This window comes from Schistocerca nitens, chromosome 10, assembly GCF_023898315.1.
Source record: "Schistocerca nitens isolate TAMUIC-IGC-003100 chromosome 10, iqSchNite1.1, whole genome shotgun sequence".
NCBI lineage: Eukaryota > Metazoa > Arthropoda > Insecta > Orthoptera > Acrididae > Schistocerca > Schistocerca nitens.
This window is the reverse complement of record NC_064623.1, coordinates 205,405,638-206,559,070: the sequence shown is the minus strand read 5'-3', so window position 1 is coordinate 206,559,070 and position 1,153,433 is coordinate 205,405,638. Positions and strand designations below refer to the sequence as shown.

The following is a 1,153,433-nucleotide window of genomic DNA, read 5'->3' as shown; positions in this document are numbered from 1 at the left end:
GTGAATCGAGGAAGTACAGTACATACTGACGAAACTAAAATGAGCTCTAACATGGAAATTAAGCGTTTCCGGACACATGTCCACATAACATCTTCTCTTTCTTTTTGTGTGAGGAATGTTTCCTGAAAGTTTGGCCGTACCTTTTTGTAACACCCTGTACAATGCTTGATAGTGATGAAGATGAGGAAAAAGAAAACGTAAGTGAAACATAATGTAAATACACACATACACACACACACACACACACACTAACATACACATAGAATTAATTAATTTCAGGCATAGCCATAAAAATTTTCAAACCCTAATTTTTGCTTAAACAATTTATGTACTTTAAGGTGTAAGTGGTTGCAGATGACAAACTGTGAAACAAAACAGTCACTGTAGAAACACAGTACATCAGAAAAACCACACCATGTGGCAAAAAGGTATGATCTGATTTGATCCAAAAAAGGTATGAGTTCATAATTTTGTGTGTTTGTTTCAAATATCTGTAATTACGGTTTAAAAACTAATAGTTACATAAATACAAACAGTAAAGAATATTCTTTATCTTTAACAGCCATAAAATAAAAGTCCACTGAAGATGCTGCAACTGCAGTGAAACATGTTTGGGTTAAAAAACAAAATTGTGTTTTGCTAAAGGCGGACCCTATCCAAAAACATTTGTATTGTTAAAGCGAACACGGAAAAAAGAGCTTCAACCCTAAGATGTTCGTTGTTTACAGTGGATATGAATGGTCTAGTACAAAGCATGGGTAACTCTTTAAGACAGTTCGCAGATGATTCGGTTGACTGTAAGAAAGCGCCAACGCCCGAAGACAGTAACGTTTTGCTGAATGACCTGCATTGGATTGATGAATGATGCAGGCTCTGACAGTTGATCCTGAACCTATGTAAATGTAAGATACTCTGCATTCATAGGAGGAGAAACCCACTACCATACAACTAACTATTGATGATAAATTGCTGGAAACACAATATAACCTAAAATATCTATGAGTAATCTATAGCGGCCTTGAGTGGAATGACCGCATACGACAATTTTTCTTCCCACGGGTCATTGGGGAGTGGAACAGGGATTTATTTATTTATCGTATGGCGATACATATATAAAGATTAGAAAATACTACACATCAACATTTAAGCACAGCTCTCGAGCGTGAAATACTACGAATAACGGCAGCTATAGATGGATATGAAGGTCTTTTATGTATTGTATAACATCACTCGTCGCTGTGAGTAAATCTTCGAGAGGACCCCTGTCGGCACGTGCGGGATACGTCGATACAACATGAGCAGCTGTCTGCCGTTCCGCACCAAAGTCGCACTGCCTACAAGATTTGCCCCGTTTGTAGAGAGTGTCTGCGCTTCGTCCGTGGCCCGTTCGGATGCGGTTCAAGATATTCCAAGTTGCCCGAGGTTGGTCGAATCCAGGGAGTTTCTTCTAGATGCAGGGGAATAGTTTTGTTGCCAGCAGCGTATCCATTCATCGATTCAGTTTCTATGAGAGTTCTGGCTGTGATGAGAGTGGGATGTCTTGATCTTAGTATTTTTCACTCGTGCAGCGAATACGTCGTCCGCTATTGGAAAGTCGGTGTTACAAGCAATCTTCTGGTATTTACGCAGTAGCGCACTCTTCCGTCTGGTATCAGTGGAACAGGGAAGGGGGGGATCAATTAGTGGTATCGCACACACCTTTAGATATGCAGGGTGTTTTAAATTACACACTTGTACATGCTGTCCGCAGCTCGTGGTCTCGCGGTCCCGGGTTCGATTCCCTTCGGGGTCAGGGATTTTCATCTGCCTCGAGATGACTGGGTGTTTGTGTTGTCCTCATCATTTCACCATCATTCATGAAAGTGGCGAGATTGGACTGAGCAAAGGTTGGGAATCCGCACGGCCTCTGATAACTGCGCAATCCGGCCGCGTTGGTCTAGCGGTTCTAGGCGCTCAGTCCGGAACCGCGCGACTGCTACGGTCGCAAATTCGAATCCTGCCTCGGGCATGGATGTGTGTGATGTCCTTAGGTTAGTTAGGTTTAACTAGTTCTAAGTTCTAGGGGACTAATAACCTCAGAAGTTGAGTCCCATAGTGCTCAGAGCCGTAACCGCGCAGTTCGCGCAGTTGAGCGCTCCACAAATCAACCATCATCATCATAATCATCATCATCATGTCTAGATGTTGTACAGGGGACTTAGTGGTTTAAGTTTTACACACGAGTTCATTTACGGTAATGTCATCCAACGACGCTACAGGAAATCCAAGAAAACCGCGCCCAGTGGTCTTTGCGCCGAACCAGAAATGTGTGAAATCTGCGCCCAGTACCTGCTCCCTCTGTGTCACGACTTACCCTTCGCGCAGACCGTCGTAATTACTCTGAACTACCAGCTCCCCAGACACGGGCGACCTTTGCCCCGATAGACCTACTGTACCATAGTAGCCGACTGTATAAACAAACAGCCTCATTACCGCTCTACCTGTCCTAGAGATAGCGTTGTGCGATTTGTGTACTTCTGTCGCAATAGGTCCGATATGTAAGCCATGTTGCTATTATGAAGGTTATTCTTATACGAAGAGAACGTAAGAAGAAGGGACTGTGGTGTGGCGCTGTTCAAGACAGAAAGCAAAGCACTGCCGAGGAATGCTTAAAACTAAGGATCCGACGGTGCTTTTTTCACTCGAACATCAGTGTGGAGCCCCGGACGACGCTCGGATGAAAGTAAGGAAGACTTACACCAGTCAAAGAAAAGGCCACGAGAGGAAAAGACTTCTGTTTCCAAAATACATTCAAGAAACTGGGTTGCCTGCATAATCTAGGATATGATTTTGTCACTGAAATGACAGAGCAGCAACCAGCTAAGACAGCTTTATACTACCAGCGGGAAAAATCACAAGAAAATGACAGAGATCGGCAGATAAGAGAAGTAATTGATCTCAAGGCAGAGATACTGGCTACGAATGATGCCAGCAGTTTTCTGTTAAGCGACGACAAATTAGGAGAAAGGATAACAGTTTTTTAGCAGAAAAGCAGGGAGAGAGGTTCTAAGAAGTAAACAAGACTTGTCTACGGGTGGTACGTCCAAGCCCTGCGTCAGACAAATGCTTCAAATGGCTCTGAGCACTATGGGACTTAACTTCTGAGGTCATCAGTCCCCTAGAACTTAGAACTAATTAAACCTAACTAACCTAAGGACATCACACACATCCATGCCCGAGGCAGGATACGAACCTGCGACCGTAGCGGTTGTGTCAGACAGTTTTCGCAAATATACACAATCCACGCCGACTTCGAGAGTACAAATTATAAGAGAAACATATATCTAGTTGCCTTTGCATTATTTTTCAACAAAAGAAGAGAGACATACATGTGTCTTTTCTCAAACTTGGTGAAAAATACTCCAGAATAACGGCGTGACCGCTGCTTGCGAATCGGGAGAGGACTGAAGAACTACCGACAGCTGAAGTGCATGGATGTTATTTCCACATGAAAACGTGTGTCTGGGCTTAGGACTTACTCGTGAAAGCAAAGAAAATGAAGAAGCGACACAACAAATTATCACGTGCACAAAAGCTAAATCTGTAACGGTAATAGCCGACCGGGGTGGCCGAGCTGTTCTAGGCGCTACCGTCTGGAACCGCGCGACCGCTACGTTCGCAGGTTCGAATCCTGCCTCGGGCATGGATGTGTCTGATGTCCTTAGGTTGGTTATGTTTAAGTAGTTCTAAGTTCTAGGGGACTGATGACCTAAGAAGTTAAGTCCCATAGTGCTCAGAGCCATTTGAACCATTTTTTTTGTAACGGTAATAACAGTCGACGCGACGTAAAGCACCAAACGCAAAATTTTCTTCGCTAGGTTGTTCTGACGATGGGTGAATATATACTGATCTAAAATTAAACATGTCAGTGAAATGTAAACGTTGTTTCTATGAGTGAACTTGTTACTGACTTTATAAAGACACATACACATACTTTAATGACGTAAAGATAAGACTCGTGAGCTATTTAAATGTTATTGAATGTCTTGGCCCTATTTGCTGTGATCAACATCGAACTTGTACAGAACTGTGCAAAGAATTCCCTATTTCGTTACCTACACATCCAAAACTGCCAACCTCACAAAAACATACAATGCAACTTGTGTGTGTAGGAATTTTCTCCATTTGCTTCATTATGTAATCAGAGTATAATGTAACTACTTCGCAAACAGATTTTCATGGTTGAAATCGAATAAATAAAACACATTAAAACACACACACACACACACACACACACACACACACACACACACACACAAAATCAATTAACTGATTACACTGTTCTACAAAAAAAACCTTTTTTTCTATTTCTGATAAAAAATATTGTGATCCTAGTTGTATTTTGAGTGCTGAATTGAAAACTGTTTTTGGTTTTTTTCTGTCAGGGATAGTTTATGAGTAATCGCAATTTTATTTCTCTTTTCAGTTTCTGATATAGTGCAGCAAACGTGAGGTGAAATTCGACAAACAAATGCACATCTTTATGATGTTATAAGTTCATCACATTAATGGAGGGTGGGATCTAACATATAACACAGTAACCTTTGTGTATACACTTTGAAGCATTTATTTGACATGACAAATTACAGAAAATTGACAAACAATGAGCCACTGCCTTGTAATGCACATCACTTTTTTCTCTTGTATTGTGAATCTTTCTTCTCTCTAATGATATTCCAGCAATAATCTGCTAACATAGAAGGTACCCACTTCCCTTCATAGCGCCTTTCTATGGTAGAAATGTCTTTATGGAGTCTTTCCCCATGTTCATCCAATACGTCACTACAACTCTCTGTGAAGTAGTCCAGATGAGAGTCCATCATATGTACCTTCAAAGACATATTGCACCCCAAATCCTGATATGCTTTGATCATATCCTTCACCATTGCTTTGTAGTTAGTAGCTTTTCTTCTTCCGAGGAAGTTTTCCGACACCATCTTGAAACAGTCCCATGCGGTTTTTTCTTTATCAGTTAAACATGCTTCAAAATTTGCATCTTTCTGCAGCTCTCTGATTTGTGGGCCCACAAATGCACCTTCCTTTATTTTTGCAGCTGAAAGACAGGGGAATTTGGTAGCTAGATATGCAAACCCACAGCCTGTTGGATCCATGGCCTTCACGAATTGTTTCATCAGGTCAATTTTGATGTGAAGCGGTGGAAGTAGTATATATTCAGGGGCTACCAGACTTTCACGTTGTACATTGTTTTCGCCAACTTTCCATCTTCGCCTAGGTCATTTCTTTTTCACGTAGTGAGAATTTCGGTCTCGACTATCCCACTCGCAAAGAAAACAGGCATACTTTGTGTAGCCTTGTTGCATTCCCAGTACCAAAGCAATTACCTTGAAATCTGCACATATTTTCCATTTGTGTTCATTGTATTTTAATGAATTTAGCATCCTTTGTATGAATTCGTAATTCTCTTTTGTCAAACTAGCGTAAGCTACTGGAACAGATGGTATTTTATTTCCGTTATGGAGCAAAACACCCTTCAGACTTGTTTTCGATGCATGTATGAAAAGTCTCCACTCCTGTGAAATATAAGTGAAGTTCAGCACTTTCATCAGGCCAGAAACGTCATTGCAAAATGTCAGTGCTTCGTCAGTTGAAAAATAAGAAATAAAGGCATGTTCTCTGTGCCTGAACACTGATTTTAGTACTTTGGTGCAGTAGATTATACTCTTGTAATCTTGAACCAAGCAGCTGCACCTTTTGTTTACTTAGTCCTAGATCACGTACTAAATCATTTAAATCTGCCTGTGTTAACAAATGTGGCGATGACTCACTTGTGTAGTGATATAAAGAATCATCAACTGTGATTTCTTCAGTACTACTTATTTCACTGTCACTCGGAATTTGACCTCAAGCTCTTGAAGGTACTGGAAGGTTGTCGGAATGCTGCACTGGGATTCTCGCTGAAGGCAGATCCGGGTAAACAATGTGCCTCTTCGACTTTTTGTTTGTAAAACCCTGAATTTTTGTTAGTAATAACAATCAGTAACATGGTCCTTAGGCTCCCTCTACACCATGGGAACAGCAAACAACGCCACATTCTCTTTACCTTTCCACCACTGAATTAGTTTGCAGTAACATGTAGCACAACAGAAATGTGGTGCCCATTCTTTATCTTGGTCTCCTACCTCTACTCCAAAGTAATGTTTGTATGCTTTCTTTATGACTGAAGAAATTTTCTTCCTATTTCTGGCAAAAGTGAACTTCCCACAGATGTAGCAGAAGTTGCCCGGCTTATATCGACATCCACGACGACGTGGCGTTTCTGCACATTTAAAAATACCACTTTGGTAATACACCTGTATTAAATTAATAGTAGGGAACTAGAGGAGCGCTGATGTGTAAAAACAAGCAGTCGTTTTAACTTCAGCACCAGGCTCAATCAGTTTACACATAGGAACTAAAAAATTCAACCGTGCTCGGAAATATGACAGACAGTTACTTGTCAGCCAAAAAAAACCCACTCGTTAAGACTGACACAAGTTGCAGCTGACACCACAGTTGTAAACTCGATGCACCTGCCCCTAGGAGGCTTGAAGCTTTACTGCCGAGGCAGCGACCGGCTGTCGCCGTTCGAGTTAATGAGATGTTTCAGGTGGTCTTAATGACATAGGTGTGGCGGGGGTTAACCTAATGATGTCTGATTCTTCCCACCTCCTGTTGCACAAGAAATTATCACGTTCTATCACTACTAGATGCGGCAACATATCCGTATCTGTCTATAACGTCTCTGTGTTTGCCAGGAATTGTGAATATATATATATATATATATATATATATATATATATATATATATATATATAGATTACATAAAAAGTATCCCTGACAACGATATTTTGTTTACATATTTGAATTTCCCACGGTAAAATGGTCTAGAAGCACATACTTTAATATCAGAAATAGAATCCATGTCGAACAGTGTTATTAAGAAAGCAGGACAAGTAACCTAAGATTGATTCCCTTAGTGACGGGTGACTAGTTCGTAGCTTAGAATTTCTTCATTCTTTTTCGTCTGCAAATTTTGAAATTGCCTCACCAATATTAATATATTCAGCTAGCCCATTTTTTTATTGATTAACTGTTGAATTAGACACTCTTGTCTTATTCGTAGGGGACTCAAGATAATTCTTAATTAATTTAGCTTTTGGAAAAAAAATACTTTTACATAACGCTACCATAACACACAAAGTTAAGAAAAATCTTAGATCCCAAATAAAGTTGGTAACAGTTTCAGAAAAAACCTTCTTAGTCGTGAAATTTGTGCAAGAAATCTCGAGATAATTTGTCAATTGATTTTTGTAAAATCGTGGGAAGTTTCGTTTCTGAAGTTTTAGTCTAATGACTAGAGTCTGAAACAGCATTCCATGGTTTTGGAATTTGTATCGATCTCCTGTGTCCTCTTAACATTGACCACCTCAGTTCGCAGCGTTCTGTGTTGTACGGCTTCAAATTGTGAGCCCGGAAATATCTGGGTAGCGTCCGGCAGCTGTTCTACCTGCCGGGCAAGGGGATTAGCGGATCCGTCCTTGACCCTTTCTCGGCACAAATTTCACTGGGCACAAATTTCAATGGGCGCAATTTTCAGAACACCGTGTAGGCGCCGGCGCCTGGAACTGCAGTTACATACAGGCTGATTCCGTGATGTTAGCAACGTTCTCAGATGATGGAGAAGGATAACTGCATCAGTTTGAGGTAATGGACCCTCTACCGGAAACGAACGAGTCGAAAGTTACAAGCCGAAACCGTTCTGATACACGGGACAGTGGAATATATGTAGTAGAACTGTTGTCGCTAAGATTGTAGAGTAAGCAACTTAGAGATGTTAGCATGGAACAAAACAAGAAAAAAATGTCTAATAAACAGAAGCTCTAAAACACATACATGAAGAGGTATGAGCACTTGTTCAGCAGGCGTTTCACGGCAGCGAAGATGAACAAGTGCTCGTAGATGCTGAGGTGGGCACTTTAGGGCTCATGTTTACTGAATCCTTTTTCCTTGTTTTGGTCCATACTACGGTAATTTCCAAGGACGATTGCCTCTCGAAGTCACTGGGTCCAAATGACACATATCGAACGTGCGATCGTAAATCGATCATGCAACTCTGATCGCGGGCGTTGTAAGTATGTTTACGGTGGTCACTACAGCAATGACAAAAGAAGAGCGTTACAAAAATACTTGTAATTGCAAAGGAGACGACTTACCTTACTCGTCGTCGGTGTTGTCGTCATGTTAAAGTCCATTACGGTGGTCTGGATGGATAATTTGGAAGAGTCGAACCATGTATTCTTCCTGATACTCGTTCATTTCGCGCACTGTCAGCAGTGAAATTGTAACGGTATTTCAGCAAATTCTGAAGGTGGCAGGGGTAAAATACAGGGAGCGAAAGGCTATTTACAATTTGTACAGAAACCAGATGGCAGTTATAAGAGTCGAGGGGCATGAAAGGGAAGCAGTGGTTGGGAAGGGAGTGAGACAGGGTTGTAGCCTCTCCCCGATGTTATTCAATCTGTATATTGAGCAAGCAGTAAAGGAAACAAAAGAAAAATTCGGAGTAGGTATTAAAATTCATGGAGAAGAAGTAAAAACTTTGAGGTTCGCCGATGACATTGTAATTCTGTCAGAGACATCAAAGGACTTGGAAGAGCAGTTGAACGGAATGGACAGTGTCTTGAAAGGAGGATATAAGATGAACATCAACAAAAGCAAAACGAGGATAATGGAATGTAGTCAAATTAAATCGGGTGATGCTGAGGGGATTAGATTAGGAAATGAGACACTTAAAGTAGTAAAGGAGTTTTGCTATTTAGGGAGTAAAATAACTGATGATGGTCGAAGTAGAGAGGATATAAAATGTAGACTGGCAATGGCAAGGAAATCGTTTCTGAAGAAGAGAAATTTGTTAACATCGAGTATAGATTTAAGTGTCAGGAAGTCGTTTCTAAAAATATTTGTATGGAGTGTAGCCATGTATGGAAGTGAAACATGGACGATAACCAGTTTGGACAAGAAGAGAATAGAAGCTTTCGAAATGTGGTGCTACAGAAGAATGCTGAAGATAAGGTGGGTAGATCACGTAACTAATGAGGAGGTATTGAATAGGATTGGGGAGAAGAGAAGTTTGTGGCACAACTTGACTAGAAGAAGGGATCGGTTGGTAGGACATGTTTTAAGGCATCAAGGGATCACAAATTTAGCATTGGAGGGCAGCGTGGAGGGTAAAAATCGTAGAGGGAGACCAAGAGATCAATACACTAAGCAGATTCAGAAGGATGTAGGTTGCAGTAGGTACTGGGAGATGAAGAAGCTTGCACAGGATAGAGTAACATGGAGAGCTGCATCAAACCAGTCTCAGGACTGAAGACCACAACAACAACAACATTTCAGCATCGAAACTGTTCTTACTACATTTTACGTACTTCGCACCACCACAGTCCACACAGTCCCTTCTTTCCTCGTTCGGTAGTACTCCGTATTTGCGACAAAAAGTCAAACAATTTTCTAAGCTGGATCAACATGGAATTAAATTTTTCCATGTGAGAGAATCCGCTGAAGAAACATCAAGAACACCAGACATACCACTCACTAACGACATAAATCGTCTGGATTTCCCATGCAACTCACAAATAATTAGCGGAGGTATGTAATTTAGAGCAACTGAGGGAACGACGGAAAACAGACAAAAATGACGGTCACAAATAATTGATCATAACGCCCACCACCGGAGTTGCATGATCGAGTTACAATCGCACGTTTGATATGTATCGTTTCGACCCAGTGATGGTTCAAATGGCTCTGAGCACTATGGGACTCAACTGCTGAGGTCATTAGTCCCCTAGAACTTAGAACCAGTTAAACCTAACTAACCTAAGGACATCACAAACATCCATGCCCGAGGCAGGATTCGAACCTGCGACCGTAGCGGTCTTGCGGTTCCAGACTGCAGCGCCTTTAACCGCACGGCCACTTCGGCCGGCTCGACCCAGTGACGTCGATAGGCAATCATTCTTGGAAATTACCCGTACTACCACCTGTGAATGTTGCACGCCCTGCAGTCTTAGCAACAACAGTACCAGTACAAGTATTCTGCTGTCACACGTATCAGAATGGTTTCTCTTCATAAATTTCGACTCGTTCGATTCCTGTTAAGGGACACCTTATGTGAAGTCCATACATTCATCCTCCATAATCCCAGAAAGTCTGTAACATCATCACGTAATTCACAAGCGCTAACGTCTGTGTGTTGTTGACGTTTCCGGACATGGGTTCCTATGGACAACTTGATCCACTGACCCCTCTCTACAACCTCTAGCAGTGGACGGATCGGGACCGCTCGGAGGCTTCGGTGGTTCGCCCGGGAGACGAACCGGCGGGCCCGTCCAGTGGCGGAGCAAAGCGCGGCCGGCCTTCAGTCAGGCTGGGCGGCCCCCACTGCAGCGGATGCGGGCCCTCATCTCCGTTTCCGGTCCGCCCCGATGAATTACGGTCGCTGGGCAACCGGCCGTGGGCCGCACACAACACACGGCACAGCGGGTGACCTCCAGGTGAACAGACCAGCACCACCAACGGCTGCAGCGGCTACTGGATACTGGCGAAACTGCCCGCCGCTCAGGGCGCCACTCCAGCAGGGAATTTCCGTGGAGCTAGGAAGAGCAGGGTTCGTTTCTGAGGAGAGCCAATAGCTCAGCAGATCTTATATACCGGCTGAGCAAAAAAGTCGGTATAAATTTGAAAACTGAATAAATCACGGAATAATGTAGATAGAGAGGTACAAATTGACACACATGCTTGGAATGAAATGGCGTTTTATTAGAACCAAAAAAGAAACGTTCAAAATATGTCCGACAGATGGCGCTTTATCTGATCAGAATAGCAATAATTAGCATAACAGAGTAAGACAAAGCAAAGATGTTCTTTACAGGAAATGCTCAATATGTCCACCATCAACAACAGCTGTAGTCGAGGAATAATGTTGTGAACAGCACTGCAAAGCATGTCCGGAGTTATGGTGAGGCATTGGCGTCGGATGTTATCTTTCAGCATCGCTAGAGATATCGGTCGACCACGATACACTTGCGACTTCAGGTAACCCCAAAGCCAATAATCGCACGGACTGAGGTCTGGGGACCTGGGAGGCCGAGCATGACGGAAGTGGCGGCTGAGCACACGATCGTCACCAAACGACGAGGCCAAGAGATCTTTCACGCGTCTAGCAATATGGGTTGAAGCGCCATCCTGCATAAACATCGTACGTTCCAGCAGGTGTTTATCAGCCAGGCTGAGGATGATGTGATTCTGTAACATATCGGCGTACCTCTCACCCGTCACGGTTGCAGTTACAAAACCAGAATCACACCTTTCCTCGAAGAAGAAAGGCCCGATAACGGTATATGTGATAAATCCAACCCATGCCGTGACTTTCTCGTCGTGCAGTGGAGTTTCCACAACAGTTCTAGGATTTTCGGTAGCCCAAATTCTGCAATTGTGGTCGTTGACAGAGCTTCGTCGGTCCACAACAAGTTACTCAACCAATAGTCATCTTCCGCCATCTTTTGAAACACCCACACCGCAAATGCCCTCCGCTTCACTAAATCGCCAGGTAACAGTTCATGATGCCGATGGATTTTGTACGGATAGCATCGGAGGGTACGCCTAAGTGCCAACCAAACAGTAGTGTATGGAATGCCGGTGCGACGTTCGACTGCACGAGCGCTGACTTCCCCGTGCATAGACGAACCCGCTACGGTCTCCATTTCTTCCTGAACTGTCTCAGCAGCATTACGCCTTGTGCTCGGTCGGCCACTACGGGGTTTATCGTCTAAACAACCTGTGGCTTCGAACTTCGAAATCATTCACGCCACAGCTGCGTTTGTCAACGGACCTTTACCCGTTCGAATCCCCTCCATGTGGCGATAGGATCGTAACGCTGAACTAGCACATTCTCCATTCCGATAATACAGCTTCACTAAAAGCGCCTTTTCAGGTAACGTCAACATGCTGCGACTGCTGGCGCATCTGATTCTCTCTCTCATTACAGTTCGTTTTATACACGATTGTCATGCGCAGTCACTGACGTTTTGCTGTCCAGCGCCATCTGTCGGACATTTTGTGAACTTTGTGTTTTTTTTTTTTTGTTCTAATAAAACCCCATATCATTCCAAGCATGTGTGTCAATTTTTAACTCTCTATCTACATTATTCCGTGGTTTATTAAGTTTTCAAATTTATACTGACTTTTTGATCAGCCGGTACATACACTGAAGCGCCAAAGAAACTGGTATACGCATGCGTATTCAAATACAGATATACATAAACAGGTAGAATACGGCACTGCGGTCGGCAACGCCTGTATAAGACAACAGATGTCTCGCGCAGTTGTTAGATCGGTTACTGCGGCTAAAATGGTAAGTTATCAACATTTAAGTGAGTTTGGTGCTATAGTCAGCGAACGAGCGATGGGAACAGCATCTCCTTGGTAGTGATGAAGTGGGGATTTTCCCGTACGACCATTTCACGACTGCCGGCCGGTATGGCCGTGCGGGTCTAGGAGCTTCAGTCTGGAACTGCGTGACCGCTACGGTCGCAGATTCGAATCCCGCCTCGGGCATGGATGTGTGTGATGCCCTTGGGTTAGTTAGGTTTAAGAAGTTCTAAGTTCTAGGGGACTGGTGACCACAGATGTTAAGTCCCATAGTGCTCAGAGCCATTTGAACCAGCCATTTCACGACTATACCGTGAATATCAGGAATCTTGTAAAACAACAAAACTCCGACATCGCTGCCGCCGGTAAAAGATCCTGCAAGAACGGGACCTGCGACGACCGAAGGGAATCGTTCAGCGTGACAGAGTTGCAAATTGCTGCAGATATCAATGCAGGGCCATCAAGTGTCAGCGTGCGAACCATTCAACGAAACATCATCGACATGGGTTTTTGGAGCCGAGGGCCTACTCGTGTAGCTTTGATGACTGCACGACACAAAGCGTTACGCCTCGCCTGGGCCCACCAACAGCGACACTGGACTGTTGATGACTGGAAACATGTTGACCGGTTGGGCGAGTCTCGTTTCAAATTGTATCGAGCGCATGGACGTGTAAGCGTATGGAGACACCCTCATTAATCCATGGACTCTGTATGTCAGCACGGGACTGTTCAAGCTGGTGGAGGCTCTGTAATGGTATGAGGCGCGTGCAGATGGAGCGATATGGGACCCCTGATATATCTAGATATGCCTCTGACAGGTGACACGTACGTAAGCATCCTGTCTGATCACCCGCATCCATTCATGTCCATTGTGTATTCCGACAGCCGAGCGGTCTAAGGCGCTCCAGTACCGGACTGTGCGGCTGGTCCCAGCGGAGGTTCGAGTCCTCCCTCGGGCATGGGTGTGTGTGTGTGTTTGTCCTTAGGATAATTTAGGTTAAGTAGTGTGTAAGCGTAGGGACTGATGACCTAAGATTTCACAGACATTTGAACATTTTGTATTCCGACGGATTGGGCAATTCCAGCACTACAGTACGACACCCCAAGCGCCCAGAATAGTTACAGAGTGGCTCCAGGGACACTCTTCTGAGTTTAAACACTTCCGCTGGCCACTAAACTCCTCGGACATGAACATTATTGAGCATATCTGGGATGCCTTGCAACGTGCTGTTCAGAAGAAGTCTCCACCCCCTCGCACTCTTATGAATTTATGGACAACCCTGCAGGGTTCATGGTGTCAGTTCCCTCCAGCGCTACTTCAGACATTACTCGAGTCCGAGCCACGTCGTGTTGCGGCACTTCTGCGTGCTCGCGGTGGCCCTACACGATATTAGGCAGGTGTAGCTGTTTGTTTGGCTCTTCAAAGGAGGAACTACATAGTTTGAGGAGGATGAAGTGTTGGGGGGAATGGGAACTGGCAGTTGGTAAGAAGGCAGCTAGGAGAAGGAGCTATACTTTGCGTACATGCAATAGATTGGACCAACTGTTAGCAGTTTCAGGAAGTGTTGGGGAGTGGGTACCTGGTGACCTGGTGAAGATAGCTACTCAAGCTGGTGGCACTAATGTGAATTTCGTGCAACTGTTTCAACGTCATGATCGGTTTCATCTTAATGCTGCTGTTAGGCGCCTGAACATGGGGCTGGAGAGGGTGGTGATGGTAGAGGGCATGGGTCATATTTCAGTCGTGCCAGTTGGGTCTATTAGTAGGTCGGGCTTTACCAGGCATAGCCTGTACCTCAATAGGTGTGGGAAGGGGAGGCTGGCAAAGCTTAAAGGTGATAGTGTACTCGGTGGCGGTGGGATCACTCATGGAAAAATTCCTGTAGTAGTTGGTGTTAGAGCTGCGCCTCTTTTAGATTAAAGTCAGCTGATGGAATTCCTTTAAGCAGCTATACCTATAAGCTGACTGCTTAAAGAAAGTCCATCTAACTAAGGGCTCACCTCCAGAGGACGTCATGTTTCCAAGCAGAGAAGGAATTTGCATATTTCATCAAAATATACGAATTATAAGAGATAAAGTTAGTGAACTGTTTATAGATATTCACTCTGAAATTATTGGTATGTCGGAGGACCACTTCTATAATGTGACAATTCAGAGGCTTCCTTTACCAGAATACAAATTAGCTGGCTGTTTTTCACGGAGTTCCTTGCGGGGTGGGGGAGTGGTTATGTACGTAAAAAAGAGTATTCCATTTGAGTCCATAGACGTATCACGACACTGCATTGAACAGATATTTTAATGTTGCGCAGGGGCAGTTGAATTTAGTGAAACAAAACCTCTAATTGTTGTTTGTAGGTTCCCTAACTCTGACTTCACAGAATTTTTTCTCAGCTCACTTTGTAGGAAGTACGTGAAATTAGTTTCATGTGGTGACTTCTATATACATTTTGTATATGTGGTGCAAGAAAAAGAATGTTGGTAGATCTCCTAAACTCATATGATCTGATGTAGATTCTTTTTTCCAACTAGGGTGCAGGGGAACAGGAGCTCAGCCATAGACAATATTCATTCTTCATTACTAGATGAGCATTCTGTTAGTGAAAGGGTGAATGGCCTTTTAGACCATGATTGTACTCAAACAAATGACACATGTAATTACAAACTATGTAGCAACGTTACTCCAACAGCAATAGAGAGTTTTCTAAACCTTGTCAAGGAACAGGAGCGGCAGGATGTTTATAGTGCCGGTAATACAGATGATAAATATAATGCTTTCCTTAACATGCTCTTTGAGAGTTGCTTTCCATTAGAACGTTCTAAACGGCCTACTAGCGGTAAAAGGCAGCTTGGGTGGCTGACTAGTGGAATAAGGATACCATGTAGAACAAAGTGGGAATTATATCAAAATGTTAGAATTAGTCAAAATCAGGCTACAGTAGCCCATTACAAACAGTACTGTAAGGTGCTTGAAAATGTTAATAGGAAGGCAAAGAGTGTGTGGTATGCAAATAGAATAGCTAATTCACAGGATAAAATTAAAACCATATTGTCAGTTGTGAAGGAAGTGTCTGGTCAGCAGAACAAGCTCGACGATATAAAGTCAGTTACTAGTAAAAATATTTATGTAACTGATAAATCAGATATAAGTACAGTATTTAACAATCATTTTCTGAACATAGCTGGTGAATTAAATAAAAATTTAGTTTCTACAGGGAATCATGTAGCCCTCTTGGCAAATGCCTTTCCGAGACTGATGTCTGAAATACCCCTCTGTGATACAGACAAGGGGGAGATTGAGTCAATAATTAAATCACTGAAGACTAAGGACTCTCATGGCTATGATGGAGGGACTAGCAGAATATTAAAGTTCTATACCATCAATGTTTGCTAAAGTTATTGGAAAGACTGTCTATGTAAGGATAATTGATCATTTTATATCACACGATTTGCTATCAAATGTACAGTTCGGCTTTAGAAGTCGTTTAACTACTGAAAATGCTATATTGTCTTTCCTCTATGAGTTGCTGGATGGGTTAAAGAAAAAGTTTCGAACGCTAGACATATTTTTTGAATTAACTAAGGCGTTTGATTGTGTTTATCAGAAAATATTGCTTCAGAAGTTGAACCATACGGTGTATGGGGAGTAGCTCACAACTGGTTCACCTCTTACAATAGCAACAGACAGCTAAAGGTCATTATTCGCATTGTTGAGAATGACTGTGATGTGGGGTCTGAGTGGGGTACAATAAAGGGGGGAGGGTACTCCAGGGATCAGTGTTGGGGCCACTCCTGTTCCTTATTTATATAAATGATATTACAGGTAACTCTAAAATATTTATGTTTGCTGATGACACTAGCTTGATAGTAAAGGATGTTGTGTGCAACATTGGCTCGTTTTCAAATAGTACAGTTCATGGCCCAAGTTCATAGCTTGTAGAAAAAAAACTAACGCTGAATCAGTCAGACTCAGTTTTTACAGTTTCTGACACACAATTCAACAAAACCTGGCTTTTTAATTTCACAGAATGGGCATATGACAAGTGAAACTGAACAGTTCTAATTTCTGGGTATTCAGATAGATAGTAAACTGTCGCGGAAAGCCCACGTTCAGGATCTTGTTGAAAGACTTAATGCTGCCATTATTACTATTCGAACGGTATCTGAAGTGATTGATCGTTCGACAAGAAAATTAGTTTACTTTGCTTATTTCCTTTCGCTTATGTCGTATGGTATTATATTTTGGGGTAACTCTTCCCATTCTAAAAGGACATTTTTGGCTCGGAAACGGGCGGTTCGGGCAATAAGTGGTGTACGTTGACGAACCTCTTTCAACTCCTGTTCACGAGTTTGGGTATTCTGACATATTCTCTACTGTCATTTCTTGCTAACGATATAAGGTTATTCCCAAGAATAAGCAGTTTTCACTCAGTTATTACTCGGCAGAAATCAAATCTGCGGGGTCAGTATGGTTACTAGTCTAGTAACCAAAGGGGCCCTGGTTCGATACCCGGCTGGGTGGGTGATTTTCTTCGTTCAGAGACTGGTTGTTGTGTTGTTCTTATTTTCGTATCGTCACAACCGAGACGTAAATCACCCGCATGGCGTCACATAACAAATCTAACCATACGTAACTTCATACCAAGGTGCGGCTTGGCCCAAATGATTCTTCTGCATTATCGTATCACAGTGTTTAGACGCATGGGCACGTCTCGAAAACTAATACAGAGTGAACCATTCTAATCCGTAATGGGGTATAACTGGAGATAGAGATGAGATTCAGAAAAATGGTTTAAGTAAAAACTGTAGGTGCCAAATAGGGTCACACATTGTTACTAATAGCCGTGGCCTTGAACGTGATTTTCAAGATGATTTGGAGTTTAAATTGATTTTTTTAAAATGAGAAACCCAATTTTTCTTTAAGATTTTGAAAGAGCGACTGATTGTACATATAAGATAATACATTATTCAGTCATGGCGAGGTTCAGTGAAAGTCAAATAAGCAAATGGTTTTTGATTCTAGTAGCAATTAACTCGGAATAGAGGAGGATTACAGCAAAATACAATGGTCTACGTTTTATTTATGTTTGTCCTGTCTTGCAAATGTCAAAGCAACAAGTAGACATTGTGATGTATTTGTTTTGGTCAATAACTACTTTGATTGAAACTTAAATATCAAATCTCTCTTCACTATTTCCAATTCCGATATCACAAATACGGGTTTCTGCGAAAGAAAACTCAACCTCCAAATGACATATCCAATCTGTATCTTACTGTGTTTTGTTGTAACCCTAGCCTACTCCGAGTTAATCCCTACCAGAACTAAAAACATACTTGCTTATTTACCCTTCATTGAACCTTGAAATGATCTTGAATAATGTATCATGTCTTCAAATCTTACGTCAAATATTAGGTTTCCCGTTAAAAAAAAACCACTTTAACCCCAAGTCACCTTGAAAATCACGTTCAGGGTCATCGCCATTAGTACCAATGTGTGACCCCCTTTTTCTCTTACAAATTTTATCTAAAACATTTTTCTGAATCTCATCTCTATCTCCAGTTATTCCCCATTATGGATTAGAATGATTCACCCTGTATTGGTTTTCGAGACGTGCCCATGCGTCTTAACAGTGTAATACGACAATGGAGAAGGTTCATTTGGGCCAAGCCGCACTTTGGTATAAAGTTACGTAGGGTTATATTTGTTATGTGACGCCATGCGGGCGATTTTCGTGTCGGTTGTGACGATACGAAAATAAGAACAACACAACAACCAGTCTCCGAACGAAGAAAATCACCCACCCAGCCGGGATTCGAACCAGGGCCCTAGTATGGTTACTAGACTAGTAACCATACTGACCCCGCAGCTACTGAGGCGAACCAGCAAGGGACCATTGTGTCACCATTGCATTAGATATGCCGCATGTGGCTACGATTTTAATTTCAATAACTATTCGACTATGATGTGGAGTTCGACTGGGGCAGAGTTAAGTGAGGGAGGGGGGGAGGGCGCCTCAGGAGTCAGTGGACTCCTCCTTTTTCTTATAGAGGGTGAGACATTTGAAACTGTTTTTGGAAATACATGAAAATCTTCAGATCTGCTCAAAAAGAGATTTTAATTAAAAAATTGTTGAGGCTTTCGTGGCCACTTGTTCACAAACTGCCTATTGGCTTCTGTCTCGGGTTCTTCGGCCGACGTTCATCTAATGATTTTTCTGACATTTCGCCAGCACGAGTGGCTGGCATTGTCAAAGCTTCACCCTCCATTGCCGGTGGTGAACTGCACCGCCAATGGAGGGTGAAGCTTTGACAATGCCAGCCACTCGTGCTGGCGAAATGTCAGAAAAATCATTAGATGAACGTCGGCCGAAGAACCCGAGACAGAAGCCAATAGGCAGTTTGTCATTTTAATTAAAGTTTTTCGTCTCGTAGGAGGATATTGAGTGGCACCAAACTCGACCCCATCCTTTCCCCCACCCTCACGAGGAGGGAGCAATGCTTAACTTTAAAATCTTCAACAGGAACCTTCATTTTTTAATTAAGGATTCGGATTCTCCTGGGAAAAATACGTAGCTTTAGTACTTACTCTTAATATTTTCTCGTTGGATGATACATGGCGCTGTATTCGACAGAAATCAGAGTGGGTTCCAAACTGTTGACAGATGAAAGTATATCGAGAAATACACATCAGATTAGGATCCCAGGATGTTAAAAAGGCAGTTATTCCAAAATATTTAATGCGAAATCGGTTTTTTTATAGCAAGAGAATCTGATTCTCCAGAAATAATACAAATCTAGTTTTAGCGTTACCCAGAAAATGTGTACAATTAACGGCACTGCACATTACGCTATACGAGCAGATTATAAAATGTTCTGCTATAGCCAAATACTAAACCTGCCCGAAGAATATATGACATAAATCAAAGTTTAAAATTATAAAAATTAAATGGGAATGAAGTTAAAGCTACAAGGTATCGAAACGTTATCTAGTTAACTGATAACATGTCGTGCGTAGGACACAAATTCAACTTTTCATTTCCTTGTATTTTTATAATTATGTCTCTTGCAGTTTCGGCGGAGAGTGACAGATGTCGACTTCCCAGTCATTCAAGATGGCTATTCTGCGTTTCATCCGTGCCATAGAGAAATCACATGTCTACAAGTTGCATGGTGGTGATTTTGACTGGAGTTGCCACATGTCCGTGAGACGTTGATATTTAAGTGTTCGTTTTCCCTGCGCACTGTTCAAGAGTAGACCAGAAGAGAGTGCGAAAGTGGTTCGATGAACCCCTCTGCCAACCACTTAAGTGTGAGATGCAGAGCAGGCAGGTGTAATTCTTCCGCGAAGGAAGTGGCTTAAAAGACAGTTGTTCGACCTCTGTTCAGTATTGCTCATCAAACTGGAACACTTGGCAGGTTAGAGTACTAGGGGAGAGAGAGATAGAGAGAGAGCGGGAACGGCGCCTTTCGTCACGGGATAGTTAAGTCGGCACGAGAGCGTTGCAGAGAGGCTGAACAAAATCCGGAGGCAGACGCTACAAGAGAGGCATTGAGCATCACGGACAAGTTTATCGTTCGATATCGAAATCGTTGCTTTCTAAGAAGAATCGAGTAACATGTTCTGTCTCTTCAAAAGTATCCGAATACAATGATTGTAAGTGGACCTCTTCTTTTGCTCCGCGTCTGCATAAAACAAAATGAGATACCGGGTGCGCCTTGATGCAAAACATTTTGTTCATTTTCTCCCTCAAACAGGTACCGACAGCTTCAGTAGGTTTCTTTATTCTTTCTTAAGTCATTGCCTAATTTCTACAAAAAATGGTTCAAATGGCTCTGAGCACTATGGGACCTAACATCTGTGGTCATCAGTCCCCTAGAACTTAGAACTATTTAAACCTAACTAACCTAGGGACATCACACACATCCATGACCGAGGCAGGATTCGAACCTGCGAGCGTAGCGGTCACGCGATTCCAGGCTGAAGCGCCTAGAACCGCACGGCGACACCGGCCGGCTAATTTCTACACTGAAGACGCAAAGAAACAGGTACACCTGCAATATAACATGTAGGGCACACGCGAGCGCGCCGAAGTGCCGCAACACGACGTGGCTTGGACTCGACGAATGTATGAAGTAGTGCTGCAGGGAACTGATGCCATGAATCCTGTTGGGCTGTCCATAAATCCGTAAGAGTACGAGGGGGTGAAGACCTCTTCTGAACAATACGTTGGAAGGCATCCTAAATATGATCGATAATGTTCATATCTGAGGAGTTTGGTTGCCAGCGGAACTGTTTAAACTCAGAAGAGTGCTCCTGGAGTCCCTCTGTAGCAATTCTGGACGTGTCGGGTGTCGTATTGCCTTGCTGGAATTGCCCAGGTCCGTTGGAATGCACAGTGGACATGAACGGATGCAGGTGGTCAGACAGGATACGTACGTATGTCGTATCTAGACGTATCAGGGGCCCCATATCACTCCAACTGCACATGCCCCACGCCATGACAGAGCCTCCACCAACTTGAACAGTCCCATGCTGATATGCAGGGTCCGTGGATTCGTACGATACACGCCCATCCGCACATTAAAAATTGAAACGAAACTCGTCCGACCAAGCAACATGTTTCCAGTCATCAACAGTCCATTGTCAGTGTTGACAGGCCCAGTCGAGGCGTAAAGCTTTGTGTCGTGCAGTCATCAAGGGCACACGAGTGGGTCTTCGGTTCCGAAAGCCATATAGATGACGTTTCGTTGAATGGTTCGCACGCTGACACTTGTTCATGGCCCAGCACTGAAATCTGCAGAAATTTGCGGAAGAGTTGCACCTTCGTCGCATTGAACGATTCTCTTCACTCGTCGTTGGTCCCGTTCCTGCAGGATCTTTTTTCGGCCGCAACGATGTTGGAGATTTGATGTTCTACCGGTTTCCTGATACGTGTGAAATCCCCACTTCATCGTTACGTCGGAGTTGCTGTGTCCCATCGCTCGTGCGCCGTGTGTAACACCACGTTCGAACTCACTTAAATCTTGATAACCTGCTATTGTTCCTGCAGTAGCCGATCTAACAACTGCGCCAGACACTTGTCATATATAGGCGTTGCCGACCGCAGCGCCGTATTCTGCCTGTTTACATATCTCTGTATTTGAATACTTATGCCTATACCAGTTTCTATGGCGCTTCAGTGTATATTTGTTTCCTTTTTTCAGCACACAGCATGTCGTGTTAGTTGGTCAGTTGTTAGCTTCCCTAAAAACTCACAACAGCGTAACTATTCATCTTGCTTAGCTTTTTGCTATTGGTTTGTGATGAATTTACTAGACGGCAAATTACAGCATCATCTGCAAACGATCTTAAATGGCTGCTTGTATTGTCTCCTAAATTGTTAATATAAATCAGGAACAGCTGAGGGCCTGTAACACGTCGTCGGGGACGTGAGATATCGCTTCTCTTACACTTGGGTAACTCTAGATACCTCTTATGATTTTCACTGTTTTTAGAGAAACTGAAAGCCGAATAACTAACACGATATGCTATATGACGAAAAAACCACAACAAACATCGAAATTATGCAGTGACTGTAAAGTAAAGAAATAATAAAGTAAGCCTCTGATGACGTCGTCATTTAGATGAAACTAGACTGAGGGACGTGAACAAACAAAAGTGTGTTTTGCAAAAATGCTGATCCACAATCTTATGTTCGTATCTGGATATCGTGTTTAATGCGGAATCCGGCACTAGATGTCACGAGAGGCGGGGAGTAGTGTGTCGTCAGCAGAGAAGCAGTCAGCAGCTCGTGCTCAGGTGGCTGGCGATGCTGCCTCTGGATCACGGGGTCCCGGGTTCGATTCCCTGCCGGGTTGGGGATTTTCTTTGCCCAGTAGACCTCTCGTACTAAAGCACAGCGACCGTCGAGCATTCGTGAATTCCTAAAATAGACTGACCTGCCCCGAGTGCCCACCTGAATACAACGGAAGACCTTTGCGATGGGGCAAAATGTTGACGTCGCTGCAGGTTCCAGCGTGTAGTACCACTATCTCTGGCTTCGGGTGGTGAGCAAGGATGAGCTGCCATTCCTCCACATACATGCACGCACCTCACTGAAAGAAACTCCAGCAGATTTCAAGCTGTCTTAGAGATAAAGTGTGGTCACAGCCTGCATTAATGTCCACTGATAGGGGTTCAAATGGCTCTGAGCACTATGGGACTTGACATCTGTGGTCATCAGTCCCCTAGAACTTCGCCGGCCGTGGTGGCCAAGCGGTTAAAGGCGCTACAGTCTGGAACCGCGCGACCGCTGCGGTCGCAGGTTCGAATCCTGCCTCGGGCATGAATGTGTGTGATGTCCTTAGGTTAGTTAGGTTTAAGTAGTTCTAAGTTCTAGGGGACTGATGACCTTAGAAGTTAAGTCCCATAGTGCTCAGAGCCATTTGAACCGTCCCCTAGAACTTAGAACTACTTAAACCTAACTAACCTAAGGACATCACACACATCCATGCCCGAGGCAGGATTGGAACCTGCAACCGTAGCGGTCGCGCGGTTCCAGACCGAAGCGCCTAGAACCGCACGGCCACATCGGAAGGCTATGATAGGTGTCTGGATACTTTTGATTCGTATATAATGTATTACTTCGTCCCGGATACGTTTTGTGAAATTACCGCAACGAGAAAATGAGAGAATTCATAGGTGATTTGGAAGTTCTTCCCACGATTAATGGATGGAACTAGAAAGTGGGGAAAAGATTGACAACAGATGGACTCTCCGTCACACGATGTATACTATCTTGCTGGGTATAAACCAGGCGCCGCTCGTAATTAGAGGCTCTGAGGCGGAGCCGCCCCAAAATATATGTTAAAGTAAATTTCGCAAGAACATATTACAAAATTTAAATTATCAGGACGAATTTCGCACGTTTCCCATTCCGATTAAAATAACGACGGTCAACGTTTTTGGAACTGTTTGTATCGATAGATGTTTTCCGAACGGTTAGTAGTGTTTAGGCTGCGCCTTGGAACGTCCGTAAGCTGCAGGTAGTAGCGGTATGGGGGCGTGGCTTCTACACAGTACTGCTCTTTATGGGCGACCCGAAGGCTCAGAGCTTGCAGCCTAAGGGTGTCATACCAACCACCACACGTTTTTCACGTTCCACGATCTATGTAATAAAGGAATGCAGAGTGGCCGAAACTTCGCTATCCACCCTCTGTCTCTGCAGATCTCTACTACGCTTCGACGCGTCATTAGTCGACGTTTAGTGTTATTGTTTTGATAATGTTTTACATAGTTGTTTTGTTTCTACCATTGGCTATTTTATCCACATTTACAATAAGTTTGCAAATATCCCGCCAGAGTGCACTAGAGTACAGTAACTACAGGCTCTCTAACCGTAACAACAGTACCGCCATCTAGCGAGAGTTTCATAAGTGATTAGAGGACAAAGCGCGCGAAATTTGTCCCGTGACTTTACTTTCCTTGCTTGCTGATGCTGACTGCTTTTGTTGATACCGTGTGATATTAGCAAGTTTCTTTTTCGGAGTGTATTTTGCAAGATTTTAGTGAGTTTCACTTGCTTGTGAATATCTGCGACATACCGCAAGTGTGAAACCAGCGCAATATGAATTCAGTGTGCAATTTAATAGGTAAGAGCTTGGAACACGGCCACAGGATGAAAGTGAAAGAACTTGGTGTACCCAGACCCGATCTAACGATCAATCAAGAACAGAAACAGTGCAAATCTAATCTAGGCAAGGATACAAACGCAGTTTCAACAGAGCAATGTACGATGCGGCTGAGTGGTTGTGTCGTTGTGAACTGAAAAATGCATTTTTCTGTTTCGCCTGTCTTCGTACAAATAGTACTACATCTACATCTACATTTATACTCCGCAAGCCACCCAACGGTGTGTGGCGGAGGGCACTTTACGTGCCACTGTCATTACCTCCCTTTCCTGTTCCAGTCGCGTATGGTTCGCGGGAAGAACGACTGTCTGAAAGCCTCCGTGCGCGCTCTAATCTCTCTAATTTTACATTCGTGATCTCCTCGGGAGGTATAAGTAGGGGGAAGCAATATATTCGATACCTCATCCAGAAACGCACCCTCTCGAAACATGGACAGCAAGCTACACCGCGATGCAGAGCGCCTCTCTTGCAGAGTCTGCCACTTGAGTTTGCTAAACATATCCGTAACACTATCACCCTGACCAAATAACCCTGTGACGAAACGCGCCACTCTTCTTTGGATCGCCTTTACCTCCTTCGTCAACCCGATCTGGTACGGATCCCACACTGATGAGCAATACTCAAGTATAGGTCGAACGAGTGTTTTGTAAGCCACCTCCTTTGTTGATGGACTTCATTTTCTAAGGACTCTCCCAATGAATCTCAACCTGGTACCCGCCTTACCAACAATTAATTTTATATGATCATTCCACTTCAAATCGTTCCGTACGCATACTCCCAGATATTTTACAGAAGTAACTGCTACCAGTGTTTGTTCCGCTATCATATAATCATACAATAAAGAATCCTTCTTTCTGTGTATTCGCAATACATTACATTTGTCTATGTTAAGGGACAGTTGCCACTCCCTGCACCAAGTGCCTATCCGCTGCAGATCTTCCTGCATTTCGCTGCAATTCTCTAATGCTGCAACTTCTCTGTATACTACAGCATCATCCGCGAAAAGCCGCATGGAACTTCCGACACTATCTACTAGGTCATTTATATATATTGTGAAAAGCAATGGTCCCATAACACTCCCCTGTGGCACGCCAGAGGTTACTTTAACGTCTGTAGACGTCTCTCCATTGATAACAACATGCTGTGTTCTGTTTGCTAAAAACTCTTCAATCCAGCCACACAGCTGGTCTGATATTCCGTAGGCTCTTACTTTGTTTATCAGGCGACAGTGCGGAACTGTATCGAACGCCTTCCGGAAGTCAAGAAAAATAGCATCTACCTGGGAGCCTGTATCTAATATTTTCTGGGTCTCATGAACAAATAAAGCGAGTTGGGTCTCACGCGATCGCTGTTTCCGGAATCCATGTTGATTCCTACATAGTAGATTCTGGGTTTCCAAAAACGACATGATACTCGAGCAAAAAACATGTTCTAAAATTCTACAACAGACCGACGTCAGAGATATAGGTCTATAGTTTTGCGCATCTGCTCGACGACCCGTCTTGAAGACTGGGACTACCTGTGCTCTTTTCCAATCATTTGGAACCCTCCGTTCCTCTAGAGACTTGCGGTACACGGCTGTTAGAAGGGGGACAAGTTCTTTCGCGTACTCTGTGTAGAATCGAATTGGTATCCCGTCAAGTCCAGTGGACTTTCCTCTGTTGAGTGATTCCAGTTGCTTTTCTATTCCTTGGACACTTATTTCGATGTCAGCCATTTTTTCGTTTGTGCGAGGATTTAGAGCAGGAACTGTAGTGCGGTCTTCCTCTGTGAAACAGCTTTGGAAAAAGGTGTTTAGTATTTCAGCTTTACACGTGTCATCCTCTGTTTCAATGCCATCATCATCCCGGAGTGTCTGGATATGCTGTTTCGAGCCACTTACTGATTTAACGTAAGACCAGAACTTCCTAGGATTTTCTGTCAAGTCGGTACATAGAATTTTACTTTCGAATTCACTGAACGCTTCACGCATAGCCCTCCTTGCGCTAACTTTGACATCGTTTAGCTTCTGTTTGTCTGAGAGGTTTTGGCTGCGTTTAAACTTGGAGTGAAGCTCTCTTTGCTTTCGCAGTAGTTTCCTAACTTTGTTGTTGTACCACGGTGGGTTTTTTCCGTCCCTCACAGTTTTACTCGGCACGTACCTGTCTAAAACGCATTTTACGATTGCCTTGAACTTTTTCCATAACCACTCAACATTGTCAGTGTCGGAACAGAAATTTTCGTTTTGATCTGTTAGGTAGTCTGAAATCTGCCTTCTATTACTCTTGCTAAACAGATAAACCTTCCTCCCTTTTTTTATATTCCTATTAACTTCCATATTCAGGGATGCTGCGACGGCCTTATGATCACTGATTCCCTGTTCTGCACATAGAGTGCCTGGACTGAAACTGGTATCACTGAGTTAAAGAATTTTGACGCAAATGTGAAAAAACATAATTCCAGCGAAAAACATTTAAGTTCGAGCTTTGGAGGTAAACTACAATAAACGCCTTAAATTTAGAACTGAAAACACCAAAATTATTAAGCAGCCGCAAAGTTAACATTCATCTCATTAAAGATGTCTCCGAAATGCGTCTTTTCATATGATTTGCTGCAAAGTGTCAGAAAATGTAATGATGACGTATAAAAACACTAACCAAAGATTTTAACTCGAAGTTAGCTTCTAATGATATTTAATAAATTAATACCTGATTATAGAAGACACAGTACATAAAATTATGGGTAGATAGGGATCTGCCCACCCCCCCCCCCCTCCCCCTGAATTCTTAGTTGTTTATGTCAGACTAATCTGTAGCGTAACCAGAGGTCTATATTCGCTCCGACTGATAAATGCCGCAGCCTTCCCCAGTATAGAAACCACGAGCCGCGCCTGGTGTAAACGTAGGCGAAGACGTTATTTCTACATCTACACGGATAGCCTGCAAATCACATTTGCCTGGCAGAGGGTTCATCATTTGGTAATGCGGTGGGCAGAGCTCGGTGTCACAGAGGTTGCGGAGATTTGTGCGTGTCGCTGTCGGTTCGGAGTGGAGCTCACGCGTGACGCCGTGCCCCGCTCCGCCTTTGGCGTGCGCGGCAGAGATAACCCGTGCCGGCGCGGCGGTGTTATCCGAGCATGTGGGAGGGAGGGAGGGAGGACGGGCGGACACCTGCGGTCAGCCGGCGGGCCGCTCCCGGGGGATTAGCGCGTGTAACGCGAGCCGCGCCGGCCGCTGGAGCCTGGTGCGCCGCAGCGGCGTGGCTCAGGGGTCGCGGGTTCGTCCTGCACACGACGGGTGGACACCAACATTTGTTCACAAGACCCCACTGTCCAGCGCGTTTACTGTACAAGTCAATGTGGTGTCACTGCCAGACACCACACTTGCTAGGTGGTAGCTTAAATCGGCCGCGGTCCATTAGTACATGTCGGACCCGCGTGTCGCCACTGTGTGATCGCAGACCGAGCGCCACCACACGGCAGGTCTCGAGAGACGTACGAGAACTCGCCCCAGTTGTACGACGACGTTGCTAGCGACTATACTGACGAAGCCTTTGCTCTCATTTGCCGAGAGACAGTTGGAATAGCCTTCAGCTAAGTTAATGGCTACGACTTAGCAAGGCGCCAATTGTCACAGTGCATGTATCTTACGAGTCTCATTTGTATAGTCAACAGAGATGTATCACAAGGATTAAAAGTTAAGTATATTCCAAAGCTACGTATTTTCTTTATAGTATTCAATACGTATCCTGTTCCAGACTTCAAGCCATCCTGCTGTAGCTTAGCGCGTGCCTTTCGGCTTCCTTCTCAGTGTGGCGTAGCTAGCTTGTTACGCCACAACAATCAAAATGTAGGGTCACTCGAAGATGCACCTTTCTTTGTTGTTGTGGTCACCCTCAGGAAATGGGTTTTATGAAGCTCTCTCTTACTTTTCGATGTTACTAAACCAAACCTTTAGTTGCGGGTTTGCTGCGTACGCGTAAATCATATCTACATCTACATGACTACTCTGCAATTCACATTTAAGTGCTTGGCAGAGGGTTCATCGAACCACAATCATACTATCTCTCTACCATTCCACTCCCGAACAGCGCTCGGGGAAAACGAACACCTAAACCTTTCTCTTCGAGCTCTGATTTCTCTTATTTTATTTTGATGATCATTCCGAGCTATGTAGGTTGGGCTCAACAAAATATTTTCGCATTCGGAAGAGAAAGTTGGTGACTGAAATTTCGTAAATAGATCTCGCCGCGCCGAGAAACGTCTTTGCTTTAATGACTTCCATCCCAATTCGCGTATCATATCTGCCACACTCTCTCCCCTACTACGTGATAATACAAAACGAGCTGCCCTGTTTTTGCACCCTTTCGATGTCCTCCGTCAATCCCACCTGGTAAGGATCCCACACCGCGCAGCAATATTCTAACAGAGGACGAACGAGTGTAGTGTAAGCTGTCGCTTTAGTGGACTTGTTGCATCTTCTAAGTGTCCTGCCAATGAAACGCAACCTTTGGCTCCCCTTCCCCGCAATATTATCTATGTGGTCTTTCCAACTGAAGTTGTTCATAATTTTAACACCCAGGTACTTAGTTGAATTGACAGACTTGAGAATTGTACTATTTATCTACTAATCGAATTTCTTTTGGAACTCGTGTGGATCACCTCACACTTTTCGTTATTTAGCGTCAACTGCCACCTGCCACACCATACAGCAATCTTTTCTAAATCGCTTTGCAACTGATACTGGTCTTCGGATGACCTTACTAGACGGTAAATTACAGCATCACCTGCGAACAACCTAAGAGAACTGCTCAGATTGTCACCCAGGTCATTTATATAGATCAGGAACAGCAGAGGTCCCAGGACGCTTCCCTGGGGAACACCTGATATCACTTCCGTTTTACTCGATGATTTGCCGTCTATTACTACGAACTGCGACCTTCCTGACAGGAAATCACGAATCCAGTCGCACAACTGAGACGATACCCCATAGGCCCGCAGCTTGATTAGAAGTCGCTTGTGAGAAACGGTGTCAGAAGCTTTCCGGAAATCTAGAAATACGGAATCAACTTGAGATCTCCTGTCAATAGCGGCCATTACTTCGTGCGAATAAAGAGCTAGCTGCGTTGCACAAGAACGATGTTTTCTGAAACCATGATGATTACGTATCAATAGATCGTTCCCTTCGAGGTGATTCATAATGTTTGAATACAGTATATGCTCCAAAACCCTACTGCAAACCGACGTCAATGATATAGGTCTGTAGTTCGATGGATTACTCCTACTACCCTTCTTAAACACTGGTGCGACCTACCCAATTTTCCAATCTGTAGGTACAGATCTATCGGTGAGCGAGCGGTTGTATATGATTGCTAAGTAGGGAGCTATTGTATCAGCGTAACCTTAAGGGAACCTAATCGGTGTACAAACTGGACCTGAAGACTTGCCCGTATCAAGCGATTTGAGTTGTTTCGCAGCCCCTAAGGTATCTACTTCTAAGAAACTCATGCTAGCAGCTGTTCGTGTTTCAAATTCTGGAATATTCCATTCGTCTTCCCTGGTGAAGGAATTTCGGAAAACTGCGTTCAATACCTCCGCTTTAGCGGCACAGTCGTCGGTAACAGTACCATCGGCACTGCGCAGCGAAGGTACTGACTGCGTCTTGCCGCTTGTGTACTTTACATACGACCAGAATTTCTTCGGATTTTCTACCAGATTTCGAGACAATGTTTCGTTGTGGAACCTATTAAAGGCATCTCGCATTGAAGTCCGTGCCAAATTTCGCGCGTCTGTAAATTTTAGCCAGTCTTCGGGATTTCGCGTTCTTCTGAACTTCGCATGCTTTTTCCGTTGCCTCTGCAACAGCGTTCGGACCTGTTTTGTGTACCACGGGGGATCAGTTCCATCTCTTACCAATTTATGAGGTATGAATCTTTCAATTGCTGTTGCTACTATACTTTGAATTTGAGCCACATCTCGTCTACATTTGCATAGTCAGTTCGGATTGCACACATCTCGTCTGACCGTCTTTCTCTGTCCATCTTCTCCTACCTCCTCTCTGTCTACCACCACCCTCCCCCCCGCCAGTCAACCCCCCCTCAGTCCATCTATTTCTCCCTCTCTTGCAACACCCTCCCTCTGCACATCTCACCCTCCCACTACCTGACCTCCTCACCCTCTCTGTCCATCTTCTCCTTCCTCTGTCCCTTTTTCCATCTGCTGCTCACACTCCTATACATCTCCTACTGCCACTTCCATGTTCACCTCTGACATTCCTCTGTCTGCCCATCTCCTCTTACCTCACATCTTTTCGTCTGTCTCATCCCCCTATATCTGTCCATCTCCTCGTCGCCCATCTCTCACTTCTCCTGCTCCTCAGTCTCTCTCTCTCTGACCATCTCCTCCAGTCTCTCTCTGCTATTCCTGCTATTCCTATCTCTGTCAATTTCATCCTTCCTCTATCACTAATAATCCATCCCCTCCTCCCTCCTGAGTCACGCCCATCAGCACATAAACCCCCTGGAAGACATTCCTATACTACCTGCACAATACATCAGTGCTACTCGTAGTCCCATCAAACGATGTCGTCCAAACTCAAAGACCTGTTGATAATGGAGTCTCTGTCGCTTTAAAGGCATTCTTCACTAACATCATCTCACCACGTGCAGTCTCAAGATAACTAACGCTCACGATCGTTATACCGTCTATTTAAAGCAAACCTGATTTGAAACCTTATAGTGGCGTCACTAGCTCCACTTTTATGCGACTGACGGGAAATTTTAATAGACATGGTGTCTCAGATGTAGAAACACGCCTACCGACGTTCGTTTATGTCGCACACCACCACCTTCTGTTGCGATTTTTTTTTTCGTTAGTGCATTAATAGGTTCTTACGATACTTCCTAATAATTTAATAACATCACCGTAAATAGTTCTCTTCCAAATATTATCGTGTTTAATCCTACATTGAAGAACCAAGGGAACTGGTATAGGCTTGCGACTTCACAGATATATAAACAGGCAGAATACGGCGCTGCGCTCGGCAACGCCTATGTAAGATAACATGTGTGTGGTGCAGTTGGTAGATCGGTTACAGCTACTACAATGGCAGGTCATCAAGATTTAAGTGAGTCTCAACTTGGTGTTATAGTGGGCGGACGAGCGATGGGACACAGCATCGACGAGGTAGCCATGATGTGGGGACTTTACCGTACGACCATTTCACGAGTATCAGGCATCCGGTAAAACATTAAATATCCGACATCGCTGCGGTCGGAAAAAGATCCTGCAAGCATGGCACCGACGACGACTGAAAAGAATCGTTCAACGTGACAGAAGTGCAGCCTTTCCCCAAATTGCTGCAGATTTCAATGCTGGACCATCAGCAAGTGTCAGCGTGCGAATCATTCAACGAGACATCATCGATATGATGTCTCGTGTAAACTTGATGACTGCACGACACAAAGCTTTACGTCTCGCCCGGGGCCCGTCAACACCGACATTGGACTGTTGATGACTGGAAACATGTTGCCTGGTACGAAGAGTGTCGTCCCAAATTGTATCGAGCGGATGGACGTCAACGGATATGGAGACATCCTCATGAATTCATGGACTCTGCATGTCAGCAGCGGACTGTTCAAGATGGTGGAGGTTCTGTAATGTTGTGGCGCGTCTGTAGTTGGAGCGAGATGGGATCCCAGATACGTCTCACAACTGACACGTATGTAAGCATTCTGTCTGATCATCTGCATCCATTCATGTCCATTGTACATTCCGACGGACTTGGGCAATTCCAGCAGGGCAATGCGACATCTCATACTTGCAGAATTGCTATAGAGCTGCTCCAGGAACACTTGTCTGAGTTTAAACACTTCCGCCGGCCACAAAACTTCCCAGACATGAACATTATTGAGCATATGAGTGATGCCTTGCAACTTGCTGTTCAGAAGAGATCTCCACCCCCTCGTACTCTTGCGGATTTGTGGACAGTCCTACAGGATCCATGGTGTCAGTTCCTTCCAGCACTTCTTCAGACATTAATCGAGTCCATGCCACGTTGTGTTGCGGTACTTCTGCGTGCTCGCGTGGGCCCTACACGATATTAGGCAGGCGTACCAGTCTCCTTGGCTCTGCAGTGCATACGGGCAGTGGTGCTGCATATTTCAACAAATGTCCGTAATATGAGAACGACATACAAAAATCAATGAGTAATTTCCGTGGAACAAAAGGGGTCAATGCGTGGACGTTACTTCACCGCTACGGCGCGTGGTGGATAGCGACTAGCTACACGTCAGCGAGAGCCGTCTTCGAAATTGTCGCCCGTCCCATGTAAAGTGAAACAACACACTTTGTATAGTAACTGAACAAGCATATATCGTAACACGTAAACCGTCTTTACGCATGCCTTGGACTCGCAACATCAATGAGTGAAGTCGCTATTAATGCCGCGACATAACAAACGAAGTGCTTGTAACGTACGTTCTCAGAAAATACTTCATCAAATTAAGGTTCGCAGGAGAGCTTCTGTGAAGTTTGGAAGGTAGGAGACGAGGTACTGGCGGAATTAAAGCTGTGAGGACGGGGCGTGTGTCGTGCTTGGGTAGCTCAGTCGGTAGAGCACTTGCCCGCGAAAGGCAAAGGTCCCGAGTTCGAGTCTCGGTCCGACACACAGTTAAATAATCTGCCAGGAAGTTTCATGTCAGCGCACACTTCGCTGTAGAGTGAAAATTTCATTCTAGAAACATCACCTAGGCTGTGGCTAAGCCATGTCTCCGCAATATCCTTTCTTCCAGGAGTGTTAAGTTCTGCAAGGTTCGCTGGAGAGCTTTTGTGAAGTTTTGAAGGTAGGAGACGAGGTACTGGAGGAATTAAAGCTGTGAGGACGGGGCGTGTGTCGTGCTTGGGTAGTTCAGCCGGTAGAGCACTTGCCCGCGAAAGGCAAAGGTCGCGAGTTCGAGTCTCGGTCCGGCACACAGTTTTAATCTGCCAGGAAGTTTCAAATTAAGGCCGATGTCTGATACTGTCAGACTTCTTTCGGGCACGAATGCTCACAGGCCTGTGGTGCTCTGCTTTTTATGTCTTCCTTGGTCGTCCGTCATGTCTTACTTTGCTTTCAAGGTAGCGGAATTCCTTCAGTTCGTCTGCTTCGTGGTCGTGTACGTCGGCGGCTGATTAGACACAGTTTAGCGAAGTTCAAAGCCTGTGATTTGGTATCTATATTATTCCATAACCATACCAAGTGAATGATGACGATGATGTTTGGTTTGTGGGGCGCGCAATTGCGCGGTTATCAGCGCCCGTACAAATGCCGAATCTTTACTCAGTCCAATCTCGCCAATATCAGGAATGATGATGAAATGATAAGGACAACACAAACACCCAGTCCCCGGGCGCAAAAAAATTCGCAACCCGGTCGCGAACCGAATCCGGGACCCTGTGGTCCAGAGGCAGCCACACTAGTCACTAGACCACGAGCTGGGGGCCATATCGAGCGAAGAAGTGATGCTAATTGCAACTGTATTAGCCAATTATATAAATGTTCACGCTTTTACTTTCGACAAAATTGGTTTATACAGGGTGTTTCAGATGTGATGTTCAATATTCAGGGATATGACAGGAATGATCATTCGAAACAAGAATGTCTAGCAAATATGGGCTCTAAAACCTTAAGAACTATGGGCAATTCTTGACCTTCGATACTGTGAAACAAATCTCTTCTACTGTAAGGTCTTTGCTTTTCGTATTTTGGGAAGTGGTAGTGTGGACCAAAACAAGGAAAAAATATTCAATAAACATGTGCTCTAAAATGAGTACCTTACGAACTATGAGCACTTGTTCGTCTTCACTACTTTGAAACACAACTCTTCTAATGAACAAGTCCTCGTAACTTTTAGGGTATGCATTTTAGAGCACATGTTTACTGCACTTTTTTTTTGTTTTGGTCCATACCGCCACGTCCCAAAATATGCAAGGCAAAGAGCTTTCAGTAGAAGAGATTTGTTTCGCAGTATCGAAGATCAAGAATTGCTCATAGCTCTTAAGGTATGCCTTTTTGAGCCCATGTTTACTTGACTTTTTTGTTTCGAATGATCATTCCAGTCATATCCTTGAATACTGACCATCACTTCTGAAACAACCTGTATAACCGAAGATATATGTTTTGACGACCACGTGTGTTCTACTCGAGTGTGATGATTTTCGATACTTGGAACACTTGATAACGGCCTAAAGCCGACATATAGATTGTGGAATAAAAAACCTGTTGTACAGTCGAATGGCGGTTATATTCTTCAAAAAATTCAGCTTCTGACTGGTTTCATACTTTCAGCTGGGGCAGAAAGTATTTTTTTTATTTTTTTATTTTTATTTTTTTTTTGAGAATACTCCGTGAGTGCACCTGTTACTGAAAATACCTACGATGTTTCAGCTTCCTGGGAGGTATGCAGCCTGCACTGCAGACACGGAATACTGTCAATTTAATAACAACGACCAGGTACGTTTGGTAGCTCGTGTCACAGATGTATGTGTGCCACTACAAAAGGAGGGGGGGATATGTGCTGGAGTTGTGGGGCAGTGGAGTCCTGACCCACGCAGCAGGCGACGGAGAGCCGCGTGTTGTGGCCCAGTGGTCGGCTGTGCTGCGCGCTTCGCGAGGTCAAGGTCACCTTGCCGGGAGGCGAGGTTGCAGTCAGAGGACGCCCCCACCTGACGGCCGCTTTTTGCCGCAGTAGGCGGCTGCCATAGCGGCAACTCTGTTGTTAAGTAATTCGCAAACTTTCACACCTTCGCGTTGCCGGATGCCCTGGAGTGTACACAGTGCCTAAGTATCGTATACGGTGCGCCTCTAGAAAGGGCGTAAGTATTCGTGGCGATCGCAGAGCAAGTGACGCGATTCTTGGGGAACGTGTAAGTCCTTTGCACTGTGACGAAAACACTGTACAACGCCTCTTCTTCTTGATGATTTGGTTTGATTTGTACTTGGCCTCGGCTAAAACTCGGCGACAGTCGGTAGAGTGTTGAGATCGTCATCAAGTTACGGAGACGACGTTACACAAAATAACTGTGCTGAACCGAAATGTCGACGTGCGTGAGATATTTACTTCACCAAGAATTTATTGCATAATATCAGTCACTTCCTAACCGAGCCTTGAGAAGAAAACTTTCCCAGGTGTTGGGGGGATTTAAATTATATGCTTCGGACCTATCACTGAAGTTCCATAAACCACTGGCTATTATGTATGAAAATTGTCTATCAGTGTTCGTTGCCTAAATCACTGTCTAAGTAATGTTTAGTTCAATTATCTACTTAAAAGTTCACTTTATTCTAGTAGGTAAAAATCCTCCGAATTCTAATGATATTTGAAGTCAGAAGATCGTATTACTGCGTCATAATAGATCGCAATTATTCAATCTCAAAAACAACCTAAGCGCGCCTACATGTACGAGCATTCAAATATATGACCTGCTTCGGCTGACTATTGTAACGTAGTGACAATGTATTGAATTATACTTAGTCATTACTCACGATTCCCAAAGAGCACTCACACTGAGTATTCTTTGGGTTCGTCGGTTCCACTTTGCGAACGTTAATTTATGCTAATTTTGCGATTTATTATGATTTTGATTTTAATTTTACTGAAATTTAATCTTTCTTTCGTAGATTGCTAAACTGTCAAGTCTTAGATTCCTGATTTAATTACTTGTTATTGTCCTAATAATAGTGATAAATGGAACTTCGTTCGCTTATTTACTTTTCTGGGAATTTGGGACTTGGGGGGGGGGGGGAAATCTTTGGAGTATTGGGAGCTAATTTTTGATTTTTATTTCTCGTCCGAGGAAGTGGCATTACATCTGACATCAGAAAATTACAGAGTCGACACGCCTTTTGTACCGCACCATACCAACAGCTACGTAATTCACTGATCCTTCTTCACAGCGGAGCTCTCCGCCCTGTATCAGGCCCCTCAGTACATCCGGCGACACGGGCTTGTTTCCTGCGTCATCTGCTCTCCCAGTCCCCTTCAGAGCCTCTGTGTGCCGTACACCGTCCATCCCTTAGTGTAACAGGTCTAGGAAAGCTGCCACTTGCTCACTCTTGATGGAGCCACTGTGATGCTTATGTGGGTTCCTGGTCACATCTGCCTGACGGGACACGAGGCCGCTGATGCTGCATCCGAGACTGCGGTTCTCGGCCAGCTGGTTCTTCCCTTCTCTTAGACGATATCTGTGCTGTCTTCTGTCAGCAGGTGGTGTCCATTTGGCATCACCACCGGTCTTCCCGTCATAGGGACAAGCTCCGGGGGATTAAACCTCTCCCAGCTGCTTGGTCGGCCTCCGCTCGGCCCTCTCGTCGCCAGGAGATCACTTTAACTAGGCTGCGTATTGGCCACTGTCGTTATAGCCATCGCCATTTGTTCAATGATAATAATGGCGTGTGACGAGGGCCTCCCGTCGGGTAGACCGCTCGCCTGGTGCAAGTCTTTCGATTTGACGCCACGTCGGCGACTTGCGCGTCGATGGGGATGAAATGATGATGATGATTAGGACAACACAACACCCAGTCCTCGAGCGGAGAAAAATCTTCGACGCAGCCGGGAATCGAACCCGAGCCCTTAGGATTGATAGTTGTCGCGCTGACCACTCAGCTACCGGGAGCGGAATGTTCAATTATGATACCCCGCCACTTTGCGCTCATTGCTCTCAACCTTTGACAGTTTGGTATTTCCTGACAGAATGCCCTTTTTTTAACCACAAACACTGTTGTTGTTGTTGTGGTCTTCAGTCCTGAGACTGGTTTGATGCAGCTCTCCATGCTACTCTATCCTGTGCAAGCTTCTTCATCTCCCAGTACCTACTGCAACCTACATCCTTCTGAATCTGCGTAGTGTATTCATCTCTTGGTCTCCCTCTACGATTTTTACCCTCCACGCTGCCCTCCAATGCTAAATTTGTGATCCCTTGATGCCTCAAAACATGTCCTACCAACCGATCCCTTCTTCTAGTCAAGTTGTGCCACAAACTTCTCTTCTCCCCAATCCTATTCAATACCTCCTCATTAGTTACGTGATCTACCCACCTTATCTTCAGCATTCTTCTGTAGCACCACATTTCGAAAGCTTCTATTCTCTTCTTGTCCAAACTGGTTATCGTCCATGTTTCACTTCCATACATGGCTACACTCCATACAAATACTTTCAGAAACGACTTCCTGACACTTGAATCTATACTCGATGTTAACAAACTTCTCTTCTTCGGAAACGATTTCCTTGCCATTGCCAGTCTACATTTTATATCCTCTCTACTTCGACCATCATCAGTTATTTTACTCCCTAAATAGCAAAACTCCTTTACTACTTTAAGTGTCTCATTTCCTAATCTAATCCCCTCAGCATCACCCGATTTAATTTGACTACATTCCATTATCCTCGTTTTGCTTTTGTTGATGTTCATCTAATATCCTCCTTTCAAGACAGTGTCCATTCCGTTCAACTGCTCTTCCAAGTCCTTTGCTGTCTCTGACAGAATTACAATGTCATCGGCGAACCTCAAACACTATGTAATCAAAAGTATCCGGACACCTGGCTGAAAATGACTTACAAGTTCGTGCCGCCCTCCATCAGTAATGCTGGAATTCAATATGGAGTTGGCCCATCCTTAGCCTTGATGACAGCTTACACTCTCGGAGGAATACGTTCAATCAGATGCTGGAACGATTCTTGGGGAATGGCAGCCCATTCTTCACGGAGTGCTGCACTGAGGAGAGGTATCTATGACGGTCGGTGAGGCCTGGCACGAAGACGGCGTTCCAGAACATTTCAAAGGTAGTCTACAGGATTCAGGTCAGGACTCTGTGCAGGCCAGTCCATTACAGGGATGTTATTGTCATGTAACCACTCCGCCACAGGCCGTGCATTATGAACAGGTGCTCGATCGTGTTGCAAGATGCAGTCGCCATCCCGGAATTTCTTTTCAACAGTGAGAAGCAAAAAGGTCCTTGAAACGTCAATGTAGGCCTGTGCTGTGATAGTGCCACGCAAAACAACAAGGGGTGCAAGCCCCCTCCATGAAAAACACGACCACACCATAACACCACCGCCTCCGAATTTTACTGTTGGCACTACACACGCTGGCAGACGGCGTTCACCGGGCATTAGCCATATCCACACCCTGCCATCTGATCATCACATTCTGTACCGTTATTCATCACTCCACCCAACGTTTTTACACTGTTCAATCGTCCAATGTTTACGCTCCGTGCACAAGCGAGGCGTCGTTTGGCATTTAGCGGCGTGATGTGTGGCTTAAGAGCAGCCGCTCGACCATGAAACCCATGATTACTCACCTCCCGCCTATCTGTCATACGTCTTGCAGTGGATCCTGATGCAGTTTGGAATTCACGTGTGACGATCTGGATACATGTCTGTCTATTACAGATTATTACCCTCTTCAACTGTCGGCGGTCTGTGTCAGTTACGAGACGAGGTCGGCCTGTAGGCTTTATTGCTGCATGTGTCCCTTCACATTTCCACTTCACTATCACATCGGAAACAGTGGACCTAGGGATGTTCAGGAGTGTGGAAATCTCGCAAACAGACCTACGACACAAGTGACACCCAATCACCTGATCACGTTCGAAGTCCGTGAGCTCCGCGGAGCGCCGTATTCCGTTCTCTCACGGTGTCTAATGACTACTGAGGTCGTTGATATGGAGTACCTGGAAGTAGGTGGCAGCACAATGCACCTAATTTGGGGGTGTCCGGATACTTTTGATCGCGTACTAATTTATGTTTTCCGTCTGAGTTACTGGCCATTTTAGTGAACGACGCGCGGGCTGTCCACCGCGTTTTACATTTTGTCCGTCGTAGCAATATGGCGAAGGATATTTAATCTTCAGTTCCGGACCTCTGTTTCCTCTATGGCGTATTTTAGGGACCCATAGAGCTCAGAACCATTTGAGCCCGTTGGGTTCCTCGCCACCTAATAGAGTTATAAACAGTAAGGAAGGGCCATCTGTACGGAAATGCTTGTGCGTTACCAGGCTGAATGTGAAAATTTCTTGTCGAACAGCGTCACAGGCGGTGGTGCATGGGTTCATGATTTCGAACATGAAATCATTGGAGTGGCGCCACTCCACCTGTCCTCTGAAGAAAAGCCTCAAAGCCGCTCCTCCAGCTGGTAAAGTCAAGGCGACGGTCTTCTGAGAGTGTGAAGGAGCCATTTTGCTAGATGTCCTCCCTCATGCTGCAACGATCAACTCTGAAGTGTATTGTGCTACCCTCAGGAAATTGAAGAAATTATTTCAGCGCATTCGTCACCACAAAAAAGCAGACGAACATTTCTAGGACAACGCCAAGTCGCACACAAGTCTGTTCCCCCGAAAGGATCTCAGAAAGCTTCATTGTACTATGATGATCAAATCTTGTCGGGATGACAGCCGAGTCAATCCGTTGTTCTCCAGCAACGTTTCAGCGAGTTTCTTACTTGCCATCTTCAGGCGAAGTGTCGGGTTCACGTCTCGTCCGGATCTTTATAGCCACTGGACCACGGGCTCCCCTGCATCCTCGGTACCGGTCGGGCCAATCAGGCACGAGCGGAATCGGCGCGGCGGTGCATGGTGTGGGTGGGGGGTGGGGGGTGGGGGAGGAGCCGCCGCCGCCGCGTCCTGGCGTCTCGTCTCGGTGCGGCCTGTTTATTCCATCCGCCTCCACAGACCTGCCTCCATTGGTGCGCTCTCGTCTTACCCTCTATAATGCTGTGTTTCACGTGGTGCTGAGTTGGAAGCCACTATCCCTGTTGAGCCAGTTATCACTGATCCGTATCTCCACTGCCTCTATAATTATAGGGTCCCAGAAACCTTTCGCTGTACACAGTCTCTTGGTTTTTTAAAAATTGAAACGCGTGTTCTTCGCTGAGGCTGTGTTGTGCTACCGCGAATTTTTCTTTTGTCCGAGGCGGACGCTTCTCACATGTTCAAAGACGCGTTGTGTTATGCAACGCTGCGTCTGTCCAATATATTGTTTCCCACATTCACAGGTAATGCTAGAGACACCCGGTGTTCTTGGACCCAAGTTGTCCTTCATTGAGCCCAGCATATTTCTGATTTTTGCTGGAGGATGGAAGATGGAAGATGGTTTTTATGCTGTTCTTCTCCGGTATCCTGGCAATCTTGGCCGTGGGCGGCCTTGCCTACGTGAGGAATGCCAGACCTTTGTCGTTGTCTTCTTCTTGAAGCTCCTCCTTCTTCTTCTTCTTCTTGCTCACATTGAGAGCGCGTCTAATCAGCGTTTAGGTGTATCCATTATCCTGGAAGATTTTCTTCAGGTGATGAAACTCGGTAGATAAACTGTCCTTGTCGCATGTCATGAGCTTGAAACGTCCCCTTAGGAAAATTATAAATGACTGTGCTTAAACTGACACACAATATTTTTAGCGCAACGCAATCTGACTTCGAAATATCCCTACACCTTTCACAAATCCCTATACCTTTCACAAATCACTTACCTCACAAAAATCGTCGTTACTCGAACTACTGCAATACAGCGAGCGCCACTACTGCCAGCTAAATAAAAGATTCAAACTACTGAAGGCACTAACTACTGATAGGCATACTTAGCAAATGAAAGATTTTGATAGAGAACAAACAATGTATTTACCTTAATAGTGTTCAAAAGTCATAATATATATATATATATATATATATATATATATATATATATATATATATATATATATATATATATATATATATATATATATATATCAGTTCATGACATCCAGTCTTATAAATTTACTGTCTCTGATGGACACACGTCCAGATCATCCGCTCTCAAAACTCCGCCATCTCTCTCCCCACATCCACCATTGCCGGCGGCTCACCTCCAACTGCGCAACGCTACGCGCTGTTCACATCCAGCTGCCCAACACTACAATAGCAAACAACAATGCAAACCAGCCACAGACTGCACACAGCACAGCCAGTGATTTTCATACAGAGCGCTACGTGGCGTTACCAGTCCCAGTGTGCCGTCCGTTTTCTTCTTTCTTCCGTGAGTGTGTCCTCGCCGTGCGGCCAGACCGCGAAAGTATCGTCCATGTACCGATAAAAGACCTGGGGCTTAATGCGTGCAGCTTTCAAGGCGATATCCTCGAAGGGCTATAAACACAAAATCAATTAGGGGTAATGCAGGAGTAGGTTTAACAATGAATAGGAAAATAGGAATGCGGGTAAGCTATATCAAACAGCATAGTGAACGCATTATTGTGGCCAAGATAGATACGAAGCCCACGCCTACTACAGTAGTACAAGTTTATATGCCAACTAGCTCTGCAGATGACGAAGAAATTGAAGAAATGTATGATGAAATAAAAGAAATTATTCAGATAGTGAAGGGTGACGAAAATTTAATAGTCATGGGTGACTGGAATTCGGTAGTAGGAAAAGGGAGAGAAGGAAACGTAGTAGGTGAATATGGATTGGGGGGAAGAAATGAAAGAGGAAGCCGCCTGGTAGAATTTTGCACAGAGCACAATTTAATCATAGCTAACACTTGGTTTAAGAATCATGAAAGAAGGTTCTATACATGGAAGAACCCTGGAGATACTAAAAGGTATCAGATAGATTATATAATGGTAAGACAGAGATTTAGGAACCAGGTTTTAAATTGTAAGACATTTCCAGGGGCAGATGTGGACTCGGACCACAATCTATTGGTTATTACCTGTAGATTAAAACTGAAGAAACTGCAAAAAGGTGGGAATTTAAGGAGATGGGACCTGGATAAACTGAAAGAACCAGAGGTTGTAGAGAGTTTCAGGGAGAGCATAAGGGAACAATTGACAGGAATGGGGGAAAGAAATACGGTAGAAGAAGAATGGGTAGCTTTGAGGGATGAAGTAGTGAAGGCAGCAGAGGATCAAATAGGTAAAAAGATGAGGGCTAGTAGAAATCCTTGGCTAACAGAAGAAATATTGAATTTAATTGATGAAAGGAGAAAATATAAAAATGCAGTAAATGAAGCAGGCAAAAAGGAATACAAGCGTCTCAAAAATGAGATGGACAGGAAGTGCAAAATGGCTAAGCAGGGATGGCTAGAGGACAAATATAAGGATGTAGAGGCTTATCTCACTAGGGGTAAGATAGATACTGCCTACAGGAAAATTAAAGAGACCTTTGGAGATAACAAAACCACTTGTATGAATATCAAGAGCTCAGATGGCAACCCAGTTCTAAGCAAAGAAGGGAAAGCAGAAAGGTGGAAGGAGTATATAGAGGGTCTATACAAGGGGGATGTACTTGAGGACAATATTATGGAAATGGAAGAGGATGTAGATGAAGATGAAATGGGAGATACGATACTGCGTGAAGAGTTTGACAGAGCACTGAAAGACCTGAGTCGAAACAAGACCCCCGGAGTAGACAACATTCTATTGGAACTACTGACGGCCTTGGGAGAGCCAGTCCTGACAAAACTCTACCATCTGGTGAGCAAGATGTACGAGACAGGGGAAATACCCTCAGACTTCAAGAAGAATATAATAATTCCAATCCCAATGAAAGCAGGTGTTGACAGATGTGAAAATTACCGAAGAATCAGTTTAATAAGCCACAGCTGCAAAATAATAACACGAATTCTTTACAGACGAATGGAAAAACTGGTGGAAGCCGACGTCGGGGAAGATCAGTTTGGATTCTGTAGAAATACTGGAACACGTGAGGCAATACTGACCTTACGACTTATCTTAGAAGAAAGATTAAGGAAAGGCAAACCTACGTTTCTAATATTTGTAGACTTAGAGAAAGCTTTTGACAATGTTGACTGGAATACTCTCTTTCAAATTCTAAAGGTGGCAGGGGTAAAATCAGCGAGCGAAAGGCTATTTACAATTTGTACAGAAACCAGATGGCAGTTATAAGAGTCGAGGGACACGAAAGGGAAGCAGTTGTTGGGAAGGGAGTAAGACAGGTTTCTAGCATCTCCCCGATGTTATTCAATCTGTATATTGAGCAAGCAGTAAAGGAAACAAAAGAAAAATTCGGAGTAGGTATTAAAATCCATGGAGAAGAAATAAAAACTTTGAGTTTCGCCGATGACATTGTAATTGTCAGAGACAGCAAAGGACTTGGAAGAGCAGTTGAATGGAATGGATAGCGTCTTGAAAGGAGGATATAAGATGAACATCAACAAAAGCAAAACGAGGATAATGGAATGTGGTCGAATTAAGTCGGGTGATGCTGAGGGAATTAGATTAGGAAATGAGACACTTGAAGTAGTAAAGGAGTTTTGCTATTTGTGGAGCAAAGTAACTGATGATGGTCGAAGTAGAGAGGATATAAAATGTAGACTGGCAATGGCAAGGAAAGCGTTTCTGAAGAAGAGAAATTTGTTAACATCGAGTATAGATTTAAGTGTCAGGAAGTCATTTCTGAAAGTGTTTGTATGTAGTGTAGCCATGTATGGAAGTGAAACATGGACGATAAATAGTTTGGACAAGAAGAGAATAGAAGCTTTCGAAATGTGGTGCTACAGAAGAATGCTGAAGATTAGATGGGTAGATCACATAACTAATGAGGAAGTATTGAATAGGATTGGGGAGAAGAGGAGTTTGTGGCACAACTTGACAAGAAGAAGGGATCGGTTGGTAGGACATGTTCTGAGGCATCAAGGGAACACCAATTTAGTATTGGAGGGCAGCGTGGAGGGTAAAAATTGTAGAGGGAGACCAAGAGATGAATACACTAAGGAGATTCAGAAGGATGTAGGTTGCAGTAGGTACTGGGAGATGAAGAAGCTTGCACAGGATAGAGTAGCATGGAGAGCTGCATCAAACCAGTCTCAGGACTGAAGACCACAACAACAACATCCTCGAAGTGTTCCATGTACAGATTGGCTGTCAACCCGAGAAGATTTTATCACCGAGATTCGCCGAGAAAGGCTGCACTCTCATATTCATTGTACTGTCCTTCCTCAACCAACGACAGCCCGGATCTCGGACTTTCCGACGTCCACCTGTTTGGCCCAATGAAGAATCCATTCCGCAGGAAGCGGTACTTGGATGATGGGGAGCCTATTGGTGCAGCAGGTCATAGGCCCCGGCGTCGACCAATAGAATTATACGGGGGTGAGTCAAATGAAAACCTTAAATATTTTTTTAAATATTATTTATTGTGCAGAAGTTGGAAAAAGCTGTATCACTTTTCAACATAATCTACCCCACGCCCAATGCATGTCCTCCAGCGCTTACAAAGTGCATAAATTCTTTTGGTAGTCCGCGCAACCACTCATGCACCGCGTGGCGTACCTCTTTATCAGAACGGAACTTCTTTCCTCTCATTTCGTCTTTGAGTGGTCCAGACATATGGAAGTCACTTGGGGCAAGGTCTGGTGAGTGTGGTGGATGAGGAAGTCGTTGGTGGAAGTGAACCCAGGTTTCGTCCCAAGTAACAATTTTTGCAAGGAAGCCATCACCTTTTCATTGAAAGCGCCGAAGAAGTCCTTCACAAGCATCAACACGTCGTTCTCTTATTTCAGGAGTCAGCTGCCGTGGCACCCATCTTGCAGACACTTTGTGAAACTGGAGCACATCATGCACAGCGTGGTGTGCTGACCCATGACTAATCTGTAAACATGCTGCAATGTCATTGAGTGTCACTCGGCGGTTTTCCTTCACTATGGCTTCAACTGCTGCAATGTTCTGTGGAGTCACAACTCGTTGTGCCTGACCTGGACGAGGAGCATCTTCCACTGAAGTCACACCATTTGCGAACTTCCTACTCCATTCGTGGACTTGCTGCTGTAACAAACATGCATCACCGTACTGACCTTTCATTCGTCGATGAATTTCAATAGGTTTCACACCTTCAATACGCAAAAACCGAATAACAGAACACTGTTCTTCCCTGGTGCAAGTCGCAAGTGGGGCGGCCATCTTTATCTTGATACTGCGACGGTATGTCTGCATGTGCACTATGCTGCCACCTACAGGCCATTCTGCACGCTATTTGTAGCACGCTTACCAACGTACAGGATAACGGCGAGAAATTTCGATTTGTTATTACAAATTTAAGGTTTTGATTTCACTCACCCTCGTATTATGTGGGTATTCTGGCCCTCCCAGTAAACTGACGTAGCGTCTTACCGTTGAGCGGAGATTATATTGTAAAACAGTGTTTTGCTGGCAAAAAGTGGGGAATAACATGGCATATTAGAATCCTGAATAAAACCAACCTGCTTTCAGAAAAAAATGCGTTGCATTGCTTGTTGAACGCTCCTCGTACTTTCCTTACCGCTCATGTGCCCACAGTACCTTCACGTGCCACAGAATTAAGTCCATTCAAATGAAACGAAAGGCTCAGTGGGAATGAAATCCATTTTCCTAGGACTGCTCTTTGCACCCCGTGGGTGAATCTTTGGTACGGGTGTTCCGAAATCGCTGGTCGGGGCTTCAGTGGCAATGGAAATATCAGCCAGGGCTGGAGGCGCGCTCACACACTCTAATGGTTGAACTGGCTGCTCACGACTAGTGCCAAAGCCGGTTTCAGGTCTCCATCTGGAGCAAATTTTCAGTTGACACGCCGCATTCCCCACATATTTTACTTCCTATAAAGAACTAATTGAATGTGTTTCTTTCGAAGGTAACAGAGAGCGTGTTTTCAGCAAATCATCTAATCCTTTCTTAGAAAAATATCTTTGACAATTTCATTTGTGTGTTGAACATGTTTTTGTTCTGCCGTTGTAACTACAAAAATGAGTTTTCTTTTTCTTCACCAGGCGCGTTTCGCTTTATTGAGGTAAAGCATCATCAATTGTCTGTTGCTTTACCTCAGTAAAGCGAAACGCGTCTGGTGAAAGAAACACTCATTTTTGTAGTTGCAACGACAGAAGAAAACTACCCTCAAGAATTGTAAAGCAACTACGGGCAACATGGCCACAAAAATGACGAATGATTTCTGTTTCTCTAAAAAAAAGAAATTAATAAATTTATTTCATAGATAAATATGTAGAGTGGAAGGCCATGGGCATATTAAAGAATCGGCTGTGAACAAAAACTTAAGACTTTAAGGTATAAACAAAACCCCACTTCTTTAAAGAATCGAACTCTCGTGTGTAAAACTACCTCAAACCACTGATTATTTTACAAATGAGTTGAAGTGTTAAATATTTTACTGTAAGCATGTAAGCCAGAAAATAGTTTAAGAAAGGTTTAAAATTTTTGTTGAAGTTTGTTGGAAGTCGCTAAGCGCTCTCATTATGAAACACTTGATGAGTACCGTCTGGGTGAATCTCGCTCCGTTTTGAGCAAAAACTTGCTTTTCACGCATCTAAACGTGTTTGACGTTATATCTTCTGAACTATGGTTCGTAAAATGATAGAACTCTTTGGAGACACATTCAGTGGTATATGTGGATATTATCTGTATAGTGTTCTTTTTTTATTAGTTTTATTATTATTATTATTATTATTATTATTATTATTATTTTGTTGTTGGAATCTTATGGGACTCAACTGGTAAAGTCATCAGTCCCTAAGCTTACACACTACTTAACCTAAATTATCCTAAGGACAAACACACAGATCCATGCCCGAGGGAGGACTCGAACCTCCGCCGCGACCAGCCGCACGGTCCATGACTGCAGCGCCTTAGACCGCTCAGCTAATCCCGCGCGGCCTGAGTGTTTTGCGAAGGGAATCGCTAGTATACAAGTAATAAATTAAAACCCTACGTCTGTTGCTAACCTGCAACTAACAGCGAAAAGATAGTAAGGAAAAAAAAACTTTTCCTTTTCATTGCTTTGTGGAGGGTGTCAGCGAGAATACGTTTTGTGAAGGTTTGAAATTATGTGTAAAGTTTCTTAGAAGTCTCTACGTGCTACCGTTCTCAATTACTGCGTGAATATAGTCGGGGTATTTGCGCGCTGTGAGTTGCACTGCCTCGAGACACACGCACCATTTCTAACTGGTGTACTTCTCTTATTGTGATGAAGGTTTAACATAAGATTATACCTCTTAATAAGTAGATTACTACTTCACTTTAAATTTGCTCAATAATTACGCGAAATATTGAAAATTAAATTTTTGTTTCCCCTGGAAGCTGTTCGATAGGCAACCTGCAACAGATTCCTGGACAGCGGTTTAGTACCCATAGACTGATGATTCCTCCCGAGTTATAATACAGAAAGAAGAAGAATTCAAGATGGTGCATAAAATAAATATCATTTCATGATTATTTGAGGATCTGACTGAATGTCACTGCTTCCCTCTCTTATTAAACCATCTGCTTGGTGCCGAACTGCCCACAGTTTATTTTTTTGGTTTCTTTGTGTTGCAACATGTGTTAGTTTACCGCGACACTTTATAGGCCTCTGTTGTGTGCCACAACCAACAGATGGGAAGTTATAAATAGTGTGGAACAAGCAGAGGATGTCGGAGGCTTATGCAACTCGTAAACATTTGCGAAGAGTCTTCGAAGTATTGTAATCAAAGGCTATAATTAACTTGAGCTACCGGCTCACGATTCCTTATGACAATAGGGTGAAAGAACTTTATTGTAAGTGAAAAAAAAAGAAAGCAATGAAATGAAGAACAGAGCTGTGTGCTAAATACCAACAGTTACAGGAATGAAAAAAACCTATATCCAAAACATGGTAACCAAAATAAGAGAGAAATCAGATGCTGATAAGAATACGTGTTGAAACATTTCTCCACGAAAAGAGTTCTCTCTGAGCCAAATAATGAGACTGTGCCATTTCAGGGGAGACTTTTTCCCACTTTTTACTCAGTACCCTTAGTTATTTTCAATAGAAAATAGAGCATTAATCATGTCAGGTTCAACAGTATTTATATGAACTACATCTACATCTACATGGATACCTTGCAAATCGCCTTTAAGTGCCTGGCAGAGGGTTCATCGAGCCACCTTCACAATAATTCTCTATTATACTAATCTCGAAACAAACGAACAACTGTATCCAGAATGAGATTTTCACACTGCAGCGGAGTGTGCGCTGATATGAAACTTCCTGGCAGATTAAAACTGTGTGCCCGACCGAGACTCGAACTCGGGACCTTTGCCTTTCGCGGGCAAGTGCTCTACCAACTGAGCTACCGAAGCACGACTCACGCCCGGTACTCACAGCTTTACTTCTGCCAGTACCTCGTCTCCTACCTTCCAAACTTTACAGAAGCTCTCCTGCGAAACTTGCAGAACGAGCACTCCTGAAAGAAAGGATATTGCGGAGACATGGCTTAGCCACAGCCTGGGGGATGTTTCCAAAATGAGATTTTCACTCTGCAGCGGAGTGTGCGCTGATATGAAACTTCCTGGCAGATTAAAACTGTGTGCCCGACCGAGACTCGAACTCGGTCGGGCACACAGTTTTAATCTGCCAGGAAGTTTCGAACAACTGTATGTTTGCGTGAGAGCTCTTATTTGCCTTATTTTATTATGACGATCGTTTCTCCCTATGTAGGTCGACGTCAACAAAATGTTTTCGCATTCGGAGGAGATAGTTGGTGGTTGAAATTTCCTGAGAATATTCCGCCGCAACGAAAAACTACTTTGTTCTAATGATGTCCACCCCAAATACTGTATCATGTTAGGGGCACTCTCTTCGCAATTTCGTGGTAATACAAAACGTGCTGCTCTTCTTTGAACCTTCTCGACGCACTGCGTTAATCCTATCTGTTAAGGATCCGATACCGCGCAGCAACACTCCAAAAGAGAACGGACAAGTGTAGTGTAGGCAGTCTCTTTAGTAGATCTGTACAATTTTCCTGCCAATCTATTACATTGTCCTGCCAATAAAACGCAGTCTTTGGTTTTCCTCCCCCACAGCACTTTCTGTGTATTATTTCCAGTTTAAGTTGATCATAATTGTAATTCCCAGGTATTTTGCTGAATTTACACACTTTAGATTTGACTGATTTATCTTTTAAACGAAGTTTAACGGTTTACTTTTAGCACTCATATGGTTTACCTCGCATTTTTGATTATTTAGGGTCAATTGCCAATTTTCGCACGAAAAAGATATCTTTTCCAAATCGTTTTGCAATTTTTTTTTTATTTTCTGTTGACTTTACTAGTCAATGACCGACAGCATAATCTACAAATAACTTAAGGCGGCCGCTCAGATAGTCTCCTAAATCGTTTATGTAGATAAGGAACACCAGAGGTCTTATAACACTCTCTAGGGGAACGACAGAAATCACTTCTGCTTTACTCGATGACTTTCCGTCAGTTACTACGAACTGTGACCTCTCTGACAGGAAATCACGAATTCAGTGGCCTAACTGAGACGATATTCCATAAGCACGCTATTTCACTATAATCCGCTTGTGTAGTAAAGAAATTGGAAATTTAGAAATACGGAATCAATTTGAAATCCCTTGTCAATAGCACTCAACAATTCGTGTGAATAAAGAGCTAGTTGTGTTTCACGACAAAGATGTCTCTAAATCCATGTTGGCTGTGTGTTAATAGATCGTTCTTTACGATGTAATTAATAATGTTCGAACAAAATATATGTTCGAAAATCCTGCTGCATATCGACGTTAATGATATGGGCCTGTGAATTAATTTATTACTCCTACTACCGTTCTTGAATATTGGTGTGACCTGTGCAACTTTCCAGTCTTTGGGTTCGGATCTTTCGTCGATCGAACGATTGTATATGATTATTAAGAATGGAACTACTGTATCAGAATACTCCGGAAGGAACCTAACTGGTATACAGTCTGGACCAGAATACTTGTTTTTATTAAGTGATCTAGGTTGCTTCACTATTCCGAGGATATCTACTTCTAAGTTACTCATCTTGGCAGCTGTTCTTGATTCGAATTCTGGATTATTTACTTCGTCGTGAAGGAATTTCGGAAGGCTGTGTTTAGTAACACTGCTTAAGCGACACTGTTGTCGATAGTATTACCGTTGCTATCGCACAGAGGAGGCATTGACTGTGTCGTGGCGCTAGCATACTTCACATACGACCATATTTCTTTGGATTTTCTGCCATGTTTTGAGACAAAGTTTCGTTGTGGAGACTATTATAAGGATCTTGCACCGAGGTACGTGCTAAATTTCGAACTTGGAGATTTTGCGTTCGTTTAGATTTGGCATGTTTCTTTCGTTGTTTCTGCAACAGTGTCCTGACCCGTTTTGTGTATCAAGGAGGATCAGCCCCGTCGTTCGTTAATTTATTTGTTATAAATATCTCAATTGCTGTCGATACTATTTCTCTGAATTTAAGCCACATCTGGTCTACACTTACATTGTTAATTTGGAAGGAGTGGGGATTGTCTCTCAGGAAGGTGTATTTGTTTTTTTAATACGTTGTAACCTCCCCACAAAAAGTTTAAAAGACTATATTTATTAGTAAATGGACCCAAGCGTAACCTTCCCGCAAAAATGTTAATGACAAAGACAATTAAACAAAATTTAGCAATCTGACTCAAGTATAAGTTCTCCACACAAAATATAAGATAATCCCATGATAATGAAACTACAGCGATAATCAAAACTCAATTTAACCGAAATGTCGGTCTTTGGCCCTGTGCAAAAATCAGAATTAATTTCTTACCTTAGTATAACTGCATGTGAAATATCTGCTCTTATTCTGCGCCAGCAGGAGATGCATCGCAATAATTAAATTTTTTTTTTTAAGTTAACTGAAAATTTTCTTTAAAGGAAATGGAAGGAATTCAAATCATTGTTTAGTTAAAAATTGCTTTGAAATCAGATTATTATTGGGGCGATTTGAAAATTAATTACAACGAATATAGATTAGATTATGTGATGAGCGCAAAGCTGCATGAATACTTATTTAATAAAATTATACCTCATCCTGAATCTCGACCATTGCTGTGCCGACGCCCGCCGACTGCTCTGGGCTACCACTACTCACAGACTCCTAGCACTACTGAGGACTGACTACTACAGACAGACTGACTGCTCGCTACTGCGAGTCGAGCGCAACTGCTCTGGTCAGAGATTCTACAATGTCTCAGCATCGCTGCCGCACAACATACGTGTTTCATAACCCTCCACTGGGGGGGCAAAAATTTGGCAGCGATGGTGAGTCATTTGGACTTGCCATCGTAACAAATTTTTCCTTTAATTAATTAACATTTACAAAATATTTGGATGTAATACATGAATTAAATGTTGTGCGCATGCACCAATTACAAAACATTACAGACAAGACAAAATATAAGTACAAAACAAATCAGGAAAAATGTATATACAAATTATTTGACAGATAATAAAATGCACACACACTGAAAAATTCTTTAGCAGTTTCATAACAGGCAAAAAAAAATCATGTTGACAAGTGTCATGAGTGCACATGCACTGCAGTGGAGAACATATCAGTAAAAGACGAAATGTATAAACAATGAGTAACAAATGACATAAATCATAAAAGGTATACAGAATGAACACAAATCATATCGTAAATTGAGAAGAGTGCACAGGCACTGGAGTTCAGTTGAAAACATATTCACATAAGTGCACATGCACTGAAAATTTTTGAACATTTTCATAAGAAATAAACGCAAGTGTACAAAAAAATCATCAAATCACAAAAGTATATACAATATAAATGACAAGAGTGCACACATATTACACTTCAGAACAAATCAAAAAATGTCTTTAGTATTTTCACAATAAATAAACATAATAGCAAAAAATCATGTCGACAGGTGACATAAGTGTACTCGCACTGGAGTTCAACAAATCGAGAAAAAATGTATAGGCCATGAACATACATGGTGTTAGTTAAAATTGATTTTCACTATTAGGATAGGAAAGGAAAGGATTGCATCATGGTTATAGCACTTTAGTTTGCACATAGCTGCACTGAAAGTCCATATCTTTCCACAGAATCACAACTAAGTGATACAATCTGCAGTTCCGTTCCCAGAAGTATTTATCAGCGTATCAAGACAGTGAAACGTCGTAGTATTATTCCATGCTATCATTTGGCAGTACATCAAGTACACCAAACAGTGGGACCATAATAACGTCTTCTTCGCTTACGGTGGTGGACAGCATGTCGTGTCAACACCACGCTCTTAAGAGGCACACCAACGTAGAATTAGTGCAAAACCAAATATAGTGCTCCATGATTAGGAGGATGTATAGGACAAATGGATATTACAGTAATTCAGGGTAGTTAGCTCAGAAGTTGAAGGACATTAACTAACAGACAAGCCTTAATAGGTGATTACATAAGTAGTATGCGGCATACATAGCTCAGTTATTGAACATTTCTGTACCATGAATGTAATATTACAGAAAAATGTTCATTAATTAATTTACAGACAAGAGTGGCAATCAATGGCCATCAAGTATTGAGTATTACAAAACATTTTTCCTCATTCAAATGACATATTTACAAATAATTATTGGCACTCAGTGGCTAGCAATTATTGATTAGTACAAAACATTTATCATCATTCAGTATTATCATGAGAAGTCATCATTGAAAACAGTTGTTAATTAATGGCATAATTACTAACAAAACATTTAGTTACATTAATTATTGGCACTCAGTGGCTAGCAACTTTTATCATCATTCAGTATTATCGTGAGAAGTCATCATTGAAAAATAGGAGCTCATTAATGGCATAATTACTAACAAAACATTTAGTTACATTAATTATTGGCACTCAGTGGCCTAGCAACTTTTATCATCATTCAGTATTAATAGGAGAAGTCATCATTGAAAACAGTAGTTAATTAATGGCATAATTACTAACAAAACATTTAGTTACATTAATTATTGGCACTCAGTGGCCTATTATTAAAAACATGAAGTCAGAATTGAATACATTAGCTAATTAATGACAATTAATACATAATTCATTAAGTGACACTAATTATTGGCACTCAGTGCCCATCAATTATCGAATTAACAAGTCATTATTAAAAATCAGTTAATTACAATCATAGCATTAAGAATCATGGGCATAATAAGTAGTCTCATTACAATAAGAAGTCATTATTCAAGTGACATACTATTCAGAGCTAATTAGTATTATGCAGAATTATCATAAACTAGTGACATTATATGGGACTGGTAATACATTTTGTTTTTTGTGCTAGCAATGCATTGCTAGCGTAATTATAAGGGAAAACAAAAAAAAAAAGAGAAAAAATTGCTTTTAGGTTGTTCCTATAAATGAAAAATGTGTAACGTCATTCGTCATGAGTCAGCTGTAGCAAGGTTGTGACACAAGGTATTATATGTGATCACGTTTGTAAATTATATACAAATGGGTAAAAAAAATAAATTGCAAGTACTAGAACAGGTATAATAAGTAACAAGTTTAGTAAGTATCATGAAAAGCTTCTCCTGGAAAAAATACAAAATGGATTATTGAGCTGAAAGAAGAAACGCAGACTATGCTGAAAAGTAGTGAACTTCGAATTAACAGGTAGTGAAATGTGTATAAAAAATATGTGTTCCATAGCTGTCCTTTCCAAAACCTTCAGTCATCCTACTACGCAATATAACACCTGCTGTCAAAGTAAACTGCAACAAATACTTAAATAACTACATAGCATAAATACATAACTTCAACATTATCCTCATCTGTAAAGAAAAAACTTCATTATTCATATCATCATAACTTCATCATTATCATCACCTGTAAACAAAAACTTCATTATTCATAGTACCATATTCTTCATCATTATTCATTATCAGCATTCATTATCAAAAAATCATTTCATTATTCATCACACAACTATTCCTAATCCCTAGCATATTTCATCACTTAAAACTAAAATGTGTAGTTCTGTCTGACAGCTTGCATCAATCGCCTTGTATTCTGAAAGAAAAAATTAGTTAAGACTGCTATTCTGCGATGTGTATAATATATTCTGGTTAATGCTTGTTAATTCTGATCCATTTACTCGTCCTCATTAGCTTATTGCATCTTCTTTCGTTTATTCCGTAGGTGAAATTCCCACTTCTGTTTAATTCATTTCCTTTACGCATCATTTATTTCTGAAATTAATGAACAAAGATTAATGTCTTGCATTTAAATCATATACCCATTAAATAATGACTGGTTAATGGTGACACAATTAAGCATACACCATAACATGACAGAAAAACGTAATATGTCAAAAGCATAGACAGTGTTCAAAGGCAAAAAATGTACAGAGAATATCACAATGCAGCAGCAAAAAAAAAAAAATGTAAAACAGTCACGATGTTGAGATATCTTAGGGCAAAAAGTCAAAGTCAAATGGTGTGTGTTATACCTTAACTAGTTCACAGTGCATACAAACAAAACATGAAAAACAATCATACATACAAAAAAAATGAAAAAATGTGCACGGTCTGATGTGTAACGACAAGAAAAGCGACCTGCTAACCTTACCTTGCCGGGCACTTGCCAAGAAAAAATACGATAATCATCAGTAATTAGTAATGTGAATATAATTGCATAAGTGGTCATAAAATGTGTAAACGGCCTCATAGCATGTTACATCGTAAAGTGGTTTCATTCGATAAAGGGTTTAATGTTTGACACATGATGGTTCCCCTTACTTTTCCTGGTTCTCAAAGTTTCGACGTGTACAACATTGGGATGAGGAATGCTGCGAATCCGATATGGACCTGCATATAGAAGTTCAAATTTACTGCACTTACCTTTTAATTTACTGGATAAATAGTGTGTACGTACTAGTATCTTCTGTCCAACGTGAAAGTCTCGGCGTCTACAAACCTGTTTTTGCTGTCTTCTCCGGCGCTCTGCGGCACGTTTGATGTTGTTCAGCGCAATGTCAATTATTTCGTGGTGTCTTAGTCGACGAGATGTAGGAAAATTTACTAACTCTTTGATTTTGTTTGGTGGTTCAACGTTTTTCAGTATAACAGACGGAGAAAGCATAGTGGATTCATTTGGAATGGAATTAATTACATCTTGGAATGAGTGTATGTGTGTGTCCCAATTAACATGTCTTTTGTGGCAGTATATTCTACACAGTTTACCAATTTCTTTCATTAGTCGTTCACAAGGGTTCGAAGAAGCGTGGTACTTGGATATATAGATCGGAGAAATGTTTCTAGCTCGTAACATGCGTATCCATATAGCAGAACGAAATTGTGATCCATTGTCAGAAATTACTTTCATCACATGCCCTACATGAAATAAGAAATGCTTTACAAATGCTTTCGAAACAGTTTTGGCAGTAGCTTTACGTAACGAAGTGAAAGTAACAAATTTTGAAGTGAGTTCAACAGCGACAAAGATGTAGCAAAAACCTCTGTTAGTTCTCGGAATTGGACCAAAAATGTCTACTGCGGCCATATGTCTTAATTTAACAGGTATAATGGGATATAATGGAGGAATGTGTGAAGTGGTGTCTGACTTAGCTTTCTGGCAAATTTTACATGACGTTAAAACTCGCCGTATACGTTTTTCCATGTTTGTAAAATAACAGTTCTGTCTCAATATAAGAAAACATTTTCTTGCTCCGTAATGTGCGTAGCTTAAATGAGTATACCAGATTAATTTGTTAACAAGTTCGTCAGGAATGCATAATAACCAATTGTTGCTGTCTGGATGAGAGCGGCGAAACAGAATGTCATTGCGTACAGTGTAGTGGTTCCTAATCGTAACATTATTCTTATCGTGCCAAAGGTGTTTAATTTCTTTCCACACATTGTCTTCGCTTTGCTCTTTTGCTATGTCCTGTAATGATGATGAAATAAAATTTTCAAATGCAACTTGCTGAATGTACATGATGCTGAAATTTGCTTTGCAGAAGTTGGTTGCGACGTCTTGCTGATTGTTGCTGAGAGAACGAGAAAGTGCGTCTGCTATAACATTTTGTGTGCCGGGAATGTGAACTATTGTAAAATTAAATTCCTGTAAATAAAGTTTCCATCTACTTAACCTGTCGTGAGTGAATTTAGCCGAAAGTAAGAATTGGATAGCTCTATGGTCTGTGTAAACGGTGGTGTGTCTTCCATAAAGAAAATGCCGAAATCTCGTAAAAGCCCATACAACACATAATGTTTCTAGTTCAGTAACGGAATAATTTCGTTCAGCAGGTGACAGAATGCGGCTTGCAAATGCGATGTTTTTAATTACTGTAAAACCATTTTCTTCAATTTCCTGAAAAATATGTACGCCTAAAGCTGTGTTGGAACTGTCGGTGGCAATAGAAAAATTTCGAGTAAGATCTGGGTGCGATAAAAGTGGAGCATTCAACAAAGCATGTTTCAGGTTCACGAATTCAGAGTGTGCTTGCTTATCCCATGACCAAATAGCATTTTTACCTGTTAATTGGCATAATCTAGGCGTGTCTAAAGCAGAGTGATGAATAAATTTGCGAAAAAAGTTAATTAAGCCCAAAAAACTGCGTAATTGTTTCTTCGTTGTGGGAACAGTAATGTCACGTAGAGCTTGAAGTTTTTCTGGATCAGGCGCGATGCCTTCTGCTGAAATTACATGTCCAAGAAATTTTATAGAAGTTTTACCAAAATGCGATTTACTGAGGTTAACTGTGAGTCCTTGTGCATGGAAAGTTTGCAATAGTCGTTCTAAAATCAGATTATGTTCAGACCAGTTAGCTTCTGCAATAAGAATGTCGTCTACATACGTCGTAATTCTGTCTTTCAGTTCTGTCGGAAGTATTGTGTTCAAACCGCGAATAAAAGCAGCAGAAGAAATAGTTAAGCCGAACGGTAATTTACAAAACTGATAACAGTCACCAAAACAGAGAAAAGCTGTATATTTTCTGCAATTTGGATGAAGTTGAATTTGCCAAAATCCCGATTTCAGATCTAATGTGGAATAAATAGCTGTACCGTGAAATTTCTGTAGCAGTTCTTCTAAAGTCTGTGGTCGATCTGTTTCATTAATAATTATGTCATTGATGTGACGTGAATCAAGTACGAGGCGAAGTGAGCCATCTTTTTTCTTAACAATATGTAGCGGGTTTATGTACGGACTAACTGCTGGTTCTATAATTCCTTGGTCGAGCATATCCTGCAACTCTTTTTTGACTTGTTCTCTGTGAATATACGGAATAGGATAATGCTTTGCTTTAAATGTATCGTGCTGTTTGACTTGAAATTCGTACATAAAGCCGGACATAGTACCAGGAATGTTGTCGAAAACTGGAGCTTGCTGCAAAAGAATTTTGTGTAATTGCGTGCGTTCGTCGTCTGTATTTGCACTGCTTTGTTTGACTTTATCAGAAATCATCTGTATTACGTCGTAGTCAGTTTCGTCTGGAGTATTATAGTTATGTACATACGTATCCGTGAACAATGTGGGATTACAGTCTATGTTACGTGTTGCGGAAATGACCTCTGTGCGGTTAATTGTTTGTTCTTCTGCTGATAGTGAGTGCTGAAACTCTAAAGCTAATTGTACATTTTCGTCCTTCAACATTAAATAGGAATTCTGAAAATCGACCACTGCGTCGTGTTGTACCAGAAAGTTCATGCCTAGAATAACGTCTGTTGTCAACAAGGGAACAATCCAAAAATTTGAATGAAAAGTATGACCTCCAATACAAAATGATACATGCGTCTGTAATTTCACATCCACTCCTTTACTCGATACCGCTCCTTTCACTTTGGTTTTGCCTAAAGGTAATGTGGGATAGATATTCTCTTTGTTGCACTCGTTAAAAGTTTCCTCATTTATAACTGACATAGGTGATCCGGAATCAATTACTGCTGAAAATTTCGATGAACCAATTTTAATTTCGATAACAGGATGTGAAATGATTTTCTGAATAACTGGTTTTTCCTGCAAAAGAGTGTCTCTGATGTCATCAAAAGTAATTACATTTTCGTGAACAACATTTTGCGTGTCAAAGGTAGTGCTTGTGTTATTGGAAGATGCGTCCTGTACAGTATCTAGTCAGATTCTATCTGACGTGTTATTATTATCAGGAGGACGTTGTGGCATTTCTACAATTTGAACAGTTCTATTACTTCTTCCAGACGTATTACGCTCTGGATGATACCTACTGTCGGGTTCATTCATGAGAATATGTTCTTGCGGATGATTTTGTTGTTGATATGACCGACTGTTGTTAAACGTACGCTGATAATTGTGCTCATCATTTTTACGTCTGTCGTGATACTCATTCCTATACGGTGCATTGCGATAGGAATTGAAATACTGTCTTCTCTGTACGTAGTTATTTCCTTGCTGCCGTGCGTGACTATTTGTTGTATCAGGGACTATACGTGCACGCGGCGAAACATTAAAGCCTGGTTGACCTTGTGCATTCCATTGTTGGTTAGGCATGTTAACCGGTTGACTTTCATGCTGTTGTGGTGGAAAACGTCTATTGTTACCAAAATGTGATTCCTGTTGCTCAAAATTTTGACGATATTGATAATTAGAATTTTGTCTGTTATTAAAGCTTTCGTGGTTTTCATTCCTAAAACGTCTGTTACTTTTCCTATTAAAATTACGTGTCTGATCATAATTGCTGTACGTCTGTTGGCCTTGGTTGTTATATGAAAAATTTTTGTTTACGAAAGAATAATCTGATTGCTGCACTTCTAAAAGCTGCAGCAGATCCCTGAATGCCGAAATATTTTCTTTTTGTTGACCTGTTAAAAGTGACACTCTTAATGATCGTGGCAATTTAGAGATACATAATTGAATGAGTGCAGATTCACTATAGGGTTCACTTAAATACTGATTTTGTTGCACCATGTGTTCAAAGAATTGAGTGACACTGGGAAAATTGGAGTTCTCATAATTTGGTAAGCTAATTAACTGATCTTTAATTCCGCGCTGTGTCGTCTTCGACCAGTACGCTGACAGAAAAGCATTCTGAAATTCCTCTACTGAATAACATTGTCTCGCGATCGGCCTCATACGAGTTGCCGGTTCGCCTTCCAAAAAGCTGCAAATAAATTCCAGTTTGTGCGTAACGGGCCAAGTCGGTGGAAAAGCAAAGCTAAACTGTTGTATCCAATCTAGCGGGTGAATCTGTGTTCTGTCGTTTTTAAATATTTTAAACTTTCTCACTGACAGAAAATGTTTGTAATCGAAATTATCGTCTCTGTGTGATGGAACAGGTTCATGGTTGTAAGAGAATCTGTTGAACTGTGATTGTTCGGAATCAAAGTCGGGTGCTCTTTGTAGATTACCCAAATTGCACGCGTTGCGCGAATCTGACAAATGTTCGCAAAGTGGCGTCTGCTGTGATGCGTTATTAACCGAAATATTTTTCAACTCTGTTACTTCCTGCTGTAAACTTGACAGTTTTCGACGCAATGTGTTATTAGATGAATCTATCTCATTAATAGTCTGCTGTAGATTTTGAAATTCCGGTGTTTGATTAAATGAAACCGGTGAAGTGTCGTCTAATTTGCTGTCATTAGTACTTTCAATAGCATCAATACGACTGGCCAATTCATCATATTTTTCAGTCAGTATTTTTGCCTGATCATCGTTTTTAGAATCGGACGCATTAATCTGTTTTTGCAACTTACGTGTAATTTCGTTCAGTTGTTTAATGTCAGCTTTGACGACATCGGAATCCTGTGTTATTTCTAATTCTTCAAATCTGTCTGTCACTGTCTGAATATCTGCTGTATGTGTATCTGTTTTTGATTTAAGATCAGAAATTTCATCGCGTAATTCCGCGTTCAACTGTTCGATGGTATTAATTTTATCGGACATTGTAGCAATATTGTTATCTACGTATGTTTTTGCTTTCGCAAACATCTTACGTTTGTCTTCTTGTCTCTGTGCAGTGATTGTTTCCATGACTTGACGTTTGACTTTATTTTGATCATCAATAAATTTGCGGAAACGCGTATCACTGTTCTGTATGTGAAGACTAAGACGTTCGTTAATTTGAGTGTTCTGTTGTTCGAATTTCGCGTCAATCTTTTCATCCATTGTGCGCGAAAGTTCTGTTGTCATTGCTTTAAACTCGTCGCGTAATTGTGTAGCTTTTTCAGAGCATTGTTTAGCGACTCCGCTAATTTCGTCTCTGAGTGTTTCTGTTGCAGCTGTTTGCGATTCCCTTAATTCCAGAGCTACAGACCTAATTTCTTCGCTACTTTTTCTTGAACAAGCCTCAATTTCCTCGCGTAACTGTTCCTTAGTGTCATGACATTGCGCGGCAACGGCTCTAATTTGTTCACTAAGCTGCCTGGAATTGTTGTCTAATTTTTCACTCTGTTGTCTGACCTGTTCACTAAGTTTGTCTTGTTTTTCACTCTGTTGTCTGACCTGTTCACTAAGTTGTTTGAGATTTTCGTCATTGTTGTCTAATTTTTCATTAAACTGTTTGGAAGTGCTGTCAAGCTTTTTACTAAGTTGTTTATTCATTTGCAGCAAAAATGCCATAATTGGATTCGACATAAAATCATCATTTCTGTTCCCTGTGCTAATTAATGCTGGATCTGGAATTGTCTCATTTTCTGTAACCATTTGGTTATTCTGAGATTCACAAAAAGGTTTGTCAGTCGCATGTACACTGTCAGACATTATTTCGGAATTAAATAAATCCGTCGTACTTTGTGTATCCTGTTCATTTTCATTAGACAAATTTGTGTGTTCGTCACGTGAATTTAGTAAACCGGTTGTGTTAGGCTGGGCAGCGCTCATTACAATAGAGCGTCCCGCGTCATTGATTGTCGTCAAATCAACAGAGGACATAACCGAGTTCGTTTGTTCATCATTAAGACAGAAGTCATCATTAGTGGTTGGAACGCATTGATTGTCAGTGAAAGCAGGATTGTCATCATTACACTGCGTGTCACTAGTACTATTGATGAAGTTATTTAATTCGGTTGTTTCGTTCATAATACCTCGCGATACACTATTCACAGTCTTTCGCGGCATTTTTCACAATAGTCACAATTATTCACAAAAGAAATAAGCACAATGCAAAAACAACACAAAAATACAACAGAGCAACGAATTGCCGTTGACCTGTAGAAAGAAAGTCACAAATTAGTAAAAGCGTTGCGCCAAATTATAATTATATTTAAGCAAATAAGAGCAGATATCTGACTGTTTTTCAAAAGATTCTCACGAAATACGATCCTGGACTGGGTGTCGCCAGGTGTAACCTCCCCACAAAAAGTTTAAAAGACTATATTTATTAGTAAATGGACCCAAGCGTAACCTTCCCGCAAAAATGTTAATGACAAAGACAATTAAACAAAATTTAGCAATCTGACTCAAGTATAAGTTCTCCACACAAAATATAAGATAATCCCATGATAATGAAACTACAGCGATAATCAAAACTCAATTTAACCGAAATGTCGGTCTTTGGCCCTGTGCAAAAATCAGAATTAATTTCTTACCTTAGTATAACTGCATGTGAAATATCTGCTCTTATTCTGCGCCAGCAGGAGATGCATCGCAATAATTAAATTTTTTTTTTTAAAGTTAACTGAAAATTTTCTTTAAAGGAAATGGAAGGAATTCAAATCATTGTTTAGTTAAAAATTGCTTTGAAATCAGATTATTATTGGGGCGATTTGAAAATTAATTACAACGAATATAGATTAGATTATGTGATGAGCGCAAAGCTGCATGAATACTTATTTAATAAAATTATACCTCATCCTGAATCTCGACCATTGCTGTGCCGACGCCCGCCGACTGCTCTGGGCTACCACTACTCACAGACTCCTAGCACTACTGAGGACTGACTACTACAGACAGACTGACTGCTCGCTACTGCGAGTCGAGCGCAACTGCTCTGGTCAGAGATTCTACAATGTCTCAGCATCGCTGCCGCACAACATACGTGTTGCAACGTATATTTTTCGTTTATATTTGGAGGATTTACTGTTACGGGGATACGAACCGTCGCCTCGTCGACGAACCTCTTATTAAGCGCTAAGTCGGACTACCCCACCGCAATGACATCTTTTGCCCAGTACCTTTACATTAGTTACATGACAGACTCGTAAAACTTCTGTAGCGATTTTCTCTAAATTGGCAGAGTAATGCACCTTACTTGCGCGTTATGTTGCTTTAACGAACTACTAAAGGTGTACAAAGTTTGAAGCAAATCTGTGGCTCCAATGTCGTGGCCCCTCCTTGTGAGACGAGTACGTGGCAACTCCGCGTCCTTCAGAGTGACTATTCAACGTCTGACAGCGTTCGCAACCCTTGTACACCGTTCCTGCTAACAACAACAACAACAACAACAACGTAATGAACGCCCTATAGTGGGCGTTCTACTTGTCAGAAACAAAGGTAACTCTAATCTTCCAGTCCTGTCGAACTATCCAAATAATATCATTAACATCATAAGGCACTGTTAAAAATACACTCCTGGAAATTGAAATAAGAACACCGTGAATTCATTGTCCCAGGAAGGGGAAACTTTATTGACACATTCCTGGGGTCAGATACATCACATGATCACACTGACAGAACCACAGGCACATAGACAGGCAACAGAGCATGCACAATGTCGGCACTAGTACAGTGTATATCCACCTTTCGCAGCAATGCAGGCTGCTATTCTCCCATGGAGACGATCGTAGAGATGCTGGATGTAGTCCTGTGGAACGGCTTGCCATGCCATTTCCACCTGGCGCCTCAGTTGGACCAGCGTTCGTGCTGGACGTGCAGACCGCGTGAGACGACGCTTCATCCAGTCCCAAACATGCTCAATGGGCGACAGATCCGGAGATCTTGCTGGCCAGGGTAGTTGACTTACACCTTCTAGAGCACGTTGGGTGGCACGGGATACATGCGGACGTGCATTGTCCTGTTGGAACAGCAAGTTCCCTTGCCGGTCTAGGAATGGTAGAACGATGGGTTCGATGACGGTTTGGATGTACCGTGCACTATTCAGTGTCCCCTCGACGATCACCAGCGGTGTACGGCCAGTGTAGGAGATCGCTTCCCACACCATGATGCCGGGTGTTGGCCCTGTGTGCCTCGGTCGTATGCAGTCCTGATTGTGGCGCTCACCTGCACGGCGCCAAACACGCATACGACCATCATTGGCACCAAGGCAGAAGCGACTCTCATCGCTGAAGACGACACGTCTCCATTCGTCCCTCCATTCACGCCTGTCGCGACACCACTGGAGGCGGGCTGCACGATGTTGGGGCGTGAGCGGAAGACGGCCTAACGGTGTGCGGGACCGTAGCCCAGCTTCATGGAGACGGTTGCGAATGGTCCTCGCCGATACCCCAGGAGCAACAGTGTCCCTAATTTGCTGGGAAGTGGCGGTGTGGTCGCCTACGGCACTGCGTAGGATCCTACGGTCTTGGCGTGCATCCGTGCGTCGCTGCGGTCCGGTCCCAGGTCGACGGGCACGTGCACCTTCCGCCGACCACTGGCGACAACATCGATGTACTGTGGAGACCTCACGCCCCACGTGTTGAGCAATTCGTCGGTACGTCCACCCGGCCTCCCGCATGCCCACTATACGCCCTCGCTCAAAGTCCGTCAACTGCACATACGGTTCACGTCCACGCTGTCGTGGCATGCTACCAGTGTTAAAGACTGCGATGGAGCTCCGTATGCCACGGCAAACTGGCTGACACTGACGGCGGCGGTGCACAAATGCTGCGCAGCTAGCGCCATTCGACGGCCAACACCGCGGGTCCTGGTGTGTCCGCTGTGCCGTGCGTGTGATCATTGCTTGTACAGCCCTCTCGCAGTGTCCGGAGCAAGTATGGTGGGTCTGACACAACGGTGTCAATGTGTTCTTTTTTCCATTTCCAGGAGTGTAGACAGATCTGTAAACAGGCAGATTACGGCGTTGGGGTCTTCAACGCGTATATAAGACTACAAGTGTCTGCCGCAGTTGTTACATCGGTTATTGCTGTTTCAATGGCAGGTTATCAAGATTTAAATGAGTTTGAACATTGTGTTACAGTCGGTGCACGAGAGGAGGGACACAGCATCTCCGAGGTAGCCATGAAATGGAGATATTCCCGTACAACCGTTTCACGAGTGTACCATGAATATCATGAATCCACTAAAATTTGACATCTCCGACATTGCTGCGGCCGGAAAAGATCGTGCAACAACGGGACCAACGACGACTGAAAAGAATCGTTCAATCTGATAAAATTGCAACCCTTCCGCAAATTGCCGATTTCAATGCGCCAGCGTGCAAACCATTCAGCGAAACATTTTGGATGTGGGCATTCGGAGCCGAAGACCTACAAAAAAATGGCTCTGAGCACTATGTGACTTAACATCAGAGGTCATCAGTCCCCTAGAACTTAGAACTACTTAAACGTAACTAACCTAAGGACATCACACACATCGATGCCCGAGGCAAGATTCGAACCTGCGACCGTAGCAGTCGCGCGGTTCCGGACTGAAGAGCCTAGAACCGCTCGGCCCCCGCGGAAGGAGTTCCTAGATAACAGAACGCAGCATGTCATTCTCAATGGAGAGAAGTCTTCCGAAGTAAGAGTGATTTCAGGTGTGCCACAGGGGAGTGTCATGGGACCGTTGCTGTTCACAATATACATAAATGACCTGGTGGATGAGATCGGAAGTTCACTGAGGCTTTTTGCAGATGATGCTGTGGTGTATCGAGAGGTTGTAACAATGGAAATGTGTACTGAAATGCAGGAGGATCTGCAGCGAATTGACGCATGGTGCAGGGAATGGCAATTGAATCTCAATGTAGACAAGTGTAATGTGCTGCGAATACATAGAAAGATAGATCCCTTATCATTTAGCTACAAAATAGCAGGTCAGCAGCTGGAAGCAGTTAATTCCATAAATTATCTGGGAGTACGCATTAGGAGTGATTTAAAATGGAATGATCATATAAAGTTGATCGTCGGTAAAGCAGATGCCAGACTGAGATTCATTGGAAGAATCCTAAGGAAATGCAATCCGAAAACAAAGGAAGTAGGTTTCAGTACCCTTGTTGCCCCACTGCTTGAATACTGCTCAGCGGTGTGGGATCCGTACCAGATAGGGTTGACAGAAGAGATAGAGAAGATCCAACGGAGAGCAGCGCGCTTCGTTACAGGATCATTTAGTAATCGCGAAAGCGTTACGGAGATGATAGATAAACTCCAGTGGAAGACTCTGCAGGAGAGACGCTCAGTAGCTCGGTACGGGCTTTTGTTAAAGTTTCGAGAACATGCCTTCACCGACGAGTCCAGCAGTATATTGCTCCCTCCTACGTATATCTCGCGAAGAGACCATGAGGATAAAATCAGAGAGATTAGAAGCATACAGACAATCCTTCTTTCCACGAACAATACGAGACTGGAATTGAAGGAAGAACCGATAGAGGTACTCAGGATACCCTCCGCCACACACCGTCAGGTGGCTTGCGGAGTATGGATGTAGATGTAGATGTAGATGTAGAAGGCCCACCCGTGTACCCTCGATGACTGCACGACACAAAGCTTTACGCATCGCCTGAGACCGTCAACACCGACATTGGCCTGTTGATGACTGTAAACATGTTGCCTGGTCGGACGAGTCTCGTTTCAAATTGTGTCGAGCGGATGGACGTGTACGGGTATGGAGAGAAATTTATGAGTCTATGGACCCTGCATGTCAGAAGGGGACTGTTCAAATTACTGGAGGCTCTGTGATGGTGTTGGGCGTGTGCAGCTGTAGTGATATGGGACCCCTGATACGTCTAGATACGTCTCTGACAGGTGACACGTACGTAAGCATCGTGTCTGATCACCTGCATCCATTCATGTCCAGTGTGCATTCCAGCAGGACAGTGTGACACCTAGAGAGCGGCTCTAGGAACACTCTTCTGATTTTAAACACTTCCGCTGGTCACCAAACTCCCCAGAGAAGGGATCTCCAGCCTCTCGTTCTCTTACGGATGTATGGACAGCGCTGCAGGATTCATAGTGTCAGTTCCCCGTTCAAAAGTTCAAATGTGTGTGAAATCTTATGGGACTTAACTGCTAAGGTCATCAGTCCCTAAGCTTACACACTACTTGACCTAAATTATCCTAAGGACAAACACACGCACACCCATGCCCGAGGGAGGACTCGAACCTCCGCCGGGATCAGCCGTACAGTCAGTTCCCTCCAACACTACTTCAGATATTAGTGTAGTCCATGCCATGTCGTGTTGTGGCAGTTCTGCGTACTTATGAGGGCCCTTCATTATACTGGGCAGGTGTACCAGTTTCTTTGGTTCTTCAGTGTATATTAATGCTGCACTATGAATCATACGCTCCACTATTTTCTTTCTCGCCTTTCGATTTGCGCAGGGAACAGCAGTAGTGCGTGTGCTTGGAAGGCAAATTCTGCAGGTGGCGGGCAAGCACGCGCCGAAGGAGTGGGCCGGCCGCTCGTGGCATTGAAGGAGGCGACGCAGAGTGGCTGACGCTGCACAAACTGTGAGTCGCGCGGCCAGCCCCGCCTCAGTACACGTCTTGTCTCGAGCCGCTCCTCAGAGCTGCGGGCTGGAGACTACCAGCCCGCACCGCAGTCACCAGTCTTCCAGTTATCACTGTCGGGCCAACAGCCCGAGACTGGCTGCTACAGGGAGACAGCACCTCTTTACAATTTGCCATTTGTGGCCTTCCGCACTCGAATCTGCTGAGAAAGAAAGGACCTGGTAGATCAGTTACATTACTAGCCATTTAACTTGCAACACCACGAAGACGGCGTTCAGTAGACTTGAAATTCGTGTGAAGCGTACTACATTCAAAAGAACAGCATTTCAGCGTAAACACAAAAATGCCAGGTACAAGATAGGCCACTTACGTTCTAAATGGTTCAAATTGCTCTGAGCACTATGGGACTCAACATCTTAGGTCATAAGTCCCCTAGAACTTAGAACTAGTTAAACCTAACTAACCTAAGGACATCACACATACCCATGCCCGAGGCAGGATTCGAACCTGCGACCGTAGCAGTCCCGCGGTTCCGGACTGCAGCGCCAGAACCGCTAGACCACCGCGGCCGGCTCCACTTACGTTCTCTACAAGACGTTTTCGTAAGAGCGTGCAAAAATTTAACTGGAGATAGAGGAACAACTTGAGGTAGGGAACCTGTGGTCCGAGAAGCCAGCTACTTGTCTACCTCTTTGCCTTGCATGACTGCTTTCCAGCTTACATACAACTAACATGCGTACAGGTTTACACGTACTGTGCTCTTTATTTACATGTACATTCTTTATTTCCTGAAAGGAAACAGTGACGACGAGCCATATCATCTACCTGACCGTCTGAATGGCAACATGTACTTCAGGTACAGAATTCTAGCTGATTTGTTGGAGAACGTACGCTTGGCTGTCCGTCTCACGTCAGTGTGGATGTCCACAACCATCTCACTGCTGTATTTCCTGGTCGCTGTACTGGAAGGGAAGCTCTATTCCGTGGCCTGCGAGATCACCTCACCCGAACCCCGTTTAGTATTTTCTACGGGTATATCTAAAGTCACTTCTGTATGAGGCCTCACTGCATGCGGAGATGGAATTAGTTGCCGCAATTGTTGCTGCCTGTGATGTGATTCGAAACACACCACACTGGACTCGCATTCGGGAGGACGACGGTTCAATCCCGTCTCCGGCCATCCTGATTTAGGTTTTCCGTGATTTCCCTAAATCGTTTCAGGCAAATGCCGGGATGGTTCCTTTGAAAGGGCACGGCCGATTTCCTTCCCAATCCTTCCCTAACTCGAGCTTGCGCTCCGTCTCTAATGACCTCGTTGTCGACGGGACGTTAAACACTAACCACTACCATCGAAACACACCAGGGATATTTGTCAGGCTGTGTTAGAATCTTGTTCGCCGATGTCATGCTTCTATTGCCTCTAGTTTCAGTACATTTTGTAAGATACAGTATAAAAGGTACGTTCATTTTTGCAATGACGGTATTTGTAGTTAACTGTAACTAATGCAAATAACAAAGTACACAGTAATGTGATCTTATTCCTATTATATCCTTAAGTTGCCTTCTCCGACCCCATGTTCCCTACCTCAGCCATCCCACTGCTGTATTTCCTGGTCGCTGCCTTGGAAGGGGAGCATCCTCTATGTACCGTTAAATTTTTGCACGCTCTTGTCGCAAGAGGAATGGCCAAATTCAGGGATATAACAGGAACGGTCATTTGAAGAAAAAACTTCATGTGTACTTATGCCGTATTCCTCATAGATACCGAGATAGAACACATTTAATGTTCAATGTTATCGATTTTCTATATTATCCAACACGGCAGGCCAGACCACATTTACATGGATTTCTTTTCGGAATTTTTAAATGTTTTAGGTTTGATTTATCGTGTTTAAAATATTTTAAACTAATAACTCAGCATTACATTGAAGATCGCAAAAACATTGATATAGACTGCAGTCGAGTAGGTAAACGTTGCCCGGTCATGGGGCAAGTTTATGCACATATAAGGCAAGTGTACGCACAATGGGGCAAGTTTATGCTTATCATAGAACACAGTAATAAGTAAACAAACACACTACGTAAATTTTCAAACTGCGTTGCAATGTCGGTAAACAAAATTACAAATTTACTTATACCAGCGACTGCTACGGTCGCAGGTTCGAATCCTGCCTCGGGCATGGATGTGTGTGATGTCCTTAGGTTAGTTACGTTTAAGTAGTTCGAAGTTGTAGGGGACTTATGACCACAGATGTTGAGTCCCATAGTGCTCAGAGCCATTTGAACCATTTGAACTTATACCAGATGACATGGACAAATCCTGTAATTTTACTGTCAGTAAACAAATTTTTGTCGCACTTCCACCTGTTGGCATAATACGAGCTACACAGGGGTTTGATTGGTAGACCTGTTCATCATTGCGGTTCGAATTGCAGTTTACGCGCACGAAAAATATGTTTCCTGTGGTGCAATCGTCGTACATCTAAGGCACTGGACTGATTCTTGATTTATATTGATTGGTTGTGTCGTTTCAAGCATTACAAAGGCAGTTTTCGTCCTCTTCGCCGGACAGCTGTAGGTTATAGCAGAAAAGGAAGAAGAACTGGATGGGACACTCGCTTCGACAGTCATCAATGTGGGAAAAAGGGAAGTATGTTTCGCACGAGCAATGCCTTCTAAAATTTGGAAGTAAGCTTTTCGGTCTGTACGAAATTTACGATGTTCGAATTCAGAATACGTTCTAGAATCCTGGACCAAACCGATGTTACGGGTGCTAGCTGTAAGTCGCCTGCGCTTTTTCCCAAACTCCTGGGACTTCGCGCTGGGCGAGATATTCACGATAAATTGAAGGTGAGGAATAGGTCAATGCCGTAGAGTACTCTTTGTAAAACCGAACTGGGATCCCAACCGGACCTGCTGACTTATTTAATTTTAACTCTTCCAGTTGTTTCTCTACGAGAGGGATACTTTCTGCTATGTCGTCCATACGGGAATGTCTGCCATGGTCAAACGACGAATGTTCGTAAGATTCTCCTGCTTGTACCATACCTTAAACGAGAAATTTCAAACTTAGGCTTTCGTTTTTCTATCGTCTACTGCCGCGTCAGGGATTGTGATAATAGTCGAGGGCAGAATATGCTCCAGGATTCTGCAGCACACGGGGGTCGGCCATTTCGGTCTGTAATTGCGCGCCGATGTTGTTTTACCCATTCTGTAGTCAGAAGTGACCTGCTGTTATTTCGTGTTACACTGGACTGTTCGCTACGCGAGAGATGGTAGGTTAATAAGAGCTAGGAAATGGCCCGATTCCGCAGCGGATGTGTCCGCTAACATTACGTTTGCTCTTAACAGTTTTCATATCTCACCTTTTGTAAAGAGGAAATAACACTTTGTTTTCTCAGTATACTCCGAATAGTATTATTAAATCGTGGTACGTTTACGAGGTCCTCTATTTCTTTACTTCCTATGTAGTTATCTAGAGCTCAATTAAGGATTGGATTCACAGCTCTTCTTCGTTTGTCAGACTTGAACAAATGTTCTCAGTCCGTCCTTTAACTGTGATGCCAGTAACTATGCCTCAGGTTTGGTAAGGACAACCACGCACATAAGGTTTACGAGAAAGTTTTTGCCTTTGGTGGGCATAGCCCATCTTAGTCGCTAATCCCCGCCTATTTTATTCATGTTTCCTGGCTGGGATTTAAGGTCGTATAAAATTTCTTAATGAGATCGTAGTCGACTTTGAGTATAGAACTGTTTATTCAAAAAATCCACAGTAGCAGTTTCTGCCTTGTGGTCATTTGGATCACTGCGATCCATGATGGTCCCCACTACGCTACAAAATGCGGGACATGGTTCTCGATAGGGTGTGAGATCACCACGGACGACAATGCATACTCTCCAACGTGGTCCCCCACTGTCCACAAGGTTTTTGTGACAGGGCGTTCCATTCCTCCACCAACAGGGTTGACAACTTCTAGATGCCCGTTTATGCACGAAGTCATGCTGCCCTGCGACTCCCCAACGCATCTACCCGTGCTCCAAGTGATGTAAGTCTGGGGAAAGGGCACCCAATCCATTCGCCGAATATCCTCTCGTTCCAAGGGCGCCTCCTCGTGCGGTTGAGCGTTGTCATCGATAAAAATGAAGTCAGGGCCGAACGCACCCCTGAAAAGACACATGTGGGGAAGGAGTACAGTGTCACAATAAGCGTGTTCCAAGACTTGGAGGTCAGAACGCCCTTGCCATACTATGCCTCGCTAAAAAACGTGGACCACCAAAACGATCATGTCCTCTTACTTAGAAAGGTGGGAACGCGTAATGCACCCAGGAACATTGTTAAACATGATAGTCTTAGAATGAGATTTTCACTCTGCATCGGAGTGTGCGCTGATATGAAACTTCCTGGCAGATTAAAACTGTGTGCCGGATCGAGACTCGAACTCGGGACCTTTGCCTTTCTCGGGCAAGTGCTCTACCATCTGAGCTACCCAAACACGACTCACGCCCCATCCTCACAGCTTTACTTCCGCTAGTACCTCGTCTCATACTTTCCAAACTTCACAGAAGCTCTCCTGCGAACCTTGCAGAACTAGTACTCCTGGAAAAAAGGACATTACAGAGACATGGCTTAGCCACAGCCTGGGGGATGTTTCCAGAGGTTCTGTGAAGTTTGGAAAGTAGGAGACGAGGTAGTGGCGGAAGCAAAAGCTGTGAGGACGGGGCGTGAGTCGTGCTTCGGTAGCTCAGATGGTATATCACTTGCCCGCGAAAGGCGAAGGTCCCGAGTTCGAGTTCCGGTCCGGCACACCGTTTTAATCTGCCAGGACGTTTCATGATCTTCTTATTTTGTCGAGCAAATGGTTGTTGATGTTTTGAAACGTTTATACAACGCTTTAACCATTTTTTTTTTCAGTTATCAGAATTGTGAAGGATTTACCATATGATCTGCGTCAAGATCATCCACTATGGATCTTGCTTCAGTCATCAGTAATCTCTGTTCTCATTGCTATTTCCTCAATTCTGTTTCTGCACTGAAGAGCCAAAGAAACTGGTACACCACCCTGACATCGTGTAGGGCCCCCGCGAGCACGCAGAAGTGCCGCAACACGACTTGGCATGGACTCGAATAATGTCTGAAGTAGTGCTGGAGGGAACTGACGCCATGAATCCTACAGGGCTGTCCATAAATCCGAAGGAGTAGAGCGGGTAGAGATCTCTTCTGAACAGCATGTTGCAAGGCATCCCACATATGCTCAATAACGTTCATGTCTGGGGAGATTAGTGGTGTTTAAACTCAGAATTGTATTCCGGGAGCCACTCTGTAGCAATTCAGGACGTGTGGCGTGACGCATTGTCCTGCTGGAATTGCCGTCAGTATGCACAACAGGCATGAATGGATGCAGATGATCAGACAGGATGCTGACGTACGTGTCGCCTGGGTCCCATATCAGTGCATGCGCCCCACACCATTAAAGAGGCTCCCTACTGACATGCAGGGTCCATAGATTGATGAGTTTGTCTTCATATATGTACACGTCCATCCGCTTGATACAACTTGGAACGAGAGTCGTCCGACTGGGCAAAACGTTTCCAGTCATGAAGCAACAGCCGAATGTCCGTGTTGACAGGCACAGGCAAGGCATAAACTTTTGTGTCGTCCTCAGTGGTACACAGTAGGCTCATATCGATGACGTTCAGTTGAATGATTCGCACGCTGACACGTGTTGATGGCCCAGCACTGAAATCTACAGCAATTTGCTGTAGGGTTGCACTTCTGTCACGTTGAACGATTCTCTTCAGTCGTCGTCGGTCCCGTTCTTGCAGGATCTTTTTCCGGCCGCAGTGATGTTGGATCTTTGATGTTTTACCGAATTCCTGATATTCACGGTACACTCGTGAAATGGTCGTACGTGAAAATCCCTACTTCATCGGTACCTTGGAGATGCTGTGTCCCATGTTCAAAAAAATGGCTCTGAGCACTATGGGACTCAACTGCTGAGGTCATTAGTCCCCTAGAACTTAGAACTAGTTAAACCTAACTAACCTAAGGACATCACACACATCCATGCCCGAGGCAGGATTCGAACCTGCGACCGTAGCGGTCTTGCGGTTCCAGACTGCAGCGCCTTTAACCGCACGGCCACTTCGGCCGGCTCCCATGTTCAGAATGGTTCAAATGGCTCTGAGCACTATGGGACTTAACATCTGAGGTGATCAGTCCCCTAGAACTAAGAACTACTTAAACCTAACTATCCTAAGGACAGAACACACATCCATGCCCGAGGCAGGGTTCGAACCTGCGACCGTAGCAGCAGCGCGGTTCCGGACTGAAGCGCCTAGAACCGCGCTGACTATAACACCACTTTCAGACTCACTTAAATTTTGATAACCGGCCATTGCAGCAGCAGTAACGCATCTAACAGTGCAGGAGACACTTGTTTATATAGGCGTTGCCGACCGCATCGCCGTATTCTGCCTATTTACATATCTGTCTATTCTTAATACGCACGCCTATACCAGTTGCTTTGATACTTCAGTGTATATTTCGGTCTCTCATCTCATAATTGCACTTTCATCATTCATGGGCCAAAATACTCAATAGAAATTTCTCAAAAGACACCGACATGTAAGCGAAACGATCACTGCTAATACGCAACAGTACAGGAATAAAATGCCAGGGGCGCCGCAGTTACTTGCCTTGAGTCGCCGACTGAGACAAAGTTAGTCGTGTAAAAGGCGACTGAAGCGACTCTGCCTTTACTCATTGGTACTGATTCCAAATCTCCAGTTGTAAGGCTATCTGTCATAGGCATCGCGTGATTCGTGGCAACGACCTGCCTAGTTTCTGTCAGATTACAATACGAAACATACCACCAGCACTTTTTCTGCACTAGACAAGTTTGATCACTGAGACAGAGAGCTGACTTTTTGCACTGGACGAGAATTCAGGAGAAGTGGGGAGGCCAAACTTCCAGCTGGCCATTTAGGTACAGGTTTAGTCGAAAGAGAAGGGAATGGCAGTTGTATTAGGATCCACATACCCACTCCGCAAGTCATTGTAAGGTACGTGGCGGAAGGTACCTTTCCTGTTCCAGTCGCAAATGGAATGAGGGAGAAACGGCTGTCCATATGCATCCGTACTAGCCGTGGTTTCTCTTACCATCGAGGACCTTATGCAACGTACGTAGTTTCCAGTAGAATCGTTCCGCAGGCTGTTGCAAATGTTGCTTCTCTAAACTTCCTCATTAGTCTTCCTCGAAAAGAACGTCCGGGAATTCTCTTTTGAGTTTCCGAAGCACCTGCGTGACACCTGCATGTTGATTGAACTTACCACTAACAAACTTAACGGCCCACCTCTTAATTGCTTCGATGTCTTCCTTTAATGTGACCTGGTTGGGATCCCATACACTCGAACAGTACTCACCAATGGGTCTCACAAGTATTCTGTACACTCCCTTCCTTATAGACAAGGTAGACTTCCCTAGGATTCTGCCAATAGACACAAGTTGAACATTCACCTTCCCTGCAACTGAGCTTATGAACTTACTGCATTTCATGCCTTTTTGCAACATTACGCTCAGACTGGAGAAGAAAACAGGATTTCTTAGATGATGACCAGTTTGGACTTAAGCAAGGTAAACGCCAGAGAGGCAGTTCTGGTGTTGCAGTTGGTAGTAGAAGTGCGACTGAAGGAAAATCAAGACACTTTCATAGGATCTGTCGACCTGGAAATAGCGTTCGGCGATGTCAAGTTGTACAAGATGTCCATAATTATGACAAAAAAAGGGACAAACTTGTCATATTTCGAGCTTTGTATCTGCAGAGTGTACCAGCGTGTGCAAACTTAGCTTACCACTTAGTGCGCAAATGGACAAAACATCTGAACTGTCTTCTCAAGTCCAGGGTGTTAAACAGACATTCCAAATAAACATGAACTTGGCCCTGTAAGGCAGCTAATATCAGATGCAGATCGTAACAAAAGTCATTAGAAAAGCCCCTGTCACGTAACTAGAATGCATGAATAATAAAGGTGAAAGTTTAGGGTTCAAATGGCTCTGAGCACTATGGGACTCAACTGCTGAGGTCATTAGTCCCCTAGAACTTAGAACTAGTTAAACCTAACTAACCTAAGGACATCACAAACATCCATGCCCGAGGCAGGATTCGAACCTGCGACCGTAGCGGTCTTGCGGTTCCAGACTGCAGCGCCTTTAACCGCACGGCCACTTCGGCCGGCAAAAGTTTAGGGTCTATTCTAGAAAGACAAAACAGCTATTCCCTTTTTTATTCTACATAAAATTTATCACTGTGCTTTCAGGGGTCAAGTGATACACAACAGTCATTTTCAATTACTGGCCGAGAGGTTCTAGGCGCTTCAGTCTGGAACGCTACAGTCGCAGGTTCGAATCCTGCCTCAGGCATGGATGTGTGTGATGTCCTTAGGTTAGTTAGGTTTAAGTAGTTCTAAGTCTAGGGGACTGATTTTTTTCAATTACTTTTGACACTCAGTAACAAAATATTTAACTCTTGTATATATTGAATTGACCATCATTAAAATCGTTATCTGTACAAATAAAAATTTTTTATCAAAGGAAAGAAGGATTAAAAATCTTCATCAACTCATTTACATCCATGTTGTCCTAGGTGGCCAGTGCACTGAATTGGTGGAAAATAAATGTCTTTTTTGTACCAATGAAACAACTCTCATGTACTCTATGTGAGGGTAGGTTAGTAGCCCAGCTTTTGATATTGAATAGTCAAAGTGTACACAAGTTGGAGTGAGCAATTCTAGACATTTACTTTGGCTTAATGCGCAATGGTACTTTATCAAGTGGCGTCTGTAACGCCATTGTCTCGGTGCTGGATCTGATACGCCAGTTCCCTATACTGGCCTTGACTGAATTCACTCAGCCTAAACGTTCCTGCATTCCATAGAACGTTAATCTTTCCCTAGTCAAAATAATGGCTACTGCACACTTGCGACGCGTTGGAACGACATGCACAATTTCTTTGCCCACAAAAATTTCTGCAGGAATAATTATCTACCTCTTTGCTATTTGTTGCCACAATACGTGAAGCATATCATCCTCACTTCACAGAAAGCAAAGCTTTCAACGCCCTCGCTTATTTCCACACACTTGAGCAGTCTCCCACGAGACGAGAGAGAGATCTAGCCATTTTAGTTCTCAAAATGCTTTTATATAATGGGGATCTCCCAAGTGTGTCGCGTCTGAATCGCCAGGTATGGCTTCAGCCAATCACCGACTCGCTAGAGGTGAATTTTATTTTTCTTGCTGGGTCACAGCCTAGCCCTTTTAATGCCGTGCAGCCACTTACCCTCGGTCCTGGCTGTATTTACGTTGAAAGGAATAGTGTATTGTTCTGGCCTTACCCCTTTCTGCGCTGATGCTCGCCATTCTCTTGTTAAATGGGCTTTTCCGATGGCATTTACCACCTGCTTGGTTCATCTCCAAAATACGTTTCTCTTAACTTGTTTATTCATGCCCCTGTCCATATATTGGTAGATATTGTTTTGTTAGTTTTCGGTACATGAGATTAACTGAAATTGCCTTTTCTTGATATAATATAATTAATTACCATTTTCTGTAAATCTCGTACTGTATCTTACTGTCGTTATGTATCAAGCCTATGTAAGGTCCGTAAAATCCGGACGCCGTACAAACTGTAGCAAAAAGACAGGTAATACATAATATTTACAAGACCCAAAAGAGAACAATAAGACCAAGAACAAAGTGCTCGGATTAAAACGGGCCACAGAAGAGGAAGTAGTCTTTCACCCCTGTCATTCAATCTGCACATCGAAGGAGCAATGATGGGAGTAATAGAACGGTTCAGCAGTGGGACTGATATTCAGGGTGAAAGGATGTCAATGATAAGATTCAGTTGTGGTGCTGCTATCCGCAGTGAAAGTCAAGAAGAATTACAGGATGTGTTGAATGGAATGTACAAAATATGGATTGAGGGTAATTCGAAGAAAGTCGGAAGTAATTAAGAGTAGCAAAAGTGAGCACAGAGAGAAACTTAATATTAGAATTGGGGATCAAATTAAGGAATTCTGCCACCCAGGCAGCAAAATGACCCATGATGGATGGAGCAAGGAAGACATCTAAAGCAGACTAGCACTGGTAAAAGAGGCATTCCTGGCCAGGTTGAATCTACTAAGCTCAAATATAGTCCTTAGTTTGAGAAAGAAATTTCTGAGAATGTACACCTGGAGCACTGCATTGCAAGGTGGTGAGACATGAGCTATGCGAAAATTCAGACTACAGTGGAAGCATTTGAGATGTGGTGCTGTAGAGGAATGGTGGAAATGAGTTGAGAGAGAGTAATGGGGCAAGAATGAGAAAGTGCTCCATAAAATCGGCGAGGAAAGGAATATATGGAAAACACTGAGAAGAAGAAGGAACAGAATGGTAATGTATCTGAGAATGCAAAAATGACTAGGATACTTCACTCCATGTTACTGTAATATTGCCGTCTTCTGAAGAAGATAGATTTATATCTATTGAAACCTAGGTAAAGATTACTTTATCCTTTGCAACTGGTCGGCTGTTTTTTAATCTTTTATCTGAGGATAACTTGCATGGTACTAGAGGGAGATGTAGATGTAGAGGAAGACATATTGGAACGCATCCAGAACGTAGGGTGCCAGAGCTACTGTGAGGTGAAAAGTTTGGCGCAGGAAAGGAATTCGTGGAGAGCCGCAAAAAAAAAAAAAAGAAAGAGAAAAAAAAGCATATGACAAGGAACACGCCATCAATACTGTAGCCGACTTTAAAGGATTGAGGATTGTTTTTTTCTAATCATTTGCGTGAACTGAAGCTTTTCTACATTTATAGCAAGCTGTCATTCAACGCATGAAATATGAAATAGAAATTCTGTTAAAGTCATCCTGTGTCCTACAGCCACTCAACCACACTCTTCCGTAGACTGATAGCAGACAGACAGCTGCTCACGGTATCCGACACATCTATGTATATGTTACTGTAAAAGTAAGATAATTGGTAAATCCTAGAATTAACCGGTGAAAGCTAAGATTCACCGCCTCGGTGTGGTAAGAGTCCGAAATTTCTCATTACATGCATAGATTTCGAACTGTTACCAAATCTTAGGATTTACCAATGCCAACTGCTAAAAGCTGGATCGAAGACTTCCGTCTCTGTTGCGCAGGTTCAGACAAGTGTCATTGTTGGCAATTTTGTGTTCAGGTAAGTTTCTTTGTTGGCAGTCCGCTCACTGCTGCGTGGTTTCAGTCAGGTGTCGAGCATCGTGCGCACGGTCGTCTTTCCGACTCGTTTTAGTGGCGTTTCTTCTGCAGGTTTGCATCAGAATGAATGATGTTGTGCGTAACAGATTTTACGAACTTTTATGTGGGTCAGTGAAAAAGGAGGACAACAATTTTTGTGTAACTGCTGAGCAATATAATACTCTGTTAAGTGAAGTGAAAAATGCAAAATTCGTTTCGAATAAAAAATCTGTTCACTACAGGCGTTTGAAGCGATACGATGTTCTCAAGATCCGGGGTGAAGAGAAACTCACAGCAGCGATGTCTGCTGGAAAAGAAGAAATTAGTTATTACGTTCGTTTTGATGAACTGTTTAACGTACTGCATGAGACCCACATTGCTTTAGACCATGGCGGACGAATGCGGATGATTGTGGAACAGAATCGTAACTACAAGAATGTGACTTGATTCAATCGTGACTTATTTTAGATTATGTGAAACATGTCAGGAAAAGCAAGTAGTGAAACCTATCATACACAGTGAAATGAATTCACGATACCAAATTGACTTAATCGACATGTAGGCAAACCGAGACAATAAGTCGAACTTCATACTTGTATACCAAGATCATTTGACAAAATTTGTTATCCTCCGCGCACTAATTTCGAAAAGGTTTGATTAAGTAGCCTATCATCTTTTGCACTTTTTGCCACCTTTGGTGCCCCAAGTATCTTTCATTCTGTTAATGGTACACAGTTTTGTAACCAAGTCATTCACAGTTTATGTGGGTTGTGGAGTGACATAAAGATAGTCTACGGGAAGCCGAGGCACAGCCAGTCTCAGGGATCAGTCGAAAGAGTAAATAGAGATATCGAAAATATGTTATCAACTTGGATGGAAATAAATGAAACTTCAAAATAGTCTGAAGGGCTGAGGTTTGTGCAAGAAATGAAAAATAGTATAAGATTGTCACTCTGCAGCGGAGTGTGCGCTGATATGAAACTTCCTGGCAGATTAAAACTGTGTGCCGGACCGAGACTCGAACTCGGGACCTTTGCCTTTCACGGGCAAGTGCTCTACCATCCCTCCTTTTTTTTATTTTTACGGATGTCCAAGGACACCCGTTCAGGTTCAGTATTGAGCCGTTGATTCAGTTTTTTTTATTACAAAGGGCCGCCAAAACCTCTGACCGAACACGCTGAGCTCCCGTGCCGACGACAATCTGAGATACCCAAGTGCGACTCACGACCCGTCCTCGCAGCTTCAGTTCTGCCAGTACCTCGTCTCCTGCCTTCCAAACTTCACAGAGGCTCTTCTGCGAACCAGTTTTAATCTGCCAGGAAGTTTCAGTGAAAAATAGGGCTTATGATGAAGGGCTGAGATATTCACCATATGAAGTCATGTTTGGGGTTCCAATGAAAATGGGCACTGCAACCTCAGTTGTTCCACGTTATTTAATAAAAAATATAAACGCTGAAGAAGACTTGGAAACAGTGTTAAACAGCACTTCCACTGACACGAAGGAAATTGAACATGACGATCAACGAATTGATTCCAATGAATCAAGTACTGGAACAGGAGGACCGGGGGTAGAAAGTGCGGCTGTAGCAGGTGAGGAAGCGCCAGAGACACAGGGTTTGAGGACAGCTAACAACGAGACTCCGGCACCAGCTGATGGGTGTGACGAGGCGCTGACAACTTACAACAGTGTTAACTAAAGTGAAACGGATCCGAGCATCTGCCAATTAAGGTCCTCAGTTGCAGGCAAAGAAAATGAAAGCAGCCTCGTGTAACAAAATTCCAAAGCCTTCAGCTGGACACAATGTGAGAATTAAAGCACCAGACGTAGACAGGGGAAAAATTGTTGCAAAATCTATAATAGCTGCAGCGATAAATATTCAGGATGACGAATTTTACCAACTTGGTACCAAAGCAGGTAAACTGAAGTCACTCTTCACTAGGAACCAAATTACATTGTGCAAGGAAAATTTTATCAACGTCCGAGAAGCAGAAAGATAATAAATTAGTGTACGGGAAGCGGTTGCCAAACAATCTTTTGTTGGAGGACAAGGGTTCAAAAAGCGCAATTGTTTACAAAAGTGTTTAACTAAAAAAATGCTTGTGTAAATCGTCTTCCATATTACGTAATTCGAAATGCCACAACAGTCAGCCTTGTTGTAACAAAAATTAACATTCACAAGATAACATTTTGTGCAACATTTTTCAGGAATGTTTGAAATACATAAATGTATTATAAATACAAGCTATTTCAATGAATTGAAAAGCTGATTTTTTTTTAATGAGTACAGTTTTACGAGTTGGCATGGGTACATCCTTTTATCAACGCATCTTGGTAAAAGTTCTAAATTTATGCACATAATAAGAAATTTCGGAGTTTTACCACACCATGATGGTAAGTCTTAGGTTTCACCATTTAATTCTAGGATTTTGTAATCATCTTACTTTTACAGCAACATGTGTACCTATCACACATCCACAGGGCACTCCTGACGAGACCCTTGTCTCTGTTGCACACCCGCCGTATAGAATGGTGTACTGGTTTCTGTTACTTAAAACGTCCCATCCTTGACGAGATAATTAAGTGTAGATTCCAAGTCAGGGTTGGGGAATGATGATTAAGAAAAACAAGTACTGCACTTTTCAGTGAAACGATGGATGTATTTAATCTGGGTGCACAGACTGATATTGGAACCACAGTCTTCCTGTACGTAAATCCAGTGGCTTACCACATTAACAACTTGCTCGATTTTTTCGTGACAGCGTCTTTCATTAGTGCTGCGCAAATACGGGGTTGGAGAAACATCTGGAAACCCTACTCGAAATACATGCTTGAACATAAACGCCGATGATAGCGGAGCCTGCAGTGGTTGCATCTGACCACGAATGGCACGTGTGCAATGTCCTTAACGTGATACAAGCGTGAGTCGTACTGAGAAAAGCGTTCTGTGTGGTGTTGAGTGCAATTCGGACGAGAGCAGATTGTTGGCGCTCCTGTGGTGGGTGCTTCCATACCCGAGGTAGCCGAAGTGTTTGGTGTTTCAAGAGGCATAATATCGGAAATTTATGCCGCAGCCCGCAGCTCGTGGTCTAGTGGCTGCCTCTGGATCACGGGCTCCCGGGTTCGATTCCCTGCCGGGTTGCGGATTTTCTCTGCCCGGGCACTGGCTGTTTGTGTTGCCCTCATCATTTCATCATCATCATTCGTGACAGTGGCTAGACTGGACGTTGTGCAAAAACTGAGACTTTATGCGGGCGCTGATGACCGCGGAGTTGAGAGCCCCACAAACCAAACATCATCATCATCATCATCATCATTTATGCCGCATACAGAGAAAGAGGAAAAACATCATCCACTAAGTCACAACGACGAGAAAGGGTGTGTTGACTGATCGTGACTGACGGTTATTGAAGGAGATTGTGGCGAAAAATAAGAGATCGACAGCTTCAGAAGTCACTGCAGAACTGAAAGTCGCACTCGCGAACCTTGTCAGTACTAAAACAAGACGAAGGAGGCTCCATAAGATGCGAGTTGGAATTCCAAAAGCACCCATCAGTGATGCAAATAGCCGTAACAGAAAACCCCAGAATCGTAGCCATAAAACCTGCACTATGGACCAATGCAAGAATGACTTTTGGTCTGACGAGATTTTCTTAAGACTGTTTCCAACTTCTGGCTGAGTTTACGTCCCAAGAGAGAAATTTGGCGGGGCTTCAGTGATGAATTGGGCAGCCGTACCGTGGTAGTCCATGGTTCCTATGGTTATTCTCCAATGTACCATTATTGCCAATGATTATGTGGCCATTTTGGCTGACCGGGTCCACTTCAGGATGCAATGTTTGTTCCACAATGGTGGTGCTGCGTTTCAAGACAATGCCTTGTTCACCCAGCTCACGTCCTCGAGGAATGGATTTGTGAGCACGAGGATGAATTGTCGCATCTCCCCTTTTCACAACAGTCACCAGAGCACAATATAATGGAGACTTTGTGCTCTAATTTGGAGCGAAGGGCGTGTGAGTGTTATCCACCTTATCTAAACTTGCCCATTCTTTTGCAGGAAGAATGGTATGAGAATCCCTTAAAAACTATACAGGACCTGTATTTATCCATTCCGAGACGTTTGAAAGAAGTCTGGAGGCCGACGGGTTTCCTACACCTTATTAGGCATGGTAAAGTGTTGTTTTCGGTGTACCCATAGTTTTGTCCACCCCTTGTACGTGGCTTCAGCCAGCTTACACTCATACCGGTTACCATCACAGAACACACGTGTCATACCTAAGCTGTAGCAGCCGCGTCTCAAGTGCTGCGTACATTCATTAACTCTTCTCTCTGACTAGTACAGTGTGAGAGACATTCTGATGAATATTATGGTAATAAAACGTCTCTCGTCGTATGCTTGAGGCTTTCCCTCCCATCCTCGTCTTATTTCTAATGCCTTCTTCGCCGATGGAAAGTTAAACAGTAATCTTCTCCCTTTCTGTCGTTCAGTTGCCTATAACCGTTGATTGTTCCAGATTAGTGCTAATTAACAGAAAAGTCCGAGTAAAAACGAGAAAGTTTCTTCTCAAGAAAAGATCTTAATTACCTGAGAGGAATATAATTTAAGGATTCTTAATGAATCTCGTAGCGGAGAAGCAAAAATACTGAATTGTTTTCTTTTAATTCCGACGGCAGCTCGCTACTTTCCCGTAGCTGAAAGATAACTTTCCTACGAAAGTTCTACGTCATATTTACGCACCAACAACACTACGGAAAGTACACATAAACAAAGAGCTTAGTATTGTTCTTCACAAGCGCTTACAGGCAGTTAATTTGCCCCATTCGCCCGTGAGGTCTTCTGTTTGTGTTAAAAACAATGCAAGCGCATAATTAAATCTTTGTCATAAAGCCGTAAGAGAATGTAGCGGTGAGCCTTGTGGAGTGATGAAAGGGGGGGGGGAGTGGGGAGGGGGGGGGAGGGCGAAGGTGAGAGCAGTTACTCGCTAAAATTGTCCCGTCTTATATTTTTAAGGTTCAGTATCTTAGTCTGTAAAAGTGGACTTATTGTAACATGATAATGTTGTCCGTTCATATGTGTGTCCGACTGATGAAAATAGTGTTTCTCAGGAGCGCATAGATGTTGTCGCCAGGAAACATGAAAAGTGCTAAATAAATATTTTCTTGTGTGTGAAAAGACACGAAATGACAAAAGCACAAAATCCAGTACATTTAGATAATAGTCGCATCTGCGATGTAACAAAATCAAATAAAATGCAATGTTCATTTTTAACACTAATCGTGTAAAGATTGTGACACTGTTAACACCTACTCCTGTTCCAGTCCTTGGAAGAGTAAGACACAAACTTGTACGCTGACATTTTGATACGTGGATGAAAAGGTCTGTGATGTGATAATATCTGTTTGTTATATCAGAATATAATTACTGTTCGTTAATATAAAGTAACTGATTTTATTTAATGTTCATACGTGCGAAAAGTACCTTTTTCGAGCCGTTATCATTGCCAGTGCAGCAGCCTTAAGTTGATTGTTGGCAGCCATTGTTGCAACATTCTCTAAATTTACCTAAAGCTGGGCGCGGCGGCCACATATTCCCTAAAAGCTGGCTTCATTAATCAAGAGAAGCAAAAAGTGAAATCAATACAAGCAGATATGATCAGGATTTTAAATTATTTCAGGTACCCTTGGACGCAGCCAGCCGCATAGGTTAAACAATTTTCTTTTTCAGGTACTTATAAATGTTTTCTAGGTCATCTTTAGCAGTACATGCAGAAACCATATTCACCCTGAAAACAGGGTAGCTCATGTTCTTCTGTTTCATCTGCAGTTTAAGAAAATAGTCGTCGCTACTCTCTGATGAAACTAGGTACACCTTTAAGCAAACAGTAATTATTGTGAGACGTTCTACTTTAACTACGTGTGCTGTTACATGAAACTGACATCGTCCTCTTAACAGTACTGTATAATCAAAGTTAAATGAACATCGCATGAAACTTATGGCACTTTCTAAGCAAAGATTTAAAGAATAACAATAAACATTCTCCTTTATATTTTGCGTCAAGTTTAGGGAAATTAAAGTGCAACATTTTCTCCCTTTATTCATCAACTACATTTTTAATAAGTTAGTGCAATACATCCAGTTGGAATTTAAGTGTGGAACTGTTTAGGGTGTCGGGTTTAAATTTGTGTCAGTTATTAAGGTCTATAGCTACTTGGTGGTGTAAAAAATGAAGCTTCTGATATAGTCAAAAGATATGGTATTTGTGTCGCATATTTTGATAGCCGAGAACTCACTCATCAAAACCTATACGGTACTTCCCTTTGCATCCAGAGACATGAAATTTGGCAACAATCAAGGTGCCACAGTACAACTAAAGGAAATATTTCGAAAATTGTTAATTTGTTATTATACTATACGAAAAAAAAATTGTCATTTGTTATCCGGCAGTCTGTCTGTCTGTCCATCCGACTGTCTGTTTAAACCCCTGGGTAGACGTATCACATCGAAATTTGTCACATACAATGGGTTTATAGTCCCGAGGCATTGTGGTAAATGTAAACTTGTAAGTCAATACACTCACAAAATACGGCCATTTATGTCACATATTTTTATACCAGCCAACTCACTCATCAAAACATGTAGCTTAGGCTGAGGTTATGAGATCGGAATGAATTTGATTTGTACGATTTTTTGAGGAATGTGATTCCAAAGTGGCGTTAGGGATACAGAAAATAATTTAGAGAATATCTCAGTGCTGCGTGATGGTACAGTGAGAATTAAACTCTGTTAGGAACGAGTATAAATGCTGTGCTGTTCAGATAGTAGAGTAATAATTGAAGGCAAATAAGAAGAAGTGCAATGATTGATAAGACGACAGAGTAAAGATAGATTATTACAGTCTGTACGATAATCGGCACGTATCCGTGAGAACTGTTTGTAGTAGGATGGTGTGACTTGGCCGGAAAAGCGTAAAAAGGCAGCCATCGCCAGTACAGCCTACGTGAGCTTTCGTATAAAAGTCCCGGAGAATGACGCCAGCATACCAAGGCACGGGGAGTATTAGGGACGAGCTTCTTTTTAAGCTCAAAAGGAAATACTTTTTTTATACAGGGTGTTACAAAGAGGTACGGCCAAACTTTCAGGAAACATTCCTCACACACAAAGAAAGAAAATATGTTATGTGGACATGTTTCCGGAAACGCTTACTTTCCATGTTATAGCTCATTTTATTACTTCTCTTCAAATCACATTAGTCATGGAATGGAAGCACACAGCAACGTACCAGTGTGACTTCAAACACTTTGTTGCAGGAAATGTTCAAAATGTCCTCCGTTAGCGAGGATACATGCATCCACCCTCCGTCGCACGGAATCCCTGATGTGCTGATGCAGCCCTCGAGAATGGCGTGTTGTATCACAGCCGTCCACAATACGAGCACGAAGAGTCTCTACATTTGGTAGCGGGTTTGCGTAGACAAGAGCTTTCAAATCCCCCTCATAATTGAAAGTCAATAGGGTTGAGGTCAGGAGAGCGTGGAGGCCACGGAATTGGTCTGCCTGTACCAATCCATCGGTCACCGAATCTGTTGTTGAGAAGCGTACGAACACTTCGACTGAAATGTGCAGGAGCTCCATCGTGCATTAACCACATGTTGTGTCGTACTTGTAAAGGCACATGTTCTAGCAGCACAGGTAGAGTATCCCGTATGAAATCATGGCAGTGAATTTAGGAAGTACAGTACATACTGACGAAACTAAAATGAGCTCTAACATGGAAATTAAGCGTTTCCGGACACATGTCCACATAACATCTTTTCTTTATTTGTGTGTGAGGAATGTTTCCTGAAAGTTTGGCCGTACCTTTTTGTAACACCCTGTATAGCGAAGCGACGCTGATACATTCTTGCAGACTTCATTTGTGTGTTCAGTCCAGTCTAAATGATGATCGAATTTTTCTGTACTGTCAGTTTCAGAAAAGTAACACCCTGTTGATTTACCCATAGGCACTTTCTGTGAATATTGCTCGGAATCGATAAAGGAATGGCGCGTTTGCAATTACACATCGTACGGGCTGGTACAGCACAGCGTTCCGAGTACTCGAATGCGGTATTAATATACCCTTCTCGTCATTTTCTCTTACCGCCTTGTCGACGCGACGTGACGCGAAACGCGCGTGGGAGTCGAGGCAGCGTTCTGAGAGTGCTCGACGAAGTGGCGTTATCCGTAGTAGCATTTCGCGCACGTTAAAGCGGTTATAGTAAAGTAATTACGAGTAAGGTAATTGCCGGGTTCTCATCTGCAGCGAGGCTCGGCGCCGAGTTGGGTCGCATGGCGGGAACGCAGCCCGTTCCTGAAAGCGTCTGCCATCTCCGTGAGTTCTTACCGGATTACTGCCTGCACTGGACAAGTGGCTTAATGAAAAGCCCTCGCATTGCTCGTGTGTTCGAGAAACATACATACGTACTTCGCAGACGCTGACGCACACGTGCATAGAAAAGGCCATTACTATCCCTGTCCGTATAGATTGGTGTGCAAAACTTAATCTCGAAACAAATTTTCGCATGATGTGTCATTGCAAAGAAGGATAGCTCGATCAGTAAGCATATTCAGAAAAACAGCTGCAGTATAGTCGGAACCTGGTAGTCAAGGAAGGCAGGATTCGGTTACGATTGTGGACCGGGCCGTAATCAGTAGTAACTGCCTTTTTTTTTGCAATTACACACATTTATTTAAAAACGGTAATTGCACATTCAGCGTCGGTCGTTGCGGCCGAGCGGTTCTAGGCGCTTCAGTCCGGAACCGCGCTGCTGCTGCGGTGGCAGGTTCGAATCCTGCTTCGGGCATGGATGTGTGTGATGCTCTTAGGTTAGTTAGGTTTAAGTAGTTCTAAGTCTAGGGGACTGATGACCTCAGATGTTAAGTCCCATAGTGCTCAGAGTCATTTGCCCCATCCAGACTCAGCAATAAATAAACATATCACACGTTATTGATGAAGGAATAAACAACAGTGTAATTATTAGTGCTTGCACTACGTTGCAATTTACCAAACGAGCATAAAATACAGACACAGCAAATAATGTTTTAAAAACAACCCAATGTGATCCCAGTTAGAATTTTAAGGCAAGTAACCACAGTGACAGCTGAAGGCCTTTAACGCCAAGAACGGCAATTACAAAAAAATTTAACAAGCACACTGTAAAACAGCAGTGCAATAACAAAGGTTAATTTACAAAGACATGCAACTGATCACCAAACGGGTGAGACAAAGTGATGGTAAACTTGGAAGCACAACCATTTAAACCTGCTGTAACGCCAAGAATGGCAAGTATATAAAAAACCTAAAAAACTTACAGTAAAATAGCAAATACAACAGTGAAGGTTAATTTAAAAGGACAAGTAACTGATCATCAAAAAGGGGAGACAAAATGATGGTAAACATAGCAGCACAACCATTTAAACCTGCTGTAAAGCCAAGAATGGCAATTGTATCAAAAAAATTTAGAAACATACAACAAAACAGCCAATACAATAATAAAACGAAGGGCCAGTCAGAGACAGGGTGTGGTGTCACCGCTAGACACCACACTTACTAGGTGGTAACTTAAATCGGCCACGGTCCTGTAGTACATGTCGGACTCGCGTGTCGCCACTGTGGGATCGCAAACCTAGCGCCACCACAAGGCAGGTCTCGAGAGACTGAGGAGACCTCGTCCCCAGTTGTACGGACAACATAGCTAGCGATTGGACGTGCTAAGCCTTGCTCTCAATTGCCGAGAGATAGACAGTAGAATAGCCCTCTGCTAAGTTAAATGGCGACCACCTAGCAAGGCGCCATTTGTATCAGTGCCTATAGCTTACTAATATTCAAGAGAGATGTATTCCAAGGACTAATTAAAAGTTAAGTAACAAGCATCTACGTACTTTTCTTCTTGCGTTAGCCTTGCGTGCCCTATCGGCTACAGCATTGTGTCTAGGCTGTATGGTCTAGACACAACACAGGGCACCAGGAATCGACCTCTAAGTAGGTCCGGCAAAAAAACAAAAACACTTTCGCGAGCGATGGGATAGGCAGCTGAGAGTTGCATTCACTCCACAGGAGGGTAACTGAGACTAGTGGCAGTGTGGCGAATGACTAACGGCAATCTTGCTGAGGCCACCGGACGTCCGATAAACCAAATGCAACGATGGAACAGTACGCCAAAGCCGGAACTGGCAGACTGGAGTCTACCCACAGAATACTGTGCTTAGAGCTCCCGGAACGAGAAAGGAATCACTACCACCAGAGTAGAAGAATCGGCAACCAACCTACAATCAACAAAGCTGTCAAAACCACACACATCACCCGACAGCAGCGGCAAGGCGAGGAAACGTACACTGCCGTTACATACACTAACACTCAGGGCAGGTAACTGGGGCGTCAGCGGCTACGAGGCGAGCAAAATTACCGCTGGTTGAACTTAACAAATAGTAACAAACTGAACACAATAAATAGTAATTAGAAGTCCAGGAAATCTAATCAGATCCGCCTTCCCCAGACACTCCACTCACTGCTGTTTGCCTCGGCTACACTACGAGCAGCAATACGAACCCGAGTTACTGGAGAATCGCAAGATCTCAAAATGGTGGAGGTTTCTCTACTTGAATCCAAATGCACTCAAAACTTGCAGGATCCGGTTTACGACGAGGTCGAGCACCCTCGTGACCACGCGCCTTCGACCCGGCAGTCCACGCGCGCCGCCAGCGGTCCCGGCGTGTTGCCGCACCGCGCGGACCTCGCTCCTCCTGAGTCCCCAACCGAACTGGCCCACTGACACGACCCAGAAGTACCACGACGTCGCCCCAAAGATAGGGCCACAGTTACTACATATAGTTAACTGCCGCTGGTGCCACTACCGGACAGGCAACCCTTGCGAAACCAAGTGGCGCCAGTCAACACGAGAAGAAAACAAACAACCGCAACCGTTTCAACTAAACGATACGGTCTGGCCTCCAACAGAGGACGGAAAACTACCAACAGCACCAACGCGAGCCGCAGCACGGCTCAATAGTACAGAAGGCAACTGAAAGAAACAGAAATGAGACATTTATTCAAAGACAATAATTATACCAAAGTCACCGTGATGTATGATGGTCCCCTGGACGTAAAAACAGGCAGGGGATGGTTCGTAATTGTTTGTGTGATCACCATGGGCGGCAGAGCATGCTCTGCAACGTGCTGCCACGCTGGCCACCAAATTGGCAAGGAGTTCTTGTCGTAGAGCGTTCCATTCCTCCACCAGAATTGACAACTGCTGGACGGTCGTTGGTGCATGTGGGCGTACTGGAGTACGTCTCCCCAACGTGTCTTACACGTGTTCGATGGGGTTTAAGTGATGGGAACGGAAAGGTCAGTCCGTGCGCAGGAGATCCTCTCATTCCAAGAGCTGCTCTACCTGCGCTTTTCTAAGCGGGCGCGCGTTGTCATCCATAAAAATGAAACAGGCTCGAATTGATCCGTGGAAAGGTGCAAGTGCGGAAGAAGTACGAGGTGCATTCAACTTCTAAGGCCTCCGATTTTTTTTTCTCCGGACTGGACAGAGATAGAAACATGGGCATTGTTTTAAAATGAGGCCGTGTTCATTGTCAATACATCCCAGAGATGGCAGCACCGTACGGCAGATGGAATTTTACCGCCAGCGGCGAGAATGAGAACTGTTTTAAATACTTAAAATGGCGACGATTACCTTACTTGAACAGCGTGCAATCATTCGTTTTCTGAATTTGCGTGGTGTGAAACCAATTGAAATTCATTGACAGTTGAAGGAGACGTGTGGTGATGGAGTTACGGATGTGTCGAAAGTGCGTTCGTGGGTGCGACAGTTTAATGAAGGCAGAACATCGTGTGACAACAAACCGAAACAACCTCGGGCTCGCACAAGCCAGTCTGACGACACGATCGAGAAAGTGGAGAGAATTCTTTTGGGGGATCGCCGAATGACTGTTGAACAGGTCGCCTCCAGAGTTGGCATTTCTGTGGGTTCTGTGCACACAATCCTGCATGACGACCTGAAAACGCGAAAAGTGTCATCCAGGTGGGTGCCACGAATGCTGACGGACGCCCACACGGCTGCCCGTGTGGCATGTTGCCGAGCAATGTTGACGCGCAACGACAGCACGAATGGGACTTTCTTTTCGTCGGTTGTGACAATGGATGAGACGTGGATGCCATTTTTCAATCCAGAAACAAAGCGCCAGTCAGCTCAATGGAAGCACACAGATTGACCGCCACCAAAAAAATTTCGGGTAACCGCCAGTGCTGAAAAAATGATGGTGTCCATGTTCTGGGACAGCGAGGGCGTAATTCTTACCCATTGCGTTCCAAAGGGCACTACGGTAACAGGTGCATCCTACGAAAAAGTTTTGAAGAACAAATTACTTCCTGCACTGCAACAAAAACGTCCGGGAAGGGCTGCGCGTGTGCTGTTTCACCGAGACAACGCACCCGCACATCGAGCTAACGTTACGCAACAGTTTCTTCGTGATAACAACTTTGAAGTGATTCCTCATGCTCCCTACTCACCTGACCTGGCTCCTAGTGACTTTTGGCTTTTTCCAACAATGAAAGACTCTCTGTGGCCGCACATTCACCAGCCGTGCTGCTATTGCCTCAGCGATTTTCCAGTGGTCAAGACAGACTCCTAAAGAAGCCTTCGCCGCTGCCATGGAATCATGGCGTCAGCGTTGTGAAAAATGTGTACGTCTGCAGGGCGATTACGTCGAGAAGTAACGCCAGTTTCATCGATTTCGGGTGAGAAGTTAATTAGAAAACAAATCGGAGGCCTTAGAAATTGAATGCACCTCGTAAGGTGCCACAATAACGTTGTGCAAAGTAGTGACACATTGGGAGAAAACGCGTGAGTGGCTGCCGTTTCCTTTCAGTAGAGAGCAGCGTCTGGAACGGACTGGCTCGGCCGAGACGAAAATATCGACTGATCGATGTGGATCTGGACTGTCGGAGGAGGCAGCATGAATCGAGAATTTTCAAATATTGTTTATTACACTGAAGATCCAAGAAGCTGGTACACCTGACTGATATCTTGTAGGGCTCGCGCGAGCGGAAGTACCACAACACGACGTGGCACGGACTCGACTAATGTCTGAAGTAGTGCTGGAGGGAACTGACACCATGAAACCCGCAAGGCTGTCCATAAATCCGTAATAGTACGAGGGGGTGGAGATCTCCTCTGAACAGCACGTTACAAGGCATCCCAGATATACTCAGTAACGTTCACGTCTGGGGAGTTTGGTGGCCAGCCGAAGCGTTTAAACTTGGAAGAGTGTTCCTGGAGCCACTCTGTAGCAGTGCTGGACGTGTGGGGTGTCGCATGGTCCTGCTGGAATTGCCCAAGTCCGTCGCAATGAACAATGTACATGAATGGATGCAGGATTCTTACGAACGTGTCACCTGTCAGAGTCGTATCCGGGATCCCATATCAATCCAGTTGCACCCCCTCCCCCTACCACCACCATTACAGAGGCCTCCACCAGTTGAAAAGTCCCCGTGCTAACATGCAGAGTCAATGGATTCATGAGGGTGTCTCCATACACTTCTATCCTCTCGATATAATTTGAAACGAGACGCCCGACCAAGCAACATGTTTCCAGTCATCAAGAGTGCAATGTCAGTGTTCACAGGCCCAGAGCGACGCGTTAAGCTTCGTGTCGTGCGGTCATCAAGGATACACGAGTGGGCGTTCGACTCTGAAAGCCCATAATGATGATGTTTCCTTGAATGGTTCGCACTCTTGTTGATGGCCCACAATTGAAATCTGTAGCAATCTGCGGAAGGGTTGTACTTCTGTCACGTTGAACGGTTCTTTTCAGTCTTGAAAAGTGCTGTCCCGAAATTTGAATAGTAAATTTCTTCGTGATGCACAACGCCTCACTTGTAACGTCTGCCAGTAGAGTTTGTGTAGCATCTCCGTAACGCTCTCTCGCCGGCTTAAACGATCCCGTGACGAAACGCGCCGCTCTTCGTTGGATTCTCTCTATCCCCTCTATCAGTCCTGCCTGATAGGGATCCCACATAGACGAAAAATACTAAAGAATCGAGCAAACAAGGCACTTCTTTCGTAGATGAGTTACATTTCCTTAAGATTCTTCCGATGAATCTGAGTCTGGTATCTGTTATTCCCACTAGTTCTTTTATGTGGTCATTCATCTACATCTACATGGATATTCTGCAAATCACATTTAAGTGCCTGTCAGAGGGTTTATGCAACCACCTTCACAATTATCTATTATTCCAATCTCGTACAGCGCGCGGAAAGAATGAACATCCATATCTTTCCTTACGAACTCTGATTTCCCTTATTTTACCGTGGTGATCGTTCCTCCCTATGTAGGTCGGTGTCAACAAAATATTTTCGCATTCGGAGGAGGAAGTTGGTGATTGACATTTCGTAAGAAGTTTGCGTCGCAAAGAAAAACGCCTGTCTTTTAATGATGTCCAGCTCAAATCCTGTATCATTTCTGTGACACTCTCTCCCATATTTCGCGATAATACAAAACATGCTGTCCTTCTTTAATCTTTTTCGATGTATTCCGTCAGTCCTATCTGGTAAGGATCCCGCACCGCGCACCAGTATTCTAAAAGAGGACGGACAAGCGTAGTCCTTAGTAGTCTTTTACATTTTCTAGGTGTCCTGCCAATAAAACGCCGTCTTTGGTTAGCCTTCCCCACAACATTTTCTGTGTGTTCCTTCCAATTTAAGTTGTTCATAATTGTAATACCTAGTTGAATTTACGGCTTTTAGATTAGACTGTCATTCCACGTAAGGTCGCTCTGCCTAGTTACGCCTAGATATACAGGGTGATTCAAAAAGAATACCACAACTTTAAAAATGTGTATTTAATGAAAGAAACATAATATAACCTTCTGTTATACATCATTACAAAGAGTATTTAAAAAGGTTTTTTTCACTCAAAAACAAGCTCAGAGATGTTCACTATGGCCCCCTCCAGACACACAAGCAATATCAACCCGATACTCCAACTCGTTCCACACTCTCTGTAGCATATCACGTGTAACAGTTTGGATAGCTGCTGTTATTTCTCGTTTCAAATCATCAATGGTGGCTGGGAGAGGTGGCCGAAACACCATATCCTTAACATACCCCCATAAGAAAAAATCGCAGGGGGTAAGATCAGGGCTTCTTGGAGGCCAGTGATGAAGTGCTCTGTCACGGGCTGCCTGGCGGCCGATCCATCGCCTCGGGTAGTTGACGTTCAGGTTTCATAACTAAGCTTTTTCGTAGGACTCTCCATACAGTTGATTGTGGAATTTGCAGCTCTCTGCTAGCTCTGCGAGTCGATTTTCCTGGGCTGCGAACAAATGCTTGCTGGATGCGTGCTACATTTTCATCACTCGTTCTCGGCCGTCCAGAACTTTTCCCTTTGCACAAACACCCATTCTCTGTAAACTGTTTATACCAACGTTTAATACACCACCTATCAGGAGGTTTAACACCATACTTCGTTCGAAATGCACGCTGAACAACTGTCGTCGATTCACTTCTGCCTTACTCAATAACACAAAAAGCTTTCTGTTGAGCGGTCGCCATCTTAGCATCAACTGATGCTGACGCCTAGTCAACAGCGCCTCAAGCGAACAAACGTACAACTAAATGAAACTTTATAGCTCCCTTAATTCGCCGACAGATAGTGCTTAGCTCTGCCTTTTGTCGTTGCAGAGTTTTAAATTCCTAAAGTTGTGGTATTCTTTTTGAATCACCCTGTGTTACAGCAGGCGCTGCCTCCAGCGCTTTGTCATCAATAGTGTAGCTGTACAGTAGTGGATTTCTTTTTCTATGTATGCGCAATATGTTACATTTATTTACGTAAAGGGTCAACTGCCAGAGCCTACACCATTCATCAATTCTCTGCACGTCGTTCTGCAAATTCTTACTATCTTTTGGCGTTCCTACTTTGACATAGACAACTATATCATCTGCGAATAGCCTTAAAGAGCGTCCGACGCGTTCTACTAGATCGTTTATATATATTGGAAACAGCAACGGTCCTATTACCTTTACATCTGTCGATTTGGTTCCGTTAAGAGCCACCTGTTGGGTTCTGCCAGGAAGGAAGTCTTGAACCCAATCGCAAGTCTGCTCCGATACTCCGTTAGCTCGTATTTTCTTCATTAAACGGCAATGCGAGACGGTGTCAAATGCCTCACTGAAATCGAGGAACACGGCATCAGCCTGAGCGCCGTTGTCGACTGCGCTGTGGACCTCACGGAGGAACAGAGCGAGCTGAGTTTCGCAAGATCTCTGTTTGCGAAATACATGTCGATTTTTATAGAGGAGATGTTCATTTTCCAAAAACATAATAATACTTGAGCGTAAAACATGTTCCATAATTCTACAACAGATTGACGGCAACGATATAGGTTTATAATTGTGTGGATCTGTCTTAAGGCCTTTCTTAAAAACGGGAATGACGTGCGCTTTCTTACAGTCGTTAGTTACCTTTTCTTGGTCAAGTGATCTGCGATAAATTATTGCTAGAATGGAAGCAAGTTCTTTCGCATAATCTTTATATAGAATCTTACAGGTATCTCGTCTGGTCCTGACGCCTTTCCACTACTAAGCGATTTGTAGCTGCTTTTCAGTTCCGCGATCGGTTGTCTCAATAGCTGCCATTTCGACGTTCGTACGACGATTGAAAGGAGGGACAGTGTTACGATCTTCCGCGATGAAACTATTTCGAAAGACCGAATTCAGTTCTATGTATGGTACAAGTTTCAACGAACAGCGGTACTTGGCAGTGAGAAATGATGCGAAAGCTTCTTTCGTCCTTAAGTTTCGCGCACCAGCTCAGGCGACTTAAATCTGGCATCCACTGACTGGGAAAATTACACGTTTATCTCAGGGCGCAGAAGCAAAGACTCGTGTGAAGCTATTGTAGGAGCGCTCTCAATATAAAACCATGAGCAATTGGTTAGAAAACCAACTCGAGATGGCAACATATTACATATCTTGGCGACGTACAGGCCTGATCTTTTTGAGGAAGTTAATCTAGAAGAACGTGTTAGCGACCATAACGTCATTGAGGCTTCTATGTCAGTGGAAGTTGCAAAAAAACCAAAGAAACAGTGTAGAGTTTTTTTGTTTTGAAAAAGCAAATAAAAATGTCATTAATGAATACCTTCGTAGTCTGCTCCAAGCATTCACCGCGGGGCACAAAGATATTGAGCATCTTTGGTCGGAATTTATAGCTATTGTCCACTACGTGCTAGTGAAGTATGTGCCTAGCAAAATATAGGGGAGGGAAAGGATCCACCTTGGTACACCAATCATGTTAGGAGGTTGCTGAGAAAGCAGAGAATTTTGCACAGACGTTTTAAACGCAGTCACTGCCCAGCTGACAAACAGAAATTGTGCGAAATGAAAGCAGCTACCCAAAGTTCAATGAGTGATTCTTTTAACGAATTTGAAAACAATATTTTATCTGCAGATTCTAAAAATAGCCCCAAAAAATTTTGGTCGTACGTAAAATTTATGAACGCTACAAATAATTCAATACCTTCTCTTGCTGACAGCATGGGTAATGTAACGGATGATGATAAACAGAAGGCCGAAATTCTAAACCTAGCTTCCAAAAACTCGTTCACGGTAGAGGACTGCAGCACCATTCCCTCTTTCAGTTATCGAACAAACGCAAGGATGGCTGACATAGTGGTTAGTGTATCTGGGATTGCAAAACAGTTAAGATCCTTAGACGCCAGCAAGGCATGTGCCCCAGACGGCATCCCCGTAAGATTCTATGTAGGCTATGCTACAAATATAGCACCATTCTTATCCATCATCTATCAGAGATCATTGGAACAGCGGAAAGTTCCACGGACCCAGGTCATAGCAACCTATAAGAAGGGTACAAAATCGGATGCTCATAATTACAGGCCAATTTCACTGACATCGATTCGTTGTAGACTCATGGAACATATTTTGTGTTCGGGCATAATGATCTTTCTAGACTCTAAGAAGCTTATCTGCAGAAACCAGCCGGCCGGAGTGGCCAAGCGGTTCTAGGCGCTACAGTCTGGAACCGCGCGACCGCTACGGTCGCAGGTTCCAGTCCTGCCTCAGGCATGGATATGTGTGATGTCCTTAGGTTAGTTAGGTTTAAGTAGTTCTAAGTTCTAGGGGACTGATGACCTCAGATGTTAAGTCCCATAGTGCTCAGAGCCATTTTGCAGAAACCAGCACGGTTTTAGGAAACAGCGTTCATGCGAGACACAGCTGGCCCTCTTCGTGCATGATATACAACGGCCTCTAGATACGGGCTCCCAGGTTGATGCCATATTTCTCGACTTTCCAAAGGCGTTCGACTCAGTTCCCACTGTCGCTTGCTACAAAAAGTGACCGCTTACGGTCTATACGATGACATAAGAGGTTGGATAGAAAGACAGGTAGCAGTATGTCGTCATGAATGGGGTGACTTCAACAGAAACAAGCGTAACTTGAGGTGTGCTCCAGGGCAGCGTAATAGGTCCTCTGCTTTTTACGATTTACATAAACGATCTGGTTGATGGTATTGACAGCTGCACTAGACTGTTTGCCGATGATGCTGTACTCTACAGGAAAGTTGTATCACACGAAAGTTGTGAACAAATCAATGAGGATTTGCAGAAAATAAATGGGTGGTGTAATGACTGGCAGTTATCTCACAATATTAGTAAGTGTAGCCTACTGCGTATAACAAGGCGAAAATCCCCATTAATGTACGGGTACAAAGTAAATGCCCAGTCTCTGGAAGCGGTACCATCCGTCAAGTGTCTGGGTGTGACTATTCGAAATGATCTCAAATGGAATTATCAGATTACACAAGTAACTGGCAAGGCGAAATCTAGATTGCCGTTTATTGGCAGAATCCTGAAGCAATGCAGTCCTTCAACAAGGGAAATTGCTTACAATACGTTAGTTAATCCAGTCTTCGAGTATTGTTCATCTTTATGGGACCCTTACCACTTTGGTCTGATTCAAGAGATTGAGGTCTAAAGAAGAGCGGCAAGATTCCTGACTGGTACATTTAGCCATCGCGAGAGCGTTACAAATTTCATAGAAAGTTTGAAGTGGGACACACTTTAAGGCAGACGACGCGCTAAACGGAAGGGACTGCTCACTAAATTCCAAACTCCGAACTTCGCCGAGGATGTAGAGCATATATTATTACCACCAACCTTCAAATCGCGCCATGATCACCATTCAGAGATAATGGAAATTAGAGCTCGTACCGAGGCGTTCAGAAAGTCGTTTTTCCCTCGCGCGATTCGCGAGTGGAGCAGATGGGGGAAAATATTACTTTGGCGCGAATAGTGCCCTCCGCCACACACCGCTTGGTGGCTAGCGGAGTATACAGGGTGTTACAAAAAGGTACGGCCAAACTTTCGGGAAACATTCTTCAGACACAAAGAAAGAAAATATGTTATGTGGACATGTGTCCGGAAACGCTTACTTTCCATGTTAGAGCTCATTTTATTACTTCTCTTCAAATCACATTAATCATGGAATGGAAACACACAGCAACAGAACGTACCAGCGTGACTTCAAACACTTTGTTACAGGAAATGTTCAAAATGTCCTCCGTTAGCGAGGATACATGCATCCACCCTCCGTCGCATGGAATCCCTGATGCGCTGATGCAGCCCTGGAGAATGGCGCATTGTATCACAGCCGTCCACAATACGAGCACGAAGAGTCTCTACATTTGGTACCGGGGTTGTGTAGACAAGAGCTTTCAAATGCCCCCATAAATGAAAGCCAAGAGGGTTGAGGTCAGGAGAGCGTGGAGACCATGGAATTGGTCCGCCTCTACCAATCCATCGGTCACCGAATCTGTTGTTGAGAAGCGTACGAACACTTCGACTGAAATGTGCAGGAGCTCCATCGTGCATGAACCACATGTTGTGTCGTACTTGTAAAGGCACATGTTCTAGCAGCACAGGTAGAGTATCCCGTATGAAATCATGATAACTTGCTCCATTGAGCGTAGGTGGAAGAACATGGGGCCCAATCAAGACATCACCAACAATGCCTGCCCAAACGTTCACAGAAAATCTGCGTTGATGACGTGATTGCACAATTGCGAGCGGATTCTCGTCAGCCCACACATGTTGATTGTGAAAATTTACAATTTTATCACGTTGGAATGAAGCCTCATCCGTAAAGAGAACATTTGCACTGAAATGAGGATTGACACATTGTCGGATGAACCATTCGTAGAAGTGTACCCGTGGAGGCCAATCAGCGGCTGATAGTGCCTGCACACGCTGTACATGGTACGGAAACAACTTGTTCTCCCGTAGCACTCTCTGTACAGTGACGTGGTCAACGTTACCTTGTACAGCAGCAACTTCTCTGACGCTGACATTAGGGTTATCGTCAACTGCACGAAAGATTGCCTCGTCCATTGCAGGTGTCTTCGTCGTTCTAGGTCTTCCCCAGTCGCGAGTCATAGGCTGGAATGTTCCGTGCTTCCTAAGACGCCGATCAATTGCTTCGAACGTCTTCCTGTCGGGACACCTTCGTTCTGGAAATCTGTCTCGATACAAACGTACCGCGCCACCGCTATTGCCCCGTGCTAATCCATACATCAAATGGGCACCTGCCAACTCCGCATTTGTAAACATTGCACTGACTGCAAAACCACGTTCGTGATGAACACTAACCTGTTGATGCTACGTACTGATGTGCTTGATGCTAGTACTGTAGAACAATGAGTCGCATGTCAACACAAGCACCGAAGTCAACATTACCGTCCTTCAATTGGGCCAACTGGCGGTGAATCGAGGAAGTATAGTACATACTGACATACTAAAATGAGCTCTAACATGGAAATTAAGCGTTTCCGGACACATGTCCACATAACATCTTTTCTTTATTTGTGTGTGAGGAATGTTTCCCGAAAGTTTGACCGTACCTTTTTGTAACACCCTGTATATGTATATGTAGATGTAGAGGATACTGCGCTAGTTAGCGCTTTATCGAAACAGCAACTCCCTGCGTGACGTACCCGCCAGAGCACATAAGGCGCCAGTAAGTGGTTGGGTAGATTTATGACCAACCACGGAGGTGGCTCCATGCGGGACATTAAGTCCTAATCTTTCGGTAAGAGGTCCGCGAGAGATTGTGGGCGGTCGGCGGTGGGTGGCCCCCTCCGCTGCCGCCGCGTCAGCTGATCGCGCTGCTGCGGCCTTGGCCGACCACTGTGCTGTGCCGGCGCCGAGGTCACGGCGCGCCCCAAGGCCGGGCCCCGCACAGCCGCGGCTGCCGCCCACACCTCGCGACCAGCCGAGCCGCCGCCGCACCACTGCCTAACCACCGCTCCACCCAGCCCACCTGCGTGCACCGAGTCCGTCAGTGTGTTGACAGGACACCGACTTTCCCTTGTTGTTGAGAACTCTGTACTGGTGTTCCACAAGGATCATTGCTAGGTCCTCAGCTACGTGTTCCTTAGACGATCTGAACGGTTCTTTTATCTAAAGGATGTGGAACGAATTAGTTTACAGGATATGTACACACGATTATTGCTAACATTGATGAACACATTATCGTTTTGTTATCATGCAACTACCAGACGTACCGGTATGAAATGAGTGTTAAGATACAAATATGTCGATACGGAACATTAGTTGTAAACGAGCCTCAAATTTTTTTTGTTTGGTTGGTATGACATCTATATACTAAGTATATACTAAGATGGTATCTGTTCTTTCGGACATGTCCGAAAGAATAGATACCATCGGTGACCATGCAGCTCGTTAGAATGAAATTACAATGAAATGAACACTCTTAGCTGCTTACAGGCGCTGACATACGTCAACGGGGACAGAAGAAAATGTGTGCCCCGACCGGGACTCGAACCCGGGATCTCCTGCTTACATGGCAGACGACCCTTAGCTGCTTCGGGAAGCGTGCCAGAGATAAATCCCTGCAGTCGCGCTTTCCTCTGTGCCCTCGGTGGCTCAGATGGATAGATCGTCTGCCATGTAAGCAGGAGATCCCGGGTTCGAGTCCCGGTCGGTGCACGCATTTTCATCTGTCCCCGTTGACGTATGTCAACGTCTGTAAGCAGCTAAGGGTGTTCATTTCATTGGTATGACATCTGTCAAAGATGTTTGGTACACATCAAGTCATGGAACAAACAACATCGTATGTTTTCATCGTGTTAACAATGTCGAATTTTGTACCAGAAAGTGATGATTTGCGAAAAGCATTATTTTTTTTCTTTCATTTGAAAGAAAGTGCTGCAGAGTCGCATCGAATGCTTGTCGAGGCATGTGGTGATCATGCTCTGTCAGAAGCAACATGCAAAAGATGGTTTCAACGTGTAAGTAGGCTGTTTAGGTTTTTATGTTGCTAACGCCACGTAGCGCTCTATATGAAAATCACTGACTGTGCTGTGTGCAGTCTGTGGCTGGGTGGCTTTGTTGGAATAGTCACTATTGTAGTGTTGGGCAGCTGGATGTGAACAGCGCATTTCGTTGCGCAGTTGGAGGTGAGCCGCCAGCAGTGATGGATGTAGGGAGAGAAATGGCGGAGTTTTGAGAGCGGATGATCTGGACGTGTGTCCATCAGAGACAGTAAATTTGTAAGACTGGATGTCATGAACTGATATATATATATATATATATTATGACTTTTGAACACTATTAAGGTAAATACATTGTTTGTTCTCTATCAAAATCTTTCATTTGCTAACTATGCCTATCAGTAGTTAGTGCCTTCTTTTATTTAGCTGGTAGTAGTGTCGCTCGCTGTATTGCAGTAGTTCGAGTAACGAAGATTTCTGTGAGGTAAGTGATTCATGAAAGAGTCAGGGCCATTCTTTTGTAGGGATTATTAAAAGTCAAATTGCGTTGCGCTAAAAATATTGTGTGTCAGTTTAGCGTTGATCAGAATAGGTGAAGATCGAAATGTCTGAGTACGTTCAGTTCTGCTCAGCTGTTTGAAAATCAAATAATGTGAGAGGTTTATCCGCACAGTAATTCATTAAATTTTCTAAGGGGACGTTACAAACGGTTCAGAAATAATGATTTTGATGTAAGAAATGAAGAACGTGAAAGACCACCAAAAAAGTTCGAAGACGCCGAATTGCAACCAACATTGGATGAACATTATACTTTGAGTCAGAAGCAAAAATGGCAGCAATGCTAAATGTTGCACAACAAACAATTTCCCACCGTTTGAAAGCTATGGAAATGATCCAAAAGTGTGGAAAATAGTTGCCACGTGCATTGAATGAAAGACAGATGGAAAACCGAAAAACCATTTGTCAAATTTTGCTTCAAAGACATGAAAGAAAATCAATTTTGCATCGAATTGCTACTGGCGATGAAAAATTGATTGATTGTAAGAATCCTAAACGGGAAAAATCGTGGGTTAATACGGGACAACCATCAACATCAACTGCAAAGCCAGATCGATTCGGCAAGAAGACAATGCTCTGTGTTTGGTGGGAACATAAAGGAATGGCATATCATGAGCTTCTAAAACCCGGTGAAACTGTGAATACTAATCGCTACAGACAACAAATGATCAATTTGAACTATGCATTGGTCGAAAAAAGACCAGAATTGGCCAGAAGACATGGAAAAGTAAGTTTTTTACACGACAAGGCACCTACACACAAAGAAAACTGGTTCAGGATACAATCAAAACACTTGATTGGGAGCTGCTACCCCACCCGCCGTATTCACCAGACTTGACCCCTTCCGACTACCATTTGTTTTCATCAATGGGACACGCATTGGCGAGGAACATTTCGATTCCTACGAAGAAGTCGAATGCGTGTCTGATTGGTTTGCTTCAAAAGACGAACATTTCTATAGGCGTGGTGTCCACTAATTGCCAGAAAGGTGGTCAAAATGTATATAAAACAATGGTCAGTACTTTGAATAAAATGTTTTTACTTTTCAATTCAAAGTTAGTGTTTCATTTTCACAAAAAAACGCTCATGTCATACCGGTACACCTGGTACACTTACATCTAAGTTTTTCAGGGTGCCAGCCGGCCGCGGTGGTCTCGCGGTTCTAGGCGCGCAGTCCGGAGCCGTGCGACTGCTACGGTCGCAGGTTCGAATCCTGCCTCGGGCATGGATGTGTGTGATGTCCTTAGGTTAGTTAGGTTTAAGTAGTTCTAAGTTCTAGGGGACTAATGACCACAGCAGTTGAGTCCCATAGTGCTCAGAGCCATTTGAACCAACCATTTTTTCAGGGTGCCAATTTTTCAGTTGAATGAGTTGAAATTCGTCTTTGGGATAGAATGAGTTGTTCAGGAGAAACGATTTTAGTTTAGAAATAAAACTACGTTGCTAGTTCTCAGGCATACTGAACTCCTTTCTGCGCCGTTGACAGCTTTAAGAATGGATAATATAGATCCCTCTTTCCTCTGTTGCTGTAGTTACGGACATCACTGTTCTTTTCAAATTTTGGAGGATTACTTATGACGAATTTCAGTGGCAAATAAATGTGTTTCCACTATGCAGTCAAAATGCTTAACTACATGACGACCGCGGGGGAACTTCACATACTATTCTTATGACAAGCTTTTGTGCAATCAATAGTTCATTTGTATACGGTGAGTTTCCTCAGAAAATTATTACATAAGACTTTATTGAGTGGAAACGTGCAAAATATGTCTTGTAATTTTCACACTTCCTTCGCATACGTGGCCTGCTCGCGTACCTCTCAAATCGTAACATAAACGAAGTCCGGCAGATTTCTCTTAATGCGGAGAAATCTACACTGCTTTATTCCTAGGTCCTTTTCCAACGTTTTCGCGTCCTTCACCTTCACTGCTTTCTAAAGCAAGGGAACCAAAGTCAGATTTGTGTTATATTTCTAATGACGTTTAGGTAATTGGCACGCTACAATACATCTTAGTGCGGTTCTTGGTAGTAGTGGGCAAATATGCAAGAACGCAACCACGGTCGTTAATGTCTTCGTGGTGGCTTAACAACATTTTCTTGACAGTTTGTTGTTTCGTTTCTGGACAACAAGTTAGTTCCGGTGCTCAATTCAGCTGGTACACCCTGTACATCTTGAGACACCTCCTAATACCGTATTGGCTCCTCTATCACGAGGCGATGTGCAGCCACTCGACATGGCATAGACTCAACAAGTCGTTGCAAGCTGTCTGCAGAAATATTGAGCCGTGTGGCCTGTACAGCCGTCCATAATTGCTAAAGTGTTGCCGGTGCTGGATTTTGTGCACGACCTGATCTCTCAATTACGTCCGGTAAATGTTCGATGGGGTTCATGTCGGGTGATCTGGGTAACGAAATCTTTGGTTCAAACTGTTCAGAATGTTCTTCATGCCAGTGGCGAACAATTGTGCCCACTGATATGGCGCACTGTCATTCGTAAAAATTCCATCGTGTCCGGGAACATGAAGTGTGGTGTCACCGCCAGACACCACACTTGCTAGGTGGTAACCTTTAAATCGGCCGCGGTCCGTTAGTATACGTCGGACCCGCGTGTCGCCACTATCAGTGATTGCAGACCGAGCGCCGCCACACGGCAGGTCTAGAGAGACTTCCTAACACTCGCCCCAGTTGTACAGCCGACTTTGCTAGCGATGGTTCACTGACAAATTACGCTCTCATTTGCCGAGACGATAGTTAGCAAAGCCTTCAGCTACGTCATTTGCTACGACCTAGCAAGGCGCCATTACCAGTCACTATTGATGCTGTAAAACATGTACTGTCAAGAGCGATGTTCACCAATTATGGGCCGGCCGAAGTGGCCGTGCGGTTAAAGGCGCTGCAGTCTGGAACCGCAAGACCGCTACGGTCGCAGGTTCGAATCCTGCCTCGGGCATGGATGTTTGTGATGTCCTTAGGTTAGTTAGGTTTAACTAGTTCTAAGTTCTAGGGGACTAATGACCTCAGCAGTTGAGTCCCATAGTGCTCAGAGCCATTTGAACCATTTTTGAACCAATTATGGATTAAAGTTAAGTATTCCAGCAGCTACGTACGTTTTTGGCTATTCTCATTTCCGTGTCCTGTTCCAGACCTCATGTCAGCTTGCGTGAGCTTAAACGCGTGCCTTTCGGCTTCCTCCTATCCACAACATGAAGTCCACGAATGGCTGCAAATGGTCTCCAAGTATCCGAACATAACCATTTACAATCAATGATCGGTTCAGTTGGTCCTGAAGACAGAGTCCGTTCCATGTAAACTCTGCTCGCACCAGTATAGAGCCACCACCAGCTCGCACAGTGCCTTGTTAAAAACCTGGGTTCAGGGATTCGTGGGCTCCGTACCACACTCGAAGCCTACCAGTGGCTCTTATCAGCTGCAGTCGGCGCTTATCTGACCAGGCCACTTTTTTCCATTGTCTAAGTTCGGAACAATATGGTCCGAATCCACGACAGAGAGGGGCTGAAAGCGATGCTGTGCTGTTATCAAAGGCACTCGCGTCCATCTTCTGCCGCCGTAGCCCATTAACGCCAAATTTCGCCGCATTGTCGTAACAGAAATGTCCGTCGTACGTTCCACATTGATTTCTGCGGTTATTTCACGCAGTAGTGCTCGTCTGTTAGTAGTGGTAACTCTATACAAACACCGCGGCACTCGGTCCTTACGTGGCCCTCGGCCACAGCGTTGTACGTGGTGTGAGAGGTGATGCCTGAAATTTGGTGGTCTCGGCACACTCTTGACATTGAAGATCTCGGACTATTGAATCCCCTAACGATTTCCGAAATGGAATGTCCCCTAGTTCCAACTACCATTCCTCACTAAAAGTCTCTTAACTCCCGTCGTGCGAGCACAATCACGTCGCAAACCTTTTCAGGTGAACCACCTGAGTACAAATGACAGCCTCCGGCAGTGCACTGTCATTTCATACCTTCTGTACGCGATACCACCGCCATCTGTATATGGGCATATCGCTGCCCCTTGACTGTTGTCACCTAAACGCAAACTACGAGGGTAGTTTGAAAACTCCTCGGAACGGAGTAGAAAAAACACTTACCTCAGCAAATTTTTTTTTAATTTCGCATGTAACCTCCATGTACACTAATGTACTTTATTTAGTGAAAATTAGATTCCTCCAATCTTGCAAAATACCCGTCAACTTCCGCTGTGAGTTATTCGTTTGAAGAGAATCTCGGTCCACCGAGGAAAATTTTGAACTTCAGGAAGTGATGGAAATCTGATGTTGCAAAATAACGTGAATAAGGCGGGTATGCCAACAGTTCGTATCTTAGTTCACGTGTTTTTTGTCATGGAAACAACTCTTGTGTGTGGACGCACATTGTCTTAATGAAAGATGACTTTCTTCCTGGTCATACCTGGCCTGTTCGCGCGTTGTCTTGTTGTAGTTTGACCAGGAGGCAAGCTTAGTATTTTCCCGTAACTGTTTGACCTGTGGGAAGCTAATCTGTCAGCGGAATCCCTTTCGCATCCAAGAAAATAACGCCGTCACCTTTCCGGCCGACCGTATTGCCTTTCCTTTCATTGGTGGTGGCGAATCAAGATGTTTTCACTGCTTTTACTGTTATTTTGACGCTGGAGTGCAGTAGTGGCTACACGTTTCATCTCCGAGGACAGATCGGCACAAAAAAAAAAGCTGTTGGTTGCTCTGAAAACAGGTAAAACATTGTTTGGACATTTCCATTCTGGTGCGTTTATGATCCTTCATTTAAGAGTTGCAGCGCCGATGTGTCGGATAATACACTCATATCCAGTTCCACTATTGAAACATGATACGCCTTTCTCATGTCATCCCTACAGCCTCAGCAACGTCTCACCCAGTCACCATTTTATGCACTTTTGCAATAATTTCTGGGGTAGTGGCACATCTTGGCCGGCCACTACGCATATCATCATCCAAGCTCTCCCGACTAAATTTAAACTCGATTGTCCACTTTGCGGTAGTTGAATATAAAGGAGCAGACTCATCTTGTGTGTTCTGAAAAAAATCGGCCTAAATATCCTTTTCTTTCATACCATTTATACGAACTTGTGACTGTGACATAAAGCTAATCAGGAAGAATGCGACGACATTGCAAATCAATAGTACTGCACAACTGCTGTATAGTCACTAAATAAGAAGCCACCAACCGATAAATCAGTGACTTTATCTAACTCGTTTCGCGCAGAACCCATTCTCAAACTAAAACGACAAACAGATAAATACTAACGGAAATTGTAACTATACAAAGACTATACAGAGTATGAAACTACAAGTCGGGTGAAAATCAAACAGCTGAAATACATTCAACGAAAATTTTTATGACGACATATACAGGGTGAGTCACCTAACATTACCGCTGGATATATTTCGTAAACCACATCAAATACTGACGAATCGAGTCCACAGACCGAACGTGAGGAGAGGGGCTAGTGTAATTGGTTAATACAAACCATACAAAAATGCAGGGAAGTATGTTTTTTAACACAAACCTACGTTTTTTTTAAATGGAACCCCGTTAGTTTTGTTAGCACATCTGAACATATAAACAAATACGTAATCAGTGCCGTTTGTTACATTGTAAAATGTTAATTACATCCGGAGATATTGTAACCTGAAGTTGACGCTTGAGTACCACTACTCCGCTGTTAGATCGTGTGTATCGGAGAGCACCGAATTACGTAGGGATCCAAAGGGAACGGTGATGGACCTTAGGTACAGAAGAGACTGGAACAGCACATTACGTCCACATGCTAACACCTTTTTATTGGTCTTTTTCACTGACGCACATGTACATTACCATGAGGGGTGAGGTACACGTATACGCGTGGTTTCCGTTTTCAATTACGGAGTGGAATAGAGTGTGTCCCGACATGTCAGGCCAATAGATGTTCAATGTACTGGCCATCATTTGCTGCACACAATTGCAATCTCTGGCGTAATGATTGTCGTACACGCCGCAGTACATCTGGTGTAATGTCTCCGCAGGCTGCCACAATACGTTGTTTCATATCCTCTGCGGTTGTAGGGACATCACGGTACACATTCTCCTTTAACGTACCCCACAGAAAGAAGTCCAGAGGTGTAAGATCAGGAGAAACACGGTCGTCGTCGTAAACATGTCCCTGCAGAAGCTGCTCGCCGACCGTGGCCCGTGATGGTTACAACACGCAACTGAACGTCGGAGGTTTCAAGCGTCAACTTTAGGTTACAATATCTCCGGATGTAATTAACATTTTACAATGTAACAAACGGCACTGATTACGTATTTGTTTATATGTTCAGATGTGCTAACAAAACTAACATGGTTCCATTTTAAAAAACGTAGGTTTGTGTTAAAAACATACTTCCGTGCAGTTTTGTATGGTTTGTATTAAACAATTACACTAGCCCCTCTCCTCACGTTCGGTCTGTGGAACCGGTTCGTCAGTATTTGATGTGGTTTACGAAATATATCCAGCGGTAACGTTAGGTGACTCACCCTGTATAAATATACACTACTGGCCATGAAAATTGCTACACCACGAAGATGACGTGCTACAGACGCGAAATTAAACCGACAGGAAGAAGATGCTGTGATATGCAGATGATTAGCTTTGCAGAGCATTCACACAAGGCTGGCGCCGGTGGCGACACCTACAACGTGCTGACATGACGGAAGTTTCCAACCGATTTCTCATACATAAACAGCAGTTGACCGTCGTTGCCTGGTGAAACGTTGTTGTGATGCCTCGTGTAAGGAGGAAAAATGCGTACCATCACGTTACCGACTTTGATAAGGGTCGGATTGTAGCCTATCGCGATTGCGGTTTATCGTATTGCGACATTGCTGCTCGCGTTGGTCGAGATCCAATGACTGTTAGCAGAATATGGAATCGGTGGGTTCAGGAGGGTAATACGGAACGCCGTGCTGGATCCCAACGGCCTCGTATCACTAGCAGTCGATTTGACAGGCATCTTATCCGCATGGCTGTAACGGATCGTGCAGCCACGTCTCGATCCCTGAGTCAACAGATGGGGACGTTTGCAAGACAACAACCATCTGCACGAACAGTTCGACGACGTTTGCAGCAGCATGGACTATCAGCTCGGAGACCATGGCTGCAGTTATCCTTGACGCTGCACCACACACAGGAGCACCTGCGATGGCGTACTCAACGACGAACCTGGGTGCATAAATGGCAAAACGTCATATTTTCGGATGAATCCAGGTTGTGTTTACAGCTTCATGATGGTCGCATCCGTGTTTGGTGACATCACGGTGAACGCACATTGGATGCGTGTATTCGTCATCGCCATACTGGCGTATCACCCGGCGTGATGGTATGGGGTGCCATTGGTTACATGTCTCGGGCACGTCTTGTTCGCATTGATGGCACTTTGAACAGTGGACGTTGCATTTCAGATGTGTTACGACCCGTTGTTTCGGGGTCAGGGATTTTCTCTGCCTCGTGATGACTGGGTGTTGTGTGATGTCCTTAGGTTAGTTTGGTTTAAGTAGTTATAAGTTCTAGGGAACTGATGACCATAGATGTTAAGTCCCATAGTGCTGAGAGCCATTTTTTTTTGTCCCGTGGTTGTACCCTTCATTCGATCACTGCGAATCCCTACATTTCAGTAGGATAATGCGTACTGCATGTTGCAGGTCCTGTATGGGCCTTTCTGGATACGGAAAATGTTCGACTGCTGTCCTGGCCAGCACATTCTCCAGATCTCTCACCAACTGAAAGCGTCTGGTGAATGGTGGCCGAGCAACTGGCTCGTCACGATACGCCAGTCACTACTCTTGATGAACTGTGGTATCGTGTTGAAGCAGCATGGGCAGCTGTACCTGTACACGCCATCCAAGCTCTGTTTGACTCAATGCCCAGGCGTTTCAAGGCTGTTATTACGGCCAGAGATGGTTGTTCTGGGTACTGATTTCTCAGGATCTATGCATCCAAATTGCGTGAAAATGTAATCAAAAAAATGGTTCAAATGGCTCTGAGCACTATGGGACTCAACTGCTGAGGTCATTAGTCCCTTAGAACTTAGAACTAGTTAAACCTAACCAACCTAAGGACATCACAAACATCCATGCCCGAGGCAGGATTCGAACCTGCGACCGTAGCGGTCTTGCGGTTTCAGACTGCAGCGCCTTTAACCGCACGGCCACTTCGGCCGGCCAAATGTAATCACATGTCAAGTTCTAGTATAATATATTTGTCCAATGAATGCCCGTTTATCATCTGCATTTCTTGTTGGTGTAGCAATTTTAATGGCCAGTAGTGTAGTATGTAACAAACAAAACTGCCGTGGTAGGCTAACTGACGAACCACAACACGATAACCAGGAAGACAATTTAAGCCACCAGAGGGCCGTGATGAATACAAAACTAGTGACACGTAGCGACAAAAGCAGAATTTTTGTTATTATTTTTTTTATTTTTACATAAGAAATGTAGTAACCTTCATTTCTTAAAATATAATAAAATTTGCTTTTTTATTCAACACCGTGCTCCAGTGGCTTAAGTTGTCTTCCTAGTTATGCTGCTGTAATTACTCAGTTAGTCTTCCACGGCAGCTTTGTTTGTTACGTAGCGTTTTTATATATCTGATGACCAGTATGTTAGTGGCGTGTATTCTAGCTGTTTAATTTTGACGATACTTCTAGTTGCACACTGTTGCATATTATTTGTATAGTTGAAAAAAATGGTTCAAATGGCTCTGAGCACTATGGGACTTAACATCTGAGGTCATCAGTCCCCTATAACTTAGAACTACTAAAACCTAACTAACGTAAGGACATCACACACATTCATGCCCGAGGCAGGATTCGAACCTGCGACCGTAGCGGTCGCGCGGTTCCAGACTGTAGCGCATAGATGCGCCCGGCCACCCCGGCCGGCTTGTATAGTTATTTGCTATATATTTCTGGTTTGCAGAAAGTCTGGGAAACGCATCACATAAAGCCATTGGTTTATTAACTGGTGGTTTCTTATTAGTGACTAATAGAGCAGTTGTGCAGTACTCCTGTTGATTTTTTTTCTTTTACGAGTACTTAACCACTGCTGGAATCTCTATTTTGTCCCCATGTTCATAAACCACTAAACGGAAACAACAACAGAGAGACGTCCGAATCACAGACCCCTACCCAGAGCACTGACGCGTCACGTGCTGACTCTCACAGGATGACCTATTATTATGCTGGAACATCGTTCCGCTGGAGTTGGCATGCGATGATGATCCCGCGAACTTTTCGAACTGCACTCTGTAGTTTCCTTCCTAATTCCATCTATTGTCCTCATTAGTCCTTTCTGAAGATCTGAGAGGAGCGAAGATTACAATAAACTTTCTAGTTAGCTTGTCATGTAGTGTTCGCTCCATTTTTTCTTGTCTAAGGGACTGATTCTTGAAGTTGAAAATGTCGCATTTTAGGTCCTCACGGTTCGGTTTATCTTAATAAATTTTAAGATGGTTTTTGGATGATTTATGTTTTTACGTTAATATAGGCTATTTTCTCACATTTTAGTACATCATACAGTCTTTGGATTTATCGCATTAACAAAGCCTAAATTACATTGTTCGCTCAAAATAGAAAACTACGTCCGATCACATCAGAGGCAGCCTTACGACTCTCACACTCTGCAGAAATAACCATATTCCAAAGCATTTACAATTTTTCGTAACAAATAAATTTCTGGTAGTTTCTGTTACATTATTACTTTCGATTATTATTTCAGAAATGAAGCCAGAAGTAAAGATAGTAACTAGTAGAGTATTGTGTAATTAATCATAGAAATTTTAAGTGCGCCAATAATTCGAAATTTCAAATGTTTCTAAAAAAAAATTTTGACTGTTCATTCAGAAATAGTATTTATCGATTATAACATCGAGACTAAAACATTTTAAAAAGTGATTCATTTTCAGAAATTTTAGCTTGAAGTATAACATACTGTGTATAAAATTATATGAAAGTCTTCAGAAAAGCAACTGAGATCATACTGAGCTGTCAAAAATTCGAAAAATAATACTGGTATCGACAACTAGTATTGAGGAAAAGTAATGCTGGAGGGGCAGTTCGCTGTTAACTGGTAATTACAGGTGGCGTCGCTTGAGGTGTGTACAGGGTGGTCCATTAATCGTGACCGGGACAAATATCTCACGAAATAAGCGTCAAACGAAAAAACTACAAAGAACGAAACTTGTCTAGCTTGAAAGGGCTAACCAGATGGCGCTGCGATAGGTCAAACGGATATCAACTGCGTTTGTTTAAATAGGAACCCCCATTTTTTATTACGTATTCGTGTAGTACGTATGGAAATATGAATGTTTTAGTTGGACCACTTTTTTCGCTTCGTGATAGATGGCGCTGTAATAGTTACAAACATATGGCTCACTATTTTACACGAAGAGTTGGTTTCTTAAATTATAATATAGAACGTAGGTAAGTTTGGACATTTTATTTCGGTTGTTCCAATGTGATACATGTACCTTTGCGAACTTATCATTTCTGAGAACGCATGCTGTTACAGCGTGATTACCTGTAAATACCACATTAATGCAATAAATGCTCAAAATGATGTCTGTCAACCTCAGTGCATTTGGCAATACGTGTTACGACATTCCTCTCGATAGCGAGTAGGTCGCCTTCCGTAATGTTGGCACATGCATTGACGATGCGCTGACGCATGCTGTCAGGCGTTGTCGGTGGATCACGATACCAAATTGTGGTGTCACCGCTAGACACCACACTTGCTAGGTGGTAACTTAAATCGGCCGCGGTCCTGTAGTACATGTCGGACCCGCGTGTCGCCACTGTGGGATCGCAAACCTAGCGCCACCACAAGGCAGGTCTCGAGAGACTGAGGAGATCTCGTCCCAGTTGTACGGGCAACATAGCTAGCGATTGGACGTGCTAAGCCTTGCTCTCAATTGCCGAGAGATAGACAGTAGAATAGCCCTCTGCTAAGTTAAATTGCGACCACCTAGCAAGGCGCCATTTGTATCAGTGCCTATAGCTTACTAATATTCAAGAGAGATGTATTCCAAGGACTAATTAAAAGTTAAGTAACAAGCATCTACGTACTTTTCTTCTTATTCATTTATAAGTCTCATGTTCCAGACTTCACGCCCGTCTGCGTTAGCATTGCGTGCCCTATCGGCTACAGCATTGTGTCTAGGCTGTATGGTCTAGACACAACACAAATATCCTTCAACTTTCCCCACAGAAAGAAACCCGGAGACGTTAGATCCGATAAACGTGCGGGCCATGCTTCGGCGACCAATCCACCTGTCATGAAATATGCTATTCAATACCGCTTCAACCGCACGCGAGCTATGTGCCGGACATCCATCGTGTTGGAAGTACATCGCCATTCTGTCATGCAGTGAAACATCTTGTAGTAACATCGGTAGAACATTACGTAGGAAATCAGCATACATTCCCCTTTTTAGATTGCCATCGATAAAATGGGAGCAAATTATCCTTCTTACCATAATGCCGCACCATACATTAACCAGCCAAGGTCGCTGATGTTGCTTTTGTCGCAGCCATCGTGGATTTTCCGTTGCCCAATAGTGCATATTATGCCGGTTTACGTTACCGCTGTTGGTGAATGACGCTTCGTCGCTAAATAGAACGCGTGCAAAAAATCTGTCATCGTCCCGTAATCTCTCTTGTGCCCAGTGACAGAACTGTACAGGACGTTCAAAGTCGTCGCCATGCAATCCCTGGTGCATAGAAATGTGGTACGGGTACAATCGATGTTGATGTAGCATTCTCAACACCGACGGTAAATTTTAACAGGGGTAATGTATCACGAAGCAAATACCGACCGCACTGGCAGAATGTTACGTGATACCACGTACTTATAAGTTTGTGACTATTACAGCGCGATCTATCACAAAGCGAAGAAAGTGGTCCAACTAAAACATTCATATTTCTTTATGTACTGCACGAATGTGCAATAAAAACTGGGGGTACCTATTTAAAAAAACGCAGTTGATATCCGTTCGACCTATGTCAGCGCTATCTAGCTTGCCAATCATAGCGCTATCTGGTTTCCCCCTTCAAGCTAGACGAGTTTCGTTCTTTGTAGTTTTTTCGTTTGATGCTGATCTCGTGAAATATTTGGCCCGGTCACTATCAATGGACCACCCTGTCTGTTGTGTTTGTGTATTGAACCGGGGACCCAGAAAGGACGGAGATGCTTCGTCCCGCCGTAGCCCTCAGTGGTTCACAACCCCAGAACAGGCCACAGCAGTCCACCGTCGCCACCGGCACCCCACACCGAATCCAGGGCTATTGTGCGGTTCGGCCCCCAGTGGAACCCCCTCCTCCTCGGTAACGTCTCATACCAGACGAGTGTAAACCCAAATGTGTGTGGTAATTATCCGCCGGGATGATTCGTGCCAGGGACCTGTACGCCTTCCCGCTCGGGAAGCAGCGCGTTAGACCGCGCGGCTAGCCGGGCGCGCTTATCGCTGGAGGCACTAGCAGGTGGTGACAAATGCGACCGGGTACAACGGATTAACGCATACGACGCCGTTCAGGTGTTCAGTTCGCTCGCAGAGAGTGAGAGAGTGACGGCTGGAAGCTGACTGGTTGGCCCACCGGAAGGGGGGTGCCTGTGGGGCCGACACAATGTCTGCCACTTACATAACGACCGCGGCCCTGCTGTTGAAACACCTAACCACAGACTCACAGCAATGTGTGTGTGTGTGTGTGTGTTTCTGTCTGCGATAGCCTGCGGACAGCACGTACCCCGCTCACTGCTGGAAGCTGCGCTTATTTTCACCGCCCGGCTCAACAACTTGTCATTACGTCTAAGCGGTGTGCTTTAGCCGTTCTCTTTCACCGTTACAGCTTGTAACAACTTCTTTCGTAGGCACATCAATCTGTTTCTTCCAGTGACAAGCTACTGCACTTAGCAACTAGTAGAGCCTCGCGGCGCAGAGGATATTTTTGGGTTAGCAGAGGAGCCAACACCGTGTTACGAGTGGAGGCCGAAATGCACGTGTTTTAGCTCACGCAGGCTGGCGCGAGGAGGGAAGAACAATATTGACGTGAGGTCTGGAACATGACAAGGAATGAGAATTCAGAAAGCGGATGTAATTAGTTTTGTGGTGTCACCGCCAGACACCACACTTGCTAGGTGGTAGCTTTTAAATCGGCCGCGGTCCATTAGTATACGTCGGACCCGCGTGTCGCCACTGTCAGTAATTGCAGACCGAGCGCCACCTCACGGCAGGTCTGGAGAGACGTACTGGCACTCGCCCCAGTTGTACAGCCGACGTTCATAGCAGTGGTTCACTGACAAATACGCTCTCATTTGCCGAGACGATAGTTAGCATAGCCTTCAGCTACATTTGCTACGACCTAGCAAGGCGCCGTATTCAATTGATATTGAGATTCTATTAATGTATCATCAAGAGCGATGTTCTACAAATGTGGATTAAAGTTAAGTATTCCAGAAGCTACGTACTTTTCTTTATAGCATTCATTACGTATCCTGTTTCAGACCTCACGCCAGCCTGCGTGAGCTTAAGCGCGTGCCTTTCGGCTTCCTCTCATTGTGTCTAGGCTGTCTTGTCTAGACACAACAAGTTTCATACTTAACTTTAAGTCATGAATGATGAACGTCGATCTTGACGGTACATGATTCACAATATTATCTGTTCAGAATACATTCTTGAAGTAATTATAGTAACTGAATGTGGCGCCTTGCTAGGTCGTAGCAAATGACGTAGCTGAAGGCGATGCTAAACTGTCGTCTCTGCAAATGAGAGCGTATGTAGACAGTGAACCATCGCTAGCAAAGTCGGCTGTACAACTGGGGCGAGTGCTAGGGAGTCTCTCTAGACCTGCCGCGTGGCGGCGCTCGGTCTGCAATCAGTGATAGTGGCGACACGCGGGTCCGACGTATACTAACGGACCGCGGCCGATTTAAAGGCTACCACCTAGCAAGTGGGTGTCTGGAGGTGACACCACAGATATCTCAGTAACGCATCGATACTACACGAAGAGCCAAAGAAACTGGTACACATGCCTAACATCGTGTGGGGCCCCCGTGAGCACGCAGGAGTGCCGCAACACGACGTGTCATGGACTCGACTAATGTCTGAAGTAGTCCTGGAGGGAACTGACACCATGTATCCTCGAGGACTGTCGACAAATCCGTAAGAGTACGAGGGGCTGGAGATCTCTTCCAAACAGCACGTTGCAAGGCATCTGAGATATGCTCGATAATCTTCATGTCTGGAGAGTTTGGTGGACAGCGGAAGTGTTTAAAGTCAGAAACGTGTTCCTGGAGCCACTCTGTAGCAATTATGGATATTTGGGATGTCGTATTGTCGTATTGACCTTCCGTCGCAATGCACAGTGGATATGAATGGATTCAGGGGAATAGCTTACGTACATGTCAGCTGGCAGAGTCGTATGTAGTCCATGGATTCATGAGATCGTTTCCGTACCTGTACACGTCCGTCCGCTCGATGTAATTTGAAACGAGACTCGTCCGACCAGGCAACATTTTTCCAGTCATCAACAGTCCAATGTCGGTGTCGACGGGCCCAGGCGGGTGGTAAAGCTTTGTGTCGTGCAGTACACGAGTGGGCCTTCGGCTCAAAAATGGTTCAAATGGCTCTGAGCACTATGGGACTCAACTGCTGTGGTCATCAGTCCCCTAGAACTTAGAACTACTTAAACCTAACTAACCTAAGGACATCACACACAGCCATGCCCGAGGCAGGATTCGAACCTGCGAACGTAGCAGTCGCACGCCTTCGGCTCAGAAAGCTCATATCGATAGTGTTTCGTTGAATGGTTCGCACGCTGAAACTTGCTGAGATCTACAACAGTTCGCGGAAGGGCTGCACTTCTCTCACGTTGAACGATTCTCTTCAGTCGTCGATGGTCCCGTTCTTGCAGGATGTTTTTCTCCGGCCGCAGCGATGTTTGAGATTTGATACTTTACCGGATTCCTGATGTTCACGGTACACTCAAGAAATAGTCGTACGTGACAATCCCCACTACATCGCTACCTCGGAGATGCTGTGTCGCATCGCTCGTTCGCCGACTATGACACCACGTTCAAAGTCACTTAAAACTTGATAACCTGCCGTTGTAACGACAGCAACCGATCTAACAACTGCACCAGACACTTGTCTTATATAGGCGTTGCCGACCGCAGCGCCATATTCTGCCTGTTTACATATCTCTGCAGTTCAGTACTCGTACGCATACCAATTTCTTTGCACTTCAGAGTGTACTGGACGGTCTTACCGTCAGGCACCACACTCAAATCATTTGTCTACTGTTATGACATGTGTTCTGTCGCTCCATTAAGGCAACCGTCATCACCATCTGCAGCATTGTCACAGTCACCTCCACCGCCACCACAACCCTAGTCACGTGTCCTTCCCTCTCCCCCCACCCCTCCCTCCTGCCAGTATACCCTGTCGTTTAAAGTAAACTGGTGCGGCAGTGAAAATTTGGATCAAGGAGAGTCCCGTCCCTGGGTAATCCGTGCAGTTATGCGAACCGATGTGCTAACGTGGCTTAGTGGCTAGCACACCGGCTACTAAGCTGGAGACCCGGGTTCTATTATTGGCCTTGGTGCAAATTCTCATTCACGACTTCAGTCTATTCACCTATAATCCTTCGGTATCACTGCTTTTAATGTACTACACATGTGTGCGATTTTAAGAATAACAACACTGAAATACAAGAAAATGTAATAAGATGGTAATACATTTTAGACTTCCCATCACATATGTCGAATATCTTATGATTCTGGTGATAATAATAATAATAATAATAACAATAAAATAATAATAGTAATAATAATGCTTACATTTTTGAATAGTACATACCACTAGCGTAGATGCCATCAAAATCGGGTGAGTAGTTTTTCGGCAATGCAAATACCCAGAAAAAAATTCCGCTTTTAGGAAATAGTGTGTAAAGTTTTGGAAACGGGTTTCGTGTTTTTTTGGGGGCTTGACATCAGTCTGCGATGCCTGTAGCATACAGCACGCCTGCCTCGTAAAGCCCATTGGCGCCCACCGCTCCCTCCTGGTCCGCAAGCACATCTGGCTTCTTTACCGGCCGTAGACGCGCGGTGCTCTGATCCTATAAGACGGACCGCATTGCGCCTTCTGCAAAATTCGAACGTCGTGTTTCCAAGTCGAATGTCCATGATATTCATCGCCCATGATATTCATTGAGTCCCATAAAGCCGTCGTTGAAGGCAAGCAGCTCATAGTGGCTTGTCTTCTATGTATGCTTTTTTTAAAATTTTGTGACGAAAGCTTTATCGCTTAATATTTAGTTTTATACGTGACATGTAAGTACTGTTTATTTTTTGTACAGCAGCTTAGTACTTACACTTAAAAATTTTTTTTCCTATAATTTTATAATTATGTTACAGGCCAGTTTTGGTGTTATAATTCTGATGAAGTCACTCATAGCAGTGCCGAAACCTAGGTCGAAAGACTTCTTTTTTTCGACCGAGGGCTGCCATTGCTTTAATTTTACTTTGTAGATGGTCGCTGACAACGCAGCCACGTTCAAAACTTTTTGTAGCGAAACTGTTTGCAATTTCGACTACTTCTTTACCGGACTATATGTGTTTTGGGAAAAGCGTCCATATCAGCGAATTTATCGACTCGTTGCAGTTTTGAGTGTTCGCGCCAACACGTTTTTCCAGTAAACCGTCATTCGATAGGTCTTCGTATACAGGTCGTAGGCGCTCGATGATGCGGGACTGCCGGTCCGATTATCGTGTATTTCGACTATATGCAATAGTTTACGGGCAAAAAGGTTTCGCCCACATGTACTCCATAATATTACGTATCGAAGTATGCAACTAAAAAAATCGATTTTTTGATACTTCTAGACTAAAAAACCCACTTAACAACTGTGATGGCGGTGGTAGTTGTTGGGATGTTTAAGGGGGACTAAACAGCGAAGGTCATCAGTCCCCCAAACTGTGATGTATGCACTTACAAATGTCAGAATTTCACTAAGTTCAAATGATTCAAATGGCTCTGAGCACTATGGGAGTTAACATCTGAGGTCATCAGTCCCCTAGAACTTAGAACTACTTACACCTAACTAACCTAAGGACATCACACACATCCATGCCCGAGGCAGGATTCGAACCTGCGACCGTAGCGGTCGCGCGATTCCGGACTGAATCGTCTAGAACCGCTCGGTCGCCGCGGCGGGCAATTTCACTAAGCATTCCGACAGTAAACACTCGACTGGGAGCGTTGTAAATGAATTGAAAGCTGTTTATTTCAGTTGTTGCAGCGTTCGTTTACCAAGGGAAAAGTATCTGGACGCCGGTATGTATTCCGGAGATGTCGCGAGAGGTGGACCCGCCAATATTAATGGAGCTGTAGTATTGTGTTGTCAGTATAGGGGCAATAACAGCAGTATGGGTCCCCTGAGTAACACATCAGTCAGGGCTGTTTCAACCCTTCTAAGGTTGTAAAATTGGAAATTTATGGTAAGGTCTTTAGGGACCAAACTACTGAGATCATCGGTCCCTAAGCTTACACACTAAGTAATCTAACGTAAACAAACTTACGCTAAGGACGACACACACACACCCATGCTCGAGGGGAGGACTCGAACTTCCGACGGGGGGAGCCGCGCGAACCGTGCAAGGCGCCCTAAGCCGCACGGCTACCCCGCGCAGCTCTAAGGTTCTAGAAGGGGACTGTTGGTGACTTGATGTGGAAACGTGAATGAACGACCACAGCTACACCCACACCAAGGAGGTGTACTGACAGACAGGGATCGTTGTGTGTTGGGGAGGGTGATTGTGAAAAATCACACGAAATCAGTGGATGGAATGACTCGTGACTTCCACAGTGCTACCAGCAGTCCAGCTAACACAGTGACTGGAGTTAGGGAGAAAGGGGTACAACGGTCGTTGCAGGAACCCCCCACTAGTGCTAAACCTCCAGAAATATCACAGTTTAGCCTGTGATCCGTAGATGATGGTATAAGGGGAGTACGGTATAACTGGCCACAGTCTTCCAGCCGAGCTCTGCGATAATTAAGCTAGTCCATCCTTGAACAGACTTTGTGCACCGCTGCGTGGGAATTCTTCCTGCCTGTTATGTGGAAATGAAATGATCGTATGGCACTGCTGACGGGAGGTCCCATTGGGGTTTGGCCGCCAAGTGGAAGTCTTATTTCGGTCGCCACCACACTGGGCGACTTGCGGCCGATGACGAGGACAACACAACACCCAGTCCCCGAACGGAGAAAATCTCCGACCCGATCGGGAATCGAACCCGGGTCCAGTGCTTGGGAGGTACCACCCAGCTAGGCAGGCGGACTGTTACGTGGAGATGCCTCGTAGTTCATGTCCCCTTGCAGAGCTGTAACAGCGCCGTGCAATTGTATTGTCTATGTTTGGGTGATGAAGTGGGAAGAAGTTGTTTTGTGAAAATAATTTGTACACTGCATGTCATTATGATGCGCTTATTTAAGAAACACCATAAAATGAACTTGTTCATACAGATTACAGGGCAGCTATTACCGGTCGAGAGAATGGTCTACCGCATGACTAGATCGAAAGACAATCTATCAATTTTTGGTTGGTTGGCTGATTGATTTGATGGAAGGGTCCTACCGATGATTGCAGACTATGACGTCCTATCTGTAACTTGAGCATACGATCGGTATAGTTCACGTAAGATCCTACATCTTCGGTTGTACCAAATTTATACATTTGTTCATATCAACGTTTCCTGTCATTGTAATATTCCTGAAAAATAGTTTTTGTGACCCGTTGTAAGGTTGTTGCTTTAATTTGTGGTGTAAGCGGTGCTGATGTTCAAGACCATAAAAGTGGGTTAAAAGCTGTGAGCTGTCTGGGGAAGTTAACCTTGCATTACTGAGCAACTGTTTCACCAGGTATCCAGTCTAGCTTACCAAATTCCTAACCAGACTAACATTAATTATAATCTTTTAACAGTCATACGACAACCGGTGATATACCTGGAAATGGAAAAAAGAACACATTGACACCGGTGTGTCAGACCCACCATACTTGCTCCGGACACTGCGAGAGGGCTGTACAAGCAATGATCACACGCACGGCACAGCGGACACACCAGGAACCGCGGTGTTGGCCGTCGAATGGCGCTAGCTGCGCAGCATTTGTGCACCGCCGCCGTCAGTGTCAGCCAGTTTACCGTGGCATACGGAGCTCCATCGCAGTCTTTAACACTGGTAGCATGCCACGACAGCGTGGACGTGAACCGTATGTGCAGTTGACGGACTTTGAGCGAGGGCGTATAGTGGGCATGCGGGAGGCCGGGTGGACGTACCGCCGAATTGCTCAACACGTGGGGCGTGAGGTCTCCACAGTACATCGATGTTGTCGCCAGTGGTCGGCGGAAGGTGCACGTGCCCGTCGACCTGGGACCCGACCGCAGCGACGCACGGATGCACGCCAAGACCGTAGGATCCTACGCAGTGCCGTAGGGGACCGCACCGCCACTTCCCAGCAAATTAGGGACACTGTTGCTCCTGGGGTATCGGCGAGGACCATTCGCAACCGTCTCCATGAAGCTGGGCTACGGTCCCGCACACCGTTAGGCCGTCTTCCGCTCACGCCCCAACATCGTGCAGCCCGCCTCCAGTGGTGTCGCGACAGGCGTGAATGGAGGGACGAATGGAGACGTGTCGTCTTCAGCGATGAGAGTCGCTTCTGCCTTGGTGCCAATGATGGTCGTATGCGTGTTTGGCGCCGTGCAGGTGAGCGCCACAATCAGGACTGCATACGACCGAGGCACACAGGGCCAACACCCGGCATCATGGTGTGGGGAGCGATCTCCTACACTGGCCGTACACCACTGGTGATCGTCGAGGGGACACTGAATAGTGCACGGTACATCCAAACCGTCATCGAACCCATCGTTCTACCATTCTTAGACCGGCAAGGGAACTTGCTGTTCCAACAGGACAATGCACGTCCGCATGTATCCCGTGCCACCCAACGTGCTCTAGAAGGTGTAAGTCAACTACCCTGGCCAGCAAGATCTCCGGATCTGTCCCCCATTGAGCATGTTTGGGACTGGATGAAGCGTCGTCTCACGCGGTCTGCACGTCCAGCACGAACGCTGGTCCAACTGAGGCGCCAGGTGGAAATGGCATGGCAAGCCGTTCCACAGGACTACATCCAGCATCTCTACGATCGTCTCCATGGGAGAATAGCAGCCTGCATTGCTGCGAAAGGTGGATATACACTGTACTAGTGCCGACATTGTGCATGCTCTGTTGCCTGTGTCTATGTGCCTGTGGTTCTGTCAGTGTGATCATGTGATGTATCTGACCCCAGGAATGTGTCAATAAAGTTTCCCCTTCCTGGGACAATGAATTCACGGTGTTCTTATTTCAATTTCCAGGAGTATATATATATATATATATATATATATATATATATATATATATATATATATATATATATATATATAATGTTGTTGCTTTAATTTGCTATGAAAGCGGTGCTGATAGACAATAAAAGCGGGTTAAAAGCTGTGAGCTGTCTGCGGAAGTTATCCTTGCATTACTGAGCAACTGTTTCACCAGGTATCCAGTCTAGCTTACCAAATTCCCAACCAGACTAACATTAATTATAATCTTTTAATAGTCATACGACAACCGGTGATATATATATATATATATATATATATATATATATATATATATATATATATATATATATAAGAGAATTTAAATAAAAAGAAATAAATCAGTTTATATTTGGAAATTTATTTTAACATTGATCATTGAAATTTCAGCATATTAAACTTGAGTCATAACTAAATTGGTGCCTTATTTAGGATTGTGAAAATGTGACATTGTAATCTTACGGAACACATCAAATATGGAGCCAAGATTGGGAGACTGCATACAACACTGCATTCATAAAATAACACACGAAGAACGTTGATACATATGCAAGAGGAAATTAACCACCACCAACCGATTCAATTTTCACCCAAAGAAGTTACGTTAGTAGCGCAATCCTGTCCGTCATGTAATTACCACACACTGGTATACTAAATTCATACTAACTCTCTGTGAAATCTTCCCGAAAAGAATAGCTGGGGGCTACTTTGATGATTACACCACATGCTTCACGTGGTCAACTTGGTTTACACAAAGACTGTAACTCCACAATAATTTTGATAATTACAATAAATTAGATCGAAAAGCAATTTACAACAGAAAAACCTCGAACTGGTTACTATCGTCTTACTATTAACTTGATGGGACAAACAATTGTATAAGCACGTGGTACTGGTCTCACAAAGTACACCGCACGTGGGTTGAACATAAAGAAAAGTTGCTATATTGAAAAATATTGTCAATACGAGACGTTATAATCTCACGCACATTCGCATTTAGGATTGATGATCTTAGTTAGAGTTACTGATCAACACGTGGTTCCACTTTACTCACAAAGTAGTGACAAAACAACTTCACACTCGAATTACACTGCGTTGCAATTTAAGATAACATTAGATATATCAGAGCTAAACCTGAAATAAAGGTGATTAAATTTGCAGTTAGGCTGAACTTAAGAAATCCATTGTCCTACGGACTTAGCAGACACGCAATTAGCCGGAGATCTTACCACTTCAGACGCCCGCCGCGGACAGCCTCACGTGGTCCCTTCCTGAGGGTGGCTCACAAATACAAACGGAAGTGGCCAGAGAGGCAGCTTCCTATACGAAAATGACAAGGGACGGACAGGACCATACTGAGCATAGAAACCTCTCTGCTTTTAGAAAGCGTAGCTACCTGTTCCGACGTTGGTCCTACTGTTCTCTAGCAGACAGGCTTGTCTGCTACCATCAAGCATGCAACTACAAATACATTTGCTCATTCATTCTTTCACACAGAAGGGAAGGGTGATGACAGTCTCTTATCGTATACAGTATATAAAAGAAAGCGGATGTAGGTTCCGTATGAGACTGTGTGACATGAATTACATATAAACTGTGTTTTAAAGTGTAGTAGTGTGACAGATCGTTCTTGTTTATGTGTAAAAGTAACACGTTCCACTACTCAGTCTCCTCCCAGATAGTCAGAAACGCCACAGTAAATTTAGAAGAGGAATTTATGCCGTAAATGACAACAGATTTAAGAAATTAACATGAAAGGAATCCTACAGAGACCTTTCGCCGTAGACTCCTCCTAATGTCTGAGCGGCAAAAGGCAACTTTTGTTTGCAAATATTTATTAATAACAATTACTTCATTCATGCCAGAATAAATCTCCTTTCCCTACGTATCTCTTTGCTGACTTCACGAGCGATTTCTGCATCGGCACCTCGTACCACAGACCCTGAAAGCGCCAGATGGCCAACCGCCTCTGCTAGTCACCGTGGGAAGCTACCGCTCTGTCCTTACTCCGTAAGTAGTGCAGTACTGATAGAGTCACTTCACGTATGCGAAACAGAAAAACTCGAAATAAAGTTAAATACTGTCTTGTCTGCAAAAAAGGGGTACCTTACATTCTGCAGGTCCTCATAAGCCACATATTTATGTCGTGCATGCTACGCACATTTCAGGTGAATGAAGGAGCGACGCCGGTGGATACCGGATAAACGAATAATTCGAAGTGATGAATCTCACTACGACCTGTGGCAATCCGGTGGGAGGGTTTAGCTTTGAGAAACTCCTGGACAGCTTTAGCTGCCATTATGTATAGTGCCAACAGTGAAATACGAAACGTGTTGTGATACAGATAAAAGTGTTTTTCGTGGTTAGAGTACTCCCATAGTGCTCTGAGCACTATGGGACTTAACGTCTGAGGTCATCAGTCCCCTAGACTCAGAACTCCTTAAACCTATCTAACCTAAGGACATCACACACATCCATGCCCGAGCCAAGATTCGAACCTGCGACCGTAGCATCAGCGCGGTTCCGGACTGAAGCGTCTAGAAACACTCGGTCACAGCGGCCGGGAAAATTTATCCCTTCTGTTGTGAATGCAAGAGGACAGCATAGGTTATCTTCAATCAGAAAGATTCCCAACGGTTAGTAATAAAATGAGATTTATTAAGTATGAAGAAATACTCAAATAATCCTTCTTCTTGTGAATTGTCGAGCACAAGTAGACGTTTGCACTGTGCTGCCTCTGAGTGACGCCTGCGTAGAGTCCAGAGCTGGTCTACGATGCCTTAGTCTCCGAGATGATGGACGAACACAGCGGCTTGTAGACTCGGCGGTAACTGCAGAATTGTCCGCCGTAGCTCAGTGCTCCGGTATTTAACAAGGCATCGACCAGTCGCTGTCCACACACGTGACGCCCATGGGTTGGGAGCTGCGGCTCCTGGCTTGTGCCCAGTATGGGAGCACGTCGTAGAGCATGCATGGCCGTCCACCGATGGTAACACACACTACTCAGAAAAATGTCCCACCTTTTACAATGTCCAAAGGACCAACATGAACCGCGGTGACTTCAGTTTGATTATCGTCTTTTTACTGAAGGTATCCCACTGCGTGTTTCTTCCAGTTACCTTCTTTTTATGGATGGTCCAAGTTTCAGCGACCTATGTTAGGTGACAGTGACACATGCGAAAGTGACTCCTCAAGCTTCGCACACTAGTGTAGAAATCACGGAAATGGCGAAACATGGTTTTATAAAATCCACTAATAACTGGCATCCGGTTATTGTCGGCAGCGAAGCTTTTGGCGCATAGGAGATAAGGATCTTCGAGATCCCGTTTCTTCAGTACCGTGCTTCCGTACCAGCAGATAGCCACAAATTTTGTGCAATCGGTGACGAGCACCTCGTACTGCTCGCAGCCGCTCTTGGGTTGAGTCCTCTGCCCTGTTGTCTAAAACGCTATGCCTGAACAGTGGACATTACAGAATAACATCGCTGTTGCAACAGCGTGCAATGTTCGCACTGTGTGGCTAAATTAATGCTGTGCAGGAAGACGTCGGGTTTACAGTGTTTTGGTTCCATTAGTGGCTTCATTTGTCAACAGCGTGGAATGCTGTTAATGGCGGAACAATTTGCTCCAGATCTGACTACTGTAAGTGACTCATTTACTGTAGCTTACTTCTGCTGCTCTGTAGAAATGTTACCACTACAACATGTAACTATTATGTCCAGTAATTACCTTAAATTCCAGGATATCTGAAGGTCGCATACGGCGAAACGCATAATGTTGCATTAACAAAGTCGTTCTGCATTCAGTCCATGAATTTCATCTCAACGACGTGTCCAGCACTTTCAGACTACACAAAACCGTAGGTCGTGTTATTTCACATGACGCGGTATTGGCAGGGTATTGCTTCTGAGTGAATGGGCGGTGTGAGTAAGGTGACAAAATTCTTGAAGTAGACAGAATTCTTGAGTCGCGCTGAAGACTGAGTATTTTAGCCAGTTATTGCAGATAATGTCTGTAGATCTAAGTTTCTTCCAAAAGGTTCACAACTGTACCTTTCGGGCAGTGTTTAGTTCCAGTTAGATCAGGGGTGTCAAACCTGCGGCCTGCGGACCGAATACGGCCCAAAACAAGTATCAGTGAGGCCAAGAAAAGTGTGCACCTATCATACGATCTGTAATTTTAAAAAAATTCCACAAAATTCTGTTTATTTAACGTTACGATAAACTGAATATTTTCTATGTGACTATCCCGCTACACGACGTTATTGCCACCCGTGCTGTACTTGAAATGACAGTCGGTTTCTTATAACCGGCCAGCCCGTCAGACGCGCTGGTCTGTGCGTCTTCAGCTGCAACTGCGAAACTAGAGATTTAGAGACGCAAAAGGAAATTAAGTAATGGAAATACATGGAAATTCTGAGTTATTTCCTTACACATGTGATAAAGAAACTTTTTCACAGTAGTTCTAATGATTACAGGTCAGTGGATGTTAGAAATCTTCACGTAGAGTGCACATGATATTTTCTGTGACCTATCAAATGCCTTTGACTAAGTGAATCACAGAATTCTCTTAAGTAATTAGAATATTATGTTACTGGCTGTGCTGCGAAATGGTTTGAGTCTTGTCTAACAGAAAACAAACGATGTCGTTGTGAAATACCTGTGCAGTAAACAGTCAGTCTTCAAGTAACTGGGAATTAATTACATGTGGTGTTCCTCAAGGTTCCATCTTCGGTCCGTTGCTTTTTCTTGTGAACATTAATGGCTTGTCGTCTGTTACATTACTAGATGCTAAGTTTGTTTTGTTTGCAGATGATACAAACATTGCAATAAGTAGCAAGTGAATTACAGATTTTTAAATGTCTGCTCATCAAATTTTCAGTGACATTAATAAATGGTTTAAAGCTAATTCTCTGTCATTAAACTCTGAAAAGACCCACTATATGCAGTTCAGAAACTGTAAGAAATTTCCTTCCAGCATGTGTATAGCGTATGAAGACATTAAGATTGAAGAGATTGATGTTGTTAAATTCCTGGGATTTCAACTCAATAATAAATTCAGTTGGGAAGGGCATACTACAGAATTGCTGAAGCGCCTAAACAAGTCTGTATTTACAGTGAGAATGATGTGAGATGCAGGAGATATAAATACAAAAAGACTTGCATACTTTGCTTCTTTCATTCTGTTTTGTCATACAGGATCATATTCTGAGGTAACTCGTCAAACCGAGCAGAAGTTTTTAGCGTGCAGAAGTGTTTAATAAGAACCATTTGTGGTGTAAATTCAAGAACATTATGTAGAAACCTGTTCAACGGACTTTGTATTCTAACCGCTGTTTCTCAGTATACTTATTCCTTAGTGAAATTTGTTGCAAGTACTATATCTCTGTTTCCAACCAATAGCTCAATACATAGTATCAATACTAGAATGACAACAATCTATATAAAGACCTAAAGTCATTTACCTTGATACGAAAAGGGCTTCAATGTTCGGAAACATATATTTTCAATAAATTGCCAGCAACCATTAAAAACTTGGTTCTTGCTTAAGATAAAGCACAGTTTAAACAGAGTTCGAAATACTTTTTGATAGAAAACTCCTTCTAGTTTATAGATGAATATTTTAACAGGGACTGTTGGAATATTTTAACAGGGACTGTTAGACCAGTTCAAGTAAAAACGTCTGTTAGATTTCTGTCAGCACTTGGTCACACCAGTCAAGATTAGGTTTTTTGTGTATGGTAAATTTATTAAAAGTGCATAACTGTGTTTCATTAGGACAGTTTATTAATTCCGTAAATATTAGCGGCTCCAGTGTACTGTAATACATTTATCTATTTTAACAATCTTCTGTCAGATGATCATGGTAGTGAGTGTTGTATTCAAACGTTTTATGTTCTACTTTCTGACACGTTACACATCCGCCACAATCATCTCATTTTCGGGTCTACGGAACGAAAAACGAATCTAATCTTATCAGTCCCAATGTTTGCTGTCCAGAATTACAGTTACTCTGTTTTAAGAGGTTTAATTTGATATCATACCCATTGATGCAAATAAGATCCACATTTGAACATGAACGTCCTTGTAATGGACTTTAACATCTTTTTATTTTCGTGTGCAATTTGTACCACAACAGATCATCGCTACAACGATATGAGCTTTAATTCAATTCAGTTTCTTCATTCGACAGCTCACGAAGTAGCTTCGTATGGGATTGGGTCATCGTCAATTACACGAATTCCTCAGAATTTTGTATTGTATTGTATTGTATGTTAACCGGGTACCTGGAAACGGTGGAGAGGCTCCGTCCCCGCCGCAGCCGCAGTGGTCCACAACCCCACGACGACTACCGCAGTCCACTTCACCTCTCCGCCGCCCCAAACCGAACCCAGGGCTACTGTGCGCTTCGGCCCCCAGGGAACGTCTCACACCAGACGAGTGTAACCCCTATGTTTGCGTGGTAGAGTAATGGTGGTGTACGCGTACGTGGAGAACTTGTTTATGCAGCAATCGCCGACATAGTGTAACAGAGGCGCAATAAGGGGAACCAGCCCGCATTCGCCGAGGCAGATGGAAATCCGCCTAAAAACCATCCACAGACTGGCCAGGTCACCGGACCTCGACACAAGTCCGTCGGACGGATTCGAGCCGGGGACGAGGCGCTCCTTCCCGCCCGGAAAGCCGTGCGTTAGACCGCGGGGCCAACCGGGCGGGCCAGAAGTTTGGGTACTGGGTATGGTGATATATTTTACAGAAGTAACATGGCTCGGTCGAAGCTAAATTGTAAAAATATTTTGTTGTTGTTGTGGTCTTCAGTCCTGAGACTGGTTTGATGCAGCTCTCCATGCTACTCTTTCCTGTGCAAGCTTCTTCATCCCCCAGTACCTACTGCAGCCTACATCCTTCTGAATCTGCTTAGTGTATTCATCTCTTGGTCTTCCTCTACGATTTTTACCCTCCACGCTGCCCTCCAATATTAAATTGGTGATCCCTCGATGTCATGTCCTACCAACCGGTCCCTTCTTCTTGTCAAGTTGTGCCACAAAATCCTCTTCTCCCCAATTCTATTCAATACTTCATCATTAGTTATGTGATCTACCCATCTAATCTTCAGCATTCTTCTGTAGCACCACATTTCGAAAGCTTCTATTCTCTTCTTGTCTAAGCTATTTATCGTCCATGTTTCACTTCCATACATGGCTACACTCCATAGAAATACTTTCAGAAACGACTTCCTGACATTTAAATCTAGACTCGATGTTAACAAATTTTTCTTCTTCAGAAACGCTTTTCTTGCCTTTGCCAGTCTACATATTATATCCTCTATACTTCGCCCATCATCAGTTATTTTGCTCCCCAAATACCAAAACTCCTTTACTACTTTAAGTGTCTCATTTCCTAATCTAATTCCCTCAGCATCACCCGAGTTAATTCGACTACATTCCATTATCCTCGTTTTGCTTTTGTTGATGTTAATCTTATACCCTCCTTTCAGGACACTGCCCATTCCGTTCAACTGCTCTTCCAAGTCCTTTACTGTCTTTGACAGAATTACAATGTCATCGGCGAACCTCAAAGTTTTTACTTCTTCTCCATGGATTTTAATACCAACTCCGAACTTTCCTTTTGTTTCCTTTACTGCTTGTTCAATATACAGATTGAATAGTATCGGGAAAAGGCTACAACCCTGTCTCACTCCTTTCCCAACCACTGCTTCCCTTTCATGTCCCTCGACTCTTATAACTGCCATCTGCTTTCTGTACAAATTATAAATAGCCTTTCGCTCTCTGTATTTTACCCCTGCCACCTTCAGAATTTGAAAGAGAGTATTCCAGTCAACATTGTAAAAAGCTTTCTCTAAGTCTACAAATGCTAGAAACGTAGGTTTGCCTTTCCTTAATCTTTGTTCTAAGATAAATCGTAGGGTCAGTATTGCCTCACGTGTTCCAACATTTCTAGGGAATCCAAACAGATCTTCCCCGATACCGGCTTCTATCAGTTTTTTCATTCGTATGTAAACAATTCGCGTTAGTATTTTGCAGCTGTGACTTATTAAATTTATAGTTCGGTAATTTTCACATCTTTCAACGCCTGCTTTCTTTGGGATTGGAATTATTCTATGTCTTCTATGTCTGACGGTATTTCGCCTGTCTCATACATCTTGCTCACCAGATGGTAGAGTTTTTTCAGGACTGGCTCTCCCAAGGCTGTCAGTAGTTCCAATGGAATGTTGTCTACTCCCGGGGCCTTGTTTCGACTCAGGTCTTTCAGTGCTCTGTCAAACTCTTCACGGAGTATCGTATCTCCCATTTCATCTTCATCTACATCCTCTTCCATTTCCATAATATTGTCCTCAAGTACATTGCCCTTGTATAGACCCTCTATATACTCCTTCCACTTTTCTTTCCCTTCTTTGCTTAGAACTGGGTTTCCATCAAAGCCCTTGATATTCATGCAAGTGGTTCTCCTTTCTCCAAAGGTTCTTTAATTTTCCTGTAGGCAGTATCTGTCTTACCCCTAGTGAGATAAGCCTCTACATCATTACATTTGTCCTCTAGCCATCCCTGCTTAGCCATTTTGCACTTTCTGTCGATCTCATTTTTGAGACGTTTGTATTCCCTTTTGCCTTCTTCATTTACTGCATTTTTATATTTTCTCCTTTCATCAGTTAAATTCAATATTTCTTCTGTTACCCAAGGATTTCTACTAGCCCTCGTCTTTTTACCTATTTGATCCTCTGTTGCCTTCACTATTTCATCCCTCAAAGCTACACATTCTTCTTCCACTGTATTTCTTTCCCCCAGTCCTGTCAATTGTTCCCTTATGCTCTCCCTGAAACTCTGTACAACCTCTGGTTCTTTCAGTTTATCCAGGTCTCATCGCCTTAAATACCCGCTTTTTTGCAGTTTCTTTAGTTTTAATCTACAGTTCATAACCATTAGATTGTGGTCAGAATCCACACCTGCCCCTGGAAATGTCTTACAATTTAATACCTGATTCCTAAATCTCTGTCTTACCATTATATAATCTAACTGATACCTACTAGTATCTCCAGGATTCTTCCAGGTATACAACCTTCTTTTATGATTCTTGAACCAAGTGTTAGCTGTGATTAAGTTATGCTCTGTGCAAAATTCTTCCAGACACCTTCCTCTTTCATTTCTTAACCCCAATCCATATTCACCTACTTTGTTTCCTTCTCTCCCTTTTCCTACTCTCGAATTCCAGTCACCCACGACTATTAAATTTTCGTCTCTCTTCAATACCTGAATAATTTCTTTTATCTCATCATACATTTCATCAATTTCTTCGTCATCTGCAGAGCTAGTTGGCATATAAACTTGGCGTGGGCTTCGCGTCTATCTTGGCCACAATAATGCGTTCACTGTGCTGTTTGCAGTAGCTTACCCGTACTCCTATTTTTTTATTCATTATTAAACCTACTCCTGCATTACCCCTATTTGATTTTGTATTTATAACCCTGTATTCACCTGACCAAAAGTCTTGTTCCTCCTGCCACGGAACTTCACTAATTCCCACTATATCTAACTTTAACCTATCCATTTCCCTTTTTAAATTTTCTAACCTACCTGCCCGAATAAGGGATCTGACATTCCACGCTCCGATCCGTAGAACGCGTTTTCTTTCTCCTGATAACGACGTCCTCTTGAGTAGTCCCCGCCCGGAGATCACTATGGGGGACTATTTTACCTCTGGCATATTTTACCCAAGAGGACGCTATCATCATTTAATCATACAGTAAAGCTGCATGCCCTCGGGAAAAATTACGGCCATAGTTTCCCCTTGCTTTCAGCCGTTCGCAGTACCACAACAGCAAGGCCATTTTGGTTAGTGTTACAGGGCCAGATCAGTCAATCATCCAGACTGTTGCCCCTGCAACTACTGAAATGGCTGCTGCCCCTCTTCAGGAACCACTCGTTTGTCTGGCCTCTCAACAGATACCCCTCCGTTGCGGTTGCACCTACGGTACGGCTATCTGTATCGTTGAGGCACGCAAGCCTCCCCACCAACGGCAAGGTCCATGGTTCATGGGGGGTGAAAAATATTTTATAGCATGATTAATGAAATAAAATCGTTCACGATATCAGAAGCAAAATCTGTGCCATAACTCGACGAAGCCAACAGTTTGGCAGATTTAAACATTCTAGGTAGGTTTGGCTCCTCATTTACGTGTCTGAAAATGGCATCTTCAAGATAGAACGCTACTTATCAGTACAATGTTTCAAAAAATAAATGCATTCCGAATGAAAGTCAAATTATAACAGTCACAAGTAAATGCAAACATTTTTTTTATTTCAACACGTTGGTCAAACAAATCCTAAAAATGGGATAAAAGACGCAGTCATACTTTGGATTTGAAGCAAGAATTTGAAAACAGATTTCAGGATTTTAGACAAATAATCAGAATTTCTTGTTTTCGCGACACATTTTACAAACAATGTAGATACGTTCTCAGAAGATTTTCATACGGAATGCTTAGAGTTGCAGTCTGACATCCAACTACAAGAAAAATTTGAGTAGGTGTCTTTGTGCCTTGGTTGGAGCTTTACGAATCATACCCGCCAGGAGACAAATATCCCTTGCTACGCAGTCATATGTTATATATGTCAACTTTGTTTGGATGCACGTACGTTTGTTAACAGGTATTTTTGACAGCAAAGCACATATAGAGAAAAAATAGACCTAAGATGAACACTTTCAGAACACCTTGAGAATTGCAAGCACTTCTATCGAACACTATACTGATACATTAGTTTCCCAAATTGAAAGTCAAATGTCACATTTATTGTATAGTTTGTAATTAATTACTTATAAAACTACTAACGAATTCACTTATATAAAATGTCAAAGAATAATAAATTAATACATTGTAAGTTACTTAAAAATGTTAAATACGTACCTCCGGCCATCCGTCCCCCCCCCCTTCCCCACTTTAGTGTTAGTGTCAAGTATATTGTGGCCGCCCAAAAATATTCGTCTCCTTTCAGTGTGGCCCAGGTAAGCGAAAAGGTTGGACATACCTGAGTCGGATGGTGTCCAAATGCCGCCTTTTTGTATCGGATTGCAAGAGTTGTCCCCTTCCGACATACAGAGGGAAGACTTTCCTTCTTCACGCGTAATGGCGTCTTTGCTTCACGGGGTGTGAGATTTGTCTGCCAGACCGATTCTCTATTGTGACCTCGACCGATGCACGTATAGTGAGTTGTCATGTTCGTGTTGTATGATGGTGATGATCAACAGTGTCTCAGGCCATTGTTCCATTAATCACTCTGGAGCAGTGTGGAGTTTGGTCAGGGACACCGGTGCAAAGCCCTGCTGCTGAGCGTAGACCTAGCCGGCCCAACGTAAGGACCCGAACCAGCTTTCCCGGAGTCGAAAATCACGACATAGACGTGCGTTAGGAGAAAATTAAGTGTGTGTATGGTACTGACCCCCCCCCCCCCCCCCCATGAACCATGGACCTTGCTGTTGGTGGGGAGGCTTGCGTGCCTCAGCGATACAGATGTCCGTACCGTAGGTGCAACCACAACGGAGGGGTATCTGTTGAGAGGCCAGACAAACGTGTGGTTCCTGAAGAGGGGCAGCAGCCTTTTCAGTAGTTACAGGGGCAACAATCTGGATGTCTGACTGATCTGGCCTTGTAACATTAACCAAAACGGCCTTGCTGTGCTGGTACTGCGAACGGCTGAAAGCAAGGGGAAACTACAGCCGTAATTTTTCCTGAGGGCATGCAGCTTTACTGTATGGTTAAATGATGATGGCGTCCTCTTGGGTAAAATATTCCGGAGGTAAAATAGTCCCCCATTCGGCTCTCCGGGCGGGGACTACTCAAGAGGACGTCGTCATCAGGAGAAAGAAAACTGGCGTTCTACGGATCGGAGCGTGGAATGTCAGATCCCTTAATCGGGCAGGTAGGTTAGAAAATTTAAAAAGGGAAATGGATAGGTTAAAGTTAGATATAGTGAGAATTAGTGAAGTTCCGTGGCAGGAGGAACAAGACTTCTGGTCAGGTGATTACAGGGTTAGAAATACAAAATCAAATAGGGGTAATGCAGGAGTAGGTTTGATAATGAATAAAAAAAATTGGAGTGCGGGTAAGCTACTACAAAAACGTATTATAGTGGCCAAGATAGACACGAAGCCCATGCCTACTGCAGTAGTACAAGTTTATATGCCAACTACCTCTGCAGATGATGAGGAAATTGATGAAATGTATGACGAGATAAAAGAAATTATTCAGATTGTAGACGAAAATTTAATAGCCATGGGTGACTGGAATTCGTCAGTAGGAAAAGGGAGAGAAGGAAACATAGTAGGTGAATATGGATTGGGGGGAAGAAATGAAAGAGGAAGCCGCCTTGTAGAATTTTGCACAGAGCATAACTTAATCATAGCTAACACTTGGTTCAAGAATCATAAAAGAAGGTTGTATACCTGGAAGAATCCTGGAGATACTAGAAGGTATCAGATAGATTATATAATGGTAAGACAGAGATTTAGGAACCAGGTTTTAAATTGTAAGACATTTCCAGGGGCAGATGTGGATTCTGACCACAATCTATTGGTTATGAACAGCAGATTGAAACTGAAGAAACTGCAAAAAGGTGGAAATTTAAGGAGATGGGACCTGGATAAACTGAAAGAACCTGAGGTTGTAGAGAGTTTCAGAGAGAGCTTAAGGGAACAATTGACAGGAATGGGGGAAAGAAATACAGTAGAAGAAGAATGGGTAGCTCTGAGGGTTGAAGTAGTGAAGGCAGCAGACGATCAAGTAGGTAAAAAGACGAGGGCTAATAGAAATCCTTGGGTAACAGAAGAAATATTGAATTTAATTGATGAAAGGAGAAAATATAAAAATGCTGTAAATGAAGCAGGCAAAAAGGAATACAAACGTCTCAAAAATGAGATCGACAGGGAGTGCAAAATGGCTAAGCAGGAATGGCTATAGGACAAATGTAAGGATGTAGAGGCTTGTCTCACTAGGGGTAAGATAAGTACTGCCTACAGGAAAATTAAAGAGACCTTTGGAGAAAGGAGAACCACTTGCATGAATATCAAGGGCTTTGATGGAAACCCAGTTCTAAGCAAAGGAAAGCAGAAAGGTGGAAGGAGTATATAGAGGGTCTATACAAGGGCGATGTACTTGAGGACAATATTATGGAAATGGAAGAGGATGTAGATGAAGATGAAATGGGAGATAAGATACTGCGTGAAGAGTTTGACAGAGCACTGAAAGACCTGAGTCGAAACAAGGCCCCGGGAGTAGACAACATTCCATTACAACTACTGATGGCCTCTGGAGAGCCAGTCATGACAAAACTCTACCATCTGGTGAGCACGATGTATGAGACAGGCGAAATACCCTCAGACTTCAAGAAGAATATAATAATTCCAATCCCAAAGAAAGCAGGTGTTGACAGATGTGAAAATTACCGAACTATCAGTTTAATAAGTCACAGCTGCAAAATACTAACGCGAATTCTTTACAGACGAATGGAAAAACTTGTAGAAGCGGACCTCGGGGAAGATCAGTTTGGATTCCGTAGAAATGTTGGAACACGTGAGGCAATACTAACCTTACGACTTATCTTAGAAGAAAGATTAAGAATAGGCAAACCTACGTTTCTAGCATTTGTAGACTTAGAGAAAGCTTTTTACAATGTTAACTGGAATACTGTCTTTCAAATTCTGAAGGTGGCAGGGGTAAAATACAGGGAGCGAAAGGCTATTTACAATTTGTATAGAAACCAGATGGCAGTTATAAGAGTCGAGGGGCATGAAAAGGAAGCAGTGGTTTGGAAAGGAGTGGGACAGGGTTGTAGCCTCTCCCCGATGTTATTCAATCTGTATATTGAGCAAGCAGTAAAGGAAACAAAAGAAAAATTCGGAGTAGGTATTAAAATCCATGGAGAAGAAATAAAAACTTTGAGGTTCGCCAATGACATTGTAATTCTGTCAGAGACAGCAAAGGACTTGGAAGAGCAATTGAACGGAATGGACAGTGTCTTGAAAGGAGGATATAAGATGAACATCAACAAAAGCGAAACGAGGATAATGGAATGTAGTCAAATTCAATCGGGTGATGCTGAGGGAATTAGATTAGGAAATGAGACACTGAAAGTAGTAAAGGAGTTTTGGTATTTAGAGAGTAAAATAACTGTTGATGGTCGAAGTAGAGAGGATATAAAATGTAGACTGGCAATGGCAAGGAAATCGTTTCTAAAGAAGAGAAATTTGTTAACATCGAGTATAGATTTAAGTGTCAGGAAGTCGTTTCTGAAAGTATTTGTATGGAGTGTAGCTATGTATGGAAGTGAAACATGGACGATAACTAGTTTGGACAAGAAGAGAATAGAAGCTTTCGAAATGTGGTGCTACAGAAGAATGCTGAAGATAAGGTGGGTAGATCACGTAACTAATGAGGAGGTATTGAATAGGATTGGGGAGAAGAGAAGTTTGTGGCACAACTTGACTAGAAGAAGGGATCGGTTGGTAGGACATGTTTTGAGGCATCAAGGGATCACAAATTTAGCTTTGGAGGGCAGCGTGGAGGGTAAAAATCGTAGAGGGAGACCAAGAGATGAATACACCAAGCAGATTCAGAAGAATGTAGGCTGCAGTAGGTACTGGGAGATGAAGAAGCTTGCACAGGATAGAGTAGCATGGAGAGCTGCATCAAACCAGTCTCAGGACTGAAGACCACAGCAGCAGCAGCATGGTACTGACAGTGAAATCCCATCTGGAGAGTACGGCTGCGTTTTCGCAAGTTATATAGGACCCTGCCTTACTTAACTGTTCACGGATATGCCAAAGCAAAATAATAAAAAAAAAATACTACGTTGAACTTACTATGCCTTTGCCCGCCCGGTTAGCCGTACGGTCTAACGCACGTCTTTCCGGGTTGGGAAGGAGCGCCTGGTCCCCGGCACGAATCCGCCCAGCGGACTTGTGTCGAGGTCCTGTGAGCCGGCCGGTCAGTGGATGGTTTTTAGGCGGTTTTCCATCTGGCTTGGCGAATGCCTTATTCCGCCTCAGCCACACTATGTCGGCGACTGCTGCGCAAACAAGTTCTCCACGTACGCGTACACCACCATTATCCTACCACGCAAACATAGGGTTTACACTCGTATGATGTGAGACGTTCCCTGGGCGGGTCCACCGGGGGCCGAACCGCACAATAACCCTGAAAGAGTTGTTCGGTGTGGGGCGGCGGAGTGGTGAAGTGGACTGCGGTAGTCGTCGTGGGGCTGTGGACCACTGCGGCTGCGGCGGGGACGGGCCTCTCCGTCGTTTCTAGGTCCCCGGTTAACATAAAATACAATACAACAGGCTACTATCCCTTTTCCATTTTAACCAACGTTTTGATGTGTCGATATGGGTGGCACAGTACAGGTTGTCCCATTTATCAGGGTCACGGAAAATAACTTTTTTCTGATGCGTTAAATGAAAAATTGTTTCAACCAGTGTTGGGTAGTTCTTGCTGAGGGTATACGTTTTATGTATCCCCACAGGTGTAGGACATTCTGGGTAAAACTCAATTTTTTTAAATAGGACCGTGTAAATTTTATTCAAGACTTCACTTACCCTCTCCACGAGCTATTTAAAATAAAACGTAGATGTCGTAGATGTGCAATTAATAAAGAGTACACAGATTGTGAAGGAACCGAGGTGTTTACTACCTTGATTCTGACATTAGATACTAACGTACTGCTGTAGTACAGATGTGGGTTTTGTTTACGATTTCCGACTCATGAAAACACAGTACTAAAAAAAGTGGCTCTAAGCACTATGGGACTTAACATCTGAGGTCATCAGTCCCCTACACTTAGAGAACTACTTAAACCTAACTAACCTAAGGACATCACACACATCCATGCCCGAGGCAGGATTCGAACCTGCGACCGCAGCGGCAGCGCGGTTCCGGACTGAAGGGCCTAGAACAGCTTGGCCACAGCGGCCGGCAAACACAGTACTCACCTCCCCCCGGAGCATCTATTTATTATTGCTTTAGCGTTGCAGCCATGCATTAAAGTAACTTAGTAAGTGATTGACGGAAGTACACATTGTGAATACAATTGTTGTTGTGTAAAGGTATCTGATGTACAGAAATGGCGATAAGGTAGAAAAGCTGCTGGTTTACGGAAAAAGCACGATGACAGGAAATAATTTAGTAACTTGCATTTCTATGTTCAGTACTGTTACAGAACATATGATTATTATTTCATTATGTCTATCTCGTGCTCTATTGAACATAGCTGCACCGTAATTTACTGTAGACGGGAGAAATTCCGTTCAGACACAACTACTGTACAGCAACGACATTTTTCTGTGGGGAGCAGTCAAGGATGCTGTCTACCAAAATGTTCCAACAATGCCAGAGGTCATACAGCAACGCGTTATTGACGCCTTTACAGCCATCACAGAGCAAACAGTAGCACGATGTAGGCCATCCTTTATCCACAGAGTGACCATATGTATGATTGCCAATGGTCACCATTTGTAGAGTTTGATGTAAACGCTCTGTTTTTCGGGTAGTGGTAGTTACTACAAAGGGCCATGTTACTTCTGCATCGTCGGAAGTACTGTAATACCGTTCTGTACAATAAAAAGATCCAGTTACTGTACAGTGCAGTACTGCTGTATTCTGTCATTGTCGGTAATTTCCAACGTGCCTCGAAGAGATTAAAAGGCAGTTAACGGAATTCACTGAAGTCATATTTAAATGAAAGATGTTACGTATTATTTATTATTTCCATAGCTACGGGTTTCGTAGATAAAATGCTACCGCGTGATACATTTTTGAATAGCTCTTGGCGAGGGTAAGTGTATTCTTGAATAAAATTTACATAGTTCCATTTAAAAAAAAAAAACATAGGTTGAAACAATGTTTCATTTAACGCATCAGAAAATAGTTATTTTGGGGGAGCAAGGTAAATGGAACACCCTGTATATTAGTAGATAAATGATACTCATCTTGCTATGGCTGTCTCAGCGTGTAGGGTGACTTCTTTGTTCCTATATAAGCCTTCCAACTAATTGGTCCAAGATGTTTGCAATAACAAACAGGAATATTGTTGTTTTCTATCACCGTATCAGTTTATTTTTACATTCTTAACACACTTTCTACAAAACCACTTGTTAAGGAAACAAATTGTACAAAATTTCTACGGAAGATAAAGATCGTAATTTCTCAGTCAGTCACATGGACCAATCTCAGTAGATACTAAAAACACTCTGGCGCCCTTGGCAAAAAAAAATCTCCGTAAGTGTTGTGAACCCAGCTTCCAGTACCGTCTAGTACAGGATGTAGTCCAAATTAGTATTAACACGACTGTATTAATTGAAATGGTTTTTCAGATTTAATGTATGTCGTGTTTTCTGAAAACAATTATTTACGTAAAGGTTTTTATTCGGTTAATAGTCAATAGTAAAGATTGGAAATTTTGACAGTCTGAAAAACAGCAACTTCCTCTCTTTTCATAATATCAGCTTTATTACCGATAATAAAAATAGAAAGTTATAAATGAACCAAGAAATTTTGTTTGTATGGAAACTGAAGCGTAACAATATTATCTTTACTGTAAAGTTGTTTTTGAATAATTTAAGATGACAGTTGTGATTAATATTTTTTATGATTCGAGATCGATATATGAAACAGATTAATGTGGAAAATTAAATATATATTATCAGAATAATAGATTTTAGGCAATCAGACGTGTGCAGACATATCTTCTGATGTAGAATGTATAATTTAACTATGAAAATTACCTCATGTCTGTCCAAAATTTATACGGAATCGTACATTTCAGTTGAGATGTGAAAGTTCCGAAGAGGCAAGAATTCATTACAAAGTCGTTTTGTTTCACGCAACTTCGGTGAAGAGGGCATGATGAGGACGATACACACATCCAGTCCCGAGCGGAGCGAATCCCCGACCCGACTGGAAATCGAACCCGGGGACCCGCGATCGAGAGTCAGCAACTCTCTAACCACAAGACTGCGAGGTGCTGACCTCGGCTACGGCTGTTGTTCTTGTGGTCTTCAGTCCGAAAACTGGTTTGATGCAGCTCTCCATGCTACTTCATCCCGTGCAAGCCTCATCGTCTCCGAATAACTGCTGCAACCCACACCCATTCGAACCTGCTTACTGTGTTCATCCACTGTCAATTTTTAAAGCATCTCTCCCCCCACCGCCCCCCCTCCGTCCTCCGCTCCCGCGACACACACACACACACACACACACACACACACACACACACACACGTCCAACAACCAACTGATACTTCCCTAATGCCTCAGCATGTGTCCTAGCAATTGATCACTTCTTTTAGTTGAATTGTGCTATAAATTTCTTTCCTCTCGAATTCGATCAGTATCTCATTATTAGTTACGCGATCTACCCATCTAATGTTCACCATTCCTCTACAGCAACAGATTTCGGAAGCTTCTATTCTCTGCGTGCCTGAACTGCCTATTGTCCACATTTCACTTGTGCATAAGGCTAGACTGCTACCACTAAAATTTTTAAAGTGTACGTGCAGACTGAAACGAGGAATGAAATTTTGTACCAAAGCCGGAATTCGAACCCGGATCTCATCTCACTAGGCAGATGCGCTAACCACTACACCACCCTGGCACTGCGACTTTGCACAGCTGCACAGACTACTTGATCCAAATTCCGATTCACACCTCAGTCCATTTGGTATTCCCCCTAAACTCGAAAAACATTGCACTGGCTGTCCAAGATTTGATTAAAGAACAGGCAGGAGTCTCCATTTCGTTCAGTGGTGAGATTCTGTTCCAATACGATTGGAAAGGCCCTGCAATGCTGCTCGAGTTTACAGGGAATACCAAGAGGGCTGAGGCGTGATTGGGAATCTGGACTGAATATGGAGGTGTCCTAGGTAGTGTGTGCCGTTGTACAAACCCACGGTGCCGGGATGGCATCTGCCTAGTGAGCAGGAGACCGAGGTTCGAATCCCGACATGGGTCAAAATTTTATTCATTGCTCTGCATATGTACATCATAGATATTTGAGATTTGAAAGGGCTCTAGAAGCATACAGTTTCAGATGACTACAATTTGTATCCGATATTAACAAATTACTCATTTTCAGGAGTGCTTTTCTTGCTACAGTCAATCGGCGTATTATACAGGGTGGTCCATTGATCGTGACCGGGCCACATATCTCACGAAATAAGCGTCAAACGAAAAACCTACAAAGAATGAAACTTGTCTAGCTTGAAGGGAGAAACCAGATGGCGTTGTGGTTGATCCGCTAAATGGAGCTGCCATATGTCAAACGGATATTAACTGCGTTTTTTTAAATAGGAACTACCATTTTCTATTAGATATTCGTGTAGTGCGTTGACGGACACCATTTTGAGCATTTATTGCATTAATGTGGTATTTACAGGCAATCACGCTGTAACAGCATACGTTCTCATAAATAATAAGTTCAAATGGTTCAAATGGCTCTGAGCACTATGGGACTTAACTGCTGAGGTCATCAGTCCCCTAGAACTTAGAACTACTTAAACCTAACCAACCTAAGGACATCACACACATCCACGCCCCAGGCAGGATTCGAACGTGCGACCGTAGCGGTCACGCGGTTCCAGACTGTAGCGCCTAGAACAGCTCGGCTACTCCGGCCGGCAATAAGTTCACAAAGGTATATGTATCACATTGGAACAACCGAAATAATATGTTCAAACGTAGCTACGTTCTGTAATTTAATTTAAAAAATCTACCTGTTACTAAATGTTCGTCTAAAATTGTGAGCCATATGTTTGTGACTATTACAGCGCCATCTATCACAAAGCGAAGAAAGTGGTCCAACTAGAACATTCATATTTATTTACGTACTACACGAATATGTAATAAAAATGGGGGTTCCTGTTTAAAAAGACGCAGTTGATATCCGTTTGACCTATGGCAGCGCCATCTAGCGGGCCAACCATAGCGCCATCTGGTTTCCCCCCTCAAGCTAGACAAGTTTCGTTCTTTGTAGTTTTTTCGCTTGACGCTTATTTTGTGAGATATTTGGCCCAGTCACCATCAATGGACCACCCTGTATACCATCTAACTCCGCCAAAGACAGTTATTTTGCTGCCCAAATAGCAAAACCCATCTACTATTTCTAGTGTGTCGGTTCCTAATCTAATCCGTTCAGCATCGCCTGATGGCTCTGAGCACTATGGGACTTAACATCTGTGGTCATCAGTCCCCTAGAACTTAGAACTACTTAAACCTAACTAACCTAAGGGCAGCACACACATCCATGCCCGAGGCAGGATTCGAACCTGCGACCGTAGCAGTCGCGCGGTTCCAGGCTGTAGCATCGCCTGATTTAATTAGTCAGTTCATTACAGTTTTTTTTCTTTTTTTTACTTTTGTTGATGTTTACTTTGTATCCGCCATCAAGACACTATCCTTTCCGTACAGCTGCTCCTCCAAGCCCTTTGCGTGTTTGACAAAGTTACAATGTCGACAGTAAACTGGAAAGTGTTTGTTTCTTCTCCCTGAACTTTAATTCCTGCTCCAAATTTCTCCTTGGTTTCCTTCACCATTTGTTCACTGTACAGATGGAATAACATCGAGGTAAGGTTACGCCCCTTTCTCACACAACTACTGCTTCCTTTTCATGTCCTTCGACTCTTGTTACTGCATAATGATTTTTGTAAAAGTTGTCAATAGCCTTTCGCTCGCTGTGTTCTAATCCTTGCCGTCTTCAGGGCTTCGGATAGAGTATTCAAGTCAACACTTTATTTGTAGAAGTCCATCTTTATCCAAAATTTGTACATTTCACAATTACTGGTTTCGGCCATTCCATCTTAGGATCATAAAAATATTTAAAAGTAGAGGTAAACGTTAAAATCTATTTATGTAAATATATAGTAAGTGCCCCGATTTTGACGTTGATACCTACATCAGATAGCTTGTATGATCTGAAGGTGGCAATGGTCGAAACTGGTAATTGTCAAATGTACAGTTTTTGTGTTATACAAACGAATTGTCATAACATGATCGGGGTCCCATGCGCAGACTTTGTTATCAATTGATAAACCAGTCAACACTGCCAAAAGCTTCCTCTAAGTCTACAATTGCCATAAATTCAGGGTAGACTATTGGTCTGGTATCTTGGTAGATAGCAAGAGATGCCACACGCGTAATGAATGACCTCTGTTGAGCCTTAGCGGCGAGTCTTGGCGCTAGTCCGTCCTATTTGGAGAATCTATCCTCGGGACACTCAGAACCTTTACGACCACTGTTAAATTATTTCCCTCGCACTTAATGGTCACCTGCCAGCAAGTCATAAACTCCACGCAGTCACGATGCATACATTACAGAATATAATGGAAATTAGTTGATTAATTTTCATGTCACGTGCGCAGCGTAGTCGCGACAAGAAGTTGGTTTATGATAATAAGTCGCGCTGTTAAAAGTTGATTCCATCGTGGCTACCCCTTACGGTGGTGTCTTCATTAAGTTCTCGCTGTTAATCCTTCAAGATTTTCTGGCATTTAATTGCTGCTTCTCAGTCCAACAAGAACTTGCGTTATTTGGCTTTGTCGTAGTGCGCCGCCACATTATGAAAAATTGTTTGGTATTAATGATTTGGGTACGAAACCTTAGTTGACAAACTACTGTGGAGTTTTATTGGCAGGACACTTAGAAAATGTAACACATCTGTTGTGGATTGGCAGTAGATCCAACCCACGAATTTTAGAGGAAGCCGAAAGACACGCGTTTAAGCTCACGCAGGCTGGCGTGAGGTCTGGAACAGGACAAGGAAATTAGAACTTAGAAAAACGGACGCAGATGGTGGAATACTTAACTTTAATCCATTAATGTAGAACGTAGCTCTTGTCTGTACATTATTTACAATATCAATAATAACTGAACATGGCGCCTTGCTAGGTCGTAGCAAATAACGTAGCTGAAGGATTTGCTAACTATCGTCTCGGCAAATGAGAGCTTATTTTGTCAGTGAACCATCGCTAGCAAAGTCGGTTATACAACTGGGGCGAGTGCTAGGAAGTCTCTCTAGACCTGCCGTGTGGCGGCGCTCGGTCTGCAATCACTGACAGTGGCGACACGCGGGTCCGACGTATACTAACGGACCGCGGCCGATTTAAAGGCTACCACCTAGCAAGTGTGGTGTCTGGCGGTGTCACCACAACATCTACTAAGGAGACTGCCTACACTACGCTTGTCCGTCCTCTTTTAGAATACTTTTGCGCGGTGTGGGATCCTTACCAGATAGGACTGACTGAGTACATCGATAAAGTTCAAAGAAAGGCAGCACGTTTTGTATTATCGCGAAATATGGGAGAGAGTGTCACAGAAATGATACAGGATTTGGGTTGGACATCATTAAAAGAAAGGCGTTTTTCGTTGCGACGGAATCTTCTCACGAAATGCCAATCACCAACTTTCTCCTCAGAATGCGAAAATATTTTGCTGACACCGACCTACATAGGGAGGAACAATCACCACGATAAAATAAAGGAAATCAGAGCTCGTACGGAAAGATATAGGTGTTCGTTCTTTCCGCGCGCTATACGAGATGGGATGGTTCAAATGGCTCTGAGCACTATGCGACTTAACATCTGAGGTCATCAGTCCCCTACACTTAGGTCTACTTAAACCTAACCAACCTAAGGACATCACACACATCCATGCCCGATTCAGGATTCGAACCTGCGAACGTAGCAGCAGTGCGGTTCCGGACTGAAGCGCCTAGAACCTCTCGACCACAACGGCTTACGAGACTGGTATAATAGAGAATTGTGAAGATGATTCGATGAACCCTCTGCCAGGCACTTAAATGTGATTTTCAGAGATGTAGATGTAGATGTAGAGTGAGGTGCTTGAAACACTGGAGTGCGTCACACCCCAGCGAAAATTGTTATAATGAATAATCTGTTGAATATTTTTATAACCTCTCAAAAGCTTACCTTTTCTAGTTACGTGGGTCATATAATCAAAATATAGGATTAAACAATTCAGATTGCGAAAAACTGGAAACATTACCATTTTTTTTAATCAAACTTCTTTATGTTTTCATATAAATGTCTAAAAATTCAACTGAGTTTGGTCGAGATATAATACTACAAAGGGAAAAAAATGAAATGATCGTATGGCATTGTTGGTTTGAAATGATGATGAAGGACACACAACACCAGTCCCCTGCCGGGAATCGAACCCGGGCTCCCTACGTGGTAGGCGATAACGCTAGCGCTACGCTACGGAGGCGGACACTACAAGGGAAAGATGTTATGTTACTGATAAAAAAAATTATCCGATGAAATCAGACAGACGAATATCACGAAAAAGTGAAAATTCTATTATTACCAAAATAAGCAAAAGTTTTACTGTCCGAATATAATATTCATAACACTTTGGTTAGAAAAAAGAAACCATTTGTGCGTCGCGTTTGTTTTAGTTTGATGAATTCTGGAGCTTATTTTTTGCACACCGTACGTACATTTTAAGAACATTTGTAAGCACCTGATCTTCGAAAAGGAACTGTCGTATACCACACAAAACCATTTTTGCCTTTCTGCTTGGCCCTTGAGCACGAGAATTTTGGAGGCGCTCATTTAAACCAGCGCCACTCATGTAGCAACGTCACCTGGACCATCTTACTCCCCTGTAGTACTTGTACAGTCCACCTCTTCTTCACTTGGAAAATTCTCCTCGTTTCTTTGTTCAACAAACTCTGCATGATTTTCGTTCACTTCAAGCAACTCCTCGCATATACATCAAGTTCACATATTAAATACCATCTAATTATTTGAATAAGATATTATCAATCGTACAAAATAACTTGCACACAATAAAAACATAGTACACACACACACACACACACACTCACTGGTCATACCGGACTCGAGAGTCCATTACCGCAGCAACGTATTTTCGCCTTCTGTCCCTGTCTTGGGCTATTTCCTTCCATTCACCTTCAGTACCCAGGCTCCTCAAATCAGCCTTCACATTGTCCTCCCATCTACGCCTCGGTCTCCCCACAGGACGTTTTCCCTCTAGGTGCCCTACCAGTACTCTGCGCGCTGTCCTGCCCTCATCCATTCGAGCTACGTGACCCGCCCATCGCAGCCTACGTGATTTAATAATACTGATTATGTCAGGGCTCGAATAGAGTTCGTGAACCTCTTCGTTACGCAGTTTTCGTCACTCTCCGCTAATGTCATCCCTTTTTGCTCCGAAAATTTTCCTCAAAATTTTGTTTTCAAGTACTCGAAACGGCTTTTCATTTTGCACAGTGAGAGACCAAGTCTCACACCCATACAGCATAACTGGTAGAATAATAGTTTTGTATATTCTAATCTTTAAATTCCTAGACAATATCCGTGATGAAAGTAATCTATTCAGCGAGAAGTAGCACGCATTTCCCGCCCGTAATCTCTTCTTCAGTTCGGATTCAATCTCATTTCTCGAAGTGATGTCCACGCCTAGATACTAAAATGTGTTCACTTTTTCAGACTGCATGTCTCCAACTCTTAACATTTCCTGATCTACTGCTGTTGGCATTCTAGTAGTAGCCAGGTATTTAGTTTTGTTTTCACTTATCCTTAGACCTACATCTTCACTAGCCTTGATTAACGCATTCGCATTTGCTGTTACAGATTCTTTCCTATCGCTAATGATGTTTAGATCATCTGCATACCCTAATATGTTAATATTTCCATTTAACTCCACACCCTCTGAATTATCTGCTGCCACTCGTACAATATATTGTAGGACTACATTAAAAAGTAGCGGAGACAAGGCATCTCCCTGCTTAAGTCCGTTCTTTATTACAAATTCTTCTGACTCCAATTTCCCCACGTGCACTCTACCTTTTGTGTTTTTCAAACTCGCTTCTATAAGTCTAACATACTTCTTTGGTATTCCAAGTTCCAAAAGAATTCTGTACAATTTTGATTGCAATACTGAATCATATGCTTTTGTAAAAATTTTCTCTCTGTTGTCAAAACACAGGGTGCAGAGATAATGCCTCACTAGGCGGTTGGCGTGAGGTTCCTCATCCCAGTTCAAGGAAAAAGCGTAACTATCCCAGCCAGTGTGTTTAATGGAAATGCAATTTAAGAAACGAGGCTCTGGTACAACGTGACCAAGAGCAAGTTGCACGAACTGAGCTGCGCCAGAGCTGCCCCACTAACTTAGTGAGACACGGCAATGCCGTAAGGATCGGATATGTAGATTCGCCGATATTCCAATCGCGTTCGCGTGAAACATATTTTTTTCAGTTAAAATATCAAATTTACATCTCCAGAATGCGGTATCTTGCGCATTTTTTTTCTCTTACTGTTACCTTTCTTTAAATATTAAGACATGACATGAACTTCTTACAGACGAAAACGACCACTTTGATTCTCCATGACACAAATAAAGTCAATAGAAAATAACAGTGAATACAGTAACATCGTCTGTATCCAATGACAATAGGCTGTCTACGCTAGATTGTAAATTACGCTACGCACAATTCCATTCTGTACATTTGACGTCCAGGCTTATGTTCACAGAGCCAGTAGGTACACGAACGAGCAATGTTCACTTTGGGGAATATGTTCAAAGCGACCAGCTTGCATTTTCAAACACTTCACCCGACCGTATCACCAGTGCCGAAGCGGCATGCACTGGAGCTACAGGGTGTTTCAAAAATGACCGGTATATTTGAAACGGCAATACAAACTAAACGAGCAGCGATAGAAATACACCGTTTGTTGCAATATGCTTGGGACAACAGTACATTTTCAGGCAGACAAACTTTCGAAATTACAGTAGTTACAATTGTCAACAACAGATGGCGCTGCGGTCTGGGAAACTCTATAGTACGATATTTTCCACACATCCACCATGCGTAGCAATAATATGGCGTAGTCTCTGAATGAAATTACCCAAAACCTTTGACATCGTGTCTGGCGGAATGGCTTCACATGCAGATGAGATGTACTGCTTCAGCTGTTCAATTGTTTCTGGATTCTGGCGGTACACCTGGTCTTTCAAGTGTCCCCACAGAAAGAAGTCACAGGGGTTCATGTCTGGCGAATAGGGAGGCCAATCCACGCCGCCTCCTGTATGTTTCGGATAGCCCAAAGCAATCACACGATCATCGAAATATTCATTCAGGAAATTAAAGACGTCAGCCGTGCGATGTGGCCGGGCACCATCTTGCATAAACCACGAGGTGTTCGCAGTGTCGTCTAAGGCAGTTTGTACCGCTACAAATTCACGAAGAATGTCCAGATAGCGTGATGCAGTAATCGTTTCGGATCTGAAAAATGGGCCAATGATTCCTTTGGAAGAAATGGCGGCCCAGACTAGTACTTTTTGAGGATGCAGGGACGATGGGACTGCAACATGGGGCTTTTCGGTTCCCCATATGCGCCAGTTCTGTTTATTGACGAAGCCGTCCAGGTAAAAATAAGCTTCGTCAGTAAACCAAATGCTGCCCACATGCATATCGCCGTCATCAATCCTGTGCACTATATCGTTAGCGAATGTCTCTCGTGCAGCAATGGTAGCGGCGCTGAGGGGTTGCCGCGTTTGAATTTTGTACGGATAGAGGTGTAAACTCTGGCGCATGAGCCGATACGTGGACGTTGGCGTCATTTGGACCGCAGCTGCAACACGGCGAACGGAAACCCGAGGCCGCTGTTGGATCACCTGCTGCACTAGCTGCGCGTTGCCCTCTGTGGTTGCCGTACGCGGTCGCCCTACCTTTCCAGCACGTTCATCCGTCACGTTCCCAGTCCATTGAAATTTTGCAAACAGATCCTTTATTGTATCGCTTTTCGGTCCTTTGGTTACATTAAACCTCCGTTGAAAACTTCGTCTTGTTGCAACAACAGTGTGTTCTAGGCGGTGGAATTCCAACACCAGAAAAATCCCCTGTTCTAAGGAATAAACCATGTTGTCCACAGCACACTTGCACGTTGTGAACAGCACACGCTTACAGCAGAAAGACGACGTACAGAATGGCGCACCCACAGACTGCGTTGTCTTCTATATCTTTCACATCACTTGCAGCGCCATCTGTTGTTGAAAATCGTAACTACTGTAATTTCGAAAGTTTGTCCGCCTGAAAATGTACTGTTGTCCCAAGCATATTGCAACAAACGGTGTATTTCTATCGCTGCTCGTTTAGTTTTTATTGCCGTTTCAAATATACCGGTCATTTTTGAAACAGCCTGTATTAGGTCGTTTACATCCATGGGTGGAGTATTTCCAGAATGAGATTTTCACTCTGCAGCGGAGTGTGCGCTGATATGAAACTTCCTGGCAGATTAACACTGTGTGCCGCACCGAGAATCGAACTCGGGACCTTTGCCTTTCGCGGACAAGTGCTCTACCACCTGAGCTACCCAAGCTCGACTCACGCCCCGTCCTCACAGATAGAGCACTTGCCCGCTCCGGCACACAGTTTTAATCTGCCGGGAAGTTTCTTACTGTAAGCTTGTTCCTTGTCCCCACAAATATAAGTACAGTGCATTAAGTTTCGGGGTACGTGGAAGTCAGAACACTGGATTTCCGCGACCAGTTCATTACCCTGACAACGCTTCATTTAAATAGTTGCGTAAAATCATTCCAAAAGCGTGGCTTTGCACTATCGTGCTGAAACCATAGCTGTCGCTGAACACCAAGTGGGTGCGTTTTCTAGTGAGTCAGGCAAAGTACTGCGAAGAAGCGTACGATTCAGGAGCACATTCAACTTGTCCGGCATAAACCCTGCTCCCACGATTCCAGCCCAAAGATTTATGCCAAAGCGTGGTTGAAAGCCACGTTTACAGGCGACTGTTGGTTGTGTTCTGACTAATAATTGCTGTTGACTAATAATTGCTGTTGTTGAGGTTGAAAATAACTTCACGAGCGAAAGCAGATTCGTCAGTCCATATCGCGTTATTTATAAAATGTTCGTTTACTTCCACTTGATACAAAAGCCCTTCAAAACAGTGCTCGTCGAATGTGGTTTTCTGGCCGCTGGTGTTCAGTGAACGTGTAATGATATGGATGCAGTTCTTCATCGTGCAATACTTCAACAACCACCCATAAAGAGATTTCGAAATGCACTGCAATATCACGGCTACTTTGCTGAAGTAACGTGGGAGTACGAATAGTCCTGGGACGACGTCTTTTCGTTGCTTGTGGACGAAGATTAACGATTTCCCGAAGCCGTTCATACAGGCGACGAGAATCATACTTAACGGGACGGCGCATTTGAGGGTACCGCCCAGCGTACGCACTAGCAGCAGAAACAGCAGGTTGGTTGTCGGACGCACACAGCACCAAAAGCATATCGACGCGTTCCTTGTTTATGTCTGCATCGGGAAGCCGCCCTGCATGAACTCGACAGGAGCAGTCAGGGTTCTCCACTGCGTGATTAGCACACACAAGCACACAGTTTAATGGATCGCACTGGTCGCGTTATCACCCTCGACCTGATGGAGGCCGGTGGTTCATCATCATCATCATCATCATCATCAGCCAATTCAATCATTAGATGATGTGGCCTCTTCGAGTCGTGGATTCAGGTAGGCTTTCAGAAGTCTTCTCCAAGTGGGACGGTCTTGGGCAGTTCTCTGCCAGGTCTTACCAGCGATCTTCTTGATGTCTTTGTCCCATTTGTCTGGTGGTCTTTCTCTAGGCCTCCGGTGCTCTCTCGGACTCCACTCCAGTACTAGCTTCGTCCATCTGTTGTCTTTTCTTCTTGCGACGTGGCCAGCCCACTGCCATTTCAAGGAACCAACTGTCTCTAAGATGTCATTAACCTTCGTCACAGACCGGATGTCATCTGCCGTTTTCCTGTCCTTTCTTGTATAGCCCAGCATTGATCTCTCCATGGCTCTCTGTGCTGTCCTAAGTTTCCCTTTTGTAAATGAGTTCAGTGTCCATGTCTCGCAGCCATACGTCATCACAGGAAGAATGCATTGATCAAATACTGCTTTCTTCAAATTTACTGGCATTTTTGATCTGAATACTTTTGAATTCTTCCCAAATGCTTGCCAGCCAAGCTTGATGCGTCGATAGATTCCTGGCCTTGTGTCTCCCTTCATATTTATAATCTGGCCAAGGTAGACATATTCACTGACCTCTTCTAGCGGACTGTCCTTGACCTTCAGATCTCCAGCTGGGACCCATTTGTTGGACATTACTTTTGGTTTGGAAAGGTTCATGTTCAAGCCAACCAGCTGACATTCCGATGCAAGATCTGTAACTAAGTTTTGGAGCTCTGCGAAGTCTTTGGCCAGTATTTCACAGTATTTCTTTCGAGGTAGTGTGTATTTTGTGTACCATTTTCGACTGAAATCGATTCAGCGGTTAAGGAGGACTTTTTTTTTTCGCGTGGCTTTGCCCGCGCAACCACTTGTAGCATTCCAGCCTTATATTACTAGATCAATACTCTTAATCTCCAGCTATAATTAAATTCAATGTCCCCCCCCCCTCCCCCAGTAGCTGAGTGGTGACGGCACGGTAACGCAGCGTGTTCGGTCAGAGGGTTAGCTGCACACTGCAATAACAAAAACTGACTGAACTGATCAACGGACAACCTGAACAGGTGTCATGAGACGTCCAACCCGAACATATACAACGGACAAAGTGGCTCAAAATAAGATCAACCAAGAATTAAAAAAAAAAAATGGTCAGCGCGACAGAATGTCAATCCTAAGGGCCCGGTTTCGATTCCCGGCTGGGTCGGAGATTTTCTCCGCTTAGGGACTGGGTGTTGTGTTGTCTTTATCATCATCATTTCATCCCCATCGACGAGGAAGTTGCCGAAGTGGCGTTAAATTGAAAGACTTGCACCCGGCGAACGGTCCACCCGGTGGGAGGCCCCAGTCACACGACATTTACATTTTACATTAAATTCAATTACTTTTCGATAATAGGAAAAAGACTTTCAGAAGAATAATAGCAATACCAAACAATAGCAGTTGCAATACCCTTTGTATCATGAACAATCAAAATCAGATTCAGGAAATTAATATATGGAAAATGTTTAGATAACAGAACAATATATTTCGTTCTCATCATCTGTAAATGGTAGGAGTTAAATCTCGAGCCTAGTTAACAAAATGTAGATAACTGCTCGTTTAGCATTGTTAGAATGGTTATTTCTGCACTTTCAATATTAATGTGGTTTTTATGTGTTTAGAGAAGTCTTGAACTTGTCCTAGCAAAGTAGGAATATTATAGAGTGCTTTTGATAATGTTGTTAAACTATTTCATATTATAAACTATGTTTTCCATTATTATAACCAGTAGTACATTGTAGGAAGAGTATAAATACTCGGCCCCGAGTATTGTTACGGCAGATGGGTGTTGGACCCACTAGAGGACAGGTCTGTGCGTGCAGCTGAAGTAAGTTCTTGGTGCATGATTCAGGTTTGCCGGCCGTGGTGACCGTGCGGTTCTAGGCGCTGCAGTCCGGAACCGCGGGACTGCTACGGTTGCAGGTTTCGAATCCTGCCTCGGGCATGGATGTGTGTGATGTCCTTAGGTTAGTTAGGTTTAATTAGTTCTATGTTCTAGGGGACTGATGACCACAGCTGTTAAGTCCCATAGTGCTCAGAGCCATTTTTTGAACCTGCTTTGGCCATGGATGTGGTGATGTCCTTAGTTTAGTTAGGTTTAAGTAGTTCTAAGTTCTAGAGGACTGATGACCTAAGATGTTAAGTCCAATAGTGCTCAGAGCCATTTGAACCATTTTTGAACCCATAGTGCTCAGAGCCATTTGAACCATTTGATTCAGGTTTGGATTTACAATAGAGCAACTCGTGTGTTGGACATTGTCTAAAACAGCATATTAGAACAGTACAGTGATGGATTATTTCGGAGTGATAAACAGTTTGGTTTAATAGTGCAGAATGCAGAATGATATGTGACTTTATATTTTTACTTTGTTGAGTATTAATTCTGAACAATTCAATAGACCTCACACATGCATTTCTATCAAAATACTGCATCTGGACTGTTTAATATCGCCTGTGTAGTATATACTACCATAGGTTAGCTGTAATAGTAACAACGAGGCTTTTTACGCCGAAGATTGATCACAAGCTCATAAGGTACAGGTTTTGAAGTACATACTTTACTTCAGTTGTGGCCCACATCATTGTACTGAAATCCATTATGTTCTGCTGTATTTATTGAACAAGCAAAATTTTAGCTCGTGTATGCAGTCGTCGAGGGACACCGAGGGCAAGATATTCACAGGTATTTAAACCATTTGTAACTGCTCACTAACCGGTGAGACGTTACACACTGTCAAATATGTTTAATATATTTAGCATATTTCACTGGTATTACATATTTCATTTATATGTCTAGCAAATTTCGCCTTCCAGTTTAATTTTCACACAGGTTACTGTTATGACATTTTTTCCTGAACTGTGTGCTGTACAATGATATGATTTTGTCGGTATATCGAGTAGTACACCTAGCTACCGTCTGCGAAATGTGTTGTGAATAGAATTAGAAGTAAAGACGTAATCTGCTGGAACGTGATGCATGATGCGGCAGTTTTTCGTACATTTCAGTGTCTATGAATTCGTATCTCCTGAATTAAATGTCGTACATTGATACAATTTCTCTGGTACATTTCAGTGGTATATGTGAATACTGTCTGCAAAAAGCGTCGAGAATACAGTTAGTAGTAAAGAAAGAGTTTTACTGCATGAACAGTGAAAATGTAGCAATTTGTGGGGGTCAGCGAGAAAAAGTTTCGTGAAGGTTTGAAATTGTGTGTATAGGTTGTTGCTGGTCACTAAGTGCTGTTGTTGTTGTTATTGTGATCTTCAGTCTTGAGACTGGTTTGATGCAGCTCTCCATGCTACTCTATCCTGTACAAGCTTCTTCATCTCCCAGTAACTACTGCAGCCTACATCCTTCTGAATCTGCTTAGTGTATTCATCTCTTGGTCTCCCTCTACGATTATTACCCTCCACGCTGCCCTCCAGTACTAAATTGGTGATCCCTTGATGCCTCAGAACATGTCCTACCAACCAATCCCTTCTTCTAGTCAATTTGTGCCACAAAGTCCTCTTCTCCCCAATTCTATTCAATACGTCCTCATTAGTTATGTGATCTACCCATCTAATCTTCAGCATTCTTCTGTAGCACCACATTTAGAAAGCTTCTATTCTCTTCTTGTCCAAACTATTTATCGTCCATGTTTCACTTCCTTAGCCGGCCGCGGAGGTCTCGCGGTTCTAGACGCGCAGTCCGGAACCGCGTGACCGCTACGGTCGCAGGTTCGAATTCTGCCTCGGGCGTGGATGTGTGTGATGTCCTTAGGTTAGTTAGGTTTAAGTAGTTCTAAGTTCTAGGGGACTGATAACCACAGCAGTTGAGTCCCATAGTGCTCAGAGCCATTTGAACCATTTTTTTTTCACTTCCATACATGGCTACACTCCATACAAATACTTTCCTGACACTTAAACCAATACTCAATGTTAAGAGATTTCTTTTCTTCAGAAACGTTTTCCTTGCCATTGCCAGTCTACATTTTATATCCTCTCTACTTCGACCGTCATCAGTTATTTTGCTCCCCAAATAGCAAAACTCGTTTACTACTTTAAGTGTCTCATTTCCTAATCTAATTCCCTCAGCATCACCCTACTTAATTCAACTACATTCCATTATCCTCGTTTTGCTTTTGTTGATGTTCATCTTATACCCTCCTTTCAAGACACTGTTCAACTGCTCTTCCAAGTCCTTTGCTGTCGCTGACAGAATTACAATGTCATCGGCGAACCTCAAAGTTTTTATTTCTTCTCCATGAATTTTAATACCTACTCCGAACTTTTCTTTTGTTTCCTTTACTGCTTGCGCAATATACAGATTGAGTAGATTGAAGTGCTCTCAATCTCAAATCCTGGATGACTAAATTGTGGGTATTCGTGCATCGTGGGCTACTCTGCTTTTTCACTCCCACCCACACCCCTTTGATAGATAGGTTGTTCTTTCCTCAGTAGCGATAATCAAACTGTAAGTGATGTGTGTACCAAGTTTAGTTTAAATGGGTCTAATGGTTTAGACGGAAACGCGGGTCATACATCCATACATACGAGGGTCACTCCAAAATAAACGCACACTATTTTTTTCAAAATCCATCTTTTAGTCTGCATGCTTGAAAGTTTTACAGTGTGTAGATACATCCTTTAGGAACAATATTTTCATTTCTCCACATAATTTCCATCCCTCTAAACTGCCTTACGCCATCTTGGAACCAGCGCCTGTATACCCGCACGGTAAAATTCTGGACCAACCTGTTGGAGCCATTGTTTGGCAGCGTGCACAAGGGAGTCACCATCTTCAGACCTTGTCCTACGAAGACAGTCTTTCAGTTTCACAAAGAGATGACAGTCACATGGAGCCAGGTCAGGACTGTAAGGCAGGTGTTTCAGTGTTGTCCATCCGAATTTTGTGATCGATTCCATGGTTTTTTGACTGACCTGTGGCCGAGCATTGTCGTGCAACAGCAGAACATCCTGCTTTTGCCGATGTGGTCGAACGCGACTCAGTCGAGCTTGAAGTTTCTTCAGTGTCGTGATATATCCATTAGAAATTATGGTGGTTCCTCTTGGCACGATGTCCACAAGGAGGAGTCCTTCGGAATCGAAAAATATCGTAGCCATAACTTTTACAGCAGAAGGTGTGGTTTTGATTTTTTTTTTTTCTTTGGTGAATTTGCATGATGCCACTCCATTGATTGCCTCATCGTCTCTGTGAAAAATGATGGAGCCATGTTTCATCACCTGTCAAAATTCTTCCAAGAAATTCATCCCCACCATTCTCCTACTGTTCCAAAAGTCCGCTGCATACCGTTTTTCTTGTTTCTTTGTGAGCCACTGTCAACATCCTGGTAACTTGCCTGGCACAAACCTTTTTTTTAACGCCAAAACTTTCAGTTTTCTGCAAACACTTCCTTCCCCTATCCCAACGTAGCGTGACAATTCGTTCACTGTGATGCGTCTGTCAGCAGTCACCAATTCGTTAACAATGTGCACATTGTCTGGAGTGTGTGCAGTACGAGGCCTGCCGCTGCGAGGACAATCCTCAATATTGCCGTGCCCTCTTTCATCACGTAACCTGCTTGGCCACCGACTAACTGTACTGCGATCGACAGCAGCAACTCCATACACCTTTTTCAAATTCTTGTGGATGTTTCCCATTGTCTCGTTTTCATAGCACGGGAATTGTATGACAGAACGTTGGTTCTGACGAAAGTCAAGTGTAGCAGCCATCTTGAAAACATGCTGTGACGGCGCCACTCACGGAAACAGGTTGAACTAAGTTTGAAAAACAGCGGGAAGGATGTATCTACACACTGTAGAACTTTGACACATGCAGAATGAAAACTGTATTTTTACAAAAATAGTGTGCATTTCTTTTGGAGTGACCCTCGTATATCAGTACATCCATTTTATAATATGTATGGATTAGGACTTCAACCCGCTCCATTGACTCAAACATCTCAATAGGCGCTGTAATTAGTGTAAACTTGTTCTGGCGATCCATACAACAGTCACAGATTGGGGGTGAATTGTATTTCACGCTACGCAATTAAAATATGGTTGTTGAAATTTTGTAATTAGGGTTTTTTGGAGTAGTTTGCGTCAGTCTTCAAGATTCTGGCAGTTAAGATCTTTCAGCATCCCCATGACACTCTCCTGTGGTCACGCAAACCTGTGACCATTCCAGATGCCCTTCTGTGTACTCGATCATTGTCCCCTATTAGTACTATGTGGTACAGAACTGACAAACAAGAGCAATATTTCCAGAATGAGATTTTCACTCTGCAGCGGAGTGTGCGCTGATATGAAACTTCCTGGCAGATTAAAACTGTGTCCGACCGAGACTCGAACTAGGGACCTTTGCCTTTCGCGGGCAAGTGGTCTACCATCTGAGCTACCGAAGCACGACTCACGCCCGGTACTCACAGCTTTACTTCTGCCAGTACCTCGTCTCCTACCTTCCAAACTCTACAGAAGCTCTCCTGCGAACCCGAGTTCGAGTCTCGGTCGGGCACACAGTTTTGATCTGCCAGGAAGTTTCATATCAGCGCACACTCCGCTGCAGAGTGAAAATCTCATTCTGGACACGTCCCCCAGGCTGTGGCTAAGTCATGGTTGGTTCAAATGGCTCTGAGCACTATGGGACTCAACTGCTGAGGTCATTAGTCCCCTAGAACTTAGAACTAGTTAAACCTAACTAACCTAAGGACATCACACACATCCATGCCCGAGGCAGGATTCGAACCTGCGACCGTAGCGGTCTCGCGGTTCCAGACTGCAGCGCCAGAACCGCGCGGCCACTTCGGCCGGCGCTAAGTCATGTCTCCGCAATATCCTTTCTTTCAGGAGTGCTAGTTCTGCAAGGTTCGCAGGAGAGCTTCTGTAAAGTTTGGAAGGTAGGAGACGAGGTACTGGCAGAAGTAAAGCTGTGAGTACCGGGCGTGAGTCGTGCTTCGGTATCTCAGATGATAGAGCACTTGCCCGCGAAAGGCAAAGGTCCCGAGTTCGAGTCTCGGTCGGACACAGTTTTAATCTGCCAGGAAGTTTCAAGAGCAATATTCTAGGATGGATCGCACGAGTGTAGACTCGCTGATTGCATTTCGAGGCCGGCCGAGGCGGCCGTGCGGTTCTAGGCGCTACAGTCTGGAGCCGAGCGACCGCTACGGTCGCAGGTTCGAATCCTGCCTCGGACATGGGTGTGTGTGTGATGTTCAAATGGTTCAAATGGCTCCGAGCACTATGGGACTCAACTGCTGAGGGCATTAGTCCCCTAGAACTTAGAACTAGTTAAACCTAACTAACCTAAGGACATCACAAACATCCATGCCCGAGGCAGGATTCGAACCTGCGACCGTAGCGGTCTTGCGGTTCCAGACTGCAGCGCCTTTAACCGCACGGCCACTTCGGCCGGCTGTGTGTGATGTATATGGTTAGTTAGGTTTAAGTAGTTCTAAGTTCTAGGGGACTGATGACCTCGGATGTTAAGTCGCATAGTGCTCAGAGCCATTTGAACCTTTTTTTTTTTTTTTTTTTTTTTTTTTTTTTTTTTTTTTTTTTTTCAGTGAGCCGAAATCTGTCACTTACTTCACCTATGAGTTGTACTTACGTGATCGTTTCACGTAATTTCCCCACAAATTTTCGCACCCAAGAATTTTCTTGGCCGATTCCAGTTGCGATTCACTAGAATGTGGCCAGCGAAAGGCGGGCTCGTCGTTCGAATTCCAGACGAACGTGCTGACTCTAATCTGCCGGGGGCGTCGTACTCAGTGTCGTGTTCAGAGCGTAGTAGAGAGGAAGTTCAGGGGAGGGGCTGCACAGTGTTTGCTCAGATCTCCCAGTCTGAGACTGCCGGCGCCTCTGGCACCAAGAGTCCGGACCGGACTGAGTCAACAGGCCGCCAGGGACGAGCTGACAACTCTACGACGGCTGACTCTGGCCCCAGCGTGCAGTGGCGGACGTCACGCACTGAGCTCTGTGTTTGCGGTGGTGCCGGCCCGTCCCACTCCAGCTGACCCCCCACTTCCCCGTCTGTGCCCCTCCCCTCTTCCCCCCCCCCCACCCCACATACACAGCCGCTCTCCCACCACCGTGTCCATCTCGTCCTGGTGGCGCCAGCTTGTATTCGTGGTCACGGCCTATTTCTGTCTCGCCGTACCGCGCTCCCCGGACCACACACGCAGGTAAAACACACACACACACACACACACACACACACGTACGTACGTCTGAAGTCAGTTTTGAGAGCGCGCGTCATGGGACCATTAGGCCCAAACGACGTTGTTGTGCTGACAAAAGGGAGCTAAACAGAAATATCTAACACTACATCATAGCCATCTGTTGGTCTCTCCCTCTTACGTAGCTCCCCAGTGGGTGTGTGTGTGTGTGTGCCCACTGTTTAGGGTTACAAATCACCCAGCTTATCCGGATTCCACACGGTTTTTAATTCTCTATTTCAACTCCCGGTAGTACATCGATAAAACTATATACAGGGTGTCCCAGCTATCTTGTCCACCCAAAATATCTCTGGAACAATAACAGCTATTGGAAAACGACTTTCACCGGGATCAATGTAGGGCTGGGGCCCATGAATGTACATATTTGGAAACATTCTAAAACGAAAGCGTATGTGTTTTTTAACACAAACTTAAGTTTTTTTTACATGGACCTCCTATATTTTTCTTCAGCAATCCATAGCATTATAAAGCACACACAGAATGGCGTTGATTGCATTGCAATATTCCCATTACATCCCGAGATATTAAGACGCGAAGTTGACGCTTGAAACACCCGACATGCGCTGCTAGCGCACGTCCTGAGGCTCAGGCGTGAACCCCATGCTGCCCGTAATCGCGATGTGATTGACATGTGTAATCACACCTCTATACTTATCAAGAGGTCCGAAACGAATAATACGGTCTGCTGCCATCAACTCTCATAAGCACATAATGGTTCCCCTCTTGCACGTTTTACGTATCTACGTACACAATATGAACCAGTACCGATCGGTGTACACCCGTCAGGTTGTCTTATTTATCCTGCAGACCCAAAATAAGGTTTATCTAATGCTTTATATGACCCATTGGGCCTGTCGCGCAGGGCCTGGCTCTACCTAGTCAAGTGTCCAACATAGTTCCCACTACTGCCACAGTTACCACTTCGCCTTGTTTATGATTTGCGACCCATGCAAACTCCTGTACTCCAACACCCTCCGAGCATCCCATTTGTTGTTGCTTTGGCGTGCAGTACACCGCTTGCCAGTGTCGTCGTGCATCAGAGTAATCTAGTGACTGCACGGAGGTAGTACACATTGTGAATAAACGTTGTGTTGTGGAACTTCTACTGTACAGTATAATGTACACACATGAAGATATGGTAGAAATGCTGCTGATCTATGGAGAATGTACGTTGACGGGAAATACGATATGAGATTGCTTGTTTGTTGATAGTACTGTTAGCGAACATTATGATTATTAAGTTCATATGTCTGTTTTCTACCCTACTCTACATACCTGTACTGTGCCCTGTTGTAGGTGGACGAAATGCTGTTCAGGCAGAACGACTGTACAGAAGACGATTCCCTGACAAGCCATCGCCTTCGCGCCGTATGTTTGGCCGTCTCACATCTCGTCTGCGTGAAACGGGAAGCTTAAATCCAAAACCTCGACATCGTCCTAGAACACGCACAGATGAACGTGCTGAAGTTGCTGTGCTCGCTACCATAGCTGTGAATCCTCAAATCAGCACACGTCAAATTGAACTTGAAGTTGGTGTGTCGAAATCAAGTCCACAGCGTATTCTTAAACGTCATAAATTTCATCCTTACCATGTTCATTTACACCAGGACCTTCATGGAAATGACTTCCGCAATAGGGTAACATTTTGTCGGTGGGCTCAGCAAAAACTTCTGACTAATCCAAATTTTTTTGCAGATGTTCTCTTTACCGACGAGGCATCATTCTCCAACAAAGGAATTGTCAATATGAGGAATATGCATTATTGGTCCGCAGACAATCCAAAATGGCTCCGTCAGGTAGAGCATCAACGTCCGTGGAAAGTTAATGTTTGGTGTGGGATTATTGGAGATACCATTATCGGACCTTTCTTTATAAATGGCATCCAAAATGGCAGACAATACTCCAGATTTATACGACACAATCTTCCTGTTCTCTTGGACACCGTACCTCTGAACCGGAGAATGGTCATGTGGTATCAGCATGACGGATGCCCTGCACATAACGCCTTACGAGCACGACGACTTCTGAACCGTAAGTTCCTTGGTAGATGGATTGGACGAGGTGGCCCAGTTAGGTGGCCTGCCCGATCTCCGGACCTTACACCGCTGGATTATTTTCTTTGGGGAGCAGTGAAGGATGCTGTTTACCAACAACACCAGAGGACATGAAGCAACGAATTATTGATGATTGTACAGCCATCAAAGAAGAAACAGTAGCACGAAGTAGGGCATCCTTCATCCGCAGAGTGACCCTATGTATGCAAGCCAATGGGCATCACTTTGAGCATGAGATTTGAGCGCTATGTTTAGTATGTAGTGCTGGTATCACAGTGGAAGTTTCTACAAAGGGCCATTTTACCCAGTGATGTTAAGAAACATTTGTTTGCAACAATTTGTCATTTAACGCATTAGATAAACATAACATTGATAATTATGTGATAATAAAACTGATTGGTTAAACATGTTTACATTCATCTTCTATGTCCTGCCTGAACTTCCAAAATCAAACCATTTTTACCTAAACAACGGTAAAACTTTTAGTCCACTTGCTCGTTTCACTAAAACCATCAACATGAATTTTACTATTACGAGTGAATGATTAACTGTCACTTGCGCTAGATCTACAGTAAAGTAAAGTTTTAACGTTGAACGGCATTACCTTTTTCGTAACGGATTAATGATAAGCGAAGTTAACTTTGTGACTAACGTTGCGGTACACAGGTATGTTACAGAACCGCATCACCCCTAGCCTATGGAATAAATACCTGCTGGAATGTACGACGTTAATGCAGGATGGCAGCAGACCGTATTATTCGTTTCGGACCTCTTGATAAGTATGGAGGTGTGATTACACATGTCAATCACATTGCGATTACGTGCAGCATGGGGTTCACGCCTGAGCCTCAGGACGTGCGCTAGCAGCGCATGTCGGGTGTTTCAAGCGTCAACTTCGCGTCTTAATATCTCGTGATGTAATGGGAATATTGCGATGCAATCAACGCCATTGTGTACGTGCTTTGTCATGCTATGGATTGCTGAAGAAAAAATATAGGAGGTCCATTTAAAAAAAGATAAGTTTGTGTTAAAAAACACATATGCTTTCGTTTTAGAATGTTTCCAAGTATGTACATTCATGGGCCCCAGCCCTATATTGATACCGGTGAAAGTCGTTTTCCAAAAGCTGTTATTGTTCCAGAGATATTTTGGGTGGACAAGATAGCTGGGACACCCTGTATAAAGACACTACAGTCAAGTAGAGTGAATACTGGAAGTGCTTCAGAAAAACAGTGTGTCACTAAAGTGTGTTGCATTTGGCGGTGATAACGCCAGTGTCAACTAGAGCTATCTGGTTCCAACAATGTCTTGAGTAAACTGAAGCAAGAATTATGGGAGATAAATTTTAGGACGTGTCAGTTCATGTCATATTATATATCATGCTGACAGAATTGCTTCAGATACTGTGCAGACGGATGATGAAATCTTTGTCCAGAAAGTACTGTCTAATTTTTCAATTTAACCTGTGAGAGGACGGAACTTAGATGAATTTTGTAATTTTGCACGTACTGTAAATAACACAATACTTTCTCATAGTAAGACACCTATCATGTGTGCCTGCAATTGAAAGAATTTTGGAAATGTACGAGCCTCTTCAGTCTTTCTTCATGTCTGGAAGTAACGCCCTTTTAACAATTAGGCTTTTCCTGGAAAATCCTTTGGCTGAAGGATAACCATGAATCCTTCATAGTTTCTCCAGTTAGCTGCGCAATCAAATATTGCACATTGAAAGTGAAAAAAAGACCGTAACGCTAGTGTATTCTGTCCTCAGTGATACCTAGTGTCAAGTTTACAAGACAAGGCTAAAAATAGCTTTGTTACCCTAAAAGTAAGAGATTGTAACAATTATTTATTTATTTTATTTATTTAATCGTGTCCGAGCCATAGACAACCCACATATTACATATACACACAAACACAAATACAATACACATATGTATAAATAAAACAAACCCAAAATGGGGAGTCACATTACAATATAAAGACAAACATAGTATATATATCATATCACGTCCCGCCAAAATTCAGCGCATTTAACTGCCACTGCCGTAGCGTTTGCCAGATCTTCTTTCCTGCACGCTTCCCCCATGTTGCTGCATTCCAGGAGGTGGTCCAATGTTTGCCCCCACTGACATGTGTCCGTCCCGTCTCGGTGTCCCCATTTACACATGTTTACGTTGCACCTGCCCACCCCAGTTCGTAGGCGGTTGAGGGTTCTCCATAATGGCCATTTTAGTTCATTTCCAGAGGCCAATTGTTCGTTGGGTGAGATTAGAGGTGCCTGCTCTCCCGTAGGCACTGTTGCTTTCCATTTTGACAATCTGGCCTTTAGTTTTGAGGTTTCGAGCGGTTGAACTGAGGTGAGGGAACTCCGTCTTGATTTTAGACGTGTGTGTGGAGGGTTTTGTCCGAAGAGAGGATGGCGCTGGTCGCGCACCTGCTTGAGGCGCTCTGCTTCGCTTGCTACAGCTCGTCTGATGTTGGGTGGAGCTGTGCCACTAAGCAAATAAAGTAGGCTAACCGGGGTGTCTTGTTGATAGTTTGCTCCTGACCTTGTCTACATGCTGTCTGTAAGTAAGTGTGCGATCAAGGGTGACGCCTAAATAACAAGGAGTGTTGCTGAACGCGATGCGTTGGTTGTTCCACGTGATGTTTAGGGTATGTTTGGCGTCTCGGTTTCGAAGGTGGAATAGGCAGGATAATGTTTTTGCTGCGTTCGGGCGTAGGCAGTTGCCTTCGTAGTATGGCGTTAGACCGTTGAGGGCATTCGTAAGGCTAATTTCTATGTCGTTAAAGTTCCGACCCTGCACGGCTATTGCAAGATCGTCCGCGTAAGCAAAGCTCCTAGTCCCTGGTGCAACTGGTTGATCATTCACATATATGTTGAAAAGAGTGGGTGCGAGGACACTACCTTGGGGTAGTCCATTTTTCTGGATACGCCATCGGCTTCGCTTCTCTCCTAGGTTTACGATGAACCGTCTGTTGCTGAGAAGAGTTGATATAATTTGTATCAGCCCGAAATCATTAGCCATAGGGTATATTTTAGTGAGCAGCAGTTTGTGATTCACAGTGTCGAATGCGGATGAGAGGTCGACAAGTACGGTTCCAGTAATTAGACGGCTCTATGAACTGGGTAAGAGTCAAGACCTGTCCAGTGCAAGTTTTCCCAGGGCGAAACCCCGCCTGTTCCGGAATTATCTGATGATCAGTATTAGGCACAAGTCGATTCAGCAGCATGCGCTCGGACACCTTGTACAAGCAGCAAAGTAATGTTACCGGTCTGAAATTTTTTGGCTCATGCAATGGTTTGCCGGGTTTTGGAATTGCTATGACCTTCCCCTTTCTCCAGATTTTCGGGGTGTTGTTTAGCCGGATACAGGTATTGAAAAGTAGGAGCAGCCAGTTTTACATGTACTCGCCAAATTTGAGGATCTGTTCATTCCTAAGGTGGTCTAGCCCTGCTGCTTTGCCAGGTTTCAGACATTTTAAGTGCGGACTCTAGCTCTTCGATGGTAAATGGACGGCTGTAGTAGTTCGTGTCACTTTCGCCACTTCTTATTGGGATGGTTTTTGCTGGAGTCTTCGTTTTCCCATTAAGAACGAGTTGGTGCGCTATTTGGTTGGCTGTTACTCTTGGTGCTTCCGTTTGCTGCTTAGGGTCAATATTTAGCTTCTTAATTGTCTTCCAGGCAATCCGGCTAGAATGTTTCATGTCTACAGTTTCAATTAGATGTTGCCATTCTTCTCGGCGCTTCTCGATTAGCTGGTCGGTAAGAGCATTTGCAAGTTCAAGAGTTTCTTCAGAGAATGGGTTCTCCTCATACTTTTCCTTATATGCATCGTATAGTTGCCGGCTGTCTTTCGTTAGGCCCGGTACAAACTCCGTTCTGCAGCCCCTATGGATAGACTTTCTTGATACATTCTGGACGATTTCTATGAACTTATCGTAGTTGCTGGGTGTTGGTTCTAGAGTTTCCAGCTTTTCGTCGATTCCAATTGCGAAGCCTTCCCAGTTTGCCCTCTTGAAATTAAATCTTCGTCGAAATGGAATCCGCACTGGCACCACTGCTGAAGTAACTGTCAGTTTCATGGGTCTATGTTGGGAGTGTGGAATAGGACCCAGGACATCTTTTACGCACTCAGTTACCAAGTTCTGGCTGACGAAGACGAGGTTAGGGCTGTATCCCCTTTGCCACCTGCCGCTGATAAAACATGGGGGGAGTTTAGCGTCGAGTATGAGACAGAGTGATTCAGCATCTGCCCATGTCTCGACCTTCAGTCCGTCTTCATTAGATTCATTGTATCCCCAGCGTGTATGGTGACTATTGAAGTGACCCATTACAATACTGCCCGTGGGAAGGGGGTTATTGCGCGGCAGGTCATATTCGAATGGCGTATTTGGAGGCTTATATATTGATGTTATTGTCATATGATTAGTCTCAACTCTGAGAAGTTCAATGTTGTTTTTGTCTGAAAGTTGAAACCCGTCGTAGGCTACTCCCTCTCGTATGAAAATTGCACTTCCGTATTGATCGTCAGGCCGTTCGATTGCCAATTTAATGCCCGCAATTTTAGGTCTATTGCTGTTTGGGCCTCGGTGCGTTTCCTGTAGGCATAGGACGTGACACTCGTTCGATCTGCACAAAGCAGCCAGTGTATCCTGTTTGGCAGGTGATAATCCCTCCACGTTTATGGAGACGTAGTCAAACGTGGTCTTAAGAAGGACCGATTATGAGAGTCGTCATGCATTTTGTTCTTTCTTGTAATGGATGGCGGCAGCAGAATCAGCAGGACTACAAGTAGTCGTCCCAGGGCCGCGACGTCGACGCTTCTGCTGTGGCCCCGTTGTGACGATGACAAGCTTCTTAATGTGTGGAGAAAAGATACGAACTCTTTTTATTGTATTTCTCTTTATAACATTAGCAAATGGGCGAGGCAGTGCAGCGAATTAACTGTGTTCGATTGATTAGGTCTTACCGAAGAACTTGATTTAGAAAGTGCGGGAAGTTTATTTCATCCTTCTGAAGAAGGCTAGATAACTCTAGCTGAAACCTGAGAAAAGACCAGTAACGTTTTGCAACTGAGGCGGATTTTTCACATATTGATTTATCACAGTTGCTGACAGGGCTGCAACATGTTAAAAATTCTTAGTAACCGAACAACTGCGCCAGACACTTGTCTTAATTGGCGTTGCCGACCGCAGCGCCGTATTCGCCTGTTTACATATCTGTATTTGAATACGCATGCCTATACCAGTTTCTTTGCCGCTTCAGTGTACATTGACTGATGAAAGAAATAGAAGTCCTGTTTACTGTGTTTGGTTGATCATCAGCTATAACTACAAAGACCTCATTTGCTTTCAATACTACGATAACATCTAATGGCTCTAAGCACTATAGGACTTAACATTTGTGGTCATCAGTCCCCTAGACTTAGAACTACTTAAACCTAACTAACCTAATGACATCACACACATCCATGCCCCAGGCAGGATTCGAACCTGCGACCGTAGCAGCAGGGCGGTTCCGGACTGAAGCGCATAGAACCGCTGTTCCACAGCGGCCGGCCTTTTATTTTCCATTTTAAATGTAAACCACTGATTCAAAATGTGAACGGCCGAGCTAGTGGCCCCGCGTTCTTCTTCCTGTCAACAGGTGGCAGTACCTTTGCCACTCTGCTTTACCAGTTTGCTTCCCCCTTCGCTTACACTACTCCAGGCTCTTGGCTCGCTGTTAGCGCACCGCGCCTTGTACTCGTCGACCGCGGCGCTCGGAGTCGCAGCACCAAGTGTACGTGTCCTGGTGTTCTTTACATATTTCTTTACCCAGGCAGTCGTCAGTAGTACTGTCTGGTGTCACTTTGGCTCAGTTGCAGATATTCGCCGGCCGGAGTGGCCGTGCGGTTCTAGGCGCTACAGTCTGGAACCGCGCGCCCGCTACGGTCGCAGGTTCGAATCCTGCCTCGGGCTTGGGTGTGTGTGATGTCCTTAGGTCAGTTAGGTTTAAGTAGTTCTAAAATCTAGGGGACTGATGACCTAAGAAGTTAAGTCCCATAGTGCTCAGAGCCGTTTGAACCATTTTGCAGATATTCCTTCGACAGGATTGTTTGCTCCCCATTGTCCACGAGCTATAAGTAAACAATCGCATGGAATCGGCGGAAAGAATCGCTGGTGAGTTCCAAAGGACTAGCCGCGAGGTCTATGCGCCTTGTCACAGTCCGCGCGGCTCTTTCCGTCGGAGGTTCGAGTCCTACCGAGGGCATGGGTGTGTGTGTGTGTGTGTGTGTGTGTGTGTGTGTGTGTGTGTGTGTGTGTGTGTGTCGTCCTTAGCGTAACTTAGTTCAAGTTAGATTAAGTAGTGCGTAAGCTTAGGGACCGATGACCTCAACAGTTTGGTCTCATATGCACTTACCACATTTTTTTTTTTCCTAAAGACTATCAGCAGTCCGGATAGCACAGTGACTGTGCGTGAGGAGTTAAAAGAAATGGGATAGAGTCGAAACGAGCGAACTTGAAGTGATTAACCCCGCTACACGATGTGGCAGTGCAATAGATGTGTTTGGGTTTGGCAAAAGCATGGAGTACATTACCTGTCACCGTGTGTAGTGTCAACAGTAAAGTAACTACATCTACATACATACGCCGTATGCCACCGCACGATGCGTGGCACCACAATTACTCGTTTCCTTTCCTGTTGCACTTGCAAACAGAGCGAGGGAAAAACGAGTGCCTACATGCCACCGTATGAGCCCTCATTTTCGCCTATCTTAGCTTCTTGGTCCCTACGCGAAATGTACGTGAGCTGCAGTAAGATCGTTCTGCAGTCAGCTTCAAATGCCGGTCCTCCGAACTTTCTCAGTAATGATCGAAGCAGACGAAATAAATTATAATTTGTGTTGCGGCCGGGACTCGAACCTAGGTCTAGCTTGCTAGGAAGAAATGCTAACCATTACACCATCGCAGTACGATGGTGAACACTGCTACACGAACTACCTAAGGTGAGTGCCCTCTCCAACAGAATCTTCAATTAAATTTTCGCTCACATATTGTCACTACTGCCAGGGCTCTCCGATATTGGCATTCACCCCAGCCTTGGACGTAATTGGACCTCCTTGTACCATTTGGTGATCTTATAGACCTTATAATTAAATGTTTCGTCTGCTTCGATCATTATCGTAGATAATGAAAAGAGACTTAAATGTCTCAGGGAAGCATTTAATTATAAGGACGTCCCATTACGTCCAATGGTGGGGTGCTTGCCAATATCGGAGAGCCCTGGCAGTAGTGACAATATGTGAGGGAAAAATGAACTGAAGTTTGTGTTGGGGAGGGCACTCAGCTTAGGTAGTTCGTGCAGTAACGTTGACCATCCTACTGAGGTGGTGTAATGGTTAGCATTTCTGCCTAGAAAGCAAGAAGACCCGGGTTCGAGTCCCGGCCTCATCACAAATTGTAATTCATTTCGTCTGCTTCGATCAATATCGTAGATAATAAAAAAGACTTAAATGCCTCAGGGAAACATTTAATTATAAGATCTATTTCTAAGTAGTGTTCTTCGAAACGAATGTCTTCTTCCCTGCAAGGATTCCCACTGGAGCTGCTGAAGCACATCCGTAATGCTTGCAAGCTGATCGAACCCGACTGTAATAAGTATAGCAGCTCGCTTCTGAATTGCTTCGATGTCTTCTTTCATTCAGACCTGGTGCGGACCCAAAACACTCGAGCAATACTCAAGAACAGGTCGCGCTTGCGTCCTGTACGCGGTCTCCTTTACAGATGAACCACACTTTCCTGAAACTCTCCCAATTAACTGAAGTCGACCACTCGCCTCCCCTACCACGATACTAACATGCTAGTTCCATTTCGTATCGCTTCGCAACGTTACGCCGAGGTATTTAAACGACGTGACTGTGTGGAGCGGGACACTGCTAATGCTGTATCCGAACATGGAGATGGTGACGTCACGGTATGGGAGTCATTACAGTGTGACCTCCTTGTTGCTAGATGTGGAAAGATGTGAACACATTTTACAGTCCTATGTACTTCGCACTGTAGACAAACAAGTGAGGGTGATGATTGTTTGTATTAGCATGACAAGCCAGCCTGTCATAAAGGAGCATCAGTAAGGCAATGCTTTGTGGGACCCGAACCCAATGGAACACCACTGCCATCAGTTAAAACGTCGACTTAGCTCCAGAATCCCTGCGTCAAACATGACTACCTTCTGTGGTTTCAGTTGCTGACGAAGAATGGGCTACCAGTATTGAAAGTGTTGCGAGCAGAGTTCAAGACGTCATAAGGCCGAAGGTTGGACACATCCCATATTAATGTCCACTAATAGATGTCCGAGCTTACGGAATATCGGACCAGGTTTGTGATTGGATTCAGGATTTCCTAGAAGAAAGAACACAACATGTCATTCTTAACGGTTCAAAATCTGCAGATGTAGAGGTAATTTCGGGAGTACCGCAAGGAAGCGTGATAGGACGTTTACAATATACATAAATGACTTAGTTGACAACATCGGTAGCTCCGTGAGGCTATTTGCAGATGACACGGTTGTCTACAAGAAAGTAGCAACATCAGAAGACTCGTACGTACTCCAGGAAGACCTGCAGAGGATTAATGAATGGTGCGACAGCTGGCAGCTTTCCCTAAACGTAGATAAATGTAATATAATGCGCATACATAGGGGCAGAAATCCATTCCAGTACGATTATGCCATAGGTGGTAAATCATTGGAAGCGGTAACGACCGTAAAATACTTAGGAGTTACTATCCGGAGCGATCTGAAGTGGAATGATCACATAAAACAAATAGTGGGAAAAGCAGGCGCCGGGTTGAGATTCATAGGAAGAATTCTAAGAAAATGTGACTCATCGACGATAGAAGTAGCTTACAAAACGCTTGTTCGTCCGATTCTTGAGTATTGCTCATCAGTATGGGACCCTTACCAGGTTGGATTAATAGAAGAGATAGACATGATCCAGCGAAAAGCAGCGCGATTCGTCATGGGGACATTTAGTCAGCGCGAGAGCGTTACGGAGATGCTGAACAAGCTCCAGTGGCGGACACTTCAAGAAAGGCGTTACGCAATACGGAGAGGTTTATTATCGAAATTACGAGAGAGCACATTCCGGGAAGAGATGGGCAACATATTACTACCGCCCACATATATCTCGCGTAATGATCACAACGAAAAGATCCGAGAAATTAGAGCAAATACGGAGACTTACAAGCAGTCGTTCTTCCCACGCACAATTCGTGAATGGAACAGGGAAGGGGGGATCAGATAGTGGTACAATAAGTACCCTCCGCCACACACCGTAAGGTGGCTCGCGGAGTATAGATGTAGATGTAGATGTAGATACTTTTGACAAGATAATGCATAATGCTGTAGCACTAAAAATGGCTGAAATCAAGAGCCCGCAAATTGTACATCTCTCTTCTGATGCTCAGAACTGACGGTAGAAACCGGTTACTGGAGACGCCACCTTTGGGGTAGCTGTCGCAGTACCTTACTCTATCCCGGCAAATTGTGCGGCTCATCCGACTCCCGGAAGGACGCGGAAGGCCGTAAAAGGGCTACGTAGGGCTGGCGCTGCGTTTTATAGCTCCGGAACAAACAGCTGGCGACAGTACGGAGCCCTGTGGGCCGACGCGGCTTTCGCCTGTCCTGAGATAGGGAACCATCCAGCCAAGGCAGAACACGGTGCTGCGGTCGGCGACGCCTATACAGGATGCTACAAAAAGGTACGGCCAAACTTTCAGGAAACATTCCTCACACACAAATAAAGAAAGAAGTTATGTGGACATGTGTCCGGAAGCGCTTAATTTCCATGTTAGAGCTCATTTTAGTTTCTTCCACGTACGCTCAATGGAGCACGTTATCCTGATTTCATACGGGATACTCTACCTGTGCTGCTAGAACATGTGCCTTTACAAGTACGATACAACATGTGGTTCATGCACGATGGAGCTCCTGCACATTTCAGTCGAAGTGTTCGTACGCTTCTCAACAACAGATTCGGTGACCGATGGATTGGTAGAGGCGGACCAATTCCATGGCCCCCACACTCTCCTGACCTCAACCCTCTTCACTTTCATTTATGGGGGCATTTGAAATCTCTTGTCTACACAACCCCGGTACCAAATGTAGATACTCTTCGTGCTCGTATTGTGGACGGCTGTGATACAATACGCCATTCTCCAGGGCTGCATCAGCGCATCAGGGATTCCATGCGACGGAGGGTGGATGCATGTATCCTCGCTAACGGAGGACATTTTGAACATTTCCTGTTGCTGTGTGTTTCCATTCCATGATTAATGTGATTTGAAGAGAAGGAATAAAATGAGCTCTAACATGGAAAGTAAGCCTTTCCGGACACATGTCCACATAACATCTTTTCTTTCTTTGTGCGTGAGGAATGTTTCCTGAAAGTTTGGCCGTACCTTTTTGTAACACCCTGTATAAGACAACAAGTCTCTTGCGCCGTTGTTAGATCGGTTACTGCCGCTACAATGCCAGGGTATCAAGATTTAAGTGAGTTAGAACGTTGTGTTATAGTCGCCGCATAGGGAATGGGACACGACATATTATCTCCGAGGTAGCGATGACGGGAGGGGTGGAGGGGGGGGGGGGAATTTTCCCATACGTATGTTTCACTGTCTGTAGACTTACAGAAAGTTTTGACAATGTTCAGTGGAATACTCTCTTTCAAATTCTGAAGGTGGCAGGGGTAAAATAAAATACAGGAAGCGAAAGGCATTTTACAATTTGTACAGAAACCAGATGGCAGTTATAAGAGTCGAGGGACATGAAAGGGAAGCAGTAGTTGGGAAGGGAGTGAGACAGGATTGTAGCCTCTCCCCGATGTTATTCAATCTGTATATTGAGCACGCAATAAAGGAAACAAAAGAAAAATTCGGAGCAGGTATTAAAATCCATGGAGAAGAAATGAAAATTTTGAGGTTCGCCGATGACATTGTAATTCTGTCAGAGGCAGCAAAGGACTTGGAAGAGCAGTTGAACAGAATGGATAGTGTCCTTAAAGGGGGGTATAAGATGAACATCAACAAAAGCAATACGAGGATAATGGAATGTAGTGAACTAAGTCCGGTGATGCTGAGGGAATTAGATTAGGAAATGAGACACTTAAAGTAGAAAAGGAGTTTTGCTATTTGGGGAGCAAAATAACTGATGATGGTCGAAGTAGAGACGATATAAAATGTAGACAGGCAATTGCAAGGAAAGCGTTTCTGAAGAAGAGAAATTTGTTAACATCGAGTATAGATTTAAGTGTCAGGAAGTCGTTTCAGAAAGTATTTGTATGGAGTGTAGCCATGTATGGAAGTGAAACATGGACGATAAATAGTTTGGACAAGAAGAGAATAGAAGGTTTCGAAATGTGGTGCTGCAGAAGAATGCTGAAGATTAGATGCGTGGATCACATAACTAACGAGGAGGATTAGAATTGGGGATAGAGGAGTTGTGGCACAACTTGACAAGAAGCAGGGACCGGTTGGTAGGACATTTTCTGAGGCATCAAGGGATCACCAATTTAGTATTGGAGGGCAGCGTGGAGGGTAAAAATCGTAGAGGGAGACCAAGAGATGAATACACTAAGCAGATTCAGAAGGATGTAGGCTGCAGTAGTTACTGGGAGATGAAGAAGCTTGCACAGGATAGAGTAGCATGGAGAGCTGCATCAAACCAGTCTCAGGACTGAAGACCACAACAACAACAACAACAACAACAACTGTGAATATCAGGAATCCGGTAAAACATCAAACTTCCGACATCGCTGCGACCGGGAAAAGATCCTGCAAGAACGGGACCAACGGTGACTAAAGGGAATCGTTCAACGTGACACAAGTGCAACCCCTCCGCAAATTGTTGCAGATTTCAATGATGGACCATCAATAAGTATCAGCGTGCGAACCAGTCAACGAAGCATCATCGTTATCGGCTCGTTTTCCCTTGATGACGCACGACCCAACACTTCACGCTCGTCTGGGCCCGCCAATACCGACATTGGATTCCTGATGAGAGGAAACATGTTGCCTGGTCGCACGAGTCTCGTTTCAAATTGTATCGAGCGGATGGACGTGTACGGCTATGGAGACAACCTCGTGAATCCGTGGACAATGGATGTCAGCAGGGGACTGTTCAAGGTGATGGAGGCTCTGTAACGGCGTGGGGCGCGTGCAGTTGGAGTGATATGGGATCGATGATACGTCTAGACACGACTCTGACAGGTGACACGTACGTAAACATCCTATCTGATCACCTGCATCCATTGTGCATCCCGACGCACTTGGGCAATTCCAGCAGGAACCCCACACGTCTAGAATTGCTACAGAGTGGCTCCAGGAACACTCTTCTCAGTTTAAACACTTCCGCTGGTCACCAAACACCCCAGTCATGAACATTGTTGAGCATATCTGGGATGCCTTGCAACGTGCTCTTCAGAAGAGATCTCCACCCCTCGTACTCTTACAAATTTATGGATTCACGCTCTCAATTCCCTACAGTGGTACTTCAAATATTAGTCGAGTTACGCTACGTCATGCTGCGGCACTTCTGCCCTATGCGAAATTAGGCAGGTGTACCAGTTTCTTTGGCTCTTCAGTGTAAATTTTTTTTAAATAAATAAAACAAGAATAGCTGTTTAGTTGGTTACACGTATTCTGTATTTTCTGGAAATAAATAAAAGTTAATTGTAGAGAAAGTAATGTTTCATTTAAGGTGGAAGAAAGTCTGTAAAAGAAGTGGTAGGATGACCGCCTGCGATTAGCGGGAAATCTAGGTCCGACACAAGTTTTCTTTGTCACTAATCGATTGTACAGCTGATGTCTCATCGTGGTCACAATTGCAAATAGATTTAATTCGTATATCCATTCGGCCAAGAGCGGTAATCCCACATGTCTGAAGGAGAACTGCTGTGAAATCCGGAAGGCAGGAGATGAGCAATTGGCGGAAGCAACGCTGTTGCGAGCGGGTCGTGAGTCGTTCTTGGGCAGCCCAGTCGGTAGAACACTTGTCCGCGGGAGGGAAAGGTCACGGGTTCGAATTCTGGTCTGGCACACAGTGTTTATCTGTCGAGAAGTTTCAAAATGTTAATAACGTAACCTTATTTTTCGAAGTGATAACTTTTTGACTACCTGTCATGCCTGGTGGTTGGCCGGCCGCTGTGACCGAGCGGTTTTAGGCACTTCAGTCCAGAACCGCGCTGCTGATACGGTCGCAGATTCGAATCCTGCCTCGGGCATGGATGTGTGTGATGTCCTTAGGTTAGTTAGGTTTAAGTAGTTCTAAGTCTAGGGGACTGATGACCTCAAATGTTAAGTCCCATAGTGCTCAGAACCATTTGAACCTGGTGGTTGTAATTGAAGTGCAGCTACATACGGAGGCCCACTTTGGGCTGTAATTATCGTATGGCAGCGAAACTGGTAGATGTGGTTATGCATTTAATGCAGAACCGATTTACGCTTCAAAAAATTTGTTTCGACCGAGCGAGGTGGCGCAGTGGTTAGACACTGGACTCGCATTCGGAAGGACGACGGTTCAATCCCGCGTCCCGCCATCCTGATTTAGGTTTTCCGTGATTTCCCTAAATCGCTCCAGGCAAATGCCGGGAGGGTTCCTTTCAAAGGGCACGGCCGACTTCCTTCCCCGTCCTTCCCTAATCCGATGAGACCGATGACCTCGCTGTCTGGTCTCCTTCCCCAAAAAACAACAACATCAATTAGTTTCGGTTTTCACTGGCAGGTACAAATACGACGCTGTGCACTGCTTGTATGACGGTATGGTATCAACGCTGTCGTTTGACTAGCCATGAAGGTTAATAATAAAATCAACACTACGCCTTCCTCACTTGTTTTACCGTCTCTGGTGACCTCCCGTTCCTAATCTATTAAATATTAAAATATTTCCATACGTCCTCCTAGCATTCACTGCGCCATATTTTCATCTGGTGGCCAAAATTGAAACCATTTTTTTTGCCAGCGTAAATCGGTTGCGCATTAACGCAATCGCATATGCACGAAGTTTCGCTGCAATACGACAATTACAGGCCATCCTCGACCTCTGTGAGTAGCCACGTCAGTTATTAGGTTGATGCACAAGTACGTATTGCTACTGTTCTGCATCTTAGTATTCCAGTTCCTATAGGTTTATACACTCCTGGAAATTGAAATAAGAACACCGTGGATTCATTGTCCCAGGAAGGGGAAACTTTATTGACACATTCCTGGGGTCAGATACATCACATGATCACACTGACAGAACCACAGGCACATAGACACAGGCAACAGAGCATGCACAATGTCGGCACTAGTACAGTGTATATCCACCTTTCGCAGCAATGCAGGCTGCTATTCTCCCATGGAGACGATCGTAGAGATGCTGGATGTAGTCCTGTGGAACGGCTTGCCATGCCATTTCCACCTGGCGCCTCAGTTGGACCAGCGTTCGTGCTGGGCGTGCAGACCGCGTGAGACGACGCTTCATCCAGTCCCAAACATGCTCAATGGGGGACAGATCCGGAGATCTTGCTGGCCAGGGTAGTTGACTTACACCTTCTAGAGCACGTTGGATGGCACGGGATACATGCGGACGTGCATTGTCCTGTTGGAACAGCAAGTTCCCTTGCCGGTCTAGGAATGGTAGAACGATGGGTTCGATGACGGTTTGGATGTACCGTGCACTATTCAGTGTCCCCTCGACGATCACCAGTGGTGTACGGCCAGTGTAGGAGATCGCTCCCCACACCATGATGCCGGGTGTTGGCCCTGTGTGCCTCGGTCGTATGCAGTCCTGATTGTGGCGCTCACCTGCACGGCGCCAAACACGCATACGACCATCATTGGCACCAAGGCAGAAGCGACTCTCATCGCTGAAGACGACACGTCTCCATTCGTCCCTCCATTCACGCCTGTCGCGACACCACTGGAGGCGGGCTGCACGATGTTGGGGCGTGAGCGGAAGACGGCCTAACGGTGTGCGGGACCGTAGCCCAGCTTCATGGAGACGGTTGCGAATGGTCCTCGCCGATACCCCAGGAGCAACAGTGTCCCTAATTTGCTGGGAAGTGGCGGTGCGGTCCCCTACGGCACTGCGTAGGATCCTACGGTCTTGGCGTGCATCCGTGCGTCGCTGCGGTCCGGTCCCAGGTCGACGGGCACGTGCACCTTCCGCCGACCACTGGCGACAACATCGATGTACTGTGGAGACCTCACGCACCACGTGTTGAGCAATTCGGCGGTACGTCCACCCGGCCTCCCGCATGCCCACTATACGCCCTCGCTCAAAGTCCGTCAACTGCACATACGGTTCACGTCCACGCTGTCGCGGCATGCTACCAGTGTTAAAGGCTGTGATGGAGCTCCGTATGCCACGGCAAACTGGCTGACACTGACGGCGGCGGTGCACAAATGCTGCGCAGCTAGCGCCATTCGACGACCAACACCGCGGTTCCTGGTGTGTCCGCTGTGCCGTGCGTGTGATCATTGCTTGTAGAGGCCTCTCGCAGTGTCCGGAGCAAGTATGGTGGGTCTGACACACGGGTGTCAATGTGTTCTTTTTTCCATTTCCAGGAGTGTATATCGAATGTCATTTTTTGTGTGTAGTTCATATTTTTTATATTTGAGTTTACATATTGTCAGTTTTTGATTTGGAGATAGTGAATGAGGCTGTGGATGCTAGATGGAGAAATCGGAACATTTGCGACATATTATTTTGTTTGAGTTCATTAGAGGGATAACAGCTGCGGAGGTCGCCGGAAACGTTTGCGCCTTGTATGGGGATAATGGCTCTGCACAGGGCACGTCAAGAAAATTGTTTTTTCGTTTCAAGGAGCATCGTTTTGAAACCTGTGATTCTCCACCATCAAGAGGTCCTTCGGAGTTTGGTGCAAATCGTTTAAACGCATTAGTCCGTAATTATCCACGTGAGTGTAGTCGAGAACCGGCACACGTGATGCACTGTTGTAATTCCATCGTCACGCGACAGTAGCATGTAAGTGGTAAGATTCAAAAATCGGCTGTATGGGTAGCACGTGCTCTGAGGCAAAATCAGCAAAACCGGCGTGTGGCCGTACGTGTGGCATCGTGAACGACACCGACCACTAGTACCCTGTATCGCTACTGGTGACAATAAACGGTGTCTATATGTCAGCGTAAGGACAAGAAAGGAATCGTTGAGCTCAAACAAAGAAGCAACTCAATCCGTGCAGAGACCTGCGTGCATCAACAAAAGATAATCATATGCATCTGGTGGAAGAGCGACGGTCTGGTGAACTACGAGTTTCTCCCCGGGATGTAACCATTACTGATGACATTGTCGACAACTGAGAAGTCTAGTAGACGCAATCCAGGAAAACCGACAGAAATACTGCGTGAAATGATGGTACTCCAGGCTAACGACCGCGCACATTCTATCAGACTGAAAAAAATACTGTACAGCAGTTGTGTTGGGAAGTCATTCCACACACACTTTATTTACCTGATCTTGCGCCCTTAGATTTTCACCTTTCCCGCACGCTGTCGAACAGCCTTCAAGCAATTTCCTTTCCGCATGTAAATGCGCACCGAACATGGCTCCATCAGTTTCGGCTGAAAACCACGTGATTTCTACAGTCGCAGATTCGAAAAGTTACTCCTTCATTGGCAGACTGGTATAAGTAATGAAGGGGAATACACTGAAGAGCCAAAGAAACTGGTACACCTGCCTAATATCGTGTAAGGTCCACGCGAGCACGCGGAATCGCACCAACACGACGTGGGATGGACTCGACTAATGTCTGAAGTAGTGCTGGAGAGAATTAACAACATGAATGCTGCAGGGCTGTCCATAAATCCCTACGAGTACGAGGGGGTGGAGATCTCTTCGTTGCAAGGCATCCCAGATATGTTCAATAATGTTCATGTCTGGCGAAATTTGTAAATTTGTGGTAAGGTCTTATGGGACCAAACTGCTGAGGTCATCGGTCCCTAAGCTTACACACTATTTTATCTAATTAAACTAACTTACGTTAAGGACGACACACACACACACACACACACACACACACATACACACCCATGCCCGAGGGAGGACTCGGACCGTGACAATGTCTGGCGAATTTGGTGGCCAGCGGAAGTGTTTAAACTCAGTAGAGTGGTCTTGGAGCCACACCGTAGCAGTTCTGGACGCGTGGAGTGTCGAATTGTTCTGCTGTAATTTCCAAAGTCCGTCGGAATGCACAAACGACATGAATCGATGCAGGTGATCAGACAGGATGTTTACGTACGTGTCACCTGTCAGAGTCGTATCTAGACGTATCAGCGATGCCACATCACTCCAACTGCACACGCCCCACGCCGTTACAGAGCCTCCATCAGCTTGAACAGTCCCCTGCTGAGATGCAGGATCCATGGATTGATGAGGTTGTCTCCATACCGGTACACATCCATCCACTACATAAAATTTTAAACGAGACTCGTCCGACCAGGTAATATGTTTCCAGTCGTCAACACTCCATTGTCGGTCTTGACGGGCCCAGGCGAGGCGTAAAGCATTGAGTCGCGCAGTCATCAAGGGTAAACGAGTGGGCCTTCGGCACCGAAAGCCCATATCGATGATGTTTCGTTGAAAGGTTCGCACGCTGTTAATTGTTGACGGCCCATCATTGAAATCTGCAGTAATTTGCAGAAGGGTTGCACTTGTGTCACGTTGAACGATTCTCTTCAATCGTCGTTCGTGCAGGATCTTTGTCCGCCCGCAGCGGTGTTAGAGATTTGATGTTTTACCGGCTTCCTGATACTTGTGAAATGGTCGTACGGGAAAAGCCCCGCTTCATTGCTACCTCGGAGAAGCTGTGTCCTATCGTTCTTGCGCCGCCTATAACACCATATTCAACAAACTCGCTTAAATCATGGTAATATGCCATTCTAGCAGCAGTAACCGATGTAAGAACTGCGCCAGACCCTAGCAGTGTTAGATACGCGCTGCCGTTCTCAAAGCCGTATTCTGCCTGTTTACATATCTCTGTATTTCAATACAATAGTCATGCCAGTTCCTTTTTCAAATAATAATTAATTGAAACTCTTAGTTGCCGACAGGTGTTGTTGATATACATCAATGGGGACAGCTGAAAATATATTTAAAAACTAAAAACCCGCCTCGATTGCGAAAAAAGCGCCTAGTGTTAACCTAGGTTTCGGCGTAGATAACTACACCTTCTTCAGAACAATAAAACCCACAAGTGCCTAAGAAGACTTGTGGGTTTTATTGTTCTGAAGAAGGTGTAGTTATCTACGCCGAAACCTAGGTTAACAATAGGTGCTTTTTTCGCAGTCGAGGGGGGTTTCTAGTTTTTTAATATATCAACCAACGATTGCTGACGCGCTGCGATGTTGAAGGTTCTTACAGCTGAAAATGTGTGCCCCGACCCGGACTCGAACCCGGGATCTCCTGCTTACGTGGCAGACACTCTATCCACCCGAGCCACCGAGGACACCGATGAATAGGCTACCCGGCCATTGACCTTCGTCTGTGCGAATACGCACAGGTTGCCCGAACTCTTACGGGAATCGTCACCTTAGTTGGCGCGAGTAATGAATGGATGGGCAAATATTAATTAAGAACATTAAGTATGTAGGTTGTGGATAGTCGAGAATGTGGGTCTCACGGGGAGCATGCAATGGATAAGTCCCTGCAGTGGCGCTATTCATCTGTGTCCTCGGTGGCTCAGATGTATAGAGCGTCTGCCATGTAAGCAGGAGATCCGGATTCGAGTCCCGGTCGGGGCACACATTTTCAGCTGTCCCCATTGAGGTGTATCAACACTTGTCGGCAGCTGAGGATTTCAATTAATTGTCATTTATTCTAGAGAAGCTGCACGGTCATCAGTGGTATCTCTTCTTTCGAGAACAGTTACTATGTTCGTAAACACTGTGCTCCATTGTTAGTGACCGCGCCAAATATCTCACGAAACAAGCATCAAACGAAAAAACTGCAAAGAACGAAACTCCTCTAGCTTGACGGGGGAAACCAGATGGCGCTATGGTTGGCCCGCTAGGTTGCGCTGCCACTGGTCAAACGGGTATCAACTGCGTTTTTTTTGAATAGGTACCCCCATTTTTATTGCATATTCGTGTAGTACGTAAAGAAATATGAATGTTTTAGTTGGACCACTATTGTCGCTTTGTGACAGATGGCGCTGTAATAGTCACAAACGTATAAGTACGTGGTATCACGTAACATTCCGCCAGTGCGGACGGTATTTGCTTCGTGATACATTACCCGTGTTAAAATTAACCGTCGGTGTTGAAAATGCTACATCAACATCGATTCTACCCGTACCATATTTCTGTGCACCAGGAATTGCATCGCGACGACTTTGAACGTCGTGTACAGTTCTGCCACTGGGCACAAGAGAAATTACGGGACGATGACAGATTTTTTGCACGCGTTCTATTTAGCGACGAAGCGTCAGTCACCAACAGCGGTAACATAAACCGGCATAATATGCACTCTTGGGCAACGGAAAATCCACGATGGCTGCGACAAGTGGAACATCAGCGATCTTGGCGGGTTAATGTATGGTGCGGCATTGTGCGAGGAAAGATAATTGGCCCCCATTTTATCGATGGCAATATAAATGGTGCAGTGTATGCTGATTTGTATTAATGTGGTCTTTACAGGTAAGCACGCTGCGTTCTCAGAAATAATAAGTTCACAGAGGTACATGTACCACATTGGAACAACCGAAATAAAATGTTCAAACGTACCTACGTTCTGTATTTTAATTTAAAAAACCTACCTGTTACCAGCTGTTCGTCTAAAATTGTGAGCCATATGTTTGTGACTATTACAGCGGCATCTATCACAAACCGAAAACAGTGGTCCAGCTAAAACATTGATGTTTCTTTACGTACTACACGAATATGTAATAAAAATGGGGGTTACTATTTTTAAAAAACGCGGTTGATATCCTTTTGACCTATGGCAGCGCCATCTAGCGGCCCAACCATAGCGCCATGTGGGTTTCCCCTTCAAACTATACAAGTTTCGTTCTTTGTAGTTTTTTCGTGTGACGATTATTTCGTGAGACATTTGGCCCGGTCACGATCAATGGACCACCGTGTATAGTTTCTTTTTCGCCTCAGTGTATTATTGATCACTAAAGTGTCTATTGTGTATATGCGTTGTGTTACTTAAACTTACGGAAAAACGCTCCGAACTTGTCTATCAGCTTACCTGGTATTTCAACACTCGATACGCCGGGAGAGGCGCAGGTTTTAAACAAGTAGTCATTTGTAAATCTGTGACTGTGAGAACTGATAGTATGGAGAAAATCAAGCTACCGGGCTCTTCGCCAGACTTTGAGACCGGGAGCCGTGTACTGTATTGGCCACCAGGCACGAGTAGGAAACGCGATGTTTAGTGTCTGCAGGCCGTGCGCACTCGCGGTGTTCTGTGAGTAGGAGCTGCTGTTCGCGCTAACGAAGCGGAAAGCATATTCCACTCCCCCTCTAAGTACCCTCCACCTCCTCCTTCCTCCCTCCCTCCCTCTCTCCCTCCCCCCCTCTCTCTCTCTCTCTCTCTCTCACACACACACACACACACACAAGTTCCTAGTGAACGCAGTTACGGCGTGGACTACGTGATGAAACTTCATGAGGCTCACATAAGAGCTGAGCTGTCAGTGCCCTAAAGCGGTAGATGGACCCATTTCATCTCGCCCTGCTCCCTAATAGCCTCATGAGCGGCTCTCAGTAGTGCCCTTGCGGGACCCTAACCAGTCTCCGGCGCCCTTAGACATGGCTGGCATCTTAATGTATGAAATCGTCGTAAATACGCTGCTGGTCTCTACGACTGAAACACAAGTAAGGGCGGGAAATAGCGAAGCACCTACCTCGAGGTGTAGAGGGTGCGTAATTCAGTACACGGAGCTACAACTTCGGGTTGCAACAGGGCGCTAACACGAATGTGCATGAGTGGAAATGAGCTTCGATGGTAGCAGCTAGGGCTGTGCCGTCGGTACGGATGTGACGGCAACCATTTGACGGCAATTGAGAGATGTATACTGTAGTGTCGGCAGACTTGCCAACACTACGCACACTAATTGAAAGAGGCGGCCAAGATGCACGCGCTAACTCACGAAGGATGGAGTGAGGTCTGAAACAGGAGACTTAATGAATGTGATAAAGAAAATACGTATCTTTGGAATATACTTAACTTTTAATACATCCTTGTATACATCGTTCTTGATGAGACATCTGGAGATTGTGGCGATACAAGTGACTCTTTATATACAAGCTATTTAAGGCTAATGGCGCCTTGCTAAGTCGTAGCCATTAACTTAGCTGAAGGCTATTCTGTCTCTCGGCAAATGAGAGAAATGGCTTCGTCCGTATAGTCGCTAGCAACGTCGTCGTACAACTGGGCGAGTTCTCGTACGTCTCTCGATACCTGCCGTGTGGTGGCGCTCGGTCTGCGATCACCCAGTGGCGACACGCGGGTCCGACATGTACTAATGGACCGCGGCCGATTTAAGCTACCACCTAGCAAGTGTGGTGTCTGGCAGTGACACCACATATACCACATAAATCGCTGTTCGAGACGCAACGAAAAAAGCATGCCAAGTTTAAAAGAACGCAAAATACCGAATATTGGCAAAGTTTTGCAGAAATTCGAAACATAGCGCGTACTTCAATGCGAGATGCTTTTAATAATTTGCACAATGAAACTCTGTCTCGAAATGTGGCAGAAAACCCAAAGAGATTCTGGTCATACATAAAGCACACCAGTGGAAAGACGCAATCAATACCATCACTGCACGGTAGCTACGCTGAAATCTTTGATGACAGTGCCACTAAAGCAGAGTTATTAAGTACGATTTTCCGAAACTCCTTCACCAAAGAAGACGAAGTAAATATTCTGGAATTCCAATCAAGAACAACTGCGAAGATCAGAAACATAGAAGTAGATATCCTCGGTGTGCCAAAGCAGCTCAAATCACTTAATAAAGGCAAGGTCTCCGGTCCAGATGGTGTACCAGTCATGTTCCTTTCAGAGTATGCAGATGCAATAGCTCCATATTTAGCAGTTACATACAACCGCTCGCTCACAGGAAGTTCCGTACCTAAAGACTGGAAAGTTGCTCAAGTCACACCAATACCCAAAAAGAGAAATAGGAGTAATCCGCTGAATTACAAGCCCATATCACTAACGTCGATTTATAGTAACGTTTTGGAACATATACTGTATTCGAACATTATGAAGTACCTCGAACAAAACGATTTACTTTGACATAGTCAGCACGGGTTCAGAAAATATCGTTCTTGAGGAACACAACTAGGTCTTTATACTCATGAAGTAATGAGTGCTATCGACAGCGGATGTCAAATTGACTCCATATTTTTAGATTTTTAGAAGGCTTTCGACACCGTTCCTCACAAGCGTCTTCTAACCAAACTGCCTGCCTACAGAGTATCGCCTCAGTTGTGCGACTGGATTCTGAATTCCTGTCAGAAAGGTCACAGTTGGTAGTAATAGATAGAAAGTCATCGAGCAAAACAGAAGTAATATCCGGCGTTCGCCAAGGAAGTTTTATAGGCCCTCTATTGCTCCTGATCTATATTAACGACATAGGAGACAATCTGAGTAGCCCTCTTAGATTATTTCTAGCTGATGCTGTCATTTGCCGTCTTGTAAAGTCATCAGATGACCAAAATGAATTACAAAATGGTTTAGATAAAATATCTGTATGGTGCTAAAATTGGCAATTTTCCCTGAATAAAAGTGTGAAGTTACGAGTATTTACATGAGTACTAAAAGAAATCAGCTATATTTCGATTACGCGATAAGTCACACAAATCTGAAGGCTGTTAATTCAACTAAATACTTAGGGATTATTACAAATACCCTAAATTGGAACGCTCTCATAGAAAATGTTGTGGGTAGAGAAAACCAAAGACTGGCAGAACACTTAGAAGGTGCAACAGATCTACTAAAGAGACTGCTTACACTACGCTTCTCCGCACTATTCTGGGGTATTGCTGTGTGGTGTGGGATCTGCATCAGGTGGGACTGACGGATGGTATTGAAAAAGTTCAAAGAAGGGCGACTCGTTTTGTATTATCGCGAAATAAGGGAGATAGTGCACAGACATGATACGTGAATTGGAGTGGCAATCATTAAGACAGAGGCGTTTTTCGTTGCGACGGGATCTTCTCACGAAATTCCAATCAACTTTTTCGTCCGAATGTGAAAACATTTTGTTGATACCGACCTACATAGGGAGGAACGATCACCAAGATAAAATAAGGGAAATCAGAGCTCATACGTAAAGATATAGGTGTTCGTTCATTCTTTCCGGGCGCTGTACGAGATTGGAATAATAGAGAATTGTGAAGGTGGTTCAATGAACCCTCTGCCAGCCACTCAAATGTGATTTGCAGAGTATCCATGTAGATGTAGATGTAGACAAAGGCAGTGAGGAAAAGACGGAAAAGTAATAAATATTCGAATATAGTGTTTGTGATATAGAAGGGGCGAAGGACGCAACGGTAGAGTGAGAGAAAGTGAGGGATACAGTGGCAGTGGAACATAGTTGACAGTGAACGAATTGTGTTAGGGAAAGAGTGAAGAAGATGGTGCCAGTGGGACAGAAATAAAGAGGAAATGGAATCGGGTAAGAGCCAGTGATAATGAGGGACAGATTCTATGACAATAACAACGAGGAAGAGGGAGATGGTCACAGTGAGAGAAGTAGTGGGAATGAATGAATGATATGGTAGCAATAAGGGAGAGCAAGGAGGAGACAATGGCAGTGAGGGAAGACAGTAATAGGGGGTCAGAAAAAAGGACACTGTGGCTGGGAGTCAGGAAATTTGGAAATTTTTGGTAAGGTCTTATGGGACCAAACTGCTGGGGTCATCGGTCCCTAAGCTTACACACTACTTAATATAACTCAAACTAATTACGCTAAGGACGACAAACACACCTTTTCCCGAGAGAGGACTGGAACCTCCGACGGGGGGAGCCGCGGGGACCGTGGCAAGGCGCCCGAGACCGCGCGGCTACCCCGCACGGCTGTGAGATAGGAGACAGTGATAGAGAGACACAAAGAGATAATGCCAATGAGTTGGGCTGAATCAGTGAGTGACTAATGGCAGAAATTGCAGTCAGATGTTGTCTTTTAGCACTTTTAGTCTGACGAGTGCGATAGTCTTGGGTCTTCAGGTAACACCGCAGCCAAAAATCACAGGGATTGAGGTTTGGGGGCCTGGGAGAGCAAGCATGACGGAAGTGGCGTCTCAGTACGCAATCCGCAGTAAACGATGAGCGCAAGAGATGTTTCACGTGCGTTCAATATGGGCGGGGCGGCATGCTGCATAAAAGTCGTAGCTTCCAGCAGGTGTTTATCTTCACTTGTCACAGGACCTTTACGCGTTCAACCCTTTCTTATGGCGATAGGATGGCAAAGATGCAGTAGCGTCTTCTCCACCATGATAGTAATGCTTCAGTATCAGTACCTGTTATGTTAAAGTCAACATTCCGCGACCGCAGGCACATCTGCCTGCCTTTCTTTTTTTTTTTTTTTTCCTTTATTGTTATTTTAACACCTTATACAAAGGCGGGCTGTCAGCGGCACAATACGCCGCTCTTCAGCCTTGAGTTTGGCAACAAGTAGTACAGAAAGGTGGCACAGAGCAGACAGTAAAAACGGTGGTCAAAAAAGGTAGACACTAAAAATCGAAAAAACATGGAGCCGTTCACGCTGGACGAGAAACATCACTAACACTGGGCGACACGATGCACAGAACACGGATGATGATGGCGACGGCACGTGAACGGTGGTGGCGTGACGGCGAACAACACTACACACAACCGAAGGCACACACACGAAACACTGACGGCGATGATCTCCGGCGCGCGAATGTTCACTGAGCGTGTACGAGTCCGGGGACCTGCCAAGAGAGGAGGTGGAGGAGGAGGAAGGGGAAGGGGAATGGGAGAGGGGAGAGCAGAGATGCCATGGGCAAAGGAGAGAGGAGGAGGGAGGAAGGGGGAGGGGAAGCCCGGGGGAGAGGGGAGGAGGGAAGGGGGAAAGGAAGGAGAAGGGAAGGGAAGGGAGGGAGGGAGGGTGCCTAAAGAATAGAACACAGGAGGTGGGGGGGTGGATCAAAGTTGATAGGAGGGGTAGATGCAGGGAAGGAGGACATCATCAGGGAGGGGGAGCTGGCGGAAGCCACCTTGGGAGAGGGTAAGGAGGGTGGAGAGATGGAGACCGGGTGGGATATGGGAGTATAGGCGCGGCAGCGGGCGGGGGTGGGAGAGGATCGGGGAGACGAGTGGGTGAGGAGGATCGAGTTTACGGGAGGTGTATAGGATTCGTATCCTTTCGAGGAAGAGGAGGAGGTGGGGGAAGGGGATAAGATCATACAGGATCCGCGTGGGGGAGGGGAGACGGTTGCGATAGGCAAGGCGGAGAGCATGGCGTTCAAGGATTTGGAGGGATTTATAAAAGGAAGGGGGGGCGGAGATCCAGGCTGGATGGGCGTAGCAAAGGATAGGGCGGATGAGGGACTTATAGGTGTGGAGGATGGTGGAGGGGTCCAGACCCCACGTACGGCCGGAAAGGAGCTTGAGGAGACGGAGTCGGTAGCGTGCCTTGGCTTGGATTGTCTGGAGATGGGGAGTCCAGGAGAGGCGACGGTCGAGGGTGACGCCAAGGTACTTAAGGGTGGGGGTGAGAGCGATGGGACGGCCATAAACGGTGAGATAGAAATCAAGGAGGCGGAAGGAAGGGGTGGTTTTGCCTACAATGATCGCCTGGGTTTTGGAAGGATTGACCTTGAGCAACCACTGGTTGCACCAAGCGGTGAACCGGTCAAGATGGGATTGGAGAAGGTGTTGGGAGCGTTGCAGGGTGGGGGCAAGGGCCAGGAAGGCGGTGTCATCGGCAAACTGGAGAAGGTGGACGGGGGCTGGCGGCGGCGGCATGTCCGCCGTGTACAAGAGGTACAGAAGGGGGGAGAGGACGGAGCCTTGGGGCACACCGGCAGAGGGGAAAAAGGTGTAGGAATCGGCGTTATGGATGGTGACATAGGAAGGACGGCGGGAGAGAAAAGAGCCGATCAGACGGACGTAGTTAATGGGAAGGGCGAAGGTTTGGACCTGCCTTTCCCTCTACAGCTCGTTTTATACACGATTCTCATGCGGCGTCACTGACTTGTTACTATCCAGTGCCACCTGTTGGCCGGCTTTTGCACTCAGTCTTGGTTTCACAAGGGGAGGCCGCCAATTGTGAAATTCAGATTCGATTCATATTGCGCATAATAAAAGCTCATGGCCAGAGGTGCAATGTGGCAAAGCACCAAGATGCACTTCTCAGCCGTTGTCGAGAAAATCGACAGTTAAAAGGAACCGTTGCAGTGAAATACTCTCTACGATTAATAATTTTCTGCAGCGTCGTGGCGCAGCGGTAAGCGCTCTGGTTCGTAATCCGAAGGTCGCCGGATCGAATCCGCGCCATGCAATTTTTTTATTATTAGTTTTTTGTAATATATATATATATATATATATATATATATATATATATATATATATATACTATTAATGAATGTCTTATGCATGTTGGTGAAGGCGGATCGCTCTCCAATTGTACCGCCTCCATTTTTCCGTTTTTTTAACAGGGTGTACCAAAGCTCTCCCGTCCGCACTGATTTTCGATGATGTTATAAGTTGCGCTAGGGACCGCATCTACGTTCTTTCGAAGTTAGCAGGCAACTACGCTGTTATGCGGCGGCTCGTTTCGGCCCATTCAACAACTGTCCTTCAATGTAACGAGCGAGTAACGGAGTTTATATTTCATACCTGCCACAGCAAATTTGTGTTCGTGGGGTTTCTATTCTAATTCGAACGTTTGACTTACGCTATACGTATTCGTTTCGGAATATCGTTTCTACGTCTTCCGTTAACTATACGTGGTTAACATTATGAAGACAATTAATAACATTTGTGAAATACGACTTTGTTTGCGGAAAACATAATGATGTTCGAAGTCGCCAGTTTTTCCACGACAAACGACTTTCAACAACTTATTATATGCATAATTGTTGCAACTGATTGCCGAGAATTATATATATATATATATATATATATATATATATATATATATATATATATATATATATATATATATATATATATTAATTACAAGAAACAAATACAAAAAAAAAAGGTTGCACGGCGCGAGATTCTATTCGGCGACCTTCGGATTACGAACCCGAACGCTTACCGCTGCGCCACGACGCTGTGGAAAATTATTAATCATAGAGAGTATTTCACGGCAACGGTTTCTTTTAACTGTCGATTTTCTCGACAACGGCTGAGAAGTGCATCTTGGTGCTTTGCCACATTACACCTCTGGGCATGAGCTTTTATTATGCGCAGTATGAATCGAATCTGAATTTCACAATTGGCGGCCTCCCCTTGTCAGTAAAATCCAATGCATTTTCATGCATTTGTGTCTACTTTTACCCCTCTACATACATTATTCCGTGAATCAGTGCTTTTTCTAATGTTGACAGACTTTTCGGTCACCCTGTATGCAAATATGAACTTTGTTGTTGCTTTTCCTCAAGTTTGTCCCTTCACCGGTACGTATATGAAATGGAATTACGTCCACTGAAATGAAGTGAACATATCGATGGGGATGCAATAACACCTGTTGCTCTGGTGGCGCTATTTCGGAATGGAGAGTGTTCGTTTGCAGTTGTAGTGAGGGAACATCAGGACCATGAAAGTTTCAGCCCAACTTCGAGGCGGACTCAGATTTTCAGGCGACTGTTCAGAATAAGCAGGAAATCTGGCTTCGAGGCCTAGTCCGGCACAAATTTTCTCGCGACATGTTCTTTTAATCTATACTATTACTCTTACGATTTTCCGTCCCATTTGCATAATTCCTTCGGGGTGCGTCGTCTTTTTATTTATTTATTTTTATTTTGTCTTAGGCTGTATTGCAGCAACGCCGATTGTATTTCAACATAGCCTCATAACGACGACTACGAGGAGCGGTTTATTGGTTGAGAGGGCTCATAGGAAAAAGGCGGAATGCTGAAGTCGTACATGGTTAGGCAACCATTCGTAACACGCTATACCTGTACAACAAGTGAAATATTCAACTGTTCTCAGGCGTTAGGAGCAGTGTACAGAAACAAACAAATTAAAAGCACACACACACACACACACACACACACACACACACACACACACACACACACAAGCTCCATTCTCGATTCTCGATTTATCACTGCGTACCGACCAATACTATTCTATGCTTCCGCGAAGTTCAATTTTACGAACGGCGGCACACGTTCCGGATATTGGGCCGAAATTGGAAGCAAATAAAGTTTTCAACCGTAACTTAATTGAATATATATAGCGTAATGCATTTGTAATTACTAGTATCAAACAGATGTAATGTCCCATCCCTCCATATATTTCGTACTGTTTAATCACCTTAGTTAAAAATTTCATGACCGATTTGAGTCTTCACATTCAGCTCCTCTTTACTTCATTTACATGGTGGCTATGTTCAGTGCTTGGAGGTGGTAAGCATCTAGGCCACAAAACTGTTTAACAATACTGAACAGTCTCTTCATTGATCCTTGAGAATATTTAACACACCCAGCGCAATTGAATCAGTGACGAAGAGGAAAACATTTCATTACCAAATTTAGCACTTCGTAACAGGAAGGAGGCTTACAATTTAAGTTTACAATGATGCAGTTCCAACTTCCGTCCCACAGGGAACGGACTCTCACACTGGCCACTACGTCAGCCACGGCACAACTGAAACACAGAGAAGATACACGTAACAGACACAGAACATTAAAATCTTAAGATCTGTCAGAATCAGCCACAAATAGCCTACATAGTGAAATGCTAAGGATTCGTTTCAACAACTGAGCAACAAGACCTTAAGTAATGAAATCTGTAAGTTTAAGCTGTGGATAAATAAAAAAATCTTTAAAACAAGCAACGTTAAAGAACTAAGCAACAGACTTGTGATCTTAACTGTAGGTTCTTTAGGAACTTTTACATAACTCTGGCCTACGGGAAAACTTCAACGTCGTGAATTTAACTAAGATAAACTTGATAGGAAATTCAATAACTCGGTTGCTGTACCACAGCGGACAAATGATTTGTAGCAAACAGCTTACGTACTTACAGTGCATAACAGGTCATACTGGGGTAAACAAGAAGTATAGGTTCCAAAACGTATAGTTCGTGATAATAGTAGTGTTCAACAACTTAGAACGTAAGCAGAGGGCAAATGGCAATCAGAAACTGATATTTAAAACCGCAATAAAATACATAAATTACTCTACTGGCCATTAAAATTGCTACACCAAGAAGAGATGCAGGTGATAAACGGGTATCCATTGGATCAATATATTATAGTAGAACTCACATGTGATTACATTTTCACGCCATTTGGGTGCATAGATCCTGAGAAATCAGTAGCCAGAACAACCACCTCTGGCCGTAATAACGGCCTTGATACGCCTGGGCATTGAGTCAAACAGAGCTTGGATGGCGTGTACAGGTACAGCTGCCCGTGCAGCTTCAACACGATACCACAGTTCATCAAGGGTAATGACTGGCGTATTGTGACGAGCCAGTTGCTCAGCCACCATTGACCAGACGTTTTCAGTTGGTGAGAGATCTGCAGTATGTGCTGGCCAGGGCAGCAGTCGAACATTTTCTGTATCCAGAAAGGCCCGTACAGGACCTGCAACATGCGGTCGTGCATTATCCTGCCGAAATGTGGGGTTTCGTAAGAATCGAATGAAGGGTAGAGGCACGGGTTCAAAATGGTTCAAATGGCTCTGAGCACTATGGGACTTAACATCTAAGGTCATCAGTCCCCTAGAACTTAGAACTACTTAAACCTAACTAACCTAAGGACAGCACACAACACCCAGCCATCACGAGGCAGAGAAAATCCCTGACCCCGCCGGGAATCGAACCCGGGAACCCGGGCGAGAGGCACGGGTCGTAACACATCTGAAGTGTAACGTCCACTGTTCAAAGTGCCGTCAATGCGAACAAGAGGTGATCGAGATGTGTAACAAATGGAACCCCATACCATCACGCCGGGTGATACGCCAGTATGGCGATGACGACTACACGCTTCCAATGTGCGTTCACGGCGATGTCGCCAAACACGGATGCGGCATCATGATGCTGTAAACAGAAGCTGGATTCATCCGAAAAAATGACGTTTTGCCATTCGTGCACCCAGGTTCGTTGTTGAGTACACCATCGCAGGCGCTCCTGTCTGTGTTGCAGCGTCAAGGGTAACCGCTGCCACGGTCTCCGAGCTGATAGTCCATGCTCCTGCAAAAGTCGTCGAACTGTTCGTGGAGATGGTTGTTGTCTTGCAAACGTCCCCATCTGTTGATTCAGGGATCGAGACGTGGCTGCACGATCCGTTACAGCCATGCAGATAAGATGCCTGTCATGTCGACCGTTACTGGTACGAGGCCGTTGGGATCCAGCACGGCGTTCCGTATTACCCTCTTGAACCCACCGATTCCATATTCTGCTAACAGTCATTGGATCTCGACCAACTCGAGCAGCAATGTCGCGATACGATAAACCGCAATCGCGATATGCTACAGTCCGACCTTTATCAAAGCATCTTCTTCCTGTCAGTTAACTTTCGCGCCTGTAGCACGTCATCTTTGTAGTGTAGCAATTTTAATGGCCGGTAGTGTATATTGTAGCTGAATCCTTAGCACAATACCAAGAGGAGAAAGTGGCCCAGGCAAACATCTCGTTTCCATGGTAACAGCTCACGCATCGAACACACGCTATGCTCACCTTTTGCAAACAGCAACCTGCGAAACGATGCTTCCAGCGGTTTGCGTCAACAGTTTCCGCAAACGACTCCATCAGCTGAGGCCGCCATACTCCAGTGTCTGTTACACCCCTCGTCTCAAAATAACCGAGTACGTTCGACGTCCAACAAATGATTAAACTACCGAGGCACCATCACGTCACGTAATTCACAAGTGATGCTGGGCACGAGGATACCTAGGTAGCGCGTGGCTGAGTAAGAATGTCTGTCTCTTGGACCTAGCAGACTCCGACGTCAACGTTACCACGGCTGAACCGACGCTCCTTGGGGACTCTGGGCTCAACTCTGTGAATAAACATTGACTGACGGCGACGACAAATCACAGCCTTGGGGCGACCCTTCTTCACTATTTCCCTTCCTGGAGCGACTTGTCGCTCACTGCAAGAAGCAGCCTCACCAAAAACCACGGCGGCTCCACCAGAGCGGCCACTGCTAACTTTTGGGGAATGAGAGAACACTTAAAATCAAACCGATCTAACGCAGCCGTAATCGGGACAACTACAAACTGGCACAGTAAATGCGTATTTTTTTTTCATTAAATGGCAGTGCGGAATGCTGTCAAATGCCTTTCTAAAGTCAAGGAACACGGCATCGAACTGAGTACCCTTGTCTACAACGCTACGGATCCGATGAAGGAACAGAGCAAACTGAGTTTCGCAAGATCTGTGCTTTCGGAATCCATACTGATTTTTATAGAGGACATCTTGGTTCTCCAAAAACGTTACAATATGTAATCTTAAAACGTGTTCCATGATTCTACAAAGATTTAGGCCTATAACAATTACGAACAACTTAAATTGGTAAGAAAATGTTGTGGGGAAGGATAACCAAGGGCTGTGTTTTATTGGCAGGACACTTAGAAACAGATCTACTAAAGAAACTACCTACACTACGCTTGTCCGTCCTGTTTTAGAATACTGCTGCGCGCTGTGGGATCCTTACCAGAGGGTCGACGGAGTTCATCGAAAAAGTTCAAAGTAGGGTAGCACGTTTTGCATTATCGCGAAATATGGGAGAATGTGTCGTTGAAATGATACAGGATTTGCGGCGGACATCATTAAAACAAATGCGTTATTCGTTGCTGAGGAATCTTCCCACGAAATTTCAATCACCGACTTTCTCCTCCGAATGCGAAAATACGAGGGTTGGAATTTTCATAGTGGCAACTGCTTATTTACAGCTCGTGCAAAATAGATACGTGTTTCAAAGTCTTATTGAGCCTCAACGTAATCCCCTTCATTGTGTGTAACCCGTTGCCAGCGATGTGAAAGTCGTAGGATACTCTTAGCAGTGCCAGTTGTGTTGACAGCTCGAGCGGCGCGGTCTATTGCCCGACGAATTTGTAGCAGTTCTGAAGCGAATGCCGAGACATGTTTCCTTCAGTTTAGAAATCGAGTAGAACTCACGAGGGCTTAAGTCAGGGGAGTGCAGTAGGTGGTACAGCACTTAGCAGCCCCATCAGTCAAACAAATCAGTAACAGCTTGCACTGTACGTGCTTGAGCATTGTCCTGCAAAATGATGGTCAGGTCCTGCAGAAAGTGTAATCACTTCTAAGCTGGTCGTAGGCTGTGTTCCAAAAATGAACAGCATAGAGACTGTAAATAAATACTTGTTGCCGCTATTAAAGTTCCAACCCTCGTATTTTGTTGACGCCGACCTACATATGTAGAAACGGTCATCAGAATAAGAGAAGGGAAATCAGAGCTCGAACTGGAAGATATAGGTATTCGTTTGTTCCGCGCGCTATAAGAGACTGGAATAATAGATAACTGTGAAGGTGGTTCGATGAATCCTCTGCCAGGCACTTAAATGTGAGTTTCATAGTATCTATGTGGATGCAGATGTAGATGTATAGCTATGTGCTTCTGTCCTACGACTCCTCTGGTAAACCGGAATGAGTTTGGCAGTCGCCAGGTACCATTCATTGCTCCAGCGATCTACCATAAACTGCTTCTAGAAGGGAACAAGTTCTTTCGCATAATCTCCGAAGAATCTTAGAGGTCTCTCGCCTGGTTCTGAGGTCTCTTCACTACTAACGCGGAGAGTTCCCCAGCGGTGCGATCAACTTTTTGAAACCATCTATACGGTTATGTAGGTAAAGATCCCAGCTACCACACACTGCAGTCATTCACCTTGATGCGACCTCATTTGCGAGTAACTGAAGTCGAAAAAATTCCGGAATTTTGCGTGACAGTCAGTAGCATTAAGAAAGCTGGCTCCGGTAGTCTGCTTGTGTGGTGTAATCGGTATGATAATAGCTCCACATGCAAGAGATTCTGGATTCGAATCACGTCAGGTCCAGGAAAGCTTCATCGAAATGACTTTGACCATCATTTTTATTCAGTTAATTGCCTTAAATGTAGTTTTCATGTCCATTCCTTTGTCACACCATTTTAATCATAATATCAACTTCTTCATCGCCGCGCGGGTTAGCCGTGCGGTCTATGGCGCCGTGCCACGGTTCGCGAGGCTCACCCCCGTCGGGGTTTCGACTCCTCCTTCCGGCATGGGTGTGCGTTGCCCGTACTATAAGTTAGTTTGACTTAGATTAGTGTGGAAGATTAGGGACCGATGGCCTCAGCAGTTTGGTCCCATAGACCCTTACAACAAATTTGCAAAAAAACTTCATTTGCACTCATTTTTTCTTCCTACCATTATTTTTCCAGATGAAATCTTTTTTCATATGTTTTTAATTAATATTATGTATTAATTTCGATTTAATTCCCTTCATTACCCTATTTTTTCGTCCACATTATTGCGTTCATTATATCTATTTCTCATTTTGTTTGAATTTCGTTGTTTTCAAACCCTTCCTAAATTTAAATCTTTATCTGCTTTATTTTGCCCACAGTACAATAGGTATTTATGTTGTGTTCTAAATGTTTTTAATGACTATTACCATGTAAAAAAATTGCATATCAGATTTCGAAAAATACATTTTTCACACCACTGCACAGTCAATATAAATAGATTATTTGGTATTTTGTTTCTAACTGATAGATCGGAATTTTCAAGTAATGGAATATTGTAATATATAAATATAATGCAATCCATAATCACAGAACGTCCTAATGGTAAAAGAATTATATAAAGAGAACTGGTACAAACGAAAAAAATTCGTATGGTGATTAAAGTAATGTGACAAAGGAATATAGATAAAGGAAATATATGTAAACCAATTAATTGAATAAAAACTTACTGCAACTGACGAGATTCGAACCTACAATTTCCTGCATGTCAAGCTATTATCCTACCAATTCACCAAATAACCAGATTATATGAGCATGCATTTTAATGCTGTTGGGCTTCACACAAAATTCCGAAATTTTTTTTTCGTCAGTTACTCACAAACCATGGCCCACGAGGATGAATGGCTGCAGGGTGTGATACCTGAGATCTTAAGTCACATCAGCGTATATATATTTTTTGGGTCACCAGTCTTCACTGGTTTGATGCGGCCCGCCACGAATTCCTCTCCTGTGCTAACCTCTTCATCTCCGAGTAGCACTCTTCCGAGTTTAAACTCTTCAGCTGGCCACCAAACTCCCCAGACATGGACATTATTGAGCATATCTGGAATGTCTTGCAACGTGACGTTCAGAAGAGATCTCCAGTCGCTTTTACTCTTACAGATTTATGGACAGCTTGCGGTATTCGTGATGTCAGTTGCCTCCAGCACTACTTCAGGCATTAGTCGAGTCCATGCCACGTCGTGTTGCGACACTTCTGCGTGCTCGCGGGGGCCCTTCGCGATATTAGCCACGTGTACCAGTTTCTTTGGCTTTTCAGTGTGTTACTGCACTGCACTGCTTACGGCCTGAAAATTCAGTAAATTATAGGCTGCAACCCGTTGCCAGCTATAATAAACGTCTGTTTCGAACGACAGTTTTACTGAATTTTGAGACGTTTCAGTACCTGTAACACTTTATAAATTTTCTTTATCTTCGCGACAATTTGAAGTGATTACTGTTTCCATGCGTAGGTGTGCTTTCCGCATTTCAGTTTTTCCGTCTGCCTGTATGGGCTGTACGGGTGTAACTGGAAGAGAGAGTACGAGGTAAGCGAAAACTGGAGACACCTAGTCGCTCGCACAGAGACACTGTACAGAGCAGACGCACCGCGTGTACCAGGCCGCGCCCCACTGGCCGCTGCGGCTGCTGCTATAGGCAGGTGGGATGGGAGGGTTGGGACCGCTCTGTGAGCGCCCCTGCCACGCTCGCGTGCCGCCAGTCCCATTCAGCGAGGCTGGCCTCTGGCTTCTGTATTTCGTGCCTGCTGCTCCGACCCACCTGTCCGCCGCCTGCAGTGTCCGCTACCCGCACAGCCCGTACTGAGCCTCGTATTCCCTTGCGTAACACGGCTGTGCGGTACGCCCGGGCCGCTTCAGATCTACAGGCTCCACTGTGCGAAACTAGGGAGGTCTGCTTTGGCGCTGCGGAAGACACGACACGGTTCCTGTCAGAGGGTACTTTCCCGTTCCGTCCCTGAATGTGTAGAGGGCAGAAATTTCTCCACGCCCCTTTCTTGTTGTTGTTGCAACTGTTGTTTTCAGCCCGAAGGTTTGATGTTACTCTCTCCTATCCAAGGCCTTTCATTTCCACAAAACCACTGCAACATACAGTATGTGATCAAAAGTATCCGGACACCTGGCTGAAAATGACTTACATGTTCTTGGGATCCTCCATCGTAATGCTGGATTTCAGTATGGTGTTGGCCCACCCTTAGCCTTGATGGCAGCTTCCACTCTCGCAGGCATCATCAGACCTCTCAATGAGGTGCTGGAACGTTTCTTGGGGAATGGCAGCCCATTCTTCACGGAGTGCTGTACTGAGGAGAGGTATCGATGTCGGTCGGTGAGGCCTGGCAGCCGCGCGGGATTAGCCGAGCGGTCTCAGGCGCTGCAGTAATGGACTGTGCGGCTGGTTCCGGTGGAGGTTCGAGTCCTCGCTCGGGCATGGGTGTGTGCGTTTGTCCTTAGGATAATTTAGATTAAGTAGTGTGTAAGCTTAGGGACTGATGACCTTAGCAGTTAAGTCCCATAAGATTTCACATACATTTGAACAATTTTGAGGCCTGGCAGGAAGTCGGCGTTCCAAAACATCTCAAAGCTGTTCTGTAGGATTCAGGTCAGGACTCTGTGCAGGACAGTCCACTACAGGGATGATATTGTCGTGTAACCGCACCGCCACAGGCCGTGCATTATGAACAGGTGCTCGATCGTGTAGAAAGGTGAAATCGCCATCCCCGAATTGCTCTTCAACAGTGGGAAGCAACAAGGGGCTGAAAAGATCAATTTAGGCCCGCGCTGTGATAGTGCCACGCAAAAAAACTAGTGGTGCAAGCCCACTCCATGAAAAACACGACCACGCCATAACACCACCGCCTCCGAATTTTGCTGTTGGCACTACACAGGTCGCCGTGGTGGCCGAGCGGTTCTAGGCGCTTCAGTCAGGAACCGCGTGACTGCTACAGTCGCAGGTTCGAATCCTGCCTCGGGCATGGATGTGTGTGATGTCCTTAGGATAGTTACGTTTAAGTAGTTCTAAGTTCTAGGGGACTTACGACCTCAGATGTTAAGTCCCATAGTGCTCAGAGCCATTTGAACCATTTGGCACTACACAGGCTAGCAGATGACGTTCACCGGGCATTCGCCATACCCACCGCACCTGCCATCGGATCGCCACATTGTGCACCGTGATTCATCACTCCACACAACGTTTTTCCACTGTTCAATCGTCCAATGTTTACGCACCTGACAACAAGCGAGACGTCATTAGGCATTCACCGGCGTGATGTGTGGCTTATGAGCAGCCACTCTACCAAGGAATCCAAGTTTTCTCACCTCCCACCTAACTGTCATAGTACTTGCAGTGGATCCTGACGCAGTTTGGAATTCCTGTGCGATGGTCTGGATAGATATCTGCCTATTACATATTGCGACTCTCTTCAACTATCGTCGGTCTCTGTCAGTCAGCAGACGAGATCGGCCTGTATTCTTTTGTGCTGTACGTGTCGCTTCACGTTTCCACTTCACTATCACATCGGAAACAGTGGACCTAGGGATGTTTAGGAGTGTGGAAATCTCGCGTACAGATTATGACGCAAGTGACACCCAATCACCTGACCACATTCGAAGTCCGTGAGTTCCACAGAGCGCCCCATTCGGTTCTCGCACGATGTCTAATGACTACTGAGGTCGCTGATATGGATTAACTGGCAGTAGGTGGCAGCACAATGCACCTAATTATGAAAAACGTATGTTTTTTTGGGCTGTCCGGATACTTTTGATCACATAGTGTACATCCGTCAGAAAGTGTTTATTGTAGTCAGCCCTTTGTTTCTCTCTACAATTTACCACCTACTCTCCCCTCCACGATCAAATTGACCGTTCCTTCATGTCTCAGAATGTGCCCAGTTACTCTAGCCTTTCGTTCAGTCAGGTTGCGCAACATATTTCTGTTTTATCCAGTTCTATTCAGCACCTCCCATATTACGAGAATGTACTGGAGATTAATGCCTCCGAATTTTTTATGTGAAAACTCTTGACGCTTTTTAAGTTAATCAAGCCGGCGCCTGACTCACCGCAAAGCTCCTCTGATCGGTTCAGGTCGCGACACTATGCAGGTCACTCCATCTAGGAATGTCACAGTCCACAAATATTGCCTCACAGATGCTGCTGTATCACAGGCTGCATTGTCATGCTGAAACAGTCATCTCCCCTAACCCTTCCTCTGCTATTCGCAGTATACTGTTGTGAAGTTAGTTCATATCCTTTCGCATTTAGCGGTTTCTTAAGCGGGCGATTGATCACTCCAAATGAATCGTTTCAGTCATCCATTATCTAGTGGCGTCGTTCTTTGTATCCACCTCAAGCGTCGCTTAGTGCTGACTGCGGATATGTCTATTATAAAGAGCTGCCCGATCACAATCTTCTTGGGTCATTGCCCACAGTCGTTGCGCTAGCTGGCCTACTGTCTTTTGCTTTTTTTTTTTTGTCAACAGTCTTCTGACTGGTTTGACGCGGCCCGCAAAGAATTCCTCTCCTGTGCCAACCTCTTCATCTCAGAAAACACTTCCACCCTAAGTCCTCAATTATTTGCTGGGTGTATTCCAGTCTCTGTCTTTCTCTACAGTTTTTGCTCTCTACAGCTGCCTCTAGTACCATAGAAGTTATTCCCTCATGCCTTAACAGATGTGCTATCATCCTGTCTCTTTTCCTTATCAGTGTTTTCCACATATTCCTTTCCTCTCCGATTCTGCGCAGAACCTCCTCGTTCCTTACTTTATCGCCCCACCTGACTATTTGCTTCTGTAGCACCGCATCTGAAATGCTTAGATTCTCTTTTGTTCCAGTTTTTCCACAGTCCATGTTTTACTACCGTACACTACTGTGCTCCAAATGTACTTTCTCAGAAATTTCTCCCTCAAATTAAGGCTTATGTTTGATGCTAGTAGACATCCCTTGGCTAGAAATGTCCCCCTTACCATTGCAGTCCTCCTTGCTCCGTCCGTTATTGGTTATTTTGCTGCCTAGTAGTAGAATTCCTTAACTTCATCTACGTCATGACCATCAATCCTGATGTTACGTTTCTCCCTGGTCTCATTTCTGCTACTTTTCATTACTTTCGTCTTTGTTCGATTTACTCTCACTCCATATTCTGTACTCATTAGACTGTTCATTCCATTGAGCAGATCATATAATTCTTCTTCACTTTCACTCAGGATAGCAATGTTATCAGCGAATCGTATCATTGATATCCTTTTACCTTGAATTTTAAATCCACTCCTGAACTTTTCTTTTATTTCCATCATTGCTTCTTCGATGTATAGATTCAACAGTAGGGGTGAAAGACTGCATCCCTGTGTTACATCGTTTTTAACGTGGCCACTTCGTGATTGGTCGTCCAGTCTTATTATTCCCTCATGGCGCTTGTACATACTGTACATTCCCGTCTCTCTCTGCAGCTTTCCCCTATTTTTCTCAGAAATTCGAACTTCATCCACCATTTCACATCGTCGAACGCTTCTGCCGGGTCGACAGATCCTATGAACGTGTCTTTATTTCTCTTTAGTTTTGTTTCCATTGCCAACCAAAACGTCAGAATTGCCTCTCTGGTGATTTACCTTTCCTAAAGACAACCTCATCATCACCTATAACATCCTCAATTGTCTTGTCTATTCTTCTGAAGTGGGACTGATGGTAGTTCTCTGGAACTTACGAGGTATTCCTTCCGCTTATTTAATAGGTTTTTTACAACGGCTCTCCGTAATACTCGATGGTCACTCTCCGTCAGCACATGAGTTCTACCTGGTATTTGTTGATCGGTGGCTGCATCTTCGCCTTGCCACTTCACAGTCCGATCACTAAGAGACGACTTGGGAATTTTAGAAGGGTTTAAATGTCCTCGATCGATACGTTAATCAGGTGATATCCCAAGACTAGTCCAGTTCGCAGCCACCGACAGGTGAGCTCGCCTGACAGAACCATTCTGCTGCTTGTGCTTCTCTACTGCCAACACAGTATTCCTTGCCTCTTCTTACACTGAAGAGCTAAAGAAACTGGTACACCTGCCTTATATCGTGTAGGCCCCCGCGAGCACGCATAAGTGCCGCAATACGACGTAGACTAGACTAATGCCTGAAGTGGTGCTGGAGGGAACTGACACCATGAACCCTGCAGGGCTGTCCATAAATCCCTGAGAAAAGGGGGGTGGAGATCTCTTCTGAACACCACGTTTCAAGAAATCCCATATACGCTCAGTAATTTTCATGTGTGGGCAGTTTTCTCGCCGGCAGAAGTTTTTCAATTCAGAAGAGAGTTCCTGGAGCCACTCTGTAGCAATTCTGGACGTGTGTGGTGTCGCATTGTCCTGCTGGAATCACCAAAGTTCGTCGGAACGCACAATAGACACGAACATAAGCAGGTGATCAGACAGGATGCTTACGTACGTTTCACATGTCACAGTCGTAAGATCATTATACCAACCAGGCAAAGTAAATAATGTTATACAAGAAATGAAACGTCTAAAAATTAAAATTTGGGTGTAAGTGTAACAAGATGGCCTGACTCAGGAGAAATGACCATTGACAACATGAAAGTATATTACTCGGGAAATTCTGATAGCCAGCACAGGAATGGGGTAGGAATAATTTTAGATGAGTATGCTAGTAAATCTGTCAAAAGCATTTTACCAATCTCAGATAGAGTAATCAGTCTACATTTACAAACGAAACAAACAAATATTAATTTAATCCAAATCTATGCTCCAACAGCCGACAAAGACCAAGAAGAAATAGGAAAATTTTATGAAGAATTAACACAAGCAATAGGAACCTCAAAAAGCAGAGACATTATTATCATCATGGGAGATTTTAATGCCAAAATAGGTGAAGGAAGTGAAGGTGATCTTATTGGACCTTTTGGTTTAGGAACAAGAAATTAAAGAGGAGATTTGCTGTCACAATTTTGCCAGGAAAACAATCTGTCTATTACAAACACATTTTTTAAACTCCCAAAACGAAGACTTTATACTTGGAAATCACCAAGAGACTGTAATGAAGAAGTTTGCAGAAATCAAATTGATTTCATACTTATAAACAAGAGGTACAAAAATTCTATTCATGGTGTGAAAACATATCCGGGAGCTGATATATTCTCTGATCATAACCTTTTAGTAGCAAAGTTCCATGTGAAACTGAAAGCCATACAAAAGAAACAAAAGAAGGACTATATAAATACAACTATTCTAAGAGACCCCTTGACTAAACAAAAGACTTCTGAAGAGATTAATAAGGAATTAGTTAGGATAAAGAATAATGAAACAGAAGATATTGATGGCAAATGGGAACTTATAAAAGACACATTAAATAATGCATGTAAAAACACAATGGTGACCAAACACGACAACATGAAAAAGAAGTGGATGACAGAGAAGATATTACAATTGATGGAACAAAGAAGAATACTTAAAAATAGAGATGAAAGTGAGTATAAAAGATTACATGCAGAAATACGAAAAGAAACACGGCGAGCAAAAGAAGAATGGTACAAGGAACAATGCTCTGAAATTGAGAGTTATGAAACAAGACATGATAGTTTCAACTTACACAAAAAAGTTAAAGATTTAGCTGGACTTAATAAAAAGAAAAGTACAAGTTTATTGTTAGATAAAAATGACAAAATAATTCCTGATGTTAAAGGTAAACTGGACAGGTGGACAGAATATGTCAAAGAACTATTTGAAGACACAAGGAAAGATCAAAAATTTTATGATAACATGATTGGAGAACGAGGACCAAGCATATCGAAAGAAGAAATATTACATGTTATCAACAAATCGAAGACAGGAAAAGCCCCTGGACCGGATAAGATACCAAATGACATCCTGAAACTCATAGGAATAGACCATATAGATATATTTGTACAATTGTTTAATGATATTTATAATTCGGGAATTATTCCTAGGGATTGGTTGACATCTACCTTTGTTACATCACCCAAAAAGGCTAATGCCAAAACTTGTAATGATCACCGTACAATAAGCTTAATGAGTCACACCTTAAAGATATTTCTAAAAGTTATACACCAACGAATATACAAAAAAGTAGAAGAAGGTATAAGTGAAACACAATTCGGTTTTAGAAGTTCCCTCGGTACAAGAGAAGCATTGTTTGCTTTTAACATATTAGCGCAACGATGTATGGAGGTTAACCAGCCACTATATGTGTGCTTTCTGGATTATAATAAAGCATTTGACAAAGTTCGTCATGATCATCTCATAGAATTGTTAGAAAAGAAAACACTTGATAAGAAAGACATCCGCATTATATACAACCTCTACTACAATCAAACCGCAACCGTGAAGGTAGAAAATGAATTATCGAATGATATAGAAATAAAGAGGGGTGTGAGACAAGGTTGCGTTCTCTCACCCTTATTGTTTAATATGTATTCAGAAGACATAATCCAGGCAGCTCTATCAAATGAAATAGCTGGCATTAAAGTGAATGGGCTAAACATTAACAATGTTAGGTTTGCTGATGACACTGTACTACTAGCTGGAAACCTCAAAGATCTACAATTACTTCTTGACAAAGTCGCAGAAAAAAGTGAAGAATTTGGCTTGACTCTTAACGTAAGCAAGACTAAGTTCATGGTGATATCTAAAACACACCAACAAGAAAATCTTACAAGCAATAGGGAAAGAGTCGATCAAGTACGTAAATTTAAATATCTCGGAACAATTGTAAATGAGGAGATTGAAAGCTCAGAAGAAATTAAATCGAGAATAGGACAGGCCAGAAGTATCTTTAATAAGATGAAAAATGCATTCTGTTCGAGAGACATTTGTTTAAACACAAAAATGAGGTTGCTAAGATGCTATGTATTCTCAAAATTATTATACGGAATGGAAGCGTAGACATTGAAAAAGAAGGACATGAACAGTTTAGAAGCTTTTGAACTGTGGGCATATAGAAGAATACTTAGAATTAGTTGGGTGTCGAGGATTACTAATCAAGATGTCCTAAGAAGAATGGGAAAGGAAAAAGAATTAATTAAAACTATTAAAGTAAGGAAGCTACAATATTTAGGCCATGTTATTAGGGGAGTAAATTACAAAATATTGCGAATAATACTAGAAGGGAAAATTTGTGGGAAGAGAACGAGGGGTAGAAGACGGACATCCTGGATTGACAATTTAAAAAATTGGTACAACTGTTCAACGTCAGAACTCCTTAGATCGGCCAAATCAAGATCAGAAATTGCCATGATGACAGCCAACCTTCTTAGAGGAGACGGCACATGAAGAAGAAGAAGATATAACCCCAACAGCACACGCTCCACGCCATTGCTTGAACAGCCCCTGTTGACACGCACGGCCCATGAATTCATGAGGCTGTCTCTATATCCGTTCACGTCCATCCGCTCCATACAATTTGAAATGAGACTCGTTCGAGCAGGTAACATGTTTCCAGTAATCAATAGTCCAGTGTCGATATTGACGGGCCCAGGAGAGGTGTAAGGCTTTTTTCCTTGCAGTCATCAAGGGTACACGAATGACCCTTCGGCTCCGACAGCCCATATCGTCGAATGGTTCGCATGCTGACACTTGTTGATTGCCCAGCACTGAAATCTGTAGCAATTTGCGGAAGGTTGCACTTTTGTCGCGTTGAACGGTTCTCTTCAGTCGTCGGTCCTGTTCTTGGAGGATCTTTTATCGGCCGCAGCGATGTCGGAGATTTGATGTTTTTCCGGATTCCTGATATTCACGGTATACTCGTGAAACGGTCGTAAGGGAAAATCCCCATTTCATCGCTATCTCGAACGTGCTGTGTACCATCGCCTGTGCGCCGACTATAACACCACGTTCAAACCCATTTAAATCTAGATAACCTGTCATTGTAGCAGCTGTAACCGATCTAACAACTGTGCCAGACACTTGCCTTCGTTGCCGACCGCGGCGCCGTATTCTGCCTGATTACATATTTCTGTATTTGAATACGCATGCCTATACGAATTTCTTTGGCGGTTCCATGTATATCGGCAGCCGAGATACCTAGCGGTCAGTTCCGCATTACATAGATGTGTTCGGATACTTTTGATCATAAAGAACACCGTGCCTTTTCGTTCTGTTTCGCTGAGCTACCGCTGCAATTACGTCCAGTGTGGATCGGCCTTCACACGGTAGGTATGAGTCAGCGTCGCCCGGGACAGAAACACAGTGTGCTACAAAGCTGGCTGCGGCTAGATGGTTTCCGTAACGGACTGGGCGCCGTGTATGGGATAATTTACAGCTGGGTGTGTTCCTACGCCTTGTTCCCTCGCGGAATGCATTTGCTCCATCTGTTGCACTCCTGGGAACAAATGCGGAGCATAGTGCGAGCGCAAAGTGCTTTCTCTCTGTTATGAAGGTATTACTTGTCACAGCCATCTGCGTATTACTGTTTCTTGTTTGCATGTATCCACGTTAATAAACTGAACAGCAGACGTACCGTCGTGACCTGACGTGCGCTCTGCAAGCAACAGCACAGTGCGTGGGGCTGGGTACATTGACCACTTGCAGCATTTCCGTCACTTCCTAAGATACACGCAGGTGTTGCGCAGGATTAACGAGTTTACGTGCACCTACATAAACGCACCGCATAGAACATCACGACAGGCACGACGCTGAGCCATAATAATTCATGGTAATTCAAAATGAAACGGGGCGAAAAGAACGTATTCAGTAATGACCTTATTTGATTGGTTCAAATGGCTCTGAGCACTATGGGACTCAACTGCTGTGGTCATAAGTCCCCTAGAACTTAGAACTACTTAAACCTAACTAACCTAAGGACAGCACACAACACCCAGCCATCACGAGGCAGAGAAAATCCCTGACCCCGCCGGGAATCGAACCCGGGAACCCGGGCGTGGGAAGCGAGAACGCTACCGCACGACCACGAGATGCGGGCGACCTTATTTGAGAAATACACATAGAGAAGGAAAGGTTATCTCTCACCGTGCACATTTGACATTCACAGATGTTCAAATGGGCTCCATTTTTGACACGCCATCTGTCTATCTGGTACTGCATTTCCGGCCAGGCCTGTTCCAACCCAGCCCGACCAGCCGAGATAAAACGATAAATGGATTTAGGTAAAGAATGTTCTTCACACATCCCCAGAAATAAAAGACCATTGGTGCAAGGTCAGGTGGCCAAGCGGCACACAACATGAACGCGACGGTGAAATCGCTCGCTTCTCTCGAGCACTACTTGATTGCTACTAAACTAACCATCCAAAAAACAAAAACAAAAAATAAAAAAAGTTAGGCTCGCCCTTTCAAATGCGCTGACTCTCACACAACAATGAGGAACGGCCGCTGTGTGCCGCGTGTTTTAAATAAGGAAGTTTCCAAGCTGCACCCTTTGCCGGCCCATACAACATAAACTAATAAAACAACACGTTCCCACATACAAGTATGCACCACAAAATGTACTGGAGAATGATGAATACAAATTATACTGGAACAGAACCATTACAACACATAAAACAACACCACATAACAAACCTGACATTATACTCACCAATAAAAAGAAGAAATTAATACAACTCATCGAAATATCCATACCCAATACAACAAATATACAGAAGATAACAGGAGAAAAAATTGAAAAATACATCCAACTGGCTGAGGAAGTCAAGGACATGTGGAATCAGGATGAAGTTGACATTATACCAATTATACTATCAACTACAGGAGTCATACCACACAATATCCGCCGGCTGGGGTGGCCGAGCGGTTCTAGGCGCTTCAGTCTGGAACCGCGCGACCGTTACGGTCGCAGGTTCGAATCTTGCCTGGGGCATGGATGTGTGTGATGTCCTTAGGTTAGTTAGGTTTAAGTAGTTCTAAGTTCTAGGGGAATAATGACCTCATATGTTATGTCCCATAGTGCTCGGAGCCATTTGAACCATTTGCTCCATCCTGTATGAAACATCGGTATTCCGCATCTGAGTGTTTATGGCATTATACCTCCTGCACCATATGTTGTACAATTATACACTGAAGAGCTGAAGAAACTCGTACGTCTCTCTAGTGTCATGTGCGGACCCCGCAAGCACGCAGAAGAACTGCAACACGTCGTGGCATGGACACGACTACTGTCTGAAGAAGTGCTGGAGAGAATTGGCACCATGAATCCTGTAGGGCTGTCCATAAATCCGTAAGAGTATGAGGGGGTGGAGACAGCGTTACTTAACCATCGACAGCTGACACAAACGATATAATCAATAGTATCTTTGAGAACTATCGATATACCGCTTGACTTTCGATGTTTTATGCCAGTACTTTAAATGAAAAATAGCTTTCTAAGAATTTTTATTCAATAAAGACAGCAATACAAGATATGCAAATGTTGTTTTGTAATATGTGAAACGTCCTCTTATAAAAATTATACATGACTGTGCTTAAACTGACGCACAGTATTTTTAGCGCAACGCAGTCTCATTTTCAAAAATCCCTACAAAAGAATGGCCCTGACTAACATTAACCTATACCTTTCACAAATCACTTACCTCACCAAAAGCTTCGTTACTCGAACTACTGCAATACTGCGAGCGCCACTACTGCCAGCTAAATAAAAGATTCAAACTACTGAAGGCACTAACTACTGATAGGCATAGTTAGCAAATGAAAGATTTTGATAGAGAATAAACAATATATTTACCTCAATAGTGTTCAAAAGTCATAATATATATAGCAGTTCATGACATCCAGTCTTACAAATTTCAAAACTCCGCCATTTCTCTCCCCACATCCACCACTGCTGGCGGCTCACCTCCAACTGCGCAACGCTACGCGCTGTTCACATCCAGCTGCCCAACACTACAATGGCCAACAACAATGCAAACCAGCCACAGACTGCACACAGCACAGCCAGTGATTTTCATACAGAGCGCTACGTGGCGTTACAAATATAAAAACCTAAACAGCCTACTTACATATGTAACGTATTTAAATTCTTGCCCTTTAGTCCTTTGTTTAAAATACAAAAAAGTAATATAATTAAATTCTTGTCCTTTAGTCTTTTGCGTTTTTCATTAATTGTTTCTCCAGCCTTCGACAAAGTCGCTGGACAACAGAAATGGTTTTGTGGCCATTACACGCAAATACTAGTAGCTTTTACCCAATATTCTAATACACAAACAGGCTTGTGTATTACAGGTTTTTCAAACTACTGACGATCGCCAATTTTGTAATCACTGGCTAACACTGCTGATCGATGCTTCTGTTTCAGGTGTTATTCTTAGTGTTGATGCGATGATAGCAGCGTTGTCTGGCTCTTGAAGTGTTCTTAAAGCAAGCTTTTCAAATCTAGGGTCTAATAATATCGTAAGCATGTTAAGAGTCCATGTGTTAAATGGTTTCGGTCTTTCATTGACTGATTTAATCAAGGAATCCAGAACACTTCGTCCTTCATTAGTTGTTAAGGGGCTTTCCAAGTCTACAAATTTTAAGAAATACACTGCTGGTCATTAAAATTGCTACACCACGAAGATGACATGCTACAGACGCGAAATTTAACCGACAGTAAGAAGATGCTGTGATATGCAAATGATTAGCTTTTCAGAGCATTCACACAAGGTCGGCGCCGGTGGCGACACCTACAACGTGCTGTCATGAGGAAAGTTTCCAACCGATTTCTCATACACAAACAGCAGTTGACCGGCGTTTCCTGGTGGAACGTTGTTGTGATGCCTCATGTAAGGGGAAGAAACACGTACCATCACGTTTCCGACTTTGATAAAGGTCGGATTGCGGTTTATCGTATCGCGACATTGCTGCTCACGTTGTCGAGATCCAATGACTGTTAGCAGAATATGGAATCGGCGGGTTCAGGAGGGTAATACGGAACGCCGTGCTGGATCCCAACGGCCTCGTATCACTAGCAGTCGAGATGACAGGCATCTTATCCGCATGGCTGTAACGGATCGTGCACCCACGTCTCGATCCCTGCGTCAACAGATGGGGACGTTTGCAAGACAACAACCATCTGCACGAACAGTTCGACGACGTTTGCAGCAGAATGGACTATCAGCTCGGAGACCATGGCTGCGGTTACCCTTGACGTGTGGTCAATGGTGGCCGAGCAACTGGCTCGTTGCAATACGCCAGTCACTACTCTTGATGAAGTGTGGTATCGTGTTGAAGCTGCATGGGCAGCTGTACCTGTACAGGCCATCCAAGCTCTGTTTGACTCAATGCCCAGGCGTATCAAGGCCGTTATTACGGCCAGAGGTGGTTGTTCTGGGTACTGATTTCTCAGGATCTATGCACCCAAATTGCGTGAAAATGTAATCACATGTCAGTTATAGTATAATATATTTGTCTAATGAATACCTATTTATCATTTGCATTTTTTCTTGGTGTAGCAGTTTTAATGGCCAGTAGTGTACATCGTATAAGAGGTATAATTAAGGAAGCAATGACGTATGACTCCCTTGTGATGGTTGTTGTTGCTACTTCAAACGGTCCAAGAAGATCTATTATCTCTTGTACAGCCAAGTAATATTCTGCTCTCAGGGAAGGCTGTGGTCTTGAACTTTCATTGGTAGCAATCACAAGTTCACTTTGTACTTCCAAAATTCTTTTGAGCATGTATTATGAGCTGTTCCATCGAGTCGGCACCTCTCGTATCAGTTTCAGTTCATTTTGTTAGCTCGTTTTTTAACATTGGGCAGTTTGTCACTAGCTAGTGTCGACCTAGGAAAGAAAGTCACAATAGCCTTTGCTTGCAATAAATATTGTAAAATGATCCCACTGTGAAACAGTCTTGTACCGTTAAGTTGGCACAGTGGGTAAGACAGGGTGAATGTCGAATCCTTAAGATTTCGGCATTTTTCTTTTCATATCTGCAGCGTTGTCTGTAACCACTACTGCTGTCTTATCAGTAGTATTTTATTCTTGTAAGATTTAATTGATGATCTGAAAAAAAATTAATGTTGAAAGTAAGTGCCTTTATGTCCGAAATGTTGCATAATATTCTCAAAAAAATTATAATTTCAACGTCTTGTTACGTGAAACATTACTTTCATATATAAAAAAATAATTCTAGTAAAAATCCGGTCAATATATTACCTGTCGATGCTGAGTTGAACTTCAGCGTCTCAGATGCACGGGGTAAGCAGCAAGAGGAGGAGGAGGAAGAAGAAGAAGAAGAAGAAGAGGTGGTAGGCCATAACGAGGAATAAGTATGCGAGAGAGGAAATGTTCACTGATCTGCCACGCACATCTGCCGCTTGCTGACGAACTGCAGCAGATATGGTGTAAACTGCACACAGGAGGTATAGCGAAGGCGGACTGAACAGACAAGTGGAGTTTCTCAGTTGAGTTGACACTGAATACAAAGGAATAGGGCCATCACTCTACCGCTACATCGCCGAGGTCGGCACCACCCGTGATCTTAATGCAGTCGACGTAAAGTTGTGGACCTTGTAGAAGTTTTCTCGGGAGTTTCGCCGTTCGCCGAGGGAAGTGCACGGAGTGGTATAAAGAGCACACCGACGAAGGGTAAGGAAAGGTGCGGGAAAAGACAGCATTGCTGGCACCTTCAGCCATCACGTATTCCTATAATATACCCGGGGCGCTCGAAATTCGCACTTGACAGAGCCTGATAGCTTTTCGTCTTCACTATAGCTGCAATACAACAGCTTAAAATAGAAACAAATGGTTGTAGCTCCGGCACAAGTTGCACTGAGAAATATCCTTTTTTTTTTTTCGATAAAAAGTCAAGTTCTGGACCTATTTTTCACCTGCGGCTTATTGCAAGTTTGTAACAGTAGCTTAAATTACACAGTAGTTGAGAGTTTTTCATTACCATTAAAAAATTCCAATTCTGTTAATATGACCTGTATTTACAACTTGCTATTGTTAGCCATTTTTGTGGCAAGAGATATGCATTAATATTGACGCCATTTCATAAGCACCAGAAGTTTTGATTCTGGTCCGATTCACTAACACTTCTGGAAAAATTGCGCACCAAAGCACTTTGTTTATACACTCAGGAGACTACGACACAGTAATCATAGCGCCACGACCAGCTGATTTTGCGATGCTGTGTTAACTTTGGTTCAGACGGTATTCGGGGCCAGGTTCGTTTCTCATTTGTTACTCTGTTATCATACAATCTTGAAATGCACCTCTCAAGAGTAAACCTTGGACGGCCCGCTATAAATGGCGCCCCGCAGTAACGTACTTTGGGAAAGCGCCTTACAGAGACATCCACGTTCAAATGTGTTACTTATTTATAGTACTGAATAACAAAACAAATTTAGCCAGTTGAAACGCAATTATACATTGATTTATAAACGTTGGCAGTGTTCATAAATAGAACACAAATGACACGACGTCGTTCTTTCTTAACTTCTGAAATGGAATCGTACATCTGTTAAAATGATTTTTTATAGTGCTTCTCTATTTTTTTTTTTTTTTTGTTACACCTCTTGCACTTGATCTAGATGACTGGTTGATCTCTTGTCCTTCAGTTCTATTACTAATAAATTGCTCTCTAGTTTTTCATCATGCTTTCTTTTTAAGTGATCTGTTTAATTAGCTGAATTCCCTGAATGTTTATATTCTTTACTGCAAATGGTACACTACACAAACTGAATAGCCGGCCGGTGTGGCCGAGGGGTTCTAGGAGCTCGCGGGTTCGAATCCTGCCTCGGGCATGGATGTGTGTCATATCCTTAGGTTAGTTAGGTTTAAGTAGTTCTAAGTTCTAGGGGACTGATGACCTCAGATGTTAAGTCCCATAGTGCACAGAGCCATTTGAACCGTTTGAAGAAATTGAATATTATTTCTCACTTTCTTGAAGAACTTCCACAGACATCATTGATTTTTACGATTCATTTTCAAAACAGTAACAAAAAATTTATGCACTTGTCTCACACACAAAGCAGTCTTCGGCCAATAGAGACTATCGGTGGTGCACGAAACTGATCGTTTAATGTCGGCGCCATTCGGAACACTTCGTGGCGACTGTGTTCTTTGTCTCACTGATGCCAACCACTGCTACCGCACGGCCACGAGCTGCGGACGGAGAACAGAGTCAGAGCATTTGTGCGCGCAGTGAGGTAAGGTGCCCCAGCATATACTGATGTGAGAAAAGCCGTGGGATACCTCCTAACATCGTGTGGGACCTCCTTTGTGTGTCGTAGTGGCATCGCGTCAACCAGCCGTTGGAAGTTCCCTGCAGAAATACTGTGTCGTGCTGCATCTCTAGCCGTCCGCAATTGCAGAAGTGTCGCCGGCCGCTGTGACCGAGGGGTTCTAGGCGCTTCAGTCCCGAACCGCGCGACTGCTACGGTCGCAGGTTCCAATCCTGCCTCGGGCACGGATGTCTGTGATGTCCTTAGGTTAGTTAGGTTTAAGTAGTTCTAAGTTCTAGGGGACTGATGACCTCAGATGTTAAGTCCCATAGTGCTCAGAGCCATTTGAACCATTTGAGCAGAAGTGTCGGCGATGCAGGATTTTGTGCGTGAACTGATTTCTCGATTATGTCGGGGGATCTAGGTGGCCAATTCATTCACTCGGACGGTCGAGAGTTAATTATGCCGCTGTGAGATGGCACATTGTCATCGATAAACATTCCTTCGTTGTTTGGGAACGTGATCCGCATGAATGGCTGCATATGGTCTCCAAGTACCCGAGCAAAAACATTTCGATTCAGTGATCGGTTCAGTTACACCAGAGGACCCAGCCCGTTCCATGTAAACACAGCCTGCACCGATATGTAGCCACTACCAGTTGTTTTGTTGGCAACCTGAGTCCATGACGTTGTGGGGTCTGTGTCACTCTCGAAGCCAGCCATCAACTCTTAGCAACTGGAATCGGGGCTCTCTGATCAGGCCACTGGTTTCCAGTCGCCGAGGGTCGAACCGATCTGGTCCGAGAGCAGGAGAGGCGCCTAAGGCTATTTCGTCCTGTTAGCAAAGGTACTCGCGTCGGTCAAGCGCCATTATTGCCAAATTTCGCCCTAGTGTCTAACGGGTCCGTTAGTCGGACGTCCTACATTGATTTGTGCGGTTATTTCAGGCAGTGTTGCTTGTCTGCTAGCACTGACAACTCTACACAAACGCCGCTGCTCTCGGTCGTTAAGTGAAGGGCGCCGGCCACTGCGTTGTCCGTAGTGAGGGGCAATGCCATAAATCTGATTTCTCAGCACATTGTTGACACTGTCCATCCCGGCATATTAAATTCCCTAACGATTTCCCAAATGGAAATGGAATGCGTCCAGCGTGTTGCTTCGCGTCGTGCGGCCGTAATCACGTCGGAACCTGAGTACAAATGAAAGCTCCGCCGGTGCACTGTCCTTTTGTACCTTGTGAAAACGATATTACCAACGCTTGTATGTGTGCATATCGCTTTTGTCAGTTCAGTGTATGTACACAGTTCCTAACTTTAATACAGGGTGTTTATAAAAGAATATCGGGGTTTAAACGCTTTATAATATTTATTGTAATAAACTTACAGTTATTAATGATATGTCAAATGAAAGAGCAACTCAAACAGTTTTACCAAGAACCTTATAAATGTTCAATGTGAGCAACACTTGTCACATGGCACACATCAAGTCTATAGCCGAGTTCTTCCCAAACGTTGATAATGAAACGCCCCCTTAGAATAATTTATGAATGACTGCGATGATAAACCCCTTACGTTATTTGATTTTCAAACAGCTGAGCAAAACTGAACGTACTCAGACATTCCTCTCTTTACTTATTCTGATCAACACTAAACTGACACACAATATTTTTAGCGCAACGCAATCTGACTTTCAATAACCTCTTCAAAAGAATGGCCCTGACTAACAATAACCTATACGTTTCATGAATCACTTACCTCACAAAAAATCTTCGTTACTCAAACTACTGCAATACAGCGAGCGCAAAAATACTGCCAGCTAAATAAAAGGTTCTAACTACTGAAGGCACTAACTACTAATAGGCATAGTTAGCAAATGAAAGATTTTGATAGAGAACAAACAATGTATTTACCTTAATAGTGTTCAAAAGATATATATATATATATATATATATATATAATCAGTTCATTACATCCAGTTTTACAAATTTACTCTCCCTGGCGGACACACGTCCACATCGTCCGCTCTTAAAATTCTGCCATCTCTCTCCCCACATCCACCACTGCTGGCGACTCACCTTCAACTGCGCAACGCTACGCGCTGTTCACATCCAACTGCCCAACACTACAATAGCGTCTATTACAAGAGTCCCAACCAGCCACAGACTGCACACACCACAGCCAGTGATTTTCATACAGAGCGCTACGTGTCGTTACCAACATAAAAACCTAAACAGCCTACTTACAATGAGTGTGTCTTCAGTGATTATAGCAACATCTGCTTCAATCCGGTTTCTTAATTCAGGGAGGTCTGCTGGTAGCGGAGGCACGTACACACGATCCTTGAGAAGCTCCAAAGGAAAAAATCGCATGGCCTTAGATCAGGTGAACGTGGAGGCCATGCAAAGAAAGCCCTGTCATTGGACCCCTTGCGGCCTATCCAGCGCTTCGGTACAGTGAAGTTCAACCAATCGCATACTTCGCTATGCCAGTGAGGTGGCGCACCATCTTGCTGGAAAATGAAGTTCTCTTGCTTATCTTCTTCCAACTGAGGGAAGAGCCATTGCTCTAGTGTATCAAGGTAAGAAGTGCCAGTTACAGTAGGTTCACCAAAAAAGAAAGACCAATAAACTTTCCGCCGGGATACGGCACAAAAAAACAGTCATTTTTGGGGGAATCTCGTTGCATTTGTACCACCACGTGAGGATTTTATGAGCCCCAGATGCGCACATTGTGAGTGTTAACATGTCCACTAAGGTGAAAGGTCGATTCATCACTGAAGACAACATGAGCCAGAAAATCTTCATTGTCACGAAACAACATTTCGTTTGCGAAATTGCCACACAATCCATGGTCTGCCGGCTTTAGTGCCTGGACTAACTGTAAACGGTAAGGACGTAGTTGTACGCGTTTTCTTAAAACTTTCCAGACAGTCGACACGGGAACTTGTAATTCATGACTAGCCTTCCGGACTGATTTCTTTGGGCTACGAGTGAACGACTGTCTCACTCGCTCAACAGTCTCTTGACTAATTCTTGGTCGTCCTGTGCTTTTCCCCTTTATAAAGGCAGCTGGTATCTTCAAATTGATGACACCATCTACAAATGTTATTATCACTTGGTGGATCACAAGCGAACTTCAGCCGGAACGCACGTTGCACAGTAACTACGCACTGAGTCTTTGCAAACAGCAAAACACAAAACGCTTTCTGTTCACTAGTCGTTATCTTCGCTACTACCGCTGTCTAGAGGACTGCGGCGGAAACATTGCGCACTGGTGCCAAACAAAACTCTTTGCTCTTTCATTTGACATATCATTTGTAACTGTAAGTTTAATGTAATAAATATTATAATGCGTTAAAACCCCGATATTCATTTATAAACACTCTGTACTTGTCTTATTGTGTTACACATCTAACGTTCCTTAATAAGTAGATCATGACAGCGTTTTACATATGAAATAAAATTTTTGTTGCCCTGGATACTGTTAGGTAAGCAGCCGGCAATCGGTACCATGTGATTGTGTTGTCGTTTCAGTAGTACAGATTTCGCGCGATGCGCGTTCCAGCGCGCTGTGGCATCGTAGTATTTGTTCAGCGTCACGGTGGTGATGATCAGTTGGGATCGTGACGCAGGTGCTCTCTGCCACGCACATGTCGTTCTGTCCCCCTCGTCAGTTCTGTGTTTACCGTCCAGTGCAACACGCCAGTGACGTAACATAAAGCAGCCATGCCAACCCACGCGCTTGACACAGCCCTAATGCAAACTGCGGGCTGTTACTAACGCATCGACCTGTGCAGCTAGATACAACGAATTTGCTGCATTGGAGATGAGTTAAAAGCAGTTCTGATTCCTCCCTTCACAGGACGGCGTACGTCAGCATACTCGGCCGCAATTTTACCGACACTCGTCTCAAACTGCCTTCGCGCGGACGTTGACGACTTGGCTGTCGTGCGCCGGTACCAACGTATCCATAACACACACCAGCATCAGCTTGATTTGTCTCATTGCAACTGGGAAGGATAATTCTAAGCTATAATTGTCCATCAGATGCAAAAGGTACAGATGTCATAGCTAACATAAAAAGTCATGTTATAGCATTCTAATTTTATTTTAATATCATGGTCATACACACATTCAGAAGTAAGTAATACGAATATTAATATGTCGAATGACAAAAAAACCAAACTGCAAGTAGCTGCAAAGAAGACTTCGCCACTGGATACGAGAAAGAAAGGTTGGTTCAGTTTGTATTCAACCTCTAAAGCAGTGGTTCCCAGTCTGAGGCTAAATACCCCCTGAGGGGTAAAATAAAATTTTCTGAGGGGTAAAAACTGAACGATTCGATTCTATTTCAGTCATGAAATCAGTACTATTATTATAATTTTGTAAGACATTAATACTGATGATATAAGTTATCAATAATTACATTTTCTGGATTAGTATGATCACTACGGTACAGGTTAAAGGTTTCTCACTTAGTCCACCCACTACATACATATTTGTGCTTTGTGCCGTATGTCGCTGATGATAAAAGTGATACACATACGTAGCAAATGCTACGTATCTCAAGAAAATGTCGTATCCAAGTTGTAGATAGCACGTACAGTTGTCCAGAAATTGCTTCGAAACAGATAAATGAATTAACTGACAGTACGACACAACAGTAACTACATAAGATCTACTGCAGTGCTGTACACAGTATTATCATTATTATTATTATTATTATTATTATTATTATTATTATTATTACTGTTAGTGTGCCAACGGCCTTGCCGCAGTGCAAACACCAGTTCCCGTCACATCACCGATACTAAGCGCGTCTGGCTAGACTTGCACTTGGTTGCGAGACCATCTAGTCTGCCGAGCGCTGTTGACATGCATGTTGTACCCAACCCTTGCGAGAAAAGCTGAGGAGCTACTTGATTGAGAAGTAGCGGCTCCGGTCTCGTAAACTGACATACAGCCGGGAGAGCGGTGTGCTGACCGCGCGCCCCTCCATATCCGCATCCAGTGACGCCTGTTGGTGAGGATGACACGACGGCCGGTCGGTACCGTTAGGGTTTTTCGACGCGTGTTCTGGCGCAGTTTAGTTTCCATTACTATTAGTGGCTGTGGTCAGACACAAAGCATTAACAGCTTGAAGTCGTCACATTTCTGGCAGTTCAGAAGTAAGGTGTGCAGCGATCAGGTGAGTTACGAATAGTAAGTATAGCGCACGCTTCTGAACTTGGTTGATTTTAAATGGGGTTGCTGGATGCAGGTGGAGCATAACAAGGGTGTATCCTCACTTAGCTTTGTATTCTGAGAAGGAGTTACGGGTAGCATTTGTGATGCACGAGGAATTCCTTCGTCTTTCATTCTAGCGCACACACGCATAAACTGAATGTCATTTATCTTTCACCGGTTTAAAAATAAAAGTTCTCCAAGAAAAGTCTTTAATTGTACACTTTACTTAGGTACAGTTGGTGATAATGTGAGTGAGAGCAGACGGCACGGAGGGCGCTTCTAGCTAATGTCTGATTGCAGTAAGTGTAACGGTCTAAGAAGGGTTAGAAGGTGGCCTTCAGGCAGCGGCAGTCCGCCATCATTCCCTTTAAGGCATACAGCTCACATTCAACAAATACTGTATCAGAGCTGTTATCATATCCAACGTCCCACACCATGAATCCAGGAATTGCGCATGTAGAGGGGTTGGACAAAAGTATAATACAATAAACACAAATCATTGCTACACTATGTGGTCAAAAGTATCCGGACAGCTGGCTGAAAATGACTTACATGGTCGTGGCGACCTCCATCGGTAATGCTGCAATTCAATAAGATGTTGGCCTACCCTTAGCCTTGATGACAGCTTCCACTCTGGCAGCCATACCGTCAGTCAGGTTCTGGAAGGTTTCTTGGGGAATGGCAGCCCATTCTTCACGGAGTGCAGCACTGAGGAGAGGTATCGATGTCGGTCGGTCAGGCCTGGCTAGAAGTCGGCGTTCCAAAACATCCCAGAGGTGTTCTATAGGATTCAGGTCAGGACTCTGTGCAGGACAGTCCATTACAGGGATGTTATTGTCGTGTAACCACTCCGCCACAGGCCGTGCGTTATGAACAGGTGCTCGATCGTGTTGAAACATGCACTCGCCATCACCGTATTACTCTTCAACAGTGGGAAGCAAGAAGGTGCTTAAAACATCAATGTAGGCCTGTGCTGTGATAGTGCCTCGCAGAACAACACCGGGTGAAAGCCCCTCCGTGAAAAACACCATAACAGCACCACCTCCGAATTTTACTGTTGGTACTACACTACACTTGTCCAATGTTTACACTCCTTCCGAGGCGTCGTTTGGCATTTACCGGCGTGATGTGTGGCTTATAAGCAGCCGCTCGACCATGAAATCCAAGTTTTGTCACCTCCCGTCTAACTGTCACGTTTTCCCAGCTTAGGTTGGATCCGCATTAACGCACCGTCATATCTACCACGTTTTGCTGCCAGACAATAATTCCAGACCACATGGGGCCTTTTTCAGTAGCTGTACTTCAGTTATAATGACCCTGAATATAGGAACGTCGCATACGAGCGCCATTTTGTGATATGTATAAATTTATATCTGCGACTCTAGATCTTCCCTATAAGGTAAGTAGCGATCCATAGTGCTGTGTCGTCCGGACAATACACAGCCAGTTGTGAGCTGGTGCCAGTGCCATAGAGTGGCCGGCCGGTGTGGCCGAGCGGTTCTAGGCGCTTCAGTCTGGAACCGCGAGACCGCTACGGTCGCAGGTTCGAATCCTGCCTCTGGCATGGATGTGTGTGACATCCTTACGTTAGTTACGTTTTAGCAGTTCTAGGGGACTGATGACCTCAGATGTTAAGTACCATAGTGGTCAGAGCCATTTGAACCATTTTTGAACCGGTGCCATAGAGACTCGCCACTTGCCTGAGTTCCACCAGCGCCACGGGCGGCGCTGCGGATGAAGATATCGGCCAACTGCCGAGCGCGTACAATCCACCAATGGCCAGACGACAACGGACAGAAGCCTGCTCGGAAGAGAGAAGAGAGCATCCGCCTACTTAGTTATAGATAATCGTCCAGACTCACTTAGACTGGGAACGTCGTTTAGTGAACTCTTAGAAGTGAGCAGAGAGTAGTTGTAAGTTGCATTTGCTATGCACTGTGAAGTTTCAAAAAAATGGTTCGAATGGCTCTGAGCACTACGGGACTTTTCTGACGTCATCAGTCCCCTAGAACTTAGAACTACTTAAACCTAACTAACCTAAGGACATCACACACATCCATGCCCGAGGCAGGATTCGAACCTACGACCGTAGTGGTCGCGCTGTTCCAGACTGAAGCGCCTAGAACCGCTCGGCCACTCTGGCCGGCACTGTGAAGTTTACCTACGATTATTTGCCCTTGGCCATTGAGGGCCTTTTTGTGTTACGTTATATGCAGTGTAGGAGACATCATTATTCAACAAGTCACAAAGACAAGTAATCCTTTTTAAGCCCGCCCGGTTAGCCGTGCGGTCTAACGCACTGTTTTCCGGGCCGGAAGGCGGGCCGGTCCCCGGCACGAATCCGCCCGGCGGACTAGTGTCGAGGTCCGGTGTGCCGGCCAGCCTGTGGATGGTTTTTAAGGCGGATTTCCATTTGCCTCGGCGAATGTTGACTGGTTCCCCTTATTCCGCCTCAGATACACTATGCGGCAATTGCTATGCAAACCCTGTCTCCTCGTAGGCGTACACCGTAATTACTCTACCACGCAAACATCTGGGGTTACACTTGTCTGGTGTGAGACGTTCCCTCGGGGGTCCACCGGGGGCCGAACCGCACAATAACCCTGGGTTCGGTGTGGGCAGGCTGTGGGGTGAGTGGATTGCTGTAGCCTGTTGTGGGGTTGTGTACCACACTGGGGACGAAGCCTCTCCGTCGTTTCTCGGTCCCCAGTTCCATACAATACAACACAATCCTTTTTAACTCATTTGTGTGACTTTGTTACTAATTCGTTGGTGTGTTGTAGAACCCTCGTTCTCTTGTGCTGTTACCTGTCCCTGGGGCATAGCCGTGTAATAGTGGCAGGCAGAAATTGTCTGAGCTGCGTACTGCACGACAAGCTATTTCACGAACCCACAAACTCGGCCTACCGTAACGACAGTGCCAACTCGGCCTCCACAGCATTAGCAACGAGATTTTACAAAACTGGCTATTAGGGTTTACTAAATATGCTTATGTCGTCGAGTTATAATGAGTTTTTTAATAATAAGCCGCTAAGCTTGGTAGGTAAGATATTTAAACCAATAAACATTTTATTACTCCAATTGCTCTGTCCGCTTCGGTAGCTGAGTGGTCAACGCGACGGAATGCCGTGCTAAGGGGCCCGGGTTCGATTCCCAGCTGGGTCGGAGATTTTCTTCGCTCAGGGACTGAGTGTTGTTGTCATCATCATCGTCATCATTTCAATCCCCATCGACGCGCGACGCGCAAGTCGCCGAAGTGGCGTCAACTAAAGACTTTCACCAGGCGATGAGTCTACCCGACGGCATGCCCTAGCCACACGACATTTCATTTCACTTCAGTTGCCCTGACTTAATCTTCATACATTTCTCTTTGGTTTCGCGAGGTAGTTTGGAATGTTCGCGTAGTGCATAACACTTGTGTCCTATCCGAAGCTACTACAAATGCAGAGGTTGAACGTTCATTCCTTTTAGTAAATTTTCGAATTTGTGACTTGCAGAATATTTTCCGACGTTTATTTTTAATATAAAGTATTGGTCTGTACTTTAAATTATTAAGTTGTCGGGAAGAACAGCTAAATACTGACACGTCACAATAGGAAGATTGCATGATGACTACTGACTCTGCACCGAGCGAGGTGGCGCAGTGGTTAGCACACTGGACTCGCATTCAATCCCGTCTCCGGCCATCCTCATTTAGGTTTTCCGTGATTTCCCTAAATCGTTTCAGGCAAATGCCGGGATGGTTCCTTTGAAAGGGCACGGCCGATTTCCTTCCCAATCCTTCCCTAACCCGAGCTTGCGCTCCGTCTCTAATGACCTCGTTGTCGACGGGGCGCTAAACACTAACCACCACCACCACCACTGACTCTGCGATAAGCTTTTTGTTTTGCAATCTCAACAAAAGAAGGCGCTACCTGTACCTGATGTTTCGACCCGCCATCGAATATTTTATTCGCTGCTGGCCGTACCATTCAAACGGTTGTCTTGAATAAGTTGTTAATGTTTGAAGGTTCACTTTCGGGATGGGAGCAGATGGATGGTGTACCAAGTGAGTATCTGACAAAACATAATTTCGAACTGCTGAATTTTCCGGTGAACCGGATGGTGGGGAAACGATCCTGTTAAGATGAGACGTTAGTCAGCGGAGCACTTTGCGCGGACAATTTGAAAAAACAATATAACATGCATCAACTGCAGACAGCAGCTCGAAGTTGACCTATATCCATCTACAATGTCAGGACATTGGCTGGTGAAGGCAATAAAACCGAAATAAGCTTATATACTAAACCAAAATGTCAAGCAGCATAGTACCAATTCCCTGTATAGTGTCCTCCTGTGACATAATATATGCTGCAGGCTTCGCAGTAAAGAAACTTATGAAGCACTTTGTGTTGTGATTTCGTTTTTGCACTATGTAGCTGAAGTCAGTGCGAACAAATGCTGCTCATCACGTCTTCGATGCAGCGCCCAGTGTTGAAAGAAAGCGTCGCTTTGTTTCCCGCTACAAACAGAATTTTTAAAGCTGAATTTCATGTGCACATTTGATAGAAAGGTACCAGATTAGTGTACTGCCATATTCGGTTTATCATTACGGCTTCACAGGAACACTAAATCACCAATGACAACTAGGACTCCAACAGTGAAATGTGTGCCACGCAGCCCCGCAGCGTCAGCTGCTGCAGTGTAGCAGCGCTACTGAGTCACAACTGGAGTACTGGTTGAAATGGCTCTGAGAACTATGGGACTTAACATCTGAGGTCATCAGTCCCCTAGAACGTAGCGGTCGCGCGGTTCCAGACTGAAGCGCCTAGAACCGCTCGGCCACTGTGGCCGCGCTGTAGTACTGGTTTTACTGCCCCTGTTACTACTTATCGATAAATAAAATACTGCAAGAGATTAATTTGATATCGCTCTGTCGCAGGTTCGAATCCTGCCTCTGGCATGGATGTGTGTGATGTCCTTAGGTTAGTTAGGTTTAAGTAGTTCTAAGTTCTAGGGGACTGATGACCACAGATGTTAAGTCCCATAGTGCTCAGAGCCATTTGAACCATATCGCTCTGTCGAATCGGTTCGCAAGATTCTGCTTTGAAGACAATTTTGTTTGTAACGGAAAAAACCAACCGTTTCCTACGACACACTGCACACTAAGGCGACTGGATAGTGATAAGCGCGTATACAGATGGCGGTAGCGTCGCGTACACACTGTATAAAAAGGCAACGCATTGGCGAAGCTGTCATTTGTACTTCTAATAATTTCCGGGTATGCAGCCGGATCCCGTCGACATTCTGCCACGGTATTTCGGCCCAGAGACGTCCGGCCATCATCAGGTGAATATACAACTACTAAAGAGCCCAGTTTTATTTTATTTTATTTTTTTTATTGAATTTCAATTCCCCCCAAGGGGACGGGCTGGCAGCAGCTTAGTATGCCGCTCTTCAGCCTACAGACTTTGTGAGAAAGATGGAGAGAATAAATAATAAAAACAGGCGATAAAATCGGAGACTTAAAGAGTAACATGGCAAAAAGAAATCGTGGAACTTAAAACAAAGAACAGAGGGGTGATGATGCTAATAAAATACATACGAAGCAGACAGGTAAAACAATAGGCAGACAATTAAAAAACACGGCGACAGTCTGGATTCTGTTCGCAAAAGACATAAAATTCACACCCAGCGACAGCATGGTTTCTGTTCGCAACACGAGAAGGACGAACAACACTGAATAGTCACTGGAACACTGCACTAAAAAGTTGGCAAATGTGACATACCACAGCCGAGAGCAGGTGGGAGGAAACTGGACAGATGATAGGAAAACAAAAAAGGGGGGAAAGGAGAGTAAAAGCGAAGGGGGGAACCGGGAAAGGAGCTGATGGAGGATGAGGACCCATAAGAGGGGTGGGGGGCAGACGCGACAGGGAGTGGGGTAGGCAGAGGAGGGGAATACAAAAGGACTTGGGGGGGGAGAAGGGAGGTAGGGAGAGGTTTAGTGGGGAGAAAACGGAAGGGGGGAAGAGGGAGCCCAGGGAAAGGACAAAGGAGGGGGAGTGAGGATCAGAGTTGTAGGAGGGATAAATGGAGGGAGAGAGGGCGTCGTCCTGGAGGGGGAGTTGATGGAAGCCACCTTGGGAAAGGAGATGTAGAGTGTAGAGATGGAGGGTAGGGGGGACACAACGGTGAAGACATGGCAGGGGGCGGGGATGGGAGAGGAGAGGAGCAACCAGGGGGTGAGGGCGTTCAAGACGGCGGGAGGTGTAGAGGATGCGGATGTGTTCGAGGAATAGGAGCAGATGGGGGAAAGGAATGAGATCATAGAGGATCCGTGTGGGGGACAGGAGGTGTATACGGAAGACGAGGCGGAGTGCATGACGCTCAAGGATCTGGAGGGACTTATAGAATTTGGGGGGGGGGGGGGCAGATATCCAGGCAGGACTGGCATAACAGAGGATGGGACGGATTAAGGATTTGTAGGTGTGGAGGTTGGTAGAGGGGTGCAACCCCCACGTCCGGCCAGAGAGCTAAAGAGCCCAGCTGCAGTCGCAGTATTTATGCCGAATCTCGCGCATGCGAAATGTACTGGCATCCTACAGCGCATGCGTCAGGTGTTGACATGCGCGGCATAGCCGAGTTGTACGTGCTGCCCTCGGTAGTGAAAGTAAAACATCATCTAGTCATTGAGTATCGAATGACGCTGTCGATTCCACTGTGGTTGTATAGTTGTAATACCAGGATTCCAATTTTTATCCAGCTGAAAGCCGTTGTCACGATTTATAAGATTATCGGCAAGACGTATTTCGACCGATTCTTTGATTACGGAATCCCAAAATCCGGAAACTGTACCTAAACTTTTGTTCCATTGTATTCCATTGAATGTCCCAAAGAAATACAGTGCTCTGCTACTGCCGATTTGTCATTTGTAGTCAGGTGACTCGTGTGAAAAGGCTTCCGACGTGATTATGGCAGCCCAAATAGAGTTAACAGACCTTCAATGCGGAACGGCAGTTGGAGCTAGACGCATGGGACATTCCATTTCGGAAACCGTTAGGGAATTCAATATTCCGAGATCCACATTGTCAAGACTGTGCCGAGAGTACCCCATCCAAGCGTTACGTCTCACCATGGACAACGCAGTGGCCGACGGCCTTCACTTAACGACCGAGAGCAGCGGCGTTTCCTTAGAGTTGTCAGTGCTAACAGACGAGCAACTCTGCGTGAAATAACCGCAGGAATGAATGAGGGACGTCCGACGAACGTATCCGTTAGTACAGTGTGGCGACATTTGGCGTTGGCTTCGGCAGGAGACGACAGACGCTAGTGCCCTTGTTAACAGCAGGATATCGTCTGCAGGGCCTCTCCTGGGCTGGTGTCCGTATAAGTTGGACCCTAGTCGGCTGGAAAACAGTAGCCTGGTCAGATGAGTCACGCTTTGGTTCAAAATGGCTCTGAGCACTATGGGACTCAACATCTGTGGTCATCAGTCCCCTAGAACTTAGAACTACTTAAACCTAACTAACCTAAGGACATCACACAACACCCAGTCATCACGAGGCAGAGAAAGAGTCACGATTTCAGTTGGTAAGAGGTGATAGTAGGTTTCGTGCAGATCCCACGAACTCAAGGAGCCAAGTTGTCAACAAGGCACTGTGCGAGCTGGCGCTTACTCCAAAATGCTTTTGGCTACGATTGCTTGAATTGAAGCTACCATTGACTTTTCTGTTACTTGGAGACCATTTTCAGCCATTCATTCATTGTCTTCATGTTCCTAAACAACGATGGAATTTTTGTGGATGACAATCCATTATGTCTGCCGGCCACAGTTGTTCGTGACTGTTTTGAAGAACATTCTCGGCAGCTCTAGCGAATTATTTGGCCACCCAGTTCTCCTGACATAAATCCCGTCGAATATTAGTGGGACATACTCGAAAGTTCGACTCCTCCCTCGGGCATGGGTGTGTGTGTGTTTGTCCTTAGGATAATTTAGGTTAAATACTGTGTAAGCTTAGGGACTGATGACCTTAGCAGCTAAGTCCCGCCGGCCGGTGTGGCTGTGCGGTTCAAGGCGCTTCAGTCTGGAACCGCGTGACCGCTACGGTCGCAGCTTTGAATTCTGCCTCGGGCACGGATGTGTGTGATGTCCTTAGGTTAGTTAGGTTTAAGTAGTTCTAAGTTCTAGGGGACTGATTACTACAGATGTTAAGTCCCATAGTGCTCAGAGCCATTTGAACCATTTTTAGTTAAATCCCATATGATTTCACACACATTTGAACATTTTTCAGCTCGTGCACAACATCCTGCACCGGCAACACTTTCGGAATCGTGGACGGCTATAGAGACAGCATGGCTCAATAACTCAGTAACGTACTTGCCGCGACTTGTTGAGTCCACGACGTGTCGAGTTGCTTCCCAACTCCAGGCAAAGGAAGGCACCACACATTAGGGGGTATCCCATGACTGTTGTCACCTCATTGTACATAGACTCACGAAGAAAGCAGTGCACCAAGAGGGAAGCTTCAAATCGAAATAAAATTTATTAAATGTAATGATACAGATGAGAGAGTCACTTTGAGCTGTGCTAGGCTCGTGTTCATGGCATTTGTTGTTTGTCATCTTCTATTACGGTACTGCCGCCTCGTTTTCTTATTCCATTTACTGGCCTCACTAACTTCCTGCCTCACTTGCCCGTGAGCGGCAGCAGCAGCGCATATCGATAAGTGCACTGCCGAACCATCTCTGGAGCGACCGATAGTATTTCCGGGTCGTCGTGTGTCTGGCAGTCAGCTGGAGAGGGACCAGGAATGCAGTCGGGACGCAGCAGCTGTGAAGTCGGGGACGGAGCGCCGGTGAGGCGCGGACAGCCAGTGCTCGCTGACCGCTGGCGACTCACATGAACTGTCCGAGTGAGGGAGACTGGAGCTGCACGACCGTTGGTTGTTCGTTCGATTGGTCGTCTCGTCGGCCGACGTATATTTGGTCCTTTCACCGTTTCCGGGCTTGGGCAGGTGGTCGGTTGGCGTGGAGCAGCGAGGAAATCTCCTTGAGACGTAGTCTGGCCAGGGCCGCTGGCGGTCTGTACGCGGTGTCGGAGTGTGTGGTGCTGTTCCCATTGCTACGAGGTCCGTGGCTCACCGATCCTAGACACGGAAGTTGACTTTTGACTTAATCTACCAGCAAGTCACGACTGTTCACATCGTGTCGTTTGGATTTCGTTGCCGGCTGTTGGGACATTCCCGCTAGCAACAACGCGTGTTTTCAAGTTGACAAATTTTAGCCACCCTCTGCTGGAGTTAAATTGTGCTTGGTTATTTTGAATTGAAGTGCATCAGGGTAATCTTCTGCCTTGTGGCCGTTAACGTTCCGGTTACCTGCCCTGGCCGTTGACGTAAATTCAGGCAGGCAGTGTATTTTCCTCGTCGTGTTGTGGCTGTCCAGCACGGTGTGTAGTTTGACAGCTCAGTGTATAATTGGTTGTGGGCGCCAATACTTTATACGTTCTTCCATTGAACTCCCTGTTGTGTGTTGATCGGGTGAAGCGGAAGTTATCTTGTCGTTGGGTCCGTCGACTGTCTGTCTGTTGGGTTGTCGTCGGATCGAGAATGGTTGGGCCGACTGCCTCTCTCACCTAAGCGAGCGTTAGGGTTTTAACTCCAGTCCAAGCCTCGGAAACTTCTGAACGCCGTTGGGTGTACTGCCTTTTGTTCTTGTTGTTTCTACTTGTATGGCTTGTAGCCGATTTTTAGATTAAGGTCGTTTTGCCCTTAAGGCGTCAGATGGTTTGGGTCTTCAGCCTAATTTAAGAACTGTTTTACGTAAAGCCATTGGAATTTTTAAAATTAATGTTATCGAGTCTTAAGTGTTGGGTCTTCACCCGATTTTGAATTTGTTTGCTCTAAGGTGTCAGATTCTTTGGGCCTCCAGCCTAATTAAGGATATGTCTTAAGATAAGGCCTTGCCTTTTAAATTTCTGATTTTGGTTGAGCTTTAATTTATTGGCTTTCAGCCGTTTTTAAATTAAAGTGGCCTTCCCCGTAAGGCATGAGATAGTACGGCGCATTCAGCTGCTAATTAACTTCCAGAACTGAAGCTGTGATTTTTTTTAATTTTTCTTGGCTCTTTTAATGTTTGATCAAATAAAAGGTTGCATGTTCGAGTGTAACTGACAGCTGCTTATTTTGGCCCCTTTCCACAACTTAAAACTACCTGTCCTGTGCTGCGGGTTTAGCAGAGCGTCTCACATTTGATACTACAATCAAGACAAAGAGACAGATACAGTGAGTACAAGTAGACAAATACAGCGTAACATCAGTAACGTGTTGGCGCACCTTCTGCTGGAAAACATGCCGCAACTCGATCCGGCATCGAGTTAATTAAAGGCAGACTGGCCCACAAGTGTTGAACAGCCACCTTCAAATCATGCACAGAGTGACACGGTGGCACTGTCGTTACAGTTGGTCCCACACATGCTCTAGAAGCTACAGATACGGGGAGCAGGCCGTCCACGGCAGAGTCGGAACATGACGTGGGACGTCTTGAGGAACTCGACCTGTATGTGGACGAGCGTTATCTTGCTGGTACGGTGTCTCTGCTGGGCCACGTACGCAAGGTCCCACATGGGGTCGAAGAATGTCACCAACACAACCCTAGCTACAGGGTGCCCACCACAATTAGAGGTTACCAACCATCGTAGGCTATATCATCCCAGACCATTAAGCCAGTTGGGTGGGTGGAGTGGCGGGCGACAGTGTAGGTGGAACTGTACCGTTCACCAAACTATCATTCACGCCCTATGCTGTTATCATCCGTCCCCAAAACGTATCGGGATTCGTCACTGAACTCCACATTTTGCCAGTCTGTGGCAGTCCATGTCGATATTGCTTGGCACCACTGCAGACGAAGTTGCCGATGTCCCGGTGTTAACAGAAGGGGCGCCTGAATTGCAAATTCGCATCAACAGGGTGTTTGGAAATGGTTTGTAGAGCAACTAGCACCCGTACATCTCCTTCCATCGTGGACGGAGTCACTGTACGATCCCTAATCGCTTGTCACACAACCCTTCGACCTACCTCGCCTCGTCGTCTCCCTGGTGACTCCTGACCCGGTAGGTCCACTGCTCCCAACATCGCCTGAAGGAACAATTCGAACGATAGTCCTGGCAAGCCACACGGAGTGTCGGCCAGCTTGCTGTTTTCATGCCGGTGATTAAGGCCCCTCTCACAGTGGCTTATTTGTGACAAATGTCGTCCAACACTTCTGTGTGGCACTCTGCGCCTACCGACGTCCTCCTCCAGTCTGGATGCGACCATCGCGTGTATGACTCGTCGACTAAGCGCCGTTTGAATAGAATCCTCTGCCCGATTACAGCGCCACCGCAGGGTCAGTAGACATGCGCATTGACGCCAAACTTGGATCAAATGGTTCAAATGGCTCTGAGCACTATGGGACTTAACTGCTGTGGTCATCACTCCCCTAGAACTTAGAACTACTTAAACCTAACGAACCTAAGGACATCACACACATCCATGCCCGAGGCAGGATTCGAACGTGCGACCGTAGCTTAGAACCTCTCGGCCACTCGGCCGGCAAACTTGGATCATTTCCATATCGGATGTCACTGTAGATGGTACGTGATACTTACTGAAATTAAGGAAAGCGTGAAAGGGAAGACTCCTCAATATAACTTTCTTTTCACGCAGCCTGCTTGTTTAATAATATAAACTGTCTTTTACAGATAATCGAAACATTTAACCACAAAATTTTCTTTAACAGAATGAATGACCTAAAACCATAAGTTGAATAAGCTTTTAATCTTTACAAAAGAAACCTGAAGAAACAAAAAACAATATGACAGTGATTACCAGACTGCCGGACCCGCAGCCCGCCCGCTATAGGGTGATACAGCGGTGTTTACTGCCGCGCTGGACACAGTCTCTCTTATTAAGTGCCCTTCTGCAATACGTGAGAACTATATAAGCACCACTGACTACAAGAGTGATTCAATTACTCAAAACAGATGACTTAACTTTTAATTTGAAAGCAGTATGTCGGAGTTAAGATGCGCACTTGCGCTTAAAGGTTAAACAGATTAGGAAACAATATGACAGTGATAAGGCTTACTTTAAAGCAACCGACCTCTTAATTTTGCGGCAACCAAGGTGGGACTGGATCCCAACCCGTCACTTCTCGCAACTTTATTTTGACTAAATCCCTGGTGGCAGGTGGCTGTTAATATGTTCAAAGTTAAACTGATTGTCAGGTTTTAAGAGCGCTCTGAAGGAACGTCTTGAAAAGTTAATACTAAAGAACTCACGCGGCGGAACCGCAAGAACCAGATAAAATACACCAATAATGACCCGGTCTTCCGAACAAAGAAACGAACAGCTTAGCACTACAGGTTGTTGAGATTATAACTATCAAAAAATTGAACCGCCTAACAGCTAAATCTAACCACAAGATCCCTCTTTTGTTTAATGGCAACGCACGCCTTAGTACAATTCCGGCTGTATTTACGACGAAGAGCTCATTAATTAGAACATTAAACCAGAAAACAATAAGGAGTGCAGGTACGCAATGAAACAAATCACCACGAGGATTGCAGAATGTTACTCCCCTCCATCAGCAAGCAGCTCCATGGATCCACGGTGCGTCGAAGCGGTTACTGACAAGGGAACCTCCCCATCGCACCCCCCTCAGATTTAGTTATAAGTGGATGGGCCTTGAAAAACTGAGCACAGGTCAATCGAGAAAACAGGAAGAAGTTGTGTGGAACTATGAAAAAAATAAGCAAAATATACAAACTGAGTAGCCCATGCGCAAGATAGGCAACATCAACGACAGTATAATCTAAGGAGCGCTGTGGTCCCGTGGTTAACGTGAGCAGCTGTGGAACGAGAGGTCCTTGGTTCCAGTCTTCCCTCAAGCGAAAACTTTAATTTTTTATTTTCAGATAATTATTATCTGTCCGTCCGTCCGTCCGATGCGAGATAACTGCGCCATAGTATGGGGACGCTACACCTAAACGGAAAAATTTGAAAACGTTAAAAACATATGTTTTGACAGAGCACAGGAGAAACTGTGCGACTGTGAAACTGTTGCATTCATTTCTTGCAGTTTATGTGACAAACTCTTATGTTTTCATCACTTTTTTGGGAGTGATTATCACATCCACAAGAAAACCTAAATCGGGCAAGGTAGAAGAATCGTTTTACCCATTCGCCAAGTGTGCAAATTAGGTGGGTCGACAACATGTTCCTGTCATGCTACGCACATGCCGTCACCACTGCTGTATAGAATATATCAGACGTGTTTTCCTGTGGAGGAATCGGTTGACCTATGACCTTGCGATCAAATGTTTTCGGTTCCCATTGGAGAGGCACACCCTTTCGTCTACTAATCGCACGGTTTTGCGGTGCGGTCGCAAAACACAGACAGTAAACTTATTGCAGTGAACAGAGACGTCAATGAACGAACGGACAGATCATAACTTGGCGAAAATAAAAAAGTAAACTTTTCACTCGAGGTAAAATTTGAAAGAAGGACTTCTTATTCCGCAGCTGCTCGCGCTAACCACGGGACAACAGCACTCCTGAGCTTACTTAATCCTTGATGTTACCTATGTTGCGCATCGACTACTCAGTGTGTGTATTTCGCTCATTTTTTCATAGTTCCACACAACTTCTTCCTGTTTTCTTTATTGATCTGTGTTCAGTTTTTCAAGGCCTATCCACTGTGCCAACTTATAACTAAATCTGAGGGGGGTTCGATCGGGAGGTTCCCTTGTGAGTGCTGCCGATGAAAGCCAGGTGGAAGGGGGCAGCCGTCCACGAGCTGTCGTGCGACACGAATGCTGCCAACCAACCGACGGGATGTCGGCCTGCTGCTTGTAGTCGACGCGGACCCCGGTGAAGTAGTCCGGTGTCTTCGCTGTGCGCAGGCCATCCTTGCGCAGCTCGTCGCTTCGGCCGCTCGGACCTCGTGACCACCTCTTGTCATGATGCTACCGCCAAACTCCGTGTCTCCTCATCTCGGGTCATCGAACTACGTATATATATCGGCAAGCAAAGACCTTCTAAGGACACAACCCACAGATATTGGCAATGGGGCCGCAAGAGGGATAGGCGATACTACACCCAAGTCACCCGAGTAGACAGAACTGTCTACTAACTCATTGGCGCTATGGCTCAGTGCTCATCTGCTAACTCAATTGGGCGTACTTACCCTAAAACGGCTTAATACACTCTAGAGCGGTAGGGCCCGTCCAGGAGGCAAGAAAGCAATGTTCACAGTTAAAAACATGCAGAATATTTTATTTAAATAAAAGTCAACAACCTATGTCAATAAAATAACTTTTAAAAACAAGTAATAAATTAAACAACTTGTCAGATATTAACGACGAAATAAAATTAGCAATTGACGTCAGCAAAACAGTTTTTAAAGATTTAATAAATTAAGCAATTTGTCGAACATTAAGAAGTATGTATGTTGGTACTTAAATAGTGGCAACACTGCTGTGGAGACACTATGCAGTGGAATCTACTATTGTCGCTGATAGCACACGTTGTTGATATACCACCCTTATCTCCGAGCAGATGGACTCGCCCGTCCCACGTCACCGGCGTTCGCACACTCGAGGGAAACAAAGTCGCGTGTGAGCGAGTGGCCTAACCTAAAGGTGTCACTATGCTTTCGAACCAGGAACAACCTAGTTGGATCAAGATTGAATGTGCCAGAGGTCGTACAGCACGACAGTGGCATCAAGGTCTTCAAGAGGCGTTCGGGGAATCGGCATTGCCGTACAGAACAGTGCCACGTTGGGTAAAAACCTTCAACGAAGGTCGGCAAACAGCGGCAGACGTGCATCGGGCAGGTCTTCCTAGCGTCTCTGAAGATGACGTGCATGCTGTTGCCGCGTTAGTGGACAGTGATCGACGCCATACGATTCGTGAGCTCGTTACCTACCTTTTCAGTATGAGTGCGGTACTAGAATTAATTCCTATTCCTGTGTCAGCTGCCAAAAAGTGAAATTTACTGCTCATGCCTGTGGAAGTGAAACATCGTCTATCTATCTCAGAAACTACAAATGTCCGAAAATTGAATCCTGCCGTTCGCTGTAGTTGCTCGGATTCTGAGTGCCTGATGTGTAATCTACCTTGATCCTATAAATTCTACTATCTAAACCAGAGAAAAACATTTGATCGCACAAAGAATAATTTTATACATTTTCTGTGGACTGTAAAGAGGAACCTGCCGCGCTGGATTAGCCGAGCGGTCTATCCGCTGCAGTCATGGACTGTGCGGCTGGTTCCGGCAGAGGTTCTAGCCCTCCCTCGCGCATGGGTGTGTGTGTGTGTGTTTGTCCTTAGGATAATTTAGGTTAATTAGTGTATAGGTTTAGGGACACCTTGAGAGGTGGCATGAGCCCCCTCTCATATTCCTATCTTACGATTCTCCTCTCTAGTTGCATGCGGTGGAGGTTCCGTTGTTCCTTCACACGCGGACTTCCCATGTAGCGTCTCTCGCCACCCGGGTGGTCCAGTGACAGGCGGGCTCTTCTCACTTTGAAAGGGTAGGCTGACAGGTGTGGGGGCCGAGTGAATACTCTCCGGACGCCGACATTGTCAGGAGACGCGGCCGCGAAAGCCGGAAGTGGCGGCTGGGCTGGTGGTTCCGTTGCTTCGCAGAAGCTTAGCGAAAACACTTTCTGGCGGGCTACCAGCGAGGCGTGGGAATGACTTATGTACCCAGGCAGCTCTGGCGGGAAAATTACCGCGCTTTCTGCATATAGTAACTGTGATTGGCTTGCTCAGGGCATAGCTCCGTGACGGGGCAAAATCAGCACAGAAATTGGCGCCAAGAATCTCCATTGGTGGAATGGTAGTGCTCCGGCAATGGAGTGGAATTTCCGCCGGTTTTCGTGTTGCTGATTGGAACGTAACCACGGCCACTGTCGTGGGGGTGGGAATGTTGTGTGTTCGGCCTGTACGGGTGCTCAGAGGAGCGAGGAGTCGCCTTTCGGTCGAGGACGTTGAAGCAGCCAGCCCTCGCCTGCGGTACGCCAGATCGTGTTCTGGGAGATAAGAAGACTGTTGGTAATGTACATCCGCAGCACCGGCAGATAGGGATTTTCCTAGGTGATAATCAGAGCTCAGCAGAGCGCGCCTGTTCATCCTTTTCTAACTTTGTTCAGTTTCGAGTAACAGCAATTACCATTGGGTTAGCTGTGTGTCTCTCTTGAGATTTGAGTGGAAAGGAATTGGCTCCACATACCACTTCGTCTTAAACCTCACGATCTAAGTTAGGGACAACTTCACCTTTATAGTGTTTGTATGAATCTCCAATTTTAGCCAATTTGATGTTTTATAAATTTGCTGTGTTTCTTTTACTATTCTGTGTTTAATCTTAATAAATCATATTGTTAGTTTGAACAGAACTTTCATTCTGTTAATCAATAGAGCAACCCTATCATTCCTCACTATGCTAATGAAACCTTTGTTTATTTAACTTATGTATCAAATTAAATTACTGCAGGTGCCAAACTCTCTTCTACTCCACTAGCAGGGTTGATTAGAGTCAGTTCGCGTATTTTTTTTATCCTTGTGCAACAGCAAAAGTCGGAGTTAGAATAGGGGGGGCTTAGAGCATGATTTACACATGTGGATTCTAGTAGAATTTAGTGATAAATACACTACTAGCCCCGGCACCTCGCATAATATGGCGACCCTTAGCCTCGGATCTTTCCTGCGAATCTTCTGATAAGCAAGCAGTAATATTAGTAGGGACACTCAGAATTTTTTTTGCTTAATTTTTATTGATTAATACGCAAGTTTTTTCTGGTAGTTCCGCATTTAGTTTTTAAGTAGCGGCGCATGTTTACTGTTTTTGTTTTCAGCGTATATATTTGTTTGTTTGTTCATTGTTTTATATGTTTCTTTGATGTGGTGTCCGTACCACTTCACACTTTGTCGAATTTGTGTGCGGTTTCTGTACCACAACAAATCGTGCGTATAATTACAGCGTTGGAGCGGCGTTGTTGAAATTTTATGTTTATGTGTAAAAATATATGGAGTAGATTAATTTTATTGTGCATTTTAGATAAATTTGTTTTTCATGAATGATAACGAGAAGTAAGGCACGACTATTATCGAGCGCAGCTAAAACAAAAGAGGATAGCATAATGGATAAGGGGCAGCTTACTGACGGGAATAGGTTCGGAGATGAGATGGGCACATTTTTAGCAGGGCAGGACGCCAGGGTCATTGATGAGAAAGGTGATTTGGACGCGATCTCAGAACAGCGTTGCGGCCGTGATTATGATAGTGAAGTAGAGGATGAAACAGAGACAGGCACACAGGTCGAGACGGTAGCAGAAATTTATAATCAAACGAACGAGAGCAGACAGGGGCTAGCTCGGCCACGTCAGAGCTCTAGCGCCCAGGTGTCCAGAGTTACATCTCCCACGTTTGAAGAGGATCAAAAAGATGACGTAAACCCAATACTGAGCTTCCTACGATCCATGAAAGAAGAAGATGAGAAACAGCGTAAGAAGGACACTCAGACTATAATTTCGCATATAGGGGAAATTCGTGGGGAATTACTAACAATAAAGAAAGAATGTGGAGAAGCAAAACAAATGTCAATAGCTGCACAAAAAGTAGCAGGCCTGGCCAAAACGGCAGCAACAGGGGCAATGAAAATCGCAAAAGTAACTTCTCAACTTGTAGGTCGCTTGCGACGTGCGAAATGAGAGGTGGCATGAGCCCCCTCTCATATTCCTATCTTACGATTCTCCTCTCTAGTTGCATGCGGTGGAGGTTCCGTTGTTCCTTCACACGCGGACTTCCCATGTAGCGTCTCTCGCCACCCGGGTGGTCCAGTGACAGGCGGGCTCTTCTCACTTTGAAAGGGTAGGCTGACAGGTGTGGGGGCCGAGTGAATACTCTCCGGACGCCGACATTGTCAGGAGACGCGGCCGCGAAAGCCGGAAGTGGCGGCTGGGCTGGTGGTTCCGTTGCTTCGCAGAAGCTTAGCGAAAACACTTTCTGGCGGGCTACCAGCGAGGCGTGGGAATGACTTATGTACCCAGGCAGCTCTGGCGGGAAAATTACCGCGCTTTCTGCATATAGTAACTGTGATTGGCTTGCTCAGGGCATAGCTCCGTGACGGGGCAAAATCAGCACAGAAATTGGCGCCAAGAATCTCCATTGGTGGAATGGTAGTGCTCCGGCAATGGAGTGGAATTTCCGCCGGTTTTCGTGTTGCTGATTGGAACGTAACCACGGCCACTGTCGTGGGGGTGGGAATGTTGTGTGTTCGGCCTGTACGGGTGCTCAGAGGAGCGAGGAGTCGCCTTTCGGTCGAGGACGTTGAAGCAGCCAGCCCTCGCCTGCGGTACGCCAGATCGTGTTCTGGGAGATAAGAAGACTGTTGGTAATGTACATCCGCAGCACCGGCAGATAGGGATTTTCCTAGGTGATAATCAGAGCTCAGCAGAGCGCGCCTGTTCATCCTTTTCTAACTTTGTTCAGTTTCGAGTAACAGCAATTACCATTGGGTTAGCTGTGTGTCTCTCTTGAGATTTGAGTGGAAAGGAATTGGCTCCACATACCACTTCGTCTTAAACCTCACGATCTAAGTTAGGGACAACTTCACCTTTATAGTGTTTGTATGAATCTCCAATTTTAGCCAATTTGATGTTTTATAAATTTGCTGTGTTTCTTTTACTATTCTGTGTTTAATCTTAATAAATCATATTGTTAGTTTGAACAGAACTTTCATTCTGTTAATCAATAGAGCAACCCTATCATTCCTCACTATGCTAATGAAACCTTTGTTTATTTAACTTATGTATCAAATTAAATTACTGCAGGTGCCAAACTCTCTTCTACTCCACTAGCAGGGTTGATTAGAGTCAGTTCGCGTATTTTTTTTTATCCTTGTGCAACAGCAAAAGTCGGAGTTAGAATAGGGGGGGCTCAGAGCATGATTTACACATGTGGATTCTAGTAGAATTTAGTGATAAATACACTACTAGCCCCGGCACCTCGCAACCTTAGCAGTTAAGTCCCATAACAATTCACACACATTTGAACTGTAAAGAGGAACCTGTATCAGCATAAGTGAATTATATGTTTGAAGGGAGTGCGGAAGTATTTCAGCTGTTTCGTAGGCTTTCCCACCATAATGAAGTACCGGGTGGTTATGTCCGCCTACTTCGCTGGGTGGTAACGTGCTCGCCCCCCATGCTAGCTGGCCTGGGTTCCATTCCGGCCGGGTTGGAGATTTTCTCCGCTGGGAGACAGGTTGTTGTGTTGTCCTCATCGTCATTTTGTCCTCATCACCGGCGCACAAGTCGCCCAATGGGGCGTCGACTGAAATAAGACCTGCACTTGGCGGCCGAAATTCCCCACATTGGGCCTCCCGGCTAACGATACCGTACGCTCATTTCATTTTTACCGGGTGGTTATAATTAAACCTGACGTTGTTCCAAGTGCTGTAGTGTGGGCTGTACACATCGCAGGGGGCTGTACACATCGCAGGTGTGTTCATTAATCGGTGCGCTCGTAGAGTATGCTGAAAAACTAATAGTTCCACTTTCCGGCACCAGGTGAGGACATAGCGCTGTAAGCAGTCAGACTGTGTTGGGGGGCCGGCCTGTGTGGCCGAGCGGTTCTGAGCGCTTCAGTCTGGAACCGGTCACAGACTCGAATCCCGTCTCGGGCATGGATGTGTGTGATGTCCTTAAGTTAGTTAGGTTTAAGTAGTTCTAAGTTGTAGGGGACTGATGACCTCAGGTGTTAAGTCCGATAGTGCTGAGAGCAATTTTTTTGTGTTGTGGGTGCAGGAAGAGGGGAGAAACGATCAAACACACAATGACGGTGGTTCTGTCACGTTTATTAAGGCATGGTCGGAAATTACAACATGTGTTCAACACGGTCTCCTGACTCAGCAACTGGCTCCATCTGCAACACGACATGGGCTACATTTGCTCGCAGCGTATCTGGTGTAATTAGACTGTTCGTCGTCGAATGCTGTCCTTCAGATCAGGAAGAGTAAAGTGCCCTCCGCCACACACCGTTGGGTGGCTTGCGGAGTATAGATGTAGATGTAGATGTAGATGTAGAAGAGTCCGGATATATCCCTGGTAAACACGACATCCTTACAACCAAAAGTCACATGGATTTATGTCGGGAGATATGGAAGGCCACACGTCTTGAAATTGCCTGGAGAGGAAGTGGTCGTTACCGGAGATTTCTCGAAGCAAGTCTTCGAACTGAAAAGTGACGTGATGTCGTCCCATTTTACATGAAAATAGTGGTGTGGACACAGTTGCTTTCTTGCAAAGCTGAACTGAAGTCTAGCACAAGAAGGTCCTTATACCACCTAAGAGTCCCACGAGTTATCTCCCCGAGGAAAACCGGACAGAGAATCAAGGAGCTTGTGAAAGCACTCCACACAGCCACATAAGTTGAGCGCAGCGGATGTTCCTGCGCGACATGTGGCGGAGCAGAACCCCATATGCGACAGTTCTGTGCATCCACGGCACCGCGCAGAGTAAAATGTGACTCGTCCGTCCAAAGAGTATGCCCCACCCACATGTCAGCCACGTCCAGCGTGCCACAAATCGAAGGGTAAAGTCACGGCGTTGTACTCTACCTAGGGACTGCGTCTGGTGCACATTCTGAATCTTGTAGCGATACCAGTGTAATATGCGCCGCAGTATCTACTGAACTGTTGGTCATAGGAGAGAAAATTACCGAGACACAGCTGGAACACTGGCTGCATAATTTGAGGCATGTTCTGCATAATCGGCCGTAGTTGCAGTAACTCTTTCAAGTGCTATGCCAGTGTCTTCCTGCTGAACCACCTAAATCGCCTTTCTCTCTCCAAATGTCTTGATCATATTCTTTAGCCAATCTATTGCCATAGGGCCTCTTTGTCGCTGTTTCTGTTGGCGACAGTCCCGCAATGCAGGGCTCCTGTTACTGCCGTTCTAATTGAAGAACGTTACCAGGAGTGCACGGTGTTTCTTCTCGTTACCCGCTGCGTTACTTCCGGAAAATTTCAACCTTGTAAACCCTTATACAAACAGTCAGTTCGCGACAGAAATCGACAAGCGTGGCCAATCAACTAACACCATACTGACAGGGAACACTTCAGATTCTGACTGATTTCAGCGCTGTATTTTCACCTGGTGGCAGAAAGAGTAACTATACTACTGGCCATTAAAATTGCTCCACCACGAAGATGACGCGCTACAGACGCGAAATTTAACCGACAGCAAGAAGATGCTGTGATATGCAAATGATTAGCTTTTCAGAGCATTCACACAAGTTTGGCGCCGGTGGCGATACCTACAAATTGCTGACATGAGAAAAGATTCCAACCGATTTCTCATACACAAACAGCAGTTGACCGGCGTTGCCTGTTGAAACGTTGTTGTGATGCCTCATGTAAGGAGGAGAAATGCGTACCATCACGTTTCCGACTTTGATAAAGGTCGGTTTGTAGCCTATCACGATTGCGGTTCATCGTGTCGCGACATTACTGCTTGCGTTGGTCGAGATCCAATGACCGTTAGCAGAATATGGAATCGGTGGGTTCAGGAGGGTAATACGGAACGCCGTGCTGGATCCCAACGGCCTCGTATCACTAGCAGTCGACATGACAGGCACCTTATCCGCATGGCTGTAACGGATCGTGCAGCCACGTCTCGATCCCTGAGTCAACAGATGGGGACGTTTGCAACACAACAACCATCTGCAAGGACAGTTCGACGACGTTTGCAGCAGCATGGACTATCAGCTCGGAGACTGTGGCTGCGGTTACCCTTGACGCTGCATCACAGACAGGAGCGCCTGCGATGGTGTACTCAACTACCAACCTGGGTGCACGAATGGCACAACGTCATTTTTTCGGATGAATCCAGGTTCTGTTTACAGCATCATGATGGTCGCATCCGTGTTTGGCTACATCGCGGTGAACGCACAATGGAAGCGTGTATTCGTCATCGCCATACTGGCGTATCACCCCGCGTGATGGTTTGGGGTGGCATTGTTTACACGTCTCGGTCACCTCTTGTTCGCATTGACGGCGCTCTGAACAGTGGACGTTACATTTCAGATGTGTTGCGCCCCGTGGCTCTACCCTTCATTTGATCCCTGCGAAACCCTACATTTCAGCAGGATAATGCACGACCGCATGTTGCAGGTCCTGTACGGGCTTTTCTGGATACAGAAAATATTCGACTGCTGCCCTGGCCAGCACATTCTCCAGATCTCTCACCAACTGAAAACGTCTGGTCAATGGTGACCGAGCAACTGACTCGTCACAATATGCCATTGGTATCGTGTTGAAGCTGCATGGGCAGCTGTACCTCTACACGCCACGAAGCTCTGTTTGACTCAATGCCCAGGCGTATCAAGGCCGTTATTACTGCCAGAGGTGGTTGTTCTGGGTACTGATTTCTCAGCATCTATGCACTCAAATTGCGTGAAAATGTAATCACATGTCAGTTCCAGTATAACATATTTGTGCAATGAATACCCGTTTATCATTTCTTCTTGGTGTAGGAATTTTAATGGCCAGTAATGTATTATTTTCTTCAGCAGACTCGGCGAGCGCACCGATTAATGAACATACCTACGATGTTTCAGCATGCTACGATGTTCATGGTATGGTAGTGAAACATGGACTGTGGGAAAACCGGAACAGAAGAGAATCGAAGCATTTGAGATGTGGTGCTATAGACGAATGTTGAAAATTAGGTGGACTGATAAGGTAAGGAATGAGGAGGTTCTACGCAGAATCAAAGGAATATGTGGAAAACACTGATAAGGAGAAGGGACAGGATGATAGGACATCTGCTAAGACATGAGGGAATGACTTCCATGGTACTAGAGAGAGCTGTAGAGGGCAAAAACTGTAGAGGAAGACAGAGATTGGAATATGTCAAGCAAATAATTGAGGACGTAGGTTGCAAGTGCTACTCTGAGATGAAGAGCTTAGCACAGGAAAGGAATTCGTGGCGGGCCGCATCAAACCAGTCAGTAGACTGATGACCAAAAAAAAACGATGTTCAAGCCCATAATGCAGCACGCAGAACGCAGTCAGTTTAATTAGAAGAACCGAGCAGTACAAGGTTCTGCCTTATAAACACTGTACCAAAAATCGGAAATGAGTTTCAAGTTCAGAGAAGGGGAACTCGTCTTTTAGTATCGCGAGTCAGGGGAAACAGTGTCACGGGCATGATAACAAACTCAGGTGGTAGTCGTTGAAACAGAGGCGTTTTCCGTAGCGGCGTGATATTTTCAGGAAATTTCAACAACCACCTTTTTGTTCCAAATGCCAAAATATTTAGTTAACTCCCACCTTCAGGGGCAGGAAGTATCACGGCAATGAAATAAGAGAAATAAAATCTCCCACATAAATATTTAGGGATTCATTTTCTCCAGTTCTATTACACAATGAAACGGTAGAGAAATTGTCTGAGAAAGTGATTCCATTGTTCCTCTCCCAAACACTTAGGTAATAATTAGAGAGTAATCGTGCAGATGTAAAGGTAGATTGTATGTTGACAGTAATGACATGCAACAGAAATTGGAATCTATTAGAGTGGTCCAACTTAGGGGCATACAATACAGTCTTCCTTTCCATCGACCGACCTGGCAGTATGGTTAACATTAGAGAACGACTTACCAAAAAAACCGCAAATTTCCTATACCAGTGGTTTCCAACTTGGAAGTAATTACACTCGGAACGGTAAAATAAGACTTTTGAGGGGTGTAAACAAAAACGATTTGATTATGCCACAGTTACGAAATATCAATATTATTACCATAAACATCATAAAACTCTAATATCGATTATTTAAGTCCAATAATTACTTTTTTCAATTACTGCTATGAATACGTGACACGATGAGGTGGAGCTTCAAGCTTATGAAACGAATGTATGAACACGTACAACCCCCTACAAAGCTCATTTGCCGCGCGGGGTAGCCGCGTGGTCTTCGGCGCCTTGCCATGGTTCGCGTGCCCCCCCCCCCCCCCCCACCCCGCCCCCGCCGAAGGTTCGAGTCCTCCCTCGGGCATGGGTGTGTGTATTGTCCTTACCTAAGTTAGTTTAAGTTAAATTAAGTAGTGTGTAAGCCTAGGGACCGATGACCTCAGCAGTTTGGTCCTATAGGAACTTACCACCACAGAAAGCTATGCGGCAGCAAAAGTGAGACCTCTACGTGACAAATACAAAATGTCTCATGAAACTTTCTTGTCCAACGGGTAGGTAGTTGCTACAATTGACAATTTTTTTTCATTTGTCACTTTGAAACTGGCAAACGAACTAGTTGACAGTACAACATAGCAGTAATTACGTAATTGTTACTATAGTGTTATACACAGTATTATTGTTATTATTATTAATTATTGTTATTAGTGGCAGTAGCCAAACGCGAATCAATGGCAGCCTGCAGACTTTCAGTTTCTGCCAGTTCAGAAGAAAGGAGTCGAACAGTCTAGTGATTTACAAACAGTGTGTATAGTGTACGCATTTCAGCTTGGTTGATTTCGAATGGCGGGCCAGGGAGTGGTTGGACGCATGTTCTGTAATAAACATCTACCCTCTCTGGGGATGGTTAGGTTTCTCTTCCTCGAAGGAGCTGTAGATAGCAAACACTCTGTGTACCAGGAAATGCGTCTTCATTCTATTTTACGTTCCGGTGGGCCTGCAGCTTAGTATGCGTCATTGTAAGAATAATGAAATGTGTCCAATTAAACTGTAAAATAAAAATGAATTTTCTTTGAACAATTGCATTATTTAAAATGCCGAAAGGTAAATGACAATCGCTTTTTGCCAATATTTTGTTAAGCAAAGTACTAAAGAGTCAGTGTGACGGTTATTGATTATTTCTAGGAACCTTTTTATATGTTTAGTTTGTTTTTAGATACTGCATATAATAAGTCATGTTTCAAGCTCAATCAGTTCCTTGTTTACGTCATATTTAAAATCTACTTTCACAGCCATAATTTTGAATGCGACGTATTTTTCCAGGTACTGTATTTGTGTAGAGTGTGTGTTAGAATTAATGAAAAAGAATAATGAAAATAAAAGCGCCAAAACTAGTTAGAATAAGGTAATATATTTAATATTTTACAAGATAGGCCTGTTTCAGCTTAATTGCCATTGATAAATGACCCACAAAAGTAACATTGGTAGGATTATCTGTACGTAAATCGTGACCATTTTATGTTTACGTTTGTGTTGGTACGTAGTGCAGCTGGAAATGACGACCATATTGCTTATATGGTAAATTTTCCCTGTCAGTTCGTGGTAAGTATAACATTTTTTGTAGTTAAGAAACGTAAAAAATACGTTTCTGACACATATTTTGACAGTTGTCTACTGCGATGCTGTGTGTTTACCTATTATATACAGATTGCCATAACTGTAAATAGATATTCATACAAGAACATATCTACATGAAATTCTAAATGAACACACAGACTTTCAACATAAATACTATCTCGAAAACTTTATCGACGTAACAAAATACGAAAAGGGATAGTCATATGGAAAACAAAATATGAACAGACCACAGATAAAGTTTAAAGGAAAATAAAAACAACGAAATTTAACATCTCCGGTAAGCTTTATATACTTTGTAAACATATTGCATTGTAGTGAAGAACTGTCAGAATACTGAACTGTCAAAATGTGTGTAGAAACGTATTTTTTACGTTTTGTTGTTGTTGTTGTGGTCTTCAGTCCTGAGACTGGTTTGATGCAGCTCTCCATGCTACTCTATCCTGTGCAAGCTTCTTCATCTCCCAGTACCTACTGCAACCTACATCCTTCTGAATCTGTTTAGTGTATTCATCTCTTGGTCTCCCTCTACGATTTTTACCCTCCACGCTGCCCTCCAATGCTAAATTTGTGATCCCTTGATGCCTCAAAACATGTCCTACCAACCGATCCCTTCTTCTAGTCAAGTTGTGCCACAAACTTCTCTTCTCCCCAATCCTATTCAGTACCTCCTCATTAGTTACGTGATCTACCCACCTTACCTTCAGCATTCTTCTGTAGCACCACATTTCGAAAGCTTCTATTCTCTTCTTGTCCAAACTAGTTATCGTCCATGTTTCACTTCCATACATGGCTACACTCCATACAAATACTTTCAGAAACGACTTCCTGACACTTAAATCTATACTTGATGTTAACAAATGTCTCTTCTTGAGAAACGCTTTCCTTGCCATTGCCAGTCTACATTTTATATCCTCTCTACTTCGACCATCATCGGTTATTTTACTCCCTAAATAGCAAAACTCCTTTACTACTTTGTCTCATTTCCTAACCTAATTCCCTCAGCATCACCCGACTTCATTTGACTACATTCCATTATCCTCGTTTTGCTTTTGTTGATGTTCATCTTATATCCTCCTTTCAAGACACTGTCCATTCCGTTCAACTGCTCTTCCAAGTCCTTTGCTGTCTCTGACAGAATTACAATGTCATCGGTGAACCTCAAAGTTTTTACTTCTTCTCCATGGATTTTAATACCTACTCCGAATTTTTCTTTTGTTTCCTTTACTGCTTGCTCAATATACAGATTGAATAACATCGGGGAGAGGCTACAACCCTGTCTCACACCTTTCCCAACCACTGCTTCCCTTTCATGCCCCTCGACTCTTATAACTGCCATCTGGTTTCTGTACAAATTGTAAATAGCCTTTCGCTCCCTGTATTTTACCCCTGCCACCTTCAGAATTTGAAAGAGAGTATTCCAGTTAACTTTGTCAAAAGCTTTCTCTAAGTCAACAAATGCTAGAAACGTAGGTTTGCCTTTTCTTAATCTAGCTTCTAAGATAAGTCGTAAGGTCAGTATTGCCTCACGTGTTCCAACATTTCTACGGAATCCAAACTGATCTTCCCCGAGGTCGGCTTCTACCAGTTTTTCCATCCGTCTGTAAAGAATTCGCGTTAGTATTTTGCAGCTGCGACTTATTAAACTGATAGTCCGGTAATTTTCACATCTGTCAACACCTGCTTTCTTTGGGATTGGAATTATTATATTCTTCTTGAAGTCTGAGGGTATTTCGCCTGTCTCATACATAGTGCTCACCAGATGGTAGAGTTTTGTCATGACTGGCTCTCCCGAGGCCATCAGTAGTTCTAATGGAATGTTGTCTACTCCCGGGGCCTTGTTTCGACTCAGGTCTTTCAGTGCTCTGTCAAACTCTTCACGCAGAATCTTATCTCCCATTTCGTCTTCATCTACATCCTCTTCCATTTCCATCATATTGTCCTCAAGTACATCGCCCTTGTTTTGTAACTGCAAAAAATATTATAGTTATCACGACTTGATAAAAAAAAATTGCTATAGGTTCACTTCCACCTAGACTTAAGTACCAACGCTGACGTAAATGCGAAACAGCCACGATTTACTTGGAGGTAATCTTACCAGTGTTGTTTTCGCAGGTCATTTGATAATGGTAATTAAGATGAAGGAGGCTTGTCGCGTAAAATATTAAGTACATTACCTTTTTGCACCTAGTTCTGGAGATTTCAGTTTCATTATTCTTCTTCATTCTTTCTAACACTTCAAACACAGCACGTGAAAAAAAAAACGTAGCATGTACATTATAGATGTCAAAGTGGTTTTTAAATATGGTAGTAACTAAAACCAAAATAAGGAACTGATTTGGCTTGAATCATGACTTTTGATGTGCAGGGCCTGAGAATAAACTAAATATAAAAAACGTTCCTAGAAATAAGCAAAAAATAGCTGTCAAAAAAAATGGTTCAAATGGTTCTGAGCACCATGGGACTTAACTGTTGTGGTCATCAGTCCCCTAGAACTTAGAACTACTTAAACCTAACTAACCTAAGGACATCACACACATCCATGTCCGAGGCAGGATTCGAACCTGCGACCGTAGCGGTCACGCGGTTCCAGACTGTAGCGCCTAGAACCGCACGGCCACTCCGGCCGGCAAATAGCTGCCACATTGACTCATTAATTCTTCGTTTGATAAAACATCGGCAAAGATATATCATCATTTATCTTTTGTTATTTTAAAAATAAAAGTGTTCAAACAAAATTAGTTTAATACTACAGTTTAACTGGACACTTATCTTGGTAATGGGGAAAGAGAGTGTGTTGTACTAGCTAATATTAGACTGCAGTCAGTTGTAATGACGTCCGGGAGGTTGGCTACATCAGTTCTCCACCAACTTCACGGAGGATGCTGTAGTGAAACCTCTACGGCGAAAGCTAAGATCGTGGCACTTCGGGGGCAAGACTTCATTCAACCAAAAATGGACACTTACAGTTTGATATTAAAAAGGGGCACAGTCCTTAAATATATATGATGTTTCGTTTGAGACATGGCAGTCAGTCTGTGTCGCAGAATACATAGGACACTGTGGGCGTAACAAACAAACACACAAAACTTGACTTTTAGAAAGCGATAGGTGTTTCCGCTTTGCTTTGTGGGAGTCAGGTGTATCCATACCAAAAGAGGATATGAAATAATTTGAGTCGCTGATCTAATTTGTTATTTTGAACTATTGGCTTGTAAAAGAATTAGAACTGTATCGGTACATGTCCTTAAAATTTCTTTTCCTGTACCAGATTCATATTGCGAGAAGTCTGATGTGAGGATTGTGTCTGAAACAATCTCTCTCTTCCCCCCCCCCCCCCCACCCTCTCTCTCTCTCTCTCTCTCTCTCTCTCTCTCTCTCACACACACACACACACACACACACACACTGCGAAGTGTAATTCGATCCCACTCGATCAACTTCCCTCGCTTCTAGGTATTATCTCGTTCATTACTTCGTTAAGGAGTTTTTTAAACTTTGGCACAAGTGCGTATCGCCGGGGGAGATTAATGTTCGCTGCTCGCTATTCTCCTTCCAAGAATTCTTTACGACCTGGAAATTTATTTCAGGAGGTAGCTCCTAGTGGAAGAGCTTTCTTGCTTATTAATTTCACTCCTAATTAAACAAAAGCTGATTACTGTGCGAAGATTTTGGGAGATTATGAAATTACTAGCTCGCAACTTACTTATCCCATTCTTCCATTAGACACTATATAGGAATAAGATTCAACTGTGTCTGTAGTCCAAAATTAACATAAATTCGTCAGTAGAGGTTTATAAGCAGAAGTACAATACACTGATTAAAAAGTTAAATACAAGATGAGGCAGCTAATACTGAACACTCCAGATATTTGAAGCATGGTTAAAACTATCTAATTACAGTTTCTGATTACAATAGTGGAATATGTAGTGAATTATAGCATGTGGAAATAATTGTTAAAAACCGATACATTCCATATTTTGTGATTGGTAATGCTGTTCATACGTTCACCCACATAATATTATAGTCCTTAAAGAATAAAATATCGCTAGTTGGTATTTTTGGTGTTCTTTCCAAGGAGTTTGATTGTGTAGATCATATGACACGCTTAGAAAAATTTATGTTTTCCAGAATTGATGGCTTTACACACGACTGGTTCGAATCGTACTTAACAAACATAATGCATAACGTTGTCCTAAATAATTCAGACTTTACTAAATGATTAGAAATCAGAAAGGAAGTCCCACAGGGGTCAATATTGTGTCCACTCCTATTCCTTATATACTGATTGATCTCCCACTTAACATTCAGAAAACTGAATTGGTGCCTATTTGCAGACAGTAATAGTGTTACAATAAATTCCATTATAAATAAATCAGCCAAAGAGATTGGTAATGATTTTCACAAAGATTTATTACATGGTTATCTGAAAATGGACCATCTCTAAATTTTGAGAAAACACGTTGTATTCAGTTGTGCACATCGAATAGAGTCATACCAACAGTTGATCCTGCACATGAACAGGAATCAATAAATAGGATACAATGCTCCAGGCTTCTGTGTCTACATACTGATGCAAACTTCAACTGGAAGAATCACATTATGAGCTTGTGAAACACTTGAGTTCAACTACTTTGGTTCTTCCCATAGGTGATATTTTTGGAAACAAACGAATCAACCTCCTGATATATCTAACATATCTCCATGCAGTAATGTCTTACAGAATAGTTTCCTTGGGTAACTCATCACTTAGAAAGGAAGGTGTTCGCCCACGGACATCATGTAGGCATCCCTTCGAGGAGCTAGGAATTTTAAGTGGGCCGCCAAAATACGTGTACTGTCTACGTAAATTTGTCATAAATAATCCACCATAATTTGAGAGCAATAACGATACGCACGCCTACAACACTACAGGAAAAAATGACCGTTATTACGCATTATTAAAGCTGTCTGAGGCTCAGAAGGGAGTTGAGTATGCGGCAAAAAAAAATTTTGATCTGCCCAATATCATAAAATGCATGAGTATAAAAGCAAGTTTTAAATCTAACTAAAATTATTTCTCCTAGACTACTCCTATTTTATACATGAATTTCTATTTAAAAAACAGGTAGCCGTAAAAAAATAAAAATAAAATAAGAAACAACTAGTTTTTATGTGGGTAGCATGAGTCGGACTAAATATAAATGAATATTTACAAAACGGAAAGGTAATGTGTTACTCAACGTTACCACTAATCATGTATACATATCCCGTCAACTGACTCGTTCCACATCATTTCGATAAAAATGTCGTTCAAATGAACTACGGAACAAGTGACTAAGTAACTAAATAATTAAACAATGAAAGGATTATTTAGAACACATGTTTTTCGGTTATTTTAAAACATATCCAATGTCTATTTTTTAACGATTCCATTTTGTAACACTCTTCTACACACGGATGTCCAATTCTTTCCGTATTACTCTTCCCTGACTAAGAATTTACAGGGCGTTTAAAAAATGGAGCGTATGTATTCCCCACACGTAGCCAGTAAAGAAGATAATTACATGTATCCGGAAATACTTGGTTTCCGAGTTGTGGCCTTCAAAACAGTGATATTCAAAGGAACGTTTTTCTCCCTGCAAGTAATTGCCTTGACATAAAATGTCTAAAACTTACATTTTCTGCTCGGATACAGGTCTCTCATCAATGTGTCGGGGACCTCCGAACACGATCCCAGATAGCAGAAGCGCTGACGGATCGCGGTTAGTGCTGCGAGATGCTGTTGATAGGGCCTGTACACGTTGCACATGTTAAGGATGTAGTTTCCAGACTGTCGTATGAGGAACATTCACTTCTGTCTCTAACGTTCTTGTACTGATAAGAAAAATCGTATGCACCAAATCCAGAATCTCTTCCTCCACATCTGGAGCTGTGGACATTGGCCGCTCCCTCTCCGAACCAGGAGACGTCAAGTTCCCATGAGCGGACACACGGCGATGGAGACGCTCAGATATCCTCCGATGGATATCTTCGCTGTGGGTACCTCTTCTAGTACGAGGACGGGCCAGCACAACATTTCCGTCCATCTTACCGCACGTGAAGTTCACTTCTGTCACCTCCTGATTTTGATTACATGTCGAACGCCAAACACACCACTCAATGAACTCCTAGTCTCGGAATTAACTGTCATGATAGTACAGGGCGTTTATAAATGAATATCGGGGTTTCAACGCTTCATAATATTTATTACATTAAATTTACAGTTCAAATGGTTCAAATGGCTCTGAGCACTATGGGACTTAACATCTGAGGTCGTAAGTCCCCTAGAACTTAGAACTACTTAAACCTAAGCTAAGGACATCACATACATCCATGCCCGAGGCAGGATGCGAACCTTCGACCGTAGCGGTCGCGCGGTTCCAGACTGAAGCGTCTCGAACCGCTCGGCCACACCGGTCGGCGAACTTACAGTTATAAATGATATGTAAAATGAAAGAGGAACTCAAGCAGCTTTACCAAGAATCTTACAAATGTTCAATGTGAGCACCATTTGTCACAAGGCACACATCAAGTCTGTACCCAAGCGCTGGATATGTCGCAGGTGGCCCAATGACAGGGCTTGCTTTGCATGGCCTCCACGTCCTCCCGACCTAACGCCATGCGATTTTTTTCTTTGCGTCTTCATCAGGGGTCGTGTATATGTGCCTCCGCTACCAGCATACCTCCCTGAATTAAGAAACCGAACTGAAGCAGCTGTTGCTACAATCACTGAAGACACATTTATCAACGTTTGGGAAGAACTCGGCTGTAGACTTGATGTGTGCCGTGTGACAAATAGAGCTCACATTTAACATTTATAAGGTTCTTGGTGAAACTGTTTGAGTTGCTCTTTCATTTGACATATCATTTATAACTAAGTTTAATATAATATATATTATAAAGCGTTAAAACCCCGATAGTCACTTGCCGGCCGGTGTGGCCAAGCGGTTAAAGGCGCTACACTCTGGAACCGCGTGGCCGCTACGGTCGCAGGTTCGAATCCTGCCTCGGGCATGGATGTGTGTGATGTCCTTAGGTTAGTTAGGTTTAAGTAGTTCTAAGTTCTAGGGGACTGATTACTACTGATGTTAAGTCCCATAGTGCTCAGAGCCATTTGAACCGATAGTCACTTATAAACACCCTGTATTGTCTGCCACGACAGTTACCTGCAGAAAGAAACACGTCTCATTGAATATCGCTGTTTTGAAGATCATTTCCGGATACACGTGCAATGAAATTTTTTGTTGCCTACATGCGGGTTAATAATACCTGAAAAACTCTGTATTTTTTAAATACTGTATAACGTTCTTCTATGCCAGTAAAGTGCAATGTGAGCAAAATCAACGCCTGTGTGTGGAAGAATCTAATGAAATAAAAAATTAGGAAAAAGAAAGAATCTGACCATTGAAGTTGCCTTAAAATAAAGAAAAACGCGTCTGGAGTAAATTATAATTTTATTACAGTCGCAAAGACGGAATACAGACGGTCCAGTGATATTAATGTGACCCCGTGTATGTTCAACATCAGCGTGCAATAACCACTCACACATACAACAGTTGGGAGTACTAGCGTTGCAGGATATATTAAAGCGCGTAGGGGGACATAGAAAACAGTTCATCTGTTATTGTAATGCGGAAACTGAGTGACCTATCTGACGTCCAAAAGGGCACGATCTTTGGCTTTCGGGCGAAGGATGATAATATTTCCGAAAGGCCAAGTTTGTCAGCTGTTCGCATACCGCCGTGCTAACGATAATGTGCATGGCAATTGCGGTGCTCCAGGCCCAATAGATGACAGGGTTGAAGGACGGCTGCGGAAACGATATGGGCGAATAGATGTGCATGTGTTGAGCAACTGACCGCCCCGCTCAACCAGTGGGCTATCGACGCAAGAATTCACCTCTCCTTAGGGACCATGCCGCTCGTTTTTTCCCCGGCACCATGGTATCTATCAGCAGGACAATACAAATTGTCGAGCGTATACGCATGGCTCGAAGAGCATCAGTATGAAAGTACCACACTTCCCTGGCCATCAAACACTCAAGATTAAAATCCAGTCGAGAATACGCGGGACCACGTCGATCAGGCTGTTCGCACCATGAAGTAAGAGAACTAGTCCACCAGCGCATGGCACTGGAATCAGAACTTTCCAAACTCTCATTAACTTTCTTCCTGCACGTCTCGCGCGGTCCGCGCTGCAGAAAGTGGTTACTCATGCTTTTGACTGATGGTCAAAACTGTAAAAATCTGTAAAAACTTGTTAATGTTTTTAACAGCCGAATTGTGAGATGTAGCTTGTTTTCTAATTGAAATACGTACTTTTCTAAGGCACTGTAAATAGTCTTGTGAAAGAGCTTTAATGGCATAACATATGTACAAATTGATCAAATAGTCACAAGATAAGAGTGCCACAGGAGAAGTGGTGCGATACACGTCCATCCTTACTGCACAAGATGTAAGCAGACACGATACTCAGTTGCAGTTCGTGTGTTTACTGACTGTCATATCAAATGCTCGAGATTTTGAACATGAGATTTGATATGGCCTATAAAGTGATTCAAGAGAGATAGTACTTTACACTGAATTTCATCCGCACTTACCGCAGAGCAGACACGTCTTTTAGTGACTCCTACCCGCTGCGCCGGCCGGTGTGGCCGTGCGGTTCTAGGCGCTTCAGTCTGGAACCGCGTGACCGCTACGGTCGCAGGTTCGAATCCTGCCTCGGGCATGGATGTGTGTGATGTCATTAGGTTAGTTAGGTTCAAGTAGTTCTCAGCTCTAGGGGACTGATGACCACAGATGTTGAGTCCAATAGTGCTCAGAGCCATTTGAACCAACCATCCTACCCCGCTGCTAACTAATTAATTAATCATTGTGAGATAAGGAGCGTTACTGCCACGTTACCGCGTCAGACATGCTAACAGGTTATGCTCTTTCTCGCAAATTTCTGCATGTGAAAAGCTACGTTGACGAACTCGTAAAGAGAAGCTCCAGCACACCTGAAAGTTCCCTAATGCACCTCCTAGAGGTCTGCCTTTATCATGTAAAGTTGTCTCGATGTCGTTGTTTTTCTCCTTTGGCCGTATATCCTAACACACATACAATGACTGTGAATGATGGAATGGCAAATGGGATAGTCTGAACGTTACTATAATGAAGGTCGCAAAGTGATGGCAGCTAAGCAAAAAACAGCCTAACAGTAACACCGGAATGTAAGCTGGAAGATTATATTCGTCACATATCTAGCATAATTTCAACTTCATAAAATTTTCGCTACACGAGTGTTATGGCAGTTGGATGTCGCACATTCCCAGATACTCAAATAATAGTTTTCCAAGGCACTTTTAACTCACTAATTCACTTCTGAATGCATAATATCATAATTTACTGTTCACATGAAAGCTGGTTACAGAGTGCTTAGTAACCTTAACGTGAGGCTGACTAATACTGTGTAGAGTGGGAACATACAGGCCTGCCAAATGAAGATGCTTTGCAAGTCAGCCTACTTGTGAGGGGCAGCAAGCACATTCCCAGATACTCAAATAATAGTTTTCCAAGGCACTTTTAACTCACTAATTCACTTCTGAATGCATAATATCATAATTTACTGTTCACATGGAAGCTGGTTACAGAGTGCTTAGTAACCTTAACGTGAGGCTGACTAATACTGTGTAGAGTGGGAACATACAGGCCTGCCAAATGAAGATGCTTTGCAAGTCAGCCTACTTGTGAGGGGCAACAAGCACATATCGGGCCCTGACATGTAGACTGGCCAGCATTACACGTGTGTTATGTCAGAGTAATATCATTTTCAAACCCCTGGTGTGCAGCCTGACCTGTATGATAGATGTGTTGGAATAGTATCATCTTGCTTTACTGAACTGTATTCCAGGGACTACACGTGCCGATGAGCACGGCTGGGGACAGGTTGAGATGGATAGAGGGGGGAGGGGGGGGATCGATAGACTGAGGGGGAGGAGGGATAGAGATAGCGGATGAGAGTGAGAGGTGGAAGGTGTAAAAGGGTACTGGGCAGGAAGAAAAGAAAAGACGGGGAGTCAGATATGGAAATAGAGAAGAGGAGGAAGATATGGTCAGAGGGAGGGGGAAGAAAGTTATGGCCAGGCAGAGAGGGTAGAGGAAATCGAAAAACTGAGGGGATGAGGAGATAGATGGCGGGGGGAGGAGGAGATAGATAGATGGAGGTGAGAGGACGAGATGGACAAATGCGTCGTACACATGCGCAGGTAGAGCTGTGGGGAAAGGCTAGAGTTATAATTAAAATGTGAGCTTCATTTTGCAATTACTGGAACCGTGGTTAAGCATTTATCAATGTGGATAATGTCGACAGTCTAGTTGGAGTTATAAATAAACAAGTAAATTATTAATATTTGAGCCAAGGCAGACTCGTGTTATGCTTTGCATTGAACCTTCGTTGCTATTCTGTCTACCACAGCTATCCACGAGTGGCAGCAGCAGCGTGTATCGATATTCACACCCTTGTACTACCTTTGGCCCTGCGCTTATAGTTTCTGGCTGTGCTGTGAGCGGGTTGTTGGTCGGCTGGCGTGGTGCAGTGAGGAAGTCTCTGTGGCGCGTGTCTGGCAGGGGCCGCTGGCGGCGAGCACGGGCGGTCGGGGTGTGTGCTGCTGTCCCCATTGCTTCGAGGTCCGTGGCTCACCAATCCCGGACACGAAAGTTGAATTTTTACTTAATCTACCAGCCAGCCCCAACTTTCACATTGTGTCGTTTGAATTTCGTTGTGGGCTCTTGGGACATTCCCGCGAGCAACAACGTGTGTTTTCAAGTTGGCGGAATTCTAGCCACCCTGCTGTGGAGTTTAACTTGATTATTTTTGAATTGAAGTGCACCAGCGGAATCTTCTGCCTTGTGGCCATTAACGTTCCGGTTACCTGCCCTTGGCGCTGACGTGTTGTGGCTGTCCAGCACGGCGTGTAGTTTGACACCCGAATGTGTAATTCGTTATCGGCGCCGACACCTGCTGCGTTGTTCCATGGAACTCCCTGTTGTGAGCTGGTCGGGTGGAGCACAAGTTCTCCTGTCGCTTGGTCCGTTGACTGTCTGTCGGTTGGGTTGCCGTCAGATTGAGAATTGTTGGGCCGCCTTCCCGTCCTACCTAAGCGAGCGTTAGTGTTTGAATTCCAGGCCGACCCTTGGAAGCTTCTGGACGCCGTTTGATATGCTGCCTTTTCTTATTTGTCCTTGTTGTTTGTTTATGTATGGCTTCCAGCCGATTTTAAATTAAAGTTGTTTTGCCCCTAAAGCATTCGATTGCTTAGGTCTTCAGCCTAATTTGGAGAAATCTTTTAAGATAAGGCCTTCTGTCTTTTAAATTCAAATTCCTGTTTTTTGAGTCATAAGTCTTGGCCTTCAGCCAATTTTCAATTAAAGTCGTTTTTCCCTTAAGTCGTGAGATTATTTGGGCCTTCAACCTAATTTAGAGATGAGGCCTTCTGCCTTGTAAAATTCAAATTCTTGTTTTTGATTCGTAAGTGATTGGCCTTCAGCCGGTTTTAAATTACAGTTGTTTTGCCCTTGAGGCGTGAGATTGATTGGCGCATTTAGCCGGGAATTAAGTTCTAAAATTAATGTTTGGCTTGCTCTGTTTTTAACGTTTTCTTCACTGTTGTAATGTTGTCAAATGAATAAAGTAGTATGTTCGAGTGCAACTGACAGCCACTCATTTTGGCCCCTTTCCACAAATTAAACCATCTGTCCTGTCCTGCGGATATAGCAGAGGTTCTCAATATCAACAAACAAATTTGTTCCCGCCAAGTCTCGCTTTGTGAATAACATTATTCTCTGTCTGCTTAAATACGACACAGCTTCTGCTCGTAACTCAATTCTCACCGTCCATCGGTTTATGGGCTGGGGGATGGTTATCCATCCTAACTTTTTCCTAGCAGCTGCGTAAGCATTTTTACACTGAACGATTAAATCTAATAAAAGGTGGATCGACATGGGGCACACTCACAAGTCCAGAGGTATTACATGTGGTGGCCGCGCAGTTCACTTTATCTCCTGAACGACCAATCCGATACAATTCGGAGAACTGTAACGGCTTTTGAAAAACATTTCCGTGAAGCTGTTGAAAGACCGGAATATGGCAAGTATGAAATGTGCTGGAATGTAGTATTCGTAGAACTCTGCTTTGGTTGATGGCACCCGCACACGCAAGCTGCCTCGCAATGACTTGAAGAGTGCGTGTTGCCGTTATTAAAACATTAACTGCATTTCTCCTATGAGTTGCTGCTCTTTTTCGTTGATGTATTTTATTCTCCCATTTTCTTGACTTGTTTTGTAGTTTTCACCACGTGGTTTGTCTAAAATGCAACTAAATGGATAGCTATTTCTATTCTGCCATGCACATTTCGCTTCTTTTCATCTGTCAAGCATCTTCAGTGGCCTCTAATACATTTTCGTTATTCGCATATAATATTCGCGTTATGTTATAATAATAGATTCGTCACTACATTACTGGTTCTTATAATCCTGTCCATATCGGATGAGAAACAACATTCCACAGCACAAATTTCTCGATCTTAAATTGGTTTGTGTACGCAGGATGTCCAGTTTTCGGCGTTTTATGATATCGACTTCACAACTCGCTTCCACTGATCGCTGTCTCTAGGTTCGGTTTGTTTGCTGTATGTTGTGTTGCTAACTGTCCGTCTATGTTTTTCGTTTCTATTCGGTTTGCCTTGTGGTATCTGTATGCAATTTAGCAGGTTCTTTAAAATCTTGATATGTCTACATTTACATCTACATGATTACTCTGCAATTCACATTTAAGTGCTTGGCAGAGGGTTCATCGAACCACAATCATACTATCTCTCTACCATTCCACTCCCGAACAGCTTTCTGTTCGAGCTCTGATTTCTCTTATTTTATTTTGATGATCATTCCGACCTATGTAGGTTGGGCTCAACAAAATATTTTCGCATTCGAACGAGAAAGTTGGTCACTGAAATTTCGTAAATAGATGTCGCCGCGACGAAAAACGTCTTTGCTTTAATGACTTCCATCCCAACTCGCATATCGTATCTGCCACACTCTCTCTCCTATTACGTGATAATACAAAACGAGCTGCCCTTGTTTGCACCCTTTCGATGTCGTCCGTCAATCCCACCTGGTAAGGATACCACACCGCGCAGCAATATTCTAACAGAGGACGAACGAATGTAGTGTAAGCTGTCTCTCTAGTGGACTTGTTGCATCTTCTGAGTGTCCTGCCAATGAAACGCAACCTTTGGCTCGCCTTCCCCACAATATTATCTATGTGGTCTTTCCAACTGAAGTTGTTCGTAATTTTAACACCCAGGTACTTAGTTGAATTGATAGCCTTCACAGTTGTACTATTTATCGAGTAATCGAATTCCAACGGATTTCTATTGGAACTCATGTGGATCATGAGGTGTCGGCAGCTGGGCCAACACCTTGTAGATAGAGGTGGCTTAATAGGCACGCGAGACTAACGCAGACGGGCGTGAAGTACTGGAACAGGATACGTAATTAATGCTATGAAGAAAAGTACGTAGCTGATATAATACTTATCTTTAATACAAACAGACGTGGTACATCGCACAAAGGAGACTTTAATTACAATCACTGTAAGGCTAATGGCGCCTTGCTAGTTCGTAGCCATTAACTTAGCTGAAGGCTATTCTGTCTCTCGGCTACTGAGAGAGAAAGGCTTCGTACGTCTAGTCGCTAGCTCTGTCGTCCGTACAACTGGGCTGAGTTCGAGTCAGTCTCTCGAGGCCTGCCTTGTGGTGGCGCTAGGTTTGCGATCACACAGTGGCGACACGCGGGTCCGACATGTACTACAGGACCGCGGCCGATTTAAGCTACCACCTAGGACGTGTGGTGTCTGGCTCTGACACCACATTCCTCCCCCGCTAATCGGCGAACGGTCGTGAGATAAGGCTTCCGCCCGCCGTGGGGAGGACCCCACGTTGACGTTTGCGATGAGGTGGGGAGCCTAACAACAGGCGAGGCTGTGCCACCCGCACCCGGCCATTCGGTCCGAGGGGAGCTAGGAAACGCCTGAAAACCTAGTCCAGGGTGCACGTCAACATGCGGTGTATGCGCCCGTAAAGAGACAGGAGGGGCCGAAGGGTCGACCACCATGTGGTCGGAGAATCCGACGCGCGATGACGACATCTGGTCCGGAGCGGGCAAGAGTTCCATGGCGGAGGACAGCTGGTCACGGGAAGCGATCGGCGGCGCGTGACCCAGGGAGGCGCGTGGCGGCTGCAGCGAAGCGTCCACCGCGGGCGGCGCCGGAGGCGGCTGCGGCGGCTGCTGCGGCGGCGCGACGCCATGAGTCAAAATGGAAGGCAGCGTCGGTAACACCTGGGGATGAGGCGAGCCAGTAGATGGGTCCCCAGGGTGCTGACCTGACGGCTCCGTCGCTGAAAGCAGACGGGGAGCGGCAGAACCCGGGTGACGACAGAGGCGCAGCTGATTGAGATGCCGACGCACCTCACCAGAGGCCCCCAAAACCAAATACATCGCGCGGCCGAGGCAGCGAAGAATGCGCCCTGCGAGCCAACGCCGTGAACCGCGATAGGTGCGATAGAAGACAACGTCGCCAGGAGCAAAAGCACGAGTCTGCTGCTGCACAGGAACCTGATGCGGCGGATGCAGCAAAGACAGCAAGGTTCGATGAGAACGACCATGGAGCAACTCAGCCGGCGAGCGACCATCGCGGGCCTGAGAGCGATACGAGGACAAAAAGAGCAATAATGCGTCCTCCCGAGAATGCGACTCTTTCAATTTCAACATCTGTGACTTGAAAGTCCGGACCAATCGTTCCGCGGCACCGTTTGACTGAGGCGAAAACGGCGCGGACGTCAGATGTTGAATACCATTGGCCTTGCAGAAGGACTGAAATTCTGCGGACATGAATTGTGGGCCATTGTCGGAAACAATAGTCTGCGGAAGACCTTCAATGCAAAAGATAGCAGACAAGGCTTGGATTGTGGCAGAAGACGTCGTGGAAGACATCCGGACAACAAAAGGAAAATTACTGAAAGCATCGACCACAACCAACCAATGAGCATTCCAGAATGGACCAGCAAAATCGATGTGCAAGCGTTGCCAAGGGGAAGTGGCTTTCGGCCATGCAAAGAATTTCCGCGGCGGTGCGGATTGTTGTTCGGCACACGCCACGCAAGAGGAGCACATATTCGTAATCGCAGCATCGATTCCGAACCAAGTACAGTGCTAACGAGCAAGTTGTTTCGTACGCACTATACCCCAATGTCCGTGGTGAAGAAGCCGTAAGACAGAGGGCTGTAACGAACGTGGGACCACGACTCGGGACTGATCATTATCCGAACGCAACAACAAAACACCACGTCGTACAAAAAGTCTCTCCTTGTGAGCAAAAAATCGGCGAACCAGCGGATCCTCGATCCGTGACTTGGACAAGGGCCATTGCGTAGCAACAAAACGCAAAACGGGAGCAAGGACAGGGTCAGCAGCTGTGGCTGTAGCGACACGACGAAAATCAATCGGAAACGATTTGACCACGTCATCGGTTTCCGAATCAATGAACATGCAAGCAAGTTCGGAAGAATCGAATGCTTTATCCTCAGCAACAGGCAAACGGGACAACGCATCAGCGTTTCCGTGCTTAGCAGTGGACCGATACAAGATATCGTAGCTGTACTGCGAGAGGAAAAGAGACCAGCGAATGAATTTCTGCGCCGTACGCGGAGGTACCGGCTTGTTCGGATGAAAAAGCGATGTCAAAGGTTTGTGGTCCGTGATGATGGTAAAGTGACGACCATACAAGAAATCGTGAAACTTAGTAACACCAAACACGAGAGCTAAAGCCTCTTTCTCTATCTGTGAATAATTTCTTTGCGCAGATGAGAGCAATTTTGACGCAAAGGCAATAGGGCGATCATGCGACCCATCTTTGTGCGCCAGCACAGCACCGATCCCGAAATCCGATGCATCTACCATCAACAAAAGGGGTTTTCGGGGATCGAATGGCGTAAGGCAAGTATTTGAAAGTAACGCCGATTTCAACTGGCGAAAGGCGCGTTCGCATTCCGTCGTCCAGACGAACGGAACACCTTTACGGCGTAAGCAATGAAGCGGAGCTGAAAGGGAAGAAGCATTGCACAGAAATTTATGATAATAATTTATTTTACCCAGCGCACTCTGTAGTTGCTTCAAGTTCTGTGGCGACGGCAAATCCTGTATGGCACGGAGGTGCCCTGGACTCGGATGTATTCCTTGGGCATTGAGGACATGGCCCAGGTAGGGTAAATCCCGAGCAAAAAACACACATTTGTCCTTCCTCAAGCGAAGACCATTTTGTCGCAAGACCTGAAATAATGTTCGGAGATTTTGCAAATGTTCGGCTTCTGTCTTTCCGGAGATCACAATATCGTCCAGATAGTTCGCAGCAGTAGGGACCGACGCACAAACAGTTTGTAAATATTGCTGAAACAATGCAGGTGCGAACACACACCCGAATGGCAGTCTTTTGAAGCGATACAAGCCAAGATGCGTGTTTACCACCAAGACGCGCTGGGATTCGTCGTCCACCGGTATTTGCAAGTACGCATCTGCTAGGTCCAACTTTGAAAAATATGTTCCCGGGCACAGTTTGTCAAAAAGATCTTCCGGGCGGGGCAAAGGAAAAGTTGCAGTCACAAGTTGTGGATTCACAGTTGCCTTGAAGTCCACACAAAGTCTCAATTTTCCGGAAGGTTTTGGCAAAATTACTAAGGGTGAGGCCCAGAGAGAAGCCTGCACACGTTCAATTACACCTTGAGATTCTAAATCGTGTAATGTTCTTGCGACCTCATCACGCAATGCGTGGGGAACAGTGCGCGCCCTGAAAAACTTCGGTTGCGCGTTTGCTTTCAGTTCCAAATGTGCTTCATAGTTCTTAGCGCAACCAAGGCCCGGTGCAAAAATGTCTGCAAATTCTTCACATAGACTAGAAACACTGGCGGAAGGCACAGTCTGATTCACTGAGAGGACCTGATTTACTATAGACAAGTTAAACAACTGAAATAAATCTAAACCAAACAAGTTCACTGCAGTAGAAGAACGAAGAACGTAAAATGACACAAGTTTTGTTTGTCCCTTGTATGTTGCAAGAAGGCTGCACTGTCCTAACACTGGTATTTTCTGGCCTGAGTAACTATTGAGCTGAACATTTGCGGCACGCAACGGAGGTTTGCCCAGTTGGTTGTACGTGTCGTGATTGAGCAATGAAACTGCAGCTCCGGTATCGAGCTGGAATGGTATCACTTTGCCTGCAAAGTCTAAGTCTACAAAAAGTTTATTGTCCTGCGGACGACAAAAGCGACTGTGTTGTGCAACTGGAACAGACACTGGGACAGAATCACGTGCGACGTGACGGGACTTCCGTCGACGTCGACGCACACTGTTTGTGGAAGGAACACTGTCACCGGACGGGGTGGAATGAACTACATGAACATCCATGGGCGAAGGTTCACGAGCCTGAGTGTCCTTGGTTCGATTCCGGCGCGAAGCAAAGGGCCTGGAATTGGTGTGTGTGTCTGATCTGAGCTTTTTCTGGCAAACACTTTGGACATGTCCTTTCTTATGACAGTAAAAGCAAATAGCTTGGCGTGACGGGCAATTTTCACGCGAATGTCTAGTTGCACACCGCGGGCATGATTTCACTGCATTAGCTTGCTTACGCGGCGCACGTGTTTGCGAGCTAGGCTGCCGCTGCGCTGACGGGCGCGAGGGCCGCCTAGCGTCCCGTGCAGCGGGCCCGGCGGGCCGGTTAATGTGACACACTGCTGGCGAAGTTTCAAACGAGTCCTGAGCAAAGTCAAGTGTGTCTTGCCTGTCCAATATGTGTATCACTTGTTGAAGGGAGGGATTAACTAGTTTCAAAATCTGTTCCCGTATGCGAACATCAGAAACCGTCTGTGCTATTGCATCACGCACCATAGTATCTGAATAAGGAAGTCCACATTCGCATTCAAACGCACACTCCCTAGTAAGTCCTCGCAATGTCGCAACCCACTCCCTATTAGTCTGACCGGCCGTACGTTTTGTACGAAAGAACGTATACCTTTTTGCAACGACATTTACTGTTTCCTTGAAATAGGCATCTATAGCAGACAAAAGTTCTTCGTAGGACAGAGTTGCTACGTCGCGCTGGGGAAACAACTTCACTATCACTCGGTAGGTGGACACACCGACACAAGAAAGCAAAAACGGCTGCCGCTCATTACCTTGAATTCTGTAGGCGGCTAGATGAAAGCTGAACTGGCGGGACCACTCCTGCCAGGACTCGTGGGTTGTGTCAAAGGGTCTGAATTGAGGTGCAACAGCATGTTGTGGCGGCGGTAGCGATGAAGCGGCGGCGGCCGCATCGGTGTGCAGCGCACGTTGACCCTGGACGAGCTATCCAAGAGCATCCAATAACGCCTGCGTCTGCTGATTCTGCAAGCGATAAAATTCGGACAGTACATCTGGAGATTGTGGCGAAGCCATGACACAAAGAAATTAGGGCAAAGTAAAACACAAGATCCTTTGGAGACTCGTAGCCATGTGATGTGTCGGCAGCTGGGCCAACACCTTGTAGATAGAGGTGGCTTAATAGGCACGCGAGACTAACGCAGACGGGCGTGAAGTACTGGAACAGGATACGTAATTAATGCTATGAAGAAAAGTACGTAGCTGATATAATACTTATCTTTAATACAAACAGACGTGGTACATCGCACAAAGGAGACTTTAATTACAATCACTGTAAGGCTAATGGCGCCTTGCTAGTTCGTAGCCATTAACTTAGCTGAAGGCTATTCTGTCTCTCGGCTACTGAGAGAGAAAGGCTTCGTACGTCTAGTCGCTAGCTCTGTCGTCCGTACAACTGGGATGAGTTCGAGTCAATCTCTCGAGACCTGCCTTGTGGTGGCGCTAGGTTTGCGATCACACAGTGGCGACACGCGGGTCCGACATGTACTACAGGACCGCGGCCGATTTAAGCTACCACCTAGGACGTGTGGTGTCTGGCTGTGACACCACAGATCACCTCACACTTTTCGTTATTTAGCGTCAACTGCCACCTGCCACACCATCCAACAATCTTTTCTAAATCGCTTTGCAACTGATAGTGGTCTTCGGATGACCTTACTAGACGGTAAATTACAGCATCATCTGCGAACAACCTAACTGCTCAGATTATCACCCAGGTCATTTATATAGATCAGGAACAGCAGAGGTCCCAGGACGCTTCCCTGGGGAACACCTGATATCACTTCAGTTTTGCTCGATGATTTGCCATCTATTACTACGAACTGTGACCTTCCTGACAGGAAATCACGAATCCAGTCGCACAACTGAGACGATACCCCATAGGCCCGCATCTTGATTAGAAGTCGCTTGTGAGGAACATGTCCTACATCTCTTTCTGTTATTGTTTTAGTAGATGTTATTGTTTTAGTAGTTGTTATGTATATGGATTTGGTAATTTATTACTTTCTTGTTTTTTGCAAGGGCTCTTCATGTGTGAAACTTTTCCTGTGCTGTTAAAACATGTCTGCTGTGATTGTTCATCCCAAACATTTTCATGTCATATTCCATGTTAAATGGTTTATGTCCATGCTCTATTAGTTGTTCAGCAAAGTTAGTGTGACTATTGTCATATTTTCATCTTGTTATGTGTCTTTATGTCTAGTTTTGAAATCTCTGCCTCTCATTCCCGACAACATTGATTTGCACTTTTGACATTCTAACATATTCACCAGCTTTTTGGTATTCACCTGGTTTTCATTTGGCGTTTGTAAATGTGACTGGAGGGTTTCTTGTTCTGCTTGGTAGACTTGTTTCTTCCATCGTTTATAATGTCTGAAGCACCAGAGCATGAAAGGATGGCACGATCATGATGATTTTCGGCGTACAGTCGCAGCGCTGGTCTAGCAGTTTGGAGACATCCCCCATAAACGAAAATAGTATCCACTTCTTTTTATTTTTGTATGTTGTTGTTGCGGTCTTCAGTCCTGAGACTGGTTTGATGCAGCTCTCCATGCTAATCTATACCGTGCAAGCTCCTTCATCTCCCAGTACCTACTGCAGCCTACATCCTTCTGAATCTGCTTAGTGTATTCATCTCTTGGTCTCCCTCTACGATTTTTACCCTCCAAGCTGCCCTCAAATGCTAAATTGGTGATCCCTTGATGCCTCAGGACATGTCCTACCAGCCGATCCCTTTTTCTAGTCAAGTTGTGCCACAAACTTCTCTTCTCCCCAATCCTATTCAATACCTTCTCATTAGTTACGTGATCTACCCACCTAATCTTCAACATTCTTCTGTAGCACCACATTTCGAATGCTTGTTTCACTTCCATATATGGCTACGCTCCATAGAAATACTTTCAGAAACGCTTTCCTGACACTTAAATCTATACTCGATGTTAACAAATTTCTCTTCTTGAGAAACGCTTTCCTTGCCATTGCCAGTCTACATTTTATATCCTCTCTACTTCGACCATCATCAGTTATAGCAAAACTCCTTTACTACTTTAAGTGTCTCATTTCCTAATCTAATCCCCTCAGCATCACCCGACTTAATTCGACTACATTCCATTATTCTCGTTTTACTTTTGTTGATGTTCATCTCATATCCTCCTTTCAAGACACTGTCCATTCCATTCGACTGCTCTTCCACGTCCTTCGCTATCTCTGACAGAATTACAGTGTCATCAGCGAACCTCAAAGTTTTTATTTCTTCTCCATGGATTTTAATACCTACTCCAATTTTTTCTTTTGTTTCCTTTACTGCTTGCTCAATATACAGATTGAATAACATCGGGGAGAGACTACAACCCTGCCTCACTCCCTTCGCAACCACTGCTTCCCTTTCATGCCCCTCGACTCATAACTGCCATCTGGTTTCTGTACAAATTGTAAATAGCCTTTCGCTCTCTGTATTTTACCCCTGCCACCTTTAGAAATTGAACTAGAGTATTCCAGTCAACATTGTCAAAAGCTTTCTCTAAGTCTACAAATGCTAGAAACGTAGGTTTGCCTTTTCTTAATCTTTCTTCTAAGATAAGTCGTAAGGTCAGTATTGCCTCACGTGTTCCAACATTTCTACGGAATCCAAACTGATCTTCCTCGAGGTCCGCTTCTACCAGTTTTTCCATTCGTCTGTAAAGAATTCGTGTTATTATTTTACAGCTGTGGCTTATTAAACTGATTGTTCGGTAATTTTCACATCTGTCAACACCTTCTTTCTTTGGGATTGGAATTATTATATTCTTCTTGAAGTCTGAGGGTATTTCCCCTGTCTCGTACATCTTGCTCACCAGATGGTCGAGTTTTGTCAGGACTGGCTCTCCCAAGGCCGTCAGTAGTTCCAATAGAATGTTGTCTACTCCGGGGGCCTTGTTTCGACTCAGGTCTTTCAGTGCTCTGTCAAACCCTTCACGCAGTATCGTATCTCCCATTTCATCTTCATCTACATCCTCTTCCATGTCCATAATATTGTCCTCAAGTACATCCCCCTTGTATAGACCCTCTATATACTCCTTCCACCTTTCTGCTTTCACTTCTTTGCTTAGAACTGGGTTTCCATCTGAGCTCTTGATGTTCATACAAGTGGTTCTGTTATCTCCAAAGGTCTCTTTAATTTTCCTGTAGGCAGTATCTATCTTACCCCTAGTGAGATAAGCCTCTACATCCTTACATTTGTCCTCTAGCCATCCCTGCTCAGCCATTTTGCACTTCCTGTCGATCTCATTTTTGAGACGTTTGTATTCTTTTTTGCCTGCTTCATTTACTGCATTTTTATATTTTCTCCTTTCATCAATTAAATTCAATATTTCTTCTGTTACCCAAGGATTTCTACTAGCCCTCGTCGTTTTACCTACTTTGCTGCCCTCACTACTTCATCCCTCAGAGCTACCCATTCGTCTTCTACTGTATTTCTTTTCCCCATTCCTGTCAATTGTTCCCTTATGCTGTCCCTGAAACTCTGTACAACCTCTGGTGTAGTCAGTTTATCCAGGTCCCATCTCCTTAAATTCCCACCTTTTTGCAGTTTCTTCAGTTTTAATCTACAGTTCATAACCAATAGATTGTGGTCAGAGTCCACATCTGCCCCTGGAAATGCCCTACAATTTAAAACCTGGTTCCTAAATCTCTGTCTTACCATTATATAATCTATCTGATACCTTTTAGTATCTCCAGGATTCTTCCATGTATACAACCTTCTTTTATGATTCTTGAACCAAGTGTTAGCTACGATTAAGTTATGCTCTGTGCAAAATTCTAACAGACTGTTTCCTCTTTCATTTCTTAGCCCCAATCCATATTCACCTACTATGTTTCCTTCTCTCCCTTTTCCTACTGTCGAATTCCAGTCACCCATGACTACTAAATTTTCGTCTGGCTTCACTACCTGAATAATTTCTTTTATCTCATCATACATTTCTTCAATTTCTTCGTCATCTGCAGAGTTAGTTGGCATATAAACTTGTACTACTGTAGTAGGCATGGGCTTCGTGTCTATCTTGGCCACTATAATACGTTCACTATGCTGTGAGTAGTAGCTTAACCGTACTCCTGTTTTTTATTCATTATTAAACCTACTCCTGCAATACCCCTAATTGATTTTGTATTCATAACCCTGTATTCACCTGACCAGATGTCTTGTTCCTCCTGCCACCGAACGTCACTAATTTCCACTATATCTAACTTTAACCTATCCATTTCCGTTTTTAAATTTTCTAACCTAGCTGCCCGATTAAGGGATCTGACATTCCACGCTCCGATCCGTAGAACGCCAGTTTTCTTTCTCCTGATAACGATGTCCTCTTGAGTAGTCCCCGCCCGGAGATCCGAATGGGGGACTATTTTACCTCCGGAATATTTTACCCAAGAGGACGCCATCATTATTTAACCATACAGTAACGCTGCATGCCCTCGGGAAAAATTGCGTTTGTAGTTTCCCCTTGCTTTCAGCCGTTCGCAGTACCACAACAGCAAGGCCGTTTTGGTTAGTGTTACAAGGCCAGATCAGTCAATCATCCAGACTGTTGCCCCTGCAACTACTGAAAAGGCTGCTGTCCCTCTTCAGGAACCACGCGTTTGTCTGGCCTCTCAACAGATAGCCCTCTGTTGTGGTTGCACCTACGGTACGGCTATCTGTATCGTTGAGGCACGCATATATATATATAGCGAAAGTCGGAATAGTTCAGCAAATAAGTTTTCTGTCGCTATAGCAGATTAGACTGGTGGAATTCTATATGAGGAACTGATGGACTTCAAATGGACAGATAAAGAATGGGGAGGTTACCTGAGTCACGTGTTTACTTACTTTTGGTACAGTGGGAGCAATGACCCAGGACCTCTTCTCCTGACAATGGGACAGTGGTTTTGGGCGCTGTCACCTTTTTACTGTTTGATGATTTTTCATAAACGTTACTCTGCAGTGCCGCCACTGTTTTTTGGAAACTAGAAGTTCAGCCGCGGTCTTTGAAGAAACTATAGGTAGCCAGTAGCCGCTAACGTGTCGGCATGCCGGTTCCAGCAACAGGAACGTTTACACTGTACATTGCCAGGTGGCCTGGGCCGACCACAGTAATGCTGTCAGCGCAGTTTCTACATCAGCAGGCCACGGATCTGTTCCTCTGAACGTGCCTTGAAGCAGCACGCCGGCACAACAAGTGGACAGCTAGTTAATACAAATAACAGTCAACTTTGGCAGGGGTATCAGCAGTTTGGCAGCACCTACTACGACAGGAGTACAGACAGAAAAACGATAGCAAGTAGTCACCAAGAGATGCTAGCACCACTTTCTGGACTTGGTGCCTATCCACTACAGCGCTGTTCCAGACTCAGTCCAGCAGCAACTAGTCTCCTGCCCTGGAGGACACCAGGTTGAGAGTGGGATTGTACATCTCCTCACCATCCTCACTGATGTGGGTGCCCTGGAGCTATGCCCCACATTTCGCCAGCGCGATGTTCTACACCTGAGGCTGTTTTCCCCTGCAAGTGTTCCATCAGTCTTCCATAAAACTGGCATCGCCCATGAGCAGTCATGCCGAAATGGGACCACGGCACTGGTACCTTCCGTGAGCAGCCATGCCACACTGAGGCTACACCCCTAGCACCATCAGTGAACAACCATGCCACACTGGGGCCATACCCATAGCACTGCTATGCCGTGCTAGTGCCACATTACTGGCATTGTCCACTAGTGGCCATGACATGCTGGGGCCACACCACTCTGTGAGCAGCTGTGTCATGCTGGTACTATGCTACTGGCACATCTGCAAGCAGTCATGCTGTGCCAGGACCATGTAATTGTCACCATCCATGAGCAGGCATGCCACACTGGAGCGATGCTGCTGGCACCGTCCACCAGCAGTCATGCTGTGCTAGGGCCATGCCACTGGTACTGTCCACCAGCAGCCTCGCTCTGCTGCGGCCATGCTGCTGGCATCATCGTCAAGAAGCCATGCCACACTTGGGATTTGCCACTGGTACCATCCACGGGCAGACATGCCACAGCGGAGCCACACCACTAGCACCATCCGTGACCAGCCATGCCACACTGGGCATCACACTGGCACCGTCCACAAGCAGCCATGCCTCACCGGGGTCACGCCACTGGCACGATCTGTGAGCAGCTGTCCCACACTGAGGCCATGCCACTGACACCATCAGCAAGCAGCCATGCGACACTGGGGTTATGCCAATGGTACCATCCGTGAGCAGCCATGCCACATTGAGGCCATGCCGCTGACACCATCTGCAAGCAGCAATGGCACACTGAGGCCAAGCAGCTGGCACCATCTGCGAGCAGCCATGCCGTGATGGGGCCATGCCACTGGCACCATCCGCAACCAGTCATGCTGTGCCAGGACCATGTAACTGGCACCATCCATGAGTGGGCATTCCACGGGCCATGCTACTGGCATCGTCCACCAGCAACCCTGCTGTGCTGGAGCCAAGCCGCTGGTACTGTCCACGAGCAGTCTTTCTCTGCTGCGGCCATGCCACTGGCATCATCCTCAAGAAGCCATGCCGCACTGTGACTTCGCCACTGGCACCATCCGTGAGCAGCCATGCCACACTGAGGCCGGGCTACTGACACCATCTGCAAGCAGCAATGGCGCACTGGGGCCAGGCAGCCATGCCGTAATGGTCATGACACTGGCACCATCTGGAAGCAAGTACGTCATGCTGGGATCGTGTCTTTCGCACCATCTCTGGGCATCCATTATATACTGGGGCCGCGCCACTACCACTGTCTGTGAGCAGCCATGTAGCTCCAGGGTGCGCAGCTGAGAGAGCTCGTGGTGTCGTCATTCCTAGGTGCAAACGTCACAGTCCACTGGCCATCAGATAACCACCCCTTTACGACATTCATCTTCCTCACCACATGCTGAGAGAAAATTTATTTTTATTGAAGTTTTCAAGTGAATGGCTTCCAGTCGTCAGTCACCATTTACCTAAACAGAGGGAAGAAATGTGGGGCCAGTTGTTGGTGAATCGTGTAAACTTCGTTCTGTGTGTTCTCATATTAAAATTGTGTATCATCATGTTTTCTAAGGCGTAAATTGAGGACCAGCCCAGCATTTACCTAAACGATTTTGGGATACAGCCGAAAAACCACACTCAGGCTGGCCAGTGCTGCAGCCATAATTCGATCCGTGGCTTGATCACCTTCACCACTTGCAAGTTAGCGGGCTGCGCAGTATGCTCTACGAGAACATCTTTCAACGCCTAATGTAGGAGTAATATTAATTCCGCCACAAAGTAGTCTATAAGCAATATCTTTAGTTTCCTTAAGAACGAGCGAAACTGACTCCATCTTAGTTACACAGGATAGTCAAAAACAGTCTGAAAATCTTGTAATGGTGTTGTATGGGAGGGTGTGCTGAAAAACATTTGTTAGGAAAAAAATTCTATAGTTTGCGCCGCTTCTGAGTTAATTAGCAGGGAGTATCACTTTTTACTGTAGGTTTGTTCACCAACCGTGAGAGAATTGTTACATCGTCTTTCAGAGGATTGACAAGACTATATCTTCATCATGAATAGACACTTTGGGTATAATTTAATTTATCCATACGACTACAAAGTTCTTCTTTTCATCACAAGAGCATATCTTTTACATACATACACATATGGCTTTGGGGCACTTTACACAACTACATTTAGGATCATATTTTTAATTTACCTTTTGCAGATGTTCAGTATGTTATACACTGTATGTACAACAAATATACAGATCATAGTAAGTGCCAGCCGGTGTGGCCGAGCGGTTCTAGGCGCTTCAGTCCGGAATTGCCCTGCTGCTGCGGTCGCAGGTTCGAACCCTGCCTTGGGCATGGATGTGTATGGTGTCCTTAGGTTAGTTAGGTTTAAGTAGTTCTAAGTCTAAGGGACTGATGACCTCAGATGTTAAATCCCATAGTGCTTAGAGCCATTTGAACCATCATAGTAAGTCTTTTCAAAAGTATTTGTTTTTAGTGTAGCCTTGAACAGAAGTGAGACATGGATGACAACCACTAATGACAAGAAGAGAGTAAAAGCATTTCAGTTATGGTACTCCAGAAGAATGTTGAAGATTAGATGGGGAGCTCAGATAACTGACACAGCGGTTATGAGCTGAATAGTGGACAAAAGAGAAATTTTACTCCAATAATCTTGTAGTTTCCTCTCAACTTCCCAATCCTAATGCGTTGTTATCCATCCACGAACACATCGCACCAACCATACACCTACACACAATCTATGTACTCACCCAAAGAATCCTTAAATGTCCCCCTCCCAGATCGCGAACTCAGTACCTACTTCACCCATTCCAGCTCATCAGGGCTCTCCCTGTCCTGCCAATATTTGACTCTCTCCTTTTTCCCGTTCCCCACTCTTTCCCTGTCACTCTTTTCCAATCCAACTCAACGTTCTTGTTTCCCAACAGGCACTCCTACTCCATCGACACTACACTCCTCCATCTTTATACCATCATCCTCCTACACTCTTCCACGAATAACCTTCTCCCTTTCAACAACGAACTACCAGTCCCAGGGTAGGTCCTTCCAGGTTTAGTGCCAGTGAAGCGCTTCATTTTAAGCATAGTTTTTTTTAAATCGAATTTTAAACGTTTTAAATGACCCCTCTTTGTTTTACCTTTTCATTAATGCTGTTCCTTTTGCAACCAGATACCTCCATTACTGTCAGCCTTCAAAACTTCTTAAATGACTTCGAAATTTGTCATCTATATGGTAGTGGTTTTTCATCTTATTTAGTTTTGCTTGCCATTTCGTTGAAGAGTGAGTTGAACATCCCTACGTCCCCCCCCCCCCCCCCCCCAACTCCCAAATGGGCTGATGTACAGATAGTATTGCGCAGCAGATTTAATGAATACTTTTGTCAAATTTAGGTGTTCCAGAGGTGGACTAACTCCGTCTTAAAAGCGAATTTTATCAATAGACAACTATATCCATGTAAGTACTGTTTTATAATTTAACTTCAGTTGTTTGTAAATTAAAAAGTCTGTCTTTCTTACAAGAATCGACAAAAAGGAGGAGAGAATTTGGAGGTTGCCGCGCGGGATTAGCCGAGCGGTTTGGGGCGCTGCATTCATGGACTGTGCCGCTGATCCCGGCGGAGGTTCGAGTCCTCCCTCGGGCATGGGTGTGTGTGTTTGTCCTTAGGATAATTTAGGTTAAGTAGTGTGTAAGCTTAGGGACTGGTGACCTTAGCAGTTAAGTCTCATAAGATTTGACACACATTTGAACATTTTTGAACAATTTGGAGGTAACATCCCCCCCAATAACCAAACTGTCGGATAAAACTTACATGTTTGTACAATTCTTTAATCGAGTTAACAGTTGATGACCGATTATGCGTAAGTCTTGACACTGAACCTGTTTTGCAAGTTCCAAGCTCTGGTGAGTGAGCTTTTTCAATTTTTTTTAACATTGTAGTTTTTCATTTTTTGTAGCTTGATGTATAAAAAACTTCTGTCGCTCTTTATGTTTCTCTCACATAATTACATATCTAATAACCCCAGTGGGCGAAACAGCATAATAAAGGAGGAAGTAGTTTTAGCTTTTCAGATGCCCTCGTTCACAAAATAATCACAGGATAGATGAGCATGGAGAGTTCCGTGAAGTCGGCCTTCGTACTCAAAACAGGTAAGTAGACAGGCCATCGTTGAATTATTGAGGTTGCAGGAGGAGTTAATTCCGTAGCCTGATGATGCAGTAGAAACACATGGCTATCAAGTGGGACGAACATGTATACGCTAGGTGTAAGAGGGTGTGAACTGTCGCCCGAGTCATATTGGACTCGTGTTCCTGTGTGCGTAGCTCACCACCTAATATTTCCCGAGGCTCGTAACCGGTTATCACAGCAGCCAACACTGCCGAAAGGGCTGTCGTGCGCTAACAGAGCACGTCTGCCACCTACCGGAGCGTCGCGTGAAACAGTGTGGACGCCAGGCGTCGCGACGCCGGTGGTAGTTGCGACGTCAGGCGCCAGAGCGCTCTGCGTGCACCGCTAAGCCCAAAACTGTCATATTGTACGGCCTAGGTGTGACAAGAATCTGTGTGAGGTAGACAGTTGCTTATCACTGGATCGGTCAGCATAGGAAGGGTAAAAACACGTCGATCTACATCTGCACTACAGCCATAATCTGCAATCAAGCGGAGGCTGTATTGTCCCAGTTAAAATAACTTTATTTGGAGTTCTTCGAATTCCATTCATGCATGATGCGTGGGTAGACCGCTTAACTGCTGCACACTGTAATCAGTTTTATCTTGTCCTTGCGACTCCCAGGGCACGATACTCGAGGGATTTATATTCCCAGATTCCTCACTTTCTTGAAACTTTCTCGAGATAGTTTGTGTCTTCAAGAGTCCAGTTTCTTCAGCACATCTTGGCGGTCTCCCATGGATCAAACAAACTTGTGACCATTTGTGCTACTCTTCTGGCCTTCTCTATAAACGTTCAATATTCCTTGCTGTCCTTATTTGGTAAGAATCTCACACACTTCAGTAATATTCTAGCAATCCTTTCCAGACCGTTTTCAGTTTCCTATTATTCTACCACTGAACCGTGATCTGGCACCTGCTTTGCTTAATGCTGAGCGTAGGTGACCATTCCGTTTCATGTTACTGTATTTGTGTAAGTTCGGCGATGGCAACTGTGACTCGTTGATCTTGTAGTCACACGATAATATTTTTTCATTTTCTGATGTACACAATTTTACACTTCTGAACACTTAAAGGAAGTTGCCAGTGATGGCATCATTTTGAAATCTTATCGAAATCCCACTGAATATTTGGCCTTTATTTTAGACGTTACATTATAGATAACTGCATTAAATGCAAAAAGTCTGAGTTTACTATTAACGTTACGTCAACCGCAAGGTCGACTACACTTTTCCCTGAGCCATACTTGAAGTTACTTTTAAGTCAATGACCCTGTACCGAAGTTAACATGGTACTTCTTCCTTACGAATGACAATCATTGGTAGTGTGGCTATGTACAACGACTACGGTCGGCTGTTAGTATTACCCCTGTAAGCTATCAGAGCGTATAATGTAAGCTGAAATTTTTGCATTTGACATTCTCGTTTCCGAATCATGCATGAAATAGTGACACGACGAACTTTGTTATATGAAATTGTTAATGCTCTACCACTCTAATGATCGCATACAACAGTATTTCATCTGTTGGACATTCGTATTATTAAGTATATGGTCCTTCATTTGCACGTGTAGGCTTGTTATTAATTTATTGTCGTGTATATTGACTAGTTGCCTGATAAACGGTGCAACGTAGCTGACTGTGGTGAGCGCCACCTATGGTGTGCGGGGTGCAGCACATTTGACGACCGTGCGCCCAGTATAATACAGGTAGTGGCGGAGGACATACGGTGCCATATGTAATTTCACTTATGTTCGAAACAGGCTTTTGTCTGTTGAAGTTATTTTATTGGTCTTGACGCAGCCGCTGGGCTAAGTCATTTTTCATTTATTAGTGTGTATGTGAGTAATATGTTATCACTTACATAATTTTGAAGTTTAGGTGTAGATTGTATCAGTGGTCTAGATGTCATTTTGAGCATTTTAGGACTTCTGAAGAAGGCTATATTATTGTAGCAGAAACCATGATCAAGGTTTAAAATAAGCATCATTTAGTGCAACTGTGGGCTGTTTGCCGGCCGCTGGTGGCCGAGCGGTTCTAGGCGCTACAGTCTGGAACCGCGCGACCGCTACGGTCGCAGGTTCGAATCCTGCCTCGGGCATGGATGTGTGTGATGTCCTTAGGTTAGTTAGGTTTAAGTAGTTCTAAGTTCTCCGTTCTCTGATACGGTGTTTATACCTTGACCAAGAAGCCACGGTCAGAACTATGTATGGAACAACGAAATGGATAAAGATTCAGAAAGGGGTCCGGCAAGGCTGCATACTGTCACCGTACTTATTCAATCTGTATGCAGAACATGTCATGAGGAATGCTAGATGAAGGAGAAACAGGAATTAAAATAGCTGGAATAAATGTAAACAACCTCATGTGCGCGGATGATACGATCCTGTTGGCAGAAAGTGAAGAAGAATTGAGAACACTCTTACTGAAGGTGAAAGACGAAAGTGAAAAGGCTGGTCTTATGCTGAATGTGAAGAAAACGAAAATTATGGCAACTACACCTACCAATTCGTGGGATATAGCAGGAGAAACCATGGAGGTAGTGACCACATTCAGTTATCTCGGTTCCCAGATCTCTGCTGACGGCGACTGCAGCCATGAAATCCGGAGACGCCTGTTGCTCGGTAGACAGGCGATGTCAAACCTTGACAGGGTTATAAGGTCCAGAGATATAACACTAGCAACAAAGATCCGTATTGTGAGGGCTATGGTCTTTCCAGTTGTCATGTATGGATGTGAGACCTGGACCATTAGAAAGGCCGAACGGCGAAGAATTGACTCCGAATTGTGGTGTTAGAGGAAACTTCTTAGAGTTCCATGGACTGCAAAGAGAACCAACAGATCAATATTGGAGCAAATTAAACCAGATTTCTCCCTGGAAGATCTAATCTTAAAACAAAAGCTGACCTACTTTGGACACACAATGCGAAGGCATGCCTCGCTGGAAAAAACATTAATGCTGGGGAAGATTGAAGGAACTAGAAGAAGAGGACGTCAGAGGATGAGATGGATCGATGGCATCACAGAAGCAATGTGTTCCAACCTGGAAGGTCTACGGGAGAAAGTGCAAGACAGGAAAAAGTGGCGTGATTTGGTTCATGGGGTCACGAAGAGTCGGAACCGACTAAACGAATAGAGAGAGAGAGAGAGAGAGTTCTAAGTTCTAGGAGACTGATGACCTGAGATGTTAAGCCCATAGTGCTCAGAGCCATTTGAACCATTTTTGGGCTGTTTTTCATTACAGGCAATTTCGTAACGGTTGCTGTTGTTGCTGCCATTATGAAAATAATGACAAAATTTCGCTTGGTGCCCCTTATCGATCGCCATATCGATAATAATCGTATTTCAGGTTCTGAGACAAATGCTGAGCACGATATACTCAACCTGGTGCTCTACGAACCACACATGTTTTAAATCCAGCCTAGTCATCAAATATGGGGTGTCTGGAAAACCTGCTTACTCGGATCACTGGACAACATTCAGAAAAATCGTATTAATGAGTTTTATTACAAATGGTAAAGATTACAGTACTTAACTTTGTTCATTACACAGATGTGTCGCAAGCAAAGAACTGCCTATAAAATTAACAAGCTTCTTCAGTACAAACGATTCCTAAGTCACAACTATACAAGTCACTAGTCCTGAAGCTGCTACTGAACTAGGCCTTCACCAGTCAGTCGCGGCCCTTATGTCCTCTCCACATAGGGGCAGCTGCTGTCGCGTTGTCGTCCTGGAGGGAGGTCGGCCAGGCTGCGATTACCTGACTACTTCTCACTGCCGTCTCTTCTCTTTCGCTCCCGACCGGCGGGCCTGCGCTTGACTTTACACCGTAACAATATACAGGGTGGTCCATTGATCGTGACCGGGCCAAATATCTCACGACACAAGCGTCAAACGAAAAAACTACAAAGAACGAAACTCGTGTAGCTTGACGGGGGAAACCAGATGGCGCTATGGATGGCCCGCTATATAGCCCTGCCATAGGTCGAACGGATATCAACTGCGTTTTTCTAAATAGGAACCCCCATTTTTATTACAGATTCTTGTAGTACGTAAAGAAATGTGCATGTTTTGTTGGACCACTTTCTTCGCCTTGTGATAAATGGCGCTGTAATAGTCACAAATATATGGCTCACAATTTTAGACGAACAGTTGGCAACAGGTTGCTTTTTTTAAATTAAAAATACAGAACGTAGGTACGTTTGAACATTTTATTTCGGTTGTTCCATTGTGATACATGCACCTTTGTGAAATCATTTCTGAGAACGCATGCTGTTACAGCGTGATTAACTGTAAATACCACATTAATGCAATAAATGCTCAAAGTGATGTCCGTCAACCTCAATGCATTTGGCAATACTTGTAATGACATTCCTCTCAACAGCGAGTAGTTTGCCTTCCCTAATGTTCGCACATGCATTGACAAAGCGCTGATGCATGTTGTCAGGCGTTGTCGCTGCATCACGATACCAAATATTCTTCAACTTTCCCCACAGAAAGAAATACGGGGACGTCAGATCCGGTGAACGTGCGGGCCATGGTATGGTGCTTCGACTACCAATCCACCTGTAGTGAAATATGCTATTCAATACCGCTTCAACCGCACGCGAGGTATGTGCCGGACATCCATCATGTTGGAAGTACATCGCCATTCTGTCATGCAGTGAAACATCTTGTAGTAACATCGGTAGAACATTACGTAGAAAATCAGCATACATTCCACCATTTAGATTGCCATCGATAAAATGGGGGCCAATTATCCTTCCTCCCATAATGCCGCTCCATACATTAACCCGCCAAGGTCGCTTATGTTCCCCTTGTCGCAGCCATCGTGGATTTTCCGTTGCCCAATAGTGCATATTATGCCGGTTTACGTTACCGCTGTTGGTGAATGACGCTTCGTCGCTAAATAGAACGCGTGGTAAACATCTGTCATTGCCCCGTAATTTCTCTTGTGCCCAATGGCGGAACTGTACATGACGTTCAAAGTCGTCGCCATGCAATTCCTGGTGCATAGAAATATGGTACGGGTGCAATCGATGTTGATGTAGCATTATCAACACCGACGTTTTTGAGATTCCCGATTCTCGCGCAATCTTTCTGCCAATGAGGTGCGAATTAGCCGCGACAGCGGCTAAAACACCTACTTGGACATCATCATTTGTTGCAGGTCGTGGTTGACGTTTCACATGTGGCTGAACACTTCCTGTTTCCTTAAATAATGCAGTTATCCGGCGAACGGTCCGGACACTTGGATGATATCGTCCAGGATACCGAGCAGCATACATAGCACACGCCCGTTGGGCATTTTGATCACAATAGCCATACATCAAGACGATATCGACCTTTTCCGCAATTGGTAAACGGTCCATTTTAACACGGGTAATGTATCACGAAACAAATCCCGCCCGCACTGACGAAATGTTACGTGATACCGCGAACTTACACGTTTGTGATTATTACAGCGCCATCTATCACAAAACGAAAAAAGTGGTACAACTAAAACATTCATATTTCTTTACGCAGTACACGAATATGTAATAACAAATGGGGGTTCGTATTTAAAAAAACGCAGTTGATATCCGTTTGACCTATGGCAGCGCCATCTAGCGGGCCAGCCATAGCGCCATCTGGTTTCCCCCTTCAAGCTAGACGAGTTTCGCTCTTTGTAGTTTTTTCGTTTGATGCTGATTTCGTGAGATATTTGGATCGGTCACGATCAATGGACCACCCTGTATATACTGCGAGCTGTGAGACACAGTGCATTGTCCTGCTGGCAGATGCCACCATGCCGAGAAAAACAAACGGCATGTAGGGCTGGACGTGCATCCCAAAGGATAGTACACGCTTGTATTCATCCACTGTGCCTTCCAGAATGACGAGATGACCAAGGGAATGCCATGTAAGCATTCCTCAGACCAAAACGCTCTTTCCCCTGACCTGGACCCTTGCGATGATTGTTGTCGATCGTGTTCGATTGAGCATAGGAATGGACCCATCTGAAAACGCCACCTGCCGCCGTGGGCGTGCAGTTTCGGTACTGGCGTGCAAATTCCAGCTTTGGAAGCCAATGAACAGCGGTGAACCTAAGTTCATCTTCCAGACGCCTCAATTATTCAGAAACAGTCTTAATCGCATTTATTATTATTATACCGCCAACCGGTTTCAACCCGACGTAGGGGTCGTCTTCTGCGCGACTGCTGGAGGCATAGTTTCCTGCCGTCATGTAGACAGGACACCACCAGCGGTCGACCAATGGAAGATGACCCCTACGTCGGGTTGAAACCGGTTGGCGGTATAATGATAATAAATGCGATTAAGACTGTTTTTGAATAATTGATTAATCATACTAATCGCTGCTTCATCTCCACAACCATGTTGTCCAAAATTCCAGACGCCTGCTGTCGAGACCCATAAGCAGGAACGAACGCTCGCTGAACGGTAGTTGAGCATACGCTGTTGCTGGCCCCTTGGTTCATCTGGGCAGGCAGTTCTCAACACTTGCACTTACTTTCTTCTATACATCTCTTCGCAGCCGTCGTTCGCCCCATGATGGCCCATGGTGCATAACCGTCGGCTTCGGCTTTTTGCCGTCCTCGGTATACTTTAACCACGACACCACGCGAACAGTTTACAAACTTCGTGATCTCGGAAAAGCTTCCACTCTTGGGCCGGAAGGCAGTGATCATGCACATTTGGATTTTCGTTCTCACATTACGCCAGCGACCTGTTTTCTGCGTCCTCTCCACTGTTAGTGCCGCCACATGCCATCTCTGCGTGGTTATTGAACGTTGACGTCAGAGGCAGTTTGTAGACCTATTCTACTAACCTTCTTGAGTGATCTGCGCTGTATTCCAACTACTGGGCACAGGATTACAATCGGGAAATCTCAGTATGTTTTGGTTAAAAAGGAACAAGCTCAGCCACAAATACGATACAGAACCTAACTAATTTCCATTGGGCTCTGCAGCTCTATTCAGTTTCAGCAAATTTGTCTTGATTTGGCAGACATGTTCTATTTTCAGCCGTTAAACTTACTATAGGTACAAAATAGCCGTATAAACTACATCCAACTCTAAAGAAGTTTTTATCTGAGCACCACGGCTATGTAGCAGTTTTTACGGATGGGTCGAAACAAAGGAGATTCCGTTGGTTGCTCTGTTGTTTTTCCGGATCGTGTCCTCAACGTCCGACTTCCTCAGGCGTTTAGTGTCTTTGATGCAGAATTGTCTGCGATCTAGCGGGCACTGGAGCAGTTCTTCCCGTCCTAAATTTCTTGTCTGTTCCGATTCACTAAGTATCCTTCACTCATTGCAACGTTTGTATCCAGCAGATAAAATAGTCCAAACCATCCAGGATGCCCTCCTCCAACTACAGCGACTGGGGAAGGCGGTGACTTTCTGCTGGGTTCCAGGACACGTCGGCATTGCTGGGAACGAAAGGGCAGATCTCGCAGCCAAGGAGGCGTGTCTCGTTCCGCAAGTATTTCAGTGTTACGTCCCCCTGCACGCACTCACCTGGCTGTTGAGCTCACGAGCCATGCGTCGGTGGGAGGATAAGTGGCTGTAAATGACTGACAGTAAGCTCAGTTTAGTCAAGCCCACAACTTCCTTCCAGCCCCGTAGACGGGACGAGGTTCTCCCCACACGTCTTCGGGTAGGCCACAGTCCTTTGAAGCATGGCTTCCTGCTCTGGCGAGAGGACCTTGCAGTGTGTGGTACTTGTGGCGTCCAGATCACTGTGCGCCACGTTTTATTGCGTTTTATTTTCTGACCAGCGGGCCTTGGCTGACTTGCCGGCGAATCTGCCATCTCTTTTAGAAAATACTCAAACGAATGGGGTTAAAGTTTTAAAGTTCTGTGATTTGTCCAATATTTTTACCAAGATTTTAGGGAGAGGGTCTTAATTTGTTCACAGGATGACAACCTCGCCCATATCTTATGTAAGTGGCCAGCCAATGACAATTCTTGTGGCATTCTTGATGCTCCTTTTTCGTTTTCCTTATGTTTTACTTTCTTATACAGCATTTTCCTTCTTTTCCTACTTTCTTTGCGTGTATGCTTGGATTTTGCTGTCTGTCGACATTCGTTTCTTTTAATGTGTGTCATGGCGCTGATGACCTCGACGTTGAACGCCTGTAAACCCCAACACACACACACTCTAAAGAGGTTTTTAAATAGAAACAGTCGAGGATCGTATGTGGTTAGAATTTGAAGTTTATTAATCAGCTGGTCGATTTCGATCACAGAAAAATCATCTTCAAACTATGAAAACTCTATGACAACGACTGGAGAGACTGTGGCGAGGATCAGCCCGTCATGCAGCGCCGATAAACACAGGTCAGTGGAATTGCAAAATCAAACTAGGCACGAGCATGCAAACTACGAAGAGACTTGAGAATAGAAAAAATATTTTAAGCGATGAATGAAAGAAGAAAGTACAAAAATGTTGAGGAGAAAACAGGGATACAGCAATATAAATGAAGAGGCATTGCAGGGCAGCCAAGACGAAATGGCTGCAGGAAAGATATAAAGAAATCGAAAAAGAAATAATCGTCGGGAAGACTGACTCAGCGTATAGAAAAGGTGTGCTCCAAACGGACACCCAAAGAAATTAATTCAATTAAGAAATTAACAGCAGGGGTGGTAACGTTAAGAGTGCAATATCATTTGCACTGTTAAGCGCTGAAGAGAGAGCAAGTAGGTGGAAAGAGTACACTGAAGCACGCTATGGAGGGGAGGACTTCTATGATAACTTGATAGAAGATGAAATTGGAGTCGATATGATACAGATATGGATCCAGTATTATATTCAGAATTTAAAAGAGATTTGGACGACTTCTATTTGGAGGACTTCTATGATAACTTGGTAGAAGAAGAAATTGGAGTCGATATGATACAGTTATGGATCCAGTATTATATTCAGAATTTAAAAGAGATTTGGACGACTTCTATTTGGAGGACTTCTATGATAACTTGGTAGAAGAAGAAATTGGAGTCGATATGATACAGATATGGATCCAGTATTATAATCAGAATTTAAAAGAGATTTGGACGACTTCTATTTGGAGGACTTCTATGATAACTTGATAGAAGAAGAAATTGGAGTCGATATGATACAGATATGGATCCAGTATTATATTCAGAATTTAAAAGAGATTTGGACGACTTCTATTTGGAGGACTTCTATGATAACTTGGTAGAAGAAGAAATTGGAGTCGATATGATACAGATATGGATCCAGTATTATAATCAGAATTTAAAAGAGATTTGGACGACTTCTATTTGGAGGACTTCTATGATAACTTGGTAGAAGAAGAAATTGGAGTCGATATGATACAGATATGGATCCAGTATTATAATCAGAATTTAAAAGAGATTTGGACGACTTCTATTTGGAGGACTTCTATGATAACTTGATAGAAGAAGAAATTGGAGTCGATATGATACAGATATGGATCCAGTATTATATTCAGAATTTAAAAGAGATTTGGACGACTTCTATTTGGAGGACTTCTATGATAACTTGATAGAAGAAGAAATTGGAGTCGATATGATACTGATATGGATCCAGTATTATATTCAAAATTTAAAAGAGATTTGGACGACTTCTATTTGGAGGACTTCTATGATAACTTGGTAGAAGAAGAAATTGGAGTCGATATGATACAGATATGGATCCAGTATTATAATCAGAATTTAAAAGAGATTTGGACGACTTCTATTTGGAGGACTTCTATGATAACTTGACAGAAGAAGAAATTGGAGTCAATATGATTCAGATATTGATCCAGTATTATAATCAGAATTTAAAAGAGATTGGAAGACTTCTATTTGGAGGACTTCTATGATAACTTGATAGAAGAAGAAATTGGAGTCGATATGATACAGATATGGATCCAGTATTATAATCAGAATTTAAAAGAGATTTGGACAACTTCTATTTGGAGGACTTCTATGATAACTTGATAGAAGAAGAAATTGGAGTCGATATGATACAGATATGGATCCAGTATTATATTCAGAATTTAAAAGAGATTTGGACGACTTCTATTTGGAGGACTTCTATGATAACTTGGTAGAAGAAGAAATTGGAGTCGATATGATACAGATATGGATCCAGTATTATAATCAGAATTTAAAAGAGATTTGGACGACTTCTATTTGGAGGACTTCTATGATAACTTGGTAGAAGAAGAAATTGGAGTTGATATGATACAGATATGGATCCAGTATTATAATCAGAATTTAAAAGAGATTTGGACGACTTCTATTTGGAGGACTTCTATGATAACTTGATAGAAGAAGAAATTGGAGTCGATATGATACTGATATGGATCCAGTATTATATTCAAAATTTAAAAGAGATTTGGACGACTTCTATTTGGAGGACTTCTATGATAACTTGGTAGAAGAAGAAATTGGAGTCGATATGATACAGATATGGATCCAGTATTATAATCAGAATTTAAAAGAGATTTGGACGACTTCTATTTGGAGGACTTCTATGATAACTTGGTAGAAGAAGAAATTGGAGTCGATATGATACAGATATGGATCCAGTATTATAATCAGAATTTAAAAGAGATTTGGACGACTTCTATTTGGAGGACTTCTATGACAACTTGGTAGAAGAAGAAATTGGAGTCGATATGATACAGATATGGATCCAGTATTATATTCAGATTTTAAAAGAGATTTGGACGACTTCTATTTGGAGGACGTCTATGATAACTTGGTAGAAGAAGAAATTGGAGTCGATATGATACAGATATGGATCCAGTATTATAATCAGAATTTAAAAGAGATTTGGAGGACTTCTATTTGGAGGACTTCTATGATAACTTGGTAGAAGAAGAAATTGGAGTCGATATGATACAGATATGGATCCAGTATTATATTCAGAATTTAAAAGAGATTTGGACGACTTCTATTTGGAGGAATTCTATGATAACTTGACAGAAGAAGAAATTGGAGTCAATATGATTCAGATATGGATCCAGTATTATAATCAGAATTTAAAAGAGATTGGAAGACTTCTATTTGGAGGACTTCTATGATAACTTGGTAGAAGAAGAAATTGGAGTCGATATGATACAGATATGGATCCAGTATTATATTCAGATTTTAAAAGAGATTTGGACGACTTCTATTTGGAGGACTTCTATGATAACTTGGTAGAAGAAGAAATTGGAGTCGATATGATACAGATATGGATCCAGTATTATAATCAGAATTTAAAACAGATTTGGAGGACTTCTATTTGGAGGACTTCTATGATAACTTGGTAGAAGAAGAAATTGGAGTCGATATGATACAGATATGGATCCAGTATTACATTCAGAATTTAAAAGAGATTTGGACGACTTCTATTTGGAGGAATTCTATGATAACTTGACAGAAGAAGAAATTGGAGTCAATATGATTCAGATATGGATCCAGTATTATAATCAGAATTTAAAAGAGATTGGAAGACTTCTATTTGGAGGACTTCTATGATAACTTGGTAGAAGAAGAAATTGGAGTCGATATGATACAGATATGGATCCAGTATTATATTCAGAATTTAAAAGAGATTTAGAAGACTTCTATTTGGAGGACTTCTATGATAACTTGATAGAAGAAGAAATTGGAGTCGATATGATTCAGATATGGATCCAGTATTATAATCAGAATTTAAAGGAGATTTGGAAGACTTCTATTTGGAGGACTTCTATGATAACTTGATAGAAGAAGAAATTGGAGTCGATATGATACAGATATGGATCCAGTATTATAATCAGAATTTAAAAGAGATTCGGAAGACTTCTATTTGGAGGACTTCTATGATAACTTGGTAGAAGAAGAAACTGGAGTCGATATGATTCAGATATGGATCCAGTATTATAATCAGAATTTAAAAGAGATTGGAAGACTTCTATTTGGAGGACTTCTATGATAACTTGGTAGAAGAAGAAATTGGAGTCGATATGATACAGATATGGATCCAGTATTATATTCAGAATTTAAAAGAGATTTAGAAGACTTCTATTTGGAGGACTTCTATGATAACTTGATAGAAGAAGAAATTGGAGTCGATATGATTCAGATATGGATCCAGTATTATAATCAGAATTTAAAGGAGATTTGGATACTTCTATTTGGAGGACTTCTATGATAACTTGATAGAAGAAGAAATTGGAGTCGATATGATACAGATATGGATCCAGTATTATAATCAGAATTTAAAAGAGATTCGGAAGACTTCTATTTGGAGGACTTCTATGATAACTTGGTAGAAGAAGAAACTGGAGTCGATATGATAGAGATATGGATCCAGTATTACAACCAGAATTTAAAAGAGATTTGGAAGACTTAACGTCGAATAAGGCAAAAGGAATATATAACACTCCATCGAAATTTCGAAAATCATTGCGGGAAGTGGCAAAGAAACGGCTATTCAAGTTGGTGTGCGGAATCTCGCGACGTGCCATCAGACCGCAAAAATATCCACACAGTACCGAAAACTGAAAGAGCTGACCATTGCGAGAATTATCCCCGAATCAACTTAAAGAATAATACACAGAAGAATGGGAGAGAAAACTGAGATGAAGATCAGTTTGGTTTTAGGAAAACGTGAAGGCAGCAGGCAGGCCGTTCCGACACCGCGTTTGGTGACGGAAGCAAGGCTGAAGGAAAAGCAAGATACGCTCACAGCATGCGTCAGCCTAGAAAAACAAATGTAAAATGGTGCAAGGTGTCGGATTAAAAGGGTGTAAGACAGGGATGCTGTCTTTCTCCCCCATTATCCAACCTAAACATCAAAGAATCAAATGTAGAAATACACTGACGAACTAAAGAAAGTGGTACACCTGCCTAATATCATGTAGGGTCCTCGAGAGCGCCCTGAAGTTCACAACACGGCCTGGCATGAACTCGACTAATATCTGAAGTAGTGCTGGAAGGAGTTGACGCCAGGAATCCTGTAGGGCTGTCCACAAATCCGTAAGAGTACGAGAAGGTGAAGATCTCTTCTGAACGCTGTAGGGCACCCCAGATATGATCAGTAATGTTCATCTTTGGAGAGTTTAATGTCCAGCGGAAGTGTTCAAACTCAGAAGACTGTTCCTGGAGGCAGTCTGTAGCTTAATGGGCGTGTGATGTGTCACATTGTCCTGGTGCAATTGCCCAAATCCGTCGGAATGCACAATGGATATGAATGGGTGCAGGTGATCAGATCATTACGTACGTGTCACCTGTCGTATCTAGACGAAGCGGGGGCCCCATATCACCCGAACTGCAGACACCCCACACCATTACGGAAACTGCACCAGCTTGAGCAGTTCGCTACTGGCATGCACGGTCCATGGAATCATGAGATTGTCTCCATACCCATACACGTCCGTCCGCTCGATACAATTTGAAACGAGATCGTCAGACCAGGCAAAATATTTCCAGTCATCAACAGTCCAATGTCGGTGTCGCTGGGCCCAGGCGAGGCGTACAACTTTCTGTCGTGCAATCACGAAGAATATTCGAGTGGGCCTTCGGCTACGACGGGCCATATCGATGACGTTTCGTTGAATGTTTCGCACGCTGACACTTGTTGATGGCCCAGCATTGAAACCCGCAGCAACCTGCGTAAAGGATGCACTTCTGTCAAGTCGAACGATTCTCTTCAGACGTCGTTGGTCCTGTTCTTGCAGGATCTTTTTCCGGCAGCAGCGACGTCGGACATTTGATGTTTTACCGTATTCCTGATAGTCACGGTACACTCGTGAAATGGTCATATGGGAAAATCCCGCTTCATCACTACCTAGGAGATGCTGTGTCCGATCGCTCGTCCGCCAACTGTAACACGACGTTCAAACTCACTTGCCGGCCGAAGTGGCCGTGCAGTTAAAGGCGCTGCAGTCTGGAACCGCAAGACCGCTACGGTCGCAGGTTCGAATCCTGCCTCGGGCATGGATGTTTGTGATGTCCTTAGGATAGTTAGGTTTAAGTGGTTCTAAGTTCTAGGGGACTAATGACCTCAGCAGTTGAGTCCCATAGTGCTCAGAGCCATTTTTCAAACTCACTTCAGTCTTGCTAACCTGCCATTCAACAGCAGTAACCCACCTTAACCCATCTGACAACTGTGCCAGACACTTATTGCCTTATACAGGCGTTGGCGACGGTAGCGCCGTATACCGCTTGTTCACATATGACTGTATTTGAATACGCATGCCGATACCAGTTTATTTGGCGGTTCAGTGTAAACCAAATATTAATGAGTGGGAATAAATTTGAGCGTGGAGCACTTAAATGATAAGAATCGCTGATGACAGCTGTTGTCACTGAGAATGAAGAAGAATTACATGGTCTTTTGATTGTAATGAACAATCTAACGAGTACGTTATACGGATTGAGAGTAAACAGAAAAAAAAGGTAATGGAATGCAGCAGATATGAGAATAGCGAGAAACTTAACATTGAAATTGGTGATGACGAAGTAGACGAAGTTACGTTTTGGTACTTCGGAATAAACGTAACCGTCGACAGAAGAAGCAAGGAGGGCATCCAAAAAAGATTAACACAGACGAAGAGGGCACTCCCGGACAAGAGAAGTCTACTGTTGTCAAGCACAGGTCTGAATATTAGGAAGAAATTTGTAAGAATGTCCATTTGGAGCTCAGCATTGCGTGGTAGTGAATCATAGGCTGTGGAAAAACCGGAACAGAAGAGAATCGAAGCGTTTGAGATGGGATGCTACAGAAAAATGTTGAAAATTAGGTGGACTTATAAAACAAAGAATGAGGAGATTCTTCGCAGAATCGGGGAAGAAAGGAACATACCTACAGAAAGAAGGGAAAGGATGATAGGACATGGGTTAAGACTTCAGGGAATACATCGATGGGACTAGGTGGAGCTGCAGAGGGTATAAACTGTAAGGGGAGACAGAGATTGGAACATATGCGGCAAATAATTGAGGACGTACGGTACAAGAGATACTCTGAGATGAAAAGAGTAACACAGAACTGGAATTCAAGGCGGGTCGTATCAGACCAGTAAAAAAAAAAAAAAAACCGCATTGGGTATCTCGGTGGCATGGCTTTACGATAATACTTAAATAGACATTTGATTTTCGTCTGTCCTTCATCGGATTAGAGCCTGGCACAGTGAATGTTCTCAACGGAGCTTCTCAAGGCATACCTTGGTGCATCTGAGAATACTCGAATTTCTAGGAGGGAATGTATTGTGGACGGAACCACTCTGCTCAAAGAAATACATAATTCAGGCAATACGTTCTCACCGTTATCTGACATGGCCTCCATTGTTATGGACTCTGTTTCAGGTTGTTCAGCTCCCCATAGCTTGGAGACTTGGATCTGCCAGTGTTTTCCAAGGTTTTGCTTCTAGACACTTTATGTTTTTGCATGGAGCGGTTAACGAGATCGAATACCAGACGGCGCTATGCTGACTTCTGGTCACTTCGGACGTAACATAGTGGGCACTGGGGTAAGTGTTGGTGGAGCTTGTTGCAGCTCTAGTGTGGGACATAGCCCATTCGTAAGAGGTTAACGTTTATCCTGGATCTTACTGTACTAAAATTCTGAACAACAGAAGTTGGCAAAAGTGCTATACTAGTCTGTAGTCCTTCATTAAAACAAGTACTTTTTGTCCTTATTAAATATATGTGACCACCCGTCAAATGCCTGAATAAGCACCTCGGAGGGTTGTAATGCTGTGGAGAGCTGCGCTAGGTTTCTCGGTTGAGGATCCACGGCGCGAACAGTCCGATAGAAGTGGTCCCATTGATTCTCGATTGGCTTTAAATCCGATGAGTTCGACGGCCAAAGGTGTTCGCTAAGCCAATCCTGTTGCTCTTCAAGCCGTGTGTGTACACCGCGAGCTGTGTGCCACGTTGCATATCGCGAACAAAGCCTGCCTAATACACTCCTGGAAATTGAAATAAAAACACCGTGAATTCATTGTCCGAGGAAGGGGAAACTTTATTGACACATTCCTGGGGTCAGATACATCACATGATCACACTGACAGAACCACAGGCACATAGACACAGGCAACAGAGCATGCACAATGTCGGCACTAGTACAGTGTATATCCACCTTTCGCAGCAATGCAGGCTGCTATTCTCCCATGGAGACGATCGTAGAGATGCTGGATGTAGTCCTGTGGAACGGCTTGCCATGCCATTTCCACCTGGCGCCTCAGTTGGACCAGCGTTCGTGCTGGACGTGCAGACCGCGTGAGACGACGCTTCATCCAGTCCCAAACATGCTCAATGGGGGACAGATCCGGAGATCTTGCTGGCCAGGGTAGTTGACTTACACCTTCTAGAGCACGTTGGGTGGCACGGGATACATGCGGACGTGCATTGTCCTGTTGGAACAGCAAGTTCCCTTGCCGGTCTAGGAATGCTAGAACGATGGGTTCGATGACGGTTTGGATGTACCGTGCACTATTCAGTGTCCCCTCGACGATCACCAGTGGTGTACGGCCAGTGTAGGAGATCGCTCCCCACACCATGATGCCGGGTGTTGGCCCTGTGTGCCTCGGTCGTATGCAGTCCTGATTGTGGCGCTCACCTGCACGGCGCCAAACACGCATACGACCATCATTGGCACCAAGGCAGAAGCGACTCTCATCGCTGAAGACGACACGTCTCCATTCGTCCCTCCATTCACGCCTGTCGCGACACCACTGGAGGCGGGCTGCACGATGTTGGGGCGTGAGCGGAAGACGGCCTAACGGTGTGCGGGACCGTAGCCCAGCTTAATGGAGACGGTTGCGAATGGTCCTCGCCGATACCCCAGGAGCAACAGTGTCCCTAATTTGCTGGGAAGTGGCGGTGCGGTCCCCTACGGCACTGCGTAGGATCCTACGGTCTTGGCGTCCATCCGTGCGTCGCTGCGGTCCGGTCCCAGGTCGACGGGCACGTGCACCTTCCGCCGACCACTGGCGACAACATCGATGTACTGTGGAGACCTCACGCCCCACGTGTTGAGCAATTCGGCGGTACGTCCACCCGGTCTCCCGCATGCCCACTATACGCCCTCGCTCAAAGTCCGTCAACTGCACATACGGTTCACGTCCACGCTGTCGCGGCATGCTACCAGTGTTAAAGACTGCGATGGAGCTCCGTATGCCACGGCAAACTGGCTGACACTGACGGCGGCGGTGCACAAATGCTGCGCAGCTAGCGCCATTCGACGGGCAACACGCGGTTCCTGGTGTGTCCGCTGTGCCGTGCGTGTGATCATTGCTTGTACAGCCCTCTCGCAGTGTCCGGAGCAAGTATGGTGGGTCTGACACACCGGTGTCAATGTGTTCTTTTTTCCATTTCCAGGAGTGTATTTCTGGGACATTTTGTGAGTGGTTACGAACGACCCTAAGTATTGGCTGAATGCGCCTGGTGAAGGAATGTTCTTTCAAAGGAATGAAACGAGCCATTCATTGTGAATTATCTGATGTTTAATTATTGTGCTAGACAATTATTTAAATACTGATTTTTTCCGTTACAATAATTTTAATTAGCAAATGTTTATTAGTCATTCAACAATTTATTAACCCAGTTCTTGCTCACAAAACCGACATGTGGAAAAACGGGTGCTCAATACGGTTGCAGTTTGTGATACAGCAAACGTTAGTGCATGCGTGTAATTCATAGACATCGCTGACGGTAGTTACCTGCAAAGAAGTGACCGCAGCCCATTTTGCCAGTCTGTTCACTGGGTTTCCCATCGCAGGCGCGAACTAATTCAGTGCAACAGTATGGTGCAGCTCATCGTCTACATCGTATGATACTTCTGACGCAACGACGCCACAGTACGTACTATGTATCAAAAATTGGATGTATGTTCTGTTCACTGATATTTGTTACCTTTCTGCATATCTTCTAGTTTTCGTGCAGCCGTCTTCTGAAATCGCAGAGGTACTTGAGAATAGTCCTGTATATCAGGTTCGTCCACGGCGTGCTAAAATCTCACGTGAACCGGTTATGCGAGCACTTTTCGGCCGGCACAGCTCTCTTCAGTTTGGCTGAATCATGGTGTCAGCGCTGTTTACCCTTCACTATTTGTTCATGCTACAGGGTGTTTCAAAAATGACCGGTATATTTGAAACGGCAATAAAAACTAAACGAGCAGCGATAGAAATACACCGTTTGTTGCAATATGCTTGGGACAACAGTACATTTTCAGGCAGACAAACTTTCGAAATTACAGTAGTTACAATTTTCAACAACAGATGGCGCTGCGGTCTGGGAAACTCTATAGTACGATATTTTCCACATATCCACCATGCGTAGCAATAATATGGCGTAGTCTCTGAATGAAATTACCCGAAACCTTTAACAACGTGTCTGGCGGAATGGCTTCACATGCAGATGAGATGTACTGCTTCAGCTGTTCAATTGTTTCTGGATTCTGGCGGTACACCTGGTCTTTCAAGTGTCCCCACAGAAAGAAGTCACAGGGGTTCATGTCTGGCGAATAGGGAGGCCAATCCACGCCGCCTCCTGTATGTTTCGGATAGCCCAAAGCAATCACACGATCATCGAAATATTCATTCAGGAAATTAAAGACGTCGGCCGTGCGATGTGGCCGGGCACCATCTTGCATAAACCACGAGGTGTTCGCAGTGTCGTCTAAGGCAGTTTGTACCGCCACAAATTCACGAAGAATGTCCAGATAGCGTGATGCATTAATCGTTTCGGATCTGAAAAATGGGCCAATGATTCCTTTGGAAGAAATGGCGGCCCAGACCAGTACTTTTTGAGGATGCAGGGACGATGGGACTGCAACATGGGGCTTTTCGGTTCCCCATATGCGCCAGTTCTGTTTATTGACGAAGCTGTCCAGGTAAAAATAAGCTTCGTCAGTAAACCAAATGCTGCCCACATGCATATCGCCGTCATCAATCCTGTGCACTATATCGTTAGCGAATGTCTCTCGTGCAGCAATGGTAGCGGCGCTGAGGGGTTGCCGCGTTTGAATTTTGTATGGATAGAGGTGTAAACTCTGGCGCATGAGACGATACGTGGACGTTGGCGTCATTTCGATCGCAGCTGCAACACGGCGAACGGAAACCCGAGGCCGCTGTGGGATCACCTGCTGCACTAGCTGCACGTTGCCCTCTGTGGTTGCCGTACGCGGTCGCCCTACCTTTCCAGCACGTTCATCCGTCACGTTCCCAGTCCGTTGAAATTTGGCAAACAGATCCTTTATTGTATCGCTTTTCGGTCCTTTGGTTACATTAAACCTCCGTTGAAAACTTCGTCTTGTTGCAACAACACTGTGTTCTAGGCGGTGGAATTCCAACACCAGAAAAATCCTCTGTTCTAAGGAATAAACCATGTTGTCCACAGCACACTTGCACGTTGTGAACAGCACACGCTTACAGCAGAAAGACGACGTACAGAATGGCGCACCCACAGACTGCGTTGTCGTCTATATTTTTGACATCACTTGCAGCGCCATCTGTTGTTGAAAATTGTAACTACTGTAATTTCGAAAGTTTGTCCGCCTGAAAATGTACTGTTGTCCCAAGCATATTGCAACAAACGGTGTATTTCTATCGCTGCTCGTTTAGTTTTTATTGCCGTTTCAAATATACCGGTCATTTTTGAAACACCCTGTATGAAGGACGTTCACAAGTCCAGTGGCTGCTTCCATAAAAAGCGGCGATATGGCGACCTGTCGCCACAAGCCTATAAAAAGTGTGCGTGAATGACAGAAGAGAAGGATAGGTCTCCTCACTACGTGTTGTGCAGTCGCAAAAGCGATGGATATTGCAGATTTGCTATGAAATAACAATTTAAAGATTTAGATGACAATGAAAGAGCATAAGCGATGGGTAGTGAAAAATTGCTACTAAACATATTGCAGTATCACGCCGAAAAAATTTAAAGATTTAGTTGACAATGAAAGAGAGAAGAATTACAGAGATCCATAGACGAGGTCCGTTGTTCTGAACGTCCAGAAGCACTCTGTGCTAAATTTTCAGCGTGGAGTACGTGATGAAAGGAATGATACGAACAGTACAATTTCTGAAGTCGCACTCATTATTCCGCTGTCATTTCAACAGTTTTCAATGAAATTGAATGAACAGTATAGCCTCTGTGTATGTTTCTACGAATTACGTTCGTTAATTTAAGAGGCAATGCTGAAACGACATTTGTATTTACAACTCGCTGTCGTTGAATTTGTAAAGCAAAAAGAAGTGCAGAAACGAAAATTAGAACATTCGGAATGAATTGCAGACCAGGCATTTTAAGTGGACGTTACTGCACGCAAGCCACAACAAGACATTGCAAGGCGAGAGACAACTTTGTGATTTGATGGGGGACACATTTAAAATGAAAATGGCGTTGTAGAAAGGACACATTCTAGCAAACACAATCCAGTTCAAATGGCTCTGAGCACTATGGGACTTAACTGCTGTGGTCATAAGTCCCCTACAACTTAGAACTACTTAAACCTAACTAACCTAAGGACAGCACACAACACCCAGCCATCACGAGGCAGAGAAAATCCCTGACCCCGCCGGAAATCGAACCCGGGAACCCGGGCGTGGGAAGCGAGAACGCTACCGCACGACCACGAGATGCGGGCACACAATCCAGTTCCCTAAGCTCACTGCCATTAAAGAAAACGCGACGATGGAAGAACTCATTATGGCCTTGAAAAAATTACAATTGCTAAACGTTCTAAGGATACTTCCAGTATCTGTCTTCGAGACCGTTTTCCGTTTTAGTTGAAAGCGCCCCTATGCACGTGCAGATGAAACTGATTGATTTGCATTGTAATTTCCTTTCTAATGACAAATTCTTCTACGTTAAAATTGTCCAGAAAAATCTACATCGCTTTCCTCGGGTAGAGTTTCCACGTCTCCATAATGAGGTTGCAAACGTTCCCCAACATTTACATTTGTGTGAAAGACCTTTCTTCGATTATGAAACTAAGTAAGTCACGATTACATATATGCATGTCCGTATCCTGACAGTCTGCAACGGATAAAAATTTAATTATGCACTAACCGAGCCAAAACTTATTAAATAGCATCGAAAATTTGTTCGTGATCTTTGTTCTTGAGAAATGTGCTTGTACAGTGCGACTGCAGAGCCATCTAAACGCGTCGCGTGCGCAGTTTCCCCTTCCTTCCCCCTGCCTACACTCAGTGTGGCGAGGCAGTGGGGAAAGTGTGCAGCGAGGTAGAGCGCTATGCCACTCGTGCCACGTCACGGCTGACGAGCCGAATTCTTTGCTGCCCGTGCTGCATATCAAAAAGGAACTAGCCAGCAGTATATTACCGAGCATGATACTCCATTTTTTATAGTGTACTCCTGAATTGACCATGTACAGCAAAGTGGGCTTCCACATAGCTAAAAGTGTGTAATTGTGTGTCCGCAGCTCGTGGTCGTGCGGTAGCGTTCTCGCTTTCCGCGGCCGAGTTCCCGGGTTCGATTCCCGGCGGCGTCAGGGATTTTCTCTGCCTCGTGATGACTGGGTGTTGTGTGCTGTCCTTAGGTTAGTTACGTTTAAGCAGTTCTAACTTATAGGGGACTAATGACCATAGATGTTAAGTCCCATAGTGCTCACAGCTATTTGAACCATTCTGTGTACTTGTGACACATTAAACGCCAGATGAAATCTAAAGATTTCTTATTTCTGAGCTCTGTTTGCTCTTTGAAAGCGCTATACGAGTATGTGTCAAATTCTTGTAGACTGCTCATTGCTCCACACTTCTGTATCCTTTGCTGTACCTTAAAAGATACCTCAATGCTGCTCATACTATGACTGTAATTGTGCTGACTTGTTGCACATGCTGTTTGAGCGGTTGGTGCCGTAGTTAGGTTGGCATCGAGTAACAGGGATAGTGGCGTCTCGTTTTCTTCTTCCTTTTACTGGCGCCACTACGTTTGCTAGCGTTGTCTGTCCGCGAGTGGCGGCAGCAGCAGCGTTTATCGATATCTAGTACCTGCACTATCTTCGGTAGGACGTGAAGTGTTTTCCGGGTCGGATGTGTCGGTAGTTCGGTCGGTACGGAGCAGCAGGGAGGCCCAGCAGCGCTTAGACATTGTAAGTAGGCTGTTTAGGTTTTTTTATTGGTAACGCCACCTCTGTATGAAAATCACTGGCTGTGCTGTGTGCAGCCTGTGGCTGCTTTGCATTGTTGTAATACTCGCCATTGTAGTGTTAGGCAGCTGGCTGTGAACAGCGCGTAGCGTTGGGCAGTTGGAGGTGAGCCGCCAGCAGTGGTGGATGTGGGGAGAGAGATGGCGGAGTTTTGAAATTTATAAATGATGATATCAAGGTAAATACATTGTTTGTTCTCTATTAATATCTTTCATTTGCTAACTATCCCTATCAGTAGCTAGTGCCTTCCATAGTTTGAATCTTTTATTTAGCTGGCAGTAGCGGCGCTGGCTGTATTGCAGTAGTGGGAGTAACCAAGATTTTTGTGAGGTAAGTGATTTGTGAAAAGTACAGGTTAATGTTAGTCAGGGCCATTCTCTTGTAGAGATTATTTAAAGTCAGATTGCGTTGCGCTAAAAAATATTGTGTGTCAGTTTAAGCACAGTCGAGTAAAATTGTTCAAAAAAAGGGGACGTTTCATATGTCGACCCTTAGCCTAGGATACCTCACTGGAATCTTCTGATTTTTTCTTGTAGTTTGTGTAATTAGTGTAGCTTTTGTTTATTGCTAGCGCGTAATTGTAGATAAAATCTCCTGTGTAGTTGCAGTCTTTCATTGTTGTACAGTAAAACAGTTGTGGCATGCATGTAGATTTGCACCAAGTATTTCGCAGCTGCATTAACTAGATATTATTTTCAGTGTTATGTTAATGTGTTCTCTTATTTTTGGTCTTCAAATTGTGTTTTTCTGTGTTGTCGTGTGAAATACTGTGACAATAATGGCGTGTGAAAAACGTAATACTAGGCTCCAAAGTAAACTGAGAAATGACAGTGAAGACGAAAGCAGTGTGTTAGCGCCGCAGAGTAACGAATTAACTAATGTTCAAAGTAGTAATTTGGTAACTGTGCATAGGGAAATGGAGCGGGCGTCAAACAATGGCGTGTACAGTGAAACAATTAGTGCAGAGGGAAGCATTATCGATCGATCGGTCGGCAACAGCTCGCCTCAGGAATCGGGAATGACAGGACACAATTTTGCAAATATTGTAGATTCAGGTTTTGGGTCCTCACCGTTTTCTCAAATGAGTCAAGACACATTTTCCACTTGTCAAAATGTGAATGTTGCGGGTGCAAATTCAATGCCGAAAAGCACTGAGGAACATGTTTCAGACACCAGTGCATTGTTATTACAATTAATGCAACAAATGGGACAAAAGCTTGAAAAGTTAGACACAATGGAACAAAATCAGAGACAAACACAGCAACAATTAGACACAATGGAACAAAATCAGAGACAAACACAGCAAAAGTTAGACACAGTGGAACAAAATCTTAAAACGTTAGACACAATGGAACAAAATCTTCAAAAGTTAGACACCACACTTGAACAAACACGTGAAGATTTAACTACTGAGTTACATAACATTGAATCGAAATGTCAAAAAGTCTGTAATGACGTAAAAACACAAATTTGTGAGCATTTTCAACCTATTTTTTCGCGGCATGAAAATACATTACAGAATCACGAAGCAGCCATAAAAGAACTGCAAACTATTGTTCATGAAAATCATGAGATCTTGCAAGCTAAATTTGACTCAGTTGCATCTACCGATTCGGTTACGCAACTTGCAAAAACTCAGGACAACTTAAAGGACACAGTGGATACTCTGAAACTTTGTTCAAAAAAATGCACTGAGGAAATAAGTACACTATCGGATAAAGTAGCCGAACTTTCAGATCAGTTCACTAACTTATCTACAAAGGTAGATGATGATCTGAATGACACAACACCTGTAGCCTTCACTGACACTGAAGAGTATGAAGAAATTAGAAAATTCAAACAAAATCAAAATCAAATCAATACACAGTACAAAAGTGAAATCCGGGAAGTGCAAGATCAGTTGGCACAAGTAGTACAAGAATTACGTATTTCAGAGGACACTCGCGCCCCAATACGGGAAGAGGGACATAGAAATACGGAACAGCCGCAAACTAATAACACAGCGCATTTCGGAAATTATGAAAGAAATTGGCAATGTGCACCGAATTTTGAGATTGAACCGCCGACACGACGTAACAATGACCGACATGCGACTCGCCGACACGATGATTTTGACTATAAGCTGTTCATTACTACACGTAAATTCAAAGCGTTTAAGAATTCTGGCAGCGACATTCATCCACAAGCGTGGCTCCATCAATTCTCTCATTGTTTTCCTCCCAACTGGTCATTGCAGCACAGATTAGAATTTATGTGTGGCTACTTGGAGAATGAACCAGCTGTAAGAATGCGATCGGTCATTCACGATTGTCACAGTGAAGGAGAATTTTATCATGCCTTCCTCTCAGCATATTGGTCTCAAGCTACACAAGACCGAGTAAAACATAGCATCATAATGATGAATCATTTCGAACAATCTGAATTTTCCAGTCTTGTGAAATATTTTGAAGTCATGTTGCATAAGAATCAGTACCTGTCAAACCCTTACAGCCCCTCAGAACTCATCCGCATTTGCTTAATCAAATGGCCTGAACATTTACGACATATTATTTTGGCAGGACGTTGCAAAGACGACATTGAAGCTTTTCAGGTGCTCTTACAAGAACTGGAAATTGACACTGACAGTCGCGGAACGCGAAAACAGGAGCACAACAATTACAGGTCACATCCGTCACATTTCCGAGATGAAAGAAATAATAACTGGACGCGACAAGGCTACTCTCACAACGCAAATCGTGACCAAAACAGACACCACCCATATGACAACCACTGGCAGAGTAGTAATAATTACAGGGAAAGATCGCATTTCCGTAGTAATGAATATGACAGAGACAATCATAGAAACAGACAATATGGTAACCAGAACTATTATTATCAATGGAGACAGAATACTTTCAGACGCAACAGTTCAGTGCGCAGTTACGATTCAGGGAGAAATTCTCCACCACATGACCGACAAACAAGAAACTATGTAAACTACCGACATGACGACAGACGATATATTCGTAACGACAGACCTGAATTGCATCAGAACTGGCGGGATTTAAACAGGGCAGGGCCTTCTCGTCAGAGTGAATTTGTAGAAGTTAGGTCTCCTAATCCCAATAACGGCGCGCGCCAACAAAGAGACAGACAATGACTCGCACAAGCAGGCAGCCGTGTGCGCCCGCTGGCTCCGAGAAAAATAACATAAGACGCTAGCCTTGAGAAAAATTTTAGCATTCTTTACCGATGTATAAAACATGACAATTGCATTCAAGTTCAAACTCTAAGTACTATGAAGAATAAAGGATTGCACCACACTTCACATGTAAAACCGTTTATTGAAAGATAATCTGCTTTTAACTTTGTCTTTGTCATAAAACTTTTCACTTCACATTTCTAGTATGCTTTGTTAACATGCAACAATGTTTGAAGTTAAACATCCAGTCAAGAACCAAGAGAACTTATTTAAACAGAAATTACGAATGCATTGTTATAGTGAACAGACGACACAGTGTTGTATTTGTACATTCTTGCTTGTTAGTTGCACGATTACGTAACGACTATCAGGCTTACATACTTAGGACACATACTGGTACTGCTAATGAGATTTTAATGCAACATTTTGGTTTACTTGAAAATACATTCTGGATTTAAAGTACTTTCTGTGAGATACCAGATGACACAGTGGTTAGTTTATGTGACAGCTACACGATTTTATCACGACGCTACTAATGAGTGACAATTTACAATGTTGCTTTTGCTGTGTATCTGTTTTATATCTGCACAGCTTTCTGAATTCTTCTGGAAAGAAAAACATGTTTTAGTAGTAACTCTTGTGGTATAGCAACAATGAGACAGCCTTTTTCGTGGCACAACAATATGTTACAGTACAGTACTTTCTTCATCACAACAATAAGCGCAACAACTACAATATCTATACACAAAGCATTTCACTTTTGTTTATCATGAGGTAAGTACATTGACTTCTGCAGAACTTAGCTTTCAGAGGACGATAAATACGAGACTTCCACAGAGATTATCTTACAACATGACGCACAGTTTAGCGCTACACTACACGTATTTGTGTGATTAATTTCGCACTTAAAACATTTTTTTAAGATATTTGAAGCGCAATGATACAAGGGTTTTCCGTGATACATTTCATTCCAATGCTGTAATCTGTAACACCTGAGGGTACAATTACATTAATCCTCAGGGGGGTACACGCCTACTTTGTGTACCATGTGTTTGGCAAGCACAAGGAGCCCTAGCTAATATGGTATTTGCTTATACAACTTTACACATCGGTACCATATTTCTCTAACACATAAATTACACAGCTATCTGATTATTTATCAAAGAAACAAACTTTTTTTACTACCTCAGTGACAGATGTTTACATAATTATACCGTTGGATAACTTCACACTTACGAAATTGTATTTTGTCTGTACTTTGTGAAATGCTCATATTTTTCTGGAACCATTGTGATACTATGAGAGCTTTGAATGATGTATTTGGTAAGGCAGCATGATTTTTAAAGTACGTTTGAGGTAAATGACACTACTGACATGAGCAGAGAATTTTTTTTAGCTTTTGAAATTATTGGAGGAAGCTGCGACGATTTTGAGAATTGACTGAGATGTTATGATGTTATTTTTACGACGACGATGTGTATTATGCTGTTGAGGTATGTTTATGATCAATAAGCTGATGCTATATAAGGAATGTGATTACGTGTTTATATGTATATGAATAATGGATAGAAGTTAGGGACTCTTGACTTGTGAAAAAGGATGTTGGAAACCAAGAATCGTACTTTAAGAGTTATGAAATGTGTGTAAATGCGTGAATGTATCACAATGACGGCGAAAATTTCTTGGACACTGTTATATTCATAGGATTTTGTTTCTACACATTTGCAACGTAAATTCTCGACCTCTGAAATTTTTATATGAGACTGTCACTGTAGCGGAAACTGCTGTCGTAAATATTTCCGTAAGAAAGTTAAGTGACCACCTGCACGTGCGTCGGGGGCACACAGCTGTGTCAGACACCTGGAGAACAAGCCATTAGGGTGTGCCCTTCCCGAAGCACAGGTAGAAAAAAAAGGGGGGGGAGGCCATTATCCTCACTATTGACATTTCCTTGTTGAAAGCATACTGTGGAGCTCGTAATTTATGATATTTACCGAAATGCCTAATGAAATGACGAGAAATATTTTTACATCTGCACAGCTGATTACGACAAGCGTCTTTCTACGAGAGTTGTGAGAATTTCTACTAACTTATGAAATGTCACATGACTATTGAATGATATTTTTATGCTTTGCCTTTCATAGTTGCTTATTTCATTTGATATCTAGTTTCCAGCTGTGCTGCAGCATGGGTTTCATAAAAAAAAATTTCATTTGCTAATGTGAACACTTTCTGTCAACAGATCTATTAAATAATTATTTTATGACCCACATTCTTCGAAAAAGGAGCTCTTGGAATGGAAAGAACAATAAGAAGGGACTAATAACAGGAACTGCATACATAATTTTCTTTTCAACTACTTGGTTAATTTTTTTTCGTAGAGTAAGTTTTTTGTGATGCATCACTCTAGTGTTAAGATGTGACGTAAGTTTTAAACATGGCCATTTTTACTGTAATATTTTTTCTGCTTGAGCTATGTCATGTTTGGGTATAAGTTGCTGCTGTTTGCCAGGCATAGTGTTATTGAATTTGACTTTGTATTATTCTGTTAAGCCAGTTTTACTAATGATTTATTTTTATTGTTTGCTGCACATTGCCTTAGATTAGTTGTAATATTACAATTGCTTTGCTAATTTCTTAATGCTGCTTGCTTCGCAAATCTGTGTTTTTTTTTTCATTGCTGTTTATATTAATTGTTTTATGTGATGCTGCATTGCCTCGTCCCTTGGTATATATATCTGAGCTCAGTAGATTTAAGTTAGCTTAAGAGGGGGTAGACTATATAAGAAACTAACTATGATGAATTGGAAGCAATGCATTAACAAGGTATATGAAAAAGATTTGGGCCAAATGAGTATTGTACAATGAGAAATAATTATTTTGAGAGAAATATGAATAGAATACAGGAAGGAGGTTTAGATAGGACCTTTTGGAAATAATGAAGAACGCAGGGAGATCTCCGAGAAGTAAAGAAAGTTTTGTTTGCAAAATACTGCAGTAAAACAAACCCTGTCCTTTCCTTTTGTGTTATCCCTCTATGTGTTTGTGTACCCTTGTGTATTTGTTTTCTTCCTGTCTCTGTGTAGTTTCATAGAATTTTTTTTCTAATACTATTCACTATGATGAGGAATACTGTTATCCTCAAATATAATTGGTATTAATAATATGTTATTTAACTTGTAAATATGCTTAGATATTATTTATTCTGTTTTGTTTTAATGCTCATGTGTGAAGTTGATGTTTCAATAATTATTCTGATCTTTTATGTATTTACTTATGTCATAATTCCTGTAACATTGATGTATATGTTTATTTCTATTGTGTTGTAAAGCCTGTACTACAAATGTTATCTGTATTGTTATGTTCTTTAATGATGTATTTTGTACCTTTGTAATTGTACTCTCATGTTATAAAATTGTAATTGACAGCAGTTCATCAAATTAAGTAACTTGTAAGTTCCATTTCACTGCACACGTTTCTGTTGGTCATACTATATGGACAATATGTGACAAGTAGGGACTGTTAGTGTTTGCACATGTGTTAATAATTCAGCAAGGGACTGGATAACAGCATTGCTGGTTCTAAGGACAATTCCAAAAACTTTGTAAGTGGACAAGTGGTGGTTTATGGACTTGCTATATTAGCCGCAAGACTCTTCAATGGTGATTGTGCACCTGCACAGTCACAACAGATGGCTGCTGGCCATCTCTACAAGGACTACAGTGGGTCTGCATCCTTGATGACCCACCAGTACCATTATCTCTACAAGGACTACAGTGGGTCTACCTCTTTGATGATCCATCAATACCATTATTTGCACAAGGACTGCAGTGGGTCTGCGCCTCTGGTGGCCCACCAATACCGTAATCTCTACCAGGACTACAGTGGGTCTGCTCTGTGATGACCTACCAAACGATATTCTTCAAAACTTCGATTGACTCTGCTGTGGGTTTGCTCTGTTGTGGCCCATTACCTGTCAGCATGTCAAGAGTCAGCACTGTCTTTCCGTTGGAAGGACAACACTACTTCTTCAAGACTGCATGGAAATCCACTACTTCTGTGTGCATTTTCTTTTACTGCTCAGACTTTGAGAAAAATACTGCAATGTGATGAATGATCAGGACTGTCTTTATGGACTGTGAGAAAATTTTAGCTTTTGACCAACATTGTATCAATAAGTGTGTGCATTTGATTTCTTTGTTATTGTAATTATGAAAAATTTTTTTCAAATCTGTATTGGGCACTGCCCAAACCAATTTGTAAAATTTTTTGTGAGGAGCATGGGGGGTATGTAAGTAGGCTGTTTAGGTTTTTTTATTGGTAACGCCACCTCTGTATGAAAATCACTGGCTGTGCTGTGTGCAGCCTGTGGCTGCTTTGCATTGTTGTAATACTCGCCATTGTAGTGTTAGGCAGCTGGCTGTGAACAGCGCATAGCGTTGGGCAGTTGGAGGTGAGCCGCCAGCAGTGGTGGATGTGGGGAGAGAGATGGCGGAGTTTTGAAATTTGTCATGAACTGCTATATTTATAAATGATGATATCAAGGTAAATACATTGTTTGTTCTCTATTAATATCTTTCATTTGCTAACTATCCCTATCAGTAGCTAGTGCCTTCCATAGTTTGAATCTTTTATTTAGCTGGCAGTAGTGGCGCTGGCTGTATTGCAGTAGTGGGAGTAACCAAGATTTTTGTGAGGTAAGTGATTTGTGAAAAGTACAGGTTAATGTTAGTCAGGGCCATTCTCTTGTAGAGATTATTTAAAGTCAGATTGCGTTGCGCTAAAAAATATTGTGTGTCAGTTTAAGCACAGTCGAGTAAAATTGTTCAAAAAAGGGGACGTTTCAACATGCCGGGGCCGCTGGCGGCACGCAGGCGTTGCTGTATGTAGGGGCTGTAGTTGCAAGGGCCACAACCTCGTCGTCCACCGGACCCAGGACGCAGAGTTGAGTGAACATTAATCCAGTAGTGAAACCTCCACTATTTGGTGATCACGTCGTTTGTTCGTGCTTTGCTGCTCGCGGGGTCGCCGTGAGACGAACAGCAACAAGTGGAGCTTGTCGAGTTGGCTTAATCTATTAGCTATCTTCTACTACCTTTTAGTTTTTTAATCTTGTGTTGTTATTGGGTGAAGTGCAACCAGAATTATCTTACTGTCCAGTGGCTGCTAACGCCCCAGTTATTTGACCTGGAGGTCAGCGTATTTTGCGGCAGTGTACTTTTCCTCGTCTTGCCGATGCTGTCCAGCATGACGTCTAGTTCAAAAGTGGTTCAAATTGCTCTGACCACCATGGGACGTAACATCTGAGGTCATCAGACACATCCATGCCCGAGGCAGGATTCGAAACTGCGACCGTAGCTGTCGCGCGGTTCCAGACTAAAGCGCCTAGAACCGCTCTGCCACCGTGGCCGGCCTCTACGTGTAGTTCGACAGCATCTTTGACTGTGGTGTGGATTGCGGTTTCTTTGTCTACCGTGATTGTAGTGGTTCCTTCTGCCTTTCGATGTTTTAAACAACGGATTCTGAAGACACAGTGCTGCCTGCCACTTCGTCCTTGCTTGAATTATTCCGTCGTTGTACTGATTATCACACGTTAGGTGGGTTTGGTAAGAGCATTGATCGGCGTTTAAACTGTCCCTAGTTTGAGTTGGCATCCTGTTAGGTGAGAATAACTCTTGGCTGCCTGTCTCACCACTTACGCAGCTGTAGGGACTTTTTCTCAGGTCGATCCTTGGAGCACTGTCTGTGGATCACTCCCTTCTTTATTTGGTCTGATTGTGTCAGTTGTTTAAAAATAATATTTTGTTTAAATTGTTCCTATTTCTTGTGGCCTTCAACGGCAAATAATTTGAATTCTTCTTAATAAAGCCTTCAGCCGTCAGTGTAGCTAGTCTTTGTGTCAATTTTTTTAAATGATTGTTTTAAAACATTATTTTGGTATTATTAACATGTAATAGTCTTCCTCATTTGTAATTCAGGCCTCCAGCCGTTAATTGTTCTGAAGTATTGCTCGTGGCCTTCAGCCGACAAATAATTTGACTTCTTTCTTAATAAGGTCTTCAGCCGTTAGTGTAGCTTGTGTTACATTCATTTTTTTAAAATTATTGGTTTAAAAAATTATTTTTGTATTTTTAACGTGTAATTGTCTTCCTCATTCGTAATTCATGCCATCAGCCACTAATTCAAAAATGGTTCAAATGGCTCTCAGCACTATGGGACTTACATCTGAGGTCATCAGTTACCTAGAACTTAGAACTACTTAAACCTAACTAAGCTAAGGACATCACACACATCCATGCCTCAGGCAGGATTCGAACCTGCGACCGTAACGGTAAGGGACCGATGACCTTTGTAGTTTGGTCCCTTTAATCCTCAAACCAACCAACCAACCAACCGTAACGGTCGCGCGATTCCAGACTGAAGCGCCTAGAACCGCACGGCCACTCCGGCACCTAAGCCACTAATTGTTCAAGAGTATTGTTCGTGGCAATCACCCGACAAATTATTTGAATTCTTTCTTAATAAGGCCTTCAGCCATCAGTGTAGCTTGTGTTTCAGTCAGTTTTTTTTAAAGTGATTGTTTTTAAAAAATTATTTCCTTAAATAACGTGTGTGTCTTTACTGTGCAACCAACGGTAACTGATTAGTCCCTGTTCACACCTTTTCCTGTTTTCCCTAAGTCCCACGTTTCACTGTTGTATTCCTATAATATTTTTCTTGTTCTGATGTATTACATCTTTGTAGATGCTCGACAGTGGTACATCAGGTGAAATTGCAACACCGCAATAAAAGCTGTTATTGCCAAAAACAGAAAATGGCGTAATTTAAAGTATTCACAGAGACTGTGGACGCAGAGTAAAAGAAGTTAATGCAGAAGAAGTTAACTAAAATTTCGTTGTTTCGCTATCCTTACAAGATTTGTAATTTTAGTGGTCTGCAGTATATGTAGATCTAGAAATAGCAGAGAAATCTTGCATTAGGTATGGGACCTACATTGCTGTTTTCTGCTTCTGTTTTTCAGGAAGCAACAGCGTCAGTACTACCAACAGCTGCCACTGCAGGAGCCATCTCCCATGGTACCCGTAAGTAATATTCACCACCTTTTTTTTAAAGTGACGCACAAAGTACCATCTGCAATTTTTGTCTGAGTGTTTAAACCAAATCCGAGCTGTGTTGATTCGGGCCAAAAATGGTGTCATCATGAAATATGTCAGAGTTTGTAGTCCCGTTGTCGTGCACTTAACAGAGGTCCAACCTTTTCTGACTCAGTGGCTTTACTATAGGCGACGCGTACATAAGATACTTTCCTTAATAGCTCAGATTTTATTCGATTGTCTTGCTTACAGAATTTCTACTGTGGAGGACAAATCTGTATAATTGAACAAACAATATAATATTATCCTGCTTCACAGGAAAGACAGACAAGACAAAAAAAATCTGTAGAGCCACCTACCTTTTTCCCAAGAAAGATATTCACGAAAAATACCGCAAGTCCACAGAAAAATGAAACATTAGCTTTTAATCAGACAAAGGAACAAACTACTCTTTTTTTAAATCTGTGAAAAACGGTTGACAATACTGAGGAGACGGAAATAATTTTTCGTGTTAAATTTTGCGTGTGGAAAAAAGTTTTAGTTTGGAACTTGTCAAATTTTACTACAATTCATTAATTCTATTTCCTGCTAAATAGTCTTGTAAGTACAGACTGCATGTGTTTATGTTTTTTTTTCAGAAAAAGCTTTTATTGTTTGTGCAGCCTCTTTCTCGTCACTAAATTGTTCAATATCGCCCATCGTTTTATTCATTTTGTTGTACCAGACGAAAATACATTCCTTGTGAGAATGGTGGGCTCTGTTCTTCGCTCTGGGAGCAGACTGAGTGGATACTACAACACATGAAATGTTGTGTACTTTATTGTAACATAGATAAGAAGAATATTAAACTTTGTACAGTCCTTATGCAAACACAATTTTTTTATATATTTACCCAAACATGTTTCGTCATCCATATGTCATCTTCTGTGGGTCGAATTTTATTTCTGTGAAGTACAATACCAAATTTATAATGATGTATCTATTATGGGCCTGAGAATTACTATATGTGCATTTTGCTTTGTTTTATTTAGATGTTGTTGTTGTTGTTGTGGTCTTCAGTCCTGAGACTGGTTTGATGCAGCTCTCCATGCTACTCTATCCTGTGCAAGCTTCTTCATCTCCCAGTACCTACTGCAACCTACATCCTTCTGAATCTGCTTAGTGTATTCATCTCTTGGTCTCCCTCTACGATTTTTACCCTCCACGCTGCCCTTCAATGCTAAATTTGTGATCCCTTGATGCCTCAAAACGTGTCCTATCAACCGATCCCTTCTTCTAGTCAAGTTGTGCCACAAACTTCTCTTCTCCCCAATCCTATTCAATACCTCCTCATTAGTTACGTGATCTACCCACCTTATCTTCAGCATTCTTCTGTAGCACCACATTTCGAAAGCTTCTATTCTCTTCTTGTCCAAACTGGTTATCGTCCATGTTTCACTTCCATACATGGCTACACTCCATACAAATACTTTCAGAAACGACTTCCTGACACTTAAATCTATACTCGATGTTAACAAATTTCTCTTCTTCAGAAACGATTTCCTTGCCATTGCCAGTCTACATTTTATATCCTCTCTACTTCGACCATCATCATTATTTAGATGCTCATCTTGAAATTACATCGCTAAATGAACTACATTATTATACATCGATTTTTGTGCCTTTATTCGTCGTTATTTGACGGCATGTCATCTGAAAACTAGCCATCAAGAAAATTATTGTTGTTCACAAATACATGATAATTTCCTTCATGGCTAGTTTGCAGATGACATGCTGTCAAAAAACGACGAAAGGGGGTCAAAAAGCGATGTATAATAATGTATTTCATTTAGCGATGTAATTTTAAGATGAACGTCTAAATAAAACAAAGCAAAATGCACATATAGTAATTCTCAGGCCCATAATAGATACATTATTATTAATTTGGTATTGTACTTTACAGAAATAAAATTCGACCTATGAAGATGACACATAGGTGTCGAAATATGTTGGGGTAAATACGAAAACAAAATTGTGTTTGCATAATGCTGCTTTTCAAAACAACCCAATTTTTAAATCGCAAACACGGAAAAATATCAAGAGGAGCTTCAAACCTTAGTAAGATGAATTTGTACAGTCCATTTCCTGGGGAATGTCACAAGTATTTACAAATGTTACGGCAAGAAAAAAGGAACAAAAGTGAGATAGTTTTAATACTTTCATCCTTCTTTACCTCCTCTGCATTACTGCAGATGACGTGTCACTGAGCACATTTGTACTGTGCATGCAGTACACGTGAGGTGCCTAGTTGTTTCCACTGCCCTGTGTGGAATTCATAAGTTCTTGTACAGTTCACTAACCTGCTGTCTTCATGATGATGATGTCCCCGGCGCGGAAAACAGCACGCAGGTCGTGGATTCTTTTTCTTGAGGCTGAAATTAACTTCGCAAGGAACTGCTGCTACGAATAAACTATAACTCATTTGGGATGCCACTCGCGTTTTTATTGATATAGACACGAGAAACTATCCTTGATCACAACGCATTGAACATATCTTTCCACAGTCATTATATCTGGCTAAAGTAACTTGAAATACATCCTGCCACAGACAACATGTCTGTCTACTGGAACCGTCAGAACTGGAGAATAAAATTACATGAATCAAATACTACTATTACAGACAACATGTCTGTACCTAGCGACGGTCGGAACTGTAGTAAATAAAATTGCATGAAACAAATACTGCTATAACAGACAGCGCCAGTTCTGCAAGGTTCGCAGGAGAGCTTCTGTAAAGTTTGGAAGGTAGGAGATGAGATACTGGCAGAAGTAAAGCTGTGAGTACCGGGCGTGAGTCGTGCTTCGGTAGCTCAGATGGTAGAGCACTTGCCCGCGAAAGGCAAAGGTCCCGAGTTCGAGTCTCGGTCGGGCACACGGTTTTAATCTGCCAGGCAGTTTCATATAAGCGCACACTCCGCTGCAGAGTGAAAATCTCATTCTGGAGACAACATGTCTGTCTACTGGAACGGTCAGAACTGGAGAGCCGGACTGCTCGAGACACTTCGCGCGCCAAGCCAGCAAGGCGTGACCCGAACGCCACCGAAGTGCATCGGCAGTAATATCGTCAGTCTTTTGTTTTAGTAATACTTTGATTTTAATAATTTTGAAATGACTGATTGATAGCTGGCTGTTGAGAGGTATTTATTTTAAAAAAATGAAGAAATTTGGATGACAGGTTTAATTAATAATAGCAACTAAAGTTTAACGTTTTGGCGCCCTACCGCCGAACACAGCAGCCAATCACAGAGCAAGCAGCATGATGCAGGCGGTCTTTCTCACGGGAATGGTACCGAATCTAACATCTGTCACCGGTACCTCATCCCACATTGCGTCATCTCTCTGCTTCTTGCATCTCCACTGCCCTGGGAATAGCTTCCTGGAGCCTAATATGATGGCTGAATAAGCCAGAAATATTGCACTGTCTCTGAACATTAGCGAACCACCCAGTACAGACAAAATACAAGTCTCTCACTCAGGACACATTTAACATTAACTTTCACGTTGAGGTCTGCCTAATACGTCGGACACACAGATGGCGATGCTCTCTCCTCAGTCGACGATAGCCGACTAGGGCAGAGCGGTCCGGTGCTCTGCCATAAGTAGAAGAGCCGATGCGGCGGCGTGCCGAAAGATCTGTGGGCGTGGCTACGCCGGGGTCGCTCATTCGTCGATGCGGCTTGCAGTGTCCACCATCTGTTTCGGTTGCGTTTGCGAGGTACTAACCTCGCTTTGGCACTTCGGACGACGCCACACGTTTCACCATTCGAATGCACATCTCAAAATAGCTGCACATACGTTTCGTCTTGTTCCGCGTTTATATTGTATTGAAGAATGCAGTTGTAGTGATGATTTCATTGTCAAAATGTGGTCGTCATCTACGCCGATGCAGTTCTTCGACGTCTGAACGATGTCGCAAATGCATCTTCGCCTGTCACAACCGGATATACACACCGCCATCATCGACTGCAACGAATTCATTCAGAGGTTGTCAAAGACGGCAGGGGATAACTTCTGTGGTACTAGAGGGAGCAGTAGAGGGTAAAAACCGTAGGGGAATACGGAGTTTGGAATACATCCAGCAAATAACTGACGACGTTAAGTTGCAAGTACCACTCTGCCAAGGGGACCACGCCCACTCGTGACCAACGGTTTCATGCAAATTTACGCTGCATGCAGAAATGGCCAGAAATGAAAGTGTCGGAAGTTGAAGCTCCGGATGAAGAAGCATTTAGAAAACAAATTGTCCAGGTGCGATTAGGACTTGCGCGATGAGGGTTCCGTACAGTCTTAATTATGTATGGAAACAGATTAACTATTTCATTAATCGACAATCTCGAACGTTTTTGCCTGTTGTCGACACTGATTCTGACAAAATATTGGTTCCAGAGATTCCAAGACTTTCGAGGATGTTCAAATTTCAAGTTTGAAGTTGGATAACAAAAGACGAAAGAAATATTTTTTCTTGTGATGTAATTACAAATCATTACTTTTCGGGTTTTTTCTTTAATTCTTTTTTAAACCTTATTTATTGCCAAATTTCATCATTCTATACCGACGATACCTGACCTCTAGCTTTCGATGAGTGAGTTTGCGGGTATCTGCATTGACTTAGGTTCAGAATATTACACCGCCAAGGGACCGTAGGGCCTACTATGTCACTTAAATTTGGATTTGGTAGGTCTACCTTTACCAGAGGGAAAGAGTTTTTGACAGACAAGAAGGTGATCCTATAAGGGTTCCGTTTTTACTGATTGAGGTACGGAACCCTAAAAATAACATTTATGGGCGAGGCGCAAGCATTTACGTTAGCCTCCACGCAGCGATAAAAGTGCAGAACCGAAATCCGAGGGTTATTAGATCGAATTCCTTGGCGGAAATTTTTTCATTTTTGTTGTCAATTCTTGCTTTACTTGCACTGCAAATAAATCGAAATAAGCTCGAATATATTGCATTTATTAAGATTTTTATGAAAAGCATGAAAAGGGAAATGAAAATTTGCTATTGCAAATAAATTTCCTAGATAGGGTTTCCCTTAAATGCACCCCGCTAGTGGAAAACTGTGATGTCTGTTTTTATCTTCAGGTGAAGAACTTAATCAAAAAGCTTCAAGACGTCTCATCTCACCGAGAGAATCACATCCCGAGAAGACTGCCTCACAAGACGTTCCATGGGGCATCAATAGTTATCCTCGTCAATATATGGCGAAATGACGCGTTGCACATGGTTTGCTGTCGAACTGTTCCATGAGAGAGAACCTTTTATGAGTATAAACTTTATTGTTTCTCTACAGAAACACTAAAACTACGACGTAATTTTAAAAATGTTGCGTTTATGTCGTTCGCCAGAGGGCGTAAAAATTGCTGTTTCCGCATGTTTTTACGATGAATATCGCTCCAGCACGTTTAAGTCATCAACGGTAAAATAATGAAAGTATCTAACTTTATAGGAGTACAACAAGTTATCGTGTACGCCTTACAATCCTTACCTGAAAATTTATTTGTAATGCCAAACTTTCCCTTGCCCTTTCTTTTCGCGCGTTTTATGAAGATCTTAATAAATACAGTATACCAAGCGTCATTTCGGTTTATTTACAGTGCAAGTAACATAAAAATTTAAAATATAAAAATTTCAATAATTCTCATTATGGACTTGAACCCACGACCATTGGATTACCGTTGCGCTAATCACTGCCCAGCGTCTAGGCTAACTTAAATGGCTCATGTCTTCCTCCACCTACGCCAAAAATGCAATTTGTAGATTTGCGTACCTGAATCAGTAAAAACAGAATCCTTATACACTCCTGGAAATGGAAAAAAGAACACATTGACACCGGTGTGTCAGACCCACCATACTTGCTCCGGACACTGCGAGAGGGCTCTACAAGCAATGATCACACGCACGGCACAGCGGACACACCAGGAACCGCGGTGTTGACCGTCGAATGGCGCTAGCTGCGCAGCATTTGTGCACCGCCGCCGTCAGTGTCAGCCAGTTTGCCGTGGCATACGGAGCTCCATCGCAGTCTTTAACACTGGTAGCATGCCGCGACAGCGTGGACGTGAACCGTATGTGCAGTTGACGGACTTTGAGCGAGGGCGTATAGTGGGCATGCGGGAGGCCGGGTGGACGTACCGCCGAATTGCTCAACACGTGGGGCGTGAGGTCTCCACAGTACATCGATGTTGTCGCCAGTGGTCGGCGGAAGGTGCACGTGCCCGTCGACCTGGGACCGGACCGCAGCGACGCACGGATGCACGCCAAGACCGTAGAATCCTACGCAGTGCCGTAGGGGACCGCACCGCCACTTCCCAGCAAATTAGGGACACTGTTGCTCCTGGGGTATCGGCGAGGACCATTCGCAACCGTCTCCATGAATCTGGGCTACGGTCCCGCACACCGTTAGGCCGTCTTCCGCTCACGCCCCAACATCGTGCAGCCCGCCTCCAGTGGTGTCGCGACAGGCGTGAATGGAGGGACGAATGGAGACGTGTCGTCTTCAGCGATGAGAGTCGCTTCTGCCTTGGTGCCAATGATGGTCGTATGCGTGTTTGGCGCCGTGCAGGTGAGCGTCACAATCAGGACTGCATACGACCGAGGCACAGAGGGCCAACACCCGGCATCATGGTGTGGGGAGCGATCTCCTACACTGGCCGTACACCACTGGTGATCGTCGAGGGGACACTGAATGGTGCACGGTACATCCAAACCGTCATCGAACCCATCGTTCTGCCATTCCTAGACCGGCAAGGGAACTTGCTGTTCCAACAGGACAATGCACGTCCGCATGTATCCCGTGCCACCCAACGTGCTCTAGAAGGTGTAAGTCAACTACCCTGGCCAGCACGATCTCCGGATCTGTCCCCCATTGAGCATGTTTGGGACTGGATGAAGCGTCGTCTCACGCGGTCTGCACGTCCAGCACGAACGCTGGTCCAACTGAGGCGCCAGGTGGAAATGGCATGGCAAGCCGTTCCACAGGACTACATCCAGCATCTCTACGATCGTCTCCATGGGAGAATAGCAGCCTGCATTGCTGCGAAAGGTGGATATACACTGTACTAGTGCCGACATTGTGCATGCTCTGTTGCCTGTGTCTATGTGCCTGTGGTTTTGTCAGTGTGATCATGTGATGTATCTGACCCCAGGAATGTGTCAATAAAGTTTCCCCTTCCTGGGACAATGAATTCACGGTGTTCTTATTTCAATTTCCAGGAGTGTACATTGAAGAGCCAAAGAAACTGGTACACCTGACTAATATCGAGTACGGCTTCACCGAGCACGCAGAAGTGCCGCAACACGACGTGGCGTGGACTCGACTAATGTCTGAAGTAGTGCTGGTGGGGACTGACACCTTGAATCCTGTGAGGCTGCCCATAAATTCACAAGAGTATGAGGGGGTGAGATCTCTTCTGAACAGCAACTTGCAAGGCATCCCATTTACGCTGAATAGCGCTCACTTTGGTGTCCAGCAGAAGTGTTTAAATTCAGAAGAATGTTCCTGGACCCAGTCTGTAGGAATTCTGGACGCGCTTTGTCCTAGTGGAATTGTCCAAGTAGTCGAAATGCACAGCGGACACGAATGGATGCAAGTGATCAGACAGGATGCTTACGTACGTGTCACCTGTCAGAGTCGTATCTGGACGTATCAGGGGTCCCATATTACTCAACTGCACACGCCCCACACCGTTACAGACCCTCCACCAGCTTGAACAGTCCCCTGCTGACGTACAGGGTCCGTGGATTCATGAAATTGTCTCCACACCCGTACCCGTCCATCCGCTCGATACAATTTGAAACAGGTCTCATCTGCCCAGGCAAAATGTTCCCCGTGATCAAGAGTCCGTTGTCGGTTTCTACGGGCCCGGACGAGGCGTAAAGCTTTGTGTCGTGCAGTTATAAAGCATATACAAGTGTCCCTTCGGCTCCGAAATCCCATATCGATGATGTATCGTACAATGGTTCGAACGCGGACACTTGATGACGGCCCAGAATTGAAATCTACAGGAATTTGCGGAAGGGTTGCACTTCTGTCACGTTGAACGATTCTCTTCAGTCGTCGTCGGACCCGTTCTTGCAAGATCTTTCGCCGGCCGCAGCGATGTGGGAGATTTGAGGTTTTATCAGATACTTGATATTCACGGTACACTCCTGAAGTGGTCGTAAGGAAAAATCCGCACTTCATCGCCACCTCGGAAATGCTGCGTCCCATCGCTACTCACTTAAATCTTGATAACATGCTATTATAGTAGCAGTAACCGATCTAACAACTGCCCCGGACACTTGTCGTTGCCGACCGCAGCGCCGTATTCTTTCTGTTTACATATCTCTTTATTTGAATACGCATGCCTATACCAATTTCTTTGGCGCTTCACTGTATGATCACTTTATTGTCCGTCTGTCTGTTTGCCTGTCTGTCCGAGTGTTAGAAAACCATTTTTCTCAGGAATGGCTACACTTATCAAGTGTAAATTCGTGACACGTACAAGGGCTATGGCCCTTGACAGTGTAATAAATATAACTTTCCTAGTCAGTGCAATTAAAAAAATACGACTATTTATGTCAGACATTCTGATACTCAGAAAATCACTCTTCAAAACCTGAAGAGTAGTTCCCTTTGAGTTAGAATCATGAAATATGGCAAAAAGCAAGGTTTGATGGTAAAAAATTAAATAAAACTTGCGAAAATTGCTAATTTATAACTATATCCCCCCCCCCCATGAATCATGGACCATGCCGTTGGTGGGGAGGTATGCGTGCCTCAGCGCTACAAATAGCCGTACCGTAGGTGCAACCACAACGGAGGGGTATCTGTTGAGAGGCCAGACAAACGTGTGGTTCCTGAAGAGGGGCAGCAGACTTTTCAGTAGATGCAGGGGCAACAGTCTGGATGATTGACTGATCTGGCCCTGTAACACTAACCAAAACAGCCTTGCTGTGCTGGTACTGCGAACGGCTGAAAGCAAGGGGAAACTACAGCCGTAAATTTTCCCGAGGGCATGCAGCTTTACTATATGGTTAAATGATGATGGCGTCCTCTTGGGTAAAATATTCCGGAGGTAAAATAGTCCCCCATTCGCATCTCCGGGCGGGGCAATTTTAGAGGACGTCGTTATCAGGAGAAAGAAAACTGTCGTTCTACGGATCGGAGCGTGGAATGTCAGATCCCTTAATCGGGCAGCTAGGTTAGAAAATTTAAAAAGGGAAATGGATAGGTTAAAGTTAGATATAGTGGGAATTAGTGAAGTTCGGTGGCAGGAGGAACAAGACTTTTGGTCAGGTGAATACAGGGTTATAAATACAAAATCAAATAGGGGTAATGCAGGAGTAGGTTTAATAATGAATAAAAAAATAGGAGTACGGGTAAGCTACTACAAACAGCATAGTGAACGCATTATTGTGGCCACGATAGACACGAAGCCCACGCCTACTACAGTAGTACAAGTTTATATGCCAACTAGCTCTGCAAATGACGAAGAAATTGATGAAATGTATGATGAGACAAAAGAAATTATTCAGATAGTGAAGGGAGACGAAAATTTAATAGTTATGGGTGACTGGAATTCGAGAGTAGGAGGTGAGAGTAGGTGAATGTGGAATGGGGCTAAGAAATGAAAGAGGAAGCCGCCTGGTAGGGTTTTGCACAGAGCATAACTTAATTGGACAAGAAGAGAACAGAAGCTTTCGAAATGTGGTGCTACAGAATAATGCTGAAGATTAGATGGGTAGATCACATAACTAATGAGGAGGTATTGAATAGAATTGGGGAGAAGAGGAGTTTGTGGCACAACTTGACTAGAAGAAGAGATCGGTTTGTAGGACATGTTCTGAGGCATCAAGCGATCACAAATTTAGCATTCGAGAGCAGCGTGGAGGGTAAAAATCGTAGAGGGAGACCAAGAGATGAATACACTAAGCAGATTCAGAAGGATGTAGGTTGCAGTAGGTACTGGGAGATGAAGAAACTTGCACAGGATAGAGTAGCATGGAGTGCTGCATCAAACCAGTTTGACTGAAGACCACAACAACAACATAACTATATCACACAAAAATATTTCTTTTGTCATTTATTATGCTGCTCCAAACGAGAACTTAAAACGTTCTCGTATGTTAGGAATTTCCGGTACAGATATTTTGCCAGTATTAACGTTAATTAGAGGCAAAAATCAATGAGTTTCTCTATTCCTTACTGTTGATATACAGGCCATCTGGAGCTACCGCATCTGTCATTTTTATTTCTGGCCAAGCCCTGCATATACCATAAATTTAAACGAAATCAGTGATGACGAGTAGGAGCGAAGAGAGATTCGTGGCCGTATCATCAAACCAGACAAAAGACTGACAGCAAAACAAAAAGGAAGAAAGGTTGACACTGATCTCCAACACTCAATCATTTCTTGAAACCGTAATTCGATAACCACATGTTTCTTTCTAAAAAAATTTTTTTTCGTGAAAATGGTATAAAATCATGTTTTCCAACAGCAAATCACACACTGTTAGCATTGCATTTTTGACTAGGCACTATACTGATGTCACACCAGATTGACACAAATGAAATATTATTAAATGTGGTTCAGGAACATTATAGTATTTCTGTGTTTCCCTAAACAAGTCCAAAAGGGCATGTTCGAATCATTCACGTGTCCTTTACTAGTAGAGTGATATGGATCACCGCATTAGTCTCAAACCGTTTCAATTACCATCCCCCTCTCTATCCTACGAAGGCACGGACATCACTGTTGACAAGCAAATAGTAGACGTTTAGCGTTCCACTGTTTGCGGTTTTGTCATTCCATTAGAGGGACAGCGGCTAGATAAATTTACACGGCCGAAACGTTTCATTTCACTCGTGGCCGAGTACCGCGCGTGGGCATCCGTTTGCCAGAGCGTGCATTTGCCCCGCTGACACCTGTGGACGTGGGACGGGCTACACCGTGGTTTGGAGGGCCTCCCTACAAGGCCATACGTGATCCCCCGCAGTGTCCGGGGCTAATGCATGCCCTCCGCGGAGCACACGCACTAATCCGGAGGCCGTGTTGCGGAATATTCATGCCGAAACTATTACATCTGCAGGACAGACGGCTGAGCAGATGCAGAACTCCTACAAGGTCGTGCGGGTTGCCTACGCATATGATAATAAGAATTTCGGCAAGCCACGGTTGAGTTTATATTGTCAAAAAGTGTGCGACAAGGGACTGATCGAATGTGTAAACATGAAACAGGTGAGTCATGTGATTATGGTCGCACGACGGGAACTAAGAGACTTCGAGCGATGAATTGTAGCTGCGTATGGAACATTCCATTTCCGAAATCTACAGTATCAAGAGTGTGCCGAGAATATCAAATTTCAGACAGTACCTCTCACCGCATTGGCCGATGGCCTTCACTCAACGACCGAGATCAGCGTCGTTGGTGAGTTGTTGTCAGTGCTAACAGACAAGCCACACTGCTTGACGTGACACCACAAATCTACATCTGCATCTACATCTACATCCATACTCCGCAAGCCACCTGACGGTGTGTGGCGGAGAGTACCTTGAGTACTTCTATCGGTTCTCCCTTTTATTCCAGTCTCGTAATGTTCGTGGGTAGCGTCTGTGATTCATAATCAAAAACGTCTTCGGTCCCGGGTTCGATCCCCGCCACTGCCTAAATTTTGATAAATAATCAGAATTGGCGGCCGAATACTTCCGGCATAAGAAGTCAGCCTCATTCTGCCAACGGCCTTGTCAAAGAGGTCGGAGGAGCGGATAGAGGTTCAGGGCACTCTCTTGTCCTAGGGGTGGGAAATTGCCCCTAAAGGCGGAAGAATCAGCAATGATCAACGACATGAGGATGCAGAAGGCAATGGAAACCACTGCATTAAAGACACGTAACGTTTATCCACAGGACATGTGGCCTGTAATTGAAGAAGTGTCATGATGATCTCTCCATTGGCAAAAGATTCCGGAATAGTCCCCCATTCGGATCTCCGGGAGGGGACTGCCAAGGGGGGGGGGGGGGTTACCATGAGAAAAAGATTGAATAATCAACGAAAGGATAACGTCCTACGAGTAGGGGCGTGGAATGTCAGAAGCTTGAACGTGGTAGGGAAACTGGAAAATCTGAAAAGATATAGTAGGGGTCAGTGAAGTGAAGTGGAAGGAAGACAAGGATTTCTGGTCAGATGAGTATCGGGTAATATCAACAGCAGCAGAAAATGATTAAACAGGTGTAGTATTCGTTATGAATAGGAAGGTAGGGCAGAGGGTGTGTTACTGTGAACAGTTCAGTGACCGGGTTGTTCTAATCAGAATCGACAGCAGACCAACACCGACAACGATAGTTCAGGTATACATGCCGACGTCGCAAGCTGAAGATGAACAGATAGAGAAAGTGTATGAGGATATTGAAAAGGTAATGCAGTATGTAAAGGGGGACGAAAATCTAATAGTCATGGGCGACTGGAATGCAGTTGTAGGGGAAGGAGTAGAAGAAAAAGGTTACAGGACAATATGGGCTTGGGACAAGGAATGAAAGAGGAGAAAGACTAATTGAGTTCTGTAACACGTTTCAGCTAGTAATAGCGAATACCCTGTTCAAGAATCACAAGAGGAGGAGGTATACTTGGAAAAGGCCGGGAGATACGGGAAGATTTCAATTAGATTACATCATGGTCAGACAGAGATTCCGAAATCAGATACTGGATTGTAAGGCGTACCCAGGAGCAGATATAGACTCAGATCACAATATAGTAGTGATGAAGAGTAGGCTGAAGTTCAAGACATTAGTCAGGAAGAATCAATACGCAAAGAAGTGGGATACGGAAGTACTAAGGAATGACGAGATACGTTTGAAGTTCTCTAACGCTATAGATACAGCAATCAGGAATAGCGCAGTAGGCAGTACAGTTGAAGAGGAATGGACATCTCTAAAAAGGGCCATCACAGAAGCTGGGAAGGAAAACATAGGTACAAAGAAGGTAGCTGCGAAGAAACTATGGCTAACAGAAGAAATACTTCAGTTGATTGATGAAAGGAGGAAGTACAAACATGTTCCGGGAAAATCAGGAATACAGAAATACAAGTCGCTGAGGAATGAAATAAATAGAAAGTGCAGGGAAGCTAAGACGAAATGGCTGCAGGAAAAATGTGAAGACATCGAAAAAGATATGATTGTCGGAAGGACAGACTCAGCATACAGGAAAGTCAAAATAACATTTGGTGACATTAAAAGCAACGGTGGTAACATTAACAGTGCAACGGGAATTCCACTGCTAAATGCAGAGAGAGCAGATAGGTGGAAAGAATACATTGAAAGCCTCTATGAGGGTGAAGATTTGTCTGATGTGATAGAAGAAGAAACAGGAGTCGATTTAGAAGAGATAGGGGATCCAGTATTAGAATGGGAATTTAAAAGAGCTTTCGAGGACTTACGGTCAAATAAGGCAGAAGGGATAGATAACATTCCATCAGAATTTCTAAAATAATTGGGGGAAGTGGCAACAAAACGACTATTCACGTTGGTGTGTAGAATATATGAGTCGGGCGACATACCATCTGACTTTCGGAAAAGCATCATCCACACAATTCCGAAGACGGCAAGAGCTAACAAGAGCGAGAATTATCGCACAATCAGCTTAACAGCTCATGCATCGAAGCTGCTTACAAGAATAATATACAGAAGAATGGAAAAGAAAATTGAGAATGCGCTAGGTGACGATCAGTTTGGCTTTAGGAAAAGTAAAGGGACGAGAGAGGCAATTCTGACGTTACGGCTAATAATGGAAGCAAGGTTAAAGAAAAATCAAGACACTTTCATAGGATTTGTCGACCTGGAAAAACCGTTCGACAATATAAAATGGTGTAACCTGTTCGAGATTCTGAAGAAAGTAGGGGTAAGCTATAGGGAGAGACGGGTCATATACAAAATGTACAACAACCAAGAGGGAATAATAAGAGTGGACGATCAAGAACGAAGTGTTCGTATTAAGAAGGGTGTAAGACAAGGCTGTAGCCTTTCGCCCCTACTCTTCAATCTGTACATCGAGGAAGCAATGATGGAAATAAAGGAAAGGTTCAGGAGTGGAATTAAAATACAAGGTGAAAGGATATCAATGATACGATTCGCTGGTGACATTGCTATCCTGAGTGAAAGTGAAGAAGAATTAAATGATCTGCTCAACGGAATGAACAATCTAATGAGCACACAGTATGGTTTGAGAGTAAATCGGAGAAAGACGAAGGTAATGACAAGTAGTAGAAATGAGAACAGCGAGAAACTTAGCATCGGGATTGATGGTCACGAAGTCAATGAAGTTAAGGAATTCTGCTACCTAAGCAGTAAAATAACCAATGACGGACGGAGCAAGGAGGACATCAAAAGCAGACTCGCTATGGCAAAAAAGGCATTTCTGGCCAAGAGAAGTCTACTAATATCAAATACCGGCCTTAATTTGAGGAAGAAATTTCTGAGGATGTACGTCTGGAGTACAGCATTGTATGGTAGTGAAACATGGACTGTGGGAAAACCGGAACAGAAGAGAATCGAAGCATTTCAGATGTGGTGCTATAGACGAATGTTGAAAATTAGGTGGACTGATAAGGTAAGGAATGAGGAGGTTCTACGCAGAATCGGAGAGGAAAGGAATATGTGGAAAACACTGATAAGGAGAAGGGACACGATGATAGGGCATCTGCTAAGACACGAGGGAATGACTTCCATGATATTAGAGGGAGCTGTAGAGGGCAAAAACTGTAGAGGAAGACAGAGATTGGAATACGTCAAGCAAATAATTGAGGACGTAGGTTGCAAGTGCTACTCTGAGATGAAGAGGTTAGCACAGGAAAGGAAATCGTGGCGGGCTGCATCAAACCAGTCAGTAGACTGATGACAAAAAAAAAAAAAAAATTGTTCGTGGAAAGAAGGATTGTCGGTATGCCTATGTGTGGGCTCTAATCTCTTTGATTTTATCCTCATGGTCTCTTCGCGAGATATACGTAGGAGGGAGCAATATACTGCTGGACTCGTCGGTGAAGGTATGTTCTCGAAACTTCAACAAAAGCCCGTACCGGGCTACTGAGCGTCTCTCCTGCAGAATCTTCCAATGGAGTTTATCGATCATCTACGTAACGCTTTCTCGATTGCTAAATGATCCTGCAACAAAGCGCGCTGCTCTCCGTTGGATCTGCTCTCTCTCTTCTATCAACCCTATCTGGTACGGATCCCACACTGCTGGGCAGTATTGAAGCAGTGCGCGAACCAGCGTACTGTAACCTACTTCCTTTGTTTTCGGATTGCATTTCCTTAGGATTCTTCCAATGAATCTCAGTCTGGCATCCGCTTTACCGACGATCAACTTTATATGATCATTCCATTTTAAATCACTCCTAAGGCGTACTCCCAGATAATTTATGGAATTAACTGCTTCCAGTTGCTGACCTGCTATTTTGTAGCTAAATGATAAGGGATCTATCTTTCTGTGTATTCACAGCACATTACACTTGTCTACATTGAGATTCAATTGCCATTCCCTGCACCATGCGTCAATTCGCTGCAGATCCTCCTGCACTTCAGTACAATTTTCCATTGTTACAACCTCTCGATATACCACAGCATCATCCGCAAAAAGCCTCAGTGAACTTCCGATGTCATCCACAAGGTCATTTATGTGTATTGTGAATAGCAACGTCTGCTGCTCGTGGTCGTGCGGTAGCGTTCTCGCTTCCCACGCCCGTGTTGCCGGGTTCGATTCCCGGCGGGGTCAGGGATTTTCTCTGCCTTGTGATGACTGGTTGTTATGTGATGTCCTTAGGTTAGTTAGGTTTAAGTAGTTCTAAGTTCTAGGGGACTGATGACCACAGATGTTAAGTCCCATAGTGCTCAGAGCCATTTGAACCATTTTTTTGAATAGCAACGGTCTTACGACACTCCCCTGCGGCACACCTGAAATCACTCTTACTTCGGAAGACTTCTCTCCATTGAGAATGAGATGCAACGTTCTGTTATTTAGGAACTCTTCAATCCAATCACACAATTGGTCTGATAGTCCATATGCTCTTACTTTGGTCATTAAACGACTGTGGGGAACTGTTTCGAAAGCCTTGCGGAAGTTAAGAAACACCGCATCTACCTGGGAACCCGTGTCTATGGCCCTCTGACTCGTGGACGAATAGCGCGAGCTGGGTTTCACACTATCGTCTTTTTCGAAACCCATTATACTCGAACATAACACGTATTCCAAAATTCTACAACTGATAGACGTTAGAGATATGGGTCTATTGTTCTGCACATCTGTTCGACGTCCCTTCTTGAAAACGGGGATGACCTGTGCCCTTCTCCAATCCTTTGGAACGCTACGCTTTTCTAGAGACCTACGGTACGCCGCTGCAAGAAGGGGGCAATTTCCTTCGCGTACTCTGTGTAAAATCGAACTGGCATCCCATCAGGTCCAGCGGCCTTTCCTCTTTTGAGCGATTTTAATTGTTTCTCTATCCCTCTGTCGTCTATTTCGATATCTACCATTCGTCATCTGTGCGGCAATCTAGAGAAGGAACTACAGTGCAGTCTTCCTCTGTGAAACAGCTTTGGAAAAAGACATTTAGTGTTTCGGCCTTTAGTCTGTCATCCCCTGTTTCAGTACCATTTTGGTCACAGAGTGTCTGGACATTTTGTTTTGATCCACCTACCGCTTTGACATAAGACCAAAATTTCTTAGGATTTTCTGCCAAGTCAGTACAAAGAACTTTACTTTCGAATTCATTGAACGCCTCTCGCATGGCCCTCCTCACATTACATTTCGCTTCGCGTAATTTTTGTTTGTCTGCAAGGCGTAGGCTATGTTTATGTTTGCTGTCAAGTGCCCTTTGCTTCCGCAGCAGTTTTCTAACTCGGTTGTTGTACCACAGTGGCTCTTTCCCATCTCTTACGATCTCTCTTGACACATACACATCTAACGCATATTGTACGATGGTTTTGAACTTTTTTTTTTTTTTTTCTTTTTTTCCGGCCGCGGTGGTCTATCGGTTCTGGCGCTGCAGTCCGGAACCGTGGGACTGCTACGGTCGCAGGTTCGAATCCAGCCTCGGGCATGGGTGTGTGTGATGTCCTTAGGTTAGTTAGGTTTAAGTAGTTCTAAGTTCTAGGGGACTTATGACCTAAGATGTTGAGTCCCATAGTGCTCAGAGCCATTTTTTTTTGGTTAGTTTTTGGGGGAAGAGACCAAACAGCGAGGTCATCGGTCTCATCGGATTATGGAAGGAAGTCGCCCGTGCCCTTTCAGAGGAACCATCCCGGCATTTGCCTGGAGCGATTTAGGGAAATCACGGAAAACCTAAATCAGGATGGCCGGACGCGGGATTGAACCGTCGTCCTCCCGAATGCGAGTCCAGTGTGCTAACCACAGCGCCACCTCGCTCGGTTATATGTACTTAAAACAAAACTTTTGTGTTGAGCCGTAAGGTACTGTGAAATCTGCTTTTTGTCACTTTTGCTAATCTTCCTACCTTAGGGACGTCCGACGAACTTACATGTTAGGACATTGTGGGGTAATTTGGCGTTAATGGGCTATGGCAGCAGATGACCTACGTGAGTGCCTCTGCTAACAGCCTCTCCTGGTCGGCACACCCCTAGACCATTGGAAAACCAGGGCCCGGTCATATAAATCCCGATTTCAGTTGGTAGGACCTGATGGTAGGGTTCGATTGTGGCAGGTGATCCACAAAGCCATGGACCCAAGCTGTCAACAAAGCAATGACCAATCTGGTGGTGGCTCCACAATGGCTCCATAATGCTGTGAATGGACTGCATCCTCTGGTTCAACAGCAACGGTCATAAACTTTAAATGGTTAGGTTCGGTTACTTGGAGACCATCTGCAGCCATTCATGGACTTCTCGTTCCCAAACAACGGCCGGCCATTGTGGCCGAGCGATTCTAGGCGCTTCAGTCTGGAACCGCGCGACCGCTACTGGTGCAGGTTCGAATCCTGCCTCGGGCATGGATGTGTGTGATGTCCTTAGGTTAGTTAGGTTTGTTCTAAGTCTAGGGGACACGATATTACAAGGTATCGCATGACTTTTGTCACCTAAGTTTACGTTTGTCCTATTGGTGGTGAGAAATTCGATGTTATTTGAACATCTGTCTTGACTAGTGCTACGCAGATAAGCCTCAATGGAATTTTGAACACTTTTCTGGAAAGTTTAACCAAAAAGTCGTAATGTTGATTAAAATGAGCATGGATAACGAATAACATAGTACTCCTGTTGGAACGTTTTCACTTAACACCTGCTTTGTTTAATCTTTAAATCTAAAGGGAGTGGAAAGGCTGACCCAATGAAGTGAACATTTCAATTCCAATATGTTTATTAACTACCAAAAACAAATTCCAATATGTTTATTAACTACCAAAAACAATCTCACATAGAAATTGACAGACGCCACTCAGGCAAGATTATTTACGAAGCACTCATTAGATAAAATCATAAGAAAGTTGCAATCCCGCGTCCGGCCATCCTGATTTAGGTTTTCCCTGATTTCCCTAAATCGCTCCAGGCAAATGCTGGGATGGTTACTTTGAAAGGGCACGGCCGACTTCCTTCCCCATCCTTCCCTAATCCGATGAGACCGATGACCTCGCTGTTTGGTCTCTTCCCACAACCAACCACCCAACCAACCATAAGAAAGTTAATAAATCATTAGCCAACTACCTCTCATAAACATTGGAAACGCCACTAAGACTAAATTTGACCATAACTTTAAGAAAACAACTCTAATTAAGACACGTTATTTAAGACCCTTTCAATTCCAATACTTTAACATTACATGTAAAATAATAGTGGACAGACAGCCTCAATTTTTACACGAATATTTATTAATATTTATTAAAACGTAACTTGGGCAATCTTGCAAATTACTAGACTAGAGAACCTTGCAGAGCGAACCACGAAATTATTCAAATGCCCATTGGTTTGTAAGATGGGCTTTTAGGGCATAGAAAGTTACAACTTTGTACAGCCATAAATGTGTAACAACGGAAGTAAGGCCCAAGCTAGCAAGGCGGAAGCTTAACCACGAACGGTGGAGCCGACTGAGGGGTGTAATACTCAACTTCGAACCAAGACGTGGCTCCGTTTGCAACCCCACATCGAGCAGGTCACCAAATGTGAACCCAGCAGACGCTACTGAAGAGGAACACACGAGCTCAGGCGAAGACCACCGCCCGTAAGCCAAACTTGTAATCTAAAGGGAAGCTCTGGACCACTCCCGACAACAGGAGGCCAAGAAAACTTTTATTAGCTTTAACATTCAAGATTGACCAATAAATTAACACTATAAAAGTAAGGCTGAACAACAAATAATTTCACTCGGAAGTCGTTTCCTTTCGTGAAACAGTATCTTATAAACAAACGCTAAGAGTGGGAAATGAACTGGCTCACGAGAACAGACACTCCCTAGGACTTAATGACACACATTGGCCACCTTAAATGGACCTGCAAGCTCAAGACGGTAACCTTTAGAAATGAAAACTCAGATTGCCCACAGAGGACATATTGACATGGATTAACCGATATCGTAAGCAAACTAAACCCTTGCTAATAATAACTAATGAACTAACACTCTGCAGATACATCAATGTTACGCTGAAGCAGAGCACACGCTTAGTAAGAGGCATCAATTGAAATCGAACACACATACCATCACGCGTCCAGCGACGTCCTACTGTACCAAGAGCGATCACAGTCACAGTTAACTAACCGCTCTTAGTAATTAGAGTACTTAACTGGGTGTCTTGATGCCGGGGCGATTTTGCGAGGATGTCAGCCCATCACCTCGCGAGACCGTAACAGCGTGTCCCTCCAAGGAAGCGGGCACATCCAGAGCTCACGAGGTTGCCGGAGAACGCACAGTGCCGGCCAACTCCCGCCACCTCCAGTACAACCACGTGACAGCCGCCGCCCGGCCTCAGGCACCGCCGCCTTCATTGGATTAGTTTTTCGTTGCATAGATCCGTGCTAAGCAGATCCTCGTGGATGTGTAACATGTCAATTTTTTTTAAGCTGGAATAACAATACGGTACTAATAGTATGAATAAACACAATACATCATTTGTTTCTATTAAAAATTTCGTCAATGGAGTAGAAGGAGTTGGCCACTAGTAAGTCTTTAAGGCTCCTTTTAAACTGATCTTTATTTGTAACTAAATTTTCTATGTTTTCTGGCAAATTATTGAAGATGAGTGTTCCTGAGTAGTGGACCCCTTTTTGAACTAAAGTAAGTGCTTTTAAGTCCTTGTGCAGATCATTTTTGTTCCTGGTATTGTATGTATGAACTGAGTTGTTTGTTGGAAAAAGAGATATATTATTTAGGACAAATTTCATTAATGAGTAAATATACTGAGAGGCAGTAGTTAGTATACCCAGTTCTTTGAAGAGGTTTTTACAGGACGCCCGTGAAATTACTCCACAAATAATACGTATTACACGCTTTTGGACTCTGAAAACTTTTGTTTGACGTGGAGAGTTACCCCAAAATATTATACCATATGACATTATGGAATGAAAGTAGGCAAAGTATGCAAGCTTTTTCATTTTTATGTCTCGTATGTCTGCTAGCACTCGAATTGCAAATACAGATTTGTTAAGGCGTTTCTGCAGTACTGTGGTGTGCTCCTCCCAACTGAATTTACTATCGAGTTGTAATCCCAGGAATTTAAGACTGTCAACCTGTTGTATCTGCTCTTCTTCATACTTTATGCATGTGCTGGGTGGAAACCTCGTACAGGTTCTGAATTGCATATAGTGAGTCTTTTCGAAGTTTAATGTCAGTGAGTTGGCTTGAAACCATTTATTAATATCCATGAAAATATCATTAGCAGATCTTTCTAGAACTACACTCCGTTCTAGAACTACACTCCGTTCTCAAAGCGTTGTTCCCCTTACTCGCGGTCGGCACTCGCTTATATCCCGAGCCGGCCCAAGCCCGAAGGCAAACCTCTGTACCAGGAAGTCGTTCGTACTCATGTCAGAGATACTACTGGCTCCGGTCCCGCCTCGGCTCACCTTTGTTAACGAATCTGACGGACTTTTGGACCCGATGACGGTCTGATCCTTGACCGAAATCGATCGTCTCTAATAAAATATACTGTTACAGCTGTATCTTGCATAATTCAGTTCTTAACATAAGTTAAAGCTGTACACCACCACCCCCATAAAAAACTTACGCATATTTGAGTAACTGTAAGACTTTCAAAATCTATTGTGATAGCCCCAGTCTCGGTAACTACACACGTGCCCAATCCCGGACTGGGAGTCAGTTACATACAGGGTGTTTCAAAAATGACCGGTATATTTGAAACGGCAATAAAAACTAAACGAGCAGCGATAGAAATACACCGTTTGTTGCAATATGCTTGAGACAACAGTACATTTTGAGGCGGACAAACTTTCGAAATTACAGTAGTTACAATTTTCAACAACGGATGGCGCTGCAAGTGATGTGAAAGATATAGAAGACAACGCAGTCTGTGGGTGCGCCATTCTGTACGTCGTCTTTCTGCTGTAAGCGTGTGCTGTTCACAACGTGCAAGTGTGCTGTAGACAACATGGTTTATTCCTTAGAACAGAGGATTTTTCTGGTGTTGGAATTCCACCGCCTAGAACACAGTGTTGTTGCAACAAGACGAAGTTTTCAACGGAGGTTTAATGTAACCAAAGGACCGAAAAGCGATACAATAAAGGATCCGTTTGAAAAATTTCAACGGACTGGGAAGTGACGGATGAACGTGCTGGAAAGGTAGGGCGACCGCATACGGCAACCACAGAGGGCAACGCGCAGCTAGTTCAAATGGTTCAAATGGCTCTGAGCACTATGGGACTCAACTGCTGAGGTCATTAGTCCCCTAGAACTTAGAACTAGTTAAACCTAACTAACCTAAGGACATCACAAACATCCATGCCCGAGGCAGGATTCGAACCTGCGACCGTAGCGGTCTTGCGGTTCCAGACTGCAGTGCCTTTAACCGCACGGCCACTTCGGCCGGCGTGCGCAGCTAGTGCAGCAGGTGATCCAACAGCGGCCTCGGGTTTCCGTTCGCCGTGTTGCAGCTGCGGTCCAAATGACGCCAACGTCCACGTATCGTCTCATGCGCCAGAGTTTACACCTCTATCCATACAAAATTCAAACGCGGCAACCCCTCAGCGCCGCTAGCATTGCTGCACGAGAGACATTCGCTAACGATATAGTGCACAGGATTGATGACGGCGATATGCATGTGGGCAGCATTTGGTTTACTGACGAAGCTTATTTTTACCTGGACAGCTTCGTCAAGAAACAGAACTGGCGCATATGGGGAACCGAAAAGCCCCATGTTGCAGTCCCATCGTCCCAGCATCCTCAAAAAGTACTGGTCTGGGCCGCCATTCTTCCAAAGGAATCATTGGCCCATTTTTCAGATCCGAAACGATTACTGCATCACGCTATCTGGACATTCTTCGTGAATTTGTGGCGGTACAAACTGCCTTAGACGACACTGCGAACACCTCGTGGTTTATGCAAGATGGTGCCCGGCCACATCGCACGGCCGACGTCTTTAATTTCCTGAATGAATATTTCGATGATCGTGTGATTGCTTTGGGCTATCCGAAACATACAGGAGGCGGCGTGGATTGGCCTCCCTATTCGCCAGACATGAACCCCTGTGACTTCTTTCTGTGGGGACACTTGAAAGACCAGGTGTACCGCCAGAATCCAGAAACAATTGAACAGCTGAAGCAGTACATCTCATCTGCATGTGAAGCCATTCCGCCAGACACGTTGTCAAAGGTTTCGGGTAATTTCATTCAGAGACTACGCCATATTATTGCTACGCATGGTGGATATGTGGAAAATATCGTACTATAGAGTTTCCCAGACCGCAGCGCCATCTGTTGTTGAAAATTGTAACTACTGTAATTTCGAAAGTTTGTCTGCCTGAAAATGTACTGTTGTCCCAAGCATATTGCAACAAACGGTGTATTTCTATCGCTGCTCGTTTAGTTTTTATTGCCGTTTCAAATATACCGGTCATTTTTGAAACACCCTGTATATTCGCCGGCTAGAGTGGCCGTGCGATTCTGGGCGCTACAGTCTGGAGCCGAGCGACCGCTCGGTCGCAGGTTGGAATCCTGCCTTGGCCATGGATGTGTGTGATGTCCTTAGGTTAGTTAGGTTTAATTAGTTCTAAGTTCTAGGCGACTGATGACCTCAGAAGTTAAGTCGCATAGTGCTCAGAGCCAGTTACATATATTCTCTGAATAACAGTTATAAAGAAATCAAACAGAGATGAGGAGACAATGAAATAAGCTGCCGATGATGAATACCTGGAATGTTCAGCATCAGGGGACCAGCAGGGCACTGTACTGTTCCTCAGAGTTCGTTACGAGAACGTGTTGCTGTCCGTAAAAGCTGGGAATGTACAAAACTGGTAGCTTGTGGCGGCACGCTTAAAATCTTTCACTGGTTAACTGGAAGTTGAGATAATAAAACATCTTAAACTTATTGAAAACTGTTTCTACCTGTACACATAATTTTTAAAATTAATTTATGATCTGGCGAAACATTTGTACCTCCCACATCAGTTCCGCAAGAACGAGAAAGCAGCGGGCAATAAACTTTTTCGGGGTTTCATGAAGCGGCATTCCGAATTTTCCTAACATTGTGCCCAGCCTGTCATGCTTCGAGGAGCAGAAACTATCAACAGAAAGCAATGAACTTTTATTCTGAAGGTCTATAACAATATTAATGTAAATGATTTATTTTTGTTTTCTTGTACGGATTTACGATGTTTTGTTTCTCGGGGTGTGTCCGGCGTTGGTAACAGTTAGCTGAACCAAATATTTCAAACACTTTTCAAAAAATACACATCTACATCTACATCGATACTCTGCAAATCACAGTTAAGTGCCTGGCAGAGGGTTCATCCAATCACCTTCACAATAATTCTGTATTTTACCAGTCTCGAACAGCGCACGGAAAAAAACGAACACCTGCATCTTCCGGTGCGATCTCTGATTTTCCTTATTTTATTGTGATGATTGTTTCTCCATACCTAGGTCGCTGTCAACAAAATATTTTCACCTTCGGAGGGGAAACTTGGTGAATGAAATATCGTGAGAGGCTCTCACCGCAACAAAAGACGCATTTGTTTTAATGATGTCCATTCCAAATCCTGTATCATGTCAGGGACACTCTCTCTCCCCTATTTCGCGATAATACAAAACGTGCTGCTCTTGTGTGGAGTTTCTCGTGTACGGTGTTAATCCTATCTGGTAAGGATTCCACACCGTGCAGTACTGCAAAAGAGGACGGACAAGGGTAGTGTAGGTAGTCTCTTCAGTAGTTCTGTTACGTTGTTAAGTGTTCTGCCATTAAAACGCTGTCTTTGGTTTGCCTTCCCCAAAACACTTTTTTTTGTGTGTTCTTTCCAATTTATGTTGCTCGCAGTCGTATTTAGTTGAATTTACGGCCTTTAGAGTTGACTGATTTGTAGTGAAACCGAAGTTTAACGGATCCCCTTTAGCACTCATGTGGGTGAGATCACGCTATTCATTTTTTAGGGCCAATTTTCGCACCATACAGATTTATTTGTTTTGATCTTCTGACGAACCTACTAGACGATAAAAGACAGCATCATCTACAAACAACCTAAGACGGTTGCTCAGATTGTCTCCTAAATCGTTATATAGATAAGGAACAGCAGAGGTCCTGTAACACTACCTGTCCGCGGTGGTCTAGCGGTTCTGGCGCTGCAGTCCGGAACCGCGGGACTGCTACGGTCGCAGGTTCGAATCCTGCCTCGGGCATGGGTGTGTGTGATGTCCTTAGGTTAGTTAGGTTTAAGTAGTTCTAAGTTCTAGGGGACTTATGACCTAAGATGTTGAGTCCCATAGTGCTCAGAGCCATTTGAACCACTACCTGTCGGAACGCGAGAAATCACTTCTGTTTTACTCGATGACTTACCGTCAATAATTACGAACAGTGACCTCTCTGACGAGAATTCACTAATGCACTCGCATAACAGACGATATTCCATAAGCACGCAATTTCACTACAAGTCGCTTATGTGGTACAATGTCAAAAGCCTCCTGAAAATCTAGAAATACGGAATCAATTTGAAATCACTTGTCAGTAACGCACAACACTTCGTCTTTATAAAGAGCTAGCTGTGTTTCACAAGAACAATGTTTCCTAAATCTGTATTGACTGTGTGTCAATAGACCTTCGATTATATATATGTTCCAAAATCATGCTGTATAGAGGCGTTAATAATTAAGGGCTTGTAATTTAGTGGATTACTCCTACTACCTTTCTTCGATATTTGTGTGGCCAGTGCAACTTCCTAATAAGTAATGATATTAGAAAGACGTATTTTTCATTCACGTTTGTGAATTTTTTGTGTGACTGTCGTATATTTTAACCAAGAAACAGTTTTATTGTAAGACCTGAGTTCCTCCCGGTGTATCCTGTGCTCAGATAACTTACGAGAGATGTAACTGGCTGCGCCGGCTGGAGTGGCCGAGCGGTTCTAGGCGCTACAGTCTGGAGCCGCGCGACCGCTGCGGTCGAGGTTCGAATCCTGCCGAGGGCATGGGTGTGTGTGTTGTCCTTGGGTTAGTTAGGTTTAAGTTGTTCTAACTTCTAGGGACTGATGACCTCAGATGTTAAGTCCCATAGTGCTTAGAGCCATTTGAACCATTTGCAACTGGCTAAAGTCTTCGAAAACGGCCGATATTTCTAAACGAGCATTTCCTGTCGTTTCCAGTTTTTGAAAATGGTCAGGGTGTGTTCCTGTCGAAATATCGACAGCTGTCGAAAACTTCACCCAGCTGCATTACCCTAAATCATATGAGCAAGTTGTATTGTAATTCTTTCGTATGGTTCTTATAAAAGTTCAGAAAGGACACTGAAGCAACGTTCCCTACGTTACAGGAAAAAATCTGCCTTTTTGTTAACAGAAAACTATTGTTGATCACTTGAGAAATACGGTGGAGGATGAAGTAACCGTATATTAACCACACAACAACCACAATTACAACCGAGCGAGGTGGCGCAGTGGTTAGCACACTGGACTCGCATTCGGGAGGACGACGGTTCAATCCCGTCTCCGGCCATCCTGATTTAGGTTTTCCGTGATTTCCCTAAATCGTTTCAGGCAAATGCCGGGATGGTTCCTTTGAAAGGGCACGGCCGATTTCCTTCCCAATCCTTCCCTAACCCGAGCTTGCGCTCTGTCTCTAATGACCTCGTTGTCGACGGGACGTTAAACACTAACCACCACCACCACAATTACACTTTGTTTTGGGATAAGTGCAAAGTGCTTTTACGGCCTTATTTCCGAAAATAAATGTTATATTCACGTGTGCATCACGACACATGTTGAGTATAAAAGGGCTTTCCACACGAAAATATAAGTAAAAACGAATGTAGGCGCGAAATATCGCGACAGACTAAATTATATTTAGATGACAGGTTAACTCCCAACAAAATTTCTCATCAACACCGTTTAGTTGCAGATGACAAGCTACCTGTAATAAATAATACACAAGTGGTCCTGAAAAATCATGCACACCAAGTGTAAAGGTATTAACAAAAAGAAACGAACTTTTGTTTGAACTAAATATTCACATAATTTTGTAATTATTTAGTAAAAATTTTCGCCTTACAAATTAAATAAAACGGAAACCCACTGATGATGACACAGTGGTATTGGAACATGTTTGGGTACTTGAAAAAAAACGGTGTTTGGCATAACTGGCTAACCTCACATCACACAATTCCAAAAGTTTTCTTTCGTAATGCTTTAATACGGTCAAAAGTTCAATGTTCGCCATAAGTTGCCTTAATAGAATGGGTATTTTGTACGTTCTTTTCACCTAAAATTAACCCTAAACACGTGCTCTCTGCATTCCGTACTGAGGGCCACTTTGTTATGGCTGTACTGCTCGCCAAATACTGGTGCTTTCACTGGGAGACAGAATTTATGCCACTATGAAATACTTTCCCAGGTTACCAGAACTATTAGGTGAAAAACTTTTGATTTTTTGGACAGTCTGATATATTTAATCGATAAAGCACTGAATTTCTTCTCGTTATGCGTCATAGTTACAGCGCTGATTCAAATTAAGTAAAACATTACACCATTTTTGTAACTTTTACAGAAGTAAACACGCACTGTGTAAACTTAGCGTAAGGTTCATTTTAGCTGATACGTTGCATGTATGAAACGTAGATAAGATATCCAAATTTTATTTAAAATTGAGAATAGAACGATATCTAGTTTCTTTCTCGAGTTATTCATTTTTATAGGCAGCACATGGTCCACGCTTGTTGGGAATGTTTCCATTCCTATGCATCATGTAACATGTGCTCATGATAATCCCCGTATTTCATAAAGATTCCAAATATCGAAACGAGTTTTTTTTTTTAAATGACACCGCAGAGAGAGGCACATACATTGCGTGATAAGTACTCGAAACGTTTGTATTCAGTGAAAGATTGGCGGAACAAGACACGTAAACACGTCAATAGCGCTTCAGGAAAATCCAGGGATCGCATTCTAACGTGTCCTCAGCACCTGGAGAGCAAAGTTGACTCGTCTGCAGCAGTTAAAGAGTTAATCCGTAGTTTTACTCAATGTCATAGAGATGGCACGGACAAAATTGAAGCCGTCTTTCTTCTTCTTGCTCTGTGTGGCCCAATTAAGCACCACGACTTTCTGAAGCATGTTGGGCTTCAGAATGAATGACTACGTCGTAGTTGCGCGTCATTTTTGTGTTATCGGAGAGACACTTCTTGTTCAATGTGCTCTTGGTTGGTATACCAATTCTAGATTCTTTTTTAGCCCAATTGTTAATGCAATTCTTTCAGAAATGCTGGGTTCCAGCCATTCCCCAGCGTATTTAAACCGGTTTGTATTGCTACGGTGGCAGGTTCGAATCCTGCCGAGGGCATGGGTGTGTGTGATGTCCTTAGGTTAGTTAGGTTTAAGTAGTTCTAAGTTCTAGGGGACTGATGACCACAGATGTTAAGTCTCATAGTGCTCAGAGCCATTTGAACCATTTTTGAACCGGTTTGTATTCTTGATTTCTCCCTGCTGCAGGTGTAGTCTGCAAAGACAATCACTGATGTTCGTGATGTATTGCATTTTTTCAGGTAACATACTTAGCTCTATCTTTGCTGCTTGTTGTCTGAGAACAATGAGAAGATAAAGTGAAGTTTTTATTGAACTACGCGGAACTGCCAGCTCGTCACTGGATGTCAGGCTATCAACACTGAGCCAACTGCACTTGTGCCCAAGACAGCTACCATTAGAGAGTGCCTGTCTAGTTAACTCCTTCCGCCACTCTCTCTTTACCTTTCCAGTGACAGTTAGAGGACAGAGAAGACACCACCTACCTGAATTACTCTTGTCTTGATTTCAAAATTTCTTGAAATTGTTCTTCTGAACTTTATTTGTGATCCAGTGTTATTCAAAATCTGCTGGATAAGATTATTGGTCTTCTGGTCCAATGCTAGATCCTGCAGGATCTTCATGAGACTGTACACCATCTATTGCTTCACCATTGAGACCGAAGCAGACATGAAACTTAATTTCCTAAACTTTCAAGTTTGAGGTACATTCTGTACAGGCTTAACAGAACACAGGAGAAACTCTACTACAAACAGGAACTAAACGCAATATACCAAGTAGCCAGAGAGAATGGGTACAGCACACAAGTAATAAACAAAATTGAACACCAAATTTTTTAAAAAGTTATAGAAGAATGAACCATGAATAGAGTCAGGAACACCAACAAATGACAAAAATAGAGAACTGGAAACATCTTCCAAAGAACACAGCATGACCCATACTAAGACACAACAACAAAAGTGTCCACAAGGTCATGGATATTCTCAAGAAACAAGGACAACAAATATCAATCTGCACATATAACCCAGTGCAGGAAAATCTAAACACTAAAAACACTTCCGCAGACAAATTTTCCAAAACTGGAAGTCTCTGTCTGCATAGTCGAAACATGCACAACACTTTAAAAGTAGATGTTCTGAACACCCCAGAGTCTTAAAAAGTGGCGGTACACAATCAACTTTTGCATACCATTCTCTGTAAGGAAACCACCAAGCAAACAACACTGAGACTGGTCTCAAAATCTTCACCGACAGCAGTAGCAGGAGAACTACGACATGCTACAAGAAGTTATAGACGGGATAAAAAGTCTTAAATGAAAACACAAAACTGTCGAACAAAACACTGTTTGCAATGCTCAGCGAATTGTACAAAATCGCTGCCCGACATAAACATAGTAAAAAACAACGCAAATAACCAAAGGCACCTGCTTTTGAATCCCCTTCCCCAATCTTTCATCTCCCTCTCATCTGATTATTACACACACACACACACACACACACACACAAACACACGCACGCACGCAAACACGTTCTCCTGCAGCAGACACGCCACAATAGTCTCACCAAAACATTCAAAATTAGCGTCGCACTGAAGCAAAACGCCGAACAAGTGGGCGGGGGCAATAACATAACGCTCTCAGTGAGTATCGAGCCGAGCCGCAAGTGATTGCTTAAATTCCGCTTTGCGAAAAATATGTGTGAAGATAAAAGGATGAAAGTTAAATGTACGGAAAGGTGTGGAATACAGCGCACACAATAGCAGCAGAAAGAGATTCAAATGGTTCAAATGGCGCGAGCACTATGGCACTTAACTTCTGAGGTTATCAGCCCCCTAGAACAGAACTACTTAAACCTAACTAACCTAAGAACATCACACACATCCATGCCCGAGGCAGGATTCGAACCTGTGACCGTTGCGGTCGCGCGGTTCCAGAATGTAGCGACTAGAACCGCTCGGCCACCACGGCCGGCAGCAGAAAGAGAAAACCACAAGCAGTGCACGATGGATGCAAAATATAAGTATAGGCATACACGCATCACCAGTCAAGAAAAAGTGCTTCAAAAGTAAGCAGATCACTTGATGACTACTTTGCACACAACACACTGAAAAAAAAACGATAAAAGGGCACAAAGAAAGCCGACCTGTAAAAGTCTGTTTTCTCAAGCAAAGTGATTCCAGGTGAGCAATGGAAACAAATAAAACACAATGCACAAGTTACAGTTTTTAGGACTCAAATAGAAAAACAGAACGAAATTCGTATGATATTTATTAGAAATAGTTCGAGACCCACAGAAGATGGTCGGCCGCGGTGGCCGAGCGATTCTAGGCACTACAGCCTGGAACCACGCCACCGCTATGGTCACAGGTTCGAATCCTGCTTCGGGCATGGATGTGTGTGTTGTCCTTAGATTAGTTACGTTTAATAGTCCTAAGTTCTAGGGGACTGATGACCTCAGAAGTTAATTCCCATAGTGCTCAGAGCCATTTGAACCATTTTGAACCACAGAAGATGACAAATACAGGCTAAAAAAATGCGCATTTGGAGATCAGCATACGATTCTACATCCAGATTCAACGCAAGAGTTTATCCAGCAAAATCAGATCAGATTCATTTTGAAAATACGTGCACGAAAACGAGAAGCTGCCCACACTGTTACATCATGCAGCCCATCAGAATCTACTGAGGTAGCTCTCTGAGTAGACTGCAAACCCACACCCACCATGGAGCTATGGTTGTAATCCTCGTCAGGTTTCCATTTTATTCTTTTTTTAGACGTCCATTCCCTAGTTGTCGTCGTTTATAAGCGGGACGTCATTTTTTCACATGACAATAGCGTATCACACGACGGTGGGATTCATTAAACTGCGTGCATTGGTCTACTAGTCGCACTACGCACAACCATGACTGGTCGTGTCAAGTTGATGGAGGGCGGCTTCCTGCTGGAGTACACAAATGATGAAAACGTCGATATGCTTCTGGTGCTGGGTGTATCCGATAACCAAGCTGCTGCTGCTGCTCTTGTGTATATAGTGCACGTACCCTCAAAGCTGCCACCCTGATAATGTTTTTCATCACCTGGAGCAACGCTTTCAGGAAACTGGTAATCTTCGTTCGCAAGTACTGGACAAACATCACCCAAGGACAAGTCGTATTTCACAAATAGAGAACCCAATGAATGAGTTTTTCACTCTGCATCGGAGCGTGCGCTGATATGAAACTTCCTGACAGATTAAAACTGTGTGCCGGACCGAGACTCGAACTCGGGACCTTTGCCTTTCGCTGGCAAGTGGAGGCTTCTGTGAAGTTTGGAAGGTAGGAGACGAGGTACTGGCAGAATTGAAGCTGTGAGGACGGGACGTGAGTCGTGCTTGGGTAGCTCAGTTAATAGAGCACTTGCCCGCGAAAGGCGAAGGTCCCGAGTTCGAGTCTCGGTCTGGTAGACAGTTTTAATCTGTCAGGAAGTTTCAGAGAATCCAGTTCTTGAAACTGTTTACTAGCCATCTCAACAAAGTACCTGTATTACTGCAAGGCAGTTCCAGACATCTCCAAGACTGATTGCTGAAGAACTGCATCAGTATAATTACACGTTAACACCAGCTCCCAAAAGACCGCATTCGACGGAGTACAGTTTTGTGCATTGCTTTTGCACTAAGTGGAAGATAACGAACACTTTATATGGACTGACGAATCTACACTGCTGGAAATTGAAATAAGAACACCGTGAATTCATTGTCCCAGGAAGGGGAAACTTTATTGACACATTCCTGGGGTCAGATACATCACATGATCACACTGACAGAACCACAGGCACATAGACACAGGCAACAGAGCATGCACAATGTCGGCACTAGTACAGTGTATATCCACCTTTCGCAGCAATGCAGGCTGCTGTTCTCCCATGGAGACGATCGTAGAGATGCTGGATGTAGTCCTGTGGAACGGCTTGCCATGCCATTTCCACCTGGCGCCTCAGTTGGACCAGCGTTCGTGCTGGACGTGCAGACTGCATGAGACGACGCTTCATCCAGTCCCAAACATGCTCAATGTGGGACAGATCCGGAGATCTTGCTGGCCAGGGTAGTTGACTTACACCTTCTAGAGCACGTTGGGTGGCACGGGATACATGCGGACGTGCATTGTCCTGTTGGAACAGCAAGTTCCCTTGCCGGTCTAGGAATCGTAGAACGATGGGTTCGATGACGGCTTGGATGTACCGTGCACTATTCAGTGTCCCCTCGACGATCACCAGTGGTGTACGGCCAGTGTAGGAGATCGCTCTCCACACCATGATGCCGGGTGTTGGCCCTGTGTGCCTCGGTCGTATGCAGTCCTGATTGTGGCGCTCACCTGCACGGCGCCAAACACGCATACGAGCATCATTGGCACCAAGGCAGAAGCGACTCTCATCGCTGAAGACGACACGTCTCCATTCGTCCCTCCATTCACGCCTGTCGCGACACCACTGGAGGCGGGCTGCACGATGTTGGGGCGTGAGCGGAAGACGGCCTAACGGTGTGCGGGACCGTAGCCCAGCTTCATGGAGACGGTTGCGAATGGTCCTTGCCGATACCCCAGGAGCAACAGTGTCCCTAATTTGCTGGGAAGTGGCGGTGCGGTCCCCTACGGCACTGCGTACGATCCTACGGTCTTGGCGTGCATCCGTGCGTCGCTGCGGTCCGGTCCCAGGTCGACGGGCACGTGCACCTTCCGCCGACCACTGGCGACAACATCGATGTACTGTGGAGACCTCACGCCCCACGTGTTGAGCAATTCGGCGGTACGTCCACCCGGCCTCCCGCATGCCCACTATACGCCCTCGCTCAAAGTCCGTCAACTGCACATACGGTTCACGTCCACGCTGTCGCGGCATGCTACCAGTGTTAAAGACTGCGATGGAGCTCCGTATGCCACGGCAAACTGGCTGTCACTGACGGCGGCGGTGCACAAATGCTGCGCAGCTAGCGCCATTCGACGGCCAACACCGCGGTTCCTGGTGTGTCCGCTGTGCCGTGCGTGTGATCATTGCTTGTACAGCCCTCTCGCAGTGTCCGGAGCAAGTATGGTGGGTCTGACACACCGGTGTCAATGTGTTCTTTTTTCCATTTCCAGGAGTGTAGCTTCACTAGTGAACAGCCATTACCGGTCGGAGCAGAACCCACATGTCACTCACGAATGTGGCTTTGAGTCATGTTTTGCCATAAACCTGTGTGCTAGAATCGTGGAAGGAGTGCTTTTGGGTCGTTTTACATATTTCCGGACAAGCTGAATGCGCCCCTGTATCGTAAGTTTCTTTCCAGTACTTTGCCTGACACATCAGAAAACGTTCCACTTGGCGTTCGACAACTATGGTTTCAGCATCAAGGTGCACCGCCACACTTTGAAATGAATGTGTGTAAATAGTTAAAAGAAGCATTTCGAGGGAAATTGGTTCGTCGTGGAGGTCCAATGTTGTAGTCCCCATATTTGCCGGATCTTAATCTACTAGATTTTTGGTTGTGGGGACACTCAAAGGAACAAGTTTATAGCCCTCCAACTAAGGGTGTAAGCGACCTAGTAGTTCGCATGCATACCGCTTCAGCAATGCTGGGTGCAGATGAACTGTGTAGGACCCAACAAATTATGATCCAGCGAGTGCCGATGTGTTGGCAAATGCAACGTGGTCGGTTTGACCTTCTTCTCTGAAGTGAGTGTTGCTCGTACGTGTACATACTGCCTCTGTGAAGATTAGCCTGGACGTCAAACGTACAGAATGGAAGTACTGTGTGTAGAATATGTGCAATCCAGCGTAGACTACCTAAAGCGTATTTTCTACCTCGGTGAATACAGACGCTATTTCTGTATCCGCTATTATTTTCTATTGGCTTTATATGTGTCGTGGACGAAACGAATTGTGGAGGTGCAAATTCGATGCAATTTCATGCTTTAAATGTTGAAAAAAGTTTTGCGTGAACGCGACTCGAATTTCGAAGAGTCTGCAGATCCATTCCCCATGGCGTTGCATTGTCTCACTGAGCTAATGGGATAGCTGTGACACAGCACAAGAGTTGTAAAATGTAAACATTCACTGACTGGGCCAGGGTGTGCGTCGGACATTCAACAAAACTACGGTCCCCCTTGAAAATGTCCTCCGCAGATGGGGACGAAACGCGTTTTAAAGTGAAATCCCTTCGACCACGGCATAATAGCCCGGAATATTTTACTAATGGTGACAGCACATTAGTTCATACTACCTGTTCTTGGTCACACTGCACGCAGCTACAGCGAGCCTCGTTTTTCAAAATAGCGTTTCTGTTAAACCTATTGGCAGGACTAGGTTTCGCTAGATACGCTTTTGTCTTGATTGTGGATGAGGAATCAGACGCCGACCCCGAATGCGACATTTTTTCTTCGCCATATATGTGTCGGAACATCTGGGTAAATAAAAGACAAATATGTTATGATTCGCGTAAGGCGGAGTTAAAAAAAAGCAAACAAACAAACAAACAGACAAATGTACTGACAATTATTTTGCACATAGATGAAGCACGAATCGTTTTTTCCTATTCTATACCGCACGTGGTTGCGCTGTAACGCCACATACATCAGACGTACTCTCTGTCTTTTACCTGAACTATGCTAAGATTTCCGCACACTTAAAAGACGAAAGAACATCCCATTATTCGGAGGAGACGTCAGGGTTTTTGTTTACTTTGTGCAGAGCAAATTGCAGTCCGCAACTTTCGTAGACAGCTGAAAGCACTGGTGACTGGTAAAAGGTAATAAATTTGGTCAACCCAAATATCCCCTCAAGATGCCGGGCCGTTTTCGATAACGTACTGAGAACAGTGGGGTGAATTTTCTGACGTACGCAAGTGCTTCATAACGTTTATTACCGTGACTTTCTTGCATCTTTTTACTTGATAGACGGTATGTTAAATGCAGAGGAGAGAGCAGATAGGTGGAAAGAATACATTGAAAGCCTCTATGAGGGTGAAGATTTGTCTGATGTGATAGAAGAAGAAACAGGAGTCGATTTAGAAGAGATAGGGGATCCAGTATTAGAATCGGAATTTAAAAGAGCTTTGGAGGACTTACGGTCAAATAGGGCAGAACGGATAGGTAACATTCCATCAGAATTTCTAAAATCATTGTGTTAGTGGCAACAAAACGACTATTCACGTTGGTGTGTAGAATATATGAGTCTGGCGATATACCATCTGACTTTCGGAAAAGCATCATCCACACAATTCCGAAGACGGCAAGAGCTGACAAGTGCGAGAATTATCGCACAATCAGCTTAACAGCTCATGCATCGAAGCTGCTTACAAGAATAATATACAGAAGAATGGAAAAGAAAATTGAGAATGCGTTAGGTGACGATCAGTTTGGCTTTAGGAAAAGTAAAGGGACGAGAGAGGCAATTCTGACGTTACGGCTAATAATGGAAGCAAGGCTAAAGAAAAATCAAGACACTTTCATAGGATTTGTCGACCTGGAAAAAGCGTTCGACAATATAAAATGGTGCAAGCTGTTCGAGATTCTGAAAGAAGTAGGGGTAAGCTATAGGGAGAGACGGGTCATATACAATATGTACAACAACCATGAGGGAATAATAAGAGTGGACGATCAAGAACGAAGTGCTCGTATTAAGAAGAGTGTAAGACAAGGCTGTAGCCTTTCGCCCCTACTCTTCAATCTGTACATCGAGGAAGCAATGATGGAAATAAAAGAAAGGTTCAGGAGTGGAATTAAAATACAATGTGAAAGGATATCAAGGATACGATTCGCTGATGACATTGCTATCCTGAGTGAAAGTGAAGAAGAATTAAATGATCTGCTGAACTGAATGAAGAATCTAATGTGTACACAGTATGGTTTGAGAGTAAATCGGATAAAGACGAAGGTAATGACAAGTAGTAGAAATGAGAACAGCGAGAAACTTAACATCAGGATTGATGGTCACGAAGTCAATGAAGTTAAGGAATTCTGCAACCTAGGCAGTAAAATAACCAATGACGGACGGAGCAAGGAGGACTTCAAAAGCAGACTCGCTATGGCAAAAAATGGATTTCTGGCCAAGAGAAGTCTACTAATATCAAATACCGGCGTTAATTTGAGGAAGAAATTTCTGAGGATGTACGTCTGGAGTACAGCATTGTATGCTAGTGAAACATGGACTGTGGGAAAACCGGAACAGAAGAGAATCGAAGCATTTGAGATGTGGTGCTATAGACGAATGTTGCAATGGATAAAGAATTCTTTACCTAGGTTTCAACAAATTTAAATTTGTCATCTTCAGTAGGTGGCAATTTTACATTAGTATGGACTGATGTATCATCGCCGTCTTTACAAATGTCGGCATAAGTCCATTTGTCAAAATTAAAATATTGCCCTAGAAATAGGGTTTGTCACGTAAATATAAATTAGTACATGGATGTTGCATACCTCACAACCGACGGTTGTCCATTTGTCAAAATTAAAATATAGCCCTAGAAATAGGGTTTGTCACGTAAATATAAATTAGTACATGGATGTTGCATAGCTCACAACCGACAGTTGTCCATTTGTCAACATTAAAATATAGCCCTAGAAATAGGGTTTTTCACGTAAACATAAATTAGTACATGGATGTTGCATACCTCACAACCGACGGTTGTCCATTTGTCAAAATTAAAATATAGCCCTAGAAATAGGGTTTTTCACGTAAATATAAATTAGTACATGGATGTTGCAGAGCTCACAACCGACGGTTTCTATGGCTATATTTTAATTTTGACAAATGGACTTATGCCGACATTTGTAAAAACGGCGATGATACATCAGTCCATACTAATGTAAAATTGCCACCTTCTAAAGAAGACAAATTTAAATTTGTTGAAACCTAGGTAAAGAATTCTTTATCCATTGCAACTGGTCGGCTGTTAATAATTTTAATACGTGGAAACGTTGCTGTTGTGCAGCTATGTTTAAAATACTTTGTAGTTACGTTGTTGTCGGCATCAGCCGTGGGCACGCCCTGTTCCCCGTGTGCGTGGCACACCCCTCAGACCGGGCCGGCCTTACGTAAGGGCCAGATAACCCCCACCCCCTCCCTGGCTGTTAACGCCAGGGCAGCACTCGCCCCCAGGGCGCACTGTTGGCCGTTGCCTCCTATCATTCCTCCCTCCCTCCCGCCCTTCCACACACACACACACACACACACACACACACGTGGTGACCCAGATTAACAGCTCGCTAGCAGCCGCACCGCAGGGACTTGCTGATGGCACGTGGGCGCCTCTGACGTCACACTGTGGCAGTCCCGCAGGGGGGGATTTCCCCGACCGCAAACAACAGTCCTGCCAACCCACACAGCAACTGGGACAGCCGAGTTTAGTCATCGCACCACCGTAGGCGACACTAAGACCACTTCAAGACACGTGTAAATCACTTGATTTTTACACGTGTGTAGCTTCTACACACAGAAATGGTATATAACACTCACTCGTGAATTATACACTACTGGCCATTAAAATTGCTACACCAAGAAGAAATGCAGATGATAAACGGGTATTCATTGGACACATATATTATACTAGAACTGACATGTGACTACATTTTCATGCAATTTGGGTGCATAGATCCTGAGAAATCAGTACCCAGAACAACCACCTCTGGCCGTAATAACGGCCTTGATACGCCTGGGCATTGAGTCAAACAGAGCTTGGATGCCGTGTACAGGTACAGAAGCCCATGCAGCTTCAACAAGATACCACAGTTCATCAAGAGTAGTGATTGGCGTATTGTGACGAGCCAATTGCTCGGCCACCATTGACCAGACGTTTTCAATTGGTGACAGATCTGGAGAACGTGCTGGCCAGGGCAGCAGTCGAAATGTAGGGTTTCGCAGGAATCGAATGAAGGGTAGAGCCACGGGTCGTAACACATCTGAAATGTAACGTCCACTGGTCAAAGTGCCGTCAATGCGAACAAGAGGTGACCGAGACGTGTAAGCAATGCCACCCCAAACCATCACGCGGGGTGATACGCCAGTATGGCGATGACGAATACACGCTTCCATTGTGCGTTCACCGCGATGTCGCCAAACACGGATGCGACCATCATGATGCTGTAAACAGAACCTGGATTCATCCGAAAAAATGACGTTTTGCCATTCGTGCACCCAGGTTGGTAGTTGAGTACACCAGCGCAGGCACTCCTGTCTGTGATGCAGCGTCAAGGGTAACCGGAGCCACAGTCTCCGAGCTGATAGTCCATGCTGCTGCAAACGTCGCCGAACTGTCCGTGCAGATGGTTGTTGTCTTGCAAACGTCCCCATCTGTTGACTCAGGGATCGAGACGTGGCTGCACGATCCGTTACAGCCATGCGGATAAGATGCCTGTCATCTCGACTGCTAGTGATACGAGGCCGTTGGGATGCAGCACGGCGTTCCGTATTACCCTCCTGAACCCACCGGTTCCATATTCTGCTAACAGTCATTGGATCTCGACCAACGCAAGCAGTAATGTCGCGATACGATGAGCCGCAATCGTGATAGGCTACAAACCGACCTTTATCAAAGTCGGAAACGTGATGGTACGCATTTCTCCTCCTTACACGAGGCATCCCAACAACGTTTCACCAGGCAACGCCGGTCAACTGCTCTTTGTGTATGAGAAATCGGTTGGAATCTTTCCTCATGTCAGCAAGTTGTAGGCATCGCCACCGGCGCCAAACTTGTGTGAATGCTCTGAAAAGCTAATCATTTGCACATCACAGCATATTTTTGCTGTCGGTTAAATTTCGCGTCTGTAGCACGTCATCTTCGAGGTGTACCAATTTTAATGGCCAGTAGTGTATATATCTTACATGTCCGAAAGAATAGACACCACATATCATATTTTGTTTCCTCATCCATACACGTCAATGTGAGCAGCCCTAGTGCTAGAGACAGCATTCTAGCAAAGTCCTGTAACACGTCCAGGTACACTTTGATGGTCATTCGCTGAGGAAAAATCGAAATACGATGTAATTGTGCACAAGTCGACACCACACATTGACCTTCGGTCTGTCTCTTGTCTATTTTACGTGTAACTCTCATCCCCACACATGAACGCTATAACGTTTCAGTTCATCAGATGGACGTAAAATTTATTCAGTGAAGGACAATTTATTTCCAAAAAGGCATTACTTGTGCAAATCACGACTAGCATAATTACTGCAAAATTCGCACTGAGTTTTGCCCGTCGGTTTTGATACCATGTAGGAATAAAATTATGAAAAACTTTGTGCATTGTCGTTGATTGTGGTTCAAATGGCTCTGAGCACTATGAGACTTAACTTCTGAGGTCAGCAGTCCCCTAGAGCTTAGAACTACTTAAACCTAAGTAACCTAGGGACCGAACCTAGGGACATCACACACATTCATGCCCGAGGCAGGATTCGAACCTGCGACCTTAGCGATCGCGCGGTTCCAGACTGTAGCGCCTAGATCCGCTCGACCACCCCGGCCGGCGTTGATTGTGGCATTTCCAACTCTCTGGCTGCCTTACGCACTGACTTTGTCAGAATCGTCGCAAAAACCTACCGTTCCTTGTCAACGTTGGCGTCCGAAACGGGTGGGTGACCCGCCCCCTGCTTGTGAAAACGCTACCTACCCATACATGAGCTATGCAAAGGAACAGTGATTGCTAGATGTTGTGTACATAGTTCCACGTAGTCAGCGCGTACACAACTTTCCCACTAGAGCGCGCCCCGCTAAGCACAACAGCGCAGACGCAGCGCTCGTCCGTCTCCGCACTACGAGATGGCGCTGCCATAGAGACGGACCAAATTCTGCTTCCGCCGATCCGCGTATTAATATGTAACGCAGCCAATGAGATTGCTGCTAACGTAGAACTTTTTCTCCTCGCGGATCACACTCGCGCAGTGGTACCTGAACGCGCAAAGTATTATAACGAATGTACAGACTTCCGATTAGTCAGTCTGCATTAGTCTGTAGTCAAGTTTCAGTCTGCGCCTAATAAGATTATCATGTTCCTGTACATAGCTATGAAGATAAATGTATAGACACTTTGTCAAGTATCAGAGATATGTGAGAATAATATTAACATACCAAGACCAAAGGAACTTCAGATTGTCAATTGTAAACAGCATCCAGAATCAAGTTAAGTAATATCTATGCTTTTTATTATTTTAATAAATGTGTGTGAAAATTAATCAAGATCTGTTTAAAGTTGGTCACCGTCAATCTGCTACTCTAAGCGTGCAAGTGGCATTTCTATCGTCTGACCTAACAGCAGAAGATAAACACGCCACGATAAGACCACGAGACATATTTCTGACACTCGCCTACTTCGTTAGAGCGACAAGTCAAATAATCTGATGGTGTGTGTACCGAAGGTCTTACAGTACGCGCACCACAGTAGAGGCGATGTTCCCTTCTGTACAGGCTCCTAAACTTTCGTTGCACTTCGTCTCTGAGCTTTCTCCTGCAGCGTCCACATTTTTCGCCAGATCTTCGTCAGAGACGGTTATCTAGTAACATGTGACGAACCCGTTGCTAACTGTGAAGTATAGTTTTGAAATTACTGTATTCTAAACCTAAAAAATAATTCCTGGCAACCCTCCACACAGTGTACAATTTAATGTTAGAAAATTCGAAATAAGTACGGTAAAATAATTCTGTTGACGCCAGAAACGCCTGCAGTTAATCCATGCGTAGGCGTGGTCTAGATCCTTCTTGCACTTAGAGACTTGTGACCTCGGAGTCGTACGAGGTGGTGTGCCCGAATAAAATAGTCTCGATTTTCAAGCCACGTCAGCGTGTTATCAACTCAAAGATGTCCGTAGGTGGCTCGTGTGATTGCGCTTATTAAGAGATGGCCGAGCTATAAAAAACTCATTTTCTTCTGTTCTTATGGTATACCCCTAGCTGGCACTAAGAATGTCGGATGTTCTTGACTTTTCGAAAGGTGAAGGCAGGCAGTGTACGACGAACAGCACGCCAACAGCGACAACCGACGTAAATGGTAGCTGGAACGGTGCCAAGACGAGTGTTCTTCGGTTTACTGCGCGGCACGGGATGTGTACGCGATCAATTTAGAGGCGACTGCCAGTAAAACTCCCGGCACGGAGTGGCACCGTAAACCCCCTTCTGAGTCAACACTGGCTCAGGAACGTAAAAGTACCCTCTCAGTCCAACAATTTCGACACTGGATTAATAGAAACTAGAGAAAAAAAAACAAGGCCTCGGGTGTAGACAACATTCCATTACAACTACTGATAGCCTTCGGAGAGCCAGCCCTGACAAAACTCCACCATATGGTGAGCAAGATGTATGAGACAGGCGAATACCCTCAGACTTCAAGAAGAATATAATAATTCCAATCCGAAAGAAAGCAGGTGTTGACAGATTACCAAACTATCAGTATAAGAAGCCACGGCTGCAAAATACTAACACGAATTCTTTACAGACGAATGGAAAAACTGGTAGAAGCGGACCTCGGGGAAGATCAGTCTGGATTCCGTAGAAATGTTGGAACACGTGAGGCAATAGTGACCCTACGACTTATCTTAGAAGATAGATTAAGGAAAGGCAAACCTACGTTTCCACTATTTATAGACTCAGAGAAAGCTTTTGACAATGTCGACTGGAACGCTCTGTTTCAAGTTCTGAAGGTAGCCGGGGTAAAATACAGGGAGCGAAAGGCTATTTACAATTTGTACATTAACCAGATGGCAGTTATAAGAGTCGAGGGGCATGAAAGGGAAGCAGTGGTTCGGAAGGGAGTGAGACAGGGTTGTAGCCTCTCCCCGATGTTATTCAATCTGTATATTGAGCAAGCAGTAAACGAAACAAAAGAAAAATTCGGAGTAGGTATTAAAGTCCATGGAGAAGAAATAAAAACGTTGAGGTTCGCCGATGACATTGTAATTCTGTCAGAGACAGCAGAGGACTTGGAAGAGCAGTTGAATGGAATGGACAGTGTCTTGAAAGGAGGATATAAGATGAACATCAACAAAAGCAAAATGAGGATAATGGAATGTAGTCAAATTAAATCGGGTGATGCTGAGGGAATTAGATGAGACACTTAAAGCAGAAAATGAGTTCCGCTATTTGGGGAGCTAAATAACTGATGATGGTCGAAGTAGAGAGGATATAAAATGTAGACTGGTAATGGAAAGGAAAGCGTTTCTGAAAAAGCGAAGTTTGTTAACATCGAGTATAGATTTAAGTGTCAAAAAGTTGTTTCTGAACGTACTTGTATGGAGCGTAGCCACGTATGGAAGTGAAACATGGACGATAAATAGTTTGGACACGAAGAGAATAGAAGCTTTTGAAATGCAGAAGGATGCTGAAGATTAGTTGGGTAAGTCACATAGGTAATGAGGAGGTACTGAATTGAATAGGGGAGAAGAGAAATTTGCGGCACAACTTGACTAGAAGAAGGGATCGGTTGGTAGCACATGTTACGAGGCATCAAAGAATCACCAATTTACTGTTGGAGGGCAGCGTGGAGGGTTAAAATCATAGAGGGAGATCAAGAGATGAATACACTAAGCAGATTCAGAAGGATGCAGGTTGCAGTAGGTACTGGGAGATGATGAAGCTTCCACAGGATAGTGCCGCGCGGGATTAGCCGAGCGGTCTAACGCGCTGCAGTCATGAACTGTGCGGCTGGTCCCGGCGGAGGTTTGCCCTCTCCCTCGGGGATGGGTGTGCGTGTTTGCCCTTAGGATAATTTAGGTTAAGTAGTGTGTAAGCTTAGGGACTGACGCCCTTAGCAGTTAAGTCCCATAAGATTTTACACACATTTGAACTTCATTCCACAGGATAGCGTAGCATGGAGAGCTGCATGAAACCAGTCTGTGGACTGAAGACCATAACAACAACAACAACAACAACAGAGAAAAATTAAGATGGCGGTTTTAGTGTTTCTGGGTAGTGTCCTCCCACTTGAGAACAACGCACGGAACTTTCATACAGCATGTGAAACTGTCAGAAAAATACTTTTTTGGGATGTTGTTCAACTCATGCGCCACATTGGCGTGAATGTCGACTATGATTCCACAGCTTTGATGTGAGTTGCTGCACATCGTTGTTCAGGCGTAGGTTCGTACTGATGACCTCAAGCCACACTACACACGGTAATTTTTGCAGAAAATAATTGTCGCCTTTTTTTAATCAAATCGCAGCAGGAGCCCACCACGTGTCGTAGTTTTTGGTGGGGAGTCGAGACGTGAGGGACGAACTGTGCATGAACTTTCCTCTTCTTCCGACTATTCTGAGGAAAGATTTTCCTCATTTGTTTTATAAACGTTTCTCCTTTACTATTTGTGACACAATAATGTTGACACGCTACGGCCGTACGTCCACTACTTCACACTGGCTGCTTACAACTGACGCGTCGAAACCACACCTGTTGCTTACAGTTGTTACTTCAAGCTGGCAGCGTAGTTAGGCAAGCCGCTGACATACGGCAAGGAAACAAAAGCGTGGAAATTTTTGTACGTATGGTGTAGTGTGTATTCATTTACTACAAGAAACAGTGAGTAGAGAATACATAGTGAGGTGACAGAGCTCATGGGATAGCAATATGCACATACGCAGATGGAAGTCGGTAGTATCATGTATTCAAGGTAAAAAAAGGGCAGTGCATAGGGGAAAGAAAGGAAGACTGGCATTTGCCAGGAGCGATTTAGGGAAATCACGGAGAAACTAAATCTGGATGGCTGGAGATCGGTTTGGATGTCGTCCTCCCGAGTATGAGTAAAGTGTACCAATCTGTACGCCACCTGGCTTGCTGACACTGCAGAGCAGCAGGTGTCATTTGCACTGGGGTGATGCGTGTGAAAAGCTTTCGGACGTGATTGTTGCCGCACGACAGGCGTTAACAGTCTTCGAACATCAAACGGTAGCTGGAGCTAGTCGCACTGGACATGCCATTTCGGAAATCGCTAAGGAATTCAATATTTCGATATCCCCAGTGTCAAGAGTGTCAAATTTGAGGCATTGTCTCTCACTACGTTCAACGCAGTGGCTGACGGCCTTCACTTAAAAGCCGAGAGCAGCGTCATTTGCGTAGTGTTGTCGGTGCTGACAGACAAGCAACACTGCGTAAAATAACCGCAGGAATCAATGTGGGACGTCCGACAGACGTGTACGTTGGTACAGTGTGGCGAAATGGGCTGTGGCAGCAGACGAGTGACGCGAGTGCCTTCTCTAACACCACGACATCGCCTGCAGCGCCTCTCCTGGACTCGTGCCTTATCGGTTGGACCCTAGACGACTGCATTACCGTGGCCTGGTCAGGTGATTCCCGATTTCGGTGGGTAAGAGCTGATGGTGGGGTTCGAGTCTCGCGCAGACCCCACGAAGCATGAGCCCCTTCTCATATTTCTATCTTACGATTTTCGTCTCTAATTGCAAGCGGTGAAAAGTTGCTATTCCTTCACACGCGGACTTCCCACGCAGCGTCTCTCGTCACCCGGGTGGTCCGGTGACAGGCGGGCTCTGCAGATCTCGAGAGGGTTAAGCCGACGGGTGTGAGGGAGTCGAGTGAATACTTTCCAGACGCCGACATTGTCAAGAGACACGCCCGCAGGGGCCTGAAGTAGCGGCTGGGCTAGAGGTTCCGTTACTTCGCAGAAACTTAGCGAAAACACTTTCTGGCGGGCTACCAGCGAGGCGTGGGAATGACTTGTGTACCCAGGCAGTTGTGGCGGGAAAATTCCCGCGCTTTCTGCAAAATAGTAACTGTGATTGGCTTGCTCAGGGCATTGCTCCGTGACGTAGCAAAATCAGCGCAGAAATTGGCGCCAAGAATCTCCATTGGTGGAATGGTAGTGCTCTGGCAATAGAGTGGAATTTTCGGCCGGTTTTCGAGTTGCTGATTGGAACATTTAACCACGACCACTGTCGTGGGGGCGGGAATGTTCTGTGTTCGGCCTGTACGGGTGCTCTAAAGTAGTCGGCTCTCGCCTTTCGGTCGAAGTAGGTTACAGGACTGAGTTCTCGCTGCTCTGGACAGCCTGTCTTCCGTGGGCTGTCTAATATACTTTTATTTAATTGTAACTGTTTGAAGAAGTTGCTGAAGTTTCGACTTCAATGTAACTTTCCGAGTACAGTTGGCAATTGAGCGTTCTGTGTATTGCTACGAAGTCTTTAGTCTGGAACAACCAGGCCAGGATAATTTGTTTCGAGCTATACTCGTGACATTATCGTCACCACGACGGGACGTCGAAGCAACCAACCATCGCTTCCAGTACGCCAGATCGTGTCCTTGCAGCTAAGAAGTCAGCTGGGTAATGTACGTCCGCAGCACCGGCAAAGCAGGCATTTTTGCTAGGCGATAATCAGAGCTCAGCAGAGCGCGCCTGTTCGTCTTTTCCAACTTTGTTCTATCTTCATCGTCTGAGTTCTCACTAATGTAGCAGCAATTAATGTTGGGTTAGCTGTGTGCCTCTCTTAAGATTTGAGTGGCAAGGAATTGGCTCCACATACCACTTCGTCATAAACCTCACAATCTAGTTTAGGGACAACTTCACCTTCACAGCGTTTGTTTGAGTATCCAATTTGAGCCAATTTGATGTATTGTAAATGTTTCATGTGTTTTTGTTTATTATTTTGTGTTTAGTCTTAATAAATCATATTGTTATTTCGGACAGAACTTTCATTCTGTTAATCGGTAGAGCAACCCTATCATTTCTCACTACGTTAATGAAACCTTCCTTTATTTATTTATCAAATTAAATTATTGCAGGTGCCAAACTCTTTTCTACTCCACTTGCAGGGTTGATTTCAGTCAGTTCGCGTGTATTTTTTAATCCATGTGCAACAGCAAAAGTCGGAGTTAGAATAGGGGGGGGGGGCTTAGAGCATCATTTACATATGTAGATTCTAGAAGAATTTAGTGTTAAATACACTGCTAGCCCCGGCACCTCGCACGCTTACTGAGAGACCATTTACAACCATTCACGGACCTCATGTTCCCAAACAACGATGGAATTCTAATGGATGACAATGTGCCATCTGACCAGGCGACACTTGTTCTTGATTCGTTTGAAGAGTATTGTGGACATTTCTAACGAATGGTTTTGGTACCCAGGCCGCCCGACATGAATCCCATCGAACTTTTATGGGACCTAATCGAGAGGTCATCTCGTGCACAAATTCGCGCGCCAGCAACACTTTCGCCGTTATGGACGACTATATTGTCACCTCCGTATATCACAGACGATACAATCCACACAAAACTGCTAAGAGAAATAACTGCTACGCATTTTAAGTGCACAGTACTTCAGGAAGAATATTTATTTATTTACACGTCAAGTTCTATAGTACCAAATTAAGCAGCAAATCTCCAAGGTCATGGAACGTATCAGTACATAAAATTACAACATAAAAGTAATGACAGATAGAAATAAAATGTTTGTGAACTCGAATAAAGTCAAGCCGTAAGTTTAAGTAAACGCAATCAACAATACAACAAGAATCATCTTAATTTTTCAAGGAACTGCTCGACAAAATAGAAGGAGTGACCCATGAGAAAACTCTTCAATATCGATTTAAAAGTGCGTGGTCTACTGCTAAGACTTTTGAGTTCTAGTGGTAGCTTATTGAAACTGGATGCAGCAGTATACTGCACACCTGTCTGCACAAAAGTTAGGGAAATCCGATCCAATTGCAGTTTTCATTTCTGCCGAGTATTAACTGATTGAAAGCTCCTTATTCTTGCGAATAAGATAATATTGTTAACAAGAAATGACAGTAAGGAATATATATATTGAGAGGCCAACGTCAAAATACCCAGATTCGTGAACAGGGTTCGACAAGAGGTTTCTACAAATCCCACACGCTAATGAGTAACTGATGCAAGATAATATGCAAGGGAATTGCATAATCGCGTATTAAGTGCAGATTTACCGTTTGTGATAGTGCAATTAGGGTCATAAGACACATTGTTCATAAGCTGTTACGGCGCGGTGGATTGTTCACTGTGGACGCTGTCTGTATTACAAAACAGTCAAAATGGCCATACCCTCACCCAGCATCAGTTGCAGATTGCCTATCAAACAGATGTCAACGGCAACAGTTATTTTGTTTTCAGTATTTCGTACAAATATTCACCGAATTTAAAAAATTTAAATTCTGTCGTATTTTTACCCATTATGAAGAAAAGCACACCGGACAAACAATTATATCACCGAGCGAGGTGGCGCAGGCAAATGGCGGGAAGGTTCCTTTTAAAGGACACGGTCGACTTCCTTCCCCATGTTTCCCTAACCCGATGGGACCGATGACCTCGCTCTTTCGTCCCCTCCCCCCAAATCGCCGGCCGGTGTGGCCGAGCTGTTCTAGGCACTTCAGTCTGGAACCGCGCGACCGCTACGGTCGCAGATTCGAATCCTGTGTGTTATGTCTTTAGGTTAGTTAGGTTTAAGTAGTTCTAAGTTCTAGGGGACTGATGTCCTCCGATGTTAAGTCCCATAGTGCTCAGAGCCATTTGAACCATTTGAACCTCCCCCGAATCAACCAACCAACCAAACAATTAGTGACCCCACTGCGCACGCACAGATGGTTAAGTCTTTACAAATGGCGTGGCAAAGCGATCGGGACACCTGGTCAGCAGTACGAGCACTGCGTCTATGTGAGCATAATCGATCAGTGAGACATTTATGTTTCAAGCGAACATTGTTCGGAACCGATGGTGAATGTAAGGGCGTGCCAGAGTGGCAAAAAGGGAAAATCATGTCTGGCCAAGCGCACGGCCGTAAGGTGTGTGAAGTTTCTGGATTTGATAGTGTCTCGTGACGGACTGTTTCACGTGTCAACAAGCAGTGGTGTAACACACGTGGCCACGAAACAAGTCAGAAGTGTGGTTGGAGAAAGATCCTGACTGAGGGGAATCACAGACGTGTTTCGCGGCTGTTGAATCAAAATCGCTGCCGAACCTGACAGGAATTGCTGCAGGGTACGAATGAAGGTCCGCCCCAGTGTGTCAGCGAGAGGTCATTGCGATGGAAATTGCATGCAGTGAACATTTGGAACCGGTCACCCCGCAAGAGGCCACTGCTGGCACAGCGAAGACAACGGCAAGGTGCATCGGGCTGGAACTACACTCCTGGAAATGGAAAAAAGAACACATTGACACCGGTGTGTCAGACTCACCATACTTGCTCCGGACACTGCGAGAGGGCTGTACAAGCAATGATCACACGCACGGCACAGCGGACACACCAGGAACCGCGGTGTTGGCCGTCGAATGGCGCTAGCTGCGCAGCATTTGTGCACCGCCGCCGTCAGTGTCAGCCAGTTTGCCGTGGCATACGGAGCTCCATCGCAGTCTTTAACACTGGTAGCATGCCGCGACAGCGTGGACGTGAACCGTATGTGCAGTTGACGGACTTTGAGCGAGGGCGTATAGTGGGCATGCGGGAGGCCGGGTGGACGTACCGCCGAATTGCTCAACACGTGGGGCGTGAGGTCTCCACAGTACATCGATGTTGTCGCCAGTGGTCGGCGGAAGGTGCATGTGCCCGTCGACCTGGGACCGGACCGCAGCGACGCACGGATGCACGCCAAGACCGTAGGATCCTACGCAGTGCCGTAGGGGACCGCACCGCCCCTTCCCAGCAAATTAGGGACACTGTTGCTCCTGGGGTATCGGCGAGGACCATTCGCAACCGTCTCCATGAAGCTGGGCTACGGTCCCGCACACCGTTAGGCCGTCTTCCGCTCACGCCCCAACATCGTGCAGCCCGCCTCCAGTGGTGTCGCGACAGGCGTGAATGGAGGGACGAATGGAGACGTGTCGTCTTCAGCGATGAGAGTCGCTTCTGCCTTGGTGCCAATGATGGTCGTATGCGTGTTTGGCGCCGTGCAGGTGAGCGCCACAATCAGGACTGCATACGACCGAGGCACACAGGGCCAACACCCGGCATCATGGTGTGGGGAGCGATCTCCTACACTGGCCGTACACCACTGGTGATCGTCGAGGGGACACTGAATAGTCCACGGTACATCCAAACCGTCATCGAACCCATCGTTCTACCATTCCTAGACCGGCAAGGGAACTTGCTGTTCCAACAGGACAATGCACGTCCGCATGTATCCCGTGCCACCCAACGTGCTCTAGAAGGTGTAAGTCAACTACCCTGGCCAGCAAGATCTCCGGATCTGTCCCCCATTGAGCATGTTTGGGACTGGATGAAGCGTCGTCTCACGCGATCTGCACGTCCAGCACGAACGCTGGTCCAACTGGGGCGCCAGGTGGAAATGGCATGGCAAGCCGTTCCACAGGACTACATGCAGCATCTCTACGATCGTCTCCATGGGAGAATAGCAGCCTGCATTGCTGCGAAAGGTGGATATACACTGTACTAGTGCCGACATTGTGCATGCTCTGTTGCCAGTGCCTATGTACCTGTGGTTCTGTCAGTGTGATCATGTGATGTATCTGACCCCAGGAATGTGTCAATAAAGTTTCCCCTTCCTGGGACAATGAATTCACGGTGTTCTTATTTCAATTTCCAGGAGTGTATATGTGACTGGCTGTCTGAACAGTCACCCAGCCTATTACATCTCGACTGGCCTGCAACATCAGCCAACTTGAGACTCACAGAAGATCTGTGGGAGTTGTTGGAACAGCGGGTAAAACGGCGACATCAACATCCTCGCAATATGTACCGAGCGAGATGGCGCAGCGGATAGTTCGCTGGACTCGCATTCGGGAGGACGACAGTTCAAACCCGCGTTCCGCCATCCAGATTTAGGTTTTCCGTGACTTCACTAAATCGCTTAAGGCAAACGACGGGATGGTTCCTACGAAAGGACAAGGCCGCTTTGCTTCTCCATCATTTCCTAATTCCAGCTTCTACTTCGTCTCTAAGGACCTCGATGTCGATGGGACGTTAAACACGCATCTCCTCCTCCTCCTCCTCGAATTGCAAATTGCGAATCAGATTCTCAGCGACCGGCTTAATGTGGATGTGACGCACCTGAAGAGGTTTGTGGACTCGACTTCCTATCCGAATACAGGCAATTCTCAATTCCATTGGCGAAATTAAAAGCTATTAAATGGTGCTTGTAATTATTTCTGCAGGAACGACAAATTTTTTGTCCAGTTAACTTAAAATCTTACATTAAAGGTTTAACACAGTAATACCATTAGGCCCTATTAAAGGTGAGGACTCCGAATACGTCTTGAGGCAGTGTAACTCATAGCGCGCAAATTACCCGGACTATAATGCATCCAGTATTTCAGAATGAGAACACTTGGTGACTTTCAACAAACGTTACCCGTAACTTCAAACTACTAAGAAATTTTTTCTCGCCGATACCCAACAAAATGATGAAGGGAAGAAAGTTTACTGCTTACTACATTTTCGCTGTTCATGGAGTAAAGTTTCAGCATCAAGTACGACGTTTTATTGCTTCTTTGCTACAAACACTACTCGCAACCTACATTGCAGACAATATGTGTCTACATCACTGAATGCACCTGGAAAATTACATCATTGTGCGACTGGCAGTTGAGGAGATATGACGTCATAAATGTTGAGACGCGTGGAAAACATACTTTTCCTTAAAATTGAACTTGCTGTCACAGAGAAAGTACGCATGCAAAGATGAACGACCAATAGGTATGAAGCGCAAAGCCTTCTCTATCGACTGCTGCATCTCTTGATCTGTAGACAAATCACTGTGGCCGTCGCCTTGAATTGTGTACGAGCTGTTACTTTGTTTTGCCGGAAAAATGGTAAGTGTAGCAATACAACGACGAATTGTCTTGAGGTTTCACACAAAACGTGGAGAAACTACTACCAAAACCTATCTTTTATAAAAGATGTGTGTGTGGGGAAGACCGTTTATGACGAATGCGACTTTGAGTTGCTCAAGATTTTCCAGGATGGCCGAGAAGGCGTTGAAAATATGCTCACGACGCCCTTCGACGTAAAAAATGGATGAAAATATCGAAAAAGTCGATAATCGGAATCGATCTGATGGCAATTAGAGTATTCGGCAGATTGCTGAAACTTTAGTATCTGACAAAGAATGATTAAGGTAAATTTTACATAACTAATTTAACATGAGAAAAGGGTGTGCGAAGTTGGTGCCGAAAATTCTCGTGGTCGAATAAAAAGAAGCTCGGAAAAAAGTTTGTACTGACACTTTGAGTGCCACTGAAAACGATCCCAATTTCTTGGAATGAGTGATAACGTGTGATGAATCTCGGTTTTTCACTTGTGGTACTGAATCTAAGCGCCAGTCCACGCACTTGGAGGAGCCAACTTCACGAAGATCGGGAAAAGCTCGAGTGAGAAAATCAAGGTTGAAAAGGATAAAGAGTTTTCTTTGACATTCATGGATTTCTTTATCTTCACATTACTATTTTGATGTTCATGTTCAACTCCGTGAGAAAATAAGTAAAAAGTGACGCGAATTGTGGAAGAATAGGTCAAGAATAGGTCATGGGTACTGCATCAAGGCCAAGCACCGGCTCATACCGCATTGCCCGTTGATAGGTTTCTACCAAGTACAGCACAGACCAACCACGTTATTCGCCTGCCCTGACACTATGTGACTTTTATCTAGTCTCCGAGGAAAATCTGTATTAAAAGGAAAAAGATTTCAATCTGTTGAGACAGTGAAAGAAAAAGCGGCAAGCGTCTTCAAAGAGGTCTCAGAGCATTCAGCACTGTTACTTCATCATCATCATTGAATTGTCTGCCTTGCGGCAGGCTTTGACTGCGTAGCCCTCCATGCTTCGCTGTGATCTGCATTGCTCATCATTCTTTGGTACCCTGCTTGTGGCCTGCTGACATCATCCAGTGTCTGGAACCTTCTTCTGCCCTTCCCTGTCTTTCCTGGAAAGAAACCTTCATTTGCCTCTACTAGAAGCAATCTCTTCTTAGATTGTGGACTGTCTAGTTTAGTTTCCTGTTCTTCACCGTCAGCAGCATCCCCTGTTCTTCTCCAACTTTCCTCAGTACTTCTTCATTCCTGATTTTAACAGTCCAGCTGATCTTCTCCATTCTACGCCATATCACATTTCACAAGATTCAATTCTCTTCTCATGCTGCTTTCTCAAGTCCACGTTTCTGCTCCATACAAAACCACGCTCCATATTAAGCACTTAACCAGTAGCTTCATTAATTCCTTGTTTAAACAACTAGTTAGAACTCTTCTCTGCTTTTGAAATGCCTCTTTCGCCAGAGCCATTCTCACTTTGATCTCTTGTTGGCAATTCGTGTCTTCTTTAATCCATCTTCTCAAATACTTGAATGCTCTTACCTGTTCTATGATTTCTGACCCCAACTTAATTTTCACTTTTATTTTCTTTAAGCCTACGACCGTGCCTTTGGTTTTCTTTTTATTAATTTTCATACCATATGCTGCACAGGCTTCATTCAGGTCATTTAGCATTTGAGTCAGCGTCTCTTGATTTTCTGCGATGATCGCCATGTCATCTACAGATGTTATACATTCAATGTTCCTCCCACCTACCCTGACGCCTCTTGTTCCATCCAGCTTTCCAGTACTTCCTCCACATAGAATTTAAATAGGGTCGGCGAGACAACAGCCCTGTCTAACACCTCTCCCAGTCTTGCTGTCTTCAGAGATCCCATTACCTATTCGTACCTGAGCTTCCCGATTCAGGTACAGATTTGCGATCAATCTTCTCTCCTTCCACTTTACTCGCTTCTTTTTGAAGATACCTAACAGCTTATCCCACTGCACTCTACCAAAGGCCTTTTCAATGTCTGTAAAGACAGGATACACTTCTTTGCCCTTTTCTATGTATCTTTCGACGATGGTTAGTCTTTGGGATTGGGACTATTATACTTAAGAATCGTCTAGCCATTCCCCTTTGTCATAGATATACATGCAAAGAGAGGTTAACTCATCTTCGCCTGTTTCTTTTAAACTCTTTAAGATTTCTGCCGGAATGTCATCTACACCGCACGCTTTGTTGTTTTTAGTTCTCCCAATGCCGTATTTACCTCTGAACCTACGATAAAATCTCCTTTTTCATCTTCATTTACTGATTCTTCCTTCTCAAGCTGCAGATCGGAAGGTCTTTGATCCGCTTCATAGAGAGTTTCATTATATTCTTTCGATCTATTCTGAACAGCGTGTGAGTCACTTAAAAGTGTTCCATCTTTTCTGTCTACCTCTCTATTTGTTTTGTTCTTCCTTCTCCGAAGTACTATTTACTTGGCTACTCGATACAAATCGTACTTGCCCTCTTTCCCCAGTATCTCAGTTTCTGAGCAGATTTCTCTCGTCCATTTTTCCCTGGTCTGATCAGTTACTCTTCTTAGCTCATCGTTCAGTCTTCTGTATTACCTTTTTCCTTCATCAGTTTGTGCGCTTTTCCATTTTCTCCTTTCTGGCATCTTCAAGATCATGTCCGCTTGCACTTCACCAGACCAACAACATCTTTACTGGTTGCTTTCAGGGTGTGTCAACTGGTTCCATTGTTCATTTATTCCCTGTGTCTTTTCTATAATTTTCCACTTGTATCGGAACTCTTCTTCAAGCTTTTCAGTTATTCCTTCTTCTTTTAGAGCATCCAAGTTAAATTTCTCTCTCACTTTACCTACCAACATTCTTTTCAATCTAACCTGCACATCTGCTACCACCAAGATGTGGTCAGAGTTAATATCTGCCCCTGGATAAGTTTTGGCATTTCTCATGGATGTCCGGAATCTACTCTGTATTGGTATGTATCGATCTGGTATCTGCTATTGTCTATATTCGAGGTCCTTGTGTACCGTCTTCTTTTGTGACGTTCAAAAACGGTGTTTCCAACTACCAATGGGTTTTCCTTACAAAATCTGACCATTCTCGCACCTCTTTCGTTTCTGTTACCCAATCCAAACTTCCCGGCTGGAATTCCGTCTTTCCCTTCGCCAACCACCGCATTCCAGTCTCCCGTTACTATGATACACGCCTTTTTCCTCTCTCTCTCTCTCTCTCTCTCCACCAGCGATACAATTCTGCTGTAGCAATATTCAATCTCATCGTCGCTTTATTGGCTGGTTGGCATCTAGATCTCTATCAGAACTACATCTTTCCTGTGACCTTTCAACCTCAGCGTGATCAGTCTGCTATTTATGTTTTCCACCTTCATTATCATGGTTTTTACCTTTTTCTTTACCATGATAGCTATTCCGCTCATTGCGTTTTTTTCCTCGCCTGAATAAAATAGTTTGTAGTCATCACTCTGTAACACACCATTGCCTCCCCATTTCACCTCGCACATTCCAAGAATATCTACACTCCTCGAAATTGAAATAAGAACACCGTGAATTCATTGTCCCAGGAAGGGGAAACTTTATTGACACATTCCTGGGGTCAGATACATCACATGATCACACTGACAGAACCACAGGCACATAGACACAGGCAACAGAGCATGCACAATGTCGGCACTAGTACAGTGTATATCCACCTTTCGCAGCAATGCAGGCTGCTATTCTCCCATGGAGACGATCGTAGAGATGCTGGATGTAGTCCTGTGGAACGGCTTGCCATGCCATTTCCACCTGGCGCCTCAGTTGGACCAGCGTTCGTGCTGGACGTGCAGACCGCGTGAGACGACGCTTCATCCAGTCCCAAACATGCTCAATGGGGGACAGATCCGGAGATCTTGCTGGCCAGGGTAGTTGACTTACACCTTCTAGAGCACGTTGGGTGGCACGGGATACATGCGGACGTGCATTGTCCTGTTGGAACAGCAAGTTCCCTTGCCGGTCTAGGAATGGTAGAACGATGGGTTCGATGACGGTTTGGATGTACCGTGCACTATTCAGTGTCCCCTCGACGATCACCAGTGGTGTACGGCCAGTGTAGGAGATCGCTCCCCACACCATGATGCCGGGTGTTGGCCCTGTGTGCCTCGGTCGTATGCAGTCCTGATGTGGCGCTCACCTGCACGGCGCCAAACACGCATACGACCATCATTGGCACCAAGGCAGAAGCGACTCTCATCGCTGAAGACGACACGTCTCCATTCGTCCCTCCATTCACGCCTGTCGCGACACCACTGGAGGCGGGCTGCACGATGTTGGGGCGTGAGCGGAAGACGGCCTATCGGTGTGCGGGACCGTAGCCCAGCTTCATGGAGACGGTTGCGAATGGTCCTCGCCGATACCCCAGGAGCAACAGTGTCCCTAATTTGCTGGGAAGTGGCGGTGCGGTCCCCTACGGCACTGCGTAGGATCCTACGGTCTTGGCGTGCATCCGTGCGTCGCTGCGGTCCGGTCCCAGGTCGACGGGCACGTGCACCTTCCGCCGACCACTGGCGACAACATCGATGTACTGTGGAGACCTCACGCCCCACGTGTTGAGCAATTCGGCGGTACGTCCACCCGGCCTCCCGCATGCCCGCTATACGCCCTCGCTCAAAGTCCGTCAGTTGCACATACGGTTCACGTCCACGCTGTCGCGGCATGCTACCAGTGTTAAAGGCTGCGATGGAGCTCCGTATGCCACGGCAAACCGGCTGACACTGACGGTGGCGGTGCACAAATGCTGCGCAGCTAGCGCCATTCGACGGCCAACACCGCGGTTCCTGGTGTGTCCGCTGTGCCGTGCGTGTGATCATTGCTTGTACAGCCCTCTCGCAGTGTCCGGAGCAAGTATGGTGGGTCTGACACAGCGGTGTCAATGTGTTCTTTTTTCCATTTCCAGGAGTGTATATGACGAAGATGGTATCTGTTCCGGAAAGAACAGATACCATTGATGACCGTGCAGCTTCTCTAGAAAGAAATGATAATTAAATTGAAACCCTTAGCTGCCGACAGGTGTTGTTGACATACATGAATGGGGACAGCTGAAAATGTGTGCCTCGACCGGGATTCGAACCCGGGATCTCCTGCTTACTCTGGCGCGAGTAATGAGTGAAAGGGCAAATATCTGTTAGGAACACTACGAATAAACGTTGTGGGCTGTTGCGAATGTGGGTCTCACGGGGGGCGTGCAAGCGATAAGTCCCTGCAGTCGCACTATCCTCTGTGCCTTCGGTGGCTCAGATGGATCTTGAGGCGCTAGCGAAGCAGAATGCCTCCGTTGCAGATACCCTTCGAAGGCGCTGTCGGAGATATCAGATAACGATGGCGAAGCACCAAGTGGAACCAGTTACATTTATTGAAGAACCTTTTAGCTGGAATTGCATCAGTAATTTACATTTTCATTTTTTGTTTACTCTTTGAATGTCACCTTTGTTGCTGTAACACTGAGTTACTAGAATTCTCATTTGTACACGTTTCCTAAATGTAATCATGTAAAAAATAAATAAAAAATATAGTAGATAGTGAGCCTGCCATGTAAGCAGGAGATCCCGGTTTAGAGTCCCGGTCGGGGCACGCATTTTCAGCTGTCCCCGTTGATGTACAGGGTGATTCAAAAAGAATACCACAACTTTAGGAATTTAAAACTCTGCAACGACAAAAGGCAGAGCTAAGCACTATCTGTCGGCGAATTAAGGGAGCTATAAAGTTTCATTTAGTTGTACATTTGTTCGCTTGAGGCGCTGTTGACTAGGCGTCAGCGTCAGTTGATGCTAAGATGGCGACTGCTCAACAGAAAGCTTTTTGTGTTATTGAGTACGGCAGAAGTGAATCGACGACGTTCAGCGTGCATTTCGAACGAAGTATGGTGTTAAACCTCCTGATAGGTGGTGTATTAAACGTTGGTATAAACAGTTTACAGAGAATGGGTGTTTGTGTAAAGGGAAAAGTTCTGGACGGCCGAGAACGAGTGATGAAAATGTAGCACGCATCCAGCAAGCATTTGTTCGCAGCCCAGGAAAATCGACTCGCAGAGCCAGCAGAGAGCTGCAAATTCCACAATCAACTGTATGGAGAGTCCTACGAAAAAGGTTAGTTATGAAACCTTATCGTCTGAAATTGGTTCAAGCACTGTCTGCAGCCCGTGACACAGCACTTCATCACTGGCCTCCAAGAAGCCCTGATCTTACCCCCTGCGATTTTTTCTTATCGGGGTATGTTAAGGATATGGTGTTTTGGCCACCTCTCCCAGCCACCATTGATGATTTGAAACGAGAAATAACAGCAGTTATCCAAACTGTTACGCCTGATATGCTACAGAGAGTGTGGAACGAGTTGGAGTATCGGGTTGATATTGCTCGAGTGTCTGGAGGGGGCCATATTGAACATCTCTGAACTTGTTTTTGAGTGAAAAAAAAACCTTTTTAAATACTCTTTGTAATGATGTATAACAGAAGGTTATATTATGTTTCGTTGATTAAATACACATTTTTAAAGTTGTGGTATTCTTTTCGAATCACCCTGTATATCAACGCCAGTCGACAGCTTAGGGTCTTGATTTAATTTTAATATCTATATTGCTGTACTTCATCTCTTTTTTTCGCATTTTTCAATTTGCCACATAGTAAGAGGAGGCGATCGTTCCATCGGAAATCCTATTGAGGGGATGTTTTACCTCCGGAATCATTATTTTGTACTTAGAGGTCCATGTCAAGTGCGCCTTGGGAACAGTAATGTGGCAGCTTCCAGTTGCTTTCCAGAAGCACTGTTACCATCAATGGGAAATTTGCATGGAGCTATGGAGCGCTTTAGGGATGGACGGTGGGAGTATATTGGGGGTGACAGTAATTGAATATGTATGTTTTTGAAATACAATATTTTACATAATTTCAAACGTTTCCTAAAGTTTTAGTCACTTACGTGCTTAAAGTGAAATATTTCAAAATCACTTATGAAGTACTCAGACGTTTGAAACTGTTTTATTCGTGTGAGAATCGAGGGTTTAGTAGATCAAACGTCGCAGCATCGTTTCGTCAATGGTCAAAACCGATTCCGGAACGAGGAGGTTCAAACGGGCCAAAGATGTTGTGGGCTACTTCGAATCATCTCAAACACTTCCTGTCGCTACTGCCATCACCTGGTAGCAGTCACTGAGTGGACGGGACGCGTCTGGACAGCAGGTGGTGTTGATCACCCCGGCAGCGGCCGGTGAACCACGACCACACGGCCGCTTCCCGGCCGGCCACCGCGTCCTGCCGGATTCCTGCGTGTGCGTTGCGTGATGCGCGTGTGTTCGCAGAACGCGTGAGCCGTACTCCAGCCCCTCCCCTTCTCCTAGCCACGCCTCGCGGCAGCCATTGTCGGCGTGATCCCGCTCGTCAAGTCTCGTCCGTCAAGAGGGACACAAACCGTGGAACTGCACGCCGTGGGCCGCATGCGACCCGCGTCGGTTATTCTTTCGACCCGAGTTTCTCAGCCGTACATCGTAATAATACTACAAGGAGCGTTCAAAAACTAATGCAACATTTTATTCTGAAGGAAAGTTGGTTTTCTTGAATTAAATTTTCCATGAGTATTTAACTCTGTAATTATCTACGATAACGTTGGAAGCTGAAGAAGTGAATTAAAATTTGTGCTGCGACCGGGACTCGAACCCGGGCCTTCTTACTTACTTTTTTTTCTCATTTTGTTCGTTTTCGTTCGTCGTATCTGCTCGGGACGGACGTCGCAAGACACCCGAAAGTTCGTCGTTGATCTATTGACTCAGTGTTTTTTATTAAGAGGGCAGCTAACCCTCTGATCGAACACGCTGAGTTACTGTGCCAGCTCCTTACTGGCACAGCATATTGGCAACATAGCTGCACGAACTACCCCAGTCAAGTACCCTCCCCAACACATACTCCAATTCACATCTCCCCTTATGTCACTATTAGCAGGGCTCTCCGACATTGGAATAGCACCCCAGCATTGTATGTGATGGGGAAGTGCTGTACTACATGTGATCGTATAGATCTTAAATTTTCCCGACTTTTAAGTCTTTAATTTATCTACGATAACGTTGGAAGCTGAAGAAGTGAATTAAAATTTGTGCTGCGGCCGAGACTCGAACCCAGGTATTCTTGCTTACTAGTAGTACAGCACTTCTCCATTACATCCAGTGCTCGGGTGCTATTCCAATGTCGGACAGCCCTGCTAATAGTGACAATATAAGGGGAGATGTGAATTGGAGTTTGTGTTGGAGAGGGCAGCTATGTTGACCATAATGGTAGTGTAATGGTCAGCATATGTGCCTAGTAAGCAAGAAGACACGGGTTCGAGTCCATAGCCGGCACGATAGCTCAGCGTGTTCGGTAGAGGGCTGGTTGGCAACTGTAATAAAAAACCTGAGTGAAAGGATCAACAACGAACTTCAACGGACGTCATGTCACGTCAGCAACGACCAAATACAGCAATCAGACACGGAAAAGAAAAGCTCCGGCCGGAGCAGAAATTTTAATTCTCTTCAGCCTCCAACGTTGTTGTTGTTGTTGTTGTGGTCTTCAGTCCTGAGACTGGTTTGATGCAGCTCTCCATGCTACTCTATCCTGTGCAAGCTTCTTCATCTCCCAGTACCTACTGCAACCTACATCCTTCTGAATCTGCTTAGTGTATTGATCTCTTGGTCTCCCTCTACGATTTTTACCCTCCACGCTGCCCTCCAATGCTAAATTTGTGATCCCTTGATGCCTCAAAACATGTGCTACCAACCGATCCCTTCTTCTAGTCAAGTTGTGCCACAAACTTCTCTTCTCCCCAATCCTATTCAATACCTCCTCTTTAGTTACGTCATCTACCCACCTTATCTTCAGCATTCTTCTGTAGCACCACATTTCGAAAGCTTCTATTCTCTTCTTGTCCAAACTGGTTATCGTCCATGTTTCACTTCCATACATGGCTACACTCCATACAAATACTTTCAGAAACGACTTCCTGACGCTTAAATCTATACTCGATGTTAACAAATTTCTCTTCTTCAGAAACGATTTCCTTGCCATTGCCAGTCTACATTTTATATCCACTCTACTTCGACCATCATCAGTTATTTCACTCCCTAAATAGCAAAACTCCTCTACTACTTTAAGTGTCTCATTTCCTAATCTAATCCCCTCTGCATCACCCGATTTAATTTGACTACATTCCATTATCCTCGTTTTGCTTTTGTTGATGTTCATCTTATATCCTCCTTTCAAGACACTGTCCATTCCGTTCAACTGCTCTTCCAAGTCCTTTGCTTTCTCTGACAGAATTACAATGTCATCGGCGAACCTCAAAGTTTTTACTTCTTCTCCATGAATTTTAATACCTACTCCGAATTTTTCTTTTGTTTCCTTTACTGCTTGCTCAATATACAGATTGAATAACATCGGGGAGAGGCTACAACCCTGTCTCACTCCTTTCCCAACCACTGCTTCCCTTTCATGCCCCTCGACTCTTATAACTGCCATCTGGTTTCTGTACAAATTGTAAATAGCCTTTCGCTCCCTGTATTTTACCCCTGCCACCTTCAGAATTTGAAAGAGAGTATTCCAGTTAACGTTGTCAAAAGCTTTCTCTAAGTCTACAAATGCTAGAAACGTAGGTTTGCCTTTTCTTAATCTTTCTTCTAAGATAAGTCGTAAGGTTAGTATTGCCTCACGTGTTCCAACATTTCTACGGATCTTCCCCGAGGTCCGCTTCTACCAGTTTTTCCATTCGTCTGTAAAGAATTCGCGTTAGTATTTTGCAGCTGTGACTTATTAAACTGATAGTTAGGTAATTTTCACATCTGTCAACACCTGCTTTCTTTGGGATTGGAATTATTATATTGTTCTTGAAGTCTGTGGGTATTTCACCTGTCTCATACATCTTGCTCACCAGATGGTAGAGTTTTGTCATGACTGGCTCTCCCAATGCCATCAGTAGTTCTAATGGAATGTTGTCTACTCCCGGGGCCTTGTTTCGACTCAGGTCTTTCAGTGCTCTCTCAAACTCTTCACGCAGTATCTTATCTCCCATTTCATCTTCATCTACATCCTCTTCCATTTCCATAATACTGTCCTCAAGTACATCGCCCTTGTATAAACCCTCTATATACTCCTTCCACCTTTCTGCCTTCCCTTCTTTGCTTAGAACTGGGTTGCCATCAGAGCTCTTGATATTCATACAAGTGGTTCTCTTCTCTCCAAAGGTCTCTTTAATTTTCCTGTAGGCAGTATCTATCTTACCCCTAGTGAGACAAACCTCTACATCCTTACATTTGTCCTCTAGCCATGCCTGCTTAGCCATTTTGCACTTCCTGTCGATCTCATTTTTGAGACGTTTGTATTCCCTTTTGCCTGCTTCATTTACTGCATTTTTATATTTTCTCCTTTCATCAATTAAATTCAATATTTCTTCTGTTACCCAAGGATTTCTATTAGCCCTCGTCTTTTTACCTACTTGATCCTCTGCTGCCTTCACTACTTCATCTACTTCATCCCTCAGAGCAACGTTATCGTAGATAAATTAGAGACTTAAATGTCTCAGGGAAAATTTAATTTAAGATCTATACGATCACATGTAGTACAGCAGTTCCCCATCACATACAATGCTATTCCAATGCCGGAGAGCACTGGTAATAGTGGCAATATAAGGGGAGATGTGAATTGGAGTCTGTGTTGAGGAGGGTATTTGAGACTTGGGTAGTTCGTGCAGCTATGTTGACCATAATGCTGTGGTCTTGTAATGGTCAGCATATCTGCCCAGTAAGCAAGAAGCCCCTGGTTCGAGTCCCGGCCGCAGCACAAATTTTAATTCACTTCTTCAGCTTACAACTTTAAAATAGGTTTTATGTAGACTTTCTATACAGCATGCTGTTCTCCTCTTTCCTGGCTACGAAAACCCTATTTTTTAACATAATCTTCGTCCAGTGAGACAGTCTTACGCCACATTAGTTCAAAGGCCTGTACGGCCTCACGATGCCACTCTACTTAGCCGTCGGAGTCAAAATCTTGCTATATCAATAACCTCCCCGTCATTCACGTACTTCTTCCTGCGAAGTGCATCTTCATTGGGTCAAACAGATGGTAGTCGGAAGTTGCGAGACCTGGGCTGTAGGGTGGGGTGAAGTCTTGTGGCCTCCCCTCGTTTGCATTTTTGTGGTGACGAACACACTGATTTCCTGAGGGTATGCCAATACACGTCACAGTTCGTCGTTGCACCGTGAGGAAGGACATCAAACAGAATAGCCTCTTCAGAGGCGCAGAATACTACCACTGTGACTTTGCTGCCTGAGCTTTTTCTTCGTAGGAGAGGTTGTGTGGCGCCACTCAATGGATTGCCATTTTGTTTCCAGATCGAAGTGGTCATCCCATTATTCATGGCATGTAACGATGTCCGACAAAAGATTGTTACGATCAGCCTGGTAATGCGCAACAAATTCAGCTCTTTAAGGTGCTCTGTTAGGCGGTGAGGGAGCCAGGAGGCACACTCCCGCCGGCCGGAGTGGCCGAGCGGTTCTAGGCGCTACAGTCTGGAGCCGCACGACCACTACGGTCACAGGTTCGAATCCTGCCTCGGGCATGGATGTGTGTGATGTCCTTAGGTTAGTTAGGTTTCAGTAGTTCTTTCTAGGGGACTTATGACCACAGCAGTTGAGTCCCATAGTGCTCAGAGCCATTTGAACCATTTTTTTGGCACACTCCCAGGAGGCACACTCCGCTGCGTACCCCAACCCGCGGACGAGTGTGTCAGGAGTGCCAACAGAGACTTCCGGTTGTGCAATGACATGTTTGATTATGATTCGTTGGTCACCTCGAGTGAGAGTGTCTGCACGTTTCAACAATGCAGGAGCCACAGCTGTGTGCAACCGGCCGGGACCCAAGAGTTCGAACGTTATTTGGGCGATCTTGTTTGGATGAGGATAAACGCCTCGCCCGATCCACCGATGCTCTTGTTTTCCGCAAAAAAAAAAGAAGTAAAATGAAACTCAGTTATAGTTCTCTGCTTGTAATGCACCTTGAACCTCCATTACAGACGCCATTTTGAAGGCTATATATAGCACGGTCACCTATCGGATGTTCCCTGAAACTATAGGGGCTGAAGCGGGAATGTTCCACAATGTCCCACAAAAAAACCGGCATTGTTTTCAATCGAAACTGGCCGAGAAAAAAAAAGTATTGCAGTACATACTGAACGCCCCTCGTACTAGCTGACCAACATGGCACTGCACGGCTATTGATTTTGCCAATTTTCTGTTAAAAACGGAAACAAAAAATGGACTCCGTTTGTAGTGGAGTATTAAAAAAATTTCATTTCTATGAATTCGTGAGAGCGCCTTTGACGATACAGATGAGTCCTATAAAGAAATTTTTATGACGCGCAAATGTGTTAGTAAAGTATTCAAATTAAGAAACATGATGCCGCCCAGTTTCTATAAGCTGGTAAGCTGGATGCAGCTGAAACTTCCTGACAGATTAAAACTTTGTGCCGGACCGAGACTCGAACTCGGGACTTTTGCCTTACGCGGGCAAGTGCTCTAACACTTTTTTTTAAAAAAAAATCTCATTTTGTTCGTTTTCGTTCGTTGTATCTGCTCGGGGCGGACGTCGAAAGACACCCGAAAGTTCGTCGTTGATCCATTAACTCAGTTTCTTTTTATTAACAGGGCAGCTAACCCTCTGACCAAACACGCTGAGTTACCCAAGCCCCGTCGTCACAGCTTCACTTCTGCCTGTACCTCGTCTCCTACCTTCAAAACTTTACAGAAGCTGTCCTGCGTGATAAGAGTGTGATAGGCAGGCGGAGACTGCCTAATGAATGGACACCAGTAGCGCACTCATAGTGTAGCGCCCGTCAAAGAGAGCGTTTGTAGAGGCATACACCAGGGTCAACACTGGAATAGCGTAGAGTCACGGTCGGGAGCGCGTGCGGAGAATACTCAAAATAGCAAAAATGATGTCGAGGTGCAATAATAGCTAATAAGCAAAGTGCTATGTTCATTTCACCAGCGTGTCTAGCGTGTTTTGACAGAGACAGTGCGACATACGTTGTACATTACCATTTGGTGCCAGGAATCTGATTAATAATAATGCTTAATTAAAAAACGAATAGTGCGTTTCCTACGTAACATTGTCGTGTTTCCTCGAATAAGACGACAAAAAATTACGATGACGGCACCAGGATGGGGGCGGCACACCCAACCAGGGTTCACCATCATGATACAGGTGGATCAGTGCACGTTTCTGGCATAACCGTAACTTCGGGAGCAAAGCACAGATCGAGACACACGTTCAAAGTCAGAAGAATAGGATTCATCATTCAGGTCTACACATAGTCTTTTACTAATATGACTCACTCAGAAAAGTGATGCGGAACAAAGGGTTAAGTGTTAATTAAATGCCTAAAACAGTAAAAAAAAAAGGCAGTTTTATACCGAAGACTACATACACTCCTGGAAATTGAAATAAGAACACCGTGAATTCATTGTCCCAGGAAGGGGAAACTTTATTGACACATTCCTGGGGTCAGATACATCACATGATCACACTGACAGAACCACAGGCACATAGACACAGGCAACAGAGCATGCACAATGTCGGCACTAGTACAGTGTATATCCACCTTTCGCAGCAATGCAGGCTGCTATTCTCCCATGGAGACGATCGTACAGATGCTGGATGTAGTCCTGTGGAACGGCTTGCCATGCCATTTCCACCTGGCGCCTCAGTTGGACCAGCGTTCGTGCTGGACGTGCAGACCGCGTGAGACGACGCATCATCCAGTCCCAAACATGCTCAATGGGGGACAGATCCGGAGATCTTGCTGGCCAGGGTAGTTGACTTACACCTTCTAGAGCACGTTGGGTGGCACGGGATACATGCGGACGTGCATTGTCCTGTTGGAACAGCAAGTTCCCTTGCCGGTCTAGGAATGGTAGAACGATGGGTTCGATGACGGTTTGGATGTACCGTGCACTATTCAGTGTCCCCTCGACGATCACCAGTGGTGTACGGCCAGTGTAGGAGATCGCTCCCCACACCATGATGCCGGGTGTTGGCCCTGTGTGCCTCGGTCGTATGCAGTCCTGATTGTGGCGCTCACCTGCACGGCGCCAAACACGCATACGACCATCATTGGCACCGAGGCAGAAGCGACTCTCATCGCTGAAGACGACACGTCTCCATTCGTCCCTCCATTCACGCCTGTCGCGACACCACTGGAGGCGGGCTGCACGATGTTGGGGCGTGAGCGGAAGACGGCCTAACGGTGTGCGGGACCGTAGCCCAGCTTCATGGAGACGGTTGCGAATGGTCCTCTGCCGATACCCCAGGAGCAACAGTGTCCCTAATTTGCTGGGAAGTGGCGGTGCGGTCCCCTACGGCACTGCGTAGGATCCTACGGTCTTGGCGTGCATCCGTGCGTCGCTGCGGTCCGGTCCCAGGTCGACGGGCACGTGCACCTTCCGCCGACCACTGGCGACAACATCGATGTACTGTGGAGACCTCACGCCCCACGTGTTGAGCAATTCGGCGGTACGTCCACCCGGCCTCCCGCATGCCCACTATACGCCCTCGCTCAAAGTCCGTCAACTGCACATACGGTTCACGTCCACGCTGTCGCGGCATGCTACCAGTGTTAAAGACTGCGATGGAGCTCCGTATGCCACGGCAAACTGGCTGACACTGACGGCGGCGGTGCACAAATGCTGCGCAGCTAGCGCCATTCGACGGCCAACACCGCGGTTCCTGGTGTGTCCGCTGTGCCGTGCGTGTGATCATTGCTTGTACAGCCCTCTCGCAGTGTCCGGAGCAAGTATGGTGGGTCTGACACACCGGTGTCAATGTGTTCTTTTTTCCATTTCCAGGAGTGTATTCAACACTAGTACAGTTGATTTATACTTGGTTTTCAACACCCGCCAGAATGAAATCAAATCTGTTCTGTTAAACGTGGCCACCCGTCACGGCGTCATCTTCAGTAAGTGTGGCAGAACACAACAGCTTCGGTCCTTGGCCCGCGCCCGCCAGATGCACGTGGTGGGTAGTTTCACAGCCAGGCGCCGTTCCTCGGTTTATCATCGGCGCAGCGCGTCACGTTTTATTGGACGGCGCCACGTGTGCTACTCGGCCGGCGCAGCCGCTGTTATTGGCCGTTTACGGCCCGCTACGACCTGTTTATCGCTACAGGCAGCCGACAGACCTCAAAACCGCGGTGAACGGCGTCTGAGCAGCATCAGCGTCTCTCAACTGAATTGCCCTCTCCATAAACTGTGGCCTATTTTATTACTCCAAATCCGTCCACTCTCTTTCACAAACAATTCGCCTCTCATTCTCATTTTTCCATTCACGTGTCTCACTTCTACTTTCTCGTGCTATTCAGCAACTCTGTATCTTTCTTTCATCATTTACTTAATGCCTCTCTTCTTTCATCTTTTGCTGTTTTAGTCCTCAAATGTTCCTTTTTCATACTGTGCGTTTATATTCTCCTTACCTCTTCCTCTTATACTCTCCTTATCAACTCCTCCCATTTAATCTCACTCCATCTTTCAAATCTTCCATTAGCACAAATTTCTCTTATTGTGCAGTTCACACCCCTCATTCATTTCTTCTTTCAGCCTTCCTCACCTTTTTCTCTCTGATTCGCTACTGTGCATTTCTCTAGCCTTACATGAAAACGAAAAGTGGATGATTAACAGCAAAGTAAAAAAGAGAATAGAAACATTTTTAAATGTTTAGTTGTAAAAGAACATTGAGGAGTACATGGGTGGTGCAAATGGAATGGGAGAAACATATTTTTATGAACTGACTTAACTAAACAGAAGTCGGCCGTTGTGGCCGAGCGGTTCTAGGCGCTTCAATATGGAACCGCGCGAACGCTACGGTCGCAGATTCGAATCCTGCCTCGGGCATGGATGTGTGTGATGTCCTTAGGTTAGTTAGGTTTAAGTAGTTCTAAGTTCTAGGGGACTGATGACCTCAGATGTTAAGTCCCATAGTGCTTAGAGACATTTGAACCATTTTGAACCATTTGTTTCCACTCAAGGGTCACTTACCTTAATTGATACATTTACCCTTCTCCACCATCCTTGAAAGTTTTTAGCATTATCACGGAATCGCCCTGTATATACTGTATATTTAACAGGTGTATCAAAAAGAACGTTACAACTGTGAAAGCTCATACTGAGTTATTCATTTAACTTTCTAAGTTACAGACGTGGTTTCAGTGTCATTTCAAAGCAAAATACATGAAAATCTTTGCTTTACACCTACAGAAGTTCAATGTCACTTCCTTTGATTATGCAGCACACATCCCAAGTCAATCTCTTCCCAAACTCGCTGCAGCAAGTCAGGCATAACTTGTTCAATTGCGAGGTAGATTCTAGCTCTAAGCTCTGGTAGAGAATCTGGCAAGAGTGGAATACACGGTATGCCTCATAAATAGCCAAAAGAACAGTCCAGAGATGTAGGTATGTTGAACGTGGGGTCCATGCAACTGGCACAGCTCAGCCCAAACATTAACCTGGAAAGCGGAAGGTACAGACTTGAATAGTATGACGTACAACCGTTTTCTCATCACACGCCAAACATACTTGTATGTTGTTGACCCATCTCGAGAAGCTCAGTTGCTCTCTGACATCGTCAGATGCACAGTAATGATGTGAAGATTTGTTACGTCCTACCATGTTACGCTGTAAAGTCAGCGCCGGCAAGCCGCTCATGAACGACAGTAAAGAGACGGCCAATCGCACACTGGCCGCCATCCCTTAAGGACGACAACGCGACAGCAGCCGCCCCCAGGTGAACTAAAGAGCCTGTATACAGAGAGAGTGGCCATAGGTGAAGTTGCCCGTGATTGGTTGATTAGCTTTGGCGCCATTTTTCTGCCAAACGTCTCTCGCGCTTCCTATGTTCCCCGTGCTTTTGATTTGAATTGAAGTTCAGAGGACTTTGGGAAACGATTAAAAGGTATTTGAACTATTGAGAGACTTGTTATGCGTTGTGCGTGCGTGTTCGATTTAGTTGTATATCGTTTTTAGTACGTAATTAGCGTTTGTGATCTTCAATACGAGTTGAAATAATGAAGCGTTTTTTGATGAAGTCGGTAGGCCTACATGTTTGAAGTAAACACGTTAGTAATTGTACAGTATTGTTTTTGACATCTGTAATTCGTTCTGCAGACGTTCGTAAACGATGCCAGGTTGTGCTGCATTTGGTTGTTCCAATAAAGGCGGAGGTGGATTTCGCATGTTAGCATTTTCAAGCAATGAAGAAAGACGAAAGCAGTGGGCAGTATTTATTTAGTTACGCCTATAAAAATGTTTGGTTCTTCACTGTGCTCAGAGAACTCTGATTTTAAGGTGTCAGTTTTTTTAAATATTTTTAGTCACGCAAAACAGGTAGACCTATTACAATTTACTGAATTTTTAAGCTCTTATTTCTTTAACAGTTCGTGCATACTGGTAGCATCACAAGCTTTTCTGAAGCCAATATCTGACAGTCCTTGCTGGAAACGGGAAGTTCCTGTAATTGTTGTGCCATGCTCATTCGACTTTATAGCGTCAAACTTTATTCCGTTCCGAATCAGAACACTAGGCATTGTTTTGCTTTCAGTATTATTGCCTGACTGTTGATGCAGGCAAGTTGTAGGTACGTTTTCCGCAGTTGTCGTGGTTGCTGAAACTTTATTCGTAGTAAATAATTGTAGGTACTCTTGAAGACAGTTTTTAATAGGCCTACTTACTGTGGGGTAGAAGGGATACGGTAGTTTTCTTGTTATATTTGGTCGTTATTACAGTAGCCTACATTTAACGTTACCTGATTTTTGTAATCTTTTTCGTTTGTTATCTACGAGACGTTTTCAGTATATATATGAAAGAAAGGCGTAAGCAGTTGTTTACTTGTGACGTGCAAAAAGTTTGAAGACGCGACAAGAAGTACTAATACGTCTCACCCTTTTTGCATGTCACTAGTAAACAACTGCTTAAGACTTTCATTCATCTGACGTAATGCAGGTACGTTAAATCTTTACCGTTATGCACTTCCGATACAAAAGAAATGCTATACACTATATTTTTTTATTTACGTTACTTTCATTGCAATACGACTAGTAAACGAACTTTAAAGGATATAAATGCAAGTAACGAATAATTTTTACAGCCACTGTATCAAATTTTCCAGTGCTGTACGTAGTAGGTTACTATGAGTATATTACGAAGTGCATTCAAGTTCTAACGCCTCCGATTTTTTTTCTAATTAACTACTCACCCGAAATCGATGAAACTGGCGTTACTTCTCGACGTAATCGCCCTGCAGACGTACACATTTTTCACAACGCTGACGCCATGATTCCATGGCAGCGGCGAAAGCTTCTTTAGGAGTCTGTTTTGACCACTGGAAAATCGCTGAGGCAATAGCAGCAAGGCTGGTGAATGTGCGGCCACGGAGAGTGTCTTTCATTGTTGGAAAAAGCCAAAAGTCACTAGGAGCCAGGTCATGTGAGTAGGGAGCATGAGGAATCACTTCAAAGTTGTTATCACGAAGAAACTGTAGCGTAACGTTAGCTCGATGTGCGGGTGCGTTGTCTTGGTGAAACAGCACACGCGCAGCCCTTCCCGGACGTTTTTGTTGCAGTGCAGGAAGGAATTTGTTCTTCAAAACATTTTCGTAGGATGCACCTGTTACCGTAGTGCCCTTTGGAACGCAATGGGTAAGGATTGCGCCCTCGCTGTCCCAGAACATGGACACCATCACTTTTGCAGCACTGGCGGTTACCCGAAATTTTTTTGGTGGCGGTGAATCTGTGTGCTTCCATTGAGCTGACTGGCGCTTTGTTTCTGGATTGAAAAATGGCATCCACGTCTCATCCATTGTCACAACCGACGAAAAGATAGTCCCATTCGTGCTGCCGTTGCGCGTCAACATTGCTTGGCAACATGCCACACGGGGAGCCGTGTGGGCGTCCGTCAGCATCCTTGGCACCCACCTGGATGACACTTTTCGCTTTTTCAGGTCGTCATGCAGGATTGTGTGCACAGAACCCACAGAAATGCCAACTCTGGAGGCGATCTGTTCAACAGTCATTCGGCGATCCCCCAAAACAATTCTCTCCACTTTCTCGATCATGTCGTCAGACCGGCTTGTGCGAGCCCGAGGTTGTTTCGGTTTGTTGTCACACGATGTTCTGCCTTCATTAAACTGTCGCACCCACAAACACACTTTCGACACATCCATAACTCCATCACCACATGTCTCCTTCAACTGTCGATGAATTTCAATTGGTTTCACACCACAAAAATTCGGAAAACGAATGATTGCACACTGTTCAAGTAACGAAAACGTCGCCATTTTAAGTATTTAAAACAGTTCTCATTCTCGCCGCTGGCGGTAAAATTCCATCTGCCGTACGGTGCTGCCATCTCTGGGACGTATTGACAATGAACGCGGCCTCATTTTAAAACAATGCGCATGTTTCTATCTCTTTCCAGTCCGGAGAAAAACAATGGGAGGCCTCAGAACTTGAATGCACCTCGTATAGCTGTAAAGAAAGGCATCTAACGAATGATTTCGCCGTATTGTCTTGTGCTTTTGATTCGGTGAGTGTGTACTCCACTACTGACCATTCAAAGGTCCCGCCCGCAGTTTGGAAGAAAAATGGCCGCCATATCGTCCGGTTTGCCACTCTCTCCTATACGGGCTCTCTAAGGTGAACACAACACAAGCGCCACGCCCGACTGGTGGCAGCCCACGTCGACAGTAGCTACAATGTCAGCCACTGCCTTAGCCGACGCGTCGCAGCCTGTATCATTGGTACCCACTATGTAGCACAAGCTTGTTTATGTCTATTCTGAAGAAGACATTATTTGCATGTCGCCTTTGTTTGCGATACATCAAGCAAAGTTAAGTATTTGTATTTGACTTTTGTAATAAAACTCATTAAGAAGAGTTATTTGATTGTTTCAAACTTCGTGGCAGATTATTTAATTGTCTGGTGCAAATGGCTCTGAGCACTTAACTTCTGAGGTCAAAAAATGTTCAAATGTGTGTGAAATCGTATGGGACTTAACTGCTAAGGTCATCAGTCCCTAAGCTTACACACTACTTAACCTAAACTATCCTAAGGACAAACACACACATCTATGCCCGAGGGAGGAGTCGAACCTCCGCCGGAACCAGCCGCACAGTCCATGACTGCAGCGCCTAAGACCGCTCGGCTAATCCCGCGTGGCCTTCTGAGGTAGAACGTAGAGCTACTTAAACCTAACTAACCTAAGGACATCACAAATATCAATGCCTGAGGCAGGATTCGAACCTGCGATCGTAGCGGTCGCTCGGCTCCAAACTGTAGCGCCTAGAACCGCTCGGCCACTCCGGCCGGCATTTAATTGTCTGTCTAGCGAACCGAGCGTGCAGGATTCCTAGACACAACATTTCAGACATAAAGTTTCAATAAAACACTTACGCCACTCGTAAATAGTAGGTCTACTGGGAGGGTCTTTACCATTATCTGTACAAAAATTGCGATTCTCACTTGTCGCAGACTTCAACTCTTCAAACAAAAACACACAGTGAGCACGCTCGGGAATGGTAAAGACAGCCATCTTTGCTGCAACTGCCGCTAGCGCTTGCGGTGGCGCCATTCTGTACTAGGGTACTGCGTGGGTCAAAACTAGATGAGACCCACACTAAGTCTATAAGTCGTATGAATAAGTTTGCACGAATTTCTAAAGTTGTTAAGCCTTTTATGGCACACCCTGTATATATGATTTTTTCACAGATGAAGACCTCAGAAACATCTTCATCAGATAATAGCACTAAATGATTACGGAGAAGGCACTATTATGAGGCAAGAAGATGAAATGATCCACTGAAGGAAAATTTAATTATTTCTTAAAATTTCATTATCATCCACTAGTGATGTTTCAAGTTTATCAACAAACCCAACACCCCATGTGTATCAAAATTCTCAACAATTCCATCACCAAACAACGTGGCATTGCTATGTGAACTAACTGGTTATTCGCGTGGACTATAGAGAGAAGTAAGTCTAACATGATTCCTTACGGCATCCGAAACTTCTCTCGTTTAGTCGTGCACGAGTCAAATATGGCGTAAGTGAGATAAACATTTTGCTTCTGTAACGGTGTCGATGTGCAGCCTTGTTAATAGATTAGCCAGCAGTTGCGGCTGGGATTCTGAAAACGGTGCTCAGGTATTCTGGGCGTTTAGCAGGCTGGACTGCCGAATGAGATGTGGAACGTGACGCGAATATCGGCAATGAGCGGGGAGGGACGGGTTGTCGATTCTGCACGATGGACGGCTGGCTGTAGGCTCACGACATGTGCGGAACTGCTTGCAATGTGTGGCGTATCGGTTCTTGTAACAACACACTACCCACTTTAGTACCGTGAACTTTTAATACTTTACTTGCTTTGTATAATGGCTCATTGTCTAGAGCAGTTGAGCTGCAGAATGGCAGATATTGTTTGTACAAAAATCGGGGTTTATCTCATGTGAAATCCGGAGAGACCAGGTGTAGGCAACGTTATTAACGGAAGTACGATACATGGACTGTTAGACGAAATTTACGATTCGATTGAGTATGTCTAGATAGAGAGGATACTGCATGTTGTAGTCGACGAAGAATCGTCGACAGATGTAGATGTAACGTTACTCGAAGCCCAGGGAAGTGTGTTGGGATCCTTATTGTTCACATATTATATTAACGACAAAACAGACTGCAGTGATAATAAACTGAAACGACAAAGAAACTGGTATATGCATGCGTATTCAAATACAAAGATATGTAAACAGGCAGGATACGACGCTGCAGTCAGCGATTGGCTATATAAGAGAACAACTGCCTGGCGCAGTTCTTAGATTGGTTACAGCTGCTACAATGGCAAGTAATCAAGATTTAAGTGAGTTTCAACGCGGTGTTATAGTCGGCGCAAGAGAATCGTTTGACGTGACAGAAGTGCAACCCTTAAGAAAATTGCTGCAGGTTTCAATGCTAGGCCATCAACAAGTGTCAGCGTGCGAACCATTCAACGAAACATCATCGATATGGGCTTTCGGTGCCGAAGGCTCACTCGTGTACCCCTTATGGCTGCATGACAGCGTTACGTCTCGCCTGGGCCCGTCAACACCAACATTGGAAACATGTTGCCTGGTCGGACGAGTCCTGTTTCAAATTGTATCGAGCGGATGGACCTGTACGAGTATTGAGACTACCTCATGAATCCATGGTCTCTGCATGTCGGCAGGGTACCGTTCGAGCTGGTGGAGGCTCTGTAATGGTGAGGGGCGTGTGCGGTTACAGTGACATGGGACCTCTGACACGTCTGGATACGGCTCTGACAGGTGGCACGTACGTAAGCATCCTGTCTAATCACCTGCATCCATTCATGTCCATTGTGCATTCCGACGGACTTGGGCAATTCCAGCAGGACAATGCGTCACCCCACGTGTCCTAGAATTGCTACAGAATGGCTCCAGGAACACACTTCTAAGTTTAAACACTTCCGCTGACCACCAAACTCCCCAGACATGAACATTATTGAGCACATCTGGGATGCCTTGCAACGTGCTCTTCAGAAGAGATCTCCACTTTGTCTTACGGATTTATGTACAGCCCTACAGCCTTCATGACGTCAGTTCCCTCCAGCACCATTCTAATCCATGTCGCGTCGTGTTGTGGCACTTCCACATGCTCGCGGGGCCCCTATGCGATATGAGGTATATGTAAGTTTCTTTGGCTCTTCAGTGTAGCTTAAATGTAATTCCGTGATGATGATATTAACTTTCAGGGGTAATGGAGAAGGATAGATGTATCAATTTGAGGTGAGAGACCCTGGTTCCGAAACCACGGAGTCGAAAGTAATAAGCGAGAATAGTTCGGATACTTCTGACAGCGGAAACCCCGTACTGATACAGATACAGTTGTTCCTAAAACTGTAGGGTAAGCAACTTTCAGAGTTGGTAGAATGGTTAAGCCACAGGAAAAAGTCAAATAGACATGGCCTCTAACACGCATAAGAGCTCTTCGCACTTGCTCAGTAGAAAAGCTAAGTTGAACAGGTGCTCATAGATCTTAATTTATGCACTTTAGAGTCCGTATTTACTGAATGTTCTTGTTTTGGTGCATACTGTTGGGTTGGTGCATAAGCTAGTACAGTTTTTCCGTAAGTTTAATAAACACAACGGATACATCTAACAGAGACTTTAGTCATGAACAACATATTTTCCTTCACTATTTACAACAGTTTACCAACGCTGGAGTAACTTGCACGACTGTGGAAATTGCGTGGTTGTGAGGTGAAGAACTCGTCGAGCAACGATCGGAAAGCATATACAGGGTGTTTCAAAAATGACCGGTATATTTGAAACGGCAATAAAAACTAAACGAGCAGCGATAGAAATACACCGTTTGTTGCAATATGCTTGGGACAACAGTACATTTTCAGGCGGACAAACTTTCGAAATTACAGTAGTTACAATTTTCAACAACAGATGGCGCTGCAAGTGATGTGAAAGATATAGAAGACAACGCAGTCTGTGGGTGCGCCATTCTGTACGTCGTCTTTCTGCTGTAAGCGTGTGCTGTTCACAACGTGCAAGTGTGCTGTAGACAACATGGTTTATTCCTTAGAACAGAGGATTTTTCTGGTGTTGGAATTCCACCGCCTAGAACACAGTGTTGTTGCAACAAGACGAAGTTTTCAACGGAGGTTTAATGTAACCAAAGGACCGAAAAGCGATACAATAAAGGATCTGTTTGAAAAATTTCAACGGACTGGGAACGTGACGGATGAACGTGCTGGAAAGGTAGGGCGACCGCGTACGGCAACCACAGAGGGCAACGCGCAGCTAGTGCAGCAGGTGATCCGACAGTGGCCTCGGGTTTCCGTTCGCCGTGTTGCAGCTGCGGTCCAAATGACGCCAACGTCCACGTATCGTCTCATGCGCCAGAGTTTACACCTCTATCCGTACAAAATTCAAACGCGGCAACCCCTCAGCGCCGCTACCATTGCTGCACGAGAGACATTCGCTAACGATATAGTGCACAGGATTGATGACGGCGATATACATGTGGGCAGCATTTGGTTTACTGATGAAGCTTATTTTTACCTGGACGGCTTCGTCAATAAACAGAACTGGCGCATATGGGGAACCGAAAAGCCCCATGTTGCAGTCCCATCGTCCCTGCATCCTCAAAAAGTACTGGTCTGGGCCGCCATTTCTTCCAAAGGAATCATTGGACCATTTTTCAGATCCGAAACGATTACTGCATCACGCTATCTGGACATTCTTCGTGAATTTGTGGCGGTACAAACTGCCTTAGACGACACTGCGAACACCTCGTGGTTTATGCAAGATGGTGCCCGGCCACATCGCACGGCCGACGTCTTTAATTTCCTGAATGAATATTTTGATGATCGTGTGATTGCTTTGGGCTATCCGAAACATACAGGAGGCGGCGTGGATTGGCCTCGCTATTCGCCAGACATGAACCCTTGTGACTTCTTTCTGTGGGGACACGTGAAAGACCAGGTGTACCGCCAGAATCCAGAAACAATTGAACAGCTGAAGCAGTACATCTCATCTGCATGTGAAGCCATTCCGCCAGACACGTTGTCAAAGGTTTCGGGTAATTTCATTTAGAGACTACGCCATATTATTGCTACGCATGGTGGATATGTGGAAATATCGTACTATAGAGTTTCCCAGACCGCAGCGCCATCTGTTGTTGAAAATTGTAACTACTGTAATTTCGAAAGTTTGTCTGCCTGAAAATGTACTGTTGTCCCAAGCATATTGCAAGAAACGGTGTATTTCTATCGCTGCTCGTTTAGTTTTTATTGCCGTTTCAAATATACCGGTCATTTTTGAAACACCCTGTACATACCGAAAGGAAGTTCCTTGAAGGTTTTTCGACAGAGCAAGCAAGGTGAAAATTTGAGGGTGCAAGATCGGGCCTATAATGTGGCTGCAGAATGACTTCCCAACCTGACACCTCTATAGTGTTTATTGTTGGTCTAGCAGAATGTGGGCATTATCGTGGATTAGCAGCACATCACGCAGTCTTTCTCGTCCTTGTTCTTGGCCCCTCGTCTGCAAATGTCAGCTGTGATGGTTATACATGGGGGAAGCAATTCGCAGTCCACAATATGCATAATATTATCTTTTGTGGGTGCGCGCATGTCTTTGTGCGGGGAATTGCTGCTTTGTTTGGACTCAACCATTCCTTTCTTTTCCCAAAACGACACCGTTTCTCGCCGCCAGTAGCGATACGTGATAAGAATGGTCGGAGTTTTTCACGAGCCAATTGATGCACCCGAACACCCGATTCTTGAACCTTCCCCGCTGCATGCAAATCACAGTTCGCCACATCCGCCAGCTCTCGAGTACACTGACATGGGTCACTCCGGATTAATCCGTTAAAACGATCCTCATCAAACCCGGAAGGTGTTCCTGAAGGTGAAGAACCACTAATGTCAAAACGACCCTCCTTAAAACGAGGAAACCGTTTCCTTACCGTGTTCTGTCCAGTGGCATCATCACTTTTTTTTTAAGTCACCACTCTCCTCACTGATGCGGCCCGCCACGGATTCCTTTCCTGTGCTAACGTCTTCATCTCAGAGTAGCACTTGCAACCTACGTCCTCAATTATTTGCTAGATGTACTCCGATCTTGTCTTCCTCTACAGTTTTTGCCCTCTACCGCTCCCTCTAGTACCATGGAAGTCATTCCCTCATGTCTTAGCAGATGTCCTATCATCCTGTCCCTTCTCCTTATCAGTGTTTTCCACATATTGCTGTCCTCTCCGATTCTGCGCAGAACCTCCATTCCTTACCTTATCAGTCCACGTAATTTTCAACCTTCCTCTGCAGCACGCTCAAATGCTTCGATTCTCTTCTGTTCCGGTTTTCCCACAGTCCATGTTTCACTAGCTGTGCTCCAGACATACATTCTCAGAAATTCCTCAAATTAAGGACTACGTTGGATACTAGTACACTTCTCTTCGCCAGGAATTCTCTTTTTGCCATCACTAGACTGCTTTTCATGTCCTCATTGCTCCGTCCGTCATTGGTTATTCTACTGCCTAGGTAGAAGAATTCCGTAACTTCATCTACCAAGTGACCATCAATCGTGATACTAAGTTTCTCGCTGTTCTCATTTCTGCTACTTCCCATTACTTTCGTTATTCTTCGATTTACTCTCAATCCACATTCTGCAATCATTAGAGTGTTCATTCGATTCAGCAGATCCTGTAATTTTTCTTCACTTTCACTCAAGATAGTAATGTCATCAGCAAATCGTATCATTGATACCCTTTCACCTTGCATTTTAATTCCACTCCTGAACCTTTCTTTTGCTTGTTCGACGTACAGATTGAACAGTAGAGACGAAAGGCTGCATCCTTGTCTCACTCCCTTTTCAATCCGAGCACTTCCTTCTTGGTCCTCCACTCTTATTATTCCCTCTTGGCTCTTCTACATATTGTATATTACGTGTCTCCCCCTATAGCTTACTCCTACTTTACCCTATCATCCCCATATGTCTGGCTGCCTCCGCTTCTGTTACTCCTCTATTGAACTCAGGTAGAAGAACATGTCGGAAATGTTCCGACTTCTCCACTTGATACTGCTTTTTTTAGGGTACACAGCTCCACTCACAATCTCCAAATGAAAAAATGGCAATGTGTAAATTCAGATAAGAACAGTGAACTGCAAATAAACAATGACAATCGATAAATAAATCCATAACAAGCGGAATACCAACAGGCAAAACAAAAACGCCAATAACTTATGCAACAACTTAATATTGGCTCTGAAATTTCCATGCCCTGTAATCTTAGCAAAAACTATTTTCGCTTATAGCTTTCGATTAGGTCGTCTCCGAACCAGGTCGCTTACCTCAGATTGATACATTTACCCTTCTCCGACGTCACGGAATCACCATTTATAATGAAATATGAGAAAAAAATCTGCCCATATATACAGTCAGGTTCTGGTTAGAGGGCAAACACAGGCCGCTTGAGTTAAATATAAAAATATGTAATACTGTGTGCTTCAGCGAGTCACAATTGGAATCAATCAACTTATGGAAATACCTAGGCATAACAGTTCGTAAGGGTGAAAACGAAATGATCACATAGGCTCAGTACTGGGTAAAGCAGTGGCAGACTTCGATTGTTTGGGGGGGGGGGGGATACTGGGTTAATGAAGTCAGTGTAGAAAGGAGTCTACTTACAAAACACTCGCTTATCGCACCTCAGAATGTTGCTCAAACTTGTGGGACACATAGCAGATAGTGAAAGTGTTCAAAGAAGGGCTGCACAGATGGTCACAGATTCGTTTAAGGAAACGCTGAGAAGCCTGAGATGACAGACGCTTCAAGATGGACGATAACCTTAAGGAGGAACGCAGCTTACAAACTTCCTAGAACGAGTATGAAGTGTAGAATCTAGGAACGTATACACTGTGACAGAAAGAAAAAGAAAAGCTATGCACCACGAGGGATTTACACGAATGGAACGGAACTCGATATATGCGATTTACTTTTACTGGCAAACAAATGATAACAATTTCAGAAAAATTGGATGATATTTTGAAGGAAAAGAGCTAACAAATTGAGCAAGTCAATAACCCGTTGGTCTACATCTGGCTCTTATGTAATCATTTATTTGGCTTGGCATTTATTGACAGAGTCCTGAGGGATATCGTGCCAATTTCTGTCCAAATGCCGCGTTAGGTCGTCAAAATCCCAAGATGACTGGAGAGCCCTGCCCATAATGCTCCAAACGTTCTGAATTGAGGAGAGATACGTCGACCTTGCTGGCCAGTGTAGAGTTTGGCAAGTACGAAGACAACCAGTGGAACCCCTCATCGTGCAGTACGAGTGGCCATTATCTTGCTGAAATGTAAGCCGAGGACGGCTCGTCATGAAGGGCAACAAAACGGGGCGTAGAATATCGTCGACGAACCAGTGCGGTGTACGGGCGCCGCGGTTGACAACCAAAGGGGTCCTGCTGTGAGAAGGAGCGGTAGCCCAGACCCTGAAGCGTGGTTATCGCGCCGTATTGCGGGCGGCAGTGAGGTTGGTACCCCACCGCTGTCTGGTGGCTGTCTGACACTTCTTCGCTGGTTGTCCTGGCTCAGTTCGAAGCGGAACTCATCACTGGAGACAACTGTACCCCACTGAATGAGATTCCAGGCCGAGGACGTGTCTGGGGACGCGCCGGCAGCGGGGTAGTTATTCTGAGCAAAGTCTGTGAAACCAGCCAAAGTGGCCTAGCGCTTCTAGGCGCTTGAGTCTGGAACCGCGCGACCGCTACGGTCGCAGGTTCGAATCCTGCCTCGGGCATAGGTGTGCGTCATGTCCTTAGCTTAATTAGGTTTAAGTAGTTCTAAGTTCAAGGGGACTGATGACCTCAGACGTTAAGTCCCATAGTGTTCAGAGCCATTTGAACCATTTGAAAGTCTGTGAAGGTATGATAAGACAATAAATTAAAGAATTACGGATATTGACAACTGCCTTACATCTAGAAAGGTTGTTAATCAGTGATAGGGCTCCACGTAGCGCAATGTGGGCCAGGTGTGGAAGCTCGCTACTCGATGTGGGGGCTATAATCACGCACAAGCCCTGTAGAGCAGGTTTGACGGCTGCGTTCGAGCTCATTTCCACTCTGTCCCGATGTAATGCTGTCTCTTACATAAGATTAATGGAATAAAAACGAATTTCAAGTTGTCGTACCATCAGTATTGTGAGTCCGACTTTCATTTAATTTTCTCAAAGTTTCAAGTACTGTTTGTTATATACGCAATAAAGAAAGGTAATGATTATTCTTGATAATTAGCAATTAATTAATCGTCTATCGTTACTAGGGGTTCAACTAGATCACATCTTTATTTTAATCCAAAACAATCGTTCTCGTGCTTCTCTACAAAGTTAATCCGACGCAGTAAACAAGTAGTAAATGTATAGCGCATGGAGCACTCATAAAAGGTACGTCGTAGTCACGTAGAGTCGCGCTCTACCAAGTCTACGGTTCGGTAATTTTGGTACAGTAGATAAATGACGTAGTAAATGGTGGGATTACCGGTAGTATTGGCATCACTGGTGGCGAAAGAAACGTAAATCAGTGTCTGTGAGAGTAAATGGGAACCGACGACATTTCTTTGGTTCAAATGGCTCTGAGCACTATGGGACTTAAGTTCTGAGGTCATCAGTCCCCTAGAACTTAGAACTACTTAAACCTAACTAACTTAAGCACATGACACACATCCATGCCCTAGGCAGGATTCGAACCTGGGAACGCAGCAGCAGCACGGTTCCGGACTGAAGCGCCGAGAACCGCTTGGCTATAACGGCCGGCAGCAATAACAGAAACAGTTGTATATAGGTAATATCAACGAAGTACTGAAGTGATGTTTGATAAGTTTTTCTCTTTTTTTCTTGCATTTCTCCTAATTTTGCCTTTTCTCCTTTTCTTCAGAAGGTTGCGCTTTTCCTCGCTGTTTAATCAATCTGGACAGTTTATTTTTAGAACATTCCTCTGTTGCGCATTACAAATCAACAATTTTCGAACGAAACTTGAATTAAACATTGACAATTTCAATTTTGCTATAAATTAAGTAATTGACATGTGGATAACAATGTGGTACAAAAATGTCCGTAGGTTATGCAGCCCTTTATAAATCCTCACTCAGTTTCGAGACGGTTAACTGTTACTGGTTTTTAGGGGAATCGCATAGGCAAACAAAACAATCGAAATGAGGTAACGCCAGATAGTTATGCAACACTCCAAACGTACATGTTATGCGGTTACGATCTTAACTGACCAAAGCTACTAGGAAAATTACTGTAGTCAACACTTGCTTAGGGTAGTCTATGATGGCCTACAGTAGTTTTATAACTTTACATATAGTCTTTGGTCCACACAGCAGTGTGTTTAAAAATACATTTAATAACAGGTGTAATCACTTCCCACATTCGGGGCCAACGTCTTATCAGTTCATAAATCTTACATGACACCAGTGACTCTTCTCCTATCTCACAAACTTCACTTGTACATATCTCGCTCAGAGTACTTTCCAGCAAAAGGTAAAAGGTGCGGGTCTCGACAGTTTTAATCTGCAAGGAAGTTTCAGATTTAGGAGTATTATTATTTATTTGACAGTTCTTTTTCCCGCCGTCGATTTCAGTCCTCCGACTTCTGCCGCTGTGAGGTGCGTTTTAATCTAAGCGCATAGAATCCTAATCGCGCGACTGGTCCCTGAGCAGGGGCGATTTGGCCGTGCGGTGCAGGTCGGCTTTCACGGGCCGCGGTGGCTGTAATTTGGCGGGGGCGGTGGGGTGTCGGAGGCGGCAGACAGATGACGGCGGCAATTAGCCGCCTCCCGCCACGCCGCGGCGCGCTACACTAGGCCGCTGCGGTGTAATTGCGCTGCACGCCTATGGCCGCCCGCACATCCGAGTTTCGGGGGGGGCGGACCGCCACAGTGCGAAAGTGGCCACGGCCTCATTAAGGGCCCCTCACAGCCGAGCTTAGCGCCAGCTCCGGCGCTCGATCTATCGGAAATGCAAGAGGGCGCCATTACGGCCGCATTGGAGATTTCTGTGGCTCTTAGAAGGAAGCGCACACACTCTAGATCATAAATACTCCTCGTTATTGGCACAGTTGTAGCACCCGCCTAGCCGTAGAGAACGCTGCTCTAGTACACCTTATTTCTCATGGACTCGTTCTCTTTTCTTCTATTCTTCCAACAAACAGCAGTGTCGGCCTCTCTGGTCGAGCGGCTCTAGGCGCTTCAGTCTGGAACAAAGCGGTTGCTACGGTCGCAGGTTCGAATCCTGCCTCGGGCACGGATGTGTGTAAGGTCGTTAGTTGCGTTTCAGTAGTTCCAAGTCTAGGAGACTGGTCACCTCAGATGTTAAGTCCCTTAGTGCTTAGAGCCAATTGAACCAAACAGTAGTTTTGATGTGCAAAACATGTTTTTCGGCATTAATATTGATAACCATAGTGGTTATCATAACTAAGACAAACTCTAAGACAAAAAAAAAGACGCATCACGAAAGATTATATAATGGTAAGACTTCAGGAAGAATATAGTAATTCCAATCGCAAAGAAAGCAGGTGTTGACAGATGTGAAAATATCCGAACTATCAGTTTAATAAGTCACGGCTGCAAAATACTAACGCGAATTCTTTACAGACGAATGGAAAAACTAGTCGAAGCCGACCTTGGGGAAGATCAGTTTGGATTCCGTAGAAATACTGGAACACGTGAGGCAATACTGACCTTACGACTTGTCTTAGAAGAATGATTAAGGAAAGGCAAACCTACGTTTCTAGCATTTGTAGACTTAGAGAAAGCTTTTGACAATGTTGACTGGAATACTCTCTTTCAAATTCTAAAGGTGGCAGCGCTAAAATACAGGGAGCGAAAGGCTATTTACAATTTGTACAGAAACCAGATGGTAGTTATAAGAGTCGAGGGGCATGAAAGGGAAGCAGTGGTTGGGAAGGGAGTGAGACATGGTTGTAGCCTCTCCCCTATGTTATTCAATCTGTATATTGAGCAAGCAGTAAAGGAAACAAAAGAAAAATTCGGAGTAGGTATTAAAATCCACGGAGAAGAAATAAAAACTTTGAGGTTCGCCGATGACATTGTAATTCTGTCAGAGACAGCAAAGGACTTGGAAGAGCAATTGAACGGAATGGACAGTGTCTTGAAAGGAGGGTATAAGATGAACATCAACAAAAGAAAAACGAGGATAATGGAATGTAGTCGAATTAAGTCGGGTGATGCTGAGGGAATTAGATTAGGAAATGAGACACTTAAAGTAGTAAAGGAGTTTTGCTGTTTGGGGAGCAAAATAACTGATGATGGTCGAAGTAGAGACGATATAAGATGTAGACTGGGAATGGCAAGGAAAGCGTTTCTGAAGAAGAGAAAGTTGTTAACATCAAGTATTGATTTAAGTGTCAGGAAGTCGTTTCTGAAAGTATTTGTACGGAGTGTAGCCATGTACGGAAGTGAAACATGGACGATAAATAGTTTAGACAAGAAGAGAATAGAAGCTTTCGATGTGTGGTGCAACAAAAGAATGCTGAAGATTAGATAGGTAGATCACATAACTAATGAGGAGTTATTGAATAGAATTGGGGAGAAGAGGGGTTTGTGGCACAACTTGACAAGAAGAAGGGACCGGTTGGTCGGACATGTTCTGAGGCATCAAGGGATCACAAATGTAGCATTGGAGGGCAGCGTGGATGGTAAAAATCGTAGAGGGAGACCAAGAGATGAATACGCTAAGCAGATTCAGAAGGATGTAGGTTGCAGTAAGTACTGGGAGATGAAGAAGCTTGCACAGGATAGAGTAGCATGGAGAGCTGCATCAAACCAGTCTCAGGACTGAAGACCACAACAACAACAACAACAACACGAAAGATTTACGTAAACGGGATGGAAATCGGTAGATGTCATGTACATATAGAGACAAACAAATAGTTATAGTCTCAGAAATTTTGATGATTTATTCAAGAGAGAGAGAGAGTGAGCTTACAGAAACTGAGCGAGTCAATAATGCGTTCGTCCACCTCTGGCCCTTTTGGAGTCAGTTATTCCACTTGGCATTGATTCATACACTTGCTGGATGTCCTCCTGAGGGGTATCGTGTCAAATTCTGTGCAACTGGCGCGTTAGATCGTCAGAATCCCGAGCTGGTCGGAGGGCCCTACATGTAGTGCTCCAAACGTGCTGAAACTCGGAGGGATCCAACGACCTTACCGGCAAAGGTAGGGTTTGGCACCCACGAAGACGATCAGTAGAAACCGTCGCCGCGTGCAGTCGAGCATTATTTTGCTGAAACGTAAGCCCAAGATGACACGTTATGATGGACAATGAAACGGCGCCTACAATATCGTCGACGTACCGCTGTGTGTATAAGAGTGCCACGGTTGAAAACCAAAGAAGATGGATTAGCACGTCATAAATCGTGCAAGATAATGCGTAGTGACAGTGTGTACTTAAAAATAACTTCACAGTCGAAACTGGCCAATAGCGCAGCAAATAAACGCTACATTGTATAGTCTACATCTAAAGCTATTTTGCTTTACGAGGTAGCCGGCCGGGGTGGCCTAGCGGTTGTAGGCGCTTCAGTCTGGAACCGCGCGACCGCTACGGTCGCAGGTGCGAATTCTGCCTCGGGCATGGATGTGTGTGATGCCCTTTGGTTAGTTAGGTTTAAGTAGTTCTACGTTCTAGGGGACTGATGACCCCAGAACGTAACTCCCATAGTGCTCAGAGCGATTTGAACCTTTACGAGGTGCCGGCCGGAGTGGCCGAGTGGTTCTAGGCGCTTCAGTGTGGAACCGCGCGACCGCTACAGTCGCAGGTTCGAATCCTGCCTCGGCCACGGATGTGTGTGATGTCCTAAGATTAGTTAGGTTTAAGTAGTTCTAAGTCTAGGGGACTTATGACCTCAGATGTTAAGTCCCATAGTGCTTGGAGTCATTTGAACCATTTTTTTGCAATAGACGGCAGCAGTGGCAAGTGCGGTTCGGGTGGTTGGTCATAGGTGTAATACAACAAGCTTAGAGATCTGTTAACATAATGCCATAAAATATTAGTCACTTTGTGATTGCATCATAAGGTTTTCCTCGGTTATGTACGTCAACTAACATACCCATTTCTCGCCTTTTGCGGGAAGTTTTAATTTTCTGCTCTAACATGAAGAAATCTGCGGCTGTGGCTCTTAAAATACCAGGTAAGACCAATGGTGGGGGAACTAGTAGTGGAAGAACGTACACAGTATGTTTTCAACGCCTTAAGAACGGTGATTTTGATGGCGAAGAGCGGCATGGCGGAGGAAGACAGAACATTTTCGTAGCTACTGAAACAGACGAAGACAGTCATAGGACATCGTTATCCAAAGCAATTGATGCGTTCGAGCCCAGCACTGAAGCACAAACGGCCGCAATACGGCCATAGACACGTAAAAGGTAATTTTACAGCAGGTCAGTGCTCGGCCCCATGTCGCAAAACCCGTCAAAATATACATGGAAACGTTGAAATGAGAAGTCCTATCCCTCCCGCCGTATTCTCCATACGTTGCTCTCTCTGACTACCACCTTTTTCTATCAGTGGCATACAGTCTGGCTGACCAGCACTTCCGATCGTATGAACAAGTGCAAAATTGAATCGATTCATGGATCCCCACAAAAGACGCCCAGTTCTTCCGCCACGGGATTCGTATGCTATCCGAAAGATGGGAGAATGTAGTGGCCAGCGATGGGCAATACTACGAATCACAATCGGTTTGTAATTTTTTCACAATAAAGCCCCGAACTTCGAAAAAACGGCGGAAGCAAAGCTCTATACCTCGTATGGCTGAGAAGAACAGAATCTTTTCCGGACAGGATTGACGGAGAACATCGAAAACAACGAAGGGCATCTCGTTTTATATTATCTCTAAATAGGGAGAGAATGACACGGGTATGATACGTCAACTGTGACTTCAATCGCCCGCATCTCGTGGTCGTTCTCGCTTCCCACGCCCGGGTTCCCGGGTTCGATTCCCGGCGGGGTCAGGGATTTTCTCTGCCTCGTGATGGCTGGGTGTTGTGTGATGTCCTTAGGTTAGTTAGGTTTAAGTAGTTCTAAGTTCTAGGGGACTGATGACCATAGATGTTAAGTCCCATAGTGCTCAGAGCCATTTTTTGACTTCAATCACTAAAACAAAGGCGTTTTCGTTGCGCAAATATCTTTTCATGACATTTTAATCACCAATATTTTCTTAACCCGGTCCTGAGGCATAGGTCCCGAGTTCGACTCTCGGTCCGGCACACAGTTTTAGTCTGCCAGGAAGTTTCATAACAGCGCACACTCCGCTACAGAGTGAAAATCTCATTCTGGAATGTCGGTGATATCGATGTGTGTTGCCGACTGTGTTGTGGAACCGCGATATTTGGAATCTACCACAGACTCCACATCGACCAGCGTCTCGTGTCGAATCGCGACCAGCGCGGAACTTGGTCCACAATTCCACAGTGGTAGTTTGCGACAGACGTTCTGCCCGCATACACATTCTTCATTCTGTACTGTTGTTTATCCTTCGGCAGCCAAGAAAAGAATACCAGCACACTGGTCCCGTTTGGAAGCATTTGGTGATAATGTTGTCATAGTTGAGTGCGCACGTCACAAAGGCACGCGAATCCTGCATTAAGCCTGGCTGTCCACTACGGCCGTATCTGTCTGACTCATGGCTTGTCCATGTGGTCGTATGACTATGGCGGACTGCTAAAGATCGTCACTACAGCCAAGCAACTTCTGACACATGGCCAGAAGTGAGGCAACTAAACTTTGGCGACTCCTCTCCACTCCTGCTTTGCGAAAATTTGTTGTATTCTATACCTCCCTTAAATCATACCATTTCTTCTTTACAACGTAAACTGAAATAAAAGAAAGTGAAATAAATTCATAACTACACAAGAAATTTAAACCAATACAAACAATAAAGCTGACCCTGTCACGAATAATATCAACAGCGAATAACAGTGGATTACATTATTTAATTATGCTATTGTTGTTGAGACTGTTGGGTTTTGCGTCGGATGGTGAAGTTGAAACTGTGCAATATTTCCATGGAACACTTGTTCGTCACCTTCAGGAGATGATAGTGACAGTCAGCATGATTGTATTAAGATGACTACGCCGAGAAAGTATTAAAGAGGACATTATCTTGTTCATCCTAGGAGATTTTAATGCGAAAATAGGGAAAGCACAGTTTACATGATGTGAGCGGTGATAACGGCACTAGGCTGGTTAGCTTTGCGACTGCAAAAGGCTTGTTTATAAGTAGTACTGATTTCGACAGGAAGAGAATATACAGGGTGATTCAAAAAGAATACCACAACTTTAGGAATTTAAAACTCTGCAACGACAAAAGGCAGAGCTAAGCACTATCTGTCGGCGAATTACGGGAGCTATAAAGTTTCATTTAGTTGTACATTTGTTCGCTTGAGGCGCTGTTGACTAGGCGTCAGCGTCAGTTGATGCTAAGATGGCGACCGCTCAACAGAAAGCTTTTAGTGTTATTGAGTACGGCAGAAGTGAATCGAAGACAGTTGTTCAGCGTGCATTTCGAACGAAGTATGGTGTTAAACCTCCTGATAGGTGGTGTGTTAAACGTTGGTATAAACAGTTTACAGAGAATGGGTGTTTGCGCAAAGGGAAAAGTTCTGGACGGCCGAGACCGAGTGATGAAAATGTAGCACGCATCCAGCAAGCATTTGTTCGCAGCCCAGGAAAATCGACTCGCAGAGCTAGCAGAGAGCTGCAAATTCCACAATCAACTGTATGGAGAGTCCTACGAAAAAGGTTAGTTATGAAACCTGAACGTCAACTACCCGAGGCGATGGATCGGCCGCCAGGCAGCCCGTGACAGAGCACTTCATCACTGGCCTCCAAGAAGCCCTGATCTTACCCCTTGCAATTTTTTCTTATGGGGGTATGTTAAGGATATGGTGTTTCGGCCACATCTCCCAGCCACCATTGATGATTTGAAACGAGAAATAACAGCAGCTATCCAAACTGTTACGCCTGATATGTTACAGAGAGTGTGGAACGATTTGGAGTATCGGGTTGATATTGCTCGTGTGCCTGGAGGGGGCCATATTGAACATCTCTGAACTTTTTTTTGAGTGAAAAAAAGCCTTTTTAAATACTCTTTGTAATGATGTATAACAGAAGGTTATATTATGTTTCTTTCATTAAATACACATTTTTAAAGTTGTGGTATTCTTTTTGAATCACCCTGTATAAAGGAACCTGGGTGTCTCCAGATGGGAAAACAGTGAACCAAATTGACCACCTAATTGTAGAGAAGAGAATAAAGAAGTGGACACAAAATGTTAGAACGGCAAGAGGTGCGGAATGTGGATCAGACCACTTCCTTGTCAGAGGAAGGATGAAAACAATATGGAGAGCCAGGAAGCACAAAAGAACGCAAAGAGTCACTCGATATGACCATGAGAGTCTGACTGAAGATAATATAAGAAGAACTTTCAAGATAGCACTAACAAACCGTTTTGAGGCTTTGAATGAAGAGGAAGGAGATACTGTAGTAGATCAGAACTGGAAGGCGATTGCAGAGACCATTAAATAAACAGCCCAAGAAGTAATCCCAAAGCGAACTAGGGGAAAAAGAGTGTGGTTCAATGAGGAGTGTGAAGGAGCTATCAGGGAGAGACAACGGGCCAGACTACTGTGGATACAAAGCAATATGCAAGAAGAAGAAAAATCGAAGTTTGAAGAAACACGACAGCAGACCCAGGCCACATTGAGGAAAGCAAAGAGAAAATATGTTAAAAGTATCATGGAGGAAGCTGAACAAGACTTTCATGGAAATAGGTATAAAGAACTTTATAGAAAAGTGAAAAGTTTTAAAGGAGGGACATACCATCAACACAGATTCATAAAAGATGCCAATGGAAGAATGTTAACAGAAGATCAAAAAATTGGAAGAAGATGGATGGAATACTTCAGAGAATTACTAAACTCTGATGAACCAACCGAACTACTTGAGTTTGATGAACCAGTAACAGTAGACCCAGATTATCCTCCACCCACCATTGAAGAGATAAGGAACCAGATTAAAAACCTTAAGAATGGTAAAAGTCCAGGTGAGGACGGCATTCCTGCTGAACTTCTCAAGGCTGGAGACGAAATCCTCTGTTTCAAAATCCACAAGCTAATCGAGAAAATTTGGGTAAAACATGAAATACCAGAGGAATGGAAGGCAGCTGTGATATGCCCCATATATAAAAAGAAAGACAAATAAAAAAAATGGCTCTGATCACTATGGGACTCAACTGCTGAGGTCATCAGTCCCCTAGAACTTATAACTAGTTAAACCTAACTAACCTAAGGACATCACAAACACCCATGCCTGAGGCAGGATTCGAACCTGCGACCGTAGCGGTCTTGCGGTTCCAGACTGCAGCGCCTTTAACCGCACGGCCACTTCGGCCGGCAAAGACAAATCCGTATGTGACAACTACAGGGGCATAGCGCTACTCAACACCTGTTATAAGATCTTCTCCAACTGCCTATTAGAACGAATAAAACCTATAACAACAGACATAATTGGAGAATACCAAGGAGGTTTCCAGGCAGGGCGATCAACCACGGACCAGATTTTTGTCCTAAAACAGGTCTGTGAAAAAATGTACGAATGCGGACGAGAGATACATCTCCTGTTTGTAGACTTCAAGAAGGCTTACGACAGTATACATAGACCTAGCCTGATTAGAACTATGACAGAGTTTACAAAATTGTTGAGGCTTTCGTGGCCACTTGTTGACAAACTGCCTATTGGCTTCTGTCTCGGGTTCTTCGGCCGACGTTCATCTAATGATTTTTCTGACGTTTCGCCAGCACGAGTGGCTGGCATTGTCAAAGCTTCACCCTCCATTGCCGGTGGTGAACTGGAGCCGAGCTCGCGGGCGCAGGCTATATGTACCTGGCGCGCCAACGTCCGAGGGCTTCTCCGCGGTCATTTCCGGTGCGGTTCTCCTCTTGCTACCTGCGACGGTCGTTCGCTGCAGTACGGGAAGCCAGGATCCGTTGACCTTAAGGCTTTCCTCTTTCTTGTTCAAACTGTTCGCGTGTTTCTGGATTTCTACAGCTTCTCTGAACAAGCGCGTGTGATAGTGCTTCTCTACAGCCAGAACTTCCGTGTCGGCGAATTTTATTACATGGTCGGTCTCATTCAGTGCGTGCTCTGCCACGGCCGATTTCTCCACCTGCCCCAACCTGCAATGTCGCTTATGCTCTTTGATCCTGGTGTTAATGGATCGTCCAGTCATTCCGACATAAACTTTTCCGCATGTGCATGGTATGCGGTATATTCCTGACATTGCAAGTGGGTCTCTTTTCTCCTTCGCCGATCTAAGACACTCTTTGATCTTCTTTGTCGGTTTGAAAATCGTCTTTACGCCATGTTTGCGCAATATACGGCCGATTCTGTCCGTCACTCTGGGAATGTATGGCAGAAAGGCCGTACCCGACAATTCTTTTTCCGGTTCCTTACTTCGCCGAGGGTTGGGCTCTGTTACACTTCTAATATAATTTGTGGAGTAACCATTGCTCCTCAGGACAGTTTCCAGGTGTTGCATTTCTCGTTTGAGGTGTTGCGGCTCACATATTCGTCCTGCTCTCGTTACGAGCGTACTAATCATGCCTCTTTTCTGGCTCGGGTGGTGGTTTGACAGTTTGTGCAGGTATCGGTCCGTGTGAGTCGGTTTTCGATACACGCTGTGTCCCAGATCTTCGCCGTCCCTTGTGACCAGAACATCTAGAAATGGCAGTTTCTTGTCCTTTTCTACTTCCATGGTAAATGTTATGTTGGCATGGAGGCTGTTCAAGTGTCTTAGGAAGTCACTGAGCTGTTCTTCACCATGGCTCCACACCACGAAAGTATCATCGACTTACCTGTACCACACCTTAGGTTTGCAAGTCGCCGAGTCCAGTGCCTGTGCTTCGAATTGGTATACCAAAGAAGTTGGTCAAACTGGTAGAGGTATGCCTAAATGAAACAAAACTTAAGGTTAAGGTAGGCAATCAAATGATAGAAAGCTTCCAAGTTGTAACAGGATTACGCCAAGGAGATGGGCTATCACCTGTCCTCTTCAACCTGGCACTTGAGAAGGTAATGCGGGATTTCAACAAAGAAAACATCAAGGGCATTCAAATTGGTAATGAACACATTACATATCTGGCCTATGCAGACGACATTGCACTATTAGCACGCACACAAGAAAATCTGAAGAGAAGTATCCAGACCTTGGAGTTATTGGCAGCTAGGATCGGTCTACAAATTAGCTCTGAAAAGACAGAGTATATGACCATAGGAAGAAAGATCCAGAACTCTCAAGATTTACTTGTGAACAACACCAGGTATAAAGATGTGAAAGAGTTCAAATACCTCGGATCATTTTTTACAGAAGTAACATCAACTGAAGCAGAGATAAAAGCACGACTGCAGGCGGGAAACAGATATTATCACTCTCTAGACCCTATATTAAAATGTAGAAGTGTCTCGCAACAACTAAAGCTACGGTTGTATAAGACATTAATAATGCCAGTAGTACTTTATGGTTCTCAAACCTGGAGCACTCGAAAACAAGACCTTAAGCGACTGCTAACATTTGAAAGGAAAGTCCTCAGGAAAATATTTGGACCAGTCAGAGATCAGACTACTGGAGAATGGAGAAGACGCCATAACACTGAATTAGAAGAGCTGTACAAGGAGCCTAATATCCTGGGAGTGATGAGAAGCAAAAGACTGCAATGGGCTGGACATGTTGTTAGAATGGAGGCAACAGGATGGCCCAAAATCACAATGGACTGGATCCCGTCAGGCAGCAGACCAGTGGGAAGACCTACAAAGAGGTGGATCGATGGAGTGAGAGAAGACCTGTTGCAGCTGGGAGTCACGGAAAACTGGAGACAGATAGCAGAAGACAGAGACGGATGGAGAGCTCTAACTGTGGTGGCGCGCGGTCCTCTGGGCCTGATCGCGTTAATGAATGAATGAATGATGATTATCTTGTTCATTCCATGTACCTAGCAAATAATCCTCTCAAAATATTGAAGAATCCATTTAGAATTTCAGGCTTTACAGTTGGGAGAACAATGAAGGAAATTTTCCAACCAATGTAGGATGATTTGCACCCTTTGTACTTACCGATAGCCGATATGTAAACAACTAGAATACGGTGCTGCGGTCGGCAACGCTTATGTAAGACAACAAGTGTCTGGCGCAGTTGTTACATCGGTTACTGCTGCTACAATGGCAGATTTAAGTGAGTTTGAACAGAATGGTATAGTCGGCGCACGAGCAATGGGACACAGCTTCTCCGAGATAGCGATGAAGTGTGGATTTACTCCCTACGAATTTCACGAGTGTAACGTGAATACCAGGAATCCGGTGAAACATCACATCTCCGACATCGCTACGGCTGAAAGAAGAGCCTGCAAGAACGGGACCAACAACGACTGAAGTGGATCGTTCAACGTGACGGAAGTGCAACCCTTCCGCAAACTGCTGCAAATTACAATGCTGGGCCATCAACAAGTGTCAGCGTGCGAACCACTCAAAGAAACAACATCGACATGAGCATTCGGAGTCGAAGGCCTACTCTGCCCTTGATGATCGCGCGACACAGAGCTTTACATCTCGCCTGGGCCTGTCAACACCGGCACTGGGCTCTTGATGCCTGGAAACATGTCGGACGAGTCTCGTTCGAAATTGTGTCGAGCGGATGGACGTGTACGGTTATGGAGACAACCTCATTAATTCTACGTGTCAGCTGGTGGAGGCTCAAGAGTGATATGAGAACCCCAATACGTATAGATAGATACGACTCTGACACGTACGTAAGCATCCTTGTAATCACCTGCATCCATTCATGTCCACTGTGCATTCCGATGGAATTGGGAAATTCCAGCAGGACAATGCGACACCCCATACATCCAGGAACACACTTCTGAGTTCAAACACTTCCGCTGGCAACCAGACCCCCGAGACATGAACATTATTGAGAACATATGGGATGCCTTGCAACGTGCTGTTCAGAATAGATTTCCACCCTCTCGTACCCTTACGGATTTATGGACAGCCCTGCAGTTCTCGTGGTGACAGTCCCCTCCAGCACTACTTCAGACATTAGTCGAGCCCCTGCCACGTCGTGTTGCTGCACTTCTGCCTGCTCGCGGGGCTCTACAGGATATTAGGCAGGTGTACCAGTTTTTTTGTCTCTTCGGTGTATACTTCCCAAAAATCTCCTTGCTATTGCTGCATACTGCTACTAACCCAAAGCGACATGTTCACATGCAACACGAAAGCTCAGCTGTTTGTCTCCTGTCCTCTTCTCGCGATGAACAATAAATTGGACGCCCACCTTCACAGAGCAAAGATCATATCTCTTTGCAGCTTCTCAGCCGAGGCTGCACGCTTATGTCTAAGCAATTCAAACCTTACGAGCGCGATTCCAGACATCCAAAGGAAAAATGCGTACGAAAATAAACAAACAAAATCCTTTCATCATGTCTTCGAATTAGTCGGTCGTGTGCTCCAAAAGGCACTTTTTTCGTGGCCCATTAAGAAACCGCCGCGTTATTCGCACGATGGCCTACACATACAGCCACGTATAAAGGGCACTATCTTTCCTAATGCAGAGGCTCTTTCGCGTATTTCACGACCTTAGCGTCAAAAGTGGGAAGCGTTAAAACGAGCAGGTCTTAACGGCAGCGTAAAAGTAAATCTTTGAAGAAACGAATAAATAACGATCGGCAAAGCTGGGGCGCTGGGGCTGCAACCTGCCGATAAGGCTGACGTGCCGTGAGAGAGGGGGGGAGGGGGGGGGGGTGCGGGTGTGGAAGGCAGGATACGGCTGTTCGGTTTACGGCGAACGGCTGGCTGCAGTTCCGCCCCAGGGCCAAGGGAAAGGGCGTGCAGGGCCGGTTTACGGCCAGGCGGCTCCCAGGGCTCAGCCCTTCATGAATCCTGCTGACCCGTTTTCTGCTGACCCTCCAGCCCTTTGAAAGCTCAGCTAATAAACTGTACCTCTACCGATCTCATCAATGTTCACATCGACATCTAAGTAGCTCTGTAGACCAAATAGGCATAAAATAATCAAAAACGTCGCTGTAACATGTAACATAAAGTAGGAAACGTACTATCCAGGTGCATTAACTCTGAATTAATCAAATATGGAGGAATCACTTTTAAAGTTTTGCTTTAACCATTTTTTAAAAAAAATATGTGTTGGAAGAACAGTTCCGTACATCAAGAATGGATCACAGGTTAAGTTATTTCTATACTTAAAAAAAGGCAGTACGGAATACATAGGAAATTGTTGAGGACTAAGTTTACTTAAGGCAGGATACATGTAATTTATGGGAAAATTCTTAATCAGTGATTGTAAACCGTCGCTTACGGAAATTGTTGAGGACTAAGTTTACTTAAGGCGGGATACATGTAATTTATGTGAAAATTCTTAATCAATGACTGTAAACCGTCACAGACGCAATAATTTTAGAAGACAAATCACGCTTCAGGAAGGGACATTCATGTAATTATAATGCATTTATAATAAATTGAGAAACGCATTTAGTATTTGTTGATTATGAGAAAGTCTTTGATAGTATAAAAAGACCCATTTTGTGGGAAATATTACAAAAAAAGGATTTCCTGAACACTTTATTAATACCATAAAGAGTTTACATGTAAATACGAAAACAATTGTAAGTTGAAGATTTGAGAACGTCTGATGAAATTTTAATATAGCAAGGCGGCCTGTCACCCACCATACTTAATTATATATTGACAACTTAGTTATGAAGTGGAAAGATGAAATACAGTTAGGAATTAAAACAGGATCTAGCATACCATTTAACACTCTACTATACGCTGATGACCAGATGACGATACAGGAATCAGAAGATAATTTACAAAGAATGGTACATAGATTCAGCCAAAATGGAATAAACTGAAATTTAATTATATCTGGAAATAATCAAAGGTGATGGCGTTCAAAAGGAAGGATCCAATGAGATCGAAAATGACAATAAATGAGAAAATTTTAGAATAGGCAATTGACGTTAGTTTCGAGTAATGAAGCTATCTTCTGTACAGCTGGAAGAACTTTTGAAAGTAAAACAAGAAAGGAGACACAAATGAAACTTCATAAAATAATAACTGAGTACCTACTTATACAGACAGGAGAGATGAAGTTCACGAGATGTGTAAGAGACTGTAATAAAATGGATGAAATAAAGAATGTATAAAATGCATGTCTGCCCATCAGCTGCTTTTTTATCTAAAACCCAAAAATCGACCTGTTTCAGTCACAGACCACCTTCACGGATTACGGTTAAAACAGGTTAAGCCACAACATCACATCTGTCATTACATAAATAATGGTCACATCCGACATGTAGAGCATGCCATGAATTCTAATATAACACACAGGGCTTCGGGAGGCAACCATACTAGTGACATGCATAAACAGAGCAAGTCTTTAGCGTGGTTGCCTCCCGAAGCCCTGTGTGTTATATTAGAATTCATGGCATGCTCTTCATGTCGGATGTGACCATTATTTATGTAATGACAGATGTGATGTTGTGGCTTAACCTGTTTTAAGTGTAATCCGTGAAGGTGGTCTGTGATATTTGGATTTTCAAAAAATGTTCAAATGTGTGTGACTTCCTAAAGGACCTAACTGCTGAGGTCATCAGTCCCTAGACTTACACACTACTTAACTAACTTATGCTAAAAACAACACACCCACACATGCCCGACGGAGGAATCGAACCTCCGGCGGGAGGGGCCGCTCAATCCGTGACATGGCGCCTCAAACCACGCTTTGTGTTTTAAATATAAAAGCAGTTGATGGTCAGACATGCATTTTACACATTACATGATGGCTGTTAATAGTCACCCTCCAAAAATGTTCAAAACACAGGATGGTTCAAATGGTTCAAATGGCTCTGAGCACTATGGGACTCAACTGCTGTGGTTATCAGTCCCCTAGAACTTAGAACTACTTAAACCTAACTAACCTAAGGACATCACACACATCCATGCCCGAGGCAGGATTCGAACCTGCGACCGTAGCAGTCGCACGGTTCCGGACTGCGCGCCTAGAACCGCGAGAACACAGGATGAACACTATTATCAGATTTAATAATCTTTTCTGTTGACGACAAGATAGAAGAGAAAAGAATGAAACGTAAAGTTTATGTTGACAGAATGGCAGGAAATAGTTTCTCCTACTGGAAAAAGAATGGTTCGCTGCAGAAGGACTGTTGGTAACACAACGTGTGAGCTCAAATGTCTCTAATTTTACCTTCACGGTCTTTCCACGAGAAACACGTAGGAGGAAGCAATGTAATGACTGGCTCTTCTAGGAACGTACGCTCTCCACATTTTAACAGTAAACCACTTCACGACGTAAAAGGAATGTCTTGCAGCGTCTTGCAGCGTCTGGGGTTGGCTGAGCATCTTGTAACCTCACTTCCCCTGTATTTTACTTTAAATTTGCGCGACCAGACGGGGGTATGTGATGGTTAACAAAGCCAACATGCTTCTTTGTTAACAGAACTTTATCGTGTTGTCTAACACGGAAAAGTGTCACTTTATTTTGTTCAACAGATTTAAGTGGCAAAAATGTTGATTTGGAAGGATTATAGTACAGACTATTTTAATTTGTTTATTGATTCTTTTGCATTTAATCCACTTCCTAACAAAGCCTACCGCCTATCATGCTCATATTAACAATAAAATGTGTTCCGCTGTCACAGTTACGTTGACCATTGCCGTGCTGCTTTCCCGAATTTATCTTTCAGGTTATAACTGTCCGCGGTAGACTGTTCAAATAGTGGTTTGTTCTGTCAACGGAACCCGCTTACAAACTACACTCCTGGAAATGGAAAAAAGAACACATTGACACCGGTGTGTCAGACCCACCATACTTGCTCCGGACACTGCGAGAGGGCTGTACAAGCAATGATCACACGCACGGCACAGCGGACACACCAGGAACCGCGGTGTTGGCCGTCGAATGGCGCTAGCTGCGCAGCATTTGTGCACCGCCGCCGTCAGTGTCAGCCAGTTTGCCGTGGCATACGGAGCTCCATCGCAGTCTTTAACACTGGTAGCATGCCGCGACAGCGTGGACGTGAACCGTATGTGCAGTTGACGGACTTTGAGCGTGGGCGTATAGTGGGCATGCGGGAGGCCGGGTGGACGTACCGCCGAATTGCTCAACACGTGGGGCGTGAGGTCTCCACAGTACATCGATGTTGTCGCCAGTGGTCGGCGGAAGGTGCACGTGCCCGTCGACCTGGGACCGGACCGCAGCGACGCACGGATGCACGCCAAGACCGTAGGATCCTACGCAGTGCCGTAGGGGACCGCACCGCCACTTCCCAGCAAATTAGGGACACTGTTGCTCCTGGGGTATCGGCGAGGACCATTCGCAACCGTCTCCATGAAGCTGGGCTACGGTCCCGCACACCGTTAGGCCGTCTTCCGCTCACGCCCCAACATCGTGCAGCCCGCCTCCAGTGGTGTCGCGACAGGCGTGAATGGAGGGACGAATGGAGACGTGTCGTCTTCAGCGATGAGAGTCGCTTCTGCCTTGGTGCCAATGATGGTCGTATGCGTGTTTGGCGCCGTGCAGGTGAGCGCCACAATCAGGACTGCATACGACCGAGGCACACAGGGCCAACACCCGGCATCATGGTGTGGGGAGCGATCTCCTACACTGGCCGTACACCACTGGTGATCGTCGAGGGGACACTGAATAGTGCACGGTACATCCAAACCGTCATCGAACCCATCGTTCTACCATTCCTAGACCGGCAAGGGAACTTGCTGTTCCAACAGGACAATGCACGTCCGCATGTATCCCGTGCCACCCAACGTGCTCTAGAAGGTGTAAGTCAACTACCCTGGCCAGCAAGATCTCCGGATCTGTCCCCCATTGAGCATGTTTGGGACTGGATGAAGCGTCGTCTCACGCGGTCTGCACGTCCGGCACGAACGCTGGTCCAACTGAGGCGCCAGGTGGAAATGGCATGGCAAGCCGTTCCACAGGACTACATCCAGCATCTCTACGATCGTCTCCATGGGAGAATAGCAGCCTGCATTGCTGCGAAAGGTGGATATACACTGTACTAGTGCCAACATTGTGCATGCTCTGTTGCCTGTGTCTATGTGCCTGTGGTTCTGTCAGTGTGATCATGTGATGTATCTGACCCCAGGAATGTGTCAATAAAGTTTCCCCTTCCTGGGACAATGAATTCACGGTGTTCTTATTTCAATTTCCAGGAGTGTATGATGACACTTAATTTAATTTTATCCATATTTTGCCGCTTCAAACGCGACTGTACTCAATAATTCGAGGTATGAATTAAAAAAGAAAAAAAGCCTTCGGTCACAATTTTTTGTGTTTTGTTCAGCACACGATGTATTTCAGACCCTGTAGGTCCATATTCAGGTGTAATTCGTATTATTACATGCCTTATTTGCTCTCTTGAATGAAATGAAATGCATATTCCTGTCACAAAAAAAAAAATGGTTCAAATGGCTCTGAGCACTATGGGATTTAACATCTATGGTCAGCAGTCCCCTAGAACTTAGAACTACTTAAACCTAACTAACCTAAGGACAGCACACAATACCCAGCCATCACGAGGCAGAGAAAATCCCTGACCCCGCCTGGAATCGAACCCGGGAACCCGGGCGTGGGAAGCGAGAACGCTACCGCACTACCACGAGATGCGGGCACATATTCCTGTCACGAAAAGGTTTTATGTTACGTTACGAATTTCGTAAGCCTTACGAAAATATGTATTTTCGGTTTCAGTCATTAAGAATGACAACGTCCCCTTGGAGAAGAAAAAGAAAGGCTGCAGTGAAATCTTCAGCAATGAATGTGGTAGTAGTAACAGTAGTAGTCGCTGCAGCAGCAGCTTAAATCACCCCTCTGTCACTTTTTAAGGATATTAATCGTGCCGTGGCATATCAGTTTAACAACACAGTTCATAAATATACAGGAAATGATGTGCTTACAGTCCTACTGAGTAGTGTTGAGCAGATAGTCGTTTGTAGCCGTATAATGGGAACCGTCCCGGCGTTTGTCTGAAATAGTCTAGGCAAACGGCGGAAAATTTAAATCACGATGGTGGGACGGAGACTACATCCTCCAATTTTGCGAATACAAGGCCAGTCCGTTTAAAACAGAGCTCCCTCATTCGTTTTACGCCTAGTGTACAATGCTGTCTTGTTTAGAGGCGAGGGTTACTATCGATGGGGCACCAAAAGTAAATGTATAATGAAGTCTTGGGTATTGTAATAAATGTTTTGTTTTGAGCGTAGTTTAGCCTGACCTTTTGCATTTCACTACAGCACTACAGTTATGAATATTCATTGTTAATTAAATGTTTCAAAAAGCATGTGTCATTGGCCCAGTCAAGGGCACTGGTTTCCGTGAATAGGCTGTAGTGTACGAGGTGCATTCAAGTTCTAAGGCCTCGGATTTTTTTTCTAATTAACTACTCACCCGAAATCGATGAAACTGGCGTTACTTCTCGACGTAATCGCCCTGCAGACGTACACATTTTTCACAACGCTGACGCCATGATTACATGGCAGCGGCGAAGGCTTCTTTAGGAGTCTGTTTTGACCACTGGAAAATCGCTGAGGCTGGTGAACGTGCGGCCACGGAGAGTGTCTTTCATTGTTGGAAAAAGCCAAAAGTCACTAGGAGCCAGGTCAGGTGAGTAGGGAGCATGAGGAATCACTTCAAAGTTGTTATCACGAAGAAACTGTTGCGTAACGTTAGCTCGATGTGCGGGTGCGTTGTCTCGGTGAAACAGCACACGCGCAGCCCTTCCCGGACGTTTTTGTTGCAGTGCAGGAAGGAATTTGTTCTTCAAAACATTTTCGTAGGATGCACCTGTTACCGTAGTGCCCTTTGGAACGCAATGGGTAAGGATTACGCCCTCGCTGTCCCAGAACATGCACACCATCATTTTTTCAGCACTGCCGGCTACCCGAAATTTTTTTGGTGGCGGTGAATCTGTGTGCTTCCATTGAGCTGACTGGCGCTTTGTTTCTGGATTGAAAAATGCAATCCACGTCTCATCCATTGTCGCAACTGACGAAAAAAAAGCCCCATTCATGCTGTCGTTGCGCGTCAACATTGCTCGGCAACATGCCACACGGGCAGCCTTGTGGTCGTCCGTCAGCATTCGTGGCACCCATCTGGATGACACTTTTCGTATTTTCAGGATTGTGTGCACAGAACCCACAGAAATGCCAACTCTGGAGGCGATCTGTTCAACAGTCATTCGGCGATCCCCCAAAACAATTCTCTCCACTTTCTCGATCATGTCGTGAGACCGGCTTGTGCGAGCCCGAGGTTGTTTCGGTTTGTTGTCACACGATGTTCTGCCTTCATTAAACTGTCGCACCCACGAACACACTTTCGACACATCCGTAACTCCATCACCACATGTCTCCTTCAACTGTCGATGAATTTCAATTGGTTTCACACCATGCAAATTCAGAAAACGAATGATTGCACGCTGTTCAAGTACGGAAAACGTCGCCATTTTAAGTATTTAAAACAGTTCTCATTCTCGCCGCTGGCGGTAAAATTCCATCTGCCGTACGGTGCTGCCATCTCTGGGACGTATTGACAATGAACGCGGCCTCATTTTAAAACAATGCGCATGTTTCTATCTCTTTCCAGTCCGGAGAAAAGAAATCGGAGGCCTTAGAACTTGAATGCACCTCGTAATAGCTATTAAATTCTTCTTCTTTTGCTTGTGCCTTTTTCCCACAGTGATGCAGAATTGGCATTGTTAATTGGATTTGGCAAGGGGTGACCGGATGCCCTTCCTGCCACCACCCCGTACCCCCCGGGACGGAGTTAGTGTACCCCAACTGTCTGGATCTAGTGAAATCCGTGGAATAGCGCGAATGTGTTCAGATGTCTGCGAGCCGTGTAACTGAGGTGGGACGTGGGTACCAGCCCGGTATTCACCTAGAGGGATGTGGAAAACCGCGTAAAACCCAAATCTAGGCTGGCCATCACACCGTTAACCCGCTGGGCAGATTCGATACGGGGCCGGTGCGCCTACCTGAGTCCAGGAAGCAGCGCATTAGCGCTCTCATCTAACATGGTGTAATAGCTATTAAATATCATGCACTAAATATGTGTCAACACATTTCATATATTTTTTTATTTTTAGGAATTTATTGTTGGCACCAGCAACCAATTAACATTTATTCCAAATCAAGCACATCTGACTGATTATCGAAAAACTATTAGAAAACGTGGAACGAAAACCATAACTTACATTCTTTTCAGGGTGGTGTATTTTGGCCTAATATTCGACAAAATTCGAGGTGGTTCATTCAAAGCAACCAGACTGCATCGGTAAACAACACCTAGTCTTCGTCCACGGCACAAACTCCGTATTGTGTATATGACAAAATGGTGTTGAGCAGCTCGTACTGTCTAATAACGGCTGCAGAAATTTAATCACAATTACCATATCACTACGACGTTTCGATCATTAATACTAGTCAGTTATAAGAACATAGTGGAAGTCTTACCATCTTTCACTTGTGCTTTGTGTCCTCGCGAAACGACTCACCACTAAGACGGAAAATCTTTGTGCAACATGGGATACACTTAATGATGGCTAGAATGTGTACATTGTTCAATATCCACAGAAAAATCAGGCCGACCCATCGATGTAGCCTGCCTCCCCATCGACAGCAACGATACACTACAGCCGTGGAAAGACATTATTTAATAATGTGAAAAGTTAGGGCTACATAATTAGTATTTTGCCACGGAGCTCTTTACAGTAACATGCAAAGTGTAGAGACGAAAGTAACTTTTGCATCAAGTGTCACAGCATCGATGAAACTTTTAAAATTCATAGGAAGAACTACTACAGTATAGTACAGAAGGTACCTGAAAGACAATCATTACAATGCAGTCGTTTGCACAGTGCATAAGATGGGACAGGTCCCAAATCGTGTGGGTATCCCAGGGAATGTACTGGTTGACCGTTTGGCTACAGAGGCAGATACTTACCCCATTCCCTTTCAACATCCCAGATACAGATATGCGGATACACATCAAGTCTCTCTTTGGCCAACAGTAAAATGAGATCTGGCGCGCTACTGCTATCAGTTATAAACTGTGCACAATGAAGCATACCGCTGCAGTTGGGTGCTCTTCTTTCTGCTCCTCTCGGAAGGAGTCCACTGTCTTCTGCCGATTACGCATCGATCATCCTAGGCTCATCCATTGTTTTCTCCTGCGTAACGAACCACCGCCACAATGTGACTGTGGAGCCACACTGACAATTCCTGTATATTGCTGGGATGTCCTTCAAACTAAGTATAATCTTCCAAAGTTTCACATCAGCAGACGATTCATGGATGGCTGAACTTGTCCTCAGTTCCTACATGAAAGTGGTTTTTATTTTCAGTTATGAGGTTTTGCTTTTCTCCTGGAGCAGGGGCAGGGTCGTCGTATTTTCCAGGTCTGGAACCTGTGACCACCCCCCGGGCACAAACCACTCTTTTATTCCGCGGGTTTCCTAGTTTTTAGATTTGATCTACCCTTTTATGCGTTCTACTGTGTGTGTTTTAACTTCTTCGCTTTGTAGTTTGACTCCTCTGACTGAATCCGCCCAGTTTTAGCGGACCCTCTGTCTTCGCAAGTTTCTTTGAATTGCGGGACTGATGACTTCACCGTTTAGTCCCATAACCCCGATAAATCAAATAATCAAACATTCAATCAATCGAGATGGTTCTTAATTGGATGTGTGATCACCATGGTCGGCAGTGCACACTCTGCAAGGTATTCCATGCTAGCCACGACGTTCGTAAGGTGTTCCTATGGTAGGGTGTTCCATTTCTCTTCGAGCGCGATTGACAACTGCTGGATGGTCGGTGGTTCATTTGGACGTACTACAATACGTCTCACAACATATCCCACACATGCTCAATGGGATATAAACCGCGTGAGTGGGCAGGTCGCTCCGTTCGCAGAACACTTTTTTGTTCCTAGGGCTCCTCCACCGCCACTGTTCGATACGATCCTGCATTGTCAGACATAGAAATGAAGTAAGGGCCGAATTCACCCAAGGAAAGGCCCATATGAGGATCTCCACAGAAGAGCCAAAGCAGCTGGTACAGCTGCCTAATATCGTGCACGGCCCCGCAGACACACAGAAGTGATGCAACACGACGTGCTGTGGACTCTACCAATGTCTGAAGTAATGCTGGAAGGAACTGACACCATGAATCCTGCAGGGCTGTCCGTAAGTCTGTAAGAGTACGAGGGGTGGAAATCTCTTCTGAACAGCATGTTGCAAGGCATCCCTGATATACTCAATAATGTTCATGTCTGGGGGGGGGGGGGTGTCTGATGGGCAGGCAAAGTGTTTAAACTAAAGAAGAGTGTTCCTGGAGCATGGAATTGTCCAAGTCCTTCGGAATGCGCAATACACATGAATGGATGCAGCTGATGAGACAGGATGCTTACGTATGCGGCTCCTGTAAAAGTCATATCTCTCCAACTGCACACACCCCACACCATTTCAGAGCCACCGCCAACTTGAACAGTGGCCTGCTAACATGCACGGTCCATGCATTCATGAGATTGTCTCCATATCCTTACACTTCCATCCGCTCGATACAATTTGAAACGAGACTTGTCTGACCAGGGAACATGTCTCCTGCCACGTCAGGGATAAACTCGTGTTGTGCTGTCATCAAGGACACCAGAGTGGGCCTTCGGCCCCGAAAGCTCATATCGATGATGTTTGCGGACGGGATGCGCTTCTGTCACATTGAACGATTTTCTTCAGTCGTTGTTGGTCCCGTTCTTGCAGGATCTTTTTCCGGCCGGAGCGATGTCGGTTATTTGATGTTTTATCGGTGTTGTGTACATAGTTCCGCGTAAGTCAGCGCGTACACAACTTTCCCACTAGAGCGCGCCCCGCTAACCACAACAGCGCCGGCGCAGTGCTCGTCCGTCTCCGCACTACGAGATGGCGCTGCCATAGAGACGGACCAAATTCTGCTTCCGCCGATCCGCGTATTAATACACTCCTGGAAATGGAAAAAAGAACACATTGACACCGGTGTGTCAGACCCACCATACTTGCTCCGGACACTGCGAGAGGGCTGTACAAGCAATGATCACACGCACGGCACAGCGGACACACCAGGAACCGCGGTGTTGGCCGTCGAATGGCGCTAGCTGCGCAGCATTTGTGCACCGCCGCCGTCAGTGTCAGCCAGTTTGCCGTGGCATACGGAGCTCCATCGCAGTCTTTAACACTGGTAGCATGCCGCGACAGCGTGGACGTGAACCGTATGTGCAGTTGACGGACTTTGAGCGAGGGCGTATAGTGGGCATGCGGGAGGCCGGGTGGACGTACCGCCGAATTGCTCAACACGTGGGGCGTGAGGTCTCCACAGTACATCGATGTTGTCGCCAGTGGTCGGCGGAAGGTGCACGTGCCCGTCGACCTGGGACCGGACCGCAGCGACGCACGGATGGACCCCAAGACCGTCGGATCCTACGCAGTGCCGTAGGGGACCGCACCGCCACTTCCCAGCAAATTAGGGACACTGTTGCTCCTGGGGTATCGGCGAGGACCATTCGCAACCGTCTCCATGAAGCTGGGCTACGGTCCCGCACACCGTTAGGCCGTCTTCCGCTCACGCCCCAACATCGTGCAGCCCGCCTCCAGTGGTGTCGCGACAGGCGTGAATGGAGGGACGAATGGAGACGTGTCGTCTTCAGCGATGAGAGTCGCTTCTGCCTTGGTGCCAATGATGGTCGTATGCGTGTTTGGCGCCGTGCAGGTGAGCGCCACAATCAGGACTGCATACGACCGAGGCACACAGGGCCAACACCTGGCATCATGGTGTGGGGAGCGATCTCCTTCACTGGCCGTACACCACTGGTGATCGTCGAGGGGACACTGAATAGTGCACGGTACATCCAAACCGTCATCGAACCCATCGTTCTACCATTCCTAGACCGGCAAGGGAACCTGCTGTTCCAACAGGACAATGCACGTCCGCATGTATCCCGTGCCACCCAACGTGCTCTAGAAGGTGTAAGTCAACTACCCTGGCCAGCAAGATCTCCGGATCTGTCCCCCATTGAGCATGTTTGGGACTGGATCAAGCGTCGTCTCACGCGGTCTGCACGTCCAGCACGAACGCTGGTCCAACTGAGGCGCCAGGTGGAAATGGCATGGCAAGCCGTTCCACAGGACTACATCCAGCATCTCTACGATCGTCTCCATGGGAGAATAGCAGCCTGCATTGCTGCGAAAGGTGGATATACACTGTACTAGTGCCGACATTGTGCATGCTCTGTTGCCTGTGTCTATGTGGCTGTGGTTCTGCCAGTGTGATCATGTGATGTATCTGACCCCAGGAATGTGTCAATAAAGTTTCCCCTTCCTGGGACAATGAATTCACGGTGTTCTTATTTCAATTTCCAGGAGTGTATGTAACGCAGCCAATGAGATTGCTGCTAACGTAGAACCTTTTCAACTCGCGGATCACACTCGCGCAGTGATACATGAACGCGCGAGGTATTATAACGAGTGTACAGATCTCCGATTAGTGAGTCTGCATTTGTCTGCATCAGTGTGTACCAGTCTGCATTTGTCTGCACCAGTCTGTACCAGTCTGCATTAGTCGGTACCAGTCTGTATGAGTTCTACCTTTGTCTGTACCAGTCTATAGTCAAGTTTCAGTCTGCGCCTAATAAGATTACCATATTCCTGTACATAGCCATGAAGATAAATGTATAGACACTTATCAAGTATCAGAGATATATGTGAGAATAAGATTAACGAATCAATACCAAAGGAACATCAGATTGTAGATTGTAAATGGCATCCAGAACCAAGTTGAGTAATGTTTATGCTTGTTATCATGTTAATAAATGTGTGTGAAAATTAATCAAGTTCTGTTTAAAGTTGGTCTCCGTCAATCTGCTACTCTAAGCGTGCAAGTGGCATTTCTATCGTTTGCCCTAACGGCAGAAGATAAACACGCCACGGTAAAACCACGAGACATATTGCTGACACTCGCCTACTTCGTTAGAGCGACAAGTCAAATAATTTGATGGTGTGTGTACTAAAGGTCTTACAGTACGCACACCACAATCGGATTCCTGAAATTCATGGTACTCTCATGAAATGCTCGTACAGGAAAATCCCCACTACATCGCTACCTCGGAGATGGTATGTCCCATCGCTCGTGCGCCGACTGTATCACCACGTTCAAACTCAGTTACATCTTGATAACCTACCATTGTAGCGGAGGTTGAGAGGTTCCATGCCCTCTTTTGCATTTCTCCTCTCATTTTCATCAATTTTATTAATGTTCTATGTTATTGCACGGTAGTAACAGACCGAATAAGGTTATTGTAATGAGAGCATTTGTACTGAGAGCTCAAAAAATACTTTTCTCTTGATTGCTAAACATTTTGGGTTACTTCCCTGGGTGGCCTGTGCGAGACAAGAATCTTAGGACGCGGCACACAGCACTTCTGGCTGGGGGCTGCACTTCCCTGAATTCTGTGAGGATAGGCTTAAGTGCCTGGCGGAGCGACTGATGGTTCAAATGGCTCTGAGCACTATGGGACTCAACTGCTGTGGTCATTAGTCCCCTAGAACTTAGAACTACTTAAACCTAACTAACCTAAGGACATCACACACATCCATGCCCGAGGCAGGATTCGAACCTGCGACCGTAGCAGTCGCACGGTTCCGGACTGCGCGCCTAGAACCGCGAGACCACCGCGGCCGGCGGAGCGACTGATGTCGGTCGAGTTTTGCCTATTGTATGCAGGGCGAAACGACCTGCGAGACGTCTGAGTATCGCTGCAGTTTATGTGTTTACCGTTCCAGTGCGGAACGAAGATTCCTGGCACCAACTGACTGCATTGTCCGCATGATTCTGAGAGTACTTGTGGACTGTGCCCTTGCTAGGTGCGACGGACTGGCGCCTGATGGCCAGTGGTGTATGCAGGTTGTTTCTGTAGCCGGTCAAACAGCAAGTTCAGTGCCCTCAGCTGAATAGTAGAGGCATAATTGGTAAAATTAAACTGAGTCTAGTTGATGTCATAAAACCCTGCTCCAAATTGGAGGGAATGGTCGCTATTGGCGTGAATGAATTCTGAGACAGTATGGGGGAATTTTGGAATCACCACTGAATGCTGATTCGCGGCTTTTCGAGGAGAGTAGGGAGTTCAGCAATGCTGGCTTCGCTCTTGCATCGCATCACAGAGGGGAATTCGGGATCTGATGTTCCTCGGAGTCGGACGGTCTTGCGACTTGGTCGCTCGTTTTCAGAAGAACTTAGACTTCTCGGACAGCCTTCGCAGCCGGGGGTTGACACAGAATTGCTGCACGGCGGAAGTCGGCGCCTACAGCATCAGGACGCTGCCTACCGACGACCTGCTGTAGACTTCAGTACTGGTACAGTACTTTGCGGCTCCGGCATTGTAGGACCTCGGCAGCACGCGGGCTCGTTTTGCTACAATTCCAACTTGCTTGTTTCTCCATGTGATCCCATTTGAGCTCTCACTACTAATTGCAATACTGCTATATAGTCGGGAGATTAATCTTTGATTCATTGGGACCTCCAGTCATTATCGTCAATCTATTGCATTACAGAGAGTAGGAGCCCCTTGTTCTCGAGGCAACTCTTATTCTCACAATATTTCAGTATACCCTATCCTTTAACTTACTGTGTGTGTGTGTGTGTGGACAATCGTGTCCATTTATGTCCTGATGTATAATAAATCTCATTGTAATATTTAATCCGCATATCATTTCGTAGATATAGGTAGAATCCCATTTACTGTTGTTTATTATGATAAAGTTCTCTTTTTTTTAGTAGATTACAATTTTTCTTAAATTGTTGTGAGTGTGCACTCCTTATTTTACCAGCTAGCAGTGTCCACCATCATTTCCTTCCGTCACCGTGTAAGTAGGCTGTTTAGGTTTTTATATTAGTAACGCCACCTAGCGCTCTGTATGAAAATCACTGGCTGTGCTGTGTGCAGTCTGTGGCTGGGTGGCATTGTTGGAATTTGCTATTGTAGTGTTGGGCAGTTGGCTGTTAACAGCGCGTAGCGTTGCACAGTTGGAGGTGAGCCGCCAGCAGTGGTGGATGTGGGGAGAGAGATGGCGGAGTTTTTAGAGCGGATGATCTGGACGTGTGTCCATCAGAGAGAATAAATTTGTAAGATTGGATATCATGAACTGATAAATATATTATGACTTTTGAACACTATTAAGCTAAATACATTGTTTGTTCTTTATCAAAATCTTTCATTTGCTAACTATGCCTATCAGTAGTTAGTGCCTTCAGTAGTTAGAATCTTTGATTTAGCTGGCAGTAGTGGCGCTCGCTGTATTGCAGTAGTTGGAGTAACGAAGATTTTTGTGAGGTAAATGATTTGTGAAAGGTATAGTTAAATGTTAGTCAGGGACATTCTTTTGTAGGGATTTTTGAAAGGCAGACTGCGTTGCGCTAAAAATATTGTGTGTCAGTTTAAGCACAGTCATGTATAATTGTTCAAAAGGGGACGTTTCAAAGTGCCTATAACCGCTCGTCCACATTGGTCGGCAACCGCATTCAAAGATTTGGAGGCCAGTACACCCAAGCAAAATTATGCTTCTGCACACCATCACAATTTCTGTTCTAGAGTACGTCCCACGGCCTAGGAGAGTGGCTATTACTGTTGCACGGATTCTTGTCAGCAGTTGACAGTAGGTGGGAACGCAGATTCCAGTGTTGGACCGGCAGCCGTTGTGACAACACGCCACGATGATTTGGACGCCGGCCTTGGAAGAGCCGTACGTTGCTGGAGGAGCGTGACAGACAGATACGGTTGCTGGAGCCCAGTTTCTGTGCCGCTACGGCCGCGTAACGCCGCTGGCGACACAGACGCCAGGCCGGGCACGTTCAGGCAGCGTGCGGGATAGTCATTACGGTAACCGCTACTACCTCACGAAACTCCTGCCCCTACCCCACGGCGCACAACTGCCACGACACAGAAGTACGACAGTGTGACGCAACGACGCTACACACACGTAGTACCTCGCTTTCAGCTCAGCCGCGAGTCCAGTGAGTTCCGCGGAGGGTCCCATTTTGCTGTCTCACGATGTCTAATGACTACTGCGGCCGCCGGTATGGAGTACCTGGCAGTAGGTGCCAGCACATATCTTTTTGGGGGTGTCCGGATACTTTTGATCACATGCTGTATGTTCTCTTCGCCTAGAGGCCGCTGCTGTCTCGGTGTCGTCCTAGAGAGGGGTCGGTCGGCGTACTGTTGGCTGAAGTCTTCTCCTCTGACGTTCCTGGCTTCACTTTTACGCCGGGACACTAACGCCGTGTACGTCACACCGGGTGTGTTTTCCGGTGTAGGATTCGGTTGACTTGTCGCTTTGTCATCAAACGTTTCCGGTTCCCGTGTGAAAGCCACTTCCTTTCCGTTGCCAATAGAGTAGAGGTGCAGAATCAACTGTCATTATAGGTCCCTAACTTCCACCTCGCTATTGCTAACGGACGTTACATCACGACACAGACATAAATTTGAACAAAGCGAACAGCGAAAAAAAAAAAGAAATTACCACGAGGGAGCTTTGAACACGGCCCGCTCGCTTCGTAATACAACACCGTAACGCCATTTCTCTTTCCAACTGCTCTATATTCTCCTACTTCTTCTTGGGTTGTTCACTATTTTTCTATATTTTGTCTCACAGTCCAGTACATCTTCTTCCTCTTTTCATGCTTGACCTGTGTTCAGTTTCTGGGGCGCTGTCCACAGGGCGCTCTTACCACAAAACCTGAAGAGAGTGCGATGGGAAGTTTCCCTTATAAGCATAGAAACGTACGACAAGTATACGGCTGGTATACGCACCACGCAGCAGATGACGCATTTAGGTTCATATGGCTCTGAGCACTATGGGACTTAACTTTGGAGGTAATCAGTCCCCTAGGACTTAGAACGACTTAAACCTAACTAACCTAAGGACATCACACACATCCATGCCCGAGGCAGGATTCGAACCTGCGGCAGTAGCGGTCGCGCAGCTCCAGACTGTATGGCCTAGAACCGCTCGGCCACTCCGGCAGGCGACGCATTTAGGTGATGGGTTGCGATAGTTATTAGGTTTCCATGTATAAACACAAAGAGAAACGAGACGAACTGTAATGCCATTAAAAGGGCTTGCTTAAAAGTGCAAGTAAATTGTTTATACAAATAATAAACAACAGTAAATATGAAGTTAAAATCTTCTGGATTATTAGGTCGCGTCATATTTCTACTAAAGTGATCGACGTTTCGACCCCTCTGCTGGGATCTTCCTCAGGATCTTCTGTTCTAGCAGTAGTGAGGAAGATCCCAGCAGAGGGATCGAAACGTCGATCATTTTAGTAGAAATATGACGCGACCTAATAACCCAGAAGATTTTAACTTCAGTGACAACGGCCACGAAAGCCTTCAGACTTACTGGTATATGCTACATTCCATCCGTTAAACTGATGCAGTTTTATGTTTTTTCTAGTTTAGATTTTATCAGTCACTGTTCTAATGGAACATATTGCTGTTCTTGTTGTGGTCTTCAGTCCAGAGACTGGTTTTATGCACTTTTCCATGCTATTCTATTCTGTGCATGGAATATATTATGTCTCAAGTATTAGTATCCAGTACTCTAAAAAAACAGAAAGTATTGTGGTGCAAACGAATAAAACCTGCGCAACGGAACCGAGAGAACTAATTTCTCAGTGAGCCAGTGAGTAATATGACTAAAAATCATTTCGTACACTTCCGTCCTGTTGAATCAAAATTGGGGCACAGACGCTCATGTTATAGTCAGTAACCTCAGAAGGAAAGACAGAAAAGACCATACCCGATCTGGATAGTAATAACTGAGTCATAATATATTCCATGCACAGGATAGAGCAGCATGGAAAACTGCATAAAACCAGTCTCTGGAGTGATGACCACAACAAGAACAGCAATATATTCCATTAGAAGAGTGACTGATAGAAATCTAAACTGCAAAAAACATAAAACTGCATCAGTTTAACGGATGGAATGTAGCATATACCACGTTGCGTAAAACAGTACTTCAGACGTGAAGTACAAAAACTGCAGATAAAAAACGAATGACGTTAAAAACTGGAAATTTAAAAAGAATGCAATAAACCTTTTAGCTGCAATTAAAAAGGGTGTAAGACAGGAATTCAGTGTTCCACTCATACTGTTGAGACTATACATAGAAGAAGGAATGACGGAAATAAAGGAAAGATCCAACAGCGGTATTAAAATTCACGATAAAAGGACATCAACGATAAGATTCGCTGATGACATTGCTATCCTCAGTAGAAGCGAGAAAGAATTACAGGACCACGAATTCTGCTACCGTCAAAGGGCATTCCTAGCCAGAAGAAGTCTAATGGAGCATCACTGGTCTTAGTTTGAGGAAGAAATTTCTGAGAATGTACGTCTGGAATAACGGAAAGCGGAGTAGAAGAGAAGCGAAGCGTCTGAGATAAGTGGCTATAGAACGAAGCTAAATATTAAGTGGACTCATCAGAAACGCGGTTCACTGCAGAATCAGCGAGGATAGGAATATGTCGAAAAATTTGGCCCGGGGAAGGAGGACAGAATGGCAGGACATGTATTTGAAACATCAAGGAATATCTTCCATGGTGTTACAGGGGGCTGTAGAGGGGTAAACGCTGTAGCTGAAGACAGATAGTAGAAGCAGCCAACAAACAATTGAGGATATAGGGTGCAAGTGCTACTCTCAGACGAAGAGTAAACATAGATGCTGGAGAGGAAATCGTGGCGGGCCGCGACGAAACTGATGACTAAAAAAAAAGATCAAAACGTATTGCCCTCAACAAGAGGTTAACGCTTTGTCTTTCCTTTCCTTTCCACCCCCCGCCCCCCCTTCCAACCGCTGCATTCGACGTCGCGTTGGACCGGAGCTTCCTCCCTCACATAGAGACGCTTTTCGCGGTATTTCCCCAGTGAACTGCGAGCCGTTACTTGGCTTCTGCCCGCACAAAGGGAAACCAGGTCTCGCTCCACCCCCAGCCGTGATAACGGCCGGATCGGTCTTTGTCTGCCGCGACAATGAGTTCGATTTGCAGTAGAGGGCGTGTCTATATACCTCTTCGCTACCGAGAGAACAACTGCACGGCCAGCGGACAGAATGTGAAACCGGAACACAGGAGTGTTCACAAACGTAGAGACAGATACACCACAGTCGTAGAGTTCTACCAGCAATTCTTTGTTATCTAGCGCGCATAATTTAGTCCTAATGACAAATTCATGACTGCCCGGTGTTTACCACTGTAGTTAAATGGTTCAAATGGCTCTGAGCACTATGGGACTCAACTGCTGTGGTCATAAGTCCCCTAGAACTTAGAACTACTTAAACCTAACTAACCTAAGGCCAGCACGAGGCTGCCATCACGAGGCAAGCAAAATCCCTGACCCCGCCGGGAATCGAACCCGGGAACCCGGGCGTGGGAAGCGAGAACGCTATCGCACGACCACGAGATGCGGGCACCACAGTAGTTAAGTCCAAAGGATGCGATATCATGTCTGTGAGCGAACGGACACAAATGTATGCGGATTTTTTATTGTTGTTGTTGTGGTCTTCAGTCCTGAGACTGGTTTGATGCAGCTCTCCATGCTACTCTATCCTGTGCAAGCTCCTTCATCTCCCAGTACCTACTGCAACCTACATCCTTCTGAATCTGCTTAGTGTATCCATCTCTTGGTCTCCCTCTACGATTTTTACCCTCCACGCTGCCGTCCAATATTAAATTGGTGATCCCTTGATGCCTCAGAACATGTCCTACCAACCGATCCCTTCTTCTAGTCAAGTTGTGCCACAAACTCCTCTTCTCCCCAATCCTATTCAGTATCTCCTCGTTAGTTATGTGATCTACCCATCTAATCTTCAGCATACTTCTGTAGCACCACATTTCGAAAGCTTCTATTCTCTTCTTGTCCAAACTATTTATCATCCATGTTTCACTTCATTACATGGCTACACTCCACACAAATACTTTCGGAAACGACTTGCTGACACTTAAATCTATACTTGATGTTAACAAATTTCTCTTCTTCAGAAACGCTTTCCTTGCCATTGGCAGTCTACATTTTATATCCTCTCTACTTCGACCATCATCAGTTGTTTTGCTCCCCAAATAGCAAAACTCCTTTACTACTTTAAGTGCCTCATTTCCTAATCTAATTCCCTCAGCATCATCCGACTTAATTCGACTACATTCCATTATCCTCGATTAGCTTTTGTTGATGTTCATCTTATATCCTCCTTTCAAGACACTGTCCATTCCGTTCAACTGCTCTTCCAAGTCCTTTGCTGTCTGTGACAGAATTACAATGTCATCGGCGAACCTCAAAGTTTTTATTTCTTCTCCATGGATTTTAATACCTACTCCGAATTTTTCTTTTGTTTCCTTTACTGCTTGCTCAATATACAGATTGAACAACATCGGGGAGAGGCTACAACCCTGTCTGACTCCCTACCGAACCACTTCTTCCCTTTCATGCTCCTCGACTCTTATAACTGCCATCTGGTTTCTGTACAAATTGTAAATAGCCTTTCGCTCCCTGTATTTTATCCCAGCCACCTTCAGAATTTGAAAGAGAGTAGTCCAGTCAGTATTGTCAAAAGCTTTCTCTAAGTCTACAAATTCTAGAAACGTAGGTTTGCCTTTTCTTAATCTAGCTTCTGAACTAAGTCGTAGGGTCAGTATTGCCTCACGTGTTCCCATTTTTCTACGGAATCCAAACTGATCTTCCCCGAGGTCGCCTTCTGCCAGTTTTTTTTCATTAGCTAACTGAAAAATTTCATTTTAAAATGAATGACCGCCGGTTAATACACATTGCCACGAAAAGCCATGGTCGGATGCCTATGTAAGTTCCACGCCTACATGGATACTCTGCAAATCACACTTAACTGCCTGGCAGGGGATTCATCGAACCACCTCCACATTAATTATTTTATTCTAGTGTCGAAAAGCGCGCTGAAAAAACGAACACCTGTAGTTTTCCGTGCGACCTCTTATTTCTCTAATTTTATTACGATGATCGTTTCTTCCTATGTAAATCGGCGTTAACAAAATATTTTCGCACTCCGAGGAGAAAGTCGGTGATTGAAACCGCTACGGTCGCAGGTTCGAATCCTGCCTCGGGCATGGATGTGTGTTATGTCCTTAGGTTGGTTAGGTGTAAGTAGTTCTAAGTTCTAGGAGACTGATGACCTCCGACGTTAAGTCCCATAGTGCTCAGAGCCATTTGAACCATTTTTTTTTTAATTTCGTAAGAAGACCCGTCGCTACAAGGAAAGCCTTTCTTTTAATGATTTCCTTCCTATTAATGGCTTGCTCTTGCCATATGTACTTGGAGGTGATACCCAACCCAAAAACATAAAACTTGTAATAGCTATAATTATTAGTCTGTTGATGATACAAATACTGACGTAATGTTATTCAGTGCACTGTCCTCAGTCGTCAATATAAATATCTGCACTGTTGCATCCTGTAGCTTGATTATACATTGAAGCGCCAAAGAAACTGGTATCGGCATGCGTGTTCAAATAATAATACAGATATATCTGAACAGACAGAACACGGCGCTGTGGTCGGAAATACCTGCGTAAGACAACACGTGTGTGGCGCAGTTGATGACCGGTTACGGCTGCTGAAATGGCGGATTATCAAGATTTAAGTGAGGTTCAGTGTGGTGTTATAGTCGGCGCACGAGCGGTGGGACACAGCATCTCCGAGGTAGCGATGAAGTGGGGATTTTCCAGTACGACCATTTCACGAGTCTACCGTAAATATCAGGAATCCGGTAAAACATCAAGTCTCCGACATCGCTGTGACTGGAAAATGATCCTGCAAGAACAGGACCAACGAGGACTGAAGGGAGCGCAAACCATCCGCAAATTGCTGCAGGTTCCAGTGCTGGCCCACCAACAAGTATCAGCGTGCGAGCCATTCAACGAATCATCATCGATATGGGCTTTCCGAGCCGAAGGCCCACTTGTGAACCGTTGATGACACTCGACACGTAGCATTACTCCTCGCCTGGGCCCATCAACACCGACATACGACTCTTTATGACTGGGAACATGTTGCGTGGTCGGACGAGACAAGTTTCGAATTGTATCGGGTGGATCGTACGTGTACGGGTACGGAGGTAACCCCATTAATCCATGGACCCTTCGGATCTTCGGTCTTGGGTAACATTCAGCGGTAGAACAACGAGATTGTTATTTCTTATGTATCGGTATCGACGTTACAAAAAGAACATTGATGAACTGAACTCGAGACTTGTGCGAAATATTTACTTCACCAAATGTCGTAATTAAATCGTTTATAATCGATGGTTTATGAGTTGCTATTTAAATATTAATGAAAAGTTCAAATTAGTTCCAGCGCCACCAAATTCCCCATAGACTGGTTGTAATCTCAAATCTATAATCAGTCGTAACAGTGTTACTAATTCCTAACGTCAAGGAGTTTCTATATAAGCGCCTAGCGCTTCAGTCAAATAATACCGCAGCACGTTATCTCTATAAATAATATTGTAAAACGTGAATGATAAATGCGTGAATTGACACGATATGCTGGCTTATTACACAATATTAGTCACTTCCTAACAGAGCCGTGAGGAAGAAGCTTTCCCAGGTGTTGGGGGAAATTATAAATTATATGCTTCGTAACTATCGCCAAGTTCCATAGTCTATTAATTATTACGAATGAGGTTGTCTATCTGTGTTCACTTCCTAAATAGTGTTAACTTCAGGTTATATAATTAAAAGTCACTTCTGTCTAGTATATGCAAGTCCTCTATCTGAATGCTAAATAACGTAATATCTGAAGTCAAAGTATCGTTTCACCGCGTCATAGTAGATCGCAATAATCAATTCTGAAAAAGCAATCTAATTGCGCCGACATATAGGAGCATTCAACAGTATGACCTGCTTCGGCTAACTCTCGTAACGTAGTGACAATGGATTGAATTATCCTTAGCCATTACTCAGGAATCTCAAAGAGTACTCACACGGAGTATTCTTTGGGAACGTTGGTTCTACTTTGCGAATTTTAATTATAATGATTTTGCGACTTACTATGATTTTGAATTTTGATTTAACTGGAATCCTATCATTCTTTCGTATGTTAATAAATTACTAAGTATTAGATTCCTGATTCAATTACTGGTTAATATGCAAATAATAGTGTTAACTGGAAATTTGTTTGCTTGTTCATTTTTCATGGAACGTGGAACTTGTTTTGGGGAAATTCTTGGGAATTTTGGAGCTAATTTTTGATTTTCATTTCTCGTCCAAGGAAGTGGCGTTACACTGTTCAAGCTGGTGCAGGCTCTATAATGGTGTGGGGTGTGTGCCGTTGGAGTGATATGGGACCCCTGATACATGAAGATATGATCCTGACAGGTGACACGTACGTAAACTTCCTGTCAGATGACCTTCATCCATTCATATATGAAGATGGTCTTTGATCTTTCGGACATGTACGAAACAACAGATACCATCTTCATCTAGGTAAGGCTAACCTGCCACTAACCTTCTTCTTCTGTACTTGATGCACACGCATTGCCCGAAGTCTTACGAGACTCGGCAGGATTGTCTGCCGGGAGTAATGAGGGTAGTGGGCAGAGGCACTACGAATGTAGTGTGTGGACATTAAGTTGGGAATGTGGGCCTCACGGGGAGCTCAGATGGATAGGTGGCCGAGCGGTTCTGGCGCTACAGTCTGGAACCGCGCGATCGCTACGGTCGCAGGTTCGAATCCTGCCTCGGGCATGGATGTGTGTGTTGTCCTTAGATTAGTTAGGTTTAAGTAGTTCTAAGTTCTAGGGGACTTATGACCTCAGCAGTTGAGTCCCATAGTGCTCAGAGCCATTTGAACCATTCAGATGGATAGAGCGTCTGCCATGTAAGCAGGAGATCCCGGGTTCGTGTGCCGGTCGGGGCATACATTTTCAACTGTCCCCGTTGATGTATATCAACGCTTGTCGACAGCTTAGGATCTTGATTTATCATTGCATCCATTCACGTCCATTGTGCATTCCGACGGACTTGGACAATTCTAGCAAAACAAGTGCAACACCCCACACGTCCAGGAATGATACAGAGTGGCTCAAGGAACACTGTTCTGAGCTTAAACACTTCCTCTGGCCATCAAACTTCCCAGTATAGAACATTATTGAGCATATCTGAGATGCCTTGCAATGTGCTGTTCGGAAGAGACCTGCAGTCCCTCGTACTCTTACGGATTTATGGACAGCCCTGCAGGATTCATAATGCCGTTTCCCTCCAGCACTACTTCAGACATTAGTCGAGTCTGTACCTCGTCGCGTTGCGGCACTTCTACGTGCTTGCGGGGGCGCTACACTACAGGGTGTTACAAAAAGGTACGGCCAAACTTTCAGGAAACATTCCTCACACACAAATAAAGAAAAGATGTTATGTGGACATGTGTCCGGAAACGCTTAATTTCCATGTTAGAGCTCATTTTAGTTTCGTCAGTATGTACTGTACTTCCTCGATTCACCGCCAGTTGGCCCAATTGAAGGAATGTTGACTTCGGTGCTTGTGTTGACATGTGACTCATTCCTCTACAGCACATCAGAACGTAGCATCAACAGGTTAGTGCTCATCACGAACGTGGTTTTGCAGTCAGTGCAATGTTTACAAATGCGGAGTTGGCAGGTGCCGATTTGATGTATGGATTAGCACGGGGCAATAGCCGTGGCGCGGTACGTTTGTATCGGGACAGATTTCCAGAACGAAGGTGTCCCGACAGGAAGACGTTCGAAGCAATTGATCGGCGTCTTAGGGAGCACGGAACATTCCAGCCTATGACTCGCGACTGGGGAAGACCTAGAACGACGAGGACACCTGCAATGGACGAGGCAATTCTTCGTGCAGTTGACGATAACCCTAATGTCAGCGTCAGAGAAGTTGCTGCTGTACAAGGTAACGTTGACCACGTCACTGTATGGAGAGTGCTACGGGAGAACCAGTTGTTTCCGTACCATGTACAGCGTGTACAGGCACTATCAGCAGCTGATTGGCCTCCACGGGTACACTTCTGCGCATGGTTCATCCAACAATGTGTCAATCCTCATTTCAGTGCAAATATTCTCTTTACGGATGAGGCTTCATTCCAACGTGGTCACATTGTAAATTTTCACAATAAACATGTGTGGGCTGACGAGAATCCGCACGCAATTGTGCAATCACGTCATAAACACAGATTTTCTGTGAAAGTTTGGGCAGGCATTGTTGGTGATGTCTTGATTGGGCCCCATGTTCTTCCAACTACGCTCAATGGAGCACGTTATCATGATTTCATACGGGATACTCTACCTGTGCTGCTAGAACATGTGCCTTTACAAGTACGACACAACATGTGGTTCACGCACGATGGAGCTCATGCACATTTCAGTCGAAGTGTTCGTACGCTTCTCAACAACAGATTCGGTGACCGATGGATTGGTAGAGGCGGACCAATTCCATGGCCCCCACGCTCTACTGACCTCAACCCTGTTGACTTTCATTTATAGGGGCATTTGAAAACTCTTGTCTACGCAACCCCGGTACCAAATGTAGAGACTCTTCGTGCTCGTATTGTGGACGGCTGTGATACAATACGCCATTCTCCAGGGCTGCATCAGCGCATCAGGGATTCCATGCGACGGAGGGTGGATGCATGTATCCTCGCTAACGGAGGACATTTTGAACATTTCCTGTAATAAAGTGTTTGAAGTCACGCTGGTATGTTCTGTTGCTGTGTGTTTCCATTCCATGATTAATGTGATTTGAAGAGAAGTAATAAAATGAGTTCTAACATGGAAAGTAAGCGTTTCCGGACACATGTCCACGTAACGTATTTTCTTTCTTTGTGTGTGAGGAATGTTTCCTGAAAGTTTGGCCGTACCTTTCTGTAAAACCATGTATATTAGACAGGTGTAATAGTTTGTTTGGTTCTTCGGTGTTCTGCACTTACACCGTGTAGTTTGGTCATATTTAGGAACCGCCTGAATGTAAGGAATGCTCTAGTGGGTATAAATAAACAAGAATATATGAACAGCAGCTCTGGTACCCTACCATTACACTGCGTTTGATATCAGGTACTGACTTTGCCAGCCGTGAGCGTTCAGCGGCCGCCGCTATACCGTTACGTGGCCAGACGGCACGACTTACCGAAACGCAGACGGGCCAAGGCGGATTCGGCTGCGCCCCGAGGCAAGGACACGCCGCCCGGGCGAGGTCCCCGCTTTCCCTGCCACCTGCCGCCGTCCTCAGCCGCCCCTTACCAGCCCGCACTGCGGCGCCTAACTCGAACCTGACGACGACAGTACCAAAGTCTGCCGAAACTGTGCGCAATAGCTCACGCTTCACTCAGCTCTACACGCGCCACTACAGTGGACCAGAAAACTCGGAAACTGGGCCGTACGCCTCATCGTCCCCAAAATGTCTTCCACGGATCATTTAATAACCCAAACAAGTGGAAGTCCGAGGGAGCTAGGTCAGGGCTGTAGGGTGGACGGGGTGACGCTGTCCAACTCTGTTTTGCAATGAGTTCATCAGACCTCAGACTTGTGTGCGCCCGAGTGTTACTGTGTTGCAACAAAACATCTCCTGGGTTGCTGAAAGCGCGTCTTGACTCTTGTTAACGTATTCACATATGTTTCTGTATTAATGGCACCGCCTCTTAGCAACACATCAGTGAGAATCACACCTTCACACTAGCAAAACACGGTGATCACGACCTTACTGGCGAAAGCAGTTGCTTTAAATTTTTTCTTCTGTGGGAAATGGGAATGGCGCCATTCCATCGACTGTCATTTCGTTTCGGGTTCAAAATGGTGAAACCAGGTTTCATCACCTGTCACAATCTGGAACAAGAAGGCCTCCCGTTCAGTTTGAAAACGTTGCAACAAATCGAGACAAATGTTTTTTCTGTGCGATTTGTGATCGACCGTTAGGCACCGCGAGACCCATCTTGCACACACTTTTGAATATCCAAGAGCGGATAATTGCCTCCACATTTTCTTTGCTGATTGAGAGATGCAGCGCCAACTTCCCGAGTCGTAATGCGTCTGTCCTCGCGAATGACATCAGCTCGCTGCACCATGTCAGGTGTGACAGCCGTGGGTGGTCTCCCCGAGCGATGCAAATCGTGGAGCTCCGCCGAACCGCCTTTTGATGACGTCACCCTCCGTGCCCAGCGACTAGCTGTACTTACGTCGACAGCAGATGCTCCATAGACTTTGCACAAGCGTTTGTGAATATTCGTCACAGTTCCTCTCTCTCCTGTGAGAAATTCAATGACGGCACGTTGCTTGTAACGCGCTTCACCTACCGACGCCACTTTGTCCTGCAGCTACGCTATCTGTTGGAAGTGACAGAAACTTGCTGCGCTCACTCAGGAGACGTCAGATAACCCAGTCGTAACGTTTCGCATTCGTACCATTGTTTTCGGCTGAGTGCCGTGCACAAGCACGAAACCGAGGGAGGAACCAACACGCTACGTGAACATGACTCAGAAGGGATCAACGCGTAAGCGACCCACACTAAAAACGCATGACACTGCACGCCACTGCACAGTCAGAAACAACACAACAGGCAGTAACAATCACAAAACAAACATCGATACCACAGAATAAGACCGTAGTAATAAGTTAACTTCGCCTGGGAGGAGAAGTCTCGAAAAACTTTTATTCCGAGGCTCGTCCTCCCCAACGATACAGTGCATAGTGTTAAAAAGCATACCGCACACAAGTAGTCATCTATTGTTCGTCTTATTAATTGTAGACAGAAGTACGAGGGTTGGAACTTTAATAGTGGCAACTACACTCCTGGAAATTGAAATAAGAACACCGTGAATTCATTGTCCCAGGAAGGGGAAACTTTATTGACACATTCCTGGGGTCAGATACATCACATGATCACACTGACAACCACAGGCACATAGACACAGGCAACAGAGCATGCACAATGTCGGCACTAGTACAGTGTATATCCACCTTTCGCAGCAATGCAGGCTGCTATTCTCCCATGGAGACGATCGTAGAGATGCTGGATGTAGTCCTGTGGAACGGCTGGCCATGTCATTTCCACCTGGAGCCTCAGTTGGACCAGCGTTCGTGCTAGACGTGCAGACCGCGTGAGACGACGCTTCGTCCAGTCCCAAACATGCTCAATGGGGGACAGATCCGGAGATCTTGCTGGCCAGCGTAGTTGACTTACACCTTCTAGAGCACGTTGGGTGGCACGGGATACATGCGGACGTGCATTGTCCTGTTGGAACAGCAAGTTCCCTTGCCGGTCTAGGAATGGTAGAACGATGGGTTCGATGACGGTTTGGATGTACCGTGCACTATTCAGTGTCCCCTCGACGATCACCAGTGGTGTACGGCCAGTGTAGGAGATCGCTCCCCACACCATGATGCCGGGTGTTGGCCCTGTGTGCCTCGGTCGTATGCAGTCCTGATTGTGGCGCTCACCTGCACGGCGCCAAACACGCATACGACCATCATTGGCACCAAGGCAGAAGCGACTCTCATCGCTGAAGACGACACGTCTCCATTCGTCCCTCCATTCACGCCTGTCGCGACACCACTGGAGGCGGGCTGCACGATGTTGGGGCGTGAGCGGAAGACGGCCTAACGGTGTGCGGGACCGTAGCCCAGCTTCATGGAGACGGTTGCGAATGGTTCTCGCCGATACCCCAGAAGCAACAGTGTCCCTAATTTGCTGGGAAGTGGCGGTGCGGTCCCCTACGGCACTGCGTAGGATCCTACGGTCTTGGCGTGCATTCGTGCGTCGCTGCGGTCCGGTCCCAGGTCGACGGGCACGTGCACCTTCCGCCGACCACTGGCGACAACATCGATGTACTGTGGAGACCTCACGCCCCACGTGTTGAGCAATTCGGCGGTACGTCCACCCGGCCTCCCGCATGCCCACTATACGCCCTCGCTCAAAGTCCGTCAACTGCACATACGGTTTACGTCCACGCTGTCGCGGCATGCTACCAGTGTTAAAGACTGCGATGGAGCTCCGTATGCCACGGCAAACTGGCTGACACTGACGGCGGCGGTGCACAAATGCTGCGCAGCTAGCGCCATTCGACGGCCAACACCGCGGTTCCTGGTGTGTCCGCTGTGCCGTGCGTGTGATCATTGCTTGTACAGCCCTCTCGCAGTGTCCGGAGCAAGTATGGTGGGTCTGACACACCGGTGTCAATGTGTTCTTTTTTCCATTTCCAGGAGTGTATTTATTTACAGCTCGTACAAAATAGATACGTGTTTCAAAGTTTTACTGACCTTGAAAGTAGTCACCAGCGTTGTGTATAACCCGTTGTCAGTGATGTGTAAGTCGTAGGATACTCTTAGCAGTGCCAGTTGTGTTAACAGTTCGAGCGGCGCGGTCTGTTGCCCGACGAATTGGTAGCAGATCTGAACCGAATGCCGTGGAGTGGTTCCTTCAGTTTCGAAATCGAGTTGATCTCACGAGGGCTTAAGTTGGGGGAGTGCAGTAAGTAGGTGGTATACCACTTAACAGCCCCATCAGTCAAACAAATCAGTAACAGATTGCATTGTACGGGCTTGAGCACTGTCCTGTAAAATGATGGTCAGCTTCTGCAGGAAGTGTCATCACTTCTGTCTCTAGGCTCGTCGTAGGTTGTGTTCCATAAATGAGCAGCATAGAGACAGAACAACATCGCTTTGCAAAATTTTGTACACGGCTGCACGTTCAGAGACCGTGATTAGTTACAATTGAAATAAAACAGCCCTCGGTCACTATTTTTAACGAATTAACCGGGTTTCAACACTGCTAGGAGTGACTTCCTCAGAATTTAAATCCAAGAACGGTCTATAACATGGTCACAGAATTATGACTAAAAACGTATGATACTAGAGTATGATACGTTTTTAGTCCTAATACACTCCTGGAAATGGAAAAAAGAACACATTGACACCGGTGTGTCAGACCCACCATACTTGCTCCGGACACTGCGAGAGGGCTGTACAAGCAATGATCACACGCACGGCACAGCGGACACACCAGGAACCGCGGTGTTGGCCGTCGAATGGCGCTAGCTGCGCAGCATTTGTGCACCGCCGCCGTCAGTGTCAGCCAGTTTGCCGTGGGATACGGAGCTCCATCGCAGTCTTTAACACTGGTAGCATGCCGCGACAGCATGGACGTGAACCGTATGTGCAGTTGACGGACTTTGAGCGAGGGCGTATAGTGGGCATGCGAGAGGCCGGGTGGACGTACCGCCGAATTGCTCAACACGTGGGGCGTGAGGTCTCCACAGTACATCTATGTTGTCGCCAGTGGTCGGCGGAAGGTGCACGTGCCCGTCGACCTGGGACCGGACCGCAGCGACGCACGGATGCACGCCAAGACCGTAGGATCCTACGCAGTGCCGTAGGGGACCGCACCGCCACTTCCCAGCAAATTAGGGACACTGTTGCTCCTGGGGTATCGGCGAGGACCATTCGCAACCGTCTCCATGAAGCTGGGCTACGGTCCCGCACACCGTTAGGCCGTCTTCCGCTCACGCCCCAACATCGTGCAGCCCGCCTCCAGTGGTGTCGCGACAGGCGTGAATGGAGGGACGAATGGAGACGTGTCGTCTTCAGCGATGAGAGTCGCTTCTGCCTTGGTGCCAATGATGGTCGTATGCGTGTTTGGCGCCGTGCAGGTGAGCGCCACAATCAGGACTGCATACGACCGAGGCACACAGGGCCAACACCCGGCATCATGGTGTGGAGAGCGATCTCCTACACTGGCCGTACACCACTGGTGATCGTCGAGGGGACACTGAATAGTGCACGGTACATCCAAACCGTCATCGAACCCATCGTTCTACCATTCCTAGACCGGCAAGGGAACTTGCTGTTCCAACAGGACAATGCACGTCCGCATGTATCCCGTGCCACCCAACGTGCTCTAGAAGGTGTAAGTCAACTACCCTGGCCAGCAAGATCTCCGGATCTGTCCCCCATTGAGCATGTTTGGGACTGGATGAAGCGTCGTCTCACGCGGTCTGCACGTCCAGCACGAACGCTGGTCCAACTGAGGCGCCAGGTGGAAATGGCATGGCAAGCCGTTCCACAGGACTACATCCAGCATCTCTACGATCGTCTCCATGGGAGAATAGCAGCCTGCATTGCTGCGAAAGGTGGATATACACTGCACTAGTGCCGACATTGTGCATGCTCTGTTGCCTGTGTCTATGTGCCTGTGGTTCTGTCAGTGTGATCATGTGATGTATCTGACCCCAGGAATGTGTCAATAAAGTTTCCCCTTCCTGGGACAATGAATTCACGGTGTTCTTATTTCAATTTCCAGGAGTGTACTAGAGTATCATAGGTGTTTAGTCCTAATTCTGTGACCATGTTATAGGGCATTCTTTGATTTAAAGTTTGAGGAAGTCACTCCTAGTACTGTTGAAACCCGGTTAATTCGTTAAAAATAGTGACCGAGGGCTGTTTTCTTTCAATTGTAACATCGCCTTTGTTCACTCCGAGACCCCTGGACACTCCCCTTGTTGGTAGCCATTCCTGGCACAGAGTAAGAATGCGTACGCGATCGAACCACTGTATTGACCGTCTAGGCACGGTTCAACTACGGACAACACCAGCCGTGTACCTCCTTCCTGGTGGAATGACTGTCGGCTGTCGAACCCCCTCCATCTAATAGGCGCTGCTCGTGTATGGTTGTTTACATCTTTGGGCGGGTTTTGTGACATCTCTGAACAGGGAGTGTGTCTGTGATACAATATCCACAGTCAACTTCTACCTTCAGGAATTCTGGGAACCGGGGTGACGCAAAACCTTTTTTGATGTGTGTATTATGTCCTTTATATTATTTAAAAAAACCATTAATAACTGTATGCCAATAAGACTGTAACAATGAGAAGCGTTTGCTGTTAGATTCAGAAGCGTCCGACCCATCTTTCATTTTAAGGCGATGGGGCTACTCTGCATCTTAATGAAATAAATAAATAAATATTTTGCTGGGCGACCATCGTACATAATCTGAAGTGCTGTTTCCGACCAAACAAGTAAAAGCTCAGCCTGACAAATAGAACTGTGTGCGGGAACCCAGGTCCCATGTAAGAGATAACCTGATGGCCTGATGGCAATAATAATTGTATGCCAATAGGACTGTAACAATGAGAAGCGTTTGCTGATAGATTTAGAAGCATGCGACCCACCTTTCATTTTAAGGCGATGGGTTACTCTGCAGACTCCTAACAAAGGTACGAGCATATGGGATTGGTTTTCAAATATGTGAGTGGCTCGGAGACTTCTTAAGTAATAGAACTCAGCACGTTGTCCTCGATGGTGAGTGTTCATCGGAAGTGGGGGTATCATCTGGAGTGTCCCAGGGAAGTGTTGTAGGTCCGCTGTTGTTTTCTATCTACATAAATGATCTTTTGGGTAGGGTGGATAGCAATGTGCGGCTGTTTGCTGATAATGCTGTGGTGTACGGGAAGGTGTCGTCGTTGAGTGACTGTAGGAGGATACAAGATGACTCGGACAGGATTTGTGATTGGTGTAAAGAATGGCAGCTAACTCTAAATATAGATAAATGTAAATTAATGCAGATTAATAGGAAAAAGAATTCCGTAATGTTTGAATACTCCATTCGTAGTGTAGCGCTGGACACAGTCACGCCGGTTAAATATTTGGGCGTAACATTGCAGAGCGATATGATGTGGGACAAGCATGTAATGCCAGTTGTGGGGAAGACGAATAGTCGTCTTCGGTTCATTGGTAGAATTTTGGGAAGATGAGGTTCATCTGTAAAGGAGACCGCTTATAAAACACTAATACGACCTATTCTTGAGTACTGCTCGAGCGTTTGGGATCCCTATCAGGTCGGATTGAGGGAGGACATAGAAGCAATTCAGAGGCGGGCTGCTAGATTTGTTACTGGTAGGTTTGATCATCACGCGAGTGTTACGGAAATGCTTCACGAACTCGGGTGGGAGTCTCTAGAGGAAAGGAGGCGTTCTTTTCGTGAATCGCTACTAAGGAAATTTAGAGAACCAGCATTTGAGGCTGACTGCAGTCCAATTTTACTGCCGCCAACTTATATTTCGCGGAAAGACCACAAAGATAAGATAAGAGAGATTAGGGCTCGTACAGAGTGGAGTGGAACAGGGAGAGAAGATGCTAGTTGTGGTACGAGGTACCCTCCGCCACGCACCGTATGGTGGACTGCGTAGTATGTATGTAGATGTAGATGTAAAAGCTCAACCTGACAATGAGAATTGTGTGCGGGAACCCCGGTCACGTGTAACAGATGTCCTGATGGCCTTAGTCTGATCGAGCTAAATGAATACGGGACCAGTGGAGATCTCGGGTGTTAGCGGCTGACTGGTGACGTTAATTTGCAGAGAAGCAAATTTGCCGACACGCGCCGCGGCTGGACAGTGTCTGGTGATGGGTGGCTGTGTCAGGCGGCGGCGCTGGATGCGGCCGGTCTGGCCGACGGGTCGGCGGGCGCGGAAAAAGCGCACCCGTCAGACGGGTAGAGCGGCATGCCCCCGCCGGGAAGCGAACACGGGACCGCGCCGCCCGGTGCGTGCGCCGCATGCCGCGGTCACCGGTGCGTTGCACGCACATCCTGCGCGTTGCACCGCGGGCCCGCCGCCTCTGCGTTGTGACAGCCGCCAGCTGGCTCTGAACCGCCGGAGTAGCGAATACCGCATTAGCGTTTGTCCTCTGCAAAAATCACTGGCAGGTTTCGGAGGGGGGGTTGGTTCAAATGGCTCTGAGCACTATGGGAGGCGACCGTTTCGGTCGCGCGGTTCCAGACTGTAGCGCCTAGAACCGCTTGGGCAGCCGGCCGAAGTGGCCGTGCGGTTAAAGGCGCTGCAGTCTGGAACCGCAAGACCGCTACGGTCGCAGGTTCGAATCCTGCCTCGGGCATGGATGTTTGTGATGTCCTTAGGTTAGTTAGGTTTAACTAGTTCTGTTCTAGGGCACTAATGACCTCAGCAGTTGAGTCCCATAGTGCTCAGAGCTATTTGAACCGCTTGGGCACTCCGGCCGGCTCGGAGGGGAGGGGGGAGGGGAAAGAGAGAGAGAGAGAGAGAGAGAGAGAGACAGAGACAGAGGGAGAGAGAGAGAGAAATGTCACCGAAAGCTATGTGCAAAGCGACTGGTGATTAATTCTTGATGATTAATAACCGCTTCAGCTGTATTTCGTCCTTTATTAATTCCATCACTACGGATTTCGCGGTACTAAAATCCACATCTTCAGGGTGAACATATGAATAAAACAATAGAGAGGAATGGTTCGGAATCTTTTTACCCAACATTCACTGTCCGTCAGAAGAAAACACCGCTAAAAGGCGGTAAATCACAGAATGGTACAGTCAGATTCCAGTGGATGGGTCCGATTCTCCGATCTATACAGAAGTGCGTACTAGAGAGCCTGTATACAGAGAGAGTGGCCATAGATGAAGTTGCCCGTGATTGGTTGATTAGCTTTGGCAGAAAAATGGCGCCAAACGTCTCTCGCGCTTCCTATGTTCGCCGTGCTTTTGAGTTGAATTGAAGTTCAGAGGACTTTGGGTAACGATTAAAAGGTATTTGAATTGTTGAGAGACTTGTTATGCGTTCTGCATGCGTGTTCGATTTAGTTGTATATCGTTCTTAGTGCGTAATTACCGTTTTCGATCTTAAATACGAGTTGAAATAATGAAGCGTTTTGTGATGAAGTCGGTAGGCCTACATGTTGGAAGTAAACACGTTAGTAATTGGCCAGTATTGTTTTTGCCATCTGTAATTCGTTCTGCAGGCGTTCGTAAACGATGCCAGGTTGTGCTGCATTTGGTTGTTCCTATAGAGGCGAAGGTCGATTTCGCATGTTAGTATTTGCACGCAATGAAGAAAGACGAAAGCAGTGGGCAGTCGCAGTCAACAGGTCTGACATAAATCAAACAGGAGCCTCGTGGAAACCAACCAAGTACTCTTATCTATGCGAAGGAAGTCGTTTTTGCTTTTTACTACACATAAAACAACTTGCAACATACACTCCTGGAAATGGAAAAAAGAACACATTGACACCGGTGTGTCAGACCCACCATAGTTGCTCCGGACACTGCGAGAGGGCTGTACAAGCAATGATCACACGCACGGCACAGCGGACACACCAGGAACCGCGGTGTTGGCCGTCGAATGGCGCTAGCTGCGCAGCATTTGTGCACCGCCGCCGTCAGTGTCAGCCAGTTTGCCGTGGCATACGGAGCTCCATCGCAGTCTTTAACACTGGTAGCATGCCGCGACAGCGTGGACGTGAACCGTATGTGCAGTTGACGGACTTTGAGCGAGGGCGTATAGTGGACATGCGGGAGGCCGGGTGGACGTACCGCCGAATTGCTCAACACGTGGGGCGTGAGGTCTCCACAGTACATCGATGTTGTCGCCAGTGGTCGGCGGAAGGTGCACGTGCCCGTCGACCTGGGACCGGACCGCAGCGACGCACGGATGCACGCCAAGACCGTAGGATCCTACGCAGTGCCGTAGGGGACCGCACCGCCACTTCCCAGCAAATTAGGGACACTGTTGCTCCTGGGGTATCGGCGAGGACCATTCGCAACCGTCTCCATGAAGCTGGGCTACGGTCCCGCACACCGTTACGCCGTCTTCCGCTCACGCCCCAACATCGTGCAGCCCGCCTCCAGTGGTGTCGCGACAGGCGTGAATGGAGGGACGAATGGAGACGTGTCGTCTTCAGCGATGAGAGTCGCTTCTGCCTTGGTGCCAATGATGGTCGTATGCGTGTTTGGCGCCGTGCAGGTGAGCGCCACAATCAGGACTGCATACGACCGAGGCACACAGGGCCAACACCCGGCATCATGGTGTGGGGAGCGATCTCCTACACTGGCCGTACACCACTGGTGATCGTCGAGGGGACACTGAATAGTGCACGGTACATCCAAACCGTCATCGAACCCATCGTTCTACCATTCCTAGACCGGCAAGGGAACTTGCTGTTCCAACAGGACAATGCACGTCCGCATGTATCCCGTGCCACCCAACGTGCTCTAGAAGGTGTAAGTCAACTACCCTGGCCAGCAAGATCTCCGGATCTGTCCCCCATTGAGCATGTTTGGGACTGGATGAAGCGTCGTCTCACGCGGTCTGCACGTCCAGCACGAACGCTGGTCCAACTGAGGCGCCAGGTGGAAATGGCATGGCAAGCCGTTCCACAGGACTACATCCAGCATTTCTACGATCGTCTCCATGGGAGAATAGCAGCCTGCATTGCTGCGAAAGGTGGATATACACTGTACTAGTGCCGACATTGTGCATGCTCTGTTGCCTGTGTCTATGTGCCTGTGGTTCTGTCAGTGTGATCATGTGATGTATCTGACCCCAGGAATGTGTCAATAAAGTTTCCCCTTCCTGGGACAATGAATTCACGGTGTTCTTATTTCAATTTCCAGGAGTGTACATAGATAAATTTGAAAACAGACCTGTAAATTGGCTGTGTGAAAATTGTTATGACACATTATTCTTATAAACTAAGGCATTTAACGACTGATTTCGCCATATTGTCTTGTGCTTTTGATTCGGTGAGTGTGTACTCCACTACTGGCCATTCAACCATCCCGCCCGCAGTTTGGCAGAAAAATGGCCGCCGTATCGTCCGGTTGGCCACTCTCTCCCTATACAGGCTCTCTAGTGCGTATAGGGAACGCGGCCGTGTGCACTGTCAGTACTACAGATTTTTTCCTGACGGACAACGAATGTTGGGTAAAGAGATTCCGAGCTCTTCCGCTCTAATGTTTTATTCGCATGTTCACCTGAAGACGTGGCTTTTAGTGCCACGAAATCCGTAGTGATCCAGTTAATAAAGGACTAAATACAGTTGAAGCGGTCATTAATACCCAAGATGACTACTCATAGCTGTGCTTGCCCCACTTACAACGTTGTCCGTTGCAAATTTTCTACGCGCTTTGCGACAAAGGCATTCAGGAACGTCACGCATCTGTCGTAAGGGGCGCAACAGATAATGTAGGCGAAGCATACAACTGCGAGGGTCACTCCAAAATAAATGCACACTATTTTTGTAAAAATACAGTTTTCATTCTGCATGTGTCAAAGTTCTACAGTGTGTAGATACATCCTTCCCGCTGTTTTTCAAACTTAGTTCAACCTGTTCCCGTGAGTGGCGCCGTCACAGCATGTTTTCAAGATGGCTGCTACACTTGACGTTCGTCAGAACCAACGTGCTGTCATAGAATTCCTGTGCTATGAAAACGAGACAGTGGGAAACATCCACAAGAAGTTGAAAAAGGTGTATGGAGTTGCTGCTGTCGATCGCAGTACAGTTAGTCGGTGGGCAAGCAGGTTACGTGATGAAAGCGGGCACGGCAATATTGAGGATTGTCCTCGCAGCGGCAGGCCTCGTACTGCACACACTCCAGACAATGTGCACATTGTTAACGAATTGGTGACTGCTGACAGACGCATCACAGTGAACGAATTGTCACGCTACGTTGGGATAGGGGAAGGAAGTGTTTGCAGAAAACTGAAAGTTTTGGAGTTAAAAAACAGGTTTGTGCCAGGCAAGTTACCAGGATGCTGACAGTGGCTCACAAAGAAACAAGAAAAACGGTATGCAGCGGACTTTTGGAACAGTAGGAGAATGGTGGAGATGAATTTCTTGGAAGAATTTTGACAGGTGATGAAACATGGCTCCATCATTTTTCACCAGAGATGATGAGGCAATCAATGGAGTGGCATCATGCAAATTCACCCAAGAAAACAAAAATTCAAAACCACACCTTCTGCTGCAAAAGTTATGGCTACAGTGTTTTTTGATTCCGAAGGACTCTTGCTTGTGGACATCGTGTCAAGTGGAAGCACCATAAATTCTGATGCATATGTGACGACACTGAAGAAACTTTAAGCTGGACTGAGTCGTGTTCGACCACCTTGGGAAAAGCGGGATGTTTTGCTGTTGCATAACAATGCACGGCCACATGTCAGTCAAAAAACCATGGAAGCGATCACAAAACTCGGATGGACAACACTGAAACACCCGTCTTATAGTCCTGATCTGGCTCCATGTGACTATCACCTCTTTAGGAAACTGAAAGACTCTCTTCGTGGAACAAGGTTTGAGGATGATGACTCCCTTGTGCACGCTGTCAGACAGAGGCTCCAACAGGTTGGTCCAGAATTTTACCGTGCAGGTATACAGGAGCTGGTTCCAAAACGGCATAAGGCAGTTGAGAGAGATGGAAATTATGTGGAGAAATGAAAATATTGTTGATAAAAGATGGATTAAAAAAAACAGTGTGCATTTCTTTTGGAGTGACCGTCGTACCACCATTCTGCCTTAGCAAGAGATCTTTTGGGGAACACGAGATAATTCTGCTGCTAAATAAACTCGAAAAGCGTGTGTAACGTCCCTATTGAGTCACTCGTTAACCAGTCTGGCGTGTGAGTTGAAGACAGCAAAAGCCGAAGTTTTAAATTCTGCGTTTAAGGATTCGTTCACACAGAAGTATCCTACGAACGTTCCGTCGGCTGACCATCGCACAGACTCCCTTATGGGCGACGTAGCAGCAAGCAGCCCTGGTGTAGGGAAGCAACTGAAAGAGTCGAAAATAAATAATTTTCCAGCTACGGATGGAATCCCCAGTTCGGCTTTACAAAAGGTACTCTGCGGTCTTCGCTTGCACGTATCGCGCGCAAATACCCAGACTACGTCCATCCAGTATTTGAGAATGAGAGCATTTAGTGACTTGCAAACAAACTCTACACACAATTTGTAAGTCGGCTGTTTAGGTTTTTGTGTTGGTAACGCCAAGTAGCGGTCTGTATGAGAATCACTGACTGTGCTTTGTGCAGTCTGTGGCTGGTTGGCATTGTTGGAATATTCGCTGTTGTAGTGTTGGGCAGTTGGCTGTAAACAGCGCATAGCGTTGCGCAGTTGGAGGGAGCCACCAGCAGTGGTGGATGTGGGGGGAGAGATGGCGGAGTTTTGAGAGCGGATGATCTGGACGTGTGTCCATCAGAGACAGTAAATTTGTAAGACTGGATGTCATGAACTTATATATATATATATATATATATATATATATATATATATATATATATATATATATATATAATGACTTTTGAACACTATTAAAGTAAGTACATTGTTTTTTCTCTATCAAAATCTTTCATTTGCTGACTATGCCTATCAGTAGTTAGTGCCCTCAGTAGTTAGAATCTTTTATTTAGCTGGCCGTAGTGGCGCTTGCTGTATTGCAGTAGTTCGAGTAACGAAGGTTTTTTGTGAGGTAAGTAATTTGTGAAAGGTATAGGTTATTGTTAGTCAGGGCCATTCTTTTGTAGAGATTATTGAAAGTCAGATTGTGTTGTGCTAAAAAATATTGTGTGTCGGTTTAGTGTTGATCAGAATAAGTAAAGAGAGAAATGTCTGAGTATGTTCAGTTCAGTTCTGCTCTGCTGTTTGAAAATCAAATAATGTAAGAGGTTTATCAGCACAGTAATTCACTAATTTTTCTTAGGGGACATTTCATATGGATCCTGGCAGGGTCGCCATATGAAACGTCGCCTAAGAAAAATTTGTGAATTACTGTGCTGATAAACCTCTTACGTTATTTGATTTTCAAACAGCTGAGCAAAACTGAATGTACTCAGACATGTCTCTCTTTACTTATTCTGATCATCACTAAAGTGACAATATTTTTAGCGCAACACAATCTGACTTTTAACAATCCCTAAAAAAGAATGGCCCTGACTAACAATAACCTATACCTTTCACAAATTACTTACCTCACAAAAAATCTTCGTTACTCGAGCTACTGCAATACAGCGAGCGCCACTACTGCCAGCTAAATAAAAGATTCTAACTACTGAATGCACTAACTACTGATAGGCATACTTAGCAAATGAAATATTTTGATAGAAAAAAAACAATGTACTTACCTTAATAGTGTTCAAAAGTCTTTATATATATATATATATATATATATATATATATATATATATATATATATATATATTTTTTAGTTCATGACATCCAGTCTTACAAATTTACTGTCTCTGATGGACACACGTCCAGATCATCCGCTCTCAAAACTCTGCCATCTCTCTCCCCACATCCACCACTGCTGGCGGCTCACCTCCAACTGCGCAACGCTATGCGCTGTTTACATCCAACTTCCCAACACTACAACACCGAATATCCCAACAATGCCAACCAGCCACAGACTGCACACAGGACAGTCAGTGATTTTCATACAGAGCGCTGCGTGGCGTTACGAACACAAAAACCTAAACAGCCTACTTACAAATTTCACACCTCCGTGAAACTTATCCTCGCTGACATCCCGTACAGAATGATGAAAGCAAAAATGTTTATCGCTACTTAGTGACTTTTTGCAGCCATTACGTTTTAACTTATATGATGACAGTTATTGAGCTATATGGAAAAAACGTAAATTAGTTACAAACTACAGTGTGCGCACACTTTATTCGACATGTAAACGTCACTTCAGATATTCGGATTCAGGTTATGACATGTTTACACGCCTGCCATCATTGGCGATGATGAGGCGCAGACGAATACGGAAATTCTGCACGACCCGGTGAAGTGTCGGAACATCGATGCTGTCTGTGACCTCCTGAATGGCTATTTTCAGCTCAGCAATGGTTTTGGGGTTATTGGTGTACACCTTGTCTTTAATACAGCCCCACAAAAAGCAGTCGCATGTGCTCAGACCAGGAGAATATGGCCGTCAATCGAGGCCCATGCCAGTGGCCTCTGGGTATCCCAGAGCTAAAATGCGGTCGCTAAAGTGCAGGACATCTAACGCTCTCCGGCTGTGATGGAGTCGAGCTCCGCCTCGCATGAGCCACATTTTGTCGAAGTCAGTGTCACGTTGAATAATGGGGATGAAATCACCTTCCAAAACCTTCATGTACCTTTCAGCAGTCACCGCCCCATCCGGGGATATCGCACCGATTATTTGTTGACTGGACAGTGCACGCCACACAGTCACCCGTGGAGGATGAAGAGACTTCACGATCGTAAAATGTCGAGTCTCAGTCCCCCCAATACGCCAGTTTGGCCTATTGACGAACCCCTCCAAATGAAAGTGGGCTTCGCCGCTAAAGCAAAGCATCCATGCGCATGCTAATCACCACCGTACCCCGCGGCCGACCGTGCAGTTTCAATGTCCAAATGCAGACTGTCAGAAATTATGACGATTTTATTGCATATAGTTCAATAATTGTCATCTTGTATTACTTCATTACCACCGGCTCCATTCGCGTCGCAATACGCAGACAATATTCACATACATTAGTGAATGTACAGTATATGCAAAATTTTATCGTTGCACCACGCATGGATCGAGGGATATGACACCGTAAACATACGCGTGAAAAACGTTTGCTTAGAGCTGAAATGTAATTTCAAACCTTTTCCATACTTCTTCTCGCTGACATTCTCAACGTGAAGTATTCAACACAATAACTCCTTTGTAAAGTAATCAGAAGTATCGCCCTGTTTTACGCATGCGAGATCAGTTCTTTGAAGATTTTGGTGTTTCTTCTAAAAAAAATTGATTTCATTTTACAATAGCTATCACATTTTGAGGAAGTGCGAGACAATTAATTCCAATATTTTTATTTCCTCTTCACTGCCTTATTGATGAGATCTTATATTCATTCAGCTTTTCATTCCGAATTCTCACTGTTTTTTCTAGAACGCAGTTAAAAATTGTTGGGAATAGGCCATCGGCTTGCCGTTTATTTCGAAGGGCTGCAATATTTCTCACATACATTTCCATTTATTTATTTTTTATGGTGTGACCATTGTAGAGCAAGCTGATACTCGCCTTACTTGGCCACGCTTGTGATCTGTATACTTGCCGAGCCAGCAGTCTGTTGGGAGAATTTCCTTGCAGTTTTCCGATATCTCGCTTTCATTCGCGGCCCAAGAGTCAGTGGACACAATTGTCGTGACGGAAGGGCCCTGATCGGAATTCGTTGCAGCTACCTGATGGGGATGTCGGCAGCGCTGCCCCAGGATTGGATTGGATTGTTTGGGGGAAGAGACCAAACTGCGAGGTCATCGGTCTCATTGGATTAGGGAAGGATGGGGAAGGAAGTCGGCCGTGCCCTTTCAAAGGAACCATCCCAGCATTTGCCTGGAGCGATTTAGGGAAATCACGGAAAACCTAAATCAGGATGGCCGGACGCGGGATTGAACCGTCGTCCTCCCGAATGCGAGTCCAGTGTACTACCACTGCGCCACCTCGCTCGGTGCTGCCCCAGGCATCCGCTGCGTACTCGGGGAGAGGTCTTATGATGCACTTGTAGATAACTAGACCGGCATCCGTAGAGTGTGGCTTAAGAACTGGATATAGGTCCCTGAGTCTTTCAGTGGACAGGCCATACACTACTACTACGTGTTGAGACACGTTAGAGGTCTGTCCAGTGTGACACACAGAGGCATGGACCGATGTTGGCCAGTTTACAGCTGTTCCTTTGACGATGACGGGTAATAGAGGTGCTGACTGACCCTCTCCAGAATGGTGAGAGTCTGCGTCTTGTTTGGATTGAAAGCTAGCCGCCATTTTGTCGGCCACTCGTCGATTTGACTTATTTCTGTCTGGAGCTGAGACGTGCTGCAGCTCGCCTTGGTGCTGTTTGTAAGTTTCCGCCCTTTTTTGGAGGCCAGACGGTATCGTGTAGTTGTCATGGTTGCGGTTGTTTGTGATGTGTTGGCAGAAGAGCCAACACCGTGTTGCTAGAGGAGGCCGAAATGCACTCGTTTAAGCTCACGCAGACTGGCGTGAGGTCTGGAACAGTTAAAGTAATTGAGTCTAATAAATAAAGTACGAAGCTCTTGGAATACTTAACTTTAATCCACAATTGGAGAAATCGCTCTTGTTGATACATGAATTATAATCTCAATATAAACTGGTAATGGCGCCTTGCTAGGTCGTAGCAAATGACGTAGCTGAAGGCTATGCTAACTATCGTCTCGGCAAATGAGAGCGTATTCGTCATTGATCCATCTCTGGCTAAGTCTGCTGTACAACTGGGGCGAGTGCTAGGACGTCTCTCTAGACCTGCCGTGTGGCGGCGCTCGGTCTGCAATCACTGACAGTGGCGACACGCGGGTCCGACGTATACTAGCGGACCGCGGCCGATTTAAAGGCTACCACCTAGCAAGTGTGGTGTCTGGCGGTGACACCACAGTTTGTCTTCTTCTTGTGTTGACTGATGCCACTCGGTTTCGTAAACGTTGCCTGTCCGCTAGTGGCAACGGCGGCGTTTATCGATATGTAGTAAGTGTTGCCATATCTTTGGAGCGTCGTCGTTGTTTTTTCTAGGTCGTATGAGTGGCGAGTTCGGTTCGGGACTGAGAATCCAGGTCCTCGCAGTGCGGAAACAGGCCGGGACCGCTGGCGGCACGCATGGACTGCCAGATGGAAGGCCTGTGGTCACGAGGGTGCACGACTTCGTCGTAAACCTGATCCAGCAAGCTTTAAGATCAGTGTATTTCTATCCAAGCAGAGAAACCTCCACCACTGTGATATCCCGCGATTCTCCAGTGAGTTGGGTTCGTGTCGCTACTAGTAGTGTCGCCGAGGTGAAGAGCAGCGAGTGGAGTGCTTGGGGAAGGCGGATCTGCTTAGCTTTCCTCGACTTCTTATTACTATTGACTGCGATCAACTTGTTACATTTTGTTAAGTTCATCCAGCGGTAATTTTTCTTGGCTGGTGGCCGCTAACGCCCCAGTTACCTGCCCTGAGGGGTTAGTGTATGTAACGTCAGCGTAGGTTTCCTCGCCTTGCCGCTGCTGTCCGGTAAGGCGTGTAGATTTGACAGCTTTCTTGATTGTAGGCCGGTTGGTGATTCGTCTACACTGGTGGTCGTGGTTCCTTTCTCGTTCTGGGGGCTCTAAACACAGTATTCTGGACGTAGTGCAGACCGCCGGTTCCGGCTTTGGCGTATTGTTCCATCGTTGCATTTGATTTATCGGACGTCAGGTAGCTTCAGCGTTAGTCATTCGTCAGACTGCCACTAGTCTGAGCTACCATCTTGTGAAGTGAATGCCACTCTTGGCTGCCTATCTCATCGCTCGTGAAAGTGTTTGTTGTCAGACCTTCTCAGAGGCCGATTCCTGGAGCACCATCTGGATTAGTTGCTTGTTTTTTTTAATTAACTTTGCTATTGTATTTGCTGTTTTACAGCAGGTTTCAATTTTTTTTATATTACTGCCGTTCCTTGCGTGTAAGACCTTCAGCTCTGATTGTGATCCTTTGGTTTAAAATCCTATTTGGTATTTGTATTTCAGCAGTAAGCTTTAAAACCTTATTTACTGCCGTTCCTGGCGTCTGATGGCTTCTGCGGTGTTTGTGGCGACCTGCCTTTAATATTTCAATACCTGTAATTTGTATGTTGCAGAGAGTTTTGAACAATTCATAATTTATTGCCATTCCTGGTGTGTAAGGCCTTCTGCTCAGATCACAGTGGTTTGTATTTAATAGTGATTTGCTAAGTTGTAACTCACTGAAAACACTATTATTTACACAGTTGTTCATTCCTTCATTAATAACGTTTGGTATTTTTTATTTATTGTCGAGTCTGGAATTACTGGTTTAAAATAAATTGTGTGTAGTTGTAAAAGGCAACCAGTAGTAACTAATTGCGGCCCCGTCCACAGTCGTAACCGAATCCTGCCTTCCCTTGACTACCATTAGGCTTCAGAAGCCTTCGTTGCAGTATATATGCAATAAGGATGTTGGTGCACAAGGGTGTGGTAGCAGGGTATAGCGCGACGTGAGGACAGTCTGTCGGCAGCACGTACATGGAAAGTACATCCACCCAATTAGTTGTGCATTAGTCTCTCGTGTGGCGTTGGGGTATTAGCAACTTTGCAGTAGAGCCTCATGCCAGACGGAGTTCAAAGCTCTGTTGACATCGAGCAGTAGGCGTCTAAAGAACTCCTGGTGGTCGAACGCCTCCATTACATCATCCACCAAGAGCAGTATTTGGTGGGTTATAGAATGCCCTTTTCAGAATACGAGCTGGATATCCGGTAAAAGATTTTCAGCTGCTACATGGTCTAGCTGGACATCGCAGAAAGAGACGCTCGAAAACCTGGGATACTCCAGACAGAAGGCTCATCGGTCGATAGCTCTGCGGGGACTGGGAGCTGCCATTCTTTGTCAGGGCTGCACTGTTCATCTCTGGATGCGGGAGGCGCGCGGCCACTGACGTGCGGGCAAGCGACCCGTGACGTCACCAGCTGTTACCCTTCGCGGCAGCGCAACAATGTGCTGCCATCGAAGCTGCAGTCGATTGAGCGTCAGGCGTTTGCGAGTCACGCTGCAGCAGGCTTTTTCCTTATGAGTTTTTGTGCCCTTTGTACACAGCTGCGAAAGAATGCAAGAATAAAGACAAGCTCATTTTACTGACAAGAGATGTGACAGTTCATCACTGCAGGAGTGTATGATAACAAATTAAGACCACACGAAACACGTACGTCACAGTCAAGGTTGCCCAAAGATTTTCATCACTACACGTTGTACCCCCCCACCCCCTGTTGTAGCAACGCATACGTGTATTCTCGCCAGCAAACGATCATGAAGGTCACGAATGAAATTCTGCAATAGACTGTCCCAAGCATCTTGCAACCATTGTTGCTATTCGGCAATGGTTTCCGCGGGCTCGGAAGCAGGAGTAAGTTGCCGCTTCATCGTGTCCTATACGTGTGCAATGGGGGAGAGAGCTGGTGATCTTGCTGGTCAGCGCAGCGAAGAGCACTTTGGTCGCAGCAGCCGTATGTGTACGTACACTGTCCTCCTGAAAAAGCCCATCACCCACCTGTCGAAGAAATAGCAATGGTAGTGGGATAACAACCTGTGTAACGTAGCTGACACTGCTGCAGAACCACCAAATGTGTCAGCGAGATGAACTAATGGTTCTCCACACCATAAGGCCTGGAATAGGCTCTGCAGAATAGGTCGTTGACCAGGTGTACGCCGTTCATGGGTAAGTCTATCACTCGCATACAGACAGAACATACCTCATCGGCGAAGACCATTCCACTCTCCAGTCCAGTCTTTCACGACACCAGTCTATCTGTGCTTGGCCGTGTCGTTATGTCATTGGTATCCCGGCCAGAGGCACACGTGATCTTAGTCCAGCCACGGACAGACGGTTCCCAATGATCTTCGGTGACACAGTACCTTGCCCAAGTGCCCGAATTTCTTCCCTGGATGACGTTCGGCCGGCCACCGGTGCTCGCAAAGTGTGTCGATCTTGACGTGCATCTGTACTGAACGCATGTCCAGAACGTAGTCTACAGGTGTGGGAGTGTTCCATAGACCACTCCTGAAGGCAGGCACACAGAGCCCATTCATTGTGCCCAACATGAGCAGCAGTTTATCGATGCGTTCATCGGGCTTCCCACACGCTCGCAATGCAGTCCCGTTCAAATGGCTGCAGTTGTTCAACAGGAGTAACTAGTCGTCGGCAGAACATGGTTGTAGCTTACAATGAAAGTTGTGTCGTACCAAGTTTCAGCACTGTGTATTTGGTTGCAGTATGGAGGACGACGCTTTCGGTTTGTTTACCATTTCACAGATTATACAGGCCTGCTCCTGCCTTGTATTCGCTGAATCACATTATGCGTCCCGGCAAGGATATCGGACGTTATGCTTTTAATACATGATGGGCTCATATATCTGCCTCGACTATTTCTCTTTCACATGACGAGGGCAACTTCTTTTCGCGGATGTTTTCTCATCGATGTCCATAACTTGCTTATCAACATTTATCGGCCAACCTGGAGATGCCTTGAATTATGCGCAACTGCGCGTCATTGATGAATAAATAAATAGTAACTCCGCCGTTGTAACGAAAACTGTTTCTTCTCCACTGTTGTATATTAAATAATGGATCCAACGATGAGCCGTCCATGGCATATGGACAGAAGTATACTATAATGACATAAGGTAACAAAGAACTGTAGTATTACAAGTCTAATGTTGATCATAACATAATCTAAAACATTTTTTTCCAAAGAGCCTGTGTACTTATTCTTAAGTGAAATAGGAGTTCCCCAGAAGCAAGTCCTCTAATGCGGTCTTAAATTCCACGACACTTGATGTGCTCTGGCAGATTCATGAATGCCTGTAGTGAAAACGCATCGCAGTACAAAATTTAACTGCAGTAAATTTCCTACATGAATGTCCTGTTCATTTTTGTCCATAGCGAGTGAGGGAATATGAAAATCTTGCACACGGTATTTGAAGGCGTTGCGAGTTGCATAAAACCTGTAGGTAGGAGTAGTTGAATCACGCTATATACTTACAGAATGTTTCAAAGTCTTCTTCACATCCAACATCTTGTCAGAGACAAAATGTTCACTTTTCAGCAAAGCTAAGTTTCCTTATGCCCCTCTGATGCAGCAGGGCATAGGCACTCTGCAGTGTGCGTATTCCTTGCGCTTTGCCTATAAATCTGCTCCTTATGAAATGGAGTATGGCCAGCTAAATTAAAATTTCTGGTTCGTTTACAAAACATGTTTCTCATCGTATACATACTCATTCTGAAGCGTTTTTCTTTTTCGTTGCAAATCACTATATCAATTTACTGGGATATATAGCACACCTGGTTAGGAGATCCTATCCGCTCGGTGATTCTCGTCATCTCAGGGCCGGCAACGCCTTTCGTCACCAGCAAACGTCATCCAACATTGTGTGTCTGACAGAAGTTGTTCCCCGTGATGTGATCCATCACTCATAGACGTTTGATGCAAAGCCTTTGAAACACCCTATACATAGTGAAGCAGTTGTCAAAACACCAAGTTTTTTTGAAGAAGTCTCTGAAGGATAATAAATGAAAAGCACTATATTATTATGTTCTACAAGATCAGTTTCTTCAGGTTAACCGATTTTCGGCTTACAAGACCATTATTAGACTTCTAATTACCGTCGCTGAAGACGTTATACTGGTTGTACATAACATTGGAAAGGACGTTACTTATCTAGACTGAGGCACAAACGCACAATATATGTCGTCTTTGACAATGCGGTGGTAATGCAGTTTAAAAGGTAAAAATCTGAACAATAAATAAATATAAAGGGAGCAAACAGGAAAAACATTACCACTAACTCGAAAAATGTGACTACGTAACAGTTTATATTAAATAAACAAACCAAATAAAATGAAATTAGTACTTGACAAGACTACAAGAGGTATTAATGCAAAAAGTGATACAGAAATCAATTAAAAGAACGAATTAACAGTTGGAACAACAGACTGTATCGATTACATAGCAAATGGCAATAAAATATTAAAAAATGGGTAAATACAGAAATGGAGGAATAGGAAGGAACATATAGTGTGGGAAGTAATAGAAAACTATGAGGATTATGTGAAGTTTGGAAGGAGGGAACTGTTAAACTATGTTTGCTGATATCTGGTTAAAACGGAATTGTGCTCTACATGTTTGTTGATTCCAGGAGGTTGAGTTTTTGGCCTTCGTTTGCTATTGGAGGGCATCGGACTGTGGCTAGTAGCTGCGGCCCACACTCAGTATATGCTTAACACATGTGCAGTAAGTATTCGGCAAACTCCAGCTGCATTACTGTTCAGCCATCTTGGTTGCTATATCTCTGCCTGATTGGTCAATATAAAACTTATCACATGCAGGACAAGTATTCCCTGCTCTTGGCTAGTAAATGGGTTTTATCTCTGCTGTTGAAAATACATTGGGCTGTGGTGTTCTTCACGTTGTAGGGAATCCTGTAATTGGAGGATTTCATTGCTTTTGCTACAGTCTGTGATATTTGTCCTAGGTATAGTATTGTACATCACTTCCTGCAAACAGTTGAAGAGACAACAGAGGGGGCCTAGGGAAGGTATATAATGTTCAATTTCAGTTTCTTTGTAGGATGCGGTCAATCAGGACAGGATTGTAGCCACAGGTTGAGGCTGTAATCTTTATTGTGTGTAATTCTGCTTTGAAATCTTCTTAGGACATTGGATCAGATGTAGGACGATGCACCATTGAGAGGAAAGTTGCAGGTTTATGTGTTACTGGGTATTGCGAGCAAGAAGGTATTACGCTATCTGTAGTTGTAGTTTTTCTATAAATTTTGAAACACTGTGTCTGTGTGCTGATGACAGTGGTGAGGTCTAGGAAGTTCATGGATTTGTTAATAGTGTCCATTCTGAAGGGAACATTTTTATCTTGACTGCTTAAATTATGCAAAAATGTGATGAGCTGTTTTGCAGTGCCTGTCCACATGCACAGCACTTCCCCTACATGTCCGAACCAGTATTTAATATTTTCACTCAGAGATGTTGTTGAAAATGCTCCATGAAAGTTTCCGCAGGATGTTCTGGAACAAAAATCAGATATAACTCTTACAACATACTTCTATCCCCGTAAGTTGCATTTCTCCAAAAAATGGTAACTGAGCGAATGTAAACATGCAGATTAAACTAGTTACTTCGTTCTAAAGCATCTATAGCAGTAATCATACTAACGCAAACGTAGCTGTGCTATGGCGATTCATTAACGGTTTTGCAATTAAGGTTGTGCTTTATCTGTACTGGCAATATTCTGTGGTAGTAAGAGATGGGGGTTGTAATACGAAGAGCACAGAAAAACTGACAGTTGTCGCTCAGTGGGCAATGTAGAGATGCGTTGTGGGAATTACTAGGAAAGATCGAAGTACAAACAAGTGGATATATTTGTAGCGAAAGAGGAAATTACGAGCACAGTGAATGTGTTCATATGAAGCTTTATTCAGCAGTGGACGGCAGTTGGCTGATTATTATTATTTTGAATTCAGTCAAGATGTGTGGTGCCGAGTCCGCATTCGATTCGCAGGGTGAATTTCTCGGAAATGAGTTGCCTGTTGGGATTAGTGTTATAACCACGTTTGATTCCACTGGAAGCGTTGTGCTCACAGACTGTAATAAATTTCAGAAAAGGATAAGGAATCCAGCAATAAGACGCAAGTACAGTCTCTGTCTTTGCTCCAGATCTACATTTCAACTACGGAATAGCTATCTTCAGTGCACTGAAACCGAATCATACAGGCTGTCCCACAAATGTTGCGACAAACTTCGAGGAGTTGTAGGGGGTGTCTTGAGGAATAAATCGAGGATAAGCACCTGTGTACTGAGACATCATGCAACGACGCTACAGAGCGCCAAAGCTGTAGACGCCGGCGCCTGCCACTAGGCAACCCCACCTGCAGCAAACGTGACTTTGTATGCTGACGTACCGAGGCCGGAACATCCCGCGATGTTGTTTGTTATTGAGCGAGATTATGGAGCTAGCTGATGCGTAGATCTGCCTTGTCTCTTATGAATGCTCTGTTACCACTGTATCCAGAGAAAAATAAACTGCAGATGAAAACCCATGTCCAAAGCAGTCATCCTCCAAGGCAACACAGCATCGCATTCATAGGAGACAAGGCCAGTCTGTGCACCAGCTAATTCCATTTTCTCCAATGGCTATCATGGCAGTCAGACCTGATCACTGAATAACAAACAACATTGCAAGATGTTCTGTCTGTGGTGCATCAGTGTACAATAAATTTAACGCTCTGTTCCGTCGTTGGATGAAGCTACTGGACACGGGTTCCTATCCTTGAACTGTTCTTCAACACTCCCTCTTCAACCACTCGAAGCTCATAGTAACATTTCTGCAACACTGTGTATAGACTGGTCTAGCTTCTGACCACACTTGTTATTTACGAGGGTTGGAACTTTATCCACTCCGCCTTCAGGCCACAAGTGGCCCATCGGGACCATCCGACTGCCGAGTCATCCTCAGCTGAGGACGCAGATAGGAGGGGCGAGTGGTCAGCACACCGCTCTCCCAGTCGTTGTGGTGGTTTTCTTTTACCGGAGCCGCTACTATTCGGTCGGGTAGCTCCTCAATTGGCGTCACGAGGCTGAGTGCACCCCGAAAAATGGCAACAGCGCATGGCGGCCTGGGTGGTCACCCATCCAAGTGCCGACCACGCCCGACAGCGCTTAACTTCGCTGATCTGAAGGGAACCGGTGTATCCACTGCGGCAAGGCCGTTGCCTTGGAACTTTAACGGTGGCACCTATTTGTTTACACCTCGTATAAAATAGATACATGTTTGAAAGTTTTAATGACCTTCAAAGTAATAACCAGCATTGTGCCAGCGACGTGGGATACTCTTAGCAGTGCCAGTAATGTTGACAGTTCGAGCGGGGCGGTCTATTGCAGTTCTGAAGCTATGCTGTTCATTTTTGGAACACAACCTACGACCAACTTAGAGACAGAAGAGATGGCACTTTCTGCAGCACCCGACCAACATTTTGCAGGACAATGCTCAAGCACTGATTTGTTTGGCTGTTACTGATTCGTTTGACTGATGGGGCTGTTAAGTGCTATACCCACTACTGCACTCCCCTGACTTAAGCCATCGTAAGTTCGACTCGATTTATAAACTGAAGGAAACACTTCACAGCATTCGCTTCAGAACTGCTGCAAATTAGTCGGACTATAGACGGCGCCGCTCGAACTGTCAACGCAACTGGCACTGCTAAGAGTATCCTAAGACTTCCACACCGCTGGAAAAGGGTTATGCACAATGCTGGTAACTACTTTGAAGGTCAGTAAAACTTTGAAACACGTATCTATTTTGTTTGAGCTGTAAATAAATAGTTGCCACTATTAAAGTTCCAACCCTCGTATTATTCGACTTCAGGTTCGAATCTGACAATGAACCCTCTAAAGTCGTATAATAACATGTGTAGGCGAATGTTTGATGAGTCCTTATAACTCGGTTTAAATGCATTGAACATATCTGTTCAATAGCTGGACTCGCAGATTCAATCTGTTTTCATTGCAGAATAAAACTACAGAATGGATCTGCGACTCATGGGTGAATTTCTTACCCTTTCTTAGGTTAGCATTATAATAAATCTTTAATACAGGCAACTGAAATTTACAGTTTTCTTCATCACTGGTTTTGTTTCGCGTATGGTGATACGCGGAAATTAATATCGCGGCGTCGTTGCGTTGCCAATAACAAAATCTTTGACAGACGTGGTTTCATTCATAATGCGGTATTAATTTTCGTTTTATACGCGCTCGTGGTTATTGAATTCCGCATTGTTCAGCCCGTCCTCCTTGTCCCCATCACCAGCACCAGCTGTTTATGTGGCCGTATAATTCGCGTCATGCTGACGACAGATCGACAGATATGCCGCATCGAGGTACGTATCTACACTGCTGAGCAATACTTAAGGGCGAAAGCAAACTTTCGCTTGCTGTGTTAACGCCAAGTGACGTAGCTCGATGAAGCGTGGTCCACGCATAGAAAGAATTACTACACAATGATGAAGACCTTACTTGAAAGAAGCATGCAAGGAGATAAACACAAATGACACTTTTGTTCAAGGACAATAATTACGACACTTTTGTTCAAGGACAATAATTACACTGCAGTCACCGCGATTTGAGATGGTTACCTGTACATTAGAAAAGGAGGGGGGGGGGGGGAAATGGTTCTTAATAGGACGTGTGATCACCATGGACGGCGACCAGCGCTGTGCAAGGTGCTCCCGCGAGTACCACTAGGTTGGTAAGGGGTTTTATGACAGGGTTTTCCATTCCTATACCAGCGCTGCATGGTCGTTAGGGCATGTAGACCTGCGTGTAATACGCCCCACAAGTCCTCGATGTCGGGGAACGGACAGTCCAGCCCATTCGCATCTTCTCACACCAACTGATGGCTGAATACACCCCTGAAAAGACGCAAATGGTGAAGCAGTAAAGTGGTGTATCTGCCTAATATAGTGTAGGGCCCACGCGAGCACGCAGAAATGGTCGCAACACGACGTGGCATGGACTCGCCTAATGTCTGAAGTAGTGCTGGAGGGAACTACCACCTTGAATCCTGCAGCGTTGTCCATAAATCCGTAAGAGTACGAGAGGGTGGAGATCTCTTCTGAACAGCACGTTGCAAGGCATCCCAGATATGCTCAATAAAGTTTATGTCTGTGAAGTTTGGTAGCCAGTGGAACTGTTTAAACTGAGGAGACTGTTCCTGAAGCCATTCTGCAGCAATTCTGGACGTGCGGGGTGTCGCATTGTCCTGTTGGAATTGCCCAAGTCCGTCGGAATGCACAATGGACATGAATGGATGCAGATGATCAGGCATGATCCTTACGTACGTGTCACCTGTCATAGTCTACATCTACATCTACATTTATACTCCGCAAGCCACACAACGGTGTGTGGCGGAGGGCACTTTACGTGCCACTCTCAATACCTCTCTTTCCTGTTCCAGTCGCGTATGGTTCGCGGGAAGAACGACTGTCCGAAAGCCTCCGTGCGCGCTCTAATCTCTCTAATTTTACATTCGTGATCTCCTCGGGAGGTATAAATAGGGGGAAGCAACCTCATCCAGAAACGCACCCTCTCGAAACCTGGACAGCAAGCTACACCGCGATGCAGAGCGCCTCTCTTGCAGATTCTGCCACTTGAGTTTGGTAAACATCTCCGTAACGCTATCACGCTTACCAAATAACCCTGTGACGAAACGCGGCGCTCTTCTTTGGATCTTCTCTATCTCCTCCGTCAACCCGATCTGGTACGGATCCCACACTGATGAGCAATACTCAAGTATAGGTCGAACGAGTGTTTTGTAAGCCACCTCCTTTGTTGATGGACTACATTTTCTAAGGACTCTCCCAATGAATTTCAACCTGGCACCCGCCTTACCAACAATTAATTTTATACGATCATTCCACTTCAAATCGTTCCGCAAGCATACTCCCAGATATTTTACAGAAGTAACTGCTACCAGTGTTTGTTCCGCTATCATATAATCATACAATAAAGGATCCTTCTTTCTATGTATTCGCAATACATTACATTTGTCTATGTTAAGTGTCAGTTGCCACTCCCAGTCGTATCTAGAAGTATCAGGAGTCTCATATCACTCCAACTCCACACGTCCCACAGCATTACAATGTCTCGACCAGCTTTAATAGTCCCCTGCTGACCTGCAGCGTCCATGGATTCATGAGGTTGTCTCGATACGCGCACACGTCCATCCTCTCGATATGATTTGAAACCAGACTCGTCCGACCAAGCAATATTTTACCAGTACAATTGGTGTGGACGGGCCCAGGCGAGGCGTAAAGTTTTGTGTCGAGCAGTCAACAAGGGAACACGAGTGGACCTTTGGCTCCGAAAGCCCATATCGATTATGTTTCGTTGAGTGGTTCAGAAAAAATGACTCTGAGCACTATGTGACTTAACTTATGAGGACATCAGTCCCCTAGAACTTAGAACTACTTAATCCAAATTAACCTAAGGACATCACACACATCCATGCCCGAGGCAGGATTCGAGCCTGCGACCGTAGCAACAGCGCGGTTCCGGACTGAAACGCCTAGAACCGCTCGGCCAAACCGGCCGGCGTTGAGTGGTTCGCACGCTGACACGTGTTGATGGCCCAGCATAGAAATCTGCAGCAATTTGCGGAAGGGCTGCACTTCTGTTACGTTCAACGATTCTCTTCAGTTGTCCTTCTCTTCAGTTGTCCCTTTCTTGCAGGATCATTTTCTGGCCACGACGATGTCGGAGATTTGATGTCTTACCAGATTCCTGATATTCACGGTACACTCGTGAAATTGTCGTATGGGATAATCCCCACTTCATCGATACCTCGGAGATACTGTGTTCCATCGCTCGTGCGCCGACTATAACACCACGTTCAAACTCACATAAATCTTGATAACCTTCCATTGAAGCGGCAGTAACCGATGTAACAACTGCGCCAGACACTTGTTGTCTTATATAGGCGTTGCCGACCGCAGCGCCGTGTTCTGCCTGTTTACATATCTCTGTATTTGAATACGCATTCCCATACCAGGTTCTTTGGGGCTTCAGTGTATTTGCCTACAGGAAAACTCATGGACTGCCATAACGATCATGTTCGACAATGCTTAATACAAAATCGCATGGCTAGAGGGGGAACACATAATGCAGTTGTCAACAGCGCTTGGTGGAGATGTTTAACGCCCTAACCCAAGAATTCTTTACCAGCCGTCTGCAGCTCGCGGTCGCGTTCTCGCATCCTGAGCACGAGGTCCCGGGTTCGATTCCCAGCGGTCTCAGGGATTTTCACCTGCCTCGAGATGACTGGGTGTTTGTATTGTCCTCATCATTTCATCGTCGTTCCTGAAAGTGGCGACATTGGACTGAGCAGAGGTTGGGAATTTCTACGGGCGCTGATAACCGCGCAGTTGAGCGCCCCACAAACCAAACATCATCATCATCATCATCATCATCATCATTCTTACCAGCCTTGTGACCACCATGGGAGGACGTTGCCGAGCATCCATTACTGTCCTTGGTGATCACACACCCCATTAAGCACCATGTCCCGCCTTCTCTAAGGTACAGGGGACTATCGTGAATCGCGATTACTTCACTGTAACTATTGTCTTATAACTAAATTGTCGTTAATCTTTGTGTCACTGCGTACTTCTTTCACTTACGTTCTGTATTATTCTGCGGCAATTCATTCTATGTATGGTCCAGTTTTCATCGAACTGTGTTACTTGGCAGTGACACGTCGTGCGAAAGTTACTTTCGCCCTTAAGTTTTGCACACGAGTGTGTCAGCAGCTGCGTGGGAAACAGACGAATTCTGGCTACTGCGAAGATTACAATGGCTCTAAGCACTATGGGACTTAACATCTGAGGTCATCAGTCCCCCTAGAACTTAGAACTACTTAAACCTAACTAACCTAAGGGCATCACACACATCCATGCCCGAGGCAGGATTCGAACCTGCGACCGTAGCGGTCGCGCGGTTCCAGACTGAAGCGCCTAGAACCGCTCGGCCACACTGGCCGGCGCGAAGATTACACAATATCGTCTAATGTTCGTAAGAAGCAAATGTTTTCAGATACCTTCCATCACGCACTTCACAACTGCTTGCGGAACATAAACTAATGTTTCATTGAAAGACATTGGAAAATGTTAAACTACTGAACGTTGCACCAACATCTTGAAGGGAAGTAGCGATGGGTGGTGTGGTTTTATTAAACAACCATTCCTTTCAAGATGACTTCCTCCTCGGGTCCAGAAACAACTTCCTTTATTGCTTCTTCGAAGTACAATTGGAACAGCAGTGATGAAAAGCTCCAACATGTGATGGACCATCTCATCTAGCATTACTTTTCCTCAACAGTAGTTGTCGATACCACTATTATTTTTCGAATTTTGGACAGGTTATTATTATTTCAGCTGCTTTCCTGAAAACTTTCATATAATTTTATACACAATATGTTATATTTGAAGCTAAAATTTATGAAAAGGAATTACTTTATTTTCGACTTACAATCGATAAAATGTTTTTATAAACATTTGAATTATGAAATATTTGGCACACTTAAAAAATCTGTTATTAATTACGCAGTCTAGTACTGTTTATTATGTTTATTTCTGCATTCAGTTATGAAATAATAATCGAAATTAACAGAAATTTATTTGTCAAGAAAAATTGTAAACCTTTTGGAATATGTTTATTACCGCAGAGTGAAGTAGTAGTAAGACATGCCTCTGATGAAATCGGACATATTTTTGTATTTTGGACGAACATTTTCGGCTTTGTTTTAATGTGAAAATTCAAAAGACTGCATGATATACTAAAATGTGACAAAATATATTCACGTAACAACAAAAATCTTCAAATGTATTTAGATCAATTCAAGCATGAGAACCTAAAACCTGAGATATTCAGCATCAAGAATCAGACCTGTAGACAAAAGAACTGGAGCCAACTATACACGGAAAGCTACGTAAACTAGAAAGTTTATTGTAATCTTCGCTCCTCTCAAAATTTTCGTAAAATACTTGGTTATTGTGGACAATAGCTGTAATTAGGAAGGAGAGGGGAGATTACAAACACTACCTTAATTCCTTCTTGACGCGTACACAAGTAAAACAAATAAACAATACAACCACAATATCTTGCTTTTCTAAGGCCTTTTCACTTCCCGACGTACAATTTCTTGCGTATTTTCCATCTGCTTCTTGTACTCCTTTAGCTGTCTTCGAATCACAAATATCTTTACACTACTATTAGGTGCTCGTCTGCGCTTTCAGCTATCTGGGGCGAGCCGTAACCACACTCCATACGGCTACCTATTTGCGTCTAAAACTACAAACTACACAAACACACGACACCAAAATTTGTTCATGCCCAGGAGACACCGCACCAATACCGCCTAACAACGCCTCTACCCTTGCGAACACCAGGAGTAGCGCCCACAGGTTTCCACATGTACCAGCAAGCTCCAGCCCCCGATTCTTTATAAGAGTCGAATTCCCATGTACGATGGTTGGAACTTTAATAGTGGCAACTATTTGTTTACAGCTAGTACAAAATAATTGCCCGTTTCAAAGTTTTAGTGACCTTCAGCATCGTGTATAACCCGCTGCCAGAGATGTGGAAGTCATGGGATACACTTAGCAGGGCCAGTTGTGTTGACAGCTGGAGCGGTGCGGTCTGTTGCCCGAGGAATTTGTAGCAGTTCAAATGGTTCAAATGGCTCTTAGCACTATGGGACTTAACAGCTCAGGTGATCAGTCCCCTAGAACTTAGGACTACTTAAACCTAACTAACCTAAGGACATCACACACATCCATGCCCGAGGCAGGACTCGAACCTGCGACCGTAGCGGTCGCGTGGTTCCAGACTGAAGCGCCTAGAACCGCTCGGCCACACCGGCCGGCCAATTTGTAGTAGTTCTGAAGCGAATGCCGTGAAGTGTTTCCTTCAGTTTAGAAATCGAGCTGAACTCACGAGGGCTTGAGTCAGGGGATTGCAGTAGGTGGTATAGCACTTAGCAGCCCCATCAGCCAAACAAATCAGTAACAGCTTGCACCGTACGTGCTTGAGCATTGTCCTGCAAAATGATAGTCAGGTCCTGCAGAAAGTGTCATCACTTCTGTCTCTATGCTGTTCATTTTTGGAACACAACCTACGACCCTCGATTTCTGAACTTAAGGAAACACTTCATCTGCATCTACGTTTATACTCCGCAAGCCACACAACGGTGTGTGGCGGAGGGCACTTTACGTGCCAATGTCATTATCTCCCTTTCCTGTTCCAGTCGCGTATGGTTCGCGGGAAGAACGACTGCCGGAAAGCGTCCGTGCGCGCTCGAATCTCTCTAATTTTACATTCGTGATCTCCTCGGGAGGTATAAGTAGGGGAAGCAATATATTCGATACCTCATCCAGAAACGCACCCTCTCGAAACCTGGACAGCAAGCTACACCGCGATGCAGAACGCCTCTCTTGCAGAGTCTGCCACTTGAATTTGCTAAACATCTCCGTAACGCTATCACGCTTACCAAATAACCCTGTGACGAAACTCGCCGCTCTTCTTTGTATCTCTTCTGTCAACCCGACCTGGTACGGATCCCACACTGATGAGCAATACTCAAGTATAGGTCGAACGAGTGTTTTGTAAGCCACCTCCTTTGTTGATGGACTACATTTTCTAAGGACTCTCCTAATGAATCTCAACCTGGCACCCGCCTTACCAATAATTAATTTTATATCAACATTCCACTTCAAATCGCTCCGTACGCATACTCCCAGGTATTTTACAGAAGTAACTGCTACCAGTGTTTGTTCCGCTATCATATAATCATACAATAAAGGATCCTTCTTTCTATGTATTCCCAATACATTACATTTGTCTATGTTAAGGGTCAGTTGCCAGTCCCTGCACCCAGTGCCTATCCGCTGCAGATCTTCCTGCATTTAGATGCAGTTTTCTAATGATGCAACTTCTCTGTATACTACAGCATCACCCGCGAAAAGCCGCATGGAAATTCCGACACTATCTACTAGGTCATTTATATATATTGCGAAAATCAATGGTCCCATGACACTCCCCCGTGTCACGCCACTTTAACGTCTGTAGACGTCTCTCCATTGATAACAACATTCTGTGTTCTGTTTGCTAAAAACTCTTCAATCCAGCCACACAGCTGGTATGATATTCCGTAGGCTCTGCTGTTTCCGGAATCCATGTTGATTTCTACAGAGTAGATTCTGGGTTTCCAGAAATGCCATGACACGCGAGCAAAAAACATGTTCTAAAATTCTACAACAGATCAATGTCAAAGATATAGGCCTATAGTTTTGCGCATCTGCTCAACGACCCTTCTTGAAGACTGGGACTACCTGTGCTCTTTCCCAGTACACGGCTTTTAGAAGGGGAGCAAGTTCTTTCGCGTACTCTGTGTAGAATCGAATTGGTATCCCATCAGGTCCAGTGGACCCTGTTGAGTGATTCCAGTTGTTTTTCTATTCCTTGGACACTTATTTCGATGTGAGCCATTTTTCCGTTGTACGAGGATTTAGAGAAGGAACTGCAGTGCGGTCTTCCTCTGTGAACAGCTTTGGAAAAAGGTGTTTAATATTTCGTCTTTACGCTTGTCTTCCTCTGTTTCAATGCCATCATCGTCCCAGAGTGTCTGGGCTTCACGGCATTCGCTTCACAACTGCTACAAATTCGTCGGGCAAAGGACAGCACCGCTCGAACTCTCAACACAACTGGCACTGCTAAGAGTATCCCTCGACTGCCACATCGCTGGCTACGGGTTATACACAATGCTGGTGACTACTTTGAAGGTCACGAAAGCTTTGAAACACGTATCTATGTTGTACGAGCTGTAAATAAATAGTTGCCACTATTAAAGTTCCAACCCTCGTGTAAAACAGCTTGAGACGTCTAATTAGAAATGAGTTAACGTGTTAAACATTTGAATGTAAAACTTGTCTGGTTAAAGACTCGAATCCTTAATTATTTTAATAAAAGAATTCCTTGTCCGTTGTAGGCTGTATTGTGCTTGATTAAAATAGTGCTGTTAACTATTGTAATTTCGGCCGTCAGCCATTATCAAGCACGCTTGCTATGTCATGTGATACATACCGTCTTTTGCTTGTGCCTTAGTCCCGCAGTTTTCGAAGCGTCGGCATTGTTATAATCGGATTTGGCATGGCCTTCCAGCCACCCTCCTGTAACCCTCGAGACGGAATCAGCTGTCTGCGTCTAGTGTAAATCATGGGATAGTGCAAACATGTATCAAGTGTCTGCGAGTCGTGTAACTGAGGCGGGACATAGGAACCAGCCCAGTGTTCACCTAGTGGCATGTGGAAAACCACCTAAAAACTACATCCAGGCTGGATGGCACGCCAGCCCTCGTCGTTAATCCTCCGGGCAGATTCGATCTGGGGTCGGGGTGCCTACCCGAGTCCATGAAGCAGCTAACCTGGCGGGTCTCATGTGTTACATACCGTACTCATCACATTGTTGTATGTCACATACATAAGACCAGAAGTCGTTCTCCAGCGTTACATAGTGTGTCACTTACAGTATGATACAAGGGAGTACGACTAACGCTTAGGGGCTGAGGAACCCGATGGAAGCAAAATATTCCTAATTATTTTGGTTTCATTAGACTGTGCTATGTAATTCTCGTTCTTGGTTTCAGATTATGTTTGATGTTTGTTGCAAATCGCTGAGTGCTATCATCATCAGACACTGGATGGGTATAGTCTGGGTAAATTATGGTCCGTTTGAAGGAAAGCTAGTGTTTTGCGCATATCAACGTTATATATCTTTGAACTGTCTGTCGTGCAGTGATATAATTTTGCTTGTACATTCAGTGGTAGATGTTGATACTGTTTTCAATATGTGTTCCGAATGTAGTCAGTGGTAAAGAAATAATAAATTAAAACTTGATGCATCAGCGTTTTGAAAAAAGAGCATATATTATCGCAAATGAAAAAGTGAAGGTCGGCCACGTGTATCATCTCACAAGAATCAAGAAGTATTGCTTTCGTCTGAACACACTCCACGGAAATGGATGAGCGAAGCCAGTAGGCAGCTGCAAATGACGTAAACATCTTTCAGCAAGACGCAGTACCCCCACGCTGGAGTGTGGAGTACCCAATTTGGTGGGCATACGGATGTGACAGTGACCCAAACCCAATGTTGGACTGTGTTGGAATGTTAGGGAAGGCATGCTGATTGTCCAGTCGACCACGTCTGACCACTGCGAGGGATCGCATATTGTGCAACAGGCTCATCATAACTCCTTCACATATTGAAAGGTCTCTGTTGGATTCCTTTCATGTTAATTTCTTAAATCTGTTGTCATTTACGGCACAAATTCCACTTCTAAATTTACTGTGGTGTTTCTGACTATCTGGGAGGAGACTGAGCAGTGGAACATGTTACTTTTACACAGAAACAAGAACGATCTGTCACACTACTACACTTTAAAACACAGTTTATATGTAATTCACGTCACACAGTCTCATACGAAACCTACATCCGCTTTCTTTTATATACTGTATATGATAAGATACTGTCATCCCCCATCCCTTCGGTGTGAAAGAATGAATGAGCAAATGTATTTCTAGTTGCATGCTTGATGGTAGCAGAAAAGCCTGTCTGCTATAGAACAGTAGGACCAACGTCGGAACAGGTAGCTACGCTTTCTAGAAGCAAAGAGGTTTCTGTTCTTAGTATGGTCCTGTCTGTCCCTTGTCTTGTTGGTATAGGAAGCTGCCCCTCTGGTCACTTCCGTTTGTATCTGTGAGGTAACCTGAGTAGGGGCCCACGCCAGGCTGTCCGCGGCGAGCGTCTGAAGTGGTAAGATCTCCGGCTAAGCACGTGTCTGCCAAGTCCGTAGGACAATGTATTTCTTAAGTTCAGTTTAACTGAAAATTTAATTACCTTTGTTTCAGGTTTAGATCTAAAATAGCTAATGTTATCTTAAATTGCAAAGCAGTGTAATTCGAGTGTGAAGTTCAGAATATCTTCCAGTAGTTGCTTTGTCACTACTTTTTGAGTAAAGTGGAACCACGTGTTGATGATCCGTAACTCTAACTAAGATCATCAATCTTAAATGCGAATGTGCATGAGATTATAACGTGTAGTCTTGACAATATTTTTCAATATAGCAACTTTTCTTTATGTTCAGCCTGCGTGGGGTGTACTTTGTGAGACCAGTACCACATGCTTATACAATTGTTTGACCCATCAGGTTAATAGTATGACAATACTAACCATTTCGAGGTTTTTCTTTTGTAAATTGCGTTTAGATGTAATTTATTTTAAGTATCAAAATTAATGTGGAGTTACACTCTTTTTGTAAACCAAGTTGACCACGTGAAGCATGTGGTGTAATCATCAAAGTAGCCCTCAGCAATTCTTTTCGGGAAGATTTCACAGAGAGTTAGTATGAATTTAGTATACCAGTGTGTGGTAATTTCATGACGGACAGGATCGCACTACGAACGTAACTTCTTTGGGTGAAAATTGAATTGGTTGGTTGTGGTTAATTTCCTCTTGCATATGTTTCAATGTTCTTCGTGTGTTATTTTATGAATGCAGTGTTGTATGCAGTCTCCCAATCTTGGCTCCATATTTGATGTGTTCCGTAAGATTACAAACTCACATTTTCACCATCCTATATAAGGCACCAGTTTAGTTGTGAATCAAGTTTAATATGCTGAAATTTTAACGGAACAATGATCAATGTTAAAATAATTTTCCAAATATAAACTTATTTATTTCTTTTTATTTAAATTGTCATATATATAATCACCGGTTGTAGTAAGATGACTATTAAAAGATTATAATTAATGTTAGTCTGGTTGGGAATTTGGTAAGGTAGACTGGATACCTGGTGAAACAGTTGCTCAGTAATGCAAGGTTAACTTCCTCAGATAGCTCACAGCTTTTAACCCGATTGTATTGTCTTGAATATCAGCACTGCTTTCAGAACAACTTAATGCATCAATATTACAATAGATGCCTGCTATCAGAGAACAAGTAAGGGTCTGTGTGCAACATTTTACGTCATTCCACACCATTGGTCGGAGACTAGCAGCATCCCTACTAGGTAATTACCATCCCACGAGTAGGCTGCCACTAATACCACAACACAAACTACTGTGTTGGGAGTGGTGGGGGTGGTTGGGAAGTATGAACTGATTGTGCTTGTGTAAGTGGTCGCCAGCACAGTGGCAGGCAAACATGTAGCAAGAAGATCGATAGTAGGCTCTGGGTGAAGTGCACCTATCAGGAGAGAGGCCAAAGATATGCTCGCAAGCAACTGTCCGCCAGCGCCCTCTCAACCACAAGTATTTATATTGCCGCCACTGACCGGAGGGCCGCAGTCTCAGTCTCGGTGACCAGCTCAGTCATTAGCTCAGCCACTCAGTCACTGGCGCACTAACTCACACTCCAAGTCGACGTCCATCAGTACAATGAGACCAGATTAGTATACGTAGCGCGACGTACTTTACCCGTAGACATACTAAAGTTTGTGATACCTAGAATACCGAATATTGTCTCCAAGAGGATTATTACAGAAGAGTTCACACAACACATGGCCTCTCTTAAAGATAAGAATCTTCTGGTGTATGTAAATGAGGAACCCTGTTAACACAAGTGTGCAGTTGTGTTGTAGAAATAAGGTACCAGCAGCCAAACAACATCCTCTCCTTTTTTTAAAATAATTGAAAAGCCACGATCGCTTCAATCGTTTATTAGATGACCGGTTTCAGCACTCTGAAGGTGCCATCATCAGATCTGAAACGTGGAGTGCTGAAACCGGTCATCTAATAAATGAAGCGATCGTGGCTTTTCAATTATTTTAAAAACAGAGTGATCGCCCCACGACACACCATGGGTTCACTGCAAAACATCCCCTCCCTTGATCCCTATGTTACGAGATTCTACAGTGGCATCGAGGACACAACACTACTGAAGAATGGCATCCAATTAAGTTCACCGATCTGCCTGGAGAGGCACAAGGAGGCTACTCCTCACGTCATAGCGTGGGGAGCCATCGGATATAACTCAGGTAGTGAATGTGGGAACTCTGACGGCACAACTGTCGTCATGGACACCCTGCGTCCTCATGTGTTACCTCTCATGTGCCAGTATAGTGCCGCCATTTTTTAAAATGACAGTGTTCATCCGATGTGCCAGTGGTTTGTCTGTGTTAAACGCAGGTACTGGCTTCGCCAGCAAAATCCCCATATCTGTTGCTGACAGACCTCGTGTGAGACCATGTCAGATATCAACTCCATCCCAATGCCAGTATCCAAGATATGAAGGACGAGTTACAACAGTTGTGGGCGCCCTGAGAGGATACACCCTTCCCAACTGAATCAGTGCATGGGTTTAATGTATAATTATCGATATATTGAAAAAGTCTATTGGTAGCCTTAGTCGACGAGTTGCTATCTGACTTACGTTTGCTCTCATTAAACGCGCGGTTATGCCCCCAGTATCATTTGCATCGAAATTATCGTTACACTCTAATTATTAAACAAAAATATGGTGATTGCTAGCTACGAAATCAATAATGCGGCGATTAGCATATGATACCAAATTAAGATTTACTCAGAATTGGATGATCAATATTTCTAGCATAACATGACAATACAATACACTCGCTAACCTAACTAGCCTATCATTGGCACAATGTATCCTCTTTTCCTAACTACTTAAGTCAACACTGAACCCGCAAGTTCTGCCTGAACGGACACAGACTCAGAGAGCGCCAGTCAAAGAGCTAGCGGAATACGAACTCATTTAGAATTACAGTGCCCTACTTCAGCTGATGATTGCAAATATCACCGTAATTCTCCGTGATGATTACGACGGTCGGCCCAGCCAACGTCGTGATGCCGTCTTTCCCGTGAGCGAGCTTGGCTTTAATCTCCAACGTGGACGTGGTTTGCGCCCGTAAACTCCTGTATGCAAGTGTTCAATTGCGGAGTCCGTCACTAGTCAATACTCAAGCTACTTGCACATATGCCAAGAGTAGTTGATCGACTCAAGTGCGTGGCAGCAAAGGTACGCTTCAGATTGCATATGAACACCACAAGTTAGTACAGATCTGTTTCTCTCCTCAGAGGAACAGATAATGCTACGTGTGTGGAGTCGTATGCTCTAAACTATTCAGACTTGGAGAGTAACCACTGGAGTAAATGACGGTAACTTCTCCAACCTACTTCTCTCCACGCTCTCCTAGCAGGGCAGCCGGACACCGCGACTGCTCTCCCCCACAGCCGACCCCACAGTCCTCCTTCAGAGTTTTTGCAAACCTGGCCGTTCTTCGCCGCACGGATCCGTGCGCGTTGGTAGCCAATCGCCACACAGACTTCCATGTATCCGTGCGTGTTTGTACCCAACCACGACACAGAATTCTCCCGCGGTTACTGTTGCCGCCAAACTTTTAACACGTATCTCTACGCGCTCTGCGCCAATCCCGTCACAGTCTTCCGCAAATTTTACACTGTGGCGCGAAATCGTCTTTCTCTCTTTCGCATACAGCTCGTTCTCACTTCTTGTTGTGATGGTCCAGCCTCTCCCAACGTCTTTGGTGGTCTGAAGTGCCAGCTGGCAAAGGGGTCCGGCCGCGGCCAAGTCGTTAGTTTGACATGACATAAACTCCTCCCTTAGGAGTTCCGGCCGTGTTCCAGCCTCTGAGCCCATCTCTTTAGTCTGACATGACACACACAACTTCCTTTTCTGTGTCCATTCTCTCCTACCGGTGGGCCAGTTATCAATTATCATTCGGTGTATTAGTACTGATTTAGCATCATGTAAGGTGCAAAATCTGCTACCTTACAATGTATACAGGCCAGAGTGGGTGCAGTGTCATACTGATAAGTGGCCACACACTGCCAAGTTCTTTGCAAATTTTATGCGATTTTGTAATCGCTGAATCAACCTATGAAGTTTCAGTTCGTTTCCCCCAGGCACTGTATATATGGACGCGGCGGACGTTCTCCTGTTCATGTCACCGCAGGGCGCAAGCTTCCTCGCAGCGACCCCTAGGTGGCTAACTGGAACGGCGCTGTCGACGTCATCGTCATCGGCCAGCAGCTGGCCGCGCATTCGGACAGACGAGCGCCCGACGCCGAGGCGAGAGTCGCGAGCCACCGGTCGGCCTTGGCTGTCGCGGCGAGGAATCCATCATGTGCACGGCGCAGCCATGGGAGGTGTCTCGCCTCACGTTACCGAGGTCACGCCTGCCGCCTGCCTAACCAGCACCCATACCACCGCCACTACTCGCCGCTCTCGACAGCTGCGGCTCGGCTGCGCTCGTTTGCTGATGGAGATAGCACGGCTCTGTCAACTCCTAAACGCTGAGAGTGCTGGTGGGAGGCGGGGGTTACTGCCAGTACAGCAAATATAGCGTAATATAATACCGCACAGGTAGATGCTGTGTTCCTTGACTTGCGGAAGGCATTCGGTACACTTCCGCACTGTCGTCTAATGAACAAAATACGACTGTTAGGAATATCCGGCCGACTGTGTAACCAGATTGAAGAATTTCTAGCTAACGGCACACAGCATCTCATTACGAAGGAAGAGTAGTTTTCAGACGGAAAAGCTATGTCGGACGTCCTCCATGGAAGTTTTGTAGGACCGTTACCTTTCGTAATCATAATATTAATATGTGAAACCAAAAACTGAAGTACCGATTTTTAATATTAAGCAATGGAAAATCCAAAATCGAATATAAGAATATAATGGAAAGGACAGTTGCTACTCACCATATAGAGAAAGTGTTGAGTAGCAGAAAGCCACAACAAAAACACTGTCACACAATTAGCTTTCGGCCAACAAGGCCTTTCTCAAAATTAGGCAACAGGCACACACGCGCGCGCGATAACACTGACAAACGTAACTCACATACACATGACCACAGTCTCTGGTAGCTGTACCCTTGCTGGCCGAAAGGTAATTGTGTGACAGTCCTTTTACTGTGTCTTTCTGCGACTAAGCATCTCCGCTATACAATTTTTATCAAAACTAGGCATGATTGTCTTAATGGGATTTCCGCGATCGTTCATTAAACAAAAATATGGCATTTCAGTCTTTGATCGCTATTTTTTATTTTAAATGACCGGTTTCGGGCTAGCTGCCCATCTTCAGATCATATATTGCAGTTACAGAGTAACTTGTCAGTGCACTGTCAGTGCTGTAACTGCAATATATGATCTGAAGATGGGCAGCTAGCCCGAAACCGGTCATTTAAAGTAAAAAATAGCGATCAAAGACGGAAATGCCATATTTTTATACAATTTTTAGTATAAACATTCGAAGAGGCCAATGAAACTTACATAATTCGAAAGGTGCTTGGCACTAGATGTGCACAAATAAAAAAGATCATGTGTGAGCAAAGCTGTTAAGAGTCGTAAAAGGAAGTAGGTGCGTTGACATTCATAACTATGATGATACCTTCTCTACGCATTTAAATCTCCGATAGCTGAACATCGAAAATTAAAGTGCTACCAACTTCTGCCTTGCGTAGCTATCTGTTCCTGTGGTAGAAATGACTCAAGGAAGTAACGATGTTTCGTGACATCGCATTCTAGGGACGTTCATGTTAAACGTTGGAAATGGTTGATTTCCAATAACACACACATACAGCGCAGCTACAATGCCAGAAATGCTATGTCGCTCATGTTCTCAGCAGTGGACTACGAAACGTAGTAACGAAGCCGTCCAGGACAGGAAAAACTGGTTATTAACGGTGTGTTTGCACTTACTTTTGTCTAGCAGTAAGCGGAACTAACTTCGCGTTCGTTTGCCTCCGTCACCGCAAAATTTGCAGTGCTCATAATTATCAATTTCTTCATTTTGAATAGCTACGACTTCACTTATTATACGGAAACTACACTGAACCGTCAAAGAAAATGGTATACGCATGCTTATTCAAATACAAAGATACGTAAACAGGCAGGTTACGGCAGTGCGGTCGGCAACGCGTGTATAAGACAGTAAGTGTCTGGAGCAGTTGTTAGGTCGTTTACTGCTGCTACAGTGACAGTTTGTCGAGATTTAAATGAGTTTGAACGTCGTATTACAGTCCGCACATGAATGAAGCGACACAGCATCTCGGAGGTAGCGATGAAGTGGCGATTTTCCCGTACGACCATTTCACGAGTGTACCGTGAATATCAGGAATCAGGTACAACATCAAGTCTACAACATCGCTGCGGCCAGACAAAGATCCTACAAGAATGGGACCAACGACGACTGAAGAGAATCGTCCAACTTGACAGAAGTGCAACCGTCCTGCACATTGCTGCCGATTTCAATGATGGGCCGTCAACAAGTGTCAGCGTGCGAACCATTAAACTGAACATCATCGGTATGGGCTTTCGGAGCCGAAGGCGCACTCGTGTACCCCTGATGACTGCACGACACAAAGCTTTACGCCTCGCCTGGGCCCGTCAAACCGACATTGGACTGTTGATGACTGGGAACATGATGCCTGGTCGGACGAGTCTCGTATCAAATTATATCGAGCTGATGGACGTCTACGGGTATGGAGACAGCCTCATGAATCGGTGGACGCTGCATGTCAGCAGGGGACTCTCCAACTTGGTGCACACTCTGTGGGTTGTGTGCAGTTGGAGTGATATAGGATTTCTGATACGTCTAGATATAACTCTGACAGGTGAAACGCCCGTAAGCCTCGTGTCCGATCACCCGGATCTATTCATGTTCATTGTGCATTCCGACAGCCTTGGGCAATTCCAGCAGGACAATGCGACATCCCACACGCTCAGAATTGCTACAGAGTGGCTCGAGGAACACTCTTCTGAGTATAGACACTTCCAATGACCACCAAACTCCCCAGACAGGAACATTATTGAGTATATATGGGATGCCTTGCAACGTGCTGTTCAGAAGAGATTTCCACTCCCTCGATCTCCTACGGATTTATGGACAGCCCTGCTGGAGTCATGGTGTCAGTTCCCTCCAGCACTACTTGAGGTATTATTCAAGTCCATGCCGCGTCGTGTTGCGGCACTTCTGTGTACTCGTGAGGGCCCTATACGATATAACACTTTATTTGGCTCTTCAGTGTATATTTGTTTTAGGGTATGCTTCGAAAAAGAACACTAACTGGTTGGACTGAAAGACAAAGAGCCGGAGCGAGACAGTTTATGGGTAGACACTGAATAGGAACAATGTGTACACTGGCGATGATAGTTCTATTGTTGTTTGCAAATATACACTCCTGGAAATTGAAATAAGTACACCGTGAATTCATTGTCCCAGGAAGGGGAAACTGTATTGACACATTCCTGGGGTCAGATACATCACATGATCACACTGACAGAACCACAGGCACATAGACACAGGCAACAGAGCATGCACAATGTCGGCACTAGTACAGTGTATATCCACCTTTCGCAGCAATGCAGGCTGCTATTCTCCCATGGAGACGATCGTAGAGATGCTGGATGTAGTCCTGTGGAACGGCTTGCCATGCCATTTCCACCTGGCGCCTCAGTTGGACCAGCGTTCGTGCTGGACGTGCAGACCGCGTGAGACGACGCTTCATCCAGTCCCAAACATGCTCAATGTGGGACAGATCCGGAGATCTTGCTGGCCAGGGTAGTTGACTTACACCTTCTAGAGCACGTTGGGTGGCACGGGATACATGCGGACGTGCATTGTCCTGTTGGAACAGCAAGTTCCCTTGCCGGTCTAGGAATGGTAGAACGATGGGTTCGATGACGGTTTGGATGTACCGTGCACTATTCAGTGTCCCCTCGACGATCACCAGTGGTGTACGGCCAGTGTAGGAGATCGCTCCCCACACCATGATGCCGGGTGTTGGCCCTGTGTGCCTCGGTCGTATGCAGTCCTGATTGTGGCGCTCACCTGCACGGCGCCAAACACGCATACGACCATCATTGGCACCAAGGCAGAAGCGACTCTCATCGCTGAAGACGACACGTCTCCATTCGTCCCTCCATTCACGCCTGTCGCGACACCACTGGAGGCGGGCTGCACGATGTTGGGGCGTGAGCGGAAGACGGCCTAACGGTGTGCGGGACCGTAGCCCAGCTTCATGGAGACGGTTGCGAATGGTCCTCGCCGATACCCCAGGAGCAACAGTGTCCCTAATTTGCTGGGAAGTGGCGGTGCGGTCCCCTACGGCACTGCGTAGGATCCTACGGTCTTGGCGTGCATCCGTGCGTCGCTGCGGTCCGGTCCCAGGTCGACGGGCACGTGCACCTTCCGCCGACCACTGGCGACAACATCGATGTACTGTGGAGACCTCACGCCCCACGTGTTGAGCAATTCGGCGGTACGTCCACCCGGCCTCCCGCATGCCCACTATACGCCCTCGCTCAAAGTCCGTCAACTGCACATACTGTTCACGTCCACGCTGTCGCGGCATGCTACCAGTGTTAAAGACTGCGATGGAGCTCCGTATGCCACGGCAAACTGGCTGACACTGACGGCGGCGGTGCACAAATGCTGCGCAGCTAGCGCCATTCGACGGCCAACACCGCGGTTCCTGGTGTGTCCGCTGTGCCGTGCGTGTGATCATTGCTTGTACAGCCCTCTCGCAGTGTCCGGAGCAAGTATGGTGGGTCTGACACACCGGTGTCAATGTGTTCTTTTTTCCATTTCCAGGAGTGTAGATTTAAATGTGCCATTACCTAATTCCATTAATTTTTTGAGCTTTAATTACAGTTTGATGAATTTACAAAAAAAAATGGCTCTGAGCACTATGGGACTCAACTGCTGAGGTCATTAGTCCCCTAGAACTTAGAACTAGTTAAACCTAACTAACCTAAGGACATCACAAACACCCATGCCCGAGGCAGGATTCGAACCTGCGACCGTAGCGGTCTTGCGGTTCCAGACTGCAGCGCCTTTATCCGCACGGCCACTTCGGCCGGCGATGAATTTACAGTGCAGATTTTGTAATGCAAATCATTCCACGTTTGAGATTACTTTACGAGATACAGTGGCATCACATTGTGTTGTCATAAGGGAAAAGTGAATTTGCCTGTAGTAAACACAAAATTTATTTTTCAGTGCACTCAATCAAGGATACCAGATAATCGAACAACTGAAGCGACATCAATGAATTATTTCAAGAATACTTGTAGCTGCAATGCAGTATTTCCTATCGGTCAGCTCTGGGCTAAAATTTCACATGCAGCTTTACTGTGAACGTATCACTTTAAGATAACATTTACATCACAGATCAGGTACACTTACTCAGTTGGTCGAATTTAGAACACATGCGCTACTAGCGTATAAAAAAGACCTAGCGGATAACGCTCCATGATCCCTTTTGTGGATGGTTCTGTTGTGCGCAGAGAAGTCGCGAGGGCAGGAAATTGTAGCATATGTAGGAAGAGCAGACAGACGTCTGGTAGCTGACCTTCAACATAAACAAATGTAACGTATTGCGGGTAGACAGACAGGAAGACCGTTTATTGTATGAGTACTCAATTGCAGAACTGTCACTGGAAGCAGTTACTTCCGCGGAAGACCCAGGAGTATGCGTGAGGAGCGATCTGAAATAGGACGAAAACATCAAATTTATCGCGAGTACGGCAGACGCCAGACAGATTTACTGGAAGGCTTCTCAGGAAATGTAGTCCGTCAAGAAAGGAGGCAGCTTACAAAACACTCGTTCGACCAGTACTTAAATACTGCTCGTCTCTCTGCGATCTATTCCAGATAGCAGTGATAGACGAAATAGAGAACATTCAAAGAAGAGCATCGCGTTTCGTTACATGTTCACTTAGTAGCCACGATAGCGTCAGAGATGTGATTAACCAACTACAGCGGCAGACGCTGCAAGAGAGGCCTTCTGCGTCACGCTGTGGTTTTATTGTTAGAGTTCCGATAGCGTACGTTCCGAGAAGGGTCAACAAACTTACTGCTTCGCCCTACGCACAGCTCGCGAAAAGACCATGAAGCGAAAATTAGGCAGGTCGAGCCCACACGGAGGCTTACCAGCACGTGCTCTTCCCTCGGATCATTTGCCACTGGGACGGGAAAGGGCGAAAGTGACACCGGTGCTCAAAGTACATCTACATCTACATCATACTCCGCAAGCCAACTAATGGTGTGTGGCGGAGGGTACTTTCGGTACCACCATCTGATCCCTCCAACCCTGTTCCACTCGCGAATAGTGCGTGGGAAGAAAGATTGTCGGTAAGTCTCTGTATTAGCTCTAATTTCTCGAATTTTCTCCTCGTAGTGAACACGCGAGATATATGTGGGGCAAAGTAATATGTTGTTTCACTCCTCCTGAAAAGTGCTGTCCCGAAATTTCATTAGTAAATCTCTCCGTGATGCACATCGCCTCTCTTGTAGCGTCTGCCAGTGGAGTTTGTTTAGCATCTCCGTAACGCTCTCTCGCCAGCTAAACGATGCCATGGATCTTCTCTATCTCCCTACCTGATAGGGATCCCAGATAGATTAACAATACTTAAGAATCGGGCGAACAAGCGCCTTATAAGCCACTTCTTTCGTGGACGAGTTACATTTCCTTAAGATTCCTCCGACGCATCTGAGTCTTGTACCTGCCTTTCCCAGTGTCTGTCTTATATGGTCATTCCACTTAAGGTCGCTCTCGATAGTTACTCCTAGATATTTTACGGTAGACGCTATCTCCAGCTGTTTGTCATCAATAGTGTAGCTGTACAGTAGTGAATTTCTTTTCCTGTGTATGCGCAATGTGTTACAATTATTTACGTTCAGAGTCAATTGCCAGAGTCTGCACCATTCATCAAATTTCTGCAAATTCTTACTATCTCTTGTGGATGCTACTTTCGTATAAACAACTGCATCATCTGCGAATAGCCTTAAAGAGCATCCGACGCTTTCTACTAGATCATTTATATATAGTGTAAACAGCAACGTTCCTACCACACTTCCCTGTGGCACTCCGGATATTACCTTAACATGTGTCGATTTAGTTCCGTTAAGAGCGACGTGTTGAGTTCTGTCTGCAAGAAAGTCTCCAGTCCAGTCGTAGGTCTGCTCGAATACTCGGCAGGCTCGTGTTTTTTCATTAAACGGCAATGCTGATTTTTATAGGGGAGCTGTTCATTTTCGAAGAACGTCATAATTCCTGAGCATAGAAAATGTTCCATAATTCTACAACAGATTGACGTCAACGATACAGGTCTATAATTGTGTCGATATGCCGTACGGCCTTTTTTAAAAACGGGAATGACCTGCGCTTTTTCCAGTCGTTAGGTACTTTTCGTTGCTCAAGCGAACTACCATAAATTACTGCTGGAAGGGGAGGAAGTTCTTTCGCGTAATCTGTATAGACTCTTATAGGTATCTCATCTGGCCCTAAAGTCTTTCCACTACTAAGCAATTGAAGCTGCATTTCAGTTCCGCAGTCGGTTATCTCAATATATGCCATTTCGACGTTCGCACGACGACTGAAAGAAGCGACAGTGTTACGATCTTCCATGGTGAAACAACTTCGGAAGACCGAATTCAGTATTTCGGCCTTCTCTCTGTTATCTTCCGTTTCTGTGCCGGCGTGGTCGCTGAGAGAATGAATAGATGATTTTGACCTACTTACTGATTTTTCATACGACCAAAATCTCTTAGAGTTTTTACTGAGGTCGGTTGACAACGTCTTACTTTCGAAATCCTTCAACGCTTCTCTCATTGCTCTCCTTACGCTCATTTTCGATTCGTTAAGCTTTTGTTTGTCAGCTAGGTTTTTACTTCTCTTGAATCTGAAATGAAGTGCTCTTTGTTTACGTAGCGCTTTTCTAACACGGCAATTAAACCACGGTGGATCTTTTCCAGCCCTTAAAACCTTACTCGGAACATACTTGTCTAGGGCATGTTGAAAGATGGTTCAAATAGCTCTGACCACCATGGGACTTAACTTCTAAGGTCATCAGTCCCCTAGAACTTTACTTAAACCTAACTAACCTAAAGACATCACACACATCCATGGCCGAGGCAAGATTCGAACCTGCGACCGTAGCGCTCGCGCGGAATCCAGTTTGAAGCGCCTAGAACCGCTCGGCCACCACGACCGGCTGCTGAAAGATGCCTTTGAATTTTTTCCATTTGTTCTCCACATCTTCGTCTTTATCACAGAATATTTGATGGTGACTGCTGAGATATTCTGAATTTTGTATCCTGTCACCCTTGGAGAGCAAATATATCTTCCTACCTATCTGAAAATTCCTTGTAGGACCCGTCGCCACAGATGCTGCCACAGCCTTATGATCACTGATACCTTCCTTTACGTAAACTGATTCGATAAGTTCAGGTATGTTTGCCGCCACACACCGCAAGAGGACGTACAGAGTTTAAGTGTACGTGTACTTTTTGACGTGGAACGACGAACGTAGGGGAGTCCTAATTTAAGAGAGCAGAAGGTTATTTACTAGTCGTACAGAAACAACAACGCATTTACGAGAGTGTTTCAAATAAAAATCTTATTTATTACCAGTAATACTGAAAGGAGTCTACTGTGGCACACTCGTATGTAGCACCCGAATATGGTAGAATATTAATGTAAACTAAACTGAAACTATGGTGTTATAAACGATGTACAGGGTGATTCAAAAAGAATACCACAACTTTAGGAATTTAAAACTCTGCAACGACAAAAGACAGAGCTAAGCACTATCTGTCGGCGAATTAAGGGAGCTATAAAGTTTCATTTAGTTGTACATTTGTTCGCTTGAGGCGCTGTTGACTAGGCGTCAGCGTCAGTTGATGCTAAGATGGCGACCGCTCAACAGAGAGCTTTTTGTGTTATTGAGTACGGCAGAAGTGAATCGACGACAGTTGTTCAGCGTGCATTTCGAACGAAGTATGGTGTTAAACCTCCTGATAGGTGGTGTATTAAACGTTGGTATAAACAGTTTACAGAGAATGGGTGTTTGTGCAAAGGGAAAAGTTCTGAACGGCCGAGAACGAGTGATGAAAACTGGATGTGATGTAACTGGACTACAGTATCTGGAGATGTTAGAGAATTGGCTGTTCCCTCAGCTCGAACAAGAAGCACAACAATTCATATTTCAGCAGGATGGAGCGCCACCACATTGGCACTTATCTGTCCGTAACTACCTGAACGTCAACTACCCGAGGCGATGGATCGGCCGCCAGGCAGCCCGTGACAGAGCACTTCATCACTGGCCTCCAAGAAACCCTGATCTTACCCCTGCGATTTTTTCTTATGGGGGTATGTTAAGGATATGGTGTTTCGGCCACCTCTCCCAGCCACCATTGATGATTTGAAACGAGAAATAACAGCAGCTATCCAAACTGTTACGCCTGATATGCTACAGAGAATGTGGAACGAGTTGGAGTATCGGGTTGATATTGCTCGTGTGTCTGGAGGGGGCCATATTGAACATCTCTGAACTTGTTTTTGAGTGAAAAAAAACCTTTTTAAATACTATTTGTGATGATGTATAACAGTTTTATTTTTATTTATGTTTCTTTCATTAAATACACATTTTTAAAGTTGTGGTATTCTTTTTGAATCACCCTGTATATCTCTGAAAGGCTTTATAAAGCGGATCGCTGACTGTGCACGACCGCAGAACCAAAGATACTGTTTCTTGTCTGAGATTGTAGTGTTGGAGTAAGAGAGTGCTTGGCGCACAGTAGTAGGTAGCTGTCTGTGAGAGAAAGAGGACGGAATAGGCAGTTTTTGTGGTGTACTCTGTGTAGCCACCAAGTGTTAGATTAATGTAGGAACTACGAGAACGTGTAAGCCGAAGTCTTCTCACAAGGAAGCTAAAGATGTTAAATAATTATGATTTTTGTTTTGCCAGCGCGTTAGTATAGATGAGTTGGCTGATTGCTGAGTAACCCCAGAACATACGTAAATTGATTTGATAAAAAGGCTAGTTAGATATTTCACTTTTGTAATGTTTCTATGATTTGTTAAGCTACATGTAATTTCAAGATTTGCATTTATGCTGATTTAGTGAGGTTGGATAATACTTGCCGTATAAATCTCATTACTTGCGGATCAATTAGTAAATATGATATATCATTCTAAACAATGTTACTTCAATTGTAGATGTTTTTGGAACGACAAACAAAACTTTCATTACAATTTTGCTCAAAAAGCTCAGTGTTAGTAATTCACCACAATAAGTACCGCCACCGCCTCCCTTTCCAGGTCATATGTTTTTCAAACAAGTTGGATTTTCATTTATCAGCCAAAAGAATTTAATGCACATTTCGAAGTATTGTCGGCAGCATTGCACATCGCTGATCCTGTAGCTAGCATATTTTATTCTTCTTCATGAGAGACCAGAATATATCGCGATCCACCGTTGCTGCTGCACAGGGACCAAAGTTACCAGTTTTGAAAGGGGCCAGAGGATTCAGTGGCGAAGGGGCTGCATGTATTTTGCAGTGACTGTATTTCTTTATTGCTACCGGGAGTTGAATAGCCCAAACAGTTCGCATAAAGCTTTTGCTAACACTAAAGAATAAGCACACCACTTGCACTTAGAGCGTCCGCAGCTCGTGGTCGTGCAGTATCGTTCTCGCTTCCCACGCCCGGGTTCCCAGGTTCGATTCCCGGCGGGGTCAGGGATTTTCTCTGCGTCGTGATGACTGGGTGTTGTGTGATGTTCTTAGGTTAGTTAGGTTTAAGTAGTTTTACGTTCTAGGGGACTGATGACCATAGATGCCTTTTTTTTTTTTTTTTTTTTTTTTTTTTTTTTTTGCACTTAGAACACGCTACACGATCCAGAATGAGATTTTCACTCTGCAGCGGAGTGTGCGCTGATATGAAACTTCCTGGCAGATTAAAACTGTGTGCCCGACCGAGACTCGAACTCGGGACCTTTGCCTTTCGCGGGCAAGTGCTCTACCATCTGAGCTACTCAAGCACGACTCAAGCCCCGTCCTCACAGCTTTAATTCTGCCAGTACCTCGTCTCCAACCTTCCAAACTTCACAGAAGCTCTCCTGTCAGAAAGTTTCACGATAATTCGAGTCTAGTACCCATTCCACAGTTCGGGCATTCATTCAACGTAATCATCGTAGAATTTTCTTTGTTAAAGAACATTGCACTTTCATTCAACGTAATCTAAAGAAGTAATTATTTTATAAAGAATATTACAACACTTTCATCTTCAATTCCTTAAAGTATCGAATTGCTGTTTTTAAAACAGCTCCGTACGGCCGGCCGGTGTGGCCGTGCGGTTCTAAGCACTTCAGTTTGGAACCGCGTGACCGCTACGGTCGCAGGTTCGAATCCTGCCTCGGGCATGGATGTGTGTGATGTCCTTAGGTTAGTTAGGTTTAAGTAGTTCTAAGTTCTAGGGGACTGATGACCTCAGAAGTTAAGTCCCTTAGTGCTCAGAGCCATTTTGAGCTCCGTACGTCTCATTTAAGTTAATATGTTAAGTATTTGACGTTAACCATGTAAAAGCATTACGTTTTAAGATACAAAACACTATTTATGCTGATTTTATTAGTTTCGGGTTATTCACCCATACACTAATGAAAAAGTTCAGAAAATAAACTTTCTGGCAGATTTAAACTGTGTAACGGACACAGACTCGAACTCGCGACTTTCGCCTCTGGCGTGCACGTGCTGTAACCAAAGAAGCGCAAGCGCAAGTCACGACCCGTCCTCACAGCTTTGCTTCCGCCAGTACCTCGTCTCTTACCTTCCAAACTTCACAGAAGTTCTCCTGAGAAACTTGCGGGATTAGCGATCCTGGAAGAGACGGTACCGCGGAGACATGACTAAGCAAAAGCTAGGGGGATTGTTTCCGGAATGAAAATTTCACTGTGTAGTTCGCAAGGTACGAGAGGAGGTACTGTCAGAAGTAAAGCTGTGAAGACGGGTCGTTAGTCGTGTTCTGGCGCACCACTTGCCCGAGATAGGCAGATGTCCCAGCTTCGAGTCTCTGTCCGGCACACAATTTTAATGGGCCAGGAATTTTCATATCAGCAGACACTCCACAGCAGAGTGAAAATTTCATCCTGGGAACATCCCCCACGCTGTGTGTACGCCACGCCTTGGCAATACCCGTTGCTCCACGACCGCTACTCCATCAGGTTACGCAAGACAACTTCTGTGAGGTTTCGGGGGTAGAACGTGTTGTACTGGCCGAAATAAGGCTGCGAGGGCAGGTCGGGAGTCGTCTCGTGGCATATTGCTAGTCTCATACAAGCTAACATCAACGCGAATAATCGTTTTGTTGCCACCCCACTAAGACTTTAGAAAATCCGATGGAATATTATCTATCCCTTTAATAAGCCTTCAAAAGCTCTTCTAAATGCGAATACTAACATGTCTTCCCTGTCGACTCCTTTTTCTTCCACCACGTCATCAGACAACTCCTCCCCCTCATCGAGACCCTCAGTGTATTCTTTCCACACATCTGCTCTCTACTCTGCATTCAACAGTGGAATTCCCAACGCACTCTTAATGTTACCACGCTTGCTTTTAATTTCAACCAAGGTTGTTTAGATTTTTCGGTATGATGAGTCAGTCCTTCCGACAATCATTTCTTTTTCGATTTCTTCACAGTTTTCATGTAGCCATTTCGCCTTAGCTTCCCTGCAATAAACCTTTCCCCATGTGCGTCTTTTCAGGGATCCATTCGGCCCTGAATTCATTTTTATGGATGACATCGCGCGACCACGTCGAATAGCGCAACTGACGGAACTCTTGGAAGACAAGAGTATTCGGCGAATGGACTGACCTGCTCGTTCCCCGGACTTAAATCCCATCGAGCACCTGTGGGATTTATCGAACTGCAACACGTCCCCATGCACCAACGGCTATCCAGCAGTTCTGAACGGCACTGCTGGAGGGATGGAACGTCCTACCACAACAACTCCTTACCAACTTTGTGACTTGCGTGGCTGTGTGTTGCAGAACTTGCATTGCTGTCCATGGTGGTCACATAACCTGTTAAAATCCGTATGAAGCTGGTATCTGCTCTTTCGGACATGTCCGAAAGAACAGACACCATCTTCATATAGTTAAGGCTAACCGGCCATTGACCTTCTTCTCCTGTGCGGACGCACACGTATTTCCTGGACTCTGACGTTACTCGGTAAGATTGGCTGCCGCGAGTAATGAGTGTAATGGGCAAGGGCACTACGAATGTGGTGTGTGGACATGAAGTTGAGAATGTTGCTCTCACGGGGAGCGTGCAAGGGATAAGTCCCTGCAGTCGCGCTATCCTCTGTGCCGTCGGTGGCTCAGATAGATAGAGCGACTGCCATGTAAGCAGGAGATCCCGGGTTCGAGTTCCGGTCGGGGTACACATTTTCAACTGTCCCCTGTCGGCAGCGTAGTCTTGATTTAATTATCATTTCATGTTACAATCCGTGTCCCGCCTTGCTTAATGTCCACGGGACTGTCATACATCACGCTGCTTCAGTGTAACTATTGTTTTCGAATAAAAGTGTAATTTCTGTTGATGTACAGGGTGTCCATAAAGTCTCTTTACAACTTCAAAATTTTATTACAACGGCAGTCGTTAAAATATTTTAACAAAATTTCTTTTATTGTAATCAGTTTTTATAAAAGTGTTTTGACAGTGTTTAATAGACCTCTATATGGGCGCCTTTAGTTGCACGAAGCACATCAACACGGTACTCGATTTCTTGCCATGTTCGCTGTAGCATAGCGTCATCAATGGTGGCAAGGGCATTACGAATCCTTTGCTTCATGTCAGCTTATCTGCGTTTGATACACGATATCTTTTTCATAATCCCCACAAAAAAAGTCCAAGGGAGTGATATCTGGCGAACGCGATGGCCAAGGAAATGTCACATCCCTCCCAATCCATCTGCCTGGAAATGCTTCATTGAGGAACCGACGAACATGCAGTCCCCATTGTGGTGGTTTACCATCTTGCTGGAAAATGATAGGTTGTAAGTCAATCAATTGTGGTGCTATATATTCGGTCAGAAGGTCGAGATAAACATGTGCAATAATTGTTGACTCGTTGAAGAGAAATGGACCAATTATTCAGCTGCACATGATTCCACACCACACATTCACTTTTGGACTATCCCGGTGAAGCTCCATAGTCATACGGGAGTGTTCAGATCCCCAGATTCTCACATTGTGTCTGTTTACTGTCCCAGAAACATGAAAAATTGCCTCCTCGCTGAAACAAACTCGCTTGAGGAATGCTTCATCCTCCGAAAGGCGTTCCAGCATGTTGAGTGCAAACTCTGTCCGTTTTGGCTTGTCATTTGGCTCAAGTGTCTGTAACAGTGGCACTTCGTAAGCGTACAACCGTAAGTTCTTGTGGAGGACCTTATGCGAAGTTGAACGTGGTAGTTGTAACTGTCGGGCAGCAGTGCAGATGGACTTCGTAGGTGAACGAGTGAAGACGTTTAAAACGCGATCGATGATTTCCTCGGATGTTCTCGTTCGCCCGCTCCTCCCTTTATCCAACACTGTCCCTGTCTCTATAAATTTTTTGTGCCATGCACGGATTGAAGGGCGCGATGTTGGATCTCTTCCATGCTTTGTTCTGACGTTTCGTTGAGTCTGAACATCCGATTTTGTCTCAATATACCGGGACATACACTGTGTCTTCTCTTGAGGAGTTGCCATTTTATGGACGTTCAATTCCTTCCATCAACAATCTGAGACACAAAATTTTAGTGTATATAAAAACTTAAGTAAACAATTATTACAATAAAAGAATTTTTTTTAAATATTTCAACTACTGCCGTTGTAATAAAATTTTGAAGCTATAAAGGGACTTTATGGACACCTTACATTTCTTCCAGTTGCTTCATGGACAGTACTGTAGCAGTTCTACGTACGGTCAATGTTTCATTGAGGCGTCTTACTTGGCAGAGGCCCGTGATGTAAAAATTACTTTGGTAAGTTTTTCACGCCAGTATATCTATTATTGCTCCGGTATTGGAACACGAACACTGATGATTAATCTGGATCAATACAGACGGTAAATATAGGTTTCGATCTATATTGTAGACTTTCAAATTTCTACGACAGTTTTTTTTTACTTAACGTGCATAATATCAGTAGAGTATTGGGATAATTTACCATTGATGCGTATGGAGCTGTTCGTTGAGAATTTGGGAAGTTTCAAGTACCAGCGAATTACAACCTTGTGTAGAACAGTGAAGCGTGCATGGATAACTCAGTTGAATTTGCTGTTGTCCTTGAAAGGGAAGGCTCTCACTTTGAGACCACACTTCTACATTTATATTTACTGCAACCGCTGTAAACTACTTGAAGAGAGTGGCAGAGGGTACTTCCCATTATCAGGGACTTTTCCCTCTCCATTCGTGTATGGATCGTGGGAATGATGACAAACGCCTCTGCAATTAGTCTGATTTTGTCTGCGCGATTACCTGCGAGCACGATATGCAGTGGGCTGTGGAATATTCCAAGTTTGGTCATTTAAATTCAGGAGTTGGCACTTTGTAAACACGTAGGCTCTCACGTGATAGTTTTAGTGTTTGGAACTTTGTAAATACGTATAGGCTTCCACGAGACAGTTTGCCTCTTCAGTTTATACAGCATGCCCAACAGGGCAGACAAACCTACGACCATTCGTACTGCCCTGATCTATATACGTTCAATACAGAATTGAAACACAGTGAAATTTTACATAATTATGGCTGTACCTACTCTTTCTTGTATACTGTTCCGTTATGAGTAATAGCAAAAAATAAAAGAAAAATGACGTTTTCAGGCAGGTGACGTGAAGTTAATAGAGTATGTAAGGGGCTATAATACGAGGGCAGTTCAATAAGTAATGCAACACATTTTTTTTCTCGGCCAATTTTGGTTGAAAAAACCGGAAATTTCTTGTGGAATATTTTCAAACATTCCCGCTTCGTCTCGTATAGTTTCATTGACTTCCGACAGGTAGCAGCGCTGTACGGAGCTGTTAAAATGGCGTCTGTAACGGATGTGCGTTGCAAACAACGGGCAGTGATCGAGTTTCTTTTGGCGGAAAACCAGGGCATCTCAGATATTCATAGGCGCTTGCAGAATGTCTACGGTGATCTGGCAGTGGACAAAAGCACGGTGAGTCGTTGGGCAAAGCGTGTGTTATCATCGCCGCAAGGTCAAGCAAGACTGTCTGATCTCCCGCGTGCGGGCTGGCCGTGCACAGCTGTGACTCCTGCAATGGCGAAGCGTGCGAACACACTCGTTCGAGATGATCGATGGATCACCATCAAACAACTCAGTGCTCAACTTGACATCTCTGTTGGTAGTGCTGTCACAATTGTTCACCAGTTGGGATATTCAAAGGTTTGTTCCCGCTGGGTCCCTCGTTGTCTAACCGAACACCATAAAGAGCAAAGGAGAACCATCTGTGCGGAATTGCTTGCTCGTCATGTGGCTGAGGGTGACAATTTCTTGTCAAAGATTGTTACAGGCGATGAAACATGGGTTCATCACTTCGAACCTGAAACAAAACGGCAATCAATGGAGTGGCGCCACACCCACTCCCCTACCAAGAAAAAGTTTAAAGCCATACCCTCAGCCGGTAAAGTCATGGTTACAGTCTTCTGGGACGCTGAAGGAGCTCACAAAACTTCAGTGGACTGTTCTTCCTCATGCACCCTACAGCCCCGATCTCGCACCCTCGGATTTCCATATGTTTGGCTCAATGAAGGACGCAATCCGTGGGACGCACTACGCGGATGATGAAGAAGTTATTGATGCAGTACGACGTTGGCTCCGACATCGACCAGTGGAATGGTACCGTGCAGGCATACAGGCCCTCATTTCAAGGTGGCGTAAGGCCGTAGCATTGAATGGAGATTACGTAGAAAAATAGTGTTGTGTAGCTAAAAGATTGGGGAATAACCTGGTGTATTTCAATGCTGAATAAAACAACCCCTGTTTCAGAAAAAAAAATGTGTTGCATTACTTATTGAACTGCCCTCGTACAACGGATAAAATAAGAAATGAAACAATAAGATCCAATTTAAAAATATTTTCAGTTAATGACAGGATAGAGAGAATGAAATTTTGATAGAATGGTAGTATGACAAAAAATGAGAATTATGGACCAACTGGAAAGAGGGAACCATGCAGAGCTCGTACGAGGTACATGGATGACAGAGACCAGAGCACCTAATGCTTGGAAGGAGATGATGAGAATTATGATGGTAGTTATTATTTGGTACAGGTCCCATACCCTTGAGTGTTTTGTAAGCAATCTCCTTTGACTCTATTTATCTAGTATTCTACCAACGAGACCAATTCCACCACGACATAGCCTGTCCGACCATTCCAGTTCATTCACCTACAAACTGTTATTTATATGAATTGAATGATTAGATTTTTGATTTACCAATTCCGTAGACATAGGGCACTACTGCCGGTTTGGTAGCAGAGAATCGCCATCGTTGTTGATCTCCTTGGCCGATGCCCAAGATTCCTGTCGGATTGGACGACCTCGCTTTAAAAATAGCTCGGAAGATGAATGTGACAGCTGCAATTTTTAAAAGTTGTCCCTAATTAACATGACACACTTCGACACCGAGTCGTCACGTCCCATTCTCGACACATCGGCTGCAGAGCAATCGGCTTGACGGATCTGCTTCGACCGCGCACTGCTCGTAAATGTCTCAGCAGGTCGAGGTCCAAAATAATTGCCGCCATTATGCGCTTGTACAAATACAAATTGTCACGGGCTTGTAATCCTAAGTGGGCACTGATTACCGCTCGGCGTTCCAACTTGTTATGCTAATTGTCATACCGCGAGCGACCCGTACGCCCTGGAACGAGTGGGAAGCGTTCGCCTCGCATCTGCGGGCTCCTCTGCTCGCACATCGCGCTGGAGCTGTCGCCGCAGCGCCACGTCGCCATTTACGGACGGCCTCGTTAAAGGTGGCGCTGGTGCGTTTCGCGGTGAGATTCCACCTGCTGTACAGCTCACGGCAGAACCGCAGCGATACATACTGTCTCCTCGGTACGAGAGACATTTCATGAAAATCCACACCAATTGTTATAATCACACGTTTATTTATTTATTTTTTGTTTTTTATTCATCAGTATAGTTTGTAGCGGGACTTTGAATTTCGCCGCGCTACACTCGTTCCCTCAGATAAAAAAATATGCCGTCGCTGCAGTATGAGCGCTCGTCGGCAGAGAAAATACTAAAATTGTAACTTTTTTTTGTTTTCTATTCGTTTCTTAATTGTCTCTTGATAGCCGTAGCTTAAGGCAGACGTGATCTGATTAAGACGAAAAAACTTATTAATGTGTAGACATTGTGGAAGTTGTTATGAAATTCGGAGGATGGAGAGAAGCAACTAAAATAAATTGCATTTAATAGCAAGACGGTTTTGTGTACATTAGAAATTCCTGGACAATGAAACTTATTGCAAGATTTCGGAGCCGACTTTTCACACAGAAATGAAGGAGATTTTTGAAGACCTGGACGCCGCACGAAAGAAGACAAGTTAACCTGGTAAAGGATGATTTATCTACGCCACTTCCCCATGTCAGTTACATTTTGCTATTCTGTTTCTTTTCAGTAAGTTTTGTAGTGGAAATTGGTTTAACTTTTGCTCAAAAACGCCACAAGGACCACCCCAACTATAGCATTTCTGTAATACGAAGTCCGATTTGCTTTTCATTCTTTCCCGTTTTCACGGTCATTAACGATTTTAAAAAGCCCATTTTCGCTTACGATTTCTTCCCACATTTTCAAACTTTTTCTTTTCTTCTCTCTTATTTTTTTTTATTAACCACTACAAGTTTTCCTGCTTCTCTACGACTGAATCCCAACTTCTGGGAAGCTCTTTTATTTCATCCAGGACACCACTTCTGTTCAGCTGTCGAATGGTTCGGGTAACGGTGGCAAAACGTTCTTCCATAGAAGGAGATCGACGTCCACGCAGAGGTTTTTTCAACTCCGGGAACAAGTCGGAGTCAGGTGGACTCGTGCCCGGGCTGTAGGGAGGACGCGGTGACACTTCGGCACTTTTCGGCTACAACATTGCGTGAAATTACTATAATACACTGCCGTGACACTCGTTCCACACAGTATTCCATCTGCTTAGTCATCATAAATAAAAAATCATCATTTGATTGAGCTTTGATTGAGCGTGTCTGAACCTCTCCCCCTCACTAGACTGTGATTTCACTCTCCCCCTCACTGCTGTGTGAGTTCAATTCCGGGTCTCTAATTCACGTTTCATCAGTAGCGACAATTCGACACAAGAATCCTTGACGTTCACGGTCGAATTGTTGTTTGAGAAGGGTTGCAATGTTCACGCGTTTATGTTCCTCTTCAGCGGTCAAACAGTGTGGGACCCATCTGGCAGAAATTTTTCTCTTCTTGGTTCAAATGCTCTGAGCACTATGCGACTTAACATATGAGGTCATCAGTCCCCCAGAACTTAGAACTGCTTAAACTTACCTAACCTAAGGACATCACACACATCCATGGCCGAGGCAGGAGTGGAATCTGCGACCGTAGCGTTCGCGCGGTTTCAGACTGAAGCGCCTGGAACCGCTCGGCCATACCGGCCGGCTTTTCTCTTCTTCAGATTACTTGTCAGAATACGGAATACTGATGATGTGGGAAAGCTTTCGACACCGTTCCTCACAAGCGACTTCTAATCAAGCTGCGTGCCTATGGGGTAACGTCTCAGTTGTGCGACTGGATTCGTGATTTCCTGTCAGGAAGGTCGCAGTTCGTAGTAATATACGGCAAATCATCGAGTAAAACTGAAGTGATATCAGGTGTTCCCCAGGGAAGCGTCCTGGGACCTCTGCTGTTCCTGATTCATATAAATGACCTGGGTGAGTAGTTCTCTTAGGTTGTTCGCAGATGATGCTGTAATTTACCGTCTAGTAAGGTCATCCGAAGACCAGTATCAGTTGCAAAGCGATTTAGAAAAGATTGCTGTATGGTGTGGCAGGTGGCAGTTGACGCTAAATAACGAAAAGTGTGAGGTGATCCATATGAGTTCCAAAAGAAATCTGTTGGAATTCGATTACTCGATAAATAGTACAGTTCTCAAGGCTGTCAATTCAACTAAGTACCTGGGTGTAAAAATTACGAACAACTTCAGTTGGAAAGACCACATTGATAATATTGTGGGGAAGGCGAGCCAAAGGTTGCGTTTCATTGGCAGGACACTTAGAAGGTGCAACAAGTCCACTAAAGAGACTGCTTACACTACACTCGTTCGTCCTCTGTTAGAATATTGCTGCGCGGTGTCGGATCCTTACCAGGTAGAATTGACGGAGGACATCAAAAGGGTGCAAAAAAGGGCAGCTAGTTTTGTATTACCACGTAATAGGGGAGAGAGTGTGGCAGATATGATACGCGAGTTGGGATGGAAGTCATTAAACCAAAGACGTTTTTCGTTGCGGCGAGATCTATTTACGAAATTTCAGTCACTAACTTTCTCTTCCGAATGCGAAAATATTTTGTTGAGGGCAACCTACATAGGTAGGAATGATCATCAAAATAAAATAAGAGAAATCAGAGCTCGAACAGAAAGGTTTAGGTGTTCGTTTTTCCCGCGCGCTGCTCGGGAGTGGAATGGTACAGAGGTAGTATGATTGTAGTTCGATGAACCCTCTGCCAAGCACTTAAATTTGAATTGCAGAGTAATCATGTAGATGTAGATGTAGAATTCCCGTGGCTTCAAGGTGTTCCTCACAAGCCTGACTGCGATCTTCTTCAAGAGCGTCTGTCACGAGTTTCTCAAAGTTCTTTCATCTTTTAACGTTTTTGGCCTTCCGGGTCTTGGATTATCGTCTATGCTCACACGACCCGACGAAAACGACTAATTCAATGTGAAACTGTACAACCGTCCACTGTAAACTCACAACTAAGTTCAGTTAAAGCCCTTTAGATTTCTGTAGAGTTTTTGCTGGGTGAAGTTTCGATCTTGTTGTGCGACATCTGGTCTTCAATACTCACAGTACGACAGACCCCTCTAGGATTCATTTCTACATCTCGACAATGTTCACAGAGAGAAAAGGAAAACAAAAAAATACATGCTTCTTCCTCAAACTCCCAACTACATGTGTCGCACTCTCCATTGTTGTTGCATCAAAAAATTCACAGCAGTACCAACCTCTGCATTATTTATGAAACGTCGCTCATAGGAAACCTGCTTGTCTTTTACACTGCTCGACTTCAAAATTATACCACCATAAAGGTGAAATGCTCCATAGGGATCAGAAACAGAACGAATATGAGTCCATCGTTGAGGGAGCCACGGGGGGGGGGGGGGGGGGGAGGGGTTATGGGCGCTCAACATCGAGGTCATCAGCGCGAGGGAGCCACTGTTAGTTTAGTACTATACTTGCTTCCTTCTTATCCGCCGTAGTTCGCATGTACGACGAAGCTGAAAACGGTGGAGCTCCGGCCGCTGCCTGCTTGTCGCCTCGGTTCCTCTTATTAAGCCGTACGGCAGTGTAAAACAATGGCGTAGTACGGAAATGCAGAGTGCACGAACTTGTTGTAGTGAAGACCTGACAGGGCGAAAATTACCGACTCTGGGAATCAGATGGCCTCTGACGAAGCTGTGTTTTCTGAGACAATGGAGGAAGTAAGACGAATATTAAGTGTTGCAATGTAAACAATTGTACATATCCTGCTTAAGAGAAGAGTGATGTCTGGAATAGTTCGAGGCTTTAATCCACACTGCAGTCGAAAAAGTACGAAGGTTGACTATTAACACATATATATGGACTCGACTAATGTCTGAAGTAGTGCTGGAGAGAATTAACACGATGAATCCTGCAGGGCTGTCCATAAATCCGTAAGAGTGCGACTGCGACGGGGTGGAGATCTCTTCTGAACAGCACGTTGCAAGGCATCCCAGATATGCTCAATAATGTTTATGTCTGGGGAGTTTGGTGGCCAGCAGAAATCTTTAAACTCAGAAGAGTGTTCCTGGAGCCGCTCTGTAGCAATTCTGGACGTGTGGGGTGTCGCATTGTTCTGCTGGAATTACGCAAGTCCGTCAGAATGTACAATGGACATGAATGGATGCGGGTAATCAGACAGGATGCTTACGTACGTGTCACCTGTCACAGTGGTATCTAGACGTTATAGGTGTCCCATATCACTCCAGCTGCCCACGCCCTACACCATTACATTCAACCGGCTTGAACAGACCCCCGCTGACATGCAGGGTCCATGGACTCATGGTGTAGTCTCCATATCAGTACACGTCCATCCGCTCGATACAATTTGAAACGAGACTCGTCCGACCAGGCAACATGTTTCCTATCAACAGTTCAGTGTCGGCTTTGACGGCCCCGGACGAGGCGTAAAGCTTTGTGTCGTGTAGTCATCAAGAATACACAAGTGGTCCTTGGGCTCCGAAAGCCCATATCGATGATGTTTCGTTGTTGTTGTTGTTGTGGTCTTCAGTCCTGAGACTGGTTTGATGCAGCTCTCCATGCTACTCTATCCTGTGCAAGCTTCTTCATCTCCCAGTACCTACTGCAACCTACATCCTTCTGAATCTGCTTAGTGTATTGATCTCTTGGTCTCCCTCTACGATTTTTACCCTCCACGCTGCCCTCCAATGCTAAATTTGTGATCCCTTGATGCCTCAAAACATGTCCTACCAACCGATCCCTTCTTCTAGTCAAGTTGTGCCACAAACTTCTCTTCTCCCCAATCCTATTCAATACCTCCTCATTAGTTACGTGATCTACCCACCTTATCTTCAGCATTCTTCTGTAGCACCACATTTCGAAAGCTTCTATTCTCTTCTTGTCCAAACTGGTTATCGTCCATGTTTCACTTCCATACATGGCTACACTCCATACAAATACTTTCAGAAACGACTTCCTGACACTTAAATCTATACTCGATGTTAACAAATTTCTCTTCTTCAGAAACGCTTTCCTTGCCATTGCCAGTCTACATTTTATATCCTCTCTACTTCGACCATCATCAGTTATTTTACTCCCTAAATAGCAAAACTCCTTTACTACTTTAAGTGTCTCATTTCCTAATCTAATCCCCTCAGCATCACCCGATTTAATTTGACTACATTCCATTATCCTCGTTTTGTTTTTGTTGATGTTCATCTTATATCCTCCTTTCAAGACACTGTCCATTCCGTTCAACTGCTCTTCCAAGTCCTTTGCTGTCTCTGACAGAATTACAATGTCATCGGCGAACCTCAAAGTTTTTACTTCTTCTCCATGAATTTTAATACCTACTCCGAATTTTTCTTTTGTTTCCTTTACTGCTTGCTCAATATACAGATTGAATAACATCGGGGAGAGGCTACAACCCTGTCTCACTCCTTTCCCAACCACTGCTTCCCTTTCATGCCCCTCGACTCTTATAACTGCCACCTGGTTTCTGTACAAATTGTAAATAGCCTTTCGCTCCCTGTATTTTACCCCTGCCACCTTCAGAATTTGAAAGAGAGTATTCCAGTTAACGTTGTCAAAAGCTTTCTCTAAGTCTACAAATGCTAGAAACGTAGGTTTGCCTTTTCTTAATCTTTCTTCTAAGATAAGTCGTAAGGTTAGTATTGTCTCACGTGTTCCAACATTTCTACGGAATCCAAACTGATCTTCCCCGAGGTCCGCTTCTACCAGTTTTTCCATTCGTCTGTAAAGAATTCGCGTTAGTATTTTGCAGCTGTGACTTATTAAACTGATAGTTCGGTAATTTTCACATCTGTCAACACCTGCTTTCTTTGGTATTGGAATTATTATATTCTTCTTGAAGTCTGTGGGTATTTCGCCTGTCTCATACATCTTGCTCACCAGATGGTAGAGTTTTGTCATGGACTGCTCTCCAAGGCATCAGTAGTTCTAATGGAATGTTGTCTACTCCCGGGGCCTTGTTTCGACTCAGGTCTTTCAGTGCTCTGTCAAACTCTTCACGCAGTATCTTATCTCCTATTTCATCTTCATCTACATCCTCTTCCATTTCCATAATACTGTCCTCAAGTACATCGCCCTTGTATAAACCCTCTATATACTCCTTCCACCTTTCTGCCTTCCCTCTTTGCTTAGAACTGGGTTGCCATCTGAGCTCTTGATATTCATACAAGTGGTTCTCTTCTCTCCAAAGGTCTCTTTAATTTTCCTGTAGGCAGTATCTATCTTACCCCTAGTGAGACAAGCCTCTACATCCTTACATTTGTCCTCTAGCCATCCCTGCTTAGCCATTTTGCACCTTCTGTCGATCTCATTTTTGAGACGTTTGTATTCCCTTTTGCCTGCTTCATTTACTGCATTTTTATATTTTCTCCTTTCATCAATTAAATTCAATATTTCTTCTGTTACCCAAGGATTCCTATTAGCCCTCGTCTTTTTACCTACTTGATCCTCTGCTGCCTTCACTACTTCATCCCTCAGAGCTACCCATTCTTCTTCTACTGTATTTCTTTCCCCCATTCCTGTCAATTGTTCCCTTATGCTCTCCCTGAAACTCTCTACAACCTCTGGTTCTTTAAGTTTATCCAGGTCCCATCTCCTTAAATTCCCACCTTTTTGCAGTTTCTTCAGTTTCAATCTGCAGTTCATAACCAATAGATTGTGGTCAGAATCCACATCTGCCCCTGGAAATGTCTTACAATTTACAACCTGGTTCCTGAATCTCTGTCTTACCATTATATAATCTATCTGATACCTTTTAGTATCTCCAGGATTCTTCCACGTATACAACCTTCTTTTATGATTCTTGAACCAAGTGTTAGCTATGATTAAGTTATGCTCTGTGCAAAATTCTACAAGGCGGCTTCCTCTTTCATATCTTCCCCCCAATCCATATTCACCTACTATGTTTCCTTCTCTCCCTTTTCCTACAGACGAATTCCAGTCACCCATGACTATTAAATTTTCGTCTCCCTTCACTACCTGAATAATTTCTTTTATCTCGTCATATATTTCATCAATTTCTTCATCATCTGCAGAGCTAGTTGGCATATAAACTTGTACTACTGTAGTAGGCATGGGCTTTGTGTCTATCTTGGCCACAATAATGCGTTCACTATGCTGTCTGTAGTAGCTAACCCGCACTCCTATTTTTTTATTCATTATTAAACCCACTCCTGCATTACCCCTATTTGATTTTGTATTTATAACCCTGTAATCACCTGACCAAAAGTCTTGTTCCTCCTGCCACCGAACTTCACTAATTCCCACTATATCTGAATGGTTCGAAAGCTGACACTTGTTGATGGCCCAGCATTGAAATCTGGGAAGGGTTGCACTTTTGTGACGTTGAACGATTCTCTTCAGTCGTCATTAGTCTCGTTCTTGCAAGATCTTTTTCCTGCCGCAGCGATGTCGGGGATTTGATGTTTTCCTGATTCCTGATATTCACGGTACACTGGTGAAATGGTCGTACGGGAGGCTCCTCACTTCATTGCTACCTCGGAGATGCTGTGTCCCATCGGTCGTACGCGGACTATAAAACCACATTCAAACTCACTTAAATTTTGAAACCTGTCATTGGAGCCGTAGCAACCGGTCTAAGAACTGCGCCAGACACTTGTTGTCTTATATAGGCGTTGCCGACCGCACAGGCATATTCTGCCTGTTTACATACCTCTGTATTTGAATACGAATGCCTACATTGGTTTCTTTGGCGCCTATTGCTGCTTACCATATTGCAGACAGGCACAACGAGAAGACCGTTGCACATTTAGCTTTCGGCCAAAGCCTTCTTCAGTAAAGAAGAAAAACTCACACACATTCACGCAAGCAAGCACACCTCATGCATACATAACCGATCTCTGGCCGCAGCAGCCATCAACATATATTCGCGTCAAGGACCGCAAAGACAAGATAATTCTGGATCGTACGGAATGATATGTACAGTCGTTTCTCTCTCGCTCCGTTTGCGACTGGATTAGAAATTGGAAATTTGCGGTAAGGTCTTCTGGGACCAAACTGCAGAGGTCATCGCTCCCTAAGCTTGCACATTACTTAATATGACTTAAACTAACTTACGCTGAGGACGACACACACGCATGCCCGAGGGAGGACTCGAACCTCCGAAGGGGCCAACTGGATTAGAAATAGAAATGACTAGTTCAAGGTACCCTCCGCCGGGCACTGTGTGGTGGCTCCAAAGAATGTATGTAGCTTTAGATGTAGGTGCGTCCTGCCACCAATTCGTCTCCTGTGGAGCCTCTTCATCTCAGAGCAGTGCTTACGCACCACATCCTCAATTGCTTGTCGGGCATATAAATTATTCGAATCTTTCTCTCTCTTACTTTAGCGTTTTTACACTCTACAGCTTCCTCGAGAAGCTTGGAAGTTATTCCTTGAAGTCTTAACTCGTTTCCTGTCATCCTGTCTCTCCTTCTTGTTAAGGATTTCCACATATTCCTCTCTTCAACGATTCTATGGCGTACCTCCTCTTTTCTTGTACAGACATGCATGTCCGAAGAAACGTTACATCGCAGTTCGGAATAACATAGGCACTGCAATATCATATTTATCCGTCAACATCGTGCAAGGGACTTTCAAGTAAAATGTCTTCCCTGTACGGGAATATCCGTAATGGATCCACAAGTACAGATTATAGGCACATGGTGTGCCGACATTTGGAAGTTTGGTTATGGCAGTGAGTCGTGTTTGATAGGCTAATCGTAAGGCGACCGCTCGCGGAAAGCTAGCTTCGAGTCCGAGTCCGGCACAAGTTTTCATTATCATCATGCCATTATACAACTGATGGTTGTCCATATTCGCAACTGCGAATACATTTCATGTATATCATTTCTTATCGGTCCACCTTATTTTAACATCCTTCAACGGAACGACTTTGTAAATGCTTCCTTCCATACTGGTTTTCCAGCTGTCCACGGCTCACAACCATTGCTCCAAACGAACTTTCTCAGATATTCCTTCCTCTAATTAAGGCCTAAGTTTGATGCTGCTGGACTTCTCTCTGCCAGAAATGCCATCTTTGCCTCTGCTAGTCTGATTTTTATGTTTTCCTTGCTTTGTTTGTCAAGTGTTATTTTTCTTTCGAGGTAGTAGAATCCCTCAGCTTCGTCTACTTCATGGTCTCCAATTTTGATATCAGGTTCATCACATATTTCACTTTTCTTTGCAGAGAAATGCATTCCATATTGTGCTGCCGTTGCCTCCCATGCATCTAACTGCTCTTGCACCTCCTTCTCGCAATTTCCCCATAACATCAGGTCATCGGCAAAAAGCACTGCTTTCATTTTATGATCTCCAATTGCATCTGATACTTGCTGTAGGATTTCATCCATAACAATAATAAACAATAAAGGCGAAAGTGCACTTCCCGGTCGCAGCCCATTTTCCAGCTTGAACCATGCAGTACGTCCCCTCCCCACTTTCACGTAACTCTCACTTCCCTCATACATTTTTCTGACTTTTCGTGTTATCTCTTCATCTATCCCTTTTGCGTTCAGCACATCCCAGAGCTTGTCCCTACAGATACTGTCATACGCCTTCTCAATATCTAAAAAGGCCATGATTAAGTCCTTCCCGTACTCATAGCGCCTTTCCTGCAGTTGCCTTACCGCAAATATGAGGTCCGTTGTTGATCTTCCCGGTCTGAAACCGTACTGCTCCTCTTGCAGTCTACTTTCTATACTGCTTCTTATTCTCTTCTCCAGGATCTTTTCATAGATTTTTCCACAGTGGCATAGCAGGGTGATTCCTCTGTAGTTCTCACATCTCCTTTTATCCCCTTTCTTGAAGATCAAAGAAAAGTGAAATAATTGTCACAACAAGGAAGAAGAATAGGCCAAATGTGGATATAACTTGTGGAGGGGAAAAACTACAGGTGGTAGAGAACTTCAGGTACCTGGGAAGCATGATTGAAAGTAAGGGGGGAAACGCAATGGAAATAAATGAAAGGTGCAGAAAAGCAGGGCAGTTCTACAAATGCATTAGGGGGCTTATTTGGAGCAAGGAGGTGCCACAGAAATCCAAGGGAATTATATACCGAACCTACTTTGTCCCCATATTGGCATACGGAAGTGAGACATGGGTAATGCACAAAAGCGACAAAAGTAGAATACAGGCTAGTGAAATGAAGTTCCAGAGGAGCAGGTTGAGTGTAACAAGACGAGACAGATTGCGAAATGTGTATGTGAGGGAAAGACTAAAGGAGGAACCAGTACAGGACAGGATAGAAAAATCAAGACTGCAGTGGTATGGACACATGGAGAGAATGGATGAGGGAAGAATTCCAAAGAGGATGTTTGATCTGCAACTGGAGGGGAAGAGGCCCAGAGGAAGACCAAGAGATAGATGGGTGAAGGGAGTGAAGGAATGTGTGACGAGAAGAGGAGAGAACTGGACGAAGGTGGAAGAGGGGGAATGGTGGAAAGACAGAACACGATGGAGAGGCTTGTGTTCCCGACAGACCCAGCCAGTGGCTGGAAACTGTCCAAGATGATGATGTTCATCACATACCTCATTTCAGCTACTCCTCGCTACCTTCAGCGTTCCTAGATTTATTCTCAGCCCATATTCTGTATTCATTAGACCTGGGGGTGGCCGAGAATTCGACTAGCGAGCTGCGCCCTGGGGCTCACCCTCGCCTCACACGTCCCCCACCGCGGACGCATGCTGTGTCAGCACAAGCAGTGAGGAACTGCGGACACGCCGCAGTTAAACGACAATGCAGCCACACTGCATACGACATGGTTCTGTATTTCACATTTCTCGACAACGTAGATCACAAAGAAAACAAAGTTTCAGTATTATTCAATTATTTTTGGCACACTGAAGAATTTTTATTTGGTACAAGCTGTCGGCATAAGAACAGATGCACACCACTATACAGACTTTCGCGCTCAGAACTGAATAGATGTCTTTCACACACATACGTTGATCGAAATATTGTAGCTCTTTTGCTACCTCGTAATGGAGACGTCGGAACTATACCGAAGGAAAGCAATGTAAACGTCGTGGATGGTATTAACGTAAAAGAGTTTTTCGTTTCAACATTTTCTTGACACAGGAGCAGCACCATTTTTAATGCGAGAGTTATTCGGAAAGTAAGGAATGATCGGTCGCGAAATGAAAAATACTGTGAAAATCTGATGAATCTTTGCACAGATGCGTTGGGCACTGTGCCTAGTACGCCGGTGGATCGCATCGTGTCGCTGAGCTCACAGTGAGAACGTAAGGGTGGCTAGAAATTAGCGCCTCCCGCCAAGTATGAAGGCCTGGCGAAAGATTTCGCCTGAAGGTATGCAATACACATAACATAACTCTCATGCGGTTCGTTCTACACGACAATTCTCGGCCGCACTCTGCAGGGGCAATGAAGATGCTGCTGCAGCGTTTTCGATGGGAAGTGTTTGATCACCCACAACACTGCCCGTAATTGGCTAACCCTCAGGTTTATCCCTGCTCAAATGAACCGCTGGCTATGAAGACAATATTTTGACACAGACAACGAGCTGCAGCCGAGAAACTGTCGAAAAGCACTGACGGCTATCTTCTATAACGAACGAATTGAAAAGTTGATACAACGCTACGACAGATCTCTAAGTCTGAGCGGCGACTGTGTAGAGAAGTAGCTGGAGGGTGTAGCTAACTGTTGCAAACAAAACAGTTTTGATTTTCACTGTGGTTTCCATTTCGCGACATACCGTTTCTTACTTTCCGAATAGCCCTCATATTTCATGATACATTTATTAACAAATCCATCACAATTGCAGTACGTATGTCTGGCGACCGGTTTCGAAGCGACTGGTTGACTCTCAAGCCTCGCTTACTGAGATTATATTGAAAGTGCGTGATCTTAATAACAATCAACAAAATGGCAATACATACAAAATATTCGTAGATGACTGTGATAATCAACACGTTCCTACTTAACAGGTCGGAATCAAGCTGTGTTTGAGTCTGACTTGCTAAGTAGGAACGTGTTGATTGTCAGGGTCTTCTACGAACATTTTATACGTATTGCCATTTTGATGGTTTGATAAATAATCAGCATTGGCGGCCGAAGACTTCCGGCATAAGAAGTCAGCCTCATTCTGCCAACGGCCTTGTCAAAGAGGGCGGAGGAGCGGATAGAGGTTCAGGGCACTCTCTTGTCGTAGGGGTGGGAAATTGCCCCTAAAGGCGGAAGAATCAGCAATGATCAACGACATGAGGATGCAGAAGGCAATGGAAACCACTGCATTAAAGACACGTAACGTGTATACACAGGACATGTGGCCTGTAATTGAAGAAGTGTCATGATGATCTCTCCATTGGCAAAAGATTCCGGAATAGTCCCCCATTCGGATCTCCGGGAGGGGACTGCCAAGGGGGAGGCTACCATGAGAAAAAGATTGAATAATCAACGAAAGGATAACGTTCTACGAGTCGGGGCGTGGAATGTCAGAAGCTTGAACGTGGTAAGGAAACCAGAAAATCTGAAAAGGGAAATGCAAAGGCTCAATCTAGATATAGTAGGGATCAGTGAAGTGAAGTGGAAGGAAGAAGGATTTCTGGTCAGATGAGTATCGGGTAATATCAACAGCAGCAGAAAATGGTATAACAGGTGTAGTATTCGTTATGAATAGGAAGGTAGGGCATAGGGTGTGTTTCTGTGAATAATTCAGTGACCGGGTTGTTCTAATCAGAATCGACAGCAGACCAACACCGACAACGGTAGTTCAGGTATACATGCCGACGTCACAAGCTGAAGATGAACAGATAGAGAAAGTGTATGAGGATATTGAAAGGGTAATGCAGTATGTAAAGGGGGACGAAAATCTAATAGTCATGGGCGACTGGAATGCAGTTGTAGGGGAAGGAGTAGAAGAAAAGGTTACAGGAGAATATGGTCTTTGGACAAGGAATGAAACAGGAGAAAGACTAATTGTTCTGTAACAAGTTTCAGGTAGTAATAGCGAATACCCTGTTCAAGAATCACAAGAGGAGGAGGTATACTTGGAAAAGGCCGGGAGATACGGGAAGATTTCAATTAGATTACATCATGGTCAGACAGAGATTCCGAAATTAGATACTGGATTGTAAGGCGTACCCAGGAGCAGATATAGACTCAGATCACAATATAGTAGTGATGAAGAGTAGGCTGAAGTTCAAGACATTAGTCAGGAAGAATCAATACGCAAAGAAGTGGGATACGGAAATACTAAGGAATGATGAGATACGTTTGAAGTTCTCTAACGCTATAGATACAGCAATAAGGAATAGCGCAGTAGGCAGTACAGTTGAAGAGGAATGGACATCTCTAAAAAGGGCCATCACAGAAGTTGGGAAGGAAAACATAGGTACAAAGAAGGTAGCTGCGAAGAAACCATGGGTAACAGAAGAAATACTTCAGTTGATTGATGAAAGGAGGAAGTACAAACATGTTCCGGGAAAATCAGGAATACAGAAATACAAGTCGCTGAGGAATGAAATAAATAGGAAGTGCAGGGAAGCTAAGACGAAATGGCTGCAGGAAAAATGTGAAGACATCGAAAAAGATATGATTGTCGGAAGGACAGACTCAGCATACAGGAAAGTCAAAACAACCTTTGGTGACATTAAAAGCAACGGTGGTAACATTAAGAGTGCAACGTTAAATGCAGAGGAGGGAGCAGATAAGTGGAAAGAATACATTGAAAGCCTCTATGAGGGTGAAGATTCGTCTGATGTGATAGAAGAAGAAACAGGAGTCGATTTAGAAGAGATAGGGGATCCAGTATTAGAATCGGAATTTAAAAGAGCTTTGGAGGACTTACGGTCAAATAAGGCAGAAGGGATAGATAACATTCCATCAGAATTTCTAAAATCATTGGGGGAAGTGGAAACAAAATGACTATTCACGTTGGTGTGTAGAATATATGAGTCTGGCGATATACCATCTGACTTTCGGAAAAGCATCATCCACACAATTCCGAAGACGGCAAGAGCTGACAAGTGCGAGAATTATCGCACAATCAGCTTAACAGCTCATACATCGAAGCTGCTTACAAAAATAATATACAGAAGAATGGAAAAGAAAATTGAGAATGCGCTAGGTGGCGATCAGTTTGGCTTTAGGAAAAGTAAAGGGACGAGAGAGGAAATTCTGACGTTATGGCTAATAATGGAAGCAAGGCTAAAGAAAAATCAAGACACTTTCATAGGATTTGTGGACCTGGAAAAAGCGTTCGACAATATAAAATGGTGCAAGCTGTTCGAGATTCTGAAAAAAGTAGCGGTAAGCTATAGGGAGAGACGGGTCATATACAATATGTACAACAACCAAGAGGGAATAATAAGAGTGGACGATCAAGAACGAAGTGCTCGTATTAAGAAGGGTGTAAGACAAGGCTGTAGCCTTTCGCCCTACTCTTCAATCTGTACATCGAGGAAGCAATGATGGAAATAAAAGAAAGGTTCAGGAGCGGAATTAAAATACAAGGTGAAAGGATATCAATGATACGATTCGCTGATGACATTGCTATCCTGAGTGAAAGTGAAGAAGAATTAAATGATCTGCTGAACGGAATGAACAGTCTAATGAGTACACAGGATGGTTTGAGAGTAAATCGGAGAAAGACGAAGGTTATGAGAAGTAGTAGAAATGAGAACAGAGAGAAATTTAACATCAGGACTGATGGTCACGAAGTCAATGAAGTTAAGGAATTCTGCTACCTAGGCAGTAAAATAACCAATGACGGACGGAGGAAGGAGGACATCAAAAGCAGACTCGCTATGGAAAAAAAAGGCATTTCTGGCCAAGAGAAGTCTACTAATATCAAATACCGGCCTTAATTTGAGGAAGAAATTTTTTGAGTACAGCATTGTATGGTAGTGAAACATGGACTGTGGGAAAACCGGAGCAGAAGAGAATCGAAGCATTTGAGATGTGGTGCTATAGACGAATGTTGAAAATTAGGTGGACTGATAAGGTAAGGAATGAGGAGGTTCTACGCAGAATCGGAGAGCAAAGGAATATGTGGAAAACACTGATAAGGAGAAGGGACCGGATGATAGGACATCTGCTAAGACATGAGGGAATGACTTCCATGTTACTAGAGGGAGCTGTAGAGGGCAAAAACTGTAGAGGAAGACAGAGATTGGAATACGTCAAGCAAATAATTGAGGACGTAGGTTGCAAGTGCTACTCTGAGATGAAGAGGTTAGCACAGGAAAGGAATTCGTGGCGGGCCGCATCAAACCAGTCAGTAGACTGATGACCAAAAAAAAAAAACTACCATCTGGAACTTTCAGTGCAACCTCAGCAGGCCAAGCTTGAGAATAAAATGTAAATGTCCTGTGACTAGGGCCTCCCGTCGGGTAGACCGTTCGCCGGGTGCAAGCCTTTCGATTTGACGCCACTGCGGGGACTTGGCGTCGATGGGGATGAAATGAAGATGATTAGGACAACACAACACCCAGTCCCTGAGCGGAGAAAATCTCCGACCCAGCCGGGAATCGAACCCGGGCTCTTAGGATTGACATTCTGTAGCGCTAACCATTTTTTTTTTCCTCGTTGCATTTGTTCTGGATGGACGTCCCATGACACCCGTTCGGGTTAATCGTTGATTCGTTCACTCAGTTTTTTTTATTACAGAGGGCAGTTATCTTTTTCAACCTAACTAACTTAAGGACATCACACACATCCATGCCCGATGTAGGATTCGAACCTGCGACCGTAGCAGCCGTCTGGGTCCGGACAGAAGCGCCTAGAACCGCTCGGCCATAGCGGCCGGCTTCTTTAATGGTTCAAATGGCTCTAAGCACTATGGAACATCTGAGATCATCAGTCCTCTAGCCTTAGAACTACTTAAACCTAACTAACCTAAGGACTTCACACACATCCATGTCCGAGGCAGGATTCGAACCTGCGACCGTAGCAGCAGCGCGGTTCTGACGCGCCTAGAACCGCTCGGCGACAAGGGGGGGGGTGAGGGAGGAGCCAGCTTTAGAATGAACCAGTTGGTTCATAATCGGTGGCTGCAGCTGTGATGGATCTGTTAATAAACTCTCTATGAAAAGTAAACGGATTTGTCTTTAAAACGGTAATTACCTTCCAGATCAGCGAGTTGCATCGGCACGTGCACATGAGCAGATGGTCTCAAGCACAGATCGAAGATGGGCAATGTCCTCGTAATATTACGAAACTGTCCTTATACTTCTTTCCAGGCCACAATGATTTCTTCAAATCTTGTTTGTCAGAATGTGTCCCTTCTACAAGGCTATTTTCTTCTTAAATGCATCTCCATTAAATCAGAAATAAATTGCAGTGTCTCGATATGCACAGTGTGCAGTCAAGTCCACTTAAAACGTGAAGTCTGAAGTCCATTGCTAATGTTCTAATTTTTGCTCCTGCACCCCTTTTTCCTTCACGAACTTCAACCACACCGAGTTTTAAATAGAAAAATCGTTGCAGGCTTGACCCTTTGACTTAACCTACGTACTTTGCAGTAATGTATAAAGTCATCATACTGTTCATTCACGTCAGTCAAAAACAGTGCAACTGACAGTAGAATAATCCGTGCGACTTCAGAAATTTTGCTAGTCATACCAGCAGTTTATTTACGTGCTACATACTTCATACCTCTCTTCCGTCATTCCGATTCATTTTCAAATACTCGTGACGATTTATCGCTATATACTGCCTCTTTTTTGCAAACAGCAGCTGGACCAGTGAATGTCCTTCATACCTTGAAAAAATAGCGAAGGATAAACAGCGCTGAAACCGCGATTCTGGCGAACTGAAGAGAGTTGTACCGGCCGAGAAACGCCGCACCGCAGCAGTGAATAAGATGTCGCGCTATACCGAGCACTTCCGAGAAAGACCGAGCGAAGCCGAAGCCGGCCGAGCCTCGACCTGTCACGCAGCCCGCACGCACATTCGGCCTGCGTGCAGTTTGGCACGCCGTTTGCTGCCTTGCATTGCACTGTTTATTCCATTTAGCAGGTCCTGTAATTCTTCTTCATTGGTGATAGCCATGTCGTGAATCTTATCATTGTTATCATTTCACGATGTATTTTAATCCCAGTTCTAAACCTTTCTTTTATTTCGCTCATTGATTGTTTAATGTACAGACTAAACAGTAGGGGGAAAGACTGCACCGACCCCTGTGGGGTGCGTACTGTAAGACCTTCGGTACACACACCATCAGATTATTTGACTTGTCGCTCTAACGAAGTAGGCGAGTGTCAGCAATATGTCTCGTGGTCTTATCGTGGCGTGTTTATCTTCTGCCGTTAGGTCAGACGATAGAAATGCCTCTTGCACGCTTAGAGTAGCAGATTGACGGTGACCAACTTCAAACAGAACTTGAATTATTTTCACACACATTTATTAAAATAATAACAACATAAAATTACTTAACTTGATTCTGGATGCTGTTTACAATTGACAATCTGAAGTTCCTTTGGTCTTGGTATGTTAATATTATTCTCACGTATCTCTGATACTTGACAAAGTGTCTATTCATTTATCTTCATGGCTATGTACAGGAATATGGTAATCTTATTAGGCCCAGACTGAAACTTGACTACAGACTGGTACAGACAAATGCAGACTGACTAATCGGAGGTCTGTACACTCGTTATAATACCTCGCGCGTTCAGGTATCACTGCGCGAGTGTGATCCGCGAGGAGAAAAGGTTCTACGAAAGCAGCAATCTCATTGGCTGCGTTAGATATTAATACGCGGATCGGCGGAAGCAGAATTTGGTCCGTCTCTAGGACAGCGCCATCTCGTAGTGCGGAGACGGACGAACGCAGCGCCTGCGCTGTTGTGGTTAGCGGGGCGCGCTCTAGTGGGAAAGTTGTGTACGCGCTGACTACGTGGAGCTATGTACACAACAACCCCTGAAACCGTTGCTTTTGTGATCACTTCGATCTTGGTTTTCCATTCTTATTTTGCCCTCTTGGTTCTTGTACATGCTGTAAATTACTAGTCTGTGTCCATAGCTTAAACCTAATTTTCCCGAGAATTGGAATCTGTCACCAGTTTACATCGCCGACCTTGTTTTCTGGATTGCGTTTTAGCACACAAGTATTGGAAAGTGACAGATATGTTAAATTAAGTCAAACTGTTTGGAAAGGGGTTTTGGGAGAATGTAGAAAGATATAATGAAAATTTGGTACCATTTGATCGAGTACCGCAAATGTTATGCCAGTGAAGTCGTTTTTGAAGGTATTTTCCAGTGCTGTTGAAAATAGTATATAGTTCCAGTAAAACAAAATAAAAAAATATAGTTTAACACTTCGTCAGCTCAAAACGTCAAACATTATTTGCATAAATCAGAAAGATCGCCACATTGTCAGTTATAACTTAGGAAAATCACACCTTGATGTATTTATTTGTTGTGCATATATTTAAAGCGCTCTTACCTGTCCCACCATGTATTTACTACTATTTTTAATTAATATTTTATAAAAAAAATTTGTGGGGTTATGCAAATCCGCTTACAATCAAGGTAATGAAGGTGGTCTTCGAAAATGCTGTATTGTAAAGTGAGTGGGCGCTCATAACTGGTAGAGTACTCACTACACGTCACTTATAATTAGTTATCAATAGCACTTTAACTTTATGCGGTGAGAACGTAGTCAGGACTGCTGTTGCAGCATGATGAACATTTTTTGCATGGTGTTCGTAACTGGAAAGCTAAAGTGTTGAACAGATTAGGCAAAAGAATAGGGTTTTTGTACCGTACTGACGTTCATTGACCGAATTTAAAATGCTGTCATAATGTACTCTTTAAGAGGTATAATCTTACATTAAAAGTAACACAAGTATTACTGTTAGAAACTGTGTGTTTCTCTTGAGTCAGCGTAACAGATGGTGCCCCAATATTCGGAATTTATTAACCCAGTATTTTGCTATGAGAGCAGTTAGAGACTTCCAACAAAATTTACACATGATTTCAGACCTTTGCCGGCCGCGGTGGTCTAGCGGTTCTAGGCCCTCAGTCAGGAACCGCGCGACCGCTACGGTCGCAGGTTCGAATCCTGCCTTGGGCATGGATGTGTGTGATGCCTTTACGTTAGTTAGGTTTAAGTAGTTCTAAGTTCTAGGGGACTGATGACCTCAGATGTTAAGTCCCATAGTGCTCAGAGCCATTTGAACCATTTGAATCAGACCTTTGCGAAACTTTTTGTTGCGGACACCACTCAAAAAATGATGAAAGGAAAAAAGTTTCTCGCTTACTACATTTTCGTTCTTCATACAAAAAACGTCAGCAACAGACATGATGATGTAGCCGGCCGAAGTGGCAGTGCGGTTCTAGGCGCTGCAGTCTGGAACCGCGAGACCGCTACGGTCGCAGGTTCGAATCCTGCCTCGGGCATGGATGTGTGTGTTGTCCTTAAGTTAGTTAGGTTTAACTAGTTCTAAGTTCTAGGGGACTACTGACCTCAGAAGTTGAGTCCCATAGTTCTCAGAAACAACACATGATGTTGTAATTTAGTACTTATTTGCTACTGATTCTATTCGTAACATATTTCGCACCATTGACTCTACCTGCAGACTTGTATCATCGTACGACGCGTCGTTCGAGAGATACGACATCATATACATTTAGACGTGTGAAAAACTAGCTTCTTAAAATTGCGTGCAGTAAAACTTAAATGTCAGCGATGACGTTTTAGCCTATTAGTACTTTATTACTAACTTAAGTTACAGCACACTAGTATCTACATATACTACTGAATGTAGCTGGAAACTTATATCACTTTAGAAGACGTCGTTCAGGATATTTGACGCCATAAACATTGAGATGCGTGAAAACGTAGTTTTTGCTTACAATGTAGCACGTATTACCCACACTATATTCATGTAGTGCATCGTAATTAGAGCATTTAGCGACGTCAAAATCAAACTTCAGGCATAAATTCAAATTTTTTCTAATAATTTCTTGTTTACACGCTGAACGCCAGGTATTTAACATACAAACTTATTTGTTAAGTACATCTATATCTACATTTATACTCCGCAAGCCACCCAACGGTGTGTGACGGAGGGCAATTTACGTGCCACTGTCATTACCTCCCTTTCCTGTTCCAGTCGCGTATGGTTCGCGGGAAGAACGACTGCCGTGCGCGCTCGAATCTCTCTAATTTTACATTCGTGATCTCCTCGGGAGGTATAAGTAAGGGGAGCAATATATTCGATACCTCATCCAGAAACGCACCCTCTCGAAACCTGGACAGCAAGCTACACCGCGATGCAGAGCGCCTCTCTTGCAGAGTCTGCCACTTGAGTTTGCTAAACATCTCCGTAACGCCATCGCGGTTACCAAATAACCCTGTGACGAAACTCGCCGCCCTTCTTTGGATCTTCTCTATCTCCTCTGTCAACCCGACCTGGTACGGATCCCACACTGATGAGCAATACTCAAGTATAGGTCGAACGAGTGTTTTGTAAGCCACCTCCTTTGTTGGTGGACTACATTTTCTAAGAACTCTCCTAATGAATCTCAACCTGACACCCGCCTTACCAATAATTAATTTTATATCATCATTACACTTCAAATCGCTCCGTACGCATACTCCCAGATATTTTACAGAAGTAACTGCTAACAGTGTTTGTTCCGCTATCATATAATCATACAGTAAAGGATCCTTCTTTCTATGTATTCGCAATACATTACATTTGTCTATGTTAAGGGTCAGTTGCCACTCCCTGCACCAAGTGTCTATCCGCTGCATATCTTCCTGCATTTCGCTACAATTTTCTAATGCTGCAACTTCTCTGTATACTACAGCATCATCCGCGAAAATCCGCATGGATCTTCCGACACTATCTACTAGGTCATTTATATATATTGTGGACAGCAATGGTCCCATAACACTCCCGTGTGGCACGCCAGAGGTTACTTTAACGTCTGTAGACGTCTCTGCATTGATAAAAACATGCTGTGTTGTGTTTGCTAAAAACTCTTGAATGAAGCCACACAGCTGGTCTGATATTCCGTAGGCTCTTGCTTTGTTTATCAGGCGATAGTGCGGAACTGTATCGAACGCCTTCCGGAAGTCAAGGAAAATGGCATCTACCTGGGAGCCTGTATCTAATATTTTTTGTTTCTCATGAACAAATAAAGCGAGTTGGGTCTCACACGATCGCTGTTTCCGGAATCCACGTTGATTCCTACAGAGTAGATTGTGGGTTTCCAGAAACGACATCATACGCGAGCAAAAAACATGTTCTAAAATTCTGCATCAGATCGATGTCAGAGATAGTTGTGCGCATCTGCTCGACGACCGTTCTTGAAGACTGGGACTACCTGTGCTCTTTCCCAATCATTTGGAACCTTCCGTTTCTCTAGAGACTTGCGGTACACGGCTGTTAGAAGGGGGACAAGTTCTTTCGCGTACTCTGTGTAGAATCGAATTGGTATCCCGTCAGGTCCAGTGAGACGTTTGAAGCTGTTTAATGCACGGATGATCAATCTCTAAGGATTCGTGGTTTAGTGGTAGAATGGCGCACTGGCGCGACACAGCCGGCAGACCTGAATGAAGTCGCCGGGGGCACATGTTGGGTCACCGGCGCCCGTCGCAGGTGCCGACATCGCGCCGTGGGGAGCAGCGAAAGTTGTTCCGCAGGTGCGGCAGCCAGCCAGTTGCCTTCCTGAACTGCGCGGGAAACTTTTGCCGCCAGTTTGGGCTGCCCTTGTGGCGGGACACGCGCCGCGCCGCGCCTCGCCTCTCCCCGCTTGCTTTCGCCGCTCCTCCTGCCCCGCCGCTTCCTCCGCAACTTCTTTCTCTCGCCGTCTCACTCTCGCGCCCGCTGGCTTCGCCCGGCGCCGTCCTCGCCCGGTCCGCTCTCGTGGCTGAAGGCCGTGGGTTCAGCCACCGGGAAGCCAACCTGTCCAGGGCCTCATCGAGCGCCCAAATCTCCCGCGGACAGCTGCGTCCTGTTGCCCTTGCGCGGGCGTCTGCGTCTCGTAGGCGGCCACACGGCTTCCTGCGGGCTCGACAGGCGCGCTTGTGCAAGCTTATTGCGCGAGCATCCTCGATTGTCCGACAAGCATGCTTGTGCAAGCATGTTGCGCAAGAATCCTTGATTGTCCGACAAGCATCGTAGTGCAGGGATATTGTGCGAAGTTTGATGAGATATTTCAAATAATAACATTACCAAATAACCAGCAACCAGTCGCAAGATCATGTTTTCTTTATTTAATTTTGCATATCGATTGACGTCTGTTTAAGACAGTGCTATTACTCAGGGAACATACACGTTGAAAGCACCGATGATGGCTGTTAATCAGTTGCAATCGATATGCAAAATTAAATAAAGAAAACATGATCTTGCAACTGGTTGCTGCTTATTTGGTAATTTTATGGTTTACAGTGGCTGCACAACTTGGGAACCATATGGAGCCCCTCATTCAGATTTTAAATAATATCTGTGTTATCGCATGACGTGCCTTAAGTTAGGCGTGACTTCCACTGGAGAATAGCACCAGCTCTAGTCTGCAAATATTTTTACGTAGCGATGTGATAGTGAAGTACAGTGCTTCATTTGCTTTTAACCATTAAAGATTTGCCTGGCATTTCTGTGAAATAATAAAAGAGGGAGGAAATTATATCAACAGTGATAAATTCAAAACTTAATAACAATTCATTCATAGTATACAATAAAAGAAGAAAGTAGGTGATCTGCAGCTTGCGTCTACGTAACATCCCTTTACCTGCTTCTATTCCTTTAAAATGGACAAATTAACACGGAAAACAGAATTCTTCAACCTCAGTTTTCACTCTTTAGCTCTGACTGTTGGTGATGGCCAAATAGCGCTATGATCCCCTATTACAACATGATTTTTGGGCAGAATTTCAAAAAATTAGAATCACTAGGAGAATACTGGTGATTTTTTAATAGTATTCAACCACTTATCAGTTTTCGGGGAAAGCAGCGAGCGGTACACGACCTAAGTTTTCTTTTATTTGCCTCTTTAATTCAGTATTTTGGTTCTATGTATCCTGAATCTGAGAGAGTCAAAGTTTTTTCAATTTTTGATTTCTAAGTTTATTATTGGAAGACCAGTTATTTCAGTACCCGGTTATTTTGACCGGTTTTAACAGTCAGGTTAAGCTCCCGTAAAAAAGAGACAGTATAACGAAAACCAGCGACAACAAGCATCCCTGCTCTATGGCTGAGCGTGTGTGTCAAATTTGTGCATGCTGTTTCTTGATGTTTAGCGTTCGACGCAACCAATGTCTCTTTTCCTTGTACGGGAACAATTACCTCTCTAGACAGACCCCGATGAACCTGTGGCGCTCGGCCGTTTTGCTCGCACAAATGGTCCAAATGGCTCTGAACACTATGGGACTCAACATCTGAGGTCATCAGTCCCCTCGACTTAAACCTAACTAACCTAACGACATCACACACTTCCATGCCCTAGGCAGGATTCGAACCTGCGACCGTAGCAGCTGCGCGGTTCCGGGCTGAAGTGCCTAGAAGCGCTCGGCTGCTGTGGCCACAGCAGCCCGCTAGCTTACACTTTGTAGCACGTGGCCTATCGGTTTTAACCTAGAAATAAACTGAACGAGTTACAAACACCGTGGGACGAAATGCGAGAAAACAATTGCACTGTTTAGCCTTGGTGTTTTAGTAGCGTTCAGTCACAGAACTGTGCACAAAAATCAAACCGGGACCTTAGAATGTAGCGGCAGCAGAGCTTCGATTGACCAGATCTTCAAATACCAGGCGCTAGATTTTCATATTCTCTCACTGGCTATACGCAAACTATTAGCCCTACAGAAAAAAAGAACAGCACCTTTTCGCAGATAATTTAATGTAGTTAAATTCTGTACTGTGATACATTTCTGCTGAAGGCCACGTTTTCGAATTATTCAAAAAAACACACAAAAGTTACCTTCGAATGCCCCTCCGTCCCCACACCATCCCTCACCAGACAGGATTGCTAGTACGCTATTCGTGGCACTATCTCCTCTCACTGTACAAAATATCGGACTACACGAACTATTCCCGATAATCTAGGTTTTCTTGACTCTGTGGCATTACGCTATTAGCATAGTCGGATATTTCATTCACATTTTGAATTTAAACGTGCACGGGAGGATAATGCAAGAAACACTACATTTGTAAACGTTAGGTTGAAACTAATTATGTACACAATTCGCTCAAAAATTAACCCTTAGAAGCCCAGTAGTTTCGTAGCCAGAAGACACGACGAATACGACGTTGTAATTATTTATTTTATGCTGTTAAAACTCACAAAATTGTTCGGCAAAATTTACATAAACTCATTCTTATAATTTGTCAGTTCTCGACTAAGCCAGTACCGTAATATGGGTAGTCACTCAAAACAGGATAGGTCGAATGTGGCAAACAATTCGTGCAGTTGCAAATTTTTGTACAGCACCATGAACAACACGCTACAAATCCTGACCGGTGGAAGTGAAGGTGCGTTTGAATCTCGCCTTTGTTCTTCTTTCTTCTTCTTCGCGGATGGATCACTTAGGACCACGCGTAATCGACATTTGTTGGCCTTCCTTTTCGCCCAGTATTCCTTCATAAACAACGAATGCGCTAGCTTTCGTTGCGTAGACCATGTATGTCGGTTAGTTTTTCTCTCTTCTTCCTCAAAACCCCGTGTGTTTGTGATTTTTCTGATTTCATTTCTATCATGTAGATTTGGAGACCCTAATTCTCTCAGGTCTTTTTCCGTCTGTTTGTACCAGTTCGGTCTTGTAGTTTTGTTCTTTAAAAATTTATAGATTTTGTACGTTAACGTGTTTGAGTCCATTCTTTCTAAGTGCCCCATGAATTGGATTCTTCTCATGCGCATTGTGTCTGTTATTTTGGAGATATTTTTATATATTTCTGCATTGGGTTTTGGATAATTTACCCCATCTTTAGTTCTTGGTCCTAGGATTTTCCTCATTATCTTACGTTCTTTCACTTCTAATTCCTCTTTTAGTGTTCTGTGTTGAAGGTTTAGTGTCTCAGATGCGTAGACAGCTTCGGGTCTAATTACTGTTGTATAGTGTCGTATTTTGCAATTCCACGAGAGACTCTTTTTGTTGTAAATGTTTTTTGTTAACTGAAACGCCGTCTCCATTTTCTGGACTCTTGATCTGACAGATTTCTTTTGATTACAATTTTCTGCAATCTATTCACCTAAATATTTAGATTCTTTTACTCGAGAGATGTAGTTATTACCAATTTTGAGATCAGAAGGTGCATCTTTGATGTCAGTCATAACTTTTGTTTTTTCAAATGAAATTTGTAATCCTATTTTAGCTGCCTGTTTTTGTAATAATTCTAGCTGTTTCTGTGCATCGGTAATGTCTGCTTTTTTCCATTCTCTAACAACATTTTCAAGAGCACAATTGAAGAGCACTGGAGACAGTACATCCCCTTGTCGAACTCCTGTGTCTATTTCAAATTCTGTGCTCAATTCTCCCATAAATTTTACTTTGGATTTTGTCTCCGTGAGTGTTCCTTTTATGATGTTTGTTGTCTTTTGATCTAGTCCAAATTCGGCTAATACTTCAAAAAGGGATTCTCGGTCTATACTGTCATATGCTTTTTTAAAGTCGACAAACGTGATGACATAACTTTTGTTTGAAGTACTTGAAACGCGTACGTTTCATAGGCAGCGATGGTGAGGCATAAAAGAATCTCTGACCAGAGAGCGAGAGAGTTCAGTTGCAAGCTAGTGGTTGCGAGTAGCGCGTCGGAGATGACGCAGTCGCGGTCTAGATGCGAGAGAGTTTCGTTGTGTGTGAGCAGTCGGCGGGCGTCGGCACCGCAATGGTCGAGATTCAGGACAAGGTATATTATTAAGCAGCATTGCGCTCAGCTAATGATGTAAATTAACTGTAACTAATTTGTGTAAGAATCGCCCCCAATAATAATTTTGATTTCAAAGCAATTTTTAACAAAAGAATCATTCGATTTCCTTCCATTTCCTTCAAACAAAAGTTTCAGTTAACTTCAAAAAAAAAAATTAATTATTGCGATGCATTTCCTCCAAGCTGTGGCGCAGAATAAGAGCAGATATTTCACATGCAGTTATACTAAGGTAAGAAATTAATTCTGATTTTTGCACAGGGCCAAAGACCGACATTTCGGTTTAATTGAGTTTTGATTATCACTGTACTTTCATTGTCATGGGATTATCCTTCATTATTTTATGGGAGCTTGTACTTGGGTCAGATTGCTAATTTTTATTTAATTGTCTTTGTCATTAATATTTTTGCGGGAAGGTTACACTTGGCTCCATTTCTAATAAATATTGTCTTTGAAATTTCTGTGGGGAGGTTACATACTATGTAAATATTTCATTGAGTTTTGCAAGTTAAGGATTTGTTCTACGCATGATCGACCTGTGTTGAACCCACCTTGGTATTCGCCTAGTTTTGAATCCAGCTGAGGTTCTGCGCGGTTTAGTAGGGCTTTAGACAGAATTTTGTATGTTATTGACAATAAAGAGATTCCACGATAGTTGTTGGGGTCTGTTTTACTTCCTTTTTTGTACAGAGGATGTATGATTGCAGTCTTCCAATCTATGGGGATTTTTTCAGTTTTCCAGATTTCATGTATAATTTCTTTGAGTTTTGCAATAAGATTTTCTCCTGCATTTTTCCATAATTCTACGATGATTTGGTGTTCTCCTGATGCTTTGTTATTTTTCAGTGACTCAATTACCTCTTTAATCTCTTGTAAACTTGGAAGCTTTGAGTCTGGGTTTCGTTGTGTACGATGGAACTCAAATTTTTCTGCAGGCTTTTCACAATTCAGTAATTTAGAAAAGTATTTTGCAAGCATTTCACAGTTTCCGGTGTTGGTATAAGCATTTTCCCCATGGTCATTTTTGAACTGGAGTGATGGAGGAGAGTACTTTGTTAATTTTTGTTTGAATACTCTGTAGAAATTTCGGGAATTGTTTTTCTTGAAATCATTTTCTATGTCTTGCAATTTTTTGTCTTCGTGTTGTTTACGGACTGTTCGTATTGCTTTTGTGACTGTTTTCCTGGTATCTTTGAGATCTTCCAGGGTCTTTCGATTTTTGTTCACAAACAATTTTGCAACGCCTGTTGTCTGAGATTTATCAGTTGGTCACACTCATCTGTCCGCCATGGCTGTTTACGTGTTCTTGTTTGCGGTGCTCGCCTTTGTAATGTTTTTTAATAATTTAAAAACTACGGTTTCTAGTGAAAACTTATCCCATGAAAAATTTTAACTACACTAAATTTCCCATAAAAAGATGATGTTCATTTTTTGTGTTTGAATAATACATTGAAACGGCAAAGAAATTATTATAGGCATGCGTGTTCAAATATAAAGATGTGTAAACAGGCAGTCAGAATACTGCGCTGCGGTCGGCAACAACTCTACAAGACAACAAGTCTGTGGCGCAGTTATTGGATCGCTTACTGCTGCTACAGTGGCAGGTTATCAAGATTTAAGTACCTTAGACTGTGAAGTCGGCGCACGAGCGAGGGGACACACCTTCTCCGAGGCAGCGATGAAGTGCGAATTTTTCCGTACGACCATTTCACGAGTGTAGCGTGAATATCAGGAAACCGGTAAAACATCAAATCTCCGACATCGCTGCGACCGGAAAAACATCCTGCAGGAACGGGACCAACGACGACTCAAGAGAATCGTACAACGTGACAGAAGTGCAACCCTACCGCAAATTTGTGCAGATTTCAGTGCTGGGCCATCAACAAGTGTCAGCGTGCGAACCATTCAAAGAAACGTCATCGATACGGGCTTTCCGAGGCGAAGGCCCACTCATGTACCCTTGATGAATGCACGACACAAAGCTTTAGGCGTCGCCTGGGTCCATCAACACCGATGACTGTTGATGATTGGAATGATGTCGCCTTGTCGGACGAGTCTCGTTTCAGATTGTGTCGAGGGGATGGACGTGAATCCATAGACCCTGCATGACAGCAGGGGACTGTACAAGCTGGTGGAGGCCGTGAAATGGTGTGGAGGGTGTGCAGTTGGGGAGATATGGGACCCCTGATACGTCGAGATACGACTCTGACTTGTGCATTCCGACGGACTTGGGCAATTTCAACAGGGCAATGCGACTCCCTGCACGTCCATAATTGCTAAAGGGTGGCTCGAGGATCACTCTTCTCTGTTTGAACACTTCCGCTTCAGCCTATGTGGGAGGCCTTCAACGTGTTCTTCAGGAGAGGTGTGCACCCCCTCGTACTCTTGTAGGTTTATGGACGGTTCTGCAGGAGTAATGGTGTCATTTCCCCTCACGACTGTTTCAGACCTAAGTCGAACCCACGCCACGTCGTGTTGCAGCAGTTCTGCGTGCTCGCGGGGGCCGTACACGGTGTTAGGCAGTTGTGGCAATTTGTTAGGCTCCCCAGTGTAGTTTGCGCTTAACGAACGAGAGCTGTGAAAATCTTGAGCGTGATTTTTGAGGGTCAGATATAACATTACTGGTTGGATAAAACTAGATCATTGGGGGCAGCTGAATGACCATCTATATGCCATCATATTGTGTGTAAGCCTAATTGTCTGGATTCTTTGAACACGACCTTAAAGTTTTAGTATTCGTTTTCTAAACTCTACTGCCAAATTTTATCACTTCCCCGTTGCTTTTCAGCTTTCTGTCACTAACTCTCCCCCGTTTTCCTAGAGCCAAGAGTTTTTGTAAAAATCGTTCTTTGTTCTTTCAGGATCTTTTCCAAATCACCCTTTTCTGTTGAAAACAACGTTTCGTTTGCGTATTGATATTTGATAACAAGCAATAATAATAGTAATAATAATAATAATAACATCCCAGAGCAAACAAACAAAGAACAACACGCACCAATTAAACAATCAGAGGAAAACGAAATCTTAAGACAGCCACCAGAACAAGCACAAATAGAACACGAAGTGACACAGATGCTAGATATAGAAGAAAAATTTCAGCTAACATATATAGAATACAAAGACACAAATACAGACATTAGACCATTCTTGCATAGACCACCAAATAACCCACAAGTCGAAACAACAATAAAAACTATCAACACAATCATACACAACAAAATAAATGAAAACACAACTATGGAAGAGTTACAACTACTGGTTTATATAGGAGCACTCACTACACTAAATATACACACTAGACAGAGATCAGAACCAACCAACACACAGAAGAAACCCACAAAACCAGCATGGCAACACAGGCTACAGATCAGAATAGAAAAACTGAGAAAAGACATCGGACAACTAACACAATTTAGAAGAAATGAAATCTCGGAAAAAAAAAAAAAAAAAAAAAACGAAAAAGGTTAGGTAAAATCTCACAACAAGAAGCGACAGAGCAATTAGACGAAAAGAAGCAGAAATTACAAGCATTAGCCAAACGACTTAGAAGATACAAAAAAAGTGAAAATAGAAGGAAACAAAACCAAACATTCAACACAAACCAAAAAAATTTTACCAGACAATAGATAACACACACATTAAAATAAACAATCCACCAAACATAACAGACATTGAACACTTCTGGAGCAACATATGGTCAAACCCGGTACAACATAACAGGCATGCACGGTGGATACAAACAGAAACAGACACATACAAGATGATACCACAAATGCCTGAAGTGATAATTTTGCAACATGAAGTCACCCAAGCAATTAATTCTACTCACAATTGGAAAGCCCCTGGAAATGATAAAATAGCAAATTTCTGGTTAAAGAAGTTCACCTCAACACATTCACATCTAACTAAATTATTTAACAGTTACATTGCAGACCCATACACATTCCCTGATACACTTACACATGGAATAACTTATCTGAAACCTAAAGATCAAGCAGACACAGCGAACACAGCTAAATATCGCCCCATAACATGCCTACCAACAATATACAAAATATTAACTTCAATCATTAAACAGAAATTAATGACACATACAACACAGAACAAAATTATAAATGAAGAACAAAAAGGCTGTTGCAAAGGAGCACGAGGATGTAAAGAGCAACTGATAATAGATGCAGAGGTGACATATCAAGCTAAAACTAAACAAAGGTCGCTACACTACGCATACATTGATTACCAAAAAGCTTTTGATAGTGTACCCCACTCATGGTTACTACAAATATTGGAAATATACAAAATAGATCCTAAATTGATACAGTTCCTAAACATAGTAATGAAAAATTGGAAAACCACACTTAATATCCAAATAAATTCAAATAATATCACATCACAGCCAATACAGATTAAGCGTGGAATATACCAAGGAGACTCATTAAGTCCTTTCTGGTTCTGCCTTGCTCTGAACCCACTATCCAACATGCTAAATAATACAAATTATGGATACAATATTACTGGAACATACCCACACAAAATCACACATTTGCTATACATGGATGATCTAAAACTACTGGCAGCAACAAATCAACAACTCAACCAATTACTAAAGATAACAGAAGTATTCAGCAATGACATAAGTATGGCTTTTGGAACAGACAAATGTAAGAAAAATAGCATAGTCAAGGGAAAACACACTAAACAAGAAGATTACATATTGGATAACCACAGCGACTGCATAGAAGCGATGGAAAAAACGGATGCCTATAAATATCTAGGATACAGACAAAAAATAGGAATAGATAATACAAATATTAAAGAAGAACTAAAAGAAAAATATAGACAAAGACTAACAAAAATACTGAAAACAGAATTGACAGCAAGAAACAAGACAAAAGCTATAAATACTTACGCCATACCAATATTGACCTACTCATTTGGAGTAGTGAAATGGAGTAACACAGACCTAGAAGCACTCAATACACTTACACGCTCACAATGCCACAAATATAGAATACATCACATACATTCAGCAACAGAAAGATTCACATTAAGCAGAAAGGAAGGAGGAAGGGGATTTATCGATATAAAAAACCTACATTATGGACAGGTAGACAATTTAAGAAAATTCTTTATAGAACGAGCAGAAACTAGCAAAATACACAAAGCAATCACTCATATAAATACATCGGCTACACCACTACAATTTCATAACCACCTCTACAACCCTTTAGACCACATAACATCAACAGATACGAAGAAAGTAAATTGGAAAAAGAAAACACTTCATGGCAAGCACCCGTATCATCTAACACAGCCACACATCGATCAAGACGCATCCAACACATGGCTAAGAAAAGGCAATATATACAGTGAGACAGAAGGATTCATGATTGCAATACAGGATCAAACAATAAACACCAGGTATTACAGCAAGCATATTATTAAAGATCCCAATACCACAACAGATAAATGCAGACTTTGTAAACAACAAATAGAAACAGTAGATCACATCACAAGCGGATGTACAATACTAGCAAATACAGAATACCCCAGAAGACATGACAATGTCGCAAAAATAATACATCAACAGCTTGCATTACAACATAAACTTTTAAAACAACAAGTTCCTACAAACAAGTATGCACCACAAAATGTACTGGAGAATGATGAATACAAATTATACTGGAACAGAACCATTATAACAGATAAAACAACGCCACATAACAAACCTGACATCATACTCACCAATAAAAAGAAGAAATTAACACAACTAATCGAAATATCCATACCCAATACAACAAATATACAAAAGAAAACAGGAGAAAAAATTGAAAAATACATCCAACTGGCTGAGGAAGTCAAGGACATGTGGCATCAGGATAAAGTTGACATCATACCAATTATACTATCAACTACAGGAGTCATACCACACAATATCCACCAGTACATCAATGCAATACAGCTACATCCAAACACATATATACAACTACAGAAATCCATAATTATTGATACATGTTCAATTACCCGAAAGTTCCTAAACGCAATATAACATATACCGTACAGTTAAAAGGAAGTCACGCTTGATCAAGGTCCGCGTCACTTTCATTTCGAACCAGACCTAAGGTCTGAGAAAGGAAAGAAATAATAATAATAATCCCCGTGGAGGCCCGGGAAAAGAATAGGCCTCCGGTATGTTCTGCCAGTCGTAAAAGGCGACGAAAAGAACAAACCACTAATAGGGCTAACCCCCCTTTTAGTGTGATTACTTGGTTCAGGACAGAACTAAAGAAGCCTCGGACAAGCGCCGTCATGGTCGGGGACGGCGCTTGAACCCTATGCCCGCCCACAATGGTAATGACACTGCTAGCCAACTGGAAAATGATTTAAATCCAAATAGAGGTGTTTTGCAGGATATGCTTCCTGCAACCACCCTAGAAGGAAAACAAAGACAGAGGATGAGATGGTCAGATGAAGTTAATCGACACCTCATGTTCTGTTATTACCAAGCAACAAACCTAGGAACCAACACAACTGGATACAGATCACAAGTATACACAACCTTTATTACCAGATACCCAGAATTAAAATTTTTAACAGAACAACGACTAGCTGATCAGATTCGTGTAATAATAAAAAATAACAGGATACCCCAGTCAGAATTAGAAAACATCAAACAACAAGTACAACAAATACTGGAACAAAATAATGTGCAATTAGAAGAAGAAGAAAATACAGTAATGGACTCAAACATCCCAGAGCAAACAAACAAAGAACAACACACATCAATTAAACAATCAGAGGAAAATGAAATTTTAAGACAGCCACCAGCACAAGCACAAATAGAACACGAAGTGACACACATGTTAGATATAGAAGAATAATTTCAGTTGACATATATAGAATACAAAGACACAAATACAGACATTAGACCATTCTTGCATAGACCACCAAATAGCCCACAAGTCGAAACAACAATAAAAACTATCAACACAATCATACACAACAAAATAAATGAATACACAACTATGGAAGAGTTACAACTACTGGTTTATGTAGGAGCACTCACTACACTAAATATACACACTAGGCAGATATCAGAACCAACCAACACACAGAAGAAACCCACAAAACCAGCATGGCAACACAGGCTACAGATCAGAATAGAAAAACTGAGAAAAGACATCGGACAGTTAACACAATTTATAAGAAATGAAATATCAGACAAAAAACGAAAAAGGTTAGGTAAAATCTCACAACAAGAAGCAATAGAGCAATTAGATGAAAAGAAGCAAAAATTACAAGCTTTGGCGAAACGACTTAGAAGATACAAAAAAAGTGAAAATAGAAGGAAACAAAACCAAACATTCAACACAAACCAAAAGAAATTTTACCAAACAATAGATAACACACACATAAAAATAGACAATCCACCAAACATAAGAGACATGGAACACTTCTGGAGCAGCATATGGTCAAACCCGGTACAACATAACAGGCATGCACGGTGGATACAAACAGAAACAGATACATACAAGATGATACCACAAATGCCTGAAGTGATAATTTTGCAACATGAAGTCACCCGAGCAATTAATTCTACGCACAATTGGAAAGCCCCTGGAAATGATAAAATAGCAAATTTCTGGCTAAAGAAGTTCACCTCAACACATTCACATCTAACTAAATTATTTAACAGTTACATTGCAGACCCATACACATTCCCTGATACACTTACACATGGAATAACTTATCTGAAACCTAAAGATCAAGCAGACACAAGCAAACCCAGCTAAATATCGCCCCATAACATGCCTACCAACAATCTACAAAATATTAACTTCAGTCATTACACAGAAATTAATGACACATACAACACAGAACAAAATTATAAATGAAGAACAAAAAGGCTGTTGCAAAGGAGCGCGAGGATGTAAAGAGCAACTGATAATAGATGCAGAGGTGACATATCAAGCTAAAACTAAACAAAGGTCTCTACACTACGCATACATTGATTACCAAAAAGCTTTTGATAGTGTACCCCACTCATGGTTACTACAAATATTGGAAATATACAAAGTAGATCCTAAATTGATACAGTTCCTAAACATAGTAATGAAAAACTGGAAAACCACACTTAATATCCAAACAAATTCAGATAATATCACATCACAGCCAATACAGATTAAGCGTGGAATATACCAAGGAGACTCATTAAGTCCTTTCTGGTTCTGCCTTGCTCTGAACCCACTATCCAACATGCTAAATAATACAAATTATGGATACAATATTACTGGAACATACCCACACAAAATCACACATTTGCTATACATGGATGATCTAAAACTACTGGCAGCAACAAATCAACAACTCAACCAATTACTAAAGATAACAGAAGTATTCAGCAATGATATAAGTATGGCGTTTGGAACAGACAAATGTAAGAAAAATAGCATAGTCAAGGGAAAACACACTAAACAAGAAGATTACATATTGGATAACCACAGCGGCTGCATAGAAGCGATGGAAAAAACGGATGCCTATAAATATCTAGGATACAGACAAAAAATAGGAATAGACAATACAAATATTAAAGAAGAACTAAAAGAAAAATATAGACAAAGACTAACAAAAATACTGAAAACAGAATTGACAGCAAGAAACAAGACCAAAGCTATAAATACTTATGCCATACCAATATTGACCTACTCATTTGGAGTAGTGAAATGGAGTAACACAGACCTAGAAGCACTCAATACACTTACACGCTCACAATGCCATAAATATAGAATACATCACATACATTCAGCAACAGAAAGATTCACATTAAGCAGAAAGGAAGGAGGAAGGGGATTTATCGATATAAAAAACCTACATTATGGACAGGTAGACAATTTAAGAAAATTCTTTATAGAACGAGCAGAAACTAGCAAAATACACAAAGCAATCACTCATATAAATACATCGGCTACACCACTACAATTTCATAACCACCTCTACAACCCTTTAGACCACATAACATCAACAGATACGAAGAAAGTAAATTGGAAAAAGAAAACACTTCATGGCAAGCACCCGTATCATCTAACACAGCCACACATCGATCAAGACGCATCCAACACATGGCTAAGAAAAGGCAATATATACAGTGAGACAGAAGGATTCATGATTGCAATACAGGATCAAACAATAAACACCAGGTATTACAGCAAGCATATTATTAAAGATCCCAATACCACAACAGATAAATGCAGACTTTGTAAACAACAAATAGAAACAGTAGATCACATCACAAGCGGATGTACAATACTAGCAAATACAGAATACCCCAGAAGACATGACAATGTCGCAAAAATAATACATCAACAGCTTGCATTACAACATAAACTTTTAAAACAACAAGTTCCTACAAACAAGTATGCACCACAAAATGTACTGGAGAATGATGAATACAAATTATACTGGAACAGAACCATTATAACAGATAAAACAACGCCACATAACAAACCTGACATCATACTCACCAATAAAAAGAAGAAATTAACACAACTAATCGAAATATCCATACCCAATACAACAAATATACAAAAGAAAACAGGAGAAAAAATTGAAAAATACATCCAACTGGCTGAGGAAGTCAAGGACATGTGGCATCAGGATAAAGTTGACATCATACCAATTATACTATCAACTACAGGAGTCATACCACACAATATCCACCAGTACATCAATGCAATACAGCTACATCCAAACACATATATACAACTACAGAAATCCATAATTATTGATACATGTTCAATTACCCGAAAGTTCCTAAATGCAATATAACACATACCATACAGTTAAAAGGAAGTGACGCCTGATCAAGGTCCGCATCACTTTTCATTTTTAACCAGACTTAAAAACGTCTGAGAAAGTAAAGAATAATAATAATAATAAGTTCCTAAACGCAATATAACATATACCGTACAGTTAAAAGGAAGTCACGCTTGATCAAGGTCCGCGTCACTTTCATTTCGAACCAGGCCTAAGGTCTGAGAAAGGAAAGAAATAATAATAATAATAATAATAAACCCGTGGAGGCCCGGGAAAAGAATAGGCCTCCGGTATGTTCTGCCAGTCGTAAAAGGCGACGAAAAGAACAAACCACTAATAGGGCTAACCCCCCTTTTAGTGTGATTAGTTGGTTCAGGACAGAACTAAAGAAGCCTCGGACAAGCGCCGTCATGGTCGGGGACGACGCTTGAACCCTATGCCCGCCCACAATGGTAACGACACTGCTAGCCAACTGGAAAATGATTTAAATCCAAATAGAGGTGTTTTGCAGGATATGCTTCCTGCAACCACCCTAGAAGGAAAACAAAGACAGAGGATGAGATGGTCAGATGAAGTTAATCGACACCTCATGTTCTGTTATTACCAAGCAACAAACCTAGGAACCAACACAACTGGATACAGATCACAAGTATACACAACATTTATTACCAGATACCCAGAATTAAAATTTTTAACAGAACAACGACTAGCTGATCAGATCCGTGTAATAATCAAAAATAACAGGATACCCCAGTCAGAATTAGAAAACATCAAACAACAAGTACAACAAATACTGGAACAAAATAATGTGCAATCAGAAGAAGAAGAAAATACAGTAATGGACTCAAACATCCCAGAGCAAACAAACAAAGAACAACACGCACCAATTAAACAATCAGAGGAAAACGAAATCTTAAGACACCCACCAGAACAAGCACAAATAGAACACGAAGTGACACAGATGCTAGATATAGAAGAAAAATTTCAGCTAACATATATAGAATACAAAGACACAAATACAGACATTAGACCATTCTTGCATAGACCACCAAATAACCCACAAGTCGAAACAACAATAAAAACTATCAACACAATCATACACAACAAACTAAATGAAAATACTACTATGGAAGAGTTACAACTACTGGTTTATATAGGAGCACTCGCTACACTTAATATACACACTAGGTAGAGATCAGAACAAACCAACACAGAGAAGAAACCCACAAAACCAGCATGGCAACACAGGCTACAAATCAGAATAGAAAAACAGAGAAAAGACATCAGACAGCTAACACAATGTATAAGAAATGAAATATCAGACAAAAAACGAAAAAGGTTAGGTAAAATCTCACAACAAGAAGCGATAGAGCAATTAGATGAAAAGAAGCAGAAATTACAAGCATTTGCCAAATGACTTAGAAGATACAAAAAAAGTGTAAATAGAAGGAAACAAAACCAAACATTCAACACAAACCAAAAGAAATTTTATCAGACAATAGATAACACACACATTAAAATAGACAACCAACCAAACATAACACACATGGAACACTTCTGGAGCAACATACGGTCAAACCTGGTACAACATAACAGGCATGCACGGTGGATACAAGCAGAAACAGACACATACAAGATGATATCACAAATGCCTGAAGTGATAATTTTGCAACATGAAGTCACCCGAGCAATTAATTCTACTCACTATTGGAAAGCCCCTCGAAAAGATAAAATAGGAAATTTTTGCTAAAGAAGTTCACCTCAACACATTCACATCTAACTAAATTATTTAACAGTTACATTGCAGACCCATACACATTCCCAGATACAATTACACATGGAATAACTTATCTGAAACCTAAAGATCAAGCAGACACAGCAAACCCAGCTAAATATCGCCACATAACAAGCCTACCAACAATGTACAAAATATTAACTTCAGTCATTGCACAGAAATTAATGACACATACAACACAGAACAAAATTATAAATGAAGAACAAAGAGGCTGCTGCAAAGGAGCACGAGGATGTAAAGAGCAACTGATAATACACTCCTGGAAATTGAAATAAGAACACCGTGAATTCATTGTCCCAGGAAGGGGAAACTTTATTGACACATTCCTGGGGTCAGATACATCACATGATCACACTGACAGAACCACAGGCACATAGACACAGGCAACAGAGCATGCACAATGTCGGCACTAGTACAGTGTATATCCACCTTTCGCAGCAATGCAGGCTGCTATTCTCCCATGGAGACGATCGTAGAGATGCTGGATGTAGTCCTGTGGAACGGCTTGCCATGCCATTTCCACCTGGCGCCTCAGTTGGACCAGCGTTCGTGCTGGACGTGCAGACCGCGTGAGACGACGCTTCATCCAGTCCCAAACATGCTCAATGGGGGACAGATCCGGAGATCTTGCTGGCCAGGGTAGTTGACTTACACCTTCTAGAGCACGTTGAGTGGCACGGGATACATGCGGACGTGCATTGTCCTGTTGGGACAGCAAGTTCCCTTGCCGGTCTAGGAATGGTAGAACGATGGGTTCGATGACGGTTTGGATGTACCGTGCACTATTCAGTGTCCCCTCGACGATCACCAGTGGTGTACGGCCAGTGTAGGAGATCGCTCCCCACACCATGATGCCGGGTGTTGGCCCTGTGTGCCTCGGTCGTATGCAGTCCTGATTGTGGCGCTCACCTGCACGGCGCCAAACACGCATACGACCATCATTGGCACCAAGGCAGAAGCGACTCTCATCGCTGAATACGACACGTCTCCATTCGTCCCTCCATTCACGCCTGTCGCGACACCACTGGAGGCGATCTGCACGATGTTGGGGCGTGAGCGGAAGACGGCCTAACGGTGTGCGGGACCGTAGCCCAGCTTCATGGAGACGGTTGCGAATGGTCCTCGCCGATACCCCAGGAGCTACAGTGTCCCTAATTTGCTGGGAAGTGGCGGTGCGGTCCCCTACGGCACTGCGTAGGATCCTACGGTCTTGGCGTGCATCCGTGCGTCGCTGCGGTCCGGTCCCAGGTCGACGGGCACGTGCACCTTCCGCCGACCACTGGCGACAACATCGATGTACTGTGGAGACCTCACGCCCCACGTGTTGAGCAATTCGGCGGTACGTCCACCCGGCCTCCCGCATGCCCACTATACGCCCTCGCTCAAAGTCCGTCAACTGCACATACGGTTCACCTCCACGCTGTCGCGGCATGCTACCAGTGTTAAAGACTGCGATGGAGCTCCGTATGCCACGGCAAACTGGCTGACACTGACGGCGGCGGTGCACAAATGCTGCGCAGCTAGCGCCATTCGACGGCCAACACCGCGGTTCCTGGTGTGTCCGCTGTGCCGTGCGTGTGATCATTGCTTGTACAGCCCTCTCGCAGTGTCCGGAGCAAGTATGGTGGGTCTGACACACCGGTGTCAATGTGTTCTTTTTTCCATTTCCAGGAGTGTAGATGCAGAGGTGACATATCAAGCTAAAACTAAACAAAGGTCGCTACACTATGCATACATTGATTACCAAAAAGCTTTTGATAGTGTACCCCACTCATCAAAAGCTTTTTGGTAATCAATGTATGCATAGTGTATGATAGTGTACCCCACTCATCTTCCCCCATGAACCATGGACCTTGCCGTTGGTGGGGAGGCTTGCGTGCCTCAGCGATACAGATGGCCGTACCGCAGGTGCAACCACAACGGAGGGGTATCTGTTGAGAGGCCAGACAAACATGTGGTTCCTGAAGAGGGGCAGCAGCCTTTTCAGTAGTTGCAGGGGCAACAGTCTGGATGATTGACTGATCTGGCCTTGTAACATTAACCAAAACGGCCTTGCTGTGCTGGTACTGCGAACGGCTGAAAGCAAGGGGAAACTACAGCCGTAATTTTTTCCCGAGGACATGCAGCTTTACTGTATGATTAAATGATGATGGCGTCCTCTTGGGTAAAATATTCCGGAGGTAAAATAGTCCCCCATTCGGATCTCCGGGCGGGGACTATTCAAGAGGACGTCGTTATCAGGAGAAAGAAAACTGGCATTCTACGGATCGAAGCGTGGAATGTCAGATCCCTTAATCGGGCAGGTAGGTTAGAAAATTTAAAAAGGGAAATGGAGAGGTTAAAGTTAGATGTAGTGGGAATTAGTGAAGTTCGGTGGCAGGAGGAACAAGACTTTTGGTCGGGTGATTACAGGGTTATAAATACAAAATCAAATAGGGGTAATGCAGGAGTAGGTTTAATAATGAATAAAAAAATAGGAGTGCGGGTTAGCTACTACAAACAGCATAGTGAACGCATTATTGTGGCCAAGATAGACACAAAGCCCATGCCTACTACAGTAGTACAAGTTTATATGCCAACTAGCTCTGCAGATGATGAAGAAATTGATGAAATGTATGACGAGATAAAAGAAATTATTCAGGTAGTGAAGGGAGACGAAAATTTAATAGTCATGGGTGACTGGAATTCGTCAGTAGGAAAAGGGAGAGAAGGAAACATAGTAGGTGAATATGGATTGGGGGGAAGAAATGAAAGAGGAAGCCGCCTTGTAGAATTTTGCACAGAGCATAACTTAATCATAGCTAACACTTGGTTCAAGAATCATAAAAGAAGGTTGTATACCTGGAAGAATCCTGGAGATACTAATAGGTATCAGATAGATTATATAATGGTAAGACAGAGATTTAGGAACCAGGTTTTAAATTGTAAGACATTTCCAGGGGCAGATGTGGATTCTGACCACAATCTATTGGTTATGAACTGCAGATTGAAACTGAAGAAACTGCAAAAAGGTGGGAATTTAAGGAGATGGGACCTGGATAAACTGAAAGAACCAGAGGTTGTAGAGAGTTTCAGGGAGAGCATAAGGGAACAATTGACAGGAATGGGGGAAAGAAATACAGTAGAAGAAGAATGGGTAGCTCTGAGGGATGAAGTAGTGAAAGCAGAGGATCAAGTAGGTAAAAAGACGAGGGCTAATAGAAATCCTTGGGTAACAGAAGAAATATTGAATTTAATTGATGAAAGGAGAAAATATAAAAATGCAGTAAATGAAGCAGGCCAAAGGGAATACAAACGTCTCAAAAATGAGATCGACAGAAAGTGCAAAATGGCTAAGCAGGGATGGCTAGAGGACAAATGTAAGGATGTAGAGGCTTGTCTCACTAGGGGTAAGATAGATACTGCCTACAGGAAAATTAAAGAGACCTTTGGAGAGAAGAGAACCACTTGTATGAATATCAAGAGCTCAGATGGCAACCCAGTTCTAAGCAAAGAAGGGAAGGCAGAAAGGTGGAAGGAGTATATAGAGGGTTTATACAAGGGCGATGTACTTGAGGACAGTATTATGGAAGTGGAAGAGGATGTAGATGAAGATGAAATGGGAGATAAGATACTGCGTGAAGAGTTTGACAGAGCACTGAAAGACCTGAGTCGAAACAAGGCCCCGGGAGTAGACAACATTCCATTAGAACTACTGATGGCCTTGGGAGAGCCAGTCATGACAAAACTCTACCATCTGGTGAGCAAGATGTATGAGACTGGCGAAATACCCACAGATTTCAAGAAGAATATAATAATTCCAATACCAAAGAAAGCAGGTGTTGACAGATGTGAAAATTACCGAACTATCAGTTTAATAAGTCACAGCTGCAAAATACTAACGCGAATTCTTTACAGACGAATGGAAAAACTGGTAGAAGCGGACCTCGGGGAAGATCAGTTTGGATTCCGTAGAAATGTTGGAACACGTGAGGCAATACTAACCTTACGACTTATCTTAGAAGAAAGATTAAGAAAAGGCAAACCTACGTTTCTAGCATTTGTAGACTAAGAGAAAGCTTTTGACAACGTTAACTGGAATACTCTCTTTCAAATTCTGAAGGTAGCAGGGGTAAAATACAGGGAGCGAAAGGCTATTTACAATTTGTACAGAAACCAGATGGCAGTTATAAGAGTCGAGGGGCATGAAAGGGAAGCAGTGGTTGGGAAAGGAGTGAGACAGGGTTGTAGCCTCTCCCCGATGTTATTCAATTTGTATATTGAGCAAGCAGTAAAGGAAACAAAAGAAAAATTCGGAGTAGGTATTAAAATTCATGGAGAAGAAGTAAAAACTTTGAGGTTCGCCGATGACATTGTAATTCTGTCAGAGACAGCAAAGGACTTGGAAGAGCAGTTGAACGGAATGGACAGTGTCTTGAAAAAAGGATATAAGATGAACATCAACAAAAGCAAAACGAGGATAATGGAATGTAGTCAAATTAAATCGGGTGATGCTGAGGGGATTAGATTAGGAAATGAGACACTTAAAGTAGTAAAGGAGTTTTGCTATTTAGGGAGTAAAATAACTGATGATGGTCGAAGTAGAGAGGATATAAAATGTAGACTGGCAATGGCAAGGAAATCGTTTCTGAAGAAGAGAAATTTGTTAACATCGAGTATAGATTTAAGTGTCAGGAAGTCGTTTCTGAAAGTATTTGTATGGAGTGTAGCCATGTATGGAAGTGAAACATGGACGATAACCAGTTTGGACAAGAAGAGAATAGAAGCTTTCGAAATGTGGTGTTACAGAAGAATGCTCAAGATAAGGTGGGTAGATCACGTAACTAATGAGGAGGTATTGAATAGGATTCGGGAGAAGAGAAGTTTGTGGCATAACTTGACTAGAAGAAGGGATCGGTTGGTAGGACATGTTTTGAGGCATCAAGGGATCACAAATTTAGCATTGGAGGGCAGCGTGGAGGGTAAAAATCGTAGAGGGAGACCAAGAGATCAATACACTAAGCAGATTCAGAAGGATGTAGGTTGCAGTAGGTACTGGGAGATGAAGAAGCTTGCACAGGATAGAGTGGCATGGAGAGCTGCATCAAACCAGTCTCAGGACTGAAGACCACAACAACAACAACAACAACCCCACTCATGGTTACTACAAATATTGGAAATATACAAAGTAGATCCTAAATTGATACAGTTCCTAAACATAGTAATGAAAAATTGGAAACCCACTCTTAATATACAAACAAATTCAAATAATATCACATCACAGCCAATACAGATTAAGAGTGGAATATACCAAGGAGACTCATTAAGTCCTTTCTGGTTCTGCCTTGCTCTGAACCCACTATCCAACAAGCTAAATAATAGAAATTATGGATATAATATTACTGGAACATACCAACACAAAATCACACATTTGCTATACATGTATGATCTAAAACTGCTGGCAGCAACAAATCAACAACTCAACCAATTACTAAAGATAACAGAAATATTCAGCAATGATATAAATATGGCTTTTGGAACAGACAAATGTAAGAAAAATAGCATAGTCAAGGGAAAATACACCAAACAAGAAGATTACATATTGGATAACCACAGTGACTGCATAGAAGCGATGGAGAAAACAGGTGCCTATAAATATCTCGGATACTTACAAAAAATATGAATAGATAATACAAATATTAAAGAAGAACTAAAAGAAAAATATAGACAAAGACTAACAAAAATACTGAGAACGGAATTGACAGCATGAAACAAGACAAAAGCTATAAATACTTATGCTATACCAATATTGACCTACTCATTTGGAGTAGTGAAATGGAGTAAGACAGACCTAGAAGCACTCAATACACTTACACGATCACAATGCCACAAGTATAGAGTACATCACATACATTCAGCAACAGAAAGATTCACATTAAGCAGAAAGGAAGGAGGAAGGGGATTTATCGACATAAAAAACCTACATTAGGGACAGGTAGACAATTTAAGAAAATTCTTTGTCGAACGAGCAGAAACTAGTAAAATACACAAAGCAATCACTCATATAAATACATCGGCTACACCATTGCAATTTCATAACCACTTCTACAACCCTTTAGATCACATAACATCAATAGATACGAAGAAAGTAAATTGTAAAAAGAAAACACTACATGGCAAGCACCCGTATCATCTAACACAGTCACACATCGATCAAGACGCATCCAACACATGGCTAAGAAAAGGCAATATATACAGTGAGACGGAAGGATTCATGATAGCAATACAGGATCAAACAATAAACACCAGATATTACAGCAAGCATATTATTAAAGATCCCAATACCATAACAGATAAATGCAGACTTTGCAAACAACAAATAGAAACAGTAGATCACATCACAAGCGGATGTACAATACTAGCAAATACAGAATACCCCAGAAGACATGACAATGTAACAAAAATAATACATCAACAACTTGCCATACAACATAAACTAATAAAACAACACGTTCCCACATACAAGTATGCACCACAAAATGTACTGGAGAGTGATGAATACAAATTATACTGGAACAGAACCATTATAACAGATAAAACAACACCACATAACAAACCTGACATCATACTCACCAATAAAAAGAAGAAATTAACACAAGTAATCGAAATATCCATACGAAGTCAAAGACATGTGGCATCAGGATAAAGTTGACATCATACCAATTATACTATCAACTACAGGAGTCATACCACACAATATCCACCAGTACATCCAAACGTATATATTCAACTACAGAAATCTTTAATTATTGATACATGTTCAATTACCCGAAAGTTCCTAGATGCAATGTAACATATACCGTACAGTTAAAAGGAAGTCACGCTTGATCAAGGTCCGCGTCACTTTCCATTTTTAACCAGACATAACATCTGAGAAAGTAAAGAAATATAATAATAATAATAATAACAGATTGATAAACAAGTAAATACAGTTTTCCATCCATAGATCCATAGCGAGGATATCTTCAAGGATATGTAACAGGCCATAAAACAGGGAATAAAAATGCACATAAGTGTACAAAAGAGTAGATGTGATAAGGTTTCTTCCACAGATTGTAAGGGTAACGAGTCCCAAGGACTGCAAAAGGTATAAAAATCGGAAACATGTTATAAATATATTTCGGAAACATTGTCCTCCCGCTGCTAATCTTTAATTTGGTGAGAAAATAGACTTCAAGACACACACATAAAATTCGCCCTAATACACAACATCGTTTCTGGTAGTAACATTGCAGTCCGCAGCTCGTGGTCGTTCGGTAGCGTTCTCGCTTCCCGCGCCCGGGTTCCCGGGTTCGATTCCCGGCGGGGTCAGAGATTTTCTCTGCCTCGTGATGACTGGGTGTTGTGTGATGTCCTTAGGTTAGTTAGGTTTAAGTAGTTCTAAGTTCTAGGGGACTAATGACCATAGATGTTAAGTCCCCTAGTGCTCAGAGCCATTTGAACCAAGCCAGTAACATTGCATCTGCGTACGGGGTTAATGCTTGACGGGACCGTTTACTGTGCTAAAAGAGAAGTGAACCTTTGTTTACTTTTTTTCTTTTTACTTGCTGCTATATTTTGAATGACCCAACCGCCTCTGATTTCTTAAGGTGGATTTTGAATTGACAAAGCCTTTACGTGGAGGGGGGACCTTTTATTCTGCAGCATTTTTAAACCAGATAATTGGTGAATGAAATTTTCACTCTGCAGCAGAGGTAACTAATAATAAAAGTTTGGAAACGAAAGTATAAGAATGTTTTGATAGTTAAGATGCATAAACAAACTGAAAGGTAGATGATAGTCGAGTATGACTGGTAGTGCCTACGTTAGAACTAATACACTCCTGGAAATTGAAATAAGAACACCGTGAATTCATTGTCCCAGGAAGGGGAAACTTTATTGACACATTCCTGGAGTCAGATACATCACATGATCACACTGACAGAACCACAGGCACATAGACACAGGCAACAGAGCATGCACAATGTCGGCACTAGTACAGTGTATATCCACCTTTCGCAGCAATGCAGGCTGCTATTCTCCCATGGAGACGATCGTAGAGATGCTGGATGTAGTCCTGTGGAACGGCTTGCCATGCCATTTCCACCTGGCGCCTCAGTTGGACCAGCGTTCGTGCTGGACGTGCAGACCGCGTGAGACGACGCTTCATCCAGTCCCAAACATGCTCAATGGGGGACAGATCCGGAAATCTTGCTGGCCAGGGTAGTTGACTTACACCTTCTAGAGCACGTTGGGTGGCACGGGACACATGCGGACGTGCATTGTCCTGTTGGAACAGCAAGTTCCCTTGCCGGTCTAGGAATGGTAGAACGATGGGTTCGGTGACGGTTTGGCTGTACCGTGCACTATTCAGTGTCCCCTCGACGATCACCAGTGGTGTACGGCCAGTGTAGGAGATCGCTCCCCACACCATGATGCCGGGTGTTGGCCCTGTGTGCCTCGGTCGTATGCAGTCCTGATTGTGGCGCTCACCTGCACGGCGCCAAACACGCATACGACCATCATTGGCACCAAGGCAGAAGCGACTCTCATCGCTGAAGACGACACGTCTCCATTCGTCCCTCCATTCACGCCTGTCGCGACACCACTGGAGGCGGGCTGCACGATGTTGGGGCGTGAGCGGAAGACGGCCTAACGGTGTGCGGGACCGTAGCCCAGCTTCATGGAGACGGTTGCGAATGGTCCTCGCCGATACCCCAGGAGCAACAGTGTCCCTAATTTGCTGGGAAGTGGCGGTGCGGTCCCCTACGGCACTGCGTAGGATCCTACGGTCTTGGCGTGCATCCGTGCGTCGCTGCGGTCCGGTCCCAGGTCGACGGGCACGTGCACCTTCCGCCGACCACTGGCGACAACATCGATGTACTGTGGAGACCTCACGCCCCACGTATTGAGCAATTCGGCGGTACGTCCACCCGGCCTCCCGCATGCCCACTATACGCCCTCGCTCAAAGTCCGTCAACTGCACATACGGTTCACGTCCACGCTGTCGCGGCATGCTACCAGTGTTAAAGACTGCGATGGAGCTCCGTATGCCACGGCAAACTGGCTGACACTGACGGCGGCGGTACACAAATGCTGCGCAGCTAGCGCCATTCGACGGCCAACACCGCGGTTCCTGGTGTGTCCGCTGTGCCGTGCGTGTGATCATTGCTTGTACAGCCCTCTCGCAGTGTCCGGAGCAAGTATGGTGGGTCTGACACACCGGTGTCAATGTGTTCTTTTTTCCATTTCCAGGAGTGTATATTGAAGAATCAGCCTCAGTTGCGCAAATTTTCTGTTCTTTACCAGGTTTCGACTAAATTAATCTAGCCTTCTTCAGAAGGATAAAATTACTATAAGATGCCAGAATAAGGCACAGTCAACATTAAAATTAAAACCTATAGTAACGTGGTATCATGTCGAATTAAAACTACCTACCTGAAGTCCATCCCCGGCATCTCTTCACCACGGGGTGACAGCGGCCGCTACGTTGGCACTGTCACCGTAGTGCCTGCAGTATGCCAAAAGTTCTTACTTTAGAACTGTTACTTCGGGCGGATGCTCTGTCACAACAGTTAAAGTTATGTTAATAGTATAAGAGACACAAAGCAGTGTCAGCACGGTTAATACTGCAGCTTAGTATTGCTTAGTCTATTCTTAATAGCCTAATGATGTGTTATTAGTGTTAGTCTAGGTCTGGTTCAAATGGCCCTGAGTGCTATTGGACTTAACTTCTAAGGTCATCAGTTCCCTAGAACTTAGAACTACTTAGAACTAACTAACCTAAGGACATCACACACATCAATGCCCGAGGCAGGATTCGAACCTGCGACCGTAGCGGTCGGGTGTTTCCAGACTGTAGCGCCTAGAACCGCTCGGCCACCCCGGCCGGCTATTCTAGGTCTGTTTTCATGTTTATAGAGGAACAACAGGCAGACACTGTCTTACACTACTGTAACTTATATTCAGGTTTAGAGTGTAGTATTTAAAACAGCTCGCTAGCACTAACTCAGGCAATGGTGTAGTGATGTCAGTCGTTCACATTTGTATTGTTGTAGCGCAGTCGTCGCTTTCTTCTTCTGCTTCTTCTTCTGCATCTCTCCGGAAGTGTTATGAGTTACAGTAGTCATGGTGTAATGTGTGTCTGATATTTGTACACTGAAGAGCCGAAAAACAGGTACAACTGCCTAATATCGTATATGGCCCCCGCGAGCACGCAGAAGTGCCGCAACACGACGTGGCATGGACTCGACTAGTGTCTCAAGTAGTGCTGGAGGGAACTGACACCATGAATCTTGCAGTGCTGTCCATAAATCGGTGAGAGTACGAGGGGTTGGAGATCTCTTCTGGATACCACATTGTAAGGCACCCGAGATATGCTCAGTAATGTTCATGTCTGGGGAATTTGGTGGCCAGCGGAAGTGTTTAAATTGAGAATAGTGTTCCTGGAGCCACTCTGTAGCAATTCGGGACGTGTGTGGTGTCGCATTGTCCTGCTGGAATTGTCACAGGCCGTCGGAATGTACAACGGACATGCATGGATGCGTGTCATCAGACAGGATGATTACGTACGTCCCACCTCTCAGAGTCGTATATAGACATACCAGGGGTCCCATACCACTCCAACTGCACACGCACCCGGCCTCTCCCAACGGAGGTTCGAGTCCTCCCTCGGGCATAGGTGTGAGTGTTGTGCTTAGCGTTTTGTTTAAGTACTGTATGAGCCTAGGGACCGATGACCTCAGCAGTTTGGTCCCTTAGGAATTCACACACATTTGAACATATCCACACGCCCCACACCAGCTTGAACAGTCCCCTGCTGACATGCAGGGTCCATGGATTCATGCGGTTGTCTCCATGCCCGTACACGTCCATCTGCTCTTATGATTTGGAACGAGACTCGTCCGACCACGCAACATGTTTTCAGTCATCAACAGTCCAATGTCGGTGTTGAAGGGCCAAGACTAGGCGCATAGCTTTGCGTCGTGCAGTCATCAAGGGTACACGAATGGGCCTCCGGAAGCCCATATCGATTATGTTTCGTTGAATGGTCCGCACGCTGACACTTGCTGATGGCCCAGCATTGAAATCTGAAGCAGTATGTCGGACGGTTGCACTTCTGTCGCGTTTGTCGTCGTTGGTGCCGTCCTTGCAGAATGTTTTTCCGGCCGCAGCGATGTCCGAGATTTGATATTTTACTGGATTCCTGATATTCACGGTACACTCGTACATAAATATCCCCGCTTCATCGCTCCCTCGGAGATGCTGTGTCCCATCGCTCGTGTGCCGCCTATGACACCACGGTGAAATTCTCTTCAATCTTGAGAAGCTCTCACTGCAGCGGCAGTAACTGATCCCACAGCTGCGCCAGACACTTCGCGAGGTGCCGGGGCTAGCAGTGTATTTAACACTAAATTCTTCTAGAATCTACATATGTAAATGATGCTCTAAGCCCCCCCTATTCTAACTCCGACTTTTGCTGTTGCACATGGATTAAAAAATATACGCGAACTGACTGTAATCAACCCTGCAAGTGGAGTAGAAAAGAGTTTGGCACCTGCAATAATTTAATTTGATAAATAAGTTAAATAAAGGAAGGTTTCATTAACGTTGTGAGAAATGATAGGGTTGCTCTACCGATTAACAGAATGAAAGTCCTGTCCAAAATAACAATATGATTTATTACGACTAACCACAAAATAATAAACAAAAACACATGAAACATTTATAATACATCAAATTGGCTCAAATTGGATACTCAAACAAACGCTGTGAAGGTGAAGTTGTCCCTAAACTAGTTTGTGAGGTTTATGACGAAGTGGTATGTGGAGCCAATTCCTTGCCACTCAAATCTTAAGAGAGACACACAGCTAACCCAACATTAATTGCTGCTACCAAAGGCAGAACAAAGTTAGAAAAAGACGAACAGGCGCGCTCTGCTGAGCTCTGATTATCACCTAGGAAAATCCCTATCTGCCGGTGCTGCGGACATACATTACCAAACTGTCTTCTTAACTGCCAGAACACGATCTGGCGTACCGGAGGCGATGGCTGGTTGCTTCGACGTCCTGTCGTGGTGATGATAATGTCGCGAGTATAGCCCGAAACGAATTATCCTGGTTTGGTTGTTCCAGACTAAAGACTTCCTAGCAATACAAATGCGCCTCTGAGGGAGACGAAGAAGGCTCGCCACACAATCACTGACGGTACAGTGATTGATTTTAACAAGCGAAGTCACACTGTAACCCGATACAGTCAACTTTAGCCAAAACTGCTCAAGACAGACAACATAGGCCGCTTGTACGCAGAACGCTCAATTGCCAACTGTACTCGGAAAGTTACGTTGAAGTCGAAACTTCAGCAACTTCGTCAAACAGTTACAATTAAATAAAAGTATATTAGACAGCCAACGGAAAGCAGGCTGTCCAGAGCAGCGAGAGCTCAGTCTTGTAACCTACTCCGACCGAAAGGCGAGAGCCGACTACTTTAGAGCACCCGTACAGGCCGAACACAGAACATTCCCGCCCCCACGACTGTGGTCGTGGTTAAATGTTCCAATCAGCAACTCGAAAACCGGCGGAAAATTCCACTCTATTGCCGGAGCACTACCATTCTACCAATGGAGATTCTTGGCGCCAATTTCTGCGCTGATTTTGCTACGTCACGGAGCTATGCCCTGAGCAAGCCAATCACAGTTACTATTTTGCAGAAAGAGCGGGAATTTTCCCGCCACAACTGCCTGGGTACACAAGTCATTCCCACACCTCGCTGGTAGCCCGCCAGAAAGTGTTTTTGCTAAGTTTCTGCGAAGTAACGGAACCTCTAGCCCAGCCGCTACTTCAGGCCCCTGCGGGCGTGTCTCTTGACAATGTCGGCGTCTGGAAAGCATTCACTCGACTTCCTCACACCCGTCGGCTTAACCCTCTCGAGATCAGCGGAGCCCGCCTGTCACCGTACCACCTGGGTGACGAGAGACGCTGCGTGGGAAGGCCGCGTGTGAAGGAATAGCAACTTTTCACCGCATGCAATTAGAGAGGAAAATCGTAAGATAGAAATATGAGAGGGGGCTCATGCCACCTCTCAACTTGTTGTCTTATAGAAACGTTGCCGACCGCAGCGCCATATTCTGCATGTTTGCATATCTCTTTATTTGAATACGCATGTCTATACCAGTTTCTTTGGAGCTTCAGTGTTTTTTTTCCGGAAAAAAAGGGAATACTGGACTAAGAAAGCTTGGGGTCCCGAGCTCTCCCCCGGTGAGAGCAGATTTGGCCGCAGTGCTGATTCTGGATGAACCCTCATATGACGAGAGGCGGGAACACGTTATGCACGCACGAACATTGTCGAACGTGGTCGTTTCTGTAGTCGTGTTATGGTGTGGGAGGCATAATGTCGCATGGGTGTGTATTTACCTTTGAACACTGCACAACCATTGGTCAAAGGCAGTCTGACGCTGTACTCCTTCCCTTTATGTGTCTTTCTAGGTGTGCATTCGGCCCTGACTTTCTTTTTATGGGTGCCATAGCACAGCCGTGTCGAACAGCGCAAGTGGAGGAACTCTTGGGACCAGAGGATATTCGGCGAATGGACTGGCCTGCCCGCTCCTCCGACTTAGAACTACCGACCTCGTGTAGGATACGTTGGGAAGACGTTCTGCAGCACGTCTACGTGCACCGACGTCCGTGAAGCAGTTGGAAACGGCGCTGCTGGACCGCTGGAACGCCCTCCCACGGGAACCCCTTACCAGCTTCGTGACCAGTACGGTGGCACCTTCCAGAGCACGCGCTGCCGTCCGCGGTCATCACGCACCCTGTTAGTAACCCTGTCCCACGTCTTGTAACCTCCAGGGGACCAACTTAAATTACTGTGACTTCAGTGTTATTAGTGTGTTTGAATGAAAGTGTTACACCTGTTCGTCCCATTGCCTGTTACTTTCTGTACTATACTGTAGCAATTCTTTCTACACTACTGGCCATTAAAATTGCTCCACCAATAGGAAATTCAGAGGATAAACGGGTATTCATTGCACAAATATATTATACTAGAACTGACATCTGATTATATTTTCACGCAGTTTGGGCGCATAGATCCTGAGAAATCAGTACCCAGAACAACCACCTCTGGCCGCAATAACGGCCTTGATACGCCTGGGCATTGTGTCAAACAGAGCTCGGATGGCGTGTACAGATACAGCTGCCATGCAGCTTCAACACAATACCACAGTTCATCAAGAGTAGTGACTGGCGTATTGTGACGAGCCAGTTGCTCGGCCACCATTGACCAGACGTTTTCAATTGGTGAGAGATCTGGAGAATGTGCTGGCCAGGGGAACAGTCGAACATTTTCTGTATCCAGAAAGGCCCGTACAGGACCTGCAACATGCGGTCGTCCATTATCCTGCAGAAATGTAAGGTTTCGCAGGGATCTAATGAAGGTAGAGCCTCGGGTCGTAACAGATCTGAAATGTAACGCCCACTGTTCAAAGTGCCGTCAATGCGAACAAGAGGTGACCGAGACGTGTAACCAATGGCACCCCATACCATCACGCCGGTTGATACGCCAGTATGGCGATGACGAATACACGCTTCCAATGTGCGTTCACGGCGATGTCGCCAAACACGGATGCGACCATCGTGATGCTGTAAACAGAACCTGGATTCTTTCGAAAAAATGACGTTTTGCCATTCGTGCACCCAGGTTCGTCGTTGAGTACACCATCGCAGGCGCTCCTGTCTGTGATTCAGCGTCAAGGGTAACCGCAGCCATGGTCTCCGATCTGGTAGTACATGCTGCTGCAAACGTAGTCGAACTGTTCGTGCAGATGGTTGTCGTCTTGCAAACGTCCCCATCTGTTGACTCAGGGATCGAGACGTGGCTGCACGATGCGTTACAGCCATGCGGATAAGGTGCCTGTTATCTCGAGTGCTAGTGATACGAGGTCGTTGGGATCCAGCACGGGGTTCTGTATTACCCTCCTCAAGCCACCGATTCCATATTCTGCCAACAGTCACTGGATCTCGACCAACGCGAGCAGCAATGTCGCGATACGATAAACCGCAATCGTGAAAGGTTACAATCCGACCTTTATCAAAGTCGGAAACGTGATGGTACGCATTTCACCTCCTTCTCCTCCTTACACGAGGCATCACAACAACGTTTCGCCAGGCAACGCCGGTCAACTGCTGTTTGTGTGTGAGAAATTGTTAGGAAACTTTCCTCATGTCAGCACGTTGTAGGTGTCGCCACCGGCGCCTACCTTGTGTGAATGGTCTGAAAAGCTAATCATTTGCATATCACAGCATCTTCTTCCTGTCGGTTAAGTTTTGCGTCTGTAGCACGTCATCTTCGTGACGTAGCAATTTTTATGGCCAGTAGTGTGCTTATAGGCCCATGGTCTAGGGGTAGCGTCTTTGATTCATAATCAAACCGTCTTCGGTCCGGGGTTAGATCCCCGCCACTGTCTAAATTTTGATAAATAATCAGCATTGGCGGCTGAAGACTTCCGGCATAAGAAGTCAGCCTTTTCAAAGAGGGCGGACGAGCGGATAGACGTTCAGGGCACTCTCTTGTCGTAGGGGTGGGAAATTGCCCCTAAAAGCGGAAGAATCAGCAATGATCAACGACATGAGGATGCAGAGGGCAGTGGAAACCACTGCATTCAAGACACGTAACGTGTATCCACAGGACATGTGGCCTGTAATTGAAGAAGTGTCATGATGATCTCTCCATTGGCAAAACATTCCGGAATAGTCCCCCATTCGGATCTCCGGGAGGGGACTGCCAAGGGGGAAGTTACCATGAGAAAAAGACTGAATAATCAACGAAAGGATAACGTTCTACGAGTCGTAGCGAATGTCAGGAGCTTGAACGTGGTAGGGAAACTAGAAAATCTGAAAAGGGAAATGCAAAGGCTCAATCTAGATATAGTAGGGGTCAGTGAAGTGAAGTGGAAGGAAAACAAGGATTTCTGGTCAGATGAGTATCGGGTAATGTCAACAGCAGCAGAAAATGGTATAACATGTGTAGGATTCGTTATGAATAGGAAGGTAGGGCAGAGGGTGTGTTACTGTGAACATTTCAGTGACCGGGTTGTTCTAATCAGAATCGACAGCAGACCAACACCGACAACGATAGTTCAGGTATACATGCCGACGTCGCAAGCTGAAGATGAACAGATAGAGAAAGTGTATGAGGATATTGAAAGGGTAATGCAGTATGTAAAGGGAGACGAAAATCTAATAGTCATGGGCGACTGGAATGCAGTTGTAGGGGAAGGAGTAGGAGAAAAGGTTACAGGAGAATATGGGCTTGGGACAGGGAATGAAAGAGGAGAAAGACTAATTGAGTTCTGTAACAAGTTTCAGCTAGTAATAGCGAATACCCTGTTCAAGAATCACAAGAGGAGGAGGTATACTTGGAAAAGGCCGGGAGATACGGGAAGATTTCAATTAGATTACATCATGGTCAGACAGAGATTCCGAAATCAGATACTGGATTGTAAGGCGTACCCAGGAGCAGATATAGACTCAGATCACAATATAGTAGTGATTAAGAGTAGGCTGAAGTTCAGGACATTAGTCAGGAAGAATCAATACGCAAAGAAGGGGCATACGGAAGTACTAAGGAATGACGAGATACGTTTGAAGTTCTCTAACGCTATAGATACAGCAATAAGGAATAGCGCAGTAGGCAGTACAGTTGAAGAGGAATGGACATCTCTAAAAAGGGCCATCACAGAAGTTGGGAAGGAAAACATAGGTACAAAGAAGGTAGCTGCGAAGAAACCATGGGTATCAGAAGAAATACTTCAGTTGATTGATGAAAGGAGGAAGTACAAACATGTTCCGGGAAAATCAGGAATACAGAAATACAAGTCGCTGAGGAATGAAATAAATAGGAAGTGCAGGGAAGCTAAGACGAAATGGCTGCAGGAAAAATGTGAAGACATCGAAAAAGATATGATTGTCGGAAGGACAGACTCAGCATACAGGAAAGTGAACACGACCTGTGGTGACATTAAATGCAACGGTGGTAACATTAAGAGTGCAACGGGAATTCCACTGTTAAATGCAGAGGAGAGAGCAGATAGGTGGAAAGAATACTTTGAAAGCCTCTATGATGGTGAAGATTTGTCTGATGTGATAGAAGAAGAAACAGGAGTCGATTTAGAAGAGATAGGGGATCCAGTATTAGAATCGGAATTTAAAAGAGCTTTGGAGGTCTTACGGTCAAATAAGGCAGAAGGGATAGATAACATTCCATCAGAATTTCTAAAATCATTGGGGGAAGTGGCAACAAAACTATTCACGTTGATGTGTAGAATATATGAGTCTGGCGATATACCATCTGACTTTCGGAAAAGCATCATCCACACAATTCCGAAGACGGCAAGAGCTGACAAGTGCGAGAATTAGCGCACAATCAGCTTAACAGCTCATACATCGAAGCTGCTTACAAAAATAATATACAGAAGAATGGAAAAGAAAATTGAGAATGCGCTAGGTGGCGATCAGTTTGGCTTTAGGAAAAGTAAAGGGACGAGAGAGGCAATTCTGACGTTACGGCTAATAATGGAAGCAAGGCTAAAGAAAAATCAAGACACTTTCATATGATTTGTCGACCTGGAAAAAGCGTTCGACAATATAAAATGGTGCAAGTTGTTCGAGATTCTGAAAAAAAGTAGGGGTAAGCTATAGGGAGAGACGGGTCATATACAATATGTACAACAACCACGAGGGAATAATAAGAGTGGACGATCAAGAACGAAGTGCTCGTATTAAGAAGGGTGTAAGACAAGGCTGTAGCCTTTCGCCCCTACTCTTCAATCTGTACATCGAGGAAGCAATGATGGAAATAAAAGAAAGGTTCAGGAGTGGAATTAAAATACAATGTGAAAGGATATCAATGATAAGATTCGCTGATGACATTGCTATCCTAAGTGAAAGTGAAGAAGAATTAAATGATCTGCTGAACGGAATGAACAGTCTAATGAGTACACAGTATGGTTTGAGAGTAAATCGGAGAAAGACGAAGGTAATGAGAAGTAGTAGAATTGAGAACAGCGAGAAACTTAACATCAGGATTGATGGTCACGTAGTCAATGAAGTTAAGGAATTCTACTACCTAGGCAGTAAAATAACCAATGACGGACGGAGCAAGGAGGACATCAAAGGCAGACTCGCTATGGCAAAAAAGTCATTTCTGGCCAAGAGAAGTCTACTAATATCAAATACCGGCCTTAATTTGAGGAAGAAATTTTTGGAGTACAGCATTGTATGGTAGTGAAACATGGACTGTGGCAAAACCGGAACAGAAGAGAATCGAAGCATTTGAGATGTGGTGCTATAGACGAATGTTGAAAATTAGGTGGACTGATAAGATAAGGAATGAGGAGGTTCTACGCAGAATCGGAGAGGAAAGGAATATGTGGAAAACACTGATAAGGAGAAGGGACAGGATGATAGGACATCTGCTAAGACATGAGGGAATGACTTCCATGGTACTAGAGGGAGCTGTAGAGGGCAAAAACTGTAGAGGAAGACAGAGATTGGAATACGTCAAGCAAATAATTGAGGACGTAGGTTGCAAGTGCTACTCTGAGATGAATGAAGAGGTTAGCACAGGAAAGGAATTCGTGGCGGGCCGCATCTAACCAGTCAGTAGACTGATGACAAAAAAAAAGTGTATATAGTAGAACTGCACTACCTTGCGAGTTTCCTAGGGTACTTTCAATCTGCTTCTTGAACTCCTTCAGCTGTGATCGAATCACAAACATCTTTATGCTAGCCTTAGGTTGTCGTCTACTACTTCTGCTATGTGATGAGATAGAAGGGGGGGGGGGGGGGGGACGGCGGCTCTTTTACACGAAATAAAATAGTTGCATGTATTGAACATTGGCTTATTTAGATTCCCACCCTATCCCAAGTGTACGTTGCTTTTTTTTTTTTTCCCGAGACGTAGACACAGTGTTACTGGTCTTGCAGAGTTGCTGGAGCCGCCTTATACGGGACGCATTTCTGTCTCGTTGTCGGTGCAACGTACTCGCTAAACCGCTCGTGCAGAACTGCTCCCTACTTGCGGACCCTAACAAATCGGCTACTTTATTTTTGTCGCTGCTAAAAAGATCAGTGCGTAATTCATGCGAGGGACACAGTGTGTTGGACTCTGCATGGAGTGGTAATCCGATTAACTCGCGCCGCTTTGCCTGTGACAAATGCGTGAGCTACATTGTAGAGCTAAGGAAGTTCACAAACGCAACTTATAATCGTTTGTTGGCCCGCAGAAAAGGTAGGCTTACATTCATTCGCCTAGCGAAGATAAATTTTGACGCAGTAGAGGTATTGGAAATGAATAACTATACATGGCAGTAAACACAGTATCAAGTGGAGGAATAAGCCGTTCTGAGTAATTCATCGCAAGCTCTCATAGCGAGCTACAAACTGCCAAAAAAACAAAAAAACAAAAGTAAAGCGGAGTGAAACGATTATCTTAAAATATTACCGTCTGCGGAGGCGAGACGGAGGTAGCTGATTCGTGTCTTTGCGGTGCTAGAAATTCTCGTCACAAATACGTATTCAGTAAGAAATAAGAGTAATTTATAGAAAAACGGAAAACTGACTTTATCTGCTTTATCTATTAGATGACGATCAGCTTGGCTTTAGGAAAGCTACGTACACTAGATGTAGTTCTGACACAACCATTTGTCGACCCAGGGAAGCGTTCGACAAAGTAAAATGGTGCAATATATTCAAAATTCTCAGGTAAATAGGAGTAAACAAGGATGCAAGAAAGGGCAGCTCGTTTTGTATTATCACGTAATAGGGGAGAGAGTGTGGCAGATATGATACGCGAGTTGGGATGGAAGTCATTAAAGCAAAGACGTTTTTCGTCGCGGCGAGATCTATTTACGAAATTTCAGTGACCAACTTTCTCTTCCGAATGCGAAAATACACTCCTGGAAATGGAAAAAAGAACACATTGACACCGGTGTGTCAGACCCACCATACTTGCTCCGGACACTGCGAGAGGGCTGTACAAGCAATGATCACACGCACGGCACAGCGGACACACCAGGAACCGCGGTGTTGGCCGTCGAATGGCGCTAGCTGCGCAGCATTTGTGCACCGCCGCCGTCAGTGTCAGCCAGTTTGCCGTGGCATACGGAGCTCCATCGCAGTCTTTAACACTGGTAGCATGCCGCGACAGCGTGGACGTGAACCGTATGTGCGGTTGACGGACTTTGAGCGAGGGCGTATAGTGGGCATGCGGGAGGCCGGGTGGACGTACCGCCGAATTGCTCAACACGTGGGCCGTGAGGTCTCCACAGTACATCGATGTTGTCGCCAGTGGTCGGCGGAAGGTGCACGTGCCCGTCGACCTGGGACCGGACCGCAGCGACGCACGGATGCACGCCAAGACCGTAGGATCCCTCGCAGTGCCGTAGGGGACCGCACCGCCACTTCCCAGCAAATTAGGGACACTGTTGCTCCTGGGGTATCGGCGAGGACCATTCGCAACCGTCTCCATGAAGCTGGGCTACGGTCCCGCACACCGTTAGGCCGTCTTCCGCTCACGCCACAACATCGTGCAGCCCGCCTCCAGTGGTGTCGCGACAGGCGTGAATGGAGGGACGAATGGAGACGTGTCGTCTTCAGCGATGAGAGTCGCTTCTGCGTTGGTGCCAATGATGGTCGTATGCGTGTTTGGCGCCGTGCAGGTGAGCGCCACAATCAGGACTGCATACGACCGAGGCACACAGGGCCAACACCCGGCATCATGGTGTGGGGAGCGATCTCCTACACTGGCCGTACACCACTGGTGATCGTCGAGGGCACACTGAATAGTGCACGGTACATCCAAACCGTCATCGAACCCATCGTTCTACCATTCCTAGACCGGCAAGGGAACTTGCTGTTCCAACAGGACAATGCACGTCCGCACGTATCCCGTGCCACCCAACGTGCTCTAGAAGGTATAAGTCAACTACCCTGGCCAGCAAGATCTCCGGATCTGTCCCCCATTGAGCATGTTTGGGACTGGATGAAGCGTCGTCTCACGCGGTCTGCACGTCCAGCACGAACGCTGGTCCAACTGAGGCGCCAGGTGGAAATGGCATGGCAAGCCGTTCCACAGGACTACACCCAGCATCTCTACGATCGTCTCCATGGGAGAATAGCAGCCTGCATTGCTGCGAAAGGTGGATATACACTGTACTAGTGCCGACATTGTGCATGCTCTGTTGCCTGTGTCTATGTGCCTGTGGTTCTGTCAGTGTGATCATGTGATGTATCTGACCCCAGGAATGTGTCAATAAAGTTTCCCCTTCCTGGGACAATGAATTCACGGTGTTCGTATTTCAATTTCCAGGAGTGTATTTTGTTGAGCCCAACCTACATAGGTAGGAATGATCATCAAAATAAAATAAGAGAAATCAGAGCTCGAACAGAAAGGTTTAGGTGTTCGTTTTTCCCGCGCGCTGTTCGGGAGTGGAATAGTAGGGAGATAGTATGATTGTGGTTCGATGAACCCTGTGCCAAGCACTTAAATGTGAATTGGAGAGTAATCATGTAGATGTAGAAGCTATAGGCAAATAGGGGTTATACACAACATGTACAACAACCAACAAGAAAAAATAAAAGTGGAAGACCAAGAACGAAGAACCTAGTCAGTAAGGGAATGAAACAGGGATGTGGTACTTCGCCACTCCATTTCATACATACAGTAGCTGAAATAAAAGAAAGGTTCAGGAGTAAGTCTAAAATTCGGGATGAAAGCACATCAACGACAAAATTCACTGATGACATTGCTATCCTCCGTGAAAGTGAACACAAACTGAAGGACGTATTGAAAAGAAGCAGTCTGTGTATGAGGGTAAACGATAACAGGACGAAAACAGCGAACAGTAGCAGAATTTACATTAGCCATAAACCGTCGTCATCTTCCTTTCAAGGATTAGCCTGATGCACGTTATAGACTAAAGAGAATCACTCTAATCTTTTCTGAGATCAACCAGTATCACTTTTTCTCTTTGGATTGTAGTTCAGGGTCTCCTGGGGGGTTATATGACTTATGTTCCTATGAGGTGTTGCCTCAAGTTTTCACGATACTTTTCAGTGTTTTCATTCATGCTGAAAATATTTAATTAATATTAAAAAGCAGACCCAGGTTCCACAATGTTCTTCATCAGTTCAAAAACGACGAGTTTTAAGTGGGTTACGCCATCACCAGATTACCTCGTGCGATACGGACGTCAGTCATAGCAATGTGGAGTAAGACCGCGCTCTTAAAATGTAAACATAACCCAGGCACAAGTGGTTCAAATGGCTCTAAGCACTATGGGATTCTGGTCGTATGTAAAATATGCTAGCGACAAGACACAATCAGTGCCTTCTCCGGGCGATGGCAGTGCGAAATTCCTTCACCAAAGAAAACGAAGTATTTGTTCCACAGTTCGAATGCAGAAAAATGGTTCAAATGGTTCTAAGGACTATGGGACAACATCCGAGGTCATCAGTCCCCTAGACTTAGAACTAGTTAAACCTAACTAACCTAAGGACAGCACACACATCGATGCCCGAGGCAGGATTCGAACCTGCGACGTAGCAGCCGCGTGGTTCCGGACTGAAGCGCCTAGAACCGCTTCGACCACAGCGGCCGGCTAACCCCGGCACAATATACGGGAATAAATTTTATGAAAGTATTTAATTCTGTTTTAATATCTTCATTTCTATGTTTCTTCTTGTGCAATCCTTTTTCCTCCTCAGAAACCTCATTTCAGCTGTTGAATAATATATATATTTTCTCGGTTTTCACTTCCTTAGGATGAGATATGAACCGCCTTCATTTGTACCACACACAGCTTGGAATTTGTGTATCTTATTGTCAGTGAGAAAATCAAAATGTAAACTTACATCACAACCTAAATAAGAGAGACTTACTCTAAAACTGAACTATCTGTTTTTGATCTGGATGGGTCTCTTATTCGAAATGACATTAATTTCGTTTTATTACTAGAAACTCCTCAGTTGTATTCCTTGCACTTTTTGTTCATCTGGAGGACGGTCTTTTGGAGGTCGCCTTCAATGTTTTGAATAAAAACGATATCATTCGCAAATAGAAACATATTCAAATACTCACCATAAGCTACTTTAATTCCTTTGTATACTTCGCGTTTCCATTGAAGACAAATGAAAATATAAATATTAAAGAGAGTAACCGACAGTCAACACCCTTCCAGGATGAGATTTTCATTCTGCAGTTGAGTGTACGCTGATATGAAACTTCCTGGCAGATTAAAACTGTGTGCTGGGCCGAGACTCGAACTGGGGACCTTTGCCTGTCGCGGGCAAGTGCCCTACCACGTTTTTTTTTTATCTCATTTTGTTCGATTTTGTTCGTTGCATCTGCTCGGGGCGGACGTCGTAAGACATCCGTTTAAGTTCGTTGTTGATCGATTAATTCAGTTTTTTTTTTATTACAAAGGGAGCTAACCCTCTGACCGAACACGATGAGCTACCGTTCCGGCTTTTTTAATTCTCATTTTGTTCGTTTTCGTTCGTTGTATCTGCTCGGGGCGGACGTCGCAAGACACCCGTTTCAGTTCGTTGTTGATCCATTAACTCAGTTTTTTTTTATTACAGTGGGGAGCTAACCCTCTGACCTAACACGCTGAGTTACCGTGCGGGTTTCTTAATCTCATTTCGTTCGGGTTTTTTTTTTTTTTTTTCTTCCTCGGGGCGGACGCCGCAAGACACCCGTTTAAATTGGTTGTTGATCCATTACCTCAGTTTTTTATTACAGAGGGCAGCTAACCCACTGACCGAACACACTGAGTTACCATGTCAGCTCGACTCACGCCCCGTCCTCGAAGCTTTAGAACTAGCACTCCTGAAAGAATGGATATTACGGAGACATGGCTTAGCCACAGCCAAGGGCATGTTTCCAGAATGAGATTTTCATTCTGCAGCGGAATGTGCGCCGATATGAAACTTCCTGGCAGATTAAAACTGTGTGCCAGACCGAGACTCGAACTGGGGACCTTTGCCTATCGCGGGTAAGTGCAAAGGTCCCGAGTTCGAGTCTCGGTCCGGCACACAGTTTTAATCTGCCAGGAAGTTTCGGTCAACACCCTTGTCTCACTCCAACATCTGCAAGGTGCGTCTGAAAAGTTCGGTGAGTGGTCTCCAAAGTAATCACCACACTTCTGCATCGACTGTAGAGGTGCTGCAAACTGTGGGCGAACGCTACTTGTAGAATCGTTCCCTGCACCGTGGTCACGCATTCTAGGATAACCGCAACGTCTTCGAATGTTCATGAACAATAGTGCTCACACTTTCTTTGCTTACCTTCGATTCTCCCTCTCTCACCCTCAAAGACAGCCGCCGATCACCCGCGAGCATCCGTCGCCATTCGTTCCACGATGTCTGGGACTGTGCGTGTTGACCCGAACGCGCCTCATCATCTAGGCAGTCCTTTACATCTGTAAAGCTTTTAAACAACTCAGACACACACTTTTTAGTCGCTGCTTCAACACCGCACACTTACACTAAAATTCCAGGTGTCTGTGCCGCCGTTTTACGTAACTGGCAGGAAAACTTCATGCAAACGCGTCGCTCCATTTTGCGCTTCATTTTGCACTGACACGAACGGGTCGGGTGTTTGCGGATGACCCGCGGCTACCTTTGAGAATAAGAGCACAAGAGTTGAAGATAAGCAAAGGCAGTGTAAGCACCGATGTTCACGAACATTCGCAGACTCTGAGGGTGGCCGACAACGCTGTGACACCCGGAGCGTTCTCTGACAGCTTTCCAACCGTTGTCAGGAGTGCACCCAGGTCAATATTTTGTTTCTAACTCTTCTTTATTTTCTGACACCATTCTTGTAATTGATTGCAGCCTGTCTTTATTAAGGTTTGACAGTTTCTAAAAAGACTTTCCATCCCAACATTATTTACATATCTATTTAACGTGATCTGGTTAAGGCCATCAATTTCTCCCTTACATTGAACCACATTACCTTTTTTACGTCACAGACACCTACGAAATAATAGTTTTAAAATGACAGATAAAATTAAAATAATTTGAGTGTTTACAGTGTCAGTGTCAGTAAATAATACTGACTATGAACTGATGAAGTTAATACTGACAGTATTTGTAGTACTTATGCCTTAATTCCACTAATAGTGATAATAATAATAATAATAATGCCCATCCACAATGGTAACGACACTGCTAGCCACACGGAAAATGATTTAAATCCAAATAGAGGTGTTTTGCAGGATATGCTTCCTGCAACCACTCTAGAAGGAAAACAAAGACAGAGGATGAGATGGTCAGATGAAGTTAACCGACACCTCATGTTCTGTTATTACCAAGCAACAAACTTAGGAACCAACACAACTGGATACAGATCACAACTATACACAACATTTATTACCAGATACACAGAATTAAAATTTTTAACAGAACAACGACTAGCTGATCAGATCCGTGTAGTAATCAAAAATATCTGGATAATACCCCAGTCAGAATTAGAAAAAATCAAACAACAAGTACAACAAATACTGGAACAAAATAATGTGCAATCAGAAGAAGAAGAAAATACAGTAATGGACTCAGACATCCCAGAACAAACAAACAAAGAATAACACGCATCAGTTAAACAGAGGAAAACGAAATCTTAAGACAGCCACCAGAACAAGCACAAATAGAACACGAAGTGACACACATGTTGGATATAGAAGAAAAATTTCAGCTGACATATATAGAATACAAAGACACAAATACAGACATTAGACCATTCTTGCATAGACCACCAAATAACCCACAAGTCGAAACAACAATAACAACTATCAACACAATCATACACAACAAAATAAATGAAAATACTACTATGGAAGAGTTACAACTACTGGTTTATATAGGGGCACTCACTACACTTAATATACACACTAGGCAGAGATCAGAACAAACCAACACACAGAAGAAACCCACAAAACCAGCATGGCAACACAGGCTACAGATCAGAATAGAAAAACTGAAAAAAGACATCGGACAGCTAACACAATTTATAAGAAATGAAATATCAGACAAGAAACGAAAAAGGTTAGGTAAAATCTCACAACAAGAAGCGATAGAGCAATTAGATGAAAAGAAGCAGAAATTACAAGCATTTGCCAAACGACTTATAAGATACAAAAAAAGTGAAAATAGAGGGAAACAAAACCAAACATTCAACAAAAATCAAAAGAAATTGATGTGTCGACAGAAGTGCAGACACAGTGTGGTTTGAGGGACACCGATATGCACGCTATAAGCTCACGCAGGATGGCGTGAGGTCTGAAACAGGATACGTAATGAATGCTATAAAGAAAAGTACGTAGCTTCTGGAATACTTAACTTTAATCCATCATTTGTATACATCGTTCTTGATGAGACATGCTTCATACGATAACTATCAATTGCTATGGCGCCTTGCTAGGTCGTAGCCATTGACTTAGCTGAAGGCTATTCTAACTATCTGCTCTGCAAATGAGCGAGGCTTCGTCAGTGTGCATCGCTAGCTAAGTCGTCCGTACAAATGGGGCGAGTGCTAGTCCCTCTCTCGAGACCTGCCATGTGGTGGCGCTCGGTCTGCGATCCTGACAGTGGCGACACGCGGGTCCGACATGTACTAATGGACCGCGGCCGATTTAAAGCAACCACCTAGCAAGTGTGGTGTCTGGCCGTGACACCACAGAAATTTTAGCAGACAATAGATAACACACACATTAAAATAGACAATCCACCAAACATAACAGACATGGAACAATGGAACACTTCTGGAGCAACATATGATCAAACCCGGTACAACATAACAGACATGCACGGTGGATACAAGCAGAAACAGACACATGTAAGATGATACCACAAATGCCTGAAGTGATAATCTTGCAACATGAAGTCACCCGAGCAATTAATTCTACGCACAATTGGAAAGCCCCTGAAAAAGATAAAATAGCAAATTTCTGGCTAAAGAAGTTCACCTCAACACATTCACATCTAACTAAATTATTTAACAGTTACATTGCAGACCCATACACAGTCCCTGATACACTTACACAAGGAATAACTTATATGAAACCTAAAGATAAAGCAGACACAGCAAACCCAGCTAAATATCGCCCCATAACATGCCTACCAACAATATACAAAATATTAACTTCAGTCATAACACAGAAATTAATGACACATACAACACAGAACAAAATTATAAATGAAGAACAGAAAGCCTGTTGCAAAGGAGCACGAGGATGTAAACAGCAACTGATAATAGATGCAGAGGTGACATATCAAGCTAAAACTAAACAAAAGTCGCTACACTATGCATACATTGATTACCAAAAAGCTTTTGATAGTGTACCGCACTCATGATTACTACAAATATTGGAAATATACAAAGTAGATCCTAAATTGATACAGTTCCTAAACATAGTAATGAAAAATTGGAAAACCACACTTAATATCCAAACAAATTCAAATAATATCACATCACAGCCAATACAGATTAAGTGTGGAATATACCAAGGAGACTCATTAAGTCCTTTCTGGTTCTGCCTTGCTCTGAACCCACTATCCAACATGCTAAATAATACAAATTATGGATATAATATTACTGGAACATACCAACACAATCACACGTTTGCTATACATGGATGATCTAAAACTACTGGCAGCAACAAATCAACAACTCAACCAATTGCTAAAGATAACAGAAATATTCAGCAATGATATAAATATGGCTTTTGGAACAGAGAAATGTAAGAAAAATAGCATAGTCAAGGGAACATACACCAAACAAGAAGATTACATATTGGATAACCACAGCGACTGCATAGAAGCGATGGAGAAAACAGATGCCTATAAATATCTCGGATACAGACAAAAAATAGAAATAGATAATACAAATATTAAAGAAGAACTAAAAGAAAAATATAGACAAAGACTAACAAAAATACTGAAAACGGAACTGACAGCAAGAAACAAGACAAAAGCTATAAATACTTATGCTATACCAAGGTTGACCTATTCATTGGAAGCAGTGAAATGGAGAAACACAGATCTAGAAGCACTCAATACACTTACACGATCACAATGCCACAAATATAGAATACTTCACATACATTCAGTAACAGAAAGATTCACATTAAGCAGAAAGGAAGGAGGAAGTAGATTTATCGACATAAAAAACCTACATTATGGACAGGTAGACAATTTAAGAAAATTCTTTATAGAACGAGCAGAAACTAGCAAAATACACAAAGCAATCACTCATATAAATACATCGGCTACACCATTGCAATTTCATAACCACTTCTACAACCCTTTAGATCACATAACATCAACAGATACGAAGAAAGTAAATTGGAAAAAGAAAACACTACATGGCAAGCACCCGTATCATCTAACACAGCCACACATCGATCAAGACGCATCCAACACATGGCTAAGAAAAGGCAATATATACAGTGAGACGGCAGGATTCATGATTGCAATACAGGATCAAAGAATAAACACCAGATATTACAGCAAGCATATTATTAAAGATTCCAATACCACAACAGATAAATGTAGACTTTGCAAACAACAAATAGAAACAGTAGATTACTTCACAAGCGGATGTACAATACTAGCAAATACAGAATACCCCAGAAGACATGACAATGTAGCAAAAATAATACATCAACGACTTCCCATACAACATAAACTAATAAAACAACACGTTCCCACATACAAGTATGCACCACAAAATGTACTGGAGAATGATGAATACAAATTATACTAGAACAGAACCATTATAACAGATAAAACAACACCACATAACAAACCTGACATTATACTCACCAATAAAAAGAAGAAATTAACACAACTAATCGAAATATCCATACGCAATACAGCAAATATACAGAAGAAAACAGGATAAAAAATTGAAAAATACATCCAACTGGCTGAGGAAGTCAAAGACATGTGGCATCAGGATAAAGTTGACATCATACCAATTATACTATCAACTACAGGAGTCATACCACACAATATCCACCAGTACCTCAACGCAATACAGCTGCATCCAAACGTATATATACAACTACAGAAATCTGTAATTATTGATACATGTTCAATTACCCGAAAGTTCCTAAATGCAATGTAACATATACCGTGCAGTTAAAAGGAAGTCACGCTTGATCAAGGTCCGCGTCACTTTCCATTTTCAACCAGACATAACATCTGAGAAAGGAAAGAAATATAATAATAATAATAATAATAATAATAATAATAATAATAATAATAATAATCGTAATAAAATAGTGACAATAACAACAACAATGATAGTGAAACATATAAAACGAATAATGAGTGTACAAAATAGACATTTTCTGATATAGCGAGTTCTGGGGAACGGAAATTTAAGGAGACTTCACCAGTTAAGAACACTAGGAAATGAGGACGATCGGTTGAGGTTTTTTGGATGAGAAGACCAGACAGTGAGGTCATCGGTCTCATCGGATTGGGGAAGGACGGAGAAGGAAGTCGGCCGTGCCCTTTCAAAGGATCAGTTCAGTGTGCTAGCCACTGCTGTTTGGAAAGAAGAATGTAGAAGGGTAACGAATGCGTTCAGGGACAGTGGTGGTCATTATTGGTGCTTTAGTAGGTATGTCATTGACTGCCGTCGGAAACTGGAGATGTTATCCAGGTCTCCAGTATAACACGGTAGTTATCCAGAGTCTTGTTCCTGCTACTAAGAAAGACTTCCACAGACTGGCTGAACGATTGAGTCAGACAGAAAGGATTTTGGTATGATGGGAACGAGTGTTTCTGCCTTGTTATTCCGAGAATGTTTTTTAAGGTCGAGGAGAGATGTGGGGGACAGTGTAAGTTGATAAGACAATAGAGATGACAGAGGCTATGAAAAGCTCTGCGACTGCCCGCACGCATCCAGGATAGCTGTGCATACGATGATCACATATGATGGAAGAGTCGAGTATGACAGACATAACGAACACAGACATTGATAACCAGATCCAGGCGCTGTGAGCCTTCCTGAGAAACACCTTGCAGGATAAAATCGCTGTAATCAATAACTGAGAGAGTAACCTTTTGAACAAGTTTCTTTTTCAGGTCAAGAGGGAACAGCTTTTTGTATTTTTGTAGGACATGGAGAGATGTTTCTTTCATCTTTCACATTGCAGTTACGTGCTCAGTCCAATTTATGTTTCTTTCTATTTGTTGCCGGCCTCTTTGCTGAAAAAGAGCTGTTGGCATTTGTCCCATTTAGTATTAAAGATGGTAGTAATTCTCGATAATTCGGTCTAATGAGTCTAGAATTACCAGCCACCAGGGCTTGAGTTTGGGTGTTCAGGATATCCACAATCAGACAGCATATCCCATGTGCTATCGCGGCTCACACGGTCGAAAGCCTTCTCAAAGTCGATAAAAGTCATACGGGTTTCTACAGTAAATTTTCTGAGTTTTCCCACAATGTTATCAAGTATAAACTTGTTGTCCATGCACGAACGACGTGATCTACATCCATTTTGGTCATCGGAAATAAGAGCTCCTGTGATATTCTTCAAGTAGCTATTGACTATCTGAGTGTAGTTTGTAGCCAGTGTTTAGAAGTCTGGTGCCCCGATCGTTTTTACAGTCATCGCTTTTCTATTTTTTGAAGAATAATATTGCTTCTGCTGTATACCAACGGTGAGGAGGATCTTGCAACTCCTCCAACATACAGTTATTAAAAATGAAAGTATTTTATCTAGTGATGTTTGATCAGTTCAGCATTTATTCCATCCACTCCGGTAGCTTCCCTGTCGTTCATAACTTCCAAGGCGTAGTTCGTTGGATCTACTGTATCTGAGGATACAGAACTACACTGATTCATCAAAACTGGGGACCAAGACGTAGTTGAAGTGAAAGAATTTTCTATCTAATAAGAAAATGACACATGACGGACGAACCAAGCAATTAGCGCACGCAGCGAGGTCAATCCACGCCAAAATAAGTACACTAGTATCAGACATTAGCTTTAAATTAAGGAACAAATGTTTGAAAATGTTCGTTTGGTGCCGAGTATGGTATGGAATTACATCGTGTCTTTGGGAAAACGGAAAAAGCAGAGAATCGAACCGTTTCAATTGTGATGGCATAGAAAAATGTTGAAAATTAGGTGGACTGATAAGCAAAAAAAAAAAAAACGAAGAGGTTCTCCGCAGAATAGGCGAAGGAAGGAATATATGGAAAACACTGATACGGAGAAGAGAGAGGATGTTAGAACATGTGTAAAGGCATCACGTAATAACTTCTATGGTACTTAAGGAAGTGTAGAGGGTAAAAACTGCAGAGGAAGACAGAGAGTGGAAATTATACAAGAAGTAAGAAACTTCCCGGAAGATTAAAACTATGTGCCGGATCGAGACTCGCACTCGGGACCTTTGCCTTTTGCGGGCAAGGGCTCTACCAAGTGAGCTACCAAATCACGACTCGCGACCCGTCCTCAAAGCTTCAATTCTGCCAGTACCTCGTCTCCTACCTTCCATACTTTACAGAAGCTCTCCTGCGAACCCTGCAGAACTAGCACTCCTGAAAGAAAGGATATTGCGGAGACATGGCTTGGCCACAGCCTGGGGGATGTTTCCAGAATGATATTTTCACTCTGCAGCGGAGTGTGCGCTGATATGAAACTTCCTGGCAGATTAGTGGTTGGTTGGTTGGTTTGGGGAAGGAGACCAGACAGCGTGGTCATCGGTCTCATCGGATTAGGGAAGGACGGGGAAGGAAGTCGGCCGTGCCATTTCAGAGGAACCATCCCGGCATTTACCTGGAGTGATTTAGGGAAATCACGGAAAACCTAAATCTGGATGGCCGGATGCGGGATTGAACCGTCGTCCTCCCGAATGCGAGTCCACCTCGCTCGGTGCAGATTAGTGAGTCGTGCTTGGGTAGCTCAGTTGGAAGGCACTTGCCCGTGAAAGGCAAAGGTCCCGAGTTCGAGTCTCGGTCCGGCACACAGTTTCAATCTGCCAGGAAGTTTCATATCAGCGCACACTCCGCTGAAGGGTGAAAATCTCATTCTCTATAGAAGGAGTAGTTGAGAATAGTGGGTGCAAGCGCTAGGCTGAAATGAAGAGGCTGACACAAGAGAGGAATTAGTGGCCACATCAAACCAGTCAGAAGACTGATGACTCAGATCAAACCATGACTGTAAGATACAAGAATAACAACCTGTGACGTTATTTACGTAATTGGAGTTTCTAGAGCAACGGTATTATATTTCACAATTTAATGCGTGCTAACTTGAGCCACTGTGGTAAAACATGGTTCTGTACTCTGATAGAATGAATTGAGCATTATGACCCCGCCAAGTACTAGCTAGCGCACTCAAATCAGGTATCGGTAGTTCTAATATCGGGAGAAGGTGCTTTGTGAAGGCATACACCATGAACCGCTAGTTGCTGGTTAGTCCCCAGACTCGTGGAGTCAGGATTAGTGATACAGTTGTTGCTGTGGTTTCGCTCTTTTAAGATGATTAGCGCCAATCCCAACTTCATCCGGGAAACAAGGGATAGCAAAATATTATCGAGTAACACCACTGCCTCTAATTTGTGAAGCGATATTGGTAGTCCATTTTTATTAATGAAGCATGCAGTTTGTAATCATGGATTTTTTTAAGACCCTGCACTGAGCGCCAGGAACTTAGTGATGGATTTTTGATAATCCATCGTGGTCAGCTGGACCGCAGCCGGCCATGAATAACGAAAACTGAAACCAACAGCTGTACTGTAATTCAACTGTCGTTAGCAGGTTTTGAATAAATGAAGACTGAATTACAATACGGGGATTGCTTTCAATTTTCATTACTCAGAGGTTAGGTAGGTCCCATAAGAGGAAGTTTAAGTAAGTGTTTGTTATATTTGTTTATTATAAAATAGTCCGCCTCTGGTAGCTGCGTGGTCATCGCGACGTAATGTCATACCTAACGGACCGGATTCAAAAAAAATGGTTCAAATGGCTCTGAGCACTATGGGACTTAACATCTTAGGTCATCAGTCCCCTAGAACTTAGAACTACTGAAACCTAACTAACCTACGGACATCACACACATCCATGCCCGAGGCAGGATTCGAACCTGCGACCGTAGCAGTCCCGCGGTTCCGGACTGCAGCGCCTAGAACCGCACGGCCACCACGGCCGGCTGGACCGGATTCGATTCCCGGCTGAGTCGGAGATTTTCTCCGCTCAGGGACGGGGTGTTATGTTGTCCGTATCATCATCGCTTCGTCCCCATCGACACGCAAGACGCCGAAGTGGCGTCACCTCGAAAGACTTGCACCAGGCGGTCTACCCGACGGGTGGCCCTAGCCACACGGCATTTCCATTATAAAATATACGATTTGTGAGTGTCATCTAATATTTCTGTAGTAAATAAGAAAATTAGGTTCTGTCAACTGCAGAAATGACAATAACAGTCTATTACAAACGCTTTATTCGCATAAAAAATGTTTTGAACTACGGATAGCTAATTTTAGTTATCGTTTACAAACAATTAATATCATGTGAAATTTAAAATTTTCCCGGCGAATTAAATGTTCGAAGAAATTTTGGGATTGCATCCCACAATATGAGATTACGGATCTGTTGGAATCGGTGAAAGATAACTCGTTATTGCAGAAGGCGGAAATTTACAAAATACTTTGCCATCCTGGTATGGCCTATATAGGACGAACAACACGTACAATGAAGAACGTTGCACAGGACGTAAATGATGCACTCGCTTTCTGCAACCCAGCAAATCTGCAATATGTGAGCGGGCAGAATACGATGCTGCGGCCGGCAACGCCTACATAAGACAAGTGTCTGGCGCAGTTGTCAGATCGGTTACTGCTGCTCCAATGGCAGGTTATCAAGATTTAAGTGAGTTTAAACGTGGTCTTATAGTCGTCGCACGAGGGATGAGACACGACAACTCCGAGGTAGAGATGAAGCGGATATTTTCCCGTACGGCCATTTCACGAAGGTACTGTGAATATCAGGAATCCGGCAAAACATCGACCGACGTCGACTGAAGAGAATCGTTCAACGTGACAGAATTGCAACCCTTCCGAAACTTGCTGGAGATTTCAGAGCTGAGCCTTCAACGTCAGTGTGCGAAGCATTCAATGAAACATCATCAGTGTTGGCTTTCGGAGCTGAAGGCCCACTCGTGTACCCCTTGATGACTGCACGACACAAAGCTTTACGCCTCGCCTGGGCCCGGCGTATTGACTTTGGCCTGTTGATGACTGGAAAAATGTTGCATGGTCGCACGAGTCTCGTTTCATATTGTATCGAGCGCATGAACGTGAATGGGTATGGAGACAACCGCATGAATCCATGGAACCTGGTCGTCAGCAGGGGACTGTTCAAGCTGGTGGAGACTCTGGTATGGGGCATGCGCATCTGGCGTGATATGGGACCCCTGATACGTCTGGATACGGCTCTGACAGATGACACGTACATAGGCATCCTGTCTGATCGCCTGCATCCACTCATGTCCATCGTGGATTCCGACGGACTTGGGCAATTCCAGCAGGGCAATGCGACACCCCACACGCCCATCCCTTCGTAGTCTTACGGAGTATGGACAGCCCAGCAGGACTCATGGTATCAGTTTCCTCCAGCAATAGGCTACTTCAGACATTGGTTGAGTCCATACCACGTCGTATTGCGCCACTTCTTCGTGCTCGCAGGGGCTATACATGATATTAGGCAGGGAGACTCGAACTTGGTCGGGCACACAGTTTTAATCTGCCAGGAAGTTTCATATCAGCGCACACTCCGCTGCAGAGTGAAAATCTCATTCTGGAAACATCCCCCAGGCTGTGGCTAAGCCATGTCTCCGCAGTATCCTTTCTTTCAGGAGTGCTAGTTCTGCAAGGTTCGCAGGAGAGCTTCTGTAAAGTTTGGAAGGTAGGAGACGAGATACTGGCAGAAGTAAAGCTGTGAGGACCGCGCGTGTCGTGCTTCGGTAGCTCAGATGGTAGAGCACTTGCTCGCGAAAGGCAAAGGTCCCGAGTTGGAGAGTGAAAATCTCATTCTATAAGAACTTGTTCATTTTCACTACTGCGACTCGCAGTAGATTTATTCGACATCTTCGAATAAACAAGTGCTCATAAGTCTTAAGGTAAGCATTGTAGAGTACATGTTCAGGAGACTATTTTGCTCTGAATGAGCGTTCCTCTCATATCCCTCAATGTTGATTATTCTTCCTGGAACACACTGCATTAAATTACAATGAAATGAACACCCTTAGCTGCTTACAGGAGTTGACATACGTCAACGGGGACAGATGAAAATGTGTGCCCCGATCGGGACTCGAACGCGGGATCTCCTGCTTACATGACAGACGCTGTATCCATCTGAGCCACCGAGGACACAGAGGATAGAGCGACTGCAGGGATTTATCTCTGGCATGCCTCCCGCGAAAACGTATTCTCCCGCACTACATTCGTAGTGCCCCCGCCCATTATACTCATTACTCGCGGCGCGTTGCCGATTCCCGTAAGAGTTCGGGCACTGTTTGTGCATTCGCACAGAAGAAGAAGATGGTCAAGTGGCCGGTGAGGCTTAACAATAGTGCGGGACAATACGATGAGAATGTGGGTTTCGCAGGAGGCGTGCCAGAGATAAAACCCTGCAGTCGCTCTATCCTCTGTGTCCTCGGTGGCTCAGATGGATAGAGCGTCTGCCATGTAAGCAGGAGATCCCCGGTTCGGGTGCCGGTCGGTGCACACATTTTCATCTGTCCCCGTTGACGTATGTCAACTCCTGTAAGCAGCTTAGGGTGTCCGTTTCATTGTAATTTCATTCTAACGAGGTGCATGGTCACCGATGGTATCTGTTCTTTTGGACATGTCGGAAAGGACAAATACCATCTTAATATATACGCTGCAATAAATCTTCTTTGTCCAGGCTAAGAGACACGCACATGCAGTGAAAGTTCTTCGCAGGCAGCATTCTGTCATCATCTTCTACTAGTTTTCACAATAACATGAAGCACCGTCTGGTCGCCTCCCCGCATTGTCAGATGTCTCTGAGAAGCGCTTTCCTTTATTGACGAAATGTTTGCTTCTGTGCCTCTGATCAACAACATGCCATATGTCGGGCCTCTTGAGCAAGTCGTCTCAGGTTTGGACAAAAAAAAAAAAAAAAAAAAAAAAAAAAAAAAAAAAAAAAAGACCATCCCGTCTAGATAGCACATCATGTTTTATGGCAAGACAAACATCTTTACGACTGGTATCCTGTACAGACATACCAAACGAGGTGGCGTAGTATTTTGAAGGATTGCGGTTCAATTTCCCATCCAACCGTCCAGTTTTTCTGTGATTTTATTAAATCGCGGCGAATTACAGTTTTTCTTCGTAAAGGACATGGCCTATTTCTCACCAACCGGAGTTTGTGCTTCGATCTGAATTAACTTTAAATTGTTGTCTTCCATCCTTTCCGTAATAGACAGCCGTTTTGAATCTCAGTAAGAGGATGAATTTTCTTCTCTGTTAATTGACTATCAAGGGGACGGAACGCAGTGGAGAGCAGTTGATGACTACGAGGCCTTCTTTCAGCGTCCTGGTTTGCTCTAAACCTACATATCTGTAGGATCTGAGGGGGAGACAGCATGCGATAGTGCTAATAGTGATGTGGGCGTTTTCTTGGCTGCCCCTTCTACACAATTCGAGAGCAGTAGGCCGTGTGGTGTCCCCTAGTCCCGCCAGTCACATACAGATCCTCAGTGATTTCCCGATCTTCAAAAATGGTTCAAATGACTCTGAGCACTATGGGACTTAACATTGGCGGTCATCAGTCCCCTAGACTTAGAACTATTTAAACCTAACTAACCTAAGGACATCACACACATACATGCCCGAGGCAGGATTCGAACCTGCGACCGTAGCAGCAGCGCGGTTCCGTTTCCCGATCTTGACTGACGTGAATGCCGGGATTATTCCTTCGGAAATACACGACGGATTTTCTAAATGGGTGATCGCGTTCCGTCTCTACTGACATTGTCGACTGACGCTAAAAGCTAAACTTGATCCTTTCCTTCCCGGAGGGACGCAGATATGTACTATCCTAGCGACTGTTCAAGTCTTTAGAATGTGACAAATTATTTTCGGTAATGTAAGCACGTACAGCTTTTGCAACTCAGAAACGTTCGACATATCCATTTTCACCGCATCAACATTAGCGTAATTAATATGCTCGTGCTGTATACAGCGGGTCTTTCTAGGTCGCGAGACAGCGGTAATGTAATCCGCGCGAAAGATAAACAACCGTAGGTCTGAAACACTAGCCAGCCTGCGTACGATTTTTAGGCGGTTTTCCACGCCCATTCACGCAAATGGTGACCCGTCTGAGAAAATGTGATGTCCTAACAGCTAAAATACAGCAACATTTACCCTATTACCAGATACGACTTTCCTACCTTAGGTTAACTGACGACCGTCGAGACAGAAAGGACCACAAAGCAAATTTTTTTTAAAAGTAAAGGCAATTCATGGAAGCAGTGGAATTCGTACTGCAGGACAAACGCAAGGAAAAAGCGAGAGAGAAAGAGAAAGAGAAAGAGAGAGAGAGAGAGAGAGAGTGTCCTACGTGAGACTGTGTATTTGGGTTTAATACTACGACGAAATATGAAATGTCGAAAAGGCTCATTTTTTTACCTTTTTTCCTTTAGTTTGATGTGGCTTGCCAAAACATTCTTCGCCATGTGCCAATCTCTTCATGTCACACAAGCGCTTGCAAAGAACGTTCTCACTTCCTTGTCACGTAAGTTTCTAAGAAGGCAAAAACGCGGCTGCTTTGGCTGTTTTTCATTTAAAAACACGATCACTTTCACGCCGATTTAGACACCTCCTCAGGAGAAGTAAACAGGTATTACAAAAGGAAGTATATTACAAGTTTTTCTTTTTACGCTGGGTTAGTAAATATTGCTGTATGGAATATAATAGTCCTGTACATTAGATACTTACATAAATTGTGTCTGCATCATTATCCTACGCTGTCCTGAGGCATCTCCCCGTCTTTAATGTCAGTCATAAATTAAAGCTCGCTAGAACTGTTTATTGAATTGATAAAAAAGGAGTGCTCATAAAACAAAATAAAACGAGTGTTTCGTGCGGAGAGAATAAAATAAGTCCTGCAAAGCGTGCGGAAACCTATATAAGCATCAATAAAAAATACCATATTATCACCTGGAGGCCATGCGGGCACGGCCATAAGTAACACTGAACTAGCCAGAGCCCTACGCAAGCAGCCACGAGGGAAACTGCACTGGCCGCGGTATCCGAAAAGCCAGAGATGGCGCTAGACAAAGTGGGGCTAGCGCACCGAACGGCGAAGCGTGAAAGAAGGGGCGGTGCTGTACATAAGCATAAATTACAATTGAAATTAGGAAGTGATATAAAATATTGACAACGAGTGGGCACAAAACTCCTGTACGATGCAACCAGTAATATTTAAAATGGATGTTATATCAAGCATATAATGAAGGCTTTCACGACCGGATGGTACTGTTGTTGATAATTCTTCCGGGTTATATAGCCGTGGTCCATGGAATTCTTCTATTCCTAACGTTTCGTCCAATACTACGTTGGACTTCCTCAGAGGTATGGCTGGTCCTGCTGCGTCCTGAGTCGGCAGGACTCAGCAGGACCAGCCATACCTCTGAGGATGTCTGGACGAAACGTTAGGAATAGAAGAATTCCATGGACCACGGCCTTATATCAAGCAGTTTGTGTCTGGGTGTTTAAGATGAGCTCAGGAGATTTTTGTAAGGCTCCGAAAAACGTTATCTCTACTAAAATATTAAGGTTGATACCCATGTTTTCCAAATATATGTTTTGCACACTTAGTGATCTTCCTGAATTCGCACAATTGGTGTGCTCTTTAAACCGAGATGAAAAACTTTTGCCGGTTTGGCAGATGCTCGTATATTTGGCGATACATTGCTGACAAGAGATGCAGAAGACACCAGATAATTTTAACCTAACGCGAAGCATACATTCCCTGTGTCTAAATCTCTGGCCGTTGTTCTGTTTTATCAGAAATATCTCCAAAGAGAGGAATCCTATGATTCTTTTTTTCTGGTGAAAGCTTTGTTGTCTATTGTGACAAGAGAGCCGGTTGGGATGCAAAATGCGTCACATTGTGATTCATATTTAAGCTTCGTGCTATACACCGCTGCGAATGTTACTTTTTAGTGATAACGCCCCTTTTATCAATTTGACAAACGTTTCCAGCGGCTTTTATCACTGACGTGAAGGATCGGTAGAGGCTTCACGATAGCGTAAAATAATGTTGTAGATAGAATTAACTTAACTACCTAATGTACAGGGCTATTTTACTCGATATGACAATATTTACTGAGCCAGTGTAAAAGCAAAGAAAAGTAAACTACTTCCTTCGTAATCGCTGTTTAGATCAAAATGGCTCTGAGCACTATGGGACTTAACATCTGAGGTCATCAGTCCCCTAGAACGTAGAACTACTTACACCTAACTAACTAACCTAAGGACATCACACACATCCATGCCCGAGGCAGCAATCGAACCTGCGACCGCAGCAGTTGCGCGGTTCCGGACTGAAGCGCCTAGAACCCCTCGGCCACCACGGCCGGCTGTTTAGATCACCTGAGGATGCGAGTAAATTGACATGAAACGCTTTTGGTTTTAATAAATAACATTCTAGAGCCAGAGTGGTATTTTTTCCTTCTTAAAGAATATGGACATTAGGCTGCGGTTGCATGCAGTTTAAAATACACCGAAGAGTCAAAGAAACTAGTACACCTGTGGCTAATATCGTGTAGGGCTCCCGCGAGCACGCAGAAGTGCCGCAACACGACGTGGCATGGACTCGAGTAATGTCTGAAGTAGTGCTGGAGGGAACTGACACCATGAATCGTGCAGGGCTGTCCATAAATCTGTAAGAGCACGTTGCAAGGCATCCCAGATATGCTCCATAATGTACATGACTGCGGAGTTTGGTGGGCATCGGAAGTGTTTAAACTCAGAATAGTGTTCCTGGAGCCACTCTGTAGCAGTTATGGACGTGTGGGGTGTCGCATTATTCTGCTGGAATTGGCCACGTCCGTCGGAAAGCACAATGGACATGGATGGATGCCGGTGATCAGACAGGATGTTTATGTACGTGTCACTTGTCAGAGTCGTATCTAGACGTATCAGGGGTCCCATATCACTCCAACTACACACACCCCACACCATTACAGAGCCTCCACCAGCTTGAACAGTCCCCTGCTGACATGCAGGGTACATGGATCCATTAGGTTCTCTCTATACCCGTAGACGTCCATCCGCACGCTACAATTTGAAACGAGACTCGTCCGACCAGGCAACGTGTTTCCAGTCATCAACAGTCCAATGTCGGTGTCGACGGGCACAGCCGCCGTGTTAAGCTTTGTGTAGTGCAGCCATCAAGGGTACACGAGTGGACCCTCGTCTCCGTAAGCCAGTAGCAATGAAGTTTCGTTGAATGGTCGCACGCTGACACTTGCTGATGGCCTAGAATTGAAATCTGCAGCAATTTGCGGAAGGGTTGCAGTTCTGTTAACGTTCTTGTAGGATCTTTTTCTGGCCACAGTGATGTCACAGATTTGACGTTTTACCCGGTTTCTGATATTCACGGTACACTCGTGAAATGGGTCGTACCGAAAATCCCATCTCTACCTCGGACAGGCTATGTCCTATCGCTCGTGCCCAAACCATAACAGCACGTTCAGACTCATTTAAATCTTGATAACTTGCCATTGTAGTGGCAGCAACCGATCTAACAATTGCGCCAGACATTTGTTGTCTTATATAGGCACTGCCGACCGCTATCTCTGTATTTGAATCGCATACTTATACCAGGTTCTTTGGCAATTCAGTGTAACAAGTACATTTGTTACATTTGCTTCCATCCCTGCCTTCTATAGTTTTTATCCTCTACAGCTACCTCTAGTGTCATGCACGTCATTCCCAGATGTCATACGATATGTCTTACTATCCTGTGCCTTCTTGTATTTTCTTCCTCGACGATGTTGACACGTTTCTCATTCATTTCCTATCTTATCGGTCCAATTGGTTTTCAGCATCCTGCTGTAACACCACATTTCAACGCCTCGATTCTCTTCTTATTCTGTTTTGCAAAACCCCATCTTTCACTTCTGTACACTGCTTCCCTCCAGACGTACTTTCTCAGCAACTTTTTCGTGCAATTAAGGCCCATTTTTTATTGTAACAGATTTATTTTGGTGAAGAATACTTTTGCGTGTGCTAATCTGCTTCTTACATCCTCCTTGTTTCTTCCGTCATTTTGCATCCAAGGTAATAAAATTTCTTCACTTCATTTATTTCATGCACCCCAAATTTCATGTTTCACTATGTGATCAAAAGTATCCGACAGCCTCAAAACAGACGTTTTTAATATTAGGTGCATTCTGCTGCCACCTACTGCTAGGTACTCCATATCAGCGACCTCATTAGTCATTAGACATCGCGAGAGAGCAGAATGGGGCGCTCCGCGGAACTCACGGACTTCGAACATGGTCAGGTGGTTGGGTGTCTCTTGTGTCACACGTCTGTATGCGAGGTTTCCACTCCTAAACATCTCTAGGTCCTCTGTTTCCGATGTGATAGTGAAGTGGAAACGTGAAGGGACACGTGCAGCACAAAAGCGTACAGGCCAACCTCGTCTGTTGACTGACAGAGACCGCCGACAGTTGAAGAGGATCGTAATGTGTAATAGACAGACATCTATCCAGACCATCACAGAGCAATTCCAAACTGCATCAGGATCCACTGCAAGTACTATGAGAGTTAGGGGGGAGGTGAGAAAACTTGGATTTCATGGTGGAGCGGCTGCGCATAAGCCAGACATCACGCCGGCAAATGCCAAACGACGCCTCGCTTTGTGTAAGGACCGAAAACGTGGAGAAGCGTTGTGTGGAGTGACGAATCACGGTACACAATGTGGCGATCCGAAGGCAGGGTTTGGGTATGGCGAATGCCCAGTGAACGTCATCTGCCAGCGTGTGTAGTGCCAACAGTAAAATTCCGGCGCGGTGGTGTTATGGCGTGGTCGTGTTTTTCATGGAGGGGTCCTTGCACCCTGTGCCGTGGTAAAAATTGCTGTTTTGAAGAGCGCGCCTCAGCGCGTAGTGTGAAGCAGTCGCCCTCCGTTTCTGGCGGTGGCGCCGCTGTGGCAGTCGCAGCTCTGGTGGGAAAGGGGAAAGGTTGCCTCTTCACGTGCATTTCAGGGGCGCTATGAGCTCGCCAGTCGGTCAGTCTGGGTCAGCCTCTCGTCCCCAGCTTGCTTGTCTGTCTCTCGTCCCCATTTGTTAGGCAGTTAGTGTCTGTCTGTAGTCCGGAGTGCTAGTATGTCTGTCGTTCGGATCAACCTTTAAAGCTGGCAAAATGAGAGTCTTTCCTCTCCGCCAGTAAGAGAACTCAGCGAGTGGTCGGGGCTTAGTTGGTGCACCTGAGTCTGCGCGTTAGGCCGCCAGTCTGCTCGAGTTTGCTCAGGCAACGCTCATTGGCGGTTGGATCGATCGGTTGGTCGGTCGCGCACTGAGACACAAGATGACTTGTCCGCCTTGAGCGTCGGCGCATGTGAGGTCGCCACGTGAGTCCAGTGGGCCGCGCCGTATAGCGAGGGGTAGTGGCTTCGCGGCCGACACGAGAGCAACAGGAGTCAACCTACGACGTCGGTCTGGCCGGTGCGAGCTGCGACGCCGTGAGACGGGAGATCGGCGCGCCTTCCTGCGTCCGTTGAAGCAGCTGGCAGCGGACGGTTCGGGACAGCGATTTGGGGCTGCTGTGCCAGGTCTTCTCGAGAAATCACAGTTTATTAGAAGCTAAGTGATTGATGATATGTAATTTGATTTACTCTTGTTAAATTCTACTTGTTTCCTTGGTGAAGTCACCAGACGTTTTGCTTTGGGGTCGTCCCACCATTCTTCTCCGTTTGCCCACCCGCGGGAAGGTGGTTGTTTATAAATTGGGTGGTCCGTTTTTCCCCTGCGGAGTAGGGGCGGGTTAGAGCAACCTGCAGTTCTGGTTGTTCGGTAATCTCCCTATCAATCTACCGTACGCTAGTAGCTGCCTCTGCCATGTTTGTCGGATTTGGTGTGTTAACAAATTTATTGGTTGGAGTGTAACGGCCTAATACCTGAAATATGTTTTGATATTTGCAAACTTTGATATTATTGTCTATGATCTTGAGAGGCGGTATCTGCGTACTGTAGAGTATCTTAACTATTGTTTGGCCAACCTTGTAGAATTTTATATAAGATTGCATTTCATGGGCTTTTATTTAAATGATCATTTTAGTATATAAAGTTGCCACCCTTTCACCGAAAGACTTTTCTTAGAAGTTAAAATCAAGTTGCATCTTCGGTGGCAAGGTTAATATTTTAATTGTTAGTGTTTTGCACCATTTCCATCCCTCCTACAGGGGGGCGGGGGGATAGTTGTGTGCTTGTGTAAATTGTTAAAACCCTTAGTTAAAAGTTATCTGGTGTGTTGCAGATTTGCGCCAGTGTAGTCTTTCAGAGGGTGTTGTGAGCGGTCGTAACTACGGCCGTGTCAAAAGGGGGCGGCAAGGTTCTCTGCCCGAGAGTTGATACAGTCAAAACTTGTTTCTTTCTGCCTCTGAATAAATTGTAACTTTGATATTTAGAGGGTGCTTTCTGATTATAATTTTAAATCTGTTTATAGGCACTATTAAAGTGAATAAAATTCCCATGTGTTAAAAGGAATCGCTAGTAAATAAAATAAATTCTTAAGAATATTCTTTGAAAATAAATCACGGTTCACACCCCTTGTTGTTTTGCGTGGCACTTTCACAGCACAGGCCTACATCGATGTTTTAAGCACCTTCTTGCTTCTCACTGTTGAAGAGCAATTCGTGGATGGCGATTGCATCTTTCAACACGATCGAGCACCTGTTTATAAAGCACGGCCTGTGGCAGAGTGGTTACACGACAATCACATCCCTGTAATGAACAGGCCTGCACAGAGTCCTGACCTGAATCGTATAGAACCCCTCTGTGATGTTTTGAGGCGCCGACTCCGTGCCAGGCCTCGCCTACCGACATCGATACCTCTCCCCAGTGCAGCACTCCGTGAAAATGGGCTGCCATTCCCCAAGAAACCTTCCAGCACCTGATTGAAAGTATGCCTGCGAGAGTGGAAGCTGTCATCAGGGTTAAGGGTGGACCAACATCATATTGTATTCCAGCATTACCGATGGAGGGCGCCACGAACTTGAAAGTTATATTCAGCCAGCTGTCCGGATACTTTTGATCACATACTGCAAGTTTCTCGCTAATCTATAATCTTCTATTCATCAGTTTCATCGTTCTTTGGTTTGCTCTCAGTCCATATTCTGTACTCATTGGACTGTTCATTCCATTCAACAGGTCCTGCGATTCTTCTACAACTTGACCGAGGATAGCAACATCATTGATGAATCTTTCCACTGATATCTTTTTCACCTTCAATTTAATCCCACTTTTGAATCTCCTTATTATTTTCGTCATAGTTTCTTAGATGTACAAATTCAATAGTGGAGGATAATGTGTGTTACCCGTCTTTCTCGTCAGGTTACACTTATTTTTCTGAGAATCTGAAACATCTTCCAGCATTTTTCTCTTTCGATCGCTTTTTTTAGTCGACGAATCCTTATAAGGTATCTTGATTTTTCGTAAGTCATCCTTACGTTACCAACCGCAGCATCAGAACTTCTTCGCTTCTATGGTGCCTTTAGCACACGTAAATCCCAACTCATGTTCATGTAACAGATCCTCCGTTTTCTTTCCATTCTTCTGTACATTATTCTTGTCTGCAACTTGGATACATGAGCTGTTAAGTTGAATGTGCTATAGGGGAAAGTGCCCTATTATCTGGTATCGTTTTCAAGTTTAAGATGACAACTAGCAGTCTTTAAATTGTAGGAAATGGGATATACTAGCATAGGTAGTATTTAAGCACCCCCCTCCCCCTTGCAAAAACCTTCCGAATATTTTCTGATTCTCTAATACCACGACAAGGAATTAAAACATTTTATTTTTTCCTCCGGAAAATATGCCTCCTAATGTCGGGTTTTCGAGTGCCCTAGTTACGAATTGTAAATAAAAACTAAATTGTAATGAGTGATTAACGTAGCCTTTCTTTGCACCAGATGTCTGTTTCAAAAGTAAGGAGTGCTGCATAGTTGTCGGTTACTCCACAGATGTTCTTGTCTTCGTCCTCTTCGTATTCTGACGATGGCTCTTCCAGTATGGTTTCATCGGCCTCACCCCAATCCTGCTCTTTCGTGGCTCCCCGGTTCTGTCTTCGGAACAGCTTCCTTTGGTAGGCCCAATGCTAAAGGTCTAACAGATGCATCAAGAGAAACTCCTGGAATAGACCGGGCGAGGACTCGCATTCAGGAGGACGACGTTTCAAACACACATCCGGCCATCCTGATTTAGGTTTTTTCATAATCTGCCTGAATCACATCACGCAAATGTCGGCATGGTTCCTTTGAGAGGGCACGACCGACTTCCTACCCCATCGTTTTCTAATCCGACGGGACAAATGACCTCACTGTTTCGTCTCCTCCTCCCTCCTTCCCCCCCCCCCTCCGCAAATCAACCAACCAACCCATCCTGAAAAAGGTTTTGTTGAACGTGGTGTCTTTCTTTTAGTACTGGAATTTGCTTTCGTTTTCCCTTTATCCAGGGATTGCTCCAAAGCCGTTCTAAAAGGACATGACGTAAACACTGCTGCGTTACCTGCTCCTGATGTTGGGTTTAATGGTGGAAACAGAGGAGCCGGACTGTTTCCAAAAGTAGAAACCGTTGGTTCTTCCGTTAATTGCGTTTGACAATGGTCCTGCTGTAGCTTTTAAGGCCTTATCAGCTTTTGTTCCTGATTGCTGAGGAGGAACGTGCATTGATGGAAATATCAGGGAGTCACAACGGTAGACGGCACATCATTTGCAGCCACTTCTATTGTTGCGAATTTGCAATATTCCCTACCTGTTTATGGCCCAATGTTTTTGTTTCTCAAACACTGGAAAGGAGGTATCTGGAATAAAATTCAGAACATCTGTTTCTGTAACCTGATGCCAGGTTATCCGAAATAGAGCAGCCTATTGGCACTTGCTGTCAGGGAGCATCATCCCTAACCTCTATTTGCGCATAGCCTAATACTTATCTGAGTGGGGGACGACATTTTATCACTTAGATAAAAAAGGGCATGCTTCAGAGTACTGTCTCACGTGAAATAGTTTGAAAGTACGTCTTACCTGGTTTGAGGAATGACATCCGACATTATTTGTACAAAATATTTATCTTGACTACAATGACTGCGGAAAAGGGAACGTTGGCAACACCAGCACCTAACTCACAATGGCGTGTCTCAATGGCCTTCGCGACTGGTTGTCGAAGCCAGCTGCAGAGTGCAGTCCCAAGCAAAGGGATGTATTCGGCGACCTGGAGTTGGGCAGCAAATCGAAACATGGGCACATGCCCTAGTTCTACCAATTGTCTGCTCTTGTTTGTGCGACTGTGTATATGCCCGTCTTTTGAAGGTCCGATGGCATGTGTCCGATAGATAGTGTACCACTGTCCGACAGTCGCTGCCGGTGGAAGTTCCTGTACCAGCAGTGTATGCGGTGTAGAATACTGGGCCGAGAACTGACCCTTGAGGGAGACCGGCCGGCGCCTAGCAACCGGCGCTGCTCGTCAGGGCCGCCGCCGCCGCCGCCGCCTTTGCCTTCGCCTGCGCCCCTGGCCTTGTGTCGCCGCCAAATAGCGGCGGGCCAAATGCCAAACCACACGGCCACGCCGCAGCCCAGGCGAGCGCGCTTGCTCAGATGCACCTAGCTGACGAATACCCGGTCTCAGCTTCGCTCCGACCAGAACCTAAAGTTCCCGAGACAGGCTATTACGTTTACATCCACCTCTACATAGATACTCCGCAAGCCACCGCGCGGTGCCTGGTGCAGCGTACCTCGTACCACAACTACTCATTTCCTTTCCTGTTCCACTCGCTAACAGAGCGAGGGAAAATGATTGTCTACATGCCTCCATATGACCCCTAATCTGTGGTATCATATCTTCGTGTGGTCCTTAAGCGCAATGTATGTTGGAGGCAACAACATCTTTCTGCAGTCAGCTTCAAATGTTGGTTCTCTATATTTTGCCAATAACGTCTCTCGTAAAGAACATCACCTTCCCTCCATGGATTCCCATTTGAGTTCGCGAAGCCCCTCTGTAACGCCTGCATATTGTTCAAACCTACCGGTAACAAATCTAGAAACCCGCCTCTGAATTGATTCGATGTCTTTCTTTGATCCGATCTGGTACGGATCCCAAACATTCGAGTAGTACTCAAGAATAGGTCGCACCAGCGTCCTATATACGGTCTCCTCTACAGGTGAACCGCTCTTTCCTAAAATTCTCCCAATAAAGCGAAATCGACCATTCGCCTTACCTACATTTCCCACATTCTCCTTCCATCTCATATCGGTTTGCGACGTTATGCCCAGATATTTAAACGAGGTGCTGTGTCAAGCAGAACACTACCAGTGATGCATCCAAACATTACAGATTTGTTTTTCTTACTCATCGGCACTGACTTACATTTCAACAGATTTAGAACCAGCTGCCATTCATAACACAAACTGGAAATTTTGTCTAGGTCATCTTGCATCTTCCTACAGTCAAAAATGGTTCAAATGGCTCTAAGCACTATGAGACTTAACATCTGAGGTTATTAGTCCCCTAGACTTAGAACTACTTAAACCAAACTAACCTAAGGACATCACACACATCCATGCCAGAGGCATGATTCGAACCCGCGACCGTAGCAGCAGCGCGGTTCCGGACTGAAGCGCCTAGAACCGCTCGGCCGGCTTCCCACACTCACTCAACTTCGACACCGTACCGCACACCACGGCATCATCAGCAAACAACCGGACATTGTAGCCCACCCTGTCCGCCAAAGCATTTCTCTACGTAGAGGACGCTGACCTGTCACACTTCTCTGGGGCACTCCAGAAGATGCCCTTGTCTTTGACGAACGCTCGCCGTCGAGGACAGCACACTGAGTTCTATTACTTAAGAAGCCTTCGAGCCACTCATCTGTAAACTTGCTCCATTTGCTCGTACCTTAGTCAACAGCCTGCAATAGGGCACCGTGTCAAATGCTTTCCGGAAATACGGAGTCTGCCTGTTTGGCCTTCATCCGTAGCTCTCAGTGTATCATACGAGAAAAGGGCAAGCTGGGTTTCGCAGGAGCGATGCCTTCTAAAATCATGGTGATTCGTGGACATAAGCTTCTCAGTCTCAAGAACGTTTATTATATACGAACTGAGAATACGTTCAAGGATTCTCCAGCAAACAGAAGTTAGGAATATAGGTCTGTAATTTTGCGGGTTCGTCCTTTTACCCTTCTTATACGGGGTGTTACAAAAAGGTACGGCCAAACTTTCAGGAAACATTCCTCACACACAAATAAAGAAAAGATGTTATGTGGACATGTGTCCGGAAACGCTTAATTTCCATGTTAGAGCTCATTTTAGTTTCGTCAGTATGTACTGTACTTCCTAAATTCACTGCCATGATTTCATACGGGATACTCTACCTGTGCTGCTGGAACATGTGCCTTTACAAGTACGACACAACATGTGGTTCATGCACGATGGAGCTCCTGCACATTTCAGTCGAAGTGTTCGTACGCTTCTCAACAACAGATTCGATGACCGATGGATTGGTAGAGGCGGACCAATTCCATGGCCTCCACGCTCTCCTGACCTCAACCCTCTTGACTTTCATTTATGGGGGCATTTGAAAGCTCTTGTCTACGCAACCCCGGTACCAAATGTAGAGACTCTTGGTGCTCGTATTGTGGACGGCCATTCTCCAGGGCTGTATCAGCGCATCATGGATTCCATGCGACGCAGGGTGGATGCATGTATCCTCTCTAACGGAGGACGTTTTGAACATTTCCTCTAACAAAGCGTTTGAAGTCACGCTGGTACGTTCTGTTGCTGTGTGTTTCCATTCCATGATTAATGTGATTTGAAGAGAAGGAATAAAATGAGCTCTAACACGGAAAGTAAGCCTTTCCGGACACATGTCCACATAACATATTTTCTTTCTTTGTGTGTGAGGAATGTTTCCTGAAAGTTTGGCCGTACCTTTTTGTAACACCCTGTATACTGGAGTCATTTGGGCTTCCTTCCAGTCGCTTGGGACATTGCGTTGCGCGAGATACTCGCCATAAATGCAACCTAGGTAAGGGCCAATGCCGTAAAGTACTCTTTGTAAAATCGAACTGGGACTCTACCCAGACCTAGTGACGTATTTGGTTTCAAATCTTTCAGTTGTGTCTCTACGTCATGGATGCTTATTACTACGTCCTGCATACGGGAGTCTGTCCGATGGTCAAATGGCGGTATATTTGTTCGATTCTCCTGTGTGAACGGTTTCTTGAAAGTGAAATTTATAACTTCGGCTTTCATTTTGCTATCTTCTATTGCCACACCATACTGGTCAACAAGAAATTGAATGGAATCCTTAGAGCCGATTAGCGATTTTACATAAGCCCACAATTTCCTCGCGTTCTGTGCCAGATCTTTTGCTAAGGTCTGACGGTGCTAAGCTTCGTTCTTACGTCCTACCTAGCTGTTACTCTCTACCGTTACATCTACACCTACATTCATACTCCGCAACCCGCGATACGGTGCATAGCGGAGGGCAGCTTGTATCACATGCAGTCACCCATTTCTTGTTGTACTCGCAAATGGATCGAGGGGAAAACAACTGTCTGTATACTTCCGTAAGGCCGCTGATTTATTTTGTCTTACCTTTGCGGGCGTCCCTCTAAAACGATCTGGTGGAGACTCCAAACACTGGAATAGCAGTCAAAATGGATCTGACAAGTGTTCTATACGCGCGTGCTTTAGAGATGAGGTACACTCTCCTAGACTTCTCCCAAAAAACTGAAGTCGATCTCTTGCCTTCCCTACAGCCGATCTTAGGTGCGAGTATAACTTCATGTCGCTATACAGCGTTACACCTAGATATTTAATTGACATGACTATGTGAAGTAACACTTCTGTAATGCCGGCCGTTGTGTCCGAGCGCTTCTAGGCGCTTCAGTCTGGAACTGCGCGACCACTACGATCGCAGGTTCGAATCCTGCCTCGGGCATGGATGTGTGTGATGTCCTTAGGTTAGTTAGGGTTACGTAGTTCTAAGTCTAGGGGACTGATGACCTCAGATGTTGAGTCCCATAGTGCTTAGAGTCAGCCACTTCTGTAATACTGTATGCGAAGATTTTATGATTGTTTCTTCTTCTCACCTAAATTAGCCTACAATTTTCCACATTTAGAGCAAGCTGCCATCCTTCACACAAACAAGAACCGTTAAAGGAAACACCTTGGGAGCGAAGTTAGCGATCCAGACATTTCTGGCACTTTCGAAATGTTTCCCGAAGTCAACAATGTTTAGCAGCCGTGCGATTCCAATTGGATCTCCCATTTTCTATCGGATATTCTGAACATACAATAATGAACATAATAAATTTTACACTTTCACCCACACAACTATAGTTCGTGGTGTTTTGATCTTGTTCATCACACATCACATACAGACACTAGATGAAATCTTCTTCATTTTCATCATTTCACTTGATCTTTTTTTATTATTTGTTCCCTGAATTGGAAAAAAGTGGAATTAACAACGTGATGTGTATAGAATCTAACTTATTCAAAGCATACCCTCACAAAATACGTTTGGTGTTTTACTTTCGCGTCAAATGGAGAATAAGTTTGTGGGTGTGCAACACGTGTAGTTGTCCATGTGAGAAATACGAACCTTTTCAATTCTTGCCACAATAGAGGAATGTTTGCCGTTGGGCTTTATTAGTAGCAATTTGTTTGGAGTCATCAGCCTTCTGCCTAGTTTGATGCGGACCGCCACTACCTCTACTGTGCTATCTTTTCATCTCAGAGTAGCCCTTGCCTCCGACGTCCTCAGTTTTTTCTGTGATTTCAGTCTCTGGCTTCCCCTACAGTTTTTACCCTCCACATACCCTCCAGCGCCATGACAGTTGTTTCATGATGCCTTAACACATATCCTATCTCCTCTCTTCTTCCCAATATTTTCCACACATTTTTATGCCTACCAATTCGGAGGAGAACCACCTCATTTCTTGTCAGTGCACCTAATTTTCGGCATCCTTCTACAACACCACGCTGGAATTCTCCTCCTCACGTTTACCCACAGTCCGTGATTATTTTCCATACTCTGGTGTGTACCACACATACATTCTCATAAAATTCGTACCTGCATTAAGGCCAATGTCTGATATTGCTAGACTTCTTTTGGCCAGCGGTACCCTTACTCTGTCCTGTGCTAATCTATGTGCTCTTTGCTTCGTCCTTCATTGTTATTTTGCTTATAAGCTAGCGGAATTGCGAAACTTTGTGTACTTCATGGTACTCAGGTTTGTTTTTAATTCTATCACTAATCTAACTCCTGGTCCTCCTCCATTTCTCGCATCTTATTTCGATTTACTTTCAGTCAATATTCTGTGCCCATCACCCTGTTCGCTTTTTTTTTTTAACGAAGCCCTTTAATGCTTCCCCCCTTTTCCTGAAGATATCTGTGCCATCAGCGAATCTTATCGTTGTTATTCTTTCAGGCTGAATTTTAATACCACTCCTGAACCTTTCATTTCTGCTATTTCTCCTTCGATGTACATATTGAATAGTAGAGGAGAAAGGCTGCATCTCTCAGATTTTAGCTGAGGAATAAATTTCTGAAAATTTATGTTAGAAGCACAGTATTGTGTGGCACAGTGGGAAAACCGGGACACAATAGAATCGAAGCGTTTGAGGAGCGGAGGAATGTTGGAAATTAGGTGGACTGATAAAGGAAGGAACGAGAAAGTAATATGTGGACAACATTCTTAAGGACAGGTTGATAAAATATCTGTTAAGACATCTGCTTCCATGCTACTAGAGGGAGCTGTAGAGGGTAAAAACTGTAGCTGAGGACAGAGATTTGAATACATCCAACATATTACTGATGGCGTAGGGTAAAAGTTTTACTGTGAGATGAAGAGGTTGGCAAAAGAGACGACGTATTGCAGGACTTTCTAAAACCAGTGAGAACTCCCTCTTCTCCCCCCAATACCCCACCACAGAAAGGAGAGGGGAAACGGGAGAGAAAATGGGAGAATGAGAGAAAGAGAGAGACAGAGAGAGAGAGCGTATGTATGGTACAGCTGGTCATAAGGTTCTGAAGCAAGAGTTGTGAAGCAAGACATCTCCCAACAGCATCCCAGCACGTGTGATGCTCAAATTGAGAGATGATGGAGTGTCGTGTACGTAATCCGATTTGTTTTCTCAGGAAGATATTCTTCTTCAGCGAAGAAATCTTGACACTTCCATACCTCGAAGAAAAGCTTTCGTGTCGACACGTGGCTCTCGATACAGTGTTTCTTTTGCTCATCGACTCCTTGTGTCGCCTGCGCGCTTACGCACGTGCCAGAGGTAGTCGGTAGTCAGAAGTCAGCTGAGTGACGCGGCCGGCGGTTTTGCGTCATTCGGGTCTCCCGGCGCGCAAATTCCGCGTCCTTGGCTGCCGTGAAGGGCGCCAGTTTGGCAATAGCGGCACTCAAAAGGCTGGGGCCCTCAAAACGACCGTGCGGTCACATTCACTTTGTCTGTGTCGGCTGATCTGTAAACTTCACTTACGCAGTTCCCGTAACCCGATTCTTCTATACATCTGCTACAAACCTGCATTTCTGTCTACACTGCTGGCCATTGCAGCAGTAACCCTAGAAAGGCGGAATGCAACAAAAGTCAAATTGCTATGAAGTATATTACATGCTTATATATCAAATTATCAGGATTTCAGCAGAACCGCATGAATTAGTTAGTATAATCTGTATGAAGCGTGTTGGGGTATAAGTGTAGATATTGTGATCATTGCTACCTCAATATCTACACACTTCAATGTCTTAGTTGTTTTTTCACTGCGTCTTACAGTCTTCCTGCAAACAAGTCGTAACTCCACCACTAACAAGGGGAGGCCGCCAATTGTGAAATTCAGATTCGATTCACACTGCGCATAATAAAAGCTCATGGCCAGAGGTGTAATGTGGCAAAGCACCAAGATGCACTTCTCAGCCGTTGTCGAGAAAATCGACAGTTAAAAGAAACCGTTGCGGTGAAATACTCTCTACGATTAATAATTTTCTGCAGCGTCGTGGCGCAGCGGTAAGCACTCGGGTTCGTAATCCGAAGGTCGCCGGATCGAGTCTCGCGCCATGCAATTTTTTTTATTATTAGTTTTCTAATTCATATATATATATATATATATATATATATATATATATATATATATATATATATATATATATACTATTAATGAATTGCATATGCATGTTGGTGAAGGCGGATCGCTCTCCAATTGTACCGCCTCCATTTTTCCGTTTTTTTAACAGGGTGTACCAAAGCTCTCCCGACTGCACCGATTTTCGACGATGTTGTAAGTTGCGCTAGGGACCGCATCTACCTTCTTTCGAAGTTAGCAGGCAACTACGCTGTTATGCGGCGGCTCGTTTCGGCCCATTCAACATCTGTCCTTCAAGAGTAACGAAGGAGTAACGGAGTTTATATTTCATAGCCGCCACAGCAAATTTGTGTTCGTGGGGTCTCTATTCTAATTCGAACGTTTGACTTACGCTATACGTATTCGTTTCGGAATATCGTCTGTACGTCTTCCGTTAACTATACGTGGTTAACATTATGAAGACAATTAATAACATTTGTGAAATACAACTTTGTTTGCGGAAAACATAATTATGTTCGAAGTCGCCAGTTTTTCCACGACAAACGACTTTCAACAACTTATTATATGCATTATTATATGCATAATTGTTGCAACTGATTGCCAGGAATTTTATATATATATATATATATATATATATATATATATATATTACAAAAAACAAATACTAATATATATATATATATATATATATATATATATATATATATATATATATATATATACACATTTGAATTACAAAAAACAAATACAAAAAAAAGGTTGCATGGCGCGAGATTCGATCCGGCGAGCTTCGGATTACAAACCCGAGCGCTTACCGCTGCGCCACGACGCTGTAGAAAATTATTAATCGTAGAGAATATTTCACCGCAACGGTTTCTTTTAACTGTCGATTTTCTCGACAACGGCTGAGAAGTGCATCTTGGTGCTTTGCCACATTACACCTCTGCCCATGAGCTTTTATTATGCGCAGTATCAATCGAATCTGAATTTCACAATTGGCGGCCTCCCCTTGTAAGTGGACTACACCTGTCAGGATAGAGTAACAGTTTTGCTTCCACGTGTGAAAATTTCAACACCTGATCCGCTAAGCAGGGGAAAATAAGCGTTAATGGCTTGCTCCTGCTATACGTACTTGGAGATATTACCCAACCTAAAAACGCGTAACAACTGTAAGTATTAGTCTGCAAATGAAGTAAATAATTATTTAATGTTGTTCAGTACACTGTTCTCATTCACCAATACAAATACCTGCACTTATACCCCTAACATGCTGTTTAAACAAACAGATTACGCACAGGGCTTGTCAGTTTTAAATCACGTTTTAATTATACTTGCTTGTGAGAACTTCGTGTTATGGCTCACCCAAGAAGGGGAAACGTCTAGCAGCACCTGTTTAGACTTCTACAGTGACAGGATCGTTTCATATCGAGACTATGGTTAATTTTTTCCGCGATACTAAAACTCCTTCGGGACAGGTCACGAAGGCCTAACGGTACCCCGATACTGCTGCACACATTGGTCGCGGTCCTATGACTCTCGTGCGAGTATGGAGTATGGGTATAGCCAGCGCCACATAACTAGCGCCCGAGAGGAGACACACAGACCGAGCGAGGTGGCGCAGTGGTTAGCACAATGGACTCGCATTCGGGAGGACGACGGTTCAATCCCGTCTCCGGCCATCCTGATTTAGGTTTTCCGTGATTACCCTAAATCGTTTCAGGCAAATGCCGGGATGGTTCCTTTGAAAGGTCACGGCCGATTTCCTTTCCAATCCTTCCCTAACCCGAGCTTGCGCTCCGTCTCTAATGACCTCGTTGTCGACGGGACGTTAAATAGTAACCACCACCAGGAGACACACAGCTTGCCCGGCAATACAGGATCGTCCAGGCTGGTCATTGTGGCAGGAAAAGGGTCTGTTCGTAGCAAGACATATACAGGGTGAGCATTAATAAAACTGACAAACTGCAGCTACGGTTTCCTGACTGGAAATTGAGGAAAAACGGTCCCAGAAATGTATCGTTGCCACGGCAGATGGTGTTGACGAATGAAAGTTCTTCTGACCGCGTTCCGTGTGTTTCCTGTGTGTTGTAGGCTGCGTGAGTGACACAGCGTAGTATAAGCAGCAGAATGGTCCGGGAACGAGCAGAGAAGGTGCTTGGGTACGGCCAAGCAGATGGAAACGTTCGAGTGGCAGCACGGCTATACCAAAATAAGTACCCTAACAGGCACCAAACACAACATTTCAAGCCCTTTTTCGGCGCTTGTGCGATTGTGAGTCCTTTCAGACAGATGCACGTGCAGGTAGGCGGCGGACTGTACGTACACGAGATTTGGAGCACCCGATTTTGCCACTCAGGAAGTCGTCCCTGTGGTTCGTCGGTTTCATTAATGTTCACCTACTATACTCATGGACAGTGTGACGATGTCTGGGCTACTATGGGCTGTCAGCATGTTGCAGGATCTCCTTGACGAAACAGCAGTGTGCGGCACATGGACAGATGTGCGCCCATAAGGCAGGTCCTGCCACCCCAGTGGCTCAACGTTGTCTTCTCGGTCGCAGCAGACCAGTCCCAGATATGCGTTCAGTATCGCGGTGGAAATATCTGTGGTGTCATTCGAAGGGCGGGGTGCCAAACCATCCACATGCAGTGACGCCTGTCGGCTCAGGATGACACGGCGGTCGAGGTACCATTGGGCCTTCAGCCCTGTTCCAGAGGGGGGGGGGGGGGGCATTTAGTTTAGTTTTCAATCGTTAACGTTATTTAGGCTGCAAATAAACCGAGGTATTTTTTTTTTTAATTTTGCCCACACCTTACCAGTTCCTAACGTTTCAATATCTTAAATTCTTCCGGGGCTGCAGAGCTATATATGTCTTGTAAGGACAGTGTACAGTAAGTGTAAATGCTGCTTTGTGTAGCAGTTGTCATTATTGTGACTTTATTTTCATTGGCTATAGGCCTATTTCGGCTCAAAGGCCATTTCCAAGCACTCTGCAACATATAGTACGATATTTAGATCATATACCTGAGAATTTTCGTAATAAATAATTATTTTGTGCATTTGGCGTAAGTCTTACTTCCATGTTACGTCGTTGACGCTCTTGCTGTCAGATACCTTTTGGTGCGTTTTTAAGCAAAGCACAGGTGAAATTATAAATTACTCGCTAAGTAATGTCTCAGCAGTGAAATTTTTCTTTGTTGGCCAGTAGCGTTAAGATCTTGTTAACGTTTTGTAAGTTTGAGAGCTTCGAGTTATGTCAACAATGTTACATGGTTACAGATTTGTTTTTATAAATCTATGTAGTTGTGTGATAGTAAAATCTTTGCAGCTGTATATTGGTGTTCGTTTTATGAAATTATCCGTGGTCAATAATTTCAATAAAATTATCAAAACAGTTTTATGTTTTAAATCGGTTTGTTCGTTTAAAATTTTTTCTTCATATTTTCGGGTGTGTATATAGATTTCGATCTATCCAGAAAGTTCAATATTGGGACTTTTGGTGTTATGTGGAGAATTTGCATCGAATTTTCAATCTGGTCTATGTTGTGATTTTCAGTTTTTACATGGTTAATAAAGTAGATGTGTTTGTGTCACTGTTTCTGGTATGTTCTAGGTATCTAATTTGGAAATATCTGCCTGTTTGGCTGTTATAGAATTTTCCGCAGTCATTACAATTAATTTTGTATATGATGCCAGGGTATGAATGCACTTGTAGTTTCGTATTTCCGGAGTTAATTTGTGTCTTTAGGTTGTGTGCAGTGCGGTATTCAAATCTAACTGTGGCCCTCTTTAGTAAAGCATTAAGTTTGCTGGATATACTGCCTACGAAACAAAAAATAACATACATACCACAAAGATAAGTAGGGAGCGTCGCATTAATCAGTTCAGGGAAACCATAAAACATTTAGACTGGAGTTAAGCAGGTCTGAAGCCCGCTCGCCGGAACGCGGGTGTGTCGACTACAGCGGCAGTGCGCCCGCTCTTGTCGCGATAAGAAGGCGATGTTTTCGCAACAAATTTTCAAGGATACTGCAACACTTTGGGTACAAATTCAGTGGACAGAGCTAAATTCCTCGACTTTATAAGAGCTTGCTGCTCCCGCGCGCCCATATCTGCAAACCAGTTTGGGAGAAATACCAGTTGGCCGGCGGCCAGATCGCGTCCTCTGAGCGGCCGCAAGTTGTCCAAACACATCTGTCTCGCTCCCGGCGCGCACGCCGCTTACCTCAGCCTCGGCACGGCCTCGTCCGATCCACGCAGTGGCCAAGGAAGGAACTGCCACTTGTAACCAACCGTACGAGAGTTAGTCCTATCGTTTTAATTACCACGTCGACAGTTTAAAGTTACGTAATCACTTATTTTATGATTGCAGGAACTCCTCTGCAGTTCTGGTACGCACTGCGCCAAGTGCTGTAGCTAGTTAGAGCATCCAAAACCAAAAGAGCCAGAGCATTGCTAACGTAGAGATAAGCGGCGACACTTGGTTCTGGTAACTCTACGACGTGCTACGCTGCTGTGGTCCAGGAGTTTCATTGCGTACCAGGACTGCAGACATGTATACACTCCGCATGCCACCATGCGGTGCATGGAGGAGGGTACCTTGTACCTCTATTAGCCACTCCCTTTCTGTTCCAATCGCAAATGGTGCGTGAGAAAAACAACTATTCATATTCTTGTCTTATTTTGCGGTCCTAACGCGAAATACGTATCAGCAGCAGTAGAATAACTCTGCAGCTAGTCGCAAATCACGGTTCTCGACATTCTGTTTACAGTGTTTCGCCTAAGAACGTCGTTTTTCCTTCATTGAATTCCATTTGAGTTCTCGGAGGACTTCTACTCGCGTGTCAATCGAGCCTCCCGGGAACAAATCTAGGAGCATTCCCCTGAATTCCTTCGATGGATACCTTTAATCTCACCTGATGGGAACCCAAACACTAGAGCAGTACTCAAAAATGGGTCGCACATATGTTCTGTATGCGGTCCTCTTTGTAGATCTACACATTCCTTGGATCCCCCAGTAAACCGAAGTCGACCAATCGCTTTCCCTACTATTGTCCTTACGTGCTCAAATCGCTTTCAAACGTTACGCCTTGATATTTGATCGACGTGAGTAACTCAAGCAGCACGTCACTAACATTGTACTTGTACATTACAGTATTTCTAACTTTTAAAATCCATATATGTTATAAAAATGGATGTAGGTATGCGTGCATGTATGTTCCACATCTTCTCCTGAAGCAGTGGACCGATTTCAACCAAGGTTGGTACACATATACGTTACTGTAAGGCATCAATCGGTATGAGGTAAGAACCACTCCTACCATAGTTCGGGACATACAAGTCATAAACAATGATAAGCGTGAAAAACAGCAGCATCATGCATCACGCTTAAATTCATTAATTCTGTGCTACTAACTCTTTTCGATATAAATTATGCAGACAGTATCCACATCTGCTGCTAAATGCACATACAAAATTATATCATGGTACCACACTTATTTCTGGAGATGAAACGGGATAAACAATGAGATGCGTGAAAAACTACCGAATCATGCACGACGTTTACATTTTTGGTTTCTTTGCTACTAACTCTATTCCCAAAGTATTCCGCACGCAGTATCCACATATGCTGCTGAATGTACCCACGCAAATATATCATTGTACCACACGTAGTTCAAGTGATATAACATCATAAACATTGAGATGCCTAAAAAAATCATCATGCACGGATTGGAGTTTCAGGGAGCCATTGGTCTATTACGAGTGTACGGAGGCATAGGCACTGCAAAGGTTTCACCTCCGGCTACGGATAGAGTCAGAGCTCAACTAGCATGTACCAGCGGACATTACCAGAGGACTGTGGAAGAGTCGCGTGATGTAGCATGGTTTCAGTTGCATAGAGTAGTCCAGCGTTTATGGGATGGAAAAATGTTTGCGTTTGCCTACGGAACCATGATTGTACCCAGGCGTGCACGTCTTCGTCCGAAGCAAATCGAAGGCCACGAACGTCTTTATTTAGCGCTTAAAAATACAGAATTCGTATGGGGAGAGCTTGGGACTGTGTGGAGGATGTAATCAGCATACTCTGAAAGGAATATAATTGATATAATACCTCGACCAGAAGACTTTTTCACTGCACCGATAATATCTACTTCTAAGTTACTACTTTTGGCAGCTGTTTTTGATTTCTTTTTCTGAAATATTTAATTTCAGATGAATGAATTTTAGAAAAAAATGTTAATAATTCCGCTTTAGTGGCACTGTCTTTGATAGTATTAACATTGGTATCGCGCAGTGATGATACCGATTGTGTTTTGTCGCTGGTGTTTTTTACATACGTTCAGAATCTCTTTGGGTAATCTGTCAGATTCCGAGACATAGTTTCGTTGCGAAAGCTATCAGAAGCATCTCGCATTGAATTACACGCTACGTTTCGAGCTTCAGTAAAACATGGCCAATCTTCGAGATTTTGTATTATTTTAAATTTTTGAGATGCTTGTTTCGCTGCTTCTCCAAGCACGTTCTGTTTTATGTACCATGGGGGATCAGTCCCATTTTTTATTGAATTATTCGGTCCAAAACTCTCAAGTGCGTTCCATGCTATTTCTCTGAATTTAAGCTACATCTGGTCTAGACTTACATAGTTAGCTCGAAACGAATGAAGACTGTCTCTTAGAAATGTGTCAAGCTAATGTTTATCTGCTTTCTCAAATACATATATTTTGCATTTATTTTTGCTGGATTTGGATGTTACAGCACTCAATCTTGCTACAAGAATCTTGTGGTCAGTAGCCCCTGTATCCGTCATCATGCTACCTATTCGCTCAGGATTATTTGTTGCTAAGGGGTCTCAACTATGTTTTCGCAACCATCCTGAACTATTTTTTCTTACTGTTTCGTTTTCATGTGACTGCTCTTTATATGATACAATATAATGCATAAGTTTTGGAATACACTGCCGTCACAATAAAATAATTACATAAATGCTAAATGTTCGTTCCTAAAAATTTTTTCCGTGCTATTGTGTTCGCGGTACTCAGTTGCTCCCAGACTTCTTCCACCTGATAAGTCATAGAAAAAAATGTTTCAGACATTCATTACTACAAGATGCATGGTCTTTGTGCCAAGCACGGCTTGCCTAAGGAGTTTCATCAGCGAAAGCGATGAGCCCATTCCATGAAATTACAGTGCATATAGCTGAAGTCTTTGATTTTAAAAATTCTGCTGAAACACTGTTGTCACCGAGCGAGGTGGCGCAGTGGCTAGCACACTGGACTCGCATTCGGGAGGACGACGGTTCAATCCCGCGTCCGGCCATCCTGATTTAGGTTTTCCGTGATTTCCCTAAATCGGTCCAGGCATATGCCGGGATGGTTCCTTTGAAAGGGCACGGCCGACTTCCTTCCCCCTCCTTCCCTAATCCGATGAGACCGATGACCTCGCTGTCTGGTCTCCTCCCCCAAACAACCCTACCAGCCCCACTGTTGTCAATACAAAAGTGTAAGATCTGGAAATGCAGTATGATCAAAGTGTCTCATACTCTCACACCCAAATTCTTACTCTTAAACCGAAGAATGGGGAAATGTCAATGCAAGGAGAAAGGGCATGGCAGATATAAGCCGTGCCGTACCTTATCTGCAGCCTTGCTTATCATTTGCAAAACGGAAAGGCCTGACGATGTCATTTCTTTCTAACAGCACAAGGAGTTGTACAGCAAACTTTGCAACATCTGATCCCAAGAATGGAGTAGCGTAAGAAACGCAAGTCACTGCTGAGAGATGTTTTCGTGAATTTAATTTTGTTATCCTGTTGCAAAACAAAATGTAAAAGAAATGAGAAATGGTTTTTGTTGACTACATTCCCCTAGTCAAAATATTACTACTGTTTTTCTACATCTGTATCTACCTCTACGTCTACATCGATACTGTGCAATCTACCTTAGGGCGCGTGGCGGAGGGTATGCCGTACCACTACTAGTCATTTCCTTTCCTGTTCCACTTGCAAACAGAACGAGGGAAAAACAACTATCTACACTCCTGGAAATTGAAATAAGAACACCGTGAATTCATTGTCCCAGGAAGGGAAAACTTTATTGACACATTCTTGGGGTCAGATACATCACATGATCACACTGACAGAACCACAGGCACATAGACACAGGCAACAGAGCATGCACAATGTCGGCACTAGTACAGTGTATATCCACCTTTCGCAGCAATGCAGGCTGCTATTCTCCCATGGAGACGATCGTAGAGATGCTGGATGTAGTCCTGTGGAACGGCTTGCCATGCCATTTCCACCTGGCGCCTCAGTTGGACCAGCGTTCGTGCTGGACGTGCAGACCGCGTGAGACGACGCTTCATCCAGTCCCAAACATGCTCAATGGGGGACAGATCCGGAGATCTTGCTGGCCAGGGTAGTTGACTTACACCTTCTAGAGCACGTTGGGTGGCACGGGATACATGCGGACGTGCATTGTCCTGTTGGAACAGCAAGTTCCCTTGCCGGTCTAGGAATGGTAGAACGATGGGTTCGATGACGGTTTGGATGTACCGTGCACTATTCAGTGTCCCCTCGACGATCACCAGTGGTGTACGGCCAGTGTAGGAGATCGCTCCCCACACCATGATGCCGGGTGTTGGCCCTGTGTGCGTCGGTCGTATGTAGTCCTGATTGTGGCGCTCACCTGCACGGCGCCAAACACGCATACGACCATCATTGGCACCAAGGCAGAAGCGACTCTCATCGCTGAAGACGACACGTCTCCATTCGTCCCTCCATTCACGCCTGTCGCGACACCACTGGAGGCGGGCTGCACGATGTTGGGGCGTGAGCGGAAGACGGCCTAACGGTGAGCGGGACCGTAGCCCAGCTTCATGGAGACGGTTGCGAATGGTCCTCGCCGATACCCCAGGAGCAACAGTGTCCCTAATTTGCTGGGAAGTGGCGGTGCGGTCCCCTACGGCACTGCGTAGGATCCAACGGTCTTGGCGTGCATCCGTGCGTCGCTGCGGTCCGGTCCCAGGTCGACGGGCACGTGCACATTCCGCCGACCACTGGCGACAACATCGATGTACTGTGGAGACATCACGCCCCACGTGTTGAGCAATTCGGCGGTACGTCCACCCGGCCTCCCGCATGCCCACTATACGCCCTCGCTCAAAGTCCGTCAGCTGCACATACGGTTCACGTCCACACTGTCGCGGCATGCTACCAGTGTTAAAGACTGCGATGGAGCTCCGTATGGCACGGCAAACTGGCTGACACTGACGGCGGCGGTGCACAAATGCTGCGCAGCTAGCGCCATTCGACGGCCAACACCGCGGTTCCTGGTGTGTCCGCTGTGCCGTGCGAGTGATCATTGCTTGTACAGCCCTCTCGCAGTGTCCGGAGCAAGTATGGTGGGTCTGACACACCGGTGTCAATGTGTCCTTTTTTCCATTTCCAGGAGTGTATATGCCTCCATATGAGCCCTAATCTCTCGTATCTTATCATGTGGTCCTACCGCACACTATATGTTGGAGGCAACAGAATTGTTTGCAGTCATCTTCAAATACCGGTTCTCTAAATTCTGTCATTAGTGCTCCTCGAAAAGAACTGCACCGTCCCTCCAGGGATTCTTATGTGAGTTCCCGAAGCATTTCTGTAACAATTGCGTGTTGCTCGAACGTAACAGTAACAAATCTAACAGCCTGCCTCTGAATTGCTACGATGTCTTCCTTTAATCCGACCTGGTACGGATCCGAAACACTCGAACAGTGCACCAGAATAGATCGCACTGGTTGCCTATATGCAGTCTCACTTACAGATAAACCACACTTCCTTACGCTTCTCCCAGTAGCCCGACGTCGATCATACGCCTTCCCTGCCACAGTACTCACATGCTTGTTCCATCTCATATCGCTTTGCAACGTTACGCCCAGATATTTAATCGACATGACTGCGTCAATGGCCACTACTAATGTTTTTCCAACTCACAGGCACTAACTTACACTTCTCTACATTCAGAACTACCTGCCACTTATCACACCAACTAGAAATCTTTTATCCTCCCACAGTCGGTGAACTTCGACACGTTGTCGTACACGACAGCGTCATCAGGAAACATTCGAAGATTGCTGCCAAAAGTGTCCGCCAAATCTTTTATGTACATAAGCCGGCCGGAGTGGCCTAGCGGTTCTAGGCGCTACAGTCTGGAACCGTGCGACCGCTACGGTCGCAGGTTCGAATCCTGCCTCGGGCATGGATGTGTGTGATGTCCTTAGGTTAGTTAGGTTTAAGTAGTTCTAAGTTCTAGGGAACTGATGACCTCAGAAGTTAAGTCCCATAGTGCTCAGAGCCATTTGAACCTTTTTTTATGTACATAGAGACTAATAGCTGTACTATCACACTTCCCTGGAGCACTCCTGACAATATCATCGTCTCTGGTGAACACTCGCCGTCGAGGACAATATACTGGATCCAGCAACTTAAAAAGTCTTCCAGCCACTCAGATGTCTGCGAATTTACTCCATATGCTCGTACCTTCTTTAACAGCCCGCAAAGGCGCACCGTGTCATATAATTTTCGGAAATCTAGAAATAAGGAATCTGCCTGATCCCCTCCGTCCATAGTTCGCAGAGTATCATGTTTCACACGAGCGATGGTTTCTAAAACCATGCTGATTCATGGTCCTGCGGCAAGAAAATTTGTTGCATACGAACTGAGAACATGTTCAAGGATTCTGCAGTAAACCGATGTTAAGAATATTGATCTGTAATTTTGTGGTTTCTTTGTAACATTGTTGAAGATCAGCCCCACCGGCTTCGCCGGTTTGACATGTTTTGGTGTGATGTTTTTGTTTGGCTTTAGTGCTGTGGTGGCACCGTTTATTTAAACTTTTGGGGACAGGATCGTGAATTATCGAACTTAAACGTTCGCCAATCCGCCGCCATAGGTGTGTTTCTGTGCTTCATTGGGGTGATGCTTCGGTTTCTTCTTTCATGCGTTTTCTAGCTTGTTGTCATTAGGTTCAAAAAATGGTTCAATTGCCTCTGAGCACTATGGGACTTAACTTCAGGTCATCAGTCCTATAACACTTAGAACTACTTAAACCTAACTAACCTAACGACATCATACACATCCATGCCCGAGGCAGGATTCGAACTTGCGACCGTAGCGGTCGCGCGGTTACAGACTGTAGCGCCTAAAACCGCCCGGCCACCCCGGCCGGCTGTCATTAGGTCAATATTCCTATGTTGTCTTGGTTTGACTTATATCTAAGATTACTAATCTAGATGTCCTAGACTTCTAGCTTGTGTTTGTGGATAGCCTATTTTACTTGATTGTACACCATGAATTTATCCTACGTCTTACTCATCTAATATGCTTTTGGTTTAGGCTATTCTAATTGGTTTTTCACCATGCCATGAATGTATCCTACATCTTACTGATCTAATATGGTTTTCAGTAAGCCTATTCTAATTGGTTTATCACCATGAGCTTGTTTTACATCTTATTGATCTAGTATGGGGTAATAATTAGCCTATCGTAGGTGGTGATTTTATAAGGAATAAGGAGTTTTTTTTTTTTTTTTTTGTGGGCACGAATCTAGATTGCTGGCTCTATGATGCTTCGTGGACTCTTTGTTTGTGCCGTGCTGTTGATTGGATTGTTCCGATGTTTTGCAGGTGACTGCTGTTGTCTCTGTATATATCCAGCTTTTTATAGACAGTTGTGGCTAACTTATTCATTGTTGTTTCGACAGTGTCCATCTCCAGGGCTTGATGGAGGGTTGTAGTCTTGGTCCATAGGGGAGCGTCTAGGATCCATCGAAGGACTTTGTTCTGTATTGTCTGCAATTCACACCTTTTGGTTTTGCTAGCTGTTCCCCATGATGTGCAACCGTCATGGTGGGGAGGACAGTTGTTTTTTTAGAAGGTCCTTTTGGTTTCGTGTCACATATTTTTGCTTTTAAAGAGTGGAAAAACGGCTTTAGCAAGGTTGAGCGCTTTAGACTTTTTTTCGTTGATATGCTGGTGGTAGTTCAGTTTCCTGTCTACTGTGACACCTAGGTACTTCATTCCTCCAGGGCAATTCTTGAGCATTCAGGTGTTTTAGGTGTGTAGGTCTTTTTCTCGTGAAACAGACGGCTGTCGTCTATCCTGCGTTGAGTGATAGCTTCTTTTGGCGGCAACACTTTTCCACTGTGTTTGTTGCCGCTGGATTTTTCTGATATTCGCCAGGTGTCGTTTGCCGCTTGTGAAGAAGGCGGTATCGTCCGCGAATTGGGCGATGTGGACGCCTTCAGTGGTGGGGATGTCGTTCGCATAGATATTAAATAGCGTTGGGGAGAGTACTGATCCTTGTGGTATCCCCGCGTGGAGTGTTCTGCGAGATGAGCGTTTGCCGTCTACTTCGACTACGAATTGCCTGTTGGAGAGAAACTCATCGAGGAGTTTGGCGTAGGTGTCCGGCTTGTGGGTCTTTCTTTTGCCCTTTTTATACACGTCACCAATGCTCTTTTCCAGTCGCTTTAGACATGCGCTGGGCGAGACATTCGCAATAAATGCAAAGCTAAGTAAGAGGCCAGTGCCGTAGAGTACTCTCTGAAAAAGCGAATTCGGATTTAGTAGCCGCACGGTCTAGGGCGTCTTGTCACGGTCCGCGCGGCTCCCCCCGTCGGAGGTTCGAGTCCTTCCTCGGGCATGAGTGTGTGTGTTGTGATTTGCGTAAGTTAGTTTAATTAGACTAAGTAGTGTGTAAGCTTAGGGACCCATGACCTCAGCAGTTTGGTCCCATAGAACTTACCACAAATTTCCAAAAAAAAAAAAAAAAAAAAAAAAAAAAGGTATCTGGAATTTTTATTTGTGTTCAACACCTTCACTTGTTCCTCTACGCCAGGGATGCTCATTACTACGTCGTCCTTAGGGGTGCCTGTCTGTCTGTACGATTCTCCCACGTGGACGATTTCTCAAACGTGAAATTAACTTATGCTTTGGTTTAGCTATCTTCAGCTGCCACAGGAGACTGGTCAGCTAGTGACTAGATGGAGGCCTTAGACCCACTTCGCGATTTTACATAGGACCAGAATATTCTCGAGTTCTCTGCCATAACATTTGCAAACGTATAACGATGGTAGTAGTTGTATGCTTCGCGCATGGGTATTTCGCAGACACACGAATCTTTACTAAACTTTGCTTCTCGTTGTTCGGGTGTTCTCTTTTGAATCGAGAGAGCAACGGCCTCTGCTTCCTCAGCATTTTCTGAATTTCCTTGTTAAACCATGGCGGGTCTTTTCAGTCCTAATCCATTCACTAGGCACATAATTCTCTGGACCACGATTTGCAATCTGTTTAAACTTTGCGCACAATTCCTCTACGTCCATCTCAGTGGAACTAAGTGATGTCAGTTCACTGTTTAAGTGATGTCAGTTTAAACTGACTATCTGCTCTACTGAGCAGAAACGCCTCCAATTAACTTTCGTAACCATCGTTGGTATAAAGACATCACGATCACTAATTCATGATTCTATGCTGACGTTGTCGATAAAATCCGGCCAGTTCGTAGCTACAAAGTCTAAGATTTTTCCATCGCTGCCGAACTAGCCGCTCAAGGCAGTTTTCAGAAAACGTGTTGAAAAGTACTTCGCATGACCGTCCGTCTCTGCCCCTGCAAAGGATCCATAGATACTCGTCTATACTGGGTCGGTTAAAGTCACCTCCAATTACCATTGCATGATCTGGATATTTACACGCTACTGGCCATAGACATTCTTTTAATGACTCTAGAACTGTCACAGCAGAATCGAGTGGCTGGTAAAAACATGTTGTTGTTGTTGTGGTCTTCAGTCCTGAGACTGGTTTGATGCAGCTCTCCATGCTACTCTATCCTGTGCAAGCTTCTTCATCTACCAGTTCCTACTGCAACCTACATCCTTCTGAATCTGCTTAGTGTATGCATCTCTTGGTCTCCCCCTACGATTTTTACCCTCCACGCTGCCCTCCAATACTAAATTGGTGATCCTTTGATGCCTCAGAACATGTCCTACCAACCGATCCCTTCTTCTGGTCAAGTTGTGCCACAAACTCCTCTTCTCCCCAATCCTATTCAGTACCTCCTCATTAGTTATGTGATCTACCCATCTAATCTTCAGCATTCTTCTGTAGCACCACATTTCGAAAGCTTCTATTCTCTTCTTGTCCAAACTATTTATCGTCCATGTTTCACTTCCATACATGGCTACACTCCATACAAATACTTTCAGAAAATCTATACTCGATGTTAACAAATTTCTCTTCTTCAGAAACGATTTCCTTGCCATTGCCAGTCTACATTTTATATCCTCTCTACTTCGACCATCATCAGTTATTTTGCTCCCCAAATAGCAAAACTCCTTTACTACTTTAAGTGTCTCATTTCCTAATCTAATACCCTCAACATCACCCGACTTAATTCGACTACATTCCATTATCCTCGTTTTGCTTTTGTTGAGTTCATCTTATATCCTCCCTTCAGGACACCATCCATTCCGTTCAACTGCTCTTCCAAGTCCTTTGCTGTCTCTGACAGAATTACAATGTCATCGGCGAACCTCAAAGTTTTTACTTCTTCTCCAGGAATTTTAATACCTACTCCAAATTTTTCTTTTGTTTCCTTTACTGCTTGCTCAATATACAGATTGAATAACATCGGGGAGAGGCTACAACCCTGTCTCACTCCCTTCCCAAGCATTGCTTCCCTTTCATGCCCCTCGAGTCTTATAACTGCCATCTGGTTTCTGTACAAATTGTAAATAGCCTTTCGCTCCCTGTATTTTACCCCTGCCACCTTTAGAATTTGAAAGAGAGTATTCCAGTCAACATTGTCAAAAGCTTTCTCTAAGTCTACAAATGCTAGAAACGTAGGTTTGCCTTTCCTTAATCTTTCTTCTTTCTTTCTTCTAAGTCGTAAGGTCAGTATTGCTTCACGTGTTCCAGTATTTCTACGGAATCCAAACTGATCTTCCCCGAGGTCGGCTTCTACTAGTTTTTCCATTCGTCTGTAAAGAATTTGTGTTAGTATTTCGCAGCTGTGGCTTATTAAACTGATTGTTCGGTAATTCTCACATCTGTCAACACCTGCTTTCTTTGGGATTGGAATTATTATATTCTTCTTGAAGTCTGAGGGTATTTCGCCTGTTTCATACATCTTGCTCACCAGATGGTAGAGTTTTGTCAGGACTGGCTCTCCCAAGGCCGTCAGTAGTTCCAATGGAATGTTGTCTACTCCGGGGGCCTTGTTTCGACTCAGGTCTTTCAGTGCTCTGTCAAACTCTTCACGCAGTATCGTATCTCCCATTTCATCTTCATCTACATCCTCTTCCATTTCCATAATATTGACCTCAAGTACATCGGCCTTGTATAGACGCCAACAAATAATTATAAACTTAGGCTTCCGCGGCCATTGTCACAATCAATAATTTTTTTCCGGGTATGTGACCGCATTGTAAATTTGTAAAACTACCGACTTTTCGGTCACTGTTGCAACTGACCTTCTTCAGGGTGTTTTACATATTGACAATACAGTCACAAACCCAGAAAAATTTTATTCATTGACAAACAATTAACTTGGTTTCACCTAGACGTGTTACACGCGACCAGATAACTTCTTTGTCACACTGAACGTGGACCCCAATAGAGAGCATATTTTTGTCAACTGCAATAAACAGTCGCCGTCCTATGGCCCGTAATATGTCCCAAGAGTGCAACGGCCTCTGCTTCCACACTATTTTCGGAATTTCTTTATTAAACCATGGTAAGTGTTTTTCATCCTTAATGCATTTGCTAGGTACGTATTTCGTGTTCTGCTCTGATGAGGTAGGCAGAATTAATTCTATGATAGCACAGTACCTTCTCGATTTCGAGCCACAAATACGGTCGTCCGGAACCGCGCTGCTGTTGGGGTCGCAGGTTCGAATCCTGCCTCGGACATGGATGTGTGTCATGTCCTTAGGTTAGTTAGGTTTAAGTACTTCTAAGTCTAGGGGACTGATGACCTCAGATGTTAAGTCCCATAGCGCTTAGAGCCATTTGAACCATTTGAACAAATACGTTCTGTAGAAAAATACATTGTTCCAACAGATTCAGTTTTCGGCCCCTCAGGACATGGGACTATGGTACCTGTTACTTCCTTCTGCTATCACGGATCAACGAGAAAAACTGACAAAATGGAGAGGAAAGAAAAATGTTCTTTTATTAGTACTTGAAGGAGCTTTTCCCTGTCAGCATAGGTGCCACGGTTGCGAAAAGGCGCCGAAATATCGAACACCCGACAACGGCACGAGCGCTGACTCGTTTTCCTGTCACTTTTATTCCAGCAGTGAATGACGCAGCAGTCTGGCGCTCAGTGGTCGGTAGTTCGTAGCCGGAGGAGGGGTTGGGGCATTAAAGCGGATTTAGGTGTCGTTCGGAGAGACGGTGCGCGACGTAAAACTTTCCGCCGGCCAGCCGGGCTACCCGCTAGATCGTAAAGTGCGGCTGGTTGCCTGCCGTAAGGCGCATCGGGACGCCGAGGCAAGCACTTCGTGTCGCGGCGGGACCCAGTCTGTGACCCAGCGCCGTAGAAATAGAACACCACGTGCCAACGGAAAAAGGGAGGGCTGACGTGTGCAATCTGACGCGGGTTTCAGTATGGCTAGCAGACTGATTTAGCTAACAAAGAGCGTGTTTGCAGTTAGGTCAATGGACGCGCTCCACAGCTTCTGTGCCCGGGCGATATAGTTCTCACGTAAACATGTGCGTCGCCTTATATCGAATCATTATAACTAAATTCGGAGAACAGTAACGTTCTCTGGAATTTAAGGAGAGGGTTAAGCAGCTGAACTGCGCTTGTTTTCTTAGGCGTTCACTCGAATCGTCTCCCAGCAGCCCTGCCAAACTATGACGTCATTATTGTGTTAGATATACTACTGGTCATTGTAACTGCAACACCAAGAAGACGGTAATCGTCAAGTTAGCTCATTAACTCATTAACATTTTTGCGTAACAGTCCAGAGTAGAAAGGAATGATGTCACCTACATTCTCAACACAGGGGGTTCCAGGAGCAACTGTTAATGTTTACGGATATGAAAAGGACGACCAATTGAAACAAAAAACTTCATATTGATATGTACCCAAAAATGTACTAACGGAAAATACATAAAGCATTGTGCGCAAATATAAATACCAGGTGGGGCAAATAAAAGCGGTCGGAACAAGTGGATACGATTAGACGTTGTTGAGTGGTACTTAAGCAAATAAATCAGTGGAATCAAAGTGAACTAGAAATTAGGATATAAATGAAAAACTTGGTTTAGTTTAGAGAGTTACATACTGGCATTCAGCGGGCAAAACAGCAGAACAGAAGAGACAATGACCATGAAGTCAGCAAGTTCCACATAAGCGGGCGCTGTCGATTCAGCCGTCAGGGCATCGCCCGACCGGCTTACGTGTTTCTCAGTTGTCGTATGTGAGCAAAGGCCCTCGCCTACATCCCAAGAGCCAATGACCGACGTAAAGAAGATTCTTCGAGAAGTTATTCAACGTGACAGAAGAGGCAATGACCGGCTCACGTGTTTCTCAGTCGTCACATGGGATCAAAAGCCCTCGCCTACATTCCAAGAGCCAATGACCGACGTTAAGAAGATTCTTCGAGGAGCTTCTCAACGTGACAGAAGAGGCAATGACCGTGAAGTCATTCACCTCCAGTAAACTGAAGTGAATAAATACGCGAGACGCAGTGGGCCAGACAGATGAAGTCGAAGACGGAGACGGAGACGGAGAGGAGAGACGAAGAAGACGAAGACGTTTTCAGTCAGTTTCGGTGCTGAAGACCGTCATGCAAGAAGAGACTGCATCATGCACAGACGCACCAAGTCCGCCGCTGTAACGGAATAGCAAGCAGCAGCCGCGGCGCCAGAAGACAGAAGTTAAAAGGTATTTGAAGTCGGATTTTTACATACCCGGGTGACTCGTGAGGACGGGAAGGAGACGGCCTCACATCAGCAGTCACCTGTGAGCTGGGATGAAGACCTGACAGCCGAAGACTGGCAAGCGGGAGTCCGTGGTTCGAGTCCGCCACACTGGCTTTCCCCCGCCGCGCCGCTCCGCTGGCCGACGCAGAACACACGCGGCCGCTTAGAGAAGAGAAACACTGGGACGCGACACCCAAGGTATCATCCGATGCACGATTTCGCTCGCAATAATTAAACGGGCCACCTGGCGCTGCGTGTCTCCAGTCAACTGGGCGAGACGGCGACACGAGATACACACCGCTACGCGTAATCAGACGCCGCCGCCGCCGCCGCCGCCGCTGCCGCAGCAGAAGACTTCACAAACGACACAGCTGCCGCTCTCCGAACCAGAACATCCCGTAAGATACAGTTGTACGAATCTTCAATAAAAGTTATCTTATGTAAAAATGATGTTTCATTCGACCTCATACCCGAGCCAAGGAAGAACCCACCCTGCCCACATGTTGTTAAGAGAGAAAAGTTAATTTATTTAATATTTTCACCCTGACAGAATGCTTTAGAATGCTCATCCTGACAGTTGACAGAATCAAAAGAGAAAACCCAGTTACATTTAGTGACAGAAGTGTCACATTTAGTAACACAACTGTTACAACGTGAATGTATGCGTATCACCACACCACGTGTACGCCCGCCACGTGATCCACAATAGTTCAGAGCGCAGTGCGGGCTGTGTCAGTGTGAGTGGAGCAACGCGAAGGAGACGTTGGTACCTACAGTAGAGCAGCGGGTATTCGTTGTGCAAAGATAAGTAACAACAAACTCGGGAAAACTATGTGGTCAGTTGTTTGCTGAGGAGTGCCAGCAAAGATTACCATGCACTGCTTAGTCCGAAAATCGCATCAGACAGGATCTGTTTTGAACAAGTCAAAAAAACATTCCGAAATGCATCCTCACACCATAAAATGTGGTTGCAGTTCACCAGAAAACTCTTCATACTCCTACCAAATCACCCCGACGCAAGTCCCAAGAGATCGGCATGTCACGTCGGTCCTGTGGCCAAATACTCCACCTGGACCTGCACATGCACTTCTATCGATTTCCTATGTGATCATGTATTAAAACCAGCAGAAGTTCCTCAGCGCCTCCAGGTCTGTGAGCGGCTGTTCACTGAGATAACAATGAATGGCTTGGGCATGGAGCCGTTCTTGATGTCTCATGAAGCCTGGTTTCACTTGAGTGGTCATGTCAGCTAGCAGAATCACACGTTCTGGGCAGCGGAGAATCCGAATAACTTCCGCGAAACACCACTGCATGATGAGAAGGTTGGGGTTTGGTGTTCAGTGTTTGCGCGCCGCGTTATTGGTTCCACCTTCTTTTATCAGACGCTGACTTCGGCGCTTTACATTGCCAATATTTTGAAATCATTTGTGGCAGCATTAACGGAAGAGGAGAAGACGAGCGGTTACTTCCAAGAGGATGGAGCAACTGCCCGTACAACGGGCTGTACTTTGCCGCACATTTACAGTCTTCACGCGTGACAGAGTTGTTATCAGAGGTCAGTCTGATTGCGGCCCTAGCTGTCCACCCAAGTAACTTGATACGTTAGTGTGGCATTACTTTGTGTGGGGAGCCCTCACGCCTAATGTGTACCTCAAGAACCCTCATAGACTTCCAGAACTGCAGCAGAACATTTAGCAGGAGATTGCACCAATTCCAGCACTCCAGCTTATATCCGCCTTCAGCAACTTGCTGATAAGGGTAAGAAGTGCCAAGAGATGACTGGTGGTCACTTTCGACATCTGCTATGGTCAGGTCATTCATGTATTTCCTTTCCTCTGCTGTTTTTTGTACCTATTCTTTGCCCCGTCCTGCCCAGTCCAATGGAGAAACACTGTAACATTACATTTAATTTCAGAGTTCAGCTAACAGCGATCGGAGTGAGATCCAGAAAGCCGTTTGTACTGACTGGCTACGATGGTGAGGTACAGTACTACACAATGTGTTGGACAGCCATGGCTAGGGCGTCTTGTTGTAACTCGAAGGTGGCTCAAGCATCTTTTTTTACCATTTGCGGAGAAATTCCTGGCATACGCCATGGTTTTTGCGGATTCTGTTAGCTTCCTTTGACGCTAAGTCGTAGCTTGCTGCTTTACTAGGTCGCATTGCACTCCTGATGGTGAGTATCTTACATAGACGGCTTAGCTGAATCACCATACATATATAAACGTGGATTCTCGCAGCAAGACAGTACCAATGTAATGCCCTCATTTTCTTGTGCCCCATGAGTTGTGACATCATAGCAGCAAAAATCCTTAGTGAGACAGGAAAGGGTTCTTCATACATATTCCTCCTACGGACCACGATATTTTAGACCAATTAATAAATTTTGGTATTTGATGACCATTCTTTGGCCTTAGTACAAACGATTACTGTATCACATACGATCGCCATACGTAAAAACTAGCTGCCATGACGACTGATGGTGAGTAAGAAAATTAGTAATTTATAAATATCTGGGCAATAGTGGTGCAGATATGTAGGTGTGTATCAGTATTATTAACCCAGCGCAGTTGTATAAATAACGTTTCTGGTCTTGCCATCTTTCGCAAGACATAGAGATTTTGTGGGTTCCATTAGCATGAATTTTAATAACTTTGCTTCTGTCTTGGCCACACTTTTATTTTTCATTAGCCTTACGCGTTTCGACATTCCGTCATTTTCAACTCAAGTTTGGACTTATCTCATGGTCGAGAATGCTGACTTCACACAATGTATCTACAGTTTTTACACTGTATGACTGACATAGCAATGCCTTTGAAAATGAAGAAAAGTCGAAACACGCAAGGCTGATGAAAACCAAAAGTGTAGACAAGGTTATTAAAAGTGCATCATGATGGTCGCTTCGTTCCATAGCATTCTCATGCAAACTGCAGCTGACAGAGTTGTCCATGAGAAAAACATGTTTTTTTTTTTCAAATGCACATTGGCAGCTTTGAATGTTTGCCCTTGGTCTTTATTAATTGTGATTCTAAATGCAGTTTTGTGGGAATTGCAGCATTTCAAAGTGTAATGGCAAATCCGTCGGTTTAATGTGGATTCGTGCAATTTCTCTTTTAGCTGTGCCGTTAATTATTATAGCTCTAATAATATTTTTGACCAGGAGTGCAATTCACATGCGTGTACCGTTACAAAACCTGATCGCATCAAAATTTTGCACGAAGAGGACCGGAATGTCAGTTTTTAAAATTCGTTTATGAGAATGCGCTCCAGACAATTCCAAAGAGTTGAGAAACTGTGCAGGGAATGTGGTGACTTGTTCAGTGTCCATAGTATTATAGACAGATATTTGTAATATCTCCGTTATACACCTGATGTTTATCCACATTCGGCGTTGCGAATACATTTAATGTATATTATAATGATGCGGCTAGCATCGCTACGAATTCGATCTTCACCGATTTTTGGAAGAGTATTCGCATGTTGACCTGATTCTGTCCGTTGTACACTCCTGGAAATGGAAAAAAGAACACATTGACACCGGTGTGTCAGACTCACCATACTTGCTCCGGACACTGCGAGAGGGCTGTACAAGCAATGATCACACGCACGGCACAGCGGACACACCAGGACCCGCGGTGTTGGCCGTCGAATGGCGCTAGCTGCGCAGCATTTGTGCACCGCCGCCGTCAGTGTCAGCCAGTTTGCCGTGGCATACGGAGCTCCATCGCAGTCTTTAACACTAGTAGCATGCCGCGACAGCGTGGACGTGAACCGTATGTGCAGTTGACGGACTTTGAGCGAGGGCGTATAGTGGGCATGCGGGGGGCCGGGTGGACGTACCGCCGAATTGCTCAACACGTGGGGCGTGAGGTCTCCACAGTACATCGATGTTGTCGCCAGTGGTCGGCGGAAGGTGCACGTGCCCGTCGACCTGGGACCGGACCGCAGCGACGCACGGATGCACGCCAAGACCGTAGGATCCTACGCAGTGCCGTAGGGGACCGCACCGCCACTTCCCAGCAAATTAGGGACACTGTTGCTCCTGGGGTATCGGCGAGGACCATTCGCAACCGTCTCCATGAAGCTGGGCTACGGTCCCGCACACCGTTAGGCCGTCTTCCGCTCACGCCCCAACATCGTGCAGCCCGCCTCCAGTGGTGTCGCGACAGGCGTGAATGGAGGGACGAATGGAGACGTGTCGTCTTCAGCGATGAGAGTCGCTTCTGCCTTGGTGCCAATGATGGTCGTATGCGTGTTTGGCGCCGTGCAGGTGAGCGCCACAATCAGGACTGCATACGACCGAGGCACACAGGGCCAACACCCGGCATCATGGTGTGGGGAGCCATCTCCTACACTGGCCGTACACCACCGGTGATCGTCGAGGGGACACTGAATAGTGCACGGTACATCCAAACCGTCATCGAACCCATCGTTCTACCATTCCTAGACCGGCAAGGGAACTTGCTGTTCCAACAGGACAATGCACGTCCGCATGTATCCCGTGCCACCCAACGTGCTCTAGAAGGTGTAAGTCAACTACCCTGGCCAGCAAGATCTCCGGATGTGTCCCCCATTGAGGATGTTTGGGACTGGATGAAGCGTCGTCTCACGCGGTCTGCACGTCCAGCACGAACGCTGGTCCAACTGAGGCGCCAGGTGGAAATGGCATGGCAAGTTGTTCCACAGGACTACATCCAGCATCTCTACGATCGTCTCCATGGGAGAATAGCAGCCTGCATTGCTGCGAAAGGTGGATATACACTGTACTAGTGCCGACATTGTGCATGCTCTGTTGCCTGTGTCTATGTGCCTGTGGTTCTGTCAGTGTGATCATGTGATGTATCTGACCCCAGGAATGTGTCAATAAAGTTTCCCCTTCCTGGGACAATGAATTCACGGTGTTCTTATTTCAATTTCCAGGAGTGTATATTGTAGTGAAAAGGATCACGAAGAAAAAAACACAGTAAACTGCTAAACATCTGTTTAATTTGTGACTATATCATGAAAACTAAATTAAATACAAAATCGAAAATCACAAAATATCAATTACCTACGACAAAGAGGATGCTTTTTCAAGGAACCATGTTGGGCAGTAAAATAAAATATGGACTTTCTAAAACTGTGAAATTGCATCAAACTGAAAAGGAAATAAAATAAATGATTTGTAGTTTGGTGCAGGGAAAATTTTACAATTTTTTTACGTGAAATAACGTCAGATGGCCTGATGAGTGTGCCTGTTCGAATAACCAAAGCCCGTGATGCACGAGGATGCCGCATGGCCTGAAATCTCACACAGTGGCGTAGAATTGCCTTCAATAATGAGGCCTGCTTCGAAATGAACTCGACGATCATTGAAGATATGTGTGGAGACGCCCCGGACGACGGTGGAATACCAACCTGCATGTCGCCCGCCGCATTTCCTTACAACCAGAAGTGATGATTCTGATGTCACTTCTTTTCATAGCATGATCCTTTCGATTGTCATCCGCAACGCCCTTACAGCACAGCGGTACGTCGACTATATTCTATGCCCCATTGTCGCCCTTCATGGCACGCCATCCTGGGCTTGCATTCCAGCAAGATAATGCCCGCCCGCACACGGCGAGAGTTTCTACTGCTTGTTGTTTGGCTTTCCAAACCACACATTGGCCAGCAAAGTCTTTGTATTTCTGTCGAACTGACACCGATTGGAGCATTATGGGTTCTGCCCTCCAACCAGCTCGAGATTTTGACGGTCTAACGCGCCATTCGGACAGAATCTGGCACAGAATCCCTCAAGAATCCAAGAACTCTCTCAATCAAGGCAAAGACGAATAACTAACTGCGCAAGGGCCAGAGGTGTAACAACGCGTTACTGACTAGCTCAATATGTGATGCTTTTTTTTTTAGTAAGTTACCCACTTTTTTTGAAATTATAATTACTTGCTCGTCTGTACATGTACAGTCATGCTCATAAATTAAGGATAATTCTAATACATGGCGAAACAACGCTCTGGTGGGCGGTTTGCTGGTTTAAATCACCTCAGGGTATGACCATGCGGTGCATTTGACCTGCGGTCGTCGCACGGTGGCGCTGGCAGCAGTCCACACATGCAGAGGTGTGTTGGTGCATGTCAGAGTACGGTGCAGCGAGTAAGTGTGCAGACGTTTTCAGACGTGCTAATGGTGACTGTGTGTTGTAAATGGCTCGAAGAAATATTGGTGACGTTATGAGGTGTAGAATACTAGGGCGACTGGAGGCTGGTCAAACACAGCAGGACGTAGAACGGGCCCTCAGTGTGCCACAAAGTGTGATCTCAAGATTATGGCTACGATTCCAGCAGACAGGAAACGCGTCCACAGTGTACAATACCCCAAGAAGACCGATATCTCACCATCTGTGCCCGCAGACGGCCACGGAGTACTGCAGGTGGCCTTGCTCGGGACCTTACCGCAGCCACTGGAACAGTTGTCTTCAGACACACACAGTCTACAGATGACTGAACAGACATCGTTTATTCGCCCGGACACCTGCAAGGTGCATTCCAGTGACCCCTGGTCACAGGAGAGTCCATAAACCCTGGTGTCAAGAACACAATACAGGGTCATTGGAACAGTGGTCCCATGTCATGTTCACGGACGTGTAGGTATAGTCTGAACAGTGATTCTCGCCGGGTCTTCATCTGGCGTGAACCAGGAACCAGATACCAACCCCTTAATGTCCTTGAAAGGGACCTGTATGGAGGTCGTGGTTTGATGGTGTGGGGTGGGATTATGATTGGTGCACGTACAACCCTGTACGTCTTCGACAGAGGAACTATAACAGGTGAGGTGTTTCGGGACCTCATTTTGCACCAGTATGTTCGCCTTTTCAGGGGTGCAATGGGTCCCACCTTCCTCATGGTGGGTGATAGTGCACGGCCCCACGTAGCTGCCATCACTGAGGAGTACCTTGAAACAGGAGACATCAGGCGAATGGAGTGGCCTGCCTGTTCTCCAGACCTAAACACACCCCATCGAGCACGTCTGGGATGCTCTCGGTCGACGATCGCTGCACGTCTTCAAACCCCTACGACACTTCAGGAGATCCGACAGGCATTGGTGCAAGAATGGGAGGGGCTATACCCCAGCAGCTGTTCGACCACCTGATCCAGAGTATGCCAACCCGTTGTGCGGCCTGTGTACGGGTGTATGGTGATCATATCCCATACTGATGTCGGGTTACATGCGCAGTAAACAGTGGCGTTTTGTAGCACATGTGTTTGGGGACGGTTTTCTCAACTTATCACCAATATCGTGGACTTACAGATGTGTGTTGTGCGTTTTCCCTACGTGCGTACGCTGTTAGCGCCAGTTTTGTGTAGTGCCACGTTGTATGGCACCACATTCTGCAGTTATCCTTAGTTTATGAGCATGAGTGTACATCACGTCTACCGATTTCCGTCTCATTCGGATAATTCTTTCGTGGTACCCTTTTTTGTTTTAGAGTGTTTTGGTATGAATGGTACAGAGCTCAGTTGTCAGTATTTAATCACCAACAGTGGGCTAGCAAGACGGTGCGAGGTGGACGCCCTCAGTGTCTGCGGGGCGACTTTAGCCTCGGTACGGTCAGCTGGCGCGTCTGTCTGGAGAGGGGCCGTTACGTCACCAGCGCTGAGCAGTCGAGAGCGGCGAGCATCGCCCAGGCCTTGGCATTTGGGCAACACTGGCTGCATCCAGAGCCACAGCCAGAGCCAGACAGCCACTGGGGACGAGCGCGCCTCACAGGGCAGAGGCCGGGTGTGCCTGCGTCTGTCTAGTGAGTGGCTCGCTCCGGTAGAGCTGGTCAGCACCTATACTAGGGACACTGGCAATGCTTCGGAACTGCTGAATTTGTATAGGAATCGTATATATGTCCCAGTCTCCTTCTTTCCCCTCTCTCTGGCTCTCTCTTCCCCTCCCCTACCATTGTCCATCTCCTCCTCTTCTTACCTCTCTCCTCCTCCTCTTCCTCCTCCTCTTTCTATCCACCTCCTCCTTTCCACTCTCTGTGTCTACTTCTTCACACCCCTCCCCTCCCCCCTCTCCTCGCAGTCCCTCTCCCCTCATGTCTCCCTGATCTTGACTCGCGCGTGTTGTTATTGCTAACGAAACGTTGATTGGAAAACGAAATTACTTAAAGTGAATGGGTACATCCGTTTGGATTATTGGTAAACGGAATATGAGAGACCCTTCGTGCTGCGGAATCGGTTTGAGATGTGGTGCTACACAAGAATGTTGAAAATGTAGGTGGACTGATAACATGAGGAATGGCGAGATGGTCCGCAGAATCGATGAAGAAAGGAAGGAAGGAAGGAACTGAGAAGAAGAAGGGAAAGGATAGTAGGATATTGTTAAGACACCAGGGAATATCTTCCACGGTACTGCAGGAAGCTTGTGAGAGCAAAACCTGTAGGGTCCATTATTTGTCACAAACAACCCCCATGTCTGTGACAGCCAACCCGGACCTCGAGCAGGCTGTGAAAATAATTTTTTCCAACAGCACTTTTTTCTATGAAAAGCCAAATGGAGCTACAGCGTCAAAAAATGGTTCAAATGGCTCTGAGCGCTATGGGACTTAACTTCTGAGGTCATCAGTCCCCTAGAACTTAGAACTGCTGAAACCTAACTGACCTAAGGACATTACACACATCCATACCCGAGACAGGATTCGAACCTGCGACAGTAGCGGCCGCGCAGCTCCAGACTGTAGCGCCTAGAACCGCTCGGCCACTCCGGCCGACGCTACAGCGTCAAATTTCCAAGATATATAACCGAGGATACGTACTATGAGATGTAGTAATGACAAAAAGCGGAACTTTGAATATTGCCAATTCCAAAATTAAAAATCATAAATTGTGACAACCTGCTCAAACCTCCCTTATTTGGGTTTTGTATATGGATTTTGCTCTGGTTGTCAGTTGTGAGCATTGCAAGTATCAAATGTTAGTGTTTCTTAAAAAGTAGTCTGTCAAGAACAGTGACAAACGTGAAGAAGCTAGGCGACGCACTAAATACGAGACCAGCTACTGAAAGAAGAAGGGAGGACACCGGTCAGGTCAAACTATTCGGAGGTGTGTCTGACTGTTGAGCGGACAGGTATTAAAAAGAATTAAAAGTAATCTACGGACTAGTAGCAGACGTGCAAGATGTAACATTTTATCTGTAGTATAAATTGAAAGTGAAGCTATAATTGGTATTAATTGTGATGGCATAACGGATGACTTCAAACAACAGAAACTGGGCGAAAATATTTGTAGGTGTAACGTTAACTTTCGAGGTTAATATTTAACGTTTACGCAAGGAGCAATCAAAAAGCTTGCATTTGAAGGCGTTGATGCAGCGTATAAGCAACGTAGCGCGACTCCGATGCGGATATATAAGCACCGACACGTAGGCAATGGCTTAGTGTCGCATTCGTCTCTTTCCGGTATGCGTGCGATAAATGCGGAAACTTGACTTAAAGCGACGTTATTACCAAATGCGTCCAAACAGGAGCAAGGCGCTCTTATTCTTTCATTGGTTTCCTATGCACAAACACCGGTAGACACCCATCGGAGAATGAATATGTATAGGGCAGCATATCTGTTGAAAACCAACGTCGTGATTGTACGTGACAAGCGATGCTGCTGCTTCATGATAAGGCACGCCCCCATATCGCAGATGCAAACTCAGGTGGAAGACAATTGAGTGCCCCCCCCCTCCCCCCTCCAAACCCCTACAGTCCTCACCTCTCCCCCATGGGATTATCACGACTTGGCTCTCTTAAAAAGGTCTCTAAGGGTCGACGAATCCTGTCGGACGATCATGTGGAGTAGGCACTTACGGGCTTCTTCAAGCAGCAGGACCTAACGTTTCACCGGGTATCTTCAAACCTGATTCGTCGGTGGGATGAGTTCCTCTGTGGTCAGGACGATTTTTCCTGATTGGTATACCGATTCTGGACTGTACGACTTTACAACGGAAACATTTTTTTGCCCCTTATACGAGAGGCCTTCAACAAGTAACGCAACAGATTTTTTTCTGAAATCAGGTTGGTTTTATTCAGCATTCCAATACACAATATTATTCCCCACTCTTTTGGCTACAAAACCCTATTTCGCAACACAATCTCTGTTCAGTGCGGCGGCCTTACGCCACCTTACTCGGAGAGCCTGTAGCCCGCATCGTACCACTCTACTCCTCGACGTCGGAGCCAACATCCCGCTTCTTCACTAACCTCCGCATCATCCACGTACTGCTTCCCCTGTAGTCCAAAGAGAGATCGAAGTCGGAAGGTGCAACATCCGCGCTGTGGGATAGATGAGGAATAATAGTACAATAGTGAGTTCCTCTCGGGTGCGGAGACTTGCTTGGGGCGTGGCGTTGGCATGTAGAACGAGAAGTTCGTTTCGTCAATTTCCTGAAGTAGCACAAGGCAGTTCAGAGTTCAGAACATGAACCAGAGTAAACCCACCAGAGTCTCACAAAACCACCGCCATGGTCTGAAGCTGCGGCTTTGAACTTTTTCTTGGGAGTAGAGGTAAAAATGGAAATGAGCGTTTGGCGTCACTGGCCGGGAGGCCCCTTGTGGGGCAGGTCCGGCCGCCTTGGTGCAGCTCTTATTACATTCGACGCCACATTTGGCGACCTGCGCGCCGGATGGGGATGAAATGATGATGAAGGTCCCTGAGCGGAGAAAATCTCCGACCCAGCCGGGAATCGAACCCGGGCCCGTAGGACGGTAATCCGTCTCGCTGACTTTTTTTTTTTTGCTCGGTGCTAATGTCCCACGACACCCGTTCAAGTCCAGTGTTGAGCCGTTGACTCAGTTTTTTATTACAGAGGCCAGCTAACCCTCTGACCGAACACGCTGAGCTACCGTGCTGGCAAAGAATAGAACAGGACCGTTCAGATATCGGGGCGGACGGAGTAGAGGTGGTGCTGTCCCACTCCACGGATTGTTTAAGGTTCGAAATGGTGAATCCGTGGTAGACGCCTTGCTCAGCGCCTCACCGTGCTTTTGTACATTGCCAGGTCACCGCAAACATTGTGCAGGCGCCTACGAGTATCTGCAATAGTCTGATTTTCCGCCAAAAGAAGCTCAATGACAGCTCTCTGCTTGGAACACATCTCCGTTACAGACGCCATTTTGGTGCCCACCGGCCTTCAGTTCAGGTAGAGACCGAACGTGCCCTAGTGAACGCGTACATTTAGATATCCCCAGAGCCAACACTCACATGGATTGAGATCAGATGATGTATCTGGAAAATCTCCGGAGATACCACGTACGTGGAGGCTTACAGTAAGCAGATCCTTCACTGGGCAAGTGACATGACGTGCTTCCCCCACAGTATCGCTCTCCCAAAGCAGGAATCACATGATGTACAAGGAGGTCTTCATAATGTGCAGACGTCACGCAACACCTGATAAGCCCTCTGGCTGTATTGTCTTCAAAGAAGAACGTACCGAGAATAAAGGGACATGTGAAACCACACAACACAGTTACGTATGGCGACTGCAGTGGCTCTTCGTGCACAACAAGCGGTTTAATAGTACCCTCAACTTGACAGTTCGTGAATTCACTGAGGCCTATAGTGAAAAATGTGCCTCACCGCTCCATAGATTATTGCCCAACCGCAAGTCATCAACTTCGATCCATGCCAGAAACCGATGATCAAAGTCAGAGCCTTCTAGATCTACATCTAGATCTGTATGATCTCTCTGCAAATTCAAGTGAAGTCGGCGGAAGGAATCACTACAAAGTGGCACTAGCAATTCCGCCTTCTCTGCGCGAAAGCAATGGAAATACTATCCATGACACTGCTGCTAAAGCAGAGTTACCAAACACAGCCTCCCGAAATTCCTTCACCAAATAAGACGATGTAAATATTCCAGAATTCGAATCAAGAACACTTGCCAATATGAGGAACTTAGAAGTAAATATCCTCGGAGTAGTGAAGCAACTTAAATCACTGAATAAAAGCAAATCTTCCTGTCTAGACTGTGTACCAGTTAGTTTCCTTTCAGAATATGCTGATAAAATAGCTCCATATGTAACAATCATACACAATCGTTCGTATGACGAAAGGTCTGTATCCGAAGACTGGAAAGCCGCACAGGCTCACCAATATGCAAGAAAGCCAATAGTAGTAATCCACTAAATGACAGGTCCGTATCATTAACGTCGATAGGCAGCAAGATTTTGGAACATACACTCCTGGAAATTGAAATAACAACACCGTGAATTCATTGTCCCAGGAAGGGGAAACTTTATTGACACATTCCTGGGGTCAGATACATCACATGATCACACTGACAGAACCACAGGCACATAGACACAGGCAACAGAGCATGCACAATGTCGGCACTAGTACAGTGTATATCCACCTTTCGCAGCAATGCAGGCTGATATTCTCCCATGGAGACGATCGTAGAGATGCTGGATGTAGTCCTGTGGAACGGCTTGCCATGCCATTTCCACCTGGCGCCTCAGTTGGACCAGCGTTCGTGCTGGACGTGCAGACCGCGTGAGACGACGCTTCATCCAGTCCCAAACATGCTCAATGGGGACAGATCCGGAGATCTTGCTGGCCAGGGTAGTTGACTTACACCTTCTAGAGCACGTTGGGTGGCACGGGATACATGCGGACGTGCATTGTCCTGTTGCAACAGCAAGTTCCCTTGCCGGTCTAGGAATGGTAGAACGATGGGTTCGATGACGGTTTGGATGTACCGTGCACTATTCAGTGTCCCCTCGACGATCACCAGTGGTGTACGGCCAGTGTAGGAGATCGCTCCCCACACCATGATGCCGGGTGTTGGCCCTATGTGCCTCGGTCGTATGCAGTCCTGATTGTGGCGCTCACCTGCACGGCGCCAAACACGCATACCACCATCATTGGCACCAAGGCAGAAGCGACTCTCATCGCTGAAGACGACACGTCTCCATGCGTCCCTCCATTCACGCCTGTCGCGACACCACTGGAGGCGGGCTGCACGATGTTGGGGCGTGAGCGGAAGACGGCCTAACGGTGTGCGGGACCGTAGCCCAGCTTCATGGAGACGGTTGCGAATGGTCCTCGCCGATACCCCAGGAGCAACAGTGTCCCTAATTTGCTGGGAAGTGGCGGTGCGGTCCCCTACGGCACTGCGTAGGATCCTACGGTCTTGGCGTGCATCCGTGCGTCGCTGCGGTCCGGTCCCAGGTCGACGGGCACGTGCACCTTCCGCCGACCACTGGCGACAACATCCATGTACTGTGGAGACCTCACGCCCCACGTGTTGAGCAATTCGGCGGTACGTCCACCCGGCCTCCCGCATGCCCACTATACGCCCTCGCTCAAAGTCCGTCAACTGCACATACGGTTCACGTCCACGCTGTCGCGGCATGCTACCAGTGTTAAAGACTGCGATGGAGCTCCGTATGCCACGGCAAACTGGCTGACACTGACGGCGGCGGTGCACAAATGCTGCGCAGCTAGCGCCATTCGACGGCCAACACCGCGGTTCCTGGTGTGTCCGCTGTGCCGTGCGTGTGATCATTGCTTGTACAGCCCTCTCGCAGTGTCCGGAGCAAGTATGGTGGGTCTGACACACCGGTGTCAATGTGTTCTTTTTTCCATTTCCAGGAGTGTATATTGTCTTCGAACGTAATGAATTACGTCGAACGGTCTATTGACGCACAGTCAACACGTATTTAGAAAACATCGTTCTTGTGAAACACAACTAGCTCTTTAGTCGCATGACGTGTTAAATACTATACTGGAAAGAGATTTCAGAACACTTCCGTATTTCTAGATTTCGAGAAGGCTTTTGACCCCATGCCTCGCTAGCGGCTTGAATTGAAATTGCGTGCTTATGGAATATCTTCCCAGTTAAGTGGATGGATTCGTGATTTCGATTCAGAAAGGTCACATTTCGTGTTAGTTGACGGAAAGTCATCGAGTAAAACGGAAGTGATTTCTGGCGTTCGCCAAGATAGTGTTGTAATCCCTCTGTTGTTGCTTATGTATATAAACGATTGAAGAGACCATCTGAGCAGACGTCTTATATTGCTTACAGATGATGCTATTTTGTCAAGGAAAGTCAGCAAAAGATGAAAACAAATTGTAAAACGATATACAAAAGGTTGTAACCTCCAAACACTTTAATCCCGTAACCTCGGAATAAAAATGGTGACTATCCTCTCAATAAAATTGTGACTTATATATAACCTTTCAATAATTAACTGACTGTGAATCTTAACTGGTAAATCTGGACGTCAGCAGTGCTGTGTCATGGCCCTGAAAAGTCATTCTGAGTAAACTGAAATTCCTTACCTCAATTATGTCGCCAGATAACGCGTATATATCTGCTCCTATAAGAAATTTTTCTGGTTCAGCCCAGTGCAATGGTGGCCACTAGGTTTTGTTATGTATCAAAAACAACTGATTTTATTTACGATAATTGGTGTGATTATGGATAGGAGAAATTAGTAAAAACTCTAAAATCAGATGAATGACTGTCAAAAGTTATCTTTATAAGAAAGATTATTATTGAAAAATTATTGAAAATTATTTAATGTGAGTTTGATATAACAATAGTACAAAATGAGTTGTGGCAAATTACAAAAAAAAATGTTCAAATGTGTGTGAAATCTTGTGGGACTTACCTGCTAAGGTCATCAGTCCCTAAGCTTACACACTACTTAACCTAAATTATCCTAAGGATAAACACACACACCCATGCCCGAGGGAGGACTCGAACCTCCGCCGGGACCAGCCGCTCAATTGCAAATTACATATGCGCGTGGCAATAAATAATAATAATTTCTGCTTTTACCTTATACTACATCGCTCAGGCATCACCATTGTTGTCCACGACCGGCCTTGGTAATCCCATGCGGGCCACAAGTGCTCTCTGTGAGCCATACAACTAGACAAGTGCTCTCTGAGAGCGACCTGACCCAACCGCCCGACTGCGAGCTACCACCACTGCTCTCTGGTCTGCCATTCTTTGTAGCTTTCATATCGCAGGCAGCGCGTGAGCAGTCCATCGAAGTTACATCTGCTCGAGTGCGCTAGCAATAAATTCCTTAGTCACTGACCTCTTACAAGGTATCTGTATGGTGCGAAAATTTTCAATTTACCGTAAATAATGAAAAGTATGAGAGCATCCTGAAGGGTGCCAAAAGGAATGATGTTAAACTTCGGTTACACGATAAATCAGTCAAATCTGAAGGTCGTAAATTCAATACCTAGGGATTACAATTACGAACAACTTAAATTGTAAAAAACACACAGAAAATGTTGTGGGGGAGGGAAACCGAAGCCTGCGTTTTATTGGCAGGACACTTAGAATATGTAACAGATCTACTAAGGAGACTGCCTACACTACGCTTGTCTGTCCGCCTTTGGAGTACTGCTGCGCAGGTGGGATCCTTAGCAGGTAGGGTTAAACGAGGTATATAGAGAAAGTTCAAAGAAGGGCTGCACGTCTTCTGTTGTCGAGAAATAGGGGAGAGAGTGTCACGGACATAATACACGATTTGGGGTGGATATCATTAATACGAATGCGTTTCTCGTTGCGGTGGGAAATTTCAATCCCCAACTTTCTCCTCCGAATGCAAAAATACAGGGTGGCGCACGAAATGTGTTACCAATTGTTTCTTTCACAATTTACGACGCACATTAGATATCCCGCTGGGATCTCTACAGCAGTACCAGCAGAGCTTGGAAAAACAAATGAGTTACGAAATGACGTGTAATTCACGATACTGCCGCTAGGAGACTAGTAAGCAGCAATGGCTGACAATGGAAGACTCACGACACAGCAACGATCGGCAATTGTGTTACTTTTTCATGAAACGAAAAGCCTTGTTGTGACTCAGAGGCGTTTTCGACAACAGTTTACCACACGATGGGTCCCTTGCAAGAAGACCATCCACAGGTTGTACGATAAATTTGTACAGTAAGGAACAGTACGGGAAGCGAAGCGACCTCGGTCTAATCCTGTTTGTTCGCCGGAGAATATTGAATAGGTACGAGTTGCTGTACAGAGAAGTCCCGGGAAATCGTGTAGAAAGGTAGCAGTGCAACTGGGAATATCCAGACGCTCCGTTCAACGCATCCTTAAAAGTGACCTCCATATGTACCCATACAAGATGACCTGTGCACAGAAGCTCACTGAAGAACACAAGCAGCAGAGACTACTGTTTGCTCAGTGGGCGGAGGATAGGGAAGAAACTCTCAACAACGGAGTCGCATTTTCATTTAGATGGTGTAGTTCACAAACAAAATGTACGCTTCTGGGCCACTGAAAACCCACAAGTGCTTCATGAACGACAACATTATGCTCCGAGGATTACAGCGTGTGCATCAATTTCCAGTCACGGACTTAATGAACCCTTTTTCTTTGAAGAAACTGTGAACAGCGAGCATGCTTCGCAATAGATTCATTCCACAGCTTCTTGCTACTGCATTGCCCTTCAACACGCAGTGGTTCATGCAAGATGGAGCAAGGCCACATACTGCAGACACAGTTTTAGTTTTTTTTACACGAGCATTTCGACATGCGGATCATTTCACTCAGGTTTGCAGGTCGCTTCAATGACGGACAAAATTGGCCCCCCAATAGTCCAGACCTCAATCCATATGACTTTTTTCTTTGGGGGTACCTAAAGAAAAAAAATTTCCCGAAACGTCCACGTGATTTAATGGAGCTCAGAAGACTTATTCTTTAAGCTTGAAATGTAGTATATGTTCCTTTCGGTTTGTATTGACAACATCTACATCTACATCCATACTCCGCAAGCCACCTGACGGTGTGTGGCGGAGGGTACCCTGAGTACCTCTATCGGTTCTCCCTTCTATTCCAGTCTCGTATTGTTCGTGGAAAGAGGGATTGTCGGTATGCCTCTGTGTGGGCTCTAATCTCCCTGATTTTATCCTCATGGTCTCTTCGCGAGATATACGTAGGAGGGAGCAATATACTGCTTGACTCCTCGGTGAAGGTATGTTTTCGAAACTTCAACAAAAGCCCGTACCGAGCTACTGAGCGTCTCTCCTGCAGAGTCTTCCACTGGAGTTTATCTATCATCTCCGTAACACTTTCGCGATCACTAAATGATCCTGTAACGAAGCGCGCTGCTCTCCGTTGGATCTTCTCTATCTCTTCTATCAACCCTATCTGGTACGGATCCCACACTGCGGAGCAGTATTCAAGCAGCGGGCGAACAAGCGTACTGTAACCTACTTCCTTTGTTTTCGGATTGCATTTCCTTAGGATTCTTCCAATGAATCTCAGTCTGGCATCTGATTTACCGACGATGAACTTTATATGATCATTCCATTTTAAATCACTCCTAATGCGTACTCCCAGATAATTTATGGCATTAACTGCTTCCAGTTGCTGACCTGCTATATTGTAGCTAACTGATATGGGATCTTTCTTTCTATGTATTCGCAGCACATTACACATGTCTATATTGAGATTCAATTACCATTCCGTGCACCATGCGTCAATTCGCTGCAGATCCTCCTGCATTTCAGTACAATTTTCCATTGTTACAACCTCTCGATATACCACAGCATCATCCGCAAAAAGCCTCAGTGAACTTCCGATGTCATCCACAAGGTCATTTATGTATATTGTGAACAGCAACGGTCTTACGACACTCCCCTGCGGCACACCTGAAATCATACTTCGGAAACTTCTCTCCATTGAGAATGACATGCTGCGTTCTGTTATCTAGGAACTCTTCAATCCAATCACACAATTGGTCTGATAGTCCATATGCTCTTACTTTGTTCATTAAACGACTGTGGGGAACTGTATCGAACGCCTTGCGGAAGTCAAGAAACACGGCATCTACCTGTGAACCAGTGTCTATGACCCTCTGAGTCTCGTGGACGAGTAGCGATCGTCTTTTTCGAAACCCATGCTGATTCCTACAGAGTAGATTTCTAGTCTCCAGAAAAGTCATTATACTCGAACATAATACGTATTCCAGGATGACCTGTGCCCTTTTCCATTCCTTTGGAACGCTGCGCTCTTCTAGAGACGTACGGTACACCACTGCAAGAAGGGGGGCAAGTTCCTTCGCGTATTCTGTGTAAAATCGAACTGGTATCCCACCAGGTCCAGCAGCCTTTCCTCTTTTGAGCGATTTTGTTTCTCTACCCCTCGGTCGTCTATTTCGATATCTACCATTTTCTCATCTGTGCGACAATCTAGAGAAGGAACTATACTGCAGTCTTCCTCTGTGAAACAGCTTTGGAAAAAGACATTTAGTACTTCGGCCTTTAGTCTGTCATCCTCTGTTTCAGTACCATTTTGGTCACAGAGTGTCTGGAGATTTTGTTTTGATTCGCCTACCGCTTTGACATAAGAGCAAAATTTCTTAGGATTTTCTGCCAAGTCAGTACACGGAACTTTACTTTCGAATTCATTGAACGCCTCTCGCATAGCCTTCCTCACACTACATTTCGCTTCGCGTAATTTTTGTTTGTCTGCAAGGCTTTGGCTATGCTTATGTTTGCTGTGAAGTTCCCTTTGCTTCCGCAGCAGTTTTCTAACTCGGTTGTTGTACCAAGGTGGCTCTTTTCCATCTCTTACGATCTTGCTTGGCACATACTCATCTAACGCGTATTGTACGATGGTTTTGAACTTTGTCCACTGATCCTCAACACTATCTGTACTTGAGACAAAACTTTTGTGTTAAGCCGTCAGGTATAAGCAAAGTTTATTTTCAAAAACAAAATGGTAACACATTTCGTGCGCCACCCTGTACACTGATTGACGCCGACCTACACAGGGACGGTCATCATAGTAAGGTAAATCAGAGCTGGCACGTTTCGATGCAGGTGTTCTTTTTTCCGCACGCTGTTCGAGATTGGAGTAACAGAGAATTATTGCGAAGGTGGCTCGACGAACCCTCTGCCGGGCACTTAGCTGTGATTTTCAGAGTAGCAGTGTACATTTAGAAATTCTGCAGTACACAGGGGTGTCTCGATACTGTCGATCAGATAGTGCCCTCGGTGCATCGACTGTACGGTCCCGCGTTCGCTCCACCGTGATTTCCCGCGCACAGCCGCCGGCTCGGAGACGGAGCCTGGCACGGGGAAAGACAGAGAAAGAGGAGCGATCGTACAGGGTGTTTCAAAAATGACCGGTATATTTGAAACGGCAATAAAAACTAAACGAGCAGCGATAGAAATACACCGTTTGTTGCAATATGCTTGGGACAACAGTACATTTTCAGGCAGACAAACTTTCGAAATTACAGTAGTTACAATTTTCAACAACAGATGGCGCTGCAAGTGATGTGAAAGATATAGAAGACAACGCAGTCTGTGGGTGCGCCATTCTGTACGTCGTCTTTCTGCTGTAAGCGTGTGCTGTTCACAACGTGCAAGTGTGCTGTAGACAACATGATTTATTCATTAGAACAGAGGATTTTTCTAGTGTTGGAATTCCACCGTCTAGAACACAGTGTTGTTGCAACAAGACGAAGTTTTCAACGGAGGTTTAATGTAACCAAAGGACCGAAAAGCGATACAATAAAGGATCTGTTTGAAAAATTTCAACGGACTGGGAACGTGACGGATGAACGTGCTGCAAAGGTAGGGCGACCGCGTACAGCAACCACAGAGGGCAACGCGCAGCTAGTGCAGCAGGTGATCCGACAGCGGCCTCGGGTTTCCGTTCGCCGTGTTGCAGCTGCGGTCCAAATGACGCCAACGTCCACGTATCGTCTCATGGGCCAGAGTTTACACCTCTATCCATACAAAATTCAAACGCGGCAACCCCTCAGCGCCGCTACCATTGCTGCACGAGAGACATTCGCTAACGATATAGTGCACAGGATTGATGATGGCGATATGCATGTGGGCAGCATTTGGTTTACTGACGAAGCTTATTTTTACCTGGACGGCTTCGTCAATAAACAGAACTGGCGCATATGGCGAACCGAAAAGCCCCATGTTGCAGTCCCATCGTCCCTGCATCCTCAAAAAGTACTGGTCTGGGCCGCCATTTCTTCCAAAGGAATCATTGGCCCATTTTTCAGATCCGAAACGATTACTGCATCACGCTATCTGGACATTTTTCGTGAATTTGTGGCGGTACAAACTGCCTTAGATGACACTGCGAACACCTCGTGGTTTATGCAAGATGGTGCCCGGCCACATCGCACGGCCGACGTCTTTAATTTCCTGAATGAATATTTCGATGGTCGTGTGATTGCTTTGGGCTATGCGAAACACACAGGAGGCGGCGTGGATTGGCCTCCCTATTCGCCAGACATGAACCCCTGTGACTTCTTTCTGTGGGGACACTTGAAAGACCAGGTGTACCGCCAGAATCCAGAAACAATTGAACAGCTGAAGCAGGACATCTCATCTGCATGTGAAGCAATTCCGCCAGACACGTTGTCAAAGGTTTCGGGTAATTTCATTCAGAGACTACGCCATATTATTGCTACGCATGGTGGATATGTGGAAAATGTCGTACTATAGAGTTTCCCAGACCGCAGCGCCATCTGTTGTTGAAAATTGTAACTACTGTAATTTCGAAAGTTCGTCTGCCTGAAAATGTACTGTTGTCCCAAGCATATTGCAACAAACGGTGTATTTCTATCGCTGCTCGTTTAGTTTTTATTGCCGTTTCAAATATAGCGGTCATTTTTGAAACACCCTGTAAATCATCTGCAGGGGTCGGTGGGGTGGGGTGGGGTGCGGTCTGGCCAGATGGACGCGCTGCTTGGGGTCGATACGTTTGCACAGCCCTAAAAACAAGAGGAGCGGCCGGCCGGAGGGGCACTTTGGCCGCTTCCGCTGTTAGCCGCCACTCGCCACACACTCGCCGTGTGGGATCCCCACAGAAGCGGCCGTCTCCATCAGCTTGAAGCGCGGCGCCGCAAACAAACCTGACCTGGCGCCGACCCGGCGAGGGAGGCAGTCGCGTCGAACTCGAGGGCGGTACGGTATGCAAAGTTATCGGGTTCGCCCACAGACCTCGCCCATCTGTTTTTCTTTGGTATACTGGTGGCGTTATCGTAGTGCGGGTCCCATGTAGAGTGCACGGTCACCATGATTTTACGTGGGTTGTTTGTTACACTGATGACGTAAAACATTATGTACACTAGAGATGGGCAAACTGAAACACGTACCTGTTTCGAAACAAATGAAACAGTACACTGTAATGTTTCGATACGCTGTTTCGAAACAGTGAAACAATTTGTGTTTTGTAATTTAACAAACCTACACATTTTATCATCTAGAATGTCTACTATATAAGTATGTCCATATAAACACAAATGAGGTGCGAGAGCGCTAATCATATCGCAGAAAGTTTGCAACTATCACTTAGGCGTCTTGGCAGTTTCGTATTTCATGCAGAAAATGCGCTGCTTTCGTGTCGTGTGACTTTCATACTTTTCAATTGGCTGAGGACAGCCATAGCCGAAGACAGAAGAACCACCACGAACGGAACTGGAGGTGGGAGCAAACTGCAGAAACAACGGATATGCTACTGGGATTCCCACATTCCGTTAGTATGGGTAATATACCCATCCTGCTAATTTCCACGCACACAAAGGGAATCATTGTGGATAATAGGCACAGTGACTATAGACTCACAAATAATGCCAAATAATTCGAATAAATAACAAAATATAACAGAAAAAAATTTTGTCTTTCAAGGTTTTCGAACCGTTAATATAAATTCACCATGCTTCCCAGCCCTTCCCGTTCACCATTACACTATCAGTGATATGTCAAACAGATTGCTTGCAATTATACCTAGATCAAATTTGTATATATGTCTAATAACTGTCACTCTACGCCTTTTTTTATTCAAAATGTTGTAGGCTTACTTACGTTTCTTTATATGATTACTGTACATGAACAGAGAAGCGTATGTTATAAAAAAAGTATAATTTAACTGAATGATTTTCACATATTTATTATTTTGAATGTGAATAGTATGCGTTGCTTTATTGTTTGGTTAGTGTTTATAAAGCAGATGTTACGCCATTTCTGAATAGGACAGTCAGCTACAAACGAAGCTTTATTTTCGGATATCTTAAGCTTCATGCTATTGCTTGTCAAAAAGATTTCGACACTCTTGAAAGTGTTTCATGAAGTGGTATGTTGTATTTCAGTACCTGTGCCGAGCCCGAATCTCGTCCGACACAGTGTGGAATGAAACATCACTGTTTTGATACAATCAGTCCGATACAATTAGCACAGGTGGACTGAAACAGTCATATTTTGAAACAACGATACAGTTTCTGTGTCTGGCTCGAGATCGAATCTGGTCCAGTTATCCGAGACAGGGGCGCAATAAAACACCACTGTTTGGAAACAGTGAACCGTAGCCGTTCCGAAACACTGAAACAGTTCCACGTATCGATACACTGTATACAAACATAGAAACAGTGGCCAAGTCTAATGTGCACTATCCACCGCGATAATGAATGCCCCCGATGGCAATGCGGACACGCCACGAGGTAAGGAAAGTGCGTAAGTGAAACAGAGATGAGCGACGATAACGGCCCGAAGTGAGAAAATCCATTGACACCTGTAAGGCATTCAGCCGGCGGGAATGGCCGAGCGGTTCTAGGCGCTACAGTCTGGAACCGCGTCCCCACTACGGTCGCAGGTTCGAATCCTGCCTCGGGCATATGCATGTGTGTGATGTCCTTCGGTTAGTTATGTTTAAGTACTTCTAGGGGAGTGATGACCTCAGTTAAGTCCCATAGTGCTCAGAGCCATTTGTAACTCATTCGGCGTAGTCCCGCACTGAAAAATACGAATGTACAAAACATCGCACTACCTACTGCGCTCTCACACTGTAACTAATGTGCAGCTACACACTGAGGAGCTGCGTGGGCTGTAACTATCATATGGCAGCGAAGCTTCGTAAATAGTGTATTGAGTTCATGCGGAACCAATTTACGATGCAAAAAACATTAGTTCCGGTTGTGGCCACCCGGTCCCAATCTGGCCGTGCACCCTGTTTGTTCGACGGTATGGCTTCTACGCTGTCGTTTGACAAGCCATAGCGTGAGTGAACAGTACGGCTGTCGCGAAAAAGAGACCGTCCGCTGTCAATGTAACTGTTTTATGTGAACGGCAGCAATTACAGAGCTAAGTTGACAAATTATCGCCTACTGACAGATCTGTTCTTTATGTCCGGTTGATATTTTACGCGGACCTACGGAATTAAACATGTACACTAATGGCCATTAAAGTTGCTACACCACGAAGATGACGTGCTAAAGACGCGAAATTTAACCGAAAGGAAGAAGATGCTGTGATATGCAAATGATTAGCTTTTCAGAGCATTCACACAAGGTTAGCGCCGGTGGTGACACCTACAACGTGCTGACATGAGGAAAGTTTCCAACCGATTTCTCATACACATACAGCAGTCGACCGGCGTTGCCTGGTGAAACGCCTCAGGTAAGGAGGAGAAATGCGTACCATCCCGTTTCCCACTTTGATAAAGGTCGGATAGTAGCCTATCGCGATTGCAGTTTATCGTATCGCGACATTGCTGCTAGCGTTGCTCGAGATCCAATGACTGCTAGCAGAATATGGAATCGGTGGGTTCAAGAGGGTAATGCGGAACGCCGTGCTGGATCCCAACGGCCTCGCATCACTAGCAGTCGAGATGACAGGCATCTTATCCACATGGCTGTAACGGATCGTACAGCCACGTCTCGATCCATGAGTCAACAGATGGGGACGTTTGCAAGACAACAACCATCTGCACGAACAGTTCGACGACGTTTGCACCAGCATGGACTATCAGCTCGGAGACCGTGGCTGCGGTTACCCTTGACGCTGCATCACAGACAGGAGCGCCTGCGATGGTGTACTCAGCGACGAACCTGGGTGCACGAATGGCAAAACGTCATTTTTTCGAATGAATCCAGGTTCTGTTTACAGCATCATGATGGTGTCATCGGTGTTTGGCGACATCGCGGTGAACGCACATTGGAAGCGTGTATTCGTCATCGCCATACTGCCGCATCACCCGGCGTGATGGTATGGGGTGCCATTGGTTACACGTCTCGGTCACCTCTTGTTCGCATTGACGGCACTTTGAACAGTGGACGTTACATTTCAGATGTGTTACGACCCGTGGTTCTGCCCTTCATTCGATCCCTGCGAAACCCTACATTTCAGCAGGATAATGCACGACCGCATGTTGCAGGTCATGTACGGGCCTTTCTGGATACAGAAAATGTTCGACTGTTTCCCTGGCCAGCACATTCTCCAGATCTCTCACCAATTGAAAACGTCTGGTCAATGGTGGCCGAGCAACTGGCTCGTCACAATACGCCAGTAACTACTCTTGATGAACTGTGGTATCGTGTTGAAGCTGCATGGGCAGCTGTACCTGTACACGCCATCCAAGCTCTGTTTGACTCAATACCCAGGCGTATCATGGCCGTTATTACGGGCAGATGTGGTTGTTCTTGGTACTGATTTCTCAGGATCTATACACCCAAATTGCGTGAAAATGTAATCACATGTCAGTTCTAGTATAATATATTTGTTCAATGAATACCCGTTTATCATCTGCATTTCTTCTTGGTGTAGCAATTTTTATGGCCAGTAGTGTTTTTTCGTCAACTTATCGAGGGTAAATGACAGCACGAACTATTATCGTATGAGTCGAGTACGTGCTTGAAATCAAACTCAAGTTTTCTTTAAACCTTTCAGCGACTGTGTCATCTGAATTGTGATGTCGGTAAAATGATCCTATTATTATTTTATTCCGGTAGCCAACAATGACCTCTGCCCATACCAACACACAGGAAGTGTCTACTTCAATTTCGCGACTACGTCTGACAGCAACAAACACGCCACCGCCAACCGTGTTTAGCCTTTCCTTTCGGAACACCATTAGGTTGTTCGCAAAAATTTCGGCTGAGCTTATCTCCGGCTTTAGCCAGCTTTCAGTTCCTATAACGATTTGAGCATCAGTGCGTTCTATTAGCGCTTGGAGCTCTGATACTTTCCCAACACAGCTACTACATTTTACAGCTGTTATACCGATGGTTCCTATATCTACGTTCTTCCTGTGTTCAGACTGCACCCTTTGTGACTGAAGCCGTTCTTTTGTTTTCCCGAGACCCTCTAACCTTCCTGGCAGATTGAAACTGTGTTCCGGACCGAGACTCGAACTCGGGACCTTTGCCTTTCGCGGGCAAGCGCTCTATCATATGAGCTACCCAAGCACGACTCTCGCCCGTCCTTCCAGCTTCAGTTCCTCCAGTACCTCGTCTCCTGCCTTCCAAACTCCACAGAAGCTCTCCTATGAAACTTGCACTCTTTGAGGCAAGGATATTGCGGGGACATAGCTTAGCCACAGCTACACTGCTCGCCATTAAAACTGCAACATGCGACGATCGTCAGAGAAAAGGGTGCCGAGCATAACTGTACATCGCGCAAGTCAGTCATCAGCGGGAATGTGATTGCGATCGCCACCTGCAGATGGTATGTGACGGCCTCCGTTTGTAGTCGAGTAGCAGAACTTGTAATGGGCTCAGTTGTGTCTTACCGTTTCAAAGCAAAGTGCAGAATTTCCAATCGGTACAGAGGTAGCACGCAGATCTTGAGTCAGCTACTTTTGTCCCGAGGCTTCAGTGGAACTACCGAGAAACAGGCTCACTGAAATAATCAATTTCATAATTTAGTGAGATGCCATCAATTTTTTATGGTGAACATGTCTTCAGCTATTACAGGAAACTGTGCAATGGTGTGACACGCGTATCGGAATCACCAAGACGTTGTTATTAGTCAAAATAAAATTCTTTCTCATTTTGAAACAAAGTAGCAAATAATTTTAACATTTCGCGAACAAAATTACGCTTTCCTAAACTGACTTATACACTGCACCGCTCTCAAAGTCGCAATTTTAGGCGCGCACTGCAATTCGTCCGACGTAACTGTTCGGCCCGTCCACTAATAACTCAACTGTTTGTTGCAAACCACTTCGTTAGTCGATTTTTGGTGCGAAGTCTATGGTACACGAAGTGATTCGGCTTCAACTAGTTACTCAACAGTTTTCTAAAACTTTACTATGAAATATTTTGATTATGTAATGACTTCGAAGTATTAAGAGGTTCTCTCTTTTTTTCATTGATGTGGCCCACTGAGGACCACATGAAATAACTTACGCCTTCTCTCTTTTTTCTTCAGTAGTCTTTCTTTCTTTCCCTAACTTGTTTTCTTTCTTCTGTCCATACTGCGTCTGCCTTTTCTTTTGTTTTTTCGTGGCCAGCCTTGAAACTTTTAAGTTCCTTCTGAAATTTTTTCCTGTATGTTTTAACTTCACTGATCGACGTCGCCCACGTTTCTGTCAAAAAAGTAAAAATATCATTGTTATTCTTTTTTCGTCTAGTGTTTTTAGGTGTCTGTTGAACAAAACTCTGCTCTTCATCACTGTGTCTAATACTCCTTCTATCTTTTCATAAATTTCTTTTATACTCGTTACTTCCAGCTCCCATTGCCACATTTAAGTCCCAAAATTTTCCTGACTATTTTGATCTTTTTCTTTTCTGTTTCACCTTATTCTCTGACTGTATTTAACGAAAGTCATTCTGAGGCACAAAGCAATACTGGTTTATGATAGTATTTTAATGTAATTGTGGATACAGGTTCCTTGTTGTACAGGTTTTTTGTTAGTTGAAAATCCGCTACCACTTTCCCTGCCCTTGCTATGTAGGCTTCTCTGTCCAAAGCATTTGGTTGTATTATTTTACCTACAAACATAAATTTAGTAGCCTATTTTACTACCTCATAATCTCACGTACTCTGTCCTTTTGATGACTATGGAAATGCTTGTGTTCAAAAACTTTTTATCAATCGGGTTACTAAAAACGCTAATCTTAGGTCCTACCATGTAACCGCCTTTATATAGGAAAACATGACACTTCTTTTACGCTGGCCAGAAATACCAGTCAGCAGATACGCTTGCGTCTGCCTGTTAGTTGTTACTTGTGGCTAATCGCAGTGCAACAGCTGCAGTGGATTCCGGAGAGACACAGGTTGCGAACTAGTAAATGTTATTTAAAACTGTTACAGCGAACGCTGTTGCCGTAAAGCGACAGTTGAGCCTCTCCGCACAGCGCGGCAGTGTGGCTCTCATTTCGCGGCTGGCTGAGCAGGGCGTTTCCCGCCCTCAGGAGCCGGCCCTGCGCCCTCAAAGCGCCGCCGCGCCGCGCCGCACGGCACAGCTGCCGGGGAGCGGAGTTCCGGCCCAAGTTGGGCGTCTGCGGTCTCCGCCCGCAGGTAGCCCTGGTGGGGGAACCCCCGTTAGCCACTTTGTGCGAACGGCGGCGCTTCTGCGTTACTCAGACGCGTAAAACTCTCGCATTCCATCAGCGCTGCAGTAAACCGCAAGTGGCTGTAACCCATACCACATCAAACCAACATTGAAGGTTGGCATGGATTGGTTTTATGCTTAGGGCTAGGGCTGAATCTTCGTGCGCACGCTGCGCTCCGTAATCCACGGAATAACGCGAATTTGAATCTGAGTCTCAAATCAATATATGAATTGTTCAATACGTTTAAATGAAAAGTGAATTTTTTTCTAATATGAAAAATGTAATTATTGTTGGGTCCCGCCCACTCGTGTCGTATACGATGCCTAAGGGATGCTGCGTTCTCCGAATGCTATACAACAGTTCAAGCAAATAACATTGAAACGCCCAGCGGAACCCGCAGGACAGGACAGCGAGTTTAAATTGTGGAAAGGGGCCAAAATAAGGGGCTGTCAGTTACACTCGAACATACTACTTTATTATTTGATCAAACATTACAAGAGACGAAAAAAATTTTTTTTAACCACACAGCTTTTATCTTTGTGACTTACCGGCTGAAAGCCACTTTAATTTAAAAACGGCTGAAGGCCAATAACTTAAAATGCAAGCATAATCAGAAATTTAAAAGGCAAGCCTTATCTTACAGCAGTTCTTTATTTAGGCTGAAGGCCCAAAGAACCAGACAGTTGAAGAGCAAACAAGTTAAATTCAAATTGGCTGAATGTCTAACGCTTAAAACTCCATAACATTAATTTTTTCTAAATGCCCAACACTTAAAATTCGACAACATTAAAACCTTTAAAATGCCAAAGGTCTTACGTGAAACTGTTGTATCCACTGACCCAAGCAAGCAACCAACAACTCGCGCACGCGCGACCTGACCGTGACGTCGCCGGCCACAGTTCCCGTCGCGGCCGTCGGCGTCTCAGGGAGTTACCGCCGACGGAAGAGGTCGCGCCACGGCTGACCGCCCTCTGCCTTTTGCATATAACGAGGAGCGCTGGCCCCGAGACGGACAGTCTATTGTCTATAGCCTATTGCTAGCCTTTCGTGGTGTTTATAGCGGAGCCATTGCAGTGTGATATTTGCTATTGTATTCGACTGGGCTCAGTACACGGATTACTCTCGGATATTACGTGGACTTGTATTGCTGGTGCTCGTTTCATCAGAAATAAAGATATCTCTTCATTCTAGCTGGCGCAATTCTTGTCAAAACTGGTCACTAAAATGTAAACTTTCACGGCCGGAAATATCATGTCCATTATAATTATCCGGGCTGTTATGCCGTGGTCGGTTGATGAATTCCGTATTGTTTCCCAACGTTTCGTCTCCGACTGCGGGAGACATCTTCAAGGGGGTCCGTAGCTTGATGGAAGGTCCAACACACACACTGGCTCGCTACTGACAGTCAGTAGCGAGCCAGTGTGTGTGTTGGACCTTCCATCAAGCTACGGACCCCCTTGAAGAAAATGGTTCAAATGGCTCTGAGCACTATGGGACTCAACTGCTGTGGTCGTAAGTCCCCTAGAACTTAGAACTACTTAAACCTAACTAACCTAAGGACAGCACACAACACCCAGCCATCACGAGGCAGAGAAAATCCCTGACCCCGCCGGGAATCGAACCCGGGAACCCGGGCGTGGGAAGCGAGAACGCTACCGCACGACCACGAGATGCGGGCCCCCCTTGAAGATGTCTCCCGCAGTCGGAGACGAAACGTTGGGAAACAATACGGAATTCATCAACCGACCACGGCATAACAGCCCGGATAATTATAATGGACAAAACTGGTCACTACCCACGCTTTATACAATTTGTGGTGGCTGCCCCAAAAGTACCGCCGGGGGAGCCGTCACAAATGAAACAGTTCTTTAAATTAGGCTGAAGGCCTAAAGAATCTTACGGCAAAGCACCCTTACTTTAAAAATATATCGGCTAGAAGCCAAACAAGTACAAAAAACAAGAACAAATAAAAGAAAGGCAGTACACCCAAGGGCGCTCAGATGTTCGAGGGTCGGCCTGGAATTCAAACACTGACGCTCGCTTACGTGAGACAGGCAGTCGGGCCAACCATTCACGATCCGACGACAACCCAACCGACCGACAGGCAGCGGACCAACCGAAGGGATAAGTAATTCAAACGACACAATGTGACCAGTAGAGGCTGGCTGGTAGATTAACTGAAGGCTCGACCTTGGTGTCCGGGATCGGTGAGTCACGGACCTCGTAGCAGTGGGAACAGCCCCTCACACTCCGACCGGCCCCGGCCAGACACGCGCCACGGAGACTTCCTCGCTGCCCCACGCCAACCGACCGACTGCCCAGGCCCGGAAACGGTGAGAGGACCAAATACACGTCGGCCGATGAGACGACCAACCAACGGTCGTCCCTCTCCAGTCTCCCTCCGTCGGACAGTTCACGTGTGTCTCCAGCGGTCGGCGAGCACTGGCTGTCGTCGCCTCACCGGCGCTCCGCCCCCGACTTCACTGCTGCTGCGCCGCGTCTGCACTGCTGGGTCGTCTCCAACTGACTGCCAGACACACGACGACCCGGAAATACAGGGTGATTCAAAAAGAATACCACAACTTTAAAAATGTGTATTTAATGAAAGAAACATAATACACTCCTGGAAATGGAAAAAAGAACACATTGACACCGGTGTGTCAGACCCACCATACTTGCTCCGGACACTGCGAGAGGGCTGTACAAGCAATGATCACACGCACGGCACAGCGGACACACCAGGAACCGCGGTGTTGGCCGTCGAATGGCGCTAGCTGCGCAGCATTTGTGCACCGCCGCCGTCAGTGTCAGCCAGTTTGCCGTGGCATACGGAGCTCCATCGCAGTCTTTAACACTGGTAGCATGCCGCGACAGCGTGGACGTGAACCGTATGTGCAGTTGACGGACTTTGAGCGAGGGCGTATAGTGGGCATGCGGGAGGCCGGGTGGACGTACCGCCGAATTGCTCAACACGTGGGGCGTGAGGTCTCCACAGTACATCGATGTTGTCGCCAGTGGTCGGCGGAAGGTGCACGTGCCCGTCGACCTGGGACCGGACCGCAGCGACGCACGGATGCACGCCAAGACCGTAGGATCCTACGCAGTGCCGTAGGGGACCGCACCGCCACTTCCCAGCAAATTAGGGACACTGTTGCTCCTGGGATATCGGCGAGGACCATTCGCAACCGTCTCCATGAAGCTGGGCTACGGTCCCGCACACCGTTAGGCCGTCTTCCGCTCACGCCCCAACATCGTGCAGCCCGCCTCCAGTGGTGTCGCGACAGGCGTGAATGGAGGGACGAATGGAGACGTGTCGTCTTCAGCGATGAGAGTCGCTTCTGCCTTGGTGCCAATGATGGTCGTATGCGTGTTTGGCGCCGTGCAGGTGAGCGCCACAATCAGGACTGCATACGACCGAGGCACACAGGGCCAACACCCGGCATCATGGTGTGGGGAGCGATCTCCTACACTGGCCGTACACCACTGGTGATCGTCGAGGGGGCACTGAATAGTGCACGGTACATCCAAACCGTCATCGAACCCATCGTTCTACCATTCCTAGACCGGCAAGGGAACTTGCTGTTCCAACAGGACAATGCACGTCCGCATGTATCCCGTGCCACCCAACGTGCTCTAGAAGGTGTAAGTCAACTACCCTGGCCAGCAAGATCTCCGGATCTGTCCCCCATTGAGCATGTTTGGGACTGGATGAAGCGTCGTCTCACGCGGTCTGCACGTCCAGCACGAACGCTGGTCCAACTGAGGCGCCAGGTGGAAATGGCATGGCAAGCCGTTCCACAGGACTACATCCAGCATCTCTACGATCGTCTCCATGGGAGAATAGCAGCCTGCATTGCTGCGAAAGGTGGATATACACTGTACTAGTGCCGACATTGTGCATGCTCTGTTGCCTGTGTCTATGTGCCTGTGGTTCTGTCAGTGTGATCATGTGATGTATCTGACCCCAGGAATGTGTCAATAAAGTTTCCCCTTCCTGGGACAATGAATTCACGGTGTTCTTATTTCAATTTCCAGGAGTGTATAACCTTCTGTTACACATCATTACAAAGAGTATTTAAAAAGGTTTTTTTTCACTCAAAAAAAAGTTCAGAGATGTTCAATATGGCCCCTCCAGACACACGAGCAATATCAACCCGATACTCCAACTTGTTCCACACTCTCTGTAGCATATCAGGCGTAAAAGTTTGGATAGCTGCTGTTATTTCTCGTTTCAAATCATCAATGGTGGCTGGGAGAGGTGGCCGAAACACCGTATCCTTAACATACCCCCATAAGAAAAAATTGCAGGGCGTAAGATCAGGGCTTCTTGGAGGCCAGTGATGAAGCGCTCTGTCACGGGCTGCCTGGCGGCCGATCCATCGCCTCGGGTAGTTGACGTTCAGGTTTCATAACTAACCTTTTTCGTAGGACTCTCCATACAGTTGATTGTGGAATTTGCAGCTCTCTGCGAGTCGATTTTCCTGGGCTGCGAACAAATGCTTGCTGGATGCGTGCTACATTCTCATCACTCGTTCTCGGCCGTCCAGAACTTTTCCCTTTGCACAAACACCCATTCTCTGTAAACTGTTTATACCAACGTTTAATACACCACCTATCAGGAGGTTTAACACCATACTTCGAAATGCACGCTGAACAACTGTCGTCGATTCACTTCTGCCGTACTCAATAACACAAAAAGCTTTCTGTTGAGCGGTCGCCATCTTAGCATCAACTGACGCTGACGCCTAGTCAACAGCGCCTCAAGCGAACAAATGTACAACTAAATGAAACTTTATAGCTCCCTTAATTCGCCGACAGATAGTGCTTAGCTCTGCCTTTTGTCGTTGCAGAGTTTTAAATTCCTAAAGTTGTGGTATTCTTTTTGAATCACCCTGTACTATCGGTCGCTCCAGAGATGTTACGACAGTGCACTTATCGATACGTACTGCTGCTGCCGCTCACGGGCAAGTAAGGCAGGAAGTTAGTGACGCCAGTAAATGGAATAAGAAAACGAGGCGGCAGTACCGTAACAGAAGATGACAAAGAATAAATGCGATAAACGCTAGCCGTACACGGCTCAAACATTAGTAGTTTTATTTCAGTAACGCAGACTGACAAAACGTAACTTGAACGTGCAAAATGTTGTCGCAAACGCTGGGCGACATGAAACATAAATCAGAATCTTGTGATGTACGCACTGTTCGGGCAAGTCTGTCACACAGTCGGGGATCACTACTAACGCTTCTCGTAGCACTCTCTGCTAGGCCGTGCTACTACCCCGCGATACTGTCCATTAGTGTCCGCTACTGACAAGGCAACCTCCCCATCGCACTCCCCTCAGATTTAGTTATAAGCTGGCACAATGGATAGGCCTTGAAAAACTGAACACAGATCAATCGAGAAAACAGGAAGAAGTTGTGTGGAACTATGAAAAAAAAGCAAAATATACAAACTGAGTAGTCCATGTGAAGGATATGCACCATCGAAGACAATTCTGAGCTTAGGAGCGCCGTGGTCCCGTGGTTAGCGTCAGCATCTGCGGAACGAGAGGTTCTTGGTTCAAGTCTCTCCTCAAGCGAAAATTTTAATTTCTTTATTTTCGCAAAGTTATGATCTGTCCGTTCATTCATTGACGTCTCTATTCACTGTAATAACTTTAGTGTCTGTGTTTTGCGACCGCACCGCAAAACCGTGCGATTAGTAGACGAAAGGACGTGCCTCTCCAATGGGAACCGAAAACATTTGATCGCAAGGTCATAGGTCAACCGATTCCTCTAGAGGAAAACACGTCTGATATATTCTATACGACACTGGTGACGGCATGTGCGTCACATGACAGGAATAGGTTGTCGACCCACCTAACTTGTACACTTGGCGAATGGGTAAAAAGATTCTTCTACCTTGCCCGATTTAGGTTTTCTTGTGGTTGTGATAATGTCCCAAAAAAAGTGATGAAAACATAAGAGTTTGTCACATAAACTGCAACAAATGAATGCAACAGTTTCACAGTCGCTCAGTTTTCCCTGTGTTCTGTCAAAACATGTTTTTAACGTTTTCAAATGTTTCCGTGTGTGGACCGTCAAATCCTGCATATGTCCAAGCAAATCTGAACATGTCCTGGAATTTTGGAGATCGAAGTTGATTTTGTGTGAGTGCCTGAACTTTGATAATTGTCTGAAAATAAAAAATTAAAATTTTCACTCTAGGCAAGACTTGAACCAAGGTCCTCTCGTTCCGCAGCTGCTCACGCTAACCACGAGACCACGGCGCTCCTGAGCACACAGTCTCCTTAATGCTGCAAATCTTACACATGGACTACTCAGTTTGTATATTTTGCTTATTTTTTTTTCCTAGTTCCACACAACTTCTTCCTGTTTTCTCGATTGATCTGTGTTCAGTTTTTCAAGGCCTATCCACTGTGCCAACTTATAACTAAATCTGAGGGGGGTGCGATGGGGAGGTTCCCTTGTGAGCACTAATGCCCGGCCTAGGCCGGCAGGGGTGGCGCTTGTTATCACTCCTTGCAGGTGTCGCTACTGTCGTGGCGCGGTCCTGATCAGCGCACCACTGGCCGACGTCGTTTCACCGCCTTCTCTCCTCTTGCGTTCTTCCTCTTCGTTTCGGCGCTTGTGGTTACGCCAGAACAATTATTTTGATAAAAAATGAAACAGGTGGTGTGTACATTAATGAAACGGCATAGCAACATCATATCCTTTACGTGCCTGTTTGCTCGTCCTGTTCATTATTGTTTATGCTACAGCCAGTTGCTAGCATGTGTAGCAAGAGGGTTTGTTTTCAGCCTGGCGATAATGGGGCGATCTCTCCCTCAAGCTCCCAAGGCATTTGAGAGGCGTGAACAGTGCCAGATGCAGAGTGGTCACTGTGACAGACACACAGGTGCTGCGTACCCATGCAAGGCAGCGTTATCAGCTACTGACAGTCTTTGAAAGGGACCTCATTGTGGGTCAGCTGGTCGAACTGTACGATATCCAAATTTGCTGGGCATTCCCGTGTGACAGTCACCCTATACTGGTATAGTGTCCTCGTCAACAGTTGTACCAAAGAAATCAAGGAGAGGGTGTTGTTTGGTGGCTGGTATCCACTTTCTACAACACAACTGCACATATGTATTAACAGGGTTCTTTATTTACTTAAACAGGTAACTGCTACTTAACCTTAACAGAGACCATGTGTTGTGGTACCAGCTCTTCAATATTAGTCCACGATAGCCTCACTGCTGGTGAACTAGAAGTCCCGCTATGCGATGAATGACAGACCTCAGACTGGGGTGCAAGTTGGTGCTTCAGTGACTGAGCGACTGAGCTAGTGACTGTGTGCTAGTGCCTCAGAATGAGACTGAGACCTCCGGTCCGCGGCGGTGATCTAAATTGTACTGCCTGGCAAAAAAATTGAACCACCCAGAAGGGGAGGAGGAGAGATGGCAGTAAATGAACTGAAACTTGACAAGTTGAGAAGGTATGTGACGTTGTTACTGTGATTAAAATACTGAGTCCACTGTACAGAGAACTTGGCAGTATTTACCCACACATCGGCAGGATGATGCTCCCCCTCTGGGCTGGATGCATGGACTCAGAGGACATTGGGCTAGTGTATCCCCTCCAGAGGCTAGCTAGACCACAACCGATGTAAATGGTTCCTGATATCCCACATGGATGGAGCTCACTTCCGAGCTGGTCCCACACATGTTTTATTGGGGATAGACCTGGTAATTTTTCTGTCAATGGAAGTACCAGCATCACACAGCATCATTGGTGGAAGAGCATTTCCTGTTGAAAAATGTCACCATGATACTTTCTTGTCACAGGCAGTACACGAGGATGCTACCATCCATGACCTAGAATATCTGAAGCCCCCCCCCCTCCCCCACAAGCCACCCACACCATGAGTTCAGAAGCAACACAGCTATACCTCTCCAAAACATTGGAAGAATGGGACGTACCCCTGAAACACTCCCATACTCGCCATGACGATGGTTGGTTGGTTGGTTTGAAGTTTAAAAGGACCAAACTACGTGGCCATCGGTCCCAACGTTGGTCATGAAGGCTAACTACAGAAGATCAGTTTATCATTGAACACAATGCGACACCAAACTTCAGTCGTCCATGCTTCCCAGTCATGGCACCACTCCAGACGTGGCCATTTGTGTTGTGGTGTTGATGGCAGCCCACGTCTGGGACACTAATTCCCCTGTGTGACTGCCGCTAGTCACCGACCAGTTGTGCGGGATGACACGGGATGCTGCTGGAAGTCCACTACTTGTTCTCCGATGGCAGACACAGATGTGGAGGGATTATGATGTGCTTCGAACACAATGAAACGATCCTCCCATGTGGTGGTCAGATGAGTCGATCAGAAACTTGACTTTGAATATGCCGGCTCTCACGTTTCCACTAGATCCAGTTGTGCTGGCGAAGCTGTCGCCAGTACACCAGTTGGCAAAGATGTAGCAAGAAGGTCGATAGAAGGGGCTGGATCAGCAGAGAGACCAAGGACAGACTGGCTAGCAACACGGCGCCAACGCCATCTCGACCGCAAGTATTTAGATCGCCGCCGCAGACCAGAGGGCTCAGTCTGCACTAGCGCAGTCATTCAGTCACTAACTCAGTCGCTCAGTCACTGAAGCACCAACTTGCAACCCAGTTTGGGGTCTGTCATTCACCAGCAGTGAGGCTAACGTGGACTAATATTGAAGAGCTTGTACCACAACACATGCATGCTGTTAACGTTAAGTAGCAGTTACCTGTTTAGGTAAATAAAGAACCCTAGTAAGACATATGTGCAGTTGTGTTTTAGAAAGTGGATACAGACCACCAAACATCCTCTCCCTTGATTCCTATGGTACAAGACTACAGTGTCGACGATGAACCTATACCAGTACTGGGTGACAGTCACATACGAATGTGCAGCAAATTTGGATATCGTACAGTTGGACCAGCTGACCCACAATGAGGTCCCTCTCGAAGTGTGTCAGTAGCTGATAACGCTGTCTTGAGCGGTATGCAGCAACTATATGTCTGTCACCAGTGACTGTTCAGCATCTGGCACTGTCCACGCCTCTCATATGCCTTACCAGGTTCAAAAATGTTCAAATGTGTGTGAAATCTTATGGGACTTAACTGCTAAGGTCATCAGTCCCTAAGCTTACACACTACTTAACCTAAATTATCCTAAGGACAAACACACACACCCATGCCCGAGGGAGGACTCGAACCTCCGCCGGGCCAGCCGCACAGTCCATGACTGCAGCGCCTTAGACCGCGCGGCTAATGCCTCGCGGCTAAAGCGTACCAGGTATGGTAACAAAATTAAACATGAGCAACACTAATTCACTCTGCTGGCAGTTCCGCCTGTCTCAGAGAACAGCAACTTTAATTATTTACACATCGACTAGTGGTGTTTACTTGTACAAATTTGTACTGACCACCGTGCATCTGCGTTCTTCCCTTTTTTCGTCCTGGTACATCGCCAGCAGGGAAACGATATGAAGATTCTTAGCACGCTCAGAGAGTCATTGACCTAGAAAATGTTTCACATATCTTTTTATTTATTGCTGTAGTTTATCAGATGACATATACAGTTTATACGTTACTGCCACTTCCGCTACGTGAAATTAATTTTAATTATACATGGTTTTTGTGTTATTCATTCATTAAAACTATTCTTACTTGTATTACCACAGTTTGTCTATCGTTCAGTGGTTTCTGCTATGGCGAGCACCTACCAATAGAACCATCTGGTCGAACTTTCTTCCTGGTGACTCCTGACGCATGGCATCGGATAGTCTTCTGCCTGTTGTGTTAGTTATGATCTCACTACGCACACGTGGAGATTGTTTGATTCTGTTACTGTACATGGCACGCAACGATCTCGTAAACTTCGGCAAAAAAATTAGTCTCTTCTTAAACCTTCTTATGTTTTCATGCACTGTATTATACATGTCGTCATGACTGAAATATGACTTACAAGTAATTTTACACAATAGTATAATAAGCAATATAGCTTAATGACGATGAGTCCCACCAATCGGTGATGTACACTTCACAAAACACTTTTTTGTGGTATGTTATTTTTTTGGTACAACTGTTCCGTATTAACATTTTACAAAGCATTATTTTCTTTGTTGAAATATTCTATTACAGATCTGAATTAGTAAAAATATAATACAAAAAATTGTGGAATAGCACGAGTGACATTAAATGGATCACAGAAATTAAGGAAGATATAACAGAACTCCAAATTACAGTAGATGACCTAAAAAACAAGCCAGAGAAAACCAGAATACTGCAAGACTCGCAAACCAGACTACAAATGAAAATCAATAAAACGAGTACAAGAAGAGTGGTCTCAGATGAAGAAAGAAAGAAAATATCTGAAAGAATGAAGAAATATTGGGTAGACAGAAGAGCAAAACACCTTTCATATAAGAACAGACTCTGATAATTATATTACCTAAATACCATATTAAGTTATTGTTGAGCCAAATTGTATCCATGTGTAACAACTTGTTTACAACTTTGTATTTTTGACTAGAGTGGTCCAATGAAGGCCATAAAATAAATAATAATAGCAGATCTGAAGATAGCTGAGTAATTTAGCCGAAACTAGATCAATGAAAGATTATACCTGCGATCTTGACTAATGCATTTTTTTCTGCATCAACAACTTCCAGTACTACTTCCAATTATGAATATTTACTTTGGCTTGATTCACTTTGTTAGCCACTCGATCAGTTCAACCCATGTTGTTGCATTCTGTCAGGGTGGAGGGTCGAGCAACTTCGATATGTTTCCTTGACCGCTGAAGATATCATTCAAAGTTAGTTACTGGGTTCACATCAGTTGTATTTGATGTTGCAGAAACAACGGAGTTGTCATGCTGTTTACGCAAATAGACCATTTTTCTTTTGTACGGCGGAATGAGTAGTACCTCTTTGGTTTTTCTCTATATGCACCTACTTTCGAATGGGACAGTTTTGAGGGATACAATATTCTCTCCCAGTCCCAGTATCCCCAATATTTTGTTTTCCAAGAAAAATTAACAAATTAAAATTTGTAAATAATCGGTCAAAATAGAAGCAACAAATATTAAAATATTCTCATTAGTTCTTAGTTGTAAATGTAGTACTTGCCCCTGCGTTACAAATAATGTAGCTTCAGTTTCAATAAATGACCGGCGAATGTTGATTTATTAGTAAACTCTTTACAGTTCCCAGTCCGCTGCGCGTGGTCTTGCGGCAGCGTTCTCGCTTCCCGCGCACAGGGTCCCGGGTTTGATTCCCGGCGGGGTCAGGGATTTTCCCTGCCTCCAGATGACTGGGTGTTGTGTCGTCTTCATCATCATCGTTCATCCACATTACGGTCGGAGGAAGGCAACGGCAAACCACCTCCGCTAGGACCTTACCTAGTACGGCGGTGCGGGTCTCCCACAGCGTCCCCTACGCTCCTCGGAGTATGGGACCTCATCATCATTACAGTTCCTGATTCCGAAAAATTAATCATTTAAATTTTATACTATATTATTCTGAATCCGTGGTGTAATGAGATCTGGCTGTAGAAAATACGTCGAAATTCATTTGCCACTTGCTTCCAGCAGTGGACTGCTAAAGATGATCAACAATCCTTTGAAAGGAGTCTGTGAGCTGCATCTAGCTATCACAGCATGTGCGATCCTGTCTCTCTGAATGCTTGTTTGGCGCTCTATTTAGTAACTGGGGGGGGGGGGGGGGGCGCTCACCGATTTGTCATGTTGTCGATGGCTGTGGAAACGGTGTGCACACGACAGTCGAAGAATTATTGCGTCCTCTGTCTTCATTGTTGTTTTTGTGTCTTTGGTGTCCCCGCGTTTCTCTTATCTGCTGCCTTCGTTGTGGATGCTGAGCTGTGGGAATTTACTTACAGCGGAAAACAGGCGTCCAAGGCGATGGTAAGACTTTCTTGACGTGTAACTAAAAGACCTAAAGTGCTGTTGCATTCGCGAAATCCCTTGTTCGTTGAGAGAAATTCAGTTTGGGTTCTCGCGTTTAATGGTGCTTAGCTTTGAACATTGGCAGTCGTACTTGTCTTAGACTTCTGTCTGCATCAGCTTTTCGCATTAATACTAAAAAACCATGTTCTTTTTAAGCCTGCTTTGAAAAGGCTAACAGAAATTATATTTAATGTTCATTGTTTTTGATAGTGTCATGTCTGCATTTATCCATTTACAAGAAGTAATCTTTTTTTTAATTATGTGCGTTCATTAAAGATCCCATGTGTTAAAATCGGGAATTGTTAAGCATTCTCTGTTCCTTTTAAATAACTAGCAATTCTTAAATTCAGAATTACTGTGCGGAGGCATGCAAACTTGTATTGATGTGTAAGGGACGACACCATTTGCAGTTCCGTCATTCTTCTGTGTGTGTGTGTGTTTTGTTGTATGTAAGTAGCTGAATGTCTATGAGTTTCGTTTAATTAATTTAGTTGTGTGTGTGGGACGGGGGTGATTGGTCGGTAGATGTGTTTGTGGGTTGGTCTAATAGTTCTTTGAGGACAGAGAGTAGAGTTCCGATGCAGAGAGCTGTGTATTCATTTATTATTTGTTTTTCTTCTACTATAGCGTTTTGTATTTGATAATTTTTTTCGATTATTATTTTTTGTGGGAGGCTGTTGCTACATTCGAGAATTTTCAAGTCGGTGTTGACGTCTGTTTGGCTGTGTTTCATGTTCATAAGTCCATAAGGTGTTCAGCAAACGTGGAATGGCAGCTGCAACTTTTTAATGCTCTTCTATGGTCTGTGCATATGGTATTAAAATTTTTGCTTGTCTGTCCTATGTAAATTGATCTGCAGTCCAGGCATGTCTAAAAGTACTAAAGAGCATTTTTCCCGTTTAATAGGAAACAAAAGTTCACTAATGATGCTGAAACTTCAGCGAAACATGTCTGAAAATTAGAAGAAAAGATGAAACTGTTTTTTACTCAAGGTAGACCCCCTCCAAAAACAAATCTAGTTATAAGCAAACACAGGCAGAAAAGCTTCAACCAACTGAGTGAAAGACGTAATTATGACCGTAATGAAAGTTAAATGTATGCAAGTGGGTGTGGTAGTGGTGTGGGGGGTGGGGGGGGGGGGGCTGGGGACTTGTTGGAGTGTCGTGAGGTCCGATATATTGACGGTGCGTGGACCAGGGAACTTCTCTGCTGGCTTCCAAAGATAAGACCGAGACGAGACTGTAATGGACGCTGGATAGAGGACATAAGCGAACACGCAGGCGCAGATTGCATAAGTTAAACGAAGATCGTACTGCATGAATCCCTTGGTTTAGTAATTTAGTTGGCTCCATCTGTAAGCTGTAACTGTACATTCTTAGTGGATATCCGTGCCACGTGGTGCGTCTTCAGCCAAACCGGACCACTTCAGACCCACTGCACTGCTCTTTTGCCATCCCGCTGTATTATGGCGTCACACGCTCCTAAAGCCAGTGTTTTATTGTGTGCTGGCGGGACGCGAAGTAAAAACGAATATGTCGGGACGAGCATCCCATCGGACAGAATTTGGCAACAAAAGCGGTCGGCCGTTTCGACTCTGTATTCTTTTTTTTTTTCATTTAACTACTCGCGTGTTGGTGGAGATGGTAATTTGTGCGACAGCGTGTGTGACAGGAATAGCCGACAATATCCGTTTGTTTTCCGCTCGGAAATAAAGTGCTGCACGCAGCGCTAACGTTGGAAGCGTGTGTCGGAGTCTGCTTGGTGTGGCCATGTGCAGTAACGCCCAAGTCGAACAATAGGAAACTCACTGGACTGAGGCAGAGAGACGGAGAGAGAGAGAGAGAGAGAGAGAGAGAGAGAGAGAGAGAGCGCAATGAAGGAGGGGAAGAGGAAGAAGAGTAGGCTCTGAACGTGTACCAAATGGTTCAAATGGCTCTAAGTACTATGCGACTTAACTTCTGAGGTCATCAGTCCCCTAGAACTTAGAACTACTTACACCTAACTAACATAAGGACATCACACACATCCATGTCCGAGGTAGGATTCGAACATCCGCCCGTAGCGGTCGCGCGGTTCCAGGTTGAAGAGCCTAGAACCACCTTGCCACTGCGGCCGGCCGGTGCATAACTGTACATTCTGATGTCCTGGTACCTGCCCCGGTACCTTAAACAATTGCAGGCCGTTTTCAATCGTATTTTTCATTACGCCAAATATAAGACTTCAGAAACGGTTTTATACTACATAAATTGCTTAATTCAGAATGGTCACAAAGTGATACAACTACAGTTGTGTAATGTTGTTGCATTAATTTGTTCTGAAAGCGGTGCTGATAGACAATAAAAGCGGGTTAAAAGCTGTGAGCTGTCTGGGGAAGTTAACCTTGCATTACTGAGCAACTGTTTCACCAGGTATCCAGTCTAGCTTACCAAATTCCCAATCAGACTAACATTAATTATAATCTTTTTACAGTCATACGACAACCGGTGATATATATATATATATATATATATATATATATATATATATATATATAAAAGAGAATTTAAATAAAAATAAACAAATCAGTTTATATTTGGAAATTTATTTTAACATTGATCATTGAAATTTCAGCACATTAAACTTGATTCATAACTAAACTGGTGCCTTATTTAGGATTGTGAAAATGTGAGGCTGTAATCTTACAGAACACATCAAATATGGAGCCAAGATTGGGAGACTGCATACAACACTGCATTCATAAAATAACACACGAAGAACGTTGAAACATATGCAAGAGGAAATTAACCACAACCAACCGATTCAATTTTCACCCAAAGAAGTTACGTTCGTAGCGCAATCCTGTCCGTCATGAAATTACCACACACTGGTATACTAAATTCATACTAACTCTCTGTGAAATCTTCCCGAAACGAATAGCTAAGGGCTACTTTGATGATTACACCACATGCTTTACGTGGTCAACTTGGTTTACACAAAGAGTGTAACTCCACAATAATTTTGATAATTACAATAAATTAGATCGAAAAGCAATTTACAAAAGAAAAATCTCGAACTCGTTACTATCATCTTACTATTAACCTGATGGGTCAAACAATTGTATAAGCACGTGGTACTGGTCTCACAAAGTACACCCCACGCGGGTTGAACATAAAGAAAAGCTGCTATATTGAAAAATATTGCCAAGACGAGACGTTATAATCTCACGCACATTCGCATTTACGATTGATGATCTTAGTTAGAGTTACTGATCAACACGTGGTTCCACTTTACTCACCAAGTAGTGACAAAACAACTACCGGAAGAGATTCTGAACTTCACACTCGAAATACACTGCATTGCAATTTAAGATAACATTAGATATATTAGATCTAAACCTGAAATAAAGATGATTAAATTTTCAGTTAGGCTGAACCTAAGAAATCCATTGTCCTACGGACTTGGCCGACACGCGCTTAGCCGGAGATCTTACCACTTCAGACGCTCGCTGCGGACAGACTGCCGTGGGTCCCTACCGAGGGTGCTTCCAGATGCAAAACGGAAGTGACCAGAGAGGCAGCTTCCTATACCAACATGACAAGGGACGGACAGGACCATACTAAGAATAGAAACCTCTCTGCTTTCAGAAAGCGTAGCTACCTGTTCCGACGTTGGTCCTACTGTTCTCTAGCAGACAGGCTTGTCTGCTACCATCAAGCATGCAACTAGGAATACATTTGCTCATTCATCCTCTCACACAGAAGGGAAGGGGGATGACAGTATCTTATCGTATACAGTATATAAAAGAAAGCGGATGTAGGTTCCGTATGAGCCTGTGTGACATGAATTACTTATAAACTGTGTTTTAAAGTGTAGTAGTGTGACAGATCGTTCTTGTTTATGTGTAAAAGTAACACGTTCCACTACTCAGTCTTCTCCCAGATAGTCAGAAACACCACAGTAAATTTAGAAGAGGAATTTATGCCGTAAATGACAACAGATTTAAGAAATTAACATGAAAAGAATCCAACAGAGACCTTTCAGTTGTAATTTTGAATATAAAGTCTCATTTAGTACTATGCGTGATAACGTGGAAATAAGTATGTGTACCTCTTATGCGGGTGAACACCTTGTTCACTTTTTCCAAGGAGTAGTGCTGCGCTTTAAGGCAAAAAGACGTTGAAACGCTGATATGGTGAAAAAGTACTATTCTTCGTATAACTGACGTAACAAGAATAATGGAAATGACTCGCCTTGTATCTGACCACTGAAAATCAGAAAAGTTTTATAAAAAATGATGGAACAAACTCGCTGTGCCAAACCCACTAACAACAATGAAATGAAAATGAAATGATCGTATGGCATTGTTGGCTGGAAGGTCCCATGCGGGGAAGTTCGGCCGCCGTATTGCAAGTCCTTTTTAGTTGACGCCACTTCGGCGACTTGCGTGCGTCAGTGATGATGAAATGATGAAGAAGACCACACAACACCCAGTCATCACGAGGCAGAGAAAATCCCTGACCTCGCCGGGAATCGAACCACGGACCCCGTGTGCCGGAAGCGAGAACGCTACCGCAAGACCACGAGGTGCGGACATAACAACAATAATGGTATATGTTAGGCGGCAGCACTGTTCAGGGCAAAAAAGATATGCAATGGCCATTTTAGGCGCCCTGGCCACCTTACTCCCACCTTCCCTTATACTGGGTGAGCCAGGAGGAAAGGTACATGCATTGAGGAGTGATAGCATTAGTGAAACTTTCTGGCAGATTGAAACTGTGTGCCGGACCGAGACTCGAACTCGGGACCTTCGCCTTTCGAGTCTCGGTCCGGCACACAGATTTAATCTGCCAGCAAGTTTCATATCAGCGCACACTCCGCCGCACATTGAATATCTCATTCTGGGAACATCCCCCAGGCTGTGGCTAAGCCATGTCTCCGCAATATCCTTTCTTTCAGGAGTTCTACAAGTTTCGCAGGAGAGCTTCTGTAAAGTTTGAAAGGTAGGAAACGAGGTACTGCCAGAAGTAAAGCTGTGAGGACGGGGCGTGAGTCGTGCTTGGGTAGCTCAGTTGGTAGAGCACTTGCCCACGAAAAGCAAAGGTCCCGAGTTCGAGTCTCGGTCCGGCACACAGTTTTAATCTGCCAGGAAGTTTCATACCAGCGCACACTCCGCTGCAGAGTGAATATCTCATTCTGGAATCATTAGTGATTCTGAATAAAGAACTTCGTATGAGCAAATGCAATGTTCCGAAAGATTTCCGAGATAGAACACACGTAATATCACTTTTGTACGATTTCTTGAATCAGTCGAAACCCGCACCCTCCAGCGATAACATGTCGCAGTGCAAAACTACATTCAGTTTTCTACAATAAAAGGGCCTATTCATGTTTCACTATGACTTACAGTTTGCCCAAAGACAGCATGAGGATACTGAAAACCTTCCGCGATGAGCATGCGCCGTGGCGTAGGTACTCTTCGCAGCCCAGTTTGAAGTAGTTTCCCGACCTGGTGGAACACAAGTGTCCAGTGTCAAACCGTCTCAGCTTCCTCTACACTACCCTCTTAACGTTGTCAGCAATAACGATATTCGAATAACTCAGAAACTAAGTAACGAAGTATTGCTACGTATGTTCTGTCTCGGAAACCATTCGCAATAGGGCATATGCCATTTGAAGTTTTTTTGTTCAGAAGCACTTATACTATTACCGCTCAAAGCCAGTACCTTTACCGAGCGAGGTGGCGCAGTGGCTCGCATTCGGGAGGACGGCGGTTCAATCCCGCATCCGGCCATCCTGATTTAGGTTTTCTGTGATTTCCCTAAATCGCTCCAGGCAAATGCCGGAATCGTTCTTTTGAAAGGGCACGGCCGACTTCCTTCCCCATCCTTCCCTAATGCGATGAGACCGATGACCTGGCTGTCTGGTCTCCACCCCCAAAACAACCCAACCCTGTACTTTTCCTCCTAACTCGTCCTGTGTACAGGATGTATCATAATTAATAGCGTAAACGCATCCAGTTCAAAGTACACGATAATGGAAGTAAAAAAAGTCTCAGTAAACATAGGGTCATAAATGCACACCTTAATTTTGGAACACGTATTATGTTCGAGTATAATGACTTTTTTGGAGACTACAAATCTACTCAGTAGGAATCAGCATGGATTTCGAAAAAGATGATCTTGTGAAACCCAGCTCGCGCTATTCGTCCACGAGACTCAGAGGGCTATAGACATGGGTTCACAGGTAGATGCCGTGTTTCTTGACATCCGCAAGGCGTTCGATACAGTTCCCCACAGTCGTTTAATGAACAAAGTAAGAGCATGTGGACTATCAGACCAATTGTGTGATTGGATTGAAGAGTTCCTAGATAACAGAACGCAGCATGTCATTCTCAATGGAGAGAAGTCTCACGAAGTAAGTGTGATTTCAGATGTGGCGCAGGGGAGTGTCGTAGGACCGTTGCTATTCACAATATACATAAATGACCTTGTGGATGACATCGGAAGTTCACTGAGGCTTTTTGCGGATGATGCTATCGTACATCGAGAGGTTGTAACAATGGAAAATTGTACTGAAATGCAGGAGGATCTGCAGCGAACTGACGCATTGTGCACGGAATGGCAATTGAATCTCAATGTAGACAAGTGTAATGTGCTGCGAATACATAGAAAGAAAGATCCCATATCAGTTAGCTACAATATAGCAGGTCAGCAACTGGAAGCAGTTAATTCCATAAACTATCTGGCAGTAGGCATTAGGAGTGATGGAATGATCATATAAAGTTGATCGTCGGTAAATCAGATGCCAGACTGAGATTCATTGGAAGAATGCTAAGGAAATGCAATCCGAAAACAAAGGAAGTAGGTTACAGTACGCTTGTTCGCCCGCTGCTTGAATACTGCTCAGCAGTGTGGGATCCGTACCAGATAGAGTTGATAGAAGAGATAGAGAAGATCCAACGGAGAGCAGCGCGCTTCGTTATAGGATCATTTAGTAATCGCGAAAGCGTTACGGAGATGATAGATAAACTCCAGTGGAAGACTCTGCAGGAGAGACGCTCAGTAGCTCGGTACGGGCTTTTGTTGAAGTTTCGAGAGCATACCTTCACCGAGGAGTCAAGCAGTATATTGCTCCCTCCTACGTATATCTCGCGAAGAGACCATGAGGATAAAATCAGAGAGATTAGGGGCCACACAGAGGCATACCAGCAATGTTTCTTTCCGCGAACAATACGAGACTGGAATAGAAGGGAGAACCGATAGAGGTACTCAAAGTACCATCCGCCACACACCATCAGGTGGCTTGCGGAGTATGGAATGGCTCTTAGAACTTAGAACTACTTAAACCTAACTAACCTAAGGACAGCACACAACACCCAGCCATCACGAGGCAGAGAAAATCCCTGACCCCGCCGGGAATCGAACCCGGGAACCCGGGCGTGGGAAGCGAGAACGCTACCGCACGACCACGAGATGCGGGCGCGGAGTATGGATGTAGATGTAGATGTAGAAGAGCTACGAGCAACTTTTCATCTTCGATACGATGAAACAGATCTCTGCTAGTTCTTTGCTTTCCATATTTTGGGAAGTGGTAGTATAGACCAAAACAAGAAAAAAAGTCCATTAAACATGTGCTCTCAAATGCATTCCTTAAGAGCTATAAGGGCTTGTTCCTTTTTGCTACTTTGAAACACAGCTCTTCTGATGATCAAGTGCTCGTAACTTTTAAGGTATGCCTTTTAGAGCACATGTTTGGTGGACTTTTTTTCCTTATTTTGGTCCATACTACCACTTCCCAAAATATGGAAATCAAAGAACTTTCAGTAGAAGACATTTGTTTCACAGTATCGAAGATGAAAAATTGCTCCTAGCTCTTAAGCGAAGCATTTTCGACCCTATGTTTACTGAGACTTCTTTGCTTCTAGTATCGTGTTCTTTTAACAGTATGCGTTTACGCCATTAATTATGATCCACCCTGTATATTCACCCAAAATTTTCACATTTTGACAAATGATAATACGCAGACGAGCACAAAATTTTTCTTGTTTACTTGGGTATCAATCGGGAGACTGAGGCAAGTATTCCTGTAAGTTCACAAGCAAATTTTTAAAAAATAAATAAGTAAACGAAAAATAATAAAAAACATAAGGAAGAAGTAAGAACTGAGTACACACACACACACACACACACACACACACACACACACACACACACACACACACGCGCGCGCACGCACGCACGCACACACGCACCCACAATAAACTCATATCAACATACGTATAGTCAAACAAAACACAGTCGAAGACGGAAACTGGGAAAGTTGGCAACACTTACAAACACGAATGACACTGTAGACACAGAAAATGACAGTTGCACTGCTGCGTTTCGAAAACGGAGCGACCACGAAGAAAACTGCAAGCATTCAGCCAGTTTTCCCTATGAGAGAAAGCTGTTTCGCGAACAAATAATGTGTTATCGCTGATCTGTACCTATCTTTCTGTTACATTCTAAAACTTCCATTAACTGTTTTAAACCTATAATCTGTATGTGCGAACGGAAAAAATAATGTAATATTTCAGGACACACACAGAAGAGACCTTGTAAGTAAGGGAGCAGCATAAAAAGGCGTTTTTCTTTTAAACTAGTGCGATTTTTTATAGGAGGAAGCCCTTGAAATGACGAGAACAGTAATATAATGCTTGTCACCACAGAAGCCTTCCGCAGAATTTAAAAGCAAGGTGGTCGAAACTGGATATTGCGATGTAATATTCTCCAATATTGGCTCTTGTGCCTTCCGTACAACTGTTTATAAACGAAGGCGAGAGCCAGATGTTAAAAGAATATTGAGCCCCAGTGCCTTGTGTGCGATCATAAAGATGTGCAGTAATTTTCCAGAATGCTCCCAAGAAATTTAAACATTCGCTCCCTTCGCTTGCTACTAAATTTACATCCGTGGTAAAGTTTCCGGTAATGATTAAATGACGCCAGTGACCCGCGTAGAATTTGGACAGAAATAACTAGTGGGTTCCAGCGGAGAAGAGTATGGCATGCAACCAACGCCAGTTATGATTCCAGCATTCCGCTAATCCGAGCGGCCGCAGCGCGACCACACAAACGCCACGGCAGACCACGCCCGCTAAAATTAATAACGTCAGTGAGAGCTTGCTCTGATACCGATTCCGTTGTAACCTGTTACTGTACCCAAAATTTGCGGATATGATATGAATGTGCAATTCTTCAGATAATTTCCATTTCGGGCTCCACACTCATAAAAGTTCAACAGAACAGAGAAATGATTCCCATACGACCATTCATTTTCATTGCCGCTTGGCACTACAATGTCTTATGTACAGCTACCACTTATTCACGTACAACAATCACACCCAACAGTGCGAGGCTCATGGTCATTTTTTTCTCCATGCGCTTCGCCACAGATCTTCTTTAAACTGTATGCCATGGTGTCTGTTAATGCCCACGGTTTGTCGTAGATATGATTGTGAATTGTTATACCTGAGGATGGTCCGTTTATGACCGAAACTGGAGTGTAATAAAGTGGCGCTACAGCGTGAGAAACATACGTTTGAAATGTGATTGAAATTACTGAACTGACAGTAGTCTGAAACACAACTGTTACAATGGGAATGGCATGTGAACGTGTATTTTACCTCGTCGCTTATGCGCTTTGCCCTGTACTGAACTTTGCTGAATGCAAGATTGTACAATTAGTTTAGCTGCGAGAATGTAAACTGTTAATAATTTTAAACCAAACCAAAACTGCATAAATTTACATAGAACAAAATCTAAATCTGATGCAACATTATTGATTTGAAATTTGTCCTGGTAATAAAACAAAACTTGATCAATTTGAAAATAATGGTTCCTGTGCTTAATGAATGCTATCCCTGAAATAATAAAATTTCTCACCTTTATTTGCGCAATGGTAACGCTCTTCGCACTGCTCTCTGTTAGTACTTTAAATTGTATAGTTAGCAAACAGCTATCGTATAAGGCTGTTGCTTAGCATACATTTTAATTCAACCGAATATGACTGAGACAATAACTTCTTGAGAAAAATAGTTAATCAGAAATGACATGGATCTGGGAACTAGTATTGACTTGGGGTCAGTAACAATATGGCACTAACTTTAAAACTTGTATTTTGAGTATTTGAAAATTAATAATGCTCTCAATTAACACATTCAATACAGTGATTATACGTTAACAGTTAGCTTTACAAAAGCATTGGATGTGAGTACTAAACATTGTCTCAGTCACCACTTATGAATACGTGCATTTCATTAGCAACAAAACAACTTCCTTTACGTTAATTATTTCCAACTTCTGTTGAAATTCCTTTTACAGTTAGCAAACTATCACAGTATCTTGCAAATAAATAAATCATTGTTTCCCATAGCGAGTAAAATCCAGCACACATCACCTACATAACGTCTTTACACTTGAGAGTCCTCCATACATCCCTCGACCTAAACTTACTCTAACACATTACCCATAACACATTGCGTCAGCGATGGCTGTTGAGCATCGACGCTACTACTTAGTCGATACTACATTTGACCATCTCACGTCCAACATATTATTTTATTATCATGTGTGTGTACGTTTCAAGCTGTGGGCAAACCACGATTATCAAAAAATAATTATTGTGATATAAGTATTTTAATACTTCTGATATAGCAGCTTCAAGAAAAAGAAGGTATAAATGCCGTTATTACTTTTGCCGGCAGGCAGCCTGACAAGTACCACAGGGGCGCAATTTGCTCATTGCTAAATAAAGAATTTTTTTTATCTTATTGGAAGAATAGTCTGCAGGAAAATGACTTCCTGTAAGAATTAATTCTTTATTTCCATCCGCCGTATTAGTTAACAGTCCGCGGCTGTACTGCCGCTTATAGTATCCAGAGGGCACTGTATTACCGGTCAGCAGTACTGAGCTCACCAGACACTATGAACAGACAGTAAAGCTGTCAGTTAAGAAATCCGCAGCTACTGAGGGCCTATAGACAACTAGGACTCTCGTCTTTTTAGGGTAAAAATGGTACCTTTATAGGATCACTTTGTGGTCCGTTTGTCTATGCGGCTGTTAAGATCCAGTTTTCTCAGGAACAGAAAGGCAGAAAGATTTGAAATTCATGTCACGCACTATGGCCTACTAACCGTTACCTGTGTAAAACATTTAAGGTTCTACGTCAATGCAGTCAAACGATACGACCATTTATGTCACATATTTTGATACTCGCAAACTCGCTCATCAAAACCAATACGGTATCTCGCGTTGACTTGCAGTCGTACAGTTTGGCAAGAAGTCAGGTTCTAAATTGCAATTAAGGACAAAATAATAATAATCAGAAAAGTGTTATTTTGTAATTATATCGCAAGAAAAAATTTTTTTTTTGTCATTTCATAACCGACTGTCTGTCCCTCTGTTAAGATCCCTTTTTCTCATGAACGATCAGACGTATCTCGTTAAAATATATGTCACGTACTGACGCCTAGGGACCCTTAGTGGTGTAAAACATTTAAGCTTCTACGTCAGTGCAGTCACAAGATACGGCCATTTATGTCTCATATTTTGATGTCTTGAAAAAATGGTTCAGATGGCTCTGAGCACTATGCGACTTAACACCTGAGCTCATCAGTTCCCTAGAACTTAGAACTACTTAAACCCAACTAACTTAAGGATAATCTGCTGAAACTACCAATGCAACGATGGAACACCACGCCAAAGCCAGAACCGGCCATCGGCACTATGTCCTCGGAATGCTGTGTTTAGAGCGTCCGAAAGGAGAAAGGAACCACTACTACCAGAATAGAAGTAACACCAACCGATCTACAGATCAAGGGAACTGTCAAAACTACACGCCTTACCAGACAGCAGTGGCAAGGCGAGGAAATGTACATTGTCATTCCTTACACTAACCTCCAGGGCAGGTCACTGGGCCGTTAGCGGCCACCAGGCAGGAAAAATACCGCTGGTTGAACTTAACAAATAGTAACACACAGAATGCCGCACTTACAAGGGGACCTCCCCATCGCACCCCCCTCAGATTTAGTTATAAGTTGGCACAGTGGATAGGCCTTGATAAACTGAACACAGATCAATTGAGAAAACAGGAAGAAGTTGTGTGGAACTGTGAAAAAATAAGCAAAATATACAAACTGAGTAGTCCACGGGTCGCATAGGCAACATCATGGACAAAATGAGCTCAGGAGCGTCGTGGTCCCGTGGTAGCGTGAGCAGCTGCTGAACGAGAGGTCCTTGGTTCAAGTCTTCCCTCGAGTGAAAATTTTATTTTCTTTATTTTTGCATAGTTATTATCTGTCCGTTCGTTCATTGACGTCTTTGTTCACTGTAATAAGTTCAGTGTCTGTGTTTTGCGACCGCATCGCAAAACCGTGCGATTAGTAGACGAAAGGACGTGCCTCTCCAATGGGAACCGAAAACATTTGATCGCAAGGTCATAGGTCAACCGATTCCTCCACAGGAAAACACATCTGATATATTCTATATGACACTGGTGAGGGCATGTGCGTCACATGACAGGAATATGTTGTCGACCCACCTAACTTGTACACTTGGCGAAGGAGTTAAAAGATTCTTCTACCTTGCCCGATTTAGGTTTTCTTGTGGATGCGATAATCACTCCCAAAAAAGTGATGAAAACATAAGAGTTTGTCACATAAACTGAAAATAAAAAATTAAAGTTTTCACTCGACGGTAAACTTGAACCTAGGACCTTTCGTTCCGCAGCTGCTCACGTTACCACGAGACCACGGCGCTCCTGCGTTCTGTCTCCTTGACATTGCATATCTTCCCATGAACTACTCAGTTTGTATATTTTGCTTATTTTTTCACAGTTCCACACAACTTCTTCCTGTTTTCTCAATTGATCTGTTTTCAGTTTTTCAAGATTATCCACTGTGCCAACTTATAACTAAATCTGAGGGGGGTGCGATGGGGAGGTTCCCTTGTTAGTAACAAGAAGCCGAGGAAAGCTAATTAGATCCGCCTTCCCTAAGCACTCCACTGCGAGCAGCAACACGGACCCAAGTCACTGGAGAGTCGTGAGATCTCACAACGGTGGAGCTTTCACTGCTAGGATTAAAATCCACTCAAAGCTTGTCGGATCCGGTTGACGACTATGTCGCGCAGCCTCGCGACCACAGCCCTTCCATCCCGCAGTGCATTCGTGCTGCGAGCAGTCCCGGCGTGTTCTCGCACTGCCCTCTCGGCTTGTTCGGAGTCCCCAATGGAACTGTTCACTCACACGACCCGGAAGAACAACGACGTCACCCCAAAGTTAGGGCCACAGTTACTACACTCCTGGAAATGGAAAAAAGAACACATTGACACCGGTGTGTCAGACCCACCATACTTGCTCTGGACACTGCGAGAGGGCTGTACAAGCAATGATCACACGCACGGCACAGCGGACACACCAGGAACCGCGGTGTTGGCCGTCGAATGGCGCTAGCTGCGCAGCATTTGTGCACCGCCGCCGTCAGTGTCAGCCAGTTTGCCGTGGCATACGGAGCTCCATCGCAGTCTTTAACACTGGTAGCATGCCGCGACAGCGTGGACGTGAACCGTATGTGCAGTTGACGGACTTTGAGCGAGGGCGTATAGTGGGCATGCGGGAGGCCGGGTGGACGTACCGCCGAATTGCTCAACACGTGGGGCGTGAGGTCTCCACAGTACATCGATGTTGTCGCCAGTGGTCGGCGGAAGGTGCACGTGCCCGTCGACCTGGGACCGGACCGCAGCGACGCACGGATGCACGCCAAGACCGTAGGATCCTACGCAGTGCCGTAGGGGACCGCACCGCCACTTCCCAGCAAATTAGGGACACTGTTGCTCCTGGGGTATCGGCGAGGACCATTCGCAACCGTCTCCATGAAGCTGGGCTACGGTCCCGCACACCGTTAGGCCGTCTTCCGCTCACGCCCCAACATCGTGCAGCCCGCCTCCAGCGGTGTCGCGACAGGCGTGAATGGAGGGACGAATGGAGACGTGTCGTCTTCAGCGATGAGAGTCGCTTCTGCCTTGGTGCCAATGATGGTCGTATGCCTGTTTGGCGCCGTGCAGGTGAGCGCCACAATCAGGACTGCATACGACCGAGGCACACAGGGCCAACACCCGGCACCATGGTGTGGGGAGCGATCTCCTACACTGGCCGTACATCACTGGTGATCGTCGAGGGGACACTGAATAGTGCACGGTACATCCAAACCGTCATCGAACCCATCGTTCTACCATTCCTAGACCGGCAAGGGAACTTGCTGTTCCAACAGGACAATGCACGTCCGCATGTATCCCGTGCCACCCAACGTGCTCTAGAAGGTGTAAGTCAACTACCCTGGCCAGCAAGATCTCCGGATCTGTCCCCCATTGAGCATGTTTGGGACTGGATGAAGCGTCGTCTCACGCGGTCTGCACGTCCAGCACGAACGCTGGTGCAACTGAGGCGCCAGGTGGAAATGGCATGGCAAGCCGTTCCACAGGACTACATCGAGCATCTGTACGATCGTCTCCATGGGAGAATAGCAGTCTGCATTGCTGCGAAAGGTGGATATACACTGTACTAGTGCCGACATTGTGCATGCTCTGTTGCCTGTGTCTATGTGCCTGTGGTTCTGTCAGTGTGATCATGTGATGTATCTGACCCCAGGAATGTGTCAATAAAGTTTCCCCTTCCTGGGACAATGAATTCACGGTGTTCTTATTTCAATTTCCAGGAGTGTATGTATCGAAAATGCCGTAGCTGCCTCTCGTTCAGGTGACGCTTGCGAAACCAAGTGGCGCCAGTCAACACAACAAGAATACCAACAATCGCAACCACGTCACCTAAACGGTACAGTCTGGCCTCCGACCTACAACAGCACCAACGCGAGCCGCAGCACGGCTCAATGAAATAAAATGCAGATGTTACAAATGTGTTTGACAATGACGCTTAGTCGAAATTAGCTAATATCACGAGTAAATAAACGTCGCATTACAGCCTACTACTGGCCATGTTTACGTTTCTTAAACGATCTGAGTTTGACCGAGGGCCCAGACGCTCGCATTTCGGAAACTGCACGACTTGTAGGGTGCTCGAAGAGTGGTGTGCCGAGTGTCTTCAACACGTGGCGAAACCAAGGTGAAACCACGACCAGACGCCGTGGGGTTGGGCGACCACCCCTCGTTGTGGACATCAGACGTCGTAGGCTGGGCAGACTGGTAAAAAAGGACAGGCGGCGAACTACGGTGGAGCCAACATTAGATTTTAATGCTGGCCAGAGTACAAGTGTGTCTAAACACACACTGCACAGAACACTCCTAACGGTGGGGCTCTGCAGCCGACGACCCATGCATGTGCGAATGTTAACACCACGACATCGGCAACTGCGACTGAAATGGACACGTGACCATCGTCACTGGACGTAGGCGTAGTGACAGAGCGTTGGACGGGCTGATCGATCCCGGTACCTTCATCATGCCGAAGGGAACGCGCGAATCCGTCGTCCTCCACAACAACAGCTCCTCGATACCTGTAGTGGGGGACGGAGAGAAGCTGGCGGCGGCTCCATTGCGCTCTGTGGGAACGTCCTCGTGGGCATCCATGGCTCCAGTGGATCTCGTGCGTGACGCCGTGACGGCCACGGAGTACCGTACACTGGCTGCAGACCACGTACACCCTTTCACGACGACCATCTTTCCCAACAGCAGAGGCATTCTTCGGCAAGATGTGCGCCGCGTTACGAGGCCAGGAGTCTGATGGAGTGGTTCGAGCAACACAGTGGCGCGTTCCAATCGATATGCTAGCCCTCCAGCTCTCCAGATCCGAACCCGATGGAAAACATCTGGGATGTGATTGATCGTGCCGTCAGAGCTCGTCGCCTCGCTCCCCGTAATTGGCGGCAATTACGTAACCTGTGTGTCGAGGTGTGGTGCCTTCTGCCACCAGCTTCTTTGTCACGTCACCTCGGCACTGTTTCCCGTGCCAAAGGTGGACATACCTGCTCTTAAGTAGGTCATAATGTTCAGCCTGATCAGTGTGTACATTTGGCAGCAAGACAATCCCCTACTGTGGTGTCACCGCCAGACACTACACTTGCTAGGTGGTAGCCTTTAAGTCGGCCGCGGTCCATTAGTATACGTCGGACCCGCGTGTCGCCACTGTCAGTGATTGCAGACCGAGCGCCGCCACACGGCAGGTCTAGAGAGACTTACTAGCACTCGCCCCAGTTGTACAGCCGACGTTCATAGCAGTGGTTCACTGACAAATTACGCTCTCATTTGCCGAGACGATAGTTAGCATAGCCTTCAGCTACGTCATTTGCTACGACCTAGCAAGGCGCCGTATTCAATTGATATTTATATTGAAGCATGTACAGTCAAGAGCGATGTACTCCAAATATGGATTAAAGTTAAGTATTCCAAGAACTACGTTCTTTTCTTATTAGACTCAACTCCTTTAATTGTTCCAGACCTCACGCCAGTCTGTGTGTAATTAAACGCGTGCATTTCGGCCTCCTCTAGCAACACGGTGTTGGCTCTTCTGCCAACACTACACCTACTAGTGAGTGTAGCTACGATTACGTGTTAAGAGATTTTTTTACTCAACTAGAGTGTGAAGATTTTGTGTGGGCAACGTATATCAATGTTGTCAGTGTCTCAAAACCTTGCCCGCATCTCGTGGTCGTGCGGTAGCGTTCTCGCTTCCCACGCCCGGGTTCCCGGGTTCGATTCCCGGCGGGGTCAGGGATTTTCTCTGCCTCGTGATGGCTGGGTGTTGTGTGCTGTCCTTAGCTTAGTTAGGTTTAAGTAGTTCTAAGTTCTAGGGGACTTATGACCACAGCAGTTGAGTCCCATAGTGCTCAGAGCCATTTGAACCATTTTTTCAAATGGTTCAAATGGCTCTGAGCACTATGCGACTTAACTTCTGAGGTCATCAGTCGCCTAGAACTTAGAACTAATTAAACCTAACTAATCTAAGGACATCACACACAACCATGCCCGAGGCAGGATTCGAGCCTGCGACCGTAGCGGTCGCTCGGCTCCAGACTGTAGCGCCTAGAACCGCACGGCCACTCCGGCCGGCTCAAAACCTTGGTATAGCCCTAAATACATATGTTACAAATGTGCTTGACAATGGCACTTAATCGAAATTAGCTAATATCACGATTAAATAAACATCGCATTACAGCCGGCTACGATGACGAAGATCACTTATACAGTGTGTCCCACAAGAAATGGTCCCTATTCAAGGATATGGCAGGATCAATCAATCGAAGCAAAAAAGGACTACTGAACATGTGCTCCAAGATGGGTAGCCACGCGGTCTATGGCGCCTTGTCACGGTCCGCGCCAACGCCCGCCCCCTCTACTCCCCCCCCCCCCTCCCGTCGGAGGTTCGAGTCCTCCCTCGGGCATGGGTGTGTGTGTTGTCCTTAGTGTAAGTTAGTTTCAGTTACACTGAGAAGTGCGTAAGCTTAGGGACCAATGACATTAGCAGTTTGGTTCCATAAGACCTAACCACAAATTTCCTTTCCAAGATGCGTACCTTAAGATCTATGTGACGTGAAAGGATGGCAGGACACGGGATGCTGGAGTGTAAGGACCAAACCCACGTCGAGGATACGGCAGAAATTTTTTCTTTTATTTGCGCATACACAATATACTGGTAACATGCGTCGAACAGCTAAGTATCTTATGGTTTTACAGACGTACTCAGCAATGTGAGTAGTAGAACGATATTCAGAACAAATGTTTAGACAGACTTTAACTAAGGTAAGGATTCAAATACAAGCAATGGAGCAAAATATGACTTTACAAAGAGGCCAGCAATCTACACAGTGAAGCAGCTAATCAGAGCAAACCTTTAGGACAAACTTTGGTTAAAGCAAAATTCACCTTGAAACAGTTAAGCAAAATATGATTTTACGGGAAGGCTCGGCAATCTGATTAATGAAACAGACTCAAAACAAATGTTGAGAAAAACTTTAATTAAAGCAAAATTTGGCTAGAAATTTAAAATGCTTAAAGTCACCCAATACAATAGAACAGAGAAATTTCAGATTCCTAAATAAACTTGCACACAAATTCCATAACTTTGCTTACAATTTGGATAGAAGGAAATTTTCGCACGAGTTAAGAACAACATATAACTTACTGATGGCTTGTTGCGGCCTGCCTTGAATTCCTCTTCTGTGCCAACCTTTTTACACCAGAGTAGCACTTTAATCTACGACCTCAATTATTCGGCGAGTGTATCTCAATCTCAGTCTTCCTCTACAGTTTTTACACCTCACACCTCCCTCTAGTACCATGAAAGTTATTCCCTGGTGGCTTAACAGTTGTTCTACCATTCTGTCCCTTCCTCTTGTCATTGTTTTCGATATATTGTTTCCCTCGCCGACGCTGCGGAGAACTTCTTCATTACTTACCTCTGCGGACAGAGAAGGTTCGAAAAGAAATCAGAATCGTGCAAGAAACTCTTCTGTTAGTAAGGGGAAGCCAGTTAACCGATATAATTTCGTCAAACTGAAAGTGTTTCGACATCGGTGAAAAAAAGGCAACTGTAGGGTGCTGGCACTGCCGATTAAGGGTTTCTTCAATTTCAATATTGAAAAACAAAAGTTAAAACTTTAAACGTTTATTTTTCTTTCCTTTTTAGAACAACGTTTTTCAAGTCGACGGGAGACATATTTCGTGTAATATACATATAATTACATTATACCCTCCTGTAACTTGTGAGTCGGCGGTTTTCCTACCGTAGTACGTAGAATTATTGCAATATATTTTAATTTCGATTTTTGGTACAAGTTGTTACGACATTTTTGTCGAGAAAATTGATTTAAAAGTGCCGCTATATTGTCAAAAACCAGTTTGAATACCCGACAATACTACATTAGATAGTATCATCAGTTTCAAAGCATTTTTTAAATTTTTGTTCTAGGTTGAAAATCGTGGCGTTCAGAGCTCCCACCATGCTACCCCACACTCTGCAAAGGCGATATCGTGTAACGTCCTCTGGGTGCAAAGCTTAAAAAAATATATGATACAGTCTTAAGATCAAAGGCCGCTTTTGTAATTTACTTATCTGATTGAAGAAAATCGTGAATTTCTGTTCCAAAATCGAGCGCCTGCTTGGTGTGCTCATTTAACCGTACCTGCGTTGTAGGAAGCTCGGTATTCTTCTATGTAGGGTGCGTCCCGTACAGCTGGGACTAAGCCGTAAAATAAGCGGACTTTTTTAATCTAGAAACGCTGTCTGTCGCTGCGAGGACAGCAGCATTTCACCTTCCCCTGTAGTTGCAGGCAACTTAGAGACGAGCACTAAGGCAGAAAACGGTTGACTTATTTCGGAGATGCAGATTTTGGAATGAGCGTCGCCTACCTGTAACAATCCTGGGACCATTTCAGAAACTCTCGGCTTCGTCTACAGCCTCTGCAAACGCCAAAGGTTTGTAGATTAGCCGAGCTGTTGTTTACGTGGCTCTTGAGGGTTCTTCCCTTCCCATTTACCCATCTCGCTGACACTGCACACCACTGGTTCACTTTGTTACGCAACTGTCGGACTCCACGTAGTGCTGCGTGGGTCTCCTTTGCCCCTGAATGAACACAAGTGTTCCGCGCTGCCTGTGGCGCTCCTACGCACAGGCTGTTGCAAACTGGCAGACATAATTTCTGTCATGTAATTTGGAGCACACACACCGTCCGCAACTGCCAGATAACGAAGAGAATAAGTCCAATGAAGACGAAAAACTGTGATTTTATTTTGACAGTAGGAGACATTTCGGTCGCCTCTGCTGTCTGTCTTCATGCGTTGCCATAATTCTGATAGTTTTTTTTTTTTACTCGCGACAGATGAGGTAAAAATAGGTGCATCGATAGAAAACCTCCCCCGTTGAACTAGACACGACATGTGGCACAACGGATATTTTCAGAATCATTAAACACTGGACTCGTCGCATTCGGGAGGACGACGGTTCAATCCCGCGTCCGGCCATCCTGATTTAGGTTTTTCGTGATTTCGTGATTTCCCTAAATCGCTCCAGGCAAATGCTGGGATGGTTCCTTTGAACGGGCACGGCCGACTTCCTTCCCCATCCTTTCCTAATCCGATGAGACCGATGACCTCGCAGTGTGGTCTCTCCCCCAAACAACACCCCCCCCCCAGAATCATGAATTTAATTGCAGAATGATCAATTTCTGTACTGTCTGGGATTCGAAGAATAAGTTGTTTTTTGCTTTTGAACAAAATCTGTGGTGCTGACAAGCGTCGAGAAACAGGACATTGATTCAGTTTACGTTGGCATACGTCCATTCCACAATTTCTATTAGACTTACATCTCCCTAGTGTGTGTGTGGGGGAGGGGGGCAAGGAGGGAACAAACAGTGATATGTGATAGCCACCGCGGTGTGCGTAACTGAGGGGAACAACAGCCTACGGCCCAGATGCCTAAGTAGCCAAAAAGAACGGAACCTCATTAAGTCTTTTAAACAAAGAAGGAATAACAGATTCTTGGAGCGAGAGTCGTCACTACTCGTCACTACTCTGTCATAGTTAATCACAGAAGCACTGGAGTGTCCCAACAGGTCACTGGAACGTGGATGTTCCTATGTGGATGAAGTTCTTGGTGACAGTGCTCCGTGAGGCAGTGAGCATGGAGATGGATCACTTGGTACGACTGGAATAGAGTCTAGAGTGAAGAGTGCACTTAACGAAAGGATTGATGGACCGCCAGGCATGGCCATCAAGGAGAGCGGAGTGTAGAGTTCACTTAGCGAAAGAACTCGAACTGATGGACCAATATGCATGGCAGACCAAGTGCTTAGTGTGTGGAGTGTGTTCCACAAATGAACTCTAATAGATGGACGACTAGGTATGGCAGGCGTAGAGCCTGCACTAGGAGAACAATTGATCGGCCAATAGGCATGGCTAGCGTAGAGCCCAGTGTGCAAAGTGTGTTCAGCAAAAGAGCACCAGTGCAGAGTATGCCCGGCGAAAGAACGCCAGTTGGACCATTATCGATGTCACCATAGATCGTGGAGTGCAGAGTGTGTTCAGCAAAAGAATTCCAGTTGATGGACCACAAAGCATGGCGGACCAAGAGCTCAGAGTGTGGGGTGTGATCGGCGAAAGAAGTCCAATTGATAGACAACTTTGCATGGCCGGCATAGAACCTGGAGTGTAGAGTGCGCTCGGCCAAAGAACTGCAGTTGATGGACCACCAAGCACGACCAATGCAAAGCCCAGAGTGCAGAGTGTGTTCACTAAACGAACCTCGACACAGGTGACGTAGAGCCCGGAGTGTACACATGGCGAAAGAACTCCAACTGATGAACACTATGCATGGCAGGTGGAGAGCTCAGAGTGTGGGGTGTGTTCAGCGATAGAACGATTGATGGACCAATATGCACGGCAAGTGTAGAGCCGAGGGTGTAGAGTGCACTGAGCGAAAAAACTCCACTTGATGGACCACTATACAAAGTCAGCATGCACGGTGTGTTCGGTGATAGTACTCCAATTGATGGACCAAGACACACAGCTGGTGTAGAGCTGGGGGTGCAGAATGCGCTCGACGAAAGTACTATCATATCATGAACCTTCTATGAACGAGTCTGTCTCCAGTTGCAGTATATATGTTGGCGACTAGTTTCGAACCAACTGGTCCAATTTCGAGCCTGACCTACTGGAGCTGCACTGTAAGTTCCTGAGCTTAATAATAAACATCAAAATGCTAATACATAATTTATAAAATGTTCGCAGAACGACTATGACAATCCACAGGTTTCTCTTAGCATGTCAAAGTTTCTGTGGTCAATGTCAAGTGATACTGGAGGTGATGTGAAGAGGGACGCCACTGGACAGTGGATGACGGGAAACAAGTGATTTGGAGTGATGAATCACGCTGTTTTGCCTGGAGAACTTTACATGTCATCAAGTGTACTACCAAAAGTGAAGTACAGAGGCTGTGGTGCTATAGTATGGCACTGCGGTTAGGGTGATGTCCCCACATTGTGCTTAAGAAAACTCTAAATACGGAAGGATATAAATACATTTTAATGCATTGTAGACTACGTACAGTAGAGGAACATTATTATTAGTATCACTATGATAATGCAGCTTGTCATAAAGCGGCACCTGTGGGGAAATTGTTTGTGGACACCAAATGGACTCCTGGAATGGACTGGGCATTCCAGAATTCCGACTTGTAATCAGTGGAACTCCTTTGGAATGAGTTAGAACGTCGACTTCGCTCCAGCATCGTGTATCACTTCTTCCTCAGATTGCAGTCTTGTAGAAGAACGAGCTTCCATTCCTCTACAGACAGTCAGACACCTCATTGAAAGTGTTCCCGGCAGAGTTGAAGCTATCATAAAGCCGGAGGGTACACACACACACACACACCAGGTAATGCCTAGTAATAGGCTTCCAGATGTTTTCGATCAGATCGTTCAGACGTACACTACTGCCCATTAAAATTGCTACACCACGAAGAAGACATGCTACAGACGCGAAATTTAACCGACAGGAAGAAGATACTGTGATATGCAAATGATTAGCTTTTCAGAGCATTCACACAAGGTTACCGATTTCTCATACACAAACAGCACTTGACCGGCGTTGCCTGGTGATACGTTGTTAAGATGCCTCGTGTAAGGAGAAGAAATGCGTACCATCACGTTTCCGACTTTGATAAAGGTCGGATTGTAGCCCATCGCGATTGCGGTTTATCGTATCGCGACATTGCTGCTCGAGTTGGTCGAGTTCCAATGATTGTTAGCAGAATATGGAATCGGTGGTTCAGGAGGGTAATACGGAACGCAGTGCTGGGTCCCAACGGCCTCATATCACTAGCAGTCGAAATGACAGGCATCATACCCGCACGGCTGTAACGGATCGTGCAGCCGCGTCTCGATCCCTGAGTCAACAGATGGGGACGTTTACAAGACAATAACCATCTGCACGGACAGTTCGACGACGTTTGCAGCAGCACGGACTATCAGTTCGGAGACCACGGCTGCGGTTACCCTTGACGCTGCATCACGGACAGGTGTGCCTGCGATGGTGGACTCAACGACGAACCACGGTGCACGAATGGCAAAACGTCATTGTTTCGGATGAATCCAAGTTCTGTTTACAGCATCGTGACGGTCGCATCCGTGTTTGGCGAAATTCCGGTGAACGCACATTGGAAGCGTGTATTCGTCATCGCCATACTGGCGTATCACCCGGCGTGATGGTATGGGGTGCCATTGGTTACACGTCTCGGTCACCTCTTGTTCGCATTGACGGCACTTTGAACAGTGGACCTTACGTTTCAGATGTGTTACGACCCGTGGCTCTTCTCTTCATTCGATCCCTGCGAAACCATACATTTCAGCAGGATAATGCACGACCGCATGTTGCAGGTCCTGTACGGGCCTTTCTGGATACAGAAAATGTTCGACTGCTGCCCTGGCCAGCACATTCTCCAGATCTCTCACCAACTGAAAACGTGTGGTCAATGGTGGCCGGGCAACTGGCTCGTCACAATACGCCAGTCACTACTCTTGATGAACTGTGATATCGTGTTGAAGCTGCATGGGCAACTGTACCTATACACGCCATCCAAGCTCTGTTTGGCTCAATGTCCAGGCGTATCAAGACCGTTATTACAGCCAGAGGTGGTTATTCTGGGTACTGATTTCTCAGGATCTATGCACCCAAATTGCGTGAAAATTTAATCACATGTCAGTTCTAGTGTAATATATATGTCCAATGAATACCCGTTTATTATGTGCATTTCTTCTTGGTGTAGCAATTTTAATGGCCAGTAGTGTAGATGGAGATGATTGGTCTTGGACAATCCATCCAGGCCTGAGGTAGTCACGACAGCGGAAATCGGCTTCCGCTGTCTAGTGTTCCCCGAGCCGTATCGCGTGTATACTAGTGTGTCCCCCGTGCGTCTCGTAGCGGGAACCGCTGTGTGTGCCCGCATACCGCACAGGGCACGCCAACACCGACTGTTCCCGGGAAGGCACTGGCTGGCCAGACAATGGCGACCAGTTATGCAGATCTGGGCGCGCCGGCCTCTGGGGAAACAGACGCCGGCAGCTGCTCTGCGCTTACTCTGGGCGACGCCTCCTCAATGGGACACTGCGTGCTCGCGCCGCTGTGTGTGGAGCCGACACGGCGCTCCGTGCTGCTAAAGGAGGGCGCGGGGTTCGTCGCTGTTCTCCCCCACCCCGCTGCCTCGTCATCATCATAGCCCTCGTCATCATTTCGCAGCTGCAGCTTCCCGTGTATGGTGTACAAGGGCTTGCCAAGTCCTTCTGCCTTCATAAAGCTTCTGTTCCTGGATATATTCCCATTTGAATCCTGTCTGTTCCATAACTCATTTAACTGCAGAATTTTCCTGGCCCTTCGACGTTGTCCTTTTGCTTGGGCATTTACCTCGAAATACCCTTACGGAAGAAAGTGTTTGTGAATATTCCCCCAGTTACTTTCTCTGCACTGAGAAATTCAATGACGATAAGTTACTTACAGCGTACAAACGCTAGCTCGAAACTGTCCTGCAGCTACGCTGTCTGTCGAAAGTGCCAGAAACTTGGCGCGCTCACTCAACAGAGTTCAAATAATACATACGCAACATTTCACATTCGTAGCATTGTTTGCGTCTATATACACAGGGTGAGCCAAAAAATGCTCAAATGGCTCTGGGCACTATGGGACATAACATCTGTGGTCATCAGTCCCCTAGAACTTAGAACTACTTAAACCTAACTACCCTAAGGACATCACACACACCCATGCCCGAGGCAGGATTCGAACCTGCGACTGTAGCAGTCACGCGGTTCCGGACTGAGCGCCTAGAACCGCTAGACCACCGCGGCCGGCAGGGTGAGTCACAACTAATGTCACCAAGAATAACTCCGAAAGTTAGCTGAAAAGTCTGTGGGACAAAAGGTGCATGGGACAACGGGGGCCATAATATGACGTTGGATTTTTGTTGCTAGGAGGGGTCGCTTTTTTTTTAAATGGGATGCTATAGTTTGGTACTTATTTTCTGATAGCGGCTATCGAGACGAATCCAATGATGTGTAACAGTAAGGTCTTTGAAGATCAACGAAGGTCACAAAGGTGGCATGAACGTCCATTTACAGAAGGTGCTCGAAGTGATGACCATTGGTATCAATGCAATGCTGCAATCTTCTTATCATGGACTGAGTGGTATTCCTTATCACATCGGCACTTATCGAAGCCTATCTTCAGACGTAGTTGGAACGTCTTTATAAACAATGTCTTTTACGAATCCCCACCAGAAAAAAAAACAGAAAAAGGCGTGAAGTCTGGCGAACGAGCCGGGTACGACACATCTTCTCCGCGTCCAATCCAACGATATGGGAATTGTCTCTACAACTCATTTCTAGCCATCAGCGAAAAATGTGCCGGACACCCATCATGTTGATACCACATTGTGTTCCTTGCTCCTAAAGGTATTTCTTCCAATAACAGACCTAATGTTTCTTGCAGGAGTGTGGTGTACTTCCTACCATTAAGATTTCCTTTGATGAAATAGGTGCCTATAATTCTGTCCTCCAGAATCCCACACCATACATTCACTGGCCACGGTTTTTGGTGTGCAACTTGTCGCAGCCCGCATGGATTTTCAGTTGCCCAATAATGCATGTTACGCAAATTAACAAAAATGTTCAAATGTGTGTGAAATCTTATGGGGCTTAACTGCTAAGGTCATCAATCCCTAAGCTTACACACTACTTAACCTAAGTTATCCTAAGGACAAGCGCACACACCCATGCCCGAGGGAGGACTCGAACCACCGCCGGGAGGAGGGAGGAGGAGGAGATTAGTGTTTAACGTCCCGTCGACAACGAGGTCATTAGAGACGGAGCGCAAGCTCGGGTGAGGGAAGGATGGGGAAGGAAATCGGCCGTGCCCTTTCAAAGGAACCATCCCGGCATTTGCCTGAAGCGATTTAGGGAAATCACCTCCGCCGGGGCCAGCCGCAGCAAATTAACATTTCCATGGTTAGTTCAAATGGTTCAAATGGCTCTGACCGCTATGGGACTTAACATCTGAGATCGTCAGTCCCCTAGACTTAGAACTACTAACTAACCTAAGGACATCACACACATCCATGGCCTTAGCGGTAGCGCGGTTCCAGACTGAAGCGCCTAGAACCGCTCGGTCACACCGGCCGGCTCCGTGGTTCATGAAAGTAGCCTCGTCAGTAAATAAAATCAAATTAATAAATGTGTCATCGCTCAGAAGCGGAGCTCATCGGCAGAATTCAGTGCGACGCATACAGTCCGTCTTGGTGGAGACAGATGTGATAACGATCATATTTATGGCGATGCAGAACACAAATAACACTACTCTGGATCACACCAGATTCCCTTGCGATTTGACACGAACTAACACAGGGATCTCGAACCACAGTGGCAAAAGTACAAATTTCCGACTCCTCATTAGTAACTTTCCTTCGCCACATATGTTTCAGATGCGTTAAAGATCCAGTTGTTCTCAATTTATCATACACATATTTAAATGTATGACGTGTAGGGTGAGTACGTTGAGGCTGTCTTTCAGCTTATAAGTCTCTAGCTCTCACTGAATTTGTTGTGTCGATTCCCTAAGGTCTCGACACAATGAGTGGCTAGGTGCACGCGAAACTAACGCAGACGGGCGTAAATTCTGAAACAGGAGACTGGATGAAAAACTATAAAGAAAAGAAGAGAGATTGTCATCTACTTAACTTTTAATGATGTTCTTCTTGTTGAAATACATCTCTTGCATAGTAGTAAGCAATTAGCAATGATACACATGGCGCCTTGCTAGGTAGTAGCGATGGACTAGCTGAAGGCTATTTAATCTGTCTCTCGGCAAATGAGAGGAAGACGTGATACGTCTTGTCGCAAGCTATGTCGTCCGTACAACTGGGGCGAGGTCATGTCCGTGTCTTGTGACCTGCCATGTGGTGGCGCTAGGTTTGCGATTACATAGTGGCGACACGCGGGTCCGACATGTACTACAGGACCGCGGCCGATTTAAGTTACCACCTAGCAAGTGTGGTGTCTAGCGGTGACACCACAGAATTTCCTTGGCATTCTCCTTAATGAGAAACATATCGACATAGTCTTCAAAGGAATACCATTCACATCCGCTTGATACGAGGACACTAGTATTATTGTTTTATTGTGAAATTGTCGAATGGTATTTACATGTAAATGGCACGTTAGATGGTTACGCCGTATTCAGCGAATATTTATTATTTGCACGATATACGAGAGAGAATTGTCAGATCATGTGCTTCGATAAGTGTCGAACTGATAAGAAAGTTGCAGCATTCTGATACCAATGGTCATCACTTCGAACATCTTCTGTAAATGGTCTTTCATGCCACCTTTTTGACCTTCAAAGACCTTACTGTTAGACATCATTGGATTCATCTCGATGAGAGCGGCAAGATTTATGACTGGTACATTTAGCCACAGCGAGAGCGTTACATCTCTCATAGAAAATTTGAAGTGGGACACACTCGCAGACAGACCACACCCTAAGCCGGCCAGTGTGGCCGACCGGTTCTAGGCGCTTCAGTCCGGAACCGCGCGGCTGGTACGGTCGCAGGTTCGAATCCTGCCTCGGGCATGGATGTGTGTGATGTCCTTAGGTTAATTAGGTTCAAGTAGTTCTAAGTTCTAGGGGACTGATGACCTCAGATGTTAAGTACCATAGTGCTCAGAGCCATTTGAACCATTTTTTTGAACGACGTCCTAAACGGAAGGGGCTGCTCACTAAATTCCAAAATCCAATCTTCGCCAGGATGTAGAGCGTATATTATTGCCATCAGCTTTCATATCGCGCAGTGATCACCATTCAAAGATAAGGGAAATTAGAGCTCGTACTGAGGCGTTCAGACAGTCGTTTTTCCCTTGCGCGATCCGCGAGTGGAACAGAGGGGGGGGGGGGGGGGGGGAATACGACTTTGGCGCTAAGTGCCCTCCGCCACATAACACTTTCTGGCTAGCGGGGTATATATGTAGATGTAGATGGCCTCTATCAGAAAATAAATACCAAACTATAGCATCCCATTTAAAAAACAAAGTTGATCTTCATATGTCTGACACGACCACACCTAGCAACAAAACATCAACGTCCCATGCAACATTTGTCCCACAAACGTTTCAGTTACTAACATACTTTCGTAGTTATTCTAAGTGGCAATAGTTAGTGAGTCAATATAAAAGCATCATTATCTACATCATCATCAACGTCAAGCTGTTATTATGCATCGTGTTTTCTTCTGAATTTCACGGCATCAAGAATATAATCAGACTTGTCGATATGCTCAGTGCTGCATTCCCAAAAGACTGGAAGCATAAGAACAGCTTTACAAACAAGCAAATCAAGCACGCATGTACAGGAACATATACAACTCATGTCACTGATAATGCCCGTAAAACACAAAAGGCGGAACGCGTAATGAATGCTGAAATTGGTAGTGTTCAGTGGCACTTGGACGGACGGAACCAGATGCTGTGACTGCTAAGCCATCCGGGCACAGTGGTGGCTGCAGCTGCACGGACTAACCGAGCACGCCTCCTGTTAGACCCAGATTCTCCACTTATTAGACAACGACTACGGCAATATAATAGCAACAGAGAAATCAAAGAGTTACGGTGATTTGTTGATAGAAATATTGCACTACTTAACGGTAGTATGAAGACTGTGCGCGGCGCTAGTTCATTGCTCACTTACGCTGATCTGCCATTAACTCGCCGTTTCTCCAGGAGCTGGAAAACGTCCGAGGCACACAACACTGGGACACTGGGAATGACGGGGCAGTCGGCTCACCACTCAGAGGATTCGGACCCTGGCTTAGGCGGGCGGTGGAGACACTCGAATGAGGCCTGCACGACTCTCGTGTCACTCAAGGAATTTTCGATGCTGCGGCCTACAGTACTGTCTGGCGCCCGGGTGGCGGGTTTTGGGTTTTAAGGGCTTGCCCGCCACTGATAAAATATATTCTCGAAGAGGTCAAGCTTGTTCCTGTAGGAACGGGACCGGGTTCCCGTCGCGTTCGCTTGGCGCGTTGGAAATTACGAGTTGTGTAAACAACAGTCTGACTCGCCCATCGTCTCGTGAGATGAGACGGGAATTTTTTGCAACAAAAATTTGAAAGAAGAGTGTGCCCTCAGTTTGATTTACTGAAGAGCCTAAGAAACTGGTACACATGTCTAATATTGTGTAGGGCTCTCAAAAGTACGGAGAAGTGCCACAGCTCGACGTAGCATGGATTCAACTAATGTCTGACGCAGTGGTTGAGGAAATTGACATCTTGAATCCTGCAAGGCTATCCACAAATCCGTAAGAGTACGAAGGGGGTGGAGATCTCTTTTGAATAGCACACTGCAAGGCATTCCAGATGTGCTTAGTAATGTTCATTGGGAGTTTGGTGGTCAGCGGAAGTATTTAAACTCAAAAGAGTGTTCGTGGAGCCATTCTATAGCAGTTCTGGACGTGTGCGGTTTCGCATTGTTCTGCTTGAATTGCCCAACTCCGTCGGAATGCACAATGGACACGAATGAATGAAGGTGACCAGACAAGATGCTTACGTACGTGTCAAGTGTCAGAGTCGTATTTAGACATATCAGGGGACCGATACAACTGCACATGCTCCACACCATTTCAGAGCCTCCACCAGCTTGAATAGTCCGCTGCTGACGTGCAGGGTCCAGGGATTTATGAGGTTGTCTCCATACCCGTACTCGTCCATCCTGTCGATACAATTTGAAATGTTATTCGTCGGACCAGGCAACATGTTCCCAGTCATTGACAGTCGAAAGTCGGTATTGAGGGCCCAGGCGAGGAGCAAAGCTTTCTGTAGTGCAGTCATCAAGAGTACGCGAGTGGGGCTTCGGCTCCGAAAGCCCATATCGATGATGTTTCGTTGAAAGCTTCGCTCGCTGATACCTGTCGATGACCCAGCATTGAAATCTGCGGCAGTTTGAGGAAGGGTTGCACATCTGTCACGTTGAACGATTCTCTTATTCGTCATTGGTCCCGTTTTTGCAGCGATGTCTAAGATTTGATGTTTTACCGGATCCCTGATATTCACGGCACTCTCGTGAAATGGTCGTACTGGAAAATCGTCACTTCATCGCTACCTCGGAGATGCTGTGTGCCATCGCTCGTGCGCCGACTACAACACCACGTGCAAACTCATTTGAATTTTGATAACTCGTCATTGTAGCAGCAGTAACTGATCTAACAACTGCGCCAGACACTTATTGTGTTATATGGGGGTTGCCGAATGCAGCGCCGTATTCTGCCCGTTTACATATTTCTATATTTGAATACGCATGCCCATACCAATTTGTCTAGCGCTTCAGCCTATACTCCGTGGTGGGAAATTATTTAACACTGCAGTTTTAAGCCATTGGACAGACGCAAATAAAGTTTTGCCTGATTGGTGTTTGCTGCAGTGGTCGCAGACGGAGTCGGGTACAGGGACAGGGACTCTTGACTGCGAACAATCTTGTGCCGGTCGTCTTAGAGGAGGCTTCTCGTGCGCGGCCGCTGAGCGCTCGATGTTGCGGTGTTCTGCGCCTGGTCATCTTGCCGAAGTCGTAACGCGACCCGCAGATTTTGGACTGGTGCAGATCTCCTGCTGGCCCACATCTCACGTCCATCGAGATGACAAGTGATTGGCGAGCATATTGTGCGACACCGGCTCGCTAGGTGGGACCTTAGCAGTTGTATAAGGGTACACCGACGCCACGGTATAGCTAGATTCCAGTTCCGAAGATACATTCTTTTCAGTTTAGTTGGGACAATCAGCCACGGCATAGTCATATTTAGATTTGTGGAGTTTATTCACTTCACCGAGGGAATGGTCATCTTGAATCTATTATCCTTCCCTGCACGTCATGCCTGTGCTGAATACTTGTTTATGATGTTAGATGGCTAATGTCCGTTGCTCGTTTTCGTGCATACGAAGTACAACTTTTCTAAACAATAACCGGTTTATTTTGATTTGAATTTCATTTAAAGTAGTTAGTGTTCCCTTCGCCTCATTTTTGTTATGAGTTGTTTTTAATATATAGTTATTACGTGATTTTCTAGCGATTCCCTATCTTAGGATCTCGTGTTAGGGCCAATTTTCAGACAGCGTGTTTTCCCATTTGAAACTTCTTTATTTAAATGAGTGTGTCTGTAGTTAAATTACTGAATGACTGAGAAGATGAAACTTCTACGTGATTTTTCTGAAACAGCTGAGTAAAACTGAACGTCCTGAGCCTACTTTCTCTTTACTTTTTCTTATCATCTCAACACTGACCCACAATATTGTAGAGCAACGCAATGTTACTGAGCAAAAAAATTACAACCTGACTCTAAATGATTAAATCAAAAGAACGGCCCTGACTGAAAATAAATCCTAACAATAACCTACACATTTCATTAAGCACTTACCTCACAAAAATCATCATTACGCGAGCTACTGCAATACAGCGAGCGTCAATACTGCCAGCTAAATAAAAGAGTCTAACTACTGATACCACTAAATTCAAATAGTCAAGGAAAGATTTTGTTGCGAACCAAATAATGTATTTTTTACCTTAATAATGTGACATCCAGTTCAGACACGAGTATAAATCGCCATTGACATCCAGTACAAAGATATGTAATCGTGAATAATTTGCAATCTCCAAGTGGGATACTTCCAGATCGTTAGCCTACGCTAACACTTCAGACCTCTACCCTCCATCAATGCTAACCTCTCATATTTGACATCCATCACTGCTGGCTGTTCACCTCCAACTGCCCAACAGTACTTCCATCACTGCTGGCGACTAACTTCCAACTGCCCGACACTACTGGCGATTAACTTCCAACAACGAGCCCAACCAGCCACAGAGTCTCTTGCAAAGGAAGCGCAATCAGAGATCCAATGCAGAGCGCTACACTGCGCTGCCAACACAGAAGCAGCCCACTAACACATTGTGTTAAGTGTACCAACATCTGGTCTTAAGGGGTGTGTCGGTGTCTAGATAGTCTCTATGCAAAGTTCCTTTGGACATGCATGCATGCACCAGAATAACACAGGGACTACAACATCGTATTTATCTGCCGGTACCGGGCAAACAAGTTCAAGTAAAACGTCTTATCTGTACGGGAGTGTATATCACGGATAAACGAGTACAGGACGTACTGAAGCTTGCATATGGCCACCAGTCGTGCACGGATAGCCAAATGGTGAGCGATAAGCGGGGAGCCAGTGTTCGAGTCCCGGTTCGCCACATTTTCATCTTCGTAATCCATATTTAAACTGGATTATGGTGGGACACATCTGGTATAATTTTTATTACAGATGAAACTCCTCCAGCTGTACTCAAGATTTTATATTTATTTGGCTACTAGTTTCGACGTTGCATCAACGCCATCTTCAGGCAGTTCGTCAAGTGTCCGAGCCTGAAGATGGCGCTGATGCAACGTCGAAACTAGTAGCCAAATAAATATAAAATATTTAGTACAGCTGGAGGAGTTTCATTTTTAATACAAATTTTCATTGTCTTCATTCCATTCCATAGCTGATGGTTGTCCTTATTCGCAATTGCGAATACATTTAAAGGATTTTTACGTTCACACACGTGGAATATTGCTACTCATCTATGTATGTCTGTGTTCCGTATCTCCTAGAGAAGACAACAGCATGATGAACACGATATTGGCTTTGTATCCAGGGAACTCTAAAAAAATGTGGGATAATGAAACACTGTGTAAGTAGGCTGTATAAGTTTTTATGTTGGTAACGCCACGTAGCGCTCTGTATGAAAATCGCTGACTGTGCTGTGTGCAGTCTGTGGCTGGTTTGCATTGTTGGAATATTTGCTATTGTAGTGTTGGGCAGTTGGCTGTTAACAGCGCGTAGCGTTGCGCAGTTGGAGGTGAGCCGCCAGCAGTGGTGGATGTGGGGAGAGAGATGGCGGAGTTTTGAGAGCGGACGATCTGGACATGTGTCCGTCAGAAAGAGTAAATTTGTAATACTGTATATCATGAACTGATATATATATGACTTTTGAACACTATTAAGGTAGATACATTGTTTGTTCTCTACCAAAATCTTTGATTTGCTAACTATGCCTATCAGTAGTTAGTGCCTTCAGTAGTTAGAATCCTTTATTTAGCTGGCAGTATTGAAGCTCGGTGTATTGCAGTAGCTTGAGTAACGAAGATTTTTGTGAGGTAAGTGATTCATGAAAGGTATAGGTTATTGTTAGTCAGGGCCATTCTTTTGTAGGGATTATTGAAAGTCAGATTGCGTTGCGCTAAAAATATTGTGTGTCAGTTTAGTGTTGATCAGAATAAGTAAAGAGAGAAATGTCTGAGTACATTCAGTTTTGCTCATCTGTTTGAAAATAGAATAACGTAAGAGGTTTATCAGCACAGTAATTCACTAATTTTTCTAAGGGGACGTTTCAACTGTATCAGTAGAATAAAATGATTACCGTAAAAAAATGTTACGGTGAACGCTGGCGAACAGCAGGACATCCTGTTCTGGCACAAATTTTCGTCAGTGGCGATACATTCGTGATCTGGTTTACACTACACCAGCACGGGAGCTTCTTACTACAATGTTGTTGTTGGCTCTGGTGCTTTGACTATCGTATTTTCCAGACTCCAGGAATGACGAGATCGACATAATGAAACAATTGTGTCGCCTAGCTCCTGCCATATTGTCAGCGATGTGAATGCGCCGTTATACTTGCGGTGCACCATTAACAGAGCACAATCGCAGCGGTGCGTTACTGTAGGTGGCTGAAAGCGCGTGCCGCCGGGGAACGGAGAATGCGCTACGCACTGCATGCACGCAGATGGCATTACGCACGCATTGGCGGTCGCAGCACAGAGGACTGAATGGCCACGTATGCCCTGCGTGGCTCCGGTTGTGCAGCAAACAGGGACAGCCGGCTGATCGGAACGCCCTTGTCTGTCTGTCAGGGCAGCGCGCGTGCATTATCGACACGTGGACAGGGGCGCTGCACATTCAGTTGGCAACTGCGTGGACTCGTCACCGAATATTGGGTTACGCTGGCGAGACAGTTCGCTTACATCAGCCGAGCCATATCCAATTGTTCGCACCCTCACACACACACAAACACACACACACACACACACACACACACACACACACACACACACACACACACACACACACATGTGTAAAGGGACGGGGTGGGGAACAGCAGGCATGGTACAGATTTGCCAGGTGTACCAATTTAGGCGGGATTCTCTGATGTTGCTGCTGAAAACTCAACTCCCTATTAAATATTACCAGGATATGTAAAAACACATTGCACGTAAAGACTCATGACACGAGGTGTGACGAAAAACTACGATGAATGATTTAAAAAAAAAAAAAAAGCAGCAGCTACTACCGCTACAACCAGTTGATGTAACTTGCCCGATAGCCCGAATCATTGAGACACGCAGCGTCAAATTGGAACACGTTTTATGGCTTGTCAGTCAGCGTACGGAGACGCTGGGCAGGGGTTGTGTTTAGCGTGTCTGTCGCGAATCAACGATTTTCAACAACGCTTGAACATTAAGTTCTGTTTCGAGTTGCGAAAAAAAATAGCCAAACAAACTCACGAAATGCTGATATTGGTTTATTGCGATATTACTCTAGCTCTGAACACTGTCGCGTCCCAGCACAGTTTTGTAGTGGAATAGGAACGTTGACGACAATCTGATGATTGTTGGGATGTCCACCTTGTTGTCGGAGGTGAGAGGGACAAAGCTCTCCGAGGTACAACTCTGGTTATTTTTGCAGTGATAATCTGTTAGGATTAGTAATAATAATGTCGTGTGACGACGGCCTCCCGGCGGGTAGACCGTTCGCCGGGTGCAAGTCCTTCGATTTGACGCCACTTCGGCGACTTGCGCGTCGATGGGGATGAAATGATGATGATTAGGACAACACAACACCCAGTACCTGAGCGGAGAAAATCTCCGACCCAGCCGGGAATCGAACCCGGGCCCGTAGGATTGTCATTCTGTCGCGCTGACTACTTTTTTTTTTAATCTCATTTTGTTCGTAATTGATCGTTGTATTTGTTTGGGGCGGACGTCCTATGACACTTGTTCAAGTTCATCGTTGATCCATCAACTCAGTTTTTTTTATTACAGAGGGCAGCTCACCCTCTGACCAAACACGCTGAGCCACCGTGCCGGCTTTTTTGCAGTGATAACCACTCAGCTACCGGGGACGGAAGTTAGGATTAATGGCAGGATGGGTATGCTGAAGAGTTCAGTGTTTATTTAAGTAATTCATTTATTATATCTTTGATAACTCATAAAAGAGGTGCCAGTTCCTAAACCCTTCTTTAATAAATGTTAGACTCAATTTATTCTTATCAACAGGCCACTCGCCTAAGCTTACAAGAGACAATTGCTATTCCGTCGTGATGACTGGGTGTTGTGTGATGTCCATGGGTTAGTTAGGTTTAAGTAGTTATAAGTTCTAGGGGACTGATGACCATAGATGTTAAGTCGCATAGTGCTCAGAGCCATTTGAGCCATTTTACTATTCCGTAAATTGCTCTTGTTAATTACGAAACTACAAATGCTACCTATTCATTGAGACAAAGACAGATTATCTATTCCCCAGAATAGATAACGATTACTTATCTTGCAGTTGATGTGCGTGTCACCAGATCTGATCACCGACTTCTCGCTGAGAATATTACTCGTACTTCTGCGTCCTTCTGCTGCTGCTGCCTGGCGCAGCTACTCGGTGGCTCCTCAAAGCGGCTACTACTGCTCTCTCCCTCCGCATCCTCTCTCACAAAATCTTGCTTATATACAGTTCTAAGTCGAGGCTGATCTTTTATAATAGACGTTCGGGATATTTCCATGAGCTGGCTCCTTCGACACGAAAACACTTAATGTTCGATTTCTCTTATAGCTTTCCACTCGATGTTACCACTTACCTATACTGGTTCAAATGGTTCTGAGAACTACGGGAGTTAACATCTGAGGTCATCAGTCCCCTAGTATTTAGAACTACTTAAACCTAACTAACCTAAGGACATCACACACATCCATGCCCGAGGCAGGATTCGATCCCGCGACCGTACGGTCGTGCGGTTCCAGACTGAAGCGCCTAGAACCGCTCGGCCACCTCGGCCGGCTACCTACACGGGACAGCTTCCTGTAGCGTCAGGGCTTGCGCCTCTTGTCGCAGTCTCCTTTCATTTGATCTGACAAGTATTGCTTACTGAATTTTTTTCTTGGGACTGGACAATACAGCTTGGTTCAGCTACTTGTGGCACGTCCGTTGAACTCAAAAACAGAAGGAAACTTTTAAAAAGTAGCAAAAATTGTTCTTTCAAACAGGCGAATAACTATTCGAGCACAAACGAAGAACTCATCTGTTACGGGTCCGTGCAAGGCATTTTAACATGTAATTTGCAAATGAAACGACTGAAGGCGAGATTTGTTCCGAGACTTTTGCGTGATGAACAGAAGTTAAATTGTATGTAGGTTTACACCCAGTTGAAGTATCGTATTCATTCTAATCCAGACTTCATGTCCAAAGTTATAGCTAGAGCTGAAACTTGGATGTATGGCCATGACCCTGAGACGACAATTCAGAGTACCGAACTCAAGCCGGCCGGGGTGGCCGAGCGGTTCTAGGCGCTTCAGTCTGGAACCGCGTGACCGCTACGGTCGCAGGTTCGAGTCCTGCCTCGGGCGTGGATGTGTGTGATGTCCTTAGGTCAGTTAGGTTTAAGTAGTTCTAGGGGACTGACGATCTCAAAAGTTAAGTCCCATAGTGCTCAGAGCCATTTGAACCATTTTTGAACCAAACTCAAAACCAATAAATATTCTCGCCCTACAAAAGAACGTCTGGCAAATCGAATATCAGAGTCACGTATATTGTGTTTCCGATATCGAGGGTACAGTGCGATCTCAGATCGTTCGAAGGGTAACAACTGTAAATGCCGAATTTAACAAGGGCGTACTGTAATGTTTGCAAAACGATTTTCGACGAAAGAGACCAGAAAAATTTTCCATAATGGTTTCCCTATTCTTTCACGACAACGCACCGTGACACATTTCGCTTTTGATTCGCGAGGTTTTGTCCGGAAAAAACGTTCCTATCTGTCCGCTCACGTCTTACCCATCAGGTTTACAACCATGTGACTTCTGCATCTGCCCAAAAAGTAAAGCAGTGCTTAAAGGAAAATGTTTCGACGCCGTTCCTGACACTGAGACAGCCACGACAGAGCAATTGAACGCACTTGGAAGAGAAGCCTTCCAGAAATGCTCCCAGTCATTGATTCAGTGTTGCGAAAAGTGCATTGATAGCCAAGGAGGAGAGTACTTCGAAGGACATTAAATCAAATTCCATGTACGTTTGTGACGTTTCTAATAAAATTATTCACCGTATTTTTTGAACATGCCTCGTATTTCGCATGATACACAGGGTGAAACAGAACTCCATCGGTAAAATTTAAGACGTCGCTTAGGTATACACAGCGTATTTCAGAAGTGATGGTCAGCATTGACGGATACGACAGGAATGATAATTCTAAACAAAAAACTGAAGTAAACATGGGCTCTAAAACGCATACCTCAAGAGCTATTAGCAGTTCTTGATCTCCGATACTGTGAAACAAATCTCTTCTACTGCAAGCTCTTTGCTTTCCATATTTTGGGAAGTGGTAGCATGGACTGAACCGTGAATTTACTTTCAAAACCTTTTCTTAAGAATTTACTTTATTTACTAGCGATTCATCAAGAACATTAACACATTTAATCACACTATGTGAGCGTGGAAGTACTTGCCAGTGGGTAACTGATGAAAACAAATTTCTTTCAACAAATGGAAGTTTTATTCCTAAAAGACTTTTTTTAAACAGATTTAAAATTATAATCAGAAAACACCCTTTAAATATCAAGGTACAATTTATTGAGAGGCAGAAAGAACAAATAAATCCGCACCCTTTTGACACGGCCGTAGTCACGACCCCTCACAACAACCTCTGAAAGACTACACTGGTGCAATTCTGCAACACTCCAGATTACTTTAAACTAAAATTTTTAACAACTCACACAAGCACATAAACTACGCACCCCGTAGGAGGGATGGAAACGGTACAAAACACTAACATTAAAAAAATTAATTTGCCACCGAAGGTGCAACTTGATTTAAAAAAAAACTCTTACGGTTGAAGTGTGGCAACTTTATATTCTAAAATGACCATATAAATAAAAACCCATGAAATGCAGTCTTACATAAAATATACAAACGTGCTCTACATTACACCTATACCGCCTCTGAAAATGATAGGCAAGATAAAAACATATTTCAGGAATTCGGGCGTTACACTTCAAGCAATAAATTCGTTAACACCGAATCCGACAAACATGACAGAGGCAGCTATTAAGGTACGACAGACCGACCGACAGACAGACAGACAGACAGACACTAACCGCCTAACAATTGCAGACGAGAGACAGACGAGCAAGCTGGGGACGAGAGACTGACCATCAAAACAAGTAGAATTTAACAAGTAAATCAAACAACATAATACGAATCACTTAACTTCTAATAAACTGCCATTTCTGGCGAAGACCTGGCGCAGCACCCCCAACGCTCTCCCGAACCGTCCGCTGCCAGCCGCTTCAACGGACGCAGGAAGGCGCGCCGATCTCCCGTCTCACGGCGTCGCAGCTCGCACCGGCCAGACCGATGTCGTGGGTTGACTCCTGTTGCTGTCGTGTCGGCCGCGAAGCCACTGAGCCTTGCTATACGGCGCGGCCCACTGGACTCACGTGGCGACCTCACATGCGCCGACGCTCAAGGCGGACAAGTCATCTGGTGTGTCAGTGCGCGACCGACCAACCGATCGATCCAACCGCCAGTGACCGTAGACCGAGCAACTCGAGCAGACGGGCGGCCTAACGCGCAGATGCATGAATTCAGCCCAGACAGGGCGACCAATAGCTAGAGTTCTGTTACTGGTGGAGTGACAAGACTCTCATTTGCGGGCATTAAAGGTTGATCCGAACGACAGACATACTAGCACTCCGACGACAGACAGACACTGCCTGCCGCGCAAATGCGAGCGAGAAACAGACCAGCAAATGGTGACGCGAGACTGACTTAGCCTCAGTCCGACTGACCAACCGTCGCTGGTGAGCCCATTGCGCCCCTTAAATGCACGTGAACAGCAACCTTTCCCCTTTTCCACCAGAGGGAGAGACCAAAGCTGCGATTGCCACAGCGGCGCCACCGCCAGAAACGGAGGACGACTGCTTCACACAACGCGCTGCGGCGCGCTCTTTAAAAAGGCAATTTTTTCCACGGACCAAAACAAGAAAAATAATGTTTGGTAAACATGTGCTCTAAAATGCGTAGCTTAAGAGCTATGAACACTTGTTCACCTTCGCTAATTTGAAACACAAATATTGTAATGTACAGAACATGGAAAGCAAAGAGCTTGCGGTAGAAGAGATTTGTTTCACAGTATCGAAGATCAAGAATTGAACATTTACTTGAATTTTTTTGTTTTGTTTGGAATGGTCATTCCTGTCATATCCTTGAATATTGACCTTCATTTCTGAAACGCACTGTATTTTGAGTATTCTGGTAAAAGGCACTCGTTGTCACCGAGTAATAATTGAAACGTCCCCTTTGAAAAATTTATATATGACTGTGCTTAAACTGACACACAATATTTTTAGCGCAACGCAATCTGACTTTCAAAAATCCCTACAAAAGAATGGCCCTGACTAACATTAACCTATACCTTTCACAAATCACTTACCTCACAAAAATCTTCGTTACTCGAACTACTGCAATACAGCGAGCGCCACTACTGCCAGCTAAATAAAAGATTCAAACTACTGAAGGCACTAACTACTCATAGGCATAGTTAGCAAATGAAAGATTTTGATAGAGAACAAACAATGTATGTACCTCAATAGTCATGATATATATATATATATATATATAGCAGTTCATGCCATCCAGTCTTACAAATTTCAAAACTCCGCCATTTCTCTCCCTACATCCACCACTGCTGGCGGCTCACCTCCAACTGCGCAACGCTACGCGTTGTTCGCATCCAGCTGCCCAACACTACAATGGCAGACAACAATGCAAACTAGCCACAGACTGCACACAGCACAGCCAGTGATTTTCATACAGAGCACTATGTAACGTGTCAATAAGAAAACATAAACAGCCTACTTACATAATGTCTAGTTCGTTTCCCAAATTATCTTTGTCTTTGTGTAAATACCTTCACAACGTTCTCGAAGTCTGTACTAGGCAATCACTAAGACGCACAACAGAAAAGCACAGGGTACTGCAAGAACCTTCGCATGGGAAACTGCCCATTGCAACCCCCCACCCACCCCTCTCCCCCATGAGATTTAGTGGTAAGAGGACCCGGTGGACAGTGCGTCAAAAACTGAACACAGCTCGAGCTTGAAAAGAGGATTAATACTGAACTGTGCAAAAGAAAGCTAAATAAAAACAGTGAATGGTCGAAAAAGAAGAACAGCAATATGGAGTAACCGGCCGTTGCTGAAATCTGTTGAGTCCTGTGTCTCCCACTTCGCTATGCCTTACCAGCTCGGTGGTGGTGAGGGGAACACTGTGGCCAGGCTTCAGGATTCTACCTCTGACCACCTCGTGGCGGGAGGGCCGAGAGGGCGTCGTCCAAGCTGCTGGGAGAGGCTCAATAACCCGGAGCTTATTCCCGTGAAGGGAGCGTCATTAGGGAACCTCCTCACAGACGCCAGCACAGAGATCATCGGAGGGGATGCAGGGACTGGTGGGCTGAGGTACGAGGACTGCAGCCTTGGCAGCAGCGTCAGCAGCCTCGTTTCGTGTCAGACCGACATCACCAGGAACCGCCATAAATACCACAGCGGCTGCATCAGGAATGAGCTGGTGACGTTTTCCTGGATCCGCTGTACTAAGGGATGGACGGTGGACAACGCACAGACACTTGAAGGGCGCTGACAGAGTCGGAGCAGAGGACACAGTTGAAAAACCTGTATCGTCGGAACGGCTCCGTGGCCTGGTACAGGGAGAAAAGCTCTCTTGTAAATACTGAGCTGTGTGCCGGAAGCCGGTACAGAAAAACGTCGGCGCCAATGACGAAGGCACACCCGACACCACGGTCAGTCCGAAAGCCTTTAGTGTACACCAGGGCTTAACAACTGGCCGGTTTTGAGCACGAGTACTCCCATCTGCTCAGGCACGTGCTCGCGAGCAGCTGCAAGGTCGCGGAGTGGGGAGGGAGGGGAAATGCGCGCGCACGTTTGAATAGGGCCGCAGCGTGCCTACTGAATTCGCGCCGACTGTGTAACGTTTAAAGTACTACGATCAGCTCGTAACAGTCACTTCGCTGGTTAAGAATCATGTGAATGCGCCGTTGTGTAACCCCAACCATGCTTTCGCAGTTCAACCCCCACTGGGAGGAATTGTATCTGTTCACTGAAAAAGATGGTGTTGCAAAATGATTAGTACGTCACAAAACGCTGAATTCTTTTACGAAATTTAATTTGCAGCGACATTATATGTCATACCACGCGAAAGACTACGGACGTGGAAAATGTGATTGACCAGATCGTGCACAGGAAGTTATTAAACTTAAAAGGAAGCTATCCGAAGAAGATCTGGACGCCGAAGAAAAATCAACTGAGGCAGCTCTCAGAGTGGGTTACAAAATTGCTTTTCTTTTAGCAAAATCCCTGCGCCCCTTAACTGATGGCGATTTAATAAAAGAATGTTTGGTAGCTGCACCGGAACATTTGTGTCCATCTGAAGTTGAACAGTTTCGGATTGTGCCATTATCTAACATGACCATTCTGCGTCGCATACAGGGCATGGCAGACGACGTCCAGAGCCAGCTTGCAAATATCTGTAAAGATTTTATGGCGTATTCTCTAGCTCTGGACGAAAGTGTTGATATCACTGGAACAGCGCAGCTTGCCATATTTATTGGAGGTGTTAATAGAGATCTTCAGGTGAGGGAGGAGATCCTCGATGTAGTAGCCATGAAGAACACTACAACCGGATGTGATATTTTAAGTAGTGTTGTCGTGGAATTCTTTAGTTTCAGTGTCTACAGATGGTAGAGGCATACACTAAGCTAATAAAATTATGAGGCACGTGTACATTGTCCTTCATTTGTTTCATTTGTCGCAGAAATAATTCGTGAGTGATATCCCTGCAGGTGGCCGCAGATTTACATCGACTGGCTGCAGCTGTTGTGTACCCCACGTGACTCTCCCCACTCTCCGCTCTGGTCCGGTAGTGGGGGTAGCGTGCTCGCGCTGCTCCGTGCTCGCGCCTTGCTGCTCACAGCTTGCTCCGCGAGCACGTATGTTGAGAAGCCCTGGTGTACACATAGGTACTACCGCGAAGTTCCATGCGAAGGTTCTGAAACTGACGGCGATAGAGCGAGGCTGGAGTATTGTCCTTAGGAATCGAATGAAGGCCAAGGTGAACGCGGGCCGCCGCACAAAGCCAAGGTGGTGAAGGGTTCATACCCACCGGGAAAGTTGCAGGTAGTGTGAAGTTAAGCCGCCGGAGCAAGTGCCGAAAGCGGACTACAGAAGGTAACAGAGAAGAGGGACGCGCCCCATACTGGCGATCAAAGGAATCATCGGAGAAGGAGGCGTCGCAGACAAACAGCATGCATGCCTGCTGAGAAGGAAGCCACGGCGGTAGGACAGTGGCAGTTCGGTAGCTTCTGCATACAGACTCTCAACCGCGCTGGTGTAAAATGCGCTAGACCAAACGGATGCCACGATCGTGCATAGTATTGAGACGCGTAAGGGGAACGGACGTGCAGATGCGTAAACGAAACACCCAAAGTACAGGGACAGGTGCAAATGGAGGAGGGTGGTTCGGTCACGTAGGACATTGACGGACCGCATACAGCGGGCTGCCAGGTAAGACAGGAGTCCCAGGAATTTCGTAGTTTCAACGAACGGAAGAGCAACAGGCCCAAGATGTAAACACGGTGGATGATAGCAATTGCGCCGCCAGAAATTCATACAAACTGTTTTGTCAGTAGAAGTACTGCTCGGCTGCATCATGACGCGCTGTTGTGGGCACACACACGAGCAACACAGTGTGTTCTCGTAAGAGTCCGCTAATCCACTCAGACTGACGCTGCGATATTCGAACATGTATTGCGAACTGTACAACAGCTCTAACGTGCCGTGCACGATAATGCTTAGCTGTAAATATGTTGAAATACATATTTTTCGAATGATCTTCGTAAAACGCACGTTGTTATACACTCCTGGAAATTGAAATAAGAACACCGTGAATTCATTGTCCCAGGAAGGGGAAACTTTATTGACACATTCCTGGGGTCAGATACATCACATGATCACACTGTCAGAACCACAGGCACATAGACACAGGCAACAGAGCATGCACAATGTCGGCACTAGTACAGTGTATATCCACCTTTCGCAGCAATGCAGGCTGCTATTCTCCCATGGAGACGATCGTAGAGATGCTGGATGTAGTCCTGTGGAACGGCTTGCCATGCCATTTCCACCTGGCGCCTCAGTTGGACCAGCGTTCGTGCTGGACGTGCAGACCGCGTGAGACGACGCTTCATCCAGTCCCAAAAATGCTCAATGGGGGACAGATCCGGAGATCTTGCTGGCCAGGGTAGTTGACTTACACCTTCTAGAGCACGTTGGGTGGCACGGGATACATGCGGACGTGCATTGTCCTGTTGGAACAGCAAGTTCCCTTGCCGGTCTAGGAATGGTAGAACGATGGGTTCGATGACGGTTTGGATGTACCGTGCACTATTCAGTGTCCCCTCGACGATCACCAGTGGTGTACGGCCAGTGTAGGAGATCGCTCCCCACACCATGATGCCGGGTGTTGGCCCTGTGTGCCTCGGTCGTATGCAGTCCTGATTGTGGCGCCCACCTGCACGGCGCCAAACACGCATACGACCATCATTGGCACCAAGGCAGAAGCGACTCTCATCGCTGAAGACGACACGTCTCCATTCGTCCCTCCATTCACGCCTGTCGCGACACCACTGGAGGCGGGCTGCACGATGTTGGGGCGTGAGCGGAAGACGGCCTAATGGTGTGCGGGACCGTAGCCCAGCTTCATGGAGACGGTTGCGAATGGTCCTCGCCGATACCCCAGGAGCAACAGTGTCCCTAATTTGCTGGGAAGTGGCGGTGCGGTCCCCTACGGCACTGCGTAGGATCCTACGGTCTTGGTGTGCATCCGTGCGTCGCTGCGGTCCGGTCCCAGGTCGACGGGCACGTGCACCTTCCGCCGACCACTGGCGACAACATCGATGTACTGTGGAGACCTCACGCCACACGTGTTGATTAATTCGGCGGTACGTCCACCCGGCCTCCCGCATGCCCACTATACGCCCTCGCTCAAAGTCCGTCAACTGCACATACGGTTCACGTCCACGCTGTCGCGGCATGCTACCAGTGTTAAAGACTGCGATGGAGCTCCGTATGCCACGGCAAACTGGCTGACACTGACGGCGGCGGTGCACAAATGCTGCGCAGCTAGCGCCATTCGACGGCCAACACCGCGGTTCCTGGTGTGTCCGCTGTGCCGTGCGTGTGATGATTGCTTGTACAGCCCTCTCGCAGTGTCCGGAGCAAGTATGGTGGGTCTGACACACCGGTGTCAATGTGTTCTTTTTTCCATTTCCAGGAGTGTATGTACTAACTCTTTTACTTGTGTACATATGTAAGCCTGACAATGTAATGAATAATGCAGAAAATGATACTAATGTCTATTAAATGTGTTCTATCTTGGACACCATTCTGAAAATGGCATGGGTCCTTATGAAGTTTTTGATTCAAATGATCGTTCCTGTCATATCCATGAATACTGACCATTCCTCCTGGAACACGCTGTATAATCCAGCAAATGTTTAGACCTAGCCGTAGCTACTTATAAGGAACGTACCCGGATGTGGCGCCGGCGGACTTTTTCCGAGTCGCCACCGCTACATAACCGCCCGGCTGTTCCCGTAACTCCGTTTTATTGCTTCCGCGCACATTTTTGCGGATTAAAACCGCCACAGGTCGCGTTTCATATTCATGCGCTGCTCTCCAAACTCGCTTGCAGCCGCACTAATGTGATGCAGTTGTAGCGCCGTAATGAATTGGGTAATTTGTCCCACGTATTTATGTTGATTACTTTGTGGAACGCGGTTATCAGTTAGTGTTGCCATGACAAATTTCTGCTATCTGAACCGCCCAACGATCGCAGCCGCTGCATTTTGTACCTGTGTTGCTTCTCAGAGCGGATTACTGCCGGATCAACTGCGACCGGAATTTTTCTTCGTGCCTCACCTTGAACCCACCTCGCACAGGTTCTGCAACTCTGCTTCAAGGGGTGCTGATGGAATACGTGTACCTTCTGTACTCACTTTAGACTTGCCAATTCCGAAAGAGCTGTAAATGCCATGTTGTCCTGGAGGTAAAGTGATTGGCTCATGTTCTTCTATTTTTAGTATATATATTTTTTTGACACAAACACTGTTAAATTTCAGCAGTGTCACCCAAAACTCAGTTTGCATGTCACTCTCACTTTCACGAAGAACCACAAATAGACCCCCCCCGATAACACGCATTTCTTTCATCTTGTTGGGGGGAGTGAATCTTTTCATTGATTAAGTTAAGATGATGTATGTTATGGTCTACACAGCTGTCCAATGCGAGAAACACGTGCCTGTTCTCAGCCACTATTCAACTCTCAAATGGTTCAAATGGCTCTGAGCACTATGGGACTCAACTGCTGAGGTCATTAGTCCCCTAGAACTTAGAACTAGTTAAACCTAACTAACCTAAGGACATCACAAACATCCATGCCCGAGGCAGGATTCGAACCTGCGACCGTAGCGGTCTTGCGGTTCCAGACTGCAGCGCCTTTAACCGCACGGCCACTTCGGCCGGCTTCAACTCTCACGACTAGGAAGACACTTAAGGGATGATAAGCTGTTGGTCTCCGTTTACTAACGTTGAGAGTAGATTCAAGGTAAAAGTAATATTGTTTATGATCTATAAACGGCATGGTTTTTCGGACTCACCCACGAACGATGTCTATCACTGATGTCTGAATAAAAAAAAATGGCTCTGAGCACTATGGGATTTAACATCTGAGGTCATCAGTCCCTTAGAACTACTTAAACCTAACTAACCTAAGAACATCACACACATCCATGCCCGAGGCAGGATTCGAACCTGCGACCGTAGCGGTGGCGCGGTTCCAGACTGTAGCGCCTAGAACCGCTCGGCCACTCCGGCCGGCGATGTCTGAGTCACATACGACAATCAAAACTTGTGTAATTTTCAATGCGATAGGGTCCGCAGCTGCGATGAATTTTTTTTAATGATTTCTTGAAGCCTTCAGCTGCCATTTTCTTCATTTCCTGTACGATTGTACAATTTCGTCCCTAGACCATTTTCAAGTATCTAAAACGGAAGTTTCATACAGTGGATACATTAGTGACACTTGTGTTTTTGATATAGTAACAAACCATATCTGTAGATATACTAGGCGCATTATAACGTAGTTTACGGATGAGTTTTTGGTAACAGATTATGTCATATACGTCGTTGCTCCTATGACATCATATCATGCTCATAAATTAGTTCGAGGTATTCACGCTATTGTAGAAGCACGTTACTTTCGAGCAGTTGTTGCAAAGCTCTTATATATAACGTACTTAACACTAGGAAGATTATAATTATTTTATGGAATTTTGCTACTTAACCAGCACATGCTTTTGTTCTGAGCTATATTTGACTATCGCTCATCATTGGTATAAACATGACTGTATGTAATTTCTTTAAAATAACTTGTAAATATTTCTTCAATAAAATTCTTCAGGGTATCAGACCGCATCGTCATGATTTAAAATGCGCCAACGTTTCGGCCAGCGTTGCAGCTAGCCTTCATCAGGCCCTGATGAAGGCTAGCTGCAACGCTGGCCGAAACGTTGGCGCATTTTAAATCATGACGATGCGGTCTGATACTCTGAAGAATTTTATTGAAGAAGACAACGGCCGCGGAAGCCTACGCTTACATTGTAAATATTTGTTCTGTTACTGCAGGAGCACGTCATTTTTGAATAGTTGGTAAAAAGATCTTATGTATCACATTTATCACAGTATTCTAATATAGTACTGGTACTGAGAACCACGAGAGTCTAGTAAAAATTGCTATATGGTTGCTTTATGTTTCGCATTACAGTCATATTTATTAATGAGTGTAGCGACAATTTTACATTCTATGCTTCTGTAACGCTTTGACTTTGTATGGCCATATCTAGGTATTATTTCCGACAAAATTACTCGATGTTTCAACGATACAAAACTATACACCAGTTACAGAACCACTAACAATTTAAACCGATTGTTGAGACAAATACCACGTAAATCAGAGCCGTTTTCGCAATCATGAATCTACAAAATTAGCTGGGAAGAATGCCCAAAATTTTATATTGGACAAACAGGAGGAACACATTAAAGAACACACGACAATAAACGACAATAACCCATCCAGATTTGCTGCACACTTCAAAGACATCAACCACAAAATACCTTATATAGATGGAGTGGCCAACTTCTTCATGGAAAAATTCGAAGCACAGGCACTGGACTTGGCGACTTGCAAACCTAAGGTGTGGTACAGGTACGTCGATGATACTTTCGTGGTGTGGAGCCATGGTGAAGAACAGCTCGGTGACTTCCTAAGACACTTGAACAGCCTCCATGCCAACACAACATTTACCATGAAAGTAGAAAAGGACAAGAAACTGCCATTTCTAGATGTGCTGGTCACAAGGGACGGCGGAAACCTGGGACACAGCGTGTATTGAAAACCGACACACACGGACCGATACCTGCACAAACTATCAAACCACCACCCGAGCCAGAAAAGCGGCATGATTAATACGCTCGTAACGGGAGCAGGATGAATATGTGAGCCGCAGCACCTTAGACGAGAAATGCAACACTTGGAAAGTGTTCTGAGGAGCATTGGGTACTCCACAAATTATATTAGAAGGGTAACAGAGCCCAACACTCGGCGAAGTAAGGAATCAGAAAAAGAAATGTCGGGTACGGCCTTTCTGCCATACGTTCCCAGAGTGACGGACAGAATCGGCCATATATTGCGCAAACATGGCGTAAAGACGATTTTCAAACCGACAAAGAAGATCAAAGAGTGTCTTAGATCGGCGAAGGAGAAACGGGACCCACTTGCAATGTCGGGAATATACCGTATACCATGCACATGCGGAAGAGTTTATGTCGCAATGACTGGACGATCAATCAACACCAGGATCAAAGAGCATAAGCGACATTGCAGGTTGGGGCAGGTGGAGAAATCGGCCGTGGCAGAGCACGCACTGAGACCGACCACGTAATAAAATTCACCGACACGGAAGTTCTCGCTGTAGAGAAGCACTATCACACGCGCTTGTTCAGAGAAGCTGTAGAAATACAAAAAGACGCGAACAGTTTCAACAAGAAAGAGGAAAGCCTTAAGGTAAACGGATCCTGGCTTCCCGTACTGCAGCGAACGACCGTTGCAGGTAGCAAGAGGAGAACCGCACCGGAAATGACCGCGGAGAAGCCCTCGGACGTTGGCGCGCCAGGTACATGTAGTCTGAGGTCGCGAGCTCGGCTCCAGTTCACCGCCGGCAATGGAGGGTGAAGCTTTGACAATGCCAGCCATTCGTGCTGGCGAAACGTCAGTAAAATCATTAGATGAAACGTCGGCCGAAGAACCCGAAACAGGAGCCAATAGGCAGTTTGTCAACAAGTGGCCACGAAAGCCTTAACAATTTTGAAAATACATAACACTTAAGTCTACTCTATTCTGCGTCCAGAACGAAGTGGACAGTTACAAAACAATCACGAAGCGTTGCTGATTTTCACAGACACATTTCTTTTATATGAAAGCTGGTTTTCGTTGTACCGCTACTGTATTACCTGCACGACTTCCATAGTAAGACATTAAAATGTATATGTATAATTTCGTAATGAATACAGAGTAGTTCACAGTTAGTATGCCACATATGAGAACCGCTATGTATTTATGTTCTTGTTCTGCGTAAGTGGGATTACACATAACATAAAGCTATAAAATGAAATCTTGAATGTTGTCTGATTTATTTATTTATTTTCAATTTTGTTTGCTTTCTACTTAGCTTTGTAGAGGTTTTTACGATCTTTAACTGTTGTGAATGATGCAGATTTGGCAGGTCCAATTCTGCTTTTCTCCAATACACCAAAGTATAATTCCTTTAGGACGTTTAGTTTCATTTGGAGGTCTATGCTTTTCTACTTCCTTTGGGCCATGTCTGTCCCCTCTTGCTGCCTGTAACTTAACGCTACACGTACTACATCGCTTTTAAAGAATAAATAAGCACATGTGTCACAGAATGGCATTGAAGCACATTGTTCATGCATTTGGCGTCGCAATTGTTGCTATTGTTGATCGCGGTTGCCGAGCAGTATTAACTCACGCGTCTCCAGCAGTTAAACATAGGGAAACAAACGGAAAATCGTTGAAGTCAGGTTTAATTAAAAAAATCTAATGATGCACCGGTCTAAAAAACAGTTTGTAATTTGTGATAACCGAATTCCATGTTATCCAATAAACCTTCCTAAAGTTCATTATTATGTATCGTTGTTGGAACTGAAATGTTCGTGTCAAACCGAATGTTAAGCGCTTGCTTGATACGGGAGTTAATATGTAATTATTTCTTCTATTTTTCTACGTTATTTCAATGAGATTTCAACTGTGTTTTAAGGATTTTTTGTTATCTTTCTAAAATCATATCATTACTTTAAAGAATGTCGGTGTAAAATCAACTGAAGCGACTATAATCGGATTAGAAGAGAAAACGAGGGGATTGTATTCCACCTACGAAACCTTGACCTCCAACTGCAGTTGCCGTTGGCATCGTTGACACCGCAACAGACCGTCTACAGTGCGTGGCTTTACGTATCGTTTCATTCTTTCGTTATGATTACGCACATAATTTTTTGCAGACTTTATACAATGATTCCTTGTTTCCACATATTCATTACTGACTGTCTGGTCGAAAGCGGTAACGACATTGCAAAATGACCATGTGATTGCGTCATAATAAATATAAAAAATAAAAGCGAACTAAAAGTATTATGTAGAGCAATAGTTGAGAATAAAATTGCATGCAAAGCACCAAACATAACGGAACTCAAAACTGCGGAGAGTGCCGTTAAAGTCAGTAAAGCTTCATCCACTTACTACAGATTTTGTAAAGTTGTTAATCATGAGTATCGTATATTAAAAAATCAGCAATCCAGAGTTGGAGAAAGAGGAGGCAGTAGTCATCAAAGCAGATAAGGGGAATACAGCAGTAATTATCTATGAAGATGAGTATGTTAGGAAGACAGGAGAGCTGTTTGCAGAAAACGAAATAACAGAAGTTCACAGAGGACCAACTGAGAAATTCCAAACCTAACTGCGTAAAAAATAGATAGCTCCCATTAAAAGAAATCGCTTAAAAGACGAATACTCCACTTCCCCAACTTATATGTCAAGTCAGAATACACAAAACGTATAATCCTTTTCTACCAAGCTGTAGACCAAATACGTTTCTTAACAGCAAATTGGCGGCCGGGGTGGCCGAGCGGTTCTAGGCACTACAGTCTGGAACCACAGGACCGCTACGGTCGCAGGTTCGAATCCTGCCTCAGGCATGGATGTTTGTGATGTCCTTAGGTTAGTTAGGTTTAAGTAGTTCTAAGTTGTAGGGGACTGATGACATCAGAAGTTAAGTCCCATAGTGCTCAGAGCCATTTGAACCATTTAACAGCAAATTCAAATCAATGTATATTTTCATTTCTGGCGCCTACTTTGGGATTGAAAGCAGTTCTGATCTTTCAAATGCAATCAAAGATATATGCTTGCACCCCTCGATGTGAGAAGCCTCTACATTAATATCTCAATAAGAGAAACGATTGAAATTGTCAGACGTAATCTGCTAATCTGTAATAAGATTATTACTCCAGAAAGTACAGAAGTTATTAAATATTGAGAGTCTTTGATAGCCTACGTTTTCCTTCGTAACAAAGTAGATCATCAAATACATGGTCTCTTGATGGGTAAGAGCAGACATTTCTGTGAATAATTTAGAACGTAAATTTTTTACCAAATTTACACAGCTCAAAGAAAAACCTGTTTACTATAAATCACTTGACGATATTTTATAATGATGTTGTTGTTGTTGTGGTCTTCAGTCCTGAGACTGGTTTGATGCAGCTCTCCATGCTACTCTATCCTGTGCAAGCTCCTTCATCTCCCAGTACCTACTGCAACCTACATCCTTCTGAATCTGCTTAGTGTATTGATCTCTGGGTCTCCCTCTACGATTTTTACCCTCCACGCTGCCCTCCAATGCTAAATTTGTGATCCCTTGATGCCTCAAAACATGTCCTACCAACCGATCCCTTCTTCTAGTCAAGTTGTGCCACAAACTTCTCTTCTCCCCAATCCTATTCAATACCTCCTCATTAGTTACGTGATCTACCCACCTTATCTTCAGTATTCTTCTGTAGCACCACATTTCGAAAGCTTCTATTCTCTTCTTGTCCAAACTGGTTATCGTCCATGTTTCACTTCCATACATGGCTACACTCCATACAAATACTTTCAGAAACGACTTCCTGACACTTAAATCTATACTCGATGTTAACAAATTTCTCTTCTTCAGAAACGATTTCCTTGCCATTGCCAGTCTACATTTTATATCCTCTCTACTTCGACCATCATCAGTTATTTTACTCCCTAAATAGCAAAACTCCTTTACTACTTTAAGTGTCTCATTTCCTAATCTAATCCCCTCAGCATCACCCGATTTAATTTGACTACATTCCATTATCCTCGTTTTGCTTTTGTTGATGTTCATCTTATATCCTCCTTTCAAGACATGTCCATTCCGTTCAACTGCTCTTCCAAGTCCTTTGCTGTCTGTGACAGAATTACAATGTCATCGACGAACCACAAAGTTTTTACTTCTTCTCCATGAATTTTAATACCTACTCAGAATTTTTCTTTTGTTTCCTTTACTGCTTGCTCAATATACAGACTGAATAACATCGGGGAGAGGCTACAACCCTGTCTCACTCCTTTCCCAACCACTGCTTCCCTTTCATGCCCCTCGACTCTTATAACTGCCATCTGGTTTCTGTACAAATTGTAAATAGCCTTTCGCTCCCTGTATTTTACCCCTGCCACCTTCAGAATTTGAAAGAGAGTATTCCAGTTAACGTTGTCAAAAGCTTTCTCTAAGTCTACAAATGCTAGAAACGTAAGTTTGCCTTTTATTAATCTTTCTTCTAAGATAAGTCGTAAGGTTAGTATTGCCTCACGTGTTCCAACATTTCTACGGAATCCAAACTGATCTTCCCCGAGGTCCGCTTCTACCAGTTTTTCCATTCGTCTGTAAAGAATTCGCGTTAGTATTTTGCAGCTGTGACTTATTAAACGGATAGTTCGGTAATTTTCACATCTGTCAACACCTGCTTTCTTTGGTATTGGAATTATTATATTCTTCTTGAAGTCTGTGGGTATTTCGCCTGTCTCATACATCTTGTTCACCAGATGATAGAGTTTTGTCATGACTGGCTCTCCCAAGGCCATCAGTAGTTCTAATGGGATGTTGTCTACTCCCGGGGCCTTGTTTCGACTCGGGTCTTTCAGTGCTCTGTCAAACTCTTCACGCAGTATCTTATCTCCATTTTCATCTTCATCTACATCCTCTTCCATTTCCATAATACTGTCCTCAAGTACATCGCCCTTGTATAAACCCTCTATATACTCCTTCCACCTTTCTGCCTTCCCTTCTTTGCTTAGAACTGGGTTGCCATCTGAGCTCTTGATGTTCATACAAGTGGTTCTCTTATCTCCAAAGGTCTCTTTAATTTTCCTGTAGGCAGTATCTATCTTACCCCTAGTGGGACAAGCCTCTACATCCTTACATTTGTCCTCTAGCCATCCCTGCTTAGCCATTTTGCACTTTCTGTCGATCTCATTTTTGAGACGTTTGTATTCCCTTTTGCCTGCTTCATTTACTGCATTTTTATATTTTCTCCTATCATCAATTAAATTCAATATTTCTTCTGTTACCCAAGGATTTCTATTAGCCCTCGTCTTTTTACCTACTTGATCCTCTGCTGCCTTCACTACTTCATCCCTCAGAGCTACCCATTCTTCTTCTACTGTATTTCTTTCCCCCATTCCTGTCAATTGTTCCCTTATGCTCTCCTTGAAACTCTCTACAACCTCTGGTTCTTTCAGTTTATCCAGGTCCCATCTCCTTAAATTCCCACCTTTTTGCAGTTTCTTCAGTTTCAATCTGCAGTTCATAACCAATAGATTGTGGTCAGAATCCACATCTGCCCCTGGAAATGTCTTACAATTTAAAACCTGGTTCCTAAATCTCTGTCTTACCATTATATAATCTATCTGATACCTATTAGTATCTCCAGGATTCTTCCAGGTATACAACCTTCTTTTATGATTCTTGAACAAGTGTTAGCTATGAATAAGTTATGCTCTGTGCAAAATTCTACAAGGCAGCTTCCTCTTTCATTTCTTCCCCCCAATCCACATTCACCTACTATGTTTCCTTCTCTCCCTTTTCCTACTCTCGAATTCCAGTAACCCATGACTATTAAATTTTCGTCTCCCTTCACTACCTGAATAATTTCTTTTATCTCGTCATACATTTAATCTAATTCTTCATCATCTGCGGAGCTAGTTGGCATATAAACTTGTACTACTGTAGTAGGCATGGGCTTGGTGTCTATCTTGGCCACAATAATGCGTTCACTATGCTGTTTGTAGTAGCTAACCCGCACTCCTATTTTCTTATTCATTATTAAACCTACTCCTGCATGACCCCTATTTGATTTTGTATTTATAACCCTGTAATCACCTGACCAAAAGTCTTGTTCCTCCTGCCACCGAACTTCACTAATTCCCACTATATCTAACTTTAACCTATCCATTTCCCTTTTTAAATTTTCTAACCTACCTGCCCGATTAAGGGATCTGACATTCCACGCTCCGATCCGTAGAATGCCAGTTTTCTTTCTCCTGATAACGACATCCTCTTGATTAGTCCCCGCCCGGAGATCCGAATGGGGGACTATTTTACCTCCGGAATATTTTACCCAAGAGGACGCCATCATCATTTAATCATACAGTAAAGCTGCATGTCCTCGGGAAAAATTATGGCTGTAGTTTCCCCTTGCTTTCAGCCGTTCGCAGTACCAGCACAAGAAGGCCATTTTGGTTAATGTTACAAGGCCAGATCAGTCAATCATCCAGACTGTTGCTCCTGCAACTACTGAAAAGGCTGCTGCCCCTCTTCAGGAACCACATGTTTGTCTGGCCTCTCAACAGATACCCCTCCGTTGTGGTTGCACCTACGGTACGGCCATCTGTATCGCTGAGGCACGCAAGCCTCCCCACCAACGGCAAGGTCCGTGGTTCATGGGGGAAGTTTATAATGATAGACGGCGATAATCGTGAGGTTAATGAATCTACTAAAGCAATAGGCGTCATGCATACAAAAATAACATTTACTTCGGCTGTAAAAAGGAACTTTGCTCTTACCTTTAAATCAGTGATCCACTGCAGCTTGCGTTTACATTGACCGACAGTGAAATAGCGTAAACAATTCAATATTTAAAAGCAAACTGTGATATTCAATGTTTTCTTCTGCAAGTAACGTTATGCGGCAGTACAACGTGTAAACAAACAAAACGTACGTACCAGGAAAACTCATACTCACCCGCAAACTACAGATAATAAAAAATTAAAGCCATTCGAATGAAATACCACAGTAAAAATACAATACAGTAAAACTTGATGTAAACCATTGACTGAGAAGCGCCTTTGTTGTATATAGGATTGGAAGCACTAATTGTGGGAAGTACTACGTCGAACCAACCAGCCGCTCTTTTAATATGAGGTTTAAGTGGCATTTACAACCACGTAATAAAACTACCTCTGGGCTGCATTTAGCAGAGACCGGCCGTATTATAGGGAGGAATGTGAATGTTTTGCGTGTTCTCCACAGAGCACTCAATTAGTTGGAAGAGCTGAAAATACAGAAGAACAAGAAGCAAGCAAGAATGCTAAATAGACTGTGATATGGAGCCCAACGCTCACTTTGCTTTGCTTAACAATGTCCTACTTGAATCATTCAACGCCTCTATTAAATATACCTACTTTGGTCATTACTCTATGGAGTGCATTGGATATAAGCTTTGTTTTGTTATAACATAAGCATTTGGACATGATTCGCGCTTGCCACAGCACTTTGCTGTCCATCATCAACACAGCACAGTACGCTAATGTGTGTCTGCTGTGCGTAATGTTAGCTGTAATATCTGTTTCTAATTCGCACTCTGATCTTGTAATGGAGAGGCTCGTATATACATTACATTTGTTGTAATATACGGTCGCAGGTTCGAATCCTGCCTCAGGTATGGATGTGTGTGATGTCCTTACGTTAGTTAGGTTTAAGTAGTTCTAAGTCTAGGGACTGATGACCTCAGATGTTAAGTCCCATAGTGCTTCGAGCCATTTGAACCATTTTCAAGGATTCCACCTATCATGCTGCCCATATGGACAGCACACCACAGGATGTTTTCCAACGGGATAACGCTCGCCCACACACACAGCTGATGTAAGCCATCACGGTGTACAGAATGTCGACATCCTTCCTTGGCTTGCACCATCGCCAGATCTGTCTCCAGTCGAGCGCATATGGGACACTGTCTGACAACAACTCCAATATCTCTCACAACCAGTATTAACCGTCCCTATATTGACCAACCAGAGACCCGTGGTCTAGGGGTAACGTCTTCGGTCCCGCGTTCGATCCCCGCCACTGCCTAAAATTTGATAAATAATCAGCATTGGCGGACGAAGACTTCCGGCATAAGAAGTCAGCCTCCTTCTGCCAACGGCCTTGTCAAAGAGGGCGGAGGAGCGGATAGAGGTTCAGGGCACTCTCTTGTCCTAGGGGTGGGAAATTGCCCCTAAAGGCGGAAGAATCAGCAATGATCAACGACATGAGGATGCAGAGGGCAGTGGAAACCACTGCATTGAAGACAGGTAACGTTTATCCACAGGACATGTGGCCTGTAATTGAAGAAGTGTCATGACGATCTCTCCATTGGCAAAAGATTCCGGAATAGTCCCCCATTCGGATCTCCGGGAGGGGACTGCCAAGGGGGAGGTTACCATGAGAAAAACATTGAATAATCAACGAAAGGATAACGTTCTACGAGTCGGGGCGTGGAATGTCAGAAGCTTGAAGATGGTAGGGAAACTAGAAAATCTGAAAAGGGAAATGCAAAGGCTCAATCTAGATATAGTAGGGGTCAGTGAAGTGAAATGGAAGGAAGACAAGGATTTCTGGTCGGATGAGTATCGGGAAATATCAACAGCAGCAGAAAATGGTATAACAGGTGTAGAATTCGTTATGAATAGGAAGGTAGGGCAGAGGGTGTGTTTCTGTGAACAGTTCAGTGACCGGGTTGTTCCAATCAGAATCGACAGCAGACCAACACCGACAACGACAGTTCAGGTATACATGCCGACGTCACAAGCTGACGATGAACAGATAGAGAAAATGTATGAGGATATTGAAAGGGTAATGCAGTATGTAAAAAGGGACGAAAATCTAATAGTCATGGGCGACTGGAATGCAGTTGTAGGGGAAGGAGTAGAAGAAAAGGCTACAGGAGAGTATGGGCTTGAGACAAGGAATGAAAGAGGAGAAAGACTAATTGAGTTCTGTAACAAGTTTCAGCTAGTAATAGCGAATACCCTGTTCAAGAATCACAAGAGGAGGAGGTATACTTGGAAAAGGCCAGGAGATACGGGAAGATTTCAATTAGATTACATCATGGTCAGACACAGATTCCGAAATCAGACACTGGATTGTAAGGCGTACCCAGGAGCAGATATAGACTCAGATCACAATATAGTAATGATGAAGAGTAGGCTGAAGTTCAAGACATTAGTCAGGAAGAATCGATAAGCAAAGAAGTGGGATACGGAAGTACTAAGAAATGACGAGATACGTTTGAAGTTCTCTAGCGCTGTGGATACAGCAATAAGGAATAGCGCAGTAGGCAATACAGTTGAAGAGGAATGGACATCTCTAAAAAGGGCCATCACAAAAGTTGGGAAGGAAAACATAGGTACAAAGAAGGTAGCTGCGAAGAAACCATGGGTAACAGAAGAAATACTTCAGTTGATTGATGAAAGGAGCAAGTACAAACATGTTCCGGGAAAATCAGGAATACAGAAATACAAGTCGCTGAGGAATGAAATAAATAGGAAGTGCAGGGAAGCTAAGACTAAATGGCTGCAAGAAAAACGTGAAGACATCGGAAGGACAGACTCAGCATACAGGAAAGTCAAAACAACCTTTGGTGACATTAAAAGCAACGGTGGTAACATTAAAAGTGCAACGGGAATTCCACTGTTAAATGCAGAGGAGGGAGCAGATAGGTGGAAAGAATACATTGAAAGCCTCTATGAGGGTGAAGATTTGTCTGATGTGATAGAAGAAGAAACAGGAGTCGATTTAGAAGAGATAGGGGATCCAGTATTAGAATCGGAATTTAAAAGAGCTTTGGAGGACTTACGGTCAAATAAGGCAGAAGGGATAGATAACATTCCATCAGAATTTCTAAAATCATTGGGGGAAGTGGCAACAAAACGACTATTCACGTTGGTGTGTAGAATATATGAGTCTGGCGACATACCATCTGACTTTCGGAAAAGCATCATCCACACAATTCCGAAGACGGCAAGAGCTGACAAGTGCGAGAGTTATCGCACAATCAGCTTAACAGCTCATGCATCGAAGCTGCTTACAAGAATAATATACAGAAGAATTGAAAAGAAAATTGAGAATGCGCTAGGTGACGATCAGTTTGGCTTTAGGAAAAGTAAAGGGACGAGAGAGGCAATTCTGACGTTACGGCTAATAATGGAAGCAAGGCTAAAGAAAAATCACGACACTCACATAGGATTTGCCGACCTGGAAAAAGCGTTCGACAATATAAAATGGTGCAAGCTGTTCGAGATTCTGAAAAAAGTAGGGGTAAGCTATAGCGAGAGACGGGTCATATACAATATGTACAACAACCATGAGGGAATAATAAGAGTGGACGATCAAGAACGAAGTGCTCGTATTAAGAAGGGTGTAAGACAAGGCTGTAGCCTTTCGCCCCTACTCTTCAATCTGTACATCCAGGAAGCAATGATGGAAATAAAAGAAAGGTTCAGGAGTGGAATTAAAATACAAGGTGAAAGGATATCAATGATACGATTCGCTGATGACATTGCTATCCTGAGTGGAAGTGAAGAAGAATTAAATGATCTGCTGAATGGAATGAACAGTCTAATGAGTACACAGTATGACGAAGGTAATGACAAGTAGTAGAAATGAGAACAGCGAGAAACTTAACATCAGGATTGATGGTCACGAAGCCAGTGAAGTACCTGCTACCTAGGCAGTAAAACAACCAATGACGGACGGAGCAAGGAGGACATCAAAAGCAGACTCGCTATGGCAAAAAAGGCATTTCTGGCCAAGAGAAGTCTACTAATATCAAATACCGGCCTTAATTTGAGGAAGAAATTTCTGAGGATGTACGTCTGGAGTACAGCATTGTATGGTAGTGAAACTTGGACTGTGGGAAAACCGGAACAGAAGAGAATCGAAGCACTTGAGATGTGGTGCTATAGACGAATGTTGAAAATTAGGTGGACTGATAAGGTAAGGAATGAGGAGGTTCTACGCAGAAACGGAGAGGAAAGGAATATGTGGAAAACACTGATAAGGAGAAGGGACAGGATGATAGGACATCTGCTAAGACATGTGGGAATGACTTCCATGGTACTAGAGGGAGCTATAGAGGGCAAAAACTGTAGAGGAAGACAGAGATTGGAATGTTGTTGTTGTTGTTGTCTTCAGTCCTGAGACTGGTTTGATGCAGTTCTCCATGCTACTCTATCCTGTGCAAGCTTCTTCATCTCCCAGTACCTACTGCAACCTACATCCTTCTGAATCTGCTTAGTGTATTCATCTCTTCCTCTACGATTTTTACCCTCCACACTACCCTCCAATGCTAAATTTGTGATCCCTTGATGCCTCAAAACATGTCCTACCAACCGATCCCTTCTTCTAGTCAAGTTGTGCCACAAACTTCTCTTCTCCCCAATCCTATTCAATACCTCCTCATTAGTTACGTGATCTACCCACCTTATCTTCAGCATTCTTGTGTAGCACCACATTTCGAAAGCTTCTATTCTTGTCCAAACTAGTTATCGTCCATGTTTCACTTCCATACATGGCTACACTCCACACAAATACTTTCAGAAACGACTTCCTGACACTTAAATCTATACTCGATGTTAACAAATTTCTCTTCTTCAGAAACGATTTCCTTGCCATTGCCAGTCTATCATCTCTACTTCGACCATCATCAGTTATTTTACTCCCTAAATAGCAAAACTCCTTTACTACTTTAAGTGTCTCATTTCCTAATCTAATTACCTCAGCATCACCCGATTTAATTTGACTACATTCCATTATCCTCGTTTTGCTTTTGTTGATGTTCATCTTATATCCTCCTTTCAAGACACTATCCATTCCGTTCAACTGCTCTTCCAAGTCCATTGCTGTCTCTTACAGAATTGCAATGGCATCGGCGAACCTCAAAGTTTTTACTTCTTCTCCATGAATTTTAATACCTACTCCAAATTTTTCTTTTGTTTCCTTTACTGCTTGCTCAATATACAGATTGAATAACATCGGGGAGAGGCTACAACCCTGTCTCACTCCTTTCCCAACCACTGCTTCCCTTTCATGCCCCTCGACTCTAATAACTGCCATTTGGTTTCTGTACAAATTGTAAATAGCCTTTCGCTCCCTGTATTTTACCCCTGCCACCTTCAGAATTTGAAAGAGAGTATTCCAGTTAACATTGTCAAAAGCCTTCTCTAAGTCTACAAATGCTAGAAACGTAGGATTGCCTTTCTTCTAAGATAAGTCGTAAGGTCAGTATTGCCTCACGTGTTCCAACATTTCTACGGAATCCAAACTGATCTTCCCCGAGGTCCGCTTCTACAAGTTTTTCCATTCGTCTGTAAAGAATTCGCTTTAGTATTTTGCATCCATGACTTATTAAACTGAGAGTTCGGTAATTTTCACATCTGTCAACACCTGCTTCCCTTGGAAACGGTGGTACATGCAATTGTTCATCAGTGGATACTGCTTCCTTTGGGTTTGGCATTATTATATTCTTCTTGAAGTCTGAGGGTATTTCCCCTGTCTCGTACATCTTGCTCACCAGATGGTAGAGTTTTGTCAGGACTGGCTCTCCCAAGGCCGTCAGTAGTTCTAATGGAAAGTTGTCTACTCCCAGGGCCTTGTTTCGACTCAGGTCATTCAGTGCTCTGTCAAACTCTTCACGCAGTATCTTATCTCCCATTTCGTCTTCATCTACAGCCTCTTCCATTTCCATAATATTGTCCTCAAGTACATCGCCCTTGTATAAACCCTCTATATACTCCTTCCACCTTTCTGTCTTCCCTTCTTTGCTTGAAACTGGGTTTCCATCTGAGCTCCTGATATTCATACAAGTGGTCCTCTTCTCTCCAAAGGTCTCTTTAATTTTCCTGTAGGCAGTATCTATCTTACCCCTAGTGAGGCAAGCCTCTACATCCTTAGATTTGTCCTCTACCCAACCCTGCTTAGCCATTTTGCACTTCCTGTCGATCTCATTTTTGAGACGTTTGTATTCCTTTTTGCATGCTTCATTTACTGCATTTTTATATTTTCTCCTTTCATCAATTAAATTCAATATTTCTTCTGTTACCCAAGGATTTCTATTAGCCCTCGTCTTTTTACCTACTTGATCGTCTGCTGCCTTCACTACTTCATCCCTCAAAGCTACCCATTCTTCTTCTACTGTATTTCTTTCCCCCATTCCTGTCAATTGTTCCCTTATGCTCTCCTTGAAACTCTCTACAACCTCTGGTTCTTTCAGTTTATCCAGGTAGCATCTCCTTAAATTCCCACCTTTTAGCAGTTTCTTCAGTTTCAATCTGCAGTTCATAACCAATAGATTGTGGTCAGAGTCCACATCTGCCCCTGGAAATGTCTTACAATTTAAAACCTGGTTCCTAAATCTCTGTCTTACCATTATATAATCTATCTGATACCTTTTAGTATCTCGAGGATTCTTCCAGGTATACAACCTTCTTTTATGATTCTTGAACCAAGTGTTAGCTATGATTAAGTTATGCTCTGTGCAAAATTCTACAAGGTGGCTTCCTCTTTCATTTCTTCCCCCCAATCCACATTCACCTACTATGTTTCCTTCTCTCCCTTTTCCTACTCTCGAATTCCAGTAACCCATGACTATTAAATTTTCGTCTCCCTTCACTACCTGAATAATTTCTTTTATCTCGTCATACATTTAATCTAATTCTTCATCATCTGCGGAGCTAGTTGGCATATAAACTTGTACTACTGTAGTAGGCATGGGCTTGGTGTCTATCTTGGCCACAATAATGCGTTCACTATGCTGTTTGTAGTAGCTAACCCGCACTTCTATTTTTTTATTCATTATTAAACCTACTCCTGCATTACCCCTATTTGATTTTGTATTTATAACCCTGTAATCACCTGACCAAAAGTCTTGTTCCTCCTGCCACCGAACTTCACTAATTCCCACTATATCTAACTTTAACCTATCCATTTCCCTTTTTAAATTTTCTAACCTACCTGCCCGATTAAGGGATCTGACATTCCACGCTCCGATCCGCAGAATGCCAGTTTTCTTTCTCCTGATAACGACGTCCTCTTGAGTTGTCCCCGCCCGGAGATCCGAATGGGGGACTATTTTACCTCCGGAATATTTTACCCAAGAGGACGCCATCATCTTTTAACCATACAGTAAAGCTGCATGCCCTCGGGAAAAATTATGGCCGTAGTTTCCCCTTGCTTTCAGCCGTTCGCAGTACCAGCACAGCAAGGCCGTTTTGGTTAATGTTACAAGGCCAGATCAGTCAATCATCCAGACTGTTGCTCCTGCAACTACTGAAAAGGCTGCTGCCCCTCTTCAGGAACCACACGTTTGTCTGGCCTCTCAACAGATACCCCTCCGTTGTGGTTGCACCTACGGTACGGCTGTCTGTACCGCTGCGGCACGCAAGCCTCCCCACCAACGGCAAGGTCCATGGTTCATGGGTGGGGGGGGGGGGGGGGGGAGATTGGAATACGTCAAGCAAATAATTGAGGACGTATGTTGCAAGTGCTACTCTGAGATGAAGAGGTTGGCACAGGAAAGGAATTCGGGCGGCATCAAACCAGTCAGTAGACTGATGACCAAAAAAAAAATATTGACCAACCAACTTCTACAGGCAGCCCACAAACTGACATCCGGCACCTCTACACCATAATGCATTCAGTTATTAATGTACCAGCATATCACATTTCGAATGGCTTACCTCACACTTGACCTGCTGTCTTGCAGTGCAGATCACGTCACGTAAGTACGTATTCCTGAAATTTCATTACTCTGCATCAATTTTTTTTTTTTTTTTTTTTTTTGTGCTGCGATTTCTTTTCTTCAGTTTCAGCTGCTTCCATCGTCAGATCAAAAGTTACAGCTTGTGAAACATCGTTTATTGTCAGTAGCAATACTGATATATGCGTAACTGGGGCGACATTTACTGTAAGGTTTACAATTGACACCCCACTTAGGTAAAAGTTTGTATGCAACTGACACTGAACGATGTTTTACAAGCTGTTACTTTTGATGTGCTGGCTGCATTTGCAGAAACGGTGTCATCGTAAGTTGATATTTTATCATCTAGTTCCGCCTGTGTAGTGGAAAGGATGTTGGCTGAAAGAAAAGCCGTCGCAGTTTCGCCGCCTAGTGACTCGCAAAACACAGGCGGGAGTAACTTGTCGACTGCGGCCCGCCAAGTTGCCGCAAGGCCCTCCCCGACCTTTCCGAGTTGGTCGCCCGAGTAAGGCGGCCAAGTTTCGCTGCTCTCTGCCGTCTGGTGGGTGGCGGCAACACACGCACTCACACACACGCACTCACACAGCCAGGCCGAGTCCCTTCTGGAGACAACGAAACGCAATTACAGAAGCGCCGTGCCGCCTTTGCGCGCCGCCCAGAAACGCAATTAAACTTAGTCGGGGGGCGGCGGGGGCGGTCGGGGGCGGCACGGCGCCGCCCCCGAGCCGTCAATGAATAATTCATATCCCAGTCGCGGCCGCCTCGCTTGACTTGGCCGCCCGCGCACTTCTGGAGAAAGTGTGACGCGTCGCAGTCTGCGAGATCCCGGAAGCTTCGTTCTTCCTCAGTCGCTGTTCAGATGCAAACAAGTTCTCCCGACTTGTGGCGTCTTCATTCTGGGTGGACGCGCGTCGCGAAGTACCAGTCTCAGTGTTGACAGTAAGGCCTAGGAATGGACGCAGAATACAACCTGTAAGAGAAGCAGGCCTTTTGTGGTCTGAGGACTCTTTGCTATTCTATCCTGAGCAAGCCTCTTCATTGCTGTGCAGCTACGGCAACATACATCCGTCTCAACCTGCTTACTGTAGTCAGATCTTTGTCTCTGTACAAGTGTTACTCTTCCGCACCCCTCCACGACCAAACAGACGATTTCTCGATGCTTCAGGACCAATCTAAGTCAGTTTTTGCCGTTACTTTCACTTTTACCCAATTCAATTCAGTATCTCATCAAGGAATCGTCAACAAACTGTTACCTGCATGACGGTCTTTTTTTTCCTTTGCTGATAATGTTTCTGATCAGATGATTTCAGATCTGAAACTGGTTTTCATGCAATTCGAACTTTTTCATTCCAGCTGTTTCCCGTCAGGTTAATTACTTTCAGGAAGATGGAACAAATACATGATGACAGACTGATTCTGGAGTATTAAACGAGATCTCCCTGAAGTAGTCTTCAAGCGGTAGGACTTTAAACGAATTTGGTCTTCTCTCCAAACCTGCAGCTCAAGTGTTACCTTCTACACCAGGGCTTCCCAGACTGTGTTTCGCAGAAGACTGTTGCTGCTCGGGGAGTGAAAAAGTGCTCAATGATAAACTGTTCGTAGCATGACGATTTTTTCGACATTTTCACGGTACTATACTGACGGCAAAAGAAATCGCAACGCCAAAGAGGAGTTGTGCGACATAAACGAAAGTTGGTAGGAGTGTTTGTACATCTGAAAGATGACGTCCATCCAAATTTCGCGCCTGTCGCGTGAGAGTGGCGCTAATAGTGTCACTATTTTTAGCACTCCGTCTTCAGGCCACGAGTGGCCTACCGGGACTATACGACCGCCGTGTCATCCTAAGGAGAGGATGCGGATAGGAGGGGCATGGGGTCAGCACACCGCTCTCCCGGTCGTTACGATGGTATTCTTGACCGAAGCCGCTACTGTTCGGTCGAGTAGCTCCTCAATTGGCATCACGAGCCTGAGTGCAGCCCGAAAAATGGCAACAGCGCGTGACGGCCTGGATGGTCACCCATCCAAGGGCCGACCACGCTCGACAGCGCTTAACTTCGGTGATCCCACGGGAACCGGTGTATCCACTGCGGCAAGGCCGTTGCCAATAGTGCCACAATGAAGGTGCAAATCAGATTTACATGAAATACACGCTGTTCAAGAAGAATATAATAATTCCAACCCCAAAGAAAGCAGGTGTTGACAGATGTGAAAATTACCGAACTATCAGTTTAATAAGTCACGGCTGCAATATACTAACGTGAATTCTATACAGATGAATGAAAAAATTAGTAGAAGCCGACCTCGGCGAAGATCAGTTTGGATTCCGTAGAAATATCGGAACACGTGAGGCAATACTGACCTTACGACTTATCTTACAACCTAGATTAAGGGAAGGTAAACCGACGTTTCTAGCATTTGTAGACTTAGAGAAAGCTTTTGACAATGTTGACTGGAATACTCTCTTTCAAATTCTGTAAGTGGCAGGGGTAAAATATAGGGAGCGAAAGGCTATTTACAATTTGTATAGAAACCAAATGGCAGTTATAAGAGTTGAGGGGCATGAAAGGGAAGCAGTGGTTGGGAAGGGAGTGAGACAGGGTTGTAGCCTGTCTCCGATGTTATTCAATCTGTATATAGAACAAGCAGTGAAGGAAACAAAAGAAAAATTCGGAGTAGGTATTAAAATCCATGGAGAAGAAATAAAAACTTTGAGGTTCGCCGATGACATTGTAATTCTGACAGAGACAGCATAGGAATTGGAAGAGCAGTTGAACGGAATGGATAGTGTCTTGAAAGGAGGATATAAGAGGAACATCAACAAAAGCAAAACGAGGATAATGGAATGTAGTCGAATTAAGTCAGGTGATGCTGCGGGAATTGGATTAGGAAATGCGACACTTTAAGTAGTAAAGGAGTTTTGCTATTTGGGGAGCAAAATAACTGACGATGGTCGAAGTAGAGAGGATATAAAATGTAGACTGCCATTGGCAAGGAAAGCGTTTCTGAAGAAGAGAAATTTGTTAATATCGAGTATAGATTTAAGTGTCAGGAAGTCGTTTCTGAAAGTATTTGTATGGAGTGTAGCCATGCATGGAAGTGAAACATTGACGATAAATATTTTGGACAAGAAGAGAATGGAATCTTTCGAAATATGGTGCTACAGAAGAATGCTGAAGATTAGATGGGTAGATCACGTAACTAATGAGGAGGTATTGAATAGAATCGGGGAGAAGAGGAGCTTGTGGCACAACTTGACAAGAAGAAGGGACCGATTGGTAGGACATGTTTTGAGGCATCAAGGGATCACAAATTTAGTATTGGAGGGCAGTGTGGAGGGCAAAAGTCGTAGAGGGAGAGCAAGAGATGAATACACTTAGCAGATTCAGAAGGATGTAGGTTGCAGTAGGTACTGGGAGATGAAGGAGCTTGCACAGGATAGAGTAGCATGGAGAGCTGCATCAAACCAGTCTCAGGACGGAAGAGCATAACAACAACAACAACTGGGCATTGTGACTTGACGTTAGTCAAGAATGCCTTGAAGGCGACTAACGCCTCACTGAGTTTGGACGAGGTCGTGTAATATGGCTACGAGAAGCCGGATGTTCCTCCTGTGACACTGCAGAAAAATTTGGTAGGAATTTAGCCACTGTACGTGACTGCTGGCAGCGGTGGTCACGAGAGTGTGCGGTCACAAGAAGACTGGGCCCTGGTCGACCACGGGGCACTGGCGACAGGGAAGACCGTGCTGACCGGCGCGCGGCTCTGGCGGATCGTAGGTGCAGCTGCGGCAGCAGTTCGTGCAGCAGTTGTGGCGACATTGTACAACGGATTGTTACTTTAAGGACAGCTCCGAGCCAGAGGCCGTATAGCGTACATTGCTGTGACCACCATCGCCACATGTGACGTTAGCGGAGTCGAGAAACACCTCACTGGAGGGCGGGGTGGAAGTCCGTTCAACACCGACTCTACGGAAGGCCCTGGCGCTACGTCATCAGTCGTTAGTGACGTCACAACGCCTAGGCACGCCACATGGCATATGATCGTGAGTGTTGGTTGTGCAGTGCCGTTTCTTTTCTGTTACTTATTGTGTTTTTCCGTCTACAGCAGTTATAGTGAGAGTTTTCACCATGGTGTACAAGTGTTGTGTTCGTCACTGTAACGGGAATTATCCAGATGGACCTAAGGTCCATGTGTTTACGTTTTCTAACGACGAAAACCTTCGTCGCAAGTGGATTGCCGCCATTCACAGGGATGCATCTTCACCAAACAAATACTCAAAAAAAAAAAAATGGTTCAAATGGCTCTGAGCACTATGGGACTTAACAGCTGTGGTCATCAGTCCCCTAGAACTTAGAACTACTTAAACCTAACTAACCTAAGGACATCACACGCATCCATGCCCGAGGCAGGATTCGAACCAGCGACCGTAGCAGTCACACGGTTGGGGACCGCGCGCCTAGAACCGCGAGACCACCGCGGCCGGCTACCAAATATTCCAAAGTAAGTAAATCCGATAGTGTTCCATATTTTCAGTTTTTTAGTTCTTTATTCTTTATTTATGCCTTTTGAAGACCTGTACGGTATTGTACCCAGGCAGCTCTACTGGTTTTGTGTCGTCAGTCTTACGTAGTAAACGAATTTTGACCGGTCTGTTCAGCAACTAGTATTCACACTTGAATAGACGAAATCGCCTTTTCTACATTATTTTTTATTTACTCGAAGGCACGATTTATTTGACCTGCATGTAGGCAAAGACTGCTTTTCAGAGTAAAGATCATACAGTTAGCTGTGTTGTGACAAGTCAGGGGTTAGCATAGATTTCCATTGAAAATAATAGTACGATGTGTAGATTCGAAGTTATGAGCTCTAATACAATCGAATTACTGTTCAACTTCAGTCATTATTTTCGAAATTATTTTCAGGTATTCGAACTACATTTTCCAAAAGAGGATTCAGTTATACAGAACTATGATCTTCATTTGTAGCTTTATGATAGTAAGAAAATCTTTCGTCTAAATAAAACTGCAGAATCCAAAACAATATCAAACATTTTGTACAAAAATAAGAGATTTATAGTGATAAGCACGCCCAGGCGTTTCTGCCTGCAACAGACCTGGCGTTCGCCGTGCCTAGCTGACGTGACGTCATGAACAAGCGCCGAGGCCTTCCCTTGGGTCGGTGTTGGTCTGTTATGGTTTCTGATGAGAGCTGGCTCTGCTTAGGTGCCAGTGATGGACTTACGTTGGTTAGGAGGAGGTCAGCTGAAGGCCTCCAACCAACGTGTCTGCGTGCTAAACACACTGGACCTACACGTAGAGTTATGGTCTAGGGCGCGATTGCTACACACCCTACCTGCAAATTTGTACGCCATCAGGTGATTCTACCTGTTGTGCTGCCATGCGTGAACAGCACTCTAAGGGGTGCTTTTCAACAGGATAACGCTCGCTCACATGCCGCTGTTATAACCCGACATGCTCTACAGATTGTCGACGTGTCCTTTGGTCTGCTCGATCACCGGATCTGTCTCCAGTCGATCGCATACGGGACATGATCGAACGACAACTCGAGCGCCATCGAGGACCAGGATCGCCAGTATCGACCAACTAAGTACAACACGCATGGAACTCCGTCACACAAACTGTCATCCGACACCTGTACAATACAATGCACGCACTTTTGCATGCTTGTTTTCAATATTCCGGCGTTTACACCAGTTGCTAATGTACCAGCATATCGCATTTGGAACGTCTTATCTCGCGTTTGTATTAATGTGTAATCTTCCAATGTTAATCGCTTAAATATTTCACCTAGAAAAATTTATTTTCGAAATTTCATTACTCTACGTTAATTATTATTTAGTGTGTTGCTTTTTAGTCATTGTATTTTTTTAAATTTTTATGATTTCTGTGTTGTTAGTTGAGATTTAAAGTTGAAGTTATCCTAAAAGATAAGCTTTTACCATTTTTTACAATTTTATTGATCTTCAAAATGAATAATGTGTTTCATGAGAGTAGCAGGCTTCTCAGAGTGTTCCGTTAGAGAAGGAGTCTGAGAACCCAAGCTGTAGATTGCAAGAAAAATGTGTGCTCAGTGATACTGTGGTAGTGTCACATTACCCAGAGCGGAAAGAGGTCTTTGTTTGATATTGTACAGAGGGAAATAAGTTTCTTTTTTGGAATAATGTTCCAGGTCTTCTTTAGAAATTGTAGATTATACCGTATAGTCCACACGACGCGTTTCTTTATAGACGGTTCAAAACGCAGTCTGACGTGTGTGCTATTGCATAATGGAATCGTCGATCCACCTGTTCCGGTCATTCTGTGTATTTATGAGAGGAGCATCATGACATGACGACTGTGATTATCTTACTAAAAGACTAGGAGCACTGCTGGGCAACATGCGTGGGCATCAAAACGGTCAATTTCGTGGTAGGCCAACGGAGAAGGTTCACAAAGTATCCCTGCTTTATTTGCGTGTGGGACGCCCGAACACGGTACAGTAATGTACCCAAAGCGAGTGGCCGATACGTGGGGCTCTGCAAGCCGGTATTCCAAGTGTTATCAATGATCAAATTGTCACTCAAGAAAAACGTAATTTTGCCACAACTTCATGTAAAACTGGCTTTGATTAAACAGTTAGTTAACTCGTTATATATATATATTTATTATTATTATAACGATTGTTCCCCTTTAGGAGAGCGATTGAACTTGAATTCATAATTTCATCTTCGGATGTCTTTCATCTTTGCTTCCCAAAACCTCCTCATTCTCTCAGAATGCTCCTTCTTCCGTTCCTCTGTCCATTTTTTACCAGGCTGACGCGATGTTCTTTCCCCAAATTTCACACTTGTGATTTTATGCCGGCACTCGGTGCGATCTTCGAGATTTTTTATGTTGATCTGCTGTAGATCCCTCTGGACTTCTTTCAGCCATTCCGTGCCACATTTACTCCTTGTTATAATATTGAATAATTTCTTTGCTGTTCTGGAGTCTTCCATCCTGTAGATGTGTGTATAAAATTTGGCTCGGCGCTTTCTGATTTCATCTGTTAGTATGTTGATCTTTCTATAGAGCTCGTTTTGTGGTCTCTTCATCCAAATGCCATTTTTGTTGATTGGACCGTAAATCTTCCTGAGAATTTTTCTCTCCTGCTTTTCTATTTCCTTAATTTTAGAATGACCATCAATCACCATTGTTTCAGCTGCACAGATTGCTTCTGGAAGAATCACTGTTGTATAGTGCCTTAATTTTGCGTCTGTCGAAATGCACTTCTTGTTGTAATGCGTCCATGTTAGCTTGTAGGCTTTCTGGAGCTTGGTGATTCTTTGTTCATTAGCAATTCGGTTTAATCCTGAGGACTGTATAGTTTCACCGAGGTATTTAAAATGGCAGACTTGTGCAATTTTACCATATTTTGTTATTAAAGGGGATTTATTTTCTGGCTGCCTTTCCACATATTGGGTTTTTTCATAAGATATCTGTAGTCCGGTTGTTTGTGAAATTTCATGTAGTTTTTCCACTGCGTGAATCGCTTCTGTTCTGTTATTGGTGACAATATATATATATATATATATATATATATATATATATATATATATATATATATATAGGAAATGCCTCGTTGTCACGGAAGATGGCACTGACAGTTCCTCTGTCAACGTCCTGTGTGTTCCTGGTGTGTGACTGACGCAGCGTACTGTAAGTAGCAGAATGGTCAGGTATTCATGTCGGTAACAAGCCAAGATAGTGATCCTGTAGATTTTCTCCGCGTCTTATATGATTATGCTCCTCACGGGTATGCTGCCGGATGTGATCGTCTTCAATACACGATATTTCGGCGATCCATCTGGCCGCCATCTGTAGGTGCGATCGCTGAGACACACTCACGCCAGAACTGCGTGTCTCAGCGATCGCACCTGAAGATGGCGGCCAGATTGATCGCCGAAATATCGTGTATTGAAGACGATCACATCCGGCAGCATACCCGTGAAGAGCATAATCAAGCCAAGACAGTGTTTGTGTACGACTAAGCAAATGGAAACGGTCGAGAGGAAGCACGGCTATACCAAAGCAAGTACACCATCACACATCTCAAGACCTTTGGGGACATTCGTGTGTGCATGGGTCTTTTCAGGCGGAGGAACGTGCACGGATTCGGCGGACTGTGCGTACACCAGAGTTGTAGGAGCGGGTTCTACAAGACGCTGAGACGAACCCTAGTACAAGCTCCAGGCAAGTGTGCCACTAACATGGCGTAAGCCAGAGTGCGATTATGTGTATCCTGCACGACAACCTCTACTATCCTCATCACGTGCAGCTAGTGCAAGGATTGTGACCAGCAGAGTTCCTTCTACGGGAAGGATTCTGTCGATGGTGTTTACACCGGACCGTCACAGTTATGGGACTTCTGTCGTCAGACCTCTTTATGCACGAAGCAGACTTTACCAGAACTGCCATCATCAATCTGCATAATCTTCATCTGTTGTGTCGTGAATGCGATACAGCTCTGTACTGTGTTCCGGGACGATTTGTTGTCGTTGCACGCACACAGACCATTTCCGGCACATGTTCATACGACTTTTTTTCCTACATTTCCAGTCACGTATCAGTCCTTCGTCGGTGTTATGACCATTCACCCTGTATATGTTACTACAGGATATTTATAAATGAATATCAGGCTTTTAACGCTTTATAATATTTATTACATTAAACTTACAGTTATAAATGATACGTCAAATGAAAAAGCAACTCGAACAGTTTTACCAAGAACCTTATAAATGAAACTTCCTGGCAGATTAAAACTGTGTGTCCGACCGAGACTCGAAATCGGGACCTTTGCCTTTCGCGGGCAAGTGCTCTACTCGCAGGTTCGCAGGAGAGCTTCTGTAAATTTTGTAAGGTAGGAGACGAGATACTGGCAGAAGTAAAGCTGTGAGGACCGGGCGTGAGTCGTGCTTCGGTAGCTCAGATGGTAGAGCACTTGCCCGCGAAAGGCAAAGGTCCCGAGTTCGAGTCTCGGTCGGGCACACAGTTTTAATCTGCCTGGAAGTTTCATATCAGCGCACACTCCGCTGCAGAGTGAAAATCTCATTCTGGAACCTTATAAATGTTTAATGTGAGCACAATTTGTCAAACGGTACACATCCAGTCTGGACGGGCCGCAAGGGGTCCAATGACAGAGCTTGCTTTGCATAGCCTCTACGTTCACCCGACCTAACGCCAAGCGAATTTTTTCCTTTCGGGCTTCATTAAGGATCGTGTATATGTGCCTCCGCTGCCAGCAGGCATCCCTGAATTAAGAAACCGGATTGAAGCAGATGTTGCTACAATCACTGAAGACTCACTTATCAACGTTTGGGAAGAACTCGGCTATAGACTTGATGTGTGCCATGTGACAAATGGTGCACACACTGAACATTTATAAGGTTCTTGGTAAAACTGTTCGAGTTGCTCTTTCATTTGACATATCATTTATAACTGTAAGTTTAATATAATAAATATTATAAAGCGTTAAAACCCCGATATTCATTTATAAACACCCTGTATTTATAGCAACTGCTGTACAATGGTTTTAGTATGATGTGTAAAAACACATTTTACTTGTTGCTCATAAATTACTAATAGTGCGAAAATTAATAATTAGAAACTAAAAACGGCCTACAGTTAAGAGTTCCCTTTCTAGGAATTGTGTTTTTGCCACAATTTTTTTTTGCTTTGTGTGAAGCAAATACGTTGATTGTATCACCGAAGTTAAGTTTAGCAGATATGTCATATACCGTCGACAAGATGGCTAAATTTGCAAGCGCGATTGCGTCAATATTAGACTTTAAATAGTTTCGTATCGCCTTTAATTTGTTGAAACTGCCTTTACAAAATGCTGCAGTCACTGGCATTATCATACATATCCACAAAGCTATTTCGATTTCTGAATAAATGTTTCTTAGCCAACACTTTGGAAAATTTTCATAATATTGAAACAGGAAGCGCTGTGAATGTTTTTCTTTGGCTTTTCCATTTGAAACCTGAAAGCGGATATTTCGCTAATTGGTTTCGATGTCTCAATAACTTTACTATATTTAGCATCGAAATCAGCCCTACGTTTATTAAGATACAGAGCTTCCTGACATGAAACTGACATCGGCCGAAATGGCGCAATACATGTGAGACCTGTTTACATTTCACTTATTATCCTATTAGTTTATTTGGAGCACTCTAACTAATGCTCCCTCCAGTCCTCAGCTGTCAAAAATCGGAAGGCTTGATTCAAATAATGTGTACGTTTCAGTATTTGGTCGCCGGCCATTGAGACTCAACAATACCGTGGAGAACTCCATTGTTAGATATGACAATTGTTTAGATGGTAGATGTGTGAAGCAAGTGCAGTGTTGCGACATACTCCATGTCAGCGACAGGTGTCTGCTGGGCGGTAGTCCTTCCTTTATGACCCTACTCGGCCGAAAAGACGCTGTATAAATGAGTGTGGCCGTAGCGTGTGTTTACTGTCGCCGGGAAAGGCCTCTTATCCTACACGGGAGACAGAACCACTGTGGTTGGGGAAACTCACATACCTCTCCCCGTTAATTGTCGGGTCGTTCTTGTTTCTTGTTTCTTTTCCGGTAGGTTTTGGGCCCGCTGTGTATCTCTGCCCTTGGCGGGGTCCTGTCACACTACGTTCTCTGTACGGCCGTGCACTCAGACCTGAAGATGCTCATTGTAGATCGAAATCAACAAGAAAACGGTTGTTCGCTTGCTGTTACGCACAGTGATAAGAGAGAATTAAAATGAATAAATGCCTCTTTCGATTACTTTGAAAGGGTACAGTATGGCCCGACATTGAAAATAGGTACAACATTCTTCGTTAGTCTTGTCAGAACAACATATTTTTTGTAATAATAACTCAATTTCACTTAATACACCGAAGCCGGATACCAGTGTAGGAATGAATGACAATTTATTTATTTAATTGATCACATGTGCACTCCCACAAAATAAATCCCTACATCCAATTTGGTGAGATCTTTGAAATGAATGAATGTATGGTCGTCTGCTAACCGCAGATAGTCAATGTGCAATATATGATCATCTTTGAGCCGGTCCTTTGCTCACCTTTGGTGGAACCAAAGAGATGAAATTTACCTGATCTTTGAGCGCCTGAAATGTGGCTGACCAATACGGTAGCATGGTGTTCCCCCACCTCGGCTGAGGTGCGAGATGACCTGAGGAACGGCCCCATAAAGACAAAAGAGTGGAGAGACGGTATGCATGTGAAAAACATAAGAGTAGTTTGGAATAATTGTTTCTCTATTTCAGGAACTTTTGTGGGGAGCATTAAATGACAGGAAGGTAATATTAAGGGCATCGTAGTAATCTACAGAGGTGACCAACGGTCACACTGAAACCACGTGTAGCACTAAGTTGAAATACTTCCGAGTGCTTAAGTTAAGCTGAATTACTGTAGTGTGTACAATAACTTGGAAGTATTTAAGAAATAGCCTGTGCAGGACTTGAAATTAGAGACGAGTCTTCCACATGGTGAGTACTGTGTGAGTCTCAATCTGTGTATGAGACAAAGGATAAACAGAAGTACTCGTCCATGGTATCAGTTGAGGACTCGGGTGTGTGATGAATATGATATTAATATGTTTCCGTGTGACGCTAGATTCAAACTCTAATACTCTGAGAGAGAAGCAAGGTGAGTCAGCCGTCCATCCAGCAACGCCACTTGGCTTGCATTGCACAGGAAGACGTGGATATATCCTCCAGAGTTCGTAGTAGGAAAGAAAAGTTACGAAGTGGGGCAGTGTCGTGTGAAACTGGGATGAATACTAATTTAAGTGGGAAAGTTGAAAGTGAAGTGATTCTAACGTTGTGACTATTCTTTGTGATGTATGTTTCCAGTTTGATGTATGTCATGTAATTTAAGTATGTGTGGTTTGCATGGGAGAGTAGCAAGATAGGTTCAGAGGCAGTGGGTTATGCATGTTACTTTTTGTACCGCTCGGTCTGGAGTAAATTTTCGTGATTATGGGTGTGAGAGTCGAAGCGTGAGATATAGCAAAAGATCCACCATCCTATCCAGAAAGTGCACTGTAGCGTTAGACAATTACGAGACCATAAGATAGAGAATCACCAATGTAAAGCCATGCCCACTGGGCGGAGTTTCTCACGTGTAATTTTTGTATAAAATGTAATGTTGTGTTTAGGTTATCTTTGAACCATAATAGAATTTATCGGAATAAAAAAGATAGTGAAAAGAAAAAGATTGGTGGCCTTGTTCTTCAAATAGTGTGTAGTCATGATACCCAGAATTTATAATGTGTACGCCATTCATATTCAGTGCGATGGCCATGTGTTGGTCAAAGCCTTTGGATAAGAAAGAAAATGTGGTACTGCCAGAGCGTAGTGAACAATAAGAGTTGTGTAAATGACTAATAGTCAGATGTGCGTTATGCGTTTCCGTTGCGTAATATTAAAACAGGAAAATCTTCCGACAAGTACTGCAGTCGTGCAAAACTTCTGAATGGACAACGTAACCACCACTGACTGTAGTTGTCTGTCTACAAACGTTGGCCAATTACTGATATTTTATTATTTTCAAGCGGCAATTATCGTATACTGTAGGGTGAACAGCTTAGCAACCTGTGTTCATGCACAGCTGCATCTAGGAAAGAGCATAACAGCCCAAACCGACCAATAGTGTCTAACTTACTCTTTCGCAATTGGATAAAAATATTTAAAATTGTTAACCAAACCTCAACGTTCAGCACTAATGTTCGACCAAACATCAGTGATCACCACTGACGTTTGTTGAATTTTTTAGTGCGGTCTGCATAAATAATTCTCAACAACTTGAGAACACATAAGAGTACAGAATTAGCTATGCGTGGAATAATATGCACACAACTTGCAGAATTGCTTACTACTTACGTCTGTCGCTTCTTTGCAGGTTTACGACGTTTCCCAGTGGTTCCAGTCTGAGGAAGCGAGACATCCAGCATCGTGATTTTGGCTACACTTCGGCTTTAGAAATAATTAGTTGCAATGCTTTCTCTCCTGATTATTTCCATCCTCTAGTACCTTATATTGAAAGAAAACTGGCGTTCTACGGATCGGAGTGTGGAATGTCAGATCCCTTAATCGGGCAGGTAGGTTAGAAAATTTAAAATGGGAAATGGATAGGTTAAAGTTAGATATAGTGGGAATTAGTGAAGTTCGGTGGCAGGAGGAACAAGACTTTCGGTCTGGTGATTACAGGGTTATAAATACAAAATCAAATAGGGGTAATGCAGGAGTAGGTTTAATAATGAATAAAAAAATTGGAGTGCGGGTTAGCTACTACAAACACCATAGTGAACGCATTATTGTGGCCAAGATAGACATAAAGCCCATGCCTACTACAGTAGTACAAGTTAATATGCAAACTAGCTCCGCAGGTGATGAACAATTAAATGGTTCAAATGGCTCTGAGCACTATGGGACTCAACTGCTGTGGTCATCAGTCCCCTAGAACTTAGAACTACTTAAACCTAACTAACCTAAGGACATCACACACAGCCATGCCCGAGACAGGATTCGAACCTGCGACCGTAGCAGTCGCACGGTGATGAACAATTAGATGAAATGTATGACGAGATAAAAGAAATTATTCAGGTAGTGAAGGGAGACGAAAATTTAATAGTCATGGGTGACCTGAATTCGGCAGTAGGAAAAGGAGAGAAGGAAACATAGTAGGTGAATATGGATTGGGGGGAAGAAATGAAAGAGGAAGCCGCCTTGTAGAATTTTGCACAGAGCATAACTTAATCATAGCTAACACTTGGTTCAAGAATCATAAAAGAAGGTTGTATACCTGGAAGAATCCTGGAGATACTAAAAGGTATCAGATAGATTATATAATGGTAAGAGATTTAGGAACCAGGTTTTAAATTGTAAGACATTTCCAGGGGCAGATGTGGATTGTGACCACAATCTATTGGTTATGAACTGCAGATTGAAACTGTAGAAACTGCTAAAAGGTGGGAATTTAAGGAGATGCTACCTGGATAAACTGAAAGAACCAGAGGTTGTACAGAGTTTCAGGCAGAGCATAAGGGAACAATTGACAGGAATGGGGGAAAGAAATACAGTAGAAGAAGAATGGGTAGCTCTAAGGGATGAAGTAGTGAAGGCAGCAGACGATCAAATAGGTAAAACGACGAGGGCTAATAGAAATCCTTGGGTAACGGAAGAAATATTGAATTTAATTGATGAAAGGAGAAAATATAAAAATGCAGTAAATGAAGCAGGCAAAAAGGAATACAAACGTCTCAAAAATGAGATCGACAGGAAGTGCAAAATTGCTAAGCAGGAATGGCTAGAGGACAAATGTAAGGATGTAGAGGCTTGTCTCACTAGGGGTTAGATAGATACTGCCTACAGGAAAATTAAAGAGACCTTTGGAGAGAAGAGAACCACTTGTATGAATATCAAGAGCTCAGATGGAAACCCAGTTCTAAGCAAAGAAGGGAAGGCAGAAAGGTGGAAGGAATATATAGAGGGTTTATACAAGGGTGATGTACTTGAGGACAATATTATGGAAATGGAAGAGGATGTAGATGAAGACGAAATGGGAGATAAGATACTGCGTGAAGAGTTTGACAGAGCATTGAAAGACCTGAGTCGAAACAAGGCCCTGGGAGTAGACAACATTCCATTAGAACTACTGATGGCCTTGGGAGAGCCAGTCATGACAAAACTCTACCATCTGGTAGATGTATGAAATAGGCGAAATACCCTCAGACTTCAAGAAGAATATAATAATGTATGAGATAGGCGAAATACCCTCAGACTTCAAGAAGAATATAATAATTCCAATCCCAAAGAAAGCAGGTGTTGACAGATGTGAAAATTACCGAACTATCAGTTTAATAAGTCACAGCTGCAAAATACTAACGCGAATTCTTTACAGATGAATGGAAAAACTAGTAGAAGCCAACCTTGGGGAAGATCAGTTTGGATTCCGTAGAAATATTGGAACACGTGAGGCAATACTGACCTTAAGACTTATCTTAGAAGAAAGAATAATGAAAGGCAAACCTACGTTTCTAGCATTTGTAGACTTAGAGAAAGCTTTTGACAATGTTAACTGGAATACTCTCTTTCAAATTCTGAAGGTGGCTGGGGTAAAATACAGGGAGCAAAAGGCTATTTACAATTTGTACAAAAACCAGATGGCAGTTATAAGAGTAGAGGGGCATGAAAGGGAAGCAGTGGTTGGGAAAGGAGTGAGACAGGGTTGTAGCCTCTGCCCAATGTTATTCAATCTGTATATTGAGCAAGCAGTAAAGGAAACAAAAGAAAAATTCGGAGTAGGTATTAAAATTCATGGAGAAGAAGTAAAAACTTTGAGGTTCGCCGATGACATTGTAATTCTGTCAGAGACAGCAAAGGACTTGGAAGAGCAGTTGAACGGAATGGACAGTGTCTTGAAAGGAGGATATAAGATGAACATCAACAAAAGCAAAACGAGGATAATGGAATGTAGTCAAATTAAATCGGGTGATGCTGAGGGAATTAGATTAGGAAATGCGACACTTAAAGTAGTAAAGGAGTTTTGCTATTTAGGGAGTAAAATAACTGCAGATGTTCGAAGTAGAGAGGATATAAAATGTAGACTGGCATTGGCAAGGAAATCGTTTCTGAAGAAGAGAAATTTGTTAACATCGAGTATAGATTTAAATGTCAGGAAGTCGTTTCTGAAAGTATTTGTATGGAGTGTAGCCATGTATGGAAATGATACATGGACGATAACTAGTTTGGACAAGAAGAGAATAGAAGCTTTCGAAATGTGGTGCTACAGAAGAATGCTGAAGATAAGGTGGGTAGATCACGTAACTAATGAGGAGGTATTGAATAGGATTGCGGAGAAGAGAAGTTTGTGGCACAACTTGACTAGAAGAAGGAATCGGTTGGTAGGACATGTTTTGAGGCATCAAGGGATCACAAATTTAGCATTGGAGGGCAGCGTGGAGGGTAAAAATCGTAGAGGGAGACCAAGAGATCAATACACTAAGCAGATTCAGAAGGATGTAGGTTGCAGTAAGTACTGGGTGATGAAGAAGCTTGCACAGGATAGAGTAGCATGGAGAGCTGCATCAAACCAGTCTCAGGACTGAAGACCACAACAACAGCAACAAAACAGATAAACTTGAATTACAAAAAAATTCTATAAAATTGCAGGCCTTAACAATAGTTCGGCTCGCGACGTACCCTTTTCAACCAGTAGTACTATTGACATGTCTGACGGCTACCAGAAACGCGTCAAAAAGAAAAGATGTATCTATTGATACAAAGATGTTGTCTGAAATCTATCTACACAAGGCAAGACAATTGTACGTTAACTTAAAATTATGATAACTGACGTTACAAACTTTATGAGAACAAAAAGTGTAGAGATAACACTAATAATTACGGGTGATTTTCAAAATTATAAAATGTGTTTCACAATCTTCTCTTGAAATGACCTTACGTAAAATATTTTTAGTTTTTAATACAAATAAATTATGCTTCATCATGTGTTAGAAAGTAAATTAAAATCAAATCTTGTGCGAAAAGTGTCACTGGAAGAGGTATCCAGTTGTATACTAAAGGTAAAAGTTATTTTTGAATAAATCAGTGTTTGCGAGTATATTGTCTTAATGACGCGTTTCGCCTTTGTAGGGCATCAGATTAACATGGATTGAGAGACGTTCGTAGAACTATTACGCCGAGGAGTAAGCAAACACCCAGGTTGTGCAAACCGGGGCATGTTCGACCTGTCAATTCATGGTGATGCGACGAGGCCCTACAAAGTCGAGAAGCGTCATTAAAGAAATATTTCCGCAACCAACACCGTTTTATTCAAAAATAATCTTTCTATGATTGCATCCCCAGTCGACCAGATGGAGTGGGAGATGTTTTTTAAAAGTAAAACTGTACCACTGACCAGTTCCATTATAAGTGAAATATAAATAATAATCACACGCAATGGTGAGACATTGTCGCAGAAGTACGTCAGTAGCGCAGTCACCGTGGTGTAGTGGTTATGAATGATACTGGACTGTTGCATGCAAGGTCGTGATCAAAACTTACCTACTGTAAAATTTTAATTTCTATATTCGGTTGGAATACATTCTAGAAGTATCCACAAGTGTCAAGAGTCATTGTACTGTAATGTTCTGTAACTGTATATATACCGTATGTGTTCTGGCCGGAGGCAGTTCGCTCCGCGCTCTTGTATGTGCAAGTGCTGAATAAATCTTCGATATGTGAAGTTAGTCATTCATCTAATTAAATCTTCTTCTGCGTGACAATATCATTTCAGTATTCCATGAAGTTTCGGGATTGCACCCGGTTAACGTCGACTTGTTGGCACCATATTCCGGCAGACAACCAACCAGTCATCTTCAGGTGCGTGTTTTGCACTGGAGATTGCTAGTTCACGTCGCTACCTTTATACGAGACACTGGTAAGAAGACGCATAAGCAAAGACAACCGCTACATGAGCGACCCCTGTTGAGTTAAGCGCGCTGTTCAAATGTTGTTCCAGCTATTGCTCGCAGGCGTATGCGTAATGAGATACTACAAGTGCTGTCTCCGTGGGAATGCGCAGTCCCGGAGTTACAATGGAGATGTCATTATAAATTAAATTAAATGTTGCTAAATGTATCATTGGTGGCCATAAAATATATCTTCACAGGACATTCCGTGGGTTATTCTGCCACGAAAATCTTGACCTCGACGAGATGCTTTTGCGATTCTGTTATTAAGGAGTCGCTGGAAATACGTTTAGCGCTACCTATTAATCCTTAATCCGTCCCATCCTATGTTATGCCAGTCCCGCCTGGATATCCTCCACCACCCACTCCAAATTCTGCAGGGTGTTACAAAAAGGTACGGCCAAACTTTCAGGAAACATTTCTCACACACAAATAAAGAAAAGATGTTATGTGGACATGTGTCCGGAAACACTTAATTTCCATGTTAGAGCTCATTTTAGTTTCGTCAGTATGTACTGTACTTCCTAGATTCACCGCCAGTTGGCCCAATTGAAGGAAGGTAATGTTGACTTCGGTGCTTGTGTTGACATGTGACTCATTGTTCTACAGTACTAGCATCAAGCACATAAGTACGTAGCATCAACTGGTTAGTGTTCATCACGAACGTGGTTTTGCAGTCAGTGCAATGTTTACAAATGCGGAGTTGGCAGATGCCCATTTGATGTATGGATTAGCACGGGGCAATAGCCGTGGGGCGGTACGTTTGTATCGAGACAGATTTCCAGAACGAAGGTGTCCCGACAGGAAGACGTTGGAAGCAATTGATCGGCGTCTTAGGGAACACGGAACATTCCAGCCTATGACTCGCGACTGGGGAAGACTTAGAACGACGAGGACACCTGCAATGGACGAGGCAATTCTTCATGCAGTTGACGATAACCCTAATGTCAGCGTCAGAGAAGTAACTGCTGTACAAGGTAACGTTGACCACGTCACTGTATGGAGAGAGCTACGGGAGAACCAGTTGTTTCCGTACCATGTACAGCGTGTGCAGGCACTATCAGCAGCTGATTGGCCTCCACGGGTACACTTCTGCGAATAGTTCATCCAACAATGTGTCAATCCTCATTTCAGTGCAAATGTCCTTTTGCGGATGATGCTTCATTCCAACGTGATCAAATCGTAAATTTTCACAATCAACATGTGTGGGCTGATGAGAATCCGCACGCAATTGTGCAATCACGTCATCAACACAGATTTTCTGTGAACGTTTGGGCAGGCATTGTTAGTGATGTCTTGATTGGGTCCCATGTTCTTCCACCTACGCTCAATAGAGCACGTCATCATGATTTCATACGGGATACTCTACCTGTGCTGCTAGAACATGTGCCTTTACAAGTAAGACACAACATGTGGTTCATGTACGATGGAGCTCCTGCACATTTCAGTCGAAGTGTTCGTACGCTTCTCAACAACAGATTCGGTGACCGATGGACTGGTAGAGCCGGACCAATTCCATGGCCTCCACGCTCTCCTGACCTCAACCCTCTTGACTTTCATTTATGGGGGCATTTGAAAGCTCTTGTCTACGCAACCCCGGTACCAAATGTAGAGACTCTTCGTGCTCGTATTGTGGATGGCTGTGATACAATACGCCATTCTCCAGGGCTGCATCAGCGCATCAGGTATTCCATGCGACGGAGGGTGGATGCATGTATCCTCGCTAACGGAGGACATTTTGAACATTTCCTGTAACAAAGTCACGCTAGTACGTTCTGTTGCTGTGTGTTTCCATTCCATGATTAATGTGACTTGAAGAGAAGTAATAAAATGAGCTCTAACATGGAAAGTAAGCGTTTCTGGACACATGTCCACATAACATATTTTCTTTCTTTGTGTGTGAGGAATGTTTCCTGAAAGTTTGGCCGTACCTTTTTCTGACACCCTGTATAAGTCCCTTCAGATCCTCGAGCGCCATGACCGAGCGAGGTGGCGCAGTGGTTAGGACACTGGACTCGCATTCTGGAGGACGACGGTTCAATCCCGTCTCCGGCCATCCTGATTTAGGTTTTCCGTGATTTCCCTAAATCGTTTCAGGCAAAGGCCAGGATGGTTCCTTTGAAAGGGCACGGCCGATTTCCTTCCCAATCCTTCCCTAACCCGAGCTTGCGCTCCGTCTCTAATGACCTCGTTGTCGACGAGACGTTAAACACTAACCACCACCACCACCGAGCGCCATGCACTCCACCTCGCCTTCCATATACGCCTCCCGTCCCCCAAGCGGATCCTCTACGACCTGATTCCTTTCCCCCATCTGCTCCTATTCCTCAAACATATGCTCACCCTCTACACCTCCCGCCGCCTTGATCCCGTTCATCCCCTGGCTGGTCCTCTCCTCTCCAACTCACTCCCTCTGCCGCGCCTTCAGCGTTCTGTCCCCCCTACCCTCCACCTCTACACCCTTCATCTCCTTTCCCAAGGTGGCTTCCATAGACTCCCCCTCCCGGATGATGTCCTCTCTCCCTCCATTTATCCCTCTTATCAACCCTGATCCTCACCCCTCTCTCCCTTCCTCTGTCCTTTTCCCAGGCTCCCTCCCCCCACCCTTCCATCCTGTTTCTTCCCCACCTACTCTCTCTCTGCCTCCCTTCTCTCCCCCGAGTCCTTTTGCATTCCCCTCCTCTGCCTTTCCCTACTCCCTCTCGCGTCTGCCCTGCCCCTCCTTATGAGTCCTCTCCCTCCATCGGTTCCCCTCCCCACTTCGTTTTTCCTCTCCTCCTGCCCCCTTTTCTCTTCCCCTCATCTGTCCAGCCCCCCCCCCCCCCCCCCCAATCTGCCCTTAGCTGTAGTGTGTCAGCTTCGTGCCTACTTTTTAGTGCAGTGTTTCAAATAAGTGTTGTGCATCTTTTGCGAAGTGTTGCGAACGGAAATCATACATCATCGCTGGGTGTGATTTTTATATCTCTTGCGAACAGAAACCAGACTGTCGTCGTGTTTTTTAAATTGCCTATCTACTATTTTACCTGTCTACTTCCTGTGTATTTTATTAGCATCGCCAACCCTATGTGCTACGCTTTAACTTACACAATTTTCCGCTATTTTACAAAAAAATGGCTCTGAGCACTATGCGACTCAACTTCTGAGGTCATCAGTCGCCTAGAACTTAGAACTAATTAAACCTAACTAACCTAAGGACATCACACACATCCATGCCCGAGGCAGGATTCGAACCTGCGACCGGAGCGGTCACGCGGTTCCAGACTGAAGCGCCTAGACCGCACGGCCACACCGGCCGGCCGCTATTTTACAATTTAAGTCACCGTTTTTATGGCCTGCTTATTATGTTTTAAAAATTCTGTACGCTCAAGAACGGCGTACTAAGCTACTGCCAGCCCGCCCCCTTCGGGGGGAATCGAAGCTCAATAAAGGAAAAAAAAAGAAATAAATGCGTTTAGTGCAAGTTCTTATTAATCGTGATGGCGGATTTCAACTGGATAAGGCGTGGGACAGTAATATCTCTAATTTCTTCAGAAAGAAAAGATTTAGCGACATTTAATTGTATTCATTTTGATATCTTCATTTTAGCTCCGCGAGTGCGCATTCCGACAGATACCGTGCGTGTTGTGCCTCATTACCATGGAGGTAAAAAAAAAAGGAAGGGAGGTGCCATTACAGACTTATGCTGGACGTTGTTTCCAAGCCAGGGTGGGCGTCATTTTAAACAGCCCAAAACGTTAGCAGACTACTGTTTACGAGTGATTCTTGTTCATTATTTTTATCGTGTGCGCGCAATAACTGTTTTAAATACTAAAAATTATAGAGCTTACATGAATAACGTAGTGCCACGAAGGCAGTTTCGAACGTTTTTCTGTCCTTGTGTTTACTCTAGTAATGCGACACAGGGTGACGTCACAGATGAGCTACGAGGGTGTGAACGCGGCGAACCCGGCGTTTTGTGCTAGCTAAGATGGCGGACATCGGCTTTAAGTTTGTGACGTAATGCCGCGTTCTCTCTTTTTTTTTATCTTAGTGCTCATTATGTATGTGCCTGAGTGCCATAAATGGTGCGGTATTCGAAGAAGGCGCGAAACTCGACAGAGGTTATTCATGCAGCTGTTGTCTTTACACATTACTCTCCGCACAAATTTTTTGTACAAAGGTAGCGACGTGGGCTAACAATCTCCAGAGCAAAACATCCATCTGAAGATGGCTGAATGGTTGTCAGCCGAAATATCGTGGGAATAAGTCGACGTTATCCGGCTGCAATCCCAAAACTTCATGGAAACTTTACGCCGGGAAAATTTGAAGAATTATGTAATTTCTGGATTACCTTACAGACGGATATTCCTCCCTGTACAGGTCACAGCGTAATTAAGGCGAGTATCAAATTAATGTGCAGTTTATTTTTCAAACAGGTCTCCCTCCCATCCTTCCACCCCTCCTCCACATCTATCGCACGTTGCACCACCGTCAAATGCGGCAACGAAAAATTGCGCAATTGCTGGTTACTGTTCACATCAGGGTACGGCGTCATTCCAAAGACTACTTTACAGCGCAGAGACCCTTTTGCCAGTGCGTGTGTAGCAAAGAAATGATCAAAGAAACGTTTCTAAGAGTGGTGTGTAATCGTTAGGAAATGCGGCCTGACGAGGGGACTCCCATACCATGAAGGGCCGTGGCCCGTGTGTTCTGTAGCGGCGACCACTCGCCCCAGTTTCGTAGTAATGAAGTCTGCTATTCGAGACCGGTGCACTAGCGACGGCCGACGTTAATTATTTCGCCGATACTAACGACCTGACCTCTGGGACCGTACCTTAGCGCTGCAGCGCCGCATTCACCCAGGCGGTCAAATGGACTGGAGGACAGAAGCCATTAGACGGAAATTTGTACTGTTGACGTACCTCACCAGCGGCGTTCTCCGAATCCCAGACTCACTCCACCCTCTATCTGTCTCTCTTGGCGCAATACTCTGTCCGTCCAAACAGTTGCGAGACTGGCATTATTCCTGGCGTACAAGCGGCGACAGCGCAATAACTACAATGGTAGCTTGAACTAATAAATGTAAACAACAGATGTGCACTCAAGCAGTGAGTCGTGAGAAGGCAGTCTTTAAGTGGTGGGAAGCGGGCACAGTGTATCAGCGTTGTTGGGTCACGAATCGCAACTGAGCAGATCTTCAAACTGTTGAGCAGATTTGAAAAGTTTGTGAAAAATTTGGCCCACACACCATGATTACCGAACAAAATCACCTACAGTGGACGCCTGCTGCTACTTGACTGAAAAGAAATATCATCACGGATCATGAAATCCGGTTGTACCAATACGAACCTACCGCAAAACAAGAAAACACCTAAATTCAGATGAAGGTCAAAGCTTTGGCGACGTAAGCAGTTCAAATCAATGTGAGGCGCCAGTTCAAGAACATACGAAAGAAGGACTTTTGTGCTAGTCTTACTTGTTACGTCAACGTACTGTGCGTTGTACGCAAGTGGGGAAAGACTATTAACAACACCGGAGGCATGAAAACTACTACCTCAAGCTTTCTCTATTTTACGGTTCGTACCCCAGTCGGCATAAACGGAACCCTCACAGGATTGCTTCGTTGTCACTCTGTCTGTCTATCTCTTAAAAGTATTTTTTCTCAGGAACAGGTTCAAACTTAAGTCACATACTATTGTTCGTTGGTGGCATGAAACACTGAAACTTCCGAGTCAACTCAATCAAAAGATACGGCCATTTATGTCACATATTTTAATAAACGCAAACTCACTCATCAAAACCTATTGGGGACTCCCTGTTGGACTCGAATCATGAATATACCAAGAAGCAAGCTGTCACAGTACAAGTAAAGGTAAAAAATCGAAGATTGATAATTTGTAATTATGGATATGAAAAAATATTTGTCATTTTGAAACATTCTTTACATTTATTTGGACGTTCTTTATAATTTATTGAAATACTTGAATAATTGTCTAAATTGTGAATGCAGATTACCGTGTAGCGTGTTGTAACTGCAATTGGTGAGCTTACTCTGTGATATTGTTAGCAAAAGTTTATACGAACTGACTGGGCAATGCGACTCTCACAAGGGAACCTCCCCATCGCACCCCCCTCAGATTTAGTTATAAGGTGGCACAGTGGATATGCCTTGAAACACTGAACACAGATCAATCGAGAAAACAGGTAGAATTTGTGTGGAACTATGAAAGAAATAAGCAAAATATACAAACTGAGTAATCCATGCGTATCATATGCAACATCAAGGATAACGTGGGCTCAGGAGCGCGGTGGTCCCGTGGTTAGCGTGAGCAGCTGCGGACCGAGAGGTCATTGGTTTAAGTCTTCCCCCGAGTGAAAATTTTAATTTTTTATTTTCAGACAATTATGAAAGTTCAGGCACTTACACATAATCAACTTCGCTCTCCAAAATTCTAGGACATGCTCAGATTTGCTTGGACATACGCAGGATTTGACGGTCTACACACGGAAAAATTTGAAAATGTTAAAAACATATGTTTTGACAGAGCACAGGGAAAACTGTGTGACTGTGAAACTGTTGCATTCATTTGTTGCAGTTTATGTGACAAACTCTTATGTTTTCATCACTTTTTTTGGAGTGATTATCACATCCACAAGAAAACCTAAATTGGGCAAAGTAGAAGAATCTTTTTACCCATTCGCCAAATGTACAAGTTAGGCGGGTCGACAACATATTCCCGTCATGTGACGCACATGCCGTCACCAGTGTCTTATAGAATATATCAGACGTGTTTTCCTGTGGAGGAATCGTAAGACCTTGCGATTAAATGTTTTCGGTTCCCATTGGAGAGGCACATCCTTTCGTCTACTAATCGCACGCTTTTGCGGTGCGGTCGCAAAACACGGACACTAAACTTACTACAATGAACAGAGACGTCAATGAACGAACGGACAGATCATAAGTTTGCGAAAATAAAAAATTAAAGTTTTCACTTGAGGTAAGACTTGAACCAAGGACCTCTCGTACCGCAGCTGCTCACGCTAGCCACGGCGCTCCTGACCGCGCATTATCCATGACAATGCATATATATTGCGCATGGACTACTGAGTTTGTATATTTTGCTTATTTTTTTCATAGTTCCACACAACTTCTTCCTGTTTTCTCGATTGATCTGTGTTCAGTGTTTCAAGGCCTATCCACTGTGCCAACTTATAACTAAATCTGAGGGGGGTGCGATGGGGGTGTTTCCTTGTAAGGTTTGTTAAGAAAGGTACACGTAATTTGATGATTTGTCTTTATGCTTTTTAGTGATGTTTACTTGTACAAATCTCATTGTTTGTGGTTATGTCAGCAAAGAAAGGTTTCCATTTAGTAAAAAACGACGTAATTTTTCTGAGCAATGTAATTTCAATTGTCAGATGTTTTGAAAAGCGAAACTTAACTTCGAATACAAGTTCTCTACTGAAGAAATCAGTGTTAGTAATTCACCCAAATCACTACCGCCGCCCTGTCCAGGTATGTTTTTTAAAGGCATTTCATTTTTCTTAAATGTTTTCATTTATCAGCCAAAGAATTTCACGTATATTTCAAAGTATTACGCTCAGCACTGCACACCGCTGAGCCTGTAGCTAGTATATTTTATTGTTGTTCATGAGAGAGCAGAATATAACGCGATCCACCGTTGCTGCTTTGTTATGAGCACAGAGACCAACGCAATCTGTTTTGAACAGCACCAGAGGAGGTGGCTGAATATATTTTGCAGTGACTGTATTTCTTTATTGGTACTGACAATGAGTACTATGGGACTTAATATCTCAGGTCATCAATCCCATAGAACATAGAACTACTTAAACCTAACTAACCTAATGACATCACAGACATCCATGCCCGAGGCAGGATTCGAACCTGCGACCGTAGCGGTGCCGCGGTTCCAGACTGAAGCGCCTAGAACCGCTCGGCCATTCTGGCCGGCCCACCCGAGTTCCTGAAGCATTTCCGTAACACTCGCGTGATGATCAAACCTACCAGTAACAAATCTAGCAGCCCGCCTCTGAATTGCTTCTATGTCCTCCCTCAATTCGACCTGATAGGGATCCCAAACGCTCGAGCATTACTCAAGAATAGGTCGTATTAGTGTTTTATAAGCGGTCTCCTTTACAGATGAACCAGATCTTCCCAAAATTCTATCAATAAACAGAAGACGACTATCCACCTTCCCCACAACTGCCATTACATGTTTGTCCCTCTTCATATCGCTCTGCTATGTTACGCCCAAATATTTAATCGACGTGACTGTGTCAAGTGCTACACTACTAATGGAGTTTTTCAAACATTACGGGATTCTTTTTCCTATTCATCTGCATTAATTTACATGTATCTATATTTAGAGTTAGCTGCCATTCTTTACACCAATCACAAATCCTGTCCAAGTCATCTTGTATCCTCCTACAGTCACTCAACAAGGACACCTTCCCGTACACCACAGCATCATCAGCAAACAGCCGCACATTACTATCCACCCTATCCAAAAGATCATTTATGTAGATAGAAAACAACAGCGGACCTACCACACTTCCCTGGGGCACTCCAGATGATACCCTCACCTCCGATGAACACTCACCATCGAGGACAACGTACTGGGTTCTATTTCTTAAGAAGTCTTCGAGCCACTCACATACTTGGGAATCAATCCCATATGCTCGCACCTTAGTTAGGAGTCTGCAGTGGGGCACCGAGTCAAACGCTTTCCGGAAGTCAAGGAATATGGCATCCGTCTGATATCCTTCATCCATGGTTCGGAAGATATCATGTGAAAAAAGGGCGAGTTGCGTTTCGCAGGAGCGATGCTTTCTAAAGCCGTGCTGATGCATGGACAGCAACTTCTCTGTCTGAAGGAAATTCATTATATTCGAACTGAGAATATGTTCGAGAATCCTGCAAGAAACCGATGTTAAGGATATTGGTCTGTAATTTTGAGGATCCGTCCTTCTACTCATTACCAGTCCTCTGCCACAAGAGGACATTGAATTGCAGAGTGTTAACAGGATGATGTGCCACGTAACAGTGCTGGGGTGTGAGAAACAGCGAACTGCAGCGTTACAGTTACCAGCGACACTGCAGTAGCCTGACCATACGCTGTTTCCCGCCAGTTTCCTGCTAGAGTTACCTTCCAGTAAACCTCCAGAACATCACCGCCGCTAGCCCACCGCACAGTCGTCCCTCTCCACAGCAGCCTCTCTTCAAACTGTCCAGCGACCTACCACCTATGTGACACCGGTAGTCACCAGAGAACCGAAACTGTTGGCACACAGGGCACGATATTCGCCAGTATGCAGCAGGTAACCGCCCTGAAAGTGACCGCAGCAAGTCGATCGAAACGTCAGCAGTGTTGTTACTTTCGCGTTCTACAATGACGCGTCCTAACACTTTATTCAAAAGGATACCGGCCGTGGAAGCCTACGAATTATTGGCGACAAATCTGCTGGAAGCAGTAACTACCGCAAAATTTGTGGGGGGTAGCCATCCGCAGCGACCTAAATGGTAAAATTCCGCGTTCTGGATTTTTTAAAATATGTCCATTATAATTATCCGGGCTGTTATGCCGTGGTCGGTTGATGAATTCTGTGTCGATTCCCAACGTTTCGTCTCCGACTGCGGGAGACATCTTCAAGGGGGTCCGTAGCTCAATGGGTCCAACACACCCACTGGCTCGCTACTCACTGCCGCTAAATTCCGTGTCCGCGCGCCCCCGCGCCGCGGCGTGACGTCACGTGTTTTGAAAACGTCAGTGCAATTGGCCGCTGTCCGTCGCCGTCGATCGCCGTTGCCATCACCCAGTAGTGGACGAGTGGTACACATCTTCTTTAACACTAAGCCGGTTCCACGAACATCTGAACAGTATAAACTCAAGAATTCAGTTTACAATGGAGGAGGAGGTAGACGGCAAACTACATTTCCTCGATGTGCTTGTGTTTAGAAACGAAAATGGTAGTTTGGGCCACTCAGTGTACCGCAAACCCACGCACACGGACCGTTATTTGCACCGGGATTCGAACCACCACCCACAACAGAAGCGGGGTGTTATCAAGACGTTAGCGGACAGAGCTAGAAATATTTGTGAACCTCAGTTGCTCGACGCTGAGATGGAACATCTCCACAATGCACTAACGAAGAACGGATATTCGTCCGCCGAAATAAAACGTGCGTTGAGGCAGCCACGCAGAAATCATACTGACGTACAGGCTACTGCAAAATCTAAGGTTTTCCTGCAGTTTGTTAAAAATGTAACGGAAAGAATAGGGAGGATCTTGACGAAGCGGAATATTACCGTAATTTACAAGCCCACCAGGAAGATACAGGAATACCTTAGGCCTGCCAAGGACGCTCGCAAACCATTGGAAAAATCTGGAGTGTATAGGATCCCATGCAGCTGTGGTGATGTTTATGTGGGTACCACCAAAAGAACTGTTTCTAAACGTTTGGAAGAGCACAAGGGAAATTGCAGAAGAGGAGAAACGGAACGATCAGCTGTTGCGGACCATGCTTTCCAGCCAGGGAACCACGATATTCGTTTCGAGGAGACGCAAGTACTAGCGGCCACAAGCGGATATTACGAAAGGCTCTACAGGGAGGCAATCGAAATCGCTAAACACCCAAATAATTTCAACCGAAAGGAGGAGGGCGTGAAACGGTATATGGATGCGGGTGTTAAAGAAGATGTGTACCACCCGTCCACTACTGGGTGATGGCAACGGCGATCGACGGCGACGGACAGCGACCAATTGCACTGACGTTTTCAAAACACGTGACGTCACGCCGCGGCGTGGGAGCGCGCGGACACGGAATTTAGCGGCAGTCAGTAGCGAGCCAGTGGGTGTGTTGGACCCATTGAGCTACGGACACCCTTGAAGATGTCTCCCGCAGTCGGAGACGAAACGTTGGGAAACAATACGGAATTCATCAACCGACCACGGCAATTGCACTGTTAAAAATGTAACGGAAAGAATAGGGAGGATCTTGACGAAGCGGAATATTACCGTAATTTACAAGCCCACCAGGAAGATACAGGAATACCTTAGGCCTGCCAAGGACGCTCGCAAACCAGAGAGGGGCCCGGTGGAGAGGGGCCTGTGGCAACTCCTTCTGACATACAGGGCTCCCCAGCAAGCCGAGCGGGCTGTGTGACATCATTCCTGGTAGTCCGTTTGTGGCCGAAAAGAATCTGCTACAACTAGCGCTACTAGTGGTCAGAGCTGGATTTAATGGTGGTACCAACAACGCAACTAAGACCCGGATAATTATAATGGACATGATATTTCCGGCCGTGAAAGTTTACATTTTTTTAAGATAATAATCACCAGCCTTCAGATTGGACTGATGCGACTTACCACGAATTCCTCTCCTGTGCGAACTTTTTCATGTCGGGGTACCACCTGAAACCAAAGTCCTCAACAATTTGCTGAGTTCGAACCTCTGTCTATAGTTTTCACCTTCTACTACTCCCTCTTGTACGGTGGAAGTTACTCCGCGATGTCTTAACAGATGTCCTACCGTACTGTCCCTTCTTCTTGCCAGTGTTTTCCATATATTCCTTTCCACGCCGATTCTGCGAAGAACCTCCTCATTCCTAGCCTAATTTTCAACATTCTTCTGTAGCAACACATCTCAAATGCTTCGATTCTCAATTGTTCCGGTTTTTCCACAGTTCACGTTCCACTACCATGCAATGCTGCGTTCCAGACGTACATTCTCAGAAATTTCTGCCTCAAATTAAGGCCTATGTTTGACACCAGTCGACTTCTTTTGGCCTGGAATTCACTCCTTGCCAGCGCTAGTCTGCTGTTATGTCCTCCTTGCTCCGTCAGTAATTGGTTATTTTGCTGCTTCCTTAACTTCGTGACTATTAACCATGATGTTAAGTTTCTCGCTGTCCGTATTTCTTTTTTTTTTTACACTGCTCATTACTTCCGTATTTCGTCGATTTACTCTCAATCTGAAACTTCCTGGCAGATTAAAACTGTGTGCCGGACCGAGACTCGAACTCGGGGCCTTTGCCTTTCGCGGGCAACTGCTCTACCAACTGAGCTAGCTACCCAAGCACGATTCACGCCCCTTCTAGGCGAGGTACTGGCAGAAGTAAAGCTGTGAGGACGGGGCGTGAGTCGTGCTTGGGTAGCTAGCTCAGTTGGTAGAGCACTTGCTCGCGAAAGGCAAAGGTCCCGAGTTCAAGTCTCGGTCCGGCACACAGTTTTAATCTGCCAGGAAGTTTCATATCAGCGTACACTCCGCTGCAGACTGAAAAGTCTCATTCTGGATACTCTCAATCTGTTCATTCCACTTTGCCGATCCTGTAATTCCTCTTCACTTTCACTGAGGATAGCAGTGTCATCAGCGAATCTTATCATTGATAACCCATCACCGGGAGTTTAATTCCACTCTTGAACCTTTCTTTTATTTCCGTCATTGTTTCTTCGACGTACAGATTGAATAGTCTTACACGATTTGTAATCCGACCAATTCGTTCTTGGTCTTACACTTTTATTATTCTCTCTTGGCCTACACGGGTCAATCCGCAATCAGGCACGACCGACTGGCGTGTCATCCACTGTCAATGGCGTCATCTGATGCGGTGGAGAGGGGCCTGTGGCAACTCCTTCTGACATACAGGGCTCCCCAGCAAGCCGAGCGGGCTGTGTGACATCATTTCTGGTAGTACGCTACAACTAGCGCTACTGGTGGTCAGAGCTGGATTTAATGGTGGTACCAACAACGCAACTAAGACCACCGATTGAACGCGTTGTTCATTTCCCTTAGTATATGAAGCATCGCAAGAAAAAGAACCAACGGCTACAAAGCCATATGTGCACTGTATAACAATGTGGTTAATTTTTATAGCTATATCTGTATAAGCAATTCCGAATAAAGTGCTTACGTTGGCTAACCTCTCCAGTAAACAAAACTTCCGTTTACCGTTTACGTTGATTTCAAAATACGTTGTTTGATCGTGAGACTTGAGCTACAGACATTTATCTGTTTATAGTTCTGAGGTTTCGATGTCACGATTCGAAATAGTGTACAAGTGTTGTGTGATACGTTGCAGAGGAAGTTAGAAAAACGGACAGCTAGTACAGGTGTTTTCTTCTCCTAAAAGCACAGAACTACAGCAGAAATAGCTTGCAATACACCGTGAAAATTTCCGTGTTACACAGAATTCGAAGGCAAGTTCAGCGACTTTACAGTTCAATTAGATTGTCTCAGGGTATGTGTTCTTTAACATAGAGGGCAGGGACAGCTTATCGTTTGTTTTAAGTTATCATTCTGTCTACTTGTTCAGTAACAACGTGATTTTGGTTGACCTGATTCCTTTCTACAGAAGACGAAATATATCAGTCAGCGGCAGACTGTGATTTACTTATGCAGAAATATCTGTAGCTTTATAACTTAAAATACTGTCATTATGAATCGGTTTGTTCTGACAGTAACTGACACTAATCCTACGTTTGCGTTAGCATTTGGTGGCATCATTTCGCACGTAGAAGAAGGTATAATTAGATGAATGACGAACACTAACTTCACTTAACGAACGTATGTTCAGCACTTGCACATACAAGAGCGCGGAGCGAACTGCCTCCAGCCAGAACACATACGGTATATATACAGTTACAGAACATTCCAGTACAATGATTCTTCACATTTGTGGATGCTTCTAGAACGTACTCGAACCGAATATAGAAATTAAATTTTACAGTTGAGGTGAGTTCTGAACTCACGACCCTTCATGCAACAGTCTAGTATCATAACCACTACACCACGGTGGCTGTGCTACTCAGCTTCTTTTGCGACAATATGTCATTATTTCAAGATGTGCGAGCTCCACTTCACCGAGGGCCTCATTGTGAGACGCAATGAATATTTTGACAGTCCCACAGACAAGAAATAGTCTGCGCCTTTTCTGAAATGTCGCCTTAAACCAGGAGCCATATCATCGTCGATTCTGCCTATCTGTCCGAAGTACCTTTCGTCAGCTTCTTGTTCAATGGAAAGAGGATATGAGAGACGGAAGCGTCTGGAAAACAGAAATTCGGAAATAGCTATTGCAGCCAGCGTAGCAACTCATGTCCAGTATGAACAGGAAACACGTTTCGTTAGCTTTAATGGCTTTCTTACGCGCCTAGAGGGCTAGAGGGCTCAAGCTGCCCAAAGATTGGCATGTTATGAAGGCAGATATTGCCATTAATTTTCTTTTATTAGAAACAACAGGTATTCCTACACTTTTGTGTTCTGTTGTGGCGTATACTGACCAGAGTATGCAGTTACATGTTAGTAAAAGAGTAATCACAAAACTTGGTACAAGGAAGATTCCATTAACTATAAACCATTTAAATGGCTTAATTGACACTATTGATAACTTGGAAAAATTCACCAGAAAGAACAGTGATAGTTCAGTAACAGACCACTTGCTATTCATAACCAATTATTTGAAAAATATGGAAATTTCTTTTATTTATGAGACAAAGTAGCAGTGGCCGAGCGGTTCTAGGCGCTTCAGTCCGGAACCGCGCTGCAGGCTCGAATCCTGCCTCGGCCATGGATGAGTGTGATGTCCTTAGGTTAGTTAGGTTTAAGTCGTTCTAAGTCTAGATGACTGATGACCTCAGATGTTAAGTCCCATAGTGCTTAGAGCCATTAGAACCATCTGAGCAAAGAAGCAAAATTAATTTTTTTTTATGTTAGCAACTGAATTTAATGGATGTCTAAAAGATCCATAACAGATATTCGTCAGATTATATTTTCAATATCGCCACATGGTTTACAAGTTTATAAAAAGCACACACTACCTTGTGCTACCCCATCCTAACACGCTGTATAAGATTTGTTCACATTTTCAAACAAACCCAGCAGCTGAACAGCTAAATCGAAATTTTCTGTTGTATACATAGCAGAAGTTCCAGTTTCTTTATGAATCAGATCATGTTGTTTCACTAATCGTTGATGAAATTCACTTGAAGACTTATTTGGACTTCACGGGATGTATCATTTTGGCTGCTGCATTCAGTTCTAAAAATGTGGCAATTAGTGCTCAGGTTTTTAAGATACGAAGTATTTCATACAAAGATGTAGTTCACATCCTTCCAGTGAGAAACGAAAATGGTGAATATCTTCCACTCTGGACAACATGCTATAGGTTTTAAGGTAGTCTGTGTTGTTATTGACAATAATTCAATGAATAGACGGTCAGTTTTTTTACTTCGGGCAGTGTCAATTGCTTATAAATTGCTTATAAACACCCTTGTCATGACACTCAGCCCCCTTTTCATGTTTCAGATTGTGTTCACACATTAAAATTTATCAGAAACAAGTGCATCAGCAAAAAAAATCCTAGTCAGACAACAAAGTACCACCAGTTTGAAACTGTTTCAGAAAGTGCACAACTGCCTGCGGCCAAGTTCTCGACAGTTAAAAGCTACATAACATTGAGTGTACACAGACAATAAAATTTGCTAACAAACTTAGTCTCTTCATCCAAGCAACCTGGAGCGACAAAATGTCAAACTTGTGCTCAGTATTGTCACTGAGATAGCTTTCCAAGGTTTGTTAGCCTTCGGGGAACATTTGAAATGTTATCCCACAGAGATATCCGTTTCAAGGATGCGCTGCAGAAACCACTCTCCAGCACTAGTGATGAAAATATCAGATACGTAGATTTCTATCATTGCTGGATGTATGGAAACATTGTTGTGATCGTACATTTGGATTGTTCAATGACACACATTTGACCATATTACAGACCACTCATCTCTTCTAGAAATGACCAAGTATTGCACTCAGGACTTGATCTTTAAATATCTTTTGCCAAAAGCTGCAGACAGATGCTCCAGAAACAAGATTTGCAAAATGTCGAAAAATAGCAGGGTCTCAGTATTTTGTATCTTTGGGACAGGTATTTGAAACTGAATTCCAGCTAAGAATTCAGACCCCGCTATCATTGAAAATTTCATGATTTGCTCTTTGAGAAATTGCCATAGATTTAGATTCTTTTGAGACTGGCTGTCCAGATGATATCACATTACCACCACCATGACCGCCAGACTTAGACAGTGTACTGAGTTTCTGCGAGGAACAAATTGAGTTGTTCAGGAATACTTGTCTGTTTTCACATACTTGTCAATATACTGTGACAGAGATGTTCTTAAGAAGCTGAGATGTGAGACCTGTAAAACATATTTATCGCTAGATAAAACATTATCAGTAACAGAAATTGATGAAGGCTACGAACATATAGAAAGGCGGACAGAGGTGGATTGTATTGTCCTAATAATGAAGTTATTGTAGCCGTTACTTTTACTTATTTGGTTGTTGAAGAGTAGGTATTCAAAATGGTTCAAAAGGCTCTGAGCACTATGGGACTTAACTTCTGAGGTCATCAGTCCCCTAGAACTTAGAACTACTTAAACCTAAGTAACCCAAGGACATCACGCACATCCATGCCCGAGGCAGGATTAGAACCTGCGACCGTAGCGGTCGTGCGGTTCCAGACTGTAGCGCCTAGAACCGCTCGGCCACCCCGGCCGGCGAAGACTTGGTGTCTGGAGAACATGAACATAGCTTTATGAGACGGTCATCCCAGACAAATTTAGTTATAAGATTAACTGTTCATGTAATTAAGAGAGAAAACTTCTTCCTAAAGAATTTTTTTAGTAGTCAGGTAGATCACACAGACGACAGAAGTGTGTAGTAAACGTGGCGTGTAATATGTTTCTTAGTAATTATATTAAAAAATTAACGATAGCCTTAACGGCAATAAGAGTAAAACGAGGAAATTGTCAACTGTAAAGTAGTTTGGAATAAATTTTGTGACAGGTTATCAAACATTTACATTTGTCATTTTCTCCGCATTCCTGCTTTTCACTTCCCGATACATGTAACTTGATCGTTAACACTGAATGTGCATAAAACTAGGCCTACATTTTATTTACAAAGATTTCATTTCATTAATAGCAGCATTCTGGTACATATTTGACAGTTCTGATGTCACAGAGAGACAATGTTGTCAAATTTGTAAAATCTCTCTGTTTTGTTGGTTAAAAATTGCTTATATGAGCGTTTATAATTAAACTATTTCCGGCGATAATATCGATGAGATCTTTGTAGAGTGATTAATGTCCCAGTGAATTACATTACTGTCGAGGCAATTTAACTTAAGATCACCAGAATAACTACGTCATCCTGTCTGCCATCTTGTATGTATCTCTATCACAGTAACTCTATGAGCGTAATTTACAGGCAGTGGCGTATGTAGGTTTCTGTCGAAACGTTTTTCTTAAAAACTAGTAAAATGATCTCGAACACAATAGAAGGAAAGTGTTTTGTAATCAGCGCACCATGCATTTTGCGCTGTAGCATACACGAACGACACAGTTTCTTTGCAAATGATAAAGGACGGCACAATTTCTTTGTAAATGACTCACAGATTGGTAATCGAGAACTAAGTCGTGTGATATTGTTATGCTTTCACGAAAGAAGCACGCGCTATTGCGCTGTAGCCACAGCCTAGCAGCGATAACTTTTCAGTTCCGCCGCAAGGCCTGTGTGTCAGAAGGTTTTGCCGTGGTCAGCACACCGCTCTTCCTGAAGTTGTCGGGTTTCCTGAGCTTGGAGCTCCTACTGATCGGTCAAGTAGCTCCTTAGTTGGCGTCACGGACCAGTCCTACCGCCGATGAAATATCCCTGTCAATATCGGGAATCGAAACCGGGTCCCCCATGTGGCAGCAAACGCTCTGACAGCTCTGCTTACCGAGGCGGACGGACACTGAAGTGGGGAGTGACCCTGGTACCAAAAGTATCCTCTGCCATTCTCCATTAAGCGGACACAGGCTGATGTGGGAAGTGGGGCATGGCATTCGCACCAACAGTACACTCTGCCACACACCATTATACGAAGAGAGACTGATGTGGGAAATGTGAAGTGACGTAGGTACTAAAAGTACCCTCCGCCATAAAGTACTCTCCGCCACACACCATTAGGTAGCTAGCGGTGTACAGAGTTTGATGCTGCACATGTAGTTCCTCTTGGCTTCTCCGGACACATGCATAGAGTTTTTAGTTTCCGGTGTCGTTATTTGTGAACGTTGTCGGTGTCCCGTAGTACTGTGCTGCGTTGCAAATAGAGCGCCAAAGCACGAGATTACAGAGACACCTACAACAAAACGAAAACGACCGAACACGCATGGGCCGATAGACCATCAGTGACACATTTACCGGAAAAGCACACGAGGCTGGAAAAGCTGTTTTCGTTCGAGGACACCTAACGCAGAAAAACAATTGCTGTTGTCGCTACATTCTTCTTCAGTGTTTATCCGCGTAAATATACAGCGGTCTCATACTGCGTTACTGAAATACAAGGAGAACGTCTGAATCCACAACGCGAGATCTATTACGTGTGTAAACAATGATTTTTGACTACTGTAAGCAAAAACTAATAGCTACTAAATTGCACATACAAGTGCACCTCATTATCCAGTTTCCTTTATGTGGTAAGGATACGTCAGATTCCCATATAATCATCACTATTTTCATCATAGTCATCGATCTTACCATCGTCGTCACCACCGCCATCATCATCATCATGTCGTCATCATCATAATCATTTCCATCGTCATCATCTTCATCACGATATTCACCACCACCACCACTATCATTATTACCGTCATTGTGTCATCGTCGTGTTACCGTTGTCACCTTCATCGTCGTCGCTATGGTCCTCATAGTAAAGCACCATTTTCCGGTCAAGAATAGTGTGCGGATAGTACTGACACAATGGCATCTCATCTGATTTTTTCCTTTCCTAATTTTATCTGAAAAGTCGTTGGATTACTGACACCCAATGTTTTATTTCTTAAGCGACCGTGCGGGTTACAGGGAAATGTGCATTTGGTGTGGATGAGGAAATAAAATAGAATCTCTCGCATCAACTCGCCGAAAATCAAAGTTCTAAACTGTTCATAAGTTCTATATCAGCTCGGAGCCCCCAGGTGCTACTGCAGGAAAAGATTTACTCACACATTACACAGCATAAACGATTCAGTGTGTCCCTGTAAATGTGGCTGGACTTACAAGCGTGGCTATATTTCGTCTATGGGGTGCCAACTCACATTCGTCGGAATGTACCCAATGTTTCACAAATATATTTAATATAAATGCGGGCAGGATTTGATATGCAAAAATCACGTACGGACTAAGTATTTTTTAGATTTTCACAAATTCGAGTCTATTTGCAATAACATAAAAAGATCGAAACTGACAGTCACAATAAATTAATTTCAGAGCGACGGAGTTTTTTAAGATCTTGGAGGTGGTTGAATAAACCTCGTTTAATTGCGTGAGTTATCTTTAGGAAAACGTTAAAGTTCCACATTATCTCAAACTACAAATTTCACAACGCCCACACACTGAATTCTTCTAAGAGCAGTTTGTATCACACAACCCGAAAAGTAACAAGTCCACCAGATGCCGAAAAATTTCTGTCCGAAATTAGGAACTCTGAATAATTCACACATGCGGACTAGTGGCTGATTCACCGCTCATCAGATGAAAATTTCTCGAAACACAGAATAACACAACCTGACTACCTCCAGCGGCGTCCGAACATCGACTTCCTTCCAAAATGCCGATGTTACCCAAGAACCCTCGGTCAGGCATTATTGAAATCAGTTAAACGACTCAACGTGAAAACTGCTGAAACTCTTAATTTTAAGCTTTTATGCACATACGATATATCGAATCACAGGGAAATTTCGCGAGAAATACTATGCTGGTTTGTCTCCGTTTTCGGATTTATAAGTGTAAATATTAATACAAAATTTAAACTATACGTTAAATAATCTCCTGTATATCTAAAGCTTACAATACTGACGCTACTTTTAATGTTTTTTTTCTATTTATTTAGGAAGAAGAGCTGTTTTTAATTCCGCAAAATCCACTTTGCGGCTTATCATTTAAATATGTGAATAATTTCATAAATCTACTATCATAGCCCGATACTTTTCTACGAGATGTATCCGCTGACACCTCATTTGTAACGTGTTGCCGAAATATTTATTTTTACAGTTCACTAATAACTTATAACACATATCTTACAATAAGCCGCGTCTTCACACGCGTTATCTTCCATCTTTCCCGTTTCAAATGATGCTACTGTCTCTTCAGTGACACATATGGTTCAATATTTACGTACTTTGGGGTAAGCTTCAATTTTTCACTGGACGCGAAAAGCGGCCATGAGAAATGAGCAGTCATTATGGTGCCCAGCGGACGGGTTTTCCGGGTTGCGCTGTGGCGGTTCTTTTATATGTATTCGTTGTTATATGTTGCATTATTCTCCCAGCTTCACAACTGGGAAGTTACTTACGTCAGTGACTCAGTTGTGGTACTTCCCGCAGTTTGCCCGACACGATGTTTTTATATTAAAAGACACCCCCAACATATAAATTTCCAGAAAGAGGTTTGCATTTACTGTTGCGGTTGAATTTTGCTTACCAAAACACAGCGCTAAGGAGATTCTCGCAAATCCGTTAAGTGGGGATACTAAGTAGTTTACTGAACTCATTATACTCAAATATCATTCAATATAGACAAAATTGTTTCGGAAGAAGAACCAGTAATCAAAAGAATTCTCCTACATATACATTTATTTTTGTTTGTCAAAATTAACGAATACTAAGATATTTGTTAGGAGTCTGGGGCGTTATCATTTAGAACAATGGCGTTAACCTCTGCGCCAATGTTCCCTATAAAATTTGCATAAAGTACTGAAATATATCACTTCATGAATTTAAGAGTTGTTAAAGGAAACATTAGCGACACTTTCAAGTAATATTTGAGTATGTTGTCGTTGTTGTGGTCTTCATTCCTGAGACTGGTTTGATGCAGCTCTCCATGCTACTCTGTCCTGTGCAAGCTTCTTCATCTCCCAGTACTTACTGCAACCTACATCCTTCTGAATCTGCTTACTGTATTCATCTCTTAGTCTCCCTCTACGGTTTTTACCCTCCACGCTGCCCTCCGATGCTAAATTTGTGATCCCTTGATGCCTCAGAATATGTCCTACCAACCGGTCCCTTCTTCTCGTCAAGTTGTGCCACAAACTCCTCTTCTCCCCAATTCTATTCAATACCTCCTCATCAGTTATGTGATCTACCCATCTAATCTTCAGCATTCTTCTGTAGCACCACATTTCGAAAGCTTCTATTCTCTTCTTGTGCAAACTATTTACCATCCATGTTTCACTTCCATACATGGCTATATTCCATACAAATACTTTCAAAAATGACTTCCTGACACTTAAATCTATATTCGATGTTAACAAATTTCTCTTCTTCAGAAACGCTTTCCTTGCCATTGCCAGTCTACATTTTATATCCTCTCTACTTAGACCATCCTTTGCTAATGTAAGCATCTCATTTCCTAATCTAATACCCTCAGCATCATCCGACTTAATTCAACTACATTCCATTATCCTCGTTTTCCTTTTGTTGATGTACATCTTATATCCTCCTTTCAAGACACTATCCATTCCGTTCAACTGCTCTTACAAGTCCCTTGCTGTCTCTGACAGAATTACAATGTCATCGGCGAACCTCAAAGCTTTTATTTCTTCTCCATGGATTTTAATACCTACTCCGAATTTTTCTTTTGTTTCTTTTACTGCTTGCTCAATATACAGATTGAATAACATCGGGGAGAGGCTACAACCCTGTCTCACTCCCTTCCCAACCACTGCTTCCCTTTCATGCCCCTCAACTCTTATAACTGCCATTTGGTTTTTATACAAATTGTAAACAGCCTTTCGCTCCCTGTATTTTACCCCTGCCACCTTCAGAATTTGAAAGATAGTATTCCAGTCAACATTGTCAAAAGCTTTCTCTAAGTCTACAAATGCTAGAAACGTAGGTTTGCCTTTCCTTAATCTAGCTCCTAAGATAAGTCGAAGGGTCAGTATTGCCTCACGTGTTCCAATATTTCTACGGAATCCAAACTGATCTTACCCGAGGTCGGCTTCTACTAGTTTCTCCATTCGTCTGTAAAGAATTCGCGTTAGTATTTTGCAGCCGTGACTTATTAAACTGATAGTTCGGTAATTTTCACATCTGTCATCACCTGATTTCTTTGGGATTGGAATTATTGTATTTTTCTTGAAGTCTGAGGGTAACTATGTACTTATGATTTTATAATTAAAGACGTATAGAAAAACTATAGATTCACTAATTAGAAGAATTTAACTTTATATTATTTGATTACAAGGCAAAAAAGAAGATGGAAATTGTAATATTCCAGAACCAGTGCCATTCCAAAAGGGAGGACCTCGCTAATGCACTCCGAGCATTCACCTCTGCATGACATACTGCTTTCTAATCCCAGTGACTGACTGATTAGGGAAACACCTCTGAATGAACGTGGTGTCGCTACCTTAAGCCTATCTTCTAGGCTCTTCTATTCTAGTTACTACTGTACTCTAATACAAGCTAAATGATTGTATGTGTCTTGTTAGTGCATTTCATGTATACAGGGAGATTCTTATTAACTTTTAAAAGCCCCCGAAGCGACGTACGTAATGCTGAGACGAGTAATTTAATAGAAGACACAACGGATCGCAAATGTCCAGAAATAACCCAGAAATCGATGATAAAAGTTTAACATGTGGCGTCACCAGATGACGTTCCTCGCCACACGTGCACCTGTTCAGCTTGGGCGAGGATGGATGATTCAGGGATGCAATACTTGCATTCGAACACTTTTTGTAAATGTGATCTGTTGTACAAATAGAAATTACAAAATTATTGACCTAGCTGTAACCAAGCAGAAGCTGTTGTTATTTTGTGTTTGTGTTTTGTGTTTGCTTGTTTGTTTACGAACATTGTTTGGTAACGAAATAGGAGGTCATTTACTGATAAAAACGCAATTCGGAAAGTTAGACATACACTACTGGCCATTAAAATTGTTACACCAAGAAGAAATGCAGATGGTAAACGGGTATTCATTGGACAAATATATTATACTAGAACTGACATGTCATTACATTTTCACGCAATTTGGGTGCACAGATCCTGAGAAATCAGTACCCAGAACAACCACCTCTGGCCGTAATAACGGCTTTCATACGCCTGGGCATTGAGTCAAACAGAGCTCGGATGGCGTGTACAGGTACAGCTGCCCATGCAGCTTCAACACGATACCACAGTTCATCAAGAGTAGTGACTGGCGTATTGTGACGAGCCAGTTGCTCGGCCACCACTGACCAGACGTTTTCAATTGGTGAGAGATCTGGAGAATGTGCTAGACAGGGCAGCAGTCGAACGTTTTCTATATCCAGAAAGGTCCGTACAGGTTGTTGAAAATTGTAACTACTGTAATTTCGAAAGTTTGTCTGCCTGAAAATGTACTGTTGTCCCAAGCATATTGCAACAAACGGTGTATTTCTATCGCTGCTCGTTTAGTTTTTATTGCCGTTTCAAATATACCGGTCATTTTTGAAACACCCTATATATATATATATATATATATATATATATATATATATATATATATATATATATATATATATATTCATTCGATGTGTCATACTACATATTTGTGTATTTGTACTCTGGACTTTCTCAGACAGTAACCTTCAATGGTTGATATGTTACGTTTGATAGGCTCTGAGTGCAAGCAATGTGATCTTCGGTTGTCACTAGCATTTTCGTTGCCAGTGGCATTCTGCGAGAAGTAAGTGAGTGAGTGAGTGTCTGTCACGCTAATGTGTGGTCTGGAAATAGCTTGCGCAGCAAATACACATAAAGATAAAGAGGATGTCGAATTTTGGAAATACGAGTTGGTACAGATTAATTTGAAAAATGTGAAGATTTACACGTAATGCATTGCTTGCCTGCACGTAATTTATGACATGTTTGGAAAACGGTAAGTTTTAGTGACATTTTTATTTATTGCAGTAAATGGATTCGCAATTGCGAATAACGACACCCAGCAGCTGTAGAATGGAATGAAGACAATCGAAATTTGCGCCGGACCGGGACTCGAAGCCGGATTTTCCGCTTGTCGCGAGCGGTCGCCTCGCCATTTTTTTTCATTCTGTGACGACATATGGAAGTTTAGGTCTGGCTGTGAGTCGTGCATAGATAGCCAAAACACATTCAGTTTTGCGGAATGTCCAAATTACGATATTCCTGTCATAGTTTTCTTCACAAAAACAGAGAGATCCATAAAGTTTGTGAACAGAAGTAGCAAAGTTAGCTCAGCGTGTTCGGTCAGAGGCGCTAGCCTCTGTAATAAAAAAAAAACTGAGTAAAGGAAACAACGATCAACTTGCGTTTGGTCTCGGCGGACGTCAAACGACATGTGGAGAACTCAAACGCAAAATTCGTATCCTCCGTTATGGTTGCCGGGATGCAACTACTCAAGCAACTGCAACTTGGAAGGCTTGATATGCAGGCGTCGTTCCAGAACACGTCACGCCGTCGTTTGAGGAACTTGAAGTGTCTGGCCAGCCCGTGCGACATTTTCATCAGACGTGCGCAAACGACCAGTGTTCTTCCCTTTGCCTATTCAACTAACTTCCAAGAACTTTGCACGCCAGTCATAAAACTGCTAGTGCGGAGGCGGCTTCTTGCTAAGTCGATGAAAGGATATTAAGGACCTAATCTAATGACTAGTGTAACACGACAGCCTGTGGAAGAGGGGAGAGGCACTTTATTCCATCACAAACACGCGACCGCAGACACACAGGCGTTCGCTAAGATCTGTTCATACTCGTGTTGACAGCTGAAATGTTTCACGCGAGTACGTGCAAGGCTGGTTTCACACTATGCTCCACAGATGGGGTTGTCTCTCGACTTCCACCGGCCGCTAAGGTGACAGCGTTGTGGCGGTACGCCACGTAACATGATGAAAATATGTTGAATAAATTCGCAAATTTACCAAAACTGGCGTCATAAAGAAATAACTATTATCGCAGAAAAATCACAACGACTCTGTAATGAGTTAATATGATCCGCGAATGTAACTGCAATCTCTGTTCCTTTTGAAAAACGATCGCTCTCTCTTCCCTTTCGCTTCTTGTAGTGCAAGAAGCCATTTTGTGACGAGGCCCCGCCCTGCCTCCACAGGCCATGCTCCTCCTTCGAGAGTCCCGCCACCTCTACCGCTCTTTCTCCGCACTCGTGACCGGGACACACTTACCCGCCACCGGCAACCTGCTTACAGCGAAGAAACGCCATACCTGGCGCCAGACATGTACACAACTCAACACCACGCTCCCCATAAACTCTTCCAAGTATTGGTCTGCTTTCCACCGCCTTACTGGGAATCGCCCCACCCCCCCAGTACCCTCTCCTCCTTGATGACCGTCCCTTTCCTGACAACCTCAGTAAGGCCAACCACTTTGCCTCTCACCTCTCCGATGTTTTTTCCATCCCAGATGATCCCCACTTTGATTATTCCCTCTTCCCTGACGTCATGGACCGTACGAATACCTCTTTTCCTCCCCTTGCTCCTAGCTTCCAGTACTGAACTTAACACTCCCATCAATACACAGGACATCAGCACTAAACGCAACACTGCTCCCGGCCACGACTGCGTTACCTACCGCCACCTCAAACACTGCCCTCCCTCCTTCCTTTCAATCCTGGCCACCCTCTACAATGTCATCCTTGCCACTGGCTTCTATCCCGACCTGTGGAAAAAACTCCCGTATCCTGATGTTCTCCAAACCCAACAAGCCTCCATCTGATGCCTCTTCCTATCGTCCTATTTGTCTCACATCGGTGTTCAGCAAGCTCTTGGAATCCATCCTTTCCCGGCGCATCCATCACCACCTCCGCCAAAACCACCTCCTCCCCAACACCCATTGTGGCTTTCGACCTTCCTTCTCTGCTGATTACCAACTCCTCCGCCTCACTCATCTCCTCTCCCTCGAGCTTAACTCCCGTCGCTCCGCCATTTTTGCCTCCCTCGATCTCGAAAAGGCCTACGACCGTGTCTGGCATCTCCAAACCTACGCCCTTCCTATCAACTACATCCGTCTGATGGCCTCCTGCCTCTCCCACCGCCCCTCCTATGTTACCATCCATCATGCCAATTCCCACACCTTCTACCCCTCTGCAGGTGTGCCCCAGGGCTCTGTCCTCTCCCCTCTCCTCTACCTCCTGTACAGGGCAGATATGCTCCCCCCCCCCTCCAGTACATCTCTTGCAATATGCTGATGACACCGCATTCCTCGCCCTCGCTCCTACCCTCCAACGGTCCCAACGCCTTCTCCAGAATCACCTTGACCTTTTTGCTGCATGGTGTAACCAGTGGCTCCTGAAAATCAATCCTTCCAAGACCCAGGCGATCATCATAGGTCGTACCACTCGCTCCTTCCAGCTCCTGGATTTCTCCCTTACTGTCTGCGCCCATCCTGTCCGCCTCACCCCCACCCTCACCTACCTTGGCCTCACCATTGACCCTCCCTCACCTGGATCCCTCATCTCCGCTCCATCCAATCCAAAGTCCACAACCGCCTCCGACTCCTCAAACTCCTCTCTGGCCGGACATGGCCACACCTACAAATCCTTAATCCGTCCCATCCTCTGTTATGCCAGTCCTGCCTGGATATCTGCCCCCCCCCCCAAATTCTATAAGTCCCTCAAGATCCTTGAGCGTCATGCACTCTACCTCCCCTCCCGTATATGCCTCCCGTCCCCCACGCGGATCCTCTATGATCTCATTCCTTTCCCCCATCTGCTCCTATTCCTTGAACATATCTGCATCCTCTACATCTCCCGCCGCCTTGAACCCCCTCACCCCCTGGTTGCTCCTCTCCTCTCCCATCCCCGCCCCCTGCCACGTCTTCACTGTTGTATCCCCCTACCCTCCACCTCTACACCCTACATCTCCTTTCCCAAGGTGGCTTCCATCAACTCCCCCTCCCAGATGATGCCCTCTCTCCCTCCATTTATCCCTCCTATCAACTCTGATCCTCACCCCCCTCCTTTCCTTCGTCCTTTCCCTGGGCTCCCTCTTCCTCCCCCCTTCCATCCTGTGTTTTCTCCCCGCCCAACCTCTCCCTATCTCCCTTCTCCCCCCCCCCCCCCCAGGTCCTTTTGTATTCCCCTCCTCTACCTTCCCCCTATCTATAAAATGTAGACTGGCAATGGCAAGGAAAACGTTTCTGAAGAAGAGAAATTTGTTAACATGAAGTATAGATTTAAATGTCAGGAAGTCATTTCTGAAACTATTTGTATGGAGTGTAGCCATGTATGGAAGTGAAACGTGGACGATAAATGGTTTAGAGAAAAAGAGAATAGAAGCTTTCGAAATGTGGTGCTACAGAAGAATGCTGAAGATTAGATGGGTTGATCACATAACTAATGAGGAGGTATTGAATAGAATTGGGGAGGAGTTTGTGGCACAACTTGACAAGAAGAAGGGACCGGTTCGTAGGACATGTTCTGAGGCATCAAGGGGTCACCAATTTAATATTGGAGGGCAGCGTGGAGGGTAAAAATCGTAGAGGGAGACCAAGAGATGAATACACCAAGCAGATCAGAAGGATGTAGGTTGCTGTAAGTACTGGAAGATGAAGAAGCTTGCACAGGATAGAGTAGCATGGAGAGCTGCATCAAACCTGTCTCAGGACTAGAAGACCACAACAACAACAAGTATATACTATGATACATTTAGTTAGCTACGTGATGGACCATCAATGAAGATCAATTTGAATCTAAAAATGTAAATATTCTTCCACTAGATACCTTCAGCTTCGCTAGTACAGAAGTACAGAAACTCACCAACTGCCTCTGTGGCACGAGACGCTAACTTCGCTACTGCCAATGTCTCCCTGTCGATGACTGCTTACCGAATTTCTTAGGAAGTCAAAGTCGAGGTCATCAGCGCACTGACTCACATTAAAAGAAACGAATGTGCACAAATTTAGTAAAGTGGAAGTATACACGCAAAGAAAGCGGGAAAAGATGAAAAATGCTGTATAAGAAAATAAAACGCAAGGAAAATGAGAAATGAGCGTCAAGGATGACACAGGAGACTGGCTGGCCACTTACGTAAAATATGGGCGAGCCAGTCATCCTGTGAACAAATTAAGACTCTCTCCCTAAAACCTTGGTAAAAACATCGGACAAGTCACAAAACTTTAAAACTTTAACCACATTGGTTTGAGTATTTCCTAAAAGAGATGGCAGACACGCCGGCAAGACAGCCGCGGCCCGCTGGTCAGAAAATGAAACGCAATCCAATAAAACATGGCGCACAGTGACCTGGACGTCACAAGCACCACACATTGGAGGGTCCTCTCGTCGGAGCAGGAAGCCATGCATCATCGGACTGTGGCCTATCCGAAGCAGAGTGAAAATCTCGAACTTCGCTATTTGCAGTCTCCTCTATCGCTAGAAGCGAACCAAATACTCCCACAGCCCGTACTTTTTCATCATACTTATTCCGTGAAGTGCAGCCTCTTCGAGAAACTGAATTTATTTCTTAAAAATTCCAAAACTCTCTAACATTAAACATTGCCCTCGAGAGCTAATTCTTACTTTTTTTCCTAAGAAAGCTGCGTCAGTAATTCTGAGAGTGAGAGAAGACGCCGCATAATTAAGATGAAACGGGCGAAGCTGAAGATTTTTATTTCCTTTACGACAGAAAAACTGAAACTCCGCTATGAAACATCTCCCGCATAATTCAAGTGAAGGACGCTGGCTTCTGTGCATAATACGCCCCAAATATAAATTAATTGTACCTCTTACGAGGAACGGGAAATTCGGAGCTATAACATCAGAAGATAAGAAAGGAAATCAAAAAGCGCAGAAAAACAACGTAAAACTTTTCTACACTCCAGCACATCGACGACTGTGTTTGTGTGTCTTTAAATGAACTTCAACTCAAAGAAATAGAAGTGCAGACACTTTATAAACATTCGCTCGCTGCAATCATCACTGTTCCAGTACATGTTGTAGGAACTTTTTGCGCAATATCTTACTGCCATTTACGTGCGAATGATATTCTTCCGTTCCCCAGGCTTCCGGTGTTTCGTATAGTAGGAGAGCCTTATTTTTACTTCTGTAGATTTACCGGGATGCTAATGTTTCACACTTATGCACGCTTCCATTAATACGAGCGTTGTAAAGAAAGTAATGCCTCCTGGCAATGCATTCCCCTTTTAATTCTCGAGAGAACGAAGCGAAATTTACGCATCACGAACTTACAACCACTGCCCGTAGTGTTTCATTTCTCAGTATACTGTTCGTCCATTTTTAGCAGTCTTTATCAATATTCGAGTACAGCTGTGTATTCCTCCATAGTAAAAAGTCAGTCTGTTCCTCAGCCACTCGATTGAGCTCTACTCAAGCCAGTGTCTAGTTTATGTCTTGCATGTGTCCTTTCTTACGAATTAATTACAATAATTAGAGCCTTGTTGCGGATTTCTGGAATTGTCGCCGACCGAAGTGGCCGAGCGGTTCTAGGCGCTGCAGTCTGGAGCCGCGCGACTGCTACGGTCGCAGGTTCGAATCCTGCCTCGGGCATGGATGTGTGTGATGTCCTTAGGTTAGTTAGGTTTAAGTAGTTCTAAGTTCTAGGGGACTGATGACCTCAGAAGTTGAGTCCCATAGTGCTCAGAGCCATTTGAACCATTTTGGAACTGTCCTCCATTTTTCAGTGTCACAACTTCCTTTTGTTATTACTTTCCCTTCAGCTTCAGTGATTTCTATAGAGAGACCATTGTCTTCTCATCTTTCTTATTTCACACCTCGAATAGCTTCGTACACTTAAATCTTGCATCGTTCCAGAATGTTGCTCTTTTCGTATTTAGTTGTCTGTTTTTGCCACTCATGCTCTCAATTGATTTAAAGAACTCTTCAAATGCAAGTCCCACTGTCTATGCCCTTGCAAGATCAACATAGGAGAAAGCAATATTGTGGATTACTCTTCTGCGAAAGAACACTCTAGGAATTGCAACTGTAAACCAGATCGTGTCTGCCACTGGTCTTGGACGAACATCGTCGCGTTTGCTAAACTATCCCGTGACGGTAGAGGCCGCTCTTCTTTGGATACATATGGCCTCTATCAAATCAACCTGGCAAGGGTTCCAAACTGACGAACAATACACTGGAATCATCAACGAGTGCTCGAGCATTTGTCCGTGATTCTTCAGTTATTAATGAGTGGACTTGTAAAACAAGTGATGTACTTGTACTTTTAAAAGGCTCTGTTGGTCCATCATGGACAGGGAACACGACTGATTACGTAATTGTCAATGTCAATGAAATTCATGCATATGGGACCTCAAGATGGCATAGTGAAATGCCTGGCAGCCTTGAAAATAAAATAAAGTAACATCTTCAGTTACACGGCTTTTGGTGAATTTCATTGACATTGACTTCTAGAAGTTTTCGCGTTACCAACATGTTTTCAAACGGCTGTAGCACGCAAATGGTACGTTTCCGGACATGGGTACGATTCAAAATATTATTTACTCACTTCCCTCTACAAGTCCTAGAAGTTAGTAAGGGGAATTCCCAAACGCCCTGTATAACATTTCATTGTGACTATATCAAGTCAGAAAAGCAATGGCTAACTCGTGTGCAGATCTGGAAACATGTGAATGTTAGTCTACTGTGAGTGAACCTTAGATATTGTACGTACTTTTTCTATGAACTTACACTATAATAAATACAGCGTCTAGTAAAGCCTGTTCTGATATAAAGAGACCTATGTCATCATTTTTTATATTGTGATGACTTAGAGGTGTCTGGTAGGGCACACGTCACACAGAAACACGCTTACGAAATTTATCCCTATGATGCGTGTACCCTGCGTTTAAAGCCTCCACCAACACCGGGTGCGGCCCACGAAGATGGCGTTCATACCGCAGTCTATAAATACATTTTATAGAGACGCCAAATGACAGTTCAGAGTGAACGGATGAACTAGTAGCTCGTGTAGACCTACAATACTTCTGTAAATGGCATACAAAATAGTTGACACCAGTGCGGAAACGTGTCCGATGTCTGTCTGTACTGTGAAATTGCTTTGTGAGTTGATTTTATACAAGAAGTGTAGTGCCAATAAGACATGTTTCGACTTACGAGTATTTACATGTCACATAGTTAGGTAAACCTGGTAGCACAATTGAGCTCTGGGAACAAAAACCTGGAATTTGACTGCAGGTATTGAAATTCATTACATGACACTCATGAAATCCGCAAGCCAGATTTGTGGCAGGTTTGAATAGGGACTCAGAATTTATTTTTATCGATTCCTAGCATAGGCGTCACAGAGGTGGAGAAACCGTGTTGTTTGTAAAATGGTAGTGATTTCAGGCGAGACATATGAACGCATTGCAGGTGATGCATTGAACATGAGACGATTTGTAGCAAGGCTGCTTCTCATGTTTCGAATTCCTGCCAGCAAGACCATCGGATTCAGCTGTGCACTGGACTACAAACAATGATGATCGAAATTTTCTATCCATTGTCACACCTGCAACTGAATCATGGGTGTATCGCTACGACCCTGAAACAAAACAGCAATATACGCAGTTGAAGACACCATCCTCCACACGTCCCGAAAAATGGCGCAAGCTCGCAGTAACATTAAGACAATACATATGATTTTTTTTACATTCCTGGCACTGTCAATAAGGAATTTATTGCATGAGTTCAGACACGTAGTCCACTATGAGAGATATCCTGGCAAAAAGCAACATGCCAACTGTTACCCGCCAACATAATTCGCCTGATCTAGCCCCATTCGATTTGTTCCATCTTCCTGAACATGAATTTGAAGTTGGAAGGTCGGAGTTTTGACCCAACAGAAGAGATACAGGTGGAGTCGCAACTAATTTCGAACTCGATTCAGTCAGGAGACTTCCAGCACTGCTTCCAGCCATGGGAAAGCCGCTGGAACAGTTCCATACAACTGCAAATGGTATACTTTCCAAATAACGATGGAAATGAAGTTTTTAGGTGAGTTTTGTGTGTATTGTGCCTAATAAAACTCCAAATACGGAAGGATATGAACACATTTTACAGTAATATGTACTACACTCAGTAGAGGAACAGTTTGGAGACAATGATGGCAACGGCTTGAGAGGGCACCCTGTCATAAAGTAGTACTTAAACGTGCAAATAGAGGACTGAATGGCTCTGAGCACTATGGGACTCAACTTCTGAGGTCATCAGTCCCCTAGAACTTAGAACTACTTACACCTAACTAACCTAAGGACATCACCCAGATCCATGCACGAGGCAGGATTCGAACCTGCGATCGTAGCGGTCGCCCGGTTCCAGACTGTAGCGCCTAGAACCGCTCGGCCACACCGGCCGGCGAGGACTGAATGCAAAAAAAGCCAAAACTAGAAGACCTGATGAAATGGAGTCAAGGACACCATCAAAGTGATGTTGGAGTTAATACGAAATTGATTCAAATACGCGCTCGTAAGCTGGCACAACAGTGGAACTTAAGAGGCATGAAGGGTGGCATTGTTTGGTGCTACAGGTTTATGAAGCGTCATGAACTTAGCGTGCAAACCCCAAAATATCTCAGAAAATGCTACAAGAGGATGAAGAGAAAATATCGTCTTTTCATCGCTTTATTATTCAACATCGAAAGAAATCCAGTGTGGAACTAAGCGAGATAACGAACATGGATGATACTCCTCTGACATTTGATGTGCCGAGTAACAGAATTTGCTATAAAAGGTGCTAAAACTGTCACTATAAAAACAAGTGCACTACACTGTTCTTTCATGCTGTGCTGACGTTACTAAACACAATCCAATGATCACTTTCAACGACAAAACAATGACAAAACCTGAAATATCACCGCGTGTTGTTCATGCATATGACTAGGGTTGGATGGACGAGGCTTGTTTAAAATTAAGGATTAACATAGTGTGGTAGAGAAGGAAATGAGCTTTATTCAAGAAGAGTTGTCTTCTTGTGCCAGATCAGTTTAGTAGTCATTTGGAAAATTCTGTGAAAGAGAAATGGAGACGGGGAAATACAGAGCTTGCTGTTATTCCAGGAGGATTTACTTCACAATTGCAGCCTCTCAATAAATAAAGTGTACACGAGAGAGGAATGGAAGGAATAGATGATGGATGAAGCCCTAATGAATTCACGCCGAAGGGAGCTTTAAAACGACCTACAATCAAACAAGTGTGTCAGTGGATAAAACAGTAGTAGTCTAGAGTGAGGGAAGACATTATTGTTTAATCCTTCAAGAAGTGCGGCGTAGATAACGCTCTCGATGGCAGTGAAGACCATTGTATGTATGAAGAGGACGATGACGACGAACAGGAAGGAGAGAAGAAGAAAAAGAAGGAGAAGGAGAAGAAGAAAGTTCAGATGCCGATTTTCAGAGATTTTAAACATCAGTTCGGTTTTATAAACTAAGAATTTTTTTAGTCTGACTTTTCAATCTAATAATAACAATGGTAAAAACCTCATATTTTAAAAAAGTTGGTTAAAAGTTAAGGTGCGTCTTATAGTCCATTGCGTCTTATAGTCCATAAAATACTGTCTCTGTGTGGCAATAGTTTGTGGACAATAACGTACTTGAAATGGACGGCCCTGTCTAGGGTCCCATCCGGAGCCCAATGGAACAGCTTTGGGATGTGTGTGTTCGTCGACTTCGCTCCAGATCCGATCATCCAGCAACCAGACACCTCATTGAAAGTGTTCCCACCATAGCTCTAGCCATCCTAAAAGGTAAAGGCTGTCCACTAACAGCTGTCCAGATACCTTTGATGAAATAGTATACACCTTGAAAATCTCTCAGCTCCAACACATCCTCGCACCTAGCATTCCTAAGCCAGTTTATTCTTTCGAGATGACAGTACTTAAATTAGCCCAAAGATACGCTCACTAGTTTCTCAGCAATAGTACAGTCTTGTCTGTTTTGTGTTGCATTAGTATTTCTTGTTCAGTTGTATCCTGCAAGCTCTCTTGCTACTGTCGGTTCAGTGGTTTTGGCCGCAGAAGCTGGGAAATGTCTTAGCCTTGATGATGGTAGGAACGGGGTAGCCCAGGGGGAGGGGGTTCGGGGTTGGGGGTGGGATTGAGTAATTTCCGGCGTGCGCCCGACGCGCATATTCTGCGCGCAAATCCAGAGAAACAAAGGGGCTAAGATTAGCGGCGAGTTGCGCGCCGGATTTTAATTACTCGTAAATGGCGCGCAGGCGAGAACTCGGGGAAGGACGAGGTGCGAGCGTCCGGAATTTTTAATAATGCTCGCCGCGGCCGAAGGCCCCGGCCAAAGTAAGGAAGAGCGAAGCTTAAAGTACAGTGGTCCAAAGGAAACATAAAGCACAGAAACATCGCAAAAATAGTAACGGCTTGGGAGAATATAAAAGCAAAATCGCTCTGAATTTGGACAGGCTAAACGCAGGGAGGTTACGTGGTACTCGTACTCAACTAACACAATTCTACTTTTCTGGGATTCTCAGTCATGCTGTATGGGGTGAGGATGCGTGGTAGGGGAATCTATAACTACTTCTCTTCTGACAGGGAAACCTCCCCATCGCACCCTCCTCAGATTTAGTTCTAATCTGGCACAGTGGATAGGTCTTGAAAAACTGAATACAGATCAATTAAGAAAACAGGAAGACGTTGTGTAGAACTATGAAAAAAATAAGTAAAATATACAAACTGAGTAGTCCATGCCCAAGATAGGCACATCAAGGAGAGTATGAGCTCAGGAGCGCCGTGGTCCCGTGGTTAGCGTGAGCAGCTGCCGGACGAGAGGACCTTGGTTCAAGTCTTCCCCCGAGTGAAAAGTTTACTTTCTTTTTTTTCGCAAAGTTTTGATCTGTCCGTTCGTTCATTGACGTCTCTGTTCACTGTAATAAGTTTAGTGTCTGTGTTTTGCGACCGCACTGCAAAACGGTGCGATTAGTAGACGATTAGTAGACGAAAACATTTGATCGTAAGGTCATAGGTCAACCGATTCCTCCACAGGAAAATACGTCTGATATATTCTATACGACACTGGTGACGGCATGTGCGTCACATGACAGGAATATGTTGTCGACCCACCTAACTTGTACACTTGACGAATGGGTGAAAAGATTCTTTTACCTTGCCCGATTTAGGTTTTCTTGAGGGTGTGATAATCACTCCCAAAAAAGTGATCAAAACATAAGAGTTTGTCACATAAACTGCAGCAAATGAATGCAGCAGTTTCAGAGTCGCACAATTTTCCCTGTGCTCTGTCAAAACATATGTTTTTAACGTTTTCAAATTTTTCCGTTTGTAGACGTCAAATGCTGCATATGTCCAAGCAAATCTAAACATGTCCTGGAATTTTGGAGAGCGAAGTTGATTGTGTGTGAGTGCCTGAACTTTGATAATGGTACGAAAATAAAAAATTAAACTTTTCATTCGAGGGAAGACTTGAACGAAGGACCTCTCGTTCCGCAGCTGCTCACGCTAACCACAGAACCACGGCGCTCCTGAGCTCACATTATCCTTGATGTTGCCTATCTTGCGCATGGACTACGCAGTTTGTATGTTTTGCTTATTTTTTTCATAGTTCCACACAACTTCGTCCTGTTTTCTCGATTGGTCTGTGTTCAGGTTCAGATGGTTCAAATGGCTCTGAGCACTATGGGACTTAACATCTATGGTCATCAGTCCCCTAGAACTTAGAACTACTTAAACCTAACTAACCTAAGGACATCACACATCACCTAGTCATCACGAGGCAGAGAAAATCCCTGACCCCGCCGGGAATCGAGCCCGGGAATCCGGGAGTGGGAAGCGAGAACGCTACCGCACGACCACGAGCTGCGGACGGTCTGTGTTCAGTTTTTCAAGGTCTATCCACTGTGCCAACTTATAATTAAATCTGAGGGGGGTGCGATGGGGAGGTTCCCTTGTGAGAATCCCTGTCATGGTCTGCGACAGGACGTAACATGGTAGGAGGACTGGGAAACTACAGTTCTACTCCTCTGGACTTTTCAGTCATTATATGCAGGAGGAAATAATGTGAAAGAGAGCCTGGTCTGTTCTTCTGAGGTTCCACTGCAATGCTCTATGGGGGAAGTGATATGGCTGGGCATTGAACAAAGACACTTGTAATCCTCTTGGGTTTCCTGGCCTGCTCTACCGGGATGGAGGGAGGTGACAGTGTGATAGCAAGACTTCTCCTCCTCTGGGATTCCCCCCCCCTCCCCCCCCCCCCCATGCTCTGTGGGACGAAGTAGCGTAGTTGGCGGGGGAGACAAAAGCAGTTCTTTTCCTGTGCACATTCAGTCCATGCTGTGCTGCAAGAGGTTCCGTAGCAAGATATCTGAGCAACGACAAATCTACTTCTCTGCTGTGATCCCGTCTCTCAGAAAGCCTCAACTACAGCGACTTTTCCCGAGGAAAACCTTTATAAAGTTGCTCTGCCAGTTAAAGCTGAGAAATATAAAGATGTCAGACAGGTTGCCAAGAAGTATGTGCCGGCGTCAGATATGGAACATTCTAACAATTTGCTCTGTGACAAAACTGTTACAGGTGCTGCATCCAACTGATCAGAAGCAGGCGCGCAATGAAGTTGTTATTAAGCTTCCACACCAATGAGTTCTATTAGGGTATACATTATTTTTGGTTCTCAGAGTTCTCATAAAATTCAGTAACCTGCTGTAAACTTCTAATAGATGTTGTATCTTTCGTTACTTGTTTACTTATTTAACATCACACTTTTTTGGTGCAAGACAACTCCATTTTTCAAAATTCAATAAATTACAAACTATTCTGAGTTCGGGACATCCGCAGCTTTGGTAGTATATTCTCTTCCAAGAACTCCACAAGCAGCTGTATCTTGAACCAGTCTTATTAAGGCACTACCGGTTTGGGTGGCTTATAGCCACATTATCAGGTGCATATCTAAGCAGCAACACATAAACAATGACAGTGATTCAGCACCTATACATCAAAGTAGCACCAGAGGCGAAAGCACTTTTTTAAGACAATAGGCAAAACCACAAGTGTATTTAAAGAAATTAAACTGTGGTAAACATGTTGGAGAATACAGCGTCTCAATTTAGCTTATTGGTCATAGGTGTGTCGTTGTTCCATGGCATAGAATGCTTCCGTCGTCCAACTTTTTATCCATTGATGAAATTGGTTCAAAGTTCAGCTGTTTGCTGAGTTGTCTGTAAATAAATCGAAATTTAAAAAAATAAAAATAATCTTTGTTTCGTTACATAATAAGGTGTACTAAATAAGAGCTGGAAAAAGGCAAAACTGATTTTTTTCCAGTTTATGGACAGTTTTTTTAATGTTTTACTCGAAGTTATTTAAACTTGACTTACCCGTTATTGCTCAATTGCTTTCATTTCTTATAGTTACAGATTACATCTGTAGGTTGTGCTGTCTTCAAGTTTCATTGGCATGAATTAGGGGCAATCAAATGAAAACCGAAGATCCACCACAACGGGACCATAGTACGGTTGCATTAAAAGTAACCACCACACACATTAAGACATTTACCCCACTGGAAGACGAGACGATCAATTCCTGTTTCATAGCACGTAGTCAGCCGCTGACGAATCCACAACCGCACCCACTCTTGCACCACCTCGTCCGACTGAAACCGACATCCACGTACGTCTTTCTTCAGGTAGCGAAATATGTTAAAATCGCACAGTGGAATATCCGGGCTGCACGCAGGATGCCGCAGTGTTTCCCAACCAAATCGCCGAAGCGTGGCCTCCGTCTGCTTGGCAGTGTGAGGGCGAACCTTATCGCGCAACAGCGTGATTCGTCTGCTCGTCGAGTTCCTCGAGCGTGGAACTACAATGAAAATCTAGGGCCTCCCGCCGGGTAGACCGTTCGCCGGGTGCAAGTCTTTCGATCTGACGCGAGTTCGGCGACTTGCGCGTCGATGGGGATGAAATGATGATGATGACTAGGACAACACAACACCCAGTCCCTGAGCGGAGAAAGTCTCCGACCCAGCCGGGAATCGAACCAGGGCCCTTAGGATTGACATTCTGTCGCGCTGACCGCACAGCTACCGGTGGCGGACGGAACTACAATCAATGCGTAGCACTATGAGGACACTGCGTCTGTAGAACGCTGTCGGACGGTTGGGAAACACTGAGGCATCGGCCCTCACAAGCCGACCCTTTCACAGGTACTGCAAGAGCGGGTATGGTTGTGGATAAGTCAACGGCCGACGGCTTTCTATTAAACAGAAGATGATCGTGTCGCCTCCCAGTGGGATAAATGTATTAATTCGTGTGGCGATTATTCTTAAATGGAACCACTGCATGTTCGCGTTTTGGCGGGCGTTCGATTTTCATTTGACTTCCCCCAATGGACAACTCGACGGGTCTTTATCGTCGCATAGAATTAGTTCGCAGCTGTAAACAGGCAACCCGATCAATAGATTCGCAAAGTAGGCTGCTGTGGCGCTTGAATGCACCACTGCCGCCTCACAAAAGGTGCCTATTTTCAGGACCTGTAATGTGAGTTAAGAACTTGGAGAAAGCTCTGTCCACTGATGTGTGTCTATTTTCTGTACGTCTTGCAGTTTTCGTGCAGTCCTTTCAGATAACCGCTGTGGCCGAGGCGGTTCTAGGCGCTTCAGTCCGGAACCACGCTGCTGCTACGGTCGCAGGTTCGAATACTTCCTCCGGCATCGATGTGTGTGATGTCCTTAGGTTAGTTAGGTTTAAGTATTTCTAAGTCTAGGGGACTCATGACCTCAGATGTTAAGTCCCATAGTGCTGAGAGCCATTTGAACCATTTGATTTTTCAAATCGTCTCATGTTCAATGCATCACCTACAATGCATTCAGGTGTCTCACCTGAAATCACAACTGTTTTACAAACAACACGATTTCTCCGCCTTTGCGACGACTACGCTAGGAATCGATAAAAATGAATTCAGAGCCCCCATTCAAACCTGCCACAAACCTAGCTTGTGGATTTCATGAGTGTCATGTGATGAATTCCAATAGCTGCAGTCAAATTCCAGGTGTTTGTTTCCAATTGTGCTAGCAGGTTTACCCAAGTATGTGACATGTAAATACACGTAAATCGAAACATGTCTCAATGGCACTACACTTCTTATGCTGGTACTGCTGTTACCTGAATGTACCACCCCTCCCCGCATTGCAAAACGAAATCGGCGTAAAATAGTATTTCATGTTGTAACTTCTCACCGACATCATTTAAACTTTCGATCTGGGAAAAAGTACTTCCCTCTGCATATCAATTACACCGCTGTCATGTGTGCGACGTGGGCCTGATTTGGGTTACGTCTTCGCCTCCAGGATAGCGAGAGGACGCGAGTCAACCTTGTCGGCTCCACGTTTCGCCCTTTGTTCCGCTGCCGCCTCATTCCCAGTGACGTAATCCTCTTTACGGTGCACTTTCTCCAGCGCTTCCTTATTACCTCGCTTCTTTTTTAGGGCAGACAAATCCCGCACTATTTAATCCGGCCGGCACTAATTATGCAGTCTAATAGGCCCTGCGGTTTATCCCTCACGGCCAATTGCTGCTACGGCGCTCTCGTACTAATTTGTTCCTGACGCGCCCGGACCCCCGTCACTGTCTTTGGAGAGTCGGCTAATGAGAGGGATGGTCGGAGGGCGCAAAATAAGGGTCTGCGAGGGGCGGTGGGGAGAGTCCTATTCTCACATTGTTACGCAGACAGACAGCCCAGCCCCCCGGGGACGAAACAAGCTGACGTTTCTTGGCTGCGAACGCTGTTTGTTTACAGCTCCAGCTTCTCACTTGAATGTTTGCCTCTTAATAAGACTCAGTAAGTAAAAAACGTCAAACTGTCGTGACTTCTCGTTCTGATAAACGACACGGCTCTGTACCGTCCAGTCACGTTGCAAGTACCAGCTAGAGTGCTCGCCAACCCCGGTGCAGATTTAATACTCTAGGACTTGCCGCCTCGACCACAAGCAATAGAATATGATGGAAGCTAAAGCTGACCGACGTCTGTCATGCGCAGTGACAGCGTCAATGGGAAGAAAGAAAAAATGATGCTAGTGAATATATCTGCTTTCCTCGTACGCTACGAATAGCTCATCATTTAGCTGGACTCTTATTTCATTTACCAATGTGACTACAGTATTGTTGTGTTACGAATAATATTTTAGGAGCAGATTTTGCGATTCCACATTTTTGGTTTGGCTTCAGAGCAGCGTGTCTTACAAATCACGGTCGAATAAAAACAAAATGAATCTCTGAGTCTATACGTTTTCGTGTACGACTTCGGCAGCAACACAAAAAGGGAACTAAAAAATGCCGTGTACCTTTCTCCTTCGGCACTGGAGTGATTTACAGCATTTCAATCGATTCTTTACTATCAGTGTGCCATGTGGAAAGGCAATTTATTCCCTTATTTGTTTGCTAATAAATACACTACTGGCCATTAAAATTGCTACACCAAGAAGAAATGCATATGATAAACGGGTATTCATTGGACTAATATATTATACTAGAACTTACATGTGATTACATTTTCACACAATTTGGGTGCATAGATCCTGAGAAATCAGTACCCAGAACAACCACCTCTGGCCGTAATAACGGCCTTGATACGCCTGGGCATTGAGTCAAACACAGCTTGGATGGCGTGTACAGGTACAGCTGCCCATGCAGCTTCAACACAATACCACAGTTCATCAAGAGTAGTGACTGGCGTATTGTGACGAGCCAGTTGCTCGGTCACCATTGACCAGACGTTTTCAATTGGTGAGAGATATGGAGAACGTGCTGGCCAGGGCAGCAGTCGAACATTTTCTGTATCCAGAAAGGCCCGCACAGGACCTGCAACATGCGGTCGTGCATTATCCTCCTGAAATGTAGGGTTTCGCAGGGATCGAATGAAGGGTAGAGCCACGGGTCGTAACACATCTGAAATGTAACCTCCACTGTTCAAAGCTCCGTCAGTGCGAACAAGAGGTGACCGAGACGTGTAACCAATGGCACCCCATACCATCACGCCGGGTGATACGCCAGTATGGCGATGACGAATACACGCTTCCAATGTGCGTTCACCGCGATGTCGCCAAACACGGATGCGACCATCATGATGCTGTAAACAGAACCTGGATTAATCCGAAAAAATGACTTTTTGCCATTCCTGCACCCAGGTTCGTCGTCGAGTACACCATCACAGGCGCTCCTGTCTGTGATGCAGCGTCAAGGGTAACCGCAGCCACGGTCTCCGAGCTGATAGTCCAACCTGCCGCAAACGTCGTCGAACGGTTCGTGCAGATGGTTGTTGTCTTGCAAACGTCCCCGACTCAGGGATCGAGACGTGGCTGCACGATCCGTTATAGCCATGCGGATAAGATGCCTGTCATCTCGACTGCTAGTGATACGAGGCGGCTGGGATCCAGCACGGCGTTCCCTATTACCCTCCTGAACCCACCGATTCCATATTCTGCTAACAGTCATTGGATCTCGACCAACACGAGCAGCAATGTCGTGATGCGATAAACCGCAATCGCGCTAGGCTACAATCGGACCTTTATCAAAGTCCGAAACGTGCTGGTACGCAATTCTCCTTCTTACTCGGGGCATTACAACAACATTTCACGAGGCAACGCCGGTCAACTCCTGTTTGTGTATGAGAAACGGGTTGGAAACTTTCCTGATGTCAGCACGTTGTAAGTGTCGCCACCGGCGCCAACCTTGTGTGAATGCTCTGAAAAGCTAATCATTTGCATATCACAGCATCTTCTTCCTGTCGGTTAAATTTCGCGTCTGTAGCACGACATCTTCGTGGTGTAGCAATTTTAATGGCCAGTAGTGTATATTCCTGACATTGTATCAGCATGTGGGTGATCTCCAATAATGTGGACTATGAAGGAACGTTCAGACTGAAAGATAGCTAGTAAATCATTTATTAGATTTAGATGACCGGTTTTGACAACGCTGTAATGCCATCATCAGATCTTATGGTTTTAAACGGTACATCATCCCTTCGTCAGTACTGTAAGTGGTATTACACCACGTATGTACATGTCAGTGTCGCAAAACTCACCAGAAATCGGCATGTCAAACTTAAAAGAAATACTGTGTACATAATACTGCTGCGTCCACTAGGAGTGCAGGCCGAGCGATGTGGCGCTGTGGTTAGCACACTGCACTCGCAGCTGGGTGGACGACGGTTCAAACCGGCGTCCAACCATCCTGATTTAGGTTTTCTGTGATTTTCCTAAATCGCTTCAGGGGAATGCCGGGATGGTTCCTTTGAAAGGGTACGGCCGGCTCCCTTCACCATCCTTCCCTTATCCGATGACACCGATGTTTGGCCCGCTCCCCCAAATCAACCAAACAACCAGCGAGTGCTCACACGTAGCAACACCTGACAACTCGTAGTCGGTGCAACGCCCTGCTAGGCACGCAGGGCAGGACAGGTAGTTGAAACTGTGGAAAGTGGCCAAAATGAGCGGCTGTCAGTTACCCTCGAACACGTTTAACTTTAATTGTTTCACCAAACATTACAGGACAATATTTGAATTTAGTTATCGGCTGAATACGCCATTCTATCTTATGCCTTAAGAGGGGTAGGACGTCAAACGGGCCGACTTGGAGCAGGAGGCACCACAGGACATTTCAGTTTCCAGTGTCTATACTTTTATAAATAAATTCATAAAACTGTGTCAGCATGACCAGAAAGGATTCAGAATTCACACTCATAGCAGTGGAAGTTCTAAAACATAACGAAGTATTTTTTTTTACATGTGAAATTTCATCATTTTTTTCACTTCCTAATGGGAGCATTTGTTGCTATAGTTACACTTTTCCTTATAAGTAAGAGAGATTTTTCGATGAATTTTGCACAGCATACAAACCATACTTAAAGGTGTATGAAACTCTAGAATTTTGCAAATCTATTAAAAACTGTGGTAAAAATAATTAACTACAAAATTTGTGTTTTTCTAAATATGAAATTTAAAATATAACAGTTCATTCGTTTTTTCATAAATTAAATAAATTCTAGAGTTTCATACACCTGTGAGTGTGGTATGTATGCTGTGCAAAATTCATCGAAGAATCTCACTTACTTATGAAGAAAAGTGTACCTATAGCAACAAATACAGCCATTAATAAGTGAAAAAATGTTGAAATTTCAGATTAAAAAAAAATTACTTCGTTATGTTTTCGAACTTCCACTGCAGTGAGTGTGAATCCTGAATCCTTCCTGGTGATGCTGACAAAGTTTTTTGAATTTATTTTTAAAAGTATAGACACTGGAAATTGAAATGTCCTGTGGTGCCTCCTGCTCCAAGTCGGCCCGTTTCACGTCCTACCCCCCTTAAGGGCACAACAACTTTAATTAAAAAAAAAAAAAACAGCTAAAAGCCATTAACTCAAAATTCATACGTCAAAGAGAATATTTAGAACGCAGAATGCCTCACGTTAAATAAGTTCCATAATTTGGCTGAAGGCCCAAAAATCTAACACTTGAAAAGCAACAACCTTAATTTAAAAACGGCTGAAGGCCCATGACTTAAAACTCAAGGTAAAATAATTTTAAACAACAAAGCCTGATCTTAAATTAGACTGAAGGCCCCAAACAATCCAACACTTGACAAGTAAAGAACTTTAATTTTAAAATGGCTGAAGGCCCATGACTTAAAACACCACTAAAAACCATTCAACTTTAATTCAAAACCATCGGCTATGAGCCATACAAATACACACAACAGAAAATAAGAAAAGGCAATGCAGCTAATGGCGCTCAGAAGTTTCGTGGGTCGGCCAGCACTTGAAATACAAACGTTCACTCAGGTGAGACAGGCAGTCGGCCCAACCATTCTCGATCCGACGACAACCCAAACAACACACAGTCAACGGACCCACCGACAATGTAACTTGTGCTCCACTCGACCAGCACACAACTGGGAGTTCAGTGCAAAAGTAAAAAGACATGGACGCCCACGACCAAGCATAAATTAAGTTGTCGAACTACACACCGTGCTCGACAGCGACAACACGATGAGGAAAGGACACTGCCTAAATTTACGTCAACAGCCAGAGCAGGTAACCGGAACGTTAACGGTCACAAGGCAGAAAATTCCGCTGGTGCACGTCAATTACAAATAACCAAATATAGTTAGACTCCACCGGATGGTGGGTAAACCTTTGCCAACTCGAACACACTCGTTGTTGCTCGCGGGAATGTCCCAACAGCCAACAATGAGAACCAAACGGCACAATGTGAACAGTCTGGACTTGTTGGTAAATTATATCTAAAGTCAACTTTCGTGTCCAAGGTCGGTGCGCCACGGACCTCGTAGCAATGGGAACAGACCCCCACACTCCGACACTGCGTAGATACCGCCAGCGGGCCCGGCCAAACTAGCGCCTCCCAACTCACTGGCAGATCCGAACTCACTCCGAACACATGACAACCGGGAAGTAATGGCAGTCAGCAAAGATTATACGCCAGGGCTTATATCGATAAGCGCCGCTGCTGCCGCTCACGGGCAGGCAAGGCGGCAACTCACTGGCACCAGTAATTGAAATTAACATAACGAGGTGGTAGTACAGTAAAAACGGGATGTCAAATGAGGTATGGCACGAACACGAGCCACGCACACCTCAGTCGGCGCATTAGCTTTTACACTACTAATGAAAAACATGATGTAATGATGTAACGCACAAGATGCGGAGATGCAACAAGCCTTGCCGAAAGGCGTTATCCAAAATATACGAAATGCTTTACTAACAATCTTAGCGTTTGAAAGTTTCTTCCGAGTCTTTTGCAAATAAAGTTCAAAGACGTCACTTCAGTAAGAAAAGAAGACTGAGAACTGTGACGACGTAATATTACATTTATCTGATTAACTTTATCTTTCTCATTGGTGTCGTATGGATCACTCAGTTATCAAATATGTCAGCAAGTTAATGAGAGAAAATATCTCGAGAAGCCCCATTCTACACACCTTCCTAATCTGTGCAGTTATACAGCATAACAAATACTGCGTGGAAGGAACATGTTTTATTTAATAACCACAACTCAGTTCTTTCTTGTAATTTTTTTAGAAACAGAATTTCTACGAAAAATTAATTACTTTCTTCGTAATATTACGTTAGAGAGGACATTGACAATAAACAAAGATAGTTACTTATGATTGTTCTGTCATTCTTCAGTCCCTGACTCACTCTACCTTGTCTACTTCCGCAAGAAGTTACCGTACCTGTTTCGTCAGCACACGTCGCCAAAGTAGTGTCTCTCTCTGTTGTGGTTGGTGTCTGTGAGGAGTAGCTGTGCTGCCCCTCGACCGTTTTCAACTGCTTGGCCGTACTGAAACACCATCTCGGCTCGGTCCCGACAAGAATACCGGGAGATTCTGCTGCTTGCAGTACGCTGCTTCACTCACACAACCTGCAACACACAAGGAAAACACGCCACGTGGTCAGAGGAACTGTCATTGGTCAGTCCCATCTACCGTGACAACGGTGCATTTCCGGACACATGTTCATAGGACCTTTTTTCCTTCATTTCCAAAAAAATGGTTCAAATGGCTCCCGAGGCAGGATTCGAACTTGCGACCGTAGCGGCCCTAGCGGTCGCGCGGTTCCAGACTGTAGCGCCTAGAACCGCTTGGCCACCCCGGCCGGCCCTTCATTTCCAGTTTTATTAATGATCACCGTAAATAAACAGACACATATCAAAACCTAAAGAACCACGGCTTGCTAACACAAGAAAGTGTAAAAAAAATAGATCAAATAAATGTGATCAAAACGCACTGGCCGGCCGCGGTGGTCTCGCGGTTCTAGGCGCGCAGTCCGGAACCGTGCGACTGCTACGGTCGCAGGTTCGAATCCTGCCTCGGGCATGGATGTGTGTGGTGTCCTTAGGATAGTTAGGTTTAAGTAGTTCTAAGTTCTAGGGGACTGATGACCCCAGCAGTTGAGTCCCATAGTGCTCAGGGCCATTTGATTTGAAAACGCACTGGTTCAAATATGGGTCAAAGCGCACCTGAGCAATGTTCGTGAAATATCAAATGGCTGAGCATTATGGGACTTAACGTCTGAGGTCATCAGTCCCCTAGACTTAGAACTACTTAAACCTACCTAACCTAAGGACATCACACACATGCATACCCGAGGCAGGATTTGAACCCGCGAGGGTGGCAGTAGCGCGGTTCGACTGAAGCGCCTAGAACCGCTCGCCCACAACGGCCGGCCAAACGCACTGGTCCCTCACAATGTTTCCCTGTACGTCTCCAGAATGGTTATAATGAAACTTTCGCTACTCGAGCCAGTGTAGAGGGAAATCTATTTCCCATATATGTACCCAACTATAAACGAATGATGTGCAGACTGTCATAATTTGCCGTTACGCATTAGCACTAGTATGGTGACGTAGGATTGAAACACGACCATCACCGCACATTACAGTTCGAGACAGTCAACACAGATCTGGACAAGGTAGGCAGGGCTTCACTCGTTTATCCAAACAACAACAGAACTGCGGCTGCCCTTCCTGAGTATCGACATATTAAAGGAATACAGAGAGGTCAACTTTCTGCATCAGGGTTGAAGAACACCATTCGGAAGTTCGAATTAACTGCGGGTTTGGGAATTGCCGAAGGTAACTGCACTACAAATTTTTGGAGAAGTTACTGTTTCCATGGCTGAGACAGCTGGACGCAAAATGCGACCTTCAAGCAGTGCACGAGTTGCGTCACCACAGCTCAACATTCCGTGGTCCGTCATTCCAACTGTGCTGCGCACAGTTGTGAAATGGTATCTCCGGTGCACTCCCAGACTGAGTCAGATCGCTGGTCGATCATCAGCGATAGGCTTATCTTTGGCGCGTCCCCGGGCATGTGCATCTCTGCGTTTTCGGCTATGGGTGCGCGGGACGGCAAGAGGCAGTCGGTTTGGGCGGCCGGTGAGACTGGGGCAGTTGTGGTTCGGACGTAACCACGCGTGTGATGTCTGTTACGCTGGGGCTGTTGGTGAATCGTGAAACTTCTGCGGCGGTTACTGGTTGCCTGGAAGGCATTTCGTATAAACTGTGCCGAGCCTCGCAGTGAGAGGGGAGTCCGGAGTTGGTGTTGGCCTAGGTGTTTGTACACATTGAGGTGCCTGTGTGAGAAGCACGGCGTGCGCCTGTCGGTCGCTTCGTCCTTCTGGCAGCCACCGCAAGCGGATGTTCGACCGGAATGTCTACAGTTTGTCGTGAGCGTAGTGTGAACAAGTTCTCGTAGGATGTGCTGCCAGCCTGACTCTTAGCCTGTGTTACTTGTGGGTGCCGAACCCTTGTCTGTTACTGCTTCCGGGTGTCCTGTAAGATTTCACAGCAAAACTGTGTTTTTGTGGCATTCTGTGTTTCTGGCTCAGCCTCCGCCTAGAAAAGGGAAAGATTTGGAGTTCCTTAATGCTGTAATTTAAACACATATAAAAATGTTTTTTTTTCCTGTTTTATTCCAGACAGATTCAAATTTAGTTTATCTGGTTATTGGCTTCACTCGTGCTTCACGCACTAAGTCAGCTGATATTGAAATTGTTTTTTTTATTCCTGTTTAATGTCAGACAGATTCAAATGTAATTTGAAATAAATGTGTTGGATTGACCTTGATGAATTATGTGCAATCGAAGTAAGGGACCCAGTCCGTCATTAGTGCTTAACAGTGGCGTGTGGTTCGGGTTGTGAGCCCGGTGCTCGCACCACAGACTGCTGTGGATACAGATGGTCGTCATGTTGAGCAATTTTTGTAACCGGGAACAGAAACATGTTAGCAGTCAACAAATGTTACCTTCTCATGTGGAAATTAAAATGCGTTTCTTTCAATGATTTATTTGTTATTTCTCTTCCGCGTGCGTTTACAAATATTTCACACAGATCTGACTGTCCTACGATTGCTCGTTTCTCATGCCCCCCCTCTCTCAAGTAGCAAAAGGTTAATTGTAACCACTCTGTACTTCTGTGCACACTCGTGGGTTGATACCGACCGCGAATTACCTGAGTGTGTTAGTGAAATCAACAACGCTAATAATCAACACTTGAACTGATGAAACTACATGATAATATAAGTAATAACTTCCCAGTGAACAAACGATCAGTTTGAGAGGTAATTCTGAATGTGTGCTTACCAAATTCCAGTGACTCAAGAGTGAAATACTGTCCTAGTTGGTGCAGACGTATTTTAAACGTAAACTTTTCTATCAAGTCACCACCTAATTAGGGCTTAAATGCCTTCCATGGCTAACTTAAGAGGAAATACATTCACGCTTCAGCATATTCTATGTTACTCCACTTGCTTAGCGTTGTGTTCTGTGTGTCTTCTCGCATTTTGATGCAATATTGCACTCGCCTCTGCAGTCAGTTACGAATTTTTCTAAACACCCCAGGATCGCCTCGTAAATCTTGGTACGACCGTACAGTTCGTTGCTCTAATTCTTCAACACATCAACGTGAGCGCTGTACATTTGAGTTTCGAAATGGCTGGGATTTCAGAAGACAACTGTGCAAAAAGTGCAAGGCGTACAGCAAATACACACATATCAGTACATACAGCATCTCTCGAAGGTTTTAAGTCACAGGAGGGGTGGTCAATGTAGGCATAGCCTGAGACGCGGGAGACATCTACTTGTATATGTGCCTGTAGTTCATCGACACGAATTGTTCGCGAAGGCGCCCAAGCAGCCCGCTTTGCAAATCTGTTGATTTGTTTGCCTATATATCAGGCGCGAAATAATTCGATGCAACACTATAGGGCAGAGGGAGCAATTAGGCTTGAACACAGCACAACCAGTATTATGGATTTTCCGACCAAGGGGCCGGCCGCTGTGACCGAGCGGTTCTAGGCGCTTCAGTCCGGAACCGTCCTGCTGCTACGGTTGCAGGTTCGAATCCTGCTTCGGGCATGGATGTGTGTGATGTCCTTAGGCCAGTTAGATTAAGTAGTTGTAAGTCTAGGGGACTGACGACCTCAGAGGTTAACTCCCATAGTGCTTAGAGCCATTTGAACCATTTTTTTCCGACCATGGACTTTGTGACCCGTGATGTCAGCGTAGTTTCCAACCACAAATACTTTAGATATGGCCGGCCGGTGTGGCCGTGCGGTTAAAGGCGCTTCAGTCTGGAACCGCGTGGCCGCTACGGTCGCAGGTTCGAATCCTGCCTCGGGCATGGATGTGTGTGATGTCCTTAGGTTAGTTATGTTTAATTAGTTCTAAGTTCTAGGGGACTGATGACCACGGATGTTAAGTCCCATAGTGCTCAGAGCCATTTGAACCAACTTTAGATATGGATTTTCCGACCGTTGACATTTCATCCAGGCTTAAGACTGGCTAACCACATAGTACATAAGCACGTGCAAATGTTGTTTTTTTTTACTTTTTACTTTAATTTTGTATCTATTTTTTCGGCGCTATTATTGCAGCATGTCTCATTTTATTAATTTTAATTTCTCACTCATTTTTTTGTAGGAAAGCCGAGTATTTTAAGCATATAAAATCATCCGAATCGTTATATTTTTTATATATTTTAGTCTTTTGTCAAGGTTCATGAATCGTTTCATTTTTGAAGAGGTACCGTAATAAAATCTCGTCTCGTTTCCAATATGATGATTACTTATTCCTCATTCAGCTTATTTATCTGAAAATATACAAATGGACGTATTTATTTTATTGTAGAGTTTAGTTCCGTACGCCATTCATCAACAGCGTTTGTAGTCCTGTGGCGCTAGTTAAAAACATTCCAAATTCCAATTGGCACACTGGGATGTTCCGTCTATTGATTGACAATACAGTCTGCGAACGTACTAACATTTTTCTCCACTGCACATTCCTGCATTCATAAGCATTGTTTAGTGAAAGTTCTGTACTGCACTACACATGCGTCAAAACGATTGGACTTCTTATGTATTTCTGTGGCCCACAGTTAATCCTAATTCTTGTATATCCACTGACACTGGTTGAAGTGAAAATTGCAACCGAAAACAGATGTTTCTGGAAACACTATTAATCGTAGCCATTTCAAAGTCTAACAGTCCAGTTTTCAGAGACCTCACAGGCGTCTTATTTTTCATTCCAAAAAAAGTCGTTCGTACGTATTTTGAGTGTTGTCTGGGAACAAAGAAAATAAAACAGGAAATAACTTCGACTCCTCTTCCGCCTTCCAGTGTCGTCGTGTATTGTTTGCAACTGCATTGTTTCGAACAGCTGTTACATTTCCAGCCCATAAGAGTAGTTCCATTTTCACATTGGATTTTCTCCTCTTCTTCACAGTCGAACTCCAGAATTCTCTTGCCAGGAACAGACCCATCGTTATTTTGCAAAAAAAGTGTTACCTTCAATTAATTACAAAATGTCATCATTTCCGATCTAAACCCACGGGTCTGGGTCGTCCCAATAGCTGTCTTCCTGTTCTACACAATCCATTCTCCGTGTTCTAATAACTTGAAATATTTGCTACGGCTGTCGTCCTCTTATTTTTCGTCACACTCCTCTTTAGTGACCGTCCGTCACACGATCACTCGAGCAACACTTTCGTTCGCATTGTGACTTAGCGAGTTATGATTTTCCGTGGTATAAATATTCGATACGGTGCCTCTTGAAGTACCAAACACTTCGACCAACTTGGTTACGGAAACACACACCATACGAGCACCAACAAGCTATTAGTCCAGCCTAGTCGTGAAATATGTGGTGTCTAGGACACGTGCCTTCTCGGTTCCCTAGACAAACATTCAAACAAATCGTAGTAATGAGTTTTTTAGAGAATGAGAAGATACAATACTTACCTTTGCAATTATACAGATGTGTCGCAAGCAAATGGCGACAAACAAAATAATTAATCTTCTTCAGACAAATCTAAGTTGGTGTTATGCAGAGAGTACAAGCGAAGTGACTAGAGTTGGCGTTTCTGTCCAAGTCACTAGTCTTGAAGCTGCTATTGAACTGGGCCGTCACCAGTCAGTCGCGGCGCTTATGTTTTCTTCACGTAGAGGCCGCTGCTGTCTCGTTGTCGTCCTCGAGAGGGGTCAGTCAGTTTGCGATTGGCTGACTTCTTCTCACAGCCATTTCTTCTTTGACGTTCCCGACTGGCAAGCCGGCGCTTGATTTTACGCCGTAACACAATCTTCCCACGTTCGAATTCTCTTAGCACCGAGGGAGGGGAGCCGAGCCTTGCTGGGAAGCCAGTGGTGGAGAGAACGAGGTCTTCCGTTTTGAGCGCCCGTGTCTGACGGTCGCAGTATCAGCTATTATTGGTACAGACGGACATGCTGTCTTTGCTCTCAGGAGATTATTTAGTTAGAACGGTTAGGCACTGCACTGTTGCAAACTTATACGATTCTGGACTTCGCCTCAGGGTAGGGAGTCGTCGCTGTGTATGCAGCGTTCAGTGACTGAGAGCACTTCTTCTGCCTATACTCACGTAGAGACGTTATCTGAATTCCGTCCTTGTGGCTGGAAGTTCGCGTTTCTCGTCTGTAGAACACAGAAAGAACAAGACAGTATTAGATTATATTAGTGAGAGGACCGCCTTCTGCCGTCCTAGTGTTTGAAAGAGTTTGTTTGTCGCTGGAGTTCTTCCATGGTCGCAGACGAGTACGGGAACCATCACTCCGACGCACCGGCCGCAGTAAATACGGTGATATCGCAAATTCATGGCTCTGAGCACTATGGGACGTAACATCTGTGGTCATCAGTCCCCTAGGACATCACACACATCCATGCCCGAGGCAGGATTCGAACCTGCGACCGTAGCAGTCACGCGGTTCCAGACTGAAGCGCCTAGAACCGCACGGCCACACCGGCCGGCTATGTTCATGTTGCAATCTATATGTTAAAGAGCAAGAAGGAGGAAATAATATCACAACTAAGAGATCCTAAGATCTGTTTCAGGGGGTAGTCAGACAGGGCAAATCTTCATTTTCGCTTTCAGTATTTCCCATTGCGCACATTCATTTTACATCTGCCTGGAGTAGCATCTTGGGTCTTTGGGAAATTCATATCCCGGATTTTCTACACAGTTTATTAGTTAAAAATGAAATAAAACCAGCTATAACGCAGATGAAACAAATACCGAAAAATGCCAGGTATTCGGGACTAACCCGTCCGGTGTCTCCCATCGCTAGGGTGCACCAATGTTGGTGCCCATACCTCTGCTGCTGCTTCGTAGGGGGAAGCCCCGACCATGGTCGCCAAGCTGCCAGTCGGTGGTGATGCACACATCGTCGCGCTGTCCGTGTGCACACTTATTTTGATAAAAAAACGAGCTCATTTCGCTCAAGGTACGCGACATGGTTTTACAATCCTAAACATCGAGCGATCAATATCACTGTCAGTCGCTAGCCATGTGGACTCGTTGATATCCCGCATGGCATTAAGTATGAGCCACCTGAACCCTTCGATTCCATATTATCATGACACAATCAACAATACTGCAGAACGATAAAACGCAGTTATTAGTTACTTACATGCTCCATAGACCTTAAGAACCATTCTTTGATCGATGTGATGTGGAACGAGTCATTTTACACAATACGTATACATCATTAGTATTAACATTAATGAGTATATTATTTTCTTAGTCCTACTCATACAACCGCACTTAATAGCAAGTTTTTTTCTGGTTACCGTTTTTTTTAGTAAAGTAAAGCTGCATGCCCTCGGGAAAAATTACGGCTGTAGTTTCCCCTTGCTTTCAGCCGTTCGCAGTACCAGCACAGCAAGGTCGTTTTGGTTAGTGTTACAAGGCCAGATCAGTCAATCATCCAGACTGTTGCCCCTACAACTACTGAAAAGGCTGCTGCCCCTCTTCAGGAACCACACGTTTGTCTGGCCTCTCAACAGATACCCCTCCGTTGTGGTTGCACCTACGGTACGGCCATCTGTATCGCTGAGGCACGCAAGCCTCCCCACCAACGGCAAGGTCCATGGTTCATGGGAGTAGGAAGGAGGATAGAAAGGAGGATATAAGATGAACATTAACAAAAGCAAAATGAGGATAGTGGAATGTAGTCCAATTAAGTAGGGTGATGCTGAGGGAATTAGATTAGGAAATGAGAGGTATTGAATAGAATTGGGGAGAAGAGGAGATTGTGGCACAACTTGAAAAGAAGAAGGGACCGGTTGGTAGGACATGTTCTGAGGCATCAAGGGATCACAAATTTAGCGTTGGAGGGCAGCGTGGAGGGTAAAAATGGTAAAGGGAGACCATGAGATGAATACACTAAGCAGATTCAGAAGGTTGTAGGTTGCAGTAAGTACTGGGAGATGAAGAAGCTTTCACAGGATAGAGTAGCGTGGAGAGCTGCATCAAACCAGTCTCAGGACTGAAGACAACGACAACAACAACACCGTTTTTTTAAGTGGAAATTCATCAGCGGAATGGGCGTTGTCTTGGAGAAATGATTTTCAAGCTAGTTTTAAAACTTATTTTGCTACCTGCGAGACATTTTATGTTTTTTGGCAATTGATCAAAAGTATTTGTTGCTGCGTATTGAACTCCTTCCTGAGCTACTCAGAGCTACCCTCTAGTGTTGTATGTATGGACATCATTGGACTTCTCAAATAGTAGTGGATTATTTATAACTTGTTTCATTAGCGAATCTATGTATTGTGATGGCCCAGTTACGAAGCCTAGATCCTTGCAGAGGTGCTGCATGACGTCAATGGGCAAACACCACATATTATTCTTTGCTGCTCGGTTTTGTTCAGTCAGTACTTTCTTTCCAATGGTAATGATGAGTTGGCTCAGAAAATTGTTCCACAAGACATTATTGAGTGGAAATACGCACAACTTGTCAGGAAGTCTATTTGTTTGTTTCAAAGACTATCAATTGCACTTCAAGCAAAATCAGCTGAACTTAACTGTTTGAGAAGCTCACTAAAGTGCTTCTTTTGGTTCACGTTTTCATCAGCATGTAAATCCAAAAATTTGGAGCATACGACCCTATTTACTGACTAGTGTTCATGTGCTTCATCCGTTGTTCATAAGACTGTCTTTATTGTACAGAATTAATATAATGTGTTTTTCAAAATTTAGAGAGAGTCCATTTTCTGAAAACCACTTCACAATTCTTTGGAAAATATCATTAACCTTTTCCTCTGTTGCTGTCTTGGTAATGGGATTCATTACATGTGACATTAGTAAATGTTTACACCTGCGTCTACATCTGTATTCTGTAAATCACAGTGAAGTGCGCGGCAGTGTACTACTTATTGGGGTTTCTTCCCATTTCATTCACGCATTGAGTGTGGGAAGAATGAATGTTTAAATGCCTCTGTGTATACTGTACTTTGTCCAATCTTGTCCTCACAGCGACTGTGTGAGCGATAAGTAGGGGTTTCTACTATACACCGAAAATTATTTTTGAACGCCCGTTCTTGAAACTCAGTAAGCAGGCTTTGTCAGAATAGTTTATTTTTCAAGAGTTTCAAAAGCATCTCTGTGACAGTCTCCCACCTGTCAGACAAACCTGTAACCATTCGAGCTACTCTTCTCTGTACATGTTCAGAATCCCCTCCTGGTACTATTTGGTACAGGTCCCACACACCTGAGCAATAGTCCAGAATGGGACGCACGAGTGATTTGCAAACAATCTCCTTTGTACAGTGTTAGCATTTTCCCAATATTCTACCAACAAACATTAGTATCGTCTGCGAAAAGCTCCAGTTCTGCTCGTTGAATCTTAAGTGGGGGGTCATTCACATATACAGGGTGGAGAAAAATTGTATCACGAAATTTTAACCCTGGGTATCTGATGCCAGTAGGAACCAAAATTAATAATGTTGTGTAAATCGACAACGCACCAATTTTAAACTACAGGGACTCGGCACCACGCGCTCCGTTTGGTCGTGGGATTCGCCCCAAACCCCGAGAGTGGAAGGCTGGCGCACCACCACCGAGCGTGCGGGCTGCCTAGGATACATCGCGATCTCCGGCAGGCAAAGTATCCGCGGCCATGCGTTGTCCAGACCATCCGGCAACAGGGCAAACCCGCGTCCAATCGGAGCGCGTGGCGCCAAGTTTGCATTGTTTAAAAATGGTGCGTTGTCGACCTACACAACATTAGTAATTTTGGTTTCTACTGGCATCAGCTACCGAGGGTTAAAATTTGGTGACACAATTTTTCTCCACCCTGTGTAAGGAATAGGAGAGGACCCAAAATTGAACCCTGTGGGACCCTCTTTGTGATTTAACCCCACTGACTAAAATTTTTTGCCCCTACGATGTTGTTTGAATTACTCAGCACAAATTTTTCAATACTGTTTGGTAAGTGTGATTCAGAGTGGCTGTATGTAATGCCATCAATTAAAAAAAATGGTTCAAATGACTCTGGGCACTATGGGACTTAACTTCTGAGGTCATCAGTCCCCTAAAACTTAGAACTACTTAAACCTAACTAACCTAAGGACGTCACACACCCATGCCCGAGGCAGGATTCGAACCTGCGACCGTAGCGGTCGCGCGGTTCCAGACTGTAGCGCCTAGAACCGCTCGGCCACTCCGGCCGGCCATCAATTCGAAACAATTTGTGTTTTGCTAAGAGAGTAACGTGGTCAACAAGATCAAACGGCTGGGAAACATCACAAAAAATACCAAATGGCGATATTTAAGGCTTGTACTTATTGCTGAGTGAATTACGAGGGCAGTTCAATAAGTAATGCAACACATTTTTTTTTCTCGGCCAATTTTGGTTGAAAAAACAGGAAATTTCTTGTGGAATATTTTCAAACATTCCCGCTTCGTCTCGTATAGTTTCATTGACTTCCGACAGGTGGCAGCGCTGTACAGAGCTGTTAAAATGGCGTCTGTAACGGATGTGCGTTGCAAACAACAGGCAGTGATCGAGTTTCTTTTGGCGGAAAACTAGGGCATCTCAGATATTCATAGGCGCTTGCAGAATGTCTACGGTGATCTGGCAGTGGAGAAAAGCACGGTGAGTCGTTGGGCAAAGCGTGTGTCATCATCGCCGCAAGGTCAAGCAAGACTGTCTGATCTCCCGCGTGCGGGCCGGCCGTGCACAGCTGTGACTCCTGCAATGGCGGAGCGTGCGAACACACTCGTTCGAGATGATCGACGGATCACCATCAAACAACTCAGTGCTCAACTTGACATCTCTGTTGGTAGTGCTGTCACGTTCACCAGTTGGGATATTCAAAGGTTTGTTCCCGCTGGGTCCCTCGTTGTCTAACCGAACACCATAAAGACCAAAGGAGAACCATCTGTGCGGAATTGCTTGCTCGTCATGTGGCTGAGGGTGACAATTTCTTGTCAAAGATTGTTACAGGCGATGAAACATGGGTTCATCACTTCGAACCTGAAACAAAACGGCAATCAATGGAGTGGCGCCACACCCACTCCCCTACCAAGAAAAAGTTTAAAGCCATACCCTCAGCCGGTAAAGTCACGGTTACAGTCTTCTGGGACGCTGAAGGGGTTATTCTGTTCGATGTCCTTCCCCATGGTCAAACGATCAACTCTGAAGTGTATTGTGCTACTCTTCAGAAATTGAAGAAACGACTTCAGCGTGTTCGTAGGCACAAAAATCTGAACGAACTTCTCCTTCTTCATGACAACGCAAGACCTCACACAAGTCTTCGCACCCGAGAGGAGCTCACAAAACTTCAGTGGACTGTTCTTCCTCATGCACCCTACAGCCCCGATCTCGCACCGTCGGATTTCCATATGTTTGGCCCAATGAAGGACGCAATCCGTGGGACGCACTACGCGGGTGATGAAGAAGTTATTGATGCAGTACGACGTTGGCTCCGACATCGACCAGTGGAATGGTACCGTGCAGGCATACAGGCCCTCATTTCAAGGTGGCGTAAGGCCGTAGCATTGAATGGAGATTACGTTGAAAAATAGTGTTGTGTAGCTAAAAGATTGGGGAATAACCTGGTGTATTTCAATGCTGAATAAAACAACCCCTGTTTCAGAAAAAAAATGTGTTGCATTACTTATTGAACTGCCCTCGTATTAACAGCATTCTCAGTGGAGCAGCGGGGTAGCGAAGTGGTAAGCACACTGAACTCGCATTCGAGAGGACGACAGGTCAGACACGAGTCCGGCCACACTGATGTAGGTTTTCCGTGGTTTCTCTAAATCGCTTAAGGCAAATACCGGGATGGTTCCCTAATACGAGCTTGTGCTCAGTGATAATGACCTCGGTGTTGACGAGGCCTTAAAGACTAATCTCCTCCTCTTTCTCACTCGAGCAATCGTCTGGAATTCGAATTCTGGTATGCTAAGTAAGATGCGACACGTTACCTTCTGAACAGGCAAAGAACCTACATCTGTCAGAGTCTGACATGTGTTGGCAAACTTTTTCCTTCTTACACGAGGCAAAACACGATCTTCTCCCAAAGAAGCAAAATGCAAATGCGACCGCTGTCTGAGAAACCCGTCGCGTCGGCCTTCGTTATTTACAGAATGTAGACGACGTTACCCCTACCTAAAGTCTCTACTTGTGGTGACATGCTCATCATTTGTATTTTCAACTATGTAGTAACTTCACACCAGTTTGCCTTTTTTGCATGCTGCTTTTGCGCTGTTGCAATCTTAATAGCCAGGAGGACAGTGCCAAGAGAAGAGCATGCCCGGACACAACACATCGGACAGATACAGCCCAGTCCAAGTCTGTAGTTTTGAGCCTCGCGTCCGGTGCAGGCGTTATGCAACTCGCGCGGCTCCGACATTAATTCCGCTTAATTTATGTAAACGGCGCCGGGAGCAGACCACCTAGCACCGCCAGCCGCCGCCGTTTCGGCCGTAACGCTGTCATCGCCGGGGCGCGACTCGGTGAAAAACGGCCTGGAAGCCACTTACCAAAATGGCGCTCGACTGAGGCGCTCCCGTGATTGAGTGAAGGCCGTGCAGGCCTCATTAACGTTGCGTTGACTCCGTTCTGGATTCCGCCTGCGCCAAGGTCGCTCGTGGCAGCGCCTGCCGCACATACTAGGGGTTACCAGTTACCGAGTACGTTCCAACAGTGTGCGTAGCAGCCCGTTTGCATACGTCTTCAACGTGCAGAGCAAACGAGTGATGGCCATACAGTGTTACCTTAAAAAATGTTACGTAATTAATTTTTGGTCGCTTGCAGGTACACGCTATCTCAACATACCCCTATGTAACGCGGAAATCACCACGACGGAACCGATCCCGACAGTGCGAAAGGGACCGGGAAGCACTGTCGCTTGCTCCAAAAAGAGCGCGCTCACGGTCTATCGCATGACATACGCGATTGGTCAGAAGGTTTTACAACAGACAGAGAGCAGTATTTCGTCCTGAATGGTTGAGACTTCAGCAGAAATAAGCGTTACTTCAGGTGTGCCCCAAGGCACTGTAATAGGTCCGCTGCTTCTTACAATTTACATGAACGATATTGTTGAAGGTATTGACAGCTGCATTAGACTGTTTGCCGATGATGCTGTACTCTACAGGAAAGTTGTATCACACGAAAGTTGTGAACAAATCAATGACAATTTGTAGAAAATAAATTCGTGGTGTAATGACTGGCAGTTATCTCTCAGTATTAGTAAATGTAACCTACTGTGTATAACAAGGCTAAAATCCCCATTAATGTAAGAGTACAAAATAAATTACCAGTCTTTGGAAGCGGTAACATCCGTCAAGTGTCCGGGTGTGATTATTCGAAATGATCTCAAATCAAATGATCACATTACACTAGTAACGGGCAAGGCGAACTGTAGATTGCGGTTTATTGGTAGAATCCTGGAGCGATGCAGTCCTTCAACAAAGGAAATTGCTTACAATACGTTAGTTCGTTCAGTCTTGGAGTATTGTTCGTCTGCATGGGACCCTTACCAGTTGGCTAGAGATGGGCAAACTGAAACACCTAACTGTTTCGAAACAAATGAAACAGTACAATATAATGTTTCGAAACGCTGTTTCGAAACAGTGAAACAGTTTGTGTCTTATAATTGTATAGGCCGTCACATTATATAATCTTGAGTGTCTGCTGTATGAATATTGTCATAAAAACACAAATGAGGTGCGAGACCGCCAATCATATCGCAGAAAGTGTGAAACTTTCACTTAGGCGTCTTTGCAGTTCCATATTTCGTGTAGCAGCAAATGCACTGCTTTCGTGTCATTACCGAGCGAGGTGGCGCAGTGGTTAGCACACTGGACTCGCATTCGGGAGGACGACGGTTCAATCCCGTCTCCGGCCATCCTGATTTAGGTTTTCCGTGATTTCCCTAAATCGTTTCAGGCAAATGCCGGGATGGTTCCTTTGAAAGGGCACGGCCGATTTCCTTCCCAATCCTTCCCTAACCCGAGCTTGCGCTCCGTCTCTAATGACCTCGTTGTCGACGGGACGTTAAACACTAACCACCACCACCACCATTCGTGTCATGTGACTTTCATATTTTCCAATCGGCCGAGGTCAGACTCAATATGTTTGACATAACAGATTTTGCCAAACTCGTTTCCCTGTATTCTAGTGCATAATTTTGATAGCTTTTATGAGTGATAATCTGTATGTGCTCTTGAAAAGGCATATCATGAGATATAATTTATTGAGATAACATCCTGGAAGCGAGGCACTGAATTAACATTTATGAGTATGCCACTCACACTTTTACTACCCGCAGTTAAATTTTCCATTGTTTGTCACACAGAGCAGGATGCAAAGTGACTGATGCACACAGATCAAAAAATTACCGTAACAGACTGGAGGATATAGCGCAATGGCCAAGTATGGCAGTTTCTCATCAAACATTCACAAGTTAGCTGGATACATCTCATAGTAAGTACACTTGATAGAATAGGAAAACATTTCAAGGTAACTGAAATGCAGAGATTCGTATGTTTCTTTGAAGTATAAAATCCAGACGAAAATTTAAAGCAGTTCCTACAGTGTAATGCCTTTGTGATACCTGTATCATGGCAAATCTGCCTCTACACCACTTATGGTTCTTGCTAAAGAAGTTTGTTTGAGGTATAGGTACATGGAGTTCCCTCAAGTAGTCACAGCAAGCAGATGTATTAACATTTTATTATATACTTGCCCAGGAAATCAGAGATGAAATTACGTTGTTGTAGAAATGCAATTTTCATCACAGTATCTGAACGCCAAAAACAAAAGTATCGTACAATTGTTGATTTGCCTGAGAATTTTTTTTATCATACACAAGTATCAAGATGCCTATAGTGTAATAACCAAACACAGCACATTTACAAAAATATACACACAAACATATACACACACAAATCAGATAATTATTCTCAAACACATAAATGAATAAATAACATACTAAAAAAAATTAAACTCACTGAATGGTGAGCAAAAACGTGTCTTCTGTGTGCAACAAATTTGAGAAAAATGTTCTTGTAAGGTAGCTACATACACAGTTTAGTGGACTAAACAAAATACAATCAAATATAAATTCAGTGCACTCTGTCCAGAGAAGAACAAAATCAATTGAAATTTTCCTGTTTCATTTCTGAGTAGATCTGCTGTGATTATTCTAAGTTGTAGTTTAGAAATATCATTTTTGATACTTTTTCGCTTGAAAGACGGGATCGTCTGTCTGTTATTGTTTGCCCCTGCTTTGAAAATCTGCGCTCACATGGAACAGAGGTGGCCATAATACAAAGACGTCGTTTCATTATTTCAAACAGTGTAGGAAACAACATATGATTTTCTTTTCACCACAACAATGGATCTTGTGATCTGTGTATCAGTGGCATCTTCATATATTTATCAAGCTCGACTATACTTGCAGCACGTGGACTGTCTACACTTTGGATCAAGCCACCTACAGCTTGGTCAAAATCTTGCCAAATGTTGCCACTGCTAGAAGTGAATGTGCTCACCTCAACTGGTTTGGCTGGTGGCGGATTTTCTGTAGAACACCGAGTGGGTTTCTGTCGTATTGCACAGCACTTGTTAATTATGGCATCTTTTGTTTCTTTTAATCGATGCCCAGTTTTTGGAAAACCATGCTCCCTGAAGCGAGGAGGATCCAGTAATGTTGCCTCACAAGCAATTGCTTTATCTGCAAACTTTTGAACGAGGCGGGTACAGATTCCGTCCTCAAGTTTAGCAATTACTGTATTAGTGGCTTCATTGCTGTGATCTGAGTTTTTTAGTCTCAGACAATGACTTTGTAAACCTTTGCTTAATAAGACAACTTTTGACAAGGTTACATTTCTTTCACTGCTAATTTCTGTTGTGACTTGTTCAAAAGGAGATAGTATTTCACAAGATTTTTCAATAACTAACCAGTCTTCATTGGACAGTTTTGTTTGTGAATCCACACTGAGGATGGCAAGGGTGCTTTGCAAAGGCTCTTTGATTTTCAAAAGCCTGTCAAACATTTCATATGTGGAATTCCATCTCGTAGGGCAATCTTGTTTCGGTGTTAAAATAGGAACGCCCATTTGCTTCTGAATATTGTGTAATTTCTCAAGTGCTTGAGGACTTCTTTTGAAAAATTCCACTATTGACTTCACCTTTGCCCTTGTGTCTGTAATTGGTTCAAGGCTTGCTTGCACGATTAAATTCAGTGTATGTGCAAAACAAGGTACATGCCACCATTTGCACATCATCACCGCCTTCACCATATTAGGTGCGTTATCTGTAGTGCAAGCTACAATTTTATTGGTGATACCCCAAGTTGAAGTCACATTTTGTAATTCATTGGAAATGTTTTCTGCTGTATGCTTGTCATGGAATTTAAAACTAGATAAAAAATATTTCAGATTGCAGTTTTCATCAATGAAGTGAGCAGTGACTGCAATATAATTCTCATTTTTCACAGATGGCCATCCATCAGTTGTAATGCAGATGTAGGATGCAGCTTGCACTGCAGATCTTACTCACACTAGTGTGCTGTCGAACACATGAGAGAGTAAACTGTGGGAGAGTGTTTTTCTACTTGGTGGTACATAGTTTTCATTTAATAAATAAGTCTTTTTTCGAAACTCTACACTCTCAACTACATTAAATGGAAGGTATTCTTTAACAACAAGTCTTAAAATCGGTTCGTCTATTTTGGCTCGTTTGGATGAAGGCACTGGTCTTGATGCAAATCCAGTAATCTTTGTTTGTTTACCACACCTACCCAGAACTGAACTGGTGGAAGTGCTGGGTATTTCTTGCACAGATTGTTCATCTTGACGCACAGGCACTGGAATGGCAGATTCCTGAACAGTTGCTGTGGAAACTGAACTGGTTTCGTCACTGCCCAGATTCATAAAGACTGATTTCGAACGAGTTTCACTTAAATTAACTGTTGGATGCTTATGTCGCAAGTGTCTGTTTAAGCAAGAAGTTGAACTACTTTTAAACGACAACACTGCCGAGCACAAGTTACATTTAATTTTCTCAGGATTTATCTTCATAAAATAATCCCACACCGGACTTCGTAACGCCATAGCTGAAGACAGAAGAACTAACACGAACTGTACTAGAGGCGGGAAAAAATCGCAGAAACAATGGATACGCTACTGGGATTCCCACATTTCGTTAGTATGGATAATATATACCCGGCCTGCTAATATCCATGCACACAAAAGAAATCATTGTGGAGAATAGGCACATTGACTCTAGACTCACAAATAAAGCCACATAATTCGAATAAATGACAAAATATAAGAGAAAAAAATTTTTGTCCCTTAAGGTGTTTCGAATCATTACTATAAATCCACCATGCTTCTCAGCCCTTCCCGTTCACCATTACATCATCAATGATCCGTCAATCGTATTGCTTTTCAAGTGCATCCAATTTACGTATGTGTAAAAATTGCCACTCTACGCCTTTTCTAATTCAAAATGTTGTAGGTTTACTTGAGTTTTTTAATATGATTACTGTACATCAACAGATTAGCATATGTTATAGGAGATGTGTAATTTAACTGAATGTTTTTCACACTTTTATTATTTTGAATGCCAATAGTGTGCTTTATTTTATTGTTTGTTAGTGTTTATAAAGTATATATTACGCCATTTCGGAATAGAGCAATCAATTAGAAACGAAGCTTTATTTTCGGAAATCTTAAGCTTGATGCTGTTGTGTGTCAAAAGGATTTCGACACTCTTGAAAGAGTTCGATGAAGTAGTATATTAAACGTATTTCCATATCTGTGCCGTGCCCGAATCTCGTCCGAGACAAAGCGAAATGAAACATCACTGTTTCGATACAGTTAGTCCGTTTCAACCACAGGTGGACTGAAACAGCCTTATTTTGAAACAACGATACAGTTTCTGTGGCTGGCTCGAGATCGAATCAGGTCCCGTTATCCGACACAGAGCGGAATGAAGCACCACTGTTTCGAAACAGTGAAACATAGCCGTTTCGAAACAATGAAACAGTTCCACGTATCGATACACTGTTCCGAAACATAGAAACAGTAGCTAAGTCTACAGTTGGGTCTATTTCAAGAGAATGAGAAGGTCCAAAGAAGAGTGGCAAGATTCGTGACTGATAAATTCAGCCATCGCGAGAGCTTTACAAATCTCATAGAAAGTTTGAAGTGGGACACACTTGCAGATAGACGACGCGCTAAATGGAAGGGGCTGCTCACTAAATTCCAAAAACCCATCTTCACCGAGGATGTAGAGCATATATTATTACCACCAACTTTCAAATCGTGCAATGATCACGATTCGAGATGAGGGAAATTAGAGCTCGTACTGAGGCGTTCAGACAGTCGTTTTTCCCTCGCGCGATCCGCGAGTGAAACGGGGGGGGGGGGGGGAATATGACTTTGTACCCTCCGCCACACACCGCTTGGTGGCTAGCGAAGTATATATGTAGATGTAGATATACTTTACAAAATTGTTAATGCTTTCGTGGCCACTTGTTGACAAACTGCCTATTGGCTTCTGTCTCGGGTTCTTCGGCCGACGTTCATCTAATGATTTTTCTGACGTTTCGCCAGCACGAGTGGCTGGCATTGTCAAAGCTTCACCCTCCACCGGCAATGGAGGGTGAAGCTTTGGCAATGCCAGGCACTCGTGCTGGCGAAACGTCAGAAAAATCATTAGATGAACGTCGGCCGAAGAACCCGAGACAGAAACCAATAGGCAGTTTGTAGATATACTTTGTTACGCTTAAGGCCGTTGGGAGACATCAAGGAAATCAGAGACACAATGCAGAGAGCAGGAAAAAGTGGTAGCGTTTAAGTTGCCGTAGATAAATAGTAACACTAGACGCTCTGGGTAGCTGTCTCGAGGAAGATAGAGAAATAACCGTAACTCCATCCACCGCCTAGACGCTGTAGTAAAGCGTCACTGTAGAAGATGGCCATGAAAAGGCACGTCTTAGCAGAGGCAGCCAGGGTAGAATACAACTAAAGCAGCCGCCACCCACATCTACATCTACATGGATACTCTGCAAAACACATTTTAGGTCCTGGCAGAGGGTTTATCGTACACAGAAAGACGGAGAACGGTGCCAGGTGACTTAAAACACTGTTGTTGCTGTCTATAATATGAGTGGCAATGACGTTTAGCTCTTAGATGAACGCTGTTCATACCGAACTTCGAATCTGTTAATGTAAAATCCAGAAGTATCCGTACCTACCGAGTAGGAGAAATGACGTTGTGGATGACATCGGAAGTTCACTGAGGCCTTTTGCTGATGATGCTGTGGTATATCGAGAGGTTGTAACAATGGAAAATTGCACTGAAATGCAGGAGGATCTGCAGCGAATTGACGCATGGTGCAGGGAATGGCAATTGAATCTCAATGTAGACAAGTGTAATGTGCTGCGAATATATAGAAAGAAAGATCCCATATCATTTAGCTACAATATAGCAGGTCAGCAACTGGAAGCAGTTAATTCCACAAATTATCTGGCAGTACGCATTAGGAGTGATTTAAAATGGAATGATCATATAAAGTTGATCGTCGGTAAAGCAGATGCCAGACTGAGACTCATCGAAAGAATCCTAAGGAAATGCAATCCGAAAACAAAGGAAGTAGGTTACAGTACACTTGTTCGCCCACTGCTTGAATACTGCTCAGCAGTGTGGGATCCGTACCAGATAGGGTTGATAGAAGAGATAGAGAAGATCCAACGGAGAGCAGCGCGCTTCGTTACAGGATCATTTGCCAATCGCGAAAGCGTTACGGAGATGATAGATAAACTCCAGTGGAAGACTCTGCAGGAGAGACGCTCAGTAGCTCGGTACGGGCTTTTGTTGAAGTTTCGAGAACATACCTTCACCGAGGAGTCAAGCGGTATATTGCTCCCTCGTACGTATATCTCGCGAAGAGACCATGAGGATAAAATCAGAGCCGGCCGCGGTGGCCGTGCGGTTCTAGGCGCTCCAGTCCGGAGCCGCGCTGCTGCTATGGTCGCAGGTTCGAATCCTGCCTCGGGCATGGGTGTGTGTGATGTCCTTAGGTTAGTTAGGTTTAAGTAGTTCTAAGTTCTAGGGGACTGATGACCACAGCAGTTGAGTCCCATAGTGCTCAGAGCCATTTGAACCATAAAATCAGAGATATTAGAGCCCACACAGAGGCATACTGACAATCCTTCTTTCCACGAACAATACGAGACTGGAATAGAAGGGAGAACCGATAGAGGTACTCAAGGTACCCTCCGCCACACACCGTCAGGTGGCTTGCGGAGTATGGATGTAGATGTAGATGTAGATGTAGAGGAATCTAAATGTGGTTGGCCAGAGGCAGCCTGGAGGTGCAGAGCGACTCGGCAGATTTGCCGAAGCTTGGTAAGTGACGGTGGATTGGTGGGTCGACCATAGGAAGGGAGAAATGGTGCGCCGCCACGATTCTTTAAAAACCCGTGTTTCTGTGTTCAGACAGAGTTCTGAGTCAGATCCATGGGGCGCCGATTCTGCGTCGGTCGTGGCCAGCCTCGGTAAGCTCCGACATGCTTTCCTCCCTTGAAGGGCTGCTCTCAGGTTTGTACTTAACGCGCTGCTAGTGTTCGCTACTTCTGTTAGCATCCGCCCCCACGACTTCAGACACTGACTTCTGTTGTGGAACAATTGCCTCCTTTGCTTTTTATAATGTTTAGAATCATCCTCCAGCGTAGTAGTCAGTCTGATCGCAAATAAGTAGTGAATTCCACGAGTCTGCTGCTAGAGGCAGCCTGTAAAGTCCCAGGGTCGACGCCACTCGTACGTGCCCTGAGACAGTGTTTGGCGCTGATGCAAGTTACCAACCTGCCCTCGCGGGGAGTGCGTCCTCTTGCATTTGCTCCTCACCGCTCGCAAATTGTAGGCTGGCCTCAAACCCCGAGTCTTCCCTCTATACTGTCTCAGCACACGGCAGTTGTCAGTAGAGACGCAGAAACAGCTGAAGTGGTCGGTCAAGAGAGCCGTGGCTGGCTCGACTCGCGCTTGTCTTGGGTCGAACCTAGGTTGCAGTCCTGTGTTTTTATTTCTCCTGCAGTTATCGCGATACAGTTGCTGTCCTCTCCGTGATAGGCAGCAGCAGCGTGTATCGATTCTAGTACTGCTGTACTACCTTTGGTGTGGCGGATATAGTTTCCGGCTGGGCGGTGTGTGACCAGTCGGTCGGTTGGGGTGGACCAGCATGGAAGTCTCCGTCGTGCGTACTCCGGCCGGGGCCACTGGCGGTGTGCACGCGCGGTTGGAGTGTGAGGCGCTGCTTGCGAGTGCCACGAACTTCGTCGCTCACTGATCTTGGACATCAAACTTGAGTGCTCACTCAACCTACTATCGAGCCTCAACTGTTTACATTTCTTCTATTGACCCTGGTTGTCACTTTGGGAACATTCCTGCGAGCAACAAAGTGTGTGTATTCAAGTCGGCTAAGATTCCAGCCGTCTTCCTGTGGAGTTTAACTTAATTTATTCCCTGTTACTCAAGTTGACCAGCGGTATCTTCTGCCTTGTGGCCGTTGACGTTCCGGTTACCTGCCCTGGTCGTTGACGTAATTTTCGGTAGTGTATTTTCCTCGTCGTGTTGTTGCTGTCCAGTGCGGCGTGTAGTTCGACAGCTGAGGTGTTATTGGTCGTTGTGGGCGCAAATATTCTGTGTGTCGTTGTATTGAAATCTTGCGGTCGTTCTGCTGGTTGCGTGGAGAGTAACTGATCTTGTTGATTCGCCGGTCGGCTGTTTGTCAGTTGGGTTGCCTTCAGATTAAGAAGTCGTTGGAGAGCCTGCTTGTCTCACCTAAATGGGCGTTAGTGTTACAACCCCAGGCCGACCCTTGGAAACTTCTGAGCGCCGTTCCTCGTGTAATGCATAGTAATTTCCCTGTTTGGGTTTTAGCTGGTTGGTTGGTTGGTTGTTTTGGGGAAAGAGACCAGACAGCGTGGTCATCGGTCTCATCGGATTAGGGAAGGATGGGGAAAGAAGTCGGCCGTGCCCTTTCAGAGGAACCATCCCGGCATTTGCCTGGAGTGATTTAGGGAAATCACGGAAAACCTAAATCAGGATGGCCGGACGCGGGATTGAACCGTCGTCTTCCCGAATGCGAGTCCAGTGTCTAACCACTGCGCCACCTCGCTCGATTTGGGTTTTAGTAATTTGGTTGATGTGCGGCCTTCAGCCGAGTATCAGTACCTCTTAAATTAATGTTCTTGTCTTGTCCTTAAGACATGAGGTTGTTATTCTTTTCTATGGGGGCTTCAGCCGAATTTTACATGAGATGTTTTAAAATAAGGCCTTCTGCCTTTTACATTGAAACTCCTTTTCTAGCCGTTAAACATATTTTGTTGATATGTGACCTTCAGAAGAGTATTAATATCTCTTAAATTAATGTTGTTATCTTGCCCTTAAGGCATGAGGTTGTTATTCTTTATAGGCGCCTTCAGCCGAATTTTATATGAAATGTTTTAAGATGAGGTCTTCTGCCTTTTAAAATTGAAACTCTTCTTCCTTGGGCTTAAGCCGTTAAATTATTTGCGGATGTGCGGCCTTCAGCCGAGTTTTAATATCTCTTAAATTAATTTTCTTGTCTTACCCTTAAGGCATAAGGTTGTTATGCTTTTGTATGGGGCCTTCAGCCGAATGTTGCATGAAATGTTTTAAGATAAGGCCTTCCATCTTTTGGTTGAAACTCTTCTTATTGCTTAAAATGCGGCCTCCAGCCAAATTCCATTAAAATTAAATTGCTAAGGCCTTCAGCCTGTTTAGATTGAAGATTTAGAAAATATTTTTGGGTGAAATCTCCAGAAGAACCTTGTATTTCAATTTCTTGCTTAGGCTTTGTGTCTTGGAGTGTGGCCTCCAGGAACAACCTCGCCTAATCCAAGAGCGGGCAGACCTCACGTACTGGTTGACAGCGAGCATTGCGGAGAAGGATTGTAAAAATCGCATGAGATCAACGAAACGAAGGTCTTTAAACCCAAAGAATTTGGCGGTATCTCATTCCATTCAGAAGAACCTACAAGTTCAAAAGTGGTACCAGCTGTCCAGAAGTCCAGAATGGAGGAGCTTCTCATAAGCCACGATAATTCTCGCACTATCAGCTTAACAGCTCGTGCACCTAAGTTGCTGACAAGACTAATATACAGAAGTATGGAAAAGAAAATTGAGGACGTGGCACATGATGATCAGTTTGGCTTTACGAAAGGTAAAGGCACTAGAGAGGCAATTCTGACGTTGCCGTTGATAATGGACCTAAAAGTAAAGAGAAATCAAGACACGTTCATAGGATTTGTCGATCTGGAAAAAGCTTTAGACAATGTAAAATGGTTCAAGATGTTCGAAATTCTGAGAAAAATAGGGGTAAGCTGTAGGGAGAGATGGGTAATATATAACATATACAAGAACCAAGAGGGAATAGTAAAAGTGGACGACGGATTAAAAATTATGTAAGACTGAGATGTAGTCTTTCGCTCCTACTGTTCAGTCTTTACATCGAAGAAGCATTGATGGAAACAAGAGAAAGGTTCAGGAGTGGAATTAAAATTCCAGCTGAAAGGATATCAATGACAATATTCGCTGATGGCACTGCTGTCATGAATGAATGCGAAGAATTACGTGATCTGCTGAGTGGAATGGACAGCGTAATGAGTATAGAATATGGATTGAGAGTAAATCGAAGAAAGACGAAAGTAATGAGAAGTGGCAGAAATGAGAACAGCGAGAAACTTAACATCAGCATTGATGGTGACTAAGTCGATGATGTTAAGGAATTCTGCTACCTAGACAGAAAAATAACCAATGACGGACGGAGCAAAGAACACATAACAAGCACATTAGGCAAAAAGGGCATTCCTGGCCAAGAGAAGACAAACGTGGAGCCTAATCTGAGGAAGAAATTTCTGAGAACATACTTTTCGGGCACGACATTGTGTCATAGTGAAACATGGACTGTGGGAAAACAGGAGCAGAAGAGAAACGAAACATTGATGCTCTAGACGAAATTTGAAAATTAGGTGGACAGATAGGTTAAGGCATGAGGGGGCTCTGCCCACAATCGGAGAGAAAAGAAGTATGTGGAAACACTGACAAGGAGAAGAGACAATCTGTTAACACATGAGGGCATGACTTCCATGGTACTAGAGGGAGTTGTCGAGGGCAAAAATGTAGAGGAAGACTGTTGGCACAGTGTGGAAAGGTTGGTACAGACCAGATCTGACACCCAGGTCCTGCGGAATCCCATTAGAATTTTTTCTTTGGGCGGAACCTGCAGGAACTGTGAACTCGCACCTGAACAGCAACAGCACATGTTAACGAGGATGACTCGCAAGGCCGGGCACGGTACTGGAATATCGCTTAGGTATCCTGTGGACTACAGATGGCGCACACATTTAAGGTGACCATCGTCCCGTCCCCTCCCCCTCTTTTTCCGTTGTAAGTAATGTATGGAGCTGTGACAAAACACAGAGTGTTCTAGAAACTACGTAAGCAATGTTACTGACTAAAGGGAATTATAATAAAACTTCAGTTGAATGTTTTCATATCCTGTTGAAGAATATAGACATGCGGAAGAAAATTTAAAGCACTGATGAAAACTGTATGTCTGCTCCCACTTCTTCGTTTTAGAAGGTGCTAATAATATACAAATTAATGTACTTTTTGTAACAAATTAAAGTGATAGTTTACATTTATTACGACTTTTTTGTGATATCAAAAATTTTTAACCCCCTACGTCCCGAATTTCTGTCTAGAAAATATGGTTACCTTAACACACCGAACTGTGAAACTTTCTGGAAGATTAAAACTCTGTGGCGGACCGAGACTCGAACTCGAGACCTTTGCCTTTCGCGGACAAGTGCCCTACCGACTCAGCTACCCAAGCACGACTCCCGGCGCATCCTCACAACTGTAGTTCCGCCAGTACCTCGTCTCCTACCATCCAAACTTTACAGAAGCTCTCCTATGAAACTTCCAGAACTGGTACTGCTGGAAGAAAGGATATTGCGGAGACCTGGCTTAGCCACAGCCTGGGGGATGTTTCCAGAATGAAATTTTGACTCTGCAGCGGAGTGTGCGCTGATATGAAACTTCCTGTCGGATTAAACTGTGTGCCGGACCGAGACTCGAACTCGGCACCTCTACCGTTCCGTTGCTAGTGCTCTGCAGACTGCAAGTTTCGCAAGAGAGCTTCTGTGAAGTTTGGAAGGTAGGAGTCGAGGTACTAGCGGAAGTAAGGCTGTGAGGGTGCGCCTTGAGTCGTGCTTCGGTATTGGGTAGCTCAGTCGGTAGAGGATTTGTCCGCAAAGGACAAAGGTGTCGAGTTCGATTCTCGCTCCAGTACGCAGTTTCATATCAACACACACTCCGCTGCAGGGTGAAAACTTCATTCTAAACACTGTTAAGCGACTACCAGAGTCTTAGGTGTGAATGAACACCATGCTGCAAATCGCACTTTCGAGCTCTCCCTATCTCCGAAATATATGTGATCAAAGCTGTAAAGATCATTTTGGAACACCCTGTATTTCCATACGCCTTTACTGAACCAATGAGAAAAATCAGAAATTTGCCTCCTACTCGTTGAGCTGTATTAAAACTGCCTTAATTTACTTCATATCCCGTACTGCAAATGAGTGCTGTGTTTGAACATAGACGTCTATGTAATGCGCTTTCACAAATCCTTGTTACTCTTGTGTGTAATTTATATCTGCTAGTAGGATGGGGGCGTGCGCCCGCTGGCGTTGTTAGCACTGAAACGCAGGCGAGAAAACACTCCGTGTCTCACGAACCCCTCTCCCGGCGGTACATCGTGGCCATAGAGCAACTTACAGTCTGCAGACTTTGTGTGTCCGATACCTGAGCTTAATTAGTTACGCATTAATGGCACTTGGAACAACTTCATCCACGACACTATAAGAATCACTTTTAAATAACGAAAAGAAAATTTAATCTATTCAGTACATAATTAATTGAACATTTATTATGCTTATTTTAACTTTAACATACCCCTGAGATATGTATTCACTTACACCTGGAGGTAGGGCTATCCTCCGGCGGTGTAACGTTGCATTGCTTTAGTTCAACTAATGAAGGTACTTCAGGGTGGTTTCTCTCGGGAGAAAGAATGGACAGCTCCGTCAGCTAAAAGACTAAAGAACGGTTTCAGCCGAAAGAATGAATACTACAAAGTCTTTCCACTCGAAGAGAGAGAAAGAATAATTCAGTCAATGTGCAAAGCAAATAGCGGTGTGTATGGTTTCATTCGGTTGCTCCCACACGCTGCTTTCACTTGAAAAAAAAGTAAATAATAGCCCAACAAATATATAGAACAACAACCAATGGACACAACTGTTTTCATTCTGTTGCTCCCACAGACTGGTTTCACTCAAATGAATGAGTAATTCAACCGATAAGTAAAACCACAACCGAATGGGACGTTATTTTCCAACAACCGAATGAATCGATTGTTTTCATTTGGTTGTTCCCATCACTATACATGACAACACTTACAGCATTTCATTTTCATATGATGAAGATACTGCTATTCCAGTTATAACAGGATTCGCCAGGACCTAGGAAGCACATTACGCCAACTTTTTAGACGAAAGTTTCTTACAGTGGCTTCGATGTCGGTTCGTTACACGTATCAGTGTAAGACTCCCGTTATATGGTCATGCTGTTGTTGTTGTTGTGGTCTTTAGTCCAAAGACTGGTCTGATGCAACTCTCCACCGCACTCTATCTCGTGCAAGCCTCTTCATCCCCAAATAACTACTGTAACCTGCATCTCTTTGAATGAGCTTACTGTATTCGTCTCCCTCTAAGATTTTATCTTCCACACTTCCCTCAGTTACCAAACTGAGTTTCTCCTTGGTGCCTTAAAATGTGTCCTGTCAACCAATTCCCTTGTTCCGTTTAATTTTGCCACAAATGTATTTTCTCCCTGATTCAGGTAAGTACCTCCTCATTACTTACGCGATCTATTCATCTAATCTTCAGCATTCTTCTGTAGCACCACTTTCAAAACCTTTGATTGTCTTCTTATTTGTAATGTTTATAGTCGACCTTTCACATCCGCAAACACCAGACGAATACCTTCAGAAAATAATTCTTAGCACTTACATTTATATTCGATTTTAACAAATTCAGCCAGTCTGTGTTTTGTATCTACTTCGGCCAGTTGTTTTGCTGCCCAAATGGCAAAAGTAATACTGTGAGTGTCTCATTTCATGATCTGATCCCCCTCAGTATCGCCCAATTAAATTCGACTACATTCAATTACCCTTGTTTTCCTTTTGTTGGTGTTCATCTTTTAATATCTCTTCAACACTATCCATTCCGTTCAAGTTCTCTTTCAAGTTCTTTGAGGCCTGTGACAGACGTGCAGTTTCAACGGCAAACCTCAAAGCTTCTATCTCTTTTATCTGAAATTTTTCCAAATGTTTCTCTCGATTCATTTACTGTCTGCTCAATGTACAGACTTAATAACGTTGGGAATACGCTACAACACTGTCTTACTCCATTCTCATCTACTGCTTCTCTTTCATGTCCATCGGCTCCTACAAATGATGACTGGTTTCTCTACAAGTTGTAAATAACCTTTCGCTCCCTGTATTTTATCCCTTCTATCCTCCGAACCTCAGCGAGTCTATTCCACCTAACACTGTCTGAAACTTTCACTATGTCAACAAATATTGTAAACGTAATTCCTCCACGTATCGTCTAAGGCAACTCGCTGTGGCAGTGTTGCGTCGCTTGTCCCTGCATTATCCCGGAAACCAAACTGATCTCGCTCAAGGCCACATTCTACCAGTTTTTCCATTATCCTGCGAGTAATTCGTGTCACATTCTTGCAATCGAAAACAACTAGTCTTCGTCTTGTAGAGTGTTGTTAGCCGTCGAGTCCATTTTGAGGGAGGCAATATTTTTCTTTACAAGCAATTCTCCGTACCTTTACATATTTCAAAAGAAAGTTTATCAAAAAACCATCACACAGGTACTGTAACCGAAAAAGAGTTTCCATCAAGCGTTCATCTTGTGGTCGGTGTAAATCATAATACTGTGGTCTACCTAGACAATTGTTGGAGAGAAAAGCTTGCCACGCTGGAGCGAAAATATTTGGCAGTGGTGAGTATTATCCATGATGTTTCGATAGGAGCATTGATCTTTGGCGGAGATGTTGTAGCACTACAGGAGAAGCGCAACATCATGAGGCCTTGCGAGTGTAATGAAACTGACGTCTGAAATCAGAATCTCAACATTTCTACCTGCTACTAGGGTCCATAAGACCCATAAGATAACAGAAGCACAGCCGTAGGCATTCCTAAACAAGGCATGCCGACGTGGAACGGTGTTCGCATTCAGCCACTGTTTTGATATAAGCCCAGTGCCGCGAGGCGTGTCCGGTAATTATTGTGGTCTTTAGTGCTGCCCCACCCCAGGCGTTAGCGGAAGATGCTTGCGCCGCTGCGTAGCGGCAACTTATCGCACGCAGCAGTGCGGCGGCCGGCATAAGCTGCAGGGGTTAATGCTTCTGCGGACGGACGCTGCAGATGCAGATAAGACGAGACCAGCCTTACCCCCACATCCTCCCAGGCCGCCCTCTGCGAACTAATCCCAGCTGATTCGCAGCTCTTCTTCTGCGTTGTTTCCGCTTAAATTACATTCTTTCGTAACCCTACGGAGATTACAATCTCAGTGGTTATGGAGAGGAGCAACTGAGTGCGTCTTCGAAGGAATAAAATTAAAAATCGTAATTTATAGTGGAATAGCTGATCATAGCGGTGGTCTACGTTTCCCCTCCTCCCCTCAATCACGAACCGGCGAAAGGACGGTGCTTTGCTGCTTCATTGCCTGATTCCCGGACTGGGCATGTGAATCCCGTTCTCTACGTGACGTCACTCCACAAAATACAAGTTAAGACACAAAGCAACGTCGACCGTCCAATGAAAAGCTTGAACGCTACTGTAAATGAGGCAGTCGTGTCCAGATGAAGAAGATAATGGTGATCATATTCGAAATCTCGACTTTTAACTCACGAGGCCTCACGCCAATTGGACTTTACAATTTTTTTTATATTTACAGTATATGTCGTTCAAAACGCAAATTGTAAAGGCCCAAGGCAATTTGATGCAACTCTAAAAAAAAAGACTTTGATGTTTTTTGAGCGCCTTTAATAACTTAAACTAAGTTTGTTACTTCAATAGGCTTCGTTGCTTTGTGGTAGAATCCTTGACTGTCACATGGATAGCGTGGCTTCGATTCCTCGCCGTGGTATATTTTTAAGAACGCTCCGTGTTCAAGCATTTCCGTGAAGAATAAAAATGAAGTAAATGTAATTTGAACGATCTTGAATAACAGCCTTCTGTAAACGAACGGTAACTAAGAATTTATATTTCGAATGAAACCAGGTTTTTCGTTTACGACATATTATTAGAAATTACAAGACATGCATTGTTCATAAAAATGACAATTAGATGATTATTAATTAGTATATATTTCATGAACTGTAATGGAAATAACGTAGGTATTCGAACTGAACGGAAAAAAATGAGAAACTCATTAACTAAACGAGAATCGGGCCAGCAATCCAGTGATTACCGAACTCGAGTGCTACCGACTTTTCCACTTTTTTTTCTTTGCTTCCTTGGGCTTTGCTTAAAAATTTACATCTGGCAAGAATCGAACACAGGGGCCACTCATATAGCAAGCGAGCGCTCTACCGCAGAGTCTCACTGCCCGGCGAAAATGCCCTGTTTCTACAGAATTAAAGACGCTCCGAAAACTCCAGTGTCAGTTTTCTGGATAATTTTTGGAAGTTGCATTGAACTGCTTTTAGTGACTGATATTTTAGTTCTAAACTTCACGTACCGTAAATATGAAAGAAAAATTAGTGATATATTTAATGTCAGTTGTGAGCAACTTTTTCGGTAGTTCAGCCATGTTTGTCAAGGGGTACAGGTGCCTAATTTCGACTCTCTGACAAATTGACAAATGCTCCCCCCCCCCCCCCCCATATAGATTTTTTTCATTTCTTTTCAGGAGATGGCCGGGAAGAAAACAAAGTTTCGGGCAGCAGAAATTATGAGGAAGGCAACGGAAGCCATTAAAAATAAGAAATGGGATTCCTAAAGGCGTCTACAGTATTTAGACAGCCATAATCGGCACTTCTAGATTACGCAAAGACAGGAAACTTAGAAGAGAAACTGCGCTCTAGATAGGCAGAAAATGCGCTTTATGAAGAACCTTCAGCTCAAGAGAAGCTAAAATGCAACAGGGTAATTTTAGGAGAACTAGGAGAATCATCAAAAAAGGGAAAACATCAAAGCGCCAAAAAAGAACACAAAGCTGGCTAAAATGAGTAGGGGGACAAAGAAATTTGACATATGATCAGCAGACGATTCCGAAAGTTCTGTTTCCCCTGTCTCGACAGATGATGATGACAACACAAATGAGGAGTGCATCTGTTACTCTGTCCCATACCGGGAAGATGAATCTGCGAGGTGTTTAGGGCGTTTGCGTTGGGTGCGTGAACTACGTGTTGGAACTGAGAAACATGGCTGGAAGACGTACAAAACTGAAACCTGCAAATGCTAGCCAGAATGTTGTTACAAGTGTATCATTATTGGAATCAAATTGGAATATCTCAACATTCTTTTTTTGTAATAAAACAATACTTCTATAGATAGGCAATCTTGAATTTATCTTATCAAATAACCCTCTAGTAATTAAGAAACACACTATCTGAAATCACGCAAACTTTTATTGCGCTCTCCAAAATGTACAAATTTCTTTGACAAATTACACACCTCAACAAACGTTGACGACATCGTAGATTTTACTGTAATGGCTTCTTGTAGTACGCCCATTGAAGTTTGTACAATACGTTATTAACAAACTAAACATAATTCCAAAACAAGAAAGATTTTGCTCGAACAGTCCACGGGTGTACTGCCGGCCCATAGTATTGAACGGGCACAACATTTCGGCGATCACACATGTCGCCATCGTCAGGTGTGCTGGAGAACGGCCGCCCACCCTCAGGAGCTCAGTTCGTCAGCGCACCTGACGATGGCGACATGTGTGATCGCCGAAATGTTGTGCCCGTTCAATACTATGGACCGGCAGTTCACCCGTGGACTGTTCGAGCAAGAAGTACGCCGGGAAAAACTGAAGAATCACAAGAACGATTTTCGTTCGTTATAAAAGATTATTACAAAGCAAAGCGGGTCCTCTCCTAAGCGTACATCTTGAAAAGTAAAAATAGTGGTAATCTGTATCTCATGTAGTACGTCCTCCCCGCACACGGATGAGTTCTTCCAGTCTGCGAGGCATGCTCTGGATGAGACCATCATCTTGGAGTACAAGGACCCACTTCCCAATGGCAGCTTCAATGAGGTCCTGAAGACCGTGAAGTGGATTCGGATGCTGTGCAATGGCCACTTTCAACAGATCTCGTGCATGCTCATTTGCATTCATGTCTAGAGACTGTGCTGGTCAACTCATTCGGTTGATATTGCATATCGGAAGATACAGACACTGCTAGAGTAGTGTGGGGTGTAGCGTTGTCATCGACTAGGATGATGCTGTTACCGACTTCACGTCTGTAGGGCCTCACAATCGTTTGTAGGGCCTCTTCGAGGTATCGGGGACCAGTTAAATTGCCGTAGATGGGAAATTGAGGGGTCGACCGGCCCGTCATTACTGCCGCCCAGAACATTACGCTCCCAGATGCAAACTGATGGACTTCCAGAACGTATCGGCATTCCTGGTGTCGTCTCGCGCTTCTCCAAACCCTAACACGTCCAGCGTCCGGTCGCAAACCAGTCCTGGTCTCGTCAGTAAAAAATTCTGCAATGGTTCAATGCTGACGTACTAGAGCACAGATCCTTCGATTGCGTCGGTTCCGTTGGTTCAGTGCTTAGCTTCTCATTGGTCTTCTGGAATGCAGACCATCCTGATGCAATCTTCTACGCATTGTTTGGTCTGAAGTAAGAATCCCTATTGCCTGAGGGTTGACGTAGGGCGCCTGTAAGCCGGCAGTTGGAGAAAACGATCCTGCATTGGTGTTGTCATACGAGGACGACCACTGAGAGGTCGATCGGTCACATTTCCCGTCTTCTGTACTTTATCCACATCTCAGACACACCACTTTGAGCGACACGTAAGCTATCGGCCACATCTTGCTGCTGAAAGTAAAATCGCTATCCTGACGCTATGAAAGTGTTATATGCCTCTACGTGGCATGTTACTGCAGTGCTGAACACAAAGTGAATGTAGCTGTTGTTAATACTGGACTGCTCGCGGTGTGCCGCTGCGGCAGCGGTATGTTTACATGACTGGGAAACGACCACAAAGCATGCCGGTAGTTAACATAGTCCAGAATGTGGGCTCTAACTGGATAATGCATTAAGCGCCCAGGTCAATTACACCTCTAGTACTGTAAACTACATTTTACGATAGTATTTCAAACACTTGTTGAGCCACAAAAAATGGCTCTGAGCACTATGGGACTTAACAACTGTGGTCATCAGTCCCCTAGAACTTAGAACTACCTAAACCTAACTAACCTAAGGACATCACACACATCCATTCCCGACGCAGGATTCGAACCTGCGACCGTAGCGCTCACGCGGTTCCAGACTGAAGCGCCTAGAACCGCACGGCCACACCGGCCGGCACTTGTTGAGCCATGTATTAAATATAATCTGTTGCCTTTCGATATAAAAGGTCATTAAACACTGAAAAGCCAAAGAAACTGCTACTCTTACGTCATATCGTTTACGGTCCCTGCGAGAACGCAGAACTGCCGCAACGCGACATGGCAAGGACTCGACTAACGTCTGAAGTTATGATGGGGGGAATTGTCGCCATGAATCCTGCAGGACTGTTCACAAATGCGTAAGAGGTAAGAGTAGGAGGGGATGGAGATCTCCTCTGAACAGCACGTTGCAAGACATCCCTTATATGCTTAATAGTGTTCACGCCTGGGGAGTTTGGTGGCCAACGGAAATGTTTAGACGAGTGTCCCTGGAGTGACTCTGTAGCAATTCTGGTCGTGTGGGGTGTGCATTGTCCTTCTGGAATTGCCCAAGTCCGTCGGAATGCACAATGGACAGGAATGGATGCAGATCCGAAAACCCATATCGATGTTTCGTTGAATGGTTCGCACGCTGGCACTTGTTGATGGCCCAGCATTGAAATCTGCAGCAATTAGCGGAAAGGTTGCACTCCTGTCACGTTGAACGGTCCTCAGTTTGGTCCCTTAGGAATTCACAAACATTTGAACGGTCCTCTTCAGTGGACGTTGGTCCCGTTCTTGCAGGATCTTTTTCCGGCCGCAGCGATATCGGAGATTTGATATTTTACCGGATTCCTGATATTTACGATACACTCGTGAAATGGTGGTACGGGAAAATCCCCACTTCATCGCTGCCTCGGTAATGCTTTGTTCCATCGCTCGTGTGCGCACTGTAATACGTTCCTCATCATTACGAAAGGTCGTATTCATGATCTATGGAACAAGTATTAATGGATGTACGTATGTATGTACACCACGTTCAAAATCACATAAACCTTGATAACCTGCCATTGTAGCAGCAGTAAACGATCTAACAACTGCGCCAGACACTTGTTGTCTTACATAGACGTTGCCCACGGAAGCGCCGTATTCTGGTTGTTTACATGTCTCTGTATTTGAATACGCATGTCTATGCCAGTTGCTCTGGCGCTTCAGTGTATAACCAAAATCTATTATGTTTTACATACGTCAGTCATTTTCGGAAGCTATCATCTGAATCCTAACCAACCGTGTACTTAGATTTCCTTAGCTGTCCGAAAACAGGACACCCTAGTCTACCATTTTTTCATGTAAAACAAATACTCAAAAATAGATGATAAAAAAATTGTTTCCTCAACAAAAATACCCGTCCCTTTGAGATCTTTATATAAAATGAAGACTGGCTAAATATATTTCCTTTAGGGTGCACGTATCTATCTGATAGCGCATGATCTCTTCTGATGGCGTGAATACAGTAGCGGAAATAAATTACTATTTCCTTGCTTGTAGCCATATACGTACTACTCATGGCCGTGTTCACGCTGTGTATTGTGATGTAATCAAGTCTCATATGCTTTTTGAACCCTCCGATACCTACTGGGATAGATAAACTTACTTGTAAGACTAAAACGTAGAATAAATTAGGTTTATTAAAATTCATTATTTCATGCATAAACGTTTATAATCCACGTGATTAAGAAAATTTTGAAGTTGTACCGTAAAAAATGCAAATTTATTTTCACCGAGTTTCGCTAAATGTAAGTTATTAAATCTCTTGAACTTATATATTATCGATGTTACCTTGCTCGCAATTGACTGGAAGAGCGTTAGATATTCAGTCAAGTCTGAATTATTGTAAGGAACAATTGTGAAAGGTGGTCTTGTGGAACCTTTCGTGTTGAGCAGACTTAACAAACATAACTTTGTTGCTCATGCATTTTGTCACACAAACTTACTACTTTCGAATACAGAAGATGTAATGCAGAAACTAGTTTTATTTGCACTGAATCCTCGAAGTTTACAATCCTGTAAACAGCAACATTTCTTCGTGCAAACAAGACCTGCGACCATCGTCATACACGCCCAAAAACATATGATTTTCATATAGGTGCATTGTGCTGCCACCTACCGCCAGGTACTCCATATCACCGACATAAGTGGTCATTAGACATCGTGAGAGAGCAGAATGGGGAGCTCTGCAGAACTCACGGACTTCGAACGTGGTCTGGTAATTGGGTGCCACTTGTGTCATACGTATACGTCTATACGCGCGGATTCCACACTCCTAAACATCCTTAGGTCCACTGTTTACGATGTGATAGTGAAATGGAAACGTGAAGCCATCGTACAGAACAAAAGCGTTGAGGCCGACCTCGTCTGTTGACTGACATAGACCGCTAACGGTTGAAGAGGGTAGTAATGTGTAAAAGGCAGATCTCTATCCAGACCATCATACAGGAATTCCAAACTGCGTCAGGATCCACAGCAAATATTATGAAAGTTAGGCGAGAGGTGAGAAAGCTTGGATTTCATGGTCGAGCGGCTGCTCGTAAGCCACACATCAGGCCGGTAAATGCCAAACGACGCCTCGCTTGGTGTAAGGAGTGTAAACATTGGACGTTGTCTGCAGTGACGAATCACGGTATACAATCTGGCGATCCTATGGCAGGGTGTTTGTATGGCGAATGCCCGTGAACGTCATCTACCAGCGTGTTTAGTGCCAACAGCAAAATTCGGAGGCGGTGGTGTTACGGTGTCGTCGTGTTTCTCATGGAGCAGGCTTGCTCCCCATGTTGTTTTGCGTCGCACTATCACAGCACAGGCCTACATTTATGTTTTAAGCACCTTCTTTCTTCCCACTGTTGAGGAGCAATTCGGGGATGGCTATTTAATCTTTCAACACGATCGAGCACCTGTTCATAATGCACAGCCTGTGGCGGAGTAGTTACACGACAATACCTTCCCTGTAATGGACTGGCCTGGACAGAGTCCTGACTTTAATCCTATACAACACCTTTGGGACGTTTTGGAACGCCGACATCATGCCAGGCCTCACCGACCGACATCGATACCTCTCCTCAGTGCAGCACTCCGCGAAGAATGGGCTGCCATTCCCCATGAAACCTTCCAGCACCTTATTGAACGTATGCCTGCGAGAGTGGAAGCTGTTATCAGGGCTAACGGTGGGCCAACACCATATTGAATTGCAGCATTACCAATGGACGGCGCCACGAACTTGTCAGTCATTTTCAGGCAAGTGTATACTTTTGATCACATTGTGTACCTCTGTGGCGTGACAACGAATTCAACATAGAGACAATCAGCTAAGTAGAAATATATTGATTTAATAATGTGTGCACGTGTTTTCAGTGTCATTCAAAGGAACTGACATCCGTATTGTGGGTACGTTATTTCATAAACATTATTGAAACAGACGTGTCGTCACGCGCTCTAAGGGAGGCACAGAAAAAAGAGTAAACGATTTAGAAACGGGTAACACACCCTGCTAACGTTATCCGTATGCATTAAATTAAAAGAAAATTTCGATTGTTATTTGCAACAGCCGTGTCAAAAGAGCAGCAAAAATGGAACGGCAGAAATATATCACACTGTCAGAAACAGCAAAGGGGACATGCCACATAACACTGAAATGCATGAAAGAGGACATTCGGAATGAAATTACAACGCGTCACTTCATGTGCGAGCTCTAATAAATGATGACGTCAAACTAGCGGCATTTACATAAAAATAACAAGGAGGAAAGCGCTGTGACATGGGGAACATTAATTACATGCGCACATCAGCGGCAGAAGCGGCTGCCGGTGCTGTCATAGACACGGCCGTGAGACTGTGTCCAAGTCCAGCGAAATCAGTGGTTCCTGGACAGTTCGTCTGTGACACGCAAAACACAGTTAACTAATTACCGCTGTCAACATTCCAATTTTCACAGGAGTCCTCGCTGTCGATGCAACTATCTATTACGAAGTACTGTCTGAATAAAGTGTCACAGTTAATGAGTGAAATGCTGATTTCAAAGTGGTGAAAAGACGGCAGCTTCCTTTAAATGCACAGAAATGTAAAACCTCGCATTTCAGAAAGTGAAAAAACGTCGCAGACCATGACTGCAGTATCAAGGAAGTTCATTTGGTGTCGGTCAACTCATGCCTGAGTGCAAAAAAACTGCAGGGATCGAGACACGTTAAAAGTTGTTGTCGACCTGGAAAAAGCGTTCGATAATGTAAAATGGTGAAAGATGTTGGAAATAATGAGAAACATAGGGATAAGACGGGTGACATGGAATACGTAGAGGAGCCAAGAGGGAATTGTAAGACTGGACGATGAAGAACGAAGTGCTCGGATTGAAGACAGGGATGTAGTCCTTCGCCCCTACTGTTCAGTCTATACATCGAAGAAGCAACGATGGAGTGGAATTAAAGTTCCAGGTGAAAGGATATCAATGATACAATTCGCTGATGACATCGCTATCCCGAGTGAAAGTGAAGAAGAATTACATGATCTGCTGAACGGAATGAACAGTCTGATGAGTACAGAATATGGACTGAGAGTAAATCGAAGAAAGACGAAGGTAATGAGAAGTAGCAGAAATGAGAACAGCGAGAACAGTTGAAATGATGGTCACGAAGTAGATGTAGTTAAGGAATTCTGCTAACTATGCAGCAGAACAACCAATGACGGGCAACAAGGAGGACATCAAAAGCAGACTAGCACTGGCAAAAAGGACATTCTTAGCCAAGAGCAGTCTACTGATATCAAATATAGGCCTTCATTTGAGGAAGAATTTGTGAGAATTTACGTCTGGAGCACAGCATTGTATAGTAGTGAAACATGGACTGTGGGGAAACCGGGACAGAAGAAAATCGAAGCAGGCGAATGTTGAAAGTTAGAGGGACTAATAAAGTAAGGAATGAGGAGGCTCTGCGCAGAACCGGAGAGGAGAGGAATATGTGGAAAACACTGACAAGCCATGAGGCAATGACTTCCATCGTACTAGAGGGAGCTGCAGAGGGCAAAGACTGTAGAGGAAGACATCAAGAAAATAGTTGTGGACGTATGTTCCTAGTGCTACTTTGAGATCAAGAAGTTGGCTCAGGAGAGGAATTCGTGGCGGGCCGCATCAAATCAGAAGACTGATAACTAAAAAAACAAGAATTTCAAAAGAACATTTTCAACTACACTCCTGGAAATGGAAAAAAGAACACATTGACACCGGTGTGTCAGACCCACCATACTTGCTCCGGACACTGCGAGAGGGCTGTACAAGCAATGATCACACGCACGGCACAGCGGACACACCAGGAACCGCGGTGTTGGCCGTCGAATGGCGCTAGCTGCGCAGCATTTGTGCACCGCCGCGGTCAGTGTCAGCCAGTTTGCCGTGGCATACGGAGCTCCATCGCAGTCTTTAACACTGGTAGCATGCCGCGACAGCGTGGACGTGAACCGTATGTGCAGTTGACGGACTTTGAGCGAGGGCGTATAGTGGGCATGCGGGAGGCCGGGTGGACGTACCGCCGAATTGCTCAACACGTGGGGCTTGAGGTCTCCACAGTACATCGATGTTGTCGCCAGTGGTCGGCGGAAGGTGCACGTGCCCGTCGACCTGGGACCGGACCGCAGCGACGCACGGATGCACGCCAAGACCGTAGGATCCTACGCAGTGCCGCAGGGGACCGCACCGTCACTTCCCAGCAAATTAGGGACACTGTTGCTCCTGGGGTATCGGCGAGGACCATTCGCAACCGTCTCCATGAAGCTGGGCTACGGTCCCGCACACCGTTAGGCCGTCTTCCGCTCACGCCCCAACATCGTGCAGCCCGCCTCCAGTGGTGTCGCGACAGGCGTGAATGGAGGGACGAATGGAGACGTGTCGTCTTCAGCGATGAGAGTCGCTTCTGCCTTGGTGCCAATGATGGTCGTATGCGTGTTTGGCGCCGTGCAGGTGAGCGCCACAATCAGGACTGCATACGACCGAGGCACACAGGGCCAACACCCGGCATCATGGTGTGGGGAGCGATCTCCTACACTGGCCGTACACCACTGGTGATCGTCGAGGGGACACTGAATAGTGCACGGTACATCCAAACCGTCATCGAACCCATCGTTCTACCATTCCTAGACCGGCAAGGGAACTTGCTGTTCCAACAGGACAATTCACGTCCGCATGTATCCCGTGCCACCCAACGTGCTCTAGAAGGTGTAAGTCAACTACCCTGGCCAGCAAGATCTCCGGATCTGTCCCCCATTGAGCATGTTTGGGACTGGATGAAGCGTCGTCTCACGCGGTCTGCACGTCCAGCACGAACGCTGGTCCAACTGAGGCGCCAGGTGGAAATGGCATGGCAAGCCGTTCCACAGGACTACATCCAGCATCTCTACGATCGTCTCCATGGGAGAATAGCAGCCTGCATTGCTGCGAAAGGTGGATATACACTGTACTAGTGCCGACATTGTGCATGCTCTGTTGCCTGTGTCTATGTGCCTGTGGTTCTGTCAGTGTGATCATGTGATGTATCTGACCCCAGGAATGTGTCAATAAAGTTTCCCCTTCCTGGGACAATGAATTCACGGTGTTCTTATTTCAATTTCCAGGAGTGTATTTACCAAAACCTGCGAGAAAAATATCGGCGAGAAAAATATCGGCATTCGATGGTGCCATTTCGGTATCGATATATCACTGAAACGAGAGTTTATGATTGGTGTCTGATCCAGCTTGTTTTTGTTACAAGTAACAGTCGCGAATAGCGTTTGCTCTACTTGTAGTCTGCGCAGGTCTCAACCTGTGAGTGCTTTCCAGAACTTGTGTTGTTGCTCTTTGCTTTAGATTTTGTATTACGAAGATTGTGTCCCGAACTTCGCCAGTATTGCAGCATTTGTGAGCTGCGTGTGTTTTGATAAGTAGTTAAATCTTCCAAATAACTTTCGGGTGCCTTCTGCTTTTCAATATTAATTCCGAAGTCAGTTTTCAATTGATTTTCTCACATAATTGGGCTTCATCATTGTACCTCAAGCTTAGAGAAAAGATGTTGTATATGTCAACACTTGATATGTGAATCAAATTAATTTGAGTGAATAAAGCCACATTCATTGTAACGTTTATTTTTATTCCAGCTGTCCTACAACTACTTTCGCTTACTGCGGCGCCCCTCCCTTATTATATCATCAGGTGGGTTTACATCTCTGAATTGTGTGCTCGCTGTGTCGGCGTTGCAGAGTTGAAGAGGTTCCACTAGCTAGAACATTATTGATTAACCAGGGGTAGGTGATTGCTTCATTCCCGGGAGGGCCATTTTTAACGCAGCTAGTGTGGTATTTCTTCAGATCGGCTTTCTTCAAAAACAGTTGCACAAAATGATGAACAAAAATCTAAACAAAAAACTTTTTTTTAAATTATCAGCGATCTTATATAATATAATTAAATATATATAATTAAAAAATCTAAATGACAAGACTTGCGGTGGGCGCAGACTTGTGAGGGGAAATGCTGACGTAGTCGGCACTCGGCGCTACCAACAGAAATTGCAACGTTGAACTTCACCAAGCAATTTTGACGCAACAACTGCAAGGGGGTTTGAAGAAACGAAAAAACAGGGAAGTCGACATGGAGTGTTCCGGACAAATCCGATATGTGATGCAGCCTAACAAAGTTCTCATCGGACACCTTTTATTGTGCCACTTACATGCAGTTACCATCGTTAGCACCATGGTTATCGCCAAGCATGAATGTGCATCGTTTCCCTTTCAGTTCTTGGCCTAAGGTTCAAATGGTTCAAATGGCTCTGAGCACTGTGGGACTTAACATCTGAGGTCATCAGTCCCCTAGAACTTAGAACCACTTAAACCTAACTAACCTAAGGACATCACACACACCCATGCCCGAGGCAGGATTCGAACCTGCGACCGTAGCGGTCTCGCGGTTCCAGACTGTAGCGCCCAGAACCGCTCGGCCACAACGGCCGGCTTTTGGTCTAAGGGGGACAGGCAGGCTGCTAGCTTTTTGGAGTGCAGAACGTCTAATAATAAATCAATACTTAAATATACAGCAATTCTTCCAATCCACATGTGGCATACAGCAAACCCGTGCTTAACAGTATTAGTTAAAAACAGTAAGCATTTACTGCGTGAGCCCCCATCTTACTCTGTTACTACTCTGTTTACTACCTGAGCCCGAATCTGCTACTCGATCCTGTGAACGGGAACGCGCTATGCATATCTTGGTGCCTCTCGCGTCCATCTAGAAAAGATAACCTGAAGATGCCTAAATAAGGCGAAACGCGTCGGTGAAAAATAAAAAAATAAAATTACAATCAAGACTGTTTTTAACTAATAAATATACAGCTCTAAAACCTACAGTATATTTACAAAGTCCAGCCGATATTTTTATATGTTTTCCATCGATATATCGATATGACGATACCTTTCGCGAAAAATTTGGAAATTTGTGGTAAGTTCCTATGGGAGCAAACTGCTGAGGTCATCGGTTCCTAGGTTTACACACTGTTTAATGTAACTAAAAACTGATTTACGCTGAGGACAACACACATACCCATGTCCAAGGAAGGACTCGAACGTCCAACGGGAGGAGCCGCGCGAACCGTGGCAAGGCGCCAAAGACCGCGCGGGCTAGCCGCGGTATTAGTGATACTTCTTTAAATGTCAGTATATCGGATTCCCGATATTTTTAAAAATATCAACAGTCCGAGTGCCTGATAGAACCGCCCAGCAACCTGACTCCTCGCCAGCTCTCCTTCACTTCGCTGTCAAACCCAGAGGGAACCAATTCCCCCGTTGGCCATCGTGACGAGTGTGAATTGCTTATTCCACACCACTTTGCATAGAAGTCCTGCTTAAATTTTCCATTTTGCGCATGTTCTATTGCCGTAGCCTAACCATAAGTTGGCAAGTTGTTGTTGTTGTTGTTGTTGTTGTGGTCTTCAGTCCTGAGACTTATTTGATGCAGCCCTCCATGCTACTCTATCCTGTGCAAGCTTCTTCATCTCCCAGTACCTACTGCAACATACATCCTTCTGAATCTGCTTAGTGTCTTGGTCTCCCTCTACGATTGTTACCCTGCACGCTTCCCTCCAGTACTAAATTGGTGATCCCTTGATGCCTCAGAACATGTCCTACCAACCGAGCCCTTCTTCTGGTCAAGTTGTGCCACAAACTTCTCTTCTCCCAATGCTATTCAATACCCCCTCATTAGTTATATGATCTACCCATCTAATCTTCAGCATTCTTCATTTCGAAAGCTTCTATTCTCTTCTTGTCCAAACTAGTTATCGTCCATGTTTCACTTCCATACATGCCTACTTTCAGAAACGACTTCCCGACACTTAAATCTATACTCCATGTTAACAAATTTCTCTTCTTCAGTTGGAAAGTAGGCGGTGCTATCTCTTTGCTTATTGGCTGCAGGTCTACCGTGCGAAAAGCGGCTCGATTCCCTTGCCGTGTGCGAAAATATGGCGGTGGCTTCCCCTCTGCTATGGTTCCAGGAACCGCCCAGCTCCGTCTCGCAAGGTCTATCAGGAGGCACCTGAAGAATAGCCCAGCACACAGCAGAACGGTGGCTAGCGGGACCGCCGATCAGAGAATAGCCCTCTCGGCCGGCTGTCTCACGAGACTTAGCCCGCTCGTGCGAAAACTTCTGGGAACATCTCGAGACGCTGCTGTTCAGTCGGAGAACATAACAAGTGTGTCGGTGACCACGCCCCTCCCGCCACCTGCCCTACGCTCCTCACAAAGACTCCCGGCCAATACAGCATATAAGGCTATTATTAAATGTCGGATAGTGACATGTGAGTAATCAGTATCGTCACGGGGTGTCAGATTTTGGTTCATTGGTACGGTACTGGAGAAAAGCTATCAGCCTATAAAGTACAAAAGGGACTGCTTACAAAACACACGTACGACCTATGTTAGAATAACGCTCAGTTGTGTGGGGCTTGTACCAAATAGGACTGAAAGTATACAAGCACGAATGGTTTGTTTCACCCATAAGAGAATGTCCTGCACATGATGAAAGAACTGAATTTGCAGATACTTAACGATGAACCCAAACTTTCTCGTGAAAGCCTACTTAGACAGCTTCTAGAACTGTAAGTGATAAATTTACGGTATATTACAACTCCCTACTTGTAGTTTCTTAGACTTTCCCGGCGATTTTGTGACATCTCATTTAATTGGGTCTACTGCCGGTGGTCTGCGTTTATCTAACACAGTATTTCGACGTCGTACCTCGGCGTCATCATCAGGTGCTTCCTGTGACTGAACGACAGGTTTTTTTTTTTTCATTCCCTTCTCTTAGGGAGAAAGGCGGGCTGTTCTAGGGCTTGCTATACGCCCTTTATCAGCTATAGGGTATAAGTTTATTCTGTTTTGGCACTATTTATTTTGCTCGCAAGGGGTGGATGGGGGAGGGGGTGGTTCCCAATTGGGAATAGGCTGATCGTGTCCCGTATTTATGTCTGGACGGTGTTTGGCGTTCCCGCTGCGACCGTGTCGGTTGGTCGCTAGATGTTCCGTCCGCGCCCGCTTCCGCTGTTTTCCCCAGTGGCGGCCGTTTCGTGGCGTACCGTACTAGGGTCAGCCTGTCGTTCAGTCACAGGAAGCACTTGATGAAGACGCCGAGGTACTGTGTCGGTGTTAGATAAACGCAGACCACCGGCAGTACACCCGATTCAATCAGAACTCCCTACTTTTCGCTCACATAGGGATCGTGAGGACAAGATCGAACTAATTACAGAACGCACAGAGACGTTTAAGCAGTCATTCTTCCCGAGCTGCAAACGGAATGGAAGTCCTAATAACTCGTACAATAGGATATAACCTCTGCCATCCACGTCGCACTGGTTTGCAGCGTATGGATGTAGACACAGTGATATCAGTCGACGCCTTCCCATCACGTCCGCGACAGACACCAGGGCGTGGTATGCTAAGTACACATTCCACCTACTCGGCGCTAGCAATGTGCGGCCTCTTGTGAACGGCTAAAAAAATCTCGTGCAGTTCGCCAGATCACCACCTGCTGTCTTTCTACGAAGCTGTTGCTCACGCACCGCAACGGGACCAGCGTAACGACCTGTGATTAACATCTTGGACTACGCTTTCGGTTATCTCTATTGGTACTAAGAACTTGGCTGGCGACGACTTGGCGTATTCGCGGTTTTCGATTGTTCTGCCGATTTACAAGGTGGTCCATAGGTGGGTAATCACATGGGACAGAAGAAAAGCTATATTAGAAACATTTTGATAGCTGGCATCTTGGGTCCAACACAAATAAAAAAAAAAAGGTTCAAATGGCTCTCAGCACTATGGGACTTAACTTCTGAGGTCATCAGTCCCCTAGAACTTGGAACTACTTAAACCTAACTAACCTAAGGACATCACACACATCCATGTCCGACGCAGGATTCGAACCTGCGACCGTAGCGGTCGCACGGTGCCAGACTGTAGCGCCTAGAACCGCTCGGCCGCCCAGGCCGGCCAACACAAATCGCTGAAGTGGCGTCCAGTTGGAAGACATGCACCAGGCTGTTGAAGCACACCAAATTATTACCATCACTAGCTGACCCAGCAAACTCTGTTCCGCCTTAAAGCCAATAAATAATCAGATTTTGGATGTTAAATTCAAATTTTTACTAGGAAATACAAATAAAAAATTAAGTATTTTAATGATTCTTCATTCTTTATGTTTTTTGGTGCATAGCTTCCACTCTTCAATAAAGTACCTTGTGATACACGACATTTTTTTGTTTTATTATCAGGTGCAAGAACAAACAAGGTAGATGGTCTTCCGACCCGTGAACATGCCACATATAATTGACCACGTGAAAAACATGGATATTCCAGATTTAAACCACAAACTTTCAAGGACTGGCCTTGTGATTTCTTAATGGTCATGGCGAATGCAAGACGGATCGGAAATTGGAGTCTTTTAAACTCAAACGGCGTATCGGTTGGGGTCATCGGGATCCTCGGAATGACAACTTCCTCACCTTCCAGCCGGCCGAAGTGGCCATGCGGTTAAAGGCGCTGCAGTCTGGAACCGCAAGACCGCTACGGTCGCAGGTTCGAATCCTGCCTCGGGCATGGATGTTTGTGATGTCCTTAGGTTAGTTAGGTTTAACTAGTTCTAAGTTCTAGGGGACTAATGACCTCAGCAGTTGAGTCCCATCGTGCTCAGAGCCATTTGAACCTCACCTTCCAATTTTCCTTTGAGTATCGTCGTGTAAATAACATTGTTCATCAATTTACTTACCATCAAACGCGTACCGTTGCACAGTTTTGGTTGGTTTATCTTTCGAAGCATGATTACTACGGAGCCCACTTTTAGGCCTAAATTGTGCGGCGGTAAGCCAGGCGCATCCAAGGAGCTTAAAAATTCATTTGGATAGTTGGTGGCTTCATCTTCATTTGTTACACAGTCAATAGATTTGAATGAATTCTTTTTACCAATGATCTCATTCTGAATTGTGTAGTTTAGATCATCTACATGTTTTGTATCCATCTTGCATTACGGCTTTGTCGATAAATATTCGAGAAATATTCGGCATTGTTAATGATGATTCAAAGAAAATACAAATTATTTCTATAAATTTTTAGTTACTGATATGTACTGATACTTAACCGTAGACGTTTAGCTGTCATTTGCGTTTTGTTATTCCATGTCAGATGCGTTTTTGCTATAGCACGTTTTATAGTGACGTTTAGCTGACATTTGCGTTTTGTTGTTCCATGCCAGATGCGTTTCTGTTATATTACGTTTTGTAGCGGTCGAACGGGATAAAAAGTACCCTATGTCCGTCTCCTGGTTCTAAGCTACCTCTCTACCAATTTTCAGCCAAATCGGTCCAGCCGTTCTTGAGTTATAAATAGTCTAACTAACACGACTTTCTTTTATATATATAGGTTATTGGCTGACATCTTCTGCGATAACGCAGGTGCTCCTCTCCCTTGATATCAGAAAGATCTCAATGTGTTCGGCTTGTGTTGACGCCTACAGCTTTCACGACAATTCTAAGGAAGAAACATCAATCACAACCGTAGAATGGATAAAGATATGCTAAAATATAAGAGAACACTGTTTTTCTATTGCAATTCCCTATCTGCTTGGCCGGCCGGGGTGGCCGAGCGGTTCTAGGGGCTGCAGTCTGGAACCGCGCGACTGCTACGGTCGCAGGTTCGAATCCTGCCTCGGGCATGGATGTATGTGATGTCCTTAGGTCAGTTCGTTTTAAGTAGTTCTAAGTTCTAGGGGACTGATTTAATGTCGTGTGACGAGGGCCCCCCGTCGGGTAGACCGCTCGCCTGGTGCTAGTCTTTCGATTTGACGCCACTTCAGCGACTTGCGCGTCGATGGGGATGAAATGATGATGATCAGGACAACACAACACTCAGTCCCTGAGTGGGGAAAATCTCCGACCCAGCCGGGAATCGAACCCGGGCCCTTAGGATTGACAGCCTATCGCGCTGATCACTCAGCTACCGGGGGCGGACAGGGGACTGGTGACCTCAGATGTTAAGTCCCATAGTGGCCATTTGAACCTATCTGCTTGACATGTCACATGACCTTCCTTCCATTACAAAAGTACGAGTTGCGTCCAATACGGTGCCTTCCAAAGTTCCATGTTGGCAACATAGCTTCACAGTTTTCCCTCCTCATATCCCCACTGCTTTAAAATTCTCCACATCCACCAGATTTGTAAGAACGGCCCCACACATATGGACCACCCTGTACTTCGGCAATCAACCGGCTGGTTGACCTGCATACCGCCCAGGCAACTATGTGACCTCCAAAGATTTACCACGACACACAAGCCGCCAATCGCAGACTCTTCTATCGTGGAGTAGTAATCAAAGTGAATTCCTTGAAGCAGCACACTGTGTTGAGTGGGCAGAGAATGAGAGGGTGACCCGTGTGTTGCAGATGATCGCACGCGTGTGGGGCGGCGCGGGGGCGGACGCCGAGTGGACGGACGTGCCGGTGACGCCCCTGACCACGTGCCGAGACCTGGTGGACTGCTGCCGGGACCCCGGGGACGAGCCCTGCACGCTGGTCGAGGTGTCGGTGGGACACGGTGAGTAGCCCCACGTGCCGAACACTCTGTATGGAAGCGACTTGTTGACGTGTTGCTGGAATAGGCCCAATTGGTGAAAACTCCCTTTGTTGTTTAAAAAAGACTGCTAAAAGTGTTACTAGGACACAGAGAGTAGCCTCTTCCGCTGAGATCTGGTCTGAGGTACAGAAGTGACTGTGTCCAGGTGTCACTGGGACATGGTGAGTTTCCCTACTTGCTAAACATTCTGTAAGTTGAGGTATGGGAAAGGCTGACTGATGTCCCACTGAGAGACAGTGAGTAGCCCTTCCTGCTGATCACTCAGTAGGCTGAGGTTCAGAAAGGTCTGGTAGAAGTGTCACTAGTAGCCCCAAGTGGTGAACACTCTGTAGGTTGTGGTATGGAAGGGACTTGTTGACATGTTGCTGGAACGTAATGGATAGGCCCAATTGGTGAAAACTCCCTTTGTTGTTTAAAACAGACTGGTAAAAGTGTTACTAGGACACAGAGAGAAGCCTCTTCTTGACTGAAGTACAGAAGAGACTGAACCAAGTGTCACTGGGATATGGTGAGTTTCCCCACAGGCCACATCTACAGCTACGTGATCACTCTGCTATTCACAATAAAGTGCCTGGCAAAGGGGATCAATGAACCACCTTCAAGCTGTCTCTCTACCGTTCCACTCTCGAACGCCACGCGGAAAAAATAGCACTTAAATTTTTCTGTGCGAGCCCCGATTTCTCTTATTTTATCGTCGTGATGATCATTTCTCCCTATGTATGTGGGTGCCAACAGAATGTTTTCGCAATCGGAGGAGAAAACTGGTGATTGAAATTTCATGAGAAGATCCCGTCCCAACGAAAAGCGCCTTTGTTTTAATGATTGCCACTCCAATTCACGTATCATTTCTGTGACACTGTCTCCCCTATTTCGCGATAATATAAAACGAGCTGCCCTTATTTGTACATTGGTACCGACATGAGCCACCACCTGCAGTTGGCTGCACCGTGTACTCTTCATGGCATTCGGAAGCACCCTTTCCACATAAGGAGTGACTCCCCCCAGAATGCACACAGAGTGCACACTGGCTTCCTTCCCCTCCTTGGCAGCCACGTTCCTAAACACTCTGTAAGTTGAGATACGGGAAAGGCTGACTGATGTCCCACAGAGAGTCATGAGTAGCCCCTCCTCCTGCTGATCACTCAGTAGGCTGAGGTACAGAAGGGTCTGACAGAAGTGTCACTGGTAGCCCCAAGTGGTGAACACTCCTTAGGTTAAGGTACAGTAAGGGCTGTTTGGCGTATCGGTGGGATACAGCAAGTAGCCCCACCTGCTGAGCACTCAGTAGGATGAGGTACGGAAAGGGGTGGTAGAGACGTCATTAGGACAGACTGAGTAGCACCACCTGCTGAGCACTTTGTAAAATGAGGTACAGAAAGGGCTGTTAGCGAGCAGTGGCACTTACTGAACACTACTTGGTTTGAGGCACAGTAGGAGCGGGTTGAGACATGAATAGGACACACTGAACTGTCCCACTAGCTGAACATTCAACAGGGTGAGATACAGAAAGGGCTGGTAGAGATGTTGCTAGGAAACATCGAACAGTCCTACCTGCTGAGCAGACAAGTAAAGAAAGGGCTGACTAATGTATCACTAGAAGGTGGTGAGTACCCCCATCCGCTGAGCCCTAGATGGAATGAGATACAGAAAGGACTGGACGAGTTGTCACTGGGACATGATGAATAGCCCCATCTGCTGAACCCTTGATATATTTAGATATAAAAAGATCTGGCCCATTTTTCATCGTCGCAGAGAGGTGGAAGTCTACGGGTTCTAAATCAGAACTGTACGATGGATGTGGCAGAAGGGGCCAACTAAAATTTGGTACTGCTTTCCATGACCAAACAACTGTTTTGGGGCTGGTATCATCGTGTTGCAAGTGAAATTTAGTCCTTTTCTGGAATGACTCTAGAAATTCGGTTTGTCAGCGTCATCAGTATCGCCTTGTAAGCGTTCTTAGTTGCTGTAGACTCCAGGAAATCCAAAGGACTGACAAGGCTGTGCACATCACTTCACCAACAGAATGGCTGTGTTTTGAACTTCTTCTTTGTTGGAGAACTCTCATGTTGCCATTCCTTGTACCATCCTTTGGATTCTTGCTCGTAGAGGTGACAGCACATCTCCAGAACTACAGTCAGCCTCGTATCGATCCAGCAGATACTGAAATTATTGCATTTGATGATGATTTTGGTCTGATGTAAGCCTTTGCAGGGTCCATCTCTCACAATCTCCGGGATGCCCAAGACTGCGTAACATCTTGCTTAAGACATCAGAGCCCACTTTAGCTGTGCACACAATTCCTGGGTCGTAATGCACCGATCTTCATAAATGAGTTGATGCAGAAGCTGTCCATTGTGAGGGATAGCAGCTGATCAGCGTCGACTGGTGTGTAGTTTGTTTTAATAGCCTTTCCACCTGTCTGAGGTGCAGAACTCTCTGCCTCACATTACTAATGTGTACTGCATCGTCTCCACCTACCTTTAGCAACAGTAGACGGATTGGCGCAATCCCTCCATCAGAGAGGACTGGAATGACACAACTCAGTTTTATGCACGCATCGACGCCAGTCATCGTTGTAGAACGCTGCTGCTGTTATTTGTCGCAAAGAAAGAGAACAACAGGACATTAGCGGTCAGATTAAAAATTACTATTACACCAACATAATTGGCTCGGTTCTCAAAATAATGAAGGAGGTATTAGCTTCGCAATACATGGGCATTTGAATAAGATGCTTTAGGCTAGAAACTACTTACGATAAAACAAATGAAGAAGTTTTTATGCAAAAGATTCATTTTCTGACGTGTTCGACCCCACCGGGGACACATTGAAAGTTATCTGTTCCGATTTGTTATAGAGAGTGAAAGTGAATATGAAACTGTATGTAGGTTAACGCTAAATGTTGGAGACAAAATTCAACTGCGAGAATGCATAGATAAATGTAACTGCGAGATTCTTCAGAAAATAATGCCCTGTCTGAAACTTATTGTAATCATAAAATCTGACTATGAAATCTGACAAAAGAAAAGTGATTACTTTGAAAGTAAAGGTGCTCCCTGTCAAATTTAATTAAAGAAAGAATCTGTTGACATCACAGAGTGCAAAACTACTCTCGTAGCTACAGCGCATCGCGATAACAGAACTGCAAAAATCTGACAACAGAGATACGCAGAGGTTCAATGCATACTGTGAAAACATTGCTATCGTCATCGGTTCATGATTTTTTGATAATGGTTTTTAAATAATTTAAAGTTAATTAATTCTTAGGATGTGGACAGTGACTCTGGTTTTTATTTTAACTCACTTCCAATCTCATTTCCTTAGATTCAATAACATTTAATGAAACTTCAAAAACACTTAAGCTTTCTCTGAAATCACGTAACAATAATCCAAGACTTACAAAAATTGAACTTACAAAATTGAACTTCACGTATATAATCTTTCTTTAAATAAAATTCCAGAACCTAATTCTTAAATCCATTTCGCTCTCAACGATCGATAAACCCTAACAAAAAAGAACTGAAACACAAAAAGATTCCTGATCTGGATGTCTGACGAACCAAGAATACTGCATTATCAAACCTCTGAAGCAAATAAAACAAATTTAATCATTACCTGTAATTCATTCTTCACAAATATTTCGCACCAATGTAAAAATCAATTCTTTTTCTCTCCGGAATTAGACTCCTACTAATTCACAATGTAAGTCCAAAAGTCTCCGTTGTTTGTCCGTTGCCGCTACTAAACCAAAACTGGACTGTTCACTTATAACTCCAAAGCTCAATTGACTGTCTCCTCTCCTCTCCTCCGCTCGCGATCAAAATATAAACCTGGCGCGCGTCTTCGCAGAGCAAAGATCACATCCGACTCACCTCTGTGCGGCCTAGCAACTTTGTCGAGACTGCGCGCGCATATCTGAGCAATCCAGACTTTGCGAGCGCGGTTTCAGACATCCAAAACAAGAAAAAATTCCTACAAAAATTAACACTCACACCTTTCAACATCACAGACAACTGCGCTGTTTGTCAAGGTTGGGTAGCATTTATCTCATGCTAGGTGAGGAGAACCCTACGTCATAGTGACGTAACGCTACGTCAACGTAAATAACCTAAATCGACTACATGAATACGTGTATCGATCTTTGCAGTTGTACCACATAGCGGTTGCACCGATAACGAGGAAGCTAAATGCAAATATTTGAACAGTTCTCGGGTATCCGACCGGGTAGCGTCGTAATATCTCTACAATATTTCGGCAGACGTACACGCTGCCATCTTCAGGTGGTTCCTGGCGAATGCTGTGCTGTTCCTCTCGGCGCCCAATGTATACTAGCCGTTACCCCCTCCACCGTTCCTCTCCTGGTGTCTTCGGTGCGGCGGCTACTGGAGGTGGTGGGGGAAGCGGCGCCTGGCCCTGAACTGGAGTCTGCCCCAGCCGCCGGGAGCGGTCCTCGATCTCTGGGACCGCATCTTTCTCTCCAGGCTGAGTGCAGGGTTCCAAGCCTGACTAAGTTGAAGGCCGCTGTCTTTATTAATTAGATCGTCCTGTAGTCGGATTTCGATGGCCTCTTTAGTAACGCAGTCCCAGAAGTAGGAGGACTGACAGAGTATTTTTGTTTTTTGATAGTCCATAGTATGGCCAATCTTTATACAATGGTCAGCCACGGCTGATTTAGTGGCCTGGCGTAATTCGGTAAGGCGCTTGTGTTCGCGGCACCTCTCTTCCACAGCGCGGACTGTCTGCCCAACTCCAGTTGTTGTGTCTAGACAAGACAGGCTAGACACAATGAGAGGAAGCCGAAAAGGCACGCGCTTAAACTCACGCAGGCTGGCGTGAGGTCTGAAACAGGATACGTAATGAATCCTATAAAGAAAAGTACGTAGCTTCTGGAATACTTAACTTTAATCCACATTTGTAGAACATCGCTCTTGATGATACATTAATAGAATCTCAATATCAATTGAATACGGCGCCTTGCTAGGTCGTAGCAAATGTAGCTGAAGGCTATGCTAACTATCGTCTCGGCAAATGAGAGCGTATTTGTCAGTAATCCATCTCAGGCAAAGTCGGCTGTACAACTGGGGCGAGTGCCAGGACGTCTCTCTAGACCTGCCGTGTGGTGGCGCTCGGTCTGCTATCACTGACAGTGGCGACACGCGGGTCCGACGTATACTACCGGACCGCGGCCGATTTAAAAGCTACCACCCAGCAAGTGTGGTGTCTGGCGGTGACACCACACCAGTAACAGCCGCGCCGGCCGCACCGAAGACACCAGGAGAGGAACGGTGGAGGGGGTAACGGCTAGTATATATAGGGCGCCGAAAGAAACAGCACAGCATTCGTCAGGAACCACCTGAAGATGGCAGCGTGTACGTCTGCCGAAATATTGTGGAGATATTACGACGCTACCAGGTCGGATACCCGAGAACTGTTCAAATAGGAAATATACCGGGAAAACTTCAGATCGCTTAATGTAAATAGACGTGTACAAAGGATGTGACAGCAGTTGTATGGTATGCTCGTTCCAGTTGAATTACTTATTAAGCTCTAATCGCAACAATTTTGGATGATATTGTGTGTTTCATGATGTAATGAATGTCTGAACGAAGGAACTATAACGATAACGTAAGTCAAAAATAGAGTTTAGTCATTTTTTTAAAACATCCAATTAATTGTGCGTAAATCATATGGATAGAAACGTGAAATAGAGAGAATTAAAGTGTTTCGTATTTTATAAAAGCCAATGGATTTTACATACTTCTTCTGGGCAGAAGCGTTAAACTGAGAAATTAATGTGGTTCCAAAGATAATTCCGAATGTTGCTGGTATTTTAATTTTGCTTTCATGTTGTAGATCAACACAGAAACTTTTTCTCTTCAGAAATAAATTATTGCTGATGATTATAATGTACTGACCTGTTTTAATACATGTCATTATTTTTCTGTATACGTTGTATACTGTGAAATACAATGACATGCAAGTCACATTTACCAGCATTTTAAGCAACTGAAAGAGGTGAGTGCTGTCGCCATTTTCAACTGCTTTCTGTATGACCCTTAGGCAATATCGTAATAGCTATAGCAATCATGCCAAACACCCCCAAAATTTGCACCATGTCTATTGAGAGAATAAACACAGTATTCCACCCTCGCATATGAAATATCACTTAGTGCTGCTAAAACTGTGGGCTGTTGAGGTTATTTTGTCAAGTAGCTCACCCATTGTGACAGTCAGTGTTCAACATAATTTGGCAACTACAAGGAAACTTACTTTTATATTGTTGATACTGCTTAAATATTAAAATGTGAGTAACAATTATAGACGAAATATTTTTTTTTGCACAGTATACTGCGTATAAAAAATAATGACATGTCTTATAATCAAATTACAATAAATATCAAAATCAGCAGCAATAATTTATTTCTGAAGAGCAAAATTTACAGAGTTGATATGCAACATGCCGGCTTTGGTGGCCGTGCGGTTCTAGGCGCTTCAGTCCGGAACCCCGCGACTGCTAGGGTCGCAGGTTCGAATCCTGCCTCGGGCATGGATGTGTGTGATGTCCTTAGGTTAGTTAGGTTTAGGTAGTTCTAAGTTCTGGGGGACTGATGACCTCAGATGTTAAGTCCCATAGTGCTCAGAGCCATCTGCAACATGAGGCAAAATTAAAATTCCAGCAACATTCGGAACTATCTTTGGAACGGAACCACATTAATTTCTCGGTTTAACGTTCCTGTCCACAAGAATTATGTACAGTCCATTGGCTTTAATCAAAATACGAAACATTTCAATTTCTCCCTATTTCATGTTTCTATCCACATGATTTATGCACAATTAGTCGGATTTTCTTTTAAAAAATGACTACTTGCTTTTTTTTACTTTCGTTGTGGTTACGGTTCCTTCGTTCAGATATTTGTTGTGTTCATGAAACACACAATAACATCCCCCATTCTTAGGATTAGAGCTTAACAATTAATTATTCCGCGTTTCTGTTGACACAATCATGCACGATTAATGGGATTTTTTAAAAATGACTACAAGCTTTCTTTGACTTTCGTTATGTTCATGAAATACCCAATAACATCCCAAATTCTTTGGATTATAGGTTAATAATTAATTATTTCATGTTTCTGTCCACATGATTTATGGACGATTCATCGGATTTAAAAGAAATAACTGCAACTGTTTCTTTTTTTACTTTCGTTAAGGTTCCTTCGTTCAGATATTCATTATGTTCAAGAAACACACAATAACATTCTAAATTGTTAGGATTCCAGCTTAATAACTAATTCAACTGGGCTGAATATACCACACAACTGCTGTAACTTCGTTTCTATACATGTATTTTCATTTAGCTTTCACGTTACCGTGCAACCTCTGTGGTACATCTGCAAAGATCGATATCCGTACCCAGGAAGTCGATTTAGGTTTATTTACGTCACGATGACGTAGCGTTACGTCACTATGACGTAGGGTTCTCCTGACCTAGCGCGAGATGAATGCTACCCGTCAAGGTAGCGCCAGAAATGTCGATGCGATAGGCAATTGTCTGCCACGAAACATAAACTGTTTGCAAAGACGTAATTAGGAGGCGCTGCTCATTCATGATCTCGCGCCAGCTGAAACATCGATTAATGCCACTGCCACTTTATGTCAAAATGGCTGTAGGGAATAAAAGAAAGATGCAGGCTTGAAATTAAAATTCAGGGGGAAATTATGTCAATGATGAGGTTCAGTGATGACACCTTGTATTCTCAGTGAAAATGAGGAAGAACCCCTGTTAAAACGAATGAGTAGTGTAACGAGAACTCACTATGAATTGAGACTAAACCGAAGAAAAACGAAAGTAATGGAGTGGCGGAAATGGTATTAGTTATAAACTTAACATTAAAATTTGTGACCACAAAGTAGATGAAGTGAATAAATTCTGTTACCTTAGCCTTGGAAGCAAACTGGCACTACCTATAACAAGCACCTAGCACAAAGGAAGAGGGCATTCTTGGACAAGACAGGTTTGCTAGAATCAGACATAGGCCTTAATATCAGCAAGAAATTTCTAACAATGTGCGTTTAGCGCACATGATTGTACGGTAGTGAGTTATGAATTTTGGGAAACCCGGAAAGGAACAGAATCGAAGCGTCTGCTACGTGTTGCTAGAGAGGGATGTTGAAAATTGGATGCACTGATACTTAAAGAATGAGGAGGTTGTCCGCAGAATCGGCGAAGAAAGGAACATACGGAAAACAACGACAAGAAAAGTGACAGCGCCATAGGACATGTGTTCCTGAGCAACGTACAGGAAGGTGTGCAGTATTCAGCAGCTTTATCAATAGACGTCCAGCAGAACTGAAAAAAAAAGAGTAGCAATGCCCATGTCTTCGTATCTAATTTGAATGGTTTCCTTGTGAAACAATCGTTCTATTCTGTACAGAAGTTGCCCACAGTAACTTCTTCTTCTTCTTCTTCTTCTTCTTCTTCTTCTTCTTCTTCTGCTTTCCGTTTTGGGCCATATTAATTCGGATGTGCTACTTTCCTTGTGGCCTTTATCCTCGTCTAATTTTCTTTCCTTCTCATACTTCGCAATCTTCTTCGTAATGGTAATTTTGCACTGGGACTAATTCTGTAATGGAAACCTGTGACCGCCTGAATCTTTTATTTGAAAATTACGCTAATCCCTTTTTATTTTACTTCTTGGATCCAGCGTACTTGGGTTCTCTTTTTCACAAGAAACTACATTATCTAGTGCGCCAACCTCCCCTGGTCCATTAGAAGAATGTGTGCGAAGAAAGTGCTACTTCTTCTCCAGACTATGTCCGAGATTCGCATTATCTGGATCTACAGTTCTTAGTGTTAAGAAAACAGTCTTAATCGCATGTTTTAAATATTTAGTGCCGACAGGTTTCGGCCTATCGCAGGAGCCATCTTCAGGGCGAACATACCGCTCGTCGACTGCTGGTGGGGTCACGTCTAGCAAGGCGTGGCAGGAGACTGTCAGATGGCCGCTGCGATGGGCTCAAACCAGTCGGCACTAAATAAATAAAAAATGCTATTGAGACTGTTTTCTTAATACGAAGTTAATTAATATTTATATCTGTTTCTCAATAACCATGCTGCCCAAGCATCTACAGTTTTTACTTCGCTCGTATTCTACACTGCCCTTCTAGGACCAAATATCCTCCTGAGAAATCTTTGTTCCGCAAGTTATTCTCCTAAGGAATCTTGCTCTTGTGAGATTCGGACTTTCTGCAGCAAATGAGGTTTCAGGGCGAATCACTGTCTGATAATGTCTCGGTTGCGACGTGACGGGTCGGACATCCGAGAGTTCTACAAGCTAGAAATACGACGGAAAAACGTCAGATCGTATGGAGAAGCCCGTGTCCACAAATCAGCACGGATTTATAAAGAATCGCTGGTGCACTTTCCTCAGGACGGTCAGGCACAAACGAAATAAATTGGGTCAGTTTAGCTGTCAGGGACTTTAATTTACCGCTATGCCGTGGAGGAAATATGATGGCCGAAATGCATATAAATTTGTAACGCACAGTCAACCCGCTAAATCAGTTTCTGTTGATACTGTAAGAGATTGGACAAACATTCAAAAAAAAAAAAAAAGTGGCGCACCCGATAAACCGTCTTTGCCGTCGCCAGTTGAGTCGCTGGTAAGGCAAGTCGAGGTAAAAGACACCGATGTAGAAGAGCGAGGAGGGGACGTGGTGTATCGGCACAGGCGGCAGCAGGGAGGGCGGTGCTAGTTCTTCTATTAACAAACTGGTCAGACTGTACGGACGGCGGTGCCATAGTTTGACTAATGTGCTCACAAATAGGGCGACCGCTCTGTCATAAACGTCATAAAGGCCAAGCCCTCCCCGATCCGGGGGAAGGGTGAGAGCCTCATATTTGATCTTGAAAAGCATTCCTGAACTCACGAAGGACCCAAAAGCCGCAAGTATACGGCGAGCTACCATCACCAGTATAGGTAATATCTGGGCGATGTGCGGAATGCGTGACGCTAAATGTGTGTTGATATACTGGGTCCTTTGGACGATGTCCAGGGCTCGTAGGTGGTTGTTGGCAATGCCAGTCCGAACATTTCGTAAAAGCCGTCGAAAGTTGTGAGCAGCGATCTGTCGTATATCGTCTGTAAAATCAATGCCGAGACATTTCAAACTATCTCTGAGATTCCAGAAGTAAAGCTGTGAGTACCGGACGTGTGTCGTGCTTCGGTAGCTCAGTTGGTAGAGCACTTGCCCGCGAAAGGCAAAGGTCCCGACTCCGAGTCTCTGACGGGCACACAGTTTTAATCTGCCAGGAAGTTTCATATCTCTGAGCTGTAAGGGGGTTGTAACGCCGGAAATGCATATCCTCCTATTTCCATCTGTTGTACTGTAAGTTTTTTCCTTAATTTGTTACCTGAATATATGACATTTCTGTGCCTTTATATATTGTAATTGTTTTACTATTTATATATATATATATATATATATATATATATATATATATATATATGCATTTATGTCGGTGTATAATTGGTTTGTTTCGTAAATATTATTTGTATTTTTACGCTGGGTCTTGCCTAGGGAAAACTGCTATCGAACGATTACATCGATAGGTCGTGTGAAGAATCAAAGTGTGTAGGATCTTTGGTAGTGTAAACTCTGCCGCGTGGAGCGCGGGCAGAGCAGTCGGGGTCTGGCTGGAGTAGCGAGTGGAGAGGTGTGTGGTGTGACGCTCCCGCGAGTTGCCGCGCTTTCGGGGTTTAGCAGCATGTAATTGCGCTCGACTCGCGATGATAGTTTCTGACATGGTGTCGCGGACGGGAAGCATTAGCCGGCGCACATCAAGAGCCCGTTTTCGTCTGGTGACCGTGTCGAGAAGAAGGCGCGCCAACATCCAGCTTCTGCAACAGCGACGGCCGACAATGAGTGACCGTCGCCACCTCCTCGATCGACGGCTTCAAACCTTCAATCAACTAACAAGGAAGACTAAAAGCACGTAAAGTTTCAGAACTGTATGGCAGACCTCAGCTTTTCAAATTGTTCCATTTGCCTCGCAAAATTACAGCAACTCAGCATGAACCTTTGTTGCTCATTGTCCCAGTTGCATTACCAAGCAGGGTCCCTTCCTTTTCCGAAATGAAACCGAGTGTCGTTGAAATTCAGACGCCAGCATTAAAGTACTATCATTGCATTTCATTACTTTAGTTTCCAAGTGCAGTTAAAGCATAGCTGGCTACAATAGTTAGATTACACAAGCACAAATTAAGAGTGCGAGTTTTGTTAGCCTATTTTAGCTTACCTGTGACTGCAGCTCAGCTTGGTACGTACTAAATTTTATTATTGTTAATTATTCAGAATCATTTAATTCAAGTTCAAAGTTAAATCTCTTGTTTCTAAATTGCGTAGAGTCAAGTTGCTTTTGAAATGATTGTTGAGGTAGTCCAAGACTAACCGTATTCTGCTGGATTTCGATGTGCTTCAGAAAGAAAGCTCACTATTAACTTCAGTCACTAAATTAACTTTCGATTTTCCGGTTTTATTAATTCTTTTGCTAAATTAAGTCAGAGTGTAGCGAAATTTATTACTTCTGACAAACTTTCAGTTTTCACACTACACGTGTCAACCTTCAGTTGCCACGCTTCTAGTGCTAATTATATGTGTAATAACCTTTCTTTTTCAGTTACTATAGTAATTGTCCTTAGGACTGGCGACCGTGATTTCCCCCAAATCTCAAATGTCTAATTACCGCTAGTTAATTGTTGGCGTAACGGCCGCACATTTACTTTCTTTATTAACTTTACCCCTTTTCAAAATTAATTTCCACCAGTTTCATTTGCATTTTTCCTTTCATTAAGATGTAACCCTTTCCTCCCTCTTTACCGACAGATTAACTTCGGTGACGATTGCTTTTCCAAAATTCCCATTAGGTACACGCGGTTTAATTTTTCACTGTCATTAAGGTCGATAAGTGAGGGGGAGGTTACACGTGGCGACCTGGTGACAGGACAATCTTCAAATTTGAGGTTGTTCTGGACACGAATTTTGCATTGTGCAAATCTCGTAACAAAGTATTGGTTACGAAATGGTCGATACATCAGCGAGAATATTAGTCTGAGGAATCCTAATTAGATTTGAGATTTGTTATTTATATTGAAAATTATTAAAATGAGTGAAGGCAACAATTACCAAAATTTGGTAGACTTGGGTACGGAACAATCGGTCGAACAGTGGGAAACACGCACCTCGGTACCCATTGTTCGGGGGCAGGCGGCTAGCATGAAAGACGCGACCGCCGAGACGCAACAAAGTGCAGAAATGGAATTCCAAACATTAGAAAATGTTTCGGAATCGGAAGTGAAAATCAAATCGGAATCCCTTGATGACGAATACGGGGGGACAATTAAAGAGGAAGCCGCTACGGAAGTAAAACCGGTAGTTTCCGGTAATTTAACTGATTTATTGAATGTTTTGATTAACGAAATCAAGGCTCAGTCTAGCAAGATAGAAACTCAATCGGCAGAAATTAAAGCTCAGTCTGAAAAAATTGACAGGAAGCTAGACAATCAGAACAAAGCTATTAATGTTGTTAACAACAATGTTGGAATTGTTAACACAAAAGTTGATAAAATCAAAGAAGATATTGTTGTGATTAATACCGAAATCGGTAATCTTAAACAGGAGATGATAGGCGTTCAGGCGGAAATTGCGAGCATAAATACGCGTTTTAATTCCGAAATTAGCAGAATCGAGAAAAGTGTAGGAGACGCAGTTGCTCCGATCATCGAGAATAAGGTGACGGAACAAATTCAATTAGTGAGAAAAGACGATCAACAGAAGGTGGAAACTTTAAAGGTTTTAGTATCCGAAGTAGATACCAAAGTGAGGAAGCAGGCTAATACCTGCGAAGAGAAAAAGAGGGAAGTGGAAACGCTTGCGACAACCACTTGCCAAGTGATTACGAGAGTGTCGGAATTAGAAAAGAAACTTGAAGAAAAACAGAGCTATGTGCCAATCTGTGCACATAGTTCGGAATTGTTGACGAAAGAGGAGCGGTTCGACCCCTTGAAAAAAGGCGGTATACACGCGACGGATTTCATTAAAAACTGTGAAAGAGTTTTACCCAGATCATGGACTAATGAGAGAAAAATTAATGCGGTTATTGATGTGTTGGCTGGTGATGCCAAGCGTTGGGGCTTAAACCTCAACATTACGAACCTGACCTTTGACGAGTTTAAAAATTTGTTTCTGGCTGAATACTGGTCAGAGCAAAAACAGCAAAGTGTCTGGCGCGAATTTGTCGTATCGAGGCCTTTCGATGCGAATTCGCGCGGCTCGATGAAGGAGTTTTGTGAGGGCTGGATCCGCAAGTTGGAATATTTGCGTGATCGCCGCACGGAATCCGAAATAGTCTGGGAACTCTACAAGAAGCTTCCAGATGATACAAAACGCTACGTAGGAAGCAATTACAGGACAATCAATCATTTCCTGGAAAGAGTTGAGGACGAGGACAATTGGCGCAATAATCGCGATACTGGTAGAGGCCGTGGTAACAACAACGGGTACCACAGCAACCACAACAATCATAACTATGGGAATAATGCATACCGCAATCTTGGCAGCAATAACAATAGTGGTTCGGGCCGTAATGACAATCGATACACTGCAAATAATAACAGGAATGACGGAAACCAGTATCATACTAGCGTGATACGGGCTTCGCAGAATAGTAATAACGCCAGAGTGTGTGATCAGCCCGCCTCAGCAGCATCCGGGGAGCGTATCTGCTGGGACGAGACAGGGAAACCATTAGCCGCGCCGGTGAGGGGCCGACCGGGCGTGGAGAAATTTTGGCGGCCCAATAACAGTAGAAAACCCAGGTGTCGTCGTTATGAAAATTCCGTGTGGAATAATCAACGGCGGGAGAGTGTGCCAGTGTTAGGAGAAAGGAGTGCGCCCACAGGTAGTAAATCAGCTGTATACACGGCAGTAGGAAGTACATTCACTGTCAGTGAGAACAATTTAAGTAGTGTTCCGGAAATCGATTATAAAGTGGTAGCTGTAATACCCACAGCGGAACTGGAGATTGAGTTTAAGAATGATTCGCAAGTGTTGAGAGAAGATCAGATGTCGGATAAAACGTCCGTCATCGAGCGAGGGGATGCAGAGAGGGATGAGGTCTGGTTAAGGCAGTTCGGTCGCTTATACGACGAACTAAGAGATTATAGGGGTCTGTATGGGAGAAGCGTTTATGGGGAGCGCGGGCAGGATTTGCCGCGTCTCGTCCCGCAGGTAGATAGTGTTTGTGAAGTGATAGAAAGTTCTGGCCCTAACCGGCAGACTTTACCAGAAATAGTTGATGTTAATGGGGAGCACGACCAAGATTCGTCGTGTTTCGTCCCGCAGAAGTTGGATGTTGAAACAGTAACGGAAAGTTCTGGCCCTGACCGGCAGACTCTACCGAAAGTTTTAGTGTTAGAAGTGACCGACCCATCCGGTGCAAAACTCCAGTTTAAACATTGCGAAAGTATTGAGGAGAAAGATTGCGAGAATTTTAGTGATAGCCGGACACGATTGGTAGAAAAGCACGTAGATTACAGCGTGTATGAGGTTAGAGCTGACGTTATACGGTCGGACGGTAGCAGTGTGGGTTGCGCAGATCCAGAGGAAGTAATTGCAGAGACTACTGGGCACATTCCTCCAGGTAGATTGGCGGATGAGATCAATCTGGCCAAAGTGGAATCAACGAAGGTGACAATTAGTGAATTGATAGCAAAGCAACACTCACTAGGTGACGAGTTACAGGAAAAGGTTTCGGTATTGGAGGCGAAGCTACAGACTAAGCCTCAGGACAGACGTGTTGAAATTAAAACTGTATGTGAACAGAGGCTGAAAAAGCCGCCAGATAAGCCGGATTTACGATCAAAGCCGGATGGTTTTTTCTGGAATGACCTGGATATAGACGAGGATTTACTGTGGGAAAATAAAGAAACAGTCGAGGACAAGTGTAGACAGATAGTAGTGTCTGTTAATATGCACGACCTACAACTAAACGTGTTGATTGACACCGGTGCAGAATTGAGTGCTGTATCTGGGAAAATATTTGAGTTACTGAAAGACAGACCTGGTATCGTAGTTATGCCAGTACCAGGAGTGAAAATTATCGGTGCTACTGGAAAGGCCAGTAAACCGGTCACAAAACAGATTTTTGTCAACTTCGAGATATGTGGGGCACGATTTGAACAAGAGTTTGTCGTCGTGCCAGACTTAACTACGGAAGTAATTATCGGATTGGATTGGCTATTAAAGTACCGTGCAGTGATTAATTGCGAAAGCAAAACTTTGACATGTACGTCACAAGATAAAGCAATAGTTGTTAGTCTTGACAAGGCAGGAGACGGTGTGCATAGGCAATACCAGCCTATACACATTGTTAACTGGGCGGATGACATTGACGCAGAAATGAATTTGAACTGCCGTAACGTGAGGAATCTCGGCATTGACAAAAGTGTAGAAAGTTTAGTGGAAGAGATAATCAAATTCCCTCCACGGATTGACATTAGTATTGGTGTGAAAAAAGATCGTTTGCGAGAAGTAATGAAGCTAAAAGCTGATGCTAAAGCGCGTTTTGCTAAGTTTGCAAACGGAGACTTAGTTCTTGTAAAAGCTCACGAGAAATCGAGCGAGATAGACAATGAAATCTCTAAATTTAAGTTTGTGTATAATGGACCATATAAAGTCATTGGTTTACCTCACACAAATGCTTATTGCTTAGAGTATCCAAGCTCTGGAAAACGATTAGGTATACGGAATATTGTAGACTTGAAATTGTACCAACCTAGGATTGATTAATACCACAGAATGGGTAATTTGTACAGTATGTAATATAGAGTGTAAGATTTAAGGATGTGCCATGTTGCGATGCTGTTGCCTGACCTAGAGGTCATTAAAGAACTTGTAATTAACAAGTAATTAATTTTTGATTAGACGTTTTAACCAATTGAAAAATCCAAGCTGCTAGTTTAAGTTTTCAGCTGAGTCACAGTAGATTAAGGAATGTAAATATGCTTTTGTAACTAGCTGTCAGATTTCATGAATGTGTGTTTTACTAGTCATTGCCGATGTACTTAGACGCTGTTTTAAGTTTCAGGCTAGTACATGCGTGTGATGATGGACAGTGTTGGGTTATCCACTGTGATAGTATTAAGGGACTCCTTGAGATTACTCGGGAGTGAGTTTTCCTAAAGAATTCAGTGAAACGGACGTTCTGGAAATGCCGCTACACAGGCGAGTGGGATCAAGAGTGCCGCACAGGCGGGCGCAACAATACTGGCAAGGTGGAGCCGCTGTCGGCTCTTGGGTCGCTGTCGGCTCTTGTGCCGCTGTCGGCATTCTTTGTACTTGCGAGTACGGAAGGCGGAGTTGTTTTTCTTCCCGGACAGCTGATGTGAAAGAATTCTGCTGTCAATATTTATGTTTTTGTCGATCTACTGTATATTATTTTCTTTTTTAGCGTTAAGTGGACTCTCATGACGAGTTAATAATTATGAAAAGGTTATATAAAATGTGTATTCTATGTAATTAATAATTAATTTGCGTATTTTGATCTACCTGTTTTTATGACCATGTACTCTAATTAATTTTGCAAATAGTATTCCATTTCTTATAGTGTTACGAATTTTAATGGTTTTGGAATAGCTAAACCATTTTCTATGCTTTCTATGAATTTTAATATGTCGTCAACCTGTTTTATTTTGTGCAAGATGACAGAGTGGAATAAGATTAGGACTGTCTCCACTCAATTTTTATGGTCTAAAAAATTGATTTATGCTTAATTAGACGAATGCTAAATTTTGATGATGTTTTGAGCATATGCATTTCCGCTGTTTATTTTTTGGGACATTTTCTGAGTCTGTTTAGGTTACACGAACATCCTCAGACAATGTGGGGCACGTGTAACGCCGGAAATGCATATCCTCCTATTTCCATCTGTTGTACTGTAAGTTTTTTCCTTAATTTGTTACCTGAATATATGACATTTCTGTGCCTTTATATATTGTAATTGTTTTACTATTTGTATATATATATATATATATATATATATATATATATATATATATATATATATATGCATTTATGTCGGTGTATAATTGGTTTGTTTCGTAAATATTATTTGTATTTTTACGCTGGGTCTTGCCTAGGGAAAACTGCTATCGAACGATTACATCGATAGGTCGTGTGAAGAATCAAAGTGTGTAGGATCTTTGGTAGTGTAAACTCTGCCGCGTGGAGCGCGGGCAGAGCAGTCGGGGTCTGGCTGGAGTAGCGAGTGGAGAGGTGTGTGGTGTGACGCTCCCGCGAGTTGCCGCGCTTTCGGGGTTTAGCAGCATGTAATTGCGCTCGACTCGCGATGATAGTTTCTGACATGGTGTCGCGGACGGGAAGCATTAGCCGGCGCACATCAAGAGCCCGTTTTCGTCTGGTGACCGTGTCGAGAAGAAGGCGCGCCAACATCCAGCTTCTGCAACAGCGACGGCCGACAATGAGTGACCGTCGCCACCTCCTCGATCGACGGCTTCAAACCTTCAATCAACTAACAAGGAAGACTAAAAGCACGTAAAGTTTCAGAACTGTATGGCAGACCTCAGCTTTTCAAATTGTTCCATTTGCCTCGCAAAATTACAGCAACTCAGCATGAACCTTTGTTGCTCATTGTCCCAGTTGCATTACCAAGCAGGGTCCCTTCCTTTTCCGAAATGAAACCGAGTGTCGTTGAAATTCAGACGCCAGCATTAAAGTACTATCATTGCATTTCATTACTTTAGTTTCCAAGTGCAGTTAAAGCATAGCTGGCTACAATAGTTAGATTACACAAGCACAAATTAAGAGTGCGAGTTTTGTTAGCCTATTTTAGCTTACCTGTGACTGCAGCTCAGCTTGGTACGTACTAAATTTTATTATTGTTAATTATTCAGAATCATTTAATTCAAGTTCAAAGTTAAATCTCTTGTTTCTAAATTGCGTAGAGTCAAGTTGCTTTTGAAATGATTGTTGAGGTAGTCCAAGACTAACCGTATTCTGCTGGATTTCGATGTGCTTCAGAAAGAAAGCTCACTATTAACTTCAGTCACTAAATTAACTTTCGATTTTCCGGTTTTATTAATTCTTTTGCTAAATTAAGTCAGAGTGTAGCGAAATTTATTACTTCTGACAAACTTTCAGTTTTCACACTACACGTGTCAACCTTCAGTTGCCACGCTTCTAGTGCTAATTATATGTGTAATAACCTTTCTTTTTCAGTTACTATAGTAATTGTCCTTAGGACTGGCGACTGTGATTTCCCCCAAATCTCAAATATCTAATTACCGCTAGTTAATTGTTGGCGTAACGGCCGCACATTTACTTTCTTTATTAACTTTACCCCTTTTCAAAATTAACTTCCACCAGTTTCATTTGCATTTTTCCTTTCATTAAGATGTAACCCTTTCCTCCCTCTTTACCGACAGATTAACTTCGGTGACGATTGCTTTTCCAAAATTCCCATTAGGTACACGCGGTTTAATTTTTCACTGTCATTAAGGTCGATAAGTGAGGGGGAGGTTACAGGGTGACACTGTTCTCCGACAATCCGACCCCGATGTTCATCGCCACCGATTTTGCGACGTTGATACGACTACCAGTTGTTGTTGTTGTGGTCTTCAGTCCTGAGACTGGTTTGATGCAGCTCTCCATGCTACTCTATCCTGTGCAAGCTTCTTCATCTCCCAGTACCTACTCCAACCTACATCCTTCTGAATTTGCTTAGTGTATGCATCTCTTGGTCTCCCCCTACGATTTTTACCCTCCACACTGCCCTCCAATGCTAAATTGGTGATCCCTTGATGCCTCAGAACATGTCCTACCAACTGATCCCTTCTTCTGGTCAAGTTGTGCCACAAACTCCTCTTCTCCCCAATCCTGTTCAGTACCTCCTCATTAGTTATGTGATCTACCCATCTAATCTTCAGCATTGTCCTGTAGCACCACATTTCGAAAGCTTCTATTCTCTTCTTGTCCAAACTATTTATCGTCCATGTTTCACTTCCATACATGGCTACACTCCATACAAATACTTTCAGAAAAGACTTCCTGACACTTAAATCTATACTCGATGTTAACAAATTTCTCTTCTTCAGAAACGCTTTCCTTGCCATTGCCAGTCTACATTTTATATCCTCTCTACTTCGACCATCATCAGTTATTTTGCTCCGCAAATAGCAAAACTCCTTTACCACTTTAAGTGTCTCATTTCCTAATCTAATACCCTCAACATCACCCGACTTAATTCGACTACATTCCATTATCCTCGTTTTGCTTTTGTTGATGTTCATCTTATATCCTCCCTTCAAGACACCATCCATTCCATTCAACTGCTCTTCCAAGTCCTTTGCTGTCTCTGACAGAATTACAATGTCATCGGCGAACCTCAAAGTTTTTATTTCTTCTCCATGGATTTTAATACCTACTCCGAATTTTTCTTTTGTGGTCAGAGTCCACATCTGCCCCTGGAAATGTCTTACAATTTAAAACCTGGTTCCTAAATCTCTGTCTTACCATTATGTAATCAATCTGATACCTTTTAGTATCTCCAGGGTTCTTCCATGTATACAACCTTCTATCATGATTCTTAAACCAAGTGTTAGCTATGATTAAATTGTGCTCTGTGCAAAATTCTACCAGGCGGCTTCCTCTTTCATTTCTTAGCCCCAATCCATATTCACCTACTACGTTTCCTTCTCTCCCTTTTCCTACACTCGAATTCCAGTCACCCATAACTATTAAATTTTCGTCTCCCTTCACAATCTGAATAATTTCTTTTATTTCATCATACATTTCTTCAATTTCTTCGTCATCTGCAGAGCTAGTTGGCATATAAACTTGTACTACTGTAGTAGGTGTGGGCTTCGTATCTATCTTGGCCACAATAATGCGTTCACTAAGCTGTTTGTAGTAGCTTACCCGCGTTCCTATTTTCCTATTCATTATTAAACCTACTCCTGCATTACCCCTATTTGACTTTGTGTTTATAACCCTGTAGTCACCTGACCAGAAGTCTTGTTCCTCCTGCCACCGAACTTCACTAATTCCCACTATATCTAACTTTAACCTATCCATTTCCCTTTTCAAATTTTCTAACCTACCTGCCCGATTAAGGGACCTGACATTCCACGCTCCGATCCGTAGAACGCCAGTTTTCTTTCTCCTGATAACGACATCCTCTTGAGTAGTCCCCGCCCGGAGATCCGAATGGGGGACTATTTTACCTCCAGAATATTTTACCCAAGAGGACGCCATCATCATTTAATCATACAGTAAAGCTGCATGTCCTCGGGAAAAGTTACGGCCGTAGTTTCCCCTTGCTTTCAGCCGTTCGCAGTACCAGAACAGCAAGGCCGTTTTGGTTATTGTTACAAGGCCAGATCAGTCAATCATCCAGACTGTTGCCCCTGCAACTACTGAAAAGGCTGCTGCCCCTCTTCAGGAACCACATGTTTGTCTGGCCTCTCAACAGATACCCCTCTGTTGTGGTTGTACCTACGGTACGGCTATCTGTATCGCTTAGGCACGCAAGCCTCCCCACCAACGGCAAGGTCCATGGTTCGGCCATGCCATATTTCGCTATCCGATTCAGTGCGCTAGCGGTGTCGTCACCATTGCGGATGGCTATCACCAGGTCGTCAGCGAACGCTTTACATTGGAAAGTGTGGCCTCGTAACGTCATACCGGGTAGTCGTTGGCGCAGGCCGCAGAGGAGAGGTTGCATGGCCACAGCGTAAAGTAAAGTGGGCAGAGGGCAGCCTTGGCGTATTGATCGAGAAATGGTGAGGAGCTGGGTAGATCGGCCGTTGACGATCACCTTGGACGTCACGCCACGGAGTAGTCGCATGACGAAAGTGACGAATGGCTGTGGGTACCGCATATGTTGGAGGAGCGCTTCCAAATAGTCGTGGTCCACTCGGTCGAAAGCGTGACTAACTTCGATTGCCGCCAGTGCACCCTTCACACGACATGCCCTCGCCGGTGAGATCAAGTCACGATATTCACTGAGTGCTGTTTGAATATTATTGTCGCCTCCTAATGACGTTTGATCGGGTGAGAGAACATTTCGTAAGGTCTGGCGTATCCGCGCCGCCAACAGTCGAGAAAAGATCTTAAAGTCGCAGTTCAATAACGTCAACGGGCGGTAGTCCTGCAGTCGTGAGCCACCGGACGGTTTGTGAATAGGAATAATCATCCCTTCCACAAGGGCCGCAGGGAGCGGCACTTCCGGGGATAGTAGTTCGCGACAGATGTCCGTCCATCGGGAGGCTAATAAATATTGAAAAGTCCGGTAAAATTCCAAGGGGAGGCCATCAGGACCCGGAGACTTGTTGACAGCTCCTTTTCTAATGGTGTCGATCACTTCTTCTTCTGTAATTTCTTCCATCAAGGCCGCTTCCATTGCCGGGGTGACGGTGCCGTAAATCGTCTGAGAGACGTCCTCCAGTGCTGTCGGATCAGGGGTCTGAGCGGAATAGAGTTGACAATAATGATTGTAGAACGCTGTGTTTATGTCTTGTTGCGTGGTGAGGCGACGACCGTCCTCCGTGTCGATGAAGCGTATCAGCGCTCGTTGGCGTCGTTTACGTTCACGAAGGACGTGGAACATTGACGGGCGTTCCCTCGGTATCCCATCCTGCGTCCTCGAGCGGATGACTACCCCCTCTAGGATCTGAGCGTTAGCACGGTGGACCGCCGTTTGTCGCTCCGGAGACGGCGCCATAGCATCGCAGTCGCGCAGTACCCTGAAGTAAAAGTCGAGTGTATGTCTTCGCCAAGTAGCGTGGTCGCGACCGTAGGTTATCAACGTTCGCCTCAGTGCCGGTTTGGCGCAGTCCAATCACCAGCGGATCGTTGTGGGATATGCACGGAGGCGATTTTCACACGAATGCCACGTATCCTCAACGGCTTGGCGGCAATCCGGGTACGACAGGCGTGCGATGTTTAATTTCCACGGGCTGCGGCTTCTCCACACTTGTTGCCGCCGCAGGGTGACGGCACAAATGTAAGCTGTTTGGTCCGAGAATGCTGCAGGCCACAGTTCCGCATCCTGTGTTCCAGCGGCGAGAGAGCGTGAGACATAAATCCGGTCGATACGACTGGAAGAGTGACTCGTGAAGTGCGTGAATCCCGGTCGGTGGCCGTGAAGATGTTCCCAAGTGTCCACCATCTGCAGGTCTCGAATTAGTGTCTCGAGTTCCGGGCACGGATTATGTCGCGGGAGTTGGTCTCTGGGCGCCAGTACGCAATTGTAGTCACCTCCAAACACCAGATGGTCGTGGCGGTCTTGGAAGAGCGGGGCGACGTCTTCCGCAAAGAATCGTGATCGTTCGCGACGTTTGTCCGTCCCGGAAGGTGCGTAGATGTTGATAAGGCGGACACCCAGTACTGTGAGTGCCATTCCTCTTGCCCCAGGCAGAAACAGGATATCGTCCGCCACTATCCCTTCCCGAAGAAGTACAGCGACACCGCTGCCTGTAGGGGAAGCTGGAGAGACGCAAGCATCGTAAACGTACATGCCTGGGAAGTCGTCGACGTACACTTCCTGGAGAAGGGCTATGTCGATGGAAGCAGAGTTCAACATATCCTGAAGCAAGGATAACTTAGCGCGCGTTCGTATAGTGTTGATGTTTATAGTTGCAACGCGATAAGTTTGAGGTCTATCCACAGCATCCGTGTTGGCCATCAATACCCTGGTATGGCTGTCTCGTCACTGTAACTGATGGCGGAAAAGGATCAACACTGGTGGGGCAAATTTCCCCGCATGTCGTCCGACACGGTGGACAAGGAGTGTTCCTCACAGTCGTCCGCCCAGTCGCCATGAAATACCAACGGCTGTTGGTGGCTGTTAGTGGCTGCTGCGGCACTCGGCGCTGACTCCATCGGCTCTGCTGGCTGGGAATCGGCGGCGGCTGTCTACTTGTGATACTGCTATTCTGTGGGGTCGGAGGGGCTGAAGCCGTCACCACGGCGAACTGTTGAGTTTGATGTTACAGCGGCCTCTGTACCGCCGGTACCGTCGTCGGAGTGTCCACAGTCCATGTCAGACGATCGTTGCAAACACTCGTCCGATGGAGCACGCCGCCGTCTCTTGTGTTTTCGCGGGGAACGCTGTTTACGAACGTGTATTTCATTATCTGAATGTGGGTGGATTTCTTCAGCTGCTCCGGTGTCTGGAAGAAAATCCGCTGTCGGCACAACCCGTGGGTCAATGTCCATCCTGGCATCCATGCCTCCTTGCACGGTCGGTCGGTGATTATCTTGAGGTGGGGGCGCCGTTGTAGAGGCCGGATCCTGTACTGCAGAATCCATCATGGTCTCGCTATCGGGGGCGGCTATCGGACTAATGTGGTCAGCATCGGAAAGAGTTGCTGCCCGTGCAACTTCGGCGAAATTCAGAGGAAGGGTCGTCACCGTAGAAGGAGTCATAGATTCACCTGTCGGGATTTGAGTAAGCCGTCGTCGGAGACAATCCGACCGGACGTGCCCTTCTTGCCCACAACCAGAGCAAGTGCGTGGCTGACCGTCATATATAATGATCGCCCTACATCCGCCGATTACAAGATACGACGGTACATGTTTGATCAGTTCAATTCTGATCTGTCGTACCCCATTAAGAACGGGGTACGTTGTAAAGGTGGTCCATTTTTCGACCATATGGCTGATCACTCTGCCATAGGGCTGGAAAGCCGCGGTGACTACGTCCGGTGATACTTCGAAAGGGAGTTCGAAGACGCGTATCGTACGGAAGCCAAGCCCCGCGTGATCGATAGAGACTGCCCCAATATGGCCATCAAAATGTTTGAATTTAAGATCGTTCGCATGTGCGCGCACGATTCTGTTGCACACCTCGTCACTTACTAACTTGACGTAAACAACACTGCTCGTGATAGAGAGATGGATACCAATTATGTCTCGCGGTTCAATTTTAACGTCGTCACGTAGAAAACGTTTCACTTCAAAAGCTCGCGGTTGTGCATGATCGGGTTGAAAACTGATGTTGATGATGGTTTGTCTGTATGAATGTGCCATGTTGCGTCGGTAGTGACGGACTCTAAACTAGCGGCAACGCAGTAGTAAACAACTACGGGCACTCGCGACCGCGCGGACGGGACGTAAACAAGACGTCCTCGCCGCAGCGCTGCGGAAAGCAGGCTGAAACCTCTCGGCCACTCCGGCCAGCTCAAAGTAATCCTTTTTATGTCGGAATCTTGGTGAGTGGATCAGAACCTAAATCAGATGATAACATCCAGGCAAAATATACTAAGATGGTATCTGTTCTTTCGGACATGTTCGAAAGAACGGATACCATCGGTGACCATGCAGCTTGTTAGAATGTAGTGCGGGACAATACGTTGAGAAAGTGGGTTTCGCGGGAGGCGTGCCAGAGATAAATCCCTGCAGTCGCGCTATCCTCTGTGTCCTCGGTGGCTCAGATGGACGCCGGCACGGTAGCTCAGCGTGTTCGGTCAGAGGGTTAGCCGCCCTCTGTAATAAAAAAAAAGAAAAAAACTGAGCTAATCGATCAACCACGAACTTAAACGGATGTCTTACGACGTCCGCCCCGAGCAGATGCAACGAACAAAAGTGAACAAAATGAGATTAAAAAAAAGATGGATAGAGCGTCTGCCATGTAAGCAGGAGATCCCGGGTTCGAGTCCCGGTCGGGGCACACATTTTCATCTGTCCCCGTTGTCGTATGTCAACGCCTGTAAGCAGCTAAGGGTGTTCATTTCATTGTAATTTCATCCAGGCCAAAATTAAATACTTTACATGAATGGTTAACAATGCTGTACATCTAACGTTTGTAAGAGGAGAGGGAAAATAGCATTCAGAATAAAGTTTTTGTATTATAGTTGACCTCTGCGTTGGCGTTTTCTTTTTATGCAAATTGGGACCGAATAAGACATCATGGACGGAGAGAAACAGAGTCCATATTTCTAGATTTCCGGAAATCATTTGACGCGATGCCCTATTGCAGACTGTTGGCGAAGGACCGACGATCCGGTGTGGGTTCCCAGACATGCGAGTGGCTTTTGGTGACTTTTTAAGTGACAGTAGCCAGCACGTGGTCGACGACGGCGAGTGTTCGTCAGAGACAAGGGCGTCGACAGGAGTGCGTCAAGAAAGTGTGATAGAACCGCTATCGTCAACTACACACATAAATGACCTGACGGATAGCGTGAGCAGCAATTTACGGCTCCTTGCAGATGACGCTTTTGTGTATCGTCATTGAGTGAATGTAGGAATATATAAGAAGACATAGACAAAATTCCTATTTGGCCTAGCTTGCTCTAAATGTTCAAAAATCTGGGTTGATCCGTATGAGCAGCAAAAGAGGGTTATAGTGTTCGAATACAGCATTATCAGGGAGCAGCTTGACAGAGTCACTTCCATTAAATAAACACCTAAGATAAAATTCTGCGTCACCTCGGTACCGAGAGTTCAGGAACCTGTAGAGAAAATTGGAATAAAGATCAACATAAACATCATTTCCGCCCTTTTTATTGCTCATCAAAAGCATACATTGCATGTTGTACCACCATACAGCGAGATCTTCAGATGTGGTGGTACCTCTAATACCCAGTAGCAAGTCCTCTTCCATTGATGCATGTCTGTATTCGTCGTGGCAGACTATCTACAAGTTCATCAAGGCACTGTTCGTTCGGATTGTCCCACTCCTCAACGGCGATTCGGCGTAGATCCCTCAGAGCCGTTGGTGGGTCAAGTCGTCCATAACCAGCCCTTTTCAATCTATCCCAGGCAGGGTTCATGCCTGGAGAACATGCTGGCCACTATAGTCGAGAGATGTCGTTATCCTGAAGGTTCATAAGACGTGCGCGATGGGGCTGCGAATTGTCGTCCACGCAGACGAATGCCTCGCCAGTATGCTGCCCATATGGTTGCACTATCGGTCGGAGCATGGCATTCACGTATCCTACAGACGTTACGGCGTCAGAGTGGCCGTGCGGTTCTAGGCGCTACAGTCTGGAGTCGAGCGACCGCTACGGTCGCAGGTTCGAATCCTGCCTCGGGCATGGATGTGTGTGATGTTCTTAGGTTAGTTAGGTTTAATTAGTTCTAGGCGACTGATGACCTCAGAAGTTAGGGCGCATAGTGCTCAGAGCCATTTGAACCATTTTGAACTTATTTTTCTCTTCCCCCAAACAACCCAACCCAACTTATTTCTCTGTCAGTCCCTTTCCTATCTATTCTCTCAGGTCTTTATATCTCTTTGCCTTTCGAATTTCTTAATGTTTGTCATATAATCCGTCTTTTCAAAAACGATTTGTCAACCTGTTCTAGCGACTTGTGTCTAGAATTGGGTGGTTCGATTAGTCGCCGTTCTATTGACTTCGACAATATCACAAACGTAGTCTGTAAAAGGCACATAGTCTACCTGCATTACTTCTTTCTTGTATCCCAATAACATCCCACCCACTACTTTCACTTATCACCGCCACTCATTTATGTGTCATTTATTCGTATATTCACTCCTATTTTTTCTGTTGTGTACTCGGTTTTTAGTTTGTTTTCTTTTTGAAGTTTTTTAATCAGCATTGTGTAAACTATGTAATGACTAAGTCCATGGTCAAGTAGATTTCTCTCGCGTGGTGCCATCTGACTGATAAATAAATACATTGTTTTGTCTGCATTATTTGAAAACGTCGGTAAAAAAACTATGTCCATTTTCGAGTGGTTGATCACTTCTTCGTTTTGTCCATAACCCGAAGGCTGGTGGTCATACTATTACGTCCTCCATTGTTGATGCTACAGGTTGACGAAACTAATTTCTTCACCCACTTTTAAGGGGGTAGCTCTCTTTGAACGCATGAAAAAATAGGCGATTTTAGTATCCTTTTCAAGTGAAATAAAAAACTTTGGTAAATGTGATATTACACTTTTATATCTTAGACTTCTGTCTTTAAGAAGTAATTTTTGTGCCCACATCGGAATCTCTCTGTAACCGATGCACCATGTGGAAGGAACCCCTTGCAACCGGAACATTGGTCATTGGTGGAGCTTCCCGAAACCCTCCTATTCGAACTGTGCTAGAATAGCTTTCTACATCTCATTTTCAATACCTTTTCTCTCAGCATACATACGGTAATCGAAAACTAGTTCGAACAAAATGGTGGCATGTTGAGACAAATGTCAAGTTTGTTCGCCCAAAAAAATCGAGACAAAGTCATGCACCGATGATACACTTTTGAAGACATCGCAAAACTGTTACGTAAGCTGATAGAGCATTCAATTTATAAATGCGGCCTCAAATTCCGGTCAAAATCATAAATACCGTTCTCAAGCTAGGTTTCTCACCAATCTGAAAAATAAGGCTTCGAGGAGAACGCTTTTGAACTTTTGGATTGCATTTCTTTGCTAAACATACTGTAGGGAAGCAGCCTACTCACGCTGTATAAAATTCACATCAGTCTTTCCATTGTGTGCCAGCCTAGTCCGCTGTAACTAGCTCTGACGTCATAAATGTTGCGCAATACTTAAAAAATCAAGTAAATAACCTGAAACGTTTCTAGCATGTCAGGAGTAATATTAAATTAATATGTGTTGAATGTCAGTTCAATAACTTTAACCGTTTTTGAAATTTCGAAGTTTTTCTGTAAAAATCATTGGCGCAACAGAAAAGAGGTAGAGACTTAAAAATTTATATTTAGATTCCTTTTTCATAATAATTTAGTAGAAACAGTCTTCTGGATCTCACAAATTAAGATTTTAGTTGAAATTCATGATTTTCTGGTTTCTGTCTTAAAAATTAAGGAAGCAAGATAGATTAAGTAGGCTAATAAATAAGGCTAGGATGTTTATATTTAAGTAGAATGGAGATCCGCTATAACCATAAAGATGTGAGAAGTTTCATTTGAATAACTAAAAAACTATAGCGATAGCGTATCTCCAAAGGGCAAGTTCAGAGCTCGTCTACTGCGTGCAGTGTAATTAAATTAATTTTCTCGCCCGAAATATTTTACTTAGCCACGTCAGACTTTTATTATGATTACTTACCTGTGTGTTGAATGCACATTTAAATTGAGAGCTTCATCGGCCATCAGCAAAGGAAACGATGATTTATTCAATAACTCAATGTGGTGCATTACTAGCCCAGCGGCTAGTCGGGAGAGCAGATTTGATCAGGCGTTCCCTTAGCCGTCCGCACCGCGGCTTTATACGTATATAAGAACGCTGCGCGAGGAAGCAAGGCCCCAGTTCTCTCCAGACGCTGAATAGCACACCATCTGTGTCGGGAGTCGCGTCGCGTCGGTATCATTGCTATAAACAGCCTCGGATGCCGTATTAAGTTACTCGGGTTACGCGTAACCATGAAATCATTTTCAAGTGAAGTGTTAATTCTGGGATGACTTTAATGATCTATCTTCAGTTTGCGTGTGTCGTATTTTCACGTGCCGTCACGGGACAAACATTCTACCATTATTTAGCGTGGCGTTTGATGAACATTATCATCAAATTATGGCGAGCATTCACTTAAACATTTAATTTGGACAGTTATAGTTGCATCAGCGCACTAAGACTCTGAACTGCCCTGTTAGTCAGATTGTGTGGATTCTTTTTTTTTTTTTTCATCTATGACTTTCAGAATATAGCGAACGTTTTTTCACGATCGTTTTTGATTATGAATCCCAGACAATCTCCTAATTCCTCAGAGCTATAAGCTGTAGCTATAAGTGTATTTCTCAGATGAAGTGGGCACTAGGAATTCTAATTACAGGCTTCACGTTTTGCTAATCACTTTCTGGTTGCCAAAACTGTAGTTAGAGAGCCAGTGTTGAGAACGGCAAAAGACAGCATAATTAATAGGAACATTTATATAACAATTAATTCCACCCGCCGCCCCACATATGGTTAAACGGCAGGGAAATGCATTCTTTACTACGTTACAATTCTACATTTACATAATAAACATTATATTAATAAACAGCACTAATTCCACCCGCCGCCCCACAATACCTCTAGTCAGCGATCCCTGGACCGTACGTCAATCCTTCCAGATCAAAAAGGAGGTCCTTCTCCATCTTCTTCGTACTTTATTTTATACACTAATGCTTGTTTCTGCAATGTTATTACGTACGAGATATGCTTTCCGTCATTTTGCTGTGGGCCTCTTTGGCGGCTTCTGTCATCCGCTGCTACGCTCGCTCGCTCGATACGCTATTCAGCCCTTTTGTGCAGAATGACCAATCTCAACTTCGAACACGTTCGTAATTTCCATATGCGAGTTAGGATGTCGTTGAAATTAGACGCTGGTACACTGATCGCGTGTTTACTGCTTTTTTCCCCGCTGTGAATGGTTTTCGGAGATACTTTTTCAGAAATTGCCTCGTAACTTTATAACGGAGTCTTTGGCGAACGTGGTATGAACAGTACAATACAGCAGACACCCCAGAGAACATTTTAAGCCAAAAGAATAGTTATTCTGAAATTTTCGAAGAAGATTATCCCGATAATTGCCTCCAAGTACTCCTATGTCGGGTGGGTCGCACCCTCCGTCTGTTTAGTGGGATTAGCGTAGTGGACTGGCCTGAATGGAGACGCAGGTACTCCGAACATCTTCGTTCGACGCTCTGTCAGTCCGTGGTATCTTCCACACTCCCCTCCCCCTGCAGCACATCTGGAAAGCTTCGAGTTTTCCCTATTCCGCCTTACCCAGCGTCCAAGTTTATGCCACTTACAACTATACAGTGTGTCAAAAATTCTCTGCCTCGTGATGACTGGGTGTTGTGTGATGTCCTTAGGTTAGTTAGGTTTAAGTAGTTCTAAGTTCTAGGGGACTGATGACCATAGATGTCCCATAGTGCTCAGAGCCATTTGAACCATTTTTTGTGTCAAAAAAAGGATGTAGTGTCCGTCAAAACTAGAAGAAAAGTTTCTGTTATGTTATGTCCCGAAACCGGTATCTGTAGTGGGCCAGTCTGTCCTCACCTTCCCAACTGTCTGTTACGGAGGAGGCTATAAGCAGCGTTGCTCGTGGTTGCCACGCATCCTCCAGTCCTTCTTCGCAGTGGGTCACGCACATTTTTCAAATACACTTGTGTTATAACCAGGAATAACACAATAACCTCTTCAGTCTGGTTTAATAAATCACAAATCACTTTTTAACAATTATGTTAGCCAAGCGTCTACCCAGGCTCACACTCAGGAGTAATGCATAATTAAAGTTTGGTTATACCAGTGTCCGAATGTACATGGTGGGGTACACGTCCCGTAATTATTCCCAAGTCCGGTGAAGTTCAGTCTCTCCAAGTGAAGTCGCTAGATTTCCGCCGAGCAGCCAGGTAACCTCGAGTGGTGCGGGGAGTCATCCACAAGCAGCTGGAACACGGCGTACTGCTCTTCCCGATGAGAACTGTCGTTTGAGGCGGCGGCCGGGTTTATATAAGGCTTGCTAGTTAATGGAGCCGTCGGCTGGGGTCGCTGTTTTCCAGGGAAAACCAATCGCAATGTTTCCTGGCGTAGCCAATTGCTGGGTGCTGACAAACGCGCGCGCGCGAAGGCGGCCAGCGATGGTAGCCGCGAGCCGCCCGGAGAAGTGCGGCCAGCGATGTACACTCCTGGAAATTGAAATAAGAACACCGTGAATTCATTGTCCCAGGAAGGGGAAACTTTATTGACACATTCCTGGGGTCAGATACATCACATGATCACACTGACAGAACCACAGGCACATAGACACAGGCAACAGAGCATGCACAATGTCGGCACTAGTACAGTGTATATCCACCTTTCGCAGCAATGCAGGCTGCTATTCTCCCATGGAGACGATCGTAGAGATGCTGGATGTAGTCCTGTGGAACGGCTTGCCATGCCATTTCCACCTGGCGCCTCAGTTGGACCAGCGTTCGTGCTGGACGTGCAGACCGCACGAGACGACGTTTCATCCAGTCCCAAACATGCTCAATGGGGGACAGATCCGGAGATCTTGCTGGCCAGGGTAGTTGACTTACACCTTCTAGAGCACGTTGGGTGGCACGGGATACATGCGGACGTGCATTGTCCTGTTGGAACAGCAAGTTCCCTTGCCGGTCTAGGAATGGTAGAACGATGGGTTCGATGACGGTTTGGATGTACCGTGCACTATTCAGTGTCCCCTCGACGATCACCAGTGGTGTACGGCCAGTGTAGGAGATCGCTCCCCACACCATGATGCCGGGTGTTGGCCCTGTGTGCTTCGGTCGTATGCAGTCCTGATTGTGGCGCTCACCTGCACGGCGCCAAACACGCATACGACCATCATTGGCACCAAGGCAGATGCGACTCTCATCGCTGAAGACGACACGTCTCCATTCGTCCCTCCATTCACGCCTGTCGCGACACCACTGGAGGCGGGCTGCACGATGTTGGGGCGTGAGCGGAAGACGGCCTAACGGTGTGCGGGACCGTAGCCCAACTTCATGGAGACGGTTGCGAATGGTCCTCGCCGATACCCCAGGAGCAACAGTGTCCCTAATTTGCTGGGAAGTGGCGGTGCGGTCCCCTACGGCACTGCGTAGGATCCTACGGTCTTGGCGTGCATCCGTGCGTCGCTGCGGTCCGGTCCCAGGTCGACGGGCACGTGCACCTTCCACCGACCACTGGCGACAACATCGATGTACTGTGGAGACCTCACGCCCCACGTGTTGAGCAATTCGGCGGTACGTCCACCCGGCCTCCCGCATGCCCACTATACGCCCTCGCTCAAAGTCCGTCAACTGCACATACGGTTCACGTCCACGCTGTCGCGGCATGCTACCAGTGTTAAAGACTGCGATGGAGCTCCGTATGCCACGGCAAACTGGCTGACACTGACGGCGGCGGTGCACAAATGCTGCGCAGCTAGCGCCATTCGACGGCCAACACCGCGGTTCCTGGTGTGTCCGCTGTGCCGTGCGTGTGATCATTGCTTGTACAGCCCTCTCGCAGTGTCCGGAGCAAGTATGGTGGGTCTGACACACCGGTGTCAATGTGTTCTTTTTTCTATTTCCAGGAGTGTATTTGGCGGCCGCATACTGGAGCGCGTTGTTCGGTGTTTGTTAGAAGTGGTGTATACCACTACTTGGTTCCAGTCGTATTGTGTCAAGGTTCCTGTAACGCATGTACATTGTCAATGACTCGGCACAAACATGGATGCCTTTAAAATGTTCCCATAGCTGGAAATCCAACGGATTAATTTCCGGTGAACGGGGAGACATTCTACAGGACTTCCTCGACCAATCCGTCCCCCACGAAACGTTGCGATGAGGTACTGTCTGACGCTCCACTGAATGTGCGATGGTGCCCAGTCGAGCATAAACCACAGTTTTCGTCTTTCTGAAAGAGTAACGTTCTCCAATAGCGCTGGTAATCCATGGCGCAGACACTGCCGGTAATGCACAGGACCTGCTACGGTGTTTGTCAAAGCGTGTGGCCCTATGGGTCCGTCACCGGGAACTCCTGCCCATACAGTGGTACCTGGGCGATCCTCACGTCTCACCTCGACGATTGTTCTACGTTTTGCATCTACTCACTTGTGCATATAGTCGTAATTTACTAGGCCATCTCACATGAATCCTGTCTGCACCACCGAATACTAAACGTTAATCACAAGTAAAACGGCCCATATCTCAACAGACATTGATTTCCGAACATGTAATTATGGGAAGTTTTCCTGTAGTTCGACCGAAACCTTCTCCAGTAACACCTTGAATATTTTCCCAATGCAGCTGTTTAACAATCGCATCCCCATACTCAACAACACTGACGTCAAGAGCACTCTTTTTTTGACAATTAATTCTTTTGTCTGTGATCCAACTGTCGAGGTAGTTCCTGTTTTGGCTACGTGTTGCAGATCTGTCGCTGTATAGCATCACGTCGGCGTCTCCGGTGTAAGATGCGGCAAGACACAGCTACGGCAGAAAAATGCATAAACGCTTTGTGAGATGTTGCGGCCATTTTTAATGCATTGCAAAAACAGACATAATGTCTTATGGGATAACAGCAATCAGTGATTTTATAATGTTACTTAAAATCCGTCTTGATTGCAAATTTTTTTTATTTTTTGAACGGTTTCGGTTCATTCAGAACCATCTTCAGATCTGATATTTCAGTTACAGGAGTAACCCGTTCAAATCCAGCAACTTTCACATGCTACGTCACATCATGTCACGTAGCATGTGAAAGTTGCTGGATTTGAACGGGTTACTCCTGTAACTGAAATATCAGATCTGAAGATGGTTGTGAATGATGTGACGTAGCATGTGAAAGTTGCTGGATTTGAACGGGTTACTCCTGTAACTGAAATATCAGATCTGAAGATGGTTCTGAATGAACCGAAACCGGTCATATGAATAAAAAATTTTGCAATCAAGACGGATTTTAAGTAACATTTTTAATGCACTCAAAAACTGACATTAGTCTCGACAGTGTATTTATTAATCTTCTACTGCCATATGCCTTTTAGCCTTACGCCACTCTCAAAGTTTCTACAACGGTACAAGGTATACATGAAAGCGTATCAGTGAATACATATCGGAACATAAAACGTAGTTCGGACAATCGGAAGAATCAATCAGTCAGTAAAAAACACTGATAAAATACATGAAGTACACATTGTACAAAACGAAGAGAGGTAAGACTCACCAAAATATCCATGATACGAGGGTTGCCCAGAAAGTATGTTCCGATCGGTCGCTAGGTACAACGAAGCTCAATTTGTCAAATATGAATACAAAGTATCTGGTCTACATTACTTGATACCTACTATCAATAGTTGTGGGCTGTAGTACACTGTGAGTTAGTTTTTTACAACTAACTGTCTTGTGTAACAATATTCCACTTATCATTAAAGTTCCACACCTCACATCCTTTGAACAGTACTCTGCACATTGTGCGTGGTCACTAGATTTGGCAGATGCTAATTTTTTCTGTCTATCTTGACCGCATTCATCTAGTGTATTCTTATCATTGGATACATTTCGTACTTTATTTTATACACTCATGCTTGTTTCTGCAAAATTATTACGTTCGACATATGCTTTCCGTCATTTTGCGTGTAACTTTGTAAATTTGGTTTTATCTTATTTCTGGAATACCAGTATACCATTTTCAATGTTTTTATGTATGCATTAGTGGACAATAAATTACGCATTTGTCGTAATATATTATTTTATTCAACAAGTATATTTTCACATATTTTAATTTTATTTCTATACATTCACGTCATCTTGTGGTGAATATTATCAGCAGTTCCCTTACAGTAGATGGATATTTGTAAGATAAGAAACTGGGTGATGTAATACATACGCCGGCCCTAATGGCCGTGCGGTTCTAGGCGCTACAGTCTGGAACCGAGCAACCGCTACGGTCGCAGTTTCGAATCCTGCCTCGGGCATGGATGTGTGTGATGTCCTTAGGTTAGTTAGGTTTAATTATTTCTAAGTTCTAGGCGACTGATGACCTCAGAAGTTAAGTCGCATAGTCCTCAGAGCCATTTGAACCTTTTTTTTTAATACATACAATAGAATGCTGTTTGTCATTTAAGATTACCTTATATCAATCAACTGTGTTAGTGCTTCCGTACTTCCAACATAAAATTTTCATTAACGCCGTATAGTACTGCTATAAGGTGGTCTCCTTCACATAAATACTTAAAAAAATGGGTCAAATGGCTCTGAGCACTATGGGACAACTTCTGAGGTCATCGGTCCCCTAGAACTTAGAACTACTTAAACCTAACCAACCTAAGGACATCACACACACCCATGCCCGAGGCAGGATTCGAAACTGCGACCGTAGAGGTCGCGGGGTTCCAGACTGCAGCGCCTAGAACCGCTCGGCCACCCCGGCCGGCACAAATACTTCGATATGTAGAGTGTGTCAGTTTGCACTCTGTAATGTAGACCAGATTCCTTGTATCCATATTTGACAAAATAAGTTTCGTTTTAGCTAAGAATGTGTCATGGATATTCTGGTAAATTCTCTTCGTTTTTTACGATATTCACTTTATGTATTCTTCCGGTAGTGTGAAGTAACTGGTATGATCATGCGTATTCAAATACAGATACATATAAACAGGTAGAACACGGCGCTGCGGTGGGCAACGCCTCTATAAGACAACAAGTGTCTGGCGCAGTTGTTAGATCAATTACTGCTGCTACAACGGCATATTATCAAGATTTAAGTGAGTTTGAACGTGGTGTTATAGTCGTCGCACGAGCGATGCGACTCAGTATCTCCGAGGTAGCAGTGAAGTGGGGATTTCCTCGTACGACCATTTCACGAGTGTACCGTGAATATCAGGAATCCGGTAAAACATCAAATCTGCGATATCCCTGCGGCCGGAAAAAGACTCTGCAAGAACGGGACCAACGACTGAAGAGAATCTTTCAACGTGACAGAAGTGCAACCCTTCCGCAAATTGCTGCAGATTTCAATGCTGGGCGATCAACAAGTGTCAGCGTACGAACCATTCTACGAAACATAATCGATATTTGCTTTTGGAGTCGAAGACCGACTCGTGTAACCTTGATGACTGAACGACACTAAGCTTTACGCCTCGCCTGGGTCTGTCAACACCGACATTAGGCTATTGATGACTGGAAACATGTTGCCTGGCCAGAAGAGTCTCGTCTAAAATTCTATCGAGCGGATGGACGTGTACGGCTACGAATCCATGGACCCTGCACGTCAGCAGGGGACTGTTCAAGCTGGTGAAGGCTTTGTAATGGTGTGGGGCGTGTGCAGTTGCAGTAATATAAGACTCCAGATACGTTTAGATACAGCTCTGACAGGTGACACGTACGTAAGCATCCTGTCTGATTACCTGCATCCATTCATGTCCATTGTGTGTTCCGACAGACTGGGACAGTTCCAGCAGGACAATGCGTCACCCCACAAGTCCAGAATTGCTCCTGCAAGACTCTTCTGAAATTAAACACTTCCACTGGCGTCCAAATTCCTCAGACATGAACATTATTGAGCATATCTGGGATGCCTCGCAACGTGCTGTTTAGAAAAGATCTCCACACCCTCGTACTCATAGGTATTTATGGACAGCCGTGCAGGATTCATGGTGTCAGTTGCCTCCAGCACTTCTTCAGACATTAGTCGAGTTCATGGCACGCCGTCTTCGGCATTTCTGAGTCCTTTGGGGGGGGGGGGGAGGGGTCTACACGATATTGGGCAGTTTCTTTGGCTCTTAAGTGTATTTTCAATGATACGCTTCCATGTTTTCTGTTGCCGAGTATTTCAGAATGGCGTTAGGTAGTATGAGATTAATAAATAGAGTTCTCAAGATTAATATTAGTTTTAGGGACACAACTAGGTTCATTTACACGACCTGTAAGTGCAGTACAAATGGAGTTAGACACATGTCATCTGTGGTAACGTGCGTCTTATTCAGTTGCGCTAGATAATGCATTTGTGAGGCTTGCCGTATTTGCAAAAGTCGTATTTTCCTGTGTTCCACGTGGTCTCACAACGTGAGCAGTAGCAGTGTAAAGGCAGTAATGTGTGTTTGTGTGGGCGGCAGTGTGGCCGATGGCGGCGCCGTAGCGCGCTGAACTTTTACGAGCCCCCGGCCGCCCTATCGGAAGTGGGGGATGAAGTGGAGTGGCCGGCGAAAATCTCGCCTTTAGCGGCGGACCGGAGCCGGGACGGCTATTTTATTCAGCAGGGCTTAAGCTGCGACCATTCTGCTCGCGAAGAAAGGCCGCTGCAAAATTCATCTCGTGACACGGTGGGGTGGGGGGGTTGGGGGGGGGGGAGGGCGGCCCGGCGTGGGGGCCACGGGCGCTAAAGACAGTCCTCAGCTCACCCCGCCTCACACCGCGCGCTCTGTCACCGCTGCCCACTTGCCACCACCTGCGCGACGCACACACCCGCGACCCCTGTTTTGCAGTAGTGTGCAGCTAGAACAGTGCTGGCATCAACAGTGCAGCAATATGGCTGCACTACGTGGCAATACTGTTGTACGCCCCTGCAATATTCCTAAGATACTGAGGAGGCAGATGCCGTTGCACTCGCGGTTCAAAAGAGAACGCACAAGTAACGACAAGCAAAGGTTAGCACAGCTTCGTGCGTTTATGGAAAGACATACACTATGTGATCAAAAGTAGCCGGCCGCTGTGGCCGAGCGTTTCTAGGCACTTTAGTCAGGAACCGCGCTGCTGCTACGTTCGCAGGTTCGAATCCTGCCTCGGGCATGGATGTGTGTGATGTCCTTATGTCCTTAGGTTAGTTAGGTTTAAGTAGTTCTAATTCTAGGGGACTGATGACTTCAGATGTTGAGTCCCATAGTGCTTAGAGTCATTATTTTTATCAAAAGTATCCGGACACCCCCAAAAAACGTATGTTCTTCATATCAGGTGCATTGTGCTGCCACCTACTGCCAGGTACTCCATATCAGCGGCCTTAGTAGTCATTAGACATGGTGAGAGAACCGAATGGGACCCTGCGTCGAACTCACGGACTTCGAACGTGGTCAGGTGATTGGGTCTCACCTGTGTCATACGTCTGTACGCGCGATTTCCACACTCCTAAACATCCCAAGGTCCACTGTTTCAGATGTTATAGTGAAGTGGAAACGTGAAGGGATACGTACAGCACAAAAGCGTACAGTTCGACCTCGTCTTTTGACTGTCAGAGACCGCCCACAGTTGACGAGGGTCGTAATGTGTAATAGGCAGACATGTATCCAGACCATCACACAGGAGTTCCAAATTGCATCAGGATGCGCTGCAAGTAGTATGAAAGTTAGGCGGGAGGTGAGAAAACTAGGATTTCATGGTCGAGCGGCTGGTCATAAGCCACACACCACGCCGGCAATGCCAAACGACGCCTCGCCTGGTGTAAGGAGCGTAAACATTGGACCATTGAACAGTGGAAAAACGTTGTGTGGAGTGACGAATAACGGTACACGATGTGGCGATCCTATGGAAGGGTGTGGGTATGGCGAATAACCCGTGAACGTCATCTGGCAGCGTCTGTAGTGCCAACAGTAAAATTCGGAGGCGGTGGTGTTATGATGTGGTCGTGTTTTTCATTGAGGAGGCTTGCACCCCTTGTTGTTTCGCGTGGCACTATCACAGCGCAGGCCTACATTGATGTTTTACGCACCTTCTTGCTTTGCACTGTTTAAGAGCAATTCGGGGATGGCGATTGCATGTTTCTACACGATCGAGCACCTGTTCATAATGCACGGCCTGTGGCGGAGTGGTTACACGACAGTAACATCCCTGTAAAGGACTGGCCTGCACAGAGTCCTGACCTGAATCCTATAGAACACCTTTGGGATGTTTTGGAACGCCGACTTCGTGCCGGGCCTCACCGACCGACATCGATACCTCTCCTCAGTGTAGCACTCCGTGATGTCTGCCATTCCCGAAGAAACTTTCCAGCACCTGACTGAACTTATGCCTCTGAGAGTGGAACCTATTATCAAGGCTAATGGTGGGCCTATACCACTTTGAACTCCAGAATTACCGATGGAGGGCGCCACGAACTTGTAAATCATTTTCAGGCAGGTGTCCGGATACTTTTGATCACGTAGTGTATACGCGGATCACACAACCTTAGCAATAGATCTGCGGAGAACCCAAGAAAATTCTGATCGTATGTAAAATCGCTAAGCGGGTCTGAGGCTTCCTTTCTGTCCCTTGGTGACCAGTCTGGCGTGGCATTTGAAGATAGCAAAACCAAAGCCGAAGTTTTAAATTTCACTTTCAAGAAATCGTTCACACAGGAGAATCGTACAGAGAGATCGTTATTTGATCACCGCACAGACTGTCGTATGGATGACATAGTAATAATCATGAAGTAGGTACATATAATGAAAATTATAAATTTTGAAGCATTATCCAAGGGCATAAGCGATATATCGATTACAAAGATCTACATGTGAAAGAACGCTGCTAGTCAGCTATCGCTGAGGAAGATTATTTGTAGGAAAGAGCCTATGTTAGGTCGCGCAGTAGTATTCAGCAGAGCCTATGTTAGGTCGCCCAGTAGTAGGCAGCAGAGCCTATGTTAGGTCGCGCAGTAGTAGGCAGCAGAGCCTATGTTAGGTCGCGCAGTAGTAGGCAGCAGAGCCTATGTTAGGTCGCGCAGTAGTAGGCAGCAGAGCCTATGTTAGGTCGCGCAGTAGTAGGCAGCAGAGCCTATGTTAGGTCGCGCAGTAGTAGGCAGCAGAGCCTATGTTAGGTCGCGCAGTAGTAGGCAGCAGAGCCTATGTTAGGTCGCGCAGTAGTAGGCAGCAGAGCCTATGTTAGGTCGCGCAGTAGTAGGCAGCAGAGCCTATGTTAGGTCGCGCAGTAGTAGGCAGCAGAGCCTATGTTAGGTCGCGCAGTAGTAGGCAGCAGAGCCTAAGTTAGGTCGCGCAGTAGTAGGCAGCAGAGCCTATGTTAGGTCGCGCAGTAGTAGGCAGCAGAGCCTATGTTAGGTCGCGCAGTAGTAGGCAGCAGAGCCTATGTTAGGTCGCGCAGTAGTAGGCAGCAGAGCCTATGTTAGGTCGCGCAGTAGTAGGCAGCAGAGCCTATGTTAGGTCGCGCAGTAGTAGGCAGCAGAGCCTATGTTAGGTCGCGCAGTAGTAGGCAGCAGAGCCTATGTTAGGTCGCGCAGTAGTAGGCAGCAGAGCCTATGTTAGGTCGCGCAGTAGTAGGCAGCAGAGCCTATGTTAGGTCGCGCAGTAGTAGGCAGCAGAGCCTATGTTAGGTCGCGCAGTAGTAGGCAGCAGAGCCTATGTTAGGTCGCGCAGTAGTAGGCAGCAGAGCCTATGTTAGGTCGCGCAGTAGTAGGCAGCAGAGCCTATGTTAGGTCGCGCAGTAGTAGGCAGCAGAGCCTATGTTAGGTCGCGCAGTAGTAGGCAGCAGAGCCTATGTTAGGTCGCGCAGTAGTAGGCAGCAGAGCCTATGTTAGGTCGCGCAGTAGTAGGCAGCAGAGCCTATGTTAGGTCGCGCAGTAGTAGGCAGCAGAGCCTATGTTAGGTCGCGCAGTAGTAGGCAGCAGAGCCTATGTTAGGTCGCGCAGTAGTAGGCAGCAGAGCCTATGTTAGGTCGCGCAGTAGTAGGCAGCAGAGCCTATGTTAGGTCGCGCAGTAGTAGGCAGCAGAGCCTATGTTAGGTCGCGCAGTAGTAGGCAGCAGAGCCTAAGTTAGGTCGCGCAGTAGTAGGCAGCAGAGCCTATGTTAGGTCGCGCAGTAGTAGGCAGCAGAGCCTATGTTAGGTCGCGCAGTAGTAGGCAGCAGAGCCTATGTTAGGTCGCGCAGTAGTAGGCAGCAGAGCCTATGTTAGGTCGCGCAGTAGTAGGCAGCAGAGCCTATGTTAGGTCGCGCAGTAGTAGGCAGCAGAGCCTATGTTAGGTCGCGCAGTAGTAGGCAGCAGAGCCTATGTTAGGTCGCGCAGTAGTAGGCAGCAGAGCCTATGTTAGGTCGCGCAGTAGTAGGCAGCAGAGCCTATGTTAGGTCGCGCAGTAGTAGGCAGCAGAGCCTATGTTAGGTCGCGCAGTAGTAGGCAGCAGAGCCTATGTTAGGTCGCGCAGTAGTAGGCAGCAGAGCCTATGTTAGGTCGCGCAGTAGTAGGCAGCAGAGCCTATGTTAGGTCGCGCAGTAGTAGGCAGCAGAGCCTATGTTAGGTCGCGCAGTAGTAGGCAGCAGAGCCTATGTTAGGTCGCGCAGTAGTACGCAGCAGAGCCTATGTTAGGTCGCGCAGTAGTAGGCAGCAGAGCCTATGTTAGGTCGCGCAGTAGTAGGCAGCAGAGCCTATGTTAGGTCGCGCAGTAGTAGGCAGCAGAGCCTATGTTAGGTCGCGCAGTAGTAGGCAGCAGAGCCTATGTTAGGTCGCGCAGTAGTAGGCAGCAGAGCCTATGTTAGGTCGCGCAGTAGTAGGCAGCAGAGCCTATGTTAGGTCGCGCAGTAGTAGGCAGCAGAGCCTATGTTAGGTCGCGCAGTAGTAGGCAGCAGAGCCTATGTTAGGTCGCGCAGTAGTAGGCAGCAGAGCCTATGTTAGGTCGCGCAGTAGTAGGCAGCAGAGCCTATGTTAGGTCGCGCAGTAGTAGGCAGCAGAGCCTATGTTAGGTCGCGCAGTAGTAGGCAGCAGAGCCTATGTTAGGTCGCGCAGTAGTAGGCAGCAGAGCCTATGTTAGGTCGCGCAGTAGTAGGCAGCAGAGCCTATGTTAGGTCGCGCAGTAGTAGGCAGCAGAGCCTATGTTAGGTCGCGCAGTAGTAGGCAGCAGAGCCTATGTTAGGTCGCGCAGTAGTAGGCAGCAGAGCCTATGTTAGGTCGCGCAGTAGTAGGCAGCAGAGCCTATGTTAGGTCGCGCAGTAGTAGGCAGCAGAGCCTATGTTAGGTCGCGCAGTAGTAGGCAGCAGAGCCTATGTTAGGTCGCGCAGTAGTAGGCAGCAGAGCCTATGTTAAGACGCGCAGTAGTAGGCAGCTGTAGCTCGGCAGTAGCAGTATTAGTGCGCCAGAGGCCGGCAGTGTCTGTAGCTATGCCCTGGAGTGGGTAGTCGCTTAGTATTAAATATGTGGTGTAATAGTTTCAATGTTGTGTATTAATGATTTATGGAACAAATAATATTTGAGGTAAAATTAATTAAGAAAATGATACAAATATTATTATGAAACTTCGATGAAAAATCTTTCTACATATTGTTACATTGATCTACAATAAGGTAATCAATATTACAGTATTTATGCGCTTTTGCTGTAGAACGAATTTGAATCAGACCAGACGAGGGAGTGCAAAACTAACCAAAAATGCTTTCTGCGGTCCGTTAAGATGGTATTTGATTCGAACGAAGCAGGCTGCAAGAGGATAATGATCCGAAACATGACAGCCGCCTGTGTACGGCATGGAAACAGTGGGGAGGGGAGCCCACAATGGATTGGCCTGCAATGTCTCCCGAGGCAAATCAGATCGAAAATGTTTGGATGACGATTAAAGGAAAGTCAGTATATCCTTTGAAGTAGCTGCCACAGAAATCAGGACGATATGGAGATGGTTACCAAGAGGGTATGCAGAAAATATCGTGGAAGCACGCCAAAAACGTGCAAAGCTATAAACGATAATGGCGCTATTCGATAATTGTGCAATTAGTAATAACATGTATTTTCATGTAAACATATATTTACAATAGCGTGTTTTATTTCGTACAGATAACGGCATACACTGTTGAACTGTGAATTTATTTTCAAAATCTTTTCTTAAATAATTTACTTTATTTACTAGTGATTCATCAAGAACATTAACGCATTTAATCACACTATATGAGCGTGGAAGTAGTTGCCAGTGGGTAACTGATGAAAACAATTTTTTTTTCAACAAATGGAAATTTTATTCCGAAAAGCCCTTTCCTTTCTTTAAAAACAGATTTAAAAATTATAATCAGAAAGCACACTCAAAATATCAAGTTACAATTTATTCAGAGGCAGCAATAACAATTTTTTTTTTTTTTTTGACAGTATGAGCCTTCGGCCTGAGAATCTTGCCGCTCCCTTTCAACACGGCCGTAGTCACGACCACTCACAACAACCTCTCGAAGACTACACTGGTGCAAATCTGCAACACACCAGATTACTTTAAACTAAAAATTTTAACAACTCACACAAACACATGCCGCTTCTCAAGATGATAGGCAAGATAAAAACATATTTCAGGAATTCGCCCTTTACACCTTAAGCAATAAATTCGTTAACACCGAACCCAACAAACATGACAGAGGCAGCTATTAATGTACGGCAGGCCGACAGACAGACAGACACTAACTGCCTCACAAATGCGGACGGAAGGCAGACGAGCAAGCTGGGGACGAGAGACTGACCAAGAAAACAAGTAGAATTTAACAAGTAAATGATACAACATATTACGAATCACTTCTAATAAAGTGCTATGTCTGGCGAAGACCTGGCGCAGCACCGCTCAAAACGCTCTCCTGAACCGTCCGCTGCCAGCCGCTTCAACGGACGCAGGAAGGCGCGCCGATCTCCCGTCTCACGGCGTCGCAGCTCGCGCCGGCCAGACCGATGTCGTGGGTTGACTCCTGTTGCTCTCGTGTCGGCCGCGAAGCCACTAAGCCTCGATATACGGCGCGGCCCACTGGACTGACGTGGCGACCTCACATGTGCCGACGCTCCAGGCGGACAAGTCATCTTGTGTCTCAGTGCGCGACCGACCAACCGATCGATCCAACCGCCAATGACCATTGCCTGAACAAACTCGAGCAGACTGGAGGCCTAACACATACTGATGTGTCGGCAGCTGGGCCAACACCTTGTAAATAGAGGTGGCTTAAAAGGCACGCGAGACTAACGCAGACGGGCGTGAAGTACTGGAACAGGATACGTAATTAATGCTATGAAGAAAAGTACGTAGCTGGTATAATACTTATCTTTAATAACTCATTGTGGTACATCGCACAAAGGAGACTTTAATTACAATCACGGTAAGGCTATTCTGTCTCTCGGCTAATGAGAGAGAAAGGCTTCGTACGTCTAGTCGCTAGCTCTGTCGTCCGTACAACTGGGCTGAGTTCGAGTCAGTGTCTCGAGACCTGCCTTGTGGTGGCGCTAGGTTTGCGATCACACAGTGGCGACACGCGGGTCCGACATGTACTACAGGACCGCGGCCGATTTAAGCTACCACCTAGCAAGTGTGGTGTCTGGCAGTGACACCACACATACTAGCACTCCGGACGACAGACAGACACTGACTGCCCCACACTGACCCGGCTGACCAACTGCCCGACTGACCAACTGGCGAGCTCATAGCGCCCCTTAAATGCACGTGAACAGGCAACCTTTCCCGCTTCCCACCAGAGGGAGACACCAAAGCTGCGATTGCCACAGCGGCGCCACCGCCAGAAACGGAGGGCGACTGCTTCACTCTACGCACTGCGGCGCGCTCTTCAAAACAGCAAATTTTACCACGGCTCAGCTGCCTCGTGGAACTGACTGTATCACGACCTGAAGGTCAGTTCGTGCACAAAATCCTATACCGGTAACACTTTCGCAGTTTTGGACAACTATTGAGGCAGCATGACTCGATATTTCTGGAGATGACTTCCAACGACTTGTTGAGTCAACTCCACCTCGAGATGCTGCACTACACAGGGCAAAAGGAGGTCCGGCACGATTTTAGGAGGTCCTCCACGACTTTTCTCACCTCACTGTATAATAAACTTACTTTTGTATTGTCATGGGGGAAGCCTCGTCAGAGAGGTCCACCGCATGAGCGTCTAGGGAAGTGATTCCAGTCGTGGTTCCCCGTTGCCTTGCACTGCTGATGATGAGATGATAATGAGGGCAACACAACACCCAGTCCCTGAGCGGAGAAAATCTCCGACAGCCGGGAATCGAACCCGGGCCCCTTGGAGCGACAGACCGCCGCGGTGACCACTCAGCTATTGGGGCGGACTCACTGTATTATAAAACCCACCAAATACGAGCTTCAGCTATAAATGACGAAATCCAGTATGGCGTCTCCCAAGTTCCGAACGATCACTAAGGTCGACAGACATTCCCTGCCGCCCTCCATACAGTGTGTGACGTAAAAGTGACATCACGTTTGCGTCAGCTGGTGTGAATATCCTGCTATGCCACCGTTGCTGGCAACGTGACCTCCATTGCGTGAGGAAACGCTGCGTGAAGGGTGGAGGCCTCGTGCGAACAGCAACACAGTGTATGACGTCACACGGTGACGACATCAAGAGATAACACAGCCCGATTGTCCGATACTCAACTACACTACTGTCTTCACCAACCAGCTCGCCAAAACCACTGCCACCGCTGGACAAAGGCATCATGCAACCTATTGTACTCATAACGCCTAGTGCACAGAGACACTAAATCGCGAATTAGGTTTTTCTTGTGGTAACATGCCCCCCCATGAACCATGGACCTTGCCGTTGGTGGGGAGGCTTGCGTGCCTCAGCGATATAGATGGCCGTACCGTAGGTGCAACCACAACGGAGGGGTATCTGTTGAGAGGCCAGACAAACGTGTGGTTCCTGAAGAGGGGCAGCAGCCTTTTCAGTAGTTGCAGGGGCAACAGTCTGGATGATTGACTGATCTGGCCATGTAACACTAATCAAAACGGCTTCGCTGTGCTGGTACTGCGAACGGCTGAAAGCAAGGGGAAACTACGGCCGTAACTTTTCCCGAGGACATGCAGCTTTACTGTGTGATTAAATGATGATGGCGCCCTCTTGGGTAAAATATTCCGGAGGTAAAATAGTCCCCCATTCGGATCTCCGCGCGGGGACTACTCAAGAGGATGTCGTTATCAGGAAAAAGAAAACTGGCTTTCTACGAATCGGAGCGTGGAATGTCAGATCCCTTAATCGAGCAGGTAGGTTAGAAAATTTTAAAAGGGAAATGGATAGGTTAAACTTAGATTTAGTGGGAATTAGTGAAGTTCGGCGGCAGGAGGAAAAAGACTTTTGGTCAGGCGAATACAGGGTTATAAATACAAAGTCAAATAGGGGTAATGCAGGAGTAGGTTTAATAATGAATAAAAAAATAGGAGTGCGGGTAAGCTACTACAAACAGCACAGTGAACGCATTATTGTGGCAAAGACAGACACCAAGCCCACGCATACTACAGTAGCACAAGTTTATATGTCAACTAGCTCTGCAGATGATGAAGAGATTGATGAAATGTATGATGAGATAAAAGAAATTATTCAGGTGGTGAAGGGAGATGAAAATTTAATAGTCATGGGTGGCTGGAATTCGACAGTTGGAAAAGGGAGAGAAGGAAACATAGTAGGTGAATATGGATTGGGGCTAAGAAATGAAAGAGGAAGCCGCCTGGTAGAATTTTGCACAGAGCATAACTCAATCATAGCAGACACTTGGTTCAAGAATGATAAAAGAAGGTTGTATACATGGAAGAATCCTGGAGATACTAGAAGGTATCAGATAGATTATATAATGGTAAGACAGAGATTTAGGAACCAGGTTTTAAATTGTGAGGCATTTCCAGGCGCAGATGTGGACTCTGGCCACAATCTATTGCTTATGAACTGTAGATTAAAACTGAACAAACTGCAAAAAGGTGGGAATTTAAGGACATGGGACCTGGATAAACTGACTAAACCAGAGGTTGTACAGAGTTTCAGGGACAGCATAAGGGAATAATTGATAGGAATGGGGGAAAGAAATACAGTAGAAGAAGAGTGGGCAGCTCTGAGGGATGAAGTAGTGAAGGCAGCAGAGGATCAAGTAGATAAAAAGACGAGGGCTAGTAGAAATCCTTGGGTAACAGAAGAAATATTGAATTTAATTGATGAAAGGATAAAATATAAAAATGCAGTAAATGAAGCAGGCAAACGTTTAAAAATGAGATCGAAAGGAAATGCAAAATGGCTAAGCAGGGATGGCTAGAGGACAAATGTAAGGATATAGAGGCTTATCTCACTAGGGGTAAGATAGATACTGCCTACAGGAATATTAAAGAGACCTTTGGAGAAAAGAAAATCACTTGCAAGAATATCAAGAGCTCAGATGGAAACTCAGTTCTAAGCAAAGAGGGGAAAGCAGAATGGTGGAAAGAGTATATAGAGGGTCTATACAGGGGCGATGTTCTTGAGGACAATATTATGGAAATGGAAGAGAATGTAGATGAAGATGAAATGGGTGATACTATGCTGCGTGAAGAGTTTCACAGAGCACTGAAAGACCTGAGTCGAAATAAGGCCCCGGGAGTAGACAATATTCCATTAGAACTACTGACGGGCTTGGGAGAGGCAGTCCTGACAAAACTCTACCATCTTGTGAGCATGATGTATGAGACAGGCGAAATACCCTCAGACTACAAGAAGAATATAATATTCCAATCCCAAAGAAAGCAGGTGTTGATAGATGCGGAAATTACCCAACTATCAGTTTAATAAGTCACAGCTGCAAAATACTAACACGAATTCTTTACAGACGAATGGAAAAACTGGTAGAAGCCAACCTCGGGGAAGATCAATTTGGATTCCGTAGAAATATTGGAACAGGTGAGGTAATACTGACCTTACGACTTATCTTAGAAGAAAGATTAAGGAAAGGCAAACCTACGTATCTAGCATTTGTAGACGTAGGGAAAGCTTTTGACAATGTTGACTGGAATACTCTCTTTCAAATTCTAAACGTGGCAGGGATAAAATACAGGGAGCGAAAGGCTATTTACAATTTGTATAGTAACCAGACGGAGTTATAAGAGTCGAGGGGCATGAAAGGGAAGCAGTGGTTTGGAAGGGAGTAAGACAGGGTTGTAGCCTCTCCCCGATGTTATTCAATCTGTACATTGAGAAAGCAGTAAAGGAAACAAAAGAAAAGTTCGGAGTAGGTATTAAAATCCATGGAGAAGAAATAAAAACGTTGAGGTTCGCCGATGACATTGTAATTCTAACAGAGACAGCAAAGGACTTGAAAGAGCAGTTGAACGGAATGGATAGTGTCTTGAAAGGAGGATATAAGGTGAACATCAACAAAAGGAAAACGAGGATAATGGAATGTAGTCGAGTTAACTCGGGTGATGGTGAGGGAATTAGATTAGGAAATGAGACACTTAAAGTAGTAAAAGAGTTTTGCTATTTGGGGAGCAAAATAATTGATGATGGTCGAAGTAGAGAGGATATAAAATGCAGACTGGCAATGGCAAGGAAAGAGTTTCTGAAGAAGAGAAATTTGTTAACATCGAATATCGATTTAAGTGTGAGGAAGTCGTTTCTGAAAGTATATCTATGGAGCGTAACCATGTATGGAAGTGAAACATGGACGATAAATAGTTTGGACAAGAAGAGAATAGAAGCTTTCGAAATGTAGTGCTACAGAAGAATGCTGAAGATTAGATGGGTAGATCACATAACTAATGAGGAGGTATTGAATAGAATTGGGGAGAAGAGGAGTTTGTGGCACAACTTGACAAGAAGAAGGGACCGGTTGGTAGGACATGTTCTGAGGCATCAAGGGATCACCAATTTAGTATTGGAGTGCAGCGTGGAGGGTAAAAATCGTAAAGGGAGACCATGAGATGAGTACACTAAGCAGATTCAGAAGGCTGTAGGTTGCGGTAAGTACTGGGAGATGAAGAAGCTTGCACAGGATAGGGTAGCATGGAGAGCTGCATTAAACCAGTCTCAGGACTGAATACCACAACAACAACAACATCTTATGGACCAAACTGCTGAGGTCATTGGTCCCTAATATTACACACTACTTAATCTAAGGCAAGCTAACTTACACTAAGGACAACACCCACATGCCCGAGGGAGGAGTCGAACCTTCGCCGGGGACTGTGAAAAGGAGCTTGAGACGGCGCGGCTACGCAGCTTAAGTTTCTTGAAACCAACGTTGCGAAACCAGTTTCGTAAATGGTAGTGTCCGTGTACACATCAGTTTCAACATTTCTTGAGTAAGAAGGTGGCATTCTCATCTCTGGAATTAAATTTGTGGCAGGTACAGTTTTGGTGGCATTGTCTATTTGAAACCGGTATAAAATTAGAAGAACGAACGTGTTTGTATTCATGTCTGGATAAAGAGAAGATGTCGTATCGGGTGCATAGGCGTCCACAAGCGTGTGGGTGGGAGGCGGGGAGGGGGGCTACGCTGGGCAGTCAAGAGAGTTGCCCTGGGAATCAGGCGTAGTCTTTTTGTTGGCTACAGATTCCAGAAAATTGTAAGAGTATTTAAAAATTATTTTTGTAATTATTTTATAGCTTTATTTCGTAACTGATTGGTTGCCCTGCATTTGAATACGAGTGGATGTGTGAGGGGCAGTCGAACGAAGACGAGATAGGTGGAAAAAAAGTAAGTAAAATGTTTAGGACTTCAAATGTACTCGCCATAACTGTTAATATATTTATCATACTGTGAAACAAGGTGGTCAGCGCCTTCGTGGAAAAATGTGTGCGATTGCATACGGAACCATGTGGGCTGGGCCACATGTTGCCAAGGTTGTTTGAAGTGCGAAGCAGTAGCTTCACTGAAAAGCCCTTATACAATCCCCGCACAGTCCCGCTCTCTCCCCTTGCGATTTATACATTTTTAGGGTCTTGAAGAAAGACATTTGTGGCTGTTGATTTCCTTTAGACGAAGAGGTGCAGGCCTTGGTATAATCACGGTTCTGTAGGCAGCTGCAAACATTTTTCCTAGAAGGCACTGGGCGTTTGTCTCATAGTAGAATAAGTGGATTAACAGTTATGGTAATTACTTTTGAAATAATAAACAGTTAACATACTTTTTTCCATCTGTCTCGCTTTCATTTGACTGTCGCTTATAACGTCAGATCGATGAAAGAAAAAGGTTGCATCCATATTCGTTTCAGTAGTATAAAAGGATGTAACTTACGTCTACTACTGAAATATGCTTATCGTTTAGCTACCAAGATAATCTAAAACGCCCTGCGGTGATAAAAGTCACGGAATATCGATATGTACATACGCAGACGGCGGTCGTACGGCGTACACAAAGTATAAACCGGCAGTGGATTGGCGGATCTGTGATTTGTACTCAGGGGTGATTCGTCTGAAAAGGTTTCCGATATGATTATGATTGCACGACAGGTATCAACAGACTTTTAACGCGGAGTGCTAGTTACAGCTAGACGTCTGGGTCATTTCGTTTCGGAAATCGTCAGGGAATACAATATTTCGAGGTCCACAGACAGTGTCAAAAGTGTGCCGAGAATACCACATTTCAAGAATTACCTCTGACGGCCTTCACTTAACGACTGAGAACAGTGACATTTGCGTAGCACCGTCAGTGCTAACAGACAAGTAACTACACAAATCATTGTATGACTAAAGCAACTGTTAGCACAGTGCGGCAAAATTTTGCGTTAAAGGGCTCTGGGGTTCGCGACCATATCGCTTGGACCCTAGACAACTGGAAAACCGTGGTCTGGTCAGATGAGTCTAAATTTCGGCTGGTAAGAGTGTTCGAGTGTTGCACAGATCCAAGTTGTCAACAAGGCACTGTGCAAGCTGGTGGTTGCTCCATATGGAGTGGGCTGTGTTCACATGGCGTGGACTCGGTCCTATGGGTTAAATGAACAGATCATTGACTGCAAATGGTTATGTTCGGCTACTGGGAGACCATTTACAGCGATTCATCGGCTTCATGTTCTCAAACAACGACGGAATTTTTGTGGATGATTATGGCCATGTCACAGGGCCACAATTGTTCGCGATTGGCTTGAAGACCATTCTGGACAGTTCGAGCGAATGACTTGGCCACCCAGATGGCCCGACATGAATCCCATCCCACATTTATGAGACAAAATCGAGAGGCTGATTTGTGCACAAAGTCACGTACCGGCAACGCGTTCCCAATTATGGCTTCTGTAGAGGCAGCAGGGCCCATTACTTCTACAGGAGGCTTCCAGAGACTTGCAGACTCAATGTCACGTCTAGTCGCTGCACTACGGCGGGCAAAAGGAGGTTCGGCACCATATTACGAGGTATTCCAGGATTTCTGTCACTTCCATGTACTACTTAGATACCTATCATTCTTTTGAGACATAAATTCCGTTTAGTTCTTTCCAAATTTAGTTCTTGATGCACAGCTTACTCTCTCACTCACCGAATCAGTTGTATCAAAACTGACAAGTTCTGAATCTTACCCCGTCGCGGAAAACTTTATCCAGATGCTCATGCCCAAGTGCTCGGAGACGAAATTTTGGTAGATCACTCCAGGAGATACTTCATTACTTAAGAATGCAGCCAAACAATTCTTGGATCATGAAGACAGTTCAGGACGCTATAAGGAAAGAAGATACAGCAATGCGCGAAGCACTGCAGTCGGCACTGAAACTTGAGATCACACAGTCTTTTTAGCAAATGAAGATTTGAAATTATTCGTCCGTAAAGGTTTCATACCGCACTCTAAGGTACCCAATGGCCGAATCCGTCCCACGTATTTGTGATGCCACCTTTTTTCGAAGTTTCTTATCTCCGACTTTTGTACAGCAGGTTTTCCGCTTCGTACATATAAAATTTTCTGTTTCCACTGTTAGTTCCACATTGCATGCTTTGCGTAGCTTCCTAAATTTCGGAACCGTGCTTTTAGTGGAGCGTCACTTCAGAATGGCTTCATATTGACTTCAGGGCATCCAGAAAAGTTTCCAAACGCAAACGGGGATCTTCGTTAATCTCAGCTGCCTTGCTGTTTCTTACAGAATGTATTTTGGTTAGTAAATTCTTCGAGTTTCATAACGAAGAAATGTCTAAAGTGCAGCACCGCGTCCCACTTTGTACATGTAGTAATTTTCGTTCAACTACCGCATGAATGCATAGTCTAACTACCCAGAACGGACTTATTAGAACGCAAAGTAACATAAGAAGACACACAACTGTCAGTTCCGTGTTGTGGAGCTTGGAACGCCCCAGAGCTACCATTGCCACTGTGGGCTCCGTATACACATATCCTACCAGCACGGTTACGAAACTCAGTTTCGCAGTGTACTGTCTTCGAGTAGACTATATAGGCCTTCAGCTACAATAAGGGTGTCAAATTCGCGACAGGGGCCGCCAATATAATGGCACGTGAATATCGTGTCACCTTACGCACAGGCTCACAAAATCCGACCAGCAGTGAGTATTTTGGTAGAAACAGGTATAGTACGGTAAGCTAAGATTTCCCGACTTTCAAAGGATTCCAAACCGGCTCTACCTGCATTGTTACAAGCAACGAAAGCAACAGTTAGCCATCCGTTACCCAAACTGGAGGAAGAAGAAACTTCCATTAAAGAAAAATTTAACCTCGCACCACAAAATAAAGTAGGTCCATGAATAAGAACAAATTGAGCAGTTTTAGAAACTCCTCTCGTTTCGTTCTTTTTACCCTTACCAGAAGATGTCGAAGCACCAAGAGTGCCGTCCACATTGACAAGTGATTTGTAAACCAACATGATAGGCCGAATGCGCTGCAGTCGGGGTCTTTGTTCTCTTCGATTTAAGGATATACAGGGTGACTCAAAAGATACTTTCTAGCTTAAGTGCCACATAATTCGATTTGTAACTAACTATGGAAAAAAGTAAAGTATCTCTCAAGCATCAACTCTTTTTTTTTTTTTTTTTTTTTTTTTTTTTTTTTTTTTTTTTTTCCAGACTAGCACAGATAAAGAGAACATTTCTGGTCAAGAGAAGTCTACTAGTGTCATACATAGACCATAATTTCAGGAAGAAATTTCTGAGAATGTACATTTGGAGCACATCATTGAGTGGTAGTGGAACATGGACTGTGGGAATACCGGAACAGAAGTGAATCGAAGCATTTGAGAGGTGGTGCTACAGAATAATGTTGAAAATTACGTAAGATACCGTCATAAATGAGGAGGTTCGCCGCATAATCGGAGAGGAAAGGATTGTACGAAAAATGCTGACAAGAAGAAAGGGCAGGATACCAGGACATCTGTTAAAACATCGCGGAATAACTTCCATGCTACTAGAGAGAATTGTAGAGGGTAAAAGCTTTACGGAAGACAGAGACTGGAATACAACCAGCAAATAGCTGAAAAAGTATGTTGCAAGTGCCACTCTTGGATGAAGAAGTTGGCACAGGACAGGAATTCGGTGAGGGCCGCATCAAACCAGTCAGAAGACTAGTGACAAGAAAAATTCTGCATGCGCTCCCCCTTTGACACGCACAATATCTAGGCGATATTCCAATTTAGTCCAAAGCCGTTCTAATATGTCAACGTCAATAGTCTCTACGCATGTTTTGGCCCTTCATCTGGTTTGATTTTCTGTAACGATTGGAGTATCTATGGGAAAAGATGAGAAAGCTTTAGAAAAATCGTCTGCACTGTCGTATGAGGGATTCGCAGTTCTTTCGAAACCTCACGACACCCTGTGCTTCAGATTCACATTTCCTGTTTCCATGAAGTTGCTATGTTCTTTTCTTCTGGACGCAGAGAGGAAGTAGTTTCGCGGTAGTGTTAGTGTTAATGGCCTATACCAACAGACAAACGACGCGACTACCTTTGTTAACAGCACGACATCGCCTGCAGCGTCTCTCCTCGGCTCGCGACCGTATCGGTTGGACGCCAGACACCTGGAAAACCGTGGCCTGGTCAGATGAATCCCGATTTCAGTTGGCATGAGCTGATAGTAGCATTCGAGTGTTGGACAGATCGCACGAAGCCACGGACCCACCAGCGTCAACAAGGCACTGTGCAAGCTGGTGGTGGCTCCATAATGGTATGAGTTGTGTTTATACAGGGTGTTACAAAAAGGTACGGCCCAACTTTCAGGAAACATTCCTCACACACAAAGAAAGAAAATATGTTATGTGGACATGTGTCCGGAAACGCTTACTTTCCATGTTACAGCTCATTTTATTACTTCTCTTCAAATCACATTAATCATGGAATGGAAACACACAGCAACAGAACGTACCAGCGTGACTTCAAACACTTTGTTACAGGAAATGTTCAAAATGTCCTCCGTTAGCGAGGATACATGCATCCACCCTCCGTCGCATGGAATCCCTGATGCGCTGATGCAGCCCTGGAGAATGGCGTATTGTATCACAGCCGTCCACAATACGAGCACGAAGAGTCTCTACATTTGCTACCGGGGTTGCGTAGACAAGAGCTTTCAAATGCCCCCATAAATGAAAGCCAAGAGGGTTGAGGTCAGGAGAGCGTGGAGGCAACGGAATTGGTCCGCCTCTACTAATCCATCGGTCACCGAATCTGCTGTTGAGAAGCGAACGAACACTTTGACTGAAATGTGCAGGAGCTCCATCGTGCATGAACCACATGTTGTGTCGTACTTGTAAAGGCACATGTTCTAGCGGCACAGGTAGAGTATCCCGTATGAAATCATGATAACGTGCTCTATTGAGCATAGGTGGAAGAACATGGGGCCCAATCAAGACATCATCAACAATGCCTGCCCAAACGTTCACAGAAAATCTGTGTTGATGACGTGATTCCACAATTGCGTGCGGATTCTCGTCAGCCCACACATGTCGATTGTGAAAATTTACAATTTGATCACGTTGGAATGAAGCCTCATCCGTAAAGAGAACATTTGCACTGAAATGAGGATTGTCACATTGTTGGATGAACCATTCGCAGAAGTGTACCCGTGGAGGCCAATCAGCTGCTAATAGTGCCTGCACACGCTGTACATGGTACGGAAACAACTGGTTCTTCCGTAGCACTCTCCATACAGTGACGTGGTCAACGTTACCTTGTACAGCAGCAACTTCTCTGACGCTGACATTAGGGTTATCGTCAACTGCACGAAGAATTGCCTCGTCCATTGCAGGTGTCCTCGCCGTTCTAGGTCTTCCCCAGTCGCGAGTCATAGGCTGGATTGTTCCTGTTCTATGCTCCCTAAGACGCCGATCAATTGCTTCGAACGTCTTCCTGTCGGGACACCTTCGTTCTGGAAATTTGTCTCGATACAAACGTATAGCGCCACGGCTATTGCCCCGTGCTAATCCGTACATCAAATGGGCATCTGCCAACTCCGCATTTGTAAACATTGCACTGACTGCAAAACCACGTTCGTGATGAACACTAACCTGTTGATGCTACGTACTGATGTGCTTGATGCTAGAGCAATGACTCGCATGTCAACACAAGCACCGAAGTCAACACTACCTCCCTTCAATTGGGCCAACTGGCGGTGAATCGAGGAAGTACAGTACGTACTGACGAAACTAAAATGTGCTCTAACATGGAAATTAATCGTTTCCGGACACATGTCCACATAACATCTTTCCTTTCTTTGTGTGTAAGAAATGTTTCCTGAAAGTTTGGCCGTACCTTCTTGTAACACCCTGTATAGAAGGGACTGGATTCTCTGACCCAACTGAACGGATCATTGACTGTAAACGTTTGTGTTCGAACATTTATTGGACATGAGCGAGAGGTCAGTTCGTGCTCAAAATCGTGTACCGGCATCGCTTTCGCTGTTATGAACAGCTACATAGGCGGTATCGCTCAGTATTTCTGCAGGTGATTCCAACGACTTCTTCAGTCGACGCTACGTCGAGCACCTGCACAACGTCGAGCAAAAGAAGGGCCGACACAATGTTAGGAGGTACGCCACAACTATTGTCACCTCAGTGCGACGAGTTATTTTATTCAGAACAGGCAGTCTTCAAAAGTAACGCCTTCGAATTTTTTACGTCAAAACTTTTGAAGCTTTTTAACTAAATTAAACGTTATTGGCATTCTACATGTTTGTTCTACATGAATGCGTATTGGCAGTCTTTTTCCGCTAAAGAGATCCTAATTGTAGTGTGTACATGGCGGTGTGTAACGTAACTATATCGGAGCGTGAAAAACAGCGACCAGTATTCAAGTCTCCTACTCGATGAGTTGGTCCACACGTGGAACGCCCTCTCGTCCAGCACGACAACGCCCGACCACACACGAGCGCCGCGACATCTGCAACAATCCGACGTCTTGGGATCACTGTCATCGATCATCCTCCATACCGTCTCGACTTGACATCATCCGACATGCGGCTGTTTCCAAAACATAAGGAACAGCTTCCACAACTTCATTTTGACAGTGACGAAGTGGTGCAAATAGAGCTGTGGTTGTAGCTCCGTCAATAAAGGCAAATACTCTGCAGTCGCGGTATCAACAAACTGGCCTCTCGTTGCATCAGTAAAGTCAAACATTCTATAGGCACGGTGTCAACAAACTGGCCTCTTTTGGGATGGTTGTATTCGTCGCCAGACTGACTACGTTGAGAAGTAAATACGAGGGCAGTTCAATAAGTAATGCAACACATTTTTTTCTGAAACAGGGGTTGTTTTATTCAGCATTGAAATACACCAGGTTATTCCCCAATCTTTTAGCTACACAACACTATTTTTCAACGTAATCTCCATTCAATGCTACGGCCTTACGCCACCTTGAAATGAGGGCCTGTATGCCTGCACGGTACCATTCCACTGGTCGATGTCGGAGCCAACGTCGTACTGCATCAATAACTTCTTCATCATCCGCGTAGTGCGTCCCACGGATTGCGTCCTTCATTGGGCCAAACATATGGAAATCCGACGGTGCGAGATCGGGGCTGTAGGGTGCATGAGGAAGAACAGTCCACTGAAGTTTTGTGAGCTCCTCTCGGGTGCGAAGACTTGTGTGAGGTCTTGCGTTGTCATGAAGAAGGAGAAGTTCGTTCTGATTTTTGTGCCTACGAACACGCTGAAGTCGTTTCTTCAATTTCTGAAGAGTAGCACAATACACTTCAGAGTTGATCGTTTGACCATGGGGAAGGACATCGAACAGAATAACCCCTTCAGCGTCCCAGAAGACTGTAACCGTGACTTTACCGGCTGAGGGTATGGCTTTAAACTTTTTCTCGGTAGGGGAGTGGGTGTGGCGCCACTCCATTGATTGCCGTTTTGTTTCAGGTTCGAAGTGATGAACCCATGTTTCATCGCCTGTAACAATCTTTGACAAGAAATTGTCACCCTCAGCCACATGACGAGCAAGCAATTCCGCACAGATGGTTCTCCTTTGCTCTTTATGGTGTTCGGTTAGACAACGAGGGACCCAGCGGGAACAAACCTTTGAATATCCCATCTGGTGAACAATTGTGACAGCACTACCAACAGAGATGTCAAGTTGAGCACTGAGTTGTTTGATGGTGATCCGTCGATCATCTCGAACGAGTGTGTTCGCACGCTCCGCCATTGCAGGAGTCACAGCTGTGCACGGCCGGCCCGCACGCGGGAGATCAGACAGTCTTGCTTGACCTTGCGGCGATGATGACACACGCTTTGCCCAACGACTCACCGTGCTTTTGTCCACTGCCAGATCACCGTAGACATTCTGCTAGCGCCTATGAATATCTGAGATGCCCTGGTTTTCCGCCAAAAGAAACTCGATAACTGCCCGTTGTTTGCAACGCACATCCGTTACAGACGCCATTTTAACAGCTCCGTACAGCGCTTCCACCTGTCGGAAGTCAATGAAACTATACGAGACGAAGCGGGAATGTTTGAAAATATTCCACAAGAAATTTCCGGTTTTTTCAACCAAAATTGGCCGAGAAAAAAAATGTGTTGCATTACTTATTGAACTGCCCTCGTATATAGACATCAAGAATAATGGTGTAGCTTGGTAATAACGAATGTTTTCTGCACAAATCTTTAAGAGGTTTCACATAAAAAAATCGGAAGTATTACTTTTCACCACGCCCTCGTACTTCAGGCCAGTGAATCTACATTAAACATGATGTAGTGTTAATCTGTGAGTAACACCCACACCCGAGTCTTTAAAGAATCGTAGGCGTATATGATCATATGAGAACTACCTTCCAAGACGGTTTTTTAATTATATAAACAGTTACACATCCGATATTGAAAACGGTGTACATTTTTCTGCAGCGCAAGTCATTCTACTAAACTATGTTCATACGAAGAAATAATTTTGTGTGTATCTCCCATAATACTAGATATTGTGTAAAAGATAGATAGCGAATAAACTTATTGGTAACCAATATGCAACCCGTCGCTTTTTTACGATTCATTCAACCAGGAACATATTTTCGAGCGATTGCAATCATCAGATGGAGGTGGTACAAGAACATTATGTTGTGGACCAGTCTTAAATCAGTCACTGCCAGTCATCCACAGTGCACAGCTGAAAATAAGAATTAAAACGTTCTGCTTGATACTGAAGCTGAACAACGAACATTTAGTAAGCAATAAACTTTTATCCTTTCATCATCGTGGGAAGGGGGGGGGGGTGTCCGTGAGAAAACAGGGGATGAATATAGTGTTGTAGGTTTGCGTGCCATGAGTTGCAGTACCTCAAGACAAAAAATGGTTCAAATGGCTCTGAGCACTATGGGACTTAACTTCTGAGGTCATCAGTCCCCTAGAACTTAGAACTACTTAAACCTAACTAACCTAAGGACATCACACACATCCATGCCCGAGGCAGGATTCGAACCTGCGACCGTAGCAGTCCCACGGTTCCGGACTGCGCGCCTAGAACCTCAAGACATATAAAGAGTTTCCAGCTTTGATACTTGACTTATTGCCTTAAAGAGTTAGCGTAAAATTGTACGTGTTAACGTGCGGATTACAATTGTCTTTTTAATTTTTAATTTAGCCAGTAATTGTGCGAAATACCGAAAATTAAATTTTTGTTCCCCTGAAAGCTATTAGATAGTCGGTCTGCAACGGAAACCACGTGACCGATTTAGCCATTTAGTAATATACACGTCTCAGCATAGCTGTTTCGCCATGTTGTGTTTCACATACATTTCTGTGCATAATGGTGTATACGTGACGTAATGATGATCGCTTGACCCAAACTAGTTGTCTGGGAGTAAATATGCATTGCGGCCGTGATTCAGTGATGGAACCGCTTTAAGCTCATTGAATCAGTGACTCGTTCCATATTGCAGCGAGAGATGGCAATTATGATCCAAGACACTTTACCGATTGCAGCAGTATCGCTAGTAAAGAGCTTTCAAACTGCAGTGGGAACAAGCGGTGGAGGTGCAACGAGCCATCCGATCGGCTGGAAGTTTCCCCGACCTGTGTGTGTGTACTGAACCTCCGGTGAGTAGGCCAGGGCAGTCAGACGCGGTTCGATCGAGCGGCCCACAAGCTGCGTGACTCGAGGCCATCCGGCGCCCGTCCGCCTAACAATAGCTGCCCAGCGGGGGCGGAATATTTTCCTAGCCTCCCCCATCCCCTACCCCGCCCCCATCCACGTACCCCACCACGTGGCCTAGCGGCCATCACGCCACTCCTCCTTTCCTTCTGCTCCTACACAATCTGTGTATGTGTGTGTTCGATATCACTAAGGACGACCGTCACCTGTCCCGCCGCAGGAGACGGATGGAAATGGCGGAGGGGGGGAGGGGGGGGCGACGGACGACCGGCAGGGGAAGAAAATTTGATGTTAGCGTGCGCCGTGGGTAGGGGCGGAGCGACGTGCGGTGAGGCGAGGTTGCGGGCGAAGGCGCCGGGTGGCACGGCCCCCGGGAAGGGGGGGGGGGGCGGGGGCGGCGATCAGTCTGCCGGGGGCGGCGGCGGCGCGTGGACGTGCTGGGCGGCGATGACGAAGCGGGCGGCGGTGACGGCGCGGATGTCGACGGGCGCTAGCAGGTCGCGGAAGTCGCATCGTCTCTGGGTGTTGAATTGACGTGCCCGAAAGCCCCGTGCGACAGTTCTCTCACCGTCTGAACGGCATGGGCGATTACATCGTGCAGTTGTCAAGTATTTGGGACATCTTAAATACAAGGATGTGTTAGTTACGGCAATAGGAGAGGCAAATTCTACTACCTATGCTGCCAAATTTGACACTGTGTCAGTCAAATGCGGCAGTGAGTCAGTCAAATGCGGCAGTGAGTCAGTCAAATGCGGCAGTGAGTCAGTCAAATGCGCCAGTGAGTCAGTCATATGCAGTATTGTGTCAGTCAAATGCAGCACTGTGTCAGTCAAATGCAGCAGTGAGTCAGTCAAATGCAGTATTGTGTCAGTCAAATGCTGCACCGTGTCAGTGAAATGCAGCAGTGAGTCAGTCAAATGCAGTATTGTGCCAGTCAAATGCAGCATTGTTTCAGTCATCCGTCCATATTGCACTGTATAGCAGGTTACAACTGTCCTATAATTGTAACAGGGAGGCCACTGTCGGCGCCAGAGGATTCATCCTGTACTGAAACAATTTCATCCTCCTCCCCTTCCTATTCGCAAATAGTACATAGGAAGAGGGACTATCAGCAGATCTCTATATAACTTCCATTGCTTCCGATTTTACTGTCGCTGAGGCTTTTATACAGTTCCTCTCAGGGGTTTAATACTGCTCTGTCCTTACAGCGCTTACTAATACTCAGCTGTAGGCCAGGAGTGAATGGGGATGCAAATAGTCTGGAGTAATCACGAGCTGACGATGAAGCATCTTGTTTAAGGTCTGGGCCATCAAGTCAGGCAACCAGACAGTGGACTGCCAGTCGTGCTGAAATTGACGGACGTCAGCAAGTGGATTGCAATGCTTCAAGTTTAGGAGTGTCACACCTCGGTTCTCCTACTTACATATTTAATACCTCACCAATAAAGTGATGATGTGTAATGATTCAGAAGTTCTTATAATGTGTCAGTGTCAGTAGTGTTAATTTATTTGCAAAATTGTTCTCAGTTGTTACTGTGCAAAAGCAGGAACAGAGAACTATTTATGCTTACTGAACAACTGACCAGTATTTCTAAACTTCATTCTACTGTCATGTACACTTTAGTGAAAGAAATTCACGTTACTTACGGAACTTAAGCTATAATGTTGCTTCCAGTCTCTGAAAGGTCAATTAAATGGAGCTTGTATGAAGAACATTGATGACAGTGTGTCATGGCAATATATTTATGGTTCTCGAAGTTGCTCCTTGATATTCTTCGTACGACATAAGAGTGCTGTGTGTCTGCTTCATACCTGTCAGCATGTCGTCATAATGTGAGAAGTTATAAGAGGCACCCCAGTCTTTTAGTCGCATCTGAAGCTTTTTTTTTCCAACTGGTTGAAAAAGTATATGAAGAGGACCGGACGACATCCAGTGATATCATAATACTTCAGGGTTATGCAGCTAAGAGAAAAAAATGGCGTGAGAAGATTACTTTTCCTACGACCCCACCCTCCCTAAACGGATCTCTAATGACTAATTCGATACCATCGCTGTCTTCCTGTAATATCACTGTTTCATAGGGTTCACATTGTTTCATTATCACATCCATCTGCTCGTACACGTTGTGCAATGCAAGTGTCGTATCTGCGACTATCAATATTATGTCAGCTGTCTCTTATTATCCAACAGTCACTGACATGACAGAAGCACACGTCTCTAATAAAGAACATTTTTAGGCGGCCGTGATTTGAGAGCTCAGTCGCAACAGTGATACGATGGACCCATTATTGGTGCGAAACCCAACGCTGCTATAATCCACTTTGAAATGCATTCAAGGACTGTTGGATCATTTTAGGCACGTCGGATCTGTACTCAAAAAGCTTATTAAAGGAGCATTGAAACAGGGACAACACAGAAGGCCACTAAAACTCACATCAAATTTTTTTTGTGTCATTCGGCTCTATTATGATGACTCGCCGACGCTCTAGGCAAAAACAGCTCAGAGTTTCAAATTTCTCTCTTTCTCCCTCCCTCCCTCCCTCTCTCTCTCTCTCTCTCTCTCTCTCTCTCTCTCTCTCTCTAACACAAAGAAACACACACACCTAGTAGCCCAGTATATCTGTTAGCCGTCTAGATTTTGACAGGACTCATTGACGGGCAAGACTGTATTTCGTCCCCGAATGCATCAGCTTAGCGTAATGACCAGATGTTCAAGCTGTTAAATGCTAATTTCCGTTGAATAAACGTCTGTCTGCGAATCAGTTCAAGTGATAAGTTTCTCGTTTGTAAAACTGAATATCGGGTGAACAGGTAAACAACAACTTCTGAACTTCTGAACATCTGAAACTTCGGATTATTCAAAGTGAATGCACAGAGTTACCATTATGACCACCATGAGCAGCTAATGTCGGTACAAAAGGTTTCACCACTTCGCACAGAGATCAGGGAAAGATTTCCAATCTTTTTTTTTTTTTTTTTTTTCGTTTCACTTGGGATCATATCATCAAGACTACTGTTCGCGTCCGCCCTGTGGCCTCTGCATTCTGCAGAAGTTCTCAGCTGTTAGCAGCGCGTACCAGTTACGCTTACTGCCCTATCGATCCAGTTACGAAACGCGCGCAGAACTCGCTGTTACGTCTGTCAAAGCTCAAACTATATAGAAACGGCGCCGGCCGAAACTCGACGTAGATTTACTGAAGGCTCCTCAGCGTGACTGACGTCCCTAACGGAAGGTAAACAGTACTCTCTGGAGGGAGGTTGTTAGACTGGTTTGGCCGTAGTCCCAGTTTTTTTCTTCGCAACCTGGGACCCTTTTATGGATTAGCTACTGCAGACATCAGCAGACAATCCTATTTTTTTAAACGACTTGTACCTCCGAAATAAACCCCTCCTTGGCCTCAGTCATCGATGTATACAACCTATTTTTCATCAGATCTCCCAAACAAAACGTTGTTGACAGACGTAGCTGTATCGTGTACGACAAGTGAATCACTTCCACGGGAGACGTCAGTGATTTTGTGATTGTGTCTCTTTCACCGAGTGCCACTGTTCATAAGACAGCACCGAAAATGCCGTCCACAACGATGTTGGTGATAACGACGACCCGGAAGACTTCCACGTCCTTCTTCCAGAACCAGAATGTCACCATCTGCAAAAGTAAGTACCTCTGTTTCTCCCACGGGGCACAGTAGCTTGGAAAATAATCCGCTAGTTATCTGCACATTCAAGTGTCTGTGAGACTGTAATATTTGATTAATTATTTTTACTTATTGAGACTTCCTTCAATACAGCGGATTCCCCCCATCCTAAGAGTGAAGTTGGAACTTATTACAATAAATATTACCCAAGTACTGAATACCATCTCCTCAGGATCTTCTTCCAGGTTCTTCGATCTTCTGTGTCTTGTTCTGCATCAGTCCTTATCATTGTCATCTGTACATTTGGAGCCAGCTACTCACTAATCTTCTTCTTCTTTCTTCTTCTTCTTCTTCTTCTTCTTCTTCCCTCAATTTAACAGCTTGGTATGCGTTTGGTTGTTCTTAATTCCTCCATTCTTCTTATATGTCCAAACCTCTGCAGTTTTCTTAGATCCGTCACATCACATATTCCTTCTTCCACTTCGATTACTTTTGTTACTTCGGTGTTCTTTACAAGACCTTTTGACGTTCTTGTGATCTCCAGTAATCCATCTCTAATACTTTCAGCTTGTTTACGAATCTCTTATTAGCTTTCCAGGTATCTGCTTCATATAGGACTGGACTCTCTGATGCCGACTTTGATGTGTTTTTGCTCTACCTTATCATATTCCTACTCCACAGAATTGAATTAAACAGTCTAATAACGTTACGTCCATTAGTAGTTCTTTTGTTAATTTCTAAATTTGAATTTCCCTCTTATTCTGCAACTGAAGCCAGGCAAAAAAATTAACTTTTTACATTTTTCTCCTCTGTGTGCTGTTCATTCAAATCATTAGTACGATGCTCTGTTTTTTGATAAAAATCCTCAGATCTCACTTTTTACATTCCATTTCTAGCTGATTGCATTTATAATTGCATCTTCCCAGTCTTCTGATATGGTGGTTTGGTCTTCACCAAACAGCAAATAGTGCAGATGTGTTCCATCTATAATCTCTAACCCCATTCTCCTATATTAACTAGACCAATTCCTGAGACCAATATATACAAATATATATATATATATATATATATATACACTGAGTGGCATTGGTGATACTGGGCAGTCTTCTAACAGGCTTTAGCATGCTCTAAATGTCTATGAAAGTGTGCTACCAGCTTTTGCGTGGCATATATTATCTTTATACACTTCTCGTATGATATTAATTAAGGGATCTTCTTATGTTTGCTATAAGTAATACTTTTCAAAGTAGTTTTCCTGGAATGTTATCAGATGTCTTTCCTAAATCTACAGAAACTAATCCAACGCAGATTTTTTATTTTTCTCTATGCTGTTTTAAAAACTGCGGTAATACGTAAATAAGTATCATCTACCAGTCGTGAAACAACATTTTTCTTCTTACGTACTACAGTTAGTTTCGACCCTACCCTTAAAGCCCCAGGTGCGGTCTCACAGACCGCTAGAGTTTATTGCTCTGTTGCTAATGCAAATGGTGTCCGGTTGTTCTTTCCCGAAGCTGCCGTGGTTTCCTTTGTCAGCAGCCTCTTCAGTGTGAGGTTCATCTATACTATTACCTCTTTTGTGCTAGCGGTCTCTGAGACCGCACCTGGGACTCTTAAGTTACTTGTTCAGTAGCCGGGTCTTCGTCTACTGTTCATCGCAAACGGACCCTGACTTTGAGGACACTGTTTTAAAATGGTTTGAGGACAGTTCAGGAAGCGATATTGGATCAGATAGTGACAACGAAATTGAAAGTGAACATAACACGTAACAGCGGGAAGGGAAAGGTGAGATTATTTTACCACCCGTGAATTCCTTGGATGAAACAAGTGATCAACGTGATGGAGACTTCGCTGTTCATCGAAGCCTCTTCCAGCGACTCCCAATGCTATTGTTTTTGCGTATGTGGGACGTAAACAAGGTCAGTGTATTTCTTCTTCACAATTCCTGCGCAGACAATATTCAGGTGAAGCGCTGTAATTTTTGAAGAAGCTTCTAAACCCGTTGGTGACACCACAGATGAAAAGTGAGTCAACAAGTGCAACACACCTCGTGAACCTCGTGTATCCTTCACCGTGGTGTGGGTGTAGCAGAATCAAGAGTAGAAGTCGCCATAGGAAGATTGTAAAACCGCGAAACATGTTTCACTTGTGACCCAAAAAAGAAGAGAAAGGCACCTTATATTTGGTATTGTTGTAAGAAGCTTATCTGACATGAAATTTCCAGAAAAATTTCCAGCAAATTCAAAGAAAACCTCTGAGAAGTAAACTAAACATCTAAAACGTACTAGTGTAATTTTCATTTTTAATGTTTTGTGGGAGATTTTTACGTTTTTATTATTACATATGAAATAAAAATAAAAATATACCAAAAAGTAAAATTTGGAGTGCAGGCTATTTGAGTTTTCATAGCATAAACATTGTCATGTAATATTATTTTCATTTTGTGTAGTCTGCTCGAATTCTTTTTTTTAATAAAAATAAATCTTAAAATTTATTTGCAAATATATTTTTTGCGTGTTATTAATGTAACCTCTTACATAAAATCTGAACTGTTACACTGAAATTGCTGAATTCTGAATGCAACTTTTATGGCTATTTAAATATAGCTGTCACCAAATAATGCCACCTCTTTTCTTAAATATTGTATTAATTTAGATTTATTTTGTTTCTTATTTTGTTTCCGTGCAACCATGTGATTCAAAGCTACGAGCACTTCATCTAGACTCTTAAGACTAATGTGAGTTACGTGGCAAGTGGCCGCGCGGTTCTGGCGCTGCAGTCTGGAACCGCGAGACCGCTACGGTCGCAGGTTCGAATCCTGCCTCGGGCATGGATGTGTGTGATGTCCTTAGGTTAGTTAGGTTTAACTAGTTCTAAGTTCTAGGGGACTGATGACCTCAGATGTTAAGTCCCATAGTGCTCAGAGCCATTTGAACCATTTTTATGGTCTCGAATCTCTCTCTAGTTTTCTTAATCGGCTTTCGCCTAGGTATGCATAGGAGGAAGTAATACACTGAAGGGCCAAAGAAACCGCTGTAGCCATGCGTATTGGAACACAGAGATATGTAAACAGGCAGAAAATGGCGCTACGGTCGGCAACGCCTATACAAGATAACAGATGTCTGGCGCAATTGTTAGACCGGTTACTGCTGCTACAGTAGCAGGTTACCGAGATTTCAGTGAAATTGCACGGCGCACGAGCGATGGGACACAGCATCTCCGAGGTAGCTATGAAGTGGGGATATTCTCGTACGGCCGTTTCACGAGTGTACCGTGAATATCAGGAACCCGGTAAAACATCGCTACGGTCGGAAAAAGATCCTGCAAAAACGGGACCAACGACGACTGAAAAGAATCGTTCAACGTGACAGAAGTGCAACCCTTCCGCAAATCGCTGCACATTTAAGAGCTAGGCTATCAACAAGTGTCAGCGTGCGAACCATTCAACGAAACATCATCGACATGGGCTTTCGGAGCCGAAGGCCCACTGCTGTAATCCTTACCCATTGCGTTCCAAAGGGCACTACGGTAACAGGTGCATCCTACGAAAATGTTTTGAAGAACAAATTCCTTCTTGCACTGCAACAGAAACGTCCGGGAAGGGCTGCGCGTGTGCTGTTTCACCGAGACAACGCACCCGCACATCGAGCTAACGTTACGCAACAGTTTCTTCGTGATAACAACTTTGAAGTGATTCCTCATGCTCCCTACTCACCTGACCTGGCTCCTAGTGACTTCTGGCTTTTTCCAACAATGAAAGACACTCTCCGTGGCCTCACATTCGCCAGCCGTGCTGCTATTAGCCTTCGGCGCTGCCATGGAATCATGGCGTCAGCGTTGTGAAAAATGTGTACGTCTGCAGGGCGATTGCGTCGAGGAGTAACGCCAGTTTCATTGATTTCGGGTGAGTAGTTAATTAGAAAAAAAGATCGGAGGCCTTAGAATTTGAATGCGCCTCGTACATCTACCGATTTCCGTCCTAGGGAGATAACTGGCTGGTGGTGTGGCGTTTGTTCTTTCTTAGATTGTATTTACGAGAACCCTAATAACGTTTTCTAAATAAAGGAAACGTTATTAAGATTCTACAACTTCATTTTTAATGTCTACATAGTTATTTGTCGGCGTAGTCACCCTGCTGACGAACACATTTATGCCGACGAAAGGCCAGTTTTGTTGAAACTGTCAAAAAATGGTTCAAATGGCTCTGAGCACTATGGGACTTAATATCTGTGGTCATCAATCCCCTAGAACTTAGAACTACTTAAACCTAACTAACCTAAGGACATCACACACATCCATCCCCGAGGCAGGATTCGAACCTGCGACCGTAGTGGTCATGCGGTTCCAGACTGAAGGGCCTAGAACCGCACGGCCACACTGGCCGGCTGAAACTGTCACTGTAGAATGTCTGACTCTGTTGACAGAGCCACAACCACTGATCTCCTTGCCTCGCATTATCACTATCAAAGTCTGTGCTGGCGTAAGCTGGCGCCAGGAAACAGGTGGCAAATAGATTGCGAGAACATCACTAGAGGCCAAAGAGAGACTCGCAAGAAACGCGCCGCCAACGCCCTCTCGCCCGCCAGTATTTAGATAGCCGCCGTGGACCGGAGGGGCCAGTCAGTTCCAGCCTGTCATCCAGTGAGTCACTGAGATATCAGTCACAGCCCAGTCACATGCAGTCGCAGGCAGCACATAGCGACCAGAGTAGTCTAAGTAGCGGACCTGTATTTCACCTGCAGTGAGGCTAACGTGAGCTACTGTATTACAGCGAGCTTGTACCACAACACTTGGATTGTCTTGAGTTAAGTAATTTTCTGTCCTTATGAGTAAGGAATCCAGTTAATATATTTGTGCAGTTTGTGTTATAGAAAGAGGCTACCAGCCACCAAACAACATCCTGTCCTTGCTTCCCATGGTACAAGCCTACAGTGACGACGAGACACCACAAAAAAGTGAAGTCCTCGAAGGTGTTCTTTCTGTTCCGGAAAGAGCCTAAATTCGGACGAGGCCAATGTAGGACTGTATGGACGACGATCGATGACAGTGAATCCAAGGCGTCGGACTGCTGCAAATGTCGCAGCGCTCGTGTGTGGTCTGGCGTTGTGGTGACGAAGGAAAGGGCGCTCCATGTGTGGACGAACTCTTCGAATCCGAAACAAAATTACACCACTGTTTCTCAGGCACCGGCATTGTTACGTTACGCACTGCCATGTTACACGCTACAGTATGCACTCCTCTAGCGACAGAGGGCTGTAAATGTGTAGACATTAAGAACAAAGCTGTAGAATGTTAACAACGTTTGTTTTGTGTAGACAGCTTTAAGAGTTTTCGCATAAATTCGGAGGCATTACTCTTCATCATGCCCCCGTTCTTACTGTATTGCCATCAGTGCATCTCAGCGACAACGTCATCATTTCAAGTCATTACATTTTCCCAATATCGTATCAACGAACCGAAATCTGTTGCCTTATTTAACTATGACTGAGTCTTTGGGGTCATCGTATTTCATAACCCTGCAAATTGTTACATCCAGGTATTTTAGAAATGATAATTAAATGAACACCCTAGCTGCAAGCAGGCGTTGATACACTTCGTTGGGGACATGTTGAAAATGTGTGCCCCGACCGGGACTCGAACCCGGGATCTCCTGATTACATGGCAGATGCTCTATCCATCTGAGCCACCGCGGGCACAAAGGACAGTGCGTCTGCAGGGACTTATCCCTTGCACGCTCCCCGTGAGAAGTGTATCAACGCCTGCTTGCAGCTAGGGTGTTCATTTAATTATCATTTCTATTCTAGCAAAGCTGCATGGTCATATATAGTTAAAATAAAAATATGGGTTCCCGGCCTTTGACCTTCTTGTGTGCGAACGCACATGCTATGCCCGAACTCGTACGGGACTTGGTAGATTAATCTGCCACGAGTAATGAGTATGATGGGCAAACATCTAATAGGCGCACTACGAATGTAGTGTTGTGGACATGTTGGGAATGTGGATCTCACGGGGAGCGTGCAAGGGATAAGTCCCTGCAGACGCACTATCCTCTGTGCCCGCGGTGGCTCAGATGGATAGAGCGTCTGCCATGTAAGCAGGAGATCCCGGGTTCGAGTCCCGGTCGGGGCACACATTTTCAACATGTCCCCAACGAAGTGTATCAACGCCTGCTTGCAGCTAGGGTGTTCATTTAATTATCATTTCTATTCTAGCAAAGCTGCATGGTCATATATAATTAAAATCCAGGTATTTATTTATATGAGTTAACTGAATCCAGTTATAACCGACTGATGTCGTACTCGTAGGATTCACCTTACGTTAGTTTTGTGAAAGGGTCCATTTTACATTTATGAACATTTGAAGGTTGTTGCCAAACTTAGAATTAATTTGAAATGTTGTTCAGATATCATGGAATATTTGTGAACCTTCAGATAGCAATTCTTTATACATCACGTGACGGAAGTCTGAGATTACTATTAACATTGTCTACCTAGTCAATAATATACTCCATCAATAGCATGGTTCTTAACACAATTCCCTGGGGCACATCTGAAGTTGTTTCTGGTACGACCATGACTGCGTATTCAAAGAAACGTCCTACCTACCAAGAAACCTTTAACTCATTCACAAATTTTGCGCCCGATAGCACTGCACTTTCATTAATGAGCTTTGGTGCGGTAATGAACTACATTCTTTTCGGAATTCGATAGATACTGCGTCCACCTGATTGCCTTCATCCATAACTTTCAGGATGTCACGTGATGACAGCACGAGTTGGGCTTTTCGTGATGGATGTTTTAACAATCCACGCTGATGTTCATGGAGAAGTTCTTTCTGTTCGAGATCTCATTACGTTTGCTCGTAATCGTGTCACTATATAATTCACAAAAAGCTCATAATAAAGAACTGAAAACAAGAAAAGAATGCTGAATAAATTAAAGAAAGTATAAGATTTATAACAGTCATCTTCTTTAATGATTAGGATTTTAAGCTTGTTCAGTCTTTAAGAAAATGTTCCATCTCTTGTTAATTTTCCAGTATCTCTTCTTCCACTGGGTTCATAGTTCAAAACACAATCTGCAAAGTCTATTACTATCCATCTTTTGCATGTGTTAACACAGCTCCGGCAGTCCTTGCTTATTTTCTCCTTAAGTGCCTCGACCTGCAACTTTTGATTATTTAATCACACACAGTTTATGTTCCTGAGACGTACAGCGTCTGACCTCTATGGCGATAATGATGTAGGCTGAAGCAATGAAATAAAATTTGTACCAGCGCCGGGATTCAAACCTGGGTCTTCTGTTTATTAAGCATCTGCGCTAACCACTGCACCACACTCGCACTGCAAGTACCACACCTGCACAGATTGACCTATTATGCCTCCGTCCCCAGTACAAATTCCAAAATTTAATTCATTGCTTCAGTCTACATCATTTTGCTGAAGTGTTTCATACTAAAAGCCTGCCACTCACTATGTGTGTTCGTGAATAATTATGAACATGCTCTTACCGCAAGATACCGAATGAGGTCCTTGGCAACACAGTCGGACCGTATCATAAAACTTCGGAGATGACAGAAATGTTCGCTAAGCTTAACGACCATGGAGGGTATAGGGTATCATTCGGAAGTACTCGTAACAAAGACAAAATGTTTTTTTTTTTTTTTGTTGTGGTCTTCAGTCCTGAGACTGGTTTGATGCAGCTCTCCATGCTACTCTATCCTGTGCAAGCTTCTTCATCTCGCAGTACCTACTGCAACCTGCATCCTTCTGAATCTGCTTAGTGTATTGATCTCTTGGTCTCCCTCTACGATTTTTACCCTCCACACTTGCCTCCAATACCAAATTGGTGATCCCTTGATGCCTCAGATCATGTCCTACCAACCGATCCCTTCTTCTAGTCAAGTTGTGCCACAAGCTCCTCTTCTCCCCAATCCTATTCAATACCTCCTCATTAATTATATGATCTACCCATCTAATCTTCGGCATTCTTCTGTAGCACCACGTTTCGAAAGCTTCTATTCTCTTCTTGTCCAAACTACACTCCTGGAAATGGAAAAAAGAACACATTGACACCGGTGTGTCAGACCCACCATACTTGCTCCGGACACTGTGAGAGGGCTGTACAAGCAATGATCACACGCACGGCACAGCGGACACACCAGGACCCGCGGTGTTGGCCGTCGAATGGCGCTAGCTGCGCAGCATTTGTGCACCGCCGCGGTCAGTGTCAGCCAGTTTGCCGTGGCATACGGAGCTCCATCGCAGTCTTTAACACTGGTAGCATGCCGCGACAGCGTGGACGTGAACCGTATGTGCAGTTGACGGACTTTGAGCGAGGGCGTATAGTGGGCATGCGGGAGGCCGGGTAGACGTACCGCCGAATTGCTCAACACGTGGGGCGTGAGGTCTCCACAGTACATCGATGTTGTCGCCAGTGGTCGGCGGAAGGTGCACGTGCCCGTCGACCTGGGACCGGACCGCAGCGACGCACGGATGCACGCCAAGACCGTAGGATCCTACGCAGTGCCGTAGGGGACCGCACCGCCACTTCCCAGCAAATTAGGGACACTGTTGCTCCTGGGGTATCGGCGAGGACCATTCGCAACCGTCTCCATGAAGCTGGGCTACGGTCCCGCACACCGTTAGGCCGTCTTCCGCTCACGCCCCAACATCGTGCAGCCCGCCTCCAGTGGTGTCGCGACAGGCGAGAATGGAGGGACGAATGGAGACGTGTCGTCTTCAGCGATGAGAGTCGCTTCTGCCTTGGTGCCAATGATGGTCGTATGCGTGTTTGGCGCCGTGCAGGTGAGCGCGACAATCAGGACTGCATACGACCGAGGCACACAGGGCCAACACCCGGCATCATGGTGTGGGGAGCGATCTCCTACACTGGCCGTACACCACTGGTGATCGTCGAGGGGACACTGAATAGTGCACGGTACATCCAAACCGTCATCGAACCCATCGTTCTACCATTCCTAGACCGGCAAGAGAACTTGCTGTTCCAACAGGACAATGCACGTCCGCATGTATCCCGTGCCACCCAACGTGCTCTAGAAGGTGTACGTCAACTACCCTGGCCAGCAAGATCTCCGGATCTGTCCCCCATTGAGCATGTTTGGGACTGGATGAAGCGTCGTCTCACGCGGTCTGCACGTCCGGCACGAACGCTGGTCCAACTGAGGCGCCAGGTGGAAATGGCATGGCAAGCCGTTCCACAGGACTACATCCAGCATCTCTACGATCGTCTCCATGGGAGAATAGCAGCCTGCATTGCTGCGAAAGGTGGATATACACTGTACTAGTGCCGACATTGTGCATGCTCTGTTGCCTGTGTCTATGTGCCTGTGGTTCTGTCAGTGTGATCATGTGATGTCTCTGACCCCAGGAATGTGTCAATAAAGTTTCCCCTTCCTGGGACAATGAATTCACGGTGTTCTTATTTCAATTTCCAGGACTGTATTTATCGTCCACGTTTCACTTCCATACATGGCAACACTCCATACAAATACTTTCAGAAAAGACTTCCTCAAACTTAAATCTATACTTGATGTTAACAAATTTCTCTTCTTCAGAAACTCTTTCCTTGCCATTGCCAGTCTACATTTTATATAACCTCTGTACTTCGACCATCATCAGTTATTTTGCTCCCCAAATAGCAAAACTCCTTTACTACTTTAAGTGTCTCATTTCCTAATCTAATTCCCTCAGCATCACCCGACTTAATTCGATTACATTCCATTATCCTCGTTTTGCTTTTCTTGATGTTCATCTTATATCCTCCTTTCAAGACACTGCCCATTCCGTTCAACTGCTCTTCGAAGTCCTCTGCTGTCTCTGACAGAATTACAATGTCATCGGCGAACCTCAAAGTTTTTATTTCTTCTCCATGGATTTTAATACCTACACCAAATTTTTCTTTTGTTTCCTTTACTGCTTGCTCAATACACAGATTGAATAACATCGGGGAGAGGCCACAACCCTGTCTCACTCCCTTCCCAACCACTGCTTCCCTTTCATGTCCCTCGATTCTTATAACTGCCATCTGGTTTCTGTACAAATTGTAAATAGCCTTTCGCTCCCTGTATTTTACCCCTGCCGCCTTCAGAATTTGAAAGAGAGTATTCCAGTCAACACTGTCAAAAGCTTTCTCTAAGTCTACAAATGCTAGAAATGTAGGTTTGCCTTTCCTTAATCTTTCTTCTAAGATAAGTCGTAAGGTCAGTATTGCCTCACGTGTTCCAACATTTCTACGGAATCCAAACTGATCTTCCCCGAGATCTTCCCCCAGACAAAATATAAATTATAATAGTGACTGCAAACATTGTACTACGAGGCTTCGAAGTGTAATAAGTTGTTGTTTATCGGCTAGAACTGTGCTGGACAAATAAATTTGTCATTTATGACTATGCTGCATAAGGGCCTGTAAATGTATGAGCTGGTGCGGTGGAAGAAGCAAGTTCCGATGACCCCGTCTGTGCTGTTTCGTGGTACTACATCACGTGGCCTTACTTGTGGTGCTGAAAATGACACCGAAGAGAAACAGAAAGAGCGCTGCGTGAATATACTGCGTGGTTATAAATAAACTCTCGGCACTTGAGAGGAGGCCCCCACGAAAAGCGAGTGATGGTGAAACAAGGAAACTTTGTGGAAACATTTGAAAGGACGAATAAACCATTGAACGCATTTTCATTTCCACACGAGAAAGAAATACTTGTTAATCGTGTACAATGTTTACGTTCCCGGTTACAAACGTGGCTCAGTGTGACGACCATCTGCAACCACGATAGCCTGGAACGGCACTACATACACAATTTCGCATTTTTTCGCAGCACTTTTCGAGCCATGGAATAATCAGCTTTTGTACCACAGCTCATACACTGCTTCAAGAGCGCATATAGCTTTCAGTATTGTCAGCCATGACCGCCCGGCTATCCGCGCCGTCTAACGCGCTGCTTTCCGAGCGGGGAGGCGTGCCGGTCTCCGGCACGAATCCGCCCGGCGGATTAGTGGGGAGGTCCGGTGTGCCGGGCAGCCTGTGTATGGTATTTAGGCGGTTTTCCTAACACTATGTCGGCGATTGCTGCGCAAACACTTTCTCCACGTACGCGTACACCATAATTACTCTACCACGCAAACATTGGGGCTCCACTCGTCTGGTTTGAGACGTTCCCGGGGGGAGGGCAGGGGGTGGGGGCGTCCACTGGGGGCCGAACCGCACAATAACCCAGGGTTCGGGGTGGGGCGGCGGTGGGGGTGGGGTGGGTGGACTGCTGTGGCCTGTTGTGGGGGTGTGAACCACTGAGGGCTACGGCGGGTACGAAGCCTCTACTTCGTTTCTAGGTCCCCAGTTTAATACACAGTACACTATAGTACACAATTGTCATCCATGCCAACAGGAGCTTCTTCAACAATATGTGGTTCAATTGGCCTCTCCCAGGAGCATTTTCCAAAGCTCCACTTAACTCGAATTTCTGAATCATACTTTCCACACCCCAGTGAGAAAAGATGACATCCTTTAATACGTCGATACCCGCGGTGCCTTGCGGCGTGTAATGGAGATGCACACTCATATCGGTGGAGGCAGTCTTGTCCTATGAGGGACGTTTGCTTGGGTTTCTGTGGAACCAGTGGTTGTAATCTAAAGCACCATAACAGATGTGTGACCACTGCAGACCACCTGCATATCTTATTGCTTGATGGTTTCCCTGACGGCGATGGCATGTTAGAATAACTGCCCCTGTCACAAGGCCAGGGTCTGAGGGGTATGATAGTGAACTCACGTTGATGTCCTCACCACCAAAGAGGGCTGCTTTCAACCTAGTGGAACACTTCTGGAACGCTATCGTACCAGTTCTTTTAACCAGAAACCAACGACCCGTAATTTACACTTTGTGGTCAAAAGTATTCGGACACCTGGCTGAAGCCCCGCGGGATTATCCGAGCGGTCTTGGGCGCTGCAGTCATGGACTGTGCGGCTAGTCCCGGCGGAGGTTCGAGTCCCCCCTCGGGCATGGGTGTGTGTGTTTGTCGTTAGAATAATTTATGTTCAGTAGTGTGTAAGCTTAGTGACTGATGACCTTAGCAGTTAAGTCCCATAAGATTTCACACACACACACCTGGCTGAAAATGACTTACAAGTTCGTGGCGTCCTCAACCCTTAGCCTCGATGACAGTGGTTCAAATGGCTATGAGCACTATGGGACTTAACATCTGTGGTCATCAATCCCCTAGAACTTAGAACTACTTAAACCTAACCAACCTAAGGACATCACACACATCCATGCCCGAGGCAGGATTCGAACCTGCGACCGTAGCAGTCGCGCGCTTCCAGACTGAAGCGCGTAGAACCGCTCGGCCACCCGGGCCGGCCGTTCAATTAGGTGCTAGAAGGTTTCTTGGGGAATGGCAGACCATTATTCACGGCACTGAAGAGAGGTATCGATGTCGGTCGGTGAGGCCTGGCACGAAGTCGGCGTTGCAAAACATCCGAGAGGTGTTCTATAATACTCAGGTGAGTGTGCAGGCCAGTCCATTACAGGGATGTATTGTCGTGTAACCACTCCGCCACAGGCCGTTCGTTATGAACATGTGCGCGATCGTGTTGGAAGATGCAATCGCCATTCTCAAATTGCTCTTCAACAGTGGGACCAAGAAGGTGCTTCAAACATCAATGTAGGCCCGTGCTGTGATAGTGCCACGCAAGACAACAAGGGGTACAAGCCCCCTCCATGAAAAACACGACCACACCATAACACCATCGCCTCCGAATTTTATTGTTGGCACTACATACGCTGGCAGATTACGTTCATAGGGCATCCGCCATATCCACACCCTGCCATCGGATCGCCACATTGTGTACCGCGATTCGTCACTCCACACAACGTTTTTCCACTGTTAAATAGTCCAATGTCTACGCTCCTTACACCAAGTGCGTCGTTTGGCATTTACCGGCGTGATGTGTGGCTTATGTGGCTCGATCATGAAATCCAAGCTTTCACACCTGCAGCCCAACTGTCGTAGTACCTGCAGTGGGCCGCGCGGGATTAGCCGCAGTGTTAGGCGCTGCAGTCATGGACTGTGCCGCTGGTCCCGGCGGTGGTTCAAGTCCTCCCTTGGGCAGCTAAGTCCCATAAGATTTCATACACATTTGAACATTTAAACCAGCAGTGGATCCTGATACAGTTTGGAATTCCTGTGTGATGGTTGATAGATGTCTGCCCATTACACTCTACGACCCTGTTCAACTGTCAGCGGTCTCTGTCAGTCAACAGACGAGGTAGGTCTGTAGGCTTTTGTGCTGCACGTACCCCTTCACGTTTCCAATTCACTATCACATCGTAAGCAGTGGACCTAGGGATGTTTAGGAGCGTGGAAGTCTCGCTCACGGACGTATTACACAAGTGACACCCAATCATCTGAAGACGTTGGAAGTCCGTGAGTTCCGTGGAGCGCCCCATTCTGTTCTCTCACAATGTCTAATGACTACTGAAGTCGCTGATATGGAGTACCTGGTAGTAGGCTGCAGCACAATGCACCTAACGTGAAAAACGTATGTTTTTGGGGGTGTATGGATACTTTTGATCACATAGTGTGTGAATGTGCGGGACGTATAGTGCCACGTACCTCCGTAAACCTACCAAGTGATTGTTGAAACCGTGCCACTGAGAATCACTGCTGCACAGCGTTCCAGAGGTGGAGCAACAATCTATTAAGTGATCGAAATGCCAGGACGAACAATATTTCATTCTGCTCGCGTTCCATCGATTTCTGCTGGCAACGCGCCGCCTACCTGCTGGCGTGTGTCCTTCACCGTCCCTTCGTTACGTCTCCCTATCCACCGTCCGTTTCCTCCCTCCCTCCCTCCCGCGTCTTTTCTGGTCGCGTCCTGGGAGTCGGCCGTACCAGCCGACGCTAGTAACCGATCGCGGCGTCCCGCCGGCGGACCACGCCTTCAGACAACAACGTCGCCAGCAAATTTAGCTGCGCTCCGCTTTAGGACCGAGGTCGCACATAAATCAAGCGGACCTGCTGATTCACTACCATCCCACCCTCACTGTATTTTTGAAATGGTTCAATTCTCCACCCGATGTTTAATTTATAGTAGTTTCCTTTCCATTGATTGATACTGTTGATTTACATAACATAATCGCAAGTTGGCTACAGAAGTAGAGATGGCAAAATTTACTGAAATGCCGACGTATTGAAGTGTTCATAAATAGCACAGGTGATATCGATTCAACGGTATATCGGATGGAAGACAATGATATTTTCGATATACCGAATTTTCGATATTTCGAACACAATTACTCTTCATTGAAAAAGAAGTTGTAATTTTCCAAGCAGGGAACTGACATTAAAAAAAGAAAAATTCTGTAAATGATCTGTGGTTGTTGGTTTTGTCAAGAATTTTTTTATTGTAGTAGTTAATGTGTTTATTGTTTTAGAGGAAAGAAACGTATAGACCTGGATAACTATACCAGACCAACATGGTTTATAAAAACATTTGTCCGAAACCTGAGGGATATATTTATGATCTCAAAACGCTACAAAAATTAATTGGAAAACGGTCTGCAAATCCTTCCTTTGAGAGGTGTGTCTCAAAGAATTTATTCGAAATGGCTCTAAGGACTATGGGACTTAACATCTGAGGTCATCAGTCCCATAGACTTACAACTACTTAAACCTAACTTACCTAAGGACATCACACACATCCATGCACGAGGCAGGACTCGAACCTGCGACCGTAGCGGTCACGCGGTTCCAGACTGAAGCGCCTAAAACCGCTCGGTCTCAGCGGCCGGCAAAGGGTTTGTTATTTATATTTGATGAATGATGCAAACAGCTGCAGATATTTTTAATGTTTCATTTTAGTTCCGTAACCGGTTTTGAACTACCTTGCCCATCTTCAGATGACTAAAAATTTCAGTTACGTTGTTTTGATCAACATGGCACCAGAATATCTGAATATTTACTTCACAAGTTCTTTCATTAATAAAAAAACATGCTAAAGTACTTTGCTCTAATTTAGATATGATGTAAACTAGTTGCATTCACTTACATAGTTTCCAATATATAGTTGTGGTCCATGTTGTTTTCCAGGACGATGTGTATGTTTCTCATTTGCGAACAACACATATATTGCAAATAAATGGCTGTGGTACCCTTTATGATATTCTTAATATCAGTGTTGATTATGACACATGTGTTTACAGTGCAAAGATAATCATTACACAAAGCCACAAAGATAACATTCATTTTCCATTGAGCAAGAATGTAGACGGTGATTTGTTTTGTTGTGGTCCATGTGGTTATACAGTTGACATATCTGGTCGAGGTATATGTTGTTTAATTGCAGACGGCACTCGTATTGCAAATAAATGAGTGTGACACACTTAATAATGCTCTTAATATCAGTGCTAAGCATCACAGATGTGCTATACACTACATGTTTTTCTTTACAAAAAAAAATGGTTCAAATGGCTCTGAGCACTATGGGACTCAACAGCTGTGGTCATAAGTCCCCTAGAACTTACAACTACTTAAACCTAACTAACCTAAGGACATCACACACATCCATGCCCGAGGCAGGATTCGGACCTGCGACCGTAGCAGTCGCACGGTTCCGGACTGCGCGCCTAGAACCGCGAGACCACCGCGGCCGGCTTTTCTTTACAATGCAGAGATATTATTAAGTAAAGATACAAACATATCATTCATTTTCTATTAAACAAGGATGTAAACACAGCAAACATGACGTATGGGATGTGCAAAATACATTTGAATAAAGAGAAGTGTTTGTACTCTAAGAGTAAATTAATTTTAGAAGACAATAGGAAAAATTGTGTTTTTTGTGTTATCTTCTTGTATGTAACTGTCAGTAGAAAGTTTGATGAAATACTTTAAAGCCAACTGCCAGAGGCTTCAAATTACACATATATGTCCACATATTTATATATACAAATATTTGATTATGATTACAGTTTATCAGTTAGTTGCCGGAAATACAAATTAGAAAATTGGAGCGTGGCATGAGAGCAACACATTAATTCATCATGATAGTTTATATGTATACAAATTTATTTATTAAACAGGTATTTTTCAGAGTTGTGACTGAAGGGTGCAGTCTTTGTTTGATTTCTGTGAACAGCCCAAGAAATTATGTAAAACTTATTCGCTAGCTCCAGCTGATCATTCAAAATGTATTGGGGTGAACGGAGGCGTGAATATTTCTAGCTCTTCTAAGAGGTCAATATCTAAATAAGTGCCAGCATTTTACCCTGTTTATATTAACGAAACAGCTTACATAGATATTCTTTTGCTGCATAGGAGAAGGCGAATTGCTGTTTATCAGTACATCAATGTAACTGAAAGTATAAGCAATCTGGAGATGCGCGTGGTAACCCAAAACTGGTTATGACTCTGAAGCAAAATATTTTTAAAAGTTTCTGTCAGATGATGTTCGAAGTGACCACCTCATGTTTCCATGTGTGCCCTGAGCATATGTTCAGTGATACGCTGTATGTTGTGAAGAGCTCCTAATGTGTTCCATATTTGGTCAGATCCATTTACGATGTACTTGTTCTGAACGTCGACATTGGCTTCGCGAGTTGAATACACGAAGGATTTTAATAACAGAATGAAGTGAAGATAAATATGATAGCTGAGGCTGGCATACAGATAAAATGTGTTGTAAGAACAAAACACCAGAAATCTCTACTCTACATAATATAAATTGAGAGCCGAGAGTTTCTGTGGGAGCCTCAGGCAACGCCGGCCGGAGAGGCCGAGCGGTTCTAGGCGCTTCAGTCCGGAACCGCGCGACTTTACGGTCGCAAGTTGGAATCCTGCCTCGGGCATGGATGTGTGTGCTGTCCTTAGGTTAGTTAGGTTTAAGTAGTTCTAAGTTCTAGGGGACTGATCACCTTAGCAGTTAAGTCCCATAGTGCTCAGAGCCATTTGAAACATTTGAACCTCAGGTAACGATTGGGTAGAATAGGGAAAAAGAGTACGAGTACCGTAGAAATTGAATAGGTAGCTTTGAAAGGGGATAGTGAGGACAGAAGGAAGGAAGGAAGATTCGTTTTAACGTCCACTCGACATCGAGGTCGTAGCACAAACTTGGACTGTGTGAAGGATGGGGAAGGAAATCGGCCGTGCACTTTCAAAGGAACCATTCCGGCATTTGCCTGGAGCGTTCTGAGGAAATCGCGGAAAATCTAAATGAGGATGGCTGGACGCAAGTTTGAGCCATCGTACTCCCGTATGCTAGTTGAGTGTGCTAACGGCTGCACCACCTCGCTTGGTCATAATATAAATAAAATAATCGTAAAGTTAAAGTAAAATAAGGGTTATGCAATGTAGCTGAATCAAACCAAGCAATACTAAGGGAAAGTAAAAAAGAGGCACTACAATTAGTAGATTCGGTTTGGTACTTGAGCAGCAAAATAGCTGTCAATGGCAGAAGTGGAGAAGATATAAAATGGAAACAGGAAATAAGAGGAAAAGAATTTCCCTAAAAAACGAACTTGTTAACATGGGGTATAAATTTATGTGGTAGGAAGTCTTTTCTAAAACATTTGTCTGGAATGTAGCAGTCTATGGAAATTAAACGTGGGCGAAAAACAGTTCATACAAGCAGGGCACAGAAGCTTTTTAATTTTTGTGTTACAGAACAAAGCTTAATGTTAAATGGGTAGATCGGATTTCTAATGAGCTGGCACAGAATCGAATTGGAGACGAAAGCAGAACTTGACTAAAAGAAGGGACACACTGAAAGGACATATCCTGAGGCATCAAGGAATACAGAGTTTGGATTGGAGAGAGTTAATAGGGGGGGAGGGGCGAGTGCGGCGGGGCAGGGGGGGGGGGGGGGCGAGAGGGCGTTGTAGAGGGAGACCAAGGCCTAAGTAACCAGGTTCGAGCAGATATAGACTGCGGAAGTTATGCAGAGAGTGTTCGGAATGAAAAGTGGCTCTGAGCACTATGGGACTTAACTACTGAGGTCATCAGTCCCCTAGAACTTAGAACTACTTAAACACTAACTAACCTAAGGACACCACACACATCCATGCCCGAGGCATGATTCGAACCTTCGACCGTAGCGGTCGCGCGGTTCCAGACTGTAGCGCCTAGAACCTCTCGGCCACTCCGGCCGGTCTCGGAATGAAGACCACAACTGAAGAGGTATTATGAAATTATTGAATATTTTGTACGGCTCCCCTTTACATTGAAATTATTGAATATATTGTATCGCTGCCCTTTACATAGGTATCGAAACAAAAGTATCGATACTTATCCATATCAGTAATATCGGACACACATTACCGTTCGTGCCGGTAACCCTCCGCCACTCACTCCGGCGCCTCCTGCTGTGCCACTAGACCACCTGAGACCTTCCTTCTCCCTCCCCTCCACCGCCACCCCTCCCCCCCCCCCCCCATCACCACCATTCGTCATTGCATGTTGTGTCGACCTGTCACGTTTTATCGACCGTAGCGACCGCAAGTCGAAAGCGCACTGCAGGTAACCCCAGTGGCTGTCTGCATGCCATGGCTCTTGTGTGACTCCTGTTTACTCTCGCTATGTATGGGTGTCGTTGTAATAGATAAAAGCAGCAGTAACAAAGGAAGACAACAGACGTTGCTATAACGGAAATTTTGGTCCAATATAACACACAAAGAACGAAACTGTTCAACGCTGAATGCTAGTAACGAGGAAAGCTGCTTATCGGATGTATACAATACTGACTGGCGTGAAACTTGCTAAGTGATTGAAAAAAGCGGCTGCCTAGTCACAGATCGTACGTTACGTTGCAAAGCAGTATGAAATGGAATGAGCACGTAAGGACTGTAGTGGTGAAGGCGAACGTTCGACTTCGGTTTCTTGGGAGAATTTTAGGAAAGTTTGCTTGATAAAAAAAGGAAACCGCATATAGGACACTACAAACCCCATGCTGAGTAGAGTTCGATTATTTGGTATCCATATTAGGTCGGATTAAAGGAGGACATCGCAGCAACTCTGAGGCGGGCAGCTAGATTTGTGACCGGTAGGTTCGATCAAAGCGCGGGTATGACAGAGATGCTTCGGGAACTCAAATGGAAATGCCTTGATGGAAGGCGTCGTTCTTTTCGAGGGGCAGTGATGACAAAATTTAGGGAAGCGGCATATGCGGCTGACTGGAGAGCGATTGCACTGCCGCCAACGGACATTTCGGGTGAGAACCATGAAGATAAGATTAGAGACATATAGACTTTTCCTCGCTTTGTTTGCTAGTGGAACAGAGTACTCTTCGCCATGCACCACACGGTGACCTGCGGATGATGTATGTATACGTAGACCGATTAACTAGTTCCACGCTTCAGCTTTCGGTACACAATCCCTCCCTAGATTTATTACTGGCTACTTACAGGTAGCGCATAGAAGACAAATTCACTATCAACGATCCGAGGGAATAACCAGCCTCTGCACTTCCAGACTCTACACTTTCTTCTAAATTTACACGACCAGATGTCACACTTATTTAAAACACTCCGGGTAAACTGTACACTAAAGAAGTTATCATGTGAAACTCTGTATTGCGCAAAGAGGTGAACGTTGCTGCAGTGCATGGCTTCACAATGCGTATCTTGCGGTTCCGACACACAACACTATCAGCAAAACTTCCTGCATATAGTTACAATCTGAACTACGAAAACCAAAAATGCCCAAAATGCTTCTGTTGAAATGCCCTGCAAATTTAAGTACCCAGACTGACTAAGCAAAATTCCGAACACTGAATAATTCACAAGCTAACAAATTTTAATTGTCTGACAAAGGGAAAGAGATATGAACTAAATTTTTACTGAACCGACCCTGATGATAATTTACAATGCAGTATTTGACTGCAAGTAATCTTTCTGTGTCCCAATAGTGATAGACCAACAAACTTTCGTGACTTACCTTGGGGCAACGGAAACTCGGTATTGCTCGAAAGTGGTGCATGTTAGAACGCAGCAGAGCTTGGAAAAAGCTGAAGGAAACCTTAAGCGCTATGCAAGGGAAAGCAACTGTGCTAATCGCATCGTACTTTAAGTTTTAAGTAACTGTGATCCTCTATCTCCAATGCGATGACACTCAATTACAAAATAAAACTTCAATAAGGGAATTGCGAAAGATACTTAACCTATCGAATAGTATAGGAGGGATTAGTACTTAAAAAACTGTATTATGTAAAGAATATAGAGAGGATTAACATTCAAAAAAGTGTATTACGAAAATTACTTTCACGAATTACAATAAGCTTTACTGAATATACTTCTTGTAAAAAATGTCTCTGCCATGTAAGTCGTTAGTGAAATGGTAAAGGAGTGGTGAATCTGTGAGTGAGTCCAAGTCATGTGGGCAGATATCTCGTCTCGACAATGAAACTAACCGGCCCAAATCAAGAAAGAAAACACTACCGAAAATTTGACGTTGTCAAACTCATCAGTAACTAAGCGCGAACAAGCAATGCACCGGTAGAATTACCTGTATATATTCGCACTTCGAAAATCAATCTTTACAGAAACATATTTCCAAAAACTAACATCCTCTGCATCTACATCCCTGTGTTCCAAAAACGCTTAGCAGCATGACCGCCATCAGACTCTGTCACTTAACACGCAGGGCAGCCGCGTGGTTTAAGGCGCCTTGTCACGGTTCGCGCGGCTCCTCCCGACGGAGGTTCGAGACCCCCCTCGGGCATGGGTGTGTGTGTTGTCCTTAGTGTAAGTTAGCTTAAGTTAGATTAAGTAGTGTGTAAGCCTAGGGACCCATGACCTCAGCAATTTGGCTCCATAGGAACTCACCTCAAATTTCCAATGGCAACGACAAACTAATCACAACCAAATATCACATCGCTTGCACTCACAACGTCTGTGGCGTGATATATCGACTGTTCAGGACATGTGTCTGACAAATATTGAAAGGGTCCTGTAGCCACCTTTCATTGCCAACTCTCGTAGTGGTCAAGTCGGCAAAGAGGTTTCCGCTACTTGTGAGAAATCCACCTGCGTTAGGTTGGTGGCGGAAATGGCATCTTTGGGTTTTCCGGGCCACGCGGGGCGTGGAAGAGGCTGGAGAAGCGGGAGGCAGTCTGCCGCCGGTACGGGAAGCGTACACAGCTGTGCTCCAGTCGAAGAAGGGTGAGTTGGACTGACCGCGTGGCGCGTTGTCACATAGAAAGGGGAGCTTTTAGCTTTTGGCCTCGAATTTCGTCTTATAAAGATTTATTTGCTGGGTTGCAGCAGGGAATGCAAGGCTTTTGTAGACTTTCAGTTTGATTCCCAATGCAGTCTTGACTTTGATCCGTGAGAGGACCGCAACACAAAGGAGTTGCATATGTTGAAGTGCCCTCGGTTCAGTGTGAATGTTTATGTGCCTACAACTGTGTGTGTATGCTTCTAATCTTTTCCGGATCTTGGTAATTTTTGAGTATTTGTGAATTTTCTTTGTCTCATGTGACTAAAATTTGGCCACGGTCCATAGAAATTGTCTCCGCGGACCGAGTGGGCACGCGAGTCTGTTATGAAACGTATAGTATTCCACAAGCAATTGTACATAGTTAGCATGCAACAGCAGTCTATAGATGCACTACATCAATGTTTCAAGGAATAAATAATTTTGCCTTCAATCTTATCTAGTGTACCGATGTTACGTCGCCGTTACCTTCGCCATTTACCTTGTAGTTTTCCTTGTTGGCCCATCTATAGCGTTTCCATGTGCACAGGTGTAGTGATTAGTGTCCCTTTTTTTATCTGAAACAAATGCTCTGGAATAGATCGTGTTTTCACGAATCTTGCTGCAGGCTGCCCTTACGCATGGTGTTCACGCCCTCTTTACTTTACTCAAGATTTGATTCACGGGAAGAATGCCTGGATCATATTAATAATTACATCCCATTCTTTATCAATGACTTTAAAATGAATGTTCTTTTGTGAGTTTTTCTTATTAATAAATTAAGTAATTTTCCGACTCAGTGCTACCTCTTCTTTGTCGTGTGGCTAGAGTTGGTGGCGACCCTATCTTTTATATTGATTTCAGTGTCAAATAGCATTTTCTTATTCAAAGTGCGCGTGGCTCTTTTAGCTACCAGGATACATTCAAAGGGCGCTTCATGCTTCTTACACATAGCGTCCTATTATTCACGCCACTTACAATATCCGGTGTAGAAGTATGAAGTGTGACTCATCGAGAGAGCTAGAGACCTTAGACTGGCAGGGTTGTACAGCGATATGTTGACTGCGGATCGATTCTAGTACTGCAGGATGCTTGAAGGGCGGGAAGGAGGGGGGGGGGGGGGAAGCAAACCTTTTGTTTGTGCTAGTCATGTAAAAGAATTAATGAACGCATCAATCCTGGAAAAAGCCGACTGTACGTACTGTTATCGTGTTCTTAACGAACTTCAGTGCATAAATTATTTGTGTTGAGTAGTACAGTCCAAAGAGTGCTTTGATGCGGCTCTCCATGCTACACCATTTTGTGCAGGCCTATGCTTCATCTACACCTACAGCAACACAGATACTCCGCAAGCCACCGTACGGTGCGTGGCGGACGTTTCCCTGTACCACTGCTAGTCACTTCCTTTCCTGTTCCACCCCGAAACGAGACCGTCTATACGCCTTCGTATGAGCCCTAATTTCTCGTATCTTATCTTCGTGGTCATTAGCGCAATGTATGTTGGCACCAGTAGAATCGTTCGACAGTCAGCTTCAAATGCCGGTCCTCTAAGATTTCTCAATAGCATTTCTCGAAAAGAAGGTCGCCTTCCCTCCAGAGCTTCTTATTTGAGTCCCCGAAGCATCTCGGCAACGCTTATGTGTTGTCCGCCTCTGAATTGCTCCATGTCTTCCTTCAATCCGACCTGGTACGGATCTCAGACACTCGATCAGTACTCAAGAATAAACCGGAGTCGACCAATCGCCTTTCCTAGCACAGTTCTCACACGCTCGTACCATTTCATATCGCTTTGCGACGCTACGCTCAGATATTTAAACGACTTTACTGTGTTCTTCCTATTCATCCGCATTAACTTAAAATTTTCATCTCCCCATAGATAATGCAACATGGATCCTTTCGAACCTGTTTACTGTATTCGCGCTCTGGTCTCCCGCTACAATTTTTATCCCACACACTCGCCTCATTTACCAAACTGACGCTTCCTTGATGCCTCATATAGTGCTCTGTCAACCGTTCGATTCTTTTACTCAAGTTGTTCCACAAACTTTTTCATTAGTTACTCGATCTTCGCATCTCCAGCATTCTTCTGCAGCACTACGTATTAAAACTTTCAGTTCTCTTTCTGTCTGAACTGCGCCTGTAAGAAGCTTTAAAGTGATCGTTTCGGACCCTCGTAGTTACACGGTCTTCAGCGCCGGTATCCAGAAACCATTCAGTTTCAGACCCTTTTCCTTTTGATTAAAATTATTGGCGTATTTACCTGTCTCTTTTACATTGTCATAGGGAACAATCGTGCAGTATCGGCCGCGTTAAATTGTTTGACTTTACTGTGTAATTCTGGCGGATAATCGGAATACCAATATGGATGTCTCTTACCTCGACAGTTGCTCTATGAATAGCACACTGTGATGATTTTTATTTTTTATTTATAGTATTTAATTAAATCGAAAGTAAAAGAGCTGCAATTACATAGCTTATAGAAAGTGTCTTGCAGTATCGGCCATTTATTTTGTGTGATAATATCGGTTGTTAACGATACGCTGCACTGATACATATTAAACAATAATAGAAGACATAAGCGTAGAGATTATTGTTACTTATTTCAACTCACTTTACCAATGTTTAGCTCACTGATTTACAAAGAGCCCAAGTGAAATACAAGCTGGTCTCCTGATCCCCAAGTTCAACATCTGCCCAGCCTCTACACTCGGTACGCAGCACCCAGTCTTCTTTAAACGACTTCAGACGCACGCCCATTCCCACAATCAGCCCCCGTTAGTCAGGATTTCTCGTATGTTGTTCATGTATTCATGACACCGCTTCCTATCACTGCACAAATTTCTGCGACTGCGCAGACTTTTTCCCACATTCGACCTTTTTTGCTCTCCGTTGGTGGTCCTTTTTAAGCCACTGGCTTAGTCGAGCCCTTACAAATTTTGAGATTGACGTTTAAGTAAATTTCGCCTTACAGTTTTGTGAGTAATAACTGCATAAAATAAACAGGCACAGCGTTGTATTCGTCAGGCCTTCTGCTACGAAACCACTTTGCTTGTGAGGGTGAAGTTTGGATCGAATTGCCAGCGTAATTAGATTCAGCGTAACGCCTACAAAAGTCATTTCTCTTTCATTACCTTCACGGCCTCGTTTAAATTAATGATGTTAACGAAGTACCTGACAATGCTGGTGCCGTAATAGCACAATCAATAGAGACCAAAACAGGCCGAACGTCGGGAATAGATCGTTTAGTCGGAAATTTTTGTACAGTAGCAGGAGAAGAGAGTGTTACGAACAGCGTACGAGAAATCCAGACTGTTGTTCCGTGAGTGTGGGGTGGAGGTGCATTTGAATGACAGTTTTGTGCGTATTCTCTGAATAACTCGGAAACTGTGGCTTCTACAAAAACTTATCCCATTGAAACACGTATGTTGTGCGGCAGCGATGCTGAGACATTGTAGAATCTCTGACCAGAGCAGTTGCGCTCGACTCGCAGTAGCGAGCAGTCAGTCAGTCTGCAGTAGTCAGTCCTCAGTAGTGCTTGGAGTCGGTTGCTAGCAGTAGCGGAGAGCAGTCGGCGGGCGTCGGCATCGCAATGGTCGAGATTCAGGACGAGGTATAATTTATTTAAATAAATAATCATGCAGCTTTGCGCTCATCAGATAATGTAACGAACAGTCATTGTAATTTAACTTTCAAAAATCGCCCCCAATAATAATTTTGATTTAAAAGCAATTTTAGAGACAATCATTCAAATTTCCTTCCATTTCCTTTTAACAAAGATTTTTAAAAGGTACTTCCAATGCTTTTCATGCAAGCGGCAGAGAACAATAAGAGCAGAATTTTGACATGCAGTTTCACTAAGGTAAGAAATTTATTCTCGTTTCGCACAGGGCAAACACCGACTTTTCGGTTGAATTGAGTTTAGGTTATCATTACAGTTTCATTATCATGGGATTAGCGTTCATTATTTAATGGGAACTTGTACTTGAGTCAGATAGCGAACTTTCATTTAATTGTGTTTGTCATTAATATTTTTGCGGGAAGGTTACGCTTAGCTCCATTTCCATTAACTATTGTCATTTAAAATAATTCCGTGGGGAGGTTACACCATTTCCATTAAGTAATGTCTTTTTAGATTTTCTGTGCGAAGGTCACACTTAGCTGTCGCTCCATTTCTATTAAGTATTACCATTAGAATTTTCTGTGGGGAGGTTACACTTGGCGACACCCAGTCCAGGATCGTATTTCGTGAGAATCTTTTGAAAAACAGTCAGATATCTGCTCTTATTTCTTAAATATAATTAGAATTTGGCGCAACGCTTTTACTAATTTGTGATTTTCTCTCCTTAGATCATCGGCAATTCTTTGCTTTGTTGTATTTGTGTGTTGCTTTTGCTTTGTGCTTATTTGTTTTGTGAATAATTGTGATTATTGTGAAAATGCCGCGAAAGACTGTGAATAGTGTATCGCGAGGTATTATGAACGAAATGACCGAATTAAATAACTTCACCAATAGTACTAGTGACACGCAGTGTAATGATGACAATCCTGCGTTCACTGACAATCAATGTGTTCCAACCTCTAATGATGTAGACTTTAATGATGAACAAACGAACTCGATTGTGTTTTCTGTTGATTTGACGACAATCGATGACGAGGGGCGCCCTATTGTAATGAGCGCTGCCCAGCTTAACACAACCGGATTACTAAATTCACATGACGAACAGACAAATTTGTCTAATGAAAATGAACAGGATACACAGAGTACGCCGGATTTATTTAATTCCGAAATAGTGTCTGACAGTGTACATCCGACTGACAAACCTCTTTGTGAAACTCAGAATGACCAAATGGTCACACAAAATGCGACAATTCCAGATCCACCATTAAACAACACAGTGAATGGAGTAGATAATGTTACATTGGGTCAAATTATGGCAATATTGCTACAAAATAAGGAAGAGTCCAAACAACAGAGTGAAAATCTCAAACAACACTTAAATGAAAAATTAGATAACAATTCCAGACAGTTAAGTGAACAAATTAGAGCCGTTGCCGCGCAGTGTCATGACACTAAGGAAAAGTTACGCGAAGAAATTGAGGCTTGTTCACGAAAAAGTAGCGAAGAAATTAAGTCTGTTGCTCAGGAATTAAGGGAATTGCAAACAGCTGCAACAGAAACACTTAGAGCGGAAATCAGTACAGTCGCTAAACAATGCTCCGAAAAAGCTACACAATTACGCGACGAATTTAAAACAATGACAGCAGAACTCTCGCGCACAATGGATGAAAAGATTGACGCGAAGTTCGAACAACAGAACACACAGATTAACGAACGTCTTAGTCTTCATATACATAACAGTGATACGCGTTTCCGCAAATTTATTGAGGATCAAAATCAAGTAAAACGTCAGGTAATGGAAACAATCACTGCTCAGAGACAGGAAGACAAACGTAAAATGTTTGCGAAGGCGAAAACATATGTAGACAACAATATTGCCACAGTGTCCGACAAAATTAATACTCTCGAACAGTCGAACACAGAATTAAGTGACGAAATTTCTGATCTGAAATTGAAAACAGACACATACACAACCGAATTTCAAACAGTGACCGACAGACTCGAGCAATTAGAATTAACACAGGATTCCGATGTTACAAAACTGAACGAAGCTACACGTAAATTGCAAAAACAGATTAAGGCCACTGACACTAAAACCGAAGATCAGGTTAAAATACTGACTGAAAAATGTGAAGAATTGGCCAGTCGTATTGACGTCATCGAAAGTACTAATGACAGCAAATCAGACGACATTTCACCGGTTTCATTTAACCAAACACCTGAATTTCAAAATTTACAGCAGACAATTAATGAGATTGATTCATCTAATAACACTTTACGTAGAAATTTGTCAAGTTTACAACAAGAAGTAACAGAGATGAAAAGTATTTCGGTTAATAACGCATCACAGCAGACGCCACTTTTCGAACATTTGCCAGACTCACGCAGCGCGCATAATTTGGGTAATCAACAGAGAGTACGGGACTTAGATTCAGAAATGACACAGACAAACAGATTCACACACAAACCTGAACGTTTTCTTAAATTCAGTGACGAGAACGTACATCACGAGCAATTTTTATTTGTAAGAAAATCTAAGGAACATAATAATGACAGAGCACAGACACACGTTTTGCACCGTATACGACAATTTATTTTTGTATTTTCACCGCTATTGCGTGTAATGCAGAAGCTGGCTTTGAACTGGATACGACAATTTATTTTTGTATTTTCATCAGCATTGCTTATAATGCAAAAACTGCAATTAGCTTGGATACAGCAATTTGCTATTGGATTTTTACCGCTATTGCCTGTAACGCTAAAGTTAAAATTTATTTGCAGTGCGTAATAGACCTTAGGGGATTCATTACGCTTTAATGAATATGTGCCGTAGCGAGCATAGGGCCCCGAGCTGTAGTAGTGCTGTTTTCATCTTTAGTTTTCTGCACTGCTGCCTTCTCTTCTACTATCCTTTATATCTATCAAAACAGCTCTTTAACTTTTGCTCTACCTAGAATTAAGAATATGTACTGAACACCGGATATGACAATTTTTACCGAATGTGACAATTTTCATTAGGCACTCCCGTAATGACAACTAACAACGTAATTTTAATAACAGATAAAATAGTAATCATCAGTATGTGTAAAATTAACAGCAAACGCATTTTTTGGTAACAATAGACGTTTTTCACCACAACGACATGAAAGTCAGCCGCTTAGCATTCCTGACCAACAATGTAATGTACAAGCTTTAATGTTTCGCCGCGTGCACGTATAGTCCCAGCTACAACAAATTGTAACTCACGGCAGCAAAGAAACAACTACGTATAGAAACACGCTATTTCAATTCCTATCGCAAATGCACCGTATAGAAGTGACTATCATGACAAACGTAAAAATAATGAGCTCAATTTTCAGCGTACATTTAATTACAGTCGATCTTTTCAGCAGCAAGAATGTTAGCAACAACATATAATCATGAATGAAACAGACAATAGGTGTCATCTATAGCGTAACACGTCAGTAAGTAATAACATAGCAATTCAAATAGTCAAAATACCACAGCATCGTCCCGTGAATAACAGCACGTACGACAGAATTTGACCAGATACAGTACAGGTTGCATATTCCAGTAACGTAAGCAATAATTTTGACACGCAGAATTTTGTTCACGAGAATGTTATTTGAAATATGCTTTGTTGAATGCTCCACTTTTATCGCACCCAGATCTTACCAGAAATTTTTCTATTGCCACCGACAGTTCCAACACAGCTTTAGGCGTACACATTTTTCAGGAAGTTGAAGAAGATGGCTCAACAGTAATTAAAAACATCGCATTTGCAAGCCGCATTTTGTCGCCTGCTGAACGAAATTATTCCGTTACTGAACTAGAAACATTATGTGTTGTTTGGGCTTTTACGAGATTTAGGCACTTTCTTTATGGCAGACATACCACCGTTTACACAGACCACAGAGCGATACAATTTTTACTTTCAGCTAAATTTACTCACGACAGACTAAGTAGATGGAAACTGTATTTACAGGAATTTAATTTTACGATTGTTCACATTCCCGACACGCAAAATGTTATAGCAGACGCACTTTCTCGTTCTCTCAGCAACAATCAGCAAGACGTAGCAACCAACTTCTGCAAAGTAAATTTCAGCGTCATGTACATTCAGCAAGTAGCATTTGAAAATTTTATTTCATCGTCATTACAGGACATAGCACGAGAGCAAAGCAAAGACAATGTGTGGAAAGAAATTAAACACCTTTGGCAAGATAAGAATAATGTTACGATTAGAAACCACTACACTGTACGCAATGACATTCTGTTTCGCCGCTCTCATCCAGACAGTAACAATTGATTATTATGCATTCCTGACGAACTGGTTAACAAATTAATCTGGTACACTCATTTAAGCTACGCACATTATGGAGCAAGAAAATGTTTTCTGATACTGGGATAGAACTGTTATTTTGCCAGCATGGAAAAACGTATACGACGAGTTTTAGCGTCATGTAAAATTTGCCAGAAAGCTAAGTCAGACACCACTTCACACATTCCTCCATTATATCCCATTATACCTGTTAAATTAAGACATATGGCCGCAGTAGACATCTTTGGTCCAATTCCGAGAACTAACAGAGGTTTTTGCTACATCTTTGTCGCTGTTGAACTCACTTCAAAATTTGTTACTTTCACTCCGTTACGTAAAGCTACTGCCAAAACTGTTTCGAAAGCATTTGTAAAGCATTTCTTATTTCATGTAGGGCATGTGATGAAAGTAATTTCAGATAATGGATCACAATTTCGTTCTGCTATATGGACACGCATGTTACGAGCTAGAAACATTTCTCCGATTTATATATCCAAGTACCACGCCTCTTCGAACCCTTGTGAACGACTAATGAAAGAAATTGGTAAACTGTGTAGAATATACTGCCACAAAAGACATGTTAATTGGGACACACACATACACTCATTTCAAGATGTAATTAATTCCATTCCAAATGAATCCACTATGCTATCTCCGTCTGTAATACTGAAAAACGTTGAACCACCAAACAAAATTAAAGAATTAGTAACATTTCCTACATCTCGTCGATTACGACACCACGAAATAATTGACATTGCGCTGAACAATATCAAACGTGCCGCAGAGCGCCGGAGAAGACAGCAAAAACAGGTTTGTAGACGTCGAGACTTTCACATTGGACAGAAGATATTAGTACGTACACACCATTTATCCAGCAAATTAAAAGGTAAGTGCAGTAAATTTGAACTTCTATACGCAGGTCCATATCGGATTCGCAGCATTCCTCACCCCAATGTTGTACACGTCGAAACTTTGAGAACCAGAAAATCGAAAGGCAATCACCATATCTCCAATGTTAAACCGTTTATTCAATGAACATACTTTATGGCAAGTGCCCGGGAAGGTAAGGTTAGCAGGTCGCTCTTCTTGTCGTTACACATCATACCGTGCACATTTTTCAGATGAACTTACACATTTTATGACCACTTATGCAATTATAATTATATGACTAATTACTGATGATGACTATCGTATTTTTTCTTGGCAAGTGCCCGGCAAGGTAAGGTTAACAGGTCGCTTTTCTTGTCGTTACACATCAGACTGTGGACATTTTTCATTTTTTGTGTGTACGATTGTTTTCATGTTTTGTTTGTATGCACTGTGAACTAGTTAAGGTATAACACACACCATTTGACTTTGACATTTTGCCTTGTGATATCTCAACATCGTGACTGTTTTACATTTTCCTTTTTTGCTGCTGCATTGTGATATTCTGTATACATTTTTGCCTTTGAACACTGTCTATGCTTTTGAGATATTACGTTTTCTGTCAGGTTATGTTGTATGCTTAATTGAGTCACCATTAACCAGTCACTATTTAATGGGTATATGATTTAAATGCAAGACATTAATCTTTGTTCATCAATTTCAGAAATAAATGATGCGTACAGGAAATGAATTAAACAGAAGTGGGAATTTCACCTATGGAATAAACGAAAGAAGATGCAATAAGCTAATGAGGACGAGTAAATGGATCAGAATTAACAAGCATTAACCAGAATATATTATACACATCGCAGAATAGCAGTCTTAACTAATTTTTTCTTTCAGAATACAAAGCGATTGATGCAAGCTGTCAGACAGAACTACACATTTTAGTTTTAAGTGATGAAATATGCTAGGGATTAGGAATAGTTGTGTGATGAATAATGAAATGATTTTTGCAGATGATAATGAATGCTGATAATGAACAATGATGAAGAATATGGTACTATGAATAATGAAGTTTTTGTTTACAGGTGATGATAATGATGGAGTTATGATGATATGAATAATGAAGTTTTTCTTTACAGATGAGGATAATGTTGAAGTTATGTATTTATGCTATGTAGTTATTTAAGTATTTGTTGCAGTTTACTTTGACAGCAGGTGTTATATTGCGTAGTAGGATGACTGAAGGTTTTGGAAAGGACAGCTATGGAACACATTTTTTATACACATTTCACTACCTGTTAATTCGAAGTTCACTACTTTTCAGCATAGTCTGCGTTTCTTCTTTCAGCTCAATAATCCATTTTGTATTTTTCTTTCAGGAGAAGCTTTTTATGATACTTACTAAACTTGTTACTTATCATACCTGTTCTAGTACTTGCATTTTTCTTACCCACTTGTGTCTATCATTTATAAATGTGATAACCTTGCTACAGCTGACTCATGACGAATGACGTTACACAATCTTTTCATTTATAGGAACAACCTAGAAGCAATTTTTTCTCTTATTTCTTCTTGCTTTCCCTTATAATTACCCAAAGCAATGCATTGCTAGCAGAAAAAACAAAATGTATTAACAGTCCCAGATAATGTCACTAGTTTATGATAATTCTGAATAACACTGATCAGCTCTGAATAGTATGTCACTTGAATAATGACTTCTTAATGATACCTAAACATAATTGCCACTATCTATTGTAATGAGAGTACTTATTATGCCCATGCTTATTAATGCTACTAATGTTTTGTACTATTCAATACTTGCTGGCCACTGAGTGCCCATAATTAATGTAACTTATAATGCCCATGCTTATTAATGCTATGACTGTAGTTAACTGATTTTTCTAATAATGATTTCTTAATGATATGAAGAATACTGAATGATGAATAATGTTTTATACTATTCAATACTTGCTGGCCACTGAGTGCCCATAATTAATGTAACTTATAATGCCCATGCTTATTAATGCTATGACTGTAATTAACTGATTTTTCTAATAATGATTTCTTAATGATATGAATAATACTGAATGATGAATAATGTTTTATACTATTCAATACTTGCTGGCCACTGAGTGCCAATAATTAATGTAACTTAACGTTTTGTTAGTGTTTTCAATGATGACTTCCCATATTAATACTGAATGATGATAAATATTTTGTACTAATCGAAAGTTGCTAGGCCACTGAATGTTAATAGTTACTTGTAAATATGTCATTTGAATGAGGAAAAATGTTTTGTAATACTCAATACTTGATGGCGATTGATTACCACTCTTGTCTTTAAATTAATTAATGAACATTTTTCTGTAATACTACATTCATGGTACAGAAATGTTCAATGACTAGAGTATGGATACCGCAAACTACTTATGTAATCACTAATCAAGACTTGTGTGTTAGTTAATGTCCTTCACCTTCTGACCTAACTACCTGAAATTATTGTAACATCCATTTGTCTTGTCCATCCTCATTATCATGGAGCACTATATTTGGTTTTTGCACTAATTCTACGTTGGTGTGCCGCCTCTTAAAAGCGTGGTGTTGACACGACATGCTGTCCACCACTGTAGGCGAAGAAACTACTTATGTAATCACTAATCAAGACTTTGTTATGGAGCACTGTGTGCCGCCTCTTAAGAGCGTGGTGTTGACACGACATGCTGTCCACCACCGTAACCGATGAAGACGTTATTCTGGTCCCACTGTTTGGTGTACCTGGTATACTGCCAAATGATAGTATGGAATACTACTACGACGTTTCACTGTCTTGATAAGCTGATAAATACTTCTGGGAACGGAACTGCAGATTGTATCACTTAGTTGTGATTCTGTGGAAAGATATGGACTTTCAGTGCAGCTATGTGCAAACTAAAGTGCTACAACCATGATGCAATCCTTCCTTTCCTATCCTAATAGTGAAAATCATTTTTTTACTAACACCATTTATGTTCATGGCATATACATTTTTTCTCGATTTGTTGAACTCTAGTGCGAGTACACTTGTGTCACTTGTCGACATGATTTTTGCCATTTGTTGTCAAAATACTAAAGACATTTTCGATTTGTTTTGAAGTGCAGTATGTGTGCACTCTTGTCATCTATATTGTATATACTTTTTGTGATTTGATGATTTTTTCTACTCTTGCGTTTATTTGTTATAAAAATGTTCAAAAGTTTTCAGTGCATGTGCACTTATGTGAATATGTTTTCAACTGAACTACAGTGCCTGTGCACTCTTCTCAATTTTCGATATGATTTGTGTTCATTCTGTATACCTTTTATGATTTATGTCATTTGTTACTCTTGTATATACATTTCGTCTTTTACTGATATGTTCTCCACTGCAGTGCATGTGCACTCATGACACTTGTCAACATGATTTTTTTTTTTTGCCTGTTATGAAACTGCTAAAGAATTTTTTAGTGTGTGTACACTTTGTTATCTGTCAAATAATTTGTATATACATCTTTCCTGATTTGTTTTGTACTTATATTTTGTCTTGTCTGTAATGTTTTGTAATCGGTGCATGCGCACAACATTTAATTCATGTGATACATCTAAATATTGTGTTAATTAAAGGAAAAATTTGTTACGATGGCAAGTCCAAATGACTCACCATCGCTGCCAAATTTTTGCCCCCCCAGTGGAGGGTTATGAAACACGTATGTTGTGCGGCAGCGATGCTGAGACATTGTAGAATCTCTGACCAGAGCAGTTGCGCTCGACTCGCAGTAGCGAGCAGTCAGTCAGTCTGCAGTAGTCAGTCCTCAGTAGTGCTTGGAGTCGGTTGCTAGCAGTAGCGGAGAGCAGTCGGCGGGCGTCGGCATCGCAATGGTCGAGATTCAGGACGAGGTATAATTTATTTAAATAAATAATCATGCAGCTTTGCGCTCATCAGATAATGTAACGAACAGTCATTGTAATTTAACTTTCAAAAATCGCCCCCAATAATAATTTTGATTTAAAAGCAATTTTAGAGACAATCATTCAAATTTCCTTCCATTTCCTTTTAACAAAGATTTTTAAAAGGTACTTCCAATGCTTTTCATGCAAGCGGCAGAGAACAATAAGAGCAGAATTTTGACATGCAGTTTCACTAAGGTAAGAAATTTATTCTCGTTTCGCACAGGGCAAACACCGACTTTTCGGTTGAATTGAGTTTAGGTTATCATTACAGTTTCATTATCATGGGATTAGCGTTCATTATTTAATGGGAACTTGTACTTGAGTCAGATAGCGAACTTTCATTTAATTGTGTTTGTCATTAATATTTTTGCGGGAAGGTTACGCTTAGCTCCATTTCCATTAACTATTGTCATTTAAAATAATTCCGTGGGGAGGTTACACCATTTCCATTAAGTAATGTCTTTTTAGATTTTCTGTGCGAAGGTCACACTTAGCTGTCGCTCCATTTCTATTAAGTATTACCATTAGAATTTTCTGTGGGGAGGTTACACCATTACAGAATTTAACTACTTTAAATTTCCTACAAAAAGATTCTGTTAATTTTTTTCCTGTAGGAGTATTTATTTGCGCATAGCGACCGAGAGAATACGAAAATCTCGCCGCTATTTTATGAAGACCAGCTATAACATTGCGGGTTGCATAAAATGACAATGGTAGAAGCACCTGAATCATCATGAACATGAATGACATAATAATACGAGGGTCGTTCAATAAGTAATGCCCCACTTTTTTTTCTCAGAACATATTTATTGTTAAGAGTGAGAATTTGGTGACAATATACCCGTAAGTCAATATGTATTTCCCATGTCTTGTTTTTCTACATAGTCTCCACCACATTCTATGGCCGTACGCCAACGTTGTGGAAGAGCATGTATTGCCTGCTGGTAAAAGCTCTTGTCCTGTAGGCGTAGCCATGTTTTCACTGCATGGCTGACACTCTCGTCATCTTCAAAGCGTGTTCTCCGTAGAGAATCTTTAAGGGACCCAAAGAGATGGAAGTTCGAGGGTGCCAGGTCTGAACTCTAGGGTGGATGAGGCGATGTGTTCCCGGGTTCTCAGACTTGTGTGTGGGCGTGCATTATCGTGTTAGAGCAAGATTTCTGCTAGATTCTTGTTCGATCGAAAACGTCGGCAACGGTTCTTGAGTTTATTCAGCGTCTTCACGTATGCCTCTGAACTGATGGTTGTCCCTCTTGGCATCACATCGAGAAAGATGCCATCACCATCCCAGAAGACCGTCACTATGACTTCTCCGGTATTTTGTGGTGAATGAGGATGAAGCCTCTTCATGTACTGTTTTGGGCGTAACGATCCGTGACAGAAACGCCTCTCCGCCGGTCTCCAACAATTCATACGAAATGTCCTTTCTTTGATTCTTGTGGTCCGCTGTGAATATTCGTGGAACCCATCGTGGGCACCTCTTTGAATATCTGACAGTCTCGATCATTTCAGGCGCACTTCCAATGCTGACTGACAATTGTCGAGTTGTGATGCGCCGGTCGGCACGACTAATGACATCCGCACGATTCAGCATGTCTGGAGCAGTGGCTGTGCCAGGACGTCCCAGAAGTCTCTGATCATGGAGCTCTGTTTCTGCATTTCCTCAGGCTGTAACTTTCTTTACCCATCGCCCAACTGTTCTCCTATCAGCTGCAGCGTCGCCATACTCTGTACACAAACGTTTATGGATGGTCACCACGGTTTCTTTTTCTGCACACAAGAATTCGATAACAGCACGCTGCTTGTAACGCGAGTCGTAAGTAGACGCCATTTTGACGCTGTACTACGGCTCTGCCATCTGCCAGAACGATTCGAAACTTCACCGCCGCAAAGAACAATCAAATGTGAAGCACCCACAAGGACGTTTGCTTACGTACAGGGTTATTACAAATGATTTAAGCGATTTCACAGCTCTACAATAACTTTATTATTTGAGATATTTTCAAAATGCTTTGCACACACATACAAAAACTCAAAAAGTTTTTTTTAGGCATTCACAAATGTGTGATATGTGCCCCTTTAGTGATTCGGCAGACATCAAGCCGATAATCAAGTTCCTCCCACACTCGGCGCAGCATGTCCCCATCAATGAGTTCCAAAGCATCGTTGATGCGAGCTCGCAGTTCTGGCACTTTTCTTGGTAGAGGAGGTTTAAACTCTGAATCTTTCACATAACCCCACAAAAAGAAATCGCATGGGGTTAAGTCGGGAGAGCGTGGAGGCCATGACATGAATTGCTGATCATGACCTCCACCACGACCGATCCATCGGTTTTCCAATCTCCTGTTTAAGAAATGCCGAACATCATGATGGAAGTGCGGTGGAGCACCATCCTGTTGAAAGATGAAGTCGGCGCTGTCGATCTCCAGTTGTGGCATGAGCCAATTTTCCAGCATGTCCAGATACACGTGTCCTGTAACGTTTTTTTGCAGAAGAAAAAGGGGCCGTAAACTTTAAACCGTGAGATTGCACAAAACACGTTAACTTTTGGTGAATTGCGAATTTGCTGCACGAATGCGTGAGGATTCTCTACCGCCCAGATTCGCACATTGTGTCTGTTCACTTCACCATTAAGAAAAAATGTTGCCTCATCACTGAAAACAAGTTTCGCACTGAACGCATCCTCTTCCATGAGCTGTTGCAACCGCGCCGAAAATTCAAAGCGTTTGACTTTGTCATCGGGTGTCAGGGCTTGTAGCAATTGTAAACGGTAAGGCTTCTGCTTTAGCCTTTTCCGTAAGATTTTCCAAACCGTCGGCTGTGGTACGTTTAGCTCCCTGCTTGCTTTATTCGTCGACTTCCGCGGGCTACGCGTGAAACTTGCCCGCACGCGTTCAACCGTTTCTTCGCTCACTGCAGGCCGACCCGTTGATTTCCCCTTACAGAGGCATCCAGAAGCTTTAAACTGCGCATACCATCGCCGAATGGAGTTAGCAGTTGGTGCATCTTTGTTGACCTTCGCCCTGAAGTGTCGTTGCACTGTTATGACTGACTGATGTGAGTGCATTTCAAGCACGACATACGCTTTATCGGCTCCTGTCGCCATTTTGTCTCACTGCGCTCTCGAGCGCTCTGGCGGCAGAAACCTGAAGTGCGGCTTCAGCCGAACAAAATTTTATGAGATTTTCTACGTATCTGTAGTGTGTCGTGACCATATGTCAATGAATGGAGCTACAGTGAATTTATGAAATCGCTTCAATCATTTGTAATAGCCCTGTATATTAATGGCTTTTTCAAGAAAAATGTGGGGCATTAGTTATTGAACGACCCTCGTATATACATATATAAGATATACTTGTATGAATGTACCTAGTGGATAGCATCGGAATTTTCGTGGGTTTATTCATAGATGGTGCTGTAGCGTACAGACACGTTGCAGTGCTAGAAGGATGTAGAGAAATTCTGGAAGACCTGCAGAGGCTCCTGGCTTGGTCTGCAGGTTGGCAGTTGACCTCCAACGTAAATAAACGTTAAATACTGCAGAAAACTAGGGGGAAAGACCAATTACTGCTTGAGTATGCGATTGTCGAGCCAAGAGCTAGAATCGTTAAATATTCGGGAGTTTTGGGAAATATGTGTATGCATTGATTTAAAATGGAACAGCACAAAACTAATTTCAAATAAAGTAGATGCCGGATTGAGTGTCATTGGAAGAATCCTCAAGAAGTAAAACCTCCGTCCTCCTCCCGCAAAGGAAGTGGCTTATTAAGCCCTCGTTCGACCAGTACTCTAGAATTCTTCCTCTGTAAGCAACACTTACGAGATTGGATTTATTTTGATGCAAAGATCGAAAGCTGAACTTTCATCATACGTTCATTTAGTAATTGTCAAAGAGTCACAGAGATTTCACCCAGCTACAGCGGCACGCGCTGCAAGAGGGACGCTATGTATGGAAGTGTGGTTAACTGTTAAAAGTTTCGAGGGTGTACTTTGCTAGAAGAGTCAACTAACATATTGACACACTCTATACATATCTCACAAGAAGACAACAAAGGTAAAATTCCTCACATGGAGGTCTATCGGCATCGTTCTTCCCACACTCCATTCTGGATTGGAATAAGAAATGGTGAAAATGGCAACGGTCAAAAATGTTTACTTCCCCGCGTACTATAAACTGGTTTGCAGAACATGCATGATGTTTCATTATAGATGCAAATGAAAGGGGCAAGTGGAGGACAATGGGACAAGCAAATAATTTTAATAAACAAATTGAAAAGGGGCAAGCCATTTGGCTTGTCTCTTTTCATTCAATCTGACAGCATGATAACGTGGAGGCAGGGTCTAACAATAGTAAATTTGAAGACTAACCATGACTACAGAACCGTATGTGCTGATTTCTTGGTGACTTCTTGTCTTCACATTTAATCTAGAGCTGGTGGGACTATTCTTTGGCCGGCCGGAGTGGCCGTGCGGTTCTAGGCGCTACAGGCTGGAACCGAGCGACCGCTACGGTCGCATGTTCGAATCCTGCCTCGGGCACGGATGTGTTTGATGTCCTTAGGTTAGTTAGGTTCAATTAGTTCTAAGTTCTAGGCGACTGATGACCTCAGAAGTTAAGTCGCATAGTGCTCAGAGCCACTATTCTTTGTTTTTGTGAGAGAGCTTAGGAATCGCCCTCATGGTGGATCCAGGATACAGGTTGGTATGCAACTAGAACACAAGTGTTCACAGACCGAGCGAGGTGACACAGTGGTTAACCGAGAGAGATCACGCAGTGGTTAGCACACTGGACTCGCGTTCGGGAGGACGACGGTTCAAACGCGCGTCCGGCTATCTTGATTTAGGTTTTCCGTGAGGTCCCTAAATCACTTCAGGCAAATGCCGGAATGGTCCCTTCGAAAGAACGCAGCCGATTTCCATCCCCATCCTTCCCTAATTCGACAGGACCGATGACCTCGCTGTTTGGTCCCTCCCCCAATCAACCGACCAACCGACAGGTGTCCACAGAAACCGAGCCAGGCCCAGCCGCAGGAAGAGAGAGAAGTGTTGCCAAGGCGAGGGTTGCATTGACGAGCAACTCGCTCATGGACCATGTTAGGTTTTATGCGAACTGATAAGTGAGGCGAGCTCCTGCAAAAACACCAGTTGATAACATTCATGTGACATCATAAGGTCGGATCACACAGAGGTAGGTATTTTAGAAAAAAAGGGGGAGGACAGGGAACTCATTGAAGTTTTTTTCATTGTGAGTCACTTTCTTGGCAGGATGTTTTGCTGAAGAAGAGAGACCGGTTGTAAAATGATTGGTGGTCATGTTTTCTTGGTGGGAAGGTAAGAGCAAGCTGTTCAGTTGAGACGGGATTTCGACACGGATCGTGGCGTTCAGCACATGTTCCCAGGCTGCTTGGCGTCCTAGGTTGACTCTGCGGAAAAACGATCCTACTGCCATATTACACAAAGCCAGAGAGGCAACGCTCTGCTTGTCTTGTGCCGGTAATTCATGGTGAGCAGTAATAGCAGCACCGGCACATTACGACAAGCCCGGTTTAGAATTCAGTCGCCGGCCGTTGTGACCGAGCGGTTCTAGGCGCTTCAGTCCGGAACCGTGCTGCTGCAACGGTCGCAGGTTTGAATCCTGCCTGGGGCATGGATGTGTGTGACGTCCTTAGGTTAGTTAAAGTAGTTCTAAGTGTAGGGTACTGATGACCTCAGATGTTGTCCCATAGTGGTCAAAGCCAATTGAACCTGAATTCAGTCTGATCACTGCAGTTAACTATACTATGTCCAACAGTGCAATGGGAGTTGCATGCAATTTTTTTTCTTTTTTCAATTTAACATCCAGCACTCACTGTAATCGATCAGTAGGAAAATCGTGAGCTATTTCACGACAATAGTTACGGCTATAGGTATCCTTTTCAGACCTTCAAATTAACTTTGTCAACCGGAAGATCGACTTTACTTGAAGCTCGTGGAACTTTTTTTTTTAACTTTCATTATTATCAGATATTCAGATGCATGTCGGTATTTGTGCTGTGTTTGAATAAATTAATGTCCTCATTCAGATTTTGCTTTTCTTAGCAAACTTAAACATTTTCATTTTTTATATTAGGCAGTTCCCTCCTTTAGGATCCACACCAGGGGCTTCACCATTTTATTGAACTAATTAGTCCATTTGTGTATAGTAATTTAGGCTGGGTCTTATGGGTGTATTTGTCTCATAATTCTTTTTCTGATACTGAGTGAGGTGGCGCAGTGGTTAGCACGCTGGACTCGCATTCGGGAGGACGACGGTTCAATGCCGCGCATGGCCATCCTGATTTAGGTTTTCCGTGATTTCCCTAAATCGCTCCATGAAACTGCCGGGATGGTTGCTTTGAAAGGGCACGGCCGACTTCCTTCCCCGTCCTTCCCTAATCCGATGAGCCCGCATCTCGTGGTCGTGCGGTAGCGTTCTCTCTTCCCACGCCCGGGTTCCCGGGTTCGATTCCCGGCGGGGTCAGGGATTTTCTCTGCCTCGTGATGGCTGCGTGTTGTGTGCTGTCCTTAGGTTAGTTAGGTTTAAGTAGTTCTAAGCTCTAGGGGACTGATGACCATAGATGTTAAGTCCCATAGCGCTCAGAGCCATTTGAACCATTTGAACCTAATCCGATGAGACCGATGGTCTCTTCCCCCAAAACAACCCAACCCAACCCAACAAACACATTACAAAACGTGCTCCGTGTGGCCATTGTTCATATGATGGCAGGATTCAGCATGCCTCCTGCTCGATACCCGTATACATTGTAACATAAAAAAATTTTAATGAATTATAATTGAATATCATTGCGTTGTTAAAATGTTTGTGCTTATCTAAATTTCTCTTGGCGATCGGACTTCGCTGACCTAGTTGAAGCTGCAGGCGCGGAGGACTCCGGGAACACCGGCGCTTGTCGTAATCACGAAAATCCTCGTCCTGTAATGTTTCTCTTCACTTACTTCAACAAATAGAAAATACTGTTTTTCCATATAATCTTATTCGCGCACACATGTGATACATAAAGCTCGCAATACTTCATATCTAAAGTCGCCCACCTCCATCGTCCTTCTACATAAGAGAGCGTCTGTAAGACTGAAGAAAACACAAAGAAAACCTGTACAATAGTTGACTGTTTTTTCGTTCATCTGTCTCCGCCTTACCGCACATTCATAATTAACGTCTTTGCCAACCCTCCGTTTACTCGGTGTTTCAGTATTTTGTTTTTTAATAGATCTTAATTTTACGGCATCCTGGGGGCTTTTCATCATGTATTTATACAACATTCAAAAATCTCAGGCTTGTTTGAAACGCACTGACAGCCATCCATAATGTGATCCCAGAGTTAGTGAGCGCTATCAGTGGAACTGCAATATGCATAAGCTTTTAACTCAAAAATGGTTCAAATGACTCTGAGCACTATGGGACTCAACTGCTGAGGTCATTAGTCCCCTAGAACTTAGAACTAGTTAAACCTAACTAACCTAAGGACATCACAAACATCCATGCCCGAGGCAGGATTCGAACCTGCGACCGTAGCGGTCTTGCGGTTCCAGACTGCAGCGCCTTTAACCGCACGGCCACTTCGGCCGGCAAGCTTTTAACTATATCAACGCAAAAAAAAATCCAATCTGTGCAAGTCAGTGATTCTGGAAGGCCATATAGCATTGGCAAGCCACTACCGACGCACTTGTCGATGATTTGTGCAACTAATTTCCGAACATCTACATGAAAGTATACCGATGCAATATCATGCATTTACCTCATATGCATCATTTTTTCACCCTAAAGAACAAAATCCGAAGATCACTAACATTGTTGAAACAGAAATATGAGCTATGCGTATGGTATATCGGGGGAACCATTGGTTTCCGTACCTAGCTTTGTCAGGATCATTTGCTTGTTTCATTGTCCTCTACTCGCCCTTGTCCTAGTCAAATACACAACAGTAATCTGCATTAGTCACTGTTTGAACTCCGAAGTTTAACTTCCCTCCCCTCTGAAATTTGAAGTGAAATTATTATTACTGAATAATATGAAAATGGAATGGAAAATTTTGGACGAGAGAAGCCGCTTCCCCAGTATTTTTTCTCAACTATCTCCCACACTTCCACATATAAAATTAATTATTAATTGAAATTCTCAAACGTATAAAACAAAATGATTGGAAGTTACAGTTCATAAACATACTCTGTTTAACGCTCGTTGTCGAAGTTAGCACCTAGAATAAAATCTCTCTAGCTCTGCAGAGTTCCGGCGATCGTCGACCTGAAAATTCTTAAAAATGTCAGAGGAGCGCAATCGTACGCCGCGGGTAAGCCGTCTTGGCTACTATGAGTTACTCACTCTGCAGCGTGGGAATCAGTGTCCAAATTGTGTATAAATTTCGATAAAGTCCAGAATTTAATCTCCTAAAACAGAGCATAAAGCGACCGTGGTGCAGGCTCTACTGATTTCTCAGGATAAAGAAACGTTCCCCATGACTTACGACAAACCAAACAACGTTCCAAACCACAAACAATAGAGAAGTAAAAATAACCAAGGAATTAAACGTACGTTTTCCATTCATGAAATTATATTTTTTGCCCTAAATGATTTTCCTAGCTGCATTCCAGTATACATCATCCTCTTGTATGAGATGAAATGCTATCACAGTTAATCAAATCTAATTTCGTACTCAATATGACAGCTTACATCAATGCCGCTAATTGCAGTTCCACTGCGATCATACTCTCCGCAATTCTAAATCCGAAGCAATCGGTGCGTTGTAGACGTGACGTTCCATATTATACCCACGGAGCTTTTACATAACGAATCACAGTCTGTCTCTCGCAACCGTAACGAGTCGTTGAGGCATATAAATCACTTGCTCGGTTTTGTAACTGATGTATAATCTCGTATTTAGGTTTCTCAAAATATGTCGAAATGTCAAGGTGTTACATGAGAAAGGATGAGGATATTATTCAACGTGTAAAGTGTAAGGTAAACACCGATTATGTCATTTGATCGTGAGGTCCTCACTGCGAGGGAAAATAAGCTACTAATGCAACTGACATTCGACTTAACACTGTTATTTATTTCTTAAAATAGTCGCTATCACTACCTATACAGTTCTTCTCAGTTTGTCAATAGGATAATGATTATGTTGTCTCATGATATAAACAAAGACGGGAGTAGAGTCTGAAGTCGCAGATACACTCCTGGAAATGGAAAAAAGAACACATTGACACCGGTGTGTCAGACCCACCATACTTGCTCCGGACACTGCGAGAGGGCTGTACAAGCAATGATCACACGCACGGCACAGCGGACACACCAGGAACCGCGGTGTTGGCCGTCGAATGGCGCTAGCTGCGCAGCATTTGTGCACCGCCGCCGTCAGTGTCAGCCAGTTTTCCGTGGCATACGGAGCTCCATCGCAGTCTTTAACACTGGTAGCATGCCGCGACAGCGTGGACGTGAACCGTATGTGCAGTTGACGGACTTTGAGCGAGGGCGTATAGTGGGCATGCGGGAGGCCGGGTGGACGTACCGCCGAATTGCTCAACACGTGGGGCGTGAGGTCTCCACAGTACATCGATGTTGTCGCCAGTGGTCGGCGGAAGGTGCACGTGCCCGTCGACCTGGGACCGGACCGCAGCGACGCACGGATGCACACCAAGACCGTAGGATCCTACGCAGTGCCGTAGGGGACCGCACCGCCACTTCCCAGCAAATTAGGGACACTGTTGCTCCTGGGGTATCGGCGAGGACCATTCGCAACCGTCTCCATGAAGCTGGGCTACGGTCCCGCACACCGTTAGGCCGTCTTCCGCTCACGCCCCAACATCGTGCAGCCCGCCTCCAGTGGTGTCGCGACAGGCGTGAATGGAGGGACGAATGGAGACGTGTCGTCTTCAGCGATGAGAGTCGCTTCTGCCTTGGTGCCAATGATGGTCGTATGCGTGTTTGGCGCCGTGCAGGTGAGCGCCACAATCAGGACTGCATACGACCGAGGCACACAGGGCCAACACCCGGCATCATGGTGTGGGGAGCGATCTCCTACACTGGCCGTACACCGCTGGTGATCGTCGAGGGGACACTGAATAGTGCACGGTACATCCAAACCGTCATCGAACCCATCGTTCTACCATTCCTAGACCGGCAAGGGAACTTGCTGTTCCAACAGGACAATGCACGTCCGCATGCATCCCGTGCCACCCAACGTGCTCTAGAAGGTGTAAGTCAACTACCCTGGCCAGCAAGATCTCCGGATCTGTCCCCCATTGAGCATGTTTGGGACTGGATGAAGCGTCGTCTCACGCGGTCTGCACGTCCAGCACGAACGCTGGTCCAACTGAGGCGCCAGGTGGAAATGGCATGGCAAGCCGTTCCACAGGACTACATCCAGCATCTCTACGATCGTCTCCATGGGAGAATAGCAGCCTGCATTGCTGCGAAAGGTGGATATACACTGTACTAGTGCCGACATTGTGCATGCTCTGTTGCCTGTGTCTATGTGCCTGTGGTTCTGTCAGTGTGATCATGTGATGTATCTGACCCCAGGAATGTGTCAATAAAGTTTTCCCTTCCTGGGACAATGAATTCACGGTGTTCTTATTTCAATTCCCAGGAGTGTACATTCGCCTGTCTAGTGTGTTTCCGCTGCCGTCAAGGATTTACCCTTTATGTGACGCTGCTGTCCTCGAAGATCATTGATCTGCTGCAAGATGACGGTCGTAATCTTGATAATTACTAAAATGATAACCAAATCTGAAATAAAAATTAACGGTTACCTCGTCGCATCGATTAGCGGCAGAACTCACAAAAGGAATAAATCTTAACCGTTTTTCAAACTGTATACTGGAGTGGGTCACATCGGGTTAGAAAGTGACAGACAGATGATGATGATGGTGATGTTGGTTTGTGGGGCGCACCTTAGTCATCAGCGGCCGCACAAGTTGCAGTCTTTCTATTTCCATGTCTCGCCACTACCCGAGTACAACACAAACACCCAGTCCCCGGGCGGGGAAAATCCCCGTCCCGGCCTGGGATCAAACCCGAGACCGCGTGATCTGATACACAAATATTGCACTTTAACTATGATGGCAGCTTTTTATTAAGATATATAGCCCTTAATCGGGCAGGCAGGTTAGAAAATTTAAAAAGGGAAATAGATAGGTTGAAGTTAGATATATTGGGAATTAGTGAAGTTCGGTGGCAGGAGGAACAAGACTTTTGCTAGGTGAATACAGGGTTATAAATACAAAATCAAATAGGGGTAATGCAGGAGTAGGTTTAATAATGAATAAAAAACATAGGAGTGCTGGTAAGCTACTACCAACAGCATAGTGAACGCGTTATTGCGGCCAAGATAGACACAAAGCCCATGCCTACTACAGTAGTACAAGTTTATATGCCAACTACCTCTGCAGATGATGAAGAAATTGATGAAATGTATGATGAGATAAAAGAAATTATTCAGGTAGTGAAGGGAGACGAAAATTTAATAGTCATGGGTAACTGGAATTCGAGAGTAGGAAAAGGGAGAGAAGGAAACGTAGTGGGTGAATATGTATTGGGGGAGAGAAATGAAAGAGGAAGCCGTCTGGTAGAATTTTGCACAGAGCATAACTTAATAATAGCTAACACTTGGTTCAAGAACCATAAAAGAAGATTGTATACATGGAAGAATCCTGGAGATACCAGCAGGTATCAGATAGATTATATAATGGTAAGACAGAGATTTACGAACCAGATTTTAAATTGTAAGACATTTCCAGGGCCAGATGTGGACTCTGACCACAATCTATTGGTTATGAACTGTAGATTAAAACTGAAGAAACTGCAAAAAGGTCGGAATTTAAGGAGATGGGACCTGAATAAACTGACTAAACCACAGGTTGTACAGAGTTTCAGGGACGGCATAAGGGAACAATTGACAGGAATGGGGGAAAGAAATACAGTAGAAGACGAATGGGTAGCTCTGAGGGATGAAGTAGTGAAGGCAGCAGACGATCAAGTAGGTAAAAAGTCGAAGGCAAGTAGAAATCCTTGGGTAACAGAAGAAATATTGAATTTAATTGACGAAAGGAGAAAATATAAAAATGCAGTAAATGAAGCACGCAAAAAGGAATACAAACATCTGAAAAATGAGATCGACAGGAAGTGCAAAATGGCTAAGCAGGCATGGCTAGAGGACAAATGTAAGGATGTAGAGGCTTGTCTCACTAGGGGTAAGATAGATACAGCCTACAGGAAAATTAAAGACACCTTTGGAGAAAAGAGAGCCACTTGTATGAATATCAAGAGCTCAGATGGAAACCAAGTTTTAAGCAAAGAAGGGAAAGCAGAAAGGTGGAAGGAGTATATAGAGGGTCTATACAAGGGCGATGTACTTGAGGACAATATTATAGAGATGGAAGAGGATGTAGCTGAAGATGAAATGGGAGATACGATACTCATGAAGAGTTTGACAGAGCACTGAAAGACCTGAGTCGAAACAAGGCCCCGGGAGTAGACAACATTCCATTGGAACTACTGACGGCCTTGGGAGAGGCAGTCCTGACAAAACTCTACCATCTGCTGAGCAAGATGTATGAGACAGGCGAAATACCCTCAGACTTCAAGAAGAATATAATAATTCCAATCTCAAAGAAAGCAGGTGTTGACAGATGTGAAAATTACCGAACTATCAGTTTAATAAGTCACAGCTGCAAAATACCAACGCGAATTCTTTACAAACGAATGGAAAAACTGGTAGAAGCTGACCTCGGAGAAGATCAGTTTGGATTCCGCAGAAATATTGGAACACGTGAGGCAATACTGACCCTACGACTTATCTTAGAAGAAAGATTGAGGAAAGGCAAACGTACATTTCTAGCATTTGTAGACTTAGAGAAAGCTTTTGACAATGTTGACTAGGATACAGGGAGCGAAAGGCTATTTACAATTTGTACAGTAACCAGATGGCAGTTATAAGAGTCGAGGGGCATGAAAGGGAAGCAGTGGTTGGGAAGGGAGTGAGACAGGGTTGTAGCCTCTCCCCGATGTTATTCAATCTGTATATTGAGCACGCAGTAAAGGAAACAAAAGAAAAATTCGGAGTAGGTATTGAAGTCCATGTAGAAGAAATAAAAACGTTGAGGTTCGCCGATGACATTGTAATTCTGTCAGAGACAGCAAAGGACTTGGAAGAGCAGTTGAACGGAATGGACAGTGTCTTGAAACGAGGGTATAAGATGAACATCAACAAAAGCAAAACGAGGATAAAGGAATGTAGTCGAATTAAGTCGGGTGATGTTGAGGGAATTAGATTAGGAAATGAGACATTTGAAGTGGTAAAGGAGTTTTTCTATTTGGTGAGCAAAATAACTGATGATGTTCGAAGTAGAGAGGATATAAAATGTAGACTGGCAATGGCAAGGAAAGCGTTTCTGAAGAAGAGAATTTTGTTAACATCGAGTGTAGATTTAAGTGTCAGGAAGTATTTTCTGAAAGTATTTGTATGGAGTGTAGCCATGTATGGAAGTGAAACATGGACGATAAATAGTTTGGACAAGAAGAGAATAGAAGCTTTCGAAATGTGGTGCTACAGAAGAATGCTGAAGATTTGATGGGTAGATCACATAACTATGAGGAGGTATTGAATAGAATTGGGGAGAAGAGGAATTTGTGGCACAACTTGACAAGAAGAAGGGACCGGTTGGTAGGACATGTTCTGAGGCATCAAGGGATCACCAATTTAGTACTGGAGGGCAGCGTGGAGGGTAAAAATCGTAGAGGGAGACCAAGAGATGAAAACACTAAGCAGATTCAGAAGGATGTAGATTGCAGTAGGTACTGGGAGATGAAGTAGCTTGCGCAGAATAGAGTAGCATGGAGAGCTGCATCAAACCAGTTTCAGGACTGAAGACAACAGCAACAACAACAACAGCCGTAGGATTATTATTCCACTCAAAACCAAGGGGTAGTGTCTTACTGCTCACACTTCTAAACATAGTTTTGTACCATGAAGTGGTCGTTCGGTGTTCAGAATGAGTTCAGTAAAATGTCCCCTCGTCAGCATTCGAAGCAACAAAAATCACGGTCGCTAACTAGCCTTTTATACCACGAAGACGAAGTCGGATTGGCTGCTCCGTGTATATCACGATGAAATAACATTCTCCAGATTGTCCCTTATTTCCACATTACTAAAATTACTCTCCTGTTCTCAAAACTGCAACACACTCGCAATTTCCCGTCCTACACAAGACAGGCTCTTCTTGAACCAACATGTCTCCTTTTCGTTACCAAAACTTTTACACAGGTATCTATTTTTACTGACAGTATACGCATAGACAATATATAATGGTACACTGCGAGTACTATTACAATTCAAAGTAACAGCAACTTAGATATCACTTGATAGAGCATAGAGCATAAGATAACAGAAGACACTTAAAAAGTAAACTGAATAACATATATTAAGTTTTGTGTTACTCCCTAAGAGATATCGACTTAGTGAAACACTCATCGGAATACAAAGAGGAGGGCCAAAATGTGTCACAGGTTGTTTGTGAGAACTGAAGCTCATGAGTTTCTCGACGTTATGATATCTGTGAAATTCGCTGGAATCCTGCTAGAACGCAAATATCATTCTGGTATTACACAGAACGCCGATCAGGACTTTTGCCTTTGCAAGTGCAGCCCTTCTCTTCAAACTGTTTCTACCTGGCGTAAATGGAGACACTGCTAGATGGTTTGTGGTGAAACTGTGTGCGAAATGCTCGTCTAACAGTTGTTGCCGACTTCCTCTTTGCTCAGTGAAGGACACATCAGGTCCTCTGCAGTGGTGGAGGTGGCGGCGGTACAATCGAACAGAACAATTGCGCTGATACCTAAAAAAGTTTGCAAAGATCATCTATTATCTGGTTAAGGCTTAAAGTGAATACGTAGTACCATTACGTTAATATGAATTTTGGAAAGTGTAGGATTCCTTTCTGCTCACACTGTATAGACTTAAGATATTTTGACATTTATTGCGTTCGTATGTAAAATGGTTAGTTAAACCGTGTCCGCTAATTACTTTAATACATTAAACGTGGATATGCATGAAGGCGGCATGCAACAAACATCAGACTGGCATGATGTGTATTACATGCTTGGACATGCAAACAATTAGATTTCCTAAGTGACACCACAAAAGACAGTGGGGAGCAAACGTTAAGAACGAAAGTAACCTTCACTGCGAAGTAACATAGCACGATGAGACTTGGACCGTACACTGAAAGAACTGATACGCTGTATTTCGGAAGGTAATTGAAAGAAATACGCAATGCGTCAAACAGAAATGACATCTTTCGGGAACCTTCATATACATTTAAAATACGGTTACCCGGCCATTGACCTTCTAGTGCTTACGCACACGATATGGCCCAACTCGTACGGGACTTGGTAGATTAATCTGCCACGAGTAATGAGTGTGATGGGCAAAACTCTATTAGGCGCGCTACGAATGTAGTGGTGTGGACATGTTGGGAGTGTGGATCTCACGGGGAGCGTGCAAGGGATAAGTCCCTGCAGTCGCACTATCCTCTGTGCCCTCGGTGGCTCAGATGGATAGAGCGTCTGCCATGTAAGCAGGAGATGCCAGGTTCGAGTCCCGGTCGGGGCACACATTTTCAGCGTGTCCCCAGTGAAGTATTCCAACGCCTGTTTCCAGCTAGGGTGTCGATTTAACTATCATTTCATTCTAGAGCAGCTGCACGGTCATCAATGGTGTCTGTTCTTTCGGGAACCGATACTACCATCATATACAGAAATTTCATCTTTATACGAAGTCGGCAATTACAGTGAAGTCACCGTGATTCATGACGTTCCCCTGGACATTACAAAAGGCGAGACTTGGCTCTTAATAGAGCGTGCGATCACGACGGATGGTAATGCGCGCTCTGCAACGTGCTTTCATGCTGACCACAAGGTTTGCAGAGGATTCTTGTGATAGATTACATTAGATTTACTTTCAATTCAATTGATCCGTAGTGAGGAGGTCCTCCAGGATGTGGAACATGTCAGAAAAACAACAATACATGACAAATATTTACTACTAAAACAAACAAGCTAATGTACCATGCCACAGGTCCCAAGTGGAATAATCGTCATTTTTCAATGCACACTATATAAGAGTCATTTTACAAATACTAATGCACTGAATTTAAAATTAAAAAGTTTTTCATTTATTTATAAGGTAATACACATGTAATACAACTACTGTAATACTTATTTACAATGAACACATTACTGCACTGAAATGGTGCAGAAGTTAGATTGTACTTACACACATACACACATTTACAATGAACACATTACTGCACTGAAATTGTGCAGAAGTTATATATATATATATATATATATATATATATATATATATATATATGGAAACATTCCACGCGGGAAAAATATATCTAAAAACAAAGATGATGCAACTCACCAAACGAAAACGTTGGCACGTTGATAGAGACACCAACAAACACAAACACACACACAAAATTCAAGCCTTCGCAACCCAAGGCCGCCTCATCAGGAAAGAGAAAAGGAGAGGGAAAGACGAAAGGATGTGGGTTTTAAGGGAGAGGGTAAGGAGTCATTCCAGTCCCGGGAGTGGAAAGACTTACCTTAGGGGGGAAAAAGGGACAGGTATACACTCGCACATACACACATATCCATCCGCACTTACACAGACAAAAGCAGACATATGTAAAGGCAAAGAGTTTGGGCAGAGATGACAGTCCATTCCTCCACCAGAGTCGTTCTCGTTAGTCCATGTGGACGTCTGCCCAACATACCCCACTCGTGTCCGATACAATTTAAGTAAGGGGAATGACAGGTCATTTCATTCGCCGAATATCATCTGACTCCAATAGCTCCTCCACCTCCACTGTTCGAAGTCTTCGTGCCCTCGACCACCAAACCTCGATCTTCGATAATGCTGGATGGACCCTAATACGACAATAAAGTAATGAGACTGATGTGAAAAAAAATTTTGCTTACCGTTTTAGTTTTAGTCAAGTTTAGTGTTGTCTCCTTCAAAGTAGTTCCCTTCTGATTGCACACTTTTTCCAGCGCTTTTGCCATTGATGGTAACATTTCCAGAACTCATCTTCTGTAATATCTTCCAAGACCCTCGTCACAGCTTATTGGACATCTTGTGTTGTTTGAAAATGGTGTCCCTTGACCGCCGTTTTGACTCTTGGAAATAGAAAAAAGTCGCACGGAGCGATATGTGGTGAACAAGGTGGCCGTGGTAGTACGAAATTTGTTTTGAGGGTAAAAATTGCTGTGCTGATAGAGCAGTATGGGATGGCGCATTATCGTGATGCAGAATCCAATTATCAGCACTGTTGGTATGGACACGAAGAACTCTTCTACGAAGTCCTTCTAAAATTTTTTTTGTAGTAATATTGGTTAACTGTTTGTCCAGGAGGCACCCACTCTTTATGAGCAATTCCCTTGGAATCAAAGAAGCGCACAAGCATGCATTTCACCTCTGACTTTGACATGCGAGCTTTTTTTGGTCTAGGTGGTCCCTTTGAGCTCTTGACATAACCTCCTCTCCAAAGGCCTTCTGAAGCTCACCGTAAGTTGTCGTTGCGTTTTCACTCAATTTAACGCAAAAAGAAATGGCTTGCCGTTGCGCAATATTATGCGGTTCCACTTCCGTGACGAGAGACACGAACACGTGTTAACTTATTACAGCACAACTCACGACTGAGCAGTCTCATCAATGTGCCGCTTCGACTAGAAGCAGATTATAGACCAAGGTCAAAGATATTCTGCTTAATGAAGCCTGCAGGGTTGCCACATATTGCAAAGAAAATCAGTCTCATTACTTTATTGTCGCACCTCGTATAGCGAGAGATGGGAGCACGTGATGCGCAGGGTGGGAACATGTAATGCACCCAGAAATATTGTCGAGCATGATCGTTTTGGTGGTCGAAGTGAGAGAGGCATAATCTTGCATGAGATTACTGACACCCAAATTTTTGAACATGGTACACTCGAAGGTCAGCGTTATTGCGATACTCATGTGGGTCTATTCAGAGGTGCATTCGGCCCTGACTTCATTTTTGTGGATGAAAATGCGCAACCGTCTCGGACACCACAGTTGTAGGCGCTCTGGCAACGAGTGGGTGTTCAGGGAATGGACTGGCCTGCCCATTCCTCGGACCTAAATCCCAAAAAGCACCATGTGTAGGATGTGGTATGTCCATATGCACCAACGACCACCCAGAACGAATATTGAAATCTACTCAGTTACTTTGTTTTTTAAAATTGTGTAAAAAATATTTATTGTCTTTAATTAAGTCTTCTTCCAGATTCTATGATTGTTTTACATTTGTCGTTTAAGCTTAATCGGAAAATTTAAGTTTAAGGGAGGTAGTCTTAAAGTCTCCCCCCCCCCCCCCCCTTAGTAGTAGATGGGACTCCCACAACGGTTCAAAAATGGCTCTGAGCACTATGGGACTTAACATCTGTGGTCATCGGTCCCCTAGAACTTAGAACTACTTAAACCTAAGTAACCTAAGGACATCACACACATCCATGCCCGAAGCAGGATTCGAACCTGCGACCGTAGCGGTCGCGCGGTTCCGGACTGAGCGCCTAGAACCGCTAGACCACCGCGGCCGGCCACTCCGACAACGGCATCTTAATCCACAAATTACGTGACCTTACAACACATGGATATTATATTTCTCTGCGTTGTCAGCAACAATGGTCTCAACAATGATTAATTTTCCTTTGGTTCTTTATTGTTTCCTATTCAATGGCGCTTAGTCCAGAGTTAGCTGTTGCCAGCATGAAAGCTCATGGAGGAACATGCGTTTCCATCTGTGTTCATAACACACCTTAATAAAGAACTATGTTCCGCATTTTGTAATGTGCATGTCAACTATCATAACTTGGGGGACTTCAATGTAGATATTGTCTTAGAATGAAAGTATAATTTCTGTTCAGCTCACTGCGTATTTCTTTCAGCTATCTTCTTTACTACAGTGTAGCAGTTATTTCTACGTATGGTCGAAATTTCATTGAGCTATGTTACTTGGCAGTGACACATCACACGAAAGCTATTTCCATTCTTAACCACCCTCGAAATACCAAACCATTTTCATTAACGAATATCACCAACAAGGGGGGTTGTACTTTTTGCCTGCCATAAAAAAAATTTAGAAAATAAATAAAATTTATTGAATTACATTAATAACATGCTCTTGAAAGATCTGTTGATGCATAATCAGGATCCAGAGCCTGAATATGTCTTATAAAACTGTTTTCAAAAATGCGTTTTATATCTTTTACTTACTTCGTCATTTAACTTTATTAAGTCTAATTCTCTTGAGAAAAAATTGGTAGTAAAAGCCGTTATACTACTATTGAAGTACACCTAATAATTTAAAAATATTACAGAAACATGAGGTAATACACAAATAGCTTAGCAACATAACATAGTTTTGTTAACAGGATTATTCACACATTCTTCGGAATCCACTTCAGGCTTGGAGCATACAATAGTCTTCTTGCTGTGTTTGCCACGTGTGTTTCTCTTACAACTGTAGCAGATTGTTGTTGTTTTGTTCACTTTGTTGTATTTTCCTGCTTTTGAACAGCTTTCGCACACACAAATGACATCTACCTTTACCTCCATGAGATTCCTTTGCACCGAAGTTCTGCTCGATTTTCCATTCGAGAATAACCCTCATACTTGAAGCTACAGGCTTTGGCGGTCCTGCAGTATTTGTAGCCCCTTCTTCGCTGTAGTCCCATTTCTTGAAGAAAAAGTCGTCGCTTATTAGGTTTTTTTTCTTATTCCAGTCCGGGAAGTTCAACAAAAATAGTGTATAACTATTTACCGCTGCTATGTCCACAAGAGTATAGAAAACAGACAGCGGCCACCTTCTTGTAGCCCTGTTAGTTGAGTACTTCCTCACAATTTGATCTACCGTGTCAATGCCACATTTTTTTTCTCATTATAATATAAATTTATAACTATTTTCTTCTTAGGGTCAGTAGGTGAACCAATTGCAGCGTCATAATGTTGAGATGATAGAAACAGCAGATTTCTTTTGGGTTTTTCATGGGGGATATAAGAAACAATTGTGATTGAAATATTTCCAGTACTAGTGTCACTGAAAGCAAATTTACTAGAATATAATTCTCGTCTTGAAATATTTTTCAGTTCTTAAGGTGTATGTTCCTATTAGCTTGTAATGTTCCCACGTGAGTTAGCTTGTGATTCCTCCACAGATCTTCGGCCAAATCAACTGAAGTTTAATGTCTGTCTGTGCTGACATTTCGCCCTGAATTATCTATAGGAAGCACGTGGCGTTTGACCACATCTGCAGCGGAATTTCATTGTTGTGTACCAGTACTTCTTTTCCCAGTATAAGGATCAATGCTGATAACATATCTAGTTTTATCGTATGTGAGCATGCTTATAAGTATACGGTATTTAACTGGTTTTTCCTTCAAGAAGACCTTGAAGCAAAACTGCCACAGAACAATGACAACATTTCATTAATAACAGTGTGCAGTAATTTATTCATTTTATCAAAATTTTCAATCACAGTTGTATCTAACACTGGACTAAGTGCCACTGAACAGGAAACAATAAAGAACCAAAGGAAAATCAATCATTGTTGAGACCATTGTTGCTGTCAACCCAAAGAAATATAATATCCATGTGTTGTAAGGTCACGTAATGCTATTATTTGTGGAGTAAGACGACTAACGACTACTAACGGTGGGCGGGAGGGGGGGGGGAGGAGGTGGACTTCATCACCACCTACCTTAAACTTAAATATTCCGAATAAGCTTAAACGGAAAATGTAAAGCAATAAAAATCTGGAAGTAGGCTTCATTAAAGACAATAACTATTTTTAAACAATTAAAAAAAAATAAAGCACCTGAGTAGACTACAATATTTTCAAAAGAGGGCCATAAGTTTCGCACACCAGTGTAGGTAGGAGTACCGCGATTCACATTCTGTATGAAAGATCATGCAGCGGTGTCCTCATTCAGAAATCGCAAATGAATGTTGTTTGTTTGTTAGAAGATCATGTTATAACTCGAATCAATATGTGAAATGCCAACCGACACCTGTCGGAATTCGACACTGACAGGAATGTGGCCAATCAAAAGTCAATACTGCAGTTTTTCGTTCCACCATATTACCAGATGCATTGGTTGGTACCTCGCGTCTGTCATGCGAATATGGAATTGATGGGCTCAAGAGCATCATAATGTTGTGAAAGATATTAGAGTCTCTATGGAAGTAGCACGTAAGAGATTAGATTTGTTCTTCACTTAGCTATGTAGCGTCACAGAGCCACGTCACATTCCTTCAGTTACAAAATGGGTCTGTGTGCAGCGAGTCAAGCAGCCACATAGACAAAACAATGAGATCTGGAGCACCAAGGACTGTGAGAATGACTGTCATTGTTGTGGGCTATGTCTGGAGCAGTAAGGACTGTCAGCAAAACTTCCACTGGTGTGGCTTACGTCTGGAGCACCATGGACTGTTAGCATGGCTGAGTGTTGCAGCTTATGTCTGGAGTACCATGGACTGTTAGCATGGCTGTGACTGTAGCAGCTTATGTCTGGAGCACCATGGACCGTTATCATGGCTGAAGTTGTTGTAGCTTACATCTGGAGCACCATGGACTGTTAGTATGGCTGTGAGGGTTACACCTTATGTCTGGAGCACCGTGGGGTGTTAGCATGGTTTTGACTGTTGCAGCTTACGTCCAGAGTACCATGGACTGTTATCATGGCTGTTACACCTTATGTCTGCAGCACTATGAACTGTTAACATGGCTGCAACTGTTGCAGGTTATGACCGGAGCACCACAGACTGTTATCATGACTCAACTGTTGCAGCTTACGACAGGAGCACCATGGACTGTTAGCACAGCTGTGGTTGCTGTAGCTTACGTGTGGAGCACCACAGATTGTTAGCACAGCTGCAACTGTTGCAGCTTATGTCGGGGGCAGTTGCAGTTGTTGCGGTTTACATCTGGAGTGCGTAATAAAACAGATTATGGTGGGATAAACGCGCTAACCGATCTTGGATCATATGAAATGACCGATTCCCAAGTCTGAAGTTGCAAATCAGAATGGACTACTAGCCTACAACTTACATAGGAGAAGAATAAATGGTGAATATTATGAAAACAGTTTATTGAAATTCCACCGTTACTACCTCCGTCTGCAGTAATTGCTGTAAAAATGTGACCAGCCCCCTAACTTATTAACTTGCTTCAAAATTAATAAATGTACTTTGGGCTTCAAGAGGATCTACATCTACATCTACATTTATACGCCGCAAGCCACCCAACGGTGTGTGGCGGAGGGCACTTTACGGGCCACTGTCATTACCTCCCTTTTCTGTTCCAGTCGCGTATGGTTCGCGGGAAGAACGACTGTCTGAAAGCCTCCGTGCGCGCTCGAATCTCTCTAATTTTACATTCGTGATCTCCTCGGGAGGTATAAGTAGGGGAGCAATATATTCGATACCTCATCCAGAAACGCACCCTCTCGAAACCTGGCGAGCAAGCTACACCGCGATGCAGAGCGCCTCTCTTGCAGAGCCTGCCACCTGAGTTTGCTAAACATCTCCGTAACGCTATCACGCTTACCAAATAACCCTGTGACGAAACGCGCCGCTCTTCTTTGGATCCTCTCTATCGCCTCCGTCAACCCGATCTGGTACGGATCCCACACTGATGAGGAATACTCAAGTATAGGTCGAACGAGTGTTTTGTAAGCCACCTCCTTTGTTGATGGACTACATTTTCTAAGGACTCTCCCAATGAATCTCAACCTGGTACCCGCCTTACCAACAATTAATTTTATATGATCATTCCACTTCAAACCGTTCCGCACGCATACTCCCAGATATATCACAGAAGTAACTGCTACAGTGTTTGTTCCGCTATCATATAATCATACAATAAAGGATCCTTCTTTCTATGTATTCGCAATACATTACATTTGTCTATGTTAAGGGACAGTTGCCACTCCCTGCACCAAGTGCCTATCCGCTGCAGATCTTCCTGCATTTCGCTACAATTTTCTAATGCTGCAACTACTCTGTATACTACAGCATCATCCGCGAAAGGCCGCATCGAACTTCCGACACTATCTACTAGGTCATTTATATATATTGTGAAAAGCAATGGTCCCATAACACTCCCCTGTGGCATGGCAGAGGTTACTTTAACGTCTGTAGACGTCTCTCCATTGAGAACAATATGCTGTGTTCTGTTTGCTAAAAACTCTTCAATCCAGCCACCCAGCTGGTCTGATATTCCGTAGGCTCTTACTTTGTTTATCAGGCGACAGTGCGCAACTGTATCGAACGCCTTCCGGAAGTCAAGAAAAATGGCATCTATCGAGGAGCCTGTATCTAATATTTTCTGGGTCTCATGAGCAAATAAAGCGAGTTGGGTCAATGGTGGCCGAGCAACTGGCTCGTCACAATACGCCAGTCACTTCTCTTGATGAACTGTGGTATCGTGTTGGTGATGGTCAGAAGCACCACAGACCGTTAGAAGCTGCAGTTGTTGCACCTCGCGTCTGGAGCATCACGGCTTCATTTGAGGAGGCAGCAGAGCTACGCTTGAGGAAAACGGTGGATACAGGAGGGTATAATTATCATCTTAGGGTGAGTGTGGCTCTGCACACGAGGTGTGCATACTCTTAGTGTCGAGATGGTGTGAGATGCCACTGGGTGCAGAACACAATCACTTCTGGTTCACATAACCTATAATTTTTATAGCAGCTGTAATATTTCTGTTGTATAAAGGTCAGCTGTGCTTTCCATATTCGAATTCTCTATTACGTTATCTTTCAGAAGGGCAACAGAAGGTTACATGATGCCTGTACTATCCTGATTTACTTCGATACTGGCGCTCATCGATTGTTGCCCTGGCAGTATGTTCTTCAGGTATCTCACCATCAAAAACATTTACTTGTGATTTGCCGAGATACGGACATGCTAGCACTCACTTCCACTGTGATGGCTGAACTCTGCGCCATACGTCTGGATCACCATGGCCTGTCAGCATTATGAGTTGACGTACCCATATCCGTCATCCTAGTTTAGTTCGACTGGATACCGAGATAGGTTAGAGCTTTGCTGCCAGAGGTGTGCTAGATTTTATCATAGTTACTCACATTTAGTTACGTGTCCTTCCGTCTATATAGACGACTCGCAGTAAGAAAATAATTATTCGTTAGCCTTGCTAATGTTCCTGTTTTAATGTCTAACAGTGTTCGTAAATTGAAAGGTACTGGGTGAGATTTAGTCTGCCTTGTGTCGCATTCTGATTTATCTATTGGTGAGGCTCTAAGGCCACTGAGCTCCGGTAACCGGCAGTAAACAGACGAGAAACACGTCTGTCCATGTGCACCGGGGGAACAACCACATCCAGACGCGACTCCTTCGGCCAGAAGAGAATCGGCGAGGCGCCCCGGAAGTCCGCCTCGGCCCTCTACCACTCGTTCGTTAGGACTCTGACGTCCTCCCTCGGCCTTTCCTGCCTCTTTTTCCGCCGCTCGAAGGCCGGGACTTCCCCGTGCCCAGGGGTGCCATTAGCGGAGCATTGTTTCGGCGGCCCGCCACCTGTGGCGCTGCCGGCGCCGGAACTCCCTTCTCGGGCCGGGCGGGCCCTGCCCCCGGGGTGGCAGCAGGCCTCCCAGTGGAGTGGTCGGTGGCGGAAAAGCGGCGGCGGGGGCGGGGGGAATTGGTTCCGTGCCTAGCGCCCCCGAATCGGCAGCTGGGCGGTGATGGAGCGCTTCGATTGTCGATGACAGGTGGCGAGATTGGCGGTCTAGAGCCTGGGGCAGACCAAGAAACGCGCGCCGCCCACGCGTTTTCTCCTGCTGCGCGGCCTTGTGGCTCACTCCTCTGCACGTCTTTTCTCTAAAAACGGCGTAAAAACTATGGTCTAGTCCAGCGATATGCAACCCGGGGTACACGTACTCTCACGGGTGCGTGAAAACTTCACAGGGGCCACGTAAAATTTAAAACGCACGTAGAGTCAGTATAATACGTTTTCTAATGATCACAGATAACGAAAAATATTTCAGCCAGAGAGCTGTGAATTGCACTCTCTCCAACAATCCATTTTCCTTATTCTACCGGTCAACCCAGCAATGATACGCTACTGGCCATTAAAATTGCTACACCAAAGTGCAGAAGATAAACGGGTATTCATTGGACAAATATATTATACTAGAACTGACATGTGATTACATTTTCACGCAAGTTGGGTGCATAGATCCTGAGAAATCAGTACCCAGAACAACCACCTCTGGCCGTAATAACGGCCTTGATACGCCTGGGCATTGAGTCAAACAGAGCTTGGATGGCGTGTACAGGTACTGCTGCCCATGCAGCTTCAACACGATACCACAGTTCATCAAGAGTAGTGACTGGCGTATTGTGACGAGCCAGTTGCTCGAGCACCTTTGACCAGACGTTTTCAGGTGGTGAGAGATCTGGAGAATGTGCTGGCCAGGGCAGCAGTCGAACATTTTCTGTATCCAGGAAGGCCCGTAAATGACCTGCAACATGCGGTCGTGCATTATCCTGCTGAAATGTAGGGTTTCGCAGGGATCGAATGAAGGGTGGAGCCACGGGTCGTAACACATCTGAAATGTAACGTCCACTGTTCAAAGTGCCGTCAGTGCAAACAAGAGGCGACAGAGACGTGTAACCAATGGCACCCCGTACCACCACGCCGGATGATACGTCAGTATGGCGATGACGAATACACGCTTCCAATGTGCGTTCACCGCGTTGTCGCCAAACACGGATGCGACCGTCATGATGCTGTAAACAGAACCTGGATTCATCCGAAAAATGACGTTTTGCCATTCGTGCACCCAGGTTCGTCGTTGAGTACACCATCGCAGGCGCTCCTGTCTGTGATGCAGCGTCAAGAGTAACCGCAGCCGTCGTCTCCGAGCTGTAGTCCACGCTGCTACAAACGTCGTAGAACTGTTCGTGCAAATGGTTGTTGCCTTTCAAACGTCCCCATCTGTTGACTCCGGAATCGAGACGTGGCTGCACGATCCGTTACAGCCATGCGTGTAAGATGCCTGTCATCTCGACTGCTAGTGATACGAGGCCGTTGGGATCCAGCACGGCGTTCCGTATTACCCTCCTGAACCCGCCGATACCATATTCCGCTAACAGTCATCGGATCTCGAGCACCGCGAGCAGCAATGTCGCGATACGATAAACCGCAATCGCGATAGGCTACAATCCGACCTTTATCGAAGTCGGAAACGTGATGGTACGCATTTCTCCTCCTTACACGAGGCATCACAACAACGTTTCACTAGGCAACACCGGTCAACTACTGTTTGTGTATGAGAAATCGGTTGGAAACTTTCCTCGTGTCAGCACGTTGTAGGTGTCGCCACTGGCGCCAACCTTGTGTGAATGCTCTGAAAAGCTAATCATTTGCATATCACTGCATGTTCTTCCGTCGGTTAAATTTCGCGTCTGTAGCACATCATCTTCGTGGTGTAGCAATTTTAATGGCCAGTAGTGTATGTTACAGCTGCGCTCAGTAGCCATTTGTATTGTTTGTTTTAAAGGCCAGAAACAACAAAAGTGTCTGTTAATGTACGTTTCCGACTGATTATGGTCTCTCAGTACTCACGCGGAGAACACGAGAAGTGCCATCGTCCAATTTCCCAGGAGACCCGCTCAGTGGAAATCAAAATAATCGAATGCATATCTCTGCTTGTCTGTAGATATTCGACCATTCTTGAAAAAGAGAACTAAGATTTCAAGGTATTTTATGTGGCTTTTACCGACATATATCCTCAGACGAAGTGGTGGCTTAGTGGTTAGTGGTCTGTGAACTGATTTTCACATTATCAGCGTTACATTTCTTTTTATTATTGTGGTAGTGAACCACAAATGTTTACTTTTGTTTTAAGATTGATAAACTCTTTATAAGAAGAAACCGTCAGACCAATGAAACAAGTGATAGTAGCTATAGTGTTGAACCATTCACCAGTGACAAGTACACCACTTGGTCCACCATAACGTATTGGTAAAAATACTGTTGAAACAAGTCGAGATAACGTGATAAATTTGAAATACAAATGGTACAATGGCTCTAACATTAAATACGTGTTTGTATCAATATTTGTGATCCACCTCTTTACTCTTCATTATCTGCAACTTAACTCTGGAACCATTCCTGCTTCACAAACTATGGAACAATTCCTCTTCACAGTCACTTGCTAACCAGTCACAGCGATTGTAGAGACCAGTCAGTCGAATTCTTCAGGCACAAAGCAGAAAATTTAGATAAAAGTTCAAACATAATACACATATTTGCGAGACCAATAAAGGTGATACTGGAGACATCCTATGATTTAGCACTGCTAGTTGCAAAAAATAAATCCTGGAATAAACGACATTCCATCTTAGGAGACGATGACTGACATTTTAGAGGATATTATTTTTCATTTCTGACTCAGGCAGATTTTATGATACAATCAGAACAGGTTTCGACCTTCGAAGGGCATCTTCAGATGCGGTGAGCGGTGGTTCATGAATAAGCGTTCATGCGTTGTCAAATAAAGGCTGAAACTGACTATGAGTGTATCATAAAAAAGTGATTGAGTGAAAAATTAAAAAAAAAAGACATTATAAAATAGATTACCTTACACCGCAGTTTAATATATTCTTATTATCGGTTCTTTGTTTATAGTAGATCAAATGCTACACACTAAGACCGCTAAAGTGAACAAAATAATTCCGATTCTGACAACAGCGTAGAGCGTAGAATTCATCATATCGACCGAAATATTGGATAATATTACAATGGACGAAATATTTGCGACTTGTTTCGATGAATTGGTGTCTGTCTGTCTGAGATGCTGTGTACCGTAGCCTATATGTTCGGTATTTTGACTTTAAAGAAGGTGCTATTGCTGGTGAAATTCTAGTACGTGAACAATTACTAGGACATAAAACGCTAGAGATATTTTTAATATTCTTGATAAGTTTATAAGTTTACAATTAAATTTGTCGTGGTACTTGTATGTGGGGTCCTCCACAGACGTTGCTGCTTCAATGACAGGTAAAAAAAGCGAACTTATTGCTCATAAAAATTTGGCTACATTACATTTGGTAGCAAAAATAGTAACTCCTGATCTACACGAAACTCTGAACGTTGCTATAAAAGGAGTCAAATGAACGAAGTCACGTGCACTAGACTTTTCAAAAACAGTGTGTGAGGAGCTGGGGAAACTACACATACACAATTGCTCAATTGTTTTGCACACCGAGGTACGCAGGTTGTCACGAGGATGCATATTGACTCGTCTTTTTTAACTGAAAAATGAGGTAAAATATTTGCTTACAAGACAGAAATCCGATCTGGTGAAGCGTTTTGAAGATTGGATGCGTCAGTCAGCTTATTTGACGGATATATTCAACAAATTTAACGAGCTCAGTCTTTATTTCCAAGGTTTTGACAGAAATATTTCTAACGCTCGTGAGAAAGGAAAGAGAACTTATAAGATAATTTTATTTTGGATTGATTGCATTAATAACGGGAATACTGATATTTATCCAACCGTGTTGCAACATAGTGGAGAAAATAAAGCTATTATTTCTGGTGTACTTTTGAAAAGATCAGACTCTGCCTAGGCCTACAAAAACGCAGGTTACAGTTTTGAAAATACTTTCCACAAACAGAGAAGGATGATAATACACAACAATTGAATACAAATCCATTTTGCAACATCGCCATCTATTCCTCTGGTCTTCCAGTAATATTAAAAGAGAGTCTTTTTAAAAAATTTCGGTTGACTTTACTGAAAATAAAAATCGAAAATACGCCAATTTGTGATTTCTGGTGTTATGTACGCAAAGAAAACACTGAACAGTACACACCTTCTTCCATTCCCCTCTACTTTTATTCGTGTGAGCAGGTTTCTCTGCATTGACAGCGATCACAATGAGACACAGAAATCGCTGGGATTCAGAATGCCATTCATACTCGCACTAGCGAACATTCAGCCACGAATAAAGGAGCTGGTGTCCAGAACAGAAGCTCATCTATTTCATTAACAAGTCAGAAATATGTACAAATTCTATAATTTGTTGTGTGTTTATGCTAGTTGGAACGTAATTCCTGTATTTATTTCATACGTTTATAGCATAATCCTCCTTCCTGTGGTATTTAATAAGTTACAAATTTTGTAGTCTAGATATGACTAATTTGAGTTAACGATAATTCTAGGGCATGTCTATGGCTTACGTATAGAGGTACATACTGGAAAGGAAACATGTCCTTGGGGGTAAGTGAAGGAGAAATGTTGAAGACCTCTGATCTAGTCGATGGTACTAGTGCATATGGGAAATGACTTATATGGTAGCCAAAAGTCTTTAAATTGCACAGAATTGTTAAAAAATAAAAATATTGTTCAAGAAGGACGATTATATTGACTCTTCCATATTTCTACTGAGACAGCAATACACAATTTCACTGTCCACATAATAGAGTCTTTAAATAGTAAAATGTCACCAGTAGGAATATTCTGTGACGTATCCAGAGCATTTGATTGTGTGAACTATGACATTATGTTAGAGAAATTACAATTCTATGGTGAAAATGGAACAGCATATGAGTGGTTTAAGTCGTATCTATAGAACAGGAAGCAAAAAGTGTCTTTATATGCTTCAAGTGATTCAAATTAGTTTGCCTCTTCATCTTACTGGGGTGAAATTACATTAAGTGTTCCACAAGGTTCGATCATGGGTCCCCTCCTCTTCTTGATATATGTGAATGACCTCCCTTCTTATGTGAAGCAAGATACTGAACTGACACTGTTTGCTGATGATACAAGCATAATTATTCATCCAGTAGAAGAAAGTCCGATAGAAAATGATACAAATAAGGTCTTTGGAAAAGTTATTAATTGGTTTTCTGCGAATGGGCTTGCTCTGAACTTTGAAAAAACACAGAACATCCAATTTTCTGCTGCAAAAAGTATAATTCCTTCAATAAACATAACACATCAAAAGAAGTCAGTAGCCAGGGTAGAGCATACTAAGTTTTTGTGTGTACATATTGTAATCTCCCCACAAAAATTTCTAAAAATAATATTTTAAATGAGAATAGACATAGAGCTAAGTGTAACCCCCCAGCAATTAAATAATTTATTGACAATGACAATTAAATGAAAAATAGCAATCTGACACAAATGTAAGCTGCCCACAAAAAATGTAACACAATTCAATGATAATGAAAACGCAAACAGGCCGAAATGTCGATCTTAGGCCCTGTGCAATAATTAAACTCAAATTCTTACCTCAGTAAAACTGCATCTGCTCTTATTTTTCGCCATAGCTTGGAGGAAATGCATCGCAAACATTGTTTGAACTTAAGTAAATTTTTCTTTAAAGGAAATGGAAGGTAAATATTCTTTCAATAAAATGTTTGTTTTGTTAAAGTGCTTGGTTTGAAAACAAAAATTATTATTGGGGCGATTCTTGAACAAATTAGTTACAGTTAATTTACATTACATTATCAGATGTGCGCAATGCTGCTTCATTACCTTATTAAAAAAAAAACCTTGTCGTGAATCTTGACCAGAGTACAATGTCGACGCCCGCCGACTCCTCACACACAACTCCGACTGTCTCTCGCGCGCTACTACCACACACTACGTCATCTCGCATGCGCTACTATTCTCGAACTGCTACTACCGACTGCTACTGAACTCTCTCGCAACTAGACCGCAACTGCCACTACTGCGACTCGACCGCAACTGCCCTCTCGCGCGGTCAAGCGCAGACTAGGAACGACAAATAGCTCTCTGGTCAGAGACTCTCCAATGCCTCGCCATCGCTGCTAACGAGTACATACGCGTTTCATAACCCTCCACTGGGGGGGCAAAAATTTGGCAGCGATGGTGAGTCATTTGGACTTGCCAAGCGCGGCAATTTTTTTTTTAATTAATCAACTTTTACAATTTACAGAATATTCAGATGTAGTACATGAATTAAATGTGGTGCACATGCACCGAGTACAAAACATTTCAGACAAAGAGAAAATATAAGTACAAAACATATCAGAAAAATGTATATACAAATTATTTGATAGATAACAAAGTCCACACCCACTGAAAAAATTCTTTAGCATTTTCAGAACAAATAAACAGAATGGCAAAAAATCATGTTGACAAGTGACATGAGTGCACATGCACTGCAGTTGAGAACATATCAGCAAATGACGAAATGTATATACAATGAGTAACAAATGACATAAGTGCATACGCACTGAAGTATTGAACATATCAGGAAATCATAAAAGGTATACAGAATGAGTACAAATCATATTGAAAAATGAGAAAAGTGCACAGGCACTGAAGTTCAGTAGAAAACATATTAACACATAACATAAGTGCACATGCACTGAATAACTCTTTAGCATTTTCATAACAAATAAACGCAAAGGTAAAAAAATCATTTTGACAAGTGACATAAGTGTACATGCAGTGCAGTTGAGAATATATCAACAAATCAGAAAATATATTAATAAACGGCAAAAATACACACGCACTGTAGTAAAGAGCATATCAGAAAGTCACAAAATATATACGTAATGAGTACAAATGGCACAAAGTGCACACGCACTGAAAAACTCTCTAATATTTTTACGACAAATAAACCTAATGAGTACAAATTATATTGACAAATGACAAAAGTGCACACGGACTGTAGTACTCTCTAGTATTTTTCTACAACAAACAAACAAATCAAGGAGTGTAATAAAGTGCACATGCACTATAGAAGTCTTTAGTAATTTCAGGATAACTGATCTTATTAACAAAAGAAAGGAAGTGCACACGCACTGTATATGACTTTTTTATTTTACAAGAATTAGGGAAGGGATAGGAAGGATTGCATCATGGTTGTAGCACTTAGGTTGCACGCAGCTGCACTGAAAGTCCATATCTTTCCACAGGAGTACAACACCAAATGAGACAATTTGCAGTTCTTTTCCCAGAAGTATTTATCAGCGTATCCAAGACACTGAAATGTCGTAGTAATATTTCCTGTTATCATTTTGGCAGTACATCAGGTACACCAAACAGTGGGACCATAATAACGTCTTCATCGCTCACGGTAGTGGACAGCATGTCGTGTAAACACCACGCTCTTACAAGGCACACCAACGTAGAATTAGTGCAAAAACCAAATATAGTGCTCCATGATTATCAGGATGGACAGGACAAATGGATATTACAGTAATTCCAGGTAGTTAGGTCAGAAGGTGAAGGACATTAAGTCACAGACTAGTCTTGATTAGGAATTACATTAGTAGTTTGCGGCATTCATAGCCCAGTTATTGAACATTTCTGTACCATGTATTTAGTATTACAGAATAATGTTCATAAAATTAAATTATTGGCATCAGGGTAATCGTATTACAATAAACAGTGGCAATCCTTGGCCAGTTACAAAGCATATTTAGTATGACAGAATAATGTTCATCAGAAGTCATCATTGAAAAGGAGAGTCAATTATTGGCATAGCATTAACATAATTCATTGAGTTATACAAATTATTGACACTCATTGGCCAGTTACCAAAACATGAAAAGTCATCATTGAAAACAGGAGCTAATTAATGGCATAATTATTAACATAATTCATTTAGTTACATTAATTATTGGCACTCATTGGCCAGTTACCAAAACATGAGAAGTCATCATTGAATACAGGAGCTAATTAATGGCATAATTAATAACATAATTCATTTAGTTACATTAATTATTGGCACTCAGTGGCCAGTTACCAAAACATGAAAAGTCATCATTGAAAACAGGAGCTAATTAATGGCATAAATAATAACATAATTCATTTAGTTACATTAATTATTGGCACTCAGTGGCCAGTTACCAAAACATGAAAAGTCATCATTGAAAACAGGAGCTAATTAATGGCATAATTAATAACATAATTCATTTAGTTACATTAATTGTTGGCACTTAATGGCCAGCAAGTATTGAATAGTATAAAACATTGTTCATCATTCAGTATTATTCAGAACTCTCTTAAATGGGTAGCATTATTTGGAACTGGTGATACAATTTTTTTTTGTTAGTTAGTAATGCATTGCTTTGGGTAATTATAAGGGAAAGCAAGAAGAGAAAAAGAAAAAAAATTGCTTCTGGGTTGTTCCTGTAAATGAAAAATGTGTAACGTCATTCGTCATGAGTCAGCTGTAGCAAGGTTGTGACACAAGTGGGTAAAAAAAAATACAAGTACTAGTATAGGTTTAATAAGTAACAGGTTTAGTAAGTATCATGAAAAGCTTCTCCTGAAAAAATACAAGATGGATTATTGAGCTGAAAGAAGAAACGCAGACTATGCTGAAAAGTAGTGAACTTCGAATTAACAGGTAGTGAAATGTGTATAAAAAATGTGTTCCATAGCTGTCCTTTCCAAAACCTTCAGTCATCATACCATACGATATAAAACATACTGTCAAAACAAACTGCAACAAATACTTAAATAACTACATAGCATAAATACATAAACTTCAACATCATCCTCATCTGTAAAGAAAAACTTCATTATTCATATTATCATAACTTCATTATTATCATCACCTGTAAAGAAAAACATTATTCATAGTAGCATATTCTTCATCATTACTCTTCATCAGCATTCATTATCATCTGCAAAAAATCACTTCATTATTCATTACACAACTATTCCTTATCTCTAGCATATTTCATCACTTAAAACTAAGATGTGTGGTTCTGTCTGACAGCCTGCATCAATCGCCTTGTATTCTGAAAGAAAAAATTAGTTAAGACTGCTATTCTACGATGTGTATAGTATATTCTTGTTAATGCTTGTTAATTCTGATCCATTTACTCTTCCTCATAAGGTGTTTGTATCTTCTTTCGTCTATTCCGTAGCTGAAATTCCCATTTCTGTTTAATTTATTTCCTTTACGTATCATTTCTTTCTGAAATTGATGAACAAAGATTAATGCCTTGCATTTAAATCATATACCCACTAAATAATGACTGGTTAATGGTGACATAATTAAGCATACAGCATAACATGACAGAAAACGTAATATGTCAAAAGCATAGACAGTGTTCAAAGGCAAAAATGTACAGAGAATATCACAATGCAGCAAAAAAAAGAGAAAAATGTAAAATAGTCACGATGTTGAGATATCATAGGGTAAAAAATGTCAAAGTCAACTGGTGTGTGTTATACCTTAACTAGTTCACAGTGCATACAAACAAAACATGAAAAATCGTACATAAAAAAGACAAAATGTGACGTTCGTTGTGTTCAGCTTGTATGTAGAGTAGTTAATAGAGGCGGGAATTAAAGACTTTAATGGAGAGAGAATTTGATAAAATTAATACGTCACTACATAGAATTGTATAATTATTCATAAAATGCGTAAGTTCATCTGGAAAAATATGCACGGTCTGATGTGTAACGACAAGAAGAGCGACCTGCTAACCTTACCTTGCCGGGCACTTGCCAAGAAAAAATACGATAATCATCAATAATTAGTCATGTGAATATAACTGCAGAAATGATCATAAAATTTAGTAAATAGCATTACAGTGTGATAAATCGTAAAGTATGTTCACTCAATAAAGGGTTTTATGTTGGATAAGTGGTGGTTTCCTTTCGATTTTCTGGTTCTCAGAGTTTCGACGTGTACAACATTGGGGTGAGGAATGCTGCGAATCCGATATGGACCTGCGTATAGAATTTCAAATTTACTGCACTTACCTTTTATTTTATTGGATAAATGGTGCGTACGTACTAATATCTTCTGTCCCACGTGAAAGTCTCGGCGTGTACAAACCTGTTTTTGCTGTCTTCTCCGGCGCTCTGCGGCACGTTTGATGTTGTTCAGCGCAATGTTAATTATTTCGTGGTGTCGTAATCGACGAGATGTAGGAAATGTTACTAATTCTTTAATTTTGTTTGGTGGTTCAACGTTTTTCAGTATAACAGACGGAAACAGCATAGTGGATTCATTTGGAATGGAATTAATTACATCTTGGAATGAGAATATGTGTGTGTCCCAATCAATATGTCTTTTGTGGCAGTATATTCTACACAGTTTACCAATTTCTTTCATTAATCGTTCACAAGGGTTCGAAGAAGCATGGTACTTGGATATATAGATCGGAGAAATGTTTCTAGCTCGTAACATGCGTGTCCATATAGCAGAACGAAATTGTGATCCATTATCGGAAATTACTCTCATCACATGCCCTATATGAAATAGAAAATGTTTTACAAATGCTTTCGAGACAGTTTTAGCAGTAGCTTTACGTAACGGAGTGAAAGTAACAAATTTTGAAGTGAGTTCAACAGCGACAAAGATCTAGCAAAAACCTCTATTAGTTCTCGGAATCGGACCAAAAATGTCTACTGTGGCCATATGTCTTAATTTAACAGGTATAATGGGATATAATGGAGGAATATGTGAAGTTGTGTCTGACTTAGCTTCCTGGCAAATTTTACATGACGCTAAAACTCGTCGTATACGTTTTTCCATGTTGGTAAAATAACAGTTCTGTCTCAGTATAAGAAAACATTTTCTTGCTCCGTAATGTGCATAACTTAAATGAGTATACCATATTAATTTGTTAACCAGTTCGTCAGGAATGCATAATAACCAATTGTTGCTGTCTGGATGAGAGCGGCGAAACAGAATGTCATTGCGTACAGTGTAGTGGTTCCTAATCGTAACATTATTCTTATCTTGCCAAAGGTGTTTAATTTCTTTCCAACGTTGTCTTTATTTTGCTCTTTTGCTATGTCCTGTAATGACGATGAAATAAAATTTTCAAATGCAACTTGCTGAATGTACATAACGCTGAAATTTGCTTTGCAGAAGTTGGTTACGACGACTTGCTGATTGTTGCTGAGAGAACGAGATAGTGCGTCTGCTACAACATTTTGTGTTCCGGGAATGTGAACAATCGTAAAATTAAATTCCTGTTAATAAAGTTTCCATCTACTTAACCTGTCGTGAGTAAATTTAGCTGAAAGTAAAAATTGTATCGCTCTGTGGTCTGTGTATACGGTGGTATGTCTGCCATAAAGAAAGTGCCTAAATCTCGTAAAAGCCCATACAACACATAATGTTTCCAGTTCTGTAACGGAATAATTTCGTTCAGCAGGTGACAAAATGCGACTTGCAAATGTAATGTTTTTAATTACTGTTGTGCCATCTTCTTCAATTTCCTGAAAAATGTGTACGCCTAAAGCGGTGTTGGAACTGTCGGTGGCAATGGAAAAATTTCTGGTAAGATCTGGGTGCGATAAAAGTGGAGCATTCAACAAAGCATGTTTCAGGATCACAAATTCAGAGTGTGCTTGCTTATCCCAAGACCAAATAGTGTTTTTACCTGTTAATTGGCATAATCTAGGTGTGTCTAAAGCAGAGTGATGAACAGATTTGCGAAAAACGTTAATTAAGCCCAAAAAACTGCGTAATTGTTTCTTCGTTGTAGGAACAGTAATGTCACGTAGAGCTTGAAGTTTTTCCGGATCAGGTGCAATGCCTTCTGCTGAAATTACGTGTCCAAGAAATTTTATGGAAGTTTTGCCAAAATGTGATTTACTGAGATTAATTGTGAGTTCTTGTGCACGAAAAGTTTGTAACAGTTGTTCAAGAATCAGATTGTGCTCAGTCCAGTTAGTTTCTGCGATAAGAATGTCGTCTACGTACGTCGTAATTCTGTCCTTAAGTTCTGTCGGAAGTATAGTGTTCAAACCCCGAATAAAAGCTGCAGAGGAAATAGTTAACCCGAATGGTAATTTGCAAAATTGATAACAGTCACCAAAACAGAGAAAATCTGTATACTTTCTGCAATTCGGATGAAGTTGAATTTGCCAAAATCCTGATTTCAAATCTAATGTGGAATAAATAGCTGTACCGTGAAATTTCTGTAGTAGTTCCTCTACTGTCTGTGATCGATCTGTTTCTTTAATAATTATGTCATTGATGTGACGTGAATCAAGTACAAGGCGAAGTGAGCCATCTTTTTTCTTAACAATATGTAGCGGGTTTATGTACGGACTAACTGCTGGTTCAATAATTCCTTGGTCGAGCATGTCTTGCAATTCTTTTTTAACCTGTTCTCTATGAATATACGGAATGGGATAATGTTTAGCTTTAAATGTATCGTGCTGTTTGACTTGAAATTCATACATAGATCCGGACATAGTACCAGGAATGTTGTCAAAAACTGGAGCTTGCTGTAAAAGAATTTTGCGTAGTTGCGTGCGTTCGTCGTCTGTATTTGCACTGCTTTGTTTAACCTTATCGGAAATCATCTGCATAACGTCGTAGTCAGCTTCGTCTGGAGTATTATGTACGTACGTGTCTGTGAACAATGCGGAATTACTGTCTGTGTTACGTAACACGGAAATGACCTGTGTACAATTAATTGTTTCCTCTTCTGCAGATAATGAGTGCTGAAATTCTAAAGCCAATTGCACATTTTCATCCTTCAACATTAAATAGGAATTTTGAAAATCGATAACTGCGTCGTGTTGTACCAGAAAATTCGTACCTAAAATAACGTCTGTTGTCAATAAAGGAACAATCCAAAAATTTGAGTGAAAACTATGACCTGCAATACAAAATGATAAATGCGTCTGTAATTTAACGTCTGCTCCTTTACTCGATACTGCTCCTTTTACTTTCGTTTTGCCTAAAGGTAATGTACGATAGGTATTCTCTTTGTTGCACTCGTTGAAAGTCTCCTCATTTATAACTGACATAGGTGATCCGGAATCGATTACTGCTGAAAATTTCGATGAACCAATTTTAATCTCGATGACAGGGTGTGAAATGGTTTTCTGAATAACTGGTCTTTCCTGTAAAAGAGTGTCTCTGATATCGTCAAAAGTAATTACATTTTCGTGAATAACATTCTGCGTGTCAAAAGTAGTGCTTGTGTTATTGGAAGATGCGACCTGTACAGTATCTAGTCAGATTCTGACGTGTTATTATTATCAGGAGGATGTTGTGGCATTTCTACTATTTGAACAGTTCTATTACTTCTTCCAGACGTGTTACGCTCTGGATGATACCTACTGTCGGGTTCATTCATGAGAATATGTTCTTGCGGATGATTTTGCTGTTGGTAAGACCGACTGTCATTATATGTACGCTGATAATTGTGCTCATCGTTTTTACGTCTGTCGTGATAGTCATTCCTATACGGTGCATTGCGATAGGAATTGAAATACTGTCTTCTCTGTACGTAGTTATTTCCTTGCTGCCGTGCGTTACTATTTGTTGGATCTGGGACTATACGTGCACGCGGCGAAACATTAAAGTCTTGTCGACCTTGTGCATTCCATTGTTGGTTAGGTATGCTAACCGGCTGACTTTCATGCTGTTGTGGTGGAAAACGTCTATTGTTACTAAAATGTGGTTCCTGTTGCTGAAAATTTTGACGATATTGATAATCAAAATTTTGTCTGCTATTAAAGTTCTGGTGGTTGTCGTTCCTAAAGCGTCTGTTACTTTTGCTATTGAAACTACGTGGTTGACCGTAATTACTGTAAGTTTGCTGGCCTTGGTTGTTATATGAAAAATTTTTGTTTACGAAGGAATAATCTGATTGCTGCACTTCTAAAAGCTGCAGCAGATCCCTGAATGCCGAAATGTTTTCCTTTTGCTGACCCGTTAGAAGTGACACTCTTAATGACCGTGGTAATTTAGAGATACATAATTGAATGAGTGCAGATTCACTATAAGGTTCACTTAAGTACTGGTTTTGTTGGACCATGTGCTCAAAAAATTGCGTGACAGTGGAAAAATTGGAGTTCTCATAATTTGGTAAACTAATTAATTGATCTTTAATTCCGCGCTGTGTCGTCTTCGACCAATACGCTGACAGAAAGGCATTCTGAAACTCTTCTACTGAATAACATTGTCTCGCGATCGGCCTCATACGAGTTGCCGGTTCGCCTTCCAAAAAGCTGCAAATAAATTCAAGTTTGTGTGTTACGGGCCAAGTCGGTGGAAAAGCAAAGCTAAATTGCTGAATCCAATCCAGTGGGTGAATCTGTGTTCTGTCATTCTTAAATACTTTAAATTTTCTTACTGACAGAAAATGTTTGTAATCAAAATTATCGTCTCTGTGTGATGGAACAGGTTCAGGATTGTAAGAGAATCTGTTAAACTGTGGTTGTTCGGAATCTAAGTCCCGTACTCTCTGTAGATTACCCAAATTATACGCGCTGCGCGAGTCTGACAAATGTTCAAAAGGTGGCGTCTGCTGTGACGTATTATTAACTGAAATATTTTTCATTTCTGTTACTTCTTGCTGTAAACTTGACAACTTCCTACGTAATGTGTTATTAGATGAATCGATCTCATTAATTGTCTGCTGTAAATTTTGAAATTCAGGTCTGATTAAATGAAACCGGTGAAGTATCGTCTGATTTGCTGTCATTATTACTTTCAATAACGTCAATACGACTGGCCAGTTCATCACATTTTTCACTCAGTATTTTTACCTGATCATCGGTTTTAGTGTCTGAGGCATTAATCTGTTTTTTGCAATTTACGTGTCGTTTCGTTCAATTTTTTAACATCAGTTGTGACGGCATCGGAATCCTGTGTTAGTTCTAATTGTTCGAGTCTGTCGGTCACTGTTTGAAAATCTGTTGTCTATGTGTCTGTTTTCGATTTAAGATCCGAAATCTCATCACGTAATTCCGCGTTCAACTGTTCGATGGTATTAATCTTGTCGGACACTGTAGCAATATTGTTGTCTACGTATGTTTTTGCCTTCGCAAACATTTTACGTTTGTCTTCTTGTCTCTGAGCAGTGATTGTTTCCATTACTTGACATTTTACTTTATTTTGATCTTGAATAAATTTGCGGAAACGCGTATCACTGTTTTGTATGTGGTGATTAAAACGTTCGTCAATCTGAGTGTTCTGTTGGTCGAATTTCGCGTCAATCTTTTCATCCATTGTGCGCGAAAGTTCTGTTGTCATTGCTTTAAACTCGTCGCGTAATTGTGTAGCCTTTTCAGAGCATTGTTTAGCGACTCCGCTAATTTCGTTTCTAAGTGTTTCTGTTGTAGCTGTTTGCATTTCCCTTAATTCTTGCGCAACAGATCTAATTTCTTCGCTACTTTTTCTCGAACAAGCCTCAATTTCCTCGCGTAACTGTTCCTTAGTGTCATGACACTGCGCGGCAACGGCTCTAATCTGTTCACTAAGCTGCCTGGAATTGTTGTCTAATTTCTCATTTAAGTGTTGTTTGAGATTTTCGTTATCTTGTTTGTTCTGTTCTCTAAGTTGTCTGAAATCTTCATTCTGTTGTCTGACCTGTTCACTAAGTTGTTTGAAATTTTCTTTAAATTGTTTGTTATCTTCACTCTGTTGTTTGGCCTGTTCACTAAGTTGTTGTTTGAAATCTTCACTATTTTGTAGCAATATTGCCATAATTTGACCCAATCTAACATTATCTACTCCATTCTCTGTACTGTTTGACAGTGTATTTGCATTTGTCGCGTTTTGTGTGACCATTTGGTCATTCTGTACTTTACAAAAAGGTTTATCAGTCGGATGTACACTGTCAGACATTATTTCGGAATTAAATAAATCCGTCGTACTTTGTGTATCCTGTTCATTTTCGTTAGACAAATTTGTGTGTTCGTCACGTGAATTTAGTTGTGTTAAGCTGGGCAGCGCTCATTACAATAGAGCGTCCCGCGTCATCGATTGTCGTCAAATCAACAGACGACATAACCGAGTTCGTTTGTTCATCATTAAGACGAAAATCATCATTAGTGGTTGGAATGCATTGATTGTCAGTGAATGCAGGATTGTCATCATTACACTGCCTGTCACAAGTGCTATCGGTGAAGTTGTTTAAGTCGGTAGTCTCATTCATAATACCTCGCGATACACTATTCACAGTCATTCGCGGCATTTTTACTATAGTCACAATTATTCATAAAACAAGCACAATGCAAAAAGCAACAAACAAAAATACAACAGAGCAACGAATTGCCGATGATCTGAGGAAAGAAAGTCACAAAATTAGTAAAAGCGTTGCGCCAAATGCTAATTATATTAAGTAAATAAGAGCAGATATCTGACTACTTTTCAGAAGATTCTCAACGAAATACGATCCTGGCAGGGTCGCCAAGTGTAACCTCCCCACAAAAATTTCTAAAGATAATATTTTAAATGAGAATAGACATAGAGCTAAGTGTAACCTCCCAGCAATTAAATAATTTATTGACAATGACAATTAAATGAAAAATAGCAATCTGACACAAATGTAAGCTGCCCACAAAAAATGTAACACAATTCAATGATAATGAAAACGCAAACAGACCGAAATGTCGATCTTAGGCCCTGTGCAATAATTAAACTCAAATTCTTACCTCAGTAAAACTGCATCTGCTCTTATTTTTCGCCATAGCTTGGAGGAATTCATCTCAAACATTGTTTGAACTTAAGTAAATTTTTCTTTAAAGGAAATGGAAGGTAAATATTCTTTCAATAAAATGTTTGTTTTGTTAAAGTGCTTGGTTTGAAAACAAAAATTATTATTGGGGCGATTCTTGAACAAATTAGTTACAGTTAATTTACATTACATTATCAGATGTGCGCAATGCTGCTTCATTACCTTATTAAAAAATATACCTTGTCGTGAATCTTGACCAGAGTGCCATGTCGACGCCCGCCGACTCCTCACACACAACTCCGACTGTCTCTCGCGCGCTACTACCACACACTACGTCATCTCGCATGCGCTACTATTCTCGAACTGCTACTACCGACTGCTACTGAACTCTCTCGCAACTAGACCGCAACTACTGCTACTGCGACTCGACCGCAACTGCCTCGCAACTGCACTGCACTCTCGCGCAGTCAAGCGCAGACTAGGAACGACAAATAGCTCTCTGGTCAGAGACTCTGCGATGCCTCGCCATCGCTGCTAACGAGTACATACGCGTTTCAATATAGATGAGAATGGAAAATTCATATTTTGGATCTCCTAAAGCGACTGGGTTCAGCAACTTTTGCAATCAGAATAATTGCCAATTTTGAGGATGTAGAAATTAGTAAACTAACATACTTCGCATACTTCCACTCTCTGATGTCATACGGAATAATATTCTGGGGCAACTCAACACTTAGGCAAAAGGTATTCACTGCTCAAAAGAAAGTAGTTAGAATAATGTGTGGGGTTCATAGTCGCACATCTTGTAGGCATCTGTTTAAAAGGTTAGGAATAATTATAACTGCTTCACAGTGTAAGTAGGCTGTTTAGGTTTTTTTTGGTAACGCCACCTCTGTATGAAAATCACTGGCTGTGCTGTGTGCAGTCTGTGGCTGCTTTGCATTGTTGTAATACTCGCCATTGTAGTGTTAGGCAGCTGGCTGTGAACAGCGCATAGCGTTGCGCAGTTGGAGGTGAGCCGCCAGCAGTGGTGGATGTGGGGAGAGAGATGACGGAGTTTTGAAATTTGCCATGAACTGCTATATATATATATATATATATATATATATATATATATATATATATATATATATATATATATATATATATAGTGACTATTAAGGTAAATACAACGTTTGTTCTCTATTAATATCTTTCATTTGCTAAGTATCCCTATCAGTAGTTAGTGCCTTCCATAGTTTGAATCTTTTATTTAGCTGGCAGTAGTGGCGCTTGCTATATTGCAGTAGTGGGAGTAACCAAGATTTTTGTGAGGTAAGTGATTTGTGAAAAGTACAGGTTAATGTTAGTCAGGGCCATTCTCTTGTAGAGATTATTGAAAGTCAGATTGCGTTGCGCTAAAAATATTGTGCGTCAGTTTAAGCACAGTCACGTGTAGAATTGTTTAAAGGGGAAGTTTCATATGGCGACCCTGCCAGGATTCGAACCTGGAATCTTCTGATTGTGTAATTAGTGTAGATTTTGTTTATTGCTAGCGCGTAATTGTAGAGAGAATCTCCTTTGTAGTTGCAGTCTTTCATTGTTTTACAGTAAAACAGGTGTGGCATGCATGTAGATTTGCACCAAGTATTTCGCAGCTGCAATTAACTAGATATTATTTTCAGTGTTATGTTAATGTGTTCTCTTATTTTTGCTCTTCAAATTGTGTTTTTCTGTGTTGTCGTGTGAAATACTGTGACAATAATGGCGTGTGAAAAACGTAATACTAGGCTCCAAAGTAAACTGAGAAATGACAGTGAAAACGAAAGCAGTGTGTTAGCGCCACCGAGTAATGAATTAACTGATGTTCAAATTAGTAATTTGGTAATTGTGCATAGGGAAATGGAGCTTGCGGCAAACAATGGCGTGGACAGGGAAACAATTAGTGAAGAGGGAAGCTTTATCGATCGATCGGTCGGCAACAGCTCGCCTCAGGAATCGGGAATGACAGAACACAATATTGCAAATACTGTAGACTTAGGTTTTGGGTCCTCACCGTTTTCTCAAATGAGTCAAGACACATTTTCTGCTTGTCAAAATGTGAATGTTGCCGGTGCAAATGCACTGCCAAAAAGCATAGAGAAACAGATTCCGGACACTAATACATTATTATTGCAATTAATGCAACAAATGGAACAAAATCAGAGACAAACACAGCAAAAGCTTGAAAAATTAGACACAATGGAAGAAAATCTTCAAAAGTTAGACACAATGGAACAACACCAGAGACAAACACAGCAACAATTAGACACAGTGGAACAAAATCAGAGACAAACACAGCAAAAGCTTCAAAAATTAGACACAATGGAAGAAAATCTTCAAAAGTTAGACACAATGGAACAACACCAGAGACAAACACAGCAACAGTTAGACGCAATGGAACAAAAACTTCAAAAGTTAGACTCAGTGGAAAATAGGCTTGAACAAACACGTGAAGATTTAACTACCGAGTTACATAACATTGAATCGAAATGTCAAAAAGTCTGTAATGATGTAAAAACACAAATTTGTGAGCATTTTCAACCTATTTTTTCGCGGCATGAAAGTGCATTACAGAATCACGAAGCAGCCATAAAAGAACTGCAAATTATTGTTCATGAAAATCATGAGACCTTGCAAGCTAAAATTGACTCAGTTGCATCTACCGATTCGGTTACGCAACTTGCAAAAACCCAGGAAAACTTAAAGGACACAGTAGAAAGACACATGGAGGAAATTAGTACATTATCAGAGAAGGTAGTTGAACTTTCGGATCAGCTAAATAATTTATCTACGAAGGTAGATGATAATCTGAATGACACAAAACCGGTAGTCTTTAATGACACAGAAGAGAGCGAACAAATTAGGAAACTGAAACAAAATCTGAATCAAATTAATACGCAACACCAAGTAGAAATCCAGGAAGTACAAGATCAGCTGACACAGGTAATACAAGAATTACGTATTTCAGAGGACACTCGCGCTCCAACACGGGAAGAGGAGCATAGAAATACGGAACAACCACAAAATAATAACACAGGACACTTCGGAAATTATGAAAGAAATTGGCAAGGCGCATTGGATTTTGAGATGGAGCCGCCGACACGACGTAACAATGACCGATATGCTACTCGCCGACACGATGATTTTGACTATAAGCTGTTCATTACTACACGTAAATTCAAAACGTTTAAGAATTCTGCCAACGACATTCATCCACAAGCGTGGCTTCATCAATTCTCTCATTGTTTTCCTCCCAACTGGTCATTAGAGCACAGATTAGAATTTATGTGTGGCTATTTAGAGAATGAACCAGCTGTAAGAATGCGATCGGTCATTCATGATTGCCACAGTGAAGGAGAATTTTACCATGCCTTCCTCTCAGCATATTGGTCTCAAGCCACACAAGACCGAGTAAAACATAGCATCATAATGATGAAACATTTCGAACAATCTGAATTCTCCAGTCTTGTGAAATATTTTGAAGACATGTTGCACAAGAATCAGTACCTGTCAAACCCATACAGCCCCTCAGAACTCATCCGCATTTGCTTAATCAAATTACCTGAACATTTACGACATATTATTTTAGCAGGACGTTGCAAAGAAGACATTGAGGCTTTTCAGGGACTGTTACAAGAACTGGAAATTGACACTGACAATCGGGGAACGCGGAAACAGGAGCACAACAATTACAGATCACATCCATCGCAATTCCGCGATGAAAGAAATAACAAATGGACACGACAAGGATATTCTTTCAACGTAAATCGTGACCGAAACAGACACCACCCGTATGACAACCGTTGGCAGAGTAAAAATAATTACAGAGAAAGATCGCATTTCCATAGTAATGACTATCACAGAGACTACCAGAGAAACAGACAATATGGGAACCAAAATAATTATTATCAAGGGAGACAGAATAACTTCAGACGCAACAGTTCGGCGCACAGTTACGATTCAGGGAGAAATTCTCCACAACGTGACGGACAAGGAAGAAACTACGGAATCTACCGACATGACGACAGACGATATATTCGTAACGACAGACCTGAATTGCATCAGAACTGGCGGGATTTAAACAGGGCAGGGCCCTCTCGTCACGGTGAATTTGTAGAAGTTAGGTCTCCAAACCCCAATAACGACGCGCGCCAACAAAGAGACAGACAATGGCTCGCACAGCAGGCAGCCGCGTGCGCCCGCTGGCTCCGAGAAAAATAACATAAGACGCTAGCCTTGAGAAAAATTTTAGCATTCTTTACCGACGTATACAACATGATAATTGCTTTGAAGTTGACACTCTGAGTACTAGGAACAGTAAAGGATTGCAGCACATTTCACATGTAAAACCGTTTATTGAGAGATAATATGCTTTTTAACTTTGTCTTTGCCATAAAACTTTTCACTTCACATTTCTAGTATGCTTTGTCAGACTTAAGAAACTGTTAACATGCAACAATGTTTGATGTTAAATATCCAGTCAAGAACCAAGAGAACTTATTTAAACAGAAATTACGAATGCATTGTTATTGTGAACAGACGACACAGTGTTATTGTGTGTGTGCATTCTTGCTTGTTTGTTGCACGATTACGTAACGACTATAAGGCTCACATACTTAGAACATTTACCAGTACTGCTAATGAGATTTTAATGCAACATTTTAGTTTATTTGAAAATACATTCTGGATTTAAAGTACTTTCTGTGAGATACCAGATGACACAGTGGTTAGTTTATGTGACAGCTACACGATTTTTATCACGACGCTACTAATGAGTGACAATTTACATTGTTGCTTTTGTGCTGTATCTGCTTTATATCTGCACAGTTTTTCTGAATTCTTCTGGAAAGTAAAACATGTTTAATAATGACTTTGTGGTATAGCTACAATAAGACAGCCTTTTTCGTGGCACAACAATACGTTACAGTACAGTACTTTCTTCATCACAACAATAAGCGTAATAACTACGATATCTATACGCAAAGCATTTCACTTTTGTTTATCATGAGGTAAGTACATTGACTTCTGCAGAACTTAGCTTTCGGAGGACGATAACTATGAGACTTCCACAGAGGTTATCTTACAACATGACGCACAGTTTAGCGCTACAGTACACGTATTTGAGTGATTAATTTCGCACTTAAAACATTTATTTTTTTAAAGATATTTGAAGTGCAATGATACAAGGGTTTTCCGTGATACATTTCATTCCATTGCTGTAATCTGTAACACCTCAGGGTATAATTACATTAATCCTCAGGGGGGGTACACGCCTACTTTGTGTACCATGTGTTTGGCAAGCACAAGGAGCCCTAGCTATTATGGTATTTGCTTATACAACTTTACACATCGGTACCATATTTCTCTAACACATAAATTACACAGCTATCTGATTATTTAACAAAAAAACAAACATTTTTTTTACTACATTAGTGACAGATGTTTACGTAATTACACAGTTGAATAACTTCACACTTATGAAATTGCATTTTGTCAGTACTTTGTGAACTGTTCATATTTTTTCGGAGCCATTGTGGTACTATGAGAGCTTTGAATGATGTATTTGGTATGGGATCATGATTTTAAAGTACGTTTGAGGCAGATGACACTTTTGACATGAGCAGAGAATTTTTTTAGGTTTTGAAATTATTGGAGGAAGCTACGACGATTTTGAGATTTGACTGAGGTGTTATGATGTTATTTTTACGACGACGATGTGTATTATGCTGTTGCGGTATGTTTATGATCAATAAGATGATGCTATGACTACGTGTTTATATGTATATGAATAATGGATAGAAGGTAGGGACTCTGACTGGTGAAAAAGGATGTTGTAAACCGAGAATCGTACTTTAAGAGTTATGAAATGTGTGTAAATGCGTGAATGTATCACAATGCCGGCGAAAATTTTTTGGACACTGTTATATTCATACGATTTTGTTTCTACAGATTTGTAACGCAAATTCTTGACGTATGAAATTTTTATATGAGACTGTCACTGTAGCGAAAACTGCTGTTGTAAATATTTTGGTATGAAAGGTAAGTGACCGTGACGTAATTCTTTGTGAGCGGCCAGGTGTGCCAGCCGCCTTGAGAAAAAGCCATTAGGTGGTAGAAAAAAAAAAGGGAGGCCATTATCCTCGCTATTGACATTCCTTTGTAGAAAGCATCGTAAATACGACACGCTAATAATAACTTGGAAACATTCTTACAACTGCACACCTGATTAGGACAAGTGTCTTTCTACGAGAGTTGAGAGAATTTCTACTAACTTATGAAATGTCACATGACTATTGAATGATATTTTTATGCTTTGGTTTGCGTAATTGCTTATTTCATTTGATATCTGGTTTCCAGCTGTCTTGCAGCATTGGTTTCATAAAATAAAATTAAATGCATTTGCTAAAGTGAACACTTTCTGTCAACAGATCTATTAAATAATTACTTTATGATCCACATTCTTCGAAAAAGGAGCTCTTGGAATGGAAAGAACAATAAGAAGGGACTAGTAACAGGAACTGCCTACATAATTTTCTTTTCAGCTACTTGGTAATTTTTTTTGGTATAGTAAGTTATCGTGATGCATCACTCTAGTGTTAAGATGTGACATAGGTATTAGACATGGCCATTTTTAGTGTAATATTTTTTCTGCTGCTGTTTGCCAGGCATAGTGCTACTGAATTTTAATTTGTGTTATTCTGCTAAGCCAGATTTATTTTTCTTGTTTGCTGCTCATTGCCTTATGTTAGTTGTAATTTATGTTGCTTGCTTCGCCATTTGTATTTTTGATCATTGCTGTTTGTGTTAATTGTTTTGTGCTACTGCATTGCCTCATCCCTTAGTTTAGCATCTGAGCTCAGTAGATTTAAGTTAGCTTAAGAGGGGGTAGACTATATAAGAAACTAGTTGTGATGAATGGAAAGAAATGCATTGAAGGTATATGAAAACGTTTTGGGCCAAAATGAGTATTGTACAATGATCCGTAATTATTTTGAAAGAAATATGAACAGAGTAGAGAAAGCAGGTATTGATAGGACTTTTTGGAAATAATGAGGAACGAAGGGAGATCTCCGAGAAGTAAAGAAAGTTTTGTTTGTAAAATACTGCAGTAAAAGAAACCCTGTCCTTTCCTTGTGTTATCCCACTATGTGTTTGTGTATCCATGTGTATTTGTTTTCTTCGTGTCTCTGTGTACTGTTTCATAGAATTTTTTTTCTCTTCTAATACTAAGTTACATTCACTATGATGAGGAATACTGTTATCCTCAAATACAATTGGCATTAATAATATGTTATTTACTTTCTTAAGATTTTTAGACATTATTTATTCTGTTTTGTGTTAATGCTCATGTGTGAAGTTGATGTTTCGAAAGTTATTCTGATCTTTTATGTATGTACTCATGTCATAATTCCTGTAACACTGACGTATATGTCTATTTCGATTCTTTTGTAAAGCCTGTTTTACTACAAATGTTATCTGTATTGTCATGTTCTTTAATGATGTATTTTGTACCATTGTTATTGTATTCTTATGTTATAAAATTGTAATTGACACCATTCATCAAATTAAGTAACTTGTAAGTTACATTTCACTGCACACGTTTCTGTTGGTCATAGTATATGGACAATATGTGAGAAGTAGGGACTGATAGTGTTTGCACGTGTGTTAATAATTCAGCAAGGGACTGGATAACAGCATTGCTGGTTCTGAGGACAATTCTAAAAACTTTGTGAGTGCACAAGTGGTGGTTATAGACTTGCTACATTATCCGCAAGACACTTCGAGGGTGATTGTGCACCTGCATAGTCACAACAGATGGCTGCTGGCCATCTCTACAAGGACTACAGTGAGTCTGCATCTTTGGTGGCCCACCAATACCGTAATCTCTACCAGGACTACAGTGGGTCTGCTCTGTGATGACCTACCCACCAATACTCTTCAAAACTTCGACTGACTCCGCTGTGGGTTTGCTCTGTTGTGGCCCATTACCTGTCTGCATGTCGAGAGTCAGCACTGTCTTTCCGTTGGAAGGACAACGATACTTCTTCAAGACTGCATGGAAATCCACTACTTCTGTGTGCATTTTCTTTTACTGCTCAGACTTTGAGAAAAACGCTGCAATGTGATGAATGATCAGGACTGTCTTTATGGACTGTGAGTAAATTTTAGCTTTTGACCAACATTGTATCAATAAGTGTGTGCATTTGATTTCTTTGTTATTGTAATTACGATTATGAAAAATTTTAACAAATATGTATTGGCCAGTGCACAAAAAAAATTTGTAAAATTTTTTTGTGGGGAGCATGGGGGCTATGTAAGTAGGCTGTTTAGGTTTTTTATTGGTAACGCCACCTCTGTATGAAAATCACTGGCTGTGCTGTGTGCAGTCTGTGGCTGCTTTGCATTGTTGTAATACTCGCCATTGTAGTGTTAGGCAGCTGGCTGTGAACAGCGCATAGCGTTGCGCAGTTGGAGGTGAGCCGCCAGCAGTGGTGGATGTGGGGAGAGAGCTGGCGGAGTTTTGAAATTTGTCATGAACTGATATATATATATATATATATATATATATATATATATATATATATATATATATATATATATATATATATATATGATGACTATTAAGGTAAATACAACGTTTGTTCTCTATTAATATCTTTCATTTGCTAACTATCCCTATCAGTAGTTAGTGCCTTCTATAGTTTGAATCTTTTATTTAGCTGGCAGTAGTGGCGCTTGCTATATTGCAGTAGTGGGAGTAACCAAGATTTTTGTGAGGTAAGTGATTTGTGAAAAGTACAGGTTAATGTTAGTCAGGGCCATTCTCTTGTAGAGATTATTGAAAGTCAGATTGCGTTGTGCTAAAAATATTGTGCGTCAGTTTAAGCACAGTCACGTGTAGAATTGTTTAAAGGGGAAGTTTCAACAGTACATTTACTCAGTAATGAAATTTTTTCTCAACAACATGGATCAGTTTAAAATCAACAGCGACATTCATGATTACAATACCAGAAAAAAGAAAGACCTACTCTATCCTTTACTTAACCTATCTTTGGCACAGAAAGGGGTAAAATATGCTGCTACAAACTTTTTGATAAATTACCAGATCAAATAAAATGTCTGACTCAGAGCAGTAATAGTTTCAAAAACAAATTGAAATCATACCTCCTTGACAACTCCTTCTATGCCATAGATGAATTCTTGAATATGAGTAAATAAATCTGGAGAAATAATATATGCATTTTGTGCCATTTAAGGGAATGGGATGGATAATAGAAATATGTAGGTATATCACTATAATGTAAAAAAAAAACTTGTTTCCTGTGCGCATTTCTTGTGCATTTGACACGTTCCACATCATAACGGTTTTTCCGTGCTATTGATCAATGGAACACGTAACTAACTAACTAACTCCCTTTTCATTCACTTATTACTCGTATCTGTAATAGAATCAGTACACTGGAAGATACTATAGCGCGTGATCGCTTTTCACATGTAAGGAACAACGCGAGCTATCGGGGAGTGGGGCGGGGGGCTTATGGGCGCTGCTATCGGTATATTGCTTGAAGCGTCACGTACGTGGTGTCGGTGATGCTTGGGGATGTCTTTGATTTATGTTTCAGCTGTAGATCTCGTTCATGTGTTTGCTAATTTGTTTAGTTCTTATCTGTGGTGATCTGGATGGCGTTTTTACTGCACCTATGTAGGTATAGTGCGGATACGATCCATTGTGGGAAGGAACAGCTTGGATCATGCAATGAACCAAACCTATTCATTTATTCATCTTTGCAATGTTATTGGCTGATAGCGTCGGTAAGCACATTAATTTTTACTATGAAGTTTATTATATTCAACACTCGCGTAAACCACACACATCTAAAAAAGTTTTTCATAAGCTAGGTTCCGAGAGTTCCGGAACCTGTACAGCAAATTGGAATAGAGATCAACATAGACATCATTTCCGCCCTTTTTATTGCAAGTTGTACCACCATACAGCGAGACCAGAGGTGGAGTTCCAGATCGCTGTACACACCGGTACCTCTAATACACAGTAGCACGTTCTCTTGCGATGCATGCCTGTATTCGCCGTGGCATACTATCCACAAGTTCATCAAGGCACTGTTGATCCACAGTTCCACTCCTCAACGGCGATTCGGTGTAGATGCCTCAGAGTGTTTGGTGGGGCACGTAGTCCATAAACAGCCCTTTTCATTCTATCCCAGGCATGGTCGATAGGGTTCATGCCTGGAGAACATGCTGGCAGCTCTTGTCGAACGATGTTGTTAACCTGAAGGAAGTCATTCACAACATGTGCACGATGGGGCGCTAATTGTCGTCCATGAAGACAAATACCTCGCCAATATGCTGCCAATATGTTTGTAGTATCGCTCGGAGGATGGCATTCACGTATCGTACAGCCGTTACGGCGCATTCCATGACCACCAGCGGCGTACGTCGGCCCCACATAATGCCACCCCAAAACAGCAGGGAACCTCCACCTTGCTGCACTCGCTGTACAGTGTGTCTAAGGCGTTCAGCTTAACCAGGTTGCCTCCAAACACGTCTCCGACGATTATCTGGTTGAAGACATATGCGACACTCATCGGTGAGGACAACGTGATGCCAATCCTGAGCGATCCATTCGCCATGTTGTTGGGCCCATCTATACCCCATTGCATGGTGTCGCGGTTGCAAAGATGGACCTCGCCATGGACGTCGGGAGTGAAGTTGCGCATCATGCAACCTATTGCGCACAATTTGAACACACGACGTCGTGTGGCTGCACGAAAAGCGTTATTCAACATGTTGCGCTGCTGTTAGTGTTCCTCCGAGCCATAATGCCTAGGTAGCGGCCTTCCACTGCAGTAGTAGCCCTTGGGCGGCCTGAGCGAGGCATGTTCCTGTGTCTCCTACATGTCCGAACAACATCGCTTAGGTTCACTCCGAGACGCCTGGACACTTCCCTTGTTGAGAGCCCTTCCTGGCACAAAAATAACAATGAGGACGCGATCGAACCGCAGTATTCACCGTCTAGACATGGTTGAACTACAGACAACACGAGCCGTGTACCTCCTTCCTGGTGGAATGACTGGAACTGATCGGCTGTCGGACCCCCTCCGTGTAATAGGCTCTGCTCATGCATGGTTGTTTACACCTTTGGGCGGGTTTAGTGACATATCTGAACAGTCAAAGGGATTGTGTCTATGATACAATATCCACAATCAACGTCTATCTTCAGGAGTTCTCGGAACCTGGGTGATGCAAAACTTTCTTTCATATGTCTACTTTCAGGTTATGCCGGTTTTGAGAGACTAGTCATTATCAATGCATCAAAGCGTGCTAGATATAAACATTCCACTGAGGGCCCTGTAGTGAGAGAAATATAAATATTTCTCTCAAACCGGTGTAGCCGCTAAACAATTTATGTGGGCATTGTCCACAATACCCACAAACTTCATGAGAGACCTTGCACGGGGGCTTAATTAAAATAGAATGCAAATAATTTTAATTTTTAGTATTTGAATGTTCGTTTACAAAGTCTCGTAAACGGTTGGCCCTGACTAGTATTATTACGCAATCTGACTGCATAGAACAACAACAAAGACTGAAATGAAATTTTCGTTAACACAATTAATTAATTAAGTCCCCAGCAACTATAAAACCTATGAAACCAAAACACAAGTGTCACTGTTCTGTGTGTGGAAGTGTGGCTCAACGTACGCATCTGGCACGGTTCTTCTTCAATAACACAAGAAATTTTAAATAACATTTATACTGAATTAATTAAAGAAAATAGAAATACCATAATTAATCAAGAAAACCAGAATTACACTCTAATACAAGAACACAAGCCAGATGGTTTGTTGACTGAACCTGTAATGACGCATTATTCAAGACACTGAAATAATGAAAAAAAACACGGAATATTTTACCTTCATATATATTGACGAAAAGCACTCTGATCATTACAGTGTTTCCATTTGAACCATCTGCTGTCTAGCCCATCAAACAACTGCATAAAACATGGAACAACATCTCGACAAACACTGCCCACTAGCACATCTCAACACACACTGACTACTACGAGTCCTCGACAAGCACTGCCCACTACGACATCTCAATAATCACTGCCAGTGGAGGCGGCGGAACAATACTCTCTAGCGCGATCTCTGGCGCTGTGGCTCAGTGTAGCCACCTTTCATATGCCCTTCCTCCACGGGCTAGAATTTGATGGTATTTTTGCCAGCATTGGTGGTGAAAATACCACCAAATTCGTCAAAAAAATACAGACAAAAATAAAAGATAATATTAATACGTAAATATAACATACTAGATAAAATTTTGGCTTTGCACTGACCTTTCAATAACCTAATATATAAAATACAGTAAGCAATACAAATTCTTTCATACATGTGACTTTACATAATAGTTTACACAAGTATTATGTGGTTAAACAGTTCAATCAATAGCGTCAGCAATGACGAATATGTGCAGGTAAGAGTCTCATAACTTTTCACAACAGTAATACACAAAAAATCAGTTTATACAAATATTCACATAAACGCTTTCCATAGCCCAAGAAACAAGTAGTTGACAGTTCCAGCAGTAGCACCCAGCAATGGTCAACAGGTGCAAAAACCAACAAGTGACATTTTTTCAGTAGAAACAGTCCATCAGTGGCACCCAGTAATGTTGAATAGGTGCAGACACCAACAAGTAACACCATTTCAGTATAAGCAGTTCCATTAGTGGCACCAGCAATGTTGAGCAGGTGCACACAGCAACAGGGGACATCTTTTCAGTAGAAGCAGTCCATCAGTGGCACCCAGCAATGTTGAGCAGGTGCAGACACCAACAAGTGACATCATTTCAGTAGAAGCAGTCCATCAGTGGCACCCAGCAATGTTGAGCAGGTGCAGACATCAACAGGTGACATCTTTTCAGTAGAAGCAGTCCATCAGTGGCACCCAGCAATGTTGAGCAGGTGCAGACACCTACAAGTGACATCATTTCAGTAGAAGCAGTCCATCAGTGGCACCCAGTAATGTTGACCAGGTGCAGACATCAACAGGTGACATCCTTTCAGTAGAAGCAGTCCATCAGTGGCACCCAGCAATGTTGAGCAGGTGCAGACATCAACAAGTAACACCATTTCAGTATAAGCAGTTCCATTAGTGGCACCAGCAAAGTTGAGCAGGTGCAGACACCAACAAGTGACATCATTTCAGTAGAAGCAGTCCATCAGTGGCACCCAGCAATGTTGAGCAGGTGCAGACATCAACAAGTAACACCATTTCAGTATAAGCAGTTCCATCAGTGGCACCAGCAATGTTGAGCAGGTGCAGACACCAACAAGTGACATCATTTCAGTAGAAGCAGTCCACCAGTGGCACCCAGCAATGTTGAACAGGTGCTGACCGCAGTCCATAATATTCATTATCACTAATCACACAGTTCATCAGCAGAAATTAAACATGTTCTAGTGGCACCAATCATGTAGAAAAAGTGCAAATAACAATCCATAATATTCCCTATCACTAATCAGTCAGTTACTCAAAGTTCATTAACACAAATTAAACATTTCCAAGTGGCACCCATTATGTTGAACAAGTGCAGGTAACAGTCCATAATATTCACTATCACTAATTAGACAGTTCATCATACAAATAATAATAAACACACAAATGATATCAGATAATTGTCATATTAACTATTACAATACACAAATAGCAGTAAACCTATAATATTTATGGGTGTCAGTGCAAGCCACAACAAACAAGTAAAATAATATTTAGGAGTTAGGTTGGGATCACTTCTCTGGGATTATAAAAGGAAAACACACAAAACACACTCACTCATCTTTCATCCACATTAAGTACTACTGTGTAATTGAATAGTGTTAACTGTGTAAATGCAATTCTGTCAAAATTTTATGTTCATCATGTGTATCAAGTAGTAGTGGCAGCAATGTATAACAGTCAATAATAGTTAGTCAACATCATAGTCATCATGTCAAGACCAATGTTTGCCAAGCCAGATCAAAATGTACGGTTGCTGAACAACTGTCAGTGAGCCAAGATATGCAATTACTTCCTCTCTTCAAAAAAAAAAGTATATATTGCTTAGTGATTTAACAAAGTGTGTGTGTAGACAATCTTCCTTCTACTTGAGTGTTCTAGTCTGCCATCTTCATCCTCCTTGTTCCATATAGACCAACAAAAAAAAAAAAATGCTCCTCACTTACTTTACCTCTTATTCACTAGAACTCCAATAATCATCAGCATCACATAATCTCAATACTTCAATAATACCTCTTACGTCGATACACATAAACCTTATCATCAATATCATTTACCTTACCTCTTGTCCACTAAAACTCCAATAATCATCACTTAATCTTAATACTTCAATAATACCTCTTCAATACGTCGATACATATAAACCTCAGCACCAATATCATTTCACTTCCATAACAACTCTTTCCTCTAGTCAGTCTCCTCGAACAAGTACAGACAAAATCCTAGTGCAACTTCAGTTCATCATCCCATACAATCCGAAGACACAGTGTCCACACACAACCTCTGTGTAATCCATCTGACCCAAATCTTCTACTCATTATAAATTATAAGATACATTTCGGTTCCTTGTCCATCCTTAAATAAAATAAATGCATACATGACCTCTAACAGCCTTTAGTTCGAAGAACTTTCAGTAATTAAGTACGATTACAGAGTGTTAATGATCATAATATTTCACAGTGTGTACACCACTTCAAGAATCATGGCAAACAGAAGCAAACATGTGGAGTATTTCTTGTGTCAAGTGTCACTTCCTATTTCAATTACTCACGAAAAATGCAGTGTAATAACTGTCAATGGTCTAACCTAGTGTTGGTATGTCATGTCGTTAGCTTCCTTCCTATTAGCATAAATTTATACAGCTTCCATAAAACCTCCAGCTCATGTGACTTCTATGCAGTTTCTTGTACCAATGTCGTTCGTAGAATTATAGCAGTTCATTTTCTTATCTTAAAAATATAAGGCACTGAGCGTAAGCAAAACATGCAATAGCGCGACAATATACCAGTAGAGAACAGAATGTCAACAAGTGGATGCAGCACAATCCCTATAACGAGTCTCCGTCAAGCGAACAATCTATAATTAACACCATGGTGTGACCTAAACTCCATGTTCGTACACCGTATATCAGTATTCTATATACCAAATTAAAGAGTAGTTATGACAACAAAAGGAAATGTGTTAATATGCAATCCATACGCAAAGCAGCAAATATGTATCTTACATAATAAACAGGTCATTATCATCATATCAGCATAAGCAAATAAATGTTCATATGTGACCTTAATAAGTAAACATGAAGGCGCAAGCAGATAAATCACAAAGTATAACTTACATACATAACCACAGTCAGCACAATTAATCAGTTGACAATTACAATTTAAATAAATAAGCACAGCAGGCACATAATAAAAAGAATATGACATCAGTGAAAAGGCATAGCAGCCAAGCGATGCATAATATACATAAGTAATAACACTGTTCATTAATCAATAATTGTCAAAATCAGCAAATGTACACAAGCACGTCGCTTCACAAGTAAATTCATAGAACATGAAATTAGCACAAAGTATGAATCACGTAATCGCGAGCAAATTACATCTAAAATACGTACCTAAGTGGAATTATGTTACCTGAAAAATAAACTCAATTAATAGTTACCCTTTTTTAGTTTATTACTTTTTTTTTTTTTAAATTACATTCTTCCTGAAATTTTCTCCATAGCAAGTCGTCTTAACGTCGGACACGCACAGAATTTACCTGAAGGTCTTAAATATTTTATACAACCATATCCTGAAAAATACTGAACGTTAATAACATAATTTATAAAGTCACCATAGCTTTATACAGAATTTAGTCGGAGAAATTAGACTGTGTATTTGTTTACGTCTGTCAGTGCATTCGCACTGAGCGCTCGATCAGCTGTAGACGCGTGACGTAGAAGGTGATTGTATGCGGTCAACGACAGCCTTGTGCGGCGCGCAGACTGACTGTTGCTTTGAGTATGTGCCGCCGACAAAGACAGCGCGGTATCCTTGTACTCTCTCTATGTTTACGTATAGCTATTAGTTTCTCACAAGTATGTCATTCCACAAAAATTTTAACGTTTGATATATGATGTATTCCTTTAGAGCGTCGTGATTTAAGAGTTTCTACTTCAACAGTGTTATCATGAATGATTTTGCGAACTTTATATGGACCGTTACAAAGCAGAAAAAATTTGCGACACAAGCCTTTTCCTTTGTGAGACAAACGGTGAGACTTAATTAATACCTTTTGACCAACTGACAAGATTTTTAAACGACCAGGACGTTTCGCTGATTTCTCTCTTCTAGCAGCCGCAGATGCAATATTTTGCAGAGCCAGGTTCACAACTTCAGAATGCCGCAGTTTCCGTGTAGGCGGAAAAGGAACTATTTCAGAAATGCAATTTGACTGTGCTTTATTTTTTAATATCAATCGAGGCGGTAAAGAAGTTAAGTCATTAGGAAGTTCATTCAGAATGTTTTGAAAAATATGAAGATACTGATCCCAAGTTCTGTGATTCTGATGACAATAAAGACGGCACAATTTATTGATTTCCTTCATCCATCTCTCTGAAGCATTAGATTGAGGGTGAAAAAGTGAAATAAAAATTGGTTTAATCTTACGACGCCGTAGAGTACGAAGCCAAATTTTAGAGCGAAACTGTGATCCATTATCTGATATAACCTTATCAATATGACCAACTTCTTTAAGAAAATGTTTGATGAAAGCATTAGATACTGAACGAGCTGTTGCTTTGCGTAAAGGTGTAAAACACACATATTTTGATGTCAATTCCACTGCTACGAAAATGTACGCAAAACCATTAGTAGAACGAACCACTGGACCGAACAAATCGACTGCAGCCATGTCCTTTAATTTCGCTGGAATGATAGGAAACAACGGTGCTCTGTGAGAAATCGTTGGAGGCTTAGCCTTTTGACATAATTTGCATTTGGCAAGAACAGATCGAATACGTTTTTCCATATTACTGAAGTAACAATTTTCTCGTAATTTATGAAAGCATTTTCTGGGACCAAAGTGTGCATAACTGAAATGTCTAAACGAGGTGTGGCCAAATCATCCAATCTAACAAAGCGTCTAACAAAATTACAGACACCAAGGAAACTACGAACATCACGTTTTGTGGAAGGAACAGCATAATTACGAATAGCGTCTAGTTTCTCTGGATCAGGAAGAATACCTTCTGTAGAAATAATGTGACCGAGAAATTTCACCTGAGAACGACCAGATTCAGATTTCTCCAAGTTCACTGTAATGCCAACTCGTGCAAAAATACGTAATAATGAATCTCTAGCGCGATCTCTGGCGCTGTGGCTCAGTGTAGCTCTACAGCCCAGTCGGAAACTGGTGTATTGAAAACGGCGAAAGAGCGGTTCTGCTTTGACCACTAACATCGCTGTCGGAACCATATACACTCCTGGAAATTGAAATAAGAACACCGTGAATTCATTGTCCCAGGAAGGGGAAACTTTATTGACACATTCCTGGGGTCAGATACATCACATGATCACACTGACAGAACCACAGGCACATAGACACAGGCAACAGAGCATGCACAATGTCGGCACTAGTACAGTGTATATCCACCTTTCGCAGCAATGCAGGCTGCTATTCTCCCATGGAGACGATCGTAGAGATGCTGGATGTAGTCCTGTGGAACGGCTTGCCATGCCATTTCCACCTGGCGCCTCAGTTGGACCAGCGTTCGTGCTGGACGTGCAGACCGCGTGAGACGACGCTTCATCCAGTCCCAAACATGCTCAATGGGGGACAGATCCGGAGATCTTGCTGGCCAGGGTAGTTGACTTACACCTTCTAGAGCACGTTGGGTGGCACGGGATACATGCGGACGTGCATTGTCCTGTTGGAACAGCAAGTTCCCTTGCCGGTCTAGGAATGGTAGAACGATGGGTTCGATGACGGTTTGGATGTACCGTGCACTATTCAGTGTCCCCTCGACGATCACCAGTGGTGTACGGCCAGTGTAGGAGATCGCTCCCCACACCATGATGCCGGGTGTTGGCCCTGTGTGCCTCGGTCGTATGCAGTCCTGATTGTGGCGCTCACCTGCACGGCGCCAAACACGCACACGACCATCATTGGCACCAAGGCAGAAGCGACTCTCATCGCTGAAGACGACACGTCTCCATTCGTCCCTCCATTCACGCCTGTCGCGACACCACTGGAGGCGGGCTGCACGATGTTGGGGCGTGAGCGGACGACGGCCTAACGGTGTGCGGGACCGTAGCCCAGCTTCATGGAGACGGTTGCGAATGGTCCTCGCCGATACCCCAGGAGCAACAGTGTGCCTAATTTGCTGGGAAGTGGCGGTGCGGTCCCCTACGGCACTGCGTAGGATCCTACGGTCTTGGCGTGCATCCGTGCGTCGCTGCGGTCCGGTCCCAGGTCGACGGGCACGTGCACCTTCCGCCGACCACTGGCGACAACATCGATGTACTGTGGAGACCTCACGCCCCACGTGTTGAGCAATTCGGCGGTACGTCCACCCGGCCTCCCGCATGCCCACTATACGCCCTCGCTCAAAGTCCGTCAACTGCACATACGGTTCACGTCCACACTGTTGCGGCATGCTACCAGTGTTAAAGACTGCGACGGAGCTCCGTATGCCACGGCAAACTGGGTGACACTGACGGCGGCGGTGCACAAATGCTGCGCAGCTAGCGCCATTCGACGGCCAACACCGCGGTTCCTGGTGTGTCCGCTGTGCCGTGCGTGTGATCATTGCTTGTACAGCCCTCTCGCAGTGTCCGGAGCAAGTATGGTGGGTCTGACACACCGGTGTCAATGTGTTCTTTTTTCCATTTCCAGGAGTGTATATAAATCGTGTCGACTATGACGTCATTGTCAAAACTGAACAGCAGTACTACAGTGTAACGTGTATGGTAGTTGCAGAGACTTTTGTGTAGCATATTGCACAGTTACACTTACGTGGATGATAAAAATTCCAGTTGTGGACTAATATTCCATAGTTTTTAATATAAAGTTATAACACGAAAATCCCGACCCTAAAACACCTGTTTCTGTGGAAATCTCTAGTTTTTCAGTTTCTGTGCTTCTGTATGGGTAACGTTTTTATGTTGCTAGTGACGCTATCCACCGGTCGTTCCTCGACGCTCGTATCTTCGCCATGTCAATGATGACATCGATCTAACGGCGCGGCATAGCTTTTCTTTATGGACAGTGGTGGTAGCGGAACTGCCCACTAGGCGTCGGCAGCTCACAACTTCTACACACACAACCCGCAAGCCACTGTATGGTGCATGGCTGAGAGTGCTTTGTATTACTGTTAGTCATCCCCTTACTTGTTCCTCCCACAAATGGAGCGAGGGAGAAATGATTGGGCCTATGCCTCAGTTGTTTACGAGCCCTCATACTGTTTATTTTCTCCTTACGCTACCGACACGAGATAGTCGTCTGATCGCTACACAGCCTCTCTGAAATGCCATTTCCCTGAACTTCATCAGTACCGGACGCGTAAATACTCCTATCGTCCAGCCGGCCGAAGTGGCCGAGCGGTTCTAGGCGCTTCAGTCTGGAACCGCGCGACCGCTACGGTCGCAGGTTCGAATCCTGCCTCGGGCATGGATGTGTGTGATGTCCTTAGGTTAGTTAGGTTTAATTAGTTCTAAGTTCTAGGGGACTGATGACCTAAGATGTTAAGTCCCATAGTGCTCAGAGCCATTTGAACCATTTGAACTATCGTTTTCTTCCCTCCAAGGATTCCCATCTGTGTTCAAGGAGTATTTCCGTACTGACCAAACCTACTGGCACCAAATCTTAATACGACTTTAGGGGACTGATAACCTCATAAGTTAAGTCCCATAGTGCTCAGAGCCATTTAATACGACTTGCATAACTGAAGTCTACTCGGGCCAAGTGTCCTTTTCTAACCTAATCTTCCCTGCTGCAACTGCATACGTCATAAAGCACGTAATTGCAAATTTTATCAACTAAATTAAAAATTTACTGTAATGGAGTTTTATGCTGTGTTCCCGTGATTGCCAAAATTACACTACTGGCCATTAAATTGCTACACGACGAAGATGACGTGCTACAGACACGAAATTTAACCGACTGGAAGAAGATGCTGTGATATGCAAATTTTTAGCTTTTCAGAGCATTCACACAAGGTTGGCGCCGGTGGCGACATCTACAATGTGCTGACATGAGGAAAGTTTCCAACCGATTTCTCATACACAAACTACAGTTGACCGGCGTTGCCTACTGAAACGTTGTTGTGATGCCTCGTGTAAGGAGGAGAAATGCGTACCATCATCACGTTTCCGACTTTGATAAAGGTCGGATTGTAGCCTATCGCGATTGCTGTTTATCGTATCGCGACATTGCTGCTCGCGTTCGTCGAGATCCAATGACTGTTAGCAGAATATGGTATCGGTGGGTTCAGGAGCGTAATACGGAACGCCGTGCAGGATCCCAACGGCCCCGTATCAGTAGCAGTCGAGATGACAGGCGTCTGTAACGAATCGTGCAGCCACGTCTAGACCCCTGAGTCAACAGATGGGGACGTTTGCAAAACCATCTGCACGAACAGTTCGACGACCTTTGCAGCAGCGTGGACTATCAGCTCGGAGACCGTGGCTGCGGTTACTCTTGCCGCTGCATCACACACAGGAACGCCTGCGATGGTGTACTCAACGACGAACCTGGGTGCGCGAATGGCAAAACGTCATTTTTTCGGATGAATCCAGGTTTTGTTTACGGCATCATGATGGTCGCATCCGTGTTTGGCGACATCGCGGTGAACGCACATTGGAAGCGTGAATTCGTCATCGCCATACTGACGTATCACCCGGCCTGATGGTATGGGGTGCCATTGGTTACACGTCTCGGTCACCTCTTGTTCGCATTGACGGCCCTTTGAACGGTGGACGTTGCATTTCAGATGTGTTACGACCCGTGGCACTACCCTTCATTCGATCCCTGCGAAACCCTACATTACAGCAGGATAATGCACGACCGTATGTTGCAGGTCCTGTACGGGCCTTTCTGGCTACAGAAAATGTTCGACTGCTGCCCTGGCCAGCACGTTCTCCAGATCTCTCACCAATTGGAAACGTCTGGTCAATGGTGGCCGAGCAACTGGTTCGTCACAATACGCCAGTCACTACTCTTGATGAACTGTGGTATCGTGTTGAAGCTGCATGGGCAGCTGTACCTGTACACGCCATCCAAGCTCCGTTTGACTCAATGCCCAGGCGTATCAAGGTCGTTATTACGGCCAGAGGTGGTTGTTCTGGGTACTGATTTCTCAGGTTCTATGCACCCAAATTGCGCGAAAATGTAATCACATCTCAGTTCTCTTATAATATATTTGTCCAACGATTACCCGTTTATCTTCTGCATTTCTTTTTGGTGTAGCAATTTTAATGGCCAGTAGTGTAATAATGAATTGAAGAGGATCCGTCACAATCTTTGTTTTGTTTAATCCCCAAACGTGTTCCACCAGAGTTGTGGCGTCTTCTCCCCGCTTTTCGTTTTTGTTTCTGAAATATGTACATACAAATTTTGTATTTGTTAGGAATATATTGACGTCAGTTTACGGCCAACAAAAAGCGGTCACAAGTCTAAATACGAGACTTCATCTGCAACCCAAAGATGTTAGGACAACACCTGCGCTGAGTTTATGTTTAGAATTTACTCCGGTAAAATAGTGGCATATTCGTCTTTTTGACACCTTTGCTGTATTTGACCTGTTCTCAGCTGTACTTGTTTTTTATTTGCCTCATAAATGTGTTGTTTTTCGGTTTTTATGTTACACCGCTGTTTGCATATGGGTATAGTTTCTTTATGTTTAGGTTTGGAATAGTATCTGGCGTGGCTTGACACATTCTGTTGCGAATTTTTGATACTTAAATTTATTTTTTGGTGACAGCAAACACAGTTTCTCATCTCTTGGCCAGACATGTTCCTCAAGATAGAGCATCAGTAATGCGGTTTCTTTTATTTTCTTTGTGTCAAACAACAAAGAAAATGCTTTACTATATAGCCCTATATAAATTTCAATTTTTAAGAAAATTAATCACAAATAGGAAAATAGAAAAGATTCTGTTATATAGATCTTGTAACCTCATGTAGTAGTTTTTGAAGTTTTTATGTTTTTCTTTCACAATTTTTCAGCTGCAGCCATAAAGAATTTACTGCAGAAAGCTATTTTATTTGGAAAATTTACAAGTTTGATTTTACGGTTAACACTATTTCATTCTGTCTGTAAGAGTGCCAACGGCCTTTTTGCAGTGGTAATACCGATTTCCACCAGATCACCGAAGGTAGGCAATGTCGGACTTTGCTAGACTTGGATGGGTCATCGTCTGGTTCTGCCGAGCGCTGTTGGCAAGTCAGCCCGTGTGTAGCCAGTTAAGCGGCTACGTGACTGGGAAGTAGCGGCTCCCGTCACGAAAGCTGCCAACAGCCGGGGGAACGGTGTGCTGACCACGTGCCCCTCCATATCCGCAATCGCTGACGCCAGTCGGCTGAGGGTGACACGGCGGTCGGTTGGTCCCGTTGGGAAGAGAACACAGTCCCGTTGCAAAGAGCTGTGTAATCATTTACTATTTCTTCTCGTTTAATTATGTCTTTCTGTACCTGGTAATTTTTTTAATTATTAGTTTTTATGGAGTGATGTGGCTGCACTTGAAAATTAACTAACGTTTTTTCTTAATCATTGGCGAATTCTTGATGTTAGAATGTTGTGGCCACATTAACCAAAGAGAAAACGATCTACTCCAAAAACGACTAAAATACAACGTAGAACCTAACCTCAACAACCACACACTGAAACAGGTTATAGCTGCAACTAAAAGTGCAGCAGATGCTGCAAAATTAAATTCAAATACAAAAGCAGCAATAGGTCACAAAGTAAGCAAGCTTCTTGAGAAAGAAATGAATAAAGATAAGTTTAGATCTAAATATACAATAAATGATACAAAAACTTTAAAATCTATAAATAATAAACTGAAAAACAACCAATCCATAGTTGTAAAGTCAGACAAAAGTAATACATTAGTTGTGATGAAAGAAAAAGAATACATAGACAAAACAAATGAATTTTTTGCTGCTAATAACACGCAGCACATTGAAAAAGACCCAACCAAACAATTCCAAAGTAAAATTAAGGAACAATTAAAGAACACACATTTCCTGTTGACAGAAACTGAAAAGAAATACCTTACATGTATGAATCCAAAAGCACCACGCCTAAGAGCACAGCCAAAAATACACAAAAATGGATACCCGATACGTCCTCTGGTCAACTCTATAAACAGCCCAGCATACAAACTGTCTCAAAAACTGAATAACATACTGGTGAAAAATTATACATATGAAACAACATATTCCATAAAAAACAGCATGATTCTAACCAAAGAACTAAGAACCAGAAAGCTCCCCCAGGATGCACAATTTATATCACTTGACATCACCAACCTTTATTCAAACATACCCATACAAGAAGCTCTAACAGTAATACAAAAGAACCTTATGCTACACAAGAAACTTTCATACACAGAGATTGTCGAATTTATGGAACTCCTTCAGCTAACCCTAAGTTACAACTACTTTACCTTTAATGACAACATTTATAAGCAACCAGATGGCCTAGCAATGGGATCATGTATATCAGGTACCATAGCTGACATATACATAAATCACTTAGAACAAAAATTATTTGACAGCCAAGAACCCTGCCTAAGGAAAATAGAATTTTATAGGAGATATGTAGATGACACACTACTGTTAGTGAAAGGAGATACCAAAGACATCACAGACATTCTTAATCATTTCAATAATCTAAATGAGAAAATCAGATTTACAGTGGAACATGAGCAAAATAAAAGTATCAACTTTCTGGACCTAAATATTACAAGACACAACAACACATGTATATTCAAAATTTATAGGAAAAACACAATGACTGACACCACAATCCCTGCAACCTCATGTCACCCAAATATTCATAAACAGGCAGCTTACAGGTCAATGCTGCATAGGGCAACAAAAATACCATTGGACCAAGAAAATATGCAACAAGAAATAAACACAGTGAAGAAGATTGCAGTTGCCAATGGTTACAATGCTTCCATGATTGACACAATCTTAGACAAAATGAAGAGAAACCCAGGTACAAACTGCACCACAGAAGAAAAAGAGAAAAACAAATATTTATCTAGCATTGCATACATAGGCAATGTATCACAGAAGATTGCAAATATTTTCAAAAATCACAGAGTAAAAATTGGGTTTTCTACATCCAATAAACTACACCAGAAACTAATACATAATATAAAGTGTAATCATGATCCATATTCAGACTCTGGAATATACAAGGTAACATGCCAGGAATGCTCCAAGTTCTACATAGGTCAAACAGGCCGAAATATCAACACCAGGTACACAGAGCACATTAGACCATACACCACAACAAACACACTACATCAGCAATAGCAACACACATACATAATACAGGACACCCACTTGGAAAAATAAAGCAAAATGTCAAAGTACTCCACCGACTAGATAAAGGACATAAAATGGATTTGCTTGAAGAACTGGAGATATATTCACATTACAGAAAATATGAAGATAAAATATTAAATGAAAAACTTGAATCAGTGAATCAGTGAATTTCTTCAGATGTTTCGATAATATACTTAAATAAGAATAGTAAAACATAGAAATAAGCACAATTGTAAAATCAGTATAAGTAATTCATGAGCCAAATTGTAAAGATAAATTATCGTCTGTACAAAAGCATATCATAATCTGTGGAAGACCTATAATGTTATCTCTGTGAACTACCTATAAGAAGATCTTTGTAACTGTTTTGTTTATATAAGATATTTTCGATGTGTAAAATGTACAAGTTGTGTGTGATGTTAAGTGTGTGTGACTCTCTACACAAATGGACCATTAGAAAATTGTAAGTACAAATTGTTCTCAAACTTTAGCCACTAACCTCACAGAAAGAATTGATACCCAACTAAAAATCGCGTTTCTTATGTATTACAGTAAAAGTCAACAAAATGAAGCAGACTCACACACACTGACAACATCAAAAGAAATGGCTTAACACACATCATAAAAACGCACTTGAAAATGGGAATTATTTCTCGAAACGCGTCGTGTGAATAGTAAAATAAAGAAAATCGTGACTGGTAGCAGAAGATTTATTTATTTATAAACAAACCTATTGCCACATTAACAGTTTTACAGACCAACGCCACGAAATTTTACCGATGTCTATGGCTCATTTGGGCGACTGTGACTCCGCATTTCGCTATCAGAAAGTCTCTTCACCCTCAACGGATGATTATGTGGTATGCGATATCCAGTCACCGAATAATCGGTGCGGTACTCCCTGATGTCACGGTATCGAACGGTACGTGAAGGTTTTGGAAGATGATTTCATCTCCATTATCCAAAGTGACCCTGATTTCGACAATATGTGGCTCATGCAAGACGGAGCTCAACCCCATCGAAGTGTTTGATTTCCTGGAGGAGCACTTTGGGGACCGCATTCTGACTCTAGGGTATCCAGAGGCTACTGGTATGGGTCTGGATTGGCCGCCATATTCTCCGCATAAACACGCGACGTAAAAACGAAACAACAGCTGTTTCATTTATGAAATGAATGGTGGAAATTGAAGACGATGTCTGACTCCTGGGGAGTGGCGAAAGTAACATCACTCTATAGAAAAGGAATTAGATATGCTTGGGAAAACTGCAGGGGAATTAGTCTGCTGAACACCGGCTATAAATTGTAAGCACGAATAATTAATAACAGACTGAAAAGAATAGCTGACGACCTCTTATTGGAGGAACAAAATGATTTTAGAAAAGTGTGATAATGCAGTGAAAGTATCACAGTAGCGCGGGAGATAATTTGAACCGACACGATAAAATAACCTGGAGACTCAAACTGCTTTTGTAGATTATGAAAAAGTCTTCGGCAGAGTCAGTTGATACATGCTGTGGAATATAATGGAAAGACGAAGTCACTCGAAACGTTTAATACAAGTGATAAAAAATTTGTAAATAAATGAATTTTTCATTAGTACAGGCAAAGAGAGAAGAAGACCATTAGCAATTAACAGAGGAGTACGGCAAGGGTGCAGTCTGTCATCGACTTTATTCCATCTCTATTTTAACGACATTGTTAGCCGATGGAAACAAGAAGTTAACACGGGAATAAAATTAATTCCTAGAAAAACAATTAAATACTGTACTCTTTGCTCATGGTCAAATAATTTTACAAAAGACGGAGGATGGTTTACAATTTATTCTATACCGTTTGCATTCAACAGGTACACTCTAAAACTTGAAAATATCAGAAAATACAACCAGAACTATGGCTTTTAAGGAAAAGTTCACAGTGCCTTTTAAAACAATGCGTAATTGAAAATCAGTTGAACACGTATCTAAGTTTCAGGTATTAGGATGTAGTGTAAGTCTATGATAATGACGTTGTACATGCTTAATGTCAAACATTTAACATATTAGCTCGTCTGTAATCAGACATTTGAAACTTTTTTGTTCGTGGGAGCTCAATTCTTTAAAGAATCGGCGGTGAGGGAGCTTACTGGCATTAAATTTGTAGCAGCAGGACAAACCGGACTATAGGTGCCTCTGCCATTTTTTTTTTTTTCGAAACAATTGAAAATGAGAGGGTAGCAGAGAAAACATTGCTCGAGTGAGCGCCTAATGGATAATACAGATCACCAGAGGAGAAAAATAAAGATGAAAACGCTTCATATAAGAAACAGACAACACGGAAAGATTCAAATGAAAGTAGTAGTGTAGACGGTGGAAACAAAAAATTTAATTCTGGTTAGCAGTTTCAGTCTACAAGACCATCCTCGGATAAATGTTCCAGTAGCCAACGCGTGAATCCACTGTGTAGTACCGACCGGTACCTGTCACGAACCGCTCAGATCACAACAGGTACTAGCTGGCAGTACGTAGTGGCTCCGCACACTGGATGATAGTGTTACAGACTGAAACTGCTGGCCAGAATTAAAAATAATTTTTTTCGATGTGGACTGCTGCTTTTAATAAAACATTAAGTATGATCGGTGTGGAGGGAGGAGGAGATTAGTGTTTTAACGTCCCGTCGACAACGAGGTCATTAGAGACGGAGCACAAGCGCGGATTAGGGAAGGATGTGGAAGGAAATCGGCCGTGCCCTTTCGAAGGAACCATCCCGGCATTTGCCTGAAGTGATCTAGGGAAATCACGGAAAACCTAAATCAGGATCGTCGGACGCGGGATTGAACCGTCGTCCTCCCGAATGCGAGTCCAGTGTGCTAACCACTGCGCCACCTCGCTCGGTGATCGGTGTATTCCATCATTATGTCAAAAACTGTAAACGGAAGGAATCACAGCTTTGAGAAGAATAATACACTACATATGCTTCCTTATGGTAAACCATTTTCTGTATTGTAAACAACAAAAGTTATATATTTGGTTGTAAGACGTTTGAACTCATTTATTATAGCAAATCGATTTCGGTACCTATGTGACCATCTTCGGTGCTGAAGAGTATAAGACATAAAATCAGACACGAAGACAATATTATATAACATAGGCATAAATTACATCTAGTACATTACAATAATGACATTTAGCAGATACAAGATGTTAAAGTTTTGAAGATTCGTGTAATAAAAACACATATTAAAACTTCAATATGGCGTCATAGTAGCTAACGAACAAATTTTGGACTCAGCTTGTAACTTAGTCACATGTAGCAAAGCTAATTATATGAAATTTGTAAATATGTGGTAAGTTCCTATGGTACCAAACTGCTGAGGTCATCGGTCCTTAGGCTTACACACTACCTAACCTAACTTAAAGTAACTTACGCTAAGGACAACACGCACATCCATGCCAGAGGGAGGACTCGAACCTCCGACGGGGGGAGCCGAGCGAACCGAGGCAAGGCGCCCTGGACCGCGCGGCTCATTGTATGACGTACGCATCACAGTCTCTTCTTTACTCAGGTTACAGATTACACAGGATAGATTTGCAAAAGAATAATAAGAAACAATTAAAAATTATAACACAACCTTTGTGTATAGAAAAATGAAGAATATAGATGATGTAAAAATACAGCAGGTACGCCCTTTGATGTAGCATACATAAAACCATCAACAGGCATTAACAAAGTTTACATGACCTTAGTTAATTTAATAATTGAAGAAATCCAACAAGAAATAACAGTTTTCACGCCACCATTTTTTATTAATACGGGGGTTGCAACTTTAATAGCAGCAACTATTTATTTACAGCTCGTAAAAAATAGATACGTGTTTCAAAGTTTTAGCGACCTTCAAAGTAGTCGCCAGCATTGTGTATAGTCCGTTGCCAACGATGTGGAAGTGCTAGGATACTCTTAGCAGTGCCAGCTGTGTTGACAGTTCGAGCGGCGCGGTCTATTGCCCGACAAATTTGTAGCAGTTCTGGAGCGATTGCCGTGAAGTGATTCCTTCAGTTTAGAGATCGAGTTGAACTTACTAGGGATTAAGTCAGGGGAGTGCAGTAGGTGGTATAGCACTTAGCAGCCGCATCAGTCAAACATATCAGTTTACAGCTTGCACTGTACGTGTTTGAGCATTGTCCTGCAAAATGATAGTCAGGTCCTGCAGAAAGTGTCTTCACTTCTGTCTGAAGATGGTCGTTGGTTGTGTTCCAAAAATGAACAGCATGTGGGACTGCTACTATAATGTATTCGCACAATAACTTAAAGTTTCCATAACGAAATTTTCACTCTGCAGCGGAGTGTGCGCTGGTGTGAAACTTCCTGGCACCATAAGATTGTATGCCAGGCCGAGACTCGAATTCGGGACCTTTGCCTTTCGCAGGAAGTGCTCTACCGACCTTTTTTTTTCGTTGTGTTTGGTCTGGGCGGATGTCACAAGACATCCGCTCAAGTTGATTGTTTTCTATTACAGAGGGCGAGCAGCTCTCTGACCGAACGTGCTGAGCTACCGTGCCAGCAACCGACTGAGCTACCCATGCACGACTCACGACCCATTCTCACAGTTCCGCCAGTATCTCGTCTCCTAGCTTCCAAACTTCACAGAAGGTCCCGTTCGAGTGACGGTCCGGCACACAGCTTTAACCTGCCAGGAAGTTTCAGTTATAACTTTACTATTTACTATCATTCCCGATGTGATTTTAGTGGCTGGAAGTGTATGTGCCACACAAGAAGTGGTTTATGAGATCGTTTCGGTGCGGGCAGAGCGCGTCATCTTCAGAGGTCGTGTCTCGTGTTGCAGAGCGGGCGCTGTCGGACTCGGAGCGCCCCCTGGAGGTGCTGCAGCAGTGGCGCGGCCGCGGGCCCGTCAGGCTCGTGCTGCGCTACACGCTCGACCACGACCACGACCGCGAGCACGACCTCGACCTGGACAACCAGAGGCGGCTCAGCCCCCACACGCCCCTCCCGTCGCAAGGTGAGTACGGCACACCGTCTACTCCTCAGCACCCGTCCTTCTTCCTCTTCTTCAGCTATATTCACATGAGTATATAGTTACAGCCATCAGGTGCTTTGAAGTTTGCTCAGACAATGTATGTGTGTATTTGGTAGTTTTCCTGAATTATTGACTTTTGTGAGAGGCTGTTGCTGCACTTGTGAATTTATTTGCGTTTTCTCGGGCTCATGGATGAATTCTGAATGTTCGTGTGTCGTAGCAACAGCAGCAGTTTTCCGAACCAAAATCTCACATAGAGCCAGCAAAGGTTCTGAAGTTCATCATCAGCATCATCATGATTATTATCATCATCTTCTTCATCGTCGTTACCCTTAAGCAAAAAGGGTCTTGACCATTTTCAAATTTTAGACACTATATTCCGAGTGGATTCACATTAAATATGCAGTCCTGCAAGGTTCAGTGGTTGTCCCAATCCTGCGCCTTGCCTAAATGCCGTAAAATCGGGTGAATAGGAACAGTTTTCAGCTTTAAAAGGAAACGAGCGACAATTTTGGAAAGAAACATAAAAATCAAAATTATACATTATTATAGGCATTGTGAGTAACTTTAAGCTTATAAATGCGTAGATTCCAGACCTAACTCACCGTTTAATGACATAAAAAATAATGACTTATTCTGTTCACTCTGCAGAAAGGGGTGAATAGAAACAGCAGGATTAATCTGACTTTGTCTTCTGTTCCTTGGTCTTTTCTCTTCATTGGTCTTCGTGGTGAATAGAGACAGTCAATACCTGTTTTGGATCTGGGAGAATAACAAACAAAATTTATCTGGTTAAAAAATGTATTCTATACAAAAAGTAAAATTATTGCTGAATTGTGTTTTTTTGTTCTGTTTACCTCACAGACATTATTATATCTCTAATTACTTTATCGTAACATTAAATTGATAAACTTGGTTTATTTATTAATACATCAAGTAACTGACAATAAGTTTAAATATGATGTCTTTGAATCAACAAGTGCTATTACCGGGAATAACGAAGATCATTCGAACTTCTCCTTGATTAAAATATGACTCCTCATCTCCTAAAATAAAAGTGTTCAAGTGGCCTTTTTTTTCCTAACAACTAAAGAAAATCAACAGAACCATTTTTTCTCAACCTTTTAAATTTGTGCTAAATATAGGATTGAAAATATAGGACTGAAAGAACCAGAGGTTGTAGAGAGTTTCAGGGAGAGCATAAGGGGACAATTGACAGGAATGGGGGAAAGAAATACAGTAGAAGAAGAATGGGTAGCTCTGAGGGATGAAGTGGTGAAGGCAGCAGACGATCAAGTAGGTACAAAGACGAGGGCTAATAGAAATCCTTGGGTAACAGAAGAAATATTGAATTTAATTGATGAAAGGAGAAAATATAAAAATGCAGTAAATGAAGCAGGCAAAAAGGAATACAAACGTCTCAAAAATGAAATCGACAGGAAGTGCAAAATGGCTAAGCAGGGATGGCTAGAGGACAAATGTAAGGATGTAGAGGATTGTCTCACTAGGGGTAAGATAAATACTGCCTACAGGAAAATTAAAGAGACCTTTGGAGAGAAGAGAACCACTTGTATGAATATCAAGAGCTCAGATGGAAACCCAGTTCTAAGCAAAGAAGGGAAGGCAGAAAGGTGGAAGGAGTATATAGAGGGTTTATACAAGGGAGATGTACTCGAGGACAATATTATGGAAATGGAAGAGGATGTAGATGAAGACGAAATGGGAGATAAGATACTGCGTGAAGAGTTTGACAGAGCACTGAAAGACCTGAGTCGAAACAAGGCCCCGGGAGTAGACAACATTCCACTAGAACTACTGATGGCCTTGGGAGAGCCAGTCATGACAAAACTCTACCATCTAGTGAGCACGATGTATGAGACAGGTGAAATACCCTCAGACTTCAAGAAGAATATAATAATTCCAATCCCAAAGAAATCAGGTGTTGACAGGTGTGAAAATTACAGAACTATCAGTTTAATAAGTCACAGCTGCAAAATACTTACGCGAATTCTTTACAGACGAATGGAAAAACTGGTAGAAGCCGACCTCGGGGAAGATCAGTTTGGATTCCGTAGAAATGTTGGAACACGTGAGGCAATACTAACCTTACGACTTATCTTGGAAGAAAGATTACGAAAAGGCAAACCTACGTTTCTAGCATTTGTAGACTTAGAGAAAGCTTTTGACAATGTTGACTGGAATACTCTCTTTCAAATTCTGAAGGTGGCAGGGGTAAAATACAGGGAGCGAAAGGCTATTTACAATTTGTACAGAAACCAGATGGCAGTTATAAGAGTCGAGGGGCATGAAAGGGAAGCAGTGGTTGGGAAAGGAGTGAGACAGGGTTGTAGCCTCTCCCCGATGTTATTCAATCTGTATATTGAGCAAGCAGTAAAGGAAACAAAAGAAAAGTTCGGGGTAGGTATTAAAATTCATGGAGAAGAAGTAAAAACTTTGAGGTTCGCCGATGACATTGTAATTCTGTCAGAGACAGCAAAGGACTTGGAAGAGCAGTTGAACGGAATGGACAATGTCTTGAAAGGAGGATATAAGATGAACATCAACAAAAGCAAAACGAGGATAATGGAATGTAGTCAAATTAAGTCGGGTGATGCTGAGGGAATTAGATTAGGAAATGAGACACTTAAAGTAGTAAAGGAGTTTTGCTATTTAGGGAGTAAAATAACCGATGATGGTCGAAGTAGAGAGGATATAAAATGTAGACTGGCAATGGCAAGGAAATCGTTTCTGAAGAAGAGAAATTTGTTAACATCGAGTATAGATTTAGGTGTCAGGAAGTCGTTTCTGAAAGTATTTGTATGGAGTGTAGCCATGTATGGAAGTGAGACATGGACGATAACTAGTTTGGACAAGAAGAGAATAGAAGCTTTCGAAATGTGGTGCTACAGAAGAATGCTGAAGATAAGGTGGGTAGATCACGTAACTAATGAGGAGGTATTGAATAGGATTGGGGAGAAGAGAAGTTTGTGGCACAACTTGACTAAAAGAAGGGATCGGTTGGTAGGACATGTTTTGAGGCATCAAGGGGTCACAAATTTAGCATTGGAGGGCAGCGTGGAGGGTAAAAATCGTAGAGGGAGACCAAGAGATCAATACACTAAGCAGATTCAGAAGGATGTAGGTTGCAGTAGGTATTGGGAGATGAAGAAGCTTGCACAGGATAGAGTAGCATGGAGAGCTGCATCAAACCAGTCTCAGGACTGAAGACCACAACAACAACAACATAGGATTGATTTACGTGATGGATTTCGAAATTATACAATTTCGTCTTCAAATGTGCTTCTGGCAGACCAATTAAACAGAAACATTGAAGTACGTAATGCAGTCCAAAACCTAACAAAATAAAAAATCAGTACTGGCATTGCAGCCATAAAAAATATCAGTCCTTGCGTGCAAACAATACGCCCAACGAAAGGCAGGCATGAAACGACGGATACCGTTGTTTGGCCTTTATGCTTGGCGAGCAGGTGTTGAGTCAAATGATTAATGAAAATGTGTGCTAACTTATGGCTTGATATGAACAACACGAAAAGAAAACTAAACTGATGCCCTAAATTGTTGATGGACCTGCCGTGTTGCAAAATATTAAACATGTCAACGTTTATGGAATATCTTGGAGGTACACAGACGTATTAAAGACTAAAATATATAGTACTCATGTTCCACAATTACATTTATTTTACACTTCCTTGTGAACCAATTTTCGACCACCCTCAGACAACGTAAGACTCACTAGATGGTCCACAGAACAGCAGTTGCAGCTTGTAGAAAGACTACTTTTCGAAAGATACATGCACTTTTACAACTATATATCTGTCCGAAAAAAAACACGCATAATGAAGTACACAAAGAAGCTCTGAGCAAATATGTAGTGGCGTAAACTGAAGCTCTGAGCAAATATGTTGTGGCGTAAACTGAAGCTCTGAGCAAATATGTAGTGGCGTAAACTGAAGCTCTGAGCAAATATGTTGTGGCGTAAACTGAAGCTCTGAGCAAATATGTTGTGGCGTAAACTGAAGCGCGCTCTGGGGCGGCAGGGCGGAGAGGGCTGTGAAGAAGACGTCAGCCAGTGGTGCGCCGACCGACTCCCCTCTAGGACGAAAACGAAACGGGCGCGCCCTCTAGACGATGAGCACATAAGCTCCACGCCGCCTTGCAGCGGCTCACTTGAAGACTAGCAGTTCTACGAGCTCTGCAGCTGCGACTTAGGAACTGTATTCTGTCACTTCTATTACGCATTGTCCATACTGACGAGATTTCTTATTTTGTCTGTCGCCCATTGCTTGCGATAAATTATTTGTGAGTGTGTGGCTTTTATTTTTGTAGAGTTGCGCAGTGGATTGATCCAACACGTACCGTTTGGCTCCTGCAAGAAAAATTTCCACCTCACACTACTACAGAAGTCAGACAGACGCTCCTAATGTACCAACAAGAACTGCTCGAAAAACATTCAGCAACAAATATCTTCTGGAGTCGTCCGCTGTAAGGAAAAGACACAAAAATATTCTACATATTCTTACGTAACTAGTGAAATGGTTGCGTATAGGAGTATTGCTAGTTAGTGTCAGAAAAACATGAAACGAACGAAAAATATTATTTATTACAAAAAATTCTGAGAAATCAAGTGAAACTTTTTCTTATAGAAAAAAAAATTATAAATTTCTGGGTTCTTTTCAGAACAGCAGAGTGCCTCTTATGGATAGGAATGCTATTATTTTACAAAGTATGGAAAGGTTCTTTTTTCCCTTTTCTTTAAGAATGTTATTTACTCGGCAGAATGGCTGAGAGCTGTGCCTACGCAACTCGAATAACTTTTCTAGGTACGGTCAAGGCTGTCGCGTGAGATATCTAGTGGAGTGTACTGTTAGGGAGGACAGAGGGGGCTCGCATATGCTGTAGCGCACAATACCGTGAGCTGCGACGACTGCTGCCTGCGTCGCTCGCCGCTGACAAATAACACAACTGTATCTTCCTGTCTGGGTTGACCTTCGCCAATCAAACTCTCCCTATGCCTTGATGAAGTCAAGGACTCCTATCCGCCCCTAGTCTATTGGCGTGGGAACCGGTCAGATAACAAGTCCACAGCGATGCCACTCAATACTCGCTCACAGGCGTTTAACTAGTACCCTGTCCATGTTCACACTGCACAATAAGTGTGGGGGCCAACACAGTGAACAACGCTTAATCACGGGCGACTCAATATAGAGTGTCACTCTGATTCACTAACGACAGATGTGCTCTCCCAGTGAAGTACTGAGGAGAGACTTTGTTCCTCGCTCTTTGAGTACACGTACGAGCGCACACGCTCCCTTTACGTGTTCCCACTCCAAGAACGACAACGGAACGGCCCTTTTTTCCAGAAAAGTTGCAAGGGTAAACCATTTGCTGGCTTCCCTCAGTCCTCTCTCTCTGCATCAGAAATATTCCGCCAATCAGCGTTCCTCTCTTAAACGGGAGAATGACGTTTCGTTAAAGTCGACCAATTCGGAAATCTGTAGCATCTCCGTCAGGCGTATACTGTCCTCCTGTGATAACTCCGTAACTACGCAGTCAGTCCGTGAAAAAAATGCAGCTTCTGGGTGCTCCCACACAATGTAGCGGAATTTGCTTTTAAGTCAAACACAGCGATCGTTATCCCTTCGCTCTGGGAAAAGCTGTCTTCTCTCTGGGCAGTCGCTTCGGCTGAAGTAGGTATGTTGTTGACCCAGCCCTCTGAAGGGACTGTCTTCCCAGTGGGCTGGTTTCCTCTTTAGAACCCAAAATTCCTGTGGCCCTCATGTTGTGTACGCCAGCCTCGACTTTTACAACCTCGGTGCGCACTTGCGATTTACTTATTAGATTTGCATATCGCTTACATGAATTCATACAAAATTGACTCTACCTTATCTAGTCTGGGTTCCAATGAAGCGTCTTGATGTGCAGAATACTATTGTGAGGACGGAATATGTGACAAATGAAGGTCAGGAGACCACGCCACCTTAAATATTATAAATTCTCAAAGTTAAGGATTGTCATTTCTCTTACTGTAATACGATTTGCTTGAATTGTTGTCTAGCGATCCGAGAAGCTGGTTTCCTAGGCACCCCATATTTGAAAAATAGGCAGGACACAACAAAATAAATCTTATATTACATTATACTCAAAGACTAAACGTATAAGTATGTAAAAGCCAAAACAGTATATAAGTGAATACTGACACAGCCTACTGGATTATAAGGAGCAGCTGGGCGGTGTGCCCGAGCGGTTCTAAGCTCTTCAGTCGGGAAGTGCGCGACCGCTACGGTCGCAGGTTCGAATCCTGCTTCAGGCATGGGTGTGTGTGATGTCCTTATGTTAGGTTTAAGTAGTTCTGAGTTCTAGCGAACTGATGACCTCAAAGTCCCATAGTGCTCAGAGCCATTAGAACTATTTTATAAGCAGCAAATAACTGACACATACGACGAATAAGCAAATAATGGAGGAAGGAGTTCAAATGGTTCAAATGGCTCTGAGCACTATGGGACTCAACTTCTGAGGTCATTAGTCCCCTAGAACTTAGAACCAGTTAAACCTAACTAACCTATGGACACGACACACATCCATGCCCGAGGCAGGATTCGAACCTGCGACCGTAGCGGTCTCGCGGTTCCAGACTGCAGCGCCTAGAACCGCACGGCCACTTCGGCCGGCGAGGAAGGAGTCAATCGAATGTGAGAGGGGAACAATTATACTGTTTACAGCAAGCGTGTGTTCTTAGCGGTGAGGAAAAAATGTTGCCTGGCTACTGCTACTATAAGGTTGACGAAAGAACCTGCCGACATAAAAGTTTTCTGGGTTTGGTACCGCGTCATAATGTAAAAACTACTGCTGCTATAGAAAAATCAACGTTTCGGCCACGATTGCAGCGGCCTTCTTCTGGGTCTAATGGTGCGTTCTAGCTATGCAGTGTCCTTTATACACTCCTGGAAATGGAAAAAAGAACACATTGACACAGGTGTGTCAGACCCACCATACTTGCTCCGGACACTGCGAGAGGGCTGTACAAGCAATGATCACACGCACGGCACAGCGGACACACCAGGAACCGCGGTGTTGGCCGTCGAATGGCGCTAGCTGCGCAGCATTTGTGCACCGCCGCCGTCAGTGTCAGCCAGTTTGCCGCGGCATACGGAGCTCCATCGCAGTCTTTAACACTGGTAGCATGCCGCGACAGCGTGGACGTGAACCGTATGTGCAGTTGACGGACTTTGAGCGAGGGCGCATAGTGGGCATGCGGGAGGCCGGGTGGACGTACCGCCGAATTGCTCAACACGTGGGGCGTGAGGTCTCCACAGTACATCGATGTTGTCGCCAGTGGTCGGCGGAAGGTGCACGTGCCCGTCGACCTGGGACCGGACCGCAGCGACGCACGGATGCACGCCAAGACCGTAGGATCCTACGCAGTGCCGTAGGGGACCGCACCGCCACTTCCCAGCAAATTAGGGACACTGTTGCTCCTGGGGTATCGGCGAGGACCATTCGCAACCGTCTCCATGAAGCTGGGCTACGGTCCCGCACACCGTTAGGCCGTCTTCCGCTCACGCCCCAACATCGTGCAGCCCGCCTCCAGTGGTGTCGCGACAGGCGTGAATGGAGGGACGAATGGAGACGTGTCGTCTTCAGCGATGAGAGTCGCTTCTGCCTTGGTGCCAATGATGGTCGTATGCGTGTTTGGCGCCGTGCAGGTGAGCGCCACAATCAGGACTGCATACGACCGAGGCACACAGGGCCAACACCCGGCATCATGGTGTGGGGAGCGATCTCCTACACTGGCCGTACACCACTGGTGATCGTCGAGGGGACACTGAATAGTGCACGGTACATCCAAACCGTCATCGAACCCATCGTTCTACCATTCCTAGACCGGCAAGGGAACTTGCTGTTCCAACAGGACAATGCACGTCCGCATGTATCCCGTGCCACCCAACGTGCTCTAGAAGGTGTAAGTCAACTACCCTGGCCAGCAAGATCTCCGGATCTGTCCCCCATTGAGCATGTTTGGGACTGGATGAAGCGTCGTCTCACGCGGTCTGCACGTCCAGCACGAACGCTGGTCCAACTGAGGCGCCAGGTGGAAATGGCATGGCAAGCCGTTCCACAGGACTACATCCAGCATCTCTACGATCGTCTCCATGGGAGAATAGCAGCCCGCATTGCTGCGAAAGGTGGATATACACTGTACTAGTGCCGACATTGTGCATGCTCTGTTGCCTGTGTCTATGTGCCTGTGGTTCTGTCAGTGTGATCGTGTGATGTATCTGACCCCAGGAATGTGTCAATAAAGTTTCCCCTTCCTGGGACAATGAATTCACGGTGTTCTTATTTCAATTTCCAGGAGTGTATTTTGTTGTTAAAGTTCGCTGCGCATGCCATTACGTCATAATTTTAAAAAGGTAGTTAGTTTCATTGGTCACTGAAGGAGAGGGAACTTCATTTTTAATACTTTATTGCGGTGGAGGGAGAACGTGACCTCTGTTGTCTGTTGGCTCTTGTGTGATGTGCAGTGATTGGTGGTCACCGTCGAATGAGAAGTTTGCTGCTGTTTACCAACTGCTGGACGTCGGCCTCGTGTTGACAGTGCGGTCTGTTGGGCTCCGGTTGCTGGCAGGCAAGGTGGGGCAAGCCTGAGTCCATCCTCCCTGTTCATGTTCCCTTTTAAAATTATGACGTAATGGCGTGCGCAGTGAACACTAACCACAAAATATAAAGGACACTGCATAGCTAGAACGCACCATTAGACCCAGAAGAAGGCCGCTGCAGTCGTGGCCGAAACGTTGGCTTTTCTATAGCAGCAGTAGTTTTTACATTATGACGCGGTACCAAACCCAGAAAACTTTTATGTCGACTGACTGTGGCCGCGGAAGCCTACGCAATTATATGAAAGAACCTGTGTTTGCGCATTAAGGACCAGGTGAGGATACAGTGATTGGTGTTTACTGATAGGCAGATAATGCTTTTTAAAATTTTCCCCTCCATTGTGACAGGATGCTATAGCAACCTATTTCGAATTATCTCAGAATAAAAACAATATTGGTTGTGAAGTTATTTAATATCAGTAATGCTTTTCACCCTTTTGGGGCATCATTAGATAAACCCCTCAATTTGAAGGCAATATAAAATGGACGCAACAATAACTGAATATTTTCCATTTTATATGGCTTTATGTTGTATGGGTTATATATCCAGCTGCTTTTAAACGACACTATGATGCCGCAAAAGGGTGAAATGCGTTACTGATACTTAATAACTTCCCAGCCAAAACTTTTTTTATTCTGAAACTATGTTGGCTTTATTTGCTACTAGCTGTTGTAAGTATGTGCAACAAATTCAACGTATATGCAACCAATATATGTAAGATTGCTACGGCCAATATTGCCTATGTTCGTCTGTGAAGCTGGACTCGATAAGCAACCTGTGCTATCAGTAAACGGAATCTAGCCTGCATAACACTGTGTGTTTGATGTATGAGTGTCAGTTTCCTGTCGTTTAAGCCTTCAACAGATCGTTACATGAAAAAATTAAAACTAACATTTGGATAAGCTGTCTGACTGCGTATTTGAATAAGAATTTAAAAATGATACAGAATCTGACTTGTACAACGGAATTTACTGGATTATAATACATGACACGTTGTGGCATGTCAGTGTCTCTGTTTTGGACCTAAGTTTTGCACTCACCTCTTTAGATGAATGCCTTCTTCCATGTGGTTTACAGCAATGCGCAGCAGCATGCAACAGCAGCGTCTAAAGCTTATTGTTATTAAGAATGAATTTAATAAAAAGGAGTTTGCTTGGGTCCTGTTAGCTACTAAATAACTTTTGCGAGGGGATTTCATTAATTAAGACTATTCAAAACCTCAGAATCATCACGAGCAAGTATTAATAATGACAATGACAAATGACATATGTGTCAATAATGGCAGAGTGCCAGATTAACAAATTATTTCGATTTCAAAATTACGTTAACATTTAGTAACAACAGCATATTATTTATATGTGGAGAATAATAATTATTATTTGGAGGATAAGAAGGCTTCTTCAACTGACAAGCAAAACTTGGGATTATTGCAAACTCGGACTAACAATCTCGAGACTAATCCTGCAATTGATTTTGCGCTGTGCTTGCGAATTTTACCTTGAATTCTATCTTCAGGCGTAGGTGAGCCATCTAAATCTCTCCTGGCTATGTAGATGAAATCAGACCTTGAGTGTGGTAAGATCTGCCATCACCAACGTTAGGGCAGCGTGACACGTCTTCTGTCTCCGAGCTTTAAGTTGGATGTATTGTTTTATGTATTGGAGAGTTCTGACACACTCCTTACACACTGCTATGACACAGTGTCGTTAAATGGAAAAGCAAGAGAACAGAAAGCACACGTTTCTAGAATGTATGGGAACTGGATATAGGTCCCTGTTTCAACTCCCTCCCCGCCCCCCGCTCTCAATCTCCCCCCCCCCCTCCCCCCTCTTTTTTCCATCACCACCTCCTTCCCCCTGTCTCTATTCATCACTTCCTTCCGCTTCTCTCTGTCCATCTTCTCGCCCCCCTCTCTCACTCTCCCTCTCCCTCTCTTCTCTCTCTCTCTCTCTCTCTCTCTCTCTCTCTCTCTCTCTCTCTCTCTCCCCCATATCGTCCTCCCCCTCTCTCCCCATATCCCTCTGTTCATCTCCTCCTCTCTCCATCATCTCCTCCCCCTCTCACTGTCCATCTCCTTCTTTCCGCTTTCTGTCTTCATTTCCTCTCACCTCTTTGTCCCTCTCCTCTCCTTCCACTCACTCTGACATACACCCCTTCTTTATTGCTACTGCATGTTCAAATTCTGTAGTAGTATTTTTACAATGTGATTACGATTACAAGCCATATACACAATTTTACTCTTTTCCAACAACGTTTCACTAATATACACCACTGGCCATTAAAACTGCTACACCAAGAAGAAATGCATATGATAAACAGGTATTCATTGGACAAATATATTATACTAGAACTGACACGTGATTACATTTTCACGCAATTTGGGTGCATAGATCCTGAGAAATCAGTACCCAGAACAACCACCTCTGGCCGTAATAACGGCCTTGATACGCCTGGGCATTGAGTCAGAGCTTGGATGGCGTGTACAGGTACAGCTGCCCATGCAGCTTCAACACGATACCACAGTTCATCAAGAGTAGCGACTGGCGTATTGCGACGAGCCAGTGGCTCGAGCACCATTGATCAGACGTTTTCAGTTGGTGAGAGATCTGGAGAATGTGCTGGCCAGGGCAGCAGTCGAACATTTTCTATATCCAGAAAGGCCCATCCAGGACATGCGGTCGTGCATTATCCTGCTGAAATGTAGGGTTTCGCAGGGATCGAATGAAGGGTAGAGCTACGGGTCGTAACACATCTGAAGTGTAACGTCCACTGTCCAAAGTGCCGCCAATACGAACAAGAGGTGACCGAGACGTGTAACCAATGGCACCCCATACCATCACGCCGGGTGATACGCCAATGTGGCTCTGACTAATACACGCTTCCAATGTACGTTCACCGCGTTGTCGCCAAACACGGATGCGACCATCATGATGCTGTAAACATAACATGGATTCATCCGAAAAAAATGACGTTTTGCCATTCGTGCACCCGGGTTCGTCGTTGAGTACACCATCGCAGGCGCTCCTGTCTGTGATGCAGTGTCAAGGGTAACCGCAGCCACGGTCTCGGAGCTGATAGTCCACGCTGCTGCAAACGTCGTCGAACTGTTCGTGCAGATGGTTGTTGTCTTGCAAACGTCTCCATCTGTTGACTCAGGGATCGAGACGTGGCTGCACGATCCGTTACAGCCATGCGGATAAGATGCGTGTCACCTCGACTGCTACTGATACGAGGCTGTTGGGATCCAGCACGGCGTTCTGTATTACCCTCCTGAACCCACCGATTCCATAATCTGCTAACAGTCATTGGATCTCGACCAACGCGAGCAGCAATGTCGCGATACGATAAACACCAATCGCGATGGGCTACAATCCGACCTTTATCAAAGTCGGAAACGTGATGGTGCACATTTCTCCTTCTTACACGAGGCATCACAACAACGTTTAACCAGCAACGCCGGTCAACTGCTGTTGGTTTATGAGAAATCGGTTGGAAACTCTCCTCATGTCAGCACATTGTAGGTGTCGCCTCCGGCGCCAACCACGTGTGAATGCTCTGAAAAGCTAATCATTTGCGTATCACAGCATCTTCTTCCTGTCGGTTAAATTTCGCGTCTGTAGCACGTCATCTTCGTGGTGTAGCAATTTTAATGGCCAGTAATATATTTAATATTCGTACCAGGAATCAAACCGACACTTTCCGTCCCGATTGGACGTCGCATGAATGACATGAGGGTATTTGTTTGGGATGACTCCAGCTGCACACTGCAAAAAATAAATTGCAAACATCTGCCGAAAGACCAGAGAAAATGCGAACGACTCTTCGGGGAAACACCCTATGTATTATAGATCTATTTACATCATATATACACTCCTGGAAATTGAAATAAGAACACCGTGAATTCATTGTCCCAGGAAGGGGAAACTTTATTGACACATTCCTGGGGTCGGATACATCACATGATCACACTGACAGAACCACAGGCACATAGACACAGGCAAGAGAGCATGCACAATGTTGGCACTAGTACAGTGTATATCCACCTTTCGCAGCAATGCAGGCTGCTATTCTCCCATGGAGACGATCGTAGAGATGCTGGATGTAGTCCTGTGGAACGGCTTGCCATGCCATTTCCACCTGGCGCCTCAGTTGGACCAGCGTTCGTGCTGGACGTGCAGACCGCGTGAGACGACGCTTCATCCAGTCCCAAACATGCTCAATGGCGGACAGATCCGGAGATATTGCTGGCCAGGGTAGTTGACTTACAACTTCTAGAGCACGTTGGGTGGCACGGGATACATGCGGACGTGCATTGTCCTGTTGGAACAGCAAGTTCCCTTGCCGGTCTAGGAATGGTAGAACGATGGGTTCGATGACGGTTTGGATGTACCGTGCACTATTCAGTGTCCCCTCGACGATCACCAGTGGTGTACGGCCAGTGTAGGAGATCGCTCCCCACACCATGATGCCGGGTGTTGGCCCTGTGTGCCTCGGTCGTATGCAGTCCTGATTGTGGCGCTCACCTGCACGGCGCCAAACACGCATACGACCATCATTGGCACCAAGGCAGAAGCGACTCTCATCGCTGAAGACGACACGTCTCCATTCGTCCCTCCATTCACGCCTGTCGCGACACCACTGGAGGCGGGCTGCACGATGTTGGGGCGTGAGCGGAAGACGGCCTAACGGTGTGCGGGACCGTAGCCCAGCTTCATGGAGACGGTTGCGAATGGTCCTCGCCGATACCCCAGGAGCAACAGTGTCCCTAATTTGCTGGGAAGTGGCGGTGCGGTCCCCTACGGCACTGCGTAGGATCCTACGGTCTTGGCGTGCATCCGTGCGTCGCTGCGGTCCGGTCCCAGGTCGACGGGCACGTGCACCTTCCGCCGACCACTGGCGACAACATCGATGTACTGTGGAGACCTCACGCCCCACGTGTTGAGCAATTCGGCGGTACGTCCACCCGGCCTCCCGCATGCCCACTATACGCCCTCGCTCAAAGTCCGTCAACTGCACATACGGTTCACGTCCACGCTGTCGCGGCATGCTACCAGTGTTAAAGACTGCGATGGAGCTCCGTATGCCACGGCAAACTGGCTGACACTGACGGCGGCGGTGCACAAACGCTGCGCAGCTAGCGCCATTCGACGGCCAACACCGCGGGTCCTGGTGTGTCCGCTGTGCCGTGCGTGTGATCATTGCTTGTACAGCCCTCTCGCAGTGTCCGGAGCAAGTATGGTGGGTCTGACACACCGGTGTCAATGTGTTCTTTTTTCCATTTCCAGGAGTATATAGGGAAACATTCCACGTGGGAAAAATATATGTAAAAACAAAGATGATGTGACTTACCGAACGAAAGCGCTGGCAGGTCGATAGACACACAAACAAACACAAACACACACATAAAATTCAAGCTTTCGCAACAAACTGTTGCCTCATCAGGAAAGAGGGGAAGGAGAGGGAAAGACGAAAGGATGTGGGTTTTAAGGGAGAGGGTAAGGAGTCATTCCAATCCCGGGAGCGGAAAGACTTACGTTAGGGGGAAAAAAGGACAGGTATACACTCGCACATACACACACACACATATCCATCCACACATATACAGACACAAGCAGACATATTTAAAGACCAAATATGTCTGCTTGTGTCTGTATATGTGTGGATGGATATGTGTGTGTGTGTGAGTGTATACCCGTCCTTTTTTCCCCCTAAGGTAAGTCTTTCCGCTCCCGGGATTGGAATGACTCCTTACCCTCTCCCTTAAAACCCACATCCTTTCGTCTTTCCCTCTCCTTCCCCTCTTTCCTGATGAGGCAACAGTTTGTTGCGAAAGCATGAATTTTATGTGTGTGTTTGTGTTTGTTTGTGTGTCTATCGACCTGCCAGCGCTTTCGTTCGGTAAGTCACATCATCTTTGTTTTTACATATGAAGGTAGGTATATGAAAACACTTGTGTTTTCGAATCCAACTTTGTGTCACAATTTCGAAGCAGTAAGTGAAGAACTCCCAGAGATTTACGATTCTGCACAGACGAACATTTACATTGTTATTGATTTCCGCTATAATTATGACATATATATTTATATATTACATATGGGGCGCTCTAGTAGGTGTATTGAAATGTAAAATTGTGTCAAAATTTCAAAGCAACCGGTGTATAGCTTTCGGATATTTACGATTTTGTACAAACAAACATATACATTCTTTTTATATAGAAGGATACATGGAGAGGATCACATTTAGCATCATCAGAGTGACATTCATTCAGAGCATGTTCAACAAACGTGGAAACTTTCTTTTTCAGTCTTCAGCTCCTTTCATGTTCTGTCTGTCGTGCAGTTACAGCTCTACCATATTAAGCTACAAGTAATTTCCGACACAGACTGCAGGAAACCCTATAAATTACACTCGGGAATCGTCTTTACTGTTGAATAAATTGTGGCCAACACTATCCCTGTTACGCAAAGATGGTGTCCATTTCCTGGATTTTAGCTCGCTGGCAACATATAGCAAGTGGACCCATTCGTTGTCAGTGCTATTTAGTTCCTACTGAGGAGGATACAAAACTGCTGTTACCCCTTTGTCTGTTGCCTCTGCCAAGTATGTATGCTATGGTATGCAATTTCTTTGATTGATTTTAATTCAGCTTAAAAATATGAATTGGTTTGTGAGATGTTTTAGCTTGCTGATGTCAATGGTAGGATGTAAGAAATTGATTGAGCATCCCTCCCCTCCCCCCCCCCCCCCCCTCAAGCTCCACTGTAAAATTTATTTTTTGTGAAGTCAGTTTAAATGTTAGAAAAGTTTGTGTAACTACCTTGTGGTACGTCCCCACAAGCACAGCACACCATACACATTCAGTCATGGAAAAAAGTATTCATACACCGTTGTTCATGTTGATTAACTTTATTCATCAGAACTAAACGTCACAACCATATACGTTATTTGGTAAACTAACAGTATGGCGTTCCCTTCCTAATCTGTACGTGTAAAAGGATTAAATAAATTAGCCTTCTGCAAAAATAAATAAAAATTGTTTACCAACTGGCTTCATACAGTAGAGAAAAAAGGTATTCATACACTCATAGAAAAATACAATGTACATAAGTGTAATGACAATGTTGATACACTGTAGGCATTCCTATTTTATGTGCCACTTCTGTTAATCTCTTTTGCATGGAATGACCCAGTTTTTTAGTAGTCTCTGAGGCAATTTTTTTATTATTCTTGTTGCAGACATTGTTCCAGAGTAGTCTTGCCTTTTACTGCGTGTTTTCTGGCGATTCTTTCAAGCGTTTTCCAAGGATGTTGAATTGGATTAAGGTCTGCGCCCTGTGCTACAAACTTGAGAACATGCGGAATATGGGACAACAACCACAGACCCACAATTTCGTCTCTATACTTAGGGTCATTGTCATGTTAAAAGTTTTTCCTTTAGGAAAATTTAAATACTACAACCTATCCACGTTACCTTCAACAAAAACAAGTTGCCCAACACCAGATGTAGCCATAGTCCCCATGCCACAGCTCCTCCCTCACCGTGCTTCACTGCGAGTTGGATGTGCTTGGGATCCAGCTCAGTATTTGATCGTCTCCAAACCAGAATTGCGCCATCATTTACAAATAAGTTACATTTACTGTCATCTGTGAACAGTACCTTGTACCAGAAACTTGTATGCTTGCTTGTATGCTCTCGAGCAAATTGAAGTCTCATATTCTTGTTCTTCGTGCTGAAGTATGACTTCATTCTAGGCACCCAAGTTCCACAACATACACTATTTAAAATATAGCGAACTGTCCTTGGTGTGCCTTCCTTCCCTAAGTCATTATTAACATGCGCTGACATCGCAGAAGCGCTCTATTCAGGATCTTTTCTGAGCATCCTTGTTAAGATATTTCGTTCTCTTTGAGTTAGATTCTGTGTTCGACCTCTTTTTTTCTCTATTAATGAGAATATTTCGTTCTCTGAATCGCGGCCTTAGCGACAGCACAGTTTCTCGGCTTCTCCCAATAATATTAGCTATTTCTGAAATTGATTTACCCTTTTCATATAGGGAGATAGTTAATTGCCTTTCCTCTGCAGTTGTTTCCTTCTCTTGCGGTCTAGTTTGCTGCTCACGACATTCACCGCATAGTAGGACCAACATGCGTGAGGTACTGTTTGCCACTGAAGGCGTCCCTGGCGGCAAGCTGTTGGTTAGTCGTTTCCAGGTTTACATTTCTCGTAGTGTAACAAAACATTTTTCCCCATTCTGTGGAGCCAGCTCGTGCAGAATTTGTATGTACTTTTTGCAGAAGGCTAATTTATTTAATATTTGAAAATTGTGGTAAGTTTCTATGGGACCAAACTGCTGAGCTCATCGGTCCCTAGGCTTAGGCTTACACACGACTTAAACTGACTTAGACTAAGGACAATACACACACTCATGGCCGAGGGAGGGGGTGGGTAGGGGAGACGCGCGAATCGTGCAAGGCGCCCAAGACCACGCGGGTATTTATTTAATCCTTTTTTACGTACAAAGTAGCATGAAGAGCCCATACTAGTAGTTTACTATGAACCACCTCTGGTTGTGACCTTTAGTTCTCATAAATAAAATTATTCAAACGAAAATGTCTGTATGAATACTTTCAGTAGCTTCCCTAGGGGCTTCTATCTAAAACACAGAATAAATATTATTGTGGAACATGAATACAGTGTATTTGAAGCCATTAATATTGAACTTGGACTGGAGACTCTTCAGTAGGACGTAATGTTCACGTTGTTTGGCCCTACGCCGTCCTACCAGCAGTCTTGATGAGTGGTGAGCGCCGGACTACTGTAGGTAACCAACAGCCATCGTCAGTTTTGTAGAGCTGGCAGCAGGCAGGGAGCTCAGCGTCGTTCAACATTTCAGAGTTAGAGGCCCACACTGCTCGGTGCAGCTGGGTATTGCAGCCGCGTTTCTATCTTTGTCGCGTCGCCTATTCCTCCCCCCTGCCCCCCCTCCCCCCCACCACCAGCCCCTTCCCCACCCACCACACGACCGGCTGGCTTAGGGTATGTATTAGTTTAATGTGGTATTAATAAGCGTAAATGAGTGTGCCATATTTTATAAAAATGTACCTTACTTGCATCTCTTTTGTGTTCATCGTAAGAATAAACTTGGTATAAACATTGCACCGTGTATTCTTCCGCGTTTACTGGAGTCTCATAGAATTTCTTTTCACGTGGAGCGGGAGCCAAGCTGTCTCGAGATTTTCTTTTCCCCACGGAGTGGAGAACGTTTGGCTGTTACCGACCGATTCGACCCGCTTTTCAGCCATAGATGAGGAACGTTATTCCGTATTTTTTCAATTGTGTTCTTATTTCTGGGATTAACTCCGTTTCCAGTTGAATGTGTAGAGCTCCCAATCTATGATTTTCTTTTCTTTTTATTTGTTTACTTGTGGATCCTCTTATCCCTCATTTTGATGTTGTTCTTCTGTTTGTCGTTGTTGTGATATCTATTTATTTCGGCATTCCTCATTGCTTTATTTCTGTGCTATCTGTTTTTCTTCGTAATTTTAGCTATTGTCTTTCGATGTCCTCAATGATATTTGTGACAGTGGGAGCATGTTCTGGGAGATGTTGCTGCATACGTTTTGCAATGGTGTATGATGGCATAGGGTACTGAAAGTGGGGGTATATAAATTTCCAATGTCTGGAAGTTAGCAGAATTTTTATTAGGCCATCCGCTCAGACTCTTTGGGAGCCGTAATTGGCAATTTGGAATAGCCATCTTTCAGGTGCTGGGAGAGTGTTTGTGCTTGCGTAGGCTTCCTCGGCACTGCGTCCTGCTATGCGTAGGTTGCGTATGACGTGGGCTGGAATTCTGCCAGATTTGGATTCAGAGTTGAGCCATGTTATCGCTGCATATTCTAGTATTCGTCTTACAAAACAATTGTACGTGCGGCTTATCACCCATGAAGGGACACTGTGTACAGTGAAGCACGATAATCGGGATACGCTTTATGCTGTGTGTTACGCGCACATCGACTGAGCGAGAACACGGGACAACTTCACTGTTGCAATTACGTTGGACAGCACTGGCCAGCCAATTGGTCAAAATAAACTTCAGTGACATGAACAGTTGCAGTTAAGACGTCAAAGAGACGAGATAGTATACAATATAACTTTGAATGTCATTTAGTTTTTAAACAGAATGAAATAATATTCGGGAAAAATTCAATATACGCTTCTTAGGGAACCAGGCGGAAAACATACCATACTCTAGTTCTCAAGTAACATTGTTTTGTAACACTGGCTAACGAAAACTTTTTTAAGAAACTTATTTTTACTTTGATAGCTGAGCTTTATAGATTTTTATGAGCTGAATCCAAATGTAGCGTTAGTGTTTTTGTATCACCCATGGTTTTCGAGCAATATGCTTTTTATCATATAGTATAAATTTCTTATGCTGTACGGTAAATGGGAAAATTAATGAAACGCTTTGTTACAACATAAGCATGGTTTGTATTTACAGTAACCTACTTAAAACAATGATATGTGTTAATAGAGGTTTCACTTGTCAGCTTGAATTGGTTTGTATTTTCTTTCTCTTTTTTCTTTGAAGCTTTAGCTTTTTCTATGATGAGTCGCTTGCTGAACTTCTCGGTGGAGTGACCAACAGTAGCCCAAATCATGTTGGTGTTCCAGCGGCCTTGGTAGCGTTTTTCCGTCACTTTAATGTCCTGGTGAAAACGCTCTCCTTGCTCCTCACTAACATCTCCCATATTGTCAGGGGAAGTAATCAATGTGACTGTTCAAAAAGTGAACTTTCAGGCTCATTAAACATCCTAAGGTTTTAAACTTCTTTAATGTTGTAGCTATAATAGAAACATATTCTGGATCTTTTTCATGTCCCAAGAACTTTGTAACGACTTGCTTGAATGTATCCATTCTTATTTCTCATTTGAGGTCATTGTGGATCCCAAGTTAACATCAAACATCAATTTTCTAATGTTGAAACCAACAAAGACGCCTTATTTTAGTTTAGCTTCAGAAATGTGTGGAAACTTTTGGCAGAGATGCTTAAAACATGGTCCATCTTTAGGAAAAGCCTTTAAAAATTGTTTCATTAGGCCTAACTTTATAGGTAGAGGTGGTAGGAGTACGTTGTTTTGGATCTACAAGGTTTGTGCATAGAATGTCCTTCTCACCAGGTTTTAAGGACTCCCTCACAGGCTAGCTCTTTCTGCACCAGTGTTGATCCCTAGCCCTACCGTCCCATTCACACAAGAAACATGGAAATTTGGTAAAGCCACCTCGCTGACCAAGGAGCATGCATGTTACCTTTAGATCGCCCATATCATCCAACCATGAGCAGAATAGCCTATTTCATTTAGCATTGTTTCTAGGTTTTCATAGCTTTCTTTCATATGAACAGAATGCCCAACAGGTATAGATGCATACATGTTACCATTGTGTAATAAAACAGCCTTTAAACTATAACTAGTTTTGAATGAATCAATAAACAGCCTCCAGTCTTCCTTTCTGTATTCATTGCCAGACTCATTCATCAGACCCCGAATGTCTGAGCAATACACTAAATCACATTCTTGTTGAAAAAACTTGGAAAATTTCTGCTTTCTCTTTCTATACATGTATATGCTTGTTCCAACTGCCAATAAGTTCTTTTCTCTTAATCTAGAACCAAGCAATTCAGCTTTTTCTTTTGTTAAGCCCACATCCCTAACCAAATCGGTAAGCTCGGTCTGAGTAAACAATTTGGGCTCTAGACTTTCTGTATTACAATGGAATTCATGACCGTCTGGTTCACCTAAATCAGACTGTACATCAGAAAATACTTGTGTTGGAATAGAATCTAAATCATCTGGTGGTTCAGGAACTGGCAAATCTACGCCATGCCCTACTGGTCGGATAGCGGACGGAAGGTTAGGGTAGCTTATTATTTTCTTGTTTTTCGGATTATGGCCAGTAATATCAACACTGCAAAAGTAGCAAGAAAGATTTCTTGGCTCCCTCCATATCATAGGAACAGAAAATCTAAAGGCGTTTTTCTCCGTTTGGAACATTTTCTCAGATCTTCAATACACACATTAACATACCTTATGCGGCCCCCAAGATCACCAAGTTAATATCCAAAGTATGATAGATAAACCTTTTCCACAAAGTCTGTAATGTTCCTTTTGTGTTTTTTAATCACAAATTCACCACAAATATAACAAAAACAGTCAGCAGAGTTTTTACATCCACGATTAGACATTGTACTGAGCACATGTACAGGAAACTGGAAAGTGAGGTTAGGCTGACAGTAAACAAAACACCATCTGTTAACACAAAAATAGAATCGACCTTTTTCTGCCAGTAAATGTTTTTCAGCAGTGCTACCAACGTCATCTACATTCGTTACACCTCCATTTAAAATTATTTTAACTATATAAAAGCTGTTAAATTCTTGAAATAGTCGCCTAATTTAATAAATTTAACTGCAAAATGTGAGAAATTGCTGGGTGATACAGTTTTTTAAGTATCATATTTGGATTTCCCAACCTAAAAAATATAAGAATAAGGTATTTTCAGTAAAAAAGTTTTTTCATCGTTGGCCTGTGTAATTGAAAGCATCATAGAGTTAAATATTGAGTCAATCGATCAACAACAGATTCCAAGAAGCTATCCGACAACCACCTTTTTCCTCTTCTTCTGTGACGTCCCGTTATGTATCCCACTAGCGTTCGTCAGTGACGTGTGACAGAGCTTCGTTCGTCAGTTAAGTACGTCTGGCAGCTTAAATGTCTCTTTATTTCTCGCACAGAAATTCTGTCTGTCAGATTCATACTGTAGTGACACAGAGGCAACTGTAAAAATGCTGCATTTGTGTGGCGTTCTCGATGTTGTGAAAATTATTCTTTGCCATGTTTGTACGACGCTTATCACTGTGGCTCGTGTGGAACTACATGTGTTCCACAAAACAATGGACATAGTCCAAATAAGGAGTATCCGACTTTTCATTTTTATCATAAGAATTTAATTTGTTATGTTTGCTTAATTTAAACAATATTGGCTGATCAAAAACTTAAATTTGTAGTGAAGACTGGAATTTTGCATGTAATATGTAATTAGAAATAAGAATACGTGCATTTTAATAAAAATTATAAGATATATATTAATTAACATATCTTTCATAAAACTTATATTTAAAAGATGAAGATATTCCAAATTGAACGAACAAGAAAGAAGACCTAAGCGAGATTTGAACCAGTTGCACATCTACAATGCTACCAATTCATCCACGCATTTCATTTACGATAACGCCTTCAATTTAGTAAACATAGCCATCGCAAAACATCAAAGCCGATCTTTTTCTGTAAACGTGGAGAAATTTTGAGAACAGTCTGTTTCTCACCGTTTTACACTACGGAGCGGGAAGCAGCCTCAGCCACGTTCACACTACGTATTAACAGCGCGACTATCAGAGCACAACAGTACACAGACTCTGTGACTGTTTACGATTTTTTAAATAAAAACTACATAGCTAACACGTGATTAACCCTCAGCTCACGAGGCATGGTCTCTCAGACTGCGCGAAAATTTTCGTACTCGCTCTCGAAGGCCAGAAGCTTCTTTATTCCGTCACCATTTTTTCTGTTTTTTTTTTTTTTGGGTCATCAGTCTACTGACTGGGTTGATGCGGCCCGCCACGGATTCCTCTCCTGTGCTAACCTCTTCATCTCAGAGTAGCACTTGCAACCTACGTCCTCTATTATTTGCTGCATTTGTTCCAGTCTCTCTCTTCCTCTACAGCTTTTGCCTCTACAGTTCCCTCATGTCTTAACAGACGTCCTATCATCCTGTCCCTTCTCCTTATTAGTGTTTTCCACATATTCTTTTCCTCTCCGATTCTGTGCAGAACCTCCTCATTTCTTACCTTATCAGTCCACTTAATTTTCAACATTCGTCTGTAGCACCTCATCTCAAATGCTTCGATTCTCTGTTCTGGTTTTCCCACAGTCCATGTTTCACTACCATACAATGCTGTAATCCAGACGTACGTTCTCAGAATTTCTTCCTTAAATTAAGGCCTATGTTTGATACCAGTAGACTTCTCTTGGCCAGGAACGCCCTTCTTGCCACTGCTAGTCTGCTTTTGATGTCCTCCCTGCTCCGTCCGTCATTGGTTATCTTACTGCCTAGGTAGCAGAATTCCTTAACTTCATTGACTTCGTGACCATCAAACCTGACGTTAAGTTTCTCGCTGTTCTCATTTCTACTACTTCTCATTACCTTCGTCTTTCTTCGGTTTACTCTCAATCCATATTCTGTACCCATTAGATTGTACATTCCGTTCAGCAGATCATGTAATTCTTCTTCACATTCACTCAGCATAGCAATGTCATCAGCGTATCGTATCATTGATATCCTTTCACCTTGTATTTTAATTCCACTCCTGAACCTTTCTTTTATTTCCATCATTGCTTCCTCGATGTACAGATTGAAGAGTAGGGGCGAAAGGCTACAGCCTTGTCTTACACCCTTCTTAATACGAGCACTTCGTTCTTGATCGTCCACTCTTATTATTCCCTCTTGGTTGTTGTACATATTGTATATGACCCGTCTCTCCCTATAGCTTACCCCTATTTTTTTCAGAATCTCGAACAGCTTGCACCATTTTATATTGTCGAACGCTTTCTCCAGGTCGACAAATCGTATGAAAGTGTCTTGATTTTTCTTTAGCCTTGCTTCCATTATTAGCCGTAACGTCAGAATTGCCTCTCTCGTCCCTTTACTTTTCCTAAAGCCAAACTGATCGTCACCTGGCGCATTCTCAATTTTCTTTTCAATTTTTCTGTATATTATTCTTGTAAGCAGCTTCGATGCATGAGCTGTTACGCTGATTGTGCGATAATTCTCGCACTTGTCAGCTCTTGCCGTCTTCGGAATGGTGTGGATGATGCTTTTCCGAAAGTCAGATGGTATGTCGCCAGACTCATATATTCTACACACCAACGTGAATAGTCGTTTTGTTGCCACTTCCCCCAATGATTTTAGAAATTCTGATGGAATGTTATCGATCCCTTCTGCCTTATTTGACCGTAAGTCCTCCAAAGCTCTTTTAAATTCCGATTCTAATACTGGATCCCCTGTCTCTTCTAAATCGACTCCTGTTTCTTCTTCTATCACATCAGACAAATCTTCACCCTCATAGAGGCTTTCAATGTATTCTTTCCACCTATCTGCTCTCTCTGCATTTAACAGTGGAATTCCCGTTGCACTCTTAATGTTACCACCGTTGCTTTTAATGTCACCAAAGGTTGTTTTGACTTTCCTGTATGCTGAGTCTGTCCTTCCGACAATCATATCTTTTTCGATGTCTTCACATTTTTCCTGCAGCCATTTCGTCTTAGCTTCCCTGCACTTCCTGCTTATTTCATTACTCAGCAACATGTATTTCTCTATTCCTGAGTTCCCCGTAGCATTTTTGTGCTTACTCCTTTCATCAATCAACTGAAGTATTTCTTCTGTTACCCATGGTTTCTCCGCAGTTACATTCTTTGTACCTATGTTTTCCCTCCCAACTTCTGTGATGGCCATTTTTAGAGATGTCCATTCCTCTTCAACTGTATCGCCTACTGAGCTATTCCTTACTGCTGTATCTATAGCCTCAGCGAACTTCAAGCATGTCTCTTCGTTCCTTAGTACTTCTGTATCCCACTTCTTTGCGTACTGATTCTTCCTGACTAATGTCTTACACTTCAGCCTACTCTTCATCACTACTATACTGTGATTTGAGTCTATATCTGCTCCTGGGTACGCCTTACTATCTGGTTTCGGAATCTCTGTCTGACCATGATGTAATCTATCTGAAATATTCCCGTATCACCCGCCGTTTTCCAAGTATACCTCTTCCTCTTGTGATTCTTAAACAGGGTATTCGCTATTACTAGCAGCTGAAACTTGTTACTGAATTAGTCTTTCTCCTCTATCATTCCTTGTCCCAAGCCCATATTAACCGTAACTTTTTCTTCTGCTCCTTCCCCTACAACTGCATTCAGTCCCTCATGACTATTAGATATTCATCCCCCTTTACATACTGTATTACCGTTTCAATATCCTCATACATTTTCTCTCTCTCTCTCTCGATCTTCAGCCTGCGACGTCGGCATTTATACCTGAACTATTGGATTGCTGTCGATTCTGATAAGAACAACATTGACACTGAACTGTCCACAGTATCACACTCTCTCTCCTACCTTCCTATTCATAACAAATCCTACTCCTGCTATACCATTTTCTGCTGCTATTTATATTACCCTATACTCTTCTGACCAGAAATCCTTGTCTTCTTTCCACTTCACTGCCCCTATTATATCAAGATTGAGCCTTTGCATTTCCCTTTTCAGATTTTCTAGTTTCCCTACCACGTTCAAGCTTCTGACATTCCACGCCCCGACTCGTAGAACGTTATCCTTCCGTTGATTATTCAACCTTTTTCTCATGGTCACCTCCCCTACCCTTAAATTCCCAAGCCTATGGTGTTTTGTTGACGGCTGCGTTATCAACTTCTGTATTTATTGTTGACAAGTGTTCCTGATAGGTCTCGTGAACTACGTACCTCTTTTCTTCTGTACGGTATCGTATAGCTCAGAATGTTTTCGCACGAATGTGTCAGTTTTAATTTTCCCGAGTTTGGTGAAACTGTTAGTCGGTCTGTGGAGGAAGGTGTCAGTGATATAGATCAAGAAATAAACGAAAAAGACTAAGATTTTACATTAGCCAGTGATCACAGTTCTGCTATCGAACAAGTGTATCATTCAGAGGAAGAACTTCAGGAAAGTTGTGATGGGGGGGATCTGTCTGTTTCTTCAATGAAATACTTAAAGTGTCTGTTAAAATCGAATGCGTTCCAAGGGGTATTAACAAAAATGTAGTTCCCAGCAATGAATGGCAATTTGACAGACTGTTTTTGTACCCATCGGGTAGAACTTTTATGCGCAAATTTAAACCCTGTAATTTAGTTTTATTTTCAGTTGGGTTGTTTTGCGGAAGGAGAGCAGACAGCGAGGTCATCGGTCTCATCGGATTAGGGAAGGACGGGAAAGGAAGTCGGCCGTGCCCTTTCAAAGGAACCATCCCGGCATTTGCCTGGAGCTATTTAGGGAAATCACGAGAAACCTAAATCATGATGGCCGGACGCAGGTTTGAACCGTCGCCAACCCGAACGCAAATCTAGTGTTCTAACCCCTGCGCCACCTCGCTCGGTAGTTTTATTATGAAATTTATTTGCTACAGACATTGTATAATTTTTCAGAATGTAAAATTCAGTTCTCTAAAGGTCCATTTATGTGTCCAATTTAAAAGAACCACACAGCATTATGTGCTTTTGTGTGAAAAATAGTAAAATGCAGCAGGCTTTGTTTAGTACAATAAAATAAACTAGAAGCATTTAAATAACACTCAAATAATTGTAAAAATAAACGTTATATGGCATAAATTAAAAATTTCGAATGTTTCGAATGATTTTTGCCTTAAATCCCAGAGACCCCCACCTTGTGGTATATGTTACAGAAAAGTTACGGGTTAAGGGAAAGGTCGATGGCTTTCAACACATTAGAATACCTTTAAGTTTCATGTACCGTAACATAGTAACAAGATACCTAATACATAAATAGCACCTACTCCGAAGACAGGAACAACACCATAGTAGATGTGCAACCGGTGTTGACCAGTCATCGCGATTGTGTTGGTTTACTTCAGATTTATTTTTATAACGAGCAAAGTATAGTGAACGGGAAGTGACTCATTATACGAAAAATACGGAGCGGAACGGACTTACAAATGCTTCCTCAGTTTATTGATATAACACACGAAATATACACTACTGGCCATTAAAATTGCTACACCAAGAAGAAATGCAGATGATAAACGGGTATTCATTGGATAAATATATTATACTAGAACTGACATGTGATTACATTTTCATGCAATTTGAATGCATAGATCCTGAGAAATCAGTACCCAGAACAACCACCTCTGGCTGTAATAACGGCCTTGATACGCCTGGGCATAGAGTCAAACAGAGCTTGGCTGGCGTGTACAGGTACAGCCGCCCATGCAGCTTCAACACGATACCACAGTTCATCAAGAGTAGTGACTGGCGTATTGTGACGAGCCAGTTGCTCGGCCACTATTGACCAGATGTTTTCAATTGGTGAGAGATCTGGAGAATGTGCTGGCCAGGGCAGCAGTCGACCATTTTCTGTATCCAGAAAGGCCCGTACAGGACCTGCAACATGCGGTGGTGCATTATCCTGTTGAAATGTAGGGTATCGCAGGGATCGAATGAAGGGTAGAGCCACGGGTCGTAACACATCTGAAATATAACGTCCACTGTTCCAAAGTGCCGTCAATACGAACAAGAGGTTACCGAGACGTGTAACCAATGGCACCCCATACCACCACGCCGGGTGATACGCCAGTATGGCGATGACGAATACACGTTTCCAATGTGCGTTCACCGCGATGTCGCCAAACACGGATGCGACGATGACGATGCTGTAAACGAAACCTGGATAATTCGAAAAAATGACGTTTTGCCATTCGTGCACCCAGGTTCGTCGTTGAGTACACCATCGCAGGCGCTCCTGTCTGTGATGCAGCGTGAAGGGTAACCGCAACCATGGTCTCCGAGCTGATAGTCCGTGCTGCTGCAAACGTCGTCGAACTGTTCGTGCAGATGGTTGTTGTCTTGCAAACGTCCCTATCTGTTGACTCAGGGATCGAGACGTGGCTGCACGATCCGTTACAGGCATGCGGATAAGATGCCTGTCAACTCGACTGCCAGTGATAACGAGGCCGTTGGGATCCAGCACGGCGTTCCGTATTACCCTCCTGAACCCACCGATTCCATGTTCTGCTAACAGTCATTGGATCTCGACCAACGCGAGCAGCAATGTCGCGATACGATAAACCGCAATCGCGATAGGCTACAATCCGACCTTTATCAAAGTCGGAAACGTGATGATACGCATTTCTCCTCCTTACACGAGGCATCACAACAACGTTTCACCAGGCAACGCCGGTCAACTGCTGTTTGTTTATGAGAAATCGGTTGGAAACTTTCGTCATGTCAGCCACCGGCGCCAACCTTGTGTGAATGCTCTGAAAAGCTAATCCTTCGCATATCACAGCATGTTCTTGCTGTCGGTTAAATTTCGCGTCTGTAGCACGTCATCTTCGTGGTGTAGCAATTTAAATGGCCAATAGTGTTGTATTTTATGTTATCTTCATTTGAAAATTATATTTCAATAGTGTTTGAATAAACTGTTCCTGATTTTTCTAAAAAAATTTTTCATCACTCTCAAAAATTTGCTCCAAAAAATAGATGGGCCGTTCCCTTCCGGTATCCCCTACATTAAAACAAACAAATACACTACTAATATCTCTATTTTCCACTAAAGAAGTAAATTAAAAAGTTGCGTGGTGTATCTCAGGAGCAGCTTGGCCTGGGTGTCAAGGCTGAAGCCGTCGGCTAAAGAGGAAAGTGGGAGCCAGGCGTTGGTCCATTGTTGTGCTAATAGGTGGCATTGTCTGCTTCGCCAAGGTCAGAACGCATCAGGCAGCGGCTAAATTGCCACTCAGTCTCTCTCTGCGCAAGCGAGGACTCCCGACGACGTTAGCAGACACCTCACAGGGGGACGCCACGACGCTGGGATCACGGATTCACTCCAAACTTTGTTCACCTTCAGTGGGCCATTAAAACGACATAATGTGCAAGTACGGGGTGTTCAAGAAGTCACTCCGCAGAGCCGTATGATTGTTAGCCGCGCGTGCCGCATGCCGCAGTGAATATACCGAAATGAAACTCACTGCAGTAACGTTGTGCGTTTATTGTTTCGTTGAAAAATATGGGACCCACAATCCGACGTCTACAAATTGCAATCCAAACGAAGTAGTTCCTCGTGAATACCCAATGGATTTGCTGTACTCCACATGCGAGAATTTTGCGACTTCATGTACCCGGATAAATGAAACCACGCCTCATCAATGAAAAACGTCTCATTAAGAATATCCCTTCCATTTTGTTGAACGAAATTTTTGAACCATTGAAAATAATGCAGTTTCTTGCCACGATCAGTATTTTTCAGTTCTTGTACGACTGTCACTTTATATGGGAAAAGTTCTAAATTTTTCCTTACAGCTGTTTAGGCCGTTCCGACAGTAACATCGATTACCTGAGCGAGTTTTCTTAGTGATTTGTTCGGACTGATAAACATTTTATCGGAAATATCGAATAGTTTATCCACAGACAAAGCGCTAGAACGACCACTTCTCGGTGCATCTGTCACTGAACCCGTACTTCGAAATTTGTTAATCAAATCTCGCACAGTATCGCGATGTGGGAGTGTTGTCTCCGGGAAAACTGAATTAAATGTTCGACGAACTGAAACTGTGTATTTACCGCCAGCTTTGAACACTTGTTCGACTAAAAACACACGTTCTTGAATTGTTAGCATTTTAAGAGTGACAAAAACGAAACTAACGAACCAAGGAACTAGTCTTAAACGTTCACGCCAACACGTAACGACACACACCAACGACACTATTGACGCTGGCTGAGATAAACGAAACAGTGGTCTGTTGGGAGAGTCTTGAAGAGAAGTAACCCAAGCAGGCGAACAATCATAACGGCACGCGCGGCTAACAATCGTACGGAGAGACTTTTTGAACACCCCGTGGTAAGGTGCACTACTCTCGAATTTCCGAGAAAATCGCCAAAGAAGTTTTATGCGTCTATTATGTACGTGATGTATCTGTCTGTAGGTGCCGGACATTAGAGTTCTTGGTGGTCAAGAAATAGCTGGGACGGTAGCTCAGCGTGTTCGGTTAGATGGCTGATTGCCCTCTCTGATAAAAAGGAATCAGTGATCAACTTGAATGGATGTCACGTGACGTCCGCCTGGACCAAATACAACGAACAATACCGAACAAAATGCAAGAGGAGAAAAAAAGTGGTAAGAGCTACGTAAAACGAGCGTGGATGAGGCGATGGTACGGCTCCTGCTCAAACTTGCGCCCTAATCTATATTTTCTTCATTTCTGTTCGTATTATTTAATTGATATGACATTTGAGGGGTAACATAATTAGAAAAACAACGTCTATTGTCATGAAGTGTTAGTGAATTTCATGTTATTTGACTACTTAGTATTTTTAATTAAATTTAATTATTAGAACAAACACATTTATAACTGTCGACAACTAAATAAAGAAACGCATAGAATTTTCCTGAAAATGTATGCCTGTCGTTATTTGTTGCTAAATCCCTTCTACACTCCTGGAAATGGAAAAAAGAACACATTGACACCGGTGTGTCAGACCCACCATACTTGCTACGGACACTGCGAGAGGGCTGTACAAGCAATGATCACACGCACGGCACAGCGGACACACCAGGAACCGCGGTGTTGGCCGTCGAATGGCGCTAGCTGCGCAGCATTTGTGCACCGCCGCTGCCAGTGTCAGCCAGTTTGCCGTGGCATACGGAGCTCCATCGCAGTCTTTAACACTGGTAGCATGCCGCGACAGCGTGGACGTGAACCGTATGTACAGTTGACGGACTTTGAGCGAGGGCGTATAGTGGGCATGCGGGAGGCCGGGTGGACGTACCGCCGAATTGCTCAACACGTGGGGCGTGAGGTCTCCACAGTACATCGATGTTGTCGCCAGTGGTCGGCGGAAGGTGCACGTGCCCGTCGACCTGGGACCGGACCGCAGCGACGCACGGATGCACGCCGAGACCGTAGGATCCTACGCAGTGCCGTAGGGGACCGCACCGCCACTTCCCAGCAAATTAGGGACACTGTTGCTCCTGGGGTATCGGCGAGGACCATTCGCAACCGTCTCCATGAAGCTGGGCTACGGTCCCGCACACCGTTAGGCCGTCTTCCGCTCACGCCCCAACAACGTGCAGCCCGCCTCCAGTGGTGTCGCGACAGGCGTGAATGGAGGGACGAATGGAGACGTGTCGTCTTCAGCGATGAGAGTCGCTTGTGCCTTGGTGCCAATGATGGTCGTATGCGTGTTTGGCGCCGTGCAGGTGAGCGCCACAATCAGGACTGCATACGACCGAGGCACACAGGGCCAACACCCGGCATCATGGTGTGGGGAGCGATCTCCTACACTGGCCGTACACCACTGGTGATCGTCGAGGGGACACTGAATAGTGCACGGTACATCCAAACCGTCATCGAACCCATCGTTCTGCCATTCCTAGACCGGCAAGGGAACTTGCTGTTCCAACAGGACAATGCACGTCCGCATGTATCCCGTGCCACCCAACGTGCTCTAGAAGGTGTAAGTCAACTACGCTGGCCAGCAAGATCTCCGGATCTGTCCCCCATTGAGCATGTTTGGGACTGGATGAAGCGTCGTCTCACGCGGTCTGCACGTCCAGCACGAACGCTGGTCCAACTGAGGCGCCAGGTGGAAATGGCATGGCAAGCCGTTCCACAGGACTACATCCAGCATCTCTACGATCGTCTCCATGGGAGAATAGCAGCCTGCATTGCTGCGAAAGGTGGATATACACTGTACTAGTGCCGACATTGTGCATGCTCTGTTGCCTGTGTCTATGTGCCTGTGGTTCTGTCAGTGTGATCATGTGATGTATCTGACCCCAGGAATGTGTCAATAAAGTTTCCCCTTCCTGGGACAATGAATTCACGGTGTTCTTATTTCAATTTCCAGGAATGTACATGTATTCTGGTAAGGTAATTAGAACTAATTTGCACCTCAATATTCCGAGCTGCAGACACAATGAAACTTCTTTATTTAAATGTGTGAACTGTAGTTAAATTACTGAATGACTGAGAAGATGAAACTTCTACGTTATTTGATTCTGTAACAGCTGAGTAAACTGAACGTACTGAGCCTACTTTCTCTTTACTTTTTCTTATCATGTCGACATTGACCCACAATATTCCAGCGCAACGCAATCTGACTCCCCCCCCCCCCAAAAAAAAACTGACATCAAATAATTAATACAAAAGAATGGCCCTGAGTAAAAAGAAATCTTAACAATAACCTATACATTTCATTAAGCACTTACCCCACAAAATTCTTCATTACGCCAACTATGCAATATAGCTAGCGTCAGTACTGCCAGCTAAATAAAAGATTCTAACTACTAAAGCCACTAACTACTAACAGGCACGTGGTTAGCAAAGGAAAGATTTTGTTGCAAAGCAAATCATGTATTTTTTACCTTAATAATGTGATATCCACTTCAAATACGAATATAAATCGCCATTGACATCCAGTACAAAGATATGTAATCATGAATAATCTGCAACCTCCAAGTGGGATACTTCCAGATCGTTAGCCTACGCTAACACTTCAGACCTGTACCCTCTATCAGTGCTAACTTCTCATATCTAACATCCGTCACTGCTGGCTGTTCACCTCCAACTGCCCAACGGTACTTCCATCACTGCTGGCGCCTAACTTCCAACTGCCCGACACTACTGGCGATTAACTTCCAACGACGAGTCCTACCAGCCACAGAGTCTCTTACAAAGAAAGCGAGGTCAGAGATCCAATGCAAAGCGCTACACAGCGCTGCCAACACAGAAGCAGCCCACTTACAACAAATGCAGTGTCCATTTGGCAGTCAACCTTGCTAATGTAGCAAGAACGAGTGGTGTAGGTGCAGATTTTTTGGATATCACAGGATTTACAGTTGTACTACAGAAACGAAGGTTTGAGCGGGAGTGGAAATGTAACCTCATACACGTTCGTCTTACGAAGCTCGAACGCTAACCACTCGACCACCACCAACTCTCAGCATCCGGCACCTACGCACGGATACACCAGTCACATAACAGACCCGTAAAACTTCCCCTGCGATTTTATCGGAATTGCAAGAGTAGTGCACCTTACTATTTGGACATAATGTGGCTTTAGCGGCCTACAAAGTTTTAACTAAATCTGTGTGCCTCCCTTTGTCAGATGTCTCAGTGAGAGGATAATCTGGAGATCAGCAGTGAGTGACGTCAGACGGATCATTAGGTAACTACTTGTGGGTGCTGGTGTACGTAATTATCTGCTCTCATCAAGCCCCTGCGCCAACGAGTTTCGTCAGTTTTACGCCATTCGGCAGAAGTAATTCGTTGTTTCCATATGTTCGTTTCTTTGTCGATTCTGAAGAGAACCTCCTCATTCTTCGATTGTCTTCTCTCCTGGTTTTCCAACTATCCATGAAACGCTACAGTACAGCGCTGTGTTCCAAACGTATATTCTCAGAAACTTCTTTCTTAGGTTACAGAGCGAGTTGGCGCAGTGCTTAGCACACTGGACTCGCACTCGAGAGGACGATAGTTCAAACCCTCGCCCGGCCATGCTGGTACAGTTCCTTTGAAAAGGCACGGCCGATTTGTTTCCCTATCCTTGACACAGTCCGAGATCCTGCTCCGTCTCTAATGACCACGATGTCGACGGGACGACAACCCAATCTTCCGTCCTTCCTTCCTCAGGTTAAGGCCTAAGTTTGATACTAGCAGACTTCTCTTGGCCCGGCAGTAGGATTCTTTGACTCCTCCTCAGTTTTGATGATATCGCGAATATCGTGTCTCCTACTTCTATTACTTCTTCTTCCTTCGGTTTACTCTTTATCCATAGTTTGTGCTCATTATGCAGTTCTAGCCATTCAGTGCATCCTATAATTCTTCATCATTTACACTGAGGATAGCAATGTCCTCAGCGAATCTTATCATTTATATTATTACACCTTGAATTTTAATCCTCCTCTTGAATGTTTCTCTTATTGTCACAACTGCTTCTTCGATGTACTAGGGGCTAAAAGTGCATCCCAGCGTTACAGTCTCTTTAATCCGAGCACTTCATTCCTGGTCTTTCATTCTGATGGTTCCCTCTTGGTTCTTATATACACTGTATGTTATCTGTATTTCCCTATAGCTTAATCCTGTTTTTCTCAGAATTTCGAACATCTTACACCCTTTCACATTACAGAACCCGTTTTTCGGGTCGATAAATCCTATGAACGTTCTTAATTTTTCTTGTTTGCATTATGAATCGCAACATGGAAACTGCATATCTAGTCCCTCCAATTTTCTGAAACCGAAAGTCGTCATCTAAAAGATCCTGAATTTTCTTTTCCATTCTTCTGTATATTAGTCTTGGTTGGTTGGTCGATTTGGGGGAGGGGACCAAACAGCGAGGTCATCGGTGTCGTCGGATTAGGGAATGATGGGGAAGGAAGTCGGCCGTGCCCTTTCTAAGGAATCATCGCGGCATTTGCCTGAAGCGATTTAGGGGGACCTCGGAAAACCCAAATCAGGATGGCCAAACGCGGGTTTGAACCGTCGTCATTCCGAATGCGAGTCCAGTGTGCTATCCATTGCGGTTTAGTCTTGTCAGCAAGTTGGGTCCAAGAAGTGTTAAGCTAATTGTGCGATAATTCTGGTCGGCTCTTGTCATCTTTGGAATTGTGTGGATTATGTTTTCCCGGAAGTTTGATGGTGTACCGCCAATCTCATACGTTCTACACCCCAACGTGAATTGTTGTTTTGTTGCCTATTCCCTCAATGATTTTAAAAATTCCGGTGGCAAATTATCTATTCCCTCTGCCCTATTTGATCTTAGGTCATCTAAAGTTCTTTTAAATTCCGATTGTAGTACTGCATCCCCTATCTCTTCCCTATCGACTACTGGTTTTTCTTCTGTCACGTCATCGGATAGGTTCTCCCCGTCATAGGGGTCTCGGATTTACTCTTTCCACCTATCCGCTCTCTCCTCTGCATTTGACAGTAGAATTCCCATCGCACTCTTAATGTAACCCTCCTTGCCTTCAGTTTCACCGAAGTTTGTTTCGACTTTTCTGCATACTGACTCAGTCCTTCCGACAATGATTTCTTTTTCGATGTCTTGACATTTCTCATGCAGCCATTTCGACTTAGGTTCCCTGCACTTCCCATTTATTTGATCACTAAACGATTTGTATTTTTGTTTTCCTGCATTTCCCTGAACATTTTTGTACTTTCTTCTTTCGTCGATCAACTGAAATGTTTGTTCTGTTAGCAACGGTTTCTTCGTAGTTACCTTCTTTCGGCCTAAGTTGTTCTCTGCAGCGTCTGTGATTGCCTTCGTCGTGTTGCGGCTGTCCAGCACAGCATGTAGTTTGACAGCTGAATGCCTAGTTCGTTGTGGGCGCCGATACCTGCTGCGTTGTTCCATTGAACTCCCTGTTGTGAGCTGGTCGGGTGGAGCGGAGGTCATCCTGTCGCTTGGTCCGTTGACTGTCTGTCGGTTGGGTTGCCGTCGGATTGAGAATTGTTGGGTGTAGCAGGAGTTCTCATAAGTGCTTCACTGTTCTGGCCAGACAGTGTACAAATTACTACAGGACAGCCCGTGTTTATGGGCGGCCTTTTATTTACGTAGACTGGCGTGGGACGAGCGTAATCCGGCTCTCTTGATGGCCAGATGAGGCGTGTCACCAAGCGCTCAGGACTCCCCCAGTCTCAGTTCAGAGACAGCCGCTATCTGGCTTCAACGTTTGCCTTGCCTCACCTATTATCGAGCGAGGTGGCGCAATGGTTAGCATACTGGATATGCCTTCGGGAGAACGACGGTTCAAACCCGAGTCCCTCCATTCAGATTTAGGTTTTCCGTGATTTCCCTAAATCTATTCAGGCAAATTCCGGGATGGTTCCTTCGAAAGAGCACGGCCGACTTCCTTCCCCATCCTTCCCTACTCCGATGGGACCGATGACATCCCTGTTTGGTTCCCTCACACAAATCAACCACACAACCAACCTGGTCTATTGCGTCGCCTGTACACGGCAGAATACACTAGCGTGTGTTCCGAAAGTCCTTCATCCAAAGTAAACAGTAACGCTTTACTCACTTCTGTACACCTTGATTTATTAGCCGTGAGACTACTGGAAGACCATTATTGCACATAGGAAGGATTGGGGAGAAAAAGAGAACTAGGTAAGTCACTTTCTTTCGAAATTAAGTTGGTGGCACAGCTCCATTCAGACTGCGTATACGCATTTGTTGCGAGACTGAAAAAAAAAAAAAAAAAAAGCAAGCGAATCCGGAAATATTGGCATTCAAAGTTTTCCTCTATGACAAGTCAGTCGGGCATGAGAAGTATAGCAAACAGAATCCTAATGTATTCTCCCGCCCCAGTAAATTAGTGGCAGGGAAAAATAAGGTGTATGCTTGCAAAGAAATGTATCGCTACCAAATATGCCAACCAATGACGTTTACTCAACTTTCGATGTATACTTTCAGTATACATGGTCTTGCAACAGCCAAATCCTTTTTTCATCTTTGTCCTGAATGCATTTCAAAAAAGGTCGCAAACGAAGTGACATCATTCCTTCTCCCTTTCGTCACTTGTGCCTTGGACAAGGACACTGATGAGCTCTATACAGGGTGTGTCAGGAGGAATGGTCAGTATTCGTACATATGAAAGGGACGACAATTTGAAGCAAAAAAGTTTAGTAAACATGAGCTCTGTAATGTATACCGTAAGAGCTAGGAGCACTAGTTCAGTGGAAGAAATGTGTTGCACATACTGAAGATGGGTAAATGCTCATAAACCTTAAGGAATGGAGTTTAGAGCCCATGTTTATTAGGCATTTTTTCTTCTTTTGGTCCATACTACCTCCTCCAAAGGTATGGAAAGCAAACTTCTTGCAGTAGAGGAGATGTGATTCACACTAACTAATATGAAGTGGTCCTCATAGCTCTTGAGGTATGTGTTTTAAGGGCCCATGTTTACTACACTCTTTTGTTGTCATATTCCTCAATACTGACCATTCCTCCAGGAACATCCAGTATATTTTTTGATTCCGCTGGTGGTCGAAATAAAAATATCACCGTCTTCCCTTTCATTTATTATGTAATTCTCAATCAAATCAGTGCCCAGAAGAAGGTAAAAATTACGTTCTGTGCATGGCCATTGGGTAGTTAAAATATTGGACTATGGAAAGGGAAGGCACTGATGGAAACATCTGAAGATTTCAAAGAAACCACCGAAGCATCCACATCTAAGCCGTCTCCTTTCACTGTGTTCAGTGTTAATCAAGAAATCAAAAACAATGTTGAATTCAAAATACGCTGCAAAATTCCCTTTAAAAAGTCATGCTATTAATATAATGTCATCCGAATTTACCCACTGCCGAATGATGAAACGTCAAACGACTAATCAGGAGGAATGGCAAACTTGCACCATAAGGTCACCATGACAACGTCAACCAGTGGATGGGCTGTCTGAACTGGCCATACGTGCTGATAATTGTATGTTTTAACTTCAGAATTCCTTATTCGTCTAATGCACAATCGCTTTGCAGTTCTGTTCGGTGTAATCTAACTCGAACAATGCCGTTCTTTATTCTAGATCTACTTCCATTGTTGTTGTTGTTGTTGTGGTCTTCAGTCCTGAGACTGGTTTGATGCAGCTCTCCATGTTACTCTATCCTGTGCAAGCTTCTTCATCTCCCAGTACCTACTGCAACCTACATCCTTCTGAATCTGCTTAGTGTATTGATCTCTTGGTCTCCCTCTACGATTTTTACCCTCCACGCTGCCCTCCAATGCTAAATTTGTGATCCCTTGATGCCTTAAAACATGTCCTACCAACCGATCCCTTCTTCTAGTCAAGTTGTGCCACAAACTTCTCTTCTCCCCAATCCTATTCAATACCTCCTCATTAGTTACGTGCTCTACCCACCTTATCTTCAGCATTCTTCTGTAGCACCACATTTCGAAAGCTTCTATTCTCTTCTTGTCCAAACTATTTACCGTCCATGTTTCACTTCCATACATGGCTACACTCCATACAAATATTTTTAGAAACGACTTCCTGACACTTAAATCAATACTCGATGTTAACAAATTTCTCTTCTTCAGAAACGATTTCCTTGCCATTGCCAGTCTACATTTTATATCCTCTCTACTTCGAACATCATCAGTTATTTTACTCCCTAAATAGCAAAACTCCTTTACTACTTTAAGTGTCTCATTTCCTAATCTAATCCCCTCAGCATCACCCGATTTAATTTGACTACATTCCATTATCCTCGTTTTGCTTTTGTTGATATTCATCTTATATCCTCCTTTCAAGACACTGTCCATTCCGTTCAACTGCTCTTCCAAGTCCTTTGCTGTCTCTGACAGAATTACAATGTCATCGGCGAACCTCAAAGTTTTTACTTCTTCCCCATGAATTTTAATACCTACTCCGAATTTTTCTTTTGTTTCCTTTACTGCTTGCTCAATATACAGATTGAATAACATCGGGGAGAGGCTACAACCCTGTCTCACTCCTTTCCCAACCACTGCTTCCCTTTCATGCCCCTCGACTCTTATAACTGCCATCTGGTTTCTGTACAAATTGTAAATAGCCTTTCGCTCCCTGTATTTTACCCCTGCCACCTTCAGAATTTGAAAGAGAGTATTCCAGTTAACGTTGTCAAAAGCTTTTTCTAAGTCTACAAATGCTAGAAATGTAGGTTTGCCTTTTCTTAATCTTTCTTCTAAGGTAAGTCGTAAGGTTAGTATTGCCTCTCGTGTTCCAACATTTCTACGGAATCCAAACTGATCTTCCCCGAGGTCCGCTTCTACCAGTTTTTCCATTCGTCTGTAAAGAATTCGCGTTAGTATTTTGCAGCTGTGACTTATTAAACTGATAGTTCGGTAATTTTCACATCTGTCAACACCTGCCTTCTTTGGGATTGGAATTATTATATTCTTCTTGAAGTCTGTGGGTATTTCGCCTGTCTCATACATCTTGCTCACCAGATGGTAGAGTTTTGTCATGACTGGCTCTCCCAAGGCCATCGGTAGTTCTAATGAAATGTTGTCTACTCCCGGGGCCTTGTTTCGACTCAGGTCTTTCAGTGCTCTGTCAAACTCTTCACGCAGTATCTTATCTCCCATTTCATCTTCATCTACATCCTCTTCCATTTCCATAATATTGTCCTCAAGTACATCACCCTTGTATAAACCCTCTATATACTCCTTCCACCTTTCTGCCTTCCCTTCTTTGCTTAGAACTGGGTTTCCATCTGAGCTCTTGATATTCATACAAGTGGTTCTCTTCTCTCCAAAGGTCTCTTTAATTTTCCTGTAGGCAGTATCTATCTTACCCCTAGTGAGACAAGCCTCTACATCCTTACATTTGTCCTCTAGCCATCCCTGCTTAGCCATTTTGCACTTTCTGTCGATCTCATTTTTGAGACGTTTGTATTCCCTTTTGCCTGCTTCATTTACTGCATTTTTATATTTTCTCCTTTCATCAATTAAATTCAATATTTCTTCTGTTACCCAAGGATTTCTATTAGCCCTCGTCTTTTTACCTACCTGATCCTCTGCTGCCATCACTACTTCATCCCTCAGAGCTACCCATTCTTCTTCTACTGTATTTCTTTCCCCCATTCCTGTCAATTGTTCCCTTATGCTCTCCCTGAAACTCTCTACAACCTCTGGTTCTTTCAGTTTATCCAGGTCCCATCTCCTTAAATTCCCACCTTTTTGCAGTTTCTTCAGTTTCAATCTGCAGTTCATAACCAATAGATTGTGGTCAGAATCCACATCTGCCCCTGGAAATGTCTTACAATTTAAAACCTGGTTCCTAAATCTCTGTCTTACCATTATATAATCTATCTGATACCTATTAGTATCTCCAGGATTCTTCCAGGTATACAACCTTCTTTTATGATTCTTGAACCAAGTGTTAGCTATGATTAAGTTATGCTCTGTGCAAAATTCTACAAGGCGGCTTCCTCTTTCATTTCTTCCCCCCAATCCATATTCACCTACTACGTTTCCTTCTCTCCCTTTTCCTACTGACGAATTCCAGTCACCCATGACTATTAAATTTTCGTCTCCCTTCACTACCTGAATAATTTCTTTTATCTCGTCATACATTTCATCAATTTCTTCATCATCTGCAGAGCTAGTTGGCATATAAACTTGTACTATTGTAGTAGGCATGGGCTTTGTGTCTATCTTGGCCACAATAATGCGTTCACTATGCTGTTTGTAGTAGCTAACCCGCACTCCTATTTTTTTATTCATTATTAAACCTACTCCTGCATTACCTCTATTTGATTTTGTATTTATAACCCTGTAATCCCCTGACCAAAAGTCTTGTTCCTCCTGCCACCGAACTTCACTAATTCCCACTATATCTAACTTTAACCTATCCATTTCCCTTTTTAAATTTTCTAACCTACCTGCCCGATTAAGGGATCTGACATTCCACGCTCCGATCCGTAGATTGCGTTTTCTTTCTCCTGATAACGACGTCCTCTTGAGTAGTCCCCGCCCGGAGATCCGAATGGGGGACTATTTTACCTCCGGTATATTTTACCCAAGAGGACGCCATCATCATTTAATCATACAGTAAAGCTGCATGTCCTCGGGAAAAATTACGGCTGTAGTTTCCCCTTGCTTTCAGCCGTTCGCAGTACCAGCACAGCAAGGCCGTTTTGGTTAATGTTACAAGGCCAGATCAGTCAATCATCCAGACTGTTGCCCCTGCAACTACTGAAAAGGCTGCTGCCCCTCTTCAGGAACCACATGTTTGTCTGGCCTCTCAACAGATACCCCTCCGTTGTGGTTGGACCTACGGTACGGCCATCTGTATCGCTGAGGCACGCAAGCCTCCCCACCTACTTCCATTATCCATAATAAAATACAAAGATTTGCAAAGCCTTATTTTTTTCCGTCTGCTGCTGTCAAGTTCTTCAGTCACCTGACTCACGGCTAAATACGATCGCTTATCAGAACCAGAGATTCGTTTAGTTGTCATTATTATGAAATAATTACTACCGTTTCCCCTGAATTACATTTCTTTCCCCTCGCAAAGTGACGTTTGACTGCATTTTGCGAAATTACTTCAATCCGGGGACACACTGGACGTCAATAACGCTTTTTCCACACCCGATGCACCCAAGTTGTTTAATTTATGAAATGAAAAGTATGTTCTTATACATTGACGTAATCACAGTTTAAGGATTAAAATCTGTGTTTCTCGAGTTTCATAAAAAGTTATTTACCTGGTTATTTCCCTGATCCTTCATAAAGACGCAGTATACCCACAGTAGCAAAGCTGTATTCCAATTTTACCTGCAGAATCATACAGTAACTCAGTCCGACGCCGTTGAATACATGCACTGAGGTGACAAGTCACGTGATAGCCATGTGCACATATACAGAGGGCAGAGGGCGGTAGCACCACCTACGCAAGGTATAAAAGGGCAGTTCACTGGCGGGGCTGTCATTTGTAATCAGGTGAAAAGGTTTCCGGCGTGATTTTGTCCTCACGAAGGGAATTAACAGACTTTGAAAGAGGAATGGTAATTGGAGACAGATCAGTGGAACATTCCATTTCGGAAATCGTTAGGAATTCAACATTCCAAAGTCCACAGCGTCCAGAGTGTGCCCAGAAAACCAAATTTCAGATATTACCACTCACCACTGACAAGGTAGTGGTCAACGGCCTTCACTTGACAACCGAGAGCAGCGGCGTCTTGCAGAGGTCTCAGTGCTAACAGACAAGCAACCTTCTTAAAATAACCGCATAAATCAATGCAGGACGTACGACGAATATATCCGTGAGGACTGTGCGCTGCAGTTTGGCGTTAGTGAGCTATGCAAGAAGAAGAAGCACGCGAGAGCCTTTGTTAACAGAACGATATCGCCTGTAAAGCCCCTCCTGGACTCGTGACCACATCGGGTGGACCCTAGACGACTGGAAAACAGTGACCTGGTCAGATGAGTTGCCAAAAGCTGTTGGTAGGGTTTGAGTGTGGTGCAGACCATGGATGCAGGTTGTCAGCAAGACACGGTGCAAGCTGATGGTGGCTCCATGATGGTGTGGACTGGCTCCTCTGGTCCAACAGAACCGATCATTGACTGGAAATGGCTGTATTCGGCTATGTAGAGAAATTTGGAAATTTGTGGTAAGGTCTTATGGGACCAAACTGCTGAGGTCATCGGTCCCTAACCTAACTTAAACTAACTTACGCGAAGGACAATACACACAGCCATGCTGGAGGGAAGACTCGAACCTCCGACGGGGGGGAGGGCCGCGCGGACCGTGACAAGGCTACCCCGCGCTGCTGCTATGTGCAGACCATTTGAGGCCATTCATGTTCCGAAACAACGATGGAATGTTTATGGATGACAGTGCGCCTTCTCACCAGGCGTCAAATGTTTGCAAATGGTTTGAAGAACGTTCTGGACATTTCGCCTGGCATTAATCTCATCAAACATTTACGGGGCACAATCAAGGGCTCAGTTCACGCACAAAATCCTCCACTGGCAACGATTTCGCAGTTATGGACGGCTGTAGAGGCGTATGGCTCAGTATTTCTGGAGGGGATTTCCAACGGCTTGTTGGGTCCATGCCACATCGAGTTGCTATACTAAAACTAAACTCCGTCCCAACAGGCCTCGAAAGGTCCAACGGTACTGACCGGCCGCCGTGTCATCCTCAGTCCACAGGCGTCACTGGATGCGGATATGGAGGGGCATGTGGTCAGCACACCGCTCTCCCGGCCGTATGTCAGTTTACGAGACCAGAGCCTGTACTTCTCAAGCAAGTGGCTCCTCAGTTTTCCTCACAAGGGCTGAGTGCGCCCCGCTTGCCATCAGCGCTCGGCAGACCGGATGGTCACCCATCCAAGTGCTAGCCCAGCCCGGCAGCGCTTAACTTCGCTGATCTGACGGGAACCGGTGTTACCACTCTGGCAAGGCTGTTGGCGAGTTGCTATACTACACGAGACAAAAGGAGGTCCAACATGATTTTAGGAGGTATCCTGTGACTTATGTCACCTCAGTATCTATGTGTGTGTGTGTGTGTGTATTGACAGGCGCAATCCACTTAATGGTGAAGTAGGACTGTGGAGAAAGCATCAGGTTGTAAATTTTGTGATGTGTTTGTGGGAAGATCGTTCGACACCATATAAAAATATCCGCACTTATACACCCTGTAGCCTGTATATATACAACTTTTTCGAACACTGCTGTAAATTTATTTTAATGTTTAATTTGTATTCAGAGAATCCTTAACAATTACGTTGACATACACTCACTGTTGAGACCTTACTGACTCTCTATGACAGTATCAGCAGACATGACGTGATACTCCTTAGCTGAGTAGTCAGTGCGTCTGACTGCCATGCAGCAGGCCCGGGTTTGGTATCTGGCCAGGTCAAAGGCACTGCTTGTTGGGTTATCCTCATCATCGTTTCATCCTCAGTGACACGCAAGTCGCTCAATATGGCGTCATCTGAAAAGACTTGCAACGCAGCATCTGAATTTCCCCAGGTGGGAACTCCCAGCCATCAACACAGTACAATCATTTCATTTCATTCGGCTACATAACTAGCTTTTAGCCCATGAACGCGAGTTTCCATGATCAAAGAACGCAGAAACAAAGCACTTCCTGGTCAGAGGATTTTAACAATGACGTTGCTTTTCGTCTGAAGCGTGGACTGTAGCATTAAACTTTTGTGAAACAGAGGAATGTTGTCGATATTCCACTCTGGCTTTACTGCTGTTGCAGTGAGACTGCAAATGAGTGCGCTACGTCGGATCAGTTTTGTCGAGATTGGCCACAGACAGAGACTTCCGCCCAAGTCTAAAGAAAAATTCAATATGTTAGCTAAATTTCACATGCAACAACATGTTATGTAATATGCAGCAAATGCAAAATCATAGCGTCCCCTATTTTTCGTTACGAACGTTTTCGAATTTCGCGCAGTGTCTTACTTCCACGTCAGTATCACAGTAGCTATACCCATTAACGAAATAATGGATATAGCATAATGAACACGACATATAAAAGCTACAAGACAAGCAAAAATGATTTTTTTTACCAATTTATAGTTTCTGAAAAATCGTTTGAGGAAGACGGAAGGGCATGCGCATCTATTCTATCATTATTTTCATCATGGCAGCGACAACATAAACCATTACGAAATTGTCTGGAATGGAAAACAGCCCACAGTTGCACTAAATTATGTTTATTTTAAACCTTGACCGTGGTTTCAGCTATAATAATGTCAATCATTGGCAGTGTGGCTGTGTACAATGACTATGGTCAGCTGGTAGAATTAGCCCTATAAGCTATTAGAGCGTATAATGTAAGCTGGAGTTATATCTGTATATGATAGTCTCGTTTCTGAATCATGCATCTAATAGTGATACGACGAACTTTGTTATATGAAATTGTTAATGCTCTACCACTCTAATGATCGCATACAACAGTATTTCAACTGTTGGACATTCGTATTATTAAGTATATGGTCCTTCATTTGCACGTGTAGGCTTGTTATTAATTTATTGTCGTATATATTGACTAGTTGCCTGATAAACGGTGCGACATAGCTCACTGTGGTGAGCGCCACCTATGGTGTGCGGGGTGCAGCACATTTGACGACCGTGCGCCCAGTATAACACAGGTAGTGGCGGAGGACATACGGTGCCATATGTAATTTTACTTATGTTCGAAACAGGCTTTTGTCTGTTGAAGTTATTTTATTGGTCTTGACGAAGCCCCTGGGCTAAGATATTTTCCAATTATTAGTCTGTATGTAAGTAATATGTTATCAGTTACGTAATTTTTAAGTTTATGTGTAGATTGTATCACTGGTCCAGATGTTATTTTCATCACTTTTAAGGACTTCTGAAGAAGGCTATATTACTATAGCTGAAACCATGGTCAAGGTTTAAAATAAACGTAACTTAGTGCAAATGTGGGCTGTTTTTAATTCGAGTCTGTTCTGTCATCTCCAACCGGTCAAAGGTGGCAAACGCTTCTCGGCCTTCCCTTCTGAACAAACAAATGTAATCGCCCAGCGCTTTGGACTCAAAACTGGTCACTCCACATCGGTCACTGTATCTTGCACGACCTATATTTACATCTACATCTACGGGGATACTCTGCAAATCACATTTAAGTGCGTGGCAGAGGGTTCATCGAACCACCTTCACAATTCTCTATTATTCGAATCTCGTATAGCGCGTGGAAAGAATGAACACCCATATTTTTCCGTACGAGCTCTGATTTCCCTTATTTTATCGTTGTGATCGTTCCTCCCTATGTAGGTCTGCGTCAACAAAATATTTTCGCATTCCGAGGAGAAACTTGGAGATTGGAATTTCATGAGAAGTATCCGTCTCAACTAAAAACGATTTCCAGCCCAAATCCTGTATCATTTCTGTGACACTCTCTCCCCTATTTCCCGATAATACAAAACGTGCTGCCCTTCTTTGAACTTTTTCGATGTACTCCGTCAGTCCTACCTGGTAAGGATCCCACACCTCGCAGCAGTATTCTAAAAGAGGACGGACAAGCGTAGTGTAGGCAGTCTCCTTAGTAGGTCTGTTACATTTCCTAAGTGTCCTGACAATAACGCAGTCTTTCATTAGCCTTCCCCACAACATTTTCTATGTGTTTCTTCCAATATAAGTTGTTCGTAATTGTAATACCTAGGTATTTAGTTGAATTTACGGCTTTTAGATTAGACTGATTTATCGTGTAACCGAAGTTTAATGAGTTCCTTTTAACACTCATGTGGATGACCTCACACTTTTCATTATTTAGGGTCAACTGCCACTTTTCGCACCATTCAGATACCTTTTCTAAATCGTTTTGCAGTTTGTTTTGATCTTCTGGTGACTTTATTAGTCTATAAACGACAGCGTCATCTGCAAACAACTGAAGACGGCTGCTCAGATTGTCTCCAAAATCGTTTATATAGGTAAGGAACAGCAAAGGGCTTCTAACACTACCTTGGGGAACGCCAGAAATCACTTCCGTTTTACTCAATGACTTTCCGTCAGTTACTACGAACTGTGACCTCTCTGACATGAAATCACAAATCCAGTCACATAACTGAGACGATATTCCATAAGCACGGAATTTCGCTACGAGCTGCTTGTGTGGTACAGTGTCAAAAGCCTTTCGGAAATCCAGAAATACGGAATCGATCTGAAATCCCCTGTCAGTAGCACTAAACACTTCATGTTAATAAAGAGCTAGTTGTGTTTCACAGGAACGATGTTTTCTAAAGTCATGTTGACTGTGTGTCAATAGACCGTTTTCTTAGAGGTATCATACTGTTCGAACACAATATATGTTCTAAAATCCTGCTGCATATCGACGTTAACGATATGGGCCTGTAATTTAGTGGATTACTCCTACTACCTTTCTTGAATATTGGTGTGACCTATACTCGCTTAACTGCAGCGGGAGCGATGGGCGCCCGTTAGCACTGACGTAACGGCGGCGCCTTGATTTATAAAGTATGCAACCCACAACACTAGACTCGTACTCGCTCCGTTCCTTTACAGCTGGAGCGCAGTCAGTGGCAAAGTCGAAAAGAGTAAGACTTCAGCAGAGTGGCGGTGTGCTTATTCTGGTTCCGAGCTGCCGGCGCCATGTTTCTGCGAGCCTTGGGATGTGCTCGTCCCAGACTGCAGCCTGCCTGCCTGCCTGCCTTTAATTTGGTTCCCTTCTCTCCTCTATCCCGGAGCACAGGCTATGGCGCTGCGTTTAATCTTGTAACCAAGTCGTTTCCGAGTAGTTAGCTCTGGGCCCGTGTCTGGAGGAGGGGCGCAGTGCCTCTGAGAATAGAACGCCGCCGTCTACAGCGTACGACGCCCCTTACTGTCTCCTGTAAGTGTGCCAACTTGTCTCCAGGACGACCTGTGGGAAACAGATGTTTTTAGATTCGCTAATACACTGCTTCCACTGGTGGGAGGGAGGTAGTGCACACGTCACTCACTTTGGAACTATTTATTTATCACACTGAACTTCGATGCCTACAGTTCAAGCACAGGCCATACTCACTTTTACACAAATTATTTCTAAAAAAATTTTTTTATTCTCTTTTTCTTTGTCATCCGTCGTCCGACTGTTTCGATGCAGCCCGCCACGAATTCCTCGCCTGAGCCAACCTTTTCATCTCACATTAGCACTTGCAACCTGCACCTTCAATTATTTTCTGAATGTATTCCAACGTCTGATATCCCTATCATCCCACACATGTCCAGTTATTGATACAACATGGGTCATTACATCCAACACAGCATCACTTCCTTCACCATAGCTGTTTCTAATATTAATAAAAACTACATCTACTACCACTATTAGGCCCAAGGACATGTTTCATTCCTATCTGTCATATGTATATGCTATAATTAATTGAAACAGTCTAATTACACCAGTTTTTTTGTCTGTGGTATTTCACAATTCACTCCATCGTCCACAGGTGCAAGTGCACAAAATGACCATGCAAACAAAGTAATTTGAGTACTGTATATTCAAATTCGGCCTTCCAAGTACTGAACCAAGACGTCTGTCCAAAGTAAGTAAAGATAGTTTGCTGGTGTAACGTAGTGTGACGGAAAGGAAAGACTTCAATTTCTCTGGGTGTGTGGTATTTCGTTTTCACAGTATCAGTGATGGCTGTGTAGTGTGCTTAATTCCCAGGAAGCTGATAAATCTGTATTTCCCAGTTATTTGAAAAATGTTTCACTTCTCACGTTATCCGCAATGAGGCAAGAGTAACTATTTCTACACGAATGAGTGAGTGAAACGGGGCATCCAGCTATTACTCTCTATCACTGTCAAAATCATAGAGGAAAAAATATTACGCTGACTGTTATAATGTTAATTACTCCTGTACATTGGCTTTCCAGTTCACTGGCTCTGTAAATAGATGTAGCGCTGCACTTCTTTCTGGAAACCAATATATAATCAGTCCCACGTCAGTGAAAAGGGTGTCTGATTTACGATGCTTTACATATGTCACCAGCAAAATTCTCTTATGCTCACACTTTCTTCTTTATTAAAACTAAAAGAAATTGAATTTGATACAGTAAAAGAAATCACCAGCAATCTGAATGATGAAAGGTAAGAAACACGTACTCACATTATGATTTATCGTTCCAATTAATTAGCATACATTCGTTACTTATATTCTCTTGTTAAGTTTTTTCAATGCTCGATGTCCTCCTCTCTTTAAAATTTTATAACAAAATCCTTTTTCATGTCCATAATCTCATAGGAGACAAAATATTTCATTTCTCCATCTGAGAAACACGAGAACATTCTTAATAACAAGAAATTAATACATAGCCATATCTAAGAATAATTATTGTTTTTATAGCTACTGCTATGCCGCTCACTTTAAAAACTCACTGGCGCTTATAATGAACCTAGTCCCTGCAAAGCTTCTACTCAAGTAGTCAAATGTTCGACACCATCTAAATATTAACCAGACTTTGGCGGACTTTATTTCATAAATTATTTATTTCCTTTGTACAATAGCTTATAAAGTTTCTCAATTGTCAAATACGATTTTTCTGTGAATATATTTTTCTACTTGTATTTCCATATATTATCAGGTGTCGATCTTACACAATGAAAATTAGTATTCAAAATTTTCAAAGTATATGATCTTAAAAGTATATGTTAGATACAATAATTTGTATTTGTCAGTATTAACTGAAAACAAAATGTCTGTCTCCATTTATAATGTCATAAATTTTGCTATCTACAATGAAATCGACATTATAATAAAAGGAAACTTTTTAATATCTTCATAATATGCAGACCTTGTTACTAACAATTACAACTATAAATCCTCACATACGTACTTTCAGAAAACATTATTTAATTCAAAACTGACAAACATTTTCACTAATTAAAGCTATATTATTGTGAAATTGATTTATTTCCAGTAGTAAAAGGTTCTACACCATGGGTCTGCAATATATATTTAATCTTTTACGTCAAGTGCGTCAGAGTGAGATTAAAATCTTTGGCGTTCGGATCATGTTGCTCTCAGCTTATGATCGGACGGTTTTTCGAAGACAGTCTTTGGACTCTATGAAGAGAATAAATTTTCTGTGTGTTGTTACTGAAGACGTTTATGCAGTGTTTGTGAAAATATGGGTGTTCTATCGAAGAAATAAAAATAACATATGTGGTAAATTGAAATTGTAAATTCTTCAGATACAGTTAATATACAATACCCAGGACCTCATTTCATAGAATATTACGCAGCAATACAGACCTAGACACTGAAGCCGTCTTGAAAGATAAGTACTAATTATTTATTATTGCAATGTACTGAATCCTATCCTCAACTTAGGAAGTAACTGCTGTTGTTGTTGTGGTCTTCAGTCCTGAGACTGGTTTGATGCAGCTCTCCATGCTACTCTATCCTGTGCAAGCTTCTTCATCTCCCAGTACCTACTGCAACCTACATCCTTCTGAATCTGCTTAGTGTATTAATCTCTTGGTCTCCCTCTACGATTTTTACCCTCCACGCTTCCCTCCAATGCTAAATTTGTGATCCCTTGATGCCTCAAAACATGTCCTACCAACCGATCGATCCCTTCTTCTAGTCAAGTTGTGCCACAAACTCCTCTTCTCCCCAATCCTATTCAGTACCTCCTCATTAGTTACGTGATCTACCCACCTTATCTTCAGCATTCTTCTGTAGCACCACATTTCGAAAGCTTCTATTCTCTTCTTGTCCAAACTGGTTATCGTCCATGTTTCACTTCCATACATGGCTACACTCCATACAAATACGTTCAGAAACGACTTCCTGACACTTAAATCTATACTCGATGTCAACAAATTTCTCTTCTTCAGAAACGATTTCCTTGCCATTGGCAGTCTACATTTTATATCCTCTCTACCTCCACCATCATCAGTTATTTTACTCCCTAAATAGCAAAACTCCTTTACTACTTTAAGTGTCTCATTTCCTAATCTAATCCCCTCTGCATCACCCGATTTAATTTGACTACATTCCATTACCCTCGTTTTGCTTTTTTCCATTCGTCTGTAAAGAATTCACGTTAGTATTTTGCAGCTGTGACGTATTAAACTGATAGTTCGGTAATTTTCACATCTGTCAACACCTGCTTTCTTTGGTACTGGAATTATCGTATTCTTCTTGAAGTCTGAGGGAATTTCGCCTGTCTCATACATCTTGCTCGTCAGATGGTAGAGTTTTGTCATGCCTGGCTCTCCCAAGGCTGTCAGTAGTTCTAATGGAATGTTGTCTACTCCCGGGGCCTTGTTTCGACTTAGGTCTTTCAGTGCTCTGTCAAACTCTTCACGCAGTATCTTATCTCCCATTTCATCTTCATCTACATCCTCTTCCATTTCCATAATACTGTCCTCAAGTACATCACCCTTGTATAAACCCTCTATATACTCCTTCCACCTTTCTGCCTTCCCTTTTTTGCTTAGAACTGGGTTGCCATCTGAGCTCTTGATATTCATACAAGTGGTTCTCTTCTCTCCAAAGGTCTCTTTAATTTTCCTGTAGGCAGTATCTATCTTACCCCTAGTGAGACAAGCTTCTACATCCTTACATTTGTCCTCTAGCCATCCCTGCTTAGCCATTTTGCACTTTCTGTCGATCTCATTTTTGAGACGTTTGTATTCCCTTTTGCCTGCTTCATTTACTGCATTTTTATATTTTCTCCTTTCATCAATTAAATTGAATATTTCTTCTGTTACCCAAGGATTTCTATTAGCCCTCGTCTTTTTACCTACTTGATCCTCTGCTGCCTTCACTACTTCATCCCTCAGAGCTACCCACTCTTCTTCTACTGTATTTCTTTCCCCCATTCCTGTCAGTTGTTCCCTTATGCACTCCCTGAAACTCTCTACAACCTCTGGTTCTTTCAGTTTATCCAGGTCCCATCTCCTTAAAGTCCCACCTTTTTGCAGTTTCTTCAGTTTTAATCTACGGTTTATAACCAATAGATTGTGGTCAGAGTCCACATCTGCACCTAGAAATGTCTTACAACTTAAAACCTGGTTCCTAAATCTCACCATTATATAATCTATCTGATACCTTTTAGTATCTCCAGGATTCTTCCATGTATACAACCTTCTTTCATGATTCTTGAACCAAGTGTTAGCTATGATTAAGTCGTGCTCTGTGCAAAATTCTACAAGGCGGCTTCCTCTTTCATTTCTTCCCCCCAATCCATATTCACCTACTATGTTTCCTTCTCCCCCTTTTCCTACTGACGAATTCCAGTCACTCATGACTATTAAATTTTCGTCTCCCTTCACTACCTGAATAATTTCTTTTATCTCGTCATACATTTCATCAATTTCTTCATCATGTGCAGAGCTAGTTGGCATATAAACTTGTACTACTGTAGTAGGCATGGGCTTTGTGTCTATCTTGGCCACAATAATGCGTTCACTATGCTGTTTGTAGTAGCTAACCCGCACTCCTATTTTTTTATTCATTATTAAACCTACTCCTGCATTACCCCTATTTGATTTTGTATTTATAACCCTGTAATCACCTGACCAAAAGTCTTGTTCCTCCTGCCACCGAACTTCACTAATTCCCACTAAATCTAACTTTAACCTATCCATTTCCCTTTTTAAATTTTCTAACCTACCTGCCCGATTAAGGGATCTGACATTCCACGCTCCGATCCGTAGAATGCCAGTTTTCTTTCTCCTGATAACGACGTCCTCTTGAGTAGTCCCCACCCGGAGATCCGAATGGGGGACTATTTTACCTCCGGAATATTTTACCCAAGAGGACGCCATCATCATTTAATCATACAGTAAAGCTGCATGTCCTCGGGAAAAATTACGGCTGTAGTTTTCCCTTGCTTTCAGCCGTTCGCAGTACCAGCACAGCAAGGCCGTTTTGGTTAGTGTTACAAGGCCAGATCAGTCAATCATCCAGACTGTTGCCCCTGCAACTACTGAAAAGGGTGCTGCCCCTCTTCAGGAACCACATGTTTGTCTGGCCTCTCAACAGATACCCCTCCGTTGTGGTTGGACCTACGGTACGGCCATCTGTATCGCTGAGGCACGCAAGCTTCCCCACCAACGGCGAGGTCCATGGTTCATGGGGGAAGAAGTAACTGCTATAACATGATAAAAAATTACATGTTGTTGTTGTTGTGGTCTTCATTCCTGAGACTGGTTTGATGCAGCTCTCCATGCTACTCTATCCTGTGCAAGCTTCTTCATCTCCCAGTACCTACTGCAGCCTACATCCTTCTGAATCTGCTTAGTGTATTCATCTCTTGGTCTCCCTCTACGATTTTTACCCTCCACGCTGCCCTCCAGTACTAAGTTGGTGATCCCTTGATGCCTCAGAACATGTCCTACCAAGCGATTCATTCTTCTAGTCAAGTTGTGCCACATACTCCTCTTCTCCTGAATTCTATTCAATACCTCCTCATTAGTTATGTGATCTACCCATCTAATCTTCAGCATTCTTCTGTAGCACCACATTTCCAAACCTTTTATTCTCTTCCTGTCCAAACTATTTATCGTACATGTTTCACTTCCATACGTGGCTACACTCCATACAAATACTTTCAGAAATGACTTCCAGACACACAAATCTATACTCGATGTTAACAAATTTCTCTTCTTCAAAAATGCTTTCCTGGCCATTGCCAGTTTACATTTTATATCCTCTCTACTTCGACCATCATCAGTTATTTTGCTCCCCATATAGAAAAATTCCTTTACTACTTTAAGTGTCTCATTTCCTAATCTAATTCCCTCAGCATCACCCGATTTAATTCGACTACATTCCATTATCCTTGTTTTGCTTTTGTTGGTGTTCATCTTATACCCTCCTTTCAAGACACTGTCCATTCCGTTCAACTGCTCTTCTAAGTCCTTTGCTGTCTCTGACAGAATTACAATGTCATCGGCGAACTTCAAAGTTTTTATTTCTTCTCCATGGATTTTAATGCCCACTCCGAACTTTTCTTTTGTTTCCTTCACTGCTTGCTCAATACACAGATTCAGTAGCATCTGGGATAGGCCACAAACCTGTCTCACTCCCTTCCCAACCATTGATTCCCTTTCATGTCCCTCGACCCCTAATACTGCCATCTGCTTTCTGTACAAATTGTAAACAGCCTTTCGCTCCCTGTATTTTACCCCTGCCACCTTCAGAATTTGAAAGAGAGTGTTCCAGTCAACATTGTCAAAAGCTTTTTCTACAAATGCTAGAAACGTAGGTTTGCCTTTCCTTAATCTATTTTTTAAGATAAGTCGTAGGGTCAGTATTGCCTCACGTGTTCCAACATTTCTACGGAATCCAAACTGATCTTCCCCGAGGTCGGCTTCTACCAGTTTTTCCATTCGTCTGTAAAGAATTCTCGTTAGTATTTTGCAGCTGTGACGTATTAAACTGATAGTTCGGTAATTTTCACATCTGTCAACACCTGCTTTCTTTGGTATTGGAATTATCATATTCTTCTTGAAGTCTGAGGGAATTTCGCTTGTCTCATACATCTTGCTCGTCAGATGGTAGAGTTTTGTCAGGCCTGGCTCTCCCAAGGCTGTCAGTAGTTCTAATGGAATGTTGTCTACTCCCGGGGCCTTGTTTCGACTTAGGTCTTTCAGTGCTCTGTCAAACTCTTCATGCAGTATCTTATCTCCCATTTCGTCTTCATCTACATCCTCTTCCATTTCCATAATATTGTCCTCAAGAACATCGCCCCTGTATAGACCCACTATATTCTCCTTCCACCTTTCTGGTTTCCCTTCTTTGCTTAGAACTGGGTTTCCATCTGAGCTCTTGATATTCATACAAGTGGTTCTCTTTTCTCCAAAGGTCTGTTTAATTTTCCTGTAGCCAGTATCTATCTTACCCCTCGTGATATAAGCCTCTACATCCTTACATTTTCTACATCCTTACATTTGTCCTCTAGTCATCCCTGCGTAGCCATTTTGCACTTCCTTTCGATCTCATTTTTGAGACGTTTGTATTCCTTTTTGCCTGCTTCACTTACTGCATTTTTGTATTTTCTCCTTTCATCAAATAAATTCAGTATCTATTCTGTTACCCAAGGATTTCTACTAGCCCTCGTCTTTTTACCTACTTCATCCCCTGCTGTCTTCACTATTTCATCCCTCCTTTCCCCCAGTCCTGTCAATTGTACCCTAATGGTCTCCCTGAAACTCTGTACAACCTCTGGTTCTTTCAGTTTATCCAGGTCCCATCTCCTTAAAGTCCCACCTTTTTGCAGTTTCTTCAGTTTTAATCTACGGTTTATAACCGATAGATTGTGGTCAGAGTCCACATCTGCACCTAGAAATGTCTTACAACTTAAAACCTGGTTCCTAAATCTCACCATTATATAATCTATCTGATACCTTTTAGTATCTCCAGGATTCTTCCATGTATACAACCTTCTTTCATGATTCTTGAACCAAGTGTTAGCTATGATTAAGTCGTGCTCTGTGCAAAATTCTACAAGGCGGCTTCCTCTTTCATTTCTTCCCCCCAATCCATATTCACCTACTATGTTTCCTTCTCCCCCTTTTCCTACTGACGAATTCCAGTCACTCATGACTATTAAATTTTCGTCTCCCTTCACTACCTGAATAATTTCTTTTATCTCGTCATACATTTCATCAATTTCTTCATCATGTGCAGAGCTAGTTGGCATATAAACTTGTACTACTGTAGTAGGCATGGGCTTTGTGTCTATCTTGGCCACAATAATGCGTTCACTATGCTGTTTGTAGTAGCTAACCCGCACTCCTATTTTTTTATTCATTATTAAACCTACTCCTGCATTACCCCTATTTGATTTTGTATTTATAACCTTGTAATCACCTGACCAAAAGTCTTGTTCCCCCTGCCACCGAACTTCACTAATTCCCACTAAATCTAACTTTAACCTATCCATTTCCCTTTTTAAATTTTCTAACCTACCTGCCCGATTAAGGGATCTGACATTCCACGCTCCGATCCGTAGAATGCCAGTTTTCTTTCTCCTGATAACGACGTCCTCTTGAGTAGTCCCCGCCCGGAGATCCGAATGGGGGACTATTTTACCTCCGGAATATTTTACCCAAGAGGACGCCATCATCATTTAATCATACAGTAAAGCTGCATGTCCTCGGGAAAAATTACGGCTGTAGTTTTCCCTTGCTTTCAGCCGTTCGCAGTACCAGCACAGCAAGGCCGTTTTGGTTAGTGTTACAAGGCCAGATCAGTCAATCATCCAGACTGTTTCCCCTGCAACTACTGAAAAGGCTGCTGCCCCTCTTCAGGAACCACGCTTTTGTCTGGCCTCTCAACAGATACCCCTCCGTTGTGGTTGCACCTACGGTACGGCCATCTGTATCGCTGAGGCACGCAAGCCTCCCCACCAACGGCAAGGTCCATGGTTCATGGGGGGGGGGGGGGGGGAGGAAAAATTACATAACGATGTTATTGTCAAGAATAACTGTGAAACATTTAAGGGCGAGTTCACCACACGCTATTTTGATTTTATCACTCGCACACAGATGCCACTATCATCGACCGACCATGTCCTGTCTATGGAATCTTCCTGAATCGCAACAATGGAAACCACTGCATTAAAAACACGTAATGTGTACTCATGGGACATATGGCCTGTAATTGAAAAAGTAAACGAAAGGATAACGTACTACGAGTCGGGGCGTGGAATGTCAGAAACTTGAACGTGTTAGGGAAACTAGGAAATGTAAAAAGGGAAATGAAAAGGCTCAATCTAGATATAGTAGGGGTCAGTGAAGTGAAACGGAAAGAATAATTTCTTGTCTGATGAGTATAGAGTGTAACGTACCTACAACAAACAAAGCCTATGTTCGTTTGTGAAAATGGACTCGATAAGCAATCTGAGCTTTCAGTAATCAGAATCTAACCTGCATAACACTGTGTGTGTGTGTGTGTGTAGTTTGCGTGTCAGTTTCACTGTCATTTATGCCCGCAGGATATCATTATATGAAAAACTTAAAACTAACATCTGGATAAGCTATATGACTACGTATTTGAATAGGAATTTACAAGTAATACAAAATTTGGCTTGTGCCACGGAATTTACTGGATCAGAGGACATGGCACGTTGTGGTGTGTAAGTGTCTCTGTTTTGGCCCCAAGCTTTGCACTCACCTCTTTAGACGACTGCCTTTTTCCAAGTGGTTTACAGCAATTCGCATCAGCACCCAGCAGCAGCGGGTAAAGGTTGTCGTTACTAAGAATGAATTTAATTAAAAAAATGTTTGCTTGGGTCCTGTTAACTACTAAATAACTAGTAAGAAGGGATTCCATAAAGTATATCTGTTTAAAAACTTCAGAAATTATCATGACCAATAATAGTTTTACAACTATTAATTATGGCGAAATGCCTGACAATGACCTTATAAATATCAGTAATGGCTGAGTGCCAGATAAACAAATTATTTCAATTTCAAAGTTACATTAACATTTATTAATCACAGCATATTTATGAATTAGGAGTGGAGAATAATAATTATTATTTGGAGGATAAGGAGGCTGCTTTAACTGACAAGCAAAACAGGGGATTATTGCAAACTCGGAATAACAGTCACGAGCCTAACCGTGCAATTACGCTTTACGCTATGCTCTCGAATCTGTCGTGTCTGTTCTTCCGGACACGTCTGAAGGGACAAGCCACACACTTTCACATAAGAGAACCACAGTGTCGGCGAATTTTATTCCGTGGTCGGTCTCGCACAGCGCTCTATATCGGAAATCCAGCAGGTCTACCGAAGGGTGAGGTTGAATTCCACCAGTAAAATTTCTCAGTATGTTCAGGGACTTTTTTTGGTGTATTCTGGTCTCCGGGGACTTGTAATAGATAAATTGCATTTCTTTTGTAGCTTTCAGCTGTTTATCTTTGTATTTTTAGTGCGCTGAAAATATCAGTTATTTATTACACAAGAACTAAACATTGTACGGATGCCATACATATTGAATTTTGAAGTGAAACTCTGAAAGATCTTTTACAAACATCCGATATGCGAAGCATGAGTGACCCGTCAAAACGGTAGTCAATACGGTAGTCGAATTCTTGCCATACCCGTCCCAGCATGGCATCGTCGACTGTGGCAGCCGTTTCCCGTATTCTCTGCCGGAGCTCTGCTACATCACGTGGTAGAGGCGGTACCTACGCCAGATCTGTAATGTGTCCCAAAGGAAAAAAGTCACACGGAGTGAGGTCTGGTGATCGGGGAGGCCATTTCATGAATCATCTGTCCCCTTCTGTAGCACGGCCGATCCGTCGATGCGGCAGCTCCGTGTTCAGACACCCACGAACTTCACGATGAAAATGGGGTGGAGCCCCGTCCTGCTGAAAGATGAAAGGAGTTTCCGATTCCATTAGAGGCATCAGCCATTGCAGCAACATGTCCAAGTAGGAATATCCAGTAACAGTGCTCTCGGCGAAGAAGAATGATCAGCACAGTTTTCGACGTGACAAGGCGCAAAAACATTTACCTTTGGGAAATCACGCTCTAATTCAGTGCATTCGTGTGGATGCTTTGTACCCCATATTTGACAGTTATACCTGTTCACTTTGCCATTAGTGTGAAAAGTGGCTTCCTCGCTAAAAACTAAGCGATGGACAACGTCATCCCCATCCTCTTTCAATTGTTGCAACTGCGAACAAAACTCAAAACGCTTGTCTTTGTTGTCGTCATTGAGCTTCTGCACCAGCTCCAGTTTGAATGGTTTCATAGTCACTGTCATTGGAGCCATTTCGAGTTCACGGGATACACGACGCACCAATTTCTTCGGACTGCTTACGAATGTCTCTCGTACGCGCTCCACATTCACTTCACTCACACTGGGACGTCCGCTTCTCTTTGCCGGGCATAATCAACCCGTCGTAACGAATTTGTTGTGCCAGTGGCAAATGGCCTTCCTTGTTGGTGGCTTCTTACCGTACTTGGTTCTAAACATCCGTTGAACATATATGAAGACAGTAACTGTTCTCAAAAGAACAGACACCGTTGATGACCGTGCACCTTCTCTAGAATAACTGATAATTAACTGAAACCCTCAGCTGCTGACAGGTGTTGTTGATATACCTCAATGGGGACAGCTGAAAATGTGTGCCCCGACGGGAACACGAACCCGGGATATCCTGCTTACATGGCAGACGCTCTATGCATCTGAGCCACCAAGGTATGTCAACAACACCTGTCGGCAGCTGAGGGTTGCAGTTAATTATCATTTATTCTAGAGAAGCTGCACGGTATGTATCAATGGTATCTGTTCTTTTGACAACAGTTACTATGTTCATATATAGTTAAAGGCTACCTGGCCATTGACCTTCGTCTATGCGAATGCTCACAGGTTGCCCAAACTCTTGCGGGAATCGTCACCTTAGTTGGCGCGAGTAATGAGTGAATTCGCGATTGTCTATTAGGAACATTACGTGTGTAGATTGTGGACAGGTGAGAATGTGGCTGTCACTGGGGGGCGCCGGCCGGTGTGGCCGAGCGGTTCTAGGCGCAACAGTCTGGAACCGCGCGACCGCTAAGGTCGGAGGTTCGAATCCTGCCTCGGGCATGGGTGTGTGTGACGTCCTTAGGTTAGTTAGGTTTAAGTAGTTCTAAGTTCTAGGGGACTGATGACCTCAGAAGTTAAGTCCCATAGTGCTCAGAGCCATTTGAACCATTTGAGCTAGGGGCGTGCAAGGGATAAGTCCCTGCAGCCGCGCTATTCATCTGTGTGCTCGGTGGCTAAGATGGATAGAGCGTCTGCCATGTAAGTAGGAGATCCCGGGTTCGACTTCCGGTTGGGGCACACATTTTCAGCTGACCCCATCCAGGTATATCAACACCACCTGTCGGCTGCTGAGGGTTTCAATTAACTGTCATTTATCCGTTGAAGAGCTGTAGCACACTTGTTTTTGCCGAAGTCCGAACAGAAGGCTCGCTCCACACCTGAACTCGCCATGTTTGCAACTAGCGCTGACTATCGGCAGAATGCCAAACTACGTTGTGGTGGGATGCATGGGAAAAAAACTTTCAGGGTTTCTCTTCAAAATGACTTACCTATGATATCTGTCCAATGTTTGGTTCTTGTGCAATAAACAATTGAAAGTGTTCCCAGATTTTATGTACACCCTGTACTTCAGCTGTCGCCTTGTAGTCTGCCGCTCACAGTCAGTTCGACTTCCCCCACTACCAGCAACCAAGCAAATCGCTGTGGCGTGCTGGGCACACTACCGCCGAAGCACGCAGGCATTGCTCGCATCCTAGGAAAACGGTCTGGCATGAACGAATGTACGCTCTCGCGGCGATATCGGTTGATAAAATATTCTCGTCTTTCAAGCCGCCCCAAGTATTTAACTTCCACAAGCTTTCCGCAGAGATCTGCTCTGACGAATGCCGCTGCCGTGCTTACATAGTCGCTCCGCCGCCAGTGACGTCACTGGTGCCTAGCCCCGCACCATGTATGGCAATGTTTTGGTGGCGCGACCGCCGCGCATGGCGGAGAACATGTCAACCGGAGGGACGGTGTCGCGATGGGGAGCCCATTAGTTCCAGTTGTACCAAACCTCTTTATGGACCATTTTGACGACACCGCCTCAGACACAGCTCCTGTAAAGCCTAGTTGCTTTCCTCGCTGCGTCGACGACATCTGTGTCACATGGCCTCATGGACATGAAAAGCTGAAAGAGTTTCTGGAACACATGAAGAAGACCCACGACGTCATAAAGTTAACGATGTAAGTAGAGAAGGACGGTTTCTTGCCGCTTCTGGACGTTCTAGTGTGCCCTAAACCCAATAGGTGTCTCAGTCACAGCGTTTACCGCAAGCTCACCCACAGGGATCGGAATCTGCACCCCACCAGCTACCACCACTCAGCACAGAAAGGGTCCGTTCTGAGGACCTTGGTACACAGAAATTTTGGAAATTTGTGGTAAGGTCTTATGGGACCAAACTGCTGACGTGATAGGTCCCTAAGCCTACACACTACGTACTCAAACTAACTTTCGCTTTGGACAACACACACCCATGCCCGAGGGAGGACTCGAACCTCCGATGGGGTGGTACATAGAGCTGAAACCATCTCAGACGCCGAAAACCTGGAGCTGAGCCTCTTACGTTAGGTTTTCAAGGAATGCGGTTACAACTACAAACAAATTTCGCAAGCACTTTCATTTAAGCCACGAAAGCAAAAGACATCCGAAGAAGACACGAAGGAGATGATTCTGATTTTCCCGTTTTTTGTCCCAATAACAGGGAAGATTAGCCAGCTTCTGAAGAAGCATGAAATCGATACAGTCCTCATGGTCCCGGCAAAGATCGGGCGACTAATGAAGCCTGTGAAAGACAAGCAGGACTCGGTCAGACTGTCCGCACTATTGAACAGTGTCGCATAGAACATGAAACGTATTGCCACCTACACTATCCCTAAAAATAATCTGTCGTGGAGCGTGCACTGGAAAACGGACATCGAGTTGCATTCGACGATACTTCTATCATTAAACGGGGCAACAGCTTGTGGAATAGCATAATACATGAAGCAATAGACGGTCAACACCCTCAATATAGACGTTGCATTGCATATGAGTACAGCCTGGAGTCCTGTGATTGCGGAGTTGAAGCGAGCGCTGCGGTCGCACCAGCAAATCATTGCCGTATACGCTCAAGAGCCAAAGAAACTGGTACACTTGCAGAATGTCATGTAGGGCCCCCGCGAGTACTCAGAAGCGCCGCAACACGACGTGGCGTGACTCGACTAATGTCTGAGGTAGTGCTGGAGGGAATTGACACCATGAATCCTGCAGGGCTGTCTGGAAATCCGTAACAGTAAGAGGGTGTGGAGATCTCTTCTGAACAGCACGTTGCAAGGCATCCTAGATATTCTCAACAATATTCATGTCTGGGAAATTTGGTGACCAGTGGAAGGGTTTAAACTCAGAAGAGTGTTCCAGAAAGCACTCTGTAGCAATTCTGGAAGTGTGAGTATCGCATTGTCCTCGGAATTGCCCAAGTCCGTCGGAATGCACAGTGGACATGACTGGATGCAGGTGATCAGACAGGATGCTCACGTATGTGTCACCTGTCAGAGACGTATCTAGACGTATCTGGGGTCCCATATCACTCCAACTGTACACATTCCACACCATTACAGAGCCTTCACAGTTTGAACAGTCCCCTGCTGGCATGCAGAATCCGTGGATTCAGAAGGTTGTCTCCACCCCTGTACGCGTCCATGCGCTCGATACAATTTAAAACTACACTCGTCCGACGAGGCAGCGTGTTTCCATTCACGAACGGTCGAATGTCGATGTTGACGGGTCCAGGCGAGGGGTAAAGCTTTGTGTTGTGCAATCATCAGGGGTACACGAGTGGGCCTTGGGCTCCGAAAGCCTATATCGATGATGTTTCGTTGAACGGTTCGCACGCTGACACTTGATGGCCCAGCACTGAAACGTGCAGCAATCTGCGGAAGGGTTGCACTTTTGCCACGTTGAACGATTCTCTTCAGTCGTCGTTGATAGCGGTCTTGCAGGATCTTTTTCCTGCCGCAGCGATATCAGAGATTTGATGTTTTACCGGATTTCTGATAGTCACGGTACACTCGTGAAATGTTCCACTGGAAAATCTCCACTTCATCGCTACCTCGGAGGTGCTGTGTCCCATCTCTCGCGCGCCGACTATGACACTACGTTCAAACTCACGTAAATCTTGATAACCTGTCATTGTAGCAGCAGTAACAGATCTAACAACTGCCCCAGATGGTTCAAAAATGGTTCAAATGGCTCTGAGCACTATGGGACTTAACTTCTTAGGTCATCAGTCCCCTAGAACTTAGCCGGCCGCGGTGGTCTAGCGGTTCTAGGCGCTCAGTCCGGAGCCGCGCGCCTGCTACGGTCGCAGGTTCGAATCCTGCCTCGGGCATGGATGTGTGTGGTGTCCTCAGTTAGGTTTAAGTAGTTCTAAGTTCTAGGGGACTGATGACCACAGATGTTGATCCCATAGTGCTCAGAGCCATTTGAACCATCTGAACCTAGAACTTAGAACTACTTAAACCTAAATAACCTAAGGACATCACACACATCCATGTGCAAGGCAGGATTCGAACCTGCGACCGTAGCGGTCGCGCGGTTCCAGACTGCAGCGCCTAAAACCGCTCGGCCACGCCGGCCGGCTCCTTCAGTGTTATTTTGCTTCTAAGCTAGCGGGATTCAGAAACTTTATTGTGTTTTTGTCCACAAATGAAATAGTAGTTTCACTTGTGGCCGAAGACCAGGCCAGCCAAAATGGTTCAAATGGCTCTGAGCACTAAGCGACTTCTGAGGTCATCAGGCGCCTAGAACTTAGAACTCTAAGAACATCTCACACATCCATGCCCGAGGCAGGATTCGAACCTGCGACCGTAGCGGCCACGCGGTTCCAGACTAAAGCGCCTAGAACCGCACGGCCACACCGGCCGGCCAACTGTCCCAGACACTTGTTGTCTTATATAAACGTTGCCGACCGCACCGTATTCTGCCTGTTTACATATCTCAGTATTTGAATACGCATGCCTACACCAGATTGTCTGGCGACTCTGTGTATGATGCGCGAGTAGGCACGTCACCGGCGGTGTCTCGCCTATGTAAGCACGAGAGCGGCGTTCAAGCGACTGTCAACAACTTGAGAATGGCAGAGGAGATGTCCGCCGAAAGCTCGTGGGCAGTTAACCACTTGACGCGGCTTGAAAGCCGACAATATCTCATTAACGATCTGTCATATTTGCATTGTGCGAATTTTACGCCTGCACGTCGCGGAAAATTCCCGCTGCTAGGAAAACAGCTTTATTGCGTTCTCCGGCAAGTAAAAATGAAATTACGATCGGTTTACATTTCACAGCATCCAGCTCGTTTCTTTTTCAATGTATCGTACACATGCCTACTGAGAACGTAATTACCTATGTAAGTACTCACTACACAACATACTACACTACTGGCCATTAAACCTGCTACACCAAGAAGGAATGCAGATGATAAACGGGTATTCATTGAACAAATATATTATACTAAAACTGACATGTGATTACATCTTCACGCAATTTGGGTGCATAGATCTTGAGAAATCAGTACCCAGAACAACCACCTCTGGCCGTAATAACGGTCTTGATACGCGTGGGCATTGAGTCAAACAGAGCTCGGATGGCGTGTACGGGTACAGCTGCCCATCCAACTTCAACACGATACCACAGTAGTGACTGACGTATTGTGAGAGATGTGACTGGCGTATTGTGGCGAGCCAGTTCCAGGGACCTCCATTGGCCAGACGTTTTCAATTGGTGAGATATCTGGAGAATGTGCTGGCCAGGGCAGCAGTCGAACATTTTCTGTATCCAGAAAGGCCTGTACAGGACCCGCAACATGTCGTCGTGCATTATCCTGCTGAAATGTAGGGTTTCGCAGGAATCTAATGAAGGGTAGAGCCACGGGTCTTAACACATCTGAAATGAAACGTCCACTGTGGTGACGTGTAACCAATGGCACCCCGTACCATCACGCCAGGTGATACGCCAGTAATACGCCAGTATGGCGATGACGAATACACGCTTCCAATGCGCGTTCACCGCGATGTCGCCAAACACGGATGCGACCATCATGATGCTGTAAGCAGAACATGGATTCATCCGAAAAACTGACATTTTGCCATTCGCGCACCCAGGTTCGTCGTTGAGTACACCATCGCAGGCGCTCCTATCTGTGATGCGGCGTCAAGGGTAACCGCAGCCATGGTCTCCGAGCTGATAGTCCATGCTGGTGTAAACGTCGTCGTACTGTTCGTGCAGATGGTTGTTGTCTTGTAAACGTCCCCATCTGTTGACTCAGGGATCGAGACGTGGCTGCACGATCCGTTACAGCCATGCGGATAAGATGCCTGTCATCTCGACTGCTAGTGATACGAGGCCGTTGGGATCCAGGACGGCGTTCAGTATTACCCTCCTGAACCCACCGATTCCATATTCTGCTAACATTCATTGGATCTCGACCAACGCGGGTAGCAATGTCGTGATATGATAAACCGCAATCACGCTAGGCTACAATCCGTCCTTTATCAAAGTCGGAAACGTGATGGTACGCATTTCTCCTCCTTACACGAGGCATCACAACAACGTTTCACCAGACAACACCGGTCAACTGCTGTTTGTGTATGAGAAATCGGTTGGAAAGTTTCCTCATGTCAGCCGGCCGGAGTGGCCGAGCGGTTAAAGGCGCTACAGTCTGGAACCGCACGACCGCTACGGTCGCAGGTTCGAATCCTGCCTCGGGCGTGGATGTGTGTGATGTCCTTAGGTTAGTTAGGTTTAAGTAGTTCTAAGTTCTAGGGGACTTATGACCACAGCAGTTGAGTCCCACAGTGCTGAGAGCAATTTGAACCATTTTTTTGTCCACATAGACATTTTTCCTCATGTCAGCACGTTGTAGGTGTCGCCACCGGCGCCAACCTTGTGTGAATGCTCTGAAAAGGTAATCATTTGCATATCACAGCATCTTCTTCCTGTCGGTTAAATTTCGGGTCTGTAGCACGTCATCTTCGTGGTGTAGCAATTTTAATGGCCAGTGGTGTATTTTGACATAGAGGTACAGAGCTTCCAGGACGCTTTACATATTTCACGTCAAGAGATAAAGACGACGCGAGGAAGAGGAGACGGTGGTAGCGCCAATTCCTGATAACCTGGAGTGGAAAGACAGCGAACTAGAGGGCGCCGGAAGCACGGCCGGGGATTTGGTGGAGAACAGCGGGCTGGCCGCCATCATTACGGGGGGATTCCCCCAGAGTGCGCAGCGCCTCTGTCGGAAACGTGACTTGTAGCGGTTTCTGTTCTGCCGCGGCGCCGCCACAGGAATTTCCAGAAGAGCAGAGAGCGCGCTTCAGTCTGGCACTCCGTCTACGGGCGGGTTATTACGTACGGCTCTAGCTGGCTGCAGCGGCTCTCCGCCAGAAAGAATCGCCGTTACTGGAGCAGGCGTTCTCCGGGTGTCATTTCTCTCCCCGTTTCCCAGCTGTGATATGACACACAAAGACATATGGAAGCTTGACAAGCGTGCATGATCAAACTCGATGCAAGGGTTGGCAGCTAACCCTAAGCAAAAACAAATGTATAGTGCTGCTCAGAGATGGGCAGAAAGACCCATTACTATAAATTTTCAGGTTTGTCGAACAGTCAATGGAAGCAGCAATAATAGGCCGGCCGGAGTGGCCGGGCGGTTCTAGGCGCTTCAGTCTGGATACCGCGCGACCGCTATGGTCGCAGGTTCGAATCCTGCCTCGGGCATGGATGTGTGTGATGTCCTTAAGTTGGTTAGGTTTAAGTTCTAGGGGACTCATGACCTCAGAAGATTAAGTGTCCATTAAGTACCTGCGAGCTTGCGTACGGGACAGTTTAATGTGAAGCGAACACAAAGCTCAGTAGCGCAAAAACAAACTCTGTTCTTAAGTTGGAAAGTTGTTTATGCTGTCATATCTCATCATTAGGTCCGATTAATGTGCTTTACCCAACATCCGTTGGTGCAATACGGCAATGCCACCTCAACAAGCTTTCGTCACCGCCAGAATCAGCCGGAATTTTGCGTCAAGCACACTTTGAATGAAAAAATTAACTATGAAAAGCCGTCTGATGGTGAACCTTTCCTTTCAGACTGGTGACCGTTGTTTTGTTTAAGTATAGCCGTTGTTCTTAGTGACTGACAGATGATTAGTAGTTTTTATGTGAATGAACATTGAAGTAAATACTGCATTGAATGACATGGCAACGCAATTCATTCGCTATGTAAAAAAAAAATTTAAATTTCTTGTATGGACTATGGGACCAAACTGCTGATGTCATCGGTCACTAGGCTCACGCACAACTTAATCTAATTTAAACTGACTTACCCTAAGGACGAGACACACACAAAGCCATGCCCGAGGGAGCACTCGAACCTCCGACGGGGAGAGCCGCGCGAACCGTGACAAGGCGCCCCAGACCACGCGGCTACCCCGCGCGGCCGGCCGTCTGTGCGAGGACAGAGGTAGAAATAATTGGCCGAGAAAATGAAAAACGGCCCAGATCGCTCTATAATGGAAATCCAGCAGGTCTACCAAAGGGTGAGCTTGAATTTCGCCATTTAAATTTCGCAGGATGTTCAGGGACATGTTTTTGTGTATTCTAGTCTCCCCTGACTTGTGATAGATAAATTGCATTTGTTTTGATAGCTTTCAGCTGTTTATCTTTTTTTTAGTGCGCTGAAAATATCTGCGCAGAACTGCAAATGTCGACAGTATGTCGCGAAGTTATTGTCACAGAAAGGTAAGTGATATAACAAACTTAGTAAATCACGATTTCGTAATTAGCCTTTTACAAGGCACCAAAGACCATGGATGCTGTATATCAACATTCTCAGAGAATATCCTCGAAAAAACTTCGAAATTTTGTCAGTAATGTTCGTGTTCACCTCGAATACCCGGAGAGGCTGACTTCTTTCGTTGTACCACTATACTGTCGGTCGCCTGAACGACAATAAACTGGCGCCAGGACTGTACGCATATCTCAATTGTTTGTTGTAGAATTATAGACCATAGAGGATGGTCCGTGTGTGTGGACCACCTCTCTAGGATGAATGCAGGCGCTTAAACAGAAATTTCAAGTCAAGCAATATCACAAATTGCTTGACGGCTTCCGTGTCGGGGTTCTTTGAGCGTCATTTGTTTGACAAGTTTTCTGGCATTTCAGCAGCACTGTCAAAGTTTCACGCTCCAGAGCTGATGGCAGACTGAAGTCGAAGCCACAGATTTTGTGTACCTGTCGCGCCGAATGTAAGAGCTTTTTCGTGGTCATTACCACTGTGGATCTCCCATTGCTATCTGCAATGGTCTTCCACTGCAGCACGAGAATCCTTCGGGCTTGAGTCTTGCTGAAGCTACTGTCGCGTTTGTGGATTCGTGCGACTTCTATGAATAAGCGGGGTGGTAGCTTTTCTCCACAGCGAGAACCGCACTGCATGTAAATTGAAGGTGTAGGGTAGAGAAAGCATGGAAAAGAGAAGGGATTACTGATGTCACCTGCATCGTCACATTACGCAGAATCAGCGGCGACGAGTGAAAATGTGTACCAGACCGGGTTTAGAAACCTGCGATCTTCTGCTTACTACGCAGATGCGTTAACCTCCACGCCATCCGGGACACAGCGTTGTCGCAACTGCACGGACCACCTCGGCACGCATGACGACCAACCCACATTCCCACCGAGGGCCACCTATCCGCAGTCTCTGTCAGTTTCCTTCATCCTCTTTACCTTCACATTCCCGCAGGAGGTCGGACGTGCTTATGCAGGAGGAGGTGGACCCATTTCCAATCTAGGCGAATCAGTTATATGAATGTGTCGTGTCTGTTCTTCCGGACGTGTCTGAAGCAACAGGCCACACACTTTCGCATAAGAGAACCACAGTGTCGGCGAATTTTATTCCGTGGTCGGTCTCGCACAGCGCGAGCACCGCCACGGCCCATTTCTCCAACCGCCCCATCCTGTGATCTCGTTTATGTTCAGTGATCCTGGTGCTGATGGATTTCGCTCATCCCAACATACTTTTCCAACCTTTTTGGGTATGCGATATGGCTGAAAATAACTTACGTGTTGCCCTCCATCGGTGATGCTGGAATTCAATATGGTGTTGGCCCACTCTTAGCCTTGATGACAGCTTCCACTCTCACAGGCATACGTTCAGTCAGGTGCTGGAAGGTTTCTTGGGGAATGGCAGCCCATTGCTCGCGGAGTGCTGCACTGAGGAGAGGTATGTATGTCGGTCGGTGAGGCCTGGCACGAAGTCGGCTTTCGAAAACATCTCAAAGGTGTTCTACAGGATTCAGATCAGGACTCTGTCCAGGACAGTCCATTACAGGGATGTTATTGTCGTGTAACCACTCCGCCACCGGCCGTGCATTACGAACACGTGCTCGATCGTGTTGTGAAAGATCCAGTAGCCGTCCCCGAATTGCTCTTCAACATTGGGAAGCAAGAAGGTACTTAAAACATCAATGTAGGCCTGTGCTGTGATAGTGTCACGCAAAACAACAAGAGGTGCAAGCCCCCTCCATGAAAAACACGACCACACCATAACACCACTTACTCCGAATTTTCCCATTGGCACTACACTCGCTGGCAGATGATGTCGACCGGACATTCGCCATACACCATACCCTGTCATCGCATCGCCACATTGTATACCGTGATTCGTCACTCCACACAACGTTTTTTCACTGTTCTATCGTCCAATGTTTACGCTCCTTACACCACGCGACGCGTCATTTGGCATTCACCGGCGTTATGTGTGGCTTATGAGCAGCCGCTCGACCGTGAAATCCAAGTTTTCTCACCTCCCGCCTATCTGTCATAGTGGAATTCCTGTGTGATGGTCTGCATATATGTCTGCCTATTACACCTTACGACCCTCTTCAACTGTCGGCGGTCTCTGTCAGTCAAGACACGAGGTCGGCCTGTACGCTTTTGCGCCGTGCGTGCCCCTTCACGTTTTCACTGCACTATCAATCCGTAAACAGTGGACCTAGGGATTTTTACAAGTGTGGAAATCTCGCGTACCTATGACCTGACCACGTTCGAAGTCTCTGAGTTCCGCGGAGCGCCCCATTCTGCTCTCTTAAGATGTTTAATGACTACTGAGGTCGCTGATATGGAGTACCTGGTAGTAGGTGGCAGCACAATGCACCTAATACGAAAAACATATGTTTTTGTGGGTGTCCGGATACTTTTTATCACATAGTGTATGAGATAGAAAAAACCTGTGCGGCTATATTCCCAACACGGAGACTATTTTAGAAGTCATCGTCTTGGATCAAACTGTTAATTTACAGATGGAACTGGGTCATGTGCTGTATCACTCAGATCGAGAATTAGACGACAAAAAGAATGGTGCATTTCATTTAAGCGTGGTGTTATTCGTTCCCGACGTATGTCGCATTTTCTGGAGCACAATGTTGTGGGGAAGGCAAACCAAAGACTACATTTTGTTGGTAGAACACTTAAAAGATGCAACAGGTCAACTAAAGAGGCTGCCTGCGCTACGCTTGTGTGCCCCCTGCTAGTGCAACGGCCGCTGTTGTTCAGCATGTGATGCTTAACAGATAGCATTGACGGAGGCCATAAGATAGTTCACGGAAAGGCAGCTCCTTGCGTAAAACAGCGAAATAGGGGTGAGTAAGATTGTTGAGGTGCCCATCATTAAAACAAACGCGTTTTTCCGTGCGGTGAAATCTTATCACGAAATTTCGAACTCCACGTTTCTCCTCTGAACGTGAAAATATTTAATTGGCGTCCGCTATGACAGGAAGAAATGATCACCGTAATACATCTACATCCATACTCCGCAAGCCACCCAACGGTGTGTGGCGGAGGGCACTTTACGTGCCACTGTCATTACCTCCCTTTCCTGTTCCAGTCGCGTATGGTTCGCGGGAAGAACGACTGTCTGAAAGCCTCCGTGCGCGCTCTAATCTCTCTAATTTTACATTCGTGATCTCCTCGGGAGGTATAAGTAGGGGGAAGCAATATACTCGATACCTCATCCAGAAACGCACCCTCTCGAAACCTGGCGAGCAAGCTACACCGCGATGCAGAGCGCCTCTCTTCCAGAGTCTGCCACTTGAGTTTGCTAAACATCTCCGTAACGCTATCACGGTTACCAAATAACCCTGTGACGAAACGCGCCGCTCTTCTTTGGATCTTCTCTATCTCCTCCGTCAACCCGATCTGGTACGGATCCCACACTGATGAGCAATACTCAAGTATAGGTCGAACGAGTGTTTTGTAAGCCACCTCCTTTGTTGATGGACTACATTTTCTAAGCACTCTCCCAATGAATCTCAACCTGGCACCCGCCTTACCAACAATTAATTTTATATGATCATTCCACTTCAAATCGTTCCGCACGCATACTCCCAGATATTTTACAGAAGTAACTGCTACCAGTGTTTGTTCCGCTATCATATAATCATACAATAAAGGACCCTTCTTTCTATGTATTCGCAATACATTACATTTGTCTATGTTAAGGGACAGTTGCCACTCCCTGCACCAAGTGCCTATCCGCTGCAGATCTTCCTGCATTTCGCTACAATTTTCTAATGCTGCAACTTCTCTGTATACTACAGCATCATCCGCGAAAAGCCGCATGGAACTTCCGACACTATCTACTAGGTCATTTATATATATAGTGAAAAGCAATGGTCCCATAACACTCCCCTGTGGCACGCCGGAGGTTATTTTAACGTCTGTAGATGTCTCTCCATTGATAACAACATGCTGTGTTCTGTTTGCTAAAAACTCTTCAATCCAGCCACACAGCTGGTCTGATATTCCGTAGGCTCTTACTTTGTTTATCAGGCGACAGTGCGGAACTGTATCGAACGCCTTCCGGAAGTCAAGAAAAATAGCATCTACCTGGGAGCCGGTATCTAATATTTTCTGGGTCTCATGAACAAATAACGCGAGTTGGGTCTCACACGATCGCTGTTTCCGGAATCCATGTTGATTCCTACATAGTAGATTCTGGGTTTCCAAAAACGACATGATACTCGAGCAAAAAACATGTTCTAAAATTCTACAACAGATCGACGTCAGAGATATAGGTCTATAGTTTTGCGCATCTGCTCGACGACCCTTCTTGAAGACTGGGACTACCTGTGCTCTTTTCCAATCATTTGGAACCCTCCGTTCCTCTAGAGACTTGCGGTACACGGCTGTTAGAAGGGGGGCAAGTTCTTTCGCGTACTGTGTGTAGAATCGAATTGGTATCCCGTCAGGTCCAGTGGACTTTCCTCTGTCGAGTGATTCCAGTTGCTTTTCTATTCCTTGGACACTTATTTCGATGTCAGCCATTTTTTCGTTTGTGCGAGGATTTAGAGAAGGAACTGCAGTGCGGTCTTCCTCTGTGAAACAGCTTTGGAAAAAGGTGTTTAGTATTTCAGCTTTACGCGTGTCGTCCTCTGTTTCAATGCCATCATCATCCCGGAGTGTCTGGATATGCTGTTTCGAGCCACTTACTGATTTAACGTAAGACCAGAACTTCCTAGGATTTTCTGTCAAGTCTGTACATAGAATTTTACTTTCGAATTCACTGAACGCTTCTCGCATAGCCCTCCTTACGCTAACTTTGACATCGCTTTGCTTCTGTTTGTCTGAGAGGTTTTGGCTGCGTTTAAACTTGGAGTGAAGCTCTCTTTGCTTTCGCAGTAGCATCAAGAGAAATCGGAGCTCGCACGGAGAGATTTAAGTGTTCGTTTTTCTCGCGCGCTATTCGAGAGTACAGCGGTAGAGAAATACTCTACTGGCCATTAAAACTGCCACACCACGACGGTGACGTGCTACAGACGCGAAATTTAACAGAAGATGCTGTGATATACAAATGATTAGCTTTTCCGAACATTCACATAAGGTTGGGGTTGACCGGCGTTGCTTGGTGAAACGTTGTTGTGATGCCTCGTGTAAGGAGCAGAAATGCGTACCATCACATTTTGATAAAGATCGGATTGTAGCCTATCGCGATGCGGTTTATCGTATCGCGACATTGCTACTCGCGTTGGTCGAGATCCAATGACTGTTAGCAAAACATGGAATCGGTGGGTTCGGAAGGGTAATATGGAACGCCGTGCTGGATCCCAGCGGCCTCGTATCACTAGCAGTCGAGATGACAGGCATCTTATCCGCATGGCTGTAACGGATCGTGCAGCCACGTCTCGATCCCTGAGTAAACAGATGGGGACGTTTACAAGACAACAACCATCTGCACGAACAGTTCGACGACGTTTGCAGCAGCATGAACTATCAGCTCGGAGACCGTGGCTGCGGTTACCCTTGACGCTGCATCACAGACAGGAGCGCCTGCGATGGTGTACTCAACGACGAACCTGGGTGCACGAAAGGCAAAACGTAATTTTTTCGTATGAATCCAGGTTCTGTTTACAGCATCGTGATGGTCGCATCCGTTGTTTGGCGACATCGCAGTGAACGCACATTGGGTGCGTGTATTCGTCATCGCCATAATGGCGTATCACCAGGCGTGGTGGTATGCGGTGCCATTGGTTACACGTCTCAGTCACCTTTTGTTCGCATTGACGGCACTTTGAACAGTGGACATGCTTTACGACCCGTGGCTCTACCCTTCATTCGATCCCTGCGAAACCCTACATTTCAGCAGGATAAAGAACGACCGCATGTTGCAGGTCCTGCACGGGCCTTTCTGGATACAGAAAATGTTCGACTGCTGCCCTGGCCAGCACATTCTCCAGATCTCTCACCAAATGAAAACGTCTGGTCGACGGTGGCCGAGCAACTGGCTCGTCACAATAACCAGTCGCTACTCTTGATGAACTGTGGTGTTATGTTGAAGCTGCATGGGCAGCTGTACCTGTACACGTCATCCAAGTTCTGTTTGACACAATGCCCAGGCGTATCAAGGCCGTTATTACGAGCAGAGGTGGTTGTTCTGGGTACTGATTTCTCAGGATCTATGCACTCAAATTGGGTGAATATGTAACCACATGTCAGCTCTAGTATAATACATTTGTCCAATGAATACCCGTTTATCGTCTGCATTTGTTCTTGGTGTAGCAATTTTAATGGCCAGTAGTGTATTATTGCAGCAATAATTTTAACCGGTAAACAAAAAGAAAAATCGGTGTTCATACCTATAATCCCATTGGTCTCATCTCATATGCTATTGTCGTTTAAAAGATTACAATTTCCTGTGAAGTTAGCTAATAGTAAATAAGGCCAGTAGGTAATTTGAAGGAACCCAGTTTCTCAGATGACAACCTCTACGCTGGGTTTTCACGTGTCGGACGACCAAACATCAAATATAGTATATAAAAACGTAATATAATGTAAAGATCTTATATGTGAGGTATAAAACGAAAAAGTCTTTCACTGTAGTCCTTTTGTCCATCATTCTAGTTACAAAAATACTGACAGAAAACTAAAACCTCAGAAAGCGGGTTATTATCAGTTAATTTGTAATAAATAACGTCGACTTTTGCAGATGATACTTCTATTAAATTAATAAGAAAGACCCCGAATGTTTTAGGGGACAAAAGGAGAAGAAAATTGGACTAACACTGCGAGCAAGCAAAATTATTAATGAATAACAAGAATGTTAGTATATTTATTAGGATACCTTTCACCATTCCGCTTTGTCTTGCGACAGAGCCAGTTTCACGAAATTTCACGAGAAGTTTCAATGCAGCGTCATGGGTAATGCGCGTTCTGTCCAGATAGCGTTGGTTGAAATCCTCTGCGAGCACACAGGTGTTCCTCCCTCCTGGAACCAGGGTGATCCCAGTGCGTTCGGCTTGTGTTAACTTTATCATCCCTTACGTCACCCACAAGGAAGTGACATCTGCTGTATCTCCCGAACGAATAAACCGATGCTTTCCAAGATGCTATTCCAGTTGGGTGTAAAATGAACGTGCGCAACGGAAAATATTGTAAGCGAAAATGAAATTTGGCCCCCTCTGACTATCCCCTGAAGCAGATCTTAGGATCTCTTCATGGTGATATTATCTCCTCCATCTTGCTCTTTAACATATCAATTACAACATAAACATAAATGAATGATTAAGGGAACTATTAACTACAAATGATAAATAATGTCTCTGCTTATACATTTATTGTAGATTAAAACCCCTTTATATATTACAAATGTTTATATATAAATGTCCAATGGACATAAAGTCTGGAACCGAGCGACCGCTACGGTCGCAGGTTCGAATCCTGCCTCGGGCATGGATGTGTGTGATGTCCCTAGGTTAGTTAGGTTTAATTAGTTCTAAGTTCTAGGCGACTGATGACCTCAGAAGTTAAGTCGCCTAGTGCTCTGAGCCATTTGAACCATTTGATTTGACTATGTTTCCACTGGAAAATTATGAGACGCATCGAGGGTGGCGGCTCCCGAAATGGCGCCCATGTTGATGACCTTACAGTTTTTCCTCCCTCTCGCGACTTGACTAAGTTTCTGTTTATATGCCTGTTCTTGTCGTGGAACGGTGGTCCCGCACCCACACACCGCCCTTTGTACTGCCGGTGCTAAGCGTTGAGCGTTCACGTTCCACTCACAGCTGAAATCGCGCAGCCAACTTTTCTGCTGGGTCTGTCGGCTTAGAGAGAGGGTTGGCAGTGCGGACGCGAGGAAACGCCGCCTGTCTCGAGTGGCCTGCAGGGCAGATTTGTGAAAGGCCGAGGAGAGGGCGTCTGAAGAGCGATAGGGCAGGCGCCGAGGGGTCGCCCTAACAAGCGTTCGATTTCTCGGAGACGTCTGGGGGTCAGACCGGCCGACCCCCGGCTGTCTCTGACACCAGCCACTGGTTGAGGCATCCCGCACCTCAGGGCAACAGCCAGCCACCCAGTCCGACCGTACTGAGCGCTACTGGGAGCTGGACCCAAGTACGAGGGTCATTCCGAAAGTTACGAACTTTTTCAAACTTCCTGGCAGTTTAAGACTGTGAGCCGGAGCGAAACTCGAACTCGGAACCTTTGCCTTTCCGATGCAAGTGCCCGCTGCAGAGGGACAATTTGATTCTGAAACATCTCCTAGGTTGTGGCTAAGCCACGTCTCCGCAATATACTTTCTTCCAGGGATGCCACTGTTGCAAGTTTGGTAGGAGAACTTCCGTGAATTTCGGGAAGTGGGAAACGAAGTTCTGGCGGAAGTACAGCTGTGAGGACGGGTCGTGACTCGTGCTTGGGTAGCTCATTTGGTGGACCTTGCCCGCGGAAGGCGAACGTCCTCAGTTGGAATCTCGGTCCGGCACAAAGTTTTAATCTCCCAGGAAGTTGAATATCAGCTCACATTCCACTGCAGAGTGAAAATTCCATTCTGAAAGAACGTTTTATTTTAACACGTGACCATATGTCCCCCCCACCCGCACCACCACCACTTAACCGCGAAAGGCAAAGGTCCCAAGTTCGAGTCTCGGTCCGGCAGACAGTATTAATCTGCCAAGAAGTTTCATATCAGCGCACACTCCGCTGCAGAATGAAAATTTCCTTCCGGACAGAACGTTTTATTTTAACACGTGACCGCATTACCACCACTTGACCGCGAAAGGCAAAGGTCCCGAATTCGAGCCTCGGTCGGGCACACTGTATTAATCTTCCTGGAAGTTTCATATCAGCGCACATTCCGCTGCAGAGTGAAAATTTCCTTCCGGAAAGAACGTTTTATTTCGACACCGCCCACCACCGCCGCCTACAGACAACTGACGTTGCTACGCATCCGCTTCAGTTTGGAGGCACGTGCGATCCAATACGGTTGCTTACCGCTTAGCTGCTTGACTTCAAAATGTGTGACAAAACTGACGATCACACCAGTGTTATCCACTTTTTAAACGCCCGAGAAGTCCGGTACATTGAAACTTATAGACAGATAGGTTTACGGTAATGTGAAGAACGAAGCGTCAGTCCGGGAGTGATGTATCAAGCTTAATGGCGGACGTAAGGATGTTCACGACGAAGATCGCTCGGGCCGGCCCTCAGTGGTGGCTGACGAACTCAAACGAAAGACTGGAATAAAAATCGAAGAAGACGAGCGTTTCACAATTAGTGGTCTGCACTCATTCTTCACATATATTTCAAGAACTGCGTCGTACGAGATTGTTTGTACAGGTCTGGGCTGTAAGGAAGTGTGTGCCAGACGAACACAAAACCAAACGAGTGGCGGCTGCATTGACATTTCTCAGTCGGTATGAAAAGGACGGCGATGCATCTTTGAATGACATCGTCACTGTTGATGAAACGTGGCCACCAACGACACTTGACACCAGGAACGGAGCGCGAGCCAATGGAATGGTAATGCCCAACGAAACTCAAAAAAGCAAAATTAATTCTGAACATCAGAAAGATTACGTCTGTGGTGTTTTTGGATCATAAGGATGTCCTGTTCATCGACTGAGACCATAATTGCAGCGGCCTGCTGTCAGACACTTAACGACTTCGCCGCGCCATTAAAAGCATGCGACGCAGAATGCTAACCAGTGGAGTCGTCCATCCTACGACACGATCATTTGTTTTAAGTACTAGACTGCTCATTGTCGCTTACCAATCGTCATCTATTGTTTCGAAGTTGTTTGCATTAGCTTGTTTGTTTTTTTCTTCACTGCCTAATTATTACATGTTTATCTATTCTGCTCGAACAACGGTAACATTCACAAGATTATTATTGCCCACCAACCGTATTTTACGGACTATAAACCTCACTTTAATTTTTAAGTAATTTTTAAAAAAGTTACGTCTTTACCATTTTTATTATTACATACGGCTGAAAGCAAGGGGAAACTACAGCCGTAATTTTTCCCGAGGGCATGCAACTTTACTGTAAGGTTAAATGATAATGGCGTCCTCTTGGGTAAAATATTCCGGAGATAACATAATACACTAAACAGATTCAGAACGATGTAGGCTGCAGTAGGTACTGGGAGATGATGAAGCTTGCACAGGATGGAGTAGCATGGAGAGCTGCATCAAACCAGTCCCACATCATCATCATCATCATATATAAGATGCTCTTCACTGCCATTCAGAGCACTTCATGAAAGATTTAACAATAATGTCTTCTTCCATTCTACACCGCGGCTGTTTTATCAACTGATACAATTGTTTGATTGTAGTTCCTTTCGGCATTAATTCATGATGGGTTTGACCCACCATCCATTTGTTCCGTTCGTCTCTCATATACACTTTAAATGTCTTATTTCTCGAGACATCAAGTCGCAATTGTGGCTCAATTTTTCTTTGAGAGAATTTCTCAAATGACGACTAAACTGATCTAGCACAAAAAAGAAGTCTTGTTCAATAAAGCACGTTTCCTTCACTCCCACATTCTGTCAATCCATAATTTCATACCATCCTCTTCCATCCAATCCTTGCCACGTACGTAAACAACGACACTTGGCGCTATTTCAGAAAGACTTTCGACTGTTTTTGCTTGAAAATGATAAATGGATTAAATTTAGTAGCGTCAGCACAACAGGAAAAGACAATGATGTACTGCAGTTTTTCATGTCAACTTCTTTTCGTAGTTGCAGTTTTAGCACCTCTCATGGCAACAATTCTATTACTCGGCACGTCAGATGTCGCTATTTCACGTAGTTCCACGGTGATTTTCTTTCTATGTCGAATAATAAAGCAATGAAAAAGCAGTTTTTTCTCATCTTAGTCTTGTGGCATTTTCTGACATATTTTGGTTTTGGTTTGATGCAAAGTCTACGACGCTTCATAGACTCCTACCACCAACCAACTCCACGCTGAAAGTCTGTTAATTTCCACTGTAGTGCTAGCTTACGAGCGTGTATTTGGTCAGTTTTATATTAATCCCAACGCCATTTTAACGGTGACCTTGAATCCATTTCAGTAAGTCGTCTTCTAGTTTTGGCCATTTTGTTTTCAGTCCTCTGTTTGAACATTTAGTCTTCCTCATTTTTTGTCGGTTCTTCTTCACTAGCCCGCCAGTCGCGAATGATTTTTTCCTGTTGATGGAGGGCCGAAATGCCTCTCAGCTGCTCTGTTTCCACGTTTTCTGCACATGCTATTACTTTCAATTTATAGCCCGCATCAGATGAATACCTTTTATTTTTTTGCATTAGGAAATTAGCTACTAACATAAATACTGTACTGCTACCGATAACACAAATCATTTTCAGTCCAAGTTCACTGGCCCCGAGACTGCTAGACGTGCTAGACAGTGTTCTGGGTTTTTGGTGGCCAGGCGGGAGGGAGACGGTGTTAGCAAGCTTGTGAATCCCCGCAACTCATGCCCGTCGCATCGGTGCGCTGCTGCTGCCAGTCGAATTCAGTGTTGGCAAATATAGATAAGTTTCCTGCAGCGTCGAATATATAGCCTGAGACGCCCTGCTAAACCCGAAGGACAGGGCAGGTAGGTTAAGTTGTGGAAAGGGGCCAAAATAAGCGGCTGTTAGTTACACTCGAACGTACAACCTTTTATTTGATCAAACATTACAAGAGCCAAGATTTTTTTTTTTAAACACAGCTTTAGTTTTGGAACTTAATTATCGGTTGAATGCGCCGTACAATCTCATGCCTTAAGGGCAAGACCACTTTAGTTTAAAAACGACTGAAAGCCAATAACTTAAAGCTCAATCAAAATCAGAAATTTAAAAGCCTTATCTTAAAACAATTCCTTAATTAGGCTGAAGGCCCAAAGAATCTGACGCCTTAAGGGCAAAACAATCTTAATCTAAAAATCGGCTAGAAACCATACAAGTACAAACAAACAAGGAAAGGCAGTACACGCAAGAGCACTCAGAAGTTCCGAGGGTCGGCCTGGAACTGAAACACTAACGCTCTCTTAGGCGAGACAAACAGTCGGCCCAACCATTCTCGATACAACGACAACCCAACGAACAGGCAATCAACAGACCCACCGACGAGCTAACCTTCGCTCCACCCGACCAGCACACAACAGATAGTTCAATGGAACAACGAATGAGGTTTTGGTAAACATTTTTGGAAAGCAGTGATCAATTAATTGTTATATTTTGACTAAAGTTCAGTCTTGATCACTCATGTATGTTTTAATGATATAGGTAACCGGTTTCGGTTCTTTCTACAAAACCATCATCAGACCTGTGGATAAATTTTAAGAAATACTAGATACCAATCTTTAAATAAAATGAAAGTGTCTAATGATGTCAAATTTAACAAGATAAAATAAAATTAATTATACCCATGGCTCCCTTAGGATGGTAGGCGGAGCTCTCCTCGCTGCTACGCAGTCAACTGATGGTTATGAGTGCTGAGCACGAGCTTAAATATGCAGAGGCTCCGCCTACTTCCTGCCACACTACTTCACAACTGCCAAACAGCGTTCATAATATGACGCCATCGTCAAAGTATAAAAGTAGGAAATACACTAATAACATAAAATTGATTCATTTAAATGTCTGATTAACAGATAGTTAGTATGTCTACAGCTTATTTATATTTTGGATAAAAACAGTGAACTACGATGTGTAATAGTTGTGCCCTCTATGGGCGACCTTAATACTATTACAGTGCCGGTTACATCAAAGATGTGAAAGTCCTTGGCGTTGTGGTATATATCGATTATACCGAGTCGCCTACATCACAATTGCATCTTTGTTGGATGCTGCATAATTGTCTTATTTTAACTGTAGTTTTTATAGTAATATTCTTTATAGCTATAGGGTAGCAGCCAAGAGTACGTTCCACATTATGTATATCTGAATAACTGATGAGACTGCTGATTAATTTTTTTTAAAATCATCGATCTGATAGTTTTTTTAATAATCAATGTCAATTTAATAATTTTTTATGTTGTGCAGTATATTTTACATACTTTGCTTTTGCCATGAGTATAACTAGTCTTATATTTTAATACTAAAATCTATTGTCAGAAAGATGGTTTAGCAATGGGAAATTCTTTGGCTGGGACAGTTGCAGACATTTTCGTGAACCACATTGAGACGCAATTCCTGAAAAATAACCCTGATATCCCAAATGAAATCATATATTACAAGCGATATGTAGACGATACATTATTGGTTCAAAAGATGAAATTGAGAAACTTACTATAAAATTAAACTCTATGCATCCGAAGTTACAATTTACAGTTGAGCATGAAAATCGAAAATCTATCAACTACCTAGATCTCACTATAACTAATAACAATGGGAAACATTTCTTCACCATATACAGGAAACCTACAACCACTGATGTTATTATTAATGCCACATCATGTCATCCTGACAAGTATAAAAAAGCATTTTTTAAGTCTATGATACACCGAATACTAAAATTACCTTTAGAAGCTAATGAGATCAAAAAGGAAATGACCATCTTAAAACAAATTGCAAAAACCAACTCTTTCGACACACGACAGGTAGATATCATTTTTAATAAAGTACAACAATCACAAAGTACTCCACTAATAGGCAATCCAAAATATATGAAGATGACATATATGGGAAACATATCAGATAGAATTACTAATTTATTCAAAAATTCTGGAATAACAATAGCATTTACAACTGACAATACTTTACAACAAAAATTAAAACATACAGTAAGTACAGATAATGGAAAATCTACCAGATCAGGAATGTACAAGATCCAATGTAGAGACTGTGAGAAAATATATATCGGCCAAACAGGTCGAAATTTTGCAGTAAGGTACAAAGAACATACGTAAGAACATACGTCGGGTACCTCACGAAAAAAGTCTGTATTTGGCCATCATATAGCATTCAATAATCATGCTGAGGGGACAGTAGAGCAGAATTTACAAGTTCTGCATTATGCAAATAAAGGCTTACTTATGAATATCCTAGAAGAAATCGAGATATATGCTCATTTGAAAACCAAATCATCAATGCTGCTCAATGAACAATTAGATTTTCGCGAAAAATATTATTACGACCTTTTTGACGAAATTTTATAGTAAAAGCATCTACTCTTTTGTTTTTTAAAATATAAGACTAGTTATACCCATGGCAAAAGCAAAGTATGTAAAATATACTGCACAACATAAAAATTATTAAATTGACATTGATTATTAAAAAAACTATCAGATCGATGATTTTAAAAAAAAATTAATCAGCAGTCTCATCAGTTATTCAGATATACATAATGTGGAACGTACTCTTGGCTGCTACCCTATAGCTATAAAGAATATTACTATAAAAACTACAGTTAAAATAAGACAATTATGCAGCATCCAACAAAGATGCAATTGTGATGTAGGCGACTCGGTATAATCGATATATACCACAACGCCAAGGACTTTCACATCTTTGATGTAACCGGCACTGTAATAGTATTAAGGTCGCCCATAGAGGGCACAACTATTACACATCGTAGTTCACTGTTTTTATCCAAAATATAAATAAGCTGTAGACATACTAACTATCTGTTAATCAGACATTTAAATGAATCAATTTTATGTTATTAGTGTATTTCCTACTTTTATACTTTGACGATGGCGTCATATTATGAACGCTGTTTGGCAGTTGTGAAGTAGTGTGGCAGGAAGTAGGCGGAGCCTCTGCATATTTAAGCTCGTGCTCAGCACTCATAACCATCAGTTGACTGCGTAGCAGCGAGGAGAGCTCCGCCTACCATCCTAAGGGAGCCATGGGTATAATTAATTTTATTTTATCTTGTTAAATTTGACATCATTAGACACTTTCATTTTATTTAAAGATTGGTATCTAGTATTTCTTAAAATTTATCCACAGGTCTGATGATGGTTTTGTAGAAAGAACCGAAACCGGTTATCATTAAAACATACATGAGTGATCAAGACTGAACTTCAGTCAAAATATAACGAAGAAGGTATTGGCGCCCGCAACCACTTATACATTGAGCTGTCAAACTCCCACCGTGCTGGACAGCGACAACACGACGAGGAAAATACACTGCGTGAATTTACGTCAACGGCCAGGGCAAGTAACCGAAACGTTAACGGCCAGAAGGCAGAAGATTCCGCTGATGCACTTCAATTCAAATAACCAGGTACAGTTAAACTCCACCGGGGGGGTGGCTAAAATTTGCCAACTTGAAAACCACGTTGTTGCTCGCGGGAATATCCCAACTGGCGACCACGAACTCCAAACGACACAGTGTGAACAGTCGTGACTTGCTGGTAGGTTAAGTCAAAACTCATGTCCAGGATCGGTGAGCCACGAACCTCTTAGCAGTGGGAGCAGCACCACACACTCCGACACCGCATAGAGGCCGCCAGCACCCGGCCAGACATGTGCCACGCAGACTTCCTCGCTGCCCCACGCCAGCCGACCAACTGCCCAGGCCTGGAAAGGGTGAAGGGACCAAGCAGGCGTCGGCCGATGAGACGGCCAGCCGAACGACCAACCAACGGTCGTCCCGCACCAATCTGCCTCCGTTGGACAGTTCACGTGTGTCGGGAGGGGTCGGCGAGCACTGGCTGTCCGCGCCTCACCGGCGCTCCGCCCCCGACTTCACTGCTGCTGCGTCCCGACTGCGCTGCTGGTCCGTCTGCAGCTGACTGCCAGACACACGACGACCCGGAAAGGTACTATCGCTCGCCCCAGAGATGGTACGGCAGTGCACTATCGATACGAGCTGCTGCTGCCGCTCAGGGGCAAGTAAGGCAGGAAGTCAGTGACGCCAGTAAATGGAATAGGAAAACGATTCGGCAGTACCGCAATAGATGACAAACCATGAATGGGATAAACGCGAGCTGTGTGCGGCTCATGGCGTCTATTTAGAATGTCGGCAGTTTTTGTGTTTTCAATCAAACACTGAACATTTTTATATTAGTTTCGAGTACAGACGCACCTGAAATTTGGAGCCAATTTTTCGACTGCAAAGCCTAATATCTGATCGGCAAGCAGCCGCACGCCGAGTGCGGGAGGTGGGGGAAAGCCTTTCCGTGTTTTGCAGACCTCCTTTGAAGTTAACCCATCTACCAGTTGCAGAAAGCGTGGGCTACGGGAAAAAAAGTTTAGCCTTGTAGAGACTCTTGCTTTATTTCTCGAACGATGAGGCGCGGGGCTAACGATAAGGACAGGAGAACGCGCGATTGGCGTAATAGTGTGTGACGTCAAGAGCGCAGCTCTGAGTAAATGTTTTTTGGTAGTAGGGGAGATATCCCTTTTGTAACTGAAGGAGACGCGCTGTTTTCGCAGGATTCTCTCTGCCTGGAGGGAATCTTAGGAACTAGGCAGCAGTGCTTCTTAATTTTGAAATAGGCAACTAGCACTGTTTCGTGGTGAAAGAACTAGGAGGGCGTAACTGAGCGCGAGTTGAAGAGAAATGGTCATCTCTAAAAAGGGCAATCACAGAAGTTGGAAAGAAAATCATAGCTACAAACTGCGAAGAAACCATGGGTAACAGAAGCAATACTTCAGTTGATCGACGAAAGAAGGAAGTACAACAATGTTCAGGGAAATTCAGGTATACAGGAAAACAAGTCACTGAGGAAGCTAAGACGAAATGGCTGCATGAAAAATGTGAAAAATCGAAAACAGTGACTGTCGGAAGGAACTGACTCAGCATATAGGAAAGTCAGAACAACGTTCGGTGCAATTGAAAGCAATGGTGGCAACATTAAGAGTGCAAAGGGAATTCCACTGTTAATTGCAGAGAAGAGGGCATATAGATGGAAACATTACATTGAAGGCCTCTGTGAGAGAGGAGATGTGTCTGATGGGAGAGGAGAAGAAACAGGATTTGATTTAGAAGACGTAGGGGATCCAGTATTAGAATCAAAATTTAAGAGTGCTTTGGAAGATTTAACCTCAAATAAGGCAGAAGGGATACATAACATTCCATCAGAATTTCTAAAATCATTCGAGGAAGCGGCAACAAATCAACTATTCACGTTGGTGTGTAGAATGTGTAAGTCCGGCGACATACGATCTGACTCTTGGATAAATATCATCCACACAATTCCGCAGACTGCGAGAGTTGACAAGTGCGAGAACTATCACACATCAGCTTAACAGGTCATGCATCCAACTTCCTGACTAGAATAACATACAGAAGAATGGAAAAGAAAACTATGTGTTAGACGACGCGCAGTTTGGCTTTAGAAAAGGCAAAGGCCAGAGAGGCAATTCTGACGTTGCGGTTGATAATGTAAAAAAATGTTCATAGGATTTGTCGACATGGAAAAAGTATCGACAGTGTAAAATGGTACGAGATGTTCAAAATTCTATAGGGAGAGATGAATAATATACAATATCTTGAAGAGGCAAAAGGAAATAATAAGAGTGGACAAACAAGAACGAAATGCTCGGATTAAAAAGGGTGTGAGACAGGGATTTAGTCTCCCCCTCCCCCTCCCCACCACTGCTCGAATCTGTACATCGAAGGGAGCAACGGTGATAATAAAAGAACGTTTCAGGAGTGGAATTAAAATTCAAGGTGAAAGGATGTCAATGATACAATTCGCTGATGACATTGCTGTCCTGAGTGAAAGTGAAGAAGAATTACACGATCTGTTGAATGGAATGAACAGTCTGATGAATACAGAATATGGGCTGACAGGAAATCGAAGAATGACGACAGTAATGAGATCTAGCGGAAATGAGAACAGCGAGAAAGTTAACGCCAGGACTGATGGTCACGAAGTAGATAAAGTTAGCAAATTCTGCTGCTAGGCAGCAAAATAATCAGTGGCGGAGAGAGCAAGGAAAACATCAAGCCGGCCAGAGTGGCCATGCAGTTCTAGGCGCTACAGTCTGGAACCGCGAGACCGCAGGTTCAAATCCTGCCTCGAGCATGGGTGTGTGTGATGCCGTTAGGTTTTGTTAGGTTTAAGTAGTTCTAAGTTCTAGGGGACTGATGACCTCAGTAGTTAAGCCCCATAGTGCTCAGAGCCATTTGAACCAAATTTTTGAAGACATCAAAAGCAGACTAGCACTGGCTAAAAGGGCATTCCTGGCCAGGAGAAGTGTACTAGTATCGAACACAGGCCTTAATTTGAGGAAGAAATTTCTGAGAATGTACGTCTGGAGCACAGCATTGTATGGTAGTGAAACATGGACTGTGGGAAAACCGGAACAGAAGAGAATCGAAGGATTTGAGATGTGGTGCTACAGACGAATGTTGAAAATTAGGTGGACTGATAAGGTAAGAAATGAGGAGGTTTTGAGCAGAATCGGAAAGGAAAGGGATGTATGGAAAACATTGACAAGTGGAAGGGACAGAATGATAGGACATCTGGGAAGATGTCAGGGAATGACTTCCACGGTACCAGAGGGAGCTGTAGATGACAAAAACTGTAGAGGAAGACAGAGGTTGGAAAACATCCAGCAAATAACTGAGGACGTAGGTAGCAAGTGCTACTCTGAGATGAAGAGGGTGGCACAGAAGAGGAATTCGTGTCGGTCCACATCAAACCAGTCAGAGGACTGACGAAAAAAAAAGTGAGCGCAACGAGAGAAAACAGTTGGAGTTTGGACGCAGAGGTGTCCACATAGGCCGGCCGGGGTGGCCGAGCGGTTCTAGGCGCTACAGTCTGGAACCGCGCGACCGCTACGGTCGCAGGTTCGAATTCTGCCTCGAGCATGGATGTGTGTGATGTCCTTAGGTTAGTTAGGTTTAAGTAGTTCTAAGTTCTAGGGGACTGATGACCTCAGATGTTAAGTCCCATAGTGCTCAGAGCCATTTGAACCATTTTCTTATCCACATAGACTTCGGGTTTCATCATGAAGATGTCCGTATCATCTTACTCTTTGGTCGCGCAAGTGTATGGATGGTAGCTATTGACGACAGATCAACTTGGTGTCGCATTGCGGTTGGGCATGCAACAACTCGCGTTGTGATAGTGAGCTGACGACCTCGTCTTCACTTGTGCAACATACAGAGCAGTACGCGGTCGTACTGATAGTGAGCCTAATTCGCAGCACTGTCAGAGTAGTTCTCTTCGTTTCCACTCTCCTGGAGTGCAGGACGATCGCCTGCCTCACGTTCGTCGCAGTTGTAGGAGTGTGTAGACTTCCGCGGACAGCAACTTACTCTCTGTCGCTGTTTAAGTCAGGAATTTGCGGGGTTATACAGAGTGGAACTATTGTTGTATTTTGAGTGTAAATTCTCGAGTGGGCAAGTATGAATACACAGTCAAGGAACACTGCTACCCTCTTAAAGTTACAGCTAATTTTAGAAACAGAATTGCCACTATTTTCATAGTTTGATTGATGCTTTTGTGAATAAATTTGAGTATTTAAGTAATCAGTGTTTCTGTTTGGTATCTTCACCATGTCATGCTAGGTGCAGTTAACCAATGTTCAGGTAGATACTTTCAGTCATAGTCAATCATACGCAAATAGTCCGCCCCTGGAAGATGAGTGGTTAGCGCGACGGATTGTCATACCTAACGGCCCGGGTTCGATTCCCGGCTGGGTCAGAGATTTTCTCCGGTCAGGGACTGGGTGTTGTGTTATCCTTGTCATCGTTTCATCCCCATCGACACGCAAGTCGCCGGAGTGGCGTTAACTCGAAAGACGTGCATCAGGCGAACGGTCTACCCGACGGGAGGCCCTAGCAAATAAATTATTCGTCAGTCATATTGCCCACTTTAATGCCGATGGCGAGGGCTGTGATTTCGCGTTATCCACTTAATTTGGTCATAATTAAAATGTAAGGGGTGGATCTTAAGGGAGTGGCCGGCCCGAGTACTTTTGAGGGATTGGGAATGCAGCTAATACGGTTTTTTTGTTTTTGCGCTGCTCTTCATAAGCCAGACTTTCTGTGGTCAGTGGGATATTATGCTTGAGGAGGTGTACACACCGACACAGCTGAAGAGTAGGTGACTGGAAACGAGTGACGAATCACGCTATACTCTGTGGCAATTCGATGGAAGGGTTCGGGAGTGGTGAGTGCATGCACAGCGTTGCCTGCCATCATGTACGAGGGCGGTTCAGAAAGTAACCACCGATTGGTCACAGTGCGGGTTGTGGGGGGAGTAGCGACGCCATCTGTGCGTTCACGCACTCAACAGGTCAGTCGGCATCAAGCCGTGGTCGAGTGAACGTCGTACCTGCGCTAGTTTAGTTTTTGTGGCAGTTTGAAATGTGTGCTGCAATAGAAAACCCCGCCAAATGTGAAGTGCGTGCTGTCATAAGGTTTTTTACAGCCAAAGGATATTCTGCAGCAGCTATTCATCGTGAGCTTTGTGCCGTGTACGGACCAAGAGTTATGAGTGAAGGAGTTGTCTGTGAATGGGTACGTTTATTTAAAAGTGGACGAGAAAACGTTCATGATGAAGAGAGGAGTGGTAGACCATCATTGGTGACTGACGAACTCGTTCAGACAGTTGATGCAAAAGTTCGTGAAAATCGACGTTTCTCAATGTCGGAGTTGTCTACTGGTTTTCCACAGATTTCTAAGACTCTCTTGTACGAGATAGTGACAGCAAGATTGGGTTACCGTAAGTTCTGTGCACGATGGGTGCCCAAAATTCTTACCGACCACCACAAAACTCAAAGAATGGCCTCTGCATTAGACTTTCTGTCACGTTATGAGGACGAAGGAGAACCATTGTTAAACAGAATCGTGACCGGTGACGAAACCTGTATTAAGTACGTGAACCCTGAGACAAAAGAACAATCAAAGATGTGGGCACATTCAAATTCGCCTACGAAACCAAGAAAAGCCTCGCAAGGTTTTTCTGCCAGAAAACTGATGGCAACGGTGTTTTGGGATGCCAAAGGGGTGTTGTTGGTTGAATTCATGGAACGTGGTACGACCATTAATCAAGACGTGTACTGTGAAACAATAAAAAAGTTACGACGGGCTATACAGAACAAACGCCGTGGTATGCTGACTTCCGGTATCGTTTTTTTGCACGATAACGCCCGTCCTCACTCTGCTCGCAGAACAACGGCCCTTCTTGAGTCCTTCAAGTGGGACGTTATCAACCATCCACCTTACAGCCCAGACCTGGCGCCAAGTGATTATCACCTCTTCATGCATTTGAAGAAATGGCTCGGGTCACAGCGGTTTGATGACGACGAAGAGCTCAAAGATGCGGTCACAGGCTGGCTCCAGGCACAAGCGGGTGATTTTTATGCAGAAGGAATTTCAAAGCTTGTGAAGAGATACGATAAGTGCCTCAATCGCTATGGAGACTATGTAGAAAAATAGTGCAAAGATGTAGTTGTAAGATGTATATATTAAAATATTTTTATTTAACTTGGTGTATTTTTTTAAATCAACCGGAGGTTACTTTCTGAACGGCCCTCGTATAATGCCAAGAGTGGAACGTGGACGAAGCCGTGTTGTGGCATGGGGGTGGTTTGTGTGGTTAGGTTGTGAGAGCTAAGAAAACGCTCAAAGTGGAACTGATCGGATGAATTCGCAATTGCGAAAAATGACTACCATCAGCTGCAGAATGGAGTGACGACAATGGACATTTGTGCCGGACCGGGGCTCGAACCGCGATTTCCCGCTTATCGCGAACGGTGGCCGTGCCATTTGGCTACCCTTGCACGACTCACGACCAGTCATTAGAATACCACAGGCACTGCAGTATCGTATTTACCTGCCGATACTGGGCATGTGACTTTCAAACGACTCTTAAAGTCCTGCAGATTCTTCCTGAACAGCTGCAAACCATCCTTGCAACACTTCACAACATTCCGTTTTTGGTTAAGCGTGAGCAATCGCGGAACCCATCTTGCGGATAGCTTTCTCATGTCCAAATGTTTATGCAAAATATTATGTAGCCGTTCATTCGAGATTGCCCGCATCTCGTGGTCGTGCGGTAGCGTTCTCGCTTCCCACGCCCGGGTTCCCGGGTTAGAATCCCGGCGGGGTCAGGGATTTTCTCTGCCTCGTGATGGCTGGGTGTTGTGTGCTGTCCTTAGGTTAGTTAGGTTTAAGTAGTTCTAAGTTCTAGGGGACTTATGACCACAGCAGTTGAGTCCCATAGTGCTCAGAGCCATTTTTTTGAACCGTTCATTCGAGATGCCCACAGCACTAGAATCTCACACACCTTAACTCTTCTCCCATCCATCAACATATCGTGCATTTTAACAATGATTTCTGGAGTCGTAACCTCCACAGGGCGTCCAGAACGTTCAGCATCACTTGTGCCCATATGGTCACTCCGAAAATTTTGAAACCACTTATAAACTGTTCTAATCGGAGGTGCAGAGTCACTGTAATGTTTATCTAGCTTTAGTCTCCTGAGGCGTTTGGCTTTCATAAAGTAATGTTTAATCACCACACGAAATCTTTTTCGTCCATTTTTTGACAATCACTCGACTTCCTTGATTGAGACGAATGCCAAACACAAAGAAATAGACCAATATGACTGAAACTTGGTGTGCGTTCTTTCCAAAGATGCTACTAACTAAACATGAGCTCGATACGCGCTGGTGGTGCCATCTCTCGGATTTTGCACAGACTTTTCAAACGCCCCTCGTATTTTGGCGCCTGACGGAATGGCTACAAATGCAGACAAAGCATTCCCTGCATTCACTCCAGCACTGTGTGTAGGCAATAACAGAAAACAAGATGCTGGTCCAGGGAAGGGTTGAAATTGAGAGTTAAACATAGCCATGAAAATTAAAATGCCATAAGGTGGGAACGAACATTGTCCATGGAAAAAACCGGAGAGCCTCCATTTTTTTCATTTTATTTAATCGCATTCCCCCTTATAAATCGCCAAACCACACTAAAGCCACCACCTGTCAATAGCCCGAATAACCAGATTTTGCAGCGGAGACCTCTGCGAGAGGCGCAGGAAGAGAGTTAGTGAGGTTCTGGAAGGTAACATGCTGACTTTGTCCTATTGGTAGGTGACATCGTGCTGGGGAAAAGCACACAGCGTTTAGGGGTGGACACAGCCGTCAAGGACCCCATGTGCCTCCCAGAATGATAACATCACCCAGGGAATGCCACGAAAACATTCCGCAGACCATAATGCTCCCTCCTCCAGCGTGGATATTACGTTTCAGACGTTTCACGCCGTACACGCCAACAGCCATTTTTCCGATGGAGCAAAACGCGATTCGTCTGAAGAGTGGACTCCCAATTGCGATATTGCCGTGCAAAGTCCAGTTATCGTTGCCGATGAACAGAGGTCAGTATGTGTGCATGAACCAGCTCTTGCTGACGAGATTCATACGCAGCAACGTTCGCTGAGTGATCGTTGAGAAGAAACCGTAAGTGGCCCCCTGGTTCATCTGGCCGTTCAGTTGCTCAACAGTCGCACGTCTATTCGCCCGTACACGTCTCCATCTCTACAGCCGACGTAGACCCCTGCACCGGCGGTGCACCGCAATTGCCTTGGCGCCGGTTTTTGACAGGCGCCATTTTGCCATGTACGGTATACTGTAATCACGGCAGCACTCGAACAATTTACAAACTTAGCCAGTTCGAAACTGGTTCCACCCTTGGCCCGAAAGCTAATGATCATGACCTTTTGGACGTCCGACCGAACGAGGTGGCCATCCAGATTTATATTTTCCGTGATTTGCTCTAAATCGCTCCAGGCAAATGCCGGGATGATTCCTTCGACTGGACACTGCCGATTTCCTTCCCCATCCTTGATATAATTCGGGCTAGCGCTCCGTCCCTAATGACGTCGATATTGACGGAACGTTAAATCCAATCTTCCTACCTTCCTTCCTTCGGACGTCAGATAAATTTTCTCTCATACACATCACAGTGTATGTTTGACAAACATGTCAAACAAAGCCTCACGCTGCCAAATAATCTGATAACCCAGAGGAGTTTTACTAATTTATTGGTTGTATACAGGTACGCTGTTTCTCGATCCGTAGAGCCCGAGGCTACGCCGGTTGCTGCGTTGTAATTGTGCTGCCGTCGTTTTGTAAACAAGACGAGCGCCGCAGCGACGCGCTATCTTTTTCCCCGCACGTCACAAAGCGCGCGCCACGTGCCTCCCGCTGTTTGTTTCGTCTGTCAGCCCGAGCCCAGGGGGGGATGCCGTGCCCGCGAAATTGGCGCCGCATGCGCCCGACACGAGAGCCATCTATCAATCAGCGGGCGAGGCGCGTCGAGGGCCGCGCGGCCGACAGATGGCATTGTCCCGGGCGCGGCCGGCACAATACCTGGGTTCACGACGGTAAATGTCACGAGCGGGAGCCATATTTACGAGCGCAGGCGCTACATCCACGTGCGTCTGCTGTAAATGTGGAAGAGGAGCGCCGTATTTCGCGCTGTTCGCTGCTGACAACTGCTTTTTTAACTTGGGCACGTTGCTGCTATAAAACCACGTGACACCCAATCCGGACAACGGCGAGACGCGACGAAACATAAACAAGTTTGAAGCATAGCGTTTCGAAGATTGTAAAATGTATACGTAACTGACAGGTGCCAAAGACATGCTGTAAAATGGCCTTCAGACGGTGATGCCACTCAGAGACTATACTGAAAGTCTTGAGCAACCCATTGCTAAAATCCCAATCCGAACAATGCAACAAAAAGACTGCAGGTTCGTAATATACTTTACTCCACATGTTATCATCTTGTGAAGTCATTAGCGTTTATCACGTGACCACTGGTAGTAATTCCAAAATAGCCGACACCAAACGCTTCTTTCAATATCAATTAAAACTGTGTGCCCGACCGAGACTCGAACTCGTGACCTTTGCTTTTCGCGGGCAAGTGCTCTACCAACTTTTTTTTTTTTTTTTTTTTTTTGTAATCTCATTTTTTGTTCGTTATTATTCGTTTCAATTGTTCGTGGCGGACGTCACCTGACGCCCGTTGAAGTTCGTTATTGATCCATTCACTCAGTTTTTTTATTACAGGGGGCAGCTAACCCTCTGACCGAGCACGCTGAGCTACCGTGCCGGCACCAACTGAGCTACCGAAGCACGACTCACGCCCGGTACTCACAGCTTTACTTCTGCCAGTACCTCGTCTCCTACCTTCCAAACTTTACAGAAACTCTCCTGCGAACCTTGCAGAACTAGCACTCCTGGAAGAAAGGATATAGCGGAGACATGGCTTAGCCACAGCCTGGGGGATGTTTCCAGAATGAGATTTTCACTCTGCAGCGGAGTGTGAGCTGATATGAAACTTCCTGGCAGATTAAAACTGTGTGCCCGACCGAGACTCGAACTCGGGACCTTTGCCTTTCGCGGGCAAGTGCTCTACCAACTGAGCTACCGAAGCACGAAGCACGACTCACGCCCGGTACTCACAGCTGTACTTCTGCCTGTACCTCGTCTCCTACCTTCCAAACTTTACAGAAGCTCTCCTGCGAACCTTGCAGAACTGGCACTCCTGAAAGAAAGGATATAGCGGAGACATGGCTTAGCCACAGCCTGGGGGATGTTTCCAGAATGAGATTTTCACTCTGCAGCGGAGTGTGAGCTGATATGAAACTTTTGGGAGGTAGGAGACGAGGTACTGGCAGAAGTGAAGCTATGAGTACCGGGCGTGAGTCGTGCTTCGGTAGCTCAGTTGGTAGAGCACTTGCCCGCGAAAGGCAAAGGTCCCGAGTTCGAGTCTCGGTCGGGCACACAGTTTTAATCTGCCAGGAAGTTTCATATCAGCGCACACTCCGCTGTAGAGTGAAAATCTCATTCTGGAAATATCAATTAAATTCTCCAACAGCTGTGTAACTAAGATGTTATTTTATTTCATTGTATTTTGACAACAACTATTTTCGGTATTCCACTACGATGTCTTCAGGACCCACGTGCTTCTCTCGATACAAACGACAATGCCATACAGTGCCATGTACCCCTGGATTTAGTGAATTCAAACCAGTTCACAAGTGCTTCATTCGAAGACTTGGTAGTAACTGCCGAAGCACTTGTGAAACAATTTTAATTCACGAAATCCAATGATACATTGCCCTTTTTGGCATTATCGTTTATTTTGAGAGATGTCTATGAGGTCTTAAAGATAGAATGCCGCCGAAACTGGTTGTCGTCAAAATAAAATAAAGTAGCATCTTAGTTAGACGGCTGTTGGAGGATTTCATTGGTACTGACAATTACTTAACCGGCTGATGCCACTGTCCATGATGGATCAACAGAGACCAAACGTTTGTTTTCATAAACTGGGCATACTTCGACCGTTTCTCAGATTCAAATGTGATTATCATGACTGTTTTCCACTTCTGTGATATTTATGGTAGTGAACGGAGGGGCTTGTATGAAAGCATTACATACAAATTAGCACAATACATTTTCTAAAATGCATAGGAAGAAACGGAAGAGATTTTAGGTGGTCAAAGTTAGCGCGGGGTTGGGGATACATCGGCCGGCCTAGTCTTCGAACTCAACTGTGAACTGCCATTCCATTTGTGGACAAAAACACAATAATACTTTGACAATTCAGAAATAAATACATTGATCTACAGTTTTCTTCTTTCTTAAGCCTCACAAACGAAAAAAACCTGGTACAGTACATAAATCAGTGTGATCCATCATCAGAGTTATAAATATTATAGAGGTTACTTGGATCCCCTGTCAGTATGTGCTCTGCTTACATACGAGGGTAAGTCAATTATTATCCGCAATTTAGTCATATTTTTGTTGATTTTTGTAGTACTGTCGTTTTACGTTGATTACGCATACTTTATTTATTTGCTATTATATCTTTGCAATTTTCGAGCTGCTAGGTTAGTTTCGTTAACGCTGCCGTGCTGTTAATCATGGCTGCTCCGCTGTCTATTTGCACCAAAGAAGAGCCACGTTTAGTGATCCGTTTTTTGTGGTCGGAAGGCGTACCAGGATTTGAAATTCATCGAAGACTATCGCTACAGTACGGCAACAGTGTTCCGCCACAACGGAGTGTCTACTAATGGATTGAAAAATTCCGAAATGATCGCACGATGAAGGAGCCGGACGACCGTTTACCGCCACAAATCAAGAAACCATTAAGCGTTCACGTGGAATGATTCTCTTAGACAGACGCTTAACTATTGACGAAGTGGCACATCGTCTGCAAATTACTATCGATTCTGCCTACGAAATCATCCACAACAGACTTGGGTTTCATAAAGTTTGTGCAAGATGGGCCCCAAAGCAACTGACACAGTTGCATAATCAAGCGCGCCTGGCCCTCTGCAAAAAACATTTGGACCGCTATGGTAACGAAGGGGACAACTTCTCAGACAGGATCATTACTGGTGACAGATCATGGGCCTCGTGATGACTGCGTGTTGTGTGATGGCCTTAGGTTAGTTAGGTTTAAGTAGTTCTAAGTTCTAGGGGACTGATGACCTCAGACGTTAAGTCCCATAGTGCTCAGAGCCATTTGAACCATTTTTTGGAACGGAACATGGATCCATCATTACGAGCCTGACAGTAGACGGCAGAGTATGGAATGGAAATATCCAAATTCGCCGCGCAAGGAAGGGTTCAAGACCCAATCGTCCGCAGGAAAACTGATGGTTACGGTGTTCTGGGATGCACAAGGTACAGTACTGGAGCATTATGGGGAAAGGGGCAGAACAATAAACAGTGTACGTCACAGTGACACACTTACTGCCAAGGCTGCAGTTCGAAGCAAACACCGAGAATTGGTGTCAAAAGGTGCTGTGTTGTTGCACGACTATGTCCGTCCGCATAATGCTGCCCACACTGCTGGACGAAGCAGTGGAAGAAGCGCTGCATTCCTGGCTCGCAACTCAACCGAGAACCTTCTTTTATGAAGGCATCAGGAAGCTTGTGCAACGATGGATCATGAGCGTCGATACGCAAGGAGACTATGTCGTAAAATGATGTTCTTGTAAGTTTACTATTTGATTACAATAAACTTTTATAACTACTTTGCGGAACGAAACTTGTCTAGCTTGAAGGGGCGCTATGGTTGGCCCACTAGATGGCGCTGCCATAGGTCAAACGGATATCAACTGCATTTTTAAAAAAAATAGGAAGCCCCATTTTTATTACATATTCGTGTAGTACGTAAAGAAACATGAATATTTTAGTTGGACCACTTTTTTCGCCTTGTAACAGATGGCCCTGTAATAGTCACAAACATATAGCTGACAATTGTAGACGAACAGTTCCTGACAGGTAGGTTTTTTAACGTAGGTACGTTTGAACAATTTATTTCGGTTGTTCCAAAATGATACATGTACCTTTGTCAAGTTATATTTCTTAGAACGCATGCTGTTACAGCGTGATTATCTGTAAATACCACATTAATGCAATAAATGCTCAAAATGATGTCCGTCGACCTTTATGTACACTCCTGGAAATGGAAAAAAGAACACATTGACACCGGTGTGTCAGACCCACCATACTTGCTCCGGACACTGCGAGAGGGCTGTACAAGCAATGATCACACGCACGACACAGCGGACACACCAGGAACCGCGGTGTTGGCCGTCGAATGGCGCTAGCTGCGCAGCATTTGTGCACCGCCGCCGTCAGTTTCAGCCAGTTTGCCGTGGCATACGGAGCTCCATCGCAGTCTTTAACACTGGTAGCATGCCGCGACAGCGTGGACGTGAACCGTATGTGCAGTTGACGGACTTTGAGCGAGGGCGTATAGTGGGCATGCGGGAGGCCGGGTGGACGTACCGCCGAATTGCTCAACACGTGGGGCGTGAGGTCTCCACAGTACATCGATATTGTCGCCAGTGGTCGGCGGAAGGTGCACGTGCCCGTCGACCTGGGACCGGACCGCAGCGACGCACGGATGCACGCCAAGACCGTAGGATCCTACGCAGTGCCGTAGGGGACCGCACCGCCACTTCCCAGCAAATTAGGGACACTGTTGCTCCTGGGGTATCGGCGAGGACCATTCGCAACCGTCTCCATGAAGCTGGGCTACGGTCCCGCACACCGTTAGGCCGTCTTCCGCTCACGCCCCAACATCGTGCAGCCCGCCTCCAGTGGTGTCGCGACAGGCGTGAATGGAGGGACGAATGGAGACGTGTCGTCTTCAGCGATGAGAGACGCTTCTGCCTTGGTGCCAATGATGGTCGTATGCGTGTTTGGCGCCGTGCAGGTGAGCGCCACAATCAGGACTGCATACGACCGAGGCACACAGGGCCAACACCCGGCATCATGGTGTGGGGAGCGATCTCCTACACTGGCCGTACACCACTGGTGATCTTCGAGGGGACACTGAATAGTGCACGGTACATCCAAACCGTCATCGAACCCATCGTTCTACCATTCCTAGACCGGCAAGGGAACTTGCTGTTCCAACAGGACAATGCACGTCCGCATGTATCCCGTGCCACCCAACGTGCTCTAGAAGGTGTAAGTCAACTACCCTGGCCAGCAAGATCTCCGGATCTGTCCCCCATTGAGCATGTTTGGGACTGGATGAAGCGTCGTCTCACGCGGTCTGCACGTCCAGCACGAACGCTGGTCCAACTGAGGCGCCAGGTGGAAATGGCATGGCAAGCCGTTCCACAGGACTACATCCAGCATCTCTACGATCGTCTCCATGGGAGAATAGCAGCCTGCATTGCTGCGAAAGGTGGATATACACTGTACTAGTGCCGACATTGTGCATGCTCTGTTGCCTGTGTATATGTGCCTGTGGTTCTGTCAGTGTGATCATGTGATGTATCTGACCCCAGGAATGTGTCAATAAAGTTTCCCCTTCCTGGGACAATGAATTCACGGTGTTCTTATTTCAATTTCCAGGAGTGTATTTGGCAAAACGTGTAACGATATTCCTCTCAACAGCGAGTAGTTCGCCTTCCGTAATGTTCGCGCATGCATTAGCAATGCCCTGACACATGTTGTCAGGCGTTGTCGGTGGATCACGATAGCAAATATCGTCCAACTTTCCCCACAGAAATAAATCCGGGGACGTAAGATCCGGTGAACGTGTGGGCCATGGTATGGTGCTTCGACGACCAATCCACTGTCATGAAATATGCTGTTCAATACCGCTTCAGCCGCACGCGAGCTACGTAGGAAGTACATCGCCATTCTGTCATGCAGTGAAACATCTTGTAGTAACATCGGTAGAACATTACGTAGGAAATCAGCATACATTGCACCATTTAGATTGCCATCGATGAAATGGGGGCCAATTATCCTTCCTCCCATAATGCCGCACCATACATTGACCCGCCAAGGTCGCTGATGTTCCACCTGTCGCAGCCATCGTGGATTTTCCGTTGCCCAATAGTGCATATTATGCAGGTTTACGTTACCGCTGTTGGTGAATGACGCTTCGTCGCTAAATAGAACGCGTGCAAAGAATCTGTCATTGTCCCGTAATTTCTCTTGTGCCCATTGGCAGAACTGTACACGACGTTCAAAGTCGTCGCCATGCGATTCCTGGTGCATAGAAATATGGTACGGATGCAGTCGATGTTGATGTAGCATTCTCAACACCGACGTTTTTGAGATTCCCGATTCTCGCGCAATTTGTCTGCTACTGATGTGCGGATTAGCCGCGACAGCAGCTAAAACACGGGCATCATCATTTGTTGCAGGTCGTGGTTGACGTTTCACATGTGGCTGAACACTTACTGTTTCCTTAAATAACGTAACTATCCGGTGAACGGTCCGGACACTTGGATGATGTCGTCCAGGATACCGAGCAGCATACGTAGCACACGCCCGTTGGGCATTTTGATCACAACAGCCATACATCAACACGATATCGACCTTTTCCGGAATTTGTAAACGGTCCATTTTAACACGGGTAATGTATCACGAAGCAAATACCGTCCGCACTGGTGGAATGTTACGTGATACCACGTAATTATACGTTTGTGACTGTTACAGCGCCATTTATCACAAAGCGAAAAAGGTGGTCCAACTAAAACATTCATATTTCTTTACGTACTACACGAATATGCAATAAAAATGGGGTTCCTTTTTTTAAAAAAACGCAGTTGATATCCGTTTGACCTATGGCAGCGCCATCTAGCGAGCCAACCATAGCGCCATCTGGTTTCCCCCTTTAAGCTAGACAAGTTTCGTTCTTTGTAGTTTTTTCGTTTGATGCTTATTTCGTGAGATATTTGCCCCGGTCACGATCAGTGGACCAGCCTGTATAAGCACCGACGAGTAGCCAAGGGGTTGGAGTGGCATTCGTGTCGTCGCGATGCGCATGCGGTAAATGCGAAGAATTGAACTACAGCGACGTTATTGCCAGATGCGTCCAAACAGTACCAACGAGCTGTTATTCTTTTCTTACCTGCCGAAGGACAAACGCCAGTAGACATCCATCGGACAATTAAGAATGTGTACGCGCTTGTCAAAAACGACCGTTGTGGAAAAGTATGTCTAATTCCATGCGAGTCGAATCAAGACGCCAATCGATCTGAAAAGCCAGTCTCATTCACTGCGAACAACAATTCAAATGGTAGAAACTCCAGCAGCCTCCCTGTTGCCTTGATCTCTTCCCATTCGATTATCATGCCAACGGTCCCTTAAAAAAAGGAAATTTTAGCATATTGCAGCCCAATCAGCAGCTGTGATAGACTAATATATTGAAAGGTCCGCCCCAGTTGCGCAAATTTTCTGGCCGTTACCCAGGTTTCGGCTAGAATAATCTAGCCTTCTTCAGAAGCATAAAATTATTACAACATGCCAGAGTAAGGCTTAGTGCAATTCCGCGTGCAGCGGTGAGTGCCAACGTAGTGTCGCTGCCAACCGACCGCGTGGTGAAGTGATGCTGGGGCTGGACTTCAGTTACTTTTACTTTACACGTGGCTAAGGCCTTATCGACCATACACCTGCTCTACGAGCCTCTTCCAATTATTTCTATCCAGGGAAATTGTTGTCCAATCAGAGTTGATGCCCATCCTAGCTGCATCTTCCCGGATATTCTCCATCCACCTAATTCCAGGTCTTCCTCTTCTTCTCTTTCCTTCTAATTTCTTAGTGGATGCTATTTTGGGTAGTCTGTTCTCCGGCATCCTTGCTACATGACCAGCCCAGTTCAGTCTTCTCTTCTTTAACATTTCCACTATGGTACTATGTTTGTACAGCTCCCGTAGTTCTTCATTTTTCCTTATCCTCCACTCGATGACATTTTCATCGAAGATTGGTCCAAATATTTTTCTTAGTATTTTTCTTTCAAATATCAACAGTTTTTCTTCATCTTTTTTCCTGAATGTAATAGCTTCACATCCATATAATGCTACTGGTACAATAGTTGACTGATAAAAACGGATTTTGAATTCAGTACTAAGTGATCTCATCCTTAAAATTTTGATACAGCTGTAAAAAGTTCTATTAGCTGCTGCTAGACGGGCGTCTATTTCTATTTCTGCTCCATTGTCTCTGCTAAAAAGACTCCCTAAGTACTTGAAGTGGTCAACTGCCTCGAAAGTGAGACCATTTACGGTCAGTGGTGTATTCTTTTGGAGTTTTTTACTTATGACTAGATATTCTGTCTTTTCTTCATTCACATGAAGTCCAGCTTTCTCAGCTATTTTGTAATAATTTTGCATCATCCTGATTAATTCAGCTTTTGAAGTGCTTATTAAGGCTACATCATCTGCATAAGCAAGTCTAGTAATGTTCTGTCCCTGCAGTTGGATCCCTTGTGGATTAGTTTTGGTGAATTCTCTATCAATCTTCTCTAAGATAATATTAAATAGAATAGGTGAGATGGCATCCCCTTGTCTCAGTCCAGTGTACACCTTAAAATTTTCAGTCTCTCCTGCAGGTGTCTTAACTTTGCATATGGTTTCTTCCAAACACATTTTAACTAATTTGATTAATTTTAATGGTATTTCAAATTCTTTCATGGTGTTTAAGAGTGTCTGTCGGTGTATGCTATCATAGGCCTTCTTGAAGTCTATAAATAGAATATGGATATCTACATTAAATTCCCATGCCTTCTCATTTATTTGTCTCAATGTGAATAAGTGATCTAAAGTGGATCTGTTAGTGCGGAAACCACATTGGTAGTCCCCAATCAGTTCTTCGGTTATGGGAATCAGTCTGTGTAGTATACACATCGACAAAATTTTATACGTGACATCGAGTAGGGCAATTCCTCTGTAGTTATCACAGACAAGGGGATCATTCTTCTTAAAGATGGGGCATATAATTGCAGTTTTCCAATCGGCCGGTATGTTTTCTGTCTCCCAAATTGTTTCAATTAAGGAATGTAGTTCTATTTCCAATTGTGGTCCTCCATTTTTTAAAAGCTCAGGATATACCTGGTCTTCCCCACAGGCCTTGTTGTTCTTTAATTTCTTTATTGTTTGTCTTATTTCAGTTACTGATGGTGTGTTGACTTGTATATCAACTGTATCTGGTACTTCAAATGTAAAGTAATATTGTGGATCATTGCAGTTGAGCAGCTGTGTAAAGTATGTCTTCCATGTTTCTTGTATGTCATTCTTGTTTGTAAGTATTTTCCCATTATGGTCCTTTATAAACTGTTCCCTTTTAGTGAATTTTCCCAAGGACTTCTTTATATTCTGGTACATCTGCCTTGCTCTGTGATGCTTGAAATCATCCTCCGCTTCTCTTACCAAGTTGTTGTAGTGTTTTCTCTTCTCTTGTCTTAGAGTTCGTTGTGTTTCCTTGCGGATTTTATAGTATCTCTCCTTTAGTGTAATATTGTCCATGTCTTGTAACCATGCCTTCCTCGCATTTTGCCTCTCCAGTACTCTTTCTTGGCACTTTATATTAAACCAGATTTTGTTAGTTCGTTTTCTTTTACCTATAGTTTTGGAAGCTACATCTTGAATACTGTTTCTGAGGTGTCTCCATCTACTTTCCACGTCTTGCTGGTCACTATGTGTCAGTCTAGATTCCGATAGGTTAATTTCTATTTCTTTCCTAAAGTTTTCTTTTATTTTTTCTTCTGCCAGATTTTCTACATCGTACCTTTTAATTTCAACCCTATTTGTACTTTGTTTCTTTTTTAGCTTTATTTTCATTTGAGCTATGATTAACATATGGTCTGTCTCACAATCTGCTCCCCTAAAAGTTCTAACGTCTTTAATACTGTTTTGAAATCGTCTTTGGATGGCGACATGGTCAATCTGGTTCACTACTTTTCCATCTGGTGGTATCCATGTCCCTAAATGAATGCGTTTGTGTCGGAATTTTGTGCTGCTTAATGTGAGACCATTTGCCATTGCAAAGTTTATGAGTCGCACACCATTCTCTGAACTTTCATCATGTAAGCTGTAATTCCCAATGGTTGGTTTGTAGATTTCTTCTTTTCCTACTTTGGCATTAAAGTCTCCTAACACTATTGTTACTTTATGTCTACTTATTGAATTATATGTCTGTTCCAGTTGACTATAAAATTCTTCTTTCACGTCATCTTCCTTATCTTCTGTGGGTGCATGAACATTTATAAATGTAATATCAAACCACTGAGCCTGAACTGTAATGTGTGATATTCGGTTATTAATTGATTTGAATTCCTTTATTGTGTCAATTGCTGTTTTATGAATGTAAAAGCCCGTTCCAAATTCATGGCGCTGACCGCAGTCTCCATACATTATTGTCCCGTCTCCTATTTTCATTGATCCCGTTCCCTGCCATCTTATTTCTTGGAGCGCTACCAGTTGTACCTTGTATTTTCCTAGTTCGTTTATTAGTATTTGTGCGCTTCCTGGGCGGTATAGACTTCTGACATTCCACGAACCAAAAGAGAAATCCTTGTAACTTTGCCAATTTCTGTTCCAGTAAATTCTGTCCTGTTTCCGAGGCATACCTTGAGTGTCCTGACCGGCCATTGTTTTACATGAATGGGTTGGTAGCCCTCTGCACAACCCCCAACGTGGAGGACCAGGAGTCTTGATTTTGGGGTACTCTACCCCTAGGGATTTGCCTTCACCGTGGCTTAACGAGTCTTCCCTACCCGTGCTAGTTTTGGTCCACCCCGGGTATTTTATTTCCCCGGTACCCCCCATATCTGGAGAGCATTCCCCAATCCTCCACCCGGGGAGGCGCCCGATGGGGGACTAGCAACCCCACACTTCAGTTAAGTAGTTTTAACTCGACCTGGTACCACGGTACTATAGGTTTTAATTTTTATTCATGACTGTGCTTTACTCTGGCATGTTATAGTAATTTGATGCTTCTTCAGAGAAGGCTAGATTATTCTAGTCGAAACCTGGGTAAAGACCAGAAAATTTGCGTAACTGGGGCCGTCCTTTCCATATATTAGCTCTTAAAATAGGCCCTGAAGGGTCGACGATTGATGTCGGACGAGTATGTGCAGCAGGAAGTTACACACAGTAGGACACTGTCGTTTACCAAATGGGTATGTTCAACCTGATGCATCGGTGGAATCATTACCTCAGTGCCCACGACGATTCTGCCTTACTGGCATACCGATTCTGGACTGTGCGGCCTTCGAACGGAGACTTTTTGATTGGTCCTCAGAGACTGAAAAATGTGCATTAACTGTGAAAGTTTAGTAATATGTGTTTGAATGAACAGTTTCTCCGTGCAAGCCTCAGGGTTACAATGTCAGGGCGCGAAACGGTAGCGCTTGTTTCGCTTTTATGCCCCTGAGTTCTTACTGCTTATCTGCTGACGCTGACATTTATGTGTGGAGGTTTCTTCTGTTTTACGAGTCCAGGCGATGGGAGTGAAAGGAATCATAACACTTTCTAACAATGGTATATCACCCGCTCTGCATATCGCACAAAACTGATCGCGCCTTAAAACTTGAAACATAACGCGCGGAATACACATGACATCATTGTAGGTACAAGGAAATCTTTTATACCAGTTAAATACATAGGCTTTCAGCAGGAATAGTGAACATTTTAGGAGGTGTTAGTATCGGCTAACTCGAATAAAACATTCCATGTAACAGTGTAACATGCGTCCGACTTTTAGAGGAATAATTTTTAATTTCGCGTGTTAGTACTCCATTTGGTATGGGCTTCTTTGTCGATTGTCATTTTTGTTTTGAAGTTGTAGACTTCCGGCATAAGAAGTCAGCCTCATTCTGCCAACGGCCTTGTCAAAGAGGGCGGAGGAACGGATAGAGGTTCAGGGCACTCTCTTGTCCTAGGGGTGGGAAACCGCCCCTAAAGGCGGAAGAATCAGCAATGATCAACGACATGAGGATGCAGAAGGCAATGGAAACCATTGCATTAAAGACACGTAACGTGTATCCACAGCACGTGTGGCCTGTAATTGAAGAAGTGTCATGATGATCTCTCCATTGGCAAAAGATTCCGGAATAGTCCCCCATTCGGATCTCCGGGAGGGGACTGCCAAGGGGGAGGTTACCATGAGAAAAAGAATAATCAACGAAAGGATAACGTTCTACGAGTCGGGGCGTGGAATGTCAGAAGCATGAACGTGGTACGGAAACTAGAAAATCTGAAAAGGGAAATGCAAAGGCTCAATCTAGATATAGTAGGGGTCAGTGAAGTGAAGTGGAAGGAAGACAAGGATTTCTGGTCAGATGAGTTTCGGGTAATATCAACAGCAACAGAAAATGGCATAACAGGTGTAGGATTCGTTATGAATAGGAAGGTAGGGCAGAGGGTGTGTTACTGTGAACAGTTCAGTGACCGGGTGTTCTAATCAGAATCGACAGCAGACCAACACCGACAACGATAGTTCAGCTATACATGCCGACGTCGCAAGCTCAAGATGAACAGATAGAGAAAGTGTATGAGGATATTGAAAGGGTAATGCAGCATGTAAAGGGGGACAAAAATCTAATAGTCATGGGCTACTGGAATGCAGTTGTAGGGGAAGGAGTAGAAGAAAAGGTTACAGGAGAGTATGGTCTTTGGACAAGGAATGAAAGAGGAGAAAGACTAATTGAGTTCTGTAACAAGTTTCAGCTAGTAACAGCGAATACCCTGTTCACGAATCACAAGAGGAGGAGGTATACTTGGAAAAGGCTGGGAGATACGGGAAGATTTAAATTAGATTACATCATGGTCAGACAGAGATTCCGAAATCAGATACTGGATTGTAAGGCGTACCCAGGAGCAGATATAGACTCAGATCACAATATACGTAGTAGTGATGAAGAGTAGGCTGAAGTTCAAGACATTAGTCAGGAAGAATCAATACGCAAAGAAGTGGGATACGGAAGTACTAAGGAATGACGAGATACGTTTGAAGTTCTCTAACGCTATAGATACGGCAATAAGGAATAGCGCAGTAGGCAGTACAATTGAAGAGGAATGGAAATCTCTAAAAAGGGCCATCACAGAAGTTAGGAAAGAAAACATAGCTACAAAGAAGGTAGCTTCGAAGAAACCATGGGTAACAGAAGAAATATTTCAGTTGATTGATGAAAGGAGGATGTACAAACATGTTTCGGGAAAATCAGGAATACAGAAATACAAGTCGCTGAGGAATGAAATAAATAGCAAGTGCAGGGAAGCTAAGACGAAATGGCTGCAGGAAAAATGTGAAGACATCGAAAAAGATATGATTGCCGGAAGGACAGACTCAGCATACAGGAAAGTCAAAACAACCTTTGGTGACATTAAAAGCAACGGTGGTAACATTAAGAGTGCAACGGGACTTCCACTGTTAAATGCAGAGGAGAGAGCAGATAGGTGGAAAGAATACATTGAAAGCCTCTATGAGGGTGAAGATTTGTCTGATGTGATAGAAGAAGAAACAGGAGTCGATTTAGAAGAGATAGGGGATCCAGTATTAGAATCGGAATTTAAAAGAGCTTTGGAGGACTTACGGTCAAATAGGGCAGAAGGGATAGGTAACATTCCATCAGAATTTCTAAAATCATTGTGGGCAGTGGCAACAAAACGACTATTCACGTTGGTGTGTAGAATATATGAGTCTGGCGATATACCATCTGACTTTCGGAAAAGCATCATCCACACAATTCCGAAGACGGCAAGAGCTGACAAGTGCGAGAATTATCGCACAATCAGCTTAACAGCTCATGCATCGAAGCTGCTTACAAGAATAATATACACAAGAATGGAAAAGAAAATTGAGAATGCGCTAGGTGACGATCAGTTTGGCTTTAGGAAAAGTAAAGGGACGAGAGAGGCATTTCTGACGTTACGGCTAATAATGGAAGCAAGGCTAAAGAAAAATTAAGACACTTTCATAGGATTTGTCGACCTGGAAAAAGCGTTCGACAATATAAAATGGTGCAAGCTGTTCGAGATTCTGAAAATAGTAGGGGTAAGCTATAGGGAGAGACGGGTCATATACAATATGTACAACAACCAAGAGGGAATAATAAGAGTGGACGATCAAGAACGAAGTGCTCGTATTAAGAAGGGTGTAAGACAAGGCTGTAGCCTTTCGCCCCTACTCTTCAATCTGTACATCAAGGAAGCAATGATGGAAATAAAAGAAAGGTTCAGGAGTGGAATTAAAATACAAGGTGAAAGGATATCAATGATACGATTCGCTGATGACATTGCTATCCTGATTGAAAGTAAAGAAGAATTACATGATCTGCTGAACGGAATGAACAATCTAATGGGTACAGAATATGGATTGAGAGTAAATCGAAGAAAGACGAAGGTAATGAGAAGTAGTAGAAATGAGAACAGCGAGAAACTTAACGTCAGGTTTGATGGTCACGAAGTCAATGAAGTTAAGGAATTTGCTACCTAGGCAGTAAAATAACCAATGACGGACGGAGCAAGGAGGACATCAAAAGCAGACTAGCAGTGGCAAGAAGGGCGTTCCTGGCCAAGAGAAGTCTACTAGTATCAAACATAGGCCTTAATTTAAGGAAGAAATTCTGAGAACGTACGTCTGGATTACAGCATTGTATGGTGGTGAAACATGGACTGTGGGAAAACCAGAAGAACAGAGAATCGAAGCATTTGAGATGGACTGATAAGGTAAGGAATGAGGAGGTTCTACGCAGAATCGGAGAGGAAAGGAATATGTGGAAAACACTGATAAGGAGAAGGGACAGGATGATAGGACATCTACTAAGAGATGAGGGAATGACTTCCATGGTACTAGAGGGAGCTGTAGAGGGCAAAAACTGTAGAGGAAGACAGAGATTGGAATATGTCAAGGAAATAATTGAGAACGTAGGTTGCAAGTGCTACTCTGAGATGAAGAGGTTAGCACAGGAAAGGAATTCGTGGCGGGCCGCATCAAACCAGTCAGTAGACTGATGACCAAAAGAAAAAGTGTAGATGTCTCAGTCTGCCAGATAAATGACGTGCCAAAAAATAAGTCGGCGAGTTAATCCCACTGAGGATAGGCGTCAAAGGAACCGGTTCTTTATGTATCTTGGGTAGTCCATACATTCTTTATGTATCTCGAGTAGTCCATACATTCTCGGTGAGGCAGGTAATCGAGGTGTTAGATTCTTTGTAATAGAGCTGTCCAGTCTGGAGCCTGATATCAGGTCTTTCACTCTGCGAACGATTCTGTTCGTCGGGTCGCTTTTTAACTTGCGATACACTGGATCAGCTAGTAGTTGTTGCATCTTACTGTGATTATCCACAGCATCCAAAACAACAGTAATCGGAGCTTTGCATGCGTACCATTCGCATAATTCCTTTGTGATGCGTCTTAGGGTGTATTTGAAGTGAAAACATTCCGAAGTGTAGATTGTGTAACATATGATTTTGATACATTGTATACTGTCCGCCATACACAGAGTAGAGTACACATGTAGTTGTCCACTACAGAACTTCGCCGGCCGAAGTGGCCGTGCGGTTCTAGGCGCTGCAGTCTGGAACCGCGTGACCGCTACGGTCGCAGGTTCGAATCCTGCCTCGGGCATGGATGTGTGTGATGTCCTTAGGTTAGTTAGGTTTAACTAGTTCAAAGTTCTAGGGAACTAATGACCACAGCAGTTGAGTCCCATAGTGCTCAGAGCCATTTGAACCATTTTTTGAACAGCACTTCGACACGGCGAGTTTTCACTTCTCCTGCGAGGTGCCATCACAAACCACACAGGACGGTACCCACGGTCAGACGTTACTGCTACCTTGGTGTTTGCGTGTGACTTTCCACCCACAGCACAACACTGAGGAAATGCAGAACGTAAAGATAATGATGTAGCTAATATTGCAGTCAGTAAGATCACCACGCAGCTTTCAGGAAACAAATAAACCCGTTACTTCAACGAAACGCATTGCCTATGCTCAGCAATGCCTGCCGTCACAAACTCACAAAAACAGGCACTTCATACTTAAAACTGCTCAGCGCCGACTAACTCACAATAAGTTGCTCTGCGTTACATGGCGAGACCACTTAGGACTGCCCACATTTGACCACAACAGACCGGCTTAGTCAGTACAACTGCCTCTCGTTCTTCCTTTCAGGTTCTAAGTGATCACATGTCACACCACACTCCAAAGACCACAAGTACAACTTAAGCACTTCACGTGCAGCAGAAATAAATGTGGAAATCGAGCGACGTGCGATCGGAAAATAAAGGCAATGAGCGCGTCTGTAATCGATGCGAAAAATACACGATCGAAATGAAGGGGTAGTGAATCAACAGACACATTTCAAGGCTTCCAACATAACTGAAAAAAAAAAACACAGTGATAAGCCCCCTCTACCCAAATCCATGTGGCACACGTGATCTGTCCCTCTGTTCTGTTACGGAGGGTAGGGCGATTTGGAGCAGGAGAGGCACCACAGGACATTTTAATTTCCACTGTCTGTACTTTTACAAATAAATACGTAAAACGTTGTCAGCATAACCAGGAAGGATTCAGGATTCGCACTCACTGCAGTGGAAGTTCGATAGCAAAATAATTTTTTTACATGTGACGTTTCATCATTTTTTCACTTACTATTGGCTGCATTTGTTGCTATAGGTACACTTTTCTTCATAAGCAAGAGAGATTCTTCGAAGGATTTTACGCAGCATACAAACCATACTTATAGGTGTATAATTTATGTAAAGTAAATGAGCTGTTACATTTTAAACTTCATGTTTAGGAAAAAACTCAAATTTTATAGTGAATTATCTCAATTTTTACCACAGTTTTTAATAGATTTGGAAAATGCTAGAGTTTCATGGTTTGTACGCCGTGAAAAATTCTTCGAAGAATCTATGCTACGGTACTTATGAAGAGAAGTGTACCTATAGCAACGAATGCAGTCAATAGTAAGTGAAAAAAAGAAGTGATTTCATATGTAAAAAAATTATTTTGTTATGTTTTTCAACTTCCACTGCTTTGAGTTTGAATCCCGAATCCTTCCTGGTCATAGTATACACAGTGAAAATTAAAATGTCCTGTGGTGGCTCTCCTGCTTCAAGTCAGTGCGTTTGACGTCCTACCCCCATCAACAAAATATATCATGAAAATGTGTGACTTCCTTGGGATTAAGCTATATACAGGGCGTTTACCTAAGGGCGTTCAAAAATTAACAGGATATAGAGAATGCCCCACTGAACAATTTCAAATAGGAAACCTGGAGTCAGAGAAGTCAGCTGAAGGAGATAAGGAAGTAAACTTTTCTACTACTTCATCTAGCATTACTGTCTTCCAGCTTATTTCCAGCTGGCATGCGTACAAGTTCACACGTACTGTGCTGTTTGTTTACATGTATATTCTGTATTTCCTGCAAGGAAACAGTGAGGACGAGCCTGATTACCAGGAAGTCATGATGCAAGCTTTGTTTACTTTACTTGTCCATAAGGTAGCTCCGTTGTATAGTATTTACATTGTCCCATGACAGAATGTACTATGAATCGAAGACAGACACATTCCTTATGCAGTGCTATTCATAAATGTACAGTACAATGCAGCAGTACCGGTACAGTTTCTCAGAACTATAGCAGAGATAAGATACACTACTGGCCATTAAAATTACTACACCAAGAAGAAATGCAGATGAGAAACGGGTATTCATTGGACAAATATATTATACTAGACCTGACATGTGATTACATTTTCACGCAATTTGGGTGCATAGATCCTGAGAAATCAGTACCCAGAACAGCCACCTCTGGCCGTAATAACGGCCTTGATACGCCTGGGCATTGAGTCAAACAGAGCTTGGATGGCGTGTGCAGGTACAGCTGCCCATGCAGCTTCAACACGATACCACAGTTCATCAAGAGTAGTGACTGGCGTATTGTGACGAGCCAGTTGCTCGGCCACCATTGACCAGACGTCTTCAATTGGTGAGAGATCTGGAGAATCTGGTCAGGGCAGCAGTCGAACATTTTTTGTATCCGGAAACGCACGTAGAGGACCTGCAACATGCGGTCGTACATTATCCTGCTGAAATGTAGGGTTTCGCGGGGATCGAATGAAGGGTAGAGCCACGGGTCGTAACACATGTGAAATGTAACGTCCACTGTTCAAAGTGCCGTCAATGCGAACAAGAGGTGACCGAGATGTGTAACCAATGGCACCCCATACCATCACGCTGGGTGATGCGCCAATATGGCAATGACGAATACACGCTTGCAATGTGCGTTCACCGCGATGTCGCCAAATACGGATGCGACCATAATGATGCTGTAAACAGAACCTGGATTCATCCGAAAAAATTACGTTTTGCCATTCGTGCACCCAGGTTCGTCGTCGAGTACACCATCGCAGGCGCTCCTGTCTGTGATGCAGCGTCGAGGATAACCGCAGCCATGGGCTCCGAGCTGGTAGTCCATGCTGCTGCGAACGACGTCGAACTGTCCGTGCAGATGGTTGTTGTCTTGCAAACGTCCCCATCTGTTGACTCAGGGATCGAGACGTGGCTGCACGATCCGTTACAGCCATGCGGATAAGATGGCTGTCATCTCGACTGCTAGTGATACGAGGCCGTTGGGATCCAGCACGGCGTTCCGTATTAGCCTCCTGAACTCCTGAACCCTCCGATTCCATATTCTGCTAACAGTCAGTGGATCTCGACCAGCGCGACCAGCAATGTCGCGATACGATAAACCGCAATCGCGATAGGCTACAATCCGACCTTTATCAAAGTCGGAAAGGTGATGGTACGCATTTCTCCTTCTTACACGAGGCATCACAACAACATTTCACCAGGCAACGCCGGTCAACTGCTGTTTGTGTATGAGAAATCGGTTGGAAACTTTCCTCGTGTCAGTACGTTGTAGGCGTCGCCACCGGCGCCAACCTTGTGTGAATCTTCTGAAAAGCTAATCATTTGCATATCACAGCGTCTCCTTCCTGTCGGTTAAATTTCGCGTCCGTAGCACGTGGTGTAGCAATTTTAATGGCCAGTAGTGTATTAGAACGGCCGATTCGCCCCGCTGTAACGAGGAACTTTCTTCAAGCCGAGCACCGCCTCTCCATGTGAAGCGGCACACAAAGGCTTAATATTAGCACGTCGCAAAATAGCACGGCTTCCACTTTTGTGCAGTGCAGATTTTAAAGTGTCCTTCGTCACCACAGCGTATCACTCCTGCCGTAAACTCAGCTTCGCTGAAGCGCTGCAGACTGCCACATCCACTTGCCTGTCCACGCTGTGTGCGGCGGTCCGCGCATTCCTCCTTTCAGCTTAGGTGCTACACCCGCCACCTTGCGGCGAGCCATACATCGCGAATCGACAGCTATTGTGTACAAGTCCTCCACTCGGTCGTTAGGAACTTTTCTTCTCTGTAACGTATTATTTATTCGTATTATCTCTCACTGTCTTGTCAGCATTTTATTAATTCCTTAGATTCATTATGTTTTACAAATTTTCCAATCAGCTCAATGACCAGATAAATATTGAAAACCAGATGTTATATAAAACAACTGAAGAAATTACAAGAAAAATATAACAGTCTTTTCCATCCTTCACCCTCACCCGCTCTCCCACCCAAACCACCCTCTCCGAATTTCATTTCACTTCTTGTTCCTCACCTCCTCCGTCACACTACTATGCACTTATGTCCACTCATCATGGCTTCTCCATCCCCCATCAAAGAAACTGGTACACCTGCCTAATATCGAATAGGGCCCCAGCAAGCACGCAGAACTACCACAACTGACGTGGCATGGACTGGACTAACGTCTGACGTAGTGCTGGAGGGAACTGATACCACGAATTCTGCAGGGCTGTCCATAAACCCGTAAGTGTGCGAGACAGTGGAGATCTCTTCTCAACAGCACGTTGCGAGGCATCCCAGATATGCTCAATAATTGGGTTAGGTAGAGCAGCAATCAGTCGTAGAAATTAAGTTGCTTTAATATGACATTTATAGTCACAGCGCAGATCAGATTTCGACCTGTGTCAGGTCACTATCAATGCAGTGCGGAATTGTAGCAGTTGTTCGTGGTCAAGTGAATGCTTACACAGTTCAACCATTACTCAATAATGATCATGTCTGGCGAGTTTGGTGGCCAGCGGAAGTGTTTAAAGTCAGAAGAGTGTTCCTGGAGCCACTCTATAGCAGTTCTGGACGTGTGGGATGTCGCATTGTCCTGTTGGAATTTCCCAAGTCCGTCGGTATGCACAATTGACATGAATGGATGCAGGAGATCAGACACGATGCTTACGTACGTGTCACCTGTCGAAGTCGTACCTAGACGTATCAGAGGTTCCATATCACGTCAACTGCAGCGCGCCCCACGCCATTACAGAGCCTCCACCAGCTTGAACAGTCCCCTGCTGACATGCAGCGTCGATGGATTCGTGAGGTTGTCTCCATAAACGTGTACGTCCATGCACTTTATACAATTTGAAACGAGACTCGTCCGACCAGGTAACATTTTTGTAGTAATCAACAGTCCGATGTCGGTGTTGACGGGCCCAGGCGAGGCGTAAAGCTTTGTGTCATGCAGCCATCAATGGTACACGAGTGAGCCTTCGGCTCTGAAAACCTATACCGATGATATTTCTTTGAATGGTTCACACGCTGACACTTGTTGATGGCCCAGCACTGAGATCTGCAGCAATTTGCGGAAGGGTTGCACTTCTGTCACGTTCAATGATTCTCGTCAGTCGTCGGTCCCGTTCTTGCAGGATCTCTTTCCGGCCGCAGCGATGTCGGAAATTTGCTCTTTTACCGGATTCCTGATACTCACGGTACACTGGTGAAATGGTCGCACGGGAAAATCACCACTTCATCGCTACTTCGAAGATACCGCGTCCTATCGCTCGTGCCCCGATTATAACACCACGTTCAAACTCACTTAAATCTTGATAACCTGCCATTGTAACAGCATTAACAGATCTAACAACTGCGGCAGGCACTTGTCTTACTGGTATATAGGTGTTGCCGACCGTAGCGCCGTATTCTGCCTGTTTACATATCGCTGTCTTTAAATACGGAGACCTTTGTCAGCTTCTTTGGCACTTCAGTGTGAATACACAGCAAACTAAAATAGGAAATAAATAGTGCAGGTCAAAGGAGAAACTAGTGGCAACGTTATGTTGGCAACACTGCAAAACATAAACCACAATACTTACTTAGAAGACTAAAAATAAACAGAAAACAATGATGTGCGAAAAAGTGTGCTGTTTAAACCTTAAAAAATGCGTAGTTCTGTGAGCAACTAATAATTAGACTACAAGTATCAACGTGTAATGAAGAAAAACACCAAAGATGTGCCAGCAGACGGCATTTCCTGATGTAAGCGAGAAACCAAGGGGGAAATCTACTGTAAGTAAAAACCAACATATTCCTAACTGTTTTTCGCTCTTAAAATTGTAAATAATTATAGACTACTCAATAAAGTGAAACGCGTCTGGCGAGTAAAGGACGCATTTTGAAAGTTGGACGTTAATATTTTGCTGCGAAATTGAGCAATGATTCTGGTGTGATGTGTATACACTGAGTCTGAGATACGATTGTCGCGAGTACTAGCGAACGGACGATTGTTGAGGGGAGTCGGAAGTGGTCGGACGGAGCCTTCGGTGGAGGGAAGCCGCGCGACATGGGAGGTCGCACCATGCAGTCATCGTTGTAGTAGCGCTGCAGGAGTCGAAACTCAGGAATTTCGGTAATATGCCTTTTTGCTGCCTTTAGTTCTTGCTAGCTTGCGCACTTTAGGGATTTTGTCAGATTTTTGTATGCATGTATTGAGAGTTATATTCGTATCTTTGTTGTGGCCAGAGACGTGTTTATTGAGAAGAGACATTGGGGAATAATTAAAGTATACGCAAAGTTAGTGAGTGTTTAAGTAATCTATTTTGCGAATATTGTAAAGTAAAGTCTTTCTTGCTTAATTATTTTTTTATACCGTTTAAGGCTAGGTGACTCCTGTCATTCAGTTTCTATAAATAAAAAAAAATAATATGGCAGTAGTTTCAGTTATTATGAACACACATTGCACTCTGCATGGATTGCAGAATTGCTTTTGGAATATTTGTAGCATGTTTCTGATCACGCAGTTGCAGCGTGAAGACGTTGTAAGTTGTCCGTTGAGTACGGGATCATTGCAGAACAATTGTTACGAATTGTTAGAGAATAATTTAAAACTCGCAGTCATATACTTGAGAACTGATTCCTTTACGATTTGTACGAAGTGTAACTAATTACTGTTTCTTTCTGTTCTCAGTCAGAATTCTGTTATTGTCAGGAATGCTACGTCGCGTAAGTCTGTCAGCAGGACAAACGATAATTATATAACAGTTTAAAAACGTAATCACAATCCTATTCCAATTTTCTTGTAATTGCATCGACAGAACGAAAATACCCTTAGGAATTGTAAAGAAATTGCGGATAATATGGCCACACAAAAGAAGAATTTATGATCAGCTGTGTGTTGACTCGTTCCATGGCCAAGTAGTTCTAGTTTGCATGGTGCCACAGAAATTAATAAATAAAAAGCAGTAAATACCATGACGTGTAAATGTAACCGCGTAGCCTAATTTGCTTGCGTTACAGTTGGTGACCAATGGATCTCATACAGCGCTCTCTTCTGTTGCAGGTAAGCGGTTCGTCCTACGTAGCAACATGGAGGACTGATGTTCGCCATCCGTCATTTTTGGTGAGACTGCTTTAATTCTGATCGTCTATTGAGAAACTCTTCCACTTTTGAAGGTCAAAATAGCATGGCTGGAATATGGTGTTCCTTATAGCTCAGTAATACAAGTTTGGTAGAATAAAACTGGCACGGAAAATGTCTGTAAGACTGACGTACAGTTGGCCCTTGTTAATGAACAGGAGAATTCTTGCTGTTACTTTGCGCATCAGCTGAAGCGTGTTGAGTCCTGCCGATGGTTTCTGGCTGAACTCGTCTCACGGCTTTGGAGTGCTCAGTTTTACATTTCTTCAGGCGAGCCCCAGTTTAGCCTTTCAGGATGCGTGCGCCATCATGCATGACGAAATCTTCATTAGTATTTTGAATACGTAGGGTAGAGTTTGGATGGACTGAGGTGTGGTTTGGGGATTGTGTGAGGCGGAAGCTTCTTTTACTGAAAGTATTTACTAAGAAAATATACGAGGGTAAGTCAATTATTATCCGCAAAGTAGTTACAAAATTTTATTGTAATCAAATAGTAAACTTACGAGAACATCATTTATCGACATAGTCTCCTTGCGTTTCAACGCACATGGTCCCTCGTTGTACAAGCTTCCTATTGCCCTCATAAAAGAAGGTTCTCGGTTGAGCTGCGAGGCAGGAATGCACCGCTTCTTTCACTGCTTCGTCCGACGCAATTCGACGGCCGCTTAATGACTGTTTGAGAGGACCAAACAAGTGGTCAGAACGGGCTCGGTCGGAACTATACGGAGGATGACCCAGTACTTCAAATTTGAGTTTCTGGAGCGTTTCAGCAGTGTGAGCAGCAGTATGCGGACGGGCATTGTCGTGCAACAACACAACACCTTTTGACAGCAATCCTCGCCGTTTGCTTCGAATTGCAGGCTTTAGCCTGCTAGTAAGCATTTCACTGTAACGTACATTGTTTATTGTTATGCCCCTTTCCCCATAATGTTCCAGTACGGGAGCTTGTGCGTACCAAAAAACCGTAAGCATCGGTTTTCCTGCGGACGGTTGGGTCTTGAACTTTTTCTTGCACGGCGAATTTGGATGTTTCCATTCCATACTCTGCCGTTTACGTTTTTTGCAGATGTCCAAGAGCGTTTGTTTATAAAACTGAGTTGTTTTGGGACCCATCTTGCACAAACTTCATGAAACCCAAATCTATTGTGGATGATCTCGTAGGCAGAACCGTGACTAATTTACAGGCGATGTGCCACTTCGTCAATAGTTAATCGTCTGTCTAAGAGAATCATTTCACGTAAACGCTCAATGGTTTCTTCATTTGTGGCGGTAAACAGTCGTCCGGCTCCTTCGTGCGTAACACTTGTGCGACCATTTCGGAATTTTTCAGTCCATTCGTAGACACTCCATTGTGGCAAAACAGTGTTCCCGAACTGCACCGAAAATCTTCGATGAATTTCAACCCCTGACACGCCTTCCGACCACAAAAAAAGGAACACTGAAAGTTGGCCTTCTTTGGTTAATAGCGGATCAGCCATGATTAACAGCACGGCAGCGACAGCGAAACTATCCTAGGAGCTTGAAAATTGCAAAGATATAACAACAAATAAACAAAGCATGCGCCATCAACAAAAACGACAGTACTACCAAAAATAAACAAAAATATAACTAAATTGCGGATAATAATTGACTTACCCTCGTAAGTGCCATCGACGACACATTACAAGACCAGTCTACATACAGGGTGTTTAAAAAATGACCGGTATATTTGAAACGGCAATAAAAACTAAACGAGCAGCGATAGAAATACACCGTTTGTTGCAATATGCTTGGGACAACAGTACATTTTCAGGCGCCGGCCGAAGTGGCCGTGCGGTTAAAGGCGCTGCAGTCTGGAACCGCAAGACCGCTACGGTCGCAGGTTCGAATCCTGCCTCGGGCATGGATGTTTGTGATGTCCTTAGGTTAGTTCGGTTTAACTAGTTCTAAGTTCTAGGGGACTAATTGTGGTGTCACCGCTAGACACCACACTTGCTAGGTGGTAACTTAAATCGGCCGCGGTCCTGTAGTACATGTCGGACCCGCGTGTCGCCACTGTGTAATCGCAATCCTAGCGCCACCACATGGCAGGTCACAAGACACGGACATGACCTCGCCCCAGTTGTACGGACGACATAGCTTGCGACCAGACCTACCAAGTCTTCCTCTCATTTGCCGAGAGACTGATAGAATAGCCTTCAGCTTATTCCATAGCTACTACCTAGCAAGGCGCCATTTGTATCAGTGCTTATAGCTTACTACTATTCAAGAGATGTATTCCAACAAGAGAATAAAGTTAAGTATCTTATTCCAGCTACGTACTTTTCTTCTTATTCATTAATAAGTCTCATGTTCCAGTACTTCGCGCCCGTCTGCGTTAGTTTAGCGTGCACTTTCAGCCCCTTCGATCTACAAGGTGTTGGCCCAGCTGCCGACACATCACTAATGACCTCAGCAGTTGAGTCCCATAGTGCTCAGAGCCATTTGAACCACATTTTCAGGCGGAAAACCTTTCGAAATTAAAGTAGTTACAATTTTCAACAACAGATGGCGCTGCAAGTGATGTGAAAGATATAGACGACAACGCAGTCTGTGGGTGCGCCATTCTGTACGTCGTCTTTCTGCTGTAAGCGTGTGCTGTTCACAACGTGCAAGTGTGCTGTGGACAACATGGTTTATTCCTTAGAACAGAGGATTTTTCTGGTGTTGGAATTCCACCGCCTAGAACACAGTGTTGTTGCAACAAGACGAAGTTTTCAACGGAGGTTTAATGTAACCAAAGGACCGAAAAGCGATACAATAAAGGATCTGTTTGACAAATTTCAACGGACTGGGAACGTGACGGATGAACGTGCTGGAAAGGTAGGGCGACCGCGTACGGCAACCACAGAGGGCAACGCGCAGCTAGTGCAGCAGGTGATCCAACAGCGGCCTCGGGTTTCCGTTCGCCGTGTTGCAGCTGCGGTCCAAATGACACCAACGTCCACGTATCGTCTCATGCGCCAGAGTTTACACCTCTATCCATACAAAATTCAAACGCGGCAACCCCTCAGCGCCGCTACCATTGCTGCACGAGAGACATTCGCTAACGATGTAGTGCACAGGATTGATGACGGCGATATGCATGTGGGCAGCATTTGGTTTACTGACGAAGCTTATTTTTACCTGGACGGCTTCGTCAATAAACAGAACTGGCGCATATGGGGAACCGAAAAGCCCCATGTTGCAGTCCCATCGTCCCTGCATCCTCAAAAAGTACTGTTCTGGGCCGCCATTTCTTCCAAAGGAATCATTGGCCCATGTTTCAGATCCGAAACGATTACTGCATCACGCTATCTGGACATTCTTCGTGAATTTGTGGCGGTACAAACTGCCTTAGACGACACTGCGAACACCTCGTGGTTTATGCAAGATGGTGCCCGGCCACATCGCACGGCCGACGTCTTTAATTTCCTGAATGAATATTTCGATGAGAATCCAGAAACAATTGAACAGCTGAAGCAGTACATCTCATCTGCATGTGAAGCCATTCCGTCAGACACGTTGTCAAAGGTTTCGGGTAATTTCATTCAGAGACTACGCCATATTATTGCTACGCATGGTGGATATGTGGAAAATATCGTACTATAGAGTTTCCCAGACCGCAGCGCCATCTGTTGTTGACAATTGTAACTACTGTAATTTCGAAAGTTTGTCTGCCTGAAAATGTACTGTTGTCCCAAGCATATTGCAACAAACGGTGTATTTCTCTCGCTGCTCGTTTAGTTTGTATTGCCGTTTCAAATATACCGGTCATTTTTGAAACACCCTGTATAAAGCAGTAATGACCACAGAAAGGTATACTGCCCAGCTCTACTTCTTGAGCAATTTGGACCCATAATATCACAAACATATTAAAGACTCCTTAAATAACATCACAAAACAACCGAATATTAGATGCAGCCCTGTAACACATATGAGGGCACCAACAAAAACAAAATTACACAACAAAACTGTTGCTCTCTTGGCTCACAGTCACTACAGTTGGGCGCCACTCAATATAACAGAGTAAATGCCTAAAATATGTCACCTCTAAATGAGAACAAAATATTCAGAAGGTCACACCTTCGCGTCTCAGACCTTCCATTTGAGTATTAACTCCATATAGTGGAATAAATGAATAATAACACCCACCTCTAGCTCTACTTTACCTGTTCCCACCCGAAATCGATGAAACTGGCGTTACTTCTCGACGTAATCGCCCTGCAGACGTACACATTTTTCACAACGCTGACGCCATGATTCCATGGCAGCGGCGAAGGCTTCTTTAGGAGTCTGTTTTGACCACTGGAAAATCGCTGAGGCAATAGCAGCACGGCTGGTGAATGTGCGGCCACGGAGAGTGTCTTTCCTTTTTGCAAAAAGCCAAAAGTCACTAGGAGTCAGGTCAGGTGAGTAGGGAGCATGAGGAATCACTTCAAAGTTGTTATCACGAAGAAACTGTTGCGTAACGTTAGCTCGATGTGCGGGTGCGTTGTCTTGGTGAAACAGTACACGCGCAGCCCTTCCCGGACGTTTTTGTTGCAGTGCAGGAAGGAATTTGTTCTGCAAAACGTTTTCGTAGTATGCACCTGTTACCGTAGTGCCCTTTGGAACGCAATGGGTAAGCATTACGCCCTCGCTGTCCCAGAACATGGACACCATCATTTTTTCAGCACTGGCGGTTATCCGAAATTTTTTTGGTGGCGGTGAATCTGTATGCTTCCATTGAGCTGACTGGCGCTTTGTTTCTGGATTGAAAAATGGCATCCACGTCTTATCCATTGTCACAACCGACGAAAAGAAAGTCCCATTCATGCTGTCGTTGCGCGTCAACATTGCTCGGCAACATGCCACACGGGCAGCCGTGTGGTTGTCCGTCAGCATTCGTGGCACCCACCTGGATGACACTTTTCGCATTTTCAGTTCGTCGTGCAGGACTGTGTGCACAGAACCCACAGAAATGCCAACTCTGGAGGCGATCTGTTCAACAGTCATTCGGCGATCCCCCAAAACAATTCTCTCCACTTTCTCGATCGTGTCGTCAGACCGGCTTGTGCGAGCCCGAGGTTGTTTCGGTTTGTTGTCACACGATGTTCTGCCTTCATTAAACTGTCGCACCCACAAACGCACTTTCGAAACATCCACAACTCCATTTCCACATGTCTCCTTCAACTGTCGATGAATTTCAATTGGTTTCACACCACGCAAATTCAGAAAACGAATGATTGCACGCTGTTCAAGTAAGGAAAACGTCGCCATTTAAAGTGTTTAAAACAGTTCTCATTCTCGCCGCTGGCGGCAAAATTCCATCTGCCGTGCGGTCCTGCCATCTCTGGGACGTATTGACAATGAACGCGGCCTCATTTTAAAACAATGCGCATGTTTCTATCTCTTTCCAGTCCGGAGAAAAAAAATCGGAGGCCTTAGAACTTGAATGCACCTCGTAAATATACTTACACTGTGAACTACAATAATCATAGAATTCTCTGCACTTAAATATACGTTCTCCAGTCACCTTCACGGATTGAGAAGCTGTGTGATTTTGTAATCACTGAAGTAAACAACTTGGTAGTATGAGCCTCTTTATCAGTTGGACGTTGCATCCACTTTGGCCTGGATGCATGCAACAGTTCGGTTGGGAAGGGTGTTCCGAAGCTGTCGTATGCTCTCCTGAGGCAAGCTAGCGAACAGTTACTGTAACTCTGGTAACCTACCAAGGAAAGTGGGACTGCAACCGGACCCGATATACTTCTATAACGATAACAAATCCAGCAGCTGTATTTGAATCTAGCGTCATTTATTCTTTTTAATACATGCTACCAGTTTCAACACCACATGGTGTCGTCTTCAGGCCCCGAACGTAAACTGCCATCCACAACCGTTTTCATGTGCAATGAACAGCAGCGTATGCAGAGGGCCAACTGGATTCTGTGCCTTTGAAACTTCCCCTTTGAATGTAAAGAAAGACTGTGCTTGTTAACTTCTACGTTATTTGATACTGAAACAGCACTGTAAAACTGAACGTACTCAGACAGTTTTCTCTTTAGTTATTCTTATCATTTCTAAACTGACACACAATATTTTAGCGAAACGCAATCTGGCTTTTAATAATCCCTACAAAAGAATACCCCTGACTTACAATAACCTATGCCTTTCATGAATCGCTTACCTCACCAAAATCTGCGTTACTCGAACTAGTGCAATACAGTGAGCGTCAATACTGCCAGCTAAATAAAAGATACTAACTACTGAAGGCACTAACTACTGATTGGCGTATAGTTAGCAAATGAAATATTTTGATAGAGAACAAACAATGTATTTACCTTAATAGTGTTCAAAAGTCATATATAGGGTGTTACAAAAATGTGCAGGAACTCCATCGTGTATGAATCACGTTGAGTCTTACTTGTAAAGGCACATGTTCTAGCAGCACAGGTAGAGTATCCCGTATGAAATCATGATAACGTGCTCCATTGAGCGTAGGTGGAAGAACGTGGGACCCAATCGAGACATCACCAACAATGCCTGCCCAAACGTTCACAGAAAATCTGTGTTGATGACGTGATTGCACAATTGAGCGCGAATTCTCGTCAACCCACACATGTTGATTGTGAAAATTTACAATTTGATCAAATTGGAATGAAGCCTCATCTGTAAAGAGAACATTTGCACTGAAATGAGGATTGACACATTGTTGGATGAACCATTCGCAGAAGTGTACCCGTGGAGGCCAATCAGCTGCTGATAGTGCCTGCACACGCTGTACATGGTACGGAAACAACTGGTTCTCCCGTAGCACTCTCCATACAGTGACGTGGTCAACGTTACCTTGTACAGCAGCAACTTCTCTGACGCTGACATTAGGGTTATCGTCGACTGCACGAAAAATTGCCTCGTCCATTGCAGGTGTCCTCGTCGTTCTAGGTCTTCCCCAGTCGCGAGTCATAGGCTGGAATGTTCCGTGCACCCTAAGACGCCGATCAATTGCTTCGAACGTCTTCCTGTTGGGACACCTTCGTTCTGGAAATCTGTCTCGATACAAACGTACCGCGCCACGACTATCGCCCCGTGCTAATCCATACATCAAATGGGCATGTGCCAACTCCACATTTGTAAACATTGCACGACTGCAAAACCACATTCGTGATGAATACTAACCTGTTGATGCTACGTACTGATGTGCTTGATGCTAGTACTGTAGAGCAATGAGTCGCATGTCAACACAAGCACCGAATTCAACATTACCTTCCTTCAATTGGGCAAACTGGCGGTGAATCTAAGAAGTACAGTACATACTGACGAAACTAAAATGAGCTCTAACATGGAAATTAAGCGTTTCCGGACACATGTCCACGTAACATCTTTTCTTTATTTGTGTGTGAGGAATGTTTCCTGAAAGTTCGGCCGTAACTTTTTGTAACACCCAGTACATAAATTTGTGACATCCAGTTTGACAAATTTCTTTTTTCTGACGGTCACATTGAAAGGTGGCTACACTGAGCCACAGCGCCAGAGATCGCTAGAGAGCATTGTTCCGCCGCCTCCACGGGCTGTCATTATTGAGATGTGCTAGAGGTCACTGCTTGGGGAGAGCTCGTAGTAGTCAGTTGGTGTTCAGATGTGCTAGTAGGGAGTGCTTGCTGAGATGTGATACTGAAAGGTTCTTGTTCAGATGTGGTAATAGCGAGGCGGTGTGGAGATATATTGTAATTATGAGAGTGATTTTGGTCAATATATGAAGGTAACGAAACTTGATTTATTTTTCATTATTTCCATGTGTTAAATAATGTGTCATACAGGTTCAGTCAACAAAGCATCTGGCTTGGGTTCTTGGATTAGAGTGTAATTGTGGTTCTCTTGAGTAATTATGGTATTTGTATTTTCTTTAATTAATTCAGTATAATGTTATTTAAAAATTGTTGTGTTGTTGAAGAAGAACCGTGCCAGATGCGTACGTTGAGTCACACTCCCACACACAGAACAGTTACTCTTGTGCTTGTTGTTGCGTTGGTTTTATAGTTGCTGGGGGCTTAATTAATTAACTGTGTTAATGAAAATTTCCATTTCATTCTTTGTTATTGTTCTAAGCAGTCAGATTGCGTAACAATAACAGTCAGGGCCAACCGTTACGAGACTTCGTAATCGGACAGACAGCTACTAAAGCAAAAAAAAAAAAAAAATTATTAAAATTATTTGCATTAATATTTTTATTAAGCCCCCATGCACGTGGCGTCCACTGCTTCGGATCGTCCCTTGGAATTCTTCTGATTGTAGAAATAGTAGACAGTAGGATTGTTGTAGTAATTTGTAGTTAGTAATTGTAGTCTATATTGCATGTGTAGATTTGGTAATTAGCATTCTTCTAATGGTATTTTTCAAAATTTAATTTTTATTGCCTTGTATACGCGTTTGACAATTTAATGCAATTATTTCAATTGTTCGTTAATCGTGTTTGAGGGAAGCATTTCGTGTGAAGGGTATTGTTGGAGATAAAGAGTCATTGTGTGTAATTTTCATATAGTGACGAGTTTTGTATATTTTGTAAATGATTACGCGATCAATGAAAAAGGCAAAAATGATGAATAGTGAGAATGACGAAATTGTTGACATGGCGAACTCGCCAACACAGGAGAACAGTATGTTGAATAATGAAGTGGAAATCAATTTAATAAGTCGGGAAAGTAGTCCGGAACCATTTCAAAATTTTTCTCAATCAGAAAATTCACAGAATACGAGATTAACGATAGAAAATTCTGGAATAGCATCAAACACAGATAGCTTTACAGCTATGACGAATGAAACTGGTTTTGCGGGAAATGTTAGGGGCGAAAGGAATTGCGAACAAGCTAATATGGAGCAGTTGATGGGTGCAATATTAAATTTGGGATCACAAATAGGAACAATTAAAACACAGATGGGAACAATGGAAACACGGTTAGACTCACTGGGATCACAGTTACGATCTGAATTAAAAACAGATAGGGGAACAATGGAAACACGGTTAGACTCACTGGGATCACAGTTGGGATCACAAATAGGCACAATTAAAACAGAGATGGAAACAATGGAAACACGGTTAGATTCACGAATAGGGACATGTTTCAAAAATATGAAAGATGAATTAAAGAAAGAAATCAGAGAAGAAGTACAACCGATTTTGAATGCTCACAATAATAGATTAATTGCAGTAGAGATTAGACAAAGGGAACAGGATAGAGAACAGGAGGAGAGAGATCGCGTGATAGTACAGAAATTTTCAGAGTTAAATTTACAACGTGCACACGATAAGGAAGAAATATTTGAGAGAATCGAGGAATCCGTACCAAATGACAGAATAAATAAACTAACACAACAATATGAACAGTTAACTACCAAATGTGTTAATACTGAAACCCGAGTCGCGACACTTACGGAAGACGTAAATAGACAGAAAGAACAAATAGGTGATTTATCGGAAAGAGGAGATTTCAGATAAATTGACAAGTCTTAGTTTAAATGGGGATAGAGATTCAGATGATACAGCTCCATTACCATTTGCAGAAACCGAAGAGTACCAGAACATAAATAAGCATGTTGAAAATCAGGGAAAATTTAATGAACGCGTTAAAAGGGAAGTTGAGGCATTACGAAAGCAAGTCAAACAAATTGAAGGCGAAATCGTAGGAAAAGACAGCAGAAGAAATTTAGAATCACAGATAGCAGAGGGGTTTGAAGAAAGTAATTTATTTCATTTACGGGACACAACAAGAGAGCGCCAGGCGCGCGAACTTGACAATAATCGACATTCAAACTGGGACAGACGCGGTAGGTCTTTGTCGCCACGAGGCGAAAACTTTGACTATAAACACTTTTTGACTGTTCGGAAATTTAAGATCTTCCGCAATTCTAAAAATGACATACATCCATGTGCATGGTTAGATCAATTTATGTATGCACTCCCACCAAATTGGCCACTAAGTCACAAACTGGAATTTATGTGTGGATATTTAGAAAACGAACCGGCGACGCGGATGCGTGCACTCATTAGAGATTGTAATAATCTGAATGATTTTTATCATGCATTTCTATCGGCATATTGGTCCGAAAACACGCAAGACAGAGTCAAACACAGTCTTATTATGCAGCATAATTTCAAACAGTCTGAATTCCGCACGCCAGCAGAATATTTTGAAGACATGATTCGAAAGAATCAGTTCCTTTCCAACCCTTACAGTCCGACTGAATTAATTCGCATTTGTTTAACTAAGCTGCCACAATCCATAAGACAAATTGCTTTAGCCGGAAGATGTAAAGACGACATTGAGACTTTTAAGACTTTGCTACAAGAACTTGAGTATGACAACGACGACGGGACTTCTTGTAATTTTTTCAGTAGCAGTAATTACAATACATTTTCAGATAAAAGGGATAGTGATCGGAACGGACGTTATTTGGGTAACTTTGAGAATGACAGACGTAACAGACAGGACAATAGATACCAGCCTTATGACAATAACAGACGTTCTAACAGAAATTACACAGACAATTATAATAACGGTAATTCCTACCGGAATGATCAACCATACGGAAACAGTAATCGGTATCATCAAGATAGAAATTATTCATACAGTAACAGAAATTCTTACTACAGAAATAACCAGGGTAGTAGATACAACAATAATTTCAGAAGTGACAGTCGAAATTACACAAGAAGTAGTTATGCAGACAGACAGGAAAACAGAAATTTTAATAACAGACACAACCAAGAATTTGCATCTAACAGACAGGAAGGACCTAATTGGCATCCTCCACGTGACAGAACTTCAGAGAGACAAGTGCAATTAGTAGAAATTGATCCGCGAAATGACGCGAATAATCAAAGACGTGACGCAAACAATCGACAATGACTAGCAGCTTCGGCTTCTGGCAGCAATATAGACGGTTCAGAAAGTAATGACACTTCGACTTTACACTACGTACGACTGGAAGACATGAGAGACATTTTGTTAGACGAAAAGGAAACTAATGTAGACGCATTTTTACATCCTGTTATTGAAGTATGTGTGGGTAAGAATAAGTTCACTGCAGTTTTAGATTCTGGGAGCCCATTGAACGTCATTAGTGAATCAGTTTTTCGTATATGTGAAAGAACTATTGCCTGTCCCGTGTTACCTATTTCTAAAACTACAATTCGAGGAGCGATTTCTGGAAAAGGTGTGGAAGTTAAACAACAGACCAACCTAAATTTCATTTGTCAAGGATACGAATTTTCGGCTAATTTTATTATTGTTCCATTACTCAGTACACAGATTATATTAGGTATGGAGTTTCTTAACACACATAAGGCAATTTTGAACTTTAAAGAAGGAAGTGTGAATTTGACTGTTGCCGGAATGCTGAAATGTTTGAAATTTTTCGAGTGTTTAGCAAGATCTGAATCAGATACAAAATGTTTAAGGTTTCTTACTTCTGATGCTTTTGTTGAGCATTATGACGACAGTGTGTTTATTCATGACAATGACAATAGATACAGGGACGCGATGGATGATGTAATTAATAGCGAAGAATTAATTAATGAAAAGGTTAAGAAAGCTGAAGTGCCAGATGACGTTGCAAGAGAAGAGCTGCACCATATTTTGACTTCACATGCTACAGTGTTTAGTCATCACACAGGAACTATACAAGGCTTACAATATTTATTTAAAGTAAAAGAACACACACCATTTCGCGGAAAAACGTACGCTATTCCTTTGGCTTACAGAGACAAGGTTAAGAATGAACTTCAATACATGTTAGATCAGGGCATTGTTGAGCCAGCAGTCAGTCCTTATACCAGCCCATTACACGTTGTTCTTAAAAAGGATGGGTCAATTCGTTTGGTTCTGGATTCCAGACAGATAAATAATATTATTATTCCTGAAACTGACCGTCCACAAAATTTAGATGAACTTCTTCAACATTTCCATGGAATTAAAGTTTTATCCACGATTGATATGCGCGCAAGTTTTTGGCAAATAGAACTCCACCCTGATTCTAGAAAATATACTGCTTTTTTAGCCTTTGGTAACTGTTACCAGTTTCGGAAATTACCGTTTGGACTTACTGTATCTTCAGCAGCATTCATTCGTAGCTTAAATGAAATTTTACCTGTTTATCTTCGTGACAATATTACTTCTTATGTTGACGACATTCTTATTGCTAAACGTTCTTGGAGTGAGCATAACAAAATTTTGGATTCATTATTACGTATTTTTGCACGAGTTGGCATGACGGTGAACTTGGAAAAATCTGAATTTGGTCGTTCACAGGTGAAATTTCTCGGTCACATTATTTCTACAGAAGGTATTCTTCCTGATCCAGAGAAACTAGACGCTATTCGTAATTATGCTGTTCCTTCCACAAAACGTGATGTTCGTAGTTTCCTTGGTGTCTGTAATTTTCTTAGACGCTTTGTTAGATTGGACAATTTGGCCACACCTCGTTTATGTGAACTATCTGGAAAAAATTCTAATTGGTGTTGGGATGAGGAAGCTCAGTCAGAATTTGAACAACTTCGTGATGCTTTAGTTGCTGCTCCACTTCTTTCACACCCTGATTTATCTATAGATTTTTGTTTGGCGACGGACTCATCATACAAAGGCCTAGGTGCACATTTATTTCAAGAGATAGAAGAAAACGGCGTTGTAGTACAGAAGACTATTGCATTTGGAAGTCGTGTTCTCTCTAAATCAGAAAAGAATTATTCGATTACGGAACTTGAAGCTTTGGCTGTTGTTTGGGCTTTCACAAAATTTCGCACATTTTTGTTTGGCAGACATACTAAGGTTTACACCGATCATCGAGCTCTGGAATTTCTTATGTCGACAAAATTAACTCATGGCAGATTGTCACGATGGGCGTTGTACCTCCAGGAATTTGATTTTCGTATTGTTTACATACAGGGATCTTCAAATATTGTTGCTGATGCTTTATCACGTGCACCTATGGGTTTGAAACAATGTGCTGAAGAGGACTGCAAAGAAAACCATTATTGTTTGATGTACATTCAAGGTGTTGCGTTTGAGAACTTTATTTCGTCTTCGCTCCAGGACATCGCTAAGGAGCAAAATAAGGATCCAATCTGGAAGGACATTAAGGAGAAGTGGAGGAGAAAGGAAAGCGTAGCGATTAGACAGCATTATTTAGTTCGCAATGACATTCTTTTCAAACGAAAATCGGTCGACAACTCTGTTTGGTTAGTTTGTATTCCTGATGAGTGGGTCAATAAATTGATTTGGTACACACATTTCAGTTATGCGCACTTTGGTCCCAGAAAATGCTTTCATAAATTACGAGAAAATTGCTACTTCAGTAATATGGAAAAACGTATTCGATCTGTTCTTGCCAAATGCAAATTATGTCAAAAGGCTAAGCCGCCAACAGTTTCTCACAGAGCACCGTTGTTTCCTATCATTCCAGCGAAATTAAAGGAGATGGCTGCAGTCGATTTGTTCGGTCCAGTGGTTCGTTCTACTAATGGTTTTGCGTATATTTTCGTAGCAGTGGAATTAACATCAAAATATGTGTGTTTTACACCTTTACGCAAAGCAACAGCTCGTTCAGTATCTAATGCTTTCATCAAACATTTTCTTAAGGAAGTTGGTCATGTTGATAAGGTTATATCAGATAATGGATCACAGTTTCGCTCTAAAATTTGGCTTCGTACTCTACGGCGTCGTAAAATTAAACCAATTTTCATTTCACTTTTTCACCCCCAGTCTAACGCTTCAGAAAGATGGATGAAAGAAATCAATAAATTGTGTCGTCTTTATTGTCATCAGAATCACAGAACGTGGGATCAGTATCTTCATCTTTTTCAAAACATTCTGAATGAACTTCCTAATGATTCAACTTCTTTACCGCCTACACTGATATTAAAGAATAAAGCACCGACAAATCGCATTTCTGAAATCGTTCCTTTTCCGCCTTCACGGAAACTGCGGCATTCTGAAGTTGTCAACCTGGCTCTACAAAATATTGCATCTGCGGCTGCTAGAAGAGAGAAATCAGCTAAACGTCCTGGTCGTTTAAAAATCTTGTCAGTTGGCCAGAAGGTGTTAATTAAGTCCCACCGTTTGTCTCATAAAGGAAAAGGCTTGTGTCGCAAATTTTTTCTGCTTTATAACGGTCCATATAGAGTTCGCAAAATTATACATGATAACACTGTTGAAGTAGAAACTCTTAAATCTCGACGCTCTAAGGGAATACATCACATATCTAACGTAAAAATTTTTGTGGAATGACATACTTGTGAGAAACCAACAGTTTACGTAAACATGGAGAGAGTACAAGGATACCGCGCTGTGTTTGGCGGCGGCACATACTCAAAGCAACAGTCAGTCTGCGCGCCGCACAAGGCAGTCGTTGACCGCAAACAATTACCTTCCTACGTCACGCGCCTACAGCAAATACACAGTCTAATTTCTCCGACTAAATTCTGTATAAAGCTATAAGGACTTCATAAATTATGTTATTAACGTTCAGTATTTTTCAGGATACGGTTGTATAAAGTATTTAAGACCTTCAGGTAAATTCTGTGCGTGTCCGACGTTAAGACGACTTGCTTTGGAGAAAATTTTCAGGAAGAAGGTCATTTCGAAGATGAAACTAATAAACTAAAAAGGGTAACTATTAATTGAGTTTATTTTTCAGGTAACATAATTTCACTTAGGTACGTACTTTAGACGTAATTTGCTGCTCGCGATTACGTGACTCATACTTTGTGCTAAATTTTATGTTCTATGAAATTACTTGTGAAGCGACGTGCTTGTGTACATTTACTGATTTTGACAATTATTGATTAATGAACAGTGTTATTACTTGCGTATATTATGCATCGCTTGGCTGCTATGCTTTTTCACTGACGTCATATTTTTTTTATTATGTGCCTGCTGTGCTTAGTTATTTAAATTATATGAAAGATTGTATCATGAATTTTGGTATGCTGGAAGCGTTACTGCTAATCAATAAAAGTGAAAGCTGGTTACAAGCCGTTGAGCTGTCTGGGGAGAAGTTAACCGTGCGTTTACTTGGCCACTGTTTCACGACTGGGTAACTAGTCTAGGTTTACCACATTACCAATCAGACTATCATTGATTATAATCTTTTACAGTCATACAACAACCGGTAATATATCTATATAAAAGGAGAATTTAAATAAAAAGAAAGAAATCAGTTTATATTTGCAAATTTATTTTAAAGATTGTTCATTGAAATTTCAGCATATTATACGTGAGTTATAACTGAGCTGGTGCCTTATTTACGATTGTGAGACTGTGAGATTGGAATATTACGGAACACATAAAATATGGAGCCAAGATTGGGAGACTGGGTACAACACTGCATTCATAAAACAACACACAAAGAACATTGAAACACATGCAACAGAAAGTTAACCACAACCAATAGATTCAAATTTTCAGTTAAAGAAATTATTTTCGTAGCACAATCCTGTCCGTCTTGTAATTACCCTTCACGTGGTCAACTTGGTTTACAGAAAGCGTATAACTCCGCAATAATTTAGATATTAAAAATAAATTAGATCAAAAAGCAAATTACAAAACAAAAACCTCGAACTGGTTACTAACGTCTTACTATTAACCTGATGGGTCAAACAGTTATATAAGCACGTGGTACTGGTCTCACAAAGTACACGCCACGTGGGTTGAACATAAAGAAAAGTTGGTATATTCAAAATCTTTTCAAGACGATACGTTATAATCACACAAGCATTTGCATTTAAGATTGATCTTACTTAGAGTTACTGACCAACACGTGGTTCCACTTTACTCACAAAGTAGTAACAAAGCAACTACCGCAAATTAATCTGAACTGGACACGAGAATTACACTCCGCTGCAATTAAAGATAACCTTAGCTATTTTAAAGCTAAGCCGAAATAAAATGATTAAATTCTCAGTTAAGCTGAACTTAACAAATCCATTGTCCTATGGACTTAACAGACACGCGCTTAGCCGGAGATCTTACCACTTCAGACGCTCGCTACCGCCAGACTGCAACTGCTGGACTGCCCTGCGCTACTACTGGACTCCAACTGCCTACTGCTCGGCTGCAACTCTCCAACTGCTTACTCTCCAGCTGCCAGACTCCCACTGAACTACCCAGCGTGCTCCCGAGAGTCGCTCACAAAGACCAACGGAAGGCGCCAGAGGGGCAGCTTCCTATACCAACATGACAGGGGACGGACCGGACCATACTAAGAATGGAAACCTCTCTGCTTTTAGGAACCGTAGCTACCTGTTTCAACGTTGGTCCTACTGTTCTCTAGCAGACAGCCTTGTCTGCTACCCTCAAGCATGCAGCTACAAACACATTTGATCATTCATCCTCTCACACAGCAGGGAAGGGGGATGACAGTATCTTATCATACACAGTATATAAAAGAAAGCGGATGTAGGTTCCGTATGAGACTGTGTGACATGAATTACATATAAGAATTACATATAAACTGTGCTTTAAAGTGTAGTAGTGTGAGAGATCGTTCTTGTTTACGTGTAAAAGTAACACGTTCCACTACTCAGTCTCCTCCCAGATAGTCAGAAACGCCACAGTAAATTTAGAAGAGGAATTTATTCCTTAAAAGACAACAAATTTGAGAAATTAAACATGAAAGGAATCCAACAGAGACCTTTCATAACCCCAACGCTCCGGGAAAAGACTGTGCAGGGAATTTTCTGGCCATGCTAGGACATTCCCAAGCAGGCTTCTCACACCCTACTTAAACCAAAAGTGTAAAGAAAAAGGCAAAAGGTCACCAGCTACTTGCTAAAACACAATAATTTCAAACATCTTTACAATCTACCAATTTCAAAGAGAGAAAAAATAAAAACACACAATCTGTGACACCTATTTAAAAGATCATGTAGACCTAAATCGGTCAGCAAGTAAAAACAATGGTTCCTGTGTCATTAATATGAAAACAATTTCTGGTTGTTACCCTTATGGAGTTCACCAGTATTTGCTCCTTGCAAGAGCCAACTGATCACAGGCAAATTTATGACTGTTTATTAACAAGCAAAATTTATGAAAATAGCAAAGGTGCCACAGCAATTAAAAAAAAGAACATCAAATAACATCAGTATCATAAAGCAGAACATTAGAATGCACAATCCGCAAAAGCAAAAAATATAAGAGAAAAAACATGTTTTACAAAGCGGTTATCGCAAAAAAATTCTATATCTTAAAAAACTAATAATCTGTAGAATTAACGTAACTATGTGGCACTAATTTAATCACTCTACAATATTTCAGTTAGTTAGCAAACAATGAGCACTGTGTCATTATACTGAAAGTACAATAATTGTGTGATTGTTACCCTTAAGGGGTTCCTCACAATAAATATGCCCCATGCAAAGGCTAATCGATCACAGTCCAATGAGAATGAAGAGCTATCTGACTGATAAAGGAAGCAGTGCCACAGCAATGAATTTACAAAACAAAATATCACAAATCTAATACCTAACACAAGAACAAACATTGATCAATAAGACAGTACAATAGTCAACATCTCAAACAAAACACCAATAAATAAAACACCTGCAAACTACAAGAGTCAAAGTTTCAAAACAAAACAAAAATATAGAACACCTGCAAAATACAAGAGTCAGAGTTTAATAAACACCAATAAATCGAGTCCCTGCAAAACACACGAGTCAAAGTTTCTGTGACAGAAACACACGTATATGCATTGAATTAAGAATCGTATAATCACTGTTCACTGATACACTCACTAGTTCCACTGTTCCGTGGCACAATATAAGGGGTGGGGGAGGGGGTTCGTCGCCGCAGCTGTCAGTAGGGATTTTTGTCCATCTGTTGCGTGCGATCCCGCCGTCTCTGCCCTCTCATGAAGTTTCTCTTGTGTCACGAACATCTCGATTTTGTTCCATGTTTGTATTGTCAAATTCGTGCAGTATCCTCGATTGACATGCCAGGTTGATATTCCTGGGCAAGGATGACACTTCAATGGCTCTTCTTCGTGTCACCCTTAGCGACCAGAGAACATCTAACCATGAATTACTGTCGCTTCACAGTGGGCATCCGTCAGGAAATGTCGATAGGCGTCGTTGACGTCTGCAAGTTTCTTTGGACAGTACCTGTCAAAAGGCTCCACGCCCTTTGTGTTGTTACACCGCAGCCGTCTCGTCACGGTCGCGTGCGTGAGGTGCGTTGCCAGGAGATGGATTTCCGCGCGGTGGACCGCTCGCCCATCTCAGGTCATTCCCTTCAGCTAGGGTCGCGCGGGGCGGCCCTCCATTAGCTGCAGGTATACGGGAAAGTGTTTGCGGCGTAGGGTCTTTTGTTGTCGGCCGCGCTCCCGAAGTGGCCTGGCTGACAGCGTGTCCCGCTGGGAAACCCGCCAGTTTACAACTAGTCTGGCTGCTCCCGCTGTCTCTTAAGAGTTTTGCCGGTTCGCTTTCACGTTCTCAACTGCATTCACAGAAATTTTTCATCATCCTTATGTGATTACACAATGTCATACATAATATCACTTAGTATTGTCTTTCACAATTTTTAAGAACAAAGTTAGATGAATCGACAATATAAAATTAAAAGTTAAATGACTTGACAATATAAAAAAATAAAAGTGAAATGACTTTACAATGTAAAAATAAAAATTAAATGAATTGACAATACAATATTTAAATCCACATCACTAATGTGGTTCACTTGTGTTTTAATAAATCAAATGCCACTTATTAATTCACTAAAATGAATAGGGTTATACCTTGCGCAAGTATAGGTTAGGAGAGCATGGGGTTCACATGTTATTTACACACACACATGCACACCTGTTGTCTATTCTACAAACTAACTACCCATACACATGCATTACTCATAATTCTACTTCTATCCACTACTAATTAATCCCACAAGCTACTTCAATGCTACTTCAACAAAGTGTTTATACCACTACAACATTTTTTATACTTCGTACTCTTCTTGACGCTCGCGGCATACGTCTTGTCACATGATAAATATGTAGAAACTTTCCTTAAACATACACAGTAAAAAGAACAATGGTTATTTACACGCAAAAACATTTATACCAGCTCACACACCTGAAAAGAGACTCGCAATTATACATTTATCATACTCATAGATTCATACATAAAACAGTAAGAAAATTTCATCTAAAATTATGTTATTACAAGACTTAATCACACAGATGGCTCTGAGAAGGTAAAATATTTTAATTATACAGGTTATATTACATTTTCTTACCCATTTTGCTTCGATTTCGTTCCTTCTTTACGTTACCTTTCGCCTTCAAATCAGTTATTTCGCCTGTGGTGGTTATTCTGGATTCATTTCTCATGAATGGCAAAATTGTGGTCACCTCTATTCTGTAAAACAGTATCATCTTAACATATTGAACTTACAACAGACACAAAAGATCCGAATCCTCCTGTAGTTTAAATGACAAATGTTTTGCTTCATCCTTATTACCTTAAACCAAGCTTTCCTTCGTTCCCATAATCAAAATTATTTAACCATCCTCTACCTTCAAGAGGGAAATTTCCTCAGTACAAATCATATAGGCTGCAGTGCATCCCGCACCAGCGAAAACAGTAGGCTGTATTGCTCACAGCATCAGCAAAACACAAAACACATAAACGTCGCTTTTCTGGGACAAGTATTAACGCAGAATAAGTTTTCCAGGCTTTGGCTCAACATCAATCAAGACTACAAAAAGGATCCATATTTCCGTTCCATCCTCCATTTGCTGAAAAAAAAAAAACTGCTCGTATTTGACTATCACAATAATATTTCAGAGCCACGTAAATTACACAAACCACAATTCTTCTTTCACCTTGAAGGGAATCAATATACTTACGAAATCCACAGACATCACTTTACGTACTCAGCTATAAAGAACAAAAAAAAACATATATCATCAATATTGACCTATCATTGCATATTGGGAAGCCAATGGTTAAACAATCGTATTATCGCATCCTGTTTTCAAGATTCCAAACTTACTCATTCCTTTCTCAGAGTTCTCCTATCTTAAAATATTCATACAGCACGCATACTATAGTAAGAGATCCTCATTTATACCGACAGATATAGAATAGTAATAGATAGATAGTAGCACTGAAAACAGAAAATCGGAAACAAGGCTACTAACAGCTGGGGACCTGGGTTTGCCAGACCCATAATATCCACAGATCGGATATTCCCCTGAGTTCTTGCAATTTCAGCAACGATCTTGCTTCTCTCAGGAGCGACTCTTTTCAATTGACACAAAAAAAAGCATTTCACTTGTTCACAAGGAAACCTTTTATCTTTATGTTTGAATCAAACTAAATCCTAATTGCACAAGGAAAGAAAACAAATTAACAACATCACTTCAATCAATCACATAGAAATATCTTTATCATTATTTTTACTAACATATTATTCAAAATTCATACGCCACAAATTTAAACTAATCAATTCTTTCTCCTCTCTATAAATCCTATGTACTCATTTGCCATGTCGCTCATTTGTTCCGATTGGCGCCTTCTGGGATGATCATTTGTCATTGCCGGTTTCGTTCATTCCCATTTGTTGGATTATGTCTGGGGTTGGCCGGCCGAATTTCGACATCATGTGGGGCTCCGCCTACAATTCTACTCCCACCGTGTTCATCGTAGTAACGATGCTGGTTGCCGTACCTGTTGCGTTCACGATTCTGTCCACGTCCTCGATCATTTCTGTTGCTCCACCTGTGTTCGCGACTGTTACCCCAGTTTCTATACGGCCTGTCCCGATTATTGTTTCGTTCGCGTCGCGACGACCAGTCACGCCGTTGATTTGTAATACGGCCACGACTGCGATCGCGCTGCTGTGCCCCGTAATAACTTTGTGCCTGATTAGGCGGACATTCTGCTGTATTGTATTCCATCTCTTGGAGAAGCGTTTTAAACGTTTCCACGTCCTCTTTGCATCGTCCCGCAAGAATGACGTGCCGCAAGTGCATCGGCAATTTGGTGATGCATATCCTAATTAGTTCCGCAGGTCCGTATGGGTCGTATAAAAATTGATTTGCCTGCAGCATGTGGTCGAATAGGCGTGCAGGGCTACCGAAACCAGACTGGTTCAAATTTGGCAGCATAATTATGCCATGTTTGACCCTATCTTGTGCCGCTTCCGACCAATAGGCGGACAGAAAGGCTTGTCGAAACTCCCGAGTGGAGTTGCAGTGACGCGCTGCCGACCTCATACGACTCGCCGGTTCGCCTTCCAAATAGCCACACATATACTCTATTTTATGTGAACTTGCCCAGTCGGGAGGAAGACAGAACTCAAATTGCTCGAGCCATGCTCGTGGATGTATGCCTTTTTGAGAATTTCGGAATATCTCAAACTTTCTTACCGTAAGGAAATGTTTGAAATCAAATCCCCGCATTTCCTCCTGTCGAGGCCCTTGAATGTTTCTATTTCTCTCATGTCTGCCCCTTAAATTACATTCTTCCCTGTCGTCAAAATCTCCCTCGTGGCCGGAGTCCCTCTCTGCACTGTTCGTACGGCTATTTTTATTGCTATTGGCGAGTTTGGAATCACACGCCATGCGGTTTTCCAGATGCGCCACGCGTTCTTGTAGGTCGCCTGTTACAGCATTGTGTCGCCTGTTCACTTCAAATTGTCCCTTCTGAAATTTAAGAAGCGAACGCACTTCTTCGGTCTCTGCGGCCGCTGCCGGTGTAGCATTGTTCTCGCTTTCCGTCAGCTTCATCGTGCCTACAATGTCCGCTAATGCCGCGATCTTATCATCTATTTGTCTCTTGTCCTCCGCCCCAGTCTGCTTCAATTGTTCGACCTGCTGTTCCAACGCGTGGATCGCTAAACTGTTGTCCGCTATTGTGTTGCTAACAGACGTGGGACAATGCGTTTCAGCCTCCTGGACCCTCGAGAGTATCTGCTGGTGTTCCCTTTGGCATTCTTCTCTTAGGTCTTGGAAATTCCTAAGTAGCCGTTCTTCGCTTTCTTTAGATTCGGCCTCACCACTCAGCTTCCTCTGTTCTAAGGCTTGCAGACGGTCATTGATTTGTTCAAATGTACGGCCTAATTCTTTCATAATATCACTTTTTATTTCACTTGCCAGATTGTTTATTCTTTGTGAGATATCATCGGACACTCTCTGCATCGACTTGTCGACTTTATTTGTCTGCTGGATTAGTTTTTCGTCTATTTGTTCGCCTAGCTCTCGGATAGATTTCTCAGATTTTTCTGATTTCTGCGTCATTTGTTCGCCTAGCTCGCGGATCGATTTTTCAGATTTCTCTGCGTTTTCTTTATTTTGTTGCAATAAGGCTTTCATGAATTCTGCCAAATCAATTTGCTTAGTTGGGGGCAAACTAATTTCTGGCTCTGATGTGAGCCCGTTCGTGCTGTTTTGCATTTCGTCTGAAGTATTTTCCATTGCATTTTCGGAACCGCCCGACGCGTTAATATTGGAAATCAAATTATCCCCTTGGTCCATGTTGCTTAAGTTGTCGGACCGCTTACTTTTAGCTTGGTTACGTGTCAGCATTAGTGCAATTTACACCCAGTACGCAACACACTAATCTCAATAAATGTGTCCCCCAAAAATTACGACAGTCACACGAAAGATACCCAACCTAGTACGCACTTTTTCACACGCAAAACAAATTTTTCTCTTTGATCGAAACAGTGCAATGTACAAGCGAGAACAAAAAAAAAACACACACACATATAAAACACACAAATATAGAAAACAAAACAACAAGACAAACAACACAACGCCGCTCAACAACGCCGCTCAACAACGCCGTGAATCTTTTGAACGTCTGCTCGGAAACAACGCAAAAGTTGTTTGAGCGCTGTAGGGGAAAAAAATTAAGATTATAACACGCTCGCAATCTAACGTCTCAGAGATTCCAGAGTCTAGCGGAATCACAAAACAGGGTCGCCATGTGAAAGATTGTATCATGAATTTTGGTATGCTGGAAGCGTTACTGCTAATCAATAAAAGTGAAAGCTGGTTACAAGCCGTTGAGCTGTCTGGGGAGAAGTTAACCGTGCGTTTACTTGGCCACTGTTTCACGACTGGGTAACTAGTCTAGCTTTACCACATTACCAATCAGACTATCATTGATTATAATCTTTTACAGTCATACAACAACCGGTAATATATCTATATAAAAGGAGAATTTAAATAAAAAGAAAGAAATCAGTTTATATTTGCAAATTTATTTTAAAGATTGTTCATTGAAATTTCAGCATATTATACGTGAGTTATAACTGAGCTGGTGCCTTATTTACGATTGTGAGACTGTGAGATTGGAATATTACGGAACACATAAAATATGGAGCCAAGATTGGGAGACTGGGTACAACACTGCATTCATAAAACAACACACAAAGAACATTGAAACACATGCAACAGAAAGTTAACCACAACCAATAGATTCAAATTTTCAGTTAAAGAAATTATTTTCGTAGCACAATCCTGTCCGTCTTGTAATTACCCTTCACGTGGTCAACTTGGTTTACAGAAAGCGTATAACTCCGCAATAATTTAGATATTAAAAATAAATTAGATCAAAAAGCAAATTACAAAACAAAAACCTCGAACTGGTTACTAACGTCTTACTATTAACCTGATGGGTCAAACAGTTATATAAGCACGTGGTACTGGTCTCACAAAGTACACGCCACGTGGGTTGAACATAAAGAAAAGTTGGTATATTCAAAATCTTTTCAAGACGATACGTTATAATCACACAAGCATTTGCATTTAAGATTGATCTTACTTAGAGTTACTGACCAACACGTGGTTCCACTTTACTCACAAAGTAGTAACAAAGCAACTACCGCAAATTAATCTGAACTGGACACGAGAATTACACTCCGCTGCAATTAAAGATAACCTTAGCTATTTTAAAGCTAAGCCGAAATAAAATGATTAAATTCTCAGTTAAGCTGAACTTAACAAATCCATTGTCCTATGGACTTAACAGACACGCGCTTAGCCGGAGATCTTACCACTTCAGACGCTCGCTACCGCCAGACTGCAACTGCTGGACTGCCCTGCGCTACTACTGGACTCCAACTGCCTACTGCTCGGCTGCAACTCTCCAACTGCTTACTCTCCAGCTGCCAGACTCCCACTGAACTACCCAGCGTGCTCCCGAGAGTCGCTCACAAAGACCAACGGAAGGCGCCAGAGGGGCAGCTTCCTATACCAACATGACAGGGGACGGACCGGACCATACTAAGAATGGAAACCTCTCTGCTTTTAGGAACCGTAGCTACCTGTTTCAACGTTGGTCCTACTGTTCTCTAGCAGACAGCCTTGTCTGCTACCCTCAAGCATGCAGCTACAAACACATTTGATCATTCATCCTCTCACACAGCAGGGAAGGGGGATGACAGTATCTTATCATACACAGTATATAAAAGAAAGCGGATGTAGGTTCCGTATGAGACTGTGTGACATGAATTACATATAAGAATTACATATAAACTGTGCTTTAAAGTGTAGTAGTGTGAGAGATCGTTCTTGTTTACGTGTAAAAGTAACACGTTCCACTACTCAGTCTCCTCCCAGATAGTCAGAAACGCCACAGTAAATTTAGAAGAGGAATTTATTCCTTAAAAGACAACAAATTTGAGAAATTAAACATGAAAGGAATCCAACAGAGACCTTTCATATAATTGTCACCTGATTAATTGTGCTGATGTGGTTAGATATGTAAGTTATACTTTGTGATTTATCTGCTTGCGCCTTCATGTTTACTTATTAAGATTACATATGAAAATTTATTTGCTTATGTCGATGTGATGCTAATGACCTGTTTATTGTGTAAGGCATGTTTGCTGCTGTGCGCATGGATTGCATATTTACACATTTCTGTTTTGTTGTCATAACTACTCTTCAATTTAGAATATAGCAATGCTGATGTACAGTGTACGAACATAGAGTTTAGGTTACACTGTGGTATTAATTATAGATTGTTCGCTTGGCAGAGCCTCGTTGTAAGAATTGTGCTGCATCCACTTGTTGACATTCTGTTCTCTACTGGTATATTTACTCGCTATTGCATGTTTTGCTTACGCTTAGTGCCTTATATTTTAAGATAGGAAAAAGAACTGCTATAATCCAACGAAAGACATTAGTACAAAAAACTTCATAGAAGTCACATGAGCTGGAGGTTTTATGGAAGCTGTATAAATTTATGCTAATAGGAAGGAAGCTAACGACATGACAGACCAAAACTAGGTTTAGACCATTGACAGTATTACACTGCATTTTCGTGAGCAATTGAAATAGGAAGTGACACTTGACACAAGGAATACTCCACATGTTTGCTTCTGCCATGATTCTTGAAGTGGTGTACACACTGTGAAATATTATGATTATTCACACTCCGTAATCGTACTTAATTACTGAGAGTTATTCGAACTAAGTCTGTTAGAGGTCATGTATGCATTTCTTTTATTTAATGATGGACAAGGAACCAAAATGTATCTTATAATTTATAATGAGTAGAAAATTTGGGTCAGATGGAATACACAGAGGTTGTGTGTGGACAATGTGTCTTCGGATTGTATGGGATGCTGAATTGAAGTTGCACTAGGATTTTATCTGTACTTGTTCGAGGAGACTGACTAGAGGAAAGAGTTGATATGGAAGTGAAATGATATTGGTGCTGAGGTTTATATGTATCGACGTATTATTGAAGTATTAAGATTAAGTGATGATTATTGGAGTTTGGTGGATAAGAGGTAAAGTAAGTGAGGAGCATATTTTTTTTTTGTTGGTCCATATGGAACAAGGAGGATGAAGATGGCAGACTAGAACACTCAAGTAGAAAGAAGATTGCCTACACACACACTTTGTTAAATCAATAAGCAGTATACATTTTTTTTTGAAGAGAGGAAGTATTTGCATATCTTGGCTCACTGACAGTTGTTCAGCAACAGTACAATTTGATCTGGCTTGGCAAACATTGGTCTTGACATGATGACTATGACGTTGACTAACTATTATTGACTGTTATACATTGCTGCCACTACTACTTGGTACACATGATGAACATCAAATCTTGGACAGAGTTACATTTACACAGTTAACACTATTCAATTACACAGTAGCACTTAATGAGGATGAAAGATGAGTGGATGTGTTTTGTGTGTTTTCCTTTCCTAATCCTACCCACCTATCTCCTAAATATTATTTTATTTGTTGGTAGTGGCTTGCACTGACACCCATAAATATTATAGGTTAACTGTTATTGTGTACTGTAATAGTTAATGTGACAATTAACTGATATCATTTGTGTGTTTATTATGATTTGTATGTTTAGTGTAAGAGCATTGATTATATTTTGTTAAAGAAATTGTATGTGCATTCAAACTATTGTTCATGACTGAACTGTCTCAGTAGTTATGGTGAATAGTATGGACTGTTACTTGCACTTTTTCTACATGATTGGTGCCACAAGGACATGTTTAATTTCTGCTGATGAACTGTGTGATCAGTGATTGTAAAAAAAAATTATGGACTGTTACTTGTACCTTTTCTACAATATTGGTGCCACTAGGACATGTTTAATTTCTGCTTATAAACTCTGATGAACAGTGTGATCAGTGACAGTGTATTTTATTGAACTGCTTCTGCTGAGAAATGTGACTTGTTGCTGTGTGTACCTGCTCAACATTGCTGGGTACCACTGATGGACTGTTTCTACTGAAAAGATGTCACCTGTTGCTGTGTGTACCTGCTCAACATTGCTGGGTACCACTGATGGACTGCTTCTACTGAAATTGTGTTACTTGTTGATGTCTGCACCTGCTCAACATTGCGGGGTACCACTGATGGACTGCTTCTACTGAAATGAAGTCACCTGTTGCTGTGTGCACCTGATCAACATTGCTGGGTGCCACTAATGGACTGCTTCTACTGAAATGGTGTTACTTGTTGGTGTCTGCACCTGCTCAACATTGCTGGGTGCCACTGATGGACTGCTTCTACTGAAAAGATGTCACCTGTTGATGTCTGCACCTGCTCAACATTGCTGGGTGCCACTGATGGATTGCTTCTACTGAAATGAAGTCACCTGTTGCTGTGCACCTGCTCAACATTGCTGGGTGCCACTGATGGACTGCTTCTACTGAAATGAAGTCACCTGTCGCTGTGTGCACCTGATCAACATTGCTGGTGCCACTAATGGACTGCTTCTACTGAAATGGTGTTACTTGTTGGTGTCTGCACCTATTCAACAGTACTGGGTGCCACTGATGGACTGTTTCTATTGAAAAAATGTTACTTGTGGTATTTGCACCTGTTGACCATTGCTGGGTGCTACTGCTGGAACTGTCAACTGCTTATTCTTGGGCTATGGAAAGCGTTTATGTGAATATTTGTATAAACTGATTTATTGTGTATTACTGTTTGTGGAAAGTTATGAGACTCTTACCTGCACATATTCGTCATTGCTGACGCTATTGATTGAACTGTTTAACCACATAATACTTGTATAAACTGTTATGTAAAGTCACATGTATGAAAGAATTTGTATTGCTTACTGTATTCTATATAATAGGTTATTGAAAGGTCAGTGCAAAGCCAAAATTTTATCTAGTTATATGATATTTACGTATTAATATTATCTTTTATTTTTGTCTGTATTTTTTTGACGAATTTGGTGGTATTTTCACCACCAATGCTGGCAAAAATACCATCAAATTCTAGCCGTGGAGGAAGGGCATATGAAAGGTGGCTACACTGAGCCACAGCGCCAGAGATCGCTAGAGAGCATTGTTCCGCCGCCTCCACGGGCTGTCATTATTGAGATGTGCTAGAGGTCACTGCTTGGGGAGAGCTCGTAGTAGTCAGTTGGTGTTCAGATGTGCTAGTAGGGAGTGCTTGCTGAGATGTGATACTGAAAGGTTCTTGTTCAGATGTGGTAATAGCGAGGCGGTGTGGAGATATATTGTAATTATGAGAGTGATTTTGGTCAATATATGAAGGTAACGAAACTTGATTTATTTTTCATTATTTCCATGTTTTAAATAATGTGTCATACAGGTTCAGTCAACAAAGCATCTGGCTTGGGTTCTTGGATTAGAGTGTAATTGTGGTTCTCTTGAGTAATTATGGTATTTGTATTTTCTTTAATTAATTCAGTATAATGTTATTTAAAAATTGTTGTGTTGTTGAAGAAGAACCGTGCCAGATGCGTACGTTGAGTCACACTCCCACACACAGAACAGTTACTCTTGTGCTTGTTGTTGCGTTGGTTTTATAGTTGCTGGGGGCTTAATTAATTAACTGTGTTAATGAAAATTTCCATTTCATTCTTTGTTATTGTTCTAAGCAGTCAGATTGCGTAACAATAACAGTCAGGGCCAACCGTTACGAGACTTCGTAATCGGACAGACAGCTACTAAAGCAAAAAAAAAAAAAATTATTAAAATTATTTGCATTAACATTTTTATTAAGCCCCCATGCAACATGTCCAGATCGTCCGCTCATATTAACATCTCAAAACTCTGGCATCTCTCTCCCGACATCCACCACTGCTGGCGGCTCACCTCCAACGGCCCATCACTACTGGCTGTTCACATCCAGCTGCCCAACACTACACAAGCGAATATTCCAACCATGAGTCCAACCAGCCACAGACTGCACACAGCGCAGTCAGCGATTTTAATACAGAGCGCTACGTGGCGTCACCATTATAAAAATCTAAACAGCCTACTTACACCTTCTGTGGCAATAACGAGCCCCGCGTGAAAAAATGACTACTCGTCTGACTTTGCGAGCGAATGGAAGTGTACAAGTATGGAGACAATCTAATGACTCCGTGGACCCTGCATGTCAGCAGTGGACTATTCAAGCTGGTAGAGGCTCTGTTTATGGTGTGGGACGCGTGCAGTTGGAGTGATATGGGACCCCTGATACTTTTAGATATGACTCTTACGGGTGACACGTACGTAAGCAAACTGTCTGACCACCTGCATTCATTTATGTCGATTGTGCACTCCGACGGACTTGGGCAATTCCAGCAGGACGATTCCGCACCCCACACGTCCACAATTACTACAGAGTGGCTGCAGGAACACTCTTCAAACACTTCCGCTGCCCACCAAACTCCCCAGACATGGACATTATTGTGCATATGTGAGACGCCTTGCAACTTGCTGTTCAGAAGAGATCTCTACCCCTCGTATTCTTAAGGATTTATGGACACCCCGGCAGGATTTATGGTGTCAGTCCCCTCCAGCAGTACTTCAGACATTGGTCGAGTGCATGCCACGTAGTGTGCGGCAGTTCTGCGTGCTCCTGGGGGTCCTGCACGACATTAGGCAGGTGTACCATGGCTCTGAGCACTGGGACATAACATCTGTGGTCATCAGGCTCCTAGAACTAAGAGCTGCTTAAACCTAACTAACCTGAGGACAACACACACACCGATGCCCGAGGCAGGATTCGAACCTGCGACCGTAGCAGCAGCGTGGTTCCGGACTGAAGCGCGTAGAACCGCTCGGTCACAGCGGCCGGCCCCAGGTGTACCAGTTGCCCAGTTGCTTTTTTCAGTGTATAAGGGTCAGTGAAATCAAAACCGAACACGCGCCACAACGAGACCATCGAATGGTTCCATTCAAAGGTATTCGCCACAGTCGTTAAGGTGTTACTCCCACAGCAAGACGAGACAGTCTATTCCTGTTTCCTAGAAAGCGATCGGCCGCTGACGGGTGCACAACCGCGCCCAATCTTGCACTTCCTCGTTCAGCTGAAACCGACGTTATGCATGTATTTGTTCAGTTCCCAGAGACACGCAGAGGGCGTTGCAGTGTTTTCCAACCAAGCTGGTGAAGCGTAACCTACGTCCGACTGGCAGTGTTACGGTGGTCGTCACCGTACAACAGGAACAACAGGGAGATTCCTGCGCTCGTAGAGTCCCTCGAGCGTGGAATGCTATGCTCCATGAAGTCAAAACGCTCAGGAATGCCGTCGGACGCGATCATCCTGCTGCAGGATAAGACTGTAACAGTTGTGTTACTAAATGTGACACTTCTGTCACTAAATGTAACTGGGTTTTCTCTTTTGCTGCTGTCAATTGTCAGGATGAGCATTCTAAAGCATTCTGTCAGGGTGAAAATATTAAATAAATTAACTTTTATCTCTTAACAACATGTGGGCAGGGTGGGTTCTTCCTTGGCTCGGGTATGAGGTCGAATGAAACATCATTTTTACATAAGATAACTTTTATTGAAGATTTGTACAACTGTATCTTACGGAATGTTCTGGTTCGGAGAGCGGCAGCTGTGTCGTTTGTGAAGTCTTCTGCTGCGGCAGCGGCGGCGGCGGCGGTGGCGGCGTCTGATTACGCGTAGCGGTGTGTATCTCGTGTCGCCGTCTCGCCCAGTTGACTGGAGACGCGCAGCGCGAGGTGGCCCGTTTAATTATTGCGAGCGAAATCGTGCATCGGATGATACCTTGGGTGTCGCGTCCCAGTGTTTCTCTTCTCTAAGCGGCCGCGTGTGTTCTGCGTCGGCCAGCGGAGCGGCGCGGCGGGGGAAGGCCAGTGTGGCGGACTCGAACCACGGACTCCCGCTTGCCAGTCTTCGGCTGTCAGGTCTTCATCCCAGCTCACAGGTGACTACTGATGTGAGGCCGTCTCCTTCCCGTCCTCACGAGTCACCCGGGTATGTAAAAACCAGACTTCAAATACCTTTTAACTTCTGTCTTCTGGCGCCGCGGCTGCTGCTTGCTATTCCATTACAGTGGCGGACTTGGTTCGTCTGTGCATGATGCAGACTCTTCTTGCATGACGGTCTTCAGCACCGAAACTGGCTGAAAACTACTGCTACTCTTCTTTTCTTCCTTCTTCGTCTCTCGTCTCGTCTCCGCCCCCGTCTGCGTCTTCGTCTCCGTCTCCGTCTTCATCTCTCTGGCCCACTGCGTCTCGCCTATTTATTCACTTCAATTTACTGGAGGTGAACGACTTTACGGTCATTGCCTCTTCTGTCACGTTGAGAAGCTCCTCGAAGAATCTTCTTAACGTCGGTCATTGGCTCTTGGAATGTAGGCGAGGGCCTTTGATCCCATGTGACGACTGAGAAACACGTGAGCCGGTCATTGCCTCTTCTGTCACGTTGAAAAGCTGCTCGAAGAATCTTCTTAACGTCGGTCATTGGCTCTTGGGATGTAGGCGAGGGCCTTTGCTCACATACGACAACTGAGAAACACGTGAGCCGGTCGAGCGATGCCCTGACGGCTGAATCGACAGCGCCCGCTTATGTGGAACTTGCTGACTTCACGGTCATTGTCTCTTCTGTTCTGCTGTTTTGCCCGCTGTTTGCCAGTATGTAACTCTCTAAACTAAACCAAGTTTTTCATTTATATCCTAATTTCTAGTTCACTTTGATTTCACTAATTTATTTACTTAAGTACCACTCAACAAGACCGCCCCCACACTGCCGATGGGATCAGGGCTACACTTCACCGATTTAGTTGGAAAACACAGCGCTGTCCTCCGAACAGCCATATGTTTTTCACATCTTTGGCGACCTGAAGAAAGACATGCGTGGACATGGCTTTCAGTTGAACGAGGAAGTGCAAGAGTGAGTGCGGCTGTGGATCCGTCAGAGGCCGACCGCGTCCTACCAAACAGCCATTGATCGTCTCGTCTCCCAGTGGAACAAATGTCTCAACGTGTGTGGTGGCTACTTTTGAATGGAACCATTGCATTGTCCAATTGTTGCCGATATTCGGTCTTCATTCGATTGCTCCTCATACTAAGCGGTAAACTATTTGCCCTTCATTATTTCGTGGAGGGCTATCAGCTAGAAACGGTTCCGAAAGGGATTGCAGTTAAGTATGGAGAGTGCTGTAAGGGCTGTAAATACTCATTCTCAAATACTGGGTGAAAATAATCTGGGTAATTCGCACGGCGTGATTTACGATGCCCGCTAGATATACACAGTTTCTAATTTTAGTACTTCACTTTGCTTTAAGATTTTACCTCTTAAGGGGGGTAGGACATGAAACGGGCCGACTTGGAGAAGGAGAGGCACCACAGGACATTTTAATTTAGACTGTCTATACTTTTACAAATAAATTCATAAAACTTTGTCAGCATGACTAGGAAGGATTCAGGATTCACACTCATAGCAGAGGAAGTTCAAAAACGTAACAAAACAATTTTTTTTACATATGAAATTTCATCATTTTTTCACTTGGTATTGACTGCATTTGTTGCTGTAGGTACACTTTTCTTCATAACTAAGATAGATTCTTCGATGAATTTTTCACAGCATACAAACCATTCTTACAGGTGTATGAAACTCTAGAATTTTCCAAATCTGTTAAAAACTGTGGTAAAAATTGAGATAATTAACTATAAAATTCGAGTTTTCTCTAAACACGAAGTTTAAAGCGTAACAGCCCATTCATTTTACCATAGATTAAATAAATTGTAGAGTTTCATACACCTGTAAGTATGGTTTGTAAGCTGTGGAAAATTCATCGAAGAATCTCTCTTACTTATGAAGAAAAGTGTACCTATAGCAACAAATGCAGCCAACAGTAAGTGAAAAAAATCATGAAATTTCACATTTAAAAAATATTATATTTTCGTGTTTTTGAACTTCCACTGCTATGAGTGTGAATCCTGAATCCTTCCTGGTCATGCTGACAAAGGTTTATGAATTTATTTGTAAAAGTATAGACAGTGCAAATGTCCTGTGGTGCCTCTCCTTCTCCAAGTCGGCCCGTTTGACGTCCTAGCCCCCTTAATGAGTAGATCGTCATAGCATCTAAAAGTTTTAAATTTGGTCAACAATTATACGAATTATTGAAACTCAAATTTTGTTTGCGACTGGAAGTTTTTAGACAACATGCAAATGGGTCTCGGTGACAGGGTGATCATTTGAGACATGCAGGAAATGTACTCGTAACTGCTAATATGAACCACCATAGCTTGTATATTGGAATCAAGACAGTGTCAATTTGTACCACATCAGAACTCGAACCCGGATTTCCTACTTGCATGTCCGGGGAAACATTGCGTCGTACTTCTTAGTAACACTGGCACCATTGTTTCGCATGTACTCGCTAATACCAGGCCCTGGGCTCTCAATAAATACACTCGTGTCCAGAAAACACACAACACGGTAATCCACTGGGACTGATGAGCTCGCTGTTTGATCCCCTCCCCCGAATCAACCAACCAACACCATGAACGATTGGAGGTAGGAAGCTCATATTGACAGGAGGTGTACGTTAGTACGTTGTGCAAAAATGATTACATTAGTATCTCCTGCAAAAATTATTAGCATTTGAATCATGTCTGCCCCCGGGTGCACGGTAAACATCGGTATCGTGGCGCAACAGCACCTATCGGTAAAATGTTCCTGAGGCTCTCGTTGACGTTATAAACCGAAGGTAATGGATGCGTGTGACTTGAGCAGGCATGCAGGATGTCTCGGAGACGTACGGCCGAAACGTACCATCAAATCAGTGAGCTTGCTAGAGGGCACATTATTAGTATTAGAGAATATGATGCAGACATACGGGAAATTGGGGTACGAAGTGTTACAGCACTCCAACGGGAGTGTGCAGAATGGTTCACGGAAGACCACAGAACACAACGAGATGGGACAGGTCGCACCACCCAGACGACCCCCAGAGAAGATCGACACTTAGATTAGATTAGATTAGATTAGATTAGATTAATACTAGTTCCATGGATCATGAATACGATATTTCGTAATGATGTGGAACGAGTCGAATTTTCCAATACATGACATAATTAGGTTAATTTAACAACATACTTAAGTTAATATAACAACTTTATTTTATTGTGTTTTTTTTTGTTTTCCTTTATTTTTTATTTTTATTTTTTTTAATATTTTTTTGTTTTTTTTTTTCTTTCTTAATTTATATCTAAAAATTCCTCTATGGAGTAGAAGGAGTTGTTATTCAGAAATTGTTTTAATTTCTTCTTAAATACTTGTTGGTTATCTGTCAGACTTTTGATACTATTTGGTAAGTGACCAAAGACTTTAGTGCCAGTATAATTCACGCCTTTCTGTGCCAAAGTTAGATTTAATCTTGAATAGTGAAGATCATCCTTTCTCCTAGTGTTGCAGTTGTGCACACTGCTGCTACCGTTGAATTGGGTTTGGTTGTTAGTAACAAATTTCATAAGAGAGTATATATACTGAGAAGCTACTGTGAATATCCCTAGATCCTTAAATAAATGTCTGCAGGATGATCTTGGGTGGACTCCAGCTATTATTCTGACTACACGCTTTTGTGCAATAAATACTTTATTCCTCAGTGATGAATTACCCCAAAATATGATGCCAAATGAAAGCAATGAGTGAAAATAGGCGTAGTAAGCTAATTTACTAAGATGTTTATCACCAAAATTTGCAATGACCCTTATTGCATAAGTAGCTGAACTCAAACGTTTCAGCAGATCATCAATGTGTTTCTTCCAATTTAATCTCTCATCAATGGACACACCTAAAAATTTGCAATATTCTACCTTAGCTATATGCTTCTGATTAAGGTCTATATTTATTAATGGCGTCATACCATTCACTGTACGGAACTGTATGTACTGTGTCTTATCAAAATTCAGTGAGAGTCCGTTTACAAGGAACCACTTAGTAATTTTCTGAAAGACAGTATTGACAATTTCATCAGTTAATTCTCATCCGAATCGCATTGCAGGACAGATCTGAGTCCTCTTCGGCTCTGGCGCAACAGTGGAACACATCGTACAGTATCAGGGGTGCCAGTCTGTCACTGTTTATTACGGCGTGGGTTACGTGCGCGTCCTCCACTTCTCTGCCTACCTTTGACGAATGTGCAGAAACGTGTTAGATGACAACAGTGTGTGGAACGACGTCGCTGGGGACAGGAATGGTATCTGAACCGTGAAAATTTACTTTAAAAATATTTTCTTAAAGAATTTAGTTTATTTACTAGCGATTCATCAAGAACATTAAAACACTATTTGAGCGTGGAAGTAGTTGCCAAGGAGTAACTGATGGAAACAAATTAAATTTCAACCAATGGAAATTTTATTCATCAAAGCCTTTTCAAAACCAGATTTAAAATTTATAAGCAGAAAAGTATCCTCGAAATATCAAGTTACAATTTAACAAATGTGAATTTCATTCCTAAAAGCTTTTTCCAAACCTGTTTTAAAATGATAAGTAGAACAGCACCCTCGAAATATCAAGTTACAATTATTCAGAGGCAGAATATTTTTTTGTTACAGTAGGAGCCTTCGGGCTGAGAAGCTTCCTCTCCCTTTCAACACGGCCGTAGTCACGACCGCTCACAACGACCTCTGAAAAACTACACTGGTGCACATCTGCAACACACCAGATTACTTAAAACTAAAATTTTTAACAACTCACACAAACACATTAACTATGCACCCCGTAAGAGGGATGGAAATGGTACAAACACTCACACTAAGAACTTATTTTCCACCAAAAGTGCAATTTGTTTTTAAAGGGGCTCTTACGGTGGAAGGGTGGAAACTTTATAAAAATGAGTATTTAAATAAAACCCATGAAATTCAGACCTACATAAAGTGTACAACATGCTCTACATTACACTTATACCGCCTCGCAAGATGATAGGCAAGATCTTTTTTTTTTTTAAGATTAAAAAACAGCCGACCAGTTGCAAAGGATAAAGTAATCTTTACCTAGGTTTCGATAGATTTAAATCTATCTTCTTCAGAAGGCGGCAGTATTACATTAACATGGAGTGATATGTCATTGTCGTTTTTACAAACATCTGCATAGCTCCATTAGTCCAAATAAAATATAGCCCTGAGAATAGGGTTTGTCAGACAAATAAAAAAAAAAACTATTCTCAGGGCTATATTTTATTTGGACTAATGGAGCTATGCAGATGTTTGTAAAAACGACTATGACATATCACTCCATGTTAATGTAATACTGCCGCCTTCTGAAGAAGATAGATTTAAATCTATCGAAACCTAGGTAAAGATTACTTTATCCTTTGCAACTGGTCGGCTGTTTTTTAATCTTAAAACGTGGAACCGTTGCTGTTGCGCAGCTATGTTTAAAATACTGATAGGCAAGATCATATTTCAGGAATTCGGCCCTTACCTTAATTCTATAAATTCGTTAACACCGAATCCGACAAACATGACAGAGGCAGCTAATGACGTACGGCAGACCGACAGACAGACACTAATTGTCTAACAAATGGGGACGAGAGACTGACCAAGAAAACAAGTAGAATTTAACAAGAAAATGAATCAACATCTCACAAATCACTTAACTTCTAAAACTGCGATGTCTGGCGAAGACCTGGCGCAGGACCCCCAAAACGCTCTCCCGAACCGTCCGCTGCCAGCCGCTTCAGCGGACGCAGGAAGGCGCGCCGATCTCCCGTCTCACGGCGTCGCAGCTCGCCCCGGCCAGACCGATGTCGTGGGTTGACTCGTGTTGCTGTCGTGTCGGCCGAGAATTCACTACTCCTCGCTATACGCTATACGCCGCGGCCCACTGGACTCACGTGGCGACCTCACATGCGCCGACGCTCCAGGCGGACAAGTCATCTGGTGTCTCAGTGCGCGACCGACCAACCGATCGATCCAACCGCCAATGACTATTGCCTGAGCAAACTCGAGCAGACTGGCGGCCTAACACATACTAGCACTCCGGACGCCAGACAGACACTGACCGCCTCACCAATGCGGACGAGAGACAGACCCAGACTAACTTGGCTAACCAACTGACCAGACTCGCCCAGACTGACAGACTGACCTGGCTGACCAAGTGCCTCCGACCGACTACCTCCGAATAACCCCCTGCCGAGCTGATAGCGCCCCTTAGATGCACGTGAACAGGCAACCTTTCCCCTTTCACACCAGAGGGAGACACAAAAGCTGCGATTGCCACAGCGGCGCCACCGCCAGAAACGGAGGGCGACTGCTTTACACTACGCGCTGCGGCGCGCTTTTCAAAACAGCAATTTTTACTACGGCTCAGTATCAGATAGTGTTTTCGGACCAATCCAGGTTCTGTTTATTTGAAAACGATGGCCGCATTTTGGTTCGCCGCAGACAGGGGAAGCGACATCACAGTGACTGCATTCGCACAAGACTTACACCACCAACTCAAGGCCGTATGGTGGAGGTGTTACTGGGTACAACCACAAATTACAGTTGGTGCGAATATCAAGGGCACTATGACCAGTGTAACCTACGTGAATGGCATCCTGCGACCGGTAACCATATCCTTTTTACACAACACCCCAGCGCCGTTTTTCAATAAGGCAATGCACGACCACACGTTGCAGCACGAACACGTGCCTTCTTGGTGTCACAGGACGTCAGCCTTTTGCCCTGACCCGCCGAATCACCAGCTTGTTGCCAATCGAAAATGTGTGGGATGTGGCGAGAAGATGGTGTAGTGCTGTGACCCTATGTCAACCACCATTGATGAACTTTGTAACCAGATGAATGCACTGTGGATGGCTAGGCCACAGGAAGCCATTCGCGCCTTATACGCGTCTACGCCATCACTCATGGAAGAAGTTATTAGGTTCCATCATGGTTGGTTCGTTGATTTGGAGGAGGGGGCCATAACGACGAGGTCATCGGTCCCAGCAGGTTAGGAAAGGTTAGGGAAGGAAATGGACTGAGTCGCCGGCCGAAGTGGCCGAGCGGTTCTAGACGCTACAGTCTGGAACCGCGCGACCGCTACGGTCGCAGGTTCGAATCCTGCCTCGGGCATGGATGTGTGTCATGTCCTAGGTTAGTTAGGTTTAAGTAGTTCTAAGTTCTATGGGTCTGATTACCAAAGAAGTTAAGTCCCATAGTGCTCAGAGGCATTTGAACCATTTTGACCGAGTCCCTTCAAAGCAACCATCCCGGCATTTACCTGATGCGATTTAGGCAAATCACAGAAAACCTAAATCGGGATAGCCGGACGTGGGTTTGAACCGTCGGCCTCCCGAATGTGAGTCAAGTGTGCTAACCACTGCGTCACATCGCTTCAGGGTCAACGGCGGACCCTGTGCCTGCTACGCAATAGGACACGTGCTGAACCGAGGTGACTTATATGTTACTCATTTCTGCAGAACATATGAATGTACATCTCCTATGAATATAAATGTCCTACCTCTAGTCATTCAAGGTGTTCTGTTTTTTTTTTTTTTTTTCTCTGTACATGTATGCATGTCCTTACTGGACGGGAATATATGCAATGTAAGAGTGTGCGATGTGCCGGGGCTAGCAGTGTATTTAACACTAAATTCTTCTAGAATCTTCATATGGAAATGATGCTCTAAGCCCCCCCCCCCTTTTCTAACTCCGACATGTATTAAGAAGAAACGCGAACTGATTGTAATCGACCCTGGAAGTGGAGTAAAAAAGAGTTTGACACCTCCAATAATTTAATTTGATAGAAATTAATTCGAGAAAGGAAAGTTTCATTAACGTAGTGAGAAATAGAAGGGTTGCCCTACTGATCAACAGAATGAAAGTTCTATCCAAAATAACAATTTTATTTATCATGACTAAACTCAAAAAAAATGGTTCAAATGGCTCTGAGCACTATGGGACTCAACTGCTGAGGTTATTAGTCCCCTAGAACTTAGAACTAGTTAAACCTAACTAACCTAAGGACATCACAAACATCCATGCCCGAGGCAGGATTCGAACCTGCGACCGTAGCGGTCTTGCGGTTCCAGACTGCAGCGCCTTTAACCGCACGGCCACTTCGGCCGGCTAACTAAACTCAAAATAATAAACAAAACACATGAAACATTTACAGTACGTCAAATTGGATACTCAAATAAATGTTGTGAAGGTGAAGTTGTCCATAAACTAGCTTGTGACATTTATGACCAAGTGGTATGTGGAGCCAATTCCTTGCAACTCAAATCTTAAGAGAAACACCCAGCCAACCCAAGATTAATTGCTGCTACAGTAGTGACAACTCAGACAATGAACACCCAAGACAGAACCACGTAAGAAAAGACGGGAATAGGCGCGCTCTGCTGAGCTCTGATTATCACAGAGCAACATTCCCTAATCTGCCAGTGCTGACATACATTACCAAGCTGTCTTCTTAACTGCAAGGACACGATCTGGCGTACTGGAGGCGATGGCTGGTTGCTTCGACGTCCCGTCGTGGTGATGATAATGTAGCAAGTATAGCCCAAAACAAATTATCCTGGTCTGGTTGATCCAGACTAAAGACTTCGTAGCAATACAAATGCGCCTCTGAGGGAGACGAAGAAGGCTCGCCACACAATCACTGACGGTACAGTGATTGATTTTACCAAGCGAAGTCACACAGTAACTCTGGTACAATCAACTTTAGCCAAAACTGCTCAAGACAGACAACATAGGCCGCTTGTACGCAGAACGCTCAATTGCCAACTGTACTCGGAAAGTTATGTTGAAGTCAAAGCTTTAGCAACTTTGTCAAACAGTTACAATTAAATGAAAGTATATTAGACAGCCAACGGAAGGCAGGCTGTCCAGAGCAGCGAGAGCTCAGTCTTGTAACCTGCTCCGACCGAAAGGCGAGAGCCGACTCTCTCAAGAGCACACGCACAAGCCGAACACAGAACATTCCCGCCCCCACGACAGTGGCCGTGGTTAAACGTTCCAATTAGCAACTCGGAAACCGGTGGAAAATTCCACTCTATTGCCGACGCATGCGCCGATTTTGCTACGTCACGGAGCTATCCCCTGAGCAAGCCAATCACAGTTATGATTTTGCAGAAAACGCGGGAATTTGCCCGCCAAGACTGCCTGGGAACACAAGTCATTCCCACGCCTCGCTGGTAGCTCGTCAGAAAGTGTTTTCACTAAGTTTATGCGTAGTAACGGAATATCTAGCCCAGCCACTCCGTCAGACCCTTGTGGGCGTGTCGCACCCGCTCTTAAGACAATGTCGGCGTCTGGAAAGCATCCACTCGACTCCCTCACACACGTTGGCTTAACCCTTTCAAGATCAGCAGAACCCGCCTGTCACTGGACCACCCGGGTGATCAGAGACACTGCGTGGGAAGTCCGCGTGGGAAGGAATAGCGACTTTTCACCGCATGCAATTAGAGAGGAAAATCGAATTACTCAGAGTAAGATAGAAATATGAGAGGGGGCTCATGCCACCTCTCACAACCTATCAAATGATACCTAATTCTGGTTCTAAATCACGGCAAAGTATGTAGATGGGTGCTAGCTTGTGAGATGCGAAATTACGAAGTTTAGAGTGTAGGAGATACTAGCGGAAGTGAAATTTGTGAGGATGGGTCGTGAGTCGTGCATGGGTAGCTGAGTCGGTAGAGCACTTGCCCACGAATGGCAAAGGTCCCGAGTTCGAGTCTCGGTTTGCATACAGATGTACAGATTTAATCTGCCAGGAAGTTTCATATCTGCGCACACTCCGCTGCAGAGTGAAAATTCCGCTCTTGAAACTTTTAATTTTTGTGCGAATAAATCACAGTAGTAGTCCCACATGACAATGCTAATCAGTGCAAGTTGCTGAATAAACTGCATGATCTTACGGGAGAACACTGTCCAACATCTTAGTACGCATATTATAGTCGATGTGTTACGCCTCTTTTCTAATAATTTTTGTTCTCATCTTCTTCTGCATATTTCTTCACATCAGACTATGCTTTTATTCTTCCCAGAGACGGGTTCGATACGTATAATTATAGGTATTTATGGTAATTTTCTATGAAGCATACTACAGTCACTCACTGCTCTCGTTTGGTTTAGAAATCGCCATTTGTAGGTGAAGCAAAAATAAGTATCAGTAAAAAATGGAGGCGAGAAAACTGTTATTACTTGTTGGATTTCTTCAGTTATTAATTTAACTGAAGTCATGTAAACTTCGTTATGCCTGTTGATGGTTTTATGTATGGTACGTCAGGGGTGTACTTAATGCTGTATTTTTATATCGTTTATATTCTTGATTTCTCTTGGTACAAAGATTGTGTTTTTAATTTTACTATTCTTTTGCATGAATCTATCCTGTGTAATCTGTAATCTGAGTAAAGAAGACACTGTGATGTGTACGTCATACAATGAGCTGCGTGAGGTAACCGCATGGTCTGGAGCGCCTTGCCACGGTTCGCGCAACCTCGCCCCCCCCCCCCCCCCTCTCCCGCCGTCGTAGATTCGAGTCCTCCCTCGGGCATGAATGTGTGTGTTGTCCTTAGTTCAAGTTAGATTATGTAGTGTGTAAGCCTAGGGACCGATGACCTCAGCAGTTTGGTCCCATAGGAACGTACCACAAATTTCCAATGCTTTGCTGCATGTGACTTTGTTACAAACTCAGTTCAAAATTTGTTCGTTAGCTGCTATGTCCTTGTGTATTGACGCCATATAAAAGTTGTAATACGTGTTTTTATGAGACAGGCGAAATACCCTCAGACTTCAAGAAGAATATAATAATCCCAAAGAAAGCAGGTGTTGACAGATGTGAAAATTACCGAACTATCAGTTTAATAAGACACGGCTGCAAAATACTAACACGAATTCTTTACAGACGAATGGAAAAACTAGTAGAAGCCGACCTCGGGGAAGATCAGTTTGGATTCCGTAGAAATATAGGAACACGTGAGGCAATACTGACCCTTTGACTTATCTTAGAAGCTAGATTAAGGAAAGGCAAACCTACGTTTCTAGCATTTGTAGACTTAGAGAAAGCTTTTGACAATGTTGACTGGAATACTCTCTTTCAAATTCTAAAGGTGGCAGGGGTAAAATACAGGGAGCGAAAGGCTATTTACAATTTGTACAGAAACCAGATGGCAGTTATAAGAGTCGGGGGACATGAAAGGGAAGCAATGATTGGGAAGGGAGTGAGACAGCGTTGTAGCCTCTCCCCGATGTTATTCAATCTGTATATTGAGCAAGCAGTGAAGGAAACAAAAGAAAAATTCGGAGTAGGTATTAAAATCCATGGAGAAGAAATAAAAACTTTGAGGTTCGCCGATAACATTGTAATTCTGTCAGAGACAGCAAAGGACTTGGAAGAGCAGTTGAACGGAATGGATAGTGTCTTGAAAGGAGGATATAAGATGAACATCAACGAAAGTAAAACGAGGATAATGGAATGTAGTCGAATTAAGTCGGGTGATGCTGAGGGAATTAGATTAGGAAATGAGACACTTAAAGTAGTAAAGGAGTTTTGCTATTTGGGGAGCAAAATAAATGATGATGGTCGAAGTAGAGAGGATATAAAATGTAGACTGGCAATGGCAAGGAAATCGTTTCTGAAGAAGAGAAATTTGTTAACATCGAGTATAGATTTAAATGTCAGGAAGTCGTTTCTGAAAGTATTTGTATGGAGTGTAGCCATGTATGGAAGTGAAGCATGGACGATAAATTGTTTGGACAAGAAGAGAATAGAAGCTTTTGAAATGTGGTGCTACAGAAGAATGCTGAAGATTAGATGGGTAGATCACATAACTAATGAGGAAGTATTGAATAGGATTGGGGAGAAGAGAAATTTGTGGCACAACTTGACTAGTAGAAGGGATCGGTTGGTAGGACATGTTCTGAGGTATCAAGGGATCTCCAATTTAGTATTGGAGGGCAGCGTGGAGGGTAAAAATCGTAGAGGGAGACCAAGAGATGAATACACTAAGCAGATTCAGAAGGATTTAGGTTGCAGTTGTTACTGGGAGATGAAGCAGCTTGCACAGGATAGAGTAGCATGGAGAGCTGCATCAAACCAGTCTCAGGACTGAAGACCACAACAACAACAACAACAACAACATTACATGAATCTTCAAAACTTTAACGTCTGGTGTCTGCTATATGTCATTATTGTAATTTACTAGATGTGATGCATGCGTATGTTATATAATATTGTCTTCGTGTCTGATTTTATATCTTATACTCTTCAGCACCGAAGATGGTCACATAGGGACTGAAATCGATTTGCTGTAATAAATGAATTCAAACGTCTTACAACCAAGAATATCTCTTTTTTTGTTTACAATACAGAAAATGGTTTACCACAAGGAAGCATCTTGGCTATGTTGTGTATCATTCCTCCCAAAGCTGCGATTCTTTCCGTTTACAATTTTTGACATAATGACGGAACACAGCGATCATAGTTAATGTTGAGCTCCCCCACCGCCGATTCTTTAAAGAATGGAACCACTCCCGTAAGGTGGCAAATCGGGGTTCGAGTCCCGTCTGGCACTAATTTTCACTGTCATCATTCCGATGGGGGCTCATATTCGTAATTGTGAATCCGTATCTTGACGGCTGTAGTCCCTGCAGTGCCTGTTCCTTCGGACACGGAAGCGTTTCCGGAGAACCGTTGCATTAACAACAAAGGCACTGTTATTTCGCATTTGAGATGGATTCGAATTCTGTTACGGCCTAGCGAGATGCGGAAATGCATTCACTTGACATAACCGGTAGGCGCGGGCGCCTGTTGTGTGTGTGTGTGTGTGAGAGAGAGAGAGACCAGCGGCCACGCCCACTGCTCGGCAGTCTACGCACGCATCGGCTCGTGTCCCGCCTGTCTGCCCCCGTAAACCGGTCGTCGCCACAAATGTCACGGATACACGTGCCCCGCCCGCCCGCCAGCCAGTACGGGATGCGGGATACGGAGCGTGGCGGTGCCGTATGGCCTACTGCCGCGGCTGCCCCTCTGACATTTCCCTGGCGTGCTCTGCAAGCGAGCCGCTCTCCACGTCCCCACTGGGCGGCGAATAGCGGTCTCATTAACTTCCGCTCATCATCACTTTTTTTATAAAATCCAACCACAATAGAGTGATCACGTATCGAGCGTATACAAAAGTGCCTCGAAACAGTTCAGAGATAGCTGCTAAATGCCAAAGTGTCTCATTGAACGTTTCAACCTTTGTTTATTGTCCGCCGCACCCAGTCTTCTGACAGATTTGACAGGACCCGCCACGAACTCCTCTCCTGTATCAACCTCTTCATCTTCTTGCAACATGCCTCCTCATTTTGTAAGGTGGCTATAATTTCGCACCTTACAAGCACTCCTCCACATACTTTGCCGTGATCTACAATCACATTAGGAATTATTTGATAGGTAGTGCATCGTATATACACTCCTGGAAATGGAAAAAAGAACACATTGACACCGGTGTGTCAGACCCACCATACTTCCTCCGGACACTGCGAGAGGGCTGTACAAGCAATGATCACACGCACGGCACAGCGGACACACCAGGAACCGCGGTGTTGGCCGTCGAATGGCGCTAGCTGCGCAGCATTTGTGCACCGCCGCCGTCAGTGTCAGCCAGTTTGCCGTGGCATACGGAGCTCCATCGCAGTCTTTAACACTGGTAGCATGCCGCGACAGCGTGGACGTGAACCGTATGTGCAGTTGACGGACTTTGAGCGAGGGCGTATAGTGGGCATGCGGGAGGCCGGGTGGACGTACCGCCGAATTGCTCAACACGTGGGGCGTGAGGTCTCCACAGTACATCGATGTTGTCGCCAGTGGTCGGCGGAAGGTGCACGTGCCCGTCGACCTGGGACCGGACCGCAGCGACGCACGGATGCACGCCAAGACCGTAGGATCCTACGCAGTGCCGTAGGGGACCGCACCGCCACTTTCCAGCAAATTAGGGACACTGTTGCTCCTGGGGTATCGGCGAGGACCATTCGCAACCGTCTCCATGAAGCTGGGCTACGGTCCCGCACACCGTTAGGCCGTCTTCCGCTCACGCCCCAACATCGTGCAGCCCGCCTCCAGTGGTGTCGCGACAGGCGTGAATGGAGGGACGAATGGACACGTGTCGTCTTCAGCGATGAGAGTCGCTTCTGCCTTGGTGCCAATGATGGTCGTATGCGTGTTTGGCGCCGTGCAGGTGAGCGCCACAATCAGGACTGCATACGACCGAGGCACACAGGGCCAACACCCGGCATCATGGTGTGGGGAGCGATCTCCTACACTGGCCGTACACCACTGGTGATCGTCGAGGGGACACTGAATAGTGCACGGTACATCCAAACCGTCATCGAACCCATCGTTCTACCATTCCTAGACCGGCAAGGGAACGTGCTGTTCCAACAGGACAATGCACGTCCGCATGTATCCCGTGCCACCCAACGTGCTCTAGAAGGTGTAAGTCAACTACCCTGGCCAGCAAGATCTCCGGATCTGTCCCCCATTGAGCATGTTTGGGACTGGATGAAGCGTCGTCTCACGCGGTCTGCACGTCCAGCACGAACGCTGGTCCAACTGAGGCGCCAGGTGGAAATGGCATGGCAAACCGTTCCACAGGACTACATCCAGCATCTCTACGATCGTCTCCATGGGAGAATAGCAGCCTGCATTGCTGCGAAAGGTGGATATACACTGTACTAGTGCCGACATTGTGCATGCTCTGTTAACTGTGTCTATGTGCCTGTGGTTCTGTCAGTGTGATCATGTGATGTATCTGACCCCAGGAATGTGTCAATAAAGTTTCCCCTTCCTGGGACAATGAATTCACGGTGTTCTTATTTCAATTTCCAGGAGTGTATGAATATTTAAAGGAGACTGACATTGTCACGTACGTCTTGTAAATAATTGTTAACGCTTATTGCATGAAAGGTGACGGAGTGTCTTTATTATAACAACGGCGTAATGAATGATTGCCTATACTAGTAGAGACTGGAACGCCAGTGGAGATGAAACGGCAGGCAGAACTCAAGCTCTGGGTGGAAGGCCCGCACAGGTGTTGGTCCTGCTTAAACACAGGAAGTAGCTAGACAGGCGTCGTGGCAGCTGAGCTCTGGAGCACTATAGGGTGACGGCTAGCCGCTATTGTAGCACGGGCCGGAAGGATAACCGGATAATACTTCCGAACGCTGAAAATCTTGGACGCAGTTGAGAGGAACGAAGAAGCGGTATCTCGCAAACCACGCACGCTGGGTTATTTCCAAGGATTTTTAGTCAGAAGCGGACCGTTATACGAGTATACGTTTTCCCTCCGGCGCTGGACGACAAAAGACTAACATGGTTGGCCGGCGTTCGGAAGAATCTGTAGAGAGGGAGGATATTCCGTGGTTTCGGGAATATGATTCGTTTTCGGAATTACGATGGTGGGGAGCTAAGCCTTGCTGGGAAGCCAGCGGTGGCGCCCGTGTGTGACGGTCGCTCGATATCAGCTTTTGTTGGTACAGACGGACTTGCTGTCTTTGCTCTCAGGAGAGTTTATAGTTAGAACAGTTAGGCACTGTACTGTTGCGAGCCTATACAATTCTGGACTTCACCTCCGGATTGGAAGTCGTCGTTGAGTACGCAGCGTTCAGTAATTGAGAGCACTTTCTCTGCCTATAGTTACGTTGAGACATTATTTGAACGTCCTTGTGACTAGGAGTTCGCGTCTCTCGTCTGTAGAACACAGAGGAGAAGACAGTATTGGACTATATTAGTCAGAGGACCGCTTTCTGCCGTCCTAGAGTTTGAAAGAGTTTACTTGTGGCTGTTCTTCCATCGTCGCAGACGAATACGAGGACCATCACTTCGACGCACCGAACACAGTACCTACGGTGATATCGCAAATTAATGCTTCGGCTTATTAGGACTTTAAAAGCTAAACAGCTGTGATCACGTTAGTTTATTTCCACTGAGGTTCCACACCACCGTAGATCGTCTTTGAAAGTAGTGTCTTTTAGTGTCTGGTACGTAGGTGATGTCAGTCATTTCGCGGTATTGATATTAGACCTGGCAGTCATAAGAAGGATCAGAGTTGGGCAACTGATTAGCAACTTTACTTGGGAAATGTAAACTTTGTAATCTAAAGGTTTTTTTAATCTACAATACATATATAAACAGGAACAACGTTTATCATTTTGTAGCATTAGTAGCCTTCATTATTCATTTCTGTTTAGATCGTAATTTATAAAATTCAGAGATCCTAAAATCTGCGTCAGAGGGTAGTCAGACAGGGCCAAATCTTCATTTAGCGTTTATTATTTTCCTTTGCGCACATTCATTTTTACACCCGCCTGGAGTAGCATCTTGTAAATTATTTTCTGGATGTATTCCAATGTCTGCCTTTCTCTAGAGTATTTACCCTCTACAGCTCCCTCCAATACAACAGAAGTCATTCCCTCATGTCTCAAACAGATGCCCTATCATCTTGTCCCTTCTCCTTGTCAGTGTTTTCCACATATTCATTTCCTCGTCGATTCTCTGGAGAACTGATTCCTTTACCTTATCAGTCCTAATTTTCAACATTCTTCTGTAGCACCACATCTCAAATACTTCAAGTGTCTTGTGTTCCGGTTTCCTCCCAGTGCGTGATTCACCACCAGACAATGCTGTGCTCCAAACGCATAGTCTCAGAAATGTCTTTCTCCTCTGGGCCAGGAACGCCCTCTTTGCGAGTGCTAGTTTGCTTTTTATGTCCTCTTTGCTTCGTCAGTCTTGGGTTATTTTGCTTCCAAGGTACCGGATATCCTTATCTTCGTTTATTTGGTATTAATCTTCTCACTATTCTCATACCTGCCACCGTTCATTACTTTTGTCTAGTTGCGGGTTATTCTAAATACACATTGTGCAGTCATTAGATTGTTCATTGCATTCAGCAGAGCCTGTAATTGTTGTTCTTAACCTTCACTGACAATACCAGCGTCATCGGCATATCTTATCGTTGATAACCTTCTCACACTGAATTTCAGTCCACTCTTTACCTTTTCTTCTCTTTCTTCTATTGCCGTCATTGCTTCTTCGACGTATAGACTGAACGGTAGGGACGAAAGACAATACACCTGTCTGCCACGATTTTTAGTCTGAGCACTTCGTTCTTAATATTCCAAATGTTCACTCGTTTGTTCGACATATTGTATATCACTCGTTATTATATTTACTTTTACACCTATTTTCCTGGGAATTTCGAAAAACTAGCCCTTTTTTACACCGTCTAAACCTTTTTATAGGTCGACAAATCTCACGAAGACGTCTCCATTTTTCTTAGGTCCTGTTGTTATTAGTAAACGCATAGTCGTAACTGTCTCTCTGGTGTCTTTAACCTTCGCTCAACGCCAATTGATCGTTATTTAACTGATAACTTTCTTTTCCATTTTTGTGTGGTTATTCTTGCCAGAATCCTGGATGTACGAGCTGCTGAGGTAATTATGTGATAGGCCTCGCACTGTTCTGGTCTAGCTATCGTCGGGATGAGTAGATGGTTCAAATGACTCTGAACACTGTGGGACTTAACATCTGAGGTCACCACTGCCCTAGAACTTAGAACTACTTAAACCTAATTAACCTAAGGACATCACACACACCCATGCCCGAGGCAGGATTCGAACCTATGACCGTAGCGGTCGCGCCTTTCCGAACTGAAGCGCCTAGAACCGTTCGGCCAACGTGGTCGGCCTGAGTAGATGATCCTTTATTTGTTTTGCTGCTGGAGTAGCTGTTTGGGAGTATCTGGGGATAGGGGAAACAGAGTGTGGCCCGAAATCGGCGTTCATTGTTGTCTTCTGCTGGTGTGGAGCTGTGTCTGATTGTTCTGACTGATACAACACCCACCCTGAGGAGGATACAGGTAGTTTTGTAGCAATTGTTATGGTGTGATATACACTTTACATGTCCGATGTTCATTCACGATTTTGGCGTCCCAAAGTTTCACTGGCATCGATGGTATACTGGCGGAGCTGTTGTGTACAGTTACACTTTCGCAGTGTGTGTCTGACACTTGACGTGCACGTATTTCAGTGCACAAAACGTTTCTACATAGTATCGTCCCAGTAGCAACTCCAACAGCCGAACAGTGATCAAAACAGTGTTCTGTTTTAATACAGATTAAGAAATTTTGTCTTAAGTGACGTTTATCTTTAAGCGCAAAAGCGTGATGTTGGGTAAAATATGCTTTAATTTCGTGGAAATACATTAAATTAACATTAAATAAATAATTCTAACTGGTAGCAGAAAATTTCAAATAAATATTCCACGCAGTCACGATTCCTAAACTTAGCATGGCCGCAATTAATTATGAATGTCTTCCGTCTTATTTAATCGCAAGTCTTCCAAATGCCTGTTAAATTCTGGCTCTAATATTGGATTTCCTGAGTCTTCCGTGTTGACTTCTAACAAGTTCCTCGCCGTCGTGGAGGCCGCAATTGTAACGGCGGAGTTGCTCTTGCGCTCATAATACTGAGACGTTGACTTTTAATTTCACCAGTGGCTGTTTCTATGTTTCTACATGTAGAGTCAGTCACGTGTTTGTTGTGGGCTTTTAGCTTCAGAGTAGCTGTTTTGAAGTTTAAAGACTTACGTTTATTTACATTCTGTACAGCAAGTGGGAGTTACCACTTGTGGCATAGTTTGTGTAGTGCTGTACATTTAACGTTACTGTAAAAGACACATATCAGCCAGAACGTTACGACCACCTTCCCAATAGGCAGTATGTGCAGCTTTGGCACGGGTAACAGCGGCAGCGCGCCGTGACACGGAAGCAGTGAGGCCTTGCTAGGTCTGCTGGAGGGACTCGGCACCACATCTCCATACACACGTCGTTTCCGTCAATCACCTGGGAGGGCGCAATGAGCTCTGACGTCACGTTCGGTCACATCCCATATGTGCTCGATCGGCTTCAGATCTGGCGAGTTGGAGGGCCAGCACATGAATCAGCACTCGTCGCTGTGTTCCTCTGAACCGCTCCAGCACACTCCTGCCCTTGTGACGTTGCACATTATCTTCTGCCACTGCCATTGGCAAGCATTACGTCGTCTACAGTCAGTGCACGATACTCCTTGGCCGTCACGTGGATCCCCGCGAGAATATTTCCCAGAGCATGATGTAGCCGCCGCCAACGCATCTCCGTCCCGCCGTACATGTGTCAAGGAGCTGTTCGCCCTCCCAACGGCACGATGAAGAAGGTATCGGGATTCATCGGACGATACAACCCTCTACCACTGCGCCAATGTCCACTGTCGATGGTCACTTGTAAGTTTCAGTCGTAGTTGGAGATTTGGTATTAACATTGGCACATGTATGGGTCGTCAGCTCCCAAGGCTATCGATAGGAGTGTGAGTTGCACTGTGTGTTCAAATACGCTTGTTCTCTGCCAAGCGTTAAAATCTAATGTTAGTTACCTCACAGTTCGCCAGCTGTCCTATTTTACCAGTCTGCCCAGCCTACGAAGTCCGACATGTGTAATGAGGGGTAGCTGCCCAAACCCACGACGTCGGCACGTGGTTTCACCTTGGTTTCACCTTGGTCGACAACGCTAACCACAGCGCCCCTCGAACGCCCGACAAGTCGTGCAGCTCTGGAAATGCTCGTGCCGAGCCCCCAGGCCATCACAATCTGCCCTCGGTCAAACTGAGATACACTACCGGCCATTAAAATTGCTACACCACGAAGATGACGTGCTACAGACGCGAAATCTAACCGACAGGATGAAGATGCTGTGATATCCAAATGATTAGCTTTTCAGGGCATTCACACAAGGTTGGCGCCGGTGGCGACACCTACAAAGTGCTGACATGAGGAAAGTTTCCAACCGATTTCTCATAAACAAACAGCAGTTTACCAGCGTTGCCTGGTGAAACGTTGTTGTGATGCCTCTTGTAAGGAGGAGAAATGCGTACCATCACGTTTCCTATCGCGATTGCGGTTGATCATATCGCGACATTGCTGCTCGCGTTGGTCGAGATCCAATGACTGTTAGCAGAATATGGAATCAGTGGGTTCAGGAGGGTAATACGGAACGCCGTGCTGGATCACAACGGCCTCGTATCACTAGCAGTCGAGATGACAGCCATCTTATCCGCACGGCTGTAACGGATCGTGCAGCCACGTCTCGATCCCTGAGTCAACAGACGGGGACGTTTGTAAGACAACAACCATCTGCACGAACAGTTCGACGACGTTTGCAGCAGCATGGACTACCAGCTCGGAGACCGTGGCTGTGGTTACCCTTGACGCTGCATCACAGACAGGAGCGCCTGCGATGGTGTACTCGACGACGAACCTGGGTGCACGAATGGCAAAACGTCATTTTTTCGGAAGAATCCAGGTTCTGTTTACAGCATATAATCGTCGCATCCGTGTTTGGCGACATCGCGGTGAACATACGTTGGTATTCGTCATCGCCATACTGGCGTATCACCTGGCGTGTTGGTATGGGTGCCATTGGTTTCACCTCTTGTTCGCATTCACGGCACTTTGAACAGTGGACGTTAGATTTCAGATGTGTTACGACCCGTGGCTCTACGCTTCATTCGATCCCTACGAAACCCTACATTTCAGCAGGATAATGCACGACCGCATGTTGCAGGTCCTGGACGGGCCTTTCTGGATACAGGAAATGTTCGAGTACTGCCCTGGACAGCACATTCTCCAGATCTCTCACCAAGTGAAAACGTCTGGTCAATGGTGGCCGAGCAACTGGCTCGTCACAATACGCCAGTCACTACTCTTGTTGAACTGTGGTATCGTGTTGAAGCTGCATGGGCAGCTGTACCTGTACACGCCATCCAAGCTCTGTTTGAATCAATGCCCAGGCGTATCAAGGCCGTTATTACGGCCAAAGGTGGTTGTTCTGGGTACTGATTTCTCAGGATCTATGCACCCAAATTGCGTGAGAATGTAATCACATGTCAGTTCTAGTACAATATATATGTCTAATGAATACCCGTTTATCATCTGTATTTCTTCTTGGCGTAGCAACTTTAATGGTCAGTAGTGTAGATCGTACGCCTTCCCCATTCCACACAGGGACAGCACACTCACTGATACTACATGCATAGTGCGTGTGCCCGACTGGCAGTCATTCCTCCCTCGGTTAAGCTCCTATCGCCTGGATGGGTTTGTATCGATAGTAGGTCGCTAGTCATAGTGTTCTTGCTGATCAGTGTATGCATTTTGTTTTCTAGAGTAATGTGCGCACCAGCGTTAAACCAACGGATGCTAATAACTATAAGAGATGCCTTTAAGTTCACATAGTGATACAAATAATTCTCGCCACCTTCAATGCTTTGTTGTCACGTTTTATATCTTGCCACAGCTATGTCATGCCAACAAAGCTCCAAACATGTAGACCTACCATCCGATGACGTATAACACGGCGATTCGAAACCAGTCATGGTAAATAAAAACTGAAGAATTACAAAAGGCGACTGGTTGCAATTATTCCCGCAAAACCTAATTTCTTTGAATTTGTCGTCTTTGCCATTTCACGAGACGTATGTGAGCGGAAGTAACATGTTGCTCCACTCTTCCCATAAAGTTGTAACTTTTGTGAATAAAAATCAATAATATGTTGAAAATTGTGAACTATAATTCTACTGGACTAAATTGGTTTCCTATCTTAGCCTCATGTGTGTCTGCATTCTAATTCTGAACAATGAAAGTGGTGCAATAACAGGAAAGCTATCTCATAAGAATAAACAACTGTATAACTGTATTTGAATTAAATACAAAACGCAAAACTGTGTGTTAAATAAGCTGTCCTGTGAAACTCTGTTGTGCAGTACAGCGGACAGTGTTAAAGTGCCTGACGTCACAATACGTGACTTGCAATTCCAACACAAAACTAAGAGAACAAAAGTACTTTATAAGTGGTTCAAATGGCTCTGAGCACTATGGGAGTTGACTTCTAAGGTCATCAGTGCCCTAGAACTTAGAACTACTTAAACCTAACTAACCTAAGGACATTACACACATGCATGCCCGAGGCAGGATTCGAACCTGCAACGTAGCGGTCACGCGATTCCAGACTGAAGCGCCTAGAGCCGTTCGGACAACCCTGCCAGCTATAAGTTATAAAACGAATCTTGAAGGAATGATTAACGAGAACTGTTTCCCAAAAAATGCCCTATGATTTTACTTAAGCAACTAAATGGAATTCCAAACGCTGGGTAAAACACACGCAGTTGTAAGACTGCAGTGTAAGACTATGTCTTTCTTCGTAGGAAATTAAACATAAGCTTATCTCTACCTAAACTGAACGTGATAACACTTTTGAAACGTAATGCGTGATTGTGACTGATCTGAGTCGCGACTGTAATTTTAAACTGGCCCTAAGAAATTTATGTGACTCGTCTATGGCAGCGGAAACTCGGTACCGCTCGAAAGCGATTAACAGAAAATATACAGCGCAACAGCAAACCGCCTAAATAAAAGAAAATGCTTGCGCGGTGCAATGCGATGACACATTATGCTTCAACTTTGCTTTAGTACAACTGTGTTCTGTTCAGTGCAATGAGGCGACACACACAATCAAAAAATAAAATTCGTGAGGAGACGGTCGATGATAATATACACTCCTGGAAATTGAAATAAGAACACCGTGAATTCATTGTCCCAGGAAGGGGAAACTTTATTGACACATTCCTGGGGTCAGATACATCACATGATCACACTGACAGAACCACAGGCACGTAGACACAGGCAACAGAGCATGCACAATGTCGGCACTAGTACAGTGTATATCCACCTTTAGCAGCAATGCAGGCTGCTATTCTCCCATGGAGACGATCGTAGAGATGCTGGATGTAGTCCTGTGGAACGGCTTGCCATGCCATTTCCACCTGGCGCCTCAGTTGGACCAGCGTTCGTGCTGGACGTGCAGGCCGCGTGAGACGACGCTTCATCCAGTCCCAAACATGCTCAATGGGGGACAGATCCGGAGATCTTGCTGGCCAGGGTAGTTGACTTACACCTTCTAGAGCACGTTGGGTGGCACGGGATACATGCGGACGTGCATTGTCCTGTTGGAACAGCAAGTTCCCTTGCCGGTCTAGGAATGGTAGAACGATGGGTTCGATGACGGTTTGGATGTACCGTGCACTATTCAGTGTCCCCTCGACGATCACCAGTGGTGTACGGCCAGTGTAGGAGATCGCTCCCCACACCGTGATGCTGGGTGTTGGCCCTGTGTGCCTCGGTCGTATGCAGTCCTGATTGTGGCGCTCACCTGCACGGCGCCAAACACGCATACGACCGTCATTGGCACCAAGGCAGAAGCGACTCTCATCGCTGAAGACGACACGTCTCCATTCGTCCCTCCATTCACGCCTGTCGCGACACCACTGGAGGCGGGCTGCACGATGTTGGGGCGTGAGCGGAAGACGGCCTAACGGTGTGCGGGACCGTAGCCCAGCTTCATGGAGACGGTTGCGAATGGTCCTCGCCGATACCCCAGGAGCAACAGTGTCCCTAATTTGCTGGGAAGTGGCGGTGCGGTCCCCTACGGCACTGCGTAGGATCCTACGGTCTTGGCGTGCATCCGTGCGTCGCTGCGGTCCGGTCCCAGGTCGACGGGCACGTGCACCTTCCGCCGACCACTGGCGACAACATCGATGTACTGTGGAGACCTCACGCCCCACGTGTTGAGCAATTCGGTAGTACGTCCACCCGGCCTCCCGCATGCCCACTATACGCCCTCGCTCAAAGTCCGTCAACTGCACATACGGTTCACGTCCACGCTGTCGCGGCATGCTACCAGTGTTAAAGACTGCGATGGAGCTCCGTATGCCACGGCAAACTGGCTGACACTGACGGCGGCGGTGCACAAATGCTGCGCAGCTAGCGCCATTCGACGGCCAACACCGCGGTTCCTAGTGTGTCCGCTGTGCCGTGCGTGTGATCATTGCTTGTACAGCCCTCTCGCAGTGTCCGGAGCAAGTATGGTGGGTCTGACACACCGGTGTCAATGTGTTCTTTTTTCCATTTCCAGGAGTGTATTTACTGAATAATGTAAACAGACTAGCATTCCAAATCCCTACTGAAACTCTGATACTTCAACAGTTGCAATCGCCTTTACAAGAATCCCCCTTATCCATAACGAACCTTGAAATTAGTTAATATACTGGTTAAGGAGAGGTAAATCTATAAAGTCTGAGTGCAAGGCACGTGAAGTGGTAACTTTAGTTAATCGCTTTCGAACAATGAAAGCAACTATTCCATGGATTACACTAGGTGCAGACAGTTGGGGTACACACATTCCGTCCTGGGGGGTAGCTATACAGGGTGTTACAAAAAGGTACGGCCAAACTTTCAGGAAACATTCCTCACACACAACGAAAGAAAGTATGTTATGTGGACATGTGTCCGGAAACGCTTACTTTCCATGTTAGAGCTCATTCTATTACTTCTCTTCAAATCACATTAATCATGGAATGGAAACACACAGCAACAGAACGTACCAGCGTGACTTCAAACACTTTGTTTCAGGAAATGTTCAAAATGTCCTCCGTTAGCGAGGATACATGGATCCACCCTCCGTAGCATGGAATCCTTGATGCGCTGATGCAGCCCTGGAGAATGGCGTATTGTATCACAGCCGTCCACAATGTGAGCACGAAGAGTCTCTACATTTGGTACCGGGGTTGCGTAGACAAGAGCTTTCAAATGCCCCCATAAATGAAAGTCAAGAGGGTTGAGGTCAGGAGAGCGTGGAGGCCATGGAATTGGTCCGCCTCTACCAATCCATCGGGCACCGAATCTGTTGTTGAGAAGCGTACGAACACTTCGACTGAAATGTGCAGGAGCTTGATGCTAGTACTGTCGAGCAATGAGTCGCATGTCAACACAAGCACCGAAGTCAACATTACCCTCCTTCAATTGGGCCAACTGGCGGTGAATCGAGGAAGTACAGTACATACTGCCGAAACTAAAATGAGCTCTAACATGGAAATTAATCGTTTCCTGACACATGTCCACATAACATCTTTTCTTTATTTGTGTGTGAGGAATGTTTGCTGTGAAAGTTTGGCCGTACTTTTTTGTAACAACATGTATAAAGGCCATCCCGCCACACCTTAAAATTAACACCCCAAATCCGGTTAACCATAACAGCAGACCCCGCAAGTCGGGATAAATGCTTGGAACGAGAGATTTATATTTCATATTTTTCTCTCGCTCAGATGTATTATTGGCTCTGAGCACTATGCGACTTAACTTCTGAGGTCATCAGTCGCCTAGAACTTAGAGCTAATTAAACCTAACTAACCTAAGGACATCACACACATCCAAGCCCGAGGCAGGATTCGAACCTGCGACCGTAGCGGTCGCTCGGCTCCAGACTGTAGCGCCCAGAAACGCACGGCCACTCCAGGCGGCTCAGATGTATTATTGTTAACAGGACAGGTTTCATACATTTAACAGGACAGACTGTACTCTTGCCACAAGCATTGCAGTACACTGTTTAATTTTGCGTTTCAGATAAACTTTTGCTTTGCTGATCACTTTTTAAGAATTACGAGATTGCTTATGAACTTAAATACGAACTTAACTGTTTCTCTAATCACGAGTTAAACTTCACATTACTAAATCGATAAAATACCAGTAAATAGAACTATACAGTGCCACATGACAAAAACGAAGTAGCCGCTTTCACTCTCTACAATGTTTGTATCCAGGAGATAAGGCCGAACACGATACCCAGGATGCCCTCCTCCAATACAACGACTGGGAAAGACGGGTGTCTGTCTGCTGGGTGCCAGTACAGATGGGTACCGCAGGGAACGTAACGGCGGACCTAGCATCCAAGGAGGCTTGTCGTAACCCTCAATTATTTCAGTATCAGTATGGTACACAGCTGCATGCTATAGTCTCACTGTTGAGATCCAGAGAGTTGCGTCGACCGAAGAATGAATGGCTGCAAGTGGCAGACAGTAAGCTTCGCCTAGTAAAGCGGGAAGAGGTCCTCCTCGCTCTTCTCCGCACAGGGACAGTCCTCTGACGCATGGCTTCTTGCTCCGGCGAGAGACCCCTCCAATTATGCTGCTTGTGGCGGACAGATCACTGTGCGCCACAAAAAATGGTTCAAATGGCTCTGAGCACTATGGGATTTAACATCTGACGTCATCAGTCCCCTAGAACTTAGAACTACTTAAACCTAACTAACCTAAGGACATCACACACATCCATGCCCGAGGCAGGATTCGAACCTTGGACCGGAGCATTCGCGCGGTTCCGGACTGAAGCGCCTAGAACCGCTCGGCCACCACGGCCGGCTCTGTGCGCCACATATTATTGTATTGTCTTTTATTTTCCGACCAGCGGGCCGCGGCGGATTTGCCTACGTATCTGCCCTCTACTTAAAGTAACGTTCAAACGAATGTGGTTGGAGTTTTAAAGTGCTGGGAATTGTCCAGTATTTATACCAAGATATTAGCGTGATGGTTTTACAGTGTTAACAGGGTCGCTGGTTCACCCATGTTTGTTGTAGATTGTCAGCCGGTCAATTTTTCTGTGCTTTTCTTTTAGCTCGTCATTTAAGTTTATTTCTAAGTGTCATATATAGCTACTTTTATCATTCTCCCTTGTTTTATCGGACGTAAGATAGAACGACTGTATGGACAATTCGACTGACTGGGATTTTCTCCACATTCGTTAGTTTTAATGAGTGCTAGGGTGCTGATAACCTCGCCATGGCCCACCCATAACCTCGAACCATACACACATTGACTCACTTACTCCTCACAGAACGCTACACTGGCAACGGCAATGCTGCTGACAACCGAAGACCACAGAACTTGTACCCAGAGCCTCTGTGGCGGAACATGTCTGAATAACGTCCAACGTAGAAATATAAAGTATGACACACCGAATAAAAATAAAGAGCTCACATCACATTCCTCGAATAACAAAAATAAACTAGAAATCTAACAACCAACACTACTTGCTCAAAAGCATCCTTGCAGCCCTGCGTAACCCGAAACTGACCGTTATAGCCGTACGAGACATTATAAAAGGAGACGGGGAGTACTGAGTGGCAAGGGGAAAAGATCGTGGCACTAGGAGTAGGGCTGTTGATAAAACACCGATTTATCGATTTATCCCAAGGAAAAAAAAATGATATACAGGATGTAAATTTTAAGTTGACTAACTAGAATAACTCGAGAGATAAGCTTCACACGAAAATATGTGTAGAATCCAAAGTTGATTATTTTCGAAGGGGCCACCTGCTGGTGCTAAAATTAGCCCGCCACCCCAGCCCCTTGGCCGGCCGCGGTGGCCGAGCGGTTCTAGGCGCTTCAGTCCGGAACCGCGCGACTGCTACAGTCGCAGGTTCGAATCCCGCCTCGGGCATGGATGTGTGTGATGTCTTAAGGTTAGTTAGGTTTAAGTAGTTCTAAGTTCTAGGGGACTGATGACCTAAGATGTTAAGTCCCATAGTGCTCACAGCCATTTGAACCATTTGAACCCAGCCCCTTGTGGGTGGGACGGGAGGCAACTTCAAAATTTCAAATGGGAACCCCCATTTTTTATTGCAGAATCAGATTGTACATAGAAAACTACGCACATTTTGTCTGAAACATTTATTTTGAGTCTTGGTAGTTGACGCTGTAATTCAGAAAATCCATGTTCTTATTTTTGCGTGGAAAATGGTTATGGATGAACAAAAAAATACTTATTTACTTCGTAAATTTGGATTCGCTAAAACTAAAACTATCCCTCTCTCCCTATAGGGTGGGGTTTGAGAGAGAGGAATTAGAATTTTACAAATGTTGACCCAAATATTTTTTCCGCAGATTCGGATAAGTTTTGCTTGTTTCGTGGTTATGAGGCCACACAACTTTTAATTATCAAACAAATCATCTGACTAGCTAACCAAAAGGGAGAGTTTTAGTTTTAGCGAATCAAAATTTACGAATTAGATGAGTATTTTTGATTTATGAGTAACCATTTTCCACGCAAAAATGATAACATGGATTTTCTTGAATTACAGCGCCAACTACCAAGAATCAAAACAAATGTTTAAGACAAAATGTGCGTAGTTTTCTATGTACAATCTGATTCTGCAATAAAAAATGGGGGTTCCCATTTGAAATTTTAAAGTTGCCTCCCGTCCCACCCACAAGGGGCTGGGGTGACGGGCTAATTTTAGCACCAGCAGATGTCCCCCTCGAAAATAATCAACTTTGGATTCTACACATATTTTCGTGTGAAGCTTACTTTTCGAGTTATTCTGGTTTGGGAACTTAAAGTTTACACCCTGTATATCAATCGCGTTTTGCTCCGCGATATATCGATATCAAAACAGCAATGTAGAATGCCGATATTTTTATTTTATATTATATATTTTCGCAATTTGCGGTAAATAGTTGAAGTTGTTTTTTGAAACCGTAGCAGAACGTAATTTTCCTTTCATTGTGTGAAGGAGTCTTACTTCTTTTTGAGCTTCCACCACGTCCAATTTTCCTCTTTCACCGTGTGAAGCAGTATAGTGGGCGTCCACCTGCTTAGCTGGGTGGTAACATGCTCGCCTCCCACGCAAGTGGGACCGGGTTCGATTCCCCGCCGAGTTGGAGATTTTCTCCGCTCCTGGACTGGGTGTTGTGTTGTCCTCATCATCATTTCATCCTCATCACCGGCGCGGAAGTCGCCCAATGTGGCGTCGAATGAAATAAGACAAGTGTAGGGGGCACAAACAACAATCCTGATTGAACTAGTGGGTGGCGGTGTGAATGGAATAACAACATGCCTGATGTGATAAAACAGCACACCAGTTGTTAAAAAAACAATCTTTGACGCAATTTGTGTGGTATTTCTGTATTTCTTCACATCGGCGCCGCGCGGGATTCGCCCAGCGGTCTAAATCGCTGCAGTCATGGACTGTGCGGTTGGTCCCGGCGGAGGTTCGAGTCCTCCCTCGGGCATGTGTGTGTATGTTTGTCCTTAGGTGAAGTAGTAGTAAGCTTAGGGACTGATGACCTTAGCAGTTAAGTCCCATAAGGTGTATATATGGTTCTCGGGCGAGACGTCGGATGTCATAGTGAAAACTCCACAATATTTCGTCAGCGCAACTGGCCGACATCTTCAGGTGTGACAAAATATTGTGGAGTTTTCACTATGACACCCGATGTCTCGCCCAAGAACCATATATGCAACATGTCCGTCGGGAAAGCCTCAAGCAACACAAGCCCCATAAGATTTCACGCACATTTGAACATTTTTTTCACATCGGCATTCTTTAAAACCAGTGCTCAAAATGGTGAACAAAAAACTAAATGACAACATTGCTATTTGCGGTGGGTGGACACGCGGGAGGAGAAATGCGGACGTAATCGGCGCTCGGGGCTAGCAACAAGAACTGCAACGTTTAGCTTCACCACGCAATGTTCCTACATTAGCGTGAAAAAAGGTGGGAATGGCAAGCTGCTAGCTTGTTCATGTGCAGAATATCGTTAGATAATTACTCAAATACACAACTCTACAACGGACAGTATATTTACAATGTGCTCCCGATATTTTTGTAGATTTATATGCCGATATTTTCTCCTTAGATGTCGATACCTTTTTGTCGATATATCGAAGACGGACAACGTTTCGTAAATATCGATGTATCGGACGGATTCTTGGTATTTTTAAAAATATCAACATTTCTAACAAGAAGCACACTCCGCCATACACCGTAAGTTGGCTCGCGGATAAATGGATGTAGATGTACATGTAGGCGTGGCTCTAGTGCCCGTGTGTATTTACATCCAATCCCTTCCTCCGTGCGTTAGGGGCGCCGCCAGAGTACGGGACTGTTTGTCACTGCTCCGCCAGCACTGTAGCCTCCGCCACGTCGGACACGAGGCCCTTGTCTCGGCAGGGGATGATCCCGCCCGCTCGCTAATCCGGCCGCCGCCAAGCGGCGCCGCCAGAAGGGCCGCCTCCGCCGCTCTTCATTTCCGACGCAGCGCCGCTCCTTTCCGGTCCCGTGACGCCTCCGCCACCCCCGCAACTCTGCCGGCGCCCCCACCACACCACCGCCTTTCATCCCACCGCGCACTGCCCGGGTCCCTTTGCGCGGCGACACTGATCCGCCATTTTATTTATTAAGCGGGCTCAGAGCAGCTGAGGAGCTCTTTCGCCCTCGCGACCCCTGGCGGATTTCTTTTGAACTAGAAGCTCCCGCGCACTTCTTACACTGCCAGCAATGCTCTCAACCGGTAATTTTCGTAATGAGGGCGCCGAAACGGAATACGTTAATACAAGAGTCGGCGGAATAAAATGGATTCCTTTCTGGAGCGGCTTCTTTCAAGTACGTTATTCGAGTACGAGATTTTTTAGCCACCATTTCGCTACTCCACTAACTGAAAAAAGAGTGAATAACTCGGGAAACATGGTCAATGTAACTTTATACACGTATACGCCCTCGGCGAATATGTAAATGATTACTGTACACTGAAGAGCCAAAGAAACTCGTTCACCTGCCTAATATGGTCTTGGGCCCCAGTGAGCACGCAACACGACGTGGCCCGAGCTCGACTAAAGTCTGAAGTAGTGCTGGAGGGAACTGACACAAGGAATCCCGCATGGCTGCCCATAAATCCGTGAGAGTACGAGGGGGTGGAGATCTCTTCTGAACAGCACGTTGCAAGGCATCCCAGATGTGCTCAAAAATGCTCATGTCTGGAGAGTTTGGTTGCAACGGAAGTGTTTAAGCTCAGAAGAGTGTTCCTCGAGCCACTCTGTAGCAATTTTCGACGTGTGGGGTGTCGCATTGTCCTGCTGGAATTGCCGTCGGAATGCACAATGGACATGTGTGGATGCAGGTGATCAGACAGGGTGCTTATGTATGTGTCACCTGTCAGAGTCGTATCTAGACGTCTCAGGAATTCCCGCACTATTACAGAGCATCCACCAGCTTGAACAGTCCTCTGCTGACATGCAGGGTCCATGGATTCATGATGTTGTCTCTATACCCGTATACCTCCATCCGCTCTGTGTTGTTGTTGTGGTCTTCAGTCCTGAGACTGGTTTGATGCAGCTAATCTATCCTGTGCAAGCTTCTTCATCTCCCAGTACTTACTGCAACCTACAACCTTCTGAATCTGCTTAGTGTATTCATCTCATGATCTCCCTCTACTATTTTTACCCTCCAAGCTGCCCTCCAGTCCTAAATTTGTGATCCCTTGATGCCTCAGAACATGTCCTATCAACCGGTACCTTCTTCTTGTCAAGTTGTGCCACAAAATCCTCTGCTCCCCAATTCTATTCAATACTTCCTCATTACTTATGTGATCTACCCATCTAATCTTCAGCATTCTTCTGTAGCACTACATTTCGAAAGCTTCTCTTCTTGTCCTATTTATCGTCCATGTTTCACTTCCATACATGGCTACACTCCACACAAATACTTTCAGAAACGACTTCCTCACACTTAAATCTATACTCGATGTTAGCAAATTTCTCTTCTTCAGAAACGCTTTCCTTGCCATTGCCAGTCTACATTTTCTATCCTCTCTACTTCGACCATCATCAGTTATTTTGCTCCCCAAATAGCAAAACTCCTTAACTACTTTAAGTGTCTCATTCCCATTCGTCTGTAAAGAATTCGCGTTAGTATTTTGCAGCCGTGACTTATTAAACTGATAGTTCGGTAATTTTCACATCTGTCAACGCCTGCTTTCTGTGGGACTGGAATTATTATATTCTTCTTGAAGCCTGAGGGTATTTCGCCTGTCTCATACATTTTGCTCACCAGATGGTAGAGTTTTGTCAGGACTGGCTCTCCCAAGGCCGTCAGTAGTTCTAATGGAATGTTGTCTACACCCGGGGCCTTGTTTCGACTCAGGTCTTTCAGTGCTCTGTCAAACTCTTCACGCCGTATCATATCTCCCATTTCATCTTCATCTACATCCTCTTCCATTTCCATAACATTGTCCTCAAGTACATCGCCCTTGTATAGAGCCTCTATATATTCCTTCCACCTTTCTGCTTTCCCTTATTTCCTGTAGGCAGTATCTATCTTACCCCTAGTGACATAAGCCTCTACATCCTTACATTTGTCCTCTAGCCATGCCTGCTTAGCCATTTTGCACTTCCTGTCGATCTCATTTGTGAGCGGTTTGTATTCCTTTTTGCCTGCTTCATTTACTGCATTTTTATATTTTCTCCTTACGTCAATTAAATTCAATATTTCTTCTGTCACCCAAGAATTTCTACTATCGCTCGTCTTTTTACCTACTTTATCCTCTGCTGCCTTCACTACTTCATCCCTCAAAGCTACCCATTCTTCTTCTACTGTGTTTCTTTCCCCCATTCCTGTTAATTGTTCCCTTATGCCCTCCCTGAAACTCTGTACAACCTGTGGTTTAGTCAGTTTATTCAGGTCCCATCTCCTTAAATCCCCACCTTTTTGCAGTTTCTTCAGTTTTAATCTACAGTTCATAACAAATAGATTGTGGTCAGAGTTCACATCTGGCCCTGGAAATGTCTTACAATGTAAAATCTGGTTCCTAAATCTCTGTCTTACCATTATATAATCTATCTGATACCTTCTAGTATCTCCAAGATTCTTCCATGTATACAACCTTCTTTTATGGTTCTTGAACCAAGTGTTAGCTATTATTAAGTTATGCTCTGTGCAAAATTCTACCAGACGGCTTCCTCTTTCATTTCTTCCCCCCAATCCGTATTCACTCACTACGTTTCCTTCTCTCCCTTTTCGTACTCTCGAATTCCAGTTACCCATGACTATTAAATTTTCGTCTCCCTTCACTTCCTGAATAATTTCTTTTATCTCATCATACATTTCATCAATTTCTTCATCATCTGCAGAGCTAGTTGGCATATAAACTTGTACTACTGTAGTAGGCATGGGCTTCGTGTCTATCTTGGCCACAATAACGCGTTCACTATGCTGTTGGTAGTAGCTTACCCGCACTCCTATTTTGTTTATTCATTATTAAACCTACTCCTGCATTACCCCTATTTGATTTTGTATTTATAACCCCGTATTCACCCGGCCAAAAGTCTTGTTCCTCCTGAGACCGAACTTCACTAATTCGCAATATATCTAACTTCAACCTATCTATTTCCCTTTTTAAATTTTCTAACCTACCTGCCCGATTAAGGGCTATATATCTTTATAACAAGCTGCCATCATAGTTAAAGTGCAATATTTGTGTATCAGATCACGCGGTCTCGGGTTTGATCCCAGGCCGGGACGGGGATTTTCCCCGCCCGGGGACTGGGTGTTTGTGTTGTACTCGGGTAGTGGCGAGACATGGAAATAGAAAGACTGGAACTTGTGCGGCCGCTGATGACTAAGATGCGCCCCACAAACCAACATCACCATCATCATCATCATCATCTGTCTGTCACTTTCTAACCCGATGTGATCCACTCCAGTATACAGTTTGAAAAACGGTTAAGATTTATTCCTTTTGTGAGTTCTGCCGCTAATCGATGCGACGAGGTAACCGTTAATTTTTATTTCAGATTTGGTTATCATTTTAGTAATTATCAAGATTACGACCGTCATCTTGTAGCAGATCAATGATCTTCGAGGACAGCAGCGTCACATAAAGGGTAAATCCTTGACGGCAGCGGAAACACACTAGACAGGCGAATGTATCTGCGACTTCAGACTCTACTCCCATCTTTGTTTATATCATGAGACAACATAATGATTATGCTATTGACAAACTGAGAAGAACTGTGTTTCTGTGTTTCTTTCTACTGTGTTTCTTTCCCCCATGTCTGTCAATTGTTCCCTAATGCTCTTCCTGAAACTCTGAACGACCTCTGGTTTAGTCAGTTTATCCAGGTCCCATCTCCTTAAATTCCCACCTTTTTGGAGCTTCTTCAGTTTTACAATTTGAAACGAGACTCGTCCGACTAGGCACCATGTTTCCAGTCATCAACAGTCCAATGTCCGTGTTGACGGGCCCAGGCGAGCCGTAAAGCTTTGTATCGTGCAGTCATCGAGGGAACACGAGTGGGACTTTGGCTCCGATACCTCATATCGATGATGTTCGTTGAATCGTACGCAAGCTGACACTTGTTCATGGCCCAGCACTGAAATCTGCAGCAATTTGCGGAGGGGTTGCACTTCTGTTACGTTACACGATTCTCTTCAGTCGTTGTTGGTCCCGTTCTTGCAGGATCTTTTTCCGGCCGCAGCGTGATATGGTCGTACGGGAAAGTCCCCACCTCATCGCTACCTCGGAGATGCTGTGTCCCATCGCTGTTGCGCCGACTACAACACCACGCTGAAACTCACTTAAATCTTGATAACCTGCCATTGCAGCAGCAGTAACCGATCTAACAACTACGCCAGTCACTTGTTGTCTAAAATAAGGGTTGCCGACCGTAGCGCCGTATTCTGCCTGTTTACATGTCTCTATATTAGAACACGAATGCCTATACCAATTTCTCGCATGCCTATACCAGTGTTCGTGCAGACTGAAACGACGAATGAAAATTTTTTAAAGGAATACACCACCATTTGACAGTTTAATTGTTTGTTTAAGTACAGCCCGGGTTTCGGCCTTTTGTTCTAGTTTCAAGTATTTGATTTTATGTCTTTAACAAATATTGCAGGACACTGAACTTGTTGTCAGGCTCAAAGGTGGCCATAAATAAGAAAAAAATTGACTCCCAACATGATGCCAGATGTAAATCCACCATCCTGTAGCTGATCAGTAAATAATCGTGGCAGCACTTTATATTTAGTAGAAACAGGCTTACGTTGGTAAACAAAAGATGAGCAGATGTTTTTAAAATGCGGAGAATCAATATTTGACTTAATTTATGGTCAAGTTTGAGCTTGACAACATGTTCAGTGTCCTGCAATGTATGTTAAATATGTAAAATTAAATACTTGGAAATGGCATAAATAGCCTGGACCTAGGTTGCACTTAAATAAACAATAAAATAGTCGAATGGTGGTGTGTTCCTTTAAAAAATGTTGTATCACTGTTGCTCAGCACCATCAAAAACTCTTTGAACAAAAATTTGTTCCCGTGCCGGGATATGAACCCATTTCCCCTGCTCAGCAGTCAGACGTGCCAGCCACTACGGCACCCACTGGCTTCGCACAGCTGCACGCTCTGGCCTAGCACGCCTCTCTCCTCAATCCATATTCCCCTGGACGCCTCAGACTGCTTGGTATTCCCCCTAAATTCGAACAGCATTCCAGAGGCTCTCCAACTGCATTGGAATAGAGCTTCTCGGCAGCGAACGAAACCGAGCAACCTTCCTGAAACCGAGACATAGTTGCGTTAATCAAATGAAAGTACGAGGGTTGGAACTTTAACAGTGGCAACTGTTTGTTTGCAGCTCGAACAAAATAGATAAGTGTTTCAAAGTTTTACTGACTTTCAAAGTAGTCACCAGCATTGTGTATAACCCGCTGCCAGCGATGTGGAAGTCGTAGGATACTCTTAGCAGTGCCAGTTGTGTTGACAGTTCGAGCGGCGCGGTCTATTGCCCGACGAATCTGTATCAGTTCTGAAGCGAATGCCGTGAAGTGTTTCCTTCAGTTTAGAAATCGAGTTGAATTCACGAGGGATTAAGTCATGGGAGTGCAGTAGGTAGCAGCCCCATCATTCAAAAAAAAAAAAAAAAAAAAAAAAAAAAAAAAAAATGGAAATGGACCCACGGCATTCTGAGCCGGGAGTCCCCCATTCGGGGAAGTTCGGCCGTCGAGGGCAAGTACTTGTTGCATTCGACGCCATATTGGGCGACTTGCGGGTCGGAAATGGGGTAAAATGATGATGAGGACAACACTCAGTCCCTGAGCCAAGAAAATCTCCTGTCCCAGCCGCGAATCGAACCTGGGCTCCTTGGCGTGGCACTCTGCCGCGCTGACCACTCAGATGTCGGGTGTGGACCCCATCAGTCAAACGTATGGTTCAGATGGTTCAAATGGCTCTGAGCACTATGGGACGTAACATCTGAGGTCATCAGTCCCCTAGAACTTAGAACTACTTAAACCTAACTAACCTAAGGACAGCACACACATCCATGCCCGAGGCAGGATTCGAACCTGCGACGGTAGCGGTCGCGCGGTTTCGGACTGAAGCGCCTACAACCGCTCGGCCACAACAGCCGGCAGTCAAACAAATCAGTAACAGCTTGCTCTGTACGTGCTTGAGCATTGTCCTTCAAAATGATGGTCAGGTCCTGCAGAAAGTGTCATCACTTTGTAACCTCCCCACAAAAATATTAAAATCAACAAAGTGTAACCTCCCCACAAAGAAATATTAATTAAATGAATTTTAGTGTAACCTCCCCACGGAAATAATAATTAAAATGAACCAAGTGTAAACTCCCCTCGGAAAATAATAATTAAATGAATTTTAAATATTGTAACCTCTGAACAAAACTGGTTCCCATTTATAGTGTCTGTGCAGAAATGCATTCACATTTAATATAACCACAAAATTCTTTTCTCATCTAATGTTAAGTTCGAAACAGAAAAATTCCTAAACACCAAAATAATAAAAAAAATTCAGTAACCTGGTAAATTTTATGACGACAGCAGCGCTGCGCCACGGCCCTGTATTCTGAATAAAAAAAGCAAAAATTCTTACCTCAGTAAAAACTGCGAATATATCTGCTCTTACATAAAAAATTTTCGGCCCAGCTCCGTGCAGTGCTGGCCTATGCTTTGTGACTCGTGAAAGGAATTAATTATTCATTGGAAAAAATCTTTAAATTGAAATGAATCCTTTTTTTCCTTTTTTTTAAATTACTTTATATTATAAAAATAATTATTGGGGCATTTTTTAAAAGAAATTGAATGACAGTTGACATATATTATTAGATATGCGCAAGGCTGCTTCTTTACCTTCTACAATAATACTCATCCTGCAGAGTCCCGACCAGAGCAGACAGCAGACAAGCGCAGACACGCGCCGACTACTGCCGACTCACGCAGACTACTACAGACTACTGCCGACTCACACAGACTACTCAAGACTACTGCAGACTAATACAGACTGATGCCGACTAGCGACAAGCAACAACTAACTACATACTGCTCTCTGGTCAGAGACTCTCCTAAGTCTTGCCTGTTGCAGGCAGCGCATACAACGCATACCTCTTACAACTTCTGTCTCTCTGTGCTGTTCATTTTTGGAACACAACCTACGACCAGCTTAGAGACAGAAGTGATGACATTTTCTGCAGGACCTGACCATCATTTTGCAACGCAATGCTCAAGCACGTACCGTGCAAGGTGTTACTGATTTGTTTGACTGATGGGGCTGCTAAGTGCTATACCACCTACTGCACTCCCATGACCTAAGTACTCGTGAATTCAATTCGATTTCGAAACTGAAGGAGACACTTCACGGCATTCGCTTCAGAACTGCTACAAATTCGTCGGGTAATAGACCGCGCCACTCGAACTGTCGACACAACTGGCACTGCTAAGAGTGTCCTACGACTTCAACATCGTTGGCAGCGGGTTATACACAATGTTGGTGACTACTTTCAAGGTCAGTAAAACTGAAACACGTATCTGTTTTGTAGGAGCTGTAAATAAATAGTTGCCACTATTAAAGTTCCAGCCCTCGTATACGGTTGCAGAGACCTTAAGTCTCAAACATCCATGACGTATGTATACTGACTGAATCCATGATGGCGTAGTAGTTAGCGCATCTACCTAGTGAGCAGGAGGCGCGCGTTCGAATCCCATTCTCGGTACAAATTTTCATTTGTCACTTCAGCCTGAATATTTGCATCGTAGATGTTTGAGATTTGAAATGGTCTCTGGAACCACATAGTATATGTTCCGGCGTAACATCGAGCTCCGACACGTCGGCCTGGAACGTTACTGAGACGACGTCAGCCAATAGTACGCTAGGACTACGCCACGACAGGAGCGGCAACTTTAAGAAGACCAGCCGCGATATAAACGCTACAGCAGGGACTTCTGAACTATATTATTAGCTTGCATGGAAATTGTTTATGTCGAAGGACACTTGAAACGTCCCCTTACGTTGTTTGATTTTCAAACGGCTGAGCAAAACTGAACGTACTCAGACATTTCTCTCTTTACTTATTCTGATCAACACTAAACTGACACACAATATTTTTTTTAGCGCAACGCAATCTGACTTTCAATAATCCCTACAAAAGAATGGCCCTGACTAACAATAACCTATACCTTTCATGAATCACCTACCTCACAAACTTCTTCTTTACTCAAACTACTGCAATACAGTGTGCGCCAATACTGCCAGCTAAATAAAAGATTCTAACTATTGAAGGCACTAACTTCTGATAGGCATAGTTACCAAATGAAAGATTTTGATAGAGAACAAACAATGTATTTACCTTAATAATGTTCAAAAGTCATCATATACATATCAGTTCATGATATCCAGTCTTACAAATTTACTCTCTCTAATGGACACACGTCCAGATCATCCACTCTCAAATCTCCGCCATCTCACTTTCCCACATCCACCACTGCTTGCGGCTCACCTGCGACTGCGCAACGCTACGCGCTGTTCACGTCCACCTGCCCAACACTACAATAGCGAATATTTCGATAATGACAACCAGCCACAGACTGCACACAGCACAGTCAGTGATTTTCATACAGAGCGCTACGTGGCGCTACCAACATAAAAACCTAAACAGCGTACTTACACACTGTTTGCATGTCGCCAACTGCTTGCGACACCTCTTTGTGAAAACGCAAAGTTAAGTATTGTCAATTTAACTTAATGTAATAAACTCCATTACTAAGATTTGTTTGAATTGTTGTCTAGCTGTCCAGAAAACAGCTTCCTAGGCACCCCATATTAGACGAGTAGGCTGGAAGGGAATCAGTTTATTAAAGGATTAGAGATGCAATTGTCGGTGATAAGCGGAATGGTCACTCAGAGTGCATTAGCATTGTTCGTGTTTAGTATTGTGTCGGAGCCTGACAGGATATACCAGATGTACAAGTATGATACCGGACATTGGTTGCTATAATTACACGTGTGTTGTTTGAAACTGATAAACAATATTTTGTTCAAAATAATCTTCATTGCTATTTATGCATTTCTCCCACCTCTCCGGCAGGCTATGAATGCCACGCCAAAAGAAAACAGTTATTTTGAAGCGAACCAGTCAGCGAGCCATTTTCGTACATTTTCATGCGAACTGAAGAGTTATTCAGCGAGAACGTGTGCCAGTGTTCCAAATAGATGATAATCGGACGGAGAACAAGCCGCATTCCCTAGTATTTCCCAGCTAAAGGCCTCAATCGTTTCCCTGACCCGTTTTGCTTTGTGTGACGGGGCGTTATCATGGAGCAATATGACTTTGCGTCGCCTTTTTCCATATTCCGGTCGTCTTTCACGGAATGCTCGATTTAAATCGATCACTCGCTTTTGGTAGCGATCAGTGTTAACGGTTTCAAAAATGGCTCTGAGCACTATCGGACTTAACATCTGTGGTCATCAGTCCCCTAGAACTTAGAACTACTTAAACCTAACTAACCTAAGGACATCACACACATCCATGCCCGAGGCAGGATTCGAACCTACGACCCTAGCAGTCGCGCGGCTCCGGACTGAAGTGCCTAGAACCGCGAGACCACCGCGGCCGGCTTAACGGTTTCGCCAGGTTTTAGCAGCTCATAATAGATGACACCCTTCTCATCCCACCAAACACAGAATATTGTTTCTTTCCAAAGGCATTTGGTCTTGCAGTGGATTTCGGTGGTTTGCCTGGATTCAGCTATGATGTACAACGCTTAGGATTCTCAAAATATATCCATTTTTCATCACCTGTCACTATTCGATGGAGAAAAGACTTTCTTTTGCATCTGGCGAGCAGCATTTCACAAGTGATATTTCGATTTGCTTGCTGTCTTTCGTTGAGTTCATGCGGAACCCATTTTCCCACTTTCTGCACCTTCCCCATAGCTTTCAAACGGAGAGAAATGGCTTTCTGCGTCACATTCAGTTGTTCCGCGAATTCCTGTTCAGTTTGAGTATCGTCTTCACCCAGTAAGGCCTGCAATTCTTTGTCTTCGAACTTTGTCGGTGGTTTCCCATGCTCGTCGTTTCTCACATCGACATCATCACTTTTCAATTTTTTGGGACCACTCGAAACACTGTGTTTTCCCAAGAGCGTGTTCGCCGAAAGCTTCGACAAACATTCGATGCGATTGTGCAGCAGTTTTCTTCAAATGACAATAGAAAACCAAAGCTATCCGCAAATCGTAGTTCGTAGACACAAAATTCGACACGTTTACGAGTTTGAAACAGATGTTGATGTATGGAACTGGGCTTACTGTGTGCTGACAATCGTCGTCAGCCGGTACTGGAAGCAGGTGGCGCTGCAGACGCGCTCTCACGGGCCCTACACTGACAGTCAGCACCATCTGTGAGGAAATTCCGGTTGCATGCTTCTACACCTGGTAAATGGGGGGAGAACAGCGTCAATGCGTGCCCAATGTGAAGGACACAAAGAAGTCACATAATCGTCTGACACTGCGTTATGAGCACCTGACACAATTTGAAAATGGCCGCACTGTACGTCACCATTTGGGCTACTGGTCAAATCTTGCCGTGGCTATATTTGTGTGGCACTCGGATATCACAGCTGTCCGATAGAACTACAGGGAAACGTGAGGGCAGGTATACCCGACGTGATGGTTCTGGTCGAGTGCATCTCACCCCCACAGGGGAAGATCGCCATATTGTGTAGCAATTGCATTGTATCTACATCTACATCTACATTTATACTCCGCAAGCCACCTAACGGTGTGTGGCGGAGGGCACTTTACGTGCCACTGTCATTACCTCCCTTTCCTGTTCCAGTCGCGTATGGTTCGCGGGAAGAACGACTGTCTGAAAGCCTCCGTGCGCGCTCTAATCTCTCTAATTTTACATTCGTGATCTCCTCGGGAGGTATAAGTAGGGGGAAGCAATATATTCGATACCTCATCCAGAAACGCACCCTCTCGAAACCTGGCTAGCAAGCTACACCGCGATGCAGAGCGCCTCTCTTGCAGAGTCTGCCACTTGAGTTTGCTAAACATCTCCGTAACGCTATCACGCTTACCAAATAACCCTGTGACGAAACGCGCCGCTCTTCTTTGGATCTTCTCTATCTCCTCCGTCAACCCGATCTGGTACGGATCCCACACTGATGAGCAATACTCAAGTATAGGTCGAACGAGTGTTTTGTAAGCCACCTCCTTTGTTGCTGGACTACATTTTCTAAGCACTCTCCCAATGAATCTCAACCTGGTACCCGCCTTACCAACAATTAATTTTATATGATCATTCCACTTCAAATCGTTCCGTACGCATACTCCCAGATATTTTACAGAAGTACCTGCTACCAGTGTTTGTTCCGCTATAATATAATCATACAATAAAGGATCCTTCTTTCTATGTATTCGCAATACATTACATTTGTCTATGTTAAGGGTCAGTTGCCACTCCCTGCACCAAGTGCCTATCCGCTGCAGATCTTCCTGCATTTCGCTACAATTTTCTAATGCTGCAACTTCTCTGTATACTACAGCATCATCCCCGAAAAGCCGCATGGAACTTCCGACACTATCTACTAGGTCATTTATATATATTGTGAAAAGCAATGGTCCCATAACACTCCCCTGTGGTACGCCAGAGGTTACTTTAACGTCTGTAGACGTCTCTCCATTGATAACAACATGCTGTGTTCTGTTTGCTAAAAACTCTTCAATCCAGCCACACAGCTGGTCTGATATTCCGTAGGCTCTTACTTTGCTTATCAGGTGACAGTGCGGAACTGTATCGAACGCCTTCCGGAAGTCAAGAAAAATAGCATCTACCTGGGAGCCTGTATCTAATATTTTCTGGGTCTCATGAACAAATAACGCGAGTTGCGTCTCACACGATCGCTGTTTCCGGAATCCATGTTGATTCCTACATAGTAGATTCTGGGTTTCCAAAAACGACATGATACTCGAGCAAAAAACATGTTCTAAAATTCTACAACAGATCGACGTCAGAGATATAGGTCTATAGTTTTGCGCATCTGCTCGACGACCCTTCTTGAAGACTGGGACTACCTGTGCTCTTTTCCAATCATTTGGAACCCTCCGTTCCTCTAGAGACTTGCGGTACACGGCTGTTAGAAGGGGGGCAAGTTCTTTCGCGTACTCTGTGTAGAATCGAATTGGTATCCCGTCAGGTCCAGTGGACTTTCCTCTGTTGAGTGATTCCAGTTGCTTTTCTATTCCTTGGTCACTTATTTCGATGTCAGCCATTTTTTCGTTTGTGCGAGGATTTAGAGAAGGAACTGCAGTGCGGTCTTCCTCTGTGAAATAGCTTTGGAAAAAGGTGTTTAGTATTTCAGCTTTACGCGTGTCATCCTCTGTTTCAATGCCATCATCATCCCGGAGTGTCTGGATATGCTGTTTCGAGCCACTTACTGATTTAACGTGAGACCAGAACTTCCTAGGATTTTCTGTCAAGTCGGTACATAGAATTTTACTTTAGAATTCACTGAACGCTTCTCGCATAGCCCTCCTTACGCTAACTTTGACATCGCTTAGCTTCTGTTTGTCTGAGAGGTTTTGGCTGCGTTTAAACTTGGAGTGAAGCTCTCTTTGCTTTCGCAGTAGTTTCCTAACTTCGTTGTTGTACCACGGTGGGTTTTTCCCGTCCCTCACAGTTTTACTCGGCACGTGCCTGTCTAAAACGCATTTTACGATTGCCTTGAACTTTTTCCATAAACACTCAACATTGTCAGTGTCGGAAAAGAAATTTTCGTTTTGATCTGTTAGGTAGTCTGAAATCTGCCTTCTATTACTCTTGCTAAACAGATAAACCTTCCTCCCTTTTTTTTATATTCCTATTAACTTCCATATTCAGGGATGCTGCAACGGCCTTATGATCACTGATTCCCTGTTCTGCACTTACAGAGTCGAAAAGTTCGGGTCTGTTTGTTATCAGTAGGTCCAAGATGTTATCTCCACGAATCGGTTCTCTGTTTAATTGCTCGAGGTAATTTTCGGATAGTGCACTCAGTATAATGTCACTCGATGCTCTGTCCCTACCACCCGTCCTAAACATCTGAGTGTCCCAGTCTATATCTGGTAAATTGAAATCTCCTTTCACGTCTACACCTCCAATTCGAAACCGATCAATGGTCTCGCTACGGCATTCCGTGTTATCCCGCTCCATCTGCATACTCTTGCAAATCACATTTAAGTGCCTGGCAGAGGGTTCATCGAACCACCTTCACAATTCTCTATTATTCCAGTCTCGTACAGCGCGCGGATAGAACGAACACCTAAATCTTTCCTATACGAGAGTCTGATTTCCCTTATTTTGTCATGGTGATCGTTTCTCCCTACGTAGGTCGGCGACAGAAAAATATTTTCGCGTTCGGAAGAGAAAGCTGGTGATTGGAATTTCGTGAGAAGATTAGTCCGCAACGAGAAACGCCTTTGTTTTAATGATGTCCATCCCAAATCCTGTATCATTTCAGTGACACTCTCTCCCCTTGAAAGGGCCGGCCTTGTGACCGAGGGTTCTAGGCGCTTCAGTCCGGAACCGCGCTGCTGCTGCGGTCGCAGGCTCGAATCCTGCCTCGGGCATGGATGTGTGTGATGTCATTAGGTTAATTAGGTTTAAGTACTTTTAGGGGACTGATGACCTCAGATGTTAAGTCCCATAGTGCTCAGAGCCATTTGAACCCCTTGAGAGGTGTATGCTGGGGCACACTTGCATGTGGCGCCAGAGTAAGTTAAGAAGAATAATAAATTAAAATGAAACTAGTGTACTATAAACAATGAATGTCTCTGATAGGCTCGATAATGTGGATCGCTGACTGTGCGCGACCACAGAGCCAAAGATGCTGTACTGCGTCATTGGAGTGAGAGAGCGCTGGGCGCTCAGTTACAAGTGGCTGTCTGTGAGGGAAAGACGATGGAGTAGGCAGTTCCTGTGGTGTGCTGTGTGAACCCACCAAGAGTTAGATTAATGTAAGTATGTTAATATTGTTAAACATGGAAGCAGACGTCTTCAGGCAAATAAAGTAAAAATTTAAATAATTATGACTTTTGTTTTTGCCAGCGCGTTAGTATACATGAATTGGCTAATAGTTTGTAATTGTTGAGTAACCCCAGAATGTTGGTAAACTGTTTTGAGAAAAAGACCAGTTAGATATTTTATTTTTGTAATGGTTTTAAGATTTGTTAACGGAGCTGTGTGTAATTTGATGATTTGCATTTATATT

At 44.1% G+C, this 1,153,433-nt stretch overlaps 1 protein-coding gene, 2 non-coding genes and 1 pseudogene across 3 annotated transcripts; 3 read left to right on the top strand and 1 right to left on the bottom strand.

Moving 5' to 3' along the window:
* Positions 1–167,307: 167,307 nt before the first annotated feature.
* Trnas-aga (transfer RNA serine (anticodon AGA)) lies at positions 167,308–167,380 on the top strand. Its single transcript has one exon. It is a non-coding gene; the product is annotated as a tRNA-Ser (tRNA).
* A 134,226-nt stretch (positions 167,381–301,606) lies between these two features.
* Positions 301,607–965,763, top strand: LOC126210003 (apoptosis-stimulating of p53 protein 2-like). The gene is made up of 3 exons (XM_049939110.1): positions 301,607–301,662; positions 798,081–798,231; positions 965,513–965,763. Exons 1-3 carry the CDS (start codon positions 301,654–301,656, stop codon positions 965,761–965,763), a joined length of 411 nt encoding a protein of 136 aa, XP_049795067.1. The 5' UTR covers positions 301,607–301,653.
* LOC126210979 (5S ribosomal RNA) lies at positions 445,151–445,268 on the bottom strand (annotated as a pseudogene).
* On the top strand, positions 866,602–866,676 carry Trnat-ugu (transfer RNA threonine (anticodon UGU)). Its single transcript has one exon. It is a non-coding gene; the product is annotated as a tRNA-Thr (tRNA).
* Positions 965,764–1,153,433: the final 187,670 nt, after the last annotated feature.

Coding starts and splice junctions, on each gene's coding strand:
- LOC126210003 (XM_049939110.1), top strand. Junction 798,232..965,512: donor CGAGGTGTCGGTGGGACACG/GTGAGTAGCCCC, acceptor CTCGTGTTGCAG/AGCGGGCGCTGTCGGACTCG.